Source organism: Artibeus jamaicensis, unplaced genomic scaffold, assembly GCF_021234435.1.
Source record: "Artibeus jamaicensis isolate MK-2021 breed Jamaican fruit bat unplaced genomic scaffold, CSHL_Jam_final contig_548, whole genome shotgun sequence".
Classification (NCBI taxonomy): domain Eukaryota; kingdom Metazoa; phylum Chordata; class Mammalia; order Chiroptera; family Phyllostomidae; genus Artibeus; species Artibeus jamaicensis.
In genome coordinates this window covers 12054069-13207501 of record NW_026521883.1, presented here as the reverse complement: position 1 = coordinate 13207501, position 1153433 = coordinate 12054069, and the positions used below count along the sequence as shown (strand labels likewise).

Sequence of the window (1153433 nt, the reverse complement as noted above, 5' to 3'; positions counted from 1 at the left end):
AATGGGAGCAATCCCCCCTTTTACAACATTTGTTTCCTATTATGGAGAGGTGCAGCAGTTGAGGGCAGACATGTGAAAGTGGCTGTTTGATTCTCTTTTTCATCCCCCTGACCCTGCTTTTGTCCCTCCTCACCCTGGGAATGTCACGCCTCGCTACTTCACTTTGAGATGCTCGAGAAAGTGGCTTTGTTATTCCCTTTTAGACATACACGAAATTGTTCTCATTCCCCTCGCTGTAAAAGATACTTCACATCGGGACTCGGTTCACAAGTGCAATGCAATTTGGCTTAGTCCAACCTTTGTTCTGCTTGTACAAATGAGCGAACAGTGCACACATTATACAGTTGATCTACTGCTGTCTTAACCCCAGAGTTAGGGGCTGGGAGAAAAGCAAGTTAATCCCTTCAATACCAAGGTGGCTTTAGCAATATTTCCTCCAATAATAATAATAGATTTGAATTGCTGCCTCTATTTCACACAGTGCAGAGTAAAACTTATGGAGAGGGTTTAGCAAAAACAAAATCCTTCCACCAACCTTTTGCAAATAACTTTTCAGACAAATTCATTTGTAGGTTTGCTAATGCTCAGTTTAAAGCCATGCAATTGTCTGTGCAAAGGAGGGATGGGATTTGGAAACTAAGGCTTTAAAGCCTTGAAATCTCAGAGCAAACCACAGCAAGCAAAGACCAAATGGTTATTTAGCAAAGTGATTCTAAAGAGAGGGCATCATGGTGAGCAGGGCAAGCGCTGTCTTCACAGGCACTGAAGTTGCCTGCTCACTCTGGGTGGGGGTTGGCACTTCTTGGGGATGGAGGTCTGGCGGGAACTGGCACTTAACAGTGGCTACTGTTTGTTTTGTGCTTGAGGTGGAGGGAAAACCGAGCCTTCCCTACCCTCCAAACTGCAGTGGCTGCTTAGGAAATACTTCTGAAAAGTATGAAATGTTGACCCTCCCTTTCCCACAATCCCAAGGAAAACATATTTTTTAACTTCAGGTAGCACAGTCAGAGGCCGAACCAGGCCTTACCGGGGGAACACTTACCAGGTACCTATACCCCTGCCCCCAGGACGGATGGGAATGAAGAGTGAGGAGGTAGGGAGTCTTTCCTTTCTTAGAACCCAGCAAGATGGGACAAGACCTGATTTTAGGTTATATACTCCTCATCAAATTTTTCTTTTCAACCTCCCTGTTATGAGTTAAGCCCCAGGTGACCTAGTCATCAACCAGTGCAATACATGAGTCCAAAGTTCCTCGGCAGACACTCTTCCCCACCAGTTGGGAAAACAGGTGTGCTCCTTCCGAAGTCTGGTGTGAGAGAGAGAGGGACTGGGGGGTGCTGATGAAGGGGTGGGAGGGAGGAGGGAGCAGAATCCTTTCACTGGCAGTTGGCCCATCTTACCAGAGCACAAAGTACGTCTCCTCCCCTGCCTCTCTTTCTTGGGTAGTTTGATTTCCCACCAGAGTCAGGGGAAGTGGCCAGGCAGTGTGGCCTCAAACTCCCAGGGCCAGGGGTGGGAAAACCATGGCCTGGAGGTTTTCCCTGATGCAGTGCTCAACTGGGTGCCGGTTGTGTCCGAGGCCCATCAACTGGAAAGACTGAAAGACCTTTGGGTCCTCTTGCCACCACGGAGAGAACTCACTGAGCAGGTTCCCTCTGCGCCCCGGATCCAGAACGGTAGAGCCCAGCTGTGCGGGGAGGGTGTGCTGGCGTGGAGGTGGATAGGTTCTGAGGACCAGCAGCCTCTAGAATACTCAGAATGACATTTTAAAAATTGGCCACTGTCAGGCTGAGGGAGTTCGTTTTAGTGCCGAATACCCGGAGAACAAAATCCTTTTGAAAGGAAAGCTAAGTCATTTCACACCACCCAAATGCAGGTCTGGGAAGAATGACTGATGGGACAAAGCAGCTCTAGTGCGTTAGCGCGGTTCCCAGAGACAGCGGAGAACTTGGACGAACGTGGGAGGCGGCCTGGAAAGGTGGGGCGGCCGGAGGCCCTGAAACCAGGAATCCACGCCACGCCAGCGGTCCACTCTCTCCCCCTCCACCCTCCCAGCACATTTCACAGCCCGTTCAGTAGAGCAGATGGAAGAAGTGAAGGCGGGAGGCGGGTAGTGAATGGAAGAGAAACGAGGGAGGAGGGTGCAGAAGGAAAGGGGAAAGGAAGAGGGGAGGAGGAAAGAGGGCAGAGACTCCTACTGGGGTCGGGGCTGGGGAGGGGGGAGAGATTCCAGGGGAGAGAGGGAAGGACATGAGGCAGAAAGGGGAAGGAGAAGGGGGCAAAGGAAGACTTGGCCAAAACGTTCCAGGCAGCGCAGAGTTCACTTCTCAAGAGGGGAAAGTGGGTATTGTTTTTGGCACCTAGGAAACCTTAGGAAGCTGCTGGATACTTTCCCTCCACCCCGCTTGTCGGTGTTTGGTAAATATTAACAAACCAGGGCTCGTTACTTTCTGGAGTGTGGCCGGAAAGGCCAGCGGCCAGGCTGGGATGGCTTGCCTCTCCCAGAGCCCCCGCCCCCAAACGCCAGCCCCACCGTTCTTGCACTCACACACCTGCTTGACAACAGAAGGGATCAAAATCAATATTGTATTTGTCACCTCTCTGTCTCCTTTTTACTCCCTCTGCAGCCCGGGTGCCACTGAAGCGAATTGTGGATTTATGGAGGGAAATTAGCATAAATTATTACAAAATCTGTAGCCGTGTGTGGTCCAGCTTGTGGGAAAAGAGGCTATTGCGAACTCTCCAAGCAGAAAGGTGGTCGGTGGTGGGCTCCGTGGAGGCGATGAATGGCTATTGCGGGAAAGAGATTTCCATTTGGTTTGCACATGGGTACAATTGACTTATATGTGTTTTATACAGTTTTTCCCAACAACCCCCTAAGCCTCCGGGTCGGATGTGCCCCCTCCCCAAAGCTTCTGTTTGTTTTCGGTTCTGTACAATAGACTTTGATGCACTTTTCAAGATTTCTGTAAAGTGCTCCTTCCCCTCCCTCTTCTTCATAATAGTAGTCTTAAAACGCTGTAAATACCATGCAAAACCTCCTCCCCTTCCCAGGGGCTTTGTAGATCGATCTTCAGCAGGAACCAAGACACAATGTTATGGCAAAGCACACGTTTTTAGTGTGAATCTCATAAGTCCTCACCCCACCCAAAGCAAATCTGTGCTTTTAGGTTGGACTTCCTTAGCTAACGCTGGGCAGAGACAGCGGGCTTCACCTCCCGTCCTCGCCCTAGCCAAACTTTGAAGATTCCCTCAGGCACGAATTCCTACTTGTATCTTCGCATGTCCCCAACTTGGTGGCGACAACTTTCCCGGGGAGATGGACAAAGATTTTATTACAACTTGGTTGGTTTTGTTTTGTTTTTTTCTTTTTTTACCCAACCATTTCCACTCTTAGAATTTAGTTAATCTTCTATTTACTCCAAGCAGTGATTTCAACAGCTGTACAAAGGCTCTTTTCAAGGCAACAAAATGCCAATTGTTAAAAACAAGAAAACATTTCTCTTTCCCCATCCCCTACTCTCAAAGAGAGGTGGGGGCTGGGGTGTACACACACACACACACACACACACACACCCCTGGTAGAGAAAATCTTCCCGGCTGTTACTTTTTCACTGCTACCCTTGCATATCCCAGATCCAGGTGCTCAATACCTTTTCTACATTCTATCACTACCATCTATTTGCTAAGAGGATCCTAAAATTCCTTGGCGACTTTGATACTGGCACCTCTCCCCCCAGGATCACTCCTGCCGGGCCCACAGGAGTACCTTCTGTTTTTGTGTCCCAGCCCAGCTTTCTGCCGCAGGAAGGCTGTGGACCAATGCCTTTCGCCTGGAAAACACAAGCCCTCACCACTGTTCGTCATCAGGGGTCTCTCAAGCTCCAGGGCTCCCCAATTCCTCCCATTCTAGGACCCTCAAGCCCAACCGGACAGCACCAAGCAACCGGCGAAAGCCGCACCGCCTAAGGAGCTGAAGCCTACGCAGCCTCGCGCGCGGGGGGGTAAGGCTGCCCCCCCCACCCTCCCAGCCAAAGCACCGCACAGATTCCAGGACCGCCTGGCTGGTGTGGCAGCGGAGGGTTTATCTGCCCTTCACAAGCCTTGCACCCCGAAACAGGTCAGCCCCCCTCCCCAACCCCATTGCACCCACCGCCTCCTCCTGGCTAATTTTTTTCCGAATTAAGAAGGTGACATTATTCTTTTCTTCAAGCACTTCTGTTAATATTGAAAAACGTGCGCGTGCATCTCAAGCGAGGCGGCCCAGACAGGAGAGCCATTTCAATATTAATGAAATTGTTTAATCTCCTAAATTCATCGTGTTTAAGTTACGTTTTGGTGAGTTATTGGCCAACTCTACAACCGCGGTTAATGGAGGTGGGGTGTGGGTGCGGGCGCCGGCATTGGAAGATTTTTTTAAAACGCTAACCGCAAATGGCTCCGAATGTCACTTAAAAGTATCAAAACTTCACACCGAAACTCTCCCACCACACCCACCACCACCACCACCACCACCAGCACCTCACATTCCCAGCTGAAGACGATTCAGTGTGGGCTAAACGTACTGAGTTTTCAACAACACAGTACAAGAAATGTGTCCTAAAGGTGGAAGAATGTGCAGAAGCCAGCAGGAACTCCTCGGCTCTGCTCTGAGACTGCGTGCATGCAAGGGGGGGGACTCACTATTTCATAGCAAGCTGATGATGATGACGATGACGACAACGACGACGACGATGATGATGATGACTCACTGAACCTCCTCAGACAAATCCCAACGGAAGGGAGCCTGCTGCCCCGCACCAGGCAGGGGGACCCCAGGCACATCACCACCTCTTCTCTCTCTCAGAAAAAGTTAAACTCACTGGTCTTTGCAAGTCTAGCAGGGATCCCTGTTTTAATGGGCCCAAAGGCAGCTTTTGCCGGGCTCGCTAAACGCTAAACATGTTCTCTTTATTCGAAAAGAGGGTGGGGGAAAGGGAGAAAGTTCCAGCTGTAAAATGCAAACTTCCAGGCAATGCCCAGCTACTAAAATTTCAAGCCACCTAGGGAAAGCAAGAGACCCTGCAGTTCATCTGGTGACCAAGTGTGCCAAACAAGCTGGGGCTTCCCAAGGTCTGCGCACCGTCTGACCCAACAGCCCCAGAGTCTGCGTCTTGCGTCTAAACAAATTCCTAGAGAACGTCTAACATGAAGACTTAGCCATTCCGCCCAGATACACTATTTTAATTTTTTTAAATTGGTCATTACGGTTAGGTTCAAAATGTACTCTTAAGGGGCTGCTGCACTATATTTTTGTAGGTATTAAAAAAACCCACTTAAAGCTACACACCCACTGTGCAGAGCGAAGGCAGCAGCCTAGGAAGGTCCAATCAAACTTTGACCTGCCTCTTGGAGGACTGGGGGGAAGGGTGTATTTTTATTATAATAACCCATGCAACCAGCCATGGGTAATGCCAAGAGCAGGAAAAGGGTCAGCCTCAGAGGAAAGCCGTGCCTGAAGTTAGTTAACAATACAAACCCGATACAATGCGGAGGAAACAGAATACCCCAGCCAAGCAATTTCCATGTCAAACATCATCTGCACGGCAGCTCGGTCTGTGCACGGGAGTGGTCGCCTGAATCCCAGCTCCACCGACGCAGCCTCCTCATACCTTCACAACCGCACACCCAGGCCGGTGCGTCCCGATCCCCGCCGGTGGTCGAGGCTCTTCCCCTTTGCCCAGTCTTGAGCTGGAAGTGATTCCTATTGGCCAAGGTGTCCATGTAAATAGGTGTGAAGGAAACCGGAGCTGACCAGGCTCTCCCCTCTCGCGCAGTCCCCTCCCGCCACAGCCCCCTCCCCCTCCTCTTCCTCCTCCTCCCAAGGCGATTGTCATATGATAGCTAAGAAGTGGCACATTAATGAAGCGCCGCTACAGGGGTCTTTTCTGCTCCTGTCACCGCTTAAGACTATCAGATGGTTCGAGAGAGAGGACATGGAGGCAGCCACCTAGCTCAGCGTTGCTGCGGAGCCCACAGCAGCGCCCTCCGGAGCCCCGAGGCTGCAGCCACCACCTTCGGCGCTGGGACTCCGCTGCTGAGCTTGGCCGCCTGCAGAGCGCACCGACAGAAAGCGCAGAGAGGCAGAGCTGAGCAGCTCTGAGTCTCGGAGCCCAGCAGAGGCGGGACACTGCGCAGTGGCTGTGGACTGGGAGAGACTCGGCGAGCAGCAGCGCCATCCCGGATGCGCGCGCTCAACTTGGAGCAACTTTAAGGTGAGCCGCTCTCGGTTGCATTCCACCCCGAGTCCCCGCTCCAGCCCCGGCTTATTTCCATGCTACTCTTGAGCCTCTTGCCCCTCTGGCCGAGCCCCACGCGGCACGAAAAGTTGCTGGTGCTGCAGCCCCTGCCCTACACACGCGGAGCCTGTACTCGGCTTGGCTGACCTCATGGTGTCTGTTTGTGCATCCATGCCCTCTCCCCTTATCTTTTCCCCTTCTCAGATCGGAGCAGCCGCCTGCCCGCGCGGACCCAGAGCAAGAAGGGGGCAAACAAGAAGATGCCTCGGCCGGGCCGCAACACGTACAGCGACCAGAAGCCGCCCTACTCGTACATCTCGCTGACCGCCATGGCCATCCAGAGCTCGCCCGAGAAGATGCTGCCGCTGAGCGAGATCTACAAGTTCATCATGGACCGCTTCCCTTACTACCGGGAGAACACACAACGCTGGCAGAACAGCCTGCGCCACAACCTCTCCTTCAACGACTGCTTCATCAAGATCCCGCGGCGTCCAGACCAGCCGGGCAAAGGCAGCTTCTGGGCGCTGCACCCTAGCTGCGGGGACATGTTCGAGAACGGCAGCTTCCTGAGGCGCCGCAAGCGCTTCAAGGTGCTCAAGTCGGACCACCTGGCGCCTAGCAAGCCGGCTGACGCTGCGCAGTATCTGCAGCAGCAGGCCAAGCTGCGCCTGAGCGCACTGGCCGCCTCCGGCACGCACCTGCCTCAGATGCCGGCTGCCGCCTACAACCTAGGCGGCGTGGCGCAGCCCTCGGGCTTCAAACACCCCTTCGCCATCGAGAACATCATCGCGCGCGAGTACAAGATGCCTGGGGGGCTGGCCTTCTCCGCCATGCAGCCCATGCCCGCTGCCTACCCTCTCCCCAACCAGTTGACTACCATGGGCAGCTCGCTGGGCACTGGCTGGCCACACGTGTACGGTTCCACAGGCATGATCGATTCGGCCACTCCCATCTCCATGGCCAGTGGCGATTACAGCGCCTACGGCGTGCCGTTGAAGCCGCTGTGCCACGCGGCGGGCCAGACGCTGCCCGCCATCCCGGTGCCCATCAAGCCCACGCCGGCCGCAGTGCCTGCACTGCCCGCCCTGCCTGCGCCCATCCCCACCTTGCTCTCGAACTCGCCCCCCTCGCTCAGCCCCACATCCTCGCAAACAGCCACAAGCCAAAGCAGCCCCGCCACTCCCAGCGAAACGCTCACCAGCCCGGCCTCCGCCTTGCATTCAGTGGCGGTGCACTGACCCGAAGCGGCCGGTGTCCTCTCTTGCTCCCCTCCCCGCTAGCTCACTCGCCTTCCCCGGCTCCCAGTCCTGCCCTCCTGGACCTGGGACCGCCACCCTAACGTGTTGATATCACCTTCGGCCAACCATCTCGCTCCCCATGAGAACTTTGTTTTGGACCCAGAAGACAAAACACAAACTTGTAGCTGGGTCTGGAGGCGCGCGGGAGCTGTCCTCTACCCCACTATAGGGGAAGGCAGGGCGGCACCTGAGCCAGGCCGACCGGTTCCCGGGGTCCCCGAAAACCCTCCCAATTGAGACGCAGGGGAAATCCTGCTCCGGCCTTCGAGAAGAGTAAGGCCGTCTTCCCCTTGCCCGCACTGGCGGGGCTCCGGCCTCCTCGCAGTTCCAAGACCTGAGAAACCGTCTCAGCGGTTTCCTGGAACAGATCTCCCCGGAGGGCTGCAGCATCGCAGCGGAGGGCCTGACCTCCGTTCACGTCTCGGGAATCTGCTGCGAAAAGAGACCACTCATCTTCCTACCCCGCTCGCCTCCGCCCATCCGGCAGGGGCTGGGCGGACCGCAGCTTCCCGGAGCAGCGGGCCTGCCTCCCCGGCTGCCGCAGAATTTTTTGTTTTGGGTTTTGCGTCCCGCCTGAGGCTCCAGGCGCCGGGGGTGAAGGAAGAGGCTGCCAAGCTGGGAAGGGGACGCAAGTCCTCAACACCAGCAGAACACAACTAAAAGTAACCTTGTATTGTTTACAAAGCGCCTGGTAAAATGTAAACAGTGAACTTGAATCCGTTATTGCTTGGCGGGCGAGCGGGCAAAGCCCACTTTACAAGTACCTGTTGTAATGTGAATGTTTACTCTTCATTTCTGGCCAGGTTGAGGGGAGGGAAGGGGGGATGGGGAAAGTAATTGGGATGTCAACTTTCCGGTTACTTAGAGACCTTTTTAGCTATTTATTTTATTGTTGGGAGGGGCGGGGAGAAAATAAAATAAACCCAAACTAAGAAAGCATCACGGGCAACCCTAGAATAATATAGATGAGCTGACTGGTAACTTGAAGGAAATGTCACCGGATAGGTCTCCCAGGGACAAGTCCTTCCGTTTGCCACAAGAATTTTCCCAAGAAGCTAAGGGCTGCAAAGAGGTGTAAATGCTTGTGAATAGGAATGATTATACACTGTGTAAAATGCACTTTTGTTTGCTATATTCCTTTAGAGTCTTAGGTAATTTGCTGAGAAACGAACTGTTGTTCTGGTGTGACCTGCTTACGTTTAAAAAAAAAAGTTGTAGTGTCATCAAAGCTGTAAAATTTTTACCTTTTATTTTGTTCCTTCCAGTATAGAATTAGCATGGCATTTTAAATATTGATGTTCTTGTTCCCAGCATGCCTGTTTTAAGACAAAGAATTTTAAAAAGGTGTCTACATTAAATTATGAACCTAGTCCAAATAATATTTTCTCATTAAAATATGTAAATTCCACATGTTTTGTGTGTCTTTGCAGAATTTTTGCAAACAGTCAGCTTACAAAAGACAGATACAGTGCTTCTCTGAGTGTGCTTTCCACACTGCATTGTCTGAGTAGTTTGTCTTTGTTCATATCTCATTTTTAAAACAGCCAGACCTTCTCTTGTGCTCTTACAGATTGGGAGAAAAATGATTCAGATGGACTCGTGAAGACACAGTGCATCCGAAAAGGCAACAGACTGTTCTAGCAAAGATCAGGTGCACAGGTGTAGTGCTGAGAAAAAAACTGTTCTGAAACAATAGAGTACTTCCTAAGTATTTTTGTCTGTCTTAAAATGTGCATTGTACAAAAATATATCCAGCACTTATATAAAGGTAAGGCGTGTGTAGGAATCAGGTAGAGGTGATGTGGAGATAAAAAAGGAAAAGTACACTTGCTCACACAGTGCTTATATGCTGATGCCTCTTATTTGGAGTATTCATCTCCTTGGTCATTTAAATTTTTTCAGTTGTTGAAATTTTCTTCTTCAAAAGTTAGCTAAAAGTCCACTTTGCATGTTGAAACCTGTTTACTTTGAACCAAACAGATTTCTTTTTACTCCTTCATGTGAGAAAATAATGCTTGATGCATAATTTTAAAAAGTGAATGAAGTTACTTAAAATGTTGCATTCTTTAAGTATTTGCTTTTCTTCAGATATTTGCAGAGAATTAAAATTTGCCAAGAATTTATAGCTCGAGGCCGATTGAAACTTCATTGAAGGGCTCACAATATTTCCAGAGGGCTGTATTCAACTAAGAAAGTTGCAAGACAAAGAAAAACTTAAGTGGTGATTAACACTTTGCTGTGTAAAATGATTAAACAAGAGACTCTGTGCAACACAGGGAAACCCACATAGAAATGATTACCATACACCATGAGGAGAATCCTTAGCACCTGTGACCCTCAAATATTTAGAGGGTTATCTGAAAAAAAAATTTAGGATTAATGCGAAGGATAATTAATCCTGTTGTGACCAATTTTTTAAAAGGAAGGATCCCACACACAGCCAAAAAACAAGTAGAAAATAAATGAATCATTGGACTGATTAAAATGCATGAAGCTACTAAAGCTCGTCAGACAGGGGACAACCAAACTCATTCATCAAGCCCAATTCACAATTATATCAACAAGATCTGCCAAAGAAAGCCTGTAGAACTTATCCATCCTGGGCTAGGAGATTCTTAAAACTTTGTGCTCAAGAAGAATTCATCTGCAGTTAAAAAAAATAAATACATTTTCACCATTTCCTGCAAAATAAAATGAAGGCCATCTCTGGGATATTCTAATCTCATTGATTTTACTAACAATGACTTCGAAATGCGAATGAAGAAGCCGTATAAACATGAGCCTCAAACATTGTGTAAATTATCAGTTAGATAGTCAGGTAAAATATTCTTCCTAGAATGGCCAGTAGAGCTCAGAGTTAAGGGATGTGTACATATATCCATTTAATAAATGGTAGTAAAGAAGATGCAGACCCCATTTCTGATGTTTGGCAAAGGAGTGATTTCAACTCAGTATTTGAAAATGTCCTTTTCAGCTGGTAAGTTCGTCATGGTGTATTGCAAAGAAAGAAGTAACTTGGGCATTGTGTGCCCTCCTTTCACAACTGCAGGCATCTCTTCTCAGACGAAGTTGAACGAGTAAAGTAAAAATTCCGTGATGATATTTTGACCTTGATCAGAAATCCAAAAGCAGCCCAAACAAACATGCATGCCTCCACCCCACTTTATCTCTAGCTTTGAGATTTATACCCTTGTTTCGCTGAAGTGCCCCACAAATAAGGAAGTTTATAACTATGATACCTTCAATGGCTTTCTTTGTCATGTTAAATCTTTTCACCTGGCTCAAGTCCAAAGTCAATACACACAGCTTTAAAATAAAACAAAGAGATACCACTATACAGTGAAGCGTATGCTCAGGGTCTAATTTTGAGAATCAAGTTAAGTTATACTATTCTATTTTGTACATATGGGCAGGATTTTTAAAAATTCAGGTGTTTGATTTTGGAAACTTGTCTATTCTGTTACTTTTGGTTTTTAACATGACTCTGCACTCAACTGTTTTTAAATGGCTTTCTCTGTGATTGGGGGGAAAATGCTTATTGCACAATGGACGAATTTTGTACACTCTTTCAAGAAAGAAGCTACAGGAGTTCTCATTGCTCCTATTGGATTGGGGGCTTGAAAATGCAAGACAAGCAGAAGAGGTGCCAATAAATGATCCTCAGAATGGCTGCAATATTAGAGCAGCCAGTTCAATGCCTTTAAAAGAGACAAGAACACTGGGTGTCTTGGAAGCGAAAATCTTGCCAGGTGCTCCACAGGGGTGAAGTGTGGGGGGTGGGGAGGAGGAGGAATCTAATGAAATGCTGCAAAGAGAAGGTTTTCCATTAGTTTATGCATGGTGGGGCAATGAGGAGTGGTTTTTATCCTTACGAATAGAAACTCCTTTTGCAAAAAGTATCCATTTAAGAAATGGAAAGGATCTTCTGTATCTTTTTTCAAATTCTTAATACAAATGCCAATTAATTTTTTCCCCCTAATGCCACATATGCACAGAGACACCCAAACAAAAAAAAACAAAACAAAACAAAAACAATCCAACCCACCGGCTGTGAAGCCTCAAAGGGGATGCATTTGTTTCTTTTAAACTAACAACAAATTATCTAATTAATATGTTTCAATTACAGCATGAAAGGCGCAGCCCCTGGACCGCCTGCCGTGGGGGCACAATAGCCCCACAGCCCACTCTAGGAATTTACAATAACTTCACATCTGTTTCTTTATTTCCCACTTTTCGAGTCTAAAACTCCTCTCAAGATCACTTCAAACCACGGCCTGAGTTATGAAATATGTCCCGGTGTTAAAGGGGGACGAAACTTTGCCCACAGATGCTTCATTTGCAAGCAAAAAAAGTGAAAGCCCATTGAAGAGCATTAAACAAATATATTAGAATTCTGTCACTTTATGCAATTGAGTAGATCAAATGAAGGGTCTCGGCCACTTCATTCACTCTCATTCACTCGAATAGAAAATGCAAAGAATAGCAACCCGAGACTGGGCCACCGATGTAGATTTAGCTCCTTTTTACTGGGAGACAAAAAGGCTGAATTTTCACAAACACATTGCTGACTCGGGGACTAGGAAACCGGCACTGGAACCCCTTTGGAATTTAAATTCATTTTATCTTCCTCTCCCTTTGCGGGGATCTGTTTGCACTACAGTGCAAGATGCAGCAGGCATCCTCTGGCTTCTGAAAAGTGGGGGAAGGGAAGACAGTGAGGGGGGTGGCAATGTGGGTCTCAGGATTCCCAAGGAGCTCTTGATGATGGACTAACACTCAGGCCTGAGATAATAACTCTGATTTAAACAAATCTTTGTCTACACCAATATAAACATCATGACGTCCCACACATCTCCAAGTCTCTTACCTCCTTGCTTGGCACAGATTATATACACAGCTTGTTTTCAAAGACCAGAACTACATCTGGGCCACCCGGTTTTCTTCCTGCAACTAATATCCGCTCACTGGTGTCACAACAAGCTCGGAAACTGAGCTTCCAGCGTCACCTGCTTGCCATTCTCTTTCTCTCTCTGCACATACACCACCACCACACCACCACCACCTTCTGAGCACTGTGATGGTGAACTTTTTATGCAAAAATTGGGAGAGAGGATACTTGTTGGGTAGAACTTCCAAGTCAGAATCTTCTTACATTTTCGTTTCCCATGCTCAGGGTGGGGGCGGGGTGGGGTACCAGCCACATGTGTCGGTGGCAATTGAGATAATTTGGTGATGATATTTCTGTCTCCAATGCTTGGCATTTTTGTATTGGTAAACTTTGCACACTTGTATCTGTTCACATCTCACAAACCTCACAGTAACTGTTAGAGCTGCTTCTAGAGACCGGGAAGAGAAAAATAAAACGTCAGACTCCTCAGCTTTGGGGGTGTGATTGCAGAGGGGTGAGCCGGTGTTTCTCACACGTGAAGTATGAATGAGATCTGATCGGAAGGGGAAAGCATTTGATGGGTTTTCTATTGTGTTCGACAATTTTGCCCAGTATTTTTTTCCCAGGTACATCAAAACTCGGAACACTTTTCATTTTAGTCTCAAGGTGTGTAAGTTCCTATCTGACACTATTCTTCACTTAATTCGTGGGATCAGTGTCTGGAAATGGGGGTGGGAGGTGGCTCAAACCTACAGATACGAAACAGGAATTAAAGGAAGAGTTGTTTGTTTTATGCCCATAAGCTACCAAATTCACCAGAACTAACAATGAACTCATCAGAAATGATTCATGAAAAACTGTAGTTGACTAAATGAAAACTCCCTTAGAAGATTTTCCTTCCAGAACATTTTCAAGAAAACATGAACAAAGCGTTCTTCTTCGGAGGCAGCCCCTTGGCCTATGTCTGTAAATAACCAATGCCAAATCGGTTGCAAGCTTTTGAAGGAAAAAAAACTCAGGAGTGTTCATTTGAGCAGATTAAACTCACAGATAAAAACCACTCTTTATGTATCTGTTTTTTAGAGATCTTGAGATTCTGATTTAGGTTTTGCACTCTGTATATTTTTATTTACTCAGTGAATTTCTTCCCCAGAATTTTCCCTGTTGACTGGGTTTACTAAGACATACAGCACAGAAAGAGTTGTTGGTTTGCAGAAATAATTATTTCCAAACTCTGCTTTTGCTATGGGTTTCTCTTCCCTTCTTTCCTGGTTGGATGACTGCAGTGCATAGTAGCATATAGAGAAACTGTTCAATGAAGGATCTTAATTTTGTGCCACTTATAGGAAGCTTAGTATTTATTAAGTAGTAACTAGAGTGTTTTGCATTAATTAGAGCAGCTCCTTGGAGAGACATTACAGCCATCAGTGGTTTTGCACAACAGGAAAACTCTGAGCATCTGAGCTCCCAACAAGCCCTGCTGCGGTGAAACAGCCGCAAATGCCTGGCTCACTCGGAAATAACAACACTTATTTTGTTTATTTACGTGTTTGATGGACTGAAGCTCTATTCATATCAGTAAAATGATTACTGAAAAGTTCCCCATTCCCCTGGGTGCCATGATATTTATATCTACCTAAAAAAAAAAAAAACAAAACACAAAACTGAACTAATGGTCTGTCTCAAGATTCCTGGCATGATTTTATATCAGAAAAACTGACAAATGACTAACTACCCAAGCTTTTCATGCTCAACAAATTAGTCAGCCTGAATGAAGTATTTCTGTGACTTCCTGGAGGATGCTAACAGTGTGTGTTGGTGGGTAGGAAGGAGAAGGTAAGAGAGCAGGCAAAGATGATGTTTTATGACTATCCAGTTACTGTGGATCATGCACACACAGAATGGAGGGGGTCCTGAAAACAGGCCTGTTAGTTCGGCTCAGGTAAAAATGGCATGCCTGGGTCCCGGGTGTCAGTAAATGAGGGCATTGGCTGTGGGTTTCAGTCCACTCACGTTCACACAACTAAACGTGTGAAATGCATTTAGGTTTATTGGTGGGTGCTGTTGGTTTTAAAAAGAGGAGCACCTCTCCCACAAACTAAGAAAATGTAATGACTAGCTTTGACACAGAATCATTGGCAGCAATTTGAGTAATTGTGTATTGCTAATATTCTTTGCTGTGTCACCAAACATTATCCAATTCTTAAAATGACAGATTCCAAATAAATCATATAAAATAACTACCTGAGTTTCACTGCAGTGAGATATGGTGGCGTTTATGGAGAGATTTATATTGATTTCTAAATTTAATATTGGCTTTATTTCATTTAGAAATCCAGTCTTCACTGTAAATGTACTACTATATTACAGACATTTTCTCTATTTTTATATGTATGTTTTAAAATAATCCATTTATCCTTTCGATATTTTCCACAATTATAATCAGTATACATACAGTTTTAGATCTTGCTTTTCTCCAGTATTATATAAGCAATTCTCATGTTTTCCCATGTTTTCATAACATGGCAATACATAATTTTCATTGCCATCAATTTTAACGGTGGTGCAGTATGCCACCTGAGAGAATACTGGATGCCTGGTTGGGGCATTTGAATGATTTTAGGTTTGTTTGTTTTTGCTTTTGCTAATACAAAGACGGTTGCAATGGACATCTTCTATAAGTAAATAAGCACTGTTTCCAGTGATGTAAAATATATTAGTTCTGGCATGTGAAATTCCCTAACGGCTTCCTGCAAATTCGTATAATTTAATTTAGCATTTCAGCTTTGGTCCCTACATCGCCACTGCTACCTGTCTTCTACCCAGGGTCTCAGAGGGATGCTGCCTCAGCTCAGAATTATAAAGACACCAAATGTTAGATTTGGAAAGATTCTGAAAGTCTCCGGGTAAACCAGTCCCTTTATTTTTACTCATTTGATGAATCTCACTGATATAATCTTTGTCTGAATCCAAACAATTTAACACCAAAGTCAGGTTCTGAAAGTAAAACGTAAGTTACTCCCCACCCCAAGGCCGGACAAATGCCTAATGCCACTGAAAATCAGAAATTGTCGATGGAAGGTACCGAGAGCGGCTGCAGCCGGAAGACTGAGCATCGGAACTCCCCCAGTTGTCCCAACGAAGACTTTTATCTGACCACGTAGCCTCCCCTCACTTTACACCCGTTTACACAGCATGAAAAGCTGCACCCTTTTTAAGTGGGTGTTCTGGGGAGTTAGTGTGACTACAGGGAAGGAATGGTCACTGCTGTGTTCCAGGTCTAAAGGGAAAGGCACCCACCCTCCATCTGAACCATTTCTTAAGTCCCTACCACCCTCCCTGAAACTGGAAAGTTTTCCAGACACGCCTCACGGGTTCAGGCCCACAGGAGGCACTGACTGTGTGGTTTCTTCAGCCGCCTGGCAATGGCCAGTTCTCAAGATGAGAGATAACTGGGGGGTGGAGGGATGGTGAAGAAGGGCAAAGAATCAGAGCTTCAGATTTTGTCACTTTATTGTAGCGTTTCATTTTGACCTTTCTTATGTGACACTTCCACATCTGATTTTCCCACTCTTGGATCATACTTGTCTCTAATGAAGTGGCTTGTCACTGTGTGAGGCACGACCCAGGCGCTGATTGAAGGCTCGCTGGTTGGAGAGCACCCAGGACTAAGGACAAGCAGGGAAAGTACCATCACTAGTGGCTAAGGTTGAACTCATTCTTCTGATTTGGAATGAATGCATTTTGATGGGGAAATACAAAAGGACCACAGAGCTAAAGGAATTTGCTCGCAATTACTTTTCCATAGTCCCCAAACTACCATCCCTGGAGTTGGTCACTCCTACCCTCAGCATGGCTCCTTCACAAAGTGGGGAGAGACATAAGAAGGGGGGAAAGGAAGGCTGAGAGGAAAGGAGAAACTGGACGAAGATCTGTTGCTTCTGTTAGCACAGTCCTTTAAAAGGGTCCCCCATGACATCTGAACAGATGTCCTTTTAATTTAGTGCCAGTTCAACTCAGTCTGATTCAATCCAACTCAACAAATATTACTAAGTAATGCCTGCCCAGACAAGATCTTTCAAGAAAACATTTTGGTCAGAAGACCTGATTTGAGTCCTAGTTTTATCATCTTTTACCTAAATTGTTCTGAGCAAGTGTCCTTAGCTCTCAGTTACCTGTCTCTTACAGGAGAATAAAGGTGCCCTTAAAGGCTCGTCTCAATGTTCAGTGGAGCAGAGTAGATAAAAAGTGCTTTGAAGTGTCTTGCAAACTTAAGTTACTATACTGGCTAGCACAGAGAAAAAGCAAAGTAAAAAAATACCAGTTAGAAATCATCCTGCCCCAGAAGATTTTAGTCTTAAATTCTTCAGGACAGATTGCAGACTTGAAGGAGAAAGGTCTATTTTTTATGCTGTCTATTTTTTGACCCTCAAATTGTCACTGTCTGAAAGGGGGTGCTATGGCAAGGGAACTTGTTGCCCCCTTTTTTGCATTTTCTCCCAAAGTGACCTTTTCATAGATCTTAAGGTACAGTGTCAACAAGTTGTTATTAAGATTGCTGAAGAGGAGGAATAAATGGTGATGGACGGAGCCTAGACTTGGGGTGGCGAACACACCATACAGTGTACAGCTGTTGTGTTCTAGAATCATGCACCTGAGACCTGTATAATTTCGTTAACCTATGTCACCCTAGTAAATTTATTTTTTTTCAGACTATAAGAGAAAGTTTATGTAGAAAGTTACAGAGGCCAAAGAAATCTTTGAAAGAAATGGGCTCAGGAAACATGTTAAAGAGGCAAAAGAAGGGCCCTTGGAGCCTGGGAGAGAGGAGGGTAAAGGTAATGTATGGGCATGAGGGGCAGCAGAGGGGGATGGAAAAAGCATGGGTGTGCTCCTGGAAGGGAGGGAGTCACCCCAATAAATTTAATTAAAAGGAAAAATAAATAAAAAGGAATGAACATGAAAAAAATTACTGAAAATATATGCATGCAAACAATCTAACAGCCATTCACATAGGGATGGTTAACAAAAATTGGGGCACTTGGTTTTTACTAAATTTTATTAAATTTATTGGGGTAATGTTGGTTAATAGCATTATATAGGTTTCAAGTGTACAGAATTGGGACACTTTTAGTCTTCTTTTCCCCACCAACCAATGGCACAAGCTACTTCTCTGCCACTTTTAAATATTTAACAAATAGCTACAGAGCATTTGCTGTGTGCCAGGTACTGTTCTAAGTCTTTTACAAATATTAACTCATTTACTCCTAACAACACGCTTATGAAGGGTGCTTTTGTGGCATGTTCATTTTACAGATGGGAATACTGAGACACAGGGCATTTAACTAATTTTCTCAAGGTAACTTGGCTAGTAAATGTTATCAATGCCCAATGGACTCTAATGAAAGCCAGTTTAGGTACCTTCATTACCTAAAGCAGCAGCTTTGGTTACCGAAAGCAGCAGCTCACATGATTCCCAGACTCAGGGGCTATAGCAGGCTCGTTGAGGTCTGCGGGGGAAGAGACGGGGGTTAAGCCAACATCTGCTGGTTATAAGCCAACTACCTAAGACACAAGATAATTTTATAGCTTCTGATCTAATTTTTATTATTATTTAAAAATATTTTAAAATTTATTTTTAGAGAGGGGAGGGAGGGAGAAAGAGAAGGAGAGAAACTTCAGTGTGCAGTTGCCTCTTGCATGCCTCCCACTGGGGACCTGGCCCACAACCCAGTACGTGTTCTAATGGGGATTCAAACCAGCAGCCCTTTGGTCCTCAGGCCGGCACTCAATCCACTGAATCACACCAGCCAGAGCTAATTATTATCAGTAGTAGTGGTAGTAGTAGTAGTAGTATTTACTTCTCTTACTCTTCCAAGATTTTCAGGGAATTATGATTCACTCAATTGCATTTGGTTCCCAAACTGTCTTCTGTTTAATTTATGTGGGTAGGGAGGGCAGGGAAGACCACCTTCAATACAACCCAAAATATCTCTCTGCGTCACAGCAATTTTTGATCTTATCAGATCGGACACCAAAAAGTCACAATCCAACACTACCAACCCCACCCACCATCATCAAAAGAAAAGATGGACTTCAAGGTATAGCCAACCAACCTGGATCCATTTATAATCAACTCAAATCTTTTGGGAATGAGGGCAGCTGCTGTGAAACCTAAGCAGGAATGTGTTCTTGTAGTTAGAAGAAAATGACTTTTTCTTCCCTCCCAGCCTGTCAGATCATATAATGAATGAGAGGGGGAAGCAGTACTATTGTTTGTACTTTCAATGTGATTTTAGAAAGAAGAAAAAAGAAAAGAGGGAATGGAGGAAGGAAGAAGATTGATATAACTATCTCAGTAAATAGAATTTTGTTTGTCATTGGTGGAACCAAATATTGAAGGGGTTGATATATGGCATTTTCTCTTAATGCTCAAATTTCTTTAGTGGTACTTTCTATGGGTATGCTTGTGTGCTCACACAGTGTGCATTTTAAGAAGGTCATGTGCCTTTGCATTTACTGTCCAGCTCTAGCTGCCCTTTTGACCATGGGCCTCAGTTGTGACTCTTGAGGACACAGTCCATTTGCACACTCAGGCAACAGGCTCCCAGTTTGCTGTGTGTTTGGAGTCTCAGCGTTTTCCTAACATAGCTGCGCTTGCTGTGTGTGATTCGGCTGAGAATGCTAGCGTAGCTCACCCAAGGTTCTTGATCACCTCAACCTGGTGGTACAATTTACTGTGTTTCTGGCCTCTCTGTACTGCGCATAGCCTCCCTGCAAGAGGTCCTGAGGCTGGTTCTCGAATGACCATGCTTAGCCCTTGAATCGCTACAGCCCACCTCATCTTTCAAGATGGAGCCAACAGCAAAGCTCCCGGTCCTTTTTGCATCTTCCTCCCTTACCCTGTTCTAAGTTTCAAAATGCCCATCCAGGCAGGGCTCAACTAGGAAACTGCTAGTCCCTCTGGGATTGAGGTCCTGGATGTCTATATTCCCCTGGGCTTCAGCAGATGGTACAGGTAAGGGGAGACTTGGAGGAGATTCTTTTAGATACAAATAATATGGTTAGGAGATGTTCCTGTTTTGCCTTCATTCACCAACTTTATTACAGGAAAAAAAACCTTGCTACTACTTTGGAGTAGAAGTTTTCTGTGGTGGTTTCTGTTATTTTTGTTATGCTTGTTTTTTGGAGTGATATTGAGGCACCCTTGTCCCCCCAAACTGGGTGGTAACTGGAAATTCGTATGTTGCTGGGGAGGCTGACTCACATGCCCTCTCTGAACCTTATAAAAGTACCCTGTTTTAGAACCAATAAACTTGGCAGATCAGTAAGCTTTTTTTTTTCTAGTTGTTCAAAGCAGCATGTGTAGTCCTATATGGCATATACTACATGCCATTAATTAGCATAAAATGACCAAAAGGGAAAGGAGAAGTTGACTCACATTCTCACAATTTATCAAGTTTGGGTACTATCTCCTCATGAGATAAAAATAACAGCACTATTCCTAAAGGGGTAGATTAAGATGATGGAACCAGCCACTGAAAGAAGAGGTACTGAAAAAAATTGCCAAAATGCTCTGAGCCTTACTTTCTTCCTCTAAAAAATGATAGTTGTATTAGAAACATTAAGCTGGTTATTTACCTATCCTTTCTCACCTCCACATTCAGCCCCCGATACTTTGGTCGGAAACTTTTATGTCCCAATCTCCTTTGCCAGCTGTGTTCCTGTGGGTTCCTACAAGCCGGAAGTCCTAGAGGAATGTTGGAAGGAGAGAGGAGGAGGGAGGGAACCTCCCTCCTGATTTTGCTCTTTCTGTCACCTTCCCTCCCACAGAGGCTTTGGCTCCGCACTCCACCTTCTTTCAGCACTTCCGGAGCCAGCCTCACCACGCCCCCTGCCCCCTGAGGCATGCCAGAGGAGGGCTGACTCCCTGCTCCTCAGGGTCCCTCTGTGGACCTTCAGGGCAGCAGAATTAGGTGGGCAGCACCCCCTTGTCAGGTCTGGGTCTTAGCTCTATGGGGCCCCCTTCTTTACACTCCTAGGTTCTGCTTTTCTAACCTCTCCCTTTCTGTTCTGTGGTCTCAGAAGTGGCAGCTGCTTCCTGCAGTTACTATTTTGATGTCTTCTGTCTACAGCCATACCACCCTGAACACACCCGATCTAGTCTGATCTCGGAAGCTAAGCAGGGTCGGGCCTGGTTAGTACTCAGATGGGAGACTATTTTGATGTCTTCTCAGTGTTCCTTGTGTGTGCTCTAAGACTACTAACACCCCTGTGACTGACTCTGTGTATTAAATTTACTCTATTTGAAACATCTAGAGATTTCTGTTTTCCAGATTGTATCCTGAGTTACGGTGTGTTTATGATGCTGGGCCCCTTAAATCATTAGCTCCAGAAAGTCTATATTCCTTGCTTATTGAACACTGGGCATGGGCACTCCACTGTGCTAGGGGCTGGGCTACAGGGAAATGGTTAAACATATATGCTCACCAAGCCCTGATCTCCAGGAGAAGGAGGAGAGGGCGCACATGGAAAACATACCTACATGACAGAATAGGTTCTGTAAAAAGAGAAGGAGAAGGAGAAGGAGAAGGAGAAGGAGGAGGGTCAGCAGACCTAGGGAGGATCTGGGGTTTAGGACTGGGTGATGGCAAACAGCCCAATCTCAGGTTGAGCAGCATAAAACTTCAGGTGGCATATCTGTCAGACAGTGAAGAGGTAGCTTGGCAGAAAAAGAGGCCTCATGGTGGAGACAGAAGAAGGAAGGTTTTGGGGGCCAGAGTGAAGTGTCCATGTGGCCTGTAGAGATCTTGGGAGACTTATGAGCAATGAGGCTGTACACTGGACAGGAAGTGATGAGCAAGATGGGTGGGAGGGGAGTAAGACCCATGGAAAGGAGAGCTGAATGCTCTTCAAGGATGCCAGGCAGGTCTTCTACAGTTCCTTTTGCCAGTAGGAACCCTTGTTGCTAGGGTGCTCACTGTGTATCTGTACTCTGATTTGCATATGTTATTCTCCTGTAATCCTCACATCAACCTATGAGGTAATTCTCATTATACAAGCAGAGAAAGTATTACCTAAAGGAGTTTAATTTTCTGCTAAGTGGTTGAATAAGACTCAAAGCCAGCCTCCGCCTCACTCTAAATGCAGTGTTCTTGCCAATCTATTCTCCTGCCATTGTAACATACACCTTCAAAAATATTTATTGAATAGGATATGACTGAGGCTACTGCAAGAAATAGAAGGAGGTGATAGTGAAATAATTAAGAATAGACAAAAAGGGATGGATATGAAAGACATAGCCAATAAATTAGAGGACATAGTGACAGACTATATAGGGAGAGGGAACTGCTGGGAAGGAGAGGTAAGACTCAAGAGAATTTAATGGCCATTCAATCAGTCAACATTCCTTGTGTTGCAATGAACAGAAACTCAATTCAACCTGACAGTTCCAATAAAAGTCCTAGGAAGGAGTGTGATTGTTTCTCTTTGGGTCTTCAGCCCATCTCTAAGTCAGTGGCTGTAGCTGAGGAAATATGGCCAGATCAGAGTCCTGCCCCATTCTCAGGACCCAGGAGGCAGGGCCACTACACAGGGCTCCTCAGACTACAGAATGCTCACCGTATGATGACTGAAGAATCAGTCCTGGTCAAGTAGCAATGAGGTCTCATTGATGGAAATAGTGATAGTTGAGAGCAAGTGACCTCGAGTGGAAAGAGCTGAGCTTGGGTAAGAACTCTCAGCTCGTCCCAGCTCCAATAGAGATGTAGCTTAACATGGAAGGTGTCCATTCATAACTTGAAGTCATTTCCATGTTTATTCAGAAAGCTTAAATCTTTATAACTCTAAAGTAAAAGTGTGAATTCTGGAAATTTTGGATCATTTTCTGGTAGCAAAATGTAGTAAAATGGACAAAAATAATGACTAAACTTGTAGAACCTATATGCAAAGCGTGATGACATTTTGCTGTAAGTATGCGACTTATTATTTTGGTAATGCCATTTTCATCTTCTTTCCATAAATCTCATGGTTTTGTAGCACTAAGCTAAAATGGGGGCTGGAAAATTACTATATTCCATGAGCCAGTTCTACCTCGTCACCTGTTTTTGTACAGCCCATGAGTTAAAAAATGGTTGTTGCTGGGTTTTTTTTGCCATTTTTATCATTTAAATACTTGGAAATATCAAAAGATTAATAATGTTTCATGAAACATGAAAATTATATAAAATTTCAATTTCAGTGCCCATATATATAGTTTTATTGGAATACAGTCATATTCATTCATTTATATATTATCTGTGGCTACTTTTGTGTTACTTAGCAGAGTTAAGTTGCAACAGAGGCCATATGACTCACGAGGCCTAAAATATTTATTATCTGGTCCTTTAAGAAAAAGTTTGCCAACCCCAGAGCTAAAAATTTGGATTGCCAATTGGCCTGTGAGGCTTTTACTATCAGATGTATGCTTATTGGTTGGTAATAAGACACAAATCTGGCAAAAAAGGTGAAGATGAAGTCTAGATTATCAGCAAGTAATAATACATTTGATGGTGAATTTGGAGGATATTAAATGTATTCAAAGCTAGTTGCAGAATTTAGACCAAACATTGAAAATCTGTCACAACTCTCAATACATGCTTATATTCTCCAGTTGCTCACAGATCATTATATATTTTACAAAACTATATATCATGATATATATAAAATACATAAAAATATAAATGACAAACTGTGTCAGTTATTGTATGAAGTACTACTAGGCACACCATTGATTTGCTCCAATATATGATATACTACATAGTTTATGGTAAACTACCTGGACCTCTCCTGAATATAACATTTGCTAGGGATTAGTTGATTGAAATATTTTGTGTTAAGGTGGTAAATAAATGAATACATTTAGGAACCATATTATGTGTTATGTCATGTAAACCAACATTCCAAATAGAATGGAGATTAGCTGGTGGTCTTCCCAGCACCTATTTATTCTTCCATTTCCAAAACTTCCATATTCAGTTTGGGAATGCATGAAATGATAAGAAAGCTACTATTATCAAATAACCTCTACTAAGTCAATCAGGGCATTCCCAGGCACAGTGATTAGTGGGAAATGGACATGTGACTTTAGTTGATCCAATCAGGGTGATTCTCAAAATTTTGACGGGACCGCTTCCACAAAGACAGTCACTCTTTCCTGCTGGGATTGGATGAGCAGTGGTTGGGAGTTGCTGACTGCTGTCTTGGGGACCCCAGGGAAGCCACTTTAAGATGCAGCAAGCACTGCAGAAGGAAGAGTGGAGAGAAAGAAGCAGTCCATTGGACATTTTTGAGTCACTCTATAGAGCGCTGCTTGATGCTGGTCCTGCCCCTTATGAATCAGGTTTTCATTTACCGTGATTAACATGCACTGAATAGCTAAGATTCTTTCCTTCCTCCCTTCTGTCCTTCCTTCCTTCCTAAAACATTGTGTTTTCCTAATATTAAACATTGTGTCTTTTCAAAAAAATGACCAATTCTTTCATTCTCCAATACCAAGTGGATGTCCTATACTTCAATTTGATTCTGCAACTAGCTATCCAGAGCTGGCACAAACCCCATACATAGAGGGTTCAGTCCCACCCGGCTGCCTCCACTTCACACACCAGCTGCAAAGGCACTAGTGCGCCAGGCTCCCTGCACTTCTGCTTGGCTGAATGCAAATTCAGGAGTACCCATGGCAACCCCCTTTATGTCCAACAGTTTTCTAGAGCAACCCACCAGTTCATAATTACATAAAGGATACAACTCAGGAACAGCTTGATGGAAGAGATGCGTAGTATTTGGAGGTGGGGAGTGGGGCACAGAGTTTCCATGCCGTCTCTGGGCATGCCACCTTCTTAGCACATCACTGTGTTCGCCAATCTGGAAACTCCCTGAACCCCATCATTTAGAGGTTTTAACAGAAGTCTTATTACATGGCCATGATTAATGAAGTCATTTAACATTGGTGACTGCCTTCAGTCTCCAGCCCCTCATCCATCTCTGGAGGTAGGACTGAAAGTTCTAACCCTGTAACCACTTAGTTAGTTTTCCTGGTGACTACCCCCATCCAAAGCTATCTAGGGGTTCCCCCATTAGTCATTTCATTAGCACTTAAAAGACAATAAATTCCAAGGGTTTTAGGAGCTCTGTGCCAGGAATCAGGGGCAATACCCGCATATTTATTTTTTATTATACCACAATTATATTTACTTCCTTTGGTAATATACTATGCTCAGCCTTGGAAGATAGTAATCTATGCCTTCAAGAAACTCACTGGGTGAGGAGAGGGGAGTAGGGGTGGGGAACTGGGTACAGATACAACACATGGAGCTTCTAGCAATGAGCTGTAACTAGTCTCTGTCAGAATATTGGGTATCCTAGAAATTTTTAGTCATCTTCAATGGTGACTAGACTAGGAAAAGACATTATTTCTGGTTTAGATCCCACTTTGTATCCTTTTCCTCAAATATCCTCAAAGCGTCATTAATTAATAATAAACTAATCATAGCAAATCAATCCAACAAAAGATTCTTCCCCTGATATTGCAGTGGTTTCTTTTCAATGCCAAACTCATCACACTATATAGTCTACAGCTTTTGAGACAGGAGCAAATTATATTTTCCCAGTGTACCTAGGAATTTATTTACAGGTATGTTATTATCTTTTTTTAAATGAGACAAAGTCCCAGTTTTCCCTTCACACTTCTTTTTAAAAAATTTTTTAAATATATTTTATTGATTATGCCATTACAGTTGTCCTATTTCCCCCCTTCATTCCCCTCCACCTTGCACACCCCCTCCCACCCACATTCCCCCCTTCAGTTCATGTCCATGTGTCATAAGTTCTTTAGATTCTATATTTCCCACATTATTCTTGCCCTCCCCCTGTATATTATCTACCTACTGTCTATGCTACTTATTCTCTGTACCTTCTCCCCCCTTCTCCTCCTCCCACTCCCCTGTTGCTAACCCTCCATGTGATCTCTATTTCTATGGTTCTGCTCCTGATCTAGCTGTCTTCTTAGTTTGCTTTTGTTTTAGGTGTGGTTGTTAATAACTGTGAGTTTGCTGTCCTTTCACTGTTCATATTTTTTATCTTCTTTTTCTTAGGTAAGTCCCTTTAACATTTTATATAATAAGGGCTTGGTGATGATGAACTCCTTGAATTTGACCTTATCTGAGAAGCACTTTATCTGTCCTTCCATTCTAAATGAAAGCTTCCTTTTATGAGGGTATGCAGCCTTCTGACTTTCAGGAAGTGGACAGCTCCATCATCCTAAAATGGTTCTCTAGCTTGACTTTGCCAATAGCCCCCTTGATATATGGGATTCCCAAAGATTCCCATCCCCAACTGTCAGGGCTGAGGGGACTTACATGCCAACCTAAGAAGCACTCAAATGCCAAGAAGTATGTGAGCTGGGCTACTGACCAGAAACCTAGAAGACAAAAGAAGGTAGAGTAATATAATTTAATAATGATAATGGCTCACAATGTATGGCTTAATGAAAGAGTCACTTAAGAGTCAGATGGATGCAAGTTCATCTACTGACTGTGTCAACTTGGCCCAGGTAGCAAGCATTTTGGAGCCTTAGTTTCTTTTCCTGAAAAATAAGAGTAATTATTTACTCTTTGCCAACATTACACAACAAAGGCATTACAGAAATAATGTCTGTATGGTGAATGGCCCATGGTGGGGTGCTTGATAAATGATTGCCATATTTATTTGTAATAGATACCACATTATCCTGTGTTTTGTTGTTGTTTTGAAAAATTTCAAAACATGATACATGTTTAGCAAACCTAGATGGTCTGGGTGCTAGGCCCGTGTTTGTCTGAGCACCTACTATGTGCAAAACCCTCAAGGCTCCTAAGTCATGCTAAGATGTAGCTCCTCACCTCATGGAATTTACAGGCTGGGGCACGGAAAACCTAAATCAGAAGAAAGAATGAAAATGCTAGCTTAACACAGCAATAGGAAAAGTTTTAAAATAAAATCCAAGATAAATTAACAAACATTAAACCAACTGTTACATAACTAAAAAGAAAGAGGAGTTGCAAGTCAAAATACTTCAGGCAATTTTAGTTCCCATCCCAATTTAGGACTTACAGAATTCTCCCATTTTTTAAGGTGGCAAAAGAGCTATTTGGATTTATTGACACCATGTTCCCTAATAACAGGTCTTTCAGTTTCAAAAGTTTTATCCACACTCTGAAGTTGTATCTCACAGATGAAAAATCAAGGGGAAAATGCTCCACAAAAAACAAACCTCAGATGTCCTAAAACAACCCTTCTTTTCTAAATTTGGTTCTTATTTTCAATTCCAAAAACAACACTCAAGGCCATAGAAGGTACAAACTACCTCATGTTTATGCATGTGGCCCCGAAGAAGCAGGGATTTCAGATGCCAGGGATTAGGATGTTGCTGAAGAAAATGTCCACCCAAAGTTACTGATGAACTGGTTCTCCCTGCCCCCACCTTTCCTCCAACCTGAAGAAACCTCTAACCTGCATCAATTTACAATGGAGCATTTGACACTACTTTATTGGTATATCTTTCTTATGCATTTGACCAATCAAAATGATAATTTAGACAAACTGGGGATGGCAGAGTGCATTATCCAGCAATATCTCATTATTATGCAAAAAATCAGATATTCACAGCAACTGTCTCATCTATTTATTGTTTGGTTACCCATCTGGAAATTTTAATACTTTCTTCAGGGGCAGGGACTGGCAATAAAAAATAGATCTATATATCAAACCTTTAACTTCCAGCCATCATTGTATGCCATAATACAGATGGAGTGGCTATCAGCAAGCTTTACTGTGTTGGTTTATTTCCTTCAACAGAGAATGTGGATTTAAATGGGATATAGCAACGACGTTGACTTAAGGCTGGAGGGCCCCTAGGAACCTTCCAGTTACTTTGCAAGCAGAGATTCCTGGCTGTAGGCTACCTCCCAAGGAAATGATGCCTAGAGCTGCCAATAGCTGTCTGCATGATCAGAAGAGTGGAGAAAGGAATGGAGTTGTTTACAGTGAGGGATGAGGCCACCGCATCTCAGAAAGGCTATGCTCCATTGTCCTCGGTCTGGCGGTCCTTGGTATGTAATGTGGGCTACATTCCCCTTCTCACAAAAGTAAAGCTTGTTGTATGTCAGTACTGTTCTAGTTACTTTACAGTAAATAGCTTATTTAATCTTCATCACAATCCAGTGAGGTATGCACTGGTATTACCCATATTTTATAAGTGGGGGACTGAGATACAGAGTGGTGACATAATTTTGCCAGCTAGTAAGCAGTGAAAGCAGGATTAAAATGCAGGCAGCCTGTGCCAAAATGAGGAGACAAAGAAACATGGCCCATATAAATGAGCAGAACAAAACTTCAGGAAAAGAACTAAACAAAATGGAGACAAGAAATCTACTAGATGCAGAGTTCAAAACACTAGATATAAGGATGCTCAATGAACTTAGAGCTTCAACAGCATAAAAATGGGCAAGGAATTCATAAAAAAAAGAACCAGTTGGAAATGAAGGGTACACTCATTAAAACAGAGAGCAATTTATAGGGAATCAACAGTAGAGTGGATGAAGCTGAGAATCAAATCAGTGATTTGGAATATAAGGGGTAAAAAGCAATTAATCAGAACAGCAAGAAGAAAATGGAATAAAAAAATGAGGAGAGTGCAAAGAGCCTCTGGGACAGCTTCAAGCATCCTAACATTTGCATCATGCAGTGGGTTCTGGAAGAAGAGGGAGGGCAAGAAATTGAAAACCTACTTGAAAAACTAATGACAGAAAATTTCCATATATTAGTGAAGGAAATAGATATATAAGATCAAGAAGTGCAGAGAGTCCCAAACAAAATGAACCCCAGGAGACTCACCCCAAAACACATCATAATTAAAACGCCAAAGGTTAAAGATAAAGAGAGAATCTTAAAAGCAGCAAGAGAAAGGCAGTTAGTTACCTACAAAAGAGCCCCAATCAGACTCTCAGCTGACTTCTCAAAAGAAACCTTGTGGGTTAGAAGGGATTGGCAAGAAATATTCAACATGATGGAAGACAAGGACCTACAAACAAGATTACTCTACCCAGCAAAGTTATCATTTAGAATTAAAGGACAGATAAAGTGCTTCTCAGACAAGAAAAAGCTAAAGGAGTACAGCACTACCAAACCAATATTATATGAATGTTGAAGGGTCTCCTTTAAGAAGAAGAAAAAGAAGAAGAAAAAATATGAACAATTAAGTGGCAACAAATTACCTATCTATCAACAGTTGAATCTAAACAACAAAACAAACGAGCAGAACAGAAACAGAATCACAGATTCAGAACTTTTTGATGGTTGCCAGATGGGAGGGTGGATAAGGAATGGGTGAAAGGGGTGAGGGGATTAAGAAGTATAAATTGGTATTTACAGAACAACCACAGGGATGTAAAGTACAGCATAGGGAATAGATTAGCCAAAGAACACATATACATAATCCATGGATATGGACAATGGGATGAGGATTGTCTAAGGGAATGAGGGGGTTGATGGAGGGGAGCAAAGGCGGGGGGCATCAGGACAACCATAACAACATAATCAATAAAATATAATTTAAAACTGCAGGCAGCCTGGCTCCACTATTTGCTCTCAGAACCACCATACCGCGCAAGCCAGTTGTGCAGATGTGCTGAAGCTCTCTCCTGCTGCCCTTCACAGTCTGTGCCTCAGCAGTAAACGCGGGGAAGTAACTGCAGTCTGCTTGCAAGAGAATCATCCGAACTATCTGTTTAAAGCTCAGAGCCTTAGACCCAGGCAACTGATGTAGTAGGTTGCATCATACTGCATCAAAGTCTGAGCACTATCAGAACAGACTTTCTGGATGAGGATTCAGGAAACAACCTGGATTTGGGTCCCAACTCCACAGTTTGTGAGCTTTATAACTTTGAAGAAACCACCTGAACTTTTGGGGCCTAGGTTTCCTCACCTGCAAAATGAAGCAAAACAATCTGCTCTACACACAGTTGTTTATAGGAGAGAGAGATGAGATAAGGTACGTGAAGAAAATCAGCAGCGTGAAAAGCATTTCCAGGTATGAGTGATTATTATAGGTCTTTCATTATTTCATGTGTGCAAGGCTTTTCTCCCTGCTAAAACTACAGCCTCTTTGAGAGGATAAGCACTGTATGTAACACTTCTTTTCTACCCCACACTATTGCCGTGCCAAGCCTGTTGCAGCTCCCCAATAAACACTGTCTTAGTTCAATGCATTTAAGAAACGTGTAAGCAGGTCTACAGAATCAACACTATCTCTTGTTTGCAATTCTAGTGACCAATATTTCTACAGTGTCCCCAGAGTTCTTAAACTATTGTTATGTACATTGTAACCTTTGATTCACACAAATCTTGTGGTAGAGGGTACTTTATGGTGATAGCTGCATTTTACTGGAAAAGATGAAACTCGGCTTACATGGGTTACCCAAAGTCACCCAGTTAGTAATCAAGTGACAGTGTTCACAGTTTCCTGCAACAGTGTTCAGCACTTTCAAATGAGTTGTAGTTGGATCAACTTTACCAGCAAAGACGGAAACTGCCAACTTTTAGAAAAGGAAGAATCACTATCATTGAGCAATATTATCAGGAGAACAAAAGTTAATGGTGGTGGTGAGGGGCTGTGGTTCTGTTTGAATATGGAACACCCTCATAAGACAGAGGCAGGAAACTGGGCAGGGAGATCATCCGGGAAGCTACAAAATGCTTCTTCTGCTGATTTATGAATTAAAATAGCACTTATTTTTCTGCCATTTAAAAACCAATAGAACTCTGGAAAAACCAATATTCTATAAAAATAGCAAGAGGAATCCAAACAGCCTGCTTTTATTTATTTTATTTTATTTTTTAAAAGATTTCATTTGTTTATTTTTAGAGAATGGAAGGGAGGGAGAAAGAGATGGAGAGAAACATCGACGTATGGTTGCTTCTCACATACCCCCAAAGCGGGGACCTGGCCTGCGTACAACCCAGGTAGTGCCCTGATCAGGAATCGAACCAGGACCTTTTGGTTCACAGGCCAACACTCAATCCACTGAGCCACACCAGCCAGGGCCAAACAGTCTGCTTTTAAAAATGCTGTTACTTTTGCAGTCACACAGCTGCCAGGCAGAGAAAGAGGACATGGGGCCTTATCGAGGTTCCGGCATCTTCCAATTTGGGGAGGCATTCTCTTGGGGCTCAGTTAAGCTGCCTTTGCTGTTAAGTAAGTAATTTACCAAAGGCAATCATGAAGAAATTTCATTTGTGGACCTGGTCCAAATGCTTTTAATATTCTAATACTCTTAAAATTTCTAGTGATAAAGTCTCTTTGGGTAATGTAACAGAATGAGATTTATTTGAGAATGCTCATTGATATGATAATACCTGTTATTTTTCATGTTGTCCAATGGATTGGAAATATCTTTGTAAAATGGACAGTTGATGCTGAGCAAGTCACAGCCACCAGAATGATCCTTTCAAAATGCAAGTCAGATCGTGTCACTCTTTTATTCAAAACCCTCTAAAGGGTTTTGGTCAGAATTAAAAATCTGGTTAAAAAATGTGTATGGAAATGTATATGATCTAGAGTGGACAAAACAATTTTAAAAGAGAATAACTGAGTTGGAAGACTTACACTATCTGATTTCAAGATCTACCATTAGGCAACATTAAGACTTTGTGGTATTGGCAAAAAGATAGATATAGACCAGAAACAGACCCACAAATATATATGGTCAATTGATTTTCAACACAGGTACCCAGGTAATTCAATGGATAAAGAATAGTTTTTCCATAAATTATGCTAAAACAAATGAACACTTACATATGGGGAAAAAATCTCAACCTTTACCTTACACTGTTCAGAAAATTGGGACATGACTCAAATTGGATCATAGACCTAAATGTAAAGTCTAACAGTATAAAATCTTCAGGAGAAAATCTTTGTGATGTTGGATTAGATAAGGATTTCTTAAAGGGGACATAATAGTACAAATCATAAAAGAGAAAATAATACACTGGGCTTGAAAAATGAAAAGACAAGCTACAAGACATATATTTAATAAAAGACCTATATCAAATATACATAATAAAATTTTCAATTCAATAATAAGACAAAAAAACCCAGAGATTTGAACAGACACCCACCAAATAACAGATTGGATGGAAAGTAAGCTCTTGAACGGGTATGTGCTCAAAAACATCACTCACTAGGAAAATGCAAATTAAAAACCACCTATCAGAATAATTATTCAAACCCCAACAATAGCAAGTGTTGATGAGGATGCAGGATTCCTGGAATTCTCATACACTGTTGATGGGAATACAAAATAGACATTCACCTTGGAAAACAGTTTGGTAATATTTTATAAAGTCAAACACACACTTCCCCTATGACCCAGCAACTCCACTCCTATGGTAATAAAAAGAGAAATAAAAACTCTGCATAGTCTTATACATGAGTGTTTATAGCAGCTTTATTTATAATGATCCAAAGCAGGAAACAACCCAAATATTTTCCAACTGGTAAGTGGACAAACAAATGAGTATATCAATACAGTGGAATATTCCCCAATAAGAAGAATGAACTACTGATATATGCAACAACTTGGATGAGTCTCAGAAGCATTATTCTTAAAGAAGCCACGTACAAAGGTTGCATGCTGTACAATTCCACTTACATGAATTTATGGAAAAAGCAAACATATAGGAATCGAAATGAGATCAGTGGTTGCCAAGGGCTGGCAATAGAGATGAGACTGATACATCCAAACGGGGGTGAGGGAACTTTTTTGGAGTGTTGAATCTGTCCCATATCTTGGTTATGGTTTTGTTTACTCAGCTACATACATTGTTAAAGTCATTAAAATGTATGCTTAAAATCAGTAAATTTTACTCTATGTAAATTATACGCCATTAAACTGACCAAAAAAACCCCCAACTCCAAGCCACACATAACAACTCCAGAACACATACACAAAACTGACTTTTCCAATGACTCCCATTTCTCTCACAATAAATGACTGTAAGTCCGCACACCCTCCATGATTTGACCCCAGCCCCACCCACTAAAACACATCTTCCACTCTCTCTCCTGCTGTCTCCACTGCAGCTACAACAGCCTCCTGGCTCTGAGGCCTCTGGGAACACACCAGTCGTGTGCCTTCTCTAAGGCATTGCACCAACTTCCTCTCCCTGCTATAAATCTGTGGTTAAATGTCACCATCTCAGAGAGGCTTAATCTCTCAATAACTGTTCTTTGGATGGGCCTCAGTCTCCTCGTCTGTAAATGGAGGAAGCTGAGTCAAAAGATCTTGCTGAGAGCTTCCTAGCCTAACATTCTACAGTTCTGACATTTAGCTTTTAGGATGCAAAACTCCCTGTAAATAATAACGGAGTTATATAAGAAGGCATTCTATGATAAATGGCAGGTAAGTGGAATTGAGTCCTGGAATGTTCTGAGGGGGACCCCCATTTACTTGCAGCTGTCAGAATTGAAAGAAGCTTCATAGAGGAATTGACTTCTAAAGAATGGGTAGGATCTCCTTACATGAAAACAATTAGCTAGACAATTTAAAATATTGTTCTAGTTACTTTTTAGAGTAAAATCCTGGCTTCTCCTTAGCGTGTACAGTTTAAACATATTGCCCTGCTTTGAAATCATTAGAGAAAACTTAAGGATTCAAAATCTCTCTTGCCTGTCCACGGTGCTGTGTTCTTACTCACTGTCCTGCTGAGGTTATTGGCAATTACTTGGCCAAGGTGTACATCATGTCGGCACTGTGCCAGACATCAGGAAAGCTGACAAGATGTCTTCCTTTTTGTAATTTGTTCACACATCTTTTATACTAGAGTCTTATCTTGTGGAGGGCAGGGTTCGAGGCTCCCTCAGCTTTGGATCTACGATGAAGCGGAGTAAGCTCAAAGCATGAATGTTCCTCAGAATTTTGAGCATACTGCTTGTATTAATGTGCACACCAGGGAAGAACAATTAGCAAGGTCATTAATCACGACTCTATTTAATTGTAAAAACTAATTGCCTGTTAAGATAAGGCAAGGCTTATTTCCTTAATCAGAGGGGTTACAACCTGACCATGTTGGGGAAATTTGAGATGCTGATGTGAAAGACAAAATGGATGAAGTTCAAGCACCAAGCTGAAACCCCAAGGTCTTCTCATTACTCTTGTTTACTTCTCTTTAATCAAAGTAAAACATTTTACCTAGGTAAGCTTTATAAGGGAAGTACCACCAGAATGCTAGGCTGTGGTGTGGGTCACTCTCTTTCTACAACAACAGATGCTCACTCTTGTTAAGGACTGAATGTTCGCATCCTCCCTAAATCCTTATGTGGAGGCCATAACCCCCATTGTGTCTGTTTTGGGAGATGGAGACTCTAAAGAAGTAATTAAAGTTAAATGAGGCCATTTAAGAGTGGGGACCTGAGCCCACAGAATCAGTGTCCTTACAAGAAGAGGTACCAGAGAGCTTGCTTTCGCTACACACATGCCCCAAAGAAAGGCCAGGTGAGCTCACAGCCAGAAGGTGGCTGTCTACAGGCCAGAAACAGGGGACTCACCAGAAATGGAATGGGTTGGCACCTTGATCATGGACTTCTTGTCTCCAGAACTGTGAAAAGTAAATACTGTTTAAGCCTGTGGTGTCTGCTTTAGCAGCCTGAGCAGACTAAGACAATTTTCTCAACACCTTGGTTATAAATAGGCCCAATCTTAAATTCCCTGCTGTAGTGATTCAGAATCTCCTCTGCCCCAAGATATGAACTGCCCCAGGGCTTTCCAGAAATCTCTCATTCCCAAACTGACTTTCTCTCTTTCCTAACACTTTTCCTGCCACATTTCTTTCTTTCTTCTTCTTTTTAAAAAAGATTTTATTTATTTTTAGACAGAGGGGAAGGAAGGGAGAAAGAGAGGGAGAGTAACAGCAGTGTGCAGTTGCCTCTTCCATGCCCCCTACTGGGGACCTGGCCTGTAACCCCAGCATGTGTTCTGACTGGGAATCGAACCAGCAACCCCTTGATTTGGAGGCTGGCACTCAACCACTGAGCCACACCAGCCAGGGCACCTGCTACATTTCAACTAGTGTGCAAAAATGAGATTTTTTTCTTTTTTCTCTATATTTTCTAGTTGGCAATGACTTTCATATTCTATAGCCAACCTTCGCTTAGATTTGAAGATCACATCTTCTGTAATTTTAGATGATGGAAAACTTTAGAATAATCTGAATAATCCAGCAAAGAGTGTAGGTATTACCTTCGTATATGTGTGTTTGTAAGGAGAGCTGGAACCAGCAGAGAGCATTCAAAAATCCACATTGAAAAACATTACTTATTATTTTCGATCTTTCGGGATACTTATGGGTATTTTTATAGAAGACTTTTTGGCACTATATACAATGAATCCAAATTCCTCAGTTCATTGTATCAAACACCACGTGGCCAACTCTAATCTTTGCATTCATTCAGCATCGCTAAGGACGTTTGTTTTTTTTTTTTAAGATTTTATTTATTTATCTTTAGAGGAGAAGGGGAGAAGGAGAGAGGGAGAGAAACATTAATGTATGGTTGCCTTTTGTGCTTCCCCTGCAGGGAACTGGCCTGCAACCCAGGCATGTGCCCTGACTGGGAATCGAACCGCGATCATGTGGTTTGCAGGCCCGCGCTCAATCCACTGAGCTACATCAGCCAGGTCCCTATTAAGGACGTTTCGAAGCTAACATCACCCATCCCTTCAACCCCAGAATGCCCAAAGCATTTCTGTTCTAGACGCTTGCCTCGTATCACAATGTGAGTGCCATGTGGAGCCCCAGTGCTCTGAGGAGCAGGGAATGCTCCCTCTGGTCTATTTGAAAGGCTTATTTTTCCATTACTAAAGCAATGGTTTTTTACACTATGTTCCTCTCTTACTTTGGGAGACAAGGCAATATAGTATGGTGGAAAGATATGAGTGTTGGAGTTAAATAGTTAGATCCTCAACTTTGTGGCCGACTTTTCTTTCTAGGGTCAGCTTTTTACTTCTAAAATGGAGATACTAATGCCTAGGTTTGCTGTGCAGTTAGCATTGGCTGCATTAAAACAGGTCTCTGGATATTTTGGGGTAGTGCTTAGCGAGAGTACAATCAGAAAAGCCGAACCACTGTAAGAGATATAGGATACAGCATTGATTATAGGGATTAGACTTTGTGCAAATATGGGAGCAAGTGGAGAAATCTATGCAAGACTGTGGCCTCTAGGTCTGGTGTTGGGTCTGAATTTGGCACACTCAGCTGGGTTGGCCATCGGGAGAGAAGATTTAACAATGAAGTGCAGGGGAACGAGGACAAACAGGAACCTAGGAAGATGTACTTGAACCTGCAACTGTCTCTCCAGGCCTCCATCCTCACTGAAATGGATAACTTGCAGGAAAAAACTAGTGTGGTTTGCCACAGAGCTGCACACACACCCAGTCCAAGTCGTGGAAGAGCTGAGGGAGGAAACGTGGTGGAGGCACAGGGGCTGTGGGTCCAGACACAGCCCACGCCCACCAGGTGAGCTGGCCAGTCAGGGACAGCCTATCAAGATTCTACAGTGCCTGGTACCCTAAACCGACGTTCAAATCCTAAAGCTAAAGACTGATGCAACTTTATTTCTGCCTTCCGATTCTCATGCAGATTTCTACTGTGGCTAATCCTAACCTGGAACCTTATAAGAAAAGGAATCCTGGGAAAATTAGTTTTAGTTTAGCTAAGTTTACACAGTGAAAAGTCACTAGAACAAGAATTTCCATAATATTTTAGAGAAGTAAAATGGATTTGTTAGAAGAAGCACTATGGTTGGAGCTGTGTCTTTTCGGGAGAGAGGGATGGGGCCACAAGGAACATAAACATGCTGGGCTTCACTGGTTTGTACATAGTATACAGCTTATTCTAAGCAGGCATCTTGGTCATCTTCCCAATGCCCCTGAGGTACTGATAGAAAATAAAAAACTCGAACCTGTAGGAACCAATTGATATTGTTTCTGGACAAACCAGCTGGATAAAGAAAGAATCTTACAGGAAATTTTCTGAACCAAACCTATTCCTGTCTGGACAGAACATGGATTATATCACATAAACTCAGTTTCATGCAATGAAAAGTATGAGCTATATAGCAAATTTTCAACCATGTGTTATACCTGGTCAAACAAATCTTCACTGAATCACAGGGAAACATTATTAACACATAACCATATTTAAACCCTGTATTTATTAATGAATACAACCTACATTAATTTTTTTCTTGATGGAAAAGGCTCAGTGTAAAATATGCAGCATATGAGTTATTCCATCATATGATAATCAGAATGGAAGACATTATTGGAAATCCAACGGCTTTATTCACGTGGAAAGATGTGCATAAGGAAGAGTCATAAAAACGTATTTATAAATATACTAGCATGCCATCTCCATTGGCTTGTCAATACGTTTTATAATGTCACTTTCAAAACTTTTCAACACATTTAAATTCATTTAATTTTTTGAAGGAGTCATACATTTAAATATCATGTTAAGTAAAGTATACGATAGAATTTCTTCATATGCCACCACCCCATCAGCTGAGTTCCTTTTACTGCTCCAAAATAGATAACCAGCATCTCATACACCAGATTCTCATACACCCTTCCAAACACTCTGGTGCACATACAAGCAAATACAGGCGGACCTGCCTCATCCACAACTATTTTACACAAACAGTGTAGGTCTACATACTTGTCTTCCAGGTTACTTTTTTTTTTTGCTTAATCTATCATTAAGTTCTTTCCATATCAGTACATAAAGACTAGCCCCCACCCTTTCATTTAGCTGCTTAGTATTCCATTGTATGTAACAGAATAGTAAGTTACACTTCCAAACTTTATCTTCTATTTTCAACTCTCTGGAGCTTGATTTTGGCTTCTCCCAAGATACCTTCTGAAAATACCTGCCATTCAGCAACTAGCATTTCTTCCTCCCTCAGTTTAAAGAGATGCCACACAAATGATGCCGACCCCAGGATGTGAGCAGTGCTGGTATTTTCTTCATCACATGGAGCCCACGTGGAGAGACCCGTTCTTGTCCGCAAGCTGCCTCCTTTCCCCTGAGCAAAGCTCTGGATGTTGGTGAGCATGACCCACGTGCCATACTTTGCTCACTGAGGCTGCACTTTAAGCCTGTGTGACACTGTGCCCAGCTGTAAACTGCTGAGCTGGGACCATGGACACAAATGCTCCATTTGCCCGGGAACCTCTTCCGAGGTGACGCACCCCTGGTGGTCATAACCCAGTCCTGAATCCAGAGGCTTGGTTAGTTCTTCCTAATTACCTCCTTTGATGTTGAAAGACGCTCAGACCAAGAAAAAGACTAAAGGGGCTGTGGCCCTTGTAGCTGCCAAACCGGTAGGTTTTTTGTTTTTTTTAAATCTGGGGAGACACACAAGGGCCAGAGGGTGTCACAGCATAATGTTCCCTGGAGGACAGCGGAAGACACTCTGCTTGTGGAAAGCCTGGGGCAGAAGACCACACCCAGGGAAGTCAGGAGAGACACAAAGGGATCAAAGCTGAGTCCTAAAGTTTCTCCAGGGGAGTGGGCTGCCTGAGGCCTGAGGGCACCCTCCTGGGGGCAGGGCCTTTTCCTGGGTGCTCTTGCTATTTGGGATGCACCCTCTCCTCTCCTGCACACTGGAGAGCAAGCAGGCACTCACCCTCTCTGGTGGGCATCCTCTCTGAGGACTCCAGAGGCTCGGAAAGGAGGAACACTTTCCTTTCAACTGTTGACAAAGTGGTGAAAAATTCACCCCAGGCTTTTTGAATGGGTCATTTGCAACAGTAATTTGGTTTATAAACTGAAATAAATGTGTGTGTGTGTGTGTGTGTTCTGCAGCTTCACATGCCCATGTAATTATAGTGTTATGAAACTTACATTGTAATTCTCTACTAGGTTTGCAAGAATCCCAGCTTCATTTTTTAAAAGATTTTATTTATTTATTTCTAGAGAGAGGGAAAGGGAGGGGAGAAAGAGAGGGAGAGAAACTTCAATATGTGGTTGCCTTTTGCATGCCCCTGCTGGGGACCTGGCCTGCAACCCAGGCACGTTCCCTGCCTGGGAATTGAACCGTGACCCTTTGGTTCACAGGCCAGCGCTCAATCCACTGAACCACACCAGCCAGGGCAGAATCCTAGGTTTATGTTGATAATTTCACTATAAAGCCCTCTTGCTCAGGGGTCCAAGATGCACTTACTGTACTCATACTAATTATAATACTAGCTAACACTTACTGATTACTTATGAAAGACCCACCACTTTGCTGAGTATTTTACACACACTATCTCATCTAATCACCACGAGCAACCCTGCGATGTAGTTCATATTATTACTCAAGTTTTACAGATGAGAAAGCTGAGTTAAAGAGGCTGACTTGCTCCAGGCCACACAGCATATCCCAATGGGAACTGGGTTGTCTGACTCCAGAGTCACCGATGTCATCACAAGAAATCACTCTGGACCCAAGCTTTTGTCGTGGAGTGTTTAGCAAGCTGTGGGGCTTTCCAAACTTGCTGAGCAGGTCAGGGAAGAGGAAACTCTCCCTTAGCGTTCAGCCGTCTACCGATTACAGAACTCTGCCTTTACATTATATCTCACCCATGCATTTCAGCCACCCCCTCTTTCTTTTGCTTCTTTGGTCTAAAGTGGAAACTGCAAGTGAAAAAACATGTTGGATTGCCTCCCATTTCAAAGGTATATTTGCACCACAGTTAGGCTTCTTGAGGCTCTCCACTGGAAGTCCTGGTTTTCTGCTCTGTGCTTAGCTCACCTGGCAAGAGGAACACAACCTACTGTGTATCCCAGTGGTTTGTCTGCGACTCTCTTTTTCCCGTGAGCTGTTGGAGAGCAGGAAAAGTGACATTCATCTTCGTATCCCCTGCATGTGGCACATAGCTGTGGCTCAGTAAATAATTGAAAGGTATTGACCATACCAGGTCAGGGTGGTGTTGAGACGAATCTGCTAGCCTCCTCCCCTGTCACTGCATATGCAGATGAACTCCCAAGAGACTCAGAGAACCCTGCTGAGTTCTCCCAAATGCCTTTCTAGGATTTGTTGCTCTGGCTGAGAGGTAGGATTCTTTGTGAGTCTGAGGATGGCCCAACCACACCAGGGCTCCTTAATGGGCTCAGAATAAGGGAATATGGTGCTCCAAAGGAACCCCATCAATGGTAAAATATGGAATTTGAGACCATTATGCTTTTCATTTCCCCAATCTTTCCTCTGTTGTAGCTAGAAAGTAGAGGTCAGGAAAGAGGGGGAATTTCATTTCTCAAAGTGTGATACGATATTAAGAGCTGAGCTTTGCTGATAAAAAGTACCCTATCCAGGCATGCCTCAGAGACTGTGTGAGGTGGGTTCCCGACCACCCACCACAAACACATATGTTGTCACCATTTTGCTGGGGGGGGGGTCTCACCTTCAGTTCGTGAAAAGGGCAACATCGTGAAGCACACTGTAAGAAGTGTGCCCTTTATCTTTATTGTTAAAATGAAGATCAGTGTATCCTACACGCTGGTTGCTTTTGTACACATTTCAGTCTAAATTGGAGCTTCCTGAAAAAATGTACAGGGGTGTTGGAGTAATTCTGAAGTTAGAATTTCAGGCCTATCCAATTGTTTTCCAGAGTGAGTAACTTTTCTTTGATCATTTCAGAAGTATCACTCCCAATGATGTTGTCAGAAATTACCGTGATTGACACAGTTTCCCTATGTTACTAGCAAAACCTACAAGAGCATATCTAGTAAGTGAATAATCTGAGGGTCAGTGGGAGAATCACCTTATGCTACCGCCCCCTGCCCATTACTGGAGAGCTGATGTTCAGCCTGACAAACTCTCAGACACAGGCTTCAAAGCCCAACTTAAATTGCCGCCTGTTCTGAGAAGCCTTTCCTGACTCCACAGATGGAGTTGGATGAGGCCTCCTTTGAGTTTCCAGAACAGTCTGAATGTTCACCTGCTGCAGCACTTACCACATTCATTGTGACATCCTTGTCTCTCCTGGTGGACTACAAAGTCCCTAGATATTTTTATTGGTTTTTATTTTTTGAATTAGAACATATCGCACGCTTATGATGGGAGAAGGAGGAGGAGAAGGAAGATACAGAATAATAAGAGTAATAATAGAATCCCAAATCAGATTTCTAGTATGTCCCAGAAACATACTGTTCAACAGTTTTTTGTGCATATTCCTGAATTTGCTTATATATAGCTGTAATACAAATAAATAATGCAATAATTAAGATATAATAATACGAGCATAAACTCTGTTTCTCATACTCATAACTGTAAACCTACATTAACCACACTCTGTATTTTGAAATCAGGAAGTATGATACACACACACACACACACACACAAACGTATACAAATGTCTCTTTTTCTTTAAAAAAACACACACACATACAAATAGGGCATTTTTCAATCACCATGATATTCTGGCACCAGGCACAGTGCTAGGAATACCACACATACTCAACACGCATTGACTGAATGAGGGATTATCAGGTTTCCTGGCATCTGGATAGTTCTTTGGCCTTTTGATTTTCTCCCTCCTCCTCTGGGAAGGCTCCTCCTGCCCTCGTATATTAGGGAGGTAAAACCCCAACGCTGTCCATTTCACTCCCTAAATGCAGGAGCTGAGTGAAGCCAAGGGAAGATTAATATTCATGGCTAAAACACACACGGGGTTCAATTTTCTCTATTGCTCCATCCACAAATGGTTCCAGATAATAGAGGAGTCATTGTATCTTTGAAAACTAGGCTCAGGACCTGGAGTATTGACTGTAAACTATGTAGCATAAAGATGGCCAAGTAAAGAGCTCCCCATCCTAACAGCACATGTCACTAAGAGTGTTGTGAGTGTGGTTTCTAAGGTTTGTATTTGAAGGACTGCAGTGCTGTGCTGGCTGATTCTGCCATTCCAATTTTTTGCTTTGTTTTGCCTTTTCCCCTCACCTTAGTAGCCCCAACAGAATCATAACTTTTCAGCAAGGCAACTAATTTCTTAACCTCAGTGCAGAAAAGAAACATTTTTCAAATTTTCCTATGATAGTCCAGGATGGGGGGGTGGTGGTAGTTGCTTAATGTATATACTTAGATGAATTAAACTCAGACCTTCTTCAGTGGGACATGTGAGCTGCCCAGACAAAGATGAAGGTTAACGTAATTTAAGGATGAAATATAGACCATCCTGTGCAAAACCACTGTGTTGCAGTTTAATTAAAAGAATTCATTAAAGTGGTGCCCCATCCAGGGTAATTAGTATGCGTAATTTATGTGTTGCCTAATACACAAGGGCAGTAGCCTGAATAATAAACTCAACTTAACCTTAAGTGGAAGAGATTGAATGGTCAGATGTTTATTTAGCTCAGGTTTGCTCACTAGTTAAGGTTAAAGAGGTGAAATTCAGTTAATTAATTAATTTCCCAGATTTTCTTCATGAGAACTCTGCCTACTCAATGGGGTAGAAGTTTTGGCAAAGGCAGACAGCACGGTTTTTGTTCATCAGCTCATCTTGGACGTGTCCTCTAGGAAATCAGTCACCGCTTGAAGGGCCAAATCGAAAAGAACTGCAAAGAATCAGAAAATAAGACCAAAACAAACAAACAAAAAAGTACCCCAAAATACTGTATGAGACTATTGGGGTCTGTGTCTACGGAATGAACAAAACCAGGGCCAAGTTAAAGAGTCTGGTACTTTCAAAACGTTAGACTTGACTACCATAAGGGTGTCTGGGTTTTTTTGAATAATGAGCCATGCGTTTAGGAATTCATATGTGTATTTGAGCTTTGTGAATTTTTATTGGCAGGAATGGCAAGCATCCATGCCTGGAACATACGTAACATGTCGCAAATATGAGCCAGTGGTGATACAAGTTTTGTTTATTCTTTTTGTTAGAAATACTTCATCATGACCCAATTCTGTGATATAATTTTTGCAGAATTAAACTTGAAGAGTTAAAAATTATGCAATTAATTGTATTCAGCTTCAATTATAATGATGTATTAATCAAGTCCTTTGGCAAGACACTTGACATCTCACCCAGTAGTTGTGATGGGAAGTGGCCAGGCCTGAGGAATCTACTGGTTCATGTGAGCTAGCTAATTAGGCGAATTGTTGTTGATTGATTGCTTCATTGGCAGCTGTATGTAGGTAGGGGTTCTGAGGTGTAGGAGCTGGGATAAGTCAGGAAAGATCTACATTAATTTATTTTTGGACTGGAAAAACTGTAATAAAATCAACAGAATCTATCCATCACCTGATATTTATTGAACACCAATTATGTGCAAGGAACTAAGCCAGTCTGTGGGCTTCTGTATATAATCTGAGCATAAAACAGATGTGTCCCCCCCTCACCCCCCAGGACTAATGGTTTAGTTGGATGTTACAATAGGAGCACAAGGGAATGAATACCATCAGTCACATGCAACACTTAGTTTTAGAGTTACTTGAGGACCAGGTAATAGACTTCCTAGATTTAGGAGCATCTCTCCTTTGTGAAATTGCCTGCCCTCCATTCCATACCTTACTAGTGGGTGGCCAACCACCGCTGCCTGCACAGTGGACACATGACCCAAGGCACTGTATTTTTAGGACCATAAGATGCCCCAGACCATAAGATGCACCTAGGTTTTAAAGGAGGAAAATAGAAAAACATTTTTTGAAGCAAAAAATGTGGTAAAATATTTAATAACATAAATAACATAGGCTGCCACCACCCCCCTCCACAGTGAGCCAGACAAGCTACATTCGTACTATGAGGTGCACCCCCACTGCCCCCCAAAATTTGGGGGATGCACCTTATAGTCCAAAGATATGGTAATTAATCGGATCTTCTCTTCTGTAAATTTGGATTCGAGTGGAGAGACACATGCGGAACAAGGAGAGTCGACACTGAATCATTCAATGACCGACCTCAAGGGGTTGCTGAGATCCCCGGGGCTGTCAGAATTCCTTCCCAGGAAGTGATTTTTCAGCTCTTCAATTTTGTGACCTTCACAGGGCCTCAGCGAATCCTATTTGCTTTTTGTCAGAGTTAGTTTCTGATGAAGACAGCGAATGCCCCCGCAGCTGAGAGATGGAAGAGCTGATTGTTGGGGCGGGCGTTGTTGTATGGCAGTGCAGAGAGATGGTGAGGTGCGCTGGATTCTGGTCTTGCTTGCTGAATACTTGCTACCCGTATGAAGTACTGCACATGCAAAACATGCAATCCCCATTCTACAGAGAGGGAAACTGAGGCTCGGGAAAGCTCTGTAAGTTTTCCAAGACTGCACTACAAGGAAGTGGCAAAGTGGAGACTTGAACCAAGGACTTCTTGATCCCAAAGCTTGTGTTGCTTCTTGCAGACCAAGTGGTTTTCCAGCTTGTGGCCTTGGGCAAATCACTTAGCTTCTATGCACATCGGGTTACTTTGTGGTAAAACTTGGATGATAACAGCTGCCGTGTCCCCTGCAGGGCTGTTGTGAGGATCAAAGGCGAGAATGTCCCTAAAAGTACTTTGAAGCCTGTCACACCATCCAAATACTTGAAAAGGCTTCCTATTGTTGGGTGGGACTCCAGCTAAGATGGGCCAGATATGGAGAGGTGGCGAGGAAGAGGCTGGTACAGGAGGCTCTGGGGGAGAACTGGGAAAGTCTTGGGAGACAAAGAGTCCCAGAGGAGGCTGAGGGTCCCAGCAGGTGGAAGGCAGCACAGTTTGATCCAACAACCCAGAACACTGAAGACTGGGGCCTGGGAGTTTGACATTTCAAACAGATGGTTTAAAGACCCATAAAAGGAAGTGGGACTTTGAGATATGAGTAAAGGAAAGGTCTTTATCTTTAAGAGTCTGAGGCATTTGCACACATATCATCCCATCAAACAGGGATCCTGGGAGGTGTATGTCATCCCCACTTCACTACTGAGTGAAGTTTCTGAAGCTCAGCAAACCTGACTAATGTCAGAGTAGAAAGGACAGAAGCAGGTTTTTAAACCTAGCTTTACTCGCCACACAACCTTCGGCCTCCTTGGATTCTCCCTCCCCTCTCCTTACCTACAACCTCTTATCTGGAAAGAAAATGTAATTAATTGTGCTACTTTCACTGAATGAAAATGCTGTGTGACCTTGAATTAATCACTTAATCTCTCAGAATTTTAGATTTTCTTCTTTGTACAATGGTCTGGTTGCACTCTAAAATTCTGTTATTTCCCCAGTGGCTGTGTTTAAACAAAAAATCCTTTCATTTGCATCAATTTTTACCCTTGAAAATCCAGCCCCGATGCTCCTCAACTGCATCCTAAACCACAGGTAGTGTTATAAAGCTGACTATGCCACTCAGACAAAGGAAACTGTGCTTCTTGTAGCTTTTGCAGTAGTCTGAAAATAAGCCATACTTATGATACATTTTAAGATCATGATTTTACTGACCAAATCTATACCTGAGCAGAGGGTGATTCAACTGTGCTTCCCACAAAGGAACAAAAAAGTGCTCTAATCGGTCTGATGGTCTGAGGTGATATCTCATTGTGGTTTTAATTTGCATCTCTCTGATGATTAGTTGAGCATGTCTATGGGCCATCTGTATGTTCTCTTTGAAGAAGTGTCTATTCAGGTTCTCTGTCCATTTCTATTTTATTTTTTAGGTATATTTTATTATTTATGGTATTATAGTTGTTCCAATTTTTCCTGCTTTGCCCCCCTCCACTCAGTTACTCCCTTCCCTCCAGCAATAATCCCCACCCCTCCTCAGTTTCTGCTCATGGGTTGTGCTTGTAAGTCCTTTGGCTTCTCCATTTCCTATACTATTCTTAACACCCCCCTGTCTATTCTGTACCTATGCAATTATGCTTTTTAATCCCTGTACATTTTCTCCCATTCTTCCCCTTCCCCCTCCCAGCTGATAACCGCCCACAGGCTCTCCATATCTACGATTCTATTCCTATTCTACTTGTTTGCTTAGTTTGTTTTTGTTTTTTAGATTCAGTTGTTGATAGTTGTGAGTTTATTGTCATCTTAATGGTCATAGATTTGATCTTCTTTTTCTTACATAAGTCCCTTTAATATTTCATATAATAAGGGCTTGGTGATGATGAACTTCTTTAACTTGACCTTATCTGGGAAGCACTTTATCTGCCCTTCCATTCTAAATGAAAGCTTTGCTGGATAGAGTATTCTAGGTTGTAAGTCATTGCTTTTCATCACTTTGAATACTTCTTTCCAGTCCCTTCTTGCCTGCAATGTTTCTTTTGAGAAATCAGCTGATAGCCTTATGGGAACTCCTTTGTAGGCAACTCTCTGCCCTTCTATTCCTGCTTTTAAGATCCTCTCTTTATCTTTAACCTTTGGCATTTTAATTATGATGTTTCTTGGTGTGGACCTCTTTGGATATAACTTGTTTGGGACTCTCTGTGCTTCCTGGACTTTTGTGTCTATTTCCTTTGCAAAACTGGGGAAGTTTTCTTTCATTATGTTTTTCAAATAAGTTTTCAACTTCTTGCTCTTCTCCTTCTCCTTCTGGCATTCCTATGATTTGGATGTTGGAATGTCTAAAGTTGTCTCAAAGGTTCCTATGACTCTCCTCATTTTTTTTTGAAATTTTGTTTCTTCATTTTGTTCTGGTTTAACGTTTATTTCTTCCTTATGTTCCATATCATTGATTTGAGTCCCAGCTCCCTTCCCTTCATTGTCGGTTTCCTGTGGACTTTTCTTTGTTTTCCTTAGTAGAGCCTTCATTTCTTCCTTTACAGTTTTGCCATATTCAGTGAGATCTTTGAGCATTCTGACCACCAGAGTTTTGAACTTTGTGTCCAATAGGTTGGCTATCTCTCTTGTACCACTTATTATTTTTTATCTGGGGTTCTGTTCTGTTCCTTCATTTGGGCCATTTTTCTTTGTCTCCTGATTATGGCAGCCTTCCATGTCTGTGCACTAGGTAGAGCTGTTTCTATTCCATTTTAGTGCGCCTGTTAAGTCACATACCCTGGGGCGGAGCCTTGGGTATTTAGCAGGGGTGGGGGCAGGGCGGGAGGGCAACCGTGGCTCCATGTGGCAGGAAGAGATGGAAGAGGGGGCAATACCACTGCTCCCTGACTTCTGGGGTTTTGCTTGGCCCTCGCCCCATCTCCAGTCACTTCGCCCATCTTCCCTATATGACTGGGCCCCCCTCAGCTGCTGTTTTGGTTGTGGTTCCCAGGATGGGTGAGTTTGCATGTGTACTGGCAGTTTTTTCTGCTGCCCCCAACTCCCACTGGGTTTGCAGGCAGAAGTTATGCGGCTTTAATTTTCCCCAGTGCTGAACCCCTGAGCTGCATGATCTAGCCTGGGACTTGGCTCGCTCACAAGGTGTCCCCTGATTTTTATCTACCACACGTAAATGTGGAGCTGCCCGATCCACTGGCCACCACCACCACTCCACCCCCAGCTCCCCACCACACTGCTGCCTCTCCACCCCTAGCTCACTGCCACTACACCGAGTCCTCTCCACCCAACTCCCTGTCTCCCCCTCTCCTACCAGTCTGGATAAATACAGCTTCTTTAAATCCTTGGTCGTCTGACTTTGGTATAGTTCTGGGTGATTTTCTGGAAGTTCAGCGTGTTTTTCATTTTTAAGTTGTGTAGTGCGGTGAGGCATGTTTTTCTATGCCTCCATCTTGACCAGAAGCCTCTTCACCCATTTTTAAATTGTATTGTCTTTTTGGCGTTGATTTCTTTATACATTTTGTATATTAACCCCTTATCAGATGTACCACTGACAAATATACTCTCCCATTTAGTAGGTTGCCCTTTTGTTTTGTTGATGGTTTCCTTGACTGTGCAAAATTTTTTTTGTTCGATGTAGTCCCATTTGTTTATTTTTGCTTTGTTTCCCATGCCCAAGAAGATACATCAGAAAAAACATGACTAAGAGAAATGTCAGAGATTTTACTGCCTATGTTTTCTTCTGGGAGTTTTATGGTTTCAAGTCTTTAATCCATTTTGAACATATGATTGTCTAACCATTATGCTGTATACCTGAAACCAATACAAGATAATATTGAAAGTAAACAGTAATTGGAAAAAAAAGTTTGACTCTGAGAACATTAACTCACTGAAAGTAGGTTATTTGTTGTTTTTGTTCAGTTTTCTACTCCTTTTGCATAAGATTGTAAACTCCATGAAAATGGACTAACTCTGTATTTTGTTCACTGGCTTAGTGCCTGGCCCATAAGAAACTATAAATACTGTTTTGTTTTGTGGGGGGGGGGGAAAAAAAAATTAAAATTAAAAAATTTAAAAAAAACTAATACTTCTTGAATAAGTGATTGTCCCAACTTTCACTCAGACAGAATCATTAAAACAATTAGAAGTTTGTAAACTTCAAAAGGAGGTAGGGAAATAAGGCAGAAGCATTCTGTTTTTCCTGCCCTGTGATATGTATTCCTACACGTGAGCCCTGGCTATATCATCATGGCGCACGCATGTGCGTTAGATTCAGACTAACATTTGTTCTTCCAGCTCCTTCACTGATTAACTGCCTGACTTTGGACAAGTCACTGAATCTCAACGCGCCTGTGTCCCCATGTAAAATGTAGATAACAGCTGTTTTGAGAAACAGTTGAGATCATGGCTTTGAAAGTACCTAGCACATTTGAAAATGCCCAGCACTCTAGAAGGTCCTTATTCTCTTACTGACCATGGCTGTGCTGGCCAGCAAGGCAGCCATGTGACATGTGTGGCTCCTGAGCCCCTGAAGTGTGGCGACCCTGATGGAGGAATTAAACTTCTAATTGTACTTCACTTTCATTTATTTACATTTAAATGTAAACACTGAAGTAGTGTAATGTTTTTCTGTTAAACACAACTTTTTCATGCTGGGAGGACTACATTTCATTTAACCATAAGATATCATTATGCTGTTGTAGGGCCTAAATTGGGCACCGGCATCAATTCTAGTATTGCAGATAAACACATTACTGATCCAGCCACTGGGCAAACTGATTAAGTTCAAGTGATTTTTTAAAATGCACGAATGCAATATCATAACGTATTTACTTGAACATAGAATATAAAATGCAGAAAGCTGAAGGCAGTATAGTGATTCCTATGTAAATTATAGTTCATAACCGAAATATTTATTTTAATTATAATATAATTAAATTAGTTCCTAGTGAAAAATAAACAACTTTTAAAATTTAAAAGGAAGGCATACTCTTGATGTGGAATTGAGTGAGAATGCAGAAGCTGATGCAGAGACCAGACCAAGGAATGTTCCAAATTTCAAAACATGTGGCAATTGCAATTGGCTGCTATAGAGCAAAACAAAAAGCTGTCTGTTATGTTTAAAAAATGATAAAGCGGGCAATACTAAAAGGCAGCCAAAGCAATGTACAGCAAGTTTGATAGGTTTCCTCTTAATAGCAAAAGAATTGAAAAGTTAATTAAAATCAAAATTAAATATTCAACAAAAATTTCTCAAATAACTTTGAAAAGAATCTGAACTTTAACTTTAGACAACTATAAAATGCCTTGAATTCTTTAACACACACACACACAAGTCATTTTCAGATGGAGAGGTGGTAAAAGAAACAATTTTCAGTTACAGAAATTTTGTTAGACAATTATGAGGGAAAGACTGAAAGGTATTTTACAAAAAATAAAAACTTTCAGTTAAGCTACCAGTCAAATGCCTGGGAGATCCAAAGAGCTCTGTGTGCTTTTTTATCTTGGCTGTGAGAGGTCTATCTGTCGTTACAGCCGACTGCCAACCTTGGGGACTGCTGGATGCCTCTCCAGGTTAACTCCCAGCTCTTGGCTCTTCGAGAGATTCTCTGTCTTTCTGCTCTGTCCCCAGGCATTGGCAAGTCTCCCTTAAATAGACATCTTTAGTCTCTCTGGCCCTTCCCAAGGTGGTGAGAGTTTGAAATAGTGCATAAAAAATATTTGATACATTTATCACTGTCCTGCTCACCTACCATTCCCCCAAATTTTGTTGCAATCATCTCCCTTTACAAACTTATTGCACTTGTAGTTTATTGTTAAAATATACATTTTAATATTATGTTAAAGGTGTTTTTGGAGGAAACACAAATTAAATATATGTTTTCAATACATTCTCTTTAATCCGGTGTCTTTCTATATGCTTTCTGAGTCTTCTGTTCTTATTGCTCTTGTTTAATCCTTTGCATGTTTATTTATAATTTACATTACTCAAAAGGCAGTCCAATTTTTATACTCTAATTTTTATCAATTTAATTCTACAGAAATAAACCCAGTTGCTATAATTAAAACCTTTGTAGCTATTTAAAAGGGTTTAGTCACCATGGTGCTCATCTACAACAGAACATCCTGTTGACTGGAGGGATGTGTGCCTGTATTTAAGCCATTTCCTCATGCAACAAATTAGTATTCCCCACCTTCTCTGTACCCAACTTTAAAATAAAAGTATGGAAGAACTATTTACAATTGAAAAAGAAAATGTGTGTCATCAAATGCTTTTGTAAAAATAAACGAACAACAACAACAACAAAAAAACCAACCCCAGCCTAGCTCTCTTCCTGAGCAAATGGCAAGATCTAAGAGCGTTTTGCCAGGCTCTAATGCTGGACTGACTGGCCAATTACCATGGTGGGTTAGGGGGAATGCCACCGGAAGACTTATTTTGGACTTCTCAGCCTCTATCCACAATTTTTATGGAGCTAAGATTCCCTTCTGATCGGTAATACCAAAGCAGTCAATGTTCAGGCCCCCTTCCACTTACCGTTGTCAACACATTTCTCCCCACCTCCACTGTCCCCCAAACATGGCAGCCTGTGTTTATGAATCAAGGCCCCTGTCTCACTTATACAATACAATCTGTGTGACCATCCATTTTTCCTTCCTGGGACATTCTACCCTCATCCTCCCCTACTCCAGCTCCGTATTAGCCCTGGATACCAAGGCTTCTATCCATCTCAAATCTCTGAAGCCTTAGAAGTGAGAGTAACAGACCAAGGACTCATTCGTTACCAGGGACATACTTGGTTGGCTCATTTTCCAAATGAAAGTTGGTTCCCCTTTAAAAGCCAAGGCTGTCATAACAATGCCACAGAAACTGAGAATTTAGCATATATCATAGAAACCCTCCATCAGAATTAGAATTTGGCTATGTTCAGCTTAAAAAGTAAAAGAGGCCAAGACACACCAGAAAAGTTACCCAGGATCATCTCGCCCTACAATACGTGCTTTTAACTCAGACTACATTCCACATCAGTCAAGAGGTCTGTGTTTCACTGCATGAAGTGCAGCATCTTCGGCGTGTCCTTCATCTTGGTGTCACTTCCATGGGAGTCTTCAGTTACACTGTGCACTCTCTCAGTCCAACCTCTGTGGGAAGTTTGGTTGCAAGAAACTGTACCTTTGCTTCAGTTCCCTCCAAAAGCACCTCACAAACCATGGCTCTCAGGAAACCTCCCCGGTACATTTTCTGAATCTTTTGATAAATGAGTCTACACCAATGTGGCGACAGATGCTGAAGGGCTCACTATTGCCGTATCTAGAGGATGAATACTATATCTTTTGCTGGGGCATACTAGAGAGTTGATGCCTCAAATGGGGAAGAGACCTTTATCAGGCAAGCCTTGACCCCGCACGTCTCATGGCCATTTGGTCAACCCAAACCATTCCAGCTGGTTCTTTGACTCTTCTGTTTAACAGAGAAACTTTGGTTTCTTCTTCAGAGATACTATGGTGATTTCTCAGGGGTTTTTGAAGTTCTTTGAGGGTTTCTCATGAGGTTGTAGTCGAGATGCAGTCATCTGAAGGCTTGACTGGGGCCGGAGGATCCGCTTCCAAGTTGGCTCCCTCACACCCCTGGCCTGGTGCTGGTTGTTGGCAGGAGGCCTCAGTTCTTTGATACACGGACCTCTCACAGGGCTGCTGCTCGAGTGTCTTTAATGACATCGCAATTGGCTCTCCCCAGAGAGTGTGATCCAAGAAGTGATTCAAAAGCTGAAATGCTGTGTATACTTTGACGCAGAAGTCACACTCCATCAATTCTTCACTTCCCATTGGTTACTCTGAACAACCCTATCTAATGTGGGGGAGGGGAGATTATATAAAATCCTGACTACCAGCGGATAAGGATCACTGCAGGTCACCTTAGGGATGGACGACCACAAATATATATGTACGTACACACTCACATATAAAAATTATACAATATTATGCAATTATACAATATTAACCATTTTTCATCATCATTGTTCCATATCAGTATTGCTTTACAACACTTTTAATGGTGGCACACTATTCTGCCATATGGATATACTAAAATTAATTTAATTCCATAATTTTAAGCATTTGATTATTCCTAATCTTTTGTTGATCATATAATCAGTACTGTGATGAGTATCCCCATACACTTCTTCACATACTACCTTCAAAATAAATTTCAAGCAGGTGGCAAACACAAGGCTCAGAGGCCAAATCTGGCTTCCACCCTGTTTTATCCTGCCCAGCACCTTGTTTCTACCCAGCAGCAGTGCCAACCTCTTGCTTAACTGTTAAGGAGTAGTTCCATTTACACAGGACCTAAAATTACATTTGGCCCTTTAAAGGCAACTGTGAGGCTGATGTGGTCACTGGTGAAAATGAGTTTGACACCCCTGATTTAAAGGAAGGAAACGCTGATATCCAAGAGAATTCATTCTAATTGTAAATTAGACCAAATAAAAATGATAGCATATAATTCCCAGATACTTGGCCTTTGTAATTACCGTTTCATAAGAGTTCTAAGTGGATTTAAAACACAAAAACAAAAGCATCACCTTATGTTGGAGATTTCAAATTATAACTTTGGGGTGTTAATACATGTGTAGGGAAGACTAACCTGAACATATTTTCCTAGGTTTTAGGGTGACGATTAATGGGCTACTTTTTGTTAACTATTTATTTGGAGATGCTATTATATATCATTTGAGCCTTTCATTTTTTTTATTACAAATGCACATGGAAGAGGTAGATTTTTTTCCCATGGTTTGGCTCTTTGCTGTGATGTTGTTGTTCCTTATATGCTGATTGAGAAAACTCTGATACAGCCATCAATGTTCAAAGGGGCATGCAGTAGGGATATTGTCAGCTTCCTGTTTTGCTGATCAGATGGTACAGCAGTAAGAACTTTAGACTTAGATAAATGTTGAATTTATTACAGACCCAAAGAACTTATTTTCTGTCAATTCAAAGAAAGTATACACAAGATCTGAAAACTCGAATCATTAAGTACCTTCCTAAAGAGATTTTTCTCACATGAGCTCAAAAGTGAGCTCAAACCTCTGTCACTTGGCTGCCATATTTACTCATGTATTTAACACTTGCCAAGTGGATTTGGGTCAATTTAAGAAACTGTAAATAAATATTGATACATCATAACAGGAGCTATTACTCATATTCTAAGTAAACCACTGATTCTAATTTATTCACAATTTTGCAGTGGCATCATTCCATGGAGAAAATTAGATTTTTACATATCAAAGCAAATCACAAAGCCAAAATGTCAACTTCATACATCAGGCAATTACTTGTCGTGTTTATTTGGTGGTATTGGGTGGGTGGGGCACAGATTTTCTACATATATTTACTCAGAAAGCTGCACGGGTCCTCCAAAATAAATAGGGTCTATAATTCTTGCCAAAAAATCTGCAGTTCCAGAAAGCTTTTCATCAATTTCTAGCAGCATTAATGAGGAAAGGCGCTGAGACAGTCATTCATGCTGTCTTATGATCAGAGTAACCTACAGGGCAAATCGAGATTAAAGACAAGGACAAGACAAATGGTTTGGAAGTCTCTCTCTCTGTCTCTCTTTTAAATCAATCATCTGAAATTTGCATTTATTACCCGAAGTCCCCATGGAGCACTGAAACCTTCAGGGAAGAGGGAGAATTGGTAGTGGAGATATCACTGAAATATTTTTAGGGTGAGAACGGCCTCTTTACAGGAACGGAAGGACCTTCCATTCCCACACACTGGGAGGAAGATTCCTTCTGGGCCAGACAGCTCTTTGTTGTGGGGTCCATCATGTGCATGGTAGGATGCTGAGCAGTATCCCTGCCTCTCTATTCCCAGTAGTTAACTAAAAATGTCCTCAGACATTGCTTAATCTTCCCTAGAGGGCAGAAAAATTGCCTCTATTTGACAAACTTTGCTTGATAGGACAATTTTCTGTCTTAAGGATACATTTCACTCTCAGTGTCAGGGCCACCTTCAAGTTGGAGAACATCGCACAGACCCACATGAGGCGTCTGGAACACTTCGGTGGGTTTTTCCAAGTGTGTGTGTTTCGGCGCGCTGCTACCAAATTCCACAGAGAGCGGTTGATTTTAAAGGGCCAGCTGACCCGGGGGTGGGCCTAATTATAACATTTCATAATCCACTAACTGTACATCTGACTCAGTTGAGATAAAAACTATTTTAAAAGAGGAGAGTGACCCTTTGAAAGGGCCAACTTACCTAAGCAGAAAAGACTCTGCTTAGGCAAGGTGGGTTCAGTTGGATGAGTCCCTCTTCATTAGCCACATGCTATATGACTATACACCTTTGCTAATTTTTCTTATTATCTGAGTCTTCATTTCAAAAAATATACTTCCATATGGTAAGTTAAGGAGACAAAATATGTAAAAAGAGCTTATGCCTTTCCCAGTGTGTATGAAATGGCACTTACATAGAATGTTCCAGAGTTGGGCACTGGACATGACCATTGGCAAGAAAAATTAAAAGAACGTTAGCAGGACCAATGATCAGTTTTCTTCCTAAATAAGTGAAAAGAATTGAAGGGCGACCGAAAGGCTTAGTATATGGCCATCCTTGCAATATGGATTCCTTTCTCATCTGCTCAGATTGTTCTCTCCCCTTTTTCTATTTGCAAACCCAGAAGATTTCCAACAAAACAGAAATAAAAATAAAGATAAACTGGCACTAAGTTGTTTAAATATAGCATCAAATTTTTTAGTTGCTGTTGACCCTAGTAGGTGGGCTTAATTTATAATATTTCATAATCCGCTTACTGTACATTTGACCCAGTTGAGATAAAAATTATTTTAAAAGAGGAGAGTGAATTTAACAGATTTAATTTGGAACCCTCGCATCCCCTCGCCTAATGTCATGGTTTGTTCTTGCCTCTTCTCCATTCCTGGTACCCAGGGACTCCCACTGACAGCCCGGATGCCTGAGAAGCCCGGTTTGCGCCACCGAGCAAAGTGCATGTGACACCACCTTCCCACAAACCAGATGGCAGAGAGGCCTCATCATCCCCAGTGCAGAACTTTGTACTTGCCTCCTCACTATGCAGGTTGCCTTTGGGTGGCTCACCTGCCACATCAGAGAAGGGCTGATTTCTTTCCACCCAATCTATTCTCATTCAGCCCCTAGCATCGTCACAGCTCTGCCAGACTCTCATTAGGCAAAAGAAGAAGGAAAGACTTCATCTGATCTAGCCAGATGGTGGATAAATAAATAACAGAGCAAAGAGGAAAAACATAACTTGCTTTTGCTTAATAAAATACTGATAGTCTATGCTGTTGTCACAGGAAATAATTCAAATGTCAACAGCAGACACGTATTTGTTGTGTGGTGGAAGGAAGGCCGGAGGCAGGCATTTTCACTCTGGGCCTCGGGTTTTCTTCCTTGACAGAAGACTGGAGGCAGTTCTGAGGGCTTTGAGAGCTGGGGAGAAGTCGAGGAAGCTCAAGGCATTAAACCTGGCAAAGGAGTCCCATTATCTTGGGATTGCATTAAGTTCGGTATTCTCTGGACAAGTGACTGCCTCTAAACAAAATTCAAAATGTGGCCAAGTTTTGCTTGAACGTAACGGCATCCTAACGCCTGCTAGACAGATCTTTCTCAGAGGAAACTATGAGCCGCCTGCTCAGAAAAATCCCTGCTGGAGTTTGGTGCCAGGAAAATATTTGTCTGATAATGATCTGAACGGTTTCTTAAAGAGAAAAGAAAACTGTGTGAAAGTACATGTTTCCTCTTTTGCCTGATTTGCACCAAATCAGTACCCAGTGTTTAATGTCATTTTCCCAGGTACCCTGGGTGCTTCCTTTAGATGACCTCTGTTTTGATTCTCTTCTTACTTGTAAGAACAAATAAGAAGGGTAAAAGCCTGAAACAATTTTTGGAGACTCCAGGGCTAGAAATAAGATAAAAATTATTTTATAATTTTTATCAACCCAAATAAAAGCAGGCAACTTTCTGTCCTGTCTTGGATTCCTTTGCATATAGAGGAACTCCATGATGATCACAAACTGTTTACTTTGATCCAGACAAGCCATCCGAATTCTGCTAGGCAATATTTTACTACTCTAGTTCAGGTTATTGAAAGTGTTTATGTTTTTATTCTTCTTTCTTCCTTTCCCTACTTCCTTCAATAAATACAGTGTGTGTTGTGTGACCACTAGGGATACAGGAGTGAGCAAAATGACATAGAGGCCTTGTCTAATGGAGTTTAGAGCCTAGTTGGGGGTGAGACAGTAATCAAATAATCTAATAAACCAAACAGGCAAAGTAAAATGCTGTCCTAGTCTGTAAGTAATAGCTACACCATACCACCAGTGTACATAATTGGAGATTTGTCATAGGATGGACAATCAAGGAAGGCTTCTCTGAGGAAGTGGTGACTTTCTCCCTTTTTGTGTAGGACAAAAAAAGGGAGAAGTTTGGTGATAATGAAAAAATAGGCAGCATTTATAGACCACAAAGTATTCTACATGTATTATTGTACCTAATCTTCATTCATAATTTAACACATATTTACTGAGCTTCAGTTGCACACCAGAGGAGGGGTAGCCTTTGGATCTGCCTTTGCAAGAGTGAGACTAGTCGCACTAAAGGGTAAGGTACCTGGCAGAGAATCACAGAAACAAGGAAGGACCTGAATTTTTATGTTTCTACAAATGTCTTAGTGGCATTATAATTCACACTACACATCATGCCACATAAATATGAGGAAAACAATCTTTCCAACTAACATTCATCTCTTCCTTCCATTTCCTTAGGTACCATATTTTGCCATGTATAATGTGTAACTTTTTGCCTGAACTTTTGAGGGAAAAATAAGGATGCACATTATAGATGGGTAGTACTAATTCTGTATGTATATATGTTTTTAAATGTTTTATTTGTTTGTTTGTTTTTAGAGAGTGGAGAAGGGAAAGAGAGAGGGAAACATCAATGTGTGGTTGCCTCTCACATGCCCCCTGACCAGGGACCCAGCCTGCAACTCGGGCATGTGCCCTGACTGGGAATCAAACCAGCAACTCCTTGATTCGCAGGCCAGCACTCACTCTGCTGAGACACACCAGCCACAGCTATATAAATGCTTTTAATTCTTTTATTTATGCTTATGTGTTAAAAGTATAACTCTAGAAAGCAATAATAATAATATCCATATGCAAAATAATACCCTGGAATACAATCATCAGTTTGTTTCTAAATATAAACAAATAAATAACTGAATTTAAAAATTAAATGAAAGATTTTTTTTTCCCTGAAAGTTTGGGCCAAAAATGTGAGTGCGCATTATACACTCAAACTACGGGTACTTTGGAGCGGTGTTATGTTCTCAGGACCATTGAAGATTAGTACCAGAAGACCCTTCCAACCTCTTCACCTTACACATTGGGTAACTGAATCACTGAGTTGCTTTTTAAATGTCCTAAAATTCAGACTCATCCCTAAGTCAGGCCTTTTGCCCAGTTTGTCCAAGTTTGACTTCCTGCACGTGTCTTGAATCAAAGATCACCCTCAGCAAATCTTTAGGGTAAAATTTAACAATGCAGTTGGTTTACTAGGCAAGTGCAACTTCTCTCCACCAAACCAGCCTCTTAGAGGAGCTTGGCTGTGCCATGTGGTGACTTAAGCAGAAGGCTCCGCAGCAGCGCACCTGGACCCATGGCTCCTGCCCCAATGGACAGAACCAGTGCCCCAAGGGCAGACAGAGCCAGGTTCTCCTCTAATACAACCCAAGACCCCTCTTTCAATGCAGAAATGCATGTTGGCATCAACAAAGGCAGAGACAAGGTGGATTTCTTCCGAAAGCTAACAGTGGCTTCAGTGATCACACCACCCAACAGGCTACACGTGCCAGGTCATGGCCTGTCTTGCTCTCGGCTTCTTCTGGAAAGCACCTGCCTTCCTACAGCTCATCCACCTGAGTGTGAATTTAAACCATATCTTGCCAAGGGGGCATCATTCATATTTGAGGCATACTTTTTATTTTCTTGAATTTTAAAGGTTATTTTCTTGAGACTGGGCCCCCAAAGCACTCACGTGAAAAGATAACATATAATGCACAAAATAATCTAACCATGAAAGAGTGAGATTATCAGAATTAGTCTCAGAGTCAATGCTTGGATTTTTTTTAACGTAACCATGTACGATCTAAAGTTTAAAATACAAATGGATTCAAATTCATGGCTAATGTGACAACAAAATGAACCTATAAGAGAGTCATTTAAAGAAGAAAAAATAGAATCGTCAAGGACTCAATTTCTTAACTTAAGCCCTTAAAAAACGAGAGGAAAGGAAAAGTAATTGTTGAAGTAATTACAATAATCCAATGGAATAGTTTCCATTCTCATTTGTACTTGAAGCAATTGAAGCTCAGAGAAATTAAGTAACGCAGTTCCTACTTATCTGTTTACCCCACATCTGGCCCCACCTCTCCCACCACACAGCAGTCGCTCAATAAATGTTTTATGTTGAGAAAGCAGCTTAGCAGAGCTGGAATTCAGACACGGAGACACAGATGTATCTGACTATAAATTCCAGGTGCTTGCTGGCAATTTACAGGTGCTTCTGGCCACACTACAGAAATGAAACAGTACTGTTGAAATTGAGCTAGACTACAAATTTAAAAAACTATTTTCAGATTTTCCATTTTTGTTATATAAACACTTATTGCGCATCTCTGTGCATGTAGCCATATATCATGGGAGCATGGAAAACATGAAAGGCACGGTGCTTCTGCTGGAATACCTTCTATTCCAGTTGACAGGAAAAAGCCAGATGATTCATACACACATCACGGAAGCACTTGAAGGAAATGTATAAGCACGAGTGAGGTAGCTAAACTGCATAAAGGGATGTTGGACAGAGTGCAAAGGAAGAAGAAACTTCTGTGGAGTTAGGTACGGGATAAGTGTTCAAGAAGAACTTGCAGAGGATCTGGCCAAGATGGAGGCACAGGTAGAAACCCTTGTCTTCTTCACTCAACCAAAAGGAGGATAACAACTAATCTAAAATCGATAAACAACCAGAAGTGCCAGAAAATCAAACTGCATGGAACTCCGACAACCAAGGAATTAAAGAAACAGTCAACCAGACCAGTAAGGCAGTGGATGGAGAGAACTGGCGGCGAGGCAGCGGGCCTCGCAGGCAGGGCTGACTGAATGGGAAACTGAGACTCAGAGTTGACTGTGGACTGCGGTGGTTGCTGCAGGGGGAGAAACTCTCAGTCTCACACAAGAGAGTCCATTGGAAAGTGCACTAGAGATGAGCAGTGGAGCTGCAATGTTCCCTCTCCGGCCCCTCCCCCACAGGCAGCTCTGCAGCGCAGCAAGGAGGGTTGCCCTGCCCAGGTTTAGTATCTAAGGCTCCACCCCCTTACAATTTATCAGATGCGCCAAGACAAATAGGGCCCAAATGAAAGAACAGAGAAAAACTCCAGATAGAGAACTAAGCAATGAGGAGATAGCCAATCTATCTAATGGAGAATTTAAAGCCCTGATAATCAAAATACTCACAGAACTGATTGAGCTTGGTCGAAAATGAAAGAACAAATAAAAGATACCCCAAATGAAATAAAGCAAAACATTCAGGGAACCAACAGTGACAAGAAGAAAACCAGGACTCAAATTAACGATTTGGAACAAAAGGAAGAAATAAACATCCAACCAGAACAGAATGAAGACACAAGAATTCAAAAAAGTGAAGAGAGGCTGCGGATTTTCTGGGAAAACCTGAAAAGTTCCAATATCCTAATTATAGGGGTGCCAGAAGGAGAACAACACCAGAAAGAAGTTGAAAACTTATTTGAACAAATAATGAAGGAAAACTTCCCCAGTCTGGTGAAGGAAATAGACTTCCAGGAAATCCAGGAAGCCCAGAGAGTCCCAAAGAAGTTGAACCCAAAAAGTAACACACTGAGACACATCATCATTAAGTTACCCAAGATTAAAGTCAAAGAGAAAATCCTAAAAGAAGCCAGAGGAAAGGAGAGAGTTACCTACAAAGGACTTCCCATAAGGCTATCAGCTGATTTCTCAAAACAAATCTTGCAAGCAAGAAGGGGCTGGAAAGAAGCATTTGAAGTCATGAAAGGCAAGGACCTACATCCGAGATTACTTTATCCAGCAAAGCTATCATTTAGAATGGAAGGTCAGATAAAGTGCTTCCCAGAAAGTAAAACTAAAGGAGTTCATCATCACCAAGCCATTATTATATGAAATGTTACAGGGACTTATATAAAAAAAAGGAAGATAAAAAATATGAACAGTAAAATGACAACAAACTCACAACTATCAACAAATGAACCAAAAAAAAAAGAAAAAGAAAAACTAAGCAAGCAACTAGAACAGGAACAGAATCAGAGAAATGAAGATCACATTGAGGGTTTTCAGTGGGGAGGGGAAAGGGAGGAATGGGTGAGAAAGATACAGGGAAGAAGCAGCATTAATTGTTAGGCATAAAATAGACAGGGAGAGGTCAAAATGGTGTAGGAAACAGAGAACTTGAAGAACTTATATGTACAACCCATGGACATGAATTAAGGTGGGGGGATGCTGGAGAGCTGGGGGGTACAGGACAGAGAGGGGATAAAGGGGGGGAATTGGGAAAACTATAATAGTGTAACCAATAAAATATACTTTAAAATAAAATGAAGCCAAAGTGGGGAAGGACTTAAAGTGGGAGATGGGAATAGATAGGGTGGGGGAAAGTAGTAGCAGGAAAATGAAGACAATTGTACCTGGATGACAATTAAAAAATGTTTAAAAAGAAGAAGAAGTTGGAGTTTTGAACCTGGACCTTGTGGGCAGTGTAGGGAGAAGAGAGGCACTGAGGCTGGAGGACAGTTTGAGTGATGGTGTGTGCAAGAATGAGGAGACCCTGGTCTGATGAGGTCAGGTACTTTTGTGGGGGGCCGGCAACAATTCTACACCTTCCTGCTAGAAAATACACAAAGCTTGTTGCCTTAAATCCCAGCTTGAGAGGCTTGGGTTCAACCTGATAAGCCCCTGCGCATTCTGAAAAGAGCATGCAGGCATATTTTACAAGGATGACCAGGGACCATGCCAACAGGAAATTTGGACTATAGTTTTAAATAACCGAGACAGAGGAATAAAAAGTTTGGGGTGGTGGCAAGGGGAGACTCAATCCATCAATGGCAAGTTCCTTCAAAATACTGTATTATTACCACTCACAGAGCTAATTTGGGATATTTTTTACTGAGTCACAAATGTCTTGGTTACAGGAAGGCAGTATCACAGTTTCTCATGTTGGAAACATGAGGGGAAACACTCTCCTAGCAACTCAGTCCATTTCTTCTACCTTTGGGATTTCTTGGGAGTGTTATTTTTAGCTAGTTCGCACTCCCCTGATATATGTCAGTACTGGAAGAAACCTTAGAAAGCTCGTATTTAAAAGGGGAGATGACTTTGACCCAGAAAGATTATATGTGCCTCCAGGGTCACACAGGTAATTAGTCATCATTAAGTTTTATTTCCATGGGCTAGGGTAATAATCGCTCTGTGTTGCTCTGTAAACTGAGTTCACTTTGGTAAATAACATTTGCCCTTATACAGATACATAAGCCACTACACAATCCTTCTGGTGTCATACACTTTCTTCCTCCCCTGCAGTTCGATCTCAGTTTTCCTGTTTTATTTAGGAGTTGAGGATTGCATCTCACTCCCTTCTGTGGACTCAACACTTCTCATCGTGTCTGGCACGCAGCAGGCACTCAGTAGGTTTTGTTGAGGTTGAGCTGGATTTGAATCACTGATTTTCATTCCCTTGCTCTCGGGGACGTCTGTGACATTTTTTCTAAAGGAAAGAAACATCAGATCTCTAAACTGGAAGTGACCCGACATATTAACCCTTGTTCTACAAGTGAAGACACTGACACCTAAGGAAGGTAAGTGACGGATCTCAAAGACCAGCACTGAAGCTGGATCCCAAACCTTGTCCCGATGCCATGAATTTCTCTTTGGTGAAAGTATTATTGTTTTCAAAATGTCTTCGTGGGACGGATTCCAGAGCATAAACTCTTTAAGAGCAATAAAAAGACTTCAGAGTATTTTTGTGCTTTCACACAAAACTCACATCTAGCAAGCGGGATGATAAAAATCTTTAGTGACCAAATGATTAACTGACAAGTAATTTCTAGGAAGAATTTCCCACTGATCATGCGCTTGGGCTCATTTTGGGAACATTCCATTAGTAGGAAAAGTGGACTTTGAGAAAAGCAATGAAACTGAAGTTGGAAAAGGGCAAGACAACTGGGCCACAGACTCAGATGTGGGTCCGTCCTTACACAAATCAGCTGCTCTGCTCTGTGCCTCGGCCAGCAGTGGCTGCCCCATCCCTGCCCCCTGCCCCCTGCCCCCTCCCTGCTACCTCATGACCTAGAAGAACCAAGTGTGAGCGTGGGACAGGCTTAGGCCAACCTGTCACTGTAACTGGGACACGACACTCCCCCATGTCCAGCTAAATGTGGTCGGAGCATCCTATCCCAACATGAAGGGCCGGCCACTAATCCTTCCTGAGTGGAAGGTCGAACAGAGGCTGCTCTGCGATGCTCTGCTGGTTTCCTTCAAGTCCTCGACGTCCGTAGCCCGGAAAGTCTCTTCACGTTGACAACGTCTGCTGGAGGAGCCCTGGGCTCAGGTGGCTGTAAAGGCCATCACAACAGCAGAGCACTCATAGAAGGTTTGGCCCCTCGCTGGGAAGGTGTGCTAGTTTGCTTGGGCTGCTGCAATTAAATATCACAGAGGAGGAGGCTCAAACACAGACATTTATTTTCTCACACTTCTAGAGGCTAGAAGTACAAACTCGAGGGGTTGGCAGGTTTGGTGTCTCCTTACCTGCAGATGGCTGCCTTCTTTCTGTGCCCTGCAATGGCCTTTTCTCTGTTCCTGGCATCTCTGCCTCTTCTTCTAAGGACATCAGTCCTATTGGATTAGGGCCCCACCTGTATGACCTCACTTAACCTTAACTACCCCTTAAAGATCCTATCTCCAATACAGACATACTAGGGGCTAGGGCTTCAACATATGAATCTGGGGTGCATAGTCCAGTGCATGACACAGGGGAAGCAGCATCTCTTCTTTCCAGTTGCCAGCGTGTGTCTTCCCACTGCTACTTACTCTCCTTGGTGCTTTCTCAGAGACTTGTAATTGATGTAGAAAGCAACAAGGAAAATTACCTGTTCATTGAGATCTTACAGAAAGTTCTCAAAATTGCAATTACAAGGGGAAAAATGAAAATAAAATCACCTTGCCAACAGCAGTACCAGATGTGTGATACTCTGCAAGGTGGGAAGCAACACCAAACAAACCAATACACTGAGGAGTAGGAGCCGGCTCCGAAGTTCTCTCCGAAGAAAAGGGCGGCTTCGCCGGCAGGCCGTGGAGAGTGCCCTGTCGGCCTGATTTACACAGGTACAGAAGGGTCCGGAGGCTGCGGCCGGCTCCGCCAAACGCCCGTGTGTGCATGAAATTAGAATGTCAACACTTGATTCATGCTGCCAAGCTGTGACTGTGAAACAAATTATGTCAGTGGGTGGCAACTGCAATATTAGTCTAAGCAGATAACATTTAACTCTAAAGAAGGGCCCCGTCTTCCAGCCTTCTCCCTATTATTACCTTAACGTCAACATTATTTGACTCGGACAGAATACAATTTTGAGAAAAAGGAAGATGTTTTATATGGAGGCATGGGTTCTTTAGGAAAGGCCTCATTGCCACTCTAAGTGATGCTTGCTCCAAATTTCTTCTGGAAATTCAGGAGTCAGGTCATGTAACGATCTTTACATAGCACCACCACCCACCTGACCGAGTTCAAAGTGGCTGTGCCATTGGGGGGGTCATCTTCTAAACCACACTTAAATAATCTTCCTCTTATAAAGGAAGCCTTTGATTCCTGGGCAGAAGCTAGGAACTTAAATGCATCTCAATGTAAAGGAAGTGGCAAGCACCTTGAAAGCGAATCCTTCCCCCTTATTTGCTGGGTCCCACACTAACTAATTTGGCTCCGGTGAGGTCTGTGCAGATGTTTGCATGGAAACTCGTTCCTTTCTACTCCATTGATTTAAGCTTGTGCATATTTAAAATCCATTTTAAATCAATATGGAGTTGGAAATTTGCTAAGGAGTTTCATGTAAAAGTGGGGATTTTGTTGGAGTGTATTTTTTTCTTTGAGGCAATCCTGCTAAAGCTACAGCCACCCTAAAACTTAAACTTGGCCTACAAGATAACCATTTTCCCATGCAATGAGGCGCACATCCATCTCCACTTGAGACCCACTTCTTTAACTAGCCGTCCGGCAAAACATCAATTTGAAGTTTTATTCCATTACAAACACCCATGTAGTTAAAGTTAATGCTGTGAAAAATGCAGCCTGCGGCAGTGAATGTTTATACAAGCAGTAGGCACTTAGCGGTTGGACCAGGCCAAGGTGGCCGGCTACCAAATTCACAGGCAGGGAGAACGCTGAGAGGTGTTTTGGGGAGCGGGGTGCTAGGGGGAGACGGGTATCACCTAGAAACTTGTACGTGAGTTTAAATTATTCTTTCTTGTAATAAGGAGGGCATTCATTCACACATACCCTCAGGGTTATCGGGAATACCCTTGATGGTCTCCATCTTCTCTGCTATAGTTCTCATCTCCCTATATATACACGCCTACATCCCAAAGCTAGGAATTGCATTTTCTTTTCTACCAAGGCATAGAATAAAAGCCCAGCATCTTGATCAAAGGGGAAACATTAATAAAATTTTATTCTTTTAAATAAATTTTCTAATTGATGAAGAGGGATGTGGGGAGGGGAAAAAACTTTAAAATTTACCAAAGAACCTCTTCGCACTATCATTTTATGAGGCGGCTTTCTCATACCAGGCAGAAATGCCAAAACAATATAACTGGTGGGCTGATTTTGAAATCGCTTGCCTTCTTGGCTTATTTCTCAAGACACATTGATTAACCATCATGCTCCTTGTATAGCCGAACGTAGTATGATACAAACACACAAAGAAGCAAAACAGATTTCTCAAAACTAGCAGCCGTACGGCAGGCAGCCACAACACTTCTGCTTTGATGCAGGTGACCACTGAACCCACCAGTCTGGTTCTTGCTACATGTAAAATCTCCCAGCCGACAGGCCCTCATTGTCTGAGGGGGTTGTGAACAAGCTGCCTCAGTGGAGGTCTCTGAAGCAGGTCACTGTGAAAGGGCGAGGTCCGAGGGAACTGCCTGTTTAACCCACCAGCCCAGTCCACGGCTTCGGCCACGGCCATCGATGCAGAAATGCGCGCTACCCTCGCCTCTCAAGCAAGAGTTTCTGCTTTGGAATTTCATTCATTCTGCAAACACCCCTTGGCTAGGCCATATTTCCTTTTCATTCAGATGATGTCAGAGCATCCATTTTAAAGCCTCCGCATCTTCACAGCCATATACCATATCCTGTCACTTATTTCAAAACTGTTCACAGACCAAAGGAAATATTTTCTCTTTATGGGGCAATTGCAAGCTTGTAAGTTTTCCATCTTCTGAGAACTTGAGAAGAAAGTTGGCATGACCGTCTGCAGTCAGCTGTCAAATGCAGTTAATGCTTTGTCAGGGGGACTAGAGACAGAGCCGCTACCATTACCCCATCCCAGGAAGGCAGGTTCGGACCCTCCACCATGTAGGAAATTCACTGTATTCCTTCAGCCAGACACGTAAGAAATCAAAAGAGCAGGGAATGGAATAAACAGTATTTTGATGTAAACAGATTATCAGCACGAGAGGAATGACCGTCTGGTCACCCGGGGGGTGTATTCAGTTAACACTTCCACCCCTTAAAGACAATGGTGTGCAATCAATGCATATAGGGCCTTTCAGGCCCGTTGCTAAGTGATACGCAGTGTCAACAGAAAAATGCCGGATGTACGGAGGACAGCTCCAGGCCCAGGAGAGATCAGCACCCTCTGATGATATTTTAAACTTAATTCAGTTCCCGATGAAGATTGTGACAGGTTCCGCGGCCGGAGCAGAAAAGATGTTTGCACTTCAAAATCCGACTTGGAAAAGTTACTCCACTGTGTGCAAAGAGTGTTTAATTGGGTAACAAGTGAATCATGGCCCAAACAGTAGTTGGTTCAAATCGGAAAAGGCACCCAGCAGGGGCATCCTGAATATTCATTTCCTGCAAGGCCCGGCAGTCATCTTGCGGTCTCAGTGTCAGTATCGGAGCCGATCATTTGTCTCAGATTGTCTGTGCGTTCTCTCATTTTTCCATCTCTCAAATCTATTTTAGGAACAGCCCCCAAAGCCATTCGCAACAGCTTCTTCAGAAATGCTAAAGAAAGGGAAGAAACTTGAATAGGATCACATCACCCCCATACAACCATGAAAACCTGTTTTGTGGGGCATTCTTGAAACCGGCCCAGAAGCTCTTAAGAGTTTTTGTATTTATTTACCCACTTCTTTCTCTCCCTTCTCCATCCCTCAGTGGATTTTTATATTCAAATGCAAAAGATTTTCCTGTGCACTAAAGATCCATTTATGTATTGGTTTAGAGGATCATGCCATAATGTGAAGAACTGCAACTTTTTCATAAACAGATGTTTACACATTCAGTCTTTGTACCAGGAAAAGCACCCTCACCACAAAGGGCCTATTTTCCATCATTGAAGGCAAAAACCTTTTGAAAAAATCCTCATGTCCCTTAAAGTCCAGGAACTCTTAACCTCAGCTATATTGTCCCTCGGATTTAACGAAGCTGTAAAATGTTTTTCTAACCGGACACTGGTGAGTCCTGCGTGGTCGGGGCTGCCGCGGACGACGCACACCAGTTGCACAGGCCCCGAGAGCTGCGTAGACCAGAGAGCATTCAACTCAGGATGCTCTATTCCCCCAGTCACACACAAGCTTTTTAAGAGTTCAAGTCACACAAGTTTTAGTGTTCAGGTTTGTCCTCAAGAGTCTGGTCTGTTTATGAAACTAATAAGAGCCACAGAGCATTTCATCTAGTGGGCTAAAAATCCCTACAGCGGGAGTTTCGTAACACGGATTGAGAAGAGGGTGGGGGAGGGGCTGACTTCTCGACATTTTTCTTCCTGTCTCACCCCACGAAGCTAATTTTATAGGGTTGCTCCTGTCATGTTTAAGCTACAGGTAGTAAGGGAGAGATTGAAGGCAGATAAAACCACACCATAGCATTCCCAGGCCTCGTCTCCTCGCCTCACTGAGGGTGGTGCTCCCCCACGGAGGCAGGAAAGCATGGTGAGGTGAAGAACTGGAGCGTAGAAACAAGCAAACAAGCTGCGATGAAGGCTGCATAATTGCGCCGAGACCACCCGCCACCACCTTCCTGCTACAGGTGTCTCTCACTACCGGGATTCTTCAATGAAACCCGCGCAGACTCTTCTGTTGTTATAAAAGATGGGAAGATAGGATTTCGAGCCCTGGGTTAGCCGAGTGAATTACAGATGAGCTATGCAGAAGCCACAGACATTTTCAGATTAATGATCAGGCCTGACTCCTGACTGAGGCTCTTGCTTATCCCTGGAGCAAGAACAAGTAACTGCTGAGAGCCGGGCGAAAGGAACTGCTCTCGCAACAATAGCTGTTTGTTACTGGAAGGCACAACATGTTTGGATACAGATGCATTAAAGTTAACTGAAAACTGTTACAATTTCTCTACCAAAATGAAAAGGCGTGAACGGGCCATAAGATTTTCCTATTAATATTAGTTAGAGCCTAACTCGAACTCTTTAAATTTATTCCGATAAGCACATTGCTCTTCATATCTCTCCTGAACTTAACAAACCTTCACGTAGGAATCGGTGAGCATGCGTGTGTCTAGCCCCACTGCTGAGAACTGCAGGCCATTTTGGCAGAATCTTAGAGTTTGGTAACTCTCTAACTCGGAGCATCCCAGACTTCGGAATTCCTTTGAAAATGAAAGTATTTTCTATACAGTCATTCGTGACAAAGATCCTAGTTAGTGTGGTTAGTTTGTCCTGCATAAAGACGACCTCAGAGGGAGGCTGTTCCCTGCACTTCCCCAGTAGTGGGCAAGTGTTTGTCCAGCCATTAACACTCTTTCTCCTTGTCCCTCTTGTGGCCAACAGGCTAAACTGATAAACAGGCCGTGAAGGCAAAGACATCCAGCCCACGAACTAGACCATGCCGGCAGGAGTCTAGGATTTCAAACCTTTGCAGGTGTGACCAGCAGGCGCATTTGCTCAAGTCCAGTGATTTCGGCAGGGCAAACACCAGAGCACACCATGCAACAACACAGCCTGAGAGAAAATAGCCATGAATCAACAAGGCTACGGAGGACTGCTTGATATTTTCTATGTAGATGTATAACCATGAGCATGTACTAATTTATTAAATTATGAAACCACGCCAGATTATCTATTTCCAAAATTTCCCACCAATAGCCTGATTATACATTTGCTTGTCATTGATTTGTTCTTTAGAGGAGGTCACTGTTGATCTGCGTTTCTCAGCCCTGACTGTACATTAGAATTACCTGGGGAACTTTTAAAACCCTACAGATGCCCAGGCTCCACCCCCAGAATTTCTCTTTTAATTGGTCAGGGCAGGGAGCCTGAGCAATGATGGTTGTTAACGTTCTGAGGTGAGTCCGATGGCGAACGTCCCCCCTGCTGAGCTGGGGTTGAGTGACACAGTCATAGATCATTAAGTCGAGGCAGTTGCTGATGGAATAATAAGAGTTTATGGGAGGAAAACCTAAAATTGAGGAAATAAGACCCATTAATTTTTCTTTATGAATGGAAAAACAAAGGACATTATTCATCCCCAGCAGCAGAGAGAGCATCTTTGTTCAGCTGTAGGACTGACATATTCCATGGAAACCTAGTTGACGCCCGTGAATTAAGTGATTGGAAAAGACCTGCACGAGCTGGAAGTCAGGCATGGGCCACAGTTAGGAGACGTGTGCACGACAGGTGTCAAAACATTGCGGAAATGCGGAGGACAATGACAGGAGGCGGGCCATCAGGAAAGGCTTCCCAGGAGAGGTGGTTCTTGAATGGACCTGAAGCGGAAGGATCCCTGGGGTCCGACTGTGTGTGAGGGTAGTTGGTGAGGTCCAAGCCCAGAATCCTTTCTCCAAAGTTCAAGGCCATTTTCATGAAAAGGAGAAAGACTATCTCACCTTTTTCTTTTTACCATCTTTCTTGTCTGCTTCCGGACTAGGAAAAGTTATGAAAACTAAGACTTACTATTAACTGAGTACCAGACTTTATCCCAAATGCTTCACATTCAAATCATTTGCACTATAATCCCTGGTTGAAATATCTCTATGAAGTGGGTATTGAAATTACCACCATTTTACACAGGGGGAAACAGAGGCACAGACATGTGAAAAGTCATTCAAGGTCACACAGCAACTACACGGTCATTGCCTTAGCTCTCTGCTCTTCTGCCTCTTCAGACACTGCCATCGGCTGAAGCCGCCTCTGCCACCAGCCTCCCGCAGCACTCTGGTGATGTAGAAGCTGCCCACTGGGAGCTGGCCCACGTACCATCTAAAGCCAGCAGCTCTGGAGCTGGGAGAGGGTGGTAGACCCACCCGGTCACAGTCCAGATGACCCGCTGGGAGGCCCATGGCCCATCACAGCCCCACGGGGCACGGTCGTTGCCAAGCCTGTGGCCCCAGAGAAGGAGAACGCTGACCATGTTCTCTGACCGCCCCGTCTCACCCTGAATAAGATCTTACAGGGGCCCTTCTCCCTTTTTCTTGCTATTACAGGAGTACAGATTATGCCATTTTCTTCTTGTTTGAAACACTTTCTGTAAAGCAACACATCGTTACAAGTTTTAAAAAGGGAGTGTTGCCTACAGAGCTCAGACGAGGAGTTATTTGATAAATGTTTTTAAGAAAATGGTATAGCAGAGGCCAGTGAAATCTTTTTTCTTCTCATTCAAATCAGTTAATTCAATTTAACAGATACTTATTGTGCACCGACCATACATGAGGTTTACAACTTGTTTATTGATTTTAGAGGGAGACAAAAGGAGAGCGAAAAAGAAGGGGGGGCTACAACTTGTTTTTCCACTTATCTATGAATTCACTGGTTGATTCTTGTATGTGCCCTGACCAGGGATTGAACCTGCAACCTTGCTTCAGCAGGATGATGCTCCAACCAACCGAGCCACCCAGTCAGGGCCCACGTGTGGGGTTTCTAATCTGAGTAAGGAGATAACACAGCTGTTGCAACAAAAGGCAACGTGAGAAGAATCACAAGAAAAACTTGTGGTTTTGGAGGCAGATTCGAGGGAAGTAGGGCTCCGATAGCTCTTCCTGGAGGAGGCTGTACTTAAAATGAAGCTTGACTCTGAAGGGCTTCAACAGGAGGAGGCCGTGGCAGAGGTGAAGGGCACCTCTGTTGCCTGAGTAGAGGGCCCAGGTCCACAGGCCACACGCGAGGCCCGGGAGGAACAAAGAAAGTGTTTGCTGCCAACTCCCAAAACTGCACGGGGCGGCCGAGTCCGGGGCAGGAAGCTCTAAGGTCTTTCCTACAAAGTAGCCAATTTATAGTTATGGTTACACTTGAGTCAATTAAAGTGTTTTATTAGCAAGAATTTGAATCTCTTACCTTCATTAACATTTAACAGTAAATGGGAGAAAAAAGGTAAATAAAATATTATCTGGCTTTTTAAAGGTCATTTCAGACTGAGTATTATAAAATGTGATCTGTGGGAGGGCGGGGATGGCCCTTTGTGTGGGTTTAGAGCCCAGAGCCTGCTCTAGAGAAATCTCACGGCCCTGGCAGCAGAACACCTCTTGGCAGGTGAGGTGCTTGAAGGCGCATTCATTAGAGGCAGCACATTTGGGGCAGGGGGAGGAAAGAAGGAGACCTGGGGTGTGAGAATGAATTTTTTTTTTTGCTTTAGATCTCAGAGTGTAAATCATTTGGGGTGTGCAGTACTTAGTAATTACTCCCACGATCAACACCTGCTTTTTAACAACCGTAGGCTAGTAGCCCAAATTGATTAAATGACAAACGAATTATTCCCCCAAAGGAAAGGAGGGAGCCCTGCGCCCAGGTCCCCGAGAGTGTACAGTGGGCTGGGAGAAGCCCCGGTCACTGCGGGCAGGCTGTACTCCCGCCCCAGGCGCTCGGTGGGTATCTTTACAAGGCCCGCTGTTACTGGAAAAACTGTGATAATTTGGCAAGGGCATAAATGTTCACCCTGAAAAGAACCTCCTGTTTTTAATTCTTGAAGTATAGTCAGGTCCTTGAATAACATTGCTTTGTTCAATGTCGTTTCACTAAAACATCGAGGAGAAAAACAATTCTTGGCCAGGGCTACCCTGGGTGCTTCGTTTTCCTCTCACACCCCAGGGATGTGCGCGTTAGATGGACTGGTGTGTCTACATCCTCCCGGTCCAGGCAAGTGTGGGCATGTGACTCGCCCTGAGCTGGAAGGGCATCCTGGCAGGGTGGGTCCTGTCTGGTGCCCTGAGTTACGGGGACAGGCTCTGGTCCACTCTGACCCTGAAATGGAATCAGTGGGTTAGAAAAGAGTGATCCTATTTATTTTTATTAATCTTTCTGAAGTGTATCCATAATTAACTTTTAAAATGTTTAATATTAAAAGAATTTGGGGGTTTTATTTAGAGGTTTGATGATGCTTTTGTGATCAGAAACATGCCATAGGAATTTCACCTTTGTTCATATCAACTAGCCGGTGGTAAAATTGGTTTTGTTATATGTCATTTGACTTAAAGTCACAGTTTCCAAGAATATGTTAATGGCATTAAATGATGAGAAAGCCATCCCAAAGCTGCCTAGTGGCTTTCATCCCAACATGTCACCGCTGGAGATGATAAAGACCTAACATGCTGCCAAAGCATCATTTGACCCCAAGGAAAACAGCAGAAGGTCAGGATGTCCCCACTATAGAGAAATGATCTTTCTTGTAATTCTGTAACGGCATGGGTGGCCTAGGAGAAGACCCACCCCCCGCCAAAATGGGGTTTCTGAAGACTCCCAGGCTTTCGGGATGGCTGTTCTTGTCCCAGGTGGAGAAGTGGGCAGAGAGGCCCTGACTGGTATGGTTCAGCTGGTTGGAGTGTCATCCCGCAACTGATGCATTGCAGATGTGACTCCTGGTCCAGGCACAAACCAGAAACGACCAATCGATATTTCTCTCTCACATTGATGTTTCTCTTTCTCCCTTCCTCTCTGTCTCTAGAAGCAATGAAAAAAAATCTGTCCTTGAGTGAGGATACAAAAATAAAAAGAAATGGGCAGGGAGAAAGGGAACTCTAGATGTGGGGGTACACACCCTACATAGCAAATGGGCAGCTGCCCTTTTGAGGTAATAGCAGTCGACACTGTCTTACTGAAATGAGTTTGAGAAAGGAAAAAAAAAGCCCCGACCAAGTAGCTCAGTCGGTTAGAGTCATCCTGATAGGCCACGGTTCTGGGTTCAGTTCCTGGTCAGGGAACATACAAAAATCAACCAATGAATGCATAAATAAATAGAACAACAAAGTGAGGTTTCTTCCTCTCTCTCACATACCTCCATCATTAAAAAATGAGTGTGAGCAATTGGGTAAGAGCCTCTCCCTAGGCCGTCTTCCTCGCTGGAGCCCTTGCCTACACTGCATCTGAGAATAGGAAAAAAAGGAAATGGCAGCAAAATAAATATTTCCTAATTGTAAATAAATATCGCTAATCACAGTGATAGTGTTCAGAGCACAATGCGATTACATAAACACAGAAAACAAAATTAGAAGAAAGGATATTTACGTAAGTAAATGTACATTAAAAACCTGATTTTAATGCACTAATGTCACCTGGTACAGTTTTCTAAATGTCAAAGGCTGCTACTCACTGTCCCTCCAGGACTAGCCCAGTCAGCAGCTGAGGAGACGGCCTCTGTTCATCCAAACACGAAGGTAAATATCAGGGATTTCAGCACAAAAACGATGAGGACCTTTTCCTGTTCCACTTAATAGCTTTATTTTGTATTTGATCTAGCGAAGAAATACAGAAGGGTTTCTAGGAAGTAGTAGACAGACGAAAGTTCTAAACAGTTTCTCCATGAGCAATCCCAACATTATTCCACTCCCTTTCCTGTTGCCAAGTACACACAAGCGGCTTCTCGCCCACCCTGGGAAGTCTGGGGAAACCATGGAGGCTGAAAGACTCAGTGCCAAGGTGTACAAGGTCACTGTAAAGGGCAGGGGGTGATGTACAAGGTCACCGTAAGGGGTAGGGGGTGAGACTGTGACCATTTTCTTGCTTTCTTTTTCTTTTTAAATAACTTAAAATGTTTTTTAAAAGATTTTATTTATTTACTTTTAGAGAGGAAAAGGGCAGGTGAGAAATATTAATGTGTGGTTGCCTCTCACGTGGACCCCACTGGGGACCTGGCCCACAATCCAGGCATGTGCCCTGACTGGGAATTGAAACTGCAACCAACAACAACACTCGACCAACTGAGCCACATGGCCAGGGTGAAATATATAAGTACAGATATCTTGATGTTGTTTTTGCGTTGCTGAGCACCCCACCTCTGTTAACTAGCTCTGGAAAGGCCCCTGGCTGCTCCCTGCTCCTCCTGAGGCAAATTCACAAATGCCTGCAGCAACTCACACTTGCCTTTCACTGTCCTCCCAGGTGAGGAGCTTTTCCCTAGGACCCGAATTCAGCAGGAAACTCAGATCACTCTAAAGAAAGACGCTGCGCTTCAACCAACACCTATTGCATCCCTTATATATACCAGGCACTGAGCTTGGTGCTTGTCAGTGCATTATTTCATTTAACTGCAATTCAACACTGTAACGCAGGCATTAAGCCCATTTTATAGATTAGTAAACTAAGGCTCTAAGTGTTTATATGAACTGTTCAAAGATCCATGCCCAGTGACTGACCTAGGGTCAGCCCTAGGTGTCTCTTCAGCCTCCACCAGCCTCATCTACCCTCTCTTGGTTCCCTCGGCCCCTCAGTTTCATCACCTCCTGGATGAGAGGACAGTCACAGGAAGTGCCCTTCAAAGCTTAAGATTCTATCAGGTGGGTGAGCCACAGCAGAACTTCTAAAACTCTGGCCACATTTCTAGATGAAAATGACAGATTCATGTATCTACACATGTGATTCACTTGCCACAAGACAATACCACACCCAAGGCAAGCTGACAGCTCCTGAGTTGGTGTAAAGGAAAATCAATGATGCATGCTCATGGCCAATTACAAAAACACAGTCCCCCCACACACACACACCCACGCACCCACGCACACACGCACGGTGTTAGCACATTCCTGTGAAGGCATGCAAGGGAATCTGAGTGGAATAAAGGAATAAATAAAACGAGAGATGGGATTCACTTAATGATCTACTTGTGAGGTTAAAATTTTTTTTCAAATGTTGATAGCAGTTGGAAAGTAAAGCCTATGAAAAGGATTTCCGATACAAATTATAAAATTTCCAAACCCAGTGAGATATTTCTATAGGTATGAGAACTAGCAAGGGAAAGGGAGACAAGACAAACTGTCCACTTGTTAAAAAGGGAGCCCTCCTGAGAAATTTCATAATTGTGCTCTTGCTGTTCATTAACTGCAGGGGAACCAGCCTGGCTGCAGCCCCCGAGCCTGCTGGGAGGTCACGGCGGCATCGCGGACGCACGTGAAGAATGGGCAGTGGTGGACGGCACCTGCCAGAGAGCAGGAGAGCGGGTCTGAGGCTGCGGGTCAGACAGCCGCCCTGATTCAGGCTGCACGTAATTAAAAGGTTTGAATGGAGCAGAGGTGGGCCCTGGCCACCTCGGGCACGTCAGAGGCTGCTTGTTTGCGGAAAAATCCTTAATTGTGTTACCTCTGCTCTTTTGGTTTTAAAACATTGTAAAGAAATAATGTACCTTGGCAAAATACAAAATGAATATCCTATCATTTGGCTAGTGTTTAAAAATACAAAGGTTTTCTGTGACACGGATGCACACACATGCACACTCAGAAGCAGAACAAATACTCTGATGAATAAAAATGTGAATTTGAGGGCAAATGAGGCATGAAACATATTGGCCGATAAGCAACACAAAAGAAGGTCATAGTAAATTTTTTTTTATCGAACACACTGGGAAGCATTTGAGCCAAAAATACCCACCAAGAGAAGATGTTCAAGGAAGTTGCCCTTCCTAACAAATGTGGAGGGCTGGTGTTCATTTGTTTGTTATGACTCAGACATAAAGCAGCCTAGGATTTTACTGGGCTGTGTTTTGTAAGGTGAGACTGTGGAGGGTTGCCACGTCCAAGAACACATCGGTGACCTATCAGGAGAAAATAAAGTATGCCTAAGGTAGCCCTGTAACCACAGCTCTTTTTTGAAAATGTCTTGCCCAGGAGGCCTGTGTGTGCCTGAAACACTTCTCAGTCCAGAGAACTCCTTCCAAACCATCTTGTCAAGTGGAAAGGGCAGGAATTATTGTATCAGCTCCATGTCCCAGGTGAAGAAATCAACTCAGAAAGTCTGGGTGGTTTTCTCAAACTCTGAATTGTCAACCAACACAACAAGGCTCTCTTAGCCACCCTGGGTAAGTACCCCCGACTCACTGGAAGCCAGCACTGGAAGGGGCCTCGAAGATCTGGGCCCCTGGGGGACAGAGCTCTGACATTGCGGTCAGGCCAGGGAGCAGTGCAGTCCAACTGGGACTGGCCCATCGGACTCCTACCCATCACACAGTGAAGCTGTCGGTCCTGGGGTCTCAAAGTGCCCTTGTAGCTTCTATCTTTTGAGGCAAAGCTGATTTCAGGAGGCTGCTTTGCACCCACACATCCCCTATGAACCATCCCTTCCTCAAAGGAGGCAGGGTGGTGTGGCCACTGTGTACCGGCAGTCCTGAGTGCCATTCCTGCCTGTGTGACATCAGCTGTGGGGCCTGGAGTGTGTCTAGCTTCTGTGAACCTCGGTTTGATCTTCTGTAGTATTGTAGTGACAACTCCTGTCTCTCAAAGTCCTGGTGTCATCAAGGCAGTTGCCCACAGTAGGCCTTAGCACAATTCCTCCCAGATAGAAGGACAAGGTAAAGATGGAGAAGTCTAAACTTCCAGAGTGTGATCAGAAAAGGTCGTGCACGGGACAGCCCACAGCCTCCCAGGAGAGCCCCGAGCAGAAAGACTGAGGAACTGGGGCTTTTCTGTGCATGGAGTTATCAGAACCAAAGAGCAACGAGAAGGAAGGTCTCCGAGAATCTTCCCCCCACCCCAACCCACCCCACGTACACAGAGAAGCACGGTGGGTGGAAAGAAAACGGATGCTTTCAAGATTCCCAGACCCGTCTGTGCAAAGTGAAAAGGTCTCCAGGCCCTGTTGGCTCTGAGAAATGCCTCAGCCTCCCAAGGCTGAGGTCACCCGAAGCTCCTCAGGGGGGATCTCCATCTGCACTAATTAGAGAAAGCAATACTGTTTGAAAGCGTTCCCTTCATCTGTCTTCCAACCTCGCTTTGCTCCAGGATTTGGGTGTTCGCGGGCCCAGGCCTGGTTCACCCAGCCGGCCTGCCCTTCAAAGGCGAGGAATAAACATGAGCTCACCAAACAGGTTGGGAGGAGAGACGTGCACAGACTGCATGGCCGGTCCGCTCTGCACCTTCACTTTCATTCCGTTCCTCATTTGCTGAGTGAAGGCGGGCTGGGGAGCCAGGGCTTTCACGCCTTCAAAAGGAAATATTGACTAAGCGGCGAAGCTGCTGCTCTCACGACCTCCTCTTTACCTGCGAGGTACCCACAGGATCTCACACCGTCAAAAGAGGAGTCGTCATTAGACTCTCCTCACTGACATCCAGTGGCCCAAGGGAGAGCAAGAGAGATGAAGGGCCAGTCATAGGAGGGGTAATGAGCTGCACTAAGAAACTGGAAAATTCTAAATTAACTTTCAAGGGTAAGAAGAGACAGATAGGACCAATTTGCTCAGAACATGAGAAAAATATATTCTTTGTGATGGGAGTCCAAATTCCCCAAGATTGTGGCTACTTACCCTATTGCTTAATAAGCTCACTTCTTTGGGGAGCTCAGGTCTTTTCTATATGCCCACAATACTTGTCCTAGAATGTAGAAGGACCCCTAAGTTGAGGCAGGGACACAGAGAAACTCTCAGAGAGTTGGCACAACAATGAATATGACACCAATGCAGTGACCAAAGACACACTGCACAGGAGGAGGATGCGACTCTGTCCGCCTTTGAGCTCAGCCAATGGGCTTGGTGAACTAGAAAGATAGTCCTGAGTGGAGCAGGGTGGAGGGCAGGAGGAAAGAGGCAGGCTGGGCTTGGGAAGGGAGGTGGTTTTTTTGTTTTGTAGAGGAGAGGGCTGACCAGAGATTGGAAGGTGTATGTCCCCGTGCCACAGGGAACAGAAAGTCTGCAGCCCTGCGTGTCCCTGAAGAGTGTCTACAGACTTGCTCTCGCGTTGTGAAGTGGATCACAGGCCAAAAGACTAAGACTGGAGCGGAGGTCAGGCCTCGGATCCTTGCCCATTCTTTTCCTTGGTGGTCTCCAACTCTTCCAGAAGAATACTGGAGCATTTCTCTCCCAGCCATCCCCCGAACCCCACTCATCCCATCCTCAAGTCACCTCAGCATACGCCCCTCCCTGGGGGACAGAACTCTATATCTGGTTCCAAAATGGTTTCTGTCCCCAGATGAGACACGAGTAAAGGCAGCAGAATAATAACTTCCTACAAGTGTGGAGGATATTCCAGCATAGTGATTGTTGCTGGTCAGTTGCACATAGAGTCTTTTTTTCCCCTGAATAGTGCAAGTTTCATTTACTTTTAAAGGTAAATGACCTTGATAGGTCTACTTAAATAAATTAATGTTTCTCTCTTGACAAATACATTTCCCAACAACAACATGTTCATGCAGGAATGCCAGGGCTGAGCTGCATGACCACCCCCTCTGAAAACTAGAGGGGGGTGCATGATTTTTATGTTAAAGAGCACGGAGATAGTCCTGGGATTTTCTTTGGTGGGGTGGGGGTGGAGGGAGACTCTGTAGACATCTGTTCCTCACAGACCACTCTCTGGCCTGGAGCAGGAGCACGGGAGAGCCCAGGTATGAAGGTGTAGCTTGCCTGTAGCACAGGGAAGGGCCCAGGGAAGCAGAGGTGGGGTCAGAGAGGCAGGCTGCGTGCACACCAGGAGGGCCTCGTGTGCATGCAGGAGGGCCGATGGGGATCCACTGAAGAAGATATGTAAGTGGGTGATGCATGGGACCAGTATTGAGGTTCTGGTGACAGTGTGTAAAGGTCCTGGAAAAAGGAGAAACTAGAGAGAGAAGGACGAGACAACCCTTTGCTCCTGAAACCAACACTGAGCGCCTGCTATGTGCCAGGTGCCCTGCCAGGCACTGAGGCTGTGGTGACAGAAGTCAACACTGTGACTATCCTGGAGCTTGAAGTCCAAGAGGATGTGGGGGTGGCAGCGGATGGCACAAGGCTCCCAGGCAGATTAGTGGCATGCGTGGGCAGTATTTCCAACCTGGCAAATTTGAGGTGTGTGGAACAGCCACATGGAACAGTACAAGGAGGCCTCGAGTCAACACGCATTCCCACAAGTTTAAACATGAGGAATAGGGTTTCTAGAACTCAGTTGAGCCCTGACTGGTATGGCTCAGCGGATTTGGGGTCATCCTACAAGCCGGAAGGTTGCCAGTTCAATTCCTGGTCAGGGTCAGGACATATGCTTGGGTTGCAGGCCACGTACCCAGTTTGGGGTGTGTGACAGCAAGTGATTGATGTTTCTCACCCTCTCCTTCTCCCTCTCAGGGGTTTGCAGTCTAAGCCTCGAGCCTGAATTCCTGTTCTCAGGCTCACTCACAGTAACCCTCCCCAACTCCTCTACATAGAAGTTGATTACTATTGCCCAATATTACACAAGAGTCAGGGGAGTTCTGACATCGAACTGACCTGGAATGAATCCCAACCGGGTCTCTCTGTTCCATCAAGGAAGCCTTGACCATCAAATCACCAGCCAGCTCTTCAGCATCCCTCCGAAGGCCAAAAGGCCCTCACCTACAGAAACCAGCTCCACTTCATTAACATTTCTTTCAGTAACATTTACATATTTTATACCACCTTCTGTAATTCAGCAAACTCACCCTCTCATCCCATTCCACTCTCAAAGAGTTTGCTAGTCCTTAGCAAAAATAACAGATTTATTGCTTCACTTCCCACAATGCACATGTATTTATTAAGTCCTGCCTTAAAGCAAATTCAAACATTTTCTATGATCATTTTTTTGCAAGCATCAGAATCCAACTTCAGGATGACTCTTAACATACAATCTGCCATCTGGAGCCAGCTACCCATAAGTTGTAATATGTCAGTGCCTTCCAGGTACTCTATATGACCTGCTAATTATCTGTCAAAATGTCGACATCAGACGCAAATCAAATAGGTGAAAAGAACTTGATCTAATGTCTGCTTTTCCCAGGTTCTGAGTCTCTGAATATCGCAAACATCAAGCCTATGTCTTGCTCTTGGACAGCACTTACTTTAATGCATTCCCCCAAAGCACACAGTTCTCTGCAAAAGACTGTCTCCTTTGCTGCTGAGATTAATAAGCCAATTCTCTCCCCTCACCTGCGAATGTCTGAACATTGTAGAGCTGCCCCAATTCCAACCTCTCCAGAGCACATGTGGCAGTGCTGTGATAGGAATGTCTTGTGCACTTGAAGGTCACACTTTCTGACCACAGGAGAAAACTCAGGCTCTGAGGGGACTCCTGACAAGGCCAATTCCACCCCCAACTTAGCTTTATTTTTCTTCCTGAATCCGGGAAGAGGCTTTAACTTTTGGTAAGCAAACCAACTTCAATTGTGTTTGACAAGCCAACTCACATATTGTTCATTTAACCAATATTCACTGTGCACGTACTATGTGACAAGTTCTACGCCAGATGGAATATAAGCCAATAACAGAGTATTCTATGGTAACTAACATTAATAATTCCTGAGGATTTTATATCACATCAGTGATCTTTATTTGATGGGAGTGTGCTGGATATAATCAATATCCCTAGTTTTAAAAAGGTTGAGTACCAAGTTTTTAAAAACTGTGTTGTCACACTCCCATGGAGTTCTATGAGGGCATGGATGTTCGTGCTATTCAGGCTGTATCCCTAGCATCTTGAAGAGCGTCCGACACATAGCAGGTACTCAATAAATATTTGGTGAACAAATGGATGATGCTCTTGGCCCACACAAAAAAAGGCAACTATCTTCCACATCCCTTAACCAAGTGAGTACTTAAGAAGTACTAAACTTTCTTTGAACCAACAAACTTAGGGATATGTCCACTTTGCAGTCTTTGAAAAAGATGTTGTAAATAAATTTTCAATGATCTGAGCAAATGTCTGTGATATCTAGATGCATGGAAAAGCAAGTTACAAAGCAACATGTCCAGTACAAGCCCATTTTTAAAGCCAAAATGTAAACAGTGACTCATTCTGGTGGATGGAATTTGAGGTAGTTTGTGTCTTTCTTTTATGCATCTTTTGTGTTACCTACAATGAGCGTGTGTTACTTTTCTCATCACATTTAAAAATATTATCCTAAAAGAAAGATTACAATCCAGATTGTGACCTGATTTTTCTTCTCAGTTTGCATTATGAGTCTAGTCAAGGCTCTCTGTTTGACACTGGAATAGCAAGATCACTGAAGGAGACCAGAGAAGGTGACAAGGTTTCTAACAGAGACTTATTCATACCAGGTTTGGAGGGAAGAAAGGTGGCCCCACGTATCAGATACTGGCCAATCAGGGACAGTGTCAAAGGGCTAATTCACCAGCTACAGCTCTGGGAAGGTCAGGTGGGAACAGTATGAGCACAGGAAATATGATGAACCAACAGTGAAAGGGAATCTTCTCATAATGTAGGAGAACAGTGTCACGCAAATCCATTTTATTGGTGATCACTATATTTAATTGGATTCCCCAAACAGACTTCTAAACAAGATCAGGAATGAAAAGCCAAGTTTTTAAAAACGTGCTGCCCCCTATTTTTTCTTCCTCTTTCTCAACTGTGAAAAGGTTAACCAGGATTTCAAAGCCTGGTCTAGCTGCAGCGTCTCTGGGGTTCAGAAGCTGTTGGGTTTTGGTGCGTGAGCCAGTTATTTGCTCTGCCAGTGATGTGTTAGGATAATCACCCACTGAAGGATTGCAACACATTACATTTCCCCAGAAGCCTTTGTCTAACAGGGTTATTTATGACCTGTTCAGGAATCCGGTCTTTACAAAACAATAAATTCACACTTGGGCTGGACTTCAAAGGCTCCGTAATGGGGCTGGGTAGCAGAAGGCATCCTGCGGCTCAGAGCCAGACCAACAGATAAGTGAGCTTTTAATGATCTCTTTCAGGCAGGCTGCAAAGGGGACAAGGCTGACAGCGACTGCAGTAGCATTTGGCTATTCTTGCAATAGTTGACCCTCACATTGGGTCCTCTTGACAATGTTAAAACCGTTTCACCCACTCTCTGCAGAATGTGGGATCTATGGGGTTTGTAGGGGTTGGGAAGGAACCCAGTTCTTCCAATGGGATGATCAGCTGCTCCTGCCCCTGGAAGCCTCTTACTGGAGTGCCCACAGGGGCCCAGCCTCCAGCCCTGCAGCCAGCCTAAGCCCCCGGAATCTCTCTTTGGAAAGTGGGGGATAAGCTTTTATTGTCTCCAATTATTTCAACAGGTTCTTGAAGCTAAAGGTGTCTTTCCCATGCACAAATCCTGTGTAAACGTAGGCCAGGTTTTTCAGTGTGGTCTGTTATCTGGCTTGTGGGAGAATCACCTGCGATGTTTGGTTTAAAAAAAAAAAACAAACACCAGCACCTTGTCCCCACTCTGGACCCGCTGTATCAGCTCCCAGCAGCGAGGCTGAAGAATGGGCATCCTTACCAAACAGTTCAGGTGACTCTTACACAGACCAAAGTTTGAAAAACAACAGCTCGGGTGAAAATAGAATGACCAAAGTGGGAGTTCAAGCCTGGAAGCCTTGAGAGGAGAAAGATCCAGATCAAAATCAAGGAGCCACCATTTATTAGCTGCGTGACTTGGGACACGTGTCTTAACCTCCCTGAAATTTGGTTTGCTCTCATGTGAAAAGGAAGGAATATCTCCTAATTTTACAGTGAGGAGTAATTTCTGGCTTTGCTGACGTGGCTTGCCTTCCCCTTCAAACTTCTCACAGGTGTTTTTTGTCTGGGCCTCTGCCTGTAGCCTCCCTGCTGCCCTTTGGCTGGACACAGTGAGCTGTCAGGCTGTCCATGCCAAGCAGCTCCCCCCATATTCCAGCTCCCCCCATATTCCAGCTCCCGAGAAGATAAGTGACTTCTGTGTGAGGCACAGGCTTTGTAATGCAGCTATACTGCTTCCACCTATCTTTCCATTTTTTAAAGCAGTGGAACTCATATTTCAAATGCTATCTTTCATAGACCTTTATTAATCAGGTATTTCCAAAAAGCGGTAGCTTTGTGTGATAGTTCGGAAGGCCTCAACTTTGAGTCCACCCATCCCCTCCACTTCACCTAACCCACCCCTACTCAAGGCCTCAGGTGGGAGGACTGTCTGTGTCTAGGGGTGGGAACAAGGTGGGAAATGGCATGAAGAGTCACATGGTGCCACAGTGACAGAGAAGCTGGTGGCACCAGTACCCATACTGGGTGCACAGGACGGGAAGCAAGTTTTCAGAGAGAAAGGAATGAACCCTCTTTCTGATACACTTAGTTTAAGGCACACGGCAATCAGATGAGGACAGCTGGGAATTCACACCCAGAACTACAGGCAGAGATCCAAGCACGAATAGAGATGTGTCTGCCTTCTAAGCCAGTGGTTCCCAAACATGGCTAAACTCCGGAATCATCCAGGAGCTCTAAGAAGTACTGATGGCTGGGTCTCACCTCCGGAAATTCTGATGTCATTGGCCTGGGTCTGGGCTGTACCTTGGGAAGCTTTACGATCCCCAGGTAACTCCAGTGTTCAGCCAAATTCCGGAACCACTGCCCTTTTGTAAAATAAAAGATTTGCCCCTCCTTTAGGCACAACTGTGCAGAAGGGGGAGCAGTCACATTGTTAGAATTACATAATTCTAAGACCCAAATGTTAATTACCATTTATGTTAGTTACCAGGGGCCAGGAAAACAAACTTGGTGGCTCAAGACAACAGAAATGTACTTTCCCAGTTCTAGAGGCCAGAAGTCCGAAATCAGCATAGCGGGGAGGAGATCACAGTCTCTGTGGGGCCACACCTACTCTCTCCAGAGGCTGCAGAAGGGAGTCTGTCCCGGGTCCCCTCCAGCCTCTGGTGGCAGCTGACATTTTTGGTGATCACATCCCTCCAATCTGCAGTCACCCTGTCTTTTCTTTTTCAGTGTGCAAATCTACCTTCCTCTTATAAGGATACGAGTGACTGTATTTAGGGCTCACCTGGATAGTTCAGGCTGACCTCCTGATTTCAAGAGCCTCAATTCAATCACAGCTGCAGTTTTTTGTTTGTTTGTTTTACATCACATAAGGTAACATTCAAAGGTTCTAGGGATCAGGACCTGATATTTTGGGGGAATATTATTCAATCTACTACAGTCACACCTCAGAGATTCACATTCACCCTAAATGCAAACTAAGATTCACCCCATCTTAATATCCTCTAAAGTCTCAACCCATTATAGCATCAATTATATCCAAATATCACCGCTGGGGGTGAGTTCCAGTTCTGGTATTTACTAGCTGATGAACTGGGGCATCACAGTTAGCCTGGATAAGCCTCAGTTTCCTCTTATGTAGAAAGGAGATAATGATAGCATTCATTTTATTGGGTTTTATAAACTTTAAGTAAGATAATATGTGCAAAATGTTTTTTAGAACATAGTAAGTAGGCCAAAAATATTGGCAACCGTCAGAGTCTGTTCAGGCTGCTATAAGGAAGCACCAAACACTTACAAACAGCAGAAATGTATTACTCACAGTTCTGGAGTCTGGAGGTTTAAGCCCAGGGTGCGGCATGGTTGAGTTCAGGGGAGAGCCCTATTCTGGGTTGCAGACTGCTGACTTCTCATTTGCACCATCTCATGACAGAGAGCAGAAGAGTTCTCTGGAGTTCCTTTTATAAGGTCATTAATCCCATTCATGAGGGCTCCACCCTCAGGACCTAATCATATCCCGAAGGCCCCACCTCCTGCTACCACTACAGTGGGGTGTAGGATTTCAACATACAAATTTGGGGGTGCCACAAACATTCAGCCCATTCGGCAACCATGACCAATAACAGCAAGCCTTACAAACGCACCGAGAACAGAGGCCCAGATCAGGCTATCCTTTAGGCCACCAGGTTTGTAACTAATAATACTAATGTCAACTAAGGACTATGTAGCTTTTACTTTATGCCAGGCACTATTCAAAGAGCTTCGCAGATATTGACTTGTTCGGTCTGCAAACATAACCCTCTAGAGTTCGTACTATTATCATGTTTAATTTACAGATGGAAAAACTGAGGCACAGAGAGAGACATTAAGTCCAAAGTCACAACTAAGTGGGGAGCCAAGAACTGAACCCAGGCTGACTAGTCTACCTTCCCTGCTTATAGTCATTATATCATCTCAGTTTTCACTATAAATGGGATAATTAGCAGCATAGCAATAGACCACTAATGTAACGTCTGTTATTCTGGCTAGCTGATTTCAAAAGTCCATCTCAGCTTTGGCATTCTAAATAGAAGGCATGGACAAATTTCTTTGTCCCAATTTATTGCTGGAAGGGAGACGTTCAGATTTTGGTGTTTCCAGCTGCCAATCTCCTGCAGCCTTTGGGCGACAGAACACACCGGCCAGTTCACACAGTTAACAGCACTAACCACCTGGTTGCCCGATTAGTGAGAGCTCATGAGCAGAAATCAGTAGAGTTTGGGGTTCCCGCCCAGCCCACACTTTGAACAGGCTGCAGCTGCCTTTGAGGTTGTTCTTCGGCCAGGATGCAGTTGCAAAGTTCACACTTAAAAGTCCCCTTAAGAGGATTTAAAAGGAACAACAACAGAAGCAGGTGGAGTAGAAGTGACCTAGTCACCTTTTGCCCCCAGTGTTGCTTCAACGGCTGGGAAGAGCAGGGCAAGCCAGCAATGCCAGACCATAAAGCTCTGTGACGCCCAGCTGGAAGCAGCTTTGAATGGAGTGCCTACCAGGGACTCTCTCTGGAGCAAAGTGACCCCCGGTTGGGGAGGGAATTGTGGCTGGGACTCCGAGCAAACATGAGTGGGGATGAGTGTCTTAATTTGAGGAGCTGGAATTCACCAGCAAAGGTGATGTGACTTTGTTTCCACGCTGAGGAGTTCTCTTTAGTGCTGATGCAAGCTTGTTGCTTTAGGGGTCTCGGGTTGGATGAAGTGCATGCAGCAAGTTTTGCAAAGAAATAAAGACTCTAACTGCCTGTGATGTTAGTTTTCTCATTCCATGAACAAAGCATCTCAAGAATCTTCCCATCTCAGTTGCTTTGTTAAGTCTATAACCCTGGACTACACTTCACAGGAAAATGAAATCATAAAGCAATGGGAGTGGCAAGGGAGAAAGAGGTATAGGGACAGATCATATATTGTTGCCCCTGATTCCAAATCAGGAATATTTAGGTTGGAAAAAATCTATTCATCTATGTTGATGTAAACTTCCAAATCCAAATGACAAACATACCAGTAACTCCACCTGCCCCCCAAAAACATTACATTTTATCCTATCTTCCCTTCATCACCCCCAAATTTTTTAGATAATATTCTAAATGCTTTTTAAGAGGCATTGATACTTTATAGCTAGGGTTATAAATAGGGTGGCTAATCATTTCTCTTTGCCTGGAACTGAGGGAAACTTTTAGTGCTGAAACCAGAAAGCCCCAGGCCAGCAGGCCAACCTAATTATAAAGAAAGCAAATGATAGTGATGTAAGAAGTAAGGGTTTAACATTATATATTGGCTTTTCTATTTGCTACCAAAGCTATTCACCTACTTAATATCACAAGTAAAGTCAAGTACATCAGCCATTTCTGACACGTCTTCTAGGATCACCGTCATGAAACGACCAGCTTTGGCCTGAGGGAATCTTTCAGTGGACCACGCCTGTTCTGCTATGTCAGGGTCAGGCCAGTTCATAAAATGGCAACCACGACATTAGATGACTAATGACACAAGTAATTGAGAAAAGTAGGCCTTTTCTTTTTGAACCAAGAATGTCTTCCCCTCCCCTTTTTATTGAATCTTTTGGGTTAACACTGGCTAACACAATCACACGGGTTTCAGGTGCACAGTTCCACAACACATCATCTGTACACTGTACTGTGTGTTTACCACCCAAGTCAGGTCTCCGCCCATCACCATTTACCCCCACTCTGCCTTCTTCCAGCTCTTTCCAGAGAAAATGCGGGAGTTCTCACTACCAAATATGCTTCATCTCTGTTTCTTTAAAAGTAATGGTATCATTGAACAGCATCTATTGTTTAATTTGATTTTTTAGGATAGGAATTTAAGCTTCAAGTAAAAAGTTTGTATACAAACAGCTGACCCCTTTATTATGGTGGATGAAAATGAGAACTGAGGAGTAATACATGGTTGAAAGTTCACAACTTTATAAATTAAAAGATTTGAAGTTTTTAAAAAAAGACATTTATTCTCTTCCTGCTGGAAAAGTGTGTCTTCTACAAAGTTACACACCCTTGTGATAAGGATGACGTTAGAGGTGACAGCATCAAACAGAACTGGCAGCGAAGCGTATTGGTAGAGATTGCCCTCTGAGATCAAAGGTGTGAACCGGTGGGGAGCCTGGGGCACCAGGGCCAGTGGTTTTCTTGATTAACTGAGAGTAACCGAATCACATTTTCCATTCCAGCCCTTCACACTGAATTTGAATTCTACCATGCATTTTTATGTCAGTATTCTAATTGGACCCAAATGTTAGTGAGCTGGACTTTGATTTCATCTCTTCCATTGTCTTTGGTCAACACATTTTCATAAATGATCTCAGTTGAGTAGTGTAGATGTAAGTAGAAATTTGACTAAAAGAGTGTACTGGCTGCAGGTCAGCCTGTGGGAGTTTAAGTGGTTGTTAAAAACTTTTAAAAAATATATTTGTGCTGTGATTTTGAGCTCAGAAGGAAATAAATCAACATTCAGGCTCTGTGGTCCAAGCACGCTGGTAGGTACCTAGTGCAGGATATTTATCCTTGACATCCCGAGTGATAACAGCTGCCAGTCCTGTTGTGTAGGGGAGAAGTCCGAGTCGGGATTAGACAGCCCCCTCCCTCAGCTCCGATGCCCAGGTCTACGCTCTTTCTAATATTCCCCAGGGCCAGCCTGTTTCCATGTGTTCTATTCAAAACAGGTTCCAAAAGTCTATGGTGGGGGGAATGCATGACTTCTCTAGGAAAAATCTCTTAAACAAAGAGCTTGTAGAAGCACATAATGTGGTAGGACCTATTGTAGTTTCCGCTTTAAGAACGTTTCATGTGTATTCAAAATGTAACTACCACAAAAATGTCTAAAACTTAAAGTTCACAAAACCAAATTCTGTCTTCCCCCACTAATCTACTTTTATTCTTTCGGTCAGTGCCTGGCTACATGGTGAGAGCAAGTGGCCAAACGTGCGTGCGTGTTCTCTCTGCGCGGAGCTGGCCATCACACCACCCCATGCCAAACAGTGGCTATTCAACTTTTCATTTCACAGGTGGAAAAACTAAGGCTAATATCGCCGGATGTAGCATCTTAGTTGTCTGATGCCTAAGCGCATCTTCTGATTATAAGGAATTTCCATCACTATCCTCCATACAAGCCACAAACTTGAAAGTCAACAGAGACTTTTTCTCTTTCCTTCCTTCTCACATCTTTTTGTTCATTTAATTCTATTAATTCTACCTTTCAAACATCTTGCTTAGTTCTCATGGCTACTGCCTTGGTTTAGGGCTTTATGATTCCTTACTTAGCCTTTAGTAATACTTTCCTAACTGAACTCTTGGGTGCCTGTTGCCCTGTGCCAATCCCCACCCAACACCCATACCCATACAACCCATAATAAGCTACATTAGAACCTGAATGCACGTTCTCAGCTCCGATCCGATTATATCCCTTGTTTAAAATCTTTCAATGGTTTACCATTCTCTTCTATATAAGGTCCAAACTCCTAGTAGCAAAGTAGACTCTCATTATCTTGTCTTTACAATATGTTCACTTATCTCTAGTCACTCTCTCATATAACTAAAAATAAAATGGCTCTTGAGCTCCTACTGTATGCCAGGTACTGCATTAGTCATAGGGATATAGGAATGAAAAAGAGAGAGAGTCCTTGGCCTCATGGAGCATAGAGCTGGCAACAGACCTCAGTTACTCCCACGATTACAGAACACTGAGCCCAGGAGCACAGGGCAGCAAATCAGATCAGGAAAAGTGTGATGTCTTACCTGAGACACAGAGGATGGCATGAGTTAGTCTAGCAAAGATCAGAGGGAAGCCACAAGCAGATAAGCAGTACTTCTTCCGTGCAGACATAACACCTCTGAAATATGCCCATGTAAGTTTCTATGTGGTGTTGCACTGCTTACCTCTGCCATATCACTATGCTGAGGATTTTCTGAGGGTCAGCACACTCATCACAGTTTGCAGCTGAGTCAGCTCCTATGCCTGGCACAGGGAGTGTTCAAATACCTGTTGGTGAGAATAGTGATGACACTAGTCATCTTGTATATGATGTTACAATGGCATGTTGATAAATCGCTGATAAACTCTACAACAATCCTCCAAAATATGTAATACACTTATTTTCATAGATACAGAGATGGAGGAGGGCTAGAGAAGCTAAATAAGTCTCCAAAATTAAATAACTAGCCAATGAATGGAATCAGATTCAAGCATGGGTCTATTTAATTTCACTGCCTTTCCATTCCAGAGCATATTGCAGGTAATACTTACAAGGCGCATTGTAACTATAATCAAGCTTTGCCAGATGTTAAATACAGGAAAGAGCTTCTCCTGCCATTGTGTTAATAATTGGGCCCTCCACATTACGTGGGATTTTAATGAGTGTCATCCCATTCCCAAGGATGTTCTCATCTCTGGGCACATAGAAAAAGTCCAGTTTCTGGCTTAAAATTAAGGACTAGATCACCATAAACCAAGCCTTTCCCTACGAAAACCCTTCTTTTACTGTGAACATCTCCTTCTGTCAAATTTTGCCTGGGGTTAACCACTACAGTGAAGGGTTGAGAATAGCACATATTAGGAAAAGGACATTGCGAGTCCCAGATGATCGGAAACAATGCAGTCAGGAGAGTGATGAGGGTGTGAACCTGACTTCAAGGGACAAAGGAGTGAGGTGGTGGGCAAGCTGGAGTAGCAGGTTATGTGTGACATCAGTGGGATTATTAGCAGGAGCTAACAGAGGAGAGATCTGTTACTGCCAGAGACACCTAAATATGTTTAGGCCAGAGGAAAAGAGCTAGCAGAACAGGACGAATTCAAGGTGCAATTAAGGTAAGAGAGGCTCTCGGAAGATCTAAGAGGTAGGCTCTCGGTAGAGGTGGGTGGGTATGGGCTCAAAGGTATGAGAAAGGTGTTAGTTTTGACAAGGTCAATGACACCATTCACTAATACAGAGACAAAGTAGAAGCCTGGAGCTTAGAGGGAACTAAAATCCTAAATAGAATTCCAGTTTTCCACAATTACTTTACTGAAGATTGCACGGGAAACATTAGTCACAGCAAAATTTCAAGCCCCTAAGAGTGGGTTTGGGGGAATGTTTGGGTGTCACTTTGGACAAAGAGATAAAGCAGTAAGTTCCCTGCATTATACTTCTAGCCATGGCTAGAAGGCTAGAACATACCATGTCATATGGGAAAAAAACAGAATTAAATATTCTATGGCTGGTGGACATCTGAAAGGAGAGAGGAGAAGTAAATCAGAGGGGATATAAGTAACAGTACAGTTCTCTTCTTATATTCATTAAGGCTAAGTTGTATAGAGAATATTTTCTTCCTTCAACTAGTACATTGCTATGAGAAGAAGACAATAAAAGCAGTTTGGAAACTATAAGAAACCTTGGATGATTGTTAGTAGTTGGGTGTGTAGGTGCATGGATAAAAGGATAGAGATATGAATGGAAAGAATACCTAGTTAGAGATGATATAAAGTATAGGAAGGTAGTGTATTGAAATATTTCAAACACATCTCCTGATTGGAAGACTGTGAGTGCTGCATCCTTAGGCAGATGAAGAGAAAGGAAAGTATTTTGATCTTTCTTTTGACTTTCCTGATTTGTCCAACATCAGGAGAGAGAGAGAGAGTGACAGGGAAAAGTTTTATATATATATACCATAGAGAGAGAGTTTTGACTGTATGGGTGAATCAGGTACACTTGGCCACAAGAGGCCATAGAAAGAAAAACCAGCACAACAACTGGGAGCCACACAGATGAGGATGTGAATCCTCTTCTTGAAGCAAATCCTTGTTGGTTAGAAGGAACTGATACTGAGAGAGATGAAATGAGAGTTAAAATGAGAGAGATGGCACCAAATGAGCCCAAGGGTTTAGAGTTTTAAATTCTTATTCCATATGGTATAAGCACTTTTGTAATGGCTTTGTAGATGACTAATAATTACGAGTACATATTTGTCTTGCCACGTTTTACTTTTTAAACTTATATTTGTATTTTGATGACAATTTGTATATGTATTTTAGAAAATTCACACATATATTCTTTATCCTCCCCAAAGGACCTGCCCATTGATTTTAGAGAGTGGGGAGGGAAGGAGAGAGGGAGAGAAACATTGATTTGTTGCTTCCCACACACTCCCTGACCAGGGACCAAACCTACAGTCTAGGCATGTGCCCTGGCCAGGAATCGAACCTGCAACCTTTTGGTTCATGGCACGACTTTTCAATCAACGGAGCCACACCAGCCAGGGCTGAAAATTAATATTTTAGGGTAATCATTTGAACTATTTCTTGTCTAGTAGCCATACTTGGAGAATTTAGTTCCAGAGGAACAAAGTCAATTTTGTTTGGGATAATTAGAAAAAGAAGAAAGGTGGGATTTTTGAGAAAAAATTATGATAAAGTCATTGGTGGAAAAGAAAAAGATATTTTATAATAAAGCTGTATGTGTATGCTTACAATTCCCACATTTATAGTGACGGCCTACCTTGCAGCTGTTTGGACTCATATCCAGGTACCTCGCTTTATTGCCTTACATACTTCTTTAGCATATCCAAGACTCAGTCCCTGACCTACTCTCACAAACCTACTGCTTTCACCCCCACCCCTATTGATATCAATTCTATCCTTCTGATTGTTCAAGCTAAAAGTTGTGGAGTAATCTTTGATCTCACATTTTGTTTCACATTCCTCCTCTGACCAATCAACAAATCCTGTCCTCTCTGTCTTCAGAATATCTATCTAGAATCTGACTATCCCAATAGCCTTCGCTCTGGTCTCCCTACCTCCATCCTTGACCTCTTTCCGCCTGCTCCCTCCACAACAACTACAGCCATTCTTTCAGAGCACAAGACATGCCACGTCACTGCTCTACTCATAACCTCCTATGATTCCCATTTTTCTCAGACTAAAAGCCTTACTGTGATCTATAGGGACCCATGACCTGACATTAGCCTGTGTTCCCTCTGCCTGGAATGTTCTCTGTCCCGAATCCCTGTAACTACATGCTTTTCCTTCACTCTCCTTAAGTCTTTACTTGAATGTCACCTTCCCAGGGAGGTCTTCCCTGGTTAAACCCTCCACATTGCTAACTTCCCCCAGCCAAATTTTCCAACCCCTGGCACCCGTGGCCCCTTTACCTGATTTATGTTTTTTTATAGCACTCACCACCATCTGACATTTATATTTTATTTGTTTATCTTGATACTGTCTGCCTACTCCCTCTAGATTTGTAAGCACGTAAGAACTGAAAATTTTCTCTATTGTATTCATTGTTTTATCCTCAGTCCCTTAAACAATGCTCGGACAGTAAATACTAGGCACTCAGGAAGTGTTTGTAGAAGAAAGGAAGGAGGAAGCGGAATGAAGGGCTTAGAAATGCATCCCAATACTGTCTGTGGAGTGGTAAATATAAGAACAATTGTTGGAGGTGAACTCAGTGATTTCTGAAAAATAAACTGGGCATTGGGCATTATGAGAAAAACAAGACTCAGGCAAAAAGGCTGCTCAGGATGCATACTACACACACACACACACACACACACACACACACACACACGGTGAATTTACAAGTATTCTACTCAAACTGCAAAAAAAAAAGTTTCTATAGAGCAAGAGATAGTCACTGGAAACCAATGATACAATTTCATTATTACTAGTTAAGGTATGTAAAACGTCATGGAGATTGCCTTTATTGAAGGTGTGGTCTCTGTTGTTTTAGCTTAGTAAATACATCGCTATTTAGATTTTCTTCCTCTCTTGGTTTTTTTATCATATTTTCCCCCTTAAATTCCACGCTACTCAATTTCAAATTTTCTGATAATAGCAACTATCAGGATCCCAATCCCTAAGCAGTAGAAGGACTTCTGCATTTCTTTCTAAGCCTTAAAATAAATGACATCTGAATTTATTTTCATTTATTCTTAAAATAAATGATATCTGAATGAGAATCTCCAATGGCAGAGCTTGTGATCTTGCATTTGTGCGGCTTCTAATGAGAGTTCATGCCAAGCAAGATTTCAACTCTCCCCAAAATGTAGCAGATGATATCATTTACCAAGGGAGCATTAACTTAGATAAAAAAACAAAGGTAAGAGAATGGCAAAATAAATTCAAAGAAAGCAAAAGGACAGGATTAATAAAGATGAGAGACAATTTATGAAATAGAAATATACATGAGAGAAGATCAATAAACAAGCACTGATTGTCTGAAAAGGTTAATAAAAGTGGCAAGTCACAGTTGAGAATGATCAAGGAAAATAAAAGGCACAAACTAGCCATATGAGGAATGAAGAGGGGACAGCACTAGAAACTCTTCAGATAATTAACAGAGACTGAGGATATTATGAATTACTTTCTGCCTATATATTTGATGATTTATGTTAAATGGACACATCCCCAGCTCATGTGAAACGAGTATAACTTTTATCCTGAAAATTCACAAGCACTGAGAAGAAGACAAAGGTAAGTCAGAACCCATCTCGTTTATAAACATCAATGCCAAACTTGTTATGAAATTTTTTGTAAGCCCCAATCCAACAATGTTTGAAGAGGGTAATCATGCATCATGATCACGTGAGTTTTATGCCAGTACGCAAACTCAGCATTTGATATTCAAAGTAATTCTTAGCAAACCAGAATTAGGAGGGCAATTCTTCAATCAGATAAAAGATATCTATACAAATCCTAGAGCAAACATCCTATTTCATGGTAAAATGTTTAAAAGCTTTCCCTCTGACATTGAGAAATAGGTGAGCACGCTTGCTGCGGCCACTTCCACTGTGCCTTGGCCCGGAGACCCTGGACAACACAGCTAGAAAGAGAAATTAAAGTTGTAGGGATTAGCAAGGAGGAAATAAACCTCATTATTTGTGAATAATATGTTTGTGTAGAAAAAATTAATCTATAGAAATAAATTATTCTAAAAAATTATTAGAATTAACATGAATTTGGGAAGTTTCTAGATATAAAACCAATATACAAAATTGATGGAGAGACATTAATGAAACATAAATATTTAGAGGGATATGCCATATTCTTGGGTTGGAAAAGGCAATCATGTTCTCAATTCTCCCTACATTTATTTACATATTTCATGATATGTGATTATTTTGGAACAATTCAAGATGATTGTAAAATTCATCCAAGACACTTTTGAAAAAGAGAATTCTTAGGGTGTCTTGCTATACCAGACACCAAGACATTATAAAGCTATAGTAATCAAGAACTGTGGAACTGGTGCAGGGAGAGACCATTGGAATAGATTAGAGAGCATCAAAACAAACCCTTACATGTGTAAACATTTCATATATGACAGAGGTAGCAAAGCAGAGCCGTAGAAAAAGTTGAAAATTTTTCAATTAATAATATTGGAACAATTGGGAATCCATATGGGAAAACTGAAACTGGTTTCCTATTTTATGCAGTATGCAAATAATAATTATGGATGGATCAGAAAGCTAAATGTAAAAGACAAAGTTATAAAGATTTTATAAGATAACACAGAAGAATATATTTAGAATATCAGGGAAGAGAGGGATTTCTTAACAAAGACACATAAAACATATAACCATAAAGGAAAAGTTCATAAATTCCACTATATTAAAACTACGGTGTTTGCCATAGAATGAGTGAAGATAATTGCCAACACATAAAATTAGTAGAAATCTAGTACCCAGAATATAGAAAGGAATCCTATATGTGACAAAAAAAAAGATACCTCAAGATAAATTTTAGACAGGGACCTTATAAGAAGAAATCCAAATGGCCAATACACACCTGAAAATATGAGCATTCTTGTTCATTGAGGAAATGCAGATGTTATACCACAGTGATTATATTTCCTTCTGTTAGGCGGAAGGTAACATTTCTGATCATACCAAATACTGATGAGGATGTAGAGTACAGGAATTCTGACACACTGCTGATGAGAAGGTAAACTGGGTACCATTTTGGAAGCCACTTGGTCCAATCTCACACAGGTGGAGATGGACATAGCCCCAGATCCAGCCTCTAGCCTCCCGAGCATTTACCTGGCAGAGATGCAGATGATGTACAGCAAGTTACGTGTCCAAGACTGTTCACAGCAGCATTGTTCATAATCATGAAAAATGAAAAGAACTCTGATAGTTCATGGAAGTTTGTTTCTTATTCCCACAATAGCCCAATGTGGGTGTTTCTAGTCAGGGGACTCCACTGAGCAGTTCTCCTCCTGCTTGTAATTCAGGAATCCAGCAATTCTCTACCTTGAGTCTGTCTCATCTTCCACATGTGGCTTCCCAGAGGTCATTTTCAGTCTAGATGAATAGGAAAGATGGTGGAGGATCATACACAAGGGGTTCTTACAGGCCAGGCCAAACCCATGTCCATACCTTACTGGAAGGAAGGCTGGGAACTGTAGCCCGGATGGTTCCAGAAAGAAGAGGAACCCAGAGAAAGACAGGGGAGGTGATTTGCTATTAATCTCACCCACAAGCCAAAATACCCATAAACAATGAAATAGATTGTGAGCGTGTCATACAGTGACAGAGTGTAACCTGGCAATGGAAAGGAGTGAACTGTGACCACATACAACGATGGGAAGTATCCTAACAAAAAATAATGTTGAATAAAAAACCCAGACCAAAAGATACTTAGAATGTGGTTTCATTTCTATCTGTATCTATCAAATATATGTATAGTTCAAAAATAAACAAAACTGAACTAACTAGTTTGGGGAGCATACATGGATAATAAAAGTATAAAGGAAAGCAAGAGAATTGTTCCAATAAAAGATGGGAGAATACCTCTGGGGGGAGGAGGGGTTCTGGTTGGGAAGGATAGACTGTGGGAGGTAGAGAGGTGTTTATGTACTTTTCCTCGAATGTATTACATTTTACACCCACACACCAGAGTTCAAAAGGCCAGATGTGTTTTTCCACCTTAACATAAGAGAAACACGCTGTTTGATGCAGAGAAAAGCCACTCCCCGGTCGCTGGAACGGCATTGCCCTCTAGCAAACCAAGCTTCACTGTCTTCCCTACCAGAAACTGAACACCTGCCAGCCCTAATTTTCTCTGATTTACTGTTTTGAGGGGCAAGAAAAATCTGTGCTACTATCTGATATAATTGCCAAACACCTGATTTCGTCTCTGTAGGTCACTCCTCAAATGTTATTATCTGCTGTTGTCTTCCATAATTACCACCCTTTCCTCAGGTGATGAGCAGTTTCTGCCATTGTCTCGTTTTGCACTTAACAAATGCCATTTTTCTACGAGCGTTACTACTCCTCTCACGATCTTTTTACCTTTGTTTCCTATAGTAACGTGTACATTCCAGTGACTCATATCTCTCTTGTTCCAGACACTTAACTTTCAAATCAGTATTTTCCACCCTCCAGTGCATAATTTGTTTTATTCTGTTGCACCCCCCTTTCATCATTCTTGAATTCTACAGCTGGGAAAAGTCTTCATTCCGTTACCCAGCCCTGAACACCTTTGTTTTTCCATTTCACAGACTGAGGAATCCGTTCTCAGGGAGCAACTCAAACACTCGGCTTTTGAAGGTAGATAATTTGAAGTATTCCCATGTCCCCTTTGCATAAAAGGCGTTTGTACTGGTGTCCTTCAACAGAAACTTCTCTCTGCCTCCTACTGAGATATCCAAAGGGCTGGTTGGCTTCCAGCCCTGCGTTTCCAGAGATGGTGGCAAGATTCCCACCACCTCTCGATGGTGAAATGGGTTGGGATGAAATGGTGTACATAAATGGGGCGGGGCGGGGGGGGGGCGGTGGTGGTGCAGGGGGCGGAGACGCGGGAGTCCCTTCCCCTTATCTTCCTCCCGGAAAGCCTCGGCTGTATGTCTAGCTTACCTGTCAGACTCGAAGTTCACACAATTTCTAGAAAAGAAGGAGCTGGAAGGTCTTTTCTCTCTCCCTTTCTTATTTAGAGTACGAACTGTTTTTTCTTACACTCACCCTCAGAAGGAATGTCTACTTGTGACAGGAGCCTGAGAGAGAAACATTTTGTGGGGTATTACTTTTCTTTCCTTACCCCTGGTCAAATTAAGGAGGCCTGAAAAACTGGGTTTCAGCCTGTTTAGAGTGTAACAGGCTGTGCTGGTACGATTTATAGACACACTCTAGGATTGAGTCATCTCTTCAGAGAAAAAGAGCCAGCTGTAGAACTAACCCCATCAGCCTAATGAGTAAATAAATGAACAGGCCAAAAAGTGGTGAAAACAATAGAGCAATCATCAAATCTGAAGTGATTTTCTCGTCACTTTGCAATGGTTTTTAACATATGACCTGGCTACCGTTTCCTTCAGTGGGTTTCGTCTCCAGATTCAAGTTTCCCATTTGGGCCGATGTTGTTCAGGGCACTTTGGGAGGAGAATCTTGTTGCACCTACAGGCGACTTTATACAGGGTTCCCACAGCTGCACACACCCCGGGGCCACCTCTTTTTATTGTAAATTACCCGAGACAAGCTTATGGCAGAGAACCTGCAGCTGTTTTGATTTTAAAATAAAAACGTCTCTCTCTTCTTTATTGGCTTTTACTACTTTAAAAAACAGATTGGCAAAAAAATACAATCCATCTAAAATAATTCAGTTTATCACTTGGGCACGTCAAAAAATGGTTTAACATACCAGGGGGTGTTAAACAGAAAAGGTAGAGAGTCGGAATTGTACCAACTAAAGAACAAAGCAATTGTTTTGTTGTACCTACAGATGACAAATAATTAAATAACATAATTGTAATATTCATCATGTCAGCATCCTTAGTTATGCACGGCCTAATTGGAAAAATGACATTTTTTTTAACATAGGCCTACATAATAGAAATATTTCCAAAGAAAATAATAAAAATTTTCCCACTAATAGAATGTATTGATCATATTCAAGCATTTTCATAGTGCTCTGAATCTTCAGTGATTGCTTGGAAGCAAAGTAATTATAAAAGAATTGCACGAGCAATACTTAACATGGTCATGTAGAGGGTGGGGGTATTTTTTAAGGACTTTTCCTTACAGAAACTAAGTAACTTTCTTAGAAAGTGCTTTCTTTGTAAAGGAGAGTACATAGGATCATTTAAATGATGTTTCATAAATCAACTACAGACAGGAAATGATACATTAAGGCTACTACCCACTAGACTCTCAAATTAGGCACACGCATATACACACACATTTAACTGATACGTTGGCAATTTTCACCTTAGATTGTCTAGATTTCCCTGGTTAATCTCACACATTGAATAACAATATAAAGCGCTTTGGGTTGCAATCACTTACCCTGTACTAATTGTTAGCTTCTTACACAAACCATGCTGTTTAGGAGGCCTTCATATTTAAAGAAAAAACGTCAAAGGATGGACATTCATTTTCTTCCCTATGCTGGAAATATTCTCCTCTCCTAAAAGTGTGCTTTCTGACAAAAAAAAGTAAAGATGTCCTAAAGTACATTAAATCATAAAATAAAATTTAAATATCAGCAGGATATTTGTGGGCTGGGGAAGGGAATGTGTGTGTGTGGGGGGTAGATGAAGGTGGGGGAGGGGACAGAGTTGAGCAGCTGGTCTTCCTCCAAAGAAATAAGGCAGGTTAGAGTATCTTTCATGGCTCCCCAGAGCTGCCAGCTTCGGCTCACCAGTCACCCCAGCACACACAGAGGCTCTCCTCCCACACCCCAACACTGTCCAGTGCTCTGGTCCCTCCCATCCTGCCCGTCGGTGGTGCGACCGCGACCGGCCCTGGGTTGTGCTCTAAATACTGGAAAGTCACAAATCACTGGTTCAAATGGACCCGCTGCTTCAAAGGACAGAGTGGGGAGTGGTGAGGGAAGAGGGAGGAGATTGCTTCAAGTGATTTACGACCCCCCTAGGAGAGGGGTTTTGGCACCTGGGCCATTATTCTGGGACAAGGATCAGGCCAGTAACAAGAGATATTGAAATGTACGAGGGACAGATTAGGATGGTTCAATCTTCCCTGGATTAGCCAGGCATTTGATATAAATAAGTAAACACCCAAACCACCACCACCACAGCCCCGAATGCTTCTTTCCCCTTTCACTCTCTCTCTGTTTTTTTTTTTTCAAAGAGTGAAAGGGACTAGAGATTAGAAAAAGAGGTCTTGTGTATTCAAAGTGCTAATTCAGAACTTCTTTCTCTAATGCACTCATGAAACATTTTAATTGTCTGACTTTGCATTCAAAAGCCTTGTTTGCAACTCCTAATTGCAGGCTGCTTTGAACAAATAATTGAAATGCATGACTTGTGGGGCCTGCTTAAACAATTATAATGTGCTTTGCCGCTAGGTGCTGGTCCCCCTCCTACCCCCGGTCCGTTTTTGCATAATGACAAGCAGCCAGCTTGGTATTTGCAGCCAAGTTAAAACCTTGCTAATTTGCCGCTGTGCAATCTGGAGCTGTGGCAGTGTCCGTACCTGCATTAGTGCTTGCAGCAGCAAAAAAATGGCTCTAATAGTTCAACTGAATGTTAAGAAGACCTTTTCATTTTCTGCTGAGAGAATCCCACAGGGGTTTTGTTTTCAAAATACAAATCTTTCATGTGCCTGTTAGTTTTGCATCTACACACAATTTATGGAGCTATTTCCCTGAAAATTCTCCCCAACCTGATTTTAGCACAGTCCCCAACAAATAGGTTCCTTCCTCTCAGGGGACTCAGGTTGAGTCAGAAATGAGATACCAGTGTCAGATCTCAGGAATGCCCCCGCACTGGCCGCACCAGTGGCCGGCCGAGGACCACACACAGGGATGCTGCTTCTGAAAAGGGGCTGTAGAATCTAGAACGCAGTGTGGTGGGGGGTGGGGGGGGAGGGTGCCTCCGGCCAGCCTCCTTGTCAGGGCTCAGAGGCCTAAGGAAACTAAGATTGTGCTCATTATAGTGTTTTGAACACCGTTTTTTAATTTTTTTAAATTGTGGCCAAATACATAAAATTTACTATTTGAATTAGTTTTAAGTGTTCAGTTCTGTGGCACGAAGTACATTCGCATCGTTGTGTGACCACCATCACCCACAGAATTCTGTTCGAGTGCGGAGCCCAAACTGTGCCCATTGAACAGTAACCCCCCAATCCTTTTTCTCCCAGCCCCTGGTAACAACCTTTCTGCTTCTGCCCCTATGCATTTGACTGCTCTAGACTGAGCTTTTGAAGAAAAGATCCAACCTTTTAAGATGAAGAATATAAACATGTTCCTCTTTAAGAGTAAACTATGCCTTTGATGGAATCATCTGGTTCAGTAATTAGCAATTCTTACATTAATCTTACTTATTTCAGTCCAGGGTGTTGGGTGGGGAAAACACTTAGCAGATTGAAAATACTAAGTTTTAAAAATTCACCATTTTAAGATCTCAATTTCACCTGTTAAAAAGAGCACTAAACATGACTTCCCTGTTCCCAGGTACCTCGGGTGCTCTCTTTGGCCCTGGTGGTGGTTACAGTAGGAAGAGGGACCTCTGGAGGGAGGTCCAGGCGCTATGTTTTATTTATAAATAGTTCTCAATGCTCACAAGGACCCATAAGGTAGGTATTGTCTCCCCTTTGCAGATGGGCAGATGAACCTCAGAAATGCTGGGTAGGTTGCCCAGACTCACACAGCGACTCTGTGGGGAGACTGAGAGTCAAGCTGGCTCAGTGGGACTCAAAGCTCTTTTCAAGTCACTGAGCGGCTCAGCAGGAAGGATCCATAGGAAGTGGAGCTTCAAAGACACTGGCTGTTTGGTGAGGGGAGTGGGGATTAACACCAGCCTGTCCCAGGACACAGGTGTAACGCGTGTGTGGGAATAAGGGAGGGGAATTTCTCATCCTTGTTATGAATACCCAGCATCCCATCCCACCTGAACTAGGTTGCACCCAGCAGGTGGTATTAGAACCCTCGTTCAGAATGTTTGGCCTGGTGTTTTTTGGTCTTAATGTCCACAGAGGAGCCCAAAGGTACTCTTCATAATCCACTTTTGAGCTAAGAAAGTCATTCATTCTAGTTACAATAGCTGGCCTTTATTAAGTGATTACCATGCACCAACCTTTGTGTGTGTCCTGCAAACACAGGCAGCTTTGCTCTCAAGTTCACACACCTAACACTATGCTAGACAAGTTCTCCTAATGTAAAATACAAGCAAAGCATCGGAGAGAGTCCATTTGACCCCAGACGTTCTGTGGAGAGCCTGCGCATGGAACCACTGGACTGGACTGCCCCAGTGAGATGCCCTCTGTGATGGGCAGACTGAGCTGTCTAATGGATGTATTTAGATCTTTGAATTATAGCAGAAAAAAAGGACAGAAAGCGTCAGTTTTGCTTTTCTAGGCAGGTAGTCAAGTCCCTCCAGGTACCCACTAGAGAAGGTGAATACAGAACAACCACAACAAAAAATACGTGATGGAAAAATTTGTCTTAGTGATCTTGTTGGCTGAAGCTCTGCCCCCAATGTTCTTATGCTCCTCAGAAGCCCAAATCAAAAGTTCAAATCTGTGATGTGGAAATCAAATGTTGCAGACATGTATTACAGATTTCTCCAGAAAGTATTCACTCACAGAAGAGTAGTTAAGAGCCTCAGCTTCACAGCCTGAAAACTCAGGTTCAAATCCTGTGTCAGTCACTAATTGGCTGTGATCTCAGGCAAGTTACTTAACACCTCTGTGCCTCGATTTCCTCATTTATAAAACGGGAATAACAACAGCGCATACATCAAAGAGGTAGTTGAAAGGGGTATATAAGTTAAGCATTGAGTAAATGGTACCTCCTGTTACTATTTTAAGTTGAAAGGAAATTAGGCCTCCAAACTATTCTTGTCAAAAACATTTCACCAGAAATTAAGCAAGCCTTTGCTTCTATTGCAGGCTTAGAACATACATGGGGTAGAAGAACAAGATAAAAGATGCTATGAGAGAAAAACATTAGACACTTCCAGAATTGTGATACAGTCTACAGAACTACTGGCCAGATCCTCCTATGGATTATCATTAACAAGGAGACAATTTCTGAGCCGTTCTAAATTAAATTACAGTGCAGGAAAGTTAAAAAGAGAACTGTTAGTCTGTTTAGGCTGCAGGCCAACTAACAAAGGACTGCTGCATTCCTTCTATGTCGTTGGGATTTCGGATTAATTACCACATGGCTGTTTCCACAGACTACTTTAGCCAGCACCACTGAACTGGAGGAGCCCCCACTTCTCGTTCGCACGTGGGCTTTCTGCATGCTCCCCTGAGCCAGTCCCCGGGAGCAGACATTTCCTTTCGGGAACTCTGTGCCCATCCCAGAGCTGGCCCCGCTTCACCTTCTCCCACCTCTTAAAACAAATTCGAGTTCTTTCAGACAGCTTACATCTGTCTTCTCCCTCCCCCCACTTGATGTATAAAAGTGCCTGCCAACTCCCAGACAATGGCCGTGTACCTCTCTTCCACTCAGTCATGTTGCTAGTGGTTTGGACTTCAAGACCAGTCTTCTTTTCTGGCTAGCTAAAACATTTCTTTTTCTAAAAAGAATTTATGTAATTTTATAGGGAGGGTGATGGAGAGAGAAAGAGAGGGATAAAAACATCAATGCGTGGTTGCCTCACGCTGGGGACCTGCTCACAACCCTGTGCCCTTACTGAGAATTAAACCAGCAACTCTTTGGTTCATAGGCCAGGGTTCAGTCCACCAAGCCACACCAGTCAGGGCCTAAAACACTTTTTTAAAATCAAAGTTAAAATTTTTGTCTAACCTTATTCAACAGTCATGAGTCTTCCAATTAGTCTAATACTCCCATGTCTGCTATGGGCCATCTGTCTTCACCACTAGCCTTGGCGAGACAGGGCTCCTTGCTTTGAATGGGGCACTGGAGCGGGGAAGATTGCTAGCGGCCTCCACCATCCAGTAAGTGTGTGTTGACGGAAGAGCACAGCATCATTTCCCAACACCTGTTTCTCTCAGGTCCCCCTCACCTCCGCCCCACCCCACCCCAACTACTATGCCTCAAATGCTAAGATCATTTTGATTTGGCTTTTGTTACTGCAGTTAGGAGAACAGCTGAAACAGAACAAACATAGAAAAACTGAAACCCACCTCACATCTCAGTTCTGATTTACCATTTTATAGATTTGAGTCATTGGCTACTATCTGCTGAACTAGCTACCTGACTGCATCCTCAGGGGGCCACAGCTGACTCAATTTGTCCATTTGCCTGGTTGACAGAGGGCACATTCAAAGGCAAACCTGCTCACTCCACAGTTTGCTCTTGCTTATTCACTAAGATTTTCAGGACTTATCTCTTAAGTGTTAATGTGTGAATGTGGCCTCTTTTGCCTGGCATCTAGCCCAGTATCAGACAGCCACATTCTTAGATGTGTTTTCTGCTGAAGCTATCTTTTCATCATTTTTCATCTTCAAATATCAACCCAACTGGAAGGGATACCCATAAACTTAGAACAATTTAAGTATCAAAATGAGCACTGGTAACTGTAATGGATCGAAGCACAGTGAATATCTTAAAACCCTTGCACTCATAAACCCTGGCACTCTTTTTTGAGTGCAAAAAAGAGAAAGCAAGCAAACAAATCCTGTTTGTTATCACTGCAGTTGGCCATCATACTTGGAAAATTGGTAAATAGCTTATATTTTAGGGTAGCCATTAAGCCCCACCTAATAAGATAAGGTATTCTTTAGGGATGAATACTGGTTAGTAAATGTATAAGAAATGATAAAACTGGACTATCACCACTTTGCAATCCCTAAAGAAATAACAGATTCAACCGAGGACCATTTATGAACAGTGGGGAAAATGTTGGTAGGGAATTAGATTTACCTGGTATCAGAGTCCTACCTCCCCCACCAGATGGGCAGAACACGTGGGGCATCAGGCTCTGAGGCATAAACCCAAAATCAGTCACAGCACTATACAAATAGACCGGCCAGACACTATCTACTTCTTGATGAGAGGCAATATAAAGGACACAGTACCCCCTATAAAATATTCTCATCAAACGTCCTTGAACAATAAAAAATAAAGTAAAAGAAAGTAATTCACCCAAATTTAGTCAAGACTTTAATCAAGACTACTTTCAAGTTACAGGAAATACAGGGGACAGAAAAACAAAATAAATGATAACATAAGAGGGGGGAATGCAAACAATGCAACAATCTACAGGACAACTGGTCTTGTATATCCTTAGAAAGCTAATGTCATGAAATGGAGAGGGAAGAAAGAGATGGATCCTAGCATAGCTAATTCACAAGAACTAGAATTATGAAATCTATCATTTTCTGGAAGCTGACTTGCTTTCTAGAACAGACTCTAATGCAAGAACCAGGCCACACTGAGCACTCAATAGGTACTTGTTAAATGAAATAATGAGCAGCAGTGAGTGAATGAATTCTACAGGTGAGATCAAAGAGGCTCAGCAGGTGAAGTGCTGTGCTCTATGGCAGGCAGCTGGCTGGGGGCAGAGCTGGACTGAAATTAGATCTGTCGATTCCTAGCCATGTTTGTGTATAACTTAGGTCTAGATTTAAAAAGCCTTAAGAGACATACAACCAAATGTCATGTGTGGTTCCTGGTTGGGTCCTGGTTGGAATAAACCAACTGTCAAAGACGCTTTGGGGACAACTGAGCAACTGAACAGGGACTGGCTACTAGATGACATCGAGGCATCTCCGGCCATCATGTCAGGTAAGATAATGGTATTACAGTTACACAGGAAGTGATCTGTCCTTATTTTCAAGAGGTATAAGCTAAAAAATTTAGGGGTGAAGGTCATGACATTGGTAATTTAAAGAAATACACTTTTGCAAAGAATTTGGTGGGGCATTTATGGTAACATGTTGATACATATTAAATCTAGAAAATGGGTATGTGGCTATTCATCATGCTATCATTTTTTAAAGTGTTAATATTAGATAGACAGACATACAAACAGATGAACAGACAGATAGATCGACAGATTAGACAGAAAGGCAGATAGAGACTCATCAGCAAAAGAGTAGAATTCTTTCATTTCTCGGTGTTTCTGCTGAAGTGGTCAGTTTTACCCATGATATGAATAATGTAAAAAAATTTTCTTAAACAGGCATTTTTAAGAGCTATGACATTGACTTCATTCTTAGTAGAAATAACTGCATTCTTTAATATCTTCATATGCATTTGCACAGCATGTTTTATTGAATAAATAGCTTGGAAAGCAACCATTCATGTATCCAAGAACATTTAGAATGTGTTTCTCAAACAACAAACAAAATGTTCAAGTAGTGATATTATTACTCATGATGTTCCATCAGGAAAAACCAAGGCCAGGGGATGCCAAGGACAAGTGAACTTCAGCTAACAATAAAGCTGAGTAGAAGCATGTGGCCACGGTTAAAGCATCCTACATGACATATGAATAGTAATTCTAAGAGGGCTAGCAGCTTGGCTTCTGCTTAACACTTGGCTGACCCTGAAGAATTCAGCTATTTCATGACTTGGTGAGTTGGGGGGTAGACAGGACGCTTCTTTCCTTCCTCCCTAGTCCACCCTGGACACGTCTCCGGGTTTACCTCAGCAGGAAAAGCGTCCGTCTGTGTGGCTGCAGCAGTCACACCCCACCTGTTTACTGCCAGGACAGGCTCCTAAACTGTGAGAGGAGATCATACCTTTGGGCATGAGAAAGCATCTGGGGGGCCAGTGGTTCATAAAACTGCACGAGTTTAAGGAACAAAATTGTATATGAGAGAAGTAAAACAGGTAGAAGATTGCGGAATGAGCACTATATTGGGAATTGGCAAACCTGGATTTTAGCCCCAGTTTTGCCTCTGACTAACTACCTGTCATCAACACAGGACTATCTATCCACCGATGTTATCCAGGTGTTGATCTATTTTTTTCATTTATTGTCTCATTCCATAAATGTTTCTGAGTGCCCAGTATATGCCAGGTACTACACTAGGAAGTCACATCTGCTTCCAGAAAAACAGACTTCCAAAATCTGAGTAAATTACTCATGAATGATCTTTGCCAGGCTCCACTTCCCTCCCTCCCCTCCTATGCACAACTGTAGGCACTTTGGAGAAAGCTGGATCTCAGATAAACCATGAGAAAACTTGTGGGTGAAGAGAAAGGGTCAGCACAGAAACAGCACAAGAGTCCTCCTAATATTGTAAACCAGGTGTTGCATCAACTTGTCAATTCAGGATGTGCAGCCTGCAGGATGCCAAGAGCAGACCGGCGGCCTCAGCCAGCCCCTCCCCACTGTGCTCTATGGAGCTTGCGTAGTATACACTCAGTTGTTTCTCTTATAATAGGACAATATGCGTGTCACCGTCTTTATCCAAAGTGAGAAAATCAGAGAGAGAAATAAGAGCCACTGAGGATACTTTGGACTCTGCCTTCTGTTTTGGTTTTTGGATTTGGGGATTCTTAAAACAGACACACACGCACCCTATCTGACTCTACACCTCACTCCAGACTAAAGGACAATTTCTTTGTCTCTATCCTGACCCTCCAAAGTGATGTTGTTCCCCAATATGAAGGGCTAAGGGAAGAGGGAAAAATGGAAGACAAGCTGAGGCCACCCTCTTTCCACAACTTCCCAACAGCAGCAGAGATAGACCAACTGCACACTCAGAGCTGAGACACACTACGAATTATCTGGCTCAATCCTTTCACCTAATATATAAAGAAATCAAGTCTCTGAGAATCAGGAGCTTGACTCCAGCCAGAGAGCTGAGCCAGAATGGGCTGAACGCTACTGAGTTTTTTCCCCTTTTGTTTAAGATGTCTCAACCTCAAGTGAAAGTGAAACTGCAACTTCTATTGAATTATGTTTTTATCATTTCTGAGCACCACAACTTTTTACGTGTTGTTTCCACTCCAAGTTGATTGCTAAGTGACATCTCTCATTCTGTCCTGAAATTAGGAACTCAGAAAAAATGAGCCCCCAAGAGTAGGTCCATTAGCAGCACGCTTTGCAAAACTTCTCTCATTTACTAAGAAGCACTTGAGAGCCCCAAGTTCATTTCTCTCATGTGGCAAGAGTGTGCCCACTCTTGCAGGAATGTCATAAGTGCAAAACAATGGAACTTGTGATGTGCAAGAGTTCATTGTTAAGCACATGGACTTCAAAGTCAAGCGAGATTTGGGGAAACTTTTTCTTGACTCAATTTCTTCTTCTGAAACATTGAGCATCTATTTCATACTGTCATTGGAATTAAGTGAATTAAGTGAGCTATTACATAAGATAATGCCAGACATTGTAAGTGCCAAAGAGATGTTAGTTACCATCACTATAGCTAAGCAGGCAAATATATTCTGTGCTTGGGCTGCTTTTAGTTGCTTACATTTTAGAGAAACTACAAAATCATTATTCCCTTTCAAGAGTCATTTAGAGCAGAAATTTCCAACAGAAATTTTGGATAAAGATCATAGTGAAAGCAGAAAATTTCCCAACATAATTTTAAAAAATCTTATGGAACCTCAAGCCAAGTTCAATCTTAGGCACCTTGGAGGGTTGTCATTCAGATGTCCCCCTAGTACACCATTCCAGATGTGCTTCTCAATGTTGCATTCCTTTTCCTCTTTCGTCAGCCTACAGGGGCACTGGGAGAACAAGGTAGCAATCGCCTCCTCCCCCAACAGGTAAACTGTTGCATCATTTTCATTACAAACTTAGCCTTCATCAGCATGATCCTGAATTTGCCAATAGTCCCTTCTATTGCCAGCTCTCCCCTCTGATGGGTCTCTGTGTGGCAATTTAGAACATAACGGTCCCACAATGTTGGGGAGCAGGGTACAAACTAGGGGGGATGTTGAGGAGTTTGGGAGCATCTGGTGGTGGAACAGGAAAGCACAAGGATCTGATGTGAGCACATTTCCAGCATGGCAGTGATCTGAGCCTCCTTAGGAACGTGAAACAGGAGAAACAACCCGACCGCAGCTTGGAGTTTAACACCATGTGTGAACTCTGTCATATAGTTACCATGCCACCAAGAGTCTGAATGAATCTTTATTAATCCACAAATTTCTGCAAAATAATTTTTCCTTGCAAGCCTCCAAAATACCTGGCTCCTATCAGCTGCAGCTGAAGTTACTTTTCTGCTGGAGGCTATCGCTATTTCTCTGCTTTTAGAAACTGAAGAGAAATGAAGGGGGAAAGCCTCAGCAACCCTTTCCTGTGCAAATTTGCAAAAATGCTTCCCAACCTCAGCAGTCCCCAGGCTTCCACATAGGCAGCTACTTGCAATGAAGCCTATTGTTAATCCCCAAGGTTAACAAACTCTCCTGAGAGGGATTGTGAATTGTGGATTATTAGGATGAGTAATCTTCTCAAATGATTTTCTCAGGAGACTTGGCTCCAGGGAAAGCTTAAAGTTTATACTAAAAGTTACTCCAGTTGAAAGTTAGGGGAAAAAAAAAACAATTATAAAGAATCGATAACCAACAGTGTGATACCGATATGATTTCAAGTTAATTACATATGTGGATACACCACAAAATGCTTATGGCTGTTAATACTTCCTTGGTAGTGAGATAATGGCTAATTTATATTTTTACCAATCTGTATTTGTTATTTTTGTTTATAATAAATATATATCCTTTGTTTCAAAAAAAAGAATAAAATCAACTAAAGAAAAACAAATTGGGGAGCATAAGCAGAGGGGAGGCTGAGCTATTTTAAGCAGAATAACTCCTGTTTTCATTGATGCTGACTAATGGTCCCTTCTCTTAGCTGACCTGTCAAGGAAAACCCATTAGGACCCCCCAGGAGCCTAACATGCTGGGTAGTGAGATTCTATCACTTACACCAAACATGTTATATTATAGATTTTACATTCTAACCTTCCTACATTTACAAACTCTGAATTTGTGCCTATCACATTTGTTCTTTTCTTTGGTAAAGGGAATGCCCACAAGAAATGGAAACAGTAAATTTTTAACAGTTAATTCTTCATAATTAGGAATGGAGACAGATGCTCATTAGTGCTTTGCTGGGTGAAATTCTCTCGGTACCGTGATCTTTTCTGAAGCCACACTTGAAGATTCTTTTTTTAAGCCTGGCTGGCATAGCTCAGTGGATTGAACATGGGCCTGTGAACCAAAGGATCACAGTTCGATTCCCAGTCAGGGCACATGCCTGGGTTGCAGGCCAGTTCCCAGCAGGGGACACACGAGAGGCAACCATACATTGATATTTCTCTCCCTCTCTCCTTCCCTTCCCCTCTAAAGATAAATAAATAAAATCGTTTTAAAAAAGATTCTTTTTTAAGGCAGTGGCAGCCAATGTGCTCCACCAGCTGGTGAGGGAGTGAGACGATAAACCCACCAGAAAGTCCGGCTCTCTGCGGTTGGGGAGAAGCAGAGTAAGCAGTCAGTGAGCAGTCAGGAGATGGGGGCATCTAGTCTCATAGAAATTTGGAAAGTAGGCTTCCAGTGCTCCTTTGTGTATTTGCTTAACTTCTACTGATGGGTAGGTCTTGGTGTTGGTGTCACTGTGGGAACCACACCCTCGCTGACTTCTCAGGCAGGTTGACTCCCTCCTGTGCACTACTTGTATTTTTCACTGTGGCGTCGATCACTGCGGTACTCAAATAATTGTAAGTGTGATTGCTTGTGTAGCTGTCTCTCCCACTAGACTATGTCTGTCTTTTGGCCGTAATATTCTCAGCACCTAGTTCTGGGGCAAGAATGTAGTTAAGTATTTATTGACCAACTGAATGAAGGAATAAATGAATGAGTGCACAAATAAATGAAATACTTTGCAATCCCTTTTCCCAACCTCTTTCTGCTTTTTGGCATTCGACTTCATATTAATTGCTTATTGACCTCATGATCATGTAAATTTTAAAATATTTATTTTGCATTTGCTATATAGTTATTATTGGGCATAAATGTTCTTTAACACTCTTTCAGGGCTTTTCAAACCCTGTGGTGGTGTGGTGGTTGCTTTCATACTAGATTTGAGGGATGAGAGCCTCAGCAAAGTATGTATCGAACCAAAGTCATAAAGAGCGAGAACCACACGACAGATGCTTCCCACCACACCCACTGACTCTCTGGGATGTGTGTATCACCTGTTCCCTTGACACCAGCCTTCACAAAGAAGTATTTCCTCCGTAGAACTGTGGTTTCTGGGTCCACCTTACTTTAGAGTTTCATAGCTACTGGATGTGATCAATAATGTTTTAAACTCACTCTAGATAAGATTGACATTTTAATAGAGGTTGTCCAGGTGATTTTAGGTGATGCAAGTCTTTTTACTCTAATAGTTACAAATTTACTTTAATGTAAATTAGAAAAAATTATAAATAGACACTAAATCTATAATTTCATGAATATTATTGCTTCGGATGATCCTTAGTATAAAGAAGAGTCAGTTTAAAGGAAAATGTCAAATAAATGGGAAAAAGTAGTTCATAGATCTGGCAAATATCTGGAAGGAAGTATGTAAATAGCTGAGTTTGGGGAAAATACAATTTTAACCCTAAGAACTGAAGAACAAGGAACATAGTAGGTACTCGGTAAATGTCCATTCATCCATTTATTTAGCAAAAATTTGTTGAGTTTCTACTACATGTGCTAAGTGATAGAGAAACAGTGGTGAGCAAGACAGCCAGGACCCCTACCGTCACCCAGCTATAGCCATTTGCATGAAGGAGTAGAAGGAGGGAGAGAGAGGAGGAAGTTATATTCAAATACAGGAATTTTAATGACTCTGTTAGGGCTAGGGGAGAAAGACTTTGGGCTGGGTATTTTCTAACAGGTCCTCAAATCACATTGCATGGTTATATTTCCAGTGGAGAGAAGCCTACAGATCATAAGGATTTACTTATTTCCCTTTGAAGGTTCAACAGAGATGGAATGTTCTCTATCAGCACCTGTCTTCTTCTAGCAGTATCTGGACACATTTGGTAGATATTTTGACTGCCATATCATCTGGATGTATTAACCACACAGATGCAAGTCAAAGATGCCATAAATGGCACAGATTATCGCCTAGATGCTAGGCCTGAAAAGCTTTGAGAGGTGTGGCGAGAGGGAATCCAAAGAAGTTTGGATGTTTTCCTTCACTTGAAGGGAGGAAAACCACATAAGCAAGAATATACTTTAGAAACCTTACAGAGATTTCTAACAAAGACACTTGATTGACTATTAAAAGGAAAGTAAGTGCGTATTTGAGAAGAAAGCACAACAAAGCCCCCACATCTGCTTTTGGATGACAGCTCAGGTTTCTAAGTTTGAATGTCTATCACTCCATGGAAAATCCATCCTTTCTTTGCAGCAAGCATTTCCCCCAGTTTACCATCACTTCTTGTTGAAGATGGATGGATCTGCATCTGGCATTCTAATTACAGCAAAGAATAATGACTAGGAAGATCTTGGGGAAGAGAAGATAATTTATTACTCACATTACTTCCACCCTATCTAAGGAGTGTTCAGAAGTAAACTGTCTAATTCCCTCCAGAATTCACTTATCACTGGGAAAACAAAATACAAGTTGAAGGCAGGAAGAATCTCCTGCTCTGGCCTTGTTATAGCAGAAGCCCTTAAATATTTCCAACCATTTCCATCAACTTTCCACCTAGAGAATAATGCTATCTTCAGGAAAAGAGGATGGTTGTAGTAGCTCATATATTATAAGTTGACATGTGCTAGGCATATTTAATTCTCCAAATAAGCCTTGTGAGGTAGATAAAATTATTCTTATCATATAAAAGCAGCAAATAGACTATTTAGAAAATAATTTGCCCAAAGTCACAGTTTATACATGATGGAATAAGAGTTCAAACTCAAGTCTGACTCTGAATCACATGCTCTCCGTTGCTCTGCTGCCCTCCTGAATGACCCTTCCAAATTATCTCCCGTGATACCCAGCAACTATGGCTGGGTCATCACAGTGCCCAGTAGCAGTTTACTGGAGTTCCTCGGTATACAATAACAGTGACAAGTAATAATACAACTTGCCCATTGCTTTAATTCATTTCAGAGGCAAACCTGGCACTAATGAAGAAGGGATGTGGTGCTTTAAAGGCAGAGGGGATGGGGCCCTAGCACGAGAGGTTGGTGCATCCTCCTTCGCACATGTTTGCTCATCTCCATTGAACAGGCCCTCTCGCGCCAGTCAACTGTGCTGCCCTCGGGGAGAGGCAGGTGCTTTCTGCCATTCTGAGAGTTATATCAGCCGATAGATTTGTATCCTTCCATTTCATCAACCTGTTTGCTGGTTGGTGTTTAGGGCAGAGGGAAGAGATAGCTTTGGTGGGATGGTAATTTGACAACAGTGACTGGGCCATTTCTTGGAAGGGGGTACTTTGGGCAAATCACTTAACAGCATAACCCTCCTTTTAGTTAGCTCATCTGTAAAACAGGACTGATGTGCAGTGCTATCATGGGTACAATTACATGCTGACCTTCTACACATGTGTTTGTAAAGATTCATGATGCTTTGTCTACATGGCTTTGTTTATTTCTCATAACAGTTTGTCCAGGCAGGCATTGTTACCCCCTTTTTAGATGAGGGAACAGGACACAGTGAAGTTAACTGGCCTAAGGTTCACAGCTAGTTTGTAACAGATTTAAATTTGAACTAAGGTGAGTTTGACTTATTCTCCACAGTCTTGTAACTCCTCTCAATATAAAAATGGGTGACTCTGTTTCGTAAATTAATGAGCTTTCTCTTATTGGACATAATCAAATACAGATACTGGGTGTAAAGTTGAGATCAATTAGCTAACAAGTGCCTTCTAACACTAGAATTTGTAATTCTTTAAGTCTACCTTGCATTCATGCATGGATACATGCATTCATTTATTGAGTACCTACTACGTGCCAGAACTGCTCTGGATGCCAAAGTGATAAACAAAACAGTCAATAAAAGGAAAACAAGCAAAGATCAACTCTGAAAGCAAAAGTGCCCTGCAGTCCAGTGAACAGAGTCATATGATAATGAGTTCCTGGGAGGTTGGGGATGGTCATGAGGCCAGGCTCCTTTAGATTGGAGCATAGGGCAGAGAAGGCTTTGTGTGGAATAGATACCTGAACTAAGGCCTGAAGATAGAAAAATATCAGCCATGTGGAGATAGCAGGAAAGAGCACCCAACTAGAAGGAACAATAACTGCAAAGGCATTTAGACAAGAACAAACTTGCAAGTAAGAGGAACAGTAAGGAGGTGACTAGCGTGGCCAGAGGGTGCTGAGCATGGACAGGGAAGGAAGAGAAACGCACGAGGAGCTGGGAGAGGCAGGCGGTAGCTAGGCCACTTGGGGCCCGTAGTACGTGGTCAGAAACCTGAATTTTATTCTAGCTGCCCTGGGAATCTTTCAAAGGGATCTCCACCCCAGATTAGTCATACAAACCCCCTGTATGTCAGCTTTCCATTTTTTCATAGAATTGAGGAAATGCTGCACTGTGAATTACCCAGGTCTTTGTGGATTTTGACCCTATCCCTCATAGATATATACATACATTTGCATTTGGGCAAGAATGTGACTTCTCTTTGTCAGGTACTGGCCAGCATCGCTGAGACACCACTAGGCTATAGATGAAAGGTTTCATTGTATATCACAGGCCCAGAAAGCATTGGCTTCCAAGGCCAATGATCCTGGATTGTCTCTCGCCCCCAGCAGAGGTTGGCACCCACAAACACCCAAGCCCATGATGACCCCCTGGAGAATTTTTATTTGCACACAAGCATTCTACCACCTCCTCCAAACCTTTCTCCCATCAGCAACTAGGAAGAACAAGTTTCAGAATCTCACGGTTGTGGTATAAACTGGATTTATACTCAGATATATGAATAATTTAGAATTTTATATTTAACACAAGGAGAGTTAACTTCTTTGAGCTCGATTTCCTTATCTACAAAACAGTAGCAGAAAAACAAGTCCCACAGGATTACTGTAGGAAAAAAAACCACAGTGACACATGGGGAAGCACCCTGCACAGTGCCCACCACATATCACATGCTCAAGAATGTATACTCTTAAAAACCGTAACGGCTAACTCTTGCCCCAGAAACCGAAGATCAGGTGAAAAACACTGCCTGGGAAGACCCACAGCCATTTGCATCCTGCATCTGTGCAACAAGAGAAGGGGAGGACAAGAGCAAATTCAAATTCAAAACATTACTTCAAAATACAAATATCTTCAGCATTGAAGAAAATGTAAAATTTAAATATTAGAATCAGCTAAACTTGAGAGAGAGGAAAATGAATAATAAATGCAGGTACAAATTTAGAGTTCTATTTTATGCATACAAGGGGAATAATTAACTAATCTCAAACATGTAAATGAGGGCTTAGAAGCATTTCAAAACACCACATCTGATTCCAGATACATTTGTGAAATTTGCTGCATTATAATAATTAGGGGTTTTTTTTACAAAAGATTTATTTATTTTGAATAGAAGTATTAAATATTATACTAATTACTGGTTATTTTACTTTGCACCCAGGGAAAAGAAATGAATATTCATTAGCTCCTTAAGCTACTGATCCTCCACCGACTAGACAGATTCCAACATCACTGCGAAGCCATGGGTGGGTGGAAAGTGCTCCCTGTAAGAGCAGACTTGTGCTACAAATCATAGTCCCATCTATTCTTCTAATGCGCACATCCTGGAGTCCCCTAGAGAATTCTGCTCACGCTGGACCTCCAGAGCCCCGAGCGGAATGGCCAATAAGTGAGAATAACTGTTAAGTTGATTGTAAGATAACAGTATTTTTCTTTCTACACAGTTCAGTAATCTTGAACGAGACAATTCTTAAAATATTAAGCACAGTTTCATACAATAAAACCAACCTTTCCATCTGTCCAAAACATACCTAGTTTATTCCAGGAGAATTTTCAGCATCCATAATTAGATCATCTTCCAACTTGGCTTTTGATCCTATCCCAAGGAAAATAACTCCAAAAGGACCAGGCTTGAGACTTTAATTTACAAGGCATTTTCTCCGTAGCTTGGTAGGCAAACACTGTTTTTCTCTCAGTAGTGAAAGGAAAAACTAAGTAGTCAATACCTTTCTCAAGATACCGGTCTCGTTAACTGTTAATCCTTGCTCTGTTTAGGGCACCTCTGTGTTCACATCCATGTGCTGCTTGATTTTTATTTTGTGGTTTGTTAAGTTTTGTGAACCAATTTAGTGCTTGAGCAAGTCGCTACCCCTGGGGAGGAAAGAGGCTCTGGCTCTGGGGAAACCTGGTTTGGTGTAAAGGGCCTTCAATTTCCCCCTTGGCTCTGCCTGTGATGCTCACCTTCAGCCCCAGTGGGGCATCTCTGCAGGGAAGAGACAGGTCATTATGCTAGATTGGGCTGGGAGAGGTGGCTAGACCAGGGTGTGCACAGTGATGGTGGCTGCAAGAAAAAACAGCCCGGGGTCCAGCCTCTACATGGGTAGAATTTTGGGATGGGGGTGGAAATATGCAAAACACAATAGCCTGATAGACTTAGCTTTCCAGAAAGTAAAAATTTCTCACTATCTAACACAGACACCGAAGAGGAAGCCGCTATGGGAAGTTCTAGAATTCTGGGGGTTAGGACAGAAGAGGACTCATTCAACAAATATTTATTGAGTACCAAGCATGTGCCATACACTATCCATACTTTAAGTGTGGTTCCTTGGACTGGCCACATCCTCTCACCTGGGAGCTACTTAGAAATGCAAATTCAAGTGTCTGCCCCAGACCTGAGTCTGCATCCTGACATGATTCCTACATCGAACTTTGAGAAGCACTGGAACACACTGTGTTAGGTGTTTATCATTGATCTCCATTTAATGTGTATAAAATAGAAGTCCAGGTTACACATCTGCCAAAACTTGCTTATGGCACAACTTAAGACACATCTATCCCTCATCACAAGGGACACGGCATGAATGGCTATAGCAATATGAGATAGTCGAGGACCTCTCATGAAGACCTCCTGTGCCAAGCCAGGAATTGCCTTGCTTCAAGGCAAACAAATGTGCCTCAAACTACCTGATGCAGGTAAACCAACATGGCTCCCCTACCTAAGCCCAGGTTGAAAGAGTTTCTCATATAGAAACTCTAGACACTAGAAAGACGTAACAAATAAAGGCTGGTCTCATGTGGTTTCCAGCTGACAATGAGAGAAGGCTAGAAGGAAAATTATCCAAGTCATTTAGCCAGCTAAATGTAGGTCTTTCATTAGTCCAAGGCCCGAGCATAGGAGATATCACATGAGGTAGGTAAACATCAGGGAGGGGTTGTCTCCACTGATTTCATTGGGCAGTTGTGTTACATTTTATCTCCATTTTCTGCTGTAATAGATGCTGGTAATACTTCTTGACAGATTGTGTAGAGCCACAGATTTCCAAAGCCAAATGGAAGTGACTTTAAAGATACTGTAGAAATTAATGACCCGTGAGGGTTTTCTAAGGACTTATATCTACTCTCCCAGGAGATTCTTCCATGTCAATCTCTATCAACTTGTCTATTCCCAGCATCTTATTTTTTACCTTTTAAAACACTTCATTTACAAGAGCATTATTAAATTCACAATTTAGAACTAAATTTAAACAATATGAAGACATATACAGAAAAAAGTAAAATCTCCTTTATTCCCCTAGCTAAGGGTCATCACTGTTAACATTTGGATGCATTTTTCCAGACCTATGCATTTATAGTGTATATGCATATATGCAAATGTAGTTGTTTTACATATTTAAACCATATTATATTACTTTTAATTTTTTATATATGATTTTATCTATTTATTTTTAGAGAGGGAGGAGGGAGGAAGAGATGTATCTCTCCAAGGGAGAGAAACATAAATATGCAAGAGATATAGCGATTGGTTGCTTCTGTAATGCCCCCAACCAGGGACCCTGCCTGCACCCAGGCATGTGCCCTCACCTAGAATCGAATCAGCAAACTGTTGGTTCACAAGCTGGCACTCAATCCAGTAAGCCACACCAGTCAGGGCTAAACCATACTATATTCTTCTTCTTTTTCTTTCTTTTTTTTTTGCCTACTCACTTCCTCCCCTAACTTTATCTTGGAGATCTCTCTCTTTCTTTGGCTCTCTGTCTCTCCTCACCTCAATATTTCTATCTCTGTATCCATATACATGTACTTTTTCTAAAGAGTTCTGTCATGTTCCATTAACTAGATTTACCCTAATTTAATTATTCCTCTATTGATAAAGATTTTGATGATTTCTAATTAATTTTTAAACAATTATGACATTTTTCCCAGGTAGCCAGATACAAGAGTAACATATAAACATCAAGAGCTTTTCCATACACTAATGATAACTAATAAGAAATGTACTGTTTAAAATGCCATTCACAGTAATAGAAAAGAAGAAATGTGCAAGAACAACATCGGGGGCGGAAAACCCATGTAAAATGCATTAACAGATTTGAAAGAAGACCAGAATAATGAAGACATATACCTTGCCCCTAGGTGAGAACATACAATCTTGTAAACATACCAATTATCTCAATTATCTTTATAAAAATCAATGCAATCCCAAATAGACAGCAGTGGGATAGTTTATACAACCTCGTAAACTGAGTGTAGTTATTCAGAACAGTAAGTGTGAGGAACAGCAAAACAGACTCCGGGAAGAGACAGAAGACACAGATAAGAGGCCCTCAATGTTGGTGAGTAAATTTGTTTCGTCTTTAATATCACCACGACATAGAAGCCCAAAGCCAGCAGAATCAGTATGTTTTGGACAGGAAGCCAGAGAGACAGAGAGAGATGGACAGAGACAGATAGATAATGTCATCAAAATACAATTCAAGATACATTTGCAAATCAAAATCCCATGACCCTACCACTAAAAAATAAACATCCAATAAAATCAACATGTTCTTTGGGACAATCAATTACAGTAAAAGTTTAGGAGTTATTTGGAAGGAATGGAAGTTCTGCATTTGTTGGCTAAAAAGCAGCACATATTCATACTCAAGCTTGTTAATTTCACCCAAACAAGTACACGTTTTTGGCATCTACATGACATCAATATGTCATTCTTGAGGTATGCCAGCCATTGAGTCTTTCTTCAGTTTGGGGAAATTTTATAGTATTATAGCTACCAGTAATGTCTCATTTTCTCTCTCTTTCTTCCTGTATTCATCATCTCTGTTATCATTATTATCTCTCCTCTTTTTCCTCTTCCTCCTCTCCATTCTTTCTCATGTCCTTCCTCTTCTTTTCCTCCTCCTCCTTCTCTCTCTCTTTGACAAGTTAATTTTTAACTGTTTTTAACCACACAGTTCAGCGCACTGTACTGAAACTCAACACTCATTAAACAATTCCCCATTCCCCCCTTTCTCTTGCCCCAGCGACCACCATTCTCCTTCCTGTCTCAATGATTCTGACTGCTCTAAGTACTTTATATATATAGTGCAATCATACACTATTTGTCTTTTTGTGACTAGCATATTTCACTTAGCATAATGTCCTCATGATTCGTCTATGTTGTAGCATATATCAGAATTTCCTTCTTTTTAAAGCCAAAGAATATTCCATTGTAGGTATATACCACATTTTGGTTATCCACTCATCCACTGAATGGAGACAACTGTACTTGAACAACAATTAAAAAAATAAAATTAAAAAAAGCAAGAAAGAAAATAAGCGTGGGCCAGGATGTGGAAAAATTGGAACCCTTGTGCACTGTAGGTGGGAATTTAAAATGATATAGCTGCTGCGGAAAACAGCACAAAGTTCTTTAAAAAACTAAAAATAGAAGTGCCATAAGATCCAGCAATTTCCCTTCTGGCAAATTATTTTAAAGCAAACTTCAGACATCATGTCATTTCAGTTCTACATACTAAAAAAAAAGAACATGTCTATATAAAATATGATATTCCCTTACATAACCATATTACCATTTTTATACACAGAAGTAGACATCTATTTTCTTGGTATCATCTAAAGTTTAGACATGTTAAGATTTCCCTAGGTATTTTAAATGCTTTTCCATTTGGTTTTGTGGGACCCAAAGAAGGTCCACACATTATATTTAGTTATCTAAAGTCTCTCAATCTAGAATTGTCTCTCTCCCCCCACCCTTCATTTTTTTTCCCTCAGGTAATTGACATGTGAAGAAACCAAATGTGTTGTCCTATAGAAGATCCAAAATTTAGGATTTGTCTGTTTATTTCTTTGCAGTGTCCATTGATTATTCATCATCTCTTATATCTCCTGCAAACTGAAGTGAGCTTTAAAGATTTCTTTAGAGCCCTGGCTGGTGTGGCTCAGTGGATTGAGTGCTGGCCTGTAAACCAAAAGGTAGTCAGTTTAACTTCCAGCCAGGGCACATGCCTGGGTTGCAGGCCAGGCCCCCTATAGGGGCGTGGGAGAGGCAACCAAGATCCATGATCAGTGTTACTCCAATATCAGTGTTTCTCTCCCTCTTTCTCCCTCCTTTCCTTTCTCCATAAAAATAAATAAAACCTTTACAGATAGATTCTGGTTCAGTTGTATATATCATAAACAGTATGATCTATACAACTGAAGTATGATCTTCCTAACTGGAGGCATATGCTCTCTGATGCTAAGATTAACCAATGGGTGTGAGGCAGGACAGCCTGCTTCCTCCAGTGGAAGGTTTCCAACAAAATTTCTCCCGGTGGTTTTATCCGTTGATGATTACTGCTCCAATCTAATACTGATGAGAGGTTAAAATGCCAATTTTCTATTTCTATTATTCTTTATACTTTTAATATGAGGAATTTTTCTGTAGAGAACTTAGACTCATCATCTAGGCCTATTTGATTACCCAAAGTATTGTTCATATATGAAAGACAACACAAACGCTTAATATTTCCTTATAATTGTTACCTCTTAAGGTAGTAAGTTATTATCCTAATTAATTTCTTTTTATTGATATACAGTTTACAGACAATATTACATTAGGTTCAGGTGTGCAACATAGTAATTTGACATTTAAATATCATACAAAATGATCACCACACCAAGTCTAGTAACCGTCTGTCACCACAAATAGTTATTACAATATTACTGACTATATTCCCTATGCTGTACTTTACATTTCCATGACTTACTTATTTTATAACTAGAAGTTTGTACCTCTCACTCCTTTTCATTTGCTTTGCTCACCTCTCCGATCCCGTCCCTTTGGCCACCATCAGTCTGTTTTCTGTGTCTGTGAGTCTGTTTCTGTTTCATTTGTTTTAATTTTCAGATCTTATATATAGGTGAAATTATATGGTATTTGTCTTCCTCTCTCTGATTTATTTTACTTGGCATAATACCTGAAGACAATCCATGTTGTTGTAAATGGCAAGATTTCATTCCTTTCTATGGCCGAGTAATTTTCCTGTGTGTGTGTGGACATGTACATCTTTATCCATTTGTCTATCAATGGACACGTAGATAGCTTCCATATCTTGGCTATTGCAAATAATGCTGTAATGAACACAAAGGTGCATATATGTTCTCAAATTAGTCTTTTCATTTTCTTCAGATAAATACCCAGAAGTGGGATTACTGGGTCCATATGATAGTTCTAATTTTTTTTTTAGTAATCTCTATACTGTTTTTCATAGTAGCTGAACCAATATACATTCCCATCAACAATGTACAAAGGTTCCCTTTTCTCCACATCCTTGCCAATCCTTATTATTTATTGTCTTTTCTATAACAGCCCTTCTGAGAGATGTGAAGTAATTAATGTTTGATTGTGGTTGTGATTTGCATTCCTGATGATTAGTGATGTTGAGCATCTTTTCATGTGTCTGTTGGCCATCTGTATGTCTTCTCTGAAAAAATGTCTATTCAGATCCTCTGCTCATTTTTAATTAAGTTATATTTGATATTGAATTATATGAGTTCTTTGTATTATTTTGGATATTATTCCCTTATTATGTGTATCATTTGCAAATATCTTCTCCCATTCAGTAGGTTACCTTTGTATTTTGTTGGTGGTTTCCTTTGCTGTGCAAAAGGTTTTTTCAGTTTGATGTAGTTCCTTTGTTTATTTTTGCTATTGTTGCTCTTACCTGAAGAGACAGATTTTTAAAAAGTATTGCTAGGATTGAGGTCAAAGAGTTTACTGCCTATGTTTGTTTCTTTGGGTTTTTTCCCTCCAGGAGTTTTATGGTTTTAGGTCTTATGTTTAAGCCTTTAATTCACGTTGAGTTCATTTTTGTAAATGGTGTAAGAAAGTGATCCAGTTTCATTCTTTTGCATGTGGCAGTTTATTTTTCCTGACACCATTTTTGAAGAGACTGTCTTATCTCCATTGTATATTCTTATCTTCTTTTCATATATTAATTGACTATATATGCATAGGTTTATTTCTGGGCTCTCTGTTATGTTCCATTGATATATATATATATATATATGCTAATGCCATACTGTTTTGGTTACTATAGCTTTATAATATAGCTTGAAATCAGAGAGTGTAATACCACCAGCTTTTTTCTCATTCTCAAAATTGTGTTGGCTCTTAGTAGTCTTTCATAGTTCCATACAAATTTCAGGATTATTTTTCTATAAAAAATAGCATTGGTATTTTGATAGGGATTGTTTTGAATCTGCAGATTGTTTTGGGACATATAAACATTTTAACAATATTAATTCTTTCAGTCCATGAGCACAGTAAATTTTTTTCCATTCATTTGTGTCATCTTAATTTCTTTAATCAATGTCTTATAATTGTGGGTGTACAGATCTTCTCTCTCCTTGGTTAAATTTACTCCTAGGTATTCTATTATTTTTGATGCAAAAGTAAATGAGATTGTTTTCTTAATTTCTCTTTCTGATAATTCATTGTTAATGTACAGAAATGCAATAGATTTCTGTATATTAGTATTTTATTCTGCAACTTTATTGAATTCATTCATTAGTTCTAATAGTTTTTGGTATCATGTCATCTGCACATAGTGACAGTTTTACTTCTTCTTCTCCAATTTGGATACCTTTTATTGCTTTTTCTTATCTGATTGCTGTAGCTCGGACTTCAAATACTATTTTGAATAGAAGTGTTGACAATAGGCATCCTTGAGTTGTTTCTCATCTTAGAGGAAAAAATTTTAGCTTTTTGCCATTGAGTATGATGTTAGCTATGGGTTTGTTATATATGGCTTTTATTATGTTGAGGAATGTTCCCTCTATACCTACTTTGTTGAAAGCTTTTCACATAAATGGATGTTGAATTTTATCAAATGTTTTCTGTATCTTTTGAGATGATTATGTGATTTTTATCCTTTGTTTTAGCCAATGTGGTACATCATATTGACTGATTTGCAGATACTGAACCATCCTTACATGTCAGGAATAAATTCCATGTAATTATAGTTTATAATCCTTTTAACTTATTGTTGAACTCAATTGACTAATGCTTTGATGAGGATTTTTGCACTATGTTCATCAGGGATATTGGCCTGTATTTCTTGTAGTATTTTTGTCTGGGCTTGGTATCAGGGTAATGCTGGCTTTGTAGAATAAATTTGTAAATGCTCTTTCTTCTTCAATTTTTCTTTTGGAAAAAGAAAAATTTTGGAATAGTTTGAGAAGCATAAGGATTAACTCTTCTTAAAATATTCGGTAGAATGTTTGCACATTTGTTTGTCTTTTTTGCACATTTGGGAGTCTTTTTTTATTACTCATTCAACTTCATTACTAGTAGACACTCTGTTCATATTTTCTATCTCCTCCTGATTAAGTCTTGGAAGATTGTATGTTTCTAGAAATTAATCCATTTCTTCTAGGTTGTACAATTTGTTGGTATATACTTGCTGACAATATTCTTTTAAGATACTTTTTATTTCTGTGGTGTTGGTTGTAACTTTTATTTCTGACTTTATTTACTTGAGCCATCTTTTTTTCTTGATGAGTCTGGCTAAAGATTTATTAATTTTGTTTATCTTTTCAACAAAACAGCTCTTAGTTTCACTAATGTTATCTGTTGGGGTGTTTTTTTAGTCTCTATTTCATTTATTTCCAATCTGATATTTATTATTTCCTTCATTCTACTAACTTTTTGGTTTTTCTTATTATTCTTGGTCCTTTATGTATAAGATTAGATTACTTATTTGAGATTTTTGTTTGTTTCTTAAGGTTGGCCTATATCACTATAAACTTCTCTTTTAGAACTGCATTTGCTACGTTCCATAGATTTTGAAATGCTGTGTTTCCAATTTTATTCCTCTCTATGTATTTTTAAATTTTCTCTTTGCTGTTGATTGTTTTGTAGCAGGTTGTTTGGTTTCCATATGCTTGTGGGCTTTTTTCCAGTTTTCTCCTTGGAATTGATTCCTAGTTTCGTTCTGCTATAGTTGAAAGAGATACTATTATTTCAATCTTCTTAAATTTATTGGAATTTATTTTGTGGCCTCACATATGACCTATCCTAGAGAATGTGCCATGTGCACTTACAAAGAATATGCAACAACAAAGACTGCTGTTTTGGGGTGGAATACTCTCTATATATTTATTAAGTCAATCTGCTCTGATGTATCAGTCAAGGCCAATGTTTTCTTATTGACTTTCTGTTTCAATGATCTTTCCATTGATGTAAGTAGGTTGCTAAAGCCTCCTACTATTACTGTAATACTGTCAGTTTCTCCTTTAGTGTCAGTTAATATTTGATGTATGTATTTAGGTCTGCCTATGTAGGGTAATAGATATTTACAAGTGTTACACCCTCTTGTTAGATTGCTCCCTTCCTTTATCGTTATGTAATGGCCTTCTCTGTCTCTTGTTGCAGTCTTTGTTCTGAAGTCTTTTTTATCTGGTTGACAAAAGCTACCCTAGCTTTCTTTTCATTTCTATTTGTATAAAAATATCTTTATACATTCACATTCAGTCTGAGTGTGTCTTTAGACTTGAAATGAGTCGCTTGTAGGTAGCATATATATGGGTCTTGTATTTTTATCCATTCAGCCACCCTATGCATTTCATCTATTTATATTTAAAGTAATTATTGATAAGTATGTACTTATTGCCATCTTGTTAACTGTTTTCTGGTTGTTTTTGTAGTTCTTCTCTGTTCCTTTCTTCTTTGCTCCCTTCTCTTGTGACAACTTTATTTAGTGTTATGTTTGGATTCCTTTCTCTTTATTTTTTGTGTATCTATTATAGGTTTTTTCAGATAGATAGAAAGATAGATAAATATGGCATGTGGATGCTTAAAATATTAATGACACTTTTCTACAACTACACAGTAGATGCATATGTCTGTACGCCAAGTGGATAAACATATACCTTTATATGTATGCATACCTGTATGTACGTGTGTGTATATGTAGATAGACTATTTGGTGAATACACACAATACTAAGCGCACATGTAGGCAGCTGCAAACAACTATACACCTGCAGTCCCTTATGTGTATAAGTATAGAAATTACTAGTTCATTCAAGAAACAAGTCTTGCTAATTTTTGTGAAGAAAGGCCTGATTCTGGCCTGGAAGCTTCTTCCTCTCTGGCTTCCTGAGAGCTCTGTACTCCACTTGCACCTGATTCTGGTTTTTGGCCCACCTGAGTTCTTTGATGAGGCTTTCTGGCTGCTCTTACTTGAGCAATTTGTCCTTTCCAGTCATCTTAAAAATTATAATTTAGCACCATCACTTTTGTCATCTTCACCATGTGGTTGATCTCCCTGGCACTGTCTGAGGCACCTCTGACCTTAGAAGCAAATTTGTGGTTACCAACAAGTTCACATGTAACAACCAATGTATACATCAATCTACAAGATTCAGCACAAATAACGCCTCTTTTTATTACAAAATCTTTTATTACACAATCATAAGCATATAATTCTGTGACATAATAATATCACACTCAAGCACACCATATGATATTTTAAATGAAATATTCAAATTAAAGCTATGCCCTGTCTAGTGTGGCTTAGTGGATTGAGTGCCAGACAGTGATCCAAAGGATCACCAGTTCAATTCCCAGTTGGGGCACATTGCGTGGGTTGCAGGCCAGATCACCAGTAAGCAGCACTGGAGAGGCAACCACACTGATGTTTCTTTCCCTCTCTTTCTCCCTCCCTTCCCCTCTCTAAAAATAAATAAAATCTTTAAAAAAACTACAAGTTATTATACCCGTATTATTACCCTACCAACCACACTGAAGCAGCTGTTACTTATGCTGGACCCTGTATTTTAGGCTGATGGTTACTAAGTTTGAACACATTATGTGAATACCACATTGTAACCCTCCTACCACTACTTTTTATGCTTTTGCCATCCTATTTCACAACTTTTTGTTTTTTGTATTCCTTAAGAAGTTATCATATATATAGATGATATTACTACTTATATCTTTTACCTTTATACTGCCTTTACTATGTTTGCTTTCACCAGTGAGATTTTTTTCTTTCATATATTTTCTTATTTCTAGTTATAGCCTTTTCTCTTCCACTTAAAGAAATCCCTTTAACATTTCCTGTAAGGTTAGTTGTGTGGTGATGAACTCCTTTAGCTTTTGCTTGTCTAGAAAACACTCTCTTCTTCAATTCTCAATGACAGCCTTTCTGGGAAGAGTAGTCTTGGTTGTAGGTTTTTTTTGTTACAACATATTGAAAATATTGTGCCTCTCTCTTCTGGGCTGCAAAGTTTCTTCTAAAAGTCAGCTGATAAGACAGTCTGATGGTGATTCCCTTGTATATAACTAGTTGCTTTTTTCTATTGCTTCTGTTAAGGTTCCCTCTTTAACTTTTGGCATTTTAATTATGATGTGTCTTGGTGAAAATATCTTTGGGTTCACATTGTATAGAAATTTCTCTGCTTCCTGAACCTGGATATTTGTTTCCTTCCACAGGTTAGGAAAATTTTCAGCTATTATTTCTTCAAATAAGTTCTCTATCTTTTTTCTCTCTCTCCTCTCATCTCCATGTGGGATCCCTAACTATCCTCATTTTTTTCTATTGTTCTTAAGCTTGGGTGATTTCCACTACTCTGGCTTCCAGATCACTGATCTATTCTTTTGTCTCATCTAATCTGCTGTGGATCCCCTTTAATGTAGTTCTCATTTCTATTATTATTTTATTCAGCTATGATTGGTACTTTTTAAAAATTATTGTCCAAGTACAGTCATCTCTGTTTTCCACCCACTACTCCCCCCAACCCCACCCGTCCCCACCTCCCACCCTCAATATTATCCCACTTTGGCTTCATCCATGTGTTCTTTATACACGTTCCTTGATGACCCTTCTCCCTTCTCCTCCCATTACACCCTCCCACCTCCCCTCAGGTTATTGTCAGTTGCCCTTAATTTCAACGTCTCTGGTTATATTTTTCTTGCTTGTTTTGATTAGGTTCCGCTTCTGAGATAAAATGGTATTTGTCTTTCACCACCTGCCTTATTTCACTTAGCATAATGCTTTCCACATCCATCCAAACTGTTGCAAATAGTAGGAGCTCCTTCTTTGTGTCTGTTGCATAGTATTCCATCATGTAAATTGATTGGCACTTTCTTATTGACCTATTTTCTATTTATTTTTTGAAGTTCTCACTCTGTTCATCCATTCTTTTCCCAAGTTCGGTCAACATCTTTATACCATTACTTTGATTGTTGTATAAGGTAGATTGCTTATTTCCATTTCTTTTCCAGTTCTTTTTCCAAGGTTTTGTCTTGTTCTCTTGTTTGGAACATATTATTCTGTTGCCTCATATTACCTAATCTTCTGCATTCATTTTTATGTTTTAGATCAGCTATGTCTCCTGACATTGATATAGTCTTATGCAGGAGATATACTGTAGGGCTTAGAACACAGGCCCCTCTGGCTACCAAACCCAGGTCCTTGAGGGTTGTTTCCTGTGTAGGCTGTGTGTGCCCTTCTGCTGTGGCAGGCTACCACTGCTGCAGGTGCATTGGGTGATTGGGGCTGACTTCAGTGTGGCTGGCTGACTGAGACAGAGGGGCAGGCAGGGCTTTCAGCAGGGCACACCCACTGGCATTAGCAGGACAGAGGGTCAAAATGGCACCCACCAGTGCTGGCATCACCACAGTAGACCAGATCACAAAAACAGCTGTTGCCAATGTTTTAGTTCCCAGGGAAAGTCCACTTGCCTCTTTACTGGTGTTTCCACACACTTTCTGTATTAATCAACATTACCAGTCATAACGTTTTACTACAATTGTTTGTTTATAACTCTAACACTTACAAAAAATTGTCAGTTTCTTGACAGCATGGTACAAATCTTTCTCATCTTTGTGCTTCTAGTACTGGAGTGTTTACAATACAATGAACCCAATATTTTTATATATAAGCATATGCACAAAAGAATAAATGAATAAGGTAATATGTCATTATTATGATTGGTGTGTTAATAAAGAAAGCTATATTATTTAACAACACAAAAATTTGTACAGATATTAGAACTATGATGTGCTGACTATGAAAAAAAGATAGGCTTAACTGAACACATGAATATCAATAAAATATTAAAATTCATATTTATTATTTATTTTAAAAACATTTATCAGTATTCATTTCTCTTATGGAGAAATGTCTTATAGAAACATTCACCCCTATTTGTTCAAACTTTTCTATGCTGTTTGAAAATGTTCTTTTATATTAAACGTAATGTATAACTACTCTTATCTCCTGCCTAAATTTGGGGGACCCGTTGGTTATCTTTGAGGCTAACACAGCCATTCAAGTTGGCCATTATAACCCCAAGAAAATGAGTTCAGATGCATTTAGAATGACTGCCTTTAGGAAAAAAAATCCCAGAATTTTGCTTAACTATAAGGTGGAGGAAAACTTAGCAAATCTCAAAGGGTAAAACACCAAACTCTGAGATTTTAATATTCTACTATACAAAGTATATCTCTAAGAGTCATAACACATGCCATTTTTACACTTCTCTTTGGAAATGGAATTAACATTCCTGTACTAACTGTAAATGGTAAATTCTTAAATTGTTAATAGCTTCCTCAGGCTTCTGCTCCTTTGCTATGCAATCATCTTGGCTCTGAATTATAAAAATATTGTGACGTGTACTCATCATCCTGCTATCCTAAGGCTCTTTCTACTACTGAAAACAACTTTTGGACTGGGGAATAAAGTACAGGGGTCCACTCTGGGCAGGAAGTGTTTTTACCACCAAAGTCCATTGCACATAAGTGTTTGTTTTCTTGGATATTGATACATACTGCACCTGTATTATAAAGCTATCAAATTTATTTTGCTAAACACAATGTCATGCTTAGCATATAGCAAATCCTACCAACTGTCATGGGTTCAATGCTCAAGAGAGGTGGGGTGGCAGTTAGTGCTCTTTGTAACTAGTATGTAACTGGAGGAAACATTGAATGGAAGAGGAAGAAGTGAAGCTCAAAAATATTTTTAAAGTGGATCTTGTTACAAAAATATAAATGCAACAAGTTTAAAGGAACGAATGAATGAATGTAGGCAGAGGGGAGATAACTATTCAGATGAAGTAAATAGACACAATGAAAGTGGACAAATTAGTGTTCAGCTTTCCAACCACCACTGCACAGAGGGGGACAATAGTTCTATGTTCCATGGTGTCCAAGAGAAAAATAGGCCTGAACGTAATACCCAGTACAAGTTCCTCACATCTCTTCATGGAGAGCCCACTGTTGCAAATGTGGATGCATTGCATGACACTTAGTGGGAACTTTTGAAAACCTCCCCAACAATATTACATATTGGTTATAGATATTTGTACATGCACAAACAGTGCACAGAAAGTGGACAGAAAAGATACATACAAAATCTGGGTTATTGGTTATTTCTAGAGAGCAGGGGAAGAACGGAAAGTGGGGGGAGTGTTAATATGTAATTAAAACTTTCTTTTTCAAATGAAACTGTTAGGCAAAAAGTAAAGTTTTCACGACTACTTTAGGTCTACTATTTTCTGCATGTTTGAAACATTTCACAAATATAAAGCAAAAGATTTAAAGTTTACATGAGTAATGTCATGAGCAATGAGGTAGGTCGACAGCCTGAAAGTAAACTCAGTAAGTATCAGGTCTTTCTGCCCATTGATTTCCACACTGCTTGTTGAAAGCCATTGGTAAATGGCTGAAAGAAATGAAATTGAGTGTAAGCATCTCAGTGAGATAGGGAGGTGGTCACAGTGATGCAGAATACCACGTTGTATAAGATTAATGTCCCCAGATTGCAGTGAGCAACAGACGGCCTGGGTTCAAAGTTTTATTCACTGCCAACTACTTATTTCTTCAGTTATATTCAGTGCCTAGAATACTGAGCCAAGCTGGCAAAGTACACATGTCCTCCCCAGATATTTGTGGAACTTGACAAAGACAAGTGCCTACATGTAAGTCCCCTGTAGTATGCAGTGCTGGTGGTACCTATGGGCTCAGATTGCTTGGATTCTAGGCAGGTGGGGACCAAGGCACCAGATCTCCATGCAGAGACAGATCTCTGCCATTTCAGACTTAATTTCTCTTTTGAATGAACAGTGTAATCAATTATTATACTGCTAGAGAAGTACATTTTTGTATGAAGTTCAATAAATGCATAAAATGGAGAAGTTTGGGTAACCACCTTTATTCATTTATTTATTTGTTTATTTATTTTATTTTCAGAGAGAAGCTAGGGGAGGAAGAAAGGAGGAGAGAAACACTTATCTGTGAGAGAAACATCAATTGGTTGCCTCTCTTGCATGCCCACAAGTGGGGACCTGGCCCACAACCCAGGCATGTGCCCTGACAGGGAATCAAACCAGCAACCTTTGATTTGCAGTCCAGCACTCAATCCACTAAGCCACACTAGCCAGGACTGGGTAACTACATTTAATATTAAATAGCAGAGCATAATAGCCCAAAGTGCTTATTATATTATTTATTGATGTGGTTTTTTCATTGCAACACCTCAGCTAATGAATAAACAAGTTCATTACTATCTGGATATGTCTAAGCTGTGTAACCAACCTGCCACCTTGGTCATTAAAATATTAACATTGCTAAAAATCCTAGGAAAGCAGTCATAGTTCTGCAGATCCAAATACACAAAATCCTCCTATAATTCTCATGGACCCTTGTAACGAAAGGAAAAAACCTGATGATCCTACTTCTTCCATCTGTTCTTTTCCTGTCCATTTTCAGACTTCCTTTGAAAATCACTTTAACTGCACATATATGATAATCACCAGGGGATCCATGTGATTTTCCTTGCTCCCCATCTCTACCACTATCCCTGAGAATGACCATAACTGTCCAAATTAGCCTGGCTCGGGGAGACCTTTATAAGCATTCAAACAGGAGGCTTCACCTTGGTATTTTGTGGATGCTAGTAAAGCCCTGAGGTGTGAGCCTCCTGGGAGTACCAGGTGCAGTCTTCTCTCCCAAGTCAGACGTTTACCAACACTCTTTCATAGGCCAAAGAATCTTGAGGCATACAGTGTATCTGGACCATCATAATTTTGTGTCTCTAGTCTAGACCAATGATTCTCACAGACCACCAGCATCAGAGTCACCCAGGAATATGTTAGAAATGCAAATTACAGAGCTTCACTTCAGACCCGATGAATCAGAAATTCTGGGGGTGCATACCACCAGTGTGTTTGAACAAATCCTCCCGGTGAGGCTGATGCTTGCTAAAGTTTGAGAACCACGGATTACTCTCAGTTCTGGTCCATCAGAAGCAGGAGAGAGTAGTGTAGAGTGTAGATTCCAGAGCCAGACTTTCTGACTTCAAATTCCAAGTCTCTCACTAACTACATGTTATTGTACAAACAGCCTCACTTTTCTGTGCCTGTTTTCTTATCTGTAAATGTGCTTAATAGTTGTATACCTATCCAGAGAATGGTTGTAAGGATTAAATAAATTGTTTTAAATAACTGTTAGCTACTTGATGAGGTTAAATTACTTACTGAGGCAGCTTCTTCTAAGAAAGGATGACCTGGTACATGGTCTGTCTTGGGCAAACCCCTTTACTTCCTGGAGACAATGATTTCCTCAGTAAATGAGACAATTATTTCTGAACAAGTAACATCATCAGGCTGGTGTGAAGACAAAGTGAGAAAGTGTGTAAGTTCTTCGTAAACTGAAAGAGCAATTTAAGGTAAACTATTATTTTTTTCCATCATCTGATGCAATGCAAACCCACTGAACTGTCTGTTTTTTTAAAGCAGCTGATCACTATGCACCCTTGTAGAGAGCAATCGTTTCATTCTGAAAACAGCTGCCATAGTGTACAAGCTATTTTTCTGGTGTCTAGTGCAGTACTTATTTTAGTCTTCTTTAGATACCAGACAGAGTCTCCTCTTTGGTGACATCATTCTCACTAAATAAATATTTGTTATTCCCCAAGTAGTTTCCATCTGAGTTTAAAACATGCCATAGTTAGCAGAGTGATTTAGTTGTTGAGACCCTTTCAAACTTGTAGAGAGAAAGGGTACTGAAACTGCATTATAATAATAACAATTTATTGAGTAAGCATTAGGAACAGGGTATTCCACATACACAAAGACTCTACATATCTTATTTCATTTATTTCTTAAAACGATCCCAAGTGCAAGTGCTACCATGACCCCTGTTTTACAAATGAGAAAACCACAACCAAGAGAGGTTAAATAATTTGACCAACTTTCCAGCAAAACTGATCTCTCTGATTCCAAGAGTTCTTTCAGGGGCCCACCCTGAAAAATAAAATCATGAAGTCATCTTGTCCTGAATCTCTTTGGCACACACTAAGGCAGGGGCAAAGGTGCGTGACCCAGCTCCTGTCACATGCCTCGCAATGAGAAAGCCTATGTTTGGGTTGAATTCGGGTGACTTTTCAGAAATGAATACTCAAGAAGCATTTGGTCCTTCTCCACTCACTCTTTGTCACCATGAAGATCGCAGCTGTGCTTCAGGTGGCTATCTAACTCCCCCTAAATAAAGCAAAATTAAACCACCACTTCCACCACATTATACTAATTGTTTTTTTAAACTCACCACACTGGTTTATTTGTTCCCCAACCACACCCTGAAGGCACATCATTTTTAACCAACTGAAATGACATCAGTCATCCATTCAAACACATCTTTCATTAGCTTTTACTTTTATATGCCTTTCATCACTTAAAGAGGCCAGTATTCACAGTCATTTGGAAAAGCCTAAATATCTATAAAACCTTAAAGTTTATTTAGAAATGTGAGCTACATAATAGAATTCTACTTAATCATAGCATCCTGCTAGGATTGGAGAGAAAAATGTCTGAAGATCACTAAAGGGGGGTTTATGAAAACCCTATAGCTGCAAACATTTAAATGGAACCAAGAGACCTGTTTTCTGGCCAGCCTCTTGGCCAATGCCTTCTCTGGGGGCTTTTGGGATAGTCTCACCCACCATGACGCTCAGTGTTATTTAAATGTTTTTGGCATTGTTTTGTTATATAGCCTCAAAAAACAAATCTAAGTTGTTTTCCAAGCATACAGACCTGGGAATTTCCCTCTAGAAATATTCAATAGATTAATTTGTCAACTCAAAGGCAGAGGAAGTGATATTCAGTGGATCTTTTCATCCTCAGCATGTGTTCTGTTAAGGTTCAGAGAGCCCTTGCTTCAACTTTGGAAGTAGCTTCTGTGGTGCTCCTTCACAGCTACCCATGGATAGTATGAATTTACGCAGTGCTAGTCCAGATAAAAACAGCATTATAACATAAAATGCACCATTAATACTTTTAAACCCAGTATGATTTATATTTATATAAACAACATAAAAGAAGCCAATTAAAACAAAGTCAGTGGAGTGTAAATAACATAAAAACTTATTGTTCTGTACGCTATGAAAATAAACTAATAATGAAAGTATTTATCATATGTCCAAAAACTAAGCAGGTACGAGTGGGTTAAGCAGACTGCAGAAGGAAACATTTTAATTTTCCTGACATTTTTTAATGCAGGCCCAACATTTTGGTCCAATTCAGATCCATTTAAAATATGACATTACACCTGAAAGTTGCCTTTTGTCCATTTGATTAATTAATAAATTTAAATGTAACAAGGACATCTTGATTCAAACACTTTGTAATCTGACTAGGAGGATATTTAAAATTCATTACAGTACATTAAACTTGCAGTGAACAGTTAGCTTCATTGCAAAATAAATAAATAGCCAATTTGCTTTGCTCAGCAGAAATTCTGATAAAATCAGCAAAACACCAATTAAAATGTGAAAAATGTCACCTACCATAGTTATTCTAATGGAACATAGACTTAGAGGAAGGAACTGATTCAATGTTTATTTTCATACCGGCTGTGGCTTCCAAATGTAAATCATTTCACTTTTTACTAGTGTAGCTGGCTAGCTCCTCCACAGGCTCTGGATTGAGTCTATGACTGAACAATTTGTATTACATAACAAGGCAGCTCTACTGGAGCCACAGTTGAATTCTCTTAATTTTCTGGCAAGTTATTGTTTTCTTTAGATGTGTTACCAGTCTTCTCATTTCCAGGAATCGTGTTAACTGATTGAGTCCTGTTAACTGATTGAAGACTGTGACCAAGTGATCCACAGTCCCTCCTGGCACACATGGACAAAGTCCTGTCCTGGGTCCAGGAAGCCTCTCTTGGAAGAATAATGACCCTCTGACCTTGCCTTTTGTCATGTTAGTGATTTTAGTCCATCCGCACCACACTGCTACTGACCACAGTAATTCAGACTTCTGTCACAGCATAGCAAGTTCAAGTTCAATATGGGTTTGCTCATTTATAGTACTTAACCCAGTGCCTGGTGGGTGCTCAACAAATGAGTGTGGGAGGACAGAGGAGAACCCCCTGACTTGGGTCTCTGCCAGTGAATTCTATGGCAGGTGCTTGGACCTCCAGATCCCGGATTCCAGAAATCAGTTCTCAGATCCTCAGTGCCTCTCTGATAAAGGAAACAATTATGGTGAAAAAAGGAAAAACTGCCTAACACTTTATGGCACACCCCCTTTATAAAATTTTTTTAAAAGGACAAAAAATAGAATTGCCTCAAAATGCAAGATGGGTTTTCTTCCTAATGTGCCTTTTCTCCAACATAGGCAGATTCTTCTCAACAGAAACCATGAATTCATTTTTAATAAGTAATGTGGAGTGTCTGTAAGTTCTGGCAACCTCAGAAATCAGTAATAGAAAAACAAATGTGCAAAACTGAAAACAGTTGTGCTGTGTTGTAAACACTGCTTTCTTCTTTCAATTTTTTCAAAATGTTGTTTCATCACCTTTTCAATAATTACATGCAATAGAAATTTAAGAAGAAATGTTATGATGAGACCCTCAGCATGGAACCTGTCCCATTTGCAAATGAACCTGCTCATTATCCAATTAGGAGATGGAGGCTACGTTCAAGCAAATCCACGATTCAGAAACACCAAAATTAAAATCAAACACCTCAGGGCAACCATAATGAATAGAAAATTAGATGATATAACAGCAATTTTACTGAGTTTAAACCAACTAATTGTTTGGGAGCTGCTTTCACTCATTTGAAGTTTTGTCCAATTATTTTCATTGCATTTCACACCTTGAATTTATATTTTTGCTATAGTTCGGATGTTCTTTCTCATAACAAGGAGACAAGCTACTCCGTTTGTTAATGAGTTCTGTGTGTGCACTTTAATACACACACATTGCAAAACTCAAACTTGAATTATGTCTATATGAATTGAAGACTGTCATTTGTACTTTTAAAGTTTGACACATGATGTTATCTGCAGTTGGTTCTTTGTTTTCATTTAATTAGAACATAACAGTGAGTGAAATCAGAAATGTCTTTGTACAGACCCCAAGCACCCCCCTCAACCACCACATGTTTGCCGAGATCTTAGGCGAATAACTTAACCTCTCCAAGCCTCATTTTTCTGTAAAATGGAGTAACAACATGACTAATTGACAGGATTGTTGTGAGGACTGGATGATCATAAACATCAAGCACATAGGATAATGCTCAGCACATAGAAATCACTAAATAAATTCCAGCCACTACAACTCGTCACTACCATGCCATGTGTAAGAAACACTACCAGGCAAGTTAATAAGATGCAGGGTCTTGGTCCTGAAAAGGGTTGCCTGATGTAGCAGAGAAAAATACAGGATGCAGTATTTGGAAGATGCTGATGCTAAAGAATTATTCAGTGTCTTTCCAAAACCCTGCAATTTAGTGCTTAACGTCTGACACTTGAAGATTTTACAATTTTCTATTTCCCTTTAAATAGTTGGGACTCAAGCAAAGGACAGGTTAGAAGTGAAATGTTTAGATTATTGCATAATTTTTCACTTCATTTTGGGCACAGAGACACAAAGTTTCCACTGCCACTCTAGATGTCCTTGGGTACCATGACATGCAATCAACATCACCCACATTGGCTGATAACTCAGAGATACGATGCCCTTGTTTATAGCACCTTCAATTCCACATACATTTTTACTTGACTAATTCACTGTTTCATACCAAGCAGGGGGCGGAGAGGAAATCATTCAAACTAAATGCAACTTTGAAGTTCAGTTACTTGGCTTGGAAAACAGCAGATAAATTGATCATTGCAAATGGTCTGAAATGTGAATGATTCTTTTTCCACTTCAACTAAATCTATTGAGCACACCCAAATAATTTAAAAGTGCTGAAAATAAGCAGTATTGGGGATTAATGAAAGCAATATATTCACTCTGTTGCATTTATTATTTTTAAATTATAGTACTCCCTCTTGAAGGAATGCAATGAGGTTGAAATGAAGCAATTTTGTTGTTAAATATTGTCATTTAGAATAAAATGCATGCAACCCTGGAACTGAAACAGCACAAGCTATTACTGTTTTCTATTTATCCTTATTTTTTCCAAAGTGAACCAACAAAATAAAAAATAGTAATAGTGAAGAAATTCTGTGTCTCAGTGACCCCATGGTGTGGGGGAGACAGGGCAGATCAGATTTGGCATAAAAGTTGCTCAGGACATGAGGACCAAGGAGCCAGAGATGGGTGTTCAGAACCCAGGCAGCTCCTTCCGGGGGCTGGTTGGGAATGGCTTCTCCTGCTGTGCATTGGTCCTGACCTAGTGCTTCTAAGAACAGAGTAGGGTCATGGAAAATTGAGGACACTGGGCATCCAGACAATCTTAGGGGCACAGACCCTATTCTCTTAGAACCTAGTTTCTAGTGGAGGAGACAAAAAAATGGTTTCTTTGGGTGATAAATGTTATGAAAGTGGGCTTCTTGGTTGTGTGACCTGAGGCAGATTACTCATCTTCTCTGAGCTTCATTTGCCTCATCGAAAGAATGGAAGATAGTATCTACCTGTAGGGTTCTTGTGAAGACTAAAAATGATGTATGCGAAGGGCACACAGTTCCTGGAGGACAGAAGTGGTCATTCCAATTGCTTTTACTGCTATTATTTTCTTTCTTTTTTAAAAAATATATTTTATTGATTATGCCATTACAATTGTTCCATTTCCCCCCTTCATTCCCCTACACCCGGCACACCCCTCCCCCACCATTCTCTCCCCTTTAGTTCATGAACACGTGTCTCAGGTTCTTTACATTCTATATTTCCCCTACTATTCTTGCCCTCCCCCCTATCTATTTTCTACCTACCATCTATGCTACTTATTCTCTGTACCTTCTCCTCCCTTCTCCTCCTCCCACTCCCCTGTTGCTAACCCTCCATATGATCTTCATTTCTATGGTTCCACTCCTGACCTAGCTGTCCTCTTAGTTTGCTTTTGTTTTAGGTGTGTTTCTTAATAACTGTGAGTTTGCTGTCCTTTCACTGTTCATCTTTTTTATCTTCTTTTTCTTAGATAAGTCCCTTTAACATTTCATATAATAAGGGCTTGGTGATGATGAACTCCTTGAACTTGGCCTTATCTGAGAAGCACTTTATCTGCCCTTCCATTCTAAATGAAAGCTTTGCTAGATAGAGCAATCTTGGATGTAGGTCTTTAGATTTCATGAGTTGGAATACTTCTTTCCAGCCCCTTCTTGTCTGTAAGCTCTCTTTTGAGAAATCCACTGACAGTCTGATGGGAACTCCTTTGTAGGTGATTGTCCCCTTATCTCTTGCTGCTTCTAGGATTCTCTCCTTCATTTTAATCTTGGCTAATGTAATTATGATGTGCCTTGGTGTGTTCCTTCTTGGGTCCAAGTTCTTTGGGACTCTCTAAGCTTCCTGGATTTCCTGGAAGTCTATCTCCTTTGCCAGACTGGGGAAGTTCTCCTTTATTATTTGTTGAAATAAGTTTTAAGCTTCTTGCTCTTCCTCTTCCCCTCCTGGTACCCCTATAATTTGGATGTTGGAATGTTTAAAGATGTCCTGGAGGTTCCTACATTTTTTGAATTCTTGTTTCTTCATTCTTTTCTGTTTGGTCATTTTTTCTTCCTTCTGGTCCACTCCCTTGATTTGAGTCTCAGTTTCCTTCCCATCACTATTGGTTCCCTGTGCATTTCCCTTCATTTCAATTAGTTTAGCCTTCATTTGTTCATCTAATTTGTGACTAAAATAGTTCTGTGAGCATCCTGATCACCAGTGTTTTGAACTGTGCATCTAATAGGTTGGCTGTCTCTTGGTCGCTTAGAAGTATTGGCTCTGGGGCCTTGAGCTATTCTTCTTCTTGAGCCATAATGTTTTGGTCTGTTTGCACCTGTTACGTATGAGGGGCAGAGCCTTAGGTGTTCACCAGGTTGAGGAGACACAGTGGCTGGGTTGTGACGCTGTATGTGAGGGCACCACATACAAAAGAGCGGAGTTGGTGCAGGTGGAGTCCCGAGGAGTGTCTCCTCATCTGTAAAACGGGGTGCAAAACACACTGATGCAGCTTGTGGTGCATTGTGGATGGTGGGCACTAATGTGAATGGGGGAATCTGTGTGGAGCTGGGCACAGGGAAAGTTATCACTGTTATTCCTTTGGAAAGGGAAGTTATTATTGTTATTATTCTCTCATTCACTCAACAAACATTCACTGAGTTCTTGCGATACAGCAGACCCAGTTTGAGGCACAGGGAATAATAGAGCAGTAAGCAACGCCCAGCTTGTTGGGAGGTTCTACATGGCATGGACCCTGCCCTCATAGAATTTACTTTCTAATGGAGAAGGAAAATAAATATCTTACATCTGATGACAAGTGCTAAAAAGGGGGGAAAATGGAGGGTGTGGTTAGAGAGTGGCCAGAAGTAGTTGTTCTCAACAAGTTAGCTGGGGAAGGAAGACATCACTGATGGGTGCCAATACAGCAGAGTCCTCAGTGGAGTTAGGGAGCAAGCTGGGAGGGGTGCATTCTAGGAGGAGGAACAGCCCATGAAAATACTCTAATGCACAGGTCAGAGGAAAAACTGTATTTGATGAGACTGATGGGGAAAACATATTTTGGTTTCCTCAAGCCCATTTACCTGGAAATCACATAAACCACACGTTCTCTGCCGAACTGGAGTCACTGCTTATAAAGCTCAGTTTGACAACACCTCATGTCTCTCAAGGTCTGAGAAAGTGCCGCTTTGGGAGTCTAGTCTCAAGGGGAGCAAGTGCTCTCCCAGCTGCTGCCACTGCCATTGTCTGGCCCCTTGGACACTGAAAGGTGATGCTCCTATCACCACTTTAATGTCATGCTAAGCACTGGGCCTTACAGTGGGAAGAGAGAGGTCAGCCTACCTTGTCCAATCTCATTTTTGTTTCCCATTTCAGCCATTTTTATTTTTTGACTTATAATTTCTAGCCTTTGCCATACAAAATTCTGTCCTTTCAAGTGGCTAGGACACAACCTGACCTCTGGCATTTGACCATTATCTCTATGTCTTAGACATCATGCAGTCAGTGGAAGTCAGTATAAGATAATCTTTAGGGGAAGCCTATGTTATTATTTTTCCCCTATAGCTCTTGAGTGTGCTTTCGAGAATAGAGCAGAATTATTTAAAATAATCGAATTCATTTTAATATGCAAGAACTACATTAAAGTGGTTCTTGGATTCAGTAATTGCATCTCACTTTTAAATAGTGTAAACATTTCTTGACTTTCTCCTATTTTTCTTCTACATAAAGTACAAAGTTCAACTTCAGTAAATTAACATATTAGGATCTATATATTCAATGCTCTAAAGGGCTTCTTATTTTTAAAGTTCTTTTATTTTTTTCAGTAAATATTTTATCACTGTTATTGTAGATTAGATGATACCAGGACACTTTCCCTGCTGCTGCTCCTATCAGAACTAGCCCTGATAACACCACAGTACTGGGGCATAAAGGACGCCTTCTGAGAGAGCTTCTGACAGTTCAGCAGAAGCAATTGAAGACCTGGGGAGTAACGGTTTCTTGAACTTTTTGCACAAGGACATGTTTATGCCTTTTTGACTGCTTTTATGAAGACTTGAGTAATTTCCTGGTGTTACTGATAACATAGAAACCCATTAAGGGGAAAGAATTATTCAGGCTAGAAGTTCCTGACGTTGAATCCTTTAACCTACTGAGGAGTATGTAAAGGTGAAGAGTATATTGTTAAGTTATGAGAGGGAATAAGGTCATCCTTTAGGGAGATGAAGTCTGCTCTACCTTTTGCTGGGAGCCCTCCTCCCAATGCTTACCAAGAGTTTCCATTTCTATGAGAAACGGCCACCATCTCACATTTCCTTGGATTGAGATGCTTGGTTACAGTTTCTATCTCCCTTAGATCTGGTGTAAACTCTCAAAATGGGAATCATAAAAAAAAACCAAACAAACAAATGCAGACTTTCAGCCTAATCTACCCGGGTGGCACCCAGGAGACCCCACTAACAGAAACAGTGCTGCACTGCTTGTCCACTCCGTGGAAGCACCAACTTCTCTTTGTAATTTTCCACCTTTAAAAAATTGGACCTGAAAGTGCAAGTGCTCCTGAACACTTCACTTTGTGACACTCAAGAGGAATCTCAACCACCCAGAAGTTCTTTCCATCTCACAACACAAACAGGATGCAGAGCATCAAAACAACAACAACCCCCTCCCACCCCTGAAATAGCCTGGAGAGCAAAATGGCTGCTTATTATGAACACACTGTGAAAATGTAATGTATTGATTAGTGAAGAAAAATCAAGTTTTCTCTCTCTGCTGTTCTGTTATCCTGCTCATTTCTTAATAGCCCCACATTCATAAAAGGCCAAAGGACTCTGACCTTGACAAGCTAACTGAGCAGGAAAAGGCAATCATGTGTACAAGGCTGTCACCCACCCTACAAATTATGATAAAATACACCTCAGGGTCAGAAAAAAGAGTTGCATATCTCCAGTGACATCCACGGTGGTACGTTTAAGGATTTGAATAGAACAGCAATTTATTTTGCACTAACATGTTTTATGGTTATCATCAAGCATTATGTCTTCGGAGACTGAAAGGTGATGTTTTTATGGACTCTGGCTCCTGGTTGCATTATCTTCACAGCTCGGAAATGATCTCTTGCTCCTTTTTTAATTCCCCCTTCTCACCCCATACCTTTGCCCCTCATTTAACAAAGCAGCTGGTTTTGTAAAGGAAAGGGGGAAGAAATAACATGAATCCACATTACATAAAGGGCACAAAATGAACAGATTTCCAACCCTGAATAGTTTCAAAATGAATGATTATCTGGCTAATTAGTGAAATAAATAATAATAATTGCCTGTCCCTCCTCATTAGAGCCCTTAATAGTAAATGAAACTCCAGTGCAGAGTTCCAGTGAGAGGGTTTCACAGCTCAGGACTCAGTTCTCAGTTGGAAAAAAGAGACATGACTCTGTTTTGTAGGTGCCCATGTGCCAACCCCTAAAGCCAAAAAAGCAAGAAAAATGATGGCGGCTTCAGGTTTGGGACAGGGAATATTTCCATCTTCCTTGCATGCTTGAGTATATGTCCCAGGCATCCAAGAAAGGACAGCCAAAAGCTATAAACAAAAAACACTGGGGCCAAAGCATAGAAGAAAGGATTCTTGCTCATTCAAAGGTTACCTAGCCAGCAGCATCCATGTTCTTCAAGTCTGATCTAATTTATCCACAACATTATTTACCCAGGCTTCTTGTTAAACCCATGAGTTCTGGGCTCCCTCCCAAGCCCACTGACTCTGAAGCTCTGGAATGGGCTCAGGGTCTGCAGGCTCAACAAGATGCCCAGCACTTTGCGGGCACCTGAAATTGGAACACCTCTGCACTAGACAGTGGCTGGTGAGATTGGACGGTGCTGTGAAATAAAGCATGTTTTTCCTTGTGGGGAAGATGCTACAGCAGGAAATCTCAGCAGGCAGGATCATCCTCATGTAGAGAATTTTGCTCAGAGTTCCAGCCACAACATCCCCTTGCCAAGGATCCTCTCTGCACCAGCCTTGCCACAACCTCTGAAATTAGCAGAGAACCTCATTGCTGTTCTGCTCCCAGAGTCTGTTCCGCCAAACCCATTATTCAATACTGAAAGCATTTGACTAGCTTCTAATGAGGCAGCAGATCAGCTTTTAGGAATCTGTTCTCAGTGTGATATATGAAGTGGAAGCTTGTTAATGTGAGTCAGTGGAGAGTTCCCACTGCTCTGGCAACTGTCTTATAAAGCTCTTGCTACTTGACACTCAAGTGTCATGTGTCAAGTTCATTCTGTGTTTTGAAATCCACCAGTGTTCAGGTGCTAACAAAATGGGAGTAAAATCATTGTCCTTAACCCTATTCTGTTTGGGGAATGAACCTTTCAAGGCTGCTGGGCCCCTAATCCAGCTGGTCTCTTCCTATGACACATTTTACCCAACCACATTAAGTAATTAATTGACTTAAGTATAATGCGCTTAGCACTGGGGAGACAGAAGTGTTTCTTGAGCTTGAAGACCTTATAGTCTAGCCTGGGAGACAGACTGGTAAATAGAACATTATAATACTGTGGTAACCAAAGAACAAGCTAAGAAGGAAACTTGGGTAGAGTCTTAAATGACGAAGAGGAGATGCTCAACAAGAAAAGGAATAATGATCAAGGGAAGAAGATGCTAAAAGAAGAGCTTTCCAGCAAAAGATGAAAGGGCTTACACAGGGACCAACTTAGCCAACAGGCCCCAACTTGACCGAGCTGCCCACGGAAGGCACAGTGCCCAGGGCCCAAGATACTTTTAGGGGACTGCAGAAATGTTGTAGTTCCATTTACTCTAAAATCAGAAGGAAAAAAGGAATACAATGATAAGAAATATAGAATAATGATTCCAGCTTGAGTTACATGTATCTTTATACCAACATGGTCATATAATACAATGTTTAATTTTTTTAATGGAAGAAGAGGCCCCTAAAGGTAAAAATGTCCAGTGTCCTCAAAAACCATCAAGCATTAAGTCATAAGCCCTGGCTTATGCAAAAATACAGGTGAGCAATCAGGTCTTGAAGTGCAAGTGACAATAGCTAAAACATACTGAGCCCTTACTCTATGCAAAACACTTTTCTAAGAGCCTTGAGAATATTAACATCTTTATTCCTCAAAATTCCATGAGGTAATTGTAGGTACAATGACCACCACCCTCCAAATTGAACTGTATGGAACTCTGACAACCAAGAAGTCAGAGAAATGTTTAATAAGAAACATTTATGCAGACTGCTAGGAGGGGCAGAGACAGGCAGCCAGGGCAGAAAGGATATGTGGCAAGGCTATGGGCAGGGTGGACGAGGCTGTGGCTGGTGGACTGGGTGGTCCCACATTTGCGTGCAGATACACCAGGAGGAACAACTGGTGAGCGAGACAGACCATGCAACCCAGAGTTACAGCATGGGAAACTAAAGTCTCAAAACCTTTGGCTGTAAAATACTGTGGGGGTTGCAATAACAGGAGAAACTCCAGCCTAACAGGAGAGTTCTTTAGAGAGACCCACAGGGTCCTAGAACATACACAAACCCACTCACCCAGTAATTAGCACAAGAGGGACCCAATTTGCTTGTGGGTAGCAGCAGAAGTGACTGAAAGTGGGGTGAGAGCTGAGCAAGCAATATTGTTCCCTCTCTGACCCTTCCCCCATATACAACACTGTGAGGTGCGTAGCCCTTCCCTGGTGAATACCTAAGGCTCTGCCCCTTACAACATAACAGGTGTGCTGAGACAAAGAGATACGGCCCAAATGAAAGAACAGATCAAAACTCCACAAAAAGAACTACGCAACAAGGAGATAGCCATCTTATCAGATGTAGAGTTCAAAACACTGGTAATCAGGGTGCTCACAGAAATGGTTGAGTATTACCTCAATCATTTAGAGGAAGAAGTGAAGGCTATGGAAAGTGAAATATAGGAAAATGTCAAGGGAACAAACAGTGAAGGGAAGGAAACTGGGACTGAAATCAACAATTTGAAACAGAAAGAAGAAATAAACATTCGACCAGAACAGAAAGAAGAAAGAAGAATTTTAAAAAATGAGGAGAGACTTAGAAACCTCCAGGACAACTTTAAATGTTCCAACATCCAAATCATAGTGGTGCCAGGAGAATAGGAAGAGTAAAGAATTGAAAACTTATTTGAAAAAATAATGAATGAAAACTTCCCCAATCTGGTGAGGGAAATAGACTTCTAGGAAATCCAGGAAGCTCAGAGAGTCCTAAAGAAATTGAACACAAGAAGGAACACACCAAGACACATCATCACTAAGTTAACCAAGATTAAAGATAAGGAGAGAATCTTAAAAGCAGCAAGAGAAAAAGAGACAGTTACCTACAAAGGAATTCCCATAAGACTATCAGCTAATTTCTCAAAACAAACCTTGTAGGCAAGAAGAGGCTGGAAAAAAGTATTTAAAGTCATGAAAGGCAAGGACTTCTATCTAAGTTTACTCTATCCAACAAAGCTAGCATTGAGAATGGAAGGGCAGATAAAGTGCTTCACAGCTAAGATCAAGTTAAAGGAGTTCATCATCACCAGGGCCTTATATTTTTTAAAGATTTTATTTATTTATCTTTAGAGGGGAAGAGAAGGAGAGAGGGAGAGAAATATCAATGTATAGTTGCCTCTCATGTGTCCCCTGCTGGGAACTGGCCTACAACCCAGGCATGTGCCTTGACTGGGAATCGAACTGTGGTTGTTTGGTTGGCAGGCCTGTGCTCAATCCACTGAGTTACACCAGCTAGGGCCAGGGCCTTATTATATGAAATGTTAAAAGGACTTATCTAAGAAAAAGAAGAAGATCAAAAATATGAACAGCAAAATGACAACAAACAACTATCAACAATCAAACCTAAAAAAAAACCAAAAACAAAAATGAACTAAGCAAACAACCAGAAAAGGAACAGGATCACAGAAATGGGAATTACATGGAGGGTTATCAGTGGGGAAGGAGGAAAATGGGGGAGAAGACACAGGGAATAAGAAGCATAATTGGTAGATACAAAATAGACAGGGAGAAGTTAAGAATAGTACAGGAAATGGAGAGGCCAAAGAACTTATATGTTCTTTGGACCATATGGACATGAACTAAGGGGGGACGTGGAATACTGGTGTGAGGGAAGGTGTGGGTTGGAGGGAGATAAAGGGGAGAAAAAAGTGGACAACTATAATACCATAATTAAATATACAAAGAGGGAAAGGGACACAACACAACAGTGACCAGGACAAAACAGGATGTATGGTCTACAGATTATTTTACTGATCACCTTCTCAGTCTTGAGCCGCAGACCCAAATGGGGATTACTAGGAGCCATTCATCACTCAAAATTAGTTTCCTTTGGAAGATTCCTGCTGCCCTGGCTAGGAGTAAGTACTAAAAAATCTATGATTGGGTGCCTCTCAACTCTTGCAGATATTATAAGATCTGCGGCTAAAGCAATAGTTGCCCAACAAAAATTCCTAGATTTTCTGGATGCAGTTGTTCTTGATAGTAAAATAGCCCTTGATTATCTTTCAGCTGAGCATGGATTTGTCTGTGCTGTGGCCAATGCCATTTGCTGCACTTTCTGGGGAAGCTGAGACTTAACTGATCATTGAATAAGTCAGTGACTTCTTCAACAGGGATCTTTCTATCTGCTAGACTGGATGCTGCTCCATTTGAATTAAATTTTTTCTCAAATACACTCTTACAATTTATAGTATGCTTCAGTTTATCTTTTAAACAGTAATATTCTCTTTTATCAATCCAGGCTTTCACACCAAGAATTGTACAAAATGAGACACAGCGGCATTTCTTGGCAGAGAATTATAGCAAATGTGTTAGGCCACTGACTACCTCCCACGTTAATCTCAATCAGGATGTTCTGTGGTGGGAAGAGTTCATATAGTGAAAGGAATTACCACATTTTTGGACCATAAGTCACACCTAGGTTTTAGAGGAGGAAAATAAGAAAAAATTTTGAAGAAAAAATGTGGTAAAATATTTAATAACATAAATAACATAATATTTCACCAATGTAAATATGAACACAAATTAATGGCAGCATTAACAACCATTATCCTCCCAAATTGGGGGAGAGGTGCATCTTACAGTCTGAAAAATATGGTGTATGGTTAGCTAAAAAGTCTGTTTAGTTTTTTTTTATGAAATAAAAAACACATTTTTTATTTTCACAACTTTATTGATTTGAATATTTTGAGTATGCTGGCTATTTTCCACTGTTGGCTTCTAGTGGATAGAGGCCAGGGGTGCTGCTAAATATCTTCCAATGCATAAGACAGTAAAGAATTATTTGGCTAAAATATCAATAGTACCAAGAAACTTCATAAACCTCTTTTGACTCATTCTATCAGTCACAGCAACTTCTCAATACACTGCACAAATCTTTTTTTACATTTAAGTACTCTTGAAATAATAAAGCATAATAAGCCAGAAATGGTGCATATTTTCTTCTACCTTCAATATTAAAATGGCTTCATAAAAAGTCACCAATTTTGATGTTTTTTTAAAAAATGCATGTTGGTACAAAACCTGTCACAGTACAATCTAACATAATTGTTTTGAATGAAGTTAAAGACAACCAAACACTACCAAAGCCATCATGCAGAAAAAACTAAACAAACTTTTTGGCCAACTCAATACTGCAAATGACAAAAAAAAAAAAAAAGAGAGAGAGAGAGAGAGAAAGGATTTTTGTGTGTATTCCATTCAATCTCTCATCAAAACAACCTTAGCACCTGATCTTAAGCCCACCATGTTTCCATTCACCTACTTACTTCCTTTAAATCAGCTATTTCACCCACATAGGATGGTTCCATTTGGTGATGGGGGAGGGAAAGCAAGTCTTGCTCTTTTCCCACAGAAAAAGACATGGTTGCCTGGGACTTAGGGATTTAGAATTTCTTGTTAATGGCAAAATCCAGAACATTGTTGTAACTCAGGTAGCTAGTCCCCAGTGGACACTGGCCTGGAGGAAGAACAGCCTGGGGTAGAGACACTGCTCATGAGGATCCATGCCACCTAGACCTCCACCCAGAAATGGACCCACACAACCACCTGAAAGAGGCCAGTGTGGTACTTCTGAGAGGTAGACCTACTTCTGGGAGGTGGAAAAGTAGTCCCTCCTGAGAAGTTATGAAATGATGTGTCCTCATTCCACCACCTTGGAAAGTATGGAGCTGGCCAGGAGGTGTGATGACCTGTTATGCTGAGATGATAACCTCAGAGCTTTCTTTTAAGTGCTTTACAGAAAATTACCATATTTATTTCTCATGACAACCTTGTGAAATAGGTACTGTGGATGTGCAGAGAAGGAAATGGAGGCATGGATATGGTGCATCACTTTTCCAGGGACACACAGATAGTAATTGGAGGTGCTGGGTTTTGAATCTGGCAGCACAGGTAAGTGTCTAACGTAATTTATTATATCGATTTGACCCACATTCTTCCATGTAGATGCTTTACACAGCCCACTGGAGGGCTGTATTCTTCAAGGCTATTGTCAGAACTTCAGGTACAAAAGAGAAGCAAGCTAGTATTAGCAGTACACAAACTACTAGTCGTAAAAAAAACATGTACATGGAGATGAATTTTCATTATTTTATTTAATTCTCTGAATTGCCCGAAATCAGTATTTTTTACACCCATATTACCAACAAGCACAGGATGGCTTCACTTGCCATAATCTCATTATTGATTTGGGCTTGACCAGAGATTTAAACCTGCTATTCCAGTTCTTGGCTATTTCCCAATCAGCACTCTGGAGTTTGGGAGTAAACTCTTGCTATCTGGAGACCACCGGTCTCCTCCACCCCTTCCTGAATAAATACAGTTATGTGGGGTTCTCTTTCCCCATTCATCATGTAGAGGTCATGCCAGAGGCCAAAGACTAAAAACAGTTACAGTTGAAAGCCTAGCTGCAAATTTTAGGGTTGGGAAGGATTACCCTCACCGTGCAGCCTCCTTCACTGTGAATCAGACAGTCAGAGGAGCCTCCCACCATGCAGACAATTTGTATAAGCTGAGCTGAAACCAAGCAACCAACTCCAAGCTCTAATAATTACTGAAATTTGTTGAGAGTAACAATAGCTCAGTAAAGCCCAGTGTTTCCCTAAAGGGCAAGTATAATAGGCCTATAACTTCAAACGTGTAAGAATAATTTGTTATTCATGTTAATCCCCTTGCCATTGCCAGCCACATCAATCTTTCTGAAAGGAGGACACTGGAACAAAACATTGAAGTTTAAAGGGAAAAAAAGGCATGTAAGGTGAGCAGCAGCAGATAGCAAAGCCACCCTGTGATTCGGCTCACTGCTGCCCGGGACCTGTAACATTTCACTGGAGTCACCCTTCGTGCCATGCCTGTTTGGCTCCAATTCCCTCCTAAGGCAGGCAGGTGGGCCAGAAAATAAATCCCACCATCAAGCCATTTCTGACTATTTTTATAAGAATGACATTTTTTTCAAGGATTTTTAACCATGGATGTCCAGGCATTCTCTGTCGATTCAGATTCAAGTCAGAAACAGACCCACTTTAAAAAATGTGCAGAGAGCTGCACCAGTTTTGGGACTCGGTTTTCAGTTACAGAAGCATCTCCAGCGAAAAAGGTGCTTGTACACAGGCAGCAGGCAACAACAAAGGACAACAGGGCAACGGGGATGGAAGTGACTGTGGGAGACCGAGAATTCAAATGAATTGAAGGCACAGCCTGCAGGTAAACATCTTTCCAGAAAAGAAATACGTGGTAGTTTTAAAGGCCTCCCCTCAGCCCTTTTACTTCAACCATGAATGATGACTCATGGAGGCATTTTTCACTCGGAGTCACAGATGGGCCACCACATACCTTCATTCTCTTGTTCCATGTACATGCAAGAGAAGGGAAAGTGAGGACTCTTTCCCCCACTCTGACTTGCCTTGACCTGGCCTCAGACAGCAAGAGCACGGGTGGGGTCCAGGTTTCTCAGCTCTTGGCCTTTGGAGGAAAACAAGGCTTTTTTCTAGGTGGATACTGACCAACGGTCCTAAAGCTGGGGAGACGAATTTAATGTTTGCTTTCCTAACCAGGGTATTTGATCCTCCCGTCTGCTATCAGCAGGGAGCAAGCCACACACCCTCCCAGGCTCAGAGAAGGGGAACCTCAGCCATTGGTCCCTCCTGGGGGGCTGTTGAGTGAGTGGCCTCTTCAGCCTAGAGCTAGGCTTCTTCTTTCAAACACTGCCTGGGAATAACTTGAAGAGGAGCCCTGGCTGTCAGGACTGGAGGCTGCCTGGGTCCCCACACTGTCAGGCCAGGCCCAAAAGACAATGGCACTGCCATACAGGAGTAGAGCAGGTGCCAGTGGTTGTCTAAATAAATTGGTTTGGGTTTTCCAGGCCTATACCTTAGCAGCTGAAGACTGGTTTTAGTTCTAGGGTATATTTTTCCTCTTTAATAATTTTTTAGACTTCCGCCAAGAGGGAGGTGTAGGTGGAAGCACTGTGCCTCCTCCCACAACCAAGTTTAAAAACAACAAAGTTTTAGCAACAAAAACGCAGCCAAAATCACAGAAAATTGAACTTCATGGAAGTCTGACAACAACAAACCCTTCAGCCAAACCAGGAAGAGGGGCAGAGCCAGCAACAGAGTGGAGTCAGGCAGGAAAGACCCACCAGACCTACACGGGCGTGCAACCCAGGCAGCCATAGGCAGATCCCAGGTGTGGAGAAGCAAGTGGACTCACTGAGGGCTGACCACAGTCACACATTTGTGTGCAGATAAACCGGTGAAGGAGGGAGTGGTGAGACAGACTGTGCAGGCCTCAGTGGCAGGAAGTGGCAGAGGGGACTGCCATTGTCCCTCTCTGACCCACCCCTACATACAGCCTCACAAACCAGTGACCTGGGTGGCCTCTCTCTGACCCACCTCCACCTACAGCATCACAAACCAAGCGATCTGGGCGGCCCTACCCTGATAAACAACTAAGGCTCCACTCCTCATAGCTAATAGGCATGAACAGATCAAAACATGGGTCAAGAAGAACTTAGAGCCCCAGAGCCAATAAATTTAAGCCATGAAGAAATAGCCAAACTTTCAGATGCACAGTTCAAAACACTGGTGATCAGGATGCTCACAGAACTGGTTGATTTTAGTCACAAATTAGAGGAACATATGGAAGCTAAACTAATTGAAATGAAGGGAAATGCACAGGAAACCAATAGTAATGGAAAAGAAAGTGGGACTCAAATCAAAGGAGTGGACCAGAAAGAGGAAAAAAATGACCAAACAGAAAAGAATGTAGAAATAAGAATTCAAAAAAATGAGGAGAGGGTTAAAACCTCCAGGACATCTTTAAACACTCCAACATCTGAATTATAGGGGTACCTGAAGGGGAAGAGGAACAGCCACAAGTGGAAAACTTATTTGAACAAATAATAAAGGAGAACTTCCCCAATCTGGCAAAGGAAATAGACTTCCAGGAAATCCAGGAAGCTCAGAGAGTCTCAAATAACTTAGACCCAAGAAGGAACACACCAAGACACATCATCATTATATTAGCCAAGATTAAAATGAAGGAGAGAATCCTAGAAGCAGCAAGAGATAAGGGGACAGTCATCTACAAAGGAGTTCCCATCAGACTGTCAGCAGATTTCTCAAAAGAGACCTTACAGGCAAGAAGGGGCTGGAAAGAAGTATTCCAAGTCATGAAATCCAAAGACCTACATCCAAGATTGCTTTATCCAGCAAAGCTTTCATTTAGAATGGAAGGACAGATAAAGCGCTTCTCAGATAAGATCAAATTCAAGGAGTTCATCATCACCAAGCCCTTATTATATGAAATGTTAAAGGGACTTACCTAAGAAAAAGAAGATAAAAAAGATGAACAGTGAAAGGACAGCAAACTCACAGTTAGTAACAACCACACCTAAAACAAAAGCAAACTAAGAGGACAGCTAGATCAGGAGCAGAACCATAGAAATGAAGATCTCATGGAGGGTTAGCAACAGGAAAGTGGGAGGAGAAGCGGGGAGAAGGTACAGAAAATAAGTAGCATAGATAGGAGGTAGAAAATAGATAGGGGGAGGGCAAGAATAGTAGGGGAAACATAGAATCTAAAGAACTTGAGATACGTGGTCATAAATTAAAGGGGGGAATGGTGGGAGAGGGGGTGTGCAGGGTGGAGGGGAATGAAGGGGGGAATAGAACAACTGTAATGGCATAATCAATAAAATATATTAAAAAAAGAAAAAATACAAAAAAATAATAATTTTTTAAATTTCTTAAGTTAAAAACATTGCATGCTATTTATAAGATAGTTTAGCAAAAGACATGTACAAATGAAATATAAGAATGCTTAAGTTCCCCCCACACACACCCATCCTGCTCAATATTCTTAATGTTTTGGGGCATATCTTTCCAAAAGTTTTTCTAAGCACATCTTCCAGCATGTGTTACTGTGGCTTTATGCTCCTGGCACTCTCTGCTGACTCTGCCTCTGAAAACTGTGTTGCTCTCAATCTTCTCAGTCTCCTAATGCCCTGATCTCTAATGTTGGATACATCCTCACGTTCATGTCTGCCTTGGGATCCCAGTTATGTTCTCACCCACAACAGCTTTGCCTTGACAGCCTGCCCCAGCTCTGAGTCAGTTCAGCCATCTGTTGTGTCTAAACTGTGTTTCTGGCAACTTGAGCACCTTTTATTTGTTTTTACAGAGTTGCCTGGGTTTCTTCTCATCAGCAACAGAAGATAGCTGGCCCTGGCATTTTTATAAGCCAAAATGCAAACAAGAAGTTGAGGAGAACACTTTCTACCCTAGAGGGAACAAATGATATTTTCTGGATTCTAAGAAAACGTTGCCTACAAGATTTCATAACACCTATCTTAGGAGAAAATTTAAAAAGTACTACATTAAGCATATTTATAAACTATAAAGTGATTTCATGAACTATAAAACATTGAAATGTTATTCTCAATACGCGTCTTTGAATTGAGAAAACATGGTACTTTCTCTTACTTTCGCGATGTGAACTACAGTGTCACACACCCCATCTCCTTATTTTGACCTGGTCCACCCCAACGTGTGATCTCGGATGTCTACGACCCTAAAGCATGAATAGTTTCAAACTGGATATGTAACATGAACGTGAGTTGGGATCTGAATTAATCTAAATCATCTTGACATTTTGCAAACCCATCTTTGCTACAGAAAGGCTGACTAGGATGATTTTCCCATTAGGAATCCTGTCCACAGTCCTTTAAAAATAAATCATACCTGTAGGTGATCCTTCTCTTTTCCTAGTTGTGGCAGAAAGCATGGGCCTTAGTCACAAGTCTAGAGGTTGGCTACATGGAGAGAATCTAGAAATACAAAGCTTAGGGAAGAATTTGAAACTAAGAGTAACCTCTCTTGTTTCAAGACGAGGCTCCCAAATGAGGTTATGTGATGAGGCAGTAACCGGTCACATAGCAACAGGCACCGCACACCACTTCCTAGTCTCCCCTCCCAGTGTGTAACTCTGCTCACAAAGTTTTTTAAAAATATATTTTATTAATTATGCCATTACAGTTGTTCTATTTTCCCTCTTCATTCTCCTCCATCCTGCACACCCCTCCCCCACCATTTCCCCCCTTTAGTTTATGACCACATGTTTCAGGTTCTTTAGATTCTATATTTCCCCTACTATTCTTGCCCTTCCCCTATTTTCTACCTACTGTCTATGCTACTTATTTTCTGTACCTTCTCCCCCCGTCTCCATCTCCCACTCCCCTGTTGCTAAACCTCCATGTGATCTTCATTTCTGTGGTTCTGCTCCTGATTTAGCTGTCCTCTTGATTTGCTTTTGTTTTAGGTGTGGTTCGTAATAACTGTTCATCTTTTTTGATGAACAAAAGGAATTGGCTGTCCTTTCACTGTTCATCTTTTTTATCTTCTTTTTCTTAGTTAAGTCCCTTTAACATTTCATATAATAAGGGCTTGGTGATGATGAATTCCTTGAGTTTGATCTTATCTGAGAAGCGCTTTATCTGTCCTTCCATTCTAAATGAAAGCTTTGCTAGATAGAGCAATCTTGGATGTAGGTCTTCGGATTTCATGACTTGTAATACTTTCCAGCCCCTTCTTGCCTATAAGGTCTCTTTTGAGAAATCCGCTCGCAGTCTGATGGGAACTCCTTTGTAGGTGACTGTCCTCTTATCTCTTGCTGCTTCTAGGATTCTCTCCTTCATTTTAATCTTGGCTAATGTAATGATGATGTGCCTTGGTGTGTTCCTTCTTGGGTCTAAGTTCTTTGGGACTCTCTGAGCTTCTTGGATTTTCTGGAAGTCTATTTCCTTTGCCAGATTGGGGAAATTCTTTTCTATTATTTGTTCAAGTAAGTGTTCCACTCGTGGGTATTCCTCTTCCCCTTCTGGTACCCCTATAATTCTGATGTTGGAACGTTTAAAGATGTCCTGAAGGTTCCTAAGCCTCTCCTCATTTTTTTGAATTTTTATTTCTTCATTCTTTTCTGTTTGGTCATTTTTTTTCCTCCTTCTGGTCCACTCCTTTGATTTGAGTCCCACTTTCCTTTCCATTACTATTGGTTCCCTGTGTATTTCCCTTCATTTCAATTAGTTTAGCTTCCATATGTTCCTCTAATTTGTGACTAAAATCAACCAGTTCTGTGAGCATCCTGATCACCAGTGTTTTGAACTGTGCATCTGAAAGTTTGGCTATTTCTTCATCACTTAGATTTATTGGTTCTGGGGCTCTGAGTTGTTCTTGAGCCATGTTTTTATCTGTTTGTGCCTGTTATGTATAAGGAGCGGAGCCTTACTTGTTCACAGGGCGGGGCCACCCAGGTTGCTGGTTTGTGATGCTGTATGTGGGGCAGGGTCAGAGAAGGACAATGGCGATTCTCTCTGCTGCTTTCTGCCTTTGGGGCCTGCGTGGTCTGTCTCACCACCGCTAGCTCCTTCACCAGTTCATCTGTGTGCGAATGTGTGACCACGGTCCGCCCTTAGTGGGTCCACCACCCTGCGCCCTCAGTGGGTTTGCCCACGGCTGCTGGTGCACCTGGGTCGTGCGCCCTGCAAACAGTTTTAAACACAAGTATATATGGGATTATCAAGCAGCAAGGTTGGCCCGATGAATGGGTGTGACCAGAGATGTACTAAATATCATGACCCCACCCAACCTGTTACAACTTCTAATATTCTACCCCTAGAAATTCATTTATTTGCACTACTAATGTGACCCTGAGAAGAGCCATATCTTAACTTATTGTCATTTCACTAGTTGGTGATTAGAAAGCTACTAGGGTCCGAGGGTGAGGAACAAGATATAAAGCGAACAGCTGGAAGGTGAAGATGGAGATTTTGAAGGAAGTTAAGTTGTCAAAAGCAAATAGCAGTGTCTTCTCCATCTTGCTTATGGTTTGCCCTTAAAAAAAAATTCTTCTTAGCAGAGGAAAACCCTTAGAATAAAAAATGTTTCACAATAAGGAATGTGGAAGAGGATTTATTCTAAGCACATAGATACTCATATATTTTGGAACCAAAAGAAGTGTTTATGGATTCTAGCCACCTTGAACCTCTTCTCAGTATAGCCTTGAATATCAATGACAATGTTAATACCGACAAAGAGATATGATGCCGGGGAAAAAGAGTCTGGATTGAATCCAACCAAAAGACAACTCCATTTGGTTTTAGGACCCTCCCTGCTGTGGAGCTAATTCCTAACAGAAAACAACAACACTGTAAAAAAATTAATAAAGTAACCAATTAAATATTTCAGTGAGCCTCATTAAAACATCTTACTATTTGCATTGATTATCATGTGGCTACTCATATGGATGCCCATAAATCAGACTGTAGTAGGTTCTCAGGCCTTCGTTTCAGACCGTTTCTTCTCCCAATGGGGACTTGCCCAGGAAATGAGATTTAATGAGTCACTGCCATCCTCCCTGATCATCAGAGGCGAGCCCATTAGCTTTTTGTTAGATTTGTACCTACTGTCTGCCCTCAATATTCCTACGACTTCTTGTGAGTTAAATATGATGTTATCAAAGGGGGGGGGCTCAAAAGAGCATGTCTGTGCTGAATGATGTAGACTTAAAATACTATATAAATATTTTTACAAATGTTAAAAGGTATCTGAGAGTAGAAGGGAAAAAAATAACAAAAACACAACATCCTCATTGATGGCATCACTGTTTAGGTGATACACATCATTAAAAAAAAGTTTGACATTTACACTTTTGCAAGCCTTGCCAAATCTGTTTAAATGCCTGAGATGAGTCAAATCAAGAGAGGGAGAGGGCTCAAAGGATAGAAGAAACAGTCTAACAATTCTTAGTGTTCAAAAAGTTGGGGAGACCTCTGTTATGTATCCTATGATACCTTAGTGAGCTCCCCTAATCTCCTGATCTTCAGTTTTTACTGGAAATGATGAGAAGGCTCTCATGGCATTCCAGGCAAAAGAATAAAGTCATACTGTGCTCTCAAACAAAAGCTTTAAGTGGATCTCCAGCTCTTCCAAAGACAACCTTCATAATAGTTTGATTCATCTGACACTGATATTACCGTAAAGGAAGTCATGACATTGACGACCTTCAGCAGAAACCATCTGAGTGATTTTTGGATCTCATCTGGGTCTTCCCTAGGTACAGGGTTCTCTTTTGGGTTTTCCCAAGGTACAGAGAGAGTACCTGGGTGACAGTGTTGCTCTGGAATAGCTGAATGACAGACAAGAACCAGTTCCAAGTTCCCAAAAAAGTTTACCAAGGTATCCCCGGCTGGTGTGGCTCAGTGGATTGAGTGATAGCCTACAAACCAAAGGGTTGCTGTTTCAATTACCAGTCAGGGCACATGCCTCGGTTGCAGGCCAGGTCCCTAGTGGGGGTCGCACCTGAGAGGCAACCACGCATTGATGTTTCTCTCCCTTTTTTCTCCCTCCCTTCCCCTCTCTCTAAAAATAAGTAAATAAAATGTTTTTTAAAATTTGCCAATCTAAACAAGGGCCATAAAGCCCGTGTGGAATGCATAAGAGTATTTAGCTCTAATGCCCATATAATCAAACAAAAGTAGTTCTTAAACTTTTTTAGTTGCATATTTTTTTCAGAATCTGATGGAAAATATGAACTGGTTCCCAAGAAAAACGTATGGCCCCCTTACAAATGTGTATGCACACAAGACACAATAGTGTGGGGTACAATTCCAGAGGGCTCTCAGACTCTCTGGTCTTATTTCTAGACCTGCTTGAGGCCTCCGGAACTAACACTAGGTCTTATACAGATCATGATCTCAAGGGACACAATATAAAGTAAAACTCATCCAGAGCTTCCTATATGTCAGGCACTATTACATCTCACTTAACCCCTATGGCAACAATGCTGAGGCACCAATAATTTAACCAAACAGCTAGTTAGTGGAAGAGTTAGGGCTTCGAACCCTCATGGCTCTGGATTCTGAGCAGTGCCCCACTTGATTATGCTGCCTCTCTTATATAACACACTTTGAAATTTTAAGGCATGCTCACTTCTGCTTTCTCATTTCATTTTTGCAATCCCTTCCAGAAGTTAGCTGAGGTAGATATCTCCATGTGAATGGGTGTTGAGGACCTTTCCAAAGTGGAGCAGGAGATTTGCTTTATACTTTTTTAAGACAACAAAGTCACACTGATGAAATTAAAAATTAAAAACCAAAATTCTGACTTAAGTCCCCTTCCTCCATTAACTACAGGTTGAAACACCACAGGAACATTTCCAAAACCTTTCTTTACAACTGTCCACTGCCTTGAGGATTAAGTCAGTGTGGTGAGATTTTGAAGCCACGTGGTATTCCCTGCAAAAACCTGGCTTCCTGCAGTTCACAGAGGACAGTTTTGTTTCTACAGAGGAGAAGCAAGATGGGAAGAGCAAGGTGAGGGAAGTTGTCGATCTGCAGAAAATAGCAACACTGCATGCATAAGATCTTGCTGGACAAGAGACACTCCATGCCTTCGTCCTTACATGTAGCTCTAAGTCTGATTGGCTCATAAAAGTATTTTTAAAATATTTAACACCTGTTTATCTGAAGTCTACCTAGCATTTTTCAGTGCGTGGCTGTTTCTAAACTTTGGTGAATGACTCTGTCTCTCCTTAAACCCCTATCAGTAGGTACTACTGTTCTTCACAATCATTCAGTGTCAGAAGTTGGTCCCAGCTTCATATTTCAGTGAAATGGCAGACCACACTAACATGCCCCCCATCTCCTTCTATACTGCCATGGAAATGCTGGAGGAAATGTAGCAAAAACTTTATTGAAATGGAACCAAACTTTAAAGAATGAGAAAGAGGAAGGGGAGAAGAAATTTCCATGCTCCAGGAATGCAGAGAAGCAGCCAGAGCTGCCATCTGGCCAGCTACCTGAGAGGCGATGCTCTGGCGGAGTATGGAGCTAGACACAGGGCCAAGTGGTGAGAGGCTGGGATTGACATGTTCACTTAGCAACAGGCAGGTAGAACAGGGAAGAGCCAAGGAATTTTGTCATTTACCAGCTCCAAGTGCTATAGAAAATCAATTAAGGGAAATAAAAACCCCTCTCCTGGTTGGGCATGCAGGGTGCAGGGTGAACTCATGTGATCCACCCATAAGAAATCTCAAGGAACAAACTGAAATAATAGTTGGTTGCGGACCAGTAAATCATTGAGATGCCCAACATAAAAAAATACAAAACTACTCTGTACAAACATTTTCACAATCCAAGGAGCATGGAGTCTTGCCAAGATGTGGACAACCCTATGCTGAAAGTAAGCTCAAAATTTAAAAAAATATATGGGTCACAAGAGGAAATAATCTTCCAAAATACAGAGCAAGCAAATAGAATCAACTGGAAGATTGTACTCTAAGAATTTAAGGTAATAGAATAATCTGCAACAGGCCAGAGAATAAGCATATGCAAAGACATCAAAGATCACAAGCCAGGATATAAGAAGAGGACACCATCTAATAAAAAGAAATGGATTTGGAGGACTTCCGCCAAGATGGAGGCATAGGTGGATGTGCCGTGCCTTCTCACACAACCAAGATTAGAGAAAACTAAATATTAGCAACAGAAAACACAGCCAGAACACGGAAAATTGAACTTTTTGGAAGTCCGTTAACAACAAATTCTTCAGCCTGACCAGTAAGGGGCGAAACCAGCGGCTGGTGGAGCAGGGTTGCACAGGAAAATTCGGTCAGATGGACTCAGGCGTGGAATCCAGGCACAGGGTTGGACCTAGTGAGCGACTGAGCGAGCAACCAGGCGAGCGACCGCGGGGGAGACAGCGGGGAGCAGGGCTGTGTGTTGACTGAGGTCGCGCATTTGTGCGCGGGTGGACAGGCGAGGGAGTGGGCGGTTGGACCAGGCCGGCAGGTCCCTACGGCAAGCGGCAGTGGAGGGCACCGCCATTTCCCTGCTCTGACCCCACCTCCACATACAGCGTCATAACCCAGCGACTCTGAGTGGCCCGGCCCAGGTGAACCACCTAAGGCACTGCTCCTCCGCACCCAGCTGTGAGAAACAGCAGAGGGGGCCGCCATTTCCCTGCTCTGACCACGCCCCCACATACAGCGTCACAACCCAGCGACCTGGGAATCCAAGGCACCTTTTCTCACACTTAAAGGGCCCGAACAGACCAAGAATGGCGCAGGAGGATCTCAGAGCCCCAGAGCTAATAGATCTAAGCGATGAAGAAATAGCAAAACTCACAGACGCACAGTTTAAAACATTGGTGATCAGGATCCTCACAGAACTGGTTGATTATACCGACAAATTAGACAAATATATGAAGGCGAAACTAATTGAAATGAATGGAATTGCACAGGACACCAATAGCAATGAAAAGGAAACTGGGACTCAAATCAATGGAGTGGACCAGAAGAAAGCAAATAATGGCCAAACAGAAAAGAGTCAAGAAGCAGGAATTCAAAGAAATGAGGAGAGTTTTAGGAACCTCCAGGACATCTTTAAACGCTCCAACATCCGAATTATAGGGGTACCAGAAGGGGGAAAGGCACAGCCACCAGTGGAAAACTTATTTGAACAAATAATAAAGGAGAATTTCCCCAATCTGGCAAAGGAAATAGACTTCCAGGAAATCCAGGAAGCTCAGAGAGTCTCAAAGAACTTAGACCCAAGAAGGAACACACCAAGACACATCATCATTACATTAGCCAAGATTAAAATGAAGGAGAGAATCCTAGAAGCAGCAAGAGATAAGGGGACAGTCACCTACAAAGGAGTTCCCATCAGACTGTCAGCGGATTTCTCAAAAGAGACCTTACAGGCAAGAAGGGGCTGGAAAGAGGTATTCCAAGTCATGAAATCTAAAGACCTACACCCAAGATTGCTCTATCCAGCAAAACTTTCATTTACAATGGAAGGACAGATAAAGTGCTTCTCAGATAAGATCAAATTCAAGGAGTTCATCATCACCAAGCCCTTATTATATGAAATGTTAAAGGGACTTATCTAAGAAAAAGAAGTTAAAGAAACATGAACAGTGAAAGGACAACAAACTCACAGTTATTAACAACCACACCTAAAACAAAAGCAAACTAAAAGGACAGCTAGATCAGGAGTGGAAACATAGAAATGAAGATCTCAAGGAGGGTTAGCAACAGGGGAGTGGGAGGAGGAGAAGGGGGGAGAAGGTACAGAAAATAAGTAGCATAGACAGTAGATAGAAAATAGATTGGGGGCAAGAATAGCATGGGAAATATAGAATCTAAAGGACTTGAGACACATGGTCATAAACTAAAGGGGGGGTAATGGTGGGGATGAGGGGTAGGGTGGAGGGGAATAAAGGAGGAATAGAACAACTGTAACAGCACAATCAATAAAAAAATTTAAAAAAAAGAAATAGATTTGAAAACGTCGCATTGCACTTCTGGAAATTTTCCTAAAAAACAGAATCACTGAAATTTAAAACTTAACAAAAGGCATGTCAGTTTCCTAGGACTGCTATAACGAAATAACTACAGAGTGAGTAGAACAACAGAATAACAGAAATGTACCATGTCACAGTTGTAGAGGCTACAAGTCTGAAATCAAGGTGCCAGTGGGGCATGTCACCTTTGAAACCTGTAGAGGAAGGTGATCCTTCCTTGCCTCCTCCAGTCTCTGGTGTCCCTTGGCTTGTAGCAGTGTAACTCCAGTCTTTACATGATATTGTCTTCATGTCTCCTCACACAGTCCTTCCTCTGAGCATGTCCCTGTGTTCAAATTCGATCACCATCCCCGTTTTTATGGGCACCAGTCAGGATGGATTAGAGTTCACCCTAATGATTTCATCTTAACTTGATTATTGCTATCAAGACCCTATTACCAAGTAGGGTCGTATTGTAAAGTTCTAGAGGTTAGGACCTCAATGCATCTTTTCTGGAGGACACACTTCAACCCACAACAAATAGGTTTAACATTAGATCAGATACAACAGAGAGAATCAATGAAAAAAAGATAAATTAGGAAATTGCTCAGAATGCAACATAGAAAAAATAAAATATAGAAAATATGAAAAAGAAGTTCAAAGTTATACAGGGTAAAATATGATTATACATATGGATGGTATACACACAAATACATGTACATACACACATATACATATATCTTAGAAGTTTCATAAAGATAGAATAAAAAGGATGAGGAAGAAGTAATATTCAATGAGATAATGGATGAGATTTTTAAGAATTTATGAAAAACTTATCCTTAGATTCAGGAAGCATGCCAAGAGCAAAGCGGGGCAAATAGATTTCTTCTATAGCTATGTATATATATCAATAATGAAAGCACAGGTCATTAAAATGAAATCTTAAAAGAAATGAGGGAAAAGTAACTATAAATAAAAATTAGATCAATGGTGAATTTCTCATCAGCAGAAATAGAAACAAAACTAGTCTCTGCTGGTAGAAGTCTGCAGAGTGTTGAACAGCTGGGGGTTAGTGGCTGGCAGGGCACAGCAGAGCCTTCTGGGGTGCTGTCTATGCTCTAGGGGTTTATCTGGGTCGTGGTCACGTGAGCTCATTGAGCTGCACACTCATGATATGTGTGCTTTTCTATCTGTGTATTTTAGCTCAATAAACAATTTTTAAAAAGAGAGACCAGAAGGCAAAGAAATAATATTTTCAAGTACTAAGGGAGAAAAAGTCGGCATAATGATCACACAAATAGCATGAAAAAAATAGAGACTTTTTTTAATCAAACAAAGATTGTGAGACTTCACTACTCATCGACTAGGCTGGAAAGGACATAGTAGTAGGAAGAAAATGGAACCCGTAAAGTTGCAAGGAGCAATAGTGAGGAAAGAAATTGGGAAACACGTGAGGTCAATATAAACACTTGCTGAAACACAAACAGGAAAGATGCCTAGTTTTGAACCAATGAAGAATTAATATCCTGAGAGGGAAAATATCATGGGTGATGAGAGGGATCTTTGGGCACAAAGGTTCTTGTGTCCAAAATATTTCTTCCAAAGGGAAGAAATATTAAAGTTTGGCTTCAATTTTGCATATTACATGTTGAATGATAACCACTAAAATATAAGAAATAAAATATATAAATTTCAAACCAGTAGAGAAGGGAATAGGAATAAAGAAAATTCAATCTAACCAAAGGTAGCTAGTCAAGGAGAAAAACTAAGCCAAGAGTATCAAAAAGTCAACAAATAACGAGCATTGACAGGAATGTGGAGAAAAGGGAACCCTCACGCATTGTTGGTGGGAATGTAAATTGGTGCAGCCTCTATGAAACAATAGTGTGGAGGTCCCTCAAAAAATTAAAAGTAGAACTACCATACAACCCTGCAATTACAACCCTGCAATTTCACTCTTAGGTATTTACCTGAAGAAAACAAAAACACTAATATGAAAAGATATATGCCCTTCTATATTCACTGCAGCCTTATTTGCAGTAACCAGGGTGTGAAAGCAACCTAGATGCCAACTGGTAGATGAGTGAATAAAGATGTGGCACATACACACAATGGAATGTTATACAGTGATAAAAAGAAAGTAAATCTTGCCATTGGAAACAAAATGGATGGATCTAGAGGGTATTATGCTAAGTGAAATAAGTCAGACAGAGAATGATAAATACCATGTGATTTCACTTATACTATGTGGAATATAAAAAAAAGAAATGAACAAACAAAACCAAACCAGACTCACCAAAACAGAGAAGAAGCTGATGGCTGCCAGTGGGAAGGAGTCGGGGAGATGGGGGAAAAAGTTGAAGAGAAAGAAGAGGTACAAACTTCCAGTTATAAGGTAAATAAGCCCCAGCATGAGAAATACAGTAAAAAATATTGCAATAACTTTGCATGGTGACAGATGGTTGGTTACTAGACTTAGTGTGGTGATCCCATCATAAGGTATATAAAAGACAAATCACTTTGTTGTATACCTGCAACTAATAAAATATTTTATGCCAATAACACTTTAATGAAAAATTAAATAAAATAAAGAAAAAAACTAAGCCAACAAAAGGCAGGGTATACTGAAACAACAAACAAGATTGTGAAAAACAGTCCAAATAAATTGTAATTTAAATAATAAAATTTAAATGAATTAGACCAATTAAAGAGAGATATTCTTCAATGTTTACTAATTCAGCTATGTGCTGTTTAAAAGAGACATGCATTAAATATAATGAAATAAAAGTCGAAAGGTAAGAAATGGAAAAATGATATGCTAGTAAACACTAACTGAGAGAAAGTTTAAAAATGCTAATATCAGAGAAAAATAATTTAAGGGAGGAAAATCCTTACTAGGAGTTAAGAAGGGTCATTAGTTTAAGAGAAATAAAATGTCAATTCTCCAAGAAGATATAACAGTCATGAAATTCAATGCATCAAACAACATTGCCTCAAACTATATGAAGAAAAAATTTAACCAAATTATAAGAAGAAATTGATAAATTCTGCATTGTGCTGGGAGATTTGTTAAATACTCCTGTTTCACATTTGATAAGTCTAGTTGGTGTGAATACATTTCATCTTCACGAGAAAACTGTAAGATTCTCGAGGTAAGGGTATGAGTTTCCTGCCGAATTCCCCAGCATATGAGTTGCGCCTTCCCTCTCCCAGTAGTAACTGGGCATAACCCCTTCTCATATAATGGGTGAAAGACTAAGTGCTATAAGCAAATGCATAGCACAAAAAGCAAGTAATAATAATTTATCTCTGATAGTAGACACTTATATTTCATCTATTAAATTATAAAGTAACTGTACTAACCAGAGGATCACTTATATTCATTCTAAATGGGGAAAAATACAGTTGGAAAAATTAAGAAACAGAATTTACATCTGATGGACACAAGACAATAGCAATGATGCTACCCCCTAGTGGCACAGCACAGCAACCTGAAAAATGTTGTCTTACAGGTCATTTTCCTAACAAAAATATTAAACTACAGCCGGTGGTGATAAGTGCTACATTAATGTCTGTTGTTATTGTCATCATTATCATAATTTTCATCATTCTCGGCCTATGACTAAGTGTCTTTCTGACAGGTAGCAATTTCCAGACCATCAGCTGTGTCCAGGGTGGCCAAGTCACAACAGAGGCAATTTATATTCAGGGAACAGCTTTGACCACTTTTCTCAGAAGGGGGCAGTGTAACCCTCAGACACATGGCTTCCCAGCCTTTCTAGTACAATCATGCAAAAGCAGCTCTTTGAGACTTAGTAATAGGAAGTTCTACCCTAAAGAATACTGAGGTTATTCACAATGGAGCAGAATGCCATTTTCTTTTTTGGTGGTGTTGGTTTTTTTGGTATTTTAAGGTTTTATTTTTTAATTGTATTTTTCTGTTACCATTTAGTCCCTTTTTATACCCTCCCCCCGCCCCCCACCCTACAATCACCCCCCTGTGGTCCATGTCCATGAGCCCTTTTTCCTTTTTGTTCAATCCCTCCACTTCCTAACCTTCCTCAACTTTAGCTGTCATCCTGCTCTCTATCTATGAGTCTGTATCTACTTTCCTTGTTGGTTCAGTTTGTTAATTAAATTCCACATATGAGTGAGATCATATGGTATTCGTCCTTCTCTGACTAGCTTATTTCACTTAGTGTAATGATCTCCAGCTCCATCCATACTGTTGCAAAGGGTAAAATTTTCTTCTTCTTTTTTATGTCCAAGTAGTATTCCATTGTGTAAATGTCCTATAGTTATTTTATCCACTTATCTATTGAGGGACACTTAGGCTACTTCTATATCTTCATGACTGTAAATAACACTGCAATGAACATAGAGGTGCTTACATTCTTTCAAATTAGTGTTTGGGGTTCCTTCTGATATATTATTCCCAGAAGTGGGATCACTGGGTCAAAAGACAGATCCATTTTTAATTTTTTTGAAGTATCTCCATACTGTTTTCACAGTGGCTGCACCAGTCTGCATTCCCACCAACAGTGCAAAGGGTTCCCCTTTCTCCACATCTTTACCTGCACTTGTTGTTTGTTGATTTATTGATGACAGCCATTCTGATAGATGTGAAGTGATATCTCATTGTGGTTTTAATTTCTATTTTTCCGATGATTAGTGACATTGATTATCTTTTCATATTTCTCTTGGCCATCTGTATATCCTCTTTGGAGAGGTGCCTATTCAGGTCCTTTGCCCACTTTGTAATTGTGTTTATCTTGTGGTGTTGAGTTTTATAAGTTCTTTACATATAAATTTTGGATATCAACCCCTTATCATATGTATTGGCAAATGTGTTCTCCCATTCTGTGGGTTGTCTGTTTATTTTGTTGATGTTTTCCTTTGCTGTGCAAAATATTTTGTTTGATGTATACTTCCTTACACCACACACAATAAATTCAAAATGGACTAAAAACTTAAATGTTAGACCTGAAATCATAAAAATCATAGAAGAAAATATAGGCAGCAAAATCTCGGACATTGCTTGTAGCAATATTCTATCAAATGTATTTCCCCAGGCAAGGGAAAGAAATGAAAAAAAGAAATGAATAAGAATGCCATTTTCATATGGCCCTCAATTGAAAGAAAAAAAGGAAGATAGACATTCAGTTACAACTTAGTAGGCCTATTCCATGTGTAAGTATGTCCCACATGGTTAATTGAAAGTATATAAAATCATATTTAAAAGGAGATAAAATCCCTAATTTATTTGTCAAGAGATCCTTTTACAGTAAATGCCATAACCTGTAGGTAGCAGGTAGCAATTTCTCCACATCTAGCAAGGACTGAAAATTGATTTGTTAAGAGAATGCAGCATGCGGTTTCCTTCAGGGTGTGTTTTTACCTGAACCCACCACCCAGAGTAGGCTCTGCACAGCCTGCCTCTTTAACAAGAAAGCAGTTCCATTTTCTCTGCATATCTTACCCTACACATGAAATAATACTCTTTATAACTTCAGTAATTTCACCTTGGCTTTAGGACATTTTTGTTGCATATTTTAGACTAGTCCAGTGGAATGCTTAATTAAAAATATTAGATCTTCTTCAGGATTTATAGCAAAACAGTGTGTCAGAGAGCCGGCGTTGATGACAAACATGGAAGGAATGTGAGGAAAGGCCATTCAAAGATGACCTGGCAGTCTAAAATGCAATGACCAAAATATCCTGCTTTAAACGCTTCATATGTGGACTTGACACAAAAGGGAATATGGCAAATTGTGATTCCAAGCTAAACACAAATCCAATCAGTTGCCAATCTACCTATGTAGTCATTGTTTGTCAGCTGATTTCTCAAAAGAGACCTTACAGTCAAGAAGGGGCTGGAAAGAGGTATTCCAAGTCATGAAATCCAAAGACCTACATCCAAGATTGATCTATCCAGCAAAGCTTTCATTTAGAATGGAAGGGCAGATAAAGGGCTTCTCAGATAAGACCAAATTCAAGGAGTTCATCATCACCAAGCCCTTATTATATGAAATATTAAAGGGACTTATCTAAGAAAAAGAAGATAAAAAAGAGGAACAGTGAAAGGACAGCAAACTCACAGTTATTAAGAACCACGCCTAAAACAAAAGCAAACTAAGAGAACACCTAGATCAGGAGCAGAACCACAGAAATGAAGATCACATGGAGGGTTAGCAACAGGGGAGTGGGAGAAGGAGAAGGGGGGAGAAGGTACAGAAAATAAGTAGCATAGATGGTATGTAGAAAATAGATAGGGGGAGGGCAAGAATAGTATGGGAAATATAAAATCTAAAGAACTTATGACGCATGGACATAAATTAAAGGGGGGAATGGTGGGGGAGGGGTGTGCAGGGTGGAGGGGAATGAAGCGTGGGAAATGGGACAATTGTAATGGCATAATCAATAAAATATATTAAAAAGAAAAAAAGTTTAAAAACACCCTTGATAGTGAAAACCACTGTTACCTGTCATTTCAAAGTAAAAAGAACTAACTATACAACACTAAGTGTTGGCATCTAGAACTTGGCCCACGCTGTGGGTGGGAGTGTAAAATGGAGTAAGTTGGAGAACGATTTGGGAGTTTCTTTTTTTTTTCATTGTTTTTTAGTTACAGTTGTCTGGCTTTTTCCCCATGGCCCACCCCTACCCCTTCCTTTCCCCACTCCCACGTCAATCCCTACCCTCGTCCGTGCCTATGAATCCTCAGTTCTTGTTCCTCCCGCTTGCCCAGTTTCTTATACAATAAAATTTACATCTAACCTACAACCTAGGAAACCCACTCCTAGGTACTCACTTAAAATAAATGAAAATGTAGGTCTACAAAAAGATTTGTACATTATGAGAATAAGTTTTGAATATTGACGAAGTCCTCTTTATGGGTTGTTCATATTACAGTTTATGCTTTGTTATCTTCTCTAGGAAAGTTTGGCCTATCCCTACGGTTGAGATTTTATTGATTTCCTTCTAGAAGTTTTAGAGTTTTAACTTTCATATTAGATCGTGATCCATTTTGAGTGAGCAAAAGGACTGGTACATAAATATTCACAGCTGTTTCACTCATAATAGTCCCAAACTGGGAATTACCAAGTGTCTGTCAACAAGAGAATGGATAAATACAATGTGGTACATCCACAGAGCAGCAAAAAGGAATGATCAACTGATATACACAACAAATAAGTTAATCTCAGAAACACAATGCTGAGTAAAAAGGGGCAGACACAAAAGACTATACTATATGTTTTCATTTCTACTAAGTTCAACAACAAGCAAATCTAATTCACAGGTAGAAGTCAGAACAACAGTCACCAGGGCTTACGCATGGGAGGATGCTGACCAAAACAGTGTGCGAGGGAACTATGTAGAGGGGATGGACTATTTCCATAACTTGTTTTCAGTGATACATACACAGGAATTCATTGGTCAAAACTCTTCAAGCTGTATACATTTAAGAATTATGCATTTTATTGTGTATATAATATAGCACAATAAAAAAAATTGCTGATCCCTATGCTGAAATTTGCTCTGATGAAGTTAATCCACTAGGGAACACCTTCCAAGGCACAGGCTACTTCCCTGGAAATGATGTAAAAGTATTTTCAGCCTCTGGGACCTTGTCCTTGAGCAGTGTTGTCACAGAAAAAAAAAAAAAGCTATAATGCACAAAGGTAAAACCAGAGCAGTATGGAGTTGCATTTCACTTTCCCAGTTTCTGCTGTTCAAAAATTCACTAATGATGGGATCTTAAATCTCTGCCACTTTCTTCCCTAGGAATAGCTGAGTGACAATGAATAGGATCCATTTTTTTATTAATACTAAATAATTTTATTTTCAAAACAGAAACATGCAGCAGAATCCCAGATTTTCATTTTGAATTCAGTGTTCCCATTTCATCCATTATTCATCTACACTGCACTTTCTTGGTTTATGATTTTACTAAATTTCTTCATTTGAATTATGGCCTTGTGGTCAAGAGCGGGCAATATATTATTCTTATATAATTTTTAAATACAAAGGCAAATGGCACGGAACAATTAGAATCGATGGCTTGGGAGTCTAGCTCTCAGATGTCATAGGCAAACACCGTGCTCTTGACTTTAACCTATGGGTTCCACTTCATGTAGGTTGTATTTTTCATACATCAGGGGTTTTTATAAATTTACTATTCAATCCAGCAGCCTTACTTTGTTCGCAAAATATAAGCAAAACAAATATGTCAGGGTAATGATGCCAGGACTCTCCCTTATTGAAAAAAGCAGTTTATTAATACCTTATTGCTACAAGCTAGATCTTATTATCATCTTGGGTCATTTAGAATCTTATTAGGTATTCTGCTGGTGGATGAATAATCCTGTGATAAATTCTTTGCCATGTCCTTCACAGTTGTCATAGCAGGATCATAAACAGCATTTATAACAATCTAGCCTAGAGGAAGCGGCTGACAATGGTCTGCTTAGCATGCAGGAAATATTCAGATCGGCTGTGTCTGGTTAGACACAAGCCCACAAGAGAGATCCCAAAGTTAAGTGTTGCATGGGTTTCTCTGAAGATTCCCCTTCAAAAAATGCATGAGGTCAGGGACATGGGGACCAAAAACATTTTGGAAGCCACAGACAGCTTCTTCGCATTGGATCTGCTGGGCAACAGGGGAGGACGGCCCAGGCCCAAGCCATTTTAGTCCTGACAGGCTGCTCAGGTCTTCATTTGAGAACTCCAGATCAAGGTACAAATTATTCTATACCAGCTGATTTTTGTTCTCAATTTTAAGTTCACACACAAAACTGTGATTCGCTTCTGTTAGTATTTGGAGTCTAATTAGTGCTTTTGATGAAAAGATAAGCCTGAAAGATTATGGGTGTAATTCCCAGCATAAGTCAGGTACTTTTGCTCTATGCCAAAGCTTTTGGCACTTATAAAAGCCCATGCTAAATATATGAGTGTATAAATTTTGTATGTACATAAATATATATTTTTTCCTGTTCACATAGGGAAAACTATGAGTAGACTAGTACAAATCTGCCACCACTATTCTTAGAAAAATCCCTCCAAGACACAAATGAGTGGATCCAATGTTTCTTCAGCCTCATCTCCTACTACTCCTGGCCCTCACCTCACTATTGACCCACCATTAATATTTCATTATTCTCTAAATATATCAGGCCCTTCTCAAACTCTGGGCTTTTATAAAAGCTTTTGTCTTTGTCCACAGTGCCCTTGGCTCTTACTTCTTTGCCAAATGTCCTAAGTTGGATTCTCCTAGACTCAGAACCTAAAATAGGCATTTGAGGGACAGTAATTTATTTTGGAGGTGACCCAGGAAACACAAGTGAGAGAGTAGAGACGTGAGACAGGGAAGACAGGGAATGTTAGTGTGAGTACAAATTGTGAGCAACTGATGCCCAGTCCCCTGGGAATCCCTGATCGTGTAGAATGCAACTCAAATTACCCAACCGCCCAAAGCAAGGAAGCTGGGGTGTTTATCATCTGCTCCATTAGTCACTGTGGGTTTTACCTGGTGGGTACTTAACTCCCCAGAACTTCTAGCCTGCTCCCTGCACTAGCTGAGCTTTATCTCAGACAGGTTGGAAGTAGTGGGATCTAGTAGAGTCCCAACGGTGATTGCCCAGGAGATGAGGGTAGGATGCTGACAGCATCTCCTCCCCAGGGAAAGCTTCCCTGACTCCTCCAGTCTGAGTTAGATGGTCCTTCACTTGATTCTCATAGCGTGATGCTTAATCATGGTACTTGCTAGTTCATATTATAAATGTAGCTATGTTCCCCTTTAAGTTTTAAGCTCCTTTAGGAAAGAGGTTGTGCCTCATGCTTGTATCACCATATAGTGAAACTCAATAGACCCATATGTCCCACAGATATTTATTGAGGACCTTCCTTAGGCCAGCCACTATTTTAGGACCTGGGGGAATGTAGCAATGAGCAATATTTCCTACTCTTATCATAGGGGGGTCTTCAAGTAGACAGAAGTATGGAAAATAGCCAAATGAATATATTTTAAGTATTAGCAAATGCCATAATGGGAATAAAGAGAGTAAGGGGTAGAAAATGACTAGGGTGAGGACATAGTACTATTCTGCTAGTCTGCTGAGGAAAGGCTTCTCTGAGTACATAATATATGAATAGAGATTTTAAAAATAATGAAGAGGGATTAGAAGAGAGGGAGGGATGAATAGGCAGAGCCCAAGGATTTCTAGGGCAGTGAAGCTATTCTGTATGATATCATAAAGGAGGATACAAACTACTACATATTTGTCCAAACCCATAGAATGTGCAACACCAAGAGTGAACCCTAATTTGAACCATGGACTCTGGGTTATTATGATGTCAATTGTAACAGATGCATCACTCTGGTGGGGATGTTGATAATGGGGAGGCGATATGTGTGTGGGGTGGGGGTAGGTATTTGGAAAAACCTCTGTACTTTCCACTTAGTCTTGCTGGGAACCTAAACCTGCACTAAAAAAATAAAGAGTCTCTTTAACATAAAAATAATGAGAAAGATCCAGACTTGTGAAGATACAGAAGAAAGAGTTCCAGGAAGAGAAAATTCCAAGTTGAAAGGTTTGGAGATTGGACACTTGTGCTGTACTGGAGGGCCAGAAAAGCCAGGAGGCTGCCAGTTGTGAATGAGAAAGAAAATGTCAGGAGAGCACTGAGAGGCTGGCTGGGGCCAAATCTGGTAAAGATTTTTTTAGTCTCATAAATTAAATATAACATCCCACAATCAACTAGATGGAAATTCAAGACTACATTGAAAAGTGTCTTTCTCTACTGTCTATACAGGCTAAAGTTGCCTCCTGAACTGATTTATCATGAGAGCTGCCTCAGTTTGTCAGGTGCAGCCACAGGGCTGCATGTTGATTAGAATGCTTTCTCAACCACCAATTTACTCACACATTCCAGGGAACACTAAAGCTGCATCTTTGAAATAGCCAAATATAAAGAAATAAGTAAACACATACCTTAAGGTAACTGTCTTCTTGCATTAGCTCTCTTACAATGGACCTTTAGGAGTCCTTTGCCATCATAACCTCAGTGTCCTCTTGAGCAAAGTAAAGGGGTGGGGCTAAATGACCTTTAGAGTATCTGGCAGCCTGACAAGTCTACAGAAAATTGTTCAAGGTGAGAATAGAAGTTCTACAGTGGATTTTTTATTTAAGTTTTTAATAGAGAAGATTTTAAACATTCACAGAAGTGGAGAGAATGCATGAACCTGCATGAAGCCATTATCAGTGTTCACAGTTTATGAACATTGTGACATGACTGGGTTTTTTCATGTGTGTCAGAATTTATGCAACAAATATCCACAGTCCCTTCAAGGTGGACGCCCTGAGACTCAATCCCTAATTTCAAGAGATGCAGTGATGTGCTTATTCTTAGTAGGGAGCGCTGATTTGAGGACATGGCTTAGAACAAAAGCCAGTGAATAAAGTAGATGACCATTCAGATAATAAATATTAAATAACACATACTGGGCATCCACATTGAAAACACATAATTTAAGAAAGAAAGTAGCCTCTTTTTATGACTGGGTAAAATTGGCTTTGAAAATAAATATCCATATTGAGCAGTCATTTGTCCACTGTTGAGTGTTTTCCTGTATTTACTTAGTAATTACTCAGTCACTGTGGTATATGAGGCCCAGCAGTAGACACTGTGAATGATACAAAAAAGCATGAGACAGGTTTTCCTCAAGGAACTCGCCACCCAATAGATCAGAATTTGAGGCTGTGTGGGGGCCGGCACCTAGGTTCCCACGTGCCTGCGCACACAGCAGTCTCATCATCGTGTCTGGGTGTTCCCACTTGTCTTTGCTTCCCTTTCCGAGGCAGCTTTTGTTATAGTTCACAGTCGCCTCTGTCTCCATCTTGGTGAGCAAACACATTTAATCCTAACATGTTTTCCTTCTCTAGCATGAGGGACAGGGTACTCTGCTTTCCCCTGAACTTGCACATGGAGGTTGAAAAGTATGCTGCACTTGAGCAGGTGCTCACAAACACCCGCTGCCAGGGCCTTTTGCAGCCCTCTGAATAAGCAATTTCTCCTGAAGTGTCTGGCACCAACTAAATCAATTGCTCCCATAATTCCCAGTGAGTGAATATGCAACTCTCTCACTGATTGATGGACTTAACACCAGCCAATTAGAGCTTAAACTGTCTAATTAAGCTGGAAACAGAGTCATCAACTTGCTGAAGTCTGAGGCCTGTTAACTTCACCTAAACAACAGAATGATGTCAGGTGTGTATTAGCACTGGGAATAACTAGTAAAACCAGAGTAAAGTACTTTGCAAATATAAAACACCCTGAGAATGTTAACAAGGATAAGCAAAAGATATGTCTACATTAAAAAAAAGAGCCAAAACCTATAAAAAATTTCTATACTGTAATACCCTCTTTCAACATAAATACTTCTAAATTCAGTTTTTGTCTAAATAACATAGAGTTAAATGTTCATCATTACATAGGACACTACCATAAATGGTTTCCATTTTCATTTCTATTTGTGTGTGTGTGTGTGATTATCATTGATCAGTCAGAAATTTTTACTATGCTATAGTTCTCAAGATATCTCTATTACATTACACCTGTTTGGCCACAATTCACAATTAATATGAGCTTTTCTCAACTCCTATATCAATGTCATAATTACTCCTCATTTCTCCCTCCTCTAAGAATAATAAACCTGCTCAATTCAGAGGCACAATGATTGCCATTCTCTTCAAGAGAAAGTGATAAATGTTTACTGGTTTGCTTTAAAATCAGGCCATCCATTTATGAAAAGACTTAAATAGCCCACCCAAAACATTCTTTTTTTCACTGTAAAACTAGATACTGCAACAAAAAGAAATACACGTGGGGAGCTGTTGGAACCCGACTTGTTTAGCCAAGCACAAATGCTTGATAAACACGACAGCACCCAGAGATGCCGTCCTAGTCCGTCCCCAGCACTATAGCTGTGTCGTCTCCCGAAATAATATTTAGCAGAGGCATTTTAAGAAAGTCAGCACAAGAGATAAAAAAATCTTCTCAGGTATATGTATGTTATTAATCATAATTAAGGCATATTTGACAGCTTCTTGGCAACAAAGACGATGAGTTCCTTTTTCTGACATCAAAATCCTAAAGGAATACTTGCTATTTCATTATCGACTTCACTGGTCTTTATACCTATAATACCCACTTTGAGGATATGGGGTTTCAGAGAAATCTGATGGTGACTGCCCACCCCAGACACTGTGTAAGCTATAATATCAGCAGGGGTCTCACTAAGATAAAGTACGGGAAAGCACACTGGGGTTAAAATGTGAGTTCCAGGAAAACACATGGCCTGCCCCATCATACATTTCCACTGAAGGGTCATCCAGAGCTGTTGTTTTTCATCTGTGCAGGGAGCTCTGCACTTTTCGATTTCCCATTAAATTGGAAAGGGAGCACTTGGTTCCCATCGCAATGACATCCTGTGATAAGATGGTGAGAAATGGGAAATGGATCTATTTCAAGAGAGACTCATTTTAATAAAACCAAACAAGAGACTCACTTCCATTTAATCATGCCCAATTTCATTAACGTGCTTTCTACAACGATGCTGCTTTGGAAAGGTTTTTATGGTGGCTGTTTTCCTAGAGGAAACAATCACCAGGATTTCAGGGAGGTGCCTTTGCAGGTGATTTCAAGGAATTTGTTCTGATCATCTGTTGATCACAGATTTCATCCAAGTTTCTCTCAGACCCAGCAATGGGATTTGGCCTGTCCTGTGCAAATTCCCAGCTCACTTGTTGCTGTCTTCTTTCCCAGAAAACACAGGCATAAAAACTTTTGCCTGTGCAGCATCTATCTAATAGCACTGGTTGAGATCAGGATGTTCCTCAGCATAGTATGTCTCTATTTGGACAATGATCACTGCTATTCCGCAATCTCCTGATCGTTCTCAGTCCTCAGCTCTTACTCTCTCTCTCTCACCACCTTCTCTTTACCATCTGCGTGACTCCATTTGTCCCTCTGTCCCTCCTCTGTCCCTCTCTCTCAGTCTTCTCTCACAATCTCTTTCTTCATTGGGCCAGGCTGAGAAGGGCAGGGATCAAGTGAAGGTAAATGGTTTTGTCTCCATGATGTAGGTGACTCAAGAGAAAGTAAAATGTTAAATCTTAATCACTTGGTTTTCAGTTTAAATTTTTCCATAGACATCTAGAGATAATATCGATGATGTTCTTAATTAATTGGAAGAGACCTCACCAGGAAAGAAACAAGTTAACTTTGGCGTTGCAGGACTGTGTCCCTCCCCCAAACAGTTATTCATTAATGAGTTGATTCTGCCTCTACTAATGTCATGTTGTGACTATAACGTACTTTTTAAGTACAGTCTTCAAGATATTAAAATCCCCACCTTGGCTGATTCGGGGTTTTATTGTCTATTCCTGGCTGTATTTCATCTTAGTGAGATCTCATGGGATTTAGCAATTAGCATGAATACAGCAGGTTGATAACCAGAGTGATTAATGGCATCAAAATATAATCTTGTAGGCTTCTGAGGACTTGTTACACATATTTATACCTTTCTTTTTAAATAGTACTACATTCCTGTTAGAAAACTTGACTACCACAAAATTCTATTTTGATAGAAAACTATTTGGCTTAACATAGTGACATGTTTAAAATAACATTAGGAAAGTGACTCAATATGCCAATTGTCAGTAAGTTATTAATCCACTAATAATAACTCTAGCAACAAAAGAAATAATAAAGGTGCTCTTTGCAACTATATTGTGATTCCTTTAAAAAATGTAAAATAGAGATTCTGTTAACTGTCAGATGAAATTTTTAAAAAAATTATGGTTATTGCCCTGGCTGGTGTGGCTCAGTGGATTGAGTGGAACCAAAGGGTTGCAAACCAAACCTGTCGGTTCCTGGTCAGGGCGCATCCCTAGGTTGCAGGCCGGGTCCCTGGTTGGGGGCATGTGAGAGGCAACCACACATTGATGTTTTTCTCCTTCTCTTTCTTCCTCCCTTTCTCCAAAAAAAAATAAAATAAAATCTTTAAAAAATATATATGGTTATTTTTTTTCAGAATTCTCATTTAAATATTGCTGAACAAAGGAAAAGTGGAATGAGATACTTTATTGTAAGTGTCCAATTTACTATAAAGTTTAGGGAAGGAATAAGTTTTCCTTAAACCTCTGAGGGCTCCTGACTGTGTCTGAAAATTAAACTGATAAAGACAGACTAACAGGAGAAAATCATACAAGCTTATTTAATATAAGTTTTATATGACTCTTCATTTCCCTTAATAGGGAAATGAAGACCCAAGCAAATGGTTATATCTGAGTATTTTTATGCTAGACTTGATGAAGAGTGGGCAGCCTGGTAGAAATATGATAGGTCAGAGTCTAAGGTAGTTGTAGTAACTGGGGGGAAATTTAGCGAGGGCTGTTTGCTTTAATTCTCCTCAGCACCTCTTTGTCTTCAAGGATAAGGATGCTCTTTTCCTCCAGATATAGGGAAGGAGCAGCTTGCTCACATGAGGGCTTATGACCTGTCTCAGGGGAGAAGGGTGGGGTCAATGAGAGACCTTCCTCCTTCTGCTGTTTTTGCAAACTGCTTAGTTTAAAATATCCAATATGCAAAGGTGCCATATTTGAAGTAGCATGTCCTAAATCCCAACACGAGTAAATGTGGGTTTTGGTTTAAACAGATAGATGCAGATTCTATCTGAGAACTTGGGATTCCCTTAAACAAGTCACTGCTTATTGGTGAAGTTGATCCTGTTTTCCCTTCAGTAGAGTGTGGGGGATTTGGGGGTGAAGGCTAAGAAAGGGGAATATGTGTCTAAGAGCCAAGCCTTTCCCTCCCCAAGAGAACTTTATTCTTGAGTGATTTTCATTTAAAATGTCCCCGATTTCAGACAAAGCCTGGCACACATGAATCCATATAGTTCTCCACATCTGTAACTCATTTCTACTTCTTAAAAAATTGTTGATGTTTGTTTCAATGCCCAAATCACCCTGACCACAAGGGACGTTGGCTTTAGGCAGCTTGGTATTGTTATTTATAAGGTGAACTCTTTGAGTTTTACAGTAGAACCAAAAGTAAGAGGACTGAAATGATGAGCTGCTGTAGAAGTGAGAAGCTTTCTGGAAGGTTCTGTGTTGGGCATTTCTATTTCTAGTGTCACTAATATTAAGGAAAACATCAAGTTTGGGCAACTTGGAGTAATCTCTGATGCCAGTGCTAATCTTCAAGACCAGATGGAACACATGTAAAGTGTTGTCCTATCAAGGATTTAAAATATCTTCCATATAGAATTTTTAAAATATACTCACTTGAAACAGTACTTAGTTTACTGAATTTTTTTAAATGTGTTTATTGATTTTTAGAGAGAGAGGAAGAAAGAAACATCAGTGTGAGAGAGAAGCATTGGCTGGTTTCCTCCCATATGCGTTCTGACTGGGGATTGAACCTGCAACCTAGGAATGTGCCCTGACCAGGAATCTAACCCCTAACCTTCTGATGTGTGGGAAGATGCTCCAACCAACTGAGCCATAATGAACAGGGCCAATACTTACCTTTAACTGTACTTTATTTTAATCATATTTGCAATCTGTTCTATGCTTAAGAAATAAATAAAAATAATTTCTGAAATTTAGAGCAACTAATAGAGATTAACAGTAAAAGATAAAGGGACTTGGATGCCCTTCATCCAGTCTGTGGAACTGGAAATGTGGAAGTAACTTGCTAATTTCTCATAGGCAACTAGGTAAATGTGTAACTTCTAGGTCATCTATATTACTGCCTATCAACAATAGTAGGTTATAGTTCACCCAGGTTGAAGATAACAGATGCAAGAAATAAAAACACACTCAACAATGTAATATTAAAACCAATGTTTTTAAATTGGAGGCCTTGGGTGGCATGTGCACCTCCTTTATAGCTGCGGTCATATAAAATTAACATCCCTTATTAAGTTTCCTTCTAAGAAACCTCAAAGGTTATTTTTATTATGAAATATTTAATGTAAACAAGGATAAAAAATTACCAATGTCATCACTTAACATTTTGCCACATTTGCATCAAATCTTTTTTCTTGAGGAAGTTAAATATTATAGATACACCTGAGGCCCCCTGAGTATCCCAAACTAATTCATTGCCCTCCTTCCTCAAAAAAAAAATTAAGAATTGATTCTAAGCAGGGCAGCTGTATTGCCTTATTTTCACATAGGGCCCTGAAGCTGTTCCTTGGAACATCCTAAATACAGGAATTGTTTATACCATATTTGCAAAATAGCTATTTGGTTTATGAATTTGGCCACTTTTGCTCACTAAAGTCATCTTGAACCCATGAGGTATTCTTCTGGTATCTTTAAAAGACATCCTTCTAAAATTTGAAATAAATATTTCATTGCTTATATGTCATGTAATAGTGACAATTTATTTTGTAATACTTAGTAGGAATAAACTAGAATACATATTATCAACATAAGACACTTTTTATTACTAACTTTCATCTCTCAGTGGGGGGAAAGATGCAAATGTATAATCATCTCCATTAGAGTAGAGAGATAGGAAACAACTGCATATTTAAAATTTCTAAACTCCCCCAGACTGACATTATATTCCCAACACAGAAGGTCGGTGCTTGATAAAACCAGAGTTTAGCTTTTGAAGACAGGAAGACCCTAGATAAAACTGCTCACCAAGTGATTCCTTCCTTTCCTTTTTCCCACTCCTTCCCTGGCTCTATAACATTTCATTACAATTTTTGTTTTTTAAAAGGATTTAATTTTTTAATTTGAAATATTTCCATACATACTTTCATACTTCTAACTTACATAAAATAATATTATAATTCCCCATGTACCACAATACACATTAGCAAATGCTATATTTTACTATATTTGATTTAGGTTCTTTTTTTTAAAGTAACTTTTAAAGAAATCATTACTGATTGAGCTAATAGAACTAAAGCCACTTTTTAACAGAGTGTCTGTACCCATATGCTCTGTCATTAGCCACCTGAAAGAGGACCTATTTCTCCATATTAGGATATATACTAATGGTTTGTCAACCCACCCATAACACATTTGGGGTCTTTATCATCTCAATCCAAAGCAAGTAATTTTGAGGCATCAGGATAGACGGGTTTGAAAGGTTTAGACGGGTTTGAAAGGTTAAGACGGGGGGGGGGGGCTTTTAAGTATCTCACATAGTTGTTATTTTTAAATGTCCCCATCATCTTCCCTGTCCTCCTTACCCATTCCCCATACCTCAGCCAGAATGATCTTAATTTTAAAAAGTACTTATTGATTTTAGAGATAGTAGAGGGGGGGAAAGAGAGAGAGAGAGAAACATGAATATGAGAACCATACACGCCCTCTGATGGGGGATCAAACCCACAACCTAGGCATCCACCCTGACTGAGAATTGAACTTGGGACCTATTGGTGTACGGGACAATGCTCCAACTAACTGTGCCACACTGGCAAGGGTGCCAGAGTGAACTTAAAAACCAAATTTGATCATGCTACTCCCAACTTTGAATTCTGGTGTCTTCCCTTAACGTTAAGGAGAAACCCTAAACTCTTTACCCCAAACAGCCAAAAAAGACCTCTCATCTTTCTCCATGTCCTCTGTACTAACCAAACTGAGCTTCTTTCAACTTCTTAATGGCATTATGCTCTTTGCATGTTTCTTTCACCTGAAATGCTCTTTCTTCTTTGCAGTTAGCCAGCTCTGACTCATCTTTTAGGTCTTCGCTTAAAGTTCTTTAATGGAAAAGTTTTCCCTGCCTCTTCCCACATCTAGGTCAGGACTCCTAATATAATCTTATTTCATCTGCTGCGTGTGTTAAACCATAATTTGCAAGTATATATGTATTTGTACGGGTGTTTGTTTCATGCCTATTCTTTTTTATTAGACTGCAAGTGTCAGGAACACTGGGAACTCAATCATTTTTTTCACTTCTAAATTTAATGCCCACCTCTTATATAATCAATAATTATCTACTGAACAAGCGAGTGGAGATTTCCTATTCCAGACCTCAGGATTTTAGGCAATTAAAATTGCATCTTTCTCCTAATCCTTCCCTCTTTTTCTCTATTAACTCACATGTATCTACCCTCCTCCTCCACATCTTTCCCCAACATATTTGCATCTTTTCCCCATTTAGAGAAATGAGCTAAAAGTTGGTAATAAAGCATGTCTTATATTTATTCTATATATTCTAGTCTATTTCTTTTAAGTACTACTACATACATTGTCACTACTACAGGGCATGTATACAATGCAAGATTTAGTTCAAATTTTAGAAGGATGTCTTGTAAAGATATAACAGTACCTCCATGGGCTCAAGATGACTATAATAAGCAAAAATGGTTAAACTCATAAACCAAATAGCTATTTTGCAAACATGGTATGAACCACAGATTCTAAACTCTAAGCTTGGAGACAGTAAGTCCATGAAACAACCATTAGGGAAAAAAGTAGTCTTGAACGGAATTGCAAGGATCATTAACTGCGACTGAGCAGTCCTGTTCCCATAGGCAGCTCTTACAATACTATTCACCATCTTGTCATCTAATATTCAGAGACACATTTGGAGGTTTAAAATTGGATTTTGATCCTGGATAAAAATGTTTCTCAAGTCACAGTTTAAAAGAAGAAGAAGAGGAAGAAACAAAAGGTGGAATACCACCAGATTAAAACCCCATGCTTAAAATTAAATACCTTGACAAACGTTGTTTTTTCAAAGCCTGATAAATGTTTTTAGATACATTTCCAACCTTCTTCATTCATCCTCACACAATCCCATCCAACTACTCCATGTTTCCTTTTCTTGCAAGAACCCCAGACATGCAATTTTACAGCTCATCTCTCTCTCTCTCTTAAAAATAGAAACAGTCTCAAGATTAGAATAATTGCATGAGAAAGAGACAGAGCAGAGGAAAATTGCTTTCATCACCCACCCCCCAAAAATCTACAAACAGAAAATACAGTGTGGAGTCCCAAATCCAAAACTCTAAGAAGATGTTGCTTTCTGCATTCTGGGACTTTTCTTTTGTTGTCCAGAAACCCAAAATCTTCATTCTCTTCAGAGGTGTTCCCAGCCAAGGAATGACCAGGCTCTCAATTTCCTTCTTGACCTTGCTTCCAAACTAGTAATTAAAGGTAAAGCATGAGAGTAGTGAATGAAGACCCTCCCATGAATCTTTTAAGATACTCATTAATTCATTTATTCCTTTATCAAGCAGTAACTGAGCTTCTGTTGTCATGTGCCAAAGCACTGTGGCCACAGGGATATGATGGAAAGTAAAAGATTCCTCACCTTTATGCAGCCTGTTTAGAAATAGAAGACCAACACAGATGAAACTATCACACATACAAATCTACAAACTATGGTAAGTTCTTGGAAGAAAAAATATAAGCTTCTATAGGAAATTACAAAAGGGGGAGCAGACTTTGTCTGAGCTTTTTAGCTGAATTGTAAATAAAAGAAAGATTAATGTGTGTAAAGGGATAAGGAAGGGCAAATGCAAGTGGTCTGAAACAAGAAGGCGTGTAAGGCAGCACATCTCCTGTGTCAGGGAGGGTCAAGGGGAGAGAGGTAGAAATGAATCTGAAAGGTAGGCCAGAGCCAATCACCAAGGGGCTGGAAAGCTGTTGTAAAGATTTTGGCCTTTGAAAATGAATTTAAAGCCATTTAAAAGGTGCAAATAGTGACATGCATGATCTAATTTTCAGATCACTCTGGCTACCATGTTGAAAGTTGTTAAAGAGGATCAAAGAACAGAAGTAGGAAGACCAGTGACAACATGACTTGATGTTGAATCTTTAAGATCACTGGCTACTATGCTGAGAATGAGTTGGAAGAAAGCCAGAGTGCACAGGAAGAAATCGGTTCATTGGCAGGCGCTACCCTCCCAAGTGAGAGATGCTGAGGGTCCAGGCCAGGAGGGGGACAGCATGCCTGAGGAACTGCCCTGGTGACACATGAGTTGGCTCACACCCGTTCTCCTCTTGCTGAGGCCCTGCGTGGGTCCTAATAGGGCTGCCCTTCAAAATACCTTCCTTTTAAGGAAGACTGCTATAAGACAGCAGTCTCTGGTATCAAGGCCCAAAGTCCTCTTGCTTCTTCTGAGCATTTGGCTTATTTTAGCCCTTTGTGAGACGTTCATGAAGTGCGACACTTGTCATGTTCCTGGAGGAAAAACTCAGCAGAGGCCCACTTTCACCAACAGTGCTGAAATTCCCAGTCTGCCTCGCTGTAGCGAAATCTAGTCTTTCTTCCAGCTTACTTTTCCAATTCTTATTTGATAAAAGACTTTTTATTTAGCGTATTTAGTATATATCATTTTAACACATTGTTATGTATGATTTAGCAAGATTCTATAGGAAGTTATGTTTAAACCAGTTACTTAACATTTAAAACTTATTTAAAATATAGAAAATCAAAACCTATTTCTCTACTCATAACAATCCTGACACCAAACGTGTGGCCTTTCCACACCAAGCAATTGCCCAGTTCTCTACAGATACCCCCCGGGTATTCTATGATTTAATTCAACTCTGACCCTAATTACCCAGAATTAGTGCAGCTCCCACAGGTTAAGGATGCACTCCCACAAGACTGCCCCACTTCAGACTTCAGTCACAAGTACTGGGTGCCAGGGTATCTGTACTTCTTGTCCATCTTGACTAGAAATTGGAGGTTTCTACGACCCCCTTCTCAGGTCTGGTAATTTGCTATAATGGCTCACAGAACACAGTGAAACACTTTACATACATGTATTGGTTTATTATAAAAGATATTGGAAAGGATATAAATGAACAGGCAAATGAAGAGGAACATAGGATGAGGTTGAGAAGTGTCCCCCACACAGGGGCTTTTGTCCTAGTGGAGTTTGGGTGTGCCACCCTCCTAGCACATGGATAGTTCACTATAATTTAAGGAACTTTAATGGAGGGTTCATTATGTAGGCATGATGAATTATTAACTCAATCTCCAGTTCCTCTTCCTTCCCCAGAGAATGAGGGGTGGATCTAAAAGTTCCAAGCCTGCCACCATCCTTGGTCTTTCTGGTGACGAGACCCCACCCTGACACTGTCCAGGAGTCTCCAGACATCAGTTTTCCCATTCACAAACAAAAGACACTTTTACCACTCCAGATTACAAGGGTTTTAGAAGCTCTTGTATTGGGAACCAGGAACTAAGAACAAATATTATAACCAAAGATTGCTTCTATTACCCATATCACTAAGGAGATTATAAGGGGTTTAGGAGCTTTATGCCAGGAACCAGGGATCAAGACTAAATATATATATATTTTATTATATGACAGTATCACAAAATGATACATATTCATTGCAGAAATATTGTAAAATATAGAAAAACACAACTCGAGAAAATGAAAATAATCTGTAATCCCACCATTCAGAGATAATATTAGCTAACATTTTGGAGTATAGTCTTCCAGTCTTTTATACCTATCTACGGACTTGTCATCTTTCAATCTTTTTCATAGGAAAGCGTGTGTATGAGTGAGTGTAGGGGAATACATTTGTGTGTGCATGTATTTGTATAAGTCTCTTAAGTCCATCTTGAAACAATGAGAGAAGTGTATAGAAAGGTAGAGATGGATTTATTATTAGATAGATGGATAGATAGATGATAATAGATAGATAATACATAGGCATTTTCCCTTGCATTTTCAGTTCTAGATGATTTAAATTCTCAGCTGTTTCTTTGACAATGTCAAAATTGTTTCTTTCTAACCACTCTTATCAATAAATAATACTCCTGCTTGCTCAATCAGAAGCAATTGTCAGCCAAGTGATAAATGATGACTTAGAGATTATGTGATTCTAGTCTTTCCATCTTGAGTCCTAAGAGTATTCAGGTTGATGGAAGACTGACCACAGATAAAAAGTAAACACTCCCCAAGGTCATATCACATGCTACCAGACCACAAAGCACATTATATTTTAAATTGTTTATATAACAAAACTGGATTGCCAGTGTAAATGACAAATTTCTTAGCTTACTGGTTTCTAGTAGCAATCTATGAAAAAACAGAAAATTGCTACCAAGTTATATCAAGACTAGTTTTATAATGTTTTGTTTTGCATTACAAACCAACCTGACTTCAGTTCCCAGAGAAAAGACATAATTAAAAATGACAATTGTCTGTACTAACTGCCTTAGGCAGCCTGTAGCAATAACACCTACAACAGAAACCACTTGGAACTCATGCACTAAAAACCCATAACCAAATTGCTCTTCAAAAGATACTCAACCTTGCCCAACTCTTTCTCTGATAACCAGCTGAAACTGTTGAAAAATGCAAATATCTAATAGTATATTTAGTCCACATGGTTTCATCTGAGCCACATCAATGTGGCCATTTTGTACTGAAACTCATAAAAATATGTGGCCACTATGCCATACCCCAACTCCAAACCAGGGGAATAGATTGAAGGGTTTCCAACAGGTCTGAACTATATTAAGTAGAAATGATGAAGTGCCTGCTTCCAGGGTTCCACCACCTGAATTCTCCCTCCCATCTTTCCTTCCCCTTCCTTTTTTTCTTCTCTTTATTTAAATGGTTCAATGCTTTAGGGGTTTATTGTTGAGGTGGATAGTGTTTTTCAATTAAATAATTCAGAATATTGGTTATATGGGAAAGTTTTTGTATTCCAGACTTATCAACGAGTCTTCTTCCCTATCCCTAATTAGTTCAGAAAAGGTAACTTTAATGTAATATTAATCTGGCTCATCTTGAAAACTTTTATTGAGCATCCAGCTTATTCTGACCATTCTGACCAAAACTCCAAAATAAGGAGACACAGACCATCCTCATGAATCTCCTAGTTAACTAGATACCTCATGTGGACCCTGAGAAAGAAGATACCTACTAAGAATGGCTCTTGGTGGTGGGCTGACATTAAAACGAAAGAAAACAGAGCCTTGCAGCCACTTCTATACAGGGGCCTCTCATCCAAATCACTAAACCTACACTAAGTTGCCTGCCTTCAATCTGAGCCAGCCCTTATAAAGGAGTTCCTGGAATCCTATTTCAACCAGTAGGACTGAGACTTTTCCTGTCCAATTGGAGCTGCACAGCTATAGCCCCAACAGCATCTTCACTGACCAATCAGAGTGGCATAATTTTGACTAAGGACAGTGCCTTTTGGACCAATCAAACTGTGAGGGTTTAAAGTCCTCATTTGCATGAGGGCAGACCAATCAAGGACTAGAGTGTGGATTTCTCTCTATATAAGTCAGCTGCCCTCTAACAGAGGGAGCACATTTTCCCATTCCACTGAAGACTGAAGACTGTATTTCCCCAGCTGAAACACCAAAGGTGGCTCACCTGAGCAGAGTGGAACAGATACATTCAAGAAGAGACCAGCACAGAGTGGAGAGGACTGAACTGGAGCAGGTGGAGCAGAGCAGAGCTATGTGGCTGGAGAGGGGCCTAGCTCTAGAGCTATCTCACAACAGCGCTGTGCCATAGCTGTGCTGTTTTGTAATTGAGCTGTAACATTCTTGAGCTGTTCCACAGTTGTGCTGTATCACAACTGAGCTGTTTGCCCTAAAGTTTCCTTCTTCGCTGCACCCCAAATTGGGGAATCCTGTTGGCTATTGAATTGGTGCCAACCACTGTCAGTTGACACTCATAAACCCTAGTTGAGTGGAATAGAGGAATGCCCTAATTTTTTAAAAATACGCTTTGATTATTCAAAAAAGTGAATGTTTTCTTGAATTTTAATATATAAATACAAGGCTTTTTGTTTCGATTTTGTATTCTTTCTGATTCACTGAATGCCTGTTCTCCCTGGTGATGAGTGATAAAAGTCAATTGTACCTGTGTAAATGATATTTTTAGGAGAGTCTACTTAGTGCTCACTGAGAGGGAGATGGAGACAGAGACAGAGATGGAGATTGAGACAGAGACAGAGATTGAGAACACTTTCCTAAACATAAGTGTAGAATATGGTGTAAGATAACAGGACCTCTTGTTCATTGTGAGCGGGAAAATAAATATGTACAATAACAAAGAACAATTTGGCAACATCTAATAAAGTGGAATGTGTACATATTTTACAAACCAATAACATCACTTTTTGGTAAATAAAAATAATAATACAAATCTTTATACAGGTTTTGTACCAAGCCCTATTCTAAACGTTTTATATATTATCTTGCTTAATCCTTGCAACAACCCCATGAGGGAGGTACTCCTTGCACAGAGAGATTGAGTGTCTTGTCCAAGGCCCATAACTAGTTAACAACACAGCAATCTGATGCCAGAATCTATACTCTTCACAATTATGCTATACTACCTCTCTTTTTGCAGGTGCACATAAGGGGACTAAGATATTTACTCAGTTATTATTTTTAGCATAAAGTTAAATGAACTGCTTTAACAGCAGATTAGACATATGTAGCGAAAGGGAAGAAATGGACAGTTGTTCACAAAAAATATAAAAATATGCAGACTCAAGTACAGATTAAAAATATGGATGGAAAATTTTTTTAATTACTATGTGCAAAAATTTTATAGATAAAATTTTAAACACTATTAACACACAAAAAATGTCTAGTGGTAAAAAATTAGAAACAACCTAAATGCCATTAAGAGGAAAATGAAAAGAAAATGTGATATCTTCATTAAATGGAGTATAGCTTAGAAGTTAAAATGAATAAAATAGATATATGTATAAATAAGGATAAATCTGAAAACCTTAATATTGAGTGATGAAAATTTTACTAAAAGGTAAGTATCATAACATTGATCTAGAATTTATCATTACACATAACCTATTAGGCAGAATTATTCCAATGCTAATGAGATAAGCTTCAGTGGCCGTTGCTTATCTGGGCCCCTCCCAAAGCCCTGGAAGGGGCTCCAGCAATGTGTTCACATGTGGTCACATGTTTTGTAAAATTTGCATAAGCAAAATATTTTAACCATGCTTGACTAAGACATTTGTCTCTTTCCACACCCATTCCACCATCTTTCTCCCTTCCCTGACTATCAGGGGAGGGAAGAACCTTCCCTGGAACAACCATGGGCATTTTGGGGATCTGATTTAAGAGAAGTGAAATTGTAAACACATCTAGGTTAGGTTTTGCGAGCCATGTTCATGGATTTTACTACTTGACTAGTGCAGGAATTGCTACCAGGAATGCTTTTGCTGCCCATGGGTGGACTTGCAGATGTGGCACTCAAAGGTGCTTCACCCATGGTCAGATCAGAACTAGGCACTGAAAGTATGGTGACAGTCAAAACAACAGTAAAGTTTGAAATGCATGGAAGCAGAAGCTGGTCTGTGGAAAATTCTTTCAGTCAGACATATATAAATGGGAGAGTTGTTTTTCACTGACACCTAGTCAAAACAAAGTTCTCTCTGGTCTAGTAGAGACCCATAATGCAGCATATACAATTATAAACACATCGTTTAGTTTTCTTTGGGGAGAAATCATGCAAAAGAGAATTTACCATAATTCATATGTTTTTAAGGCAAAACGCATAGGAGTAGTACAAAGAACAAGTATTTCTGTCTGCAAAGTTTCATGCTTTATGAATTTCAACTATCAAGACTAAAAAATTTTGATCAATATCACACTGAAAGAAAAAATTGTCTTTGTGCTTAGATTTTAATACAGATAATGATACTTCTCTAAAAGGTGTGGGAAAAATCTTATTTGGAAAAAGCTTATTTAAAAAACTGTAGATTTCTTTCTGGTCAAGATACAGGTATAGGTAAACATGCTTCACCTCCTCACACCACTACAACAAAAAATAACACCTAGACTACAAAGCAAATATCACCAGATTCATCTGAAAAATCAAGCTTTATGGAAGTCTGACAACCAAGGATTTAAAGAAGGCACATTCATCCTGATGGGTAGGAGTGGTAGAGATGTGGAGAGGCATGGAGAAGTATGGAGACATGACGTGGTGCAGAGAGGAGTGAAGAGATGCAGAGAGGTAGAGATGCAGAATGGGCAGTCCCACATTCACGTGTAATGGGTAAAAATTGGAAGGGATACTTTGAGAGTGGGGGTTCCCAGGCCCAGGCCAGACCACCCAGCCCAGGGTTCCAATGCCAAAAAGATAAGTCTTCATAACTTCTGGCTGTAAAAACCAGTAGGGGTAGGGGCAGTGGAAGAAACTACAGTATTTTTAAAAGACTCCTCCTAAAGGGCTTGAAATGGTCTTAGAACTTACACAAACCCACCGTCTTTGGGATTTGGCACCAGGGCAACTGCTGGAAAGGCAATAGTGGCATATGTGGAGGAATTGAAGTAACTGGCAACAGGGTGAGTGCCAGGAGACAGCTCCCTCCTGGACAAAACTCCAGAGGCCAGGCAGTAGAACTGTATCCTCTCCAAGACCTTCCTCACACAGAGTCATAGATTGGTGACATGGGTTGCCTCATCCTGATGATTACCTAAGGCTCTGCCCCATACAATTTACAGGTGCTTTTTTCTATAATAGGCCATGTTACTAAGACAGGGAGTCAAAGTAGCTGTACCTAATACACAGAAATAAACACAGGGAGGCCACCAAATTAAGGAGACAAAGATATATGGCCCAAATGAAAAAATAAATAAACCAGAACAAAACACCAGAAAAAGAACTAAGTGAAATGGAGATAAGAAGAGTTCAAAACACTGGTTATCAGGGTGCTCAAAGACTTCATTGGGTACTTCAACAGCATAAAAAAGACCCAGGCAGAAATGGAAGTTATATTAAGTGAAATAAAATCTATAAGGAACCAACAGTGGAAAGGATGAAGTCAAGAATCAAATCAATGATCTGGAACACAAGGAAGAAAAAATGATTTGATCAGAACAGCAAGAAGAAAAAATATTAAAAGACAAAACAGGATAGACTAGGGAGCCTCTGGGACACCTCCAAAAGTACCAAAAGGCAAATCATAGAGGGGGAGGAGGAGGAGGAAGAGGAGGAGGAGGAAGAAGAAGAAGAAGAAGAAGAAGAAGAAGAAGAAGAAAGAAGGAAGAAAGAAGAGGAAGAAGAAGAAGAAGAAGAAGAAGAAGAAGAAGAAGAAGAAGAAGAAGAAGAAGAAGAAGAAGAAGAAGAAGAAGAAGAAGAAGGGCAAGAAATTGAAAACTTATTTGGAAAAATAATGACAGAAAACTTTCCTAATTTCATGAAGAAAATAGACATGCAAGTCCAGGAAGCACATAGAGTCCCAAACAAGATGGAGGCAAAGAGGCCCACTCCAAGACACACCATAATTAAGATTCCATAGGTTAAAGATAATAAGAGAATCTTAAAAGTAGCAAGAGGAAAGCAGTTAGTTACCTGCATTGGATTCCCATAAGCTGATTTCTCAAAAGAAATTTTGCAGGCTAGAAGGGACTGACAAGAAGTATTCAAAGTTATGAAAAGCAGGGACCTACAACCTAGATTGCTCTATCCAGCAAAGCTATCATTTAGAATCGAAGGACAGACAAGCTGCTTCCCAGACAAGGTAAAACTAAAGGAGTTCATCATCACCAACTCATTATTATATAAAATGTTTAAGGGGATTATATAGGAAAAAGGTCAAAACTATGATCATTAAAATGGCAATAAATTCACAACTATCGAACTGAATCTAAAAAACAAACAAAGGAAATATGCAGAACAGGAACAGAATCATAGATATGGAGACCATTTGAAGGGTTTTCAGCTGGGAGGGTGAAGGTGGAGGATGAGGGAAAAGGTGTAGGGATTAAGAAGTATAAATTCATAGGTACAAAAGATACTGGGGGATGTACAGTACAGTATTAGAAATGGAGAAGCCAAAGAACTTATATGCATGACCCATACACATGAACTAAGGTGGGGGAATGCTGGAGAAAATGGGGTTACCAGGCAGAGAAGGGTAAAGGGAGAAAAATTGGGACAACTGTAATAGCATAAACGATAAAATACATTTAAAAAATAAAATAAAAACTATATAGACAATATAGTAAATAATTTTATATAAAATAAAATGTAGCCAAAAATTAGAGGAATAGTATGACACAAGTATGTCAAATACTTAAATATTACATTATTTCTCTAGATTTTTGTGATATTCATAATTTTTTAAATTTGTATGTTGTTATAATTTTTTTCTCATTATATATTTTCACTTTAAAAGGCTACCAAAAATTCATAAGTTTCTGGTGTACAAAGCAGAAATCTGCCCTGATCACTGTATATTATTTATTTATGATTTACATATAGTAAAAGCTAAAAACATGCACGGGAAAAAGATGAAGCCACTGTGGGATCTCATTTACCTTAGGAATTGGGGGCAGGGGTCTGTGTCATGAGCCTGATTGCTTCCCTGTGTTCACGGCACTTTACATGCTCAGTAAGTGGGAGCCCTGAATTCTGGTATGAGTAAGCATGAAGCTGAATCTAATACATGGTCTCATTTGTGGACTTATTTTCTAAGAAACTGGGTGGGATAATATTTGCCTCATTCTGTAGAATGGGCTATCTTACCTCTATGTTTATGAAATTAAATAAGATCATAGGCAAGGAGGGTTTGCACATTAGAAAACAGTGTTACACAGTTTGCAAAATGACAATCTATGTGCAAGTATTAATATTGAGAATGTCCATAATATCTGAGGTTTACCGAGTACTCACTATATGCAGAGATTCTTCCCTGTGTCTGATATGTATTTATCTCATTTACTAGTCCCAACAAGCCTGGAGGGAGGTACTGTGATTATTCCCATTTCATATATCAGACCAAATATGTCACTTTTGACAGTTCTATAATATGTTTACCTATATTTATGTAACACTTAAAAAATATTTAAATGAGTCTGTCTCTTTACTCATTTCAATTATAAACCATCAGCGTACGATTTTATGTGAGGATAGTGGAGACAGTGGACAAGAATGTTGCGAACAAGTATTAAATAAATCTCCTGGTTTTTAGTAGTCTATCATATGTACTCAATACATGTGACAATGAATCTGTTTGAATTTTAGGGAAAAATATGAAGTAATATATGTAGGCTTTTAGTTTCTTAGCAAAATTTTAATCTAGATTATACATTATTTCTTTTAAAATCAAAACTCAGCAAATTTGCATATTTTCTATTAAACTCAGAAGTTCCATTTTGGTATTTATCTGTGGATTCTCTTATTTACCTAAAGCTGTATTATGAAATTCCTCAACTTATGTAAGAAAATTTCAGCATTATGAAGTCCGGAGTTCCATTAAGTATCATGTGATCACCAACTACACTTGCATAAACTAGGAATTATGTGCCACACATTGGGATTCAAAGAGAAAAAAAAACTGCTGACCTCACAGCTCCCAGATCTGACCTGAACCAGCCAATAAGATAATAAGATGTAAAGAGAGACACAGAGGATCCTACAATAAGACCAGGAGGACAGATATTGCACCGGGGACCTGAGGGCACAAAAACTGGAAGGAAAAATATCACCAGAGCAGATTCTTTGCAGAACTCCATAGCGTCTCACTGCTGAAAGGACCCACAGTCCTACAGCTTCATTACCCATCGCTTGGCGGGAGCAGGAGCTTTGAAATATCACGCAATGGATCTCAAATGGAGTGGGGGTGAGAGGGATCTCCGGTGAAGCAAATGGCAAAAAAGAAAAGTTGGACAGAAAATTTCCTGCTGGAACGTGTTGGAGTGTGTGGTGTTTCAGCCACAGGCTCCTGATGATGGAACTTTAGTTGCTGAACATGAAGATAATTTCAGCACCCTACAATTATGTGCCTAATTAAAATTAAGAAATTAGAACACAGTTAAAAGGAATAATATTTTGCTCACAGCTAATTTCATTAAAGTATTAATGAACAGGACTCTTTTTATGGCCAGAGGGCAACCACTTTCTACAGAGTACTTCCATGCTAGCTAATTTATTCATGCATGAAAAACAATCCAATGAGAAATGAGAGAGCAGAGAACTGCTGGTCCTAATTAAAATATTTAAAACACCATGTCTATTTTCTTCCATCTAGCCAAATACCTAAGCTGGAGCCAGCATGGTGCCAATTAACATGGAAAAAGCAAACACAAACACCCACAGTTTCTGATTAAAGTGCACATTATTGTACGATGCAATATATTGTTCAGCACATATATGTAAATGTTTAATTAACCCGTGTCTAAATCTCGGCGACATTCAAAAATCGAAACTTTAATCCCCAAACAAGTGGCGATCTGTGTAGGGGAGGCACTTACTTATTTATCACAGTGTTTTATTCAAACCTAATTTGAAGCAGTCATGGGCTAGACACGCCGGTGTTTCTTGAGAGACAGAACGGGGAGGAGACTCTTGGCTGGGTGGCTTCTCTTCAGGTGGCAGCAGCGTCGTTAGTTGCCCAAGACTCGTGCGAGGACGTAGGTTAGCCTCAGGTGATCGGGAATCTCTCATTAATAATGCAGCGCCAAGTCTGGGCCCAAACCCATTTGTCAGCCTGGACAGCGGTGGCAGTAACAACGCATGCCCACGCGCACACACGCACAAGCCCTCTTTTCTTTGTTGACTAAAGCCCTGTGTGTGTAACACACTCAGAGACATCCCTGCCATGGTAGCATGTTGGGGAGAAATGTCTGAAACACTGAGAAGTTTACGATTTGAACCCCTTTCAAATATTAACTGAAATTTGATCGGTACATTAAAAGCCATCATAAAAGGAGAATAAATGGTTTCCTGGCTGCTATGCTCCCCGTTCTGCTCGTGCAAGGAGGGCAGAGTGTGCGAAGCCAGAGCTGAGCGCAGTTACCTAACTCGGGGCAGGCCGGAGCTGGGGCTCGAACCCATGTACTTTAGCTCCAGAATCAACACGCTAGGCACCCTGTCGATTGTAACCAGTCATTAATTTTCTGTTTATATGAGAGATGTCATCTTAATTAAGAAACCTAATTACTACTCGGTTAGCCATTAAAATCATTTTTGTAGCCCGGTCTGGTGGCTCAGTTAGTGGGAGCGCCGCCCCGCTCCCCAGCGGGGGCAGGGATGTGAGGCAACCGCCTGATGTTTCTCACCTCCATTTTTTTCTCTCTCTCAGCCTCTCTTTCTCTCTCTGTTCCTCCCTCTCTCTAAAGGCAATAAAACACATCCTTGGGTGAGGATAAAATAAGTCATTTGTACTTTGCTTTTGAGCATTTCTAGGAAAAGGTTGGAAAGAACGAGGGAATTAAACAACTTTTCCTCCTTGTGGGGTTTCTCACTGCTGTTCAACAACCAAAATCATGAATTTTTAGACTACAACCTTAAAAGGCATTCAGTTGACAGGGTTTCAAAATGGTCGTAAGCAGCAGACTCCTTTTTTTCAAACATAATCTTTCATGACACAGGTAAAAGCAGGCCTCTCTAATGGAGGGGGTGGATCTCATTACCCCAGATGGCAGCTGAGGCACCACCCAGGAGCCCACCTTCTGATCGCCACTGTGCTCATCAGAGCCTTCATTAAACAGCTGGAGGAGCTGAGGTCCAGACAGGTGAGCACACAGGTAAGTATTTATGCAACATAACAGACCTGCAAGCTGCCTACTTGCCCAGTGCTTTTTCCATAGCACCAGGCCCTAGTGGAATCAATGGAAACTATAACGCATGGAAAGTTACGGAGCCAAATAGAAGCAGGACTGTTTCTGCAAAACTGAGAGTAACAATGTAGGAACATAAGGCCATGAGGCAGGTTGGCCTGGTGCACAAAGCAAGATGTGAGTGGGAGGCAAGAGACTTAAGAGAGAGATTTGTCTCTCCCTGGTGAGTGCAGCCTCTTCATTTCAATTCCCTGGGCCCCAGAGTCCTCATCTAAAAATGGGGTTAATATCTCACAGAATTATTTTAAAAATCAAGTAAGAGTCAATGAACTTGAGATTACAAAAGCACATTATCACACTGCATTGGGATTGCTTCCTTGTCTATTTCTGCCAATACCGTCTGCACTAGTTTCAAGATAACGTGTTTGTTTTACTATCTCTTTATCCTCAGTGACTGTCTGGGAAAGGTATTCAATTAGCATTGTATGATGTTGTTGAATCCTTAATGATAGTAATAATGACTAACATTTACTAAGCATTTATTCTGTGTTAAGCATTGATGCTAAGCACTTAATGTTAATTATTTATTTAATCCTCATAACAACACAAGGAGACTAATATTATTATTACCCTCACTGCACAACTGAAAGACAGAGACATAAAAAGTGACTTGTTTGCCCAGGGTTCCAGAACTAGTAACGTTGTGGAGAAAAGGTCCACGCTGTGATGTCAAACCTCCGAGCCCAAGCTCTTACTCACTACGTTCTTCAAAAGCAGCAACATGGGGTTACAAACTGAGACTTATCAGCTAGGAAGTCTGGCAAATGTCATAGATGGAAAAGCATGTGAAACACACACGCGTGCACTGAGAAACATGAAGTGCAATTCCCAAAAGAGATTCGTTCTAACAATCAGAGGTTAGGGGTGATTTGAGAACATCTCTAATCTCTAAGGACGAAATTGTGGAGGCCATGTTACCACCATTCAACTCTCAGAAGGACCAGTGGTCTGATTCAAAATGTCTAAAAAAGAAAGACTCTTAAAAATATGCAATAGCCAAAGGGAAAGAGGAGTCAGAAGGGAACCCAAAGCCAGGATGCACAAGGCACCAGGAATCACCCCTGCGACCAACAGCCTCATTGTTTTCCTTCATAAATATCATACCCCAATCCTGTGCCAGCTGGTGAGGTGGGTGCATCTGGTCACCATGCAGGCTGATGGAAGCTGACAGAAAGGTGGCAGTGAAACACTGAATCATTGTCTTAAAATGCAGTGGAATCAGCAGGGTCTATAGAGACTTATTAGTGATATAGCCATACTTGATACAAAAAGGAAAGTTGTGCACACCTGTGGTACATCTCAGACATGTTCAGGGGCTTCTGTTTTGCATGATTCATATTATGGTCAATAACGGAATAATGGGCTCGTTGTGCCACTGGTCTAACCCTGTGTAACACAAAGGGGGATACCTTCAAAACTGAATTTATTTATAAAAAATTCTGTATTTATTTTTACATGTTTAAACTTCAGTCACCTTCAAAGGACTCTCCATTTCATTCAACATACCTATCACGATGTTATTCTCCACTGCTCAAAACAGTTTTTGAACTCATTAACTTTGATGCCTCTTTGTGCTTCTGCCATTTTTTTTTGTTCCACCTCCTCCACATCCTCAAAACGCTTCCCTTTGAGGATTTTTTCATCTGGAGAATCTGAAAAAAAGTCACTCCAGGGCAGATCAGGTGAATAGGGAGGTTGGGACTTGGGGGTTTTGCCATTTTTTTGTCAAAAACCGCTGAACACTCAGCATGGTGTGGGTAGGTGTACTCATAAATCACCCATGATGAAATAGGTAAATGCATTGAAATAGTCTTCAAAAAAATTCACTGAAGCCAAGCATAGCCTCTCATAACAACTCCAGCTGGTGCACTGATACAAATGGGTCCCTTGAACATTAACAAAGCAGGGGAGGCCTATACTACAAGGCATCCGCCTGCCAGAAGATAATTCTGGGTTTTTTTGCCCCCCCTTGCATAATGCTATGTAATGTAACCCTATGTTATATTCTTAACAACTACATTCATATATATACAAAATCTCTTTGAAGACAAGCTGGGTTGCATGTTCCTAGGTTCCTAATTTATAGCCGACATTGACTGAACCTTTCGTGATTACACTTCTCCAATTATTGAGAAGACTTCAGAGACAAGGCTGAGGCTGCGTGTTTTATCCTCTATGCTACAACTTACCTACACCCTACCAAATCTGTCAGTTGCTTAGAATCCAAATTTAATTAAAAGTATTTTCTTATAACATACTAACATGTAAGTTAGCATTTTACAACCTGCACTTCCTTCAAAATAGCCAGTGTTAGACAACTAAAATTTCAACAGCTTTTGTTGGTTTGTTTTCAATTCTCTGTCACAGGCAAGTTTGGTTTTTGAAATTTTCACTTTCAAGAAAAAGAAAGGCAACAAAGCACATCTCCAAGACGGAGGCTGCGTTTTTATGCATCTTTAGCCAGACAAACATTAGTCCTTCCCCAGAACTGGAGCAGCTATTATTCTGAAGAATGTAAACTTGCTGTTTTCTCAATATGCAGATAGGCTGTTGTCACAGATCCACACAGTAATGAACAACTTCTCAATATTTAATAAGCTTGGCGCTCCTGTCCCCAGGCAGAGAGCACAGACGGTTGGTGGCCAGCTACTAACTGACCATTAAAATACAGAATCTCTCTTTTAAATGTGCTTCACGAAGAGGTGATATCACCTGCAGTGGGCGGTGAGTGCAGTCGTCTGCCAGGAGGTGGCCAGTCCTCCCACCTGAAAGACCCGGCAGGAGCAAGCAAAGGGAGCCTGCTCAGTATTCAATCAGGAGCTACCACACAACTGTTTGAGAGGGGGGCTTTTAGGTGGGGTGGGCAAATTAACAGCTCTTCCCTTTGCAATCGTTGGCCAAGCAAGTAGAAATTAGGAAATTGGTCTTGAGGATTTTCTTTCATGTAAAAGAATGGAACTGCTCTGGAACTCTTTTTTTTTGTCCTTTTCATGCTTGCTTGTACACAGGAGTGTTTTGCACTGTCCCTGGTGTGCCATGTGGGTATAAATATATGGCCACAGTAATGCTCACTAATTGGACCGACGAGCCATTAATTCAGAACAATAATATTTGAGCATCTTAGCAGTGGCTTTTTTTTTAAATTCAAGGAGTAAAATCTAATGTTAATGTGATTATAGGAACTTCAGAAAATCATTAATACAATTAGTTCATTTTCTAAATAATGGAGAAGCTAACATAATGAGTTCTTCTTACTCTTATTGACCATTAAGAGAAGACATTTGGCTGTAACTATAATTCCAGGTTAACACAAATATCCCCACAATCATATTAAGCATAGAGAGTTTTCAAATTCTTGAGTGAGCCTATCACAACTCTTGTTACCATCGTTTTGTAAGATGTGATTGCTTCTTCTCTCTCATCAACAGCAACAGGAATTGGTATGTTTTTCAGGATGACTTTCCACAAAGCAATGAGAGCATTCTTTCCTCATCATTTCAGAAGAGCTGTGTGCATAATGATGAGGGGGGTAATGAAGATGTGGAAGTGCATATGGGTAGTTGGCTTCCTGGTGGGTGATTGGCTCTCATCACCATCCTCCAATGACCTCAATCTAGGCCCCAGGAAAACTAAAAATGGCATCTTCATCACCCTCTGGGCTTCTTTCCAGGAACATTCATTCTAAAATTGTTTCCAGTCACGTGCTGCCAAGCAGTAAAAGGGGCTAAACTTTTCTATGTTGTGTCAGGAGACAAAATTAGGACCACAGGATAGAAAATACAGTGAAGCCAATTCAGGACCTCCATGAGAGCTTCCTAGCTGTTTGCACGGTAATGGGATGAATAGGGTAACTTACAAGGTAGAGGCACTTCAACAGAGGCTGAAAGATTCATGGATGCTATTAACATGGTTTTCCCAAAAATAAAAGTTTAATGTTTTTTTCAAAATCTCATGTAAAGTAACAAATATGACGTGAAAATAACACTTCACTGGTTGAAGTAGAAGATGAAGAACCCCGAACTTTATTCTTTCACCTTGTTTTAATGCCCAATATTGTTAGCAAACTCCACAGTGCTCCAAGAAGCACTGTTTAAAAACCACTGCTACAGAAATCATTCCTAAACTATGTGGGAGATCATTCTAATTCAGTAATTTTTAAGTTTTTCTTTACTAGGAAGCACATGACAAGTGACAATTAACCTAAAACTTGAGCCCTGACTATGTGGCTCAGTGGATTGAGCGCCAGCCTGCAAACTGAAAGGTTGCCAATTCGATTCCCAGTCAGGGCACATGCCTGGGTGTGCAGACCAGGTCCCCCAGCTGGGGGCAGTTGGGGGCATGCGAGAGGCAACCGATTGATGTTTCTCTGCACATCAATGTTTCTCTTTCCCCTCCCTTCCTCTCTCTCTGAAAATAAATAAAATCCTTTTTAAAAACCCCAGAAAACTTAAACCCATTTGCATGCCCAAATTCAAATATCCCCCCAAATTCTGTGAGGAAGTCAAGCACCACAAAAATGTCCATGCAGGTGTTAAGAGTATCACAGGCCTCAGGGAGCTAACTGTAGATTGGCCCACCTCACCCACTCAAGAAACCTCCCAGAATACAAGAGAATTAAAAATATAGTGTTACTGAGGTGGCCTTGACTACTCTGATTTGTGAAAGTAATGCATTTTTTTAAATGTTCACAAGTTTGAGCACTTTATCAATAATGATCAATTATCTGGGTCATTCCTTGTAACTGACCAGGGTGTTGTAACCTTGAGCTTCAGGGCCTGGATGACTGGGTGAAGTGGCAGCCACACCCAGGCCACAGCACCAGGGCTGAGTCTCCGTGCTGGCTAACACTGAAATAAGGTAAACATGTATATCAGACTATACAACCATTTTTAAATATCCAAATGCTTATTTATGTATAAAAGCCAACAATGGTCAATTTCTCTGTTCAGCCAGAGGTTTAGGTACCGTATAAAAATTGGCCTAATGAAATTTCACTGCTCCTGCTCTTCTGAAATTCTTTGGAAGTACTCAATATCATGGACAGCACCTTTGATCTATCTATGTAGTAGAATTTAAACCAATGGTGTATCTTTTAAATGAATAGCATTTTTGAGTATTTATGATGTGCCGGGCATGGTCCTGAGTGTTTTTCATGCACTAACTCATTCAGGTCTCACAAAGACCCTGTGGTATGACTACGATTACCACTCCCTTTCGGTAGACATGGAAACTGAGGCTTAGAGGAACTAAGTAGCTTATGGATCTCTACACAATAGCTAAGTTGTGGAGCTGGGATTTGAAGCCAGGCAAATCTGACTCAAGAGTTCACAAGCTTAACCTTCATACTCTGCAAGGAGTCAGAAACATCCTACTGTCCAGGGGGAAACTGAAGGGGTAACTGGCAAAAGACCTGATTCTCAAACTGTTCTATGAGCTTCTTGTTTCTGCTCTATGTTGTCCAGGAGCAACAAAAGGAAAGAAAGAGAAATGAAGAACGGAGTCGAGGAATTGGGGTAAAGGGGACGGTTGAGCAACTCTTCCTGCAAAAGGCAAAAAATGTCAAGAATTCCAGTTAGTTCAGCCAAAGGTCAACAGAGGGCTTTTTCTTCTGAGAAAATAAAGATGAAATGTGTTGGCTGGCCCTGAGGCTAAAGGGTAATTAGAAACCCCCCTCCCCAGCGAACTGAGAAGTCCAGAGAGGCGCTGGCTCTCTGCTGACCTCAGCACAGCTGGGGAGCCACTCGGAGGGTCAGCCCTGAGCAGGACACGCAAGAGACCTGTGGCTCACCAGCAGGGACTGTTGCCGGCTTGCTAACGACATCACTGACCAAAATCTAGAAAGTTCTCCAGCCATCTAGAGTTTGACCCGCATGCCCAGCCCAGCCTGTGAAACACTGATTATGACCTGTTTCACAGATGAGGAAATTGAGATGCAGAGAAGCTAAGTGCCTTACTGGAGATTTCTTCAAGGGTTAAGGGCAGAGTTGAGACTCAGGTCTTCTGACGTCAAAGCTGCTCCTTCTTATCACGCCCCTCTGTGCAGGTGTGACTCATTCTCTAGACACTGTAGAGCCTGAGGGTAGGTGTGCAGGCTGTGACCTGGGCTTGCATCTAGGCTCCACCATTTCTGTTTGCTGTGTGACCCTTAGCAAGCTCCTAAACTCTTCAGGCCTCTGTTCTCCGAGCTGTAAGATGGGAACCATCAGAGTACATGCCTCACAGGGTTTTATGGTAGCTGACTAAAATGGAATGAGTTAATGTCTATACAAAGTAAAGCCAAGTGACTAGTAGTAGTAGGTAGTCATCAGATGTTACTCTTTACTATTAATCATTCACTCATTGAATGAACGTTGATGAGACAGTTATTCTGTAACAAATCTGTGTGCTTAGGCCTGATGATACGGGACGAATCAGTCATGACATGGGACAAACCCTGCCCTGAGATTACTCACAGTCCTTGGGAGACCAACACAAAGAGAGATTTATAAGGCAAGGGGCAAGTATAATGACACTGGCCGATTACGCTAGAGGGTATCATGGAGCACACAAAATGGCTTTTTTATCCAAAGCAGCCAAAGCAAGTTGTACGAAGACAGTTTGTAAAACAAAATCTTTTAACACTAAGAAAGATGCTGCAAATGAAAACATAGTTCCAAGTTAAATATCGGTGTCACAAGACTACATAAAAACAACAAAACCCTGAGTTGCAGAGCTGAAGACCCTTAGTTTAAATCTCCATTCCATAACCTACCAACTATGTGATTTTAAACAAATAATTTAACTTTTCTAGCCCTCCGTCTACTCATTTCTAAAACTGTGACATAATAGTAACACACCATGGGGTTGTTATGTAGGTGAAATGATGTATGTGAAAGCGCTTTGTAAATTTTAAAATGTCATTATGATTATTACCAACCTGGGGGGGGAGGGAAGAGAATAAAGCAGAGGAAGAGGAGGAGGGGAGAAGAGGGCGAAATGCTCAGGCTCCAGCCCAGATGCTCGGCCGCCTGGAGCAGCCGAAGCCCTGCCACGCCCCTGGGTTCTCAGGCACGTACAGGGACGCTGGTTTCTGCTTCAACAAGGCAGACAGGAACTTCACCCAGATTTAAGTCTGCACAAACGTTCCTCCCCGTGTGATCAGCTTCCTTCTTCTTCTCAGGTGCTGTGTACTCTCGTGAGATTTGAACACCCTTACCTGGGGAAGCCACGTGTCTGCCTGTGAGTATTTGCAACTGCCTCCTGCCTCCACCTTGGAGCCCGTTTGTCCCCCGGGGTTCGCTCCCCAGTTGCAGGGAGTGCCGCGACCTGACCTGGGTACACAGGTGGGCAACTCCTCTCAAGCCCTCTGCAGAAATGTTTCTCTTCACCACAACTCTTCCAGAGGCCCAGACAAGCGACACTGAGCTGGTCCACAAGAGGGGAGCCTGAGTTTCCCTAGTGAGCAAAGACAGTATAAAATGACATTTGCAGGGGGCACAGTCTGGGGAAAATACAGTGTCATAAAAGGGCCTGGGGATTGGTGGAGTCAACAGTATGCAAAGGACATAGAGCAGGTAGGAACGGAAGGGCCACCTGAGTCAGACAAGGGTGTTCAGACCTGACTGTGGAGAGTGTGGGAGACCCATGGGGCACAGAGCAGAGATGGAACGTGAGCTGTCCGAAGAGGTCAGTCCAGCCACAGAGTCAGAGAATAGACTAGAACCTGGGGGGACTAGTGGCAGAGAGGCCAGTCACCTAACATGCCGACAATGACATGGATCCTGCTCCAGTGTCCCTGGGAAGAAAGGGAAAGGACTCAAGAGCTATTGAAAAGGAAAATCCAACAAGATGTGAAGACTTGTTTGAATAAAGGGGAGTAAAGCCAACAGTGAAGCCAATGATGATTCTACTTTAGGTGACTGGATTAATGGACTATGGTTTTGTCAAAACAATAGTTTCAGTAAAAGTAATCTCTCTTTACATTGAACAAGAGTCATTTTTATTTATGTAAATCTCATTTGGTTCTACTGTGAGTTTGGTCTAGCTCATGGGTTAGGTAATGCTTTTTCTTTATGGATGATGGTGAGGCTCAGAGAGACAAATGTTTGCCTCAATCCACGCAGACAGCTAGAATAGAAGAGTTGGCATTAGCCCCATTAACCCAGGGTTGACAAATAGGACTCAAGTTGTCTACCAACTCTGATGAATTGGTAATGACTACTTGAAGCACTGTGTTGAGATTCCAACATTGAATCTGGCCTTGGAAAGCTACTGTGACAAACTGGTAATGTCTGCCATGAGAGCAGGAGAGGAGGGTGGCAGTGTGTCAGGTGTTTGCCCGTCCTGCACCAGATGGTGCTGATTCATGAGAAGTGAATAGAACAATACAACGGATTTGATGGGATTTGGCAAATGGCTCCCGCAAAAAAAAAAAAAAAAAGTTACTGGACAGAGATCAAACGCTACCAACTGACAAAACTGATACCAGCAAGACCGTGAGGTGACCAAAACATGCCCAGGTCCCTCCTCATTTCATCACTTCCAAATAGGAGGCTCCGTTTTCCAGGTGACAAGAGTCATGTTTCAGTCTTTCAACTACCAAAGGGTACCCTACCCCTCCCCACTGTACGTCTTCTGAATTTTCAGGCAATGCAACACTTCCTGTGCTATCAGCAAGCAGAAAGAACAACAGAAAGAACAGGCTGGAACTGAGAACCTCAGCTCTTTATCTGTAAAGAAGAGATAATACTCCAATCCCAAAGCTGTTAAAAGGATTAAATAATGTATACAGGGGCCAGCAGAAGAAACACCTGCTTGGGTGTGGTTGGTAGGGTAGTCATATGGGTGTAATAATTTATAGTTTTAATTTGAACACTTCCCCTAAAATATTCTGTGGAATGCTTGACTGTGATATTGTTATGTTACAGAATTACATGCTTATGATTTTGTAATAGAAGATTTTATAATAAACAAGGGCCTGGACCCTGTAGATGCCTGGCATGTAGTAATCATTATACAAATGCTTATTTACACAATGCAAATTCTTATTTACACTAAACTGATAAGATGAAGGCAGGCCAAATTATGGTCAGACAGGTTTTCGGCAAACTTAAAGTCCCTTCTCCACTCAGAGATAGACCTCCTGCCTCAAGTGACAAATGTTTCCACAATCTCCAAATAAGAATCTTCCAAGTAAATGTTCACACCATTTATTTCAGACAAAATCAGTCCAAGTTATTTTCCCTGGTGCTCCATGTTCAAAGTCAAGATCACAATAAATATTATTCTTAAGTTCAAGGGTCATACCCTAAGGTGAATCATCAACTGAGCTGATGAATTTCTTTTTCTCAAAGAAGCAGCAAAACAGTCTCTTGAGCAACATGTAGAAGGTAACTGAGCCTAAAAGTGTCAAGAGTGCAGGCCTTGTAACCAAACCGGCATGAATTTGAATTCCAGCTCTTTCGTTTACTTGCTGTGTGGAAAGTCACTCAATTACTCACAGTCTGAGTTTTCTCATCTATAAAATATTTTATATATATATATATATATATATATATATATATATATATATATATTTAGTGTCTTTGAGCAAACTAAAAGGAAGTAATGTATGTAAAACACTCACAAAGTAAAGCACGCAGGAAGGGCTACAAATTACAGTCACTGTCGTACAGGTGAATAAAGCAGCTCTGTGCAACGCTGGGGTTTACTAACACACTGACTAGCACCAGCTGACATGATCTTACCTCCCCAACACATGCTTTGTCTTCTCAGAATAGCAAGTATAAACTACAGACTTCTTGAGAATGAATTCCAGATTAAATATCAACCTATATATACCTGATAATGCAAGTAAAAAACATCAAAAGTGATGAGCAGAAATTCAGACTGAATTGGTGCAGACATCTAGGTATTTATCAAGAGATACTTCATAAGCACAGTCTAAATTATTTTACAGGGTCATCATTTGCTGTGTATCACAGCAAATTCAAGTTCTCATCTGACACTGAAAAACTCAGTCACAGGAGATAAGAAACTAATGAAACCACTATTTTTAAAGCCCTTAGTGCATACTTAGCATGGTTCTATGCATGACACAGAGAAACGGGGTATAAAATATGGCCCTACGTAAAATCTGTAATCTCCTTGAAGAGACGTGATTGGGCAAAGGGATTCCACTCAAAAGCCATAATCAACAGAATGTCATTAAAGGCCAGCAGCCAGAATTAACCCACAACCGGGCCATAAGAGAGCACTGAGCTAGTGTTTGGGAAAAAAAATTAATTTGCCAGTCATTACCAGAAATGCTCGGTTAGGTAAGGAATCCTTTCTACAAGAAGTCATTTTCTAACAGCCTCAGGCAGTTGCCCATAGCTGAAGACAACATTAGCAGTGCCCTCTGGGCTATTGATCTTTATTGGCACCACTTTCCAGGCTAACAACAGGAAATATATTCCCATATACAATCCCAGTATTAACGTTTTCAGAAATCCCCTCCCTGCTAATTTCACAATCACCCCTTGCCCCCCACCCACCCCACACAAAATACAGCTATGGGGTTCTCCTTAATTAATGTGATTCCTTACTGCTTGGCAATACCACGGATGGGGCTCTTGTTACAACTTGGATGAACTTTTGCTTGAGAACCTCTCGCTACATTCTGAGCAGGAAGCCTTTCCCCTGACCCCACAATCCTGTTGGCCATCAAAAAATCCATTCGACAGCCTTCTCCCTCAGAACAAAAGGGCTCCCAGATGTTTCCCAGGCTCTTCTCTGTGGGTTTGAAATTATACACAGCAGTGCCAAAGGTAAGGCATTTCTAGGGGTTTTTTTCCTCTTCCTTTTTTTTTTTTTTTTATTACAGTTCTGGGTGTTATTTTTTTTTCTCTGTGCTCTCTCCCTCTTGTGGTACATACATGTGGCCTAGAGCAATCACTTTAGACTTTTTAGACACGTCTGGATAGAGATAGATGACACAAGTGATCTACTTATCTTCCTTTCCCATCACCAATAAAAGTGGCAGCCCGCCTAATTAGGCTTAATAAAGCAGCTGCCGAGAGAGTGGCGCAGCAGCGATCTAAGGAGAGACGGCACTGACCCGGAGATCCAGGTGCTGCCTTTGGGCGTTGCTGCTATTACTTTATCTCCAACACATGACAGTGCTGCTCATGCCATATTCAAATGCAAGTAGCATGTTTTTCTCCTCAATTCTTAGATCAAGAACAAAAAAAAAAATCCCACCTAATCAAAAAAGGCACTGACAATTTTTCAGCCCCACATTAAAAGCAAAGAGTCATTCAGAACAGTGCACTCCATATTCTATTTTATAATATCACTTTAAGCTATTGCTTTGAATCTCAGACATTTCTTTGTTAAGAAGGAAAATCAAAAATTCATCAGAAGAAGTTCTTTCTCTCCCCTCCCCTCTCTTTTTTTCTTCCAGGCTAACATGGGGTTTGGAGCTGGAACCAACATTTGTAGAAGTTAGGGGTCCTTAAGCAATTATTGGCGATGAGAGTTTGACACGCTTGAGAGTTGTCAACAGCTGACTTGAAACAGAGTGGAAGGAGAGAGAAATGATTCTCAGTGAAATTAATACACAGGCCTGCAAATTAATGGTGTCGTATATTTTTTAAACAAGGGGGGAAATCTGAACTTTGCATGAAACAGCATCTTAAGTACATCTTTACAAAAATTGTCAGATTGTCAAAGGGCATCAAAGCGAATTGAATCTGCAACTATTCACAGTTTTTCCACATATACTAAATGCCAATTTATCTTACTTTATTCACCAGTTCTATGGCAATTATTTAAAGCTATTAGAAAGCAGGAAATGTCCTTGATCTGATGTGCCAGTGCTTGTTGCCTGACATTTATTATAAGAAACATACAGCCTATCTCATGAAACTCCAGTGCTGCCGGAGGCTCTTTCAGTGACTGAGTCTAACGGGCAGCCAGCCAGTAGACAGAGGCCAGCAGAGGCAGGTCTTGGGGCACCTTGGAATTTTTGCTGACCTACCCCTGGGCCTGGTGCTGGTAAAAGCCAGCCCCAATGTGCTGCCCAGTCCTTCCCACATGCACCCAGGCCCAGCAGAGGCAGCCACAAACTGTGGATGGCTTCGTAACTCCAAACAAGTGGCCCAGGGCCAGCCACAGGCAGTAACTAAATAGTGCTGGTGCACGCCAGCGTGGCTCAGTTGGTTGGGCATCGTCCCACAAACTTAAAAGTCACCAGTTTGATTCCTGGTCAGGGCACATGACTGGGTTGCAGGTTTGGTCCCTAGTTAGTGCACGTATGAAAGGCAACCAATCGATGTCTCTCTCTCACATAGATGTTTCTCTCCCTCCCTTCCCCTTGCTCTAAAAATAAGTAAAATCTTAAATTGGCCTGTACCAGAGTCCTTCTCAAGAGGCCCCAGAACCAACACACCCAGTGGCTGGCTTCATACATCATCACAGGAGGATCCAATTAGCTTCAGAAGTGACGTTATCCAAAGCGAGTCCTCAGCAGTCACCAGACCCTGCTGAGGTGAGTTTTGCTCCATGTGGTCAACACCCGCACAGCTGCTGGTTCACTGGGTGGGTTCAAGTCTCACAGCCAGCCAGCCAAAGGGTCAAACCCACACGTGAACAAGCCAGTTGCAATCAAGACCCAGTGACAAAAGGAGGGCTCGCATAATCCACACAGGGACATTCCTGGAGCACCCAGCTCAGGTGACCAAGGAGACTGTGCCACTGAGTCCCACAGGACAGCTACCATATCAGGCCACCCTATCAAGACTGGGAGTCACAGCAAATCTACCTAACACATAAAAGCAAACACAAATAAGCAGCCAAAATGGGGAGACAAGGAAACATGTCCTAAATGAATGAACAGGAGAAATCTCCAGAAAAAAAAAAAGCTAAATGAAATGGAGGCAAGCAATTTATTAGATGTAGAGTTAAAAAAATGGTAATAAGGATGCCCAAGGAACTTAGTAAGAACCATAACTGTATGAAAAAGAACCATAGAAACCTTAAAAAAGAATCCATCAAAATGAAGACCACAATATCTGTCATGAAGAATGCACCACAAGGAATGAACAGTAGGATGGATGAACCAGGAAATCGAACCAGCAATTTGAAAGGCAAAGTAGCATAAAACAACCAATTAAAGCAGGAAAAAGATAAAGGAATTTCTTAAAATGTGAATGCACAAATGAGTAATTGCTATTATTATTATTCTTATTCCTTTTTGTTATATCATGTCTTTCACGTCCTTGGAGGTACTGCTGCCAAGTGACAAAGACAGGAATGATCGGGCTTAGAATTTCAGACCTGACCTGGATTCCTGAGTTCGCACTTTATTACACTGTAACAATCACTCACCTCTCTAGCCCTCAGGCTTATCAATAATAAAATGGGTGTGACACCACCCATGGATCGTTCAGTGTTGGTGGGAGTTCTAAGTGAGGTCATATAGAGAGAGCTCCTAGGACTATATCTGACATACAAACCATCCCATTTAACCAGAGAGAGAAGGGGCTGCTGTCACATTTACTGTATGCCTGGCGCATGCTATGTGCCTGACATACATTCTCTGGTATAACCACCCCCCAAACTACCTCATGTGGTCACTCCCAGGATCTCTATATTTTAGATGGGAAAATTGAGGCTTACAGAGTTAATGTACCTTTCTCCATTTATATAGCTAGTAAGCAGCTTCTTTCTAGAATCTGAACTCTCAATCTCCTCAGATCATTGTAGTCTCCTCTTCCTCCCCCTGAGAAGATTTCATTGACAAACAGTCCCACCACACCGATACTGACCCAGAAGATGTGTGCATACCAGAAACAGTGTCCATAATAAGAGCCTCATGCCCCAGAAAATTCTTAGGTGCCTGGTCCAGAATTTCCTACAATGTACCTTGATGCAATCTCATTATTCTTTGTGAATTGGCAATGCATTTTGGTATCAAAATAATAAGAACCCCATTCCCAGACCAGTCAAGACAACCGAGTTCACAGTGAAATGGGGAAGACACAATTGCAGAGGGCTCAAGCTTCCAGCAGCTGCTGATACTGTTTTAACATGACCCAGATGTGAGCTGGGAGACTCTGGAGAAGACTGGGAGCCGAGCCTGTGTACACAGAATATCATAGCTGTGTCTGATTCAGGGTAATGATGCTGTTTCAGGCTGGTCCATTCCCAAAATATATCCCTGAGTCTCAGGTTTACAAGTTGTGTGGCCAACGCATCTCTTCTTCCGAGCAGTCAATGGAAATAGATTTCACCAAGAGATTTCAAATGTGTCTTGCTTCCCCATAAAACTTTTGATGGTCTTTCTAACATTTAATAATTAAATTAAAATGTAGCAAGTCAGGGGTCTGTTGCCCTTCCCGAGTCTGTCCCCATTAAGAACCAATGTGGATAAAAATAACTGTTGGCCAGCCCAGTGGAGGGGTCACCGCACACACTGTGCACAGGCCACACACACTGACTTCTCTTACACATGGCTGCTAGTGTCCTGCTGCCAAATGACAGAAACAGCAGGTTGTATGAGCAGAAGCAGCAAGCACTAAAGTGATAACTCTCAGCACTGAGTGAAACAGAGTCAGGGATTTCCTTTGTGGCTGTTGGAAGTCTTATATAGATGAATGCTAGGTCAGGGTCTTAGAATTAATTATTTTCCCATATTTTTTTCCACCCAGCCCATTTTAGCATCTTCTCAATACCTCAGTGACTCACAGGTCAAGTGATTCCTTCCCAGATATATTTCCAGCCTCCGCAGTAAGATTTTTTTTAGTCCTCACTCAAGAACATGATTTTATTGCTTTTAGAGAGTAGAAGAGGAAGAGGGAGAGAGAGAAAGGTGGAGGGGGGATATTGACATGAGAGAAAAACATCAACTGGTTGCCTCCCATATGTGGCCCAATTGGGGACTGAATTGGCAACTTGGCTATGTGCCCTGACTGGGAAGTGAACCTGCAACCTTTTGGTATGTGGGACAATATTCGGACAAACTGAGCCACCAGCCAGGGCCACAGCAAGATTTTTAAACTCACGTGTCACACGAGTCCAATAAATTAACTGATTTGTTTAGTCTGATGATTTTAGACAGAAGCAATTTAAGAGCTGCATTGGTATTTTGTTCATTTCAAAATGTGTGGACATGTTTTGAGTTGTAAAAATCCTTATGTAATAACACTTGGGAAGAAATACCCTGGCTGGTATGGCTCCGTGGACTGAGTCCCGGACTACAAACCAAAGGGTTGCTGGTTCAATTCCCAGTCACGGCACATGCCTGGGTGACACGAGAGACAACCACACACAGGTGTTTCTCTTCCTCTCTCCTTCCCCTCTCCTCTCTGAAAATAAATAAATAAATAAAATCTTTTAAAAAGCACTTGGGAAGACTCCTTCTGGCCACTCAGAGGCTGACTTGCAAATGAACGGGTATCCTCCCATACCCTCCGCTACCCGAGCAAGGGCCTACCCCGCAGTGAAGTTAAGTACAATCTTGTTGCAGGACTGAGAACCGTAAGTAGTACTGCCTCTCTTTTCCCCATCACTAGTTGGAATCTACTGTAGTGGAAACTGGCTTTTGCACTTCCTACCCTGGGCTTTCTGCTTTCTCTTCTGAATATACATCTTCAATTAACCAGCAAATACATGCAAAGAAATATCCTTCCTACCAAACACATGTTGTCATTGTTGGCTCAGCATTACTCTGTCAGGATCAACCAATGATAAACAGAATTAAAGCCTTTAACCCTAACTGAAATTAAAGAATGTGATGTCCTTGTAGACCCATTCTTCTCCTTCCAAGGAAGGTGCACATACCCATACACGCAGAGAACTGACATTTATCATCATCTTTTTAAGGAGAAATAAAGAAAGCTATGACAAGAAAATAGGAACAAAGCAACCTCACCTGTAAGGTGGCACAGGAACTCGGTGGTAATACTGAGCCTCCCCACTTGGAAGGCCATGTTTCCGGACATCCCAAATCCCAAAACTGATTTCGTGAGCTCCAGAGCATCATGCAAATAGGCAGTCCTGAGGTTTAATTCACTGAGCGATTTTACACTGAGAACATCTTCCATATTGCAAAGAGCAGGTTTCATCCAGCCTAGCACACCTAGCACTGACATCACTTCTTGCCAGAGGAAAAAAATTGCTTTTTAAATATTGACTTTCTCAGTCACTGCCAAGGCCAACCAGTCAGCTGTGAACCACATTTGTTGCCTCTTCCTTATACAGATCGTGAACTCTGCTGCTTGCCAAGAAGCATCTCCAGGGCAATAGCTAAGCTGCAGTATATCCCGAGCTGAGATTCTAGGCATCTGAGCCAGAAATACAGGGAATAACTGTCTTCCTCAAGTTAGGAGTCACCACTCAATTTCCTAGTGGCATGTCTCAGTGACACCTCAGATCTCTGCATTCTGAGTCCTTACCCGTCACAGAAAGGTCCCAGGCCAACCTGCGCTGTGGAACCAATCCTCCCTCCCCCATCATCATCATCAGTAGCAATTATTTAAGTTACTATGTGCCAGGCACTGTTATTAGTTATTTTACATCTATTACTATCCCTACTACAACTACTAGTAATATAGCTACTACTTACACAGCATGTCAGGCACTGTTTCAAGGATTTTGAAATGTGATTCTCATGACACCCCTAGCAGATAGGCACTATTATTATCCTTGTCTCATACGTAAGAAAACTGCAGTTAAGTAACTCACTTGAAGACACATCTGGTAAGTGGAGGAGCTGAACTTCTATGCAGGCTGCCTGGTCCTGCTGTCTACACACGCCCTGTGATCCCATGGGGAAGACAGACCTATAACAACCAGTCATAACTCCAGGTTCCTTTAGAGAGGGACACAGAAGGGGTTTCTGAGATCTGGCCCACCTTCTTGGAGAAAGAACGATTGGGATGAATACTGAAAGGCCATGAGTAAGTCAGGGAGAAAAGAAAAGGAAGCACTTTTTTGAAAGGTGGGATAGTGCACAGACCTGGTGGTGAGAGGAGAGAACAGTGTTTCAGGAGCTCCAGGCAGTTCCATAAAGTTAGAGCAAATGGTGTAGAAGAGAAGGATATAGAGAGGATGGTAAAGGGTTCTGACCCCAGTCCACAGCAGCCCTGCTGCTCATCGAAGCTTGGACCAATCCTGAGAACAACAGGGGCCTCTGGGCCAAAGGACCTCATGTCATGTCTCCCGTGGCCTTCAGAAATGTCCCTCAGTAACCCTCTGGTAATCACACTAGACAAGAAGCTAGTTAGGAAGCTATGAGCATAATCCAGCTGAGAAACGATGAGAGTCTGAAGTAATACATCAATAATGAAAAGCACAGGAGAAAATACCCAGTCTTGAGCATTTTGATATTGCTTTCATCAAACACCCCTGTCTAGACATGGGATTCCTGAAGTTCTTTTCCCTTAGAGAACTTGACTGCAGTCAACCCATTCTCCATGGATCTCATAGGTACAGTGTTTTATTTTGAAACTACACATAAATGAGCTTGCCATTTCATGTTCCATTGAACTAGCACTCAACTGCTGAGCTGTCTTCAATACAGGACAAAAGATTTAATTAGTCAAAATACTAATCACCAGTTGAACAGAATAAAAAATGTCTAATAAAAATCCTCTTTCATATGAAGCAACTTTTACTATAGGAATTTAAAAAACATGTCTATCATGTCTCACCTTGAGCCATGGTTCTTAAGATAATGTCCATAACCTATAACCTGCCAGGAAGCCACAGGCCAGTTGACCTCTTACAACACCTGTGCAAATAAATGATAGCACACCTGGCTCACACTAGATTCTCAAGGGTTTATTGAGAAAAAAATCAATCAGTGAGTGGGTGAAACCTATAATAGGACTTGGGTGTGCAAAAGTATTATTTAATATTTCACAAGCCTGCATATTATCCCATTACATTCTCACAAAGTCTTTGCCATTTTCCTTTTTTTTTAGCGAGGTCTCTTATTAGATGCCTTAACTGTAACACAGTGGTTTAGGTGATTCAGCTCATGGTGACCCACTGGCCAGAAGAGTTTGCTGCAAAGGGACTTGAGAGATTTCAAAGAAACCATTCCTCATAAGCATTATAATCACAAGTTGCTGAATTAGAGGTAATTTGAAATAGTAGGCAACTAAAACTATTCCATTGGTCACTAGGAATTTTGAGTTGGAAGAGACTCTCCCAGAAAGGTGAAAAAGATTTACCCAAGGTCACACAGCCAGCCCTCTGTTTAGAAGTCTGCTCTTAGCATTCCTGTTGAAGAGCCTGTCTCCAGCTGAACATATGACCTGGTTTTCCCTCTTTCCTCTCATAACCAGATTGCTGAGAAGAATCTACACTCACAGCCACCACATGCTCTGGGTCAGAAGTAGCCTCACAAAGTCTTAGCTGGGAGACCTGGGCAAGTCTTTTACCCTCTCCGAGCCCTAATTCCTCATGTGTAATACTACGGAGCTATTCATTGTTTTCCTCTCTGGTTTGTTAGGAGGTTTCAATGAGATAACTGTGGTAAGGCATATATATAATCATTCATTCAACAAATATTGCCTCAGTATCTGTTATGCACCAGGTGGTATTCTTAGCACTAGGGATACAGCGGTAAACCAAAATAAATGTGAGCCCTCATTTCTACCAGGCCTGCGTCTTCCACTTCCGAGAGCTTTCTGCCACCTCCTCACTGCCCTTTGGATGTGTACAATAAGGTAAGTAGAGCGTGTCTCTTTGCCTCAGAACTTGCTGGAGCTGAGCATGACAACATAGGTGAAACTACTGTTAAGAACTGTAAAAAAAAAAAAAATAAGAACCAAAAATGAAAGGGGTTTTTATTAGCACTTCTCAGGCACAAGCAAAGATTTGGCAAACCTCACTCAATATTGCCTTTCCCTCCTTGGGATGTTGCAATCCATGATGAATTAAAATCTTCCTCAGGTATCTAGGTAAGATACCAAAGTGCTACCCCAGTAAATTAGTGTACCTTCTGTTCGAGTGTCCAGGCCACAGAATTTGCAAATCTGTTTAAAGCGAAGTCTCCTTCAGTGGGGTTTTCTTAACAACCTCCAGATCTGCCTTCCCACGCTGACCTCCTCCCACTCTGATGTTTTTATGCACATTTCAGCGTTCCCACAAGGCCCTAAGCTCGTGGAGGGCAAGAGATGTGCCTGGTTCACCCTGTCATCCTCTCCCTGTTTTAAACATGTGCCTGGACACAGAGTAGGCCCACAAAAAGGTTTATTGGTGAATAGCCACAAGGATCGAGGCCCTCAAGAGGGCAGTATATTTCAGTGGCCACCCTGTCTGCCACACTCACTACATTTTTCTTTTTAAGTCCACCAGTGTGCTTTATAAGTAAATAGAAAGTGCTAACCTTAGCATATTCAAAAGAACGTTTTAGCGTGCAGCAATTAGGTTATCTCTTGGTTATTTATTTCTTCGGCTTGTTATTAGCTCTGTGCAGAATATTATTCTAATTATGTCAGCCCAATCAGCAGTATTGCATGTCCAGGCTCATTTCCATTAGTTTGAGCTTTGTCTTTCACACTGTGATACTAATTCAATGAGACATCAAACATTTAAATCGACCCGGGATGCCGAGGTCAGGCAGTTTTGCCCTTCCACTCTATTAGCACTCGGGTGTAATTGTGTTTGTCACTCCCCACATGACAGATAGTATCAGGGTGACTATTGGAGCACAAATGAGCAATGTGCTAATATATTATTTTGTTCTATAATATCAATATGTGTTTATTCAGTGCTTGTGCTAGCCAACTTGAAACGGTCACTTTAATACAACTACATAACCTGCTTCTACTCCCAATGAAGCATTTATTTGGAACATTTGCTAGAGTTTTAATAAAATCTGGCCAAAGGGGAGAAAATAAAAATGGTTGCTGGGAAAATGCACAGTGAAGATCTCAAAATTCAGAGCCTCTGGAAACACCAGTGAGAACTTGGAAAGCACAAAAACAAAATGTACAATGCAACTTCCTTACCTCCTCAGGGTACTTTGCAAAACTCTTTCATTCCATGGTAAATAGTTTAAAAATCAAGGCACAGCCATGTTTAAACTAATATGAACTTGACCTGCAGTTAGCTGGAGTTGTTGATCTGCACGACCGTTTTTGAGAGTTAGGGAAATGGAGGAAATTGGCAAGCAAAAATAAAAGTTTTCAGAAATTTGTTAAATTGATTCTGTTTTCATGACAGAGTGGTCGCTTGACCATAAATTTTATTCCTGAGACCCCAACAAGCACCAAGTCATATGGTTACTGCCATATGATTTACCCTTATCATTATGAGACTTAAAATTTGAATGTTTGTATGACATAATGTTACCTATGGTCTTTTAGATTCTTATTTCACATTTTAACATCTAAAAAATGACAAGGAAGCTGGTTCAGCAAGAGGTCTGAGTCAACATCGTGCACTGCTTGGCCAGGAGGCACTGTTGAGTCTAACAGGAACCCTCTTCCTGGGTCTCACTGCCTTTTCTTAATCACCAAATCACCACAGGGCAGACTTTGTTACTCCCATGCTATAAATGAAAAACTTATGCCTGGAGAAGTTGGCATCCAAACTCAAGATCCCACGGCTCACCAACAACAAAGCCAGAACTGAGTCTGCATGGTGATGACTTACTGCTCCAAAACCACACGGTGCCTGCCCGCAGCCCACAGTTTGGTCACTTCTGCTCTGGCCCCAGCCCTTATCCAGGATGTGCTTCAATCCCCACTCCTTGTACATTCCCTACAGCCTGTGCTTGGTGCTCTGCCCAGGGTGACTTATCTATCTTTTCCAAATCATAAACTTCTTAAACATCAGAACGACACCCAGCTTTGACACTGATATTTAAAATAACTATGATTATTGTGTTTATCTATGACAAAGATAGATGCAAAAATTCTCAACAAACTATTAGCAAACCAAACTCAACAGTGCATTAAAAGGACCATACATTATGTTCATGTGGGATTTATTCTAAGGATGCAAAGACAGTTCAACACCCACAAATCAGTGTTAGACACCACATTGATAAAATAAAGAATAAAAATCAAGTGATCATCTCAATAGATGCAGAGAAAGCATTTGACAAAATTAAACATCTCTTTATAACAAAAACTCTCAAAAAACTAGGTAGAAAGGAAACATACCTCAACATAATAAAAAACACATGTAATATTATATTCAATGGTGAAAGCCAAAAACTTTTCCTCTAAGACTAGTACCAAGACAAGAATATCTACTCTCACTTTTATTCAACATAGCATTGGGAGTCCTTGCCAGAGTAATTAGGCAAGAAAAAGAAATAAATAGCACCCAAATCAGAAAGTAAAAAATAAAACTGTTTCTATTTGCAGGTAATCTTATATAGAGAAAAACCCAAAGACATCACTAAAAAACTCTTAGAACTAATAAATGAATACAGTAAAGTTGCAGGATAAAAAAATTAATATATGAAAATTAGTTGCATTTCTATATACTAAAAGTGAACTATCAGAAAGAGTAATTAAGAAAAAAATCCCATTCTTAATTGCATCAAAAAGAACAAAATACCTAGGAATAAATTTAGAGCCAGAGAGCAGGTCAGTGGCTGCCTGAGGCTGAGAGGAGTGGGGCAGAACTGGGGACTGACTACCAAGGAGCACAGCCACTGTGCAAGCAATGGAAATACTCCAAACATGGGCTGTGGTGATGGTCACACAGCTCTTTCAGTTCTCTGCAATCATTGAATTACACACTCAGAGTAGACATTATAAATTATAGTTCGGTAAAGCTGTTAAGAAATATTTCCAGAGTTTTCTGGTAGAAAAGAGAACAATATCATTCCATACTGATCAAAAAGATTGATATTTCATAGACAGTGATTAAAGGGAATTAAAATTTAGCCAATATGAGGAAACACATACACTGATAATCAAAGTTATTTAACAGGAATAACTTCGATTCCTAAAGCAAATATGCTGGCCCCACTAGCTGGCCAACCTGATGGGCATTCCTGACACCTTCTCCTTTGTCAGTGGAACCTAGAGTTTTCAGTGTGACTAGCTGGGAGTGCTATAACTTGCAGTGAATGAATTTGAATGGATAGACTTACCTTTCAGCAGAAGTAGTCCAAAAGGGCTGAATAACTTCTTACTGAGAAAAGTATGGAATATTCCTATAGGAGAGAGAGGATAATATAATTGTTTGGTTAAAGTCAAATACCTTTTAATCATACTTTTTTGAAAAAAAAAAACACTTCCATTACACAGGTGTTCCTTGAATTATAAAAAGCAGTAATCATTGTGGAGATACACACACACACACACACACACACACACACACACACACACCCCTTTTGTTTCCTGAGAGACTACTTTTACTAGGATATACAAAGCACACAAAGGCATCAAGACTTGGCCTCTGCCCTCGAGGTGCTAGAAAGACAATCTATGTAGAGGCAGCTGAACCCACCTGAAGCAATTAGCACATATCAGACACTGCACAATTAAGCCCTAATCTGTGGAGTATGAATACAATTAAATTCTGTAAAAGCCAAACTAGAGATGCCTTTTAGGTCCACCAGGGTTAAAATATACTACCTGATGGCAAAACTGTGCAATCAACTGAACTGTTCACACCCCAAACACAGTTACTTTGAACAAGTGGTCCTCTGAAGGCTTCTGATACCAACATGCTATTAGATAATATCCATCAAGTGATTTCACAGAAACAAGAGAAATTAATGCTTTAGAAAGAAGTCATTTAAAACAGGCTCCCTGAGATCATCTGTGCAAATTCCATAGTGGATTATTTCTTGAATTTCACTCATCTCTAGTGTCTATACATGAGGTATGCAGGTGAAAGTTCTGATAGATAAATGCAATTCAAGTGCTGCTATAATGAGAGTACCACAACTGGATTTTTTCTTTACATTCTTCCATCTGTAGTCTCACCATTTATCACTCTGGGATTGCGCAGACTGGCACAGTCACAAAGGCCTGTGTTATTTTAACACTGAATGGACATTCTCCAAGATAAGCAGTTTTTAGAATTGCTGTTACCAGGATTAAAAGCCCTTTAACATATGCACAGGTTGGGTTAACAAGTGATCTGCTACAAATATTTTCTCCTTTGAAGCTGACTTTAGTAACAGTAAATGTAATCTGAGTTGCTTTTCTAGAAATTCTGAGTCACCCACTCTGTCCACTTCCCTGTACCTATGCATGAATTTGACCTCAAGGGGTTTGAAGAGGTGATAGGCATGTGGACTCCAGGAGATGATCTGTTGCCTTGCAAAGCTGATTAGCTCTTTTGGGACTGCATCCCAAAAGCTTTGCCCCTTTACCACCCTGTTCACACAACTGAGAGCAGAAAGGACCCATCATCCCAACAAGTAATAAATGAGCTGCTGAGATTTCGTCTGCTTCAGCCTTCACCAGGACAGACTTGGTGTCTAAATTTGAAGACAGCGTTTACCTGCTGATAGAGTGTTTGAGATGGTAACCCCTAGAAATGGAATGAAAACAGCTTGAGCAATAGGCTTCTCTTGATTTCTAAATAATTATCTTTATAACAACTTATTTGCCATGAAAATTTAAAAATTTCATATCAGTTTCCTTCTTTGTTCAACTTCTAATTAGCACACACTGTCTCACCTCATTATTCTCCATGCCCAAATCTCACTTTTTAGCAAACAAACCAACTTGTTTGTGCCCTTTGCAAAGGAGAACATCCCAAGTGCCTTGGGCTGCTTAAAAACTGAAGCTATTCACTGTTAATAGGGTTTTGGTTTTGTTTTTTTTTTTTAAGAAAATTTTTTTTACTTAGAGCAAATACACAGCACACATTTAAAATGATGTACTTTAAATCTGATATTTTCTCTGATTCTCTTCTAAAAGTTGTTCCATTTTCAAATTTTCTCAACTTAATTTTCAATGATGAAGTACCTCATAGAGTTCTATTTGGCCTTTACCTTATATGGTATTTATTCAAAACATATCTATCAGACTTCCGGCCAAGATGGAGGCATAGGTGGAAACACTGTACCCCATTGTACAACCAAGTTTAAAGACAACAAAGTTTTAGTAACAAAAATGCAACCAAAACACAGAAAATTGAACTATACAGAAGTCCAACAACAATGAACCATTCAGCCAGACCAGTAAGAGGGCGGAGCCAGCAGCAGAGCTGGGTGGGGCAGAAAAGATCAGCCAGAACAACCCAGGAACACAAGCAGCAGTTGGCAGATCCCAGGCGTGGGGTGGCAACGGGCAGACCCAGTGAGGGTGCAAGGCAGCTGGCTGACCACAGTCACATGTTCTGGTGCAGATAAAACAAGCGAAGGAGAGAATAGTGAGATACACTGTGCAGGCTAGGTTCCCAGTGACGGGAAATAGAGCCTGAAAGCACCAATTGGAAAGACTTTCAGAGTCAAGGTGCTGGGAGAAGCTCCCAGCTCACAGAGAGTTTGTTGGAGAGACCCACAGGGTCCTGGAGGGTGCACAAGCCCACACACCTGGGAACCAGCATCAGAAGGGCCCAATTTGCTTGTGGGAAGTGGCAAAGGGGACTGAAATCTGAGAAAGAGTGGAACAAACACCATTGCCCCTCTCTGACCCTGTCCCCACATACAGCATCACAAACCAGTGACCTATGTGGCCCCGCCCTGGTGAACACCTAAGGCTCTGCCCCTCATACATAACAGGTGCGAACAGACCAAAACATTATGGCTCAAGAAGAACAGCTCAAAGCCCCAGAGCCAATAATCCTAAGTGACCAAAAGATAGCCAAACTTTCAGATGTACAGTTCAAAACACTGGTGATCGGGATGCTCACAGAATTGGTTGATTTTAGTCACAAATTAGAGGAACATATGAAGGCTAAACTAATTGAAATGAATGGGAATGCCCAGGAGAACAATAGTGATGGAAATGAAACTGGGACTTAAATCAAGGGAGTGGACCAGAAGGAAGGAAAAAAATGACCAAACAGAAAAGAATGAAGAAACAAGAATTGAAAAAATGAGGAAACACTTAAGAACCTTCAGGACATCTTTAAATGTTCCAACATCTGAATTATAGGGGTACCAGAAGGGGAAGAGGAACAGCCATGAGTGGAAAACTTACTTGAACAAATAATAAAGGAGAACTTCCCCAATCTGGCAAAGGAAATAGACTTCCAGGAAAACCAGGAAGCTCAGAGAGTCCCAAAGAAGTTGGACCCAAGAAGGAACACACCAAGGCACATCATCATTACATTAGCCAAGATTAAAATGAAGGAGAGAATCATAGAAGCAGCAAGAGATAAGGGGACAGTCACCTACAAAGGCCTTCCCATCAGACTGTCAGCAGATTTCTCAGAAGAGACCTTACAGTCAAGAATGGGCTGGAAAGAAATATTCCAAGTCATGAAATCCAAAGACCTACATCCAGGATTGATCTATCCAGCAAAGTTTTCATTTAGAATGGAAGGGCAGATAAAGTGCTTCTCAGATAAGATCGAACTCAAGGAGCTCGTTATCACCAAACCCTTATTATATGAAATGTTAAAGGTACTTATCTAAGAAAAAGAAGATAAAAAAGAGGAACAGTGAAAGGACAGCAAACTCATAGTTATTAAGAACCACACCTAAAACAAAAGCAAACTAAGAAGACACCTAGATCAGGAGTGGAACCATAAAAATGGAGATCACATGGAAGGTTAGCAACAAGGGAATGGGAGGAGGAGAAGGGGGGAGAAGGTACAGAGAATAAGTAGCATAGATGGTAGGTAGAAAATAGACAGGGGGAGGGCAAGAATAGTAGGGGAAATATAGAATCTAAAAAAACTTGTGACACATGGACATAAGCTAAAGGGGAGGAATGGTGGGGGAGGGGTGTGCAGGGTGGAGGGGAATGGGACAACTGTAATGACATAATCAATAAAATATATTAAAAAACATATCTTTTGCCATCCTTACTTCTAAACTAGTTTTATAATCATCTCATACATTCCTTCCACAATGTATTTTCTTGCCTTCAAAATGTATCAGAATTTAAACAAACTGCACTTGAAAAATAATTAAATAAAAAAAAATTTTTAAGAATTTAAACATTGGTCACTATGGCATTTGTGGGTTTACTTGCTTCTACTACTGAAAACCAGCTCAGACAATGCTTTTAATATTTTTCTTACAGAGAAATAGCATAACAGAATTAGTGAATAGCACTAATATCCTTGGACTTAAATGATCCAAGAAATGAAAGGAGTTTATTTTTGTTGCTTTTATGGTAGAACCACTGATTTAACTTACAATGATATGGACGTGGAGAGAAAATGTAGCTTATTTCACCTATAGCTGATGTTTTCCTTCACAAGTTCCCATCCACTAGTTACTGAGGAAAAAATAGCTACATGTTTAATTGAGTTCAAAGCTAAATCCAATCTGACTGTTTATTCAGCCCTTTTAGAAAACATTCAGCTTGTCAGCTTTTCTTTCTCACTGTTTCTGTATGAGAGCACCTGGGTGTCTGGAGAGGGTGGCGTTGTACATACACACTAGTGAACTGGAGAGGGAGGGACCCCTTGCGCATGTGCTGGCTGCTACTTCTGGGTTTCCAGGACAATGTCGACCTACTGGGTGTCCTGACATCCTCCATGCTGGAATTTGCAGCTAGTGAATCAGTGGTCCATTCTCTTGGGTTGGCCAGTACTCACTCTGACGGCCCCAGCCTGGCTGTCTGCTAGCCTCAGAGACAAATGTACCTTGCCCTTCTTGGGTGAGCTTCTCAGCAAACCCCTAGACACTTCTTGTCACATTATATGCCCAAGGTTATTTGATGGGGCTGTACCCCAGGTTGGTGTGGGATGCTATCCCATGTCGTCCCAGCTCTCCGGGGGAGTTAGGTGGGACAGGGGAAGTTGGAAGACTCCCTTTGGCTTCAGTGTTGCACTCACACAGCATGGGGGGTGTAGCGAGTGCTCTGCCTCTGGGCACCTCAGCAATCACTCCTCTGGCCCCCACTTTGACTTCTATTATTTTTCATTTGATGTTCTAGACTGGTCATGGCTTGACCTTAGCACACACTCCAAGATGCACTTTGAACATCCGCCATCACCAGAAAAATGTTGGACAAGAGGACTTGGAAATACACATTAGGACAGATGGATATAAAACTGAGCCTCACTGGTTTGTAATTAGCCAGATTTTACTACAGAATATTTAAAAGGGACCTCCACTTTTATCATTTTTTGCGTAATATAAATAGTAACTAACAGAAAGCTAATTATATCATCCAATAAACCTTAGGAGACAGTATAAAAAACAGAAAAGAATTATTTATAAGTTATATATCATTCTTTTGTAAGTGAAAAGTTATGTAATGTGCTTGAAGATTTTTATATTTGTTATCAGGGAAGGAGTTTGTTCACTTCTAAAGAAACTAGACATAGACCATAACTTGTCTAGCTCTAATCATATGTCAGTAACTAAAACAAAATTAGTGACGTCCTCCACATTACAAATCAAGTGCACATTTTGTAAACTGAAGTCAAAGTGGAAATTTGTGCAATGTATTGTTTGATAAAGAATGCTGAAAATATAATGAAAGTGTCACATTTTTAAAATCACATGATTTTGTAAAACTGGAGACAAAGCTACTGATTCAGAATGCTTGGGCCAGGCTAGTAGTACTTACTCTGCCAAATTCCTGCCTAGCTTCCCAAATGTGATGTTTCTTTATCCCACAATGAAATAAGAAAAGATCCTTTGCTTAGATCACCCTCACCATAGTTCAGGTTTAACACATGCTGCTCCAATATCTCAAAGCATCTTAGAAACAGCCTAATCTAAAAAGCATCAGCCAGCAAAACCATTGCTCCCAGTGGCTTTGGGAGCTAGCTCCAATGGTGACTGAGGTCTTACCGCCCCAGAGGAAGATGAGGTCAGCCCATTTAAAGTCTGGGCTGTGATACCGGACCCACTACAGGGCAAGACCAAGGACCACATCCTTCTCAGGCAGCCAGTGTGAGAATTCTATGGAACCCTTAAAAAAAAAAAGCAAACTAAATTCGTCATAAGCAAAATATAGGAAATTTTTAATTAAACAAAGTGCTTTGGAATATGTTACCCTTAGATGTCTATGCCTACAAAATTAGTTATGTAAATTATGGTGGATCCACACAAGGCAGTACACAGGAGTCAGGAAGAACCACACTCCAGACCGTTAGCTGACCCTGGAAGCGCTGGGATGTCGGATGTTATTATTTGAAGAGCAAGTCATAAAAAAGTAGGGTCATTTTTTGTTTTTTAAAAAATACATACACAGACTAGAAAAAGATGTCAAAAGTCTAGCAAAGATTATTTTGCATGATTTTAAAAAAAGTTTTACCTTTTTATCTAAATTTTGGATAATAAAAATGACTTTGAGGTGAGATAACATAATGGCAAGAAATTGATCAATCTGCTTAATCACATTTTCTAGTTAACTAAAACCTAAACGAAGTACTTTGGCATGGTTTAAACATTTTAATCCTTATCCTGCCTACTGGTCAACACAAACCCAATGGTCTGATTATATTTGAAGAGAGCACTCAGCTAGTAAATCTAGCAAAACACCCGCACTGTTTATTTGACATATGTGATACCCAAAGCACTTAAGACTGACATTTTATTTTCATTCACTTATTACATTGCTAAGCTCATAGGGAACTTGACCCACTGGAGACAATTTAAACACAGTTACATCTATCCTTCTTTAACTGTCACTCATCACTACCACAGAATCACTAATGCTGGTGTAGGAGATTTAGCATCCACTGATTTGGGTATGTGGCTTGGAATAGTGTTTAGTGACTAAATTCCTGGTTTACATTTCTTGTTTCTATGGTATTTGCCTCAAAGATTAAATGCAACACAAATTACAAAGGGCTTAGCTCTTTGGGATTCCTGTTGCAACTCTGTTATAATATAATGACTTCTTTTTGTTGCTGTTTCAAATATACAAGTTCTATTTAAGCTCTCATACCTGCTTCTAATGTAAAAAAAAACCTATTCACTTACTGTTTTCATTAGATAATATATTCAGGTGGTTCAAATATCAAAAAGTACAAAATAGCACACTCTGAAAAACCTGCCTCCCATCTATATACCTACTACACAGTTCTTATCTTCCTCTAACAGACAATCATTATTAGTTTCTAATTTGTGCTTCCAGAGATTTTTTATTTAAATGTATAGACAAGCACAGTATATATTTGTCTACCTCTTTTTTATCCACATATTATACTGTTATTCACCTTACTCTTATTTCTAGGGACTGGTTCTTATACAACTTCCTCTATTTGAGTGATGTAGCTGTTTAGATCCATGTCTTTTGAAGTCTATCCTGATAAACTATTAACTTGAATTAAATTGAGCAAAGCAGTTTCTTATAATTATCTCTTTTTCTAATAATTCTCTTATCATTTCCAATTTGTTATATTTGTACTCTCACTTTTTTTACTGAATAAATAAGCAAATATGTTATATTTCCAAAGCTTTGGGATTTATTAGTTTTACTAAACTTATTTTTTGTTTATATTCTTTCCTTCTTTTTAAAAAATTACATTTTATTCATATGCTATTATAGTTGTCCCACTATTCCCCCTTTTACATCCTTCACACAGCACCCCAACTCCCCAAGGCAATCCCCACACCCATGTTCATGTCCATGGGTCATTTGTATGAGTTCTTTAGCTATTATTCCATTTCGTGTAGTGTACTTTACATCCCCATGGCTATTCTGTAACTACCCACTTGTCTTCTTAATCCCCTCACCTCTTGACCCATACCTCCACGCCCACTTCTAACAGACAACCATCAAAATGCTCTCCATATCCATGATTTTATCTCTGTTCTTCTTGTTTGCTTTGTTTGTTTTGTTTTTTAGATTTAATTGTGGATAAATTTGTATTTTTTATTATTTTATTTTCATAGTTTTGATCTCCTTTTTCATAAATAAATGCTGCTAACATTTCATATAATAATAGTTTGGTGATTAAGAACTCCTTTACTTTTTCTTGTCTGGGAAGCTCTTTATCTGCCCTGTAATTCTAAATTATATCTTTGCTGGGTAGAGCAGTCTTGGCTGTAGGTCCCTGATTTTTATGACTTTGAGTATTTCCTGTCAAAGTTTCTTTTGAGAAATCAGCTGACAGTCTTATGGGAATGCCCTTGTAGGTAACTAACTAACTGCTTTTCTCTTGCTGCTTTTAAGACACTCTTTTTATTTACCCTTTGGCATTTTAATTATGCTATGTCTTGCAGTGGACCTGTTTGTATCCATCTTGCTTGGGATTCTCTGTGGTTCCTGGACTTGCATATCTATTTCCTTCACAAAATTAGGAAAGTGTTCTTTCATTATTTTTTCAAACAGATTTCCAATTTCTTGGTCTGTCTCTTCTCCTTCTGGAACCCCTATGATGCAAATGTTGGAGTGCTTGAAGTTGTCCCAAAGGCTGCTTATACTACCCTCATTTCTTTTAAAATCTTCTTTCTTCTTCATGTTCTGACTGGTTGTTTTTTGCTTCCTAATTTTCCATATCACCTATTTGATTCTCAGCTTCATCCAGGCTACTGTTTGTTCCCTGTAAACTGTTCTTTATTTTAATTAGTATATCCTTAATTTCTGACTGGATCTTTTTTATGCTGCTGAGGTCCCCATTAAATTCCTTGAGCATTCTTATAACTAGTATTTTGAACTCTGTACCTGATAGAGTGCTTATCTCCATTTCGTTTGGTTCTTTTTCTGGAGTTTTGACCCATTCTTTCATTTAGACCATGCATCTTTGTCTTCTCCCTGTGTTCGTTTCTATGTATTAGGTAGAGCTTCTATGACTCCCTGTCTTGGTAGCCCAGTCTAATGTAATAGGTGTTCTGTAGGGTCCAGTGGCACAGCCTCCCCTATTACTCAAGCTGGATACTCAAGGTGTGCTTGAGTGGGTTGAGTACACCCTCCTACTGTAGGTGAGCCTTGGTTGATGTTGGCAGGCAATGGGAAGGATTTAACTGGGCCAGTCAGCTATGAGGACAAGCTAGGACCACTGACCATCAATCTCTATCCTCTGTGGAGGATCAGCTGTGCAGGGGAAGGGTGGTGGTGCTCTGACATGGTCTGTAGCTGTCCACTGGGTAAGCAGACCCTGGGTTTTTTTCCCCAGGTGGTGCAGGCCTAGGTCAGCCCCTACCTGTATTTTGCCCTGGGCCATCCTGCCTGAGCTATAAAGCAATCTGAGCTGGCTGTTACTTATGCTGGTCTTGGAGATGCCCAGGTGAAGCCAAGCTGTACATCTAGGTTGACTGCTGCTAGTGCCGGGCCTGGGGCTACTTAGCCAGAGGTATGGGGGTGGGAGCTCAATGAGGCTGGCTGTTGCTTGTTTGAAAAGATTTAGAAAGTTGTGAAGTATGAGCCAAGACCAGTCATTCAAATGCAAAAGCCACTGTTAACAGCTGTAAACTGGGTGTGAGAGAGCCTCAAGGCCTTTTCTGGGTGGGGCAGACTGTATGTATTAGCCAGGTTAATGGAGTCTCAGATACAGCATCTGTCTACTAGCTGAGTGGTTCTATGGGGAAGAGGGTTCATAAAAGGGAGAGTGGCCTCTGCCCACCTTTCTGTTTGGGAGAAAGCTGTTCCCCAGCTCCCACTTTGATGCCAGACACTTCAGTTCCTCCCTGTATATGCCACTGGTACCTTTCCAACTGCTACCCTGATGCTGGAGCTCAAAGGGAATGAGTCTGAGTAAGTCCATGTGTGGGTTCTTTAAGAGGAACTGCTTGGAACTCCAGGAGTTTCTTTCACCAACTCAATCCCTATTGGTTTTTGCAGCCAGAAGTCATGAGGACTTATCTTCCTGGCACTGGAATCTTGGGCTGTGGGTCCTGGTGTGGGGCTGGGACTCCTTGCTCCCAAGCTATCTCTCTCAAATTTTTATCCACCATATGTGGATATGGGACCTGCCCAGTCCACATCTCCATCCCTCCTACTGGTCTCGATGGATGTGGTTTCTTTAATTCTGTAGTTGTCAGACTTCCACTCACCTGGATTTCTCACAGTTCTGAGTGATGGATTTGCTATAGTTTAGTTGTAATTTTGATGTAGTTGTATGAGGAGGCAAGCCACATTTACCTATGCTGCTATCTTGACTGGTAGTCCAATTTCTTTCCATTTATTTTTTCCTTTTATTGACTTTTAAGTTGGACACTTATAACTTGTATTTCTATTTTTATTATATGTATATATACATATGTGTACATATGTATACAAAAATTTTTTTCTGAGAACTGCTTTGGTTATATCAAATAGTTTCTGATATGTAGTGTTTACATAATCATTATTTTCCAGCTATCCCAACATTTCAGTTTATACTTTCTCTTTTACTCAATTGTTGATTAATAGATACTTTATTTAATTACAAGATATATAATATTTATATATTTTCTGTTATTCTAATCCCTACACTAGTCTCAGTCTTGATTAACTGTTATATATATTCTTCCCTCCAATCCTTTTGTAACTGTCAGCCTCGTCATATCCTGGTTAGCTAAAATTTGTCTCCTAGTAGTTTCCTCCGTAAGATCTCATGACAGTGCTTTGTGCCAAGCCATACTGGGGGCTGGGGAGAAAACTCAGTAACAGTGGTCCTGTTTTTATTTAAAATTATGATATTTTATTTATCATAGACTTTCCATTAATTTTATTTGTTTTAATATTTTACTAAGTATTATTCTTGACTGCAGAGATTTTTTTGCATCCTCTTAAACTTTGGCCCAAAGCACCTTAATAGTCTTTGGACTCCTGCCTGTCTGCTTTTATATTGGAAGAACAGTGTGGCTGGCTCACTCTTTCCTCAAGGAAACTCTAAGTAGTGCTCTATAACCTACTGGTGTTGAAAGATGATTTGGAAAAGTTTGATTCCAAGCAAATTGTTTTCATCTAAGTGAAAGCTCCCCTGCCACCCTGCAACCCAGTCTTCCCAATGACTCTATCTTTAAAGTTCAGTAACTTTCCTAGGATCTCCCTGGGTGTTGATCATCTGGGTCAATTTTCATTGGCATACAGTATGACTTTTTAATGTATAGATTTAAGCATTTCTCTTTCTTGAATTACATTTTAAAATATTTGTTCTGTACCATTTTTTTAATTTGAATACTTACGTGTTTGCTGGATCCCCCTTGTATATCTTCTGTGTCTCTCATTTTCTTGTAATTAAAAAATATTATTTCTATTTCATTGTGCTTACTTTTCTTCTTTTTATCTTTTACATCCATAGCAGTATTTTCTACATTGTTTGTTACTTCTTCCAATTAGTTTTAATTTCTACATTTATTTTTTCCCTCTACTTCTTCCCTGAGTCCTACTAGTCTATATTTCTTCTCCTTCCACTGTCTCACTATCTCTTCTTTCAAATATTGCATTATTACTATTCACTACTCAAAGGCTGTCTTCTCAGCTCTTTCTAATTTTTTCAATGATTATTTATGTAGCCTCATACTCCCTCCATGCCTGACCTAAACTGGATCCCAAGGGTCTTCTCTCAATGCTCAGCTTATCCCCATCTCCACCATTGCTATACCAGGTATAGGATATAAGCTCTGAAACCTCAGGAGTATCACACCCTCAGGAATCACAGAAATTTCACAAGACTCAAGAATTGAAAGCAAACAAAGCAACAAACAACAAATGTTGGAGAGGTTGCGGGGAAAAGGGGTCCTTAGTTCACTGTTGGTGGGATTGCAGACTGGTACAACCATTATGGAAAACAGTATGGAATTTTCTCAGAAAGATAAAAATCGACCTGCCTTTTGACCCAGCAATTCCACTGCTGGGATTATATCCTAAGAATCTTAAAACATCAATATCAAAGAACCTATGCACCACAATGTTCATAGCAGCACAATTTACAATAGCCAAAAGTTGGAAGCAATCTAGGTACCCATCGGTAAATGAATGGATCAAAAAATTGTGGTACATATACACAATGGAATTCTATGCTGCAGAGAGAAAGAAGGAGCTACTACCTTTTGCAACAACATGGATGGAACTGGAAAGCATTATGCTGAGTGAAATAGGCCAGGTGCTGAAAGACAAATACCATATGATCTCACCTTTAACAGGAAGCTAAACAACAAAACAAACAAGCAAGCAGAAAAAAAAAACAAAGACACCGAAATAGAGAACAAGGGGATAGTGACCAGAGGGGAGAAGGAAGGGAAGTTAAGGGGAAAAAGGGGGAGGGATTTGGAGGAACAAATAGGAAGGACACAGGGACGAGAACTAAGGGGGGTGGAAATGGGAGGGAGGTGGGAGCAAGGGGCTGGGGAGGCTGGGATGGGAAAAATAGACAAAAAACTGTATTTGAAAAATAACTAAATAAAATTAATTACAAAAAACAAAAAAAAATATTTCGATACATCAGCAACAACTAATTAGAAAATGTAATTTTAAGCATCCTATTTTCAAGAGCAAGAAACCTTTACCTATGAAAATTTAATTAAAACATATGTACAGTTTAATGTAGAAAACCAGGTGGAGAGCCCTACATGTTTGTGGATGTTATTTCAATAAAAATCCCAACAGTTAAAAAAAAAAGAATTGAGGAGGTGAGAATAAAGAGAGAAATTAGCTATGGGATTTTTTAAAGGCAATTTAAGAAATAGTTAGGCTCTAAGATTCAGGCCATGAAACAAGACCACACCCCAATAGAGGCTATTGAAAGGTTTTTATATATAATGAAGGTAAATCAAAGGGTATTTGAACTAAAAACTACTAGGTACAGTTGCTGTTGGATGTACCATTCACAAAATATGGACAACATGTAAAACTGAGATCCACCCCCTTGCCATGTCTTGCTTAGCTTAGAGGACCCTGGTGTCAGATAGTCAGTCACCCCCCCAGGAAGAGCCTGGAAAAATCTATGTGGTCTTACCAGCTCAGGAGTAAAGACTTACACATACTGACATCACGATTCCTCACTGAAGGCTGAGTCTAATTGTCCTAAAACAAAGCTCATGTCAACCAAGTCCACTCATGTGCTCCAATATTCCAATCAGAGTTTCAGTCTCTGTCTGCGTCTACTCAGACTGCTGTAACAAAAAGCCACCGATCTGCTTAAACAACAGACATGTGTATCACTATTTTATCACACTTGTGGATGCTGAAATTCCATGGTAAAGGCACCAGAAAACTCAGTTTCTGGTAAAGGCTCCCTTGCTGGCTTTTAGACAGCCACCATGTCACTGTGTGCTGTCATTGGCCTTTTGATGCCTGAGCATGGAGAGATTGGGTGAGCTCCCTGGTGTCTCTTCGTGAGGACACAAATCCTTTTGGGTAAGGCCCCACCTGTATGACCTTGGTTAACCTTAACTACTTTCTTACAGACCCCACCTCCAAATAGAGTCATATTGGGGCTTAAGGCTTTCACATATGAATTGGCAGTAGGGAACACACTTAGTCCACGATAGTCCCCCAAACTCTATCAAACCTAACTGTATCTATGGGATTTCAGTATATGGATAGTAATTACCAACTATCAGCTCCTCCCTTATATGACTATTCCACCTTTGGGTGCACTTAGTGAGTTTCCACAGTGGGGTGTAACTAAGTGGGAAAGCACTTCCTGTTTCAGGACGCTTACATACATTGGGTAGGATCTGGTTTGCCTTCTGTAGACTCCACTGAAGCTGCTATCTGAGTTGTAAGTCTGCTGAAGTCTTTTAAAGCTGGTACCAATGGGGAACTGAGGAATGTCAATTAACTTTTTCTTTTCATTGAATATAACTATGCTCAATAATAAGGAATTGTTCAAAGGTACTGATTGATGGGTATATGGACATATGTAGCTATCTACACCCTTTGTAATAAACCATGGCTGTTTCATTGATATTCACATCCTTCACCCCCTACTGATCCTTAAGCACAGGTGGATCCCCCGTCACCAACAGAGGCTACTGATGGCTTCCTACTGGAATGGGCGAGCATTGCAAAACAAGCCAGTTGGGGACTTCACATGCCCCTCCATCAACCAAATCACCCCTTCAAAGCACCCTCACCTCTACTCATGTGGATTCTTTGCCTCCCTCCCATGTGTCTGTAGGTTCTGGAAGGAAACTCTGATCCTTCAGCAAACCCACCTCTGAACAGTGAGCTTCTGTGAGATATGTTGTCCCTTTGTTTGCTGCTGACAAGCATAAAGAACCACTTTCATTGCTCATAATAATGGTTAATTTATCACATCCAGCCGAGGCTGACCTCTGGGTGTCCCAGCCCCTCCATCACCTTCACACCTGCTCAAGCTAATTGTTAGAGCCAAGTGTAAATGAAAATCAACTGGGCTAATAATGAATGGAGCCCATTACTCGCAACAGCACATTGCTTTACAAAGGTTTATCAAGAAACATTATAACCAGTCCCCTCGTCACAGTTCCCTGTTTCAGAGATGAGAAAAAGCAAGCAAGCAAGGGGGGACGAGCACCTGAAAACAGGCACAAGTGACCAGGAACAGCTTTAGCTTCAGCTTCCAGAGCTCTGAAATAGCCATTCCTGTATTTTATCTAAATTCACTCATATGCCAAAAATAAGGGTTGGGGGTGCGATATTTCTCCCACTGTTGTTTTCCTCTGTTTATCTAAGCAAATGAGATCATTACTGGGTATGAAGGCCTTAATTAATGTGCTAATCTCATTTGTCCATCAAAACCATCCTTTAAGGCAGTCATCTCCCTGGCTCCTCCAGTCACTGCCACACGTGCTGGAGCGGCCTCGCCACTCCCATCTGGAAGCACAGACCCAGCTCCAAACACTTGAAATGAAATAACCAGAACTCCCATTAAGGGCAACTGTCAAAAGAAAATTAAGAGAGCTTTACTTGTTGTGAATATTTTACTGAGTGAGAAGCAAAACTGTTCAGAAACAGAGAGACTTCCAAACAGAAAGTGATGAAGAAGTTGTTGGCTCTTGATAATTACAGTTTAGTTTATACAACATGAAGGAGTACATTGTTTCCTATTGGGATTTGTTACTAGAAACTTACATTCCTTTTCATCGGAGAAGCTGACTTGTTTGTAGCTGATTGGCTAGGAAGCTGCAAAGTCCTGTTGACATGAAGAAAGCTTAAGCTTTGTTTAAGGTCCAAGTCAACATTTTAGGGAAATTAGGGCAGTTTTATGTTTTAGTTGCGCAACTGTGAGTGTTCAGTCTAGAAACATATTCAAAATGTGGCCCCCATTTTAATTTCTCTTTAATCCTGAATATCATCAAGAGGCAAATATTAGACTACCAGAAATTGTTGACTGAAGTTTGAAGATACAGCCCTGAGGGCATACAAAAATTCACTTCCCATGGCCAAATTGGGGGTTTAATGTATTTGGGGAATGTTTTTAAAGTTTTTTCATGTTGTAATACATTTGTTCATTTTAAATGTGCTTATTAGCAGTCGAGATCCCCACTTCAAGCCATAAATCAAAAGAATCATTCATCCCCAAGCAAATTCAGTGATGGGAGGAGCTGCCATTAAGCCCATGTGTCTGAGCACCCACTTCTCGTGGGCTTCCTCCCACCCAGTGGTCCTCTGGACTTACAAACACACCAGACCTCTGAATCACCAGCGTCCGGCCGCTGTGGACCAAATATTAAGTCATTCTGCATTAGACTTGAATTAGTCAGTCACAGGACACAAGTGAGACAGTTACAACTTGAACCAGTGGGACTGAGTCCCCATGATCTTTACTTCTTGCCCAACCTCTTAAACTTGGCTAAAGATCCAGGACTTGCAATGACAAGGCTTTTCATTACCATCTGCCTTAACCTGGGCATCTTCCTTACCCAGGTTTTGTGATGTCTCTTGGAGAGATATACTAGTCAATGATTTCTGTGGTATCTCAAGTTTTTTCTTAAGTTTTGAGCACCTTTCCAAACTTATACTGCACACTATGTGCTTCTAATATGGCAAGGCAAGCACATGCCACCCTGAATAGCAGTATCCACTGGATCCAGAGGAACACGGTATGAACTGTTGTTCAGGGGTGGGGTGAATATTCCATGGGCAAACAAGATAGAAAATATTGGGTTAGATTATATTTAGTAGGAGTCCTTTTCTTCAATGTAGAATTTCTTAGACCTAACAAACATCAGTTTTCTTTTAACCTCCATGAATATAGAATCCTTGTTTCACAGAATACCACTAAATATCTCCAATAATACTAGGATTGAACAGAACATGAGTTGGAAACACTATTCTAAAGGATCTTGTCCAAATAAAGACCAAAGAGACTGCTGCAGAAGGAAAAACACAGTTAATGAATTTATCTATTACTTATACTTCTGTAGTTTGGGATAAAAACAGTGCTAGCTTCATTTAAAATCTACTATGATTGGGTTTTCAGACTTTGTATTATTCAGCTATTGTTGCAATAAACATGTATAGAAAACAATCCCCAAATCTCAGACACTTATAAAAAGCAACATTTACTTCTCACTGAAATCTCTGGGCTGGCTGGGGCAGTTCAGCTTCAAGCAGTAGGTCAAATTCATATGTGTTTGTGGTGTTTCTCATTCAGGAATCCCAGCTGAACAACAGACTACATTGGGTGTGCTCTTCTTAAGGTGTAGGGCAGGAGCACAAAATTGCTGGCAGACATTTGCCAAACCTTTAACGCCTTGGTTCAGAATTGGTACACTGTCACTTTTACCACTTTCCAGTGGCCAAAGCAAGTTATACGGCTAAGCCCAACTTTAGTGGGGCAGGGAGATATATTCCACCCACAGAGAAACCAGGAAAGAGAAAGAAGGAGACACAATGGTGACCAAATAAATTCCAATCTGACCAAAAATTCCAATCCAAGATTTAACTGCATGTATAGGAATTCTGCAATATTTCTCTTTTCTTTAAACACAAATGTCCAGTAAATAATTCAAACATACAAATGATTTGATGATAGGAATATAGAATTCATAACCATTCTTTATTCTTTTCCTCCCTGCTTTGGGTCAGTATTCACCACTTATACAGCTTAATCCAGGAGAGTTAGCACAAATGGCATCTTCCAGTTGACTCCTGGGAGTATATCCAGAACACCAACACCACAGTCAACATTAAGAAAGGACACTGACTAGTGTGCACATTTTCTGTGTAATATGACTAATTACCACCCAAACTTAACTGCTTAAACCCGTGCACATTTACCACCTCACACTTCCTTGTGGACCAGAATTCCAGCACAGCTCAGCTGGGGCCCCTGCAATGCTATCATCAGGCCTGGTCTCACCCGGGGGGCTCAGCTGGGAAAGCATCTGACAGCCTCCCTCAGGTTGCTGGGAGAATTCCTGCACTTGCTCTTGTAGGACTCTTTGCATCTTGGCTTCTCCGAAGCCAGCAAGGAGAGGAAGACTAGAGCAACTCCACTGGCAATTCCGCTAGCAGGGCAGAGCCTTGCATGGTATGATGTCATCACAGGAGAGCTATCCCGCCACCTTAGCCACATTCTACTGCTCAGAAATGTGTCATGGATCCTGCCCACACACAAGGGGAGATTATGCAAAGGCATAAATGCCAGGAGGTAGAGATCATGGGGACCTCTTTAAAGTCCGTCCCCCCAAACTAGAAACCTAACAAAAATAGTATTGTATTTGTGTCCCGCTTTATTCCAACTTTGCCCAACTCTTATAATGGATCTTATGATGTCCATTATAAGATCCGAAGCAAAGAGTGCTCTTTGCTTTTCTCAGTGGCAAGTCGCTCTCCACCATGTTCTACCATAGCAGGCACACTTAGATCAACCCACAAGCACTGGCCGATTCTATTTTACATTATATTTCAAGACCTTTTCAAGGTAGGAACCTTCTTTGGTCAGCTGGCGAATTCTGTTCACTCATTGAGTACTCAGTGCTATTAACACCAGAAAGGCTAAGAAAGCATTCCAGCCAGAAAAGGCCCAAATACTGTCATGATTTATGTTTGTACCTGACAGGATCAACATAAGTCAACTGGTTATTCATGGGAGGGCAACCACTGATTGACAAGAACTGCAGCGTGTGACGCGTGCTATGTCTACCCTGAGCCAAAGCACTCAGTCAATTCTAAAGGCAAAAACATCAATCAAATACATGATTTGGCAGACTAAATATTTAACAACTGGATGATGACTTGGATTTTTGCTTTTCAATCAGTCATGCAGATATGGTCTCAGTAACAGAAAAACACTGAAATTTAGAGTTTTCCTTCTAAAAGTCATTCACCCCAAAACATTTTTTTGAATGCTTACTGTGCTCCAGGTACTCTGCTCACTGTTGGAAATATGAAGATGGCAGACAGTGTTGGGAAGGAAAATTGTTCTTCAAGTGCTTTCTCTTCTAGTATTATGTTACCTAGCCTGCTAAGCAATTTTCTCAGTGGTCACTGACTGTCCCCATTGCTCCTTTTCTTCTCATCAGGAAGAAAACCCAAACATTTAACCAAAATTTGCTTTGTTATGGCACAACCTCCATACATATACATCTCATGAATTTCTGAAAGTAATTGGAACAAGATTAGAAAGTAATTGGAACAAGATTTGCTTCCTACTAGATTGGTAGAAAAATCCATATGATAAAAACTTATTACTATGATGTCCATTATAAGATCTGGAGTAAAGAGTGCTCTTTGCGGCCCTGGCTGGGTGGCTCAGAGTTGGAGTGTCATCCCACACACCAGGAAGGGTGCAGGCTCGATCCCCAGTTGGGGTGCACACAGGAGGCGACCGACTGATGTTCCCCTCTGTCTCTTTCTCCCTTCCTCTCTCTAAAATCAATACACATATCCGCCAGTGAGGGTTCAAAAAATATTCTTTGTGTTCTACAAACACCTGAAAGCCAAAGATAACTTCATACAAACAAAGCAAATCTGATACAAACGCTCCAAGTTAAACGAAGAGGAAATGCCACACAGAGAAAGATAACCTCGGAGAACTTGGTCCTTTCTTTCCCTATACTCTTTCTAGATATAAACGTATACAATCCCATGGAATTTATGTTCTAAATCCGTAGACAGCAAATAGATGACTAATGTACTTCAATAATCATTTATCATACACTTGATACGGGGGGCTGGATAAACTCTTGACAAATACCAAGGACTCCTGTATCTAATGTCCCCTGTACTCTCAAGGACTTCATTCTACGCAATGGCTCCTGAAAACCTTTTCTTTTCAAGGATCCTGTTTTCAAACACAATCAATAATCTACAACCAACTCTGTAATCTCTTTGGAAGCAAGACATTTTCAGCTTTAAAGTTTTGAAGATAAAATAAATGGCTGGATTCCTACAGGGCAACAATTTTAAATGTTTGGTTTGTTGGTCTTATTAATCAGGTTATTCAAATTCTGTCTTGTGCCCTGACCAGTGTGGCTCAGTTGGTTGGTCATGGCCCCAGTCAGGGGCCATGGGCTGGGTTGTGGCCCAGTCCCCAGTTGGGCTGAATGTGAGAGGCAGCCCTTCGATGTTTCCTCCCTCTCACCTTCCATCCCTTCCCCCCTAAAAATAAATAAATGAAATATGTTTTTCAAAAACTCTTATTGCCCTGGCTGTGTGGGTCAGTGGATTGAGTACCGAACTGCAAGGCAAAGGGTTGCTGGTTTGATTCCCCATCAGGGCACACACCTGGGTTGCAGGCCACCCTGGTGTGGGTGTGTGCAGGAGGCAACCACACACCGATGTTTCTCTCCCTCTCTTTCTCCCTTCCTTCCCCTCTGCCTAAAACTAAGTAAATAAAATCTTTTTTAAAAACCTCTATCTTATGCTTGGTACATCATGGAAAGTCAATAAATGGTTTTAGAAATTATTAGTTTTAAAATTTGAAATATGTTTCAAAGCACATTTGGTCCAGCGTCCACCTGCAGTGAGAGTCTTTATCAGCAGTTGTAATGAGCGTTGTCCGGCCCGTGCCCCAGCAGCCCAGTGATGTTTCCCTCTCGCATCAACTTTTCTCCCCTCTCTACCTAAAGAGAGAGATCATTCCATCCTCTCACATCACCATCAAAATGTTTTCCTAATTCTGAGTTACCCCTTTTTGTCCTGTCACTTTAATTCATGATGCTAGTTATACCCCATAGCATCTCTTAAAATGCGTCTAACACCTTTATATGACAGCCCTCTAAATATTTGAAGTCCCCTACAATGTCCTGAACACTCTTCTCTAAAGGTGCCCAGTTCCTCAAATCATTCCTCATAAAATCAAACCATGACTTTGGGTCCATTACCACCCTGGTTTCTAATCTCTAAATTAGTGGGTTGCAACCATGATTTTGTAACACAATTGTTCTTGTGATCAATAAGAAAAGTTAATTACACACAGCATCTGCACTGAGAACTAGGGATAACTTCCTTTCTACATCACTTCGTGCTACAGCCTGGGAACAAACTAAAAACCCCCAGGAGAATACATTGCTCCTGTGAATGTGATCGCCCACATGGTCAATGTTGACGCCTGGAATCCTTGCCTTAAATATACCCCGGTTTGTCTGCATTCTTTGAAAGTGTTGCAGCCAGAACGGAATATAGAAACCAAGAGGCGGGTTAGCCAGGGCAATGCAGACTTGTTTATTAAATGAATTTTTCTCCTCTTTCTACTCCTACCTGCAATTCAGGACTCAGCTAGTCCCACCTCCTATATGAAATCCTTCAACAGGAAAGATAAATTTTGAATTCCTACAGTGCTTCCTTTGGATGTAAGCCTACACTGGGCTCCAAGGTCCCCCACTTCTGCCCTGTGTCCTCATCCAGTTCCTGACCCTTCCTCAGATCAACTTCCTAAGGTGCAAAGTGGAGGTTCTTCTATCTTGCTGGGCTTCTCAGAATTTCCAGCACAGTACTCAGCAACATGAACTCATTGCTGGTCTTTTTACTCTGTTCTAAACTGTGCTCAGAATATTGAACTGCTAAGCTTCAAAGACAAGGTACACCAGAATTATAATACCAGGAGAAAAGGTATTGCTCTAAGAAACTGAAATTAATAAAAGTAGATGTAAAGTTATGCATTGGCCATTTGTGGAAATCACGCGAGAATGTTACCCACAGTTAGAGACGACTTACGAGACGAAGTACCCCTCCCAAATGTTCTCTGCCATGCATCACTCCAAATCATAACTATTGTCAGATGGTCTACAAATGAACCACAACTCATATAGTATAAGAGAGTAGATCTTAACAGTTCCCATCACAAGACAAAAATATTTGTAATTATGTGTGGTGATGGATGTTAACTAGACTCATGTGGTAATCATGTGATAATTTATATGAATATCAAATCATTGTCATATACCTGAAACTAATATAATGTTATATGAATTTTATCTCAACAAAAAGGGATATAATAAGAAAACCTTCTAACTGTACTGTCCATGGGACGGTTGCTCTCAAGCTAATCAAACACATCCTTAGATTGGAAAGAGCAATTCATAGAGTTACTGCTCAAGAATACTCAGTTCCTCTACTTGGGACTCACCTATCAACCTTCTAACCTGCAGTGCAATTTCCTGAGTGTGCAAATGTAAAGGAGAGTGTGTCTGGTGTGGGGAGCTGATGTCAGTCAGACACTCCCACTGCCAATTAACACATCGTCACCACAGTCTGAGCACCAGTCGCCTGTGGGACTCGTGCATGTGAATTGATTTTTCAGCCTAACTCCCTCTGGGAAAATGAGTTCTGTTTTTAGAAAGCTGATCAGCACAGTCTGCACTGCGGAGACCCCCACGCTGGTGCCGACTGCAGCCTGGCCTGGATCCTCCGACGACAGCACATCCTTGTCGGTGCCCCATCAGGCCCGTGGTGGATGGGGCTCTGCGGTCCCTTTCTCCCCACAGGCCCTCCACTCCCGCCTCCAGGTCAGGACAAGTTGCAGTTCTGGTCAGACTCAGGGACATTCGTCAGGCCACTGACAGTACAGGATAGGGCAGGACCGGGCGGCTGTCCTCCATGTCCCACTTGGCATTCTCCTTACTCTCTTTTCCATTCCCTGGGTCCCAGCTATGGCCCTCTTCTCCCACCTCCTCTGAGATGGGACCATCAGTGGGACTGCAGACTCAGTCACCTTGCACGCTACTGCCACAGGCTCAACTGAACCCACGGTTTCCTTTATTTTTATTTAAAATGTTTTTTTTTCAATTACGGTTTACATTCAAAATTATACCAGTTTCAGATGTGCAGCATATTGGTTAGACATTTGTATACCTTAGTGGGGGATCCCCCGATAAGTCCATACCCTCCGGCACCATACGCAGCTATCAGAATATCACCGACTATGTTCCTCATGCTGTACTTTACATCCCCATGACCATGAACACACGGGTTCCAACATGCAATTTGGTGATAAGGGAAGTAGGGATATTGAATGGAATAGGATGTGTCATTTGTCCTCAAGTCTAAACCACATATTTTTCTTTCTAAATAGTATTCTTTCTCTCTAAAACCTCTGTTGGTAGTAAAAGGTGTCTTTCTTTCTACCCTCTCCATGCCCTTAAATAATTCAGCTCATTGCTGTTTTGTTTCCTTGTGTACTTCAGCACTGGTCACGACCGTGGGAAAGGGAGGTGTCCATGAGGCACACTTTTCAAGAAAGCATATGAACTCTTCTGGCTTTTTGCATTCAGAATGTCTAGAGCTTTCATGGACATTTAGTGATCACTGCTTCTTCCAAGGGGTTCAAAGCTGGCAGCCTTTGCCACCCACAGGACCCTGAGAGACAGGGGTCACAGGAAAGGAAGGGGTGTAGCATCTGGCCTCTCCAGGCCCCCAAACAAGGCAAGGGCTCCAACGCTGTTGTGTAGTGACAATGGGCCATTTGTGCCAGGGCAAGTTTGTCAGCAACAGGCCTAGTTCCAAGATAGAAAATTTTTCTTCATATTGTTGCCCAAGAGCCCTAAAAAAACCCTAGCCACTTAAGCCCTATGAACATGCCAAGTGGTTTTATTTGTTAGTCTCATTTTCTCAAATAAACTGTAATCTCTCTGAAAGCAGAATTTATATTCTCAATTTTTCCTATATCCTTGTTTTCTCCCATGGCACCCAGGACTATATGTTTGCTGAGTTCAGTTGCCCCTCCCTTGGTGTGGACATATTGTCTATATCTGAAGCCTCTGGTCTTTTCTCACTAGCCCAAATCAATAAGCATAGTCAGGCTCCTGGTGCCAACACAGCGATAAGTACAAGTGCAACATGGGGCCTGAAATTGGGAACAAGGACTCGTTACAAGGTGGTCATCACAGTGACCCGAAGTGTAGTTACATTAAGATTTCCTGAGGTGGGACTTTCGCCAAGATGGAGGCGTAGGTGGAAGTACTGCGCCTTCTCACACAACCAAGTTTAAAAACAACAAAGTTTTAGCAACAAAAATGCAGCCAAACCACAGAAAATTGAACTACACGGAAGTCTGACAACAACCAACCCTTCAGCCAAACGGGTAAGAGAGGCAGAGACAACAGCAGAGCGGGTCGGGCAGGAAAGAGCCACCTGACCAACCCAGGTGCACCAGAGCCATGGGTGGATCCCAGGTGTGGAGAAGCGGGTGGACCCACTGAGGGCACAAGGCATTGGACCCACTGAGGGCTGATTGCAGTTACACATTCATGCTCAGATAAACCGGTGAAGAAGCTAGTGAGACAAACCTTGCAGGCCCCAACTGCTGGAAGCGGCAGAGGCAGCTGCCATTGTCCCTCTCTGAACCTGCCCCCACATACAGCGTCACAAACCAGCGACCTGGGTGGCCCCGCCCTGGTGAACACTAAGGCTCCTCTCCTCATATGTAATAGGCACAAACAGATAAAAACATGGCTCAAGAACAACTCAAAGCCCCAGAACCAATAAATCTAAGCAACCAAGAAATAGCCAAACTCTCAGATGCACAGTTCAAAACACTGGTGATCAGGATGCTCACAGAATTGGTTGGTTTTAGTCACAAATTAGAGGAACATATGAAGGCTAAACTAATTGAAGTGAATGGAAATGCACAGGAAACCAATAGTAATGGAAAGGAAACTGGGACTTAAATCAAAGGAGTGGACCAGAAGGAGGAAAAAAATGACCAACAGAAAAGGATGAACAAACAAGAATTCAAAAAAAGGAGGAGAGGCTTAGGAACCTCCAGGACATCTTTAAACACTCCAACATCTGAATTATAGGGGTACCAGAAGGGGAAGAGGAACAGCCATGAGTGGAAAACTTATTTGAACAAATACTAAAGGAGAACTTCCCCAATCTGGCAAAGGAAATAGACTTCCAGGAAATCCAGGAAGCTCAGAGAGTCCCAAAGAAGTTGGACCCAAGAAGAAACACACCAAAGCACAGCATCATTACATTAGCCAAGATTAAAATGAAGGAGAGAATCCTAGAAGCAGCAAGAGATAAGGGGACAGTCATCTACAAAGGAGTTCCCATCAGACTGTCAGCAGATTTCTCAAAAGAGACCTTACAGGCAAGAAGGGGCTGGAAAGAAGTATTCCAACTCATGAAATCCAAAGACCTACATCCAAGATTGCTCTATCCAGCAAAGCTTTCATTTAGAATGGAAGGACAGATAAAGTGCTTCTCAGATAAGATCAAATTCAAGGAGTTCATCATCACCAAGCCCTTATTATCTGAAATGTTAAAGGGACTTACCTAAGAAAAAGAAGATAAAAAAGATGAACAGTGAAAGGACAGCAAACTCGCAGTTATTAAGAACCACACCTAAAACAAAAGGAAACTAAGAGGACAGCCAGATCAGGAGCAGAACCATAGAAATGAAGATCACATGGAGGGTTAGCAACAGGGGAGTGGGAGAAGGGGGGGGAGGTACAGAAAATAAGTAGCATAGATGGTAGGTAGAAAATAGATAGGGGGGAGGGCAAGAATAGTATGGAAATATAGAATCTAAAGAACTTGAGACACGTGGCCATAAACTAAAGGGGGGGGGAATGGTAGGGGTGGGGGTGTACAGGGTGGAGGGGAATGAAGGGTGGGAAATAATGGCATAATCAATAAAATATATTTAAAAAATAAAATAAAAAATGAAAAGCCCCCCCCAAATTTCCTGAGGCTTCCTTAAAATATAGACAAATAAAAATGTAAATTCTCATAGAAAAAAACACATATACCCTAAAATTTATTTGAAAATGCTAGTCTGACAGAGATGGACTCTTGGATGGAGAACAGACAACAGCTAGCAGTAGGGGTGGGGGTTGGGGTGGAGGGATAGAGCAAAAAGGAAAAAGGACTCATGGACACAGACAACAGTGTGGTGACTGCTGGGGGGAGGGGGCATAAAGGGACTAAATGGTAATGAAAAATATAATAAAGATTACGTATTTTAAAGAAAAGGAAATTCTACTTTGAAGAACATTGACTATCACACCAAACTCTGAGATGATGAGTACAGATAGTGGAGGAAGAGGTGTGTCCAATATTCCCACCCTCGACATACACATATTATTTGACTTTCAAGGATCGAAGTGAATCGATTTTTATAAAGTAGAAAGAAACAGCCAGCTTGGGGAGGGGTCAAACCAGGACAACAGAGAGGACTGAGTGGGACCTCTTGCCACCAGTCTCTGGAGCTCCCTGACTCTTGCCAGGGTCACTCACCTCGCCTCCTCCTCCAGGACAGCACATGGTCAGAGAGCTGGCCCTGCCCCTCCACTGCCTGGGTTCCAGTCCCAGCCTTGCACACCAGCTGTGGCCTCGGAAAACTTCCTGAACCTGCCTCTCTCACCTACAGAACTGGGATTAAAGTAATTTACTTGTGTGTGTAAATGGCACAGTACTTGACACATAGATTGCCAAAACAGATCCTCGAGTCATGATTTCTACCACCCATCCTAGTCATGAGCCGTTTTGCAATCCCCCTGTCTGCAGGGAGGAGGAAGCCCTCCACTTCTGCCCTGGACTCCACCACCCTTCCCCACCTTGGAGACGGCTCAGCAGTCGGCTCAGCTGACTGCCCCCTCCCTGTCTGCTATACACACCCAATCAGCACGCTAATGCCCTCTTCCGCCTTGACATCACTCTGAGTGCTGCATCCCTCTTCAGCCACTTGCCTACATCTCTCTTCTTCTTCACAGAAACTGATAGAAAAAAGTGGTCCCTCATTGTTCAAAGGCCAACTTTTAAAAGGCGATTTCTGACTCCTACCCCTTTGCACATTTGAGAGCCTGACCCATACCCCACAGAAACTGCTCTCAAAAAGGCAGCTAATGCTTCCCTGGTGCCAAATCCAAAGGGCCTGTGTTACCAGATAGCATATGCGTCACAGCAACACTGCACTTTTCAGCTCTCTCTTCTTGAAATGTTCCCTTGTGTTTCGTGATACCACACTCCCTTTATTTTCCTCCTCCCTTTTCAGTGAGTCCTTCCCGGTCTCCTTGGAGGGCACCTTTTTGCTTGTTCCCTAAACACTGACAGTTTTCAGGGCTCAAGCTTTGGCCTTCTCATCTGTCAGCCTGCATGCTGACTTTACTGTTTTCCTGGATGATGATGATTCCTAAATTAACATCCCAGCTCTGGTTTCTCTCTTGAGATTCAGACCACCACTCTTTAGCCAAACGTCAGTATGTCTTCACTTGAACTTGAACTTCCTACAAACATCTCAAAGTCAACACAGCTGAATATAAACTCATAAATTTTCTCTCCAAACCTGCTAATCATTCCTCTTGTCTTCCCTATGCCCACGTCTGGCAAAACAGAAATACAGTTTTGTATTTCGCAATGTAGTTTTTGAACCTGGAGCCCACCTTTGTCTACATGCACGTCAAAATCTTTGGAAGCTCACTCAAGTGTCTGGAGTGTTTCAAAAGGACCTGGAAAATGAAGGAGTCCTTTTCCCTTTTCCTCTTCTTAAAAGCAGGCTTCTGGCTCCTTTTTAATGAGATCTACCTTTTCATCTCAGGACTCATCCCCACACATCACTTCTTCCAAGGAGGCTTCCCCGAGCCCCTGAGAGCAAATTAAATGGCTCTCCCCCACGCCCCCAAAGTTCCCTTCCAACCGCTGCGTCACTGAGGATCTCAGTAACTGAATGTCACAGGCCTTTCTCTCTCACTGAGAGCTGAGCTTCTGAGAACTCTGCTTTAGTTAACTTTCTACTCCCAGTGCCCAATGCAAACAAATGCTCAATAATGTTGGCAAAATGAATGAATGGCAAACATTGCTGACAAACATAGACTAGGCAGGAGAGTAGAGGGTTTGAATTAGAGGCCCAGCATTTTATCCCTGATTCTGATCATGGCCCATCCCGTGGCCTTGCTCAAGTCCCTTCACTCCCTAAGCCTAAGTCTCTGTCTCTTTCAGGTAAATCAGACCAGCAGTACCACTTTCTTCACAGGGCTATTGGGACAACAAAATTAAGTCCATAACATTTCTCACTACATGACAGGTTTTGTAACACTCTTTGGTAAATTCATTGCAGGTAAGTAGAAGGCAATGACCCTGGAGAAGGGGGAGCCAGAGAAAACTTATAGTTTTACTCATAAACTTTAAGATCACATGTCTCCTCCATTTTGAGAATAAAAATAGTGTCGAGAGAATATGAATAATCTAAAGAATGGTTTGCCAACGATATGACCAGGGGATAGTGGGGTACAGGTGGAAGGGGGCACCTTAGGAGACATGTGGTATTTTCAGACATTTGTGGAGCCCAAGCTTTCTCAAGAGGTGGGGAAAAGGGTCCATGACCTTGAGCACAAATTTTTGTTTCCCCCCGAGAAAAGATCATGATTCTATAACTAATACAAATGGAACAAAAATAGTTACAGTCACAGAGAAGCTCAGAATTCATCAGGGATTCCGGCTAAGGCAAGGCACAGCACTAATATTAACTGTTGTTCTAGCCTTCAGAGTTAGCGAAATGAACCCAGCTTCCTGCAGACCAAACATTTATGCTAATTGAAGAGAAACTTTCTGAAAAAAAGGCAGCCAAATTGAAGAGACCTGTCAACTCCAGGGTCACTAGTGAAGTGCTAACCAGGAAAGAGCTGAAATCAAAGGCTGTCTCTGCCTCCCCCTGCACACTCTGTTCGGTGGCTGCCCATGGTGGTCACAGCTCCTTTAACAATATTTATAATGAAGGAACAACGTTGGAGATGTCAACCTTGATTATTCATAAAGCTTCCTCCTGCTCAGATCCACCCTGGGGCTAACAGTAAAAGTACCTGATTCCCAATTCTCAAACACAAAAGCATACAGAGCTTGAAAGAGGAGCTGACTAATAAAGTTTGCATATCCCTAAGAACAAGAGCATACAAGGAAGAAGAAAAGGAATGGCAAGATTAAACAAAAACAGTAAGCTTGGATGGGATATGATAAAAATTTTAAAAGGCAAGAACTTAAATCTATTTTCCTTTTTTTTCCCAACGTCCTTGTTCATTTACATTTCAGTATAAGCCATTTGGAGGAAACAGCTGTTTTATCTTCTGACTAGAATGCTGAGCTACTTTGAACATTCGCTGTGGAAACATCATGTTACTAAACTCTGTTTTGGAGAGTGGACTAGTGGCTTTAAACTGTGAGGAGAGGCAGAGGGATGCCTTCATCCCTGGTTCTATTAACAGAGGCCATCTGTGTAAGAAGAGTCCCAGACAAGCTCTGGAGTATACGCCCGGGCCCCCGGGCCCCCTAGCGCTATGATATACCATATTTTTCAAACTGTAAGATATACCTTTCCCCACCCCCTGCCAAATTTGGGAGGAATAATGGTTGTTAATGCTACTATTGAGTTCTGTTTACATTTACATTGGTGAAATATCATATTATTTATGTATTAAATCTTTTACCACATTTTTTGCTTTAATTTTTTCCCCTATTTTCCTCCTCTAAAACCTAGGTGCATCTTGTGGTCTGAAAAATACGGTAGTTATTTATTCAGGCATCTTCCTCAGTCTTCTTATTTGTAAAATGGGAATAATACTACCTTCCTCCCAGAGTCACTGAGAACATTTAATTAAATAAGGGAAATAGAGCTCAGAGCCAAGATGGCAGCAAGCACTTACTTAATGAATGTCACGTATTTGCTGTTAGTATCAATCCTGCAAATATTTATCAAGTCAGTATTAAAACTGTTAATTTTAAAGTATTTTTATTGATTACACTATTACAATTTTTCCAATTTTTTCTTTCTTTATCCCTCCTCCGTCCTGCCCCCTGAACCCTTTAGCATCCCCCCCCTTAGTTCATGTCCATGGTTGTACATATAAGTTCTTCGAGTTCTCTGTTTCCTATACCATTTTTATTCTTTCCCTATTTTATGCCTACTAATTATGCTTCTTCTTCCCTGTACCTTCCCCCCATTCCTCCCTTCTCACTCCCTGATGAAATCCCTCTATGTGATGTCCATTTCTCTCATTCTGTTCCTGTTCTAGTTGTTTGCTTAGTTTTTGTCTTCGTTGTTTTTCCTTGTTTTTAGGTTGATTTGTTGATAGTTGTGAGTTTGTTGCCATTTTACTTTTCATATTTTTTATCTTGTTTTCCTTAGATAAGTCTCTTTAATATTTCATATAATCATGACTTGGTGATGATGAACTCTTTTCACTTGACCTTACCTGGGAAGCACTTTATCTGTCCTTCCATTCTAAATGATAGCTTTGCTGGATAGAGCAATCTTGGATGTAGGTCCTTGCCTTTCATGACTTCAGATACTTCTTTCCAGCCCCTTCTTGCCTGCAAGAGAAATCAGATGATAGTCTTATGGGAACTCTTGTAGGTAACTGTCTCCTTTCTTCTGGCTTATTTTAGGATTTTCTCTTTATCTTTAATCTTGGATATATTAATGTGATGTGCCTTGGTGTGTTCCTCTTTGGGTTCAATTTCTTTGGGCCTCTCTGGGCTTTCTGGACTTCCTGGAAGTCTATTTCCTTCACCAGATTGGGGGAGTTTTCCTTCATTATTTGCTCAGATAAGTTTTCAATTGCTTGCTGTTGTTCTTCTCCTTCTGGCACCCCTATAATTCAGATATTGGAACATTTCAGGTTGTCCCAGAGGTCTGTAAGACTCTCTACACTATTTTGAATTCTTGTTTCTTCATCCTGTTCCAGTTGGATGTTCATTTTTTTTCCTTTTGTTCCAAATTGTTGCTTTGAGTCCTGGTTTCTTTCCTGTCACTGTTGGTTCCCTGAATATTTTGCTTTATTTCATTTTGGGTATCTTTCATTTGTTTTTTTTTATTTTTCAACCAAGCTCAATCAGATCTGTGAGCATTTTGATTACCAGGGCTTTAAATTCTCCATCAACTAGGTTGGCTATGACCTCATTGCTTAGTTCCCTTTCTGAGGTTTTGCTGTGTTCTTTCATTTGGGCAATATTTCTTTGTCTTATCACAGCTGATGGGTTGTAAGGAAGCGGGGCCTTAAGTATTCACCGGGGCAAGGCAACCCTCCTTGCTGCACTGCAGTACTGCCCGTGGGGGAGGGGCCAGAGAGGGGACAGTGAAACTCCCCTGCTCATCTCTAGCACACTTTCCAATGGACTCTGGGACTCTCATGTCAGACTGGGAGTTTCTTCCACTGTGGCAACTGCTCTAGTCCACAGTCAGCTCTGAGTCTCAGTTTCCCCTTAAGTCAGCCATGCCCACGCAGCCTGCTGCCTGGCCGCAGCCAGCCCTGCCTGCTTGGTCTGCTGCCTCCCCTTGGTTTTTCTGAGCCAGCCCGCATGGTGGGCAGTCTTACGTGTGGAGTTGTTCTGATTGATTTTTCTTTAATTCCCTGGTTGTCAGAGTTTCACGCAGTTTGATTTCTGGCGCTTCTGGTTGTTTATTGATTTTAGATTAGTTGTTATCCTTCTTTTGGTTATGTGAGGAAGTGAAGGGTTTCTACCTACACCTCTGTCTTGCCCAGAACCTGTTTGCTTTTAATAGTGGTTTCGACAGTGGTATGTATGGTTTGAGGTTATGGTAATGACTAATGTTGACTGCCAAATATCCTAACTCTTCTTTCCTTTTTGGAACATGCTAGACTTTCTGGCCCTTTGTGGTTGGGGGTGGGGAGTGTCATGAGACTAATTCTATCCAATAGTTGTGAGAAGAAGTGTCACGTGTCACTTTTAGGCCAGAGCACTTAGGCCAGTGCAACACTTTCCAGAACTCTCTTTCCATCACCATGATACCTGCAAATGTGCCAAATGATGACTATTCCATCAATCTTGGCTCTAGGGTTCATATACCTCTTCTGTTTTAGCCAATTTAGTATCTTTTCTCATTTTTGCAAAACCTAGGTGAGTAGTTTATCAGACATTGGTGCTGCCCCATTATCTCTCATGCATGTGACCACACAAGACAGTAACAAAGGCGTTCTCCCAACAGTTGTTCACAACGGTTATGAATTAGGAACAACCTCAAGGCTCATCACTGAAAGGATCACCAAATTGAGTTATATTCATTTATTGAAATATTACACAATAGTTAAAATATTGAAACAACCATATGTAAATTGATATAGACAAATCACAAAAACCTAATGTTGACTAGAAAAAAGCGTGTTTTTAATAAGTGTTTAAAATACAGAAAAATAAAAAACTGTACTTGAAAAATAACTAAATAAAATTTAAAAATATATATATAAAATACATTAAAATGCTACATATGTTTAGAGGCACATAAAGGTATACTTAAAAGTATACAAATATGCATGAGATTGATAAATATAAAATCAAAACAAAGGTTGTTTCTAAGAGAAAAAGAATTGGGATTGGAGATGAGAATTAAGCCTAAATATCATTCTTAAAAATGTAACATCTGCCCCAGCTGGTGTGGCTCAGTGGATTGAGTGCTGGTCTGCAAACCAAAGGGTCACTGGTTCAATTTCAGTCAGGGCACATGCCTGGGTTGTGGGCCAGGTCCCTGGTGTGGGGCACTCAAGAAGCAAACACACTTGATGTTTCTCTCCTTCTCTTTCTCCTTCCCTTCCCCTCTCTATAAAAATAAAATAAAATCTTTAAAAAAATACAGAAAAAATATAAAGCTCGTATACAAAAAGGTTATTATAATTGTGTATGTTATAAATATTTCATAACTTTTTAACAAATGTGATAAAATGATCATATAAAGGTACATGCCAAGGCATGTTTCTGCTAAATAACAAGTTCATGAACACTTTTCTGAAAAGGTATTTATTTATGTCCAATCTCCACATAAATAACCTCTCTCTAGAAATGCTTTCTCATAGTACCTGTTAAGTATATATTTTTGTAAGAACTCACCAAGACTAAACGCAGCTGGCGGACAGACTATAACCCAGTCATCCTGTCTGTGGCGGGCTGCCCATGAGTGGCGTTCACACAGAGTACCACCCTCCTCCTTCAGACTTTCACCACCACTGGAACCCATCACTTCAATGATTTTCACTGTTTGTAAGCTCCGTGGCCGACTGATTCATTACTCTACCTCCAGCACCTGCTAAGAACTGGCCCTTAGTGGGGGCAGAGTATTTATAGAAGGAGTGAAAAAAATGAATGAGAAAATAAGGCCTAGACACCCAGCAAGGAAACCTGTGTTAGTCACATAAAATAATGTCAAAGATTTTCCTTGCCCAACTATGTCATGGTGGGAAGATAAATTTTTTACCCACTTTTCCATTGTTGGTCATCATAATTGTGCATACCCATGTCGTCAGCTGCTTATATCAAATAACCTGTGTGCCTCTAGTTGCAGAAAGGGGTCACCTGGCAGAGAAAAGTAGCAAAAGGTATACAGTAGTGTCCCAATCTCTCCTATGCTGTAAACTCTCCTTATGTAAAATAGATATTCCAGGGAAGAAAGACAGTCTCTACCTGCTTTCTCCTTTTCTTACATCCATAATCATTTTTAGCTAGAAAAAAAATATATGTTAAAATTCCAAGCCAAACTTCTGAGGCATCAGACATGAATAAATCAATATTTGTTATACAAGGATTGATTTGGCAATGAACAGGAGAAAGTTGGAGAGAGAAGGGGTCGGAGGTAATTCCAAGGATGGCAATGGAGCACAGGTGAAGCTAATCACAGGGATTCTCTACGAAGCAGCTCCTGCTGGTTTCATTACAGGTTCCACAGGCAGATGGTGATTTGCCTCCGCTGTTCAACTCCACTGCAGCAATCAAATATTCTCTCCTGAACTTTCCTTAAGGATGCTGCTTCCTCTAAGTGTGGGCCATTTCATTTTCAATGTGGCCTAATTAAGGTGTTTCAGTTCGCATTTGTTCTGTAAATTGTACTACAAAAAAAGCTACCATTTAAGAATTTTGTAAGCAATCAATTCCACTTGCCCTAATAGGAGCAAAATGTCATTTAGAAATTATTGGCATGCAGGATTATTGAACAAGATGTCAGCCACCCATTGGAAAATTCATTTTGTGGAGAGCAATGGAAAGGTTTGCCCACCTAGATAGATATTGGAAAGGAGAACTTCTCCACCAATTAGCTAAATTTCTTAATTTGTTAAAGGCCAAAGTTTTAGGTATCCCCCACCTCTATTCAATAGATCAAATACACGGTTTCAGAGGATAACCAATCCCTCCCTCACTAGCAGCCACGGGCAGTGAAAGAAACTATTCTACCTCCAGGAGAAATAACTCAACACGGAGCGCCTGAAGCTTCCTGTAACATCCAAGCTCCAGTGAGTAATCCCAGCTGCTACAGACTTGGAGCATGGCAGTGGGCGGGGCTATTTTACTTTCACTGTGGAGTTGGGGGAGTATACCCTCGAAGTTTTGTTCCTTTGCACATCTGGAAGTTATGGTCGCTCTGCAACGCAGTTTTGTTTGTTTTTTTAAATTTACTTCACTTGGGTTATTTTAATTCTTAACTTGTAAAAAACCAGAATTTTCAATATAGTTGCAATAAACGATTGACTTTTTATTTCAAAAACTCTCCCTCCCCTTTTTTCTTTTAACTTCTTTGTCTAAGTAAAGAATTAAGAAAACCTTTTCTGAGGCCATCCAGTTGAAATAGTGTTCCTGAGCAGACAGGCCACAGATAACTGCTATGTGCAGGCCAGAGAACCCAGTTATCCATGGCTTCACTGCCAGGGCTGATTTGAATACCCGTAGCCCTCAAGACAGAAAAGGGATTTGGGTCTGATTGTTCTATAACAACATGTCAGGGAGTAATCCTAAATTCGCAAACTGTGCAAAGGTCCCCCTGACCCATCAAATGCAAAGCACCACTCACAACCCAGAATGGCAGACATCTTTTTCCTTAAAGAAACATAATATTATGTAAACATTTTAAATACCCAAACAAATATTCCAGGTGGGTTTGCCAGAATTTTGACCTGCTTGTTAAAATATATAAACAGTCATATTTAAGTTTTCATGCCCAGTCTTTCAAAAATGACCATTTGGAAGGCAAACTAACTGAGGAAACACTAGCCAAATTATTTGGTTGCCAGCTTTAAATATTTCCTGTTCCTTCTTGAGCAAAACATACATACATTTAGGAGACTTTCTCCACTGTCCCCACCTCTTCTCTTTCTTCAACAGCAACAACCCAGGAAGTAACATGTCTAAGGCTTCACATATTAGGGTCTTCCTAATTAATTTTCCAACCATTTGTTGATCGTACGGTGCTCATTACTACTGAAGATTTCAGACTTCATAATTATGGTTTCCAATCTGTAACTCTACCTAAATTGAAGGTAAAGTATATTGGGATTGAAGAGGAAAATAAAAACTTGGATTCCATTTTACATAGGCAATGGCCAACACCCCCAAAGGGATATCCTTTCACATTTTCAATCTCAGGTCCTAGAAGCAAAATGTGAGATGATTCATAGCAGGAAACAAAGAAAAGGAAATAAAAAGAATAATTTTATGCCACAATTATTATCATAAGCGACAAAATGGTTAGTCAGAAGGCAATCCACACTTTAACCACTTTTGGAAACAGATGGCTGTAAATGTGACTAATTTTCCTCAACATTTAACAGCAACATCAGAAATTAAACATGTTACAGAAACCATTAGGTTCGGGCCCACCCCTGTTACTATTAGTGTTGTCTATTAGGGAAATCATAACCCATTAATGTATTTACATTGAAGGAGGAAACTTGAAGGACAGAATTAGCTATCACTAAACACCCCAAAGTGAAGGCTGAGCTCTTCCTTTCTCAGTTCAAACCTCTATCTGCTTGCTGGTTACAGCAACTTCCTCCCCCCCAAGAAAGTTGGTGGATCAACTTGAGGTTTTAAAATAAATTTTCTTCATTAGAATCTTGACCCATGCCCAGAAGGTATAGTTTATTTCCACCTCAGATGAATAAAATACCTTACTTGTAACTGTGCTTTCTAGCCAATAGTAGGAAGGCTTGGAGCAGCAATCCTTAGTTCAACCCTGGTTTTGTCTGCACCTACAGCAAATAGTCAAGGAAGAATACAGATTTACACACACAAAGGACTCCTCTTGGTGGCCTACTCAGCCACAGTTCAAAGTACAATCCTAAATGAGTACTGACTGTATCAGCCTTTCTCATCTTGACAGCTTGGGTGAAAATCATTTGCCCAAAGCCCTTTGTGCTGATGTATGAGTTAGATGCCACAAGAATGTAGAAAAAAGGCTTTTTTTCTGAAAATCTTTGTTCCAAAGATGTGAGATCATTAACACCTCCTGTCCTTCCTTCTTGAAGGACACATTAAAGATGCTTTATGAATAAATAAAGATATGAATGGCATGTTTGTATCTCAAAACAAGCAGGGGGACTGTGGTGTCACCTACCGATCCCTATAAGAAGTCCTTCAAGAAAGCCAGAGAGCCAGGGAAAGTCCTAGAAGGGTGATTACACTGAGGGAGAGGAGGGGGAGCCTGCTGAGCTATAGATCTAAAGACCCTTTAGTCTGAGAAGATGGAGAATGAACGGAGAATTACCAAAAGCTTTGAAGTCGGGGAGAACAGAGGTAGCATGGATCTGAGCTTATTCACAAAATGCCACAGAAGACCTGGGGAGGGTGGGGGCATCTGAGAGGAGGGTAGTTGGGGCATTGCAAACAGATATATGTCAGATAAAATACTTCTTTCCATAGTAAATTGATTCGACTAATTAATTTCCTCAAGCTTTTCCCCTTCCTGTAAAGATTATGCAGGCTAATACCTGTAAAGCTCTAACAGACTGATCATTGTCATTAATCCCTTGAACCAAATTATAAGATCCTTGAAGACCAGGATGTATCTCACATTTAGTGCCCCCACTGTGCCCTGCACATGGGATGTGTGTAAGGTGGCAGACTTTTAACAACCAGCTCCCCAGGGGTGAGGAAAACTCTGATTTGTAGTGATGGTCAGTTTTCGTGATGTAAATATTCCCATCAGGGCAAAGGTCAAGCAGCTGGGATGACGTCACTGAAAGTGGTGTTTGGAGGAGATGCTCATAATCTGGTCTGGGGGTTGTACAAGCCACTCCAGCCCATACTAGATGCACTCAGGAAATAACTATGGGATTGAAGATGGGTCCAAATCTTAAGTAATTTATACCACAGCCAGCGAAGAACCACATGCATGCATAAGTACAAGTAGCAGCAGCCATTTGATAAAATCATCTGCAGTATTATTAAAACAATCAGGTGTTTCTCCCAAGTCACAACTTGACCCCATCATCTCTCAGATTTCACTATTACTAAGGATTTCTAAGTACAGTTTCAGCAGAAAACCTTGTTACTCACTGCAAGATACATATAGACTATATGCAGCAACAGGAGGGGGTGTGGGGGAATGAAGGAGATTAGCCAAAGAACATACATGCAGAAATGCGTAGCCTATGGACACAGACCACAATGTGGTAAAGGCCAGGGGGTTGCGGGGGTTGGTGGAAGGGGATAAAGGAAGGGAAATGGGGGACATCTGTAATAGTGTCGACCATGAAAAATTAAAGTCATGGTATTTACTGTTGTTAATGAAAGTTACACTGTGAGTTAATAAACCAGTAACATGAAGTAACCAGTAAGTAAAATAAATATGAAATCACGAATAAGAAGAGACCACAAAGCATTAGAACAACTCAAATTCTCATTTAATGGGACCAGTTATCTTGAAGAGATCTTCCTTTTACACAAGTTCATGGCCTTGTTGGCCTCAACTGGCCCAGCCTCGATTCCCTCTCAATCCTAGTCAAGTCCTGCTGTAGACCATCCCCCAAGGCAAGCTGCCTAGGCCTCTGGGGACACCCAAGGGGGCAGGTCGACCTTGGGGTTCTGACACCCTCCCTTTGTCTCATGGAGCTCTTCATATACCTTTCCAATGGCGTTCAGAGGCAGAACTACACCTCTAACTGCTTTTCAGCTTAGAAAAATTAGTCTCTAAACCAACCGAAACCTTTTTTCACTTTTCTTTCTAAATCAGCCCCAGCTTTGCTGACTTTCATCCAAGAGGAAGTGCTGTGCCCTGGTGGGAGTGTTTACATCATGGTAACTGGCAACCACTACAAATCAGTTTTCCTCACACCTCCACTCACTCAACATCTCTCAGTCTGAGTGTGAGTTTGAGTGTGAGTGTGTGTCTCCTTAATCCACATGGCTCCTTTGAATGATATTTACAATAAGAAGCATCTTTCCATTAACGCCTCATGAATGGGACTCTCCTCCCTGTCAGAAAAAGTGTAGGTACTTTGGAAACAAACAGCTGTGCTCTGCCTGCATGCCACACACTTCTCACGGCCCTGCCCATGTCCTCTGGAGACCTCTGTCTCAAGGCCTTTCCTTCTTGGGCCCAGTTAGACTAGCCAGCACCTCGTCTTCTTCAAGTAGCCATAGGCTAATTCGGGTTTACCAGACCTGTTTTCTAGGTCTAGTAAACAAACGACCAAGACTAAAAAACAAACTCACCACTTGAACAAATATGCTAAAATGTTCACATAACTAGGGTTCAGATCACAGGCATTCAAAAAGAACTATATATTTCAGTGGGTTTATTGTTCACACCAGGTGACATTCATCAGTGTATCAGTCTACAAATCATTAAATCTCAGAGGGGAGGGGGGAGTTGGATAACAGGGGAAAGAAGGGGAAGGGTCAAGTCAAGGAACTTGTATAAAGGACCCAAGGACAAAGACAACAGGGTGGAGGAGGACTGAATGTGGAAGGTGAGGGGTGGTAGGTCAAGGGAGAGTAATGGGGAGAAAATGGGGACAATTGTAATTGAACAACAATAAAAAAAAAGAAAGCTTCTATACTCTTGCTTCTTTAGGCAGAAATAAATCCATTGTTTAATGCACATGGGAGGCAAATTCTTCTCACTGTAGACAATTTCTGCCTAAGAGAGTTCTAGCCCAACATATATCACGCAGAAGCTTTAAAAACAGCATTTCTTGGTGGCAGGTTTGAACCCCAGTCAGGGTGCATACAGGTAGCAATGGATCAATGTCTGTCTGTCTCTCTCTTTGTCTTTCTCTTTCTCTCTCCACCTCTCCTTCCTCTCTCTCTAAAGTCAGTAAAAAATTGTATCCTCATATGAGAATTTTAAAAAATAGCATATTCTTTTTAGCAGTCATTAAAAGTATTTTTTAAATTGACAAATTCTAGAGTCTGAACCCAAATAAGAGGAATAATGGAACAAGCTTATGAAGAGGCTTCAACATGGGAGAATGTGGGCTCTAAGAAGTCATGCAATTTGAAAGGTCCCATTTAAGAAAACACAACAATCATAAAATATAAAACCAGGTATCTAAGAAAATATTTATTTAAAAAGGGTATGTGGAAGTGAGAACTCCTGAAATTTAAGTTTCATAAGCTTCATAGTAATATACCTCCTACCTAGAACATTTTCCTAACAGCAAGCCCCATGGGTGCTTTCTACAAGTCAAACCCATTACATAGGGGAGCCTACTTAATCATCTACTAGCCTTCTAAGGAAGGCATTATTTCCAGCTTCAGTGTATAATTGAGAAGCCCAAGGGCAATAAAGGTTAAACAACTTGCCCAAGGTCACATTGCCAAAGACAGAGCCAGGACACAACTCTAGCTCCGTATAGTTGGCCAATACTCAAGGCAGCCACCTAAGACCATAAGAATATTTATATGTCTTACTTCTAACACATTATTTTTGTTCCTGTCTAAGTTTCCTAAGAAAAACAGGCACAAAAGTGAGAATGTTTAAAATAAACACAAATTTTGACCTTGACATTGCACAGTAGATACTCCATTATTTTGTCTTAAGTTTTCATCCCAAGTAGTGCCAATTCAATTCTCCTGAACAAAATGAGCTCCTTCATCAGCCATGGCCAAATGGGTTTCAAGTGGATGAAAGTTATAGCTGCTGGTGTGGGGTTCTCTAAACCACTAAATTCAGATCATTTCTAATGTCAAACTGGCACTTAACAGGCAACAGCTGAGAATCTGACTTGATTTTATTTTGGAGTCAAATCCTTTCCAAGCTAAGGTTTTATTCTGTAATTCCTCACATTACCTAGAAGTGTCATCAATAGAAAATAAAGATATTTTTCACATCCTTAAGTAATTCAGAAACATTAGGGATGACCCTTCTCACGCAGGAGTCTCAGGAATAAAGTTGCTCACTTTCACTGGGGGTATTAACTTCCTTAGGACCCACAGGCCATTAGGTGTAGTGAAATACATACTTTAACAAATGGATCCTAAGAGGTAGGAAGAGTCAATGTACCTAACGCATTCACCACCAAATGTCACTTAAAACTGAATTTAAAGCTATAAAGTATAAACAGGTCAAGACTGGTTTGTCCATGACCTCCCTATTCTCAAAGCAACCCCCAAAAAGCTTATTTATTGAATAATTAAGATCCATTTGTTAAAAGTCAGTAATTAGAAAAAAAAACCGAGGGAGAAAAACATCATCTTCCTAAGTTCCGGCTGACACTTGCACTTATAAAAATGACCCAGGTAAACTAAGTGCCCCCTGGTCCTAGCTGTTGCTTTTCTGTAACACACTTTTCCAGCTTAGGTGTACACACATGTTTCATGGAACAGTGTGGGACACCAAAAGGAAGTTTGAAGGGACTAATGAGGAAGGAACCCAAAGTCAAGCTCATGAAAGCTTGTTTGAACTGACTAGGCCCCAAATTCAATAGAACCTGTCACATTCCTCTCCAAGGAGCCGAACTTGGTGTGGAGTGCATGCATTTTGGGCCTCATAAAAAGGGTTGGGTTTGTTGCTGTTGTTGTTTTAAGAATCCAAAAGACCTCACTGGAGGTCACTTAGAATCTCTGAACATCACTGATTTTTTTCCTCCTTCAAATATTTATTAAACATCTATCATGTGCCAGGCACTGGGGTAGGAGTTCTAAGTAGACTGTCTCTCATCTATAATACTCATGTTCATCCTTTTGATCTCAGGCCCTAATACAGTCTCTAGCACATAGTAGGTGGCTTAACAATGGAAGTTAGCACTATCATCATCATCACTCTTATTAATAGTACAGAGGTTCAGGAATGACATAGTGATCAACATTTTTCAGAGATGTGTTCCTACAAAGCACATGGAATCCATAGTCCTGCTCCTGACAGCTGTTGACCACCCAAGTGACAGGTCAGAGGGCAGTAGGACAGTGTGAATGACTTCATTAGGGCTTTCTCTCTCACAGTTCTCCACACAAGTGACAAAAAGTGTGTTACTAACTGGCTGAAATGAGTTAACCTGTTAACAGAAAAATTATTCTTGTGTTTCTCATTGTAAATCTACAGTGTGAATTTTTGAGGGAGGCCTGCATATTTCACACTAATTGCTTCTAGGTTAAATTACAAAAGGAGATATAATTAAGAACATGATGGTTTTAACCATGGCATCTCTGAATGACTGCTTGATGCCATACTTTGCTTCAGGCAAGTCATATTCATCAACTCACTTAAATTTCATCACCTCCTCTTACGGTATTATTATTCATGTCCCACGTTGCAGATGAAGAAACTAAGTTGCAGACTACCAGGAGGCCAGGGAAGAGTAGGGAGACTTCTGCCAAGCCCCACCAGAAATCCTTTGTCAAGTAAGTCAGGGAGCTGGGGAGAGTCCTGAGAGGGCCACGTGGAGTGAGGGAGGGGATGGGGCATGTGGTGGGCTTAAAGTCTCAGGGCTATTTAACCTGAGAAGATGGAGGGAAAGGGGGGAAATGATCAAAAGCTATGAAATCATGAAGAAATCCAGCACAAACCTGGGTTTGTTCACAAAATGATAGACTAGAGAAGGAAACTGTGACTAGAAGTAGAAAGACCTAATGGATTGAATGTAATCACCTAAGAGAAAAATCACAAAGGAGAAAGAGCTGAAGGTCAGAGTCAAGATTTAGAAGTATCCAGAGAGGATGCATGTCTATGAGATACGTTTTTATTGATTCCCTAACAGGTTTCTAGCTCTTTTTGCTATGATGTCATTTGATCCTAATCAAAAGCCCCTCCAAGCACTGAGTTTTTTTCATAGTTGCTCTAAATGCTCGGTGCGGAGTCAATACATTGCCCTTCATCCCCATGACTGAGGGCTAGTCAGAGGGCCCCTGGCCAGCAGGAATGTGTAGTGTTTGGGGAATGGATTGTAACTACTTCTTTACCTCCTTTTGGGAGCAGCTTCCTGTCCTGTGACTGCTTCTTGACCTTTTCCACCCCTACACACACACTGATGTAGTATAGTTCCTGGCCACAGGTAGGTTTGTGCAACCTGGCCCCATGCTGCCTTTGTCAGGGACCCTTTAAAACAAGTCCCAAACTCAGGGAGGTGCGGTGTCTCTCGCACTGACCCACTGCCTTGTAACATGAATAATAAACAGCAAGTCCCCATTGGCAAGTCCACCAGGTGGGTTTTTTCCAATGTCATGAACACTGAAGCAGTTCCCTGGTTTGGGGCTCCTGTGATACCCTTGGTCATTTTAATTCAGTGCTTGTCACTACATTCCACCAGAATAGGAGGTTATCAGTTTTTATTTATCAGTACCAAGAAATAGATGTCAATCCAACACACACACACACACAGAAGTCTTTTCTAACAATTAGAGAGTCACTCAGAGGTGAAATAGGCTGCATTGGAAGGTGTCGCGTGTCCTGACGGGATGGGACCCATTACATGCTGGAAACCCCTCAGTGGGAAGATGTGGAAAGAACAAAAGCATCAGATTGGTAGTTGAGTTAGATCCTACTTTAAGTCCCTTCTGGGACTTGCTATAATAAAAAAGGTATAAACAAAAGCTAATAGATGCTTTTATATGAATGAAACAGAGGAACATGAACCAGACTAGAAGGAGAAATCAAAACTTATTTCAAGCAAAATGAGATTGCATTAATAGAAATCTTTAATAACAGAACACATGCTCTTCTGGGGGTTGATTTCTTCAAGGTCCCTTATAACGGCCGTGGTGATAGTGCAGAAGAGCCCCCTGCGCCATGTACATTCTCCCGGTTTTGTGGGGAAGCTTCAGGTGAGGTGCTGGCTTCTCTGGACCCTTTCAAGACTTGGCAGCTCTAAGATTCTAGAATCCATTGGAAGGGAAGCTTCCAAACCTGGATGATTTCTACTCACTTCAAACTGCTACTCCTCTCCCTGCTGCAATGACTCAAACCGTATCTTGTCAAAATGGCCCCAGGTAATTTGCTAGGAGACAGCCTTGTGTACTCTGAAAGGATTTAGATGATCCCAAACCTGCCAGCAGCAAAGAAAACTTTGGGAAAGTTCTATCTCTTAAAAATAATAATGGGACATCCACCAAGATGGAGGCGTAGGTGGAAACACTTTGCTTCCTCGCACAACCAAATCTAAAAACAACAAAGTTTTAATAACAATAAATGCCATCAAACCACAGAAAATCAAACAATACAGAGTCCGAAAATAACGAACCCCTCAGCTAAACTGGTGAGAGGGGCGAAGGCAGCAGCAGAGCAGGTCAGGCAAAAATGATCCCCCCGCATCTGGGCAGCGCGCAGGCAGCCGAGGGCATGGATTCCAGGTGCGGGGTAGCTATGGGAAGGCGCAGCATGGCTGGCTGTCTGAGGTCGTGCATTTGCGTGCGAAGATAAACCAGTGAAGAGATGTGCATTGAGACAGACCGCACAGGCCCCAGTGAAGGATGGCGGGCTCGCACATTTGCACTCAGATAAGTAGGCAGGGGCAAGCAGTGAGGTGGACCAGGGAAGCAGACAGGACCACCATTGCTCCCTCTCTGACCCCTCCCCCACATACAGCGTCACAAATCAGCAGCCTGGGTAGCCCCGCCCTGGTGAACAACTAAGGCTCCACTCTTCATACATAACAGGCACAAACAGATCAAAACATGGCTCAGGAACAACTCAGAGCCCCAGAGCCAATAAATGTAAGCAACCAAGAAATAGCCAAACTCTCAGATGCACAGTTCAAAACACTGGTGATCAGGATGCTCACAGAACTGGTTGATTTTAGTCACAAATTAGAGGAACATATGAAGGCTAAACTAATTGAAATGAATGGAAATGCACAGGAAACCAATAGTGATGGAAAAGAAACTGGGACTCAAATCAAGGGAGTAGACCAGAAGGAAGAAAAAAATGACCAAACAGAAAAATATGAAGAAACAAGAATTCAAAAAAATGAGGAGAGGCTTAGGAACCTCCAGGACATCTTTAAACACTCCAACATCTGAATTATAGGGGTACCAGAAGGGGAAGAGGAACAGCCATGAGTGGAAAACTTATTTGAACAAATAATAAAAGAGAACTTCCCCATTCTTGCAAAGGAAATAGACTTCCAGGAAATCCAGGAAGCTCAGAAAGTCCCAAAAAAGTTGGACCCAAGAAGGAACACACCAAGGCACATCATCATTACATTAGCCAAGATTAAAATGAAGAAGAGAATCCTAGAAGCAGCAAGAGATAAGGGGGGGAAAAAAAAAAAGAAGAAAAAAAAAGAAAATGGACAGTCACCTACAAAGGACTTCCCATCAGACTGTCAATGGATTTCTCCAAAGAGACCTTACAGGCAAGAAGGGGCTGGAAAGAAGTATTCCAACTCATGAAAACCAAAGACCTACAACCAAGATTGCTCTATCCAGCAAAGTTTTCATTTAAAATGGAAGGACAGTTAAATTGCTTCTCAGATAAGATAAAATTCAAAGAGTTCATCATCACCAAGCCCTTATTATCTGAAATGTTAAAGGGACTTACCTAAGAAAAAGAAGATAAAAAAGATGAACAGTGAAAGGACAGCAAACTCACAGTTATTAACAACCACACCTAAAACAAAAGCAAATTAAGAGGACAGCCAGATCAGGAGTGAACCATAGAAATGAAGATCACATGGAGGCTTAGCAACAGGGGAGTGGGAGAAGGAGAAGAGGGGAGGAGGTACAGACAATAAGTAGCATAAACAGTAAGTAGAAAATAGATAGGGGGAAGGTAAGAATAGTAGGGGAAATATAGAATCTAAAGAACTTGAGACACGTGTTCATGAACTAAAGGGGGGGAATGGTGGGGGAGGGGTGTGTAGGGGGGAGGGGAATGAAGGGGGAAATAGAACAAATGTAATGGCATAATCAATAAAATAAAAAATATATTAAAAAATAATAATAGAAGTATTTTGGATATTTTGGATAAGACATAAACAGTGTTGAATTTTAGAAAATCATTTCCAGTGCCTGTCTTTGGGCTCCTTTCTACTTTTTGTGTGCTTTTTGAACTAAAGTAACAATTCTATACAAGAAATGGGGAAAGCAGCAGTATGAGAAGATAGAGTGGAAGATGAAGGGAAAGGGGGAAGGAGACGAGGAAAGATACACTCATACTCAGGTGCTAAGGGGCCGGGGTTGTCCACCCCTTAAAGATAATAAGGGGCTAATGGAATGATTATACCTAATAGTAGGAATAATGGGAATGATGACACCAGTTTCACATACATGATGAATCCTGGAACACGAGTAGAGGACACACATGTCAACAGCCACCAAGCACTGCTCGCTGACTTTGACCTCGGAAACAACAGGAGGAGGAAGAGGAGTTAATATCAGAAAGTCTCGGAGACCAAATTTTTTTCACACCCCCACTCCAGCCCATCAGCTAACTCCTCTTCCCCAGGAAATGCATTGTCCTGGCCTGTAGTTTTGTCTGAGGTGGACCAACACCCATGTACTCAAGGATGGGGTTTCTAGAAGAAACCCCTGTTCTTGAGCAGCAACGAAAGGAGTGTGGAAATGCAACCCAACCAAGAACCCTCTCAAGGCAGTTTTTCCATGTTCCCTCACATAAAGCAGGTTTTCCCCTCCACTTACACAACAACAATTTGTTTTACTTTGATAGATCCTCCTAAATAATGGTTTCGTCATTAAACATCTGGCTTCTTCCTAGCAGATTAGGCCTCCAATGAGGAAAGTGTGTTTATAATTCTAATTTGAAACACAGCACATTAATATGCTGATTCTCGTAATGTTTGCCTTAACCTGTTTGGAGAAATTATGACTACAAATATCTTGTACACAACACCTCTAACTACCAGCTTGTACAAACAACATAAGAGCCGGAGCACCTCATCCAGACGATTGGAACCACTTCAGAGGCGATCATGATTAGTGCTTTGGCTGGAAGCCACGTTTTACACATAAACTCGGCATCTGTCTCCAAGCGGCTGTCCCAGGCTAACAGACCCACCTCCACTGTTACTAATAAGCACATTCAAGGGAGCCAGATGGTCTGATGGGAAGCACTCTGCCTTTTCCTGTGCTAGGCACACTGGAAGGAGGGAGCCCTAGCAGGCTCCAAGTCATATTTCCTCGGGCTCCAGGTTCCTGCAATGCTGTGTGCAAACAGGCACCACTAAAAAAGAATGTAAATGAGGGTATTCATTATTTACAGCTGGCACCTTGCCATCACCTCCTCCTCTGGGCGATGCCTGCCTGGAGGAACAGGGAAAGCATCTGATGAGAGCAGGGCGACCCTGGAGGGGGCGAGCCATTGCAAAGCAGTCTCTTTCCTTCTGCTGTGGATCCTGCAGGCTCAGCACTTCTTGGCCCACAGAACAGCTGAGCTTTTCACTTCCTTCCTAACAAAGCACTGGAGTTCTTCCTCTGTTTATACCAAGGGTGTTTATTTACAACCTAACCGCCAAAGAGCGGACTTGCTGCTCTATTCTGAGTTGTAGCCAAGGTCCTTTGCCTCATGCCAGGTTCAAGAAAAGGGGGCGGAGAATGACCAGTTTATTAAGAGAGAGACTTACAAGCAAGTTCTAGACTACACTGGCTGGAAGTTGCATCAAGAGAATGGCTCCTTTCTTTGGGTGAGTGGGTATAGATCCTATGCTGTAATGCTGAAATATTCCATACATCTGCATGAACTTTTGCTAACCGATTTTAAGCAACAGGAGAGCATGGACCATACATTATACCTATTCTGAATTTCTCCAAATTGTCAACATAACAGTGTCCAGAAGATCATTATTAAACATTTAAATTTGTTGTTTAACTCTTTAAGTAAACCTTTTAATTTAATATAAAGTATAATTTGGCATTGGACTGAATCAACTTTATCTTAGCAGAAATAGCAAAAACTAAACATTCTTGTTGCTGGGGTTGGCACGGGGCTAATCCCTTCACCTTTTTACCCATCCCCCACCCCCACGCCCAACCCCTGATGTGTATTCTCTGTCGAAACATCAATTCCTTTTCAAACCCATCTGAGAGTCTTTTTTTGGTCAATGATACAATCCCAGTTGTTTAAAAAGAAAAAAGGTAAGCAGAGACCAATGGACATGTCTGTATGCTGTCTTTGAATCTGCAAAACTTGTTCTTGTCTAATGGTATAAAACATGCTGGCTCCTAATATTACTCTGGATCCTTTGGCTCTAAGTGAATAAACTCCAGCTCTAGATAGTTTTATCAAAAAAGGTGGGTAGGCCTGGCCAGGTAGCTCAGTTGGTTGAGCACTGTCCTACACAGAATGTTTGCAGGTTCCATTCCCGGTCAGGGCACATACCCCCATTCCAGGTTCAATCCTCAGTCAGGGTGCATGAAGGGTAGGGTGTGGGGTTCAACCGATCATTGTCTCTCCCTCGCATCAACCAATCATGCACTCTCTCTCTCTCAAATCAATGGTCATGTCCTCGAGTGAGAATTTGAAAGGTGCAGGGTAGAGATTTGTTGGCTTCTGAATTCAAACTATGCTAAGGGCAGGGAAGGAGCTAGACTCGGGGGCTCAGAGGCTTCCCTTCCCTACTCGCCGACCAACTGTCTCCCTTCTCTCTCCTCTCCCTCTTTCGCTGTTCTTTTCCACATCGGTATTTGCCTGCATGTTTGCTGCAATTTCTATGGACAACTGACCCCTCGCACTGGATATAGAGCTACGACGAGCAACCCAGGATTGCATCCCTATAGCTACATAGACAGACTTTTTAAAAAATTGCTCTTCTTCAGTTCCAGTTAGAAAAGGGAAAGATGGCGACTGGCCTAACCTGAGTCACGTTCCCATCCTGGGCCAGGTGTGAGACAGGAGAGTAAACAATGGTGGGCTCAGACTCAGTTATGTCCCCATCTCTGTGGCTCAGGAGAGAGAACCAGGAGGCACTCACCCGTAAAGACTCAAGTGAAGACAAGGCCTTTTCCCCCAAACAAGAAGTGCTGTTAACAGGAGAAGGCAGGATGAAGTCCAGGCCAAGTAAACACATATCCTCTATGTTACTTGTCAGTGGCAGGGGTGGGGGTTGTTATGCGAGACCCTATTACTTTTTATTATTTCAGACATTTGCAGTAACAAACAGGTATCCTTCTACAACCCTGGAAAAGTGAAGATAAGAATTTGACTCCTTAAAGTATTTTTCTAGTTTTTTTTTTAAATGTAATTTATTGGGATGACACTGGCTCATAAAACCATACAGGTTTCAAGTGTACAACCCAACAAACATCGTCTGCACACTGTATCATGGGCCCGTCGCCCCAAGCAAAGTCTCTTTCCAACACCATTTATCCCCCCTTCCCTTCTGGCCATCGCCACACTGTTGTGTGTCCGTGTTACAGGTGCAGCCCTCCAAACCCCGCCCCTCTAACAGCCGGTCAGTCTGTTCCATGGAGCCATGCCTCTGTTTCTATTTTGTCGGTTTATTTTATTTATTAGTATTTTAATCTTTCCCCAAAAAACTTTTTAGAAGTTAAGAATGTTTGACATTCCAGCTAATGACACCTCATTTCTAATGTGTTTTTTTTTATTGTCGTCTTTACCTTAGTTGAAGTTTTAGGTGCAAAGAGTTTTAAAAGGCAAATAGTTCTACAAGGGCCAGTTATCATAGAAAATGAGTGTTCTCCCACAAGTTCTCCTCCACTCCAGTAAAGCACATTTACTATTTCTTTTGACATTTAGCCCTATCTCTCTTATACAAAGTATAGACATTTTCCTTTTGAGGTTTTAGTCTAGGTGTTAGCTACTGATTTCCCCTATTTAAAATAGGTATTTTGCTTCCTCTCTGTCCCAACTCCCCAACACACACACATGTCCCACAAATGGGCATACCCTATACCCCTATATACTCAATCCTCTATGCCCCTAACACAGTTTTTTAAGTTAACTTTGGTTTGATCGTTATTCAATTTTATATTGCAGTGATTATGTGAATGCTATTCCATTGCTGAGCCATGAAATAGAACCACTTTTTCTTTCTTATACAATTTATTTTTCATAGCATTTAGCCTTTTTTTGTTGTTGTTTGCTTGGGTATTTTGTGAACTCTCACTGCTTTATCTTTAGACCCAGCCCCAACACTGATTAGCTAGCTTTTCTTTCAATACCTGCAAACACTACCCATTTTTATATTTTGAAATTAGCTCTTCCTTAACCTTCTAATCTGCTGGTTAGAGATCTAACCAGATCTTCTGGTTGCTCTCTTGGTCTGTTGCATGGATTCATTTGGGAATCTCCCTCCACCATCATTCTGAAACTTCTCTTCACCTCTCTCTAGTGTTAAATTCCTTCTTTCTCAGAATTTATACCTTTATCATCATTTGTTTACTTCTTTGTTTTGATAGAAACTTCTTCTTCTAGCTGCTATATTGAAAAAGCTTCACGGGAAATAAAATGTTTGAAGGCTTACATGTCTGAAAATCACATTTTCAACCTTTGTGCTTCACTGATATTTTGGCTGGATATAGAATCTAGGTTGTGGAGCATATGCAAAGTCCAAAATGATTTTGATTCTTGATTCTTTGTGTATAACCTTCCCCTGCTCTCTGAAAGCTTTTAGGCTCTTCTTTTTTATCCCCAGTACTCAGGAATTTCATCACAATGTACCTAAGGATAGATTTATTTCATCCATTTTGTTGGGCACTTGATGATTCTTTTCATTCTGAAACCTCATGTCCCTCAGGTCTAGGAAATGTTCTTGAGTTACTTATCTGATTAATTTCCTCACTTTCATTTATTCAATTCTCAATTTTAGGAATTTCTATTATCCAGATGTTAGACCTTCTGGTCTGATCTAAATTTCTTATCTCTTTTTCTTCTATTTTATATCTCCTTGCTTTCTTATTCTAGTTTCTAGAAGGTCTTCACATCCTTGTTTTCCAATTTTATATTGAGCTTGTGGTTTATGGTTTCAATTTTTTCTCCAAGAACTTTCTAGTTTTTATTCTTCTGATCATTCATTTTTTATAGTAGTCTATTCTTATTTTATAAATGAAAAATTATCTCTTTCCTGAATTTTTTCATTTTTCTTTTCCCTGAATTGTCTCTGTTTCCTCAAATTTGGTTTTTTTTTTTTTTGTTTCTCTAAGTGTCTGTCATTTTAGATGGAAGCCATCCTTAGATGTCTGGTGAGTCTTAACTGTCTGCTCATGTTTCAGGTTACAGCACTAAAAAGCTGATGGGTGGAGCTGTCTTCTCTGGGTCTTAATCTCCATGCCTTGCCTGGGCTGTTTCATTTGGGAAATTCTTAATGTTAACTGAGTTAGGTCTTTTCTCTTGGACCATGCATATTGGTCAGATACTAAACACCTAATCTCATGCCTAGAAATAGAAGCTGGCTACCAGCATTTGGGGAATCAAGTGGGAGACAAAAATCAAGTTTGCAAATTTGGGTGATCCCCTCTTTTCAGGATGGTATTCCTTCTCTTGTATGTGCAAGATGCCCCCTAGTCCACAGAATAAACCCAAAATTTTCTGTTGCACTGGGAGAGAGGCATCATCCAGCTGTCCCAGAATGGGGAAGAAACAGAATTTAACTCTGTGATGTCCAATATAGTAGCCACTAGCCACTGAAGCTTTGTACATTTTAACTAATTTAAGTAAAATTTAAAATTCAGTTCCTCAATTGCACTAGCCATATTTCAAATGAACAGTAACTACATATGGGCGAGGTAAAAGTAGGTTTACAGTTGTAAATATGTGAAACACAGTTCTTGTATATTACATATTATATTATTTTCCATACAAACAACTGTAAACCTATTTTTGCCCCACCGTGTATGACTAACGGCTAAGGTATTGGACAGCACAGACACAGAATATCTCCGTCAATGCAGAAAGTCCCATTAGACAATGCTGGGATAATTGCTTCTCAGATAAACTTTGGACCAGTCCTCATGTTTCTACCCACATCCAGCGCCACTTCCAGAGCTATCTGGCATCCCCAATTTCTGAGTTTGCTGGAGATTTTTCAGGTGCAAATCTGGTTGATTTTGTTGTTCTTTCCTGCCAGAATGGTAACTTCACCATCAAAATTAAAGACCAATGATCTTTAATTTTGTCCACAATGAATCTAAAGGACCAAGAAAAGTATCCAGCAAAGAGCTGGTACTTCATAAATGTGTGTGGAATGTTGAATAAATGTTTTCCCCACTGTTGACTTAGGATTCATAGTTCTTAGATCTAATAAGTCAATTATTTAATCTTCCTGATTCCAGTTTCAAAAATGTTATTATTAATGTCTCCATTTCTACTCTCCTATTTACTGTGTCTATGTCTACTGCCATTTCAGAGATGACTGTTTATATTCAATCACTATTTTTTTAAACCAGAAGTATATTTCTAAATAAAAAGGAACAAAAAGTAAACTTAGGATACCAAATGTATAAGGGAAAAGGTGATCTAGATTTTTTTTTGGGGGGGGGAATCTGAAATAAATATCAATCAAGACAAAAAGATATCCAGACTATATTCAAAAGAAGAAAACTGGAAAAGCAATAACAGTGATCATGTGAAGAAAGTCAACATGTAGGTTAAGAAAATAAGCTTATTTGTGCCCTGGCTATTGTGGCTCAATGGGTTGAGCATTGGCCTGCAAACCAAAGGGTCACATGTTCAATTCCCAGTTAGGACTGGGTTGCAGGCCAGGTCAGGTCCCCAGTAGGGGGTGATTGAGAGGCAACCACACACTGACGTTTCTCTCCTTCTCTTTCTCCCCCCCTTCCCCTCTGTCTAAAATAAATAAATAAATCTTTAAAAAAGAAAAGTAAAATAAGTTTGTAATAATTTTCTTATATTATTACAAAATGCATGTTTTATTATAGAGCATTTAAAGCAGTGGTTCTTTTAAAATTTTTTTGACAAACTTACTGGAGAATCAGATGATATTTACAGCTTAAGGGACTCCATCCCTGAGAACCTGTAGTGAATGTTTGTTATTCATTTTGGCAGCCAGCATCTGAACCCTCTCACTAAGCTCAGGGAAGTTCCACACCTAGTGAGTAAGACCACACTCCACCACAGAAGACATTTACTCTCCCAGCTTCCCTCTCAGTGCGGGGCAGGAATAGGTCAGACTGCTAATGAGATACTCCTGACCTAGACCTGGAATTGGAAGCTAAAGATCCACCTGGCTGGAGTATCAGCAGAACTGCATTCTCACTGATCAGTTCTACAGCCAAACTGGAAGATGTTTCTGGCTGTATACCCAGCTCCTAGCCTTTTCTCAGATCCTCTCCAACAAATATCCTCTTAATAGATTTTTTGTTTGTTTAAAAAAAGCCAAGTTAGTTTTTGTAATGAGCAAATAAAAACCCAGACTGATGAAAAATTCAGACACCCCCATCTTAGGAATGTCTGGTTTAGACACAGAATAATATAAAAATATATAACCCGACTTTTAAAATTTCACCTATTCTCTTACCGATCTTCACAGACAAGGAATCATGGACTCGGTAATCTTTTGTGTCTCGCTTCCTTCATGCATCCTAAGCCTCTGAGATACAATCACGTCATGGATTGCTCTGGATTGCTCAGTGTAATTAATATTCCATCATATGAATAAACCAAAATGTATTTATCACACAGCTTTGAATTGCTCAGTGTAATTAATATTCCATCGTATGCTAAACCAAAATGTATTTATCCATTCCCTGGCTGATGAACATTTGGATTTTTTTTCAATTTAAGTCTATTGTGAACATTCTTATAATTGTTCTCCAGTGGACATACGCTTTTAATTTTTAAATTTTTTAACTTTCCAATTATAATTTATATTTAATATGATTTTCTATTAGTTTCAGGCAAACCCAACATTTTTTTAAATAAAAGTAATTTTCTAAAATTAACAAAATGATTTTCTAGGAAACTTGGGAAAAAAATCTTAAGAGATTCTTTTAGTGGAACTTTAACTCAGCATTAAAGCTGTGACTTGGTGTAGAGTCACAAGCTAATAATATGAAGTTTCTCTTTGTGCCAGGAAACCCTCGGGAAAATTGGCATTGCATGTTGCGGATAGTTGGAAAAGCTGGCATTGCATGTTGAGGACATTCTTGGCCATCATATTCATGTGGAAAGAAATGTAGGCTTGATGAATTGTCCCCTGTCTTCCTAAGAGCTACAGGCTCTTATCTCTAATAATAACAATAATTGATACAGATTACAACAAAAGAAAAATACAGAAATATTGAATGTTTAATTCTTGCTCTCTGTCTAGAGAAATTGTGTATGCCTGCTATTTAATAATATCCCTATTAAAAATAAAGCCCAACGTTTAAAATTCCATAGTAGAAGAACAAAGTTGTGAAGGGATGTCATCATGCCAATGAAGTAAGAGAAGGAGGCGGGTGCCAGGGGCCGTCCGCAGACCTTGTTCACGGATGAGCCGTTCCCTGGCCCGTGAAACCCCAATGCTGGTTTCAGCTGCTCACCTTTTAGGCCAAGAGAAACCTCTTCAGCAGAGGTCTGAACAGTAAGTTAGTTGATTATTACTTATCAGGTAACAACTAAGAATCTTTGTTATTGAAATTTTCTTTTAATTATTTCTGTTCCTGGAGTTCTGAATGTTCCATTTTCTGCTCAAGATGAAAGATCTAGTGAGGAGAAAAGGAATGCTTGCATAGCCTCCAAGTATCTGCCAAAATATTTATTGACAACCGTCTGGTTTTAATATCTGTCCACAAATTCTGTCCAAAAAAATGGTTTTAATTCTGTCCAAAAAAATGGTAATTTTACAGGTGAGACACCTGGCAGACGCCACTCTAACCAAGTGATCAAGGCCAGCGTGGCCAGTGGTAAGTCATGAGAGCAGGGGCACCCCCACATGGTGTGATAAGCATGCTTTCACCTCTGCTATGCTTCCCCCAAACAGTCTAATCATGAGAAAACATGAGACAAGCACAAATTGAGGAACATTCTACAAAATACCTAAACAGTACTTTTCAAAAGGGCCAAGATCACGAAAAACAAGGAAAGCCTGAGAAGCTGTCACAGATTAGAAGAGATATAAAACTATATGCCTGTGGTAGCCTGGGTTGAATCCTAGAAATAAAAAGAACATTAGTTGAAAGATGGGTGACATCAGGAAAAAAGTCTATAACCCAGTCAATGGTATTACACCAATATTATTCTCTTAGTTTTGGTAAGGATGCCATGGTTATGCAAGATGCTCTCAACATGAGCAGAAACCAGTGAATGGTGTACAGAACCCCCTGAAGTATCTCTGCAACTCTTCTATCAATCTCAAATTATTTTCAAATAAAAGATTTTTTAAAAGAACCAATTTATTAAATAAGGCTTGAATAAAATAAGAGATCCCTAAAATATTGCTTTGTGGAGAGCTATTTTAAGGAACATGATTAAATTTATACTGTATCCAAATTTACAACCTGCATTTTAACAGGGCCTAGCAGCGTCTTCCCACGCAGAAAGCCCATCCACTTCCTTCTCTGGGTAGCACCATGAAGCTGCGGTCTTTCACACCCATTCCAGATAGACCTCTGTTGAAGGTCTATCTACCCCAAGCTCCAGAAGATGCACTGAAGAAAGACCTACGTTCCAAAGCATGTTGACTTCTAAGATCTAGCCCCTCAGCAATCTGTGACAAGATAATTAATTTTAAAAGTATAGTTGGCGCTCATTTTCCTCTGAAGTTACGTTAACTGGGATCCTATCTGAAGTGGTATAAGACACAAACTGGTAGTTACAAAACAGGCACAGGGAAGTAAATCAATCAATATTGTAATAAATATGTATGGAGCAGGTGGTACTAGACTTTATCAGAGGGATCGCCTCATAAGTTAATGTGTCTAACCACTATGCTTTATTCCTGAAACTAATGTAATACTGAACTATAATTGAAAAACAAAAATAATTTTAAAAAATAATTGTGGTGTAAAACATTACAATTGCATCATTTCTATCTTTATTATTAACAAAATACATCATTCTATCCTAAGCCAGCAGGCCCCCTCTGTTGACTGATTTTAGGGGTGGAAAAGATACTTGCTTTGGCTTTATTTCCAGAGTTATTCATAGACTTACCACCTACTTGATTATCCTACTTTTACTCAGTCAGTATGTATTGAGCAACTACGTTTGGCCATTCGCTGCCCTAGGCACTAGAGATAGCAAGATTAAAAAGATATAGTCCCTGATACAACTACTTTGGCAAATGTTTGGTACTGCCTGGTAAAGGTGACCTTGCGTGTATATTCCACCCAGATGCCTTGCTTCCAGCTATACCCATCCTCTGCCAGTCCTGCACATGTGCCAGAAGGCATGGGCAGGAATGTTCATAATTGCAAAACCTAGAAACAAGTCATCATCAGTAGCTTCAGTAAATAAAACATGGCGTACTCGTGAAATGAAATTTACACAGCCATGAAAAAATGAATGAACCATGACAACGCATATCAACAGAATAAACCTCATAAACCTAAGAAAGGGAGAAAGCAGCAAGTCACAAATGTACACCAAAAGAACAATTCCAATTACATGACGTTCGAAACAGACCAAATTAGACAATATATTGCCCATGGATACATACGTATTAAAAACTATAAATGAATGCAAGTTAGTAATTGACGTAGAATTCAGAATAACAGTTGCCTACAGGGGGTAGGAGAAGCGATGAAATTAGGGAGAGGCACATAGGGGTTTCTGAAGATTGGCAGATCCTATGTCTGAGACCTGGTTATAGACACACAAGTGTTTAATTTTGTTGTCACTATTCTTTAAATCGCATAGATACATTTTAAACCCTCATTTGTATGTATTCTACAGTTCATAAAAATGTTTAAAATATTCTATGAGAAAAAAATTTAAATATTATAATAATAAAGTTGTGATCAGCTCCTGATCTCCAAGGACTTGTTAAAAACTAGATGTTGTAATACAGTGCCATCAGTGCTGGGAGTTGATTCTGCCTGAGCAATCAAGGAAGACTTCAAAGAGGAAGTGACTCTTGGGCTGAGAATAGTTATTCAGAGAGAGCACAGTAGAAGCAGCATGGGTAAAGAGCTCAGGAAAAGGCCCCGAAAGTTAAAGGGACAGGCCACCTTTAGGGAAATTAAGTGCTGTGTTCCAGTTGCTTTTGACAGGCTGGCAGATGTAGCTAGAGAGGTAGGCAAGGCTAAAAGCAGGAGTTTGGAGCAGCATTGACAGTCCAGGGCAAGACTAGCAGGGAGGGCAGACAGGAGACCACAGCCACCACTTGAGAAATATAATGGCTTGAAGGAGGGCAGGGAAAGTGGGGATGGGCAAGGGAGGGAGTCTAGAGAAACTGGAGGTACAATTAATGTTTAGTGAGTCATTGGGCTTTGAGGTGAGGAGGAGGGAGTGTCCTGGATGATCCTAAAAATCTGGTTTGGATCAAGAATTGAGAAGGAAGAGACGGAATTTGGAGGGAGGAGCAGAGTTGTTGGTGCAGAGGGGGAAGGAAAAGAAGAGAGATGTGTCCAGGTGAACATCTGATGACTCAGCCTGAGGTTGCTTCCAAGCAGAGCAGCCGTCTGCTGCTCATCGGCCTAACCCGAGGTGGAGAAAAGAAAATGAAAGGAGACAGCAGCAGCTGGTTTATCTCTGCATGTATAATTAGGAAAAAGACAGAACCCCATAGCAATAAAGAAATTCCTAGATGTCTCTGGTGTCAGGGATCCACATTACCCTTGGCTCAACCAGGGTGGGACAGGAAACCCTAAAAGAGGTGGCACAAGTGCCATCGATACCGAAAGAGAAGTGGGGTTCTCACTGGCACCAACAATGTGGATCCATTAAGTTGTCACATCATGTACCAAATTTTGGTCTTGGTTTCATGTGCCTTTAATAAAAGCAAAAATCTTGAGAAGTCCCCAGGCATTACTTAGAGTGAGTGAATCCTTCCGTTAAGCATAGTCATTGCAATCTAGCTATTATCCATTCACTCAACCCCATCCTCCCAAAAAACTGCTCTGTGAAAATCAAAAGCCTCTCGTCCCTACTACAAGGACTTGAATGGCTGCCCAGGACCATGGGTGGTTTTCTGTGGGGACGATGAGCAAAGTGGAAGGAGGGCGGCTGCGCAGGTGCAGGGCAGCCAAAAGGGAGGAAGCAAGCAGGTGCTGAAAGTAAACACGGCTCAAAGGACACAGCACCTGGAATTAGACACCTCTATCTTGATGTCATTACGTGATGTTTATGTGAACATTTTAGAGGTATAAACATATTTGTAGGTATATTAAGATACTGGAAAATAAATGTTTGCATTCGTTCTAAATACTGATAGGAGAAACTGAGCATCAGAGGCTACAGGGAGCGCGCCAAAATAAAATGAGCCCCATACCACCACGGAATCAGTTCATCCAAAACGCACTGCAAAGGTGGGGTGCAGAAAGCTGGGAGACTGGGGGGAAGAGAGATTCCAATGATCATGCTCATGAGTGCCTCACACTCTTGCTCACACACATGCTCATACACACATTCATTTCCTCACGTTGTCAGAACACATGGCTACCTGCCAGGTGTAAGCTTTTTAAATGGTATTTTCCATCCCCCACCCAAAACAAAGTCGTTTTCAAAATATCTACTGCTTCTGCCACTTGTGGCAACACCATTCCTTCCATTGTTTTGGGGGTGTTTTTTTGGGGGAGAGGGTTTAAATCATGAATGTACTGTAGTGCAGATGTATCACGGTAAACGGTAATGCACCAGCAGTCCCCTCCCAGGGGGTGGGAAAGCGAGAAACGAGCATTGGAGAATAAACCAAATAAGTCTGACCCACTGCCTAGCTGTGTCTGGGGCCAGACCTCCCCACACTAATGTTATCAGCAAAGCATTCTGCCAAAATTACACCCTTAATCCATCACAGCAATTGTCTGTTACTGCTTTATTCCCACGTTACAGATCAGCAAACAAGCATCCATGCAGTTACATAAAAAATTTGGCTAAATGCCTCTAGGTATTTATCTGAAGGAAACAAAAACACTAATTCAAAAAAGGTGTATGCACCCCATGTTCGTTGCAGCGTTATTTTCAATAGCCGAGACATGGAAACTACCTGGTAGGTAGTCCATCAGTAGATGAATGGATCAAAAAAACGTGAAACACACACAAACACGTACAATGGAATATTATTCAGCCAAAAAGGAATGAAACCTTGCCACTTGTGACAACATGGATGGAACCTGAGGGCATTGTGCTCAGTGAAATAAGCCAGACAGAGAAAGACAAATACTGTGTGGTCTCACTTACAGGCTGAGCCAAAAACAATGAGATCATAGGCACAGGGACTAGATGGGTGTTGCCTGACTAGGGGTAGGGGTGTAAGATGGGTAAAGTCATGGGGGTGTAACGTACAGCATGGTGACAAGAGTGAAGACTGTTGTGTATTTAAAAGTTGGTAAGAGAGTAAATCTTAAATGTTCTCAACCCAAGAAGAAAAAGTTTTGTTAACTATGTATGGTGACTGATGTTAACCAGCCTTTTTGTGGTGATCATCTTGCTATATATGCAAACACTGAGTCATTACATTGAGCACGTAAAATGTTATACGATGTTATATGTCAATTATCCCTCAAATAAAAAAAAAACTTAGCCAAGATCACACAGCCAATAGGAGGTAGAAGCAGGACTCTATCCCAGAGAACCTGTTCATGGGCATCCGGCCATCATTGCCATGTCCACCTACCTGGCGTTACACCCTGGGAGGGGGAGCTTCGCGCCCACAGAGAACAGGGGAGAGACCATCAGGCGCACACTGATAGATCAAGAGAGCTGGGGCAGAGGAGCAGCCCTCTGCACTGGGAATCTACACACTGGGAGTTGTGGGTGAGCCCGAGGAAGTGCTCCCAGCCAGCACTGGTGGGACTGAAGGGGCCTGGGAATAGGGTGCACTCGAGGGGCCACTTGCTCTCAGAACTGAACAAACAGCACACAGGGACAGAAACAGACCAGGAGTCAACTAGATTTCTTGGATCAATTCTCAAGCTTCAGAGCTCAAAAATATTGATCAATAGAATCAATGAACTTTCCAAAACTTGCTTTCTTCAGCACTGGGTAGTTGAAAGAACTCCCAACCACCACAATTTAGAAGACTGGGTTTAAATTCCTGTTCAATGTCACTGGCTGTGTGCCTCCAAGTAAACAACTAAAACTTTCTGAGAGGCAAATGTGCTAATTAAACAAGAAAAACAGCACCAGACTTCAGGAAACTGGTCAAAACCACCGCGGCCAAATCCGAACCGAGCCTTGTGCAAACAGGGTCCTACTGCCTGCACGGAGCGGCTGCGCATGCGTGCCAGGTGCAAAGGCACCAGAGTAACTACAACGGCTGCATAAAATGATAGCTCTCATCTCCACCCAAAATAAAAAAAGGGAGTCAAACTAGGAGGTCCTTCAAAATCTTTTCTTGGTCAATTGCTTGCTTCTGCTGAGCACAGAGATATTGCAGGTTCAGTACCCAACCACCTCAATATAGCGAGTATCGCAAAAAAGTGAGTCGTCATCTTCTTGCTGGTGGAATAGGGAGGTTTGCCTTCAATTTGTAAAACACGCAACATCTGCGAAACGCAGTAAGCTAAAGGTGTGTCTGTTCCTACTAGGTGACAAGCAGGGCCACCTCCAGGGGTGTGCAGCCAGTGCAGGCACAGAGGACCCTGCACTGAGGAGGGCCCACGTTGGGATTAATGCCCTGCAAATTCTAGACTTTGGAACAAGGAGCCCAGACTTTCATTTAGCATTGAATACTGCAAATTATGTAGCAGGTCTGGTACACACCCTGTACTTAGCATCCAGGACACAGCAATAAACAGACCGGCATCCTGCTGAAGCTCCAAGTGTATTACTTTGGAAGCAAGTCCTACAAAACAAGCAGGACACTTAAGGAAAGATACTAACTGGCCTGTTTTATATCTCAGCCCAAACTTAGACTGCAAGCTCTAAAGATTCAAGCGATTATTTATCCTCAGATCCTGGCTGGCTTACATGTGAAACACACACACCCCTATAGACTCACCCAGCTGCGCGTTTCTGAGGTGAGAAGTTTTTCTGGACTCTTCTTACAGCTCCCTGAGGCACGTCGGTGCGGCCACACCTGGACAAATGAGGGCCTGAAGCAGCAGTTCTTCAAGGAGGGCCTCCAGCCCAGCAACATCAGCATCACCTGGGAGCTTGTTAAAGATGCAAATTCTCAAGCCTCACCCCAGACCTACTGAATCAGAAACTGTGGGCCTGGTGCCCAGGGATCTGGGTTTTAACAAGCCCTGCAGGGATTCTGAGGCTTGGGCTGAAGTTTGGGAACCACTGGCCTAAATAATCAAATTTCATTATTTTGAAATTTGTTTTTTTTTTTTTTTGGCTAGTGGGGGTGTGTTGGGGGAATTGGCTGGGTTGACCTACCCAGCATTCTCCCACACGCCACAGTCACTGAAGATCAGATCTTTGTGTGTTTCCTGGAAAATTCGATTTAACTCACACACGTTGTTTTTGCCTGTCCCTTTCAGACTCAGTGCGGTGCAGGAGTCCCCTGCGAACGACCACCTGTTTGCACACGTCCGGTATCCAATGAACGTAGACTCATCCCATTGCTTAATGTCTGCAACAGAAGCCTCCTGATGTTCTCGATCTGAACAGCTGAGCTGGTGCCCTTGGACAAAGGGCCTGGTGTCTGGGGGCCCCAAGGGTCTGACAGCCACGAAGAGCAGCGTGCTGAATGCACTTATAGAAAGAGAAGAGACAGAAGGCAGAGACTCTGATCTTTATGACCCTCTGATTATTCTATCAGTTAGTTAAAGCATAAATCCATCCTCCGACTTAACAAAATACTATTTTACTTCCTTTCACTCCATATTTTATCTTTTATAGCCAATAAAACATCAAAACCTTACAAAGGTTATGTTCTCATCAATTTTTTGCACTAAAGGACAATAAATTAAGTGGAGGTTACTGCAGCAGTAACACAGATGTCGGCCTGAAACTTTCTTGAAACGCAGCCTCCCCTCCAATCATCGGAGCAAGCGAACTGCCAATCAAAGACTTCTGCGTTAAAATCAAAGCCCAATTTTCATGGTATTACCATTTTACTTCTTTTAGTGAGGCAGGGTCTACCCTTTTCTCTTGTTTTTTAGAGCTCTGCTAGGGACCAACAAATAATAAAGAATGTAAAAACATGAAAACTTAAATATTTATCAGATACGAATGAGAAAAGCTATACTTTTTTGAATCACTCTAAGTCCGATATTTTCCAGTTCTTGTTGTAATAAACAGTCTCCCAAGCCTCCGCAACACGAAATAGTTACCAGATGATTTTTCATTTACATAAAAGTCAGTCAACCAGCATTTGTCCAAGTTCTATCACACGGACCAGGACGGAGCTCTCAGAACAGTGCCAGGCACATGGCACACGGCGAGGGCTCCCCCGGGGTTTGTCACTCTCTTCCGTCCCGTTGCTGCTGTTGCTGTCGCAGCTGCGTTTTGTGCCACCCTGAGCTGTTTTGTGCTCTGTACAAGCACCACGAGCAAAGCAGATGTGCCTCCCCTGCTGTCATGAAGCTCGCAGGCTAGAAGGAGATGGATATCAATCAAATCATCACACAAGTGAAGATAAGGTACAAATTCGATATAACCCATGGAGTAGGGGGACTGAGAAAGCCGAGAAGTTATTTACTACTTTATGACTTTGAAATATTGCAGGTATATAATTTGTACCAAATCATAACCCTTCCCCAGATGTTTTTCAAAATCCTTCCATATTACTATGCAAGTTCCAAATGTAAAGCAGCTGAAATGATTTATAGACAAATATTTGTATTTTATTACTGCATCACTCAAGATCAGAGACCTCTTCGCGATTTTGTAGATGAGGACTTACAATTTTTTATACTATTAACATTAACATTTCTAAATACACAAACAAGCCTATATTCAGATACATTCAATGAATCTTCCATGGATTTTCGCAGAACATTATGAATTAAAATTAATTCATAATTAAATTGTAAACCAAATTAAAGCTAGGGTTTACATATTGCTTCTCAGCCTTTTGGCTAAGATCAAGTGTAAAGCTAGGGTTTACCTTTTAAGTAAAATACACAAACCACTTTCTTAAATTTATGACTATTTCTAAATCATATGAATTACTTTATTAAAAACAGTTTTTAAGTCAGGGCAAATGCCTGGGTTGCAGGCCAGGTCCCTGGCGAGGGGCCCCGAGAGACAACCACACACTGATGTCTCCCTCTCCCTCCTTCTCCCTCCCTTCCCCTCTCTCTAAAAGTAAATAAAATCTTTAAAAAAAAAACCAGTTTTTATTCCCTTCACTTCTTTCTTTTTTTAATATACAAAATAGGTTTTCTGGTGACTTCACTTAGAACCAAAAGAAGGAAAAAAGTGACCACAGAATGTGGAGGCTCATTCTTAAGTAGAATCTGACACAATTTAACACAGAGAACCAGGAAATCAGGAAGGCCCAGAAATGTGTCTCGGGGCAGTGGCAGTGACGCGGGCTAGAGCTGGGGGCAGCCCCTCACCCGTCCCCCACTTCTTTATAGCATGGCAGGAGGGCCTGGGCTCCGGCCCCCCAAGTGAGCCCCCCAATGGATTCCAGCTCTACTTCTTTGTGCCTGAGCTTGGGGTAAGCAGCTACCCTTGTTCAGTTCTAGTTTCCTGCTGTGTGAAATGGGTGCCTGTCTCCTAGGGAAGCGGTAAGCCCTAGGTGAGGGAACGCTGGCAAATGCTTCTTACCATGATGCCGAAACAGAGTGAGCACTCGTTAGCCATAGTTCAAGCCTCTCATAACTGTCTCCTAATGGGAAAGGTCCAAGGCACAACTACAAACAAACGGGGGCCCCCAAGCCCAGTTTCCACTGCCCATGAACTTCCCCCGGGGTCCTCACCCAGGACTCCCCTGGAGAGCAGGGGCCCTGCAGGCAGACGCGGTTAGCTCCTGGGAAGCGCCTTTCCTCCCCTGTGGCCTGACTTTCCACCAGGTCCAGCCCTGGCCGCCACCTCACAGAACAGTTTGTCACCCGATTCGATATTGCAGCTAAACCAATAGGTCAGGCAGGTAGAACTTGGCCCTCCGCAGTGATCTCACCAAGCGCTGACAGAGTCAATCTCAGTGTGCTGAGAACTTTAATCCCATCGGCCGCTCATGAAAAAATAAACTAAAATTCGTGGGCGGTCATCCGGAACCCTTTCTTCATCTGTTTAACACACAGGTTAACTGCATGCTGTGCGGCGCGCCTGTGCTGGGCGCAGGAGAGAAAGACTCGCGAGACTCGGTCTTTGTCCTCAGGGTGGTCACTGTCTCGGAGGAGGAAGATATTAAAGAGGTAAGTTTAATGTAATGCAGTCAGTATAGTGAAAAAGTCACACACAAGTTATACTAAAATGCTGTCCTTTTAGGAATTTGGCCTAGGAAGTAAAATATTCAAGACTTTAAAGCAAAACAGGCTCTTCCAAAATAATAACTGTGTTACCATTTTAAGTAGGTAATTGATACACATCCCTTTTTAAAAAGAATCATAAAGTAAAGAGAAGTAAAAAGAAAAGTATAATTTTACTGTCTGAAATTACTGTTAACACTAGCTGCATGGACTTCTGGATTTTAAAATATGTTTCTACTTCTAAACAAGGTAGAAGATCATTTTAAACAGAGTATAGTAACTTAAATTTTTTACTCGTCAACAAACAGATATTAACATATTTCTAGAGTATTAAGTACTCCTCTCATTTATCATTTTAAGCGATCACATCATATCCCACTGCAGTGCAGGTGGCAAACCCAAGGCCCGCGGGCCGAGCCTGGCTCCGCCTTGTTTTATCCAGTCCAGCACCTTGTTTCTGCCCGGCGGCAGCACCAAGCTCCTTGCCCCTAGTTCAGGAGTAGTTACATCTATACAGTCCTGACATTACATTCTGCCCTTTGAAGGCAACTTCAAGGCTGATGTGGCCCCCGGTGAAGATGAGTTTGACATCCCTGCACAACAGGTTCCAGAACTTCTTCACCCTCTACTGTTGGAGCATATAAAGACTGCCTCCACCTTTTTTTGGCTATCATAAATATGATGACATTCTTATTCATGTATCTTTTCAAACTAGTTCAAGTATTTCTCGGGAATAACTTCCTAGAAAGTGGAATTATTGGATCAAGGGGTATGTACTTGTTAATATGAATGCCTATTACCAAATTGCCCCCCAAAAGGTGGTAAAGTTAAATACCACCATTTGCCCTCATCTTCACCCTCACTGTGTAGTATTACTCTTTTTACTCTTCACATCTAGTTTTTTACATTTTAATGCATGCACCTTAGCTACGAGCGTTGCCTACAAGAACTTCTTTTTCAGAATACCTGCTGAAGGCAGGCAGCTTTCAGTTGCCCATAATTCTGGCTTGGGCTTTGGACACCAGTGCTCCTCAAATCCTCTCGTTCACAGAAATCGTCTGAGAAGCTTGTCGAACTGTAGGCTCTAATCCTATAGTGGACGAGAGGCTGAGACGCTGTGTTTCTGGCCCAGCTCCCAGTGATGCCAGTGCTGCTGGTCCCACAACTGCACTTAGAGGAGCGAGGAGCACAGTTCCCTCCCAGCCCCTAAAACATGTCCCAATTCCCGGGCAGCTTCCTCCTCAAAGGTGCGCTGCAGGATGGAAACCATCCTACCACTGCGCATTGCAGTGTCTTGAACAATTCACTGAGCTCCAAGGGGCCTCGGTTTACCCATTCGGGAAATGAAAAGTTTGGCATATCTGACCTTCAAGTTCCTTCCCATCTCCAATAGCAAAGGAAGGACTTCTTGCCCAGACACAGCCAATTCTTGAACAACATGGGCTTGAACTGCATGAGCCCACTTAGCTGTGAGTTATTTTTTCAATAAATACCTGTACAGTGGACTCCACCCGGGATAGGGAGTCTGCAGATGCAGAGGGAAGACTTTCTGCATTGGTCCAAGACATTCTCTGTGGGGGACTTGAGATCCCTGGAGTTTGGTATCCACAGCAGGTTCTGAAACCAATCCCTCATGAATGCCAAGGGTCAAGTTTTGGAGCCGCCAAAAGTTATATGCAGATTCCCAACTCTGTGGGAATCGGGATTGGCTCCCCTAACCTGTCATACTGCTCAGGGGTCAACGGTACAACTAGGCACATTCTAAATTCCTTGTCAGTTTTGCATATTCTCTTCCCTTCACCCCCGGGGCCTGCGCTCAGAAGTGAGGTTCACCAAGAAGCTGACAGTCAAGCTGCGGGGGACAGCCATGTCCCCACAGAAAAGCTCCCCAAAAGGGGACACTGCTCCAACTGACATTTCACTTCCAAGCGCCCGGTCATAGCAATGCACAGCATTTTCTCTTCCCAACAGGAACAGATTTCACAAGAACTGAAGGCTAATTCACCCATTAAAGGAACAAAGAGAGGAGTGAGGGAGGAGATGGACGGAAATACGGCACCTGTGAATACCTTCCCAGGAGCCTCCACACGTCGGCTCTCAGCCCAGGGAGTCCCAGTGTCCTCCACACTGTTTCACTTGTAAAGGCTGCTCCCTTCTGTTCTGCTTTTCCCTCGTGCTCTTCTGCAACGTGGAAGGGCGGGCAGAAGCAGAACATGGTCCTCAATGCCTGCGCTGACGGAAGTGGCTGTTGGAAATGGAGTTGAACCTACGGACACATTTCTCATCAATGAGAATAACACAATGGCTCTGCAGCACCTGTTCTGAAAGAACACTACACGCATGTTTTCTGCCCCAACAGAAGACAGACTTCAATGCCCCCTTGTCCGGGCTATCTAGCAAGGTCACGATGGCTGTTTAGTGCCATCCCCTGTTTATGAAAGACTGGGCCATGTATGCTGGAGGATGAGAGTGAGATAAATTCTGTTGAATAGAGAATAAATGAATAAACTCCTCCCTAAAGCTTTAAAAAGAAAGACTGGACCAGAATGATTCGGTTTTAGTTATTGCAGTTTTCTCCCCAAACCTTTTCCTCCTCTCCTCTCCATTTACTTGCAGAGAGTGTAACTTGTTCAAAAATTCTTTTTCTTCCTCTAATTTTCTGCAGCTTTCTTTAAACAACACCAAAGTGTTTTTTTGACTCCTAAATGAACTTTTTTTAAAAAGTCCCAACTCCTTTGGTTTTCTCTTTGTCTCCCACAAAATTGGGAAACTTTAGTTACTTAAATTAGGCCTGAATTAGGTATGTCGAGCAACTCTAATCAAGGACATCAGCCAACCTGCTGAACCTAAAATACAACAAACAAGAAGAAATTGGTGCCCTGGCTGTGTAGCTCAGTTGGTTAGAACATTATCCCAACACACCAAGGTTGTGGGTTTGGTCCCTGGTCAAGGCACATACAATAAATCAATCCTTCTCTCCTCTTTCCCCACCTTCTCTCTCCAAAGTCAATGTATTAAAAACAACTTTTAAAGAAACAGCCAGCATCTTGCATATTTAACATTTTTGCTGCTGGGAGTTCCCCTGAACCCACTTCCACGCAGCCAGCCTGCAAGCCCCTGGTTTTCACTGTTTGGCATCCTTGCTCTCCCGTTTCAAGGTGGAGACCCGGCCGGGATGCATCTCTCCATAGAGCGGTTGCTCTAATTCCTCCCTATCACTTGGCAGCTTGTCAGCCCAACCCCAAGCAATAAGATCAATAAGAAAACAAATCCCACCGTATTAGGTCCTGTTTGATCTTAAACCCACACCATCCGAGATCACAGCTACATAATGCTGGCTCCGCACAAGGGAGGCAGAGTTTCCTTAGGAAAATAAATTGGACGAGCACACAGATGAAGGAGGAAATGGACGTGCAAGTGCCGAAACGTTCGGAGAGCCTTCGGTGTGGTCGGCAAGCTAAGCAAAGGGCGGTGGTTTTTCCTCTTTCTTCTTCCGTCTTATTCTCTGCTCCGCATTCACCCTGCAACAAGACAAATCTTTTTCTACCAATGAATATTTTTAAGGTATTACTTTTCAATCAGGGATAGCTTTATTTCACTGGTATGTTGGGGTTTTGTTTTCCACACAGAAATTGTAAGATGTGCTAAAGATGGCAAACGAGAGTCCTAGGAGTCGCCTGGCTACAATCCATCAGCTGTGATAATATCAAGATGAATATACATATTGTCAGACCTGTATGTAGCTCTTCATTCTTTCTACTCCCCCACTAAGAGAGGCCCCACCGGGGACTGAATGATTGTTCAGGCTTCCTGGACCCACTCCAAGTGCAGATTGCTACTACAATTCAAAGGGAAACTTACACAAGGTGATGGAATATAGACCTTCCACAGAATACTTTTTAATAAAAATTAACCTTTTCAGAGTTTAATTCCATTCTATGTACCCATAAATAGACTAGCTTTCAGAAACTAAAAACTAATCCTATAGTAATAACACAAAGCTCACTTTCTCATTCCATACGACCATTAATATTGCTTTAAAAATCACGAGAAATCTCTTCGACTTCTTAAGCTTAGTAATTCATTTCTGTACACTGATTCAAGAAACCTCATTAATTTAGGTGGCCTTTTTGCAGTACATCTGAGGCATGCAAATATTTGGAATTTTTATCTTAGGTCAGCGGTTAAGAAAAAATTAACTTCTCATTTCCAGAAAGGACTGATATGTGAAAAATGCTTTTGATGATAACATGTTTATATCATCTAAATTGCAATTAATATAGGCTAACAGAATATAAGGAATAAAAATTAAAAGGAAAGAAGAGAGGTTTGTATAAATGGTCCAGGTATTTTTTAAGGAAAAAAAAATCTTGTTACTTCCTTAACATTTTTTCCCATAACCCAGTTTCTTTCTTTTTAATTTATTTTTAGACAGAGGAGAAGGGAGGAAGAGAAAACATCAGTGTGTGGCTGCCTCTCGCACACCCCCTCTTGGGGACCTGGCCCACAGCCCAGGCATGTGCCCTGGCTGGGAGTGGAACCGGCAACCCTTTGATTCACAGGGTGGCACTCAATCCACTGAGCCACCCCAGCCAGGGCCCTATAACCCAGTTTCAATACTCCATTCAAATGTACGTGGAAGAGCTTTGATTTGGGAGAAAAATAATCCTTTGAACACTGATGGGCACGTGATTTCTGCGGTGATTTTACTGGGACTTACGCTCCCTGTGCTCTGCTCTCTCCACTGGATGGGCCGAGACGCCTTTTCCGCGGAGCTGTATTCACAATGATCCTTAAACAAGCGAAACTTCAAAGGCTGCTCCATAGGTATTTTCCCTTCTTCATTAGAACTCGTAAATGTATAACCTGCACATAAACAAGTCACTCTACCTAATTAAATGGAATCTCTTCGTCTCTATTAAAAATTTAGAAGCGCTGCCTGAGTATAAACATGTCATCTGAGGGGGGGCAGGGAGAAGCTCGTAATATCCGTGAACAACCGGCTGATCTCCTTTAAGCAAAGCCATGTTAGTATTAAGGCAGATGCACATAAATTTTTCTAATTATTTTATTATCAGTAAAGATTGTTCAAATGTTAAGGATATTCATTGTTGGCAATAATGCCCTCAAGGACTATCTGTGTATTAGGGAAATGCAGCCTGGGCGCTTTAATTTACTTCCGAGAGGATCGCACAGCCTCCCCCACCCCCACCCCACTGCTGTCTTTCTCCAGGGCCTGCCTGCCTCCCAGAACAGGCTACGGAGTATTTTCTCCGAGAGGTGTATCTGGATTGGAGAATGGGTTTGTTTCACTGTTGGTTTATCACATATCTACACTTAAACTTCTTAGAAGCATAATTCATAACAGCTCTAGTTTGGAAATGAAAACATCCTAAAAATGTTTTCATTTTGTCTTGTCTGGTCTTTTGTTAAAAAAAAAGTAAAGGTTTTTGAACACTGCTCCTTTTGGGAAGTTGATGTGGGAATTATAGACCAAGTCCAGCTAATCGAAGTAGTTTAACTTGTGCACAGGATTCACTTCGAAGGCTACCAACATTCGTTTTCTAAAATCTCATTGTTTTAATGTTTAAAACAATATTCGTGACACGGAGCTTTATGTCATAAGACCAGCCAGAAACTGGAGTGTTTGAAATGTTTGGAGGACGCAGTTTTTTGCTGTGAGGTGTTTTGTTAGAGCGCCCTCTTGTGGTCAAATGTCATCAACACAATTTCTGTTCCCCACTTTTCTAGAAGGCACATTTGAAAATCCACAACAGCACAATTTTGACAAAGATACTCTGCAATTCGTGGTTCAACTTTCTGGTACCTTTTTGGATTTTGGATCTTCTCCTCTTATCTAGGAAAACCTTTAATTGCATTCACTCAAGCAAACAGGAATGCATGAGAATTCTTAAATGTATGATAACTTAAAATCCCTACACATGACTTAAACACAAATGCAAAGTAATGTTCCTTGGTGGTTTGGGAACATAGAAAATCTCCCTCAGGAGGTATTGAGCAATAAAAAAAAAGAGAAAGAACTCATAAAGACAAAGAAAGTCTTCTTCGAGACATGACACCCATCCTCGAAGCTCCTTCAGCTGGCCTTGGAAGGAATGGTCTCCTCCAGCATCAGCACCCATGTCAGATGCTGATGCATGAGGTCGATTGGGCAGCTGCAGGCTGGGTGGATCAGGCCGCCTATCACTGCCTGCGAGGTCTTGAAACACGATACTGTTGACTGAACCCGTCTGCAAGGAAAACACGCGCATGCGTACATCCCCAATGGAACAAGGGTCCAGCTGCCTGTCTGTGAGTGGAAGTGAGCGTGTCTCTTCTCTGAGGCCCCCTCCAGTGCTGCAGGAATTCACAGTGAGGATGAACAGACTGAAGGGAGTAAGTATATAGAAGTGTTTCCATAATTTATTAACTATGTTAAATATAAACCATTTCTATGACTTCAGAATGATTTACCTAGAAGCATTACTAAAAATAAGAATCTGTCATAAATTCTGCCTTTGGCCAGAAAACCTGGGTTAAGAAGTGTTTGATGAGGCTTTCTGCTTGATCATCAAATTTCAGGTCTTAAAGGGACCCTGGAAATTATACACTTTAAACTTATCATTTTACAGATTGAAAAAAAATAACAGTGAAGTGTAGGGATTTGCAAGCCTGGGATTGGAGGGACCCTCTCAGCTGTAACTAGCCTGACCTCCACGCCCTGTCTTGTCACACTGCTTCTGGCATGCAGTCCCTGTCCTGGCCTCTAGTTTGCAGTCTGGCTACCAGAGCTTCTCTGCTATTGACGGGTCTGTCCTGGTCCTTTCCCCACGAGGATAAATAAATGACACCTATATTCTTTAAGACGAGGCTAGCAACAACTGAACAGCACAACCAATCTCAGTATAACACTGAATATAAAACATCCTCCCTGGAAATGTCTGGAATTCCCATCACATGTAACCTCAGGGACTGTAGCGCTTGTAAGCCAAAGTTTTTATATAAAATAGAATCAGAGTAGATAAATGACAACGTACCATTTTTAAAATTATAAATGCCAATATTAGTACCCCTCCATGACTGACTTTAAATGCTATTAGGAAATGCCTTTCAGTCTTTTAAAAAAATAAAAGCCCGCAGAAAAGAACTGAAGAGAGGCCAGTGATCAGTTGCCTGCAGCTGATACATACAGATGTGTGCAGAAGCAAAGGATTCTCTGGGGTGACGACTTCCACCAAGATCTGATGTGCTTGTGGCAGTAATAGAGATGCCCACAAGATGGCACCATTCTTCATTTTTAATTCATTGTATGCAAACAAAAACAGTAGAGATCTTCACACAGTCCAGAATAAATGAGGCTGTGAAAAATGTCACTAATTTAATGAACTATCATGGTTAATGTTGTGATATGCATCCCAGTTATGAGAACCTGCCCACTACTTCCCTGAGGACCAGGCATGTAACGCAGAGAGCTCCCACCTGACTCCTGCAGGACGCGGAAGAAAGGCCATGTGTGCATGTGGTGTGTAATGCATGATCCTGTGTTCTTCCTAAAAAGTGAATTCTGTCTGAAAAGTTTGCTCCTTAGATTCCCCCCCATCTTCAGTGGTTTTTATCTTCAAGGTTAAAGTAGAAGCTCTCCAACCAATGCCCCTTCCTGCACAAATACCCCTCCTGAAGGGACTGGACCATCTTTGTCTGCTGCACACACATGCACATGTGCACGCATGCATACACATGTGCAAAACATGCACACACAGCTACTGGCATGCGAACTCTTTAGCAGGCAGCCAGTAACATCTGATTGGGAAGAAAGGTGGGTGACTAAAAACAATACATGAAGGTTCTCAGACGACCTCGGAGACCCAGGGCCGGTGTGCTCCACGCTTGCTTCCAGAGCACTCTTGTTCCACAAACTGAACAGAAATATTTTGCTAATAAAAAATACATGCTGACTTTTCAACATAGGGCACTGCAGCGACTGAATGTTCACACACAAACTGATGAACTGAGACGCAGATGTTACACCTCACACCAAGGTAACTCAGTAGGAATGGCCGTCCCAAATGGAAAGTGGAAAACTGCAGAAATGTCTTGAAGAGAACAGGAAATCTCTGTGACCTTGGGTTGGTGGGCAAGTTTTAAAATACAACCCCAATAGCAGTCTGTGAAAGAAAAACCGACAAGCTGGACTTCATTGAGATGACAGCGTTTGCTCTGTGAAAGACATTGTCAAGAGAATGAAAATACAGGGCACGGACTGAAGGAAGATGCAGGGCAGGGCAAAGGAGCTGTTTGTATGGAAAGCAACACGGTAATTAACAGATGATAATACATGCACGAACTCTGTGCTTCTCACGCCCACAACCGTAAACCTGCTTTGGCCCCGCCCGGTGTTTGCAGAACACAAGTCTGACAAAGGTCTAACACGCACAGCAGGAAAGAGCCCTTCAACGGGGTGACCACTGCATAAGGCATATGAATATCTAACCGCTGTGCAGAACACCTGAAGCCAATGTAATATTTTGGCAACTGTAATAGAAAAATAAACTTATAAAAAAGAATACACACACATAAAAAGAACTCTTAAAAGTCAACAGTTAAAATAACAGAGTAAAAATAGGGCAAAAGACCTGCACAGACACCCTATCAAAGAAGATATACAGACAGCAACTGAGTATGTGAAGAAGTTCTCGCCATCATTCACCCCTAGAGAAATGCAAATGAAAACAACCATACCACACACAAACAGTGATGGGAATGACTACAACCAAAACAGTGCTGACACCACCAAATGCCTGTAGGAGGCAGAGCAAGGGGAACACTCATTCATGGCCAACAGGACGCAAAATGCTGCAACCACTTTGAAAGACAGTTTGGCAGTTTCTTACAAAACCAAACACAGGCCTACCATACGATTCAGCAATTGTATTTTGTGTATTTATCCTAATGAGCTGTAACTTATGTCATCACAAAAATCTGCAGAGATGTTTATAACACCTTTGTTCATAATTGCCAAAAATCAGACAAGCCGTGGGATGTTACCCCACAATGAAAAGAACAAGCTATCAGGCCACTAAAAGACATGGAAGAATCTTAAACGCATATCACTAAATGGAAGATGCCAGTCTGGAAAAACTACCTGCGGTGATGTTTTCAATCACACAGCTTCCAGAAAGGCAAAATGATAAAGCCGATGAACACATCAGTGATTGCCAGGAGTGTGGGGTTGAGTAGACGGAGTGCAATGGACTGTGGATCTGGTAAAAACTATTCTGTGTGATCCTGCAAATGTTCTCAAACAATTATTCAGGAGGAAAGGGGTTCCCAGAGTGGAATACACCATGTGACAAATGACCCAACTGTATTACAAATGTGTGAAAGACAGTGGGTGAACTTGGTGTTGATCTAAGCAATGTCGCACCTGAGCAGAACCTGTCGCACTGAAGGGAAGGAGCTGCACAGAGCCCTGGACTCTGGCTGATAAACTTGTTTCCCTGGGGATGTGGGTTGCCATCTGGCATCGCTGCACGTGTGCACTGGGACCGAGCAGTTAAGTCGTGGAGGGCAAGCGGCAGGAACCAGGCCTCTCACTGTTGGCATGGCAATTACAGGTGAACCAGTGAGCAGGCGGAATGGTAACATGATGGGTTAGAGTGGGAGGTGGCGGTACGAGCTCATGTTTAGCTTAATACAGATGTAGGTGGTTACATGTGGGAAATTTTATAGATATGCATGAATACACAGGTTAGTATTAAGACACACACACACATACATTTCCTTGCTCATCCAGCTGACAGGGCGCAGAAGCAGGGACATCCCAGTGGCGATGAGCACATGTAGTGCCCAGGTTTCTATTGAATGACACCATCCTCCATGGAAAGGGACCAAGGATTCTTGGGGAAGTGGCTGATTCAAAGATGGGGGCAGGAGAGATAAAAGATAAACTTGGAGTGTCTTGTAGTGACAGAAAGTAGGGGGGTGCTAAAAAAATTGACATTTGACCAGCTGAAAGAGCTCCCAGTGGCCAAAGCTGAAACAGAGTGAGCCGCAAAATAGAGCAGTGCAGGCAGACCTCTGAGACCCTGAGAGTCCAGTCCCAGACCATCACAATGAAGCAACTTGTAATCCTTCAGGTCCTGCCTTCAACTTGTAAAACAAAAACGCAACCTCTGTGATGTGCAATAAGGCAAAGTACAGTCAAATGAGGTATGTGTGCATTGGACTAAAATCCAAAGTATGCAGTGAATATCCATGAGTCCGTAGTGACAAGAGTGAATGAGTGAATGAATGAGGAAAAGAGGCAAACCCACGGTAGCACATTCCAAGTGAGCCTGCAGCTGCTCCCTCCTGCAGCAGGCGGTGCACCCTCCCTGCTCTGCAAGGTGGGCTCTGCATGGTGGACTTCCTTCCACAGAGGGCAGCGTGGGACCGGGAAGGAGCGGCTTCACGGGGGGAGAAGCCTGACAGACACGACCTCAGTGAGGCGATCGACACCATCACAACAGCGATGAGTCACGTGGATAGGACGACCCTCAAGATAAGATGATGAAAATGGCATTTTACCTCTAGTCTCCCTCTAAAAACATGTTGCCCTGGTCTAATCATGAGGAAAACATCAGACGATTTCCAATGAGGGACATTCCACGCAATATCTGCCTGGTCGTCCTCAACACCACCGAGGCCACCCGGAACGAGGACAGTCTGAGGAACCGCGGCAGCGGAGAGCCTGAGGAGGGAGACCTGGCTGCTAACGCAGGGTCAGAGCCTGGTGGGATGCGGGGCCAAAACGGGGCAGGGAGGAAAACCGCACAGTCCCTGGGGTTTCATTAATAATAATGCATTGCCGTGGGTTTACTCATTGTGACAAACACACTAATGTAAGGTGCTTAAAAAGGGACGACTGGGTGTGGGGGACACAGGTCGTCTCTGTACTGTCTTCGCAATCTTTTTTTTTTCATCTTAACCTGTCATAAAATTAAAACTTCTGTTTAAGGTATGTTGTAGCCTTTTCCCAATTCACACACATATACAGTTGATGGATAAAATTTTCTTCCACATTAATTGAAATCCTGGTGCCGAGCCAGGAGAGTGAGTCGGTTACCAACAAAGGTGTAGGAGTAAGCGATGTGGGTTCTGCCTCTCACTAGCTGCCTGACTTTGGGAAAGCTGCTTAACCTGGCTGAGCCTCAGTCCTCCCATCCATCAAATGGGCTCATGCTACCTGCTGCCTAGGCACGCTGTGGGAATTCAACATCAAAATCTGCGGCAAGTGCCGGGCGCAAAGTGAGCTCGAGGAATTATTGTTCTTGTTAGCTAGTGTGAACTGACTGACAAAATAAATGTTTTGGTAGTAAACAGATTTAAATAGAAAAACTCAGCATCTATAAAATCTCTATGTTGAGTCCTTTACTGTGGATGAGAGAATGTCTTACACTTACTTAACCCATCAAACACCAATGTCAGTTCCAGAAAAATATTGAACAGGTATTTCCTCCAGGTTCAAGTGATGTGCTGTAACTAATAAAAAGCCTTTCTAGTGGGAGATATTTGGGGGTTTCTTTTGTAATCTGCTCAACCTGACTCCTGGGCTCAGCCCATACAAATGAAGCTTCAGTCCCTGCCTCTGGGGGTACACCCGGAAAAAGATGCCCTTCCTCCCCTCTCTCCCCCAAACCCTCCATGCCTCTCCTTCATACGCACAGTGTGGGCATCCTCTGCACCATCGCTGCTCCCTGTTCAAGTCCTGAGAACAGAGGAGAAGATGGAGAAGACTAAAAGCCAACCAAACCTTAAGCCCCCCAAAGGTTAACTCCCACTAATAGGGCTAACAGGGGCGTCTTGTTGTAAAAGGCCCCTTTCTGCCTGGAATCTGCAAGGGCCGGCTTCCAGGAAAGGGGCTGAGGAGAGGCACCAGAAGGACCAGCCTGCACACGCCACTTCCCAGAAATGTTTCATGCGTACATTTTTGAGGCATGGAGGCTGGGCACATATGATTATAATATTTTCCATCAGTAAAACTGCTCCTGGTTTATATAATAAATGGCAAATGGATCTTTATTCTGAGATGTTTCCAGAAGCAACTGGCAGGGACTTGGCTGAGAAGCACTGCCCACCAGTAAGACTTGCCGTGCTGGGCGAATGTGGCCGAAAGGAATAGAAACCAGGCACCGTGGGCTTCCTGCCCCGTCTGTGTTTTCTGACCTAGTGAGACCAAAACTCTCTTGAGCCTTGGCGGCTGGACATTTCCTAAAGTTTTGCTTCCACTGTTTAATTGCCGAAATAGTCACAGCTTCAGGGAAGTGAGCCCTCAACCCCTCTTCCTAAAGTAACTGGTCTGTCAGGTCATCCGATTAAACGACTTTCAAGAACAGGAAGGAATGGCCACGCTGAATTAAAAATGTGTGCTTATTTCCTACCCATGATCAGCCTACATGTATTCCCCAACTTCAGAAAGTCCACGGTTATGGAAACTTAAACAAACAGGGAAGTCTCCTATCTCGCTGACAAGACGAATGACGTCCGCTGTAAAATAAATGCAAGGGTGCCCGCGCTAAGACCAGACTGCGTGTTTCTCTAAAGGCCCCACCGAGTAGGGTCTTGTGAGTCGTTGACAGACAGAAAGGAGGGAGGTGGGAGGCGGGTTGCTGATGAGACAGAGCCGAGAGCACCACGGAGGCCCAGTGGCCAGGTGGAAACGGGCCACAGCAGGACACGCCGCGCGGAGCCCCTGACACTGCAGACCACGACCCGCTGCAGAGGCCACGCAGCGGGAGCAGCGTCTCCAGGGCCGACTGTCCAATACCGCTGTTCGGCATTGCTTAATTACATATCACCTGTGCGAGTATACGGGACGTGTATGTATCCGATTTATTAGGTGTTCCCAATATGCTTAGGACGATGCTAGGGGCGTTACACGAATATCGCATCTGATCCTTCCAACAAGTTATAAGGCACAGACTTATTCCCAGCGGAGCGGACGTGGGGGCCCAGTGTCTGCGGAGACTCGGGGGGAAGTCGGCTGACGGGGAACACGCGAGTCCACGAAGGGGGTCGGGGGACCGGCCCGTGTCGGGGCCACCCCGCGTCCTCGCCCCCCTCGCCCTCTCCCCGGCGGCCCGATCCTGCCGGCCAAGCCCCGGGCACCCCCCATCTGCATTCCTCGTTTGAGGGAGAGGACTCACCTCTGAGCAGGACAGACCCTCCCCATTTCTGAGCCTGAACTCCATCATGAAAGACGCCAAAAGTTAGCTAATGACCCATCCGATCTGGCTCTTCCGTGTGTTGTGGATGCTCAGTTCCCGACTGCGCCGCAGGCTTCGTTAGCCCCGCACCCCCTTCACCCCCCCCCCAGCCCCGCCGCCGGGGCGCCGAGGGCGGAGGGAGAAAGGCTGCGCGGCCGCCCCACGCGGCCCGCAGCCCCCGCAGCCAGCGCGGGTCCGCGGTCTTACCCTCCCCGGGAGCGCGGTGGCGGTGGTGGCGATGCGGGGAGGCGCTGCCCGTGGCGACCGGGCTCCGCGCGGGGGTCGCAGGGCGTCGCGCTCACTTCTGGGCCCGCCTGCCCTGGATCGGCTTCCTCACACCGGGATGGGAGACCCTCTGCTCGGCATCTCCGGAGCACTGCTTGACTCCAAAACCCACTGCCCTGCAGAAAACTGGACCCAGAGAGCCCGCGTTAGCCCGGGCGGGAGACCAGGGCTCGGCACCGGCCAAGGCCGGCTTAGCGCCAGGGCGGCCCGCCATAACCCCCTTCGGGTTCTCTGTCCTGGAAGTGCCGACCTTGTAACCAGGAGCGTCCAGGTGCGTCCAGGGGCGTCCAGGCGTGAGGTCCCTGCCCACCTGCAGGGCTCGGCCCCCTGAATGCCTCCTGGCGGCCCGCGGAGGCCTGCACGGCCCAGCCGCACCAGCACGGGGCCTGTGAGCTTTCCTGATGAGCTGCCTGCCAAGGAGACAAGAGCTAATGCTCAAACAGGTCGACCTTCCAGATGTCAGCAGTGATTGGTTCCGGTCGAAGTTCCAGGTGATTCGGAATTCCTTCCTTAGAGTTTACTGTATTTTTTAACTTCCTACAATAGTTACGTATCTCTCTTGTGTGTCAGGAAAAAAAGAAAAGAAAAGAAAATCCTGCTTCAAGTGTTGCCTGTCCCAGAAACCTCTGGGACGCCTCACCCTGGGTGAGACTCAGACACGCGGGGCCCTGAGGTGCCTCACCTGTAGCCCTTATCTTTCTACATGCGCAGTTGCCCGGCTCTTCTTCAAGTCCCCAGTGCTTTGGTCAGCAACCAGCGCACAGTAGGACTGTCTAGTGAATAAATTAATAGATCAGTGAATGAGCAAGTGAAAGACTAATGTCCTACATTACCAGCTCTACTCCAGACTTTAAACATCTTCCTAGTCAAATGAGTTCATGTCTATCAGGACAAAGGTCATCCATTAAGACCAAGATGGTTCTTCAAAGCTCAAGAACGCATGGTAAAATCTGAAATCCAGCAACCTCTCTGAAATACAGAAACCTAATGCTTGTTTGAAACACTTCTCTATTCCTGATCCAAATTCCTTGTTATTCCTTGAATTAATGAGCCCTTAGAAGTGAGAGCCATGGGCTACAGGGAATTATAACTGGGAAAGTCCTAATTTGTCCTCACCTAGTTGTAAAAATAACAGCCACAGCCACAGCCACAGCCAGGTTTCATTGATACAATGTGTCTCTTCTGGTTTGTTGCTTAATAGAAAGCTGATGGGTCAACTACACAGAACAGCGAAGGGGAGGACATGGGTGGGCTGCTGATCACCCTGAAAACTTAGCTTATTGCTTTACTGTGATTTCAGGGGTCCGGGAAGGCCCTCTTGTACCCCGACGATTTTCCATGTCCTCAGTCCCAGTTTTTCCCAGAGCTCACCTAGTTTTTAGGCCAAACACAGGCTATTTAAAGTTGAAACTGCTGGGTTTGGATTTCCATAAGGCCTAAATACAGTGGCTTCTGGTTCACTCTCCCCTTACCCTGGGCTGTGGAGAACAAGACCGAGCAGCCTGATTAGGGACGCGTAGCTGGGAACAGCACAAATGCAAAAGAGGACTCGCAAAGGAGGAAAGTGTGCTTTTCTGTTTTAGGAAAGCTGCTGACTTAGGGGATGCTTCTGTTTTTCCACAGAAATGCTGCCTTCCATGGACAGAATTCAGCCACAATCAAGCTAATTGAATGCACAAATGTAATATTTTTTCCAGGGCACCTCCAATTTAATGCTTGATGAAATTGTGTCTTTCGCATATATTTACAAAGGCTTTTCTTCATCCAGAAATGTCTGTTAAAATTGCTTATAGATGCTGAGATAGCAAATCACTCTTCTAATGTAATGAGATAAGTCATCTCTATAAACTTTGCTTGCTCAAATGTACTCGCATAAAAGAAATCAGGCTACAGGCTTTTTTCAATAAATAGAACGAACAACTAGAACTTGATGGCTATAGCATGTTCTGCCTCATTGCTATGAGATGTTTAAAATTGCTCCCTCTCTCGCGTGCGGCAGAGTTTTCATTTTGGTAGTTGATGGAAAAAGGAGGTCAAATAAACTGATGTGTGTAAGAAGCCAAAGCCATTTGTCAGGACGTGGGGAGAGGCCGGGAGATTGGAGTCATTTAAAGACTAAAAATTGATTTAAAAGATTTCTGTCCTCAAATCATTTTTCTTGCTAAATGTAGCCACTTCGTGAGCCTGGTTTCCCCCGCCTTGGCGATCTTTACTGATCATTTACACCGCGGGAGCTTCACATGCCGGTTAGATTCATATGCATGGTCATTTGTGCGCGGTCCCTAAGACGGGTCCGAAGATCAAGAGTCCATGGAAAAGATGAGGTCTTATCCGTCTGTTTCCAAGCGAGATCTGTCTTCCGACTTTAATCTGGATGCCAACTCTGTGACAAAAGGTCTAACAGGCCGTCTCGCACAGGACCAGCAGAAAGGGCCGTCGTGTATGGCTGGCTGCTCTGGCTGTGCACTGCGCGGCTCCACGGCGGCAGCGCTCACAGAAACCAGTGTGGAGGGCGCCACCTGCAGGTGTGTGATGGGACAGCCCAGCCCCGCCGTGCAGGTGCGGGTGGGGGACGGTCATCTTTTTGTTCTGTCTGGGTTCAGTGAGCTTTCATGGCTATACTGCATGCGCTTGCCTACCTCCTCAAGGAATGAAATCAAAATTTCCCATGACCAGCTGACAAAGTGTTAAAGCCTGTCTGCTGTCCCGTTCCTTTTCTTTACCAAGTGCAACTGGGATCTCCAGATGGTTCTTCAAGAAAGACTTTGGACAGCTTGACTGAGGAAGACAGGCTAAAACCCAGGAGACTGAGACCGAAGTCCAAGTGCCCTCGCTCCACAGGTGGGGAGAGACGGGGGAGTGTTGGGCTGCTCCTCCAAAAGCGTTTCTTGTCCCAGCCTGCCTGTCGGGTTTTCCCTCGCGCCTGCCCAAGGGTCCCGACCAGCTAGACTGGTGGCCAGGCCGGCCCGGGCACAGCAGGAGCACAGGCCTGCCTTCTCCTCCACCATCTTCCCCTTGCCGCCAAAACACACTGCGTGATGGCCGGGAGCAAAGCCCCAGCACTCGCTGCTCTGAGACATGGCTCTTGACAGTCTCTGCCCAGCCCCATCAGCCCCAGGAGTTCAACACAATTCGGGATTGAACAGAAAGGTCCTGCCTTTTATGCAGGCCCTCGAACTCTGCCCAAAGTATATTTTGGGATTTGGGGCATCAATGCTAACATGCCTAGAAGGGTACATTGGAGAAAACGCCCTGTTTTTGCATAACCTAATTTTTAAAGACTAGCTCAGTGGCCTTAGACACCCTGTGGGGCACGAGTGACTGAAGAGCCATGCTCCATCTGACTTTCCATTGTAAGTTTGCCAAAGGATCAAAACCCCAGGTCGGTCGGCCCACAGGTGTATTGTGTTGGTCGACACAGTCTCATTGTACTTGAATTTGAATGTGCAGTGGGGCAGCCATTCTTGTTTCTCCAGACTTCCTGGTTCCGCCCAACCAGCCTATTTCAGTTATTTTCATTACCTGCCCAGTCCCTGCAGACTACAGAATTTTCCAAAGGAGTTTACCAGGACTTGCCGAAGAAGGTACAGGCAAACCACTTAGGGGTCTAAAGTCACCCAGGATGCTCACCCAGGATGGACCAGGTGTCAAGAATTAGTGGTTGACATAGTATGCTCTGAAAAGGAGGAAATGTGGTGGGGACAGTCAGCTCAACTCCCACTCCCTCCGCCCCGGCCCCTACTTTGCCCAGCCCTGCGCCCTGTGCTTCAGGAAGGACCTGTGTAAGCCAGCTGTCTGCAGTATCCTGGGCCAGCAGCCTATGAACCACTTCACACTATGAACATAAATACATAAATAACACATATATTGTGCAGTCAATCTGTGAAAGGACAGTGAACCATGTCACTCTAGGGCAGGTCCCTGGCTGGCTGGGGAGAGGGGGAGACATAATTGTCACCGTAACTTCTGTCCTCGTGTCTTCTGAAACGCAGACCAGTTGTATAAACTACCTCTTATCCACTAACAGAACCCTACGACCTTATGTGGAGAGCTTCCTCCCAGCTATAACCCTTCACCTTAGACTTTAGGGCACAGTTCAAATGTTATGCTCTCCGGAGTCATCTTTCTTAACAGTCAGAAGCAATAACTGTCTTCTCTGTGGGCTGAATTCACTTTCACTGCATGTCCCTTACAAGAACACTGCAGCCTGACTCACTGAGGGTGGTCCCTGAGGTTGGGGTAGGATGGTATTTATAAGTCCAATGGCTTCGAGGAACATTTGCAGACTCTACCGCCCCACGCCTCTTCCTAGTTTGAGGCCACCAGTGATGCTTGTCTTCAGCTTGTGTAGCTGTAGAAAGATGAGCAGATGAGGGGTAGCCCCAGGATCTTTCCCCCACAGGCAGCATCGACTCCTGGGTATGCAGAGCCGCCCAGAGAACTTCCTGTTAGAACAGAGATGTTCGTGCTCCACCTACGCTGTCCAGCATGTTAGCTGCTTACCACATGCGGGTACTGAGCGTTTGAAATGTGGATGGTATGAGGACATGAAATCTTTATTTCATTTAAATGTAAATGGTCACATCCGGGTAGGGGCCGCCCTATGGAACAGCTCAGTTCTAGAGTGTTCTTCCTCTAGGGACAGGGCCTTACCCTCTGAGTCATACAGCCCTCAGGTGTGCTTGATGTTTAAACAACTAAATTTAAAGTGAGGTCAACAAAGTCATTGGTTCTAAAGTAAAAATTCAGTTTATTCATCTGTTTACGACACAGTACACAAGAGGCAAAGTGTTTCACATCATAGATTTAACTTCCAACTCCTGGGAATGTTCATTTCTTTGGCTAAAAGGAGAGACTAGCTGGGAAAGCCAGGCAATGCTTGGGCAACTGAAATAAGGTGGGGCAGGAGCAATGCCAACATCACCCTCATGGGGACGAGCACGGGGGCTATTAGTCGCAAGCAGATTCTCTAGAGTCGTTAGCTGGAAGCACAGGAGCACCACTCCTGGACACTCGAGCTGCCTCGGGCCTCAGTCGTCCCCGCCACACAGGTATAGCAGTGCTTTCTGGTAGTCACCCTTGGTGTCTTGCTATAAAGGGCCAGAGAGGAAAAGGAAATGTCATGGCAAGAAAAAGATCCAAACTTCGCAATAACACCCAGGCAGAGAGAGCCAGTGCACACAGAGCCTCTCCCGTATTAACAGAGAAGACTCTGCAGGACCTGCCCTGGCAGAGGCCTGGAAGGCCACAACCCAACCGCCGCCACCACCACCATCATTGTCATCACTGCCACCAGAGGGCTCTCAGGGAGTGTGGGGGGGGGGGGGACTTTCAAATCAGGTCGTTATTACAAGGGTGGAGCAAATGCGAGGTGCTGGGGATTCGCCTGGTAAGCGACTTGCTCTGACTACTGTGACTTCCCTCACACACCACCCCTTTCGCTCTGCTCCTCCCCATTTCAGAGCAGAGGGGGACTTTCCTGTCTCACTGTGCTGTTTCCTGGATTCTTGAGGTCACACGGAAATAAACTGGTGAAGTGAAGACGCAAAAGACACAATGACTGAGAGTCTAAACGGGAGCTAAACTTTAAACCTAGGCCCAATGAACCCGGGCATAGCTAACCCGGTCAAATTCACCCTGGGTAACCAGGAGCCTGCCTTTGGAAATACCAGGATCTTTAGAAGGGGGGTTGCAAAGCCTGCCTGAACCACACACAGCGGGCCCACAGTGAGTGCAGTCCCTCCCCCCACGGGGATGCTCCGTCCCTGCAACGCAGAGACGGTGTTGTCGGGAGAGACCGGCGTTCTGAGTCAGAGCGGCCAGGCCTATCACAGGCTTTTCAAGGAAGGGAAATATAATGAAATGTAAGATTTAATTGATCTAAGTCTCTTGAGCTTGTCAGCAGCTCTTACAGGATCATCCTCAGAACACCAATTGTCATCGTAGAGTAACAGATGTGGGAAATAGGAAAACATGTGCCTGATTCCACAGGATTCCAGGCAAATCATAAATGGCACTTATGATATGCGATCGCATATCCCTGATATGCGATGACCAGCCCCTCTTCCCCAGAAAACACGACCCCTCCCCTGGGGCACTGGGGGGCCACCGCAGGGGGCTCACCTGGATGAAATAGTACAGGGACTTGCCGTACTTCTTCTTAAATTCAGACCTGATTTTCAACATGTCCACCTCGCTGCGAGAGATCATGATTCTCATCAGGACCTTGTCGCGTGTCCCCTTGCCCTGAAAGTCAAGTCGATGTCCCAGGTTACAACCCACCGACAACATTCATCGACGTTCAGTGTTAACTAAAACCGATGCAGTAAGTTTCCTGGCACACGGAACTGATCGGGGTTCTCGATGCGGCCCACTGAGAGATCACCAACGGAGCCGTGAAACCACTCCCTGAAGAGCAATGAGCAGGAAACACACCAGGATGACATCAGCCCACGTGCGCATTCAGTGAACGTGTGCTGAGCACTGAGCACAGCAAGGCTTGGTTTAACAGGTGTGCCGGGCTCCACAGGTAGCAAACGGTTCCCGGCTCTCAGGGGCCTGGAGAGGCCATGCCATCGTACCAGGTATGAGCACTAGGGGCCACTGAGTCTCCTTGCAGAGCCTCAGACCAGCCGCGGCCAGGAGGGGGTCACCGTTACTCAGAACCTGAGGAGAGAAGGGGAGAGGCAGTGTGGGCAAGGGGCTGACCCGGGGGCCACGGAAGGGCCCGGAAGCCGGAGAGCACACTTGAGACACAGAGCATGGGGTGGGACTGTGGGAAGTGATGTTTCATTCAGGTGAAAGTGGCTGGGCTGGTTTTAGGAGTCAACAGACCCAAGTTCAAGTCTGGTATGTAACCTCAAGGAAGCTGAAGCTTTCTGGGCTCCAGTCTCCTCACCTATAAACACAATAGCAACAAAATAATAAGCCCCAGGTTCTTTGGTAATTATTTAAGGTAAATAAAGTAATTTGCATAATGTCTATTATGTCATGGTTGCTTAGGAATCTCCCTTCCTCGCTTTTCTTCCTTGAGGCGAAAGGAGGGAGTCCCTGAGGAGTCCAAGCCCGGGCTGGCGTGTCCTCCCCTCACACTCCGTTTTCCACCTGTGCACAACACACGTTCAAGTAGCTGGGAGAGGGGATGCACTGTGCTCTTCTCACCTGTCAAAGGCAACCACAGCTGACTGGTGCACTCTGCACCTGGACTGTGGGGCTCTCTCCTCCATCCGCTAGGCAAGGAGACTCAGTTTGGCACAGAAAAGAAGAAAGGACTCGTGCGGAAACATGGACCTCACAGCCGGCTGCCCTTACCTTCATGGAGTCGTAGAGTCGGTCAGCAAAATACAGGGGCTTGTTCTGGATGCACTGGACTGTGGGGAGAAGAAAAGAGGCCAGTCACCCCTCTGTCCACCAGTGGAGATGAGGCCCTGCTCTAGGCACAAACCAGATGACCCGATGCAACAGGAATGGGCTGCAGAATGGAAGAGTCTAGGGAGAACCAGGGATCTTCTGAAACACTCAGCTCCACCCTGGCTGCAGCCCAGGGAACCCTGGGGGCTGCAGAACCCCAGGGGGCGGGGAGGGTTCTCTTCTCTCACTCTTCCTCAGCAAACCTCCGTCCACCAACTTAAACCCTTCCTACGTTTATACGGGGAAGGTTATAAAGCCACCCAAATCATGTGAAGAAGCCACACCTCCCCACACACTTGAATTAACAAAAGGGTCATTTGTTTCTTCTACTTCAGCACAGAAAGCTGATGTCCGCCAGGGACGGGGACCTCGCTCACGTACCCAGGTTCAGGAAAGCATTTTCCAGGTCTCCCTTCACTTCCTTCTTGATGCTCTCCAACATGTCGTAAGGGCTGTAGCTCTTGTACCTTTCAAATACTGAGGAAAAGCAAAGAGTAATTACTGTAACAGAGCTGCTAGTCAAAGATGGCAATGATCGCTCACACGGTTATATAACATGATTTTTAAAAAAAATAAAAAAGGACAATCACAGCATCCTAGGGGCTCAGGGGTTGCCATGGTAAACCAGAGCTGACACTACACCAGTTGTTCTAAATGCCACTGCCCGGGCCATGTTTGAACAGCTCCCTCTCCCGAGCACACACATCATACCCAGCAAAGTCTATCACTTCAACAAATAGAGCAAAATAAAATGGTCCTCAGACAGAAAGGGGCACCAAGCTAAAGCACCACACCACGGGAACTAGTCAGGGGAAAGAAGGCTCCAAACTGGGGGAGAGAGGCAACAGGGGTGCAACGTGGAGCGTGAACTTCGTTCTGGCGGACCTGGGACCGCAGGGCACCCACCTTTCTGGAGGTGGCACACGCTCCGCTCAGTCATGATGCTGATCCACTTGGGCACGTCAGTGCCTTTCCTCTTCACTCCAGCGTCATAGAGGTCCTACGAGCACAGCCCACCAGGAAAGGTCACACAGCAAAGTCACAAAAAACATCATGGAAAAAAACGTACAACCCACACATTCAAAATGCCAAGTGAGAAAGGAAGACTGCACTGCCGTCGTGAGCAAAAATGTACTACTTAGGTCTCAGGTCTTCATCAAGAGCAGTCCTACTTAGACTCGGACCGAGTGGCACGAGACTGGATTGTTTGTGAGGTCGGTGCTGCACAAATCTCCTTCTTCAAACACCCGAGAAAGGACCGACAGCTTCCGTTCCCATAAGGAAGGACAGGCAGACATTCATGTGCATATCCAGCCCTCCTTCCTTGTTGGCACTTCAATAGCTAGTAGGCTGGTGGTCATCTACCAAAGGCAGCTGTAGGACGGGTACCCACACCTGAGCTTCCCAGAGACTCGGGAAAAATGGTGGAGTGGAAAAGGAGCCAGTCCAACCTCACTTTCAGTTTCAAGGAAATCTAAAGGCTGTAAGTACCGCTAACAATGGTGGGGAGGGGATGGGAGAGGCCAGTGCAAGGGAGGGCACTCTACCCGTGATCATCTACAATCTGGGAGCTGCGAAACCCCACTTCTTTACTTTATCTAAAAGCCTTTACTACCTGCTAATGGTGCTGCGTGAAATAGAGTGAAATTTAAAATGAAAATGAATTTAAATAAATTTTGTTCTGCAGCTCTTATGACACTTCGTGAGGCAGCTGCTGACCCTCTGGGAAAAGGTATGGAGTTCACAGTGGTGTGAGTCAGCTTAACAAACAGTTCTCGGGGATTATGGGACTAGGACCAGCGAGAGGCGGAAAGAAGGCAGGGCCTCTGCCGCCCTGCCTCTCCCACTCCCGGTCCCTGCTGTGCCCTCACCATCTTCTTCCGCCTTCTCGTATTGTTTCCTCTGCTGGCGTTCCCTTGTACCAAATGCACACAGTGAGCACAGCGGTATCACACCCTGCAGAAACTGCTGCTTCCACACCCTCAAAGCCTCAAAGAGCCTATGTAAGTCAGACAGTGGATCCTGCCACCGACAGCAGCAGTGCAGGGGAACGCCTGCTAACGGCCAGGGCTCCCAGAAGGCGGACACGAAGCCCACAAGCTCTCTGACACTCCTCCCCTCCAAATGCGGTGGCTACTCCCCCTGCCACAGACAGTGGGCTGGACACAGTGACTCACTTTTAGTGAAGAGAGTAGGACGCAGTGACAGTGTGACTACTGAGATCAAGTCACAAAGCACTTGGCTTCCTCCTGGCTTTCTCCCAGGGATCACTCACTGGGGGAAAGCCAGCTGCCACGTTGTGAGACACTCTGGCAGGCCCATGGGGGCCCGTGTGGAGACACACCAAGGCCTTCTGCCCACAGTCATGCGGGTGGGCCGTCCTGACCCTGCCAGCCCCTCGGGAGGCCACACGCCTGCTCAGCATTTTGTCTGTCTGAGCCACAACCAACCAACTAAGCCACTCCCCGAATTCTGACCCACAGAAACTGAGTGATGGTAAAAGTTCATCTCTGGAGGTGATTTGTCACACAGGACAGACAGTTACTATACGAACTATCCAGAGACTTATCACAAAACAGAAACTCGCACCAAAAAGCCTTGGTACTTACCCGGGCATCCTGGTCAATCAGCTCGTAGTCAATGACAGAGCCGTCCTCTGCTCTTCTACCCTACAGAAGGAAAATAAAAAGAACATCAAATATACTCCTTTGCACATTTTCAATGTTATTTTTCTCTCCAATTCTTATAAACCATCACTTAGTTTGTTGAACAAACACCCACTTAACATTGTTTCTTCATGTTGAAGTCTAGCCAAGGCTGAGGAGGGAGAACCTGAGGCAGTGAAGGGGCGGCTGCGCCTCACGTCCTCCCCGCTCCACGTCCTCCCCGCTCCACGGTGCCCAGCCCTGGGCCAAGCCCCTTGGAGTCAGCATCGTCCGAGGACGGGAGGTCAGCTGAGCACCGGGAAGGGCAAGTCAGGTGGGGCTGGTGCCAGGCGGGGGGAGAGAGCCTCGCAGCAGAAGCAGCCCAGGGGAGGCTGAGCACCTGCCAGCCCGGGTGAGTGAGGTGTGCCCAGCTGGAGCAGGTGGCGAGGGAACCCTGGGAAGATCGGGTTAGGGAGAACCAGGGGACAGAGGACTTCCTAAGAGAGCAGAAAGTTTGGATTTGATGTAGCAGAAATGGGTTTTGATTGGGGACTAAAATGGTGAAAATGGACTGCAAAATGATAGGTGGGTGGCGGTGCACAGGGCAGGCAGAAGAGGAGAGCAGGGCAGCGGCCCGGAGCTGCTCCGGTGACAGAGGTGTGACGGGGGCAGGACGCAGCGTGCCAAGCAATCACCTGTTACCAGGGTTCCTGGAGAAAATAACTCCCTCCTCTGACACGTGGGCGTTAAACTGTGCCCTGGTCAGAACTCGGATTCAGAAGAGAAATGCCTGTCCTTCCCATTAATGTGCTCACATTGGCAAACAAAGCCCTCCCCAGCCCCTCTCCGGGCCAAAGACTGCACAGGCAAATCTCCTAAGAAGTGAAAACGAAAGAAAGAAACAAGGGAGTCACTTCCCACTGGGTCCCCAGTGACCACTGTGACCCAGTGACCTGGGTCCCCAGGCCAGTGACAGAGGCAAAGTGACCTTCCCAAAGTCCCATGAGAAGGGCTGGCACGTAAACCCAGGCCAGGACCAGAGAGCCACCTGTCACTCCTCCAGTCCCCAGAGTCCACTGGCCTGCACAGTTCTGCTGGATAAGAAATCCTATTACACAAAGATGACAACCATCCGCAGTGACAGTGCAGACCCACTGTCGAAAATGCAGCTGCCATTTCCGACGCAGGCACAGAGGACTGAGTGAATTCGCTTCCAAGTATAAAATGAGGGATGTGACTTGCCTTGGGAAGAAGCAAGGACAAAGAAATAAACTGGAAACCAACCTTGGCGAGAGCAACCATCAGCTTGCGGAAGTCACCAGATGTGTCGGAAATAATGTCCTTCTCCAGGTCAGTCTTGTACACTTGGAAAACAAAACGTAGGGGTCAGCTTCTTGCCTGTGCAGCCAGCCACCCACACACTGCCACCACCCCCTGTCCACGAAGCCTCTGAAAAGCAGAAATGGCCGTGGCAGCATGGATGTACCTGCCCAAATGCCAGTGGATTTCCTAGAACAAACTGTACCTTCATTAACTCAGAGCCCAGGTTATCATCAGTAACAAGGGACAGACAGAGCTGGATCTGATTAGGGGTACTCAAGCTCACCTATAATCAGTGATCTCCTCCGTGGCTAAAATATTGGTTCCCAACCTCCTGGAATATGAATACTCATTCTGAACCTCAAAACATCTGAAAGGCTACACACACACACACACACACACACACACACACACACACACACACATAGACACAGGTGTGCTTTATTATCCAGTGACTGAGAAAATGCACAATGGCAAAAACTAATAAGAATTAAGTAGTGCTTGTGAATGAATTTCCATTGTATTATTCAAAATAGCATCTGTACTGAAACACAGTAACACACACACACTTATGCTGCATCATTTATTCTACCTACAGCCTCCTATACTGCTTGGTGCACATAGGTTGCTATAATCATCCAGTCCAGAATCGGGAACTTTTTGAGCAGAGACCGGATGGCACCCAATAAATGAAATCCATGTATACTTTCTACGTTTCCCATCAGATCTTTTAAATGTATTTTGATTTCTCTCCTGTCTTTCCTTTTGTAGACATTCTACCGGAATATAATAATCAAAACCTGGGCCATCAGGAGGTGAAGGAGAGGTACCCGGACCATGGCAAACCCTTGGACAGAGGGCAGGCATTTCTGCCTATGTAATCAGGCCTCCTATCCCAGTAGCTAGGAAGGGGGCCAGAGATACTGGACAGAGAGAATGCATCACAGAACTAGAATTACTCACTTTCCTTGTAGACTCTGTTAATTTCCTGCAGCTCCTGGTTGGTCCTTGAGCAGATAATCTCAATGAGAGAGTCCTCATCAGTCCCCAGCCCCTGTGAACCAGGCATCAGAAACGTCAGCAGGGAAGTCCTCCTTGCCGTTTCCCTACTTCTCTCTCTGGTCTCAGTCCGGTAAATGGCCAACACGGACTGTGTCTGTCAGCACGCTCCCTTCCAGGTTCCTGCTGAGGGATCTGCACTGCATTCCTCAGCACAAGCTAATGTTATTTTTTATTCCTTTAAAAAACGTTTTACCAGAATATCAAGTGGTATAAGTGACATGTTTGAGCTCAAATATTTGTGTGCGTGTGTATGTGTGTGTGTGTGTGTGTGGGTGTATGTGTGGGTGGGTGTGGAGAGATGCCGAAATATTAAGTGTTTGCCTTTTAGTGATGGGCTTATAAAATGAGTAACTTCTTATTCCCATTTTTCGTTATATTTCAATTTCTACAATCACCCACCATTTTAACAGGTGGGAAAAAAACTTTAAAAAAGATTTTATTTATTTATTTCTAGAGAGACGGGAAGGGAGGGAGAAAGAGAGGAAGAGAAACATCAATGTGGGGTTGCCTCTCACACGCCCCCTCCTGGAGATCCAGTCTACAACCCAGGCACGTGCCCTGACTGGGAATCAAACTGGTGACCCTTTGGTTCACAGGCTGGCACTCAATCTACTGAGTCACACCAGCCAGGGTGGAAGTAACTCTTTTTATTAAACAATTCTGTTCAGTAATTCAAAATAAAGGAATAGCCATGGCTGGGTAGCTCAGGTGGTTGGAGTGCCAGCCCGATATGCCAAGGCTGTGGTTTCAGTCCCCAGTCAGAGCTCATGAAAGAATCAACCAGTGAGTACATAAGTAAGTGAAACAACAGACTGATGTCTGTCTGTCTGTCTCTCTCCCTCCTTCCTGTCTCTCTAAAATCAATTAATAAAAATTAAAAAACACAAACTAATAAAGGAATATAGAGATTTTATTTTGCCGTTTGCAGCTAACATCATTATAGTTTTCTTTTTTTTAAGCCAAGGATAGGTATAGATAAGATGATATTTTTAGCTTTAGCTCTTTGAAATGTAAAATTGGGTTAATGTTAAAAATTTTATTCTTGTATTTCCATTTTTGCTTGATTACTATGCACTCTCCAGGCGTTTTAGGGAAGCAAAGGGAAATAATGAAGTGCCAAATAAACCGAGACACCAACACTTTATTAAGGAGTAAGAATTTGATGGGTGATGTATTCAAATTTAATACACACACTTTTGAGCGTGCCGGATAGCTTGAAAGGACTCCCTGAAACATGTATTTCAAAGCTGACTTCATGATCAAAGTCGGGATTTAATAATGAGGACTCTCTAATACTTGTCTTTCCGAATATGGAAATATTCACTTTGAACTAAGTAGAATTACAACTGTTTAAAATGTACATCAATTATAAGGTGTTAATACAATAAGAAACTTACTGATACACATGAAAAGTATGTCAGCTATTAATTAAACTTATTAGAGTTTATATCCTCCTGAAAGGGGTTTGTGTAATATAAACTAAGCCTCAGGTTAATGGTTAATTTTGAATTTTATTCTTAATATAATCTATGAGCCAATGCTCTTCTCACAGAGCTTTTAATCATAGAGGTTCTGGCAAAGCCAAAATTACTTTTCTTAGCAAAAGGTGTACAAAGCATTCAATACAAATGTTATAGAATGATTACCAACCATCTTTAAATATTTTAGAAGGCACCTTTTCACCTAAAAATAACATGCATTGAGAGAAATGCTATACCATGACATCATAGAAATGTAAAGCAGGTAGACAATGTAAGGTCTAGTTTCTTCCATCACTGATACACCAGTGTCAGTATCTGAAAATTCTCATAGTCCTTTTTTATCTCTGTATTCAAAGGTGACCTTGGCAATGGCGATTTCTACCACTTGGCCCAAGTTCTCCACAGATTATCCACAATTCCTATCACAAGGACGACTTCTACCGTACATGTGGTACTTCTGCCACTGGTATTGCCAGAAGTCAAAACAAACAAAAAAAGAGTTTTTAAAGCATAGCTCAGTTAATGCCACTTCCAGCTTTACAGGTTTCGGAAGGGTACTCGGCTGTGACAGCTAATGGAAGCGCTGGCGCAAGGTCAAAGGTTTAGAAGTCAAAGCACCTTTCATCGGACCCACTCATAGATTACAGCGGTGACTGACGTCTCACACAAGTCCGTTTCAAGTCACCCATCCTGGTAATAGATATTAGCAAAACTGCATGAACCACAAGTAAATGAACACTTGATGAAAATAAGATAAACTGATCCAAAGTGATGATGGTCAGGAGAAACCTGGGAGAGGCCAGCTCATCTGTGGCTCCAAAGGCCCCAGGACTCGGTTCTCAGGAGTGTTCTTGTCATCAAGCAGGTCATGAAGGGCTGCTGACATTTTATCACTCTTAATAATGCCTTCCCTGCAATGCTATCGCCCACTTAGGAAACTCAGAGCAAGTCTGCTCAAATAACCCAGAGAAGTGAAGGGAGAAAGAGTTCACGACAAATCTTTCCGCAGCCTCGAGCGATCTATCAAGGTCCGGGCCCTAGAAGTGCCTCACTCTCGGGGGGCTCTCTGGGGAAGGGGATGACAACTGAACCGTGACATTCGCTCCGAGGACAGGCTCGGTCTCTTCATAATTCAGGAACAGTGGCATCCCAGAAAACGCCTCTCGGACTTGGCATAAAAAATTAGCACTGTAGCTCTCTCCCTGAGGCGGAGGCTTTCCCCCGGTCCATCGGCAGAGGGCAGTGTCCGATCACTCAGTGCCGTGGTCACACACTGCGAAGGGTCTAGTGATGCTTGGCTGCAACACGCACTTACGTTTGTGCATCTGTTACAATTACATAATACGTGACGCTGTAGGTGCCCGCAACATTCAGAGGGTTTCCAAACAGGAATTTTGACAAATTTAAACTAAAACTGCAGGTTCAAAATAACTTTGAAGAGAAAAACAAAAGATAGCGTGCTACCATACTGTAAACAAAACACAGATACCATTCACAATCTGAAATCACTCTTTATGGGCACTGTGCCGTTCTGACTTGCCCAAATTTGAATCAAACAGTGGAACTGACTAGGAGGTCAGAACAAGAAACACCCAGGAGCATGGGCAGAATTTGCTAGCCTCCCTTAACAAAACCTCTGAGTTTTACTTTTGCCTTAATATCAAAACAAATCTTTTTCAAGGAGGAAGTGTAATCAAGGAAGTAGTTTCTCCAAATGGTGTTTCAATTGCCCAGGTGCCAAGCAGTAGCAGCTGGTAACTGACTTCTCAGCATCATGAAATTTCTTTGCAGTTTAAAAAAAAAAAAGTAATTGAAATATTTTTGGTACAAATCCTGAGACTTTTAGCTGCAGTTCATTCGAAATAAGATGGTTCCAAATGAGAATTCAACAAAACCGAAAATCACCTAATTACACTCAAAACGCTGCAATTCACAAATATTAACGGCAGATTTGTCAGACTTGACGCGTGTACCTTCATGGAGGCCTTCAGCTCGGAAGCGTCATACTGAGCAGGTGTTTTCAATAGGCCCAGAATCACCGTCTCCAGGTGGCCAGACAAGGCTGACTTCAGCGCTGACGGAAGTTCCTTCAGAAAAAAACAGCAAAAACACGGAAAACTTGTGGTCACCAATACATTCACTTTAAAACTGGTGAGTAAAATGAAAGGAAAAGTGACGTGTTTGTGAAGCAGACTGTGATTCTGTGACTATCCAGGGGTCTTGGATCAAACTGCCCCTCCCCTGCAGGCCCTGCCACAGACACAGGTGGTGGAAACCGAAAGGTCGGAATTGGCTCTGACAAAAAACCCTTCCGATCCAAGCTGATGTTGCCCTCTCCCCCCGAGTCATTAAAGAGAAATCAGAGCGGTGTGCAATTTCTCAGAAAGCAATGAGTGTGAGGGCGTTTTCCAATATGCTTGCATGTGGCAAGAGCCAGTGGAAGATGGGGCACTTTCTGGGGTCATCAAGGCCCCCACTAAGAGGGAGCCAGTTTGGGAGGGGCGGTGCTCCAGGGAACAGAGGTCTTGTTACCTGCTGATACCCTCCTGTAGAAGGTGTGTGTCCAGCTGTGCCAAGGGTGGCTCCCAGAAAAGTCTCCCAAAGGGCCCAGAGGCCCCAGTGTGCCTGGAAGTGGCTCATGAAGCTTCCCCACACAAAACACTTCATCCAGGACCGAGAAAATATCTACTTGTCGGTAGCAAATTGGGACGGGGTGACGTTGACGGTGACGATGGTGGGGCTAAAGCACCCCAATTACCCCGTCAACTTCTCCGTGGTATGTTATTTCTTAAGGGTTCCACTGTCACATTAACACAGATTTTCCATCAGGAGAGGTCTGAGCTGGCACCTCTGGCGGTAAACAGACACCCCCAAATTCAATGCAGCTTCCTTGGGGATCACACGGCCTACAAATAACGGAGGGGGGTTGACGCCGGCATCCTGCTGCGGGAATTATTCTGTTCTCTTTTCACTTTTCCCGTTCTCTTCTCTCCCTCCTATCTTTCTCTCCTGCTCTCCAGCAGCCCCACAGCAGCTGTTGACACAATGTTCAGCCCCTACAGGTACTTGCAGGAGCTGAGAGGTGATGTGCAACCTACTTCAGAGAGAATCTTCTCAAATCATTCGCAGAGGCTGAGAGCTTAGAGGGATCTTAGGACTCATTGGCCCATCCCTTTTACCACCGACTTTCTCCTGCTTCTCACTGGCCCAGTTACACGTAGCTCGTAGGAGGGGACTTTAAAAGCAACACCTTCCAAATTTAGTACCAATTTTCCCATTTGGAACTTTGAGGTTAGGTAATTCCAAACTCCGCCTACCCTCAACACTCCCCTTTACCCAGGCTCTGTTCAACCCTCAAATAGCATCTGTGTACCTACGGACTTCTTCCACTTCTATTATAAATACCTTATGGGCGTTCAACTTCCTGCTTCTCACAATGCCTGCCACGAGGCTTCGCACTTAACAGAAACTCCAGAAATGTTTGATAAATAAAAGTCTCTCCTTAGATGGAGAGACATCTGGCATCTGCTTGAACATGAAAGCAATATAAGATCAACCTCTCCCCCAGCTCCTATCCACTTCTCCTAGCTCTGCCCGAGCTGTTCAAGTTTATCACCTAGGCAGCCTTGGGCCGTCTCCCTAAAGTGATCTGACTAGGGGCTTTCCCTTTCTTATGCAAACAACTCATTCAAAACAATAAGGTCTGTGTCCAGGATTTCCTCCCGAAATTATCTCAAGGAATTTATGTATCTTTCTGTAAAAGATGACGATTTTCCTTAGCCCAAGGATGAGAGATGAATCAGGACAACTCACAGCACAGACTTGTGAGTTGTCCCCAGCACAGAGCAAAGCCTGTGAGGTCACTGAACCCCATTATGATTCTGGCAATATCTTCCCTCCAACAGGGTACATGACAGCTTTGACCTCCATCCAACTTGAAATCAAGATCCAGGCTTCTATATTCCCTTGTATACTTCCGTGTACGTACCCAAGTGCGTTCCCAGACCCCACCCTGTGAGTGACAGCTGAGGAGCAATTTCAGGCACACTGTGCAAAGAGGCGGGCCTTCTGTGCCAACCGAAACGCACTTCTACCAGTGCACAGATTCCACTGGGTAAGTGGAGAAATAATACACTCCCTTTTGTGCCTCACTACAGATTACTATAAGTCTAATAGGAGGAAACATTTTAATGCACATGGCATGAAAGAAGCCAGATGCCTTCCTATTTCTGTCCTCTCCAACAGTTTTAGGAGGTAAGGGAGGGAGCCGCAACAGGGCCTGGCCTGCAACTCCCAGAACCCTGGTGGTCATGTCCACCCCAAGAGCAGGAATGTTCTCCAGAACACTTCCAGCTCACCTCCACGGGCGCTACCAGTGAAAGCCGTGAGTCAAACGGCCTGCAGGAAGCCACGCTTACTGCAGCATCCACGAATAAATCTAAAGCTTTTAATAGCAAGAAGTTAAAAATAAAGCAGCCCGTTCTTAAAAATAAAATGTCCTAACACTGCAACAAAATAAAGGATGAATAAGCCCGGGGTTGTCCTTTAACCGCTAGTGGACAAGCACACAAAGACCCTTTATTAGGGTGGGAACATGGCATGTCGAAGATAGCCTGGTAGACCAAACAAACTATTAAGCCCGTTCATTGCAAAGCTCTTAGAATTCAAGTGTTGCTGTCTTTTTTTTTTAAGAATGAGAGAGCATGTCAGGATCAATATTGGCTGGAGCCAAGGGCCCTAAGATTAAATTAGAAACATCTTATCAAGAGCCAGCAGAAGTCATAAAGATGAAATGAGCTGCTGCTACATGCAAACAAACTACATGCCTGGCATAAAGTAAGCCTTCAATAAATGGTACCTGTTGAGGTTAAAACCTCTGGCTTTCTGACTCTACTCCCAGAACTGCTCCTGCACACACTGGGGGCTGGAGGAGCGCATGGTGTTTGTGGAAGGGCTCCATGCACTCCAGGGGCCACGTGTGTGGGAGCTGTGGCTCTCAATGGTTGTAAGAGGAAACCTTGGACCCCAAGGGTTCCAGAAGGCTCTTGCTGGTACAACCCAGAAGACATAAAATGAAAAAGCAATGGCTGAAGAAATGAAGGTCCCCAAGGAGTGCCCTCTGTCCCCCAGACAGCCTGTACCTTTTTGGTCCTTCTCTGGTAGGCAAAGGCAATATCTTGTCTCTGCTCATTGCTGCGGTTGGTCAGAATGTTGACGATGGTGACCTCATCCACACCTATGGGAATACAAGTCGCAAAGAGTTAGCCGTATGCTTGGGTCCTTCGGGCTTATACAGAAGGCTTGAAACAGTTTTACAAATAAAAATGTATATACTGTTTTCCAAATAAAAATGCCAGGACATCAAACTTTGGCCTCTCTCTGTCAGCACCCTCCACCCCAATGTGCCGGCCTGCCTGCCTTTGTTTCCTGACCACTTCACACCTCCAACCTAACTGGGTCTTTTTAATATTTGTATTTTTAAAAAACTACTTTATTCATAAATAGGTTTCTGGAATCAACAGTAGGCGGTGCATTTGTGGGGCTCCAGCAGTCAGATGGAACAACAAAGATTTAGAAGGATTTTAAATGAAAGTCTTCAAATTGCTATTTAACTGGGGATTTAATAGCACAGTAACTGTGGACTGAATTAATAGAGATGATTATTTATATTTATCACAGGAGTATGACTATATAAGTAGCTAGGTATAATTTCTATAATTATAGAAGTTGTCATGACAAATGAGTCATATTTAATATGGCACTTGTATTTTAATAGCATAATTGATTAATACAATCATACTTATTGAAGACCAAATTGTTTTGTAAGGAAAATAAACGTTCCACTGCTTTTAATCTTCAATAGGCAATTTTAATCATCAATTTTATAACTTTATTAAAAAGAGTAAGTGTTTTAATCTAAATTAAATCTAAATTGGGAGTTTTGAAGTGCCACCAAAATATTTTAGTACCTATTTTAATTGGAACATGTGCATGGACAAAGATAAGCAATGCCTTCTGGGACCTGAAAGTTCCCAATTTTATGTCACAAATGCTCCTAACATGCCATTTACCTTAAGAAAGCAGGTTTTAGGGATTCAGAAGGCAAAGCATCTCTCTCAACTGAGTATAAATTTTGTTTAATAAGGAATCTTTTCGACAAGTGGGCAGTGAGCCTTGGGCGAGGGAGCAGAGTGACCAGGCCCATGAGGTGACGCACGCACTGTGGACAGCCTGGTCCAGGGGCAGCCAGGCGTCCCAGAGTGACAGAAAGGCCAGACCTATGACACTCCGGAGCAGAGGCAATGAGCGGGCAGAGGGAGAAGGGGACCTCAGCTCTCAAGCATGTTAGAAAGATCAAAAAGCTGAAAGTTAGAATTTCTGGGTATAAAAATAAAAGTGAGTTCATGCCAGTATGTGGGTCAGTTATGTTAACTGCAGCGTCTATTACATTAGCTCTGACTTTCAGAGTAGCCAGTGTCAACATAGAAGTCCAGCTGCTGTATAAGGGATGCGTAGTTCAGCATTTTGTAGAATATCAAAAATAATGGGAAGAAAAAGCCTATGTCCATTAAGAGACTGATTAAATAAATGTTCTTGTTTATGTAATGGGATATTACAGTCAACTAAAATGGTGGAACAAAGTATTAATTGACGTGGAAAAATGTTCTCACAATATACTGTTAAGTAAAAAAAAACAACATTGTTAAATTAAAAAAATACAGGTTGCAAAGCAGTATACCAAGCATAACACAATTTTATGAAATACATATGGCATGTATAAGAAAATACCTAAAAGCCTTTACACCAAAATTTTAATAACGATCATCTGAGTGATGGAATTATGGGTAATTTCAGGGTTTTTTTTCTTTTGATTATATGCTTTTGAAGTTTCATAATGAGCATAAAAGGTTTTTTTAAATGCATTGTGAGTGACATGTAATCAATGATCTCGAATCAACTAGTGACTTCCCCTCAACAAATTCTCAGCGTAGTTCTAAATACTTTAGTTAATAAAACACAATATGCATAATAATTAGGAGTCAGAACTATATAATTCTCTTTGGTTTCCAAAATATCCTAACAACTATATCATTTAATCACCCCGTGGAGATAGTTATTTCTCTTCCCAGTGTATAGATGAAGACACTGAACTCAGAGGCTGAGGCCCTGCCTTGCAGACATCACAGATATAAGCATCTCCTTCCTTGGGTCTCAGCTTCCTCATCTCCAGAAGGGGCTTGAGCCACAATCTTCAGTTAGCTTCCACAAAACACTGACAGAATCGAGCTTTAATGTATTTGGTTTCAATTAGGTATGGGCAGGATAGATTTATGCAAAGATTCATGAAAGTCAGAGGCTACCTGAGCGGACAGGTGTCTGGGCACCTGCACGCACACCTACCCCACACAGGTGTGCTCCCCGGCATGTGCGCTCTCCCTGGCTCTAATTTATGGCTCTAACTTTATACTAGGAAAACCACTGGGGCCCTGGACGGGTAGCTCAGTTGGTTAGAGCATGGTGCTGATACGCCAAGATTGAGGGTTCAGTCTCCAATCAGGGCACATACAAGAATCAACCAATGAATGCATAAATGCATAAATAAGTAGGACAACAAATCAGTAGTTAAAAAAACACAGGGAAAAAAATCCCACTTGTTTATAGACGTGTTTTTCGCCTTATACTTAACTTTCTTACCCAGGTTTGAAAACGCTAGAGAACAACAAAATACAATTCTATCATCACTTCAACCCTAGTATTTCCTGAAATTAATTTTTGGGGCTGCTGACCTGAAAGCACACCAAGAACACTGAACCATGAAAAAACTATTCTCCCTTGGGGACAAATGCAAAGTTATATTTGTGTCAGATGTGGTTCTGGGCCCGTCTGAATTAGAGCCACATGAAGTACTTACTAAAAAACACAGTCCCCTGGGTCCCACCTGAGGTCTATTGATTAAAGGCCTCTAGGACTTTGGACCCAGGAAGCAGCATTTCAGCCACCTCCCTGGTGATTATTTAGGAGCCACCAAGGGTCACCAGCAGAGATGGCTAAGCACAGGTGAGGAATGGAAAGCTGTTTGAAATCTCCCCACGTACAAGACTTTCAAGTACACTTCTACCAACTGCATCTGTCAGGTGCAGGGTCATCTACAATTTCAGGGAGAGAAATGCTGACCTTTGTCCCAAAAACCCAGGCAGGAAATAACACCAAGCAAGAGCTCACTGCACAAACTGCAGTGCAGTCCTGCTCTTGGTGAAACTGCCGTCTGCTTCTCTGTTCCTAGCGCCTAAGCGTCCAGCCCACTGGGTCAGAATTCAATCCAATTATTGGAAATCCTCATAAAGAGCCTGGGTAGTTAACCTGAATCTCACCTAGGAGGCAGTAACTGCTCTAGCTGGAAGGAATCTAAATGTGTTTTACCTGAATTATTTACCAACCGAGCAGCCTGCTGAGATGCTGCCTCCAACATGCTGGGATATCTTAGGAGTGAACAATCTGATGCTTCACAAAAATGCTAATACTAGCAACTACAAAGAAATTAAAAGGGAGTTATTTCTTCAAGTGGAAGCCCGCTCTGCCTTCTGAGAACCTCACCTACACCAGCTGTTTCTCCCACATCACTGTCTGCAGGCTTTGAATTGAACTGAAAAGATGAAAAAATCATGGAGCCCAGGATCAACTGCCTCGTCAAAGCCACTCAGGACACCTCCTATGTCAAAACGCCAGAATGCACTCTCAGCCTGTGGGATTTGACCCCCTTCAATTCAGAGCACTGCTGCTTCCTCTTGACCTGCTACCATAATTGGCGAGATGGCTTATTCCTGCGGAAAACCGTCCAGCACAGGTGGAGCTGCTAGGGTCATCGGTGACTCATCATTCCTGCCCAGAATGTAGCTGAAGAGTGAAGCCTGAACAACTCGGCTCCCTGTGTCAGCACAGCCGGCGTCAACAGCGGACAGTGAGTGCGGACCACGAGGAACACTCTAACGGACTAACACAGCCGCAGACGCTCAGGAGATGAGGCTCTGCCCTCGGCATCTGTACTGTCTGACGGCTCACGTTGTTCCCATGTAATAGGGAAGTGTTTGCTGAGCCGAAGGACTCAGGGTCTAAATGAAACTGTGTGGCTGGGGCTAAAGAATAAGAGAAAAACAGCAAACCTGAGTGTTGCTTTTCCGTCCACTGCACTTGTGTTTGATGAGGAAGGTCAAGGTAACCCCAGAAAAGGCTCACACTGGGAAGCAGTGATGCGGGTGGGGGGGATCCTATAGAATGTGGGTGAGTTCACAGAAATTCCGTGGTCCACGCAGATTTATTTATTTTTATTTTAAAAAGTTTATTTTTGTCCTGGCTAGGTGCTTAGTTGGTCAGAGTGTTGTCCCAACATGCCAAGGTTCTGGGTTTGAGCCCCCATCAGGGCACATACAAGCAACCAGTGAATCCACAAATAAGTGGAACAATAAATCTTCCTCTCTCAAAAACAATACATTTTTTCAAAAATTATTTTCAAACAGAGGTTAAGATTTTCAAGACTGGTGAGGATCTAGGACACATTTATTTGGCTCCTGATGGGAAAGAGTGCCATAATGTCTGGACGTTTTTTCTCCTTAAATGAAACTGGTCGGCTGACTCGGTTCCCACACAGAGCTGGGACACCTGAAAGGTCAGGCGCCGGCGTAAAGGGCAGGGAACCCGCAGGAACGGTTCTGCCCAGGGACGCCACAGGGAGGCGCTGCTGACGGCAGGGCTCCAGCACCGGGGTCTGGGGTCGTGGGTTCCTTAAACCGCCGGCTGTATTTTTAAAACCTAAAGAACACTTGCAGTCTAAAATAATGGTTGGATCCCAAACCACGAAATCGGCCTCCTGGAGTTTCCTGCTCCTCCTCTCTGTGGGTGGAAACCCCAAGTCAGCTCCGCATCTGGCACTCCATGGAAAATGTCTTTATTGTCCACGGGCAAGGAACCAGCAGGCCATTCGGAACAGGATGCTGACTCACATCTGCCAAGACGCACTGGCTGCCCACAGAAAATGGATCACATTTTGTGTGGTGAAGGACACAGAGGCTGTCGGGCGGAGCTGACTGATTAGAAACTACCAACTGCCCAGATCTTCTCCTTATCTCGATTCTGGGGAAAAAAACTATGATTTGGCTTAGATTCCCAGGCATATCAGTACCAGACCTCAGGAGAAATCATCTTTACAGCGAGGTCCAAGGCAGGCCACTGAGAGGCAAGGGCCGTATTTGCAGAGGTGTGGACCTATTTTATTTACTATAATACCAAGGCAGCCAGTCACTAAGTACCTACTAGGTGCCAGGCATTTTGCCAGGTGCTTTACACCATTCTATCATGTCATTCTACCACATCCAGGCCAGGTGGATGGAACGTCACCCGCTTCACCGAGGAAAGCGATGCTCACAGAGAGAAGGGACTTGCGGCCCTGGCCACGCAGCTCCATTGGTTAGAGCACCATCAGACACGCCAAGGTTGCCGGTTCCATTTCTGGTCAGGGCTCAGGGCCCATACAAGAATCAACCAATGAACCCCTAAATAAGTAGAACAACAAATGGATCTCTCTCTCTCCACAATCAGTAAATAAAAACAAATAAAGCCCTGGCTGGTGTGGCTCAGTGGGTTGGGTGCTGGCCTGTGAACCGAAAGGGTACCTGTTTGATTCCCAGTCGGGGCACATGCCTGGGTTACCGGGTCCCCAGTTGGAGGCCTGTGAGGGGCAACCGATAGGTGATTCTCTTCCTCTCTATCTCCCTTTCTTCTCCTTTAAAAAATCATTAAAACTATATAAATAAACAAAAATTGTTTGTAAAAAACACAGGGAGTCTCCTAAGCAGAGCTGGCATTCAAACAAGGATTAAAGGACCAGGCTCACTGAATTGGGCTATCCTGCCTCCTGCTACAGGAAATTATCCAAAACTTGAAAATAAAGCAAGAGAAAGGCTGCGTGCCCTCCCAGGGCGCCTCGGAGGCCCGTCCAAGACGGTCTGTGCAGGTGTGTGCTCCCGCTCCACTCGCTGCTACATCCTGCTGACCAGGGTGGAGGCAGCATGTTGACTTGGAGGTTCAGGTCCACTGGCAAGGAGAGCTCCAAGGGCTGTGGCCTCAGTGCCCTGCAGGAAATTAACGGTCTTGTGTCCAGCCCAGTAAGCTCATTCCAACATTCTTTATTCAACACCTATAAATACGCAGTCTCTCACTCACCCTTTGAACCAGTCTTATTTAAGCGAATTAAATGTGTTGATCCTATATTTATAAGTCATGTTTGTACCTTTTACAAATTATACTTTTTCATACCACACCCCTCCCACAACCAGTTCCTAAAAGAGATTTGGGACAGTAATGTGTTTATATGTTTATAGAATGGAACTTCCTTAGTACATACCAATGAACACATTTAATAATCAATAGATAATCAAGTAGATGTTACTGGATCTGCCCCTCAAGTAACAATGCGTGGCCAGTGAAGAGACCACCTATCTGGTGTTTTTTCAACAGAAAGGGCTAAAAGACTCTTCCGGAGACAGTCACTAAGAAGTCGGTGGGAAAGAGGCAGTCCCTGCCAACAAGTCATCTGTCTACTGGGAGTGATTTTAAGGACACACACACACATACAGACACTGAGGTCCAAAAGTCTCCTTGCCACCATCGGCCTTGGTACCACTGCCCGGCCAGAACTCCTGCTCCCAAAGTCGCCTCTCTGGACCACTCAGCAGAAGTGAGTTCTGTCTCCAGAGTCTCCCCAGGAGCCAGACGTCCAGGTGGCCAACAGATGTCAAAGGGAGGCATCTGGCTACATGGCACCAATAGACATAGTGCTCTGGCAGTGACGTGGTACAACAACTTACGATCTGGGGCATGTTGGTTATCCCCCTGTGCCTCAGTTTCCCATCCTGTAACACAGACCATGAAACCACAATTTACAGGGATGCAGAAAGGACTGGCTGGTTAGTGGCTGGGAATGCATCTACTACCTTCTCCACTCGGCTTCTCTGTCACAGGCCTGGCTCCTGATTGCATTCAGTTTCTGCTCTATGAAACTCTAGGGCATAGAGAACATGGGGCTGCCAGCGCGCATTAGATTTGAGTCCCGTTTCATGATAAACTCTGGCAGCTGCCTGAGAGATGGGACAGAAAACAAGCACTGCACAGGGTGGGGGGAGACTGGGAAGCTGGTTGCTCTCTCAAGTCTGGCACAGCTGGGGAACATGGTCCCCACTCAGGGAGAGTGTCATTTTAGCTAAGTACCTAAGGAGAAGGCTTGGCCCAGAAATCAAATTTCTGCCCCCATTCCATTCTGGTCTCTCTTCAGCTGAGACACTTAGAAAGGATTTAAGTAAGTGCCACCTATTTGGTAACCCCACTGGGTACTCTCGTAATCCAGACCCCTGTCCGTTCTCCATGCAAAATTACATTTCTGAAATACTCCACAGGACCAGCAGAAAAACGCAACGCAGGCCACCACTCAAGAGTCAAATCAAATCAAATCGCAAACGAAGGACTATGCATACGACGCAAGCACGTTTCGTGTGCTGCTACTCTATCAGCCTCTTGAAACTGAAAATTAAAAATCTGGACCGAGGCAAGAGGGCCTAACATACCTGCACTGAACTCACTGGCGGCAAGTGTATTATTTATTGACTTAGCATTGACACCAGGGAGGAATCTGGATCCTTCCATTGTCCCTGGGTGGCACTGATACTTGGATTTCCACGGGGAAAAAAAGAGGACAGTTTTTACAAAAAAAGGAAGAGCCGAGAGGTGGGCAACAGAAGTTGAGGCCTGCAGTGTAGAACGGGAGCAAATCCTTCACCCATGTTTTACAGGGTTGGGCATCTACACCCCACCCCCACGGGGTAGACAAAAGTCGTTTTGAAGGAAATCAGAAAATCTGTGCCCTGAGCAAAGGTGGCTGTGATTCAGCACTGGTCCCTCTTTGTCCCCAACAGTGGTGTAAGATGAGAACTCCCCCAAAAGTAAGTCTGCACAGGGGAGGGGCCTCAGCAACAGGACCCTCCCTCCCGCTCCTTTGCTCTTTTCCAGCAGGGTGAGAAACACCAGGCCACAGCAGTCCCCATAGCCTACTGCACAAGCACTCGCTCACTCAGACTTAGGGCTTCTTGCTGCTTTGGGCCCTCACCTCCCACCCCCTCTAGTAGGAGAGAAGCTGCTTTTCAGAGCCAATCTGCCTCCTGGCATCATCTAAACCACATATTCCTAATCGCTTTCTCAACTGAATGCATATACTTCCAGGGGTGCAGGTGTGACCAAAAACACAGGTCCTGGCTTGCTCACCATTGTCCGAGGGATGTTAGACTTTTGGCCAAGCCAGAGATAAATCCTAAGTGGTTCCATTTTAAAAGCGTAAGAAAAAAGTAAGTGCAGAAACTTGCTGCAGTGATGCTTCTATACTTATGCTTATGAGAAGGGGGAAAAACATTACCCGCTTTTGCATCCCTTCCGGAGAACACAAATACTGCTAAAATCAAAACTGGCAATAATAATAGGGCAACTCATTACCCTCCCCTTCCAGAGCGCGAGAGAGACCCAAGCTGTACCAGTTTATTGGCACTTACACTAACTCCGGGGTTGTGCTGCCTCTAATTACAATCTATTTTATGTCGTCTAGATTCATCCTTTTCTAATTTAGCTGACTTTCCTTTCTAGTTATTTGGACCCATATGGTAAACCATTCACAGCTGTGTTGTACACTCCATAGTATATATTTAACCCAAGGCCAATCTAGACCAAGAGACTCCTACAGATTTAAGTCTCCAAAACCTCTTGTTAATTAAGCAATATTACTACTTTTGCATAGCTTTCTCCAGCTTCTAACTAGACATAAATTAAGGTAAGTAATTGCGCAGAGCATAGCACGTAACAATCATGCACTGGGTTTAGGTAACATACTCAAGAAATACTGAATCCCTCAAACTAGAAGCTAAGCAGGCTCAGGAGAATGAGCTAAATTCACTTTGTAAAAACAGATCAAAGCTCACCAAGGGGCTGTTACCCTTTCCGGACACTGCCCTGATTTAGGAACTGCCCTTTGCCACCTCGTCTGCCAGCCACGGGGGTCCCCAGTTCCTGCACGCGCCGTGTGCTCTGGTGTCTGAGAACACTGGACTATTTAGGATAAGTGTTTACGTTCTCGTGCAGTCCCAAGGGCTGTGTGAACAAGATTAAATCCGATTAATGAAATAAAGTCCTTGCCCTTGAGAAGCTGACATTCTGGTGGGAGAGAAATCCAGACCCAAGGGTGACAAGAGCTATATATAATGAGACACGGACCAAGAAATAGTGGATTCTGTCTCCTCAGAGAAAACATGGAGAAGAGGCTGTGAATCAGCTTGGGCTGAAAGATGTGGGGGGACTGCCCGGATGTTAGAAACAGGCTAATGGTCCCCGTGGAAGGTGGCCGCCCTCTCCTGCCAGAGCAAGGCTCTGTCCGGGGCACCGAATAGCCTGGAGAAGACAGAAACAGACCTGCAATGGACGAGGCGAGGAGGCCCATTAAAAGGACACAGGCCTGGCCAAGTAGCTCCGTTGACTGGAGCATCATCTTGATACACCAAGGGTGCGGGTTTGATCAGGGCACATACAAGGATCAACCGATGGATGTATCACTGAGTGGAACAAGAAATCACTGTTTTTTCTCTCTCTCTCCATTGCCCTCTCTCTCTAAAATCAATAAATTTTTAAAAAATTGTTAAAGGACAGATGTCAGGCCAGGTGAGATGGGGAAGGGGAAGGGATGGAGAAGAGCGCTTTGGGACCTTCCCACCAGTCTAGGCCTCGCCAGCCTATAGACGTTGCCCAGGTCTACTCCTCCTGTTAATCCTCCCCACTCCAGGTCTGCTCCTCCACCACAGGTCACGTGCTCCCAGCTCTCCTACTGAGCGTACTTACTCCAACACTGAGGAAGTAGATCTCCCATCATGTGCGCAAGCACTACCCAGCATGCTCTGCACTTGGCACCCCCCCCCCCACAGGTCTGTGCACTTGTCCTTAGGTTACGCTTTCTCAGAGAGAAGACTTAGAGTCATCTTTACTTTTCATGGTCTTCTGGCTTTTGTTTGTATCAGCATTTAAGGTTTACTTCCTTTCATGTCTAGGAAGCACCAATTACTTAGCACTGCGTTCTCCCCAGGAAGCCTGGGAGGCGGGAGTGGGGTGTGGCGGAGCTCCTTAATTACTCTGCAGGTAGAAGGCATTCTAAAAGGGAGGGCTAAGATCTTAATTAGCTCATTTTAAAGTGGTGTTATTTATCTAAAAATGTCAAGGGGAAGGATAAAGGAACAAAAGGAATTTTACCCTCCCAACAAATGGCTTCATTTTTGTTTGTAACTAACTTTACTGCCCTTCATTGTGAAGTTAATATGTGTCATCATAATGGAAAACTTAGAGAACATATTGAAAGCAAAAGAAAGGAAAAGAATCAATTACCCATAATTCTATAGATCAGTTAACATCCTTTTTCCTTTTTGACATAAAAAATTGTGGTATAATCATACTGTATATACTCTTTTTATGTCCACATCTTGATGTAAATGTCACAGTGAGGGGAGAGGTGGAAACACATTTCTGGACTTGTGGTGATGGTTGCACAACTTGGCGAACACCCTAAAAAACAATGAATACTATGTCTTCTATAGTGAATTATATGGTATGTGAATGATAATATCAAATAAAAAAGTTAAAAAGCGTTCAGACACTTTATTTTCACATCTCTGTGACAGCCTACAGACACTCCATGTGACACAGTGAGCTATCACCCTTTCCCAAGTCACTCCCCAACTAGAAGGCATCTGACATTAACATGCCTGGTACACTGAGCTCTGTACGGATATCATCTTCTTTGTTCTCAACAGTTTCCTAGGAGAAGTTAAGGCTTTAAACATACTGACAACCTAGAAATTATTTTAAAGGGCCAGGAGACAACGCAAGAAAATGTAATTACTCTCTAAAATCATTAGGCACCAAAAAAAACCTAAATAAAAATAGGTTCTTAAGTGGAACTCATTGAACACTAAGTCGTAAAAAGAAGACAGACCCCTAAAGCGGGACCACAGATATGTGTCTGATAACAATAGAATCTCGTTTTTCATGTTCGATACTCACTTAGCAAAGAGAAAAAGTGTGATCCCGAAGGTTGGCATCAAGATATTGGGGTGCTTAAGCCTACAGCCTGGGGTTGGACAGAACCAGTTGAAACCCCAGTCTGAAACAAGACCAAGAGACCTACAGCACAGTGACCCTCAACTGTGTCACCCAGAAACTGGCCTCCTGCGCCACAGGCTGAGGTAAAGTTCCCCTACGATGAATGTTCCGGAAGGGCTTGGTCGCGATGCCTGCCCAAAATGAGCACTCGATAAATGCAGTAAGTAGCTGTGGCTGGGATCACGGGGGTGTCAGCTGCTTTGGACCAAACTGGAAAGGAAAGCAGGAATCCAAGTCCCAGCAGTGCAGACATTTCTGCTTAGAAACTACAGTGTTTTCCTGCTAACTTAGAAATCGCCTGAAGGTATTTTTATTGCCCTGGGAGTTTCAGCTGTTCCCGGAGTTCCTTTGCACAATCTTTACATTCCAGTGTGCTAAAAGCTTCCTCATGCAGAGATAAAAGCAGTCTTTGTTTCAAGCTGGGGAAAGACACCATCTTTGTCAGAGTTAACTGTTTAAAGACTTTGAGTACTTCTCCTGGCACGGCGGGAAGCCCCAGGAATGCGGACACACCCAGAAAATGAGACTGGGTGAGTTTCAGCAAAGTGGATTATGTGTGTGTGTTTTCAGGTAAACTATTTCAGGCAATGTCAAAATGCCAGGCTCTATGCTTAAGTGTTAAGAGTTACTCTACAATAGCCCTGTGACGTGGGAACTTTGATGGGTCCTACTTACTAGTAAAAAACCCGAGGCTTAAGGAAGTTAAGTATGTTTCCAGTCAGATAGCTAGTAAATTAGTGGAAGAGCCAAGATTTACAACAATGATCACACATGTTCTTGTCTACTGCGCTTCGTTGAGTAGAACTGACAGTAATGAGATAAGCCTTACAGACTTTAGTTTTACGTTCTGATTAGTGATTTCCTGACTTCCCAACTTGATCTTTGACAAGCATGGTTAAAGGCACCAAGGAAGAAGACTTTTTAAAGGTCAATTTGGGCACTTCATTATTCTCCCTTCAGCTGTCCCGGCAGCCGTTCCGGAAAGTACCCACGGTGTCCCCTTGGAATTTAAGGCTGCTCAGAGACAGCCGATGCAAACCCCGATGTCCTGGTAGAACCACAGGACGTAAAGGATCTTTCTCCTTCTCTTTCCTTCTTTTTTTTAAAAGATCTTCTTTATTTATTTTTAGAGGGGATGGGAGAGAGAAAGAGAGGGAGAGAAACATCAATCTGTGGTTGCCTCTTACACACCCCCTCCTGGGGACCTGGCCTGCAACCCAGGCATGTGCCCTGATTGGGAATCGAACCAGCGACCCCTTGCTTCACAGGCTAGTGCTCAATCCACTCAGCCACTCCAGCTAGGGCATCTTTCTCCTTTTCTTCACACCTCTGGAAAAAAGTCACCAGTTTCACCAGTCAAAGTTTTTAGGAAAGGCGACCATGTAATTTATTCTGCAAAATAAAACAATTTTGACAGTGAAAAGGGGCACAATCAGTAAGTGTGCAGGCATAGCCCAGGACATATGGTCATGTTCCATAGTTCCCAGGTCATCCTGGTTGAGGTTCCCCGTCTGCAGTGACCTGGGTACGAGTGTGTCAATAAGCTCACTCTGTTAGAAGAGAAAAACGTCTCCTAGCCCTTCAGCAAGGGTAGGATCCAGCAGCTCTGGCCGCCGGGGCTTGTCTGCATCTCCACCCAACCTCGCGGCGGAGAGGAAGTCCGGAAGGGAGAGCAAGTGTGGCGGAGTCACAGCATCCCAATAACTGCCTGTTTCCAGGGACTCGGGGGTGGGGCAACCCCGAAGACACATCCTTCGTTAACACCTAAGCCCAGAAAGTCAGAACGTTTACTTCTGTAGACCCGGAAAACGGTGTGACGACTTGAACAAGCTCTTGCTCAACTCCACGCAATTAAATGCTTTATCTGCTGGATTTAGAGAGGGAGGCTCTGTGCCTGCCTGGTCCTGTCTTACTCATCCTAGAACTCGAGGAAACATACTCATTCCAACAGCTCTTTTATGTCCAGGCCTTAGGGGTGGGGTTAACTAGTAGGGTAAAAAAAGAGTCTGAATTTTTCTCTCATTAGATCAACCTAAAGAGCAAAGGCATAAAATTTCCCCAGCATTTTCCCAACAAAAGTAATGAAATTCAAGGGGAATCGGGACCAAAAAAAATGTCCTTAGAGGTCCCCATGACCAGCTTCTTCCTTTACAGAAGAGGCCCCGAGGCCTCAGAGGGCGGAGCTGGGCCTGGAGCGTGCACCCAAGGGACCTGGCCTCCTGGCTCTCGGCTGAGGCCTATTTCCATACTGTGCTATTTGGTTAAAAAACTATCTCGTGTTTTACATCTTCTTCTCTCCAAAGAGAGGAGGGAGGAAGGGGGAGAAGAAGGGAGGAAGGAAAGTAAGCAGGTATGGGGGGGCAAGGTGGGGTTGAATCCATTCCATTAAAGCTCTTCTCCCTTAAAACAGTTTCAGACAACCAAAGTACGGAGATTCGAGGGACAAGTGCAAATACCGGAGTCAGAGCCCGACGAGAGGACAAATGTATCCCCTACCTTTGGTCTTGATGGCCGTTTCAATGTTCAGAGCATCCCGGTCAGCATCAAAGTTGGTGTAGGCTTTGACCGACCCGTAGGCGTTTGCAGGTGTGGAGTGCTGAGGTGGGAAAAGAAGCACACCCGGATCATACACAAGAAGTCCCTCTGGTTGAAGTACCGATTTCTAAAATAGATTTTTTTCCCTATTGTTTCCTTTAACAATTCAACCATTCTTAGCCTCAGTAACTATAAGGAGCTTGATACTTTCTAAGGAGAATTCTTTCTTCTAAGGCCCGGAGAGTGAGTTTACAATATGCTGTCTCGATTTCCACTTACCGTAAAAGTGCAAGCTCAAAAGCAAACAACACAAAGCTGAGCACTTGAGAGCACCTGTTTATTTGGGAAGGTTTGGAAGAGCATTAAAACTGGGCTGGCAACAGTTCAAAACAAACTGAAAATGTGGGGATGCCTGAATAACAAGTGTGTTCAGCCAAGCTGTTACAACAGGCACACAAATTTTCCTCTTGGGCCTGTTGGCTGAGCTCACCATTCTTCCCCCCCCCCAAAGATTTTATTTATTTATCTTTAGAGGGGAAAGGAAGGAGAGAGGGAGAGAAATATCAATGTATGGTTGCCTCTCTTTTGTCCCCCTGCTGGGAACTGGCCTGCAACCCAGTCATGTGCCCTGACTGGGAATTGAACCTAGATCTTTCAGTTCACAGGCCTGCACTCAATCCACTGAGCTACGCCAGCCAGGGCTGAGCTCACCATTTTTTAGAAGTGAATGTGAAATGCCCGCCTGCTTGTCTCTGTCAGGTAAGCAAGGAAGCCCCTCCGCTGTGGCCACTGCCATGGCACCCAGGTGGTCAAGCACATGGCCCACATCCTCTTTCACGCCAACCAAGTTCCTCCTGCTCTTCTCTCACCTCTCTGTCCCCTCCCCTCTGCTGCCTAACGCTACCGCCTCTGCCCACCTCTCTTCCTAGGGTTTTCTTACTGCCTTGTAAACCATGCCCTCCTCCTTCCCAATGATTTACATTCCCCTTCCTGGTCAGAAGGGCCCACCCTCACCCACCCCCCAGACCGAGGTGAGGGCAGTAGCCTGCTTCTACAACAGTTGTCTCTTCCAAAGTGTCAGCTAGCCTGCTTCCTGGAAGTGCTCTTGCAGCTGTCCCCTGCCACCTAGCCCCAAAGCGAGGGACAGACAAAAGGGGATGGACAATGTGGTCCTGGTTAGCTGACGGCTGGGGTGCCACCTACCACCACCCCACCCGCAGTGCCAGTGCCCCCATCTTGAAACCCTCCACCGCCTCCCTCAGTACATAACACCCGTCATAATGTGACGAGTGTCACTGGCTCGGTTTCTGGAAAGGGTCAGAGGCTAAGGTGCCCTGACCCATCTCCACCCACAGGCATCACCTTACGGGCCCCCACCTCCCACACCAGTTGCTGTTACTCGCATGGAGGTTGTACAGATAAGCCACTGAGAGGCCGTCCTCTGAAACGTCCCAGGGGACAAGCCAGAAATCTAAGTTCAGAACGGGACAAAACATCTCAAAATGTACTCGGGACCATCTTGACCAAGCAGTAGATCCAGTTCCTATTTATAATTCTGAAACGCAATAAAATATCAAGGTGTTTGGCACCTAACTTCACTTCTGAAACTCTCCAGCAAGATGAACTGAATGGAAATGGAGGACACGTTCAGGAAAAGGGAAGAACACCGAGCTATTCTGAAATGCTGTCTGCTACGGCAGCTACAGACCGTGGGTGGAAATCTAAGGGAAAACACCCTCCTATTTATTAACATGCCATCAGTTACTTACAAAGGCAGACAGTCTGGTCATTGAGCCATACCACATATGGCTTCATTCACCAGGTGCTATGCCATCTTATTCCAAAACAGTGAGTAGGGGCATGCTTTGCATAATTTTTTAGTATCTATGGAAACAAAATGAAATGGATAACTGAACCTATTATCTGTAAAATCTACTCATCCAAAAATCAAATTATTGAGGCAAAAGTGATCTTTCAAAATACTGGGGGGAACACGCCATTTTCTACCACAGGCGCATCCCACTGGACAGAGAAATGCGTCCCACAGGAGGACAGCAGCTTCGGAGGCTGCACGAACAGCCCTCTCAGGAAACCTGATACTAAAACCATCTAATGGTGAGATCCACTAAAGAAAGAAAACACTCAGCTCCTGGACATGTCTGGACCTCAACGGCAGCTTGCACTGTTGCCAAGAACCTGGTGCACAAGTTCCAAAAGGAAAGATCAGGGACATACACGGGCTTTATGCACCACAAACTGCGCTCACGTGGACGCCATCCTCCTGAACATTTGGAGGTGAGCACCCTGGACCACAGAGGGTTCCATGTGCACACGGTCCAAGCTGCCGTCAGCCCACTTTGAGTTTCTTTGTATTTTAACTTAATTGAGAGAATATTTTGAAACATCTCCAAGATCTGCCTACAAACCAGTACTGAGATTTTGTAAAAGCCATTTCCCCAAGATGACCTAAAAAATGCATGTGATTAGATATTGTTACATATTCATAATTTATTTTCTACTTGATTCTCAAAGCATTTGCAATGACATAATCCCATACATAGTATAAATTTTTAAGCTAAAAATTTATAACTTAAATTTTTAAACTATAAGACAAAGAAGCAAATGCATCAGAATTCCCATGTCACATATTTCCACAATTAATAATTCCGAGCTCCCTGACAGCCAAAGCAAAAAGGGAAACATAATGAATTACAGTAGTTCCATTATTTAAAAAAGAACAATAAACAACCCAACTCTTTGGGAGAGAAGCTTTCCCAGGTGCCAAATTAAAAAAAAAAAAAAAAGCGTAAGTTCTTGTCTGGAATAATTTCTGGGACACTAAGAAGTCCCAAACACTCAGGATCATTTTTGAGATGCCCAGCCACTAATAAAATCCCAGGACATGACTTGAAAAGTCATACATCATCCTAACAGTTACTACCACTGACAATTACCTGTCACTGACATGCTAAATATATAGCAGAACAAACTTCTAACCACCTCAGTGTTACTAGTGTCTGTCCTATTTTAATGTGATGCCAAAAAAGGCTAAAGTGATGGGAAGAAAGAAGGACCAAAAGGGGAATGACCGTCTGAATTTTGTCCCATTTTCTTAGATGTCCAAGGAAAGGGAGAGCAGTAGTACCATCCAGAGAGGTCCGATTTGCAAAAACGACACAAAGTGAAAATGATATACTTACATCACCCTCCAAGCTGAGCTTGCTCAGAATTTCGTGAACAGTAGACATTTTGAAAGCAGCTGGAAAAAAATAAAGTGAAACGTTTTTAGAAAGAGGCTTTCCTTTCCCCGGAAGCACAGTGATTCATTACACTAATTTCTACTTCTTGGACCATTTCATCTGAAGATATTAAAGTAATTTTTACAAATATATGCAATTTCCATCTCATGATTGGGAAAATTAAAGTTTGGTGATAGTTTGCCTCGGGTTTGGGATGGGCGACTGAACGAGCCAGTCTTTCTCCTGCTCTGTTTGAACAGAAGCTGAGCTGGGAAGGCTGATTTGTGAATACAAAACCAAAATGCTCTTCAAGACGAAAGCCACTTGTTGTTCCAACAGGACAGAACTGAGCCTTCCCCTTCCAGTACAAAGTGGTAAGTTTGCCAAATGTGTCACAACTTCTGTTACTTCTCACCGGTAATCTGACATATTGAAGCCTGACATATTAATTACAAAATCAATGTGGTTCTCATACTGGCCCATTCCTAAATGGAACCCTTAATTACCACCCGTAATTATTTTCTTAGCTCCCAGGTGCTTAGAAGACATTAAACTGTTAATGAGAAAGAGAGGGGATCGATTTTCTGACATGAACGCACTCCATAAAAGACTGATCCTTGCACTTAAGATTCAAAATGGCTGCAATGAAGTCATCTTCCCGTCACTACACCTCCTCGGGCAGTGGCACTGCCGCCTGACCGACTGGCTATCGGGCTTTGCCATCACACAATTCTCGGAATCGATACCCCAGCCCCTGCCGGTGAAGAGTGCTCAACGGGCACTAGGTTCGTCCCAGCTGAGCCAAGGCAGGTCGTTCAGCAGCAGCATCTCCCAAACAAAGGACACAGCAGAGCTGCCTCCCGAACTGTGGGAATAACACCTGACTGCAGCATCTCCTGCTTCCATCGTTTTGTGATTAAGGAAACTGCATCCGTGCAAATTCTGCTTCCTGTTCTCTTCCAACAATTTGCTTAGTCTAAATATTTCCATAGAGCTGGCCTGGAGGGCGAATTGACACAGACACTTTCTGTTACCAGAAGGCTATAAACTAACTCGTGTGAGAGTCCAGGCTCAGTGTGGGGTGGAAGCAGGGGGTCTAAGAGAAGAGGATTCACCTTTGTTTGGGTTATCGATATATTTCTGCAAGATTTTCAGCCCCATCTCTCTCCAGACCCCTCCTCTGTATTCTGAATGCTCACAGATGCTTTTCAAGCACGGCAAAAAGAAAATCACAGCTATTCTAACTCCCCCAACTCTCACAACTCTCAGACCCAAATACCCTAGTGCTGGCATATAATCCTCATTTGCAAAGTCTTCCTCTATAAACAAACTGTGGTACATCCAGACAATGCAGTGATATTCAGGGCTAAAAAATGAAGGAAACTATCAAGCTATGAACAGGCATGAAGGAACTTAAATGTACATCACTAAGCAAAAGAAGCCAATCTGAAAAGGCTACATACTGTATGATCCCAACTATACAACATTCTGAAAAAGGCCACACTAAGGAGACAGCAAAGGGATCATCGGTTGTCAGGGATTAGAGGGGGAGGATGGAGGGATAAACAGGTGGAGCAAAGAGGATTTTTAGCGCCATAAAACTGTTGTGTATGATACTCTAATAGTGGATACACATCCTTGTACATACCTCTGTCAAGACCCACGGAATGTGTAGCACCAAGAACAAACCCTAATACCAACTATGGACTTTGACTGATAGTGATGGGTCAATGTAGGTCATCAGTTGTGACAAAGGTGCCACTCAGGTGGGGCTGCTGTGAAATGTGTGGGACTGGGAATACACGGGAACTTGGACTTTCCACTCAGCTTTTCTGGGAACCTGACGCTGCCCTAACAAAGAGTCTATTTTTCTCTCTCTCACAGCCTTGCTCTGGAGGTGGGCTCTCCAACAGAGTAGCCGCCAGCCACACGTGGCCTATCAAGTATCTGAAAAGTGTCCAGTCCAAACGGAGACGTGCCTTACGTGTAAGTACACACTAGATTTGGAAGACTTCGTATGAGAAAAAAAAGTAAAAATCTCTCAGTAATTTCTATATTGATTATATATTATTTACGATGTGTTGGGTATAATAAGTTAAATAAAAAAACTATTTAAATTTAATTTTACCTATTTCTTTTAGTTTGAAATAATTTTTAAATCTTCGCCCAAGGATATGCTCATTGCTTTTAGAGAGAGAAGAGAAAGACAAAGAGGGAAACAGGACTGGCTGCCTCCTGTAGGTGCCCCCAGCAAGGATCACACCTGCACCTGGCCATGTGCCCTGACCGAGAATCAAACCCTCAGCCGTTCGGTGTATGGGACGACCAGCTGAACCATGGGGCCAGGGCTTCTTTCTTTTTTAATGTGACTACTAGAAAATTTACAATTGCACATGCAGCTCATATTCTGTTTCTACTAGACCGCACAGGTCTCGAAGTCCAATCCTGGTTCCTAGCCTCTGAAGTGGCCGAGTCAGTTAAAGACTGAGTTTGAGACTCTGTAAGAGAAACAACTTGGAGTCTGCTCAAGAAATCTTCAGTTTCGCCTTGGGCCAACACACATCGCCAAGGGTCTCATCAGTACCCTTTGCCTAAGAATCACCAAAGCAGAACCACTCAAGGCCGGGCCTTGACTATTGCCCCTGGGGCTGGGTGAAAAGTGGACTGACAAGGTGTGCACTGAAGGGTAAACTGCTGTCACCTGCCTAGCAGAATTCTAGTCCCCGCAGTGTACCCCTAAGAAATAAAAATGCCGAAACACATACAGAGTTGTTTCTGCTCAAGGAAGTGTGGATTAAATTCGATTTATTTATTAAATCAAGGACCTCACGTTGGTTCTGATGTCTAAGAAATCTCAGACACAGAGGCACAGTATGTTCTCACTGTGTAGTTCTCTCAAGCTGCCTTTCCAGCTCTGAGCACTGGCTTTGCAGACAGCTGCCCAGCATAACCGTGTCTCACATGCCACCACCCTCAGTAGGTGGAGATCAAAGACAGCCTGATACACACTCTCCATTCATAGTCATTCTTCTCCCATAGCCACAACATACTGAGGACAGAAAATAGGGGTGCTTAAAAATCCCACAACGCTTCCTTTCCATTTTATTGTCCACAAGTTGTGCCCGTCTTTCATCAAAGCGGTCCCATGTGTCACCATCAGTTAAATTCCTCTAGTTGATCTTGTTCAACGTCCATTCTTGGAAGGCAGCTGTGCACACCACTGTACCACCAACGCCAATCAATGTCCATCCTTCACTGGTGGTCTCAGACTCTAACTCAGTCCCACTCTCCAGGAGTGGCCTGTGAACCCAGCCTCGGCACCCTCTATCCACTCCCCAGCAAAAGTGGACTTCGGCCAAATTGTTACTCGCTTCTCACCAAACACACCTTACTCCCTTAATCCACGCAGCCCTGATCAGTCCTTCCTCCCCCATCTCTTTACCCTACATTGTTCTTCTCCTTATAGACCCTGCCCACCCCTCAAGTCACCACCACTGTGGAGGCTGCGCTAATGGAGGCTACACCCCGATTCCACAGAGCTCTCTCCCTCCTTTAAATGTCAGAGCACTTACTGATGCTGCTAGATTCATCCACTGAGTTCCTGCCACGTACCAAGTATTCAGACAACAAATGCTTCTTAAGCTCAACTCAATGCAGCAGGCAGGCAGTATGTCTTACCTCATCTCCCTGAGTTTCAGTTTACCCACAGATTTAAGAGTGTCTTTGCACATTCTAGACACTAAATGAATGCTTAGAAACAATGAGCTGCTATTTTACATAGTTAACAGTTTACACATGTTTTATCTATATGTCCTGCTGGAAAAGCAAAAATACCAGTAACTACAAAGTAATATCCATGAAACTTGCTATGATTCCATGCATGTCTTTTGAATCCATATAAATATTTCCTATTCCATGCAAGCTTAATGGCAAACTTAATTTCACCTTAAAAATAAACCACGGCCCCCATTTCTTTACTGAATCTAATCCCCCTGACAAAGCAAAGTCCTTATGTGAATGACTGATGAGTCCCTAGAAGAAGTAGTTGGCTTTCCCACTCCTGTTTGTTAAAACATTAGCTTAATGTAGTATATTTGATTAATGAGACTGTGTCAGTGTGCTGCTACCCTTGAAAGTGGAAAAAAGAGTCTTGGCAGAGCTACCGTTGGTTACATGCCCTGGTAACATTCAAGTAATCTATCACCCTCCCCACCCCCACCCGCACAAGCACGCACTGGCCTGCACCACATTAACTGCAGCGAGAGACGCACACAGCTGTGAAATGCAGGCCCCACCCTGCAAGACCTCCAGCTCTCTCCCCTCCCCACCCCAGTGAGACACCTGAGCGACTGGCCCAGGGCACCCAGCCAGTGGGCAGGGAGAGAGGGCCAGAATCGGGGCCCTCCCACTCTGGGGTCTTTGCCCCTTCCCCCTCGCCGCGGAAAGGGTGAGGTACTGCCTAACTTGAGAAGGGCAATGACCCTGGAAGATTCCAGCCAGAGAAACTTGGAGAAAGCCTGGGGAGGTGGGTTGGAGACTGTCCCTCGGTGTCAGGAGAACCAGAGAACGGGCTTAAAACGAGCCTTGTCGGGGGCCTAAAATGAAAACTTCCGAATGGTGCAAGTTTAAGGTTGAAAATACTGGAGGGCCAGAATGCTAAGGTGATTTGTTCCCAATACTCATAGTACCTGTTCACCACGTTTGCTCTGGAGGCTGGATTTTCTTCCTGAAAATAATAGCTCCGCCTTAATGGGCCTATTCGAATCGTAAAATTCCTAAGGGCATTTAAAGCAGGACAAGCACCCTCTCTGGCCAGCTGCTCCAAAAAGAACATGGGCCTGACAGCCTGCATCACTCCTGCTGACACGTCAGCCTCACCCAGATCTCCAACTGGTTTCGACATGCAACAAAAAAATCAGCAAATTCTATCTGTTGACGAGTACCTCTACATACCAGTACCTTCCATTCCCAGAGAAGGGCTGGGTTCCTAGACGAGATCCTTAAAACGGTCCCTCATCAGGGAAAGTTTTTCCTTTAAGGAAATAGAGAGACTTACTGAAACACCCACACCCACTTCAAACTGGTTTGAAAAAATTCACCACTGGGGTGAGAAGAGGCTCACTCAGCTCCACCCTACCAAGGAAACAGAAGTTTCCTCTGGCCTTTGAAGTATATTCATCAATGAGACTGTTAATTGTCTGACTGAAAAAGCTCTTCACTTGAGCAAAAAGCTAGACATTGTTGAAAAACAAGTAATTTACAGTTCACATCAGGACTAGGTTAAAGATAACTTAAGGGTTTGTCCTTTTTTAAAAAGCGCTATAGATTGGTTTATGTGTTGCTGTTTCACTTCAAATACACAGAACAAAAACAGTACAAGTGAAACAGCTTTAACTTCTCCCCACAAAAGTAAAACAAAGTTTGCAAATAGGCTGAAACAAACAAACAAAAAAGTAAGCCTAAAAGTCAACACTTGACATAGTAAAAATAAGCTCTAGCGAAACGAATTAAGAACCAGCTCCAGGAAGACCACATATTAATTCAATTCGCAGGAACAAAAGCGTGTTGCAACAGGGCTGGCTGGTCTGCAGAGCAGAATCTGATTCCAACCCAACAGTTTCGCTGACACGCCCACCTTATAGTTTCATTGTAGTGTTGACACAAAACACAGCCCTAGCAACCATGCTGAATCAATCAGGGGTTTGATGATACAAAAGAGGATTTTTAAAACCAATAAAAGGAATGGGGGTGGAGGGAGGTGGAGGGCTGGGCTTCCCCACCAAAAACCTTACTGGCAAAATGTTGGGTCTAAGGGACCAGGCAACAATTTTAAACCAAAAGGGGAGAAAAAGAAATGCATGAGTCGGGGTGGGCAGGAAATTCCCCCTGTACTCCACTCTCCAACCCCCCAAAGCATTTTTATTTAATAGAACCTTCCTGAAAGCACATACTTTCTCCTTGGTTTTATGGTCTTAATTAATGCCTGAGTCACAGGGCCAAGTCATCTCCAGAAATCCTGGAATTCTGCCCAGCGGCCGTGATCATACCAAGCAGGACAGACACACAGCGCTTGCTCTGGCTTGTCCCTTGTGTTGCCTGATCTGAATCCATTTTTGTTTGCTACCTACAGACAGGTTGCAGCCTTCCGCTCTCAGAGCCTCTCCATACACGTTCTCCTGAGCTGGGGATGAAGTGGGCGGAAGGAGACCAGCGGGAAGAATGACCTCAGTTGGCAGGAAGCACTTTCAGAGTTGAGAAATCAAGGCCTTCATATCTACAACTCAATTTCAGCGTTTTATGGCCTGCAAATTGTGTTTCCAACGGGGGCTCTGCTACCAACAGAAAAAAGGTCTAAACTCACACTCTGGCCTTTACCTACTGATTCATAAATCTCTCTTACACACGCACAAGCACACCAGCCCCGAAATCATACTGTACTTGCAATTATTCTCCAAACCCTCAGCACCGTCCTGCTGCCTCCAGGTCCTGCTGCCTCCAGGTCGGGGCTTCTCAGAGTTCCCTCCACTGGGAGCTCTCAACCACGACCAGCTAACATCCCCATGAGGCCTCTGGACACAAACGGCACTGATACCTTTTCCAGTACTCCGTGCCCCTGTGGCTGTTGTGTGTCTGACATTTCAGAGCTGAGTGTATCTAGGCGGTCTTTCCATTCCACCTGCCCATGGGGTTTCCATGTTACTCACTCCAGTGTCCTGATGGGTCTGACTGAGTGCAATGCTCAGCACACACTAGGCGTCCAGGCAAACGTTGGGAGGGTTTACACACACCAGGTCTTTGCATATTGTCTTTTTTTCCTATGCACTCCCCTTCCTCAATTTCCTTTCTCTCCCTCCGACTAAGCATTTCCAGTGAATTCCAGGGCCACACATTCAGAGCTGGGGACTTCAATTCCCAGCTTCTGCATAAACCTTTGCGAAGCATGACCAGCCCCCTGGAGGGCACGTTCTCTTTCTTCATGATATGCAGCCCATTCCCATCCGGCTCGGCACCCCACCTCCGTCCTGTCAAGGCCCTTGGGTCCTAGCTCTGTCCAATGGGCAAGGTTGAAATGTAACCTACATCTCCTGTGGAAGGAGGTGGAAAGGAGGAAGGTCTGAAGAGTGGCTTTGGGACTCTGACTTCCTGTGAGCTGTGTGCAGCCGGCTGGGAGTGGCAGGGGGACAAAGGGCACGGATCCCAGTCACAGCCACTCCTGTCGATCGGAATTTCCCACGCCAAGCCCAGGATTAGACTACCTGGGTGCTAAGGACTTCTCTCTGACAAGACTGAGCTCAGACAGCTTAAAAACTTCCAGGCGTACCCTGAAAAGGTGATTTGGAGGTCATCTCCAGAGAACCACCCAGAGCAAGCCTGGGTCTCCCTGACCCCTCCTGCTGACTTGCCCCCCAACAAAGTAGATGGGGACTGCCTCTGCCCATAGGAGAAGGAAAAGTACAGCAGACTGTGAAAGGGTGGAAGAACTTTTTTTTAACGGCTGGAATTTCCTCTGAGTTAGCCTAAAACTAGAATAGGGTGTGGTACCAGGGAAAATGAGGAGGGTGGATTCTCATGTAAAAAAAAGAAAAAAAGAAAAAAAAAAGGAGCATTCCTTTTCTATTGAATTCTCACAGTCAAATCCAGAACACTGGCTAAGTCACATTAAGTAGCAGTTTCTCTAAGGTTAAATCTGTTCTGGGGGGGACAGCTGGGTTAAAGGGACAGGGAGCCCCAGCCAAGCTGGGGAACTACGGTAGATTTGGGGAAGTGTAACGTTCAAAATCCAGTTACTGCCCACACAATTCACTTGCTTTGTCTACATTTTGTCCCTTCGGTTCACTGCAGTATCCCCAGTGCCTATAACTGTGAGTAGAACATAACAGGTGCTTAAGAGATACTGTGGAATGAATGCACATTTAAAGCAGCCCAGCAGGGCCTAGGATTCCTTTGTGACACACCCACCCTCCATGAACCAAATAAGGCCAGAGCCTCTGCACAAGCAGAATGAGAACAAAGGCTCATGGCGGCATGTTGTGTTGGTGACAACAGTCTAGGCCCAGTGGTGCAGGAAGCGCCCACAGACCTCAAAATCAATAGCAATTACAGAAGAATATCTACCTTGCCAAAAAACCTACTTCAATCAGACATTAACCAGGAAACTAATGGCCAGGACTGCTGGCCTAATGTCTAGCCTAACGTCAATCAATACAGCACTTTAATAGCTCAAGTGCAGAATGGTAAGTACTGAGACGCCAATCCAAGAACAAGCTTCCGAGCAAAGTCAGTGAGTCAGCAACATTCTGTGGGCATTCAACCCAAGCAGGTCATTCGGCACTGCAGAAAATTACAAAATCCGGGGCGTCTCCAAATCATAAACCCCCAACTAAAAAAAATGCACCTTGATGGGCATACTCTTCTACTGCAGATGTGAGGGGCAATTTTGGAGGAACTCTTGAAGCTTTTAGAGCATAGACAGGATTAGGAGAAGGGAGGGAAGTGCTTAACGGGAATATCTTAACACCACTGGCCTCTCTGAACTTGGCTTCATCTAAAATCTTCCTTCGAGTTGCCTGAATATTACATTATGTGTCTCCTTGGTTCCAAAGTCTCTAACTCTATAAATTACAGATCTGTGTAGCTAACAAGTTTTTCTTGTTTTTTTAAAAACTCCTCTGGATTGCTGAAGATTTTAGGACCACCAACCATTCCCAATATTGAATATTAGTGCACACAAATGAATACATTTAATTTGCTAATCTCTAGCTGGGTGTTAAAGACACTGAAGTAGGAAGGTGGAGGGAATGCAGAAGTGGCTTTTGTAAGTTGTCAAGACAGAAGGTCTCTAAGGAGGCAAGAGAAAGGCAGAGAAAAGCAGAGGGGGGACAAAGACGTAATTTTCCAATTAAAGTAATTTAATCTGGGTCAACTTTAATAAAAGTTCCAAAAAATATATTTCGGTGGTTTATTCTTCCTTCCCACACACCCTCCCTTACCCTTCCACCTTCCCTCCCCCCATCACCCCACCACCCAAATTAGTCTTCAGAAACCAGTGTGTGCTCAGTAGGTTTTCAGGGCTAGCCAGGAACCGAAGCGCCTCCTGTAACACTGTTTCGGTGGGAAAGTGCATTGTTTTTCAAACCACCAAGTTCCCGAGGGGCACCCACTTTTGAACAGAAGCTGTCTGAACTCAGGGGCCCAGGTTCCTGGACTCCAGAACTTACAATTCTGGGAAAAGACCCAACCTGCACCCATAAGGCCACTGCCCTTTTACCCACAAATTCAGAAGACCCATAGTTTTAAAACGGCAAATCTTTACATATAAATGACACTCTACAATTGCCTGGCACCATGTTTTCAGTATGCTTTACTTCTGAGTGAACATGTTTTTTGAAATTTTCGATAATATCCTTATGGGAATGGAGGTTAAAAAAAAATGGGCATCCTTAAATCACTTTCCTAGGTAAGGAGGTTCACATTCACCTCCGTCGTCGTCGTGAACAGTCGATGGAATCCAGCCCTCCCACAGCAGGCGCTGGGGCCCACTCCGCAGAACTGCAGGAGAGGCCAGGGCCACACCCTTCTCTGCACCCTCAGTCCCTGACTCACTGTGGCATCACCGAGACAACCCTCCCCACGGAACGCCGGGGGGCACTTCCTTCCTGATTCAAAAGGGGTCACCCAAGTGGGAAACTCTCCAAATCCGAGGAAATCAGAAGTTGCTCTCTCGCAAGATAACGTAGACAAAGGAGAAGGAGCTGAAGTTGTTGTTTTTTTTCATTTCGCTTCGGACCAGGGTTGCTACTAAAAATTCCCGCCCCACCTCCTCCGCCCCCCCCCACCCGCCCCGGCCCCGCCGCTTCTCTCCAGCTGGTCAAGTTCCACAAACACGCATTTGTTTCAAGTAAAGTAACTTGTAAAAGATGGGGATTACTTTCTAAACGGCCGTAAAGCTTTTGTTAAACGTGGAGGCCAATGCCCGGCGTTACTGCTCCGCTTGGGACCCGCGGCTCCCAGAGCGGCCACGCCCTGCTCCCCCCCAACCCTGCCCGCGCCTAGTGCGTCTGGAATGCGGGGCTACCCTTTGCACCCCTCCCTTGTGCCACCTCTCCGGGCTTCCTGGGAGCACTTCGGGGGGCTGCACGACCCTGTCTCTCTACCCTGAACCCCAACGCAGGGCGGAACTGGCCACTCTCACTCCAGCGGGACCACCTTGCCACTGCGCCCCCTTTCCGCAGAACCCTGTGCCGACCGCCCCCCCAGCCCCTCCGTCCCATGGCCCACAGAGTCCCTGTGCCCGAGCCTCTCTTTGCAAGGCCGTCTCCTTCCCGGCCTCTCCGCGCCCCGCTAGCCCAGCGGCCCCCGGGCCATAGCGGGAGGGAAGGGCGCGCCCCGCTTACCTGGGCCAAGCGCGGAGAGCCGTGAGTGTCCCTAGAAGCAGAGCTCAGGCGGCAGGCCTGGGTGGGGCTTTTATAGCAGCGACGTCCTCCTGGTGCTGCCGAGGCCCGCCCCGCCCGCCCCGCCTCCTGGTTCCCCGTCCGCGCCCACCGGAGTCACGGTGACTCACCCTCCCCGACCGGTCTGCCCCGAGGGCCCGCCCCGCCCTGGAACGTTCCCGGGGCCTCGTGGTGCCCGAGCGGCCCCTGCGCCCGCGGCCCTGGTCTCCGAGAAGGCGCCCCCGAGGCTTTCTCGAGGGCCGTCGGCCTGGTTTCTTCCTCCTTTCCTCATTTTACTTCTTGAACGCCACGTGGCGTGCTCAGCTCCGGCGTAGATTAATAAATTAACAAGACTTTAGTAGGCTCTGAGCTTCATTAAATCACTTTTTTTTTTTTTTTTTTTTGGCGTCTATGCTATGGAAGAAAAAACTGGTCCGAAAAACACGAGTCGTGATTCCCCTGAGCTGCGGCCATTGGCATCCAGCTCCCCATTACCCTCCGCAAACTTGTGAGCTTCATCTCAGGCCAGCAGTTCCCAGGAGGAGTGCGGCGAGGGCGACCCTTCGGCTCTTGCCCCGCAAGACTCTGAGCCTGCAGGGAGGCCGGAGCTTGGGGAGCCGGAGCAGAAGCCAGGAGCCAGACCCCAGCCCCTCCCTGCGCCGGGCGGCGCCCTTTCCCTGGGAGAGCCCTGCCGCGCTTCTCTCCGAGCCTCCGGGCCGGGACTCGGCGCCCGGCGCTGGGCAGCTCTGCATCCCCGTGGCAGGCCTTCCCGGGCTGGGTGGGGCGGGTGGCTTTCAACCTCCAGTTCCAACAAAGAAGTTTCCTGTCTTCTTTCACAACGGTCGTTTTTTCGTAGCTGCTTAGCCAGTTCCCTCGCTTGGTTTTGCTCAGTTTCTCACTTCTCTTCCCTGCTTTGCTTCCACAGGAGCAACGTGTAAGCAAACATGTTTTTATGTGTGACTGCGCAAGTACTGGACTCAAACCTCGAACAGGAATGTTTTGCTAAGAGTCCCAAAGACCTCTCAATGCAGCGCCGTTGCATTCCTCCCTTTGACACTCTCTTCGTGCAGCTCTTTCTCCTAGTCTTAATGCTTCCATATTTAAATCTCCTATCTAGCTTAACGTTCATTTGTACTTGCCAGTTGAGCATCATACACTCCCGGGAATCACAAAACGATAGTGAGGCCAACAGACCTCCGTTGGCATGCCGTGCCCGTTGGTTGCGAAGTCCAGGCTGCAAACGGGGTCTCAGGACACTCAGCCCAGAGCTCACTGTGACCCTGTCCCTCCGCTTGGAATGATACATGATAGGGCCTCTCGGAGGAACAAACAGAAAATGAAGCAATTGTTTTGATACAGTTTCTGATTTACATTGATAGCTCTTCAATTTAGGCCAAAAGCCTAAACCTTGCTTATCTGCCTACTACCCTGAACATTTTGGGACAGACAGTACTGGTCGGACAGGATTCTGCCATCTTTTTCTACTCCTGTAGAAAGATCTACTCTTGCAGATTCCACAGCCTCTTCCTCCTAATGGTGCTGTGATAGGCCTCCACAGAAGACTGAAATCAAATCATGTGGAATACATGAAAGCCGCCAAGTACACACACAAAAGTTTTTGCTTATCTTTGGCATCCAGCAGATCCAAACAAACGGATCTATGCACTAGCCAGACTTTGCTTCATGCTACAGAACTTTCCACTGATGTTATTATAAAGATGAAGTAATTAGAAGTCATGGTTTACAAATATCTGAGGAATGTGGGGCCGATAAGTACGAAAGAACTTACAAATCTCTCAGTGCCAAGATGCACGTTTTTCCTTTTCTTCTCTCCCTGTGGCTGAGGAGAATGTTCCCACTACAACAGAGCTCAGATTACGTCTGCTGTTGGGCCTGCACCCTGTCCTCTCAGGCCTCCGACTTGCTTTGTTCACGCTTTACCGTACCTCCACGCCTAACAGTGCCTAGCCAGAAATGATAGGCACTCACTAAAAAGTAAAGAATGATAGCATTATTCACCCAGTAATAGAATGTCAGAGCAGAAAGAGGCCTTAAGAAAGTCATTTGCCCAATTCCAGATTTTGACTTATGAAAGAAGAAACCAGAGCACAAACCGAGTCTCCTGCCCAGTCCAGAGACAATGTATCACACCTGAGTTACATGTGGCAAGTGTAACAAATGCCGCCCAAAACTCAGTGGTTAAAACGTAAGCATTTATTTGCTCTTCATTTTACAATTTGAATGGGAATCAGTGGGGATAGCTTGGCTCTGTTCCCTATGATTATGGGTGGGGCGGTAGAGTGAGAAATAAATTTCTGTTCTTAATAAGCCGTGCCATCTATGGTAGTTTAATGTAGTTGTCCAAACGGACTAAGACACCATGTAAGATTATAGTCTCCGAAGATGACCACAATAATATTTCCAACCCCATACGTTCTTCTAGAACTTCATCACTTCCCCATCAAAAGGAGGAGTGTATGCCCACGTCCCTTGAACTTCATGACCCATTCTGAGTTATTTGATCAACAGAGTATAGCCGGAGTGATACTGTGACTTCAGGGGCTAGACCATGAATGCATTTCTCTCCTGTGTACTTGGGACACGTGCTTGGGAATGTAGCCACCATGCCACGAGGAAGCCCAAGGAGCCTACGAAAGGAACCAGAGTCCTCAGCTGACAGCCAGGACAACTGGTTCAGGACTACGTGAGCCACCTTGAAAGTGGACCATCCAACTGCTGTTGAGCCACCTCAGGTGAAGCTGCATACAGCAAAGACCTCCCCACTGAGCTTTGTCCGAACTGCACACTAGTGGACAAAACAAATTCTTACTGTTGCTGCAAGAAACTAAATTTTGAGGTGGTTAGTTATGCAGCAATGTAAAACTGAAACAGTTATCATGAGAGGGAAATACAAACAGTACATTTAGAGGCTCAGGTTGTGTTTCTACAATCATAATTCTGCAAACAATGTGTATATGTATGTAAAGAGTAAAAGACTTATTTTTCGTAAAAAACTTATTTTTTGTAATAGACAATGGGTACTATTTAAAACTGAAAAATTAGAACATACTGACATGCTACTTAGAAATACAGGGTCTGGCAGAAGTAATACGTGCTTGACTGTGGTTGGTAGGGTAATAATATGGGTGTAATAATGTATACTTTTAATTTGAACATTTCACCTAAAAGGTCATATGGTGTGCCTGAGTGTGATACTGTTATGTTACAGAACTACAAGCTTATGATTTTGTAATAAAAAGGGGGCGTTATTTGCCAGGTCCTGTATATAGGTGAATCACCATAAGAATGAGCCACCAGTGTTGAAAGTGTTTGGCTCTGCAGAGCAGAGATGTAGGTATCGTGGATCAAGGTAAGTAACTGCTGCCTGGGTGTGTGCCTGTGTGTTGTGTGTGGATGTGTTTGGAAGCTATGATAGGAAGTACACATTGCCCACTCAGTATATATTCTGCTTTTGTTCTTAGCAACAAAGCCAGTCTGTTTGTTTTTTTTTTTAAGTGGACAGCAATGGACTCAGCTAAAAGATTATAGTTTTCAGCTTCTTTTGGAATTAGATGTGTTCATTTAACTAAATTCTGGGCAAGAGAGGAAGCCAATGAAAGTTATGAGCTAGAGTTTCAATAAAACCACTTTAATCAAAAACAGTTGACATGGTTTTTCCCTCCCTGAGTCCCCCCTTTTTTCTACTTTGTTTGCCTATTACTTGATATGATGGCTGGAGCTCTTTCAGTTCCCGTGGACCTGCAGGAAAACTGGAAGATGGAAACTAGGCACAAAGGATGGAAAACAAAAACTTGAGGATGAAAACAAAAACACTGAAAAAAAAAAAAGTTAGGAGGAAAACCATTGCCTGTTTCCCTGATGACTGGGAAACCAATTCAATCCTGGACTGCTTTCTTTTAGATTTCCTTTATATGAAAGAAAAATACATTTCTACCTGCCCAGGTTGGGTCGTCCAGTCGTTCAGAGCGTCGTCCCCATGTGCCAAGGTTGTGGGTTCCATCCCTGGTCAGGGGATCAACCAAAGAATTGCATGAATAAGTGAAACAATAAAATCAATGCTGTTTTTTTCCTCTCTCTCTCCCTTCCCCTCTCTCTAAAATCAGTTTAAAAAATACATCTCTACCTTATTTAAGTCACTTATTTCCAGGCTCTGTTACTAACAAACTTAACCCTAACTAATTGTATATACAGTTCTATGGCGTTCTCATGTAAATATGTGGCTTTTAAAACTATTCATTCGTATAACTTGGCTAAAGATGACAATGAAGAAAGGAAGGAAAGAAAGAAGAAAGGAGGGAGGGAGGGGAGGGAGGGGGAGGGGGGGGAGAATCAGAGATGCTGAGTGAGTGGGCACACGTGGGGCTTTGGACTGAGCCAGTCCGGGCTTCTCATTCTGTTTCTGCTTCTTCCTGGGCAGGTGAAACTTCCAAAACCTCAATTTTCTCATCTGTGGTATTGCAGGCCCATTGTAAAGAGCAGACAATGCATAAAAGGTGCCCAGTTGGTGTTGAAGCAACAGTGGTTATTTTATTGGCTCGTTGGGTCTTTTCCGCATCTAGCCTGCTGAACTTGGTGTAAGATTTAAATCAACTTGTTGAATTAAGGTATCATGACACTAATCACACAGAGTACTCTTGGTGTGGACAAACCCCAACTTCTATTTTCAGGGAAAAAAATGCAGTAACTCCAACCTCCCTTTCCCAGCTCAAACAGGTACTTTTGGTCTCAATACATACTCTACAAGGCATCCAGAATTATCTTTCTAAGAAATAGGTCTGATTGTATGACCCATCCCTGGAACTCTCTCTGTGGGATCTGACCAACCTGACAACCCTGTTTCCCACATATGGCCCCGTCCCACCTGCCACGCACCACGGCCAAGCACACTCATGCTCAGTGCCTTTGTCCACACTGTTTACTGGCCTCAGGTGCCTTTCCCGTTTTCCCGAAATGGTGAACTTTGCGTCATGCCTCAAGCCTTAGAGCGAATGTTGACATTATTTTTCTCATGAAGAAAGCCTTTGCCAAGTCCTTCAGGCAGATTTGGCTCTAATCTGTTTCTCTTTGCATTTTTTACATGCCTCCCCTCTTCCAGTGGTCACCTTGCATTTTTATACAGGGTCCGGCAGAAGTAACGCCTGCTCGAGTGTGGCTGGTGGGGTAATACTATGGGTGCAACACTTTATAGTTTTAATTTGACACACCAAAATGTCCTATGGCGTGCTTGAGTGGGATATTTTTACAGAATTACGTGCTTATGGTTTTGTAATGAGAGATTTTGGAATAAAAAGGGGGCGTTATCTGTGCCAGACCCTGTCTTTTATTTATTGGTCTCTGCCGCTGGACATTTCCTTGCTTCCTATTGTGCTGACAGTGACATAACCAGTACCTGTCAATGTCGGGCTTCTCTCCATAAATGCGTTATGTTGCCTCATTCCTGCTTACACCCACCCGACAGAAAGGAGAAGGCTGGTGATACCCGGTGCAGTGGGACCTGGGTGAGTGGGTGGGAAGGCAGTGCAGCAGGGTCTACCAGTGCTCAAAACCGTGACTCCGCGAGTTTGCTTGTGCAGAGCTGTCCTGAAAAGAGTGCCACCCGTGATCACCACAGGAAGGCTTCAGCAGCGAGGCTCAGTTAAAATTAACTCTGGGAAAGTCTATACGACAGACTGAGGCTGTGAGAAGAATGGAATAGAGCAACATGTTCCAACACGGACGGATTTCAAAACCGCCGTGTTGAAGGCATGAACGAGCAGCAGGTGAGCTCAGCTGTGCCTGGTGGGCACAGCCAATGCCGACATAACAAAAGATCATGGAAGTGAATTTGGCTAAAAATGCCCGTCCATCATGATCATTCCTATATCCGCTGGCCGGGATATTGGGACGCTTTCTGCACTATCAGCATCTTAGTTCTTATTAAGATGATTAGTAAGACTCCCGCCCGTTTGACTGCATTTTTAGTTTGTCAAGTCAGAAGATGAACATTTCCATCTCTCCCAGCCTTCGTTGTGTCTTTAAGCAATACTTCCCACAGAATGTTGCACAAAAATACATGAATGACTGATTAGGTGCTCAATGTCCGCTACCAGTGGGAAAATCCCAGTTCTGTAATAACACATCCATCACTTAGTTATAAGCATTTGCTCAAAAGAGGACAGTATTTTACACAGAACGTGTCATGGGTATGAACACGCCCACACAAAAGTAGGTACACTTCAAATGTTCTCACCATTATTCAATGTCCACTAGATGCATTCGGGAGTTTTGAATATTTTAAAAGTTGGAACACCTTATGTGGGCTGAGTAAAAAAACAAAACAATTAGGCTAGTATGACTAATTTGACTCTATTTACACTAATGGTTATATACACTTACACATATATTGGTGTGTACACGTATACATACATATATGCAAATATATGGCAGGACATACATCAAGCTGATATTAATTACTTCGGTGAAAGAAGAAAATTGGTATATTTATGGAGAATGTTTACTTTTTATTACATATACTTTTTTATATTATTTGAGTTTTGTTCGTAATGAGTATGTATATTACATCTATAATTGCAAATAGATGAAAAAGATATGTAGCTAATGTAAAGAAGGCTTCCTTCTCACAAGTTAAGATGATGACAGCCCATGCCAGGCCGTGGGGAAAACTTTTTTAATGGTATTTTTCATATATATTCATAATACACAACGAAAAAACTATAGAGGGGCCCTTGTGAGATGGCTCAGTTGGCTGGACTGTCATCCATACACAGTGGAGTTGTGGGTTTGATCCCTGGTCAGGGCACACACCTGGGTTGCAGGTTCAATCCCCAGTCAAGGTGCATGGTGGGGGAGCAGGGGTGACTAATCAACATTTCTCTTTCACATCAGTGTTTCTGTCTCCTCCCCCCACTTCTTTCTCACTCTCTAGAATCAGTGAACATATCCTTGGGTAAGTATTAAAACCAAAACAAACCAATGAAAACTATAGAGGAAAAGTTGTATATCATAGCACCCTCTCCCAAACAAGCACTTAGGTTTCATTTGGTTTTGATTCCTCTGATAATAAATACTCTATGACAATGCAAATTAGGTGCAGGTTCATTTGCTGTCTGAAAGAAAAGGTTTGATAAGCAAATTAATGTCATAAGTAAGACAACTTCTTTCATGAGGTTTACGGGAAGGGTCATAACCTGAGAGGCTGGAGTCGGTGCAGAGATGCTATGTGAGGACATCTGAGCTGGGGTAGAGCTAAGCTAAGTACCAAGGAAGAAGCCAAGGACACTATAATTTTAAAGAATTCCAAAGAACAAGAGCAGAGTTTGAACAGGAGATGAAGCCAAGTTCTGTAGCTGGAGCAACACAGAAGCAAGTAGGAGGGAAGCGAGGAAAATGGAAGTGAGGCTGCAGGTGGGGCTGAAGTGCCCTTGTCACTGTGGCTGAAGGACAAGTGACACCCGAGGGTCAAGTCTGGTTGACATGAAGTGAACATGGATGCTGACTCTTCTTTGCCATTTCTTCAAAGAACAATGCGATAGAGAGGAACGTGAAGGAGGAGGAGAAGACAATAGGGGAGGGGTGCTGTGTTACTGTGACAGAGAGAAATGGACCAGCAGGCACTCCTGCCCTAGGCACCCCCACGGCCTCTTCGCGGCTCCACCCTAGTTTCTGCATGTGGGCACTGGGCAGTTTAGCCCAGACCACCTGTGAGGTGCTTGCTAGCTCTTGAACTTGTAAGGCCTTCCTTCCTAAAAACAGTCTCAGATTCTTTAAGACTCAGCTATGGCGACCATTGAAAGATTCATGATCCAACTTCATTACTCAGGCAGAAGCATTTGAGTTCCACTCCTTCAACACTTTGGTATCTGGTTTTCCTGGGGCCCTTGGTAAGGGTTCCTCATTACTTTCAGTAGGGTGGGTCTCAAGGTCATGCTAGAAGCAAGAGGCAGAAAGATGGTGAGCTGATCCAATAGGCTCTGGTTGCAGTCTGTTTTTTTTTTTCTTTTCAAATGAGAGGTTAGTCTTCCTCAAATCCCAATGACCCAGCCACTCCCTAATTTGGAGACAAACCAGATGATTTCACTGGTCTTTCCCATCTCTGGTTTCTATGATTCATCAGCTATAGCAACTAGGGCAGGGAAAACACAAACATATCTCTAGTACGCAGGTTACGTTGGAGCTCAGAGGAAGAAATCTAAGAAAAACTGCTAAGATTGTTTTTAAAAAAGAAAGGACAAAATATAGCTTATAATACTCCCAACTCGGACATATTTTCTAAAAGGTCTCCCTGTTTTCAGTGCCTCCTCTCTTTCCTCTTCAATTATTAATTACACGAACTTTTCCATTTCGTGAGTGTTTTACACCTATTTTTCTATGACATGGGTAAAATTCTTAGTCTAATACAGATGGAAGCCTAGTTGGTTTTGGTCACCCGTATCCCTGAAGAAGCCGCCAGTATCTGACTAGAAAATTCAAGGAACTCTCAAGACCAATTCATTCAATTCAGTGAACACCGAGCACCCACTTTAGGTTAGCCCCTAGGGCAGGACTGTCCAGCAGACGCATACTAGAAAAAAAAAGCCCATGGTAACTCAACCTTAAGGCCTAGTGGAAGTAAGTAAGTCATTATAATTTGACCAATGCATCAGAAATCAAACCCCAGGGCTGGTGGAACCCAGTAAGAGAATGACACAGCTGTCAGGAGAGGTTAACCAGGATACTCCATTCTGGCCAGTGCAGTCACCGTTACTCACGGCCCCATGAAGTCATTGTGTAACCACTAAAGAGGAAATGTAACGTCAACCAACCTGTCGTTATCCAGAGGGAATGTCATTTAGAGAGGTGTGGCTGTTAATTTTTAAACGGACCGTCCTAGTATAAAACACAGGCAAAGAGGATTAGCCACTAGGGAAGATACATATTTCTTTAATGCCGCCTTTCTGAAAATTGTGAAAATATTTTTGGAACTCCTGTACTTAAGTATTGTCCTAAGAGCCTAAGGCAAGTCCTGGTCACTTGAGAGGAGTTTTTTTTTTTTTTTTTTGAGGAACATTTAAAGGTCACTCTGAGTGAAGGCTCATAATTAAGAGGCCAAAGGATAGAAGGAGGAAAGCGCGTCGTTAACTGGGGTTAGGAATCCATGAAGTCACGTCCGGGCCCTCATTTGACTACAGCGTTCGGTGGACTCAGGAAATCCGGTCATTCTGATATGAGGTCTGAAGTGGATAGCTATCAGTCCAATAAAACTCTCAGTGTTCCCGGGATACTAAATATTCAAAATCCTGTAGTGCTAGTTAAACGTAATTCTTTGTTTTGGTGAGAATATCCACAAACAGAGTGGACTGAAATGGAATCTTCAGTAATAACCTACCTATGGTTGAGGCACATACACACCAAAATGGGTCTCAAAAACCGATACTGCCCAGACCAAGTGGTTTGAGGTTTCCAGTTAATGACACCAGCCTCCTGTAGGTCACCATCAAAACGGATCCAGTCAACACCGCCAGCCTCTTTCCTTTTCCAGAGCCAGTGGCATTCTAGAGAGTGGGAGCAATGGGAGGAGGCGCAGAGTTGGTGGGTGCGGCCTCGGCCCAGGGACCTCTCCCCGCCAGTGCTCACAGAGGCGGCCACTTCCCGGCACCTACAGTGTTGCTCTTCCTTCGAAAACTGACATTGTCCTCCAAACTGTGAACATTGCTTGTTTGTCTTTTCACAAATCAGTCTGTTAATACAGTATGCACATAATAAAGTTATCTGCCTTGGAGTGCTAAAAAAAATACGTGAAGCGCTCATCTCAATGATCTCAAGCTGAAAAGGAACGGCTGAGACCCACATGGGCCCACAAGGGCTGGCAGCACTGGTCTCCATGCTACCACTGTGTTTTCACTGGTTAAGCCACATTTTCTCTTTCGAGGTTGTAGTGTGGGAGCGACTTCTTCCAGAGTCCCCCCGGTGCCATGGACAGGAGTGAATGAGTAAATATGGCCAAGACATGCTAAATCTGCTTGGGGGAGGAGGAGTGGGCTGTGGCCAGTTTCTCAGGGGAGACAAAGGCCAGCAGCGGCCAGTTCCTCTGAGGAGAAAAAGGCCCCGAGCGCCCTCTTCCATAGCCTTTTATTGTGTTGTAATACACGGGAATACAGGGCAACAAAGATCAAACAGTAGATAACATTTCAAAGAGATCTGAGTCAGCGTCTGTCAGGAAGAGAGTTGCAGAAACTTTGGGAGACATACTCATTTCCTCTCGGACCCTTATATGAATGAAAGCACTCTTAACAGAGCAGGTTTCACAGGTTTATCAGCAAGTCTTTGTGGTGCCAGATTTTTCCCCAGGACATGCTCTAGCAAGGCAAGGGGCTGCACCCCTCCCCATCAGGTATTCAGGCTTAAAGGGATTAGAGCCAGGAAGCGCTTCTCCCAGAGAACATGGGGACTCGGGTTATGTCAAAGCCTGGCGTGGGGGGTGGGGGGCAGCAAGAGTCCATTGCTTTTTGTTGCAGCCCCCCCCCCCCCAGTCCTTCCATGAAGGCCTCCCAAGTGATCGAGTCTGGCTTAGGTTGCCCCCCGCTGTGGGGGGTCTTACCCATCATTGACTTCTGACCTAGCTTTGGGGGCAGGGAGAGGAACTGAGGCAGCGTTTGCTACCAGAGACAGGCTTTGTCTCCTGCGGCCGGCACTTCAGAGGTTGTCTCTCGCCCTTAGCCACAAGGGGTAGAGATACAATTCCTAAAACTAGGCATAGCAGTCTACAACAGTTCTAGTATGCATTTTAAACATCTGAATGTTAACATAATATCACACAAACATTAAAACATTTTTGGGAGGAGCTCATGGCATGACTTACTTTGACCCTTAAGCTGCTCAATGGAGGGCACCTTGGGTTTCCGGTTGGGCCTCGGAGCTCAGGGCTCCGCTCACTTCCTTTTTCTTTCCTATACTCCCGAGTCCTCCTTTTTAAAGGTTAGGAGAGAGACCAAGTAGGTCAAAACAGCATTTAGAGTTAACCATCTTTTCTAAGTGGCTTTCTTGGGAGGATATCAACGTTTTCCCCCATGGAATCAGGGTCCACTTCCAAATCATGCAATTGGAGTTCAATTCCCCAAAGAGTAATGTTTGCAAAGATACCTTTTCTCCATGTAGCTCTGGGCTGTGGAGGAAGGAGCGGCATCTGCCCCAGCTGCGTGAGGCCTGCAGCACTTAGCACCCTAGTAAGTGCAGCGCCGGGAGATTAAGTACAACGACTTAAGATCTCCTTGTCTTGGCCACACTCGCCCCAGCGTGGCAGGTGTATTTGATAACACAGAAACAAAGAGGACAGATTGTCAAGTAAAACTGATCACTAAGGCTTTTTGTTTAGGTTGAAAAATAGCCTCCACTGATCTCCCTGCCTTTGGACTTCCCTAGTTTGCATGCCACCCCAAAATCCATCCTACGTATTATAGCCACGCTTTCCATTATAGAATTTTAACCGCGCTGCCCGCCTCCATTGACACCCCCATGAAAACACTTTTGATTACTCGCTGGCTCAAGACAACACCCCCAGTCTCTAATCAGGCACCCAGGACATTTTTTTTAGTTCTCTCCAGCACACTTTGTTTGGTCCTTTTGGGTCCCTTCCGCACAGGCCCCCTGGCCAGCTCTCAGCCGCCCTGGATGACCTGCTATTCCAACACGCTGCGTGTGCCTGCATCTCGGCAACGCTGAAATGTTCCTTCCAGTCTGGCAAACTCCTTTCAAGTTTTAGCTCAAATGACATCTCTCACTGATTTAACGTGACAACACTTCACACAGTGAGTTGCAGTTTAAAAAGAACTTTGATATCCATTATTTATTGGAAGGCCACTAGAGCCTGGAGAATATGCTGGGAAGGCATAAATATCTGAATTGTACAGATGAAAAGACCTCGGCTCAAAGAGGGGAAAGGTAAGGCCTTAGCAAATGATGTTCAGACTCCTACACGGAGCTTGCTCCCAACCCCCTCACCTCCAATGCCTCTTCCAACAAGTTCCAGCTGTGGGCTGGCTCCCCATAAGACCCAACCTCTCATACTTCTCCTCAAGTTGCAGCTGACAGTCCTAACATTCTGAAGACATCCCCAGCTGCTGGATATGAATTAACTTGAGCATGGGCTCCAGGGAGGCAGAAGGCTTGGCTGACAGCAACCTCAGCACTCCCCGGTATGCAAAATGACATTTTGGCCTTAGGCACTTACTAAGTTACACAGTCCTTGCTCCTTAAAGAGCAAAAGTTTTCGGGCACTAAGAGTGTAGCATTAAAAAAAGCCAGACTGAATTAGGGACTGACCTACCACTTTATTAGCTTCCCAACGTGTGCACGCAGGCAGAGATTTCACAGTTTTCTTCACCCTCTTCCTGAGCTCAGAACTCATTGCGCAATTCCATGAGACAGCGTGTTGGAATTGGACAGAAACTACTTCCAGCTGCCTGCTGTGGCACTTGGGAAACTAAAGTGTGTAGCACTCTCAGCGGGGCAGAGGGCAGACACTGTACTTGCAAAATGTATCCCATTATTTATTTTGTACATTAGTAAAACTGCTCTTTGCATGTTGTTGGGACCCGTAATGAACTAGTTAAAAATAAAACACAAACTCTGTATAATACATTCCATTTCTTAGTTGTGCGGAAATGTGAACTTTCTCGTTCAGTTTAAGAGATTATAATTACTTGATTTTTTTCCCCCAGCATTTATTTCTCATTTTCAGTTGAAAACGTTCGGAGCAAATTTAAATGTCTCAGGGAGGATTAGTCAGTAAGACTGTTCCTGGACACAATGTCCTCCTCATTTATTTGGAGTCTCATCTAAGAGGCTAGGGCAAAAAAACCTTACAGTTAGCTCAGGGGCCCAGGTTGGGTAGAGGTTTGTTGAAAGCCCAGCTCGCTAAACTGTGGTAGCCTGGGTCTCCCCGACTTTGGAAGGCACCCCCTGCAGAGCTGTGTAACACGGGCTTCTTTCCAGAACACTGGCCAGTGGGCGTGGGGTTCCCTTTGGTCGGGAGCTTTTGTTGTTGTTCGTTTTGTTTCTGGTCCAGGAAGACTCGCAGACTTGTTCAGACAAAGTTTTGGCTTCCAGGTGGAATGTTTTTAAGAGATTTTGAAAGATGCTATCTTCCGAATTGTTAAACCTAAATTTGTATTTTTTGTTATTCTTAGTGAGCATAACATTAAATGAGTTAGTGTTGTAAAATGTATCGAAAATATAGAGCTTATCTTTTTTTTGTGAGGTGACTGGTGTTGCCTTTAATAAACATTACATTTTAAAAATTCACTTTCTTGTGCAGGGCTCCCAGCTGCCCACAGACCTGCCCTTGTGAGCAGTGAGGCCTCAGATTGAGGAGGAGACGCCCCAGCCACATGCTGGTGTATGGTGGGCTCTGGGGAATCAGCACAATTTAATACGTGTTGATGGAGCATCTGGAGGCTGCCTTGTCCTGGAATTGGATTTGGGTTATATACACCAAATGGTTGTATACAGACACAACCATCGCCCTTGAGAAGTGTACGATCTGTTTAGGGATATACACTCAATCCTCAAAGGAGAATAAGGCAGGATAACATTTGAGATTCAGAATTTCTGCCATTATAGTAAGTATTGCAGGAATTCAAAGGACAAAAGGCTTTTAGAGGTTTTGAGTCGTGAGAAAACTTTTATGGCCTGGACAGACCCTAAAAACAGAAATCTCTGATTTCCTCATTTCATTCCAAAGCTTCTGTCTTTATGTCCGACTTTTGAATCCAAGTCTTTTTCTACCCAGCCTTCGTCCTCCGTAACTCCCCTGTTAGTATCTGACACTGTGAATTATACCCCTCCTACAGGGTGTTTATTCTGAGATCATCTCAAATTTATATGAAAGTTACAGAAATAGTACACACAGCTCCCATGTCATCCTTTCAAGACTTCCTGTTAACATTTCGCCGCCTAAGGCCCCCAATTTCAGAGTAGCTTGCAGACACAATGCCCCATTATTAATGTAGACCTCAGTGTTTATTTCCTAAGCACAGGGCAGTTCTGACACGAGCACATCAAATCAGGAAGTTAATATCCATAGCTCACTGTCATATAACCCACAGGCTCCATTCCAGTTTGACCCATTGTCCTGAGAGTGCCCTTCAGTGGACCGGGATCCAGACCGGGAGCCCGGGTCAGAGCCGGTTAGTCTTTAAGTGAAACATTCCTGCTGGGTTTCTGTCTTTCGTAACCCTGACATTTTGAAGATTGCTAACCGATGACTTCAGAGACCAAGTCCTTGGTTTGATTTCTCTGGTATTTCCTCATGGTAGGAATGCATCACAAAAGTCATGTTGTGCTCTTCCCGGTGAGCACCAAGAAACACATTGTTGATTTGTCTCCTTCCTGGTAATACTAACTTTAGTCACTTGGTTAAGGTAGTTTCTGCTAGGGTTCTTCAGCGTTAAGTGAACTTATGTTATACTTAATACATTAGCAACTATCTTGTAGAGAGATTCTTTAAGACTGCATAAATGTTCCTATTTGCCATCAAATTTTCACCCACTCCATTTAGAATCTTTGATGATTCTTAGCTAAATAGTTAACTTATAATGGCTACAAATTGGTGATTTTTCTTTCCTTCATTCCCTCTCGACTTACAGGTTGGAATTTTACTGTAGGATAGAATGTTTTCTTCATTCTTTATTTATTCACTGGTACCAAGGTGGACTTGTGGATGACTATTTTGCTCAAAGGATTCCAATCTACCACTATCATTATTTGATGCTCAAATTTTCATTTAAGCTAGCTCCTGTACCCTTTTGACATTCACCCACCATTATTCGAGTACTTTGTTATTTTGTTACAAGATGACGTAATTTCCCTGCCCCCATCTTAGAATTAGTCATTTCTCCAAGGAGCCCTTACTTCTTTTAGTGGAGAACGGGATTTAGGAGCCAAGCTCTGGGTGCCAGGTGAGCTATTGCTACTAGAACATCATTGTTCTAGATCCGATCAGCAGAATTAGAAAATACGTGTGCATGTGTACACACATAGAACTATGTTTCTCACTCTTTCTCTGTGTATATAGTTCATGAGAAAGAGTTCACTTGAGTTCATTCTGATACTCCCAATTCCAAACGAACATCACAGGGTTTATTCTTGCCTTCCCCTTTCCCATTATTTTCAATATATTTATTTGCTCAATTAAACAGGTAACCAAACTCCCAGCCCCTCCCAAACAGAGGGGGAGAGGAAGAACAGGAAAAAAAAACCCAAAAGGCCAGCTTGGTCCCAAACATGTTAGCCCCAATTATCTGGTGAATGGGCTCCCAACCTATCAATTTTTCTCCACTAAGTCCCAGACCCCGTTTTCAGTCTATAGGTTACATAGGACATCGCCTTAACCGTACTGCTGACCTTTGGCTGGGAGCACTGCCGGCTGTCTTTTCACCCCATCCACATTCTTCCTCTGAAATTTCCATTCGCCAGCGGCAGCACTCAGCCTAAAGCTGTCTTTGAAACCTCTCAGTTCCTAATTCCACATACACGTTGTTTCATGTGCCACACCTTCAATGCATTCCCAACACCTACTGTCTGTTACCTAGTTGAGACTCGATGTTACATGTGGCAGATACTCATTTTGGGGGCAGAGTTAACTCTGATAGCTGCTAACTTTTAAATGACTTTCCAATTTACATCTTTACCATCTGCCTGCTATTTGTATAGTTAATATCTCCTTATTATGACTTTCTCCTTTCTAAATAATCCTTTAATATTGTAAATTTCCTAAAATTGATGCCATCTTGTTTAAAAGCCTTGCATGTGCCCTGTTTTCAAAATGAAATCAAACAACCTGGGAGTAACAGTTAATACCTTCCACTCTCAAGCTCTAAACTCTTCCCCTCCTGTTTGTTGTCCTTTGCTCCCACACTGATTACATGAGTACATTTGCTATTTCCTAAAATCAGCACTTTTCATACAATTTCCCCTTATGCTCTCATGTTGATCCCTTTTTGTCTGTAAATATTTTGCTTGTTTTTCAAACACAGCTTAGAGTTATTTCTATGAGTTCTTTTTATGCAAGCATCCCTTTTTCCTACTCTCGTGCACTACCATGCCATTTCCATATTCTGCCCTGTATTATAGCTGATTGTGTACATGTATCTCCCCAACTAGATGAGGAAATCCTTATGAGGCAGAAACCAATCATATTTATCTTGAAATCCCAAGAGATTGGTATAATGTATTACACCCTACAGATGCTCAAAAATGCATTATTAGTTCCACAGAGGACAAGCAAAGTTTTGACAGGTGAAAACAAATCCAACCAGATGTAGCTCTATGTGCAAAAGTGTGCATGCAGCGGCAAGAATGGCTAATTCACGTGATGCCAAAGTCTGGCTGAAGCAGATGCTGCATTAATGCAATGCTCGGAAGAGACCTGAAAGCTTCAGCAGCATGGCATTGCCTCACTGCAGTGCAACTCCTGGGATTAACATGCACATACCCTCCTGTGCTGTTTTTTTTTTGGGGGGGGGTGGGAGGTAAGGAAAACCCAGGATAGGAAGTATAGGAAGTATTTCCTTTTTCCCTCTAAGAAATGCTTACTCTCAAGAAAAGGGAAGGAGAAATTCAACTTACTAACCACAGAATTTTTGTTTCCTGACTTTCAAATTGGCATTTAATTTACACCTACTCCCCACCCCATTATCTCAGAGAATTCATCAGGCTGTACCGCACATATTCAGCAATTAAAAATAAAAACAAAACCCTTTTGTAGCTCCTTGCTTGATTACTAACAGTAGCTCATATACTGAAAGCAAACACATATGCCAAGGCAAACCCTTGGCAGAATCTTTCTTTTTGATGAGGCAATCTAGAGGCCCACCCTAGACACATTCACCTCGATGCTCAGCTCTTTCCAGAAGCTTTGCTCAGACCAGACCCAAACCCTGGGTCGATGCCTGTGTACCTGCCCTTACATACATTCATAAGGAGTCTGGACATTATGACTCCTTTGGCAAGACTGGAAGTCACAATTAAATGCATCCCTTTTATTTCAACATCTCAATGAGAAACTCAACAAATCTTGATATCAAATGTTCTAATGTGATTTAAAAAATACCATGTGTCTATAGCCCACAAGCAGCTTAATATCTTTATCTGTATGTCCATCAATAATTTCAGATTTACTATGTTGATAATAAAATATTAGAAAAGTGTTCTCTCCCCTCTCTACCCTACACTCACACCTCCTTTTATCTCTAAAAAGTCTGCAGTGTCCAAACCCAGAATCCAAGTACAAATGGAAATGAACAAATAGGTCAGTTCCCTTTGTGATTGCAAAAGATCCAAATAGTGAAATTATTTCCAAGTTTTGCTGGTCAATTGGCAATGAAGAATTGCATTCTTTCCACCTCTCGCTTTGCACTTATTTCCTAAGTTTTCTAAATCTGACTCCCATACTGGCCACTTGAATGAAAAGTCTCCTTTTACTGAGGTTGTAATTTTCCCTAGGGCTCCATTCATGGCCTTTTTGTCATTCCACTCATTTCTGCTACACGTCGTTCTTCTTCTGATTTCAAATATCAAAGACACACCAATTCCCAAATCTGTATGGATGCAATCAGTCTTCTCTTGAAGATTAGGGTGTAAGATACTGTGGCTTTCTCCTTGCTCACTCTGGGGCAAGCCAGCTGTATGTCCAGCTGCTCCAGCAGAACTGTGGAGAGGCACAGGCAGTGAGGACGCAGCTTCCTGTCACTAACCAGGGAGATGCTGACACCTCCCACCACCACCAAGAGTGAGCCATCAAGAGTGAGCCTTCCTGGAAGCAGATGCTCCTGCCCCAGTCAACCCTTCAAATGACTGCAGTGTCAGCCAATGGCTTGACTGCGATCTTATCACCCACCTAAGCTGCAACTGGACTCCTGATACACACAAACTCAGAAATAATAGGTTGTTTTAACTAGCTGAGTTCTGGGGTAATTTAATAGGCAGCTATACATAACAGAGTATTTGAACCCCAAATTCAAGGGATAGAAGTTGTGAAAGGAAATGGACATTTTAATTGAATTTCTTCCCATTCTACATCCCTTCTCTTACCTTCTCAGTGTTTAAAACCATCATTTACCCAGCGCTGCAAATGAGAACCATGAGGCCGTGCTTGGCTCTCCCTACCCACTGTCTCACTGACCTGTCCTTTTTTCCCTACGGTTACAGCATCCATTCGGGGCTGTCACCGTGTTTTCAGTTACTACCACAAAGCCTTCCAACTCTTCTCCTTCCCTGCAGTCCTTCCCAGTTCCAGATCACTCCTTGGACTAATGGCAGCAAGAGCTTTTTCAAACACGTATCTCATCATGTTATTTACTTTTTTAAAAAAGATTTTATTTATTTATCTTTAGAGGGGAAGGGAACGAGAGAAGGAGAGAAATATCAATGTATGGTTGCCTCTCGTGAGTCCCCTGCTGGGAACTGGCCTGCAACCTAGGCATGTGCCCTGGCTGGGAATCGAACCGCAATCGTGTGGTTTGCAGGCCCGTGGTCAATCCACTGAGCTACACCAGCCAGGGCATGTTATTTACTTTTATTAAAATTCACTACCTGTTCTCACCTTGCACAGGACAAATTTGTCACAGGATGGCATGTCTGTCCCCGTCCTGTGTTTTTCTCTCATCTCCCATGTCCATAGCCTACAACCTGGCCACCTTTAACCTTTGTATATGCTGCCTTCTTTTTGTGTGGAAGATCTTTTATTCTTCCCTTCTAACTCCCCATTTTTAAAAGGCTCAGCTCAACCTTCATATTAGAAAAACCTGCCTTAATTTTCTAGTAAGAAAGGTTCAACAGTTTTCTTATTACTTTACCAGAGCATTTACTTACACAGATCAGTACTGTGTCCTTCACTAGAATTCGAGCTTCCGGGAAAAAAAGAATCTATCCTTGCATCTACTTGTTCATTTGTTCATACATCCAACTTATACCTACTAAATAACTATGTGACAGACACTTGTGCTAGGTGTGTGTTCCATGATGGTGAACCAAACAAATATGCCCCTGACCTTTTAGAGTATGTAGTCTATTCAAGAAGACAGACAGTCAGTCAAACAAATAGGTGCTGTGATATACAGTAAAATAAAATGTTATGAGTGGGGACCTGCTTTAGATTATGTGAGACACAGATATACCCAAACTTTCCTGAATTAACCATTCTCCAGGAGGTATGTGTAAATTACATCCTCACCCTAGAGGTCTAAGAGGGCCGGGTCCATCATATCCTTGCTAACACTAACACCCAGTCTGTCTTATTCTTTTTCTAAAAGAAAAAAATGCTCATATTGTCAATGTCGCTTTTTTACTTACACATACTCAAAACTAAAAATCAAGAAGAAGAACACAAGACATGATCAAATATATGTTTTATGAAAGGCTTAATTAAACACAAGTGGAAAACTAAGACTAGCTTTATATATTGTTCATTACTCAAATGTATGGCTAAAATAATTTCAAAATAATCACTTGTAAGATCACGTACTTTACTAAGTAAAAAATAGTATTAAAAAAGCAAAAGCCAAGACTTCCTGGTATTTAGAAGTCTGAAGAAATCATTATCTAGGTTTTTAAAAAGAGCAAATTCCAAGGGAATCCCTGACTCTCCCTAGGTTCACTGCCAAATGACTCACAAGGGAAGGATTTCTGAGATACGGGAGTACGGGACAAAGCCAACAGAAGCAGTCCATTAAAGCAGGCTCAGTGTTTAAAAAAGGAGATGGGAATGTGAGGAAATTATATATTAAAATGCATAAAACAACTTTACTAATAGTTATTTATTAAGTGTGTTTTATAAATGACTAAGAAGAAATCTAAACTAAACAAAAGTTGGTAGTTTAAGAAAAATGCCCATCTATCACCTTTAACAGTTGGAGATTTCTAGAACTCTAGAAAATTCTGGATTTCTTACATTAATGTAAATTTCTTATATTAATATAAAACACATAACAATTGCAAAAACAAAGCTAATATTGTCATGGATTTACAAATGAACCCACATATTTCCAATAACTTTAGTAGACATTAAACAACATGAACACAGAAAATTAAATAAGTACATTCCTTCCTTAAGTCCAAGTTAGCTACATTAACATCAGCTGATCATGACTTTTCCCAAATTCATCGATGTGGTCCTAAAAAATTTAAATTCATCAGTATAGATGAGGAAAAAATAGCTTATGTTTTACCACACATTAGCCTTATCAATTGAAATAAGAAGAGTGTTTTGGAAAACATGATCATCTCTTTGCTTTCAGGAGTATATTTCAGTAGTCAAGTGGAATCTGTGCCAAAAGACAGAGGCACTCGTCACCAACTCTGGAACACATAAAAGTTGTTTTAACAGATGATTGCCCAACAAAAACACTGTTAACCTGGCCCTGGCTGGTGTGGCTCAGTGGACCGAGTGCCAGCCTGTGAACCCAAGGGTTGCTGGTTTTACTCCCAATCAGGGCACATGCCTGGGTTGTTGGCCAGGTCCCCAGTTGGGGGTGTGTGAGGGGCAACCAATTCATTGATGTTTCTCTCGCACATTGATGTTTCTCTTTCTTCTTTCTCCCTCCCTTCCCCTCTCTCTAAAAATAAAAAATAAGATCTTTAAAAAATTGGTAGCTTGTTAACTTTTCAGAGGCAGGAAGCTTTTTATTTTAAATTTTAGTTTCTGCAGGGGAATATCACCAAGTTTTTAAAGGTATTAACTTTACTAACCTGCAACAATCACAACCAGGGAAAACTGGGACAACTGTAATAGAGCAGTAACAACCAAAACTGTCAGCTCTGGACAGGCGGCTCGCTTGGCTGGAGCATCACGTTGTGCCCCAAAAGGCTGGGGTTCACTCCCTGGCTGGGACTGTACAGGACGCAACGGATTGATGCTTCCCATCCATGTTTCTCTCTATCCCTGCCTCTCTCTCTCAAATCCGTAACGTACCCTCAGGTGAGGATTAAAAACAAAAAATAAACAAAAAGCCCCAAGGACAACAAAACCCTGTCACAACGAATCAGAAACAAGGTGTACATGTTGCTCAAAGTGATCTTCGACAGTGGCCAGATTTAGTGTTTTGAACCATTCCCAACAGATTGGTAATATAACTCAAGTTATTAATATAACACACAACAATAAATATTGCTCTTGGAAAAAAGCAAATTATTTTCCTATTTACAATTTTTGGAAATGTTCTACTATAAAAATAATTTTATTTTCTGCATATTTCCCTGCCATGATCATGTTAAAACATACCTAGATTTTCCTCGAACATCAGAAGTTAAGAGTACGGTTAATATCCCATTTTAGCTGAAACGTTCCTTCACACAGACAATACTTTTTTTCAAGGCACTCTAAGAACTCTCAAGGACACTAAAAAAATTTCATCCTGTTTACTGATCTTTTAGGCATATTTCCCCCCAAACTTTTCCAAACTGAACATTGTTATAACCGTCTCTCCCTCACTTCCCAGGGCAGAGTCCTTCAGTTATTTTCCTTTTATTTGGAGCCACTCCTTCATTTTCAACTTGCTGAGCAGGCAGGCTTTGGGTTTCCATGGAAACTGGATTCCTGCGGCTGTGTGTAGGCATTCTTGTTGCACTAATCTAAGAGATGAAGCAAAGAAGAGAAAATAGTTTAACATGTTTACAACATATTTATATACAGTCAACTCTGTATTATTACCACATGCATTACTTCCTTTGTAAATGGTCCTTTATATATTTTTAATCCCTAGCCACCTGGCTGCTTCTACATAAGCTTTAATTTGACACAGTTTTAAAGTACCAAATTTTCAAGTAACAATCAGGAAAGGGGACAGATGAAAGTAAGTGAAGAGAAACTAAGGCGAAACCGCTCTGTTAAATTTGGAAGAGGTTGAAATGTTAAATTAGAAAATGAGGGAATCATAGGCCTTTTTAGCAAAGTGTCTGCAGTAACAAAGCTGAAGGGCAGGAGAGAGGAAGAAATGAAAACTATGACAGGAGGGAAAGGAATTTCACGAAGGTCAGAGCTGGTAAAGAGGAGGGAGAAATTACAAAGTGGAGAAAGAGCAAGATAAACAGAAGAGTATAGAGAGAAGGAGGAGAAAAAGAACAAATGTGGAAGAAATGGAAAAGAGCCCAAGTAAGGAGGGAAAAACTAAAGAGCTGAGAGAGAAGATAAAGAGAGAGATAGGGGGTGGGAGGGGGAGGGGGAGGGAGGGAAGGAGAAAAGAAAAGAAAAAAGAAGTAGGAAGGAGACTACGGAGGATGAGAAAGAGGAAGAAGGGAATCGGGGGAAGAAACTTGGCAGGGTGCTGGTTCTACCTTAATGTTTAGTCATCCTCACTTTCCAGCTTACACTGCCTAGGGAAGAGAGGTACATTCTTAAGATACAACCCCTTGCTGATTAGAGCCACGCCGAAGATGAGATCTGGAAATGCGTCATTACCTTGGCCATTGAGAGAGCATAAAGTTTAAAAATGGGTAAACGGAGAAAGCTGGGCCCCACAGAGAAGGACCACAACTTTGCAGCCTGATACCACTTGCCCGGAAGCTGTCCGTATCTGCCTCTACTTTTCCTAGGCCCCCCGTACCCACCACATCTTGTCCAGTGAACTCTAGACCTTGGACTGATGGGTGTTGCTGCGCCTCCAAGCACTCTCTCTCCTATTCCTAATACAACGAATTACTAGCACTGCTCTAAAGGAATACTGGCTTACTGAGAATGAATCAGACCCCAGCTGCTCTCACTTAACGTCTTGTCCCTTTAGGGGCATTTTTTGGGTTTACCATTAGGTGACTAGAAAGGACACACTTGAGTTGGGATTTGAGTCTGACTGTCTGAATGCGATCACTTTTGTAACATACTGGTTAGAAAAGTGCTGTGGTTTTTAGATGACCTGGGCCACTCCCCACGCAGCTGGCATTCACTATAAAAGTACACCGACCACACTAACTGTATCTACTGTATCACTGAGCAAAGTGAGCATTCCCAAATGTCCACCATAAGACTGTGTGTGTAATGAATGTTTACCACAGAAATGTTGAAGGAGAAAAGGGATGGGCACAGAGCCACTGCAGGACTGGAAACTGAAGCGGGGATAAGCACAGAAAGCAAACGGGATCCCGCTCCTAAGCTTCGTTCTACGAAGGCGGCAGAGGCAGCCGGTACTGGGGCACTCTCAGGTGCCGGTGCCCAAGGCACTACACGAAGGTAAGATGCCAATTCAAGTGGACTAGAGACTAAAGGATCACATGAGAGGCAGATACATTGGTGCCATGAGTTTTTATAGCATGAAATATGTAGATGATTTCTGTTGCACATAGTGCTTTACTTTCCCAAGCTTCCTGAAGCTTTGGTCTTCTCCTATAGCTGCTCAGGCTAGAATCCCTATCTCTGCTTATCTTGGTTGGACTAAAAAGTCCCATTCCTATGGCCTAACTAGGAGGAAATAGGGAGGAAGGTGGAGTAATTCCCACCAAATGTAGGGCAAGATTGTAGGGCAGTATGTCAGAGACCACCAACAACTTTCCATGGGGTTGGAGAAAATATCAAACCAAGGATTAGTTATCTAATTTCTACTGTACTTAATGCTAGGCTGTATGACAACTAGGTCCTGAACAATCTAAGTATTGGTCCCTGAGTGCATGAAGCATCTTAAAAAACACAAATGAGTGAAGTGCTCAGTAGAATATATATCACTGAATTGTTTAACTTTGTACTGACATGGCCAAATCCTACATATACGGAATTGTGTCAAGGTATTAAACTGCTGACTCTCACTAAAGAGTAAGCCACTCCATAGAGAATTATGTTCTAGGTGAGAAACCATAGTCAGAGTTTCTAAATTAAAAGGAATTCATTATTCTAGAATGAACATAAATACTTAAAAAAGAGTCTTCAATTATTATTTTTAGATTAGTTAAGAAAACTGTGCCTTAGGAGGTTATAAAAATCAAAACTTATATTAAATGTAAACTGGAAATAGGCAACCAAAACATTAGATAAAATGGTTTAAAATGCTAAGAACTTTCTCCATTCTTTCATTCATAGCAACTAGTTAATAACATTTACATATTTTCTTACACAAAGTCAACTAAGAATGTGCGAGGAGTTCTCATTTCTAACAGGATCCTCCCAAAGAGTAATGTTAAAAAACTGAAAAACATATTTTAAAAAACCCATTCACTAAACTACTTAAAAAACTTCTGCATCTGCACTCCAGCTGTTTCTCCCAGGACTGGAGTTACATTTGCTCAGGATGAAAGAAAAAAAGGGCGGAGAAACAGCCACACAGGCCACCGTGACACATGTTCTGGATGCACATGGAACTTAGACAGTGATTCTGACTTGAAGATTTTTGGCAGCAGGGAAGGAAAATACATTGTTTTCTTGTTTCCTGAACACTCAGATTCCGATTTGTAGGGAACACAACTTTTACTACAGCTGAACTCAATTTGGAATTTCTCTCATGATATAAAGGAAGAGTGTCATGATGAAGGGTGTTTCTTAGTCACGGCCTTACAGGAAGTTTCAGACAGGAAAAACGTCCAGCCAGTATTGCTGGGAAGGGTTCTATAAAGAGACTAACATTTATTATAACTGAATAAACACTGAGTTACATAATACTTAGCAAAACGCAATATAGTCTTTAACATTTTATTGTACTTTTAATAAGCACTGCATTCCCTAATCACTAACTCTAGTTTTTATATTTTCCTATATCCTACTTATCAATTTTTAATTGTATCATAATTTTATTGTATGTATTCTACTGTAAATTGCCTCAAATATTTAATGAAATAGAGCATTATCATAAAAAATTACCATAAACATAACTTTGCTTTTCATAGGAACAGAGGACTTAACCATATGGATGCTTCACCCATGCCCCTCCTGGACAAACTAGAAGAACTTTCTTCAGTTGACTTAAAAAGCTTACAAAAAACAGAAAGTTTTACTGACATAGCAACTAAACTCAGGCGAGCATACAACTTTACCTATCCTTTCCATGGATATAGCTTTTACAAAGATGTTATGATTGATACGGCAAATGGGGACCTCAAGTTGAAATAGTATATAGCCAGTGAAATAGATTAATAATAAAGAACCCAATGGAACACTTCATTTTAAAAAAAGGTCTTACCTTCTGTTGTGCTGCGGGACCCAGGGACTTAGGTGGGAAAGTACAAGGTATCCTTCCGTGATGGATGTGGTATGGTAACAACAGACTGGGGTCTAACGGAACCCAGGGCACTGAGAGACTGGAAGGGACACCAGGGAGGCTGCAATGCGTTTTATGTAAATTGTATGTTGTCCTCGTGACTTTTCCATCCGAGGTCTTGTAGATCAGGAGTGAAGAGTCTTCTGCTGCATGAGACAACAAGTAGGAACCCTCCTGCAAGCTAAATCCACACAAAGAAACTCAACTCAATGTGTCAATTTTAACAGCATTTTCTTAATCATGGACTATAAGTAAAATCAAAGACAGTATGGGAATAGGATACCGCCTCTAAAAATAATTTATACCAAATTAGATTCAAGAAGTCTTTTAAACTGTTTTCACGTCTTTTAGGCAACTAATTTTAATTCTTATTCAAAGTTCAGGATATATGATTATTTTATTTTTACTGTCATATCAGCAAATTTGTAAGTTTTTAATTATTTAATGGGAAACAAATGGTCTACCTAATTGTCTAATCATAGATGACATACACTTATACTGAAAAGCATTTCATGACTGTACATTCATGTCATTCTTATACAGAACATTTGAATCCATTCAACAAACACTGCATCTACTTTGTATCTAGTAGTAGGTAAAGAGACATAAAACAGTGCATGTGACACATTCACTACACTGAGTACTTTGAAAGTAGCAGAAACAGTCAATGGATCACAATATAATGCGATACCAGTTGACAGATATTGAATGTTCATTGTGAGTAAACTACTGTACTGCTTATACCTATTTTATTATTAAATCTCCACAACAAACCTTTGGCGCATAATATTAATTATTAAGCCCATATTAGAGGTAAACAGAAGTTAGAGATGATAAGCAATATGACCAAAGACCTGAGTGCAAGGCTTACATATAAAATTAGATGAACTCCATAGGCCATACCCTTAATCATGATCCTCTCTGTCACAATAATCAGTTCTGTCAAATATCAAATATACATTTTCCTTAGAAAACTTTTAAGGAATTAAGTGTATCAACATAAAGAGCTAAAAGAATATGGTTAATATACTGTATTTTCTTAAGATTTTATACTCCAAACTTCTGGCCAAGATGGAGGCATAGGTAGATGCACTGTGCCTCCTCACACAACCAAAATAAGAACTACAAAAATTTAGAAACAAAATAACAACCAGAAATGACAGAAAATAGAACTGTATGGAAGTTGGACAGCCAAGGAGCTGAAATAGACACATGCTGATCCAGCCCAGCAGAGAGGGGTCACAGCACAGGAAGTGGTAACACCAGGCGCACAAGGCACCCTGGGTGTGCAGGTGGTGGCTGGCAGACCCTGGGCATGGGGTGGCAATGGGTAGACCCAGCGAGGCGGCAATTGTGAAGCAGGGTACCACATGCACGGCGTCTGGCTGACTAGCGGCGATTCCACCTTCATGCACAGATAACTGGGGAGCGAGACAGACCATGCAACCCAGGGTCCCAGCGCTAGGAAATAAAGCCTCAAAATACTGATTGAAAACACCTGTGGGGAATGAGGCACCGGGAGAGACTCCCAGCCTCATAGGAGAGTTCGTTGGAAAGACCCACAAGGTCCTAGAATGCACACAAGCCCACCAACCCAGGAACCAGCACCAGAAAGGCCCAGTTTGCCTGGGGGAAGTGGTGGAAGGGACTGAGGTCCAACAGAGAGCGGAGCAAGCACCACTGTACCCTCTCAAACCCCACCCCCACGTACAGGGTCACAACCCAGCAACATGGGTTACCCTGCTCTGGTGAACACCTAAGGCTCTGCCCCTTACTAAGTAACAGGTGTGACAAGACAAAAAAAAAAAATGGCCAAAACAAAAGAATAGAGCAAAGCTCCAGAAATAATACAATTAAGGGACAAAGAGATAGTCAACCTATCAGATGCACAGTTCAAAGCACTGGTGATCAGGATGCTCACAGAACTGGTTGATTTTGGTCACAAATTAGATGAACAAATGAAAGCTACACTAAGTGAAATGAAGGCAAATGCACAAGGAACCAATAGTGATGGGAAGAAAACTGGGACTCAAATCAATGGAGTAGACCTGAAGGAAGAAAGAAACAACCAAACAGAAAAGAATGAAGAAACAAGAACTCAAAAAAATGAGGAGAGCCTTAGGAACCTTCAGGACATCTTTAAACGTCCCAACATCTGAATTATAGGGGTACCAGAAGGGGAAGAGGAACAGTCACGAGTGGAAACCTTATTTGAACAAATAATAAAGGAGAACTTCCCCAATCTTGCAAAGGCAATAGACTTCTAGGAAATCCAGGAAGCTCAGAGAGTCCCAAAGAAGTTGGATCCAAGGAGGAACATAACAAGGCACATCATAATTACATTAGCCAAGATTAAAATGAATGAGATAATCCTAGAAGCAGCAAGAGATAAGGGGACAGTCACCTACAAAGGAGTGCCCATCAGACTGTCAGCTGATTTCTCAAAAGAGACCTTGCAGGAAAGAAGGGGCTGGAAAGAAGTATTCCAGGTCATGAAAGACAAGGACCTACATCCAAGATTGCTTTATCCAGCAAAGCTTTCATTTAGAATGGAAGGACAGATAAAGTGCTTCCCAGATAAGGTCAAGTTAAAGGAGTTCATCATCACCAAGCCCTTACCATATGAAATGTTAAAGGGACTTATCTAAGAAAAAGATAAAAAAACATGTATAGTAAAATGTATAGTAAAGTAAATGTATAGTAAATGTAAAGTAAATGTATAGTAAATGTAAAGTAAATGTATAGTAAATGTAAAGTAAATGTATAGTATAGTAAAATGACAGCAAACTCACAATTATTAACAACCACACCTAAAAAAAAACAAACTAAGGAAACTACTAGAACAGGAACAGAACCACAGAAATGGAGATCACATGGAGGGTTAGCAACTGGGGAGTGGGAGGAGGAGAAGGGGGGGAAGGTACAGAGAATAAGTAGCATAGGTGGTAGGTAGAAAATAGACAAGGGGAGGGCAAGAATAGTAGGGGAAATATAGAATCTAAAGAACTTGTGACACATGGACATAAGCTAAAAGGGGGGAATGGTGGTGGAGGGGGTGTGCAGGGTGGAGGGGAATAAAGAAGGGGAAATGGGACAACTATAATAGCATAATAAAATACATTAAAAATTTTTTTTAAAGATTTTATACTCCTAGCTCAAAGGTGCTAAGGAGAGCATCAGTTCTTTCCCATGACATATCTTTAAAAATAGGAATTAATCATGCTTTAGTTATAGGGATCTGTCTACAAATCTGCCTACATACACTTTCATTATTTTTTTTTCAAACACATTTTTTCATTGCTTTTTAGAGAGGGAGGAAGGGACAGAAACATCAATGAGAGACAGAAGCACCAACTGGCTGCCTCCTGGGCACACCCAGACCAGAAATCGAACATGCCAAGATGAGGGATCATATGAGCCCTGGTGGGGGATCAAACTCGCAACAGGTATGTGCCCTGACTGAGAACTGAACCCACAACCTTTTGGTTATGACACAACACTCCAACCAACTGAACCACACTGGCCTGGGCTTTCTCATTAATTTCTTTTAAGTAGAAAAGTAATAGGTGTGGACAAAGGAGGTACAGAAAATTATTCTTACTCTCTGGAGAATTTCTTTTCCAAACAATCACGTTCATATTTTCATATAAGGAAATGCACAGTGGATTTGGTAGTAGGAATAAATAACATTTTAAAAATTGATCTTTCGTCAACAAAAATCATATAGCTTAACTAACTTTCCCCAAAATAAAGATGGCTTCGGTCAGCAGAGAGAATTCAGAAAGAACAAGATAGACGCCCTGAAAAATATCTTAAAAGTGCCACAAAGTGCAATGTACATGGTGAATAAATGGCCTCACTAAAGCACCGATGTCCTAAACCCTGGAATCTGTGGATGTTACATTATGGAATTAAAATGGAATTCGGGTTCCTAACCACCTGGTTTTAAAACAGTAAGATTTTCCTGGATTATCTCAGTGGGCTCACTGTAATCATAAGAGTCCTTACATGTACAAAAGGGAGGCAGGGGAGACTCAGAGATGTAACTGTGGAAAAGGTCAAAAATGATGTGATAGGAGGACTCCACTTGCCTTTGAAACTGTTCAAAACAAATTTAAAAAATTTTAATCCTCACCTGAGGATACGTTTACTGATTTTAGAGAGCTAGCAAGGAGGTGGGAGGAGAGAGACAGAGAAAGAGAAAACACCTGTCAGTTGCTCCCTGTATGTGCCCTGACCGAGTATTAAACCCCAACTTAGGTTATCTGTCCTGACCGTGACTGGAACCTGCAAGCTTTTGATGTACAGGATGACAATCCAGCCAAATGGCCCACCTGGCCAGGACAAGCCTTCGAAACTTTGAAGACCGAGGAAGAGAGGCATGAGCCAAAGAATGTACATGGCCTCTAAAATATACAAAAGTCAAGGAAATGGACCATAGTCAGAGCCTTAAAGAAAAGAAGGCTGCCCTGGACCTTGATTTTAGTCCAGGGAGACTTGTTAGACTTCTGACTTACAGAACTGCAAGGTAATACATTTTTGTTTTTCTACAACACTAATTTTGTGGTAATTTGTTACAGCTGCAGTAGAAAAGTAATACACAAACTAAGATAGTGATAATAAAATTTCAAAAAGCATTTGGAAAATTTCATGTATGAGCATGGTGTTTTACATGAGGAACAGAATATAGAAAATAAAAATCCTACCACAGAATCACAGAATCTCAGACCGGAAAGGTACCTAGGAAATTACTGAATTCAACACCATCATTTTATAAATACAAAAACTTATATACAGTTGCATAAAAAATAGAATTAAAATTTTGTGATTTTTTGACCAGACTTTTGAATTGTTTTTTAGTTTGTTTCGGTAAAGGCGCAACAGAAGAAACATTAAAGTTCATATAAGAAGTTCACATATTGGTTTGATAAATGATCGGGTGGAGAATCCATATCTAAGATTTGCTGTGGACCTAATGGTTTTTGATCATTAGTTCCATGACGCTTCCTTACTCTGAAAATGTGAACAATATAGCTATGGTGGGCGGTAACGGTCACCCAGGATGTCCCCATCTGAATTGCCAGGACTGTTAATGTTACTTTTCATGGCTTTGCAAGTGTGTATGGACGCAACGCTACACAGAAGCAGGAATCTGAGTGGTGCACTTTCAAGACAGAAGAAGGAGACACGAGTCAAGGGAGCCACTAGACACTGAAAATGAAGGCGGGGAGATGACTGACAGCTCAGAGGCTCCAGAGGGAGCCCTGCGGACGTGATTTTAGTCCAGTGAAAACTCGTTTCAGATTTCTGACTGCGGAACTGTAAGAGAATACATCTGTGTTGTTTTCCACTAAGTCTGTGGTGATCTGTTACAGTGGCAACAGGAAACCATGACAATTCGCCTCATAGAAAAGTGTGTAAATAATATTATTTTTTTAGTTTATTTTCATAATTTCAACTCTGACAAAGGAAAATACATCTTACATTTCTAGGTAATATTCTATCTATTCCTAACAGCATATATTCAAAGTTTCTACGAATTTCATCAAAGAAAATAAAAAATATCAATGAAACTATCAAAAAATACTTACCTACTTAATTTCTTTAGAATGTGTTGGAGGATATTAAATAAACTTGAAATCCTATAAAACAGAAGACATTTATGTAAAATTAAACAAAAGACCCCTTCCTTTACGGTTACCGTTCTACAGGAAGAGAAGTGCCCTCCGCAACCACAACCACAACAGGTGAGACAGTCTAAAACGCAGAACACCAAAATGTATCCCTAATCTGATAAAATTATAATATTCATTTAATTTTTGCCATTTCCTGAGCTTCCTTCAAAATCATCAAGTACTGGCTTGTATGACAGCAGAAAATAAACCTTCTTACTTGAGTGCCGAAACTTTTTCTTTTAATTCTTCTGAGGTAATTTCTTCTAGCAGGAAAAGCTTTGAAGTAAATGCATCAATATGACCTAAAGTAAAATATCAAACTTGAAAACAGCTGCAGGAATTAAAAAACAAAACAAAGCCAAAAACCAAGTTATCTAGTCTCTAAAGATGTTTTTATAAAACTATAACTATAAATGAACTTTACATCCCAAAAGAGGAGTTTTAAGTTTATTAAGTAAAACTGTTTTTAAAATGACATAAAAAGTCAGATTACAAAAGATGTATTAATTCTAAAAAATGTGCTGAGTGTAGAAAAGGTTACACATCTACACACCCCTAGGAACACAAGTTAAGAAAAGCAACTAAAAATGCTGGTGTTTCTAGTTGCTATGAAAGTTGAAATTTTATGTAGATTAAATTTTTAGAGAAATATATACCTTATTATCAAACAGATAAAGTCAAATTTCATTTGGGCATGCTCTGTACATCTCTAAGATATACTTGGTTAAGATAAAAATCAGATTACAAAAGCCAGCTTATTCACAATAGCCAATATATGAAAACAACCTAAGTGTCCCTCAACACATGAATGGATAAAGATGTGGTATGTATATACAATGGAATATTCTTCAGCCACGACAAAGAAGGAAATTCTTTTATTTATGACCAAAGAGCTAGACCCTGAGGACATTATGCTGAGTGAAAGGAGTCAGACTGGGGTGAATATTGCATGGTATCACTTATACAGGATGTCTAAATTAAAAAAATCATCTCATAGAAACAGAGTAGAAAACAGATTCTCAGGGATAGGAATGAGAAAAATAGTTACACTTTGGTAAAACGGTACAATTTTCACCTATAAAGAAAATAAGGTCTGAGGATCTAATGTATAGATGGTAATTATAGTTGATAACTCGGTATTATATAATTTAAAATTTGGCAGAGCAGAACCTAAATGTTTCATCAAAAAATATATATATAAATATGTGAGGTGATATGTCAATTAACTATACATGGGAGAAATCACCTCACAATGTATACATACATGAATTTACCACAAAGTATAGTTTAAATATCTTACTACTTTACTTGTCAATTATAACTCAGAAAGCTGAAAATATCTGACTTATTTTTAATTAAGGGAGACCATGAGGTTTCTTGTGGTTAAAAATAAAGTCAAAATAGTCTGCTTGAAGTTCTACTTTCTTACAAACGTGACATAATTGTGGAATCCCAAAAACCAAAATGAAAAATTCTCAAGATGATGCTTCTCCTTTAAAAAGTAATGTGTAGGTTCCACGACAAAACAGGCTGAGACACAACACCGAGCCCCGCAAATGTTCCAAGGAAGAGTGATATAAAAGCCCTGAGTTAAACGTTAGATCAGTTCAAAACCATGTTACGATACATGGTTAAAAACATCAATTTGCTTTTCATAAGTGTAATTCTCAGGAATGCTGAAAATAATACCGTTTTTGTTTTTACTTTTCTAACTTTCAATATTTAGTTATCAAAACACATTACTTGAAAAGCCAATGCCAATCATTAGGACAACAAAAAATGCGTATAACTTGGTATCTCATTTTCATACCTAGCCCTCTTTCATTTCATTTGCTTCATGCTCATAAAAAGAAGCAGAAACATTTTTACCAGATACTTCTTGAAAGACAACAAATCTATTTTTCCCATACTACTGGTTATTTTCTATGCTGAGTTTTAATTTCACCTCTGCATTTCTAACACTCATGGTAGAATGACAGTTCCAATAACAAAGGTATTTTAATGGTTTAATAACTGTAGAAAGGGAACACTAAATATAATAAAATCTTTTTAGACACTAAATTTGACTTGTGAAGAGACTAACAGTTCTTACCTTTTTAAGAAATCTTAATTCAAAGTATGTATTAAAGTGTACATCAAATATGGTTAATCAAAAATAACTACAGAGAGAATTCCATACTAAGTGTTATGAGGGCCTACCTTGACTCCTACACTACCTCCCTGTTGCAACATTTTTCTTAAATTAAAAGAGTAATATAACAACATTGAAAAAAACTTAAAACCCACAGATGCTTTAAAAATAGCATTTCAGCCCTGGCTGGTGTGGCTCAGTGGTTTGAGTGCTGGCCTGCAAACTGAAAGGTTGCCAGTTGGATTCCCAGTCAGGGCATAGGCCTGGGTTGCAGGCCAGGTCCCCAGCTGGGAGCATGTGAGAGGTATCTGATCAATGTATCTCTCATACACTAATGATTCTCTCCCTCTCTTTCTCCCTCCCTTCCCCTCTCTCTAAAAATGAATAAATAAAATCTTTTTAAAAATAACATTTAAAAAATATATTTTATTGATTATGTCATTACAGTTCTAGTCCCCCCTTCATTTCCCTCCACCCTGCACCCCCCTCCCCCACCATTCCCCCCCTTTAGTTTATGACCACGTGTCTCAAGTTCTTTAGATTCTATATTTCCCCTACTATTCTTGCCCTCCCCCTATTTTCTACTTACCATCTATGCTACTTATTTTCTGTACCTTCTCCCCCCTCTCCTCCTCCCACTCCCCTGTTGCTAACCCTCCATGTGATCTTCATTTCTATGGTTCTGCTCCTGATCTGGCTGTCCTCTTACTTTGCTTTTGTTTTAGGTGTGGTTCTTAGTAACTGTGAGTTTGCTGTCCTTTCACTGTTCATCTTTTTTATCTTCTTTTTGTTAGGTAAGTCCCTTTAACATTTCATATAATAAGGGCTTGGTGATGATGAACTCCTTGAATTTGATCTTATTTGAGAAGCACTTTATCTGCCCTTCCATTCTAAATGAAAGCTTTGCTGGATAGAGTAATCTTGGATGTAGGTCTTTAGATTTCATGACTTGGAATACCTCTCTCCAGCCCCTTCTTGCCTGTAAGGTCTCTTTTGAGAAATCAGCTGACAGTCTGATGGGAACTCCTTTGTAGGTGAGTGTCCCCTTATCTCTTGCTGCTTCTAGAATTCTCTCTTTCATTTTAATCTTGGCTAATGTAATGATGATGTGCCTTGGTGTGTTCCTTCTTGGGTCCAACTTCTTTGGGACTCTCTGAGCTTCCTGGATTTCCTGGAAGTCTATTGCCTTTGCCAGATTGGGGAAATTCTCCTTTATTATTTGTTCAAATAAGTTTTCTACTCGTGGGTGTTCCTCTTCCCCTTCTGGTACCCCTATAATTTGGATGTTGGAACATTTAAAGATGTCCTGGAGGTTCCTAAGCCTCTACTCCTTTTTTTGAATTCTTGTCTCTTCATCCTTTTCTGTTTGGTCATTTTTTTTCCTCTTTCTGGTCCACTCCTTTGATTTGAGTCCCAGTTTCCTTTCCATTACTATTGGTTTCCTGTGCATTTCCCTTCATTTCAATTAGTTTAGCCTTCATAAGTTCCTCTAATTTGTGACTAAAATCAACCAGTTCTGTGAGCATCCTGATCACCAGTGTTTTGAACTGTGCATCCGAAAGTTTGGCTATTTCTTGGTTGCTTAGATTTATTGGTTCTGGGGCTCTGAGTTGTTCTTGAGCCATGTTTTGATCTGTTCGTGCCTGTTATGTACGAGGAGGTGTTCACAAGGCCAGGGCCACCCAGGTTGCTGGTTTGTGATGCTGTATGTGGGGGCAGGGTCAGAGAGGGACAATGGTGGTCCCCTCTGCCACTTTCTGCCACTGGGGCCTGCATGGTTGGTCTGTCTCACTGCTTCACTCCTTCACCAGTTTATCTATGCTCAACTGTGTGACTTTGGTCAGCCCTCAGTGAGTCCACCGCCTTTTGCCCTCAGTGGGTCCGCCTGTTTCTCCACACCTGGGATCTGCCTACAGCTGCCAGCATGCCTGGGTTGTGCGCCCCAGTAGGTCTGGTGGATCTTTCCTGCCCAACCCCACTCTGCTGCTGGCTCTGCCCCTCTTACCAGTTTGGCTGAAGGGTTCGTTGTTGTCAGACTTCCGTGTAGTTCAATTTTCTGGCTGCGTTTTTGTTGCTAAAACTTTGTTGTTTTTAAACTTGGTTGTGTGAGAAGGCGCAGTGCTTCCACCTACGCCTCCATCTTGGTGGAAGTCCCAAAAAATAGCATTTCAAAACATATTTACTCACACACAAAACCTCCAGAGAAAACAGAACCACACATCCATACAATGTAAGTTTCTCACCAAACAGTTGTCAAAGAAACCAAACACACCATCCTATTGGAGTAAAATGAGTGGCTTTAAGTGGGTAAGATTGTTGAGGATAACAGCACACAGGACGATGATTACTTAGAACTTTTAAGAATACTTTAGATGAAGTAAGCCATATAGATAATGGCAGTTTTGTATGTTACACTATACATTAAAAAGAAAACCCTTTAAACTTCATTATTTGCAGATGACATGATACTATATACAGAGGAGAACCCTAACAATTTCACTAAAAGACTACTAGAAGTGATAAATGAAGTCAGTAAAGTAGGATATAAAATTATTATTCAGAAATTGATTGCATTTTTATATACTAATGATGAACTATCAGAAAGAGAAATAAGAAACAATCTCATTTATAGTTGCAATAACAAAAGAAAGATACCTAGGAATAAATTTAACCAAGGAGGTAAAAGACCAGTGGAAAATTTTAAGATACTTAAGAAACTGAAGAAGATACAAATAAGTGGAAGCATATATCATGTTTATGAATAAAAAGAATTAACATCATTAAACTGTATCTGCTACCCAAAGCAATCTACAGATTTAGTGCAATCCCTAATAAAATACCAAATGCATTTTTCACAGAACTATTGCTGAACAAATCATTTTAAAATTTATGTGGAATCACAAAAGACCCCAGATAGCTTCAGCAATCTTGAGAAAGAAGAACAATGTTGGATGTATTACGCAACTGATATCAAACTATGCTACAGTGCCACAGTAATCAAAACAGCACAGTACTGGCATAAAAACATACATATAGATCAGTGAAACCAAATAGAGAGCCCAGAAATATACCCACACCTGCATGGTCAATTAATATTTGACAAAGGAGGCAACAATATGTAGTGGGATAAAGACTGCTGAATAAATGGGTGTTGGGAAAATTGGATTCATTAAAAAAAATAGACTACCTTCCTATACCATATACAAAAATAAACTCAAAATGGATCAAAGACTTCATTGTAAGACTAGAAACCATAACATTCCTAAAAAACACAGGCAGTAAAATCCCCCATATTTCTTGTGGCGACATTTTTTCTGGTATTTCTCCATGGGCAAGGAAAATGGAAGAAAAATTAACAACTGGTATTACATCAAACTGAAAAAAGTTTTGCCCAGCAAAGGAAACCATCCACAAAACCAAAAGACAACTGAATGGGAGAACATATATTTGCAAATGATACATCTGACAAAAGGTTAATATACAAAATTTAAAAGAACTCAGACAATTTAATTCCAGAAAAACAAACAACCTATTTAAAAAGTGACAGAAGACCTGAATAAACACTTCTCCAAGGAAGACATACAGATGGGCAATAGACATATGAGAGGAGGCTCAAATGTCATTAATTGTCAGAGAAATGCAAATCAAAACCACAATGAGACACCACCCCACATCTACCAGAATGGCTCTCACCAATAAACTAACAAACAACAAGTGCTGGTGAGGTTGTGGAGAAAAGGAACCCTGGTGTACTGTTCGGGGGAACACAGACTGTGCAGCCACTGTGGAAAACAGAATGAAGGTTCCTCTAAAAATTATAAATGAAACTGCTTTATGACTCAGATTCCACTTCTGGAAATATACCTGAAGAAACCTGAAACAATAATTTGAAAGAATATAGGCACTCCTATGTTCACTGAGGCATTATTTATAATAGCCAAGATATGGGTGCAACCCAAGTGCCCATCAATAGATGAGTGATTATACACACACACACACACACACACACACACACACACACACAATTGAATATTATTACTAAGCCATTAAAAAGAATGAAATGTTACCTTTGTGATAGCACAAATGAACTTAGAGGGTATTTTATGCTAAGTGAAATAAGTCAGACAGAGAAAGACAATAACATGATTTTACTTATATGTAGAATCTAATGAATAAAATACACAAAGTAGAAACAGACTCACAGACACAGAGAACAGACTGACAGTTGTCAGAAGGCAGGGGGTCTGGGGGCTGGGTGAAAACGGTGAAGGCACAGAACAGCGTGCATTGGCCATTACAGAACCGTCACAGAGATGCATCCTACGGCACAGGGAATGCAGTCAATGGTACTGTGATAACTGTGCATGGGTCAGGTGGGCACCTGAAGCAGCAGCGGTACTACTCTGTAAAGTACATGATTTTCTAGTCACTCTGCTGTACACTAAAACTAATACAGAGTAATACTGAATGTCAACTGCCATTGAAAAATAAAAAGTTAAATTAAATAAAAATTATTGCACTTCCCAATTTACAGATGAGGCGGTTCCAGATAATGTACTAGAAAGGACAGGGTCCTCCTGACACTATGGTGACACATAAAGCTGAATTCCTTTGAGCAAACTGTTTATGCCATCACTTTACAACTGGCACACTGTTTAAAAAAAACCGTAAATGTTTCAGTCGTGAATGTCTATTCTGTGAGTACTTTAAACAGGATTTCAGTGACAAGTTTTCCTTTGGTCCTTTCCTAAAGTGGATGTGGATGGCAACTACTTGTATGTGGGTGGACTGTTGGTATGTTTCATGGCTAGAGACCTTCTGGAAAACACTGAAGCTGTGGTCACTGGTCAAGAACTGCTACAATGCACTTCTGCCACTGATGTGAAGCGGGGCTAGAGTATCACCAAGCAGTGCATCTACCACTTCACTTCCTTTTGGGGCTAAGCAGAGAGGATGAATCAATTATCTCATTAATACTTTCATAGAACATGAAGACAAAATGTTGGCTAACTGAAATATGGAAAAAATTTTCCTGTATGTAAACTTTTTTGATTAAGCAAGAAAAACACTCATAACATTGATTATATACCAGGAATTATGTTAAGCACTATGAGAATATTAAGTTTCATTAGACTCTTAAACTGCTTACAGAAAAGGTATAAAATATAACAATAAAGTAGAAAGCAACAAGTCATAAGAGCTGTGAAAAAAAGACAGGGCATTGAGAGATCAGAGGGCGAAAATGGCTTAATGGAGGAGCAACTTGAGATGGCTGGGATTGACTCCAGATCTGTGGCATTAGGCATATTCCACTGGGAGGGAACAATATCAATAATGATTAGTTATTCTCTGTGTGAAGTCTGTTAACAGTACATGAACCCAGCTAACACAAATTAAATCCCCTGCCTAACTATGTACCCCCAAAGACAACAAAGCAAAAACAAAGGAAAAAAATGTCATCAATATTTGAGATTTTGAAAATGTCATTATAATTTTAAAAACATTTCAAAATACATGCGTAGAGCCAATAAAAAGTTTTTTTAAAGATGTTCATTAGAAAACATCTATATTTCTAGTTAATTATACTGTTAAAGAATATATTTGAAACATAAAATGATATTGTTGACATTCATATACAACTAAATAGATAGGATATAAGAGGTAAATCAAAGCATTTGATATCACTAGTCCCACACTACCATTTACCTCTGGAGTAGGAATGGTGTTTTACTAGAAAGCAGTGTTAACACAATCACAAAACTGAAAACAAATAGTATAGGGTAGACATTTCTAATTGAATTAAGAAGCATGTGTTGACTTCCAGACAAGATGGAGGCACAGGTAAACACGGCTAGCCTCCTCACATGACCACATCAAAATTACGACTAAATTATAGAACAGTCATCACTCAGAACTGTCAGAAACCGAGTTGAATGGAAGTCTGACAACCATGAAGAAGGATTAAGAAGTACAAATAGGTAGTTACAGAAGTTACAGAATAACCACAGGGGTCTAAAGTACAGCATAGGAAATGGAGTAGCCAAAGAACATACGTGACCCATGTACATGAACAACGGTGTGGAGACCGCCTGAGGGAGTGGGGGGGTGCTGGTTGGAGGGGTGCAAAGGGGGAGAAATTGGGACAAACTGTAACAGCATCATCAAAAAATAAATATTAAAAAAGTACTATATTTTGCTGTGCATAATGTGCACTATTTTTGCCAAATTTTTGAGGGAAAAATAAGAATGCACATTATACATGGGTAGTACGACCTCCATTATCTCTATAAATGTTTTTAATTCTTTTATTTATGCTTATGCATTAAAAGTATAACTCTAGAAAACAATAATGATACCTGTATGCAAAATAATACCCTGGAATATGATGATCAGTTTTGTCTCTAAATGCAAATAAATAAAAAACTGAATTAAAATATTTAAAACTAAAGATTTTTTTCCTGAAAGTCTGGGCCAAAAACATGCATGCACATTATACACAGCAAAATACAGGACGCAGTTACAAGAGAATGAAAACGGAGAACAAAGCCTCTGATACGACTTACCAACGTAAAACGCGCAGTTGGAATGCAGTAAGCTTTCAGTCCACAAGCGACAGATTTCGCCTTCAGTCAGAGCTTCGGCTCCATAGCAAGCTTGATACTCCACTTTTGGTAGAACATAAACTGGAAATTGCTGCAATGCAAGGTTATACTTCTTCAAACTTCCATTAATTTACTACTAACAGCACATATATCTGCCTATATAGTTTTCCACTTTCAAGTAATTTTATTTGATCCTTTCAAATACAGTAGGATTCAGACAGAAAGACAGAGGGAATCTTGGTAGATGGGGGCAAGATGTGGCTGGATAAGAGATCCTGAACGGCCCCGCCCAAGCCCATCCCAATCAACACGCCCCCACCCCACATGCACAAACTTGACTTTTGTCAGGGAATCTGACTGACAGCAGAAACCTTGGAACAGAGCCTACCATACATAATGGCCTGAAGGTTAAAAACAAGATTCTGGGAAGGAATGACTGTGAAATATACTAATTCTCAAGAGGATAAAAACTGATTTGGTTTTTGCCCCTTTAAAGCATTAGTCGAATTCACATTATCAAGGCTCGAATACTCTGAGCAGCTTGTTTTCATTCTATGAATGCACGAGCATTAATACCTACATTAACATCTGTGAATGCCATTAGCTTTATTAACATGAAAGCTTTATTGTAGACACCCAGTACCCAGCAAATTATCCATTTAGAGTGTACTGCTCAGGACACTAAATAGGTTAAGTAAAACCACTGTACCCATTACTGGTCTGAAGGAGGGTATGTAAGGAAACAAATGCCCGTGAAATAACATAACGTTGGTCATGTCGCCTCGTTTCTGCCAGAGACAATTCTTCTCTTAACAGCAGTGTCTCTAGTCGCAGCTACAGAAGGAGAAACACATGATTCATGGAACTTAGAGTGATGTGGCTACTTAGTACAATATTTTTGAACTTGCACTAAGCTGTCGTTAATTATATACTTGAAAGTATTTCATAAATGTTTCAGAACTCCTAATTTTCACAAAGTGGCAAATAAGGGCTTGGCACAATGGTGGTGGTAAGAACAATTCAACTGTAGTACAACTTCTGCTAACAGAAGGTTTGGTTCGCATGATTACTTTTGAGTGTTTTAAAACTCTAAAGTAGTGTTTCTTAAATTCCTATGTGCATAGGAATGTGATCAAGCTAAAATATGGAGTCTGAGGTGAAGACCAAGGTTTTGCATTTTTTAACAAGTTGTTCCAGAGGCCAAACTTTCAGTACTAAGACCCCTTGATTAAAAAAAAGAAAGAAAAAATATATTTTACATTAAAAAAAAATATATATATAATGATTAGGATTTTATTGCTAAAGCATTTTATTGTATAATAATTCTTCAGCAACTGGCAATCTGCATTTAAAGTTACTTATAATTGAAAATAGTAGCTAGAGATAAAGAAATGAGAGCTCAGAGGGTTAAGAAATTTTCTCAAGGACACATAGCCCGTTTACAGCAGGGTTGGGAAAGGAACAATTGATGGAGAAGATTCCCCCTTTTGAATCAGAAATAGATAACAGAGTTAAGAATTTTTTTAAAATAAAAGATATTACTGTACTATTTCTCAAAAAAAAATACTTTGGAGAACTTTTTTGATAATACTGCCATATTTGTAAAACTAACTCCTGAATCTGGTTTTAATTTCTGTATGTATTCTACTGCCATCTCCAGGAAGCCTAGGGAAAGAAGGTCTGAATATTTTACCTCAGTGTTCCAAAATTAAAGTGAGAGTTTAAATGCAATAACAACTTTCTAACTATAAAAATTAAACCCAGTATTTCCTTTTTCCCTTGATAGGTATTCCTATTCTTTCTAAGTGAAAACTTTTCTTCTTTTTTGGTTCTGTCTTTCAATTTTTCACACAAACCTTGTAAACTTTTACATACATTCCTAAATAGGTATTTCATAGCTATTTTCTGGCATTGATCCCATTGGGTAAATTCTATTCTTTCCTAATATTCAAGCACCTTCATTATCCTTTTTCTCACCCTGGAATACCAATATAATATAATTACAAAATAATTGGCTCCATGATATATTATAGAAGTGTATACCTGAAACCTATAAAATTTTATTTATTAATGTCACCCCAATAAATTCTATAAAAAATAAAATTTAGAATCATTTTATAATACATTTCTTAGGAGATCTGGTTAACCGAGATGTATAATAACACATAATATCAAATCATTCCAAGTTACTTGGTGTGCATTTCATAACTATGTGTTGCCTTCACTAAGTTTTAGCTTCACCCTGGTCCAAATTAGCTCTCTTTATTTCACTCCATCATTTGAGACTGGCTGCTGTTACAAGTTCTCTGATGTGTAGCTCTTATTAAGCAGCAATTTGATGAAGACAGATAAATTATATTGGAAACTAAAATTTCAACCATGATAACAGAAAATTGAAGACCTGAAAAAGACAAGGTTTTTGTACATCAGAGGTTGGAGAGACTTTTAAACGTATTTTAAACCTTTCTCTGAACAAGTTGATTTTTAAGCAGGAAATATTGATGAGGATGGATTCTAACCTAATTACAGTTTAAATATAAATAGTACCACTTTAAAATTTCTCAAACTAGTGCCTCAATTTCCCTAAGTTCCCTTCTCTAAGAGCACCCTCCTTCCTCACCCCTCAATTTTTTTCATTTATTCAAGATCTATTTATTGAGTTTCTATGGTATAAAACATTTGGGAGAAACAGAGATAAACAGGATATGATTCCAAAGGAAACACATTATACTAAGGAATTTAAACCATGTGTACTAAAGTTGGTAAAAACTAAACCTTATTACATATAATGATAGGTACAATATAATAACTATTCACTGAAAAATTTTAAATTTTATTCTGGGTTTGACGCAATCAGAAATATAAGGCTATTCAGATATTCTTTGGGGCTGGACTGTTTGAGTATATTTTGATGTAGAGTGAATTTTCTCCAATAAGGTTCTGTTCTGACATTTGCAAATGTCACTTCAGTCAAGTGAATAACAGTGTCTTTAATAGGAATTCAGGAATTAAGTAAGTAGTCAAAACATCCCTAGGCAATTCTTACTTAAGCGACCCTGGCCGTCAATAATTTCTGAGTGCTATAAGCTGGCAGATCAATGCAAAGTGGTATGGGTTCACACAGTAGTGAAAGAAATAAGGTTATTCCCCAAATAAATCAGATAGTAAGTAAGAATTAAAGACATAAAACTGTGAGCCCTGGCCTGGTGGCTCAGCTGGTTGGAGCATCGCCCCATACACCAAAAAGGCTGCAGGTTCGATCTCTGCTCAGGGCACAAACCTAGGTTGCAAGTCCGATCCCGGGAAGGGATATGTATGGGAGGCAACCAATCCACGTTTCTATCTCACATTAATGTTTCTCTTTCTCTCTCTCAAATCACTAAATACATCCTCAGGTGAGGACTTAAAAAATAACTAACTAAATAAAAATAACACCTTGAAAAGATAATCCATAGCACTGATACTCTATGTATTTGAGATGTTTATGCTATGGCCATTAAATTGATCAGAGTTAAAATAGATGAAACAGGAAAAATTAAGAAATAAAGTAAAATCATTTAATACAGAGAATATTGGTATTTATCTAGGCAGATGTAATGGGGGTGCAGCCAGGGCCCTCTCCAAAGAGGGGTTTTCAATGGGGTCCAGTACTCAGGGTGCCCAGAAAATATAAAAATATGGGATATCCTCACCCCACAAGTCTGCACTAGGGGATGGGACACATGGAGCAGGGCCACTGAGAGTAATTTTGCATAGCAACAGTTGATCAGCTTCATTGCTGACATGCAAAAATGGTTCTTTTACATATCTATAACAGCTGTGTAGCTTCACAGATATGTTAAGTAGCTGTGGACATGCTTTGAACCAGGGAGATGGGAGTGACTTTAACCCCAGCTGTAACTGGGAGGCAGCTCCCCTCCCAGTGTTTGTGTGAGAGCTTGGACATGCTTGGCTCGATGCCACAGGCTCATGCCTGCCTGGACTACCTATGGCAGCCAAGAAAGGCTGGAAAAACACGGGAATGCTGGCAGGTGTAGCCAATTGTGGGAGGACTCAGAAATCCGGTTACAGAGGAAGATTCATGCTGGGATTTAAACTTAGGTGCAGCAGCCATACATGGGTCTAAGCATGTGGTTTTGGGGCTCCCTTTACCACGTGACTTAGGAAGCAGGAAAGTAAGGTGTAGCAGCCATGTTGAGCTCTCTTAGCAGTTTGAAAGAATGCAAGAGAGACACTGCAGGAAGGAAAGGAGTGGAAGGACTCCTGCTGGATTCTTGCTGAGAAGGTACCACAGGGGTTTAGATTAAGATCTTGAGATAAGTGGCAACACAGCTGATTGGTGCTGCGAACAGAGGGAGGCCTGCTAGCAAGCAGATTACTGTGAAGAACCATGGACAGTATCCCTGACTGGGCAATGGGGGGAAGGAAGAACTGTGTGTGTTTGTGGGTGTTTTAAGGGACTTTGAGTGTTTAACGGTGACATTCTGCTGTTACTCTAAACCTGTATAACTTCTGAATAAATAGTTCTTTGCTTTTCACCAAACTCTGGCATTGAGAGCCACAATTCCAATTTCCTGGAGGCAGGCAGGGAACCACAGTGACACAGGGACCATGGGACCATGAAACCCCGGGTCTATTCTGTAACAAGGAGACTGATATCAAATGGACAGTTTTCGTCACTTCACTTTCTCTTAAAACCAAAACCAAAAACCAAAAAACACTTCCCCGTACATTTAATTTAATACTACTGGGTCTCTAAAATTTCAAGCCTGAAGTAGTGATGGAAATCAAATGATAAGTTAGGAATTTTATAAAGTGGTGACTGAGGATCCTTACTGGGTGGCAGGTTAGACATTAATACTTCAAAAATATATACTATGACAGATGTACAGAAAAGAAAAAATCCTCAAGAAAAATTAGAGACTTCATAATTTCTTACATAATCAATTATAATATAGAAGCTACTCCTTATTCATCAGAATTCAGTGGTCACCCCCCCCACCACACACACAAATCAAACTAATCTGGAAGATAATTTCAAATAGCAAATGCATAAAACTGCTGAAAGAGCCAATTAATGCAAACTGTGGCAAAAACTCTTTTAACTAAGGGAAATATTGACAACAAACCCCGAAGAAACAAAAGAGAAAAAAGAAAGAATGACATTGGTCTCCTAACAATTCTGGGAAGACTTTTCAAATGTGTGTGAAAGTCTACTTTTCACAATTAAAATTTCTAAAATGACTCAAGAAGGTCCCCGAAGTAAGAGAGAAAGGGGTTAGTATGACACCATGGGACCCAAATTCAAAGAGAAAGCAGGAACATATGTGCCAGTCTAGGTGAAATCTATCATGTTGTCATTTCCCACAAAGTTTATGTTATTTCATGCAAGAACATTATCAGCATTCATGACTACTATATTTAACTGAGCACTTTTCCCCATTAAGAATGTTTTCAGTATTTTACTAAAATTTCAACCTGGAAACACTACTAGAAGAACGATCAACAACTTAAATCAGGTTTCGTAGCAAAGCCATGTTGAATGTTGCTGATTACCGACTTATGCTAGTACACCTTACCTCCCCAAGAAACAACTTACTCTTCTGATTTTCTTCCGTTTTTTAGAACGTGGTCTGGTCTCTATCCTCTGGACGCTGCATCGTACAAGCAGCAGGAGGTCTTGCAGGCTAAATAATTTGTAAACCAAATTTCCTTCCTGAGGAGCTACATATTCTGATGTATCTTCAACATAGTCCTGAAGTTCATATGGCAATCCTTTAAAAAGAATTATATTTCTCATTTTTATTTTAAAATACATTAGTTGTTTATCTAGCATAATCCAAGATAAAACAATTCAATAAACCACTTTTAAATTTCTATCAACTCTAACTTTCATCATCTCATTTGACCACCATACTATTACCACTTGGTTACTTTTACTGGAACTGGAGCAAGAACTGAAATTGAAGCTTTAAGGTTCTTTCTTTTAACATCTTAACTAACCCTAGACAAAAAATAGTGAGACAATGTATGAAGTGAGAAGAAAAAGAGTTTTAAAAAATGTTATTACTAACCTAGGCAGAGCTGAAGTGCTGCTTTGTATCTATTTTACAAAATGAAAAAGTACAAAACACCAAGAATAAATACATTTTGGAGTAATAAATATTTATGATTATTTTTGATGCACTTCCCTTTCATCCGTCTGACGAACGACATCACCTATAGCTTAGCAGTCACTGTACATGTTGGATAAACACAGGTTGCAAGATCCATACAACTATGGGTATATATTTAGAGAGGCAGATTTAAAAAATGATTAATCAATGACTACGTAAAGATTATAAAACAAGTTGTAACAAAGAGAAAGTGAGGGAATGAGGGGAAAAAACCCGAAGGACAAGGAATAGGCAAAACAGTTAATATGAACTTTTAAAATAAATATTTACTTACGTCCTTTTGGCTTCTGAAATGCAGAAGGCCACACAGTTTTTGGCCAACTAGAGGTATCTGAAGGAGCAGATGGTTGTTCGGAAACAGGAGGTTGTTTAGAATTTTCTGTATTCATTAAGGGCAATTCAGGTATTTTTCTGGCAATTGGCTTTAAGAGTTCATCCTGCATTTTTAAAATCTCCCCAACTGGATCAAATTTTTTGTATACTCGTTTGATAGGTTTTTTTAGAACACAGGACTCTTCAGAACTGCAGGTAGCATTAGTCTGGTTTCCTGAGGAAGAATTTGGGCTGGCCGGCTTAGAACTTAAATTAGAACCCACTTTACCTGCTTTTCCATTACTACTCTTTTGACACTCTGTATCAATGATTAAACAGTCTTCATCTGTATCACTACTGCAAAGCTCTGCATCTTCAATTTCTGTTGCTTCTGATGTAACAGTTTTTTCCTTTGAATTGTCTGTGTTCTCTAGTCTTTCACCAGCATACATAGTATCAGTAGCCATGCTATTTTTATCAGAGGTTTCATTTTCTGCAGAGCTTCCTAACTGTACGGCGTCAGATGTTTTCGAGTCACCATCTTGCATCAGAGGTTTGTCAGAATTTCCTGATGCCTTCTCACCACATGGTACAAATCCTCGATCATCTTTATTTTTACACTCTTCAGGGCCACCGTCCACACCAGTCACCAGCTGTTTCTCCTTTTGCAACTGTTCCATTAGAATCTGAGATAAACTTCTAGAGTGAGCAGAAATGTCTGCTGGTGCAGCTGGTGCAGCTGGTGCAGCTGGTGCCACGGGAGCAGCCGCTGCACTGGGGGCTGTAGTAGCATTTTTCGTGTTGGGTACCGTGGAAGTGCTTGCTGGACTTGGTGACTTTGATGGTTTGGTGGTGGTTACTCCAAAAGTTTCAAGTTCTGTGACGTCATCATCAAAATCCAGATCCAAATTTTCAAGGCTCTCAATTTTTCGGCACTCATTAACTTCATTAGACATCTTAAAAAAGTAATTGGTAAACTATTAGCAAAAATTCCAGGCCACACTTCATCGATCTCTTAACGCCCCTGCTCCTCACATACACAGTTCATGCTCTTTAAAAGCAGAAGTCTAATGGCTCTGAAAGGTTCTTGCTTAAGATGGCAATAAACTACTAGCAACTAACTTATTTAACCTTACATTCCCGCTGTAACGTTGATGAAACACAAATTTGCCAAGCTGTAATAACACAGGAAATGGGAATACTTGTGAACTATCACAGCCCATGAGGAATTTCCACTAATCAAAAAATAGGACCACAAAGAAAAGAGGAAGGAAGCAGATTTTCATTCACACCCATTGCACACACTTTTGCAGAGACACCTGGCCTTAGCTGACAAAAGAAAAGCCTCTTTGCCACTGTGAAGTGTCACCAGCCTCTGCGTCTGTTGCACTAATCAGTGACTTTCTACATCTACTCAGGGAAAACAAATCTCAGTAAAAGGAGGAGAAATGGACGGGAAGTGATTTTATTGTATCCTAGGACACAAAGCCATTGAAGCAGTTTTCCATGCACTATTATGATAATGGAAGAGCTTTAATTTATTCAGGAATAAACTGTCCTCTCACCCGAGCTGCAGCAGATCTCTCCCCAGTCTGGCATAGCACTTTAAACACATACCATGGAAATCTGGTTTGGTGTACTTCGCTATGTACACCAAAGCTTCGAAGCTTAGGATTTGAGAAAGAAATCGCCTGGCAGCAATTAAGTAGTGTGTAAGATCAACCTGTGTTAAGTTTATTAACCTCTCTGAACCTTAACTTATTCAGCACTAAAATAGTGATAATAGGGTCATCTTCTTGGATTTGCTCTGAGGATTAAGTGAGAACAGTATATAGAAAGTTGCTTGATAAAGTCTCTGGCATGTAGTAGCTTCTCAGTAAATGGCACCTTTTACTAAAGTGAAAAGATGACTGGTTTGGTAAAACAAAATTAAGCTCTATGCTATTTTACATAAGACATTCTTTCACAAAGATATTAAAAAACAAAACCACAAGGCATAATATCAAGAAATTGAGACAGAATGGCAACATTAAGTGTTAGACAAAGCAGAATTAGGTGCAAAATGAATTAGACAGGGAAAGGAGTCCTATGTTGAAAAAAGAAGGCCATGATGAATGGATACGGTTTGGTCATGAATTGAGACATGCCAAAAACGTCAAAATAGGTAGTCAAAACTTAAAAATAAGAGGAAAATTTGAAAGAACAACTATTGTACTTGGTCAACGATACACTGTCTTGAACATGTAAAATAGAAACAAAAAGTAGGAATGAGATTAAGTGGTTGAAATATATATAAATGATTGAAAACATACATACAGACTACAAAGATATACCTTTTCCCTCCCAAGAATCCAAGGGGCATTTCCAAAGATGGACTATAAATTAATATAAAAAAAACATCAATACAGCACAAAACACAATTTGCTGAGATCTTACTCTCTGTTTAAAAGTAAGTAAAATTAGGCATCATTAAGAAAAATGTAAACAAACAAAATATCCAAGCCCTCGGAAATAAAAAATGCTCCAATTACTAAATGGATTAAAATGATAGTAACAAACATGATATTTAAAAGCAAAAATTAGAATAGTAGACATTAAAAATCAAAAGTATTATTCATAGCATTTGCAAGAAGAAAATAACATAATCATACTAAAATAAAGAAATTTCATAAATATAAAACCAAAATTTAATGAACTGAGAAACCATTCTCACAATGGAATTTAAATTAAAAATTTCATTTATCTGTAAACAGTATGTATCCACAAATAATGTGTAGCTATAAAAGGATTCTTCTACAAAATATATCATTAATTATATCAGAAAAAGTTAATAATTCCCTAATGTTATAAAATAACAGATCAAGTGTTAAAATTTCCCAGTGTGATGTATTTTCACAATTGTTTATTGCAACAGTATCCAACTGGTTGATACATCTCTCAATTCTCTTTAATTTGTCAAATGACTTTCCTCATACTCAGCCAACACCTCACCGGCCAGATATTTGTAGAAGAAACCAGATTAGTTATCCTGTAAAAATTTCTGCATTTTGGATTTTAACTTGTGCATCCCTGTAATGTCATTTAACACAGTCTTATATCCTTGGAATTTCCTGTTAAATGATCTAGTAACTTGATCAGGTTCAGGTACCATTTTTCTCAACCTGAATCCATTATGTGTGGCACTTTGTGCTCCCACTTCTATCAGGAGGCTAATGATGTCTGGTTTTCTCTCTTCTTGTGATGTTACAATTGATTTGTTGGTTCATCAGGTTTCATCAACTTAATCTATCCATTATAAAATTCCTCATTGATCTCCTAATGGTTTTAGCAGCTATTGATGAGGATCATTGCCGAGATTCACTATTTCATTAGAAGCTACAAAATGATGACAGTCATATTCTCTCATTACCCTGAAATATAGTTTGTACTGGAAAGGGAAGACAAGATACTTGATTTTTTTAAAATTAGTTGTCAGAATAATGACTTCTCGTACAAGCATTCTCTGACGGTGACTAGCACTTTTATGTAAAATATCATTATAAATTCATGGATTTTAACATATTCCATACATTTCAATCCATTGCAGTCATCCTTTGTCACTGTCAAACTGACACCTCTCTGGCCAATGGGAGAGGTGGCTCTGATGTCTTTTGATATGATTCCAGTATTATTATAGGGTATTTACTTAACTTCTTTGATTGGCATTTTTATCTCTTACGTTGAAATTCTTAGTGCTTAATATAAATTTATTTGCTTTATCATACTAATGTATTAAAAACAAAAATAGCAAAATGCAGTTTAAGATTTTTTAGCAGTTCTTTCTGAACTTAGGATATAACTCTCTAGGGGTGTACGGTCAAATTACCAAGTTTCTAATCACTTAAAATAATTCTTCTCTGGTTAAACTACTAACTTGGTATACAGTGGATTCATTTGTTTCACTTCAGCTTTGATTGTTTTTTTTAATATTTTAAAGTTTATTTTATAGTCATGTAAAATATTTATATGGCTTAAAGTTAAAACTATAAAACAAAAGATATTCAGAAAAATCCAGTTGATAATCCTGCCTCCTCTACTTTGTTCCATCCCCCCACAATTAACCATTTCATTAGTTTTAAATTTATTCTTCATTGTATGAATTTTCTTTTAAAATATATGCAAATATGTGTGTGTGTATACAGGGTGGGACAAAAGGTTTACAGTTGTTCATATGGAAAATAACACAATAAGTAGTAATACAAGAATAAAGTGTTTCACATACTCACAGCTGTAAACCTACTTTTGCTCCATCCTATTTCTTCCTTGAATAAAAAGTAGCCTATTACATGAAATGTTCTCTTCCTTGCCTTTTTCACTTAACAATATATCTTGGAGATCACTGTATAGCTGCACATCTAGAGTTTCCTCGTTCTTTTTAACGGGTGCTTATTATGCTACTGAGAATGTACACTTTATTTAATAAATACCCCATTAAGGGACATGGGAATTGTTTACAATCTTTTACTACTGCAAATAGTACTGCAATAACTTGTGCATACATTTTGTTCTTTTCCTGGTGTACTTCTGAGCTACATTTCTAGAACTGAGATTTCTAGAATGAGCAGTTTTCACATTTTGTGGGTACATCTTGATTATAGAAATGTTACAGCAATGGCTTCTTTTTCCTCTAATATCGTTGTAAAAACTTCCATCAACAATCCTCTCGTGTTCTTCATGTCTCAATGAGACAGGCTTTCCTGCTCCTATGGAGAACCACTGTGTGGGGGGATGTGGCAGGACAGCTTTCTCAGCTTCACGGCTCCACGCTCATGCTTCGCTGTTACCGCAAAGTATGCATGCATGTAGGTTCGTGTGTGCGTGTGTGAATCTTGAGTATATTCTCACATCTGGCTCCTCTATTCCTCTCTCCTATAGTTATCTGAAAACTTCTTTTCTTTACCTTTAATGTCCTTGTTCTGGTCAATGTGGACTCTACTACCACTAATTTTTCCTGAGTGAAGGCTTCTGTCTTGGACAGGACTTTGGCTGGTTAGTTTCTGGAGTTCTTAGTGTCCAGCTGACTTTAGAAATCCCGTAACTTCTTGAGTGCCCCTGCAATCACTTAAAACTAGAGCCTATACACATTATTTTCACTTTTGTTTTTCTTCATTCCTCCTTCCATCTGGGATTATTTTCCTTGCACCTCAAAAATATCCATTAGAGGGGGGTCTACTGGTACTAAACTCAATTTTTAATGAAAAAGATCTTGTTTAATACGATCAGAAGATTTTAGTAAATAGATTTTCTTCTTAGCACAATATATCATTCCAATGTCTTCTGGCTTCTGTGGTTGTTGAGAAGTTATTTGCCTGTCTCATTCTCAGCCCTTTTATTTCTCTGATGGCTTTTAAGACTTTTCCCTCTGTCTCCAACTACTGACGTGGTCCCTGTCAATGTCTCTCTCACATCACCTTTCTGGTGCAGCTACACACGGTGGCCATTTTCACCTCTTCGTTGCCTGTGTCACATTGTAGACAGTCTTTTCAGACACATCTTCCAGTTTACAGCTTCTCTTTTCAGCATTATCTAAAGTGCTTTAAGGACCCATTTACAGAATTTTTATTTTTTTATTGTTGTTCAAGTACAGTTATCTCCATTTTCCCCCTTAATTGTACTTATTATATTTCCAGTTTTAAAATTTCTACTTAGGTCTTTTTCAAATGTGATTGGCTTTTAAGTTTCTGGTTCCTCACTGAAATGTTCAGCATTAATATCCTTGAGTACTGTACAACTCAACAGAGTTGGCTAACAGCTTTTGATGGATAATTCTAAGAGCCATTCAGGTGAGCTTGTTTCTTTGGTCATTGTTCCTGATGGCTCTGGCTCATAGTAACTGCATGGTCTCCTCCTCCTATTTCTAGTTATCTAGAAATATCTTTTGTTCTTGTATTTTAAGAACTTATTTTAAAATATGCTATATTTTAGCCCTGGCTGGGTGGCTCGGTTGGTTGGAGCATCATCCCTTACATCAAAAGTTTGAGGGTTCGATGCCTGATTAGGGCACATGCCTGGGTTGCAGGTTCAATCCCTGGGTGGGGCATGTACAGGAGGCAACTGAATGATGTTTTCTCTTTTTCCCTATCTTTTCTCTCTCAAGTCAATAAAAAATGTCCTCAGGTGAGGATTAAAAAGAGAGTTAAGAAATTATCCTGTATTTTAAAAAGTAATTTGCAGAAACAATTTGAGGCTCAGAATGATGTGATGTTCCTCTTGGAATTATTTTCATTTGCTTTTGCTACATGTCTAGAGACACTAGTAATCTAAAGGCATCTGAATCCAAGTTCAAGGCTTGAAAATTCAAGCTACAACCTCTGAGAAAGCTGACTTGCTTCTGGTTCACCCCTACTTTTGGGGTGTTGCCCTGCAGGGTCCAAGCTTTTAATGAAAAACTGAACTGTGATTTTTGCCTCCCTTGTCTTGTCATGCTGTCAAAACCACAGTCCATCTTCTGTGGCCTCTTCAGAACTGACCAATACCATCCAGGGCAAAAATAAAACATTAAAATAAGAAAAACCCCACTAAGTGACAGCATTACCTCCCTGGGTTCTGGTCTTCTCTGATATCTCCGCCCTGTAATTCCTCACTACCTTCTTAGCTCTTTGATGACTTCAAGAAAGAATTTTTAAATTTTGTTCAGCTTTAGTTATTGGCAGTAATGAAAAGATCCAAATAATGTGGTCTGTCATTAATGAAAGGAGATACTCTATCAGTTTTCATCCTTGTTAACCTACTTCATGTTTCTTTACAATACTTGTTACTTCCTGACATTTACCTCGCACTAATGTAAGTTTTAGGTAGATTTCAAAATGCGAAACAAAAAAATGTAAGAAAAGTTGGAAGTGTTCTATGAACACATACGTTATAAAAATGTTTCCTGTCCTCGGAAAAGCCTTCTCGACCTTGACTCTCTACAAATATTCCCACTTCTAACTCCGTTCCTCAACCTGCTCTATTTTTCTGCATAGCATTCATTACCATCTGCTTTTTTCTACTATTTTGTTAATTATCTGTGCCCTCCACCACCGATGAAAGCTCCATAAGAAAGGAGACTATTTTTATTCACTGCTGTATCCTCATTGCAGTATAGAACAGTATTGTCAATAAACAGTTGTACAACAAATGGAAGAATGTTTGGTATAAACAAAATGTCTGAGTTTAATAATCATGAAAAAAGATTAAAAAATATACAAAATAATAAAAGCTACTATTTATGGACTGCCACACATTGTTCTAAATGCTCTACATGTATCAACTCATCTAATTCCAAATATTCCCATGAGTTAAATAATATCATGATACCCATTTTACAGATCAGCATAGTAGGCACAGAGGTTATGTAGGTGGCTTAGGGTCACACAGCTACCAAGTATACTGAAAACATTAACGACGTGGCCAACAATCTGGCCAAATACTTTCTGTACCAATCAAATTCATCTGTTCCTTTTCATACTTAAAAAAAAACAACCCTGAAATGTAAATAAGAATAATTAAATACAACTTTACCACAATTACCACTGTTATTGACTGAGTTTTTAGTACATGTATACTAAAGACTGTGCTCAGCATTTTAATTGTAATGTTAAACTTAATGCTTACAACAATCTTGTGAAGTAGGTGAAACAATCACCTTTTTCTTAAAAAAAAAAAAGGAAAAAAAACAGGCTGAGGGAAGTTAAGTTACTTGCCAAAAGACTAGCTTGACCTGGGGTTCAGTTTTCAGTTTCAAATTTTTAGCTACAGATTTAGAGACCTATAATAAAACTTTAGGCTTCAACAGAATAAATAAATACATTCCCTTAAGAAATAAAAACTATTACATACATCCATTTCAGGTAGATAGTCTTCTGGTTTGTCCATAAATACTGCGGAGACTGGAACAGATGTATTTTTGGACATCATGAATTTTAATGGAACTTCATGGAAGATTTGATTTCTCTCTCTCATTGTCAGTTTCTTTTGGGGAAGTGGTGAATTAATATAAATTACTTTAACTGGTTTTGAACCTTAAAACAGAAACAGAAGAGGGTGGTCAGTTTCTAGTAGTTAATTTAAGGAAAAAACCAGGATGTATGACAGAAGGATCACTAAACAAAGAGACGCAGGATAGGAAAGTGTGAGCACAAGTCCCATATATTTGCCAACCTTGAACTAGAAAATCTCTCAAGTCCCTTACAGATCTGAGGACCAGAGAATAAAACTGGCAAGAAAAATGTTTTCTAACAACTTAAAAAAATGATTTCTGCTTTTATTGTTATACTTTCACCATCATTAATACTCAGTTCTTATAGGGTTATGCTTTCAAAAGGTGATAAAATTTTCACTACAGAGAATACATTATATTTAATTCTAATTTGTAGTTTTGTTTCATTAGACACAGTCCTCATTTATTAGAATTATGTTGTTACATATAATAATAATAGTACTTCTGGAAGAAAAAATTATTAAATATGAACCAAAACAGAAGGGAATAATCTTTTTTTAAGGTTTTATTTATTTATTTTTAGAAAGAGGGGAAGGGAGGGAGAAAGGGAAGGCGAAAGAGAGGGAGAGAAACATCAGTGTGTGGTTGCCTCTCATGTGGCCCCCATGGGGGGCCTGGCCCACAACCCAGGCACGTGCCCTGACTGGGAATCGAAACAGTGACCCTTTGGTTCACAACCCGCACTCAATCTACTGAGCTACACCAGCCAGGGAGGAATAATCTTTTGTACAGAGGAATTTACATGCAAATATAATTTTACTTTCAATAGACTGACTAACTTATGCTCATAAGTATAGACCTATTTTAATTCTGAATTCCAAGAACAGACAAGTAAGTAAGTCCTGGAAACTCACTGATTTGAGGCTGCCTAATAAAGTATTGTATTCTTTTAATTTCATTGAAAGATAAAGAACCTGATCATATCATGTATTTTTGGTCACACTAAACCCTAATTATTTCTCTAATACCTCTTAGTCCTAACACAAATACAGGTTCTGTAGATTTAATAACTCATTTATCTCTGAGTGTCAATTCTATGGTAGCACTATCTATTTAAAAAGTTCTATTGAATGTAAATGTCAAACTTACATCCTACTTAAATCAAAACTTGTATTTTTGTATTTGATAACAGACTATAATTAGACTGCTGAAATAGAACCATCACAACTCCTCTACTAAGAGCATTACCTGACATAGCAAATCACAAACCTGCAACAGGTATTACTTGAACAGTCACTGGAATTTCCCACTGTTCCTTGTAGTCTGGTCCATGATTATTTAATAAGGCAAATAATGATTGACTAGTTAGAGCTATCTGAGGGTGATATCTGGAAACAAGCTTCTCTGCATTTGGATCTTTACTAATATCCTGGAAAACAACATAAGACTTGTTACTTCATTATGCTTATTGGAAATTTTTTAAAATTAACTTTTTATTGTATTTTTTCCATTACCATTTAGTCCACTTACCCCCTCCCACCCCCAACCCTTTGGAAATTTCTTTAATGAAGTAATAAAAAGAACTGAAGAAATTTAGGAAGAGAACTTCAGAATAATCAGATTCTATGTACTTTATTAGGTACAGAAGGTTACTTAAAGATCCCAAACCACCTTCGAACTTACATAATGCATAGCTGCAGCTGTTTGTTCTGGTGTCTCAATGGCAGATGTGTTATCTTTTGAGAGCTGTAACTTTGCAGGCATTGACGGAAATACTGTTTTCACATATTTCACGCTACCCTAAATTAAAAACCAAGTATTTATTGCAAAAATCTTGGTGCATTTTTTCTAAGTATCCTTTCATTGTAAGAGACTTTGAAGTTAAAATTCTTCATTCTAGTAAATGAAAATGTCAAATTTAGAGTCTTCTTAAGTCAAGATTTTCATGTTTTTGCTTGACAACCACTATATATATATATATATATATATATATATATATATATATAAAGCACCAAAGACAAGAGTGCCATAGAATTTTTCCTGCTGCTTTAAACTTTTACCTCATATTGTGAAGTACAATTGATCATAGGAACTCTAAACTATCCTCTTCACCACACTTCCATGATTGTGCATAAAATCCCTTAAAAAAATGACTTCTTGCTTATATTCAGTAACATTAAGATGGGCACTAAGAAAATCAAGAAATAAAGTGCGTAGTGACATTTTTAAAAACAGCAAGTACTGGAATCCATTTAAAAACGGACACATTTATGCTGTATATTTTAAAAGTGGTAGTATCTCATTATTGTACAAATGTTATCTACATGAAATAGAGATGATGTTTCAAACAGAAATAAGTATACACGTTTATACGGTAAACCTTACCAATGCGAGAAGAGTTTTTTCTAGTTTTAATCCCATCTCTATTCTGAATGGGAAGAATCCCATTAAGCTGGTGACTTCATGGAGAGTATAGAATTCTGGATACTTTTTTACTTGGTCAATGCAAGCTCTTAAACTTTGCTAGAAAAGAAAAACCAAGAGAAGTTCATTTGCACTGTACTTCTTTCTTTAATAATCTAACAAAAATAATTTAGTTACATGTGGCTGTATAATTATGCATTTCAAATACAGCTTCATTTCATTAATAAAACTTTTAACAATCCAGGTATATAGTATATTCTTCACTTGATGTAATCTCTTATTTTTCATAATAATTCTTTTATGCCTAACTTCTGAAAACACTAATATTTAATAATACTAAAATTAGCAATTGTATTAAAATTCAAAATTAAATAGAAGACATATCTCGTATGCTATTTAAGAAACTGTCAAGGAAATAAAGCCACACGAAAATTTCAAAACACTTTACTGCCATAAAAGCAGTTATATGAATAATTAAGAATAAGTAAGTTTAATATCCTAAAAAGACTGCTAAGCACAAAGAATTAACATAGTTATCTTACATGTCATTCTAATCTACAACCCCCCCCACCCAAAAGAGAAATGTTGCAACTAATTCAAACATGGAGCATTTTTCTTCTCTCCAAACCCTTTTCAAAATATTAATAACTTACCAGGAAATGTAATCAGGAAGGAAATAAAACTCACAGCTTTACCCAATACCTCCCTCTGATAACATGTAGATAACTCAAAGGAACATAGCAGTTTGGGGTGGGGGTTGGGTTTACAATTTTTAAACTGCAGAGGCATTATCTTCTAAGGTAATTTGTATCTTCTAAGGTAAGTTGACAGGAATTTGTTCCTGTCCATGAACCCAATCTGATCCTTGTAGAATATATTTTATATCACAAAAGCCCTTCGTAATAAGCATATCTTACGTGTATCTCCCTTCCCTTCAGACATTAATAAAATCTGTTATTACGAATCAATAACTTTGCTACAGTGTATCTGTTCATTGATAGTTTCGTATCCCCATCTTCCCCTCTAAATCCTCACTCCCAGCTCTTCGACATTTTCCCCTTCCTTCCATGCTTTTCAATAGTGCCCTTAGTATTTAATTTAGAGTATTACTTGCAACTAAGGCAGATGCAGGCTGACATGGGAAAGCTGTTTTTTTAAAAAACTTTAGTCCACTGCAAACTCAGATCAGTATACTTTTGTTCTTCACTGATGACATCAGTTAACTTTCACCCCTAACATTCCTGTCCTATGGCAGTCATTGTGAGAATCTGAACATGCAAAGTTACAGAAGAACTATGTGACATGAAGACCATTCTGGTTAGAGATTTTTTTAAAAATAATTTTATTTAGTTATTTTTCAAGTACAGTTTTTTCTGTTTCTCCCTTCCCAGCCACCACCCCCACCCCATGCTCCCCACCTGCCTCCCATTCCCACCCCCCTTAGTTCTCGTCCCTGTGTCCTTCATATTTGTTCCTCAAAATCCCTCCCCCTTTTCCCCCTTAAATTCCCTTCCCTCTCCCCTCTGGTCACTGTCCCCTTGTTCTCTATTTCAGTGTCTTTGTTTTATTCTGTTTGCTTGTTTGTTTTGTTGTTTAGCTTCCTGTTAAAGGTGAGATCATATGGTATTTGTCTTTCAACACCTGGCCTATTTCACTCAGCATAATGCTTTCCAGTTCCATCCATGTTGTTGCAAATGGTAGTAGCTCCTTCTTTCTCTCTGCTGCATAGAATTCCATTGTGTATATGTACCACAATTTTTTGATCCATTCATTTACTGACAGGCACGTAGGTTGCTTCCAACTCTTGGCTATTGTAAATTGTGCTGCTATGAACATTGTGGTGCATAGGTTCTTTGAAATTGATGTTTTAGGATTCTTAGGATATAATTGGTTAGAGATTTATTGGCACATATTTCTTGGTAAAAGTGCTGGATGTCACAGTGCTTTTATTTGAGTTTTCCTTAATTCAGTAACTTTGGCAAGAGAAAGAATCAGAGGAAAAATCCAGGACAATTTTACACCTATACTCAATAGATTATATATTATTAAAGGTATGTTACAACTGGTAGATATTGAGCAACTAAAGGAACATTATTCTTGATATACTTAATTTAAAAGGTTTTTAACTAATAATTTTTAACAGCTAAGAGTGAACAAGGAGGGTTAAGAGATTCAGGCTGTTCCCCATCATTCACCCCCTGAATATTACTTAACACTCAAAATAACTTGAAAGTTAAATACACCAAAACCACATGCATGCACACAACACAGATCTATCACTACACAGAAAGGCGATAATGATGATCTCCCTAAATTTTATTTTTGGGCCATAAAAATGGTATCATATATTTTTTAATGAAAACTTATATGGGGTGACATTGGTTAATAACATTCTGTTGGTTTCAGGTGTATAATTTTGTAATACAACATCTGTATATTGCATTGTGTGCTCACCACCCAGAATCTAGTCTATTTCTGTCACAATATATTTGAACCCCTGTATCCTCTTCTTCTCTCTCCCACCTCATTCCTCTCTGGTAACCTCCATAATGTTGTTACCTATGAGTTTGATTGTTGCTTTCTGTTTTATATCCCACATGTGAATAAAACCATGTAATTCTTGTCTTTTTCCATCCAGCTTATTTCACTTAGCTTGATACTCTCTCAAGATCCATTCATGTTGTCCCAAAGAGCAATATTTCATCACTTTTTATGACTATATAGTATTCCATTGTATGTAGATATCATATATGTTTCAAAGTTTAATAGGCACTTCTGGAAGTACTGTTGAATAGGTATCTTGAAGAGCACTCCTATCCAAGTAACACTAGATCCTAGATAAGTGACAACTAACAATTTTTATAGCACTGCTGGGCTCTGTAGAACAGGAGAATCTCCAAGGACCATAAATAATTAAAATCGAACCACCTAGAGTGAGGAGGAGCAGTGATCAGTAAGAAAACCCACAAAAGGTGAGGTAGCTTGAAGGCAAATGCCTCAACCAGTTCTAAGGTCAAGCTGAGAACTGAACATGAGCCTAGCATTCTTAACCCTTGGGAAACAAAGATCTGAACAGATATCTGTACATCCACGTTCACAGCAGCATTATTCCCAACAGCCAGGAGGTAGAAACCACTGAAGTGGTCAACAACAGATGAATAAACAAAATGTTTATACACATACAATGGAATACTTGTTCAACCTTTAAAATGAAGGACAGACACATGCACAGCACAGATGATTCTTAAAGATACTATGCAAAATAAAACAAGCCAGTCACAAAAAGGCAAATACTGTAAGATTCCATTCATGACAGCACCTAGACAAATCCAGAAAGTATTGTAGAGTGGTGGTTGCCATGAGCTAAGAGAGGGGGGGGCGAATTAGGAGTTATTGTTGAATGGGTGATACAATAAGAAATACACATTTGGGCCCTGGCTGGCTGGCTCAGTGGTTGGAGCGATGTCCCACACACCAAAAGGTTGTGGGTTCAATTTCAGTTAGGGCACATACCTAACTGTGCCCTAAACTGTGCTGCAGTTTTGATACCCAGTTTCTCTCACATCAATGTTTTTCTCTTTCTCCCTTCCTCTCTAAAAAATCAATAAATATATCCTCAGGTGAGGATAAAAAAGGAGGAAAGATAGATACATCTGGTCTTTGCTCCTGGTTTCTGACACATGGCTCCTAAATTCTGTACAATCCCCGAGTGCTAAGAATGTCCTTTTTATGCCAATGAGATTACTGGTGGCCGCTGGGTAGCGACGGGAGGGCTGCCAGAAAGACCAAGGCATGATCAGAGGGCTGGAACTTTGAGTCCCACTCCTGACCTCCAAGTAGGGAAGTTGGTCACTAATAGCCAATGATAACCAATCATTCCAACAAAGTGAAACATCAACACCAAACCCTAGACTATGAGGTTCAGAGAGCTTCCAGGTGGACATGTGGAGGTGCGGGAAGGGTGGTGTGCGCAGAGAGGGCATGAAAGCTCTGTGCCCCCTGCCTCATACCTCGCCCTGTGCATCTCTCTTCCATTTGGCTGTTTCTGAGATGTATCCTTTATAAAAAGTGAAAGAGCAAGTCCCTTCCTGACTTCACTACACCATTCCAGCAAAACTACTGAATCGGAGGTGGGGTTCGTAGGAGCCCTAGGCTAACTTATTATCTGGGAAGTTGGAGAATCAGTTGGTGTGGGGAAATCTCATCCCCACCCCTCAACAAATTTGGTGTCACAGTGTTGAGTAGAAACAGCTCAGAATTGGGTATAAAGTCTCAGTTTTATAAGATAAAGAGTTCTGGAGATTGGCTACACAAGAACATGAATGTATTTAATACTTCTGCACTTGACACTTAAAATGGTTAAGATGGCAAATTTTATATTAGGAGTCTTAAAAAATTTTTTAAAGGAAGGAAATTCTGACACTGTATGATTGAATCTCAGTGACATTATGCTAAGTGAAAGAGGCCAATCACAAAAGGACAAATACTGTATATGAGGTACTTAGAGAAATCAAATTCTTACAGATATAAAGAATAATGGTTGCCAGGAGTTGGGGGAAGGGAAAATAATGACATACTTAATGAGTAGAGTTTTGGTTTGGGAAGATAAAAAAGTTCTGGAGATGGACTGTAGAAATATGCTCAAAACAGTGTGAATATATTTAATGCCATTTAATTGTCCTAAAAATGGCCAAAGTGGTAAATTTTATAGTTTGTTTGCTTATTTCTTTCTTGAGAGAGGAAAAGGGAGGAAGAAAGGGAGAGAAACATCTATGTGAGAGAGAAATATCAATCAGTTGCCTCTCATTCATGCCCCGACATGGAAGTAACCCACAGCTGAGGCATGTGTCCTACCTGGAATAGAACCAGTGACCTTTGGCTCTGCAGGACAATGCCTAACCCACTGAGCCACACTACTCAGGGCTGTTATGTATATTTTACCAAAAAGAAAAAAGAGAGAAAGAGAACCTGAAGAAAAACTGAGGTCTAAACTCAGTATTTGGGTATCCCAGAACAACAGAGTTGAGAAAATGAAGGAAAAGCAATCATTTAAAATGGCTGGGAATTTTCTAGAACTGAAGGATATGAATTCACAATAATGCAAATATTAATAATAAAGGCACCAACTAATAACACTCATGGAGTTTTTATCACATTCTAGATCCTATGTTTATGCTTTACATGACATATCTCATTAAATCTTCAGGATAACTAATGAGGTGGGCAGCACTGTTTTAGTAAAGAAATTTAATATGTTCCTAAAAAAATGAAAGAAAGACGAAATGAACCAAACAGGAATAAAAAAAATCACATTGTAACAAGATTGTAAAACACCAAAAATAAAGAAAGGTTAGAGAGAAAAGACAGATTCCCTAAAAGAAATGACTTTAAACAGATAACACTTTTTAATAGCAATAACATGAGCCAGAAAAAGTACAATTTTATTTTCAAATCTTAAGAAATACAGCAAACTGTCAACTTACAAATACTTTTAGAAAAAAACACAATCTTACTAGAATGAAAGCAAAATAAATATATTTCCAGATTAAAAAAAAGAACTGTTTCCAGATTAAAAAAAAATTGTTTATCACTAAGAGCACTTCATTGAAGGAACATGTAGAACACACAGCATTTCAAGAATAATGAGGAGGATTTCAGATTGTAGATTTGAAAAGAAAAATGAAAAGACAAAAAAATTAGATAAATTAAACATTGTATAAAATAGTAATATTAAGTGCGTCTTAAACAGAGACAACATTAAAACAATACTATCAACCAGGAGGACGTGATGAAAGTCAAAACACTCTGTGGTCTTTGGAGCTGTAGCTTAATAGAACAACACAGAGTTGTGGAAATGACCCACATATCAAAGGTAACAAGGTTATTCAGTGAGGGGGAACATCCAATTTAAAAATTCAAGAGTAATCCCTAAGAGAAAAAAGAAACAGAACGAAACAATGTGTAAATACCAAATCAAGAGAGAGGAGAAAAGGAAGGGGCAGGGAGCGTCAACTCCTTTAAAAGTAGTAAAAGAAGTTGTTTAGAAAAAGTAAGACATGTAGAAATAACAAGCAAGTCCATATACACCAATTATTATAATAAATGTAAATGAATCAGCTTTCTAATTAAAAGATAAGTGATGATCAGATTTTATTTTAAAAAGGATAAAAGACAATCTAAACACTATTTTGAGATATTTGTAAAATACAAGTTCTATAGATTCAAAGTAATCCCAGTGAAAATCCTACCTACCATTTTGGTAGAAATTGACAAGCTAATACCAAAATTTACATGGAAATGCAAAGGACTGATAAGAGCCAAAACAATTAGATTAAAAGAACAAAGTTACAGAACTTCCACCACATGGTTTCAAAACTTACTACAAGATCAGGAGGTATTGGCATAAAGTCACATATATAGATTGATGGAATAGAACAGAATCAGAAAACTAACCCACATTTCTATGATAACAAGGCAATTCAACAAAGACAAAAACAGCTTTTTCAACCAATAATTTTAGATAAAATTTCTCAACATTGCCACTACTGACATTTTGGACCAGATAATTCTTTATGGCTGTCCTGTACGTTGTAGTATACTGAGCAACATCCTTGGCTCTACCCACTAGATGCCAGAAGTACTCCTTTCTCACTTGGGATGACCAAAAATGTCTCCAGATGTCTGCTGGGAGGCAAAAAGCACTCTTTAGTTGAAAATCACTACTCTAGAACTAGATATCCATATAACAGAAAAATGAACTTTGATCCAAACCTCACATCTTACACAAAAAATAACTTGAACAGACATTCAAATAAAATTTAAAACCATAAAACCTCAAGATCAGGTTTTCTCAACATAACCACTATCAATATTTTGGGCTGGGCAATTCTTTTGTTGTGGGGATGTCATGAGTATTGTAGAATTTTTAGCAGCATCCCTGGCCTCTGGTCAGTAGATACCAGTATCAGTCTTCAAGTGTGACAACCAATTATGTCTCCAGACATTGATAAAGTCCCTGGGGGTGGGGGGAGAAGGAGGATGTGGGACAAAGTAACAGTAAAAGTGACCCAAGAAGAGAACCACCTGGGGTTAGCAAATATTTCCATGCAAGAACATGTAAAAGCAATAATCATAAACACTTTGAAAAATTAAACTTCATTAAAATTAAAATTGCTTTTTTGAGAAATTCTGGTAAAAAAATTAAAAGGTATGTCACAAACTGGGAGGAAACTGTATACAATGGACTTGTATTCAGAATATACAAAGAACTTTCAAGACTCCAAAGTAAAAATGAATAAAATCAGCAAAAAATTTTAAGGCATTTTCACAAAATATATACAAAGCCAATAAGCACTTAAAATGTTCAAACACTGCTGCTTATCAGAGAAACACAAATTAACACCATAATGAGACGCTACTACACACCAATTAGGTTGGCTAAAATAGAGAGATGAACAATACTAAGCGTTGGGAAAAGTGTAGAATTGGAGTTCATATGTTGCTGGTAAGAGGGTTACATCTACTATGGTTCCCAGGCCGGTGTTCAGTCCACTGAACCACACCAGCCAGGGATGGTTACCTCTATTATGAAGAACAGTTTGGCAGATTCTGATAAAATGTAACCACATTTGCCCTGACTGGTGTGGCTCAGTGGGTTGAGCACTGTTGCGCAAACCAAAGGGTTACTGGTTTGATTCCTGGTCAGAGCACGTGCCTGGTTTGTGGGCTGGTTCCCTGGTTAGAGACACGGGGAAGGCAACCAATCGGCGTTTCTCTCTCACATCAATGTTTCTCCCCCAACTCTCTCCCTTCTGCTTTCTAAAAATAAATATTTTAAAAATATTCAATAAAATGAAATTTAACATTTGTCATATGACTTAGAAATTCCACCCCTAGTTATTTACCCAAGAAGAATGAAAACACATGTCCCCCAAACACCTTGTACAAGAATGTGTATAGTAGCTTCATCCATTAATTGTTTCAAAATGGAAATAACACAAATGTCCATCAACAGTTGAACTGATAAACCACTTTTTGTATAAAAAATATAAAACAAAAAGGAACAAATTATGGATACTTGTATCAATGTGAATGAACATCCAAAAAATGCTGAGTGACCAAGAAGCCAGACACAAAAGGGTAGACATTGAGTGTGACTCAATTTTCATGAATCTCTAGAAAAGGCAAATCTAATCCATGGTGACAGAAAGCACATTGGTGGCTTCCTGAGGCCACGGATGGGAGAGGCACAGAGATCTTTTTCGGTGTTGGAAATACGTCATATCATGATTATGGTTAGGGCTACATGAGTGCATACATCTGTTAAAACTCACGGACATGCACTTAAAATGAATACTTACATGGAAATTATACTGCAATAAAGTTGATTTAAAAAGTTGGGTGTGAATTCAAATGCAAACATTTACTATGTAATGATATAAATGCAAACAATACAAATGTAGTACAAACAACACAAATGTAGTATGAACTTTTTAAAAAAGTAGAGGAGTAGGGAGAACACAAAATTTTTTTCAAACTGTTTTTAGTAATCCTGTATTAGTATTGTTATTTTTCCTTTCCATATGTATCTCCTAGCTCCACAAACCCAGGAACAATGAGCATCCCTAGTGCCCGGACTGCAGTTTTGAAATACCATTCCCCACTTAAAACCACAACAAAACAAACAAACAACAGTGACAAGGGCTCTGGAAAATGGCTGAGTCTAGAGCTGGAGAGATGACGTTCCAACTGAGCCACAAAGGAGACAAGAGTGACTCACAAGGGCTCAAAGGTCAGCAGGCAGAGCCTGTCAGCTGACCAAAGTTGCTATTATTTGAGCTTCAAAAAGGATACCTGCAGTGGACTAAAACCCACTAAATTGGTTTAATTCCAACATTTAATAATATTTAAAAAATAAAACACTGATCACCACTGGAGAATAAGAAGGAACCTATTAATTTTTCCAAAACTGGTATATAAGGGGAAATAATCTATCTTTTTTCCCCCTGCTATAGGAAGTAGAAAACCAAAAAGCAGATGAGGGAAAACATGTCTTAATAAAATTGTTCTAATAAATAAAAATAAAGCAATCAGAATCTACAATTTTGTAAACCCAAGTAAATGAATGGATCTAGGCACAGAGCATCACACAAAAATGTGTGTGTGATACATTTTTGTGTCACCTAATTAAAGATACAATGTGTCACCTAATTAAAGAACACACCGCGAACTGTGTTCAACCCCTTTGGCGAGACGAATTCTAATCAATCCTCTGGATCCCAGTGACAATTTGTGAGAGATACAGAAAAGAAGAGACGTGTTGAGCATCATCAAGAATATGCAATCACAGTCTGCACTGGGGGAAACTCCACGGGTCAAATGACCCGGGTTCCTGAAAACATAAGGTTTCAGAGAAAGGGATGGAGAGAGAACTTGTAGATTAAAAGAAACTTTTATCGAAAGAAAAAAAACTTCCAGCATAGCATATAACCCATAAAATTTTTTATTTAAATATACAAAGGACTCCCACATATAAAAAAAAGATAAGAAATCCAGAATAAAGTGCAAAACTGGAACAGTCGATTCACAATAAATCAGCACTATGCATGAGAAAAGATGAACAATTTTATTAAATATATACTACCATTGCCTCTATATTGGCTAAAACTAAAATGATTTTAACTGTCAAATATTGAAGAGATGGAGCAACAAAATTCTCATACACTGATAGACGGAATGTAAAGTGGTGAAGTTACCTTAGGAGAAGTTTGACATTACGTATATACTAAAATTGAAGATAATGCATTTTCTATAACCCAACAATTCCATTCATAATTTTATGCCCAGTAGAAATGTGTGCACATGTGTACCAAGAGAAAAGTATAAGAATTTGCATAGGAGCATTGCTTAGAATAGCTCCAAAATGGAAACAACCCAAATTCTGATCAACAGAATAAACTGTACTTTATTCATAAAATAATATATGACCATGAATGAACTATAACTACACACATATGTATGAATCTCATAATCATAATAGTGAAACAAGAAACAATTCTGTTCACGTGAAAGAGTAAAATAATTCTGTTCATGTAAAATTAAAAAACAGCCAAGAGAGATTAAAGAACTACCAGGAAAAAAAAAGGCATGGAAAATTATCAGAACTACACTTGGGATAGTGATAATCTCTTCAGTGAAGGAGAATGGGATTATCTAGGAAAGATACACAGGGGACTTCTGGGTTGCTGGTGATGTTGTAGTTCTTGACTTGGAAAAGAATTACACAGAAATGTAGTTATATTACATATAAGTGTTCACTATATAATTCTTTGTTAAGCTGTATATATTTGTTCTATATGTTTTCCATAGGTACATTACATTTCATAATATAAAATTAAAAATTTAAAATATTAAGTAAATGTTAAAAATATCAGTGAATTTTTGGGGTGGAGATGTAAAACATAAATTTTGAGATGAAATGTTTTGACAAGTCAATCTGGCTAAAAAAACAAGACATATACAAAACAGAGGAATAAGTGAAGGCTATGCAAAGAGAAATAAAGGAAAATGAACAGGGAACCAACAGTGATGGGAAGGAAACCGGGACTCAAATTAACGCTTCAGACCAGAAGGAAGATATAAAAATTCAACCAGAACAGAACAAAGAAATAAGAAATCAGAAAAAGGGAGGAGATGCTTAGGAATCTCCAGGACAACTTTAAACATTCCAACATCTGAATCAGGGGTGCCAGAGGAGAAGAGGAAGAGCAATAAATCGAAAACTTATTTAAAAAAATAATGAAGGAGAAATCCCCCAATCTGGCAAAGGAAATAGACTTCTAGGAAGTCCAGGAAGCTCACAGAGTCCCAAAGAAGTTGGATCCAAGGAAGCTCGCACAAAGGCACATCATAATTACATTACTCAAGATGAAAGATAAGGAGAGGATCCTAAAAGTAGCAAGAGAAAAAGAGACAGTTACCTACAAAGGTGTTGGGAACTGCTCTGCCTGGTTTCAGGAGTTGTAACTGGCCCCCCATGGCTAAGGCTGAGTAAGCGACCTCTGGACTGTGAGCCACTAAGGAGACAAAGCTTGTCTCTGGCAGCAGTGCTGCTTCTGCTTCATCCCCCTGCCCCCAACACTTGGTCGGTTAGTCAGAGATGGGTAAGACCCCTCAGAAGGGGGGCAACCTAAGCCAGACACGATCACTTGGGAGGCCATCAAGGAAGGACTCCGGGAGCTGCAACAAAGAGGGAGTGATGGACCCTTGCCCCCACCCCCACTGCTATTCTGACATAGCCCAAGTCCCCATTTCCGTCTGGGAGAAGCGCTTCCTGGCTCTAATCCACTTAAGCCTGAAAACCTATGATGGGAAAGGCGGTGCAGTCCTTTACCGGCTAGAGTGGGATCCGGGGAGATCGGGCATAAGAAAGAATTCCTAAAGTCCTGTGAAGCCTGCTTTGCTAAGAGTGCTTTCATTCATATGATAAGGGTCCAAGCAGGAAATGAGTGTGTCTGCCAAAGTTTTTGCAACCCCCTTCCCGACAGACTCTGACTCAGACTAAGCTCTCAGATTTCTTTGAAATGTTATCTACTGTTTGATCCTTGCTGCCTGTATTCCTGTGTATTACAACCCAATAAAAGCCATTGAGAAAGAGGCCCTTGGTCTTTCTCCTCTGAGAGAATGACCACTTCTCCTCCCCAAGCAGATCATGTCTTGGTAGTTTCACTTTCATCCATGGCAGACGGGGGGACTTGCGAGCAAAGTTGCCCCCACACAGAGGGGTTCCCATAAGGTATCAGGTGATTTCTCAAAAGAAACCTTGCAGGCAAGGAGGGGCTGGAAAGAAGTATGTACTCAAAGTCATAAAAGGCAAGGACCTACATCCAAGATTACTTTATCCAGCAAAGCTTTCATTTAGAATGGAAGGGCAGCAAAGCTTTCATTTAGAATGGAAGGGCAGATAATTTTTATTTCCCAGATAAGAATAAGTAAAAGGAGTTCATCATCATCCAGCCCTTATTATATGAAATGTTAAAGGGACTTATCTAAGAAAAAGAAGATGATCAAAACTATGAACAGTAAAATGACAACAAACACAACTATCAACAATCGAACCTAACAAAAAACAAAAACAAACTAAGCAAACAAGTAGAACAGGAACAGAATCACAGAAATGGAGATCATATGCAAGGTTATCGGAGGGGAGGGGAGGGGATGGAGGGGAATGGGGGAAAAGGTATAGGGAATAAGTAGCATAAATGGTAGGTACACAATAGACAGGAAAGGTTAAGAATACTACAGGAAATGGAGAAGCCAAAGAACTTATATGTACGACCCATACACATGAACTATAAGGGTGGGGGGAATGATGGGAAGTGGGGTGCAGGGTAGAGGGGAATAAAGCGGGGGAAATGGGACAACTGTAATAGCATAATCAATAAAATATATTTTTAAAAATTAAAAAAACAAGACATAATGCTGATTGTTAGCTACCAAACAAGGTACTCTGTTAATAAACATTTTTATATTCACTTAAATAATTAGAACACCTGAGCACTCATTAGATGTCAGGCATTATTCCAGTCATTGGGAAGACAGCAGTGCACAAGAGTACTTCCTTATAGGCACTGTGAAGAAGGATAATAAACAAAAATAAAACACCGTAAAGAAAACACTAAGGGTGATGTTATTTTTTAGAGGATAATTAGGAACATCCTTTATTGATAGTTGGCACCTGAACAGAGAGAGACCTGAAGGAATCAAGATACTAATCCGTGCAGGTATCTGGGGAACAGCTTGTCAGAAAGTTGGAAACAGACAAAGGTCCTTCGGAGTATTCAAGAAACAAAGAGGCCAGAGGCTGACCTGGGACAACCTGGAGTAAGGCGGGTAGAAGACAAGCAGGCTGGGGGTGGGGGGGCTGATCTCTGCAGACTGTCTCTTCCTGATGAGATAAGAAGACATTTTAAACCAGTGAAATGAGGAGATATAATTTATATGCTAAAGCTATCACTCTGATCATTTCAAAAGCATTATTAAAATAGTAATAGCTATAGCTCCTCTTCCACATGGAAAAAACATGAGACTGTTCGAGTACATCACATTTAGGTTCACAGAAAATAAAAGTGGAATTCTTTTTTATTTAGCAGAATCATTCTTCTGGTTCATATTAACAACAAAATTTCATCTTAAAAAGTGTTTTTAAAAATCCAGTGAAGTAATTTTTAAAAAATATTAATAAGCCCTGGCTGGTGTGGCTCAGAGGATTGGGTATTGGCCTGTGAACCAAAGGGTCACCCATTCAGCTCCCAGTCAGGGCACATGCCTGGGTTGTGGGCTAGGTCCCCATTTGGGGGGCATGCAAGAGGCAACCAAATGTTGATATTTCTCTCCCTCTCTCTCTAAAATAAATAAATAAAAACCTAAAAAAATTATAATAAAATATACATAAACCTTAACATCTTAACCATTTTAAGGTATTTTTATTGGTTATGCTATTATAGTTTTCCCAATTTCCTCCTTTATCCCCCCTCTAACCAACACCTCCAACCCTCCAGCATCACTCCCCCTTAGTTTCTGTCCATGGGTTGTACATGTAAGTTCTTTGAGTCCTGTTTCCTATACCATTTTTATCTCTCCCGGTCTATTTTATGCCTACTAATTATGCTTCTTATTCCCTGTACCTTTCCCCCCTATTCCTCCCTTCCCCCTCCCCAGTGAACTCCATGTGATATCCATTTCTCTGATTCTGTTCCTGTTTTGGCTGTTTGCTTAGTTTTGGTTTTTGTTGTTTTTCTTTTAGGTTCATTTGTTGATAGTTGATTTTTTTTGTCATTTTTATTGTTCATATTTTTTATCTTCTTTTTCTTAGATAAGTCCCTTTAACATTTCATATAGTAAGGGCTTGGTGATGATGAACTCCTTGAAATTGACCTTATCTACGAAGCACTTTATCTGCCCTTCCATTCTAAATGATAGCTTTGCTGGATAGTGTAATCTCCCCTTTTATGACTTCATGTAGATCCTTGCTTTTCATGACTTCAAATACTTCTTTCCAGCCCTTTCTTGCCTGCAAGGTTTCTTTTGAGAAATCAGCTGATAGCCTTATGGAAACTCCTTTGTAGGTAACTGTCTCCTTTACTCTTGCTGCTTTTAGGATCTTCTGTTTGTCTTTAATCTTGGGTAACTTAATGATGATGTGCCTTGATGTGTTCCTCTTTGGATCCAACTTCTTTGGGGCTCTCTGGGCTTCCTGGACTTCCTGGAAGTCTATTTCCTTTGCCAGATTGGGGAAATTTTCCTTCATTATTTGTTCAAATTAAGTCTTCAATTTCTTGCTGTTATTTTGCTCCTTCTGGCACCCCTACAACTCAGATATTGAAATGTTTCAGGTTGTCCCAGAGAATCCTCAGTCTCTCTTCACTTTTTCAGATTCTTGTTTCTTATTCTGATCAGGTTGGATGTTTATTTCTTCCTTTTGTTCCAAATCTTTCCTTTGAATCCTGATTTCCCTCTTTTCACTGTTGGTTCCCTGAATATTTTATTTTATATCATTTTGGGTATCTTTCATTTTTCAACCAAGCTCCATCAGTTCTGTGAGCATTTTAATTACCAGGGCTTTAAATTCTCCATCAGATAGGCTAGCAATCTCATTGCTTTGTTCTGAGGTTTTGCTGTGTTCTTTCGTTTGAGCCATATTTCTTTGTCTTGGTGCACCTGATAGGTTGTAAGGGGGTGGGGCCTTAGTTATTCACCAGGGCAGGGCGACCCTCTTTGCTGCACTTCAGGGCTGCCGGTCTGGTTGTCCTGGCTGACTTTTTTGTTTTAATTCCTTGGTCATTAGAGTTCCATGCAGTTTGATTTTCTGGCGTTTTTTCTTGTTTATTGATTTTAGATTGGTTGTTATCCTCCTTTTGGTTGTGCGAAGAACAAAGGGTTTCTACCTATGCCTCCATCTTGGCTGCAACTCATCCTAACCATTTTTAAGTGTAGAGCACAACAGTGTTAGGTGTATCACACTGTTGTGTACAGTGACCAGTTTTAAAGGCCTAAAGGAAAAATCCAGACTGGTGTTGGTGTGTGTAGATGAACTCTACATATAATATAGTGGACCCTTGAACAACATGGATTTGAACTGCGCTGATCTACTTATATGCGAATTTTTCTCAATAAATTCTGTAAATATATTTTCTTTTCCGTATGAATTTCTTAATAACATTTTCTTTTCTCTAGGTTACTTTATTACAAGAATACAGTTTATGATACATGTAACATACAAAATGTATAATCAACTATTTATGTTATTAGTAAGGCTACTGGGTCAACAGTAGGCTATTAATAGTTAAGTTTCTGGAGAGTTAAAAGTTACAGACAAATTTTTGACTGTGTTTTTGCAACCCTGGGAGGAGGGTAGGTTGCAAAAGCTAACCTTTGTGCTGTGTTAAAGGTCAACTGCATATATTAATAGTAATTACTTAAGTAGGTTACTCTAAATTTCTCCCAGGCCCACTGAATGATAGTATGGTACAAGGCAGAGTGACTTAACATGCTTTGCCAATAAGTTTGCATGTATTATTTATATAAAAAATGCATTCACAGTTGAAAATTATCACTTGGTAGTTGGTTACCATAAAATAATAAATAAAAATTCGTGTGATTAAGTTTTAAAGGACCATTTAAGATTTTTAATGACTAAGTTAACTCCTTAAATACCCATTATCTCCTAAGGGAAATCATTGCCTCAGATCAAAGCATCCATGTGAGTAAAAGACTAACTCTCAAATATAGTAGATGGATCAGTAAAAGGAAAAAGAATATATTATAGTACATGATTTTGACAATTAGCACAGTATTTCTATTATTCATATACATCATAAAAAACTATTTATTTGGTCTCTAAATTGGTAATACTGACACTTCCATATGCATTTGACAGGATCATCACATACTTTAAAATTCTGCTATTGCCTATTACTCAGAAAAGTTTAAGTAAATATTAGTTTGTTTTTTTTTACCTCTGTGAAGAGACGTGCATCATCAGAAAGCATATTATAATCCTGTGCACATTTCTTTGCAGAATTCTGTAAAAACTTTAAGAATTCAGTGACTTCTTCATTCACGTGTTTTTTCATATCCTAATTTTTAAAAAAAGTATACATGTAGAATAAGCAGCTTGGTTAAAAACAATCACCTCAATCACTGCTGTAATAATCTGGAATTATACAATAATTAAAAGTATCACATCCAAAACAAAAATCACAAAGAAAAGGCTAATTAAAATGATAAAATAATGATATACTTGTTACTAAAAACTCCTCAAAAAAAGAAAAGAAAATGACTAACACTATAATATACACTTTGGGATTAGTAAGCTTATTTTATAAAATGTTCTTAATTAATAACAATAAAAAGCACCCCCAAATGGAAAAATAAGCAAACAAAATGAATGGGTTAATTACAAAAGAAACAGAAATGGCTTATAAACACACGAGAAATACTTATTTTATTAGCAATCACTGTAAATAATGTAAAACAAGGGATCACCTTTTCACCCTATTGAATTAAGAGGAAAACAAAGGTAACGTCCAGTATTAGTGAAGATTATTAAAAATCAAACCAAAACAACAAAAAAAAACCCCTTTCATACAATAGTGATAAAAAGAAATTGGTTTAAACTTTTTGTAGAGCAATTTACTCATGGGTAAATGCATATCAAAGCCTTAAAGACATGTGTAGCTCTTTATGTGGCAGGTTTATTTAAAAAATTTTATCTTAAGGAAACAATCATTGATATAAGCAGAGTTTACAACGATGATGTCAGTACAGCATCATTTACATAGTTGAAAATTTGGAAACTACTTAATTAAAACCATAAACAAAAATTCTGACTTGGTTCATGGACCCATGCAAAGCTCTACTACTAGTACTTAAGATGAACTGGAGAGAACTATGCTCAGAACAAGAGCAACAGGCCTGAAATGTCCCAGAACCAATAAGAGACTTAAAGCACCATTTTGTCCATCAATTAATCTCCTTACATTTTCCATTTTTGTTTAGTTTTAAATTTTCTATTGTTGTTCAAGTACAGTTGTCTCCATTTCCCCTCCACCACTCTCCTCCGCTCCACTCACCCCTTTGTAAAACTCAGAAGCAAATTTAAAGTGTTTCCTAACTTTTAAGTATGTTTTTTAGTGAAGCTGAAGAATGGAATACATACCAAATACTGCAGGTAGTCATTTTTATTTATTCCAACAGCTTTGGAATTAGCAGGAATTTTTGAGTATTTAACCAAGAGGTCCACATAAGTCCTCTGCTCTCTCTGTGAGAAACGAGAGAAACGAGGATAAGGAACTCTTGGTTTGGGAAGAAGAACCATTCCAACTGCGGTTTTAACTTTTTCCTTTGCTTGAGTTGCTGCACTAACTGCTGGCTCATTTTCTACAGAACTTGCTGATGCATTCAAATTTTCTCCCATACGCCTGGAAAAAAAATACAATTTACAAATATGTGCTTTTCACATGAAGATTACTATCATGGAACTTTCTGATTCTTAATCACCAGGGAGAATATAGCATGATTAACATGGTAAATTCTGAATTATTATCTAACTTTGCCACCTGCATTCTGATGTCTAACTGTTTTGTGTAAATTAAGTATTCTGCAGGATAGGATTGCGTTACAAGCTCACCTTCAATTATCTGATGGAAAGGAAGAGGCATACTCCTTAGACAAGTCATTCAATTTGGGAGTTTTTTCCTCCATTGAAGAGAAGTAAATCACTCTTGCCAATTATATATGCAGGTATTTATTTCATCTTTACATTTTAGTTGCTTTACAATGCTTATTAAACTTTTCAATAAAATATATCACTTACTATGATGAACAAAAGCCAGAGAGCAGGTTATGATATGGTCACATACTTGAAGTTAACCAGTTCACTGATTCTAACTCTCTGGTTTCCTCTGCTTCAATTATCTCAAGAATTAAAGAGAAAATCCCATCTGTGTGTCATATTTTATAAAAAATATAAAGTTGTATAATCCTCTAGCACTTGTGTACAAGGCTAAATACACGGAAATGTCTTTATACTTTGTATGGATGCAAAAGAGAACCTTGGCATATCTACAATGAAATGCACTGGAGTGAGTAGCTATGGAACCTGTTACCATATCTGTTTACAAAATGCTATCCCCAATTTTGGAAAAATCACCCTACCACTCCAATTAAAGTATATGAATACAAATTTATTATCTTTTTCACACTGTCTTTATTCCTGATATTCAGCTGTTGTAATCTACACTTTAATTGTTTTAAAGTACACATGTAATGGGGTGCAGAGCAGGGGTCCCCTGATATACTGCCCACAAACCTTGGTTGGGGGAGGTAGACAATACAGATATGGTGTTTAAGATACTTTGCATAACTGTTGCAAGTTGACAGCTGTGCTACTGCCCTAAGCAAAAGGTGTAAGTGGCTTTCAGAGAGTCAAGTGACTTATGACATTCCCAGTTGTGGTGGATGCCCACCCTGGATGCCCATGTCATGGGGAACTCTTGCCCTGACTAAAGATGGCAGCTGAAAGAAGGTAAAAAATACAGGGAAATTGGCAAAAGTAGCACATCATAAAAGGGACTGGAGGTGAGATCGCTTAGGAAGTTCTGGGCTGAGCATTTAAAATAAGGGCAGTCTGAAAGAGAAGGGGATTCTGCCATGTAGCCTGAGGTAGGAAGGAGGAATTCCACCATGAGGTCTGAAAAAGAGGAGGAAGAAGCCACACAAGAAGAAATGGTGTAAGGAGAGAGCTGAACTGAACTGCGACCAGGAATGCTGAAGCTGCAGACTCCAGCTTCCCTGAAGGGTGTACAGAGAAGTCACTCTCTTGGGACATGTGCCTTCCTGGACTCCACCACAATCCAGTGTGACATGGCACATGTTCCCCCGAACCTTACGTGGAGGCTGAGGACAATGTAGCCCAGATCCTGAAGAAGAGAGCTGCTGCAAAAAGACAGAAACTCTGAAACCCACAAGAGAACCTTCCAGAGGGGATAGAGACCTGTTTGCACAACCAGCTTAAGAACAGATATGGGGAGCTTCTGGGCATGGCCTTATAGCCTTTTGGAAGCAAGGGAAATGCTGGGTCGTGGGACAGCAGGCTCTGAGCAGGAGTGCTCTCAGTCCCCCCGAGGTTGGAATCCTGTAAATAAAAATCTGTTTCCACCAACACTAATTGTTGGGTCATGCATCAAGGCACCACATCGACAAGCCCTGGTTTGCTTGGTTATACACACACACTGCATTTTCTTAGCCTCAACAACTCTAATTTCTATGGCAGCAATTATTCCCTATATTTGGTTCCAAATTTAACAACAATGATAACCCAAGAGAAAGGAAAAGTAATGAGAAAGAGGAATGTCTGTTGATTCATTCTTTATTCCTCCATTAACTAATATTTATTGACTACCATGTGCCAGACCTATTATTGGGTACTAGAGATACAACCAACATTGAGCATGATACAATTTCTGCTTCCTAGGACCTTATAATCAAGCAGATAAAATAAATGGAGAAGAAAGAAAATAAAATATGTACATCAATACAACGTGACTACGGAGCTCTCAGGTTAGCAAACTGAACACACTGAATAGGTGACTGAGCAGTATCCTAAGGACGTCAAGATTAGGAATTCAGAGGGAGAGGGGGAGGGGGAGAGGCAGGAAATACCCAGAGCAGTGGTTCTCAGTTATAAGAGTACTGATTCCCTGAGGACATTTTGGAAACCTGTGGATGTATTTGGGTTGTCAAAAAAGAGGAAAAGAATTGAAAGAATTTAAAGGTGGGGAATACTTCCTGCCTGTAATGTATGATGGTGTTCTGCACAACTTCTAAAGGTCTCTTCAGGCTTCCTCTTACCATATACAAGTCAGTCTGGTCTGTTATCTTTTTTCTTTTATTTACTGACTTTAGAGAGAGAAAGAGAGGGAGGAAGGAAGGAAGGAAGGGAGGAAAGAAGAGAGGGAGGGAGAGATGGTGGAGAGAGAAGGAAAAAGAAGGGAAGAAACATTAATTTGCTGTTCCCCTTAATTTATGCATTCATTGATGGAATCTTATATGTGCCCTGACCAGAGATCAAACCTGCAACCTTGGTGTATCAGGATGACACTCTAACCAACTGAACTACCCAGCCAGAGCTTGTTGTTACTTATCTTAATACATTTTATTCCCTTTGGTTTTCTTATGATTCTTTTATGGCAGTCATTTTCAACCTTTTGCATCTCACGCCACCCATAAACTAATTACTAAAATTCTGCAGCACACCAAAAAAATATATATTTTTTGCTGATCTGACAAAAATAGGTGTAATTTTGATTCACTCACATTGGATGGCTATTATTTTGTTGGCTGCTGGCATTTTTTTATTTGACAATCTAAGGGGAAAGAGGTCAGAGCCCCTGACAAAATAGTCAGGTACTTCATGTTTTAAAAATCCTGAGGCACACCGGTTGAAAAATCACTGCTTTATAGTATAGTTTAAATTACATTTCGTAAATCCAGCCTTATTCATTTTAGCTGGTGCATTTCACTACTTCATTATATCTTCTACTGCAATATTTTAGGAATCTACATATTAAAACATATATTAGAATATAAATTGTTTTTCTTTTATTCACATTTATATATCTTGGATATTATTTCTAAATATTATTATATCTGTGGGTATTATTTCAATTCAGGCTAGTAAAGGAGGTATCTTATTTCTTATAAGTATTTACAAAAAATGGGAGGATTTTGGCTTGATAAGGTTGAGAATTACCAATCTAGATCTGAACCTGGACAAAGGGTGAGTTAAGCTCCATCCAAAACTAACAATGACTTGTTTTAAATGAACTTTACGATATTAGAATAAATACAGTAAAAATTCCAAAATTTTTAGAAGATTTAAAGACCCAAAGAAGAAATATTCAAGACCACTTTTTTAGACCTAAACTTATGGATGGAAAATTAGTCAAGAGAGGTGGCTAGTAAATGGAAAAGAATTATGCAAATTAAGAATACTTAGATTGGCTCTGAAAATAATATAGGTGAAAGAAGACATACTTAGTGACTGAAGTTTTTCCCATAACTGTATAAAAATAAGCATATTTTAGGTTAACAAAATGAATATTAACTGCTGATCTTGGGAGAACTATATCACAGCAAATTGATTTCTCACTAGAAAATGTCTTGAGAGCTATTCAAACCTTACAGCATTGTGTCCACAACTCTTAACAATACTGCTTCACAGTTGTCTCTCTGAATATGAGAACATGTCTGTCCTTGTGGCACAAACTGGCAAATTTAATTAAGGTGCTGCAGCAACAAGATGCTGACTCAGATACGCCAGAGTAGGAATGTCAAGAATTTCTAGCAGTTTAAATTGGCTACATTCAGCAAAGAATGAAATGGCAGCACATCAAGATCATTTCCGTGTGCAGTGCTGTCAAAATCTTCATCAGGGTGCAAGCCAAAAGCATGTGACAGGTTTTCTCTATCCACATTTACAGCATTATATTTTATTTCAGTTGAAGGTTTGAAGTCTTCCCCCTTCATTTTGTCTACTACTCATTCTCCTTTTTTACTTAAAGTTTCTATGAAAAAAAAGGGCAGAATTCAAAAGTTCAAGTTTCCTAATTTTTAAGTCTACTGGTTTGGGCAGCTTCTCTAAGGAGTGTTTGGAAATGGAGCTTGCTTCTCGTCTTCATGTGAAGTCTCCTTCTACCTCCCAAATTTGATTTACTTTTCTATATTAAACACGTTAAATTTTAACAGGTAATTTTCTATTTACAGCTACTTACCCCCTTGTTCGCAACTCAGGTATAAATGTCTACAACCAGACACTTTAAATTTGAAAAAAAGGCAAATGTTTACCTTTCAATGAAGGGTTGCATAAAAACTTCACACTGTTTGAAAGTCGTGTAATTAGAGTTTTTAACATCTTCCCAAATGTTAGAGAATAAAATTACAAAATTAAGGCTAACAAAAATTTTATATTCTTCTCAGTTTTCAATCAAGGAATCAGTTACAAATTAATATAGTCTGAAAATCCATTCCTTACTGTAAAACTTAGTAAAACTCAAGGTTAGCAAAAAAAAAGAGTAGAAATATATAAAATCAATGCTTTTGTCTTTATTTTTCTATATAATAGGTAAATTATAATAATAAATTATTTTATGCTATATGGAAATCTACAGAAAAACAATCATATTCTAAGGGAAACAATTTAGGAGTTAGGCGAACCCTAAAGCAGGTAAGAGGTCCTCTCCCTCACATAATCCAGACTATAATCCACACCTGGAATATGCTGAATGGTGGTGGACTTGTAAACAGCTATTAAAATAATTAAGAAGCACTGGCAGGATAAAAAAGATTAATATTAGAAATTTTTAGTTTGATGCAAAAAAGATGACTGAGATAAAAGTTCTTGAAATTGTAGAATTTTTTTTAAGGCAAAGCTCTATGTTCACCAAATACCAGGATACTAGAATTGGTAGGCATTCTATTATTCAAATAAACAAAGGTAATTCTTTATTTAATTAATAAGTTTGAAAGAAATTATTTATCCCTAAGACACAGTACAAGTTGAATGACAGAAATAACCACAGATGTACATTTATAAGGAATCTAATGTCTATAGCTGACATTAGTCAAGACATAATTATGCAGTTTGGGAAGAAGAATATTGCTTCTAAAATTGCCTGTTTTAAAATATTTTTGAAATTGTCTCTTTAATACAACTTTTGCTTGTTTTTATATCAACCTATGTGTTAATTTGATGAAATCAATAAAAGTGCTTGTTTTGTTAATGTTTTTAATGGCAATCTGGCAATATCTGTCAAAATAAATAACACATACAAACCCACCTCTAATAGAAATTTATCCTAGTTCTTATACCAGCACATGTATAAAAAGGATGCTGTTTATAGTAGTAAAGGAACAGAGATGACCTAAATGAATATCAATAGGGTTAATTAATTGATTCCACAGACACATACTCAAAGGTTCAAATTCCAAAGGTTGGGTTGAGCCCTGGCTGGTGTGGCTCAGTGGACTGAGCGCTGGCCTATGAGCCAGAGGGTCATGGGTTCGATTCCCAGTCAGGGCTCATGCCTGGGTTATGGGCCAGGCCCTCAGTAGAGGGCGCATGAGAGGCAGCCACACATTGATGTCTCTCTCCTTCTCTTTCTCCCTCCCTTCCCCTCTCTCTAAAAATAAACAAAATCTTAAAAAAAAAAAAGGTTGGGTTGAGAGTACAAAATCAGTATTTTTTTAAAAAGATCCAGAGTCTGATAAGGCAGCATGGTAAACCTAACAATGAAGATGGCAAACAAGATTGAGAAACACCAGTCACTGGACGAGGAGGAAAACTAGGAGAGTAAGATGTCTCCATAGTCAATAGTTTATTGATTTTGAGAGGAGCAGTCTTAGACTATAACGGGTAGAAGCCAGATTACAGTGGGAGGTTCTATGAAAGCAAGTCCTCTGAGCTATATACAATGAAGGGAACTTTTTTAAAATCCATTCTCCCGATTTGTCTTTTGATTGGAGAGTTCAGTGCATTTAAAGTAATTGTTGGTAAGGATAACAACAACAATTTAAAGTAATTGTTGTTGTTAATTGATAAAGTAATTGTTGATGTTGATAAGGATAAGGAAAATTGTTACTGCCATTTTACTGTTTCAGCACGTTATAGTACCCTTGTCCCTCGTGTCCTCCCAGCATGCATACACAAATCTTTAAAGGGGTCTAAGCACAAATGGACAAAGAGGTAAGAGAGTACCTAGGAGGGAATCTGGCGACCAGGGATTAAAGACAGGAAAAACATGAACACTTTTAAATGTAGGCATACCTCCAAGATTATCGTGGGTTTGGTTCCACACTGCCGCAATAAAGCAAATTTCACAATAAAACGAATGATAATCCTTTGTAGATAGTGGTCTTGCCTTCGATTTGTAAAAACATAATACTCATGAAGCCCAATTAAATGAGGCATGGCTGTACCGATCCAGAGAGAACAAAGATACAGGACTAACAGGGGATGTTAACTGACAGAAAGGGTACTGAGAAGGCAGGAAAAGATGGGGTCCCATTTGATAAAGAGGCTAAAAATTCACTTCTACAGCAAAACGAGGGAACAACAGATGAAAATAAATGTTGAGCTCCCCAGAAGCTACCTAATTCCCCATTTACCCATTCCTAGTAAACCTGATTACTTGGTTTCAAGATTCATCCACAATACTGTAGAAAAAACCAATCACAAGGGAAAGAAGAGCTGTTAGAAGTCAAGCAAGCAGTGAGAAGGGAAAATGATCAATTAATGGGTATTTTCATTCTGGCGTGGGGTGGTAACTGGCAGTTCAGTAGTATCTATTAAAACATTATATGCCATCTAACCATTTATATGAATTTATCTCAGAAATGACTACAAAAAGTTCATAGATGAAAGTTTATAATTTCAAAAAAGGAACACAAGCACTTTATAATATATAAGACTAACTAAATAAATTAAAAAGTACATTTATGTAATAAAGCAATATGCAATTATTAAGAAGATTGAGCAATAGGCAGAGATATAGAAAGATACAAGACATATTATTTTAAATGAAAAAACTATAAAAGTTTTATAGTATTTATAGTATTATATAGCATTTATAGTGTCATATAGCATAGAAAAAGTTTGTTTAATTTTTTTCTGTACAATAGCTCTAGTAGTGCTTAGCTGTCTTTAACTTCATTGACAACAATTTTGTTAGACTGTATTGTGACGGCTGTCATATCAACATGCATTTAAAAAAACTTATCAAAAAAGGTGTTTTTGTGCAGCTATTTTAATATTGAAGGTGGAAGAAAATATGCAACATTTTTAGTGTACTATGCTTTATTATTTCAAGAAAGGCAAAAAATGCCAACTGAAACAGAAAAAAAGATTTGTGTAATATATGGAGAAGGTGCTGTGACTGCTTGAACGTGTCAAAAGTGGTTTGCAAGTTTCTTGGTACTACTGACATTTTGGCCAAATAACTCTTTGCCGTGGGGCTGTCTTATGCATTTAGCAGCACCCTGGTCTCTACCCACTATAAGCCAATAGCAGGGGATAGTCAACATACTCCAAATATCCAAACCAAGAAAGTTATTGGTGAAAATGAAAAATGTGTTTTTATTTTACGGTAAAAACTAAATGGATTTTTTGGCTGAACCAATATAATAGGAACCTATTTTTGTTTTAATATCTATTATCTGTTAATGTGTGGAGAATGGCCAGAAAAGATATATACCGAAGAGAGGTTATCTTTGGGTACTGAGTTCTTCTGTTTTCTAATTTTTATATTTCTATAATTTGAATGTTTAATAGTAGTTGTAGATATAAAACTTCAACTATCAAAAAAAAATAACAACCAAATATGGAACTAGTTAACCAAATAAATAAACATATTACCTGCTGGATAAAATGCACAGTTCTTTTAAACTTGGAGCCATGGAATGATCTTTATAATTTTCTCGAGAGAAAAATGTCTTAAGACCATTTTTTGAGGAGATATCCCTGTAAAGCAAAGTAATTTACTTGCATTTGGCAATTCAAAATCTCCTGCTAGAGTAAGCAGCATGATGGTATACAATCGTAATTTATAATGACATGCCCTCTGCAGCCCCTTTCCTAGACAATCACCTCTTAATAATTTTAATTTCACGTATCAGATGTATGAGTTTAGATGTTTTCCTTCTTAAATAGCTTTTAGCACAGGGCCATTCTGAAATTTCACAATTCCAACAACCAGCTCTGCTTTGCCTTTAGTAACCCATTAAATAAACGTCAGAGATACTAAAGTGTGAAAGATAGGACAGATTAAAGTACAATATAAGGTCTGCCGGGGGCAGGGTTCACCTCTGGCTCTGGGTATAACACTATGTCTGGTTACTGACAGAAAATGCTTCTCATTTATTTTTGTTCATGTTCTACAAAGACTGTTTATTTCCTATTTTCATTATCGTGGCAAATGTGATATATGGTGTGTGTCTACTAAAACTACTTCTAGGGTCATATATGATTTTCCATAACATAAATAATTTAGAGACTAATACAGTCAGTGTTCACCATTAGTAAACATCCCATAAATGCTAGTTGAATGAAGGAATTAAAAAACTAAAAACACTGAGAACCATTAACCTGGGAAGACAAAGATTAGTAGAATTCTGTGCAAGAGGAGAGTTCGAGGGCTACAATGCTTTGCAAAAGCTCTAAACCACACTTGGTTTCACAATGACAATGGTGTATAAGAACACTACTGTGCTGCATCTGAAACACACTTTATGGCAGAGGATTATTCTATATACCTTCAATTAAATGGCAACTTCTGGCTGGCCCATTCCCCAAATGGAAAATTCTAGCATGTTTGCTCCATACTCATTTCTTACTGTTTTTAAAGGCATTTATCCCCCTGCCCCCCAAAAGATTAAAGTATAAATGGTAAAATTAGAATGTCTTACTTGCTATTCACCAGTGCAGTTCTTACTACTATTATGGTACTGTATCTGTGCCATCTCATTACATTTTAAGGTTTTGCATATTATACAAAAACAAAGCCATAGGCCTCAGGAATTGTGAGCTCCTTGGGGGAAGGGAGCATTGCTTGCAATAAGCAAATACTTATTGAGCACATACTGATTGCATCTTCTTTGAGTCAGGTTCTATTTTAATTATTTCTATAATCTCTTCTAACTTTTGTACTTTCCTTGGCTAGCAAATTGCAGATGCTCGGTAAATGTGTGTTAAATTAATTTAAAGCAGCGTATATATTGGTTAGATCTCTACAAAGCCACTTATGCTACTTAACTGAGTCCTCTATTTGCGAAGTTCTCATACACTTCTAAAATAGCCTTCTAAAATGCATTTATATGATCACTTGATAGAGTCCAACATAATAAAAAGAAGCTTGTCTATTTTTAAAGGTGGAGTCTTTTTATTACTTGTACAAAAGTGGGTAAGGTTCTTGGGCACAAGAAGATTGCAGCATCTCTCCTTCACTGAGATACAATAAATATGCCTTGGCTGCTGTGGCTCAGAGGACAGAGTTCAGGCCTGGGAACTGAAGGGTTCCCAGTTTGATTCCCAGTTAGGGGACATGCCTGGGCTGCCAGCCAGGTCCCTAGTATGGGGCGTTTGAGATGCAACCACACATTGATATTTCTCTCCCTCTCTCTCCCCCCCCAAAAGTAAACAATACAATGTTTAAAAAAAATAAAAGACACAATAAATACATGATGGAATCATACCTAGTAGCAATCTCAGTGCTGACCTGCCACTTTAGAAGATGAAGTGCAGTTAGCTATAATTCAAAAGTGTTCAGTATGTGAAGGTAAGAATGGGGTAAATTCTGAGCCACTGAATTTATATTTTCACTGTTCCCTCCACATCGCTCCAGTTCAAGAAGCCTCCTTTCCTAAACCAGCACAGTCCCACTTTAGTTCTCTGAAGGCGATTGCAAACAGATGTAGCTCACCAGTTCAGCCTTGGTTCACTCATGGCCATAACGGAGCTCATATTCTTTAGACTTCTCCTTCACTCTAGCTCACAATTCTGCTGCCTGGTAATTCGGGCTACAGCAGAGGCAGGAATTCTCCAGAATCAACACTCACCTGAAGAAAAATACAAGGTCAACATTAAAAGCAGGTGATTGTTTGAGTGGTGTTAAACCAGGGGCTGTTAACTCACATCAGTAAGGATCTGGTCCTAACCCCTACCCTAAAACTGACAGGACACCTAAAACAGCAGACAGATGAACATTGCCGAGGTTCTTTGTAGAACAGCAATGATGATGTAGGATACGTTCTCCTCCATTTAATTTACTCCAGGAATGTCACTCTCAGAATATTCACTGTGAAAATAAGAGCAGGAACAGAATGTTCTCATTGCTTCCACACTGCATCACATTACGGCGTGGAGCAGTACGTCTTAACTTAGCTCTCCCCCAGCTCCAATTGCCAATATAAATCTTGCTTTGGGTTTCCCAATCACCCTGGTATGGGGCATATTCGGGAAGCAATGCAGGCCAAAAGCTTTCTGGACATCAACAATCGTTCAAAGAGCACCACACTTTGGAGAATGCGGTCCAGGCAACAAGTGACATTTCACAGGGTCACTTAGAGGAATCACCCGTACTACAAAATCAGGCTTGACCACTCCATGTTAGGGGCTTCTCCTGTCACCCACAACGCACTGATAAGGTAAGTGAGAAACTTACAAATTTAGGAGTTGGTCTCTGGGCAGTGGGCAGGCCTGACCAGCTCCCACATAACCCACATGTTACACTTCGACCCCGAGTGGAGTATGGGGGGGTGCAGTGGGGGCAAAAAGAATGGCCGAGGGGACGGGGACTAAAAGAGAAGAGAAACGAGGTTCCAGGGAAGCAGGTAAGGGCGACAGCTACGCCGGAGGCCGGGGCCGCGCCAGAGCCAGGAGCCGTGTGCAGTCCCAGCCGATGGTGCCGCCATGTTCCGACCTCCCGCCCCTAAAAATGCGCCCGCCTGCAAGGTAGCAGCCTCCCTTCCGCGTCCCCACTGCAAAGCAGCCTTTCTTCCCACCTCGCGGGCCCCAGTGCCGCGGGCCTGGGCTGCGTCCCCACTCCACGCACTGTCGCGAGCGCCTCGGGCAGCCCTCTTTTAAACAACGTGCGGGCGCCGCGTCGGCACGGCGTGATGACGTCACCCGGGGCGCAGCGGGCGGGGCCCGTGGGTCTCGTGCGGCCGGCCGCACTCCGACCAGCACGCTGGGGTAGTTCAGCGTGGAAACAGTCGTATTGGGCTGCCTTGGGCTTGCCGGTGGGGCAGGCGGAGGGGGGATGCCTGTCCAAAAACGTCGTCCACCTCAGTGATAAATTGGGAAGAGGGCCGGTGATAAGTGTAGTACTGGAAAGACCCCAACAGACGAATTTTTCTACCTTAGCCTACAGTTTTAACTTCCCTAACCTTGACATCTCTTCAGTAAAATTAAGAGACATACTCAGTAGGGTTTTTTTAAAGGATTCAATAGAACAAATGATGAATTGTGCTCAGCACACTACCTGACACATAGTAGGTCTCCATTCTCTCCCTATTCCGGTTTAGATGTCAGTTTCCACCAGCGGCTTGACTGGCTCTCACACCAGTCTTTTATTTTTTTTTCTCCCTTTCCTCCCCTCTTCCATTACGGAAAGAATCATTGAGCATTTGTAATGTGTGCTTAGTGCTGGGTACACCTAGGACTAAGGGCAAACAGTGGGTTTTCCAAGAGCTTTCGATTGTTGAGCATCTAAGACATTCACATTAAATGATTATAACACAAAATGGGAAGTGTTAAGCTATGTAAGAGGGGTATATAGAAAAGATTGAGTGAGTACAGAGAGGGAGAGAAGGCAGCTTTGAATAGCTAAAGACATGTATTGAGTACTTATATGTCCATTACCACATTGGCCACTTAACACGTCAGCTCCTTTGAAGAATTTGAAGTATGAGGATGATGGGAAAGGACATTCTAAACAGAAACCAGCGCAAGGAGTTACATAAACGTACTGTATGAACAAAATCCAGTTCGTGTGCTATCAGGAAAGTTTCTTCTAAATTTTAGGATGATTCATGGTGTTTAAAATAAGGTAAAAACTATGCTTATGTTAAAAACCTATTTTGAATACAAGGACCTTAGGTAGTTTATTTTGCCTGGAATGCAAGGTTTATGAAGAGTAGTAGAAAAGAGTTTGGAGAAACAGGTTGGAACTAGACCACAGAAAATTTGATAAGTTAGACTATGGATTTTGACTTTATCGTATAAGAAATAGAATGCTGGCAAGAGGGGGGGCTTATAAGGAGAGGAATGACACCATCGTATATGTTTCAGGAAAGTTTATCTGGCAAGGTAGTGAATGAGTTGTACAGTAGAGGCTGGTTAGGAGACAGTGTTTGTGAATCCTTGCAGATCAGCCTGTGCAATGCCTGGCACTATGCCGGTAGCTTTCTTATTAGGTGAGTGGTATTGATGTGCTAGGATGGACATGGAGATAAGGCAATGTAACAGTTAATGAACTGTTTCATAAAGCATTCAGTCACAATCAGAGAGAGTTGGGTGTCCTGTCCCAGTCTTCAACAACTGCTCAAGGACCACTCCAGAACCGTTTAAGCATTCATGCAGCTGGGATCCACCAGCCCACAGTTGTGTGCTATCGTGACATCACCAGATATGGCCTGTGTTGAGATTCTAGATTAGCATGGAGCAGTCTGCTCTGGTTTGGTGTATCTTGAGTTCCGGTGGTTGCGAGATAGCACATGGAATCAGAGTTTTTACAGCCAGAAGGAACTTTGGAGATTATCTAGTCCAGCCCTTTCGTTTTCCTGATAAGGAAACTGAGGCCCAGATTGTCAAGTGACTTTTCCAACATTACATGATTAGTGTGATAAAGCTGATTCTAAAAATCAGGTCATGGTCAATGGTGTGAGAATCAACTGTGGGAGCAGGGGGTGGGCTGGGCAGAGGAGGGCAAAGGGGGAAAAATTGGGACAACTTTAATAGAGTAACAATGAAAATTAAAAAAATAAAGCTTAAAAATAAAAATCAGGTCTCATAATTTCACCATTACAATGTATTAAATATATGCATCTTTTTTCCCATATATGCTCTGCTTTGTAAACCAGAAGCAACTTAGTGAAAAGAACATGGATTTTGGGAGTCCAGCATATATGGGTTTGATCTCAGTTTTCTGCTTATAGGCAGTGGGATTCTAGAACATGTGTTTACTCTTTGAGCCCAAGTAGAGGAGACAGTAACAGCTCACCTACAGGATCATAGTGAAGATTTCAAGTAATATGTAAATGTAAAGAGGCAAAAAAAAGTAATATGCAAAGATTAATGTTCAACAAATAGTAGCTATTAGTATATACTTATTCTGCTCCCTCCAAACCCACAACACAGTGGACATGGCATTGAAAACAAGTGATTATAATAAAAATAAGAAACAATATCCACACATATTATAGAAGATTTCATGGGAACACAATGAGGAAGGAATTCGTTTTGATGACTGAGACACTTTAGAGACTTTCAGAGAAGCCTGATTTACATTGGGTCTTGAAGGATGAGTAGGAGTTTGCTGAGCAGAAAACAGACTGTGCATTTTCAGGTGTGAAAAATCACAGAAGTGTGAAACAGCATGTTATGGGGAAGGGGAGAAGTTATTGCCTTACTGTGTATGTGTGGAGCAGAGGGAATGAAGCTCGTTGTAGGAGAGGGGCTAGAGGGGGTCTTCATGCCATGCTAGAGAATTCGAGCTTTTGGGCTTTGTTCTTGGTGATGAGAAAACCTCTGTGTGTGTGTGTGTGTGTGTGTGTGTGTGTGAGAGTGTGAGAGAGAGAGAGAGAGAGCACACAAGCTTTGTTGAGGTGTGTAGGTAGGTTTACTATCTACCACAAACTTCACCCATTTTAGATATGCTATTCGGTGATTTTTTAGTAAGTGTGGGGAGTTTGGGAGTTTTGCAATTATTAACATTACCAAATTTAGAACATTTTTATTACCCTGGAAAATCATTTGTGTCCATTTTCAGTCAATCCTTGTCACCCTCAACCCCAGGAAAACACTAATCTGATTTCCATCTCTGTAGATTTGCCTTTTCTGAACATTTCATATAAATCAAATTATGTAATATGTAGTCTTTTGCATCTGGATTGTTTTTCTTAGCAGGATATTTTTTGAGGATCATCCATATTGTAGCAGGTATTGAGTTTTGTAGCTGAGTGGTAAGTAGCTCATTTATGGAAATGCCTCATTTTGTTTATCCATTGGACAGTTGAAGAACCATAAGGTAGTTTCCACTTTTGGGCTTATTATGAGCAATGTTGCTGTGAGCATTTGTGTACAAGTCTTTGTGAGCTTTGTGTTTTCATTTCTCTTGGGTAGATACCCAGAAGTGCAATTGTTGGGTTGTATGATAAATTTTTGTTTAATTCTTCAAGATGCTGCCAAACTATTTTCCAAAGTGATTGTACTGTTTTATTCTTTGGAATTTTAAGTAGAAAAAAAGATTTGTTCTCCCATTTCTGCTAAACTGAGAAACAAGCAAACCCAGAAGTTGAAAGAGAAGCCAATTTCAGTTTGAAAGAATTTATAACAGTAGGTACTTATTTTGAGCATGTAAAATGTTTCATCAGACCAAAATTTCAAAAAGAACGCTTTAAACTACAAGCACCTTGGTAAGTGAAGTTATCAAAATTGTTACTAGGTTTGTATTTCTTCTTGTGAACCAAACCAAGATGGAGAAATGTGCAAGATCATCTGCATCTCAGCACATCAGCCAGTAGCCTCCCCAGCACATGAGCCTGGGCTGCTCTTTTGAGACCTGGCATGGGAAGCAGGCCTACTTTGCACCAGTCTGTTTGATCCAAACACACATTAGAATAAGAAGTCTAGTTTTGAGGGGCTAGATTGATCTTGACCCATGAAATAAAGCTTAGTAGTAACAGCAGCAACTAAGACATGTGGTCAGGTCTTACTGACTAGCCTATGATTATTTCTTCGGCTTTGTCTCCAAGAGATTTATAATAACTTGACACTTGTTTTCTCTAATTATCCCATGAGATCATTATAGACAGAACTTTAAGATGTTCCTTTCATACACCGGTTTAAGTGCCCTTCTTGAAGTGCAGCAAACTAATCCATGAAGGAGAGCTGAGTGTAAACCACTGCTTGTATCAGAAGGAGCTCAGGCATGAGCTTGGCCAAAGGCCCAGAGGAAACTGATTTTATATTTTGATCTCCAATAGTTCCATTAACTCTCAATTTCTCGAGATACTGGAAGGTGGTGAATATTCATACTTATATGAAATTTGACAGTCCACATGTATTTCACATGCATGTCATTCTTCCTCTTCTGTGGGGTAGCTGGAAATAAAAGCAGGATTAGGGACTGTCTGGTACATGGGACAATTTGGGGGATCAATTCAAACATTTCTTTTACTGAGTGCAAGAGACACTTAGGTATTGTAGTATGTGTATGTGTGTGTAGGAAAAGGCAGGCCTTTATTCCGACTTCAGAATATTTTATTTGAATGTCCTTGACATTACTTTAAAAATAATTTGTGGTGAGGTTTTTGCATTGTTATAAGAGTGTGCTACTTAGCTGATGTTACATTTATTGGTTGCACCTATCTAATGTACTCAAGAGGAGGGGTGGGGCTGGAGGTGGGCAATGCTGGCCCAGGGAAAGTCAGATTTTTAGTCTCTCGAATCCTTAAAGCCCTCGCCAGCATTTATGATGTTACATTTTAATGATTTCTAAAGCAGAGATGACCATGCATTGTGTGCATTCAGGACTTCTCCCCTCCCACACTCAGGGAAGGCATCGCTAATCAGTCCTGGCATCCTTCTCCGTTGAGACAGAAAGTAGCCTCAGAAGCCTCTATGGATCAATAGATGTTAGCTCACAAGTTAAAACTTCTTTCTTTGCCTTCTCTGATCAAAAGGGTCATTTTATCCTTGCACGTATTTTTCCCTCTGCAAAATGAAAATAATGTTTTTTAAAGTACAATAGACCAGTGCTCTCAAACTTTAGTAAGCAAACCAATCACCTAGGGATCTTGTAAAAATGCAGATTCTGTTTTAGTAGTTCTGGGTGGTACTTTTGATTCTGCATCTCTAATAAGGTCAAGGTGACAGGTGATGCCACTGCTACTGGTCTGCAGACCACACTTCGAGTAGCAAGGTTCTACTAGACTGTTCTCTCGAGACAAGATGGAAGCTAGAAAATCATGTAAAATTGAAAAACAAGGAAGACAAAAACAAGGCAAGTGTTCCATTAGAAGCTGAAGTTTTATTATAGGATAACAGTACATAAAGCACATCTAAAATTGATGTGTTCAATGCACTTTTAATAAAGGTAATGTAATATTAAAGGTACAGTTTCTAAGTACAATATAACAACATTCATATTAGAATGAAAATCGGAGTATTTAAAAGACAACATTAAATCTCTCTTTTTTTACAGCTTGTATTTACAAAATGAATCAAAATATTTTTTTTAAATTCAGGACACAATAAAATAACAAACAGCTGGAAATAAGCAGACTACTGTAAGAGTGAATTGAAAAGAAAACCCAATGATGTGAAAAGTTGGATGATCCTCCAATAAAGATCATTAGCAAAGTTTTAGTACAATACTATTTTTAGGATACCCATAAATGGCTTGCATTTTTAGTGTGGCAGAAAAGGAGTTTTTACATACTGTACACAGAACAGACAGATATATTTATAGGTACAGTATTACTGTTTCCAAACTCGCATGTATATTTACAGAAGGCTGAGTTTGTTACTCACAGAGTTTTGTGACATTTGTGTGCTTAATCCTCAAGACCTACACACAATTAGAATCAGCATTTCACGTGGTCTTTTTAAATGTGTATTTTAGTACTTGGTTGTAGAAGACAGTGTGAACCATAAGGCTTGACATACTTTATAAATTTACCGTAACAACCCAGAAAAAGAGTTTGAATTTGGGGCACATGTTGTCCTTTAACAATTATCAAATGCTGATGTGCTGGCCACTGTACAGACACAAAGAAATACAATCTCTATCTTCAGGAAGCTTAGGATACTGAATGGTGCTTAAAAAAAAGTTTCCCCTCTCTTTCTAAGCAAAGCAATAAGGAATGACATGATTTGTGTTAAAAGAGATTTCCCCCTAAACTGTAGCCAATTCACTTTAAAAGGTTAACTATTAGCATTAGCTTTCATTAACCACATGATTACATTTATAATTAAGGTAATAGCAACTCTTCCATAAAAATGGAAAATGTCTAAATTGTGGGTAAATACGCAGTGCACGGAAGCCAATAACCCTGGCTTGAGAATTTATCACCTTCAATTACAAAAAGTGCAGTAAACAGAAACATTTGCTCTATATTTATAAATTGCTCAAAAATCTTTGCTAAAGATCTTACAAATTCAGTAATATTACAGAACAATTCTAATCAATATTTAATAAGGTTAACTACATCCTTAGTTAGATATTTGATATACTTGGATTTTTAACAGTGCCAATAGGTCTTGGGAGAATAGGTGAAGGAGTTTAACTAAGCTCATTATAAATGACTTTTAAAATGAAGGTCCTTCACGTGCAGTTCATGGAACTGGTTGAGGTCATACTAGCGCAGAACATCCCTCGTCAAATCTGCTTTATGGCCCATGTTCTGCCACGACAGTGGATGTCTTCAGACTTCCCACGGCTCAGGTAGGAGGGAAAAGGTGGCCATCAAGCCACCAAAGATATTTTATATAAATTCCTATTATCTACAATAGGAGCTAAGTACACAACCCTGTCAGATGTCAATAATATAATTCCTTAGTAAGAAAAAAGAAGTATTACTCCATTAAACTAGAGTATTTCTTTAGGATCTTGAAGGCCTGGCAAATTATTTTTCAGCTCAGGAGATATGGTATAAAGCCAAGTAGCAAACATAAAATAATTGCTAATAAGTTTTCATATATCCATATTTATAAACAAATTCACCCTATAGATGTCAAATATCCATACTAAGGAAGTAATTTTATCCTAATTAAATACACTCTAGAATAATTTATATAATGATATTATGTATTTAAAGAGAAAAGCATGTCCCAAATCCAGCACTCTGATACAGCTGCCAGTTGGGCACAGGTAGAGATATATATATATGTATATATATACAAATATATAGTTATACTCAGTGAAATTAACAAGACCCAAGGTGGTATTGTCTAGGAATAAAAGGGTTTTTTCTTTTTGTTCACAAAAGTAACTTATCTAGCACCACACATCAGAAAAACACAAAAATAGCACACTCTAGTTCTAAACAGCTATGTCTAAAATAGATTATATAGTAAAACCAGTATTATACAGCATATTGTGGATTTGATAAACAGATAAATATTTGCACTGAGTAGGCTGTTTATAATATAACATCTTCTTATCTATACAGAATGAGAGCCAAAAAGTTAACTGTATAGAGATGTGCAGAACAACATTAAATATTATGACTCAAAAGCAGGGATGAAGGTAAATTTGAAAGAAGAGTAAGAGAGAAAATGTTTACAGGCCATTACAAGTTCTTAAGTTAATAGTAAATAAGGAATCAATTGCTCAAGTTGAAGAAAGCAGTAAACAAGAGATTGCATTTACATGCAGATGTCTAAAATTTGTATTTTTTTAAGTCTATACACAAAAGTCATTTGTTTTATTGCTTGACATTCAGTTATGGCTAGATATTTAACCTATTTTTTTTTGTACTTTGGAAACAAGAATATTGTTAAAGGTGCCATAAAAATGGACAACATTGAAAACGGTTTGCAAATAAACCACCTAACACTGCAGTTCTTTATACATATTAAAAGCCTTGTCTGGGGTTTGTCATATGTTAAATATATTTAAACTGGGAAAATATGTTGTAGCTTGAAGCCTCCCATTGGCCCAAACATCCAATACAAAAACACATCTCCACAAAAGGAGCAGGCAGACAATACAGGTACATTTAAAGAAGCAGCCAGCTAATGTCCTAATGTTTAAAATTTACCACTGTTTTACGTGAGATTTTAAACCATTGTGGTAAGAAGAGAATTTTGGATTCAGAAAGGTGTGTACAGTACATACAGATTTTTTTTGTGTGTGTGAAATTATATTCACTATATGCTCAAGAATTATCTGCATTTATATATACAATTTGTTCAGTGATGACCGTTTCAACAAATAGTATTCCTCCACGTTGAAGTAATAATGAATGAGAAAGGAATCACACAGGAACACTGGGATTTGGTTGCTCTTAGAGAACAGCATAATTGCATGTGCAGCATGTCTAAGCTGAGGCCAAGCTATCTTTCATTAGTTCTTAGAAGAAAAATAGAAGGAGTATGATACTGCTAACATGGTAAACATACTAAATGTAAACAGCAAACACGGATTCTCTAGACATCCATTTAAAATATTCATATTTACTCTCTTAACACAAGACTCCATTTCATGTTTCACTGCTGAAAAAAATGTTCCTATTTGGATTGACTATTCTGTCATTCATTTATAAAAAGAAAGAAAGAATGAGTGAATGAATGAATGTGGTTATTGCTCTAAGTTCTGAGGGTCTGTTTAAACACGAAGATCTCCTTCTCCTCCCCCATCTACAATGTCTCCTTGGTATGAAACCGGGCTCTGGGATTATTTTAAAAATTTTCTGAGTGTCTTACAAAACTGATCTCACCTACACTAACAAACAAGCAAACAAACCCAGAAGAAAAACCAATTGTTTGGTAAAGCCATTGCTTGTTAGTCTTGCCTCTTAAGAACAGACAATCATAGGAAGGTCTCTTTAATGAAATCTGGTGGAACCTCTTTATACTAGTGGTTAGGGACAGAACGAAGACTTGTGTTATAGACTATTAGCAATAGATCAAGACTGACTGTTGCAATTGCCTTTCTGGGCACATGATCTGATGTAGAGTAGAAAGCTGTTTTTATGGGGTTCTGCTGTGTCATCCTTTTATAAATAAGAAGTGGCAATCAAATGTTATATAATACATAAAACTGTCAGTAATGTGTATTTGTATATGGATATGTGTATATGTATATGTAGACATGTATGAGAGAGATTTCTGCCTATTTCCATAGTCTTTATTATTAAAAGCAGCAAGGTAAAGGCTTCTTTTTCATCTAAAAGACATGAAAAGTTTTCCCAGATTATGCTCTGGTGTGGTCCTAAGAAAGTATAAGAAGCTTTCTCTGAATGTGTATTCCAAGTGTGAAATGGAAGAATCAAAGCCAACAATTACACTGAGGTTAACTGATTTTATGAAAAGCAATATATTGGAATATGGTTAACAAATCCATATTTCAAAAATGGAAAACATGACCAAAAAAGTTGGCTCATGTTGTTGTTACCAGGTAGGTAACAGATTAAAAACTACAAACATGGAAATAGGAGAATTGTGTTACATAAAGGAATTTTTTTGGCTTGCTTCCCGAGGAGAATACAGTAAAATCAATAGTTGTTTGCTGCCATCAAAAAATACAATGTTGTAGGCTCTGTCTGATGTGGCTCAGTGGGTTGAGCATGAGCTGCAAACCAAAGGGTTGCCAGTTCGATTCCCAGTCAGGGCACATGTCTGGGTTGTGGGCCAGGTCCCCAGTAGGGGGTGCAGAGAGACAACCACACACTGATATTTCTCTCCCTCTCTTTCTCCTTCTTTCCCTTCTCTTTAAAAATGAATAAATAAAATCTTTAAAAAAATACACGTATCTTTTACCTGTCTCACTCCATCAACAGCCAGGTCCCCTCATCTCCTTTGGTTTAATTTTTTTTGTCCATATTATGTAGAGTTGGAAGTAGTTTTTAATATATAATGCTATAAATATATAATGATATTTTAATTATTTGAGAAATGATGAATGGTATCTGCAGGGCTGTACTTTGAACGATGCTCTCTGTTGGTACATGACCTATTCATTTATCTTTTGAACATACTGGCATAACTTTCTACTGGCATAGCTCCGGAAGTCACTGGATATTTTTAAGCACACAAAAAACTGAAGAACACCTAAGTTCCAAACTCAACAAAATGAGATGATAGTGAAGTTTATACACACATGCAGTTAGTTCTATACAGTTCACTTGTGCCTTGGAGGGATAGTATTATCATCATGATTAATAATAAAAAACACAATTTGTCCCAGTAGTACTGGCCACCCTGTTTGAAGAGTTTTAGGAGATCCCTGAGCACATTGTTTCTGACTCTTAACCCCAACTCCGAAATGATAGGGCTTCTATCGCTGATACCAAGATGGATTGTCATTCACAGTAAGTCAATCATAAGGTGCTTAGTTACCCTTTTTTTTTTCACCAATCAGCACAAAGAACTGTCAGAAAATAACTTTTTATTATTAGTATCTTGAAAATAATAGCACTGGAAGGACACATGATTTAAACAATCAATGTTTGAAACAGTGGCTTTAGGATGATTATCTGGCTGCCCCTCAACGATAACAAGTGATTCAGTCGACATTCCTTAGCCAAAAACAAAAGGAAAAAACAACATCAACAACAACTGTACAAATATGTATTTTTCCCTGAGGGATCCAGGTACACCCGCGAGTGCTCTGTGTACATATTGCACTAGAGAGGAATGAAGAACATGTGCAAAAAAGCAACGATGAGAGAAGCTTACGTCCTACTTAAACCCTTTCGTTAAAGATGCTACTAGGTTGTTTTGCATTCTGGAATGTCGGAACACAAACAGCTATTCCTTAGTCTAAAACTAAAAACACATATTTCTACTATGGCACATTCAATGAAATAAAAAGTTTCCCAAAGACAGATAGACAAATTCCATCAAGAAAATAATACAAAGTTTGTTTGTTTGTATTTTTTTTTTAGAAAATTACATTACTTTCTTTCTTTGTTTCACATTACAAAATCTTTTTTTTTCTTTACACAAATCACATGTTATTGCAGGAATATTTCAAGTGCCATCAAATATTTATAGAAGGGTTAAAAAAATAGAAGTCTCTCTAAAGTGGTCCAGACAAGGCTTTGTATAGAATAAATCTTTTTTTCCCCATCTTCTAGTTTTGATTTAAGTATTTTGAATACATTTTCTTTTACATTGACACTTAGTAGCCTAGAAGCAGTCCAACACACGCACATCATACACAAAAATCACACACACACATACATTCCCTCCTCACTTGACCCTCAGCCCACCCCTATACGCTCACAGACATCTGGGTATCCACACTATAAAGAACAACCAAACTTAGAAGCAGTGTCTTAAGTCATGTTTTCTTTAAGTTAGGAAGGGTGAATTAGGATGCTGAAGACTTTCAAAAAAATCCATGGCTTTAACGTAAACTAGGATGCCGAATGCTTAAAAAAAATCCACGGCTTTAACACAATTTTCAAATTGTCCAAAAAAGCACTTTCACCTGCACTTTTGATTGCACTGTGACCAAGGCCAGTTTCTTCACGACACACTACAACCATTTGGACACCACTAGAATCGAAGTTCAGGCTTTGTGCAAAAGCCTCGTTTCCTTGCCGTCAACCATTGTGCATATGAGGCCTTACGTTGGCCAGGATGACAGTGCAGTTCCAGCATTTAAAAGACTATTGGGCATTCAAATTCAGGAAACTTTATAAGAACTATTCAAAATAATTGTTCTGTATCATCAAATATTTTGTACCATCCCACAGATGTTTCTATAACAAGGAAGAAAAAAATGCAGTTTTTCATACCATTTTCTACACCTCATTTTTTTCAGCTGAATTTACTGTTTAACTTCATATCCCAACTTTGCTCCAAATAACAGTAGTTGTTCTCTCATCTCACGGAGCATGCCTCCACTACTCTGTCCCTACCCTGTCCAGGGGCTTTGCTCTTGAAGTCCCCACGCTGCTTTTCGTTCAGGAAGACCTTGTAGCAGCAGCATGCTGATGTGTCCCGGTGTGCTCGGAAAGAAGTGTCACCATGGAGTAGCTAGTACTGTGATTATGTCACTTTTTTTTTTTTTTTTTTTATTAGGTACATGCAAAATCCTTTCTGGGAAAGGGAATTTCTTTTAAGTTCAACATTAAGTGCTCTCTCACCCTTAGAGAAATTCAATGAACTTGTATCATTTCATAAATGGACACTGGAATTAGGTTTAGTTGCTCTTTAACGCACTAGCACCTGAGGCTGGTCATATTCAGAAAGCTTTGGTTAAAAAGAAGTTAATACACTTTATTAAAATTTAGTGAATCAGAACGATAAAAAACAGAAAACAAAACCAAACCAAAGTAAAAATACACCATTCCCCCCAAAGGAGAAACAATAGGAAAAACATGGACAAATAAATAATTACACTTGATACTTTTTTCAGAGTATAAATACTATTGATTTTTAAAGGAACTATGCTTATTTAAATTAAAAATTTGATTTAACCCTTCCTGCCCAAATATAAATACTATATGCTTATAGTTAACCTCTCTATATAAACACTTATAAAGTTTTATATGCTTGTAAGAAATTTAAGTAAATAATACTCTTGTCTTCTATTTATGGTTAAACCCTTAATATATTTTTGAAAAAATGCTTAGATGTTATTTAGGCTTCATACACACTTCTGTGTGAATGACTGCTTCTTCCTTTCCAAGTCAGTGGAGTTTAAAACAGAGTGAAGGCTTCTGGGAAGCCTGTGCTGTGACTCCGCACATCAGGAGCCGCAGTCCCCACAGAAGACTCAGGAGGGCCCTGGTGGTAAAGGAGACACTGTCTCCACTGTGAAGGGCTGCCTGGACACGCCCACCTTTTTGCTGTGGGAGGGTGTTCCCTTTCCTGAACAAGCGAGGCTGTTGACGTCAGACAGGAAGTTTGACTCCTGCCCCGAGGGGGACTGAAATCATCCTCTAAATGCCTACATTCCCAAAGGTCACTTATTTTTAAGATATGCACGCTTGTACATCAGACAGCTCTTTCTTCCTTCCCCCATTGGGAATTATGTTTAAAAACCCACAAAATAAAAAAAAAAAAACAAACGCCCTCACTATTTCTCACCTGAACACCAAAGCCAAATAATCTTCTAAATATTTAATAAAATAAATTACAGTCCACAGTCTTCTAGTGACAATAAATACAAAAGTAAATGTTTGCAGCAAGCACTGACTAATCACTTAAAAGGCTTAAAATACTTAATATTTAAATAACAGAAACTGGTTCAACATTGTGTTCCTCCTCCACCCTCCCATTCATTGTCTATGAAATATAGAGAGCAACAATCTAGAATGATAGCATCTAGAAGCAGCTAATCTAGAAATAGTTCACTCTGAGATAAACTCTTCGGGTTCCTAGATTATACCAAGAACATAAACATTCACAACGTGAATGCCCCATGTCCTCACACGGGGAGTATACATTTGCTCCACCTAGAATCTTTGGATCCTTCTTATTATAAAAGCTAGATTCCAATACAATAGTCTGCTTTCTGATTTGTTCTCAAAGCCTGTGAATTCCAACGTGGGACTGAGTTTAGATAACTACCGAATTGCACAAACGAGCCTCCCCTCTCCTGCCTCCTTGAGGTGGCATTGCCAAAAGCTTTTAAAAACTAATGTGCATGACAGTCTAAGTCCACAGCACCGATCTGTCATTCAACTTTGTATGAAGCATAAACACATCTGTTCTTAAACTTACCCAAATGCAAAGTGTAATTTAGGGAGAGTTTCATTTCTAATTCCAAATTCACATGGAAAAAAAAAGAATCCAACATTGTGATTTCTAGATATGACCAGCCAGTCTTTTAAAAGTAATTTTGTAAACAGCAGCATAAATACCTCCCGACGTACCTTCCAAGCCTTTTCAGTTAAACTTGTGTTTCTGGTGCACATGCGACACGACAGTGAACACGCTAGCATTTAATTTAAAGAAAAAGGTGCAAAATGAAAGTGCCTTATCAATTCAACAGGAAAAGCTACACCAGTAACTACATTTTATATTAATTAAAACAATATATAAACAATATCTCTTTTAGCTATATATAGTCTTCATGCCCATTTACCCTGTAATATATTATAATGCTATTGTAGCTAGTGCTATGGACCCTTTTCGTGCCGTCCTGCTGACTGGCAATAATCGGTGAAAAAAATAAAAACTTCCTTCATGAAACAAAGAGCAAAGTTGTGCAAAGTAATGCTGCAACCTCCGCTATGCACACCAGTCACCGATTATTGCTGGACTCTCTTAGTACTAACAGGTTGGTGACTCTGTAGAAAGTCTGTGGACAGTGAGCTACAAGAAAAGGAAACCCTCCAACTTTAGTGCCCTCCTTCTGTTGTAAACAGAGGTCAACGATCAAGAAGTCGAGACAGAAAAGGGTCCATGTCTGTAGGCAGAATGGAAATCATATGCATGAGAAAAACAAGTTCAACTTTTATTTGTTTTCATTGTTTCCCCTCCTTTGCCTGACCCCGATCACCAGAAGGTGTGCAGTGTGTTGGCGCTCCAGGTCTGTGCAGGGCCATAGAAAGTGTCTTGGTTAATATTTTTTGTTTGCTTTTCAGGTTTGTACTTCAGACATTCTAGAAGTGCTTAGGTGATACGTTTACCCATCAATTTGCATTGCTGGCTCAAATTCCGAAGTGAACAACTCCTTGTATAGTGGAGGAAAATGAAGTCGCACAATGTCTGGGTATATTGCTTTAAATGCCATTAGCTTTTCTGTATGTCGTCCGCATAAGGCTCTTAATGTAGACACCTTGCATATTAACTGTGAGTGGAAGAAAGGACATGTTGTTAGGAGAGAACAGACATGAGAACCAAAATTCAGGGATCTGGCTGCTCTTTACAACATGGTTTATGATGGTGAAACACACTTAAAGCAACTTAAATGTCTAGCAAGAGAGGACTGGTGAAAATAAATGGTGATATACCACAGAATGTCAGATACACATTCAACCCTACTGATGAGTTTCTTCTTGGGAAAGACTGTACCTAAAACAAAGCAATTCTGGGTCTAGGTCCCTGAGTGCAAATATGAAAGTCAGAAGGCCTGGATGGAAGTCCCAGTGTTGGCCGTTCAGTGGCTGAAAATACTACTATGATTTCCAAAAATGCTTTTTCAGCTCTAAAGCACTATGCAAGTACACAATAATTAGTATTTCAACCCAGAAAAATTTCTAAGAAATGTTTTAATCAGATCATAGATCATATGTTAGGTACAGTTTATAATCAAAGAACCTAATGGTACCCAAGTCTTATGGTGAGAAGGCAGAGAAAAGAGGGGAAGCTCCTGAGATCTCCTCTTCCTTCTAGCACCCATTCCTTCCCCAATCTTTCATTCAACATGTGCAAAATCATAAACAAAGCAACAACTAAACCCCAACTTCCCCTTCCTGACCCACCCTAGTTATCAGCAGTAAATACGAGAAAATAAACAATGAAAAAAAGACCCAGCCCAAAAAACCTTCAAATCACCCCCTTGAACAATAGAATACAACGAATAATCTAAGAAAGGGCTGCTTTTTCTAGGGCCAAATACATAGTCCTGGCTGTAGCACTGAAGAACATTAGCATGTTTTAAATTGACATCCTAATCATGCTTTTTATTGCAAAAGATAGTAATTAGCAAAAATGAAAGCTTATGCTTTGAATACAGGGGAGTAATAGGAAATTGATGAAGAAAATACAAAAGTCATTTACTGTTGATGACTGATGAATTTAATGGAAATAGAAGTAATATTAGAATATATGGTTATCTTGGTTAATTGGTTTAGTACTTCATAACTTTCTGTTTCAAAATTCAAAGACTGTTTAATTTCTATCAATGAAGACCATTAGCTCTGCTTTGTGTTCAACTTTGATGGAATAGAAAAAGGATTTCCAGGATGTGTTAATGCTTTAAAAAATTCTACTATTTCCCTGTTGTAGGGCACTTTATAACCAATAACAATAAATAGAATTTAACCTGAATTTTGGCCCCACTGAACTTTTGAAACAGACCTGTTTCTTTCCTTTCAGCAGCCTGTTGCTTACTGATACCACTGCAGGCTGCTCAGACACGTACTAGGGCACTGGCAGCGTGGTGTGTGGCAAGGGGCGATTCAGGCCACTGCCAGCTGGAAACCCTTAGCTCTCACCTTTGTTAGTATTCCATCTTCTCGGTGATTCTTCTGTAGGACGTGTTGAAGAGCTAGCTGAATCTTCTGTTGCAGCTTTTCAATTTTTACCTTTTCCTGCAGCCATGAGCGATCTGCACATGGAAGGTGACATTCCTTAATGTTCCTCCGACGGGTGTTAGAAACCCCAACTCCTCCCGACCTTAGACCCAGAGTTACTAAAGCACCAGGCAGAGTTAGAAACTAACAGGCCAGTTCCACTCTTCTTTCAACATTTGCTCCTAAAGGAGGAGAACACCGATCTAAACAGTTATAAAGGGTAGTAAACCTTTCGATTTTTACTGATACTTAAAGGAAGGGAGGGTCTGCTCCTTCCGGAAGGATAGCCATTTAAATCTAAGGCCATAGATGCACAAGTGCAATGAAATCACTGTGGCCTCTTAAAAGGCCTTTCTAAGAATAACATTTCTGAATGAAATATTTATATCAATCCTGCTAGTCTTTCGGGAAAATTTGAAAATAACCTTTTAATCCAAGGCAACTAAAACTGTCAATTGAATTCCACGTGACTTAAAAGTTCGTAATTTAGGGTAAAGTCTTTATGTGTAAGAATTTCAAGCAGGTCCTGGCTGGGTAGCTCAGTTGGTTAGAGTGTTGCTCCCATACACCAAAGTTGTGGGTTTGATCCCTGGTCAGGGCACATAGAAGAAGCAACCAATGAGTGCATAAATAAGGGGAACAACAAAGTGATGTTTCTCTCTCTCTGTCTAAAAATCAATAAATAAAAAATTAAAAAAAAGAAAATAATTCTGAGTAGAAGATTGTAAATTAGCAAAACTGATGATCTCCAAGAGGCAGGACTGGTTGAAAACATGGATTAAATTGAGAGAAACTTGTGGATGATATCCAAGGAGATTTCAGGGAAAAGTTGGATCTCTTAAAAACCACGTTATCCTGGAGACTGGTATTAAGAAGGGAAACCTGACTCTACTGTAGCATTTCTCTTGGTATCTGGAGGTGACTTAAGGACAGGATTTTACTTAATTCTCATTTCTTAAGATTTTAGCAGAACAGCATGAGGTCTTTTAAAAAGGGCATTTTCGTGTGTGAGGGGGGAGGTTATTATTTGAAGAAATTAAAAATAGATTGAATAAGTGGGACAGCCTGTCTTGGTAGCCTCCGAATATTCTAAAAGTTATGGACCTGGTAAAAATTCTTTACCTGGACAATCTTTAAACCACTTTATTTTCATTTAGTTAGCTTACCTGCTGACATCAGTACAAATGCAGAAAATAATGCAATTTCATCTTCAGTCAGGTGCATAGAACATAAACTCTTTCCAAATTCAAATACAAAGCTAATAAAGTCTTCACAACCTGCCAAAATTAAAATGAATATTGTTTAGGATTTTGGCTATTATCCTAGGAAAAAATATGGAAGAAAGTGGAGAGAGATCCAGTCACAGAAGATGAGAGAGGATCCTGATAACATTTCTACAGTTTAATTGTCTGAAATCTTCAAAGGAAAATCTGTTTAGCCAAGTTCACCATCCTTGCCCTTCCCACCCCTGTCATTGCATCATCATCAGTGAAAATCATGACAGTGAGCTTTTGCTGAGTAGTCAGTATGTTAGGAACTGATCCAGGAGATTTCTTTGGGTTCCCTACACTTCACAGCAGCCCTGTGAAGGAGGCATTTGTAATAGCCCCGCTTTAAAGGTGAAGAGCAAACTTGGAGAAAAAGGCCATGCACCTAGGGTCACATAAGTAGGAAGCAACGTCCTGGGTGTCAGAGTCAGGCTGCCCAACTTGGGGCTCACGCTCTTCTTCACCAGCAGAGTTTAGTGGCACAATCTAAGTGAAATGTTAAACTCACTCATTCTGGGGTATGGCTCTATGTCATCTAAAACAGCCTTAAGAAATACTAACCAATGACATTTTATAGTGGTGCAAAATCACTGTAACTATCACAGAACTGAACACCCAGAATATGAAAGTCCTATAAAATAATAATCCATCCTCAAAGACTGGTTAGGTTTGGTGTCTACTTTTTCAGATTTGTATATTATTTATATACAGGATGGGGCAAAAGTAGTTTTACAGTTTGTATGGAACATAATACAATAATTAATAAATAATAATACAAGAATAAACTCTGTGTTTCATAAATCTGTTTTTGCCCCACCTGGTAATTTAAATGGAAATGAGCTATACTATACTTAAGTATACATACCTTGCCATGTTACTATTTTAAAAGTCACATAACATATATTAGATACAGTCCAATTGTTCTTATTGACTATACTCCACTTTATTTACACTATAGAAATCCATATAATTTATAGAGTATATGTCAGTTTCACTTGTAAGGTAGCAATGCTTTCTGATACCCACATTTAATTCTCATTAATGCTTGTTCTCTGAGGAGTTAGAAAGGGCAGACCTTTGGCTCTTCGCTTGAGTTTATGTATCAGATGGAATCCTCTAGTTTATCTGAGTAACATATTCCCTACCCACCTGGTTCTTAAAATCTGGAAGGATATATAATATGAATTTCTTCGATTACCAACTACATAAAATGAAACTTTAGACCTTTACATGTAATATAATGTAATTGTGTAACAATACATGTAATGTCTATTACATGTAATATAGACAAAAGGCATCTGAGGTATATAACTTTTCTGTAGTATCTAGTTATAAAGCAAAAAATAGGTATAATATTCTTGAATTGTTTCCAGACACCCAGTTTCCATTTTGTTCAGTAAAAGCTTTCGCCCAGCTCCCAACTGTTCATGTCATTGTGATTTAAAGCCGAAACACCCAGAGATTTCCTTACCTAGGGATTTGAAGACATCGGGGCTAGCGTATTTCCCATCAAAGTACACGGTGTTATTCTGAGAGTCAAAGGCACGGCACATCCTGATAAACACCACCTCTAGAGAACCTGAGTGAAGGCAGAATGGTGTGGATTATTCCATCATGGTGAGTTTATTTCAAAGGCACTAACATAGAAACCCACTTCTGAGTCCCTGCGCTGGGTGCTGTTTAGCTAGTGGGCTCTCAGTCCCCTTTACTCTCTATCTAAAAGGGCAAAGTTCACTGGTGCAACTCCACACCTGTGCTGAAGCTAAGGCCTGCTTCACTGAAGGAAGGATTGATTTACACATGACTTCTCTGTCACTCTCCTGTCTTACAGTACAGAGTCTCTGAGTTGCTAGTCAAATATTTATTCCTATACATTAAAACAAACAAAAAAAGCCAGGGCTGTCTCTCTGAGGTTCCACGTTTTCTTCCTAACAGCTTATTGGAAACTCCTGAGGACCCGGAGGGTGGCAACGAAACACAGGTGATGGTAAAATCAGGGAATGCACGTGTCTTTCAAATTAATCTTTTCACGGAGGGGAGAAGCAAAATGGAGGGAGTGTCTCCTGCAAAAGCTCGAATGCCTTTAGAAAGAACTCGGTCTCTGCTAAGAGAAACCTGGGCGATTGTCGTCGGAGAAAAACTGCTCCCGACACCTTCCTGACTAAGCATTTCTTTAATAGGTGAGTGAGAGCAGGTTGGGAAGAGATCTCGACATTCACTCGCAAAGCACATACCTGCTTTGAGAAGCACAATTTGATCGTTTTGACACAGTTCCATAAATCCATCAATGCGTTTGGCGAACTCCACCACATACTGTATAGCTTCCGTGATTTTGATGGCGCACAACTGCCACATCACCTCCCGCTGCTGTGAAAGAGGGAGACACATTAACATGCACCGCTACCCAATTCTGGGCTCAGTGGGTTTAACTGTGCCTCTTTTGTAAAATCCTTCCTTGGAGATGGACTGAAGAGAAAGCTAGAGGATCCCAAAATAAACAGTCGGCCGGTTATTTGGGATATAATTAATGACTGCTTCTAAGTCCTTTCTCATGTCCTCCAATTTCTCCCTGACCTCTCTGGAGGCGGAGGGTCAGGGGGAGCATGCAGCAGAACAAATCGCATGCCACGGCTTTAACCCTGGGCCACAGAGAACAGAAAGCAGGATCTTCTTTTTAGCAATTACAATATTTTTTGCCTTGAGGAATTTAACACCATTTTACTGGGGGAAGGGGAAAGAAGGGGAATTTGTTACATTTATTGTGTATCTGCTATGAGCTAGGTACTTTATGACATCCTTGTCTTGTTTCATTTTCACGAGAACATTTTCCCATTTTCCACAAATGGACATGAATGGACATGAATGCTCACAGAGGTTTCGCAGAGAACAGGCACCAGAGCTGGGACTCAAACCCTAGCATCTCTGACTCTGAACCCCGGTCCCACACACTTTGCTGCAGCTCTCTGAATTGCCGGCTGCTGGCACATCTCGGAGGCAAACAAAGCGTGTGTTGCTATTCCCCACCCTGTTTAAATTCTTTTTATACACCCACTCTCCAACTCAGTGACAGGGTGACCTGGATCTGTGGTGCTGCTCACCTGTTCCCCCAATGTCTGGGGATGAACCATTATTAACCTAGACAGGTGTGGGGAACAAGGGATGCAGCCTCTTCTTGGCATTTTTATAAAGACACACCTGCCGCATACACTGACCTGGAAAGAATTCCTCTTGAAACAATAGTCTTGAAAATTTTTAAATTACTCTTAAAAAATGAAGACTGTTGCCACCAATATGATACGGTGGAAGAAACACTGAATTAGGGGCAAGAGTCACGGTCTAGTGCTGATGTCTGCACTCCCAGCCACATGCCCACGTGGCTTCCTCCTATGTGAAGTGAACTAGATAAACCCCATGGTCCTTCCTGAGCCTGAATTTCTCCAATTATCACGCGGGAACAACAGCATTTTCTTTACCCAAAGGGAGAGTGGATAATTACAAGTTTCCCTTTTCCAGCCCCACCCTCCCATTTTGGTGGCTTGTTGATCAGAGTTCTACAGAAAAGAGTCAAGTAGCAACACCTGTCAGCCTCACATGGCTTGTTGATCAGAGTTCTACAGAAAAGAGTCAAGTAGCAACACCTGTCAGCCTCACACTGCTCGGTGCAGACTTGAGTTACAACAATAGATTCCAAACCTTTCTGTACACACTCCCTAAACTCCTTTTTCTAAACCTCTAGAAACACGAGGCTAAGATTACTATTTTACACGAACTTCCTGACCTTTAAATCTGCCATTATGATATTGGGACAAATCCCAACTAATTGAGGCTTATGGAAACTGCTTCGTTTAGCACCCTATTGACAGATGATAGGAGATGTGTGTATAGTTACAGGCACAGCAGCATTTGTTGGCTATTGCTGAAATTTCACACACTGGCATCTCTGTACGACAATGTCTCAAGTACTTGGTGAGTTCTGGAAGGAAGAATTTTAAACAGAAACTTGATGGCCGATGAAAGGCATTCGTTCTTTGGTCTCTTGGTAGTCTCGATCAAATCACCTGCATGAACACCCTTCCCACTGTCCCCTCCACCCTTGATAAAATTCTTCAGAGTATACCTTGTTCTGATAGTTCTCAATCTCCTCCTGCAGAAAAGTCTGCCACGTTATCTGTTGGAGCTCTTCTCTCAAGTACTGGCAAGTTTCCAGGTGTGATTTAGAAATATTCTGTGCGAGGTGTTCTAAGGAGAAAACAGGAGATTGCAACATGAAAAGTCAAGTTCTTCTTCAGGCAATCAGTGTTTTCTCCTACATAATATTTGCTGTAAAGAAGTAACAAATAAAGAGCATCACGCTGGTCCAATTTTAATTATCTTTATACATTTAAATAAGCGATTTGAAACTATTCTGTATTTTGGAACACGGGGATGAAGGACAGGCAAAGCCAAGACTTAAAATAAGTCTTGGAGACTTCAAAGAACTCCTGACCTTCTTTTATGACTTTCCACCAATGTCTGGGAATAAAAAAATATTGACCTAGATAGGTGTAGGAGATGATGGGCAGAACCTTTTCTTGGCAATTTTATAAAGATGCATCTGCCGTATCCATTCACCTGCAAAGGATTATTCTGAAAAATTAGAAAGTGACCACAGGAATGTATTTCTTTAGTGTTTCCTGCAAATGGCAGAACAAGCATTTTTGAGTGCCTGCTATGTCACTATACATGGTATAGTGGTTAAGAAAGACTCTGGAGTCAGAATGCCTGAGTTTGAGCCTCAGCTTTGCTACTTACTAGCTGTGTGATCTTGAGTAAGTTACTTAGCCTCTCCGTGCTTGGGTTTCCTCATTTGTAGAATGAAGGAGATAGGATCTATTTCATAGAGCTTCTGTGAGAATTAAATGAGTTGAGAACTTAAGGAGGGTTACAAAGTGTGTGCCACCTAACATTAGTTCTTATTATATGGTATAGGGAGTTTGATTATAAGAAATAGATGCCAAAAAATTTCTATAGGTATTTATAATCTGGCGAGCTTTTATGGACATGCTGAAAGAACAATTCAAAGCATTAGACAATAAAGTATAATGTTGAATTATATTAGAAGAGAAAGGAAAACTGATTAATAGGTGCTGTCAGGGAAGGGGGGAGATCAATGTTAGCTTGGGGAAGTTAGTGGGTACTTCTTGGCAGAAGAGGGACATTTGAGTTGGCCCCTGAGGACGGGTAGGATTTGGTAGGTGGAGGCCAGGGGTGTAAGGGGTAGGCCTGTTCCACATTCAGGGGATGGCAGATGACGGAACCAACATAGCATTTATAGGAGACAGGCAGATGTGATAAAGTGATAGAGTCAAAATAGAAATATGAGTAGGTAAGAGTCCAAATCTTGAAGGATCTTGAATATTAGGATTGAGAGTTTGGAGCTGATGAAACACAAGGAGTCAACAAGATTCTCAAGGAGGAGCCGAGGTACTGAACATTGTATCTGGGGAAACAGAACAGGCAGTTTTGTGATTGGATGGTTGGAGGACAAGGGCTGGGGGTCAGAGGACCCATAGGAAGTCTGCTGGAGCTAGAGGGGAGGGACTGAGAGCTGGAAGCTGGCCAGTAATCACCATCATGGGAGGGAAGGTTAATGGAAAGTTTTAAAAGAAAAAAATGATAAGATTTTGTGAATATAAAACCACAGCAAACAGGAATCCCCATCTTGGGGTCTTGAATGTTTAGCAAGAAAGCCATTTAAAGCTTGGTGCTAAATGCAAACTTGGCAGCAGTAGCAAGACTGTTTGTTTGGGAATTTGTTGCTGCTTCCGTCCAACAGAACCAGACTCGTTCGTGTGGGAACAGAGTAGGTTCACCTAAAGGAAGCTTGAAACTAGGATCTCTTTAGAGACACTAAAACAATAAATCTTAATGGCCCTGTTCACAACACACAGATACAAAACAATGTATGTCAATACATAAAAATGAAACAAGAACAAAAGAAAAGATTTAACAGAAAGAAACAGAGAGGCTGAGAGAAAGAGGGAGAAGCCAGTAAATTGTGTCTCAGAATAAATGGAACTTGTGAAGAGGAGAATCAAGCCAAAAACAATGGGAAGCCAGAAACAAAAAATAAGTGTGTAAGTGTGTAAATAAATTAGTGAACTATCTTCTGCAGGAAGAGGTCTCTCTACAGAAGACAGATTCTAGAATGTAAACCAAGTTTTGCAGACATGAAAAAAACGACAAAGTGTTCACAGAGAAACAGGGGGATCCTATGGGGTGAGGGAGGGAAGAGGATGGAGCATTCTCTGCCAGATTGTGCTTCTTTTCCGGTTAATATGGTCCACATATCATCATTTCACTTCATCCTAAAAATTGTTCGCATTCACCCCTCCCTCCCTGTTTGCATCCAGCTTTTAGAAGTGGCAATGAACGACACAATGTACATGACTAACCAGTAGAGGGCAGTGGCTGCATTCTTGCCAACTACTCAACTGCCTTTGACTCCCAATTCACAGGTTGATTTGGCAAGTGTAAGACCTTAGACACTTGGCTGTTTTTAAATCTCCATTTCAGCAAAGAAGAATATGGCCAGACTGAGTAAAAGTGAAGAAGTTAGCGTGGTCTCTCAGAGAAGCAGCCTGGAATAGTGAAATACCTCGGAACCAGGCGTTAGGAGACCTGGTTTCCGGTCAGAGTTCAGTGGATAGATGACCCTTCGGGACGGGCAAATCAGTTCACTTCTCACCCACCACTGCTTCATCAATTTTCACAATAGGAAGGAACTTTAGACGTCGTCTGGTCCAAACTCTCTTCAGTTTATAGTTAATAACAACATTAATAGTGATGATAGTAGTTAACATTTAATAGCACTTACTGTGTGCCAGATTCATATAATATATATCCAGAATATATATATATATATATTTTTCTTTTCTTACTTAACCTTTGTAACAACCCTTGGAGGAAGGTATTATACTATCTCCTTTTTACAGTGGTTAAGTGACTTTTCCAAGGTGTCACAGCTGGCAAGTGGCCAATTATTTAAATATACACTATTTGGCTCCAGAGTCTGTGCTCCTAATCTTTATACTCAGTAGGTAGGGAAACTGTAGCTTGCAGAGGTTACATGACTTATACTGGGTTGTATCACCTATAGCGAAGCCAGGACCACAACCCGTGGCAGTTGACTTTTTGTCTCATGCTTTGCCCATTATGTCATTGTCTCTCTGCACAGAATTGAATTACTGATTACATAACAGGTGCAGTTAGTTTTTCTTAAATGAACCCAGATGGCTTATCTGGAATGTACAATTCAGGTGTTAATTGTACATCAAGGACCACATTTCCCAGACACGAATGCAGACGGTCCTACTAAAAGTGATGAACTGTGGGTACTATTCTTGAATGATAGAAGTGGGCTTCTGATGTGTTAATCTGCAATTTATTTTTCCATTGAATAGCTGTTTTCATTTGTTTAAGATCTAATGACAAAATTTAGCCTAAAATAAAGTCAAGAGCCTTAAAGAGGTAGCAGACTTAAGCCCCAAATGACACACAGCTTTGGGGAAGAAACAGTAAAGTCTTTGGTCACCTTTAGGCTACTCTTCACTCTTCAAACTATTTTGCCAATGTAAATATGACAGAAAATTAAAGCCCAGTTACATCCTTTTCAAATAAATTCCTGTTTAAGTTTTGGGTTTGGGACTAATTCTACTGTCAAGTTAATTTTAACCATCCTGGAAAATGCTAGAACACGTGTGAAAACTCCCTAGTTTAGGAGACCATGGAGAAAGCAGGGAGGCACAGGGCTCCTAGACCGCACTCGCAGGCGACCAGCGCGGAGAGGAAACTGACCGGTGGGGAAGAGGCAGCTGGGGGAGTCAGCGTGGCCACTTCTGGCCCCACTCAGGTGTCGCTACACAAGTATTTGACCTGCCACATTCAAGGGTGACACTTTGGCTAAGCCTTGTGGATTTATTTCAGGGTTGGACATCTGACAAGCAAACAGAATAGATTCACTGGTATTTAGGTGGAAGCAGACCTAAGGCAAAGAGAACCTGGTCTTTTTTCATGATATCGTGTCAACTTTCAATCAAGTCCTTATTCATTTCTGAAAATTTTACTTTCATTATAGTTCTGCTTAAGGCTCAGCCAACCAAGATTCCATGACAAAAATGGAAGGTTTTTGTTCTAGTTCAAGAAAAATAAAATCAAACCTACCTCTGCTCAGCTTGGCGTCTAGTTCAGAGGTTTTTCTGTTAATCAAAAGAGCTGTGATACACCTTTAATGCTGTTCAGTGGTTAAAGTCCAGGCTTAAAATGTCCCTGCTCTTGAGGATTTAAATTTAGACACCATAAAGAGGTGCTTGTGTAAAAACCGTAAAGAACATTCAATTTGTTCTATTTGGAGAAAGATTTTACTGGAAATATAAATTTCACTTAAAAATGTTTTATGGGGTACAGAGGTGGAGAAACCATCTAAAGAACACAACCATTTTTTTTTTCCTGTGAACTGAGGATTTCTGTGCTCAAGTCAAAACCTGCTGGTTCTTTTCCATCTGAAGTCTTCATTCTCTCCCCAAATTAACTTAGTTATCTCCACAGCAACTAATTGAAATATCCCAGAGTATTATAACCTTGTGCAAGGGGTCATAGGGAGGAACAGATCAAATTCTGAAACTGCAAAGGTTATTATCAAAGTTTCTCTAACAATAGTGCTGCACTTAAAAATCAATTAAATGTAACAGAGGATGTTAACGCAACTTCCTTGAAGTGGGGAGTTTTTCATTGTCTGTGTTATCAACATTTCTAGGTCACATCCCTGAAGAAGCAAAAATGATGTCACAGGAATAAGAAAATGACAAGGTTTTGTTTTTTTCAGTTTTTTTTGATATGGTAAGTCTTCTATGAAATATATCAGTTTTGTTACCAATATCCATCACCAAAACATTCTGGCAAATAAAGACGCCAGTTTCCCTTCCATACTTATAGGACACATCAGGCTTGCGAAACTTACATGCCTGCAGGGGCTGGGCAGTCACACACATGGGGACAGTTCGGGAGGGGGCGTGCTCCAAAGTCTGAGGTGTTAGCACCTAACTGGGGCCAGCTGGTTCCTGCTGGTCCCCTACATCTAGATCATTTTCTCCCTCCCACAAGAAGCTGACAACTTGACTTTTTTGGTGTGAGATTGCCCAGGTTTTAAGTTTTGGCAACATATTCAAAATTTTAAAACTCAGCACTGGTCAAAAAGCAATACCTGGAATATAAGTAAGTGAACAACTAATCTAGTTGTTCTGAGCATGACAGTTGTCTGAGCATAACAGTTTTCTGTGGAGTTTTAAGACTGCTTTAATTCATGTTGACCCATCTCGGATGGCGACATGGCAGTGTTTTCCCTGCATGTCCACTGGAAACAGTGGACAGCCAAAAGCAAGGCGGCAGGGAGGGTGGTACTCCAAAGTGGTCCAAATGGCAAAGGTGAGTTTCCCTTCTAGCTGCATCATTTTAACAATATAAGTCATTAGAGGAAAGTCAAACACATCCCATTTACTTCAAAGTGCATAAGCAGCACATCCCCATAGAACCCTGGAAGCCATTACCTAGTTCTGCCATGGACACAGTTGGGGACGTCTCTCCATTGGTGAAAGAACAGTAGGGAAAGAAGCCCGATGCTGGTGTGTAGTCACATATTGGTTCTGGTTTGATTCCATTGATATCGAGACCTGACTGGTCCGGGGAAGGCTGTATGTCCAGGTAGAAGCTGCTGACGGCAGAGTCTGCCTTGCTCCCCTCGGGGGTGTGCCCGTCGATGTAGTTGCTGAGGTCATCGTGCAGTTCCGTCAGCCCGTTGGCCGAGATGTTGTAGGTTGGAGTCAGCGGCTCAGCCTCTCCAGGCTGCTGCTGGTGGTCTCGCTGCTGCTGCTGCATCCGGTGTTTCTGCACTTCCGCGTACAAGCTGTCTCTCTGCTTTTTCGACATTCGGCCAAATTTTACAGCTGGAAGAAAAACACCAAACCACACCATATATAATATGCTTTTCTTCATTATCCTCTCTGGCATGCTTTCGGGGTTCCTTTGAAGTCTCAGACAATCTCGTCCAAAAACCACATCACCACAAAAGAAGGATATGATCCAGGGGCGAACGCAGTTCCACCCCAGGCCCACAACAGCAAAGACACATCCCAGAGGAACTGAGCATGGGCAGAGGAGACCCGGGGAATCGGCCACCTGTGGTTTCCTGCTGTGACCCCTTGCTCAGTGGGGGCCACTGGAATGTGACTGGATGAGGGTGTTCACTGTCCACCCATGCGACCCGGCTGGACCCTCTCTTTCCCTTCCCAGTACACAGACTCACAGAGATACATCCAAGGGCCAGGAGTCAAACCTCAATTTTCATCCCTTCCTCTATCCCGTACGCTCAAATGAGTTTCTTCCCAAACAGTGGAAGCTGGGGCTTCGTTGAGAGACCTAAACAGACTGGATGAGGCCTTTGCAGTTCCCTGAATTACATCTCTGAGTCTACCCGAGAAGCCCCCTCCCCTATGCTGGGTCATGGTGGCCCCTGTAAAGTGCTTAGGCCCATCTTTAAGTGACATTTTCTACTCTTCTTTGTTTGCCTCAAGTAACAAGAGTGTCAGAATCCTGGAAAGGGTGAACACTGTCTAAGATCCCTCTCTATTGGATGATTTTGTGTTTGCAACATTTCTCCTGGCAATATCTGGTATTAAAAGTGGAACAATGGCTGTGGTAACTTCCCAGTTCATTAAGAATCCCATATGATTTCTGCTGAAACACCCATATACTCGAGGAAAAAAAAAACTCTTATGATTTCCTGGTCTGAACTCTCCCATGAACCCATTTATTTTTCAGCCTGACCCTGTCTACGCAGATGAAGCCTCTGCTGGAGGGACTAAGATGCTTTGGTTGATTGTGGTCAACTTAATACCTGATGGGGAGGATGAATTCACCCCTCTGACCATCATCATAACTTTGTGATGATGGAAGGAGGCAGCATAGATGGGCATGACTTCGGGAACCCAGGCTACCAGCTGGTGGATGCTTTTTCTGACAAGGAGGACCTACTGTCCTTTGGCAGAGAGGAAACAAGTGAGCTTGAGATTGGCAGTTTTCAGGTTCCAGGAAGGAAGGAACACACTTGGGTGGGGCTAGTTAGACGGCATTTAGGCTGACATGGCTCTGAATTTCAGGCCATGTTTTTATAAGCCCCCAAATTCACTCTGAGCCCTCAACAATGTGTGCTGTCATTTCTCTGCAAAACCTTCAGGAGACATACAAAAGCGCTTTATTTTTTAGTGACAGAGTCTATGTTCTAGAACAGTCAAGGGGATTAATATTCAGAGGTGAAACCTGTTCTGCTGTGACTCTGAACTGCCTTGAACGTTTGCATGAACATTAACAAGAGTAATCACACCATCCTGTAAGGGAAATGAAAAGATCAGCTACTGGGAAAATGCAGACATGACTTGTGATTTTAACTTTTCAGTTTGTAAGAGATGAACCCATCTTGGTGGGTGCAGTGCCCCTGGCAGGTGGAGTCTGTGGAGCTGCACATCACGGAGATTTCTGAGAATATGGTGTGAGTTCTGTGACTTGCATGTGTCAATGGCAAAAACTTCACTTTTGTTTCTACATGTTCTACAAGAGGCCACCCTGTGCCCCACTAGTGAAGGTCACTGCAACTTATGTCTGGGCAAGTCCCCAGGCCCCAAGAACAACATCTGGCCTTGAGAATTGCCAGCCCAGCATCCTCAAGTATTTTTCCACAGGCTGAAACTCTACAGGAAGAGATGTTTCCTTGAAAGGGATCTCTTAAGAGAGCCAGCTCTCTTAAGTATATTTGGAAAAGTCTTTAAAATGTACCCGCTGTACTTTCTATACAGTTTCCTTATGTAAGAAGAACTGTCTTGAAATCTGGTGTTGATTGTTCAGTGTACTTCGGCTGGTTTTCCAGGAAGATCTGGAAATGTCCTGCACTTGAATGGTAGATAGTCTTTATTTCTTAAAACAGCTTCTTTTAACAAAAAGAACATTTGCCATAGAGCCACATTTTGCACTATTTTCATATATTCTTGGTATACAAATATTTGACTTTGGCATCATGATTCAAAATATCCATTTAGCATAAAAGCTAATTGAACCTAATTGCCACTAAGCTCACTAGTGTAAAGTATGTAACAATTAGCTCTCGCTTGTGTTTCCTTCTGGGGAAAATGCCCATAGGAGGTACATTTATTAAGGCCCTCAGAGGACACTAACCTCCACTTAACTGATCCACCCGTAATGTGGTAAACATCAAAAATCTGAAGGTGTTCTGACCACACAGATACTTCTCTTCCACGCGCCCCTCACCAGCCAGGCAGCTGACTCCCACGGAGAGTGGAAGGGGAAGCAACTGCTCCAAAACCCCCGAAGCCGGCAGGGGAGGGAGGACCTATTTTGGCAGCTGTGGGTCCAGGTTTCAGGAAGCTTTGATAACCCCCTGCACCGTACAGCTCCAGCTGTGAGTGCTCACCGTCTCGAGACATCCCCACAGCGAGGCATTTCTGTAATCGACAGTGTTGGCAGCGATTTCTACTGGTTCGATCAATCAAACAGTTCTTCTGACGAGGACAGGAGTAGGTGGCATTGCTTTGCTGACTTCTCCTGAAAAAGCCCTGCGATTCAGTGATAAGACATAAAACAGGTTAGTGTCAGTTTGAATTGTATGATGCTGAAGACAGCATACTAAGAACTGAGTGGCATTAATGTTTAATGAGGATTAAACTTGTAGTAGAATCATCAAGGAGACCATTAATGAAATTAAAGGCACTTCTTCTTCCTGAGTACAACTGATCCCCAGAGCCCAGTCCTCTGTCCTGTACACATGCAGAACTTGAACTGCAACACACGGTGGCCTATGGAAAAGGCACAGGGTCAGGCCCTGTTCTGGGCTTCTGATGATCAAAAGCAATGTGTCGATGGAAGAGTGCAAAGGCACATATATTTAACCTTTATTTCCAAAATATTTTTAGTAGAATAAATACAACCCATTTCTCTGAGTGTCCGGAGATGAGGAAATTCCTCCTCACCATGCCCCAGAGAGGTGGCGATCCTTGTACACTGTGGTCATCGCTGCTGACCCACTAAGTGCATCATCCTTTCAGCGTCTTGCCTTCCCCACGTCAGAATCTGCTGCCCCCAAAAGTTAAATGACACTTGGGCAGATTGCTTTGGCAGACCAATCAAATTGGGAATATTCAACCCTAACAACTTGAAAATACCATGTGTTTAGTGTCATGACCTTTACAATTTCTTTTTTAAAGGTTGTATTTAGAGAGGGGAAGGAAAGGAAAAGGAGAGGGAGAGAAACATCGATGTGAGAGAGAAACATCGATCGCCTTCCTCTTGTACATGCCTGACCAGAGACTGAACTGGCCACTGAGGCACATGGTCTGACTGGGAATCGAACTGGTGACCTTTCACTTTGGAGGACGAGGCACTACCAACTGAGCCACACCGGTCAGGGCCTGACCCTCATGACTTAACAAATCCAATTTGATCTTCATCAAGTTACACTTATCTGTTAAGCACTGTTTTGGAGATGAGAGGGTGTACAAAGATGCATAGGTAATAAATATACATATATGTGTATATCTATACCAAAGAGGCAAAGGGAACTGTTGACTGCAAGGATTTCATTCTTCATTCATTCATTTTTGTGAACTTCTTGAGTTGGATCCTTACTAGCTCATTAATTTTCAGCATTTATTATTTCTTCCTTTAAAAAATTAAAAAAATTCTTACCAGAGGACTTGTTTTATTTTTATTTTTATTGCCTTTAGAGAAAGAGGGAGAGAAAGAAAGAGAGAGAGAGAGAGAAACATCAATGTGAGAGAGAAACACTGACTGGTTGCCTTCTTGTACGTGTTCCACTGGGGATTGAACCTGCAACCTGGGTATGTGCCCTGACCAGGAACTGAACCTGTGCCATTTGGTTTACAGGACGATGCTCCAATCAACTAAGCCACACCATCCAGGGCTTCAGTGTTTATTCTTAAAGCTGCAAGTTTTCCTTTTAGTTATGCTTTAGTAGCAACCCACAAATTTTGCTATGTAGTACTTTCATTATCATTCAACTGAAAACATGCTCCAATTTTCAATAGAGTTCTTCTTTAACTCATATGTTAGTTAGAAACACATTTCTTAGTATCCAAACATATGGACCGTTTTTTTGTTATCTTTTTATTGATGAGTTATCACTCAGTGGTTCTGCAGTACTTTGAAGAGAGCAAAGGTAACCAGAGTTATTTCTATGAAGCATTGCCACAAAGTGTACAAAAGAGTGTTATTATCTTTCAGTCTTTAAAGATTAAGACAGATGACAGCAACCAATGGCACACCAGTGGAGAGGGGGTACCTAAAATCCTGAGGAGCTGGCAGAGTGGTGGGCAAATTGATAAGGGTATACTTGCTCACCTAAAGATTTTTCTGGGGGCCAACTTGGCAGTTGTATCAAAATCCTTAAAAACTACCTATCCTTTGAACCAGAAATTACTCTTTTAGGCAATGTATTTTAAAGGAATATTAAGAATGATACAAAGATTTACCTACAAGGATCTGTTATATAAAACAATTTAGAAAGAAGCTAAATATCCAACATCTGTGAGTTGGGAGAATCATATTGGATATCCACATATTCGGCAACCATTAAAAATGGAATTTCAGAAGTACAATTGACATAGAAAGGTAACAAAAATATATTGCTGAATTAAAAAAATTAAGAACTAAACAGAATATAATCCAATTTTTGAAAAAAATCCATATATTTAACATAGAAGAAACTGGAAATTTATGCCCGCAGATAAAAATTGTTGGCACTAGTTGGGCGGGTCATGGGTGACTCTAATTTTCTTTCTGTTTCTCTGGGCTTTCTGATTTTTCCCATTGTACAATACGCAGGTGGGAAGGCACGTGAAACATTGGGAAAGAGAGTCTAGTACATCTGCTTTCTTTTGTGACAGCTGAGGGACGCTGTGATTTAGTCGACGGATATGATGATGTGACCTCAGTTCCCAGTTCCTCCCTTTTGGAAGCCAACCTGGGAGAGAGCAGGGTACAGACACCTCACCCCCCACCCCCAACTCTCTGCCACACTGCTCACTAACCTCAACAATGTGGGCAAGGCTTGGTGCCCAAGGTCTCAGACAGTCTTTCTATTGTACTTTCAATCTCCCTTATATCAAGTCTGGCTTCTTCTGTGAAGCAATTTCTCTTTTCTCAAAATATCTAAACTGTGGGGTTATTTTTTTTCTTCTGTGAAGAGGAAGTGAGAAGAAGGAAGGCTTTCTTTGAGGCTTGATGGTGAGAATTCAAGAAAATATAAATGGTTACAGAGGCAGATAATCCTTAGAAAGAGGCACCAAGAGGCCAGCTGTCTGAACAGTCAGTTAAGTCTGAGACACACGATCTTGGTCTAAGCTAAAAGGGATTCCATTTTTTCCTGGGATCGTACTGCCATTCAGCCCCTTGGTGTCTGACTCTATCACTGCAAACATCTAGGGTCTGGAATGATTTGCTTTTCCTTTCAGTTGAGGCTGAATTTTACTCACTACACAATGAGTGCGTTTCATTTGGTTTTATGATCATCGAATATAGAGAGTTCTGAGTGATTTCTTTTTTCCCTTTAAACGGAAACTGTCATGGGTGGCGGCTGCCAGGCTAGCAAAGCAGCGTTTAGTCTGTACGACCCAGGCAGAGCCTCTGCCACCTTTCTTTCCAGGTTCTTTCCCACTGTTAGTGCTTCTCCTCAGGGTCACCTCCAGTTTCTCCACATCCTTCACGTATCTGAAATCTAGACCTAGATCAGCTCTTGAATACTGATGGAGTTGTTAGCAAAAAGGATGCTACTTTTTAGTTCCCACATATTAAACTCAAGTTAATATAGACCACCGCTAATAACTTTATTATTACAGAATGTTAGCAGAGAAGCCATATATAATCACCAGTTTGCTTTGCTATAATGGAACTCTAAGGGGGCCGGATGATAATGATAATGATGATGATGACGATGAAAGGTTTGGGAGCAGCAAGCGAGCAAATAGACACCTTGCTCCCCACAGCACCATTTATTCTTCACTGAGTCAGCTGAGCTAGGGCCTGGAATAGCAGAGCTAAAGACCAGAGAAGAGGTCTTTTCTTTCGGACTAAGTCAACAGTCATGGTCACAAGGAGAGCTATCAAATACTAGACAGATGGGGTCAAGTGGGGTTTTAAAGTGAGAGCCCTGAAGGGAGAGAGAGCGTTAACCCCTGTGACACAGACAACTACTGAACTTTGCTCATCAGACAGCATGAGGGCTTGGTCTCCCTCTCCACCTCCTCAACTCTCCTTTTCAGCATGCTTTGGGGTTTCTCAGAGGTTTAAGGATTCAGGAAGTTAAACTAATAAAATATTTAAAGCGAATGAACACAGAAGAGGCAGAAAGATCAGAAGAGTGAGAAGGAAGAGGAAGAAGAGTAGAAAGTATGGTAGGTAGCTTCCTACCTAAATGCAGTTGTATGCTCGTAAAAACAGAAGCAGGACCTTGCCTGACTGGGGAGCAGTCCTGGGCAGGGTTTCACTGAGAAAGGAGTGAGCTCAGACCTCAGGGCTAGAGGTCGAGAGTCTGAGGCCAGTGCATGGAGTTTGGGATAGAACTGGTGGGCTATGTAGAAAGGACAGAGAAAGAGCTGATGTTGTGAGTTAGTTTGGAAGGATATTAAGCATATTAATTTTGGAGTTTTATATTTCTAAAAGACCTTTCTTAAAAGTTCACTTTTTACAGATGCCAAAATAGATGGAAATGTGCCATTATAAACAGGTTGGGCTTGAGCAGAGAGCCACCATGATGAATTTCAAGGTAGTTTATCCTTGGTGTGACTGTGGCACATTACCCCCACCTAGCGGCAGTTAGTGTGAACAGTAAATTAGAAAACAAACAGGACTTTAGAGGAAGGGAGGTGAGAGATGAACAGGATTGGCAATTCTCAGATAGATGCAGAATCTCCCATGGAGCTTCTAAAAAAGTATGCTGTAGGTGTGTTGAACCAAAACCTTGGGGGATGTAGTCCAGACACACATGTTACTTAAAACAGTATTAAATGGTCATTTTTGTAGGTCAAAAGAACAGAAATGTCAATTTAAAATTTTTATTGAATTTATTGGGGTGACAATGGTTAATAAAATTATATAGGTTTCAGGTGTACAACTCTAGAATACATCGCCTATATATTGTATTGTGTGTTCACCACCCCAAGTCGAGTCTTCTATCACCATTTATCCCCCCCTTCTACTTCCCCTCCCCCCTTCCCTCTGGTAATCACCATACTGTGGTCTGTCTGTGAGGGCTTTTCTCCCCTTAATCCCTTCACTTTTTTCACAAAGCCTCCTTCCCCCTCCCCTCTGACAGCTGTCAGTCTGTTCTCTGTATCTATGAGTCTGTTTCTGTTTTGTTAGTTAATTTTGTTCATTAGATTCTACACATAAGTAAAATCATATGAAAAAATTAATGAATGGCCCAGCCAGGTAGCTCATTTGGTTACAGCATTATTCCTAAATGCTAAGGTTGTGGGTTCAATCCCCTGGTCAGGGCATACCAGTGAATCAACCCATGAATGAATAAATAAGTTGAAAAACAAATCGATGTTTCTCTCCCTTTCTCTCTCAAATCATAAATTAAGACATTAAAAAATAAACAAATGGGACTACATCAAACTAAAAAGATTTTGCACAGCAAAGGAAACTATCAACAAAATGAAAAGACAACCCACTGAACGGGAGAACACATTTGTCCGATGGGAGAACAACAGTCCTGAAGAGGGCATGGAGAAAAGAGAACCCCCTGCACGGTTGGTGGGGATGCAGACGGGTGCAGCCACTGCGGAGAGGAACATGGAGTCGCCTCAAAAAATTCAAAGTGGAACTGCTTCAAAAGTCAATTTTGAATGGTAAATATTTTAACAAAGCATCTTGAAGACTCTGATGCCTTCCTCTCCCAGGAAGAGAGGTCTACTCCAGTTTTCTGACTTTATAGACAACAAGAATGAAGCTCAGAACTTTAGGGTTGTCCCACGACCGTGAGAGTCACTGCTGGGGTTCCAACTCCAGTGTCCTGAATTGGAGTGCAGCGCCCTCTCACTTCAGCATCTTTCCGAAAGCGTTGGGCTGCTAAAACTGGTGGACTGCTCAAACAATCTCAACTAGCTCACTTGGAGCCTCCCTGCACATCAACACTCTGTCTCCGTTCCCACTGTGTCAAGAACTCTCCAGTGCTTCTTCCTTTATTCCACCGAGACTTTCAAAGTGCCTGTCATTGAGTTTCATTTCTGACTTTGTCTGTCAGAAATCACCTATTTTTCATTCTCTATCACCTATTTTTTAAAAGCAATATGGCTGTATAGTGATTGATCAAATCGTTCATCAATCCCACTAGGTTGGATGGAGCGCCCCAGGACTGGGAGAGATGCAAGGGTGCGTGTGAAAAGGCTCATACCAGGTGGCAGGAGCAGAATGTTCAAATTCCACGAGCCAGTTATAATTACTATTGAACATCAATGTATTCTTCCATTATTTTTCTATTCTCCACGTTCTGGAGGTTATATACATCAGTTCTGTCTGGATGGTGGGTGCACGACCTGATGGCCAGTTACTGTGCATATCTTCCCCACTCTGTATTCAGTGAGACGGCACGTTGGGAGGCTTGAACCAGCCGCGTGGTGGTAGTATTTATGCTACAGAAATTGGCAAATGCTGCAAATCAGGGCTTGATTTATTGTTCCACTTACTGTCTAGTTTTAAAAAGTGATGAAGAAAATGATAACAATGTGGTTTAAATGCCAAAGTGTGTCATGTCTATAGCCATCCCATTGTAATTAGCACATAAAAATCAAGGAAACATTCTCCCAGTACTTAAAAACTATTATCTGATTCAGTGAAGAAGTTGCTCACATCATCATGGACGCACGAGTGCAGCTCTAAAATGTCTTCCTTGCTTCACTTGCCTCTTATTCGTTAACATAAGTGACAATACCAACCACCATTCATGTTGGCACTGTAGTCCTTTGCCAACTGCAACTCCTGGTACGGGTGTAAGAGTTCAGCAGAAATCAGCGAGACCATTCAGTGAGAAACATTTGTACGAAGTTCATAAGTAAAGAGCATTATAGATTTTATTCTTTGTAAACTGTGTGAAATTATATCAGTAAAATACACATGAAGTTATGTACAGACATATAGACACTGTCTGTCTTCCAGGGAGCTGGCTGCTAAGAACTGATGGGCACGAGGCTGGACGGAGCCCAGCCGGTGCTGGACCCCCCCACCTTCCCACCGGGCTGTCTGAATGAAGCCTCCTCACTTCCGGTAGGAATTTACCCCTAGTTGTGGGTGGGTTTTGCACAGCTGCATCTGCCTCCCCCACCACCCACACACTCTCCAGAAACTTCAAGTGAATATTTTAACTTCATTCCAGGACAGAATATATCCCGACCTCCTCCTTCTTTCCCAGCCTTGTCTCCTCCAGAGTTTCCCTGCTCGCCTGGTGAAGGGCACCACCTTCACCCCACCCACTCAAGACAGAAAGACGGACTTCGTTTCATCCCTGCCTCCTCCACACTCATACCCACGCAAGCACCAGATTAGGCTCTTTCTAGCCGCAATATTTTTCAAATTTATCTACTTCTCTCTTATCGTTACTGCAATTTTCTCAAGTTTCCTTATCTCTTTCCCCCTCAATTGGTTATTATACAGCCTCCCAAATGGTCTTTCTCCTTCTATTCTTATTCCTTCCAACTCATTTTCATACAGTCACTTAAGATCTCGTTCTAAAATACGTAAACCTGATCAAGTCACTCCCCTGCTTATTAGCCCTCAATGGCTCCCTACTGTTGACCAGGCTATGACCACCTGTCCAGGCAACTCTCTCCTACATCAGTCCTCTTCTCAAAGTCACACTCTGGCCGAGCCTGAACTACTGTGCTCGCAGTTCCTCTAAGGCCACCTCGACCCAACTCCAACACACACACACACACACACGCACGCACGCACGCACACACGCACACACACAATCTCTCTCTCTTCTGGAAAGCTCTCTTCTTCTCTTCAGGATTCACTTTCTCCAGGAGCTATCTCTGACCCTGCCCCTCCCAGGGCTGTTTCAGGAACTCCACCCGTGTGTATCCTTAGAGACCTCTCCGTGTGCCCCTAAGTGCCTTAACTTGCTGTATTACTAATCTGCCACCCCCACCGACTGCCTTGTTTTACTGTTTCCAACAGCTAGCCAAGGACTTAGAGAAGCCAACAGACTCTTGCTGAATATACGCCCAAAGGAGAAAAACAGGATGGCAGTGATGAAAACAGTGCTGACATTCTGACACTGAGCTCCTATTTTATATATACCAGGAACCGTGCAGGGTGTTTGCAAACATTGTTTGTTTGCAATTCACAACAACTCTGCAAAGTAAGTATTTTTATATCTGCTTTACAAATGAGAAAATTAAAATGCAGAGAGGCTAAGCCACGTGTCCAAAATTACATAGCAGGTAAGGGGAGGAACCAGGATTTGAATTCCCGAAACCTTGGTGCATCTTATTCCAAAGGCCATATACTTCTTAATGTAGCACACACACACAAAAAATCCCTGAGACAAACATGTAGGGCAGATCCAACAAAAACAGACAAACAACAAAACAAAACTAATAACCGCCCCCCCCATTTTCAGTTCTGTAGGCAGTTTCATATAATGATTCAGACCCAAGGTGAGGGAGATGGGGTTTCAGAGGTTATTGAATACATACATATTAATACAGAGCTAGTTAAAGCACTTTTATTTGTGAGATCTACGTAATAACAAGCTTTGATATAAACATGGCATTTTCTATTGCGGTGATTAATAGTTTCATGCCACAGTGTGAGTTGGCTGGACACAGAATTGAGGGTGTGTCTGGGAAGGTGCTCCGGGGTCTTGGCCCAAAGGGCTCCCCTCCTGCCTGGGGCTCCTCCTTGGGGAGGCACCGGCTGAAATGCTGATCTGATGTTTGGTCTTTTGACAATTTTCACTTAATGAATTGATTCCTACAGTTCATTAGCATACCCACTTCCACTTCTGTATACACATATGTCTTAATTAGCTGCTCATTGGCTGTTTAATTACAAGAAAACAGCTGACAGCTGCCTTGCTGAATTCTAATGGCAGACGCTTTGGAACGGCTACACATTTGCTTTTGACAACCAAGATTTATTCATAACTCCATGATTTATTGTGAATGCTTGCATGCCTGCCCAAATTATTGTATTTTCCAATACAAGTAAAAACTTGGAATTTGGGAGACTGTTGAAGTGGGCATATGTGTTCCTTTCATGGGACTTCTGAGGCTGCGGAGGACTGAGGATCCTACATGTAAAAGCATGAACTATGTTAAGATTTTATTTGTCTTGGCAACTTTCTGTTCAGAAGTATGAGGGGTGAGGAAGAAGACGTATCTTTGTAATAAACATGGCCAGAAAGCTGACTTTTTGGATAAAGGAAAAAGGAATATAATTGTCAACTTAATTTTATTGAGGGGTAAAAAAAGGACATGGATAGATTAAAGTTAGGGAAAGAAACAGGCTGAAGAAATGATAAAATTAAAATGGGGAGGGAGCAGAAATAACAGTCTTAAGGAAGCAAATGAAGAAGGAAATTTATTTTTCTTAAAAGGACAGGCAGCCTCAGTCACAAAACACTTCTATTGTGGTCATTTCCTCCAATTACAGAGCAGGGTCAAGGAGGGAGTGGTCATTTCCTCCAATCACAGGGCAGGGACAGGGAGGGCATGGTCATTTCCTCCAATCAGTATGAGCCCTACACTCATAAATCACAGAAACGCAGATCTCTTAAATTACTTTCTTATTCAATAATGACTGGCCTCCCTGTAGAATTTTATGTGCAAATGATCTCTGATTAAAGCCAACCTCATGTGTCATCTTTGGTAAGTGTAGACGGCTGCTTTGCTGTCGTGTGATTTGCTACAGTCAGATCCAATCCAAGTGATCACATTCAGCCACAGTGATTCCCACGCAGGCGTGAGGGCCCCACCCTGAGCCAGACACCATGTAACAGCCCTGCTACGAGCCCACAGCCCAGTGTTTCAGTAAGTTGAGGAAAGGCTGCAGTTATTGATATATAACTCAGACATAAACAAACAAACAAAAATCGGAATCGTCTTGATGTAAATTGGGGTTCTGATACATTCTACCAGTTGTGCATTTAATCTTAGGACTAGAAGATTTAGCCAAACAAAATATTTTTCTTATAATCTGTATGTAGCAGAACTGAAACTCTGACGTCACAGGATGCAGTAAGGGCCAAATCCAGTTTTCATTTCCAATGGCTCTAAAACTGTGGCCAGCTATTACAAACCGTTAACATAAAAATGTTGAACATGAATGCATCGTGCTGGAAAGTGGACAAAATGGGTATAAGACTAGTGACATTTCAAAAATGAAATAAAAAATATTAGAATTCTATGAAAAACAATTGGGGGCTAACAGGGAAATTTAGGGACATTGGTTTTTAACCTAATCCATAAAAAGCTCCAGAAATTGCTTTAGCGCTTTCAGAAATAAAAAAAGTCATAAGTATACACCCTAGATATCATTGAAAAGGCTTTCTATTATTAATTTCAGGTAATATATATGTCAATGAAAATAAACTATTCCCAGTTCTCCCTTTTCTGGGTGAAGGAGGAAGCTTAGCATGAGGCGTCATAAATGTGTTATAATGAGTAAACTTTGATAAACAAATGCTACTCTAAGACCTATCAATAACAAAGGGTCTTAAATGTAATCAGAAACCAATTTACTAATTTCAATGGTCAATTGTACATTATCACTGAAAAAGTTACAGTTTGAAATTGTAGAGCCAAAAAGCCTACAGGTGTATATACACATAAAAACAAAGTGTGTTTTTATTATCTTGAGACAAATTTTTCACCATTATCTGAGCAGCTACTGTCTCTAATGATGAAGCTAGGAACTGGAGTTTAATGATAAATAGGACCATTTTTCAAATGAAAACCTCAACTAATATTAGGTCATTTTTCTACAAACACTTCAGCATTCCGGATATGAGCAGGGCTAGTATGCCATTAGCTCATGATTTCAAAAGAAGAAGTGAAATATTTCAAAAATAAAAACCCTAGCCTAATAGAGCCCTTAAAATTTTGGAAATGGTGTGCCTGTCTATCCTTACCGTCCACTGTCCACAGAAAGTGACCCTGCTCCAGTCGCACTGGGCTATATATTGTCCCTCAAATACAGCCAGGATGTCCGCATCTGTGGACTCTTGCTGCCTAGTGGCTGTGTGCCCTTGTGTCATGTTATAGACTGTGATCTCACTCTAGTATTTCCTTCCTGCATTGCTATTTAGCTTTTCCTGCGCTGGCCTCATCTCTGCAACTAGACCGTAAACTGCTTGACAGAAGGATTAGGCCTTGTGTATCTTTGGAACCCTTACAATGCTTCTAAAGTGTCCGGTCCCAAGTCGGCTGCTCATATTTTTGCTGTTTTAATTGGTAGAGTCTATATAACAAATCACAAATGGTCACAAAAATCAGGACTGGACCCATAGATAACCCAAAATAGTATCCGACTACCCAGAACAGCATAACTCAGGCACCAGGAATTTGGCCGCGGATGGCAGCACCGACAGCCAATACTTACTGAGTGCTCGCTCCTTCGGCGCCCGGCGCTTTTTTAAGAGCTTCACGGAAATGCACGTGAGCCCCTTAGGAAGCTAACTATGATCACTATCCTCATTTTACAGGCGGGGAAACAGAGGCACAGAGAGGCTGGGTGGTCGCTCACGCTGGTAGGTAGCGGAGCTGGGGGAGCAAACTCGGGCAGTGTGGGTCCAGGGTCAGAGCACAGCATGACCTGATACTGCTTCCCTGCAAAGAGGCTCGGGGGTCAGGGGCAGTGAGCAGGTAACACAGGCAGCAGAGAAGGAGCTACTATTACGCGCTCTACCCTTTGCGCTATTCATGGGCAATGTTTGCCCGAGCCAGTATGTGATAACAATCATTTCAGCAATTAACTAGGTTCTCTAGTTTCTGGTGGTTTCAGGTTGTCAATTTTAAATGCAATTTAAAATACATTCACAAAATGATTAGCATAGAAAATGACTGAGTTACTTTCTTTCCTCTCATTAGATATCTATTTATGTATCTATAAATTTTCCTTATGTCTAATGATACTAACATCAAAATAAATTATTTACAGTTTGTCATAACATAACCCCTTTCTCCTGGTTAGAACATGATGCTCCATTAACAGCAACTGCAAAATCAGAAGGCTCTTGACTTCCCCACAACTAGAAATAAAAATGTTAGTTATAGCAGACAGAAACTATTACGCAGCATAAATACTACGTACATCAAATATAAACACATACCATTGTATAGGTCCCAGGCTGGGCATAGGCCCAATCTGTTAATAAATTAAGTATTAATTGTTTGTTTCTGTGACTTTGAATAGAGGAACACAGTAACCAAAAACCACTTTGGCACTGAGTCAGTACATGGGCAGGATCTGAAAGGGAATCCAGAAAAGTGACAACTGTGAAATAATAGCTGCCATGTGTTATTTTCTTTCTGTCATAAGCATCGGGGGCAAGGAGAAAACACACACTGTCCAGGCCTGTGTGAGCACTGGCGCTCAGAACGTCAATTCGGTTCTCACTGAACAGCATGTTGGAGAACTGATCTTCTGAGTTGTTGGGGCGAGTCATGGGAAGTAGCCCCTGCTCCCAGACCCAGTCCTAGACACTCTCTTTGGTTTGCCACATAACACCACATGTGGCATTCCTGAGGACGCGGAGGGAGTGGGCAGGTGTCTGGGCAGAAGGAGGGTACGCAGAGCAGTTGATGCCCAGGGCTCTGTCCCCTTAAGAAAACACCTGGGTGGTAGGCAGGGCACAGACATCGCCACTGCTTGGAACTTCTGGTGGGGGAGGACTGCTGTCTACATGCCCTCATCCAGAAAGGCCACGTCACTTTTCCCAGGGATGCAGCTTTGCGAAGGTGTGAACGCGGAATGGATGAGGGAGAAGTGTCATACCTGCACAGCCACGTCAGCCAAATTAACTGTGAACGGCACCCGGGTGGCCACTGTCACAGGCAGATCCCTCTCTGAGGTGGCATAGGCCAGGCAGCTGATTTCATTTTGTTTTATTTTAATTAACTGATTAATTTTGAGGGAGGGCAGGTTGAGGAAGTAAAAGGGCATAACTGGTTTTTTCCCCCTTGGTAATCTAGATAGAATGCTGAGGCACTGAGGGTTACCACAGAGATCATTCCCAGTCCCTTTTAAGTAGCAAGCCCCCATTCCTAAAAGGCTGGTGATAAAATAAAAAGAAGAAGAAGAAGAAGAAGTGTGTTTGGTGGTGTGCAGAAATCTCAAGCTTCACCACGATGGGCTCAATATGAAGCATTTGCCACGTACAAAGTGCCAAATGTTATAAGGATTAACAGTACAACAAAGACCTAAGGAAATCACGTGCCAAATTTCCCCGCAGTCTCTCGGTAGTTATTCGTGTCTGGACGTGATTTTTGTATTTTATGACACTGTATTTTCTACTTTCACTAAAGGAGAGCTACCCAAATTTGTGGATTTTATTTTTTTGCCTCATCTTCAAAATGCCTTAGGGCTCATTCCGACTTGGTTCAGTGGCAACCCACGGTCTCAGGGGCCTTCAGCATGTTTACATAGCTGCTCTTCTGTTTATTTTGCATTGTTTTATCCTGTACGCTGTCTCAAGGCCCTTCCAACACAAGCAGGAGAATTAAAATCCCAATAAATTGAAATTTGAAGAACAGAGGCAATCTGGGTTTGGGGGCCTTGGATGATCAGGATAAACATCTGTTTCCCATTGCTCTGTGGCGCTTGTGGGGCATGCGCTGCCCCCAGACTAGTCGTCAGTCAGAATCAACACATTCACAACAGCAACACAAAGGATAATGTTTACATTTAAACTGCACTTCCAGTTTATGAGGACTTCTACTTAGTTTTTCATTCCCTTCTTAGAGTATTTCTAAAAGAGACGGAGAACAGGTGTTGTCCCTGCTTTACGGATGAAGAAACTGAGTCACACAAGTATGGAGATGCCCCAAACAGTATGGACAAGTGGTGGCACCAGCACCAGAGCTCAGCCCTCTCCACGGCGCTGCCACCGTCTGGCCAGCTGTGTCAACATCTGTGTGCCAGCAATAAGACTTTCCATCATATTCCAATTAAACTTCCTGCCAAAGGCCTTCTTACAAAGCTTGTGACAGGGACGTTACAGGAGTCTAGAGTTAGATCTTTCTTGAAAAGACAGCCACCGAGATGGTTCATCAGATCGATCAATTCTGGGATTGGAAGTGGCAAACAAGCAATGCTCCAACACTTTCCTCACGCCTCCTGTTAATTTGATGGGAGGAATTAAGAAACACGTAACTTCCTTACTTGTAACGTAACCCCCAAGTATTCCGTCCCATCATTTCTCATCACTCCAAATTCCCAGGAGCTGCAGCTTTAAGAGAAGTAAAAACCAAGCCTCCCAAAGATACATTCTCACACTGACAGAAACAACAACAGCAATTAAAAAGGCTTACCTTGCAGCCTTCACATGTAATGACACCATAATGGATTCCTGATGATTTGTCTCCACAGATCTTGCATGGAATAATTTCAATTTGAGCTGCAACAGAAGCACGTAACCAGTTAATTACATTTTCTTTTAAACACCTTATAAAAGCGTTCCCCGATCAGCATTTGTATAGTGAAAACTAATAACCTGCTAAACATTATACCGCATTAACTATTCATTGCTGAACTGTACGGGTCCCCTAGAGCCCTGGACTAAATTATGGCTGCTCGTTATATAATAGCTTTCGGGTTATTAAAATGGGTCATTTGAGAAGGTGTTTAAGGACCCACAAGAAGGCTGGAATCAGCATTTCAAAGCCTTCAAGAACTGGAGACTTCGCAGTTTCGGCCTCAGAGCAAAGTAGACAGGAAAATGTTTCCTCCGATCTTATTTTCCATCATTATTTTTAAAAGGTCATAAATCTGTCTTGGCTGAGCACTGTAGCTTGACTGATAGAGAAAAATATACTCCAAAAGGTTAAGAATACTTAGGAAAATGATTCAATCCAAAACATTAATGTTACGTATGATGGTAAGTTAAGAATTTTTACTTATCTTTTCTAATTAACATAGTTACCGTGTATTTAAAAAAACAAGTCCATTTGTGTACCATCAAAATCTTTCAACCATAAACTTAATATTCTATCTGATTTTAATAATGATGAATCCTGACAAATAGAATAAGTAGCTTCTAAGTTCTTTACATTGGAAATTGATTTCCTGGTACAGTGTGCTCATGTTTCTATCCAACTGATTACTTACAGATGCCCCATGCTGTAAAACCAACCAAGTAAATACAGAAATATATGAGCATAGCACACCAATGTTCTTAAATATGACAGCACACTTCGAAGCATACACATCATATCTTGAGCAGAGTTGGAAATAGCATAATTAAGGACTTAAAAATAATCTAAGATAATTATGCACAACAAAGTACTTGGGTCAACTATGAAATATGATTTATATATGAAAAAATTATCAACACTGAGGAGTATACACAGGACCGCAATGCCCACCAGTTAACCTAGTATGTTCCATTATGCTAAATTCAGTTTCCATGTTTTCACCACTGGATGTCATATCAGATTATCTACCAAATCACACACATGAACACAAGTACAAGAGCCCACGTGGGTTTCATTTTTGTATAGAGTTCCTTCCCAGCCCTGTGCCTCACACAAAGCAATGATTTGTCTAAGGATGTAAGTTACATGATATAAGTAACGCACAGATATATACAGCCCACTCTCCCCTCACTATAATCCTATACCCTGGGGTCATTTCCACAACACGTACTTTGCATTTGATGTGATGCTGAAAGTCTTGGGTTTAATCTCATTATAAAGCACATTTGCCTGCTAACTCTCTTTTGAGGGGAAAGGTACAAGTGCTGATCAGGGGGTGCAAGCTGTTCTAGAGAGCTCTTTTCCTATCCATCACTCTTGTGTTGGCACGCTGAGTTTTAGTGCCCAGAGTTAGAGATGGTTCAAAATAATCACATCCAATATATTTTCCATAATCCTGAAGCTTTTTAATACTCCAATCATGGAGTCTTTGTACGCTGTCGAATATGCCTGTTTCTGAGTTCTGCAACTTATTAATATGTTATAGGGTCACATTTAACAAAAAATGATCACCTCCGAGTCCTCCTCCTTGTCCTTAGTGCCTAGGTTGATTCTTCAAGGAAAATTCTCTATGGAATCTGAAATCTAATAATGTCTCACACCTATGGTCCCCTCCAATATTCTTAATATAGCCAAGGCAAAGTTTTGTGCTACAGACCATCTGCAACTCGAGAGAGAAAGAGAGAGAGAGAGAGAGAGAAAGAGAGAGAGAGAGTGAGTTCATGCTCAACATTTTTCAGGGGCCCACAAAAGCCAAGTGGTAGCTGCAGGGTGTTATCAGTGGGCAGTTATCAGCCTGGGTTCTCCCATATGAATTAACCAGTCTATAATGAGAACCTGCCTCCCCCACCCCAACCCCTAAGGAATAGAATAGTTAGACAAAACAAAGCTCTTGGACCATTTATTAAACAAAATTTATAGTGGAATAAAGAAGACAGACACCGAGCTGTTTCTGCACACATCTCATCTCAATCTGTAATCACAGAAATTAGACGTGGACAAACCTAGTGCGGCCCTGTAGTTTAAGTCGGCATCAAAACTATCTGAGGCAGTTAAAGCAACAGTACTGCTAAACTCGGGCCTTGCAAGGGTTACCTTCATTCCACCTTCACAATGGGGAGACCAAGCACATCTGTTTAGTCCTTAGTAAGCTAGGAAGGCCCTGAGCAAGCCATACCGGGAGTGCTGAGTAAAACTGTATCTGGATCAAATGGAAAATGATGTATCGCTGTTCAGCTGGCTTGAGCTCAGTGGATTACCCATAAGAAACGAAATGATGGCACTTAAGCCAGTGACCAGAATGCCTGCTAGTGGCTGCTGTCATCCCGCAAGTGATATGGAGGTCTAACTTGGAGGGGTCTGCTCATGATAGAGGTGGTCCGGGGGAAGGGTCCTTGTGGCACAAACACAGAGTTTGGTGCCACTACCGACTGGTGGCCTGAGTTAGGCTCCCAAGCTCTTGGTCTTCAGCCTTGTTTTGGCTCCCAGGGTCTTTCAAATTTATAAGACACTCAAACTAAGATAAATTTCACAAGATGTATGGAGGACAGTGAGTCATCTATACTCACTGTAGATGACTTGCATTTTAAAGCAGGAGGCCATCTGTCACCCACTGTGTTTGTGCTGAGTTCCAGTGGGCAATGGTGGCCAGAAGGCCAGGATTAGTCAAAACAAACTCCACCAGGGAGCTCGTGGTAGTTATGGCAATGGAAGTGTTGTCCAAAGCAAGGTTCAGGCATTCTGACTGGTCAGATCGAACTATCCTGCCAGCCTGCCTCCCGGGCCGGGGGCTGAGGACAACCTTATCTCCGAAAACGATCTCAGTTACCAGAGCTTTTTAAGAAATGACTAAAATCCACCTGCTCCAAAAAGCAAACTCTGAATGTGACCTGATCACACAGGTTGATACTTCCAGAAAGCAAACATTTGCGGATTGGAGCAGGGCACTTAGCCTTCTGTGTAATCCGACGATGCCCCAAAGCCCCTCCAACTTTTAGTCAATTTACAGAATTCACCTGTAACAGTGAGAATAAAAAATGTAGTCACTGGCTTGCACATTTTTTCAAAAGGAAAGCAGTTTAGTTCCATACATTTGAGTTTTCAGTCCAAGTAAGAGTGAAAAGAAAAAAACTCGCCTTGCCCTCTGCTTTCCATCCCTCAGGCTTTTCCCTTTTCCAACAGGCAGTGTGTGTCTTTTCAAAATAACCTTTTAACACAAATTACGAGTTTTGGCCCATAGATATACTGCACACATTAGCTCCGCCAGTATTTCAAAGGATGAGTCCTGTCAGACAACACGCTGCCACAAGTGTATTGATTAAATTAGCCCACATACATATTCATCGCAGCAAAGAGGCTTATTGTGTAGGGGAATATCTGAAGCAAGACGCACACTGATAATCATGAATTGGCTTAACAATGAACAATCTTGCTATGAAAAATTCTAATTTGCCCACGTTTTCAGCTCTATTGCCTAAATAATTTGCTCTCTCATGAGCCCTAAGTAATTGAAGCAGGCGCCCCACACCTGCAGAGGCAGATTCCTGCCGTTTCCAGGAGTTGACAAGTGGCAGTGGGGCGTCTGGAGACCCTGCCCTGCAAGTGCGCTCATTCGCAGAGGGGGCCGTGGGCTGGGCTGTCACTGCGTGTCACGTGTACTTCCACACAAGGTCCGCTCTCCACTTTTAGTTACGAACGGAACAAGAACGTGGCTTCTTAACACCTCCATTTATTTCTCAGGACTTACAGGGTCTGGCGCAAATAATGCCTCTGTTTATCACAAACTCTTTTATTTACAAAATCCTAAGCATGTAATTCTGTGACATAACAATATCACACTCAAGAACACCCTATAACATTTTAGATGAAATGTTCAAATAAAAAGTCTAAATTATTACACCCATATTACTACCCTACCAGCTACACTCAAGCAGGTGTTACTTCTGCCAGATCCTGGATTTTGGGAGAGATCATGGTCATGAGAAAGAAGTCCATTCTCCCAAAGAATTAAAAAAAATACAATAGTATGAGTACCCCTCATTTCACTTTCAGTGACTAGTGAACTCTTGAAAATCATTTAACAGATTATAACAATCAATTATATCTAACAGGTATTTGTGTTTATAATGTAAGGTATTATTACATTTACTTCAACAACCCCATGAGGTAGGTGGTATCATTATCATCATCATCATCATCGTCACCTGCATTTTTTAGGTGAGAAAACAAATTCAGAGAGGCTAAATAACTTGCCCAAAGTCGAAGAGCTAGGAAGCGGTACGACTGAAATTTGGACACACTTTGTCTTTCCATCTGACAGAAAATTTAGGGTTCCCTCCCTCCCCTGCCCACTTCTCAACACTGCACTGCCGGCATCCGATCCCTGCGGTAACCAACACCAGGTGGTTGCTGCTCTTGGCGTGTAACCATTAACAGGTCCAAAGACATAAGTTCTTTGGTTAAGCTTGCGTACTACTCAGAACTGCTATCAAGGCGTCATTCTGGGAGTTACCTGACTGCTTTAAAACTGGCAGTAATCATCAACCTTCTAGGCCATTCTTCTAGTTTTTGACCTTCAAGGTGACCAATGCCAAAGCTGCACAATTTTTAAGGCTGGGAAAGTTACTTCTCTGGACCTCAGTTTCATAAGTGAAGATTCAATGATATGCTATATAAATGACACAGCACATACATGATTATTTTATATATACTCTCTCTCTGTATATATGCACATCACACAGTTCTTAGAAGTAGCTGGCGCTCAGCAAATAGTTGTTATTATTATTGTTATTGTTGATAAGAAATCCTGCCTTATAGCGAAATGAAATTCTTCTCTGCAGTCTGTAAGCTCTCTCCAAAGTGGGGATAGAGAAAAGCTGCTTATCCTCCAAATACCATGACAGGCAGCTCCCGCCAGCCACCCCAGCAATCCTTCACAGCCTCGGCGCTTAACCCTTTGCTGCCCTCAGTGCTCCGCTGCCATCCGCTGTGGATGTGTTGCCTGGAGCCTGTTCTTCACAACAGTGGAAAAATTAAAATTGTACGGGTCCACCTAAAAAATAAACTAATAGGCCCCAAGGTCACCCCGATAGTGTCTTTCATCAAGGTCACTTGCACGTATTTGCCTGAATTAGACTGAGCAGGTTAGGGCTCCTGAGGGCTTGCTAGGTGATGGCTAAACCCTGGATATTATCTGAGAGTGTCACTCATAGGAATGCCAAGTAATTTTGCGTGTCTTGCAAAAATGGTCAAGAACTACCGCTTTAAAAAATATCTTTTGCATCAATTTGTTGACAGTGTTTTATTTTTTTTCCTGGAAGGCTGAAAATATAGAGGACTTTTCACTTGCTAAGTTACATTTTTTCTAACGTTTGAATTTTTTACAACCATCATGCATTACTTCTGTAAGCAGAAAAACCAATAAAGATTAAAAAGAAAAACCCTAAGGCATTTGATTTTATTTTCAGTAAAATGGCCTGAGTCCTTTATGGATTAGTCACTTCATTTTATCCCCAGTTTAAAACTGCTGGGGTATTAAAGGCTTCTGCAGCTGCCTGCGTGGCAGCCTGGTATGCCTGTCCAGGCTGGATGCTGGAGAGTGGCGGAGTCCTCACCTGGTTCCTTGGAGGGACTTGGGGAGCACCTGGTATCTAGAATTTTGTGGCTTCTCTGGGTCTAGCCACCTCCTAGTTCCAAGGACATTGCGCTCTGCCCAATGGAGCCCAGATGAGGGGGCAAAGGCAGGGGCTGAAATTCATCTGGCTGTGAGTCCTGTGGCTAACAGCCTGGATTTAGGGAGACTTTTCCTACTTTGCCCTGACAACAGCCCTTTTTCTAACCATCTTTCCAGAGGTGATGCCTTCCCTGCAGGGTGCAAAGATGCTGTGTGTGCTAGCCCGCTAGCTGTGGGCACTCCTGCTGCTGCTGCCACTGGAAAGGGGCACAGACTGTGGCTTCCAATGCTGTGGCACATTCTGTCATCCCGGACCCTTGGCTTGGAGCACAGCATGAATATGTTCCACAGCCCAGGCATGGTCCTCCAGGGCTGTGTTCCAACAGCATACGACACAAACTAATAATCAACTTGTTTTGCCATTTTGTCTACTAAATATATACTAAATATAATATTTGTATGTCTCCTTCCTTAGTCGAGTCTTTTCTTATACCGATTTTGGATTCTTTCATGACAGTACTTGAGCTTCACTGGACATCACCAAAGCAATTAGCCCCACTTAGAAAAGCCCTACCCTTTTGGTAAAGTAATCTGGTGGTCACTTCTGGAAGCAATCATAATGCCTGATATTTGCAGAGTTCGCTAAGTTTTTTTCCTTGTTAGCTTGTTTTGATTTTGGTGCTCACAACAATGCTGAAGTAGGCCAATGGGCATCGTCATGCCCATTCTGCAGCTGTGGAAAGTGAGCTTCGGGAGGATTAAATGGCTGATGTCGATTTCCCAGGATGTAATTGTGAAGGCAGCCAGCCACATAGCAGAAAGACTTGGTGGTTCTCTCCTCCTAAAGATTATTGGCTGCCTTTAGATTTATGTTATCATCTCTCTGGGAATCTCAAAAGGCAATGACAGGAGAGAAAGAGCTGGAGCAAAGATGTGGAATGTGCAATCCTTTCAAGGCCACGGCTGACCCTCGACTCCCTGGGTGGCCTCAAGCAAGTCACCCCTCTACTTCTTCCAGCTATAAAATGGGAATAACTCTTACCTCCCAGGCAGGTGGTGGTAAATGAATGCTCACAAAGCTCTTTGAAGATGAAAAGACCTATATAAATGGGAAGCTTTAGGAAGCTTGGCATATCATTCTTGGCAAGGACCAGGACGCTGTGTCCTTACTACCCACAACAGGCTCTGCCACAAAAAGAATAAAGAAAAATATACAGAACTGTAATTTCCATCTGCTAGCTAGACTGACTTAAAATTAAAAAAATGGCTGACTCCCAGAATGCCTTCCTGAGAGACGGACGCACCCTGATGTTACTAGCTTAGTCTCTGCTTGAGAGAAAAAGAACACAAAGATGGAGAAGTCGCCTCTCAGTAACAGCTGTCACAAGCCAAATCCCTGGACTTTACTTTCACCAGGGCCGTACGATCTTGTGGGGGCGTCAGGGAAATGGCACGATTCCCTCTTATAAACACAATAAACATATGTGTCATCCTCTGACATCCTGAGCCTTGGTGGTGAGTTGGTATCTAACTCAAAGGACCCTGTCAAACGGCAGCCATTGAAGAATTGAAGAATGCAGTCCGGTGCCTGACTTTGCCCCCCCCAAGTCCTACGCCTTACCCACTACTGAAAGCCACCTCTAAGAGGCTTTAACTTGATTGTGGTTTCTGATTTTAAAAAGTTAAAAGCTTTTAAAATAAATTTTAAATAAAACATGTTGCATATACCTGCCAAATACAGACAGGTAGGTGCACCTCAAATAACCAAGAAGTCAAGCTTTTGCAAACTAAATCTAAAATAAGACAAAATTGGAGTTCTGGAACTCCATGTCCTTCAGGGTTTACACAAGGTAAGATTTAGGTGCATAAGAGTTAAAACACTGGGCCAGACTGGCCCACATAAATTCAGAGAAAGTGGAGCTGTGCACGCAGGAAACCTCTGAAGAACGAGGACGGCAGGCGCATCTTCTCATGTGGCTTTCGGTGAATATGCAGGTGGTTCTGACAATGGGAACTGAATATTAATCCTTTGTAATATGTTTCTATCCCTACTAGATTAAGCTTTCCAGAGAAACTGACTCACATTCCCTGATGCATATGTATCTTTGCTAAAAGCTAAATCCAAATAAGCACTTTTGTCCCTGGACAGGAGAATTCTGTCAAATCAAGGAGAAAACATTTTCATATAGAGGAGCAGTGGATAGCTTTGGTTTTTAGAGCCAGTGTTCTCTAGAATTTTCCCACTTTGCAATCATGCACAAAATACCTACATTGAGGGCAATGAACTATTTACCATTTTTGGTAACTACCTAGTAACCAACTAAACCTTGAACACATTAATTGAATAGCAAGAGAAGCAGTTCCCAACACTCCACTTTACTCATCCAGTACGTTAGAAACGGAATGAATTCTCATCTGATAGAAGATGATGCCATTAAGGTCAGCAACACAAAGAGTTTCATCTTTTTTGTTTTTACTAATTGAATCTCTCTATTGTCTTTGTAAATAATGGAACATATTTGTTGTTGAGAATTTGAGGGTTATGTGAAATCAGGGACCGAGACAAATGTAACTGGTCATTTGGCCAATGATTCCCAGTTGGAATAAGATTCCTCTAAGATTCTAAAATTAACTGCATTTTTAAATTATATAATTCTTGAGGATCTTCTAGGACTTTGAGATGGGAAACATCTAATACAAATCCTCTCGAACCTCTCAGTGTGGGTTAACTGTCATTTCACATCAGCAGGAAAAAGAATTCGCTTTATTTTACTAAGTGCTTTGACTATGCTCAAGGGAAACTTCTAATAACAACTTCAACAACAGGTGCGTGTCCCCCAACATGATTCTGGATAATACTAGACAGAAAAATGTCATCTGACTCACAGAACTGCATCTAATCTTTTCTAGCCATCAGCCTTACTCTAGATACCAATTCCTTTTTTCCCCTTAACAAGAACAATTTTGCCACATTTAGGTTAAGTCTTCCTTTGCTCATGGTTGAGAACAATGGGGTCAGCTCTTTGCTTTCATCATTCAAAGTGTGTTTTTCACAACAACAGAAAAGAACATCTTTAAAACCAAACCAAATCTGGAGATCTTATCTAGTTTCTGTTTAGCCAAAACATCAGAATTTTACTGCATTTTTTGAAATAACCTTATTTTACACAAATCTCCCCCCCGCCAATTTTCACATCTAAGCCCAAGGGATAACCACTCCATTTTATAGTTCTCTTATCTTCCCACTTGCCTATGTATACCTGAAGCTATACCCATATGATCTTGATACTTCAATTTAGAAGCTTTTGCTTTTTTCAATGGATACATATGATGTTATAAAAAAAAAAAACCTAGTGATTTAATTATAAGTCCAGAAACAGGAAAATCTATTGACAAAGAAATGGGTCTTAAAACAAACAGGGTATTTATTTAAATCTATCAGTTCTATGCCTTCATATGAGTTTGGTTCATTGTATGCTTAGCACACAGCATCACAGTTCACTGAATAAATCAATCACAGCATTCTGTTTGACTCAGAATACTCCTTAAAGGGACAAAGTCTCCTGCCTCAAAATTCAGCCACTGCTTGTTAATTCCCATCGTACAATTTCTTTGACTCCTTACAGTGCTAAGTGCAAATATACAGAAGTCAGTCAAAATAACAAGAATCCAGGTTAAATCGTCAAAGCTTACCAGGCAAAGGAACCCATTTCTCCTCTCTATTACCTTGGATTCTTTTTTTAAGATCAGCCACTGTTCATTGCATAGTAGATCAGAAAAATATTCCCTAACCAAAGAAATGTTCTCAAACCAAAGTTTGAATTCATGGCAAAAGACTGGAAATACCTTGTAACCTTAAACCTTCAAAATATAACTTCTAGTCAAGATGGAGGCATAGGTAAACACGCTTCACCTCTTCACACAACCACAGAAAGAATTACAACTGGAACTCAAAATAACCACCAGAACCAACAGAAAATCAGGCTGTGTGGAAATCTGACAGCCACATTCACCCAGATGGGTAGGAGGGGTAGAGATAGGTGGGGAGGTGGTGGCGGCTTAATGGGTGGTCCTGGATAAAAATCAGGAGGGGTACATTGGGAGCGAGTGATCCCAGTCCCCAGCCAGATTGCAGAGCCCATGGTTCCAGTGCCGGGAAGACAAATCCCCATAACTTCTGGCTATAGAAACCAGTGGGGGTTGCGGTGGCAGAAGAAACTGCCAGATTTTCAGGACACTTTGCTTAAAAGGTCTGCATGGACTTAAAACATAACAAAGCCCACCCCTTCTGGGATTCGGCTTCAGGGCAACAGCTAGAAGGGTGCCAGTCACACGGGGCAAGTACTGAGCAAACCTCCAGAAGTCGGGCAGCAGCAATGTCCCCTCTTTGAGCCCTCTCTCGACACGGAGCCACAAAATGGGTTGGCCTGCTGTGGTGATTACTGAAGGCTCTGTCCCACACAATTTACAGGTGCCTTTTCTATAATAGGCCACACTACTAAGACAGGGAGTCAAAGTAGCTCTACCTAATACACCGAAACAAACACAGGGAGTCCACTAAATTGATGAGACAAAGAAATATGGCCCAAATGAAAGAGCAGAACAAAACCCTAGAAGAAGAACTAAATGAAACAGAGATAACCACCCATCAGATGCAGAGTTCAAAACACTGGTGATAAGGATGCTCAAAGGACTCATGGGGTATGGCAACAGTGTAAAAATGGCCCTGGAAGAAATGAAGGTTACGCTAAGTGAAATAGAGAAAAATATACAGGGAACCAACAGTGGAGGGGATAAAGCCAGAATTTAAAGAAAAGATTTGGAACATAAGGAAGAAATAAACATTCAACCAGAAATGCAAGAAGAAAAAAAGAATAAAAAAAAATAAGACTAGTATAAGGTGCTTCTGGGACATCTCCAAATGTATCAATATCCAAATCATAGGAATGCCAGAAGGAAAAGAGTAAGAGCAAGAAATTAAAAACTTGTTTGAAAAATGATGAAAGAAAACTTCTCTAATTTGTTGAAGGGAATAGACATACAAGTCCAGAGAGTCCCAAGCACAGAGAGTCCCAAAAATGTTGGACCCAGAGAGGACCACACCAAGACACATCATAATTAATATGCCAAAGGATAAAGAGAGAATCTTAAAATCAGTGAGAGAAAAGCAGTTACCTACAAAGGAGTTGCTATAAAACTATCAGCTGATTTCTCAAAAGAAATTTTTCAGACAAGAAGAAATTGGCAAGAAGTATTCAAAGTGATAAAAGGCAAAGTCCTACATCCAAGATTACTCTATCCAGCAAAGCTATCATTCAGAATGGAAGGGCAGATAAAGTGCTTCCCAGACAAGGTCAAACTAAAAGAGTTCATCATTACCATGCCATTTTTATGTGAAATGTTTAAGGGACTTACCTAACAAAAGGAAGATCAAAACTATGAACATTAAAATGACAACAAATTCACAATTATTGGCAACTGAATCTAAAAATACAAACTACACAAACAAGCAAAATAGGAACAGAATCATAGATATGAAGATCATTTGGAGGGTTATCAGCTTGGAGGGGGAAAGGGGAGAATGTGGGGAAGAGGTACAGGGATTAAGAAGCATAATTGGTAGGTACAAAATAGACAGGGGGGATGTTAAGAACAGTATAGGAAATGGAGAAGCCAAAGAATTTATTTGCATGACCATGGACAAGAATTATAGGGGATGATTGCTGGAGGGAATGGGGGTACTGGGTGGAGGGGGGCAAAAGAGGAAAATTGGGACAACTGTATAACATAATAAAATATATTTTAAACCCCCTTAAAAATACATTCACACCCTCTGTATTAAGACGTAGAGGACTAAAATGACAACATACCCGTAGCCATAGCAACAAAGACTGTGAAACCGAAACCTTCTTGGTCTACAGATCATTTTAGTGGGTGAGGATGGTTAAGAAAATTATTCCCACAGCCCAGATCCCTATTCAATCTCTGTGCTAGTTCTCACTTCACAAAGTCTCCCAGAAGTAATAGGGTGAATGGAGTTCTGAGCAAGTGACCGTGGAAGGGTCTGGTCTTTATTAAAAATCACAAGCAAATTATTTAGACTTGTCAGAAGCAGAAGTACAGATGTTGTCATAGTAATCACTTTAAGATCTCAAAGGAGTAGGTGACCAACTCCTCATAGAAGAAAAATTCTACTAGGTTCTCCACACACAATTTCCAGGACACAGCCAATGTCATAAACACAAGAGATATGGCAAGTTCTAAGCTTTCAAATAAATACATCATAGATGAGCCCTGGCTGGTGTAGCTCAGTGGATTGAGCATGGGCCTGTGAAGCAAAGAGTCACCAGTTTGATTCCCAGTTAGGGCACATGCCTGGGTTGCAGGCAAGGTCCCCAGTAGGGGACACATGAGAGGCAACCACACATTGATGTTTCTCTTCCACTCTTTCTCCTTCCCTCCTCCTCTCTGTAAAAATAAATATACAAAATATTTTAAAAATACATCATAGATGGATTTGAGAACTGCAGTTCAGTGTTTTGTTGTTTTTTTTAAATCATCTCTTATGATGCTTTTCTGAGCCAATCAGTGTAGTCAGGCAGAGGAATGACCAGACAAAAGACTCAAGCAGTTTTTTCTGACACCCTCTCTAAACAGGTGCTCTTTACACTTGCTTATGAAAGAAACATTCCATTCTTAACCATAATATAGAAGATCAACCAGCAAATGCACAGCGATATTTGCTGAAATTCAATGCACGGTTGTTTCTATGGTCTGTGCCAAAGGGGAGAAAGCAGGAGCTGGTAGCTGGAAAGAAAAAGATAGAAAAAGGCAGCCGAGCCTTGGGGATATTAAACAGTTGGGAGTTGTGAGGAGAAGGAATGCTCTGGACCAAGCTAAGAGATTGACAGATTTATTTTAAGAAGGTCTGACATCTAAGCATCAATTCAGAGAGGGTAACACCTGAGAAATGTCATTTCTTCCTCAACAAAAGGAGAGGTACATCTTGGGTGTTTATCTTGAAACTACCTATTTTCCTGTAAGTCGTGCACTAGAGGTGAGGTAAGAACACCACAGCCACATAAAGATATCAAAATAAGGTTAGCAACACCATCCAATTTCCAGTTTCTACTCCTGCAGTCCAAGGAGCTTTTATACTAAAAAAAAAAGATTTTATTTACTTATTTTTAGAGAGAGGGGAAGAGAGGGAGAAGGAGAGGCAGAGAAACATCAATATGTGGTTGCCTCTTGTGCACCCCCTATTGGGGACCCGGCCCACAACCCAGGCACGTGCCCTGACTGGGAATCGAACTGGCAACTCGTTGGTTCCCTGGCTGGCACTCAATCCACTGAGCCAAACCACACAGGGCTAAGAAGCTTCTTTTTCCTGCACACAAACACGTCACACGATATTCTATGATTGTACTGCACATACTGCTCTCAGCTATCCAGCACTCAGCAATGTGTGTCTTCACCACTTAACACAGCTAGAGTGAGTGAGTGTAACTTTATCATTGGAATAAGCGAATCTTTCTAATTTGCAGTAAAAGTGTACCATTCACACACTGTGGTATTTCGGTACAGCAAGGTTTTTAATTCTGTTTCACAAGTGATAGCAGCACATTTCACATCAGATAGAAACACACTCTGATTGCTAACAGCTGCTATGGGCACATCTTACTGTCGGGGCAGGAGCTCAGAATAGCAGGTCCTTTTCAATGCCAATGGCTGCTACCATCTTAAATCATCACATACACACATACACACATCACACATTCCACATGCTCACACCTACCACACACTCCACATGCTCATACCCAGCTCCATCCAGCTGCCAGTCCTGCCACCACTTGCTGAGAACCTGCACAGTTAAGCATCAAGGATGTGAAGACATTACACAGAGCTCATTAGAACCCTTCATCATGTTGCATTAGCTTTGCTGTATATGAATTAAGAATGAAGGTGAAGATTTTTTCAAAAGGAGTGGAGTACAATCTTGAAGGTAAAGTGCCAAGGTTCAATTTTTAAGTCTAGAGCCTGTGGTTGAATCCTCGCCTCTAAGATGCCTACCTCATTATTATATGGTGCCCAAATCCAGTGCCATTGAATCCGAGCCTACACATAGTAAATGCTCAATAATGTTAGCTGTCACCATTGTCATCACCATCTTTTAAGGATGGTGGTATTTGGCAAGGGTTGTGACTGGAGTTGAGGGAACTATTACAAGAATGAAGGGGGACATGTCACTCTGTTTCTTTTAGATAAAGACATGGAGTTCTGCGGCTTTATTTCTGATGCAGAGGCCTAATACGAGAAGTAACGCCAAGCAGGTACAAAGCAAGCCCGAAAGGAACCAGTGAATATTATGTCAACTGTCCACTTTGCAGGAAAGCCTACAGCCAGCCTGGCATCTTGGGGAGGTGGAGGAAGAGAGAGAGACCCCTGGATGAGCTGTGTGGTGAAGCTGGGAAACACCCGTGTAATGAGCAACGTTTACAAAAAACCTGTGAGACCATGTGCCCATCTCTCTCCAGGGCTCATCTTCCCTCACCTGCTCTTAGGTATAGTGCTGTGCTAGGTAATCTTCCAGATCGGGTCCTGCTGTATCGCGCTGTGATTTAATGCTAAGAGTGAGTTGATCTGTAACCTCCCCAATTTTTTATGGCAAAATCTGTCAGGTGTCACCTAGTTGGGGAAAAGTGGTGACAGAAAGTGAAAGAGAAGCTCACGTGGCAACCAATCTGTCTATTTTCATTGCATTTTGGTTGAGAAAGGGAAACACACTGAAATGTTCTTGTCAAAGTCCATGGTCAAAGTTCAGCTGAGCACCCAGTGGAGCTAGAACACTCTGTTTCAATACACTGGCCTCCTCTTTTTTGTCTTATTTTTTTTAAAAAAATGCTTACCACTATCAATCACAGAACATTCCGTTCAATACCACACCCTGCCATTATAGAAGAGATGCAACATGATGTTAATATGGTACTGATGGAAAATAAAGTACTTTTCCCTTTAAACTAAACAATTTCTATCGAATATGCTATGACAGTTTGGTTCTCTCTCTCTCTCTGAAGGTCACTAATTATGTATCATGGCAGGTTGCATCAGTAATCCAAAATTATTTCCCATTATTTTTTATTTCTCAAAAGAAAGCATTCTCCATCAGCAAAGTATCTTAGAACCTCAAGCAAGCTACATGGATCCCAGCTACAACTGTCTAAGGCATTATATGTCAAGGACCAAGTCCAAGGCCATGTCAGTGAGCCTTAGGGGACAGAGAAGTAACTCCTGAGGCAGGGTAGGGTGGTACCACAAAAGCAAACCAAGCAGACAAGCACCACCCCTGTGAGATGTTGGGGAGCCAAGGTCCAGAGGGGAGGCTGGAGTCAGGCCACACTGCTCCAGGAGAATCAACGCAACTACTCACTATGACCTGCCCTTATTTGGCCTTCACTGTTATTCAAAGGAACCCAAAGCAGCCACTGAAAGCACTCCAAGAAATGGAGTTAAAAAAATAAAAATAAAAAAAGAAGAGCTAAAGCTTAGAAAAAAATCATTTGAATAAGTATGCAGACTTCCACACTGAAATTCTGAATGGGACAAGATTTTTTGCGGGGGTGCATAACCTCAGGATGTTTGTTGAAAAAATTCAGTCACACCTCAAACACACCCATCAATAATCAAAGGGATAGCTAACACCTGTGTGGAATTATTATTCATTAAAATATCTTTAGAATATGTCACAAGAATAAGCTTGACTGGTCCTCACCCATCTCCACCCTCTAAAATAAACAAATAGTCTTTCTATTGAAGCCGAGTTCCTGTTTTTGGAATTAGCTTTCTGAGTTTGTCAATTAGACAAAATGAACTGATTCCCTTACCATAAAATTTACCATTGTCAGTAGCAAATCAGGTAAGTCTCACCAGAGGAATATCAGTCCATTTCAAAACGATTCTTGACAGTGAATTCCTCCACCTGTGACAGAGCGATCCTTTCTCCTCTTCTGCTCCATTGAGGTGACCGGCACTCAAGAGGTTCATTTCATTTGCCAATTACATACCACAGTCCATTTTACAGTGAATCTATGACTTTCCTTTCTTTTCTCATTTCCTTTCTTTTTCAACTTCTGAGCATTACTAATTAATTTCAAAGTATGCTTTCTTTGGGCATACTTTTACAAATATACTTTGAGAACCTATAGCAAAGTTCAAGGTGCTTTGCCAAAACAATTTCATCAATAAGGCAGGGTGATCTCAGGAATAGTGACATAATTAATAATGACATTAAAAGGTCCGTGTGATTTTTACATCATGTCATGCTGGGGACTTTCCTTAAAGGGGCTCTAAGGAAGAGATTAAAATGGGGAAAAGCAAGCTTTGATGGGGAAGGGGGTCAGGCTGCCTTCCGTCTCAACTATGTCAGGGAATCACAGGGCTGAGGAGACCTCAGTCCTAACAGAGAACACAGGTTTTCCCTCCTCTCCGAACCCAACAGAGGGTGCTGTGGCATTTCATCCCTGCTGACTTCGCCAGAACCCCCATTTTATTCAACTACAACCAAAAAAAATAGAGAGAAAATTGAGAACCCGAGGGCTAACGAACAAATGATGCATTTTACTCTTGTAGGAACTTAAACTGGAATTGTTATTTGGATTACTGTTTGGCCTGTCTGTTGACAGAATCACGCTAGACTCGGGGAACTGAGTTACAAAGACTTCAGCGATGGGTACCGATGGCCAGTGGGCCAAGGGGTTGGTGATCATGGGCAGCAGCAGCTCTAAGATCTAGGTGGTTTCTCCAGGAAGATCGCCCTCACTTCCGTCCAGGGTGTTACTTTTCCTTCTCTGCAGCAAGCCCAAACAAACCCTGGCAGAATGGCATAGGGACAAGAAAATACATAGCAGTTCCTTATATTCTCTAGTGACATCAAAACCTTCAAAAAAATCAAACTTTAAGAAAGCCCATTTTTTATATCTCCAAACACACCGCACTGTGAAATGGGGTGAAATATTGATAGTTCCACATGACTTCTCCTGGGGAAAGCTGCAGTGTCACAAGTAACATTTCCATCCAATTCCCCCGAGTAGCCTTATCTGAACCCCCGGGTGGCTAGATGAGGGCTGCCCAGGCCAGAAACAGGGCAGTCAGTGCTGAATGCAGTAAAAGCACCGACTGCCCCACAGCCAAACTCTGCTGCCTCTTAGTGATTTCTGAACCAGTGGCTGAAGTCAGCATCCTCCTGTGATTACCATCAGATTATGACAACGGACATCACCATTCCGTGGTCCTCTTGGGTAAGAGTTTCCCTCTGGTTCTCCCTCCAGGCAGCTTCCCACACTCACTGCCTGCTGCACAATTTTGTTAGTCAGGGCAGGAGTCATTCTGACCCAACCGGAAACATGTTATGATCAGGAGTGGGGTGACCTGGACACTGGACGCCTACTGTGTGGGAGGGGTGCTCAAGTGTTGCAGCACTGAATGGCCTTTGAATGTCCTTTGTTTATGTTGTTGCTGTCATCTACCATATTAATTTTCTGGAAGAAGAACATTAGGGGCCAATATTTTCTTCCAATAAAATCACTGGCACCAGTCTTTACACCAAAATGATGCTTGACCTTCAAAGTGGTGATGTTGTCATTGCCACAAACTACTTTGAACCACTTCTCTGGCAACCGCTCTCAGTGTCAATGAGATGAGAAGACAACACTGTCACTTATAGTCTCTCTCTCTCTCTTTTTTTTAAAAAGGAAAATGGCCTGGCCTGATTTCTTCTCTTACCATTAACTATTGGCTGTTTTCAAAAATCAAATTCGCTTTTCCAGAACAATGGCCGCTACAGAGAATATTAAAACATTGCTGAAGGAGTTGAAAGCAGTTGCAGAAGAGGAATTGCATATTAGGTCTTGGCAGTGACAGTGAGTGTTTTTGGCACAAATGTCCACTAGCCTCCCCAGCTGACTGCCTTGAAGGGGCAATGTTCCTGTGGAAGCATACTTCCCAGTACATTTGTTAAAATAAAATCAGCCTCATTACCTAATAATGTAAATGACTTTGGGAGGAAACTCGGAGACTCGTATTTTATTTCTCCTTACAATGCTTTTCAATTAGAGTGGACTTGGTGGAAATTCTGATTTCATTGCCATCCCTGCTGCATTCAAGTATACTTTCTGATGTCATGTTCTGAAATAAACTAAGTTGTTTGCTACAACTACCTACACACAAATTAGAAAATTATATGACAAGGAGTTTAATACAGCCTGCAGCTGGGACACAGGTTATTACTGAAAGTAGTTGTCGGCATGGTTTCTGGTTTTGCAGTAAAAGAAGATGACTTGAAAGGACTCAGTGGTTTTGATGCTCTCCTGGAATGAAAACATTCAGTGAGTGCACAGCATCGGGCTGTCATTAACGTCAGCCATGCGAAAACACTGTCTCCATGAACACTACCGTCACTTCCCCGGCGAGACCATGACTTTCCACTCTCTGGCATTTCGGGCACAGTGCTGGTACTTTTCCCAAAGAGAATCTTTGGGCGATCCATTCTAGGTCCTCCAACACACACAATACTTTTCAGTTAATGGGTGGTCTGAACTTGCCAAAGTCATTCAATAACCTCTATGGGAAAATGTGTTCCTTTCTGCAAGTTAATGATGAAATCCTCAAACTTTGGAAGGCAAGAGGTATCAATACTACATTTAAAGGTAATAATGTGGTGGATTAAAGTACAGACATATCAGAGTGGCTTTTTATTGTTTCCCTGGAATTTTTGATATGTACAGTTTAATGTGGTATTACTGATAAAGCGGAAAAATGTCGGGTATTATCAATATGTCTGATGATACGTAGAACATTTTATGTACTACGTCTGTGGCCTGTGTTGTCGACAAGCAACGAAACACCACACTTCACCCCAAAGCGAGGAGGACTGTGCAGTGAAGCATGCTGTGTGAGGTGGACTGAATGGCACACCATTAAACACAGAGGTGTCCTCTACTTTCTTGCTCTACAGTCAAGAGAAGAAAATAAAGCTATTTTCTTATCTAGGGAATAAGCATCAGGAAGTGGTATTCGCTATCCTATCACCAGGGTATTTTGTTGTTCTTGTTATTTTCCTCCCCCCACCACTCACAGCCCATGAATTAATTTAAGAAACAAACAAAGCATCTGGGAATAGGCTAAGTATAAAACAGTATTTGCTGCACTCTTTGGTTTGAAACACTCAAAAGGCAAGATAACAAATTTTAGATGATAAAATGTTTTGCAATTTCCCAAGATATTACATATTTGTCACACTCGTTACAGTGACAGTATGCCATTTTTAATATCCCGTTTTTATTGCAATGATTTTCAAATGTCCATGCTGAAGTCGCACAAAGAGACTGAGTGTTGGGGATGGTGGGACATCTGCTTATACTCTTATGTAATCTTTTTATTTCACTCATTTTCTATCTTTAAAATTATAAGTTCAAACTGCAATGTCATTTTTCATCCTCGTCTATCTCATTTTTAATCTAAAAAACCAAAAAATAAAATTATATATCATTATTTATATTGTGAAATACCCACTAATAGGACTCCAGGGGTACACACGTGTCGCTTTATAGTGTCTGATTATTTCCCAGCCATCAATCAAATCACAAGGACAACGTAGCTCATTTTATAAAACAAAATATAAGTGATTTTTTAAAACAAAATGGCCAAAGTACAGATTGTTTATAATTGAGCTGCTTTTGACCTAGTAAAAAATATGGGAGAAGAACACCTACGACTGGAACTCTGGATGGGAATTTTAATGTTTTAAGTTGTTCGTTCTTAACCCCCAAACACATTCATCTCAGAAAATAATGTTTAAAGCCATAAAATTTATGCTCTAGGTATCAATAATTTCCCCCTTTAGTGTTCATCAATAATATTTTTTTAAGTCTTTTCTATAAAATCCTATCTGGAAAATAGCAATAGAAATGTTATCAATGATCAGTCTTTCTCCTTTGGGCATTAAAGGGGTTAAAGCTAGTATCAGTATACAATAAGCTCTCTCTGGAAAAAAATTAACCTTTCTTAATGTTTTTTTTCCTCAAGGGAAGTCAGAAAACAAGTGGAAATAGATATCTACATCTGTGTCTATCTACAGTGACTCACGAAGGAGACAAAGGGGTAATTATGCTACCTTAATTTTGAAAGAAAAGTTCAAGCAATGCATGGCTGAATTCACACCTCAAACTACACCAAATATAGGTTTACAAAAATAAGTTTTCATTTATGTAAAATCATCACCACAATTACAGAAAACAAAAGGAGCTCTTTGCAGAACCATTGCTAGTTTGCGGCTCTCTCTGCTAATTTAGATTGTGCAGGAGATTCATTGTGTGGACCACTTGTTCTTCATCACACCAAGGCAACACCTTTAGAAGCAGACAAGACAGCTATGCATAAGCAGTCTCTTCTCATAGTTTAGATTTCTGCAAGGAGTTTCACAGGATTCCATAAGTGAAGTCAATTAAGTACTAACTATAGCTCTGCTGGGAATACAACACACATTAATATACTCATATAGAGGAGATCCATACATATTTCTTTTCAGCGTTTGGAAATGACTGGTGAGTGATTCAGTGCCCTTGCCTGTTGTCTTGATAATCTCACGCCTTTTAAGCAAACGGAAATGTAAAGTGCATAATGGCTTTACCACCCTGACCTCAATATGGAGTAAAATGACAGATAACAAGGAAGTAGAAGGTGGTCACTTACACAAGAAAATGATTTTGATGCTTTGGCTTATTCTGGTCTCTTAGTTACCACATCCTTGTCAGCAGATGTGGCTGTCAGTTAAAACCTGCTATGTCTAAGGTTTAAGATATTAAACATAATTTGGGTGTATAAAGAGTCATCTTTTCATTTCATAAATAATCTCAGTAAGGGTCCATTGCCCACACTAATTCTCCCCAGGAAGGGAAATTGAAAGATCTCGAATAATTTCTCCTACTGCCTTGTAAGGATGCCTTATTGGTCTCCTTGCTCGCCAGAAACTCCTTCTCTGGGTTAGACAATCATAGTTTTTGTCTTTTTAGCATGCTCTGAAGAGCTAAATGGAACCTTTCAAGTACAGAATTTCAGACCTGTAAGACCTCTGGGATGACCCAGTCAAGGGCCCTTACTTTTTAGCCAAGGCAACTGAGGTTTTGAGAGGTAAAATGACTGTCCTGAGACTACCCAGTTGGGGTGAAATCCAGAGTGGCCACCACCACACCTGCTCACTCTCCTGCCATCTTTCCAACCAGGTTTATACTAACTCTCCCATTTCACAGATGCCAAAACAGAACCAGCGTCAACAGGACAGAAATCTCTCACTTGGGAGGAGTAGGCAGTTTATCAGGGTGGCTACCTGAGGCCTTGGCAGCTGCAGGGGGGTGGGTGGGCTGACCTTGGGGACAGGAAATGGGATAGTGCACTGGTCACGGTGGTCGTGGTACGAGGCAGTAAGCTGTGGCACCTCAGACATATCTAGAGATACAGAAGCTTTACTTGCTTCTTAAAGTCTCCCTTATTATTTATCTTAGGGTCCACAGGAAATCAAAAACCAGAGACATTCTTAGTCCTCTCTTCCCAAGTTGTCTGCTATTTTAACACCTGGATTCATTTCTCCTTCCCTGGAATGCTATGTAACTATTAGCTGTTTCCACATGTTTAAAACGGAAAGTGTATAAAGCAGGGGCCTGTTTTTCCTTCTCATTCCATATTCTCAGACCCTAACTCAGTACCTGACATACAGCATGTACTCCAAAGGAATGCATAAATTAGGGAATCCTATCACCTGCTTCTAGCATATCCTAATCCCTATACCTCTAGAGGGAGTGAAAGGTTGTTAAAGCTATCCTAGATACCACGAAGCATTTCTTTTTCTTCTAGCATGGAAACTCTATGGCAAGAACCAAAATAACATAAAGGATTCCCAATTTATCATAAAATGGAACCAATAAGAAAAGTCAATGGGGGCAATCATTCTTTTCTGAACTATATTTATTAGAATCTGCAACCCAAAGATATCAATGAAATCCACAAGGTTGGGGGCAATAAAAGGTCATGGGAGCTGGAATTGGGGAAAGGGGACTTCCACAGAAAGAAAGGTGGAAACTACTCTTCTGATGTCAAGGGCTGATCCATAAGTGGTCCGCACATGGACGCCCCACGTGCACTGTTAGATGTCGAGGGGTAGCTTTAGAGATAGACAGATGGGAGCTTCAAAGCTAAGCTGGCCACTCAGAGATCATGGGCAAGTTATTTAACCTCTCCAGTCCGCTATTTTCTGATCTGTACCACGGAGACAAGAGCAATCATTTCACGGGGGCTCAAATGCAAGAACACATCTAAGCAAGTAATCAGTGCTTGGCACACAACGGTAGCCACTATTACTATTATTATATGGGCTGTTGGCATTTTTATTTGATCTCAGATAATACTCAATAATCAAAGTTAATCTCCATCTGCTTTTCTGAACCAGGAATTACTGCTTTATCTTGGGATTATTATAAGATCAAGGTAGCAAGTGGGTTTCAACTCATTTTCCAAGTCAGATGGGTTTCCAGTGGATGCTCAGGATGCTGGTTGAGACGCACTGTCCTGTAACTGATTGAGACGTTTGCCAAGGGTGTGGGGCCAGCTCCCTGGTTCTGATATTAGCATCGGTAAACCTCTTCTAGGGTCACAGAGACTAACAGCTACGTTAACATTATATAACAAAACATAGAGAAATGGAAAGAATGGGCTAAGAGTTAAGTGGTTTGGGTTCTAATTCTAGCTCTGGAGCTAACTGGCTAAATTATTTGATTCAGTCACTTGTCCATAAAGTTACTTCCTATTCAAAGCCTGTGATTTGCCAATATTGATTTTGAAAATGTCATATATATATATATATATATATATATATATGGCAGAGTCTGGCCTACAGGAAGTCCTTGATGGTTATTTAAGATCACTTGAAAGGAAAGTAAAATTCCAAGACTATCATACAGAAGTGTAACGGTTAAATATTTCCTGTCCTCATTCAAAAGTTTGACTCTTCCTACCAATGAAGAATAGTTTTGAAAGAAGAAAAAAAAGATTACAATATTTTTGGCACTAAAAAATAATCAGCTAATGCTGAGTGATGCTCCAAGAAAGACAAGGCTGTTGAGAATATGGCAGCCCTTTAATAACCAAGGCACCATTTAAAAATAGCTGGAATTAATTACAGAGCTAATGACCCATTGAAAGGCTTATTTAAATACCAAAGCCAGCACTGAACAATCATGGAAAATATGGCTTAAAAGGGTTTTAGAGAGCAGAAACCAGGAACAGCAGCTGAAACAAAAACCACATTATCCTAGAACACTAGCGACTTTGGTGAGGAACACTCAGGATGTGAGAATCTCAGGGGAGTTCTCATACTGGGTAAGAGAAGCCACCAGGATCAACAAAAAGACAAGAAGATGACACACGCGGTCACAGTCACCTGCCTGGAAAAGAAGGGCCTCTATTCAGCATTCACTCCACAGGAGAGTCCTTCACAAACAGCTCCCCCCACCGCCCAGGTTTCCTCCTCCCCGCCACCCTGTTTTTCCGCCACACCTACCCATTTCTAATGTGCCATAGGCTAAAATGAGAATTTCCACAGAGAGGAAAATATGTGTTTTAATAAGTCTCTGTGGCTATTTTCGAGCAGCATTATCTCCATGAGCTTCCTGTGTCTCGGTCCTCTGTGCCTCGCAGCCACACCATCACATCATAAGCCAAAGAGGAGGTGATAACCTGCTTTGGAGTGTCCTACTTGCCAGGCAAAAGTGATACCACTGCAGTTCTTAGCATCTCTCTGTACCAAAATGGCCTTTCTGTACATCAGTATCCTGGGAGTACACGGGGTGGCCGGAGTGGGAACCGTTTCATTACTTCATTCATGCCCATTTATTAAATGCATTACTCTCACCCTTATCTGCTCTGCAGCCCAGACGGGCCTTGTAGTTGCTTTGCTAAGTTAAAAATGTAATGGAATCAAAAGGTTCCAAAGCCTTTGAGCTCTCAACGTGGGGGTGTGGGGGTGGGAGCGAGGCACTCTTGACGTATATTGGTTTCAAGGAGCAAATATAAATTTGAGTATAAATTGCTGCTCACAATAATGCGTTTAAACCAGCAATTATTTATACTGTACTACTCGAGAAACCCTATAATTATTCTGAAAGCGCTTGCCAATGTCTACCCTGTTTCATAATTGCCAACACAGCCTTGTTCAAAAGAATTAGTGGCTATGTTAAAATTCTGTTTGGTGTTACGTTACTGTTTGAAATGAGAAATGATTGCACCATGTTGTGATAGTCAAGCCGAATGAGGCCAATAAAGGGGAAAAAAAAACACATTGTCCTGTATTCACAGGTGGGAAGGAATGGGAGGTGGTGGCTGAGAGGACACTCAAACTGCTTCAGCTTTTTTCTATTTCTTTTCTAAGAAATACTGTCATCTTAGGAGCACAATGACTTTCAGGAAACTTTGAACAAATGTTTCAAGTGGTAGTTATTTGAAAGAAGATAACCCACTTCTGCCTCTTCCCCACTCCCACCTGCCCAGAAGATAGCTTTCCCTTCCGGCCTTGACTCCTGCTATTCGTACGTGAGTCTGTGATTGTGGAGCCACAGCTTACGCATCTCGAAACATCCATCTGCGGAGGTCACTTGGTTTTGTTGACCTATTTTATTTTTTTTGCCATGTCTTCCTGTTACCCAAATCCCCCCCTCTTGAAACTGTGGTCCTTCTACTTTCTAATGAAGAATGAACAGCAGAGGGAGTTCGAGTTATGTGTGATGAAAGCTTTCAAAGTCTCCGGCACTCACTTCAAGTTCATGGTTAGGAAAAACTGGGATGCATCCTGGTGTCTGTCTCTCATCTTGATTGCAAGCCCTGTTTCCTCATTGACCGGCTCGGTTGTGGATGAGGGGCTCTGCGTCCCCCAGCCATTCCCAGAGGAGAGCTACTCTCAACACTGAAGGTGCTGCAGATAGTTTCATAAATAGAAACAGGGGGAGGGAAATCTGGCCTAAGCAACAATGTCTGAATTTAAATCATACATGGCCGCCCATGCCCCCTCTCTTTTATGAATACATCATGAAAAAGTAGAGAAGTAAGACAGCTGTCTGCAAATAAGCTTTGTATTACTTATCTAAATATTTTAGGGAGATCTTTTTCCTACTCTGAGTGTCCAGGCTACTTCCCAGTTCTGTTTGCTCGCCAGGGGAAGATCTCGCCACTGACCGACCGCTCCCCACACTTCTCAGGTGTGGTGGGCGAATGTGCCCGAGGGTCATAAGCCAAAGTGAGGATCCCATGAATTCGCTGGCCACAAACGAGGTCTTCTAAGCCTGGAAATTCATAACTTCCCCCTTTCTTCATGATTTTAGGGCCTACTAGAGACCTCAGCTTTGAGTCAAACATCACTTCCTCCTCAAAGTCTTCTAAAGTGAAGAAACCTTGCAAATTACAATAGATGTTTCCCTTCACCATTCATGTATCCAGTTTGAACTTTATCTTACTTTTGTGAATGTGTTGCTTGCCCCTTTTCCCCTCCAGGAACACTTGTGTGTCCACCCCAATTCAGTGATACATGACAAGGAACATATTTATTGAAGCATACATTTCTGCATCTCCCCCAAGTGCCTGAACATCCCCAAATGCTTGAACAGCAATACGTACCCAATAAATACCCTTTAAATAGCTGACACTTGTTCCCTGATTTAATCCCACTGTCACTGGATATGTGTTAGTCTCCTTTTGTTCTACAGAAATTTATCCTCCTCCTATTTGCTGGCAGAAAGAATTTTCTGCTACCTGTATTCCCCCCGCACCCTGCTTAGTACTCTGATTCTGTGAAGGTTGAACTTGAAGTTGCCATAGAAGAATCTGCATTATCCCTCTACAGCCATACCTAAAAGGAACCTATTTTCTTCAGTAAGATAAAAAACTGTGTAGTTACCCGGGAACTAGCAAGTGGGAGCTTTTTGGCCCTAGAAGAGGACGGGTGAGATGACAACATGGTTTGGCCTTCATTTGGAAGGAGCAAAAATCACAGAGCTCGTGGTTACATGACAGGAAGGGCCAGGGGAGTGAACACGGTGTTATGGCTAAGTTACCTCGTACTCTTATGTAATGAGATACAAGCTCAGCCTTGCTGGAGTTTCAAGAGTCACCAGAGTCATCTGTTACAGACTCTGGGGTGGGAGGATGAACACCGGAAATTCTGTCCTCCCCCTCAAGTATGTGAAGCCCATGGTTCATCAGAAGCACATTCCCTTTGGCTACACAAGAAACATCTTGTAAATTGGAAACAGATAGAAGTTATTTTCTAGATAGTTCTCTCAAAGAATTTGACGAGGTAAATTCTCCTAACTTCAGAATCCTCTGTGAACATTATCTGTTAGAACATCACCAGAGCAAAGAACAGGAATCTCGGCTGAGCAGAGCCCTAGTAAGTAATTTGGGATAGCCACATTTTCAAATAGCTGGTGTTATCCAAGCAAGCACACTGAAGCAAAGGAAGTAGTTATCGTAAATATTTTTTATGGAATATTTCTAAAATCATGACATTTATTTTTCCTCCAAGAGCATAATTTACTCTTTCCTGATAATGCAGTCTTATTATTATAAAATAGTTTAAAACATATCAGAAACTTACCCCCAAAACTACATAATTATTATTTTTGCTGCAATGCTCTGAAGGCCTATTAAGATTTATATGACATTTTGCCTCCAAACTAAATGCCCCAGTATGTTGATTTTTTGAGTTTTTTTCCCCTCCATTATTAGTTCCATCTGGAGTCACATACTCGATCTAATGAGGCCATCCTACTTACAACTAATATCTCATTTTAGGATTAGCCATGTGCTTGGAACTTGACCAGATAACCAAACTTGTCACAGGACCTGTGCAAAACCATTATAAATAGGATACATTGGGTCTACAGGGATTTCCTCTGAGTCAAGGACATGAGCTGGAGAGTTTGAACTTTGGGACTCTGTTTTGGCAGCCCAAAGAACTATCTGCTTACTTCCTATGTTCTCAGATGGTTCCTGATAGAAGAGGTTGCAAAAGGACAAGTTCGTCACAGGTAAAGTATTGCTGGATTAGAAAGGCAAAAATGGTATCTGAAAGACCATGTTCTCCAAGTTACCCAGAGAAAGTGTGGTGCAGAGAGCAGGCCATTATTTGCATTACAGTCTTTGGTAATTATTAAAAGCTCATTTGCTTTGAGAAAGTTTCCCAATCTATTCTTAATATTGTCATATACAAATGTTTTAAAGAATGGCAAATTGATTTAATATGACTTAATACAAATTTTATGTACCCCCTCCAAAAAAATGTTCCAAACCAAATATGTATACACTATAAATTCTGGCTATTGTTTTTTCTTTATTACAGGTAATCAAAAATTACTATAGTTGCTTTTTCTTAAAGAAGCAACTTGAGTTATAACAAGCAGTCTATGAATAATTTGAATTTGAGGTTTTAGTTTATTTTTACACCATGTCAATCAATAATATGTAGTCCATATTTTTGTAAAACAAAAATTTATCAGAGCAAGTCTTTATTCTGTTCCCTATGAGGCTATGTTCAATTTCAATCTCTCCAGAGAATTTGACTGACCTCTTAAGGCGATTTAAGTTGATTATACAGTCACAGATTGCAGTCTGGCTGTATGTTGAAATGCATGTCACTTAAAAAAAAACACCAAAGACATCAAAATCATAACTAGACTACAGAACAACCACCATTTAGAAGCACCTGAAATCTAGCTGAATGGAAGCCCTACAACTAAGAATATAAAAAAGAAGCCACATCGAGAGTGGTAGGAGGGGTGGAGATGTGGAAGAGGATGTTCCTGCACCCATATGTGGTGGACACAAATCAGGAGGGTTACCTAGGCTGCAGAGGTCCCCACTGAGGAACCTAGTTACATGCCAGGCCCTCCAGCCCAGGGTTCCAGTGCCAGGAAGAGGAGTCTCCATAACCTCTGGCTGTAAAAACCAACAGGAATTGTGGCCGAGTGAGGAGAGCTACTGGAGTCCCAGGCAATTCCTCCTACAGGGCCCACCCATGAACTTACTCAGACTCGCTCCCTCTGAGCTCCAGTGGTGGGGCAGCAGCTCAAAAGGGACATACGAGGAAGAGCTGAATTGTCTGGCATCTGGGCGAGAGCTAGAGGGGCAGCTTCCTCCCAGAAAGAAGTGCTGACAGAGGCCCTTGGTCCTTTTCCTGAGCCCTCTCCCTAAAGGACCATCAGGTGCCACATCTGAGTCTCCATCACCTGAGTAAGTCTGTGAGCCTGCCCTGGCCGTTCCCTGAGACTCTGTTTCACCCAACTTGTGGGCCCACCCAAGCTATCTTGGCTCATGCTTCAGACTTTTCTAATATCTCTCAAACAAGGAGCACCTGGCCTTGGTGTGCCTATACCTCTTGCTAAGTGCCCCCAGGCTGGGCTCTAGCAGCATCTGGACTTGGTTTGCAGCTTGGCTTCTTCTGGGCACTTCTGAGCCCAGCACAAATAGCAGCCATCTGCAGACCACTTTGTAGCTCATGCTGAGAGGCCCAGGGCACAACACAGGGGCAGATGACCTTGGACTGAACCTTTCAGGAGGCCCCAGACCCAGTGCACCCAGTGAATAGCTTCAGACCACATAGCACCACCACACAACCATCTCCACAAGAGACATACTCAAGGGGTGAACTAGCAGGAATGAGAGGTCCTCTGAAGTAAGTCCTGCTCCATGGGGTGGGATCCTGCACAGTTGATCCTCCATGGTGATCCCAGCCAGTCCTTGAAACCAATCAGCCTGGGGGCAAGTCCCTTCCATTAACTGTGCCCAATAGCAATCAAGGCTCAACTATAACTAGAGAGTGTACACAGCCCACAATGGGTGTGTGCGCCTGAGTCCCTAGCTTGGTGAATGGGGAGACTGTGCTACAGGTCCTATAGGGTATCAACTGCACCGGGCCACTTCACCAAACCTGGGAAACAGCAGCTCTACTTAATATATAGAAACAAACACAGGGAAGCAGCCAAAATGAGGAGACAGAAATAGGTTCAAAGTGAAAAAACAAGAAAAAGAACTAGATGAAATGGAAGCAAGCAAATAACAGATACAGAGGTCAAGACAGTGATTATAAGGATGCTCAAGGAACTTAGTGAGAACTTCAACAGCAGAAAAAGGAACCAGTCAGAAATGAAGGATGCACTAATTGAAATGAATAATTTACAGGAAATCAATAGTAGGGGAGATGAAGTGGAGAACCAAATCAGCGATTTATAATATGAGGAAGCAAAAAATACCCAATCATAACAGCAAAAAGAGAAAAAGAATTAAAAAAAATAAGGATAATGTAAGGAGCCTCTGAAACAACTTCAAGTGTACCAACATTTATATCACGGGGGAACTGGTAGGAGAAGAGAACAAGAAACTGAAAACCTATTCGAAAAAAGCAACAACACAAGACTTCCCTAACCTGGTAAAGGATGTAGCCATACACATCCAGGAAGTGCAGAGTCCCAGACAAGATGACCCCAAAGAGGGCCAAACCGAGACACATTGTAATTAAAATGCAAAAGGTTAAAGACAAAGAGAATTTTAAAAGTGGAAAGGAAAAAGCAGTTAGTCACCTACAAAGGAGCTCTTATAAAACTATCAGCTTATTTCTCAACAGAAACTTTGTAGGACAGAAAGGACCGGCAAAAAAAATATTCAAAGTAATGGAAAGCAAGGGCCTACAACCAAGATTACTCTGCTCAGCAAAGACACTGGGAATCATTTAGAATCAAAGGACATGAAAAAGCTATAGGAGTTCATCACCACCAAACTAGCATTACATGAAATATTAAATGATCTTCTTTGAAAAAATATTTATTGCCACTTTATTGTTCATATTTTTTACTGTTCAAAAAATATGAACAGTAAAGTGGCAATAAATACATACATACCTATCAACAATTGACTAAAAAGCAAAATAAACAAAAAAGCAGAACAGAAACAGACTCGTAGGCACAGAAACTATTTTGATGGTTGCCAAATGGCAAGGGCGTTGGGTGACAAAGGTGAAGGGATTAAGAAGTATGAATCGGTAGTAGCAGAATAGTTATGGGGATGTAAAGTACAGCACAAGGAACACAATCAATAATACTCTAATAACTACATATGGTGGCAGATGGGTACGAGATTTATGGGGATAATCACTTAGTAAGTTATACAATGTCTAATCACCAGGGTATACACCTGAAACTGATATAATATTGTATGTCACCTGTGACTGAAAAATAGCAAAATGATTAAAAAAAGACACTGAGGTTGTCGACAAGGGTGCTTTCCTAACATTTTTTTCTTTTATTTACTTTTTCTTTTCAAGAGTGCTTCCTGAAGCAGTCAAACTCACGGGACATAACTGGGGTCAGCTTGCCCCCGCCACGCCGTTGATATCCGACTAACACAGGAACTGAGCTTCCCTTCCATCTTCCCGACGTTTATGCTTAATGACCACATTCGAGCGGTTATCCGTCCTCTCCCGCGGCTGCTTAGGCAACTCTGTTAGTCTGCTCTTCGCAGCAGCTGCTAATATTTAGCTGTAATTTGAGGCTGAAAATTGTTTCCTTTTTAAAAGTTACACAGGCTTACTGAACAAAATTCAGAAAATACAGAAAAGTATAAAGGAAAAAAATGTATTCATAGTTTCTACTCCAAGAGATAATCAATGAAGGCGTTAATAGTGTGCATGACCGTATACACACATCTTCACACATACACACGTGTTGGCGATGACGCTTTAAACTGTCTCTGTACATGGGGAGTTTTACTTTGTATTTTTTTAAATATTGGAAAATGCAAGAAAATTCTAAATAATTGAGACATGATTGTAATTGCTACAAGAAAATGTTCAACTCTGAACTTTGCAATGAATGTAAGAATTTCACCCCATGTGACAGATCTGGGAAAACTGGAGGAAGATGCTTTAACCATAGATGGCTCCCAAGGGTTTGGGCCCCTTTCCATAATGTAATAGATTCCAAATTGTAAAATACCAATTTATTTTTTTCCAATTCATTTTTAAAAGGGTCAGACAAAGCATAAGGAAAGCACATGTCAACCCAAACTATATCAGTAGGAGCTAAAATTCTCCCAGAGCGAGCAGTCAGCCCACCACAGCAGAGCCACAATGAGGCGAATACTGAGGTATTCAGACAAAAATCCCTGTTACTGAAACAAACCACAAGTATTTGCTTAGCACCTACTATGTCCAAGATTCTGACTATGCAAATACGAGGAGTGCCAGACAACCACCCGGCTTTTTATGCTTCTTTGTCTAACAAGGTACACCTGAGGTTTTCCCCATGGGATCTCACTTTTTGTATTTTGGCTGAAGTATACATTCATACTGATGGATAGAGGATATTAAACAGGCTTTTCAACAAACAGTATCTCACTTCACTTCAAAATGAAGTCTACCTTCTGAGTTTGATTAGGGAAACTTCAGGAGATTTTAGCTCTTACATACATAATTTCAAGTACTGCAGTGGTCAAAAACACTTCGGATTTCTGCCTGCCACTTGTATGCATCTTAGAAAATTTTTCTTGAACCTCAGTTTCTTCATGTGTAGCATGGAGATCTTACACCTCACCCCACCCCACCTCACCTCACCTCACCCCACCTCACCCCACCTCACAGTGTTCTAAAAACTAAATGAGATTGTGCAGTACTTGGGGAATTGGGCACTCTCAGTAAATGGCATCTCTTATTGTACACCCCAAAGAGTCTACTAGGAAATGGACTCCCCAGAGGTTCACCAGGGCTCTTCCTGTGTGGTTACACAACAGACCTTGTTTATCAGAGGACACAGACCCCAGTTCACTGCGGTTCATTCTTAGTGGTCACTGGAATATTCGTTCCCATACAAGTACACGTACAGGTGACAGTGGCCTACATATGAACAGAATAGCAAACATGGCACTCAGTACTGGATGAAACGTTCTCAGAGTGCGCCTTGGGCCTGGGTCCAGCTTTCACTCTGTCCTCTCAGGTGTGGGCCTCCTAACGTGAGCATGCTCGTCACCACACACTTTCCTTTAGCCTGTGAATTAATGTCCAAACAATGAACCCAACCTCTGAGAAATGTACAGGCTTGCAATCAGTATATGGCGCAGCTGTGGAGACACGGCTGAGAGGCTGTGGGCTTAGACACCTAAATTCAAATCTCAGTTCCCACTGCTCTGTGATCTCCAAGTCAGTTTAACCTCTCTGATGCTCAGCTTCCCTCACCTGTAAAAAGGAGGTAACTCCGACAGAGTTGCTGAAAGGTAAATGTGACCAGGCATGTCGACTGCTTAGCCCAGCGCCTGGCATATAAAAAAGATTCAACCTTCATCAGCTTGTGCTGGTATTGTTGCTGACTTCACCCTAACAGGGTGCTCTTCACATTTGTTCATGAAATCAGGTCTTGTTTTGGAGCTAAAAGATGTTGTTGCTTGCAGTCATGACAACTTAGAGAGAACTGTGCACACTTTCTCATCTGGTTACTTCTACCTGCCCTTGTGAGAAAGCTGACTGGGGTTAGGGGCACAATTGAGGGCTGCAAGGTACTGTTTTCCTGGATTCAACACCTCCCGAGTCCTAATAAACCTCATCTTTTGGTCTCATTAGGACAATCATCTAACCAAGAAAGATGGACCCACAAGAGCCAGTCATCTTTGACTTGTTGAACTTTCAATGAGTTTATTTTTCAAATACATTTCAAGGATGAAGAATCAGAGAGAACCCTAAATTTAAAACTATTTTCCCCATGTAAAATTATAATTATTCTAAGAAAATTACGTGAGAGCATAAAAGTATTGATAGTTAAATAACTCAATACCTGATGACGTCTGAGTTAAAATTCTGTAAACAGTGCAATAAGAACATTGTTGCACACTTTTGCTTCACTCTCTGGGGCTTTCACTTCAATGACATAACCACCTGCTTACAAACTGCTAGGGGTGAGCAGTGGCCACGCTGTGAGCTCACTGAGTGTTATCTACTGTGTTCTACCGACATCTCAGCGAAAAGACAGGGTGTTCCTGAAACCTCAGTCTCTGCGTCGTCCATTGGTGCTTTCAAGAAGAACATTGTCTTCTTTTGATGTGGGCTGATTTAAGGGACAATGGAGGTTTAACAGAAAACAAAATTGTGTTTAGATAAAATTGGTATATTCCCAAGAATTCCTCCACAGATAAAACACTGACTTCTCTGCATTCTAAATGTAATTTAATATATATATATATTTTTTGTTTTAAAAAAGCTGTTTTTTTGTAACCAGAAGCTCAAGTACTGTTGCCGTTCAAACGGGATTAGTTTTGGCCAGTGGGAAAGGTGGGAAAATCATTCTGCAACTGTGATTCGCAGTGTGTACATTATACGTGATCTATATGTATGGATTCGTGAGCTGAGGCATTTGGAATACATGGCTGCTTAAATAATGAGATAAACTGCATTTGTCCAATATCTTCCCATTTATATCCCATAAACTTGTGTTACTCAACAACCAGTTCTGTCATTCACAATGGGCTTTTTCCAAATTGATCTGTTTCATGTTAAAATGAGTGATAAAGGCAGTTTTTTGGAAATCAACTATAGTCCTCCACTCTACCACCTGAGCTATCAGCCTAAGGGACCAGAGGCAGTTTTTTAATGGGCTAGGCAGCAGGCAACGACAACTTCTGAGAGCATAACCTAATAGAGATAACTTAATTATTAGCCATATCATCTACATAGAACCAGGATCATAAGAAACTCAGTCTGGTTCAAAGACATAGTTCCATTACTCCTTAAAAATTTCTTAGCTAAGTATGATGTGACCTGAGTTGAGAAAGTCAACACATCCCCTTGAACAACCACTCACACACCTGAAGAAATGGAATTGTCCTTGGACTCAGGCCAGGTATTTGAAAGGTTTATAAACATCACTCATCTCCTGGCTTGAAAACAGAAGTTAATTCTAATACAAGTATCTTGCCCACCTACCCCCTTGATGCTGGTAAGTTGTTCAGTGGGCATTTGGGTAACATGATGCAGAATTAAGACCAGAGTTCTATAATTAACATACACTCATATGGACACTCTAAAAATAGGTTAGCAAGGAAAGTATTCTTATTAGGCAATGTCATCAAGAATTAATTGGTTAATGTCTACATAGCCCAACTATATATAAATAATGTATGATTATTATAATTATGGAGAGCAGTTCAAATTCCATTTCTAGTTCCAAGAGTAGTAATTTATACATCTAAGTATAGATGCAAATATTTAACTGTGTAAAAATACTTATTTTAATGCTATTTCAAAAGTTTAATAAGTATTACTCATCTCCCAAGTTTTACCTTTTCTCTTAATAAAAGGCCTTAAATGATGCAAAAATCAAAATTCCATTGCTTTAACATTATTATTTTTTTTTTGGAAAATGTGGTTATTACATGCAAAACCTGCCACATTAACCAGAGCACGTACTGGTGGGTGGTTAAGGAGCAGGTACGTTAAATTTGCTGAAAGTTAAGTTTGCGTGGAGGAGAGAACAATAAATAAGGTTGGGTCCCTTGCCTCCCGGTCACGTATATCACTTGAGGTAAAAGAGATGGATGACTGAATGAGTACATGGTAAGTTGTAAAGATCATAGCAACATAACGTAACAATCTGGGTTTTTTGAGAGATGATTCAGGAAGATCATTTGTCATTTGATTGGGCCCTGGAGAATAAATATCACAGTTCAATAGAAAGTGGAAGCTGAAATGGGAGGCAAGTGAGGCAGACATTCTCGTATGAGCACGCACAGTGCGTTAAAAGAGAGGCTTTGCTGGAAGATAACCTCTGGGTAGGAGGGTGGTGCTCTGCTGGAAAATGCACAGGAAGATGCCTCATACCTTCCACTGTTACTTCTGCCTGGAGCACCTTTCTGCTGTGCCAGAGGCAAAGGCTGCCCCAACCATGGGGAGGTGGAACCACCAGGCAGCTTCTGTGTGATGCCAAAATAGGCCCCAAAGGCCTCTCCTGCCTGTGAGAACCTTCAAACACCTCCACGGATGGTACAGGAGTGGAGGCTCCTCTTCCGCACTCTCTATTACTGATGTAATCGGGGGAAAGAGGGCATGAACTTGCATGATCTACTCTCAAGACCCAAACCTCCCCATTCCCATACCCTGGCCAATTGTGCTGTCAGGATGCCTCCGAGGAAAGAAGAAGCCACTTTTTTACAGCAAGGCAGGGGAGAGGTCCAGACTAGGTGTCATGGGGAAAGCAGGGTTTGCTCTCCCCAACACCTGGGAGGTTGGAAGCAGGCCAACCAAGATTTCAGAATACGTCTTACCACCTTCCAGTGCCTCCCTGTTCTCCAACTCGAAGGCCTCTGACGTCTAAGTTTACTCATCGGAGAGCTTTTCTCATGTCTCCTCTAATACAAGTTTACCTGGAATCTAAGCATGGTTATTCTATTGGCAACCAATCAGTATGAGATTCTGCATGTCTTCCTGGTATAAGTAAAAGTGACGAGTTTCTTTTTGTGGGGGAGGAGGGAGCAGTTGTTGAATGACAAAGCCAAGAAGTAGGTAAAAGTTGACTGAAGAGTTTTGATATTTTTTTTCAAATGGATTTTGAGTTGGATTGGTTTTGAGCTAAGAAAAAACTATCAAGATTATGGCATTTCCTGGAGTGTAACATAGATAGGCTGATAATATGACTGACAAAATCACATTTTTGTGGTTAGTGTCTTTTCACACTTTTTCCTTCTAGCATATAGAATCTAATCAACTCTCTGTGGCTGAATTAAATTAATCAACGAAAGTGGCTTTCTTGCGCCCCTTCTCAAGAGGAAACAAAGGCTCCATTTAAAACAAAACCCCAAATCTAAGTCTTCTGAATGATGCTTGGCAAATACATAATAGATGCTCAATATGATTTAGCTAATAACAACAGAAATTCTAGTCCTCATGATACTTTGGGAGATGGTTAAAAGTGAAAACAGGACACCATCAACGAGACATGACAATTGGTCTCCTCATTCGCTAAATAATGAGTGAACGAAATGGCAGTCACCCACCAAAACAGAGATCCTGTTCACAGTAGGGACAGCTCAAAAGGATGCTTCGGCTGGAACAGGGGGAGGGTGAACAATGCCGGGGTAAAAGAGGGACAAGGATAAGGAGGGTTCTGAGTAAGTAAAACCTACTGGTGACAAAGAACGACAGAGAGCAGGGCTGGGCAGCTGAAGCATCCTTTTATTCGCCAGTCAATGGGAGCCATTCAGGCCGATATGGTTTGATTTAGCAGATATTAACTGCAGCTAAAGCGATGCAAATACGTCAGCGAAAGGAGAGGAAGATAAACAGGAGAAACCCATACTGGCTAACAAAACAGAGAAGAGAACAGAGACTGACATTTAAAGACCAGATTAAAAGGATAGGAAAGACTAGAGGAAAGTAAGACGATGTGAGCATGACATCCTCAGACAGAAGGGAGGTGAAAGGGACAGACCCAATGATCCTGCTTATGAGACTCAGAGGAGAGAGAGGATAACTGGTCATGGATCACAGGTCTCGCAAATGCAGCACAGGTACTTAGCATATATTTGTTGAAATAACTAAATATACATAAACAGTTCCTTTCTGGATATGAGGATATAACTTAAGATTTTTTTTATGATATCCTATTAACAAGTTTTCCACCCTTTTGAGATGCTAAAAGACACCAACAGCTGTAATGATGATGTTTCAACAACTGTTTAGAGAAACTCCTGTGAGCCTCATCCTGTACCCCTGATGCTGGTCCTGTCTGCAATTCAGTTGGGGGCTCAGTAGCTGGAGCACTACACTGACAGTCCAGAGACCAGGGTCCCAAAACCGGCTTTGTGGTGAAGTGTGAGACACAGGGCCAGCCACTTAACCTTTCTGAGTTTCCCTTTCCTCTGGAGTAACAGCAGTGGCCTGGACTAGATAACTCTCCAGGCCCTCTAACGACCCTCTGCACACAATGAAGTGCATTACCACACTAATCCGTGTTTCTCTCTCGCTCTGTCTCCATCCTACCTAGTGTGCCCAGAGTGGAACGGTAGACAGGAGTTCCCCCACCCTCCTCACTTTGCCCGATAGTGCCTTGTCAACAGTTCTTTATACAATCAATTCTGGAAGTGTTTACCCATCTGTATTGTCTCGGGGTTGTTATTTACTGTTTCTGCAATTTTTTTCTTAAGGAGGGAGGGGAGAAGACTGAGAGGAATTTCCCTGTGCATCTCTCGGGGAGACCACAGCAAACAACAGGAACAGATTTTCACAATACTCAGCAGGAAGGGACCCTGTTCTGTTGGCTTCTCGGTCAAAGTCTGAACTGAATTCATTGCGATGGCATATTTGAAGGCGTTTCCTGTGTCTTCCTGGGCTTTTAAAGACTTAATTAAAGCTTCGGTGCATATGGTCTTTGTGCTGCTACTCTTAGGTGGAATTTTTTTCCTTTTCTAAATACAAATACAAATACAAATAATTATGCAATTGGATATCTGATAAATATGTCTGGCCTAATTACTAAAGAGTAAAGCAGGCTTAACACATTGCTGACAGTACTTTTTAATCTGATAATATTACATGGAAACTCTTCGCCACACTCAGATAAAGCATGAGTAGAGAAAAAAAAAAAAAACGTGGCAGGGGAGCAGAGAGGCTGATTCTAGTCCTTAACCAGCCATGAGTTAACCCAGCCCTGGGATTTAATCTCCCAACTACCAGATTTGTGAAGTAAACAGGTTGGACTCAATGACTTCTCAGGCTGCGCACAGGCCTAATATTCTATAAGCCACCTGACTAGCTAAGGGACTGCTGTTTTTAGCTACATCACCTTCTGTGATCAAAATTTTGCTCCCAACTGGGGAGCTATCCAAACTGACATAAATTGACCTCACTGCTTTTCTGTTATCTTGTTAAAAAGTAATAATCAGATAAAAAATGTTTGGTGTGAGGGTAACTGATATCAAAAGAACACTGTTCCAACTTAAACATATCAGAGCGTTCTTAAGAGGCTGGAAGCCCTAGGACTCTGAGATGGGAAGAGGGAGGTCTGACCTCTAAGTGCCATCCACGAGCTCCCACAGGTCTGCAAAAAAGGTACCAGGTATATCCCCCCTGGTCCTCAATACCCATGATTTGAATTTCAGGACCCGAAGGTTAAAGCAGCAAAGTGGAGTAGCCTCAAATGTAGAAAGAAGCTCAGCTAATAGATAGAAAGTGGATTCATGTGCTGGACAGATGCTGTCCTGCTTCTCACATGGCCAGTACAAGGCGCGGAGGGGAAAATGACTTAGACATTTCTACATCAGGGGGAAGGAAGAATCCCATAAGAAACCAATCACAAAATGAGAGTAATATCTCATATTTAAATGATCTTTCCCCCAAACTTGAATAATTTGGGCATATTCAATAACAAGATATTCAGGAAGTATAACCCTAAAGGTTGAATAAGCTCAAAGCTATTACAGATAGTTGAATTGTCCTGTCTTTATCATCAGTATCCAGACAAAAAGAGTGGCATTTAAGTCATCCTTTCCACCATTTAAAAAATATCTGGAAATAGCAATAATCAACCTACATTATGAAGCACTTACTGATGGGCCAGACACCTTAAATCTATTATCTCATTGACCTCAGAACAATCCACTGAGTAAAGTGGCAGAAAGAGACTTGACTTTGGGTGGTGGGAGCATGATTCAGTGTGTAGATGATGAGTTATAGTAGTGATTTTTAACCAATGTGCTGTAAGAATTTTTAAAACATGCTGATACTTGATTATTTAGGCAGGGGCACTGACCTCTTTTCCTTCAGATTGTCAATAAAAAATGACAACACCCAACACAACAATAGCCATCTGGCGTGAATGCCCAGTCTTGAATCATAAACATATAGGTGATACAATCAAGTTGCATCTTATTGGTCACATTGCATAATGTGGTTGCATCTGATTGGTTAATTCTTGGTACAAGAAGCAAGTATAGACATCTGATTTTTTCCATTCCCAGGCAGGGCACATGCCTGGGTTGCAGGCCAGGTCTCCAACTAGGGGCATGTGAGAGGCAACCAGTCGGTGTCTCTCTCACACGCAGGTGTTTCCCTCCCTCTTTCCCTCTCTCTCTAAAAGTAAATAAATAAAATCTTTTACAAAATATTACAAATGCTTTTTTAAAAAAAGTCACTTTGGAGCAAAAAGGGTAGGTAATTACTTTTTTGTAAATTAATAAAAAATTATACCTATTTTTTGTTGGATTGGAAAAATGCGTATTTTTTGGTGTGCTGCAGAATTTTAATAATTAGCTTATGTGTGCCATGAGATGAAAAAGGTTGAAAATTGCTGTTTTAGAGTTCTATACTTGAAACCTGTATGGTTTTATTAACCAACGTCACCTCATAAATTCAATTAAAAAAACCAACCAAACAACCCACCAAGGGCGCTGCCTTGGTTATCCTCATTAGCAGAGGAGAGCCCGGTGAGTCAAGCAACTGGTCTTTTGGTGAGGAAGGCAAATCACCTCTATTCTGGATAAATCTGCCCGGTGACAAGCGTCTGTCGTGAATACATGAAGACTGAACAACCTCAGAGGCAGCTGGCAGTGATACCTACTCCTTCACGGTTTGGGCATGAGTCCTGACTAACGTATATTAAATTACCAAGCATATCTTTAAATAAATGTGTGCTACAGCAACTCCAATTCCAACAATCATCGTCGATGTGATAATTACACCGGCTGTGACAGGAGCTTAGCCGAGAGTGTATTTTTATTTTAACAAGCTTGAGTAAGTGCACGAGTGTGGGCTGAGCTTTTTGCTCGATAGTCAATACTTGAAAGCTGGTTCCAACCTTTAATTTAAGCATTGGCTTGTAGCACCAACAGGGCTACAAGGTGTCTAGTATCAAAGACACACTCCTCTGTCCTTTCATGGCCTCCCTTCTGGAAGCAGCGTGACTGAACTGCGGCACCACAGACACTTGTTTTCCCTCCTCCTGGCAGCACAAGCCACAACACTCCTGCCCCCTTCATCTTTGCCACACCATAATGAAGTCCCTGAATCAAGTTTATAACAAGCAAAGTACAAAAATCCATTGAAGGAGTTTCGTGGCAGATGCCTTTCATACCTGACTCCACAGCAAATGAATGGCAAAGTGTCTGCACAGAAATCCAAATGATACCATAGGAGGGTCTTTTGCTACATCCCAAAAGTTTTTTTTTCCCCTGGAAATAATTAAGGGAAAGGAAGATATGGAGAACGTCTGATTGCTCCTAATGATTCTGCATGTCTCAAACATGTTTGGCAACAACTGTCAGGGGCTTCCAAATAAAGGACAGCCCCCTTAAAATGACAGCAGGCCCTTTCATGGCCTAAATGCCCCCTGGCCCATTTCCTAGTCTCTACAGGCCACACTGAGCTGCCTGTCACTCCCAAAGTCCCCTCACTTGCCGTCTAGCCTTTGAGAATCGTCATAAGCTCTACCCTGTGCTGGGAACTGCTAACTTTGCTTCAGAGCTCAACTAGGCCTTTGCCTCCCCTTAGGAAGCAGTTCCTAACACTTCGGTCTGATCAGGGTCCCCTCTGCGTGCCCCCCTAGAACCCCCTGTTACTCTCTCCGGCACTTACACTGTGTCATGACTTCATTCCCACCTAGGGTCCTTCCTCACTGGCCTATGAGCTCCCGGAAGGTAAGGGCTATGTCTCTTTCCCTCTCTCGTTCTAGCACTTCATACAGTGCCTGACACACAGTAGATGCTTAATAAATATCTGTTTGTATTTGCCTGGCTCCACTCCACCAAAGTGTTCTAAAAAAGCCCCCGAGCCCAATCTGCACGATGACCCAATCTCAGAGTCCAGAACTCTGCGTTTTTGTGAGACTCCCACGATGCTGGGCAGTTAGCTCAGGACGCAAGGAGGTTAAAAACACAGCCTCAGGAATCAGACAGGCTTGGCCTGCAATGATGGCTACCTGCTAGCTCTGAGATCCTGGACAGGTTGTTCTGCCTCTGTGAGTCTCAGCTTCCTCCTCTGTAAAAAGGGGGATGAAAGGCTCACATGAGCATTAATGTGGTAATCCATTTCACAGTGCTTGGCACAGAGGAAGTGCTTTAGAAATGACAGGCTTAGGACATGTATCACTGCTTACAGTGGCAGGGCTGGGATAATGCAGAATTAGGAGCCTCTGAGGTCACGTGATGAGCAATGCCATCAAAGTGCCCCTTCCAGCAGCCTCCATCTGACCTGATCACGTAAGTCATGTCTCTGGGCACTGGCAAAACCCCCTGTAAAAATGTCAAAGTGCTCAGGCTAACATTAGATGAATTCATTACCCTGAACATGATGTGTATCGCTCCCCATGGGGACATGATGATGACAATATTAATCACACTTACTCAGTGTCTGCTATGTGCTAAGTACCTGTTACAGGTGAGATATTGTAGGAAGCACCTCCTATGTGTTACTTCCTACTTTCCAAAACCCTAGTAAGGTCAACATTATTATTCCTTTTATTTTATAGTTGGTAAAACTAAGGTTGAGAGTGGTTACAAGACTTGCCCAAGATCCTTCAGCTAGAGCGTAGCCTTTCAGGGATTTAAACCTTCCAGTTGGAAAAGTTTCCAAATCCATATGTGCTCTTATACTTACGTCAGATTTCTCAGACTCCTTCCTATTCACTTCTCCTATGTTACCTGGAAGAGCCAGGAGAAATGGGACACAAGAGTGATACCCCGAGTCAGGGAAGGGGAAGAGGAGGCAGTCTGGAGAGAGATACCGCTCCATCTCTGTGTGCTCAGGGGGCAGCTCTGCCCTCAGCTGCTAAGCCTGAGACCTCTGAGGACACTGAGAAAGGGGATGACAGATTCTGAAAACACAGCCACTTTGCCGGAGGCCATCCACACGCAGGGCCAGAAACTTTAGTAAAGAGCTAGAAAGTACCCACAGAGTATTAAGTCTTAGAAGAACTTCTTACTCCTATTATAATACCATCATATCTTCTGATTCATTTTCTCTTCCTACCTTCTTCATGGGTCATTGCAAAGCCAGTGTTAAAAAAAAAGGAAAAGGGAAACATAAAGGCTGTTATCAGGCCTTTGTGATACAGAGTTACAGCTTTGTACACACACTTGAAGTACATAAATGCTTTTAGTTTCCTTCTGCAAGGTCACAGATTTGATTTTATGTTTGTGAAGTGGTGGTACAAAGGAACTGAGCATAAACAACATGTGTGTTAAATGACAGTGAAAAATTCCAAAGCTATGAGTCTAGAGAATATTTTCAGTACTGGGAGCATATTATTCACCAAAAAAAAAAAGGTAGAATGTCTCCACCTTCGAGTAAGCTTTTTACTGAAGTGCAACATACACTCAGAAACGAGCCCAAGTCACAAATGTTAGCTTGATGAATTTTCACAGAGCCAACAACCTCAGATTGAGAAAAAAATGCCCTTTTGGTTTCTTAACATTTTTCTACACCTGGGTCAGACCCCTGAATCATGCAAAACTTAATGCATAAAATTGATTATTTTAAGTTAAATTAGCAGAGACATGAAATTTAATAAAACACAATGCCAAAAAAGAGCCATTTTACTTTAAGGAGGATCATTATCTTGGAAATTTGAAAGAAGTATTGTTTTGTTTTTAACCATGAATAGGCACAGAGTCATGGCTCTAACCCTTTCCACAAAAGTTAGCACTTCACCTTCCTACAGCCCTTCTGAAGACAGAGGATGCTACTGACCTTTGCTTCCTTCCTCTCCACTCCCATCCTTCCCCACCCACGCTGTCATCACGAGTTGTTCGGCAACCAGGCCCTCTCATTCCCCTTAGCTCTCCTGATTTGGGGCAGATTCGAGAAGAAATGAGGTGCTTTTTCTCCTGGCCAGGCTAGCTGTGGGCCACTGTGCAATCTCAGTTTAACAGAGTGAGTGTGTCTCAGCCTATACCTTTAATTGGCTAATAAAGCCATGCTGGGGGGAGCTGTTGCAATGCTCTGGCACTGATCTGGCTGGCTGTAGGGGCACCAACTACTCTTCTAGTCATGAGTCAGGAGCAAGACCTTGGAAATGCAGAAAGTGCCAAAACACATTCGATCCCACTCAACTGACAGCCTACTGATGGGAAACCAAATGAGACCAAGACTTGCGTGCCCCAGGTTTGTAGCTGATGGCCCAGCTACAAAGGGCAATGTCAATGTCTGTATGTTAGAGGCCAACAGAGTGATTATAAAATTAAGAGCAAGGATTTGAGCAGTATTTTCTGACTGTACATTATCTTTCATAAGGCATTTCAGGGAAGGTTGGACTTTCATACATTTAATTAGTATAATGGAACTGATTCTGCCAAGGGCATCTGAAGTTCTTGGAAGGCTCAGCCTTTCTGACATGCTCTCGGTGCAGATGGATATCTGGGCAGAACTCTTCCCTCTTGGAGAAGATCTCAGAGGTGTGAGTGACGGGCCCCAGGTGAAGGTCCCCTCACTTGTGTGGTGGCAGGACCTGGAGGGCTTTCTGTCACTACACACAGTAAGAAAATTCCCCAAAGTGCCCACACTAGTGGCAGATACCTCACATCTACCAGGAGTTAGGTCAGCTCTGGAAGTTGTACTAACTGTACAAAATCTTTTTTTGTCCAAGTAATTTTGTCCAATGTACAAGTCCAAACTGAAAAGATAAACAGCAATAATTTAAACTATTTTTGCACGTGTAGGTTTCAGATGATTAAAGATAAATCATAAAGTCCCTGTAAACCACAATTTTATGGCAAATCTCTGGGTGTTGAAAAGCAAACAAAAACAACTATGAACATATAACATTAGCAGTGATTCTGGTTCTCCAGGGCCATTAAAGATAAAAACATTATAAAGAAAATGGGGATTAGAAAATTTGTTCTTGAATTCATATTTGAAAGTGACTTGTTTAATATATAATGCATGGCTTATTTGACAAATTGGTGTAAATTTAAAGTCCCTTCTGTTGCTGGCTGTGCTTTGTCGCCAAGCCTTCTGTGTCCCCCAGAGTAAATTGTAGAGCAACGGCTCTCAGACTTTCTGGTGTCTGGATTCTTTCATGCTCTTAAAAGCCACAAGGAGCTTTTATTTATGTGGGTTTCTATGCCAGTAATTACTGTGTAATAAACTAAAACGGAGAATATTCAAAAATCAATATCGATTAAAAATAATTGTAATAACTCATCAAATAGTAACATAAGTTACTTTCAACATAAAAAGTAAAGTTACTTTTTAACATAAAAAGTAAAAAAAATGCCATTATTTCATTATTTTACATTTTTACAAATCTCTTTGAATAGGCAGGTGGATTCTTACATCTGCTCTGGCATTCAATCTGTTGTGCTTTTTTGGCTGAAGTATATGAAGAAAACTCGGCCTCACACAGAGATGTAGCTGGAAAGGGAGGGCCATTTCAATGGCCTTTTCAGATAGTTTTGGATATTCTTTTTGATATATACCAAAACTCAACAAGTTGCAGAGATTCTTAAAGGTTAGCTGGACTATAAAACCTGAAACAGCACCCATAATTTTTGTACTCTGTGACATCCAAGGACATTTGTGTATTCTATACCTGGAATGAATCTTTTACCCATGCATGTTTTTATAATAGCATGCATTGGTCACTTGGAAACTATTAATTAGTTCACTGAGTCACGTAGCTCTTCCAGATGGTCATGTATGTTGTTAGCAAATGTGATTATATCAAGTAATCACATTTATTAATATCACCACAGACATCCTGAGAAACGTCTTTAAATCGTAGGAAGCTGTCAAGTTCAAGGAGTTCAATACAGGTACTCCAAAAATTCTAATATTTGCCTGCAAGCTGGAATTTAATGGGAATAAATACTGCCAACTCTTTTTCTTGAAATGACGGTCTGGCTTGGTTCATTTTTGAGAAAATGTGTGACATATACCTAAGTAGGAACAACCGCAGTCAGCTGTTCTAGTAAGTAAATGGCATTCCACTCAAAAGCAGCTAGTTCAGCTCTTAACTCCAACCACGGAACAAGTGCCGTTCCCTGGAGACCAACATCCTGCCCTGGTATGAAGCAGAAGTGCTTCATGTGCTTTGTGCGCCTTTCCCATTTTGTCATACAGAATATTAGTAAGGACCGGTACTCGAGGGTCAAAATTTAATCAACTTAATAATTTTTACTGCTTCACGAAGGACATTCTCAAATGAGCCTGGCGATGTTTCGTTAAGAGCAAGTAACAGAGAATGCAGTGACTACCAGCACAACTGGGTGTCACGGCCTCGTTTCCTGCAAAGGGGTCAGGCATTTCACCCACCAACACTTGGACTCTATTCATGCGAGTGGTCAGTACCGTCAAGAAGGCAAATAACATCTTAGTGTTGTTATGCAAATAGTTTTTATGTCTTGGAACTCCAGAAGGGGTCTCGGGGAAGCCCCAGGGTGCCTGGATGGAACGAAAGTGAGGGATACTGCAGCAGAGGACAGGGACAACATAAATCCACTCTCTAATCTGCTCCGTGCTGCTGTCCTTGTGAGTTCACGTAAAGAAGATTTAAAAGGTTTATTTCTGTCTCCACCCTCCTGCCCTCCCTGCTTAAAAAGAAATTCCATTGTGGCAATTCAAAATAAACTATGTGTATAGAACAAAGAAATTGCAGTACTTTTGACTTCATCAGCATTTTTTCTCCGTAACAACGTAACAAAGAAAGCTACTCTAACACGCTACTGGGAAAACTATTATGAGTTATAGGAAATATGACATGCTTAGTGCCCCCTCTACCCCATGGAACTTCCAACCCTTCCCAAACCTTTCATTTCGGGGGGGGGGGGGTATGCCAGATGAGTTCTTAGTAGTGTCCTCAGAAATAATTGGGTGTCCTAATTCAGCCACATGCAAATGAATGCTCCCCTAAAGAGGCCCTATTATAATTTCCATTCCTTGATGTCTACATAATCCCCTATAGTTCTTTAACTTCTTGCTTTCTAGCTTCTGTTTACCGATGCACTACTTTTGTCAGCTCAGTAGAGCATCAATTAGTAACACAGTTGCGTGTATTAGGTCTCCCTAGAGCCTTAGAAAGCTGCTTTGTATTTATTAATGACTACACAGAGCACTACTATTTTTCAATAGCATTTAAACTAAGTAAATTACTGAAGATGAACTATAAAAGAACTTCAAATTTCAAAGGCAAGCAAAAAAACCCCACATTACTTCACGCTACCCATAGTACTTGCATAGTTAATTTTATTTTCTACTGAATATTGAGGTTGGGGGCGGAGGCAGTCAATTCCAGACTCTTCTTCCTGTTCTACTTTTGGCATTTGGAAGCACAGGCCATTTGGTTTAGAGAACTGAGGCACAGATCTGGTGATTAATTAAGAACCGGTTTAACAGGTCTAAATTTCATTATCACACACCTGTTAAGTAATGCACACCTGAATCAGCAAAAACCCACCCACAAAGTTAATTTTAAAACATTGAAAAAAAACAAGCAAGCATGAGAGAGAGAGAGAGAGAGAGAGAGACAGATATGTATAAGGCCACAAACGTAGGTCCAGTATTATGTTCTCAAGCATAATTCAATGCAATCAACTTGAACTTGCAATGTACCCAAGATGTACTCTCTTACTTTGTGAATAATCCCCTGAACTATAGTAGGTGAAGTGAGAACTGCCCACACTGGTACAGAACTCACTACTTAAGAAAAACCAGACAGACCCATTTGTCCTGCGATGACTCTTCCCTACCCAAACTTAAAGCGAGGGGAACAATTACAGCAGCACTCGTTTGCCCTTCTTTTGTATTCGTGGTCATTTATGAAATGAAGACACTGATCTGCAAAAATCACTTTGCATTCATGAAAGGAGCTCTGGGAGCTCCCCCTGAGCATCTGGCAACGAACGAGGCAGAAATATACCTCAGTACACTTCCTTTGTCTTGCGCTCCCTCTTTGATGTGCAAGTCACTGGTGGAGTAAGCTGTGATCGCTTTGATGTTGAACTTCTAGATTTTATTGTTACTAGCATGCCTACAAGGAGAGCTGTCAGTCATTTCTCACATCTGAACAACCATGTTTCTTTACGGCACCTCTTTTACAAGCATCAATCCTTAAATACATGTTTTCACATTCCTGCTGATTACCACACTATCTTTGCTGGGAGAGGGCTGTGCTCAAACACAACTACAGCACCCACATTTTCTGTAAACACCCTGAGGTGTCATCAGATGGCTGGTAACCAACCTTCTTCGACAAGAGAAGCCTGAGTGCAAAACATATTTCTAGCAAATGAAAACATTCTAAAAATGCCTAAGCCATCCTAACAGTAAAAATGAATGGTTTAGTCAATATTTCCCCTAAGCAGCCATTCAAATCACATAGAAACTTTCAAGCCACATTAAAAGGGATTCTAAATGTAACAGCAGCAGGAGGCTTAGAAAGCCTGCCAAAACTCCGAGACATCTTAACTCATCTTCAACAACTTTGTTTCTCTGCAATGGTGGAAACAGAACACTTCTGTTCTACCCGGTTTTGCTTGTGATAAAAAACTTGGCTTTTGAAATAGATTTCTGCGAAACGGATTATTTTGTTGAACAGTATCATTTTCAGAAGGTGTTTGCTATTATGGATGCAACTTGAGTTAGAGGAAGGCGGTTTTTCATGATTTTACGTCTAAGGTAAGCATCCTGGAGGCACACGCAACGTATGTGCAATTTCTTAAGTATATCCATGCAAACTGGGCAATATGCTCGTGTTTAAAAACCTCTGTTGAAAAAGTCAAGGCTCTAATTTCTTCCACCAGCTCCCATCAGATTTACTTTTCAAACTACTTTATCGCTTCTGGAACTGCTGAATATTATCAACCCCCTCTGGGAGATTCCACACAAAGAGGAAATAAAGTTAAGGTGCTTACATCACACCATGCTGGTTTATAATGAACTGTTATCTTTCTAAGTCAATGTTTCAATGAAACTCAAGTTCTTAAGAGATACAGGTCTCAACTGAGGAAGTGCAGTGATATTTTTCGTGATAGGGCTGAGTTTTGTTATTTTCTCTTTGTAAGATGGCAACACAGGAGACACACTGTTGCTGCTTGCTAATACATTCCAAACAATATTAGGAAAGAGTCACATTCTCTGGGTTTCTGGCCTGGAATACTTGGTGAGGAATACAATTACTGTGGTGTACAACTGTTAAGGCTATTCAGGTTTTCTTTGTTTAAACAACCTCTCTACCCCCAGCTGCCTGGGTTTTAACTCAACCATCAAAAATGGAAAGAAGGCTTTGGGCTAGAAGTTGATAAATAAGGTATGACTGTCATTTATAAGAGCCAAGTCTAGGCAATACTTATTATTATTCATGAAAGCTTGTTTGTTCTTTAATTTCTTTAAATGCTTGGCAAAAGGTAATCATTTCTTTTTACCTTACATTTTTACCTCCAAAAGGAGCTGATGAGCGGACTGAAGCACCTATAGCAATTAGGGGTGATCCAGGGCGTAAGGAAACTAGAGGCCTTCCTTTGCTTCTTCCAAGTCTTGAACAAGAGACCAGGCCATCTTCCTGTTCTAACAGAAACATTTTCATAGAAGGAGGGAGCTGGGAAAGATCTCAGTGGCTATCTGTCCAACCCTCTACTTTGACAAATGGGGAAACTGAACAATGGCGATAACCTGACGATGACAGGGTTGCAGACGTAAGGGGGTTTCTGCCATCCAAGCCTGTTTCTCTGTGATGGGGACCGTGACTCATGTGTAAAAGTAAGGGTGCTGGACTCCAGGGGTTTTCAGCCAGAATTGTCGGAGTAGCTTAAAAAAATTACCAATACTTGAGCCCTACCTCAGACCACTAATCAGAGCCTCTAGGAAGACAGCCCGGCCTTGCAGATTTTTAAGCAGCTCTCCAGACATCTAACGTACAGACAAGGTTGAGAACAAAGAGAGCAGATGACCTCTAAGTCCCCTCCTGGGACTTCTGCCTAAGGTTCACCATTGGCTGGGAAAAAATTCTTGGGTTCCATTCCCCCGTGTCCATCCAGGAGGCCATCAGCCTTTCTAAGCCATTATGCTGTTTTTATATGTTGGCCTATATAATTTGGATTCATTCACACTGGACAGCTATTGTCACTTTTGGCATTTATCTGGTTCAGTAATTTTCAACCAGGGTGCTGCAAGAATTTTTAAAACATGCAATACCTGACTGTTTAGTCAGGGACACTGACCTTTCTTCCCTTAGAGTGTCAAATAAAAAACGAACAAGACCCAACACAACAATAGCTGTCCAGTGTGAATGAATCAAAATTATACCTATTTTTTGTCAGATCAGCAAAAATATATTTCTTGGTGTGCGGCAGAATTTTCCCCATCAGTTTAGGCATGCCATGAGATGAAAAAGGTTGAAAATCGCCGCTCTAGTTCATTTACGTGTTTACTTAGGCGTGGTCTCCCTCCGCCCACCAGAACGCACACTCACGCACAAAGACCAGACACTAAGTCTGCCACTGCGTTCTGCCGCCCTGGTCCTGCAGCGTCACCTCTGCCACAGCAACGGGACATCGCACAACCATTTTCCAAAGACAGAGCGGGGTGGAGTTGCCCTCCACCGTGTAAACCAGAGCTGTCCCACTTTTCCTCCTTTCCCAGACTAGCATCTAAGCTGCAGGAAGGCTGTGTTGGGCCTGCCTCGTTCAGATTTGCCACCTTCAGTGCCTGGACATCGGCAGATACACGCCATGTGCTCAGGGCCTGAGAAATGCCATCTCGTGAAGTAGCGAGCCTGCAGGGCACCGAAACCTTTACTTTGTTGCTGAAAAAGCAACACAAAAAAGATATCACTGTTTCCACTGGAGTTGGCCTTGATGCCTGTGGCATAATCTCCAGGCTGACCCCCCACTTAGTGGTCGCAGTGGTGGCAAAGCCCAGCTCGAGCTTGCTGAGGGCTGGAAGGCCAGAGCTCCCTGGAAGGATTTATGCAGAGAAGGAATACAGTAATTGGAAAGTGCCGCAGGCACCCCCCATTTCAAAGCATCCTCTCCTGTTTGGACCATTTGGGTAACAGATTTTAAGTCTGTCCACTTCCTTCTATTCACTGGTTGACAGTGAGGCTGAAACAGCCAGGAGAATATCTATCTCAAGTGTGATAGTAACATGCAAGCAATGGCACCTCTAACCTCTGAAAGAGATTTAAGTGGACTAAAAGGAAGCTTATGCTGGCCCTAATGTTATTCACCTTTCTGAATTTCAGCCTCCCCACTCATAAAAGGAGAGGGTTAGACCAGGCGGGTTCCCAAACCCGTCTGGTCTTCAGTTAGCAGAGGAGCGTCTACAAATCCAAATTCCCTGGCCTTACCCCAGACCCTCGCAAGCAGGGTCCATGCAGGTGATGGAAAAACAGGCATTTATCTTTAAAATCTTCCCGGTTGCCCGTGAAGATCAACAATATTTGGACACTGCCAGGGGGCTGTAGGACGCCAGTGCCCATCTAGCTCTGACTAGACAAAGGTTTCACTAGGGAGTGCTGAAGAACACCCAAATTGGAAATACCGGAGACGCTTTTCAAATTCCCGGCTTCCTGGGTCAGGAAGACCAGATGTCTCCTGGGTTAGGAGACGGAAAAATCAGGCTCTCTCCGGGTGGGAATCGGGAACCTGCCCTTGGAACTCTCTGGGTTCTGGGGAATGCTGCACACTTTCAGAACCACTGCTTTTGGCAGGATTTTAGAGCCTACCTATGGCTTATTTGGAAGGAAATCAAATCATGTTCACACGTTACTATAAGAACTGGCTTTATCCAATCACGTTAACGTTTCATTGGGTGTCACAAGCTCTCCTTTGTTTCAAATGGCATGTGGCTCATAGAAACTACAAACCTAAACCTGTAAGCCCAATGGTCTTAAAGCAGCCTTCTCTGGTTAAGCATGGCTGCCAATTTCTCCGTGCATTTTTTAAATGCTGACTCATGGTTTATAAGACATGATTAGAAGGAAGTTGTCTCAACTATTATAAAAGCACACAAGTGGCACTTGAGTAACCTAGCACACAGTAGGCGCTTACCAGCTATCTGCTCAAACAAATTTACTTAATTATTTATACCCAGTGTGCTACAGAAGATTTGACATGAGAAGAAACAAATAGAAGAAGAAGAAGAAAAAAAACCCCTCCAACTGAAAAATGAAAATAGCATTCTGCGAAGAGGAGAATATTTCTCATGCAGTGAAAGAATCACACGTCGGGGGGGGGTCACGGTTTGAAAAACAGTTTGCTTCAAGAACTGACCTGAAACTTAACCACAAGTCTTCACTTCTGAACCACTACCTTATTTCTATGATGGAAAGCTTTAAACAGCAGGTTTTCCTTGTTTCCCCCCAACCCTCACTTGTTTTTCACATAAAGAAGTACTTTCATCTTTTCAGTAGGAACGAGAAATCGCGGTCAGCCATTAAGATCTTGGTGATCGTGGTCATTACTGTTAGCCCTGGTTACTCTCACTCAACTCAGAAGCCTTGACTTCTTGGACAATGTAAAATTCATGCAAACTCTCGATCTCACTCTTCTGTGTAGCATCAGGACAAGGGATATTTAAGGAAATGGGAAGAATCAACACTTATCTCTTTGATTCCAACATAGCAATCAGATTGTTTCATGACTGTTTCACACCATCAAAATGTCAACCCACAATCCACTTGTATTATCTACCAATCCTAAAAAATGACATGGATGAATGCTTATCAGTATGCTGTGCAGTGTTTTAAAGCATAAACTGTGCAACATTCTACAAGCTTACGTAACATGCATCACTTTAGCAAACTGTACAGACTTAAATGAACCAAATGATCTAATGGTAAGTTTTCAGAAACCAAGGGGTTAATAGTTTTGCATCTATGTTTAAAATTGTTTTATTGCCAAAAACAGCTACAATAGTTCACTTCTTTCTAAATGTTTATCTTTTTTGAAGAAAAATGCTTTAGATTTAAAAAGGGAAAATGCTGTATTTCTCTGATCAAAGTGACTGACAGTCCCTTTTCAAAACATATTCGAGGGTAGTGGAATTGCATGGAAGTTGAAACTCTAAAAAACCAAAAAGGATTACCATAAAGGTCAAAATAATTGTTTACTTACAAACCAAATCTTACTGAAATTTTTATATTGAATATGGAGCCAAGTTTTATAAATCAGCTTTAATCTACTGTAAGACTTAAAAAAATTCCCTTCCTTCCAAGAAAACTTTTAAAATTCATGATCTCCCCCAGTTCCATTTCTAATAACCACGTAAAACACAAACACTTTGCAATCCGATGTAGAATTCCCCAGAGCAACTGAGAAAATAATTTCAACCTTTGACCTCTCCAGCAGCCTGATGGGAAATTCACTGGCACCATTACCACTGCGTCCAGCTTTCCTTGCAGAAGCAACCACTAGAGGGCAGACTCATCTCAGATCTGACACTGCTTTGGAGAAAAACATCTCATAAATGCTCCTAATGTTCCTTTAATTATTTTTGCAATATTTTTATTTCCCTAAATATTTGGCAATCAACTTCAGTTTATCTAACAGTATTCCTAAATCGGCCCAAGGTTCACTCTCAGAAATTACAATATCACAAAGGCTGAGATGGTCTACAGATACAGCCGAGCTTCTGTATCTTAAAATTTTTAAACAAAGTTTTAAAAACTCTGCTCTTTACTCCATGGCAGGTTGAGGGCCGAGTCAATCATGCCACAGCTAGTTCTTGGGTTCCATTTTTGGCACGAAAACACTGAGAGGTTCTAGACAAACTGAGGTGCGTTTGAGGAAGTAACTGACCGAGATTGTGGGAAGGCTGGCCGTGAGAACGGGGGCGCGCAGGGGGGCGGCACAGACTGAGGGTCAGAGGGGCTTGTGTGTCCTGTTTCATCCGTAGTCTTTAAATGACAGACAAGTCTTTCATCGAGTGGTGGACTCACTGTATTCTACACGGCCCAAAAGAAAAGATCAGAATTAAGAGATTAAAAGTACGAAAGACCCCTGGCCGGGTGGCAAAATTGGTTGAAGTGTTGTACCAATGTCCCAGGCTTGCGGGTTCCATTCCTGGTCAGAGCACATACAAGAGTCAGCCGATGAACGCATTGGTAGGTGGAACAAAGAGTCGACTTCCCTCTCTCTCTCTCTCCCCCTTCCTCTCTGTCTGTCTCTCTCTGAAATCAGTAAATTTTAAAAATAAATTAAAAGTACAGAGTAGAGATTTGTAGTTGATATAAATTTTTTCTAATTCAAGATGGAATGAGCTACTTCTAACAATAGTGAGCTTCCATCATAGGAGGTGTTCTGTCCAGCACGACCAGACAATCAGTTGGCAGAAATCCTGTGGAGAGAAACCAAATGCCAATAGCACATGTATCTGAATGACTTTTAAGGTTCCTTCTCTTCCCCTAGACTCTATGAAATGATGCTTATTTGCTTTCAGACAAACACACCTCAAACCAGTTGCCAGAGAGGTAAACACCCATCATGTGAGAAATGAGCTTTTGCAGATTTACTTGGAAACTTTGACTCCTCGTGTGATTTTCAAAAAGACAACAGATTTCTCCAGAGTATGCCCACAGCTCTGCCCCTTAGCTGTGTCATGGAAAGAACCAGGACAGTACTCTCAAGCCCAAGGACACTAGAGCGTTCTGCTACAGAAAGGCATATTCACATTAGAAGATGCATTTGCAAATGCTCCTGTGCCTGAACATACAGATGAATCTCCAGCTCAGTTCCGTCACAGTGATGATAGGTTACACGAGTTAGTTGCACTTCTCGGTATTGTCTTATTTAGCAAAGTACAGAAATGCTTACATTTTACCCAGACCCTCTCATAAACAAGCGGACTTAATGAAAATCATGGATGAAGGGAGTTAATGATAAGCAAATAAGAATAACTCCATTTATACCAAATTGATTTTATTAAATAGTAATTTAAGGATATTAGGCTCAGCAAAGCATTACATAATTGAATCTATTTTTTCCCTTATAAATGGCAGAGTTATAATTTCCACTAACTAGAGACAAAGTTATATCCAGGACATTTTCACAGCTTCCTCCAGGGGAGGCAGCATGAAGATGGTAGAAATTAGGGCTCTGAGTCCTCCCTTCCCCATGTGATGAGTGAGCCAGCCCATGACCTCTGTGAGACTCAGTTTCTTCAGCTAAAAAGCCCGACCTTCCAAGGAGCAGTAAAAAGGATAAGAATGTTGGTAAACTGTAAAGTGCAAGACAAATATAGATTAACATCACCTCTCTATTTATTCATGAACTGCCTGGTCAATTTCAGAGACAATGAAATGTAAAGCAAAAATATAAAATTGCTGGCAAGCCTAGGGAATGGGTTTGACATTTCTTTCTATACAGGAGCAAAGATTTATCATATAACTTCCTTGTAGTGTGATGAGGCTAACAAAGGTCAAAGCCGGAAATAAAAGATTTCCGTTGTTTTCTTGCATTTTGCCCTTTGGCTAGTCTACACTGTTATCTGTCTATGTAGACCTCTGTGTCTGCACGTAGAACACTCTGATAATGTACAGAAAACCATGTTCCATCTTGCACACACAACACGGACAGATACCCAAAGTTCTGACTTCGAGTCTCTGCGTCCGAGACTCAGAGGCTGCTATGGAAGGGAGGTGTTCTCTGTGGAGGAGCCGAGGGTGGAGCGGGGAGAGAACTTGTGAATCATTCCTGAAAAAGTCTTTGAAATTGTATCAAATGTCTGTTCCCACCTGTGTTGTCACCAGTGGGTATCTCCTGATTGTTATTATATTTTTAAGCAGAGAAACATAAACACGGTGTAGCCACTCACTCTGAGCATCTAATTGCGATTTTTAAAATCAGTAAATGTGAAATAGATAGGTTACGGCAGCCTGATTTCTTATTAGTAAAAACTGTGAATATTTAGAATGCGTGTGAAAAACATTTCTATGACAAAGTATTCTTAGAAGATTCATTCCATACGATGGCTTTTACTGATCACTAAAGTAATATGGGAGGATTTTAAGAAAACTGAACCCCAACTCCACCTCTGCAGATCTGTCTGTCTACCCACCCGCCTACCTATCCATCTGTCCAGCCAACCATTTTTTCTCCCACTAAATGGTCATTTTGCAAATATTGTTTTCTTAGGTGGCCCAGAGCTGATTACAAAGTGGCTGGGTGCTACTGCAGGTGCTTTGCAATTGTCTGCTTGCTGATCACATCTGTTTTATTGTGGTTCACTTGGTGGGGAGGGACATGTGGGAGAGAGAGGAGCCTAGTGAGAACTATCGATGTATTTACTAACATGATCTACTAGGCTTTGAAAAGCCCTAAAATGTATATCACACAAATACGTCTGTATCGAAAAGGTGATTTCTGTTTAGACATTGTATTATTTTATAATTGGGCAGCACTGAAGAAGTCACATGGTTTTCAAATCAAATACAACTCCAAGTGGTTTACTTGCATATATGATGTTGCTTTGCATTTCAAGTAATGTGACTGAACTATATAAAATCAAGAGGCTGCTCATGAAAATGGTGCTTTTAAAATATCCTCTACTTCACAGGGAATCCAAGCTCCCTTCTCTCCCCGTGGAAAAATGGATTCAGAGATCCTCTTTGTCTTTAGAAGAACTGACCTCTCTTTGCAGGATAAGCGCTCTGCTCACTGGAGCAGCCATTTGGGTTTCCTCTTTTCAAGATGATCCGGCCATCACCTTCCTTCTCCCAATCTTACCCATCAAAGGTCACAAAAAACGGGACAAAAAATCCTGGTGGTGGGCTATCACTGACATGGTGCTTAAAGGAAAATCAGGGATAAAATCCAAACCTCATTTGGCACAAAGAAAAGCCAACTGAGTCAAAACTATACAATCAAGTTACTGGAGTTGGAGGCATTGCTAATCACCAACGTCCACAGTGTTTTCAAAGTAGTAAGGTGCCTTACATTTGCACATGAATTGTGTTGGAGAGGAACCTTTGAAGGGACAGAAATTTCCTTTAAGCCTCCCCTTCACTCTGAAACCTCCATTTGCATGAACGTAGGCTGAGGACTCAGAGGCAGCAAAGGGACGCACAATCTGCTGAAACCCACGAGGCGCTGGCTGCCACCTCGCACGGCTGGTGCAGGGTGGTGCAGGGTGGTGAAGGGCGGAGCAAGCGCTGCCCTGACCGTCGGTGCTGGCTCGCCCCAGCTGCCCAGGACGCGGTCCCCACGGCACTGGGACTTTGTTAGTAATTACACAAACACAGAACTGAAGGAGAAGACTAGAGTTGCTCGAATGAAGATTTATTACTTCTAAGCATGAAACCACGTTAAGCCTAAACTTACTTGACAACTAGTGCAGAGGAAGTATTTTCTTCTTTGGTGAGTTCAAAAGGCCTGATTTAATGATGTTTAAAAAACAACAGTAAATCAGCCAACAAAGAGAACATTTCTCTTTTATGGTTGCTTGTTCTCAACTCCCCCGTCCCCTGGCAGACACATACCCAAAGCTATATTGTAAAGAGAGTTTCTGTTTTGCATGAAAAATCGAATTATACAAACTCTCTTACATATGGAACTGATTTAACTATTAATACTGAGAGGCAGTAGGGAAGTATTTAATATGATTCTGGGCCAGGTCACCCCCTTCAATCTGATATGGAAACACTTACTGCATTCCCCATGTTCCCACAAATTATTTCTCTTTAGTTTAAATTTGCACCCAAGCAAGAGAATCCCATTAAAACACAGGATGTTGTGATATTGGGAATAAAGTATCCTAATTATTAAGATGCACTGTAATTCTCTCTCTCTCTCTCTCTCTCTCTGGTGTATTGAAACTGCCTTGCCAGTACTTCTGAACTACTTTTCTCCAAGCACAATACTACGAATCCATTATCTTATGGCAGCCAGAGGTCACTCCAAGACAAATGTGTGGGCTAGAGCTTTGGGGGGATGAGGGTGATGGTATAATTCTCATGATATTGTTAGTGAAGGATAGTATGGAAGTTCACTTTGTGCTAGAAGTACAAAAGCAAAAAACCCCTACATACTTGGAAACATCAAAATTAAAATATTAAGGCATACTTTATTGTCTGGTTACTGTTCATTAGGGGAACCAGTCTTAGCTTCTCACCCTCGTCCCAATCAACACAAATTGTACTAAATGAAATGAACAAGGACTGGCTTGGGCACCTCCCAACTAGCAAAATGTATTTTATAACTTAAACGGAAAAAATGAAAAAAAAAAGTCTGAATTACGAAGGATATGAGTCATTTTATTCTTACCAGATTAATGAAACATAAAAAAATAGAATAAAAAAAACTGGGAGGGGGAGGGAAGGAGCATAGATTTCTTTCTTTAAATAAAAGTCGGTAGAAAATCTTCACATTTTTCCCCCAAATGATTTTAAATGTTTAAGAACGCGAATCACAGGGAGTTTTCCTCTATTTTACTTCATCAGTTGCATATTCTAAAAATGATTATGTCCCATTTCCCACAAGCCACAGGGAAAAAAAAGGCAAAATTTGCTGTGGGCACGTTGTAGAGAGAATTTCATCTCAAGCAGCTCATCGCAGCGTCCAGTACGTTGCGTCCTGTTAATAATTAATAAAAGAAATGCCACCCAATCTCTAGTGAGAAAGGCGAAGCTCGATGATCCGAGAGCAAACCCAGCGCGGATATCGAACCAGTGCCCTTCCTCCTCGATTGCAACAAAACCTCAATCTAGCAAACGTTTAACGAGCGGCACCCGCACACGAATGGCAGAACCGGCAGCGCAGTTTGGATCTGCAAAAATGCAGCGCATTGGGGGAGTTCTGTCCGCGGCAAGCGGATGGGACTCTCAATCCCCATTCCCAGCTGCCGGGTCTGGGAAGCCGCTCCGGCAGATTATCGGACCCAGGACCCGGCGGCGGGGGAGCGCGCGGCGAGTGTGGCGAGCGTGCGGAGCGGACTGTCTTCGGGGCTGTTTTTTCGGCCGCACGGCGACTTCCTGCACACCTCCAAACTTTGGTTTCCCATTAGAAACTTCCTTGACTTGCCACGGTTTCTTTCCCCCTCACCTGGGAGGACCTCGAGATAGTCCTGTCCTCAACCAATGCCCCCTGCCATCCTGTCACTACTCTGAACACGGAACCCTGATCAGGGCGAAGGCCGGGTGGACAGGCTTGGCCGCGACTCACCCGCGCGCGTCGGCCCTCACTGCCCTCTAACCTGCACCACTGCCCGCAAATCACACAACCCAAAGTATCAAGTCGGGGGTGCGCTGCGGCCGTGGGCTGCAGCCGAGGGAGTCTTAACACGCTCTACAAGCCCGTCTCACTCGGGTCCGGGCACTTTCAGAAGTGGCCGCTGCAGAACGCAGCGCGGACTTGCTGCACTTCCCCGGCCCGCGGCCGCTCCGGCCGGCCGGACGGCCTGGCCGCCAAGGCAGGGGAGGGGGGGCGGTGCGCAAGGCCTGGGGCGCTGACCAGTCCCCAGGGACTACATCGCGTCCAGGAGCGCGCACGGCCCGGCCTGGCCGCAGAGCCTTCCTTCACCACGTAGGCCGGAGATGTCTGGGGTGCGGGCCTCGGGGACCGGCTGCAGGAGCCCCCAGCTTCCTCCGGGCTCCCCAGGCCCCCCCTCCCTTCCAGAAGCGCAGCGGCTGCCGGCAAAGTTTCTTCCGGGAGCCCGGCCAGGTGCCCGGCGGACCCGAGCAACTGACAGGAGCGGGACGGGGCGGAAGAGGGGGGTCCAGCCCCTGCGCCCTCGCCCCCAACAGGAGGCAGGCAGAGCCCACCGAAAGACTCAGGTGGCGCGGCTGCGCGGGCCCTGAAGGCCCTGACTGGGCTCCGGCGGCTGCCCCGGGCAGTACGTGCGCTCCTGCAGGCGCGCCCACCCCTCCCCCTGCGCGCCCGCCTCCCCGCCTCAGGGAACGGAGAGCCCACCCGGCCCCCGCGGGGCGCCCGGGCTCACCTTTCATCGCTGCGATCACAAAATACATCATTTAAGCCGCGGTGCGGAGAGCGCAGGGAGAGCGGATGGTCCGATCCCGGAGCCCCCTCTGCCGCCGCCGCGCCGCCGCCGCCCGAGCCACAGCAGCAGCTGCCGCAGCTGCCCGCCCGCCGAGAGCCATCCCGAGCCATAAGAGGCTCCATGTGACCGGCTGACATCACGGCCGCCGCTCTGTTTACACCGCGCCCCTCCGCTTCCTCCCCGGGCGGGAGGAGGGAGGCGGGAGGCGGGCGCACCCCGCGCCGCGCCCGCCCCGCCCCCGCGGGCAGGTGATCCGAGGCTGTTGGGCCAGTGCCGCCCGGCCCCACGCTGCCCTCCTGTGCCCCCGGCCCGAGCCCGGGACCCCGGCCTTCTCCTCGCCTTGACGGGGATCTGCGGCCGCCCGGGAGCTTTCTGTTGGCGGCGCTCGGCGGAACTTGCACCCGACCACTTTCTCCCCTTAGCCCAAGGAGCAAGAGGCACGCAACGCAGTGCCACTTTCCCGCTCCCCTCTCGGAGTCCCCAGAGGTGTTCAATAATCCGGCTAGTTGGCATAAAAGAGGGATTGGGTCTCGGGAGTGGGGTGGGCTTAGCCAGACTCATTACGCATTTTCCAGAACGCCCCAACCCTACTCGGAAGGTAGAGCCCCTCCAGATCAGCGGAGAACGAAACCCTCCGAACCACCTGGAGCAGTGAGCTAAGCGCCTCCTGAAGTCTTTCCTGTGAGCAACAGGCCGGGCAGGGGGAACGCACGTTGGTAACTCACGCCACACCAACAACCAAGGTCCTGGTTTACAAATGCTTCTCTTCCTACCTACCCTCTCCCCTTTCTCCCCCTCCCCCCACCATCCAAGTACTGACACCTGGAGGAGGAGCCCCCTGGTTCGGGCCACTACATTTCCAGGCTCTGTCAAATAAATCTTAGGTTCCATCTCAGAGAACCCATTCGCAAGTGGAAAAGGCTGTAGGAGAGGGGTGAAAAAGACTTCTAAAGGTCGGCGTTGTGCATTTTAACTTGTAACCAATTCCCGCCAAACTTTGAAGCTTAAACCTTTTTTACTGGCTTTATGGAAACTTAAATCTTGACACTATTATCAGATGAATCTCTGTACCATGAATTTCAGGTGTTAGTTATCCAGAGTCTGCATTATTTAAAATTGCATCAGGCGTATCCGTAGTATTGAGCATAACAGCAAAGAAATGATCAAAAGCCAAGTTTGCATACCAACTATTGTTCCTTCCATTCTACTTTATTTTTCTGATGGTCTGTTTCCATTTACAACTTAAAATATTAGACGGCTATTCGCCGTTGCACTTACAGTGATTAAAGAAGCAGAGTCCTAGAATTTTTTCCATATAACTACCTGAGTTGTCCTTGTCCCGGCAGCTGGGCCGTACTTTAAAACACACGTACACAATCAGCACTGTAGGAAGCTAGAATCATACACCACCCACCCGGCTCCCCTTCAAGGCAAAATATACACAAGCTTCTGATTTAGAAGGTCAAAAAAATTTCATTGTACTTTAAATCAAGCCATAGCTTTATAAAAGTTTGCTTTCAGCTAAAGTCAACCCAATGCAGTTTTTTTCTTTAGGTTTTTTTTCCAAATAAAACCACAAAAATAAGAAAAGAAATCATAAAAGTATGAAGCTGAGACCTACCCATGTTAACTCAGCTGTCCAGCCATAGCAAAGTGGGCTAGAGTTTCAAATGAATTAACCATACCCTCTGTGATGTTTACACTTATGAAATTAAATCACACCACGTTCCCATGATGCAACTGCATCTCTCCATTAGGCAACACCCCTCAGTTACTGTGACACCATCATTCACTTTTGGTTCTCCATTTCTTTTGTCCTAAGGACTCGGACAAGGAAGGCTAATGCCAAGCTATCCTGTGAGCAGATTCTGGGCACCATTTTTCTTTCCTTTATACAGTTAAAGGACAGGAAACCATCAGGGACTGCACATTCATAAGCATGTTCTTCCAGAACATGAGTCTGGATCTACAACCCTGAAAATTCATGTTACTTTCAAACAGTATCCTGCTTTAGAAAATAATGCTTTGAAAACGACCGAATCCATTAGCTCTAGCCTTCCTGTCAGACATAGGACTCCAAGGCAAATAGTCTGACATTACTGGTAATTGGCATTTATTTCCAGACCATTTCAAATGGAATCGGGAATCAGGAATGACACGCAACATGTCACGTGCCCTGCCGTTCCACGTGGCAGAGTCATGTGTCCTATAGGTGTGCTCCCCATAAAAGTAGAATCTCATGATACTTATTTGAAATATTTACACATTTAGTCAACAAAGACGTTTTCAGAATAATGTAATACCAACCTTGCCCTTTAGAAATGTATTTCATGATCATTCTACAACTAATGAGCACCAGAACTGCAGATATTAAATCTTAATCTTCCTGTGTGGCGAGATGCTACTTGTAAACGTGGCTCTATGAGATGCCTCCAGCCTTTAACCCAGGCTATGTTATAGTTCTGATATTAACACAGAGCTCTTATGAAACTTTGAAAGTTTAAAAAATGCTTAAAATACAAATTTTCTGTGGAAGTGTAAGTCCTCAACCAAACAAATCAGTCAGGAATGAAAAGATCCATATCTTCCTTTAATACTACCAACTTAAAGCCATAAATGTTGCACGTTTCAGTGGAGACTTTTACCAACTACATATTAAAATGTGTCACTAATTACTTGGATTATATTAAACAAATACTTATTGAATACCTACCATGGGGGAAACATAATTAAGCAATATAGCCTTTCCATTAAAAATTATTTTACTGAGTGTTCTAAAAACATAGACTATTGCTTTCAAGACGATAATTAGATAGGATGGGAATTCTTTGCCATGGATGGGATTATGTTGTACATTAATTCTCAACTCAAATGTTTCTGTTGGTTAATCTCAGAAAAAGAAGGCACACGTGTTATTTATTCATCTCAGTCCTGGAGAGACAGCGACAGCCCCCCATGGTGTCCCCATGTACCAGGTTTCACATCAGATCTGTCACTAAGCAGGGAAGTGCAGAGACACTTCTGACGCCAGGCTGTTTCCAAATGCCTATGAGAAAAACTCGCTGTATTTCTGCAGGATTCCAAACTTGAGTATAATCGGTAAATTGGTGCCAATCTTTGCACTTCCAGAGGTTAAATAAAGAAATGATCCTTGATTTTTATGAGAGTATATTTGTTTTTCTTACAAAGGGAGTCTGATCTCATGATATGCCACCTTGAATCACAAACACAGTGCTACTGGGAGAATGGCAAACCAATGGGTTGACACATTTATCACAAGTCAGCAAGTAGCTTCTGATACAAAGATGATTTCAAAGTTTACTGATGCACATGAGAGGGAGCGTTTTGGCTCTGTGGTTCTGTCTCACCCAGGCCCTGACTCTCTCCCCAGTGTGTGGCAACTTGCTAATTCAATTAATTTCTTTCTAGCTGAACAAGAAAGAGATCAGTGAAAGGTTAATGTGGTCCTAGGCAGTCTGATGCAGCTGCATCCGGAGCCACCACTGCGCTGTGATCAGTAGGAGCTGGGCTGTTCTGGCCAACACGGAGCCAGGGGACCAGGTCTTCTATGGACCAAACAGGGTCAGATCCAGGGAGTTCCAAGCAGGGTCTCTTGAGAAACTTCAGAGAATGCACAAACCTATAACAGATCACAGCCCTGCTTAATTTTTAGTCTGGAAGGAGCCAGTGTCTCATAAAGGATTATTTATAAATGGAATAGTGCTGGTGAGTCCCAGACACTAACAGTGATAGAAGGGCCCCCATATTTATGAATGTGAAGGGGAATGGGATGAACCGCCTAACATAGCTTATCTGTCTTATTCGAGCTTTTAAACCAAAATAGTTGTCGATTTAAATGCACATTCAGGTATGCATGTAAATGCATAGTCAATGGAATACAGTGAAATAAACTGTATTTGGGTGGTGAGAGACATCGTTAGTTTTGCGCGCGCACACACACACACACACATCAACAGTACCAGCCACATTCACGGAATTCCTATTATGTGCCTGGCAGTGTACTGGAGAATCAAACAAGGACAAGACGATAGCCCTGATCTTAAGAAGCTTGCAAATCAGCTGACCTTGGCTCTGGAAACCCCATAGAAAAGTCAGTTCCCTGAGTCAGTCGGAACATTCCTAAGGAAGGCAGTGCCTGGTTGCCCATTGAAAAAGACATTTGCACAGCACTTTGTCCCTCACAGTTGATACATGGCTGCAAATCTTCAGTGTGGCTTTTAGTGTAATGGAATGTTAAAGGTGAAAGATTTGGCTGAAGTGAGAGAATGGTGAAGGGATTCTGAGATTTCCAGAATCACATGTTTCATGCATCTATTAGGAAATTCCAGAACCTGCAGATGTTTTGTAACCATCACAGTGAGGGACAGGGTAAAGTTCAGAGGCATACAGACCTGAGCAACCTCCACAGAATAGGTGGGTAGCAGGTGCCTCACTGCACACACACCTGCCCAGGCAGCAAGGAAGGAAATACACATCAGAGGCCCTAGGGATGTCCAGCCCTTGTGTTCCTATGGGGTGTTCTCCCCTCACCCCTACCTGTGGCTGTGCAGCAGGCCGTTTAGGAAATTATGATGTTTTAGTTCAAGGATTTTGAGAAAAAGAAGTGAACTTACAACCTGGAGATCTAGATTCAAGTTTTACACTTGCCACTAGCTTTCTATATCACCTTGGACAAGTCATGGCACCTCTCAGGATATCAGGCCCCTTTCCTGCGAATGATGGAATGGGAAGAGGCCTGGAAGGTCTCCTGCAACTCAAACATCCCATAACTATTTTGTGGATCATGTCTCATCCACTTCTCAGGAACATCGACATCCCTTTCGCTCTGCTGTTCTATGTTCACTTCTCCAACCAGCCTCCTTTCTTTCACTGAGCTCCATAGTATAGTAGGATTATCTCTGGCATTAGACAAAGCTGGGCTAAAAACCAACCTTCATCCCACTCACTAGCTGGGCGATCCTGAGCAAACCTTTGTTTTCTCATATGTGCAATAAGGACATTAGAGCCTGGAAGGGCCACTGGGAGGGATAAATTAAACAATTTAAAAATGGGACAGAGGAACTCTCTCTTAGTAGGGCTTACAGGTGGGAATACCATCACCACCCTTACCAGCAGCCCCTACATTGTTGCACATACAGACAATAGTTTGTGCCTGGTATAAATTATTAACCTTAATAAAGATGTGTTGAAATGACTATTAGCATGCACTTTTGCTAAGCTTGCTGCAATTTTGAAATGTGTGTGTATAAAACAAGCATTTATTAAGTACCTGCTAAGTATTGGGAGTACAAAGAGAATAAAAATTAAATCACCCCATAGCCTAAGGGTACTCATGATCTCACTTTTTTATGTCAAATTTCTTATAAGAGTCAGAGTACAAGGTTTTTTTTATATCTCACTTCCTGAAAGAGTGCAAGCTCCCATCCAATAAACATTGATAAACACCTTCTGTGCATTACGCTGTGCTAAAGCATGCAAAGGGAAGGAGGGAAGAGAGGGGGGAGGCAGACCTACCCTCAAGGAGTTTGGTATCTAGCAGGAAAACGAATGCAATGTTTATAATGTGAGGCAGAGTGTGTGACACCTACTCTACACGTTCCAGAAATACGGTTCTATGTAAGCCAGAAGTAAAGAGGTTACTCGGTGCAAGGTTCATCTTAAACTTTGTGAGAGGAAAAACTTCATGGAGGAGGTAGCCCTTGATGAAGACCTTGAAGGACACATCAGATCTTCGTGGATAGAACAAGGAGTAACAGGCATCTTAGGAAAAGGGCAGAAAGCAGGTGAAAATACAGAGACGGAACACATTTCTTATTTAAGGAAGAACTAGTAGTGAAGGCTTACAATAACAGAAACATAACCTACAGACATGGAGGAGAGAAAGCGCCTAGTGTAAGTTGGAGCTATTTCTTCTGTGTTCTCTCAAAGTGCCTAGTGCAGAGCTTTGAAAACTATACACATTTAGAAAATGAGTTTTGAAAAATAACTCAGAGCAGGAGAAGAGACTTGTGCTTTAGAAAATAAATCTCTCTCTGGCTTGCCTATTTTATTGCTTTATTGTAAGGATTAATAGTTGGTCTCATAGTCATAAAGGTAAAGTACACTTAATAAAACATGTAGAACAAGCGAGTTCCACATCACGGCATGTTGAGGAAGAATAAAACTGGAAACGGGTGTCACTTCCTCAGAGCAAAAAACTAAGCAGCGCATTTTAGGATGAGCAAGATAAATTGAATGTTATTTGATTTTGCATCTCAGCCATTTCAATTCTGAAAATTATCTGAGACAGTTCCATTAATATAGATGCTTTGTATATAGGCCGTATCTTATTTTAAAAACAACAATCTTAAAAATATATTTTCAAATAATGGAGAAAAGATAAGCAGTTACAGATGGTTTTCCCCTTTTTGTCATGCATGATTAAGGACTGCAGAGCAGTGTGGGCTTCGCCGAGAAAGCGGGGTCTCGCGGCCGGGAACGGGGGCTGGCACCGATTTGCTTTCTCAGAGAAAATATGTTTCTGTTCAGTCAAGCAAAGTAATCAATCATTCTGCATTATGAAATACTCATTTTATAACTATTGACATTTCAGACAGTTGTGCCCCATGTCAATAGTGGTTTCGATGCTCACATCTAAGCCCCGGCTGATAAAATGGCATTCGCTGGGCTGAGGGCACCTGACCAGCAGTCCATTCTCAGTTCTCAGAGCACACGCATCACTTTGGTCCAGGCCTGCACCGGGGAAATGAATACACTGCGCATACTGAAACAAGGATGGACTTGGGTATTTTTTTTTCTGTTTTAATAAAAATGTTTAAATTCTTCTAAATAGGTTAGACTCACATTTTTCAAAACAGAATCAATACCTTTCTCCTGAATTAAAAACAACTCCTACCTTTTGTAAGATGAAAGTAGATTAAATGAGGCATTCCACTCAGAGATGCCAAAATTCACATTAGATTTTTGAGTACCCATTAAAGATAATTTTCCAAAATCAAAATGATATCTCAGTAATTACACGTCACCACTGCTGTGGCTGGTTTTAACCTCTCCTATTGTTGAACAATTACTTGGGTTGGGGTGGCAGGCACTTCTTTTATGGTCTTTGTAACATTTAATTCACCTCAAACTCTCTGTTTTCCAGAGAGAAACTAAGGCACAGAGATAGTAACCGCCTTGCCCAAGAACACAAGGCTAGTAAGTGGGGAAACTGTAACCACAGCTTATGTCACCTGATTCCAGGCTGTGCACCCTTAGCCATGAGGCTGCCATTGTCAAAATGTTCCTAGGTTTTCCTTACACTGAGCACTACTCAATAGTTTGAAAATGACGAAGCTGACTTCTTCAGGAATCAAAAATTACTCCTCTAGTCAATTTTAGGCATGTGTGCAAGAAATTCTTTTATCATTTGCTCCTGTAATTGAGCAGGGTTAGCATGTGTTATTATGAATTATTGCACAATTTAGTAAATTATTTAATTACTTACTAATGAAGAAACATACTGTACACAGTTGTAATTATCCTTTTTGAAAACAAGGTTGCCACTTGTACACTTAAGAAACACTTGCTACACATTCAATTAACCCTTGAGGGGAATTATTTACTATTTTGGAATTAATTGAACAATGCTAAATATTGGTAATGGAATGTTAGAGAGGACTGAAAGGAAACTAAGTACTATACAAGCCAATGCTGCATTTCTAAAAGCTCCAAGCAAAATGACGCATCTGTTAAAAACATGCAAAAAATAATAATGCCACAGTCCATGCTCTTATTCTATAAAGAATAGAGTAAACAGAGCTATTTACTGCTCTCACTTTTAAACATTGTATACCTGATGTTTTGGTAGAGTTTTTGCAACATTTCATGTAATAGTATCTCCTTCATCTATTTTAATCATCCAACAAATGGCTTTGATAGTATAATAATCTTAAGCACAGCTACTTAATTTTCAATGCACTTAAAAAAATAGTTATCTAGAGTTACTGACTATAGTCAAGCATGGGCTTGTCACTTATATAAAGCCGTAGTATGTATACAGCCTTGAAATGTTTTGACAACACATCTTTTTTTTTTTTTAAGATTTTATTTATTTATTTTTAGAGAGAGGGGAAGGGAAGGAGAAAGAGAGGGAGAGAAGCATCAGTGTGTGGTGGCCTCTCATGAGCACCCTGCTGGGACCCTGGCCCGCAACACAGGCACGTGCCCTGGCTGGGAACTGAACATGCATCCTTTTGGTTGGCAGGCCCGTGCTCAACCCACTGAGCTACACCAGCCAGGGCTGACAATACATATTAAGTAAAAATATACATAAGGTAACTTTAAAAATATTATAATACAAGTGACAATGACTTATTTATTTAAGTGTAGGTATTATTGAGAAACTCTTGATATTCATTATTGAATTTGTTATAAAGTCTTAAGTACGATAAGAGTCTCAGATAATTCAACTTGCTTATTGTTTCTAGTAGGTACTTATTGTACAGTGTAGCTGATTTTGAGAAACTAGAATGTAATGGTGATTTGATTTACCATAAGGATATGTAACAGAGGTAATGTGGCAAAGACATTATAAATAAGCAAGAATTAAAAAGGGAAATATCAGAACCCTTACATACTAAGCAAAGACATGTGGTAGGTCTTCCTGCCTAAAAAGACTTCAGTGGATAAACTGACCATATCTGACAGCTGCCTATCATTAAATAATTGTATATAAGTAAGATAAGTAATAGTGTCTTATTTTTATTTTGTTTTTTCTCATCCCAAGGTCAAAATGCCATTTAACTGGGTAATTTAAATCAAAGTTTTGTCCTCTTATGAATAATGCATGTATTGGCATTAAGGTATAGTTCGCAGATTTCACCACTTGTCAAAAACAGTACGAAACCATTTCCTGGAAACCAGTAAGAACCATGTTACATTTAAGCATTAAAAAACAAGAGAAAAGAAAACATGCTTTGTATGCTCCTACTGTCCACTGTCCTTGGTTGCAGTATACATTACTACATAGTGTTTATCAACTCCAACTAGAATAAAACACAGGAAGGACTCTCTGTTTTAACGGTATTTACCGATGTGACTGTGGCAAACTGGAACCTTTTCTGTATTTTGATTTGTTCTTCAGCTCTGTCACCTGCTATTAAAATATAATTTACATAAAACTCACTCTTCTTATGTACAGTTCTTCAAGTTTTGACAAAGGTGTTTAATTGCATAACCAGCAGCACAATCAAGATGCGGAACAGTCCCATCTCCCTGTCCTCCCAGGTTCCTCTGCAGCCAACTTGTTCCCCTTTCCCAAACCCTGGCAACCACAGATCTTTGTTCTATCCCTGTAGTTTGCCTTTAAAAACATCATTTTTAAAGGCTGTGTTACGTAGCCTTTGGCTCTGATTTCTTTCACTTAGCAAATGCATTTCAGATACATTCCATATTGTTGAGCATATCAACAATTTGTTACTTTCTATTGTTAAGTAATAGTCCATTCCACAATTTGTTCATTCCTTAGTTAAAGGACATTTAGGTCATTTCCATTTTTTTTCACAAGTCACAATAAAGCTGCTGTGAAAATTCATGTATTGCTTGTGATATGAATGTAAGTTTTTACTTTACTTGGATAAATATCTATGAATGGGATATCCAGATGATATGGGATACAGATGTTTAATTATAAGAAATGTCAAATGGTTTTCCAGGGTGGCTGTGACATTTTACCTTCCTATTAGCAATACAGATGAGTCTAGTCACTATATATCCTCACCAGCAATTGGTGTTGTCCGATATCTATCTATTGTCAATTCTGTTAGTCAAGGTAGATGTGTTCTATAAAGTCACTGGGATCTCTGAATTAGTGAACACTGTACCAGGGCTCCTCGTGTAGGCACTAAGACTGCTAGGCTCACAATATTTTTGTGAGCCAATCAATACACAGCCTTATTTTTTGTGTGTATGGTGTTAAGTACTCAGGAAAGCCAAACAGTTAAGAGAATTTTTTACTTTAGAAGTGGATGTTTTATTGCTCTGTCCTTTGAGCCATACTCTTTAGAACCAAAGGTTATATACACTACATACTACAAATATGTCTTCACGAGAAAGGATGACTTATCTACTTTAATTCAAAATGTTTTCTGAATATTTTTAAGTGATTCTTCAATAACATAATTAGAGTTTATACTCTCTTCAAACAAGATTTTTTTCAAACACTCCAGAAAAAACAAAAAAAACCACATTTAATTAATAGGCATATTATGATTTTGTATGTTTTCTTACAAAGATCTATTATGTTCCTGAAGATCCGAAGGCAATAAAAATCAACAATGTCTATAAAATTATCCTGATCCTGTGCGTGACTACGGCCAGCAAGGTCATCTGAAAGCTAAAATATGGGGGGAAAGGAGCTCTATAAATAAAAGAAGTTACAATAAACCCATAATAGTTTCATTACATAAAATTTATACATATGATGGCCTCAAAAAATGATGATGATCAGATAGGATTAAGTGACACTTTAAGATGATTGGTCTTTATAAATGCAAAACGTGGTGATTCCCTGACAGAGCAAGATCAGGGCAGGGAGGGAGCGACGCTCACTGTGCGTGTTTGATTACAACGCAGAACAGACACGTAAACCTTGGAATCAATAGTGATGGTTTTATATGAAACTTCCATAGTTTCCTAACTTACACTTACATGAACTATTCTGGAAATGCCATTTTTAAACACATAAATGCTTATGCGGATCCAACAACAGTAAACCTGGGGTTTACTCGTTTGCGCAGAGGTGCCCTCCACACATTTCCCCCAGGGGCACCTCACTTCCGCTGGTTTCCAGGCAGTTTTCAATGATCTTGGACAGGGCCACGGAATGACTCGTCAGGGGACAGGAAAGCGTCATGACACTGCTTCTCCGGATTTCTTCCCAGAACGTGAACTATGTGGGGTCGTTCTAAGTGAAGCAAGGTTAGTGCCTTCTTAAGTTTTAAGAACAACTTAAACTTCAAGTAGAAGCTTTCAGTTTTAACTCGGGGAATGCTTCGAACATATGGCAGCTGGGCTGTGACTCACAGCAACCTCGAAATTCTGGCCAAAAGGTCTGTTTCCTGAGATTGTGTCTGATAAGCCTGTGCCTCCCTGGTGGGGCCCTGCGGGCGTTCAATAAATGCTATTGTTGGGGTGAATGAATGAATCAAAAGGCTTCTAATTATGAGCTACAAATTCCTCCACCAACAAAATAATCCCATAAGAAAGCTACAATGTACTCAGACTTCATATCTATGAGTTCTATTTCCAGCTACTTTACACATATTTAAAATCATTTATGTTTAACTTGGTCTTTCTTAATTTCTTTAAAACCAAGGTGTGAAAAGCACAGAAGAATTTTGGAGAACATGGAAGACAAGTATAGTTCTTAGAAACTTCCATTTGTATGTAGCTTGTACATGATAATTTTTTTAAATCTTTTTTTTTAATCCTCAGCTAAGGACATTTTTCCTCCATTGCTTCTAGAGAGAAAGGAAGGGAGAGAAGAAGAGAGAAGTATTGATTGATTGGTTGACTCCTGTAGGTGCCTGGACTGGGGGATGGACCCAGTCACCCAGGTATGTGCCCTGAGCAGAAATTGAACCCACAACCTTTCAGTTACAGGATGATGCCCCAACCAACTGAGCCACTCCAGACAGGGTCATAAGTATTTTTAAATCTCTATTAATCGTCAGATATTTTCTGAGAACAGACTGTGGGTGAGGCACTGTATGAGATACTTGAAAAAGGAACTGTAAAAAGTCCTGCCTCTGCTTACGTAGCCAAAATTGTCATTAAGACTTAGTAGAAGGTGGGTGGGTTCCAGCATATTCACTAGGTGAGGCAATGGTTAATTAAATAACACTAAATTATAACTGCTATCAAAGAAGTATAAGTAATTGCTACAAAACTTTTCATAATTATAGATCTCTCACTTAAAAGCTTGATGAAATGGAACATGGAAAAAAACAGAAAGAAAGAAAGGAAGGAGGGAAGAATGAAAGAAAGGAAAACAGAAGTAGGAAAAGATCCACAAAGACACGACTAAGATTCTAAGAACCAAAGTTCACATCTGTACTTTAAAAAAAAAATCCCTCTAGCATTCACTCGGTAACTATTTACTCTTATGTAAGACACAATTTTGACAACCTTGAGATCTGATTTTCCAGTATACAGAGTATATAAAAAACACAGCAGAAAGGAGTAGACAGTTCTGCTCATAGGAGCAGGGAAAAACAATAAATATTGAAGGAAAAGATAAAACATTTTAAAAAGTTAGACAGGAGAGCTCAAGAAGTGTGGCGGCAGGGAGCTGTTGAGCGTAGGGGCAAACAGCCAGCCACACCTGCAGGGATGCCGAGGGCGACCTGTGTGGCGGCATACTGCATACACCACAGTAATTAACGTTCGTAATGACTTTGAAACACTGGGGATGGATTAACCCATGAACTCTAAGAAGAAAGGGACTTACATAATATACTTGGAAAGCCTCCCTCTCCCCCTTATACAGAGAAGTGTTTAGGCACTCAGAGAGGTACACTCCAGAAAACTGACTTACATAGGATATCTCATTTTCCTCATAGTATCTGTGAATGGGTATATAGATCAGGACACAGGCATCTGAAGTAATAACCCTCACTAATGAAGACCTTACGATGAGGGTCTTAGTCCAGTTTCAGTGACCAGTGCTCTGAAGCCTGTAGACAATTAAGGAGCGTTCCACAACTGGAGTACCTGCTTTATACACTGGTATTTCAGTCCCAATATTAACCAAATAGCCATAAAATAAAAACTTTTCAAACACACCTCTCTCTTGTTGAGAGAGCTACTACTAAAGCTACTGCTTTAATGACGAGTGTTCAGGGCTGAAGTTTAAACACAAAGTATTATATTAAGACACTTGCTATTTATACAACAAAAATTGCTATTTGTATAATAATGCTTAACCTGCTGCAATTCTGGAGAAGAACAGATTAGCAATGAAAGTAAGCTTAATAAGAAAAAAGGAAAGAAGAACATAGGTACATCTTGGCTCTGTTCTCACTGAGTGCAGGTGAAGTGATTGGTTATTGAGAGTATGCTTTATACATGCACATACATGATACCGACACCTTCTTCATGGCTGCAACAATTATTTTCAGAACTGCTAACCTGTTTCCAGGGCAGCTGCAAAACATCCGTGAACACTAGTTAATTCATCGGAGTCATGGAAACTGCTGCCTCCACGCCTGCCAGGCTTGATCCACATTGTGCAGATGCGGCCTCGCGGGAGCCTGATTCTCTCTGCTCCAGGCTAGACGGAGGCAGGGGTGGGGGGCAGCAGTGGCTGTCCATGTCCTGGGCCACACTCTCAGATTTCTCTTGCTTTCACTCCACATATTGTTTGGGCTCCAGAATAGTGTGGGGTTTTTTTGTATTAAAATCACCATGGTCACCTCTAAATTGCTATTAAATTTATCATTATCCTCTTCATTACTATTATATTGTTGTTGTTATTGCTAAGGCGGGTGCTGTTTGAGGGCTACAAATCAGCACAACAGGCAGGCAGGGATCCGTACCGCCACTCAGAGATGGGGCAAAGGAAGCTCAGAGAGGTTTGCCAGCTCAGCCTGCATCACACAGCTAATGGCAGAGTTGCACCGTCAGCCGGGCTTCTGACTCTCAGGCTAGTGCTGGAAAAATGTTGCCATGTGCTAGATATTAACAACTGATTTCCCGTTCTTTAAGAATTTATATGGGCAAGTATAAAGAACGTTTTCCATAGGATGGTTTTTGAACATTAAACATGAGGCTGTCTGACAACTTCTTTAGAAGGTTTTGGTCACTAAGTATGTCTTCCTTTCAGTTCATACATGTTTAGGTTATCTCTTTGTTCCTGCCAAAACTGATCATTTACAGGGTTCTTCAAAAATATGCCACCAACAAATTGCCAATTAATTGTTCATTAATTGGATCTCATAATAAACTACACAAAACTAGCACATATGATGCAAAGCAAAAACCAAGCCTGGTCATCTGAGAGTGGTTTCAGTGTCCAGTCTCTTTGGCGTGACGAGATACGTGGTGTTTTTAAGGGCCTGGTTCCCATTGTGATATATTTGGAAGTGAGGTCTCTTCTTTTTTATGGCTTGCTTTTTCATAAACTTATTTTGAAAATAAATTTTAATATTTTATCCCTTTAGATGGGGGCAGTCCAGGCAGGCTATAATTGCGTGTTTTCTAATAGCATAAGGGAGTGGTCCCTATGATTAATTCCAAAACCAACCTCCTTCCACATGTAAGGGATCTTCATTTGGCGTCTCTGTCCCTCAGAGCTTTGCTGTTACCACCCTTTGCTTGGTATAAAATACTGAATTAGTTTAGAAAAAGAACCATTAATAGGTTGAATTATCTTTAAAAACTTATGGTATTTGGTACTAGGGCCTTTGGAATAAAACACAACATATTTATTTGGGCCAAGTAGCATGCAATAATTATGGAGAGGATTTTATAGGGCACAAAAATGTGGTCGCCTTAGGGAGTACATGACATATCAAGTCTCCGGTGGAGATTCTGACAGACCCAGGAACACAGCCGCCAAGGTCTCCTTCCTATTCAGTGTTCTGACCGCTTGGTCACGCTGTAGGAAGAGACAATAAATATGTATCTGTGGACGGTCTGTCAGATGGAAATGAGGTAGCCTACCTTTCTTTATCGGCAATGCTCAGAGACGAAGCCATCTATAAAAACACCTGCCATGGCAGAAACCGCTGCATCGCAACTGGAAATGCGAACCCACAGGAGGGGTTGATACAAATGAAATCACGATACACCAATCCTATCCCATCACCAAAGTGGTTGCCCAAAGAGGGGCCGCCACAGTTGTGTGATGAAAGGCACAAATCACGGACTACCCGCTGGGGCAGCCGGGCCAGAGAAGTGAGGGAATGGCCCTTTCTTCGTGGGCTGAATGGCCGGACTCTCTCGAATGAATAGATAACGCCATCGCAGAACAGACGGTGGACATGAAAGTGGAAGCCCACGAAAACAGAAGAACGGAGGAAAACCATCAAAGGGGTGGGAAATAACAAAAGTCCAGGGGCCGATGTGATCAGCACCCAAATACTAAAACTGCAGGGCGAGAGAGCTGTTTGAAGCTGCTAAAGGGTTTCATATCATCTGGAATGAACAGCATCTGCCATCAAATAGAACAGAGGGCCACTAAGAGACCTTAAGGAAGAACAACCTAATGGAATGTGAGCCCCACAAAGAGCTCACCTGGCAAGGTCCCTTTGATGATCTCAATCATTCTACAGCGCTGCTTAACACACACACGCACACACATGCACGTGCGTGAGCGTGCACACACACACGATCCAGAATCAGTAGGAAATTTTGATGGGAGCTGCTCATGAAAACTCTTAAATAATGCAAGGCAATAAAAAGCCATCCGCTCTTCCACTCTGAGGACCAGGAGCAAAGAACAGACACAGGCTTTATCAAAGCTGCCTCTAATCTTTCTAGCACATCTGCAATGTCCATCTCACCAGGGGCGACCTTCTGAGTGAACTTTGGGAGAGATGTGCTCTTTGGTTTTGTCTGGGCTGCAGTTTAATTCAGCAGGAACCAGGCCGTGGCTGGAAACCACAGCACAAAGAAAATCACGGTAAGGAGGTGAAAAATGTGGGGCTGGTCGACAATAAGTGAGATGAAATAACTGTCTGGTAGTTTTTTTTTATGAGACCAGAATAAAAAAAATATGATGGGTTATCACTTTGAAGGCTCATTTCTCATTGCTACAACTAAGTAGGCAATGACAGGAGCCGCACTACTGAGCAGTCGTGCCCAGGTCAGAGAGAAAGAGACAATTAAGAGATTGGAGAGGTCCTTCAAGACTGTGTCCAATCCAGGGCAATAACCCGAAAAAGGCTTCTCAATTTCACTCAAGTACAATGAGAATAAATAGCATTAGGAAGATAAAATATATAGACTTTTAAAAATTATTCTGTTTTCATGCAGATAATTGTCCATAATACCTTCTGTTTGAGAGTGTTTTGGTTCATGTAAGGCATAAGAATCATCAAATGATCAAAAATAATGTATGTATTTGTAGCAAGGTTAAAAAGTCATGTCATCTAAAGGTTATGGGCCAGTGGTCTTTCTCCTGTTAATCTTTAAAATAATTTTGGACAAAAGGGAGGGAGGCGGTATTTCTTGGTAGGGGTAAGTCCAAGGGAATTTGCATACAGAGGGAAAGAAAATTTCTCTTCCTAGTTGACTACCTTCACCCTGCTGGACTGGGTATTATTACACGGGCAGTGAGGAATGGAAAACTCTGTAGTCTTGAATAGGTTCAGTCTCTTAGACTCAAAAGATCTCCAAGAGAGGTTTCCTGAGAGGAGTGGCTGAATCCTTGTTCTGATTTTTCTGGTCTCCCATTTTGGGTGTTCATTCCATCCCCCCCGCTCCCAACCTCCCCACAGGTGACCAGCACTGCATCAGCATGAGAACAGGGCACACGTGGAAGGAGGAAAGGGTTCGGTTCACCACAGTGTTAGCCCTCCCTCCTCAGAACCTTCCGTGTTTGCCTGCTCCTGGATGCCTATCCACATGAAAATATGGATCTATTTTTCATGATCCCATCCCACACGTTACTCTCCTTGTCCTGGTGGAAAACAAAATCACCCTTGGGTTCCAACGCAAACAATCTGAAGTTTGGCAAAAATAAGGAAGGATGGAGTCTTCTTTGCATGAAGAGTCTATCATCATCTGAGCACCTAGTAGGTGCTCAAGAAATACCAGCCAGTCGGTAGGGCTGGCTTCTCCTGCCAGCTGGCCGGAGACACAAACTGCTCTTGGGAACCTGACGAAGAGACCCGCCTTCCTGGCAGAGCCATCCTCACTCTTTCATCACTGTACTCAAAGATATTACTGATGTTGGTCCTCTGGTTTTGCTGCTTTTTTCCTCTGACTGGACTAACTGAGTCTACTCTGCTCACTAGCTGCCACTTCAGAATCCTGTCACGCAGCGGAAGGCCAAAGGACATTTTCCCCTAAGTCCTTTTAACTTCCTGGCATTCCGTTTTTCAACCCCACATTAAAGGTGCTGATGTTTCATCCTAGTCTACCAGCCAATGGGCGGCCTCAAGTTAGACTAGGCAGGACTTCTATCAGCTCTCTCCCTGTTGGGCACAGGGAGAAGGAACCCAGAAAAATGTTTCCTCCAGCTCAAGCTCATTTTGTAATTTTCCTTTGGATGCTATCGCTGAAGTTCTGAGATCGTTTATTCACGAACAGGCATATTTGAAACTAACATACAACAGATGTCTAGTGAGGGCCACAGTTGGCCAGCGAGATCTTTTTCTTGCAAGTTCTCAAAAATATTTTTTTCCTTTTTTCTTGCCTTTTTCCCCCCTCTGCGCTCACCCAATGCCCAATCATTGTATAATCCATTAAAGCTGGTATACTAATTCTGTTTCTTTTTCAAGACAAGCTGTGCCAAGTTGAAAAACAAAAATGAACCTCCCCTAATGTTGGCGTGTCCCTCCAAGCCTCAACTAACCCCAGGCAGAAACTGGTGGATGTGTGCCCAGTGGAAGCCTGAGGTTTGAGCTATGATTTTTTTTACCTGCTTTAGTGAACAATCTCTTGGTATGTTCTTGAATTCTCACCCTCGGCCTATTGCTGGCCCAGGCACGGGCGTACCCAGTAGGCAGGCACTCTCTGCCGGTCCACCGAGCAGGCCATGCGTCCCGAGAAGCAGAGATTTGAGACGCTTCTGCTCCCAGAAGAATCTCTCTCTGCCTCTCTGATTTACCCTGTTCCCGGTGGTAAAGTTTTTTCTGCAAATATGAAATTGGTTTATATTTTAAGAGTTTTGGAATGACTAATTTTGACTAAGTTAAACAGGGCAGAGTAGTGACTCCCAGGCGACTCGATCTGTGATTCTTGGGAAGAGTTTAATGGACATATTTTATTTTTGTTCAGGGTGACCTCACCGATCATTGTGCAAAATGCCCTCTCTTTATTTTTTTTTAACTAAAGTAATCACAATTTTCTAGTCATTTCCTAGGGAAGAAAATGCTTAATTGTGTTGTACTTATCTGTAAGGCCACTGTTCAGGAATTATTATTTTTTTAAAATCTATTTAAAATGAAAAGTGTAGGTGAAGGTGATTATATCTTTCCAAAGTCAGTAAAACAAATGTGTTGCATAAGTCATTTCAATTCAATTAAGGGAAACAGGTCAGATGCTAAAATATTAGTGAAATCAATTATGCGTAATAGGTCTCCTGTTAACATGTATAACTACAACCACCTCTCGTAATTCTTGAATAAATTTACATTTGTTTCATATTCTCCATGTGTCTGTAATATACGCGAGTGTCACCGGCTGTAAAAGCTTCTCCCTTTTCTTTTCCGTGTTATATTTGCCCTGGTGTGCTTTGGAAATCACACGGACGAACTCTTACCCAGTGGACTGTTTCCTTAGGTGAGAGAGAGACAGGTGGCAAGTTGAAAAGAGCTTGGCAGGCAGGTGGACTTAACTTTAAAAACTTGCCCATCACGCGTCAGCTGGGCAGGGAGCGCCACGGTTGAGCCTTGGTTCCCTCATCTGTAAATGACGGTCACAGTATCTTCCCCACGGGGTTGTTGTGTGACTGAAATATAGCGACTTACTACGGCAAGCCCACCAGGGGGCCCAGTGCAAGGTGTGCAAAGAGTGTTTCCTTCTGCTCTCCTTTGAAAATCCTAAAAATCATTCATGTGCAGGAGAGGATAATAGTTGTGACCTTTCAAACTTGATGCCTGGTTTCTGTGTCAGGATTAGGGTCACTGAAGTCACCTGAAAAGGGGTGTCAAAGAGGAAGACTTTATCTTTACTGTTTAGGAAAGGGGCACTCTCAAATTCTCCTGTAGGTGACTCCAGTGAAGACGGCCTGGTGGGAAGATACATCTGCTGCCTCAGTCAGCTTTTCCTCAGACAATAGGTGATGTCTGATACGGGGAAATTTTGTGGGAAAAAACACAGCATTGAATCTATAGTTATAAAAAATAAAAGTGACATAGACACATGATAAAAGATGAAAAAGGACAATTGGAAATATTTTTGCTAAGATTAGTGAGAAAATGGGTATATTTTTTCCTCTATAGTACCCTTTATCATTCTTATGATGAGGCTGGACGTTTAGGTAGAAGACAGGGAATGATATGATTGGTGATTCATCCTTTCAGGGTGATAGGCTACCTCATCATAAGGTAACTAGCTCAGGAATGGAATTTAAGTCTAATTGGGCTTAACGGAATACTTTCCCCCTAACAGCACAGAGAGAATGCAAGTGTTGGCTGAGGTGAGGAAGAGGAAGAAAGGAAGGCCAGCTCTGAAGGATGGCCACCAGCTGAGGGGAGCAGACTTGGAGAATGTGGGCTCTATACAGGGGCTCGAGGGGCTGCAGCTTGGGGGGAATAAATGAAAATGAGCATGAGTGAAATAAGCCAGGTGGTGAAAGACAAATACCATATGATCTCACCTTTAACAGGAAGCTAAACAACAAAACAAACAAGCAAGCAAAATATAACCAAAGACACTGAAATAGAGAACTGGCTGACAGGGACCAGAGGGGAGAGGGGAGGGAATTTCAGGGGAAAGGGGGAAGGATTCACAGAAACAAGTATAAAAGACACATGGACAAAAAGTAAGGGGGGTGGAAATGAGAGGGAGGTGGGGAGCACTGGGGGGGGGCTGGGATGGGAGTAAAAGACAGAAAACTGTACTTGAACAATTATTAAATGAATTTAAAAAAAGAAATGAGGCAAGGCAAGTAATGTAGGGGAGGGCATTTAGGGGTTGATTCTTCTAGGGTATGTGTGTTTATTTTGGAAGAAAAGGGGCATCCATAAGGTGCACCAATAAGCCCTATATCTCTTGAGAAGGCTCCAAGAAAAGTGTTCAAGAGTTCAGAACACAGCTCACTGATACTCTGGCTTCTGAAGACATCCCTTCTGCCTTCGGTTCTATGAACCTGTGGGGAGGTGGGTAACATGGCTCATTAGGAAGGATAGAGACTCAGGGCTTGGCAGGTTCAAACTCACCTCTGCCACTAGCTATGTGAGTTGGGCAAGTTGCTTAACATCTGAAACTCAGTTTCCTCTGTTAATATTCATAGTTATACTTATTAGTCATAGTTATCATGAGATTTAAATGAGATTATACACACACTTACATATACAGAAAATGCCTGGAACATAGGAAGCTCTCAAATAATGTATTTTTGCTATAGGGAGCAGGAAAGATAAGTCCCACCCTAAGATAATAAGAAAATTAGTAAAGTTAAGGTTGCAGCTGCATCCAGGTTTATGTGCACAAGTGAGGACCAGAACAGCCTTCTCAGAAAGTCAGGAGATTAGCAGCTGTCAGTGGAAATAGGCAGCACTAGACCACCCCCCCCCCACCCCGCCCTGCTTCCCAGAACGTGGTGGTGGATTGGCTGCCATTATCCACAGACCCAAGACCTAATGCTCTCTCTCGTTTCTTCACCCACAGCTAGAGCACTTGGCTGAGCTGATTGCTCTGATTCCTGTGTTTTGAAGCCTGCAATACTCCATGCTTGGGGTCAGGGGTTAGAGATAAAGAGGAAGAGGGTGGCTTCTATTCTCCATGGAGCAGCTGGTAAGAAAAAAGAATAACACCCCAGCCAATATCTCTCACCTACACCTTGCAACATGTGTAAAATGAGAAAGGGAGGGAAGATTCTCCCCAATGAGGGCCGTGGGAACTTACTGGGAGCAGGCAGGTAACTCCGTACCTGGAGCTCCCTCAGGGCCAGGAGGAGAAGGCTAATAATGGGATTTGAGTTTACCCAGGAAAACCCACAACAGAAGCAGTGGGTTCTGTCACAAAGAATGTGAATGCAAGATAGCCGGGGTCTGGGGAAGCTGCTCCCTCCCAAACCAGCTCATAAGGAAACTGTTTATGTTTTCTATTTGCCAAAAAAGTCTTCGTGCATTGCTGAAACCTGTTTGTCCTGAACTCCTAACAATAAACACATGGCAACCAGTTCTCCAGGTGACAAGTCCTTTTGTTAATGATCAAGGAGTGACTGATGAGGCCCAGTGCTCTGAATACCCTTGGATGCCTAGAGTCTTGTGGACGCCTCTGAGAAGGCCCTTGGGGAAGAAGTCTGTTTCTCACGATTCTGCTCCTTCACACATGGACAACCCAGAGCACTATTACGTTATGGTCACGTCACATTGGAATGGGCTGCATTTATGCCAGGCCCAAAGTGCCAGGTGCTCCAGGGGAAGCCAATGCACCTCCATACCAACTCAAAAAACTCATAAGAAGCATTAAAAAAGAAAATGCTGTAAATATATAGACATGCATAAAACACTTCATGTCATTTTTAATGTGCGCACACATGCATACACACACATGTATTTGTGGTTTGGTTGTCCACGAGAGTCAGGTAAATTTGAGAGCATGTAGATTGATAGTGTTAAACAATTAAGTTGTTGATCAAATTCCAGAAGGGTGTGTGTTTCTCCAGGGTGGTGCTATGACGTGTTGTTGGCGTGTACGAGGCCAAAGCCAGCACATGCACCCGTTTTCTCCTCTCGCTCACCTTGCTGTCTATTCAAATCTGTCTCCCACACTTGTCAGGCACCCTCCCAGCTGCATGAAGACCGTCGCTGGTTGGCAAGGGTTGAGAAATTCCGACTTCTGTTTGTTGTTTTATTGGAATCTGTTGTTAACTAAACATTAGAAAATCACCCTTGTAGTCCTTAGAAAGGTTCAGAAAGAAATCAAAAGTCTGGAAGAGTACCAAAGGCGTGTTTGCGGGAAGTCTCAAGGAATTCTAGTGGCCACAAGGTCTAGAGATTCTGATCTTGGAACCAAAACAGACCCCAAATATGTCAGAACAACGTTCCAGGAAAAGAGCGGGGAAAAGGAAGCTTGTCAGGTAAAAATAAACTGATTTTCCCTGAATAATCTTGCACTTTGCACTAACAGGGATGACCACACCTCCATTCTACATCTGGGGCACAGCCAGGTCCAGCCCAACTAGCTCAAAGGTTTGCTGAGTCAGTGGCAAGGCTGCAGGAAAGCCCCTCGTTCTCAGCCTGGTGTCACCGGGCCTCTGGGGCAGAACTGTGAGAACGTAACTGAGTGAATTTGATGAACATGCTTCCACTGCAGCAGACAAGCTTCACAGAAAAAGAGCACGCATTTTGGGAAAGACTTCCATGTGACAGAATTGCTTCCAAATTGAAACAAAACAAAACGAAGAGCAGCCCCATACTTTTTCCTTTTATTCCTACCTTAACTTATCAAAATTATATGTATTCTTTTCTGTAGAGACCATCAGGACAGGGGTGCCTGTCTGGCTCAGAGTTATAACCTCAGAGTCCAAGTCCACCACAGTCCTCGGAACACAATAGGTGCCATTTTGTTCCTCAGATTTGGGAAATCAATCAATAATCAATCATGCAGACTGGGGAACCCAGTGGGCACTCAGTTGAAACAAATATATATCTAGTGACAATGCAATCAGGGGCCTCTCTTTTGAGTCTTCAAGGGCAGCGAGGTCTGAGTTAGCAGCTTAGCAAGAGGCAGAATCATGACGGTGAAAGGCCTCAGAGAACACCCCGTCCATAGACTCCCTCAGGGGGGACTGTTGGTGGTGGGGCCAACTTCAATGCATGATGAGCCATATTAACCAGGAAGGAAAAAAGAATAAAGCAAACAATATCTACACACTCACACAGGAAACCCTGGAAGTGTGAGCTTCTTCACAGCCCAGTCTTCATGAAGTCTTCAGATCTGTGATGGGCAGATTTTCCCATGGAGGGCAGAAAGCCTGGCTTCCTCTGGACCCTGGCAACAGTTGCTAAGCTCAAACTGGGGCAGGGCTGTTTCCGAGGCAGGGCCTGGCTGTATTAGGGACCAGGCTGACGCTGTGCATGCGGGGGAAACACAGGGAGGCTGCTGGGGACGAGAGGTGCTTGAAAGGGTCTTGTTTTGTTGAGAGTGATAATGGTAGGTCCAACTTTGGTTCTTAAAACCATTAAGTCACGGGAAAGTGATGGGATTTGTACCCGAGGGCAATTTTTAATGATCAGATAGGAACAGGCCTATTAGAGGCCACGGACAAGCTGTTAAACAGTCTCCTATTACCACATATTTTTCTTTTCTTGGTCATTAACACTTAGCTTGGCTGATTTCCTGTTCCTGGAGGTGAGGCAGAGATGTAAGTAGTTCCTCTAAGAATCTGATGGTAAAGCCATTCTGAGAGACAACAATGGAACTGTGCTTGGGTGTGAGGACCCAAGCCTCTCAAAACTCTAACCAAGGCCAAGAGGTGACCTCTGCCGTAGTCCGTCCCTCAGGGACCCCTCTGACCCACACAGCCCCCGTGGAGAGTACACACTGACACACAGCACCGACACACACATACACACATGTATCTTGAAGCCTGCCTTGTGTGCGCTCCAGGCACCTGGCACACAGCAGTGCCCAGTGTATACGTTAAATATTGAATGACTGGATTGGAACATCAGGAAACAGGTACCTACTGCATCCTGTATTTGTCTCTACAAAGCTTCAACTCACTATAAACTTCTGTGGACACAGCTTTTCCCCATGCGTTTATTCTGCATCAAGGAGCTTTATAAGAGTCAGGATATGTATGTAATATTTTTTTGTACGTTGGTAATAAAAATGAAAATAATTAACTTTCTCATTTTAAGGTAGCAGAAGGCCATCTTTCCTGTGGGTTTTACCTTTTAAAGCAATCCCTGTCTCCCCCACCTCCCCCATCCGTCATGACTCTCCAAGTCTCACTTCCTAACAGTTACCCTACGGAACGACAACTTCTTTGGAATTTTCCCTGTGTTGCTATTTTCCAAAATCTTGCCAATTTTCTGGGTTGGAAGCTCGTGCAACTTTTTTTTTTTAATCTGTCCCAACACCTCCTGCCGACACATGCCCGAAGGTGCGCAGCTTAGAAAGGGAGTGGTCTTTGACAACACAAACTAGGTGTTCCCTGTCCAGATGGACGCCTGGCAGGTTTTCTCCCAGGGAACACTGGGACCTTCCTTTCGGCCGCTGTCCAGAGGGGAGAACGTGCTCCTGGCAAACGAGTCCACACTGAGGCATCCTGCGTGGATCGCCCCTTCTCGTGGTTCTGATGGCGGTTATGTTGGGCAGAAGCTGCTCACCATGGTATTTCATAATGAAAAGTGCACTCTTTAGAATTCAATACCCAGGCATGGCTGCTTTGATTTAAAGGATTATTATGGTAATGAAACCACTCCCAAAATGGACATTTCTTCGGCAGATCGTCTTTATTTGGAGACAAAGGCAGGTTCTGATTCCTGTGATGACTGAAGATGAAATTTAGCTTTACGCACTGCCTGCAGCCATTTCGGCTTCATTTGATTAACTTTGGTGTAAAATACCTTGGGGCTACGAGTATGGCCCACCACAGTCACAGATGACGTATCATGGTGATTCCTCTCGGGGGTACTCATAATCAGCGGGGTTGAGGGATTTTTGTTTGTGCTCTGCTAAAAACATAAATTTTAATGAAAAAGATGAATAAGCAAAACAGAAGCAAACTCATAGATACAAAGAACAAGTTGATGGCTGCCTGATGGGTTGGGTGGGAGGCTGGGTCAAAAAGGTGAAAGGCATTAGGAAGTACAAATCGCCAGTTGTAAAAGTAGTCACAGAGCTGTAAAGTACAGCATAGGAAATATAGTCAATGATATTGTAGTAACTATGTGTGGTGTCAGATGGCTACTAGACTTATTGGGGTGATCACTTTGTAAGGGATGCAAATGTCTGATCACTCTGTTGTATCCCTGAAACATAATATAGTATGTCAACTGTAACTGAAATACTAACTAAAAAACTTTAAAAGGAAAACAGCAACGATTGTATCATAACATAGAAGGAAACTAAGAAACTCACTTATAATCCTGAAAACTTAACCACACTGAGCTGCTTCCCTTAGTCCTCAGTCTCCTAGCCTCGTCATCTGCATGCAGGTTGGAGTTCTGCTTGTCCCCACGCTTCTCTGGGTCCTACTTCCTTGTAATGAATCACGATTGCTGACAGCCCCAGGATCTGCACTCTGACCACCTCACGGTGACTCAGGAGGAGCAACCACACTACCCAGGATCTGAGGACTCTGTGATTTTTAAGGTATAGAACCCAGGCATTGCTCAGGTACTTTTCTGTAGCTGTTACACAGCACCTTTGCTGTGTTTTCAGACCTCAAGGCACAGGAAGCCATTGTCCACACAAGGGCGAACCTCTCAGTTTTGTTCATTCAAAGCTGAACAGGGTTTCAGAGTTCCAGCCTCCTTCTCTGAGGCCTTCCCCAACCCATCCTGCCCATAAGGCTCCGCCCTTCCTTTCACCTCCTGAAGCTCCTGTGGCCGACTTCTCCCACTGTCTCCCACCATCTCCCATTTGCTAGAGGGCAGATGTTTCACTCCCTAATCAAACTCCACTGTTTTTAAAGTGAGGATCTTCTTAGACTTCTGACTCCCCAGGATATCTAGTGCATAGAGAGTACTAATCCAAATAACACTGTTGATACAATAATTGTCCAGTGGGAAAGCAAGTAAGTAAAAACAATGTAGAACACGTGAAAGAGCAAAAGACATCATGGTATTAGTTCACGCAAGGGCAGAAACTCAGTCTTCGCCCTCTTATCGTCTCTTTATGTTGGTTCCAAAAAAAAAAAAAAACCCAGAAAAAAATAATAGTGCTTACTTCATAGGCTGTCATGAGGATTAAGTAAGTTCATATTTGTAAAGTGCTTAGAACAGTGCCAGGCATGTAGCAAATGCCACATAGGCATTTGTTAAATGAAAATAAAAATTAAATACCACGCCATGCCCAAATCTACCATAGTGCCTGCCACGGGGAAGCTGCTCTATAAAGATGGAACTCAACTACCTTCTTTGTTTTCTGACATTGGAACCAGCAGGTGCCCGGGATGGAGCCGCTCTCAGGACCCACGGGCTGGCTGGTGACCTTGCCTTGCAGAAGCAGAAAATCTCCGGAGCGCAGCATTCTCCGTGCTCCATCCAGTTCAAGGGTCCTGGAAGTCACCAGGTTCTGCCACAAACTCAGCTCCGCGGGAGCGCTCCCGGAGTTGGGGCGTGCGGCTTTTGGAGGAGCAGTTAGTTGCTGGGCACCCTGGCGCCCCCGCCGGTGGCAGCTACTGCTGCTGCGGTGAGGGGGACGGACCGGAGCTCCGCCCCGCGGCCTCCCCACCGGGAGCCTGCGCGGAAAGTTACTGCGTGCAAACGTGGCAGGACCGATGGAAAGCGCGGGGCTGCCAAGTGCTGAAATCCTGGGCTGTGTTTCTTACGCTCACAGGCACGGCTCTTTCGAGAGTCTAGTCTGTACTTGTCCCCTGCACATAACTGTATTCTTTCAGCAGTTTCTGTATTCCGGGGCAGAGGGAGGAGAAAAAGTTTGAGGGAGTGGCAGTAAAGGCATGGGCCAAGATCCCATGCATGCCCGGCAATGTCCCTAAGGTGAATACGTCATTTTACCCAGTGTACCGTGTACGGTTGAACTTTCATCTAATAGATTTAAAAACACAACCTAGCTCTTCATAAAGTTCAACTCACTGGAGGCTTCCTTCCATGCGTCTAGTTGCCCATTCATTTTTTAACAAACATATCCCAGGCGCCAGTTTATCTGTCAGTTACCCAAGCGGGCCCTGGGAACACGGATGAGTTCAGGTCCAGTGTGGAGACAGACAGGAAGCTGTTGCTAAAGGAAGTGAGAGCTGTCTGAGGGCCCCCACGCAGGGCTCCCTGAACAGAAAGGATTCCTGCCAGGTGGGAGAGTGGCCTGCCCAGGCCTGCGGGGGAATCTTGTTAGAGCTTCACTCTGAAGAATGACTCCGGTGAGAAGGTCGTCAGGTGAGTAAGTGGCCTAATTAGGCTGTGATGTACATTTATTATCTTTGTCTCACACCTCCTTGTTCAAGTGAGGCTTTGAACATACAAAAACACTGTGGGTTGGAGAGCTGTACTATAGGAACACTGCATTCCCTGATTATGATCATTGAACCGTGGCCGTGGAGGAGAGAGACTATCTTCCCAGGAACTCTACTCTGAGAAAGAGTAAGGAGGACTGTCCTATATCTCTCTCTCTCACACACACACACACACACACACACACGCATGTATATGTCTGTGTATATACAGAAACATGCAGATATAAGGAGAGAGAACAAGAACGAGAAAGCAAATAGGACAAAATGTTAACAACCGGAGAATCTGGATAAATGGCATCGGCGGCATTTTTGCAACTTCATATAAATTTGAAATTCACCAACACAAAGGACAATGCCTTTTATTACCATTGTTCTGAAAAATGCCAGCAATAACCAGAACACAACTGGGTCAGATGGATGCCGCTACTACCACAGGTGACTGGGACCTTTGAGGAGTAGTGTCTTCCATGGTTCCGTTTTACCTCCCCATCCTGTTCTTTTTTTCCCTGAAAGCTTGAGATTTGTAGAGTGAGAGGGTCAGGAGGGCAGTGATGCCCATACCAGGCGTGGTCTGCGAAGGCCCTGAAAGGGGAGGGGCCAGAGGACACTGCCTGTTCCCCTGCAGTAGAAGGATACGCCTCTCTGGGAACCTGCAGGGACTATGCCACAGGAGTGGGCAGGCAGCTTAGAGAGAATTTGGGATCAGACAATTCTGTTGTACTTGCTTATGATACATTTTCAAAAGCACAGAGCAAAACTTAGTAGCAGCAGCAGCTAACATTTACCAGGTGCACATCATATTCTAGGTACTTTGCTAGCTACTTCACATGGATGCCTCATCATTGCCCATTATAGATCCATGGGGTGGGTCCTACTAATATTCTCACTGTACAGATGGAGGAACTAACACTAGGCTAGTCCATGGTGGAATGAGATATAAGTACATGTAGCCTGGCTCTAGTGCCTGGGCTCTCGCCTACAATGTTATATTCTCTAGGTTCTGGCTACAGTTTATGTGCATGTGAACTCAGACTTTCAATGGACATGATGAGGCAGGATGAAAGCAGAATCATCAATTGGCATGGTGGGATTGCAGTGATGTTTATTTTAATTTGAATGTTCAGTATTATTTGTGCAATAAATATTAAAAAAAACCCAGTCCCATAGATTGACAATTCCTGACTCAATAGATCCAGTTTGGGATATGTGTACCTAACATAGGCTCTTGTCACTAAGTAAATTATAGCTTCTCCTTGCCTTGCTTTCTATATCTGAAATATGAGCTAATATTTGCTAACATTTCCCTCTGAAATATTTGCTCTATGGTTGATATTTTGTGTGTGGTGTGTATAGGCACAGAGCATGGGGAGCCTAGGGGGTGAGAAAGGGCAGGGAGAAGGGTGGGGTGAAGACAAAAAAACTCTGTAAAAGAGCAATTACTCACTGGTGGAATCAAAATGATGCATGAGGATGGTCTAGGCTTTGTACTGGTAAGGTCTCGTCCAATCCGGGCCAAAGCATCAGATCTGAATCAGGTTCCCTTCCCCCTTGCCTGCCTTCTTTGTTTTTTAGCGCTCTCCTCCCTTCCTGCCTCCCTGCCTCCCTGCCTCCCTGCCTCCCTGCCTCCCTTCTCTCTCTCTTTCTCTGGGTCGGTGGAAGTGGTGTGTTTCGTCATATTTACATGTTTTCTCAGATAGAAAAGAGTCACAGAGACTCACCAGAGAGAATGTGAGTAGCTTGAAAGCATCCAGGGACTCAACCTTGTGATAGTATTTAACCCCTTTACCGCCTACATGGAAGAGAGACTTTTCTATTTGCTGTTCATACACAGACACGTCACTGGAAATGCATCCACAAAAGGGAAAAATTTGATGTAACCAGAAGACAGGCTACTATGGCTGGAAATGAGGCTGGTTAGCATGTACTCTCTTCCCGGTCACCTTTCAGACCATCTGGGGAGAAAGCAGTGTTTTCGTTTCCGAACATCATCCACGGAGGTTCAACGATGCCTTTGAGAAAGCCAAGGGAATGAAGCTTTAATGCTGCCAAGTGCTTTGAGATCTCAGACAAAGAGGCTCTGTAAATACTGAGAATTACTGGGCATTATCAGCCCCAGTATTGGTCCCCTCAGTATTATAAGGGTTTTGAAAAAAGTAATGAAGAACGAGGTCCTGGCACGCGGGCAGCAGCAATCACTTCTGGAAAGGTTAGGAGACCTGCTGCACTTGGGAATGTAGGAGTCAGTGAAAACACTTGCTCAAGAATTACTTTTCTTTCTTTTTTTTTTTTTTTTGCCAATGAACACCACCAAGATAAAAAGATAAAAACCCACTGCAATATGAAAATGAAAGAATGAAAGCTTTTAAAATCAGACTCTGCCGGGGGGGAGGGCAAGGCACTGTGTGTGTGCACACACCGGCCCAGGAAGCGAGAAGAGAGACAGACATTCAGACAAACAGACTGGGTTTCAGAAGAAAGCGATGCAATAGGCTTTTGCCCAGATGCTCATATTTGCTACAAAATGACATCCTTAAAGAAATAAATGCGTTCCGGTGGGTGACAGTGTAGAACAACAGTCACTCAGACATGTTACTGGTGGGCACGCAGACTGCACACACCCCTCTGGAGGCCCACTGTGCGCGTCCACTGACATTACTTCAAATGTGCTTCCCCTCCATCCTGACAATTTCACGTCTAGGACTTTGTACTGTATGTATACAAGATGGTATGTGGTCGGGGATATCCATTACAGCACAGTTTGTATTCGTAAAGTTTGTAAATCACTCAAAAGTTGATTGGTGGAGGATTAAGCAACTGCTGGTGTGTCTATAAAATGGAATACTGCACCGTTGTTAAAAAGAATGAGGCGGCTTTATATGCACTGCTGTGGAGTTAGCTCTAAAGATGGCGTGTTAACTGAGAGAAACGATGTGCGTAACAGTGTGTGTGTATGTATATGTGTGTATATTTACATTGAATGTGTAGGCTTGTATTCATCATGCTCCTGTATTCACGGAGTGCATGACTTCTGGGAGGCTGCCTAAGGAGCTGGTAACGGCTAAAGGATAGGACTTACCTCTCACTTTATATTCTTTGGAATATTGTGTCATGTTCCCATGTGACCCATTCAAAAGTTTAAGCAATGCTGATGTGAATGAAACCACTGATTAACCAACGAAATTAAAAGATGCACTTTGTACCACTTTCTGGGGGTGGGGCTGGAGGAGTGTGTCTTCAGCCCCCCCCCCCCCCCCCCCGTTCCCATGTTCCCCTGGACACCAGGCTTCCCAGCCTCTGCCTTCCCGAGCTGCCCACAGCTCAGTGAGGGGGTGGGGGGTAGGTATTGTTTGAGCTGCCTTCCCCCAAACCAGGAAATCCCTGATCTGCACCAGATCTATGGGATTAGACCTTAGTATTCAGGGACCTTCCCTATAGGACTGACAAGGATAAGGATCGCTAACGATTTGGGCCCCCACTGGACTATATCAAACATATTTACTGCAACTCTGACCAGAGATAATTTTGGACATGGGCTGTTTCTGGTTTTTTGGTCGCAAACAACAAAGACTCGCCAAGCTAGGGGATGCTTATTGCAAAGATACATATGGCGTAATAAGAATAACACAGTTCTCTGGGAATCCAGTAAGGGTAATGAAACAATATCCTCAAAAAGAACAGTTCTGGAGCACTCGGGTGGCCGGCATTGTACTAAGGGCTTTGGGTGGATACTGTTGCCTCTGCAGCACCACAAACCCAGGAGGCCATTGCTGTTCTTACCTCCATTCAAAAGGGCATTTACCTTGAAAAGGTGACTGGTGCCACAGAGGGACTTTGGAAATGGGATCTGGACAGTCTGTCCCTCTCTGTTCTCACTCTCCTGGGCAGTATGGCATCCCTCCCTCAGGGCTGCTGCTTCTGTCTGTACATCTGCTTCTCCCTCTGTTCTAACATGGCTTGGTTTACTCCTCCTTGCTGGGCCCGCTCATAGAGTTTGGTCCCTTACAACACCAGCTTGCACAAGGTCCTTCAAGACCCTTCTCCACCTCGAGGTCTCTCCTGGGCTTCAGCTGCCTCCTAACTGCCTCCTCTTTAGTCCTGTTCAAATCCCCACAAGAGAGAACTTGAGAGGTCATCCTTCCTTTGCAGGCCAGCTACTTCCCTGCCTGGAGCTGGCCATCCCTGGAAGGTCCCCGTTTTGTTTCATTTATCTGTACCTGAGGGCTACCAGGCCTCTTGAAATTAGACTTTTCCTTCACTTAACAAATGTTGTTTGGAGAACTGACCATAAGCCAGGCAACGGGACACTGGCGATACAGCAGCAACAGAGCAACGCCCTTGCTCCAGTAGGCTTCTTCTACCTCCTTCACCTGCAGTTAGGAGGTGGCACATATTCTGGCCTCTCCAGTTCACAGGCAGTGATCCCTGATTGACCACTGAACTCTGGCCTCAGTCCCTAAGTCACCGCCCCTAAGGTTCCTTTCTTCTACACTTCTTCCTGGTTACTCATCCACCTCCAGAAATTGGAACTGTGTCTTGCCCCAGTATACTCTGGAGTCCTGGGTGACCAGATGGGGGGACACGGTGGGAGCAAATCCTGGTGGACATTGCTCAGAGGCCCTGCGGGCCAGCTGCCATAGGCAGGCAAGTCCCAGACACAAATAATGAAGTTATTAGCTGTTCTTCCATAATTGGTCAGCAAATACCCAAGTTGTGCTCCTCTCTTTCCTCCTCTCAGTCAAAGCTAAACTGCTTGAAGGAATTCCATGTCTTGTCAAGTGGTGTTTCCTAGAACTGAGTTAATTTTTTCCAGGCTTGTCTTCCACATTCTTCAAACTCCTAGTAATCTTCTAAAAGTGAGCTCCAGGCCTTTCTCTCCTCAGTGAGTCTTTGCTAAATTCTGAGAGGCAAGCATGCCCTCCTTTGGGTGACTTTTGTACTTGCTATTCAATTTAATTGCTGCCTTTATCATGCTGTATTGCAAATATTTATTCAGATAGTGTTTCCTTTACTGGAGCATAAACTTGTAGAGGGGTGAGAACATGTTGTGACAGTTTATTTACTTATTTTAATTTAAATAAACTATTTCAGAATAGATTTAGATTTACAGAAAAATGCAAAAAGTACAGAGTTCACAGACACCCCTTGCCCATTTTCCCCTATTGCTAACATCTTGCTTAACTGTGGTACATTTTTTCCAGCTAAGGCATCAACATTGGTATATTACTGTTAACTACATTTCACAGTTGACTCAGATTTCACTGGTTTTTCCTTAATGCCCTTTTACTATTCCAGGATGCCATCCAGGTAGCACATTATATTTAGTAGTCATGTCTCATTAGCTTCCTCTGGGCTATGACAGTTTCTTGAACTTCCCTGGTTTTTGATGACCTTGACAGTTTGGAGGCATACTGGTCAGGTATGCTGTAAAGTGTCTCTCCAGTTGGGTTTGTCTGATGTTTTTCTCATGGTTATATTTGATTTATTTTTAAATGCCAGTACTGAGCTAAATGCCTACCATGTACCAGCTCGCAAACACCAGGCATTTGATTAATGGTTATTGAACCGAACAGAATTCCAGGGTTTCTTTTGCACCTCCTATGTAAATAGAACCCTGACTGATACTCTTGGAGAGATTTAAGCATAGAGCTCAGGCCCTGTAAAGAACTACCACACAGCTGAATAATAAAAGACAGTTTGCGACCAAGTGTCAAGTAAGGGAACTGAGAGGATGACCTATGGCAGCTCAGGAGATGGGCTCATCAGTATGAGTGGGTGAGGCCAGCAACATCTCCATGGAAGAAGGGACTGGAAAAGTGGGGGCGATTCAGAGAGGCCTTTCTCCTTTCTCAAACACACCAAGCTCTTTCCTGCATTTGCAGCCCGGACTCTTCTCTCTTTAGGTCTAAGCCTAAATGTGACCTCTGCAGACCATGTTATCTAAAATAGACTCCACCTGCCACTCCCTCTCAGAAGCCTTGTTTGTTTCCTTCTTTCCTTTGCCAATGTGTATGGTGATCTACTGTTTATTTTGTTATTGTCTGTCTCCTTCACTAGACTCTAAGCTCCTTGAGGACAAGCATTGTATTTTCAGTTCACGTTGGCTGAGCCCATTACCTGGCACATAGTGGTACTCAAGTTATCTCGGGGAAGGAATAAAAGGGTTCATGTTGGATAAGCCTGACAAGATGTGAGATGATGATGAGAAGATAATAAGCCACTGCTGCAAGAGGCGCTGGAATGGGGCAATAGTGCACTGGGTAGGCAGATGGGATGCTGCCAGGTCATGAGATGAATCACATGATACCAGGTGATCCCAAATGGGGTGGCATAATTTGGGCAAAGGCCAATAATGTACGAGGTGTGGGCCACACAGAGGCAGAGGCCATCTAGTAATTTTCCATCTTGGGAAGGCCAACAAGGGTTTATAGGACTAACAAAAGGGGATAAAGAAGAACTGGGGCCAGGGAAGGTACAGGGGCCTTAGGAATGTTTGTGTAAACTGAGAACATATCCCAGGAACAAGAATGACAGAAAAGCTCCTGGAAGGCAAATGGGGCGGGGTACCCAGTGTAATGTCTCTTGTGTTGGCAGAAACCCAAGAAGAAAAAGGGCATGCTAGTCAACACTATTGAATAAGAAAGGTAATGTAGAAGGTGAAGACTCATGGTTTTGCTCTGGGATTTAATTCGGGGAAAGGGCAGCCATCTTTGCAAACATGAGGAAACCTAGAGCTTAATGAGCTCTAGGACTCACAGTGGAAAGAAGCACAAGGAAATCTATGATCTTTTCCACCATGTCTTCTACACAGTTACAAGGGACAGAAGCAGAGTGCATACATACTGACTACCTTGAAAACTATCTATTTCCCCATCTGATTCAATTTCAAAAGGCTGACCCAAGAGGCAGTGTTTCATACAGATTCGGACTGGAATGAATCCAGAGAGAAAAGGCCTGGGAAGCACATGGCAAAGAAACTCGGGGAGTCCAGAATTCAGAAACAAATTCAGAGACAAAAAAAGAAGTGCCATCCTTGTATACCCATGTAAATAATGATAGTGGGTGAACTCTGCTTATTTTTCATCTGATCTAAGTAATAGCTTTGAAGAAGAAAGATAACAGTGACCTGTGCAGATGAGATTCCAAAGGAACTGTGGGTGACAGAGCTTGGGATTCCTGGAAAAACAAAGCAAAGGTCCAACCAGTCTTCCTCTGACAAGTTAGGGTGAGCAAGGAAGGCATGCAAACTGGCAGCACATCTGCATGTGAGGGTCAGAACACGAGACACAGAGTGCGTCTTTGTTATTTTAAACCTACAGCCCTTGAACCCTCAGAAGGTAAGTGGGTGAATCCTGATTTGTAACTCGGAAATTCCTTCTCTCCTCTGTACCTCCTTAGATCAAGGCTAAAGGGAGAAGAGGCATTAGCTTGTGCAACCTCTTCATTTGAAAAAGGAGGAGTCTGATGTTCAGAGAAGAGTGCAACTAGCCCAGAGTTCGCCTGATTGATGGTGTTAGAGCCAGGGTGAGACCCTCTTAACCTAGTTCTCCTTCCACAATCCAAGGCAGCCCACCTGGGGTCTGAGCACAGAGTTGGCTCCGGTTTTACATTTTGATTTTCACTCTCTTTTCTTTGACTATATGAGCACTACTCACCATGTTTGTTTCCCCCTCACGTTACTTTTGCAACAAGCTTGAGGTGGCCAGAGGAAAAGTAAAACAAAACACCACCCAAACTCACACTCACTTTAATGAAATGCACACTGGGTACCTGACCCCCCACTCCTACTTTCCTGCCAATCTCTAGCTCCCATTAATTCACATCCCTCACAGAAAGCACATGGCAACCTAACAGAGGGAAATTAATTTCCTTGCAAATATCACCAGAGAGGTTACTAGAATGACTTGACAGTTTTATTACTACTTTTGTTTCAAGCTCAGGTGGGGAACTCTACATTTGCCAGGGAGTATGGTGAAAACGATGCGGAGTTTTTAACTTAGCGTTCATTTTAATGTCAGATGGATAAATGAGAAACAAAGTACGAGTGTGCCCACTGCATGCTGAGTAAATCGAAGGGCTCCTCCATGGATCCTGGCCTTCCTCCTCGCTTCCCACCCACAAGCTTTCAGACCTGACTACGTCAGTGTGGGTGGAAGGGAATCACTCTGTGGCACCTGAGCGGCCAGCTCAGAGGTGGGCAGCTGAGGTGACTTGGCAGAACCTGATCGTAAACACGGGTTATCAGCTCGTTTACAAGGTAAGCCAAGTGGGGCAAGTTCACTGGTTCTACTCTTCTCTGGATTTCACTGAGAGTTATTATCCTTTTATAAGAACTCAATCATCCCAAGTAGTTCGTATTTAGATGAGAAAATTAGACAGCATAAAGAAACCAAAAAGTATTTCATTAATAGGCATTTATGTATTTCATATTAATGAAGTCATTAATATTTATGCATAAGGGGCTACTTGAATTCATGTTTTACTCCCTGTGTATTTTCTAAAGGGTCAGATACTCTTGCATGTGGAGTTGCCCGATAAAATGCATAGTATCCAGTTAAATTTGAATAAAAAATAAACAATGAATAAGTTTTAGTGTAAGTACAGTCCAAATATTGTTTTGGCCCTATTTTATTCATTGTTAATGAACACTGAGTCCATTAACTAGCCAGCTTATTTATTATCCGGATTATTTTTTTCCTGCTTCCTTCTTTTTTTTTTCATTGGCTTAATTTTAGGAACCCTGTTAGAGGGTGGAGAGAGAAACATAGTTCCAGCACATTGGTGTCCTACTTACCATGAGCCGAGGCACACGTTTTGGTAGGGGAGGAATTTGATATTCTGGGTTAAAAATGGTGATTATCCACATGCTCCCTATTACTGTATAGACAGAATTAGCCATACGCTGATGATTTTCTCAGAGTTTTGATTTTGTAGACCAGTAAAATGTAAAAGGAAAAGGAAATTGTAGGAAGATCAATATTGTGTTGCCAAGTCTAAATTTGATCCAATAAGGATGTTAAAAAAAATACAACTACCATCTTCAATTGCCATTCATTCCAAAAGAAAGTAGGTGACATTTTAATACCCCTAAAGTAGAAGAACACATTCTTGGAGTAAAGAGTCATACTTCTTAAAGCTGGCAGCCTCACAACGTGTTGCCCTCAGTTTCATGAGCACGTCTTCACAATGTGATGTTGGCCCCGGGATTTGAGGACTCGCAGACAAGGTTGTCCCTCAGTAGCACCCGTAAAACATCAGTCGCTATACAGCACATCACACAGGTTTGTGCTGGTAGGAGACAATCACCTTTCGGTGAGGCAAGAGGAGGTAAACACAGCCAGTTTAAAATGTGATGACCTTAAATGAATATGTAACTTAAATATTTTCTTTCTGAGAAGCATATTATTTGTGCGGAAGTATGCTGTGACTTTTCTCAAACCACAAAGCATTTCCTCAACCTATATAGTGTATAGAAAACCTGTCTCTGAGCTTCCTTTGGAGCATAGCCCAATCTCTGTATTCTTCCTCTCTATCTCTGTAAAATGAATGCTTCAGGAACTGGATAATGTGACAATGAACTTAGCCCCCTTCCTAAGAGAGTTCAGAGATCTTTGAAACTACAGGTAATTAAGCCTCCTGGCTCCTGTGAGCTGGTGGAATGTGTGGCCCCGGCTGAGCAGAGTTGGGTATTGGCCAAAGACAGGTGTTGCTGGCAACAGTGCTTGCCTGGGTTCAGCTTTTCTATCACTCTTCCCATTTTACATAGGGGAAAACTGTGGTGTGAAAGTGGATAATTGCCTGAAATTGCTGAGTAATTAATAGAAACCACGATTAAAATCAATTGCCCAACCCAAGTTTTGTATGCAGTTTCTTTTCCTTCTCTTACCCGAGAAACACATATAAAGAATTTTTTTTAAAGCAGGGGAACTTTTTCAGATAGGACTGAAAATTAAGTTCATATGCTTCAGAGAGATTCAAAGCATAATTTACCAATAATCTCCAAATATTCTTTCCTTCTCCCCATAGGCATAAAGTTGGAAATTGAGTATCCTTTTCCGGGGCTCTTCAAAGCAAAGCAGTCATTAAACACACACATTAGTATATGCTTAAAAATATGAGGAATACCATCAATTTTAAAAATATTTGGACACATTTTATTTCAGTCTTTTTCTAATCATAGGGTTATTTGCTATCTCTTGATTCTGTCATGCATTATATGTTGAATTACTTTTAAGCTTAGTATTTTTATATAAATATTTATTGGGTCATGATAACTATCTATAACTTTATTTTAAAAGATATATAATACAAATCATATAAAAATATTTTTACTTCCAACTTGTTATGTGATACTCTCTGCCTTAGGGGAATGGGTAGGGGACCTTTTTTTTTTTAAAGAAATTGATTTTCTGTAGTGATGGTGTTTTTTAATTATTGTAATTGTCTATTACTTTTATAATAAGTAAAAAGCAAGATACAAGACACAAACACTCCATTAAAAATCACTTCAACCTGAAATTTTAGGAGGCCATTTAACATCACCTCCTAATCCTGCCCTCCCTTAGTCCCATTCCTGACCCGAGGAGAGATCCGGGACCCGGGAGGTATTCCAAAGTTTGACTTTCTGAGAGAAGCAACACAACACTTTTTTCTAACCTCTCAAAAGCCTAGCTCTTCTGTAGTTACGGAAGCTGAGGACTCTCCACCACACCCCCCGCCCTAATTAATATCAGCTTGTTTTCATTCCTCTCTGGTTTTTGCCTTACTAATTCTGACACAACTGGTTTTCTCTTCTCTTTTTTTTCCTTCAGGCTCATCTGAATAGAAGAGAGAGATTTTGGCTTTGATTCCAGAATGATGTTTCGCAGAAAGTCAACTCTTGTTCCAGGTACTTGATAATCATCTCACTAATTTCTTACTGTTTCTAAGCCATTAACATTTTGGTTAGCGAGCCCAGAGCCCTTCAGACACGGTTTGCCTCCTACACAACAAGTAAGTGAATGAACCCATGGAACGCAGCTTCCCCTCGATTCTCTTTAATGGTGTCTGTCCCCTGGGCCGCTGCCACCACAGTGACTCTGCACACTGGGGCGCTTCCTTCGGGGCAAGTGGGGGAGCGCAGATGGCTGTGGCCCTCACGTTGTAATTTAGAGATAGCTACTTGCTTATACCTTCCTGCTTCCAGCGTATTTCTCTTCCTAACCACCACGTTTGAGGATAATGTACTATTTTTACTTATTTTCAGTGTAAAGAACATTGAACCTTAGGCTGATGGTGGCATATTGCTGAATTATGTGTTTTAGTCTGAGGAGAATCAATTAGATTTTTTTCTGGGAGAGAGGAGAGAAAAGAAAGCCTTGAACCCATAGAAAGTCGGATGGAAAAGCTCAATTTCCCTAGTTTCTGGGTTCTAGGTAGAGAGAAAAAATAGCCACAATTACTAATATAATAATTAATTACTTGGCAAGAAGTTGTAATTGTTCACAAGGTGTGTCTTTCCAGACATTCAAAATCTGTGTACTCTTAACTTTAATGACATTTCTCTCTATTGAGTTAAAATATGCTGCCTGCGATCAGAATGCAATGACAAGATTTAAAGGGGAAAGAACACATTTAAAAGGCTTTCTAAAAGCATTCCAGCCTTCCTGGACAGAGACCCTTTCATTCAGGGACGCCATGTGGTACCATGGAAATGGTCAAAGACTGGGCCTCCACTTCCTTAGGAACAGAAACACACTTAAATTGTTACAGCAAATGAGTGGGACACAGTACATGCTACATTTTGCTTTAAATTTTAACTAGAAACAACACAGAAAAAAGTCCTTCACTTTGAACTTGGCTGAAGAAATATCCTGAGCCTGTTCATCTTCCATCCCTTGTCCAGGTCAAGTTTGGGTATGATTGAACTTTCAGTTCCTTTATTTTCAGATCTGGCCCCCTTGGTGGTTGTGGTGGTGGTGGTAGGGGAGTGGTGGTGGAGTCTGTCCTTCCAAGAGTTACCATTTGAAACATCCAACTCTTTTTTCTAGGCAGGCATTCCCTCTGTCTGGTTCTCAAATGAACTTATTGAGGGAGTATGCCCTGTGCCTCTCCAGAGCGGTCTACGAGAATGAGGGTTGGAGGAGTGTGCCTGGGTCCTTACACAGACCCTTCCTCCTCACCCTACAGGAAATCTGTGTTCTCCTTTTCAGGTTTGTCTTCTCCGGCTTGGAAGCACAGATGAAAATAATCCTATCTCACCACTCTTGGGAAGGGGAAGGGATGTGGTCCTTATGCTCTCTGGCTTTTACTTGAATCAAGTGGGGAGAAAGGAAGGAAGAGAAGGGGAAACTAAACCTTGAGGAAGATGAAGAGAAGGGAAAGTAGCTACTCCTCCCTGGCCTGCCCCTGCCCCCCCCCACAGCCTCACACCCCCCCTACCCAACCCCCCCCCTCAAAAATCACCTAGCACTCTGCACTTTTGATTAAACCAATTCACAGTTGTTAGTGGTACCTCTATGGGCTTGGAAGTATCCCATTATCCCTACCATTAAGTAAGTAGCGTGCAATCTAAGATTGCTGAAGGAAAAAAATGCCCTCCATTGTTTCTTTATTATTGTGGTCATTTGTAGGAGAGGAAAATTTTTTTCCTCTACCCATTTTAGGTTCATTCATTGCTGGGATCCTGCAAATTAGATTGACAAAAGACAGATTAACAACAACAACAACAACAAACAAGTTTCTTAACTCAGTGATGAGTAGTAACTCAGGAATAATCAGAACTTGGGTGGGCTTCTATAGTGTCTTAGCAAAGAGCAATCAATTTGTTGAGAAGTGACTTGTTTTAAGGTTTTAGGCTTCCAAGGGCAGCCCACTATGAGAAGGTAAATGCATGGGGAAACTAAGGGAAGATAAGGATTGTTTTAGCAAGATACGTTGCATAGATTTCTCTGGCTCAGATTCTGGGCCAGTAAGAGTCCGGAGTTGACTCTGGTGGTAGAACCTTTCTGCCCTTCCTGGTGGAGAGGGAGGCCCAGAGCGTGGGTCCTGTGTCTGCTTTATCCTGCTGCCTTCAATTCAAAATAAGCCTTTTGCCAGAGTGATATATTTGTGGGTGGCATACTCTGAACCATTTCAATTTCAATTTCAATTTTTCTTTCTTTTTAAGAAGTGCTAAAAATAATACATGAGTATACATGGTAGAAAATTGGGAATTTAGAAAGAAGTTAAAAGTACACAAAACATTACCAAATCTTATTATCTTACTAGTCAAAAGCAACCAGCATTAACATCTATAAACAGTTTTGTATGCTTTTTAAAAATCTCCACATAACTGAGATCATTCTGTACACAGAATTTCACAAACTATGTTTTTTTTCAATCAGTCAAAAATATTTTCTTATGGGATTATCCATTCTTTAAATATTGTTTAAATAGCAGTATAATTTTCTATTATATGACTATACTATAATTTATTAATTTTTCTATTACTGGACATTTAGGGAGTACTTAAATAAACATTTCTTATGTGTGTTCATAAATCTTAGCATTTCAAATTACTTGCTTAGGATAATCTCCTGAAAGAATGACCAGATCAAAGAGCATCATCATTTTTCAGGACTTTAATGCATATTACCAGGAAGGGTGTACCAATTTACATTAACACAGAGTGTGAGTGTCTGCTCGAAGCTCTGGTTGCACTGATTAATGTCACTTAAGCATCTTTGCTGTTTTGTTAGGTTCCTGTTATATAACTTTGTATTCACTGGTGAGGCCGAAAATTGTTTACTGTATAATTAGCTATTTTTATTTTCTCTTCTATAAATTGTCAGTTCATAACTTTTATCTATTTTCTCATTGATTTATAGTAACACTTTATAAATTAGAGTTATTAACTACTTGTGTCTCAGTTTTTGAAAAAATGTATCTTCTTACCAGTTTGCTTTTTGTCCTCTGATTTTGTTTGATTATTTCTGACATATAGAATGCTTATATTTCTGTCTTTCAATTTACTGATCTTTTACTACAATTTCTCTCATTGCTTTAAAATATAGTCCTTTAGTTATTTAGTTTTTTAAAAAACCCTGCTTCCTTGATCTATCTAGTACTTCGCTTGTTGTATGGTATAAGAACAAATGTATTTTTCCTTAATAAGCTAATAATGATCACAGCCCAACCAGTTGACTGCTTTTACCAAGATGGGTTTTCTTGCTGTTTCATGATCTCTGCCTATTCTTTTACCAGTAGTTTTTTCAGCCGTAATCCATCCCCCCCTTTTTTTATAAGTTCTTTGAGCACTTATACTGATTCTTTCAACTTAATAGGTGGCCAAGATGGCATACAAAGAAGGCTGTCTCAAATCACTGGAGAAAGAGAATCTCCACCTTTCGAGTGTTAGGCCTTAGGCGCCAACAGTGCGGTGTTAGCTTTTCTCGTGTCTGTGAAGGGTGGGGTTTAGGCCAGGACACAGAAAACCAGAGAGGCCTCTGGGCGTCTTGACAGTGGTAGGAATAGTAATACACAGAAGAGTTAGGTGTCTTTTTGTTCATCTCAAGAAAAGAAAATTTCCAGTGAGAATGTTCAGACATTTATATTGAAAAGATCATCTCTGCTTGGGCTTCTAGGGTGTCTGTACGGGTACCAACCTGTGTATCTGTAGAAAACCGCCGGAAACTGTCACAAAATAAAAAATGAGAGAAAGCCTGAATTAAAATGATCCTGTTGGAGTGATACAAGGTATGTGCTGAAAAATTTTGTTTGCTTTTAAGGCTTGTTCACAGTGAATATCTTATTTTAGGATGATGGGACTATCGCTGACTTTTAAAAAATTTAATTGTATTTTCATTTTTTGCCCCAAATTGTATAAAAGCTTTTTTCTCCCTTCATGATCTTTTGATTAAGTTTTGGAATACAGTATTGGACGCTTTAGTCCCAAGAAGTGCAACGGTACAAAAAGTAGATTTTCTGTTTCTGCATTTCTTTTTCTTAATAGACACAGCACCACAAAACCTCATCTCATTAGGAGAGATTTTGTGAAAATGAGACAGGCCACTTCCAAACCAAGTGCTTTTTCCTCTGAATAAGATTTAACCCAAGATGAGGTTGGGAAGTGGAAGAAGGTATAAAAAACCTACCTTTTAAAATTGCTGTTTCTAAAGCAAATAGGAATTGTTTTTCCAATACCTTTTTTTTCCTTGATGACCAAGGATTGATACATCTTGCATGTTAAACAGTAGAGAACTATAAGGTAAGTACTCACAGGCTGTAATCCTCCCCCCACCCCTGTAAATTCCCTCTTTTGTGATACAATTGACATTGTTTTACTCTTAAAGATTCCCATTTTTCTTTAATGGTATTTGCTTTCCTGTTTTCTGAGCTCCTCCTAATTGTTCTGCTTTTCATTAGTAGGTAATTCTCTCTGGCTGACCAGTGGTGAGGAGGGTCAGAGTCATGGACAATATACCATATCTAGTTTGGTCTGGCTCAAGAAAAGCTAAACTGTGCCTCAGCCTCGAATTAGTCACTTCTGTACAAAGGATAGTCAGCCTCCGTGGCAATGATTTTGTCGTAGTAAGCACTTGAAAATACCTGCTACAGCTCTTCCCCCCCGCCCACAAAGCAAGTTTATCTTTGTTCTTAAACCATAAGCAGCACTTTGTATTTCTTTTCCATGCCACATTGAAAAGATATAAAAACCAAGTGCCGTACATATCACTTCAATGCATAAACAATTGGGTAATAGTCCATTTCCCTCTTAAACCTTTCATGCTTGTTTTCTTGTCTTAGAATAACACTTAAAAGCCATCAAAGTGTCCACAGTACCAGCAGCTCTCATGTTGGGGGTGGGGAGTGTGGAGCATGCAAAGCCTTTGCTGTGCAATGAATGCAATGCGTGTCCTCCGAATTTCTTGGGAAGAAGGCTTCCAATGAGTAGGTAACCCTGTGAGAGGGAGGGAGCCTCCTTCCGCTCGGACACTGTCAGGGCCCATGTACCTTTCAGGAGGCTGTGAGATTCCGAACACCGAAACCGTAAAACAAAAAATTGAGTTGGATAGATCCTTGCCACCACTTTTTCCGCTAAATATAGCTAAGTTGTCATCGGGTTGCACAGCAATTTCTAGCTACAGCTCCTCAGGAGGGGAGGTGGGCTCAGGGCTCTGCTAGTTAAACTGCCTGGAAAGAAACTGGCCTTAACTCCGCCGCTGAGAGGAGTAAGGCTAGGGGGCGGAATGGACCTGGGATGGGGGAGTTGTCTTAGTCTAGATTAAATATATTGACATGCTGCGGGGACCTGTAGCAAATAATGGTATTGCAATAACTCGGCAGAACAGATCCACAGAAGAAGTCCAATGGCAGGAATCCTCACTCAGGGTTCTTCTCCACCACACTTTGGAAAACCATGTGGTGTAGTGGGCAAGACTATGAGATATGGTGTCAAATCGTTCTGAGTTTGAATCCCAGCTTAACCTGACCCAGTGGGTTTTTTACTTTAATTTTTATCTTTTAAAAATCTTCTCCTAAGGATATGTTTATTGAGTTTTGAGGAGGGGGTGAGGGAGAAGAGACAGAGAGAGAGAGAGAAAGAGAGAGACATTGATGTGAGAAAAACATCCATCGCCTCCTGTATGTGCCCTGATTGGGATCAAACCCACAACCTAGGTATGTGGGCTGACCGGGTATCCAGCAGCAACCCCGTGGTGTATAGGATGGTGCTCCAACCAACTGAGCCACTTGGCCAGGGCTGACTGTATGTTTTCTTGGAATAAATTACTCAGCTTCTCTGAGCCCTTTTCCCCCTTAAAAATGTCTTTAATTTTAGGAAATGAATTCCGGGGAGGTTAAAAAGCAATGCCAGAGGATATAGGTGCATAACTAGCCGTAGTCCGTCATTCAAAGCATTCAATTAAGAATATGGCAATATAAACATCTGAAAAGCATCTCTTAGGTGTTCAAAATAAAATGTGTGTGTCAGGGTCCTTATGTATGAAATCTTGGTAAAATAATATCCCCCTCACAGTGTTATTAGGATTAATATTAGGATTAAAGACACAGCACTACTAAGTGCCCAACTTCCGTTGGTCTCCTTCTTCCCTTTTAGGCAAGTCCTTCAAGTTTCCTTGGACTCCAGTTGCTTCTCTCCTAGCAAATCTTAGCGGTTCTACCTTCAAAGTACATTCAGAATTTTTGCAACTTCTCTATATTTCCATTGCTACCATGCCAGTTTGGGTCACTGTCATCTCTTGCCTAGTCTATTACAACAACTTCCTAACTCCTTCCTTTCCTTCTGTTTTTAAACTCTGTACAAACCATGTCTGCATACAAGCAGAGAGGACATTTTAAAATGTACATGAAATCATGCCACTCCCCTACCCCCCCCCCAGTAGCTTCTCACTGAATTTAGAAAAAATCCAAACCCCTCATCACAGCCTGTGAGGCCCTATGCCATCCCTCCCCTGCCCACCTCTTTCCTCTGTGACTTCATCTGCTAACACTTTCTTCTTCTATTAATATTTTCCAGCTGTACTGGCCTAATTTTACTTCCCAGAACACACCGCGTTTATTTCTACCTCGGGGCCTTTGCATTTGCTGATTCCATGGCTTGGAACAAGTTTCTTCCATAGTCTGCTTGTGATTGAAACCTTGTTAACAGTCAGATCAAATGTCCCTCCTAAAATTCATTTTTCCTGACACAGCCTCTATCTCGGGTTTGCTTTATTTTCTCTGTAGCACGTATCAGTACATGAAGTCATTTCACCTTTTGCTGTTTGCCCCACAGGAATCCTGCCTCCTTGAAAGCAGTGGACGATGTCTGTCACCCTTGAATAAGCCTGGAACAATACAGAGCAGGTGCTCAGAAAACATTCAGTGAATGAATTCTGAGTGAACATTAAAACGGGGTAACGATATCTTCCTGGAAGTCTGTGACTGGATTTGAAAATCTTCCTCTGTCCTTTCCATTTCTAAATATTCTCCGGTTCCTTGCACAGAAAGTCTGACTCCCACAACAATGTTACAGAAACTCGGCTAGAAAATGCTCAGATAGTCAGTACGGAATAATTCGTCCTCGTTTGTCAAGTGAAGGCACTCTGGCTATGTGTTTTAATGAAGAGAATAATGCCTTACTATTTGCATGTCCAATATTTAGAGGGATCATTTAAATACTACTTGTAAATACTGTATGTAAAGGGATCATTTTACACTATTTAAAAAATTACGTTCCTTGAAGTAGCATTTAGATGCTCGGAGGGATCCGACTGACAGTTGGCTTAGCACATCCTTTGTTCACAGGTCTTGGAAGGAATGGGATACTGTGGCACAGCACATGTGCCAAGGGAAGCGGCCGGGTAAGCACAGGCTGTGTGAATGGCCTGTTCTTTACTCCACTACTGTGTTCTGTGTCGGTCAGGCCACTTCCAGGCTGCGCTGTGAGAGGAACATACTGTAAACTGGATTACATCCTAGGGAAGGAACCGGAAACCATGTTAGCAGAAGAAAATGGGAAGCCTAACTAAGAGGGGAGGAGACAGTGCAGACTCAGAGTTGTCAAATATTTGAAAGTTTCTCATAAAAAGACAGATTCTCTGCTGCATGGGCCATGAGACCAGTCTAGAACCGATGAGTAGAAGCTGCAGGGGAGCAGAATGTGACTCAGCCCACAGAAGGAATCTCCAAGAGTCTGGCCTCCTAAGCAGAGGCCTGATTGGAAATGTAGGGAGCGGGCGCCATCACTGACTTTCGGGCCAGCCAACCTGGAGTCAGCGGTGTCCTACACGGCTTCCTCCTGTGGCAGGTGGACAGCCCGCACGCTTCTGGCCAGCTCTCATGGAAATCTGTCCAGCATTCTAGACGGGCTACAATTACACAGTGTTCTTTTCTAACACCCAAGGTAAAGTATTGTAAGTCTGCTGTAGCTAATGACTTAAGTTCGGAAAACTGTGAATTTCAAAAGTTAACCTAGAATCTCACAGACCTATGATTTTATTTTATATTCTGACCCGGAAGCAAGATTTTGCATCGTGACCTTGCTGCTTCCTACCCAGGAGATTTCTTATCTGGGAGGCTGAAACAAGCGGCTCGCTGATCTTGGGGACCTCGGTTTGTGTTCCGGGAATCACCCTGGGCGTAGGGATGGAAGATAAGCTGGGGAGTTGAAGGGTCAGCTCAGATCACCTTTTAATTTGTTATCTGAGAACTGCGTGGTTTTTTTTTTTAAGCTTTTCCTTCTAGCAGGGGTGGCTGGTAACTTTCCGCAGAAGCTGACCCTCCTCAGCAACAGCCCCCAGCCCGACCCCTCTTTTCTCCTTTTTTCCTTCCCTTGCTTTTCATTAGAATCCCTACGAGCCTTTACATGCTTAGCATGAAAATGAGCCCATTTTATTTTTGGAACCCACAGAGGCAGCCCTGAGGGGAGTTATTGTGTTGCTTTTAGCAGCTAAACAAAAAGGTGTGAAATCATTTGCTGGCTGTTCTAGAATGGGAGAAAATAAATAAATAAACAGAGAAGGGAGGTTCAGAACGGTGGGTGGCAACTTGGACAGAACCTCATGCCTGGGCTTCTCAGAGACTTATTAGTAACCACAAGGGCTGTGGGGATGTCTGTGTATCTCTCTCACCTTCCCAGGAAGTTACTAGAACAGCACTGGAAGCCACTGGGATTTTTTTTTTAATTTATTCATTTTGAAATACTATTTCCATGTTGCTTTGAAAGGACTTGGGGATGGGACTAGTTTGAGAGAATTCTTTACAGCCGTTTATAACATTCCCTGTACAGGGAGGTGAGGGAGAGACCACTTCAGCAAGATTTTTAAAAAATTGGAGATACCCAGGGAGTAGTACTTTATCATGAGGCTTTTAATAACAATTTAATAACATAACAGTGGTAAGAGACAAAGGCCTGATGCAACACAGATTTCTCGTGAAGCTGGAGGCTTTTGCCTCTTTCCCAAGAGCCAAACCCTGTTCTGCAGCAGGTCTGTGTCCTTCCACCCTTGGCCTTCATGCAGGCCTGACTAGTTAGCTTAACAAATGCCTTTGGAGTTGATCTCCCAGCTGCCTGGCTTCAGTGACTGGTGTGTATCACCATGCAGTGGGCAGCCGCTGGACCCCTCTGATTGAGATGTCTTATGAGCCTCATTTTCTTTAGCATTCAGGGCAGAATTCTAGGAAAGTCAAACACCAGGATAGATGAACCCTTTAAAAGTACAATGTAATTGATTAATTAATTCACAGAACAGATAATATTGATTGCTCACTTGTTGCCAGGGACTATCTGTGTGCAGAAATATGGCGAGTCACAGACAGGCAAACGGAAACTGAAACCATTGTAATACCCAAATTTTCTCTTTGGAAAGGAACTGTCCTGGCTTAGGAACATTTCAAGATAAGCTGTTGACCTTGAAGATAGGGGTGATAAAGACCAGGAGACAATTAACTGAGCTGAGCCAGATTGCGGGAGAAGAAGAGGGGGAGGAGAGAGCTACCGAGGAACCTCAGGGTGCGGGGGAGAGAGAAGAGGGTGGGAGTGGGAAAAAACACAGAGAGGAAGACACAAGGACATTTTGCAAAACAGCCGAGATGAGCGTGAGCTGTGGTGGTTCTGCTGCCGAAGGGTCGGCCCCCAGGTTGCTCAGGCCCACCTGCAGCTGTCTGTCTCCAGTGGGGGGGGGGGGTCCCTGAGTGCTGTTCACCCTCTCCCCCCACCCCAGTGAAGTCCTCAGGGAGACAGAGTTTTCTAAAAAACCAAGTAAGGGGTGGATATCATACACAGGTATATTTATGTATTTATGTAAATACATACAACATACACATGTCACATGTATATGTGTTTCACATACACTTATGTGTGTACATATACATGCATATACATGTTGTCAATATAAATATATGAATATGAATATACTGGGTTGGCCAAAAAGTCCATTATATTTTTTCTGTGTGATGGCTGTAGTAGGGCTTAGTTGTCTTTCGCTTCATTTGAAACAATTCTGTTAGATTGTATTGTGACAGTTGTCATATCAGCATGCATTAGAAAAAGAACTTATCAAAATTGGTGAATTTTTGTGCAGCCAGTTTACTATTGAAGATGGAAGAAAATACGCAACATTTTCAGCATAATATGCTTTATTATTTTGAGAAAGGTAAAAATATATCTGAAATGCAAAAAAAAGATTTGTACAGTTTATGGAAATGTGACTGAACGTGTCAAAAGTGGTTTGTGAAGTTTCTTAGTACTATTAACGTTTTGGCCAAATAATTCTTTGCCACGGGGCTGTCTTATGCACTGGAAGATGTTTAGCAGCACCCCTGACCTCTACCCACTAGAAGCTACTAATAGCAGGACATGGCCAACATACTCCAAATATCCAAATCAATATAGTTATTGGTAGAAATGAAAAATGTGTCTTTTTTGTACAGAAAAAACCCCAATACATACACACACACTCACACACATACATACACATAATGGACATGTAACTACTATATAAAGGACATCAAACTGAGATGAATCAGTAAAAAGCAGAAATCAGCACCAGGAGTGATGGAAAACACAGCTTCCAATGCCTCCCTCTTGTGCTCTCAAACCCTGGAACTCTCAGAAGTCCTGCCCAAGGCATTGGCTTTCTGTACGGTATGGAAGAAGTTCTTTGAGAGACATCTCGAAGAGCAGAGAGAGATCATTTGACCTTGGGGTTGAAAGCTGAACTTACTGTTTCAGTTATCCCTTTGGTTACAGGGAACACAATTTGAATATGGGGGTGGATTCCGAAATCACAATTGATCAAACCTCTGCCTGTAGTTTTGCCCAAATGCTCTTTTCCCTCATTTCCAACCAGCAAACACCTACTCATCATGTTTGATTCTCTATTTAAATGTCACTTTATCTGTGGAGCCTTCCCTGACTCCTAGGCAGGGCAGATTTCCTCTTTTCAACTTCCATCTCTCTCTCTCTCTCTCTCTCTCTATATATATATATATACACACACACACACACACAAATACACATATTACAGCACATATTATATGGTATTACATGGTATTAACTCTGAATACAACAATGTAGACCTCATGGTACCACTTCTGACTCCCCACTGCCCAACAAGACATATGACACATCTGCTGAATAATACCTGGGTATGTGAGTAGTGAAAAGAAACTTACAAGTGGATACACAGCTTTGGAAAGGGCAGAACTCCAAGGCCCTGAATGGTGGCACCACTGTCCTCTGACAGTTTTGCTGTTAGATGCTATTTGTCTTGCCCCTTGTTCCTATTTTGAATAAGAACCCATTGCTCCCCAGAAATAAAAGCAATGCAATCATCATTTGTTTATTTGTTCTCTGCGCCAAGACGCAGGGTGACAAGGCAGGATTGCACATGGGGCGTGGGCATCAGAAACTGGGAAGTCTCACCTTGCCCAGCCTGTCTGGCTTGTATGCTTGGGCAAGTCACATATTCCTGTGGGACTCGGTTTCCTCACACAGTGGTAATGACCGGCTTCACAGGGTGGCTGCAGGGCTTAATTAATGATTGAGAAGCAGGCAGAAAATATAAAGTGCTTCATACACGCAAAGGATTTTTCTCCCCATATTTATTTTTGGGCTCAGTCACCCATAGTAGGAAGTGTTTATGACCCGGAAGATGAGTCTAGCAAAAATATGTATGTATATATCACTTCTATTTTCATCCTAAAATGGCTCATTTGGTATTGATTGGCAAGCGGACCACCTACTTACTTCTTCTCTTCCAGCACAGTCTGTAGCCCTTGCTGCTAACTTGGTGCACAGCTTGCAACCTCTAGGCCTCCGTTTCCTGGACTACGAGGACTTTCTCTATGATTCCTTTCTGCTCAGATGTGTTGTGAGGCCTTAAACTTTCATCTTGGTGCCTGCATTCTGAAACCACTCTCAGAAGAAACAAGGTTCACGAACGGCACAAAAAGCCTGTGGGCAAACCCGTAGGGGTTGGTTCCCCAAACCAGAAGACGCAGGGGCTTGTGAAGCCTTGCACAAATGACGCCGCAGCTTGGTCTGGCCGTGCCCTCCTTTCTTGTAAACAGCCAGCGCCCTCGGGGAGCCAGCGTTTCCCTCGCTGCCAGAGCCTGAAGTTGCATTGCGGTTGCAAACGGACAACAGATCCTGAGGTAAGAGTTGACTTACTGCCTTGAGAAAGCCTTATTATTACTCTTCCCTGTTTTTCCTTTAAATCACAGAGGCTGCCCCTGTGCTAGGGATAGTCAAAGACCAGAACTGTTCAGAGTGAAAAGAGTCCAATGACTTCCACCCCAGACCAACACTCTGTGCCATGTTCATGGCTGAGAGAGGAACACAGGCCAGAAAATGCCCTTTGTTGACATAGAGCCTCCTCTACGCTCCTCCTGCCGCAGCTGTCTGCAGAGTCCCTGGCATCACATCCCAGAGGCAGATGGGTCAGCCCCAGGAATCAGGTGAGGAGGAGGAAGTGTCAGACATCTATTGCATGTTGCCCGTCCAGGTGTGGCAGTGGCTGTGGAAAGATGTGGGGCCATCGAGGCTTATATAAAGAGGAGGAAGAACACAGGCCAAAGGGGAAGATGTAATGTTGACTTTGATTGGCTAACTTAACATGAGGCCAACTGAGGGAGGAGGGGGAGAGAGGGAGAGAAGACACTTTTGAAAGCATGACAATATCTCATTTGTATGTGAATGAGACCCAGCCTTCCAAATGCTACAGTCCTGAAGAAGGTGGTGATAAGTAGGAACTGTGATATGCAGTAAAACCAAATGCTACTTTAAATACATACAAATGTATCAAAGAAGGTTGGTAATACTGGAATATAAAGTATATCCTCATTATATCAATACTGGAGACATTCTTAATACTATTTCTCAATTTCATTTGAAATGCACTTGAAGGAAATGCAAAAATAATTTTTGGAACTTTAACCTTGGGTACCCCATAGATCATTTTCTTTGGAAACGTGGCTATTGGGAATGTTGAATAGTTTTTTTTTTTCAAACCAGACCATTATAACTGGTCTCTTACATGCTCCAAGCAAAATTTTCTATAGAAACACTAGTATAGAAAAATGCCACATGCCACAGATTAAATGCAGAAGCCAGCTAATCACAACACATGAAAGCAAATGCAGCCTGTTCTGAGAAGTACAAATACGTTGAAACATGACTATCATGAAATATGGTCTTAATAACCCTCTGAAAAATAGCCCTTTTGCAAAGAGAACTTATTATTATACCTCATGGAGGGTTCTCAGTTTCAAACGTAGTTAATTTTATACACTTTGATGATGGAAACTAAAGACACTATGGAAACATCCTTTTAATTCTAAGCACCCGGTCTCTTTCTGTGGGGAGGGAAGCCTTTAGTGATTCCATATGGACCCTTTATTCAATATGTGGAGGGCGGCAAGCAGTGCCAGGTAATTCTGACATTGAAACTGCCACCAAACTGCCAGCTGTTAGAGTTCAAATGAATCGTTAGCTATAAAAGAGAGGTTTCTCAATCTATACCCCACTCCAAGGTCAACTCTTGTCACAGGTGCACTTGGCTGTGAGGCACTTGTAATCTCAGAAGCAGATATGGTTGCCAAGTTCAAGTTGCCATGACTCTGAACATAGTATATAACATTCCATTCCAAGCCAGAGCCCATAACCCCTGCGGCTGTTCCAATGAGGGCCCTTCTTGGTACCACTCTGGCTCTTGCCCACTGGCTACAGTAACGCAGCAGGTGAAGGACTTAAGTGTCACTCGGTTGGTTTCCAGTTGCTTCCAGGAAAAAAAGAAATCCATGGCATATACGATTATTGCATCTGACGCATGGCAAATGTGTGTTCACAGGCCGCAGAGAGGAGGCCTGACCATTGCTGTCATAACCGCAAGTGCTGTCTCCCACACTGCGAGGGGCCCTGGGACACCCAGAGCCTGGGAAGGTTAGCGTTTGGGAGACAAGGTATAGAAAAACACTCTCCATGTATCGGAAGACTCTGCCAAGCACCTCAGCCCTGACATGCCACTTCTTGGCTCTTCCAACTTCAGAACATTCTGTCTTAGGAGTTGTCAGTTAGCTTAATCTCACATGCTGGTTCGATGTTGATACTCATCTCCCAGAAAGGAAGAGCTCACCTCTTCTGCAAACAACCTCCTCCTTGGCTCCTGGGCGTGTTCTCCATGTATTGTACTTGGTCTGTCCATCTATTTTGGACTGGGCATCAGTGGAACTGGAGTTCCCCAAATAGTAAAAGGATAAACATAGTGCTAATTGCCAGTAGGCTCCTCAAAAAAAACAATGGAATAGCAAAGTCACCTTAACATGGCCTTTGTTTCTTTGGCAATTGAAAGGTCAAAATGCTATTTAATCATATTTGCATAGTCATTTCTGTTGACATTTTCCCCTTGTGGGATCAGATCTTCAATGTGAAAATAAATCTAGAAACTTTCTGTTCACACCCTTTTCAGTATATGTACCAAATGACTCGGGGAGGTGGTAGCTGGCCACATCCTTTATCTGCTGAGTCCTAAGAGTTAGCAGAACTTTATCTTTATGGCCTTTAGAAGTGGGTATTGCCGAGTTCACAACAGAGCATCATTACTGAGAAAAGCACTTTCCTTTTAAACTGAGAAACCAACAGTCATGCACTACAAGGCCTGAAAAAAAAATTGAGCTACCACAAAACAAACAAATATTCAGCTCAGTTTCAGGAAGTTTAGAAAGGATCAAACAAGCCTTTCTCTATTGAAGTTGTTCGAGAACATTTATGCTTACTTCAGCCTTAGCTCCTATTTATGCTGCTGGCTTTTATACATCAACCTCAGGAGGGCATTCCAACTTCAGGTTCCACACTGAGAAATCTTCTGAAAAGGAGGCCTGCACACCCCATCCCCAGCTTGGGGGAGGGGAAGCACTCACGTTTGAATTTGTTTCCAAACCACTGCTCTGTCCTTGAGGGGAGGATAGCTCAAAAAGTGGAGACAGAAATTCCACAGAGAGAGGGTGAGAAAGCTTTCTCATGGTGTGAACACGCCTGTGAGGAGAAGGCTTTTTCTGGGAGGAAGAAATCCAGAGATGAGAGACACTGTTTGTGGAGCCCCAGCGAAGGTTTCCACCCGGAGGGAGCTCGCAATTTGCTGCAGGTCCCTTAGGAGGAGGTTTTGGTACACAGTTGGATTTTCAAGCAAATTATCTTCCAGAGTAAAGGAGGAACTATGCCAACTCTTTGCAAATAATATTCTTATTTTATTGTACAAACCCATTACTTTTCTTTCTTAAAAAAATTTTTATCAATTTTTTTTGAGGCGGGGGAGAGAGAGAGAGAGAGAAAAACATCTCTTTGTTGTTCCATTGATTTTTGCACTCATTAGTTGATTCTTGTATGTGCCCTGAACTGGAAATCAACTCGCAACATTGGTATATTGGGAAGATGCTCCAACCAGCTGAGCTTCCTGGCCAAGGCCAATTCCATTCTTAGTGTCATTCATGCTCTCAACAATGCTTTGATTGGTGTTTTTGTCCCTAGTTGATGTATTAGAAAACTGAGGCTTAGAGGTGACGTATCCAACAAATCCAAATATCTTAGATGCAAACCTGGGTCTCTCTGCCTCTAACACCAGAGCTCTTTCCCACATGTCATGTCTGCTCCTAGCTATGCCATTCCCAACAACCAGAATGGTAGGACTGGTGGGAAGGGAGGGAAACTTCTGGAGAAGAATACTAAAGAGCTTTGATCAGGGAGTGGGCACAAGGCAGGAAATGTTATACCACTTTGGTCGTCATTACTATGTCCCCACTTTTTTTCATGGAAATATACAGCAGTTTCCTTTTAAAATATGCATATTGGAACTTGCTGGGAAAGTTTAAGCCACATCTTGCATATGGTCCAAGTTCTCAGTGGAGAGGCAAGAGATGAGGAAGCTGCCATCTCCTGATGTGTCCCGTCTGAGGGATGCACATACCTGACCTCTCGAAAGCGCCACATGGTGCCAGCCTCTGGCGGTGTCAGTAAGGTTCATCCATGCTTCTGCAGGCACAGGTCTTCCACAAGCCCCGTGGTCCTGTTTAGCTATCTCCCACTACATATATGCCTAGCAAATAAATATCTACTTGGCTTACTCTAGAGCTTAGAAAGCATCCTACCTATGCTGAATAACTATCATTTGTTCTTTATGATATAATAGATTTTGGTGACACAAAATAGGCATCTTTCCTATGGTACAAAATCGACATGTGCCTCCTCCCTTTTCTCCCTTGTCCCACAATGCTGATACATGCAAATATACGGGAAGCTTTCCACTGGAGGAGGCTTCTGGAAGTAGCAGCTCTCTGCACCCTCTTCCCAGGCTAATCTTTTATAAAGTTGGTACAATGTGTCCATAAAGTCAACTATCCCTCCCAGAGTTTTGAACAGCCATTTTAGTCACCTAGATCTGACAGAGATAAAGTTGTAATCCACTTTAGGTTTATATGGGGAGCCATAAATATCAGGCTTGAGTCCTGAGGGCTAGAATTTCATGGGTCATTATTAAGCAAGTCACCAGGTGGAAAGCTGTGTGTGGTGGGATCTGAGCTACATGAAAGTAACCACACAGACACAGCCTGGGCTGAGAAAGTATAGCCCTGATAGAAGAGGGTGTCCTTTTGCCCAGCTCTGTCACTGCGTGCACCAATTCATCTGTCTCTCCTCTGAGCTCAGAGCTTGCTCGGTCTTTATGACTTGTTCCCTGTACGAGATTGTAGGCTGCCTTTCTCTTACCTAGAATGAAGGACTGGGCGACATATGGAGAGAACAGGAGATGTGCAGTGAGGCAGACCTGGATTTCAGTCCTTGTTCTGCCATTTGTAACTATAAAATAATGCACAAGTTGCTTAGCCCACCTTAGCGCCACTCTTTCTGATGATAAAATTAGTAAAGAGAAGTGATAGTACATGAAAGGTAGGCTAGGATCACTAGGCAGAGGCTGGGCAGATAGATTTCCAGCTTAGTGGACAGAAGAACTTTCTAAAAACCAGATAGTCTCAGAAATAGAATGGGCTGCTTTGGAAAGAAATGAAGAAGTGAATACCTTCTACCTATTCAAGCTGGGTGCTGGTGGAGGATCCTGGAACTGATGGGAGTTCGGACCGGCTACTGCAAGGTTCCCTGCTAATCTGGAAACTCGATGATTCTGTGGTTTGTACACGTGTCCTTCCAAAATGCCAAGATACAGCCTCTTGATATCTCTAGTGAAGACGTCAAGTAAAATGACATTATTTTTTCTCATTTTTTTCCTTCTAAAAAACTGATCTCTCAGTTTTTTCCCCTTCCACTCGACTGGTTGGTAGAGAATACCATTTCTGCTGAGGGCACAGAACACATGTAACCATTTTGAAACACTTAACAGTGAACACAAACCGCATGACTATAAGTTTAATTACTTCCCACTACACAAATAATTCTATTTTCAGACAAATCTAAATTCCCTGTGCTGCCTTTCGCTTTCTTCCTCTATCATCTTTGTGTTTCACCAGCTCGGCAGTACTGTCCCACCCTGCCCTCCTGCTGACTGAGCCATGACAACTGCCAATGAAAGTGATGGCAGACTGGGATACGCACACAGGTTTCCAACAACAGCGTCCACTTCATAGTCACCGAGGTCAGCCAGTGAGCATGATCTGAGCGACACCGGATGTCTTCCCCGAGATGTTACTCGGAGTACTTTAATTTCTATAGTTTACAAACTACTTGGAAAGTGAATTTTTTTTAGCTCTCTCAGAGAAATGGCCTGTGAGCCTGCAGACAAATCCCAAACCCTTGTTAAAATGCTTGAGTTTGCTTGGAAAATTCGCTGCCATGTATGAATCATAGATACAGGGTCATCCTCCAGGAGAGTGTGTGCTTGTGCACTTGAACGTGCTCAGGACATGAGGCACATTGTGTATACCTTACAAAACAGAATCTTCAGTTTGGCCAATGTGACTATCAACAGCAGCTAAATGGAAGGAGGGTTACCAACCTCACCCTCGTCACGGAATGACTGTCATTACTGACCACACATGGGCCTGCTGGGCACTGAGATAACAGCCGCCCGGACCCACACGATCCGATATATTCGGCTACGTAAAACAGTCTCCTTATCCGTGGGGCATCTGTTCCAAGATGGCCAGTGGACACCTGGAACTCTGGATACTACCAAATCATAGCTTCTGTGCTTTATCCGGTGCATACCTACCTTTTCACTTACAGGTAGCACGTTGTGGCTTCTCTCGGGCATATCTGAATGGTCAGCACCACTAACTCTCACACTGTGCGGCCATTAGTAAGTAAAATAAAGGTGAGCTGAACACAGGCACTGTGGGTACTGCGACAGCTGATCTGATAACCGAGAGGGCTACCGGTGACTAAGGGGCAGGGAGTGTCTCCAGGGCAGATATGCAGACAAAGGGATGATTCACAGCCCAGAACAGAGCTGGACGGCCAAAAACTCCTGGAGCTGCTGGTACTTAGAACGGCACGTTGTTTGTTTCTCGGACTGTGTTTTCATTTAATATTTTTGGACTGTCCTTGACCTCAGGTAACTGAAACCACGGAGAACGAAACTGTGGCTTGTCGTGGGGCGGGGGAACTGCTGGACTATTATTCCCATTTTACAGAGGAAACTCAGAAAGACTAAGTAGCCTGCCCACAACCACATTATGTCTAGGTTGGTGGCACAGGCATAAGTCACCCCATGATAATGACTCTGAGGCCTCTGAATCTTTCATGAGATTCTTTTTTGGTGACTTTCGGTGAAGACTAACTGTTTTTGCCCCTGAGGCCCTGTTTTAGTCACATTGTCTCTCTCTCACTCTCTTTTTTTGCCTCTGATACTTTATTTCTTACTGTTTGTGCCAGATTCCTCCCTCTCTAAATTGGTTCTCTTGTTTGCCTAATGTTATAATTCATGTTTCAGATATCCTGGGGCATCATTTTTCATGTTTGAACTTTTAAAACTACAAAAAACTTTAGGGATAGTTCGAATCTCATCAAGAGCATGGATTCTACCAGGAGACCCCCCAGTCTTTGTAGCCAAGTTGCTGCTCTTCCTCTCCCATGAACACCGTCTCCTTGGATAGTTGGGATTTAGAATGTCTATCATTTTAATCAAAGAAGCTGCTGAATAAAGATGTATTGACTGAAGTTTCTCACAGGCAAAGGACAGAGGGAGCTTAGTTTTTTTCCTTTGCAAATAAAAATTCCAACCTTCTCATACTGAAATATGGATAATGCCACAGTGTAGAGAGATACCCTGAAAATAGTTGACGTTTTGTTTTCAAGGGAGAGTTTAAGAAGGGGAAGATTTATTTTTCCATTTTAACACAATTTGAATTGAACAGGATTTTCCCCCATATTATATTTTAGAAATTTATTTCCACCAAAACTATATAGCTGAAAGAAATAAAGCATGAGAAACAAACAAGAAGGCAAACAAGCAAACAAGCAAAAACACCTACTCCATTTGTTCCTTGCTAGGCAACGGGAAGCTAAGCATCCTGAGATTAGAATGTTGTGTACTTTGTTGCACTGGGCTGAAAATGGTCTCTTCTAACCCCAAGGTGTCCACTAACTTCTGGAACCTGCGGCTACGTTATTTTAGATGGCAAAAGGGACTTTGCAGATGTGATTGCGTAAAGGATTCTGAGATGGGGAGATTACTCTGGATTATCCTGGTGGCCTCCTGTAATCACAAGGGTCCTTATAAGAGGGAGGCAAGGGGAGCAAAGACACGGAAGGTGCCATGACTGTGAAAGCAGCGAGACAGAGAAAGAGAGTAGAAGGTGCTACGTTGCTGGCTTTGAAGAGGGAGGAGAGGGCCGCGAGGCAAGGAATACGGGTGGCTCGGGAGCTGGAAAAATCAGGAAGCAGACGTCCCCCTGGAGTCTCTGCAAAGAACGAGCCCTGCTGACACCCTGATTAGCTCAGTGACACTGATTTAGAACTTTTGACCTCTGGAACTTTAAGAGAGTAAATCTGTGTTGTTTTACATCCCAAATCTGTAGTAATGTGTTACAGAAGCAATGTAAAACTAATAAGCTTGTTTAGCATTTATTGCACCTCTTATGTTTAGCCTAGTGCTTAACATAGAAGATGGACTCACAAATTCATATTTACTGAAAGAACTGAAAATGTAAAGGAAGGAAATTATCAGAATAAAATGTACACCTTCCATGGCAACATTTGCTTTAAAAAAATTCCCCATTTCTTTTGTTGTTCTGTTCACGCTCAGACCAGGGATCATAGGCCCAGACTGGACCTGCAGCCCAAACAGTGCGCCCCAACTGGAAATCGAATCCACAGCCCTTTGGCTACAGGATGATGCTCCAACCACTGGGGCCATACTGGCCAGGGCAAAAAATGCCCTTTCTGAGGATGAAAGGAATATGGGAGGGAAACCCATAAAAACCTGAAATTCTCTTCTGGAGGGCCAGGCTCTTGGTAGTGCAGGCTTCCCTGGAGTGTTCTGGGAACCCATCTGGATCAGTGCACCAGCTGGCGTTGTTGTGAGAGGCTGTGATTGGCTTCAGTGAATTGTTTTTGAAGACTCTTTCAATGCATTTGCCCACTGCACGATGGGTGATTAACAAGTGCACCTGCTCAGACCACACTCAGTGCTCCACTGTTTTTGACCCAAAGCAGTACGACCCCCATCCAGCACCCTCCCTATTCACCCAATTTCACCCTGAGCGACTTTTGTTTCCCCAGTTGAAAAAGGCCCTCAAAGAGAAACATTTTGCCAATGTGGAAGAGGTGAAAAAAAAAAACCCAGCAAAAGCACTAAAAAGCATAAAAATCAATGTATTTAAAAACTGTTTTGAGCAGTGGAAAAATGTGTCTACGAGTGAATTGCATCCAATGGAGAGTACTTGGAAGGGGACTGAAGTTTAAACATGTAACAACAAATGCACACTTTTTTAATAAACAAAGTCCAGTTTTCCTGAGTCCCTCCTCGTATCTCTTTAAAGCTCAGCCGGGTGTAGGACTACACAGCTTTGTATTAGCTCTTAAGGGCTCGTAGGCTCTTTCCTGGAAACAGCTAGGAGAGGCCACAGGCATGAAAACAGCATTTAGAGGCCAACTGCTTTAAGAACACCTGTTTGGTGCTTCTTAGGATTCCAACACCAGGGAGATGGGGAAGAAGAAGCACCCCTACTGTATAATATAACTAACTAATAATACCACCTTGATGAATGTCTGGTACATAGTAAGCACTCAACAAGGAAGTAGGAGAATGAAGAACATTCAGAGCCAGTGTGTACATGTGACCCGCTCACCTCCTTCCCAAATCCTTCTACAGCAGAAATCAATCTTCCAGTATCTCTGCCTTTTCTGGCTCCCTGGACACTAATTTCAATAAGATCTTACTCACAGGCACTAAAGAAGAACATGGAAGGGCACCCCCAGCCTCCCACAGACACACGCACCTATCAACACGCCGCCCACGTCTGGGCACCGGAACTGCAGGCCACAGCGATACAGCTGCTCTTTTCCAGGGCCCTCTCCCTGGTTTAATTTGTGCCAGTCTTTTAATTTAAAGGAAAATAAATTAAGCCATTCTGGTTGATTGAAGAATAGCTCCCCTGAGGAACTTAACATGTAATGGTTATATTAGTGATTTACAGTAACTTCTCATTCAGGATTCTTTTAGATTTATCACAGAGGTAAAATCAATACCCACTACCAACATGGAGCAGTTTAAGTGATTTGTTTTTGAGATGGAGGAACAGAAAAAACATTAATGATAAAGACTGAAAATAACTTGTTCTTCCAACTCAAGCTCTGGTTGGCTCTTAGAATCGTAATTTAAGAAGGGGGAGACCTTGGGGATCATCTAGTCCTGCTTCCTCACTTTGCAGGTGAGGAAAGCTGAGGCCTAGAAGGGGCTGCCCAGATTGCGTGGCCTGGGAAACGGCAGGCTCAGGCCGAGGGCCCAGGCCTCCCGAGTGCCAGTCTAATGTGCATCCCCATCCGCCTGCTTTCATTCGATGATGCTACGAGAAGTAAACAGACGCCAATCTTGCTTTCCAGGTGTTCACTACACCCTAGCCGTGGAGATAACACATGTGCATAGAAAATCATGACACGGAGTTAGCAGACACACTCCATAAAAGAGATAGGGATTTAAAGAAACTTTAAATCGCTGATCCCTGACATTTTCTCACTTTTTACAATAATCATCAAACTTGTGAAATAGTGAATTTCTTCCTATTTTCAAGAATCCTTTACACCAAGCTCTTGGACCATAACTTTGTTAACGATTTCACCACACATGCTATTTGAGTATCTGATCTGAAAAGTAAACAACTAAGCCAGACCACACAATGCATGCTGGATGAGACCTTCTGGGCAGGTAGCTCTGTCTGCCCAGGCAAGCCAAACCAAAAGAGGCACTGGGTCAAAAAGGAAGACGAGTAAAGGATAAGTCCACTGACTGCCACCCCAGGGGGCCAGGAGGCTGTCTCCTCTCTGTCAGTCATGGCTCGCTCTAAAGTAACAATGACACACTCAAGCTGTGATAGAGGAAGCTCTTGGTTTGGAACCCAACTACAAAGTATTCGCAAACAGAGATTATGACCCACCAGAGACTCTTATTTCAGCATAATTAGAAGAATAGAAAGACCATTGAATAGTGGGATTAGTGAGAATTAGGGGGTCATATGTCAGCAGCCCTAGTTGCTTGCAGGATTGGCTCTGTGGGTTGGCACATAGCACCGTGAATATTAGAAACCACAAATCTCTATAGTTTCCTGAATGAAGTAAAAGGCTTTTACTGACTGCCAGGTTGGAGGTTGGCTCATGAAGGAAGCCCCTGGGTGACCTCCAGAGCCACCTGTGCCTTTCACACGGTTTCTCTTCCTCTTCCTCCTGTTCCTGCTCCTGCCTGCCTTCCCTCCTTCTCTTCTCATTTCTTTGTGGTGTCTCAGTGGGCCTCCCTGTAACTTATCTACAATGCTTCTGCCAAGCCCCAGGGGAAATAGGCTCTCTGCATGACAACTACCAACCAGAAATCTGCAAACAGCTTTGGACAGTGGGACAGACCATATTTCCATGGACAAAATCAAGGCAAACTGAGTCCTTGGGCCCCTGAAGGACTAGATGAGTTACTAACTCCTCCCCCATATCAAGGTCAGATCCTTTGAAGGCTGCTACATTTGAAGGCCCAGAGATGAAACAAAACTCCCTGTACTAACAACAAAGCCAATTCCTGAGAAGCTGAGTGAGAGTGTAAGGCCCTTTAAGAACTTCTCCTTGGGAGCCCGCAATGGAAACAAAGTGTTTCCCTGTTTTCATCTGTCTAATCATAGCCTCCTCTACAGGATTCTTATCTTGGATTCTGAGTTAAGTAGATGTTTCTTAGAAGGTATGTTGGAGAAAAAAAGGGGAAGATGAAATGAGTTCTTCTAATCTCCAGGATTAGGTTTACCTTGGACACAGATAAATTAGCTATCTTTTCATACCGTAGTTTTGTTTCTCTCTGGCCTGGCCTGTACTTTCGGCTCTTCCTTCATGCTCCGGTACACTACTTAGCCAGATCTTCATCCAAGGTGATTTCCAGGTGCACCCAGTGGGAGGCTGGCCCTATGTCTGTCACCTCTTCCCTTCCCACTTGTATCCAAAGCACTTCGATGAGGCATTCGGGTGGGTACTTTTCTGTCTCTGTACTTCTGCCTCCTCCATAAGAAAGGGGGTGGCGATGGTGATAGATTCGATATTTTCCCTCTCTACACCCCCCATACCTTCCACATATTAAGAGGTCAGTAAAATCAGGAGAATTCCTAAATGAATACATGAATACATTTCTTGGGCACCTGATGGACAAAACAGTGCAGAATCCTGAGCAATGGACAGAGAAGGAGAGGAGGAGCAAAGCCAGTAAATTCAGTCCCCACTGAGCACACCAACAGGGCGAAGTGCTCTGCCTGTGTTTCTATTTTTCATCCATTTGTACAACAATGTTTTTAGGACCCAGAGGCATGCCCTTTGGAAAGCTCTTGAAAAGACTGGGTAAAAATGATCTCATAAATGCCAATCTGGGCCTCTCTCTCAATGAGCTGCTACTAAGTACAGTGTAACAAGGAGAAAATTCAGCAGGGATGTTTGTGCTCAAAAGATTTGGGCCACAAATGCTAAACAGGATCCATTGTTTCCATTTGAAGAAAAAACATACCATTTTCAATTGTGATGTTTGGAATTTCAGCTTACTTTACAAGAGGCCTTGGGAAAGGCATTGGAGGAGGCTGACGGTCCTTGCAGAATCCCTTAGCGGAGTGAGTCCTGCCGTCAGCCCAGCCTGTCACTTGAGTGTATTGACCTGTCCCTGACAGAAAGTCTATGGAAGGCAGAGGAGGAAGAACATGCAGCAAACCTGCTGCAGAGCATTAACAAGAACAGAATTAAAAACGATCACTTCTGGGACTTCTCACACAACTTGGAAATAGTGTTCAATAAAAGAAAAGATAATTTGGGGCCACACTACTTGGAATGAACATCTGACACGCAGTCACCGGTCTGGATTTAGAAAACTGCTTTGATCCCCAGGGAGGAGATTGTTAATGAGTATTTTAAAGGACGAGACTGAGGTAGCATGGCAGAGGCGAAAAGGGTACCGGTTTCGAAGGGTTCCAGTCTTGCTTCCACTTCTGTAGAAGCAAGTGGAACTTGGAATAAGATACTTTATACCTCCCTGAGACATGTCTTCATCCTACTATGGCCTTTATGCCCATGATAATGAAAGACTGCAAAACCAGAACAACTAATGTTCCCACCTTTTTCCCTAGCTGAAATGAAGGTGCAGGAACCTTATTACAAAAAGGTCTTCTTACATGTATGCTAACAATTAATCAGAATCTTGAGAGCAATGTACAGATTTCACATAGTTTAAGGGATCACCGTCAACTTCCTGAAGCTGACACACTCATTGGTATCATGTGTTTCTCACTGAACACTAATTATCCAAGTGGTCAAACCTCCAATGGAAAAATAATCATTTAAAAAGTCATAGACAACAAGATGGTAAAGAAAAGTTAATCCATCAAAAATATCAACCTTATACAAAAAGTGAGCAGTATAATACATTTCACATACAGCGGCCTCCCCCCCCCCCGCCCCCGCCCCGGATAAAACAATGCTTCACAACATTCTGGCTTCACCTCTTCCCAGTCCCACTCAATATACTTATTTTATGGAACATTTTAATGTAAATCTCACACATCTTGTCATTTTACCCACAACTCCTTCAGTATTCATCTCTAACTTATAAAGTTTTTTTTAAAACAACTACCATGCCATTATTATACCTGACAATATTTTAAAAATAATTTCTTAACATCATCTAAAACACCAGTCCATCAGTCATCTACTTTTCTTTGAAGTCTTTGGCTTGAATCAACATCTAAACAAATACAGATGTGAAACTGATTTCACCCTATACACAATCCTTTGTCTTTTAAATATTTCTTTTAGATGCTAACATTACTTACACACAATGTATCTGGAACAAAAAAATGTGAAGGCCAATTTCATTGCTACTAAAGATTTCATTATTTAAAAGTTTTGAGTCTGTGAATCAGATACAAATACAGTTTAAGTCTCAGAACTGGAAAAATAGCAAGTAATTCTCAAATGCAGAAATAATTTAGGCAACTTTAACTGTACGCTTTTGAGATAGTTTGTGAAACTTTTTAACATTCCCAGGAAAAAAAAAAAAACATCTGACACACCCTAGCAGCTGAATTTCCTAGACTGTACAATAGCTGAGTGGCAAACGGACCACTTTCAGTTGGAGCTTCCTCTGCACTTCAAAAAAGAGGCATCTGGCTGAACAAGGCAACAAATGGTCAGCTTTGTAAATCGGACTAAGAGCCCTGAACTGTCACAGACTCAGACTTTCGGGAAGGGGGAAGGTGAACAGTTTCTCCATTCAGCTTCCATGAGGCCTCCCTGCTAACACACAGGCACTGCTGTGACTCATAACGAGAAACACTGTTTTATAACACCAGCCCGTGTTTTGTAACACATACTGAAACACAAAAACTAAGATGGTTCAGAAACCCAGACCAAGCCCCGTGTCTAGGCACGGGATCAAGAGCTCAAGATGTTGGGGTGGCTATTTAATCCAGATAAAGTAGGTAAGGCCTCATCCCTTTCCTTGGCAAGAAAGCAGAGGCTTCCTGCCTGCTGCACATGCCCACAGGAGGAGCAACCATGAATGCAGTTGTCTTAAAACAGAAGCATTTTCAGACTTGTGTTTTCCTGGATAGCTGCCTGGTGGCTGTAATACATAATAAGGGTGTGTAATTGACAGTACTGTGAATCACTCACTGAAATTCTGGCAAAAAAAAAAAAGAAAGAAGAAAAGAAGAAGAAAAAAATAGATCTTTTTTCAGGAAAAAATTAAGAAGTAAATTCATTCTGTCCATTGAAAATAGCAATTACTTTACATGTCAGCTCATTAGCTACCTTTAGATTTCAAAAACCACTCTAATTTGCACTATCTATCAGCGCATGTAAAGAAGAGTGGTTGCACAATGCCTGCAACTGGATGGGTTGGGTCAGACATATTCTGTGAAATGGCAAATTTAGATGGGTTACTTGATACAGCATACATGGAATTCTTCTCCCAAGTGTGAGTTACAGGAGTTACTGTCCTACCAAAGATTTTGCCACTTGAAAAGCTGCTGTCAGGACCTTGTAATTATTATGGTAATAACCAGGGCAGACTGATCAAGATATTGGTGGCAATGGGCAGCTTCAGAATTCCTTTCACTAGGGCTCAGACACAGGGATCTCCAAAATAATGGCTGGGGATTTTCCCAGGTAGGAGCTGTTGGAACCATGGAAGCTTTTAGGCTGGGTAAAGGGTTTTTCTACTCTATTAATTCTCTTTGAATAAGGGAAAGAACAATCTGAATTAACTTCACTATCAACCTGAAAGGGGCCCCTCTTTTTCCAAGGCAGAGGCACAGAAACTAGACCCTGGAAAGCCATGAAGATTGAATTCCATTCAGATAAACCCCGACTCTATCTGAGCTGTACAGGTTCAGATATTTGGCTGAACCTTCAGCATCTGTGAAACTGGTAAGTCCGTGTTCAGCGCTGCCAGGTGCCTGGAGCTGCTGGTTCTGGAGGGAAGAGGGGAGTACTAACCTGTGAAAATCTCAGAAACACATGAAGAGAAACTTGGGGCTTCAGAATGTTGGGGAGATACACTTTCTTGACTCAAGAAAGAAAGAGTCAAAACACTTAGTTTTTTTCTCTCCTTTTAATAAATACTTCGTGAAGACACTTTGGATGGATTTTCTCATTCTTAGGAGTAAAATTGAAGTCAAATTTCACCAAATCACAGGTGACGTCAAGACTTTGAGAAATAAAACTAAAAACTAAAATTTGTTCTGTACATTATCACTAATTACTACTGAGAAGCTTTTTTTTTATATGACAGTCACTGAGGGAAGGGATTATTGGCTCGGGATGGCTCTCATCTTGGACAGGCCCCAGTAATCTCCAGCTTAATTCCCAGTTCATTTGCAAGTAATTGCTAATAGGCAAAATAAGGATGGAGTCCCATAAACCACTAAAAAGGGAGACATTATGTACATACATAAGCCCTGAAAAGTATTTCAGAAATTGTATCTCAATTATAAGACAGTAGCAGGCTGTCAAAATCTGAGAAGTAATGTGTACTGTGTTCCTCTTGCAAGCATTCTCTTTGATTCTATATGAATACATGTGACATGAGCTCAAAGACAAGGAAATAGTAATTTTTTTGTAATTGAGAAAAATGTGTAAACTCCCTGGAATGTCCATATGTGGAAAAATAAAACATTGCATGGAACTGCACACACATATGATTTATAATGCATGTATCCAGGGCCAGAAATTCTAACGAAGAAACTTATTCAACAGAAAAAATTGTTTTTTTCAGCATTTGCAATTCTGGTCTACCACAATGCTGAGGCCAAGCATATATCTTATTAGTTTAAATCCTACCTAAGCAATAAAATGTGTGTCGTTTCAAATAAAGAAACCATGTTTTTCACGACAGTTAAATTTAATGTCCACTGTGGCCCCTGCAGCGATGCTGTGGTGTGCTGCCCAGAGCCCTCCCTTCAGGACCCAGGCCCGTGTTCCCCCCTGGGACCTGGAGTGTTGACCACCAATGGCTCACCCCTGAGATTTGCCTTGAGCTAAAAGGAGCTGCACAGTCTGAGATTATGCTCCTCCCTTGAGGCAGCTGGTATCCAGTGCCTAGTTGACACAGGGCAAAACTTTCAGCCCCCTTGCCTTGATTTGGGACTTCTCTCCAGAAACACCCCTGCTTCTGATCTCTCTGTGGCATCTGCTGAACTCGGGCTGCAACGGATGACCTGTTTCCCCTTCTGCCCAGTCCAGCTTCCTTTACCCCTCGTAGGTGTGGTTCCTAAGAGCACTCCCCAGTCAGCTTTCTGCGTCCAAATCCCGGCGTCTCAGAGCCTCCTCTCTGGGGACCTGATCTAAGATGGCCATTTATTTATAGATACTTTAGTGGAGTGGCAAATTAGGAATAATGATGAATTTTTAGAGGAGAGTATGGTAGAATTTTGCTTTATTTAGTGTGAGGTAGACCCAGCCTAGCCTTTATGCACACAGGGGTGTTTCCAGAAGTTTTCTAGGTCTAGAATGGCACGGTGAGCTCACTTAATGGTGATCATATAACTTTAGGATGAAGTTTTACTATTGCCTTCATGTAGAAGAATCTTGGACCGTACGGAGACGCTTTGGCCATTTGCAGAATGCTGGAAGTTGGCTCTTCTGTGTTTCAGGGGCTTATTAGCTCAACCCTCTAGGACTCTTCCTCGTAAGGGACACTCTGGGATGGAATGAATAAGAACTCACTGGCCATTAAAAGGTAGCTTAAGCACTAGGAGAGCCTGTGAGAATGGGACCCATATTGGTCATATTGTTCATTAGAAATCTAACTTAAGAGAAACACATCAATGGAATCTCAGGTAAAACAATTTAGGGCAATAAAAACATATTCTTCTAAATGATACTGTCTCCCAGTGGCTCCCATAATGAAATTGAGAACATTTTCCTGTCTCTCAAATGACCTCAGTTCTACGCAGGATTTGGTAACTTCCCCCAATCAGGCCATGGAAAGTTCTCTGATTTAGAACTATTAGTCGGAACTCTCTTTATGGGGTGGGGGGAGCAGTAGGGAGATGGTGGTGTGTAGGTGTGTGTGATGGTGTAACAGTTTTTCCTTTTTCAACCTGAAAACCATAGTTGGAGCTGCCTTCTGGGATGGTTTGTGCTTCGATGGCACCTGCCCATGTGAAATGGCTGCACAAAATGAAGACAGCGCCCCTCACTGCATTACTAAAGACTCTGCCAGAGAAAGGAAAGGGATGAGAGAGGCTACGAGAGATGACGTTTCCATCAAACACCAACCCCAGAGTCCCAGAAGGTCTTCTTACTTCATCCTGTTCTCATTCAGTTTGCTAATAAATACCTAATGGGAGAAGAACTATTGTGAAGCCGAGAAACCTAGGATTTAAATTTCATGTGAAGAGACAGACTTGCACTATAAGCAAAGGGCATTTATTCTCCTATTATAATAATTCCAAAGTGCTTTTTGACCTTGAAAATTAAAAAAAAGCAGTGTGAAGATAGAATTGGTTAGGTCATCGCCTAAGGAGGCATAAAAGGCCACCAGGAAATAAATTAAAATTAAAATAAAAATAGATTCTTTTATTGGGTCACATCTCATCCTCTCATTTATAAGCATGGTTTCCACTCAAGGAATTGATACTACAGGGGATAATTTTGTTCCTCTTGTTTTGACTCCAGCAAAAGTTACAAACAAAAGTAGGGAGGAAGCTGCACATGAGGCTGCAAAGACAGAAGATTCCTTGGAAAAGCAGAAGAAACCATGGTTCCGAGCAGCTGCTTCTGAAGTGGATAGTAGCTTTGAAATCACTGATCCCTGCTAAGTCGAGGGGACACACCTACATTCCAGACTAGACAGACATGGCGATGTCATGTGTGCTTACTTGGAACAAATCAATGCCGAACCTCGCCAGATTTCCCCTTAGAATTCAGTAAGGACACCACGGCTATCAGAACAGCTACTTCCCAAATCCTTTAACACATGAGGATCCTATTTCCTCTGCAGATTGGACAAATGCAGACTATCTCCCTTGATAGAAAGTGTCCTCCATTCTTGGGAAGATCAGCCAATTCTTTTCCCTAGTAGGTAGTTTTCTCTTGTACATGTAAATAGATACCAATGGTAACTGAAAATGTCTCTATTTTACTATATAAATTTGAGTATCTGGTTCATAAAATCTTGTACTAATAATACAAACACATGGTATTAAAGAAGTCACTCAGAAAAATAATGCATTCTTCATCTTTAGAATGATAAACAAGTATTTTTAAATCTTTTGGATGAGATGCTAACTTATATCTTACAAACTGCTAAAGGAAACTTTAAAGAGATCCATTCTAAACCTAAGGCTCAACATACATGTGGTAAATAAATAGCCAGACATCCAGAAGCCCTTTGAGATGCCATATTGGCTTCCAAGCTAATATAGCACAAGTCTCACAATATAGTTTCAAATAATAAATCTGTTCTTCCTTAAAGCTGTTAACAATGGAAAAATTATTATTTTTTCCCAGACTCAATTGTGTAAGAAAACTGGTCATAGAATTGTGTATGTACACAGGTAACACATATACTTATTTAAAACCTATACATATTAAATGAGCACACAGTAGATACCAATCACTGCACTAAGTCCAAGGGCTTCAAAGATGATTAAGGCATACCCAGTGGGATAAAGTTGCACAAACAATCACTATTCCACAATACATGTTCTGTACTGTCCTCTTAACGATGTGGATGCAGGACCTGCAGCAATTGACAAGATGGGGTTGGAGGAGGCTTTGCATGATGGGTGCATGCAACCCACTTTGCATGGTCTGTGTCAGCCCTTGGGAGAGCAGTAAGACATTCCAAGACAAACAAGATGCAGGAGAAGCAAAGGCACTGGGGCTTGCCCATGCATGGAATCTTCTAGGAACTGGTCACTGAGATGGGAAAAACTGCTAGCACAGTGAAAGTCAAGGAAAGAACAGTGGAAAGATAAAGAACAGATTGTGAAGGGCCTTGAATACTAAGAAGTTTCGACTCCTCAGGCACTGGAAGACTCTAGAAGGCTATTAAGGAAGTAGAACAAGACGATCCTGTGGACAGTGGAATTCTAGAGCAGTCTATAGTTTTTCTTTCTTCTTTTTCTTTTGAGGGAGGGAAGAGCAGGAAATGCTGAATAAAGGTAGTCTTTTCTAATATGCCCGGTCTCGGAGATCAGAATTTAGCCCCGGTATGTGCTTAGCAAACGATAATTCTTCATACCACTAGAAAAGATTCTGATCTCTCCACTAAAATGTTCCCAACGGTCCCTCCTCCCACTGGTGTTGTGCTGTAGTCACACAGCAAAGCCAGAGGAGTGCCAAGCTGCATCTTGAGAACTCTGCTCTGCAGATTTACTGCCTGATAAGCCTTAAGTTAAAAAAGTATTTCAAGCTCAATCTGTCACTAACAACTTTACGTGGTTTGTTGTTTCCTGAGTAGCCTGGCCGCTGGGTGAGCGAGTCTGAGGCAGATGTGTCCAATGGTGAGTCTCACCCACAATGGCTCTGTTGTCTTCTAACACACCAGCACACTGAAACTCTTTCCATGCTCCAAAGCCAAGCTGATGATCAACAACAAAAAACTGACTTTTTCCCCTCTTACTTGACTACCTTTATTAGAAATCTTTGAATTTATACAGTGCATGGATAGCAAACATAATACTCATTTTTTTTATTATTTGATGCCTCTTTATGACAGTCCCTTATAGCAGAAAAGTAGTTAGTTTGCAGGCAGGATAAATCTAGGACCAAAGATACAAGGTAATTGGAAACCACTGTTTTGATGCAGTTGGGGGCAGAGTTAGCTGCAGGCTTCCTTGGCAGCCGCTTTCCCAGGGCAGCCTGAGAGCCTTGTTCCCATCGCAGACTTAAATGTCCTCAATCCATGTAGATCAGTTCGGATTCCTGAGCCCAAATGACAAGCTAAACTACCAGTAATGCCTTGCACAGGGTTTTAAGTGACATAATCAACTGGAGTGGGACTTGTGTCATTTAGACTTTGTCTCCTTAAAAATCAAGAGTAATAGTGGTAAGAGAGAAGTTTTTAACAAGGAGGAAAACCCTAGACAGTTGTCTGTAAGATTCTTCACCACAGCTTCAAGGACAACCAGGAAAAGAGCTGCTATTTGAGGCAACTTCATTATAAAATCATTTTTAATAAGCAATCTTAACAAAGAGAGGGAATACTCTTGTGGAGAAACCCTCCAGGGACCCAGAGGCTGCCCAGTTAAGTTATTAGGAAGTTTCACACAAGGGACCAAACAGCTATTTCATTGGCCTCGGGGGACAGAGTTTAGTTTTCACCTGTTCTCTAGAGGCACTGGTGTTACCCTGTCTACTAACAGCCCAGACTGGTAACAATCAATTATCCTGATGCTCCAACCGGGTGAGGGAAAGTGAATTTTCAGTTTTGTCGACACAAAAAGACATGGTGTAGCAGAGACAGATAAATTAACGTGATACGGTTCACTATACACTGAAGACTTTTATGAACATGCAGCCAACGTAAATGCCTCCAACAGACCTTCGTGTTCTTTAAGGGAAGCAACAGAAAAATCAGTCCTGGAAAATGAACACAAACAGAGAGAAAAGGAAGCATAATTATCCTCTAACTATTATGGTTCACTTCTGTGACAGACATAATTCTTTGATGAAAAAATAATAATCACTGCAGTTTAATCTGCCTACCTAAGGTGTGAACAAGGTTGGAGCTTGGGTTTCATGTTTTAGAAAGTGGTGTGTGGCTGAGTTTAAAAGGGTTGGAAAGACACAGACCCCTAATGTGTTACAGGAGCCTCCAGCCAATGAGTGGTATGAATAAAAGAAAACAAAGGGAACCATTAGCCACACAATTCAAAGTGCACTTATATTTTTTGAGCTTCACTGCTCATTTCATCCATCTGAGTCTAATGAAATGGGAAAAACTGGTCTTACAAGTAGACCTTAAAACTGGGCACAGAGGGAAAGATTAAAATACTCTTTCTCTTTTTTCTTTAATCCTCACCTGAAGATATATTTATTGATTTTAGAGAGAAAGGAAGGGGGGAGAGAGAGAGAAGAAAGGAGAGAGAAGGGGAAGAGAGAGGGGGGCAGGAGGTGAGAGAGACAGACAGACATCAGTGAGGGACAGAAACAGTGATGTGAGAAACATTGATAGGTTGCTTCCTTCACACACCCCAACAGTATGTGTCCTGACCGGGAATCCAGCCCACAACTTTTTGGTGTATGGAATGATGCTCCAACCAACTGGACCTCCTGGCCAGGATGATACTCTTTTTCTTTAATAATCAAAACAGCCTTCCCTTTTTGGACTAGATCTTCCCCTCTCAATAAGCACTTTTTCTACACAGCTGATCAGAGGAAAGGCCAGAGAAGGATTTCTGTCTAAAGAGAAACGTTTTGTCTGAGTTCAGAGAAGGGACTGAAGTATAGAACATTTTGTTCATATACCTAAATAATGGTGGGAATAAAATGTTATTTACAGGTCACTGTATTTTTCACACACGTTCTGTGGCTTCTCATTGGTTGTTATGAGATAAAGCCAAAACCTTATCTCTGTTCTTCATGTCCTCTCTTTTCCTTGTAAATATCTGCCTCTGGTCAGACAGATCTATACCGCCATCCTCCAAGCCCCCCTCCTGAGTCACCTACCACGTAACACCTAATACTTGCTAAGCTTCCGGACCAAGCTCAGCTCGGCACTAGTTTTCCCAGCTCACACAGACAAAACGACTCGGGTCACAGCCCTGCGTGCCCCTGCAATTCATTCATTACTGACAGTTTGTCAACTGGCTCTGTCCTTTCTCCTCCTCTGACACAGACTAAACCACTGAAGAGGGAGGAGTATCAGTTAAACTTTTTATACAACTCGGTGCCCAACACAGGGCTAGGCACCGAGGAGGCAGTGGAAAATGCTAAGCTGATAAAATCTTTCTGACTCCCAGCCCTATCCTTTCTCTACAGGGACTGGCTGGGGTCTCCTTCCCCAGACCCCTGTACTACAGGTATCTGGAGTATTACCATATCCTCTCCTCCAAAACCAAAATTTTAAATAATGGATTTATGGATTGAGTCCCTTTCACTGAATCCAAACCTTGATCTTGCACAGGTTAGCATTTTCTGTGCTTTAATATACCTTCTAATTATTATGCATGGCTGTTAATTATTCAGGACATTAGGAGCTGGGGTCAGTGGCTGGGAGACCAACAAAGTTAAACAGGGGAAGAGCTATGACTCCTATCTAGGCAAAATGTTTTCCCGGAGGCCAAGTGCAGAATGTTCCACTGTAAGGAATCTTGGGCAGCCAAAGGAAAAATGGGTAATTGAATAGCCTGGAAATGAACACCTTAGTCACTACAGTGTACAGATATGGATATCAGTTATATCGAAAAGTCCAGGTGACTACAAATATATTAAGTTCCTGGCAGTACACTTGATAAAGCTAGTGTCAAAAATTGCCTGTAATTTATAGAGAAAGTGAACAGAGACCAACAACTTTCTTCGTATTTCAAATACGTTGGCACATATTTGAAATATGCTTCTCCTAAGCTTTTATTCCTTTGGCTGCAAAGAGAGGAGCTGATACAACTGTAAATCCAGCCCTAACTTCAGGTATGCTAAAGCATACTTAAAACCTCGCTATTTAATTCTCTTATGTGTCCTTTTGATATGTGTTTCAGTTCCCTGGGCATTCTTTTAGCTTTGATGGTTTTATTTGTTTTTGGTTAGGTTTCAGGGAAACCACAGTACCCTGAATCATACTCCCTCTTTGTGGCAATGAATTATCAAGTTGGTCTGACGGAAGAATAATAAAGAAATTTATTACACATCTCATTAACATCCATTAAAGGCTTTGTCGTCCTGGTGAACAGGTTCATGCTGTAAGAAATGCACATCACTGCTGGTGTGGGAAACATGACCATCTCAGAGGCAAAAGTGACCACTTTGAACTATTCTTTTATTATGAAATCAGCTGAGTTGTATGAACAGTGACATTAAGTGGATGCCAGTTCTTTCATGAATTAGGTTAGGGTGTTAAAAAGATAAGTAATGATCATTTTTCAAGTAAGACGACCACGCAGTTTCTAGTACCTTGTTTAAATAAATGTTTTCATGCAGTGGGAATAACTCCCCCACTTTCTTAAAATCAGTTGGTTCACCAAGCTTAGAAGCCTGTACAGTTAAAAATAATTGTGTGGTCAAATAAAACCTGAGTCAGTTGTAAGAATGGCTGTATCACGCTGGCCTTTCTTCCTATGTCTAAGAATGGGAGGACCACTCTAAGGAGTGAAGTTCTTCAGTAAAGTGTTTAGGCTCCGTGGATCGGCCCAAATCCTGGCTCCATACTAGCTAGTTGTAGGACTCTGGGTCTCAGTTTTCATCCATGGAGTGGGGATAGTAGCAATTACCTACCACACAAGATTGTGGTAAAGATTAAATAAATTAACACTTATAAAGTGCTTAGAAAAGCATCTAGCACTTAGTAAATGCTCCAACACTATTACTTAACGTTGATATCGGAGATAATGGCGTGGCACCCATGAGCACGCACGGAGTCAATGCACTCTATTTTGAGCCCTGGCTCTGCCCAATACCGGCTGGATGAGTCTGTAAATTTTTTCACTTCTCTAAGTAACTGATCTCTCAGATAAATTTTCTCATCTAAAATGGGGGTGCAAGCAGTACAAAGCTCACGGAGCTGATGGAAAGATTGAAGGAGGCAAAGCACACAAAGTACTAAACAGAATGTCAGACATCCAGCTCTTCTTTAAAGACCAAACCAATCACGTCTAAGAGTTTTATTAAATATGTAATAAATCTATCAAGTATATACCAGTACGTGGTAGGCTAGGCCCTTCTGTTTTCTTCCTAGTAGTGAGCATGGATTTTCAAGAGCCATTCACCATCCCAGGGCACCCTTCTGAACCTTGTTATGAAATAGAACACAAATACTTTTTGTCCAAGTTTAATTCATGAATCTGAGGTCTTCTAACAGCAAATTGGAACCAACTGGATGCTCTGATGGAAACACTTAGCTAAATATTCTGGGTTGGTTTTTTTTTTTAATGGAATTCACAGATCCTCACCATAAACTGTGGGTTTTAATACCATGTGAATCTTCTACCTTGGAAGAACTGACCAGCAGGGCCAAGTGCAGTCCATTTATATCCTAATATGATGAAACAGAAATCCTGTTAAGCTCAGGAAGGCTTGGCTCTAGCCTCACAGACTGAGTCTAAACAAGGTGAAAGGTTTCTAGACAGTAGGGAGGATTTTTACTTCCTTGAAGTAGCTGCCTTTGAAGGGACTAAAGAGGTTTCCTACAGGCGACAGTGGGAGATGAGCAGGAGGGATCATTTCTTAGCATCCAGGGCCAAACCTCCCCCTTTCCTCTCATTGCTGTTGTTTGCTTGGACCACAGTATCAGAACCCTGGATGGCCTCTCTAACGTGTTTCTCCTCTCCTACACTTCCAGCTCAGTTTCTGTACAGCTGTGACGTGAATTTTCTGGAAATGGTACCCTCAGTATTTGTGTTTCAGATTGTTTTCTGCGACTATGTCTCTCCACTACCCACCCCTGCCCCCAGTTACCACATTCAACCTAGTGTGTAGATTTCATGAGGGCAAAAATCTGTCAGCACACACTAGTCTCTCAATAAATGGTTGTCCGTTGGTTAGCCTCCTGAGTGGCCAGCAAGCCTCTCTTCATGCAAGCTTACTGTCTGGGATGGCCAGTGGCCTTAGCAAGCTCAGAAATGAATCCTCTGGCTACTTGGTGAGCACTAGGCTATCTTTCTTCCTGACTGTTTGTCAATGGGTAGAGGGATCTAGATGGAAGCCTACTTAAGGAACTTCAGTGTGGCTCCTTCTCAGGTCTGTCTTAACAAAACACCCAGCCAGCAACTGAAATTATAATTGCTGTGAGTCATGCCATGAGTCACATGGGTTGTCACAGCAACCTACTAACTATATAACCAAAGCCCCTTCCATTAGCTTTGCCAAGAAAGGTTCTTGAGTTTTCCTGGACTGTGAAAATAACATGGGTGAGCCCCAAGTCTGGGGTTGCTAAGAGTCTACAGTCAAAAAGAATGGCCTCAAGGAAGGAAAAGAACACGAGAAAATAAAGTTATTCTAGTTCTTGGACCTCCTGAGTAAATGACAGCAGTCATGACAAATTGTTGGGTTGGTTTTGTGATATCAACAAATGCCTAAGGAGAAGAGGGTGAGGCCTCAAAACTAATTTTATCTAAGTCAAATTCAAAGCCAAGTCTCTAGGGTAAAGTGAATATGTTAACCTACTCCACTTTAAATGATTGCAATAAATACTTTTTCTTTTTACAGATACAAAGGATTATTTCTCAAAGAACTATCCTGATTTGTTCTAAAATATTTTTACTATTGAGGACTAAGTCTCTACAGGGTTTTAATTTTATAATTTAGGTATTAGCCTGCTACAGCCAAACATAATATACAAAATTACCCTTTAATGCAATTTCTGTTAAAATTAAAATATTTTGGAGGGTTCAAAAGCATATTTTGTTATTTTGGGGGGAAGAGTGACATTAAGTTGTATAAACTCACACATTTTCCTGATGGCTTACTGAGTAACCTGCAGTTTTTGCATGTTTGTAAGTGCCTGTTTCTGAGTGCGGAGGAGAGCAAGCCGAACAGACTGAAACAGGAAGAATAAGGAATATAAACAAGGATGAGATCAGAAGGAAGTAGCAATGGTCTGTTGCCTCTGGAAGCAATCCAGAAGCCTACCAGTTATCTCTTTGGTCTCTGACGTGGCGGCTGGCTGACATTAGCCCAAAGGTTATGACACCCCGATGCTAAACTTCCCGGTAGCTGGCAGTAGCTAAGATGATCTGTTGCATTTCCCCCTTTTTTACCTCCATATTTGTCGTATTCTAACATTTTAGTGAATGAAGACTCATCCAAGGAGAATTAGATTAAGTAAGAGGCCAGGAGCAAATGACCAATTGTCCTTGGCAACTAAGAAAGAGCAAGATAGCAGCTGATTCCAAGAAAAAGATCCTTATCCACACAGTACTATTTCAGCAGGAAAGAGAGCAGAACAAACTTGTGAAACACCAAAGTGAAAGCACTCTTGGAAGTGTCCAGCCAAATACAGGTGCTATGTAATCACCGCAAAAATTATACTGAAATTCTGTACCACAGTGTAAAATTTCTCCAGCATGGCTCTCTCCCACAAGTAATAACTCCCTTTTATATTCCCACATCAAACAAAACAGCAACATTTCCTAACAATGGAAGAACATCAAAAATGTGAGAATTCCTTGACCAATTTGGTCACAATGACTTTGTACTAGAAACCCGAAAACTCAGTCCTCCCCCATGGGCCAAGTAAAGTTAATGACAAACATGAAAAGTGTTTATTTTCTTCTCAGAAACTCAGGAGAATGCCTTCTCAAAGACCATACTTATGGATTCCTGTGAAGTTAACAATAAGATTTCCTTTCCTGGGAATTTCTGGCTCAACTCACCCCAAAACATTTTTTTAAAAGTAATACCTGTGCTTTCCAGGTAATGAGGTGGCCTAAAATATTATCAGGTGTCACAACCATTCAGGTTCATTTTGTAGCTCCTGCACCTCTGACTACTGTACCTGCGAGCTGACACTCTGGTCTGATAATGTATTCTACAACTGTCCATGTTAATTTGTAAGTCGAACAATCTCTCTGTGAGGGCCGTTAGGAAAACCAGAGTGAAAGTGCTAATAGGGGGTGACTTCAGCTGTCGATGGCGATGTAGGCAAGCCAGGACCAAGGTTTCCAAAGCCCTGGCTAAAAATGGCCGCCATGAGACAGTCCAAAAATGAATTAATATGCTTCACTGATAGTGAAACTTTCTGAAGAACAGATGTCAAGATGATTTAAGAGGAGTTGGAATGTAACATCATAAGAAAACTTATAGGCAAGTTAGGACATTTCCATTTTCAAAAAAAATCTGACAGATGCTAAAGAAGTCATTTGAGTGACTGTTATCAGAGAAAGAACTGGTTGATTTTCTTCTTCCTCACAACTTGTGGGCCCTGTGGAGATGCTAAGATCAGAAATATGATGGGCTCTCTGCTCAGCTTGATGACAAAAACAGTCTCCACATATAAGTGGCATAAGACTTTGACTAACACTCAACTTGGACAATTCAATTTCTTCTTGGCACATGTGAAGTTCGGTGCCAACTATCTGCTCAGGTGCTATTGATCCCTACTTGACTGGCCATTTTATTTTGGGTCTCCTTCCCCAAATCATGAAAGTAAACATCAACCAAAAAACAAGGATGATTTCTGATCTAAATCTTTCTGTCCATTTAATATTTGCCTTACATAAAGGGAGCTTTATTTTAGGTTTTTCTACATTTATTTTATGCTTAATGTGTAAGAATTTCCCTGCTCATTTTCTTAGTTAGAAAGGCAATCCAAATCCGCCTACTCTGGCTGTGTCTTGATTTTGTTTTAAAGCAGGCATATAGCTGATGGAGTGAGTTAAACCTCCGATGCAAGGCCAACCTGCTTATATTGCCTCTTACTGGAAATTCCGTTTTCCTCACTAGCTACCACTCTCATGCTGTCATCTAAATCCTTCCATGAATTAAAATCTAACCACAGGTCATTATTTATGCAATAGACCAGTGAAATCACTCTCAGGGATGACAATTCCTTGAAGATCCATATGGATGGACAGTCTATATATTAACGAAAATCTATGGTCTCTGTCTCATTAGTTGAGGAGGACTCTTGGTAGCCAATGAAATTGAACTAGTGCTTCTGTCCATTTATCCAAGAGCCAAGTCGTAATGCAAATAGTCAGTGGCTTTCTGTATATTGCCAGGTGGCCAGGAGTCCATACCCCAAACCACCACGAACAGCAGGCACAATCATCCGCCCCTGTTTCGGAGAGGCCCAGGACTGAGCTAGCAGAAAGACTGAATTACTTACCACCTCTAGAGTGGGTCCCTCCAGGCCAGGGACGAGCTCATGGGCAAGGCTGTGCAAGGAAGCGTTCTGTACCATGCCTGCCCTGCGGATATACAGAGGACTTCAGTCTCCTGTACTGTCAATCTCTCAGTCATCATGAGCTCAATTATGCACCGACAACAGCAAGAACAACAACGACGACGACAACAAAACAATCCCCAAAAAGCTAAGGGCCACAGACTACCCTGATGGAGGGACAGCCAACTGAAGCTGTGCGTTGACAGATGGAGGTGCTGTCCTAATCGTGTGTCCATTACAGGCCTGACCTTTTCATCTTTCCTCAAATATTCCATTGAAGTCCATGGGGGACCCACATAGAGAGACTGTAGGGCTGGGCCATAAAAGTCAGGCAGCTATGAGATTTGGTGGGATTTTTTTTTTGCTTTTTTATTTGCTATAAATACAGATAAACAGACAGACAAACCCAAGAGTAGGTTTCAAGAATCAACTCAGGCACAAGATAAACTACTTTGATGTTACACAGATTTTTCCCCCAAATATTTCACATGAAATAAAAACATTTTTAAAGTATAAGTAGGAAAAATTTGGGGACATGTCTTTGTCAGCCCTAAATGGTGCCATAAATATCTCCACTGCTTGCCTTAGAAGGATGCCAAACACATCTCATAGGTAGCACATATCTGTGATCTAAAATAGTCATCAAATTCTCATGACATGATTAATTCAAAGTCTAAATATGCTGGTCCAGTCCAGTGAGAGTTGACTGCCTGCATCAATGACGTATTAGTTTCATCCTGAGGTTCAAAGCACAGTCAAACATCATTGATCAGATTGCAAATCACAACACTTTACATTGACATGAGTTTGTAAACTTGTAGTACAATTTGAATGAAGGCAATTGGTGAAAGCAGTTGAACCTGAGAAGTGTGAGTGAGTACAAAGTATAAATCCAGCGCACATTTCCACATCAAACTACCGATGCCATTAACCGGGGCCCTGAGAGGCCACACTCATGGTCAAACAACAGCACCTACATTCCCAGTCAGCATCTCTGCTCCACAGACACAAGTACAAGACGGCCTAAATCGGGAACTAGTGGTGAGGAAAAGGAGACCAAAGTGTAAAAGAAATCAAAGTGACATTTCCTAGAAACATGACTCTTCTAAGCAGGATCCAGAGTAAGGATGATCAGTAAGTAATTAATTGATCCTCCCAGCTAGATTTTATGTTTTTCTTCTACAGCTTAATGGCTTAAGTAACTAGAATTCCTCAGAATATGTCTAGACTTTCTTTAACACACACTCAGTACACACAGGTGGAAATGTACCACTTCCGACCACTACAGGTAGAAAAGTATGACCTCTGCTGACCATGGATCACAGCTGAAACATTAGTTTATACTTGAAGGGTCACAGCAGCCAGACATATGCGAATTCCAACTCTTCAGAAAACGTGGGACAAGAAAAAAAATGCATTACTTACATGTATGTGTCTTCTTCGTTACTGAGATACCTGGAAGAGAAGAAATAATGACAAAGGTAAGAAAGCATCCTGTGTGGGCTTCTCAGCACGTACATTGTCTGCAGAGTACTCAGGGACACAGGTCGTTCAGATGGCAATGGAGAGACAGGATTAGACTTCATCTTTCATGGTGGCATCACTGGATGGACCCCAGAGTAATGCCACCATGAACGATGAGGACAGTGAGCACTGCCTACTGAGTTAAGAGGTTCTGTAGTAAAAAAAGAAGTAGCACAGATAGTAATTAAACAGGGTGAGAGAAGACTCTTATTTTTTATTTTAAATAGGGGAGATGATCATCTTTATAGGCAGAGCAGGGAAGATTTAAGTCTCAAGAGAATGATGCCAACCTACTCAGACAACAGAATGATGAATTTGCTGTGGCCATTGACTCTATGTTTACTTTTTAATGAAAATGACTCTTCCCACTTGCCTGAAGCACAACTTTTAATGGTGAGGGAAAATACACCCACAAAATGTACCTATCTGTCCATACACATTAGGGTCAGAGGGGGAATGACTTGTAAACAACGCAAAATTAACACACACACACAGAGTATGAAAACATGGATTCATGACTCAGCACCCTTGACATTTCCAAGATTACTGACAGAGAGCAGGTGACGAATAGAACCAAGCAAGATCAGGCACGTAAGTCTACCCAACGACAGCATGAACGCATGCTCAGTGCGGACAGCACGATCTGCGTCAGAAGTCCTGCTGCCTTTCGAATGCTTCCTGCTTCATTCTGCTTGGGGGTTATTCTTGAGACTACATAGGCTCGAAGTCAAAAAACTCTTGAAAACTTTTCGCCTGCGACTAAGAACTGTGGTAAACCTTGAAAAATTTTTTCTTTCAAGTTATTAAGAGAGCTATTATAACCCTCCTCTGGAAAGTTAAAGTTGTTTAAAAATGGGGCACCCACATCAGACTTATTACTTAGCTGTGTGACATATGGTACAGGGAAGAAATCCATGGTAGGCATTTTTTTCTGCAGTTAGTTTGAAAGTTGTACGACAAGTCCAAAATCGCACACTTGTCCCCCCCACAACTTTCCAAAGGACTTATTTAGGGAAGCTGAAATTACATAGCCCAACGCAAATTCTTTTTACCCCTTTTTATTGAGGGAAACTAAGCTATTGTTTTTCACCATGTTTGAGTTGGCTTCCCAAAGTGAAGTTAGAACTTTATGCAAAAAGCCTCGAAGGCTCTCTCACATGGGAACTGAAAAAGAGCTGCAGGACTTTTTGAAATCAGCTCGATCATGGGAAGGGCACTTGGCCCCGCAGCAGGGGTGAGCAGAGTTTAAAATCTGAATACAGTTTGCAGCTCCAGCTCGTGACTCCAGCACCAATAAGTGGATACATTAGTGCTCTTTCAGCATTGTGGGAGCTATATGTGTACCTTCCTTAGGAAATAATGCTTTCTGTAAAATCACTTTGAGGAGAAAGTGCTTATGCTGTCACTCCTGATTATTCAGAACCTCCACACAATCGGATTTAACACAGCCCCAAACAGACCCATCTATATTCGCTGAGTGTGGAACTATTTTCTCCTGACACCCAAAGGCCTGATGAAAATACCACCGCTTTGACTTTTCTACTTAAATTTATTATACACTGTGATGCAGTGTTCTCGTCAAATATTTTCATGATGATTACACTGATAATAGATTTCGAAAATCCTTCCAGGAAAGCTGCCTGAGCTTCGAGACCATGGCTGCACGGGGCTCAAACGTCTCATAACTGTGCCTGGGAGAAAGCATGACATTAGCGACGGCACACACTTGGTCCCTCACTTCTGATTAACCGCCAATTAATAATCAATAGAAATAATTGGGGGGCACACCTTTAGTAGAGCTGCCAGATTTGGCAGATAAACAACAGGATACCCAGTTAAGTTTGAATTTCAGAGACCAGTTTATCTGAAGTTCAACTTTAACTGGGCAACCATAATCTATACAAATATAAGGTTAATTTTATCTGTTATATACAATGAAGAATATGCTAGTCAATTAATAAACACATTTTTATGGGAAAGGATTAAAAAACACACTTCTATGAAAGCAGTATTTTTAAAAAATGCATCACAACTTCTCAGTATGGAGATAGGACTGTGCATATTTATGTTTTTTTTTTTTTACTTGATATTCATTATGGAAACAAAATTCTATTTTCCTAGAAAAAGCAAACAAAGAAAACTATGAACACAAAAAAGACAAATTTAATGGAACACTCAGAAAATGCACTGGAATTCCTTTCCTCCACCTCCTCTCCTGAAAAATAGCAACAGTGCTCACACTGAGGGGTCGGACTTGTGTCCCTCCTCTCTCTGTTCACGATTTAGCGCTTCCTAGTAACTGACTCCACAGAAGTGGGAAGAAGCCAAACTGTCCCTCTCATTTCACAGATGGATCTCCTGAGGTCCAGGGAAGTTCTTCATTAGCATAGTAAAAAACTTGCTGTGGGAAGTTATTATCAGACTGGAAGTGTGTCCACAGCACACATTTTAAAACCCTGCTACAGAGGGTGCCTCTCAAAAGAGTTAATATTCAAAGAGAAGATTTATTCCCTGGAGCGTAACTCTCAGCAGTCAGCGCTGCCGATAATTCCCTGTCCCCCAGCCTGTCTAAACCTACAAGCCCCACCAGGGCTCAAGACCAGAGGGGCCTGTGTCCCCAGGTTTGTGACGAGCAGCCATTTCTTCTCCGTTCAGTGGGGTGGGGTGTGTCTTCCTTTTTCTCTTTCTTCTCATCTCCCCAGAGGTTGCAAGATTCCTGTCTTTCTCATCATAGAACTCATCCTCAATGGGACTGCAGCGGTCACGTATGGCCCGGGTCCTCAAGTGGAAGAGGAAAGGCTTAATCTAAACCTAATGCTACTAGTAACAGCAGCATGTCTGAATCGAAAACTTTTGGGGAACTGGGTTTTCTGAAGACAAGTTTTGATGAGTGTTTAGAAAGCAAATAGCTTTAATTCTGCTCAGGACTATACAAGAATAAACTTTTTAGAGACGGCTCTTGCTTTGGAGTCAAGCTGGCTGGAGCTTGCAGGCTTAGCCCATCCACTCTGCTGTCTCTCAGCCAGGAGGCTTTAGGCAGGTCACTTAACCTTTCTGGGCCTGTGTCTCTTAGCCTTTACAATTGTAAAAGATTACATTACAGGTATTATAATCATGGTAATACTCAAAGGCTGTTGTGAGAATTAAAATGAAATAAGGATGCGTAAAGAGTTTTACAAACTAGGGAAGGTGATATACAGGTTAATGGTTTACTGTGACGAGGGGTGGGGGCAATCCACACAGTCTTATTTTAACAAAGTTGAATTAGAATGTACTACTGAAAGATAAGCCACAGCTACTCGTGATGTTCCTGGGTTTCTCACTGACTCGAGGCCTAGGATTCTGGTTTTGATATCTATGCTCCTGACTTCAAAATTCATATTTGATGGAGCACAGCATGAGACACAGGACCAACTTCCTAAAAGTAAGTGGACTCTATTCTCCACCCTGAACTCCACTGGACTCTTTCCTCTCTGAAATCAAGGGAAGATACTTGCTCCCTGGCAAGGGAGTGAAGTGGGCTGCTGACCAACCAGCACAGGCAAAGCACTTAGCCTACCACCACCAAAGGGTGTCGAACCAAGCCCAGATGTTGTGAAGGTTTTGATTCACTTCCCAATGACTGGGAAAGACACCAAGATTCTTTCCCTGAGATTTTCACACAGGCCATTGAGCAGATTAATGTTTACTATGGACAGTGGGACTTCCTGGAGTTGTAGGAAGGGTGATGGGGCAGAACCAACTTCTAAATGCAAAGCACTCACATACCCTGAGCCAAGAGCGAACTCGCTGGATGATTTAGGCAAGTCACTTAACTTCTCTGGGTCGTTGTTTTCTCATCTGTTCAATGAGGTAGTTGAACTGCATGATCCTTAATTTCCCTTCTAGTTCCCTGATCAGTGGCTCCTTGCCCTGCTTTCTAGCTGTCAAACCAAACCTCCTCTTTCTAAGCAACAGGCTGCCAGATCTATTTCTTGCTGTACAAAATCTACTGTAGCTCACAATCAAAGGTAACCACCTGAAACTTTTTCCTTTTTGCCTTTAAATCCAAAGAAGAAAGAAGGCAGTGCCCACAAAAGGTTATATAAGTAAAAGATACACTTCTTTTGGGTGATATTTTAAAATTATCTGGGCTAGAGAAAAATGGTACCTTTTGAAAAGTTGCAAGACTCCTTATATTATATTTCACCCAGATCACACACACGTACAGATTTATTTCCAGGTAATGCTTTAATTTTTCACTTAGCAATATTACAGCAGTTTTATATTGCCAATTAATACTCTTAAAACCAAGAGGAAAAATCTCCACAAATATCCTACCCCAAGTAGGGTTTCTAATATAGCAAGACTGCCTGACTCTATTTAGCCAACCATGTTTCAAAGTAAAGAAAAGGAAATGTAATGAAAATACCACAAATTTATCACTGTCACGGCTATCAGTAGCTTCAAAGTTATAGTCACCACAGAGCAGAGCACTTCAGGAATGTAATCTGATATTTTCAATCAGTGCCAAATCTTGGACCAATTAAACTTCCTTGATGGACTTCTTATTATTGTCTCTTGGCTTCTAGGCAACTGTCTGGATTCCAAGTTTATTTTAACTTTTTTGGGGGAGGGTAAGAAATGACATCTTTCTTCTTCCCTAGACATGCCAATTGATAATCCAGCATTTCCAGAGGCCCTGCCTTCTGGACAAGTCCCTAGCTACAGAGGTGCCCTCTGCCACTTTGCCAGCATTCTGCCTGGGAGTCTTCTCTTGTCCTCTTTAAAAGTAAAATAATTGCTGGGAAAGACATACTTTCAACATGAAAAATTTCTGTGTGAGAATAAAAAACAAAAAGAAAACAAATACAACATAGAATACCTAAAATAAAATGCAGCAAATTCTTTCTTTCCTTCTTTTTTGTTTTAAAATATGCCATTATTTCCACATGTCAAGTGAGTTTGTATGGCAGGGGTGGGGAGATGTATCCAGTGATGATTGGCCAAATCTTTAATTGGCTAACTAGCCCTGAGCCTATACTAGCCCCACACATTGACTTAGTTTAATTCCTAGAACAGGAGGGCTCCCACTCTGAAGGCCTTCATAACAAGACTTATTCTTGCCCCTCACAAGATGCCTGAGTTTAATAAGATGCTCACTGGTCGAGCTGTGAGGTCCCAGGCAAATGGCCTAACCTCTCTGAGCCTTTATTTTCTTCTCTATAAAATGGAGATAGAATTCTGTGTGCTAAGTTTATAGTAAGATTTCATTGTGAGAATTCACACGAACACCCAGCACAATGTCTCTGTAGACACTTAGCTTCTCTCCATGAAAGCTGTTCCTAATGGCAGGCACTTTGCATCAGATAAACAGAGAGAGATCCTGTGGGCGGAGACAAGCATACCCATCAGGGCAATGCTGTTAAACAGGTGGATAACCTGGTGAATGAATGTGTCAAAGCTCAGACAGAACTTTCCAAATAAAATCTGGAACACGTGACTTCCTTCTGCCATATTCTCAACAGGCATCCTTCAAAGAACGATGCTTTCTCCTGGGTCCACGTGATGCTACCTGTCCTTGCTTTTGACTTCCTCAATGGTAAGGAACTAGTAGTTAAAACAGCGCTTTAAATGCACTGCATGAACACTAGCTAAGAAACAAGGCCCAACATTTAGGTTCTCCTTTTTTTAATGATTAACAGTTGTTTCAAAAAGAAAATATATCGCTTTGTGCTGGCCCTGTGTCTCCCCTGCCCCCAGTCCTGAGTTGCCCTCTGAACTGGCTCCACCCCTCACATGGTCAAGGAGAGAGTCTGTGCAGGAGGTGGATCAGGACCACAGCTGAGAAGGGCTTCACCAAACAAAATGATGTTACAAAACAATGTCCTTGTCTAGGACAAAAGAGCTATTAATGATAATCAGTACATATTACTGAAAGTGCTCCAACTAATCTCTGGACTTTGTTTCAAAAATTCTTAATGGACACTAATGCTTAGAGTTCACTCAAAAGAGAAGTAAATTATGTGCCAGGGCTGCAGGGACCAAGGACAACACACAGAAGGCATCACAGCATTAGCAGTGTTACGACAATCAAACATTTTGTAATTGCATAAAAAGCCTTTAGAAATCATTTAGAAATACTAATTATGAAGATAAATAATAATTTCATGTGAGCTTTCTTTTACATGTGAGTCTAGGTTGAGCTGTTTTAGTAACAGTATTCTGGCTCTTATACCAATCAAGGTGCTTTTTACAACATAAAAAATTCCATTTTGATTTGAAAAATGGTCATAGGTATTGATAAGAGGAATTTTTTTCTCTTTGAATTAGCATTTTTTTGTGTGTTGTGATTGTCCTCCATGCCTAGGTCACATGCCCTGACATTGGTGCCCAGAAATATCTTTTAATTTTGGACAGGCCAGCCAGAGCTTTATCCTTTTTCAAGCCCTGCCTTTACCTGTGATGGACTAGTTTCAATGGTACAACATATTCCTGGTCCCCCAGCAAAGTCAACATGAAGAGCCATCAGTTTAGCCTAGAAAGAAATTTTGAGACTCAATTTATTTGGGAAACATCTATCTTCTCTCTTAGAGCTTACTATTCAATGCATTATACACAGTCCAGACCTAAGAAGGGCAATTTCTCCTCTAAGGCTCGCGGGTGCCAAATACTTGATTAGCACTAATGGACAGTAAGAACAATATGAATCCTTCTTTCAAATTGATTCACTTTTTCAAGTCTCTATATTGAAAATGGAGCTTACCCATTAGCTATGACTTGGGTGACTTAAATGTGGTCTTGCAGCTCTGAGCAGGGATGTGAGAAATGACAATTAGCAACAACACTTCCAGGTTAGTCTTTTAGCATTGAGGAGTTTTATAAGTAAATAGTACAACTCAGGTAAAAATTAGCAGCTCTTACCACACTTTTCCAGGAAATGCTTTACTTTATGTACCTCTGGAATCTGTTGAAATTGTTTATCTTTGCCATGAACAGGGGCAGGTAACGACTTGAACTGTCTGTAGCTGCCTTGCCTGGATGTTGTCAAACACAGGGCTGCAGCTGCGATCTGCAAATGCAGAGCTACCAGAACTGGTTGGGTGAGGGTGACCCGAAGATAATAGAGTTGCGGCCCCAAGGCAAGTCAGACACAATGGACATTTTTCACATATTATGCCCTTGCGTAGACAACCTAAATCATACCTCATGGAGCATGGGTCCTGGTCAGCATACCAGGTCAAGGCAAGTAATCATTAAAGCAATTTCACCTGGTCTGCAGCCATCCCCAGACCAAAGGCTGCTACTGATAGGAGAAGCATGGATGTTCCAGGGAGACAGAGGTAATGGCAAAGGAGAAAGCAGTCCAGGCATTCGCTCACATCCTGAATTGCCTAGCAAGGAGAAGGAACCTGCTAAAGTGGAAATGATTGTAATTTGGTTCTAAATTTGGAGAAACTGAGTTCCACCGTCAGAACCAGGACAAACGCTCAAAGCCCCAGGATCCAGTAGTATAGCAAATACATATGTGGAAGGGGAGAGGTGGCTTTCATTATTCTTTAACATATAGGACACCACAAGTCTTTAAAGGATTTCTAAAAATTGTTATCAACTCAGAGAAGAAAGATGAAATCTTCAATTAAGTATATATTTGTGGCCTCTTTACTATCCCCCGAGGGCAGAATTATAGCAGTTTGTCTGGACTGGGCCCTCCTGGGTGGCAATTTGAGAACAGAAAGTAGCCACCAAGCTCTTCCCTTTGCATTTACAGAATTTCCTGAGTATGACAATTATTACATTACATAACTATTTTCCATATGAGATTTAGAGTCAGAAAACCTGGAATCTAGTTTGAGTTCTGTCACTTGCCAGATGTATGAGTTTGGCCAAGATAATCTCTCTGAGCCTCAGTTTCCTCATCTCCAAAGACGAGAAAATATTTTCTTGTTCAATTTGACCAATAGAAACATAGTCTTTAGAAAATCATTATAGGTGTACTCAGAAAGGTTCTCTTCATAGCATTGCTTCTATCAGCAAAACACCAGGGAGGAATGACCAGATGTCAACAGTACAGAGTTAAATAAACCGTGGTATGTCTACAGAATGGAATACTCCACTACCATTAAACTAATGAAAACTTAATTGCACAGAAAGATGTTCTAGCTGTCCTAAGGAAAAAAAAAAACATCCAAAACATATACACCAATATTCTGTTCAGATTTCTGCTTGAAGGTCACCCCCTCCCAGGATGCTCCTAGGTCAGCTCATCTAGAATTGTGCCCTCAACCCTGTTCTCCACTTTGTTTTACTTTCCACACTTTCCTGTGCTCTCCCTGTGACATTCTATTAAATAGTTGTATGTCTTTCCAACGATGTTATCTTACAGTTGGGCACTTCATGTTTCTGGATGATGCACTATATTTTCAGTGCTTAGAACAGTACCTGGCACCTAGTAGGAGCTCAAGAAAAATTGTCAAATAAGTGAATGAATGGCCCCCCAAAGCCATGCAGCTAGTCTACCGATGGTGACCCCACAGCCCAGTCCTCTAGAAGTGTACAGAGAACACCAGGGGAATATAGATGGTGAGGCCAGTGCTTGATGGGTTGGTGTGGGGCGGAGAAGGTAAGGTTTGCACAGGTGAAGAGAAACATAGAAAAGGAAGGCTACAGATAAAAGTGAGAGGGGAGAGAACACACCCCCGCCCCAGGACCCTGAGGTCGGGCAAGCAATAGAAAAGTTAAAATGACACTTTTAAACACTTCTGATAAAATCAATCTGGTCATTACCAGAGCTGAACACAGGGCACATAGGCCTCATCTGTTAGAAAGAGCTTTATGATCTTGTTACCGGATCCCCGACACAGAAGCTGCGGAGGTTATAACCCAACTTGTAAAGCTAATCTCACATTGGCTCTGGCATAATAAAGAACCTACAGAAAAATTCCCTATTAGCCATATGCTCTAGCAAGAAGAAGACCTTGTGTGACTTCTCATACGTGGCAATTTAGAGCAGTTTAACCCTCCCATTTCTGAGACTGAGAAAGCGGCTCTGAAAACAGTGACTGTGGCACTCAGGGTTCTTAGCTGTAACAGCTTAGAGGCTGACTTGTGTTTAGCCAGCCCCTTCTCTTCAGAGTGATTAAAAAATAAAAATCAGGATGTCATTGCCACTGAATTATGCTGGGACCAAAAGCCGAACTTAGTTTATTTTGATTCTTTAAAGATAGCTCTGTTTTCTATTTGTACAGCCCAGATTTTAAATCCTTGGAAGAGGAGGAGGATTATGACTGTTTGATTTGTGAGTTTAGGGTCATTCTTCTTAACTAGAATATGTAGCATCATTTCTTGATTCACATTCTTCTGGACCACACGGTCCAAGTCATGTCTGTGAGAGCAGAACAGAAAGGGAAGATGAGTTTATACCACATGGCAGGTCCAGGAAATGAAACAAAATAACAATGACAACCCCCCTGAGTGACCTTGAAAAGAAAACGGGGGAGAACATGAGTGTAGCAGGCACTGAACTGCGTGCTGAAATGTGAAATACGCACGGATGACAGGATACGATGTGTGAGAGTTGCCTCAGAATGCTTTGCAAAGGAAAAAAAAAAGATAGATGAAGCAAGAGGGCAAAACCATGAAAAGTCTTCAATCTGGGTGTTGGGTGTATGGGAATTCACTGCATTGCTGCCTCTCTTTGTGTGTATGTTGGAAATTTTCATAATAAAAAGTCCTTACTGCATGGAAAGGCTTTTAAAAAGAGGCTCAGTCCCCCTCACATGCAGTGTGTGGGTGATTCTGACCATGCCTGTGACACAGCATTGGTATTTCCTACTGAAGAAAGTGTTTCTCACCAGAGTAGGTCTGAATACTTTGGGGAGCAGATACCTTCAGAATATATGTATTTGGCCACTCATCTTCTTTTATTTATGAAAATAAATATTAAATACCCTTTATTCCTCCTACTTAGCACTGTAAATCTTTCCCATCGTGATTTTGTCAGCTATGATACATTTTAGGAACATAACCTCATTGGTTTGTGAGGAAGTACCTGAATTTGCTATGGCCATGTGAAAGAAGCATGCTGTAGAAAGTAACTCAGACATGACTTTGAACCCCACCTTCCCCTCCCCTGGCCCTCTGCCACCTTTTTACTATAGTTTTAATGGGTCTGCCCTCTTGGATAATCTTTTGCTCGGTTCTCTTTGTTCTCAGCAGCCCATGTTTTGTTGACTGGATGAAAGTCCCATCAGTGATATATAATAGCAGCCACTCTTGAAAGCAGGCCACCTCTGCTATATAGAAACCTAACGGAATCAGACGTCCCTTGGTTAATGACCCCAAACAAAAACTGGAGACATCCTAGCTATCCTCTTAAGTGGTTATTTTAAGGCAGAGGGTTACTTTTAACTTGCAGTTCAGCCCCTTTGCAGGTAATTTCAATTCATCCTTCAGAATAGCAATCCGATCCTCATTCAAACAAGATGCAGCATTTCCCTATCAGTTTTTTTTTGTGTGTGTGTCCTACATTTTTAATCACTAGAAGATTATTCAAGGACAATTTGCTGTTAACCGTTGCAATGACGTATTCATCGGTGCACAGTTGACAGCATAGTTTCAACCTAACTTCTGATTTCCTCGTCTCCCTCTGTGAAATGAGCAGTGAAGATATTAAGCTATTTTTCAATGAGGAAACTGAGTGTCAGAAAGATGCAGGGGCATGTTCAAGGTCAACTGGCCCCCATGTGGCAGTGCTGGAACCAGGGTTCAGTCAGTGACATTCTCTGTGGTTGCAGTTATTTCCTCTTCTGGCTGAATCCTTTAAGTGCTCCTTCCCAAGCTCACACCAAAAGCCGAAGGCATCCAGCAAAAATGATCAGAGATGAACATCTATATCCCGGCTCAAAGACCCTGCGGTGTCCCCTCGCTTCCCCCAGCGTCAATTCTTCGACTAATAGGCTCTCCTAGCTTTACCGCCTGGCTGTCCTTTCTCATTTTGTGCAGTTTAGATGGTGTGCTGCTGCTGTACAAGTAAGTGCCTCTCTGTTCTACCCCCCTTGTATTTATAAGCAAGACACTGGAGGGGACTGGTCCAAGCCTTGAGGACATTCCTAGCTGTCAAGTCAAGAGACTGGATTCCCGTGGCATTATCCAAGCACAGTGGATCCACTCTGCCACATAGAAGGTCAGAGCTACACTCTCTGACCTTCTACCTGTGCAACATAAAAACAGCACTCTCGATGCCTTTATGAATTTGCAAATCAACCCCTATCCAGTGAAGTAGCTTTACTTACCTCTAACATCAGAGCTGTCACTAATTTGATCCCAGAGCCAAAGGAAAGCTGGAAACTATTCAAACATCTTATTAATGAACAAGTATAAACAATCTGACCTCTCAGCTCAAAGTGGAATTTGTTAAGTATAAAAAAAGCTTAAGTATAAAAGTTCAGACTTGTATATATGCTGCCTCTCATCGACTGGATGGTGGTTTGTTCTCTCCCTGCGCCATATTGTCAGGCACTATGTTAGATGGTGGGAATATAACAGCCGATAAGGTAGCCATAGCCCCCGTTCTCATGCTGCTGAGGGAGAAAAGCCCACAGTATGAGTATCAGCCAAAGCCTCAACTACTGACCCAAATTCTATTCTCCCCATCCACTTTGCACCAGCCCCAGTCACGGTCTTAGAAGTCATCTCTACTCCCTAGTGAAGCCCAAATATTCCTCTTGATATCCCTGAGCTTCAAGAGCAAAAGGTGTTTGAGGGGCAGTGAAAAAATGCAGCTCCGTTAAGCCCATCCCTGAGCACACTCCTTTGCATCCCTGGCCAATGGAGGCTCTGAGGATTTTTTTTTCAGATGCCCATGTTCATTAAGAAATATACAGGACAGAGATCTCTTCCTGCTTATATATTTCCCCCTACAAACATCTTAATTTTTTATTTGCATTTTAAAAGATCCTTGTACATAATTGAAATATTCCAAATAATTCTTACAACTGCTATATGATGATGATCTGATTCTTTTAAGTCCTTATTTGCACAGATGAAACCTGTGCCTCATTTCCAAGGTAACAGCACAAATAAAATAAGCCATCCCCCTGATGCCAATACGGTAGAGGTTGGATGGCTTTGAACTCAGACATGACGAAGCTTTCAGCCAACTCAGCATCCACCTGGTTGTTAATGTTTTCCCCCCATAGTCATACTCAGTGTCACTTATTGAAGTGTGCTTTTCAAATGGCTATAAGAGGTACACAGATGAAGCAAGGAGACTTTCGGGATTTTAGTTCCTGCAAATGAAGGCAGAAGTGACTAATCAGAATGAACTTGACTGGGTCAGGAGCATCAATGTCAGGGTGAATCAGCCTTCGACAGCATGTGTCCCGTGAAGTACTGCTCCTGTGGCCGCTGTACCTCCGATGAGCCGCCATGCTGCGGAGGAGCCCCACGCCATTTCGAAGCTGACAGACGTCTTATTATTGTTATATAGTATGCTGCAACTCTGAGCCTTACGGTAAGTCATCATTTTATACAGTTTTAACAGTGACTATAAAATACTGCCACGAGTGGCACCGTCAACTTTTCTGTGAGAGCTACCTTTTCCTCATGGTGACATTCAAAGTACAGAGTCTCCTTCATCTAAAGGAGTTGCCCTATCAACTTGCTAATGGGAACAATTCATTTAACCTGCACGGGAAGTGCAGCCGAGGAGCGGAGTAATTCGTACAGGATCCAGGGGGACTCAGGCCTCCCACCGGGCCCCTCCGGACATTTGATTCATTGAGGAGAATTCCACTTTCTTTCCACTTAGGTTGACTTACAGAGAGAGGAAAAAAAGGACTTTCCAGAAAAATTAAGTTAACTCAATCCCCTCAAGCTGCTACTGTGGATTATATAACAACTCCCTGATTCCAGAAGGTAATGTACGGGAGGCCTGAATTTCTCTGATTTCCTATCTTTCTAATGTTCCTTCCGGTCCCCTGTCCCCTTTTCCCAGTCTACTGCCTGGCCGCATATGTCTCTGACAGCCCATGTGCTGTGTATTCCTCACCTTCTCAATTATGTGGGGTGCTTCTTCTTATACTGCCATCTCCCCCTTCATAAAATCCTTGCTTTGCATGACCCTCACTTGCCACCTTTGACCCACTCACCATATAACATTTGCAGAGCTGAAATTCCAGGAAAATCACCTGCAATCATTAATGTATTAGACGGTTGTTCCAAAATGACTAAATGTGTGATTTCTGCTGCAGAAGAAAATGCGGAGGTGAATCGAGAGCAAAGGTAAAGACCTGGTTTTGCTAAAATGGATACGGTGTCGGAGGCACCTAGACTCTCGAAGGACACAGTCGTGATCCTTCTGATCATTTTCCAGATCAACTCAGTGAGTGGGAGATGGTCCTCTCATTAAATTTATGGAACAGATTAAACAGTATTTGCACATGGGGCGGGCAGCTGAAGCAAAAGCATTCTTTCCTAGGATTCCCAAGGGGTTATAACAGGGAAAACTTGAGAGCCTGCTTTCCCCAGGGGGTTTTATGTCCTGCCCACACTCTTGACCGGCTGGCATAATAAATAGGGGCAGAGATATCTCAACTCTGATGAACTTGTCACAGTTCCAATTGGTATGAATTGCTTTTTTGTACGATTTTGAGTAACTACCATATGACAAATTTTACCTCTACTTAGGACTTCCTTGAAAGATGACTAAATACCAAATGAGTTGGAACAATAAACATCTAAAGAGCTACATCATCCCCAACATATTGTTTTTTTCAAAAACCACAAGCTTAAACTAGATGCTATACATCCCACATAGCTACTACCCAGATGAAGCCTTCCCCGACCCCAGCCTTCTGGTGCAGCCAAAAATCCAAATAGGACCTTTCTAAGGATCTTTTACAAAATGGATGTGAAATGCAAACAAAGCATCGTCTAACCAGCTGTTCTAACTGCCTCACACTACAGAGTTGTCCACATTTGCTATTTCCTTCCGGAAAAGTTGCTTGACTTCTGTCTACTTTCTGCTCACAAACACTAGGAGTTTCAGATCCACTTGCACCAGTATTTCTGCCTGTTCTGAGTAAAATAAGGCCTGCTTTTGTGTTAATGAAATCAGGCCTCTTACTCAGTAGGACCTGTAGTCTAGGGTGACCCTGGAGAGACATACATTTCTCATTTTTACACTTACCTCAAATTTCACAAGTTATTTTGTTATCGCAAAACCCAGTGCTTTATAATAAATTTATAGGGTGCCTGGGGGCTAGCCATTCATATCGTATGGCATCTCATCCATGGTTCCTTCGGGAGAGCTCTGCCTCTCAGCCAGCCAACCACGCTCAGTGTGAAGTCCCTGCGTGCGAGGGCGGATGAGGCTCCTGTGGGATTCCACACGCACACAGAGTAGAACAGCCGACAAAGTGGAAACAATGCCACTCCACTCCGAAGCAGGATCACCGAGGTAAGCTGGAAGAATGCTGCAATGTTTGTACTCCCGACGCGATTATGCCTTGCATTGCAGAAACTGGCATCAAGTACTGGTTTCGAGTGATTTTTTTTTTTACATACTCGGTGCTGAGACAGAGGTGTGACCCCTTCTTTCTTTCCCGAAGCATCAGCAGCCACCGTAGCACATCAGGGAGGGGAGAGCGCTGTGGGGGCAGTTGCTCAGCGCACAGTGATTTAAATAACTTAAATGATGATCATGTAAAAACAGCAAAAATCCTGGCTAAAAGCTGATTGGGTTTTGACTGTTACCGTGGACTGTCCGTTGTAAGCAATGCCAGCGATAAAATATTCCTCTCCACATAGGCCAGACACTCCTGCTGTCTGCAAACTGTTTTACCTGCCACTGTGAAAGCATTCCAATATCTTTTATTTAAGATACACTAACCACTTTTAAAAATGAAAATAATACGCAGTTACTGCAGAACATCTATACAAAATTTTAAAATTAGAGAATTTAAAAAGCCTATTCATTCCATCAATTATTGATAATCATAGCCTTTTATATAATTTCCATTTTTTGGTTATTAAAAATAATTCTACCATAAATATCCTTATTACCTATATCTTTGTTGGCATTCACAATTTAACAAAATATTATATTTTGAGAGAATAGCTTTTAAAAGAATTGAAAAGTGTCCTGTATAAAATATTTGTCACTTTGTAATTCCTGGAGTAATGTGTACCCTCACCAACACTAACATCATGAAACACAAGTCCAGAAACTGAAGTCACTAAAAAGGTATCTTCTTTTAATACATACTTATTTGTTTACTTATGAGATTGCTGTAACTTTGCTGTCTTTTGTATTTCCTCTTTGGTTAATTGCCTATCTCTGCTCATTTTTATATTATATTATTAGTCTTACACTTGCCAATTTATAATAATTCTGTAAAATTAATCATATGTTGCTTTTTTCTTCTAAATTTTGTTTGAATTTTTTTTTCCACATACACAAATTAAAAAATTGTCTTACTTCAGGGGATAGGACCAAATCAAATCTAGTTAGTCTTTTACTTATGACTTCTGCCTTACCTAAAGACAGGACCAAAACCAAATTCACCTACATTTTTAAATACTTTTTGTAATTTTATTCTTCATAAGTAGCTTAAAAATTGCAATGCAATTTATCTCTTTTTCTTGAGCTTTGCTTGTAGAAAAATTGTTCCACCCCACTCCTTAATATTAGAGTCCAAACAATACAACTGTTTTAAGTCTTCTTTTGTTTTTCTCCCGAATGAGGTTTGTCACCATGTCTGTCATGTCAGAAAATAATCAAGAATATCATAAGGCTTGTAGCCAAACTCTAGCCCAAAAACTTCACGTGTCGAATTTGAGTCAACACATTCCTTAAGAAAATGAGGCCAACATTAGGATTTGAAGCATCCATTTCTTTGTGTGTGTGTTTTTTTTTTAAAGATTTCATTTATTTATTTTTAGAGAGAAGGGGAAGGAGAGAGGGAGAGAAACATCACTGCATGGTTGCTTCTCTTGTGCCTCCCACTGGGGGCCTGGCCTGTAACCCAGGCATGTGCCCTGACTGGGAATCAAACCTGCAACCCTTCAGTTTGCAGGCTGGCACTCAATCCACTGAGCCACACCAGCCAGGACTGGAGCATCTATTTCTTAAATTTGTTTTCACTGAGCAAACCTGGGCATGTTTCCTGATTTCTTTGCAAAATGGGAATTGTAACAAGAGAAGCATAGAACCACAGCACTGATATTTAGTGCTCTGTGATACAGATCACTGGCATAAGGAAGTTTCATTTCTATCCTTAGTACATTTAGTATTTGCCTGCAATAAAAACTACTGGCGATATTTTAATACTTACCAATAGTTTTTCAATTTGAGTCGATTCTATAAAAAAGGCCCCATGTGCTGTTTACCCAAGTTTGTTTAATTAGAATTATATTCCAGAAGCTAAGAGGGCTCCATTCACTGATTTCACACATAGTACATGCATAGAACATGATGTGCACTCCAGAGGCTATTCCACGAGAAGGAAAGCCAGGGAGGTCACAGAGACAGGAAGGAGTTTGCAGCTTGGGCTGCCCTGCCCAGATATGGGAACTGTGCTCATTAGGAAAAATGGGAAGAGCAGGATAAGGAGGCAGGGGCTGGGGAAGCACACATTTTATGAAAAAAAGCAGCACATGGGAAGAACCATGTGCACAGTGGCCATCAAATGGTATTCGAATGAGCAATTTCCCACTCTATTCAAAGTGTGTAAAGTATAAAAACCCCTCCTTCTTAGCCCCCTTTACCGGGACAATTGCCAGCAAGGAGGTGTCGCAGAACACGATTTTAGGTAGGAATGTATTACTTAAGAGAAGATAAAGTCTACTGTAAGAAGAGGGGAGCAGAATGTTTGACCTTGATCCTATTTGACCTTAGCCCCAATCCCTAGGGTCTTTAGCTTTGCAGAAGCTGGAGGAAGCAGAATTCATGTGCTGACTGATGCGAAGGGAAATCTTGCATCCCACTCATAGAGAACAGGCAAACTTTCATCTCCTTCCTTAAGGATGTGGGAAATGAGGATACTGTAGAGTCATTCTCTACTTTGTGAGGAGAAAAGAACAACAGCCCGGGAGACAAAACAAGAAAAAAAGTCGGGAATCTTTTCACTGATGTATTTAACCAGTGATAAACATTTTCTTCATAGGATGCTGAAGAAAGGCAACTGGTTTCCTAGCCTGTACAGCTTCCCCAAGTGTTCCTGTTCTTAAAGAGCTCTGAGCTTTTTGGTCTTCTGTTCCCTCAGCCAGGAATGCTCTTCATTTTCTCCTCCCTTCCCTCACTTATCCTTCAAGATTCAGTGTAGGCTTTCATTGGTCATCACACCCAGGCTGTGTTGGCTAGCTCTCCCATCTGCACCCTTAACCTGGCCTGCTGTGGTCTGTTGTGAGTATGGTCACAGATCAAGGGCACTGGGGGAGGGATGGGAAGAGATATATGAGGTCTGTCCAGAAGGAATCTAGCTCTGTAATATTAAAAATAGAGGCATTTATTGAAGAAGATACAAGACACATTGTACATAGGACAGTTATACCTCAGTCCCCTTCAAAGTAGGCATCTTGGGACCTCACACAGTTCTCCCAATTGCCATCAGCTGCCCTATTTTCCCGAATCTCATCAATGATCTGAAATCTCTTCCCAAAGGTGATTTCAGTTTTGGGAAAAGCCAGAAATCGCAGGGTGTGAAATCTGGGCTGTAGTGGGGCTGAGTCACCTGGTTGACTTGACGTTTCACCAAAAAACTCTGCAGGAGACACAATACATGAATGGACACATCGTTGTTATGAAGCTGCCAATCACTAGTTGCCCATAGTTGTGGCTTCTGAATCATCCAAATAGATTCCATGGAGGAATGTTCAAGCTTAATACAAAATTTGATGCAGATTCATTGCTCTACTCACTCAGTTATTTTCAATGTGACGGCCACACAGTACACAAGCTCGCTTAATGGTGTCTACCACCCCTTCACTAGTACAGTGAAGTCATCATTGTTCACATGTGCACATTCCAGTCCACTCTCCTTGGCTGCCAGGTTACACTGATGTTGTGCAAACTATTCTTGTTTTATTAACAATGGCTGGACTTTTTCCTGATAGACCTCGTATTTCATTCACAAGCCCAGGTAAAGGTCTACATCCACCCTAGAAAGGAGCACCTCTGCTAAATTTCCCCGAAGGTTGCCTTTTTCACGCTTACCATTCTTACAGCTATCACGCTGCGTTATTTTTATTTATCTGTCTGTGCACAGCCCCCATGCATACTCTCTCCCACAACATCCTCCCATGCACGGATATAAAACATCACTCCTCCCAATGAAGTACAGGGACAATATCTCTTTTTCTGGATCCGGAACCAGTGCCATGGTGCCTGGGACCCAAGAGCTCGTTAGGAAATCTTCCCTGCATATTTGCTGAATGAATAAAAAAATGAATGCCTTCAAGAAACAGGTGGCTCTAAGCAAGCACCTTATCTTGCTGTAAGTACCATGACACAAAATATAACGTCTCCTATGGGAAGTTTCTGAAGAGAGGCTTAGACAAGAAGCACCAAAGATGAGAAGGGACTGGAAGAGCCAGGATAAGTTTCACAGAGGATGTGAGCTGGCTGGTATCACTGACTCACAGGGTCTGACCGAGTACTTCTAAATGGAGGTTCAGTTTTCTCACTTAGGGCAAAGCGGGTCCTCTAATTGGTTAGCTCCTTCAGATGACTGGAATGAGGTTTTTCTGTGGTGCTGTGTTTAACCTTCCTAGCTCACTTCGTTTGGGAGGAGGCCCTCACCTTCTGCAGCCACCTCATTCGGAAAGGGGCCTTTTCTTTCTTGCCACTTTCATTCAAGATATCTGTGGCAGTGCTGCGGAATATTCCAATACGTCCTCTTGACCTCTATCCATAAACAGCCTTTCTCACAATGAGATGTTCTGAGTTTAGGAGCCTTGCTATTTTCAACAAAGAATTAATTGCAAAGTAATTAAGTTTAGAGCAGGGGAATAGATGAACCCTGTCTATCATAAAGGAGCAGTGCGGATGGTGACATAATGAAGCAAGGAGACGATACTTTAGATTAACACACACACGTGTGTGTGCACACACACAATCTCTTTTCTAAAGCACACAAAAACCTCCCATCACTTACACTGACAAGATAAATCTAAGCTGCTTAAAGGAGCACTTATTTTTTTTTTCTCATTAAGTCTCAGGGTTAAGGGCTTTTACCCTCCATGTCCATGGAAGCAACATTAGGTTTTCACCTTGGAAAGTTCTCCGAGGCCTTAAATCCATTGATAAATACAGCACTAAGATGTGTTTTAGGGACACGCATCTGAAAGCCAGTTGCATTGCTGGCCACGTTCCCATCGGGCTCCACTTCAGTCAACACACAGACAGCACAGGGAACACTGGAGTCACACAAGTGCTCACCCCTCTGTTGTGGAGCAAGCAAATCTGCAATTAATCAACGATGGACTGGGTGGGGGGCAGGTGGGGACAGCCACCAGCTGCCTAGCAGGTTTTACCACTAGAAGTAGGAGGCTTAATCTGCTTAAGGGCAATTAGGTGGATGCTTGCCGCCACCCTAACATTTTTCCAATTGCTTCAGGGACTGAGAAGATGCCAGCTCACATCACACATCCCTCCTGGCCAGTGTGATGGAGAAGGTGCTGGAGAAATGCGATGGGATAATTTAAGGGGCGGGCGTCCTCATACACCCCTGTATTTTGATTAAAGTGGCACATCTCCAAATACCACATATTTAAGACTGAAAAAAAATAGTACCTGGGATTTAAGAAACACTGGAGCACTTGAAAGAAAGGGGTACAAAGAAAAAAGGAAAGGAGGAAGGAAAAGGATGGAGAAGGAAGGAAGAGGGTCTGGAAGGAAATGCATCAACATTTAACTGGGATAGTGTCTCATATTTCTCCTTCTTTATGCTTTCATATCTTTCCCAATTTTGTATGAGTATTATTTTACTTTAATACTGGGGACATTGTCGTGAACTTGATTTAGATAATTTAATAAAAGCTCTTTTAAATGCATCAATTCTAATGAATCTGCTTTAAAAGACTTCCCTACCCTCAAGGAATTTTACCTCTAACTTTAGGCAATATGGCTGTGACAAGGTTGGGTGACTCCAAACTCGAATGAACAAAATACAAAATTTAGGGTTTTTTTTCTCCTCCAACAGTGTTTACATTTCGGCTCCTTTCTGGTGCTTTTCATGGTTTCAGGTTGGAGGTAAGTTGTGGGAGGGGCTGTATTAGTGCCTGGTTCTGAGGAAAACAGCATCAATCACACCCATCCTGAGAGCAGGCACAACCCACAAACTCTATTGTGTGCTGCCTCCGAGGCTCCTGCAGTTGCTGCAGGCACACTCTTAGAGGGTGGGGCCGAGGACGTGGAGATGCAAAAAATAAAAACCACCACCAGGGAGGGCTCCCTGGAGCAGAGTTATCTGTCATCTCCTTTCTCCCTGCCTCAACAATCCACTGGTTTTAACTTAAATCCCTCCAAGAATCATTAACCGTGTTCATGAAAAAGACAGAAGCTCGAACAAGATGGCCAAGGATGCAATGGAAAGAACGAGGAGACAAAAATGAAGTTGCAGTTCAAATGCCTAATCTAGGTCGGATGGGTGCTAATTCGCAGAATGCTCTATTAGAGACACTGACATCAGGCCTCGCTGGCTACCGATTCGGTTCATTCCGTGGCTGCATGTGGGCATCACACAACATTGGCTTCAAGTCTTCCACACTGAGCACCCTGACTCATCGCTCTGGATGGTGAATGAGCTTGCACACGACACCACCGTGCTCTCCACGCTGACCTACATTAGTACATTTGCCTGTGAATGAGTTTAATGGATTAAGATGTGATTCTCGTGAGCTTCCGCGTTTGATGGCTGGGGGCTGGCAATGCTCTCTGAGCGCAGGCAGAGGCACCACAGGCATCATTAGCATGGGGTTCCTTCTCTAAACTGCAGGCAGCAAGTCCCTTTAAGGTCTCCAGAGTGCTGTTTTCACGTTGTGCTTTGTTTTGCTCCCCCACCCTGCCCCGGCCAGCAACATTTCCCTTCTCATCATGGTACTTTTGTGCCGGAAAAAGGAAGCAGTTCCCTACTTACACAGTGAAGAAACCCAGGCAGTTTGCACCTCACTGTAGAAAGTTACCCGAAACACAGGTCGTGTGCAACCGGGTTTATCTGAGGGCTGGGCTCATATTAAATAAGGAATTTTGACACAATCTGGAAAATGAAGTGAATGTAAAATGAATACTGGTTTGAGTTTTCCCTGAAATTTCTGTGGGCTGGAGTTTGGATGTAAAATTTTCCACTCATAACTTACATTATCAGCTTGTCAAATACCACCACAAATACATGTGTGAGGGTGGCCCTACGGTTTCTCTGCAACTACTTAACTACAATGTGATGCAATCAAAGGTTTCAACAACGGTAGGATCGAAAGGCCACAGAGCGATCCAACTCGGAGACGCGGAGCCATCTTTACCATGGAATCATTACGAGGAAGACAGTGGATTTCAGAAACTCAGAGGGAAGGAACAGTAGAGCCTATTTTTTGTGGGGGGTGAGTAAGTCCATAAAACAAGGATCTGTTGTCAGGATTCAAAACCCACCCCATTCTTGTTCACCAACCAACCTGCCCACCCCCCTTTTTAAGAATGCATGTTTTGTTCTATAGATTGTAAGAATTAGAAAACTGGGAGATAATTTCTCAAAAGGGAAGCATAATCTATTTGCTTAATGATCCTACAAAGAGCTAATAACTATCCCTCTTAGAAATAATAATACTTTGCTTTTATGTGGAATCTTTCTCCAGGGAGCACAAAGTATATTATGGATAATATCTAATTAATCCTCCTAGGGTCCCAGGTGGAAGGGAAGTGGCAAGTATTACGAAGGTTCATCAGGCACCATCAACATGTCTCAGGTGAGGAAATGGAGCTATATAAAGAGTGGTAGAAAAAGTACATGCCCAGTAATTTAGGCTAAGTCTGCATGACCTCAAAGCACCTAATCAACTCAGTGAAAAGAAGAATCAGTCACGTTCGATACTGGTTGTTAAGTGAACAACAGGACAAGACTGTCTGACTTCACGCTTTGCCCTTCCCCGAGCTGTGGTCATGTGGCAGAAACTTTAATGGGGGTACCATTGATAGAACCCACATCTCCTACCCTTTAGTCTGGGGGGGGTCTCTTCAGAAGAACTTGAATATTTGTTGCTCGACAGACACAGTGCCCTCAAAGAGCACATCAGCCACGTGGCTATGGTTTCATGTCTCATTGTCCTTACAAGTTTGGTTAACTGAGCTCCTGTCTGTTGTACTCTGTAATGTGGGCTTGTGCATGGTATCTGGGGGGTTGGTGGGATGGTGAGAAGGGGTCAGGGGCATGAATGACCAGTTTGGGAGTCCCTATCTGTTAACTCAATAGAAGGCAGGCCAGCGGTCTACATCTCTTGCATCAGGAGAGGTGTGAAGCTGGGAGCCCCGAGAGAAGTGTCGGCCTCTGCCGCAAGTACTGTTCCTTTTCAATTTTAAACATTCTGGGCCAGGATTTGGCTTTTCATTACTGCACACCCTCTGCAGAAACAGGGGCCTATACCAGTGTCTTGATCAATAACTGATGAACTAAAGAGGGTGCTTTCGCAAAGAGTGAGCAAGTCTGAAGAGGACAGCTGGAGTGGCACTTCCTCACCTTCAAACTCTTTTTAGTGCCAAGCTCTCTGGGGAGTTAGGGCTCAGTTACAATCACTTCCCAAAAAGGATCCCGCTCCAAGAGGAAATTCAGTCAAATTAATAAACTAGTCGCCTCTGATGTGAACTACATTTTTTGACACATTGCGACAATAAATAGTTTCTGAATCTTACTTACCTAGCTAGCTCAGGAGATAACTGTTACTTGTCTTTCAAAAAAAAAAAGACACAAGTAACATGATTTGTTTAGCAAATGAAGGTACATATATGGTGTATTCTGAGAGAAGATACCCCTTTGCTGAAACTTGGAATTTAATGGGTCGATCAGATGGCCCTCAGTTGGTCACTGAAATCTGTGGGTCTTGGTTTTACTCCCAGAAAGGTGGACATTTACTGAAGCACCTCATAGGGGCAGAATAGTTTACTGCTGGCTACCACAAAGGGCAGTCATCTCACCCAATCCCCTGAGTTAAACTCTGACTCTGGCTTGCCCCCCATACAAACAAAAAAATTTCCTTTAAGCATCCATAGTCCTCTATTTCTTGAAGTTGCTCAAGTGGTCCCTAAGTCCACCTCCTTTTCTCACTCCCACATAAATCCTCTTTTAATATCCTCCTTGGATCCTTCCCCTCCCACAGCTCTTCTCTGCCTGGTGTCCAGTTCTTAGCTTGTACACTGGCCACTGCCCAGCCTGGACCATCACTCCATCTGTCCTAGTTTATCCCTTCCCCTTTTTGACACTGGGAGCTCACTCTGATTTCCCCCAGATATGTTCCTCACCCTGATCATCTCCGTAGCCCCATAAAATTTACATAAAACTACTTGGGTACATATTTGATTTCATGTTTATCATCCATTTGCATACATTCTTTTTTGGTGTTTGCTCAAGCTGGTCCTTCCAAACAAACTCTCTACTTCTTGGCCTAAGGCTTAAAGTTTAGGCTTCTTAAAAGTAAAGGGACTATCTGCTAGGTCCTTTGAATTTCCCCACAGCACTCTGGCCCCATAGGGTCCTTCTGTATTATTTGTGTTCAATGCCTGACTGGGCCTTTCCTAGCCACCTATGTTCTTTTAAAAAACAAAATGCCACCAACTTCTCATCCAAATGGCATTCGGCTGGGGCATAGCATTAGAACTTGAGCTTCTTTGTCATTTTATGCCCGTGTGTGTCCCAAGGTAGGTGGGAGACACACTTAGAAATAGCTCCTATTATATAAAGGGCCATTGGGGAATTTTCCATACTATGTACACAAAAATTCTTTCACTTAAAGCCCCAGACTTGCCATAGACATTCTGACATCTTCCCCACCCTCCGAGGACTTTTTAATTCCCTCCACTCTCACCCTTCCTGTTCCCAGGGTACAGCAGGAATACTGCAGCTAAGTCTGTTTGGTATTAGAGTTAGAGTTATTTGTATCTGAGAGCTCAGGCTTGTTTATGTGGTAGAATTCTAAGAAGGAGCTGAATCAGAAGATCTCTACCCTCGCAGGGCATCCAGGGGTCAGGCCAAAAAAAAGCACCGACGAGAAGGTAAAATCCGGTGCTGTATGGTAGGCTGACTTGACCACGGACCTCAGCGAGCACAGGCCGTGCAGGGAAAGGCCTGGATGCAGTGACAGTGCAACCCACAAAGGGTCTGTGAACAGGTAGATGTGACTGTCTCGGGGCAGTTCTTGAAAGGCTGTGGGGATGTGAACAATCACAGAGGCCCTGAAGGACCCACTGAGCCCCAGCCCCTTGCTCCAGGCCTACCCAGCCCTGAACTTACTTCTGAGAGATCAGCAGGGAGATCCTACCAGCTAGTACACTCTAACATTTCCTCTCTTTCTCTGCCGAACCTTCTCTTTGTACTAACTACAATTTAAATTTTTTAACAGCAGTAGTTAACAGCTACCACCATTCAATGAGTTTCTACTACACACCAGATATTTTACATACAGATTTAATTTAATTTTACAACACCACCGAGAAATCATTGTTATTATTCTCATTTTACTGATTGAGAAACTCAGAGAGGCAGAGTAACCTCCTAAAATTTCATAGCTTTTAAGTAACAGACTAGGGGATTCAGACTTTTCTCTAGACCACCCTGCCTCAGTGTCCTGCTAATGAGGCAGTGGCCTCATCGAGGGGGGAGAGTCCAAGGATTTTGGTGCGGAGGAATGAAGTAACTGAAATATCAATAGTTGGGACAATCAAAGTGTTTACCTTGATTTTACTGTCCCAAGAACACTCGGGGCTGGAGGCTTAATAGGATGGACACTGGATTTTAACCCAGGCTCTGCCATTTTGGACAAAACCCTATCTTGTGTTGCACTTGTACTTGGGGAGAGAGATTCTCCTTTATTTTAGGCGTTATCCATGTCAAAAAAATAGAACAGATAACCCTGCCACTGAAAATGTTCAAGCAGATCATGGATCACTCTCTGTGTAGGATGCGGTGTAGGAGATGTTTCGGTCTTTGCCAAGGCAAGAACCGTGAGATGAGGGGTTGGCAGTTCATGGCTAGGTGGCCTTCACTGAGCATGCATTCTCATCATTGAAGCCCTATTTCCCCTGAGCAGTGGGAAGACCACAGTGGGCCTCTGGATGGCTCCTGTGTTGCATCCAGAGGGCAGGGCTCTCCTCACTGTACTGGGCCCAGGCCAGAGAAGAGGGAGGGCAGCCCTACATGAGGAATCCCAGCAAACCTTGTACCCCCTGTGCTCCAAGGAACGCATACAGTCAGCACCTGAAGGCCTTTCCGGGATGATCCCTCCATTTCCACCACTAAGAGGGAGAACCGGAACAATGCAAGAGGAAGCTCCCTGCTTAACTGGTCACATGTCTAGGGGGTGGTGAGACCAGAATTCCGAGGCTCCTTTTTGTCACGCATTGCCAGAGTTTCTTCAGCCTTACTCTTCCCCTGCATCCTGAGTTAGGCCAATGTATTCCAGAGGAGGTTTTGACTCTGTAAGTCTTCCTAAAGGCGGGTCACTCCTGCTCTTCCACGGTGCAGCCCGCAGCACAGCCTCCATGCCCTCAAGGCCTTGTGCGTCTCTATTTTACTTGGAATTAGTTACTAATATACATTTCTCACTTCCACTTCTAAATGCGGACCGGGGACTATATATATTTCTCTCTTTGCTGCCAACTTCTTTCTGCCCAAGTAGCTGCCAGCACAGAGCAGGTAATCAATACATATTTATTAAATAAATGAATGTATAATGAATAAATGTCAAAAAGCTGCCTACAGTACTCAAGAAGAAGGACAGCTTGAGGGAGCAGTTAGTTAGAAGCCAGCTGCAATCAGGGGTGATATTAGGCGACTCTTCTTCTCTGGTATTGTTTGTGCCCTGACTTCTATGACCACACATACCATGGACTACAAGGCTTTACTTTTAGGGTGCTGTTCCTCAGTCGAAGAAGAAGGGGGACTGAGGACCGCCTGTCGTGTCGGAGCACCCCTCATGGTGGATTATCATTCTGTTCCCATTCACCTCCTGTTCTTTCCCAGAGTTTCTTGCCCCGCTGCCTCCTCTGGTCCTGACGCCCTCTAGTCCAAAGGCTATGGGGGATGGTGCTTCCCTTGGGGCCTCCGTTTTAACCTCGGATTGGTCCTCCAGGTGTTTCAAAAACTTCCAGCAACACACCTTAGTACCCCTGACCTGTTAGAAAAACTCCGAGTTTAAAAGACGCTTACTGAAAACAAAACGCCGAATTCCTTAGCCTCTCCACGCTCACTCAGAAGATGCTGTATTACAACAGCTGTGGTTCCCATTCTCTTTTTTTGCAAGAGTACAATAAAACTATTTTGCGATATGTAATCTAATAATAATTGACTCTTTTTAGAAATGAAATCTGAAACGTCAATGACAGCACTTTTTTCCTATGGCTATGAGAAGTGATGTTTGTTATCTTAGAAAGCATGGCTGATATTTTCAAACAAAACACACACCCGAGACAGGACATGCTGAAAATATCATTGTATTGATTTAGGGGGGAGACTCATTCCAGAGGTGACATACTAGTGGTTTCTGACACGTTCTGTTTGGATTACTACTGGCTGCCTCACACTTTCTAAAAATCAAACTATACAGGGTATTCCCAGATTTAAACATGCAGACATTTCCTTTGATGTATATATATATATATACACATACACACATACAGGGTGGAGCAAAAATATGCTTACAGTTGTGAGTATGAGAAAGAGAGTGTATTATTTATTAGTAATTGCATTATTTTCCATACAAACAACTATAAACGTACTTTTGCCCCATCATAGATATATATACACACACACACATAAATAAATGAATGTGCACGTACATATACATACACAAACATATACATGAATATATGTTTATATCTTGGATATAGGAAATGAAGCCACACAAAGCCTACGCTCCTGAATTACACAATTACACTTGATCTAAGCGAGTGGCTGCTGTCTTTGGCACAAGTTCCCACGTTGACACAATCTACCCTACTCCCCACTGCTAGTGGAACTGAGGTCACATGGGAACATGAGGTTTGCACCATGGTTTAAGTTCCCATTGGTTTGTCTTTTTAATATGCACCCAGCTGGCTTAGTCACCTGCATCTAGGACCCAGGATATTGCAAAGCATTATATTATGTGATGGACAGGGCCCAATTTAAGCTCTGGCGATTCTCCTGAGGGCTAGGAGGCCAGCCTTCTTTCCACCCTGTACAAAGTCTGCCTCAATTCCTGCTGTTTCCAGGATGCCTTTTCCTTCCCTGACTCGGGATGTCCTACAACTAGAGTTAACGACACATCGTCCAGGGTTAGAATTCACATTGTCCTCCAGTTGCTTCCCGGAGGGCAGACTGCTCTCCTCAGACAGAGAAAAATCTTGAAGTTGGAAATCCTATCTCAGGCTACAAAGCCCCAAATTTCTCCACTCATGGATGTTGGACTTGTACCCTATTCAACAATAAGGGTGGATACTTTGAACTGGAGTTAAGCTGGAGAAAAAAAACCCCAATAGCTTAGATTACATTCATCAGCAAGGCAAACAGATTTTTCATTTCTTTTACTTTTTCTTTCATACTGTGGCCAGGGTTTCAGTGGCAATAAAAAAGATTACAGTAAATTGTTCTAAATTATGTAGGAAGATTACAGACCCTAATACCATCATCTTCCATAAGAAAACGCATGTGCTAGAGCCAGCACTCCATGCCAGGGCAGCCTAGGAATTTCACCTCTTAATAGGGTGCCTGCCACTCAGGAGCATATAAGCTGTTCCTCGGGCCACAGAAAGGCTGAGGGGTCATCTGGTTCAAGGGAAATGGCTTTTTGCCTCCTCCTACTACTCGTTACCCACTAAGAAAACCAATGGCGCCTTTTATCATTTTGGCAAAAAGACAAAAGGAATGTTTAATTCTGTACTTAACATTCCTGGTTCCTCCTGTCAGTGTTGCCAGTTCTCAGAGAGCACTGAATGGATCTTTGAAGAGCTCTTGTGAAACTGAGACTGAACAGCAGCAACAAGGAGGAAAAGATCCAAAATGAAAAGGTTTTAAAATACACTCCCCCATAGAGTTTGTTCCCCTTGCTTTTCTCTTCTCTCCAAGCAAGCCATATTCAGCCCATAGGAATAGTTCCATGGGAGCGAGGTGATATAATGTCCCCACATTGTCTTTGTTCAAATAGCAATGACCCTAACTAGCTGTGTGGACCTAGGTAAGGAACCATTTTCATGTTACATTTGCCACATCAGTAAAGTGAGGTTAATATTAGTCCCTAGTTCTGGCACCTGTCATGCAGAAAGGGCTCAATATACATGAGCTATGGTTATCATTTAAATTTTCTAAGGGAAGCAACTGATTTCTAAGATATTTCCCATAACACAGGATTTACTATGCAGAGTAGTAGCTGCCAGATGTCAAACCATTCACCCTGAGCCTCTCAAGCTAAGATTTCATAAAGTGATGAAGTCAAGTCCTGCAACCTTCTCAGATGAGTGAGTTACTCTCACAAGGCAAAACTGGGCTCTACAGAAACCCAAGAGCAATTGAAATAGCACTGCTGTAGTTCATATTCTTGTATAAAGAAAGATTCATCTTCCCACATAGAAAATGTGTATGTAGGGGAATCTTAGGATGTCAGAATGAGCTTCTGCCTTCCCCGTCTGATAATATATTGATGTGGCCTCTGACCAATTAGAAAAAAAGAATGTTGAATGAGCCCAATGCTATATTCGATGTGGTCTCCTTATTTGAGAGACTGAATCATGGAATCCTTAAATTCAAAGGCCATCCTTTTGCCAAAGCGCCATCCAAACCTTGAAAGTTGAAGGGATATGCCAAAATCTCTTAACTAGTTAGGGGAAGTGGTGGGACTAGAATACAAGTGTTTTGACTTCTTGTCAAAAGATCTTTTCATTTCACCAAACTACTTCTGGTAGCTGTGTTGACTGATGATGCTGTTGGAAAGTGTTAGACTTTGCAAGACTCTCTGATTCTAGTTCTTTCTCGTGAGGGAGGATCAGCTTTGACAACTGCACAGGACATCCCACTCCTTCTCCAGCAGACTCGGTGATGCAGGGTCTGGGTCATGTCTCCCAGTGTATAATCAGTTCTACAGGGAGGCCTACAAGGGACAGCAATCCCACGTACAAGAACACAGTGAGCAGGAAAGGCATATGTAAGAGGAAAAAAGGACCTCAGTTGTGGTAAAAGTTTGAAAACACTGATTACTGACAGCCTCCTGTCAACTGTGTGATGAGGCACAGTCGCTTGTGAGGCACTATCCTCCTTTGCAAACTTTCATACCATTGCTGGCAACAGGTGGGCGGTAAACTCTCACATTGTTTTTCCAAAGCCCTTCACATGGTGTCTCATCGCCTACTGAAAAGAGCTTCATTGAAGATTGTCTAAGGAAAGTGGTAGACTGGGTGAACAAGACTCTGAAAAACCACAACTTGATTCATTCCTTAAGGTTTGCATTCGCGGAAATTGTGCGATTTGTTCTGCATGTTGAAAAACAACAAAAGCAAAGCCATATATTTAGAAAGGAAATATAATGGAAATGCAATTGAGTTTCCATTAACCTTCAAACCATCCCCAACAAAAGTTTCTAATAAATTCACAGACTAGCTTTTTTTTTTTTTCTAATTGGGTGCACATGTGCACAAACACACTCCCAGGTCAGTCGTCAAACAGCAATCTAAAATGTTAGAAGAGGGGAAGATGAATTTCCTAGTTCAAGCCACCAATCTTGAGATTCCCAGTTGGAACCAATCTATTATACTTTTTTATAAAATAAAAAAATTATGATTCTTCCTCTCAGTCTAATGCAGAACTGCCTTTGACCAGAAATGATCTTACGTTACACTAGAACTACTCAGTCAGCATCTTTAATCATCATTTCCCACAAGCCTCTAGACCAGTGCTTCTCAAAGTTTAATGTGCCTACGAATTGCCTGAAGATCTTGTTAAAAATGCTGATTCTGATTCAGCAGGTCTGGAGGTGGCTCTGAGAGTCTACACTTCTTATAAGTTCCCAGGTGGTGCTAAAACTTCCAATCCGTGGGCTAACTGCACAATTTTTGACAAGCCTACTTAACATTGTTCTCTCTAGGCAAGAAATGGGCCAGAGACAATTATGCTTGGGATAACAGGCTACCATTTTCCCTGTACATCTTTCCTCATTCACATAACCTCCCTCAGTACCATCTTCTTCCCTTTCTTTTGAATGCACTTGCAGTTACTAACCTAAAGGAAGCATTCTATTGCACTGGCACAGGGAGAAGACCATGCAAACTGGTGTCTACTTTCGAGTATAAAAATTTCAGCAACACCACCTAGTAGCCAGGCAGTTCTCATCTCTGAGCCACATCTGTAAAAGTGGGGCTCAGATTCCTACCCGTGCACTTGTCACTGTGGCTAAATGAGGGAATTTACAGTACCCGGCAGAGAGCTTTGAACTCTGTAGGAGTTCAGCAAACATCAGGTCCTTTTCCTTTGAAGTGCCATGCCCAGAATCAGCGCTCCATGCATGGCTTGGTCAGCACAGACAGGAAGAATGGAGTTCGTGATACCTAATGCAGTCAGTAAAGTCTGCCATGATGCTGGAAGTTGGAAGGCAAGGTGGTGGAAGTACAGGTACAATCTTCCTCTGTTGGCAGTGAGTTATAAAACCCTTGTCTTGCTCTCCTGTCTTCTGTCATCATACCTCCTTTCACAGCTCCTGTCCTTATCAATTAATTTACTATTTTTATTAAGCTCAAAATGTCCAGGTGAAATCTTCAAGAGTAACAAGCTTCCAGTTTCATTGGGATTTATATACAAAAACAGGATAATGGATACAAAATGTTGCATTTTCATTTTAAGAGTTGATATCCTATTGGTGGGACCTTCCTATCACTGAAGTTCTGGCAACGTAACAGGGTTGGCATAATGAGACTTCTTTCGACACAGAGGCAGAAATAAACTGTGGTCTGGACATTGCTAGGCAGAGGTTTATCCTTCTGCTCATCCATCAGCCACCAGTGGAAGAGTCTTTCGGGAATGCTCCCGTTTCTCACCTCATCCCTGATGATGCAGCTATTGGACCTGCCAGCTTCTCAAGGGATGTTCTCTTGCTATGGAATTGAAGGTGAAGGTGGCCCCAGAGAAGTAAAGACATTCTCCTAGGAAAGGTAATTCCCACTTTTAAAAACTAGTCCAGTGGATACAAAAAAGTTAGATTTACACATTGTATATGAAAAACCATTTTGGTTAGATAGAAACAAAAGTCTTTGGATTTCTACCATTTGAATGAGTAATGGTCATTTACTAAGTTGACTTTCCTGTTAAATTGTCATCATGCTGCGAGTAGACTTGACAGAGATAACTCGAGCCAGAGTGGACTAGTGAGAACTTAATATACAAAGCTGGGGTAGCAGGAAATTCATCTAAACATCCACGTCCTGACCTCCTTCTAACCCAAGTACAAAACTTGGCAGAGAGCAGATGAGGAAGTCATTAATGTGTGGAAAAGGGATCTCTCAAAGGCACACCAAGACCATGTGCCTTTCTCTGACGAAAGTCAAAAGGAATTGTACAAATATTTACCACCAGAAAATAGTAAGTTCCTTCACAAAGCTGAGGAATTTCCACAATAGACACAGGGCGCCACATGGTCACCATGGCAAAGCTTCTCTTTAGGACAGGCTCCAGACCCATTCTCAAAGTGAGGGGTGAAGGTCACGGCTCAAGGACTGACCTTTCTAGATCATTAACATAATAAAATAAAAAGATCAACAACATGTGTTAGTGTGTGTGTGTCACTTCTGAGTGATGGTTGGCTACACAGTTAAAAGGCCTCATACAACCTGTTCAGTGGATTCAGTACTTTTCTTCCTTCCTTGTTTGGATCTTCAATTGATCCAATCAACTGCAGATTTAAAAATGGACTCAGGATCATATAATTTCAAGGAATTATTAATTTTCTTTCATTTTTATAATAGCATATGGTGATACAAAAAATTTTTTTAAAGTTGTACGTGGATGTGTTTACCGGCAAAACGACAAGATGTATGGCATTTCCATTTAAATACTCCAGCAAATGAAAAAGTGGGTTTTGAGGAGGGGCTGGGGTGGGGCTGGATAAAACAACGCAACATTCTGATGGCTGTGAAAGCGAAATGATGGGCCCATTGGAAGACTGAGTTTTCTTTCAACTTCCGAGTGTTTGGAAATTTTTACAACAAAAGTTAAAAAGAAATCCAACTGCAAATAAAGGGTTTACACAACAATACCGACTTTTGCGGTGAAAGGCAGGGAGTAGGTGCGAAAACCCAAGAGCAATAATTAATGGCCAAGCCCACGTGCACTCCATTAAGCACAAGCAACTGTCACAAACATCTTAATTTAAAGAGCTGGGGTTTGGGGAATCGTAGCGCTGCAAACGCTACATCCTGCTGCTGCTCTGACGAGCTGGTACATACCAGACCCTTGAATTTTTAAACACAGCTTTCATGTTTTTGAGAGCTGAGAAACCTTTGAAAAGTCGGCTTGTTAGAAAATTCACCTTGCAGACTCTGGCTTCAAGGATTGGTTGAGGTGCTGGGGTGGAAGTGGGCGTTCACAGGTAAATGGAGAGTGTTGTGTGTTTAAGAGGGAGCAGGGAGAGGCAGCTCTGAATGTATGGGTCACAGCTGCATTACCACTGTACCTTTCAGTAATACAAAACATACCACCCCGCCAGACAGGCATTTAGAGCCTAAGAAGTGTCGTCTCTACTTCTGTTTTTCCTCTCCCAGTCCCTGTCCAAGACAATGGAGAAAGGCAGCATTTTGGAGAGAAGTCGGTGCCTAGAATTTATTCTCTCTATTGGTAAGTGCTACTGTAAGCTTTAGGCAATGACCTGACCTTAGGGGCCTCCTCAGGGACCTGAGAGCCACATCTGACACCCAGGTGGGTCTCCTGCATCAATCCTGGCCCTCAGACACCTGAGTGCCCATGCCGTGATTTATATGAGAGCTAGACTGATGTGCCCACCCTCTACCACCTATTTCCCCTGCCCCAGAGTTAGATGGCACCCAAGTGTCCCATTAGGGCTGCAAAGTTCAATGTGAACAGAACAGGGCAGAAGATTACTAACCACACAGTCTAAGCCAATAATTTAAAAGTCCAGCCTCCCCAGTCAAAAATACCTGAGTGGACCCAATCACTTTTTATCAATAGGAAATTTAACAATAACCCAGCAGCCACCTCCATTTGTGGTATATTTACTCCTTTTCCTCGTCCCTCAAAAACCCCCCATTCCTGCCTAAATAAGTGGGTCTGGGGATTCTACACACTGGTGGTTCCCCAGGAACTTAGGAACACCTGTGTGCAGGTTGAACTTGACAAGAACCGAAGCTTGCTGGCAGCACAGAGCAAGGACTCCTATTAATTTCTTGAGTCGATCCCGGCAATATTATTATCAGGCCCAGGAAAGAACAGCTCTTTACTCATAGCATCAGGTCTGAATTTTTTTAAACACTCTCTATTGCCCGTAAGAATGACTAATAACCGTCAGCTGTAATTTCCCAGAGTTAGTGGGCAGGACTTCTATAGTGTTCCTTGCGTTCGAATTTGCCATACTTTGTCTGGGGGCTTTGCGAGGGCTTTCAAACACAATTTAACCAAAACCCCCAGCCGGCTCTCGGTTCAGCCGAGAGATCTTTGTGGTACTCTTGAACTTACTACCTCCACCCCCACACCTGAGAGTCTCCCTGAACACTGCTTTCCCTGCCTCACACATCATCAATCAAACAACCCGAGAAACGCAGAAACCTCAGTTCTCAACTGCAATCAATACAACCACCTTTCCTGGGGTAGCGCTGCCTTAGTTTTGAAGGTCACGGAATGAGTCAGGGGCAGAGGAGAGAAAAAGAGGCCATGGGTTCTCTGACTCCGTGTCTCAGAGAGACCAGACTCTACAGAAAAATCACCTCATTGAGGTGGCCTGATCGCTGGGGAGAGGACAGACCCAATTCACAGAAATTCTGAATGATCAAAATGCTGTTTTGTTATTTTATAGATGGTCTCAAGAGCTGGGGAAATAAATTTGCCTTGTATAAGTTCTAGTTCACAAACAGATAAGAGGAAATTGAAACCACAAGAGCCAAGCACCTTTCTCTCTGAGGAGAGTGAGGCTCTGCTTCCACTGTAATCACACTCTTATTTATGTGTTCTTGGTGCATTATTTAAGTATGAATTTATTACTCATTACAAACCAGGTGTGTTGGGAGCTACTGTGGGCAATTCACAATACGAAGTGCCATGGGGCAGGCAGACACGGGTGCCCTCGGAGAACTTCGTAAATAGGTATTTTTTAAGTGCTATTTAAACAAATTGCTCTTCTGGTAGGAAAAATAAAATTGCTGGAAATCTTATTTACACTCTCCGATATACAAGGCTATTTAAACAAACCAGGCATATGAAACAATTCTAAAACAGATAGATCAGGAGCTGGTCTTCTTTATTAAAACAAAAGATAAAACCCTTTGCAGTTTGAGCAAAGATTATTTCTGCAAAAGGACACCCCTGATAGACGTGCCTGACCCCTAAACAGAACCTCATTCTGGGGGCCATTTCTTACAGGCTGGTGATTTATTTTACTGAAGGATTCACCACAGAACGTGTACAACCAGCTCTTCAGAAAGACATCGCTTGTTGAACAAACTATACCTATATTCATTTGCTTAACAAATCATCTCATTGTGGATTTAGCCCAGCCACTATCTATGTTATCACACCTGGTAACATTACACCACCACCCTTTCTACTGAAAACCTCTCAAAGATTGCTTCCAACTCTTGGCTATTGTAAATTGTGCTGCTATGAACATTGTGGTGCATAGGTTCTTTGAAATTGATGTTTTAGGATTCTTGGGGTATAATCCTAGCAGTGGAATTGCTGGGTCAAAAGGCAGGTCAATTTTTATTTTTCTGAGAAAACTCCATACTGTTTTCCATAATGGTTGTACCAGTCTGCAATCCCAACAACAGTGAACTAAGGACCCCTTTTCCCCACACCCTCTCCAACATTTGTTGTTTGTTGCGTTGTCTATTATAGCCATCCTGACTGGTATAAAGTGGTATCTCATTGTGGTTTTAATTTGCATCTCTCTGATGGCTAATGATATTGAGCATCTCTTCATGTGTCTCTGGATATTCTGTATGTCCTCTTTAGAGAAGTATCTGTTCAAGTCCTTTTCCCATTTTTTAATTGGGTTCGATGTCTTCCTAGAGTGGAGTCGTGTAAGTTCTTTGTATATTTGGGAGATTAAACCTTTGTCTGAGGTATCATTGGCAAATATGTTTTCCCATACAGTTGGTTGTCTTTTTAATTTAATACTGTTTTCTTTAGCCATGCAGAAGCTTTTTATTTTGATGAGATCCCATTTGTTTATTCTTTCCTTTATATTCCTTGCTCTAGGGGACATATCCGTAAAAAGGTTTCTGCGTGGAATATCTGATATTTTCTTGCCAATGTTCTCCTCTAGGACTTTAATGGTGTCATGGCTTATATTTAAGTCTTTTATCCACCTTGAATTTATTTTGGTGTATGGTGTAAGTTGGTGCTCAAGTTTCATTTTTTTGCACGTAGCTGTCCAGTTCTCCCAACACCATTTGCTGAAGAGGCTATCTTTACTCCATTTTATGTTACTGCCCCCTTTGTCGAATATTAATTGACTGTAGAGGTTTGGGTTGATTTCTGGGCTCTCTGTTCTGTTCCATTGGTCTATGTGCCTGTTTTTATGCCAGTACCAGGCTGTTTTGATTATAGTGGCTTTGTAATACAGTTTGATATCAGGTATTGTGATCCCTCCTACTTTGTTCTTCTTTCTCAAAAGAGCAGCTGCTATTCGGGCTCGTTTATGATTCCATATAAATTTTTGAAGTGTTTGTTCTATGTCTGTGAAATACGCCATTGGTACTTTAATAGGTATTGCATTGAATCTGTATATTGCTTTGGGTAGTATGGACATTTTGATGATGTTAATTCTTCCAATCCATGAACACGGGCAGCACAATTTACAATAGCCAAGAGTTGGAAGCAACCTAGGTGCTCATCAGTAAACGAATGGATCAAAAAATTGTGGTACATATACACAATGGAATTCTATGCAGCAGAGAGAAAGAAGGAGCTACTACCTTTTGCAACAACATGGATGGAACTCGAAAACATTATGCTGAGTGAAATAGGCCAGGCATTGAAGGACAAATACCATATGATCTCACCTTTGACAGGAAGCTAAAGAATAAAACAAACAAGCAAACAGAATAAAAACAAAGACACAAGTGGGCAGCGACCAGAGGGGAGAGGGAAGGGAACTTAAGGTGAAAAAGGGGGAGGGATTTTGAGGAACAAGTATGAAAGACACAGAGATGAGGACTGGGGGGGGGGGGAATGGGAGAGAGGGGGGAGACTGGGCGGGGGGGGGGTGGGATGGGAGAAATAGATTAAAAAAATGTACTTGAAAAGTAACTAAATAAAATTTAATATTAAAAAAAAAGAAAACCTCTCAAAGAAACAATGACTCACAGTTGCCACTGTTTATTCTTACCCTTGTTCCTCTTGACTCTGTTCTTCCCTTTCAAGCTTGTCAAATACTATTTTCTTAAGTTTCAAATTCCTAGAAAACTTCTCTGTTATCAACATAATGCACATCATTAATACAAATGCATGAAATTATCTGCATATCATTAAAGAACAAAGCTTGTGCTGCAGTTAGCAGACCAAAGAGGCAAAAAAAAAAATCACAAAGATAACCTAGGAAACCTAGCCTGCTCATATCACCCACTACACTGTTTCTTAGAACTTTTATCTTTGTGTGGGTAAACACAGTGTTTGCACAGGGTAATGTCTCTGTCCTGCCTTAGTCCTGTAGAGGACTTAGCTGCAGCTCTCTGAACTTCTGAAGGATCAGAGTTCTTGCCTCACTCTTGCTACTCTTGACACCTGTCTGACCTCCTGGACTGTCAGCTCTGCCCAGGTACGGCATCACCGCCACTTGCTCCTCCTCTGTCCAGCTGACTTCCTGGTTGGCCCGAACCTGTGCTATAGGCCAGATGCCTCGAGCAAGGTTGGACTCTGGTCATTTCCAGGCAGCCTTGTCCTTTAGTCATCCAAGAAGAATGCAGGAAAGGAGAACCACACCCTCAGCTGATACGGACCTTGTTCTGCTGAACATTTCCAACATCAGACATGAGGGGTCTCCTTCCCATTCCTCAGCCTTCCCTCTCCAGGTCTCACAGATTAGAACATTTCCCAGAGGAGTCCAGGGTGTAGCAAGACAGGGAGCCAAAGGAATTCTGCGTCTGAATGTTATCATGAAACATTGAATTTAATGTCTCACCAGATATTTACAAAGATGGAACAAGATTAGTTTGCAAGAAATCCTGGCTTCCCTGCATTAAATGTCCTCGGGCTGCTAAGAATTTTAAAGATGTATAGACAATGGAGCCTCTCTTTTTTCAATAATCTTATTAAAATTAAACATAGAAGTTTTTCCAGGATGTAGAACTTATTACCCAAGAAAGAAAGCCAAGGAAGATAATGCCAAGACTAGATTTTATAAAAAGCCTAACAGTTATACATAGATAAATGGGTTAATACATAAAGTTTTACTTCAGCATAGCAGTTACCCTTGGTTTACATGAGCATAGAAGTCGAAAGGCTTGCTGGAAAGAGAGAAAAATAAAGACCATCCATTACCTCAAAACTGGCTGAGATTGACAGACGAGACCCTTTCAAACCGTGTGTGCACGTGCACCCCAACCTCCCCAGTGCACACACACAAATGGCCATTTTTTGGAAACGTTTTGGAAAGACACCCCAGGTTAGGAGGAGGAAAAGACAAAGGAAAAGAAGGGAAGTTGGACTGGTGGAGCACTTTCTCAGTGAAATGACTTGAAAAATGGAATTCCCCTGAGTAAAATACATGATAGATTCTAAGCAAATAATTCTTCCTGGATGGTTTCACACCAAAACAAATTAACATAAACTCCTGAGAGGTCATTAGGGTCAGACTTATGACTCTAGATACAACTGTATCTAACTTCACTCAGCCTGCCATCCAGGCATCAATGCATTCATCCACCCACCCAAATAACAAATCTAGAAGTACTGATTGAACATTTACTACGCACAAAATCCTGTTCTTGCGGGCTGGAGCTATGAGAAGGACCAAGACAGGCTCTCAGTCCTCTGGGCGGGTGACAGGAAGGCAACAATGTGAAGTATATTCATGTGTGTAGGGCTCGTTTCAACCACACTAGAGACCAGAGCTAGTTCTAGCTGTGCAGCACGATTAACTCGGGAGTGCTTGACTTTGCCTTAGATGATGTATTGTACTCAGGGAAGGGTGTTAATTCTCTAAGGCTTACCAAATGTATTGAAGCACCCAATTTGTATACTTATTTTACATCTGGCTTCATTTTATTATTCCTACCTGGGTTTTCTTTCTGCCCTGATTTATTCACTAAATTTTTATCTTGTGTATTGTATGCATTATTATAAGCTACCTCAAAACATCTTGGCAAATAAAGAGGTGTACATTCTTAAAAAATAAATACAATTACCTTACAAGATCACAAAATAATAATAACATAGTAATTTTGTTATTACTGGCAACTTTCATTGTGGACTCACATATATCATGCACCATTCTAAGCACTTTGCAAGTGTTTTCTCATTTATTCTTCATCACAATCTTTTGAGACTGTTATAATTCTTATTCCTATCTCACAGATGAGGAGAACAAAGCACAGGGAGCAATTGATATCACATACAAGTAAGTAGTGGGGCTAGGACTTGAACCCACAGAGTTTGCTTGAGGAACCGTTCCTTGCGGTTTGTTTATCCAGGGGTCAAACTCTCCGGGTCTCCTGACAGGGCAGAAGCCCTTTGTTTACTGGTCTGACCTATCAGGCTACCTTTATTGTTTGACTGTAAGACCCTTACATTGTATCCTACCTAGTCTTGGAGGCCTCCTTGAATACTGGCTTGATTTTCTCTGTGATTCCATCCTGACCCTGTGGCTGGGTTAGTAGGAGCTCCCACATCTGAGCACCTGTATCTCTGGAGGGTGAGCTCCTTAATGATAGGAGCTGTGTTCCCCTCACTTTCAAGTTGTAAGGTGGCATATATGAGCCTAGTAGACGTTTAAAAAGGCCAATGTGAATTGACTGAATGGATGAGGGGCCTGTTACTTTCCCCGTGAACACTGTGCAACCTTCCCAGACAGGCATGCCCATGTCCTGGCTCCTTCCTCCCTGTGCTGGTCCCTTCATGATGGCTCTGCAGCTTCACCTGGTTGTTTGTGGCTAGTTCCACCTGTCCAGGTGATGCCTGTAAAATTAAACCACTATTGATGTGTGAGTTGTAAAGCATATATACCCAATTTTATCAAAAAGGGAGAAGCACATTTTGCAGGGAAGAAAGGTCTTGATTGGTGATTATAAAATTGACTTGACCTCAGTCTAACTTAGTGTATTCATGGGCACTCTTAATTATATTCAGGTACTTCAACGACTTCTTTTCCCCCAGATCCGCCTCACAGCGATGCAGCCAGCACCAACGCCTCTCCTGCTCTGATGCCATCTTCCTCATCCTGCATCTTCTGTGCTCTTATTACATAGGCTATTTACTTGACAACTCATCATATTTTACTTTGAGGTACATATTATTGTGTCCAATTGCTATTTAACTCTTGCATTGTTAATTCATGGTCCCCGTGTCTTGACTTGTCTCCAGGGGAAATTTCTTGACAAGAGACCACTGTGACTTGTGCCTCTTGCAATCCTTCCGAGTCTATCCATGCAAGTGTGGGTTCCAGGATGGTTTGGGATAGGCCGTGGAACGTCACAAAAGATTAAGTCCCTCAAATAAACTGAATGTAAATATCCTCCACTGCTGGGTCATTCATAAGTGAAGTTGAGTGAGGTTCTACAGAGCATTCTTTAAGTAGAACTGTAGAAGTTTTGGTCAAGCGTGAGTGGCAAGAGAGGTAGGGATGAGCATGACGGGGGGGGGAGGGCTGACAGGTGGTGATGGTGTGCACGGCATTTCTGGAATGACCATATATATTTGGCATTGGGCTACACATTTTATGCACTTGATTTTCTTTAGCCATCATAACATCCTCAGATGTTGACATAATTTCCCTCTCCTTCTATCAGTGATTAAAATGAAGTTCAGAGAATTTAACTTAGAAAAGGCCACACAGCTAAGTAGGTGGTGGGATTGGGGTACGACTCCAGGCTTACCTGACTCCAAAATTATACTTCTTCCTCCTTATTGCTGCCCAGAGTCACCTTCACTTTGAAATGCATGCACCTGCTGGGAGCCCCCTTTAGGCTCAGAACAAAGGAAATAAAGGTTAATAAGAGGCCTAGCTGGCAAGTCTAATAAATGAATGGGCTCAAGACCAATAGGGAAGGGAGGTTAAAATGTCTCAGTATCTGGTTGTGTTAGAATTGCAAAAAAAAAAAAAAAGAAGGTAAATGACTTTAACTTGGAAATTAATGGTCAGCTTTGAGCACCTACTGTGTGCAAGGCAATTTGCTGAGGCATGGAGTGGGAACAGAATTGGGAGAAGGTCATATTACCCAGCAGCCAACCTATACTAAAGCTGGCTGAGCCAGGAAAGCTCTTTTTGACTTGCATTCCTGCTTGAAAATCATCTAACAATCATCCTTTTAAAGACCAATCAGTGGAAGGTAGTTCCCAGCCTTGCTCAAATGGGCGGCCAGATATGCATCTGTTCACGCCTCCCGAGGGGCTGCAGCTGCACCTGGGTGTCTGGGGGTGGTGGGTGTGCGGTGAGACTGAACCAGACTGCAGGCAAGCAGGGGGTTAATAGCTCATAAAATAAAACCCTCTAACACAAAAATGTTATTTTAATTGTATTACATTGAGGAGCCCTGAGGGTCGTGGGGTAGATAATCAAAAAGGACAAGGAGGAAATTAAAAAAGGGAAGAAGGCAATCAAAAAGGCCATTTAGGAGAGCCCCTTAATCCTCCATAGAAAGAACACTAATTATACTCCAGAATCTCCTTATAATTAACCCTGATATAAAGTGTTTTTTGAGCAGTAATAACTTTCACATTCACAATCAGTTTGGATCGCAAACTCTGGTGAACGCCTTATAAACAGCAGCCCTCACAGGTTGGCGGAGTTTTGGGTTTTCTTCCCCAGCAAGCCGCACGATTACAAGGCCATCCGCAACCCGAAAGACAAATATTTCTGCCCTCAACTAACTCCACCGCTCCGCCGAACTCAGCCCATTGCTTTCTTTTTTTCTTTTTTGGCAGGAATAGCCCGAAACACAACCATACTTGTGCCTCCTTCCCATCCTCTGTAACTGCTTCCATCGGCTCTTTTTTAGCCTTTAATATGACTTGGACTCTGGGATGGCTGCAAACCCAGTGAATTCCCAGCATACCTTCCTTAGCTAAAAGACCTCAGCTTAGATTTACCTACACTACCAGGCCGCTGGGCACGCATTGCTGGGAGTTGTTCTGAACATTTCCAGACAAAAGCAAAGATTCAGACAGGCTCTGCCCAAATCCCATTCAAACTAAGAGCTTCACATTCCTTGCCCTGACAGCTGACCATTTATGAACCAAAGCTCCAAACTGTCAACTAGAATAGTTTGGGAGCAAAACAGAGCAGAGAAAGAATGGAGACAGTTCTAGCTTCAGGTGTCTGAGGCATCTTTAGGAAGAAAGAGGCAAAGGAAAGGCACCTGGGACCAGGCTGTGAAGGGAGAAGGGCCTGGAATACAGGGTTTGGGACTTTTTGTTTTTAATGGCACGAAAATGAAAAGAATCTGTCTGTGTCCTCACATGAACCAGCTACTGCTCTTATCCCACCCGGTAAGAGAAGGAGCAGGATCTCAGATCCCATGAGATCCCAGAGCAGATAGTTTCAATGGGGTGCCTACCTGCCAAGTGAAACCCTAGGAGAGGTTCACAGGCCTTCTGATATTCACAGCACTCAGAAGGTATTCGTCCCTGCACCTCCTCCCTGCAAATACGCAGCAGAGGCATTTGAAAGGTCTGCCTGTTCATGACGGGCGGCGGCATCTACACTTTAACCAGAGATCCGGAAGCCAAGGTCTGTGGAACACCGGGCCCAGTGTTTTTCCTCTGTATCAGGAGAATGCGTGCTTCAGCAAATTTCCCATTTTATCTTGTATGCTATCGGAACTAAAATATTACTTTTACTTTCTGTATGGGTGCTTATTCTTTATGTAGAATTTAACAAGATAAGAAAATGCTTTCTTCTTTTAAAAACCAGAACCCATAACTGAGAGACAAATGTTCTTTTATCACCCAGTAGTATTGATTAAAGCTCTTCCATATGCCCAATGCCCTCAGACCTACACAATACGGGATAGGGATTATATTGTCCCTGCTTGTGTAGGACCTCGGCTCCTCCTAGTCAATTATGTATTTGGTTGAACAGTAAGTTGTAGTTTATCAACACAGACAAACATAGGATCTTAGTTCATTTGTACTTTAAAATATCACAACTAAATTAATTATCATTTTCTTATCCAAAACACCTGTAAAGACACACAATTCACTTATGAAGTTGAAGAAGCAGATGAAAAATGAGGAACAGACTATGAACCTCCTATTTTTTCAATTTTCACAGGTACAATGCACTTACAAGTATAAATCATCAAAGAGGATGTAAAGATCCGTGTTAACATCCCTGATTCATTCATAAATGCAACAAGTCCATCCTGAAGTGCCATTTATTTCTCAGTGCTTAAAGACGAGGCAGGCACACTAAGCTCAGAAAGTGGTAGGGAGGTAACTCACATTTATATATAATTAAATTGCAAGTCAGAGTGTAAAAAAGTACCCTAAGTAAGGTGAAGGTTTTAACAAATGATAAAATGATAAAGTTGTTAGATAAATGTAAGATATTACTCATCTCATTAGGCAGGAGTCTCCCCCTGAGTTAACCTATTTGAAGAGAAAGTGACACTTCAGTATCTGCATAGATGCAGTACTTAAAACTTCCTTTGGTGGTGTATTTATTCTAGGTTTAATTAATACTAGCAGGACAAGAGCTGGAAGCCAGTAGGAAGAGGTACAGCTGATGATGGCCTTTACCTCCTATCTTTCTTTGGTGTCTCTTGCTTGGGGATGCGAGTTCCCACACTGAGCTCCCTCCCAAGTACCCTCAACCTCACCTGTTTACTCTGGCTGCCCCCCACCCCTGTTCTGCTTCATTAAAACTTCAGTGCTAAAGAGCCCCATGAATGCCACTAAGAAAGACAACACATGAGCTAGGAATCATCAATCTCTTGGCCACTTCCCTTAGTCCAACTCCAATAGTACACTGTATTTGAACAAACTCGTCGAAGGATGAGCCCTAAACCAAAAGAAACTCCACATTGGAAGAGTTGGAGAGAACGGATTCTGGAGCCTCGAGTTCCAGTCTTAGATTAGTCACTTCCTGTAGCAACCCTGGAAAAACCCAGTTACTTCTCTGAGCCTCTATTTTCTTCATTGTTAAAATTCAGCAATAACAAACTTCCAATGTTGTATATAACATGTGAGATATACAAATACATACAGTTTAATACAATCATGGGCAGGAATTTAGTTTAGTGAAGGGAGCCTGTGTATAGTGCCTTGAGTAGGGTTGTCTCGCTATCCCGGCCAATGGCATTGCATCCCTCCCAACTGGATTGTAAAAATTCAGTGCAGTCCCTCATTCACTCATTCCTCCAACCGTGCTTTACACCTCAGTGTAAAGTCTGCATATTCTACACTTTATATGGTGAAGGGCAGGGTGACTATAGTGTCTTCCAGCTAACACCGCACCTCTCTGCTGACCGTGGATTTAGCTCCAACATGAAAAAACAATCGCTTGATTCTCTCTTTTCTGATTCCATCTCTGTAAGGAGCAATGCAGCCCTGAATCAAAGCGGCCCTTGTTGTGGGACCTGTCACTTTTCACATTTATCTCTTGTCAAACTAAAATCAAGAAAACCACAAATGAGAGTAAACATTTAGTGTTTGGGAAGCAGTTTTTAAAAAGTAGATCTTGGTACAGTTTCTAAATAGTCAGCAGTTCCATATGAGGCTTCCGGCATCTTATCTTCCTTCCACTGACCACAGGAGAGGGCCTAACGTAGACTGTGCTGGAAGGCCTTCCTCACCCTGAAGGAAGACCGCTCTCCTCCACATTTCATGTGCATGTGTGTGAGTGTGTGTGAGTGTAGGACCCTTGGGGCTGTCACGAGCAGCTGGAAGTTTGGGTGTTATCAAGGGTAATAGGAAATGCCATTCTTCTCATTCTGAGTAACTGCATTTGATCCGCTGGCCTTAACCTTTTACAGACTGATTTCTTTTGTTGCCTTACAGTTCATTTAAATCATTCTTTCTTTAAATTATAGAAGTAATACATGTTGGTTATAAAAAGCTAAAAAAATATATAGTTAGATGTAAAATAAAAATCAAAAGACCCCATTCACTCCCTTCCCTCATTCCTAACCTCTCCCCTCTCTTCTGAGGTAAAACTTTTTAATATAAGTTGCTCTAGGCTTCATTATGTATTTTCTAGGCTTTAAATACAGCTTTATTATGTATATATTTTATATATATGTGTGTTCACTTACATTTTTCTTTGTACACTGTTCTGTGATTATTCATTTTACTTAATAATACATCATGGATTCATTTCCAAGTTAATATATCTATATTTGCATTATTCCTTCTAACTGCTATATAGAACTACACAGAATACATGGAAGGGTATATCACAGTCTGAATTTTATGTCTCAACAGTTACCTATGTTTGTGTAAGAAAGGAATGATTCTTTTGATAGGAAGAACAAAGAATGAATAGTATTCACAGTGCTCATGAGAATAATCTGATACATATTGAGGCTAAACAGTAGAAAACAGTAAAATAAGTAGTGAAATAATATTTTTTAACTTCAAGAGACTTGAAAACTCTAATGGGCCATATGGAGTAAAGAATATCAGTGAAAGCAATTATGGTCATTTGAACCATGTCCACAAAAGAGTCCTGCTGCAAACCTTCAAGTACTACACCTATATTTCACCAATAGAAAGTCATTCCTTTGGCTGGGAGATATGGTCAACTCTAGGCATTCTCCCAGAACATGTGTATGCTTTAGGAATGAACAATCACTTAGTTTGTTGGATGCTTTCCTTTTCAGAAAGCTTGATTTAGTATGATGATGTTGAGTGTTTCTGGTGGGAGAAGACTCTGCAACAGGGGAGGGGGAGATATAAGATAGAGGGAATATGATCAAAGAAGAAAACAGAAATAAGTAAAAACAGTACAAGTTCCAATTTAATTGAAATATCAGCCACTTATCTAGAGGCAAAAGTGAATTTCATCAAGCAAATAAAAACAGACTTTTATAGAGGTGGTGGTAGCTTTCTTCTGTTAACTAGGACAGAAGAGACAAAGCACTGCTGGCATGCGGCACCCTATTCCTGTCTATGGCAGACATCGCTGATCTATCACGGCATCTTTTCCCCCTGAACCAGGACTCAGCCTCGGGTTTGCCCTGTACCCAGCACTCCAGGCAGCTGCTTCCAGTTGACTGTAGTTGTTGCCCCGAATGAAATCCAGTTTTTCATTCAGTCACGTGAAGGAGTCATCATCTCCATTATTACCAACCATGAGTTTGAATTTCACAAACAGAGATGAATTGCATAAGCTTAAAGTGCCTGTCAGGATTCTTTTTCAGCCAACTATCTGCAGGAGGACACATCCCAGGGAAAACCGGTCTCTCTTAGCTAATAAATTAGGATTCCTTCACACCAGACTAGAAACTCCGTGTGGGTAAAAGCTTTGTTCCCCTTGAGCCCAAGAGAAGATCCAGCTTACAGCAGGTGTTGAGTTGAATGATCACCTAAATCAACTCTACAATGGAATGGAATACAGCCCTAGCAGATGTTCGGTGTGCAGAGTCCCCAAGAATTAAAAAAGAAAAGTTTGCCTTGAAATGTCATATCTGAATAGGGAAGTGTCTTCCTAGACACCTCCCAAATTATATATCTTTAAGAGAACCTATTATAAAAAAATACAATGTCATGTTTTAAAATACAGTTATCATCAAGGAAAGTGGAAAAGGAATCTAACAGGAAGAGGAAGTGAGTGTCAGATGGATGGGTTGCAGAAGATGGAAAGGTAGGTGAGGGTGAGCCATCACCTTCCAGATTCCTGGGAGGCAGCAGAGTCTGGCTGCCGGGAGCACGTCAGGCCCAAGCTCGGCTGCCTGCAGTGAGTCTGCAGCCAGCTGCTGACTTCCTGTACCGGGCACACTGAGATGTCTACCGCCACATTTCAGGAAGCATCCCTAGAGCTTCAGCGTAGAAGACTGTCCAATTAGAAAAAAAGTAAGCAAGTAAAATAAGCCTTTACCTGATTTAGCCAGCTTTGTTTTGTGGCACCAGAGGGAGGTGAGAGTAAGCCCGTCCGGCCTGTCTGAAATGGGATGATCATTTTCGTTCTCTCTCTCTCTCTCACTTACTCATACCCGTACCCACCCACGTACACTCACACACACAAGAAAACATACACGCGTTGGCACATGAAGACTTACACATATATTCACACACATACTCATACACCTATAGACACTCACACCCATATACCCTCACATGCCTACTCATGCATACTGTCCTATTGGCCCCAGAGAAGCAGACTCAGATATTGGCCTCTCCCCCATCATATTATTTTTCTTATAAACAAAAATTACTCTCTTTTGATAGAAATCTCCTTCTAACAGACACTCCCCTAAACACCAAGCCTGGGGGACCACGTGGAAAATAGGCACAAACCTGCTCTGCCATCGGCCCCTTTGTTGCCGAGAGGGTATTAGCCTGCTCCTTGGGGGGAATTCTGGCTCAGAACTTTTATAAGTAGGAGACTCAATTATGCTTTTTATGAGTTCCCTAAATTTGGAAATGGAGCTAAATAAGGAAATGCATTAGTCAATGTCCTCAACCTCCTCCCCTGCTCATTTATTTCTTAATCTTTTTTTCTTGTTTCTTGGGGTGATTTCTTTGAATTAGTAAAGCTACCAACTGCAGCAGCCATAAACAGGGTGTCATAATGAGACGGGAAAAAGGACAAGTGAGGAAACAAATGCCAGGCTTAGATACTGAGTGTGATCAGTATGTGGTTAAGGACCATGGGCAAGTAGGGTCCTTGCATGGGCCAAGCCAATTCACTCTAATACTGAATTCTATTGAAGAGTGAGCAGTATTATTTTGAGATTCCAAAGAAAGAACACACTTCAGTATAGGAGGTCTTTATAGTTTAACTCAAGTGCAAATATTAATGTTGTCAATATTTGGTGATTACAGAGGGTATCCCCCAAGAATGAGTACTTGGGAAGAAAAAAAGACCATGGCATGCAAGTTAAGCTATATGATCCCCCTATAAAGGATCATGGCAGAAATATGCAGTTACCTTATGGAGCTTTCTGGAAGAAAAAAATTTGAAACCTGGTTGAATTTATAATTTATTAAAGGAAGGTATGATGATCAAGTCTGGCCAGGGAAGCAGAGAGAAAGGAGGGTCTTGGAAACACGCACAGGCAATGCCCTGGGGATTTTTCAGGCCAAAGAACCCAATGGATTGTTCCCAGTGGCAGGAAAGTTGAGTCACCTAATTTGTGTGTATCCAACTATCTGCACACAAATGAGGCACAGAATGGAGAGGAGGGGAGACAGAGAGAGGGACAGATGAAGAGAGGGAGGGCAAGAGAGAGAGAAATGAAGGAGAATGAATGAGAGGAAAGAGAAAAGCAGGGAGGGGGGGACAGAGAAAGGGAGAGCAAGGTAGATGTAAGAGATGCAACTCTGTTGATCCTTCAGTCAGCCCTGGTTTTTGAGTCTGTGAGCATCTTTCTGCTTTTGGTATGATTTTCAGGGTTTAGTAATTATAGTGTTCATTCGACATGACCCCTAACCAGTGTTCTCCACGTGTGGTCCTTGGACCAGCAGTATCACCTGGGAATTTGTTAGAAATGCAAACTCAGGTCCCACCCAGGTCCCTACTATATCAGAGACTCTGTGGGTGAGGCCCAGCAATTTGTGTTTTAACAAGCTCTCTGAGTGATTCTGATGCACAATACATCAGAGAACTCCTGCCTTAAACACTAGCTAACTAGTGCATCTGAAGCTCCATAGAAGAAACAGCTGGGAAAATCTCTCATTTAAGTAAGCACATAACATTCTGGTTTAACACATCACTTTTGGGAATTTGTAGGATTTGAATCCATTCTCACATCTCTGAACATTGCAAAGGCAAGTCTTTGAGCTTGTGGTACTGAAAGCTCTTCTCTTTCCCTCTGCTGAAGGGAAAGAATCACCAAGAAATGGCTACTGTCAGGCTTCTTGGGACACCTGGCCTGTCCATGTGCTGGGTGGGTCCTCCCCCTTCATCAATCATTTCAGAAAAGTAGGCTTCCACTATTTCAGAGAGACCCACACCTTGGTACCATGCTTCAGAAACATCTAGTACACTCTTCAAAAAGGCCATTCAGCTGTGTATCATGGTAATCACATAGCCACTTTGAGGTGACAAATGGGGCTAGAAATTTCTGCAATACTTTTGGTAATGGCTAACTAAATTGCTTTCCTCTAATCCAATACATCAATCTGATGTTTGTTTCTATACTGCTTTTATTATTTCACTCACTCTGCTATGTGCACTGGGACTTGACTTGTAGACAATTGTGGGCAGCACAGTTGGGTATAAAAGAGTCATTTAATGGTGTTATTTAAGGTGTGCCCTTTAACCATGCAGTTTACAGAAGCAAATCCCTGTGAGGTATAAAGCATCAGAGAGCAAAACAACAGTCACTGACATCACTTTAGAGGAGAGAGAGAAGCTGAGTCAACGAGCCTGCAATTCAAGGGAAGGCAAATATAACACAGAACAAAGAATAAACCTTCACCCTGGGTCATAGGACATCTGCTTCAGAGACATTCACCAGCACAGAAAATTTTTTTGCTTATGATAAAAGACATCTGTGATAAGACATACTGAACAAAGCATTGTCTGACCCCTAACTAAACATAGCTTGCTTTATAACGGGTTGCTTTTTTATATGATATTGCCAAACACTTTCTGTAGGTCTTTTAAGAAGACAGAGACCAATCAGTGTTATTGAATCTGTGGCAGACATCATTCTCATTGGTGTCTAGGAAAGCACATGACACCTACATCCTTCCTGTCTAACTTGCTACCTAGAGATGGAAACTAGTGCAAATTAAAACAAACAAACATTGCATTACTGAGGGCCTACCACCTTTAAAATTGTGCTAAGCACCCTGAGGAAAAAACAGGTACCACTTTGGCCTCCAGAAAAAACAAGGCACATAGAAGTTCAGTAGAGAAATATTTGTGTTTAGGAAAGTCCACATGGCAGGAGAAGGCTTTGTGGAAGGCATGAGCTTTGCTCACTGGGTAACATTTCACAAGGAAGTTTGGCAGAAAACACAGGCAAACCAAAACAAGAGGAGTCAGGGCCCCATGCTTTTAAAGATAAAATTCAATACCTTACTTTCACTTGAAATGAAATACTGGGAAATAGCAGTCACCAATAGGAAGGTTGATTCACCACCAGAGAAAGACGTATTGACCATCCACACCCAACTTAATCTTCCATTCCCTTCTAAATACAGAGTAGATTAGATGTGCCCAGGTTCTTCACCAGAGAGTATTATCTATCACATTTCAGCTGCCTCCTCTCCTAATTATCTTGCTCACCTGTCACCTCTAAGACGTCATCTAGGGATCAAGCAGATGCTATCAGAGGCAGGGAGTTGGTCTGGGGGAGGAGATGTGCAGATCATGGGGTTAGGAGACTGTGAATAGGGATGCCAGCTCATTACTAGTTGAGTGTAGGGCCCAGTTCAATCTTTTGCCTTCTTCCCCGGTCCCCAAGTATCCAGGAATAGTACTTTCTGATTGGACTACGTGCTTTCACATCGGCGATCTCAGCTGGTACAGGGGTCTGAGGCCGATGACAGAAGTGCTAGCCGTATGACAGGGGGCTAGTTGTTAAGGAAAATGTCTCAGAGCACAACCCCTCCTGTCTCTCTCTTCCAGAGGGCCCTGGTAAGAGAGGCCCTTTGGCACTTGCTAATATTGGAAAAAGGACTTTCACACCTAAAGGAAGCCCTTTCTTTGCATAGGCCAGCTTTCAGTTTAAGACTTTGGCTTAGGTTTCTCAGTTCATGTGATTGAATATTCTCTGATTTGAACAAACTCTAATCTGAAACTCTGTGTTTTTTTCCCTCCTGAAACTATTACATGTGAGGTATGATGACTTCCAGAGCACCTTTGAGGAACTGGGAGTCTGCTCTCGTAGCACCTACCGCCTGCCATGTATTATGATGATCTGTGGGCCTGCCTCACTCTCCTGCACTAGAACATCAGCTCCTGTGGATGAATCACCTTGGCAGTCTTCACCTTGCCCTAACAGAACTTGCACAATGTAAGTGTTCAATAAATATGCTTTGGCTGATGGAATACAGTAGAGAGAATTCAGGTTCTTCCCACCTCTCCACTGATCAGAAGACTAAGCTCTTGCTAAATCTTCATTAGTATTTTTCCCCTCCCTCTACACCCTTTCTCGGACCCCCACTGTCCAGCTGTTCTCAAGTGTCCAGCCTCCAGGTGCACTGCTTTCACACCTGAACCCCTGCAGTGCCTTCACCATGGACCATCCTGTTATAACCCTTTGAGATCTATCTACCCATCCCTAGAGGGGATGCCAGTGGGCTAACTAGGGAGGGTAGCCATGCTCATGGAGGGCAGGCATGGTGTAATCATGCTGATCATATTGTCATTCCCACTTCATGGACTTATAGCTAAACTGCTTAAAACCCTTTTGGAAAAGTGGTGGTCTCCTTCAACTCAAATCCAGGGAAGGTTCTGGAACTTCAGGCAGTCATTTCCTATGTTAAACACTCACTGTGGCCCCTAGTAACTGCAGGGTGGTGTTCTCTGCCACCTGTCAGTGATAAAGACCAGTTGAAGCCTAATGTCTAGACCAGTGGTTCTCAAAGTTGTAGCCCCTGGACCCGCAGCAGCAGCCTCGCCTGTGAATGAGGGAGAAATGCAATTCCTTGGGCTCCATCTCAGACTTACAGAGTCAGAAACTGTGGGGGTGGGCTCAGCAATTTGTGATTTTAACAAGCCCTACAGGGGATTCTGCTGTTCACTGCAATTTGAGACCCACTGGTGTAAGGACTGGGGGTTACGAAGGTCATGGGTACATATTATTTGTCAATTTAGAATCACCTGTTTGTTTGATCCAAGTATCCTGTGTTTATAGCTGCTTGTCAGTAAGAGATGTTCACTTTAATTCCGTAGTTTGTGTGACCTTTCAAATGCAGAGGACAGGATCCAGTCTTCACAGGCCCCTGGGCCCCTGGAAGCTCGGGCTGCTGCATACTAGATCCTAATTAATGAATTTGTCAAGAGCTGCTCCTCTTTGTCAGGAGTCTAGCAAAGTCGATGGTGACAGCTATCCACTCCTATGGCTTTTAACTGAGTAATTAATAGCATAACAGTTGCAAGTGCAAGTTAAGTGCATATTATTTCAACTGGATTGGGTCATAAATAAGTAATATGGCTTTTTAAAGTGAATAGGAAGAGAGGGTTGAAAAGAAAGACCTATTGGGAGCTGAATGAAGGAGGCCAGACTTAATTTGAAGCTCTACCTTCTCATTGCGGCGAAGCGAGCAGAACCACAAGGGACAGGCTGAGACCGTGGCACGTTCGGCTTCACTTTGTGTTCCCGCTGCATCAGATCATAGACAATGTAACAAATGGAGGTATTCGTGAGACCCTCCTCCTCCCGCAGAAATCAAACATGAAAACGGCCCAGTATGCTGAAGCTAGAAGGAGGGAGGATCAGCAAAGCTTGAGGAATACTTTGCAACACAGTTACACAAACAACCAGATATTTTATCTTTTGGGGGAAGGCGGGGGGCGCCTGAGCTGACTCCTGTTCCAACCACAAATTCCAGGGCTTCTCTGGCAATCCAGCCTCTCACCTCTTCTGAAACCACTCCAGGCTTCACGGGTGCATCACATTGTATTTTTAGATCCTCCCCTGGGGATATAGTTACTGACTTTAGAGAGAGAGGAAGGGAAAGAGAGAAACATCGATGGGACAGAGAAACATCCATCGGTGGCCTCCCTCCTGTACGTGCCCTGACTAGGGATCAAACCTGCAACCTTTTGGTGTGCAGGATGGTGCTCCCAACAGTTGAGCTCCAAACAGATCCAGCCAGGACTGCATCACAGCTTCTCGGAGCCCTGTGCACTTTTGTCTTCATAAGCCCCTTCCTCCGTAAAAAAATAAAAATGACATTTCACGACTGCATAGGTATAAAGACAAATATAATCTTTGCTGAGTTTCATTAATATATATTCATTATTATTATACTCACTTTTCCTTCTGATTTAAAAAAAATAAATCGAAATCATTTTGTGGGACCCTAAAGTATTGTGGGCCTGTAGCAATTTCCTAGGGCTGCTGTAACAAAGTACCGTAAAATAGGTAGCTTAAACAATAGCAATGTATTGTCTCACACGTATGGAGGCTAGAAGTCCAAGATCAAACTGCTGGCAGGGCCGTGTGCTCCCTGAAGGTCCTAGGGAAGGATCTGCTCCAGGTCTCTCTCCTAGCTCCTGGCAGTGTCTTGGTTTGTGGCAGCAAACCTTGAGTCTTCACCTGGTGTTCGTCCTCCTTGTGTGCTTGCCCAACTCCCAGCTTCCCCCTTTTGTAAGGACACCAGGCATGTCGGATTAGGGGCCCACCCTGCTGCAGTGTGATCTCACCTTAACTAATTCCTCTGAATGGCCATACTGAGCACTAGGCAGTTAGGATGTCAGTGTATGACTTTTCAGGGGACATGATTCAACCCAGAAACAGGGGCCTAGCCCCTGTGTCTCTCAGATACTCCATTGCTGCAAAGCGTTCTCTGGGATTCTGATGGTAAGAGGCAAGTTGGGGGTCTCCAGAGCGTCAGAAATGAGATAAATGTCCAGGATGGGAAAGAGGAAACCATGATAGGTTTTTTTAATCTTGTTTTTAAAGGAAATACTTCAGGATTCAAAAGTACTTCAAAGATCTGTGGATCAGCTCAACGTGGAGGAAGTTAACTTCTCTCAGCACCTCATTTCCAACAGGTCCAGGGTGGGCTTTAACCTGCCTGGGCTCAGAAGCAACCAGGCTCTACCCTCCCGGAGGAGAACAGCTTCCCCCACCCCCTCTGTGAATCAGCTTGGCCTTCTCCACCTTGCCCTGCACAGGAACACGCACAGGGAAAGTGTTCAGTAAACACACCCTGGCTGAGAGTGGAACACAGAGAGAGTTCAGGTTCCCCTCCCTTCCCACTGCTCAGGAGACTGAGGAGCAAACCTTCTCCCACCCTGAGGTTCCTGTTTCTGCATGCTCGCTGCTCTTTTTTCAGAGCTGAGCCTTCCTAGGAACCGAGGAAGAATATTATTTCTTCTTTTTTTTAATCTGATTTCATTAAGGCCATGCACTGCTTATGCTCCCCCGTCCCCAGGTTAACCTTTTCCCTTCTTGCTCAACTTGCCCCAAGGTCTAGACTTTGAGGGTGATGATCCAAAACAGGGGGAAGGGAGGGCAGGCTCCTTCTGAAGAGAGAGACTTGCCCATCTTCCCCGGACACCAACCTCTTTTCTCTTCCCTTCTATTGGAAAAGAGAGAGAAAGAGTGAGAAAGGCTGGAAAGGATACCTGAGATTATCACCCCCCCCTTTTTTTTTTGCTTCAATTTTTAAGTTACTATCAGTGCATTGCAACAAAAGCCTCTGAATTCTTTCTCAGTCCACGGCTCAATGGTTTAATTCCCAAAGGATTCTTTAAACCCAGACAAAGTGCAACCTACCCTCTCGGACACCCCCGCCCCAAACACAAACATTCAGAAGAAAAATCCCCTCACACAAAAACAGCCAAATAAAGCAGCGCAGCCCAAGGGGGCCCATAAAGGGAGAACTGAAACAGTACGTGAACTTGGCTGGTCCATTTCAATGGCAAAGGCTCCAGTTCATTTGCAGGCACACAATTGGGTCTGGCAATACCATTCACAACCCTGGATGTGAACTGGAGTCTAAGACATGGTTAAAGGCACCGGTGACAATGCCAGCTAGGCTGCATCGAAAGCCGAACCATCCCTGTGAAATGGTTCTCTTTTAGAGTGGGCTGAGGTAAAAAGAAAGACAGTGATGGCTTTGAGGGTGGGCACACCAAAATGGGAGAGCGGCATGTGTGCATGGGTGAGCAGTTGAAACTCAAAAGGCCTCAGGAAGGCTTTTTCTCCCTGCACAAACTGTCAAAGAATAATGGTAGTGGTTACTCTGAGCCAAAAGCTCCTTAGGTTGCTGTGAACTTAAAAAAAAAAAAAAAGTGATGATGCAATGTACATATATGAGATCAAATGCCTTGTGGAAGAAGCTGGCAGAACCCTTCTTCCTCCTCAGAAAAGATGCTCATGTTGGTTTACCTCCCAGACTCAGCCCAGAGGTTGAGCAATCCCCAGGTGAGAGAGAAGCTGTGGTACTTTTCCAGGCTGTACACTCAGCTCACCTATATTTCCTGTACAACGTTCAGCAGCTACCACATATATGCCATAAGCATTTGGCTTGCACAGGGAAAATAGTGTGGTTTAGAATGAATGGAGGTTCTGTGTTCCAGGTCACTATGTGACAGACTGCTGAAGGTATCTCAAAGTCCTCTCCAAATGCCTTGCTGACTAATCAGATACCGCAGTGACCATTAGCGAATCACGTGGGTCAGGAAGAGACGGTTCAGTGAACAAACGACTTAAATTCAATTCCCAGCCGGAAATTTCATGTGGCACAGTAGGAGTTTCAGAGGCAGTGACTTCTGCTTAATGTGACCTTGAGGCTTGCAGGGGCTGCATGCACACCCAGTCTTCTCCCTCCCCAGAAGAAAGAAGATTGGTTACTTCATCCACACAATCTCTGATAATACAGCTTTCAACAGCCTCTGGGCTTCTGGGAGCTCTAATAACCAGCCTCAGGGGAAAGTGAGATGGGAAAATGCTTCCTTGGAGTGAGAGCTCCCAGATATTGGAATAGGGCAGAGGGTAGGGGCAGACTGACTGTGAACATTTTCATCAAACTGCTCAGAGAGCAGTGTTCCAGGACAGAGATTGCAACTGGTTCCTTCCTATCTGGCCCTGAAAATATGGAGGTTTATTTTTGGAGCAAATGCCCCATAACTTACTACAGTAGCTGCTGGTACCACAGCTCAGTACAGAGACCTGGACCTGAACGCCACAGCCTCACTGGCCTAATGGACTCCAAGGACTTAGCCCTCTCCCTGGAATCTTTAGAGCCCCAGGGCCCTTCTCACTCTGTGCCTCTTCCTTATTCACGGGGAGGCCTCAGCAACCTGACTTCCCTTGTCTTCTTTCCCCACTTCCTGCATGGCCACAGCTGACACTCCCCCTCCCCACCCCCAACATCCTCAGACCAACTGCACAAATCTCCTTGGAAACCAACATGCCACTCCTTGCCAAGCTTACTCAGAATGTTGCCTTCCAGTTCCTTTCCTCCCAGCTGAACAAAAGTTTCTCTCACATCATTTATGTAACCTCCGAAATCCAACCTCCTCCAGGAAGCCATTCTAGATTGATTAGAAATGCAAATGATTCCATGGCCTCAAGAGCATGCACACACACACACACGCACACACACACACGTAATTCTAGGAGTAACTGTTTCCATCAACTGCCAACTTGCCTGGTGCATCCTTCTCTGCCACCCACAGTGAATGCTGTTACACTTTTAAAAAGTGAAAGTAACTTTAATGCTTTACCCATTATAAAAATGCCAAATGCTCACACAAAACAGTTGGATTTGTAGATGTGGAACTCTCTCCAGAAGGATCTGTAAATCACACTCCATGTAAATGCATTTAATCTCAACTAAAGTTGCTTCTGTGACATGGGCAGACATTAAACAGTGGATAATTTACATAGTAAAGAGTAAGTCCTGGAGCTACTTACTAATCGGTCCTGTTTATATACCTAACACAAAAGGGCCATTTTTATGCTGAAGCAGAAAACTTCAGCTTGACTAAGACGATCATAAGATAACGGAACAGATGCTAGATATCTATTGTGACGTGGATGATAAGTCAAGTTCAATCCTATTATCACTGTGCTATAGACTCTGATGAGTCTAAGGAAAGTAGGAAACGTTAGTTTGGGTAAAAGAGCGATTGAGGTTGACCAAAAAAGTATAAGCAAGGCATGGGGAGCACACCTGCCAATCTTTCTGATCCTGAGCCCAAATTTAGTGTGAGGCCCATCCCCGCACGTCTTATGCATTGCCTGCATTGGATTGAAGGATTGAGGAGAATAAAACATTCACAGCTTCTCCTTTCTTCCTGCACTCCAGGGAGAAGTTGGCCTCAGTCCAGTCTGATCCCCGGCCTCAAAGTTCCCATCGGGGTAATGGACAGGTGATGGAGGAGAAGGATGAAAGAAGCCAAGGCTGTCTTAATAGTTCACAATGGAGAAACCAGACTTATGAAGGAGGTAGGTAGAGAAAAAGATAAGAATCAGAAAGCACTAGTTTGAGATGTTTAAAGGAACTTTTCTTTTTCTTGAGGAGGTGGAGTGATTCAGGCAGTTATCATATTGTGACAGGTGAGCTGAGGAGATAGATGAATAAAGAGATTTTTTTGCTAGAAAAATCTCTTGTAGACTATAGATGGAACCCTTCCTTTAGAATTTTTGGAGAGACTGTAATAAAGATATAAGTGGTTTTTAAATTCTTTCTGAAGTCAATGTGCACTTCTTTGGGGAGGGTGCACTTCAACGTGCACCCGCAGTTTCCAGAGGTCAGGGCCCACGTTTGTGTAGCCAGTTCTGCTATATCCAGAGAGGCGTCTTGTCATATACACAGCAGCTCTGAAGGAGGGATCCGAAGGCCTGAATTTGAGTCTCGGTTCTCCTTCTTACTAACTGTGTGGCCCAGGGCACGTCCCTTAACCTTCCTGAGTTCAGTGTCCTCACGAGTACACTGCGGGCAATGGAGGTGACATCTGCCTACACCTTGGGCCTCCTGGAGAGCAAATGAGATAAGAGTATGAGAGCATGCTTTGAAACCCAAAGAGCTTCCCAGATCGTCACTAGGTATGACCTCAGTACAGCAAGATACTCAGCAACTTGCTATAACTGCTGCTAACAATGGCGGCTTGCATGGCTCCAGAACGGCTTCTGCCCAGGGCTATCCGCAAGTCTTCTCTGCTCCTTCCTGGTGTCACCTCTGAGTTGGGAGACAGCAAGGAATAAACTCAGGCCCAGGAAGCCTGTTGGGAAGGACACAACTTCCCTACCTCATTTCACCCGCAGCCTCCAACACTGATTAAATGGAAATGCTGGAGGGAGTGAAGGGCCCTGGCCAGGATTCTGTTGAATCCAGTGAGGCCTGGCCATCGCGCCCTGTGCTGACAGTGACTTCACCTGCTGGCTCCCATCTCAATGGAAGGCTCTGAAAGGCCATTTTGTGACTTGTCCTGGGAGTGTTTCATTCACGCTGGCTGAAGTTCTTTCCCTTTTTGCTCAAAATTAACCCTATTCGGCCCCAAGCAGCCAAGAAGAATCTGAATGAGATAGTGGCCAGTGAAGACCTCACACACTCCAAGCTGGTTTCCAGGGGAGCTTTCCTCTACTTTCCAGGATTCAAACGGAATCCCATCCAACCACAGAAGCAACAGCTTCACTGCAGCCCAGAGCCCGCCTTCAGTGCAGGGCTCTCCCTACGCTCCTGCCCCTCCTAGGATCGGCCCCTCCCAATGGAAAGGAAGCCAAGCACATGTACCTGCTGCCTCAAAATCACATCCTGTCATTTGTTTTTAGTAGCTGAGACCAAAAGGCTGGCCTATTCCACCTTTGGATTGAGGCAGATGTCTTTGCAACTGGTTTTCCTGAGAGGCAGCCCAGAGGCTGGGGCAACAAGGAGCTGGCCTGCTTTCTTTGGCCTCCATGGGGCCAGTCCTGCTCTTGCCCTGAGCCAGGCCAGTAGAAATCAGGGCCCAAAGTAGCACCAAGTCCTTGAATTAAGACACAGGCAACTCATTCCACTTTCCTGGCCGCCTCAACACATCTGTCTTGCCGGCCTGTGTCTCAACCTCTTGAGCGATTCCAGCTGCTGAGCCAGGCCTGCAGACATAGTGACATTTGGTTTCTGTTAGAACACAACAAATCAGTGTGTTCACCTGCTTCATTTTTTCCCTCCTGCACCAGGAGGGGACAAAGGCAGCCAAAACCTGACGCTGCTGATCTGGAGAGTTCCCACTTTGTTTCAGTGACTTCATGCCTTGGCCTGGCCCCCGCTGGATCTTCCAAAAACCACTTTATTTCCTGTGTATTTCCAGCGCTTGGCCAAAAAGAATGTACAGTATGAAAGAAATGTCTGCTCCCCTCAATTGCAGAGACCCTCTGGAAAAAAAATATCTGGAGGGCTTTTAAATAAAAGAAATAATTAGAACCTGCTGAGTGCCTTACAGAATCTATGAAACTCGACCTTTTCCAAAATATCATAGTGTTTCCTGTGGCTTCTGTAGGCTAGGCCTTCATGGATTTATAAGTATGTGTCCCACATCGTCTCTGGGCCTCATTTTTTTTAATCCAAAAGTCAGATTTGAAAAGCACAACATACCCTTTTGGAAGACAACATCCCATGAGGTGTTAAGCTGAAACCTAGCTGGAACAACGGAGGCTGCCAGCCATCAGGGGTGGCGGGCCCTGTCCATTTGTTTCATTTTATTTATTTATTTGTAATGAATGGAGGTTTGCTGCCTGCCCAGTGGCAGCTTTTCAGCATGTGAGGAACATGCCAGGTCTGCCTTGCAGATGTGCACAGTCGCGGCTTACAACTGCACGGTGGGGGGGAGAGTGGTTTATGAGCCTCGAGAGTCATAAATTCTAGTCTTTAGGACTCTCTATAAACATGTTTAAAGATTGGAAAGGGAGAGAGAGAGAGAGAGAGAGAGAGAGAGAGAGAGAAAGCATTCTGACCTTAAACTACCTGTGATCAATGATCCAGGCTCCTGCTAGCTTTTCCCAAGAGAAAACTGAAACCTTTTGAGAGAGAAACTGCAGGAAAAAGAAGCTTCTACTGACTTTCCGGAAGAGGTAGCGATTCCAGACTGGTTCACCCTGTGCGACTATTTCTTGCTAAGTCGATGTGTGGACAGACCAGACTGGAACAGAAGGCGGTACACCTAACAGGACACTTGAAGTGCACAGGCCATCTCTAATATGTGGTCATAAAAATACCTTTCCCATAGTGACTGTGAAAAGCTAATTCAGATTATTATCTTAACTTCATGTTGCAGGCTGCCCATTGTAGCTAAACCTGCAGAATTAGGACTTCATTTCCAGTGAGGAAGAGTCAAATTCTATATCAAGTTACTTGGAACAAAATAGTAAGGACGAACTCATGGACCGAATGCAGTTACTGTCGGCCTCCGGCTGAGTTGTGAACTCGTGGATCATTTGTTTTCACAGCCCACAGCCCTCTCCTCTTGTTCCGTCTAGTCCCCAGTGATAGGGGCCCTTCGTTAAAGGCTGGCAAACCCGGCAGCATCCCAGGTTGGAGACAGCCTCTTCTTCTCTAAGAAACCAACTCATTTTTAAGCTGAGAATAGCTGAATATGTGTCCTACCTCCCCCGTAACTCCCCCCAAGGGAGAGTCCAGGAAGAGTGAGACTCCTTGGAACCAAAGGGAACTGGCGACAAAATATTTTTAATTGGAAAGTGGGCATGTTCAACCCTTCTCACCCACCAGCTTCGAGGGACTAGCAGAACACTGCGTGAGACAAAAACGTAAGGATGAACTTTCTCTACTCTGTGGTGTCCGCTTAGAGTGGCTGAAAGTAGAGCAAACATTAAAAAAAAGCTCTGAAATAATTGATATTTCATTACTTAATCTTGGCCTAGTAGTAGAGAAATATACACAACTATTTTGTACAGAGAGAAAAATGCTAACATGCCCCTGTCACCTTCCAGAGACACTTTTATAAACCCCCTACAGTTTGGGCTTGCCTCTACTCGCTCAGGATTTTGGAACAAGCCAGGCTTCACCAGAGGGACCACAAGGAGAAGGGCTACCAGACACAGAGTGCGTGATAGCTGCAGGACACAAGCGGCGCACAGAGCAGAGTCGGTAAGCAGACCACAGGCAGCTCTGGATGAGTGGTCTGGGCTCCCAGGTAAGTCACGATCAAGTGCTGGTAAGTAGGTAGAACCTTTCTTGTTTCTACGCCTTTCCTTTAGGGATCTAATTCTTAGTAAAGCAACTCAAGAAGAAAAAAACTAATGCTTCTTTGTTTCTAGGACTTGGCCCTTTGTTTTATAATTAATACAGATTCCCACCCAATGCATAAATGTTTAAAGCATCATTTATATTGCATTGCCCACTTGTTAAAGTTTAAACTGTTGCAAATAGCCAAGAGTCTGTGCTTTCATTACAAGCAAACTTGCTCACCCCATAGTCTTTATCTCTGGCAAACACTGGCATAAAATTGACCTCTAGGTCAATTTGCTGCACATTCTTTGCCTTTCTAAAATGAGATGTGAAAATCTGGTTTGGACTCAAAGCCTCGCTTAAAATAGTTTATGTGCCTATGCATGCTGGTCTGAAATATGTGTGTGGATGCACATGTGTCCCTCTATGTGATATATTGTTTACAGACGTGAGTGGGGGAACATGGTCCTAACCCAGTATTGGTACATTAGTGAATAAAGATCTGAAGAGATATAAGCCAGCACCTTCAGACACAGGAATTATTTTACTAACAAGGGAATGGGTACACATAATGACCGAGCCATCTGCTTTCAAAAACTCACATACAAATACAGTAAAAAGATTCCTCCTTATGTTGTTCTTAGATGCATTCAAGTTTCACATCACTTTGCGTCGTATGTTAACACAAGGGTAGATCGTACAAGCTGTCCCGAGCATCATTCCAATAACTGGGCTCCTGGCCTGTCTTCTCCAGGTTCAGTGATGGAGGCCCTGGCATGTTCTTGCCTGGGTACCAGGAAACCAGGGAACCAGCCTGCTTTCTTTCATCTCCTCATCACCTCAAATCCTGACCTTACCATTTTAAGCCATAAGGTTTTCTGACTGTTGGAGGGTTCTAATGCAGGAAGCTTGGCACAGATCAACTCATAGTTCAGTGAGTTTAAGTTCTGCTTGGAAGGTAAGTTCTGAGTTTAAGTAAAAGAGAAAAGAGGCCCCTGTGTTCCTACTACACAGAAGAGCCCTAAGAAGATTTCCTGGGTCCCTTCAATCAAAGTACACATGATTTTCCAACATTCTGTTTAAAAGCCGTTCTTAAATTTTAGTAAACCTACTGAATTAGCCAGTGAGTTTGTTAAAATGCACATTCCTAGGTTCTACCCCTAGAAATCCTGGAATTCAGAAATTTGAGGGTATAGTACAGGAATCTTGGACTTTTATCCACACAATTCTCTCTCTTGGGTGGAATTCTGACAATTTTTCTCTATGTATTCATTGAATAACACTCATGGCAAATTAAGTTTTATTTTCATATAGACCATTATGGTTGAGAAAAATAGTTGTCTTTAAATAGTTTAGTATATTCCCTACAATATCATTTGAACCGTTAATTCTTCCAGGAAATTATTTCTGTGAAACATAGATGTATAACTTAATGTAGCCTGATCCAGGCTAAATTACTGAAAACTTCTATGAGAATGGATGAGATGCAAATTAATCAGATTTCTGTGAATGCTTGTTTTTTTCCCTAACATTCTATGGAAGTGAGTTATGATATACAGTCAACTATTGAACTGTTTCAGCTATTTTAGAAGATTAACTTAGAGGCTATTTTTACACTAGTTAAGAGAGGAAGAACAGAGTTGATGGTCATCTCAGTAACCCTTGCCTCGACAGGCCACGTTTTGCAATACAGAGTCAACATGAATTAGAACTGCCAGGATAAACACTTCAGGGTATCTGTTAGCACATTTAGAGAGCACCTCCTTCACCAGGAAGATGACAGAGAGAAAATCTGCTTGCTGATTCTAGGCACTGACGATCTAAATTTAAACAACAATAACCATAACAGCTAATATCAGTCAAGCCCTTTCTGTGTGCCAAGTTCTTCATATTCATTATTTCATATTGCCTTCATGACAGCCTTACAGACGGATCTAAAGCCACACACCTAAGAAGTGGCACCGCTAGAGTCTGATGCTGAAGTCTGACGCTAAAGTCCCGGAGACCCCGGTGGGGTCTGCACCCGAGGAGGGAAGGGCCTCGCTCTCCAGGGCCACTGGCCGCCTCGGCCAGCGCTTCCTCTGTCTGAGGCCCACCCGGCCAGCTCGCACGTGCATCGTGCAGAAAGAGGGGACACGGAAAAGAACTGTCCGGATCATTTTCCGTAGTGAAAAGGGGAAAACAAAATCCCTTTTAAATTTTATTTTCAATATATTTTTGTAGACACATTTGGCCTGGTTGCCATAGAACACAGCCCTGTCTGGACCTGTGGCCGAACCTCAGCATTCTTTCCTGGTGCAGCAGCTGCTCTGGGCAGCTGGAGCATTAGACTCTCGGGGACGAAATCTTCCCCGGGATCTCAAACTGAGGTTAGATTTGAGGAAAAAAGAGGAAAAGATGGCTGGGGATAATCATCTGTTCCCTTTTGTGATCCGCATGTAAAGAATAATTTTAGAAATGGAATTTTTTAACTTAAAAAGTATCTGTAGCACAGAGAAGGAAAAGCAGCATCCACTGTCCCAGCAGTTGCTCCAGATGTCCCCACTGGCCGGCACTGCGGTTTCATGGGCTATGCCCCTGATGTCCCTGTTCGCAGAGACGGCTGCCGGGGCCCATAGACAAAGCCACCCAAGAGGTGAAAGGTGGGGAAGAAAGCAAGCCTCCTGATCGCCAGGTGTGTGTGTCCCTCCCATTACCCATGATAAGGGGATTACTTCATTCTGGTAGGACTTGTGGGTGGAAGCCATTTCAAAGCAGGCGGTGATCAGAGCGGAGCAGAAAGGCATGAGGGGACTGAACACAGAATAAGGGACGGCAGCGCTCGGGAGGGTGGGGAAAGGCCGCAGTCGGGGCTCCAAGGAGGAGGTCTGCTAAGATCCTTTAGCTGACTGTCTTTTCCCTCCCCAGGGCGCGCCCTCCCTCCCCACAACCTGTCCGTGTTTTAAACTGTTCTGTCTCTTTGTACCGTCTTGTCAGGTGTTGATTACTTATGGGAAATAACATCTGGAGCAATCGTCAGTTGTGCAGAGATAAGCAGTGGGAATAAGAAGTGGGGATGGTAGGAAGCGGATCATCCTTGTGATTATTGTTTTAACTAGGTTTTGCTATTAGAATGATAAAAATATTGAGAGTGATAATAACACTGAGAAGCTAACATTTAGTAAGTCAGGCACTGCGCTGAGCATTTAGAATGTGTGATCTTATTTGACCCTCTGCTGTTCTGACCAGTATCATCACTACCTACTTCACAGATGAAAACACTGTGGCACGAATCGGCCAGCTGCTGGGACCAACAGAGCAGGACTCAGACCCCGAAGTCTGGTTGCAGATTCTGACTTCAGAGCCCGAATTCTTGACCACCATAAGCTGGGCTATATCATAGGTGTTACCTTTGTGAATCCTCACAGAAACAAGCTGAGCCAGGCGTTGCTACCTCCTTTTATGGACGAGGAAACTGAGGCTCAGAGATGATCACCTGCCCAGGGAGAGGGGAAGAGCTGACGTTCCAAAACAAGATTGTAAGCCATTCTCTACTGTTCCACAGCCCACTCTGGAACCCACCCTGGGATGAGAATGTCACGCTGGTTCTCGTGTCTAGGACTCTGTCCAGGCAGGAGCCGGACTGAGGCTTGGGAAGAGGAAAGAACTGACAGAGTGTGTTAGAAGACAGAGAAGCTGTAAACATTTAGCATCTCTCTTGTGACCTGTCAAGGGAGCGAGGGGACATAAAGAAGGAGTTGGATGGGGGTCATCTGAGTCAGGATGAGGTTTCTTCGACTTGCTTAAAAAACTGGGGAGAGAGAAGGCAATGGGACAGGCTGGGGGAGAACAATGAAGAGAGGGAAGCAGACATAAAGAGAGAACAGCAAGAGAAATGAGAGAAACCTCTTGGAATGGCATAAACACAACCCAAAACTCAGGCATCAACAAAACCCCCCTGATGGCCAAATACCTCTGGGGTCCCTCTTTGCCTTCCCCAGTGGGGCAACTGGCAGCTCTGATTTCCTGTCTCCTTTTACTTCTGGATGATGCACGCTGACAAATACAGTATGTAAAATGCAGGGATGTGTGAAAGGAAAGTGTGGCTGGGGTTGTTTTCCATCTCCCAATAATAGCGTTTCAATTTGGTACCTAAATAAACAATCTATTTTAGTGGCTCCCCTTTGATACCTCGAATGTTCCCTTCTGTTATTTCTGGCAGTTCCCAATCCTGTGATGTGATTAGAGAGGATGATTACACTTACATAACAGCATCAAATTAATTTGCCGACGAGAACAACAGCAGCAGGAAATCATTGGAGTTCTCATCTCGCTCCCCCCACCCCCACCCGCCTTGAGTTTATTTAAGTGACATCAAGGGATTAGAGCGAAGTCGGTCAGTAGAGCACTGCTGGGAAAACAACCAAAACATCGACTCTGACCTTGTAAACGAAAGAGGAACAGAGCAAATAATGGAAAGTGCTGGTCCCAGGCCTGGTGCAAGGGCCATCGATGAATCAGCCTCCCAAACACACATTTCCGTCTGTGGGAGAAAGAAACAAACTGTACCTTTCAGGGAAGATTATTTTCTCAGGCTATGTTCCACCAACCAAGGACTGTCAAAACCAGAGACATTTGCGATTTTGCTTTTTTTTTAAATCCTGTTCTTTTCCTGTTGGCCCCTTTTCAAAAAAAAAATAATAATAAGTCACTTGAATTCTTTTTTAACTCTGATTTTAAAAAAAAAAGAAAATGCAGAGGCCAATAATATTGCTTCCACCTTTCTAAAAGATAAGATACTAATGACCCAGAAAACTTTGGCCCCATCTTGCCAAAGGCCAGAGGTTTACCACAGTGAGCGGCATGTGGCAGCTTGGAAAAGGTGCTCAAGACCAAAGTTCCTGCTTGCAGTTTTCAGTTCTGACACAAACTGGACAGTCATTAAACTCTCTGAGCCTTGGCTCGCTAACTCATGAAAGCAGATATTACCTTCTTTCCTCTCTATTACAGAGTTGTGTTCACCCACACATTCATTCTGCTCATCCACCCATTCACCAAATACTTATTGAACACCAATTGCACTGCAGGAGCTGCGATGGCCCCTGGGAATGCCTACTGACATGGTCTCAGACCTGGGAGGTCACAGACTCGTGGAGTGTGACAATAGGGACAGCCACCGGGCACTGCGAGCAGTGTGGGCAGGTGCTGACCTTGGCCCCCTTCATCCATCCCTGTGTCTAAATCTCACAGTGCCCTCTCTGCCAGGGTAGGTATCACACTCCCTGTTTTACAAGTGAGGAGATGGAGTCTAGGCACTTTTAAAAACTCCATGCCAAATTACTAGCAAGCATCAAAATTGGAATTCAGATCCAAGTTTTCTGAATTCAAAACTGTACTAGGTCCCTTTATATTTTTTGGAACCCGATAAACTCTAAAGTCTTCTGCAAATACAAAGAATTAGTTTAAGTAGTTTTTGCACAAGATGTTCTGCTACTAGACAGACATGACAACTGTACAGTTTTTTGGTTGCCTCATTCCAGCAATTATAGCACTTGCTTCTTTTGAAAACAAACTCACTCCCATGATCTCATTCCATCCCTGCAACAGTGCCGTGGTTCACACAGAGCAGGGGTTATTAGTCCCACCACATACACGGGGAGACCAAGGTTAAGCATTTTGCCAGAACTGGACCTAGAACTGGCCTAGAACTGGAACACAGGCCAATGACTATTCATTTGTTCCTCTTCCCCCCAGCTTTGTCTCAATGGGCTGATAAGTGTAGTGTTCACTTTTGGCTGTAGTAGATTCCTGGATGCTGCCTATACGTGTCCATCTTTGGGTCTCCACATCATACCTTGTTTAGGTAGAAGTCCACATCTGAAATACGGCATGGGCCATGTTTATGCTTGTGCACCTTCACAATTATTTGCTGCTTTTCCACCTTATAAGAATTTGTAGACTTTTGCTATCATGTTTTATTAACATTGTCATCATTTGCTAAGGTGGAGATTTCACTGTATATTCTTAGCTCTTACATCAATAGGGTTCCCAAGTGGGTGCTACTCCAATTTGGTCATTTAAACCTTTTGTTTCTTTTATATAAGCAATAAAAGACGACAATGAAGAGACTCATGCTAACTCCAACTTTCACAGGGCATCCATGATGAAACTTGATCCTGCTTGTTCCTCCCTCTCTCTTCTCTTAACTAATTCATACAATGGCTATCAGAAAATTCTTTCTGCAACTTTTGCCTCTTGACTTACTTAGTCCTCGTGCCTGAAACACTTGGCCCTAACGTCTACAACCATCTCCCATTCTTCAAGGACAACTCAACATCCACATCTTTGAGGATGCATTATCACAGTACCTCTACCAGCACTGACATCCCCCTACCTCCAAATTCCCAAAGCCCGTAGATCGTTAGAGGTTTGCTCAGCAGGTTCCTTAGAGGAGACCCAGTCCTCATCCCTTCTTCTGTAGATGAGAAGAACAGCATCCAGAGAGGTCAAATGACTTTCTGGTCGATGCTAAAGCTGGAGCGAGTACACCGCTCTCCTGATTCTTGAGTCTGGCATTACTTCTGCTAGCCCCCCACCACCCCTGCCCAGTGTCCGTGGCACTGTATAGCTGCATGCTGTGTGCGGGATGTGCAATGGGTCTTTGTCTCATTACCTCCATATACTCGGTGAGCCTTTGAAGGCAAGGGCTGAATCTCTTTCATCTCTGAGCCCTACAGCATCTTTCTCAAGTCCAAACTGACAGCAGTTGTTCAAGAAATACTTTGGGGATAAATGATTGTCCTTTATGGATACTGTCTGCCTTTTCATCTCTGAAGCTCTTTGCTAACCCATCCCTGTAGGTTCCCTTTCTTGTTCTTCCCTTCTCCTTAGTACCTCCTCCACTCCATTCCACATCTCCCCACAGGACTTACCTTTCTAATTCATCACTCATCCACTCATCCACTCATTCACCTAGTTGGCAAATGTCTGTGAAGTGCCTACTGTGTGTGTCAGGTGCTGTCCTAGGTGTTGGAGATGCAGCAATGAACACAATCAATCTCCGCCCTCATGGAGCTTATTGATCAGCGGCTCCGCCTTTTCCTCCTGCATAACAGCTCCCAACTTGAGGGAAACCCAGAGTTTCACAAAAAAAGTCCCAAGACTGTTCACTTCATGACAGAAAATAATGGCATACATTTCAGTTTCTACTTCAGGAACTGACTATAATGATTTCTTAAATGTGTTTTCCATTTGAAAGAGAAGAGTGTGAGATCAGGTCCCTGGGCTCACGACTAGGTCTCCCTCCATGACTGGGGGGGGGGGGTGAGCTGAAGGTCACCAGCCATGGTGGCAATTTGATCGTCATGCAACTTAAAATGTTTATTTTTTGGTACTTGTGAACTTACGTTGTCTAACTTTTACCCCAAACGGGCCTTTGGATAAAGGCAAATAGCAGAAGAATTCTGAAGTAAAAATTTGGAAAGTTTATGAAAAGTATACATCTGAGAGTAATTCTGCAGATGTACTTTGACGTCTTCTTCACGGGTTTTCAGAGTTACGCTTAATTGATCGACCTCTCAAATAACCCATAGACACCTCTTCCTTATTTTGAAAAGTACTGTTAATAATGGAAAAATTTAGTGTTGCTTATATTTACTTCAGCTTTTAAGTATTTGGATAGCAGTGTTTATCAGTAGTAGCCAGAAATCTTTATTTCACTATTTAGAAATAAAAGAAAAAAGAATAAAAACAAACCAGAAGATTCTTTTTGACTCAAAATGCAAAGTTTTATAACATTATTTATGAGAGCAGATTTTATACTTTTGTCTATGTTTGATGCTATGATACATGGTTAAATTTCAAGTCACCACTTAATATTTATCTGGTTTCCCAGCTAAGCACACTCTTATATGTTATTTTAATGTGTGTTTTATATATTGTCATCTCTTACATAATTCAAGTAAATGAAATCATGTGCATTACTTGTTAGATGGTGCTCATTCAGAATTTATTCTAATTCGTGAATATTAGTAAATATTGCATTCAATTAATTTTATAATAAAATCTGTAATATATGCTGATCTAAAATGACACATATATTTTAAAGCATTAAATCACCTTATTTTGCATTGCATATAAAAATCATCAGATGATTAAAATTTTTCCCAATAATATATGATACTAAGAAATGAGTTCACAAGTTTAAAAATAGTTGGGGTGTGCTGCTCCAAGTTCTCTACCTGTCTCTGCTCTGACCAACCCTTCTCCTTCCCCAAGATGAATGTCCTCAGCACTGCCTATCATACCTCCTATCTCCTGCGGAGCCGATCCTTTTCCCTTTTCACCTTCTCCTCTTCCTCAATCATCAAGTTTCTTTATTCTAAACAGCCAGCCAGTCAACTGTAAGCAGCATCAGGAAACTTCCCCTTCAGCCCTGCGTTTCTCTCAAGCTGCTGCCTTACACAGGCAGGCTTCAGGCAGGAGTATTTTCGGCCATCTCCTGTGCCTCAGGGCCTTTGCACTAGCTGTTTCTTCTGCTTGGAATGCTCTTCACCTAGTTTTCTGCATGGCTGGCTGAGTCCTGTCATTCAGGTGTCCGCTGTTCCAAGAGCTGACCAGTTTTGCTTAAGTGCCCATCTAATCTCTCTCCACCACATCAGCTTCTTCTGATTCTGAGGGTTTATTACTACCTGCCATTATTCTTGTTTGTTTTGGAACAGGTCCAAAAGAGAGAGCATTCTCTATTCCCTGCATATGACTTCAGCACTTAAAATAGTGCCTGGCACAGAGAAATTGCTTGATATTTATTCACTGAGTAAATGAACAAATGAATAAATTATGATCTGCTTCAGCTTCTTTTGCTGTTTTTTTTTCCTTTATTCCTTAAATGCTTGCTTTGTGTAGGAGTCTGCCTTCCAACCTTTTCCCTTCTCCTTTTCCCCCCTCTTCCTCGGGGTTATCACAGCCACCCTCAGAATTTGAACACCTACCTACATAGACAGGGATGACAAATTCAGAGCCTGGTACTGCCCTGGGAAGATATTACCTGTGGACTTCAGCTCTCTTTTCCAAACAGTCTAGTCCCAGTGTGCACTGTGCTCTAAGCAGGCTCTGCCCACTGATAAAGTTAGCACTCCAGACGAAAGCTGTTTCTCCGACCTATATGCTGATGACTCCCTCAATTCATATTTGCAGCACCAAAGTGTTCAGGCCCCCTTTTCAAATTGTGTTCTAGACACTTCCATCCGTTCACTCTATCTTCTAGTACGGTGCCCGCAGCACAGGGAGTGCTCAGTACAGGCTTCGTGCAACGGTAAGCACATATTCAGTGACACTACCCATGCAGATGGGCTCCACCAGCCTGCCAGGTATGAAAGTGAGACTCCCTATTTGTCGTTCTCTTCTTTCAGAGTTGCCGTGGCAACTTGCCAGCCCCACAGCACAGTACCCATTTGTAACAAGTTACACATTTTGGCCAACAGTTCCACAATTTCACCCTTGAGTTCCTTCAAAACTGTTGGGTGGATGCCATCAGTCCCAGTGATTTATTTACACCTAGAGTGCCATTCCAGGACATCCTGGCCATTCACCACAGCTCTTGGCTTTTCTGTTTTCAAATACAATTGGGGAGTGGGGATTTTCCTGCTAGTTCTTTAGTGACAACTAATGCAGAGAATTTGCCATGACTCTCTCCATCATTTTTTTGCCCCTCTTTAGAGGAGTGATGAGTCTGTGGGGCCAGCTGATCCAGGTGCCTCCCTTGTTTTCTTACTGCCATTGATGCCTAAGGAAAGAATATTTTCTGACTGCAAAGCCACCCTCAAATTATCTCCTGTAGCAGCACTATCGCCAACTAACTACACAATTCAGGCTGATAACTCAAATGGATTAAAGAGCTTTCACATCCCCCACCCATTTCATCTTCACACAAACCCTGAAAGGTTGACAAGAGAGGCTAGACAGATGATCATTTTACAGACTGAGAAACAGGCTCAGAGAGGTCAAGAGGTTTGAATGTCACACAGCAAGTTGGTAGCTGCGCTGAGGCTAGAACCATTATTTAGTGCTTTTTTCCCTCTCTCCTGCACTTGGATTCAGTTGAATTGCATCAGCCTACCCTAATCCAATCAAAGGCTCAATGAACAGTCATTAGGGCAACTGGAAAGAACTAACTGACGTCAAAAATGCTTGATTCAGTGGCCACATGTAGCTATGCCCTCATGTAACAAAAATGTGCTCTGCTAGGAAGTATTCCCCACGGGAGGCAGCGGGGGTGGGGGCGGTGGGAGAACACACTTAGAGTCCTGATCCACCGAGGCCATTGCGTCACACATGAACACACACACAGTGTTGTGCATAAAAGTTCTCACCGCTGGCTTTTATCTTGAGACTAATTGAATTCTCATTACAGGGCCTTCTGCTAGAGTCCAGGCTGAGGTGAGTGAGCGTTGAGGCCACCGCTGGCAATTAACGCATCCCCAAAGAGAGGGGCAGGGGGAGAGCTTTGAGTGTGTAGCAACCACAATTCCCACAAGGGAATAATGAGGAAGCTCAGTCACTGGAAGGATTAAATCCTGGTATTTCATTTTTAGGATCACATTTTGCGTGCAACCGCAGCTCTAGACCTGAGAGACTGGCCGGCTCAGATTTACCCATAAACATAGAGAAATCTGCCTCTAGTGTAACCTGACATCGTCCCCACTCTCTGATTAACCACTTCTGGGCAGGCCTCAAAGCAAGGCATGCCAAATGGTGCCCTGTGGACCCCAGCGGCTGCCAGTCTCACTCTTCCTTCTCCTCAGTCTTCCCAAATATTATCTTGCCAGCGAAGCCAGTCTGGCTGAACAGAAAAGACTGTTTGATCATCTCTGATACAAAGATACGGGGTAACATGACCATTTGATATCTTACTTTCCCCCATCCAGATACCAAATAATTTGTTATTTTCACTTTAATTTCTTTGGTACAAAGATCAGTCTGATAGTAGTTTGGACTTGCTAAATCAGTCAATAACTCAGTCTTAAAAATGTTTTAAAGTAGAACCTTGGGCTGTTTTTTAAATAGTTTTAAAGTTGAAGCCCTGAAACAAAGTTTGTGTGTGTGTTTTTTTAATTGTTTCGATTTGTTTCATTACAAGTTCTCTCTGATCTCTAAATTTTTTTTTCTAATGTTCTGAGCCTTCCACTGCTAATAAATGCCAACTGAACTTGGGTGCTGAAATAAAATTCAAAACCTGTCGGGGTGGGGGAGCCGTGGAGGGGCTGACTGTGGGCAGAACATTCTCTGGGAATCCAGCTGATCTGTCTCCTACCTTAAGAGTATTCGCTAATGAAGGGAGCATTGGTATGAGACTGAAGGAGGATTCCCTGGGCCTGTTAATTTACTTGTAATAATTCATTAGCTGACACTTTGAGCTGTGAATTTAGCTGATAAATCCCAGGTCACCCCCACAGTATGTATAAAGAGGGCAGTGCTGTATTTGGGCGAGACCTTCAGAAGGGTGGATTAAAGCCCTCTCTCCCACAGTTACCCTTACTTGAGGGAGCTTGTTAATAAAAAGATCTTGGGAGCCTCTCCTTTGTACAGGCACTGTATGAATATTTATAGAATATTCCATCTGTAAACAGCATTAAAATATAAACAGAGCATACCGAGAAATAGGAAGGCCATTTCCCCCTAATACCTAGCTGTGCTGTGACATGCTGGGGCTCATCTCCTGGAACAGCTAAAACAGCACAGAAAGAAAAATCATTTGCTTAACAAACCAGGGGGCAGCAGATCGTGTGGTCTGGTGGAGCTTCGGTGTCCTTTGTTAACTGAGTGAGTGAATATATATGCCTATCTACACACACACACACACACACGCACACGAGCACGCAGGCACCCGATATTTATAATTATTGAAATTGGTCACATGAAGTTGCTGCTTTTGAAGATAGAAGGTGATCAAATATCAGAATTTTCATAGGGTTCAATCTGACTATGGTTCAATTGAATATGGTTCAATCTGACTATGCTGCCCGAAGTTTCCGGCCCTTCTTTAGGCACAGCGGGGGGTGGGAATATGGAATTCTGTTTATGTGTGGGCTCCAGCTTGCCAGCTGAGCAAGAAAGGTGGGAGGGGGAGGAGTTGAATGGAAACCTTTGCAGAGAGCAATTTCTGCAGATTCCCACGGCAGCATGGTCTTTTCCGAGGCAGGGGGATGTAGACTGAGGGGGTGGCAATCAGCCTGTACACCAAAGGCACTTCCCACTCGCCAGTTGTGGCTGCTGCGTGCTCCTGATTGCAAACCTCTGGTAATTGTCATAGGTGTGTTACCAATTTTCAAAGGGATTAGTATACAATAAAATACACTCAACAAGAAAACCACCCAGAACGCAATGAATCATTCTTTGATGATTCAAAGGGCATTTTGGGATCCCGTAGTGCCTTAGGGTCAACATTACAAACATCAATTATTTTATGGTGAATGTGTAGAAGAGCCAGTTTATGCAAAGTACTGGTTAAGAAAGTCCTGGGCGGCCCTCTCTTACAATATTGTAAAAAGATAATGCTCTATCTCAGGTCTTCTCTGCTTTCCTGCTTTTTCCCAGCCTCCATTCTCTGAAAAAAAAAAAAAAAGGCTCATTAATCAGCATGGTGAAGTACCTGCTTTCAGTAGGCTGGAGTATGGAAAACCCAAATTCTCTCATTTTCCTACCAGCCATTTTGGGGGAAGATTTTTATTCTTCTCTCTTGACCACTTACATAGGCCTCTCCTTGAATTCAAATCATTATATAAGAAGTTTGATCTGACAAAGTTGACAAAATTATTTTTTTTAAAAAGTCAGGGTTTTTTCTGTTTAAAAACAGAGCCCTTGTGTTCTGCTTCCTTTCAAAATCTCCTAAAAACCAGGAGGAAGTGACTCTGCTGCACTGAGGCCAATCACAGGCTGAGTTTCTCCCTCCTAGCAAATTACAGTCATTGGTAACGAAGAAAAAACATCTAGTCCTTGGAAGTCAAGTTCTTGGGCACTTTTGAAAACAACTTAATCCAAAACATCTGCAAGAATGTTATCTTTAAAAACGCAGGTGTCTAAAACCTAAGGGGAAAAAAACATGCAAAGAAGTTTTGCCGACTAAGATTTTGAAAAACAGGATTCTAGCAAAAACAAAACGTCAAAAATGAAACACAATTGGCTTTAGGAATCTTTATTTTCCACGGTGATTCCTCCTTTTGGCCTTCTACATAGAAGGGAGTTCTGGGATGTCCTGTCAGACTTTCCGAAGAGCTAAACTAAACAAGGGGATCCCAGGCACACAGAAGTGTCCTAGGGCGCTCTGGGCTGCACTTAGTCAACAATTCCAGATCTTCCTGAATGTTAATGGGGGTAAATCCAAAGCAGTCAGACATGGAGGTCATGGTATCAGGCTGGAAAACTCCACAGATGTGTGGCCTTTCTGTCAAATGACAAGCTCAGATGTTACGCAATCTGTGAGAAAGGTCACCGAGAATTCAGAGAGGAGAGCAGGTTACTGCACTTGGGCTGACTGTGTCTTATAGGAAATGCATCTCACACACACACACACACACACACACACACACACACACACACACACACGAGTGTCTCCAGGTTGCTGGCACACGTATTTACTCCCATTTCTATAAACAGGTGAGCCTACGCATGATCTGAACAAACATCATTTTGTTTGAAGTGACTGTGGCTTTGTAGCTACACAGGGTGGGGTAAAAGAAGGTTTACAGTTGTGAGTAGGTGACACAGAGTTTATGCTTGTGTTATTATTTATTAATTATTGTATTATTTTCCATACAAACACAAACTGCTACTGCTTCTCCTCCTTCTCTGTTAGACATGGTCTAATGGTCTAGAAAGTGATGTTCAAGAAGCGGCTCTGCCAATGAGAACCTCTGCTACCTGAGTCTTGAAGGACATAAGCTTAATTGTGTGCGCACACACTTTATTAAGTTGTTTTGCGTGCTGAACGTCTCTTAACCTTCATATAGACTCATAGTCATAAAAAAATGCATGTTTTAGTAAAAAAAAAAAAGATGAGAGGGGAAAAAACAGGCATTTAACTCCAAATAGAAGTTCTGTTTATTTCCAAGAAACACAAAATTTAACCAACCTACCAAAGCAAAGGCAGGCTGCAGATGTTGAAAACTGAGTTAGGAAATTACACAGATATTTTTCCAAAACTTTCTGCGCAGTGTAGTAAAAGCTGTTCTGGGCAACTGAGGGGGAAAGACAGCATTGTGCTGCCAGGGGAAGGATTTGCTCTCAAACCATTTCTGATAGTGAAAGCCGAGCACACATGATCGGTGATTTTCAACCCATATGCCATGGCACACCGGTGTGTGTCAAGATTTTTTAAGGCGTGCAATACCGGACTATTTATTAGTCGGGGGGCACTGACCTCTTTTCCCTTCGACTGTCAAATTAAAAAATGACAACAACCAACACAACAATAGCTGTCTGGTGTGAATGAATCAAAATTATACCTATTTCTTTTTTGTCAGATGGGCCAAAAATATATAACATATTTTTGGTATACCATAGAATTTTAATAATTAGTTTATTAGTGCCAATAGATTAAAAAAAAAGGTTGAACATCACTGACTTAGATGTTTCCTCTGCCCTGAGTTAACTGGCTCTTTGGCAAATGTAAGTAAGACCAGGGTCTCCTACCAGGGACATTACTTCGTGCAAGGACGAGATGTCCTCAGCATCAAATTCCTTTTCTTTTGGAAAGTTTCCTTCTCCAAATTTAGGAGGTTACAGAGCATGCTAAACTCTTAACAAGTCCTAAGACAGAGAGACAAGCTATGATGCTTGCACCTCTCCAAGAGAGCCCCGATGTTAACTGACCCCACTCTCACCAATCACAGGGGTCCCCATGGGGACACACTCAGTGCGATCACAACCTTGCCTCAGGAAGCCTGTGTGGGAAAATGTGCCAGACGGTTGCTCCCCAATTCTCCTGCTCGGTTTCAGAGATGTTTCTTATAAACTCCACTGACTGGCCCATTCAGGAGCCCTGCAAGCTCCCGCCGGACCTGCCCCTCCAATTGTAGACCATCCACGTGCGTTTCCCACCTCCGGAGGCTTTTCTGCTTTTTACCTCCTCGCTGGTGCCAGTCACTGCTCTCCCCCTGGTACCCCCTCCCCAAAGGCTCTGCCAGGCTGCTCCCTGCGTGATTGGCGTCTCATTAATGAAGAAGGGCCATGTCTCTCTCATTACAGTTACAGTGAGCCAGAGTACCTCAGAACTAATTTATTCACTCTCACTAGGGAAGGCATGTTCCTCCATCAAGAAGTTCACTTTTCTGCTGCCTGTGGCAATAAAAGAACCCGTTTTGTTTTAACATTAATAAGGTGAGAGAATAGAGAATTTCCAAAAGAAATTAAGAAAGGCAAGAGGGTAGGTGTTGGCCCGTGGAAGTTTCCCTGAAGCAGGCCCACTGCTGGGGTTCAGCGAGGGACCTTTGATTCAGCAACATATGGGCAACTCCAAAAGGCCTGGCAGGCAAACGAGAAACCAGGCACAGGGGGAGTCCGGAGGGTGAGGCCGGAAGCGTGAGTTCTAGTTCCAGATCTTACAGGCCTGAGTGACCTTGGGCCAGTCTTTCATTTTTTTTCCTGGGTCCTCAGTTTTAGTATCGGTAAAAGAAAGGAATTAAATAAAATGGTCTCTAAGGGTTCTCCCAGCTCTGTAAATCTTAATATTCTATAAATGGGACTCTGGACTATTTAAAACTTTTTTTTTCTGTTTGGAGTGAGTTTTTATCTCTGGCAACAACTTAGAAATTCCTTCAGAATTAAAGAGCATGGAATGGAAATCATTTGGCTTCTCCAGATGAAAAGGTCAACTAGATTCAGAAACGTACTCCAAGCCCCCACCACCCGGGTGGAAACCTAATTAGAGATCATACTTCATTGGCGAAAAGGGATCAAACTTATCCAAGCTTTCATCTGGATATGTATTTTTTAAAAAATTACTCTGAGTTACTAATTCATTTATCTTCCTACTTACAGGAAAGTCCCCTCATTGATAAAGCTCTGCCTTGCACTGCTGCTCACGCGAAATACCCTCCTTTCCAGCCACTCGGCTTTCTGATCGTGACCCTGTATCATGCTGTGGCTAAAATACCCGTCATTTAAGAAACTGTAAAGAGGACATCTTAAAAAACGTGTCCATCCCGGGGCTGGGGACAGCTGCTGTGCCTGGCACCCGAAGCACACTCTCTAAGTGGCTTGCCTCAGTGACAGAAAGCCAGTCTAGAGAGTGTTACGGAAAAAGCACCTTGTGTCACCTCGATTCCATTTGATTGGGAATGTTGTCGCCAAATTTTAATATGGGTGACAAAGCAGGGGGACTCCCAAATGCCTGCCTTAGACAGAGGGGTGACTTTTTATTGGGAGCACCATAGAATCCACAGCAAACTACTAATTCCTCTCTCGGCCTGTGAGACAGGAGAACTTGGGCACAAGTCCACAGTCTGGTTTTTTACCTTGTACATCTGCAGGCTGACCTAGTACTCCCCGCACCAAACCAAATGAAAATAAGTTCCATGTGTGTCCCCTGAGTGAGGCCTGGGAGGACATGAGATCAGAATCATGATCTTGCTGTCATTCTCAAACCGACCATACCTACTTCTGCCTGTTCCTAAGTATCGCCTTAGGGTACTGACAGCCTTTCCTCCTACTTAGAGTTTTTGAACGAAATTTAAACTAATCCTCTCTGGCTTGGTTAGGTCTTGTGTAACTTTCCCACACTGCACCATCAAGGCCTTGCAAAGTGGTGTCAGGAGAGATGGCCAAGCTGCCCCACCTCCGTCATGATGCCGACGAGAGTGATATTTTCTGCCTTCTACGTGGCAGCTTTGAAAACCTGAGTCACAGGTTCTCCCTTATGCCAATCCCTCCCTTGCCCTTCTCATAGCCAGGACACTGGCAACTCCTTTTTAAAATGAACAAGACATTTGTGCGCCTCAGGAGAAAATTGAAGCTCTTCAGATGTTCCCCACAACTTCACCAAGCCAGTGTGGCCCAGCTTTGTTTTCACCTGAACCACGGTGGCAGAAAGCCTCTCCTACTGGTATTTCGCTCTCTTAGCTAGTGAAAAAAAAAAAATAAGAAAAAAAGAGAATCAAAAAGAAGAAGAGAAGAGACAGCGGACAAATTTTCAGGTCATCATCCTTTTCTTCTTAAAAGAAGGAATTTGCCTGCAGTGCCTGTAATTTAGAAGGTTTTAATGAATAGCTTCTAAATTATTTATTACTCATAGAAAGCTATAAACATCCCTTTCTACGCCATTATGAAATTATCTGGGCAGAAGTCAAACAGTTCAAACATTTGGCACTTTTTACTGAACTCTTGTTGAAAATAGTTCTGATCTGAGAATCACGCTTTCGTTCCTCATTACCACGGGGTTGCACGGGAGTCTCTGTATTGCTTATTGACTTGAGATGGTCAAAAGGCATCTTGGCTTTGTAATTTGCTCTTTTGCAGACTTCTGACTTCATAAGCGATTCCAAAATTAGTAAAAATAAAATGAAGATTTTAAAAAAGGCATCAGCAGAATATACAAACTGGATATTCAACAAGCAGAAGTGTTTGAAATGCCTCAACCTCCTTTCAAAGCACTCCCTGCTGTCAGGCCCAAACACCCAGACAGGTAGACTGCTGTGAGATATGTAGGCGATGCCTGCTGCCTGATTTTCAGATGGCGAGCAGGCATTTGAAAGCATCAAAGTTCCCTGTATAGATGTGTGTACATTAATCCCAGCCTCTGTGATCTCCGCACTCGCCTATTGTAACTTGCTGTTTAATAGATTGCCAAACTTTGCCCTTCACAAGCTGCACATTTCCCCCCAAGGATCCGTTTCTCTCCCAGGAGCTTCTTGCTGGGGCCGAGTTTTCAAAGTTTTCATTCCTGGGCTTGAGCGATGGTGCTGGGTCAGTCTTTGAATTCTGCGTTTTTGAACACCTCACCTGTTGGCTGACTTGTCCTCACCTCTGGTGCCAACGTCTGTATGTGACTAAAGTCAGAGCCCTCCAACTACGAACTACGAAGCCCCCCCATCAGCCAGCCCTGCCATGTGTGCACCACGGGCCCACCAGAGCCCTGGCCCCGTGAGAGCCTGAACTGGGGGTGGGGGGCGGAGAGGGGAGATGGAGATCTGTGGCCGTGAACTGGCAGCCCACGGGTCATGGAGGCACTGTTTTGTCTGCACTGTTTTATTTTAAAAATTTTGTAAAATTTATCTTTATTAAAAATGTTATTGTTTAATTATAGTTCTCCCCATTTCCCCCCACTACTCTCCCCTGCCCTACCCACCCCCCACCTTCCATATTCAATGTTTTAAATTCAGACTAGTAGTCAACGCAGAAGAGTTGAGAAATTCTACTTAGAAATTCGTACTTCCAGCTTTTCCTGGAAAATTGGAAGATGAGATTGCGCAGGGCTTCCTTCCTGCTGGGGTTCCTGTTTTAGGTGGGGCACATATTCTTTCTCAACTCAAGTGAGTGACAGAAGCTATTCCACTCTCGATGTCTTTATGGTACCTGCTGGGCTGCTGGCCACCTGAGTTTGTGGTGCACAGTAAGAACATACACAAAGGCAAGTAATGATTACGAGCATATTTGAGGGCCACCAGCAGGTACTTTAGATACATCATCTCACTTGATCATCCCAATGCATCTGCAAGTCTGGGATTCTAAAACCCACTTAACACATGAAAATATTGAGGCTCTCTACTTAAGGATCTTGTGCTATTCCACACAGTTGATGAATGGAAAACTTGGGTGTTGGAACTAGAGCTACTGGCTTTGAAGCCTCTGTCTTTCCAATTAGCAATGCAAGGCAGTCTCCGGGAAGGGGGCACTGAGTGCTGCTGGTCCCCACACTCTGCACCTCCACTCTCATTCAGCTCTCTCTAGTCTAGACACATGAACTGCTCAGTGGACCCCAGATAGTCTCAGGGGTGTCCAACCCGAGGCCTGTGGGCTGCATACAGCTGAGGATGGCTATGAATGTGGCCCAACAAAATCATAAATTTACTTAAAATATGTATATATATTTTTGCTCATCAGTTTTCATTAGGGTTTGTGTATTTAATGTGGGGCCCAAGATAACTCTTCTTCTTCCAGTTGGGCCCAGAGATGCCAAAAGGTCCAACCATTTCATCACTTCTTGCCTTTGCATATTCTGTCCCCTCTGCCTTGAATGTTCTTTCCTCAACTTACTTCTGTACCTGCAAATGCCTCTGCAAAACCCAGCTGGACTGTCAGCTCCTTTGGAACCCCTGAGTCAATTATTCTGACTTTGGAGCTCCTGTAGCCTCCATTCTTACTCAAGTGCTTGTTGGTAGAAAGTTTACATACATGTCTCCTGTCGTCCAACTGTCAGTTCTTTAAGGGCGAGACTGTGTCTCATTCATCACTGTATCCCCCACGCCTGGAACAGGTGTCTGACATGCAGTAAGTACTCAACACAGGGTGCTCTGTGGGGTGAGGGATCTGAACCATGTACTTTCCAAGGTCTCCCTGGTGAAGAAAAATTAAATTGGAAGGGTCAACAGTAAACTCTACCCACATTTTGTTTTCTCGTGCCCCATCACTGCCCACACCTATCCTCCACACTCCTTAACGAGACTTTGCCACTCAGCCCACTGGTGCCAGATGGTTGAACGCACTCACTACTAGGTCCATCAAGTGGCTGCAAATGTGAGACATATCATGGGCACTGTATGGATGATGAGGAACTGGCATATGTGCACTGCAGGGTCATGACACGGCTGTAAGGTCAATCAGGAAGTGACCAATTCCACCCAGAGCCTGTGAAAATACCCGAAAATACCTGGGCAGGCTTGCCCAGATGAGCTGGGTGCAGGCTGGCCATCTTTCCCACTCGGAGGAGGAACTCTACCCTACACGTACCCTGCTTTCTCTCCGAACCACTGGCTGGGCCTCGACTAAACTTCCTGTTCTTATTTTCTATCTCCATATCGCTTTTGAAAGTGTGAAATAATTGCCTCTACAACTAACCACTAAAGGGTTCATTTAAAAAAAATAATAATATGGACTAGCATATGTGTGGAATAATCCAAACCAGAGGCCCAGATTCAAACTCCATCCCACGCCATCTCACACCCGAATCCTACGTGAGTGGCAAAATTAAGAGCAGGTGCACTGACGGACAGACAACAGTGGGAAGCTGGTCCGATAAAATGGATTTTGATTCTTTCTAATGAACTTGTCACATGCAGACACTGGGAAAAGACTGACCAGATGGGCGGGAAGGGGTTGACTTTGGCAATGAATTATTAAAGGTGAGAAATGTGTCCTCTCACAGAATGATTATTTCGAGAGAAGACACAGAGAAGAAGAGGTTGTAGTGCATTTAGGGGAGTTCTGGCCAGTGAACGTGGCCAGTGAAACTTCGGTTATCATCATACTCAGATTCTTCACTGTTAGTACCAGGAGGTAAAGTACAAAGAGAAATTAACTTCTATGATCAGTATTTGTTAAGAAAATACTCTTTAATTGAGTTAGAATGAAAGTAAATGTGCAAACTGCTATTTAAGATAACTGTTTGATAAGCCTCTTGCAAGTACAATACAAAGCAGAAAACTTGTTAACTATTTTTGTCTCTTCTTTATTCACCAGGGTCAGGTGCTCCGACAGGGTACGGCTGGGTGGCGGAGGGTGGGAGGTGGGGAGGAGGTGGGGATCTGGAGTAGTAATATCTTGATGAAGTTGCAAAAAGAAATGGAAAAAATCCATTCAGTTACACATTATGCATTGACATCTGACTCTGTGAATGAAGAAACTTAGAGTGGCTGTACAAATTTGGCTAAGTTTCAGGGGAGAATCTTGAGACTCATAAAAGTAAGCAGCCCTTGTCCGTTCTAGTTACCAGGTAAGCAAAGTGGACTCCTTCTTTCTGGTCTTCCTGGGAGTCAGGTATTGATGTCACAAACCTTAATGCGATGGGCTCACCTCTCTGAAGTCCAAGGTCCAGTTAGAATCACTTTGAAAATGCAACGTGGGCAGTTTATATAAAACTCAACCAACGTGGCCTCTGTGCTCCTGGCCCTTCTCTGACCAGGCTGGGCATTTCTTCTCCCCTAATAATTAGCCACCCAGCATCTTCCTCCAATTTCCTCCAACCCTGTTTCCTAGCCCGTGCATTTTTCTTGCTTCTTTCATTTTTCCTGTGTATGCTGACTCCCCTGTTCCCCCACTACTAAATTATGCTCTATTATTTCCACAGTCTGAAGAACTCACAGCTGAAGCATTATTTCTAACCTTATTTTGTATTCCTAGCATGTGCTATAACCTGTTTTGAGTTTTATTTGCAGCCAAGATGCTGACACAGCTCCAATTTTGTTTTCCTATTTTGATTGGGTGGGAGTGTTCATTACTGTGAATATCAGGGTAGGGAAGGAAAGTCATTTTAAAAGGCACAATTTACACCTTCGTTAAAGGGCTTTTTGTTTTGGAAGGCTGCCCATTTAAATTCTAAAAACTACAAATGTTAAAAAAAATACCTTACTTATTTTCTTGGAGAAAAAAGATTTTAATGACAATTGTAGTGGCCCAGCATTATTTCCCTATTATGCTTTTTATGCCATGCCTATTATGACCGATCTCCCTTTGTGTTTCTCAACTGTCCGGCACACACAGGCGGGGTAAGAAAGCCTGGGAGTCAGGGATTTGTGCGAAATATTTTCAAAGCCCAGTCCAGCTCTACTCTAATCAGCCTTCCTAGGGACAACAACTGCTTCACAGGCGACATTGTGAAATTCAGAGTTTGTGTTCAGCTCATGTCTGACAACCATGTTATTTGTACATTTCAGGTACAGGGAACCCCTTAGATGGGGCGTGAGGGCTCCACTGAGCTTTCCCATAAAGAAAAGCTTAGGATGAGTGAGGTTTCGCTATTTAATTCGCAGACTTCTTTTCGGAAGAGACTTATTTTCATGGAATTCTTCTGCTTCCAAAGCTTCGGGAGTTCACAGTTAGGGTCCCCAGATAAAAGACGGGCCACCTAGTTACATCTGAATTTCAGATAAACAATGAATATTGTATAATGTGTCCCATGCGACATTTGGGAGATACTTATATCAAAAATCATTTTGTACCTGAAAATCAAGTCTAACTAGGCATCCTGCTTTTCTTCTCCTTCTTTTTCTAAGTCTGGCAACACCACCCGCAGTGTAAAAGGCAGCCTTTGTGGGACTTCCGTACACGGACTCCGATCTTTTTCTTTCTGCCTTCTTTTCTGCCATATCTGACCTCTTTGCCCCCTCCAGTCCCACGTGCCATTAAGCCTCTAAATTTGGGTTATTTTCCCATCTTGAATGCCTCCTTTCCTTCTCTCTCCCTGGATTACTCAAACATGCCTCCTCCAGGAAGCCTTCCCAGAACACCCAGCCAAAAGTAATCTCTTGCTCCATTTAGATCAGAGAGCTCTTTCTGTCTGGGCTTTACATTGGTGCCTGTCATCCCACCAAGGAGCTCTGGTTATTGTTTCACCAGTACATTGTGTTCCTTTCCAGAAAGCACATGTCCTTCCAGGAAGTGGCCATCTCTCCTACCTCTGTGTGTGTGTGTCAGAGTCTGGCACCAGACCTCTCACATAGTTGCTGCTCATGAGGTACCTGCTGATTTAAAAACTGCTGGTCGGCACTGAGCTGTCCTCTTGCGCAGCTTCAACTTCTTACGTGTTTTCTCTCATTGAGGGAAGGCTCACTGCCTGCTCCATAAAATGAACTAGTGGGCACCTGGGGAAGCCTCCATGCATGCTCTCGGGCACATTTCAGGGCTCGTGCCAGCATCGAATCTTCAAGTCGTGGTTGGTGAAGTGGGACTGTAAAATGACACAACTGGAGGCCAAACCAGCTGGAGAGCAGGTGGCAGGATTCTCTGGCTAAGTTAGGGGACTCAGTCATGGTTGCTGGGAATTTACCCATACGAACTCCATCACATGATCGTCTGAATTTAGGAATACACAGAAAAGGAAATTCTAGGAAGAAAACAACACAGCAATGATATCAGCTTTGAATTTCTTTGGAAACTGTTTGCATTATTTTATTTTATTTTATTTTTATATTTTGCTTTTCCTTATGCTCCCATTGGTCCCCACACTTTGTGTGAGCCGTCAATCATGTTATAAACCTGAGACCTCAGATCGACCTGTGAGGCCGGAAGTGTCCTGCACACCGTACTGGGAGCTTGCTTTCCTTTTTGCTCTTGTTGCATTGCATTGAAGACAGCAGGGCTTTCATTGACCAGGCAGCCATAACAGCAGGGCAAGCCATACAGTGTTTGTGCCAGCCAGGATGGCCCAGCTCTCTTGCAAAGCCTCATTTTGCTGCTGGTTGTGCGGGTATCTGTGCACTGTGGATCCTTCTCCTCACACGCACATCTGGGCTCGATTAGTGCAAGCCAGTCTTATATCCACACCACAGCAGCACATTAAAATGTCTCCGATTAAACCCTGGATTAGCATGTGCCCTGACTTTATCTTAATTGCCGATTAAGATGAATCCCTCTGGGGAGTTTCCCAGGGCTGCTTCATTACCGTGGGGTGAATCATTACATTTTTTCGGGGTTGCAAGTTCCATTCAGCTTTCTTTGACTAAAATGGGAGACCGGACCCTCCTGGCCTTTGAAGAAGAGGCTCTTTTTCGCTTTCTGAAAACCTCCCTTGACAACTCATTCACATCTAAAGGTTGGGAGTGGGGCACTGAAGCCTCGATCCCTCTCGACAAGCCTGTGAAGGCGAGAGTACGGGGCGGGGGGGGGCACAGGCTTGTGGGTGGGCTCCTGGTGTGAGACAGCTAGAATAAACTTCGACCTGAAGAACGATATTCTTCATACACTCCATGTTGGCTTTCTTACTCATAATCATTTACTTTCAACAATTTTTTTCTTTCTCCTCCTTTCTCTTTTTCTGCGTGGACATACATAATTTGTTTTCTGAACAGTTTGAGGATGAGGAGTATACAACAGGAGCCTTTCATCCTAAACACTTCATTAAGGTGTTTTCTAAGAATAGGGATACTCTCTTACATAACCACAGATGAGTTCTTCATAAATTTACATTGCTGGGATAATTGCACCTGCTCTACCAATACTGACTTACTTTGAAATGTACTCCACTAGACGTTATTCCGGGTAACTTTTACGGTCTGGTTCCAAAATTGGGGCAGGAATCAAGAGGATGGAGTAATCTTTTCAAGAAAGAGTAAGACAACTGTCCACTGGGGAGAGAGAGAAGCCAGGCCCAGGAAGATGAAATGCCCTGGGGCCGGTTACACAGGGGCAGCAGGGCAGGACAAACTTGGGGACTCAGGTAGTCAGCTTCTCCGTCCTGCTGCAGGAGCTCAAACAGCTCTGCAGAGCCCAGGGTCATGGAGGGAGAAGAGTGGCTGCAGTTTCCTCCCACCCACTGCCTCTGTGTGTTGAAGGAAAAGAAATGCCACGGCTAACAAACGTTTCAAAACTGGCCATGAAGGAGCAAATGCAGCTAAATGAAAGGCCAGCAAGGCCAACCTCTGGTCACTGAGTGGATAAGCATGTAAAACCCCAGAGAAGGCCAGGTCAGACCCAATTCTGGGAACATGGCGAGCACCCCAGACTTGACACCAGCCTCCCTCCAATGGAGGCTTTCCCAGGGCAGACGCCAGAAGCTCTTTTTTGAGGCATGTGCTCAGCTTTTGTGTGCTGTGTAATAAAGACTTGATGATTGCCTTACCTACTTCATTAAAATACACCTTTTCTCCCAGGTTTAAGATTCTGATTGCTTAAGAAATACTGTGTGCCAGTCTGGGGAGGTGTAATTCAGAAGTCCTGAGCAGCAATGTGAAGCCCACCGAGGTGGAACACAGCTGAGGACCCTTTGATGACAGCATCTGCCTTTGGCCTGATGTGGATTCGAGGGTCTGGCTGACCCACAGCAGTGGCTTCTGGGGATTCCTGATAGGACAGTTCCCAGCTGCACAAGTCAGGCAACCTAATCCTGTTACTGCTCTGGATGGATTAGCTTTTATCAGAGTATGTGGGCTAGGCGAGTCTGTGGAGTGCACTTATCAATGTCAAGGTCAGTCGTAATAGTCACCTCTAAATGTGCTGCCCCATTTCTTGGTGTCTTCACATGAGAATCTGTCCTGTGCAGGAACCATCACCAGAAATTTACATCCTGAGAGGCCTCAGAAGGATCATGGGGGCCCAATCTCCTCTACCAGACGTATCTTTCTTTTTAAAAAGAATTTATTTATTTATTTTTAGAGAGGGTAAGGGAGGGAAAAAGAGAGAAACATTAGTGTGGGGTTGCCTCTTGCATGCCCTCTACTGGGGACCTGGCCTGCAACCCAGGCCTGTGCCCTGACTGGGGACGGAAAGGGCGACTCTTTGGTTCACAGGCCGGCACTCAGTCCACTGAGCCTCACCAGCCAGGGCGACCTTTCTAAAGACTCCTTCTCAGAGGGCTGTTGGTTTTTCTATCAGTAGAGTTTACTCCTTGAAAACAGAAAGCCCCACTGTCACTTCCCTACCCTGCTTACTGCCTCGAGTAGCCACCGGTCTTAGCATTTCAGGGTTTCAACGGATATGCTCATATCTAGGTCACTCAGTTGTGTCTCATGGTCTTCGGCTCACTTTACACCGAAGCCCTGATATACACCACATCTGTCACCAGCATTTCAAATGGACAGAGTCATTTACGGTCTCCTTCTAAATGTTCTAGTCTGCCCCTCCCACGGCAGTCTTATTTTCATCCTGAAACAGAGCACAAGAATTGAGGACAAAAGCTTTCTCTTTGTTAAACCCACATTATAAGCATGTTCCTTAGGTTCTATTACAAAACAACCATTGGCTTTAACTGGAAACTAGAAAATTTAGGGTAATTGTAGTATCAATTCATGATTACTCAACACATTTCCTCAACCTCCTTTGTGACTGACATTTTGAGTATATTACCGTAACATCTCCTGAATAAAGTGTGTTGTCCTGAAACAAGTTATTAGTGGGGTCTAGGCCTCCCCGATGCTCAGGCTTCTCGTGTATGAACCACGTGGCTGCCAGATCACCTTCACCCTCTTCCCCAACCCTCCTTCCGGAAGCCCTGACATGTGGGTGAGGTTTCCTGGATCTGGCTTCAGCATTACTAGTAACGTGAATCAAAACGAATGGGATTTCCACATGATTCTGGTCCGCGCTGCAAATCATTAGATTTCCCACTAAGCCCCGATGGCAGTATTACGAGGCTTTAACTTGATGGGGCTGACTTCGTTAATAGAATTCCCTCTTCAGTTGTTTGACTATGTTAATGTTGCTAGAAGGAAAAATCTGATTTTCCTGTATGCAAGCTCTTTTCAGATTTGCGGCGGGCAGGGGGGGGTGGGAGGGTGGTTCTCCTGAACGGATCTGCCCTTTTCTTTCTAGGGAGACACTACAATTACATATTCATTTTCCTCCATCTAAAACCAACATCTTGCTAGGCACTCGGCCAGGAGTACTTAGACTTCGTTCTGATAAGAAGTCTGGTTGGGTATTTCTGGTCGAAGCTCTAAGACCTCTTCTCCTGCCTTCCCTCTTTGCTCTCAGCCCCTCCTTCACCATCCCTACTCAAGGCACACATGTGCGCACACACTTCATTTATGCCCAACTTGGAACAGATCTGAGCCAACATATTCCCTGGGGGGAAACAATGGTCTCTTTTCCTATTAATGAACAGTATGTTGTTGCAGATTCATGGAGGGCTTAATTTAATAAACATGGAAAGATGAATATGCTTATGGGACATCAAACCTCTTTAGGTTTAAAATTACTGACATAGAAGAATTATCTTCTGTAGCACCCCTCCCCCATCCTCTCACCGCTGAGTCATTAAGGAATACATCGTGGCAGGGGGAAAAGTCCCCGACCCTTCTACCCTTTGACTCCATCTCCTCCATCCCTAGGTGCCGGGAAAGGCGGCAGATCTGCAGATGTCAGCAATGCCTGTGTGTGAACTAGTTCAACCTAAAATTCTGTGGCTTAGTCCTTATCAGTAATTCGGTGGGAACCTGAAACTTTGTTGAAGGGGAAGGTATTTTGCTGGCTCAGTTAGAACTGAGTTTAGACAGCACCCAGGATATTGTGATGAGCAACTGGCTTGAGGTGAAGGCCCCCTTGACCAGCGTGCAGGAGTGCGCCTCTCCCCTGCGGCTGCCCCCGCCCCCTTCCCTGGCTCTGCAGGCCGCATTCTCTGTATACCCAGCCTCACACTTTCCACTCTTGTGGGAAAAAAGAACTCGACCACAAAACGAGAATAAGAATCAGATTCAGCTGGTAAAACAGGGAGTTGACTTACCAGTATGATTTAATAGGGACCAGCCCCTAAACAGCTTCCTCTCAGGTCATGCCCTAGGCCTGAAGCTCCACTTCTCTGTGGAGCTAAGTCACCCTCAGCACTGACATCATCACATCATAAATTCCCTCACCCGGGACCCACAGCAGACACTGCGAATCAATCACAGAATTCTTCCCCATTCATACCAAACACGGCCCCAGGTCTTTCCCACTAGGATAGTTCAAGCGGCCATGGCCACGGCCAGTCACCTGGAGTTGACCAGGGAGCTGGATCCTATTTACATTCCTGGGTGAAGGCATTGAATAAGCCCAGACCCCAGCAGTCTGAATGCCAACTCTACCACTTAAAAGCAGTGTGAGTTTGGGCAAATTACCCTGTGCCTCGGTTTCATTAACTGTAAAATGAGGATAATTAGTCTCCTCCTCATATGGTTGTTGTCAATATTAAGTGGTGAGTTCTATAAAGTGCTGAGAACAGTACCTGGCCCACATCAAAAGGGATGTATATGTTTGCCATTGTTACTATCGTTCATGTGCAAATGTCACCCAGGAGGGATGGTACAGGGTATTCTTCTCCCTTTTCATCTTGGACTAATCTGCCAGGTGGCTAGGCAATCTCCTAGCAAGGTCTTCAGGAGGTAAATAAAACCTGGGGAGTAGGTCCAGGCCTTCAGAGATGCCTGAGGCTGCCTGGTGAGGAGTGAAGGGCTGGGAAACTGAGAGCACAACTGAGAGCTGAGTGCTGGGCTAGGAGGGAAGGAGGGAACGTCAAAGACTTCACATTAGGGCTTTATTGAAACACATGTGCTTTTTTCTGCTCCTTTTAAATTAAGCAAACCAATCTGCTATAGCAGAACATAGATCTCTAGGCTAAAGTGTTTCAATTGGGCCACAGATAAAAAAGGTGTGAGGTCCCCAGAGTTTGGGGTTCTATTGTGGTTGGGGGAGTGGAGTTACTGTACAGTCTTTGACTCTCGATCTGCACCAACAACCACCGCCTTGATGCTGCATCAATAAAGTGTAATTACTGTCTCCGGATTTATGCAGTCCAACCTGGCCATCCTATTTAATTCTGCAACCTGCCTCCCCTTATTTGTTCTACTGTTTCCTCTTTCCCTCAGCTCTCACCACTTTCTAACACAGGACACTGTACAGCTGGCTGCGGGTTTCCATATCCCCCAATTCAACCAACTGCAGAAGGAAAGCAGTATTTTCAATTCATCGTTGGGAATCCACGGGTACAGAGGACCAACTTTACGCATTGTTTTATGCCATTTGGTGGGAGGGAGGTGAGCAACCATGCATCCATGGGTGGTCCAGGAACCGGTCCCCCGCAGATACCAGGGAAGACTGTAATTTACTATTTCTTATATTTATTGCTAATTGTCTGTCTTTTCCCCGCAGGACTATAAGCAACTCAAAGGGATGGATATTTGTTTATGCTTGCTGATATATCCAGCTACTGTAATATGAAAAATACAGACATTTACTAAAGAAGATGGAAAATACAAGAAACATTGTACATAGGACAATGACACCTCAGTCCTTTTCAAAGTAGGCACCTTGGGACCTCATACGTTTTCCTAATCACCATCAGCTGCCTCGTCCTATTTTCCTTAATCTCATCAATGATCTTAAATCTCTTCCCTTTCAAAGGTGATTTTAGTTTTGGGAAAAGCCAGAAGTCACAGGGTCCCAAATCTGGGCTGTAGCGGGGCTAAGTCACCTGGGTGATTTAATGTTTCACCAAAAAACTCTGCATGAGATGCGATGCATGAGTGGGTACCTTGTTGTGATGAAGCTGCCAAGCACCAGTTGCCCATAGCTGTGGCAGCTTCAACCAATGAAGAACATCAAGGTAACACTCCTTATTAATTGTTTGGCCTAGAGGGGTGTACTTGTGACAGACAAAACCTATTCAATCCAAGAACACAGTTGACATGGTCTTGATCTTGCTGTGACTCTGCCACACCTTTTTCAGGCATGGAGAACTAGGCAACTTCCATTGGGACGACTGGGCTTTTGTTTCCAGCTCACAGCCGTAGACCCACAATTCATCTCTGGTTATGACCTTCCTGAGGAAGCCTCGTTTATTGGCAGCAGTTTGAATCAAGTCATTAGCAACTGCAGCACAATGCTCCTTCTGCTCTGGTAGTAGAAGCTGTGGAATGAATTTTGCCATGACACATTCCATGCCGTGATTCTGTATCAAAATCTTGACACAGTAGTTTTGGAATCCCCAGAAAATCTAGTTCTTACACTGTTGGTCACTGATCCTTGTTGATTGCAGCCCCTACATGCTAAATTCTCAGGTGCTTTGCTTGTTGCCGGCCTTCCAAAACATGGATCACTTTCAACAGGTTCTCAACCATCTTGGAAGCATTCGTGCCACACTTGTATTTGTGCTGCACTCGTTGTATCATCCCTGAAAGCCATTTGAATCATCTGAATAGTTCTAATGGAGGAATGTTCAAGCTTAACACAAAATTTGATGGAGATTCATTGCTCTGCTCAGTCATTTTGATTGTGATGGCCAACACAGTACACATGCTCACTCGGTGGTGTCTACCACCTCCACTGATGACTACAGTGAAGTCATCATTGTTCACACCTGTGCATTCCAGTCCATTCTCTTTGGCTGCCAGGTCTCATCGCTGTTGCACAAACTGTTATTATTATATTAACAATGGCTGGACTTCTTCTGGACAGACCTCGTTGTATTCCTAGTACCTTGAATTGTGCTTGGTTACTAGTAGCTGCTGAATAAATATTTACTAAATAAATGAATGAATGTTATTTGTTCTTAAATGCAGTTCTCATACTCTAAAAACACTGGGGACCCTTTAAGGCAGTAATGAGAACAGGATAACACAAAAACAAAGAATAAACATTCACACAGTTTAGTGCTCTCTAATAAAAAGTGTTCTCCTATTCACTAGGTGAAAAGCTGTGAAAAGCAAACAAATCCAGCACATTAGCTCAGGAGGAAACAGACGTGTGTGTGTGTGTGTGTGTGTGTGTGTGTGTGTGTGTGTGTTTCCTCCTGAGTGAATAAACACAGCTATATCTCCTTCTTCATAAGGAGAAGCTTTATGATATCATGGAAACTTCACTGGCCTACATACATATAAGCAAACCTGGTTGAAGACCCAGTTTGGCACACACTAGCTGTGTGACTGTGGGCAAATCACCTTCCTCTCTGGCCTCAGTTCTCCATCCAAGTGAAGCTTAACTGAGTTCAAATATTTAATGAACTTCATCACTTCTGGCCCTAAGAAGGCATTACCCTACCTAGTCTCAATATTAAGGTGCTAAAATAGCCTACTGCCTAAATTTGATCAGTCATGGGAGAGAAACTAAAGCTGCATCCCCTTCCCTCACAAGAGTGAGTGGCAGCCCCCAGGGGGATTACACCTTCATTTAGACACCCTTACTCAGCAGAGTGGGCATTTACTCTGAGAGGTGAGCTTTCTGAGAGCCCCTGGTCCAGCAGAGTCCAACTGCTCACCTTCGGTAGCCACTTTGGAGGACCAGAATCCAGCAGCAATCTTGCCAGCACTGGGAATGTGTAAAACGCCAATAGCCAAGGTGCCTACTGAACCACTGAGCAAGGGGTGTGCGAATGTTCTTTCAAATGGCTGAAAAAGCATCGCAACAATGTGAGTGGGTTACCAACACCACACAAAAACACATTTGGAGGATCTCTTTGCTCTTGTGCATCCTTGAATATTAAACCTAGAAAAATAAATTGATTTGCTGTTTAATCCAATAGTCAATGGGAGCTTCTGTTATATAGATTCAATTGACTTAAAACTCAAGCCATAGCCTCTGGCAAGAAACATCTAATGCTACCTTGTGGGCCTGGTATTGATACATACCATTGGCAGTTGTTTCTTCGTAACAAACAATTATCCCAAACTACCTTTGGTGGGAATGGTCAGCCCTCAAGGATCAATGTTGCTAATAATTTTTGATCTGGCTGTGCCCAAGAGCTGGGCACAGGCTGGCTAGCTTTACGGTTCACAAGGTTCTCTAGAGGGATTAGGTTATCATGATTTTCCCCCCACTGCACAGGGACCTTTCTCTCCCCATTCAAACATGAAGACCCACTACCCATTACCATGCTCTCTGCCACATGTCACTTTGGTATCTAACCTCACCCTATCTCACAGTCTGATTACTTGCTTTCTGGCAAGTGTCTGTAGTTTGCTGCTGAGTGGTAACAGGATAAATGAGGAGAGCTAGAAATTAAATTACACTGAGTATGCGTTAATGCCTTCCACGCAAACCACACAATCTGACTTTCTGGGGGACTCAATGAAAGCAGAGGGTCAGAAACTAAAATTCTGAGAACTGACGTCTCCCTGTACCTGACGACAAAACCTGCCCCCTCCCCCTTGCCCCTTCTCAGTTAGAAGAACAGCTCCCTGCTCCTTTGCATGGAGACGGCCACTCTTCTTTTCCTTTTGCTCAGGATCCCCTATGGCCGTATGAAAACCACACTGTCCACTGGTTAAAAGGTAGCCATTTCCCTGGAATTTGCATTAATCTTATCACATTATTTTCTCCCCTCTAAATGTGCGACAAACTGAAGCTTCCCTTGAGTTTCAGTTTTAGACACACCCAAGAACTCAAAGTAAAAATGATATAAGCTTAATAACAACGTCTAGGGAATCCTTTTCAAGTTCAAAGCAGATTGTAAACATTAATTAATCAGTTCCCCCTCCCAACACTGTGTGAGGTATGAACTGGCCCCATTTTATAGATGAGAACATTTAGGTCGGGAGCATGAATGACTTGTTCCAAGCTCCAACTGACTTTAGTCAGTGAAGGGATGAGCCATTTTGATTCCCGTGCACAGCAAGGGCTCATGTGACTTTTCTCACACACACAAATCAGTGCGAACCCTGCCCCAGGGTCAGGGATCTGAGCCTAACTTAGCTGCCTCTCTGCAGTGGTCAGAGCGTGCCTCTCAGCCCAGCATGGCTGCCACATGTTTCTGTCTTCAGTTTTCTGGGCAGAGGGAGTGCCTTCCTCCAACAAAACTGAAAGGAGCTCAGCTCAAAGGCTCACCTCTGGGTCATTCGAATGCCCAAGTCTGTCTGACATCTCTCGCTAATCAGACTCCGTGAGCCACTGGCTTGAGTTTTACTAGCCTGTGAAAGTCATCTGCAATCCATACTGCTCACTGCACCCTGGATCTGCAGCCATGGGAGACATAAGCCCAGCAGGACTGTACAGGGGAGTGCTGTTTGGCACAATTAGGTCGGAAGGCAGATGGATAGGTAGGTATATAGGTAGGTAGGTAGATAGAGAGAGAGACAGGCCAATCCATTTTGTAACCTTTTACTATATAAGCCTGTTGGCTAATCTTTGTAATCCACATGTCTTTTATAAACACCAAGTTGTTGGTCACTTTGTAGAGAACTGGGCAAGGTTTCTCTCAAGACAGTCTTAGCAATCGAGCTGCTGACAACCTTGATGTTCTACATTGTCCGCATGAATTGCCTTAAGCTGGTGAACACTGATATTCTTTCTATTGGCTAAAACATTGTGGAATGGTCCAATGAGACCCCGGAGGAACTGTCTTTGGGGTTCCAATGCACCAAGGAGATTTGCCTCAGTTCAGAGGACAGTGGCACTCAGATTTCAGCTCTCCCTCAGCAAAAACATGTGAATACGTGTTTTCCAAAGCACCTGGCGGTTTTCAGCAAATGTTTATACATCTCACGAAAGGAACTTTGGAGGCAACAATGGCTACACTTTACAGAACGCCCAGGAAGTGTGTCTGCTGAGTGGGGAGAAGGTAGGCGGAGTTGTAGCTGAGCCCTAATGAATACAGGAATTTAAAGAGAAATGGGGGTGGGTGAGAGAAATGTCTGTCTTTACCACCATGCTGGGATGGGAAAGTTTAGCCAAGTGGATCTCAACCCTGGCTGCTTATCAGAACCATCTGGAGAACTTTGGGAAATTCTTATGTCGATTGCAGTCCTATTGGACTTGATTCTCCAGGAGGAGGGCTAGGCAGGGTATTAAAACAGAGCAGCTTTAGTGATGCTGTTGTGCAGACAGGGTCTGGAAGCACTGGGCTGTGAACACAGGTGAGTTACACTACCTGTCAGGGAGCTTGCAAGCGTGATGTTCCTTAAACAAGAACTGGGCATGGCCTCCTCCGGTAATTGCTTCTAACCAGCATCACTGTTCCATTAGTAACTTAGTTTTACAGTATCTTTCATGTGAGAAACCATCTTAAAACAAGGAATCCTTCATTCTTATTTAAATGAACTCAAAAGAAACAGTCTGCTTGAGAGATGAGCAGAGTTAGGGCTTAGATTACTGACCCCAAAGTAACTTAAAATGAAAAAAGTATGTAAAACCAAACCAAACCAAACCAAACCAAACCAAACCGATGCTGCTACACCACGGTCCCCGAGGCCAGGTTTCCTCCGAGCCTGCCATGGGCACACCAGACGTCCTGAGGGCCCACTGAGTGTCGGGAACTGTGTTTGGTCCTAGCAGTAAGGAGGTGAAGCAGATACAGTTCCTACATGCTAGGGTCATCAGTCTAGCAAGGGACGGGGGAAGAGGAAAAAAGGAAACGTGCTATAACAAAAGCTGATTTTTATTTGCCTCTTTCTATGGGTCATGTAACCTTTCAAGTGCTTTCTGTTCCATTTCGAATTTCCTCCTCATAACCAACTTATTTGATGGGTTCTATCATTATATCCATTTTACAGATGGGGAAACTGAGACTTAGAGGGCTTAAGGAACTTCTTGAAGGTCACAAAACCTGTAAGAAGCAGAATTAGGTCTTTCTGACTCAGCAGGACAGGTTTACATCCCTACCTTATTCTGCTTCTTAAGTGCATAGAAGGCATGTCAGGGTTCAGGCGTGTGGGGTGTCCAGGTTGGCTGGCTGTGTTGGGATGGGGTGGGTTGCTGAGCACATTATTTTCTCTTGTTAGGTCATTGCTGCTCCAAGTAAGAGTGGACTTGGCATGTTGGGTGTCCGCAGCTTTAAAGAGTAGTGTTAAGAAACACCCTCTCTTCCTCTTGAACTTGCACTCCCCAGCAGCCTGGGCATCTTTATGGTCAGTAGTGCCTTCGAGGCTGGCCTCTTAAGGGGAAACACACACACACAGACACACACAAAGAAAACATACCCTGAACTCCTCATGATGGGGCTTAATTTTGTACCTAGGAGCCATTTATTTCGGTTCCTGGCACAGGAAACTGCTTGGCCTGCTTACTGACGTTTGGGCTGCACAGAGCAGCCAGGCCTCAGACTTAGGGGCAGCTGATCGTAACTCGGAGTCATCTGTTTATCCGCTAACTGTACTCCTCCCTGGCAACTGCCTCTCCACAGTTCAGTGAACCGAGCTCCCGAGCTCCAGTACCTTGGCTGCAATGGCAAGTCACAGTTATGTAACCACTGGGCTGAGTGCCTCCCTGGAGGGGAAGCAGGGGCGGGGGAGGGGCCCTGAGCAGGAAAGGCATTATTAGCGTAATGTTAAGAAAACAGACTTTGAAATCTTCCAGAGACTTGAGGGCTTGGAACTGCTTGCTTCCCATATAGTAGTTTGTTTCCCATTCACTTCTCTAGTCTTCCAACCCTGTGCATTTGGGTCTGGTCAGCTGTGGGTTGGGAGGCTAGCAAAGCGAACAGGGGAGTGAGTTTACTTAGCCATAAAATATGCCCTGTTGTACAACTGTTCTCAGTAGAGCGAAGCTGATGAGGAAGAGCATGCGGACATTAGTGCATAGCTACAGCTAAAGAAGTGTTCTAAGGTTTGCAACAATTCTTATGCTTCTGAAGTCTTAATGTGCATGGCTGGCAAGATGGCAAGTCCTGAAGATTGCTGGCCTCCCGGATGCTCCCTGAGTGAAACCTTCTGATAAGGACGGCAGGGTAAACAAATGAGTGCCCGTTCTGGCCATTTACTTTGCAGGGTCTGTTTCCTTTGCTCACAAGAGTTACAACTATCTGTTGTTTTAAGTTGGAAAGGTAGTCATATCATGTGCAGCCACTTCATATCACAGAAATCAATTAAAGTTTTATTCATATAGACTCATCCACAGCTGTCATGGGCCCTCCAGCTATGAGAAGTGAAGTTTCCCATCCACACTGTCCCCTCCCCATGTGGCCCTAAAACCTTTTTAATGACTAGTACCAGATAAGTGAACTCGTGGGGAAACATTCAGTCCTGCTAGTAATAAAAAATGCAAATTAAAGCAACTCTGAAAAGGTTGCATTTTAGCTTTACCAAATAATGCCCTAATGATGGTCAGGCCGATGTGAAACTGATAGACTAAAATGTTATAACCCTGGAGTTAAATCAGCATAATTCTTCTTGAGAGAAATAAGGCAATGTGCAATAAGAATCATAAAGATGTGCTTGCTCTGACCCAATAATCCTTCTCCTGGGAATTTGTACTAAAGAAATAATACGGCAGAAGCAAAATGCTACACAAACTGTGGTACCGTCTCTAATAATCAAATCTAATCCCACACATATACACACAAAACTCCAGAAAAGCCCAATATTCAGTAATTAGGGATGGCTTAATAAAATACAGTATATTGACAATGGGATAGTAGGCCACTATGAAACTCCAAAAGACAATGATGAGAAGATTTAATACATAATATCACAAGAATGATAAAATTTACTTGAACCCTTTTCTTTACTTTTTAATATATAAAAATGTGTATTATAAAGAATGTATTATAGAGAAGGTATCAAACAATTATATTCCTGTTCAGATCATCTGTACAAAGGGGTGCTTATTAAGAATTTCCCAAAGGAAAATAATGACGTATAGAGGGTTACCCAGACCATGCTGCATCCCGGAGGAGGCTCAACACCTCGTAGCCTTGACTGGAGTCTAAGTTAGGTCTTGGCCTTTGAGTCCCACATTTGCAGACAACCTCGACAAAAATCGAACAAAAATTTCAAGAAAAATTGAACATTTTCCCAAAAGGGGAGACTTTGAAAGGTGCTAAAATGGGATTCCTCTCTCCTCACACCAGCCATATCGGTGCACCTCCCCAGGGGCCCTGGGGACACGCCCGGCCAGGGTTTCAGACCCCTACAGCTTGACAATCTGTCTGTTACCCATCCCAAAATTAAGGAAACTCAGGTCCAAGTAACTGATCACCCTGGTACCACTAGCAAAGAAGTGAATCTCTATAGATGATGATCATCCAGTCCCATCGTTGGCTGAACTCAATGATTTCTGGCCCAACCAAGTGCAGCTGTCCTTTCGCTCTGCATCAGCAGCTTCCCCTTGTCCATCAGAAAACTGTGGGCAGGTCCGTGCTGTGGTTTTCACGGGTTTGTGTCCAATGGGGAAAATAAGGATAATATAATGACTTTTTATGAAGCTAAATAGATTCAAAGTAAAAAAAATATTTCTTACTCTAAGATAATGTCCTTTTTAGCTTTTGGTATTAAAACTCCATTCTTTTGGGAAAAGATGATGAAAATATCTTCATCATCTGGAAGTTATTTTTTTCTTTCTGTTATTCCCTTGCAATAAAATAAAGGGACCTTGTAGTGTCCCCCCTGCATGCTGGTGAAATCGGACCACTTCATTAAACAGGTTGGCTTTGGGTCCTCGTCAGGAGGGAGACAGAGATGCTGGACATTCTAATGAGGCCCCACTGAAGGGTGTGGCAAACAGTTCTGGTCCTGGTGACTCCTCAGAACATGCTGTGCAAGTATCACAGAGCTCCGCATCCACAGCTGGATTCGCCTGCCTGACCTTCCGGGCTGGGAGCATCTTTGTCCAGTAACTGGGCCCTATTCATCCTTGTGTTTTTGGTGACTAACACAGCACTGAGTAAACTGTAGTTGGACTATTCTGTGGTTGGATAAAGCGAGTTAAATCTTAAGAACATCTATGGAATCGAGGGGAAAACTTTGAAAGTGGCTTCTGAAAACGCAGTCAGAAGCCCGGGTCAGCCACATTCAGTTGCAGGACTTGAGCAGCTGCTTGCCCTCTCCAGTTCTAATAGTGCAGAAGTACTTCCTACATCTCCGCCCTCCACCAGCATCCAGGCCGAGTCACTGCGTGTGGGTCCCATGAAAGTGCCTACGTGTGTTTCTTTCATTGCGTTCTCTCCATCTCATTCCCTGACTAGATGCTTTTTAAATTTACAGGTCATCCCCCTGCTCAAGTCCTGGCCAGAAGGGACAGAGAAGCAAAACTCCAGGTCTCCCCACTCAGGGCGGTGGAGGGCCAGAGGCAGCCTTCGCTGTGCTTCAGCGAGAGACAAAGTCAAACACAAGCAGCATCCGTTGGCATTTACTCATGATTATTGCATTTGACAAGATAACCTGTACCCGCTTGTACATTCATTACAGGGCTTCTGAAATGATTTCCCTTTGTCTGCTTGAACACAGGAATTTTTAATGAACAGTTTCAATGTCTGGTTTCATGCACTTGAAACATAAACATCAGTAAGCCTCTTTCTAACAGGCTTGATCCACAGACTCTGTAGACTCCCTGCTGGAGACTAGAGACTCCAGCAGGGGGGATCTGTGCGGGTCTGCGATTCATGTGCTTTCTTCCAGAGGTCAGCGATGCAGATGAAGAAGGGGAACGAACTCCCAGTCTCCCTTTTCCAGTGCTAAATATTTTAAATTAATAAAGAGGTAAATGGAGAAGAGATTTGAATTTTAAGTGGTAGTAAGTGAGGCATGAAGGTGCAAAGAGCTGTAAGTGCCAGGGCAATCCTTCGAACAAATTCATTTGCAAATCATGTCGCATGTGATGCAAAGGAACATCAGATGTTCCGCCTGTTGTGGTGTAAGGAGCTTAAGGGAGACCACTCCTCGACCTTCCCAGCTGCATCTCGCACCGTGCTTTCCTGCGTTCTAGGCTCCAGCCTTGGTGGCTTTCGCCCAGTCCCTCAAACACAGATTCTTCTTCTCCCCACAGGGTCTTTGCACACAGCATTCCCTTTGCCGGGTTCAGTCCTATTTCTGTTTCTGACCATCAGGAAGCATTCCTTCCTTTCATGATGAGACAAGTCTCCTGGTACGTATTCTCAGCATTTGTATCCTTCAGTGCTCTTGTTGCTGCTGTTACTTTGCATTTATCTGGTGGCAGTGATGGACTCTGTCTCCATGAGGCTGATAGCTCTGCAGTGCAGGAACTGTGCCTGCATTTGCTCCCTGTCTTGTCCCCTGGACCTCGCATGGCAGGTGCTTAGTAAATGTTTAAGTACTAACAAATGGAGTGAATGGATCTCTGACAGTTAACCTCAGAAAACCTTTTTTAATTTTTAAAATTAATTTATTTAATTGCTGTTCAAGTACAGTTTTCTGTCTTTTATTCCCATCCCAGCCCACCCCCCCAGTGCCCCCCACCTCCCTCCCATTTCCACCCCCCTTAGTTGTTGTCCATGTGTCCTTTATCCTAGTTCCAAAATCTTTTTTTAATCACCTGCCTTTGCAAGGCACCCTGTAGAACAAATTAAAAGTCACTGTTCCAGGATTCTGGGGTTTTTGTCAGCTCAGAGATCATTTCGCACATAAACCATGTTACTGAGGTTGAGAGCTAGGCTGTACATGGCAGCAGAGAATCCAGGTGTGTTCTGGAGGGCACATGCCACCTCTGACAAACCACTAAACCTTCTGTCTCTCCATTTCCCCATCTGTCAAATGGCGGTAATATCAGTGTGTGCTTTGCTGAATGGTCAGAAGATAATATCAGGTAGCAGAAATAAAAATACCGTGAAAAGGGAAATACTGATAGTAATTTTCACTTACAAGTAGCCGCCTCCTTGGTTGCCTCTATAAAGAGTCTTGGGCCTCACTAGAAAACACGATAGGTGCAACCCTTTTGGTTGAGATGTAGCTTGGGCAGCAGGAGAGGGTTGGGCCAAGCTGGGGCACAGTCTGGCAGCAAGAGGACAAACGAGAGGGGTCTCTGCTAGGGAGCTGGGGAAGACCATCCTCCTTTGACCAGAGCCTCGCACTGAGGATTGCCATGTTGAAACAGGGACACTGAACAGCTCCGTGATAGCAGAGGACCGGGGCAAGGGAGCAAAGGAGATGATTCTTCTGTAAAGCAAACCATCCCCCCTGAATTCTGTATCTGAGCCGTGTCTCACCTGGGTTGGGCAAACAAGCAGGAAGGCCCCTTGCTACCTGACTGGACCCAGCTCTCACTCAGGAGCTGCTCCCTCTTGGAATCTCAGCATGTGGAAACAGTTCAGCAGCCTTATGAGCAGAGATGCAGACGGTCCTGCACAACCACAGTGAGACCACGGCCTTTCTCAGGATCAGGAGACTCGGGAACCACTGGGTTGGGGGTTGAGTGGAACCTCATCAATGTTTTCTGAAAAACCCAAGCCTTCCCATTTATAGTTCTCCAAATGCAATGTCATCCCATTTTGCAAGTGAAAAACAGAGAGGTTAATAATAAGCAAGTGTACAGAATGTCATCTAATGCTGCAAAGGTAGGTGTAGGGTCATCAAATCAGACCTAACAGAATAACAGGGGAGAAGCGCTGGGTAACCACTCAGGACTATCAGCACAGAAGGGCCTGCTACTACTTAAGTAGCTGTTGCAAAGTTTGGGAGCTCAGGCACCCTGGCCTAGCTGAGTGACAGATGTGGCAGTCACTGAATGAAATACTGCACAAGCCCCTTTCTTATTTGTCTGGGAAGGTCACAGTGTCATCAGATGGTGACAGGAATCATGGAGCCACTAAATATGGCAGTTCCTCACAACTTTCCCTTCCAACTGTGGCCAGTGCTGAGGAGAAATGGCCACAGCCAATGGTCTTTTCTTCATTAGGTGTGTAGGGGGCAGTGGAGCTGACGTTAGTGCAGGGGTGTCAAACTCATTTTCACAGGGGCCACATCAGCCTCGCAGCTGCCTTCAAAGGCCTGAAATAATTTTAGGACTGTATACATGTAACTACTCCGTAAATGTTAAGGAGTTGAAATTACATTCAGCCCTTTGAAGGCAACTGCGAGGCTGATGTGGCCCCTGGTGAAAATGAATTTGACACCCCTGCATTAGTGGCTAAGAATTTGTTCATTTACCGGAGATACTGCTTAACTAACCCAGGGGCATCCAACGTTGTTTTCACTAATTCTGCAGCCTGGTATTGACCACATTCAAAGACCAGGCCCCTGTGCTGAGCACAGAACACAAAACTGATTAAGACACCACCACAATTGCTTTCCTAATTGGTTAGAAGGCCAGAGAGACCAAAATTACAGCTGTCCTTTGGGAAGCCTAGCACTGCGATATACAAGGTGTAACGGGAACTCAGGAGAAGGAAAATCTCTGCCCGGAGATCCTAGGAAACCTTCCTGAAACAGAGTATTGATAAAGACTAGGAATTCATCAGGCATCAGAAAGACTATTCGTTTATTCATTTGTTTAACATTCAACTGTGCTGGGCACCTTACCAGGTGCTGGGGATACAGTGGTGAGTGAACAGCCCAGCTCCTACCCTGTAGAGCTCGCTGTCTAGTGAGGGTGGTAGGCTCATGAAGAGTTAACCGTAAATTTGGAAAGTGCTATCAGGGGAAGTTCAAGGTATCTCAAGAGAGTATATCTGGGGAGCCGATTCTGTCTGGAGGCAGGAGGACCTCTGACCAGGATGTGCCATTTGAGCTGAGACGGGAAGGATGCTCAGCAGTGTATGAGGCCAAGGGGCTGGAAGTGCGGGCAGGAAGAGACTTGGAGCAGAGGAGGCAGCATGTGCATTCATTCATTCTACTGACATTTCTACAGTACCCATGTGTTCAGCACTGTGGTCACCATGATGATCAAATCACCTCTGACCTCAAGGACCATGCGGTCTAGTGGAGGAGGCAGATGATTACAGCAGAATCTGCCACCTTCGTGACTGGGTGGGGGGAACGCTTCCCCACCAGAGGGAACGGCGTGTGTGAAGTCCAGGAAACAGAGCTCAAGATGTCTTGGTCAGGGTTGGAGGTTTCTAGCTCTCTGGGTTGACTGCTGCATGGGGTCACGCTTGGCCCATCATCTTGCTCTTCCTCACTTAAGAATGAAACTTCTTTCTCTACCAATGGCAGTGATGCCGCCCAGAGAAGAAGCCGCCCAGAGAAGAAGCCGCTGCCGCAGCAGATGCTGACATGTGCATTTTGTAGTGTGCTGGAATTGGCTGGCCTGGCTTGGCCTGTGCCTCCCTCCCTTCCTCCCCAGGCAGAATCCACACAATCACCAGCACCATGAACCTGATTGCTTAAACAGGGCAGCCTCCCTGCCCCCTCGCTCCCAGCCACCTCAGTCCAGGCTCCCTGGCCACACCCACAGCCCATCCAGGCCTGCTGTCTGAGGGTTGGGGCCCCTTCCAGGAGAAAGGCCCCATCCTGTTTAATAACATTTTCCCTCTGCCTGTCTAATTAACTCTGTCACTGTATCTGCAGTCAGATAAAATGCTCATTTCACACCACATTAATTTTTATCAGCTGAACATTAAGCAACACAAAGCTATCTATGCTTGGTTTAATTTACATACTGACAAACCTACAAAGCATTACCCACAGTGGCTGCGAAGCAAATAAGCAGAACTGGCATCAAACAAGGCTTTTCAAAATGAAATATTGATTTGCAAGGTTGATAATAAAGAAGGGTTGAAGGGAGATGGGAGAAGAAGTGAGGAGTAAAAGGGTTTTTTTTCCCCTAAAGAACAATTATTGACATAGTCAACTAATTGGAAAGGTCAAGTAGAGTGGCCCGCTGGGCTTCAGGATCCTCAGCATCAGGCGTGGTCTGGGCACCATCCTGCCAATGGCGGTTCCCCCAACCTAAATGGCATGCTCTCAGATAGCAGAAGGCTCTCTCCCTCCCACACCTTCCCTATGTCACACAGATGCACATACCCTGTGACCTATCTCACCTCTATGATTCTGCTCAAGTTATTTCTTTAGAAGACTCTTCCTTCGCCTACTTCATGGTCAAGATCAGGCATCACCTCCTCTAAAAAGTCTTCCTGGATAACCTTCCTTCCTTACAAGTATGCTCCCAGAACACCCAGAAGATGGTCCACATTGCACCTGATTGTATTTGAATAATGCATGTGTATGTCTCTTTCTCCCACTAGTTATAAGCGCTTCATAGGGGCAGATATAGGTTTAGGATGTGGCTGAAGCTTAGGTAAGTTGGGGGACTTCTTTAAGAAGGAAAGACTTTTAAACTATCTGACTTCTACAAATAATAGAGAAAAGTAAAACCATGAAAACATACTATGAGAATCCCTCCCAGGGCCTTGGAAGAAACCTGTGCAAATAAGGGATTCTGAAGTTTGAGCTTCATCACCTTTGGGGTGAGTCTACTTCTGGCCTCTTGCTCATAACAAGCATTCAACCATGTAGGCAGCATGGCCTGAATGACTGTAGGAAAAGGAACTACTTTTGAGTACTTTGTCCATGACAGGCTCAGCCAAGAACTCTGGCAAGGGTAGCCTCTCACATCACAGTAGCTCAGATGATACAGCTGATATGAATTGATTTCCAAGAATCAGGTCTTTCCATGTGAGAACATATAACTGAAAAAAAAAAAAGCACAGATGCCCCCAAGTGAAAAGACATGTGATTCAAACAGGTCTGTCTTTAGACTTTGAATCACCCTTAGCATTCCTCGTTTCACCCAGAACATTGGTTCTCCCACTTTTGTGAGCACCAACACCACCTAGGTCCCTTGGTATACAGCAGAGTCCCTGGCCCAAACTTCAGAGATTCTTATTACTATTAACTGGAGTGGGGCCTGTGAACCTGCATTTTAAATGCTTGTGCCCACTCATGATCTTCCCCTCCAGAGATACTGAACTGTGCCTGGCATACAGCCTTGTGAACCTTGTAGGTGTGCAATGTGACGACTGGATACAAATTGTATGATGATATATATTGTCAAATGTTTTACCACAATAAGGGTAGTTAACACACCCTTCACCTCACATAACTACCATTTTGTTGTTATTGTTAAGGTGAGAACATTAAAGGTCTGTTCTCACTGCAGCTTTCAAGTCTATGGCACAGCATTATTGTTTATAGCCACCACGTTTCACAGCAGATCCCCAGAACCACCCATGATCTTGCAGCAGGTTTTCTAAGACCACATTTTGAGAAACCTTAACTAAACACAAATGTTAATGTTGAAAGAGAGTATAGGCTGGGAGAACTGGCTGGGAGCTGGTTGTGGGGGGGCTAGTGGAGAACAGTATTTCCTTTAAGAAGCTGGAATATGACTTAAAACACTGTATGGTATCATGGCCTGAGGAAGATCCAGGACTGGCAGAGGGTGGGAAACATATACTTGGAACCTGGAGAGTAGAGGAGGCTTTAGATGTTCTCCGAACTAGCTGTGCAAAACTCAGTTTCAGAACAGCTCTTGTGTTCCTGTAAATTTCAACCTGCAGATACTTTGTACTGAGTCCCTATGAAGGAGAAGAGCAAGAACACCTTCTCCGGTGACAGGGGCCAAGGGAGGTTGAGTGTTCAGCTCTGCTATACCAAGTTGCAGTAGGGAGCCCTGGATAGGTAATATACAATAGTGCTGTTGTGGTTGTAAATGGTTCACCCCAAAAGAAACTTCCTGGCTGGCTTCTGTTTCACAATCATGCATGCTTGGGGTGGAAGGGATCAGTTGATTCTAGAATCATCGCAAGTATTTTGCATTTAACACCAGCATGGAAGAGTCTCTCTTCTCAGAGACATCTGCAACCCATGGTCCCAGATCGTTCCTTTGGACCAAAAAGCTTCAAAAAGGCAGAGTTCTCTATTGAATAGACAATTTGTTGGTCTATTCAACAGTGTTTAGTGGGCAGATGATGCAATAGGACCTTTGGCACGAAAAAGTCTGGCTCACTTAGAATCAAATGTACATAACACTAACTGTGCGTCTGACTCTAGGCCTAGGTCATGGGCTCTGGGTTCCAGTCCTGGCCCAACTGCTATGAAGCTGTGGGAGTGTGGACACACCACTTATCCTTCCTGAGTCTGTTTCCTCATCTGTAACATGAATTTAATAATATTAGTTGTATCTCGCAGAACTGTGACATGGAGCCAATGTGTTTTGAAAAATCTAAATGTATATATAAGAAGTATTGGCTTCTGGTAAATGTCTACTAGTCCTACTGTGGAAAACAATTAAAATACCTGCACAAAATAATTTAAAAAATTATTTGAAGACAATGGAGTGCAACTAAAAGCAAACAGAAGTCTATAAGACTAGAGAGTCTTTACCCTGAAAGACAGGGCCTCCATTTGGTGAAATTAGTGTGGAATTTTGCTTCAGACCACTTTCTAGTCCGTTTTTGGCTCAGGATAACTTGAGCCATCTGAGTATGAATCCAGGGCTGGGAGAGGCACATGGAAGTTAGGGGAGAAATTCTGGGAGGGTGAGAATGGCAGAGGGGGAGGGTCACAACACCTGTGTATAAAATCTGCCCAAGTTCTCGGGCAACTGCTAACATAATAATATACATGCATAAAAAAGATTACAGAGGGTCCAACACAAAAGCAGCAGCTGGAAGATGAAGGGGTAGAAAAGACTTTAGTTGCTACTGAGCACAGAGAAGGCAGAGCTGGAGTTTTAGTTCAGCCAAGTTAAGTGGCTGCTAAAAAAAGTTCTCTTCAGAATCTAGGGTCTCCGCAACAATCATTTGTATTACCTATTACCCAATCAAAAGTCACTAGACATGCAAAGAAAGTAAAATTTAACTCATATTCAGGAAAAGAAAAGCAATCAAAAGAAAACCCTCAAAATACTCAGATGATGCATTTAGCAGATAAGGACTCTAAAGAAGACACTATAAATATGTTTAAGGAGTTGAAATAGATACATAGAGAATGAACAGATATGGAACCTGTGTGAGACACAAGCTATAAAAATTAACCAGACTGAAATTTCACTATTGAAAAGAAAAATGACAATGAAAAAAATTACTGCATGAGCTTAAAGGGCGATTGGAGATGGCAGAAGAATGTCAGTGCACTTGAACATGGACCAGTAGGAAGTACCGATCTAAAAAACAGAGAGTGAAAAATTGAAGAAAAGTAAACAGAGTCTTGGAGATCTGAGCATCACAGTCCATCAAAGTCTGTAATATACATGAAATTAAAGTCTCAGAAGGACAAGAGAGAGAGGATGGACAGAAACCATGTTTGAACGAATGGCTGAAAACTTCCCAAATGTGTTGAAAGGTATTAACTTAGAAATCTAAGAACTTCAAAAAGCCCAAGCTGGATAAGTGCAAAGAAAACTGTATCATGGCACAGCAGAGTCAGTTTTCTGAAATCCATAAATAAAGAGGAAAGCTTGAAAGCAGCCAGAGAAAGACATCTATGACATATGAAGAAACGACAGTATGAGTGACGGCTGACTTCTCTCCAAAAACAACGAAGGCCAGAAGATGATAGAATTATATGTTTAAGGTACAGAAAGAAAAAAATAGTAAAATAAGAATCCTATATTCAGTATTAAAGGCAAAACAGAGTTATTTTTAGATAAATTAAAACTGAGATTCATTAGCAGGTGACTTACACTAAAAGAAATGCTAAAGGAAGTTCCTCAGTTTGAAGGAAAATAACACCAAATGGTAATTTGGATCTGCAGGAAGAAGTGAGAATCACTAAAAAAATTTTTTTAATGGAAGCATTTATTAATTTTTCTAGTGGATAGCAAATTTATCCACATAATTGTACTTTACCCTAGATTAAATGACACATGATCTCTAAAGTCATTAAATCCTATAAATTCTAGTCTTTTCAGCTTCTTTAGTATACACTCCCCACCCCCCCAAAAAAGAAAAAAGAAAACTTGGCTTTATTAATTAGCTGTGTGATCTTAGGCAAAAAAATTGATTTATATGTGCATTGTTTTTTAATGTATAAATGCAAAGATGGACTAAATCTAAGTATCTGTTGGCCTGAACATACTGTGATTCTATGACTAAACTGAAACAGTATGTTAGTAATAGTGTCCATTTAATTCTTTACTAATATTTATATTTCCATCACTATAGTTAAGGTATGTGAATTTTATTCTTAATGACCAGACAAACTCATTAGATTCACCCAAGAACTAATGAGCCTCAGAAGCTTCTTAGACACACTAAAACCTTTCGTGCCTTATGACTGAAAAATAACTAAAAACACACTCCCATTGCTAAAGGAGTCAAATTTGTAGTTATCTTGAACACTGAGGAGCCACACAAAGCCACATCAAAATGTGCTTAGCTGTTCATGGAAGTTCACTGTGTAAGTCTTGCCTCGTGTGAAGCAGAGAAGAGGGAAGCAATGGGATTCTAAGGACTAGGGGCAGTTCATTAAAAGTCAGTGTGTCCATGTTCCACAAGTGGGGGAGAATCTGCAGAAACTTCAAGAGCCCTCTGGTGATTTGGCACAGATGCGTGAAAGCCAGGCTAGACTCCAAGGGTAGGCCACCGCGCTCTGTGAAGCTGGCCCTGGGGTGGCCTTCCTCAGTTACGATGCTCTGTGACATTGGAACTGGGTAGCCTTTCCCTGCTGCCTCAGTGCCTCTGATACTCTGTTGGATTAAGCAAGCCCTTGGAGGTTCTCCACTGATTTGGTAGACTCTAGAACTGGCTCTTTGATGACCTTGGTCCTAGCTGCCTTTCCCGAGTCGCGGGAGAAGGCAGAATAATTTGGTCCCTTTACTGGAAGTACAATAGCTTTATGATTCTGCTGAGTGCAGTGTGTCCAGTTGTTTCTTTTCTCCTCAGAAAACATTCACTGTGAATAAATAACATGTTGTTTGAAAACAGGTCTACTTAAAATGCCATATTAATATAATTATTTATAAATACTGGCATAAATGAAATAAAGGTCTGACTAAAACAGAAAACTTCAAAGCCTAACACCGTTGCTTTAATGAACAGAGCAGAGAAATGCTGAATAATTTTCTGCTTATTTCATGACATTCTTGATAAGCCTTTCTTCCCTCCTACACACACATTCCAGGTTAAATTTTCCTTTTTTAATTTGCTCCAACTTCCCAATTTGTAGCAAGTAATGTGGTATACACATCATTTGCGTTTTTGAATGGCTCTTAGACAGATTTGAACTTGTCACCTCAAGACATTACAACTGCTTTTAAGCTATCCTTTGGGGGAAAAACAAACAACAACAAAACCCTACGGGAAAATTCTAGGTACACAGTCAGTGAGCCAAAGCCTGCTTTCCAATTTCCAGCTCTCCAATGATGGCGGAGGCAACTGAGTCACGGATGTTCCTGTGAGCTGCCTGAGGGTTTCTGACAGCAAAATCCAATGTATTTTCAGAATGACAACCAGAACCATCTAGGTTACTGGTTGTCAGACAACAGTACTTATATGCTGCTATTTAATTAAAGAAGAGTGAAAGCACCTGGCTTCCTTCCCTGCTTTCTGTTAAGATGGGTTCTTTGGCCCATCTGCCCATGTCCCTGAGTTCACTGCAAAAAAAGCTGCTTAGACCTGCCTTTGTACTTCGAGTGCTTCAATGAAGCAAATGTGGGAAATGCAAGGTGGTGAGAGTGCTCTCAGGGGGGGTTGTCCAAAACCAAATCCTGGACCTTAGTTTCAAAAGTGTGACACCCCCTCTACTGCTTGGCAACCATGTAAAGAGCCTCAAAGAAACACTGCCATTAGCATCGGAATTTATAATCTATTACCATTTTGGCATGCATATCCTGGGGTGATAGCAGCGATCCAAAATCCCCACCTGCTCAAGTCTTCCAGCTCAGGGATCAGAGCAAAGAATACTTACCTCTAAAGAGCCAACCTGGATTTTGTGGCTGGTAATGGGGACAGGTATGAAGAGAATTCAAAATGGCACCCCCAAGTCAATGCTCACCAGGGACAGTTCAGGGTCTGCAGGCTGGCAGCACCTAGCCTGTTACTCCTGCATTCGCTACAAACAGCAGCAGCAGCGGTGACAAAACCTCATCCCCAGATGATTTGTTTGACATACACACTTCGCTTCTACACTCTTCTTATGCCCTGTCTCAGAAAGGTGGCCAAATCCTAAGAGTGTTTTTTTTTTTTTTAGCTAAAACTTGAAACCTGTTTAGACTGGAGGCTCCCTGAGGGATGGCTCAATCCTTTGACCTTTTTCTCCAAGGTACATGGTATTTTCCTCTAGGGTTTTGTTGTTTTTTCCCAAAGGATAGCATAATGTCCTTTGGTGTCTTATCTGTTGGCACAATAATAAAGTAGGATCTGGAGCAGCCCCTGAAGCAGCCACTGAATGCTTAAGACTGAAACTTCAGAGAGCTTACTTCCTCCCCTCCTTCCACAGTGAGCCAGCCAGAAACAACTGTTTTTTTTTTTTAATCCTCAATCTATCAGAGGAGATCTTCTTAATAATCACTCCCCATGTATATCAATTTCCCTCACTGGACCCCCCATCCTTCCCTCTCCTCCAGCCCTACTTATGTGAAGGTGCCCTGTAGACTGTAAGCTACTGTACCATAAATGGAACACTATTTAGGGCAATATATTATAGTGGAAATAGCTCTGGGCAATTACCTAAATGGTCCGGTGCCTTGGTTTCTTCAGCTTTAAAATGGGGATAGTAATCCCTGACGTCTGGCCTACATCAGAGGCTTATTGTGAGTACCAAATGTTTAAAGCCTATGGAAATATCATCATCATCACCACAGTATTTTTCTAACCTCTGCATCCTCAAAGCAGGAAGTGTGAAATGAACCTGTGGTTTGTGACGGAGTGGAAAGAAGCCTTGGGAATAGGAGTGAGCCTGGGTCTGGCTGTGGTTCTGCCCCCTCTCATCCTGTGTGCTGGATCGAGGCTCCTCTGGCTCTCTGCCTCTCTGCATCATGGAGAGTGGTGGTCTAGCTCCGGTGGGACACAGACTATAAGGCCTGTCTGAAAAAAGTCCAGCCACTGTTGACATAATGACGACAGTTTTCATGACATTGATGCAACCTTGCAGCTGAGGAGAGTGGGCTGGAATGCACATGCCTGAACAATGATGAATTCACTGTACTGGTCAGTGGGGGCAGTAGACGTCAGTGGAGTGAGTGTGTGTACTGTGTGGCTGTTCCATTCAAAATGACTGAGCGAGTAGAACAACGCATCTGCACCAGATTTTAGGTTAAGCTTGAACATTCCTTCATGGAAACTAAGCAGATGATTCAGAAGGCCGCAGCTATGGGCAAGTGGTGATTGACAGCTTCATCATGACAATGAGCCCGCTCATGCATCATGTCTCATGCAGAGTTTTTTGGTGAAACACCAAATCACCCAGGTGACTCGGCCCCCCTATAGCCCAGATTTGGTGCCCTGAGACTTTTGGGTTTTCCCCAAAATAAAAATCACCTTTGAAAGGGAAGAGATTTCAGACCATTGATGAGCTTCTGGAAAATATGATGGGACAGCCAATGGCGATTAGAACTGTGTGAGGTCCCAAGATACCTACTTTGAAGAAGACTGAGGTGTCATTGTCCTATGTACAGTGTTCTTTGTAGCTTGTATCTTCTTCAGCAAATATCTCTGTTTTTCATATTATCCAGTACATGGCTGGATACCTTCTGAACAAACCTTGTATTTAAACTGGATGGGACTCCACAAGCTCACGAACTAAGTGAGCTCCCGATATTCTGATGCACACTGCAACCCTGGAGGTAACCCTTTCAACTTCCTAAAATGCAGGAGCCCAATTCTCAACTTCAGAGACACAGTGAGGACTCAGTGAGAAAGGCTGAGCTGGGCTACAGCCAGTGGTTGGGCCTGTGCAAGCTTCCCACTGGGCAAATATTTAAACTGTTTTGAGAAACAAATCCCTCCCATAGAAAGCCAGACAGAGACCATTTCATGTCCACCAGAATGAAAATTAAATACAACAAAGGAAAATAAGTGTTGGCAAAGAAGTGGAGAAATTGGAGCCTTCCTACATTGACGGTGGGAATGTAAAATGGTGCAGCCACTTTGGAAGAGAGTTGGGTGGTTCCTCAGTAAATTAAAATAGAATTATTACCCTATAACCCAGAAGTTCTACTCCTGGGTGTATATCCCTCAAAACTGAAAGCAGTTGTTCAGACAAAAACTTGTATATAAATTTCACAGCAGCCCTATTCACAAGCAGCAAAAGGGGAAACAACATTTGTCTATCACTAATGAATGAATGAACACAATCTGGAAAATCCATATAATAGAATATTATTCAGACACACACACACACACACACACACACACACACAAGGAATGAAGGACTGACACATGCTACAACATGGAGGGACCTTGAGAACATTATGCTAAGTGAAAGGAACTAGACACAAAACAACACATCATGGATGATGCCATTTACATGAATACCCCGAATAGGTAGATGTATGAACACAGAAAGCAGACTAGTGGTCGTCAGGGGCTGGAAATGGCGATTGACCATTCACTGAGAAGGAGACTCCTGGGGAGATGAAAACGTTCTGGAACTAGAGAGCGGTGATGGCTGCGCAACTCTGCGAATGTGCTAAACGCCACTGAATTGTACAGTTTAAAATGGCTATGATGGCAAATGTTATGTGTATCAAGCCACAATAAAAAAAAAAAGAAAGCCGGACAATGAGGTGGAGCTTCCAGAACCTTCCAAAACCATCTCTGCTGCACTGTGCCTGCCTTTCCAAGGGCCAGGCTTGTCGGCTTAATTGAGAAATTATTCCTAATAAGTCCCAAGGAGCCACAGGTCTCTTCCTTACAAACGGGAAACAATCGTATCTCATGGCAGCTCATTACACATTCTTTTGATACCATGAGTTGTTTTAAAGCCGTGAAATTAGTTCTGGCAGAGTTTACAGAAAAACACCCATGAGATGAGACTGAATGAGTTATGTAAGACTCCTCACACTCCGTGCACGAGATGTTAACTCCTTACTGGCATAGCCAAGGACACCGGTGTCATGTATAAAGGAATGGCACTCTGGTTTCCACCGAGATCAGCACGTGGTCGACAGGAAGGAGCAGTCATCTGGATGTGGGTTTGGATGGGCCTATCAAGCCATTGCCAGGTCCTCCCTTTCCACTTGAGGCTGTGGAGGCTCCAGAAGGGTGAAGGGACTTGTCTACACAGACTGGTTTTACTAAAAGATCCAGCCCTTCCCCCGGGGGCTAGGCTGACACTTCGCTGTGGTGTGCTGGAGGCTCAGAACTCACTGAGCATCTAAAAGCTCCATGCTCCGTGGCTGGGCCATAGGACCGGCCCCAGCCCAACCAAGAGAAAACCTACTTGGATCCATTGAGCTTGAACTCTGGCATTGTGTCACAGTTACAAAAGTCTTCACTTGACAATAGTCACTAAGTCAACAATTATATCTGAAAAAAAAACCTTATTTAATGCATGAGCCCCAAACCAGTTGCTAAGCTAATGTGCTCTCTTGCTCTTCCTCCTCTCCTTACACATACACCACCCCCCAACACACACTTCACCTTGAGTGTACCTACAAAAATAAATCTAAATATATATGGAATATTTCACAAACAAAATGAAATACCTCATTATTTCATTTATTCAGAGAATAGCAAAAAAATTAGAAGACAAGTTAAAAAAAACCTGCTCCAGGTATGTCTCATAGATTAGGTACCTAAACCCTTAGGACTGTATTCAGAGTCCATGAACTCTTATTTTATGAAAAGAAACCACATGCTTAATTATCTGTTTCTTAAATCCCAAACACGGGCTCCTTAGAAGGACAGGGAGGGACTCCTGAAGGTTGCTGCACCCTGACTACCGCAACATGTGATCGCTGACCACCAAGGCAGGAAAATCCAAAAGGGCTAAAAGCAAGCAGAAGGAATCAAAAATCCAATAGCCTGGAGCCACGGGAAGTTCCAGCACAGCGTGCCCACCCTGACAGGCTAGCACAACAGCTTGCAGGGGACACAGGCGGAAGAGGCAGCCTGACTCACGTTTGAAGGCCAGACTTGGCCACTTATTGCTGTGCCATCTTGGGTATATTTCTTCCCCTCTCTTACCCCTGGTTTCTTCCTAGAAAGGAATAACACATCCCCACTTGAGAGTGGGAAGAGGCATATCAACCTTACAGGGTTATGTGAAAATGAGATGATTTATGTAATGAGTTAACAAAGGCATCTAGTTATTGCCCAATAAAGGACTTTTTTTAAGACCGAAGGACATTGGGGTATCGTGGCGTGGTCTGGTTTTTCACGTTCTCCAGGAGAACTCTTGAGTCAGTCACATGGAGAGCGTTAACGTGCACTCTGTGTGTTCTCAGGCAGAAAAAAGGCAGGGACCTTCCCTCCAACAAAATGCTTCTTCCCTCCCCCACACCCCCAGGACCCTGGAACCTCAGGCCTCCATCACTTTATGCTCATCTCTGCTCAGACTCTCTCCCTTGCTCTTCAAAACATACTTTTCAGTAACTATTCTTCTGTAAATTATCCAATAAACTAATTTATTCTAAAGTATCAGTGTTTGGTAATAGCAAAGCAGAATTCTTGTGGGTATCAGTTAGCGAGGGACACTGCCCACAGCCAAAGGACTAAATCTCTAATAGTGACATTTCAGCAAAAGTGCATCCTCTCAATCACACCTTGTAAGTGGTGTCTTACCACACGCATCTGGGATGCTAAGAGGACCCACGCACTTGCTGTGGAAGATGATCTGGTGCTCCCAGTCAGAGTCAGAGGGTGACAGGTGGCCATTCAAAACATAGCACTCCTTCCGACTGATTCATAGTCATTTATTTATATTCTGTATCGGTCCAAAAATATTGGGGAGGGGCTGCTGAGTTACTAAACGTAACAAGTTCTTATGTCAATAAGATCCCACTACCAACGTATTATATACTAAGTTTGTCATTATGCTTTCATGCTAACATGCTCTCTCTAACAAGTAGCACTCACTTCTTTTCCTTTTCTCACTTTCCTCTGCATTCTGATGTTCTTTGAAATGCCCATGTGCTGGAGGATGCAACAGCACAGAGGTAGGTAAGGGAGGAGTGGCACAGGAGGAGTCAAATGGCTGAGGCTTTTTAGAATTTATCAAGATATGTATATTGGACATCTCTGCCTTCTTGTCTCTCTCTAGCTCTCTGTCTCTTGGCACCTCTCTCTGTGTCTCTCTATTTAAAACAATAACAGAAATATTACTAGGATCAAATGGAAAATATTAATTATTTCTCAACTCCCCAGTGATGGGGCCTCTGATTTTTTAAGGAGGACAGGAGTCGCGCCTGTTTTGTTCACTAGTCTAATTCCAACACAAGCCCATCCCCTGCACCAATTCTGCGAATCTCCTCTCAACCCTGCACTCAGAGGCATTTTTACTGGTTGCCTGAAATTGACTGTAATGGGCAAGTTTGTGCCAAAGAAGTTAGCAAACACTATAAATCAGGGCCGTTTTCCTCCTAGACATTTATCAGCTCACCACTGATAATAAGTATTCCACAAATATGTGTTAAATAAACAAAGGAAGAATGATGAGCCGTTCCTTTTCTTTGGCCAATTCCAACATCCCTCTGACTTTACTCAGCAAACACTCGGTAGGTTCTTCTTGACAACATGCTGACAAGCCTTAGGATTTAGTTATGAAGCAGAAAAAGAAATGCCAGGAAGACAAATTTAAAACAAAGTTTTTCTTTGGTAAGAGAGCCTCTGACTCAGCTCTAGTGGAAAGTATCAACCTTATAAACCCACAAGGTAGGGGTGAAGATTTCACATCATTTCTCATTTCTTTTGATGTTAAAAAGAGAACTATATTAAATGCTGGGACAGGGGTGTGAGAAGAAGTGTGTTGGGCTCAGAGTGAACAGTCAGTACAGCAACCTCCTCTCTGTGACCTCGGGGAGCCAGGGACTTTTTCCGAGCATAGGTTTCCTTGGTATTGAGTAGTAAATGACACCTCTGCCGAGTCTACAGGATAGCCCTCTCCCCTCCACCATGAGCTCATATTCATCCTCCCAAACCCAGTTCTCATGTCCCTCTGCTGCTCTGACAAAGCCAGTTTACCTCCTTTAGGAGAAGAGGGCTCGCTCCTTGCCATGCAGGTCTCTCGGCTCATCATTCCTGCCTTGATACCAGCATTTATTATGCTTGATTCCAGCATTCATGATACATTATATCTGATAGCTGTTTATAGATTGCTCCCCGCTCCAGCCTCTGTCACTGCGTGACCTACTCAAGAGCAAAGGCCACACGGAGGCTGCATTCCCAATACTTTTCAAGGTGCTTAGCACATAGTAGTTGACCACTGTCTGTTTCTGGAAGTGAACCACTGAAAAGTAGAAGTGGAAGGGCTGTTAAACTGCTAACATAATACGTAAAATGTAAAGGGTTATTATCAAGGGAAGACCACCGAAAGGGTGGCACACTGCTGCCAAGCCCTAGGAACAGCCTTTGCCCGTGCAGACCCTATTACAGCATTTAATCACCGAGCTGTTAGAGTACATCTGTGCACACCTGGAGGACGTGTGTGGAAAGGATCAATTAGGAACTGCAGAAAGCATTCTTCCAAATAGTGGCCTCCTCCTTCTCCTCCCAGCGTGTTCCAATAGCTTTATTCCAGGATTCTGAACCCTCCCTGCCCACAGGGCTCAGAGGTAAGAACATTACATAAGGAATGAATACTGCCTTCATTTGTTTTAATAAAAGAAACAGCCCATTTAAAGGAACACAGACTTCAGTGGCTCAGATATTTCAGAATGCGAATATGACCCAGAGGCTTGGGCATACAGAACAGCTGTCTTGAGAATGACCGTTTTTTCCTATTTAAAACATTCTGGAAAATTGCTCTGCATCCTCGTGCCAAAAGGAAAAAATGAAAAACATAAGGGCTATTTGGAATGTCTCTTCATCTTACAAATGACTTTAATGCATAACGTTATAAAGACATGAAACTCTCTGGCCTCAAATGCCCCTGATACAGTCGTCCAAAAGCCCAGGAGAGGCAGCTTGCCACAGTGTGGAATTTGTGACCCTTGCAAAGAAAACTCACCATTTCAGATGAGTTTCAGAGTTGTTCGTGGCTTTCTTAGTTTTCAGGCATTTCCTAATAAGACATAAGCATGCTGGTTGGGGTAGCATCATAACTGTCTTATAGTATAAAACGATAAAGATGATGGTGGAGGTGGTGGAGGTGCATCTCAGTGTAAACTGGTTTTATTGGATGCAGTAACCATATTAGCTAAATAGGCAGTGAACTGCTGATGTTACAAATGTGGAGATGAAGGCTGAGAGGTGCCGTGGCTGGCTCCAGGTCTGAGTGCTGGACAGTGGGTGACCTTGCGGCAGAACCCAGAGCTCTTGCAGGATGGCTGGTAGGAGTGGGTTGGGGTGGGGAGTCTAATAAGGAGGAACAGCACTGTAAGTGGACAGGATTTGGAAGAGCACAAGTGTTGGAATCAGACCTGATTCTGTATCTGGGCCCTCCCAAGGGTAGGTTTTGTGATCATGAGCCAACTAAGTTCCTTCTGGCCACAGTTTCTTCATCTGAAAATTCGAATAATGACTCAAAAACTGTTGTGCCCTGGCCAGGTAGCTCAGTTGGTTGGAATGTCATCCTAATATGCCAAGGCTGCAGGTTTGATCCTCCACCAGGACACACACAAGGATCAGCCAATGAACGCATAAATGAGTCCAACAGCAAATGGGTGTTTCCCTCTCTCTCTCAAATCCATAAATAAAACATTTAAAAAATTGTTGTGAGGATCAAGTGGGGATGGGGCAGATAAAGTATATGGTAGAGATCCAAAAAAATGGTAGTCATTGCTTTTTCTCATTATTTATAGCTTTATTGAGGGCTCTTGGCCCTATAAAGGGGTTAATTTCATCTATTCTTTGGGACTCTACCTGTATGGGAATTCCTCTAAAAATTTCATGAGGACCTTCTCCCTTTTTCTCCTTTAGGGGCTGAGCAAATGACAAACGCCCAAGTTCTGATCTGGTTTCCCATGTTCAGCAGGAACAATCATGCCTATCAAAGCACTCTGTGTGTGCGTGTGCGTGTGCGTGTGCGTGTGTGTGTGTCAAGCCTAGTTGCCTATTCTCCCACTCTCCTTTACTTTTGAAATGACATTCACCTGTTATTGACAAACCATCTTTGTCTTTTTCACATACTTCTTTGTGGGCAGACAGAGAAGAAAATCTTTGCCCAGATTCGATAAGGCAGGAAATCAATTAAGGTGTTCATTTTCTGCCTAGCTTCAAAAGACAAAATGATGAGAAACAGCCTAAGTAAAGGAAATGTACACAGATTCCTGGAGGTTTCATTCTGGGTTCTATGTTTTCGAAAAAAGGAAATAAGAACAAAAAGCCTTACATGTTCTATTTAAAACATAAATGCTATTTTTTTAATTTACAAATCCTCTTCACTCTATTTTGATTAATATAGACAACTCTGACAGAGGAGAGATACCTCAATTTTAAAAAGACAGCCCTAAACCTAACAGCTTGGTTTTAAATGGCTACATTTAAATATTTCTTTCCCTGTTCATTTCTAAACCTGAGCCATAAATCACCCTTATGAACACAATGGCCTGTGCCTATGGCCATTTATCATTTGGATAATGTCACCTGTTCAGGTGTGCATTAATTTCTGCCTCAAATTAGAACTCCAGTTGGCTGAAATCTTCCCTCTCATCTGTATATCCCGAGCAGGAGCCCCGTAGGGCCGACGGTGCACAGCCCAGAGCAGGGAAGAGCCTATGCAGTTCTCCCTCTCGGGAGGAGGGCGGAACCAGTGGAAATACAGCTGGGCCCCAACAGTCCTGTCTAGTTCACTGCTCAGCTTTTTCATGTTCATTGTCCAAGGAAGCAACCTATTATGAAATGTTTAACAATTTCAGCCCAAAGGGGAGGGACATGTATGTAGCTGTGAGAAAAAATGAGGTTTTAAAAAGGAATGAGATGGAGGCATATGGAGCCCATAAGACAGCATCTCAGAGTGGAAGGAGTGCCAGAGTGGCTGTCGGGAACTGGGAGTCCCTGTTTTGCTGCTAAGTGTGGGTCACCTTGGTCAGGTCATATCTTTCTGGGCCTCAGTTTCCTCAGCAGTAAAACAAAAGATCTCCAAGATCTTTCTTCTCTGACATTTCATGACTCGAATTCAAGAGGAAGTAGTCCATTATTTCTTACTATTTAACCCCCATGAAGCAGTTGTTTTCTCCAAAGTAGATAGGGTACAGACAACTGCAAGTTTCTGATCCATGATATGGAGAGTTGGTTTTTATACAGCTGAGTGGGGAAACCTGTAGTTGTTTGGTCTTCTTTCCTATCTCCACACTCTCCTTCTCTTTTTTCCCTCTCTGTGCTTCACTATCTCTCTTTTCTACATACCTCAGCAACAGAGAATACACTATCTGGAACTAGAGTTAGTATTAATGAACACTGAAGATGGGTTTGCTCTGTTGTCGGTATTATGTCCTAAACTTTAATAAAACTATCTCATTTAATGCTCCATAAACCCAGGTTGCCCCAGGGAGGCCCACATTAACCTTCTCCACTTGACAGATGAGGAAACTGCGGCACAGAGAGGTAACTTGCCCAAGATCTCACAGGGAACAGCAGAATACAAGTCTGAAGCCAGGGTCACCTGACCTTCAAATAAGTGCTATGTCTATAATGCTGATGTGAGCAAGTTCATGAATCAGGAGCCTTTAAAATGTTGTTGGGTAAGTTTCATTGCTTAACCTCCACCGTAGCCAAAGGGGATTACCAATATTTTTTTAATTTCCACAAAAGAGAGAGGTGTGACTATAAAATTACATATGCATGAGATTAAACAACTGATTTCAAGAGACACATACACACAAAAACCAATCTTCTTGAATTTTGGCCAGGGTTTATAAATTTGAATTGTAAATTCAGAGATCCTGGCTCAGTTTATTTCTCTTCATAAGCCTGTGATCACAGTCCTTAAATTAAAATAGTCTCTCCTTTTCAACTGAAGAAACCTAAAATCCAAATTTGTTCATTGTTCTTTTTTAATGACCTCTTTATATATGTAGTTTTGAAAATTATTTCCTCATCATCCAAGTAAAGGAAGAGAAAATGTCTTCCCAGCCACAGTTTTTTAAGTGCGCCAGTTTTGTTGAGGGCGTGAAAATTGTGGCAATCCCATGGATGGAGTCCTGAGCACACAGGCTGGTGAATCACTGCCTCCACCAGTCACTCCCCCAATTTGCAGCCCAAGATGTCCCAAGCTCCTCTCTGCTCCCTCCTCCCCCCACATGCAGCGTGCCCTCTCACCATGACGCCACTCTCCCCTGACAGGCAAGGGAACACCTGCCAGAAGGTGACTTCACCCTACCAATCACTCTGACAACAGCCCAAATAAAATCATGTCATTTAAACCACAAACAACAATCCAACAGGACTTGGAAACTCAGAGTGATAGAAAAGGAGAGAGAGAGAGAATACACACAAGCTGTGAAAACACAATCAGCCATGCATGGACTTGGGAAGTGTAGAGAAACAGAGAGAGACAGCATGGCTAGAGGGAGGGGTAAGGAGTCAGAAAGAACTGGGTTTGAGTTCCGCATTTCTGCTAATGGAGGATGCCACCTTGGGAAAGTTCCTTACTCTCTCTCATCCTGTTTTCTTATTTGTAGGATGGAATTAACAAGAGGATCCCACTCACAGGGTTGTGAGATTCTGAGAAGTTATGTAAAATACATAGCACTCAATTCATGTTCGCTGATTCATACTGCATTATTACCATAGGATTGGATGGTAAGTTGCTTTCCTTGCACATTAGAGGCCATTGTGCCCTTCTCATTTAGCAAACTGCTCCCTACACCATTAGCAAGGATGTGAAAGAGGCCTGGATTCCAGTCCTAGTTTTGCCTTTGACCAGATGAGGGACTCAGGGAAATCACATTCCTTGATGTCAGTTTCCAATTCTGTCAAATGAGTGTGATTGTCTCCAATATGGTATTCTTACCTATACCCGTTGTTCAATACCGAACTGTCAACACAGATGACAAAGGTTTACAAGTTAGGTGTCCAGGAACCCCTCCTTTGGAGCACGAGGACCTGTCCAGGCCTGCCCCTCCTCCAGGAATGCCGAGGGCAGGCTGGGCAGGACCGGTGCCTGGGAATTCTGTGTAAAGCCTTTCCTGGAGTGTTCCAGCCAATTCCACAGCATCACTAATAAGCATTTTAGGCAGTGACGTGCTGCTTTGAAATTTTTCCTTTTAGTAGGAAAGTCAGAACTGTCAGAAGGAGTCTAACTCTTCTGCTTTTGATGTCTTGGTAAAAACCCAAGAGGGAAAAAAATGCAAGGGATTTAAAAAACAAAAACAAAAACTCCAGGGACAGAGCAAAATCCTTGTTCTAGTGGATGGCTGGCCCACTTGCCTCACCAAAAAGCACCCAGCACAATGCACACTCCATCAGCTTAACCCTGTGTGAAGGTGTCTATATATCCACCCGAGAGAGAGCGGCCCCAGACCAACTCTGGGCCAGACCAGAAGAGACTAGTTCAAACATCTCTTGCCACGCTTTCTGGAATGCTATTCTTTTAATTCTACACAAGATCTCTCATCGCTATTGCTGGCGGGGACTTTTAGATTGCCTTTACAGCACCTTCTCCCAGGGAGTTGCCCTGGTAATGAGAACACTAGCACCTCCTGGTATCTTAAAGGCTTTACAGTTCCACAAAGTGCTCCTTTCTCCACACTGCTTCGATCCCACAGCAATGTCACCACAGGCAAAGCTGCAGTATTATCCCCATTTCACAGATGAAAAAACAACCAATGTATTTAGTGAGATCAAGGACCAGCAGGTCAGGGCTGATGCCCTCCACTGCAGGGGGTGTACATGCACATGCAAAAATGGAGCAAAGTGGATCTTGAGGGTGTCACAAAAAAGTACCTTGGGCTAAGTGTGAGGGGTCTGGCTTCAGTTTTGATTCTGCTCCGAGCCAGGGGAACGTGGGCAAGTTCTTGCCTTCTTTGTAGGGAGGTTCTGGTCTATTAAACGATGCCCTTCAACTCTAAATTCTATAACAAATTTCATGCCTCCTTGGAATGACCAAACTGACATCAGGTTTGGATTGGTAAATTGTACAGTAATAGCAGCCTGAACTACAGCCATCAGTGGAAGTGTGCTCAATTCGTTCCGATTCTGTCTTTAATAAAAAAATTCATGTTTAAAAGTTATATCTGCATATTATTTAAGGAGACAAATAACTCTAGAAAGCTTTGTAGAGAAACCAAGAGTCCCCTCACTCCATTTCTCATGCCCCAAGGGCAACCACTTTTAACTCTTTTAGCTGATTCTTTTGATATTTACTTCCATATCTTTAAATAACATGTTTATGTGACTACTTGACTTCTCAGTTTTAGGCTTTATCTATTGACCTTCCAGGATGGAAGATGAGGTTTTTGCTTTCTTTCAAGAGCCTCCGCCACACAAGCATGTTTCCTGTCTCCCACCCTGCCAGGGTAGTTCTAGCACAATTTGGTTGGATCAATAGTTTATGCTTTTGGCTTAATCACAACAAAAAATGGTATTCACTGCTAGGTCATGTTGTATCCCACGGGTAATCTTCCTTTTCTGTAGAATATTGTGTCTCTCCTGGAGTTAATGACGGACTGCTTGGCTTCCTTAATTTGCTATGTACTGATCACTTAAGCCCAAACTCTCCTTTAGTGTCATCAGTTTCAACACATAAATATTCTGCCAATTTCACCTTCTCAAAGCAATTTCCCCAGGAGTCTCTGACCAGCTGCAGCCTGGACCGGTTTTCCTCTGGGCTGCTGTTCGGCTCTTGTCCTCTGATTTCTCTCTCTCATCATCCTCAGAACTCTCTTCACTCTCAATTGTGTTGGCTTCCTAGTCTCGAAGCCTAAGTCTTTCTTGGTTTATGTCCTCATTTTGCTGGAGTCTCCTGGGAAAGGGGGTGTGTGAGGTAAAATTTTGGAGACCTCACATATTTGAAGATGCTTTTCAGTCTAACCTCATACATAATTGATAGTTTGGTTAGATATAGAATTCTGCACTGGAAATCATTTTTCCCTTGGTATTTTGAAGACCTCGTTCCTTCATCTTCTAGTTTCCAATGCTGCTGTTCAGAAATATAATTAGTCTAATTCTTGATCCTTTATATGAAACCTGTTGCTTTTCTTTGGAAACCAAAGGTCTTCTTTTTGTTTTTGGTGTTCTGAATTTCAAAATGACCCCAACTTAGTAAAGAGCTAATTTCATCCATTTATAGTAGGCATTCTAATAGATTTAACAGTAACCTCATGTCTTTCGCTTCCACATTTTCCTGAATCATCTCTTGAATTAGTTTATCTTTCCCATTCTCTCTATTCCCCTTCTTCATTTTTCTTTTAAAGATTTTATTTATTTATTTTTAGAGAGGGGGGAAGGGAAAGAGAGAGGGAGAGAAACATCAGTGTGTGGTATCCTCTTGTGCACCTCTTACTGGGGACCTGGCTCACAACACAGGCATGTGTCCTGACTGGGAATCGAACCAGCAACCCTTTGGTTCCTAGGCCCTCATTCAAGCCACTGAATTACATCAGCCAGGGCTCCCCTTCTTTATTTTTCATTTCTACTCTTAGACTTTAAATTTGTTATAGCCCAATCTTGTTTTTGAGTGTTCTTTTTTTTAGAGAGATAATATTCTATTCTTTTTTCATGGATGTCATTATCTTCATTATCTTTCTGTGTTTGTTAAAAACAGGAGTATTTCCATCTCCCTTAGTTTTCTTCTCCCTCCATATTTTGTTTCCTCTAATTTTCTACTTAAAAAATCTCTATCTTTCATATTAGATGCCTTTCTCAAATGCCTGGTAATTCTTGGTTATTTGCCCATATTTACAAGTGGGACATTAAAATGCTGAGTATGATTTTTTTTGTGCATGAGACAGGTTCATTCACTGTTGGGTTAACTGATTGGACTATTTCCTTGGGGAAGTCCAGCTGCAGAATTTTTAGTGTTTTATTCCTCGTGGTCTGATCAGATACCACAGTGGAGACTCTAGCTCCTGCTAAGAGGTTTATATCTGACTGCCACTATATGTGAGTCAAGGCAGTGGGAGAAAGCAGGGAGTCTCCAATTAGTTCTATTAATGTACTCTTAACCCAACTGTTTGTATATGATGTTTCAAGTCAAGGGAGTATCCATTCACAGTATACAAAAATTAGTTCTGCCCAGAGAAGGGGTGCGACAGTTTCCCATTGGGAATCTATTACTTAAACAGACTTTGAATCAATGCTCTGTTGCTAGTCCATCTTCTACCACACTTTCAGAGGTAGCTGGTGTCATCAATTTTCACACCTTTGGGGCACAGGGTTCTGTGATATTCTAGGTTTTCCCCATTATGGGCTTGGGATTCAGCTTTGTGATCTACTAAATCAGTCATCATTGGCTTTCAAAATACTGTGACTGATGTATTATCATACGTGGCCTTATAGATTATCCTTTAGAAAGACTCTTTCGAAATCATTTTAGTGGATTTTGAAGACAGAATAAAATTAAATGTGTGCATTTAATCTCTATCTCTAACTATTTTATTTAAGTTCCTTCATTCTGTCTTTAACATAGTAAGAGAGTCAAATATACTTTAGACCAATGATATAGAAACATTGCCTGAAAAAAATCTTAATCCACTGGAAAACCGACAGTTTCTTTATGTCATTTATTATTGTTGAAATCTCAATTCTCATTTCTGCCAAGTACATGTCTGTGGGCCTGTCCTGCCCACTGGATTTGTAATCTGAGCCTTTTAAATATTTGTTTGACTATTAATCTGCCGTGAGCAATGTATAACGCAAGCCAACGACCAAACTATGTTGATTTCATTTACTGTCTCTTGGGCAGCTAACAATTTTCCATCTCAAGTTATTTATGAAAGTTGATTCACTTGTATGTTCATTATTTTAGTACTGGAGTGGTTATTCCCTACCTATTTGAAAGCTCCTAATTCCCCAAAGTTGAATCAAGTGATAGCATTCTTTAACTGTGAAGAATTGTGCATATTATAGAAAAGCATTTGTGCTTATAAGCATGGCCTCTGGCATTACACTGTCTGCATTTGAATCTCTACTTGCCTCTGTTGGACCTTGGGAGAACTGATGAACCCCTCTGTGCCTTGGTTTCCCAATATGTAAAAGAGAAGCAACAATAGTGTCTGCACTCTAAGTTTATCATGAAAATTAAATTAAGTGAACTATGGATAAAGCACTTTTCCCTGTGCCTGACCTGTAGAAGAGCTCAGTAGATGTTATCTCCTGCTACCCATTATTGTCCCATATATTTAAGGACTCAGGAATAAAGTTAATAAATATGCATTTGCCGTAAGTGTGGTTTGACAATGAGACACTCCCTAACCCCTCAGTTATGTAAGAGAAATAATACTGTGATGTGACAGTTAAACTGTCAATTCAGCACCTAGTGAGTTCTAGTAAAAATATACAAAGTTGGGAGGAAGCGGGTCTCAGGTCAGAGAGCCCTAGCATGATATGATTGATGGAATATGCACATTAGGTGGATGAACATCATTTGGGGGCATGTTCTGCTACTGCATTAAAAAAGGATACTGCCAGAGTCTGGATTATAATGAAAATAAATATCATGGCAATTCTATTGTATTGACCAGAAAAGGCTGGGCTCTGTGATAACCAAGAAATCCCTACATCTTAGTAGCTTAAGAGGAAAAGCTGTCCCCCTTAACTCCAGGAAGCCTGATGTGGATCAATGGTTCTCCATCTTGTTTCTCTGCCATCTGGAGCACATGATCTCCAAAGTTCCCCAGGGGAGGGAAAGAGAGAGAGAAAAGGCACTAGAACTACCATATCCACTACCGTTCAATTTGCCAGAAGTCAACCTCATGGCCCCAACCTGAGGAGACTAGGAGATGTCACATTCTGTGAGCCCAGGAAGAACAGACAGGGTGGTGAGCCCTCATGAGGGCTGCCCACTTTGTGGAAGGCTGGCCACTTTTTGGAGGGCTAAGTGAACAGCCAGCTGCGTTCTCTGAGAAATGATTTTCTGTCTCTTCACTGCACACCCTGGACTGTATGTGGTGGCCTTCCAGTCTCTCTTTGCTCAAGTCCCAGGGAACCCACGGGTGGCCAGGACGGAAACTTGTGTGCTTAGCCCTGCCAGTCTTCAAGGCTGGGAGAATCTAGGCTGTCAGAGTAGCTCCTACTACATTGTAGTCCCTCCATCCCTAGTGGTGAGTGGGGTCTGGGATCTGTTGCCTGAAACCTGATCTTTAAAATTGAGCTCTGCACAGTGGTATCCTTTGCCCACCTTCCGATCAGTTCTACCTTGTTGCTGAACTTAGAGATTCTAACCGGCGACAGCTAAGGGAATAAAAACAAAAGAAGTTGCTCTAGAATATTACATATTTATTATAATTATTTATTAGGTCATACCTAACAACAATATTTTGTACAATATAAATCACAAAGCAGTTTTATCATTGGTGCCTTAATCATGGACATACTCTGGGAATAAGCAGCAGAAGTATCACAATTTTATCTTTGAAACAATCAAAGCTCAGAGAATAGAAGCCTCACATTCAGACCAGTCAGTGTGCTGGAGCTGGAAGTGGCCCTTGTGCCTGGGTCTTCTGACTTGCCTGTAACTTTGACTTTTCCTTTGTGTGTCTGGTGGGTTACTTAGTGCTGTTGAGTTCTGTGTTATGGAAGAAAACAAGGTGTTCAAACTTAAGTACTTTATAATGTATCTGGATAAAGAGGCCTACCCCATTTCATCAAATGATCTATGAAAATTAGGAGAGAATATGTAGTTAGAGAGTAATTTAGCTCTTCCTGTTTAGAGGGATAGTTTTGCACCACAAAGGTGAAAGTTTTTAAATGGCCCCAGACCTAGTACAGCATCGTGTTTCAGTGCCCTTGTCCAGGCTGCTGCTTTTGCACAGAGAACATTCTCTTAGTTCTCAGCCCAATAATCTCATCTTTTTAATGCTGGCTCATAGGCTACTCTCTCCCCCAGAGTTTCCTCTAAACTCCCCAGCTGGTCAGTCTGCTTTCTCCAGGGAGCTCTGGAGCACAGGTCATATCTGTGTTTAGGTTGTTGATTATTGGTAGAGATGGGCATGGTGAAGGGCTGTCTGGGATCCTTTTTTTCCTTCAAGTAAATCCTGGATTTCCTGAGGGTATGAACCAAGCCTGTTTCTGCTCTGTATTTTCATGATCCAGTGTGTTTCCTGACTTGAGTTCAAGGTTCATGGAATCACAAAGGAAATGACCTGAGAAAGAGAACACATCTGCATGAGATGTCCATTATAGTACCACGGGTGCCATTTCCAAGGTCGAGTACTGGAATTTTGGAGGCAAGAGACCAGAGCTGAAGGAAATGGGTGGGGGAAAAGAAAGGGGCTACGCTGGCACATGCTTAAGGATATCTGGGGTTCGTGGTCCTGCCACCAGAACACAAAGCCACAGACAACAGTGATCTCTCTGTTCTCCTGTCCCTCTCCCCATGCTATTTGGCTTTGTTTGCCATTTCCAAAAGGGCTGTGATTCTTTTGCAAAGGGCTGCCCTTGGTATGGTGAGGAATCAGACTCTGTATGCACAAAGGCAATGCAATGGGGAGGAGTAAGGGGCACAGTTATTGGGTTGGTTCTGGGTGCTTTCCCTCCTCTCCTTGAAGCTCTCTCCCAAGACTTTAGGTGTATCCTTTGCTTCGGCACTGGGAAAAATCTGGACCTATGCTCATAAGTGAGGTGCATGAAGCAAAAGGGATTGATAAAATATTAAACCCTCAGTTTCTCTTCCCACGGTTTGACCTTAAGGAAGTCAACTAACCCAACGGCGTTTCAGTTTACTCCTCTATAAACGAGTCTAATGATACTTTGCCTAACTCATGGAGGAGTGACGAGGTTTAATTAACCAGTGCTCATTTCTCTCAGCACTTTGGATGCCCTCCATGGGCACAAAATTATGTTATTACTTGAAATAATAATAATAGTTTCCCCTAATAATTCTGTGTTATTATTGCATTTAGGAAACTGTATTAGAGGCCTTCTGGATCTAGTTTAATACCTATAAATGTCTCTCCCTGGCAAAACAAGGGAGCATTGCCCAGTGATTATGGTTTGTCTTACGTTTCAAAACTAGTCGGTGTAAACCCTCAGTGGAGGCCTTAAAACAGTGCCTGGCCATGGGGGACCTCTTTTGATCTCAATTTGCTGGACCACTGAAAGCACTTAACTTTCGCAAGGCAGCTTGTTTTCAAAGCTGAAGTCTTGGCAACTCTAAGGGCCCAACCTAGGACTGTGAAAAGATAGGCACAGAGCCAAGATAAGCAGGCCCAGCTTCCCACCCTGCAGCGGAGGAGCAAGGCGCCATATCACAAATCTGATCACTGTTGCCCCCTCTTCATTTCCACCAGCTTCCTCTGGTTCTTAGAGTCAAGTCTGTACTCCTCCCCAAGTGCAAAGCCCTCGAGTTGCACCCTTGACTGCCCCTCCACCTCATCTGTAGACACTCTCCCTCGGGCACTGTTCCTCCGCCCTGATCTTTTATGTCTTCAAACACAACGGGTCCTCTCTCTCCTCTGGGCTTTATACATGCTGTTCCACAGCCTCTGCAGGTGCTTTCTCTCTTGTTTTTACCTTCAGCCCTTCTAGGTGCCACACTACATACTTTGTATCCTGAGCCAAGCATGTGGCAGAGAAAATTGAACTTGTGTGTTGACTTCCAGGTCTGCCCATGAAATTCTGTGGGAGCAGGAAGTATGCTAATCCTGAGTCTGCACAGAGTAGGTGCCTAATCAATATTTGCTGAATGCCTGAAAAAATACTTTCTCTCTTTTTCTTCTTATATTCCATTCTCTTATATTCTATGCCTGACCCCAAACCTAACATTTTCCTACCCCTTTCTTATACCAACCAAGGGCAAGTAAAACGGATAAGGAAAAAAAGAAAACTATGGATTCCTAAAAGGAGGAAGATACTACAGGTAAAAGGGATTAGGAACAAGGCAAAGTGAAAAAGGAAGAGGAACATTTAGGAGGGGAGGATAAATGAAAGAGAACAGGTACAAGGATTGTAATATGCTAAGATTAGATTAACCATCCTTGCGTTGTAATTCTTTCTCAGGAGTTTTCCATATGAGAAGTGAGGAGGGCAGGAGAAACTGTGAGGAATCTTTGTTATCTCCTTTATTGTTCACACTCACTGTCAGGTAGTCTTTGGGGTCCCATTTAGCAGAGGAAGGCAGGGAAGCTCAGAGAGGTGGGCTACCTGGCTCAAGGTCACACAGCTAATAGATAGCACAGCCTAACAGGGAACCTGAATGTGTCTGAATCTCACCTTGCCCACTTAGAAGAATAAGATATCCACTCCACTGATGGAGCATCCTTCCTTTTGGGCTCTGGGGTCCTCATATGTCCCTTCTCTTTGGGATGAAGAAGATAGAGTGGGTAACTAATCACTAAGAAAAAAAGGAATTTAGCACCCAGTTAGGTATTAAATGCTGTACTTTAAAGAGTGGTTTCCTACTGTGCAAAAAAAGAAAAAAGAAAAAAAGAAAAAAAGAAAAATTCCCATTTTCTTTCATCAGAAGGAAAATGAATTGATTTTCTTTGGCTCTTGGTTTGCCTTTCCTATTATTAGGTCCATGTCTCATAGTCCTGTGTACATAGGCCCAGCAAGCACTAGTTGTTAATTCCTCATCACAGCAATATTTTCCGCCAGTTTGGGCCTGGCACCCAGCACTGTGCTCGTGGACTTTTGCAAAACCAGCACAACACAGCCTAGCAGACATCAGAATGAACTCCCCACCACTGTGTGCCTTTCTCAAAGGCTCTGTGACACCAGCTAATAGACTCCAGCAGTCCAGACGCTCAATGACATCTACATAACTTGGTCTCACTCTCTGGTTCTCTGCATCAAAATTTCCTCTCCCTTTGGGGAATGAGATTCAAAACAAGAGTCCTGCACAGAGCAAGCAACTGTCTTGTCTTTGATTTATACTCTTACTGCAACTGTGGGCCTGGAGAGAAATTCCATCAGTACCATCATGAGGATGAAGATTCAGTTAACTAATAAACCCTTCAGGAGTATGCTCTGATACTGTTGAGCTTTTCATTAAACAACAATGTACAAGGGAAGAAAGATTTTTAAATCACTCAAGACAAGACAGATACACACCCACTATGGAATTAGTCAAAGCCTAGAAATATCATGTGTTAAGAGAACCAAGTTTATTTATAATCAATAATAACATGTATCTCCTGAAAATATTAAGGTACTTAGCCTTTATTCATTCCTGGGCCTGTCTTTGTAAAGGGAAGGGAGAGAACCAAAACCTATCTATGATTCAATCAGAAAATGCAAATGAGGTCAAGTTTCTTACAGGCTTGTGAGATTTCCCTAGAGAAATTTCCACAGCGACTCAGCAGCTGCTGGCGCCCTTCAGAGGCTGGGGCTCGTCTGTGGCGTGAAAGGAGCTTGGTGCTGGCTTCTTCCTCCTTCTCTTGGACTCTGGCTGGCTGGTCACTTGAAATTCCAGTAAGGGGCTTCCTAGAGCTTTGGGACTATCATCTCAGGATTGAGGCCAAACATACACACACGCGTGCACGCACACACACACAAAAGCCGCCCTCCTCCTGGGAACAGCCCATGGCCTTTCTCTCTGCCTCATCCCAGAGTGAGGGCCTGCTGCCCAAATGAGGCTGCAGGTAGGCTCCTTAGGCAAAGCCTCACAGAGAGAAGGATCCTGGAGGTATCCTGCCAGCTTCTGGGACCAGCGGCTCCACCCCATGAGGGCCTCAGGGTAACCTGGAAGGAAATCTCTCTCACCAACTGCTCCCCTCCCTGACAACCTAAACTAAAAGCATGCACGTGTATGCATTTCGCAGAGCCGGGCCCTCCCCTGGGCCACGGAGCTCTGAGGCCATCCTGCTATCTTGCAATTGAGAAACCAGTCATTTGGGACAAGCTGACAAGTGATGCTGCAAGTCAAGGCGCTCCCCTCTGCCTCCCAGCAACCAGAGGGTGGTTCGGGGAATTTTTAGGGTTTCTCTGTGCTCAGCACAGGTTCTAGCATGTGTTTTCAATATAGCCTTTTGTTTTCTTCCCAGAGAGAGGTAAACATCACTGATCAAAGCTATAAGCCAGTTCCCTGAGGTCTTAAAAGACTAGACAAGGAGCTGAGAGCAGGAGGGAAGGGACAGAGCCCCGCAGCCCTCAGCGTGCCAGAGGCCTCACGGAAAGGGAATCCTGCACTCGGCATGTCACACGCGGGGCAGAGCTGGCGAGAAAGAACCCTGCATTACACAAAAGGGGTTTATCATTAGAGGTTTAAAAAAAAGTTCCATTCTCTTTCCTGTAAATTTTTTTAAAATTATTTTTAAGCTAAATGTTACCCTTTGGGCCTGTAGCTTTCATATTGAGGATGTGCACAGAGGTGGGGTGGAGAGGCAGGTTTATGGGTCTTACAGGAAACTTTGAGGAAAACAACCCCGATTTCCCCGAAGCTGCGAAAGCGGAGGTCCCAACTGCTGTATGTTGGCCTAGTCTCAGTTTGTCAGTACCGACCTTCCCACCACCATGTGTCACTCAGAGTGCCATCACAGACTGAAGGCATGAGAACTGCCAGGGATACTTGTTAAAATGCAGATTTCTAGGAGTTGTCCTGAAGGATGCTGGGTGTGTCCGGGGACCTGTAAAGGAGATGGCTGATGTCTAATTTCTACATCTACCTGGCCTGCCCCATCTCTGCCACTCTACCAGTCCAGGCTCCTGGGATAGGAGCTCTGCCAGGAACTCCAGCTACCCCACAGCCACAGGACGCCTCACCCTGCCAGGTGTCACCAATTATCTAGTCCCACTGGCAGGGCTCAGGGACTTGGCCAGGATTGGCTCTTAAGAAAGAGACCAGAAGTGGGTCAGTCGGCTATGTAAGGGACCTACCCTCCACTAAAGAGGACTTCAATGGCCCCAGCCTCTCTGACCACTGGCAGTGTGTGCTCCATTTCCAGACGACTCCCTGCTGCATCACTTCTTGCTGGCTCCCTGCTCCATGCTGCATGCCCACCCCCTTCAGGCTGACTCCTGCCTTGCTCCTCTGGTCAGCGTCAGACTCTGTGTCTCCCTGAATTTTTGGATGAGGGATCCCTAGACTTCATGCTCCTAGACACTGGGTCTGCTGCATATCTTGCTCATGTCCTAGTGCTGGTGGTCCCCAAAGCCTTCAGCCCTCCAGAAGGTGTGGCTCATGTTAAAATGGTAGTGTCTATTCTTCATCTCACTACCCAAGTGGCCCGAAGCTTCGATATGACTGGTAACTCACCACATTAGCCCCCTGCCCCTGAAATGATCAGTCCCATCTATACACATTTCCTGTGGTTTCACAATGTATTCAAATTGAGTGTATCTGTACCTCCCCTCTGCCTTGTGAGCTCTGTAATGCAAGGACTGTGTCTTACTCATCTTTGCGTCCCTGGAAACTAGTGTGGGGCCTTGTGGTACTAATACAAACACACACTGAGTGCTTACTATTTGGCAGGCATTGTGCTAGGTTCTTTCAGGCCATGTGTCACTTCATCCTTGCAACAGCCCTGCATGAGGGACACTTGTATTAATCCCATTTGGATGAGTGAGACCAGGGAAACCAAAGAGATTAGGTAACTTGACCAAAGTCATACAGCAAGTAAGTGGTGTGTTTAGGGTTGGAATCTGAGTTTCTGACTCCTATGTCCCATACTAAGAGCTCATTTGAAGGTTGCTGAGTAGACCAAGGGAATATGAACTAATGAATGAATGGAAGTGTCTATAGAGGCATTGCATTTTGGACACCATTTCATTAAACCCTGACTTTATTGCTGAAGAAGGTCAGAGTAGTGAAAGGAAGAGTCTGAGTGAAAGCCATTGGGTGAGATGGCCTGGGTCAGAGTACAGCCCTGTCGTCTGCTATCTGTGGGAGCTAGGCAGGTTCTATAGGATCTTTGTTCCTCAGTTTCTTCATCTATAGAATGGGGCTGATAATCCAAGAATTTATCTCATTGTTGTATTGTGAGTAAATTTCTTAGAACACTGCCTGGTATATACAAATGCTCTTTAAAAGTTAACTGTTGTCATTGCTGGTAGAATCACAGCACTTGGGGCTGAGAGCAGTCTTAGAAGTCATGAGTTCAAGTCTTATTTATGAAGGAGAAAACTGGGGTTTGGTTTCATCATTACTTCCACAACTAGAATTGATAGAATTAGATCATTAAGAAGAAGCATGGTGAACTCCTACTGCAATGCCCTTGTTTTCCAAATGAAGACACTGTACCCCAGAGTCAGATGAACTGCCTAAGTCTCTACCTCACCCGAGCAGAGCTGGCACCGAACTCATGTCTCCTGATTCTAGCTGCACTACCACCAACCCCCTCGTCAGCCCATTCCCCACCACCCTCTTAACCCAGGCCTCTCCGCTCAGGAACAGAAAGTCCAACTCAAAATTATTAGACACACTCCATACTGGAGCTCAAATTCATGGCAAGCAAGTCCATCAAGATCCAGTTCTTTCATATGACAGGTGGGTAGAATTACAGAATCACAGTGCAACCGGAGATTTGTGAGATCCACAGTGGAAAAGGCAGAACTCCCCACCACTAAGCCGACTGGTGAGTGAATGAGTCAGCATTTGTGTGGCAAACCACCCAAGGACACATACACGAGCCAGCACTTGGCAATTAGCATCCACTCTCCCTGGTGCCATCCAGCATCAGTGGTTCTTTATCCTCATGCACATTAGGTGGCTTTGAAAACATGGATGCCCAGGCCCCAGCCCAGAACAACGATAACAGAATCTCCAGGGATGGGGGCAGGCATCAATATTTTTTAAAAAGCCTCCAGATAATTCCAATGTGCACTGAGCCAATCATAAGCCAAGAGAAATTTCCTCCACCCATAATATCCTAGAGCAGTGGTTCTCAGAGTGTGGTCCCCAAACCAGGGAACTTGATACAACTCCAACTTCTCATTAGGTGCCCTCTGTCGTTTTCTCTCCTTGCCCTCCATTGTTAGTTTTCATAGCACTCAATAAGATGTGAAATTATACATTTATTAATTTCATGTCCTTTGCCTGCACCCCTCCACTCCAGATGGCAGGCTTCATGGTTGGAGGTTCTGACCATGTCTGTTTGTGTAACTCAGAGCACCTGGCACACTGGAGAGAGTCGACCAATATAGATTTGGTGAGTGAGTGAATGAATAAGTGTTAGGTATGTATAGGCAAGACATATATATTATTGAATTTTTCACTTTTCAGAATTCATTGCTGTGGTCTTTTCAAGACACAGGGTCTGGCAGAAATAAGGCTTATTTGAGTGTGATTGGTGGAGTACAAGAATCTCTTACACAAGATGAACAGCAATTTGAACATTTCACCTAACTTGTCATATGGTGTGCTTGAGTGTGACATTACCATGTTATGGAATTACATGCTTATAATTTTGTAATAAAATATTTTGTAATAAAAAGGGGGCATTATTTGTACCAGACCCTGTAGAACATAAACATATGTAATACACGTTCATCTCCCCCAGAAAAAAAGAAAAAGCAAGATTATCTCAATGTGGCAGCTAACTGGGAAATTTTAAACAACTACTAGAAAAAGGAAAGACAGAAAAATAAAAATAAATTAAAAATAGATACCACCACCAATGACAGCAAAATCAATGTAATAATTTTGGCCCAAAGAGTGGTTTTGCCTAGAACAGTACTGTTTTTTTTAAAGTCATATCTCTAAATATTTATTGAAGGTAGCTTAGGGGTGGCCAGCATATTAATAAGCCCTTTGGGAGAAATAAGAAAGTTTAAGACATGGTTCAGGGCCTTTGAGGTTGTTGGGAAACCAGAGCTTGTTGGTGTGGAATTATAAGAAGGAAAATATAAGTTAGTAGGTAGTAAGGGTTATTTCCAGTATGCAGGTCTGTTGAATGCTTATGTCTCTGTGTTCAGTTGGATGAGCTGTCCTGACTTAGGTTAGGGCAGTTGGAAGGAAGACACCCCCAAAGGGAGAGCACGTGATTGTTGGCACAGTCAGGAGGACCTTTGTGGAGGAAGGAGAGGGCTGGGACCTAGAGACATTTTTGACTCAGCGAGGCTTTTGGAAGTTAACATACTCAACATTTCTCTCTAGCTTTGTGTGGAGAACAGGCCTAATCTATGAAGTCAAACTTTGTTCTTGGATATGATTTGGGGGGTTCAAATGAGGAGAATCATGTCTCCAATGAGCTTCAAATACTGTTTTGCAGACAGAGGCCAACTGGCTGTTTGAATAGACATCTCCCCTTGTAAAAGGAATCCTCCAGTGCCAGCAACTCGGGTGTTACATTCAATAATAACATCCACATTTCAAGACACAGTGTGCTAGCAGCCGTGTGCTACAGTGATTAAAGCAGACTGGCTGGAGTCAAGTCTCAGCTCTGCCATTTCATAGCCGTGGGATCTTGGACAATCTACGCAAGTTTCCTTTGCCTCAGTTTCATCACCTGTAAAATGGGGCTAATGATAATACCTCACTGGTATCATTGTTGCTGTGGAGATAAAATGAGGCAATTTATGTGAAGTTTCAGAACAGTGCCTGACACATAAGAAATGCTAGAAGACAAACTCAATTGCAAACCCATGCAATCTGTTGTTAAGAGCTATTTACTTATCCAAAAGATACCCCAAATGAACTGTAATTCTGCTAAGGGCCAGTATAGCAGCAGGCCAGGGACAAAATAATCAGATACTTATGGAATAGTTACAGAGGTGGCTTCAGTGGTGGAGTACAAAATATCATAAATACAGAGGGTCTGAATAGGTTAATGTAGGACTGTGTAGCCAGGAACTTCTGGAGTTGTCTAGTGCTGATACCTTAGGATTAGCTCAGGTGACTAGAGCATCACTGTGAGGAACAAAGGGTTACAGAGCTACTCCTCACTGGAATGAGTCAACTCCCCTCCTGTGCCATGGTAACAGGGATCTTGGGCAGCCTTCTAAATTGCTGTGCCACTGTTACCAGGTAGAACTGGAAGAGAGTAGTGGAGATGGTTTGCGGCAACCCCTCACCGCATCTAGTACATGTGTAGATACTTCTATATCTGCACCACATTTACACACAGAAGGCATTGATGCAATTATTGCATAGGAAAGTCCAGTTTGATAGAGTGGTAAAAATGATGTCGCTATTCTCTGTAAGTCACGGTGACATTAATAACTATGCCCACTGTTCATGAGAGACCAGAATCTGAACTATGGCAAAGCTGTCTGAGAGTGTCATTCAGGAAGTTTGTGTGAATCACTGAAGTTCCATAGGGGGTTTGAATCAAGGTGGCCTCATTTATAAGTCCCAAGGCCAAGAACTGGAGGCAGTATAGTGAAATCCTAGCATAATCCGTAGTCAGCTCCGAGTAGGCCTACCTCCCTATCTTACATCTGCATCCTCAAAGTAGGATGCTGCCACTCCACCCCAGCATAAAGCAGGGCAAGGGAGACCGACGGGACAGCAGAGTGCATGCCAGGGGCCTGACTCTTCCAGAACTTCCTCACCTGTAAAAATACAAAAATTAGAGTAGCTAATTTCTAAGACCTTCCACCTCTAAACTTTAAATGTGAGATGATCTTCAATATGCATAATCTAGACATAACCCACTTGATTCTTGGACAGAACAAACAGCTGTCACACAAGATAACATGCAGAGTCTCCCTACTGAAAAATATCTCCCCCTCTCCCTATCCCCATTCCCGACATTTACCATTATAAATATATTCCTTTGGACCTTAGAGGATTTTAAATTCTTAAGAGTCTTCTGTTAAAAGGCAGGTAACTGAAAACAAAGGAAGCTTCCTCTAGTTCTTACTTTATAGTCAGGGCCAATGGGTCAGCTTGCTTTTCAAACATGACCGAGAACATGGGATGGGACACTGACTGGGCTGGGTGGACCCCATTCTACCTGAGAGTGGGCAGCATGTCTCACCCGTAGGCCCGAGTCCTGTTTGCATACAGGTATTGGCCCATCCTTGGTACTTTTAAATGTTTTTGGATTTTGTTTTTTTAGAAGGAAGGAAAGGAGGAAAAGAGGGTTAATGAGTGTCCAAATAAGAAAGCACTCTTGAGAGTACCTGCCTTATCTGACCTGGTCAGTGGGTATACAAGGGAAGCTTTTCAACTTGGGTCCGAGGTGCTAAGAACAGCCCCACTCTCGAAGGGCCGTTTCCCGCCTCACCACTGACTTCCCTTAGCTCTGAGAGGGCACTTGGGCTGTCACAGATGACTATTCAGGGACTCAGGCAGACCAGCTGCTGCTAGGCTGAGCCCTGCACCAGTTCTAGGCGCTACACTTTTTTTAAGCACTTGATTTAAATGAAGAAAGAAATTGGCTTATATTTTTAGCAGCTCCTGCTACTAAAACTCATTTGACAAAAGTGCCAAAGGGACAGTTAAGTCTGAGTATGATTTTTTTTTCCCATGGAGGAGGAGGAAGGTATAATTTATCTGAAAATGACTGGTACTTTCCTGGCCTGGGGACATTATTCTACCTGCTCTCTCTTTCTCCTTTTAAAGACATACTCTTTTTTTCTTCCCCTCAAATTTCAAACTTAAGATATTTATTGTCTTAAGCTTTAGTTCCCAACCCCCAACACAACCACAGCGGGGGAAAAAGGCATACCACCTCAGTTAAGAAAAATCCACAACCTTCAATTACATTTCAGAATTAGAGGCATCTAACTGGGTAGACCAACACCTTTTCTCTCCCCAGCCTGTGATACAGAGACAATGTCAAGTATCTGGTACAAGTATAACATTAAGCCTAACTAGAAAACAATATTAATGTGGTGTTTACATATACTAGGTACCACTCTAAGTATATGATTTCAGAGTGTCCCATGTCCCTCTTCCTAAATGTTTCTATTACTGACCTGACTTACTATCTATCTGAGATCTCCTCCATTATAGTTGTAGAGAGAGTTACCAGAGTTACCAGAATGAAGAGGCCTTTTCTTCTTCTTCTTTTTTTAGGAATTAGTCAATCAGAAGCCTCTGCTGAAATGCATATTACTTATAAAAGTAGCATATTAACCCAGTAATGCACTGACATGAATGATTTTAAAAGACGAGTTAACTGGTAGAAATGGAACCTTGACAGGCTGGAAGTTGTAAAGGGTTTAGGGCAGGTAAGAAAATAGCTGGTGTACATAAAATTCAAAACGAACTCATTTATTCATTTGTGATTTAGGAGATTTTCCCCAGAAATGTAAAATTGTGAAGGCTGTTTATGTTCCTAGAGGACAGTCTCAAAAAAGTATGTTCTAACCATAATGCACCTGAAGTACAATCTGAAAGGTAGCCCCAAACCACCCTTGAAGGCAAGGCTTCAGCAGGGAAGTGCGTTCAGGAACCAGTTTGGGAGCCAATACTCCGTCTTCCTGCTGCAGTGATGTCCGGATGTAGCCCACCACCTGGGAGAGATTGGTGGTCTTCAAAGGAAAGCAGGCATGGGAAGGAGCTACTTATGTTTATCCCTGAGAACAGGGGATGTCTGCCTCACATGACCCCAGGGACCATTAATGTTGCCTCCCCTTAGAACTGATGAAGACTCCTTCACAGTGGCCAGTGCCATGGTAGTGGGTAGGAAACAGCACTGCTGCTAGTGCTTTATAAACAGCAAATACTACCTCTCATTCACACTTGTAAACCCTGAAGCAGTGGGTGACAGGTAGTGGGCGCTCAGTGAAAACTAGGTGAGGCGAGAAAGACTCGTGTGCATTTTAGACAAACTTGTACTGACGAAGTGGGGCATTTCATTGTAGAGGCTCGCTGGGGATGAAGAATAGGCAGTGCCAGGAGCACCGAAGAAAGGGCACAGGGTAGAGGCTTCCTGAAGAAGGAGATGGGAAGGGAGCTGAGAATACACAGCCAGCCATAAAGCAGTGATGGTCATTGTGAGGAGTGGGAAGAGCTGTTGATTAAGATTCACTTTCCCTTCTCTCCCTCTCAGCCCTGACTTTGAACCTCAGCCTGGAACAGGAGGAAGGTCGTCCTGCCACTCTAGTGATCAGTTCCAGGTAAAGGAAGGCTTAAGCTGGGGCTCAGAGGATATCAAGAAACTCCCAGAAGGGAAGAGAGTCTAAGAGAAGGACAACAAGAGGGAGGCAGAAACACTCTTCAGTGACTATCAGATCTGGACTCAGCCACATTGGGGTGGTCTATGTATGCACTTCTGGCACTGCCAAGCGGCTAATGATTGAGGTGCACTGAATGGGGAGTGGGCTACACTGTCTGCATGTCCTTCTGGTCAAATGGATGTACTGCCTATCCCCACTCAGACCCTTAGGGGATATGGAACCCTGGAAAACTCTCAGGAGGCACTGTGCAGAAGCCATCCAGGATATTTTTTATAACTGTGTGAAGAAAACACTAAAAGCCAAGTCTTGGTTAAAAGCTTCTCCAAAGTCTAGCAATTTGCATTTCCCTTCCCTGATTTTGATTCTCTTTCATGTTCAGATGTGTGGCCACCAGGAGGTCCTCTACTCTCTCTCAAACCTGGGGAAAGGTACAGAAGTCATCTGTATTCATTTGGTCTCAGGGCAACTCATTTACTTTCATCTTGCAATATGCAGAGTTACTCATTTACTTGGATCACTTAAAGATTTCCAGGAGTCCTACAAAGGAGACATGAGGAGTCCATCTGCGCAGAAATACTTCTAACTGTGCTGGGGGAGGTGGTGGGTCAGAGTGTGAGAGAGACAGTGACACAGCAGTAAGGAAGAATCTACCAACAGTGCACAAGCAATTCCCTTTCTCCGTATCCTCACCAGAACTTGTTGCTTGTTGATTTACTGATGACAGCCATTTTGACAGGTAGGAGGTGATATCTCATTGTGGTTATAATTTGCATTTCTCTGAAAAATTAGTGAGGTTGAGCATCTTTTCATGTCTATTCACCATCTGTATGTCCTCTTTGGAGAGTGTCTATCAGGTCCCTTGCCCACTTTTTAATTGGATTGCTTGATTTTTGGTGTTGAGTTTTGTAAGTTCTTTATAAACTTTGGATATTAATCCCTTATCAGATGTATTGGTGAATATGTTCTCCCATTCTGTGGGTTGTCTTTTTATTTTGTTGATGGTTTCCTTTGCTGTGCGCAAAATCTTTTTAGTTTGAGATAGTCCCATTTGTTTACTCTTTTTCTTTTGTTTTCCTTGTCTGGGAAGATATATTAGATAAAATGTTGCTATGCGCAATGTTCAAGATTATACTGCCTATGTTTTCTTCTAGGATTTTTATGGTTTAACATTTAAGGTCTAACATTTAAGTCTTTAATCCATTTTGAATTTATTCTTGTGTGTGGTGTAAGAAGGTGGTCTAGTGTCATTTTTCTGCATGCATCTGCCCAATTTTCCCAACACCATTTATTGAATAAACTATTTTTAGCCCATTGTATGTGCTTGCTCCCTCTGTGAAATAAAAATGAACCTGTCTTTTGACCCAGTGATCCCACTTCTGGGAATATATCTGAAGAAACCCAAAACACTAATTTGAAAGAACATATGAGATCCAAAACACTAATTCAAAAGCACATAAGCACCCCTATGTTGGTTGCAGCATTATTCAAGGCATGGAAGCAGCCCAAGAGTCCACTGATAGATGAGTGAATAAAACAACTATGGGATATTTACACAATAGAATACTACTCTGCTGTAAAAAAAAAAAAAGGAAAATATTTTACCCTTTGGAACAGCATGGATGGGCCCAGAGAGCATTATGCTAAGGGAAATAAGCCAGTCAGTAAAAGACAAATACCATATGATTTCACTCATGTGGGGAATCTAGTGAACAAATTGAGCTAACAACCAAAATAGAGACAAACTCATAGAGAGCAGGATGACAGCTATGGGGAGGAGAGGTTAGTGGGTGGAGGGATCAAGCAAAAAAGAAAAATGACTCATGGATATGGACAACAGCATGGTGATTTTGGAGGTAGGGCAGGGGTAAAAGGGTTAAAGGGTAATGAAAAAAATACAATTAAAAAATAAAAAACGAATCTACCAGGGAGGAGTTGTCTTTCCTCTGGCCCAAGTTGGTTCAGCCTCATCTTTGCTTACCTGGAGTTTTGCCAGTCTGGAGGCAGGACATGCCCCAGGGAGCTTCACAGTGGGAAGTGTTAGTTTTCCTTGGCATTTATTGGTACCTTAGGGCAAATGGAATTCAGTGAGTTGCTATTGCTCCCTGGGGCACTGACCTGTCAAACTGTATTATTCTCTGGAATGGAAGATGCTGTCCCCAGCTATTGCATTGATGATCATGGAACAGTGGGGGTGACAGAGGGTCTTTTCAGGACCTTTGAGATCACACCACAGAGATACTTACGCTTCTGTCTCCTAGTGTGCCTAATGCTGCCCCAAATAGTGATCTGTTCATGACTCTGGTTTGAGTTCTAGTCCCATAGAAACCCTGCATTAGCCAAGGAGAAACATTGTATGGCTGGAGTTCTCCAGCTCGAACACCTTTCAGAGTCATCCATTTCTGAATCAGGACCAGCACAATGGGACAGCACGTGGAAGGAGCCTGTCAGTTCTTTCACGAGCCTTTGTCATTGTTTGAAGCAATGGAACGAAAGGGTTGGGCCTAGACACTTGAGAGTTCTACAAGGAAATGGGAGAAATCTCATAGAACATCAGAAAACTCCTGAAGGAAAGGTCAGTACTGGTGACAAATGCTTGTTTCTGTTTATTCATTAATCCATCCATCCATTAAGTAAACATCTATTTCATTCACAACATTATAAGGCCATGAACATGTTGCCTGATTAGCACTTAACACCTCCCTCTGCATTTCAGGTTTCTCAACAGTGGGGCCTTACTCACTACAGCACAGTGCCTGGCATATAGTGGGAGAACAACACATAGTTTATGGATGAACAAATAAATGAATGAACAATAAACAAATTTAAAGATATCCCACCGAGCACATGACTGTACATTAGAACTCATTCAAAGGGGGGAAGTCACAACATTTGTCTTGGACTTTTGCAGAAAATTAGATTTCATTGATATCATTCCATATTCCTCAAATGGCATTTTTGTCTTTATTCTGTAATTTTCTGTCATTAAAAATGTAGTATGTATTTGTACTAAAATAGAAGGAATAGTGTTTAGAAAGTGTGGGAAGCATAGATTGTCTTAAGGACAGAACTAGTTGTCCATCATCTCACCAACACTGTTGGCAGTGAGGAGAATTTCCTTCTAGTCTTTTTTCTAAATATGTTGGCATCACGCTGTATTTACAGTTTTAGATCTTGATTTTTCTAGTTACATAATATCACAAGCATTTTACCACATTATTAAATATGCTTTGAAAATGTTACTTAACGGCTGAATAATATCACATTATAGCTCTTCAATTCTTAACTAACGCAGATTTATAGTCCTTAATAACTCTCTGAGTCACGGCACTATCAAGATTGTTCCCAGGCTTCTGTAGCCATTGTAGTGGCCGATGCTGACTAAAAACCTTTACAAAATTACAAATAAATTCTTCTAGGCAAGTGGAGCTGTCACATGTATGACAGGGGTGTAATCTTCAGCTTTTCCCTCCTCAAAGTTACTAATTCATACAAGCATGCTAATGTCTTTGGAATGTTGGTTCTCCTCAAGTTGGAAGCTCCAGGGTACACAAGGAGACAGGCACGGAGCATGATGAGACACACATGGCAAGGGGCTAGTGGATCCACCAAACACTTCAGATTTACTTGGGCATGAGGGACTGTGCCTCGGTTCAGGAACAGAAATATTTTATTTTTCTATAGCAAAGTGATTTTGCTGAAAATATCTTCAACCATCAAGAAGAGAAACAATAGTGCAAAGTACACACCCAGTCACACGCTTGTATCACTGAAAACTGAGACTCCCCACGAGGCTACCCTCACAGAGGAGGTGATGAAGGGTCTTTATCAGACTGGGCACCATTAAGTAAGTTGTGTTGTAGGCTCTCTCATATCGAATGACTGATTTCCAAATGTTGCCATATTGTCTTTCACTCCTTGGGCCCCCCCATCCCACCCCAATCCAGTCTTCTGTGTCTTGAAGCCAGAGCACTGGACAGAGTGAATTTAAAACTTGACTTGGGAAGGTTTTGTGTGGGAAACTCGCTCCAGCACAAGTCTGGATGGCATAAGTGGCAGGACAAAACTGAGTGTCCTCAGCACTCGGTGGCCACACCTGGGAACCTAGGTTCCCTACCCACAACATGTGAACTTGAAGGTTTATACCACCTTCTAACAGTGCAGATCATGGGCTGACCTTTCTCTCACAGCTGGACTAGGTGCCAGCTAACTAGTTAAATGGACACTCTTCCCGAAAGGGCAGGATTGAGGAAGTCCTCAATTTCCTACAGCTGAGTCTCCTCGAAGCCAACAGTCGCTGGTAATATTTAAATGCAAAACTCCAGATTCATACATTTGCCCTACCTCATTTAGGTATTTGGGGATAAAGTTGAGGGACATCCCTCCAGATGAATCTTTCTCAAGTACTTTTTCATCACTGTCACTTCATGACCCCTAAACTCAAAACCATTCTGACAAGGTACTAAAATGCATCTGAGTTTCCATACCCGGCCACACTGGTATGTTGCAATCGATTGTGAGGATGACATAAGAACCATGTGTGAATGATTAATACTTTTTTATAAGCTAGTAGAGTCCAAGGTTATTCTTATAAAACATTACTCTCAGATATGCCTCCCGGGCTGGGAAAAGGATGAAGTTGGAGCTAATATGGTAGGATGTTCACAAAACCCACACAGTCTGACTGTCTGGGATGATATCTGCAGAGATATCATTACTGATACAGCAGCAGTAGTCACACAAATGCTTGCAAAGTTTTGTGAACATTAGTTTCTTCTACCAATAAAAATATTTGTGTTAGGGCAAGTGGCCCAATATCCATTACCCTAAAAGACCTGAGCTGGGCTCATGGCCGCCCAGAATAAAGATGATATTTCCCATCCTCCCTTGCAGCTAGGTGTGACCATTTGACCAAGTTCTGGCAAGTGGAATATAAGCACAACTGAAGCATGAACCTTGCAGGTGGGGCCCTAGAACTAGTATGACAACCCCCTTGTTCACCAGGGACTTTCCTGGTTTTAGCACTGAAAGTTTCATGCCTTAGAAAATCCCCTAGTTCTGGGCAAAAATGGAATGTTTGGTGACTGTCTCTCCACTACCCCTTTTTCAGCCTATTTCCTGGAATGTGGACATAGCAGTGAGCCATCTTGGACCTGCAGATAAAGGGAAACCCCAGAAATGGCAGAAGGATCCTGGGCTCATGCCAACTTCATGTAGCACAGAAACCACGCCAGCTTAGACTTTCATGTGAAAGATAAATCAGCTTCTATAAGTCTCTTCTACTTTCTCTCCAGCTAACCTAACTCACCAAACTCCATCTGCTGTATCATTTTTGCATACCATGATTTTGTCCTTTCCTGGAACCTGGCAATACCTATCTTGGTCATGCATTTGATATTTAATTACGGATTTCTTTGTACAGTCATTTATCTTATTGCATGTTTAAGTTTTGTCTCCTGAGAGGAGTCAGTGTGGTAGAGAGAACATGGCTTAGGTTTAAAAGATCTAGGTTCAAGTCTTGAGTTCTATCACTTGCTGCTTGTGTGACTGTCAATCACGAGTGACAATTTCCTCATTTGCAAGGTGCTGGTGATTATAATCCTTCCTCTGCCTATTCCACCGAATTGTGGTGAAACTGGATACCATGAGAATACTTCAGCAACCATCAAGTACCATAATCATGTTAATTGTTCTTGAAAACTGGTCCTCTCTCTAATATTGGCCAGATGTGCCTAGCAGACTCACTATAGTGCCAGGGATGGACTGAGTAACAGATCCACAAATCCTTGTAAAATGAGTAAAGAAGGGGTAAAAAGGGTAAAAACAACAGTTCCTTAAATATCATGAAATTGCCAAGCGTAAGGCTCTGCCTGGACATCTATCTACTCCTTCAAATGCAAAGAAGGCACAAAATAACTGGGCATATATCAAATAGAGGACCGTGACTCAAGTTTTCATTCATAAGTGGTTTCCGAGGGCCACATTGCTCACTAATTCACGGCAATAAAGTCTAAGCCAACAATATTAGAGATGCAGAATTAGTTTCTGTGAACAGGGGCACCACTCTTCTCAGCCTCAACTCTGTGTGTTCCTTATCTCAACATGAACATGAGGAAAAAAATCACAAAGTTTCCAGATATACTTTATGTCAGGAAAGAAATGGCTTCTACTCAGCAAGTTGCGGAGAGTTGCTATTTTCAGGTCCTCTATAGTTTAGCGGATTACCAAGGTGATGACGTTAAATTTAAGACTACCTATTAATGGAAAAATAAGTGTGAGTAATTCAGGGAGGCCACTTAAGCAAACACCAGTAGAAGGAGAAAAACCACTGTGAGACCCCTGGGGAAAGAGAGGTGCAGCTTTTTCCAATGGCTCAGAGGATGGGCCCCACCCCCTCACTGAGGCAGAGCTCCTACTCATTGGTTGAGACAGAGTCAGTCTGTTCACACCAAAGGGTGGCCGAGCTCCCCAGTCCCAGCGCCAGCTCCAGCTCACCAAGGCTAGGAGCTAACTCAATGCTTCAAGTCCCCTTCTCGTTCCCCCTTTGCTCTTATAACTTATCATGGTACATTCTCCCTAAGGACCCTTATTCTTGCATGATTTTTCCCCTAAAAGAGTTATCTTTGTACTCAGGAGTCAGCAAACTCAGCATCAATGAGATAGAGATGATAGAGAGTTATTTTTCCTAGAAAAATATTAGAAATATTTAGAATTTCAAACAGACTGGAGGTCTTAAACTCAGGGAGTACACTTGTCCTTATGGAGCTCAAGTGTGCCTACGTGGCCACGGTAGGGGTGGTGTAAGAGAAGGTGGTGTGGGAGGGAGAGAGGACCTTAGCACCTTCAGAATAACATGATTTGGCCGCTGTCTTCGCTGCCTTTCCACAAAGTGGGACCTGAACAAGGCACGCAAATTGCTCTGATCAAATCTAAGGCCTCTAAAGGAGATCAGGCTTGGCTTAAAAGCTCTTGGGCTATGAGTTAATAAGAATTTTAATAAAAATGGAAAGTATAGCCCTGGGCCATGGTACAATATCTCTCTGGGTTGCTGGCATTCTATCAGTCAATCATATAATCTTTCTGATGTTCGTAAAGTGGAGAAAGTAAGCAAAAATTGTGTGGGCCAGAGGTTTCAGAAATAGAACCTGCAGATATACCATCAGCTCTCTGGTTGGCCTTCCCGGGGTCTGAGACGTACCTGAAAGTGAAGTATTTCCCACAAGATACCAATAAAAACAACCTGTGGCCAACACATCACACATAACAAATCCATTTCCATACACATCTAATTGTCAGGAAAACTTGTGGTTCCAATTTATTATCACCCTATTTTACATATGAGAAAGCTAAGGGCTGGAAAGGTGGTGGTGGGGGAAACTTGATCCCAGGGCTTCTGATTCCAACTTCCTTTTACAAATTCATCTGCGGCTTATGTATATTTTAAATTTGAACTGTTTCATCACTGTGATGCTCCAGTTTAATTTAGCTAGACTCAAGCCAGAGAGTGGCTGGCCTGTGTCATTCGATTCACTTCCAAAGGTAGGAAAATTGGTTAATCCTTTTTTTTTACTTCCAAAAATTAGCACTGAGGTGAAAACTTATTGCCAATTTAAATGCAAATAGCCTTCCTGCCATTTATCTGTTTTTGTCTAAAGGGCTGTCTAGTTCTGTGATATTTAAGGTCTGTTCAATACCAAGGGTGTTGCCCAATCACTTATTTATGCCATTATACTGACCTCTGTTAATTATGGCCATCAATGGGTATATTTCTGATGGTTAAACTTTGATCAGAACAACTGACAAAGTTGGTTTTAAAAGTGTTTTTTTAAAAAATAAATGGCACTCAGCTGAAAATAGAGTTGATATGTTGTGATGCTTGCTTAGCCAGAACATGCTCATAGAAGTGCCAGCCGCACTTCTATGTGAAAGGCGCATTCCAATACACAACTACCATGTGGATTGAAACACCGGTTAAATATCTGTGCCGGTCCACTTTGCTTTAAGTGTCGACTGAGAGAGAAGCAAAACAAAGAAACTTCACTTTTGCTCTTGATTTTTCTCACATGCATGATGATAGAACGAGAAGAGGCTTGAAAGGTTATACTAGTTGTCCCTGGACCCCTATGAACCAGGGGACTGATGAAGGATTTTCCTGGAAAATCTAGGAAAGCTGGAAATCTTTCCACACTCCACCCTCTTCATTGTAGTTCATGTTCACCAGTCACTAAGTCCTCAAGGGTTTATGTGCTAAAGATTCCCCCAATCAGTCCCCTCCTCTGCCCTCCCAACCCACTGTCCTAGGTCAGGTCCCCCAAGTCCCCTACCTAGTCCACGACCCAATCCTCTGAGTACACTATAGTCAATGGGGCATTGAAAAGGCAAATATGACTAGGACATTCCCGACTGAAAAATCCTTCAGAGACTTCATATGCCAGTATAAATTCTTGCCTGGATTTCTAAGGCCCTCTATAACCTTGTCTTTTGCCTTTTCTGCAGCCTGCCTGAATGAAGACCAGGGCAATCAAGAGACATGGCAGGTTAGAGGCAGATCCCGCAAACTTAGCTTCCTGCTTTGAATTTTTTGGGAAAAAACCCTACATTTCTTTCTTGTTCTTTTTCTATCCTATCTTTTCTATATTCTGATCAATGCATTGTTATTGGGAAATTAAGTGATTAGGAGAGAAAAAAGAAAGCCTTTTTGGTTGAGGTGATTCCAGATATGAGATGAAGCTTGGCTAACACAAGCTCATTCACAGGTGGGGCTCTAATAATTATGCAGCAACGAGGATGCCCATATATCAGTCAATGGGCACAGCATGATGCCAACCACACCCCTCCCTACACACGTCAACACAGGCTTGGTAGCAGGTACTACGAGTTTAACATGTAAAAAACAAAAAGCAAGAAAATAGCTACCTCCTTCTCTGCCTTCCACAGAGAGTCTGTCTAGGGTGTAGAGATGCACTCACTCTAAATCATGCCTCATGCTGGCCTATACCTTGCCCTTGGTTTCCATGTTGACAACAAAGTTAGAGATAGTACACCATTCACTCTTCTAAAAAGCGAACTTGGGGCACAGTCTTCATTGTCTTCACTTGCTTGGAAAACACTAAGGGCCTCAGCAAATAAGTTAGCATCTGATGGTTTCTGCTCCTGATGGCCAAAACCTGGATACATGGAAACCTCCAGAAGCAACTGGCTGTTTACTTTGCATGCAAGCATTTGGCATTGTGAAGGTCCATGCTTAAAATAAGAACAGAAGTTGTCCCCCTCATCTTTCTGTCCTTGTTCCCTAGCACAGGGGTTGGCAAAGTAAATGCCTACAAATGCTTGAGAAGGGGTCTTATAACCCAGGCCATGCACTGTGAGGTGGAGCACAACTCTCCCTCTACATCTTTCAGGGGTTTGGCTGCCCATCTTTTTTGAATGGAGATTCTGTTCTCACTGTTTCTGTTGATCTTTGAGAGCTGATCAGGTATTCATACATAGGCTTCGGGATAATCCGGGTCCCCAGCCCTGCTCTGTCTGCTGATCTGCTGTCTCACAAGCGTACTGCTTCTCAGGAACCACACCCCACAGTCTGCTTAATCCACCAACAACCACAGAAAACACATGCAATCTTCATCCCCACCTGCTCAGGCCTGATCCCAACCTGCCGATTTCAGCCTGACCTGGCCTGCAGAGTTCTGGATGTGCAACCTGCTTTTATCACTGAACGCAAGTGGAACGCAACAAGACCTGCCTGTAGGATTTTACCCAGGCCATGGCTGTGACTGCACAGCACCAAGCATCTGGAACATAATGCAAAAGAAAAACGCTATGTGCCTGTTTCTAAACATCTGGATGCCTAGCATGGAGAAGGGGTAACATCCTGGCAGCTGCCCCATTGACCAGCACGTGCTACCCAAGCAGAAAGGTGGTAGGGCCTGAGACCAGCTGGTACCTCGTGCTGGCCGTGAAGTCAGAGTGCTGTGTCCAGGGCGGCCACCTTGTCTCTGTGCAGAATGAACTCTGACCTAAAGACTACAGACCTAAAGCCTCTCCTTCTGGAAGTTTCCTCAAGAAAAGGAGCATGGAGGTCAAGGAAAGAAGTCTTTCAGCACTGACCCCAGTCATACTGGGTACATGGCCTCATACTTGTAGGTGTCTAAGTGTGTCCAGGTCAAGACCTCCCTCTCTGCTTTCAGTTCCCAGGGAACACAGTTTAACCAAAACCACGTTGGAAAACTTGGTGTCTTCTGGTTCTAACTCAGTTTCCCCAGAAATGCTTCTTCATTTTCTTGCAAGAGACCATTTGGGTTGCCACCTGATCATCCCTGAAACACTTCCTTTGACACATATTTATTAAGTGCTTACATGTTGGGCACTGTCAGCATAGCACATCCTGCCAGTAATGAGCATAATGACAATAAGACTAAACAATAATTTCATTAATCATGATAAGAATAATTGCTAATATAAACCCTTTATGTGCCTCACTGAAAAATCTCTTTATTTGTATTTTTCATTTACTTTATCAAACCACCATAAAAATAAACTATCTCCTTGGAAGCTCAGAGAGATTAAGTAATTTGCCCAAAGCCACACAGCTTATAGATACTGGAGCCCAAATTTGAATCTGGATCAGTCTGAATTTGGAGACCATACAGTAACCACTGTATTTATCATCACACACCTATAAGACACATGTGGCAGGCAGGACCCCAGGCCTGTACAGGGACTTCACATCTCTGGGGAGCAGCATTCATGGGATTTCATTAGACTGACACTGACAAGAGCACAGCTCTATAAGATACAAGGTCAATGACCCCCCCTCTTCACCTGCTGGGAGCTGCTAGACAAAAAAGCCCTGTCCGTAGAGGCACTAGAAGTATAGGAGGGAAAAGAAAATCCTGTGTAGGGATGGACTATTTTGTCTTTGTATCACCAGTGGTGTCTAATATGGAGGCAGGAGGCTGATGATCCTATATTTCTTCTGCTTGCCTAATTACATATTTACACTTTAAAAGGTAAATGGAGAAGGAGGACACCCAGCCTGGAAGAAGATGAACTAACAGTCGGGTTCTGTTGGGGTGAACAGGCTGAGGGAGGGTTGGACAGGAGAGTCCTTCCCATGGGGAGATCATCCAAGGGATGTGAGCTATGACCATGGGAAAGGGGCTCAGTGTATAGAACTGGCCTTGACCTTGAGATGGCTCCCAGTGGGAAGAGGGGGGGCCTGTGTCTGCAGCACCTATTGGAACCATTTCCAGGGTGACCGGTGTTGGCAACTGCTGCCTAAGACAGGACCTTGGCTTTCTTTTGCAGTGCTATGCTGGGACAGTCCATTCCAGTATAGGAGAACCTGCTTATAGTGGGAAAGAGGGGTGATTGTTTCCGTGACTCAGTGGATCCAAATGTGTTGTCCTCCCACCCAAATGTTCTTGGCAGCTCTCCAGGAGGGCTCTGAAGCATCTCTATGTGGAGTGGGTGGATGGGTGGGTGCGGGGATTGTGTGGCTCAGCATGAGCTGGGTGAAGACAAAATCTCCCTGGTCATTAGGCTAGATTTGGTCCAGGGCATGCTATCCAAGGAGAAAGGCAGAAGGGCCTGGACCTGGCTGACTGATGCCTCATGCTGGCCAAGTTCTTCGCACTTAACCTAGAAGTCTCTGAACACTGGATTCAGAGCCCCGCAACCTTGAATCTTCTTCCAGCTCTTCTTCCAGCAGTGGCTCCACCTTGGAAGTTAGATCAATACTATGAGCCTCAGGGTCCCCATTGGGAAGAAAGTCACAGAGCTAGATGTTTGCCAGCTGCCTGTCCTCTCCAGAAAGGGCCCCTGCATCGGTCCAACCATTACCAGACCACAAAGGAAAGAAGAAAAGCTACTCAGAGTTGACCAGAACAACTTCTCACTCACTACCCCCTCCACCTGCATCCCAGTAATTGGGTGGGCCTACATTCTGGTGGGAATGCTCTCAGTATCTCCCAGAGCCTGCATCTGTGGCCCACAGCCTGCCTGACAAAGCAACCTCCCTGCTAGCATTGTGGTAACTGTCCTTGAGGCTGACCGGCTGGGGCCTGTGGATGGGTTTTTGAAAGCAGTTACCCGAAAAAAGCAACTCTGAGATGGGTGTAGTGATCACTATCTCTGCACTGTCACACCACAGGGGAGGGAGGGGGGTGATAATAGCACCTTTTTTCCTCAACAATAATACCTTACGGAAGCCAGAGAAATTTAGGCATTGAAAGTAAAAATGTCCACTGCACTTACCAAATGTTGCGTGCCTCCCTGTGAGCATTTTCAGCAGAGACCTGCAGGAAACAGCTTTTTCTTGTCCTCTCCCCGTGCCACCCAGCAGCTGACCCTGCCTGCAAAAAGAACACTTGCCCAGAGAGACTCCATACATGCGGTGTTGGTGCTGGACACTCTCTCGGGCCTCAGGCATTGTCAGGTGCCCTCACACCCCTCTTGGGTTCTGAAACCCTGAGGAATCTAGGGCTGAGTGATTCTGTGCTACTACAGAGAAAGAAAGAGGAAGAAAAGCCACAAGCTGGATGGCTCTGTGGCAGCCGCCGCCACAGCCATCCAACCAGCGGGGTTACCTGGCAGTGCTGACTGGCCATGGGGGTTTCTGTCTCCCTCCCTTTCTGTTGCTCTTTTTTGCTTGCTCTCTCCCTTCCTTCTCACCCTTTCCTGGGAGTTGTACTCATTCGGGAGAGGAAAGTACCTGCCTTTGCTTCTTCCATTACAAAGAAAAGGAAGATTAAAAATACCATTGAGAAACACCCCACTGTTATTCTGGAAGTTAGAAAAGAGGTCAAAGAAGCTGGTTTTTCTGTCCCTTTGGGAGGGATTCTTCCCTCTGAAGGGGCTTGGGTTAGGAATGATAGGATCTTAATTAAGGCCAAGAGTGGATATTTTGGGACTAAACAAACCCTGTTTTTCAGTCATTTTATACCTCACTTCTGACCTCCCATCCTTATTACTGTATTTTTTAGCTATTGTTTGGTTATTACTGTTTCAGTTCATTTTTATTTATGAGGAAAGTGTAAACCACATACTCTGTCAGATATGAAACACTTGGACAAAGCATGACAAGAACATACAAACCAATCAACGTGCCAAATACCACCCTTTGGATTTCAGGGCCTGGGTGAAGTGACCTAGGACAGTAGGCCTCCCTCGGCCCCCAGGACAGAGAGTGGCACTGCCCTTCCTCTCCTCACACGTCCGTTTGGGTTGACGCCATCACTGGTACAGCTGAAAAGAGATCTGTGATTCCGCCTTCATTCTCCTGTACTGTCCCCAAGCTGAGGGCCCATCCTTCCTCCTCAGCCATCTTCCTTTTTAAAGTTCTTGCATCTGTCTTTTCCATTCCATTCCCTCTACCACCTCACTGGGCCCTCACATGCTTTGCTTCAACAGAGACAGAGCCTCCTCATCAATATTCCTTCTTTCTTCCGATTTGTCCCAAACTGATGACCAGGGGAGGTCTCCGCAAACACCAGTTTGTTCAGTGCCATTCCCTGTGGGAGGACCTTCACTGGCTGCCTGCGGGCTGCAGGAGAAAGTCCAAGTTCCTTCTTGGCAGAGAGAAGCCTCTATATTCTGGCTCTAACTTACTTTTCTACACATGAATAATAATAGATTTTTTAAAGCTACCATGTATGGGACACTAACCACATGTTGGGCACAGTGTTAAGCACTTTGCCTGAGTTGTCCTCATAAGAGTCCTACAAAGTCCCCTTACTTGCACTTCACATTTGAGCAAACAGGACCCAGAGACAAGTAACTAGAAGGCTGTACAGCAAGTCAGAGGTAGGCCCAGCATTTGAACCTGGGTCTTATGATATCAAACCCAGTGCTCATGACCAGCTCTCTCCACTGCCCTGTCTGCCTGAACGGGTGCCCCATGCCACAGCCAACACCCTTCTGGCCCCTGTCCTCAGTACAAGTCTTGGATTCCTACATATAGGTCTAGAGATCACCCCTCTGAAACTCAGTCTGGGACCTGGTGCAGAAAAGTCCTAAGGCATATTTGTTAAATATTCTCAGCCTTTAGAGGAGAAAGTAGGGTGAAAGAGACGTGCTGCCCAGGGAGGCTTTGAGTGGACAGGCAGTGGGAGCAGGCCTACTGCCGCTCTGCGGGAGAGTGGCGGTGGAGAGCTCTGAGCTGGCTGTTGTCCTCTGAGTTGTGGGTTGTAAACTGCACCCTGCATCTGCCTCCTTCTCTCTTATGCTGCCTGCTTCCCTCATGAGGCTCCATCCCTGGTGTAGTCTCCAAACATCCAAATCCAAGGACTGCACAGGAAGGAAATTGGGTTCTGAGGCCCCCAACCCCTGTTGGCTTGCTGCAGGGGAATGGAGGAAGAGGCATCCTCACCAGCTTTTTTTTCTTTGTCCAAACACACGCAAAGAAACCCCCAGAGCCCTCATGAAGATGAATTACTTCTTGGTCAGACTCTTCCATCACAGACCACACTGACTTCCTCAAAATTAAAGAGGCAAAGCAGACTCAGACAAGGCAGGAGAAAGCCCCTTAAAAGCCATAGACTCCAGTGTCTCATTTCACATGTGAAATCATTGAAGCCTAGGAAGAAATTACTTGTCCATGGTCATTCAGCATGAACATGGCAGAGCCCAGACAAAACGAGGAGTTGAAAGTCTCCCAGGCCTACAGCACTTGCCTTGGCTCAGCAAATTGCAGCTGTGACCACACAAACCAAAACTGTCCCTTTGATGAGATGACAGTTAGGTATCCACTGGCTTTCCAAGGGCCAAGTAAGACATAAAAGCAGTTAGTCCCATGTGTCTTTTAAGTCATCTGTAAGAGTCAAGGACACTTTGAAGATTCATACCCTGATCACGGCAAGCCAGGTACTAGGGCGTGAAGTCACTTGTGAAAGGAAATTCACTGGCTGAGTCAGAACCAGCGACTGACTTGCAAGCATAGCCCTGTCTGGCTAGAGAAGGTGAACTTCTTCAATTTGAGTCCTGAAGAACTCCTCTGGACCTTCTGGGGGTCTCTGGTGCACTCAGAAGTCTAAATCTTAAAGCATAAACTCAGTGGTAAGCATCCTGGGACAATGCACCAAGTCTTCCCTGGCTGGGCCAGCTCATCTTTCCACAGCCTCTCCTTACATGCCTTCTCTGCTCAAACCACACAAAACAGCCCGCAGCTCACACAGTCATGATTTTTTTGCTATTCCCTTTGCCAAGGATATTTTTTTCCTAACTGATGAACTTGCACTTGACTTTGAGTTGGGAGCTTAAATGTCTGCTTTTGATAGCCTCCCCTGGCCCTTCCCTCCTAGTGCCTGCTCCTCATCTGTCTTCCCTCAGAACTCCATTGATAGCCCCTCCTTGGCCCTTTCTGGATTGAATGCTAGCTATTTGTTAACACGTTTCCCTCTACAGCTATACTGAGAATCTCTCAAGGACAGTAGCTCAGTCATATTCATCTTTGTATCCTGAGTAGCTAGGTCAGTTTCTGGTACATGGAGGGAACAACAGAATGACCAGCTTAAATTAAGTAGAAATGTGTCGGCTTAAGGAAAACTTTGCTCTAAATTCCCAAGTGGTAAAGCCAGTGAAGGCTTTTTTTCCCTTAAGAATATAGCAAAGGCCTAATTATATGTAAATTAGGGAAAGTATCATTTTATAAGCCATGGGCCAACCTCCATGTGTGCCTGAATGCACACACACAGAAGCCTGAAGGAGCTGAGTGCTCTATGGCGAGTGCAGCACAGAAGATAAAATCACTATGCTGCAACAGAGGTAAGCCAAGTGATGATGTGGGTAACCCCAGGCATAAATGATACCCTCAGCAAGGCCCAGCTTACATCTAACCACATCATCTTTCCATGAAACAGACATGAAAAAGCACGACTAAGACAATTACAAAGACAGTGGTTTAATGCCTTCTTGCCTCGATGGTATCAAAGCTCTAGACTCAGGGGCTACACTTCGGGAAACAATTCTCTGAGATAAGAAGATGAGCTATCTGCTCAAGAGAATGTGCAGGAAGCCAAGGTAACTGGGCAACACATAACGAAACGGTTTGTGGCCAACAAGCCATCTAAACCAAAGTGTCCCCCGGCTGTACCAGTTGTGTGAGCAAAGGAAACCAAACCCATCCTCATCTCAAAGTGAAGACTTTGTGGGTGCCGATCTCTGTGTGTGTATGTGCATCCTCACTAAACATATGGCTAAGTGAAATTCACAGCTCCCCCACCTGTGGCTGAGACTGGTGTGAAACAAGAAGGTTGAAAAGGTGAGACTTGTTGTCATGCAGCTGCCTGAAATGCTTCTCCAGGGACTCCGCCTGCCTGCTGGGTGACTCACTTGCTGAATGACCAGCGTGCTACATTATCGCAAATTGGGATCCCAGTGTTGCATGACCCGTACACCCCAGGAGGAGACCCTGAGTTCCAATGTCAGGCTGCTCTGATACATTTAGGTCTGAATTCTCTGAGCCACACATGAGCGTGTTTCTCCTTTCTGAGGCTCTGCTCATGCCTGGCCCAAGTTTTACTGCAACATGGTTTGCTCCATCACTCATCCCCTTTTCAGTCCCCCAAGCAATCTTCCCATGATCCTTTAAGGTCCCCAGAACTGTAGGAGGTGACGACTGGGATGGGCTGTAGGGCATTAAGATCCCAAGCTTCATAGGCTCAAAAATTTGTGATTGAGTCTCAGTTCTGCATTAGTCAATGCTCTTAGATTTTGGGGTAAGTTTCCTAACCTAAATATCAGCTTTATCGTGTATAAACTGGGACTGACAGAACCCATCTCCTAGTTAAGTTTGCTTAGAAATCTGAGTTAATTCATATGAAGGACATAGCACAATTGTCAGCATAAAGTTAGACCTTACTATATGGAGTGATTATTATTATCACCACTATCACACTCCATTTAAAACCTCTCAATTTCTAGAAGAGGATCCTACGGTTAAGAGAGGAAAGGTGACTTGTCCCAAGGAAATGAGTCCTGGGTGCTCCAGAAGTTCTTGCTGCAGATAGACAACGACTAGACTGAAGGCAGCAGCACTTGTAAGTGGCTGAGTTAGCGGCAGAACTCAGATCTGTGGATTCCCAGGCCAGACCTGGTGTACCACAATGACACTATGTACTATTATTTTGTAGTGCATAAGCAGGGGTGTCAAACTCATTTTCACCAGGGGCCACATCGGTCTCGAGGTTGCCTTTCAAAGAGCCGAATATAATTCTAGGACTGTATGAATGTAACTAGTCCTTAACTAGGGGCAAGGAGCTTGGTGCTGCTGCCAGGTAGAAACAAGGTGCCAGGCCAGATAAAGCAAGGTGGAGGGCCGGATTCGGCCCACAAGCCTTGTGTTTGCCACCTGCGGCATACTTATTTTTTCCCAACTAGGTCTTAAGTCTCTGGAAAGTAGGGTTCCATAATTCTTGAGTCTCCCCAAAGTGTAGCACTTCACAGGACCTGGATAAATATTAGCTTATTAGGGGATTGAAAAGGTAGCTGCTGATTTTCAAGGCAATGGGTTTCTATGCCATAGCTTCTTCTACTCCACACTATCATGTCCTTACGATTTTGGAAAACTCACCCTAGAAAGACTTGTGCTAATGTGTTACAAAGAAAAACAAGCTACCACTTTTTGGAATACAGACAGAGATGGCTCCAGGTTGCAGGCACACTAATTAGAGCTACGGGTAATCTGACTGATGATCTAAAGCTCCAGTGCACTCACTAAACACTCTTTTGTCCTTGCACGTTATAGTTTTTATCACTACATGTCAAAATGACCAAGTTGCCTATTGATAGGACTGCTGGTGCCCACAGCCCAGATGTCAGGGTCGAGATGTCAGCCCACTGAAACATCATCAGAGGGGAACTTGGCACCAACCCTTCTCCTGAAAGCTGGGTATGCTATAGAGATTGCTGGCCCTAAATAGGATATTCTGATGAATTTTGCTATTATTTTTATTGTCTTGTGCAGTATTAAATATGCTTCTCATAAGCTGGCCTTTCTGCAAATCACTATGACCTACATGTTTAATTCAGATCTTTATTTTCTGTTTCATAAACCCTTTTAATTTAACATCATTATAAAAAATAATCCAAATGGATGTATGTGATATTCTATTGGTCCTAAGCTTTTTGGGCTAGACTTTTGTGATTAACACTGGGGTCACTACAAGAGCACAGAAGAGCATAGGAATAGCTTGGAAATGCCTGGGGTATAGTTCTTTCCCTGACTACTGATAGCCTCTCATTGCTTCATTGAATTTTTCCTGTTCTTGACCTCTGCCCTTGTTTTCAGTAAGATTGGTATAATGAGTTGAATAAATGGCCCTGTCTATAAAGAAATGAGAAAAGTCTACCTTCAGCTTAAACTTTCTCTGGGGATTAAAGTTGTGAGGGCTGCACACAGAGGTGAACTTAAAGAGCAATCAAATGGATAGAGATGGGTGTTCCTTAGAGGCTCCAGCCAGAATCTACTCCGGGTCTAGGGCCCCCACTAGCCCTACCAAGCAGCACATTTTTTCTTTATTTTTAATTTTTCTTTATTTTTTATTTTTAAAAATGTTCTAGCACATTCTTTTCTGAATATGCTATTCCTTCTTTTGCTTCCTGTGGCCTACTCAGTGCCTCTGAAGTTGGGGATAGCCAGTGGGAGTGACATGTGCCACGCATTCTCTGAGACGTCCCACTGTTCACTGCTTTTCAAAAATAGCATGAGTAGATATTGCCTAGGACTCTGAAGACAGTGTCTGGACAAGCACTGCCCAAAATGGTCATCACTGGTGGTGACTGAGCATTGGAAATATGGCTCATCCCAACTGAGATGCACTTTAAGCATAAAACATACAGCAGATGTTGAAGATGTAGTAACGCATAAAGAAATGTTGTAAAATGTGGCATTAGACTTCTAGTCAAAATGGTGGTACAGGCAGACACAACTCATATCTTTGCACAACCACGTCAAAATTACAACCGAAATATAGAGCTGTCATTCAGAATCATCAGAAGTCGAGTTGAATGAAAGTCTGACAACAATGGAATTAAAGAAACCACATCCATCCAAAGTGGTAGGAGGGGCACAGACAGGAAATGGGCTGGTCCTTCACCCACATCTGGTGGATAAAAATTCAGGAGGGATATCGCAGGAGTGAGGAGTGCCAGCTCCACACTATGCCCACCAGCCGAGGGGTCCAATGCCAGGAAGATAAAACCACATAACTTCTCGCTATAAAAATTGTCAGGGATTGAGTTGGTGGAAGAAAATCCTGGAGCCCTAAGCAGTTCCTCTTAAAGAAAACCCACACAGACTCACCAATTCACATTCACTCCCTCTGAGCTCCAACACCAGTGTAGCAGCTGGAAAGGTACCAGTGGTATACTGGGAGAAACTGAAGTACCTGGCATCAAGGTGAGCAGAGGCCATTGTCGCTTTTCTCAGCCCTTTCCCGACAGAGCCAGCAAACTGGTGCCATATCTGACACTCCATCAACTGGCTAACACTATTTGACCCACCTTGGAGATCCCCAGAAACTCTGCCCCACCCAACTTATAGGCCCACCCAAGCTGCTTTTCCATGTGAATGGCTGGTCCTGGTTTATGCTGCACAACTTTCTAAATCCTCTCAAACAAGCAACAGCCAGTCTCAGTGAGCCCCAGGCCCAGCCCTAGAACCATTTAGCCTAAATTCACAGCTTGGCTTTGCCTGGGAATCTCCAAGGCCAGCACAAGTAGCAGCCATCACAGATTGCTTTACAACTCAGGCAGGGTGGCCCTGGGCAGAACACAGGTAGGGGCTGACCTTGGTCTGGACCACCTGGGAAATCCCAGGGCCTGCACACCCAGTGGGCAGCTACAGACAACTTCATAGCATCACCACCCTGCCCTGGCACAGCTGATATGTCACGGAGAGCAGAAGTTGGTGGTAAGTAGTCACAGCCAATTTTTGCAGATGATTAGCCTGGACAAATCCCTCTCATTGATCTGCCAACAGCAACCAAGACTCAACTAAGAAGAGGGTGTGTGCAGCCCACACATATGGCACACCTTGAATACCCAGCATGGGTGTAAGGGGAGGTTGTGCTGCTGGACCCTCTAAGATACCTACTACATTGGGCCACACTACCAAGACATGGAGTTAAAGCAGCTGTACCTAATACATGCAAACAAACACAGGGAGGCTTTGCAAATGAGGAGAGAAAGAAACATGGCCCAAATGAAAGAACAGATCAAAACTCCTGAAAAAGAACTAAATAAAATGGAGATAAACAATCTCTTAGGTGCAGAGTTCAAAACACTGGTTATAAGGATGTTCAAGGAACTTAGTGAGGACCTCAGCAGCATAATGAAAGATCTAGTCTGAAACAAAGGATACACTAATGGAAATAAAGAATAATTTACAGAGAAACAATAGTAGAGTGGATGAAGCTGAGAACCAAATCAATAATTTGTAACATAAGGAAGCAAAAAACAACCAATCGTAACAAGAAGAAAAAAAAAGAATCCAAAAATATGAGGTTAGTATAAGCAGCCTCTAGGACAACTTCAAGAGGTGCAACATTAGCATTATAGGGGTGCCAGAAGAAGAGAAAGAGGAGAAAATGAGAAATCTATTTGAAAAAATAATGAAAGAAAACTCCCTAATTTGGTGAAGGAAATAGATATACAAGTCCAGGAAGCACAGAGTCCCCCAAAAAATGGATGCAAAGAGTCCCACTCCAAGAGACATCATAATTAAAATGCCAAAGATTAAAGATAAAGAGAGAATCTGAAAGCAGCAAGAGAACTTAGTTATCTACAGGGAAGTTCCCATAAAGCTGTCAGCTGATTTTTCAAAAGAAACTTTGCAGGCTAGAAGGATTGGCAAGAAATGTTCAAAGTCATGAAAAGCAAAGGCCTATAGCCAAGATTGCTCTACCCAGCAAAACTATTATTTAGAATCAAAAGGAAGATAAAAACTTGCCAGACAAGAAAAAAACTAAAGGAGTTCATCATCACCAAACCACTATTATATGAAATGTTAAAGGGACTTGTTTAAGAAAAAGATCAAAACTATAAACAATAAAATGGCAAAAATACATTATCTGTCAACAGTTGAATCTAAAAAATAAACTAAGCAAACAAGAAGGACAGAGATAGGATCATGGACACAGAGAATGTTTTGATGGATGCCAGATGGGAGGGTGGTGTGAGGGAATGTGTGAGGAGGTGAGGGGATTGAGAAGTACAATAGATAGTTACAGAATAGCCATGGAGATGTAAAATACAGTCTAGAAAATGGAGTAGCCAAAGAACTCATACCCATGACCCATGGACATGAACAATGGCGGGGTATTGCCTGAGAGAGTGGGGGTGGTAGGTGGAGCAGTGCAAAGGGGGAAAAATCAGGACAATTATAATAGCATAATCAATAAGATATAATTTAAAAAAACCCAAAAATATTGCATTAATATGTTTTTATGTTATCAGCTAAAATGATATTACTTGGGGTGTACTGGTATGGTTAAATCTTTTATTAAGATTAACTTGCTCCATTTCTATTCACTTTTTTAAAATATGGCCCTGAGAACATTTAAAATTAGAAATGCGGCCCACATTATATTTCTACTGGACTTTACTGCTTTAGATGATTACCAGAGATAGTCATTTCCATTAAAGTACAGATCATCCCAGATGCAAACACAACTCTCAAGCCCTCTGCGAGCTCCCACTGCACTCACAATGGTCCATGCTCCCACCCTGGCCCCATGATGCAGCAGTGCTTGGTCCTTGCCCACTCCTGAGCCTTCCTCTGCTGCTGACCTCCGTCAGGTGGTCATCTTCTCCAGAAACTCTGGGCTTACCCCAGGCTCAGGGGCTTTGCAGGCTGGTGGTTCTATCTGGACTCCTTTTTCCTCAGGTGTTTTTATCATTGGGGTCTTATCCCCAATGTTTCCTCCTCTTTCCCACCTTCCTGTGAGAGACACGATAATAGTTCCCCAAAGATGTCCACATCCTAATGCCAGGAACCTGTCATTATGCTAACTTACAGGGCAAAAGGGACTTTCCAGATATAATTACACAGAGGATTTTAAATGAGGAGATTATCGATTATCTGGGCAGGCCAAATATCATCACAGGGGTCCATACAAGGAAAAAGAAGAAGTGAAGAGAATCAGAGTTGCAGAAGGAGATGTGAGGACACAAGTGGAGGTCGCAGAGATGCAGGGACAAATGCCAAGGAATGCAGGCAATCTGCAGAAGCTTGAAAAGGCAATTCTTCCCAAGAACTCCAGGAAGAACACAAATCTGCCAACCCACTTTAGACTTATGACCCCCAAACCTGTATTATTTTAAGCCCAAAACACCGTGGTAATTTGTTATAGCAACAAAAGGAAACTGATACACCTCTCTATCTGAGACTCAGTAATACCCAACCCTTAGTTCTTCTATTCCATCCTTCTAGGTTATTCTTTTCATATTATCTACTGCTATCAGACACAATTTTCTTTATTTGTTAGTTTATTTATTTATTTACTATATCTTCTTACTAGAATGTGGGCTCCCCGTGGGCAGAGACCTCATTTGATGTGTTTGTCATGAGGTACTCTGCCTTTTGAACTAATGTCCCACAAACTAGTAAATGTTCCTGGGTATGAATAAATGGTTAATGAACAAATGCACACACAAATGAATGACAGTTGGCTATTGGCAAGAGTTACTTTCAACCAACTGGATGTCATCTAAAAACTTTTACATAAGAAGTAAAAGTAGGTGAAATGAACAACATTGACACATGTTAGTGCTTACTATTCACAAGGTACCATGGTGGTGATGCACAGATACAAAAAATTCAATGATCCTACCCCTTCTACAGTTTCTGTAGAGGGCACATGACAAAAAAAAAAAAAACAGACAGTGAAGGTGTTAAATAGTTAAGGCACATGAGTAATGGGGCATTAGGTATAAGCAATGGTGTACTGGTAAACCAGCTCCCAAGACCACAACAACAATGACAACCACCACCACAACCTGATTTGTACTGTTTGCCAATTTCTGTGGTGTAAATATTCCTACAATGACTGATTCCAAGCTACCATTGTAATGTCTCTGCACATAACATTTGGAAGAGTTAACCACAAGGTCTTGTTGAGAAGGTGCATATCAACCAAACCTAGAAGAGTTGGTGAGATGAGAATGGCCTGGGGAGAGGGCAGGAGGCACAGTGCACACTAAGGCAAAAATCTCTCTGGGGCTTGTGACATAATGTCTCAACAGCCCTTGAGGCTCCACTGGGTTTCTTGTCATTGAGACAAACAGAGATAAGCAACTAACAGATGTAACCATGAAGTGGGGCTAGCTGTAGAGAGGCAGGTGCACAGAATTTTATTGCCAGGAGGACCTTGATGATTTTCCAGCCCAGCGCTGGTTTTAACAAGCATATGGTAGGGCTAAGAGCTTAGGCAACTGATGTCCTGGGAGGAGTAGTGAATAATCCATGTTCACTGAGCTGGTTACAGGCCCCAGACCTGAACCCAGCCCAGTGCCCTCATTCATTCTACTCCTCACAATTTTGACTGATTGATTAACTGATGCAGCTCTCTGCGGCCCTAGAATAAAGATGAGCTGTCAAGTAAACTTGGAACAATCCCTTAAGGTACCCAAACTAACCCTTCTTAAAATTCCCACCCTCATCCAAGAGTTGCCTTGTCGAAATTGGAAGCCTAGGAAATTGGATTCTGAGGACCTTAGGGTGTATATAAGAAGTTAGTATATGGAGTCAGATGGGGGCTGAATCCAAATTCTAATTCCACCATTGCCCAGATGAGAGACACTGGGGAGGTGACTTGATATGAGGACTATCATATCTAAAATGAGGGTAATAATAATATATCCCGCACAGGGTTTTGTGAAGATTACATGATGCATAAAAGTCCCCCAGCACCATGCCTAGAGCATAGTCAGTGCCTGATCAATGTGTACAAGGCTGGTGATGAAAGTGAAAATTATGTTTTTCCCTTTGTCAAGGTCTTGCGGACAGAACCTAATTTCCTAACAAGCTCCTTCCCACCATTCAGAATCACCTGTCCATTGCCTCTGCTCTGAGCAGGAAGCACACCCTGTAAACCCCGGGGTGCAACAGCCCCCTCAGGCGCCTGCCTAGCTGGTTGATCACCTTAAGAACACACATTTGTGTCTGTGCAGGGTGAGACGTTTTCCTTGCTTTGGGCATGTTTCAGTGAAGGACAAAAGTAAGGCCATTATGTGAACACAGGGACAACAATGAAAACAAGACTACTTTCTGAAAAGCACTAAGAAGCTTTATTTGGCCTGAATGGCCATTATTTTCATTCTTTTTCCTGACACAAATCACTAGAGCGCATTTCATTCAGCCTGTTGCTGAGTGAGTGGGTGTGAAGATGTGGTACAGACAAAAGAGGTAACATATTACTGTTGTAGGGTCTCTTGTTAAGGGCTCTGCAAGATGGTCCAAGCTTCCCACTAGCCCCGCTGCTTGAATCATCAGAACAACAATGCACATGTATATATAAATAAAAAAACCCCACATCATCCTCCATGTGGTTACATGATGACTGGCGAGCTGCAGTCGGCAGAACATAAAAGCACTGTGTTCTTCTGAGACATTGGCACCTTGACACCCCCTTGGACAATTTCAGATGTCAATCCTGGTGCCTTGAAAACCCTGTTCCTTCTCTCCCCTGGAAGAAGGCAACGACTGCTCTACTCCTGACCCACGGGCTCCCTGGGCCTGTGTGTGAAAGGCCTGGCTGGTGTGGGCTGGGAGGCGTGGCAAGCCTGTGCCAGGAGAGTGGGGGAGTTTGCGGTACCAGAGGAATGGGTTGTTCTAGGTTCCAGGCTGTCCAAACCTCACGATCCAAGTTAGAGAACATCATTGTATCCTACTCTGAGTTTTCTGGAAATAAGAACCAATTTCACACAGGAAAAGGAAGTAAATCTTGGCATTCTGTAAGTTTTCCTTCATTAAGGACAATTCAGTTGTGTGGTTTATGGCAGTGTGTGTATGTATGTGTCTCTGTGTGTGACATTTTCCCCCACAAGTTTTCCTCCCTCCATCTTTTGTCAAAGAGGTCACCGTGCCAACCAGATAGACGTTCTGAGAACCTTTTTTTCTGGATCACTGGATGGTTCTGAAGAAGGAGGAAATGTTTCTTGATAGTGTCTCAGCTCTCTGAGGGCCAGGACTCTGACACATTTCCCATGCGGTCTCCCCAGGACCCCGATGAGCCCACACTGAGTCTCCCTGCCCCAGTGACACACCAGTGCTTGAACCTCCGCCCGAGAAGGGTGGGGAGAGCTGACCCTATGCAAAGAGTGCCACCTTTAAGAACACCATCGTGGGTGGTCTTATTGAATACCAACTGTGCACCCAGCACTGTGGAGTGTGATGGTACCAGGATGACTAGCCTGTGTTCAGGTGCCTGCAGAAGCCTATCATCAAACATGCTCTGAGCTTCCTCCACTCACCCCCAGTAGGCATCCAGTGGACGGCACCCTGCCCTGGCACATGGAACTGCACAGCAGAGGGGGCCCCCTGCGTCTAAGCACTGTGTGGCCCTCGGTAAGTTTATAATATGCACAGTGTGTGTAAGTTCCAGTCTCTCATTTATAAAATGGGGGTGGCAACTCCCAACTCCACAGTGTGCTGTGAGCATTAAATGAAGCTATGTCTGAAGTGCCTGACCCAGGACCTGGCACATAGTAGGTGCTCAGGAAACTTGAGTGGCCCAGCTATTCTTTGATAAGTTGTAAAAAAAGTCAATCTGAGGGAACAACATGAATATGTAGAAAATAATTAAGGAAACTGATAGAATTAGCAAATAATAAAGAACTAAATGGAACAAATCACAAGATCTTTGGTATGGGCTTGAGCTGTCTGCAGGCCATAAAGGGGATGGAGGGGGCTGGACAAGTCTGCAGCAAATGGTTTCATGCAGCAAACAAAGATAGTTCTATTTCTTCCATGAGACGGAACTGGAAGAAATGGCTTAAGTGGCCACGGTTCCCCTTGAATAATGAGCATTCTGGTGCAATAAAACACCCTGTTTGAAAAAAATCCAAGTGCCAGATTCATCTCATGGGATCATGGGGGTAAAATGAACACGAGAAAGAAGCATGGGCTGGGCCTGTTCTGCTAACAGCATCTCCCCAAAAGGTTACTCGTAATATCCTTTGTGTCTAGAACTGTGGCAATTAGTAGTGACCCCCAGCTTAGTGCTAAGAGCATTCCTTTATGACAAAAGCCAGGCAGACACAATCTTTCTACTCAGAGTTCAGGGTGTGTGGGGGGGATCAAGCAGGTCTGCACTGTACATGCTTCCAATTAAAAATACAGACAGAGAAAAACGCCAAATGAATGTCACAGGAAAGAAAGTGCTGCCACCCACTCTTGGCCTAAAGATCACTGTGCCTCAGCCTTTGCCATTATCTCCAGTTGCAAAGGTCAGGGGATTTGTCTGCATTTCTGGGGAGTATGTAGGCTTTCCCGAGACTTCAAGATGACTATTGCTTTGACACCAAAATCAGTGATAAGCTCTCAGTAGTAGACGATAATAGAGAAACAGAGTGACTGTAACCTTTTCCGCCATCTCTCTTGTTGGCTCCATGAAGCAGAGTCACAAGGCATAAAACGAGAAGTTTGCACATTCTACAAAAGACTACAAGACTGCTGACTTAATTGGGGGAGTAACAAATGGCTATACTGTTGCCAACAAGAAGACATCAAAGAAGAAGGAGAGAGTAGTGATTAGACCACCCCATGACATCGCCATGGAGTGGAAATGGGCTCACTATCTATCTGGACAGGTCCTGATGCAATAGCATAGGGCATTAGCCATGTGAATCCATGAATAGTCCAATCACTGTGGCCAAGCACAAGCAATAATGCCACGATATAATTTGCAGAACTTTAGACATTTAAACATAGAATGAACTGGACTTGGAGTCAGACAGACCTGCATTCAAATCTCAATTACTGTCCTTATCTGATGGGCAATTGATATCATCTTTTCTCATTTCTGTACTGTGATTCCACAGTTTTGGCATCTGGAAAGTCCGAATGATTTCAATATCTATAGCTTAAGCTCCTCGCAAAGATTAAATGTGAAGAAAGGTGGAAAAGCCCTTTATAAATGACCAGGTACAGTACAAATACAAACAGTAATAGTTATTATTATTATTAGCTAATAATAACAGCCACTCTGAGTTGATCCCAATCCCTATACACTGTGACATGATGCTGCTTTTCTGCCTTAGACCTTGGGAGAGAAGAATTCCAGCTGTTGATGATTAAATGGAACCTGAGAAATGCTAGCCACAGAACTACTTAGGTGGGATGATACATAAAACACAAGAAGAGAAATAAACCAAGGGACAGAGCACAGGTATGAACATGGGCTCAGTGTGGCCTTGGGTGGGTGGGTATCAGAAACAAAATAACTTGCAGCATTTCATGTAAGCTTCCTAGCAACGAAAATACATACACCATAACATTAGGTTGTGAGATTGGTCCCTCCAAGTGTGCTCTAGCTAAAGGCATTTGTCATTTGTCAATTCATGCAGGTAATGGATAATCTGATGTTCATATCTGCCAAGCATAGAGGATAAAAGCAGAAATGATAGTTTAGTAGTTCAAAATATTTTCCCCTTCCTTATCAAGAAGACATCAATTATAGTATCAGCAATACTCCAAAACATAGAGAATCATCCAACACAGCAATAAGGTTTTCTCTCTAAAGGTGTGTACCCAACCCTGGTGAACAGGTCTGGGAAAAATGCCTGTAGTTGTTTTGAGTGTAGCACGGTAATCCAAAGTGGCTGCCTTGGGCTCAGGGGCTGGGGCAGAGCTTAAGATCACGTTGGTCTATGTGTCTGACCACGCTGATGCTGCTCCTGCAACTGTCTGCTTTATTGGCCTCCATACAACTCATCGGTAGGCACAAGCTCTTTGTTAAGATGTAGGAGAAATGTGTTTTCTAAAGTTTCTTGGAGCACTGGTTATCCAAGAAATGGGATGCCTCCTGACATTTCATGTTGTAAACGAGAGAGACAGAGAGAAAGAAAGAGAGAACATTAGCCGGGAAGTTAAACTTAGGACAAATTTTATGGAAATATGAACTGCATAACTGCTGAGTCATTCCCCTGGTGCTTCTGCTGTCTGGAGCTACAAGGAGCCATCTTGAGGAATTGAGCAATTCTCGTCATGAGCAAGATTTTTCAAGAGGCATGTATGGATTCCCAAATCTCTCCACTCCCCTCACCAAAGGAATCCATACATGGGCTTAGGATCTTTGTGGTTTCATCAGATGTTCAGGGGTCTTTGCCATTCTTCCCCAGCCTCCCCCCAAAAGTTTAGAACCAGTTTAGAATAGAATTTCACCTGGTAGAATTGGTCATATTTAGTGACATAATTATGAAGGTGGACAAGAGCAGAAATTGAAGCACAGTTATGTCTGAGTTGGCTTTGCCATGTTCTCCCACTTTGCAGGGAGAATATGACTCTGGTCTTGGAAGGCAAATGAGTGGTGTCTTACATTTTATTGTTTACTCTTTTGTCATGTCTCCTTATTTTTTTAAGAAAACTTTGTTCCTCTATTAAATTTGAACCAAAGATAAGTAAAATGCAGATTTATGAGCTTGCCCCATATATATATTATATTGGGAATCCTGAGGAAGGTCCTGGGAATCTAAACTCTTAGCCAGTTTCAGTGATCCTTAAACCTACTGAAGTTTAAAATGGCTGTGCTGATCCCTCCTCAGCAGCCACAGTCCTGAATGGGTCTGAAGGTCATCATTACCAATGTGAGAAACCAGTCAAGTGGAGAAGGAAACAATGGGAGACAATGAGAACAGCTCAAACCTTTCTGGCACATTTCAGGCCATTATTAAGGGGGTATGATAAGTTTTGTCTCTCAAGGAGGAAGCCATTCAAGTGCCTCCCAACATTCCATATTTTATTTTCCTTCCAACTCTCTTCCTAGCAATAATACCCAATGGCGTTCACCTCGGTCAGGTCTCCCTCTGACCAACCAACCAGTCACCTATTCAGATGATGTAAGGGCTGGTGGCAGGCCACTTGAATGGAACCCCTTGGGGTGAGATCCATCCTTTATTTATAGAATCATTGACTTTTTAGTCAATGATTTAAACCATAAGGGCCCTTAGGATAAAAATATTATCTAGACAAGCCAGAGTTTAGAAAAGTTATCAGTGAGAATGAATTGATAACTTCATAGCTTAAAAATATAAAATTTTATTTATATTGTGTATGGGTCAAGGAAACAAAAGAGCATTCTGTAGCATGTAAAGACAGACTAGTCCTGGAAACTTCATGTTTACTTCAACTGGGGCACCACAGACAGTGTGGCCTGTTTTCTGGCCAAAGAACAAACACTTGGAAAATGAATACAGTTTTGGTTATCATGTCAGAGTTGGAGGACAGAGAACCCAGCCCACCAGAGGAGAGTCCAGGGTAAGGAAAGAGAGAGAGACGGAATGCTGTTCTGGATATAGAAGGCTTGGAAGAGAAGAGGCGGGAGAGGGTGGTTGGATAAACTTAGAGGAAATTGGTCAAAAGAGGAAGGAGGAGGAATAATGGGAACATCAGAAATACAAAGGAAAATCGAATTCCTGATCTGTATGTGGAACACTGGAAGGGTGATCACAGAGAAAGCCGTTGTAGATTTATTCATTCATCTACTTTTCATTCAATGAATATTTAGTGGAAGAGCACCCAGGAATGAATGACATATGGCTGGTCTCTCAGCCAGAGAAATAATGAGAGACGTTTTCATTATGGAGGGGCAAGGGTTGTGATGGATGGTAGTTCAGGCACACAGGTGAAGCATAAGCATAGACGGAACAGGTAAGGGAAAGCTTTCTAGATAATGTGGCACCTTCCGAGGCTTGAAAGGAAACAGTGAGCGGAGATTTCAACCACAGGGAGAGCCACCCAGGTGGTGAAGTTATCATGGAGAAAAGCAAGACTGAGATTATCTTTGCTCATATACCCGCCATGGAAGAAAATGTATCATATTTGAGCCTTTGCTCTCCTCACCTTGAATATCGCTGTAACATAGCATGCCAGCCTCTGAAACACAACCAGCAGTTTCCATTCAGCCAAAGGTTATTGATGTTGCTTTCTGGGTATCTGTAGCTAAAGGGTTACCTATTTCTTTTCAGGATAAACTGAGGCACTAAGCTGGCATCAAAGGGGAACATGGTAATATGCTGCCAAGTAGAAGGCTCTCCTGGCTGCTGAATGCACACTGCAAAATGGCACACAGGTGCTAGTCACCCAGCTCTCAACTTCGGTGGCATAACAAATCGACATGTGTTGACAGCTGCAGTGAAACACTCAGAGTTAAACATAATTAGGCAAAATGATTAGCATTGACTAGAAGCTGGCATTGAAGAATGGTGGTTTCTGAGACAAAATTATAGGATCACAGCCTGTGACAGTTGGGAAGGCGCCCCACAGGTAACAGACAGTGCCTCCATTTCTCAGATGAGAAAACAGGACCCTGGGAGATGCACTGAAGCAGAACACACCCTGCACTGATCTCAGAAGCTCTATGGCAACAGGGTAAGAGTAAGGGCTCCAATATCAGACGATATGGGGTTTGCATCCCAAGTTTGAAAGCCACTGACTGCAGGCAAGTTCCTTTGCCTCTCTAAACCTCAGTTTCCTCTTTGAAATCTGGGTTGATGTGAGGATTGATTAAGATAAATTGCAGGTCATGCTCATGATAAGTACATAATGGATTCCTACTCTTGGTCTACCATTATGAGAAGTGGCTCCTAGAGCCTCAATTTTTCCACCTTGTATATAGTGATAAGAACGCTAGTACCTGCCCTAATTACTTGAAAATGAGAGCTGTATAAATTTCTAACCAAGTTTTTACCATTATGGCAAGACACGTTCTGAGGTGCCTTAACCATCAGTGGTGGAGCCAAGGCTGGACCTAAGCAGTGAGAGAGAAAAACCAGGTGAGGTTTTTTTTTTTTTTTCCCCCTGGACAACAGTTGAAATGCTTGGACTCTTCCAGTTGGAATCAGAAAGTCTGATGAGCCAATGTGGAGCTCAAGTGTGAGAAGAGAGCTGCAGTACATGCAATGCAAAAGGGAGGGATTCCAAGGGATGACTGGGAAGGAGAGGGAGGTGCAGGCAGCAGGAAGGAGAGGAAGAACCTGGGGAAAGCGAGCAATCTGCCTGAGTCTCACTCCGACTTTTCAGATTCATTAAAAAGAAGGAAAGACAATACCCCCTTCCCCCTCAAAAAAGGCCCAAAGCAAAACCCCAGTTAGGTCAATCTACAAGACATAAAGTCAAGGCTGCAAATAGTGCTGAGAACAGGAAAGCTGGACTTTTTCATAGCTGCAGCGGGCTTGCAACCCCTTCAGCTCAGTGTTTCTCCCAATCCAAGTCTCGACATTCTGATTTTGGGGTTGGCCATGATGTGCATTTAGTTTTTGTTTGTTCATTTGTGTGTTTGTATAATGGCTCCAGTAGTGCTTTGCTGTCTTTAACTTCCTTCCAAATGATTCCATTAGATTGTATTGTGACAGCTGTCATATCAGTGTACATTTAAAAAAAACTTATCAAAATTGGTGAATTTTTGTGCAGCCATTTTAATATTGAGGGTGGAACACACATTTTTAACATATTATGCTTTATTATTTCAAGAAAGGTAAAAATTGAAACACAGAAAAAGGATTTGTGCAGTGCATGGGGAAGGTGCAGTGACTGATTGAACATGTCAAAAGTGGCTTGTGAAGTTTCTTGTTATTATTGACATTCTGGCCAACTGCTTCTTTTCTGCAAAGCTGTCTTATACATTGGAAGATGTTTAGCAGCACCCCTGGCCTCTACCCACTAGAAGCTAATAGCAGGAGATAGCTGACTTACTCAAAATATCCAAATCAATAAAGTTAATGGTGAAAATGAAAAAGGCATCTTCTACTTTATGGAAAAAACTCTAAATGGACTTTTGGGCCAACCCGATATATTGTGCAGCAGAAAGCAGGCCTGGTGCCCTTGGATGTGAGTGACTGCTGACTTGCCTCTGGAATGCTCTGTATTTTCATAGCTTGGGACTTGGGAATGAACTGGGCAAATATTTAGGCATCTGCTCTTCAGAAAGATGATGAGTTTGTATTGGTTTCTCTTCTTACCCAAGCTCTAGCTTCAGCCTAAAATACTCCTTTCTGGCTTCCCTGCCAGCTCCCCTCCTCCTCCCCTTGAAGACCCAGTTCAGGCCTCCTACTCCCCTCCATCTCTGCCCTTATCACTTGCAGAATGATGACTGTTTACCCACTGGTCTTCCCACCGCATGGCGATTCCCTCAGGTAATGGCCTTGTCTTCCTCCTCTGTTCACCGCTATGTTCCCCACACTTGGCACAGTGCTCACTCTCAAGATGTTTATGGTTTCTGGACCAGCAGCATCAGAGACTGGAGCTTGTGAGAAGTGCAGAGACTCAAGCTCCACCCAGACCTACAGACTCTCAATTGTCAATTTAATAAAATCCCTAGGTAATCTGAAACCACATTCAAGTTAAAGATACTGGATGAAATGGAGAGAGAAACATGTAATCAGTATTTGTGGAATCTACCTGAAGAAGCCAGCTGTTTCCACTGAAGTTCTCTCTCCTCCAGGGGGACAGAACAAACAGTTAAGGGAATACAAACCCTTTACCCTCAGTCCTCAACCCTACAGTGGATTCCTAAGATGAACTCTGCAGAGCTCAGTGGCCTCCTTCCATGCACCTACCACCTACACTTACTCTCTTCAAAGAAACCACAACCTGACCTGGAATAGAACCAAAAGTACCAAAGAGTCTGAGGATATTTTGTTGAAGTGTGGCTGGCCTGATGGGAAGCTGGCATGACCAGAGATGTCAAGAGTCTTCATTCTTGAGGTTTCTAGCCTCGTATTGCAAATTCAACGGTCTGAATTGAGATCTGATGAGTCAAGTTCAGATAACCATTCAAACCTTTAGATGGGGACTGAAACCAAATCTGGGTGCTCAAGCCATTCCAAATGTGTTGATCACCAGTTTTAGTTGGCCATCCAACCCAATCCAAGAGAAGACAGTCATTTCTCTAAAAGCAGATGCATAATTTGCTCATCAATGGAAAATTGAAGCATAGCACCAAAGGTCAAAAGTTGCAAGAAACTTGACACCTTCAAGAGGGTGCCAAACCATCAGCTTCCAATAATAAAGGCTTTCAGTCAAAGCTTCTGAGGAAAATACAGCCCATCCAACCCAATGTCCAGCATAAACGGGCATGTACTGCTCTGTCCCTTAAAAGTGGCTGAACCCTTTGCTAGAGTGTTAACAAAAACAACAACATAGGCAGCACCTTCTGCCCCCAAAGACTACAGCCCAATGACGGTTGATATAACAGCAGCCTGCAGCCATTGCTCAATAAGATATGGAGACACTGTTGAAATCCAAGGAAGTGAAACCAAAGTCTTCAGCTTGACTTCTTAAATGCTACAAATTGTGACATGATCAACAAGTATCAGTTACTATTTAAGTACAAAATTCTAAAATTTCAGGCTAGATTCAGAACAGATAGTTATAGACATTGAAGTTATTAATCTAATGAACATTTACAGGCACTTGCCATGTGTTAGGGGAACTGTTAAGTATTCAGGATTCAATGTGGACCTCCCCTCTTTCTCCCCCTTCACTGACCTCCTCTTTTCAAATATTTAGTGACCATCTACTGGGTCCCCAAAACTAAGCTTGGCCTGGAACAGGAGATTTTCTGTCCTTCAGCCCCTTGCGTCCCAGCTGAGACTGACAGATGCATCAACCAATAATGTGGTGGGAAAAATCTTTTGATAATGATGTGCACATAGTCCTTAGAGAATCTTTAAAAATTATGATCCAGCTTGACCTCTTGGAAAACTTTGTGGCTGTCCCTGAGGATGTCAACAATAAAAGTAGATCCTAAAGGCTCCATTCATGATGCTATATTGCTTTTGGAACTAAAAACAGCATGAGGGAAGCACACTCATATCACAGTTGTTAATGAGGTCAATTATCCAGAGCAAGGGTGGCTTAATGTCAATCATGCATCTCATAAAAATGCGCTTGCCTCTTAATTTTTGTAAATCAATCCCCACTAGAGAAGTTAGACATGTTTGTAGGCTCAACCACTTACATTGGTAAGCCACCTTTCTGTTTAAAAGCACTTTCACTAACTTGCTCAGTGGGCTGTCCAAGTCACCCTGGGGTAGCTGGTGGTTTGTCACACTATGACATGGCTAATACGGGCAGCAATGAGGTGAGGACCCTCTTACACTCTGCTCTCGGTTAAGCAAAAGGCAGCTGTTTCTCACCTCAAAAGTATGACAAGTACTTTTTTGAAATTCCGAGGAATAAAGCATCTCTCTACACTGCCTTCTTCCTCATGTAACTTGACATGGGGTATCCTGGTGTGTTACACTCTCCTCCATTAAACTGGCTCTGCAAAAGTCCTCACCACTCAGATTTAAGGAGACAGAAGGAGGTAAAGTAATTCTAGGTCACTTGGCTCTACTCAACAGACATACTAAGCTGTCCTCAAAATAGGTCCTTAGCTTTAAGAGAGAAGGAAATTACTGTATTTTTCAGACCATAAGACATGCCCAGGTTTTAGAGGAGAAAAATAGAAAAAAATTTTTGAAGCAAAAAAATGGTAAAGTATTTAATAACATAAATAACATAATAATATTTCACCAATGTAAATGTAAACAGGACTCAACAGCAGCATTAAGAACCATTATTCCTCCCAAATTTGGGGGAGGGGTGCGTCTTATAGTCTGAAAAATATGGTAATTCATGAAGGTGATCAGAGTTTTAAAAAAAACTCATTCATTGACATGTTCATTATTATTATTATTTTTTTTAGACAGAGGGGAAAGGGAGAGAGAGAAACATTGATGGTTGCCTCCCATATGCGCCCAGACAAGGAATCAAACACACAACGTAGGTATGTGCCCTGACCTGGAATAGAATGACCTTTTGCTGTATAGGACAGGATAATGCTCCAACCAACTGAGCCAGTAGCCAGGGGGTAAAGGTGGTCAACTTTAAGTTCAAGTTATTTTCATTCTACTTTTTATCTTGGCTCCAGCTCCCATTAAAATGGAAAGTGATTAGCTCAGAGTGGCAGAAGAATGGGCACTTTATGAATATCTTCTATGCATAGTAAAGTCTCACTTAACATGATCCATAATTTCTTAAGAACTGCAACTTTCAGAGAAACCGGGTATTATAAAACCAATTTTACTATGGACTAATTGATATAAACAAGAGTGAAGTTCCTGAAGCATATTTCTGGTCATGAGAACATCACTACACTTTTATAAAGATCAAAAACACTTTTGATATTACACATTGAAATAAATGGGAGCTATGCATACAATTAGGAAAAAGTAATAAAGAAGGGAAGATAAGTACTTTCAAACTTGCTTGTTCCAGTTCAGGGCTGTGTGTGGCTGGAGCCCATCCTGCCAGCTCAGGGCACAAGATGGCACCCACCCTGGACAGGACACCATTCCATCACAGGGCGCACTCACATAAACCCGCACTCCCTCAGATGTGGAAGACATGACGATTCACTCTTGGGCACATCTCTGGGGTGTGGGTGCAAACCAGAGCACCTGGAGAAACCCACGCAGACATGGAGAGAATGTGCAAACTTCACAGACAGTGGCCCCAGCCAGGAAGTGATTTTTTTTTTATTGTTTTTTCTTATCAACATGATAAGGAAAGGACGTTGAACAAAGTGGGGTTATTTGATGACCTGCTGTTATTGATCTTTAACTTCTAGAATTTTTAGAAGCCTATGGATTGTTCATTATTCAAAAGCATCCCTTGATTTTTACTCCTCCTCCCTAGGTGGCCCCCTCTGGGCTCTGGCATCCCTCTGTCCTGCAGAGGTTGGACAAGAGGGAAGAGGGAATCGTACAGGGAAACTCAAATCTGTTCATCTGTTACAACTCTTAGATGGGGTGCATACAAGAGAAAGTCAAACATACATGGCAAGGAAGCCGATTGTCCAGCAGAGAAAGAGCCTTGCTTGAGAGAGCCAGGCAAGACTCTCAGCCACAGCCTGTGGGTGCAGGCACTGGGGGAAGGCACTGCAGAAAAACGTGGACAGTGATATGGCAGACACCACTGGGACGGCAACACTGCATTCTCTCCTGCCGAAGGGACACACCCCCAGGAGTGAAAGATGTGGTGAGTGGGAGGTGTGCTGTGGGAAAGAAAGAAAAAGAGGCACTTGTATGAGTTTTCATATTATTTCAGTGAAGTCATAATAGGACAGTTTCTCTTCCCAAAGCTTGCCCAGATCAGCTATTTAAAGTGGGGGCAGGGGGCAGGAAGTGTACAAGCTTTTACTAGATTCTGAGGTCGAAGCCTTAATTAGAGTCACAATTGTATTGTACGTCTATTTGTGTAACGAGTGTAATTGTTGGGACAGAGATCTTAATGAGCTTTTAGCGTCGAGATGCTTCAAGGCTGCCTTTTTTTTTTCGGTTATTGTTATTAAGCTTTCATACTGGCTTTTTCCTCTCTGCATCCAATTATACAGTTCTCCCTTCAGACAGTTTGAAATTCAAAGCTGAGTCCTTGTATGTTGGACACTGTGCAGCAAAGATGGGCTGTTGTTCTGTCAACTTCATGATTAGTGTGTAAATTATTGCTTGGACTTACCCTGTGGTCAATATAACCCTGGGAATGGTGGAATCACAGGGTCAATCTTTTACAACTGAGAAAAGAAAGATGAAGTGATCTACCTGCTATGGCGCACAGAGCAAGTGACAGAGCCAGCGGGCATCCACATCCTGGCTCTCCGGGGCAAAATAATCAAAACACTTGGACATGTCACTGCAATGTCACCCTAACACTGCATCATATACAGCAACCTAATCAGGTAATTTATTTAAAAAAGAATTCCTTCCCTAAAACATTATTTTGTTGGTCTTAGTAGGAACTTGACTTAATTTTTTTTTTGCCATTTCTCATTTAGACTTGGGTACAGTGAAAGATGCATTTTTCTGTTATACAAAAGAAATACTATTCAAACATCCTGATTTAAGTGAACCTGGCCTGTAAAACCTATATCTATGAAACCTCATCAGTGTGGATGGTGGTATTTTGTTTGGTTTTTGCTTTAGGAAAAGATTCTCCACCTCCTCAGTTTCCTCATATGCAAAATTGGCATAATAATGGCACCTCCCTTACAGGACTGTTGGGAAGACTGAATGAAAGAACACAGTTAAACTGTTTCGCATACTATTTGGCACCCAGGTAATCTCAATCAGTGCTGGCTGCTTTTGTTCTTATTCTTTTCATGATCACAAATAGATGGCCAGAGATTCTGTACGTCGTCAGAACCACTTTTATATTTGTAGGAGGAGGTGAGAGGATTGGGTGGCATGCTGGGGTAGTTAGTATTTGCCAATATTTTGAGATGAGTCAAAAGAAAGAGAAAATTAATGCCAGAGCTTATGAAAGTGAATGCTGAACAATATTCTATTATAAATTAATAATGCAATTCATTTATGATATGTTATTGAGTGCTTGAAGAATGAATTGCCCTCAAATATTCTCTTCAAAATCCATTTATTGCCCAAGATAAATTTAAGGGTAGTGTTGCATTTTGAAAAATGTTACTTTATTCACCATAATTTTTCATGGGTCCAATGGGGACCTGGTGACAGCCCAACACAGCAAATGTCCTTCATGTCACCATCCTTTCTTTTCTTTAAAGCTGAATTGTCCTGGGACCACTCAAAATGTGATTTATTTGTCCCTGGGCCAGTGGAAGGTTCCATGTAGGTGAAAATGGATGTTTGGTTAGTTGAAGAGAAATGGAAATGAGACCCACAGGCTGACTTATTCAAGGAAAAGAAGTAAGTAACCTAGGAAAATTAGATCACTCTACATTCTGATTACATGGAGTTCTGGGTGATTCATGTCCCTTAGTCCACACATGGACTTCCATGTGATCTGTCAGGAAGGAAAGAGGCAGGAGTGCAATAAAGAGCATATTTTTAAGCATCTCAGTGCTAGGCCTCGTGCTATGTGCTTTGTGTATATGTATACTGTACATAATATAGTATATGTACAGTATACATATACACAAAGTAAACACATGGTACAGTACACATATTCACATAGTAACCACAACAGTCCAGTGAAGCTTATGTTCAGTGAGAACAGAAAGTGTGTTCAAAGTCATGGAGCACAAAGTACTACCAACACTGGGTTTATCTCAAGTTTGGGTTGGTTCAAAAGGATCACAGTGTCGCCAGCAATGAAGAGACATTTTGCTTTATCTCATCTCTTTCTTGGGGGAAGGGTATTAGGTATCTATGTTGACAATGAAGTTGATGTGGGAAGGTGGTAAGAGGCTAGAGAAATGCAAACATAAAAAATGAAGATATCTTTAAGTGATCGTTCTCCCATTGCCTGATCCAGTGCCCCCAGCTGTTAAGGATACAGTAGGAAGATATCAGACACATTGGATGGACCACCATGGATGGGCAGGGCTGGCTGTCAGAGAAACTGGGTTCCAGCCCAGTCTGTAAATCTGACTACCTGCAACCTGGCCCTTTATGTGCCCCTGCACCTCTGTTTCCTCATCTATCAAATGAGGAGGTTGAACTAGATGACTTCCAAGGTCTATTTCAGCTTGAACATTCCGTTATTCTATTATCTCTGTGCTCTTATAAGTAGAAGCATGTAGCCCTGGGCTTATTAATGTTAACTGGGGCAAACAAGTGAAATTACTTTGTGAAAATAGAGCTGTGGTTGCTGCTTGGAGCCAAATCTGCCTGATGAGACTTACTCGAAGCACTGGTGATGGGACTGCTCATGGCTTCATGGCCAGAGCCCAAAACCCCCCAGAAGTTGCACTTTCTAATTGGTGCCAAGAGTGTCTTCCACAGACACATGAAACTGAGGTGCAGCACATTGAAGTGAAAGGAATAAGTAAAATCAGTCACGTTCGGCCCGACTCATCTTTCTTCCATCTCCTTTCTATTGCTGGCTCAGTCCAGTTCAGTCCAAAGGCCAACTCTTCATAGAAATAGCCCCAATAAGCCTCAGCTCGCAACAATGGATTATTCCTCTGAACCTCAGAAGGGTTCCTGTTCTCTATACTCTTCTTATCTGTAGTCTGGGACTCAAGCATGCCTGTATGTTTCCACATCTGGGAGGTGTAATGAAGACCCTTTGTGGCAGGGGCAATGTTTTATGCTTTGGGGGTATAGATGGAAGGCCATGGGGTACACATGTGGCCTACATTGCCCTGTTTGCCAAGTTTATTTAAATGTTCTGCTCTTGAGTTCTAACACAAGATGCTGCAAAAATAAGTACATTAAGTATATTTAATGTGTATTCTATACAGGGGTGTCAAACTCATTTTCACCAGAGGCCACATCAGCCTCATGGTTGCCTTCAAAGGGCTGAATGTAATTTTGGGACTGCATAAATGTAACTACTCCTTAATTAGGGGCAAGGGGCTCCATGCTGCTGCCAGGTAGAAACAAGGTGCTGGGCCGAATAAAACAAGGTAGAAGGCCGGATTCAGCCCATGGACCTTGTGTTTGCCACCTGTACTACGAGGATTTTACCGAGACTACAGCTAAGTCGGTCTCTCCATGTTCCCTGTAAAAAGTCCTATGAGAGACATTTCTTCCACATTTAATTTCAGAAATATAGCTATCCCATTTTGACGATCATTTTGTTAATAAGAATTGTGAATTAACAGTGTCTGATCTCTCACTTTGGCTGCCAGGAAGCCCAGGTCAAATATAAAATGAATTGATATAATTTTTCTTGTTTCAAAGGATTTGTACACTTTTAATTTGTTCATATCAGTTTTCAATTTTATTATGCTTTCTTGGATATTTATATTTTGCCATTTTTGAATATCAGGTGTGTCCTTTTCAGTTATCCCAAGTATTTCTTAAAATGAGATAAAGTATAAATAAATACATAAATAAAACACATTATATCCTTGAATCTGAAGTGCCTGGCATCATGCCTGAAATGCACCAGGTGTCCAATAAGTACCTACTGCTTGACTCATATGAAGGCACATTTCACCTTATACAGAAGCACTTTCTGTGTAAGAGTCCGAGCTGCTTCATGAACAGCTGCTGTCCCTGTCTCTGGGGGTATCTGTGAATGTACTGAATGAGCACTTTGGCCAACTTAGCCTCAGTTTCTTTAAGTATATAATGGGAGTGAAAACATCTCCCTTTTGGTTGTTGTGAACAGTATATGAGTTGGTGCAGGACAAACGCTTAAGCTCTTTGCCCACTGCCTCGTGCACACAATAAGCATTTGTAAAAAGTAGCCATCATCAGTAAAGGGGCCTCATGCATTGAAAGCTGTGCTATTAGCTTAATATGCATCCATACCTGACTGTTGGGTCACCAGCTCTCAATCATCAGAATAATCAAAGACTTGGAGTCATGGACCAAACCTGCTGGTGTGGCTACTGTGAGGGGCATTTCAAGGGTAGATGAGGGCTTGGATGAGGGAACGATTAGGCTTTCTCTCAAACCCAAAGTTCAGGATACTCAGGTTTCAGATCCATTTCACCAGAGGTAGCATAAAGATATTGGGGGGAAAAATTAAAGGATTCTAGTGTCATTTTCTTAGGAGTTCTCTCTTTCATGTGTCCATTTCATTCGGGACCTTATCAATTAAACAATAAAATACTTTCCAGGGAAAAAAGGCCCAGGAAGAGGAGAGTAGAGGAAATGTCGGGCAGCGCTTCATGCCTTGCTATCAATCTGTAAGCTCAGAGCTGCTCTCTCCATGGCTCGCTGCACACAGGGTGGCAACCCGATCACCTCCACTGAGGCGCAGACAGCACACTTCGGAAGGCGAGGCTGTCCAGAACGCGTGCCGAACGCGCGCCGAATGCGACGGGCACTCATTTCATTCCTGTCATCCTCACACCAAATTGCTCTGCTATGCACCCCCATTACTTCCTCTTAGTTTGATGGTGGTGCCCTTCAGAAAATATGCCACATCTAATAAAAGAACCCACCGGCTCTCTACACTTCATCTAGAGTGACCAGAGAACTGCAAGCCACCCTGCCACCATGCTAACTTTCCACTGACCTTTGTCTAAGGAGTTGTTAGGCACCTGAATGGGGCAGAATTCACAGGTGGGAAATTCTCCATAGATACAGAGGCCATAAACTGATTTCATGATTTTAAAGATGGCTTTTTTATCCCCATGAAAATTCCCAAAGGAGCATTTGTTATAGAGGTTGAGACTACAGGTGGCACCCCAGGTAGTCCACAACGTAGATGGTCCAGGTGCACCTGTGTCTAGGTGGAGAAGAAATGGCAGTCTCAGAAATGAAGGACAGGTTTCAACTTAACACTTCCAGATCAGTGACCATTCTGGTTGGAAACAGGACTGACAATTTCTTGTTGGTAGAGCCTCTTGAAATGTGAGTGGGCAGGTGGCAGGTCTGGTGGCAAGCAGTGTCCAGCATGTGGCTGGTCACATAATGGTTGCTATAAATATTTGTTAGAAGTTTCAACTTGCCTCCCTTGTCCCCAGGTTAGGGCCCTCACAAAGCTCTTACACAGGAGTCTCTCCAGCCTTGGATCACGGTGCAGGGGTTGGGGGAAACATTAAAGAGCAGGCAGGCAATTATAGCTTTGTCTCTCCTTGGAAAACTGTTAAACAGATGAGAAATGGTAGAAGCTGCTGGTCCAAGCAGAAAACTGGTCCTGATACCATGTCATCCTCCTCTGGTCCCTCTGGTTTCTTAGTGTGTCACCTTTCCTCCTCCCTCCATGCTCTCTATCCTACACCCCAGAGAGAGCAGGCAACTCAGCTAGGATCCAGTGTTCAACTCAATTCATAGCAATGTCAAGAAAAAGCATCTTTGGGGTTCTCTTGAGTCATTGGATTCATGCTTGTCTTTTCTCACTCACTGCTGAAAGCTCATCATGATTGATTAGACCAAAAAAAAAGATCTTTTGCAACAATGGCATAAGAATTCAGTCAGTCATCTGTCCAAGACCACTTCTTATTCATGATTTCACTTGGAAGGTGGTAAACAAGGCCAGGGGTACTGTGTCATCAGCTGCGTAATTGACTACACAAACCAGGTGTGTTTTATTGAGATATTTATTGAACTGTTGCTAAGTTCCTCATGCTAAGTACAGCATGCTAAGCACTGTGGGGACACACAAAGGTGAAGTGAACATAAATCCTGTGCTAAAATTAATTGTACAAGATGAGGAGGCATTAGACACCTACTTGTATAACTAGTGAGTGGGAAGTGAATTTAAGAGCCACAGGTAGAGATTAAGGGCATTTGAGCAGGAAGAAATATCTTCTTCCTCCAGTCTTGCATGAAAGAGACAACTCATATGCTGGGCTGCACAAAAAGAACCTAAGGGGATGGTTGGCAGTGGCAGTGGCTGACAGCAATGATAGAGCCTCAGTGTCCTTAGCAGCAAATGTCTGTGTCCTAAAGGCTAAGAAGACACTCTACTGAAGGCACAAGGCAGTCCATTTATGACTGTGTCTGATGATGCTGAAATACTTTGCATAGAAACCTGCTTGTTATCACAAAAGCACGCAGCCTAGACAATGGCCTGAGTTCTCCACCTCCTCTCCCAGCACTCCAGTTTTCAGTGGTGAGTGTGCACATATGCCAGCCAGCTCAATCTTCGCCCTCACCAGTCACAGATGGGACACTCAGAGAGGTGATTCACTGTCCTTGTGTGAAATTAGAACATGCCTCCTTCTGGCCCTACTGAGAGACAAGTCGTAATCATATTGTTCTTTTCCAAGACAATGAATGCGATCTTTTGCCAAAAAGTATTTTTAAAGTAAGTTCTTAGCTCTTTCAGTTAAACCACTAGTCCTATTATGAAGGCACACCATGGACGTCTGGTTTGCCAGAAAATTCAAGCTGGAGAGGTTCTGCTACTCTGTAAAAACACAGCCAGATCTTCTTTTATCCAAAGTGGAAACTTTTGGAAACGGTACATCAGAACAAGCACAGGAAGTGGTCATTTGAATGGACTTTAGTGCACAATAGCTCAGGTCCAGGAGAGATTCAGGCAACAGAAGTCTTGTACACTTTCCCAAATGGCATTCCTTCTTCAGATCAAAGTTTCCCCCCGCCCTCCAAACCACACCAAAGAACACATTTGGAAGTTAAACTCTTCAAGGCATGTAAGAAGTGTTTGGTAACTTTCCTGTTAAACTTGGAATTTGCAATACAAGCCCAAGGTGTATGAAATAATGGCCTTCATTGCACCCCTGCCCCAGCAAAGAAAGCACTGCTCACGAAACCAGGAAACTATCGAACACATCAACGTGAGGTTTGCATTGTTTTATGAGCACCATGTTTCAAGAGGTTGTGGCCAGCCAGCATTCTCATAATTCCACTCATCAAATAAATATTGCCAAGTCAGATTTTGACTCATGCAATTCTTTTCTACCTTGTTAAAACCATTTCGCCTAAGAGAATTGATGGGGGGAATGTTGCACCTATGTTCCAAAGGCTGGCTGGCTTTTTCACTTAAAAAGGAAAACCTTTCTCTTTTACAGAAATGTCTCTCTCCTTTCCAGTCTCACCAGGTTCAAAGCCTTTTATGCAGAGCAGTCAGTTTCTGTATAGTACAGTCATGCATAATTAAAAGTTTTAAGGATGCAATGCAGTAAATAAATACAAAAATGCAATGTGAACAGAAAGGGGGCATCAATGTAAAAACTTATGAAATCTAAATCAAGTCTGGACTTTAGTTAATAGTGATGTGCCAATATTAATTTCTGAATATTGACAAATGAATCATAGTTATGTAAGACATTAACACTAGGGAAGATTGGTTGAAAGGTATACAGGAACTCTCTGCATTATCTTTGCAATTTTCTAAGGAACTAAAATTATTCCAAAATAAAGAGTTTATTGAAAAAAGGTATAGACAAACTTAAGCATTAGAGGCCAACTCACTAGCACTGCTCTAAGGAAACATCTGTATCAAAAAGCAAGTCAAGCATAGCAGAGAGAGCACTAGTCTAGGAGGTAGGAGCCAAGGTCTGCATGCAATTAAAGCCATGGCCTTGGATCCATCACTTAACATCCTGTAGAATGGACATCTATCTGCAAGGGGCTCTGCATCTCTCACAGGGGCATTATAGGACCACATACAAAGACGCCTCAGAGAATTCACTGAAAACCTAAAAGCACAAAACACTTGAAAGGAGGCCTAAACAAGCCACTGAGTATTTTGATAACATACAGAGACTTGATCTAAGGACAAATACACAGCATGTACAGTTTGGTCTCAATGCCGGAAGCTGGTAGCAAGGAAAATTTTTCAAATGCTGCCTGAGAAAAGACACCAGAACAACTTCAAGGTCCACAGTGGGGATTCAGTGACCAAGTGCAAAACAGGGTAGTGACAGTAGCAAAGCTTTTCCTAAGCATTTCCTGCAAGTTCTGGGACTCCAGAGTGCAATCACCTCAATTTCTAGTGATTGAGGAGGGGGTTCATTCATAGGCAGAGTTCATTCATCATACTTGTTGAACTGTCATTCTGTTTAGTTCTCTTATCACAGAACGTCTGCTCATTCTTTCATGGTGCTCCAGCACCTAGACGATCAAATTAAGTGCTTAGCACGGCATGCAGAGCCTTCACCTCGGCTCATCTCTTGTACTCTCCTCCTCACACTCGGTCATTCTCACCCACTTGCTGCTTCTCATGTGCGCATAGTGTTCAATGCTACATGCCCTTGACCTGCTCTTCCTAGTCCCTAGAATGCCCTTTCATATCTTTCTCACCAGATAATCCCTTCTCATCTTTTCTTTCCTAACCCTTTATTTATGGCCTCTCACCCTTCCCCATTTTCCTTTTTCCTGGTTTTCAGGTTTTGTGTCAAGTCTTCCAAGTTTCTTCTCTGATCTCTCCCCTCTCTCAACCTCAGCTGGTACTTCCCACTAATTCATAATCAGATGGCTCACCCAACATTCTGTCTGTCTGACTCCCTATCACCCTCCACACCGGATTGTGGTCTTTTATGGGTAAAAGTTCTGTGTGTATGTGTGTGGGCAGGTGTGCTTCTAGCATTCTAATCATTTAGCCAAGTATTCAGCACAAACAAGGTCGTGGGAATAAATGAATCAATGAATAAAATGGTCACGCCACTGAGATCTATTCCAGGAGCATGCATGTGCTTCTAAGGTCAGGAGTACACATGGCATTAAACACTGAGTGTTATTTCCATCAGACTAATTTTCAAATATGACCCTCACGAGCAGCAGTGAGCTCACACTCCCCGGCAGTCCTAACAGTGCACACAGAGCGTTTTGCAGAATGACATAATGAGAATGACACCATTTTATGACTAAGTACCAGATAATGAAAGAAAATTAATTAATTCACTACTAAGATAAATGACTGTAAGAACTTAGGGGAAAAACTGCCATAGTTATTATGCTTCTAAGTTTATTCTGGAATATAAAGTACCTTCACTGAATAACTCCCACCTCCAATTAGCTGCATTAGCTATAATAAATTAGGATACAACTAGAGATACCCAGCTGCTGTTTTAAACCTCCCCAAATAATACATTCTGGAGAAAAAAAAAAAAAAAGCAAATTTTGTAGGTAACTGACAGGTGTACAGTACCAGGGAATTTATCTTTTGCATGTTAATTCAACAGAGAAGGGCAAACGCAGAATGCAAAACAGTCCGTCTATCCTTCTGGGCATATTTTCCAATTAGCTTTATAGAGACACCACCTTAAACAAATATACTAGTTTTCAATGTCAATATTAATTTTAGCAAGTCAAGGCATCAGGTTCTGAAGCGGGTGGGGAGGAAAACCTAAACCAACTGTTTATTTTACATTTAGAATCCCTCCCCACAGCCTGTGGTAAATGCTCAGGAAAATTGATAAAAGTCTCATTTTATGAGTTCACTGCTCATAAAATTTATATATGTGAACATTAAATTTTATAGGTTTTGGGGAGATAGTTTATACTAAAATTCTGCTTATTTGCAGACTGAAATTATATCTCTGATGGCATAGTTGAAGAAGTTACAAACAAAAAATTTTACCTCATTAATTTTTTCCAAAACTATGTATCAAATGTCTATTGTGTAGCAAGCATTGTTATAGGGATGGGAATATAGCAGTAAACAGGATAAAGATTCCAGCATTATAGCCCTACATCCTGGCTTAAGGGTCAGCAAATTTCTTCTGTAAAGCATCTGGCTTTGCACCTAGACTGTCTTTTGCAATTCTCAACCTTGCCACTGTAATACAAAATCAGCCACAGACAACATGTAAAGGAAAGAATGTGGCTGTGTTCCAATAAAACTTTATCAATATAAACAGGCAGGGGCCCTGATTTGGCTTGCAGGGCGTAGTTGTCATCTTGCCTTAGAATTTATAAAATTTCTTATAGAGCACTGAAACTAAGTAGTAGTGTTACAGAATTAATGGAATGAGTTACAGAATTCCAGAAATTTATATCTGAAAAGGGACATTCACATATTTTAACCATACTTCCCCCTCATGTGGTAGCATCATGGTTAACAACGTGGCCTTTTGGGTAAGCCTGCCAGTGTTCAAATCTTGCCTTTTCTGCTTACCATAGATGATTTGGGGCAAGTTATTTAGTCTCACTAGGCCTTATGTTGCTCACTAATAAAAGGAAGAGAATAATACTACCTGTATCTCAGGAGGCTCTTGAGATAATTCGGGTAAACATCAGGGCACATGAACCACAGAAAACTCAAAACAAATGCTAGCTATTCTTCAGAACAACAACAACAATAATGCTAACAACAAAAACAGTGAGGCTCAGAGAGGTGACATGACTTGCAGAGGGTCCCGTAGCTACTGTGTCTCCCAAGTCAAGGTCCTATGAAACCACATGATCTGTGAGTAACAAATGTTAGACATGTCTACAGATGGTAGAAGGACTCACTCAGTTTAAGTCTCCAGGGAACCTTAGGTCTACCCCGTGGATGGATGGAGAGGACCTAGAGAACATAGGCCTACCCCAAACCTCTGCTAGAAATGTGTGTGTTGTTCCATCAATATGCTCAGTAACGAGGCTACCAATGGAAATTACCTGGGAGCAGAATAGAGTCATTCAGGGAATAACTTCTGCAGTAGAGGCCTAAGTTGGATACAAGAGTTCAATGCCTCCATGCACGAATAAAGCCAGGCCTTCCGTAGAATCACTGTGAACCAGAACGCCCGCATGAGGTTAAACATTTTGGCTTCTTCCACCTGGTGGCATGCTCCAGGAGACCACCCAATGAGCCCATCAAAATATTATTTTTCATGGTAATTATTTTCAACATTTTGCTTGTTTCACTTAAGGATCAGGTTCTCCAAAAACTCCTTTGAAGACCAGAGTGGTTCGGTGTATTTGGTGTAAGCTATCCTCAGGGAAAGAGAAAAACCAGAGCTGTGAGAGCCAAGGGCTTCGTACCACCACACCCTCCTGAAGGCCCATATATTTCTACTGTTTCAAGCCAATCAAGCTACAACAGCATGAATGTTCTCTCAAGGATCTTTAAGCTAATTAATTGTGAATGTGACAGCTAGAGTGCAGAGAATTAACTTCCTGAGGTTGGTCCGAAAAAAAGTGTTTTTTTGAGGTCGGTGCTTTCTGGGCTCTATCATTTGTGGGTTCTGACAGGAAGTAGGAGGACTAGAAGACCACCACACTGTTCCAGTTGGTAGAATTATTCTTTTGACAAATGGTTTTGCTGACTGGAGACATCTGGGTCATATTGGGCTTGAATTCAATGCTGAGGTCTTTTTTCCCAAGCCAAAGACAATGTTCTCCTTGGAAGTCCTGTACCTCACAGCACTGGTGCCCATACACACCATTCCCTCACCCATTTCTAAAACCTTTGTTAACAGCACCAGGTGAGTGAGGGCCACGTAACTTCAGTCCACTTATAACACAATGTGTTGAACTTGTTGAGATCTTTGTTATTTTCTGAAACCACTTAGAAGATTTGCACATTACCCCTCTAGGAAGTTTCCAAAGTGCGACTTCCTATTCATTTGTTCAATATATCTGAATGGGACATCTTCTATGCCTGAGAATTTAAGTCATATGATGTCACAAATGCACAGTTCTTTCCTCAAAGATCAGTGGGACTAACAGGCACCTTGTTACCATTCAACATACCAAGTGCTATTATAGAGGCATTTATAACTCTGGGGACATTGGTGAAGGCCTTTTAGAAGAAATGACTTCTGAATCCAAGGGTGAAAAATAGTTCACCAAGGCAAGGAAATGGGCAGATGCACACAAGCTCAGCATGTATCAGTGCAAATACAGAGAGATTTGAAAACATCTTGGACCTGGTGTGATCTCATTAAAACTGAAAGCTTGTGTTTCCTTCACGATCTTCAGGGTGGTATGCCCTTATCCTTCTCTTGTATCCCTGTCTTTTCAGGGCCTAACATACCGACTAACATTTTGTAAGAATACAATAGTGATGTTGAATGAATGAATAGGTGTTCTTATGCCTTTTCTTTTGGTAAGCATTTCTCCCAATGTGATAGCAAGTTCTCTGGAGCTACGAAGTGGGACTCTCTGATATGATGCCAAGTTATCTAGTTGATTTAATTAGTGAGAAACAACAACAAGAAGCATTAGACAAAGATTCCAAGCCAATTCAATGAAAAAAGAATAGTCTTTTCAACAAATGATTTTGAGACAACTGAGTATTTATGTGCAAAAAAATTAAATTAGGCCCTTACCTCATGCTGTATGCAAAAATTACCTTGAAATGAATCACAGACCTAAATGTAAAAGTGAGGTTTTCTTAGTAGAAAACCTAGGAACAATTCTTTGAGACTTTGGATTTGGTAATGCTTTCTTAGATTTGACACCAAAAGCACAAATGGCAAAGAAAAAAATAGATAAACTGAACTTTGTCAAAATTTAAAATGTGCTTCAAGTGATATAATAAAGAAAGTAAAAGCAACTTACAGAATGAAAGAAAAGTTTGGCAAGTCATTTATCAGGTAAAGGGTTTGTGTCTAGAATATATAAAGAACACTCACAAGTGTACAATAACAAGTGAGAACAAACCAATTAAATACGGGCAAAGGTCCTGTAGAGACAGTTCTACAAAAAAGATAAGCCGAAGGTCAATAAACACATGAAAGGTACTGGACATCATTAGTAATTATGCAAATCAAAACTATAGGCAGATACTACTTCAAATAGGCTAGGACTGACTATAATAAAAATGGTAGACAAGAACAAGTCTCAGAGAAGATTTGTAGAAATTGGAACCCTCACAGGTTGCTGGCAATACTGTAAAATGGTGTGGCCACTTTGGAAAACAGTCTGGCAGATAGATCTTCAAAATGTTAACTGTAGAGTTACCATAGGACCCAGCAATTCTGCTGATATGTGTAAACCCAAGAGAACTGAAAACACATGTCCATACAAACATCAGTACCTGGATATTCATAGAAACATTATTCGTAGGAGTCAAAAATGGACATAACCCGAAAGTCCACCAGCTGATGAATGGGGAAACAAATGTGGCCTATCTGGATAATGGAGTGTCATTAGGCGATAAAAAGAAGTGAAGTATTGACACATAACAACACTGATGAACCTCAGAAAGAGGCCAAGTGAAAGAACTCAGTCACAAAAGGCCACGTGTTATATGATTCCACTTACATGAAATGTCTAGAATAGGCTCATCCACAGAGACAGGAAACAGACCAGTGGTTCACTAAGACCTAAAGGGAAGGGAGTGTGGGTAGTGACTGCTAGCAGAGAAGGCGTTGCTTTTTGGTGTAATAGAAATACTCTGAAATTAGATGGTGGTGAAGCACCCTCTGTGAATACACACTGAGCTGTAAACTTTTAAATGGTGAATTTTATGGCATGTGAATTATATCTCAATAGAGTGTTATTAAAAAAAATCATGGTAGATATCATCATGCTCATTGTTATCATCACTGTTACCAACATGGTACTGAATGTCGCTGAGCAGTTACTTGTTGCCAGCTGAAGACTTCACAAAATAATTGATGACTGGATTTCTCTTTTGCAACTTTAGCCCCTGGGGACTTTGTTTCAGAGCAGCATCTGCCTTCTCTCCCTGGGATCTTTCCATGGTACCTTGACCGGGTCTTTGCCCAGAGTAAAATTCAGTAAATATTTTTCACTCTTATCAAAAAGCTACTGTCTTTTCTCAGGTCAAGAAGTAACCAAACACATTAAATGAAAACACCTAAGTTCACCCTATAAAATGTTAAAACATTCCAAGGTCTAAAAATTCATTAACAGTTTGAGCTCCTACTCTCTGCTTTCTGATGCTTACTGCTTCAGAAGTGCAGGGAAAATATATAAATAAAATCTAGCAGTCAGAGCAATAAAAGGGAGATTTCACTTTTATGCTATGGAATTACATCTGAATGTACCCATGATTTCTTCTTTTTGTAGATAATAGTAAAATTTCCTAAATCACACACCAGCAGTGCTCTAATGAGACCTGATTTGGATTCATTTCTATTCAAGGCAAACTAAACATGTAAAATGCCCTACTTCTCATGGCTCACCGTGGTACACAAACTTTAAAAACGGATTCCATGAAAGTGAGTTTGGGCTGGTGAAGACTCAAGTGTGGAGCCTAAATTAAGCTGATACAATTTTCCAGTGTTAAGGTGCACAGTGTTGCTTTCTCCTCACTAGCACTCACCCCCTTGGAACGCAGTGAGAGCGGGGGTTTGGGCGCCTCCCTGCTGGTGCCCGGGTGACTCAGAAGAAAGGAAAACAAGCACAGAAACTGAAGATGTGGTGATGCAGCCTTGTTTCTTTGTGTGTCTGCCTGCTTGTCCTATGTCAGCCAAGTCCTGGAGACTTTCGAAGGCCAGTCCTGGTCCCTGCAAGCTCTTGTTTAGAAGAAAGCTCTGTTCCTTTATGAGGACTCTGTCTAGCTTTCCGGCTAAATCTGTTGAGCTTCATGGCTAATTCATGACTTCCATCATTGTTCAGACCTGTGTCTGAAAACCTGGCCCCACGGAAGCAGTTACAAGAAACAACATCACTCTAGTGACGGACTGTCCTTATTTTTTCAGATAAGCAGCTTGTACCCAGAGGTCCTTATCTCTTCCCCAAGTTAGTGCAGTGGTTGGTTAGAGGGCATTCCCATTACACAGCCCTCCCTCTGGGTATCCAGAACTGGTGCCTTGTCCTGCAGTCTTTGTCTGTGTTTTCTTTTTCTTTATTTTTATTGTTGACACTGTTTCAGATGTCCCCATCTCCCCCTTCCCTTTGTCCACCTCTGCCCAGTCCCTGCCTGCCTTCCCTCTGGCCATCACCACACTGCTGTCTATGCCTCTGAGTTATGCGTAAATGTTTCTTTTTTTGAGCTCCTTGGATTCCAGACCTCCAGACTTCCACTACATGGCTTTCTGCCCCTCGGTCCCCAACTGAGCCACCTGTCAGCTGGAGCAGGTTTCAGGAGAAGACCCTTTGAGTTCTTGGAGTCATACGTTTTGAGACCCAGATGACCTTGACCCTGTTGGCTCCCCAGTCCCTCTACTATGCAAGTTCATTCCTGTGTGATAAGGTCAAGCTGTTTCCACGTGTTAGAAGCACATGCTTAACTTCCATGGAGCAGCAGCAAAGAACAAGCATCTGTGCCTTGGAATGCACCAGGATGGGGAGCAAGGGTTGTGGGGCCCGCAGTGCTGGGTCTCAATCCTGGCCTTGCTAGTTGTGAGCCAGGTGGCCTTGGAGAAGTTTTAGCTATTTGTTTTTGTTTTTCACCTTTCTGAGCCTCTGTGTGTTTATCAGTACCATGGGACTAATCGTGGTACTACTGGGCCGAGCAGGTGAGATGATGCGTCATGTAGCTTCCCTAGAACAGCTTGACGCACTAAAACTGTTCAGAAATATTAGCTGTGTTATTTAGAGAAGGAAAATCAAGTAACTGTCAAAAGTCAATGGAAAAAACATAACCAAACATCTGCTTAGATGCAACCTTATCATTATATAAATGCACTGTTTATATTATCTGAAGTATTTTCCCCAAAAGGAACTTTTTGGGTCCATGGTCAATTATGTAGATTACACAAATGTGTCACAAGGACTCACTTTAAAACAAGCTATAGTGACATTGCTGGACACCAGATATAAGAGGACATGGAAAAAATCTACCTCTAACACATGAACATAATTGGGGTTTAGGTGCAGGATTCTGGAAATTCCTCATATACTAAAAGTAAATGCTCTTACATGTTATATAGCAGAAAAAATTCCTTTTCTACCACTTGTAAAATAAGACAAAACATAAACCCTCCACCTATATGTGCTACATTAGAACCCTACTTCCTTCGAAAAACAAATGCAAGCCATGATCGTGAAGGTGGTATTGCCATCCGGGTCGTTAGAAGAAAAAGATGGATGAAATCTGTGACAGTATTTCCTGTTGGCATGCTTTGAAGAAATAAGCTACTCTATTGGCCATGGGCCCACTAAGAGGGTTGCACCCAAATTTCTTTTAGATAAAAGTGTACAATGTAGACTGGCCTCCCTCAGAGACTGAAGTACTTCCATCTGATCCACTGCATCTCATTTTACACCCGGGTTACATGTAAGGCTCAGTTACCAGCAACCCCGCAGGCCCCTCGGCCTGTGTAGCCCTGTTCTCCCACCCGCCCTTGCCCTGGCATTGGTGTGGCATCCTTCTCTTCACTCTAACTTTGCCCTGCCTTCGTCTCTAAACAAGAATTTCTATTATGTTAAATCAATCGCCACTTTTGTAGGTCAAAACTCATTGAATTTCAATAATTTCATTTGATTCCATGCATGTTTACCATTTTAGTCTATAGATATGTTGTAGGTCAGCTCAAAGCCTCTGTAAATAGATATAAAGTATAAATAAAATAAAATAAAATAATGGTCTGATTATTTACAGACAATAAAGTTATGAAACAAAAAGATTAATTTTAATGTATGTCTGCTTTGAGACAATCAGAAATATAAAAACCTGCCAATGGTTTAACCTTTTTTTCTCAATTAGAGAAGTCGTTTCTTTAAATGAACGTTGAGGCAGGGAGTGATACTGCGGTCCCATGCCCACGCGAGCCCTCGGCTGCCATTATCTGCCACCCACCCTTGCTGTAACCTCGTGTCCTCTTCTGTGGACCCCTAAGGACTCCTCAAAGCACCATTTGAAATACACTGATCTAAACAAACAGCATTCATCACCAGAGAGTTGGGAGCAATTCCCTGCTCTCTGCCTTCCCACAGTGAGCCTTACTGACTTAATTTCATCACGAACTTCAGACCCTTCCATACATCTTCATTACCGTCGAGCTTGCCTCGGCTATTTAGCTGCACTTGCCTTTTTTCTGCCTGAGACCCCGAACTCCCATGACCTCCTGCGCTGCACCCCTTCTGGGCACACTGGTATCTGCTGGACAGAGGTCCCTCATCAGGCCAGGGGCCAGGATGGACACATGCCAGGCAGCCCCACAGAGGCTTGCTGGCCACCATTGCTCAGTAAGGGAGTTCTTAGCATGTTCCACTCCCCTGAAGCTCCTGTCCCACCCATTGAGTAAAAGGCCATTTCAACACTCAGTAAAGCTCAACAGCATTACTGGGACTATCAGGGTACCACTTAAACTACGAGGGCAGCCATTACAGCTAAGGCTCAAAGCACATTTCAAAGCATCGAACGGCCACTCTGCTAATGCCCTCCCATTTTTAAATAAACCCTTCATCTTTCTTTTAGCACCAAAATAAAAAAGTGAGCGAGTGAAAGAGAAAGTGTTAGAAAACAGGGTGACTCTTTTTCCAAACAATAGCGGCATTAAAAGGTGTCCTTGAGGCAGACAAACCACTCAAGAAGGAAATAACACTTCAAACCAGGGGGCCATTTACCAAAGAGAGGTAACATTTGAAGCTCTTTGCAAAACGTTTCCCTGTTTCTGCCTTCCCTTGTTCACCACAGGACTGATGAAAAAGAAAGATGATAAATATGTTTATAGAAAAAGAACCCATTCAATAATTCATCACCTTGTTGGCGTACAATATATCTATGCCAAAAGAAATTTGTTTTCCTACTCACTGACCATGAATGGGCACCTGAGACTTAAATAAGGCTCAGAGCATTGTCCTCCTGTGTATGTTCCGGAACTGTCCCCAGCAGGCTGTCCCAGCCAGGACCCAGGTGGCCCTTTCTCCTCCTTACCCCTGCTGTTCCCGTATCTACAAACTCTTCCATCTCCCAATACAAAGCATGCTGGCTAGCACCCAAAGCTTTTTGTGGAAACCATTACAATTCACTAGGCATGGAATTATGGTATTTTTCAGCCTAAAATGGTACTTCTCATTCTGGGGGTAGGGGGTTGTCTGTGTCCTGCAACTGCATCATACTCAATATGTCTTGAGACATATTTTTGATTGATATGACTGGGGGTGGGAGTGGTCACTCACATCTAGTGGGTAAAGGCCAGGGATATTACCAAACCTCCTACAGGGCACAAGACAGCCCCCCACAATGAAGAATCATCCTACCCAATGTCAACAGGGCTGAAGTTGAGAACCCATGGTCTAAATGAAACACAGTACTAAAAATCTGTTTGGCCAACCTCTCACCTAACAGATGAAGAAAGAGAAGCTCAGGGAAGGAGCGATGCTGGGACCTGCCCAGAAGTTAGCCAGCTTGCAGTGAGGATAAGCTCAGCCCGGCTTAGCTGGTTCTGTGTGTTTTCCCTACAGCATGCTTACTCGAAAAGAAATTACTTTCAAAATGGTGTTAAACCTCATAAAAAAGCAAGCCTAGAAGAGTATACACCTAAGTGTAGTCTGTGATTATTTCTGAATAGTAGGAATGCACCAATTTTTCTTCTTTGTTCTGATATGTCTGGCTTGGATTCATTTGGTTTGTTATTTTTGTACTGCTTTTATAAGCAGAAAAAAAAACCTGTTTTCCTTTTGAACAACTATATGAAATGTGGTAAAGTTTAACCTGACTAATACATATTTTTTGTGGCAATAGTATGGCAAGACCAGTATTACAAGAGGGTAGGGTGGGATAGGCAAGTGTATAAATGGAGACTCTTCTAGAAAACAAGTTGATCACATATACTGAGTCATTAAAAGTGTTCGTTCTTTGACCTAGTAATCTTCCTTTAAGAAATTTTCTCCAGGAAAACAAATGGGCTCCAAATATTTATACACAGAATGTGAAGTGAAAACAATTTATAATAAGAAGACACTGGAAATCATCTAAATATCTAATAATCTGTGATTAGTGTACTAAAATCTAGTTAGGCTCAATAAAATCTATAAATTATACAAGAAGACAGAGTCAATCTAAGCCCAAATATATGCAAATGACGAAATGTTATACAGCTTCTAAAAACCACATTTTTTATTATTTCAGTGCTGCTCTCCCCACTGAGCTGAAGTCCACAAGGCCAGGGATCTTGCCTTTTTTGATTCGCTCTGCTCTCCTAGACTCGACAGCAGTTCACACAGTCGGTATGTAAGAATTACCATGGAATGAGTGAAATGAATCAATGAATATGGTCACCAACCAGTGACAGTATTAGGGATAACAGAACCTTTTTATTTTCCTTTGCTTTTCAAAGATTCTCCAATAAACATGTGTTACTGTTATAAACAGAACAAAAAAGATACAGATTGTTTTCGTTGTTGTAAAAAGTAAAAGAACATAGTAGAACTTAAGTAAGAAAGCAAAAAAAGAACACAGTAAGAAAGGGTGCATGCAAGGCCCTTCGGTGCTAGGGAAGCCCATCCTGTGATGTAACCAAGGGCAACAGTGCCCCAGCTACCATGGGCTCAACACATGGGATTATACACAAGCCACTGGGCAGCAGCCCTTTGCCGTGACTGGTTTACTCTTTCAGCATTGTTGCCTCATTTGAGCCCTTCTCCCACTGGTAGCACCAAGAGCTAAAACAACAGAGAAGCCACAAATCAACAGACTCGTGTGGTCAGGGGCCCCAGTGGCCACAAGATCAGAGGCATTGTGGCAGTGGAGGCTGGGGGTGCTTTTCAACTGGATGTGCGTCTGCGGCTGACAGATGGAATAAAAGAGCAGTGCTGTGGTGCTCAAAATAGAACAGAAAAAAGTATCCCAAAGAGAGAGAGAGAAGAAGAAGAAAATGACACAGACATGAGAGGCGAGCTTCTGGAACAGCCTAAAAAGACCGTTAACCCAGACCCATGAATATAATTCTCACATCCTTTGTAGAACTCCACCCCCCCACCCTTTTTACAAATGTCTCATTGGGACTGCAGCCCTGAAAAATGTCATCTGCCCTTTTCCTGGAATTGTTGGATCCTTAGGTCACCTAGGTAGAAAAAAGCATGGGGATTTTATATATTGGATTCCTTGTGGTCGTCTTGGTGGGGTGACTGAAGAAAATAAACAAACCTAAAAATACAAATCCACATGTTTGTATGGAGAGAGAATAAATGAGTCAGAGTGAAGAGGAGAAGAGAGGAAAAGAGAGAGAGAGAGAGAAAAAGAAGCATGTGGAAAGCCCACGGACCTGAGGGCGCCCAGCACTCACTGTCTTCGGGCAGCGCCTGGAACAGTCTGCAGTTGGTCAGCTCTGTCGGGGCCTCTGTCCAAACCCATTCTCTTTTGCCTCATCTGTGGCTCCAAAACAGTGCATTTCTTTGACAAATTCTTTCATTCTCCAAGTAAGGTACAGTTCAAGATGAGAATGGCCCACAGGGTCATGTGAGTCACACGTGTCTCAGCTTTCATCGGCACAGGTTTCAGGGACATGGGGAATGGTGGGGGGAAGGTGGGAATCAGACACTGGGCCACAGAAACCAACGCTATTTTCTTCATAGTTTGGCCCACCATAGCCCTGTGGTAAAAAGCAGACTTTTCCCTTGATTCCGTGGAGAGAACATCTGTGAGGGTGGTAGATTAAAGACAGCTGCACATTCTCCGGCTCTCCCTTTAGCGAGAAGTGGGGTTGGTTTTTCTTTCTCTCTGGGTCTAGGCTGGCATGAAATGCTTTCAGCAGCAATACAGCACAGTGCAAGTGCTGTGTTTTACTGCTATACCTGTCTGAGGCTCAGCCTTTAAGAGAACTGGTAGCTTCTACCATGTTCTCTTGTGCCCTGAGCTGCCACACAAGAAGTCTGCATACTTTATGGTAGAACCCCATGGAAATGACCCCAGAATATGTGAAGGGGGGCAGCTGAGCTCCAGACTTCCAGCTGTCCCTGCCAAGCTGCTGAACACACAAGTACAGCCCCCTTGGACCTTTCAGACTAGCCTGCGTGCAGCTGAAAACCGGCAAGTGAATCCAGTTGATATCATGTGGAACAGGGAGAAACTGTCTAGCCCAGCCCAGCCCTGCCTGACTGCTCAACCAATCCAAAAAAACTGTGAGATAGAATAAAATGGTTGTGCTGATAAGCTCCAAAGTTTTGGGGTAGGGTGTCTGTCTATGTTACACAGTGAGCAACAGATAGTCTGGTCTAGGCAAGAGGGTGATAATGTGACAGTGTCAATTTTTAGTATTAGCTTTGACTCAGAAGCCTATCTACATATCCATTCATGTCTATCTATCTATCCATCCGAATAGGAGAAAAATATAGTCTGTGTTCTTTATGGAATGCAATACAAACTGTCTAGCTTAGCTCAAACCTCAGCATTGCCACTAGCCTGGTAGAATGATTCAGGTAAACTGCTAACCTCTTGAAGCCTCAACCTCTTCATCTGTAAAATGGGGCTGACAGCACCTTCTGGATGGGGTTGTTGTGACTGTCACAGGAGAAGCAGACACAGAGCTTGGAGCTTGGAGCACAGCACAAGGCTCCCAGCAGGAGGCTTCCCTAGTTCTTGAGCACCACCCTGCCTTGCCCACTGAGCCTTTGGTCTCCAAACCCCAGCAAGCTTCCCTGCCAGCCCACTGCCTGGACACGCCGACTTATCCCTGTTTGTCTTGTCTATATCTCAACCTGATTCTCTGTGAGAACTTCAGCAAATAGAAGCATCTTTAAAAGAACCCCATCTGGCATGCAGAAGGTCCTTAAATCAGTGAGAGACAAGACTCTGTTATATGTGGAATCACATTTTCCCAACAGAATCAGACAACATGATATGACAGAAGGCAGACCATCGAAACATCCATAATGTAAACATAAAAAAAGAAATACGTAGGCCCTGAGAAGTGGAATAAGAAGAAAAAGAAGATGGCAACATGGTATTAGTTCAGTGATAAGACAAAGATGAGCAAGGTCGAGGCCCCCCTGTGCCTGTTGGTCCTTCTCTCACAGCTCGCAAGGGGTAAGACGTACTGTGGTCTGAGAGGCTTGAACTGCAACATCCTCTGCCTACAAACAGGAACAGAAATCCCCCACTTGGAAAGCCCAGCTTCCATGCCTAGGTGGTTCCTGCAGAACCTTTCCTTACACTTGCTCATGTTAAACTCTGTATGGAGTTGGTCTGCCCAGGGCCATCCGGTTTCAACCATGGAGTTGAACAACTGCAGAATATTTCAACCCATTAGCTTAGTCAATAATACAGACAGCTTTGATCTCCATCTTGAGTGGGTCTACAGTAATGAAAAAGCAACTTCTCTTGCATAAGCAATTATAAGGATGATGAAAGGGTTAAAATTCTTAAAGAACACCTTAAGAAATTACTAAAATTACCACATCCTCATCCAGGTTTTGTAATAAATATGGTTTACAGCTACAACTTCTTCGTAGTCAAGGGGGTCTCCTCCTGAGATGGTTTGGTACAGAACAAACACTGAGCAGGTATGCCACACCATTGCAGGAATAACAAACAACTTTAAAAATCTTACAATTTGCAAAGACCAGACGAGACGCACGGTCACCCCACCAAAACCTAACAGCCCTTGTCTGTGGCTCTCTCTCTTTTGCTCCTGGACTACAAAATCACCCCCCTTGATGGTTTTTATTGCTTCTGGAAGCAATCTGCTCTCCATCAGCTTTTTGCAAATGAAAGCCAGACAGGTCAAAAGAAAGCTGGCTTCTTTATCAGCAAGATACTTTCTTTTGCTAGAGCTAAGTGAGAGAGAAGGTGAGAAAGCTAGAATTAGGGAAAAAAAGTTTCGAGGGCCTCTTCGACACCTCTGATCTTTTAACTGAGATGTAGAGCAGATCTGATCTGCAACCCTTCGTGGCCTGAAGGGATCTAGTTATTTGGTCAGTTGTGATGACAATCTCTTGTTCCTGCTCTGTCATGCTGTCACTAGGTGCATGCCTGGTTCATGATAAAAGGGGCCACACTGGCTTTTTACAGGAATTGCAGAAGTCTCAGCATGACTGAAGTCCCTTACCAGGATTCAATCCAAGTTCAGCAATCCAGTGTTTTACATATTAAGACAAGAGCAGAGGAGGAGGAAGCAAAAGAACAAGAAGCAGGAGTAAAAAGTGGTTAGAAAAATGTCTCTTTTCATGCACATCGATGTAATGGGGAGGACAGCTATTTTTTTCTTTGTGGTTCTATGCTTGTGGTTACTTGGCATTTGGGCAGAGGGTAGGAAAGGGGTTTTTAAAAATAGCTCACTCTCTTCAGCACAAGACAGTGCTAGCATGAAAGGCCGATCGTTGCAAACCACTCATACCAGCTGTGGGACTGTCCTCTCCCAAGGACCACGCCATGGCCTTGGCTGCTGCTCCTGGCTGCGGGATGAGCAGGAGGTGACATCAGGGTTCCAGCAATGCTATTTGCTTCACCTGAGAACCACTACGTTCATTCACCTAGTCTGACACGTCATGTAGCCTACTGTGGGCACCTAAAAACAAGAAGGCTAGTGAAAACTCAAAACAAAGAAACACTAAAACTTTGCCCGCTGCAGCCAACCACAGGGATTCACAGACAACTAGCCCTGCTCATGGGATGAAGTGCGGGATTGTCTCTCTATATCTGTGCCCTGTTCCCCGGCCCCCACCTTACAACCAGGCTCTGGGCCTCTAGCTTCTCTGTCTCCTGGCCTCAGACACCCCCAGCCACACGCCTACTCCACCTGCCTGATTCACAGCACTTCATCTGAGTGAATGGTTTCTGCTGATGTTGTTGTTTTACCTGCCTCTTGTTCCATCAACTCTAGGTGAGAAGTTCTGGCCTCAGCTGGGTGGAGGCTGACATCTTGGCAGGTATTCCCCTCTAGGGCCACTGGACTGACCAGGCAGAATGCAGCAGGGCACAGGCTATGGTCCTGAGTGTCGCCAATCTCTGGGGTAGGTTTTCTACCATTTCTTTCAGCCTGTGTGAGGGTCATGGAAAAGCTACATGGGGTGGGGGTGAGAAGAGGAAGGGAGAGGAAGGCCCCTTGTGCAGAGGGCACAGGTGTGTGTGTGCACACACACACAAATGATCTTTCCTCTTAAGCAGCTCACGGACCATTTTTCTTAACAAAATGAAACCAAAGCCAAGCTCCAGGTAACCCCAGCTCTCTGCCCAGCCTGAACACGGTATTTCTGGGCACAAGTATGGCTGATGATGTCTTTTACCCCAGGGCTCCTTTCAGCCTTGCTGTTGCTCATTCTCCCCCGAGATTGTCTTTCCCACTAAGATTTCAGGCGGGTGCTTGTCAACGAGAGTGAGCAGGGAGAGAGAAGCTGCTGTGCCCTCTATGACGTGAACCTGCCACCTTGCAAATATTTCCTGAGGGGGCAGCAGGCCCCCTGCCCTGAAGGGACAAGGCAGATAGATCAGACCAAACCCTCATATTCTTTCTGCTCAGAGCGGGAGGAGGGTGGGAACAGAGGATGGGGCATCACCCCAGAAAGAAAGATAATGTCTTCCATGGACAGACAGCTGCTGGAACCTAGAAGATGCTCACACTATAGGAGATGCTAAGATTAAGATTAAGAGGGCCACCTCAGAGGTACCTTTCCTGACACTTCCCTGCCCTGTACTGGGGGTTTGATTTGCCTTCTGTGGTCCCACAAGCATTCTCTGTTTACCTGCCATCACCCGGGTCAGCAGCTGGCCACCTCCCATGAGTCTAAGTACTCCCTTCTGGCAGGAACTGTGCTTCCATCACCCTGCACAGTTCTCGGAAGAGAGACACTCACTAAATGTTTGTTGAATGATGGACTGATCCATTATTCAGCCTCCTTTTGCAGAGAAGGAAATTGGTGCTTAGAGAGAAAGAAGAGGAGAGAGCGAGGACGGGGTTGGGGGGCGGGGATCAAGCTTTCTGGACTACCCACAAGCCAGGAAGCATCTCAGGCATTTGACATTCATTAGTTCATTTCCTCCCAAGAACCCTAGGGAGTTAGGTTCCACTGCCCCACAGACTTGCCAGTGAGTGCCAGACACATAATTATTTGGGAGAGAACAAAATGCAAGGTTGTATGAAGTCAAAGGCTGAACAGCTGAGGGGAGTGACCATGGGAGGCAGCGTCAGGGCCTCGCTGGGTGTCCAGAGCAGGGCCGGGTGGGGGGGATTGGGAGAAGCACCAGGTCCTGCTAGAGTCTAGCTTTGGCCTGTTTGGGAGGCAAAGACACAGACAACTCGAAGTTAAAACACTGAAGGGCAACAGACCAAACCAGGGAAATACACGGTTCCTACCCACCTCCTTCACCTTTGGCCACTGGCAGAGTTAAACTTATACCTGGCGGAGCTCATACATAGAAAACGGTACACACTGCTCCTGGAAACCTAAACTGTAACAATCCTTTTGGGTGATAATGACCATACAAATACCTTAAAATATAAGGAGATTACTTCTGAAGACTAGGATGACTTATGATGAGTAAGAGATTATAAAACAGCATCAAGTAATTTCCCAACTTTGAGCATAGAGGAGAATGTGTTACACACACACACATACACCCCGGAAGGTCTGCCACTCATGGAAGGCCCTGCGAGGGCTCTCGGGGAAGCTCAGAGTGCGCTCTGTTACTCTCCAATTGTCTGTGTTCTACATGGAAGCGTCCCTATGTCATGTCAGTACTTGTTTAAAGGCATCTGATGTTTGAGCTGAAGGCATTTTCATGACCATTCACTCTAGTCCCCCTTACTTTACACTTGGGAAAATTGGGGGCTCAGAGAGTTTTCTCAAAGTTAAGAGTGGAGCTGGGCCTAGAACCCTGGGCCTAGTTGCTTCTGAAATGTCTCGCTTAATCCTGCTCTTTAGCTATGGACCATCCCGACTCCTCTCAGAAGACTGCAGGGTATGAATTTGAAATATGAAAGAACAGGCTTGCCATGAAGAGGTGCACCACTTATCCACATCACACAGCCTCTCTCGCCCTAGAGGCCCCTGGAGCAGCAGCATTGTGACCACGTGAGCCACGGAGGGCGGTGCCCGGCAGAGCGTGTGTTCCCGTGGTCAGGGCATCAGCGTCTCTCTCGTGCTCCACGGCCCCTTCACGGGGACTGCAGAGAGCAGCAGTGATGAGGTGTGGCCGAGGGCTGTTCTGCTTGTGCCATTTTAGCAGAGCTGGGATGTTATGCAAGGAAATCTTTGGTATTGCAATAATCCTGGATTATAAATAATTTAGCATATTTCTTTGTAAACTGCAGGCCAAAATCCTTGCAAATAAGAAAAGGATTAACTTTTTTAGAAGTACTTGCTCTTGAGACTTTAAGTTCAAGGCAGAACATTGCTTGCCGTGGTAATTCCATCTATTTTAAGATCACAAAACCATACCCAGTTGAAACCAGAGCAGAAGATATTAATGCAGTGCTCCCTCTGAAGTGCCCAATAGTGGGACGAGAAAGCTTTCAAAGGGAATTAAGTAGACAGAGAAAGCTCCCTGTTCATGTCCAAATCACAAGGAGGCGGCTGAATAGGATTCACAGTTCTCCATGGGAAGGACCCACACCACAGCTAATGTTCAAAACAGGGGGGAGATGTCTTGGGAAGATCAAGGACCCAGAATTCTGCTGTCAGAATCAGCTGCCTTCCCATTAGAGCCTCAAAGACCCTCTTCCATGTGCACGCTGATATCCTGCAAATGAGCCCATTTTTCTTTTTCTAACCGCCCTGAACTCTATCTGAAGGACGCTGTCATTATGTAATATTTCCCAAGCACCCTTGATGTAAGCTTCAGATCTTGTGAGCATGTACGTGTGCGTGTGTGTGTGCACAGGGGGAGAAAGAGAGTGGGCAGCAAAGAATAAGATGTACATACAAAATAGAGAAAGTGGATGGGGGGCTGCTCAGAGTGTGAAAAGATGGTCAAGCATCGAGGGTGACCCTCAGGTCAAAGGGTCAGCACCTGGTTGGGTCACAGAGACAGAGGTGATGAGGGGAACAACATTAGCCACAGAGAGAGAGAGGCAGAGCCAGGTCAAGTTGGGAAAGAGAGACAAAACAGAGGAGTACAGTCTCTGAAGCTATCAGCCAGCAGGTAGGGGCATACAGGACTAGAGAGACATGTCTGTCAATGAAACCACACCTCCAAGACCCTCCATGATCTGGTCCCTGCCTGTCTTTCCAGCCTCGTCACCTGCTGCCATTAATTGAAAATTGCATCAAATGTGCCATCAGATGAAAGACACAGCATGCTCTGTGTTGTTCTTCATTTTTGCCTTTGTTCTCTCTGTTCCTGTACTGAGACAATTCTTTCTCCCTTTCCCTCATAATGTCTCTCATCTTCCAAGATATGGCTTTAGAGCTGCTTCCTCCTGGAAGCCCTCTTTGCTCCCCAAATCTTTAGGTTGGGTTAAGTACCATGCTTATATGCTCTGATCACTTCATGCCAATTTCCAAGCTTCTGCCTAAGGGAGATGGCAAAGAGGTTTCATGGGAAGGGTCAGCTCTGAACTCTAATAAAAGAGCCATGGCTGCCTGGGGCACTGTGTTGAGAAGGATTCTGAGGCCTCACCTGGAATCGTTTGGAAAGAATGCTACAGTCAGTTAAAGATACCTGCCACTCCAGGGCATGGACCATGTTTTGCTGTTCCTGCTGCAGACTAACATCTTCAGTAGCCAGATGAGAAGCCCGAGCCTGAAAGATGGGAAATACCTGCCTAGTGTTGCAAGGCTGGTGAACAGCAGAATCAGGATGGGAATTCTAGGTCTTTTGAATCCTCACCAATTTCTCCTTTGAAATGTTAAGATTCCCAAAGATTCTAATTTGGACTATTGAGACCTTAGCAGATTCTTGGCTGTTTTCAGAGATGGAGGGAAATTACACAGTGATGGAACCAGTGAAGGGAAACAGACTGTTAGTTCTCTGGTTTGCATGTTCCCAATGCCAGTGCCTGTTCCCCAAGTTCAAACGAAGATACCTGAGCTGACTCTCCCAATATCACAGATACGCACTCACAAGGAAGCACACTTCTCCGTGCCCGGGGATAAAAGGTAGAGGAAGTGAAGTCACCTTTCCCAACTTCACCTTTCACTCCTCAGCCTGGAATCGGAAACTTTGCTGAGACAGAAATATACTTGGAGTGGTTTCATTAGATAAAGTCTTTCCCTGTCTTAGCGACGGGAATTTTCCAGTCGGTTCCAGTGTCAGGAGGTTAGGAGGTATGAGAGAAGGAAAGCTAGCGTGCTCTCAGTCTGACCAAGAAGTTGTCATGTTACCACTATACTTAAATTTAGCTGGAACATCTTATAAAATTCTATTATGCACTTACCTGAGACATTACATGGTGAGAAACACAAAACACTTGCCTGTCTGCCCCCTCTCCCACCACCCGTGCTTATGTGGGAGCGTGGGATTTGAGATGAATCCTCCCAGAATGGCTTGAGTTTACAAAGGGTCATCTAACCTTTCAACTTCAATTCAACAAACGGGGCTGAAAAGAATCACCAGGATGTCCCCTGTTAGGTGCTTCAACAATACATGACCTGCTTAGCCAGGTTACCCAAGGACACGGCTCTCACTGAAGACAGGCGAATTCCCAGGACTGGAAGCAAATTTGAGATGCTGATAGGACTTTCCCTAAACCCCCTATCCCAGGATGCTCCACGGCAATTAGCAGCCATGTCCTTTGTCTCACCTCCACTGTGTTTTTAGCAGCTCGGTTTCTTCAGAGGACAGGGCAAGAGGGAATGGGATTAGGCCGAGAGCCCTGATTTTCTGAGAGAAGAGGGCATTACACGTTTTCATCTCTGGAGGGTTTCTCAGTAACCGACCCCCTACCCTGACCCAAACTCCATCATCTCTGGGTGCCCACCCAACCGTCCATAAGAAATCAAAGCACCAATTTGCAGTTGAATTTCCAAGGAGCCGAAAAGAGAATATTTCACTGTATCTGTTTGCCTTTTTTTCCCCCAAGCCCTGCAAGAAAGACACTTTTAAGGAAAGAGGCAGCATGGAAGAAGAAATGGGTGACAGGGACTTTGAGGGATCAATAAACTCTACTGCTCCCGTGCACAAGGGGAGGAACGGAGCAGGGATGCAGCCGGAAGAAGCAATCCCAGAGTCATAAATTTTAAGGCTGAAAAGACCCTTGAAGGTCACCTGGTAGAACCTCCTTTGCTTTATAAATGAAGAAACTAAAGTCAGAAATGCCGACAGACCTGCCCAAGGCCACACAGCATATGAAGGGAGAACCAGGACCGCAACCCAGCTCTCCCGGGCTCCCAATCCGGTGCCTTCGCCGCAGTCCCCTGCAGCGGCAGCCCCGCCGAGCAGCCATGTGAACACCCAAGTGCCACCACGATGACCTCGTCTACCCGCCAGAGGCTTCCCCAAATGCTCCTCTCCTCAAACACAGTGTCACGGCTGCCGACATCCTCAGCGAACTATCCCCCTCCGTCACTGGGCGCAGAGATGGTTTCTCCCGGGAGGATCTCTCGGGGCTGACTTTTTCTGTGAAGCTGGCAAAAGCCGGCCGCTTCGGCGATCATTTTTTTTTTTTTTTAACTCGGCAGCTCCCTGACAGGAGGATTAAAGAAGGCAGCTTTCAAAAAAAAGTCTCAAGAATAATTTAGAACGCAATATGTTAATGCTTGTCTAGAGTTTTGTACACTTTTGTGAAAACCCATAAATCTCTTCTGCTCCACCCTAACAGCCATCCCATCACTAGCATGGTTTACTGAAATTAAAAAAAAAAAGACCATGATGAACCCAGTTGTAAATTAGGACCAGAAACCTAACTGCATGCACAGAGGAGGCTTTCGAAGGCACAAACCCAAACTGAGCGTGGAATCACAAATCTGGGGATCTTCCAGGGAGTGGGTGGTCGTTCTTTTTGCAGTCCCTCCTGCCAATGAGATGGGCAAGGGACTAGAAAATGCTTCTGAGACGTTCGCTTGCCTCAGAATCAACAGGAGAGCTGGTTAAAACCCAGACTGCTGAGCCCCACTTCCTGAGTTTCTGATTCCTATGTCAGGGGTGGGGCCTGAGCATCCACATTTCTAAGGAGTTCCCAGGCGGTGCTGATGCTGCTGGGCTGGGGACCCCACTCTGAGAACCTGTGGGCACCCCACTGCCCTGCCTCTGCTGGAGTGGGACTTAATTAGAATGCGGAAGACGGAATTTGAGGTGGAATTTAAAAATCCTTCACAGACACAGCAGCCGGGGGAGGGGGGGGAGATAAAAGTGCATGAACTGTGGGCTGTCACAGCCTCAGCACCCACGGTCCCTTTACCAGGGAGCGTGCCCTGTGCTCAGGCTCCTTTAGCCCCCTCTACGAAGATAATGCCTACCTGAGCAAAAGCAAACTCTGGGAGGCTGACACCTGGGGCCCCCATGCGCATTCCTCAAACAGGGGAGAAACGTCTTTATGTAGAGAAAGTGCAGCGTAAATAGAAACGAGGGTTCAGTTTCCACAAGCTCCAGTCAAAGAATCTGCTGAGGAGGCCGCGTGACACAAGGAATGAAATCCAAGTCCTGGATGCCCAGAGGCGACAAGGAGAACGGGAGATTCGGGAACATCCGAATGCTCCTCCGTTCCTACAGTCCACAGTTCGGGTCGCAGTCTCTCTCTGTTTTTGGAACATACATGAAGTTCATTAACTGCCATACATTAAAGAGGAAACAATAAAAAAAAAAGAAGGTGCTGGAGGACAAATCAGTAATTGCTCCTTTAGAGCAAACCAAAGTTGCTGAGAAAAATCTCCTATAAAGGCCCTGTCAAAACAAGTCACTGAAGGATTAGGGAGAGCTAAATCCTCCGTCAGAGAGATTTTTCTCAACTCTCGTAAATGGGTTTTAGTATCGGAAAATCTTAGAAAATTTACTTCCCTGCCCCCACCCTCTTCTCAGAACAGCTCTTTTAAGAGCTTGGCGTTTTGTGCAAGCATGGTGCTTCCTCAGGCTGGGGCTGCTTCTTCTAAAAACAATAAAGTAGAATAAACTCCAGCATTCACAGCAAAGTCAGTGGCTGGAAATAAACGGTTACAGGCACCTACCTAGTTGTATGTTTCAGAGGCTTGCCTATACGACACTCATGGTCAAGTGCAGTCCCTTCCCCTCTCAGCAATTTCCCTCACGATAATTCATATATGGCTGTTACAAGCTCCACCTTTAGCTTTTTACCTTTTTCCACTTTTGTCTCTTTCCTTACGGTTGAAATGTTCAATTTGTTCATTCGGTGAGGGCAAGAGCTTACACTTCATCCTTAAACAAGTGTAGAGAATGACTTTTTATAAAAGTCAGACAAAGGCGAACACTGATAATACCCGACTTTTCCGCTGGCAGCTTTCTAATCATGTCCAGGCAGGGCCCCATATTCCCTCCCTGAAAACCGTCATGGGCACTGGTGCCGTGTGTCAGAGCAGCCTCTGCCGTGCCCGTCTCTGGACTGTGGGGCTCTGCGGCTGCAGCCGGAGGGCCAGAAACACTTGCTCCCGCTGTGAGCACTTAGAGACACTCCGGCGCTTATCCCCATGAGAGGGTAGCCTGGCAGGGCCACTTCATATCCGCCTCCCAGGTGGCTCTACTCTCTTTTTTCTACCCAAATCTTTGTTCTCATATCGGCTCTCCAAGCCAGCACATCCTAGACAACATTGGTGTCAATCAATGGGAAGCTAACAAACTTGCAAAACCCTTCCCATGTGAAAAAGGACTGATTTTACCCCCTTGGTTGTTTCTAAATTTTCCATTTTTGTCATTAGACCCATCAAAAAAAACGTCCTTTTGACAGATAAAACATATTTCTACTGATACCCATATAGCAAGTCTTAGTTACAGACCTGCTTTGAGGCATTAGTATTCTAGGTTATTCTTTAGCATGATGTGAAATGAGGGAGTGACCCAAAATGCCAGCCCCCACAGACCTCCCTTCCCAGTCTACCTCACGACTAAAATGTCACCACTGAAAAGACATTTTAAAGTCCAGGAATACCTTTTACATATTCAATTATCCTGAGAGGCAACCCATTACACCTATTTAATCAGTAAGACCCTAGAGGATTTCACCAGTCTTTTATTTTGGTCACAGAGCCAAGAGATTTTAGCCTTGGGGCGCCACACAGGCCGGAACTGGATTCCAAGAGCCATTTTTCCTAGCACTGTGAACTTGGGCAAGTCACTTGCCTCTGAGAACCTCAGCTTTTTCATTTACAAAAAGGGAATGATAAAGACATGAGGAGTAAGTTAAGAAGCAGGAAGTAGGAGTAAAGAAAGAAATTGAAAGTGAAGAGTAAATAAAGAAACAGGAAGAACACACTGGGTGGGATCTGCCATGTGAACTGTGCTCCACAGTGGCTGGTCAGGGAGACAGGGTTCAGGACAGATGTTCCTCCTAAGACTGAGAAGAGATTTAAAACAAACAAACAAACAAACAAACAAACAATACCAAAAAACAACAGGGCACATCCTGGGAAGGCAGCTCCACAGAGTGGGTCATGGGTTGGGGGGGCGGGTGTGTGTGTGTTTTGTTTAATGATCAGCAGTGGAAATAAGAAGAATCATGGTCACTTGGGAGAAATGACTGCAGCAGAGTTGGAAAAACAACCATAAAAAGGAGTGAGGACTGGAGGAGGTTGGCAAGGACAGCCTTCTGCCTGCTCCACTCCTCTGCTGATCGCCAGCTCTACTCAGAGTTTTACACGTTTCACAGCAGTTCTGCCCTAACTTGATTACATATCAGGGCCTTGTAGTCATTATCTCAAAAATGATATCTGAAGATCTTTGCCTGTGGGATCAATGAGTAATCAGGATGAACACATAAATCTCTACTTCGCTGAAGATCAAGTTGAACAGTTGCCTCAAATCTTTTTCTTGTAGCGGAAGGGGTCTGAATGTCAGATGAGTATGTAAAGGAAAGCATGAAGCTGTTATCTTGGTGATTCGTCTGGACACCATGACTGTCTATTTTGGGGGGGTGAGGACAAAAGTCTCCATCAGCTTCATTTACCATTGCTCAGGGGAGAATCTATGCATTTGTCTCCCAGTGCCCCTGGTAGATCTGCTGTGGCTAAAGACCTATTTTTGAGCCCCAAATTGAGGTACTTATTTTCTAATGATTTTTGAGTTGTACTTATGTAGACATTCTCATGAAATTGTACTTTTATTGAAAAAATGAAGCTTAGGTGAAAAAGATGAACCTGGAAATTTTACAATGTCTGTCCACAGACCATGCTTACACAGGTAACGCTTAGTGAGCCCCATAACATGTAACAGCTGTTAGCCCCGCATCTTAATTCACTTGCTTCATTCTTTTCAAAATTCCTTTTAAGCACAAAGCCATGCAAAGGGGAAAGCAAAACTGTGCCCGTGATAAAGAGAGGAGACTCTGAAAAGGCCAGATAGGGCCCATGCTGAGTGAGACACGGGTCTTGATGTTTCCCTCTGCATGTAACTCTATCCTTATCTTGGATGAATGGATGTTGAGGACAGATCTTAAACAGTAGTCAAGAAACTGTAAGATTATGAAAGGAAGCTATAATTCTTGAGCATCTACTCTGTGCTAGGCATTTTATGGGCACCAGCTCATCTAAGCTACAATGTAAGAGCACAATGCAATAGAATTCTTTACAGGCCAAAGAAGCAGAGGCTCAGCTTGGTCAAGGTGCACATTAGTAAGTGACAGAAAGGTTATTCAAACTGAGTTCTGGTGGCTCCAAAGAAGGTGAGGGGTGGCATCGGGATGTTCTCAAGCTTCGGAGGTCTTCTGTCTACTGGAGGCATGGACTTAGTTCTAGGCTCAAGGAACAGAAGGAAGGAGAAGTGGGAGATCTCTGTATATCGTAGGTCCTCTAGGGGAAACAGAGGCAGCAGGGCAGGCAGGGCAGAAGTCCTCAGAAAATGAGGCAATATATTTCTGAGAAATATTACATGGGGTTGGATGGTGACGTACCCTAAGAACAACTATTCAAAATTACTATAAAGAAGTTTTATCTAGTATACAGTTTTCAAGGAAATGGGAGGAGAGGCATGCCTGGATGTCAGGGTTATTGGTATATGAGACCAAGACAAATATTTCTTGGAGTTTCTGAAAAACATCTAGGAAGGAGTTCCATGGGCAGTAACTGACCTTCATGCCATTGTACATAAGCACTGGGGTCAGGGGTGGTCCACATCCTACTCAGAAAAACAAGGGGCAGCATTTTCTTTTCAGGCCACCAGGGGTTATCTACAGTACAATGCAAATGATGCCTTAGCACTGACAGGACAGCTAAAATGCAAATGTGTTTGATACATGCCATTTTCCAACCTTAGCTTCTTCTACTTTGCTTTAGGATATCCTAGGTAAGATTTCAGACAGATAAGCACAAATACATCATTTTCAAAAGTCCTTAACATGGGAAGCACAGACCTGTGAATTCAGCCACCCAGAAAGGTTGAAAGCAGATTACCATGCAACAGCCAAAAAATATGTCCCCATATAAACATGGTACCCCCATAGCTCGTATCTGACTGAAGTGCACTAATGTGGATTGGAAATGACACAATTACTAATTTTCTGAGGGGAAAAAGGGGAAATCCAGTATAGTGACTGGGTAAAAAGTTAGTAATATAAGGTAAGTGACCCAGACAGGGAGTTTCCTGAGCAAGCACAACCCGGCAGTTTTTAGCCACGTTTCTTTCATGGTGTTGTCTTAGTCAGGTTGATAGACATCTGACCCAGTGCTGGACCACCTACCGAAACCACCTCTTGTCATTACACCAGGTAGGGACGTCAGCAAGAAGCCTTTCCAGCTCAAGCAGCAACTCACTTTCCAAAACAACTCTCCACACTTCAAACTAAACACATGACTAAATAAACCTTGATATAATATAGCTTAATTAGGAGGGAGTTAGAGTAATCTACGAATCAACAAAATCTGGGGAATGTGTGTACAGAATATCCATTACACAAATGTCAGACCACAAAGTCAAACTCTTTTCTGAGATGCTGCTAAGGACTTTTTATCCAGCCAATATAGGAGAGGAAGTGAAACCCAGCATTGGGCTAGCTTCCACCCTACAGCCTGCTTTTCCTAATGCAAAGATGAAGAAAGCAAATTTTAGGCAGAATTAGTTTAGTTGTTTCCCGGAAAGGGCAAGATAGTCTGTTCCTATTAGTTTGAATGGAAAGCTCCTTCTCAGATCGGCTTTAACTGCCGTGGGTGGAGCTGGAGCACCACACAGCTCACAATGACAGTACAACTGGCATCGCTGGGTGGTTTTAACTTTGCCAGGTACAAGCGACAAAGCCCAAGATTAAAAGGGTCATTTGTTGCCTGCCAAATGGAATGTTTCAAAGTGAAATGGTTCAGTCACATAATTCAGGGAAAAGGAAAGAATTAAAATGTACACTCACATGCAGAATTAAGTATGCTCCCAAAGTGATCAGTGCAGGAAAATATAGACAACAATAGCCCAAGAGCACACAGTTATTCGGATTGTCACGGAGGACCTAAAACCGAAAACGGCATTTCCTTGATCTATGTTGACAGCTACTTCAATACTGCTGTCATCCTCGTGCAGGACACTGGGAACACCAGTCTGAATGTGCTTGGGGACCAAAGACAGTGAAGTCAGATGCAACCCTGCCAATGTGAGATGTGGGCAAGTGTCTCATTTCCAAAACTGGCCTGTAATCTATAACATAAGGACATACAACCGACCATTCCCATGGGTTTCTACCCAAATGTAACAAAATTATATGTAAAAATCTGGCCCTGGTTCTTCCCCTCCCTTCCTCCTTCCACTTTTGGGCAGAGAGATCTTGTGTGTATGTGTTTAGTTTTGAAATTATGCTTATATGTAACAGGCAAAAATATGTACTGCTTGCCATTTATTCAATAGCAAACATTGATTATTTACCTTTTTGTACTGTCTAACCTGGATTTCCTAAGCATTCTTGTTTCATTATTAGTCTATCAGTAGTTTTTAACAGCACTCCTATAAAAGAAATACCTGACCCTTCTGTTTATTAATAAGACCCACATGATTTAATAAGTATTTATGTCCTAACATTTTAGTAGATTTTGAAAAAACACAACACACATAAATAAAAAACAGTATCTTATTCTGAGAGGATCACAAGTGCTTACTGCTGAGATGCGAGTGCCCACTGGACCTTCACAACTCCTCAAAGCCTGGCGCTGGATTGGAAACCCCCACCCTTGTTTCCTACTCCACGCTGCACCACAAGGTACTGCTTTATATGTTATGGCAACTGAAAGACACCGAGCTTCACAAAGGTATGACATCACTAAAGAGAATGTCATGCGTTCCAATACTGAAACTGAACTACCTCGAGCTCGCGGTTCACACGGTGTCTGGCAGATGTCAAGAAGTGATGTATTTTCCTCAACTACTTCAACATATTTCCTGGCACTCTTTTGAATTTGCTGCAATGTCCACGGCATCGTGGCTCACTGTCTGGGAACCAAAAGGCTAATCAACCGCTTCAAACCAGGTTCTTTTTCTGTGCTACTATATCACAGAACTATGAAGTGGATGTTATTGATAAACCTGAATAGTTGCAGAATTGCTATAATGGAGTTTTAATTATATTTCTCTTTGAATTCTTAGTCTTTAACATTTCACCCACTAAAATCTGTCCTAGTGATGTCGTATGGTCACCAGATGAATTCTACAATGAAGGTTCTGAGGACTCAGATAAATACCTACCAATCTCAATTTCAAGTGTTGTTTCCCTCAAAGATCCACAGAGTAACATGAAGTTTACCCAGTGATCCTTCTCACTGATAGGAATGTGTGAGCTGTGGATCAGCCTCCTTTAAGCTCATTCAACATGAAAAAAGGGATTCCCCTTTTACACGTGAGTCTAGCTCATCACTTAAGAACTCTGCTTGCATGCTCGTTGTTTGGCATCTAGAACCCAGGCCTAGGGAAGCAGCATGTCTCTCCCCTGCTTCCATTCAGACTCTATTCCATGTTGCTTTTATAGGCATGTCTCCAGAGCTGAAAGATGGTTTAAACCTTGTTTGGGAAGAGAGTGGTAAGAGAGGCACAGTGGGGCAGACAATAGATGCTATGCATGGGTAACAATGGCTCTATGAAAGAAAAACATCCTACTGTGTGTCATAGGCTGAATTCTACATCACAACCCACTCCCACCACAAATGAGTAAGGTCGCTGCACGCAGCACTGGGAAAAGAAGCACTGCATCAGCTCTGGAGAGGAAGCTCCAGCCCACCATTGGGCACAGGGGTCTTCTTTTCTACAGCAGCCTGAAGTTGCTCTAGCTTGAGAGACATGCTCTTTGCTGAAAGGAAGATATGCAAATGTTTGGGTTATTAGCTCCTAATTGGGGGTTTCTCCCAGACACAATAAGTAAAGTTAAAAAAAAAAGAGAGATCTTTGGAGGGAAAGTAGGCTAATCTGGAGCATTTTATGCAGGGCTTGAATTCTGATCTTCCCCTCAGAATGCATGCAGAAACCATCCTGACCTTGCTGGCTGAGCCTTCCCGCCCAGGGAAATCAAGTCAGCAGGAATTCATCAGGCACCAACCAGAGGCCCAATATCTCATTAGTAGTGTTGGAGGGTCCCAAGGGACACTGTCGTCTCTGTCCTGAGGAGCGGATGATGTCACTGGACATAGGAGGCTTAGAGCACACGAAGCAAGCCCAGCCTAGCTGCAGACTCTTCTCGTTGCAACTTTAGAGTAAACCAAGCAGCACTCTCTATCTTCCTGGGGGCACTGTTGGCAGAGACCCACAGGACCCACTGTTTCCACTGCTAGACACATTTATGGGCCCCCAGTGGCCTATTTGGCAAGAAGCTTTGTACATAATATCTTCTAGCCTCGCGCTGCCCAGTGTGAGTTCATAGCCTCAGAGTCCCAGCTCTGTCTACTTTGCATCATGCTCCTCAATTTCTCCAGGCACATGATCTGGTACTGATTTTTTATATTCTGCTTTATTTTGAAATTCAACTGACAAAGTTATTATATTCCACCAACTCTCTCCCCAAATGCTTTGCAGATCAAGGTGGCAAATCTGGAGATCAGCCATTCAGAATGCACCACGATATCCCCAGATAAGTTCACAGGTGAGTGAGTGCGCACAGAAACAAACAGAAACACAACAGCTCTAACAGGAGTGATTGCCACCCCAGGGATGCTGCATTTAGAATTATGCAAAATAGAACAGGGCCAGTCTAAAAGTTCACATAACAGTGCTTTAAGTGAGGTAGCAATGAGTATATCTCTAACATGTTAAGCTTGCCATGGCAAACCTGTGTTATAAAATGCTTTGCTGTTCCATGGATTTGATAAGCCTGAGGGCTTATATAGTGACATATAAAGTCATTCATATATAGTGACATATAAAGTATCTTGTTTGCTTTGAAAAATAAAAGGTCAGTAATAACAATCCTTGGGTTACTATGATTTCCCCATATTTATATTGAGTGCCTTCTAATTCTGGAATTTCAGCTCCATGCTGGGAAAGCATTTGTTTAGCCCTTGAGGAGTTTTCAGACTAGTTACTAGGCATCGATGTCCTCTGGACCTTTTCAGATACTGTATAACTGCAGCAATATATGTGAAACAAGTCAATTATTATACCATTTTTACCCCAAGACTTATCCTGGGTTTTACTACAGACCTCCTCTCTCACAAGGTTTATCTTTATGATCTGAAGGTCTTTGTTGGGACAAAGTAGAAATTCAGATACATAGTGTATGGAGTAGGATGACTCTTTTTCCTAAATATTGATTTGCACGGGGGTTAAGGAGCTTCCTTGTTGGAGAGTTAGACTCAAACTCTGGCAACACTGGAGATTCAGACAATATGATGGTTTGAAGAGGAATGCTGAGTTGAGGAATGAAAAAGGAATGTGGGAGAATCTGGAGGGGCCAATTAGCCTCAGCCACAGCCTGAGAGCCCCATGGGATGATGTTCAGATGGGCTGGATGTTCTTTGTTATGGCGGCTGGTATGTGGACTCATCCAGCCCTACCTTCCAGGGGCTGTTTATACCTTGGGGAGGAAAGGGCTTAGGTATACACTGAAAAAAACTCTCACTAAATTCTAGAATATTTGGGAGCTCAAACTACTCTACTAAGGTAATATGCTCTTAAATGAGCCCAGAGATGAACATTTTTTTCTCACTTCATTGCAGGCTGCTATTTATTCTGTTGTGGTAATAAATGATTTGGGATGGCCAGTGGCTAGGGCCAGCAATCAACCGTGAGAAGGCAATGTCTATGAGTAGCAGTCAAGAACAATAAGGGTGGTGCGATTTGGGGTGGGCAAGGCCAATGTTATGGCACCAGTGGGACCCTAAGTAGCAAGCAAGGTTCAGTGGTGAGTGGAAGCCCAGATTAATTCCTAAAGACACACAAAATGCCGCTTTGGGAATGCAAAGGGATGTTGAAGTTGGGATAAGCTTTGTAAGGGACTGTATTACCTGCACTAGCAGGTGCGGGCTTGAGGCTGTAGTGTCAGTGTCAATGAGACTCCTCCGCACCTGGGGCTAGAAACCTTGGAAACATTTTGGTTACATAAGTTTACATCAGCCCTTCCTCTCCTTTTACCTGACATGCATGCAGTCTTAGCCTGGTTATCAGCTCTGATCTTGGACCATTCCCTTAGTCACTGTGCAACCAAGCTCTCTTTCTGAAAGGCAGGCAGTAAATTTACTGTTTTCCTCCAGAGCAACCTGAGATTCCCTAATTTGCATTGCTATGTGAGTGCAAAGCATGATGATAAAAACATAATTCTTATGACACATCAAAGACAGCTCATTAGATCAACTTTTTTTCCCTGTGTATGTGTTTCTTTTTTTTTTTAAACATGGACCACTGTGCTTTCTTTCAAGTGACAGGAGGTGTGACAGCTGCTCTACGAGGTATTCAATGGTTAATTAAGACACCAGTGTCATCGCTGAGCTCTTTGTGCTTCATAGAAAGCAGTCGCTAAACAGATGAAAGTGGGTCTGAGGCAAGGGATAGCGTAACTATTATTTCATTAATAAATAGCTCCAAAAGTGAGAGAAGGGATAAAGGCCTTGAGAGCGTCTGTATCTGCCCCGGTTCTGTCAGGAAAATTAAACAGAGCACTTGTGATTGCCATTGCTTCTGTTTAAGAGATCCAAGCAAGTTGGGTCACCTGTGCTGAGCAGGTGAGAGTTTGTCTGGTTCTTGGGGCACCCCCTAGTGACACATTCCTGTACGCTGGCCCCTGTGCTTCACTGCTACCAAAGGGATTGTGGCGAATTCACTACTTTGTCCTCCACCCGCATCCTCTCCTCCATTGCCCCCCCCACCTTCCACCAAAGAAGCCCTAAAATGCATTTTCAGACAAATATCAGGGAAGCATTTATAAATATTTCAGAGGCGTTTCATAAATAAGTAAGCAAATCTACAAAAAGACTTCCCTCTTTTAATGAGAGCTTGCCTGTGGTGTATGCCTTTTATTGGCGCATCATTAAAAAACCAATTGGGAAGATTTTTACACTGGACTCTCTTTTGGGGGGTTTCATAATATATGAAAAAAGCCTGCTATGCATCTCTGAAACATGTAGCCTGGTCCCTGACAGATTAGGCAGTTCTGGCATGAGGGAATAGCTTTTACTCTTTTTAAAGTAAATACTAATCAATAGCAACTGTACCGACAAAACCTTCTTGCTGCCTAATTGCACCACAGTTACTCATAGACCCCAACAGAATTTTCCCCTGGATGTAGCAAAATTAACTACCAGGGGCTGAGCTGGTGAGTTATTGCCATCTCTCTATTCAAATGTAATTAACACAAACCCCTAACTGCCTCACATGCCATTAAAGTAGCATTTGTTTGTGTGATTTCCAAACAGGGTCTGAAGGTCGTGCTCACATCAATCTTTTTAACACATTCATCTGTACAAGGAATCAAACTGGCAGGGAGGTGGTCCTAACTGTTATAGGAAATCTCTCCCTCTGAAATCTTGTTTGTAGTTGCTCTTCTGCAGCTTAATGCCCTCTGTGGTCTCTTTGGCCACGTCAGAAATAACCAGACTGTATCAGAGGCAAACAAGTAATTGAAACTGTCTCTGAAAGCTAACCTGGTACCCAGCTCTGGGCTGATCCAGCTGCGAGATATGTAGGATTCTTACCAATAGCTTGGGATGGATACACTGACTACTTTGGTAATAAACTACTTTTTATCACACATTAAGATTTGTCAAGGGCTTTTACTGACATTTTTCTAATTCATTATTATGGTTGGCAATTATTGTAATAGCGGTGGCCATTTTGAGAGCACTTGAGCTAAGAGCTTTATGTATATATTTTCTCACTTAATACTCACAAAAACTTTATGAGTTAGGAATCATTACCCCTATTTTAAGATCAAGAAAATGGAGGTTCGCAGAGTGACTCCAAGTGCTCCAAGCAATCAGAATGATGGGTCACCAGGATGTGAACTCAATTTTCTAACTTTAAAGCTCATGCTGGACCACTTACCCATTTTGGGAGAAAGGTACCATCATCATCACCACTGGCAGCATCAGTATCATCTGCGTTTTACACACATAGTAGATGAAGCACAGAGAGGTCAAGAAAGTTGCTCAGGGCCACCCAGCATGGAAGTGTAGGGAAGAAGGGGAAAGAGGCAGCCACGGGGCCTTAGTGGAATCTGATCCTCTGAATGCACATCGAGTCACAGTGGCCATTCTCTCAGCCTTTATCCAGGGTCAGTGAAAAGAGCAGAAGAAGAGCCCAGAGGCATGATGCATCCCCCTGCACAAGACACCTGCTGGGGGACTTTCAGCCAGTGACATCCCCTCTCTAGGCTCAGGGACCTCAACTATTATACACAACAGTGAATTAGATAAAAGATCCTTTAAGTCCCTTGCAGATTTAACATTTTGGCTAATTGTGGATTCTTTGAGGTAGAAGAGGCCATACATGGAAATCTAACACAGCATTATTTTCTCAAGACTCAACCTAGTCGTGTCCCTGTTGGAACTGAGAGCCACGTTGTCACAAAGCAATCACTTTTATGAAAGGAGGATGAGTGGGTTGAGGATGCCCACATTTAGCTTTCAGGAATAATCAGCCATGCTGGGTGCCAACAGGTAAAGAGAGCGAATGCTGCCCTCCGTGCAGCTCCCGCGTGTAGCGTGGCACAGCCGTGCTGCTTGTGAAGAGGTCTGTAACTCGGGTCAGGACTCACGTGGGGCACCACTATCCACCCGGCACCAAGGGGACACTCATGCCTGAGTAGGCCTTGTTGGGTCTGTGTATCAGGGCTGGGGGAGAGCCTTTGGTGTCCAGAGATCCTTGACACCAATTTATTTCCATTTAAATATGTTTTCCCTCGATTCAGAATGAACCAGGAGAAGCAAAACTACTAATCAAAACGGGATGCAAATATCCAAGGCTCTCTTCTCTCAGAAATGCCCTATTTCTCCCCCTCCGTGGTACTAATGTTTTAGAAATAGAAGGCCCCTCTGGAGAGACAGGATAATACCAAATTTTTAAATCTGTAGAAAATGAGTACAGGGGTAGGCGGCACTATTAGTGCTACTAAAAATAAGCTTTGGGAAGCTGCAATAAATGGAAAAACCAGAAGAGTCGTTCCTTTTTTAAACTGTATTGAAAAGCGTACATGTTCGGGAGCCATTTTCTCCAGAGATCCCGACAATAATACTTTGGATTCAATAATCGTTTGTATAGCGCTCTCTCTTCCCTCTTCTTCCCCTCCCAGCCCTCCCCTCTCCTCCCTCCTTACCCCGTAATGCAGGCTAAATATTGAACATATTACCCATTCAAGACAGAGCAGTCCTGCCAGCTGAGTATTGTGCCAGGTGCCAAGGCACTGGGGCAATTATGCCCTGCTTGCTGCTTGGTGTACTGAACATGGGAATCATTTTCCATCATTTTTATTTTATTTTTTACAGAGAGTTCTAAGGTTAATATAGACAAATACCTCAGTTCTGGAAAGAAAGGATGTCCCCTTGGATTTGAGTATTCTTTAATCTATGTAGCCCCGTGTACTGCCCACTGTGTTTTGCCCTCAGGGGGTAAACTTCCGGTTACCTCGGGGAGGGGGAAGGAAAGGGTCTGCTCCCATCACTGACCTCAGGGCAGGTGGAAGCCTGTCCTCGGAAGCCATGTTCACCATCCACAGCTCTGCTGGACTAGAAAAGTGACTGCAAATATTCAGACACAAAGACACCAGCACCCACTATTCCACCTGCTTTGGGTTCTATTTCGGATGCCAGACTAGACACATCTGCCAGCCTCAGCCACAAAGTGCCAGCTGAGCTGTTCAAGGTGTCCGGAAATCTCTGGCATTTAACAGTGCAACAAGAGTAGCTCGCCAAGCCCTGAGGCCCAGGTGTCCATGCTTAGGAGGCTTAGCACTCAGGTGGGCAAGCAGGCCAAGTCAAAACTAGCAGTAAACCCAGGACCAAAGTTTCTTCTGCCTTCCCATCTTTCCTCAAACTTAGCCTTTCTTGCGATATTTAATCCTCACATGCATAAAGAAACAGAGAAAGATGGACTCTAAAAATCTATAGAAAAGAGAGTCACAGAGTATCCAAAGGGGCATTTGCGAAGGAGCCAGTCCACCTTCTTCACTTCATAGACGAAGAACTGAGGCACAGAGGCTGAAGGCTGGAAACAGAGCCCCCCTTGGCATGTGTCAGACAGAGCTGGGGACAGAGCCCCGAAGCCCTGCCTGGGGCTTCTGGCTCCTGATTCAGAGCACCAGGGCTCTTGTTGTTGCTGGTTTGATTCAGGACTCTCTAGAAAGGGAGTGACCTCAGGTGGAACAGGAGTGAAAAGCCAAGCTTCAGAATGCTTCCCCTCTTTTACAAGGCGATCTGGAATGCGTTATTATTTTTCCCTTCTTTGTTTCAGTCTGGCCATTTCTACCTCTTAAAAGCAGCTAAGCCTGCACCATGGAGGGGATGCAGAAATCTACCAATAAAGGAAGCCTGAGAGCCCTTTGCTTCCTGCAGAAAAAAATCTATATGTGCCCTTCAGCCTTATAATTGAGTTGCAAAGGGGAAAAATAAAATTGTTTCCTAGCTGTGTGGAGCCATTCCACCCAACATGCCAATAAAAAGCAAGTGGTGTTTTTGTCCATGGGATGTCCAGGTTCAGAGTCAGATCTATGAAGCTAAACAAGGGCTGGGTTATTACCAACAAACGATTACACTCTGGGTTGTATTGAATAGAGGGCTATTTGAACTCTTGAGACTAATTGGAAGGGTTCTGAAATGTCAATGCCGATGTTCCCTGTCCAGATCCCCTGAACCACAGAGGAAATTGACTACCCTTGAACCTTAAAAATTCTGCCTTCAAGTAAGTCCTGTGTTTCTCTCAGGAAATGTGAATGTGAATCCTGGGCAGTCACGTTACTTAGCGACTGGTGCCCTTCTCTGCCGTCAAGTAGATACCTAATAACCACCTACATCAATTTTTTTCCTGAAATGTATTTGGAAGATCAGGTAAATAATACTTTCTGTTTGTAAAAATACCTCTGGTATTCAATATCAACTACTCCCTGCAATATCTGTAAACAGGTGAACATCACCTACCTTTAAAAGAACCTTGTGTAGCTATGGTAACAGTGCCATTTTAGAGATGAGCAGACTGAGGCTCAGAGGGACTGTGTGGCTCATCCAAGTCCACGCAGCTAGAGAACAACAGAGAAGGGCCAAACCTAGGTGGGCTAGCTCCACACCCAGTTCTCCCTCCCCGGTACTGCATGGCCTCTATTGTGGTATACGCAAACTGCTTTTGAAGGTTAAAAAAAGTGACACTGAGATAACTAATTAAATTCATCCCCATCCTGCCAGTCATGTCAATATTTAGGAGTCTCTGCTCCTCTCTACGGACATAAATCATCTTTATAAGTCTCTGGATGTCTTTATGACTACAGCCAGCGCCGGAAGCGCCTGGCGGTGGCTGATTCACTGAAGGATAAGATGAAACGGCTAGACCAGTCTTGCAGCATACCCTCTGCTCCCAAGGCCATGTACAGAGCCGGGTCTAAGAACATCGGACCAACCCAGACTTTCATCATATTCGCTCAGTTGATTTTATTTGTAGACAAAATAGATAGTTGCTTTCCTATTGTAACTTCCAGGTTCCTAGAGGAAAGCCCCTCTTCTTCAATTCCCTTCTATCTCTGCCCTTGAGGTTTGAAATCCCTTGACTGGGGATTGAAAAAACAACCATTCTGCAGTTAAAGACAGGTTTAAAGTGCAAATATACTAGAGGATCAATTCAGGACAACAGATTCATTCACTAATGAATAAGTAAAATAGTACTCAGTTCTCTTCCCACCTAGCATACTAGGAGCCCTGACTGCATTATCTTGCTTAAGGCAAGGCCTATGAAACAGTTTCTGGGTTCTAGTGAAATAGCTTGAGGATCTGGTAATAGGTCTGATTAATTTTTTTAAAGCAGCCTTATTGAGATACAATTTACACTTTAGAATCCACATATTCTTAGTGTTCAACTTACTGATTTTAGTAAATTTATAGCAGCATAACCATCACAATAATCTATTTTTTTAAATATTTTATTTATTTATCTTTAGAGGGGAAAGGAAGGAGAGAGGGAGAGAAATATCAATGTATGGTTGCCTCTCATGCATCCCCAGCTGGGAACTGGCCTGCAACCCAGGCATGTGCCCTGACTGGGAATCAAACCGCGATCATGTGGTTCTCAGGCGCATGCTCAATCCACTGAGCCTCGCCAGCCAGGGCCACAACAATCTATTTTTAGAAACAAGTTCAATGTGAAGAAAGAATACTTTGAAAAGGTAATTCTGCTTCTCTATCACAACATTTTATCAATATGTCCCTCGATTAGGCCTCACTACCTGAGGGCATCCATGCTTTGAAAGGTCAGCCTTCTTTTCCTGACTTCTGAGTGATTGCACACTGAGATTTGGGGGTGAGCTTAGAGCCCGGCCTCCCAGTATTCAGGCTCAAGGAGGCGCCCCAGGTATTGACAGGAAGGTCCACCGTCACTTCCACAGCCTCCACACCCACTACTTGGAAAGTTACAGAGAGCTCTTGGTCACACCTCTAGTTTCCAGAACCAGAATAACAAACATGCGACCAGCCCCTCCACCTCAGCTTCCTACACCCACCTATCCTCGAAAAGCCTGAAGAAAATTGGCCAACATCTTGGCATTCCACTCTGGGTGCCAAGTCTTCTTATTGTTTTTGTACTTCTTGGAGACTGTCAGTACAACCCCGCCCCCCTGACAACCATGTGACAGGCTACACTGCCCTTTATCTCAGGGCACCAAATGACTGCCTCATTTCAGGTCTTTCTGTTTCATTGGGGGTCAAATGAGAGATGGACAGGAAGCCCTTTTAAGGCAAACAGTAGAACAAAGATACTGCTTTGCTTTGCTGGCTTTTGTTAGTAGCAGACATGGGTAAGTAATGGGTATGAGCGGATATTTGGTTGAGTACAGAACCTGCTTGCATTACACACCATAGATCTACTGTTTAGGGTCAAAGTAACAGTTGTCTACTAAAGTTAGTCTACTAAAGAGAACCAGAACCAAAGACATGTATGCCTTTACCTATGTTTGCCTCTTTTGAGAATCCTCTTTCCTCCTCTTATCTGTCCTTCTATCTCATAGTTCTCTAAACCCAAACAATTGATGACTCCTTTTTTGCACATCATTCCTTCCCAGGGACTTAGGCTGGTGGATCAGGTGTTCTGTCTCCCCTTCTCACTGCAAGTCTTGTGGGCAGGGGACCATGTCTTATGCATCCTTGTAACCCTGGAATCCTACACCATATCTGGCACAAAAGGATGCTCAAGCGATGACCCCCACTCTGTTGACTAGGAAAGGACCCTGAAAATAAAGAGGCATTCACATTCAGAGCAAATTTTCTGTTGTGCTAACTTACCAACCTTTACACAGCCAAGGAACAATTTGTGATAATGTGCTGCAATAAGAGATTGCTCTAAGTTCAGAAACAGCAAATGTAAACTGCAATGTTGGATTGCAAGAGAAAGGGCTGGAGGCTTTGGGGAAGGGGCTTTCCCAAAGCACTTGTCCACTGAGAAGGTGAGGGGAATGCAGACTCCCAGTGAAAGAGAACAACACTGTAACTCCATTGCTGGGCTTTGTGGGGATAAGGCAACTGCTTCTCCTCACAAACATCCACAGTCAGAGCTATATCCACAGCAAGAAACACAAAGGTGTGACTTCAATTTGTGGTTTAAATAGCCTTCCCGATTTTGATTTTGTCTATCATGCCCATGGTTATATCCCAATGCCTAGCATAGTATCCAGAACACAGAAAGCACTTAGGAAATACTTGGGATGTGAATGTTTATGTCAAAGTCTGACTGGCTTTGTACCCCATAAAATGTGCATTTTTTTCCTGTGCATTAAAAACACAAATGTCCTGGGATGAATTTTCCATTGGAACATCTCACTTGTCTAGAAAGCAATTCATGAGCATGATTAACGAATGGGAAATACATAAAATAAATCCACAGGAACCGAGACCTGGAGTTCCACCACACAGAAAATAAATGCAGTGAAGACTCAAAATCTCAGACATACTCCAGTGATTACTCACCTTCTGAGTGACCCCCAAAATGTCAGAGGATGCTGGGGCTTATGCGTCACCCAGGAGGATGCAGACATGAAGAGGAGGGAAGCGAACTAATATTTCTTTGGCACCTACTCTGAGCCAGGTATTGGTCAAGTACTCCTGTCTCTCATTTCAGTTCTGACAATGAAATCTACCAGATGGTGATGGTGGTCCTGAGGAGGGGGGTAAGAGATACTTGTCACTCCCAAGGCTGCCCAGTGAAAAGGTGGCCATGCCATAACTTTAATGCAGGTCTATGTATCTATAAAATGAAGCTCTCTCCAGCCACCATGTATCTGGCCCCTAGTGTTCCGGCTTTTGAGTCCTGCAGAGCAGAGACAAGTCTTATGCATCTCTGTAGCCTGCTCTCCTCAGCGTATGCCAGAGGAAACACAGATACACATCTCCTGAGCTGCATTCCAGGTTGCCAGCTGAACAAAAGTACTCTGACTACAGCCCCACAACCACTTGAGGGAGGGCACAGAGCCACAAAGCACTGGCACTGGAGGAAGTGCTCACGCAGCACCGATTTTACCAGTGGAGCACAGTCGTCTCCATAGAGATACTTGCTATCACACAGACCCTTGTGATTCAACCTTAGCAGCAATGATCCTGGGGCTTGAGGAAGGCCTTCTGGAGCTTAGAAAGGCAGCATTCAAAGTGTCCTGTCTATAGCAACCCCTGCCGCTCTATACAGATAATGCAGAGCCTCCCAGCTTGGCATCAATCTTCCTTTATTCAAAGTTGGAGAATGGTTTTGAGTGGCAGGTACAGTCTAATGGAGCAAGCAGCAGGGCAAGGAAAGGCTGGTGCTTAGGCAAATAACTCTCCCTCCTTGGCCCTTAGTTTCTCATCTGTAAATTGAAAAGGTCTGACAGATTATTTATAAGCATTGTAGAACTTGGTACAATGATGCAAATACTCTATTTTCTGCACTGCCTAAATACATTAATCACTAGATGTATGCCTACTACATGCTGGAAATGTGGTTAGTGTGATTAAGGAACTGAATTTTAAATTTTATATACTTTTAATTAACCTGTATTTGAATTTGTTTTTAAGCACATTTTATTGATTATGCTATTATAGTTGTTTCAATTTTTCCCCCTTTGACCTCCTCTGCCTGGTAACCCCTTCCCTCCAGCAATCTCCCCCTTAGTTCATGTCCATGGGTTGTACATATAAGTTCTTTGGCTTCTCCATTTCCTATACTATTCTTAACCTCCCCCTGTCTATTCTGCACCTAACAATTATGCTTCTTAATCCCTGTACCTTTTCCCCCATACACTCCTTTCCCCTTCCCTGCTGATAACCCTCCAAATGATCTCCATATCTATGATTCTGCTCCTGTTCTAGTTGTTTGCTTAGTTTTTGTTTTTTAGATTTAATTGTTGGTAGTTGCAAATTTGTTGTCATTTTAATGTTCATAGTTTTGATATTCTTTTTCTTAAATAAGTCCCTTTAACACTTCATATAATAAGTGCTTGGTGATGATGAACTCCTTTAACTTGACCTTATATGGGAAGCACTTTATCTGCCCTTCCATTCTAAAGGACAGCTTTGCTGGATAGAGTAATCTAGGTTGTAGGGTCCTTGCTTTTCATGACTTTGAATATTCCTTGCCTACAAAGTTTCTTTTGAAAGATCAGCTATTATTATGGGAACTCCTTTGCAGGTAACTCTCTGCTTTTCTCTTGCTGCTTTTCAGATTCTTTCTTTATCTTCAACTTTTGGCATTTTAATTATAATGTATCTTGGTGTGGGTCTAACTTGTTGGGACTCTCTGTGCTTTCTGGACTTGTATGTCTATTTCCTTTGCCATGTTAAGAAATTTTTTTTCATTATTTTTTCAAGTATGTTCTCTTTCTCTTCTCACTCTGATACCCCTATGGTTCAGATACTGCCATGTTTGGAGATGTCCCAGAGGTTCCTCAGCCTCTCCTTGTTTTTTTTTTGTTTGTTTGTTTGTTTGTTTGTTTGGTTGGTTGGGTTTTTTTTGAATTCTTGTATTGTCTTTCTGTTCTGGTCGAATGTTTCTTTCTTCCTTATATTTCAAATCATTGATTTGAACCCAAGCTTCCTTTCCTTCACTGTTGGTTCCTTGTGGATTTTTCTTTATTTTACTTATTGTAGCCTTCGTTTTTTTCCCTTATGCTTTTGCTGTACTCAGTGAGTTCTTTGAGCATCCTTATCACCAGTATTTTGAACTGTACATGTGAACTCAGCATGTGATAGTTTGGCTATCTCCACTTTGCTTAGTTCTTTTTCTGGGGTTTTGTTCTGTTCTTTCATTTGGGCCATATTTCTGTGTCTCCTCAATTTGGCATCCTCGCTTTGTTTGTTTCTGTGTATTAGGTAGAGCTGCTTTGATTCCTTGTCTTAGCAAAGCTATTAAGTTTTATGGGGTGGAGCCTGAGGTATTCGCCAGTGCAGGGCCACCCATTTCACAGCTTTGTGGCTCTGAATATGGGAAAGAGGTTGGAGAAGGGAATTGCTGCTGCCTGGTTGCTGGAGGCTTGCTTGGCACTCTCTCCACTTCTAGACACTTCCCCTACTTCCCATATACAACTGGTACCCCTCTAGCTGTTGTCCTGGTATTGGTTCCTGAACTGGGTGGGTTTGCAAATGGTCAAGGACCATGTCGGCTCTTTAAACGGACTCTCCTGAGAGACTGGCAGTTTCTTCTGCTGCTTCAACCCCCACTGGTTTTTACAGCCAGAAGTTATGAGGTTTTATTTTTCTGGCACTAGAACCCTGGCCTATATGGTCTGTACTAGGGCCAGGATCGCTTGCTCCCCAGGTATCCTTTCTGATTTTTATCCACCACATGTGAATATGGGGCCACCCATTCCACCAGCCACTGCCACCTCCTTGCTGCCAGCATACTGCACCCTCTCTGCCCTGGCGCCCCATCTCCACCCTATCTACCTGTCTCGATGAACATGCTTTCTTTAAATCCTTGGTTGTTGGACTTCCATACAGTTCAATTTTATGGAAGTTTGGTTTGTTTTTTGTTTTGAGGTTAGTTGTGATCCTTTTTACGGTGGTACAAGGAAATGTCTACCTATGCCTCTATCTTGACTGGAAGTCTGTATTTAAATAAACGCATGAGTCTAGTGGCTCCCAAATTGAACAGAGAAGTGAGGAACCTTAAGCTCTAAAAAAGCAGAGAAGAAGCAGCCTAAGGTAGGAATAAGAGTTCCCACTTACACAAGTGTGGGTTCAAATCTCATTCTGCCACTTATTAGCTATAGTTGAGCACAAGGCATTTAATGTCTTCATACTGGGGTTTCTTCTACCATAAAATGGAGATAATAATGGATTCCACACTAATGTGTTGTGAAAATTAAGATAAAAAGCTCTGTCCTGGCCAGGTGGCTCAGTTAATTGGAGCTTCGTCTCACAACCAAAAGGTTGCGGTTCGATTTCCAGTCTGGGCACATAGCTAGGTTGTGCATTTGATCCCTGGCCTAGGCATATATGGGAGGCAACCCACCGATGCTTCTCTCTTGCACTATTTCTCTCTCTCCCTTTCCTCCCCCTTCCTCTCTCTTTAAACACAATGAAAAAAGATGTCCTTCAGTGAGAGGGGGGAAGAAAGCTCTTACTATGAGGGCTCTATATATTAAGGGGTAAGCGAAGTATTTTTCTCTGATTAATCCATCATCTCGTTCACAAACAGATCACATCTAAAATTGAGTGGAAGGAAAGACAAGATTAAAATCCACTAGGTGGGGCTCTGGGGGGGGTGAGTGGGAGGGGAGGGAGGTGGGAGGAAGGGAGGGAAGGAAAGGCAGTTTTGCCTACTTCGCACGTTTCCCAGGGCTGTCCCTGTGTATATCTTTGATTGGGTCAAATTACACAAGATCTAGTCAGATATTCAGATTCTCTCAGATGTGTCTGTGTTGTGTAATCCTCCCAGCCTTGTAAAGAAACACATCTGACCAGCCGGGCATTTTATAGGAGGCACCGTCTCTGAGATTTACAGTTCACAAGAAACAAGGGAAGGCTCCTTGGAATTCTATGACAAATGCAAAGACATTCTGAGACCTCAGGGATGACACTTTCTGTGCTGCTTAGATGGAATCTTCCAGCAAGAATGAAATGGATTCACCCATTAAAGAGAAAGCAGTTGATAAGACAGTCCCCAATTCCTTCTGCCCTCGAAGATGCTAACACTGAATACTTCACATCTGCCCATTTAAATAAATAGCTCCCTATATGTTCAGTCCTTGCCAACATCATTTGAATCACCTGGAGGGAATTTTAAACCCTGGTGCCCAGGCAATACCACATACAACTAAATCAGAACTGGTGAGAGGTGGACCCAGGCATCAGCAGTTTTTAAAGTCTCCTGGATGCTTCCCATGTGAACATTTGGGGACCAAGTGTTCACAGGAAATGATCTGGGTAGGAATTCAGGAGTTAACTGCACCAGGAACCCTGATCTATAATCATAGACTCAAGGCCTAATCAGATCATGCTGATGTTTCGTTTAACACACATTGCTTATTGCATCTAGAATATTTCTCAACCAACATCCTCTTTAATAAAGACCAATTTGGGCCATTTCCACATTGTTAGTGTCGACTGGGAAATTCCCTAATGAATTGGTGATTGGAGGGGGTGGTGCTTTAGTATCAAGCCTTGAAGAATTATTAAGCTGGTTTCCAGAGCCCCAAAACCATTAACGAAAGAGCAGCTTCAACAACTTCTGCATACTGCCACCTGGTGGGACCCAGTCCCAACTTTATCCCTGCTCCTCAGCTTTGGGCTACAGCCCCTCCTCCACACAGATGTAATTTAGGAAAATGTCATGCATTTTCAATCCAATTTACTGGTGCCTTCCACATTGATCAGACTTCTTTCTCCTTTTTCCTCCCATTGGGTTAATATAATTATTGCTTTCACATGGTGAAGCCATTTTATGTAATAGCTTTGTTTGTTACTATGGTTACAAGTTTAGCCGCACTTTGGAATATAAATCTATCATCCCAGAAAGCAGCTTTCTATTTGTCAAGGTGCAGCCCTTACACACATCCAAAAGCAAGCTGAGTAGTGGCTTCAGTTTTATGTCTTCAGGGAAGTGGCCTCTCTTGGTCTAATTGTATTTGAAAGTCCTCTGCTTGTAGACACTCCTTGGAAATCTGTGGATGCTGTCCCACTGCCTCCCCCACTGGGATTTTCCAGCCTGTGTGAGGTACCCATAAGGCTCATCAGAAGAGCTATCGGGGACTAAGTCAGAAAAGTTGGCTGTGGGGCAGCTCTGGTTGCCAGGCCAGGGCCCTCCTGTTGCAAAACTGGAGTTGTTATGTGTCTGTTTAGTCTTGGCTGATTTATTTTCCAGCTAAAGGCAAGGGCAGAGAACATAATCTCTCAGGAGTTAAATTTCTTTGCATATAATCCCTTCCACTCATGTATCTGAAGCATCGCCCCTTATTTCCTGATGGGACTGGAATTATAATTCCCCTTTAGAAAATGACAAAAGTTCAGAGCTGGGTTCAATCTGCTGTCCTCGAGAGATGAAGCGTGAGTGTCTCTGCTCTTACAATGCTTCACACCCAACTGAATCAGACCTAGCCCTTGGAGAACAGAAGTTCTGTGGCTTTTGAAGTTGGCCTTTCCTCTCGTGCCCAGTCAAGGGTAACAGCTGACCCAGGAAAGGGGTGAGTGTGTACCTCACCTTCCATGTACCTAATCCCAGCCAATCATCATGACAACCAGGAGGTGTGCATCACCGTCATCTGGTGTCACTCTCATTTTGCAGAGGAGGAAATGGACACTTAGAGGATAAGCGCTGTCCCAAAGTTACACTACCAGTCCATCTTTAGACTCATCATCTTTGGTTTCCAAGTTCTGCTTTCATTCTAGGCATCCTTACTGGAAACTCAACAGAAGCTCACTCCAGATTCAACAGGAGAAAGAACAGGCACTATCAATGTCTTCATTGAGGCCTCAATGAAACCAAACTGAACAAACTGCAGCCATGTCTTCTCTCTTTAGGAGAAAGTCATGGGTCTGGTAGCCCTTTGGTGAATTTCCAATGGCTACTAATTAACTAGCCATGTCATTTAAGCTCATTATCACAGAGCAGGACATACTTATTTATACCACTCACATGGCCGGGTAATTTGCAGTTATATAATTTCATGATAATTACAGTGGAATTGCCAAGTAGATACTAGGCACTTTGGAGGTACATGTTCATCAACAACTGGCTACCTTGAAATTACTCATTTATGATGTGATTAGTTGTGGCCTTGTAATAAAGGTTGTTATGTAAGGAACTTTATCTTCTCACCTCCAATTGACAGAAAAAGCAAGAACCTCAGAGATACCAGGAATATTTTTTAAATGGTTTTTTTTTTCCTGACAGGACAGGATGCAGTTGTGCAGGTTTGTTTTGTTTCTGGGCATGTCTGGATGAGCTTTATTTATTTATTTAGCAAAGGGTGCAAGCGCTAAGCTGTGTCAGGCTAGTTTCCAAAACTGGGGAGCTGGGACGCCAGTGCAAACTACCAACTTGAGAAGAGATTGAGGGAGCTCAGAGAAACTACACTTGGACTAAAGGGCATAGGGGCTGAATGATTTCCTGCTTGCCTGCTGTGTGGGGACCAGGAAAATATATGTTGTAGTAAGGAGGCCAGAAAAAGAGAAGATGGTAGATTCTGTTTACTAGGGGTACTATGAAAAAGCATGTAGGTCATATAACTTATACTGGGCGTGCACCACCCGGGGAAGACAATGCTGGTCCCAAGGCTGGTTCTCTTGGCAGAAGTGTTTTCTTTGTCCCTTCTTCAACCCCTCCAGCTATACTCTGAGGTTGTTCTTGCTGTTTATTTCCACTGGCTATCAGCAGCACGGGGAGGAGAAACCCACACAATGTGATGGGTTCTCACCCTCCAGGAGCTCAGCACTTGGCACACATAGAATCAGAGAAGCATTGGCTCTTTGAGCTGCAAGGGGCCCTTCATTTAACAGAGGAAACACCCAGGCCCCAGTACAGGTGAACATGTGGTCCACAGTTACACAGCAGAACACGGCAGAGCCGGGTCTGGAACGCCCATCCATCATCTGCAAGTGGTTTTCCACACTGCAACTCCTTCAGAGGGAGGAGTTGTTGATGCTTCAAACTGAGACTAGACAAATTTAAATAATGGCCTTATGGGCAGTGCCTCTGCATCCATCAGAAAAGCTACTCTGGGAGAATTTTTATCTTTGCCTTTTTAAATAACCTTATACAAATGCCTTTAAGTGGTCAAGAGCAGGCAGCCATCCGTTCCTCCTGGCCCGAAATGCCTCCTGTATGAGACAATGAGAACTCCGCAGTCTGCAATGACTCCCCTTTCCCTCCTGGGCTGCCGGGAGACTGAGAGCTACATTTAGTGCTTATTTGCTCAAATTTTCCCCAGGCAGAACTTTTCATTATAATTTTTTTTCCCACTCATTCACTTGATACCTGCTTTTGCGTTAGGTAAATTGTATGAATCTTTTTTGTGGCTGCATTTTTATTATAAAATTTCTGGATGGAGGTGGGGTTATCAACAATCAGTAAGTAACAATAAATAAACAATAATCTCATATGTAGGGGTTCAACCGTGTAGAAAATAAAATCCGACAGAATTGACAGAGCAGGTGGGAAGGAGCCCACACCCTCCTATACCACCTACAAAGTGCCAAGGTGGGGAAGGCTCCATTTTAGCAAGAAGTAATAGTAGGCAAAAGAGGCCAATTCCTTTATCAGCCCCACACCAGCTGCAGAAGCACCACCTCACTCCACTAACCATGATATCCAGAAGAGTCAGAGAAATAATCAAAGACTTCTGGAGACCTTGGAGTTGTGTGAAATTGGTGAGAGAACTATCATAACCTGGAACACATTTGATAAATAGCCAAGGAAAGCAACTGACATTTCCCGATAACGGCAATGTGCCTGGTGCTGTGCGTGATGCCTGTCTGTCTGTCTCTGCCTGTCTCTGTCTCTGTCTCTCTCTATATAGAGATAGATAGATAGATAGATAGATATAATAGATATAACCTTTTGAGTTAACTTTTTCTAATTTTCTCTAAGACTGATTTTGTCATCTTTATTCTCACAGATAGAAAGCAGAAGTTTGGAATTAAGTAATATTTTTCAAGGTCAGATAATAAGAAGGCATGGGATTTAAATCCGTTCTCATTTGTATCTAAAGCCCACATTTTTTCCTTCCATATCATCCATGCCCTCAGACCGTCACTGTCACCTGACCATCTCTTTTAGGTCTCCCTTAGGCCTAAGGTTACCAAGCTTCATCAGCACCCCAACTGAACTCCTGGGAAGCACAGGTTGGGGGGTACAGGTCTGAAGGATGAGGATGACCCACCTAACCAGCTGCAGAAGATAATTTCCTGGGGTTCATAGTTAATCACAAGCTATTACGATAGCTACTTTTCATCCTTCGAAATGAAATTGTAATGATACCATTGTTATAATATTGACAAATCTTCAAGTGCACTAAATTTCATGATGGGTTTTATTAAATTTTTGTTTTATGAATTTTCTTTGTTGATGGATTACATGACAGCACTCATATTTCTCTGTTACATGATTGTTGGTGTCCTGGAGTGACATGCCGTTACATTAAATCACAGGTGCGGGACACTTCAGAGTGCTTTTCCTGCACTAAACTTATGTCAAGGAACATTCATGACACACTGAGGTTTGGACTGGGATGTGGGGTTCATCAGTGTTGGACAGGAACATTCCAGGCTCAGATTCCAGTGTTGGTTCTTCCCTGAGCTCTCTGGGACCCTATGTTATTCACCAGTCTTACAGAGCTAATCCCACAAAGCAGTGTTTTTCTAGTCCATTTCAAAAGAAATGGGTGCTAGAAGAAGGAAAACTGGAAATCCTGACTTACATACACCCTACGTCCTTGTCATTTCCTCCATAAGAATATGTCCAACAGGCACCCATGCTTAGGTCCATTCAAAGATGTGTATCAGAATGTTCACAGACCCACTACTCATAATAACATGGACACACTCCCAATCCCATTGGTAACAGAATGGACAAACTATGGCATATTTTCACCATGGAATATATAGTAGTGAAGAGGAAAGACCTGTCAGATGCATCAACATGGATGAATTTCACACACATAATGTTAGGGGGGAAAAGCCATCTATAAAAGAGTGAGTCTGTTTACATGAAGTTCAAAATATATGCAAATCTTACCTAGAGTACTAGAAGTCAAGATCGGGGTTACCTCTGAGGAGGGATTGTGACTGGCAAGGTCATGAGGTGGCTTTCAGGATGTTAGTACTATTCCATTTTTTGATGTGGGTCTAGGTTATTTGATGCGGTCACATAAAAATTCATTGTGTTGTACAAATATGATTTGTGCACATTTCTGTACATGTGTTATACTTCAATCAAAAGTTAAAGGAAAAGATCAGGGTTCAATTCCCAGCTCTGCCACTCACTGTATGACTTTTGGGATTCACTTTGTACTATAGCTTCTTCACCTAATAAATCAGCATCATGCAAACCCATTTATAGGGATCTTGTAAGAATATAATAGGAGCCTGCATGTAAACAGCCAGCCCTGAACTTGACACATAGTAGCTACTCAATATATAGTCATTCATTATTTCAATGCTTTAAATATGGAAATTGTTGAATACACACAGAATGAAAGAGAAGAGCATAACCAACCCCCACACCCCCAGCAATCAGCTTCAATAATTGTCAACTAACCTATGGCCAGTCTTGTTAGATCTAAATCTGTCTCCTCAACCACTAAAAAAGGGTACATTTTAAAGGTACATATTTTTATCTATCTATTGGCTTGCATCTCTAAGAAATGACTCTTTTTAAATACATAATCATAATTTCATTATCATTAAATACTGCTACTACTACCTATCAAGTTTCCCAATCACCTTTAAAATGCCTTTCTGTAAGTGGTTCACTCAGATCAAGATCCAAACAAGGTATACCTCTGTGTATTATTTCATTCTTAATTCACTTAGTCTCCCAACAGATGACAAGGGCAATGGGCAGAGGCTGTCTATGACCCCTACCCACCCATGACAGAGTCCTCTGTGCAGAAGGAAGGAGAAGACTGTCGTGAGACCTCCTGGTGACACCCAGAGTTTCTGTCTACAGCACTCTTCTGAATTCTTTAGAACCATGGATGGCTTCTGTCACTGTCTAAGTGACACAATAGTGACACTAAGTGACATAGCTAGATCTAACACAATAAAGGACAGACCCTTTATCACAAGACTATACAAATGGGAGAGTGGCTACTGTGGTCACATAATATACAGAAGAAATCCCATACAGAGTGTTTCCTGGAAGCCTGGCAAGGTATTGTCAACTGGTCCCAACTGTTCAGATGCAAAAGTGTTTCGAGCTCCTCACATGAACACACTGCCCAAATTAAGGTGAAAGTTGTACTTTGCATCTTTTCCCTCTGCTCTTTGGTTTTGCTCCTAGTATTATCTTGCATCCTGGCCAATTTCTGAGCCTGAGTAAAGGCAGGATCATGAGCCCAAGCAGTGTCTGACCCTCTGCTGATTCCTTAAAAAGCATATTGTCTCCTGGACTGTGGAGGCATCTCACTGCAAGTTATCAAATCACTAGGTAATGTTTCTGTCTCCTCCAACTAGATATGAATGCCAAGGGTCAGGGCCCTCACTTTATTCACCTGTGGCTTCCCCATCCCAACACTGAACCTGGCACACAGTAGGCCCTGAAACAAATGCATGTGGGATGAGTTAGTGAATGACTGAGCAGAGCCTGTGGGAAAAGCAGTGGACTGGGGGTTGGAGATTTTCAGCCTGGCCTCTGATGACTGGGGTGACCTGGGACAAGCCACTAACTTCTATGGGGTTCCAGTGATTTCTAGGGTCTTTTCCAACTCTTAGGAAAGAGTCTCCAATTCTACAATGCACTTACTTACTTTACTTACTTCTGTTCTGTGTTGATCCACCTAGAAATTTACATCTAGCCAAAGTTCTGACTGAGGCCTCTCAGAACACTTCATGGAAATGCACCTTTGTCTGCAGGTTGCCCCATACCTCCTACACCTCTTGTGTCCCCACCACGAACCCCAACAATCTCACACAGAATGGCCAGAAGGAACCTTCCCATCTAACTCACCCAATGGTATGCTGCATGCTAGACATGGGTCAGCTAAGTCACCCTGGAAGCTGCAGGGAGAAGGCACCAAGGAGGCCTCTCTTTCCCCTTAGCCCCTGTCTGATGCTTCCATGAACAGAGCTGGATGCCTGAGCATTGTTAGGTTTGGGAAAGGGCCACTGTGTTTCGGCAGGTACACATAGGGTCAGCTCACTAAAAACTTACCAAGTGGTGAAATTCACCTTGGTACTTGCTCTTATCTTCCCTGCCATCCTGTTCATACTCCCTGTGTACTATCCCACTCCAGAAAAGAGGTCTGGCTCTTAGCTTGTTGACAGCTCATCTTCTGAAGGTGTTGGCTCATGAGTTCTCTGAGGCTTAAGTTATAACCCATGCAGGCACTGAGAGAATGGAAGGAAGGTGTAAGATATGGTTATTCCATCCTTTCTTACTCATTGAAATTAAGGAAGCAACTGGAATAGTTGCCTAATTTTCTAAAATTTATCTTATTGCATACCACTTCCACTAGTATATGCTCATAGTACAAAAATATAAACATACAGATTGTAATAAAGAGAAAACTAAAGTTACCACACTTTATATGGCTTTTAAATGATAGAGACCAGATTTTTCATATATGTAGAGTGAGTATATCATGTGTCCATTATCATACTTCTACTCATGTTTTATCAATTCTATTTTAGTAGAATACACATTTCCTCTCCCTTCCCCTTTCTTCCCTCCTCTCCCCTTTCCAATCTAACTCCAATGAAATAGAATGCATGAGGTTTTTTAATATGGTTGCATTTTTAAAAATCCTTACAGAGGGATATGTGTATTGATTTTAGAGAGAGAGAGGAAGGGGAGAAGGGGGAGAGAGAGAAAAAATATCAATATGTTGCCTCCTGAACACACACCAACCGGGGGATGGAACCTAGGTATATGCCCTGACTGGGAATTGAACCCACAACCTTTTTCTATACAGTACAATGCTCCAACCAACTGAGACACCAGGCTGAGGTGATATATGGTTGCATTTTTAACTTACTGAAGTGGGGAGATGTATTTTGAGAGAGAATTTTTAATAATAGAAGCTTCGAAGATACAAAGGAATGAATGTTTTGTGGTAAGAACAAATGGTTAAGGGAAAGAGTCTCTCCTAACCTGCCTTCAAATCTCCAGACATAGAGTCCTCTTTCCCTGCTGGCCCTCTCGGGGGGCCATCCACGTGACTGGTCAGTGTGCAAACGCAGGGGCTGACAAAGGCAGATCTGGGAAAAGACCAGAACTTGAAGTCAGAAAAATGGTTTCAAATTCCAACTCTGTCTCTTGCTAACTCTTGGGCAAGTCACTTAACCTTTCCATTTTCAGATTTCTCATTAATTAGCAAAGCACAAATACACAGTAAAATTAATTAATAAGACAGTACTACATAGGGTGGGACAGGGAAGGAACTAGCTGATGTGGTAAAAATATTTTGTAAGGATTCAAAAGTAATCTCACAAGTCAGAAAGCTTCTCCACGCCACACCTTGGCAGGTGGATTCTAGCTGCAGCCATATTCTAGAATGCTCTCTCAATAGCATATTTTGAAAGTTGTCAGTTTCTCAGTGTTGGAACATCTCCCAGCCCAGAGTTTGTCATGTTCAGACCATCAATCCTCTCTAAATAGCATCAACCTCCAAAGGAGCATTTAAAATGCTCCTACACTCACACCCAAGGGAGATGGCAAGACCAGCAAAGCGAACCCGGAGATGCAGAGTTACTCACATTTGTGAGGGTCAACCCCCAAGATCCCACAGTATTAACAACACAGTGTCTGTCTGTGTGGCCCAGTCAAAGACTCTGGCCCTGCAGAACGGCTGTCCTCAGAGGGGAGTCAAGGCCATCCCCAGAGAGGCCCACATAGAGCTTGGGCCCCACTGCTCCACAACTCAGAAAAGTACTCCACCCAGGACTGGGGCAGTGATCAGCAGACTGGCCATCAGAGGTGGAGCACAATGCTTCTCTGGGTCCCCGTTTCCTCAATAGGAACAATGGGGGTTGGTATGGATCACATAGGGATTCCTTCTTGCTCCAAATGCATGAACCTGTAAGTTCTTATTCATTTATAGGCGTCTGCTCAGTGCCCAGCACAGTGTCTGCAATAACATACATTCTCAGTAATATTTCTGAATGGAAAAACATGGAATAAATGTGCTTGCCATGAATAGAAATACAGGTTGGGGAATTCCACTCTAACTCATCACATGGTGTCAAAACTACTGGAACCCTACCTGGCCTGCATGGTCTGTTATGGATGGAGCCATCCCTGAAGACAACCAGATGAAGAATATTGGACTATAACTGTCCTTGAATGTCTAGGACCAAAGGCTGCCATATTGGGGACCAGAAACCATTGCATTGGGGCCCGAAGAAGGTAGTATTTCAGACAGGCAGGCAGCTATGCTTTCGGCATCTTTCCACATCTGCATTTCTTGTACTTCTCATACTTAGTGACATACCACTATCCAAAAGCCTTATGTCCCAAGATCCAGGGTTAGTCATCCAGAGAAGAACCTGGAAGGTACCCTATCTGATCTGGCCTAGGGACTCTACACTACAGCTTCCCTGGGCCCTTGGCAAAGCCTCACACCCCCATGGGGCCTCTGAACTCAGCAGTGCTCGGAGAGTGTGGGGTGGCTGGGCAGACCAGAGGCTTCTTCCTATCTCCATCCTGCCCCATCTCCAACCCTTGGAACACTGGTTTTCCAGTAAAATAAAACATTAAATCACATTTTAAAATATGTTGGTAAATATTTCCAGAGAGCATGTTTGGCAATATGTAACAAAACTTCAAAACTTGCAGACACTGTGCTCTTGTATTAGGGGATAATTTGACAAATGCATAAATGCTTATGTACATCGAAGTTTCTTAGTCCTGTTTATAAAAGAAAAATTAGAAATAAACTCAATGTTGTTTAATAATGATATACCAGTTGAATACATTATGATTTAACGATGAATGAAGTACTAGGCGTCATGAAAATGATAATGTACAAGTGATGTTCAGAAGACATTATCAATGGAATAAAACAGTTTGTACAATATTGCCTATACGTGTAAATATACCCAGATTACTATACATAGAGAGGCATGGAGGATCCTCACAGAGACGTTAACTTATACCCACAGTTTGAGATCTGAGGCAAATTCTTCTCTTCTTTTCTCTTTTCTTTCTTTCCAGTTTGACCCCTTCACAATGAACATGTTCATTTTTGGTATCAGGAAAAAATTATTTTCATTTTGAAATAAAAAATAATTTCACTGGTAACCTTAGAAGTTAAAAGAGTGGAGATCTCTCCAAATAGTTGAAATCCGTTTGTAAGAGTTTAGCACTAGTCATGCTCAACCTTCTCATACAACCAAGTATATACAAAGTACTTAGCATACGGACCAGTTCCCCCCAGAGCTCCCCCTCCTGGCTGCCAGGTAGTCAAGGCCTGAAGCAGAATAGGAGTTCTACAAACCCCTATTTTTGTATGAGTCCTAAGGAAGCCCAATCTGTGTGACTGGAAATGAAGGCAAAGAACTTGACCTAGTATCAGCTATAAAGTTCACCTACTGAGGCCCATGTATATCCTCAGTTGGATGTAGTTGATGAACATTCCACCATTATTATTAAATAATACTTCTCTCAACCATTTTCTTTTTTTTAATTCCTCACCCAAGGACATCCTTATTGATTTTAGAGAGAGAGAGGAAGGGAGGAAGAAAGAGAGGGAGAGAAACACTGATGTGAGAGAGAAACATTGATTGGTTGCCTCTCGACACCCTTCAGTTTATGGGATGACATTCCACCAAACTGAGTCACACTGGCTAGGGCACTTCTCTCAGTTTTTTAAAAATATTTTTTTACTGATTTCTTTTTAGAGAGAGAGGAAGGGAGGGAGAAAGAGAGGGAGAGAAACATCAATGTGTGGTTGCCTCTTGAGTACCCCCTACTGGGAACCTTGGCCTGCAACCCAGGCATGGGCCCTGACTGGAAATAGAACCAGCGACCCTTTGATTTGCAGGCTGGCACTTAATCCACTGAGCCACACCAGTCACAACACTTCTCTCAGTTTTTAATACAGATCTGCATCTTCCTCCTTCTTCCCCCTTTTCACTATAGGAGAACATTAAGAAATGCAATCCTTACAGAATGTCAGAGTCATATTTAGGGACCGCCCAGTCCAATGTCTCATTTAATGCAGTGGAGTGCACATTGTAGGGAAAATAACGAGTTGGATAGTGACAGAGACTACATACTGACAGGATTAGAAGAACCAAGGTATCTTCTAATCCTGTGCTCTCTTCACCTTCCTCACAAGCCATGTCTTTGCCTAGGATTCATATTTCTCTTGTTTGGCTGATTGTAATAGTCATCCAACAGGTTTTTCCTCCCCTAGTCTCCTCCATGCTAAAACTCACTCCACCCTGGCACCAGAGGATCTCCTTAAACACTGATCTGACCATGTCCTTCCTCTGAATAAACCTCCAAATGTTCCTCATTGCCTCCAGGACAAAGAGCAGGCTACTTTGCATTTCACATGGGCCTCTTCCAGATCTGGCCTGTTGTAGCTTCACCCTCCACACTTTGCCTCCCAGCTTCTAGGTCCAACCAGACTGAACTATATGCAACTACTCAGTCAACTGATGTGCATACTTGGGCTTTTACATATATTCTTTGCCTTCTGTAGTAATCTACAAAACTTCAAGCCTTCCTTCAAAACCCAATCTAGGTATCCTAGAGGCCGTCCCTAAGCCGCCCAGCATAGTTCTGCCCCCTCCCACGTGGGCGATGAGAGGGAACAGCCCTACAACAGCATTCAGTGATCACGGAGAGCATCTAACTCTTCACCGGAATGTGCTTTCCTTACATTATTCCTTAAATTATTAGTTTCTTCGCATTCATCTTGTGAACACAGATTCTAACCCAAAGACGAGGGTAGACACTCTATAAGATTTTGGGAAATAAAACAATGGATAAATGGATGACTAGATGAATGAATGAAACTACACTACTCCCATTCCTCCTACTCAGAACTTCTTTCCACAGGATGGAACCTTCTGGAAGGCAAGAGCAACAGGGAGGACACTCACAACTTTAAAAGAGAGACTTTTACAACTTACAGACCATAGCAGCACCCTGGAGAAACAATCTTATACACACAACAGCTAGAAATGCTTCATGTTCCTTACTGTCATGTACAGGAGAGTTTATTACGAGGGAATCTCCTAGAAGTACTTGACTTAAGGTGTAGATGAATCCTTAAGTACTTTCCTAACCAGCTCTTGAAAACACAAACAGAATTCTAGACTGAAAACTAGTGGAAATCAATAACAAAACCATACCCACCCAGTATGCCTGCATTCTATTTGGAACCTAGTACATAGCAGGGCCTCAGAAAATATTATCTACCAAATGGATATACTAATTAATACCAGCAATGAAGGTGTTAAACCAATACAATGGGCAGTGAAGAGGAAACTGCTGTTTTTCTTAGACCCTTTAGAACTGAAAAAGACTCTTGAGATCATCCAGTCTGATAATCTCACTTCACGAGGGGGGGATCTGAAGCTCGGAGAGATCACTGGCTACCCCAAAGTCACACAGCAAGTGCATGAACAAGCTAGGACTGTGTTGGGGTCCCCTGATGGTCTCCACTGTGCTGTGCTAACTTTCCAGGCAAGCCCGAAACAAACGTGGCAATCCTGCCCAGAGCTTCAGATGCAGCCTTTGCTGAAAGATGCCAGGCGGCAGCACAGGCTGCAAGTAGGGTACACAGCTAATCATCCCTAGAGAGGTTCACCTGAGCTGCCAAAGAGTTTTTTTTTTTCAACAAATCTTGAATTCTTTGGTGAAGACTGTCTCAAGCCAAGGAACAGGCACACTAGTGTGCTCCCTCCCCCATCCTCTTCTTTGTTCTTCTCTTTGAGCTGGGTCCACTGGAGGAGCTTTGTAAGGTGCCCCTGCTGGGTCTACAAGGACCCTTTTTGGTTCAATTAATGAGCCATAAATAACCCAATGAAGGTGTCAACAATGGGGGTAATTTATCACACCTTGTCAGGACAGCCAGCCTTGTGAGGCAAACGCTCATTCACCGTCTGGTGCAACATGTTAAGATTTATTCCTGGCCAGGTCCCTCCTCCTCCAGGCCCCCTCCCCCAAACCAAAATTTATCTTCCACAGGAATCCTCACAGGTGTGCTACTTTGACAAATAAGCTATGAAGTCTGGTATTCATCACTGGCTGGTCTTTGTTGGGATGAAGGGAACGGGAAATACATTTATTTCAGAGGGAAGGTACTTGTGATTCAAACATGCTCAAGGGGAACAGTGAGTTTATTTCCATCTTCCTGGTTCTACAAGATGAAAGGGGGCAGATAATGCCAGGACAGCCTCTTTCTTCATTATTTACTACTTGGTGGAAGAACAGCCAGTACTTTACTGAGATGACACCCTTAGCTGACAGTCTGGAAGCTCCCATCACAACTCTCGGACATGTTGGTCTAGGAAACCTTACACTGGAGTGGCAAGTGCTATAAAGCATCTCAGATGCTCAGAATTGCTGTACCAGGAGGTTTTCCAGCTTTGCTATTCAACTTCTGGCATCCCTTGGAGTGCTGATGCTGAAATGTGACAGCCACCTGGGGGTGCTTGTTAAAATACAGATTTCCAGCTTTTTCCACCCCCTAGAGATTTGGATTCAGGCGAGGGGAACCAGGAATTCCTATTTTGACAAGCTCTCCTTTCTCCTTGCCTTCAAATAATTCGGATGCATATGACTTATGGCACACAGTTTGGATCAAGAAAAGCCACTTGGTGGGCCTGGCCGAGTAGCTCAGTTGGTTAGAATGCTATCCTCACATGCCAAGGCTGCAGATGCGATCTCCAGTTAGGGCACATACACAAATCGACCAATGAATGCATAAATAAGTGAAACAACAAGTAAATGTCTCTGTCTCTTTCTTTCCCCCCACCTTCCTTTCTCTCTCTAAAAAAAATCAGTGGAAAAAAATGCCACTTGGTGTCTCCAGTGCCATTTATTTGAACGTTCTGTGACAATGGACATATTCTGTATCAGTGCTTACACTGTAGCCGACAGTCATTCCTGGCTATCGAAATGTGGCTAGTGTGAGACAGGAGCTGAATTTCTTCATTTTATTTAACTTTATTTCTTTGAAGTTTAAATCATCATACGTGGCCAGTGGCTACCATGTTAGACAGCAAAGCTCTAAGCTATCACTCTGCTTTTTTGAATGCTGGAGAGCATGTACAAACGGAAGACTCCCTATGTACCAGAGACCTGATCTACCAGTCTCCTCTCACTCCCCTTTATTTTGCCAGCTAATAAGTACTGTAAACCCCTGGGGTGTGTGCCCTGTTTAGTCACTTGTGGGCAGGAAGCAGGAAAATATGCATATCCTCCTGCCTCCATTCCTAAGGTCTATGCACGTGAGGAGACGGAGAGAGGCAGCTTCATAAGTACCTTCTCTGGGGCTATGAGGGATTAGTTTGGGAGTGAGATATGGTCCTGGCCCTGAGGGCTAGGTCCCTTTCTTCCCCATACTGGGAGAGAAGATAAATACACAAGTAACCCAGTGCCAGATGGCACAGCATCATAAATACTCTAAGAGAACCCTGGAACGTACCAGTAAACACCTACAGAAGGGAGAGGCCAGCAGTCTAGGCTCCCCTAGGTAATGCTGTGAGCACTTCTAGACATAAGACATTTCTTCCCCACTTTGAGATTCATGAGACAGCCTAATGGTTAATTGTGCCCAACTCACAGAGAACTGAGACTTCTAAGTCCCTTCCTTGAAGTGTCCAAGGCAGATTCCCCACTTCTCTGTCGTGATGTGATGGGACCCACCTCCATGGTCACATGCACATGTGTGACTGTCAGCATCTGCTCCTGGCTAGCCTGTAGAGACTGAAATCCATGAGCAGCCATGAGGGCCCATTCACCTGGAAGTCCTAGGACCTAGTCCAGTGCCTGACCCTGACAGGGCACAACCAGTCTGGACTAAAATGAGACGGCCTCACGTTTGCCCAGGTGAGGCCCTGATGTCTTGCTTATGGCTGAGACTCAGATAAGCAAGTGGCCCTGAAAAGCAGAAGTGGTCTATTCTCTAATCTAAAGGATAGGAATGTTTCCCTTTTATAGTTTTATAACAGGGACTCACTGCATGCATATATATTTTAAAGAGTAGGGGGAAAGCCATATGGAAGTGTGATTGGTCAAGGACTGGAGAGGGAAACTCCCCTTCTGTGAAAAAAATCCTCCCGGGAAAGGGAAGGGTGTGTCTGACTATGGCTGCAATAAGGTTCCAGGCCTACACATGGGGCCAGATAGCCTGCAGGAGGTCTGAGGTCTTGGGAGGTGGGCTGCTCCTGACCAGAGGCTTGGAGCCCCCATTCCAGAAGGGAAGGGCACAAGCTGACTGGACCCCTTGCCACCACTGGACATGCCTCCCCGTCCAAGCGCTTTTCTAACTCACTCCCCTGGCTCCCAGGGAAGCAGGACCCAGCTCATGGGGGAAGCTGCAGGGGAAGAAGAGGAGAAGCCTGGCTCCAGCTTCCAGAGGTCTTGCTCTGCCCGTTTCCCAGGTTCCTGGGGTCTTTCAAGTCCCAACATTCAATTATCCTTTCTTTTCATCAGGGGGCCTTATTTTGCCTCTAGAAAACAAGCACTGGTATCAAAAGGAGTGTGTTTGATGCCCGGACTTAATGCTCCCAAGCATCTTGTAGGGGGCCAAAAGTGCCTCTCCCTGCACAGGGAGATAGTACTACAGGAGAAGCCCTTACAGTTTATAGGGCCACTGTGAGTTCCTCCTAAATGAACAGAAGGGAGGGAGAAGAAGGGATTTGAAATAGCAAAAGTCTCAGCCTTCTCCTTAAGCTATTTTGCCTTATGATAGTAACAGCTGAGATCCAAATGAGTTGGCAGAGTTATCCAGCTATACATTCATTAGATCAACATTAGTTCAATGTTTGGGAGCCATGTTAAGTTACTGCATTAGCTTGGCACTCAGCTTAATATCAACTAAATGCTGGAAATCAGGGTCTGGAATTTACCAATGAAACCTCTTCTAATTCTAAATTTTAAAAGCAACCTCTAGAAAAATATTGAATTAAGAGACATTTCAAAAAATTCAATAGAGGAGAATAGAGAGGCAACTTGTATTTGGAATAACACAGCAGCACAAATTTTTTTTAATTCACCCTGAAAAGCAAACTACAGTATCTCTCTGAGTGGAAAGATTTCATGGTGTTTAAAATTTCAAAGATTACTATGAGAAAATCTCAGAGACCTAAGAAGGCAAAGTTGCTTGAAAGGCAGCAGATAAAGATATAATAAATGGAAATACCATGAACAGACTTGGTTTAATTCTATTCCCACCAGGATCCTGCGGCAAGTGTTTGCAGGGGAAGGCAGGTCCTTGTAAACTCTGGGACATTCCCAAAGGAATCATCAATTCATTCAGTCACAATTGTTCACTAATAGTTGTGGAAACTGAGGCCTCCTCAAGATCAAACAACTAGCAGGTAAGTAAAAAAGTTTCATCTGTTTATCTGTTAGTGCCAAGTGCCAAGTTTCTCTGTGCAGAGCAGGAAATGATTTCCATGCAACAGCTCGAGATGTGCAATGGTGCATGTGCCTGAAGCCATGGCACGGTGAGTGTGAGATTTCCCTCAGATCTTGCATACTACCAACCATCCACAGGGTGGGGAACTGGTTGGGAAGCCTCCCAGGAAACCACAGCTCCTACAAATGATTCAGTAGGTGGTTCCAACTCCTCTGAGTCAGAACCAAACCCAAGGCCCAGCCTGTGCCAACACTCTGGCACTGATAAGATGCTCTGGGCTTGGCTGGCCTGGGATACTGAGGACCTCTGGTGTTCATCTTTAAGGAAGAAATGCTCTTTCTGACAGACTAAGGAGTATGGGCCAGAAAAGCAGCTGACATCACTTAGTGGCTTGCGCTCTCTCTCGCCTCTCAGACCCTGGAGAGTTTTCATGGCTTTATGCATCAGGTGACCTTAAATTTAAAAGCTCACTCCTTCTTCTCACCAGGAGTTTCTGAGTTGCCTCCCACAGTGGTGAAGTTGTGGACACAGAACAAGCTTTAGCTTTGATTCTGCTGCTTCCTAGGGCTAGGGCCCCGAGCCAGTCTTTATCAGAAGCCTCGAGTCCTCCCCACTCCAATTCTATTTTTAGCCCTTTCATCCTCCAGCGCCATGATCATCATACCACTCTCCCACCCTAGATTCTCCACAGGCTTCCCTGCCTATGGCCTCACATCCAAACTCCTTAGCCTGGTATTCGAATCCCATTCTATCTGTCAGGACTCATCTATCTCTATGACTCTACTTGTATGTTCTGGGCAGGCTTACCCTCTCACTCTTACCTAGAATATGTGCACTTCCCACTTTCCAGGCTTTTCCAGGTCCCTTTGCTTGAGATGCCTTCTCTCTTCCTCCTGAAATTATGCCTACCCTTAAGGGCGCAGATCAAATGCTACCACCTCCTCCGCCCAGCTTCCCCAGATCATCTCTTAGGAAGTTCCTTTGGTCTCTCACACTACACTTTGCTGGTACCTATCCATTGACATACAGCACCCTGTTCTGAATTGCCAGCATTTGTGTGAATGACTTACGTGTCCTTAAGGATGGCCACGTTAACGAACAGTGGGAGGTAAGGGGAATGTCTTATTCTTGCTTTATTTCCCATTGTATCAGTTTATACAAGTTTGTACTAATGAAATAAATGAATGAATTCCAAAAATCTAATGGGTATTCTAAAATTATCTATGGCTGTGGAATTTCATTCCAGAGGTGGCTACACATCAGTAATAAAAACCAGCCTGGCCACAAGCTTTTCATATGGGAAAGGAGAGAAGCATTGATACAATCCATTCTGTTGGCCACGCAATATCTTTGGGTATGTGCACAGACTCCTACGAACCAGATGCAGCATCTGCTGTAAAAGGGACCAGAGCGCCTGGCCTCCCTCATTTCTCAATGTGATGAGAGGCGCACCGGAGTCTTATAGCCAGCAGTCTTTCTGGTAAAGAAACACCCACTTAGCATAGCACCACTTCAACTTACACCATATGCATCAGCAGAGGTGGGCCACAGTGCCCTCTTGGCAGCAAGCCAGGAGGAGACTTGAGGTTTGGTGCCCTCCTTCCCTGTGCCTCCCCCTTGCCACCCACTGTGCTCAACAGGTGGCCTTGATCTGAGTTCATGAGGATTCTCCTTCTGTGAGACCAGCTAACCAAGAAGATTGCCCCCTGGCTTGCCTCATGTGTGAAGAACCTCCCTAAAGCTGTGTACCTGCCCCATGCTGGCCCAGTGGCATCCAAGGGGTAAGGAGGGAGAGTATCTAAAGCTCTCCTTCCCAATTCTCACTTTTCCTCAAGAGACTAGACCAGCAAGCATCAAGAGTCACCTGGAGGGTTTGTTAAAACCCAGACTTCTGGGCTCCATATTCAGCCTCTGATTCAGTAGCTCTGGGACAGGACCCAAGAATGTACATTTCTAACAAGCTCCTAGGTGGCACTGATAGTATGGTCTGGGAACCCCACTCTGAAAACCACTGCTCTAGGCTACCCCGAGAAAGGCAAATGACAGCCATCAGAGGTTGGACTGGAGATATGTGGCCATGTGGCTATCTCCCTGCCTCTGGGCTCTGCCCTGTTAAGATCTTTTCCTTCCTCTGCCAGAGAAATCACCTTTCAGAAGCACCCATCTGCCTGGGCCATTGGCTCCACTGCCTTCTCCTTGCCTAGAAAGTAAAACTTGAGCTCGGTAGCCAAGTTCAAATGGACTAAGCCCTAACTGTGTGCCAGGTACTGCTCTAAACCTTTTACACATATTAACTCATTTAATCTACATAATTCTCTGCAGGAGGTGTTATTATTATCCCCACTTTGGAAATAACGATTCCCAGAGTGAGCCCTCAGGAAATACATTCTGAATGAATGGAATAAAGGACCTTATAAGCATTTACACCATGCACTACAGAAGCCCATTTTCATGCCAGGGGAAGCCATCAAAAAGTGAAGAATTGGCTTGTCCACCAGTTATTTGTTCCTGCACTGCACCAAATAACCCGTTTGCCTGCAATTGGCTGGATATTCTGGCTCTGTGTAGACATCTCCTCGCTGGGAGGAAAGCCAGAGTTAATCCCTCACAAAGGGTTGTTTAATAATAACCAGAAACTGGAGAAGAGCAGAAAGGAACACAGTGATCCCATACGCTCCGAGGGAAATGGACTGTTGGGCTCATGGTATTCACACCGCCAGCAAGAGCCCCTGGTGTGGCCTGAGGTTCCTTAATTTTTATTATAAAAATAGAACATGAATATGTCTCTCCTGATTATCACCACCAAATGCACCGGCAAAACACCTACGGATGCATATTACTCTAATGCAGCTCTAATGCTCACACTGGAGCAGAAAACCAGGTCATCTTTGAAAGTCTGGAAATGGACAGCCCTCTCTATTACTTATTTATGTTTCCCGCCTTTTGCTTAACCAGCCTTGAGGCCCAAACAGAGAAAACACACCACACATAAAGCTACCAGTACAAATAAATAAAACATCAGACTCAAACTGGTAGCTTCAGCTTTCATTGCTTTGGGGTGGGGAGTGGACTTCACCAAGAGCTGCACAAATGATCAGCAAAATGTGGCCCTTTGAGACAGAGGCAGGCAGGTCATTCCTAAGATTCGTGCTCTTCTTAGAAGATACTTAGCTTTTCCCTGTCTAGAGAATGTCTTTGTTGTGGATGGAAGACACTGACTGCAGAGTGAGTTTGAACTCAAATCTCTCTCAGTTGGGTAAACTGAAACTGATGTTGAATCCATCACCAGCTGAAGTTTCTGGGTCACCTTCAAGGGGTTCCCCACATGGCCTGACCTGCAATTAACCACCCCCAGGGCTCGCCATGGTAATAACAGCAATGGGGAAATCCTTGAATGGGGAAAGTCCTCAGAGTCACCATGCAGAGTTCCAGCAGAAAGACGACCATGCCAGAATCAAGCTTTATTGATGTCCCTGTGGAATCTACAACCCATGGGGGAGCCACTGTGGGTACAGAGAAGACGCATCTCTGGGAGCAATGTCACTTGCCTCACCCCCTACAGTTTTCTTTCTAGCTGATCGTAACAGGCCTCTCTTGGCTGGAACAATCCAGGTTAATCTCACCCAGTTCTCAGCTTAGCCTGGTGCTTGGCAACCCGTGGAGTGGCTCGGCTGGAGAGATCTAGTGTAATTAGCAGCACACAAACAGCCTGAATGGAAAAGCAAAGTTGTCCTTACACACCTGTCAGGCCCTCACACTCTGCAGCTACAGAAGGAAGAACACCTGCCTCACCATCCTCTTGTCACCATTGCTACCATCTAGTATGTCAGACGCGTATCACACATGCTCTGTTCATCCCCAAGAGCAGAGTGGAGTAATCAATACAGACCACTGTGCCTTAGCAACAGGCACTGCCCTTGACCATGCAGGAACAATGGTCAAGAAACAAACCCTTGTCCTTTATGCATCCTCTTTCTCTTGTGCAGAAAATTAAACGTCTCCTAGTTGGTTATAAAAATGACAGTTTATACCAATGAAATGTGTAAGACAGGCATTTTGATGGGGCAAAGGAAGATGGTAGAAATCTCCAGATGCCAAGAACTCTGTTTCTGAATGCACTCGAGTAAAACCACTTAAACAGATATAAAGCTCTGTGTTGAATACTAGATTACTAGATAGGAGTAGTATTAGAGCTTATACTTTATGAAGGGAGGGATGTATGTCTTATATTTTTATCTAATGATAATTGCAAACATTTACTTAGGTGCTGCATGTAGTGCTTTCAGGTGAATTAGAGAATAACAACAATAACAACAACAACAACAACAACAACAATAGAAGAACACAGCTGGCAAGTGACAAAGCCGGGATTAGATCCCAGGAAGTCAGGCCAGAACTCAGACTGGACCCCTCCGACACACAGCCTGTCTCAGAAGAATGCTAGGCCCAGCATGAGCCCTCTATAAATGCTTTTACATAGTCAATGCTGAGCTTGAACATGGTAGTTGCTCAAAAAAATTTTCCTTCTGAGTGGTTATTATTGTTTGCTCCATAAGATTTTCATCTTGGTGGGAACAGACTTACCCTCATCCAGCTGGAAAGCCAAGTTCTTCCAAACTTGAGGAAATTGTGCCTCATTAAACCCAAAAGATACCAAGCAGCATGGGAAAAGCTTATCATGAATTTCCAGAAACTGGGTGTGACCATTTGGTTGAAAAACCTTAGTAATTCTTTTTTCTGCACATTAGGGCAGAAAATGCATCACTGGTCCTTAAAGTCCAGTCTCGTTGGTGATTCCTCCAACTCCTTGAACTCCACAACTGGGGTCTTCACTACACAAGACAGCCTGGTGCCACCACATGCAGAAAGGCGCACCCAAGAGACTTCTCAACCAAAGCGTTTTGAACCATATCTGGGCTTAAGTCTCAGCTCCACCCTGTTTGCACAGCCCTGAGCAAACTGCCAAACCACTCTGACCGTCAGTAAAGTGGAGATGACATCTGTAATAATGCGATATAAACCCACATATGTCTGAGGTTTACAATTAGGATCAATGAAAATGCCACATGGGAAAACATCTAGGAATATAAACAACAGAGGCAGCGATGGTAAATAACATTTCTGGGTTGCTCATGTGCCAGAAATCCCATTAAGCAGATGCTAATATCCTCACTGCTGGTGAGGAAAAGAAAGGGGAGGCTCAGAGGAGAGAACTGACAGAAGCAGGCTTTGAACCAAGGTTTTCCTAGCATGTGCGTTACCTGACATCAGCCCTAAGAAGGTGAAAGAAAATTGGTTCTTGGGGGCAAACATTTCTTTAGAGCACTACTCTTTTTGTATATAAATCACAGTTAGACATACAGCACATGAAACACAATAGTGTATTTGTAGTACTAAAATTTCACAGGGAGGGTAATTAGGAAAAAACAGTACCTAAAAAAGCTCCTAAGAAGGCAATAATGAAAAATTGGTGAGTTACTGGTCAACCTTCACATATCATCCCATTCCCCATGGTCAATAAAGATTATTACTGCCCTGTCAGGAGGCTCCTACAGTGGATGGCCATGTGCCGTGCTCAAACACAGAGAAGTAGTGGCCACGTCAGTTACTGTATGAATGTTCTAGCTCAGAGGTCATGGGCAAAGAATTGAAATACCTTGACATTTAAATTCCAAAGAGTAGAACTTCTGCCAGTCAAAATAGAAAGCTAAGGCATCACTAATGCTATCCATTATGATACATATTGAGATCAAATTATACTAACTAGAAGAGGAAAAACTCATTCTGACATTTTTAATAAAATATTGGTCGAAGTGAAAATGATGATTGAGTGTATTTAGAGCATTATTGCGGCTCTGACTAGATTTGCAATGGGGACACAAGTTGCTCCTTTTTCCTTGGTTATTATAAAAACTAAAGATTTATGTGTAAATGCCAAGCAATGTACACAGATTAAAAGAAAATGAATTGTCCCAGCATCTGCTTCTAAAACGAACCAAGCTTATTCATGCAGCGTGTTTCCAGAAACATGTACAAGTCCAGCGGCCAGCAGTGGCTCGATCAAGTTGACCCACTTTAACTTGAAATAGTGAGCTTCCCTCTCCTTGCTCTCCAGGACTTCCTGCCTAGGCATTCTAGCGCCCAGTACCCCCCTCAGCCACCCACCCTCCCTTCCACTTTGCTCTGAGCACTCTCTCCTTGACCTCTTGGCATTCTACTCATGGTTTCATTCATTTCATTGTATTCAACAAATAGTTGTCCTGCTCTCACAATGAACCAGGCCCTGCCTTTTAACAGGGTGGCCCTGTGTCATCGCTGGTCTGAGAGGCCCAGACGTCTGGGCTAGCCTTGCCGAAAGAGTCCACTGGAGGTGCGGGGCAGGAGAGGAGGGACCGGCAGTCATCAGAGATTTCAGTTTGTACAAATTGCCTTTGAGGCGTGCTTCTGACTGAAGCACGGCAGGGACGCACGTGCTCACTTGTAACACTGGGCCAGGCTGGTCCTGAGGTAGCTGCGATAATCAATCCAGTTGCCATAGCGGCCGTAAGTGTTCATTTACCACTATGTGACCTGGAGCAATAATATATTATGCCTTTCGCCAGTGGGAGCTGCGCCAGCTGCAGCACGGGGCGGCCGTGTCGGCCATCAGTCACCACTCTCCTTCACAACCTTTTGTTCCCCGCTCATTACAGTGAATTATAACAGGGGGACAGCACATTTTTCAGGAGAGTCTCTCCTGTTATGTCTAAGTGCTAACTCATCCCAGGTTGTTCAAAATTGGCTGCACTAGCATGGGATAGTATCACCCACCAGCTTCCCTCTTCTCCCTCCCTGAGCACTTAGAATGAGTGGAAAAAAAAGCAAAGTGTGTGCACTTTTCTACAACGCAAGATAAAAAACCACTCAACTTGGTTTGCTGTAAATACTGGATACTGCATTTTGCTGCACTCTGTCACGCCCCTGAAGGTTTATCCGAATGGTAAGTGACATTATAGCACACTATATAGGCCATCACGTTGGCTTTGGGTCTTGACATTGCTACTCGAGATGAGCAGAAGATCACTTCCAAAGTCACAGATGGAAAGATCAGGGGCCAACATCTCCACTCCATCAGCATTTTTTGAAAGTGTTTTACTGTAATAGTGATGACAGACAACCCAAGATCATAAAAGTTAGAGCCTGGGCCAAGATATTAGGTGACTAAACAAAATCAAGGATAAAACTGTTAGCTAAGATGATTCCAGATAGCCCCAAATTGAAGCAACCCAAATGGCCATCAACTGGGGAATGGATAAACAAATTTTATTTCCTGTATCCTGTATACAATGTGCTATTCTGGCAATTAAATGAAATGAAGTATCAATACATGCAACAACATGGATGAATCTAAAAATAGTATGCAAGAGAAAGAAGTTGAACATAAAAAACTATGTACTGGATTATCTCATTCATATAAAATTCTAGGAAAAAACAAAAGTACAGTGACAGAAAGCAGGTATGTGGTTGCCAGAAGCCAGAGGTGGGGAGACAGAATTGAGAGCAAATGAGCCTAAGGGAGGTTTTTAAGAAGAGGAGACTGTTCTATATATTTCTGTGGTGGTTATGTGACCATACCCAATTATCAAAGTTTATCAACTTGTACACTTAAAGTTGTTGGTAAAACCTTAATAAATGGAATCACAGCAAAAAATAAAAAATAAAAGAACAGAAAGCAAAAGTTGTTGACTAAAGGAAATCACCACCATCTTCCTTCTATGGGACAGAAGCCCCTCTCACAAGGCAGGAGTGGTACTGTACAGGAAGTTGTTTACACTCACTAAGTAAAAGTGAACGAGCCAACCCTATGAGCCCGAACTTACAGAGGCCAAGCACTTCACACTCCCTGTGGTGTGGTGCTAAGCTCCACATACCACCACGGGGATGGAAAAGTACTGTCGGTCCCAGTTCACCTTCTAAACAACTGAAGCTGGGTCTACAAGACACTGAAGTGATAGAGTGAATAATTCACCAGCAGTACAATCTCAAGTGAGTGGTTTCACCACCCTGGACCTCAGTGTTTTGTCTATGACAGTGAAGAAGTTGGATGTGATAGCTGTTGGAGCTCTTCAATGGTACAACTGTGCCATTCTTTGCTCTCTCTTGCCCTTCGATGATTTGACATCTTATGATTCCATTTAGCTCTTGGGCTTCCTTTTAACTCCACCCCAGCTAAGTATGGCTGGTCTCAGTGTCAGTGTTTTAGACAATGGGATAAAGGACCCTAAGACACCTGGAGGGAAGACTACCAGTGCCATCGGCAACAGTGGACCTAACAATGAGACCCCCCCATGGCTCACTTTCCTACCCTGACACAGTAGCCAGTTTCTATTATGTTCTCACCCAGAGGTGGTCTTGGAAGATCTCCAGGGACCTACCTGCTTTATTTTAACTTCCTTGGTGAGTCCTTACTTTGTAGCCCAAGAAAACTTAGATCTCAAGACAAAGAATTGTTAAAATCTCACTTTTGTACACAGTAGTGAGTCCTTTAGTCATCATATCAGCATCTGTAACCCAAGATGCCCTGCTCGTCACTTATCTTTTTCATCTCATCAAAGACTGTGGAGGTAAGGAAGGGCTTTAAATGCTTCCTCTTGAAAAGAAAAGACACAAGAACCTGGTTCTTGAGTGGTGATCAGCACTGCAGTTACTATCAAGAAAATGGTTTTCAAAAGCAGAGCTTTTGTCAAGTTAACTGTTGATCTTTGCATCATCTACCAGTCCAGTGAGAAGGCAAATCTATGCAAACACCTGTGAAGTCTTCAAGCAAATCCTAAAAGAATGAATGAAAACTTAATCCATAATATCTTGGAAAGATCCCTGTTAATTTTCTGGAAGTAGTTTTTTTCCACTTCATGGATTTGGCTAAAAACTAAAGTATCAGCAAAAGCCACAGCTAATCATAAAATAACTATTTATAAAGCCCTTAATAATGATTAGGTGCTCTGTACATGATAGGTCTTTTGAACCTCACAACTGAATGTGGAAATGAGTCATTGTAAGTTCATGTTGCAAGTCCAAGGCCATCCAACTTGTAAGCAGCAGAGCTGGGACATACATCCACGTCCAACCAAATCCATAAACCAATGTTCTCTTCTCTACGGCTTATTTTCCAATTCAAGGACCAGGCTTCTGTTTATATTTTCATTCACAGGGCTCATTGTGTGTGTTAAGCAAGATGTTCTGCAATTATTTGTCCATGGATGAAAAGGTATGTGTTTAGGTTTCTCATGTCTTGCCTTTTACTTCACATTAGCAGTATATCCTCAGGCACATATTCATTGTGAGCAGTGACCTGTAATCAGTTCGTAAGATTAGTGCTTAAAAGAATGTTACTATTACTGATGATGTTAGAAAACTGGCTGAATGCATATTACCTGCATATACATAACAAGCACATTAGTTTTCTCTTTAACCCAGCTCTCCCTACCCTTCTTCAAAAACACTCGCTGTCTTTCACAGTTAGGTTTATGTGCAAAAGTGGTAATAGAGACATACACTGGGATGAGGGTGGGAAGGTCATAGGCAATTCAGCATAACCAGAGAGAAAAAGGGCACAGACTCACAATTCCAAGACTGGCCCTTGCTGCCCTTATACATAATGGAACAAACAATGTTAATAATATTGTCAAGCCCACAAAGCCCTGTTAGAGTTGAGAGAGCAGCTCACTGAAGGTCAAGTTTATTAGATTCTCTTTTCTACCTTTGTAGAATGGTTGAATAACAACTTCCTACTGTTAGCATGCACACTCTTTTGTAATTGCTTCACCCAAATCAAGAAAACTGGAGGAAGGGTACCTGTACCCATATTCACTGTCCTCATTGTCTAATCCAAACCCAAGGAGCTATGCAAAGCAGATTCTTATTTTGAGACTGGCCCATTCAACTAGAGGTTTACAAAGAGAGGTGACTTTGCTATGATGTGGTAGGGAAACCCAGACTGCCAAGTTCTATAGGACATTTTAAGAGTGGACTGCCAGGTTTACAGTTTAATTTTTCACATTTTGAATTGGCTGAAGAATGTCATTTCTGACTCTATTCCATCTTGTTCTGGCTCTCATAGTCACTCTTCTGAGGTGACCTTGTTCTTTGTTGTAATTAAGGTCATATTTAAAATAAAATGTTATTCCTTGATCAGGGTTCTGAGTTGTGAGTGTGAGGGTTCAGCCACTATTTCAGAGGACTGGATGAATAAGGGTAACTCTGAGGGTCTCAGCCCAGCAAGAGGCTGCCTCAGTCCCACTCTCTAAGTATAATGTCTTTAACTGTGGCTGATGCTCTCGGAGACTGGGCAAGAGGGACAGTAACGTGAAGATAAGCACATCACTCCTCCTCACTAAACACACCATAAAACAGGTCATTGCCACAGTCAGTTGGCTGACCCTCACCGTGAAGGGAAAACCACACATACACACATATACACTCACTCACACAAGGTCATCCAGCTGTCAGAGAAACCCTACAAAGTGAAGAATTACAACATGGGTGAAACATGAGAAGTGGCAGGGGAGCTTTAAAAATTCCTGAGTCCCAGCCTGCCCCACTCCCATTCCCCATTTCCCAGGAACACTGATTAGTATTATTTAAAAGCCCCCAGATGATTCTCATGTACAATGGGGGATACAGGCCCCTGCCCCGGACCCAGCCAGCCTCAGCGGGGGCAACCCTAGGGACTAGGCACAAACCTCTTTAATGGACACAGTTGCAGGTAGAAAACCCCAGATCTATACGTGGCCCAGAATTCCTGCATGCTACCTCCTGTATTCTCATAGGGCAGTAAACCACTTCCAATGATTGTCTCTGAAGAAGGCTAGGAATAGGTCAGCAACAAGAGTAACACTTAAAACTGCACACCAGACCCCACAGCCAAGGATGCCGCATGCCCAGCATGGTCTGAACTCCCACCAACAGTGACCTGGGCTTAAAAACAGGCGGAGTACACAGACATGTCAGAGTTTCCACAGGGTCCACAGCTTGGAGGTATACCAAATGCTCAAGATGAGCAAAATGAAAAAAAAGAGAGAGAGAAAACAGCTCACTTGTTTTTAGAATGGAAAAGCCAGGACCTGGTTGACTTAAGAGCAGAGGGGAGGAAGGTCACAGCTGAACATGCCCAGAAAGTCTAGTAAGGTGGGGCTGCAGTAGAGAGACAACCTATAAAATATCCTTTTTCTCCCAACACTCTCTCTGAAATCCAAACTCGCGATCATATAAACCACATATGTCATGGGGAGGGGGAAACAGAGACTCCCAACACTCTTTTTTAAGGGCACTACAGGGGTGGAGCAAAAGTAGGTTTGCCATTGTGACTACGCAAACGCAGTTTATTCTTGCATCTTTATTTATTAATTATTGTTTTATTTATTATTATTATTAACCTATGTTTGCCCACCCCTGTACATATACCAAGGTTCCCATTGGAAGAAGCAAGGCACTGCAGGGCTGACGTCTCTGGGGACTGAGAGGAGCACAGGCCTCTTGCCCGTAGGTGGGTGGTGCCAACTGGCCGGCATGTGGGGCTGGCTCCCACCCAGGAGACGGTGCCTTGTCGGCGCTCCGGTCAGGGGAAATGTTGTTATATCGTGGCGCTGCAGATGAGAAGGTGAGGGAAAGGATGAGACTTCAGGCTACAGCTGCCAGGAACAGGAACAGAGCTCGTTAGAAGAAAGGTTTTTCACTGTTTGTGGAGAAAAACACTTTCTCCAAATTCCTTCCATTGAATCCGCCCACCTCACCCCCCACAACACCCAGAAAAAGATGTTCCACCAAGAAGTGTTATTAGGTATAAATGAGTGCGGTCGATACTAAATTTAGGAAAAGGGAAAATAATTGGTTCAGGCACGGGGCATGTATTTGGCAAATGAAGGTAACTCTCCTAATGTATGTACTTGTCTATTACAGTGCATGTGGCAAGACCTGAGCTCATGAGGTCACCTCTTTTTGTGGGGAAGCCAGGTATCTAAAATCACCCAATCATCCCAAAGATCCAGAGGCAAACCAGGCTATCAACTCTATATTCAACCCATGAGAAAAATGGGTCTGCTTCCTGCCCTTTTACCCAGGACTTGGCGGTCACAAGTTCTCCCAGCAGCTGGACTCTCTGAGGAGTCAGGAGTGTAGCAGGATCCACACCTTGAGTGCGAGCTGGGCTCACCCTAGGATTCAGGTGGGTCTGAAGGAGAGGCGACATGCAGGGTAGCTTATAGGCAGGTAGGATCAAGGAACCTCTGGGAAGATGATGATTTCCAACGGGAGATGCACATTCAAAGTGCGACTTTTGGAATCAAAGAGAATGAGCCAGGACTGGAGGGAGGGTGACTCTGAGCGGAACGCAGTGTTCCTCACCCCAACTGTCCTGTGCCTCGTGAGAGAACAGCTGCAATTGCATGGGTGAGTCTAAACAAAATGAAACAAAAAGGAGCAATTTCCCCTACAACATGGGTTGCACCTTGTGAGCACAAGGGCATCTTGGCTGCTTTGTCTCCTGCAGCCTCCGTGGTGGGAGGTGGTAGCTAAGCAAGGGCAGTGGTGGGAGCTGCAGCGGTGATGGCACCTTGACCGGGCAGGGCATGGGGTCTCAGTGCTTCAGAGTGGCTATCTGTGGACCTGAGAAGTGCATCACTGCTCTCAATAATCAGCAGTCCCACCATCCCAGGGCCACCCATGGGAGTCTCTGCCGGTGACAGTTTCCTTGGATGTCATGTCCAAGCTGCTGTTTTCAGCAGCAGCAGCTTCAGAACATGTCACCACTGAGAGCCACAGGGAGTCTGAAGGCAGCCAAGACAACCGAACCACCTGAGATATACCCCGAGGCTCCCAGATCACATAAAAGATATTTGGGAAGGGAAGGGGAGGGGTTACAATTTTTTCAGTGTGAATGGTAACAAAACTATTTGGAGACCCTGTTTTTTTATTCCAGGCATATATGACTCAAGAAACACAAGTCACAGGTGTTAAAGAAGAAAAATAAAACCGAAGGGGAAAATTTTTCTGCTTTTTCCTGCAATGCAAATGCACACCACCATCCATTTCAAAGAAACAGAATCCATTTTTTCTTTCCACTCCAAAATGCCAACATTTACAAATGAGTTATAGAAGTCACTTCTGGAAGGCAAAATACTCTCCATGGTTCATTTCCTCAGTCACTCAACAAATAGTTGCTAAAAATAGATGAAGTTCCCAGCTAGTGCTCACCTCTATTGGTGGTAAATACAACAACAGCCACCAAACAATATTTAGTTTATGCCAGTCATTTAACGTCAGCAAATTCCTTTAATCCTCATGACTGCACTATGACAAGCACTGTTTGTTCCGACCTCAAAGATGGAAAAATTGAGGCTTAGAAAAGTTAAGTGGCGTGACCACAGTCATACACATATTAAGGGACAGAAGCAGGTCGCACACTTGAATTTTCCAGTTCTAGCTCCAGAGTCTTTTCATTGCCCACACTTTTCCCTCACCTGGAGTACTAACAGTGGGTCCGACTCCCTGCTTGCAAGGACGCATGAGCCCCAAACCCAGTGAACGATCTGAAATAAGCACTAGCTGATGTGTGGGCCTGGTTCCAAAGGATGGATGCCAATGGAACACGTAATTCAGGTGGGAAGAAACCAGGGAAGGTGGGGGGTGTCAGAGCTTTTATAGAGAAGGAGGGTTTAAACAGGTGAATCGAAATCGGGGTGAGCAGAAGTATCCCTGAGGAGTGAACAAGGGGAAGAAACCAGAACTGCCTTTCTAAGTGGAACCAGAGGGGCGAAATGCAGCATGATGGTGGTGCCCGAGCTTCCCTTCTCTCACAAACATCCCTGAAGCACCAGGAGATAGGGTAACCCCAGGGGTACCCATATCCCTAAACAGGGTGCCTCCCTCAAGAAGCTCATGGACTGATGTGGTGACAGTGCTGGACCCTACATGATTCCCAGACAATTGTCACCTACCACCCACAATGACAACACTGCAAGTTGCTAGTCCAACCTTTGCTTGGCTCTTCAAGTTAGGCTGTTTATCACCATTGCCTCACAGACATAAAACCTCTCAATATAGAACTAAACGGGGAAAAGCCCAGCATGTAAATAGCCCAAATTGTGGTGCTCAGCATTACTACACCCAGGAGAATGTCGCACAGCCCTGAATTCATCGCTGGAGCAGCAGTGATGCCCCAAGGAGGCAACAGGGAGACCTCACCCCCTCTGCTCTAAGGCTCGTGGCCTCCTCTGTACTGTGGGACTGGGGGCCCCATGGCAGGATGCCAGGAATGGACTGTGGAGATGCTTCCTAACTTTCTTCTTGTCACCTGGTGTCATGTTCTCGTGACCACAGATGTCGCAGTGGGGTGACACCCTCCTACAAATCTTTAGCAGTGCATTTTTTTCACTCAGCAACTCCTTTCATCTTTATCTGCACTGGGTTTATAAGTGACATCCACTGATAAAGCTTCCATCTCATACCATCTGTTACATATCACAAAGTGGTTTTGCAAAAGGGGTGAGAGGGATCCTCTAAAACAATGGAAACTTTCAGAATGGTTTCAAGCTCTGTGAGCTAGGAGCTAAACCTCAGCTTAGCATCTGGATGCACTTAGAGGAGAACAGTCCATACCTGTAAGGGTGGGACTCCAGTCCTCCTAATACATGGAAAAGCTTTGGTTCTGTGGAGGTACCTTGGGAAGGGGAGTCCTGAACTGCTCCCCAGTGGAGCTGGTATTCACCACCTATGGACCTATATGGAGCTTCCAGTGGATTTAACAAACATGAAAGCAGCCCGCTGCCAAAAGCTTCAACGGGGAAACCCTGTTCCATCTGTCCTTGAACTCCATCTGTGAGTCCCTAGACAGAACTATTTCCCCTGAACACCTCAGACACTTCATGGGTGATTATCAGCTCTCATGCATTCTGAGCTACATGGTGAGCTAGCTCCTTGAGGGCAGAGACTTGTTTCATTTCTCTTTGCAGCCATTTAGTAACTGGCAGGTTTTAATCCAATTGGTAACTACTGAGCAAAATAGGGCATTTTTCTCCAGTTACCTCTTGCATTGACTTCTATTTATGTGGGTTATATATCTTTTTAAAGGTGATCTTAATTTAGATGTATTATTTCACATAGCTAAAATTTCCGATCAAGACCTATGAACATTATTAAATGATACATGTAACATTCAGCACATGTCAGTTATATTATAGGTGCTCAATACCTGTTAGCAGCTGTTCTGTTATTACAAATAAGTTTAACTTAAGACATTAACTGTGTGCCTTTAAAATTCCTGGAACTAACTGTCATCCAATATTTTTAAAAAAGATGCTCAATATTCTTGGAAATTTAACATAAAACAAGAACTCCCATTGATACTGTGTGAAAAATTTTACTTTTTCTAAATAGTTTTGACTGCTGCATTTCACTCCTGAAGAAATAGATGCTCAGCCAGCCTACCTGTCTCACCGAAGGCCACAGCTGGAAAGGAGCTGAAGGAGGAGTCAGCCCCATCCAAAAATCCTGACTGCCTGTCCTGACAGCCCCACTGCCTCGCTGGTCCTTCCTGCAGCATTCCAACATGTCTTTAGTTTATCTGTTTTGTTTATTCCACTGAGTAAAGGACAGTTTACATATGCGTGCTCTTTAAAGGGGCCAGATGACGTCTGAGATTGCAATAATGAATAGTAGGCTAAGCTTTTAAGCAGGACAGCGTTCTACTGAAAACAGAATATCATGAACAACGTCGTAATCACTGGCGCAATTTTAAACAAGATTGCTTTACCTGGTTTTGTTTACTTTCTTGTTAGATAATTTCCCCGGCAAGTCTGTAACAAAAACAAGCAGGGAAAGTAGATTCTCTTGCTGGAAATTTAATAGCATTATGTTCAGTGATGAATAGAAAGAAGCATTTCCCTTATTTTGATCATGCCTTGCCCACAGTATGAACTCGGTAAACGCACGTCCAATCAGATTATTATTACAATAGCTTGTTGCTTTTTTCCACTGAGCAATAATAACTTTCACTTGTATAATGTGTTACAGCTTACCAAGCACATTCTTCATGTATTACCCTTTTATTCTCACAGCAATTGCAAAAGGCAGATACTAATTTCTTTATTTTACAAATCAGGAAGCAACAGCCCAGGTAAGTTAGATAATACGCTCAAGGTCAAAATTGCTCACCAGGCATTAGCCTGTTCAGAAACAATGACAATTTAGGAGAAAACTGTTTTTTCAGGGAAGGAAGTATGACAGAATGGTTGAAAGTAGGAGCTTTGAACTCAAACTGCCTAGGTTCAAATGCTGCCTCTGCTCTGAACTAGCTCTGTGACCAAGCACAAGGTACATACGTTCTGTGCCCCCTTTTCCTCCTGTGTGAGATGGGAGGAACCGTAGGAGCTACCTTGGAGTACATTAGTTTGTTAGGGAGACTTGCGAAAAGTGCTTGGTATTTACTGAGCGCCCATCTAAAGGACTCAGTAAGTAGCAACAGCTGTGGTTATTATGACTCCTCCTTTCCCTGAAAAGTACCTTGTCAGGTCCCATTATGGCTTCAATTATCAAATACTATAAATATAGAAAAAGCTGTGAGTGATGGGCATAAGTCCTTGGCTCAAACACCCGAAGTCTGGGCCTGAGTCCTGGCTTTGCCTTTTATCAGTTACGAGATCATGAGAAAATTCTCCAATCTTTCTGACAGCCAATTTCTGTGTCTATAAAGTGGGATGATAATTCTAGTCCTATCAGCCTCGCAGTGTTGCTGTTTGGATTAAATCAAGTGAGATCCGAAGGGAAAGTACAATATAGTCTATAAGGTGTAATGCAAATTCATTCATTTATTTATCATCCATTCATCAACCGTTGGCAGCTTGCCTGCCAAGTGCCAGGCACTGTACTAAATAGTGGCAATTCAAACATGAGTCAGAATAGTGGGGGACAAAGACATATAAAATGATAAATGACTATATTATGATATGAATTCAAGTAAGGTATTATCGCAATGTGCTTATTACCAAAATAAGTGCGCAAGAGCACTTTAAAAATGTGAATGCACTTTACAATCCTGTTGGAGAGAAAAGACTAACATCCTCTTAATGCACACCTTTAGGAACTTTGCCAGGAAAGGCAGGTGAGGACTCCATCATACCTGTTATCTTTCTTCAGCGTGGAAGAACTAGCAAATGCAAGAGGTCTTGTAGCTACAGTTCCATCAGTTCCGTGAAGTGGGGGCACCGGGTGTCCTGGGGTTTGCTGTAGTTCCTTTAAGTAGGCACTTACTGAAGACCCGCTGTCTGCCAGTCATTGCGCATGACAAACAAGATGGGAAGGATACTTCAGTCAGGTCCTGAGGGGGCCACAGCTCTGTGGGGCCCATAGACTCATAAGCTAATTATTCCAGAATAGGGCACTCATGGTTGAGATTTGGGCTCAGGTTTGGGTTAAGTGAAGGGCTCAAGATTAAAATGGAGAAAGGCCCCTCAGCCTACCTGGAGAGCAGAGGAGGCTTCCAGGAGGAGGTGACACTTGATCTTAGTCTCTAAGGGTAAGAGGTAATTAGTTATATGGGGGAAAAAAGAGGGTACTATCACAGAAAAGGAAAACATACAAATAAAAGGTAGAAACTATTCTGAAAGAGCTAACCACTTATCCTAGTAAACTGCTACATTTTCCTCTCAAATGTAAATACTTGGTCTCAAAACATAATCACACTATGTCAACTACTTTTCATGTTTTTTTAAATATGGAGCTCTGTAAGCATAGCTAATATTCACAATTATCTGTGAAGTATGTTTGATTTCAGAGCTGCCTTTTATTTTCCTGAACCAGAATACCTCAAGAAGGGAATAATTAGTGATCTGCTTTGATTCAATGTCTCCTTTGAAATAGTTCATCTACTTTATTTCTCCAATTAGATAAATAAATTATTCAGAAACCTGATGATAGGATCACGCAAATCTAAACTCAGCCAGAATGTTGGTGGTCAAGGTTCATAGCTCATTATAGAAGATGTTTGATGTAAATATTTATTTCCCTAAAGTGGTGATGGCAGAGATTTCAAACAAGGGATGTTTGTACTGTATTAAACATCAGGCTCAAGTCACCTGAGCCCTCGTGTGTTTGGAGAATCAAATTCCATTTCAGGGCTGCTGCCCTGAAGAGCCATTCTGGATTTAGCAGGCTAATGCGGCCCATTGCCTCTTTATCGAAACATAAGCTTTCTGAAACGTTACTGTGCTTTAATCACCTTCGATAGAGGTGGGGAAAGAGGAAAGTGAGAATTTATAATAATATCCTGCACACTATAAATTCTGACCTAATAAATGGCTGCTTATTAATTGCCTAGTATATGCCAGCGGTGAGACAGATGCCCATTCAATCATACCTCATCATATTCAATCTTCCCAACTGCACCTGAGGAAACTGAAGCACAGAGGGACCAGAAGTCTTATTCCAGGGCAGGTAATTAGAACTTAGTAACGGTTGCTGTGAGAAGTAAATGGGACCAAACATACGTTAAATGCCTGGTATGGTAACTAATAGCTAAACAGGAATGGCAGCCATAGTCGTCATTAAGAAAATCAAACTCATTGAATGTCTACAAAATGCATGATGTGGAAAACGTGCTACATGAGGAAAAGGTTTCTGGTTGTTGGTCAGGACGGGATGGGAGCCCAGATATCTGCTCTGCTGGTTTGCACAGCAACCTGGCTCAAGCACCTTCTTAGGCAGCCAGTGAGAACTGAGAGGGTCAAGGTTCCTTACCCTTCTGGGACAACAAACTAGAGTATCAAAACACTTCAGATGCTGCCATAGTCTGCAAATTGGCACCCCCGTTGAGTTGTACCTGTTAATAGATCCTTGAGGATACATTCCAAGGCTAATTACAGGCAAGATTTTGGAAATTCAAATACCAGGATTACCAGCCTGCGAAAAACAGCCATCCCAACCAAGCACTTTAATGCAGAAGGAATAGAAATTCAGTGTTCCTTTTCCTTCCCTTTATGACTTTTGGACAGAGGTTGGACATTCTGTGGCTTGCTGTTTGTGTGACAGACAGGTAGCAAACAGAAACATGGACCCAGAGAGATCAAGGAAAATATTTTTTAAGACATTGTTTCCCTGAAACATTCAGACAGTTGCAGGTAAAGTGTGCAGTTTAGTCTGTGTAATGTGAATTCTGGAACTTGGAAGGAGATCCTCAGGAGATCTGGGCTTGAGTCCTAGTTCAAGCCAAACTTGACAATGCCTTTGTTCCAATTTCCTTCTCTATAAATGAAGGCATTGGACAAATGCTGGGACATATTACCAGAAGCCTTAACATGAAAGGATTCTTTACAAAAATTAAAAAAACATGAATGGGGCTCATGCTTATATCTGCTTCTTGGAAAGTTACAATGCTAATAGTGCCATATTAAAGATTCTGAAATTCCTGATGCAAACAAACCTATAAGCCAGGGGTGTCAAACTAATTTTCACCAGGGGCCACATCAGCCTCACAGTTGCCTTCAAGGGATCAAATGTCACTTTAGGACTGTATAAATGTAACTACTTTAAGAGTTAAGCGAGAACTCGGCACTGCCACCAGGTAAAAACAAGGTGCCAGGCTGGATAAAACAGGGTGGAGGGCCAGATGCAGCCTGCAGGCCTTGTGTTTGCCACCTGTGCTGTAAGCCATCATTCCCAAATTTAAGGCACCGCAGTGTCAAATACCTTTAAACATCTTGGGAAACTGGTAGAACACACCTTTGGAAATACTGAATGAAATGTTCCTGAAGGTCCCTTCTGCTGCTGGGTCCCATGTCCCTCCAGAGAAGGGTTTCATTTTGCCATATGGATTTTTGGCAGAGACACATCTGTGAGCCTCTCTCTCCACCCCTCTCCCACCCAACACCTAAGATATCATCAATTCTCATTGCTGGAATCCAAAGTGGGGAGTGGTGGGTGTCACCATAGCATAGGCTGTCCTCTCTACTTTCTTGCAGCCAACAGGGGTTGTAATAGTTTTCTCAGCAGCCCCCAAAGTCAATGAAAACAGGATTTGTGAAAATAGCCTGGAGTTTCCTCAAACAATTAAACATGGAATTAACTGCCTTTTGACCCAATGATCTCACCGATAGATCCTTTGGATATATTTCTGGGAATATATCCAAAGAAACCTAAAACACTAATTCAAAAGAATATAAGCACCTCTGTGTTCATTGCAGTGTTATTTACAATAGCAAAGATCTGGAAACAGCCCAAGGGCCATCAGGAGACAAGTAGATAAAAATAGCTGTGGTATAGCTACACAAATACTTCTTGGATGTTAAAAAAAAAAAAGGAAAATCTTACCTTCTGCAACAGAATGAGTGGATGAAAATTATGGTGCTAAGCCAGTCAGAGAAAGGCAAATGCTATATGATACCACTTATACGTGAAATCCAATAAACAAAATAAACTGATGAATAAAATAGAAACAGAGGCATGGATATGTGGAGCAGACTGACAGCTGTCAGAGGGGAGGGTGGTTGGAAAGCTGGTTAAAAAAAGGTGAAGGAATAAAGCAACCCCCCCCCACACAGACAACAGTGGGGTGATAGCAGAGGGAAAGTGGGGTAGGTGCAGATGGGTATTTGCTGTGGGTGATGGACTTACGATGCAGCGTGCAGATGATATTCTGTTGAATTGTACACTTGAAACCTGTATGGTTCTGTAAACCAATGCCATCCCAATAAATTCAAACAAAATATTTGTTAGAAGCAGACATTTCCTGAAACTAGGATCTGAGTTTCTGGACACTTCTTCTCAGTTTCTGGAGCCACCTGGCTTTATAGTCTTCTCACTGCTGCAAAGACTAGATTATTTCTGAATCTCTTTCCCACTCCAAAATGACATGACTCCATAGAGACAAGGAAAGAAAATTTTTTTACTCTATTACAAAATCATCGGCTTATGGCTGTTGCATGTAACAAGCCCTGTTTTCATAAAATCCCTGTGGCTGGGACGGCTGCCAGGAGCAAATACGCCCTGTCCTTCTCCCTGTCCTCCTTGAGCCAGCCTCAACATTGGGTGACCCTCTTAGGAAACACGTGCTGGCATTGCCACGGCACTGGAGGCACTGGGTAGGTCACACATTTGTCCCTCTGATTAGGAATGAAATACATACTCATGAAACAGTCTGGTTGATGCTTTGGCTCATTGGGATGGCTGATTGAGGGTCTGTCCAGATGATCTAATGAGTGGGGCAGGGCTGAACATTCAAACAATCAGGAAAGATGAAATGCTGAAAAGCTAGTTTTCTCTTAAAATCCACTTTTACCCTGTTACACCCTGGTGTGTGTACGAGCACACACATGCACTCTAAACACAGTTCCTTCTTCTAACTGCACAAGGTCCAAGCTCTTTTGAAGGGCTCCTAGGGCCCTCTCAAGGCTGGCTTCACTTGAGTCCTTCTGGTTTGCAACATGTTCCCCGTTTTACTATTTGCTCTGAGAGCTTTGTGCCACCACCATCATCGGTGCACTTTAGCCATGTGCTTTTCAGTTATTATTTCAGCAGCCTTCAAAGCGACCCTATGAGATATTCTTACCATCCTTCCACAGTTGGGGAAATGGAAGAATGAAGAAGTTAAGGAACGTGCCCCAAGCCACACAGCTAGAGAGAAATTCAGCTGAGATTTAAGCCCTGGACCTCTGTCTCCCTCTAGTCTTTACTTTTTGTTGCCAGTTCTTAGAGGCTTTAGTAATCTGGTCACCTCCAAATCTGACTGATTCCATCAAGGTCAAGCTCAAACCTGCCTCCTTCTGGAAGCACTTCCTGAGAGCTCTTGGTTCCCCTGTCCCCTTGCCCCTGATTTGTGGCACTCTCTCACTCAGGCTTCCTATGAGCGTGTCACGCTGGTTTGTGGTAGTGGTGGTGGTGGTGGGGCTTCAGGAGGTCGGGGGCCTCCTGAAGTCAGGAGTCAGACACATTATTACTTCTCTATCTGCTACAACACCTTGCACAGTATTAGGTCCATGGTACATCATGCTCCACAGAAACGTGCTCACAGGTAAGTTCTCTGATAGCTTAATAAAGGCATCAGACCACTCTTATTCTCAGTCTTCCCATAACTAAGACAGACATACACAGTCCCGGAAGCCAGAACCTCAAGAAAAGAAATATAAGTGAACAAGAAGAAAATGTGTATCACCCAGTGACATGCAGGACAGAGACTTAAAAGTTAAGCACCAATTGTGTGAAACAACCATGTCTGTGTTGTCATGAAGTCCCCCGAGCTGCTGCTTTCAATCTGGCCTCGGGTATGAATGGGCAGGGGCCTCATACCTTGGAGAGATGTCTCTGCTGTGAATGGGCCAAAGGAAAGGAGGGGGGAGGAGGGGCAGAAGCCGTTATGGCTTTAATGGTTCAATCTGCAGATATATGTTCTCAGCCTGGCCCGTCTCCAGGAGCACTGGGAACCGCCAGCTCCAGCCAACACAAGCACGCGCTACGTTAATGGGCAGCAGAACAAGACGCAGATTGTGTAACCGATGGTGTGCGCAGAGCCCTCATCGGGTTTACGCTCCCTGGGGTACTGGCCTGAAAGCAGTAACTGATACAAGCACCACACAAACAGGTTTATACACACAAACATGGAAGGTCCGTATAAATGTGTGGAAAGGGGCTGAGGTCTGAATTTTGTTTGGCACAGGGCACCAGCTGCAGATGGGAGGATTCCTTCGGGACGTGGAAAGGGGCCCCCATCTCGACCAAGTGCAGCCGTTTTCTCACTGTGGCCATGAGACTGGAGGCAGCAGGCGGCTGCTTTGACTCCTGAGTGCCTTTGCTGTCTTGGAAGTTTTTCAGTTGGGCTTTCTTCTTTAAGGCCTTCCATTACCAAAGTTCAAATGATCATACTCCCAGCACCTCCGCCCCATATCCGCAGAAGTCTGGCATTTCCGGTACCAACTGGAAAATGACCTGGCAGGGGACGGAGCAGAAGCCTGGCTCTTCAGCATGTTTTCTGATGCAGCCTTTAATCTATCCTGTCCTCCCCTTTCTAACTGCTAGGGAAATAAGAGATCAGTGCAGATGGATGGAAATATCTTTTTTTCACTTCAGCATTTGCTGTCAGAACCTAATACATCTGAGGTGGTGTCTCAGCAGCATGGCAATTCCCAAACCCATCTTCACCTATAATCACCTGGTCCCAATAGGCTCCCACGGATCAGAGAAGCTGGCCCTTTCCGGAGCAGCCCCTTGGCATGGCCCTTGCAGTTCTCTCTGAGGCTACACGTTTCCTCCCTCCTGCACTTTACCTCAGTGGTTTCTGAGTTGTCCTCCACACAGATGTACACTGGGTGTCCATCATGAAATGGACACTGGGCAGCTTCACACTTCCACCTGCCCAAACATGGATATTGATACTCACTGATGATCTCAGCTCCCATGAGCCTGTACTGTAACACTCACTAGATGGGTCGTTTTGGTGGTGTGGTCCTGTCTGAACAAACTTACAGTCAAACTGGTACAATATGAGACTTGTTCAGAAGCATCAGTAGCGAGAGATAAAAGCCTCCCACAAAAAATGGTAGAAAGTAGGTGCAACACGAGTTCAAAGGAAATTTAATGGTTACAGGAGATGGTGAAGAGAACATGGAGGTGATGCTGTTTGTGGTCATTAAAAGTGGATTTGGTTTTAAAGGTGGGGAGCAGGTTTTCCTGGTGTGGGTGAAGCACCATGCTGCGCTCCACCGTGACACCGAGAAGTAGTGATGATACAAGATGTCAGGCGCTAAGATGCTGTGCATGCACCATCTCATTTAATTCTCACACTTGTGAAGCAGATTTGACTATCTTTACACACAGTCAGAAGAAATTGAAGGTTTCAGAGGGTAAACAACTTGCCTCTAAATTGAACAGCCAATACAGGAGGTCAGCTCTGATCCTAAAGTCTGTACTTTTAATACTCTAAGAGCGGGACATTAGAAGCTAGAATATGCTTGTCTTGCATGGGTGGTAGTGGTGCAGAAGAGCTCGTTTCCGAGCATGGGCAAGGGGCTGTGCCCTGAGGACTGGCCATGTGCAGGAATTGCAATGATAAGGAATGGTAGAGGTGCGCAGTGGAAGCAGATGATTGAAACAGCCAACTTTGGAAGAAACCTACAGAGATTTAATTAAATTCTCTTAGACACAGAGCAATGAACCATTTCTGGGTGGTGCGAGAAAGGATGCTGGCATACTCTGGATTTTGACCCCTGGCTTCCTGGCAAAGAGGTTTTTCTTATTTGTGAGGTTTCCTTCCTGTTCCTTTTGCTCCATGCTCAGCTTGCTCTGCTGCTGGTACCCCCCTCAGCTTCATCCGAAGCCCTCTCTGAGCATCTTAATGAAAGAGTTCCATGCAATGCTATAGAACTCAGCAGGAATGGCCCAGTTCCAGAAGGGTCTGGTGGGCAGGTGTGAATTTCAGTCCTTGTTAGCATGAAGGGACTCAGGTACTTACATGTCCCATTACGGGAACAGGGATCCCTTGGTGGGGCTCTCCTGCTAGGATATTCAAGGGAAGGTTCAGCAGCGAGTAGTTTAAAGTCAAAGCTTTCTATCAAGTTCTTCCTCACTCCTAACTTAAGAGAATGTGAAGACAAGAAAGGCAAGGTGAATTTAGTGCCCATTACTTGTCAGTAACACCCTACCCTCATTTCATATTTCCACTCACAGGAGGCACCTGAGATAGAAACTATCCTATTTAACAGACTTGAAAACCACAGCCCAGAATTGCTCACTTGTCCTGGTGGCAGACCTCACAGGTGGTACAGTCTGGTTTCAAAGAGAAGTCCATCTGACTCCCACCCCAGCATGGCTCTCCTACTCTACTGAAGCTTTTCTGCAGCTTATATAGATTGTTTTCAGCAACCAGGGCTTTAATATCCTACTTGGATAAGATGAGGTATGGCCTCTTAGCTGAGGAAGATGAGTCTACTTCTTTATGAAGCAAGGATCCCAGCTTAAGTCTAACTGGTTTTCATCCTATAGGTAGGACTCAGGTTAGGCTGGTGGAAGGTGGGGTGGGGAGGGTGTCTGATTGCAGAGATCTTCTTGGGAGAGCCCTCAACCTAAGGGAATGAGCCTTGAGAGCCACTGTACTAGGACCAGGGTCAGGGCCAGACAGGAGAGAGTCTTTCTGAGCTTTCACTGAGTCCCATCTCCTGTGGCCTCATATCTGGGCCCTGAGTCCTGGAACTAGAATAAAAGAACTAGTAAAACTCCTGTGGCCTGGGGAGTGTGAGGCAGGCAGTGCTGCCTGGTGGCCAACAGAGGTAAGTACAGTCAGCAGGAGTTGGGGCACAGGCCTGAGCCGCATAGCATCTTGAGCAGTTTGCCAGGCAAGCTTCCAGGCAGGAGAAATGAGGGGAGAACTGGTCTCTGTGTCCAGGCACTGCAGCCCTAGCAGCAAAGGGCATCTCAGAGGCTGGTGTGGGAGAACAGGGAGGACTGGCTTTAAGCACACCTGCATCATCCTTCTGGGGGAAACATTACAAGGGGTGGTGGGTAGGGAGAGGTGACCCATAAGTTACACTGCATTATGGCACATTAATTATGCCACTAGGAGTATACTCAGATGAAAAAGAAAGCTTCTCTCCCCCCTTCTCTCCCTATAACAAACATTTACTGAGTGTCAGCTAGGAAGCAGGCACAGACTAGTTTCTAGGGATACTAAAAGGACTATAGGAGGATCCCTGTCGGTGAGTCTGTTCCATGGGTGGGGTGGGGAGTGGTAAACAGAGAACTAATGAGCAATTGCAACACAGAAGAGTACATGGTGATGGGGGCCCTTCATCATCTTAGTGTCCACTCCTCTCAAAGTTGAAGGCACTCCTCTCACCTTTGGGCAAGTCTTTTTAGTGACCGGTGGGAAGGAGGTTCAAGACATGGAGGAATAGGAGCTGCGGTATTACACGGAGAGGGGCAATGGACTTCTCAACTGATGCAACTGGCAACCAGGCCCTTTCACTAGCATGTTACTGAGCCATTCATGGAGACAGCTGTCTTGGCCAGTGGGACTGATGTAGGGCCCTCCTGTGCTGCAGCCTTTTTCATGCCTCTGGAGCACCAGTGAAGAGCCATTTCACACCAGGTACCTGCAGTGTTTGACCTCACATCTTTTGGTTTCTGCCCCACCTTTCCTTCCCAGTTTAGTTTATCAACACCCTGCCACAGACCATCCTAGTAACACAGCAGTAATGGCAAACAACCATGCTCTTCTCAGTACCTTGCCTCTCTCACCACCTAGTGCGTACCTTGAGAGCCATCTGTGGTCAGGGCACAGAACCAAATGCAGAGTTAGTGATGACGTCTGCCCACTGGGCTTACACTCTGCATCCTAGCACTAGGGAAATGCCTGCAAGCATAATTAATTACAAGGGGCAAAGAGTCTTACAGTGGATAAACTTAATACAGCGGAGCAAAAGAAGGAACTAACCCTACATAAAATCATTTTTGTTTCCTTGTAAAACAAGACAATTCAATAAACCTGACATCACAGGGAATGTGCCCTCCAGAGAGGGCAGAAGTCGCTTTCCCATTGATGGAGCTATTGGCATGCAGAGCTGTGTCTTGATTTCTTTATTTGCAAGCACTGTTTGCAAGCATTGATTTGTTTCCCCCACCGAAACGCTAATTTTGCCACCCTCCATTCCTCCTCAAAACCTCACCAGTAGTCCACCCTATCTCACACCCTGTCCCTCTCCAAATAGGAGAGGCGTCCATTCTCTGCCTGCATTTTTGCACTCACTATACTTGTCTTAGTTTGGGGGGCTGCTCTGATAACACACCACAGACTGGGTGACTTAAACAGCAGAAATTTACTGTGTCACAGTTCTGGAGGCTAGAAGTCTGATATCTGGGTGTCACAGGGTTGTTTCCTTTGGAAGGCTGTGAAGTAAGGATCTGCTACAGGCCTCTATCCTTGGGCTATAGAAAGCCACCTTCCCCTGTGTTTTCATATTGTCTTCCTTCTATGTTGTCTGTGTCCAAATCTCTTCTTTTAAGGGTACCAGGCATGTTGGGTTAGAGGCCACACTGGTTACCTCTTTAAAGACCCCACAATAAGTTCTCATTTTGAGGCACTGTTAACATTTCAACATATGGACTTTGGGGGGTACACAATTCACCCCACAGCAGTATTCTGTAGAGATAGCTTTCTAATCGGTTTCTAGAAGATGAGTCTTATATCCGCAGATATTTTGCAAATTCCACCAATGTCAGCCATTTTTATGCTCACAAAGCTTAATCGTTAGTTAACATTTAAAAATTGTAAGCTCCATGAAAGAAGGGGTTGTGCCTGTCTTACCACTGTTTCCTCCTAGAACAATATCTGTCACGTGGTAGGAATGTATTAAATACTAGATATGTGCATACATGATAAAGATAGTTCCACATTGGGATTACCTCCCTCTGACCTTCCAGAGACCTACTTTGTCTTGAGAGAACAATCTGATCTTGGCCTTCACTGAGGGAGAGGACACTTCTGTATTTTCCATAAACCTAATGTGTTCTAAATATGTTGCATTAGCCACAGACCTAAACACATGGTAGCAACCCATCAGAAAGTCAAAAACACTCTTTGAGTGTGATTGACTAGAATTCTGATGTTGGGTTTCAGCCAAGGAAGTCAGTCAGTCCAGCTCAGCACCAGTTTTCAGTAGGTCAAAGCCAATCTGAACACTTGGGACTGAGGTTTGTGCTCTAAACTGCCATGGTTTCTTCAAGGCCATTCATGCCATATCATATACCTTGAGAACCTTCGACTGGCTCTTCTGTCACCTCAGCAGAGTTATCTCGGAAACATCCTAAACCAATGCATTACCCAAAATGATTCTCCATGGGTTCAGTCTGGGCCAGCTACATATCTTCTACAGATAAGGATATGGATTCTAATCAGCAGCAGGACCTGAAGTTAGGAATCTCTCAAGACCCATTATTACTTAAGGTCCTTGCCACTTGAGTAACTATATCTTGAGTAGACTTTTAAACAGTGTGACATATAATTATTGGTATATATGCATGCATATGCACTTATGCATGGACAGATGTAGCTGTGTTTCTGTGCATGTTTGCAAACATATATTTTAATGTATTCACGTTGAGTATGAACTTTGTCACCCTACCCCCGAATAGCACAGGTACACTGGGATCAGCACCAGTGAAATGTGACACCATCGAGTGGGGCCAGGAGAGGCAGACAGTTGCTGCAGGAAGTGCCTGCACTCTGGTTATGTCGATCAGTCAGACATGCTCCTCTCTCCCTCCAAAATGACTGATGGGCCTGTAATTTGTTGTCGCGGCTGTTTTGGCACACATTTGCAGAAACAAACTCGTTCACGGTTCCCCTGCTGATAGCCCAACCATCCGAGTGCCATAGGAAACAGACTTTGGCATTTTAGCTGCTCACAGACTAGGTCATCCATAAACGTTTAATTTTCTAAAAATATTCAGCAAGGTGCTTTTCCTGAATGAGATGGTTTCTGGCTCATCAGCGTATTTATGTGAGTAAATAGAAGTAGGATCGGTAAGTCAGGAATCTAATCAGCTATCATCCAGTCCATCTGGTTTAATTAGAGAGCCCAGCAGCTCGCAGGCACCTTTTAGTAAAAGGCTTGAGAACATGCTCCTTTAAAGGCGGGGGTGCTTACGAATGTGGTTTCAGATGCTTGTCGTGTTCCCTGCCTCCACACAGTCCCTTATCAAATTCCCATCACGGAACAACTTGAGACACATCAATGCATGCCTCTAAAGGGCATGCAAATGGAAACAAATGTGGCGTAGGGGAACACTGCTGAACATCACACCCAGTCCTTCAATTAATTTGATAAGCGTCAATTAAATAAGTGTGCATTGGTGCCTACTCCATGCCAGGGACTTTGTGAATGAGACTTGGATCAGCTGTGGTCTGTGAACAGATCATTTCTAAAGCCTGAGGTGTGCAATAACATTGTGAGGTAACCTCAGGGATGGGACCTGGAGAAGGTCTGTTTGGACTGGAATAATTGGGAGCAGGTATGGACAGAAGAAGAAAGGTTCTAGACCGATGGTTCTTAAACTTACGCATGAACCAAAACCAGCTGGAGGACATGTTCAAATACAGATCGCTGGGCCCTACCTTCAGATTTTCTGATTCACGAGGTCTGGGGTGGGGCCTGAGAATCTGAATTTCCAACAAGTTTCCCACTGGTTCTAATTCTACTGGTTCTAATTCTGCTGGTCCAGGGATAATATTTGGAGAATAGGCCAGGAGTTCTCAGCAAAGGCTCACACTGGAATCACCTGGGAATTTCAACAGCTACTAAAAACCCTGGATCTTCTCCCTAGAGATTCTGTTTTAATAGGTTTGGTGTGTGAACTGGACATCAGGAATTTTATGTTTGTATTTTAAGGATTTCAAAGTGGCAGAAAAGTTGCAATTACAGTATAAATAACGTGTGTGTGATTTTGCTTTTTTTTAAAAAACTGAACCATTACTCTGTAGTGTGCATTTTGTTCCAAACAAGAACATTCCCCTACATAACTATAATGCAACCGTCGAAATCAGGAAATCCACACTGATGCGGTACACATTCACACATTCAAGTTTTGCCAAATGTTCGATGTTTTTTATGGCAAAAGGATCTGGGTCAGAACTTCCAGTCACCTTTAGTGGTTGTGTCTCTGTAGTCATCTTTATTCTGGAACCACTTCTTCAGTCTTCTTGTAACGTTCATGACGTTGACATTGTCGAAGGTTACAAGCCAGTTATTTTGTAGAAATGTTGCTGTATTGGTTTGTCTTATGTCTCTTCAAGATGAGATTCAGGCTCTGTATCTTTGACAGGCTATCACTGAGGTGCCTTTTTTTTGCTTCTACTTGTCCCATTACTGATAATGTTCACTTTGGTCACTCGATTAAGGTGGCGACTGTTTCACATCAAACTTTCAACTTATCCATTAGGTAGTTTTGTTTTTCTTTTGTTCAGAAGGTCACAATCTGTAACTATCATTACTTGTTTGAGGCCAGTGGGAGCTGTTCAATCTGGCTCGGCCTCCTGGTTTTCCTAAAGCGTCTAATGAGCAACCCAGGTGAAAAACTACTTCTGTAGGTAGAGTAAGGCACCATATGTGGAGGATTGGACTCAATGAGCAGAAGCCTCAGGGAACTGCAAGGTTTTCAGTAGGGCTAGTGGGCAGGATGAGGGTGGGAAGAGATTCAGTCTGCAGGGCTCACGGGAGCGCACATGACCTCATCATTGTTATCTCCAACAGTGGGGTCATAGCCCTCCATATATACACTAGACCATGACCCCACCTACCAAGGAAGTGCTGTCTTATAGCTAAGATCATGAACTTTACAACAAGCAGGTTTGAGTTCCTGCTCTGACACTTCCTGGCTATGCAACTTATTATGGACTGAGTGTGTTACTTGTTATGGACTGAATGTTTGCATCCACCCAAAATTCCTCCGTTGAAGCTCTACCCCCAAGTATAGCTATAGTTAGACATGAGGTCTCTAAGGAAGTAAAGTCAAATGTGATTCTAAGGGTGGCACCTGTGTCTAGAGCATAGTGCTCTTATGGGAAGAGATACCCGAGCTTTGCACTCCCCAATTTGCATGTACTAAGAAGAGGTCACCGTGGGCACACAGCAGCATGCCTGACCTCTACAAGAGAACATAGGAGTCCTCTGATTGAAACCTACTCATCTGGCACCTCAAACTTGGACTTTCCGGCCTCCAGAACTGTGAAAAAATAAATTCTGTAGTTTAAGTTACATAGTCTATGGTATTTTGCTATGGCAGCTCTAGCAAACTAAGATGTTGCTTATATGATCTAAACCTGTTTTCTATCTGTAGAATGGATATTCTTAGTCCTACTTTAGGGAGGTCTAGTGAGGTCTGAGAAGAAAACGTGAAGTACTTACCATGATAGTAGCCCTTAGTAAATGCTTAATGAGTTTCAGCTATTTCTATCACTTGTCCTCACACACACCCTGTATATTCCCACTTTTCTTCTTTTACTCATAATCACTTCAGTCCCACAAACACTATTTGAGCAAGTCCCTACTATGTGCCAGGCACTGCCTGGGCCCTGGAGATACAGAGCTCAACAAGGTGTTGCTCCGAGTCCAAAGCTAATACTGCCCACTGCTGGCCAACTTTAGAAGTTATTTCAAATCCCATTTGTAGTACAGGGACTGATTAACAAGAGGAAACAAACATGGTTTGGAATCTGTTTCGCAGCATTGGGCTGCTGAGAAAATGAATAAAACACAGGATTAGATCCAACAATCCTCCATACTCCCCCTTGGTCTTATTACATTCATATGGCAACAAAGTCTTCTCCCAGATTACTAGTAACTGGCTAAGGTCCTCCAAACTATCAGAGGTTTTTTTTTCTTTGTCTTAATTTCAAAAAGGTATTTTTCCCATCCCGTGGTTTGAGGTACTAGATGAACCCACGTGAAGTGAAGGCAACTTCACAGCAATCAAGCAAAAATGGAAGGGCCTTGCCACGCACCACCGACATTCGGGTGGGAGGCCCAAACAATTCCTGAGCCCCACGCAATTGGGATGAAGCAAGGGTCCAACTGACTCATGTTGGAAAAAACGTGGCTGTAACTTTAACCTCCTTTGGGGGTATAAACAGAGGAACAACTTCTTTTTATGAGGAGAATGAAATTAGGATGAGGGAGTCAAAATAAGTCTGATAAGGTAAAATTGGAAGAGTTGAAATATCCCCAACATTCTTTTGAAGCATGAAAGAAACATCACCCATTGCAGGAACTAGCTTTTGGCTTGGATATTTTCACAGGCAGCCCCTCCTCTGGTCCTTCCCTAACATTCCATTTGTGTCTTCCCTCCTGTTTTCCTGATTTCCTTTTGGATTTCATTTTTGAGGATGTCCCCTACTAGACAGTGAGTTCCCCAGGTCTAGTGGGCAGCAGGCATACCCTCACCCCTCCCATTTTGATGTGCCCCTAACTGTGATGACTGGCTGGACTCACAGAGGACATAGCAGATGTCCAACTTTCAGCCTGGATTCGGACACACTGTGCCTTTCACTTTCTGCTGGAAACACCCACTCTGTATGCTTGTCCTCATACCTTTGTGATTCTTTTCCTCATTGCACTGCAATCCTTACATTTTTTCTCTTCCTTTTATCATGTTTGACCTTAGAACTAGCCTTTCTATTTATAGCTACTGAGCTCCCTCTTCTTTCTTAAAGCATTTCCGCAAACCTCTTAAAGCCCTTCCACAAATATGAATGGTAGATTAAAAACCTTGAGGAGGCCTTCACCATGGAGTCACATTCTCCTTCCTTGTGGCCAGTAAGAATTTAAAAGGAGACAGCATGTTTCTTCAGTTCTGATACAGGACTAGCTCGCACTGGGCCAGCAAGACTACATGGAGCTTGTGACACTGCCCTCCCACCACGAGACAGCTTGGGCTGTCGTTTTCAAACTGGGTCCCCTGGAATTTGAAGCTTCCTGAGTGGTATCCTCTAGACCAGAGGTGTCAAACTCTTTTTCACCAGGGGCCCCATCAGCCTCGAGGTTGCCTTCAAAGGGCCAAATGTAATTTTAACTCCATAACAGTTAAGGAGTAGTTACACTTATGCATTAATTTGTCAAATTATTTTGGTCCTTTGAAGGCAACCCTGGGGAACATGAGTTTGACACCACTGCCCTAGGCCAGCCAAAGAAGAGAACGAAAAGGGCAGGAGAGAAGAGTAGACAAGGGCCATGCCCCCATTCATGCTTCAGACACAGAAGCTCTGCTTTTAGCTGCCTTACAAAGCTGATTTCTCTAAAAGACCCCAGGAGAAATAGAAATGGTTCCACCACTAAAATACTGTGTGAGCCACTGGACTAGTGGGAAAACATGTTGCCAGTCAGACTGGCGGCAAATTCTCCCTTTCAGGGTAGATCGGATGTACAAGTTGGAAAGAGCCAAAGACCATGTGGAGCCAAGACTGGTGAAAAGATATGTGAGCACAGGGAATAATGCCACTGAAGGTAAAACAAGAACAGGATAAGAAGCTGACTGTGGTGGTGACTGAAAAATACCGTGCACGTGTGCAGCTCATGAAGTATTCCCAGGAGAAACTGGGAACCCCCACCAAGCATTCGTGACGATGTTGGAATAGGGGCACAAACTGGCCTTATAAGGTGCTGGCGTTGAAGCCTGGAACTCATTCGTATGTATAAATTCTCCCGTTGGTTCTGAGTAACGCTGTGTGGGTGTGATCAGTCTCACTGCTTTAAAAGCAAAGTCTAGAATTTCTCTAGTTAGCCTTGAGCACAAAAAGCCTCACAGTGTTTAGTCTGGATTCAAATGTTCCTCCAATACTTACTGATTCTGTGGCTCCAGAAAAACCATTTAACCTCTCTAAATTCAGTTTCCTCATCTGTAAATATGGGAATAACGTTGCTTAACTTGTAAGGTTTAAATATGGTAATGTATGTTCACCATTCAGCATAGAGCCTGGCACAGAGTATGTTCTCTTTATATATACACATATGTACACACATACACATGTGTGTGCACACATATGCACATATATGTATATATGCATACATATACAGGTATGTGTGTATACATAAAAATTATCCTCTGACCTGAGGATTATCCAACATACCTGACTAGCATTCACTCAAGAATCCCATCTCTCTTCAGATAATAAATGAAGTGTTGCTTTAATTGATTAAGAAGCATCAAAAACAGAGAGGCAGCTTTGCCAAATCGTCCATGACTCACGGGAAATCTGGGATTAGCATGAAAAGTGGAGGCAGTTGGGCAGCTGGGCAATGAGAGGATACAAATTAAGCCCTGTGTGTCCCAGTGGGTAGAGACATAAAAAAAAAAAAGTCGGGGCAGTCCTGGAAAGGAATGTGGTAGATGCCTAAACATGAAAGAATCCTGGAATCACAGGTTCACTGAATGTCAGAGCAAGACCCAGGAGGTCTCCTTGCTTCCAGCACATACACAGTGGGACCCAAAATTGTCAGTTACTTGCCTGGGTGCACACAGCTTGTTGGTGGAGGAGCAGGAGTAGCATGTCCACCTCCAGTTTCGGGGGCTGCTGACTTTTCCCTGCTACCTGCCGAATTTTCCTTGAAGCTGTCTCCATCTGGCTTACAGGGCCTGGGAGGGACAGGGACAGGCAGGGTGGCTGGGCAGCCTTAGCCCTGTGCTCTGAAAACTCTCTGATTTTTCAAGTCCGCAGCCTCAAAGCGTACCCTGCGGTCCTCCTGTCTCCCCTACTAAAAATGTTCACTCTGAAACTTGTCACAGCAGTGACCTCTGACAGACTGGCACATCCCAGCTGTTAACATTATTCTGCTTACAACAGAAGTTGCCCTCAAGACCCTTGCAGCCAGGCCTGGGGAGGAGGTGACACTGTCAGGGCTGGGTGTCACAAACAAAAAGAACAGTGGCCTTGGCTCTGAGGGCCTGAGAACTGCCAGCAGCTCACTCCAGCTTCCTGCAATCGCCCCCTTCTGCCACTGTGGGCTGGAGACTTGAGTTGCTGCCTCTGCAGTGGCTGGTGGTGACACTCCTCTGCACGGGATCTCTACCAGCAATTGGCTAATAGAGGGTCATTTTACATGGGGACTTATTTTTAGAAATCCACCCCTGAGTTGCAGGATATTACATTTCAAACTTTGTTCAATCAATTTCACTCAGCTAACATGCTGCTCCTTGAGTCCTGGGGTAAGTTGCCCAGATGTGGACCCCTTTGGAGAAAGTCTGTGGATGACTTGGGAGGACGTCCGGCCCAGCCTCCATCCCAGCTCCAACCCCAGCCCCATGGCCACTGCCCAGCTACGGGGAGATCGATTCCCCATTCGTCACCCTGACTTTTCTAATGAGCTTGGGTTATTTCATGTCCTTCCAGGCTATTAAGGGATGCGTGGTAGAAGTACGGAGACTTCACTAGCACCTTCGCCAGCACATTTTAATCAAGTTGTTTCATCTCTGGCTCCTTGTTTATAAATTGGGGTAAGTCTCTGCCTCAGTCACCTCTCCCCTGTACTGTCTCCAGGTGGCTGTGGCAAAGAGCACTGCGCCCTGCTAAGGAACATGTCACCCTCTTGGGTAGCATGCAAGTTATTAACTCTGTGCTGTATTTCTGTGGCTCCTGAGTTATCAGACCCCTTAAGAGGCAAGACTTGGGAGAAGCATTTTCTGGGACTTCAGCCCCTCAAAGACCTCATTCATGCCACATGCACTGGGCCTCTTCTCTGCCCCAGGCTCTGTGCAAGGGAATGAGTAGTGAGAGATCCAAACAAGGCCCCCGAGACTAGTGGCAGCATTGTGTGGCTTACACACCAGGGTGTGCTTTCAGCAAAGGACAGTCTCCACTCCCAGCCTAGGGGAGAAGGGGCCAGGGCATTGGACACATTTTCCTGAGGGACTCCCCTCCGGTTAGTGTGAGATTTTCCAGGATTCAGCCAGTGGAGAAATGGGAGGCAGCTGTCCTAAGCATTGGGAAGAGAATGAGGAAAGGCTGGCAGGTCCAGGGAAAGAAAAGCAGTTTTGTCTGGCTGCGCTTTGTGAACAAGTATAGGAGAATGCAACCAGAAGGGTGGGTCTCAGCCAGCTGCAGATAACCTGGAATCCATGGGGGAATGAGGGGAGGTGGGGGTACCACACCCAGATACTGGGATGTCAACAAGGGCAAACACATGATGACATCACTGTGGGGAGAGTGGAGGGAGGAGGGGCACAGGGCAGGATGAGTGCACATGTCCTGTCGATGCCTCTTGGAGGCTGCTGCAGTGGTCTGGGCAGGGAGCAGTGAGGCCTAAACAATCCCAATCTCTCACGGCACAGAGTGCGAAGACAGGCAGATGCTTAAAGTGAGGTCTGAAAAGACACTCACTTTAAGCAAATCAAGTGCTGGATTCCTGTTGCTAAGTTGCCCAGGCCTGCCAAGTTGCTTCCCAGGCTCTCTAAGTCCTGCCACCTTCACAACATTTTCCTGGATTTGTCAAGTGGGTTTTTACAGACAGACCTCCCAGAAGGAGCCCATTTTTCTAGTTTGCCAAACCCAGAAGACATTAAGAAAAGCAGATCCCAGAACTCATTACGAAAAGCATGGAGATAAACACGGGGGATCATATTCTGGACATGTTCACAGTCAGTGTGTGGAATCTGGGCCACTTTTAATGAAACCACCTTTCTATGTAGGCTAAGCTGGTCACTCTCAATACTCATTTCCAAAGTTGGGGTGATGATGTACATGACTAAGGACTCAGAATTGAAAGTGTTAAATAACTGATGTAGTGCCAGGTAGAGCACAAAAAATGTGACACCTCTAACACAGTTCTCTAATTCTCATGTGTCTGTCATGTGGCCCTTCCTTACTTGCTGCGGCCTCTGAGAAACACACACACCCGTTCCTTTAAACATTCAGTTAAGGGTTAGGATCTGCTATCTGTCAGGCTTTCTGGGATGGAGGGCCCTTTCTGAAAGTCTCAAATCCCACAACACCCACCCACCTCTTCTCCCCACCCATTAGCAGGAGCTGGCACAGACATGAGATGAGCCTTCAGCAATTAATCCACAACCTACCCTGGGGATACAGATAGGGGATTGGCATTTCACCAATGAACCTGCTAAGCAGCAGCTTTAGCACATGCTGGGCCAGGTGAGGAATCGATGGTGACAGGAAGGACATTAGAACCTCAGCTACCTGAGCCCATGGCACAGCACACACCTCTCTGCAAGACTCAATACCTGGGACCCTCGGGGTTACCTTCCCAATGCTTTGGCAAATTTCTTTCCTTTTAAGAGTTCCCCCTCCAACACTCTGAATAAAACAGAAGCTGAATAGATGGGGAACAATTTCTTCTCCAGAAGAGGGTTGTTAAATGGAAAAACCTTGACCATTTCTGAGCCTCAGTTTCCTCATTGATAAAATGAAGGAGTCAGTTTAAATCACTTCAGTGTCTTCAGGCAAATGCAGATCAGCATAGAGGGCACTGGTGATTGATTACTTTGACACCCACTCATTCTGTTGGTATCTGAACTGTCCAGGCATCACCTATACTTGCCAATGTTCACCAAATTGACCTGATTCCATGGATGCAGTAGCTGATAATGGGGAGACAAGCATTAGCAAAGCAGCCCAGGCCAATCCCAACACCCTGACTTAGACACAGAACAGGAAAGGCAGTGAGCATCTCAGAAGGGGACCCTTGTAGGGCACACTGAAATCATTAGAGGACCCCCACCCTTCCGGCCTCCACTGAAATCCTGGCCTCAGTGAGCTGGGATTACAGGGGCCTCCTCCCACCACTACCTGCAGCAGCAGCTCAGCTGTTACCTTTGAAGCAGACCTCCCTCCCTTCCACAGTATTTTTTAAGTACCCAGCCATGAGTCTAGGACTGGATGTATGTGTCACCTTTGCTTAGGTGGCCAGATGTCCTGGGTTGCCCAGGACAACCTGATTTATGCTTGTTGTGCCAGCATCTCACATGGTTAGTGCCCACTTTCACACTCAAAAATGTCCCAGTTGGACAATAAATAATGTGGTTACCTAGGCTCTACCAAGTTGTTTTCAAAACTGGTTAGAGGGGAGAAGAAAACCTATAGAGCTAAGAATGATTAAATTGTAAGATTACTGTTCCAAGATCACAAAGACTAGTTTTGCCCACAGAAGTTATTTGGTTTGAGGTATAGGTGGGGAGGAGATAGTAAATGAAATTTACTATGTGTTTGTGATTATATAAGAAAGAATGGTATTTTGTAGCTTTAAAAAAAAACACAGATGTTAGTTGTCAGCTTAACAAAGAACCCCACACTTAACAATAAAATACTGTGTTAAAACCAAGTAAGTTATGTTTATTCATACTTACTTTTAAATATTTTTATAAAAATAAAGGGTTTTTTTGAGATAACATTCACATAACATAAAATTCACTATTTTAACCACTTTAAAGTGTATATAATTCTGTAGTTTTCAGTATTTCAGGGCTTTTTTTTATCCTCACCTGAGGATATATTTATTTGACTTGAGAAACAGAGGAAGGGAGAGAGAGAGAAACATCGATGTGAGAGAAAAACATCTACCCGCTACCTCCCTTATGCACCCCAACCAGGGATCAAGCCTGTAACCTAGGTGTGTGCCCTGACCAGGATGGAAACTGCAACCTTTTGGTGTGTGAGATGATGCTCCAACCAGCTGAGCTGCCCAGCCAGGACAAAACCAGTGGTAATGGGGATTACACCAACTCTGTGGATCAATTCAGGAAATATTGCTATCTTAATATTAAGTCTTCTCATTAATGAAAACAGGGTGTCTTTAGTTTATTTCAAAACTCTTGTAGTTCTTAATATATGAAACTTTCACTTCCTTGGTTAAATTTATTTCTCGATATTTATTTTTGATGCTATTTTAAGTAAACTTTTTTCCTACATTTAATGTTTGGATTGCTCACTGCAAATGAAGAGTGAAGTCCTCACTTAACGTCATCGACAGGTTCTGTGACTTTAAGTGCAACAACATATAAGGAAACCAATTTTATAATAGGCTAATTGATATAAACAAGACATAGACCAATGGAAAATAATACAATCCAGAAATAAATTCACATCTTTATGGTCAATTAACATTTGACAAAGGAAGCAAGAACATACAAGGGGGTAAAGATCATATATTCAATAAATGGTGTTGGAAAGTTAAACAGATATTTGCCAAAAAATAAAATTAGACCACCTTCTTACACCATACACAATAATAAACTCAAAAAGACTTACATGTTAGACCCAAAATCATAAAAATCCTAGAAGAAAACACAGGCAGTAAAATCTCAGACATCTCTCTCATAGCAATATTTTTTCTGATATGTCTCCTTGGGCAAAGGAAACAAAAGAAAAAACAAACAAATGGGACTACATGAAACTAAAAAGTGTTTGCATAGCAAAGGAAAACATCAACAAAATTAAAAGACAACTCACTGAATGGGAGAACATATTTGCCAATGATACATCTGATAAGGGTATATATTCAAAATTTATGAAGAACTAATATAACTCAACACCAAAAAAAACAAACAATACAATTTAAAAATGGGCAAAGGACCTGAACAGAAACTTCTCCAAAGAGGACATACACATGGGCAACAGACATATGAAAAGATTCTCAGCATCACTATAAACAGAGAAACACAAATTAAAACCCCAATGAGATCACCTCACACCTGTCAGAATGGCTATCATCAATAAATCAACAAACAACAAATTTTGGGGAGGATGTGGAGAAAAGGGAACCCTTATGAGCCGTTTGTGGGAATGTAGACTGGGAATGGGAAGCCACTGTGGAAAGCAGTATAGAATTTCCTCAAAAAAATAAAAATAGAACTATCTTATGACACAGCAATTCCATTTCTGGCAATACATCCAAAGAAACCTGAAACACTGATTTGAAAAAATATATGTACCCCCATGTTCATTACAGTGTTATCTACAATAGTCCAGATTCGGAAGCTGCTTAAGTGCCTATCAGTCGATGAGTGGACAAAAATGCTGTGGTACATTTACACAATGAAATACTGCTTAGCTGTAAAAAGGAAGGAGATTTTACCTTTTGTGACAGTATGGATATACATGGAGAACATTATGCTAAATGAAGTAAGCTAGTCAGAGAAAGACAAACACCACATGACTTCACTTATATATGGAATATAATGGATGAAGTAAACAAACAAAATAGAAAAAGACTAATAGGTATTAAAAACAGACAACTGTTAGAGGAGAGGGGGCCTGGGGGGCTGGGTGAAAAGGTAAAGGGATTAAGGAAAAACAACCTCATAGACACAAACAGTATGGTGATTATCAGAGGGAAAGGAGGGTGTGAGGAGGGTAAATGGGGATCAATGCTGATGAATGGATATTTGACTTTGTGTGGTAAATATACAACATACAGAATATGTATTACAGGATTGTGCACCTGAAACCTATATAATTTTGTTAACCAATGTTGTCACCCCAGTAAATTCAATACAAATTAAAAAAAATACATTTCCATGGCATCTCATCAACATTATAATGAAATGACATGGAATTAAATGAGGTTGTTCAAGGACCTGCTGTGGGGAAATATACCTCATGTTTTGTATATTCATTTAGTATCATACAACTTTGCTGAACTCATTTATTAGCTTTAATTGTGTATGTTCATTCTTTAAGGCTTCATACATATATGATTATGTCATCTTCTAATTTAGTGGCTTTTTATTTTTTATTTTTGTTTTTGCCTATTTCTCCTGGCTACATGTCCAGTATGCTGTTGCCTAGGAGTGATGAGAGCAGATATCCATTTCTTGTTTGTGATCTTACAGGGGAAGTGTGATGTTTCAGTCGGTATAATGCTAGCTGTGGATTTAGCGTAGATGCCCTTTATTGGGTTGAGAAAGCTCTCTTCTATTTCTAGTTTGTTGAATATTTTTATCATGAAAGAATGTTAGATGTAGTAAAAATAAAAATACTTTTTCTGCCTCTACTGAGATGATCATGTGAGTTCTTTTCCTTTATTCTATTAATATTCTGCATTACATTACACTTTGGTCAATATGCATATTCAACCAACCTTGCATTCTTGGGATAAACTAGATTAAGTCATGGTGTTCAACTTGTCTAATGTGCTGCAGTATTCAGTTTGCTGGTATTTTGTTGAGATTTTTTGCATACATATTCATAAAGAATATTGATGTATAGACTTCTTTTCTTGTGATGTGTTTGTTTAGCTTTGGTATCAGGGTAATACTGGCCTCACAGAATGAGTCCAATTGTGCTCCCTGTTCTTTAATGTTTCAAAAACTTTTGAGGAGGATTGATGTTAATTATCCTTTAAATTATGTTTAGTAGAATTAATCAGTGAAATCATCTGGTCCTGAGTTTTCTTTGTTGAAAGATTTTTTATTTCTAATTCAGTTTATTTTTTATAAGTCTACTTGTATTTTCTATTTCTTCTTCAGTCAGTTCTGGTAGTTTGTGTGTTTCTAAGAACTTGCTGATTTCATCACCAATTTGTTGGTATATCACTCATTATATGGTCTTATAATTATTTTTAATTCTATAAAATTAGTAGTAATGTCTATTCTTTCATCCCTAACTTTACTCATCTTTTTCCTTGATTAGTCTTTGTTAAAGTTTGTCAATTTTGTTGATCTTTTCAAAGAACTAACTTTTGTTTCTGATTTTTTTCCTATTGTTTTCTAGTTTCTATTTCATTTGTCTTCACTTCAGTCTTTGTTTTTGCTTCCTTCTGCTTGCTTCAGAATTAGTATTCTCCTTTTTAAAAAAATAGTTAAGGTGAAGCTGAGGTTATTAATTTGAGATTTCTTTTTAATGTAGCTCAGGTGTTCTAGTGATAAACTGTCTGATTTTAACTGGAACTACCTTAATTTCTCCTTTTGAAGGCTAGTTTTGTCAGATATGAAATTCTTGGTTGGATGTATTTTTCTGTCAGTCCTTCGAATGCCATCCCTGCCTTTGGCCTCCATGGTTTGTGATGAAAAAATATCAGCTGTTAATCTTATTGAGAATCCATTATATAGGACAAGTTACTTGTCTCTAGCTGCCTTCAAGATTCTCTATTGTCTTTGGTTTACAACAGTTTGATTATGATGTATCTCAGTGTGGACCTCTGAGTTTATCTCACTTAACATTTGTTTAGCTTCTTGTATGTGTAGGTTGATGTTTTTTCATCAAATTGAGGAGGTTTCAACATTATTTCTTTAAAAAATCCTTTTTTCTTTCCTTCTGGTATGCTTAATGACCTCTGGTCTCCTAGGCTCTGTTAATTTTCTTTCCTTTTTAAAAAAAATTATTGATTTGAGATGGAGAGAGAGAAAAAGAGTGAGGGGGGAAGAGAGAGAGAATCATTGTTCCACCTTCTTATGATTTATCGGTCACTTCTTGCACATGCCCTGATTGGAGTTCAAACCTGCAACCTTGGCATATCCGAATGACACTTTAACCAACAGAACTACTAAGCCCAGGACCTCTGTTCATTTTTCTTCATTCTTTTTTTTTTCTTGTTTCTCTCACTGAAAAATTGCAGTTAATGTATTTCAAGTTTGCTAATTCTTTCTTGGATCTGCTCAAATCCATTGTTGAGCCCTTCTAATCAATTTTTTCAATTACTATATTTTTCAACACCTGAATTTCTATTTTGTTGCTTCTATATGTTTTAGACCATGGCTCGGCATTAAACAAGAGGGAAAAAACGTTCCTTTTGAGTAAGCCTTCCAGAGAGCCGCCAGATGGACCAAATAAGAATTCTTTGTTAATGATATTTATGACACCTGCACTAAGAACATGGGCCACTATTTTCAAAGCTGCTGCTGAGTTGGGAAGCAGGAGATAGGAGTAAAGTAAGTTAAGAGATAAGTAAGTCTGCTCTTCTTCTTAATAATAATTTTTTTCAAAAAAGAATAAATGCTCCCCAGATTACTGTAGTCCTTTGGTTAAATTCCAGATTTTTGAGAATTTGATCTGGATAGTTTTTGCCAGATTTTTTCTTGCTTTTCTGGAGAGTTTGATGTTAGAATTCCTAACTTCACTGTTTTCTCTAATGTCATCTGTTGTCTTGCTTTCTCCACTGTTATTTATGGAAGAGCACCTCCTACTTCTGGGTCTCACATAAAGCCAGCTACCCCTGTAGTCCTTGGAGAAGAAGGAAGAGTTAGGAGTGGGGTTTGGGGGTTTCTGGGAAACCAGTAGTATTTTTGGGGGGGCGGAGTTGTACATTACATAGCAAAATTGAAACTGCTGTATTTTTCTTCCTAAGCACTCCTGGCTCCTGACAACACTGAAGATAATACTAAAACCTTTTTGAGCATATTTTAATTTAGCAGGACAAGAACCAAAATGTGGAGAACATGCTCAAGTATGGAGTTCCTCATATGTAGTTCTTTTCTGATCCACTGTATAAGAAGATACAACACCCTGGTTGAGTAATAATAATTCTAAAGATGTTCTTTTTTTTAGATTTTAAAAAAATTACACTTTCCCTAAAAAATTAGGTTTAAACAACTGTGTATTTTGAATATGATGTAAGAGGTTGAAGAATAAGTTCCTGATATATTTTTTTAAAAATAACTAATAATAATTCATAAATATTACCAATAATGTTAATTATTTTTAAAAATTAGAATAATTATTATCATTATTGTAATTACTGCCAATATTTATCTACTTGTGCATCTTACAAGAGAGAGTGGGAGGAATGTGGATATAGAAATATGCACCTATGTAATTTCTGTCCACACATAATTTACACAATACAGAAGGCAACACACACAAAAATAGCAAGGCACAGCACATAATGAGCAGCGCTACTCCAAGTACAGCCTGGGAAACAGAGATGATCTACAAGCCTGTTGTTACTGGTTTGAGACTAAGTACAGAAATTGGAGAGCAGTATTTACAAAGTCAAAGCACTTTGAGAATAGGGCACATCTTCCCCAAAATAAAAAATTTTGTCTGTGGAATTTAATAATAATAGAACTGCTTTTGTATTTTGTCTTTTTTTTCTCTTATTTTATTTTTCAGGTATTTTATTTTTAACAGTGTTGTTAGTCTGCAATAAATTACAGTGTGTGGGGCAGGAGGAGCAGAAAACAATCCTTCATTAAGACAGTTTGAGAAATGTTAGTTTAGACAATTTATGCTACTTAGTTTGAGAAGTATGTTTAGTTGATATTTACTGTTTGGATTTAAAGGAAAAGAGATATCGCTATGGATTAGAGGTTTGAACAGCACTTATGGAACAAGTAGGACTTTACGTTGTTATGAATTAGGGGTGAAGAATGGAGGAAAATTCTATGATCAAGTTTCCTAAACTCTAGAAAGGCATGGCATGCAAATTCTCCTAAGGTTTTGCATCTCTCTTGTCTGAGTAGAGGCATCCCTTCCCATTATGATGGGTAAGATCAGGAAATAAATTAAAATATTTTAATTTCCTCTTTGGCTTTGAAGTTACTTAAAGAAGGGATTTAGAATTTAAATAGCGTGATTGGTACAATTTTGAAGCAAAGGAGAAAAGGTAAATTAAGTGTCTTCTCATTTTCAGAATTAGATAGAAGAGCTTGAGCCTGCCTAAGAGAAAGAACTAAATTAAAATGTTTGGCACTGAAAGTAATCAGAATATTTTATCAAATTGAGAAAAACTAAATCCTTCTTAAACTTTAGTACCTGTATTTTTAAAATCCCTCATCCTATCTGGATATGGATGAAAACAATGTTTTCCTCATGTATGAAAAATTAATCTTATGCTGAGGCTAGAAAAGAAGCTCACCCTGACACGCATTACTTAAATCAAGTTCTTCAAAAGCAGCAGTTTACATTAAGCCTTTTATTATTTTTAACATTTAAATTACATTTATTGGGGTGACATTGGTTAATAAAATTACATAGGTCTCAACAGTATGATGGTTACCAGAGGGAAAGGGAAGTGGAGGGAACATAGTAAACATTTACATACATTAAGATTTGAATTAAAATTTCAACAGTATTTGAAGCCTGTGCAAACTGGCAACATGTCTAATCCAAATATAGCCCTTTAAACTTAGACTTGAAGAGTCCTAGGTAATGATAAGCTAAGACTTGAAATCCAAGACACAGGTAGATAATGCTAGGACACGGGACTCTGGATTGGGAGTAAGGCAATGAGGTCACCTGATTTCTAATCTAGAGCACACTTACTTTTGTGGTTTTCCATGACTAGAATTAGACATTGCATACAATCAGTTTTCAGGAAGTTTTCTTTCTTTTTTAAAAGATTTTATTTATTTGTATTTAGAGGGAGGGGAAGGAAAAGAGAAAGAGAGGGAGAGAAACATCAATATGTGGTTGCTAACTGTGTGCCACCTACTGGAGACCCGGCCCACAACCCAGGCACGTGCAACCCAGGAAATTGATCTGGCGACCTGTTGGTTCACAGGCCTGCACCCGATCCACTGAGGCACACCAGCCAGGGCAGCTTTTAGAAGCTTTTCGTGTTTCTGAACAGCTTAGGCCACTTCTTCAAGCCACCCCCCCAAAAAAATTGGGGTGATCAAAGCAAGTCAGGGCATCGAAAAAAGCTGGCTGGGCAAGAAGCTGGTGACTGTCAGTGGCCATTGGAGCTTCAGACCTGGACTCATTGTGTAGCTATTAGGGGCAGGGCGAAGGCTCCAGTCAAGCTTAATTTGCCCCATGACACACAAACCCTGAGTCTCTAGCTGTGAAACTGCTTAGATCACAAAGCACGTCACAGGCTGTGGTTGTTATTGACGTGTATCTGTCTCTATCTGCAGGACAGCTTTCTCCAAGCCAGTCATGTGGGGTCTGGTTAAGTCACAGGCATTGCATATACACATAGACTGTTTTCCAGTTTTCCTGGGGTTATTGCTCTGTTTCAATTTAGGGGGACACATAAGTACCTCAAATCATTGAGACTTTCATGTAGCACACTCCTTCAACTGGGTGATTAAAGCACTCTGTTTTCCCCTACTTCTGATGTTCAGAAATATCAAATGTTCCCTCACTGGAGGCTAAGCTAGCCCTGCTGAAGTGGACTGTAAACACAGAGAAAGGGACAGAATGATGCTGGCAACATGCTGTGGTCAGTTGGGGATACTGATGCTCAGAACAGATTTTAAGGCTGAAGACTTGGGGTTGTGACATCTTGTTCATCCCTCCCACTCAATGTTGATTGTGTCTCCTAATTGTTGGGAAAGGCATTCTCCTCTCCATGCTTTTGTCCCCCCACTGTTCCTCCTGACCTGGAGGACAGTCTCTCCAGTCACAATTATCCAAGACAGACTCATGGTCTCTCCACACCTGCTCTTTCTTTAAGGTCCAACTCAAATTCTATCCCTTCCCTCCCAAAGAGTTAGTATTGGGTGGTCAGAAAACCATGGGCACTGAGTTGGCCAGACCTGAGATGGGCAAGTTTCTTAATCTCGCACAGATTCTTTACTATAAAATGCTGGGTCATTGTGAGGATCAGAGGTACAAAAATATAAATGGGGTATTATAGCTTTTATTATTATTCCAACCACCATTCTCTCATGAATACCCTCAAAACACAAGAATCAGAACACCTTTCGGCATTTGTATGATTGGCGAATAATTCAAGAGTTCTGGCCTTTTCTCCCTAAGAACCCCTGAAGGCAGTGAGGACAGCCCACATCTTTGAAGCAGAGATTCAATTACAGTGAGTGTCACTTACAGAACACCTGCTTTGTGCTAGTTACTGGCTGCTTTCATTTAATTTTTAAAATGGCCCTGAGAAGGGATTTTTACCTTCTGTTTACAGAATAGAGAACTGAGGCTGAGTATTCTAGCATGGCTGGCCTTGAACCCTAGTTCTTTCTTCATCACAGCAAGCGCTCTCCGAATAGTAGGTGCAGTAGGTGCTGGAGGGCAATACTGACTGACTGGTTAGTTCACTGGACTGAACTCATAGCTGAGTCAGATCGCATCCTTGTCTTCACAGCATCTTTACCTGCCATCCTCTTGCTTTTGAGAGATGCTCTTCTGCTCTGGCTCTGTTTTCCCTCTGCCATCACATTGAGCATCAGCACAATGCCATCAAAGTCTAAGGACCCAGGGAGTCAGCAAACCATATTTCAGAGGCCGCTAAGTGGTAAGAGTGAAATCAAGGTGGCAGGCAAAACCCCCAAGCATGTCTGGCAGAGCTGAAGTTGGGCATGGGACAGAGGATCCCAGGAGCAAGTGATACATTACTTATTTCTAGAATCAGGTAGAAATAGTAATCCCTCCCTGCCGGTAGAAAATCAGGGGTAAACATAACCTGCCATCAGTCATAGCATGTTAACAGGAGGGGAGTCACATTTCAGGCCTCTGGAAATGGACCAATAACCTCATAGGTCAGATGGCAATTGCCTTCATTCAGCTGAAGAAATGCCTATTTTTCAACCAGTGAGTGCACTGTTTGGGATTTTTGTTGTTTTGTTGTTCTGACTCTGTTGGAAAGAATATATAAAAGTCATAGCCAAAGGCAGAACACTTGCTTTGCTGACAAATGGCCTATCGACTATGGCAAATCATCTGTTGCTAAACTATTAGAATTACGACTCGCTGCTTCCTTGGCAAATGCCTGCCCTAGATGAAGTGCTCTGGACTCCGCAGCTGTCTCTATACTTTCCCACCCCTTATGATGTTTAAAGGCCACCTGAAACACTTTAAACAAGGTACACCGTGTGGTTTAGTAGACACTAACATCTTAAAGGGCTGACCTAGATTTATCTATTCCAGGTGCACAGAACTGGTATTTGCACCCTCCCCCATCGAGTCCACTCACTTTCAGTTGAAATGCTAATATTATCTCATTCTTTTCTTTTACACAAGAGAAGGAATCATCCTGAAAAGGGGGTGGCAGGGGTGGGTGGTGATAAAGATAGAATAAAAAAGAAGGTATCTTTTGAGTGTCTACTGTACGTACATCACTCTAATCCTAACAAACTTCAGGGTAAGGTATTCTTATTGCATTATTATTATTTTTTGAGGTGCGATCCATATAACATACACATAAGCATTTTAAAGTGTAGAATGCAATGACATTTAGTGTATTCAAATACTGGGCAAACCACCCTCTCTTTCTAGTTTCAAAACACTTTCATCACCCCAGAAAAATACTTCATGCCTATTAAGTAATCACTTCACATTTTCATTGGTAACCACTAATCTGCATTCTGTCTCTATGGACTGGCTTATTCTGGATATAACATATCAAAGAAATCATATAATTTATTAACTTTTAAGTATGGCTGCTGCTCCTTTCATTTAGCATAATGTTTTTGAGGTTCATCCAACTTGTAACATGCATGAGTACTTTGTTCTTTTATGGCTGAATAATATGCTGTTGTATAATATGTACATGCTACAATTTGTTTATCCCTTCATCAGTTGATGGGTGGACATTTGAATTGTTTCTTCTTTTTGGCCATTATGACTGATGCTGCTATAAACATTCATGCATGTGTGTGTGTTTTTGTTTCTCGTGGGAATACACATAGGAGTGGAATTGCTGCTTTCAGCCCATTTTAAGATGGGGAGACTATGGCTGAGAGAGGGTAGGTACCCTGTCTTGTCAGAGATGGAGCTAAAATTAGGACCCAAGTCTACCTGGTTCCTAACTCCATATATAGTCCATTCACTAAATCTAAAACTTCTTGTGCTAAAAAAAAAGCCCACTGACTATTTTGTAGAATAATTCTAACTTTTAGCTCCAACTCAAACACCATGAGGTCATATGATTAATATCACTAATTTGAACTCATAGAACATAGTTTCATTTGGCTCATGCTGAGATCTGAGCTTTTTGTTTCCTGGAAAAATCGACAGCAACAGACTTTATCTTCTTAGATCAACCATAACTTTTATTTTAAAAAGCTCCAATTATGCTCTAATGCAGAGTTTATACACTGAGAGGACTTAATAAAAGAATATATGAAATTTTGATTTAATAATTAATGGTATAAAAGTGTTGGGATATTTTGGAATTAGGAAGGCTTGTGTGTGATTTTCCTTTTTCTATTAGCCATGTTAAACAAGATAAAATTATACTTGTTTCATGTAATGATTGGGCAGAAACTTAGTCATTAAAAAATAGAAAATGACTACATTTCTACTCCTGTGCTTTTTTTCAGTGAATTGTGAAAACAAAATAAAAAGTGAAATATAATGGGGAGTCCTATACACTATTAAGAAATGGTGACATTCCTTCAAAGCCAATTATTCCTGGATAAAAAATGAATGGTCAAACAGCCAAATACATTTATTCTGAACATTCCTTAGGATTATAAACTGGTAAGACAGTGATTTCTGGGAGAATTTGTGTTGTCTGAATGAGACAACAGCCCACTGAAAATGTGTATAAACTAAATGTATACTACCAAGTTACTGCCTCACAAACCTTTCCACAAACACTTACCCACCTGCAGCTAAATGCACTGACACCATGAGCAAGTCTCCCAGGCTCGCAACAAAACAAAAATACTCAGACCATTATCTACTTTAATAGGCACTCACTCAATACTTGAGGCTACCAAGCACTAGATGTTATAAAGAAGTTAAAAATAAATGGAATCTCAAAATAGAATGCAGGCAGAAATCAAATGATAAACCTGAGATCTACTTAGTTAAAGTGAGTTATACCCACAACTAAATAAAATTATTATCTATGTCATCAAATCCTAGATAATCCTCATCTATGTTATTTTTATTAAAACAGAAGACAGCCGTTTTGCAAATTACAAAGAACTAAATCTTACTCATTTTCATTTATTCAATTCTGTTGGGTGTTCACTATGATTAAATAAAAGAAATGCCTAGACCCAGTTGACAAGATATCAATTACGTCCAGGAGATAACCACCTCATGCTTCCCACAAGCAAATGGGAAGACAGCAGAACTTTTTGTAGTATGTTTACTTCTAGCCAAAGAACAAAACTAGTAATACCAATATAGCAAGTAGAACTGTATGTTGAATGAATGAATGAAAGAGAGATCCTAGACAAGATCAAGAAGTAGGTAGAATTTATTTGGAAACTGCAGACTGAATGAGGGAAGCTTTAATGCTAATTCCTTTAATTAAGGATGTGATAAGCATGAATTAGAGGGGATGACAGAGTATGTTTCTGGTCATTTTAGACATGCCAAAATTAAATTGACAGACAATACGTGTCCAAAGTCCTCAAAGTTGTAAGAGTTTTTGTGTCCCAGTAATACATACCTAAGAATTGTTCCTAATAAACATGACTCAAAGGATGAAACTAAGTTAAAAGTAATAATTTAAAAACATAAATTTTGTTGTTTTTTTTAAATGGCAAAAATTTAGAAACAACTAACAGTAAGAAATGATTATTGAAATAAATCATTAATAAATATCAATAACTTTTCATGTTAATAAATCACTGATAGAAATCAGAAGAAAATTGTGGTAAGTGAAATAAATAAAATCACATCTTTTGACCCAAGGAGAAGTCAATACGAAATAATGTTAAGATCAGTATAAAAACATCTATAATTACTAGCAAATATGCTTTTAAAGATTATTCTATTAAGAAGCACAAGAGTTTCAAACAAGGAAGACTAGATTCCAGCTGGAGGAAATGGCACCAAGAAGGCCCGTGGTTTGGAATGATGGGGAGGAAAGGAAAAATGAACAGACTTGACTGAAACAGAGAGTTCCAACATAGTGAGGGATGAAGTTAACCTGAGCCTCCACAGAGATGCTAATTGCAATCCTTAGGTCTTTTGTTGTGGGGATGGCTCTCAGCATCTCAGCCCCTAGGAAGAAGACCTTACACAGTCCCTATGTTTGGGGACTTATAATTTAATACACATCCACAAGCAAGGAAATACAGGAACTGCTGAATGGAATTGGGGATAGGATGGAGAATAAAGTGAAATCACTGTCTGCTCCTAAATGCTCTCAAGTAGAGGTGCTACCAGAAGAGTTTTTATCTGAAACACTAACTCCAGGACACACTGGTCCACCATCCACGAACTAGAGCTGTAGAAAAATCTTTCTGGTAGAAGAGCTACTATCAATCCCCCAGCTAATGGGCTCAGGGAGACCAAACTCTGCAGATCAAACTATAAAGTAGGGGAATACAACAGAATCTTCCTGCAGCAACCAAGCCACTCTGATTACCATCCTTCTGCAACCTGCTTTCATACAGCCACCCTGCTGCTGGCCTCTCCTCCTTCCCAACAGGCCACCTCAATCAGCTCGGTGGTGGATACGCCATAGTAGTAAATATGGGTCCCATGAATGTCCAGACAAAACACATTATGTGCTCATGGAAAAGACTACATTTGTCCATGGCAGCTTTAAAACCACTGCAACATGTTTGGCCCCCATAATGTTAGAAGAATTGTGTTCTGTGTGCACATAATTCATCTAAATATTCTCACACAGTCCAGCATTCAAGCGATATAGTCCTTTGTTTCCATAAGAAATCAGAGGAAGGTGGTACTCACAAAACTGCTGAAGGATACCCAATCCAATTAAAATTTAAAAAAAACCTTTTCATTCTGAAATAATTTTAGAACTACACAAGAATTGCAAAGACAGTACATAGTTCCCATATACTCTTTATCCATCTGGCCCTAATATTAACATCACATATAACCACAGTGCAGGTATTAAAAACTAATAAATTAATAAGAACACATTACTTTTAACTAAGCTTTGGACTTTTTTCAAAAATTTTCCAATTTTTCCACTAATGTCTTTTTTTTTCTTTCCAGGATCCCATCTAGAGCCCCATACTGCCTTTAGTCATTCATTTCTCCTATTTTTTTTCCATCAGCGGTGATTTCTCAGTGTTTCCTTGTTCTCAACACTTTGAAACAGTTTCTCAATTTGGATTTGTCTGATGTTTCCTCACGACTAGACTGAGGTTATGATTTTCAAGACAAATACTTCAGAGGCGAAGTGCCAGTCTCTTCACATTTTATGAGGGGGCACTTAATGGTTAGCATGATTTGTCACTGATGAAGTTGACCCTGATCTCTTGTTGAAGGTGGCATCTGCCAAATTTCTGCACAACCTACATTTACTTTCAGAGTTGCCAGATTGAGCAAATAAAAACACAGGACATCAAATGGGACATACTTAGCCTAAAAAATATTTTAAATCTAAAATTCAAACGTAGCTAGGCATGTTATATTTTATCTGGCAGCCCTACTTTCAGAAGTAAATTCCCAACAAAAACCAGAAATGCTCACTGAGCCCCTCCTGTCCAGAACTCATCTCACCCCACTTTCATAGGCAACCCTTGCCTCACAGACTGCAGTGCAGACAAGAATTCTATTCAGCACTTAAACCAGTAATCCTCAAACTCTAGGATCCACTAGAATGCCTTGGAGACCTGCGTCTGATTACAGTTTCTGGTTTAGGAGGTCTGGGGTGGAACTCTAAAATTTGCATTTCCAACAAGTTCCCAGGAGATGTTGATGCTGAGTGTGTAGGGGCCTCATACAAAGAAGCCCTTTCAATCATGAAGGGGAATTTGGGTATTTGTACTTCTTACACATGTCATAAGACAAAAGATCTATACAACCTATGCATTACAAATCTGCCATTACAACTCTTGTAGGGTAGGTCCTAACTGATACAACATACTTTCAACTTATGAATGATTCATGTATAAGAATGGAAGTGAAGAACAGTCCAGACTAGATCCTCCTAACCCTGCAGGTGGGAATCATTTCTCTCCCCTCTCAGAGTTGAGAATTAGCCTAGATCAGATGGAGAGTCACAGTGGGATGGCTTCACCACCACCCTCAGCTATTGAGAGGACACAGGTTTATCTCCATGAGCATCTACCTATCTGTTGTCATCCTTTGTCTGCAACCATGGAACTTGTCAGGGAGCATTTACACAGGATGTGGTGGCACTGGGGAATGATGTGTCTGGAAATCATTACTACAGATACTAAGCAAAAGTCAACCTGTTTTTTGTTTATTCGTTCGTTTCAAAAGCCCACTATGGGGTGGTTTGGGTACTTGATACTTAAAACATTGCCCCTCTGTCCTTAGAGGAAAAGTCTTTCTTGGAACCAAACAAAAAAACTTTTGAGTGCTATAGCTCAAAGCAATTGATCCATAAATTGGAGATGTTCTAGTCACTTATCCCCTTCCCTTTAATTGATGGACTATTTTGAAAAGGAGAGAATGAGATTTCTGGTCAGATTCTTCTGAAACACTTATCAATTCTTTGCACTGGCTACCTAACAGCCTAGGTAGCAGTTGGTTACCTACAACATCCTCACTACATTAAGCTCAGCTCCTACTTGGATACTGGTAACCTTTCTAAGTTGAAAAGCACTTTGAAAGGCAAAGGTCTTTGGGGAAAATGGCTGATGTGTTCATTCTTTTAGCATATAACAAATGCCAAGGATCCTATCAGGTAATTCATAAACAAGATTTCATTAATCTTCACTGGGTCATGGTGAGGAAGGTATAAATAACCCCCTTTTACAGATTGGCTAGGTTACTTATAAAGCACATTACAAATCTGGGATCTGGCTTCAAAGTTAACTAAGTCAACATGACTTTACAATCAATACCTCATTTAATTCTCATTCAACCCAGTCAACACTTACCAAGATATCTAACTTCAATCTTTTAAACCATCAGGAAGATCATTTGGTATTCTTAACTAGGAACCTACAAATAGTGCTACTAGTAGGTTGGTTATAAAGACAATTTAAGGGGAAATCTCTGTGTGAGGTTTGTTTGGAAAAAGTCCAGCCATTGTTAATATAACGAGAACAGTTTGCCTGACATTGATGTAACTTGGCAGCCAAAGAGAGTGGACTGGAATGTGCATGCATGCGCAGTGACAACTTCCCAGTACTTGTCAGTGGCGGTGGTAGCTGCTAATAAGTGAGCATGTGTACTGTGTGGCCACTGCATTCAAAATGACTGAGTGAGTGGAACAATGGATGTGCATCGAATTTTGTATTATCCTTGACAATTCCACCGAAACTATTTGCATGATTCAGAAAGTCACAGCTATGGGCAACTGGTGATTGGTAGATTCAACACAATGTGTCTGCTCAGGCATCATGTCTCCTGCAGAGTTTTTTGGTGAAACATCAAATCACCCAGGTGACTCAGCCCCCATTGAGCCAAGATTTGGTGCCCTGTGACTTCTGATTGTTTCCCCAAACTGAAATCACCTTTGAAAGAGGAGAGATTTCAGACCATTGATGAGATTCAGTAAATTACGACTGGCAGCTGATGGCAATTGGAGAACTGTGTGAGGTCCCAAGGTGCCCACTCTGAAGGGGACTGAGGCATCATTGTCCTGTGTACAATTCCTCTATTTTTCACATTACATTGATAGATACCTTCTGGAGAGACCCCATACAAAAGAAAAGGTTACAATTATTTTTATCTTTAATGTTCCCCCAACATAATTTTCAAAAAGAAATATAATATCTATCAAAAAATCCTAAAACTTATAAAAGGGGAGAAAATATCTTGGTTTTACTCTCATGTGATCTAAGACCACTACAGCCATTTGGTACAACTTTGGGTTAATGAGAAAGGTGATCTGAGGGCAAATAAAAACCTAGTATTTTGCCTAAGTTTGAACTAGACTAACAGGTTTATTTTTTAAAGTCACCTCAGAGAACAAGAGGTCACTAAGAGTGGTTATCTAGACTGTTTGGCATTTATTTACTGCTGAATCTCAGATTTCGACACAAAGGAAACAGAATGGCACATCACCAATCCTGACAGGACTGAGAGACCTAAAATCTCTCACAATTTCTTCTGAATTTTCTGAAGACTCCAGTGACTGCAAGACTCCCAGGCTTTCACATGAGTCCCCTCAAATGTGGTGGCTATTACCACAAATGTGGTGGTGTAGGTATCCTGATATATACTGTCTTTAAAAGAACTGAATGGAATGCAACCAAGTATATCTGCAAATAACCAGATCTATATCTCTTTTCTGGAGCCTAATCGAAGGTTCCAGACCACTGACCACCATTTCACGGGTCCCCAGAGAACTGGGTCTTAGCTGCATTTGTCTGTACTGTGCCTGTCTTGCTTCCATCTCTGGCTCTCCTTACCTCTTTAGGATTTAGCTCTTTTTTGACTTTTCAGGAGTATCTGAAAACCAAAATTCCCATCCTCCTACCCAGAAACCAATAAGATCATAGCCCAGGAATGGTGGAATGCAGAGACTGTGATCCAGAAATGAAGTGGCCCAAGCATAGGGACTAAAAGGCTGGGGAGAGCTCTGTAGGTGAGGTTGCGACCACAATGAAGACATCTCAACCCATGTCTTATTTTGGGTCCTTCCATGCCCTGGCCCATTGTAACGACAGGCCTGAATGAACTCACAGTCCTCCTTGAGTAAGCCAACTTCATCACCCTTTTGAAGACCCTTTGTTTTAACAAGGGTGGTTATTCCACTGGGGCATTGCGGTGTCAAGGGCCAGAAGCTTTAAAAGGGAAAGAGAGAGAAGAAAATCAGGAAATGGTGTAACAAAGGCCTAATTATAAGGGAGGAGTATCTCTCTACAGACAGGTCACTGGAAGGATGCCAAGGGCTCTAGGCACATAAAGGAAAAGATTGTTATAAAAAGACTTTTAAAAAAAGAAGAAGAAAGAGGCATGGCAGTGGAGACTGCGAGGGGTGGGGCAGAGAATAGGGAAATGAATAAGAATAATGACTTAAAAGCTTTTTTTTTCCTTCTGGTTCTCTGCTTCCCTTTCTGCAGATGCTCAGCTGAGCCAGTGCAGCTGGCTCCCTGACAAATGTGGAAAAATCAGCCAATTTGAGCTGGTTGTTAGCAGTCCTGGCACAGAGGCTCAGAGAGATGAGAGGCTGCCTCAGGTGTGGCAGCAGGTCTTCTGGAGCCATTGCTGAGAGAGTTGGGCCAGCACATGTCCTCCTGGCCTTCATGACCTTACCAGTGTCCCCTTCTACCTTGGGGTTGGATAAAAGTGACCTTGGAAAAGGAATGTTCCTCTACTGGCTCCTTTTCCCCTCCTCAACACCCTTCTAACTGACAAGTTCTCGCCTCCCTTGAAACTGGTGGGACTTCGTCCTGCTCACTCAGGGTTGCAAAAGGACTCTTGTCCCCAAGTGTCTGAGAGCACATCTGATGGCCCACCTCAAGGCCCCTAGAGAACACCTGATGCCTATTCCTTTCACATCACTGTACTGAATCAGAGTCTGGACATTCTGCAAGAACACCCTGGCATTTCCCTACAAGCTGGTTAAGGCATCTTGGTAAGTGTTCACTAACACCAAACAGTATGCCATATACATTTATTTACACATTATTATGTCCACACACAGAGTATGAATGTGACAAAAGGAGGGCACATCTGGCCATTCAGGTCAAGCAAAACAATTAATACTGTGAATTGAGTTCAAGGTAATGTAGTGGCTCAAGTTCCTTACCTATAAAATTGTCCACTTTTTCTATGATTTTTATTTATGGATTATAATTACATAAAAAGCACAAAATGAAGAACTAAGATAAGTAAGTCCTCACTTAACATCATTGATAGGATCTTCAACTAAGCCAAAAGATATATAAGGAAACCAATTTTGCCATAGGGTAATTGATAGAAACAAGAGTTAAGTTCCCAGAGCATCTTATCACCATTATAATGAAACAACATTGAATAAATGATCCCATTCAAGGACCTGCTGTACTCAAACAAGTGCTTACACAAAGGAAGTTTCAAAAAGGATAAAAATGTTCTACATCTTGTTTTAAGTGGTGGTACACCAATCTATACAATTGCCAAAACTCACTGAACTGAACACTTAAGATTCTGGGCATTTTATTGTATGCTAATTATATCTAAATAAATATAAGCACTTATGTTCTGGTAACACTCACTGTGCCTACAAAATGCATCTATACCAGCATACGGAAGCGCTCTCTACTATATAAATGCACAAGAAAAATATCCATGGTGTCACTCCACCAGTTATCCTTCACATAATGGACTTTTTTCAAAAGAACTGAAAATAATTCCTATACTATCCTTAAATACACTTTAGGAGCTTGTAATAATCCAGAGTGGTCAGAAGATAACTTTTTGGAAGGAGAGCTGATACTGTTTTATGTTACATGCAAGTTGACTAGTTACCATTATTCTTATACTCTGAAAATAAAGTATGTCAGGTGCTTGACTTAGTTGGTCTCAAAAGCCTTACTGTGGGGAATGCTGGCGGGGAGTTTAGAGGGGACGCGACACTAGAACTGGTTTGCTTGAACTATACTGATTTGCAGATGACATGAGAACATTTGTTCAATTCAGGAAGAGAAAGACAGAACAGAGGTGCAAAAGTATTGAGTTATATGGTCTCTCCAACTCATTAAATCGATATAAAAGTTGAGGCTCAGGAAGGAGAGCAATGTGCCCAAGAAGACACAGGCATGGGTCTGGCTCTCAAGTCTATTTCTCCTTCCAGTTTTGTGGTCCTTGTGTTTTAAATGACATCCTCTACTAAAATTTTAAAGCAAATATGATATTTATGTCTATCATCAACTTTCTACAAAGTAATATTTTTACTAAGTAATATTTTAACATCTTGAGGATAAAAATTTTCCCCTGAAAATGGTTGCTCAAATAAAGTGTTTCGAAAATTAAGATAATCTAGCATTATAGTCAATGACTCATATTTATCATCTTAGAAAGTACTCATGTATATCTTCTCTTTAATAGTTACGGCTGTTAAAAACTCCAATGCATGTTTGCTGATATCCATGCCTAGAACATAACATTTCCAAATGCATTTTTTTCACCCACATTTTCTCCCATCTGGTCCTCAATGCTTCCTTTAACTTTGCTTCAGTGACTAGGCAAGTTATCCTTCTCTTTGAAGCTTTCAGAATTGCTAGTGATAGCCATTGCTAGTAAAAGCCATAATCCCATGGAAAGAAATTATTATGTTTAATTTTAAAAAAAGCAAACCAATACTCTTGTTTATGTCTTCAACACACTGCTCATGTAGAGAATGAGCCACAATGTAAAGATATTAATAGGATGTTCGCATTCCTGCCAACCACACCGAAGACCTGGGGCTTACTGACCACAAGCAGAAATGAGAACACTGAAGAGTCGGTGGTGGTTTTGCAGATCCAGACCTGATGACCAATCACCATGGATTCCACTAAAATGACAACACCCCAGAGCTAGAAGGGAGTTGAAAAATCATCAAGTGTGGTAGGAAACACAGAGTTTCTTTTGAAATTAAATCTTTTACAGACTTGGTCTTATTGAGGATTTCTGTACATGTGTATGCTGGGGACTCAGCCTTCAGAAGAACCCATGGCACCTTTGGCCATGCATGTGGAAGAGAAGGGAAGGAAGAAATTTTGCTCTGAGTTCTTGTTTTTTTTTCCCCCTGCTATGTTCAAAGCAGATTCAGCCCTTTTTGAATAGGGTTGAGTCATGAAAACTTTATGGCCATTTAGAAATGCATCATATTCTGGGCACAGATTCTAAACAGACTTTCTATGTTAAAACAAATGAAAACAGCTAAATTACAGGCAAATTAATCTGCTCCTCATCCCCCCTCAGAAGGAACTACTTCAAGGGTACAAGGAAGACTGGCTACACAGTAATGCTCAGTGTTTGGAGCTGATCAACAGCTGGAAAGGCAAACTGGTTTTTAGTGTGAACATTTCAGAGTTCAAATCACTTAACAGATGTAAAATTATAGGATATACTTAGCATTTAGATTTTGTATTATTAGCTAAAGAAGATCTTTTTGGAAAATACATTTGATGTTTAGTACTTCTTGATGATGATGGCAAGAATTCTTAAAATGTTCATTATACTAAATAAAAATGTTCATTACATTAAATCATACTTTAATCAGCTTAACATGAGGCTTATACAGGTTTTCCTAAGATTAACTAGACATTTTACAACACTAAATATACAAACTTAAAGTTGGGGAACAGATTGTCATACTGATCAACTAGCTAATATAAAAGATTGAAAGGCATCGAAGCTAGAAATGCAAAGTGAACAATCCACAATTGAAATTAATTGATAATTGATCATGCTGGTGAGAGAACTTTGCAGTCCAAAGAGGCCCAGGATCTCAGGCTCAGAGGCAAAGAGGACCTTGCCCAGGGTGAGTGCTTGGGACAGAGTGAGAGGCCATGCCAGTCACTTCCCTCCCAGTAGGAGCAAAGCAAATAGAGAGGATCTACTCAATGGAACCTGGGCTGATCGCTAGACAGCAAGCAGATCTGGGGAGGAAAGATTAGTGCAGTTAGGGTAGTTTCAACTTCAGGAGAAAAGAAAAAAAGCAACTTGATTACTCTTACCAAGTTTATGACTGATCTTTATAAGAGGCTTCAGAAAAATTAAGTGAAAGTAAGACAAATTCAGGTGGGTAACTGGGGAGGAATGTCAGGCAAGAGGGCAGTGATTAGCCAGGGAATCAGGAGACCCACTTGGGACCCACTTGTTCCTAACAAATGAGGAGATGGACCTTGGGTGAGCATCTTAACCTCTATAGGCCTCAGTTTCCTCATCTGTCAGGTACGAAGGTTGCAACAAATTACTTCTAACATTCTTGTTCAAGGGAATCTCTTAACTAAAAATAAACTAAAAAAAAACTTTTCTCAAATGAGAAGGTTAAAAATCTTTACCTGAGAAGTATCAGGTAAAGTTGGACACTCCATTTTTAATTTCCTTAATAAAAGACAAAAGTTTGACCCAGTGGTTTCTTGAGTGTCCCACCCAACATTCTGGTTCTGCACTGATTTTTTTTCAGTGTGTGGTTGCCTCTCATGCATCCCCTACTGGGGATTTGGCCTACAACCCAGGCATGTGTCATGACTGGGAATTGAACTAGTGACCTTTTGGTTTTGCAGGCCAGTACTCAGTCCACTGAGCCACACCAGCCAGGGCCTGCACTGATTTTTCACCAAACTGCTGGGATAAAGATGATGTTAACCAATGCATGGTCTATTGTGGGAAATAATGCTTTTAAGAAATGAATTACAAACCCTTGTGGGAGGGGAAGAGTGGACTATAGAAAAGTCATTAAAACTTCACTTAGAGCTCAGCTTTTCATTGGGAATATCAACCATGTAACAGTGTTCTTGCTGGCTGAGTAAGGCACAGGCTCCAAGAGGCAGAGGAAGCATTCAAAGCTGACACTTTAGAGCCCGAAGGAGGACACTAGCAGATGTCAGTCATTGTTCTGGGCTAGTTTGCTGGTAGTGGATTTTAGTCTTACCATGCCATGGGGAGGGGAGCATTTATTATCTCCTCATTAGAAGTGAGGATCTAAGTTCAGGGAGGTAAGGAGGCCTGCTCCGGGTCACATGGGCAGACTGAGGAGGCCCCTTTCATCAAACAGCTACAAAGTGCTCACTCTGTTCTAGACATTGTGGGACACGGTGGGAGAAGCCTGCATGGCACCCACCTTCACAAAGTTTGCCTTCTAGTGGAGGAAGGGATGAGCAGCTGTAAACATACGAAAATACTGGACAGTATAAAATATGGCAAAAACACCTGTATTTTGCCATGTATAATGCACACCCATGTTTTGGTGTGCATTATACATGAGATTATTATATCCATGGTGTGTAATCATTATACCCAAGTATAATGCACATCCTTATTTTCCCCAGAAAAAATTGAGCAAAAAAAATGTGCATCATACATAGCAAAAATGCAGTAAAATGAGGGACTATGACAGAGAGTGACTGAGGGGCTACTTCTACGTGGCAAAGGGAAAAAGAGCTCTCTGAAGAGGTGACTTTTAAACCAAGAACAAAATGACAAAAGGACCCAGCCATATGAAGATCCGGGCAAGAGTCAGATCAAGTGAGCAAGAGGAAAGGGCACTGCTTGTGCAGTGGAGACAGCAAACATCAAACAAAATGTAGCCGAGGAGGCAACTGATGGACAAGAGGGGCAGCTGGGAAGCTGACTGCTGCCTAATAAGCTACTCTCCCTGCCAGGCTGTGGCAGTGGGTTGGCTGGCTGGTTTCATCCTTGTCTTTTAATAGAAACACTGTGAAGGAAGCAGAAGCCATGTCTACGTAACACTGGCACCTGCACCTACAAAGAAGGAATTCCTCATAGGCAGCCTGGGCACCACATCTGACCACCCCGAAAGTTCCAAGGTTCCTTTCTGCTTTATGTGCCAACCTTAGCTCTCGGCTTTCATCTCCCAGAGACAGTGCTGTCGGTGTGCTGGAGGTGCAGCAGCTGGGTCAGGAAGCCACCTCTAGGCAACGGGGAAGCAAGGCAGGAAGGGAAAAATAACATCCTACTGCGATCTCTGCCGTATTTCTTTCACATGGCAAGTTTCATTTTGTTTAATTTAACAATAAACTCATTATATTAACTCAATTCAATAGAAGCAGCAGGGGGAGTTCTCCTAATTTAATCTTGGGCTTTGAGGAGCCTTGCTCAATGCTAAAACAATGCCATGCAGAGAGATTAAAGGGCTTTATCATATTGAAAAAATACCTTAGAGTTTCTGAATGCAGTCTACCTGTAATTTAGGAACTAGACAGCCCACTTCTTACTTTATCCAAAGCATCATCTAGTCAGAGCTAATCTCTGCAAGCAGATCATTCTTATGAATGATGCCGCTTTAGGGTTTAAACTCTGAGAAGTGATCCTTTCATCCTTGGAGCTGATGCTCCAATTTGAAAAAGAGTTATTGGATGCACCCAGCCAGGGAATATAAATATCTTGAGCTTACCGATGTCATAAAACTGGTTTTCTGTAAGTCACTTGAAAATACAAGGATATAACTATCTAACATCTATTACTCAACGCATCCATTAAGCTATATATCATGCAGCCCCCCTCCCAAAGATTGATTCTGATTATTAACCATCATAAAAAAGAATGTCAACTCTTTTAAAAAATCTTAAGGGACAGAAAAGACGATATTATCTGCTGATCTTGTGATTTGAAATCTGGAGATTGCAAATTCACACACACATACATACACACACACACAATGGCTAGAGACCAAACAATGGTTTTTGTCCCCAGCTGGCAAAGAAGAATTAACACACTCATTAATTAGGATCCCGTTTATGCTGGTATTGAATATATATGAATGCAGGCGCACTTGAGGAGTCCAGCTGGGAGATGCCAACTTTGGAAATTCAAAGACAAACTAGATTTATCTTTGGTGTCTACATATGCCTACTGTGGTCATACTGGCCATGCGGGCTTGTGTGTAGCTGTGCATATTTATTTAATCTATTTAATCAAGCAAGTTCTAAAGTTTATTTCATGTTCTTTTAACTACAAAATGCAAAACAAGGTCAGGTATAGGAGGTCAGGGAGAACAGAGCCAGCTTTTAGGAAGAAATTATCTTTATCCCAAATGGCTTTTAGAAGAAGAAATGCTGAAATGTGAGAAAAGGTACAGATAATAGTTCCAGTTCACTCCAGCAGTGGCTAACAAGGCCAGGCCTCTCTCCCTGGTGGGAAGCAAATGAACAGGAAATGGTGGGAGAAAGGCACAGGCCTGGCCCTGGCTGCTATGTCCCCATCTCTCTCTGTCTCTCTCACACAGTCTCTTTCTCAGTCTCTTTCAATCTCTCTCTTTCAATGAGAAATCTTTTGTCAAGGCCAGAAAAGAATTTTTTTAGGGTAATAAACCAAAATCCCAGTGTGGAAGGACTGAAGCAGCAGGGAGCTCTGTCGTAGGTTCCACATCTCTGAGTGGAGAAAACTCAGACAAGATGAAGTTCCCATTCTTTGCAAAGTGAGAAAATTCCTTCTCACCCTGTCAGTTTGCAAACAAGAAGATTTTTCCAGGTTTAGGACATTTTCTTCTATTATTTAAATTTCTTGTTGAGTATTTGCTTTCTTTATGGACAGCACTTCCTGTGATGGAAAAGTGTAATTTGCCAGAAAGAGAGGCAGGGTGGAGATGGAGCAAGTCAGAGACACACAGAGAGCAACTGATATCAGAAGACAAATAACGCAGCAAGAGGATATACCCTATGTTAGGGTTCTTTCTGTTTAAAACAGAATTTCATTTTCCCAAACTAAAAATAAGCCTGTGACTTTTCATATTCTCCAGACCATATGGATTTCTGCACCGTCCAGAGTCCCAAGGCACATCGGGCAGAGTGAGAGCTAAGGGCTGTCTGGTCCAGGTCCCCGGAGCTAAGAAGTACACCTGTCAGAGAAGCAGCAGCCAGATTCAAAGATAAAGAATCCACAGAGCCCTGGGAGGGCACTCCGAGCCCCCACTTCCTCTGTCAGTTATTGATTAAACCTCTTATGCATACACATCCGCTCCAGGAAAGTTTTACTTTAATTTTATGCCTCCTACAGAAAAGAGATGAATACAGACTGCAAGTAAATAACACTAAGCACCATAAGAACAAATACCTGCATGCATTTTCATTGTTAGATTGTTGTAAGGCTAAAGAAATACAAAAGAATGTCAAACCGCACTTATAATCAAAGCAATGCAAACTAAAATGTGTTACACTTTTAAAATCTTATCTAATTAGCAAAGATGAAAAAGAAAGATAATACCACCATCGGTGAGGGTTAATGCAAACAGGCACTCTCATGTCTATTTAGAGTTGGAATATAAATGAGTAGAGCTTATATTTCTGGAGTTAAATTGAGCAACATGTTGGAAATGCCTTTTACCAGTTTATTTTATCAGTCACCTTCAGTTCATCACGGCATTGTTTAAGAAAGCAAATTGTTGGAAACAAAATGTTCATTGGGACAATTGGCTAAGTCACACAATGGATATGATTAAAAGTCAGGTTTACAGCAATACAATAAGAAATGAAACGGATAAATCTTCAGAAAATGCTGCTAACCAAAAGAAGTCTAAAGCAAGCTGCCTATCTATCTATCTACCTACCTACCTACCTAACTACCTACATACCTCATGTAACACTCACAACAACCCCATGAAGTGTATGCTATTATCACCTTTGACAGATAAAGACACTGTAAAGTACAGGTGTAGGAGTTTAAACCCAGGTGGGTGTTGGTCTAAACCACACACACTCATTCTCTCTGTTGTGAGACCTGTGTCCTTCCTCATGAATATATACATTCTGAAATATCTATAATCATACCTGAGCTGTAGGGTCAGAGGTAACTTTTGTTTACTGCTTAGTCTTTTGTTTTTTTGTTAATGATTGCTACAATGAACATGTGTTTCTTTTACAACTAAGAAAAAAATAAAATGAGCTCTTCTTTAGCGATGATATTCTGACTAATATCACCTGACTCCTTGGGACTCAGGAGGATTGAAGGAGAGACCTTTCTTTTATCCCTGGATGAATTCTGGAGCCAGGTACAACCACTCACCGACTCTGGGCTGAGGGACGGGTCATATTGCCTCTGTCATTTAAAGTGAGAAATAAATGTGCTAAGGCATGTGAAACCACCCCAACAGAGTACCTGTTCAATAAACGCTATTGCCCCTTCTCTTGACTATCTTCTGGAGCACACCAATTCCAGGAGGGGTTCTTGGGACTCTAATACACAGTGTTCATTGTCTTAGGGAGGACTATTGACCCAAAATCAAAGGGAAATAGATTCTGCCTGAAGGATGCTTTACCAGTGTCTGTTAGATGCAGCCGGGCTCCCCACCCCTCCCAAGTTCTAGAATTCTTTAAATTATAGTACTTGGTTTTGTAAAGTTAGCTCTTTCTCTATTACTGTGGTATTCAAAACTAGGGAATGTACATACACACCTGAAGTGTCACAAAAATCCTTACAAGAAGTACATGGGCACCGATAGTGTTGAGGGAATTAACTTCCAGAATTTTTATTCCCCTAAGATTCTTCCCTAAATTTGTCTGAGAATGCATCTGTGTTCAAGCTCCATTCCAGTACCCTCACCTGCCCTCTTACAATAATCCCTCTCCTACTAGCAGGAGACACACATGACTCTCACCATCGCAAATCTACTACACCACATGGTTGGGAGCTCTGAACAGCACTGGAGTGGCCCAGGAAAGCCTGATCTGATACGCAGGTTAAAAGTGACCCACCTGTGATCAAAGTGGGTGATAAACTCCAGGGTGTGAGGGCTTTTGTAAAGAGTTAAAAATAGTATGTTTTGACCTGTTTGGGGAATTCTGATAGGTGGAGTGGGGTGGTAAGAATGATGATAATTATGTTTTCACAATCTCTTCTATCCCTCAACTATTCCTAGAGACCCCACTGGAATGAAGAGTCAGTGAGCACTACTGGGCAGCCTCACCACATCCAGGCCACGTGTCCCTGGTTCCAAAGCTTCATTCCTCAGTCAGCACCTTTCCACCCTTCTCTCTCTTTCTCATTGTATATATATGAGTATATACATATACATATATGTATATACATATACAGGGTTTATATACTAACATATATAAACCCTGTCCTCATAGAGTTATACCTTAATCAAATTCTATATTAAAATTTGAATTAAAAAGTGACCTGGTTGTCAGGGGGATGCATATTAAATATGTTCATTGAAAAATGAAGTGAGACTTTTTCTGACACAAAATAAATCTGATTTAGCTGGTTGAATGAATGACAAGGACAATTAGGGTATGTTACCTATGCACTGAATGAACTGAATTTCAGATCCAAAGATTGATGAGTATGGTACTTAAAGAATGTGATCAAAGCATTTCTGCCATAATTATGTTAAAAATATTGTTTGGGCCCTGGCTAGAGCATGTCCTTACACCAAAAGGTCGCAGGATGGATTCCTGATCAGGACACCCACCTAGGTTGTGGGTTTGGTCTCCAGTTGGAGTGTGTAAGGGAGGCAATGGATGGATGTTTCTCTATCTCTCTTTCTCCCCCCACACTAAAATCAATAAATGCATTCTTGAGTGAGGATTTAAAAAATATTGTTTGGCAGGTGAAAATGTATTGAAATCACCAATATTTCTGAATTGCTAACACTTTCTAAGTCGATCAAGTTAAGCAGTATATCACTAAGTTAAAAAAGTACATAATTTTCAGTCATTTACTACCTTGTTAAAGCTTTGTGATACATTTTTGGTACAGATCAAGATAGCAGATAAGTTTAATGAATGGATAACAAATGCTTTTTAAAGCCAGGTGATGACCAATTCTTTACTTTTCACAAACTCAATGGAAGACCTAAGAAACTTACTAACTGAGATCAATAAATGTGGCTACTGGTGGTGGTTTGGTTTTGGCTTATTATTCAGAAGTTCAAAGACAGAAATAGTATGATCTAACAGATCTCCATCTGTCCCATCACATGCTATGTAGACACTGTTTCTTACCATTTACACCATAAAAACTAAAGCTGGGAATGGAACTGGCCTTGAACCCTTAACAATAAAAAATATTCATCTATGGGTTGAAGTAATTGAAAATAAAGCCTATTCATCTCATTAACAAATAAGTTTTCAATAAATTTGAACTTTTTAAAAAAGATTTTTATTTATTTTTAGACAGAGGAAAAGGGCAGGACAAAGAGAGGGAAAGAAACATCAATGTGTGGTTGCCTCTCTCGAGTTCTCAGCTGGGTACCTGGCTCACAACCTAGGCATGTGCCCTGACCAAGAATCGAAATGGCAACCCTTTGGTTTCACAGCCCGCACTCAATCCACTAAGCTACACCCACCAGGGCATATTTTTTTTTAATTCTCGCATTTAATAATTACTTATTGAAATGTTTAATACATTTATTTTTTTATCAACTTTGTACCGGAATCATTGTAAATCAATTTAGAAGACTTTATTACTTAGAGTTTTATGATCATAGAACTTTTAAAATAAAAATTTATTTTATACTTATTTTTATTGCAAAGGATTATAATAGCACTATCAATAAAAGGCCTTTAAGCACAAGAATATATAACATGAGGATAAAATTCCACAGAAAAATATCATAGAAATACAAGTTCAAAGGGAAAAATAATGTAAAATTTTGAGTGTTAAAGAACACAGAGTGTTCACGTATTTAAAAATGAATGAAGGATGGCGAGCATTCACTCAAAATAGTACTTAGATTTCACTGGGTACATTTCCAGAAGTGATCAGTTTTACTTTAAAATGTAAACATTTATAATTTTCTAGGAGTTATATCCCTTGCAACTATTTAAACTTATGATTAAAAAATTGTAAAGTCAAAATTTAGATAACCATGTGCAAGGGGGTACAAAGAACTTCCGGATTTTGAGGGGTAGGGGTTAAGTGACAACAAAATTGGAATTCACTTTCTACTGCATTTTATGGCTACCCTTTTTCCTTTACAAGACCCAAGAAAATGATATTTATTCTACTGAGTTTAATGGGGCTACAGAAAATACTTGATTTAGTCCCTTCGAGACATCTGGCCACACTGCTGCAGCCACAGACCAGGTGTTGGCTGCATCTGCCATGGAGCAGGGGCTTAAAGCACCTGAACAGGAATGGGCACAGGGCAGCTCGGGAACAAGGGTGATGTCGGCCTTGGGGTCTTTCCCTGCAGGGTGGAAGAGATCTGACTCACAAAACAAAGGAAAACTATACTTCCCGCCTCTGTGACTTGAAGCTGTTGTCTAGTAAGTTATATGTACCATTTACAAGTATGAAAGAAGTCCTATGGAAAACAAAGGAGAAATCCTCTTTTGGCCATCCCTTATTATTTATCACCTTTTAAAGCTTTATCTTTGATTTCATCAGACAAAAACCCCACAACTGAGTACATTATGTTACTTAGAAAGTTGCTTGCAGTTACAGACACCCAAACAATGGAAAAGACTTGAAAATAAATGACACAGAAGAATTACAGGGACACATATACCGCCTTTCCTCCTCTTGGCCAACTCCAACCAGGAGCAACTTCAGGAGCAGGAATTCAGTGCGATTAGAAAGACAAACAGTGTACAAAGTACCAGGTCCCATCACTTGCCATCTTGAATGCTCCTTAGCCTCTCAGAGCCTTGGTCTCCTATCTAAAATGGAATTCAAAACAGGCACCTTGCTTTCTACTTCCCAAGACTGCTGCAAGGAGCGAATGAGCATTGAATCCAAAAGAACATTATACATCATTATTAATTCATCACTTTGAGTCTTACTTAAAAGCTGTTCTGTGCCAATACCTTTTCTGAGAAGAACCTTAACTCTGGTGTCCTCCATTCCACTCTCTGTCTTCATGCTGCCTCTCTCTCCTTATAAGGCAGCCCGTTTGGGTAGAAGGATGAATATAGATAGAGTTGCCACTGATGTCATACACATAAGGCCAAAATTTACTGTAGGGAGAATTCACATCACAATGAAGTTAGGCTTGCCGCCCTGGCTTCACTACAATGAAACAAAGAGCCAGGACTCAGGGCACAGTCCTGTTCTTCAAACAAGTACGGTTTGGTGCAGACAGCTACTCCAGAGTGAAAGAGGTCTCTACTTTGATTCATCCTTGTGACACAGGAAAGAGAAATTGGCGAGTGAATTTTCACCTGTAAGGTCAAGACAAATCACTGATTTTAAGTCAGGTGGGCTGTCCTAAAGCTGTAAATGACAATGAGAAACAGAGCTATCTAATTTGTCCCACGTTTAAAACTCACAAATCTTGAAATTCAGAGAGCCAAGATCACTTAACACTTCTTAAATTGATTTCTATATGTAATGCCAAAGCTCTCTCTTGAGGTAATACATTATAGGCCCTGACATCATTAACCTGGACAATGGACATGAAAAAGGATCCTAATTCATTTACTTCATAATTGATGTTCATTGCTTTGGACATGGACTTCAGCACTGTCAAGCTAGTGTTTATCTGTAGGAAATAAAGACCAAAATAGAGTAAGTAGCTGTGCAGATCTGGCCGAGGCTTGGGGAAAAAAAAATCTGGGTTTTAAAATTCTCTGAACATGAAAATGAAAAACAGAGCTAATAAACAGTTGTGTCGCCTTTTAGTCTTTGCCCCCAACTGTACTGCTTCATTTTTAACATATGTTTAACTGCTATTTTTTATTAAACTCGTATTTAGGCAGAGAGGAACAAGCTTACCACATATGCTTTAGGTTATACACTAACTATTCCCTGTCAGATGGTGAGTTAAAAAGAAAAGACACTGGAAGAGAAGAATTAAATTTAAATCTTGCTTATGAAAATCCCTAGCTTTGGGGAAAAAGCCTATGTTTGATAGAGTTGGGGGTACTTTTCTATACAGAATCTTTAAGGCACGCTAAAAACGCAGTCTAATACTATCACAGTCAAGTTGAGTCACCTTGAGCCCCATCTAAAAGGTCCTCATATTACTAAAATTACCCCTTTAAATGTCCATGGATAAGATGGTACACAACCCAGACCCAAATGCTGGCTTGTAAAGTTCTGGTGAAAACTGGCGACCTGGTAGAACAGTAGGACTTACATGTAAGGGAATGCTGTGTAAGGCACAGTAAACAGTAAGAAGGGTCCATGCATTTTCAGAGCTTGGAGATGAGCACTCTTGCTAAGAACACCCAAATGAATTTATTCCTTGAGGTGCTTCCTTCCCATCTGCTTACATCTTGATCCTGGTCCCTTGGTTCTATCTTGCTGTTATTCAAAGACATTGACTTAGATGCCACAAATCTTTCTAGATGAAGCCAAATGCCTTGACCCACATCATATCACTTAAACACTCTTTAAAGCTTGTTAGAAATTATTCTCATTTGATAGAAAAGCAATAGGATGAAGGTCAAGTGATGAGTCAAAGGTCGAGCAGGCCAAAGGGCAGAGCTGGGAACTGAACCCGGGACCTTCTGATTCCGTATTCAGCATTCCTTCCTCCTCATTCCACAGCACACACAACTAGCTTCCTGCCCTTCCTACCCTAGTGATCTCCATTTTGTCTTTCTTTTTCTTTCTTTCTTTCTTTCTTTCTTTCTTTCTTTCTTTCTTTCTTTCTTTCTTTCTTTCTTTCTTTCTTTCTTTCTTTCTTTCTTTCTCTTTCTCTCTCTCTCTCTCTCTCTTTCTTTCTTTCTTTCTTTTCCTTCCTTCCTTCCTTCCTTCCTCCCTCCCTCCCTTCCTTCCTTCCTTTCCTACTATCTATATCTTTTATATTCTCTTTACCTCTTCCTTTATAAGCATGCATTATTTTATTACTCGATCTATTTCTCACTATACAGATATTAAAGTTCCTAAATCCTAAGGAAAGTATGGAAATTTGGGAAGAAACTAATAATAACAATACCCTAAAACTAATGATATCAAGACTAATAAAATGATAAAAGATTTTACATTTGTTGTTTATTTTAAAATGTAGAAATCTTGGCTATTTTATGTGAGAACAGTGATTTGAAATAAAAACTGTAATCTTGAAGTGGCAGAAGTGGCATTCCCCTTTATTTTCTCACGGGAGATAATGAGAAAAGACTCTTATTGAAAGTATGTTTGCAAAAGCTTCCCCACATATGCGCAGGCGCACACACACAAAAGCATTAGCTCCGTGACACGTATGAAATATATTGAATTACTCCAGACATTGCTTGGTATCTGGCATTTATTAGGGTCACTTGAGCTGTTCTGCTTTAGGAAGGTTTAACCCCAAGCAGGGTATGTTTCACCAAGCTTGCTACAAGTGCCTACTTAAGAATTCTTTCAGCAAACAAGAGGAAACATTCTTCAGCTAGAGTTGGTACCAGGGAGCCTCAAGAGGCATAATGCATTAACTTCCAGAGAATGTGCCCAGTTCTCTTGAGAGTTTGCCTCAATTTACATTTCTGTTAAAAAACATAAGGAGCTGGAAGACTACCTGGTCCAGCCACTTGCACAGAAAGTGAGGGTCTGCAGCCCAAGCTCCCCAGTGGTGCCAGGCTTCCCTTCCCCAGAGCTGCCCAGGATTTTGATGTGACCTTCGTGCCTGCCTCAGTTTTCCTACCTCTAAAATGGAAACAATAGCAGTACCTGTCTCACAGAATTGTTTGGGGGATTCAATGAATTCATTCAAGCACAGATCTCAGAACATGTGCTAGAAGATGGTATTAAGTATCCAATAAATTTAGCAGATAAAATTAATGATTTCCTCAGTTATTCATATCAGGACACCCACACTAGTACAGTAATCTTTGCTGACAACATTTTGCCCCACCCCAAATGCTAACCTCTACACTGCCTTATTCCCTCTCAATTCTCCCCTTTATTAATATAACTAGGCAAATGAATTTGTAAGTCACTTGATGTATTTTTCTCCCATGTACAGGAAGTGCTGTAATTCAAATAGAATTCATGTCTCAAGAAGATTGTTAAGTAATTGATTTAATAATGGAAATTTCAGGCAAGCTGGGAAATGTTTTTTTTTTGACCTGATATCCCTTCTCAAATGCTTGGCAAATACTATTTCACTACACTAGGTAGTCACCTAACTTCCAGATTAGTCTGCTCCAAACTTTAATCACCATCACAGACACCTCCTTGAAATCTTTCTGGGGACACATCTTCCATTCAGCGCACTGATCATCAAACCACAAGCTGGGGAAACAAATTCTAGTTCCACAGTCTTCATGTATTCACTGAGTTGTGTCTGACAAGCCACTTTATTTTAGCGAGGCTCAATTTCCTCACCTGTATGAGGGGAGCACTAACATGTCTTCACATTACTAGAGCCCCAGAGCCAGCTCCAGCCCACCAGCTCTTTTGGTAAATAAAGTTTTACTGGTTCACAGTCACTTGCATCTGTCTAGGAACTGTCCAGGGCTGCTTTCGGATGTTATGACAGCAGAGCTGAGTAGCTGTGACAGATCACATGGTCCTCAAAGCCAAACATATTAAACCATCTGACCCCTCATAGAAAAAGCTGGCCAACTCCTGCTCTGGAAGACTGTTGTGAGAAACCAATGAAACCAGTGATCTGGAAGTGCTTTGTAAACTGCAGTATTTATATGAAATGTAAATTTTTATTATTGCATTTTCGATGTTTATAGACAATTCATGTGCTATTGACCCCATAGCTGCATTCCTCCCACCTAGATAATCCTAAACGCCTTGCGCCTTTTCTTATTAGCTCAGTTTCCATTTTCTTCCACTGCCTTTGTCACTGGGTCGGGTATCTCTGGGCTTGCTCCAGTTCCTGCTGTTCATTTTTCTTTTAAATTTAAATTAAAGTATAATATACTGGGAAGGTTATTATCTTGTTCTCAAGTGAAATCCAAATTAATACAGCCAAGAACTGAGTTGGCTTTTGAAAGAACAGCTCTGTAATGACATGCTCCTGGTCAAGTCGAAAGAGCACAGGCCAAAACCAGCTTCATCATTTACTAACTGTGAACACTTGAGCAAATTATTCAACCTCTCTCAACCGCCACGTCCACATCTGTAAAATAAGAGAAAAGACTACACAGAGCTTATAGAGTTATTGTAGCAATAACTACAATATGCTTGTAAATAAGGACTTAGGTAGAATGCCCTGCACACAGTAGGTCCTACGGCAAGGCCACGGATGTCTTTCTTGTATCATTGATCAAGACACTCTCTACCACTACGGTGCCCAGATAACATTACATTTGTGAGAGTCCATTTATTGGAGATAAGTATCCTGCCTCACATTTGTCCCCATTGAACTTCAAGTTGCTTTTGATTTATTGAGGTCACTTTGACTTCTATTCCTGTCTTCTGAGGAGTTAGAATCTCTGCCTTTCTGAATTTGTGTTCTGTGGACCTCATTTCTAAAGGATGAAAGAACAGGAGAAAACACAGGTTAACTAGGGTTACAAGGCTAGCTGTCTAAGGCGAAATTAAGTGTAGATTTGGACCAATTATTCAAAACCTGATATGACAGAATGTTTTGGCTTCTAACTAGCTAAGCCTTAGGAAGTGAAATGTTTTCCGCTTAACTTTTCACCTCACCCTGCTAACCAACACAGACCAGACCAAGGGGTGGAAAGACAAATGGGTAGGCAAAATTAACAGCATAGCTGAAGGGAAAGGAATGAGAAATGTGACTTTTCTCCCCAGAAAGCTGTTAGATCTTTAAACCTTGCTGCCTTACCAAGGTTTGCTTTCAGATTGTTTTAATTGGAGTTATTTTATCTACTAAAACTTTAATCTCTCTACTCCATTCTGCACATTTTCCTCTAGCATCTTTGATTCTAGCACATACAATAAGCACGGGATCTCCCTGCTAGCTTGAAGCTCATTGAACTACTGCCAAAGAAGTTATAAGCACCTTATTAATGACCATCATCAAGGGAATTAGTGTGTATGTCGATAAATATTAAAGTTGCAAATTCTTTCTCTAAAGAATGCGCTTGCCGTGCACAGGTAGGGGAGGTCTCTCCCAGAGACAGATCTCAATCACAGAAGACAGGGAAAGCCCTGGCGGCAGATTCTTTCTATTTTAATCCAAAGATTTAGGGAGGGGACTTGCCTGCCAACTAAGGATTAGTTTCTTCCCTTAGAGTCTTGCGACTTTAAAAACCAGCTAAATACGCATATCAAAATGTAAACTGCCTAAATCAGCAGTGTGGGAATCATTTCAACTGCACCGACAAAACCACTCTTATAACTTGAGATATAAATTCAAAATTTTTAAGTAAAGAAAAATTAATTACATTGAACTGCACGAAAAAGTTTGGAAAATAGGCTTTTTGCTCAATAGAAATTTCCAATGTTTTCATAACAACAATAATTATACCAGTTAACATTTACTGAAGAGTTATGATGTACAAGCAATTATACTGATAATGGCACATGTGCACCTGCTGCCCCCACAACTCTGGGAGGTTTGTGCTATTATTACTCACCAGAACTGAGGCTTAAAGAGGTTGGAAATTTGCTATAGATCACAAATCTCAGTTTTTAAAAATGAGCTGCATACATGGGAAAAGAAGACTGAGCAACTCAGAGAATATGCTCCAAATGATACAGGATAATTATGTACTTGTGAAAGAGTCACTGCAATTTTACAATGCATTAATGCAAGTAGAGGGTCCAGGGCAAGGGAGGCGATGGCTTTGTCCCACTCCTTGGACCTCAACTTCCACCTGGGGGACCATGTTCATTAAAACAAATCAGACATGGACAAACCAGGGGGAAGGTGTCTGTGGGGGGTGAAGGGACTTGAGTCATGACACCTGAGAAATGACTGAAGGAGATGCATTGGTAGCCTGGAAACAGAAGAGTGCCAGGCTTAGTGAGAAACCACAAACAATGCAATAGTAAATAAGAGCATCAACCTGATTTCAAGTCTCACCTTTTTCTCTTCTTTGCGGCAACATGTGGGGCAAGCTATTTAACATCTCTAGGTCTTAATGTTATCAGCTCTAAAATGACACAGATATGACCCTTTAACCTCCAGGATTAGTTACAGTTATGTAAGTAAAGCATCTCATACCTGGCACTCAGGAAGCTCTTAGCAAATTCTAGCCACTATTATTATTGTTACTCTTGTGCTTTTTGCTGTTCTTGAGGTTTTTCACTTAGAACAGGGATTTCCAAAATCACTGCAGAAAATCGGTCTTGTGGGGTAAACAGGTGGCTAATAAAGGTGTCTATGGTCCCAAAGGTTTGAGAAATAGCAACTTACAGAAAATTAGGTGAGATTTTTATTCTAAGCATTGTGCCTTTCCAAGAAGAAGTAAAATTATATAACAATTCAAAGGTGTGTTTGGTTAGAACCATTTCTAAAGAACATTCCCTGGAAAGAGTACGTTCCACAAAACAAGCTTTGGGCGCACTGACCACATACAGAAGGGCCTGCGCATCGTGAGCAGCCGCCGCCATGCCTGATGTCCATAAACTGCACTCTGGAGTCTGTCTGCGGGTTTCGGGACCTGTAAGGGGGTACGAACTTGGGAGGTGGGTCACTGGGCAGGCTGAAACATAAGAAGTGTGCCTGATGCATGCAAGACCTAAGACGCAAAAAGCAGCTCATTCTGAGGAAACTGTGGCGCAGTCCCCTGGTAAAAGCTGACTTTTAAAGTCAAATGGCCCAGATAAACCTGAGATTCATTAAGTGAGACCTGGAAATAAGGCTGCCCCATATAGATTCATCCAGAGACATATGAATGAAGAAAGAAATGAATGAATACTTTTATTTCAAGGTTATGCCGTTTTAAAACGCATCATAAAAATCACGCCATTATTACTACCACTGATTATCATTATTGATGAAATTATAAACAGCATCCACATGAGTATCAACTGAGCCTTTCTTTCTCCAGTGGAGTGTATGGTATGCATCAGACCCTCTTGATTGCTATGTCCTCAGTTGTTGGCTTCACCTCAAGGGCTCTGTCAGAATGTGCTTCACATAAGCAAGTTCCAAATGAGAGAGATGCAACAGAATCCAGGACAGGCTTTGTGTAGACATGGATTTTCACATGCTCATTCAAAATATTTGCTGTCAGTGGTACTTGGTTGAAGTGATTGTTACATATAGCATGGCTAACTTTTTATGTAAATGAAATGCAAATGTATGCAATGTTATCTTTAATGCAGATGTAGCAGAAAGTATTAAGATATGCTGAGAGCCTAATTAGGTCCTACATCAAAAACTATATATAAACTTGACTCCCATGTCTCAAGAACACAAATTAAGTTGAGAAATCCCAATTTGCCAGCTTAAAAAAATGTACATATATATTTTAAATCACAGTTCTTTTTCTTCTCCCTTCTCTAAGACTGAGCACTTAAAAGGATGACCGTGGACAGAAACTTCAACTTGGGAGAGGGGGTGTGAAGTGGGTGGGAAATGAACAAGTTTCTTTCTAGCAAAAGCCAGGAAGCAAGAAAAGAAAATCAACCACAACCCTGAAAAAAGGCAAAACAAAGCTGTCTTGAGCTTTCCGTTTTTGTATTAAAAATGATGACTTGCCAGAAAAGCATATTTTTGCATTTATTTCCATTTCTAACTGTCCCAGAGACAAACACATGTGCATTCCTTCCTAATTGCTGGGACAGATAAAACTTACATAAATTTCCGTTCCCTGAATTCCCTGTGTTGATAATCCCGAGAGGGGTGGGGTCACATTTTGCTGTTATCTAAGAGGTGAAAGGTTGGCAAAGCAAATAAATATCAGAGTGAGTACTAAAGCAATGCACACTCAACACTCAGCCTGCATGATGGAGTGGGCCTGTCTCAAGCATTTAGAAGCACCGTTCATATAGAATATTGGTAAAACTGTTCAATTGCCTTTCTATTTATTACAGTGGGTCCTCAAAAGAGCTTATGGAATACTTTGTTAGGATTCACTATATTTCAATACTCATAGTAGAAAAGTCTTCATAAATATAAGCCAGGCTTTTCACTAACTTAGAAGAGCCTCGCCTCCTGATTACTCAGCAAAGTGTAGTGGGCTCAAAGTAACAAGTGCCTGAGGCCTCTGCCTGTCTCTAGCTGTCACTTGCTCCAGGCCCCCAGGCAGCTCAGAGACCAAGAGCTTCAGTGGACTTATTGCCTCTTTGATTTAAGGGGCTTCCTCCCTGCTTCCCCCCGTAATATTCCAAGACTGCTTTAGGAATCAAAAGAGGGAGAAAAGGATGCAAAAAGCAATCTGAAAAAGTATCTAAAATACTTCATAAATATAAGGTGCCCTGAGTCCCCAAATTGTAAGGGGATGTATGTGTAAGGTAGAGCACACATATTTTGCATCACTTGTATATGCATATCTGTATTTAAACTCATGAATATTCATGTGTGTAAATATATCCACATACATTTGTATACTGAACTCATGTGTATAGGTACTCATACAAAAGTAGATGTATATATGCATATAGTAACCTCAACCATATAAGCATGTATAATACATATATGATATGTACTCATATATGTCCTCATTATACATATATGCTGATACATATGTGCTCACATGCATATATGTATCTCTATGTACCAATACATTAAATGTGTGTGTATCTGAGCCAGTTAACCTGTGCCCTTTGCAATAGAGAGAGTACCTGAAATGGCCCAAGACTACATCTAGACCTGTGCCTAGGCTAAAGGGCTTAAAGCAAGTAGAGCTTATCTATCTCTACTCTCCTCTGAGTTTTCTTCCATCTTGTTTACTACAGCCTCTGAAAGGAAAGATCTTTCTTAGTTCTGCTAAGTCCCCAAATGCTCTTAACATCTCAAAAGCCCTCTGATTCAAAAGGACCCTGTTGCTGCAAGGCACAGAATTGCGCTGGCTTCCCGGCTCCACAGAACATGCCCAGCAGAATACATCACACACCCTATAGCACAGTGCTTCGGAATGTGATATTGCCAACCGCCACTCGCCCCGTATTTCCCACATCAGCATGATGACCCCATTTGTTCTCTGGCTGTGCTTTCCACATTTTAAAGTAATATTTTCCCCACGTCTGTCCTTCTTCATGCCCTTTCTTTAAAGAGGAAAAATGTCCCCTGCCCTGGGTTCCTCCACCGTTTTCTGAGGTAATTCCTGGGGTGGTTTGTCAAGTATATAGTAAACACCACTATCCACTAATGACAATCTGTGAGATTGTTAAGAAGCAAGATTGGCACCCAAACAATTAGAGGCCGATGGAAGATTTAGTCTTAGGGCTAATACAACAGCTTGGTTCAGATGATGCTGTCAGGCTCAGGATGCTCCTGAATGTTCCAATCATTCCCTCAGCATAGCACCACACCCTGGGACAAAATTAACTTCTCCTCAGACTTCTCAATTCATAAAACACATTTCTGTCCACATGTCAAACTGGGTGTCGCAGAGCCCTGTGAAAATGTCTCTCCTGAGAGACCTTCCAGCTCCCAGAGAGCCACTCATCCCCTGGAAGGGCTGCTGGCCAAATTCCCAGGACCCTACTGTCCTTCAGTGACTTGACTCAGGAACACATCCTCTGTGCCAGCAGGATGAACCCGGTTTCTTTCTGAGAGCTGTGATCCCGGAGTCAGACCCTTAGACTCTCCCCGTCTACTAGAGATGAAAATGCAGCTCTGACTGTCTCTGGAACCAAGGACCGGAGACAACAGACAGGAGACCACAGGACCCCCTGGAGCTAGTGGGTGAAAGGCACACATTTATAAAAGGTCCCTGGGCTGAACATTTTAATTCAAAAGAGACTCAGAGATGGTCCTGAATTTAATAGTAGAGAAATCTGGTTCCATGTAAAAGAAGCTTATTAAAATAAAGAATTAGCGCAGAAATATGAAATGGGTAGATGAAAAAATTGGGGAATAAAATTCTCCTTGCCACCTTTCACTAAATGAGTATCCGTGATCCAGGAGGTTGCCTTTTACCAAATGAGCATCGGCAACACAGGTCGGGCTTGCCTCTGTGCACGTAATTGGCCATGCCTACATTCTTTTAGGCCCCGCAGTAATGTTCCTAGCCGTGTATTTGAATTAACCAGACCCAGAGGATAAAACTTTCAAATTAAACACATTCCTAAAGGATTTCAGGCTCATTGTGTATGCACCAAGGAAACATAACATCCTAAAAATAATACATACACAGGGAGAAGCACATTTTCCACGAACATTAAAGTGGAATATGAATTATGACCCAGCTCATGGGAATAGACATCTGATTACATGCAAAATGGAGCTTTTGTAAATAACATCAGTCTTTGTGAACTACCACAATTATTATCAACCATTTAATTTTACTCCCTAGCAATTCATCCATCATTGTTAAAACTGTCCACTTTCGGTTTTTTCTCTTCTGATTCATGAGGCTCTCAATTTTATAAAGTTCACCATTAAAGCTATATAGATTACCAGCCCAGCACTGAAGGAGTTCACAAGATTATTAGATTTACCAAAGCATACACTGCTTTGTACACATGCTATTTCTGGATGTACTCTGCTGGCGAATTACCAGAAGCAGCAGAATTACAATGGTAGCCATTCCATTCACTTTTTACACAAAGGAGTCATAAAAATGTGTTCAAACTTTTAGTATACATGTATTTAAGAGCAAAGTGACTCCGAAGAAAATCAGGAATACTTCACCTCCTTGTCTTCCTAACCCCCTACATTTGACACTGTTTCATAAAATACCATCTATAATTCCGGCTGGTCTATGTCACATTTAATATGCTTGCCTTGTAAATAGTAAAATAAGCCATTTGGTGGCCTCACAATTTCTACTTCACAACAAAGAAACTAGAGTCACAACAATGAGAAGGGTTTATTAATAGAATTTGACTTTTCCAGTTGGACTCTAAATTTGTCTTTAGTCTATTCCTGCTTTATAATCTTAAAAACTAGACATAAGAAGTACCTATGGCTGATGACCTTCTGTTCCATGGGAGTGCTAGGTAGGGAATCTGAACAACGCCTTTGAGTTTAACTGCATCAGAAGTGAGCTTAGAAAGCCTTTGGCCTGCAGAAATGTTGTCAAGTTTCCCCTTGCAGCTTCAACAGCATTTGTCATAGTAAGGGAGCAGTACAGTATTTGGTCAAATTAAAAAGCTTGTTTGTTTGTGTGTCTTCTATTGGAATATGAGTCCAGTGGGCCAAGGACTATTATTATTATCCTCATTTCTGTGCTTGAATAGTATTAGTCGAACTCATATTCACTGAAATTAAGAGAATATTTAAGATAGAAATGCAAGTTTCTATTTCTAAAAAGACATTTTAAATGTCTAGTACCTAATTTCTTTCTAGCCTTGGCCTGAAAAGGCACTACAGAAATGCTAGACAAAACTTGATACTGATGCCATTTGTTCACACATTCATACAGAAGTAGAGGGGAGGTGGCATTTTTTTCAGCACCTACTTTGCATCAGGCATTTGCTTGGAGTTTTATTTCATTCAGTCCCTAACTATGCCACTGAGATTGGTAGAGCTATTCCTACTTTTAACATTGGAAATTAGGGTTCAGGAGAAGTAAGGAACATTCTTAACTAAGAAGTGGTAGAGGCTGGAATCCAAACCAGACCCATCTAGCTTCACAGCCTAAGCCATTTCAACTGTTCTGTTACAATGAAGATTATTTTATACAGGCATGATCATTAATTGCTTTTAATTTGCTACTTTAATTCTCTACTTTGAACCTTCTAGTTACAAGGAGACCCCAGAGATCTGGCCAAATGGAGAGGTAGTACCTAAAGTTGTTCTAGTTAACAGAGATTTGGATCTAGAAAAACTATGGGATAAAGGCCAAGTCACTTTCCCTCTCAAAGCTCAGTTTACTCATCTTACAAGGGTAACAGTAACACCAGGAGAATTAAATAAACTTTCACACCCAAAGCCCACAGTACAGTGTGCAGCTCACAGTAGGCAATCCAGGCAGGGTGGCTACTGTCATTCAAGCTAACCACTTGTCGAAGCAAAAATGTTAACCATAAACTATTTCTCACATTTTAATGACAAAGAAGAAGCACACTAGAAAAAATTCCCCCCAGAGACGTGCAGAAGCTTGCCCCAGGAATCCCATCTCTCTTCAAATCTGATGGCAACCCAGACCTTTCCAGCTCTGCAATAGGCTGACAATGCATTAATTTCAGCAGGCCCCTCTGCTTTTGCCTCTCATAGTCACATCCATATTTTTGCAACTTAATTCAAATAAATATATACAATAAATGTGGAATTCCATTAAGAAATACAATTGAGTAAAGGCATGCTGGAGGCAAGAGGAAGAGCTGAATGGTTTATGGAGGGCCCTTCTAATCTAAAGCACAAGACAGGCCATGCCTAGGAAATTCATACAAATGGTTCAAATATCTAGACTGCCAAAAGCAATCTGGTTTTAATGAATGGAATTCGGACTCATTCATTTAACAAATATCTAGTAATGTGCTCCTACTGTGGCATGACCCTGTGTTAGGTGATGGGATACCATGGAGAGACAAAAAAGAGATGGTCCTTTCCTTGTCTAGTTTACTCATGGTGGAAAAGATCAGCTTTCAATTAGATGAAGAATCATGCAACCAAAAATAAAATTGCAGATAGGAGAAATAGTACCAAGGAGAGAGAGATAGTGCAATGAAATCCCATCTAGTAGGATCTGGTCTAGCGAGGCGGGCCAAGGAAGTTCTCTGAGGAAGGAATGCTTGATTGCAGACTCGAAGGCTGGCTCAAGCATCCATTGACCAAGGAGTGGGGAAATAAAGTGTGTTATGTCCACACAGTAGAATATTATTTGGCCATAGGAAAGAATGAAGTTCTGATCTATGCTATAACATGGATGAACTTTCAAGACATTATGCTAAATAAAAGAAGCCAGCCATAAAACACCACATGTTGTATGATTTTATTTCTATAAAATGTCCAGAACAGGTAAATATGTAGAGAGAGAAAGATTAGTGGTTGCCTTGGGTTAAACAGGTGAGGGTGGGTGGGGTGAAGAGTGTGAATGGGAATAAATGAGGAATGACTGCTAATAAATATAAACTTCTTTGGGGGGTGATGAAAATACTCTAAAATTAGGTATACTTATTTTATATTATATACTAAGAAACATGGAATTTCATACCTTAAGTGAGTGAATTGTATGGTATGTGAATTATATCTCAATAAAGTTATTTAAAGGTAGTGGAAGGCTGGGGGTATGATGAGCTAAGGAGCAAGGGAGTTAAAACCAAAGCAGCATGGTTAGCACAAGTGCAAAGGCAAGAAGAAGGCTGATGTGGCAGCACAGGGAGGGGCAGGCATGAGATCAGGCGGAGGAAGGCAGGGGTCAGTCTGCACAGGGCCCCACGGGCCATGCTCAGGTTCATGTCCAAAGTACACAGGGATACCACAGCAAGGTTTTAAGCAGGCAAGGTGAATGAAACAATCCAATTTTCATTTATAAAGATCTTTCTGGCTGAAGGAGAATAGACCAGAGAGCATACATATAAACCGTGTATGAGGCTATGAGAGTCCAGTGCAAGGGCAGAGCTGGCACTGATGGACAGATTAGAGAGAGGTGTAAGATGCTCAATCAGCAGGACAAGGTGTTAGGCTGGTACTTAGTATCTCAAGTGCAGAAACTAGGAGGCACAGACAATTGGTTCTATAATTCCAGAGCTCTCTGGAGAGGCCTGAGCTTGACATATGAATTTGTGACTCACCAAAATAGAAGTGGAGCCATGGGTGTGCATCAGCTTGGCTCAGTGGGACGACGAGGAGGCCTGGAACTGTGCTTTGAGGGATTCCAACACTTAATAGCCTGATACCACACAACTAAAATCTGTGCATAAGACAATCCCAGACTGAGGGCCACTCTATGAAATAATTAGCCTATACTCTTCAACTATGTCAAGGTTCTGAAAGTCAAGAAAAGACTGAGAAACCACTCCACATGAAAGGAAACCAAAGGCATGTGACAATGAAATGAAACACATGATTCTGAACTGGAAGCTTTTGCTATAAAGGGACAATATATGTACTATATGTCTTTTGAAAGTTGTATCAGAGCTAATTTCTTGATTTGATGGTTAATATCATGGATATGGATATACAGGGATTATATACCCAAGTATTCCGGGGTGATAGGGCAAGAGGTTGGCCACTTATTCTCAAATGATTCAGAGAAAAATGAAGATTTCTGGATTAGTCTTGCTACTTTTCATAAGCCAGTGGGCACCTCCTAAGAAGGAGCAGATTGTAGAAGATAACGGATAATCCATGGTGCACAGGTCCTGAGAAGACAGTTTCAGAAGAGACTTGAAATAGTCGTTATGTTGTGTGGGAGGATGAGTGCACGAGAGAAGCAGAAGAAGATGGCCAGGCAGGCTTGGGGCTCTTATGGAGATGGCGATCGCAGAGAAAACAACGATGTGCCTTTGCCATATTTCAGGACTTAAAAATGTCACATTTTAAACTGATTCTTTATGTGATATATACACAGATACACTGTGTTTTAAGTTATATCTTTCTCAGGTTTATTTGAGAAAAATTCAAATTACCAACTGTGAAAGATATTTAAAATATATAGATGGTGTAAAACTCACAAAACAGTTCAATAGGTGTGTATTGTGTGTGTATGACACATGTGCACACACACAACACATACATATTTCACTTTAATAAAACAATACCTCAGGCTGCTTTAAAATTATCATCAAAACACTTTGAGACCAATGTGCTTTGTTTAGTAACTGTTCAATACATAGTTTCTGAATTAAATCAAATTTCTTAAAAAATTATTAGCCTCTTGACAACATTTTGGCAATGAAAAAGAAAGGGTGGGAGAAACAACTGCACAAAAATATTAAATCCAAAGTTGTTTTTGGCCAACTGATACTCAATTATGATATAAAGAAAAAAAGTCTTTCTGGCTATCAAACTCAATGAAAAGAGATCCTTACAGAACTCTAATTTATATTCAGTCTTTTCCAGATCCCACTAGTCTCCAGGTGAAGGGTAACTTTATTTGAGATCTCTTCACCTAGGATCTTATTATAATGCTCATAAGACATCACACCTCCAGTATCATGACACCAAATGGAAATACTCTTTTGATTTGGTTTTAGTTCCAATGCATTTTTGAACTGACACATGACTTGGCTTAGCAAACAGCCCGCTTCCTGGACTATTGTCAATAAAATCTGGAATAGAACCTGGTCATGTATGCACATTAAATCTGCATGTGTGAGGCAGTTAAAGATCTTCTTAGCAAATCAGGTAACAAAGGATAGGGTTAGGACTATACCTACTGAGTTTTAGGGGTATATATGATGCACTATAAAGTGCATTGGATGTCAAAAAAATGACAATATGTGTAGTGTCATTCTACTTCCATACCAAACCCCCAGAGAGACCCCCTGCAAGCATGTGTCCATGCACATGCACATCTCTATTAGCAACACAAAACATGAAAAAGAACAGCAGTCTGTCCTTCTTGTTCCCTCATGACGTGGGGGGCGAGGCACAAGGGCAGAAACACAGAAATGGCTAAAAAAATTCTTATGTAAAACATTATCCACAGATATTTCTAAGTAAGAATTGAGGATGTTCATCATTTTGTTCTCTAAATCACTGACTCTTCTTCTGAGGAGTTGGAGGATATTTGCCCCTCCTACTTCCCTGCCAAGGATGGTCTTTATATCACTGATTACCTAAACAGGTTTGTCTTTAAAACAGTGTCCTTTTATGTCACAAGAAAAGTATGCTGTGAAAGGGCTATGTTTTATGTAAGCTGTGTATGTCAAATTCAGCATGTGCTCTATCTGTGAAGAACATTTGAGTTAATAGACTGGTTAGCAAAATTACATGCAGAGTACTATAAAGAAAGCCCTTCCAAGTGGCTCACATCACATTTAGCCAATTATAGTTACCACTGTCATGGATCATAAAATAAGCTATAAAATGTGGGCCAAACATAATCTAAAGCAGAGAGTTGCAAATAGAATAACAAAGACCCTCTTTCTCCCCATCCCCCAAATGAAATAGAAGCCTGCAAGTACTGCCTTTCTGGCCATGAAATTGAATCATTGTGAGATCTTGCTAAACTTGCAATCCTGAAAGTTAGAGAAAGAAATAATAAAAGTTGGTTTCCAAGAAAACCACAGGCTCCTAAAAAGAAAACACAAAAATTGTGTCTGTGTTTGGTGAACAGAGCAGACCAAAGCATGAGCGTTCCCCACCTCTTCAGAAGACAACCGTGGAGAGAGGAAGCACACAGTAACTTGCCCAGGATGGACCAAGTGTGGGTGTTAGAAACATTTACATTCATTGTGCATCAGTCTGAAAAAATGAAAAGAGGCAGGAGGAGCTTTGTTTGACAAACACTGAGGAGTTTCCTAACACAATGTAGACCTCTAATGATTCCCACCCTAGCTTCATAAAAAAATTATCATATGAAACATGGGCCATAGAGCAATACAAGGGATCTATCAGTGTAGGGCCATGGCAGCAGATTGGGATAATCATTAAATATGGCATCAGTATCTATGTCTATGTAAATATTGCATGTTTATATAATATTTATGTTATGATGATAGCTATCATTCATTGACTGTCTACTGTGTGTCGGCACTCTGCCAATTGCTTCATACACTTGATGGTATTTATTGCTCAAAGAACTCTGCAAGGTAAGCATTAGTGTTCCTATTTTACAGAGTTGGAAACAGATTCAGATGGCAATTTGCTTCAAGTCACCCGGTCACCCGGCTGTTTAGACTGAAGGCTATCAGATTCTAAAAGTCCATGGTCTCTTGGATATAACTCAAAAAGTCTCTACAGATTTATCACTAAGCCTAGAATGGGTCTAGGCTCTATCCTATGAGTACAATACAGACAGAAGAGGCAACATAAGTTTTTGATGCAGCAGGAGCTGCCTCAGGCAAGCAGGAAGGAGGAGTGCTGAGCTTTCTTTTAATCCAAATGTTCCTTCTGTTTTGAGACTGTTCAGAGAGAACTAATTCTTCCCATCATCCTGCTAGTTGAGTTTTCCCTTGCTTATAGCAAGAATGTGAGGCCCTAAATGGAGCATTCTCATGCACGTACAACTTAAAGTCCCATTTGTAGCTTTATGTTCAAAAAAGAAGGCATGCTATCAGAGGGACTATTCAAATTTGTAAGACCTCCTGACATTCCTCCCTCCAAACTCATCACCAACCAAGTGAAGAAATAGGGGGTGATTCCTCCTTTATCTGCAAACTGACCTAGGTAAGTATCTTCATATAAACAACATAAACAAAACACCCAAGCCTCCAGATTTTGTTATTTAACACGGGGTCCTCTCTGAGTGTTATTTAATAGTTCTGCTGTCCAGTTTCGTCGCCACCAACCTGTGTGGCTCTTGAACACATGAAATATAGCTAATCCCAACTGAGATGTGCTGCAAGTGTGAAATACATGCCAGGTTTTAAAGACTTATGAGGAAAATGTAAAATATCTCATTAACAATTATATTATACTGGTTATAGGGAGAAATTAAAGTATTTTGGATACATGAGGTTAAATAAAATATATATCATCAAAATTAATTTCATCAGTTTCTTTTCACTTTTTTTAAAACACAGCTACTAGGAACTATAAGAACACACAGGCCTCTGGCATTCCAGTTCTCTTGGATAGAGCTGGACTGGAGGGAAGGCTTGTCAGCGCTGTCCACAGTGAGATAGCTGAAGATCTGCATCACATACAAGTTCTTTTTGCTTTAGTTCAATTCTAGAAGAAAGAACTATATTAAAACTGCAGCTATATTAAATCCTGAGTGAACAGGAAAAAAAGAGAAAGTAGGTGGTTTTGAAAGAAGGAATGAAAGAATGGGAAGGAAGTCAAAAGGAGTATCAAGCATTTTCTATTAAAAATGTGACTGTTGATCTGTTTAGTGGCATAAAGTGATTTTCAAAAGAACATCAACAGCGAGTTAGAATTCAGTTTCTTCCTGATCCACAAGGTTGAGTCAAGTACAGTATCTACAGAGGCTATTCCTGGACCCTCGTTGAAAGCTATTGCCTTCCCAATTGTTTAGCTGATCACTTCTGGACGATAATTATAGCTCATTGTTGTTCTCCGTTACAAACCATTGACATCCATCCAAAAAATCAGAGCTTACATTTCAGGGAATATTTATGTGATATTTATAGCCTATGAAGAAAACTCTGGGGAATTGCCAGTAGGAAGGATTATTTATCAGTTTTTCATTCTTCAGTCTAAATTTTCTTGAGATTCATTTCCAAAGGACATTTTATAATCCTATGTAATGCTAGCATGAAATATGCTAGCATGTGAATATAATTTGGTATATTGGTCAACTCAAAACCTAATTGATCCACTGAAAACATAGCAGACAAAAAAAATTCAAGGAAGTAGTACTACATACTTAAAGAATTTTTTTGAAGTTAGCCAAGAAAAATAAAGTCAAGGAGGAAAAGCCAGGGTTTCAATTTTATACTTCCTGGTGATATAAAAACAAAAGTTAAATTCAGAGAGATTCAACTCTGAAGTTAGCATTGCATAAAAAACAATAGGAAATATTCAACTATGTGCACATGTTTGTACACAAACAGAAATAGATATAAACAGACCTTAATTAGTGTTGTAGACTTTAATTATCTTTGTACAGTAATTGGGAATGGTTTTGTTCTGATTTATTCCATAACGCTTACTGTGTTCTGTTAACAAGTAATTTTTTCCCCTTACAGCCCGTAATAGAAGGCTCTAACTGCACACTTTGTCGCATCTGCTTCTCATTTAATGACCATTGTTCTGGTCTATCAGAGAAAACAGCTATACAACTTCCCAAATCTGCAAGATTAAGCAAATATTTTGACAATGCCTAGATTCTTTTCTTTTTTTTTCTAAACAGAACAAATAAGAATAAAAAAAAATTTTAACGTACCCACAGTGTTAGGAGAGTTTTTAATTGAAAGGATATAAAGAACAGGCAGCAGTTAAATATACTTCAGGTAGGAAAATACATCAAGCAATTTTCTGTCTCATTTCATTTAAGAGTCCTAAGAATCCTGTCTGAACCACATAGCTGGGGTCACCAAGCATTTCTGGACGGCAGGGAAGTCGTAGCAACCCCCCTGGAGCAAACCACCTGGAGGCTTTTCAATTGTGACCAGCCTCCAGAACAAAACAGGGGTCCTCCAGCTCACCTCAGATGGCCACAGCAGGAAAGCTGAATGACAGGTATCTGAATCACTAGGATTTAAAAAAAATGTTTGTGCTACACACACAACTGCACATTGATGGCACTAGGACCAGGACTATGACTCTTTTAGACGGTGGCTATACCTACAAGAATGGAAGCCTTTCTAACATTAGAGAGAGAGAGAGAGAGAGAGAAAGTTGGGGGCAGGGGATGTGGAGAAAATCCATTAATCCACAAGCATTCATTTGTTCTACAAACTTCCTAGTGGTGGAAGGCAGAAAATAAATAAAATAATAAAAACATAAAATAGAAATAAATATTATAATTATGTGAGGTGATCAATATTAACTACACTTATCATGATCATTCTGCAATATATACAGCTGTCAAGTCATTCTGCTGTACACCTTAAACTTACACAATGTTATATGTCAAGTAGGTATATCTCAATAAAACCAAGGGAAAAAGAAATAAATGCTAAGAGGTTCCATTGGCCCTGGTACATGGAGATGCTATGGTTGTCACTGAAATGAAGGAAATGGGTAAGAAAAAGAGCTTAAAGAGTCTGCCCTTAGAGGCATAGGTAGGCACTGTGGGTTGCTCCACCTTGGCAAATACCTAGGGCTCCACCCCTTACTATGTAACAGATCTACCAACACACACACACAAAGTCCCAAATGAAAGAACTGATCAAAGCTCCAGAAAAAATGCAACTAAGTGATGAAAAGATGGCCAACCCATCAAATGCAGAGTTCAAAACACTGGTAGTCAAGATGCTCACAGAATTGGTTGAGTATGGTAGAAAATTAAGGAAGGCAATACAAAGTGAAATAAAGGAAAATATACATGGAACCAACAGTGACAGGAAGGAAACTGGAACTGAAATCAAAGGTTTAGAGCAGAAGGAAGAAGAAAACATTCAAACAGAACAGAATGAAGAAACAAGAATTTTAAAAAATGAGGGGAGGCTTAAGAACCTCTGGGAAAACTTTAAACAGTCCAGCATCCAACTCATAGGGTGACAGAAAGAGAAGGAAAGAGCAAGAAACTGAAGACTTATTTGAAAAAAATAATGAAGGACAACTTCCCCAATCTGGTAAGGAAATAGACTTTCAGGATGTCCAGGAAGCTCAGAGAGTCCCAAACAAGTTGGATCTGAAGAAGCACACACCAAGGTACATCATAATTACATTATTCAAGATTAAAGATAAGGAGAGAATCTTAAAAGCAGCAGGAGAAAAGGAGACAGTTATCTACAAAGGAGTTTCCATAAGACTATCAGCTGATTTCTCAAAAGAAACCTTGCAGGCAAGAAGGAGCTGGAAAGAAGTATTCAAAATCATGAAAGGCAAGGACCTACATCCAAGATTGCTCTATCCAGCAAAGCTATCCTTTAGAATGGAAGGGCAGATACAGTGCTTCCCAGATAAGGTCAAGTTAAAGGAGTTCATCAGTACCAAGCTCTTATTATATGAAATATTAAAGGGACTTATCTAAGAAAAAGATGATGGTCAAAACTAAGAATAGTGAAATGACAATAATCTTACAACTATCAACTAAAGCTAAAATAACAATAATAACAATAACAACAAAAAACAAAGCAAACAACTAGAACAGGAACAGAATCACAGAAATGGAGATCACTTGGAGGGTTATCACTAGGGAGGGGGGAGGAGGAGCATGGAGGAAAAAATACAGGGAATAAGAAGTATAAACGGCAAGTATAAAATAGACAGGGGAGATTAAGAACAGTATAGGAAAGAAGCCAAAGAACTTATATGTACAACCCATGAACATGAACTAAGGAGGGCAGGGGGATGCTGGTGGGAGGTGTGGTGCAGGGCAGAGGGGAATAAAGGGTGAAAAATGGGACAACTGTAATAGCATAGTCAACAAAATACATTAAATAAAACACAAACCTTGACTTTAATTTAGAAGCCTCAAGGGGTACCTGCCATAGAGTGAAGATTTATAAGGTTGTCCCTCCCACTCACAGAACAAGAAAACAAACCACTATCAAGGCTTCTGAAGTACAGCCCAGAATGCAGCATCTTGGTGCAGACTCACTGGCCTCAGCCAAGAGTCTGAATCAGCAGGTCTAGGGGCATTTGCACTTTCAACAAACATTCTTAGGTGATTTTGATGCTGGTGGTTCAGGAACTAAACTTTGAAATGCTTCCACCAAAATGAAATGTGGTAAATGGCTTAAGTGTGGGGTTTGCTGCCAGACTATACAGATTCCAGTCCCAGCTCTACTGCCTCCTAGCTGTGTAACCTTAGGGAAATTACTTAACCATTCTGTGCTTCAGCTCCCTTATCTTCCAAATGGAACAATGATAGCAATATGAAAGAACTGAAGAATATATGAAGTAATTTGATTTACACCAGGCACAGCAAATGATAAGTGCTCAAAAAATGTGAGCTGCTATTAATAGAGGATTCACCCAAAAGTGTTCTCAACTAATGAACCAAGTCTTTGGGGAGAGGATAAGCTGAAGCAGAACCCAAATGGACCAATGAATGAATGCTGCTAAGTAAGCAAAAAAACCTGAATCCTTATTAGATATTGTCCCACCACCATTATTGCAGTGCAGCTCTAGAAGCTGTGCAGACTTCCTATACGGTGTGAACCTACGGTAGCACAATATTCCCAAACAGCCCTCTCGGGCAAACACAGCACAGGGCAGAAGACAATTCAACTGAACCACCAAGCACACCTTCCACTGCCTCTCTCCGTGGGAATCCCATTAAGCACCAGTCTGGAAAGAGATGACCTCGCAATGCAGACCCAGTTAATTCAATTCAACAAACATTTATTGAACCCCTGTGATGTATTAGGAACTCTACTAGACGCTGTGGATGATATGAAGAGATTGAAAAAAAAAAGAAAATGATCCTGTCCTCAAGGAGGTCATAATCTAGAGGGCAAAAGAGAGGCAAGTAACATGAGGGTGAGGTCTCCTGAGATGAATGCTGTAATGCAGGGTGGGAGAACGCCATGTGAGCCCACAGGAAGTCGTAATTAGCTCTGATGGGGGCAGTTCAGAAAGGCTTCCCTGAAGAGCAACAGAGCATGCCATTATAAGAGATCAATCAGGCAAGTCTATGAAATTGTTTAACGACTTTTTCATTTGTGGAAACAACTCAGAAAAATCCTGAGGGACCACCCCTCTCTCTGTACTAACATGTGTGTGCTTAAGATGTGATGAGAAGTTTGTTACTGTAATATATTACATTTTTAAAAACACGAACATTTATCTACTGCTCTGATCTTCTTCAAAGACAAAAAAATCCAAGAACACTTTACTTTTTCAAGAGCAAGCCCTCCAAGTTAATGACAAAGAATGGCAAATGACTCAATGTTTCCCGGACTCATCCAGTCAGCCCAAGGTCTGAGCAGTCCCACACTGGCTTTATGTAGCAGTAAGACAGAATGCAAGTCTTTGTCTGTATCTGTGGCTGCCTCTTTTGACTACAATCACTAATAATTTCTTCAGACTAGCACAGGAAACAGGTATTGATCACAATAAACCCCAACACCTGCTACAGCAGGTTATGGTCTCCATGGAAACCCTCCAATAGAACCAATCTCAATACAGTTCCAGAAGTAATGAGAGCAGATAATTTTACACTCAATCAATCACTGTCAGCCACCAGTATCAGCCAATCAGTCATTATGTCAGTCTGTAACACTTTCGACAAACTTCTTCCGTGGCTGGTCAGATGACAATGTTTTGACATCCAGGAGCAACACAATCAAATTGGCTCGTCTTTCCTGGCAAGAAGCCAAAGACACCGCACTGCCCTATGTTTGCAGAAGCAATAAAGAGAGAAGCCAACCCAAATACACTGTGGTTGTGGAAGACGCTAGGCAGCAATTTCAGTAATTGTATGACACTTAAGACAGAGCAGTACTTTAGACCCAAAGGTCATATAATTTAATCCTTTCATTTAAACATGAGGGAAGAGAGCCAGAGAGGTTAAAGTGCCTGCCCAAGGCTACACAGATAACTGATGATCACCCAAGACTAAAACATGAGTTTTCCCACAGCCCAGTGCTGGTCCAGAAGCCATGCTGCTGTTATTAAATGTCTTCTTCTCTTTTTGGTAGCAATAGGGTAGGGCTAGTTGAAGGTTAGTTTCCAATTCTAAGCAGAGAGCCCAGAACCTGTGGGAGACGCACAGGATGCTTGCGGTCCTTGTGTTGTGGAGTCATCTCAAACCCCTTTCTGTGTGGGGTTCGTCTGTCCTCAGGCAAACCAACTTCCTGTTTCTAAGGGAAAACAAAAGGATTTTGAAACACTACAGGGCTCACAAACCATTGTTACTAAAAGGACATTTTGATGAATTTAGTGTAGGTTTGTCAAGAATGCTTGGGTTCAATTTCTCTAGAAATGCATGGCAGTGGGAGGGGAAATTGGAGGGGAAAAATCTGCTTCTGGCAAATATATTTGGGCTCTTATGAACCTCACACATTAAAAAAGTCATTTTGGACTTGTGAAAGGCGTTTGGTTCAACAATCCTACGTAAATACAGGTGTAGTCCTGGAAATCCCAAATATTCCCAAGATTCCTCTGCATTTTCTCCCAGAATTGCTTTATTAGTCCCCCCCCCTTTTTTACTGCATTATTGCTCTGCTTATTTTTCAGCAACAGTTTTCTAAGGTTGACAGTCACATTCTCTCTGGTGAAATGGATCAACTTGAGGATTCTGAAACTTCAATGTGCAAGAGACCAACGCTGCTTGAAATGCAGATCCTTGAACTCCTTCTCCCAAAATCCCTCCTTAATAGGTGGGGTGGGGCGCAGAACCTGCCTTTTTAGCAAGAGGCCCAGTTCATTCTCATGCACTTTCTCTGCCAACTGCCTTGAAAAATATTGGTAATGATAGTTAGTAAAGGATTTGGGTCCTTTTTTCATGGTGGTTTTCCAATCACATTTCCTCCTAGCCACTTTCAACTTCGTTAATTGTGTATATCATCAGTATCACAAGAACACCATTTTCAAGGGTAGGGTCACAAGGTTTCATACACAGACAACCATCTTCTATTAGAAATGCATCTTCTATTAGGGGTAAGTAGGCTTCACCTTAAATAGGTAGGTGGTGTGTGGAACACTCATTCATCCCATCAAAATTTGTCTAAGGCCAATGACGTAGAAAAGCAGCCGAGCAGATACAGCTTCAGGCTTGAGATGAGACCAGAAGCTGCAGCGAGAGTGGTCAGAAGCTTGAACACAATAAGGTTGTTTCATTTCTCTACTCTTGTCTGTCTGCATGACCTCAGCTTGAGCTACGTATTTTATCTTCTTGCAAAACACTGATACAGGCTTTTTGTTTGTTCATTTCTAGATCATTAATACTGAGTTTTCCCCTGCATTTCCTTCTCAGCTTAAATTTTGTCTTTTACTTATGTGTTTCAGGACATTTAAGAGGTGTTGGAGTGTGTTCAAATGACACACACAGTGTCTATATACTAGTAGACAGTCCACTCTGTAAGGACAGTTTTTTTCATCATTGTATCCCCTGAACATGGCACACTGCCTACCATACAGTAAGCGCTCAGCAAATATTTGTTGAATAAGTAAATAAGTAAAAGGATGGATGGATGATTGACAACAAGTAAAAACTCACCTGTCTGGATACTGTCTGAATGAATAAAGCTAGTTTAAGACATCCATAGTTTACAGTGTTAACCAGTGACTACTCATTTTTTTCAAAGGTTGTCCTTATTGATTAAAACAAAAGCTTTTGGTTAGGCATTACTTTCCCCATAGAACCAAAAGCAAATACAGTATTTTAAGCATGTCTTCCTTTGTAATACCAGCTAGCACATACATTTTTCTTTGCAGTCTTCAGCTCATTTCATTTTTGTTATGACTTAAGCAGAGATGTTAGTGGAAGACAAAATAACTTGTGGACATTGGGGGAATGAAGGGGTTGGGGGACTGAGAAGAGGGGTGGGAAGATTAATAAAAAAACCTGGCCAAGGTATAGCAATAGGCACTTTAGAACCCTGTAAAAGTTCAGATGTCTTTAAAAACTCACTTCGCTTCATCACTCCAGCCATCCCAGGCTCCGAACCTCCACGCCTCATTCAGATGAGAGGCAACCAACCCCTGGGAAGTTTACTTCTCACACTGATGGGCCTCACAGCCTCAGACCCACAAAACTTTGAATTCTCTCGAAGCAGGCTAACTAGATGAGAGACAAGCTCCATGAGCTATCAGAAAAAGGAGGAGGGATGAGAAATTGACCTTTGTTGAGAGTCCATGGACAAACCGGTGCTGTACTGTACTCTTCACACACAGGCCCCCACTGGACACTGATTGCTCCCCAGGAAGCAGATAGGAGTATGTTCATTTTCCAGGATTCAGGGCTCAGAGCCCTCCATCCCCATTGCCAAAGAGCTGAAGAACAGTAAAGCTAGGACTAAAGCAACAGCAAGTATTTATTGAGCCATCAATCAGTGTCAGTCATGGTTTCATGCATCTAATCCACGTTTCAACTTTACAAGGTGGGTACCTCTAATGCCCTTTTTACAGGCCACAGAACAAACCACAGAGAGGTTAAGTAACTTGCCCAGGGAGTCACAGTTGGTAAGTGGCAGGGTTGGGGTTAGAACCCAGCCTATCAACTTTGGACCCTGGTCCCAACCATGCTCTAGAATAGGGTGTAGGTTGGCCTTTTCTGAAAGGCCAGCTTCCTTCCAGAATATCACTTTGATTTATATTTCTGGACTTTAAGAAAAGCCATATCTTAACAACAGCCTAGAAGACTCTGCCAGCACTATAAATCATGTTTTTTATTATATATATGGGCATGCTAGTGTTTATATTATTAAGATGACCATATAACTTATTGCCCAAACCAAGACTCAGCTGAGAGGGAAAGGAGCACTATTAATAATTACCCCATGACTACAGCTGTCACATGAAGTGTCCCAGCTGAAAAAAGGCACCTGGTTACCCAGGAATGAATATGTGTCCATACACACATGATTAGACATAGTCACTTTCAGGTACAGTCCAATAAGATCAGTTGCACTATAGATGTGAAATTAAATGCCTTTTGACATTATGCAAGCCCATCCCCCCCATACACATACAAGCTGCTAGTCCTTTCTTTACCTAATGCATTTCTTTCAATTTGTTTTCTCACAAAGGACTGTGTGTAATTGGTCAGCCACGAGAGATTAATTTGTACTTAGCTGGCTGAGCAGAACTCAATGGTGGATGGCGCCTGTGCGCGGCCCAGCAGCTTCTCTTGCATAAGCCTTCCTTCCTACACTCAACACTGTCCCTCCCAGGCCTGCTGCTTTGGGAATTGCCACCCAAGCCCCAATGTACTTCATTTTTTGCCTGCCTGAGGAATTCTAACTTGTAGCTTTTCATTTCCTCATGGGTCCTTTTTCTTTTGGAAATGGAAATACTAGCAAAGGCCCCAGACTCCCCTTCTAAAACAATGCAGGAAAGAATCAGGGCATTGGATGGCATGACAGGTGGGGAAACACAGGACCAAGCCAGAGCAAGGTTGTCTAGGTCCTTCGCCTCCTTCACACTGATCACAACTATAGTCAGACTCGAGGGAGACAGGCTGAGGGCAACAGAGATGTTGATGATGACTGAAATGCTCCAAGAAGTTATAATGTGCTTTACATAGATTATCTCATTAAATGCTCTCTCAATTCTAGGTGACAGGTACGATTACCATTCCTTTCTTAGAGATGGAGAAACTGAGACTGAGAGCAGAAATCCTGTCCCAAGTCTGATGCCGGCATTCTCACCCACCGGGCCTTGGCATTCAAATGCACCAACTCTGCACATCACAACAAAGCCGGAGACGCAGGGGACTAGAGAGATCCGTGCCTCAGCCTCATCTCACAGCGGAGGACCCCAGCTCAGTCTCTCCTCCTCCTCCGGAAAACACACACCCAGAACTTTGTAAAAATACAATAAAGAGAGGGTCAAAAAGCTACATAAAGTAAGAAGCGCTATATAAATGTCAACTGTTATCACTACACAAACCTTTAAACCCTATTCGAGAATTTGCTCTAATAAAGCCATTTAACTTGGACATCAGGCATGGGGCCTGGGCAAATGCAACCTGCCCTGAAAATGTGTCTTGTCCTAGGTTTATGCCTGCCACACAGTTATCTCCCAGGGCGGCCACGTCCCAGTGTACTGTCAACAAGGATAAAATGCCTTCAAAACACTGTAAAAGCACAGAACACAGGGGATGCAGAGGACAGTAGAGGGCAAAGTCAAGGAAGCAAAAGGATTTTATTTTTCAAATGTTCCCCAGTCCTCAAGCGCTGTGCAACTGGCTCTGTTTCACTGAGCAGGTTACAGTGTCTGGAGAATTTGCCTCCCAGAGGAAAGGTATGTGCTCAAAGGGTTTGATGTCGGAAACAAACCTGGAAAGATCACAAGAATGGACCACAGTCTCCTCCCCCATCTCAACTCAGTAGTGCAGTTTAAGGAGACCACACTTTAATGAAGCAGGATGGGCACAGTGTTTTAGACTTAAAGAAAATCTGACCCACCCCAAAGCGCTTACTTTTCTCTGGAAGGAAGGTTACTTCTCTCTTGATTTCTTGACATTTCTGTTTCTCACAGGGGTGGGAAGTGACCCGGGGCAAGATTCATGTCATGAGGCTGCTCCTCACTCAAGACCACGTGGCTCTGCAACTGGAGCCCCAGGCCCAGTGGTGGCACCTTCTGCTCTTTCCTGGGTCACTTTGCCGAGCTGCCCAGTGAGGAGGGCAGCATACGCACTAGTATGGTAGCCACGCATGGCTGTGCTTGTCCATGGCTTGTCCATGGCTTGTCCGTGGCTGTGCTTGAAATGTGCTGTGAGTGCAAAAGCCACACCTGATTTTGAAGACTTCATGTGACTATCTCAATAATGTTTATATTGATTGCCTGCTGAGATGGTAATATTTTGGACATATTGGGTTAAAACCCACATTTTTTCAAAATTCATTTCACTTGTTTTTTTTTCTTTTTTTTAAATGCAGCTATGAAGAGATTAAAAAGCAGCTATCATTTGTGGATCGTGCCCCATTTCCACTGGACAGCGCTGGTCTAGAGTCTTGGCAAGTGTGATGTGCTCCCTCCATCAGCAGCACTGGCTCAACTGGGAGCCTGTTGGAAGGCAGGCTCGCAGGCCCCACCCAGACCCACTGTATCAGACTCTGCATTTTAACAAGATCCCAAGGCAACCCGCGTGCTTGTGAAAGTTTGAGAAGCAGTGTCTCGCCCTCTACGGGCACTTGAGAAATACTTGTTGAATGGACAAATGAGTTATCTCTAGGAAGGTGCTGTACTCCAAAGACTCAGGAGAAGGTTAAGTCCCTTACTTCTCTGGCTCTCTCTTTACCTCATTAATACTGATGTACTCATCACAGTAGTCACCTTGCATTTTAACAGACCCACGGAATGAAGCCTTGAAAAATTGTAGTCCTTGAAAAAATGTGGTCCACAGATTCCAGGATCTGGTTGAAATTTAGAATCCCGATCCCTCCTCAGACCTACTAATTTAGAATCTGGATTACAAATAGGTCCCCAGGTGAATTGTAAGCATGTTAATAGGTTAAAATGGGGATGTAAAGGACAGGGTACTGCAGTCACTCCATGGAAGCAAGAAGGCTGAGACACGTGCGTGTGTGTGTGTGTGTGTGTGTGTGTGTGAGAGAGAGAGAGAGAGAGAGATGAGGGGTGGGGGCACTGTGAGGAGCCCAAGCTGGGCAGAACTGCTTCTGCTGGGATCACGAGGTACAGAGCATCCTGCGCCAGGCCCTGGGGAGGAGCAGGCTTGGTCAAGCAGATGGAACAGAAGGGGCCCCACAGCACACCACAGCGTCCTGCAAATCAAAGATCTGGCAAAGGACTGCGCTGTATCCCGACTTCCCATTTCATTCTTTCTAGACCTAGAATCCTCGACACAAATGGACTGTCCGGTCATGTTAGCTATAAAGATACATACTCATCAAGTTGGTTTTCTAAATCAGTAGCAAATGCTCAGGGATGTTATGGCACACAGAGAGCAGCAGTCACAACCATTGTCTGTGTCCTGGCCCCCTCTCCCAGACACCCTCAACCCAGCACCCAGTCGGCTTCAGGACAGAGAAGCAGAGGGTGACAGCACTGGTTGGGATGTGGCTGGCGGGTAGAGAGAAAACACAGCACAGACTCAGCAACTGGGGAACAAGGAAAGGGGATGAGAAAAAGGGGAGGAATGGAGAGAAAGGAGTCAGGATGTAAAAATTCCATCAGAAGCTATGTGCCTAGGGATGAGGAGTAGGAAGAAGAAGAGAGAGACAGACAGAGGGAGAGAGAGAGGGAGAGAGGGAAAGGGAGGAAGCTGGAGGGAAAAATATGAAGGTATGTCTTCAAATCTTAAATACATTCCCCTTTTAATCAGCATGAGGAAAAGGAGGAGTCTATGTATGACTAGATCATATTGTAGAACAGGAATGGTCCTTAAGCAAGTTCAATGTCCCAACACCCCATTCTTATAAAACATTATCAGCTGTTTCTTAGCTCTGGCAATTGTCCTAGGGGGCAGGCAAGGAGAAGTGGAATACAGTCAGCAGGTTCCTGTTAGTGATAAGCCCCTGTGAAGGAGAAGGTGGACTTGGGCACACAGAACATATGTTACAGCCTTCCTGCCTGCTGACACCTGGAGCAGCCTGGAGTTCCACCTGAGCAAGCCAGAGATCACCACAAAGGTCTTCACGCAGAGTGAACGGAGGGTGCTCCCCAGGCCCCCGTGCCATGCAGCAAGGCCCCATTGCCAGTTGTCGTTCAATGCTTTTCTTTCTATTTTTTAAAGAAAACCAACAAACTGCAGCCAGACTGGATGGGGTAGCATGCAGCAGGACCCAGTGCTGAACTGGAAAAAAGGAGCCAGAGTCACTCCCAGCATGGGCTCCAAGGCCTTCAGCACACATGGAAGGACAGCTTTACCTGCGTGAACTCTTCCAGGTTCCTCTGCCCCCAGAGCTGCTCTGATAAAACACAAGAGCCCTCAGAGGTATCCAGAGCCAGCCTCCAGCCAGACAGCATACCTTGTCAAAATGGAGTTCAGACGGTCAAGCTCAAGGCCCTTCTCTGAGAGTGCCTTTGCTTAAAATGGTTGTCTTGGTTTGAGTGAGACTCTGGGGCAGCCAGAGGTGCTAGGCATCTCCACTCAGAACACATACTTGATTACCTTTGATGGGGCCACCAGCCACACTGTAGCCACCCATACAGTGTGCAGCTGTGAGGATTGTCTCCATTCATCCTTGAAGGGGTCCGGGTCTGCAGCCTACTGAGAACTGATACCACATGGCCTCATCCAGGCAGCACAGAGGGTCTTCACTGATGCTCTGAACAAATGGGTTATCTGTCCCAGGATGTGGACCACCTCTTTTCCCACCAGTGGACACATGGACTGGGTCCCTCTACAGAATCCTTCTCTGCACAGGACTAGGAAATAAAATCAGTTTAGCAGGGCACTGATCTGTGTCCCCTGGCTTTTGAAAGATTCAAAAGGATGAGCACTTTTCTCATTCGACACCCACATGGTTCCTGAAGAGGAAAATAACAGGGCTGGGATTTTGCAAGTAGAAGGAAAACAAATGCTTTAAGATCATAGAAGCACCTGTGGAGGGGCTGGCAAGAACAGCCTCCAGTGAATTCTCCACCTTCTTGAAAGGGCAATTGGAACTTCTCCTTTGAGTGTCCCTGTCTTGTTCTCTAGAAACAAATTAAAATGAGGGTGGTAAAAGTGGTCCAGAAAAGCTTCAGTAAAAAAATCTAAGGCACCTCTGTCTTCTTGCTGCATGGTTTCATGCAAAATGTGAGTTTCATTTTTTTTGTACATCTGACAGTACAAAACATCCTACTCCTCTGTTGCATCATAATTGTTCATATCCTGAACAGACTCACAAAAAAAGCAGAGGAAGCATGGTCCTCTGGTCACAACTTTTTCCTTGGTTTCCCCAGCCACAAAAAGAGGACACAGTCATTTATTCAGCAAGCATTTCTTGCAAACCCATTTTCCAGGAGAGACCATCCTAACAAAGATACTTGTTCCCATGGCGACAAAGTGAATAACTTTAAAACTCCCTAGGAGGCAGAAGGGACTCATGTGTTTACATAACCATGGATTTACACATGGCTTTGGAACAGAGAACAACATGTGCCTGAAGAGGGGCTCCCAGCATTTTAGTGAGGTGCGTGACCCCCACGTTCATCACTCCGCTGAGTTCCTTTTGACACCTGGTCATTTTAACTCACATCTTTCACGGCTTCTTCCCTTCATCTTAAAAACTAAACGTCGACAACATGCTGGTATCACTGGTTAAATTATATGCAGGTCAACTTTTCAGGTTCTCATCCATAAGCCTTTGAGAGCGTGTTCCTGAAGTTATCCAGCTTCATTTACCCAAGTACCCACTTTACCCCCAGGAAACAGGAGATAACACGGCATCCTCTTTCCTCTTTCTCATCAGCCAGGCTTCTCGGGAGGTCAGCAACTCGGCAAGACCAGGGCAGGGAGGAAGGCACAGACGTCCCTGATGCAGGGTCTCTGCCCTCTATGAAAAGGCACACGGATGGGAGGATGAGACCCCTTTCCCTGCGAGAACCGTACCCCAAATCTCCTCAAGGTGGCCCTCCCCCTGGAAGCCCAGAGAGCATCGTGGCCGAGCAGCCCACCTGCTTCTCATTATTCTGCTCGACAGAGGCAATCTGCTGGCATGTGCAGTTTTTGAAATTTCCTAAGCTCAGGACACAAGGAGACTTTGACGTCAATTCCAGCAGGACCCACAGTCCCCTCGAACAAGTTTGTCTGTGTGGGAAGCCTAAGGGGAGGTTTTAAATAGGGGCTGGGCTTCCTCCTGACAGTCTCTTCTACTTAGGACTTGGCTCTTCAAGCGCATGCCATAGCCTGGAGCTTAGTGGGAATCGAGACCCACTTCTGGTCTCAGATACAGCCAGGGTCAGCCTGCTGTGCACACACCTTGTAACCTTTTCCTGGACACCCCCTTCCACTTCAGTTTTCCATCACGCCTTCCTGTTGTGGACGGAGCTCTGTCCACGAGTCCTTACTTTAAAGAAAAGTGCCCACCGAGGTAGCCACTCCGAGGCATCCTCCCTTGCACACCCTTTGGGTCTGAACACCCTCCTGTCCCGACAACGCATACGCTGAAGTTGACTGGACTTGAAATGCTAGCGGCTCAGTGTTTTCGGAAACTGTGGAGAGTTCTCTCACCACAATTCTCTTGTTGTCGTCAAAAGCAATTACATGTTTCAGATGATGAAAAGCACTGTCATGAAAAGCTGGCACAGCAGCCAAGGAGACAGATGTATTAAACCACACGGCTTCTAAGAACTCCCACTTATGTTGGAGCTCAATGCAGAGGCGAGACTGCGATGTGCTGTCCTGCTCCAGCACCCCCGCCACGCAGGTTAGTGCATAGGCTCATTTCTAATGAGGTGCTACCTTCCATGGACAAACACAAACCTGCAGAGAATGGATATCGCAAAGTCCACGTCCTCCAATGAAAGTCGCAATTTCATAAATGCAAATCTCCTACTAGTAAAAATATAGTAGGTGTCACTGGAGTGATTCGTAAAGAAACCCAGCACTTCTAACTACTGATGTGAGGACTAGCTGGTCTGGGAGATGTTGTCAACATGCTGTAAGAAACATACTCCATGCTCACAGATACAGGGGAGCTGTAGGTTAAACCAAGAGGGTGTTTTCACTGCTGGACTTTTTAAAACTTTCAATATGGTTATATATTCTGTGAAGTTAAAAGATTCATATGAAATATATATACATACACACACGTACGTATGGATGTATATTTTCCCCAAATTTTTCTGATTCCTGCAAAGTTGAAGGTGTGGCACCATCACCTCTACCCACCCTAAAAGCCTCATACCCCACTCCCTTCTCTCATCCTGTGACGCCCAGCACAGAGGCGACCTTCTGTGAAACCAGGCAGCCCAGAGTAACCTTCCTACCACCCCAGATGCTGTAGTGCTCACTGCGAGGTTGCTCGGTCAGTGAATATGAGCTGCATGTCAGAGGTTCCAGAACATTCCATTCTGCACAATGTCTGTGACCAGGGGATGCTGTGACATCCCACCATCTCTGGGGAAATGCAGAGATCAAGTGCTATCCTCAAAAGGAGCCACTATAACATGGTGGTCACCTGTCACACATTCCTGGTTTAGCCCTTGTCCACCACTTCCTAGTATGTGCTTTGTTTTGCTAAGTGAACCTAAGGCTTGGTTTCCTCACCAATGAACTGGAATAATAATAGGACCCACTTCACTGAGATGAGAATTTAAAAAAACTTCATATAAAGCAATTGGATGGCATCAGGTACATGGTAAATGTTCAGTAAGAAGTAGGTTTTACTTTTATCACAGGAGAACATGTTATAGCCGAGACTAAGCCCCAACTGTTTTGGCTCGAGATCCCACGTCTGTTTCACTGTTCCACGCTCCTGGCTCCTCCCCCCCACCACCACCGCACTGCCTCCCCTTTCTTGACAGCACCTGTTGGCACCACTCACGTGTGCTCTGTGTTAACTTTTTCACAAAATGCCTTCCAAGCTAGTCTGTGAGCTCCCTGAAGATGAAGACCATACTTATCTCATGGCACGGTGCCTTCCTGTGTTATTACCAAAATGCTTGACTAGCCAACAAGAAAGTGATTTACTGTAGTTATTAAACACATTCTACTAATCATGGAAAGTGCCTCGTGAATGTTGACTTAAGAAATCTCTTAGAAATATCGACACCAGGAATGAAGTAGGTTTCCCAAACTGTTTTCTGGAGGACAGGAGCTGGCCGCTTTTTTTCTATAAAGGGCCAAAGAAGTATTTTAGGCTTTATGAGCCATGGAGTGTGTGCCTTACTACTCTGCCCTGCTGTTGCGCGAAAGCAGCCACGGACGACGGATGAATGACGGATGAGGTTGGCTGTGTTCCAGGGAACTTCCCAGACGGTGGCCACCTCTGCCCCATGGGTGGTGGTTTTCTGGCCCCAGCCTCAGGGGTCAGATGAAAGTGTGGTGGAGCAACATTGGTTTGTGGCCAAATCAAAAGGGCTTGCTGTAACCTGATTTGAGTCTCTCAGCTTCAAGCACTCATTACCATAAACTCAAAAGCCTGCGCTCCACTCAGCAGCCCCGGCTCACAGCAGCCTGAGTGGGAAACACTGTGGTGTGCAGGCGATGCAGTGACAGACCTAACACACGGCTTCTCTTTCTCCCTGAGTCAGGAGACCCAGTGCTAGTGGAATCTTCAACCTGCCTGGAACGGCTTGTGCTGGTGCCTCTGGATAGGCACTCTATTGGGTGTCTCATGAAAGCATCCCACAGCAGTCACAAGCTGGGCTCCGTGAGGACAATACACCAAGGCAGCTGTGCCACCTAGTGATGCTTGCATGTACTGTTCCCGTCCTGAAGTAAGCAGGAGAGGCTTTGGGGAGGCCTGGTATTTGCTATTTCTGGCCAACACTTCCACATGCAAAAAAAAAAAGTCTGAATTCTCTGCTTCACTTCAAAACATTCCTTATGGCTGCATTAACCATTCCTCATGAGGCTCATAGGCTATGAGTGACTTTGTGCTAAGAAGGAGCAGCCCAACTCTGTACCTCTAATTACCAAAGAATATATATCAGACACAGACACACACACACACACTTCAGGTCTACTGAACAGCTAGAATTCTAGAAGTCTGCATGGCAAAGCCTCATGCATAATGCTTTTCACCCTCCCAATTGCAGCTAACTGCAGCAGTACCACTCACAGTGCTTTCAAATAGTGGTTCTAGTATTAAACGATGCTGTTTTACTAAACCATGACTGCATGTTTCCCGTAAGGAAGGAAAGCATCAATCCAGGAGACAAATGGAGGGTGTGAAAAGCATTTATCAGACTATAGTTTCCAAAACTGGATTTGCTTCACTAGCTCAAAGACAGCCCATTTCTACAAATCATCACTAATTCAGTGTATGTTTTCAGACTGGATAGTCGATTCCCTCACTGACTATTTCTACTCTAGGTCATAGGTACTTCCATGCACTCTTGATTGTCTTTATACAGTTAATCAATAAGAGAAAAGCACAGAATGTGCACAAAAAGCCAGACAAGGAGAGAGAGAGGCTAAGATGGAGACCTCAGGAAATAAGCTACACGGTGGTTAGTTGCACAGAAGTGTTCAGCCTGTATCCTACTTAACTGTGTGCCTGGTACAGTGTTGCAGAAGGGACACCTTTTTCCAATCCACTGAAAGTGCCTTTTGGGAAGAAATGAGAGTATAATAAAAAGTAACCTAAAGAAAAATAAACTCATATTCATGCCCATTTGTTCACTTTATGTGACTAAAGATGTAACCAGGTCCATCACTCCTACTTCCCTGGAACAACCAATGCCTGTGTGGTCGGGAAGATGAAGACTGACTGGAACTACTCACTCACTTGGTTTTCACCCAAAGCCAATAATCTCAGCTCCCCATATTTTAAAATGCTCCTCACGATGTGCTGTTACTGTTTGCATACATCTGTCAGCTGTGAAAACTTTCTTTTTTTGGACACAAAAATCTGGCTTTTGCCCCTCTTCCCCTGCGACTCGATGGTGGCCTACTGACTCATGCTGACAAAAAGGACAAAGGTTCCCTTTGCTCCCTCCCTGTCCAGACGTAATTAGGCCTTGCACAGGTGACCCTCAGCAGCAGAGAGAGCTCAGTGAGAGGGTTTGCCATGGCGAACACAGCTTCACGACAGCCACCATGCGGGCGCTGAGTGGACAGTTACAAACGGGTGGATGCTGGATGCCCCTTGTGATTACCATCACTGGCGGCTCTGAAGCTGCTGTCCAGAGCAGAGCTGAGCCCAGGAGAGAGAGGCCGAGCCCCGGCCACAAAGCCAGGTATGCGAAGTCTCTGAGAATGACTCTCAAATCCTTGCTTCTCTCTTTGTGAGGGGCTACAGGGAGGCAGTACAGCCGATGGTTTTTTGCAGCCAGAAAACAAGGAAGAGCTGGGCATGTATATGTTCAGAGAAAAGCGCTCCATGAAAATGCTCCTCAGAATCTACACAGCAGTGAAGCCCACTCAGACTTCATTTGTCCCTTTAACACTCCTCGAGCTTGACATACCTATTGCATTCTTGAGGGACGGTCTCCTGCAAAAATGTAATACTTAAGGAAAAGTGGGAACGGGGGACAGCTTACTTTTGCTATTTCCTTTGTTCCCTGCAAAGCTATTTCTTTAAAAGGAATCTTTTCCAAGTAAAATAGACTACATTATATTTTTACCCCAAAGCTGCTGGGTGGTAGGTGTGACTTGCAAACCTCCAGTTTGCTCCAAGCAAACCCACTTGGGTTGCACATGACCAGGGAAAAATGTGGAAGGAATGGTGATGAACAAATGGACTTATAATAAACTTAAAATAAGTGTTAAGGATGAACTTAGTCAGCACTTTCGTGCTTCTCCATGTACGTAACGTCTCCTGAAGACAAGACGACACATCCGTCCTCTGAGAGGAACAAAGAATAAGGCTGGAAATGAAACTCACCATCGCTGAGTTGTCTCCCTGCAGCCCCCAAAAACATTTGCAAAAAACTTTTATTTTCTAGACAAACTGTCTCCCATAGATGCAAAAGAGTTCAGCTTCATTTCTTGCCACAGCTATGCCCCATTTCTAACCTTCAGGGGTGTCTGGCGTGTTCCCGTGGAGATGGACATCGAGGGTGATGGCGGCAAGGAGGCCGGTGCGTGGCACCAGAGCCGGCACCACCGCCTTTGTGCTTCTCACTCCCTGGAGGCATAAGAAGCACCCAGTTTCCCAACTGAGACTCCCATCAATACTCAGTGTCCCAATGAAGTTTTTTCAATGAGTATTTTTATATTTCCTCTCATTAACCATATTGTTTTAAATATTCCATTTTTGCACAGCTTGAGGCATATGAACAGTGGGTAAAGGGCATCATGAAACAAGGCACTATTATGAAAAGGCCATATTCTCTGAGCTGTACTGATGGAGTGATGGTGGATTCGCCCCTTAACTTTCTACGTGTAAAATGCAGTTTTGCGTTTGCCTGAGCGCTCCCACAGGCTGGCTGAGGACAGCCACCTGGACTGCTCTGAGCCACCTCCTCTCTTTCTCAGTTCATTCCCTCTCTTCTCTTTTTGATCTGACATGTGAATCCACTCTTTCTGCAGAGAAGTTCAGTGTCGTGGATTTCAATGTCGTGTTTTATGAATTGGTTTTTATTGAGATTTCTCCTCACTCTTCAGCTCAGCACTTTATGGAGAAAGCATGGCTGCTCCGAGTCCCTGGCCAGTGCGGGAACTAATATTTATTTTGTGGCTAATGTTTACAGAGTGCTTTAAGCTGTTCAGTGGAAACTCACTTCACTTCCCAAAGAAAACACAGTTGCCTGCTTACTTCTCACACTGCCTCCCTGGCAAAGACTGTGCAGGTGTTTCTGCTTCTGACAGTGTTTCTGATGCCCGGGGCCACTGGTGGGCCCGCCATACATGGCGGTTTGAAAAACAAAGAGACTGCTTCAAAGATCCAGCTGGTTTTTGAGAGCAATGTTTAGAGAACGTACACAGGCAGCAAAGTTTCATCATCCTGAACCTTTATCACACAACACAACTTCCTGGCTGTGTTTGTAGAACCGGCTCCGTGGAAGTGTAGACTGGCATGGCCAGTGTCTACAGGCAACAAACAGAGTCATCAGCTTTTGAGAAATGGTTTCAGAAAAAGTGGCTTTAAATAATTCACATCACGCCACTCTTCCCTCCTCCTTCATTCAGGAGAGTAAATGTTTCTTGGCAGGTAATGTCCCCTATGTGAGGCTGTAACTCCAGACTGCTCAACGTAACTGTACTGTTATTGAAAAGCACACTTCAACTAAATACAAAGTCTTTGAATACCATACAACTATTAAACATTCAATTAATCAGTTATCAAATGAGTAAAAGATCCATATACTACTTATATTTTTTTAAAAAGCAGAAGAAGAGAAAAGCATTAGGAATAAATGCATGTAAAACATAAATGAGCTACTCAATAAAAGAAAAAACGATCATACCAATAGTGAAGACCAGTTTTGAACTGCGCGCTATCAACTTGCTAGTTCCTGATTAGATACTCGAATATGTGTTTTCTGATTCAGCTTAAATCCTGTGCTAGGTATTAACATCCTTAGATCACATAAAGAAACCGAGGTTCAGAGAGGTCATCCTGCCCAAGGGCAAAAGCTCTAAAATGGAAAAACCAGAGCTGCCATCTGGGTCTCTCTCAGTCCCATAGTCCTTCCCCTCTTACCATGACTCTCAACGTGAGAAAGGAGAAGGGGGAGAGACACTGAAGCCTGACCCAGCTAAAAAGACACAATCCAGGATTATTCTGAGACATCGAATTAACCATATTTTGAGTAAATATGTGTTTTCCAGCCATTGGATCAACGATGATGTGCTTCAAACTGGCTCTTATGAAAGCCAAAGATACCAGATGGATAGTCTTTCAAGCTGGTGTTTTTGTCATCTAAACACGGTCCTAGAAATCAAAACAAATAGAAACATAAAAACCATTTTTCAAAAAAATATGGGCAATTTCTACCCTAGAATAAAGGCAAAGAAGGAAAAATAGCTACCCAACCCAGTCCTGGAGTAGAGCACACCTATTTCACCGTCAGGAAAAGCGGACACCCATCCTGTTTCCTTCTGCAAACAGTCCCCAATCACCACCTTCTGCTGAGTGGAGGTAAACACGCCCTCAGGTGGTTGTCCAAACAGCTCCTGACACTACCCGGCCAGATCCACCCTTGTACCTGCCTTCCCTCTCCCCACTGACAGTTTTTAGGTGCGCCATGGAAAGGTGAGGCCTTCAGTGATCTACCCTGGACAAGACTTGAAATTAACCTTTTAGGGAATCTTTCACATTCAATGTGAATCAACAGCCCTAGTGGGGATGTGACATTTTTGGCAGGTGAGCACATCAAAGGCGCCTGTCTCTGCCGATCTCCCTGAACACCCAAGGGTGTCTCAGGCTGCCAGGTCTCCTACGACTAGGCGGGTAGAGGAAGTCAGAGGAGGCCGCAAGAGCAGGCTCACTGGATGCTCTACATAAAATGAAGGTATTTCAACCCACTTCTAATTCAATTTTATGCACTTCATTACATCTGGCTGTTTAATATTCAAGTATGAAAGAGAAAAGTAGGATAAAAGACAAAGAATATCACTTCTGACTGCCGAGCCCCCAAATGCAGAAATACACGAACATGTGACTTCTGGCCGCCACACACTCCACCTTGATCTTTCTGCCAGCATTTGTGGGCAGGATGTGTTTAGTGTTTTCTGTTGGGAAGGCAAGTGTCTTCAGCACTTCTTTAGATGTCATGCAGCATTTTAAAACGGAAAGCACATGAATTTGGTGTCAGCACACGACACTGACACATGACAATGAAAGTGACAGTGAAATACTTTTGCCCATCTCCCCGGCACCAGCCTTCTTTCTGGTCCCTGAACTTGGGGCCCCATGGCACCTTGGAGGCATACATATCTGTAGAAATCTCTGGATGCTTCACCTCTTCCACTTCCCGTAAAACAAGAGACTCAGGAGAGGAGAAACCACACAAAAAATATCTGTCTTTGTACAAGGCCACTTTCAGGACCCACAGCTTACACTTGAGAGGCTCACCCAGATTTGGTAAAGAGTAGATGACCCAGGACTCTGGGGTTCCCAAAATTTCTTCATTCAGGAATCCATCCTTCAGGGAAAAAACACTTGTTAAAATAGACCACTGTGGCTACAGAAGATTAAAGGATAAGTATTTAATTCTGAATCAAGTTTAAGAGAAGAGATCTGGTAAAAGATTCAGGGGTACTAGGGGTGCACCACTGCTGACTGAATAGGGTATTTTCCATCATTCAGGTCTGTCCCCTTATGGCCAGTAGCCAGGGAAGCCTCATGGAAAAGAAAGGACTTCAGTTGGACCAGGGTGGGGCCTTGGGATACCCCCATAGAGAGCAGAAAAGAGCAAAGAAAGAAATAAGATAATACGAGGCTCGACGTGAGACTGTGAGGAAGCAGCGTTGGATGGAAGGTCATGTTTAGAGAGGAGAGGGGTAAATGCATCCTGCCCGGAAAGGCAGGGTGCAGCCCGACCAGACAGGGTCAGGCTAAGGTCTGGAGTTGCTCCCCAAGGCCATGGTGGTTTTTAGAGACACGAACCATGTCTCAACCACTTGCTGAATGAGTGAACGTGCAGGAGCTGAATGCTCAGGAGGAAAGAACTGTTTTAAAGAACTCTAATGTTGCCGTAGGGTCTGATTTAGGTTTGAAGAAAGTCAGTTTAGGGTCAAAGAAATCAGTTCAGGAAGCAAGGACACACCATACAGGTAGGAGACAGATGGGACCTAGGTCCAGGCAGTGGCAGAAGAAAGCAAGGGTGATAATTTGTGATCATCTGAGGAATGTCAGGGAGGCTCCAGACTAACTGAATACCAGAGGGTAAGCCGGGAAGAGAGGACCAGAGCACTGATAGCCAGTTTTTGGTGTTGAGGTGATCAGGAAAACGATGGCAGCATTAGCAGAGGCAGGGAATTCAGGGGCACTTTATCCCAACTTCCAGGGCCTATCATTTGGTATTTCAACCAGATACAACACATTGTGTTACCATTATTCGGTGTTGCCTGAATAATGCTAGGCAAGGACAAAGCCTGTATCTCGTTTTCCTTTATATGGTCCAAGCTCCTGAAGCAAAGCCCCTAACACAAAGGAGGTGTTTGAGAAGTAGCCATTGTACAGGGTGGGGGCTCCATTTGGGGGGAAGGGGGAGTGGTCCACTTGGAAAATTGGGTGAATTCATAGTGATTAAAGCATTTCCTTATGTAACCAGTGTTGAAATTGAGGAGAGGTCCTCTTTGACTTCTTCCTTAAGTAACCCCTCAATGATACACAGAAACTGCTGCATCTTCCTTCCTAATGTCTACTGGTCATATCCTTTCCTTTCCAAAGGGCAGATACATGTTACGACAATGAGGATGACTCAGTCCCCCAGAGAGAGAGCAGAGGGAAGACAAGAAATCCAGAAACTGAACCTCGGGGATGGCTTCATCTTGGCAGCAGGAGGAGAAAGAGAAACATAATTTCCAGTTGTTTTAAGAGTCAGGACATCCACAGCCCATGGCTACTGAAGGAACACGAAGATGCAGGCCATCGGAGCCAAGGACAGACAATCTCAGAAAATGGTCACTGCGTTCCTGGGAGTGATGTTTACTCAACTGTAAATAATGACACTTAATTGTCACTCTGAAGGATAGCTCACTTTATTTTCTCTGCTTACAGACAGTTATTCAAATGTACCTATTTATTATAAAACCATTGTATAAGCAATTACACATGTTTCTAGAGTAACAGAGGTTTTATAGAAATCTTCCTTCGTTCAAAATCTGCTTTGAGATACACTATTGTGACCGGTATCAACAGACCCTCTCCTCTCATGGGGAAATTAGAGCCCAGGATTTCCTGCTGTTTATGGGCTACAATAAAAGATTCTTCTTCTCAGTTTCCCTTACCTTTTCTGTCTCTAAATGGGGATCAGTCTAAAAGCAGGGACAAACACAGATGGTATCGAGGAGAAAAATAAGCAGATTCAGAGCTCCAGTTCTGGCAGCCAAAAGCTCTGATCAAGAAAACAGGATCTGGTTACTTGCAACAAAATAATCCATAAAATGTATAAGGTAGATCAAAACACAGTTCCACGCTTGAAAAAAAAACAATACCTTTCTGGTAAATGCCACCCAACCATTAGTTCCATGGAGGCAGAGGGGTGTCCGTATTATCTGACCGACTCGTCCCCTCGTGCGGGGTGTGGCTCCAGAGAGGGACTCAGTCAATATTTGGTGAGTAGACTGTCAACTCGCTTCCCACAGGGAGAGACGGATTCCACATTTCCCAGGCTCCTCCTCCACACTGGGCATCACCATGTGTAAAATTAAGCACCTGATAATCATGTCCCCTGTTCCTGTGGCATCCAGACTCCTGTTTCAAATGTCCATCTGGGCTTACCTCTTCCTCCCCATTCTGCTCCAGTTAAGTCAGTGCGTTACAGGAGCTGGCTTCTCCCTGGCCTGGTCCCAGGTGGTTGCCATGACAACACACCCTAATAGCAGGAACCTGACAAGGGCCTTCCCCTGCACTTCAGGGCAGGAGGGAGTAAGGGAGACCAAGGTCCACGGCAGAGGATGGCATGAGGCGATCCCAGCCACAGTTGAGAACATCTCTCTTGGCCACACACCACCATCAGCTGCTCAGTGCAACGAGGGACCCTGCCCCTGAAGATTCTGCTTTCCCACCCAAAGAACACAATGGGAACAACAGCTTGGGATGTGTCAGTGGTCACGCATAACCTCATTCTTTTTATTAAAACAAGTGAAATAAATAGAATATGGCATGAAAAACAATTTAAAATATCCAGTTTGAATCTAAAAGCAGGTATCCCCAACATCCTTACAAGGAGGAAGCTGCTTTCTTCTCCCCCAGAATTGGGAACTCAAGGGCATGGCAGGAAGTGCTGCTATCCAGGTGACACTGGGTCTGGTGGCTGGCATACCTGCTGTGTGCTCATTCGAGGCATGGGCGGTGTTAGTGAGTGTTGACGAGCTTCTGGGCCTATCCCTCATTCTAAAGTATAATCCCCAGACTTTACATTTTCTCATGCACCAGCCTTAAAACCTTCTATGATTTATTTATCCCTAGGTATATTGAAAATTATTCAGATATACATAGCTTTTTTGTAATTGCAAGAGTTTAAAAAATATTACTACTTTCATTGCTGGGCAGAAGGAGCCTGCAGAGTAGGGTTTTATACATCTTTGCATCAGCATCTTGCATACAGTAAGCTTTCAAGAAACGTTAATGAATTGAATAGAAAGACAAGAGGTGATGCCCACACTGGCACCCCAAAGAGTGCTGTCACCTCTTCGCTAGGTCCTCTCAGCTCCTAATGCCCGAAGGTGCACAGGGTGATACCACGTCTTTGAAGGACAAAAGCTCAAGCCCACCCACAGGGCTTTTGCCCAGAAGTACAGAACTGAGGAAATGGCCTTGGGCCACACTTCCCACTTCTTGTCTCCTTTTTAGCCCTTCCTTCAAGATCAAGCTCAAACCCTTCTCCTCAAGCCTTCCTATTCTTAGCTACCTTCCCCTTCTCTGCAGCATTGCACTGTTGATTCTGCATTTCATTTGGAGCTTGCTAAGTAGCCCCTTTTATATTCTGAGAGTATTCCCTCTCTTCCCACATCGGTGATAAGCTTTAGAAGGAGCCCATGCAGTGGCTCCTGGGCCAGTAATGATGATGGTCCCAGTCCCCAAACACGGAGCACGTGGCCCAGATGCTAATGAAAGGAAGAAGAGTATTCATTCTTCTCCCTTGGCCAGAAAGGAGCATTTCTCTGGACTGGTATTTCCCTGGAGAGGCCTCTGGGAACCCTGAAAACCAGGTCTAGCCAACAGATAAAAAATTATAACGAAGCACAGTGTAGAAGCTAACTAAGGTCAGCAGAGAGCAGGAAGTAGAGAGAGGGGCCCTCCTGGCCTGGATGGAGTCAGGGAAGAGGTCTCAGAGGAGGGAAACTTGAGCCAAGCACTGAAAACCAAGAGGAGTCAGCCCAGCAGAGAAGATCAGGGAGCGTGTTTCAGGCAGAGGGAACAGCCTAGAAAAAGGCTGTTTGCCTCTCAGAGGAGCAAACTCAAGGAGTCCCTGGGCACTACTTGCATAAACATAAGTATACATTTATATATATTAATTTATACACTCAGTCTCCACAGGGCATTTATATTTGGCAGACAGAAGATGGTTACTACCCAGAGAGAACATGCTAGAGTGTTTATATTCTACCAGTGTAACTTGATAAAGCTACAGTTTTGTCATCTAGAACCTGGTGTAGAGTAAATGTGGAATACACTCCATCTTTTATTATCTAAATGTAAAAGCAATTCAGAGAAGGTTACTTGACTTTGTATCTATACAAAAGGAGGTTTTGCTTATCAACATGATCAACTAAAAGTCTAATGAATATAAAATAATATCCTAGAATCAGACTGGCCTGGCTAAAATCTTTGGTCTCCTATTTAGTAGTTACATCTTCTGGGAAAAGTTCTTAAAAGTTTCTAAAGCCTCACCTTCCCCATCTTTAAAATGGGGTACTTATCTCATAGGTCTGCTGAAAGGACTAGATATGGTTATTGCACATTCAGTGATTAGCACACTTCCTGGCATATGGTATGTGATCAATAAATTCAAACTTTTTTTATTACAAAAGAGTAAAACACATAATGACAGCTTTTCAACTTCAAAACCCCAAGCTGTTCTAATCAGCTTTCCTGAGAGAAATGAGCCAGTATTGCAGAAGGACAGTAAGAGTGTGTTTGGCCTCCCTGTTGACCATGGAAAACACGAGGAAGGCGAACTTCTGGTCCTGTCCTGAACTACCTCTCTGTGAAATCTTGGGCACATCATCTCACCTTGCTAGCTAGCCTCCCACTCACTTCAGAATAAGGCTTTGGCAGAGTTAGTGCTGGGTAAAGCCGCAAGTCCTGTCCAGCCGTAACATTCTGGAGTCCACCTCTAAGGCAGCTGTGATGGCAAGGGTCAACACAGTGCGTTTTACAAGCCATAATTAGAGGACAGAGTGATAGGGCCTATTGGACACATTATGTAATTAGCCCTCTGCCTCGAGGGCGGGCTGTGCCTGTGCACAATGACGCAATCCCACTCAGAAGGGAAGGTGCCAACTCACGTCAAATCACTCAGAACAGCAATGATGGGCCTCAGCTTCCACTTAAGAAGGTTGTCCAGGTAATTTAGTCTGCACCTTCTCAGCACCAAATATTTGAAGAATTTTCTCTTTTTGCAATACCTTGGATTACAAAGGGTGTATCTACGTGGCCCATCCCCACTGGGTTTCTGTTAGACTGGTGAACTCCATCCAATTGCACCTGGCCTGTAACCCAGCACCCACAGAGCCTAAAACCCTAGTGGGGCCTTTAGAGCACCTGAGAGTCACCTGGGGACAGCAGGTCTGTGGCAGAGCCCAGGGAAGTGCCCATTTAATGAGCCTCTCCAAATTCCTCTGATGTTAGTGGCCCGAGCTGTGAAAATCACTCTCAGACTTCTCTTTGTGGGTCGTTTTTGGGGAGACTGCCTGGGTGACTACCATTTCCCAAGCTCAGGCTTCTCCGCTTTCACTGTCGCCAGGCAGCAAGAAAAGCTAGAGCCCAATGTGCCCACCCCTTTCCTGGCACAGAAGTGGAATTCCAGAATTTCTAAGATGCAAGCCCACTTGGGAATAATAAGCACCCCCCCAAGTTTCCCACCTTGTGCCGAACACCTAAGGCCACCTCACTGTTTGCCCTGAGCTGGTTACTCACACCTCCCAGTCTCCCCCTGCAGAGACTGAAAAGGGGTTAACTCAGTGTTCCCACTACAGCAAGCATGGAGAGCGAGTCCAAAAAGCAATAGAGAAAATGATGTCTTTGAGGCATCAGGATGTTTCACAAATTAACAGCGGTGCTATTGTTCAGGTGCAATGGCTGTGGTCGGAGAGATAAATGGTGGGACAAGGCTTGGAAGGCCAGGGCTCTCACTCAGCATACCTCGGGGCTCACTCAGCGCACACACGGCGGCTGTGGAGCCTGTCGAGGTCCATGCTCTCCTACCCTCTGTGATCTTGCAGCTCTGCACCCCACCCGTCCTCAGCTTTCTAAATAAGGGGCTCTGGGCATATGTGTTTGCCCTCATGCAGAGTATCTCCAATCCCTTAGCTGCTGTACCCATCTTGGGACTTTCCTTGGTTGTGTCGGGTTGTTCTGAAGGTGTATTGGTTCAACTGTGAATTCTAAATGGCCAGAGACATAATTTTAATTTGGATTCTGGCACTGTCCATGATTCCATCCAGCTTGGGTCTCCCTTTATGAATATGACTGCAGTTCGGTCAGTCTCCAGAGAACCGCCTGCAAGGATCCGTCAACCCCGTGCACTGTGTCATCTCTGACCCACTGTTCTGGCTGCTCGTCTCCAAGGCAATTGCAGTTATTTTGTCTACATGCTTTGTTCATGCAGATGCTCCTCTGCCTCTTTTTAGCACACTTGCCCATGATGGCGTAGTGTTTCACTGTTAGAAATATCTAGAAGTTCTACTGCACATACAAGTACATAAAAGTGTTGAACTGGATCGCCCTAACCAACACCTCGGGGCCTGTGCTACTTATAGTCCTCCATTCAGAGAAATGACATTGTATATCTACCCACCATGTCCTGTTTCTAAGAAAGCCTCCACCCCCCAAGGCTGTTTCCTCTGATATCATGCTCATTAGTAATTATAGTGGGAGGAAATATCTGGAAAAATTCACTATGCCAATTATATTCATTTGTTAAATTCTCATCGTGATCGTTCGATTATTCCATGTTCTCTGACATCCTAGACTTGACTTTGACTTCAGAATATTTCATTGTGTTGGGCATGCAAGTCTACACAAGCAAGGGAGGGTAGGTGCCTGGCTGCACAACTGTCCTATGAATCTGGGCCATCATTTGGTAACTGTGGACCATCCTGGGAAGAATGAGATTACTTTTCCCACATCAACAGACTCAGTTCTTTTTCTTCAGAATAACCACAGTAACGCATCTATGGAGTCCTATTCTTTGGTTTTGCTCATTTAGCTCTAATTCTGCAGCCTATCACCCAATAAAATAGCAAAATAAAATAGTAAATTTCATTGGGCACACAAGCAGTTAAAAACTTTCCTCCATTGGATAACATGCAGAAGCAAGTATTCTTGAAAATACAAAAAGAAATTAGTCTGATAATGAAAAACCACGGAAAGCAATTTATAAACCATTCCCCTGACAGTATATAAACTTTTATATACTGTACATAATTCAGAGTTGGTCTTTTTTTGATTTCTCCTTTCTAATCATACATCTTCCTAGCAGCAATAGTGACACCTGAATTTCTTTTTCTCACTGTTTCAGAAGAATATACAGTAGCAAACAGCTATGCATTGCATGAAGCTAAGAGCTTGTATTGTTTATTCAATAGAATGCCTGCGGTAATTTTAAAAAATGTTAATCAAGCAGTTGAGAAACCAAATATTCACAGGATCCAAGCACTTGTGCAAAGCCCAAATTTCTTGCTGTGTGCCCTTAAATAAACAAACTACGCGACTGCCACAAATAAAAGGGAACTTAAACGGTACAGTTATTATTTCCTTAAAACTATGTAAGCCAAGAAAAAAGTTTTGCAAAATAAACTTGGGTGGAGGCTATCAAATGGGGACCTATGGCATCCCAAAGGAGAGAAAAGCAAAAAGAAATTTCAGAAAGGATAATAAATTAGTTTAGCAAAGTCACAATGAGAGAGGGCAGGCGAAAATAAAGGCAAAGGATGCAGCGTCCAAGGAAAGAGGAAGGGGCGAGTGGAAACAGCTGGAATTGTTCAGCTGTGTCAACATTCGGCTGTTTCACAGATTGACTAGCAAAGTGTCATCTGAAACCAATTACATTCCCAAAACCCCACGGACCCAGTTCATAACATTGATTAATCCACAATGTGAAAAAGTCCCCAAGCAAAACTAGAACAGCTGTCAGCCCTTGGAGCTCAAAAAACAGCAATTGCTTAAGAAAAAAAAAAAAGAAGAAAAGCTCCTCTTCAAATTTTAGGGATTTTTCAGAAGGTACGCCTACTGAAAGAAAAGATAGATTTAAAACTGCTCCTACCCGTGTCTCTTTGAGAACTGACTATAATTAGAAGACTAGGGGTCATGTTGAAAAAGAAAAAACCCACAGTCCATTCCCCGAACCAGAGCACAAACGCCTCAAAATCCGAAATGCCTTGTATCATTTTGCTCCCTGCTGGGAGTAACGCTAGGCATTTCATTTTTTAAAAGTATGTTTATTTTTTTCCTTCTCATTATTTTAAATGCTTTGACCTATCTCCTTTGGGCCAATTACAATGTAGCTATATTTAACATACTTTCTAATAAAAACCTTTCTCTATACCTTTGTTCCATTTCACAGAGTACCCACACACAGTCCTGTATGTGCAAACATCTAACTCGTACATGAGTCAAACACACACACACAGCCGCCACAGTCTGAACAGGAGCCTGGAAAGGCACTCGCAACGCTGTGGCTTGTCTCTGAAGCTATTGCAGCAAGACATCCAGCCACCAGGTCCTTCAGAGGAGACTGCAAAGCCATGTAAATGGCCACGAAGGCACCTTAAGAAGTCTGGATTTCTGTAGACACTAGTCTGAAATCTCCAAAGATTGCAGAGGTTGTAGGGGTCCCTCATCCTTTGGGTGAATTCTTTCCACAGCAATAAAACATGTGCTTATGCATTTGTTCATCCAGCAAAGTCTGCACCAAATGCTGGGTTTCCACATGTGAATTTTGTATGCGACTAAACCAAAGTTTAGAAAGGTGTAGTGCCCGGCCCAGAGCCATGCGACCAGTAAGTGCTGGAGTCGAGACTCAAACCCAGGAGTATCGAGCACCTAATTCTGGCCTCTCCCCAAAAACCATTCTACTACATTATGCTTGACATAGATTTTCATAAACTAGCTTGGGAGATCAAAAGCATACAAAATACAGTCCTACAGGGAAATACATTGCAAATTACAAAAGCTGAGTATAAATTGGACTCTAAGAAGGTAAGCTGTTTATATATTCAGCTTCTACTGTGCTTTGCTCATTCTGTAAATACCCCATTAGTCATCTAATGGTGTCCTCTGTTCAAATGATAATCTGTAACTACAAGTTTTACTCAACTGAAGTATGTCTTTGATACACTGAGGCTTTCCACCCAGATACTTCTGCTAGTGTCTCATGGCACTAACCAGTGTGGCCAGGGTCAGATTTTTTCCAATTCAAACCGTTCTGAGATCTACAAACCTTGACTCCACCGGAACATCCTTGGATTTGACAAAAAGAATAGAAAAGAAAAAAAAAGAAAAAAATCACCACCCACAACTCATTGCATAGGACAAAGGAATCCAGGCTTACTCATTTTCAGATCTTAGAATTCGAAGATCATTGTTAGCCGTGGCAACAAATTATTTCAGATGGAAAGAAACAGCCTTACTAAATACCGTTCTCCACACAGTAACAATGTCTTCGGAGCTTTGCAAAAGGGGAATCTGTACTGAGTTTTGAAGGATGGGAATGGGAGTGGGGGGCAGTACACGCAGAGACAGAGCAATACAACACACCCTCCAGACAGTTCCTAATTCTTTCTACTGTTTTTTCCCTACAGAATATTTTTATTTTTTAATGCTCATGATGTCACAGATAAAGAACACCAATTGCTCCCAACAGAACTCTAACTACAGTACATGTTTATAAGAGCAAATTACTGTTTACACATGTAGAGGGTTGTAAATGAGGGGAAGAACATTGCAAATTATATGTTACTCAATGACAGCCCAAACATTTCCATTTCTTTCCTCTTTATGAAAAAGTATTATTACCTGCATCGTGCCCCCTTCTCTCAGGCCCCTCAGTGGACACTGGCACTGATAAGCCTACAAGAAATACAACAGTAAGTTTACATTTTTATGTCATCATTTTAGAACATGGGCTAACATCCAAAGTGATGGGTGCAAAATCACTCATGTTTTCATATTTCGAGCTACTCTAAAAATCATTAGAGCAGACTGATTGTAACTTAAGTGCTGAATGGAGATATTGTCTGTCCCAAGGATTACTCACGTCTATGACCTCCAAATAAACTGATGCTAAAAGTTATACCATTCGACAACAACATAGTTGAACCTTTAAAGAACCAGATGAAGTTTTGTGTAAGGTCTTTCCTTTGTGCATTTGATTAACAAAAATGTTACCATATGCTGCCTTGTTTTTATTTTCTTATAAATCATTCTTGTTTTATAAAGCCTAGCCCTATTCCCACAAACTGGTGTGGAGGGTCAAGATTATAGATACAGATATCAGGCTACCACAGGGCCCTAAGGAGGACTGAAAGATCACAGTAACAGTATCTTTCTTACGGATTTTACTATTGTTTTGAGAATTAAATGCAAAGATGCACTTAGATGCATCTTAGATGCATCTAAGTGCATTTAGATGCACTGAGTCAGTGCATCTAAAGCACAGAACATGGTGTGGACCACAGTAAAAGTGTTGGAATAACGTTAAGTGGTCAAAGTCGGTGTTTCCAGTTCCTTGGAGTTCCAGGGAAAGTGGAACTTTAAGTATGGGCAGTTTCAAGGTGGTTTTATAGCAAATGATGACTTTTATAAAGGTGTGGCTTCCCATCCGCTTCCCACCATTATCAAATGCAGTTTTTTCTTAGCTTCCTGCAGGAAAGAAGTTGAGCAAGGCAGGCAGGGCACGTCTGTTCCAAACAGCAGCTGGAATGACGACTGGCAAAGGCCTAGAAATGGTCTCTTTCCCTTTGTGTCCATGCTGTAAATGGCTCCTCTGAGCAATTTGTTGCGAGTCGTACATTAAAGAGCTTTTGTTTGATTGGGAGGTAAGGCGGAGGGTATCAAGCAGGTGTGCTATTTGCTTCCTTACTGCTCCTGTTTTATTTCAAACCAAGACACCCAGAAAGCCTGTGGGATTGTTAACAACAGTGCACATCGCAGCCACATGGACTCTCTGGGGGTGGAGATGGGTAGCAGAGGTAGTTTAGGCCCAGCCCCTCACAGCACTATCAGTCACTGCTCAGTGGTCCAAACTTCTCACAGTCAGGAACCACCTAGCCAAAGTGCCACTGCTTATATTGCTGGGCTTCACTTGCCTCAACCCCCAGGTGTTCAATGGTATTGGCCCAGTGGGTAAAAGGCAATGGACTTGTGGAGAGAGTCAAGAAACCCCCAGGACTGAAACTGCCATCTCAATGTGTCAGGTACCTGACTTAAATAAGGTAAATATTACATAGGACATGAGTTTGTTGCCTTCACAAGCCACTCCCTTTGTGAATATGATTATGCTTTACCTATCATCACGTTGGGGCAGGCAATCCATGGTAGAGATACTTTCAGAGAAAAACCATTTGGGTATTCTGGAGTTACTAAATTCTTTCCCATCACAAATGCCAACAATCACCAAATTCATTGCAAAATTTCAAAAGGCATTCCCTGGTATCAAAACCATCATCTTTCAGAATATCACGCAGCTGGTTTCAATGAACATAAGATGCTGTTTCTTACTTTCTTACCCTCAAAACTTTGTCTTACCAATCACAGCTGAGCTGAATCATAACACGTGGATGGTAGGGAGATTCCAATGGCTTCCTGTTTGGAAACAATGACACCTACAGACTGGAGCCTAGGTACAAATCTGCATGGGTGTGCTTGCTATTGTTGTGAGGGGCAAAGGATCCCAGGACCCCCCACTTTGATCCCACTTCTCCTTGGGAACTCTTGTAAGGGTATGCCTAAGCCTTAGCTGCACTGCTGAATGTCCCTATGCTATTCTTTGCCCACAAACCTAAAAGAAGCAAGACTAAAGAATGACAGCAGTGATGTACCGTAGGGAAGCCACTTTAGAAATTAAAACTATCTACTAATAGGTAGAAGATCTGAAGAGACATTTTTCTCAAGAAGACACACAGGTGGCAAAAGGTACATGAAAAGATGCTTAACATCACCAATCATGAGGAAAATGCAAATCAAAACCATAATAAGATACCACTTCCCATCTGTTAGAATGGCTGTCATCAAAAAGGTGAGAGATAGCACGTGTTGGTGAGGATGTGGCAAAAAGGGAACCCTTGTGCACTGCCGATGAGAATATAAATTGGGATTGCTACTGTGGAAAACAGCATGGAATTTGCTCCAAACTACCATATGATCCAGCAATTCCACTTCTGGATATTTATCTGAAGAACACAAAAACACAACTCAAAGAGAAATGTGTACCTTCATGTTCATTGTAGCATCACTTATGATAACCAAGATACGGAAACAACCTAAGTATTCATTGATGGGTAAATGGATAAAGAAAATGTCATTCAGGGGAATATTACTCAGCCATAAAAAAGAAGGAAAACTTGACCTTTACTGCAACACAGATGGACTCTGAGGATTTACACTAAGTGAAATAAGTCAGAGAAAGGCAAATGCTAGATGAGCTCACTTATATGTAGAATCTAAAATAAACAGAAAGAAATCCAAGGTCACAGACATAGAGAACAGACCACAGGTGGAAAACACAAGGCCTGTGGGCCAAATCCTGCTCTCCATCTTGTTTTATCTGGCCCGGCCCCTTGTTTCTACCTGGCGGCAGTGCTGAGCTCCTTGCCCCTAGATAAGTAGTTCCATTTATACAGTCCTAAAATCACATTCGGCCCTTTGAAGGCAACCGTGAGGCAGATGTGGCCCTTGGTGAAAATGACTGTGATGTCCCTGGAATAGACTGATGGTTGCCAGAGGCAGCAGGTGGGGACATAGAAAGCAGGATGGAGTGGCATGAGGGGTGGGTGAAATGGGTAAAAGGAGTTTAAGGTACAAACTTCCAGTTATAAAATAAGTAAGTCCCGGGGATGTACTGTAACGCCATGTTGACAATAATTAATACTATAATGAATATTTGAAAGTTGCTAAGAGTGTACACCTTAAAAGTTCTCATCACAAGAAAAAAATTAACTATGCATGGTGATGGATGTTAACTAAAGTGTTCTGATCATCTTGTGATATACACAAACATTGAATCATTATGTCGTATACATGAAACTAATATATATTAGATATCAATAATACTCAATTTAAAAAATTACAGCATGGAAATAGTGAACCAATTTAAGCCATTACGTGTGTCAGGGTGACTTCATAAATTAAAGTCTTTGTGATGGCTGTTTGGGTGAGCTTCTAAAAATACCCCATTCACAAGCCATCCATAAAGAAGTTACATAATTTGAAAAAACAGCTACACTGAGCCACTGAGCACCTGCTGTCTAAAGAACCCTGCCCTGAAGCAGCCCAAGGGCCACTGATGGATTCAGACATGGAGAGAGGCCTGCTATACCATCAAACATTCTGTTCCTCCAGAAAGAAACCACTGTTCCAAAACCAAACCCTGGGCAGCAATAGGCCCAACGAGATTCTTGGCCAGAAGCTCTGTCCTTTGGCCTGAAATTAATACTGATGTTGAAATGACTGTAAGGGAAAAAAACATATCTACCAATTTCTTATAATTTATGAAAATCACCTTCCTTCCCAAAGAAGTGGGTAAAAATTCTTATTATCATACTGTACTGGCCCAGGGGAACATTGTATACAACAGGCAGGTGGCAGCCGCCCAGAGGTGTTTCTCTGGGTTTAAGCTCCATCTCCTTGGCTTCGGGTGAGGGTCCAGCCTTGGGCTGCAACAAACGCACAGCAAAGCTGCGGGATATTTGAAAACTTCCAGGGTAACAGCTGAATGTCAGACAACAGAAACTACAACAACAACTACTACTACTACTACTTAGCATTAAGTTCTTTGAAACTAACTATTAACAAATGGCACTGCTGGGTATTTCTCTTGGTCTAGGGAGGCACAAAGTTACTGAGACACAAAGGCACTGTGAGCTGAGACTGTTTGGTAGCCTTGGGAACATGGGAGGCGGAAGCTCTCTCCGTCAGACCTCAATGTCCTTGGCAATGGAAACTGGGTGTCTCTACCTTCCACCCTTGAAGGGAGCGGCTATGGGAGACTTGACAGTTTTGTCACATGTGACATGCCACTGCGGGTTTAGGAAGGAGAGATGGACCTGCTGAATCACAGAGAGAGAAAGCTTTGTGATGCCTCTCAACCATGTATTATGTGCCTAGCCTGTAACAGGTGCTCAATAAATGTGAGCAGCAGCAGTGAGTGGGAGGGTGCTGGTTGTGATTATTATCTTTAGCCAAACTTGGTTGACTTAAAAAATTGCAATCTCTCTGAATCTATTCTTTTGTCCTTTTTTACCCCAAGAGAAAATCTGTATAAGGAGCCATGCAGCTTAACAAGTTGAGTTGGTCAGTCTGAGTTACAATAGGTACACAAAGAAGTATGACAATCTCAGGTCTTGTCCGTGTACTCGGGGACTCCATACCCGACTACCATGCAGAAGGCACTATCTCAAGTTGTCCTGTACAATCTTATGCAGCCATCCTGCTTGGTATGCTAAAGTCCCATCTGACAGGTATAAAATAGGGATGAGTGTCCCAAGCCAACAGCCATGTTCATTGTTGGCTGAATGTTCACACAGCACCTCCAGACAAGTAGAAATGGGAACTCAGGCAGCAACGAATAAGGCCCGAGGTGGGACACCAGCAGGAAGAGCTCCCAGGTTCCCACTCAAGTACCCTGGGGTGGAGGACCATCTCCACCAGGCAGGTGGCAGAGCATCCCAGTTTAAGCAGTAGAGTAGTTGTGGGGACCAGGCACACAGGCAGAGTCTCAGGCAGCTGGGGGTGGGAGGGGCAGCACTGAGACACACTTCGGGTACCACTTAGTAGTGGGACTAGGGTTTTTGGTGTGTTACTAGGTTATGCCAAAACAAGTTACATCCCTAGAATTTTGGACCTAGCAAATCTACCCATTCAACAGGCCCAGATGGCTGGTAAAAGTAAGTAACAAACACCAGCCATCGTTGGAGGCATTCATCCATAAGCCCCCTCCTACCTTGTTTCTGTGTGTGCTTTTTCCTATTTGATGACTCTCCTCCAGATTTCCTCTTGACCCCCACCTTCCCATAATGTCTTCTGCTCTCCCCATTTCCCTGGAATTGCCTCATCTAGCAAGCTGGCTACCTTGCTGCCCACCCTGCCGTGGAGGCCCATTCCTGCCTGGTAGGCAGGGAAGAGCCAATCCTGCCATTGAGGGTTTTCAGAGCTTGCTGCTAGTCAAGGAACTCAGGACTGAAGAAAGGAAATACAAAAGCAATACAAAATCCCACACCTCTACATTGTTAGCACTTTCAGAGTGATTGCTTGGCTAATGAGGAAGGAGGAAACTTCTCCCATCCTCTCCCAGGGTTAGTACAACAGGGAAGGAGGATTTCTGCCTGACAGAGTAGAGAGTTTGAGCACATTTCCATTTGAGAGGAGTCTTGCAAGCATTGCTTCAGACCTGCACATCTACCCTCTGTTCCTTGCTAGTTCTCTCATGGGAGGGGCTGCCCATGCGCTGGGTTAGAGCCTGGCCCTCATAAGGGGCAGTGTTGTGGTCCTCTCATGCAGCCTTCTCAGCTCGCCTCCTCTCTTATTCCAGCATCTGTACTGGGCAGGACCAACTCGGCTTCCTGCCTGTGCGTGGTTATCCCACTATGACTTTGGTCATGCTTAGGGTTCCCACTACTTGTGCCAGGGCTGGTTGGGCAACTGGACATAAAGTCTGGCCACAAGGTGGCTATGGGAGGCTTCGTTTAGGTTGCTGTGACTCAGCCCTGTGTTCTACCACCCCTTACCAAGGAAACCCTACAGTGTGTGTGTGGTATGTAAATTATGTATGTAATTAACAAAGCACTTTGTCCCACTTGAGTGGCGGTTCTTGCTGGTAGGGCACCTTCATCCAGGAACAAATTTTGGAAATATCCCTTCCCTGTCCCTACCTCAGTGGAGCAGAACGTCCAGTGTCCCTGCTAGGGCACATATAATTAGCTCCGGTTTCAAGATGGAGAAACTCAGGTCCATCTGAGCTTATTGAGGTTAATGGATTTTCCCAGGGTCCCAAAGCTAAGCATAGCTGTGCCTTGACCCGAGTCTTCCACATGTAAAGCTCTTCTCGCCACACCACAACTGCTTTGATCTTAAGCAAGAATCAGTGCTCTTCTCTGCCTCCCCAGGCACACTCGGTGGAGAAGCAAGCAGACATCTCTTCATGGCAAGCACGGTTCAACATCACAACCATGCAGCCTTGTGGAATTACTCGACAACTTGAGCTGCCAGTGAACCCCAAAAACTTCCAGAGGAGGTATGGGGGAGGCTATGACAAAGATTGTCCTCAACCCAAGGAAGCTCAGTTCCCAGCTCTCTAGTCTCACTCAGACCTGAAGTCTCCTGTTCACAGCAGAAAGTCTGTGGAGGCATTAGAGGGCCAGGAGGAGTGTGGTCCAGTGTTTCTCAAACACGAGCACGTGTCAGAGTCCCGTGGAAAGCTTGTTGAAGCGCTGACTGCTGGGTCTCACCCCCAGGATGTCTGAGGGTGGGGCCAAAGATGCACATTTCTAACCATTCCCAGGAGGCTCTGATGCTGCTGGTGCAGGGGCCACACTTTGGGAACCATCTACATACAGTGACTTGTCTCTTCCCAGGCCCTGGCTGACTGCCCCCCACACATGCGGCAGGTGCTCATTGAGGAATGTCAAGAAGAGTGAAGCAGCCTCTGTCTCAAGCTCTGTTTTAGACCCAGTGTGGTTTAAGTTAGAAAAATAAGTCTGCCCTCTAAAGACCGACACAATTCATGTACATGTGCTTAGAAAGATGAGACGACCATATTCCAATGATAATAAATGCACCTGGAATAAAACAAAGGGCTGCCCATGGGCACTGCAGGCTTCCTTGGGAAGTCTCAGGAGTTTGTACTTTCTGATTTTCAGTGCCATCGTCATTGTGCCATGCACAGCTGTGCAGCTGTTTCAACTGTATTTAATCTCAATCCTACAGTCAGATTGTGCTGCTCCAACCTAATGCCATGGGTGTCCTTGACCACCACCAGGTCACTCTGACAAACAGGCATGGCTGCAGAAGGCAGTAACAGCGATGGGTTTAAGCGTGCAGGACTTACAGCATCAAAGATCTGTGAGCTGTTCAGCTACACAGAGGAATCATTAGAATAATGATCATTTTTCACTCTCCCCCCTCCCTTGCTTGTTCAAAGAAAGAGCCCTTAATTGCTTCTTGAACTGCACACAAGTGGGCCGTTGACTGTGACTGTAATTCAGCACAGAGAAGCAAGGGAAACTGAAACAGATTTTGTTGAGGCAACGTCTTAAACGGAGAAAACATGACAGCGGGATCAGCAGGCACTGGGCACTGCTAAGTGGAATGGAATCGTCTTAAAGAACAGCTTGGGATACCCAGCAGTTGAAGTGATCTTAAAGTTGTAGATGGCCCTAGGTGTGATCAGGGAGCTACGTGTTTAAAGTGGGTAGGGCGTGGGAGGGAGAAAGAGAGGGAGAGCAAATGAACAGAAATCTTTTTAGAAGGATGTCACATTACTGGTGACCTAGCAGATGCAGATTGAGGTTCCTAATGAAGACGACAGTGTTTAAAGAAACCAAAGAACTCTGCATTCAGTCGTTTGCTATTTATCATCTTTCTACATCCATGTCTCAGGTATAACATTACATCTTGCAAAGTCTGAGTCATTTCCTTCAGTCTGAACCGCACGTACCTAGAAAAAGTGTGATGAACCTGGTGAGGCAGAAGCGGGTTACCCCACTGCCCAGTTCACAAGCCATCCCAGCAAAGCCATGGCCACCACTGCATATGCAGCATTCACTGCACGGACTAGAAAACAGGTGCCTACAGCTGAGAGTCAACTGCCAACTACATGTCTTCTGTAAATATTTCTCTCTGTGTTTATCTAAGGATGCAGACCTTCCAAGGAAATCACCTTTTCAAAAATGTGCCTTCTTCCTTCTCTCTGCTGTTAGGTCCCTGAAATGAAAATTGATGCCTGACACGTCTCTGAAGCCCCCCATCCCACTCCACACAGAGGAGTCTCTTCTTGAGTGCTGTTTGAACTACCCTGCTCGGTAGATCTTCCATGACTATTGCCCGTGCAGATAGGCTCACTCACCTCACTGTCCCACATCCCCTGTGCCAGGAAGTGAGGGCCTCCACTTCTGTGCTCCACGTAGCAGCTATGTCACATTCTCAGAGACACTGAGCCGCAACCTTGTTTGCAAAGCAAGCCTCAGTGAAGAGAGCAAGGCATCTCATATTGGGAAGAGCCTGCTACCCACTTCCCCGTAAAGCAACCACTGGATAACAAGAGTAGCTGATAATAATGAGCATCTATTGAGTACTTACTCTGTGCCAATTTATATACTAAGAGCTTTAAACAGCTTCTCTCCCTCAGCCCCCACCATAACCCTACTAGATAGATACTATAATAACTCCCATTTTGTAGAGAAGAAAACCAATAAACAGAGAAAATACATAAATTGCAGAAGTCATACCAACAACAGTAAACTTGTGATTTGGATCCACATCTATCTGAGTTCAATGTCCAAGCTCTTCCATGAATTCAAGACCAGAAACCATGCCACATTCAGGGCATATCCCATACAAGGACAATTTGAAGAAGGGCATGGGTGTTCATCCATCTCACAGAATCAATGTCTACATGCTGGGCAATGAGTCATTCTTCATATGCTATTTCTAAACTTCACAACAACCCTAAAAGATGAGCTGTTTTAGCCTCACTTAAGAAAACCCTGAGTCCATGTGACTGAATAACACGCCTACACTTCCACAGGTGGTACGTACAAGCTTGTCAATTAGAAAGCCCACATGCTTCCCACTCTGCTTTCTCGGCTCTACTCATCCAAGATCGCCTTATTAGCCAATTACCAATTTATTATCCTGTTCCCCCTAACTAGTAAAAGAAAACACTAACTCAAATCCAGGACTATGCTAAGACCATACCCATGAAGATATTACATACTCTGAGCATCAAAAATGGTGCCGCCAATTCATTTAGATGTTGCCTTCAAATTCTCTAATAAAATGGATTCACCTTAAAAAACTGGTAAAATTAAAAATTATGAATATATCAATTAAAGAGATGTACTTTTTTTCATTACCAGATCTTAGATGCAGTTCTACATCATTCCTCTAGTTTGTACAACTTTTTCAATGACATAGCCTGACTTTATTTCCCCGGTGGCAGGCTATGCTCTCTCCTCTCTAATAATCATCATCCCACTTGCATAAATAAGAAGCATATGAGGCTTTCAAGTATTTCTTAAGAGTAGCTAAACTTCTCATAAATCAACTAGTTCATCTTTTACTCAGTCATCTACCCAGTTTCAGAAGTACTATTAAAAAATGCCTGAGTCCAATTGTCATTGCTGAGTTCCTTCCAAACCATTACAAGAAGGATAGAAAGGGGACAAGAGGTAGAGTTGCACTTCTGTTAGCAAATGTTTATCGAGAAGGTATAATGTGCCTGCTCTGTCATAGGCACGGCAGGACTGCTGAAGGTACCCCAACCCTCATCCTCAAAGAGCTTGCAGGGACTTAAGAAAGGAAGATGCTCGGATGAGACAAACTAATGAATGTGCTCCATGAGTTTCACTCTGCCCTGGGCACCTGTGAATGGTGATTCTGAGAAGCTCACGCTCATTTGAAACCTGGCTCTGTTGTTTTCTTTACTGTGCAACTAAGAGCATGCTATTTAACCTCTGGAGGACTCAGTTTCCATAATTGTAAATGGAGACAGGAGTATTCATAACAGAGTACTGTTATGAATAAATAAATCTTTTAATTTTTATTTATTGACTTTTAGAGAAAGAGGAGAAGCAAGAGAGAAACATTGACTTATTGTTCTACTTATTTATGCATTCACTGGTTGATTCTTATATGTACCCTGACCGGGGAGGTGAAACTCACAAGCTTGATGTATCTAGATGATGCTCTAACCAAGTGAGCCACCTGGCCAGGGTCATAAGCAAATCTTATATATAAGGAAGCCAGCCTGAGGCCAGCATATAGCAAGGATTATGAAAGTCAAGATGGGAGAAATAGACAAAAAACTGTACTTGAAAAATAATTTAAAAAAAAAAGAATAGCACACAGCTGAGGAGATGAAAGTGGATATACCCCCCACATGGCAGGCAGCTCAGAAAGCCACTGGTTATTCAGAACTTCCCTGTCTTACTTCTCCAGGACTTTGCACCACTTCATTTGGTTGCAACTTCCACTTCCCTAGCTTGAACACCATGCACATTTTACTTGGTTAACCTCTATTCATCCTTCAGCCTAACCTAAACCCCCATTCCCATTTCTTCCAGAAACTCCCATTCCATCACAAGAGTGATGACTCATCCCATATGCTCTTAAAGCACCTAACTTACCCCTACCTCAGAACATGTCACTCGCTTCTGGGAGTTCTGTTTTCTTGCCTACAGTGTCTACCAGAGTGTAAGAGACTGGAAGGCAGGACCATGTGCCAGGGCTCTCTCCCAAGCTCCTCGTACAATAATGGATGGTAGCAGGTGGTCAGGAACCATTTGTTTAGAAGATGAATGAACGAACACAAATAGACACCATGTCCAAACCTGTACACGTCTGCCCTAATAAAAGTACATGGCTCAAATGTGGCATCAAATTCTGCTGTCCCATCTTGTGCCTGGTGGCATTAAATCTCTGGACAAGAAAAAGAGGTGGTTGTGGTGTCACTTGGAGGCCATCCAGGACATCCGCTGTTTATCCTGCACACGGTAGATATAGAGTCGTTATGAGGCTTGGCTGCCTGACTCTTAAGAAGTTCACCATTGCTAGGTATAGGTGTGAATGTAGATGTGATGCAGACGTTTATTCCAACGTCTGGCAGACATAAGTGTGGGAAGAATTCGAGTTGGTCAACCATTAGCAACAATATCTTCCTGCTCCCCGGGGAGCTGTTTTGGATTTTGGCTCCATCCTGGCCCTACATAAAGAGACCGGGATGGGGCTGCAGCTTCTAGAATTACAACCATTTTGTCAACTTGTCATTTGACTCACTGTCTGGCTGGTGCCTCTCCCTCTGGGTCTGGAGACATTTTGCACAGGAAGAAAGCAATAAAGTGAACAGTCACAGGGCCGATGAATTCTCCAGTCTTCAAAGTACCTTGTTCTGTCCCACAGTACATACATATTTCTGGTAAGCACCATGGAGAGCCTCACATCTGTTCCCTCTTGCACTGCTGGGAATCAAAGCATTTATCCCCACGAGATGTTTTCTGAAGGCCCAAGGGCACTGAGCCATCTTATCCTCACTCCCTTGGCAAGCTTCCCTGCCTACATGAAAATACCTGAAAAGGCTAACTTTGTCTGTTTCTTATTGCCTTAAAAAATAACAGTACTCTTAACCTTTAGGGATTTATATTTGGAAAAGGGAAACGAACTAGATACAGCTTATAAAAAGGCTGGAGGGTGAGTCATTTTTAAACTTATTTATAAATTTGGGACTATATATATGTGTGTGTGTGTGTGTATATATATATATATATATATATATATATATATATTGCAGACACTAAATATGAACTGATCTCATTAATCACTTCTCAGTGTACATACTTTTTTCCTTGGTTCTGTTTTATTTTTCAAATATAACAGCGGAGTCTGTAGAAGGTGCTAAAATCCTACCTAATCAACAGAGTAACCAGGATTTACAATCAGTAATTAGTTCGAATTAGCCCTGAGAATAATGACCAGAATTCTGTGAAATTGGGAGACAAAAGACCCATATTTAGATCTCAGCTGTATCACTCCTTCATCGTTCCCCTGTCTGGAGCTAACATGCAGTCGCCTTGCAGGCTGGCTGTGGTGATCACAGGCAGCACAATCTCATCAAGGGCTGGACTCCACAGGAGCTGAGATCTTCCCAGTTCCTCATCAGGCTTGAAGGGAAACTGCCGATGGGGTTGCCCTTCCAGGGAAAAAGTTACTCCAGAATATTTTTTGAATGTTACATCATACTTATAAATAAATCTCCACCCATTCTTTCTTTAGCTTTCTTGAGGATCCTAAGAAAAGAGGTAGAATATGAATAACTGACTTGGTCAGTTTACTATTGAGTCAAAGAATCAGAAAGTGTTGTTGTTAGAAGAAACTTAGAAAGCATCTAATTCTTTTCTATTGAATTTATTGGGGTGGCACTGGTTAATAAAATTATGTAGGTTTCAGGTGTACAATTCTATAACACATCATCTATATACTGTATTGTGTGTTCACCACCCAAGTCAAGTCTCCTTCAGTCACCATTTATTCACCACTTTGCCCTCTTCTACCACCCCCTACCCCTCTTTTCCTCTGCTGTCTGTATCTAGGAGTTTGGGGGTTTATTTTTAGAAAGCATCTTATTCAAATCCAACTGAGGCATTTGACCAATGAGGAAAGGGAGCTGGAGGGGAGCTGAATGGAATCTCCCCAGATGACAGAGAATCACCAAACCAGTCTAGACCGAAGGGCTTCTGACTCCTTAGGTGCCACATGGCAAGTTTCAGAAATCTTTAGTATTCCATGCTAAACAAAAGGTCCCCCCCCCGCCAGCTTTTCACATGAAGCCAGTGTCTGAGGCCACAGAAGCATCCATCTCAAAAAGGTGCGGAATTGCTGTGAAAGCTGTTTCTGGTGGCTGAGGGCGGTGCCTGACTGGTCACCACAGGATCGTGGCTCTAGTTCCCATAGGTATCAGAGAAGAGACTTGTTCTTTTAGCTTATTTGGACTTGAAGAGGTAGTTTCCCCAATACAAAGCCATGCAAGCCCATGGACCTTCTAGGACAGGGAAATTAATTTCTCAGCCTCTCCAAATCTGAGGCTGGAAATCTCTCCATGACCAAAACCCAACATATTTTAAAAAATCCTTTGGTGCAATAAAAGCCCAATTTAAATAGACCCAAATAACCCCAGAATATGCTGTTGTCGACACAGCTGTTGCAGTGTCTGTTCATCTGGAAAAGGATGCTGTAGTGCTTGCTCTAGGCTAACAGGAAAACTCAGCATAGGAAAAGGAGCCCTCAGCCCCCACCCCCGGCCACCTCTCCCAAGTCCCTTCTCCCCTCTGGGGATCGTTCCTCTCCAGGAACTAAAATAGAGTCAGCCTCATTGTGCTGGACAAACAGAACACCGGGGTACACAGACCGGGGTACACCCACAGACCGGGGTATTATCAGGCCCTCAAAGGCAAGAAGAAGAATGGAGAAGAAACACACACACATACAAGAATCATTTCTGTTTGGCTCAAAGTGATATTAAGAGCACATGCAAATGCCCCGAGCCACTCCCGAATAGGTGGCCTGGGGCTATTTCTACCCCTTCCTGGTATCGTCAATGTTTAAAGCCCAGGACTTGGCTGGGTGGGAGTGGGGAAGCAGCTCTTCAGCTTGGAGATGAGTCCCTGCCACCAGCCTGAAGGGAGAGACACGTGAGGGTTGAAGGGGCTCTCTCACCTTAGACTGACCCCGTGAGAACTGCCTAGGCCACTCCACTCACTTGAATTTTCTGCCAAGCCTCTCAGTGAAGGCAGACAAATTATTTCCTCTATTTCAGAGTGCTCTGGCCTATTAAGCTCTTTCAGGGTTCATTGAAAAAGCACAAGGTTCTTCCAGACTCCATTAACCATGCTTGTGAGAAGCCCGTTGGGCTGGACACTCACCCCACATGGCAAGAAAAAGCCTTCTAGGTACTGACCATAGGGACCCAATGTCAAAAAGTAGAAGCAAGGTCCACAACCTCTCTGGGAAAAGCAAAACACAAACTTGCTCAGGTCTCTTGTCAAGCCCAAGGATAATCACAAGAAACAGATAATGTATTTGACCTTTTGAAGAGGTGCCTAGATATTGGGAAATATCTGACACTTTCCTCGGGACTTGCTATATATTTTTAAAAGCGTGTACGTGTGTGTGTCTCATTTTCTAAATTTCAAGTTTTCTATTGCCAGTTTGAGTTCTCTTGGCAGAACCTTCAAGTGTTCTCAGTAACAGATGCCTGGAGGAGAAGGATGCTAGGAGTTCTGAAACAGAGCAATGCACAGAGTTGGGGAAGCAGCTGCTCTGCTCTAGTCACTGTGTATACAACTTCACCCAAAGTGTTTAGGAAACAGATCATTCTGGAGCCTATACCACCTATTCAAAATGCAGGCCCTTTCAGTTCCACTCATCCTTTTTTTCCAATGCTGTTTGTTTTTTGCCATGAGTTTTAGCAATCTGTTTACGTTGTGTGTGTACACACATGTGTGAATGTGTGTGCATGTGTGTGTTTCCCTCTGCAGCCTAGCTGAATTATCCCCAAGTGACTCTTAATCCTCAACAGTAAATCCCAGTGATTGCACTGACATGATGATAACAGGGAGCCCATTCTCCTCCCGCCCCTCCTTGCTAAGCTCAGCCAAGGATGCTCCGGGGAGCTGTTTATTTAAAAGAGGAAGTTCAGCAGCAGGGTCACCAGGCTTTTACACAGAGAGAGGCTGCCCAGGGTAGGAGGGGAGCTTGCAGTCTCAAGCCTTTCCCTTCTTCCTTGGGCCCCAGCATCTCTCCACCATGGCAGAAATGCTGGTGGGCAGACATTGGTCCCACGTCATCACTCTTTCCAAAGCCTTTGGCCTCCCTGCAATCCACCTGGACTGACGCTGTCACTGGACGGAGATCTAGACCAGCTGCATGGTGGGCAGACTACCTGCCCTCAATTTCCACAACCATGAAAATGGATGAGACAGATCTGACGGGATGGTGACTCCAATAGTTCTCGTCAAACCTTCACTATGAGTAACAATCATCTGGAGGCCTCATTACAGTTTTGCAAAAAGACCTTGTTAACAGATTCCTGGGCCTACCTGCAAAGATTCTAATTTATTAGGCTGACCACAGGGCCTGAGAATTCGCATTTCTAACTTACTTCCTGGTGATGTTGATGCTGCAAGTCCGAGTGAGGAATGTACTTTGGAAATCACAGGCCCACAGTATCTTCCACTCCAAATTTTCCACTGCTCTGTCCTTGTGCTCAGTGGTGTAAGAGAAAGCAGAACTATTTGTCCTTGGTCTTATGAAGAATTCCACAAAGGGCTACCAAGGTCACAGGCCTCTCCCTCACTTCCACTGTCTTTCTCTTGTCCCCGGCTCCTGCGCAGTCATTTGCAAAGACAAGCAGCAAAGGCAGGGGTCAGGAGTGCTACTGGCGTAGCTTTAAGCTGTCAGCAGTTGCTACACCCGTGAAGGCATCTTGGAAACCATTTGAAATTACAAGATGGAAATAACTCAAAATAGCAAAACAGGAATAAGAATAAATTATACAGGCTCCACTTGCCTAGGTTGTTATCCTGGGTCAAACTGCTTAAGTCACCTGGAACAGTGCAATGCAAATTTGGTCGTCTCACGTACTGTTTGGAGAGGCATAAAAAATGACTCCAAAGCAATAGAAAAAGAAGTATTATAGGCATACTCTTAGATATTTACCTTGCTCATAGCTCTGTAATCCTTTTCAAACTGCAAAACCATAGACCTTTCTGCTGTTCAGCAATCTGACCTTCACTTGGAGGTGTCTGCAAATTCCTGCACGTGTCCATCCTCACAGAGCAGAGGAGTCCCATGTGAGATGGAGGAAACCCTGGGCTGGTGATGCTGGGATTACATCTAAGAAAAAAATTCTGGTTCTAACCTCCTGCGTTTTAGATGCTTAAATGTGTGTGCCCATCTGAAAGTCTACTTATTCAAATGCAGTAGGGCTTGTGCTAAGGCAGAATTTTAAGAGATACTTTAGAGAAAATTATTCAGAGTAATGTCACCAGACCAGTGTGTTTCATAGATCCTCTCCTTTTTGGAAATTTGTGCCATAGTAGGCCAGTTACTAGGAATGTACGATATGCATTAGATTAACTAAAGTCACATAAATGTTAAGAATCTTCACACAAGGATAAAGAATACTTTTTATCTAAACTCTTATACTTAAAATTTGATCTGGCCACTTTGGAAATCATCTAATGGAATAGGAGCCAGATAAGAGGTCCATTCCCAACAGGCCTAAAAAATTTTTTTTCATGAATTTCCCAATAGCTATTCAAAAACTCTGTATTTGTTTGAAGCAAAAGTTATCCTACCATCTACCTTTGTAAACCAAGTTTCACTGGAACACAGCCACCCCCGGGTTAACGAACCATCCCCTGTCACTTTACTATAATGGTGGAGTTGAATAGTTACTACAGAGAACATATGACCCACAGGGCTTAAAATATTTACTATCTAGCCCTTTATGGAAAAAAAGTCTATAAACCCTAGTTTAAATAACAGAAAGGAAACAATGGAAACATTTAAACCTTAAGATGTGATACATAACATGTATACTCCAAACAATTAATTACCTTGTAAATTAATTACCAACCTGCTGGATCGAAAGCCCTGTCTACCAGTATCAGAATCGGCCCCTTCTTCCTGGCTCTCAGTAATGTTTCCAAATGGAAAGTAATAATGTGTTGAAATTGACTCAGCTGTTCAACAAACTTTTGAAAGCCTATTCTAGCCAGAGCACTAAAATCAATCTAAGTACGGAAAATTTATACATACCCCATTATCCACCGAAAAAAATAAAAGCAGAGCCACACTAATTACAAATATCTGCACGTGATTTGAGTCATATAAAAACAACATATGAGGAAGGGAGCAAATGGGTTTTTAGAAGCCATAAGTCTGTAGTTGGCAGATAAAATGCCATCTCAGATAATCACATTTGATTGTCACTAATGTTAATATACATCAATAACAGTCTAGCTCCGCACACCAGAGGTTAGCTTTACTGCTCATATGCAGATGTTTGCAATGCTGAATCTCTGCCATAACCCTGTGGGAATGGCATTTTTTATGCATTCTGCAGTGGATTTATGGCTGGCGAGCCATAAATGTTATAGTTCTTAAAACCTTTTGCTTGTGGAGATTGTCACAGTGCTAGGAAACTAGAAAGGCACAGATGTCTTCCCTTAGCAAGGCCATTTCCAGACTTGCTCAAGGAATCAGCCTATGCTACCTCCTGAAGTGTAGGTAACCTATATTACCAATGCCGTCTGGGTTTGAAATCTCCCACTATTGATTTGGTTCAGATCTGCAGAAAGCTCATACAGCCTCTATGTTCCAGGTGCTGGGCTAGGAAGGCCCTGAGACAAAGCCCTTGACTTTCAGGCACTCCCATGGTGGTCCAGGTGACCGACCAGACACATAATACCATGTGGAAAGTGCTATAACAGAACCACACAGAGGGCCAAAGGAGCTCTGCCCAGACAAGAGCAGGGGCACAGACAAGAGCTCATAGAAGATTGCTTTGAACCAAGGATCGAAAGATTGACATGAGGAACGGAAGCAAAAAAAGCTCTGTGTGCATGTGTGTGTGTTGCTCATACAAGAAACAAAACACGAACAAAGCCATAGCTACCGGAAACTGAATGATTTCTCTCAGAATGTCCACAAAGTTTATCAATGGTATGGCACCAAGTGGTGGGGGCTCAGGGGACACGACCATGAAAAGAGTATGGGCTTGAGTGAGCTGTATCTTGGTTCAAGTTCTAACTTCATCACCTATTAGCAGTGTGACCTTGAGGACCATCCAGAATTTCCATAACCCTGAAAGCGCTCATTGGTAACAGGCACCTCGGAGGGTTGGCACGAGGATCAAGGAGATGATGGTTGAGTTCTGAGAGCAAAAACATCTGTGAACTGTAACCTCCCAACAAAGTCACATGGAAGAAACACACTCTTTCGATACTGCAAGAAAGGGCCTTTTTAAAAGAGAATTTGAGAACGTTTAAGAAGTCTATGGACAGCCTCTTCCATCAGCTCTGAAAAATGATGGAAGGAGTCATTTAAGAGAGAAACTCAAAGGCAGAGCAACGCTGCTTGAATCGCCCATGTTCCTGGGTCATCACCACAAAGTAGAAGACACGCTGTCAAGAAGATAATGAGTCACAAATACAATTTTCACTGTTCAAACCGGCAGCCCCATGAGCACCTTCCCCGAAGTCTAAACCCAACATGAGCTTCGTGAGCGCCACACGTCCCCAGTACCACAGGGTGCGAAACAGACTTCCCCTTGAAGTAACACAAAGCCTGCTTCTGACGCACCAGGAGCCACATGACAGACGCAAAGGTTCTTTCCAGAGAAATGAATCAGCACCTCAAGCATAACAAAAAGAATTAATTTAAAAGTTTCTGTTAACATGAGCTGTGCCAGTTTCTCTTAGGGAGGACAAAAAGCCCCTACTGATGATGAGTGTATGTCTGTGCTCTGGGAAAAAGTCAGAGATTAATGGTTACTGTTCACCAAGGCTGTCCTTGATTCTGTGTGAGAGGGAACTCCGTAGGAGGATATGGATGTTGCTAACTTGGGAAATCATCCTGTTTTGTGCAAGTAGGGCTTTGTTCATGCTCTTTCTTGCATGAACAACACATGCATGCGTGCACACACACACACACAGAAAAGGGAATCATCATGTCTGTGGGGTTGAGACCCAGAGCTTTTGTAAACACAGTACAAAGTAGAAAGGATGCCTTTCACATGTCCCAATACCCAGGCCACACTCAGAGGCTTCTCAACAGTCCCTGGGAAAAAACCCCTGGGGCCCAGGAAGAGAGTCTTAGTGTAGCCAAAAATGGGGAAAATTCCTCCTAATCAGGACATTCTCCTTCAAAGGTTTCAGAGCCACAAATTTTATTTGTTTGGTGTTTGGTTTTTTTTTTTTTTTCCCTGCAGGGCAGGGACAGGCAGACCCATTCAGCTGCGGCAAACACCACCGGGGCAGGCGCTGGGTCCCTGGGATCAGGGCCGGCTGCTGGGTGCCTCTGCAGCCCACCAGTCAGAGTAACAACAAGCAGGGGGCTCCCAGTGTGCCGCTGGGGAACCATGACTCGTCACACTGTTGGTAAACATGGCTTTCCAAAGACGAATGGTTAAAAAAATTTCAATTACCATGTTTATGATCATTCTGAGGGTGGATCTAAATAAACAAATGAGCCATGCAAGGACAACCTCCAACTACATAGCCTGGGGGCTGGAATTCTCTTTCACTCTAGACCCTACTTCTAATTTTCAAAACACCAAATGGAAGAAGGCCAGAATCTTCTCCCAAGAGACTGTTTCTGCTGGAGGAAACTCTCCATTCTTGACCTCCAGAGGGCTAGAGAAGGAAGAAGGAGTTTTCCCTGCAATGGGGCAAAGTAGGTGGAACTCCAAGGCATGAGCTGGGTTCTGCAGACTAGACCAATAATTCTAGATAAATCACTTTCAGGACTTTAGGGTTTTTTGGTTCTTATTTTTTGTTTTTGCTTTTGGGTGTGTTCACTGAGGTGTCTGGACCAACTAAATGATCCTAAAGATTCCTTCCAGCTCTAAGCTTATTCCATGACACTAAGTGAAAATAAGCCAAATCAAGTTGTCCCCATGTAGATATGAATGAGGCAGTTGCCTACACAATGTATTTGAAGGCTCTGAAAAAACATACAAGCCTCCACTGGAGATCCCTAAAAATCTTGCCACCTTGTGAGTCTTGGATGAAAGACTGAAAGCTGCTAAAACGTACTCACTGCGTCATCCTGGAACGGATGACCATTAACTCATTGTCAGCCATGTGGTCATCGACAGGAAGTAAGCTATCCAATTAGTCAGCCAAAGGTTAAGTAACTTTCGTTGGGGCAGAAAAGGTCTTAAATCTCCAGCACAGGATGATGACAACAGCCACAATCCATATACACTGAAATGACTAAGAAGCATTAGACAAAACAGGGCAAGAGACAAGCAAATACCATATGATCTCACCTTTAACAGGAAGCTAAACAACAAAACAAACAAGTAAGCAGAAAAAAAAAACCCCAAAAAACAAAGACACTGAAATAGAGAACAAGGGGATAGTGACCAGAGGGGAGAAGGAAGGGAAGTTAAGGGGAAAAAGGGGGAGGGATTTGGAGGAACAAATAGGAAGGACACAGGGACGAGAACTAAGGGGGGGGGGGAGGAAATGGGAGGGAGGTGGGGAGCAAGGGGCAGGGGAGGCTGGGATGGGAAAAATAGACAAAAAACTGTACTTGAAAAATAACTAAATAAAATTTAAAAAAAAAAAAAAAAAAAGAACCCAGAAGGGTTCTGTTAAAACACTGCATTTGATACTGTCATGGTTCTGAGCCCTGACTGGTCCTTGGAATGACCTGTAGAGCATATAAACATAAAGATGCCTGTTTGGGGCCATAACAAATGTAAAAAAAAAAAAAAAAAAAAAAGAGACAAGCCATTTAGTTAATGAGAAGCCCAAATCTCTCCTGTGCAAGGGGAATGCACGGTCTACAGCTCTGTGTGATCCGACACTGTGATGTGCTTCTGTATGATACCTTCTGTCACCCCCCAAACACCCTCTAAAATGCATGGCCTCGACACACAGTTCACTTGAGAGTTTCAAAGCAGCGAAAAACAGTGTCAGAAAACCTTGCTGTATCTCTCTGCCCCTCCTATTACCTAAAACAGCCCTCTGTTCCGTTTGCATAGGCTTTTCTTCAGCAGATTTACAAGGTAACATCTGCTTCAGAAACAGATGTTTATGCCAGAATTCTCTTCTGCTCATTAATGCTTTTCCGGTTAACATCTAACTATCTCACTCATTAGTTCTTAATAATACTTTTTGTATCCGAGCCATGCCAAGTACGCGCTCTGTAGAGCTCTGTATTATTGTTGCTTCTGTCGCTGTTGAATTACGCTGCTGAATAAAGGAAAAGTAAAAATAAGCCCCTCTAAGAAGGCTGCTATGTGTCAGAGCTCTATCTTTGTGAACTGAACAAGCTGAAATCAATTAAAAGTGTGTGTTTAGAGAATGCATCTCAGCTGTCTAATTGCACCACCTCTGCTTTAGGGCCAAAGTTTGACTCCCTGCCAAATTGCCATCAAAATGGGCACCATTAGCGCTGCTACAACTGCTACTGCCTGAGTGTGATTCAAGGGCTTGTTTAATGAAGGAAGCCCAGCAAACTCTGGGGCTGGGCGCACACAGACTCCCATCTCCCAATCCCACCAGGCTCCCCTGCTCAAAGGATACTGCAAAGCCCTCTGGGAGCAGGGTCCTGGGGCTGAGTAAGTTACTGTGCCCTGCCCCCAGCTTCCTCAGTCTGACAGTCTTAGAGTAAGGGCAGGAAGTAGTCATATGATGTTCTCTACTGACCCGCAAGCAGATATATGTGAAGAGAACTCCTTCAGTCAAAGCAGAGTCAACACACCTTTGCTGAACAGTGCCCCAGATCGCTAAGTCAGAAAATGTTAAAAAAAATACTCCTGTGGAGGGAGGGGGGAGACCGGGCGGGGGGGTACGGTGGGATAGGAGAAATAGATGAAAAAAAATGTACTTGAAAAGTAACTAAATAAAATAATATTTAAAAAAAATACTCCTGTGGACCTGTATCCAACTGGAGAAAAAGAATCAAGTAAGCTTCAGTGTTTCCTGATTTGTAATACAACAGCGTATATTTAAATTTTCTTTGAAATACTTTGAAAAAACATTTTAAACACTTGACGGTGGTCCCAAGACTGGCTTTTATAGTTCAAGAAGCCAACACCATTGTCAAACACCTGAACCAGCCAAGATAGAAATAAGCTGACATTGGTCTGTGTGATAAGGGAAAAGCTCACCCTCCAGGGAACATGGGCCAACACAATGTATTGTTTGGGGTCAGGAGAAAGAATGCTTAATAAATCATCAACAACACTGTCCATGGTTACAATAAATGCAGAGTCACCTATATCGTTTACATTGGTGTGACCAGTCCTACAGGGAGAAAAAAAAATCAAGGACCTTGTTGATTAGCAAATATGAAACTCATTTAATTTAAAGGAAGGCTGGCAGACAGAGAGACAGAGAGAGAGAGAGGGATGGAGGAAGGAAGGAAGGAAGAAAGGAAGGAAGGAAGGAAGGAAGGAAGGAAGGAAGGAAGGAAGGAAGGAAGGAAGGAAGGAAAGAAGGAATGGAAGGAGGGAGGGGAGGAAAGAAAAGAAAAGAAGGGAGGGGAGGAAAGAAGAGAATAAAATAGAAATTTAAGCTGAATCAAAGTAACTTAGTCTCCAGAAGTCATGGTGGCCAAAGTCTCCTGGCCCCAGGGAACTCCACTGGAGCTACATAACATGCTCTGCTCTTTCACAGTAGGCTCTTCTTTTTCTGCCTAAGCAGCTGCTTTTCAACAAAATTACTCAGCAAACACTGTTTTATCAAGTATGAATCAGATATGCTACTCTGGAATCTAAACCCACAAAGACTATTCCCCATAACACTACATAATAATGAAAAATAGAAGTATTGCATTATTGCTGCCAAAAGAAATGGAAAAATATGAATGAAAATGATCGCTGGGTGTGTCTTCCATTAGATTCCACATAACAGTCTCCATTTGCTTAAATCGCTATAATCTCATGAACTTACATGTTGCAAAATGATATAAAAGCACATTTTAGGAGGAAATTAAAATGTTATGAACTGCCCTGGGTGGTGCTGGCATTGTGCAAGGAATGGTGAGTACTAACCACCGTCAAAACTTCAACAGATACCAGCTGAGGTTTTGAAGCAATTGCTTAACGGAATTCAAACTGGAGCTATGGGGGCTTCTCCACAGCTCCTTTCACTGGGTAAATCCTAGAGAAAGCTGGAAAACCATTGTAGCTATAGGATGAGGTAGGTGCTGACCTACTCTGATGTTTTACCTATATAGCCCTTTTGCCATTTAAACACTCCCCATCTCTAGATCCACCTCCTGTACTTGCTGTGATGACTGCTACTCAGTTCTCCTGGACTTCTCTTCTGAAGTGCATACTATCCATTGCTTTCTCAGACTCTCTGGTTAGACTGATGGCTGATATCTCGCTCAAGTGAGTCAGGTAACAATATTTACTCAGTTATCCCAGGAAGAGACAAGTGAACAAAATAGGGCAATATTCTTTCACCTGTAATAGTTTTCTGAAGCCCCAACTAGAGAGAAAAGTTTTCCTTTCTATGACCAGGCTCCTTTCAATATAAATGCATTTGCTGCTATTAGAGAACATCCTGAACTCAGAACTTCTCTAAGACTCAGCTCAAGGTCTTGTACTAGGTAGCTGTCAGGTATGGCGTCTGCCAAGGGCACCAGAGAAACAAATGATGCAGACACACAGCCACTTGGTAAAGTATCTGAGCACTATTCCTTACCCATGGAGACCTCAGCCAACAATGCAATCCTCTCTCTGCTGATGGCTAACATGTTGAATATTTCCATCCTTACACTCAGAGTTTACACTGGCCGTGGGGAGATGCAGGAAACCATTTGGGAGAGGGACACACACAGGATAAATTCCACAACATGGTGGTGACTACAGGTGAGTCGACAGTGAGCAAGAGTGCTCATCTGGACTATAGGGTTGTGGGTCCTCCTTGATGAAAGCCCATTTCACACCAATCCCTGGGAAGTGGGGAGCAAAGCTGGTCTCCTCGTGATCAATCACTTCCCAGCCATCTCTGAAGCTAACAAACTGGAAAGGTGAGGAAGGAGCAAAGCATAATCTTTCTCTTGCTCCATGAGGTCTGTGTGCTGTCACCCTGCATGCAGAGTTGACAGAGGTCCAGCATCCCATGAAGTAAGGTTTGAGCAGGGAAACACTGACTGAAAATGAAACAGCATCTGGTGGGTGGTCCACGCTGGTGGGCCACAGAGGACAGAGGTGACTTCAGGGGGAGAACTGCAAACATCCCTGCTTCTACTGCCAACTCCCATGAGGTACAAGATGGCCTGAGACCTTTACCAAGGTTCAACAGAGCCCAGGGCTGTGCCTCACAGTAGGACTTGGACACAGGACAGAGCCTCATGCTGATGAATGTGGCAGGTCAAGGTGTGATACTCATTGCTAAGACCCAGCTTTTTCTCCTAAGGATAGAGGATCAAGAAACATCCATTCCTGGGGCAAACATTCCTTTAGGTGAATGCACAGAAACACTGAGACTTCCCTAGGTTCTACAGAAATCTCAGAGTACTGAGAGTTTCTGTCTACGGAAGGACATATACATTTAGATGGCTGAGATTCACCCCCTACTTACAGGAAGCAACATCTAGGCCATTAAATTGGCCTCAAAGCAGTATTTTCCTCTTACACAATCTAATTAATCAAATATGACTACAAGGGAATAACAAACAGAACCCATGTAGCAGATATTTCAGCAGTTGCTGTCTGATGCCAGTGCACAGACAAGCTTCTTCTCTGCCCCACCCCCAGGTGACATCCAATCCACTGGCTAGAGGGCAAACCGGGAATGCCACTCCCATTCTCCGAAAAGGAGCCTCCTCAAAATGACACCAGCTCTCAAACAAGATAAGGTCCCCTCACCAATGCACCAAGCACATCTTGTGCTCCAGGCTCTATGGGGAAGACAAAGATGGATTAGACAGAGAATAGCCCTCAGGGAGCTTAGATTTCAGTAAGAACAATAGAACAACTAGATAAATAACTATTTTAAAAGTGGAAAGAGATAAATGTCATAAAAGAGGAGGAATAAGTTATTCCCAGGCCAGACAGGAAAAGGGAAATCTCCTCTGAACAACTAGTAGGTATCTGGGGCTGGGTGAGTTGCTGGGGCCACAGTGACAACCGTGACCCAGTCGCTGGCCTTTGGGCATAGTTCTACAGACAACTAACTAACCCTACAGTAGGAGAAGGAAAATAGGTATATGTTTCAATGCCTCAGGAACAAGGGAGGCACTCCTTTGCCTACTCGAAGAAGAATGCACAACAGGTGCTATTTGAGCTGCTTACTGAATGATGGGCCCACATCTTGCCAGGCAGAAAGAAGAAGAGGATTCCAGGGGAAAAGCACTGCATCTCCTTGAGGGTTCCTACTTTCTCCCACATCAACCTTGATTCTTCAGTGCTCAGCACAATGCCCGAAACACTTGTGCACTCAGTGAAGGTTACTGAGTGAGTCAGAGAATTCGGGACATGGACAGACAGACCATGGTGGCCTTTAGGTGCAAAGGCATCATCAGGGCAGTCCCTGGTCAGATCCTCATTTCTGAAAGATTTTTCCAGTGGCTGGAGAGTGGGAGTGAGCTGGCTTATCCGGGATGAGCGAGAGTGCTGGGAGAGAGCGCTGCAAGCGGTCTGATGGGCAGGGAAGACTGGGACGGACATGCAGACATTCTCACAAGAGGCTGTGGCCGAAAGGATTTCAGACACCTATAACAAAAATCTGTTTACCGAAGACATACTTTAAAAAAAGTTATGAAAAGAAAAAAGGCAACACTGTTTAAAAGGCTTATTTTCTGAAAAGAAAGCACAGTGAATAACATGTATTAATGATTTTAAAGGAAGTCATACACAAAACCACTAATAAAAAGACTTTGACACAACTAAGCAAGGTCAGTGGCTACCCATCTGAGGAATCCTGGCAACTGCGTAAATATCAACTCAGGCTGAGGGCTGGGCCCGGGTGACAAATGCATTTTCCAATTTCATGGAGAATGAGATAAGACTGCGCCAAGGTTGTGCAAGGATACAAAATCACAGAGTGCATAAACCAGAGGTTTTTAACACTTTTTTTAAAGCAGCAGAACCCCTTCCTGAAATCCTCATGCAAAAGCAAGTAAGGATGCTTGTTTGAGATGGAGCTATAGGAGCTTGGAGACCCCAAGGTCCACTGTTTTCTGTCCCTTTCTTGCATCTGGCAGCAGCCCATGGAGGCCCCACACAAACACCAGGAGTCCCCTGGGTCTCAAAGCACTCTCCAAAAGTCCGGGAAACTTCCACATTGGCCCATCTTTCACTGCAAGGACCCACCTCTCCAAATAACAAGATGTGCTCCCAAGGCATCTGACAGTTATTTCCGGCTGCTTATTGTATAATCACCAGAAGCTGGAATTTATAAATCACACACCAGGGGCCACAAAGAAAAACTCCAAGAATTCATCCCCAAGTGAGAGGCATGAGAGTAACAAAGGACCGGCTCCTTGTGATGAGTCCCAGAGCTGGGAATCCTGCAGATGATACATTGAGGGCCCAGGGGGTAGCACCTCGCCCAGGCCTGCACCCACATGGAAGTGGGGGACTCTGTGGCAGAGCCAGGTCCGAGGCTCCAACACTCCTCCGTGGCACTGGAGAGTGGCTGTGTGCACCAGCGTCCCTTACAGAGCTGCAGCCTTCTCGGGAAACATCCGAATTGGGCACAGTCCGTATCTAGCACTCCAGTATAAGGACACAAAGCAATGCAGTGTGGGGTAAATCCAAGGACATTTTGTTCTTTAGCAGAGACTGACAAGCTCATTTAGTAGCAACAATTCACTGTCCACAAAAAAGTGCTGAATCTCACTTACAGACATAGTGAAATTCAGGCAAAGACAGCCAAATAGCACTGGAAGCTATTTTAGACATGCATATTTTAATACCATAAATCTTTATTTTCTTAACAAAACAGTCCTGCATGAAATGATCTGTTACCACCAAGGCCCCAGGAGAGGGGCTGCAATCCCCATTTTAGAGATGGAGAAACTGACAGGTGCAGGCTCCCAGAGAGGCAGCGAGCGCAGAATCCTCCTTACGCACACACAGCCACCCGCGGAGCTCACACAAAGAGCTTCCACTGTCAGCAAAATGCAGCCTCTGAGGACCCAGGGAAGGCAGTTCGGAGTCATTAAAAATTGGTCCTGTCCCATCCCAAAAGGACATCTGGATAAATATGCACTGGGGAGACATGACTAGCAGGCTTACCTGAGGAATTTAATCCCAGGTTGCTTTAAATTCACAGTACTTATGCCCTGGTCTGTGGTTTCCTTGCTGATGCAGTAGCAATTGTATAAGCGCTTCACAGGAGAATTTACCTTACATGTCTTTCTCTCAAACCCCTTCCAGGAAATAAAAATTAAAGCCACTAACTGTATAAGCCACCCCATCTAAACAGTCTTTCCCCATTCTTTCTGATTTTCTTTGCCTGATCCCCTTTTAAATGGATTTCACACTCTAAAGGTTGCCAGGCTGACATCCTTGGGGACCAGTCCGATCCATTTGGATGCAGGATCCGCAAAAGATGCTTGGCCCTTCTGCACACAGACTCCACGCAGAGCCAGAAGAGGGTGAGAGTGAGGAGACAGCAAGAAATACTTTAGCCCAGGTGCAGACCTACAGGAGCCAGGGGCAGTCCTGCTGAAATGCACCCTACAGTATAACAGGACCTCCGTTCTCAAACCAGCTTATTAGCTTGGTTTCTTTGAAAAAAGCAGGGCATTATTTTCTAAACGACATGAATTTGAATATGAAGCAACCTCTTGCATGATTGCATTAAATGCACTAGGGTGAGCACAACGCTCATGAAAACCTGCAAACCCTTTCTTACACATAAAGGCCTCTGCCATTGATGAACATACTCTTTCAATTCCACCCCCTTCTCCTTTTCCCTTCCCCAACATCCTACATCCCAGCTCCACCATTCCTGGTGCTTTTCTTTGTCCCAAAATGCCCTTCTCCAGACCACCCTCCTGATTAAAAGCCCATCCCCTATTGTGCTTCTCCCATGACACCCACCAGCAGATCTGACTGTTTTCCTTCTAGGTCACCTTGACTCCTTGCATTCTCCTCTATGCTCATTTCAAACACTGTGAAAAATTACTGAGGTAGAGCCAGGTCCCACCAGCAGACCATGAGCTCCTTGACAGCATAGGCAAGATCTAATTTATTCTTGAGTGGTCTAGAATTTGGAAGCAAAGTGCCAGACACATAGTAAGTAGGTAATAGGAAATGCAGGTTTAAAAAATGGAGAATGTACTCACATGTTGCCTCAACAAAATACACCATTTGAGAGGTACAGTGGCTTGAGCAAAAAGTTCACTATAATAGAGGCCAACCTAAATACCTCTCAATAGGGGAAAGTCTAAATAATATGCCCACTTTAGGGAAGACTAAGTGACATTCACAGAATGAACCAGGTCTGTACGTACTGACATGGACAAAGAGAATTGAAATATCAGGTGAAAAATTCTGGAAAAATAAACAAGAAATTCTTAATTCCTTAATAATTACCTCTGAATAGGGGGTGATACTGGGGTTATGAGAGGTTGATTTCAATTTTTTTATGTATTTTTCTAAATGTTTGAATTTTTAAGTATATATTGTGTTCAGAATCTTAAAAAATGGATAAAAATGCTCTCCCTTGAAGTGGAATTTAATTCTAAAAGTTTCCAGGTTAACAATCCTCTCAATTACATCAAGCAAATGAAACAATCTATAATGCACTATAATACATTTGAGTCTATAATATCCTTGAAAAGTAAAGACTAATAAAACAATGAAACCCTTCCGTGGGCACTCATGATACCTTTCCCATTGTGTTCTAGGATCAGCTTCTCCCTGGTGCAATGCTTTAGAAAACTATTCCCTGCTAGCCTGATATTTGGATTCGAGTTATCTCCACTTGATAAATATTTACTGGGCATTGCCTATGCAGAAACCACAAGTGCAGAGCACGGATGCAGAAGAAAGAGGGAGTAACGTAAGGCCCCAGCATCCCATGGCTCTCCCTCCACCAGAGGAGACCAGCACCAAGAATTAAAGCAAGGCGGAATGGGAGAAGTGCTATAAACAGGAAGAAGCAAACAGGAGGGGAATGATTCTGACTGGGAAGACTGGGAAGGTCTTGTGGGAAATGAAATTGCAGCAGGGTCCAGAAAGACAGGCAAGACTAACAGGAGACAGGACTGAATGAGAGGTGCCTGCCTTGTCCTGTAGGCTGTTCTGGCAAATCCAATGTGTGTCCAAATATCCAAACTTTAAAGATCTTTCTGCATGCCAAGTAAATAAAATGAATTAACTGCCACATACCTGGAGTAAAATCCAAACTCTTTTCCCCAAATTACAAGCCCGTGTGCCCCCACCTTACTTCTCTCCAACCTTGGGTCCTCCTCTTCCCTCCCCTCCAGCAGCCACCCTGCTCTTCAGACTCTTCCAGCTTGCAGGACTTTCCCCTCTGCCTGCAGAATAAAGACCATGGAAGCAGGGCCTTTGTCTCATTTACAATTTTATCCTCAGTGCCCAGCACACAGTAGGAGTTCCTCAATCGATATCTTTAGAGCAAATAAATGAATAAAACGAAGCTTTAAACTAGAGTGTAAATGAGTTAGCAAATGTGAAGCTGTCCTTGGACAACTCACCTGGATATATATTTTTTAATTTTAAATAACTCTGCCTGGGCTATAATCACTTCACTGGCCCCAAACCACAAGGACTATAATGAGGATTAAGCCTGATAACTATGGCCTTTCATTCCCCATGGGGACCTGCTGCAGCTCTCACGTACAGGGTCATCTCAGCCCACACAAAAAGACTGGACATTTTAATTCTTACTTCACAGTTGAGAAAACTGATGCTCAAGCCAAAAAACCTTTTGGACAGTCACAAGTCAATAACTATAGGAACTAAGACATGACCCCAAGCCCTCTGCTTGGTCTAAATCCTATTGGCTTCTGCTAAACCCAGCTGATCTGCTGGGCTTGGAAGAGAATTGCTACTCCTATCCTTCACAGGAAGCCGTAAAGGGCTTCCAGTCCCCAATTATCTAGAAAGACTATCAGTGAAATGTATCAACAAGAGACTGGGGTGTGATTTCAGGAAAATCTTCCCTTACAAACAGGAAGCACTAAGCAAGTTTTGACAATTATTCCTATAACTCCTCTTGATTGCTGTTATTGAAATGTCTAAATTTTTGAAAATAATAAGTGCCACCCAGGAGCGATTGTTATTTTAACTGTGAATTAAGATCATAAGTCTTTTGTGTAAAAGGCAATCGTATGTTCAACCAAACACTTCCAAAGGTGCAGGGCTGTAATTCCCTTGCAGGCAACGGATGCTTCAGTGAAAATTTTCATCTGCAAATTAGGTTAGTTTATGGCAGAAAATGAAAAGTCATCATCAGACAGACCAAGAAATGGGGCCATTCTTTACCTAGAAGGAGCAATTAGCTGGAACATCTGTGGGGAAAATTTCTCTGTCAAATACTGTCGACTTTAAAAACGAATGAAAGAATCATTCTAAAATTTTAAGAACACACCTAATTATGGTTTACCCCAGTGACCATTTTATCTCTGTTTACTCAAATTGAAGTGGGAGTTGTAGGTACACCTGGAATGAGACCACACCCTACCAGGAGCCAATTCCACCAAGGGGTTTCCAGTTCACAACTTACCCAAGTACCACTGGGGAAAATTCATTTACACAAGCCTTTCTATGCATAGGCAGACACCCCTGTAAATGTGGGTTACAATTACCTCCAAAAAGACACCTATCTTGTTCTCTGCTAAACCCCCTACAGGGGAGGGGATTGCTTTCTTGGAACATTACCTCACTTGTTTAATTTTCTAGATAAATTAGGAAGGATGCTAGGAGAATGGGAGGGTAGGCTCCACACTTCACAAGCATTCTTTATTATTATTGACTGATGAGGGAGAGAGAGAGAGAGATCCGTTGTTCCACTTATTTGTGCACTTGTTGGCTGATTCCTGCATGTTCCCTAACTGGGATCAAACTTCCACGATTGGTGTGTTGGAATGACGTTCTAACGGACTAAATGACCCAGCCAGGGCCTTCGCAGGCATTCTTAATAGTTACAGGACATTAGGCAACTAATCAGATACAGGTTGGTTTTTTTTTTTTTTATAAATGTTACTTATTACTTTAAAACTAAAACACACTCCCCCACAAGAAAACCAAAACACTACTTTCAACAAGATTTTGTATCAGGTTCAGCTCTGACCATTTTTATTTTCAACATGCTGGATTTGTTCAATTTTTTTAGCAGCAACTCCTTTAGGAAACACTTTTAAAACCTACGTTTTGAGAAGTGAAGTTAATGGGCCAGAACTGGTTTATCATGAAATACTCATCAAGTCAGGAAATAAAGTTCACACCCTTCTACCCTCAGGTAAAGGGAGCCAGTCCATGGGACACTCTCAGAGTAACTACCTAGAGGTCATTTTTCTAGAGTTAGTGAAGAGAGTTCTAGAAGTAGTAAGCTTGGATACAGCATTATCATCTCTTATCATAGATAACTTTAAAAAGGAGGACACATTTAATTTACTAAGTTCAATAAAGTGCTCAATCATGTTAAATTACAAGCAGAATCCAAAAGAGCCAGAAATTACCTCCCTACTCATCCCTACCATATCTAATAATGAGTGCTCAATCTTTAAATGCTCTCCTAATTTGTAACAGCATTTTGAAAAGCTGCAAGGACTGGGTTTCTACATGAAAGATGCAGAACTGTTTGCCTTTCTCCATCCCGGGGCTATGTGTACCCAGAGGGGGACCAGTCGTTCCTGCAGAATTCGAGCCCTCGCTCCCCTGGAGGAAGAGGGCCATGACACAAACCTGCTCTCCTAGACACTGCTTTTCAATATTCCTTATCAGACACTGCATTACCCATCAGTAACACATGCCCTTGTGTTATAATGAACTAGATCACGGTTTATCTGCTACTCCTTACAGTTTGGGTTAATGTCTTTCTGATGAGATTTGGGAATGGTTAATCACTTCCCTGGCACATTGATTCACACCAGCTTTAATTTCAGAAAATGACATTTAATAACCTACCTGGAACACTTACCTGGCCACCTTGTCTACAACTGCATTAGAACATTTCTACTGTGTGGAAAATTAGCTGATTCTAAGACTGTCTCATCCAACAGATCCCCTTAAAGACAGAAAATATGCCTTATTCTTGCCTTGCTCACACTTACTGCTCATTACATGTTTTCAAAATGAACAAATTAATGAATACATGCTTAAATTCTTCTACACAGAAGCACAAAGAAGAACATAGTGACCTGCTGTGGTGCATTCAATTTGATCATTGATTCCATCAATATTTAAAGTGCACTGGAGACATGGAGGGGAATACGGCAAGTATGGCACTGGCTCTTAGGATGTTTATGGTTAATGGAGAAGACAGACATCGCCCAAGTAATCACACAAATAAATACATACAATTGCAAACTGTGGCAAAGGGAAAGAAGAAAAGTAAGGGTTATAAGAGACCATGAGACACTGAGGAAGGCATTCCATTTTTTCTGAGACTGGAAGAATGAGTCAGAATTAGCCAGGGGGAGAGATGAGAAGACAGAGTTTTCTAGGTATTTCAACATGTACATGGGCCTGAGGTGGGGAAGAGCTTGACACAGCAAGAAATGGATAGATCAGTGCGATTGGAATTTAGCAACAAGAAGGTGAAGCAGGAGTAATGTGGAAATCAAATTTCTCCTTTTCCTAAGTTTCCAGAAAATATTCTACCTTGAAAATAACAAAATAAAATCAAGCAAAGCTTTGTAAACCTGCTGAAGGTTTTTTTTTAAATTATTATTTATTTATTTATTTATTTATTTATTTATTTATTTCTAGAGAGAGAAGATTGGGAGAGAAACATCAATGTGAGAGAGAAATATCGATCATCTGCTTCTCATAGGCACCCTTACCGGGAACCGAATCCACAGCCCAGCCCTGTGCCTTGACCAGGGATGGGACCTTCCACTTTATGAGACAACACCCAACCCACTGAGCCACACCAGTCAGAGCAGTGCTGAAGGATTTTTAATTCTGCTCTCAGGGTAACAGAAAGCCTCCAGTCAGGATAGTGACAGAATCAGACTCGCATTTCAAACAGGACATTCCTCCTGCTACTATAGCTTGGTGGAGGACAAGGCAGGGAGTAAGAGCAAAAGTGAGAGGTTGACCAGAAGGCTGATGGAAGTCAGCAGGCCAGGAACCTGGAGCAAAGCAGATGAAATTGGGTGAGGGATGGGTTTGGAATGAATGCTGGAAGTAACTCTCAAGGTCTTGGGTCATGGATTGAACATGTGGCTGGGGCCAATATTTATCTTTGGTTTGTGCAATCTGAAGGTAACCTAGACCACCAGAGATGGGCCCATTTCCCAGACTACCTCCTAGGCACACACCTGGGACAGGACAATAATCTGAGAATTAACTAGCTCCAGGCTGTCCCTTTGTTCTAGTTCTGGCACAACGTGTACATACATTTTTCCAATCCTCATCACAAGGTTCTACCCTGGTCCAGGTCCTGGCCCCACTGAAGAAAGCAGATGATGCTTGAGTGAACCATGCACTCATTCTTGTCAACAGCTGTCATGCAGGGTACCGACCTCTACTCTTCAGGTTTCCATATAAGCCCCCTTAACCCTACCAACTTGACAAGCTCAGTTTTGCCAATGGCAGACTCTAAAATGTCACATAGACAGTACAGTCTAATGTCTCCTCTTCCCTGCATGGCCCATAAACATCCTTCCTTTAAAACAACCCAGTAAAAGCTCTGCTTCCCACTGTGAGTTCTGGCCTTGGCTGCCCCAGCTGTCAGGGCCACAGCTAAGGACCTCTGGACTCCCAAGCTTTTTGCTTCTGCTCTGCTATCCCCTCTGCTCCATTCTCCTGACATCCACAGCTCTTCCTCAAACATCCTTTGATATCTCGTTTCCCTTTTAAATGGCCCCTACTGTCAAAAGTACGGTTTTGTTTTCTTGCTGGAGCACTGATCTAAATTTTTCTGCTGTGCACCCCCACCTCCTGGTTTTGTTCCTGCAACCCCAGCACTTAACCCTCACAACACCCCCTACCCCGGCCAGTCTGCCCTCTCCAGCACTACTCCCACTCCCACTCTGAATGGTGCCCCTGCTTTTACTTCTGTTAATATAAAACAGTCCTCTCAACCTTTTCTTGCTTGACCACTTCCTCCCTTCCACAACTGTGTTTTACAAAATCAGATTCTTCCACTTAATGGACTGGGTACTTTCCTAAGAAGGACTACCAGAGGCCTTTCAAAGCCCCAGTGAGAGACCCCAACCCTCCATTTCTGAATTAGTCTGTACTCTGAATCTAAATGTCTCTTCATTTTGAATGTTTTGTGAGGTTACAGCTGCACAAAAATTGAGTTTACAGAGAGCTATCTGCATAATAAATGTCTCTGTTCAGATACCCTCACATCTCCCTTGCTCTTAAGTCTTTCCACTGATTTTAGGTGGGTAACTACAGACAGTGTGCTCCGGAGAAGGAGTATGGGAAGGGGTAAGCATTGTCCTGGCTAACCATGAGAAGGCACAGTGAGACGTGGGTTGCCCTCCCCTTGGGGGTGGGGCTGAGTGGCAGCAGAGGACTGGCACTGAGCTGAGTGTCAAGGGGTAGTGGGGGTGAGGCAGACATCGTCATAACTGTAGCCCACTGATAACTGAGAGTTAACTGGATGCAAACTTGGGATTATCCAGAACCTCTTCCATTACCCCCTTCCCTCCATCTTAGTAAACTGAGTGCTGAGAGTGTAATGACTTCCACCTGCAAGATGTAAAACATGGGCTGAGGGCCTTCTCCAGGCCCTCAAAGAGGGGGTAGTGCACCTGGAAGCAGAGCCCTCCCCCATGGAGGTGCATTTGAAACATAACCACCATCACCGTCACAGACAGCAGCACAGCAAGAAGGACCACCAGGTCCAGCACCCATGCCTTCCTCAGTGTCTGGCCCTGACCATACTGGGGGGACTCTGCCTGTTGCTGTGGGGAAACCTCAAAGACCTAAAGGCAGTGGGTGCAGAAAGCTCAGAGATCCATTGTAATTCTCATGGCATTCACACTGTCCTGGCAACTCACCCCCAGAATGGATCCAGATACAGAAGCCAGCAAAGACCTCGACAAAGGCAACACCAAGATCATTTGCATGCAGAAAAGTAGCCATCCCCCATCCTGTCCATTTACACAGGCGAGATGTGTCCCAAGACTTGGACCTAAAAAGCCCTCAGCAAGCACCAGAAGTTTTATGGAACCAAAGAGGAATGACAACAAACTCAATAAATCAGAGGAAAGAAGAGGAGTCTGTTCCCTTCCTCTGATGCTCACACTATGCCAGTTACAAAATACTTCACCAATTTGTGCAATTTCCCTGGAACTCTGAACACCCTGAGTTCATAAAACTTAATTCTGCACTAGAGGAAAGATGAGTCTTAGATAAACAAGGTTGCACTTGGGAAGGTGGGAAAATCCACACCTGTTCTACTCCCCACCTTCCACACACTCACCTGTCATCTTCCTGTGCCTCTTCATCGCAAAACCAGCATCCCTCTCACGGTTGGCTATGCACAAAATATCCTTCTGTTCTCTTAGTCACATCAAAGCACCTTCACGCTATGCAGACAGGTCACCGAGGGAATGGAGAAAATTAACAAACCCACCTAGGTTATTTCTATTAAAATTAGCCCCTCAGCCTGTAGGCTCTGTCAGTTTCCATAGAACACAACTCTGACAAGTCTGTTGAAACCTCTTCACCTTTCCAGGTTGTGGCAACAGCTTGCAAACACAACAGGAGGATGGTCCCCTGAGTTCTGCCTCTTCTTTTGAAATAGAAGAGGCAACAGGGTTTAGTCATGAGCAACTTTCACATTTATCCCATGTTGCTCCTACACACCCACCGCCTAAGGAACATACAACCACCTTACTTGGTAAAGACTGACATCTTTCAATCATCTGTAAGGTCCTGTTAAGATTTACTTCTTGTTTGCTACTCCATTCATACCTTACCCCCATCCTCTCTTCATTCTACTCAGTCCCACCAAAGGTTACTGCCTCAGTTTTCCAAACAGGTTAAATTTCCATCTGCTGCAGGGCCTTTGCATACACTATTACTCTGTATGGCATCCTCTTCTCATCAAGGTCTTTCTCATCCCTTTGGGTTTTAATTCAAGAGACACTTCCTCAGAATAGGAAAGAACCCACATTTACTCTCTCATACTTTCACACATTTATTTTGAAACACATTACACAATTGGTAATTAAATACAGTATTTATGACATGTAACTAATTAAATACAGTATTTATGATAAGTAAGCTCTATCTTCCCCATGCAGTTTCATGAGAGCTAAAACAATGTACACTTTGCTGCAACACAGAACTTGGCACATAATTGTATGCTTCAGGTGTCTGTAGTTAAACAAATTAACTAATAATTTGATGTCATTCCTCTAGTTACAAATTTTCCAGTGTCTCCCATGACATTTTATAAAGTCTGAGATTTTTCAAACCCTTCATAATCCCACCAAATCATAGGAGAATTCAAGACTTCCTATCAGTCCCCCCAAAGGTACTTCCCTCTTCTGCCAAGGTCATTGCCTTGATAATGGCTTCTCATCTGAAATGACCTCTTTGCTCCCATCTGCCTAGTTGCCCATGGAGGTTGCATAACACACTCATAGGAGTGCAGCTCTAGATCAGAGCCCTAGATGCAAATTCATCTTTCACTACTCACTGTTTGTGCAACCATGGCCAAGCTATTTCAATGCTCTGAGCTTCTGTCTTACAAAATAGAAAAAGCAATATCTACAAAGCTATTGTGAGAATTAACTAAAAGAACATTTTCCAAGTTCTGAACACACTTCCTGGCATATACTACATACCAGGTAACTATTAGCTCTCATCAGACAATATGAAGAAAACAATTCCATTCTTCAAGTTAGGCCATCATAAACTAAAGTCTACATGCCTAAAAGCTGACATACTGTAAGAGCAGCATGGGCCAAGTTCATGTACAAAATTAGTTGCCAGGAAAATTAGCTGGCACATAGAACCTCATAAAACGTACATGGGCTCATCCCCACTAGCAGTGTCGAGCAGAGGTGGGTCTGCTCTTTGTGCCCACAAAGCAACTTACGCTACAAAAATTTCTTTCTCAAGGAGCCTAACAAAACATTAGTTTCAATCAAAGCTTAGCATTCTGTGATTTTAGCCATTTTGTTCAATAACGCAGAGTGTTTAGGCAGCATCTGCTCCATGCTCAACATTCCAGTTAGTACTGTAGAAGATGCAAAAGTATTAAACAGTGGTCTTTTCCACAAGGCACTACGAACAGTAGCGCCAGAAAGAGAAGAAATGCCTTGATAATGCGAGATGGTACAGGATTCAGTTCTAAACTGGAGGCTAAGTTCAAAGCAGAAAAAGAATCAGAAGAATCAGTCATTCACTTAATAAGCATCTGTTAAGTGGCTACCAAACAATAAGCAACAATTAAAAAAAAGACACCACATGCCTACTCCTCAGGCACTCATAACACCGACCAACTGTAATCCCATCCTCCCCTCCATCCAAATCCTGTTCACCCACCATGGCCATGGTCAGGTCACATCTCCCCCACGGAGCCTTCCTTCACCATCCTGGCCAGTTCTACTTTTCCCCTTCCCCACCTTTTAAAAATTTTATGTTGTGCATACTGACTTTATTATTCATCCAGTACTGCTTGGCCTGTGCTGTTAAACACAGTCATCTTTTATTGCAAAGCTCTCATTTCTCTTTTTCTCGGTGTATATTTTCTCCATCTTGTTAAGAACTCCAGGAGGCCATGGGCCCTTGAACCTTCTGCAGATTTAAAACGAATATATTTTCGTTTGAATCAAAGTAAGTCTTCCTAAGAGCAACTGATAGCTGAAAGAGGGGGTTAGAATGGCAAATAAGCCTTTCCTCAGGCCCACTTAAGTCCTAATAATCCTAGAAGAAGGTAACTGAGTCCTCTTGGAACCTTTTCTCCCTTCCTACACACGTCTTCCTGAACACGATCACTGAACAGCCAGCATCTGCCCACTCCGACCCTGGCTACATTCATTTCCCAAGTGGGCGTAAAGTAATTACTTGCTGCATCCAATGGGCTGGAATCACCTCTGCTCTGCTTGCTCTTAATACACCCATCAACCCCATCTAAATACACAGGAGACCACAGAGAGAGAAGAACACGAGCTATTTTTGCATGACTGACTATTTGAACAAATTCGCAAAGGCCTCCAAATGCAAGTAAGACCATCTAACAATGAAGAAGCTTAAAAATGATTAGTGGCAGTTTTGCCAATATGTACAAAAACTATAGTACTTTTCCTTTTCTTTAAATTTTATTTTTAAAAGAAGTCCACTAGCTCCATTTCCCAAAAAACTCTTTGTTCTTTTTCTCTAAATTATTCCTCACCTTGGGCAAGTGGTAGGAACGTGAGAAAATTACATTAAATCAGACATCCTTGAGATCAAAATAGATGGGAACAGCGTTTCTATTTCTTTAAAATGGTTCTTCAAAGAGAAAGCAAAGGAGCTTAAGGGAAAAAAAAAAGTTGTCAAACACCCTCAAGCATTTTGGAAACACCTAAGATCTACAAACTATTGATATGTTAATTAAATTTACTTTTATCTACAATAGGTGTTTGCTGGTCATGGTCCCATTACCCTGTGGCACTTTTGGCTTCTTGAATAAAGTTTCATTTCTTGAAAGACATTAGAAAATGCTTCCTTTTTTAAAATTTCAGATTGGCTTCCTCTCCCTTCAGTTTAGTGAGACTTCATTCTAGTTCGCTAGTATTACAAAGCTGATCACCAAGTCCCAGAGAGAACATACAACCCATTCAGTTCATCTACCATCAGCCTTCTGGCTGGATCAGAAACTAACCACCTCAGAAATGACAACGTGAAAGTCAGATTTTTTAATGGTCCGTGATTAATAATTGTGTGTTGACTAGCAACCCCAGTGGTGCCTATCTATAGAATTTAAAGCATTTAGAGAAGGAAAATACTTTCCAGCAGTAACCCTCCTCAGTAATGTTTCGATAATGCAAGGCCCTCACTGCTGAACATTCCTCCTTCTACTGAACATAAATCCCATGGGACAGTTTAACTCAGATTCTATTCCAGGAAAGATGCCCTTTCTGGGTTCTTGAAACTTCTTCTTTGTACTGGTCTCTGATCAGGAAAGAAGGTCAAGCAAAACAGGAAACTAAAACTATCGAGAGTCAATTCCAGACTTGAAACTGTCTACAGAGGATACATCAAGTTTGAAGGGAGTCAATGTGATGTTTTGTTCACGTTTTCTTTTCCCTTCTCAGGCAGATGCTATGTATGATGTTATTGCTAATGGGATTTTTATTTTCTTCTGGAACAGAGGGTGGCAAACTAGGGCCTGTGAGCTAAAGGCCTGCTTTTATCAGTAAAGCTGTAATGGAACACAGCTATGCCCATTCATTGTCATACTGTCTGTGGCTGCTTTCTAGCTATAGGGGAAGGCAGAGTTGTTATCATTAATCCTGTTTACTATTCGGCCATTTACAGAAAAAGTGTGTAGATCCTTGTTATTGCGAATATGTTAGCACTGAAGTGCACACTATCAAAAATACTCCCAAAGAGAACCCTCTGGATATCTTAAAAAACTGAGGCCAGCCGATATATGATAAATTCCACAGGAGTCATCATGAAGGCCTCCAAGTAGCCACAAAACCACCTTTTATTACCTAATTCACCATCAGCATCTACAAACCCTGTTTTGCCATCTCATTTGACACGCCTCACGGAAAAATTAGGAATGTGCCAATACTCCCTACAAAAAGCAGTAAAAAAGCAGTAAACAGAGCACCATATCAGAAAATCAACAGATAATCAGAGGCACTGTGCTAGCCATGTAATGCGTATTTTTAAGTAACTAGCATGGAAGCTCTACTAGGGCAGGGTGTCCGCTTGGGTCACTGCTGAGTCCTCAGTGCTCAGAACAGTAGGTAGTACATTGTCACTACCCAAAAGATATTTGAAGAATGAATAGAGGTGAGTTCTCACAACAATGCCAAGCAGTTTATCCTGTATTAGGCAAAGTGACCGAATGGAGATTTAAAACCTGGTGTTTTCATTTTCTTAAAATTTACTTCACTGCCTCTGTTAATACATGGTTTAGTCAGCAAGTCTCCTCCAGCCCATCTTGTTTTCAATTAAATAAAGACCCTTCGGCAATGGGATAACTAAATCTAACCTGATTAAATGGCTAATAATTTTATTGGTGCTGATTTGCTTAGCACTGTGTTAGAAACAACAACAAAAAAAAAGCCTAAAAAAAGAGGATGTTGTTTGCCTCCAGCACACAGGAAACAGCACAGTGGTTAAAAGCATGAGCTCAATGATCACACCTGCTTCTCCAGCAGTCACTTGCAATGTGACCCTGGGCAAGCTACTGAACCTCCTACTGCCTCACTTTCTCCGTCTGTAAATGGGGACAGTGATAATATCCAACTAAGAGGGCTACTGCACAGTGACAGTGCTCGTCACATAATAAGTACTAATATATACTCGTAAGTGACTTTTATTGTATTTCCTTAACTCTGAGTGGGAAAGTAAGAAACTGGTACCTGAGGCAATTAGTAAGATAGAATAATCTGTGAGTCCATTTGTTGGTAGAGGTGATGATTAGAGAAAACAATGATCTAGAAATCCTGAAACATGCCCCTCCCCCATGCCATACTTCCTTTGGTTAATTTCTACCCATCCTTCATGTCTGCTTCTCTGGAGCAATCTCCCCTGACCAACCCACCCTCTGAGTGGGTCAGTGTCCGCCCTACAGTTCCCATACTCCTTGCACTCTGCATTTCCTTTCCATAGATGCACCACTCTTGGAATTACTTCTGCCATAGACTATCAACCACGTGTGTGTGGCTATTTGCCTCTGTGTCTTGCTGACTCCAGCTTCACACACAGGAGACCTCCATGATTGTTTGGGGACTGAAGGACTGGGCAGTGTGGACTCCGGAGGCAGGAGAGATTACTGTGCATTTGAAGAGCCCGTGGGGAGGTGAGACAGTAAAATGAAGAAAGCTGAACTGTCTGCAGGTCTTGATAGGTCCTTTTTTTTTTTTTTTTTTGTAAGGTAAGAAACAATAGTAACATGTTTGTAGAAAAGAATGTATAGAGCTTACCCTCAAATCTGAAAGCCTCCTTTACTCCTTTACGTGATTATAGAGAATGTCTCGTTGGGTTTCTTTTTTGTTGAGATGGAAGCAGAGATTATTGGCAAGTATCCCTGCTACCTGGGGAACTGGTCCCTTTCCACATCTTTGGCAATAACCAAAGTACATTCCTTGGGGAGAAGAGAACCTTGGGAGGCAGCTTTTCTTTTTATCTAACATTGAATCAGTGATTGAAGGCGATACAAAATAAAACTGTACCTCTCTTAATTCAAGCATGGTTTTTGATTTGTGACTTTTCTAATCGACATTATATACATATGAGTAATCTCTTCCTCATGTTCTCTAAATAGCAATTATAAACTTCAGAAATTCTGAATCTCACCAAAGCACAAGGTATGTGTCCACTTAAGATTCTCATCTGTGCCTTGGTGCTGAGGATATTATCAAGTATGCTCATATTCTGGTGAAAGCATAAACCTTATCTCCATTTATCTATCAGAGATAGAAAATTCCAACAACCAAGGAAAAAGAATGAGTCTTAATATGCAATGCAAATGAGTGAATTTTATAAAAGGAAAAAAAATGATAATCCCTTTGGCATGCCATTCATTAAGAAAATTCTTCCTGAGGATTATGAGTTTTAAATATGCTCTGCACATTCATTTATTCATTCATTCAATTCAACTAATATTTGTGGTGCATTCATTTATTCCCCCATTCAGTTCAACTAATTTATCAAGCGCCCTCTATGTGTAAGGCTCCTACCAGGTGTGGGAGTTTGAGGGCACTGGATTCAACATGTACCTCAATAACTGTGCCAGGAAAGACAGTGATGATGTAACCTGCACTATTCAGAGTGTGCCTCGTGGACAGAGCTGGTCCTCAACCTGGTCATTACCAGTCTGGGACAAGAGAAGGACAGAAACTGAGAGCCTTAAAAACCTTTCACATAAATTTCAGTGTAGCTTTATATCTGGTAACTCATAATAAAAAAACTGGGGCTTGTATTTTTAATTGTTTTTTTCTTTTTAGTTGTTTCTTCTGAAAGTATTGATCCATGATGCACTGAAGGTGGAAGAGAAGTCGAAGGAGCCTTGCTGGCGCAAAGGGAAGTAGCACAGTGCCCAGGAGGGGAGAGCAAGCAAGCAAGTGAGCCACCCTCTGTCCCAGGAGGGGAACAGGGGAGGGAGTGGCACATGAGCACAGCAGATGGAACTGGAGGAATCTGGAGACAAAGACAGGAGAAAGGCCTTTTGGGGCAAGGTGAAAGGTTGAGGCCAGGAAATGAAAGGTTTATATAGTGTATGGCATGTATTTAAGTCTCTGTAAAGCAAAGGGCAGGCGAATAATAATGATAATAAGGGCTAACATTTATAGGCTACTTACTGTGAGCTGGGTTCTATGCTGAGAATGAGGTGGAAATTATCTCATTTGTTCCTTCCAACTACCTGCAGGGACAGTGATTTGTGAGAATGGTTTCCAGACACATGAAGGCTATTAAATCAGAGGTGAGGGTGCACCTTGAAGAGGTGGGAGACAGGCACCATTCAGAGACAGAAGGGCACCAACTCCATGGTCTCCGGCTGGAAGAGGGCATGGGACTGAGCCGGATATGTAAATATTCTCTTTAAGCAGAGGGACATAAAATTTTCTTGCGGGTTCTTTTGCAATGGTGATGTGAGCCCAAAGATGAATGGGCAGGAGAGCAAGAAGCATGGGCTTCCCAGATCCAGCAAGACCCCTGTTGCTGCAGACCCTTCTTAGTGACCTGGGCAGAGCTCCACTGAGCTGGGCTGCATCTGTCCCCTACTATGAGCAGCCACCTCACATCACATGGACAAGAATTGGTACCTCTGGCTAGTTAACTACAGAGCTAAATCTAACCTTACGAGATGTGTGTTTTGCCCCTAACAGTTAACTAGTATAGCAACGCTGCACTTGCTTTTAAGTAAGTGTGACATAAACTGTATCGATGACTCAAACACAGGCCTGGCTGCCTCCAGAGAGGCAGGAAGGGAGACCAGCTCAGTATGTTGGGGCCAGGAGATAGACAGGCTCTGCGAGTGGACTTGGAGCTGAAGACAGGAAGGCACTAATACAGATGGATGGAGCGTAAAATTCCAATGGGAGGCTCCTTACCTCCACAAAGAACATTCTTGGGCTCAGCAGGACAGTACTGTGGAAAATGACAAAGTTACTTATGTGGCCCTAGGTCACAGTTCTCTTGAGAAATTAAAAAAAAATGAGCTGATATAACAGTCAGTGCTTCCTCAGAGAGGTACCTACGATGGCTGTTGTCATGCCCAAGTTTACAGTCTGCAGACAGGGCCTTACAATGTCTTGCTAGGGAGTTCCTAAATCTACTTTAAAACAATTTTTATTGTTTGTTAAAATAGTAAATAACACAATACTAAATATGATGTATAAATGTAATTTATAATAATACAAATATACATATACACACCCACATATAACTCCTCCCCACCTTTCCTTGAAATACTGGAAGGCACATTTGCTCTGGACACCAGCTGGTGAAGCACCTCAGCAAATTTAAGATGTCAGCGCCATAAAAATCAAAGTCCCTGTTATTGCAGTGCATTGGCTGTCATTGCCAAAGCAAAACCAGAGACAGAGTTAACTGTGGCAGCCACGAAGAGCTGATCTTGGAAGGCCAAAATCATGATTTTCAATAGTTTTCCATCTGAAATAGGGGAATATTACTCACTAGAGCCTGAAACTGTTTTTTGCTCCATGAAGCTAAATTCCTACACCAGCAACACGGTCCCCACAGAAGACCTTAAACAGAAATGTCACTCCGCAAATCTCCCATTTCAGCCAACAGGGCTTTAGGTTTACGCTTAACTGGGAGACTGAAAATGTGGCTCACCGCAGAGGCGACTGGGAGGCCTTTCTCTTTAAATGCCTGGAGACTGATGTCACCATTCTGTCTACCCAATGTCACCACGTCCCTCTCCCCAAAACCCAAGTGAACTCTGGAGAAAGCAACAAAGGGTTGAAATTTCAGCTTTATCCCACAGCTGGCACACACTTCCAAACTCATTTAGTGCTCAGGTAAGTTTCAGCTTTAAAAATTTTTGTAAGGAAAGAGACCAAGTAATTTACTCCATGAGTATCTGTTCTGTGAAGGGGAAAAAAAAGCCCAATTATATTAATATGATCTTTAGCAGAAAAATACACTGCTGTTAGGCCTGGTTCTCAACTTTCTTCATTGTATCCATGTTTACTAAAATGTTGCTGTGATAGAATGAAATTGGGCATTAACATTTACCTCTGTTTCCTGGAAGAATTTTCCAGGCAAAATCCTGTAGATGAATGCTATACCTACAAAATGGTTTAACAAGATGCTGGTCTGTAAGACCCCTCAGATACAGTTGGATTTATAATTGGCTTATCAGGGAGGACAGTTCTCCCTATGCCTTGCTCTTGTCGTGGCAATGGACCCAAGTGGGTGTACAAATCTATTTGAGTTGGAGTCCTGGCCAATGTTTGTCCACATAGACATGACCATGGACCCCCAGGGTCTCTGTCCATTGGCTGTTTGCCCAGGGAGAAAGTGTGAGAAGACTTTTACGACATCAAAATTTTATGTGACTCCCACATCTTTCAAGTTACAATTTCAGCCTATTAAAACTCTCACAAATTATTTGCCAGTGCTTTAAAAATAAATATGTGCTTACAGATCCCAAGGCACCTGTATTTATTTGCAAGAGTAGAAGAGACAATGTTCTGTGTGCTGTGGGTAAGCACTGTTGGGTGGTGGGAGGTATATGGGCTCCCATCCCTGGTGAAGACTCAGAGGTCTCCGGGCTCGGCACCCATACGTTTGAAATCTTGGGACTGGCCCAATGAAGACACCGTCCTGTTTTGTGTCTCCAGAGTGCATGAAGGAGCTGGCTTTCAAGTTTTTTAATTTTGCCCCTTTTACTGGGAGGTTCCCTACTACGAAGGCTTTGTAATGGATATTGGAGTGAAATGTGAATGCTAGCCACACTGAAGGGCACCATTTAAATGAAAACCACACAAGATCTCAGCAAACCACTGGCCTTAGAGGGAGCCCGGCTGACTTGAAAGACAGGACACTTGATCCGGAACATGCCGCACCACAGGCCTCCTGCCACAGCCCTGCTGGTTGCGACCATGGAATTTCCAAAACAGACTCCATCCAACAAAGCCCAAAGCACATTTCTGTGGCTCCACAGTGAAGAAGGTTTTATTATTATCATTATTATTATTAGAGAGAGATCGCATTGCTAAATGGCCACCTTCCCCTAGTATGGTAGCAGTCTCAGAAAATTGGCCTCCGCAAAGAAGTGCCCCTGTTAAGGTGCCATGTGGCTTGGGGGACTCGGGCAGGCACCAAGGAGCCTTGGGAGGGAAGAAAGAATTGTAGCACCTCAACTTTTCTGAGTTAAGAGGACATCAACAATGTGGACACCAGAACTGAACGATCCAGTACTTATTCCACATGCAACACCCAAAGCCAAGGCCAAAAGCAAAGAAGCTGTCAAAGAGGGGGCTTCCTTGATGGAGTAGTCATGAACTCGTTCTGTATCAGCAGAAAGGCTACCTGGGTAGGGGGGGAAGAGAGTGGGCCATACTTAGGGGACACAGTGTGAATTGGTTGGGTGGTTCATTGCCGAAGGAAGTGTTCACCACCACCAAAACAGCCGCTGCAGGCCAGGCAATGCAGCAGCAGTAATCTGTAGCAACCCACTACTTGAACGCTTCCTCAAGAAACTGTCTTGATGAAGGATGAAACATCTTAACAATGATGGGCAAGATGGATGGGGAACACAAGAAGACTAGTTATAAGTCTGTAGTCATCATTCAGGTGTGATGTAGACAGCGTTAGAATGAAGACGGTGGATATGAAAATGTGAATTAACAGGCACAGCTGAGAGATGACCTCCTCCTGAGCAATAGGTCTGCTGACCCACTGCCCAACAGTGGGTCCAGTTTTAGGCTTTTAGGTACACATAAAACAGGATAGGGGCTGCTCATGTCTATCACTGACCTTAAGCAGGACCTATTGTTGCCCTAGAATAACAGGAGAGCAGCAGTTGAAAGACACCCCTGCCCATTTCCCTTATCCTAACATGTCATGGTACAATCACCTACCCTGGACACTCCATTTCTGCACATCCCATACCGAGCCACCATCCCTACGAGGCAAACAGATAAGACAAGGTAGTACAATGCAGAAATCACCTATATGATTACAAATACCATTAAACATGAGATTTTTAAAGTAAAGCTCAAACGTGCTCATTTTATAAGGGAGGTGGCAGCGGCTGAGCAGGCAGCTGCCCTTTCCCTAGGCTCCGAGGGCCCAACGCTGTGGTGCCGGGTGAGTTCTGCTCCTGCCCCCACCACTGACACACTGGATAAAGCTTGGAGGATTATTCTTTCTTCCTGAACCTCAGATTTTGCATTTGTAAATAAAAAAGATATAACCAAATGGCTCCTGGGTCCCTGCTAGCACTAACTTCTTATGTGATCAATGCTTCTAAAATTGTGATGTGTCCAGGTGGGGAAGTTCATTTACCCCCTATCTGGTTTATGCTCACTTAAGGGAGTGATTTCTTTCCTCTGAGGCTCTCATCTCACCCATTATTCAGAGCGAGCTGCCTCCTGGTGTGCTGTCAAAATACATCAGCTTCAAAGACAAACACACACCTTTCAATCCCAGGCCAAGAGAGTTTACTGTATAATTTATGATAATGTTAAGTCTGTTTCTCATAAATGTTAATGGTGCCACTTTTTTTCATAGATGGGTAATTCTCAGAAAAGCAGCTGGATGTTAAAAGTTACATTTTTTTAAACGACATAACTGCCTCAGCCAACAAAATCGGATTAAAACAAAATAAAACTTCACTGGATTGCAGGCACAAGGCTTCTGTTAGTGGTGGTAAGTAAATCTAAAATAAAACCTTTCAAAGATTTTGTTCTCATGACTGTTTATCTACCATGATTTGGTTAACTTCATACTCACAGCCTTTTCTCCACTTTAATGTGTAGATATGAATAGAAAAAAAGAGTCCTTTACCTTAATTCAAGCTCTTCCAATGCCTATAAATTGCTGAATTTGTTGTTCAATAGTACTGGTATAATATTGGGTTGGCCAAAAAATTCACTTTGCTTCTTCCATAAAATAAAAGACAGATTTTTCATTTTCAACAATAATTTTATTGACTTGGATATTTTGAGTATGTCGACTATCTCCCTTGTGGTACAACCTTGACTATTCTCAGTTAATGTCTGGATCTGATCTCTAGCAACTTCAGCTGGTCCACCTGACTGTGGAGCATCATCTAGTGAGAAATCTCCAGCATGGAACTTCACAAACCACTTTCAATATGTTTGATCAGTCACAGCACCTTCTCCACACACTACTCTGTTTTTTGTTTGTTTGTTTTTTGTATTTCAGCTGTATTTTTACCTTTCTTGAGACAGTAAAGCAGAGTAAGAGGTCTGTCCAGAAAGTATCCAGCCACGTAATATGAAAAGCAGAAACATTTATTGAAGAGGATAACAGACACAAGAAACATTGTACATAGGACAATGAATGACACCTCAGTCCTTTTCCAAGTAGGCACCATGGGACCTCACACAGTTCTCCCAATCACCAGCAGCTGCCCTGTCATATTTTCCTGAATCGTAGGAAAGGTGACTTTAGCTTCGGGAAAAGCCAGAAGTCACAGGGCACCAAATCTGGACTACAGCGAGGCTGAGTTACTTGGGCGACTTGATGTTTCACCAAAAAACCCTGCATGAGACATGAATCATGAGAGGGCGTGTTGTTGTGATGAAGCTGCCAGTCACCAGCTGCCCATAGCTGCAGCCTTCTCAATCACCCAAATAGGTTCTGCGGAGGAATCTTCAAGCTTCATGCAAAATCTGATGCAGATTAGTTGCTCTACTCGCTCAGTCATTTTGAATATCATGGCCACACAGTACACATGCCCATTCAATGGCATCTACTGCCCCCACTGACTAGCACAGTGAAGTCATTGTTCATGCATGTGCATTCCAGGCCACACTCCATGGCTGCCAGGTTACATCGATGTTGGGCAAACTGTTTTTACAGTTGGGCAAACTGTATTAACAATGGCTGGACTTTTTTCAGACAGACCTCATATACCGAAAATGTTGCTTATTTTCTTCCATGTTCAATATTAAAATAGCTATACAAAAATTCACCGATTTGGTAAGTTTTTTTTTAAGTGCATGCTGATATGACAGCTGTCATAATACCATCCAACACAATGGTTTCCAATGCAATTAAAAACAGTTAACTGCTACTAGAGCCATCTTACAGAAAAACACAGATGACTTTTTGGCCAACCCAAAAGAATATGCTGACGTATCTCCCAAAGTAAATTTTTTCCTGCTGAAAATATTTTGCCATTAAATAGTCACCTTTTTCTCATTTACAGAATTAGCAAAGTTTAATTTGAAATAGAAATGCTTTCTTTTAGACCATATAACATTGTTTTGACTAAACATCTTTGAGAAATTTTCTCTCAGACACTGGAAAGCTGGATTTTGAGATCACTTGAACCTTTCCAAGTCATTCCCTGACAAAAGAAAATGAGTCAATAATTTCAGTTTAGCTCCTGTACTGGGGTTTCTGAAATTGTGAATTTTCTATTTTGAAGCATCATACAATCCATCAAAATAAAAATGAAAGTATTCTTCATTATTACTGCTATAAAATACAATAGTAATAAATAAATTGTAACATCAAATGACTTCAAATCCACAATAAGACAGCCAGAAAATCATATAAAAGAATTAGGTTAAATGTCCTTATAAGTTCAGGATACCAGAGTTCTCCTCCTCCACTTGATAACTCTGCAACTTGTTCATTTTTTTTCTTTCATTCATTCTTTCCATTCAATAAAGACATATTAAACATGATAGCATGGTGCCATGCTGGGCACTGGTTAGAGAGAAATGATGGAAGACCGTCTCTTCTTTCGAAGAGCCCTCAGCCTAAGGGGGAGAAAGACATACAAACAGGTAATCCTACATGTGGCGGCCGCATTGATAAATCTACACAAGACCTGCCTGTCTTGGCTTCACAGGCCGGTGGTGATGTTCCTGTGAGATTACAGCTGGGAAAGGGCCTTGTGAACCAAAGCACAGACAGGCCGGATTGGGATTATTTCCCACGGTGAGACACGGAAGGCTGTAGAATGATGAATGAGTGCTTTTGCGTCTCTAGCTATTAAGGAAAACATCCAAACATGATTTGGACAAGGGTTTTTTAAATCCAGTTTCAGCAATTTTCTCATCTTATTTGTATTTGTAGAGAAGCTAAAATGAAAGGACTACGTATCTCCATTTCACAGATGAGAAAATTTAGGCACAGAGCCCAGAGAGTGAGGGAAGATTCTGCTAAGGAAAGAAAAGGAAAAGGCTCAGCGCGAGGTGGGAGAGGAGCGGGGCCTGGGCGGTGATGCAGCGGGAGGTGGTGCTTTCCTTCCATTACCCTCCCCTCAAGGGTGACAGTTCTCCTGCCCAAAATGGAAAGAGTGACCTTCTCTACTTTTTTCCCTTCATAAAAGCAAGTCAGAGAGGAAACAAAATCCACACTTAAAATTCCCCAAATATTTCTGAAACAGTTTATTTCTCCATTTCCCTCTGAGCCAGACAGAGGAGGTATTAAGGCTCAGTTGATCTCTCATGTTAGGCTTGGCCCAGACCAGCCTGTCATGAGCGACCACGATACAGACTTCAAGTGTGGGAGGAAATAAAAGAAAAATAAAAATGGAATCTGTAAGGGATGGGGTCCTTGGAATACAGTATAAAACAGGACATCGTCTCAAGCTGGTGTTGAAGTCTGGGAGGATTCAGTGAACAGAGTAGGAGGGGCGGCCACTGTGGAAAGATCACTAGGAGGTGCAGGGACAAGCATTGGGCTTAACTAGAGGAAGGGCATTTCCCAGAGATGTCCTTAGAGGTAATGTGCAATTATAGCTTGCTCCATGGATGCTCCTCACAAGGGCCATGGTCAAAAATTAGACTGAACTACACTCAATCCCTCCCATCACAGTTAATTCTTACAGGTGAGCAGACAAAAGTAGGGTACAGCAGAGTTGACTCATTTATTCCACGCAGGCTCAGTGGGCTCACCCTGCAGACATGAAGAACCAGGAACACCCAGTGTTTGTATCTCCAGTCTTTGTAGGAGCTGAGAAGTTCCTAGCTCTGTGGAGGAGACACATACATACCCACTCACTCTGTGGTGCAAAGAGCCAAGGTCAACTAAAGAAGAGTGCCCAGATGCTGGGGCACACCGGTGGGCAAGGACAAGAGCTCTGTGAAGCAGAGATAATGGTGGGGGAAAGCATGGACACAGGGCTGTGAAAACACACAGGACATTTTGGGGAGGGAGAAAAAGCCATCGTCACATCCTGAGTGGATGGCCGCCTGCTCAGGATATGGTTCTCAGCCCCAGCTGCCCACTAGAGTCATCTGGACAAAAAGCACAGATGCCAAAGGTCCTGTATATTGATGGGGGGGATGGTTACATGGATGCATTCCTTTGTAAAAATGCATCCAGTCATACACTTAAAATTGGTGTACTTTCCTGTCTTAAACCACATACCTCAAAAATAAATAAATAAAATACTGATGCCCAGTCTGCATTCTGGAGCAATTAAGCCAGGATCTGATATGTAGGCAGGGATAAAGACAATTGTCCCAGGTAGAAAATGTTTTTTAAAAATCCCATCATTTTAGGGCACCATTTTTTAACAGGAATCAAAGCATTATATTCCTGTATCTACTAGATAGAAATTAGTAAAAATTTATGGAGGGTTCTGTTAGTGCTTAAAAAAGGGCAAACAACAACATAACAAGCATCCTCTCCGATACTTTAATATCATCTTGTAAAATAAACTAGGTTATAAGATACCCATTTTAAAGATGAGGAAGCTGAGGCTCAGAGAGGCTACTCCTTGCCCAAGGGCACACAGTTAGTTAAAAGCAAAACTTGGGGTGGGGGCTGTGCCTTTCTCCTAAGGGATCCACGCATTCATTCATTCTGAAGGAAATTTCTAAATACCATCCAACGACTTTGGGAGCCCACCACCCTCTCTGACTCAAGTTCTAATAACTTCTCAAAGTGGGAGCTTTTTGCTGCTACAGGAACAATTTCTGCAAACCAGTAAGCCTGAAGTCAGCAATGACTAAATTGCCCCTTGAAGCCCTTAGCCACTAGCATGTCTCTTTGTCTTTGGGGTCTCATCTCGGCAATTCATTTCAGCTTCAGTCTGCACCAGAATCTCAAATCTGTCATGCCAAGGGCAAGAAGAAATGCCCTCCTAACAAGACTCTGGGCATCGCTAGCACTACCTGAAATCCATACTTCCAAAGAGTCATATTCTTCATGAGCAGGTAACGAAGCTCATAGGAACAGGAGAAACTGCACAAAAGCAGAAAATGACAATTCAGAACACACACCCATTGAGTGACGGCATTAAGGAAACCCTCAAAGCCCTTAGCAATGTAGCTGTCAAGAGAAAAAAAAATGACTTCTTATAAAAAAAGGACCCAAGTAGAAGTTATTATAAGGATCCACATACATACTGCAGGTTATGAAAATTACTGCAGCATTAGAAGTGATAATAGCATAATGTCATCTAGTGTGTATGAAACCCCGGACAATATAAGATGGGTTGCTTAAGCATAAAGGCTAATACTGCCTAGTAACACCAGGGAAATAAGGCCTGCATGTAAGAGGGAAGATATTCACTTGGTATTTCGGGATCACCTTTCACGGTGCTTGCAAGAGAGTAAACGGCATTTCCGGATGGAGTCTCAGCAGCTCTTTGTACGCACAGAGCTTCTTTCAGAAGCCAGGCTCTGCTGTTTGAGCTGAAAAGTTCTTGAGGGTGTTATCCCCCAGCCTCCCACCTTGCCATTTTATTTCTAAGATCTCACAATGGACGGTGGAAAGGGGAGGAGAGGGACTGGGAACTAAGGAAGTACTTGAAAAAGGGCAGTTTGGGAAAACTGCATGCTTATGCTCTTTTCTTAGACTCTAGATGCAAGAACTACAGAGCTACAATGCATTTAAATGTGTTCCCTCTAAACTCCTGATTTTTAAATGAGGAAACCAGGCTCAGGGCATTTGCCTGAGCTTATAAAGCTGGCCTCCTGGATGAACTGGGTCTAATAAAGTCCTAACTTACATTTTACACAGGGCTCTATAATGCTTAAAGCTCTTTCCCAGATATGATCTCATAAATACCCCATTGAGGATATATCCCTTTTCTTCAGATAAAAAAAAAAACAAGGCTAAGAGAATCTGATTCCACTTCCCCAGGGCCACCCAAGCTTACATAGCTAGTAAGGGGCTGTCCTTGTAGCCAGGTATCTGGACTCTTTCTCTGGTATCCAGAAATCCGCCTGTTGTTCGGTGTGTGGCTCACAGGCAAACATACCTATACCAGGTTTCTTTAGTCTTGATTCGCCCCATGTGGAGCTAAGCCATTTCTCCCTGCCCACACCCCAGTTAAGGGAAACTGCGTTACAAAGTAAAATATATTCGGGCAGCTTCAGGCATATGCTGTACTGAGAAAATTGAGACAAAAGGCTAAGGATGTTTGGGCACAGGCAAGAAGCTGTATTACAAAGGTATACCACTTTCATATTCATTTGCACAATTTTCCTCAGAAGAAAATTAGGCTTTAATGTAACCTCAATTTCAACCTTGTTGCTTGATCGCCTAAAGCCCATTAGAGAGCGATTTCCCAGGGCCAGGTACTTATGATTGGAGGTCAGGAGGCTGGGGTTTTAATCGACTCCTGATGAGACTTCTTTCCTGGGGCTCCAATCCTCTGTCTCGGCTCTGCCCTGTTCTCAGGGGAATGGTGCACCCTGTATGGGTAGTGAGGATTTTTCTTCATACTCTAAAGGCTGAGTTAACTGCCAGCCAGCGTGGTGTGTGTGTCTGTGTGTGTGTGTTGGTGGGGAGGACTCCGAGTTCTCACTGACTCACAGATCAATGCCTGTCAAAACAGAGCAGCGAACACCTGCGAAGGCATCACCCCATATGACAAAAGGGCAGGTGGCACCTTTTCTGTCTCCTCTTCCTCCTCTTCCTTCCTCCAGGCTAAACCAGGTGTCTAATCCACTCTAGGGTGCAGGTAAAGAGTCCCTAAAACATTCCTGAGGCCCAAACAACCCTTCCCCCCAAGTTCCTTAGAAAACACTATCCGTAGATCAGGAACATTCTAGCCCTGTGGTTCTTAAACTTAGATTCAAATCGAAAGCGCCTACACAGTCTTTAAAAAAGCTGATACTTGGGTTCCCCCCACCCACCCCATGCCTCCAGATTCTGATGTAGTTGGTCTAGGGTAGAGTGTAGTGTAGGAAAAGGGGTTTTTAACAGTCCCCTACCCTGTTCCTAACCCTGTTCCCAACCCCATCCCCCTCTCCCACCCTCCCCAAGTGATTCTAATATTCAGGCAAGTTTGAGAAGCAAACTTCTAGCCTAGATCTAAGTGAGATTATTACCCTGCATGCCTCTGACCTAGAACGTCTTCCCACCCTCCTCATCCACCCCTACCGAGAAACAGGGATGGCTGCAGTCACACTGTCCACTCCCTCCATCTCAGGGCCAACCTTTCCAGGCACTACACACCTCCAGATAGGACGCTGGTAGAAGGGAGGCACAATTCACTTCCGACTGCTTCAAAGTCTTCTAAGTCTCAGCTTAATCTACTAAATTAAATGCTTATCAGCCTCAGCCTTCCACAAGTATAGGCAAACAGCCTTTGCAGGCTGTGCGTGCGAGGTTCCTTACCCCCCAGGCACCCAGCACCATGCTGGCTCTGCTGATTCCCTTCAAAGCACAGCTCCCTTGCAGTTTCCCAAGGCCAAGCTCCCTTCTCTTGGACCATTATGCAGCCTGGCACCCCCTACCATTAAGGTATCAGCTCCTTTTACTTTAAGCAATTCCCTTATCAGGACTCAGAGAAAATGTGAACACTAGGAAAATACTATTTTTATATTCTAGTGGGTGCTTATAATAACTCCCGCTGTAGGTTTTGTTTCCCGTACACTGGGATCCTGACTGCAGTCTACCTCCGGGCGGGAACAAAATGGATGCAGTTGGAAGCATCGGAGGAGGCTCCCGCCTCGTGTGCCGACTCAGCACCCTCTCTGGCTGCCTGAGAGCAGAGTGTGGAGTCCGCCTCCCAGCCCTGGCTTCTTAAACAGAAGCTCGGAAAGACCAACAGCAGAAGAGGGCTGAACTTAAACATGGCTTTCTAGCCAGAGAATCTCAAAAGAAGAATAACCCCATAGTTTCTGTCACAGGTAACTTTAAAAGCAATGGCTGGCTTATGTTATTCAACCACTTTTTAACCTTTCTTTTGTTTTTTCTCAGAATCATTTTTCCCTAACTCCTTTAATTTTAAATTCCTACCTGGGAGAAATAAAACTTCATCCCTAAACCTGGCAGGTGCTACTGCTAATGAGCCTTACAACACCCACTAACACCAAATGCCTCTCTGGGCCTCAGTTTCCCCCTCTGATAAGGAGATCATGCTTGACTAGATGACTGCTTATCTTCCATTCTGAACTCACATGACTCACAGTAAATCCTTTTTATCCCATTATAATCTCAGGTATTAATATAGCATCTAACCCATAGTGGACATTAATATTGTTATCTTCCCTTAAACAACCCATCCCTGTCTACCTACCTCTGACACCCCCCAAAATAAGTGTGTATTTCAAGTTGAGAATCAAAAGAATTTAAATTTTTTCCTATTATTGCAGCATTGGTGGTATAAAAATAACTTGGCTATAAAACAGAACTGCCTCTCCCCCCACCCCCAGTAAATGTCATATTTTACATACGTTAATTTAGTATTCATATCAAAAGCCAATTATCATATTATTGCAAAAAATGCATTTTTTAAGGGCAAAAGGGATGAGGGAACTACAAAATGTGACATTAAATACCGTATGTGTATTTATGTAAACTGATGGAGTTTGGGCAATATTCTTGGTACTGCAGACAGAGAGGTGTTATAAAATCACACCATAGGGGGCTGTTGCCAAGGGTTTCATGCAGAGCAGTCGGTTTCCTGATTAGTACTATTAGGTTACCGAACACATGTACTGCACTATTCTGAATGGTGTTCAAACAAGGGGCAGAGGAGGTTTACTAATTTTGTTTGAATTCATGCTTATTTCAGTTATAGTACACCAAATCATTTTGTTTGTTAGATTACAATGAATGTGCTATATTATTTGATCCTGAATATTCCCATTTGTAAAAATAGATTAGAATGTGGTAACTTTATTATACTATTTTAATAATTTTTCTATGAATGGATTTTAAAAACTGACTATGCTTGCAATACCTTTATTTAGCAAATACTGGTATAATTTTTCTGCTTTTTCTGTATGTCCCCATTTCTCTTCCCCGGAGAATCAGAACTACCAACAAGGATGAACCTAAAATTTCTATTTTGCATCAAAGCCCTGCTATCAAATGCTTTTGATTGGAATATAATCAGTCCCATTAGCACATTTAAGAAATCAATTAGCTAAAAGTAGTGGAAAACTGTCACGCTTACTGTGCGCAATATTGTAGGAGCAGAGGGACGGCGGCACAGGATCCCGAGAAGCCCAACTTCATGTTGGGAAGCTGCACTCTAATACCAACCGACACATGCATTAATATTGTGCTCTGTTTGAAGTCTCACGTTACATTAAATTATAGTTCTGCAGCTGGGTAATGAAAGCTGGGATGATTTCTGGTTACTTTTCTTCAGAAAGGCCTTCTTCTGAGGCTACAAGGCATGAACCTTCACTATCATTTAGCCACTCCTCCAATCAACAACCAGACCTTGATTTTTCCACGTCCTCAAATCAACAAAGGTGCTCAAATATTTTTTTATGATTAATATATGGAGACAGTGGAGGATACTAAGTGAGAAATTTACCATTATCAAAGGAGTCGTAATTAACAAGTTATCTCCTATTCCAGATGCCAGATACTCTTCCTGCCTCATCCTATTCAATGGTCACTACACACTCCCAGCCCACACGTACACTTGATAAAGACCGCTACTTCGTTTACCGAGGAGAAAAATGGAACTTAGAGAGGGTGAGTAATTTGCCCAGGGACTCCAGGCTAGGGAGGGGCAGACTGACTACGCAATTCCATTGCCTGCGACCCCACCCATGCCCTGCCCATGCTCTCCCCACCAGGATACACTGCTGGGCGCACCACAGAGAAGGTAAAACACCCAAGAACAGAGTGACTTGGGTTGTTAAGTCAATACACTAAGGCAAATAACACTGCCGATGCATTTTATCCTCCCAATATACTTTTGGCGGAGAACAACTGTCCCAGGAGAGATATTGTACAATTTCATTTGGAGCATTGTCCTTCTGTAGCGGCAAACTGGAACATACACACACTAAAATCAGATTGCAATTAAAATCCAATTATAAATATATTACGATATTAGACACCTACCCAGGAAAGATCCAGCAGGGGACCATCTTGAAAGGCAGTGTGTCACCGTCTTCAAATTGCTTCCCTGTGCATGGCTGACTGTGCCCTCTGACCTTGAGGGTGTGTTAAACAATGGCTGGCAGCCTTTCTCGGCGTGGAAAAGGGCTCGGTTTGTTTCTCACGATGGAGGAACTTTAATAACACCATCACCCGTTGACTTTGGAGGATGATGTGAGGAACACTGAGTCTTCCTCATGCAGATTATTAAACAAATTAAACACAACATTTAAACTGGTGGGACTCCAGAGATGGGACTCTGTGTGATGTCAGAAAACACGGGGTCACAAAAAAGGTCTCTGTGGGGCCTGTCACGTTTTAGGCTCTTTATTAACCTTGTTACTTCACTGAATTGAAGTGTTTAGCAAATACTTATCAAAACAAACAGGCAGTCACTTCCCCACTACCCATTATTTTTTTTTCTTACGTGATTTTAGAAACCAAATTAATGGCAATATCAAATAGGCAGCATATCTGACTATTCAGGAATTTACTTTCAGTTGCCTACTACAATATGTACATTCGTGACAACTCAGTTGATTTTCTTTAATTTGACAGGGCATTTCCATGGCATAGCTCAGGCTTCCAACATTTTTCTACAGCCGCTTTTAAGTTCATTTGTCATCATTAACATGGGCCATGCGGACAGATCGCCCCACACAACTACACTTGTCCGCCCAGCTCTCCGGCAAGAGCACGGCGCTGTGGCTGCCTCTCACTCAACATTTTCAATTTATGAAAATGCCAAAGGGCCAGGCGTTGAACCCGCAGTTTCTTTGTAAGTGGTCTGGCGGAGACTACAAGTCCACCCTGGGTGCACAAACCTCTAACGACTATAGGACAGGTGCTAATTAATCCACCTAATTATGCAGTGAGTGCAAGAGCCTTACCCGTAGGACTCTAAATCTGGAGGAAAAAATGAGAAGGGAAAAGGGAGGCAAAACACTTTTGGTTTCACACTGAAACATAATTTCAGGAGTCAGCTCACTTGTCATTTCTACTTAAGTTGGATTGATTCCTGTATTTCCCCTCTATCACAATTGCTGTGCGTGTGTGTTTTTTTCCTCCAGGGGTACACAGAAAGCACTAAGAAGAAATGATAAACTGGCCTGAGAATGATTGGCTTACCTTTATTTTTTTAAACTGCAAATAACAAGAAAAAAGAATCCAAGCAGTATATAAATTTAAGATCAGTCCCATGAAATGTGCGAGACCCCAAGTGATGCTGTCGTTCCAGCAAGCTCCTGTTCACAGGGAACCACTCACACGCCTGGTCACGGGAATTCCCTGGATGCCCATAAAAATAAATAAAATTACAGATACCATGAGCACAGACCTAGGAGGCTGTTGATGAGGTTCAGGAACTCAGGGATACGGGGAGAGAGACATCCTGGGGTGGGCCATCGATCTCGTCACACACAGTCCCTCGGCCTTCCCAGCTTTGCAGGAGGATTGCAGTGTCCTTCCTCTGGTTCTCAACCGCCAGCGACACACCAGAGTTGTGACATCTGGCCGGGAAGGGGAGAGGAGGATTACTGAATGTCCTCCAGGGGAGTCAAAGCAGATCACAAGGGATCAATGTACTCTCCCAGGAACAATCCAACGTTGGCAACACAGCCTGAGAGGAAGGAAGTCAGGCAGTAGGTGAAGTCCATGGGCATGGGCAGGCAGTGGCCCAGGGAAGGAGAACCGCCATGTAGTCCTACACACAGAGCAACACCTGGGTCTGCCTGTGACCCATTCCCTTCTGCAAATGCCCCCGACCCTTCAGAAGATAATTTAGTATCATGCATTAAAATAGCTGAAAATAATTTTTAAAAAAATGAATAATTTAAGAATTCACATGTCTCGTTAACACTAAATGACTTTCCAGCTGGGCAGAAAATCAAAATCTGCATTTGGCAGTTTTACAAGTCATTATGGAAATATGTCTCCTCTTTCTGTGATCTCCTATTTCTAGATATCGTCTTCACTTCTAGATAGTTTCCTTCTCTGTACATTACAGAAGGCATTTGAAGAGGCTAAAAATTCAGGTACCATTTGTGACCTGAAGGCAAAAGTATGTCTATAACAAAACACCTGCTGATTTAAAATGCCAATGTTTTCTTAAAAACACAGTAAGTGGAAGAAGCCAGACACAAAAGGCCACGTATTGTATGATTCCATTTATATAAAATGTCCAGAATAAGCAAATAGAGACAAAGTAGACTAGTCGCCGTGGGGACCTGGGGGAGAGGTGTGGACAGTGACTGCTCACTGGGTGCAGGGTTTCTGTCCGAGTGGGTGAAAAAGTTGTGGAACTAGAGACCGGTGATGGCGCACCACACTGTGAATGTACTTAATACCAATGAAATGTATATTTTTTAATGATTAAAACAGTAAATTTTATGGTATGTGTATTTTACCACAGTTTCTAAAAAGTGGCAGTGCTTTAGATGGTGGAATTACAAGTTTGCATAGTGATGAATGGCAGATGAATCAATGGATGACAGAGTCTGTTCACTCTGTTTCATGAAGAGGTAGAGGAAAGAAGGAGCCGTTTCCATCCACCTGGTTTCCTGCTTTCACCTCCAGTCCTGAGATCTTTCTGCAGCAGAAAGAGATGCGAGACTGAGAAGACAGGAACGAGAACACAGACCACCACCTTTCCCTCCTTTCTTGGCCAAAAAGTCCTAAGAGTTCAAAGGAGCGGGTGACCAACCCATAGTCAGTCAACAAAGTTTCAGATAGATTCAATCTCTTAAGAGCATCTGTGCAGATTGACAGTGGCCAGAAGGGAGGAGGGGGAGGATAATGGAGGAAAGAAGGAGAAGGGGATAGTGAAAGAACATGTGGGAATGAATGACCGATGGACTTGGGCAACACCCTGGGAGCTGACTGCATGGAGGAGGGCAAACAGGAAAAAACTGGGACAAGTGTAATAGAATAACAATAAAAACATAAAAGAAAAAATATATTTTCATAGTTAAATAAAGTCCAAAGATCATTCACAACCTAAAAAAAAAGGCCATCTGCAAATAACAGAAAATTGAAGATGGCTGCTTATGAACTCCAAAATGCTCTGGATGTTTACCTCCTGATAATGTCTCCCTTTCTTGCCAATAAGGAAGGAGAAAAACGGGGAGGAAAAGCAGCAGAAGGAGGATAGAGAGGAGGGGAGATGACAGTATCTGGAGAAAGCTTTTCTTGAACCTTGAGTGCTTGATTAATTACTTTCAGAAGATAGTGCTCCGCTCTGAAGAGGAGGCATAATATTGATTATAAAAAATATTGGCATAATAATTTACTGGCTTCTTCAACCATAAAATGAAGATGACTCAGATTTGTGTTGGAAAGGAGGTCACACGTACACATTTGTTTACAGGTAACAGTAGAGCTGATTCTACATGACCTTAGGACTGGAGGAGGCTCAGAAGATTCTACGGCTTTCTCAGCTTTCAGGGGGAAAAGAGAGGCCCGGGGAGTTAAAGTAAGGCACCTGAAGATTTGAAAAGACAATATTTTGTGGGGGGGCTTTGAATGGTTTGATGCTTTGAAGATTGTGATTCTATGCAAATGGAAGAATCAAATGAAGGCTTTGTCATTAGCAGCACAAGAAGTTTTGGAAGTAAGGTGGGGATTAGACATGAAGAATTTAGAGTTAACACATTGGTTCAGATATTGTTTTGCCACTTGATAGCTAAAAGTACTCCAAGTAATTTCATTTCTTTGGACCTTGATTTCCTCATCTATAAAATGGGGAGAAGTAAGTCTGTCTCTGCGAGGATGATACGTGGAAAATGCAGGGAAGGGTTTAACACATCAGCACTCAATACACGACCGTTGTTGGCCCGTGGCTGCTGGAATCCATCGTAGGATGGGTTTTCCCTATGCATTTCTTCCCACTGTTATGTGTTTCAACATGTTTATAATAAAGTTATGAAATTCATAAAAAATTATGTAGGGCTTCAAGAAGAAGCAAAGAGAAGGCTGGCATCTATCTCCACAATGTAGTTATGGTATCACCAAGCCCCAGGCTCATCAGCCCTGGCCGGTTGGCTCAGTTGGTAGGAGCATGATACCATATACCAAAAAGGTTGTGGGTTGGATCCCCAGTCAGGGCACAAACCTAGGCTATGGGTTTGGTGCCTGCCGGGCATGTACAGGAGGCAACCAGTGGATCTTTCTCAAACCGATGCTGCTCTCTCTGTATCCCTTCTTTTTCTCTCTCTCTCTCCCCGCCCTCCCTCCCTCAAATCAATAAATGTATCCTCATATGAGAATTAAACTAGCACTCATCAGTGGTAGCTGAAACCCAGGTCTCCTGACTCCAGATATAAAAGTTTCCCCACTCCCCTACACGTATGAATAACCTTAGCACACACAGTAGGTTTTAGTTCCTAGGGTGCTACTCAAACCCTCTGTTTCCAGTGAGGCAAAATACAATTCACCTAAGAGGAAGACACTAGCGTGTTCTGTGGGAAGACTTACCTATTTCTGAACACTGGGTGTGAACACGGTAGTCACTAGCATCCCTGCCCTTGCTGTTACAGGGCCTATTTCCATAACTTGCCAGATGACCTGATTCTGCCCAGGTCTCAACGAAGTGTTTCCAGTATGTGCGTATTCACCCATTAAAAGTAAATAGACGAGCTGTCTTGAAACTGTTTGATTCATTTGTGGAAAGCTGAATCTAGACTCTGTCAAACAGCATCTCCTCACAGATTTAAGTGGCGCTCGCTGGGCAGGGTGGCTCCAGCCCCCCTGTAGGAAATGCAGCGGTGGTCCCTTGGGAGGCATACTGGGCTCGGTGGGGACCGAGGGCTTGCTGAGCAAGGACTGAGGGAGGACACGGGGTGCTTTGACCATTTATTGGAAAGCTCAAGAAACTAGGAGCAAATTAGTTATTCTATGAAAGCAGTGTTACTGATAGCAAACATGCTCTACTGTCTGTTACCTGTTAGACAATATCCTAAGCACTTTTCATCTATTAACTCGCTAAATACAAAATAAAAGTCGATGTTCCAAAATCCAAGCCCTGCTTTGGTACAGCGGGGGAAATGCGCTGAGCCAAAGCTCTGATGCTTATGGGGAGTCAAAGAGAAGGGGCGCAGGGCTGGGCAAAAGGAAACCCGACTCCTCACTTCTGGCACTCAGTGGTTCTAGGGCCAGTCACTTCCCCTTCATGAAATTTCACATGGAAAATGAGGGCATTTCCATTTGGAAAAACTGCAGTGAACTGGAACTGGGGCCGGATGGCGGGAGGATCTGGAACGTACTGTGGAGGCTTCACATCCCTCTGGGCATTCCCCATCCACTCCCTTTCTTTATCCTGCCTGCTCTCCCTCTCTCTTTTTAAAAGAAATCAGATATGCATGCACGTCTTTAAAAGAATAAAAAAGGGGGGATTCACTCACTAATCTGTCTATTCTCTGGATAAAATGAAAGTAGAAGCTCATTGAAATACATAATTCAGAGTGGTTTATAGAAACCATGCCATTCCGGAAAAATAAATCCAATTCATCTTAATTTCCCCAATGAATAGCCACTTAAATGCTAGTATAAATACGTGTCAACAGGAAAATTATTCATTTTTTATATCTTAACAGATATCTAAATGATCAATAAACCGCAACCTCCATCATGACAAAACAAAGACAGTACAGCCAAGTGTCTCAAATTGTTATCCCTGCTGTGATATCTTTTCCATAATAAAATATAATCCTCCTTGTTCCTGTTTTGTAGACATCAAATAGCCCAGTTTAGACTTTTTTCCTTGTTTCCAATATTATCTTTAATAATCTCATGATACTGCAATAAATAATGTCAAAGATGAATAATGAAAATGTAAATTTCAATGTGCTATAATTACAATTCTAAAACACTGAAGTGCAATCATTAAGGGCTTGTTCTTTGGCGATTAGAAACATAAATAGAATTTCCTTCGGCTTCGGGTGCATGCTGTTGTAACAGTGCTGCTGTCAGAGAGGTAACAGCTGAAGAACAAACACAGAGTTTACCTGCCGTTGCATAAATAAGGTCAAACAGCACTGCCGGCGGGAAACAGGGCCCTGAAGTTTGGTACCGACATTTGCTCGGTACATTTCTATGACCGACCTGTATAAATGTGTGCTGTTTTTACTGTTGACACTTTTATAAATATAAAGAACTCGCTGAATAAATCTGGCTATAGATCTCGGTATCAAAATGGAACAGCTCCACTGTTGTGAAATCTGGCAGTTAATAAAAATAGCCTGTTTTTTATTAGATTCTTCCAACTATGGGAACACAATAGTTTAATAGTAACTAAGCATGCTTCAGATGGTAAACTTATGTAAATACTAGAAAATGTATAAAAGAAACCATAGCTTTGTTCCTTATTCCCAAACAAAAATTGCCTTGCTTTTGTAAGCGCTACTGCCAAATGAGTAACGTATATGTAAAATAATGCCGGTCAGTTAATATGGTTCTGCACAGTAACCACTAAAGCCCTCTGGGATGCAAAGGGAAGGCGGTCCTGAGCACCTGCACACCTGCCTGCATCTTTTAACAACGGGACAGCTACAAATTTAAATTACAGTACGCTCACAAGACATAAGGTAGTCATTGTCACACAATGAAATAAGTTAAATCTGTCCTTTCGGCAGGTTTACATAACCATCTTCTTGTGAAAACAAAACACACTAAAACAAAAATGACCCAAAGCAAGAGGAATCTGGAGAAGCATATATCAGGATTAAGAAACCTGGAAAATGGAAGGCTGCTGATTGATCAGAGAGGGAGGAGGTGGTCAGCAGATGCTGTAATGCTCTGCAAGCCAGGGGACAGGCTGAGTCAGAAGTTAGAGTGGCCAGGGAGAGTCCAGACAGACAAAAGGCCCATTGGCTCCACTGGAGGTACTTTCAGGCCATGCCTACATCTACGTCAACTTATCTTCTCTGCTTTCCTCCAACCTGAAATAAACCAGCCGTTTGTTGAAGCTGACTCGTTGCTCTGGCTTCATATACAGGTTCCCCTTTAGTTCCAGGAATCTGGGAATATTTGTCTTGATGCCTCCTGCCCTTTTCTAAAACTTACCCTTCTCCCTACTGCATCATTAGGTTCAATAAAAACAATCTCTAACGGCAGCAAAACACAATGAAATTCCCCAAAATGCCCCACAGGAAGGCATCTTACCTAAGCGCAACTGAAGTGGAAGCCAGGTGGGTTTGCTGAAACCACTCTCTGGTTTCTTTTAGGATATGCCTGATTTCTGTGAGGCTCAGGCCGGTAGGCCACAGATTTCTGGAACCACAGAGCACCCCCAGGCTTCTTTCTTTCTGCATCAGACAGACCTCTTATTTGGTACCCATACTCAGCACCCTGATTTAGCCTTTTACAGCTCGTTGAAACTTTATCTCTCTCCCTCAGAAACCTCCCAAAGGCTGAGAATTGGCTTGGCCAGCCCAGTCTGAAAGGACAGGACAGTCTGTTGGATTTGGAGGGCATACTGATGATGAGTAGTTTTAGAACATGCTGTAAAGTTTCTTGATCAGTTCGCGTTGAAAAAGAGTCCATTTCCCACATAGGGACATGCAGCCTAGAGTTAGCAAGGGACATGGACTCTGCAGCCTATCACTGGGGTTTATGACCAGCTCCTGTTCACCTGCAGTGCCTCAGTTCCCCCAATTCACAAGGCCAGAGGATGGTAAGAGTGCCTCGCAAACCCTGTAAGGCAAGATCCAAAGAATACATGTAAAGCACTTAGAAGAGTGCCGGGGACAGAGCAGGCACTCAACAAACATTAGTCTTTATAATTAACCCATAAGGAACAGAGCAAAAGTCCTTACGTTCAGCTCTGTGGGTAGGAATGCAAAAATTATGCAAAGGTCCAAGTTTAATTTGTAAAAAACATAAGTGTGCATTTTACTTTAGATTATTAAATGCACGTCATACTGTGCAAATGTGATTCAGGCCTTTTCTAGGTGTCTTTGGCCCAAGAAACATAATGTAAGCAAGTGTCTGACAGGTGTGGTCACACCTTGAGACTTTTCAGAGTTTTACAGGCATCTTCCTTATCAGTACGTCACCACCTCCATCCTTTACTGATTGTTACCTCAAGAAATGTGGCATCTGCCCACAAACCACTGTCCTGACAGATTTCAGGAGCATACACCATGTAAGGTTATTTTTCCCTAGGGTGACAAAGTTGAAAATGTCAACAGTTCTATTAGGAAAAACACATTAAAAGAATTCTTCTTTTGGTCTTACCTACCCGCTTAATCAAGAGGAACATGTTTTTTATTCTTAGGTATCTATATAATTTCTCAGTTCTCTCTTTGGTTTTGTAGGTCTCACACGAAAGTCCATATTGTTGGTCAATAATTAGTTTCCTTTTAAAGATGAAAACCCTTCATTGGGACAAAAATCAAAGGATACCAGAACTAGAACTGAGACCAGAAATTGAAAATTGATGAGGAGATACATAGTTTATTTGCATTAATTTTCAAATATAGGTGGAATAAATGGATCTATTTGTGAAATAAGCCAAAGTCTTTGCTGAAACTTGATGGCCATCCATGTAAAACGTAATTTAAACATTAGTACCTTGGCCTGGCTGGGCAGCTCAGTGGGTTGGAGCATCACCCCACACACTCGGAGGCTGCAGGTCTCCTGTCCAGTCAGGACATGCATGGGAGGCGACCAACAGATCACTGTCTCTCCGACTCTCTCTTTGTGTCCCCCCCTTCCTCTCTCTAAATCCATAACATAACTTCCTCAGGTGAGGATTTAAAAAAATAGTATCTTCATTCCTTTTTTATCTGGAATGACTAGATCCAGAGCCTTAATCAAAGGCATCAGTTCCTTACCAGTTACAATTTATTTGTGATACGGGCTTCATTGCTTCCGTGGAAGAACCCAATTTGGCTGTTCATTTCTTGAGGGAAAGGCCATTCTTACAGTCAAAACCAAAAACCCTTAGAACTCACAAAAGTACCCTCCCCCTTTTTTCTAACAGCAATGAGTTCACGTTCTTTATATTGCTTTGTTTCTGGCAGATGCACCAGTTAAATGCGTGCTTGAACAAAACTTTTGTGCTGTCTGTTTATATCATAACTTTGGAGGAATAATATGACATATTCCACTTACAGCAAGTGCAGACACAACCTACCAATAAAGTCTATTTTGTTCCCCAAAGTGTGAGAATAATATTTAAGTGTGAGAGCTTTTCTCACACTTTGATGTTATTCTCACATTTTTAACGTCAGAGGCCTGTATTTCCACATTTCAAAATCTTAAATAAAACCTACCACCAAGCCCTGAAATCATGTAGCTACAAATGCCAGTACATCTCCCTGCCCAAGCGCTTCGCCTGGCACCGGAACGAGGAAAGCAGGACTGAGGAAGCATGGGTGATGCACGCAGAGAGACGGCTGAAAGCAATAAGCTGGCCCATCAGAAAAATCTAATAGATACCAAGCAATATTAGGAGCCAGACCCAACACATCATTTCAAATTAAACACAGACAACCAACAGGCACCACTATGATCTTTACCCAACTGGCCATCTATCTGCCTGTTCTGAAACACCAGAAAAACTGACACCCCATCGTGGGATGAAGAAGTGAAAGCTTTGTGGGGGAGGGGAAAATAACTTCCAAATCCTCAAAAGTTCAAACAAAAAGGCTACCAAAATGTCCAAGTAGAATTTGATTTGAACATCCTTATGTATCACCTGTTTTCCTTTTTAGGGATGGACTCTGATTTCATGTGCCACTTCCGGAACTTATTCTCCACTATTCTTGAAAGGGTGTGGAGTATTTCCTAGCTCAGAATCTGTGGTTGTCACTGTCATCCCTACACCAAGACTCTTACTGCCCCCACAATGATCTGTCCACAAAACCATCTGGAGAATTCACACTTCCCCTACTTATTTTCCTCCCACATACAATTTCCCCCCATTTTCTTTCTTGAATGGTTATGTGATGCCAATGGGCATTATTAACCAACTGGAACACTTGACCCTAGAGATGGTTCCATTTTAGTGGTGAAGTTCACAGTTGAGTGAATTTGTAACTCGTACCTAATGTTTGAGATTTAATCTGCAGTCATTGACAATCCAAGCAAAATCATTTAAGTAGGTTGTTTCTTAATTAAAGAAAAAGTAAAGAATAGACTATAATGAGGTAAAACAGAATGGGCACCTTGTTACCACAAGACAACGTTGTGAAAAAAAGAGAGATTATTTATTATAAACAAACAATAAATGAACACATAGCAAAAGAAAAAAAAGGGCAGTTCTCCTAACAATGATTATCTGGAGAAAAAGAAAACATTCCTATTTAAAATAGCATCGAAAACAATAAAATACTTAGGAATATAATTAACCAAGGTGGCGAAAGATCTCTACACTGAAAACTCTAGCACATACATGAAAGAAAGCAAAGCAAACACAAATAAATGAAAAGGAATCTTGTGTTTATGATTTGAAAGAATTAATATTGTTAAAATGGCCCTACTATCCAAAGCCATGTACAGAGTCAATGTAATCTCTACCAAGATTCCAATGGCATTTTTCACAAAAGTAAAAAGAAAACAACCCCTAATATTTACATGGAACCACAAAAGACATAAAACAGCCAGAGTAACCTTGGGAAAGAACAACAAAGTGGGAGGCATCACACTTCCTGATCTCAGGCTCTATTATAAAGCTCTAGCAACAAAAATCATATGGTTCTGAAATGGAAACAAACACATTGATCACTGGAACAGAATTAAGAGACCAGAAATAAATCCATGCATATATGTTCAACTAATATTTGATGAGAAAGTCAAGAATCCTCAATGGAAAAGTAAAAAGTCTTTTCAATAAACGTTGCTAGGAAAATTGGATGTTCACATGTAAAATAATGAGCTCCCTATCTCACACCACTCACAAATTAATTTAAGATGTATTAAATACTTAAATGTAAGACCTGAAACCATGAAACTCCTAGATATAGGGAAACAGCTCCTTGACATGGGTCTTAGCAATGATTTGCTTAGATATTAACACCTAAAGCACAAGCAATAGATGAAAAATAAAGAAGTGGGACTACACCAAACTAAAATGCTTCTGCATGGCAAAGGAAACAACCACAAAATGAAAAAGAAAACTTATAGCCCTGACTGATGTGGCTCAGTGGATTGAGCACCAGCCTGCGAATCAAAGGGTCGCTGGTTTGATTCCCAGTCAGGGCACGTGCCTGGGTTGCCAGCCAGGTTCCTGGTAGGGGGCACATGAAAGGCAACCACACACTGATATTTCTCTCCTTCCCTTTCTCTCTCCCTTCCTCTCCCTCTAGAAATAAATGAAATCTTTATTTTTAAAAAACTTATGGAATGGAAAAATATTTGCAAGCCACATATGTGAAAAGGGGTTAATATCCAAAATATATATTTAAAAACTCATATAATTCAATAGCAAAAAAATATTAAAACACACATATATAAAATAAAGTTTTTTCAGCCATAAAAAAGAAAACCCTGCCATTTTCTACAACAAAGTTTGTATTATGCTGAGTGAAATAAGTCAGACAGAAAAAGACAAATACCATATGATCTCACTTATATGTGGAATCTAATCACAAACAAAAACTCATAAGAAAAGATCAGATTTGTGGTTAGCAGAAGTGGAACACGGGGGCAGGAGGAGGGATTGAATAAAGGTGGTCAAGTGGTACAAAATTCCACTTATAAGATAAATAAGTACTGGGGATGTAATGTACAACCATGACTATAATTAATATTGCTACATAATATATCTGAAGGTTGAAAGAGTAGGTCCTAAAACTTCTCATCACAAGAAAAACACTTTTTCTTTTTCTTTTGTATGTATATGAGATGATGGATGTTAACTGTGACAATCATTTCACAATACTGTAGGTCAAGTCATTATACTGTACCCTTTAGACTCACATAGTAATGTATATGAATTATAGCTCAAACATGGAAAAATAAATAAGATGACTCATATGAACAGGAAAAAGGGCAGTTCTTCAGGCTAAAGTACTTCAATTAATATGTAATTCAGAGACACCAGGGCTGAGGAACCAGCCCAAGACTGGCCCAGGGGATGGTGATCATAGTAAAGATGGCAATTGTAACACAATGCCATTGCAAAGTACCCAAAACTTGGATCACAGTGCTTCATGGTCAGGATTTTATGTCTTCCTAAAGTTCACACCGTTAAAAATAAGGCTCATAAATATGACATGTATTTTAAGTCCAATGTTAAGAATGCTTTGCATATGATATTGCCTGGGATTTCCATGTTGTCGTCCACCAATTCCTAGAAGACATGGTCCATCACCTAGTGGCTGGAGACCCAAGCTAACAACAGTCAAAAGGGAAGGAGCACTGATCTCTCCAGACCCAAATAAATATGGCCAATGTGTTCCAATATAAATAAAAATGTTCCAAAGAAATCTTTATATACTGATTCTAAAGCTGCCTCTTTTCAATTTAATTTTATTTTATTAAAAAAAAATGTTAAGCCTCAACCAAGGACATCTTTTCATTGCTTTTAGAGAGTGAGGAAGGGAGAGAGAGAAAATTACTGCAAGAGAGAATCATCAATCGGTTGCCTCCTGTACATGCCCAGATTAGGGATTGCATGAAACTGGACTGATGATTGAACCCACAACCCAGATATAGGTCCTGACCCGGAATCTAATATTCACCCTTTCTGTTATGGGATGACACTCCAACCAACTGAGCCACACCAGCCAGGCTAAAGCCGCCTTCTGAATACCACAAAATCTGGCATGTTTTATTTCTCTCCGGGCTCTCCATCATTCCTATTATCTGCAGCATATACAATATCAGCCACAACAGTTACTGGTATAACTTTCAAAAATGTTCTCTCAAGAGAAAAAGACAGCCCAAACTTGAAGACCGAGGTTCACCTGTCTCCTACGTTTCTGAATATCAACCTTCTTAAAGAAACAGACCTTAAGCTCTTTCCTGCAAAATTAATATATCACACATACGTGTTCCCTTGGTAAAATGCCCCCATTCCTGGCAGTGTATACTTGTAGTAGAAGAGGCATCAGCCCGCAGCAGTGAGTTACTGAGCCTGCTCAGTGTGCTGGGCCCTTCCAACTGCAAACATTCTCCTGAGCTGCAACCCACTCCTCCTCCCGGTGCTCAGAACAGAGCCAAACTACAGTTAGCATTTTTTAATTTAAAACATGTGCTTAGACGAGTGCCACTCTTGCTGAACAATCAATTTGCATTACGTTAAATTAACACAGTAATGAACAGCTATAAAATTACAGTCTTCATACGTTAAATTTAATGATGAAATAATAGGTAATAGCAGGTTCCAATTCTGACAAATATGATACAATCAGTAAATCCACTCAACAGTAATGAATAACTTTAAACATCCCATTTCCTGGGCAACAGTCTTGAAAGAGGAGCCTACAAATTGGAAAGTTACTGTCCATCAGGACAACATAATTAGCCTGGAAAGAGAAATACAAGAGGCTGTGAACCTGAAGCATACGATTATAGTAAACGTTTCCATTTTGTATTTATACTGACTCATTTGGAAGAACTTAATACAGTATCACCTCTATTTTGACATGCTGTTTTCATGTTATTCATTTTTATGCTAAAAAATGCTAACTCGCATGCTTGGAATAAGACCAGAACAAAGGTGGTAATTATTGGTAATCCAAGAAAGTGAGAAACATATGTATTTGATTCTTAAGACTCATTTGGGTTTTTTAATTAAACAACAAGATTTATTTTTATTCGTTTTTTTCTAATTATCTATGTGCATAAGACACTTTTTTAAAAAAGCAGTACTTAAAAAAAGTGACTCACAGACGTGGGATGGAGCTAGATGGTTCGTGTGTGCTGAACGACGCATGAATAAAAATGTTCAGAGAGCAGACTTTACACGGTATGAAAACTTACAGCTTCAGGTTGGCTGTCATTACTCCCCTGGGGCAAAGAAGACCACTCTAAAAATGCTCAAATCGCAAAAGGGCCTGTTTTAAGCGCAGATCCTTGGAATTCCTTTGCAAAATGTGCAGGCTTTCACAGTAAAAGAAATCCAAGTCCCTTCATGCCTCAAAATCAAACCAGTGCCACCAGCAAGAAAGTTTGTGAAGTACAGAGAAGCTCCTATGAGGTGTGGGGAGGGCCTTTCTCTGCACAGTCCAGGCTAAACAACGTTTAAGAATGTTTAAATTGCAAACTTCTCAGTCTTTAATATACTAATGAGCACTGGGAAGCAACAAAGGAGAGACACAGCAGGTAAGGTTTTCCCAAACTAAATTGACCAGGAAAATACTCTCCACGGAATACCACCACCACCCTCACCAACCACCAGTATTCCATGAAATTGTTTGGGGAACATTTTGCCTGAAAAGACCCAAAGTATTTTTTTTTTTTTTGCTTTCCTAGAAAACAAAAACAAACATACCAACAAAGAAAAATATTTTAAACAATTTAATTCAAGACATCAAACTAGGACAAAAGAAAGGAGAGGATCTTAACATGTCGACATGTGGATAAGTTCATAGAAAGCTTTTTGATTTGCAGGTGAGAAGATGTGACCAGGACCCACCTAGACTAGTAGCACAACAGTGACCCTCAGGCTTTAAGGGCCTGCATCTTGCTGGGGGAGGCAGAGCGCTTTGGAAGAGTCCATGAGTTTGCTTCTTCAGGACAGCCTCTCACTCACCAATCTATTGAAGAAATCCAGCAAGTCCACTACAGGACAACACACACCTGCAGCCCTGCCTTGGTGGCTGCCACCAGGGTCAGGTGGGACACAGGAACCCTAGTATCTGATGCGAGAAAATGAACCTAAAAAAAAATCACAGTAAAAAAATGAAAACATGGCCCCCTCAAGGCTTTATGTTTTGTTTTCCCAAAATTCTAGCCTCTTTTTGCAGGTTTTCTTTCAAAACAGAGTTAAATAAATTGGGCCGAAAGGAGTTGCTACCTGATTGAAAGTTTCTCTCACACCAGAAAAGTTCTGCTAGCTGCTGGAGGACACCATTTGGCACTCCCCGGGCTTCATTTGCACATTCTCAGTTGCACTGCTATAAATGTAACCACCGGTATGCATATACATTCACAGCACACTGAATGTACAATGTCGGACTTATTTTTCGGGAGAGAAAATGTCTCCTCAACATGTCAATTGTCTCATTTTACCAGTGTCTGCTCATTGCCAAAAATACAAAGACAGAAGAAGAAAACTCGGTTCTGACTTCACTCACTTTCTGTTCAGGCAGAAGGCCAAGCACAGTGCCTAAAATGTTCCGCCTCGAGCCCTCTGGGGACAGGGGCTCTGCAAGGAAGTGAGGAACGCCATTGCACGGGAAGGTGTGCCTGACTGATAACCCCCTGTCAAAATTCTACTCGTCTTAAAGATCCATTTTAAATGTCACCTTATTCAAGAAATATTCTATGGTGTTTCTACCCAGATGTGAGCTCTCTCTCACTCTTTAATGGTTCTCTCCTAGAACTCCAGAAAATGTCTTGAGAGTGTTAAATTAGTTCAACAAGGAACCCATTAGACTGAAGTGACTCTAATGCCCTGGTGGCCTATGAAAGCAAACAAAAATCTAAGCCTGTAAATGCCTCAAGGTTATGAAATCAAACCGCTAAGGACAATCAATCACAAACAGCCAATAGGCTTTAAACTATAGCCAGTCAGGTAATTCCTTTCTTTGCTTCCACACTTTCTCTATGTAAGTCTTGTCCCTGAGCTGCTGCTGGCGGAGTGCTCCTAGTCACTGCTAGATTCAAGTAGATTTTTGCTCAAATAAACTCTTAAAATTTTGAATATGCCTCAGTTTACCTTTTAACAATGGAAAGCACTGGAGCCAGGAAATATAAGTTCCAATCCTGCACAGAAGAGTTGAAGAACGGTGCATGTAAACCCACACACATACGAGCAACTGATTTTCAACAAAGAAGTCAAAACCAGAGAAGAAAGCAAGCCTCTTTGATAAACAGTGTTGGAAACACTGGAAAGCCACGTGCAAAGGAAGGAAACTACGTTGCTATCTGACACCATACACAAAAATTAACTGGAAACAGATTATAGACTTGACTACAAGACCTAAAACAGTTAAATACATGGAAGAAAACACAGGCATTAAACTTATGGACCTTGGTCTCAGAGAGGTCTTGTGAACTTGACCCCCAAAGCAAGAAAAGTAAAAGCAAAATAAATAAATGGGACTATATCAAACTAAAAGGCTTCTGAGCAGCAAAAGAAACCATCCACAAAACAAAAAGGTGACCCACCTGAATGGGAGGAGGTATTGGCAAACGATACCTCCCGTAAGGGGCTAATACCCAAAATACATAAAGAATTCAAATAACTCAACAACAACAACAAAAAAACCCCCAAACAATCTGATTAAAAATTTTCCAAGGAAGACATATAAAATAGAAAGTTTTCCAAGGAAGACATATAGATGGCCAAGAGATATATGAGAAGATGCTCAACATCACCAGGTATTAGGGAAATTCAAATCAAAACCACAATGAGATACTCCCTCATACCTGTTTAAAGGGTTATTATCAAAAAAGTAAGAAGTAACAAGTGTTGCAGAGGATGTGGAGAAATGTTAACCTTTGTGCACTGTTGGTGGGAATGTGAATTGGTGCAGACACTATAGAAAAAAGTATGGGGGTTCCTCAAAACCTTAAGAACAGGGTTACCATATGACTCAAAAATCCAAAATCATCACAGAAGGTACCAAAGGGTATTTTCCCCCAGAATTTGAAAACATTTATTCATAAAAATATATGGACTCCTATGTTCACTGCAGCATTAGTCACAATATCCAAGACATGGAAATGACCTAAGTGACCTTCAACAAATAATTAAATAAAGAAGCTGTGATACACACAGATGATGGAATACTATTTATCCATTAAAAATGATGAAATATTGCATTTTGCAACAACATGGATGGATATCGAGGGTACTATGATAACTCAGATGAAAAACAAGAGCTACAAAATTTTGCTTATACGTGGGATATAACACAAAGAGCAACATAAAAAACACATGAAAGAAAAGGATGACAGACACAGACAACAGAATGGTGGCTACCAGAGGGGAAGGGGGCTGGGGGAGGATGCAGAGAGGAACAGGGTCAAATACAAGTTGACAAAAAAAGGCTAAACTGTGGGTATGAGCACAGAGTATGGAGCTGTATAAAAATGCACACCGAGATTTATATAATGTTATCATCAACTGGCATCACCCCAATAAATTTAATTTAAAACAGGATGGTCCAAATCACGGATGAGGAGCTGGTGAGCTAGGGAATGCCAAGGAGAACCGAGAGATTAGTCAGGAGCAGCCCGTGTGGCCCGGGGCTGGGGGTGCAGGAAACCAAGAGCAGAGGCACAGGGGCTGGGCTCAGGCAGGTTTGCCAGGGTCAGCCCTTTGTCTGGGTTTTAACTCTGGTCCTCTAGGGCAGAAAAGGAAGAAGAACCTACTGAATATTCATACTGGGGAATATTTTTAGTCTTCTGTTATTGACGGTGAGCGGCAAGCACAAAACACACCAAACAACTTGCAAACTCCCTCAAACCAAATAAATAAATGAAAAGAGAGGCTGATGAAAACCTTGACAAGCAGCTTGTCAAAGAAAAGGCTGTTTTTCACACAAGAAACCTCCTTTCAGAACCCTAAATCCTACCAACTTCCATTCCTATTTGCAGTCTCCTTATCTGTTAATATCACAACGAGAAAGTGTAAATTGGACCCCCCCCAAAAAAATCCTTTTTATTTTTAAAGCCAAAAACTGCTCAAGGAGTCACAGCCTTTCAAAAGGCTGTGTTTAGAAAGGGGTGCGTATTGACTTCTGGGGCTGAAGCAACATTCACAGGCTTGTCTCATGAACAGTGTTCTTCAATATATGTTCTTAAGGAATACATCTTTATGATGAGTGAAGTTTGGAACTGATGCAGAATTTGGAATAAACAGCAGAGCAGTTTGTGGCTGAAGCAGTTTTAAGCTAATGCACATGTTTATGTCATAGTCCTATGCCCTATTATAAAATCTAACACAATTGCTCAGAACTAGCAGCAAGACAACAAGAGAGAAAAAACAAATTAAAATGAATTAAAAAAATAAAAAGCAAAATGATCCAATTTAATCCCACTGTCTAGCATGAGAAAGAAGAAAAAAGAAACCTAGGGAAAGGGCCTTTTTTTCTTTAAATTTTAGCAATTAGAGGATTAACCTCAAGAGGGCTTTACAAAGAAATCAGCACCTTCAAAGATGCAACAACTGCTGGGACCCAATGAGATGGGTTTGATTTCACAAGCGTAAAGTCGACCCCACCCATCACAGCCTGAGTGAGAACGGGAGCGAGGCTCCACCAGACCCACAGAAAGGCGCTGAAAGCCTGCCTGTTAGGTCACCACCTGCTCCCTGCTTTAGGTATTGTCAAGCCGCCCTGAAAAATACAAAGAGGTCATCTTTGGAAGACACAGAAAGAAACCACTATCACCAATTTGCACTTGAGCTTGGACTGGCCAAACGGTTCATTAACAAAGGTACACTTTGGGGGGAAGGAGAGTGACAGGGTCCTGGTGTCTCTCCAGTGACTGCCACCAGGTGGAACCTGAGCTAAGTACAGAAGAGGCAGGAGGCTGAGGTATGGGGAGGGTCTCCAAAGGAATTACAAACTGGGGGGAACCATGACATTTACCCTTCTTCCATTTTGCCACAGGATAACAGTGTGAATACATAAAGATCCCTAATTTCAGAATGCACACAATATAGACCAATGTATACAGGCTTTCTTGTTATCCTAAACATCTCCAGGGTTTCTCCACGGCTTCCCAGGGTGTTCCAGGTGAGGATCACAGCTCCCCACCTTCCCACCGCACAGGCAAACTGCTCAGCACCTGTGGCGTTTCTTCGTGCCTCAGGAATACAGGCACATCTCACTGTATTGTGCTCCGCTTTACTGCACTTCACAGATGTTGCCTTTTTTCTTTATTTTTATTTATTTATTTAAAGTTCTCTAATTTTATTTTAATTTTTTTTAGACAAGGAAAGGGGGGGAGAGTTAGAGAGCCATCAGTGTGTGGTTGCCTCCTACATGGCCCCCACTGGGAACCTGGCCTGCAACCCAGGCATGTGCCCTCACTGGGTATCGAACTAGCGACCCTTTGGTTCATGGCCCGTGCTCAATCCACTGAGCTACACCAGCCAGGGGGCCTTTTTTCTTTAAATTCATCGAAGCCAAGACTCTCCACCAGCAAGAAGACTATGACTTTGCTGTGATACGCGCTCTGTCGTGGTCGTCTGGAAAGGACCTGCAGTGTCTCTGAGGAGTCTGTCTGTGAGGCTCTCCACCCCCCTTTTCAGCTTGAACAGAACAGGTCCGGCCTAGTCAATTAATAATATAACTTGTCAAATATTCTCCTCTAAAAACATTTTTAGGGAATCACTGAAAAAAACCCACTATTAATAAGCTGTTTCATGCTGATTCACATTAAAATACTTAAATATGTATTCAGGAAAAAAAACTTCCAAGTTATTTTTTCAAAACGGCTTTAACACTCATTCCAAACCTGACAAAAATAACTCAAGAAAATTCAGACCAATCCAACTTATAAATAACGATGTAAAAATATTAACTCAAACATTAGCAAACAAAAATCCAACAACACATAAAAGAATAACATATCATGACCAAACAGGGCTACCAGCATCATTCAAAAACAGAACTTGTACCTCTATGATTTATAATATTAATACATTAATGGATGGAGACCAGATGATAATTTCCATAAATGCTAAAAAAGCATTTAATAAAATAAAAATCCATATGATTTAATGTACTAATAAAACAGGAATCTATGAATACTTTATATGAAAAAGAAACATATAAATGTACCTTGCCCTGACTGGTGTGGCTTGGTGGGTTAGGTGTCCTCCCCCAGATCAGTCACTGGTTCAATTCCTGGCCAGGGCATATGCCAAGGTTGCAGGCCAGGTCCCCCCTCAGTTGGGGTCATGTAAGAAACAACCAATCAATCCTTTCTCTCTCATGTAGATGTTTCTCTCCCTCTCTTTCTTCCTCCCTTCTCCTCTAAAAATAAATAAAATCTTTAAATATATATATAAATAAATAAATCTTAACTAAAAAGCCAGAATCAGGCTTAATGGTGACACACAAGCAGCATCCTCATTAAGACAAAAATGGCCACAAACAGAAATACCCTATAATTTTACATTCTCCAATGCAATTAGGAGAAAATCATTGTTATGGACAGGATGTTGGTGTGCTCAACCTCCAAATTCACGTGTTCAAGCCCTAAACCCCAGCGTAGCTTTATTGGAGTAAGGAAGTCAAGTTGAGCAAGGTCATAAGGGCAGGCTCTGATCCCACAGGACTGGTCTTCACAAGACACGATACCAGAGAGCTCAGGCTTCAGCCCCTCCCCACACCCCTCACCTTGGGCTTCAGCCTCCAGAACTGTGGGAAATAAATTTCTATTGCTTAAGCCCCCAGCCCAGGTAAAGTATTTTGTTATGGTGGCCCAAGCAGAGTCATATAGTCGTGAATAATAAAACTTATAAAGGAAGAAACAATGATTATTTTTGCAGATGATACATATAGGAACCTGGAAAATCAAAGAGAATCAACTGAAAATGAATAAAAACATTAAGAGAGAATTAAGGCAGATGAATTACAAAACTAGCATACACTAATTAATAGCTTTTATTATACAAACAAAAGCTAACCAAAGATACAGAAGAAAGCTAGTATGTACAAGAGCAAAAAGCATACTTTTTCAAGAAATAAATTTGAAAGTACATAGAATTCAGTAGAAAAACTTTAAAATCCTACAGTGAGATAGAAAAAAATGACAAATTAATGGAAACATGTACTTTGCTCATGGGTGGAAAATACATTGTAAAGATTTATTTTCCCCAAATCACTTTATAAATTTAATGTGATCCTAATAAAAATGCCACTAAGAGTATTTTTGAAACTTGGAAAGTTAATTTTAAAATGCACATAAAATACTGACCTGTGAGAATTGTCAGGATTTATAGGGTTATTAACCCAACTGGATATTCAAACATACTATGAAGCTAAGGTAATTAAAACAGTTTGTTACTAACACAAGGAACAGTCAGAAAAATAGGACAAAAGTAGATCAGGAACAGATATAATATGTATAGAAATTTATTTTATAATAAAGTTGGCAATTGAGATGTGGAAGAATGATGGATTAACCAATAAATATGTTGGTATGACTGGCCAGTTACTAGGCAGAAAAATATGCAGGTTCTATTCTCATGTCTTACATTGAAATACATCCCAGATGGCTCAAAAATGTAAATGTGAAAAATAAAGTTGTTAGAACAAAAAATGAGAACATTAAAAAAAAGTCTTAACATAAGGAAGGCCCTACTAGGCTAAGGACAAAAAACCAAATGCCATAAATCAAAAAAGAAAAATAAAGAAAAACTGATAAATTTGCATCAGCATTTGAAACATTTGAAAGGCAAACAGTACCAACAACAATGTGGGGAAAAAAACGACAAAGAGGCAAAAAGTCTGGCAACTTAGAGAAACAGCTAATGTGTCCTAAGCAGAGCACCTTTAAACCACTTCCAAAGGGATGGAGAACTCAGCTTTAAAATGGGTATGGTTAGGGTGTATGCTGGGCTCTCTGGGAATCAGACTGAGGAACGGAGAAGAGAGTGCAGGAGGCTCACTGGGGAGTGTTCCCAGGACCAACCCCGTATGGAGAAGCGAAGGAACCAGGACTGCACTGGTGAAGCTGGGCAGTGCTGAAACCATAACCAAGACCTCTGCCAGTGACTGATCATTGGACATGGGTATTTCCAGGAAGGGAGGAAGAACTTAGGCTGGTGGTCTCTCTTCACCTGGAGCAACCCCCAAAGTGGAGCTGACAGTTTAGTTCCTTCCTCTACAGCCCTCGCAGCAGCTGAGGGAAGGGGGCTTCCTCCAGAACAGCCCTCTGGGTAGCTGAGCATAGCAGGGTCTGCTTTAGTGAGTGCCATTCACAGAAAAAGAAAGGCAAATGCCTAATCCACATAAAAAAGATACTTAACTTCATTCTTAAGAACAAAATGCAAATTAAAAAAACAATGTGTGCCATTTGTCCTACTAGAGAAACAAAGATAAAATGGTTGCCAAGGCAGAGGTGTTAATTCTGATACTCTCACACACTGTTGAGAGGAATGATTCCCTACCAACCTTCATGGAGGACAATTTGGCCTGTCTTTCTAAATCAAAAGTGCACTCACCCTCGGATCCAGCTTCTCCACTTCTAGGAACTGTTCCTACAGATCGATTCGCATGTGTACCCAAAATACATGCAAAGCCTGTTAACACTGGTTACTTCTGGGGACTGGGTCCAGAAGGAAGGGATGGGAGCTGTGTTTCATTGTCTATGCTTCCATATTATACTGGTATTCTTTACTCTGTGTATTTATTACTTTAAAGTTCTAATGGTCAAAAGAAAATCTGAACATGTAATTGAAATTTCTACGTATAAAGATATCTTTATGGCCTGAGCCTTAAGATTTTTCTATACCTAACAGAACCCTCTTCTTGTTTCCATACTCCTGTAGCTGGAATATCTCCTGATTCTTTTACAATCAATATCAGAAGCTTACTCTATGCAACAATCTGTAAAAAGTCTCCAAATGTATTTATCTTCGGCATAGGAAACTATGCCAATTTAACTCAAATCCTAGTAGTTCTTAACACTTCTGGAGAGGAAACTGAGTTGTTGAAATACTATGTGCCAGTTATGCTAATTGGCATTCTAATATATATTCCGATTTAATCCTAAAAAGCCTATGAGTATGTCTTATTGTTCCCAACTTACTTATAGGAAAACAGAGCGTACAATGGTTAAATGACCAGTTCTATGTAGTCTGATTAAAGTACCCAAGTCCAGCCCCGATCCAGATGCTTACCTACCTCTTTCCAGCACATCCTTCTGTCTGCTGTTTTGGGGGGAGGTGAGGGGCTTCTAAAATATTTTGTAAGCAGACATTGGGAACCTACATTAAATATAAGTGGTATGAGTTCCACTTTAAAGATTTCCATGTACTAAGAAACAGTAACAGGCAAATGTCTCCTTCCAGCTCAGAAAACTAAAATTTCGCATATTAGAATGCCAGTCTTCACCCTCCCTACTATCTGCTCTTGAGTGCACTTGAATCTGCTCGTAAACCTCTCACTAAAAAAGAATTCAAAGTAGGTGGGATCTCTGCCCCGTCTTCCTTGTTGGGTTGCCATGAGAAGAAGGATTAGAGGAAATACCTTGAGCCAAGAGAAGGGGAAGGAGTCCAGCCAACAATTGTTTTCCTTTTAGTCATTAAACTCAAGGCCAAGTAATGGAAATCTATGTTTGGGTGAACTATTTGAATCTGTGGGGAGAAAGGGGACCCACAAAGTTCTGAGACAAACAAACAAAGACAAACAAAAGACAAAACAAAGACAAACAAAGTCAAACAAACAATAGGGGCATGAAGTGAAGGATACTTTTCTTAAATGTTGAAGTAATTTAATCAGTTAGGGGATGGTGGCTACATGGAGTGAGCTCCTATGTACAAGAGGCAACCACTTCCCAAATGAAAACAGCCAATGTTACCAAAAACTAGGCTTGAGCAAGAACAGAAGAAATCTTTTTCAGAAGATTTTAATTGTAGGTGATCAGAGTAAATAATGGGTTAATTTAAAAAATATACAGCATTGGCAATTTTGAACCTAGATAGCATCACTGTTATCCAGAGGTAGGACAGACTCGCCTCTGCTCCGCTGACACTGTTCATCCTCTCCCCTGGACCCTTCCGTAGATATTGCTCTGTGTCACCACCGACCATCTGCTGTCACCTACACGAAGGATCGACGTTAAGTCCCTACCAGTTGCTTACCTCAGAAATGCGCCCTCCCAAAGAGACCCATAAATTGTGGCCACTTTAAAACTCTGAGAAAGGGGGATGACTCTAAATACACCCCCAACGCCCTCGCAGGCGCACAGAGCAACTTTCATCTATAATTTAGAAAATGGATGCGGCTCAGCAACAGTTAAAGGCTAATTTCTTATGCTTTTTGTGCATTTACATAATTGATTTGCTAGATAATGCACTCTGCTTCCTTATTTAATAAACATGTTAATGATTTCAGACAATTACTCAAAACTGCCTACAAGTGTCTGCCTAAGAAAAGCAACAAAAAATAATTAAAATGAAAATACACACCAAAAGGCACATCTTTCATATCGCATTACACAAGATATTAAGTCAATATGTCACCCTGTCACCAGTCAGTTGCTACCTGCTGTTACACATTTATTCAAATTCTAATGTATTAGCTGAGGCTGGGAGGCTGGTTAGACTCCCAAGCGGGTGAACACGCGGAGGGAGAGAATAAACCTGGTGCTTTGTCAGGGTAGAGGCGGCAAAGCAGCGGCAGCCGAGGAGGGGGAGGCAATACAACAAGGGCTAGAAGCAGAAGGTCGAAGCAGACGTTTTCCCAAGAAAACCCTCTCCAGCAGATTCGTGGTGGGGGGCAGTCAGGGGGGAACTAAATGGATTCCATTCCCTCTGCCGCCCCTGAGCGCTTGGAGAGCACCAGGCAGGCCAAACACCACACTCGGTTGATTCTGGCAGATGCCGTGTGCGTTCTAGCCGTTCTCAGGCCACCTTATTTCATTCCCTGGAACTTTCACATGAGGCAACCATAGAGCCACGGCCTCAACTGCAGACACTGTCACCACCTGTGACCAGGGAATCTTTGAAATAAAACACTTAAACCTCCAGTCCCACTCCACCTGAGGGCACTGTGAGGACGGGGAGGGGCCCTGAAGATGTTCACATGCTGAGCAGCGGTGACTTGGGCCTTCTGTGGGGCTTGGCTGTCCACTTGAGCTTGGTTGGCTCTTTCTGCTCCTGCTGGAAGCCAAGTTGCTTGGGCACAGCAGGTCCCAGCCACCTTTCCGACCCTTCAGGAAAAGAGAGGAGGGTCACCTGACAGGTGCAAGAGGACACTGCAAAAGGAGTGTGGAAGTTTCCAACCCTTGCTAGAAGCTAGCTGACTCTGGTTGAGGAAATCCTGACTCCAGCCCTCCTGGAAGACAGATAGGTTACAGGCAAAAAATAAAGGAATAAAATCGAGGAGAAATGGGCCTTCCATCAGTAACTTCTGATTCTGGTAGAAAGGACGGCAGGAAGAATGAGTAAGCAGGGAGGCTGTCTTAAGCAGTGACACTCATTTCACGTTTCTAAGCCCAAGTGACCTGGATGGAGACAGTCGCAGTCACGGCTCTAAAACAGGAGTCACTGGTCAGCAGGCAAATGGATGTGGGTGATTTTGTGTGTGGGTGAGTGTGTGTGTTCATTCTTTAGGTGTCTGACCTGCCTGCTTCACTGTGTAAGCTCAACCTGCTTACACCCTGGGTAGCATGCAGAGGAAAGGGTGAGAAACAGGGCAGGCCAGAACAAGGCCAGGCCATTCGGCCTCGCCCTAAGAAATATGCACTTTATCAGGAAGAGGACAGCGAGACACCTGTGAATCTGAGTCAGAGTGACAGAGTCTGTTTGCTCCTGGAGTGATCAGTCTGGCAACAAGGTAAAAAAATGCTGTGACAGGGACCAAGAGACCAGTGAGGAGGCTGTTACATCAATCCTGGAGAGAAGAGGACCACAGGTGTGGACCGAGGGTATGCAGTGGGGGCTGAGTGAAGCGGGCAGCAATGTGGGCAAAGAGAAGGGCATGGGCATTCTGAAGTCAGGCCAGTCAGTGAGGAGGAAGGTGATGCTGGTCTCTAGGGGTCAGAGGGGAACAGGAAGGAGCACAAGGTTTGGGGAGGATGGAGGAGGGCGTCAAGCTCTGCTTCACACACTTTGGGTGGCAGGTGCCTGAGGTCCATTCAAAGGGAGGTGTTCAGAAGCTACTGCTAGACTTCTGGCTTGTTAGCTCCACCTTCCCAGATATTACACAGTCTGCTAGACTACAGTGATGTGCCACCTGGGTCACCACAGCACCTTGCTCACTATTGGAAAGTTCTCCCTAGTCTCCAGAAATGGCCAAAGCATGAAAGAGAATGGATTTACTCCTATTAAGTATTATTAAAAGACCTAATAAATTAATTCATTCAAACCACCTCTCCCGCTCCCAAAAAGAAAGGAGAACAACGGAGAGAGGGTGGGAGGAACCGCCTGCTGATGCTTATAGCATTCATGCAATGTCATGGCCAATTTGTTCAGGTCAGAAAGTGGAACAGATAACACCCTGACCAAATGTTCAATATTATTAAGAGGCCCTTATAAATCTACTCAGCAGTTATATAAAATCAGATTATAATGGGATCATGTGGTCTGACTAGTGCACAAGGGAAGGAGGCCCGGATGAGCTTTTGTATGGCCCAACGTCTACCCAGGTGACCCGTTTCAAAGGCCGATTAAACAGAGGGAGCTCACACACCCTGTACACAGTGCACCTGATGCAGAGAGAGGAGGGCAGCTACATCTGTGGATGCATCTGTTTCAGCTTCCTCTCCACGTGCTTGTTCGATGGGCCCTCTGGCCAGCTCTGCTGGGGCTTCACATCAGGCAGTTTGCTCTGTTCCCCTTGATGATGCTTCAGCAAATGGACAGAAACTACATCTGGCAATTCCAAATGCTGAGGTGTGGTTTATGGAAGCAGGTGTAACTCAGGACTTAGGACTATATCTGGTCAGCTGTCTGTCCCTGTGCTGTCACCTACACAAAAGACAGCCCTGTCACCAGCTTCCATGAGAAACTCTTGGCGTACTGTGATCATTCCTGTTATTGAAGATCTGTGGGACCACAGGGAGGGGTCCCCATTAGACACTCTCCTCCCTCCTCTCTCTGTGCTCACCCCCCATCTGTGGGCCTTCCTGTCCCTCTTCATCTACAGAGAAACCTTAACTTTGGTTTGAAATGTGGGTACCCTAAAGCCTTCCTTCTCTCCTACAGAGAGGCCATCAGACAATGAAAAGAACCCTACTACCACTACTAGAAAAAACATTACTTTAGCTGCTATGAAGATACCATTCTCCCTCAATCATTCCTTTTTTTATTTATTCATTTCCTCTTCTACTTCCCTCTGGAGAGAATCTGAAGGTGGTTATAGCAGATATGCCATAAAGAAAATCAGAAAGCCATGTACCAACCCCATAATGATCAATGTAGCTGTTGAGATTCAACTTGAACATCAGCCAGGAATCACAGGTAGCCACAAGAAAAGGTAAATTACTTAGGGAAAGCTACCTGTTGTTTAGGATCTGAAATGATGAAACATACCAACATCTCATTGAGTTCAGAGAAGCTTTCAAAGCATTGACTTGGGAAAACCAAATCATTGGATAAGAACTCCCATTTCTCCTCTATAATGCTTACATGACTTCATCCTGTTTTATACGGTATGTATTTGATGATTACTTGAGCAAAGAACAAATACTGGACTAGGTGTCAAGAGTTCCTCATGCCCTGACCAGTGTGGCTCAGTTGGTTGGGCATCGTTCCACAAAGCAAAAGGCTGCCAGTTTGATTTCTGGTCAGGGCACATGCCTGGGCTGCAGGTTCGGGGCATGTGCAAGAAGCAATAAATTGATATTTCTCTTTCACGTGGATGTTTCTCTTCTTCCCTTTCTCCCCCCCCTTCCCCTATCTCTAAAAGTATATAAATAAACTCTTTTAAAAAATGATTTCCTCACAGAATGCCAATTCTGCCATAATGAGCAAAAGTCTTAGGAAATATCTTCATCTTTCGGATAAAATAAGAGGAAAGAACCAAAGAGCCTTTCCTATCCAATGTTACAGGATTTTTAATGTATCACTCATTTTTAAAAACGTAGAAATATCCCACCTGGTCAAACTCCTCTGTATGTGTACAAACAGGACTAAATCCTCCTTCTAGAATAAATTAATTCTTAAGCTTTTATGTTTTTGGAGGTATCATATGACTCAACACTTTATGACTTTCTTTGACAATAAGCCACATATGACAAGGGGCATTCTATCATATTTCTTAGAAATATACTATTGGAAAATCAGTTGCGAAATGCTTACTGTCCTTATCTGGTTGATCCTTTCTGGACTTCTAAAGCTCTACATCAATTGCCCAATTCATTAAAATGGGGTGTACAATTTTAAAATAATTATTTTAGAGCCATAATTTGCACAGAAACGAACGTACACAGATAATGCATGCAAAGAAACAGAATTGTGGCCCACATTTAGCAACCTTCTTTGTTCCTCCCTGCACCGACACTTATGTATAACAATCTTAATTTAAACCCACAGTCAAAAGAAAACATCCTAATGAAACAAAATTTCAAACTGGAGTTAAATCTGTCTCCTAGACCAAAATATACAAAAAAGTCTCTTGCTTATATTTTTAAACTTCATGTGACTTATTTTAAAATTCAAGGTTTTCACTGAAATGAGGCATAGATGACTAACCTTTCATTTAGGCTAAATGGTAACTCAGGAAGAATTCTACTGGTGCATTTGGATTTGTTTAAAAAGTCTTCATGGGTGTAGATGGACACTAGACTGACCAGGGGAAGCCATCCTTTTTCTTCGGTTTTGTTTAAGACCAATGGCATGAAAAAGAAATTGTGCTTGTAAGAACACTGACTTTTTTTTTAATGTATAAGCAGGGATTTATCACCATTACACTGCCTCAGTTGCCCTTAGGTGCTTTCATCTTTAAATTGCACAGAACCATGAATATATGCAGCAGTTTTAAGTAGAAGGCAAAGACTCAACCTTATGGAACAACAGTACATAGGCATTGTAAGTGCACAGATTATCTGGCCCAAGACAGAAACTGAGTTGCACACACGCTGTGACTCCCTGCCCCTGTCCATGGCAGACATCACCAGCCAATCAAGAATAGCATCTCTTTACTCTATGCCCAAATGTGGCCTCTGATTTCTTCTCAACATAGCAGAACAGGCAGTTAATACCAACTGACAGCACATGAGGTGGAAGCTTTTGCATTTGGTTACATCATTCAAGTTCAATATTGAGAAGAAAACACCAAACTCCAAGGTGGTTAAGGTGCACAGTCATTAAGCAATTGAGTCAGGACGATACCCCTCAACTACACAGCCCCTTTCCAGAGCTCTCCCACTGGATACCAAGTGCTGTGTTGTAACACTTAAACAATCACCACATGGGATGAGTGAATAAACAGACACTTCCCCTGTGTTCTTCAGTGCCTTCCCCTTTTCCTGTGGGGAGATGTGAATGGAACGATGCTCCTAATTACTATCAAGTCATAATATTTGGGTACCAAATGAAGCTTAGGAGGCGAATGGAAAAGACTGCAACTCACTCCTGGATTCAAAAATACTGGAGCAACCATTACCATCCATTTCCTAATTACCAATCCAAATACCTCACAAGTTAAATCCCACAGAATAAGTACTGCACGCTGTTCCTGACTTCACTATTTTAGACCTGTGACACTTTGTACTGAATATTCTCTTCTCTGGGCACCATCGTTTTCATGTTTAAATGGAAAGTTTCAAATATCTGGCTTCTAACACTTCTACTACTTTTTTTAATGATGAAACTCAAACAACATTAACTTCACACGCGGTGTCTGTTTACTAATAGCCCACTGTAAGCAGAGTGCTTCAATAGGTGCAGGGCAAAGTCGACAAACAGAATATGTAGACTGCTCTCCAGTTCCCATGTCCCCTATTAGCACATGGCTTGTCTTCCATCTGCCATACTCACGTTGTAAGAAGGCCCAGTTTGCTTTAGAGTTGGTGAAAATAGCTGCTCATCTTTCCCCATCAAGCTGCCAGTCAGAGTCGCTTGGCAAAAATTCCAGTGCTATTTCAAATGTTCTCTGCAACTCAATAGCTTCTCTCCTCGATATGCAAACGAAAGCAAACAACCGCACCTCCCGCCTCCTCCCCCATGTCTCCTGGTAGAGAATGATAAACTAGGAAAGGCAGTGGTAGAAAAGTAAGTGTTATAAACACATTTTAAATGCACATTTTTCTGAAGTGAACACATGCTCACATTCCCTTAAAGATTCCCCAATTCCTAAGTTGGAGAAACAGCTGAGCTACTGCCCAACTGTCAATAAAAAGCTACAAGAAGGACGTGCCAACATGCAGTCCTGAGGAAAGGAACATCTCTGCCAATCCTGTGAGGAAAAGAGTCATTACAGGTCTAGGAGGGACTTTCCTTTAAATCCATAAAATATGTGAGCAAAAGTTTAGTATATTAATTAATTAAAACCTTAAAAAAATTATTCTAGCCCTGACTGGTATGGCTCAGTTGGTTGGGAGTCATCCCACAAACTGAAAGGCTGTGGGTTCAATTCCTGGTCAGAGCACTTGCCTGGGTTGTGGGTTTGGTGCCCAGTCAGGGTGTGTGCAAGAGGCAACCGACTGACGTTTCTCTCCCACATCGCTATTCCTTTCTCTCTCTTTCTCCCTCCCTTCCCCTCTCTCTAAAGTCAGTAAAAGAAAAAAGTATTTTTAATTATTTCATTGTGCTTCCTTCATTCAATCAACAAACATTTATTGAAACCATTACATGCTCAGTACTAATCTAGGTGCTGGGGCTTTCAGCTCTGAACAGATGGACATGTATGGACTTATAGAGTTTACATTTATACAAAAAATAAAACCAGGAAAACAGCTTTTGGGGACATCTGTCTGTGCATCTGTCCACCCATATATTCAGAAGTATTGGCTAGGTGACTGTTTCATGCCAGGCTCTACGTTAAGTTGGGGAAAAACAAGACCATCACTTCCAAGCACTTACAGATAAGTAAGAAACACACAAGAATAACAGACTGCTTTAACAGAAGGGTGGACAAAGTGCTATGGACAGAGAAGTGGTCAGTGGTCCTTACACATTTAGGGGAGGAGACGACTTACAGTCGAACTGGCCTTTGAAGGGCGAACAGGCGTGCATGTAAATAAGTAGACTGTGGCAGAAAAGCATCCTGAAAGAGGATCACATCAGAGAGAGACTTATGGGAGTGCAGAGAGGGCTGGGACATCCACCACAAGCCCTGGGACCTGGAGCACAGGAGGAGGTTAGGAGGAGAGGGTCGTAGAAAGGCAGGCGGGAGCCGCAAGGAGTTCAGTGCCTGCCCAGGAGTTTGCCCTTTAACCTGGAATAATGGCATGATGAACCAATTTTTGCTTAATATTCTATTCAAATAGGCTTATACTATATACTCCTTAGCTGGATAGGATGGTTTGTCCCTCAATATTTTGATCCCTGTCCAATCCACAGGCAAATGAGGAAAATTTTGCTAATTATTACCAGGAAAGGAAATGCGAGTGTGACCGGCCCAGGCTGGATGGGGCCCAACATACCCGGAGAGATGGCATTTTCTTGCTTTCAACCACTTCATCCAGTGAGCAGCTGCTAACCCACTGGCTGTGCCAGAGAGACTCCACGGGTCTGACGGCTGCTAATGGGCTTTATTACCTTGTTGAGCACCTCAAACTCCAGTTACTAATTACAGGGCATCAATGTGAATGTTTGGCTATATAATTTTTGTTAATTGATTTGCATGAGGGGATTCGGGCATGACACGCTCTGAATTTTCTTCTGGCTCTAAAGCTCCATGACTCTTCTCTATAGCTACATGCCTCAGTAATGACCTTGTGCATTCTGGACTGTGGGTTTCATGCATGGGTTCCCTCCTCAATTGCTCAGAACCCTCAGGAGCAAAATGTTCTGCAAGGACTCACAATGACGCGCAGTCCCAGGCTGCAGTGGGACTCGACCATTACCACTCATGCCAACGAGCATTTATTGGCCCCTCGCAGTGAGCAGATTCTGTAGGGCCAAGCCACTTCTGGCCCCATGGACATCTAGCCTGCAGTGGGTTCACACAGCTTATCGAAACAAAGCAGGTGGCTCTGCTTGATCGGTGGGGCAGATGCTTATATCCCACAAGTCCTAACCAAATTCTTTCTCCATCTGTCCTTCATGTCTTAATACTAAGGCTTTTACGTACCCCTTTCTCATGCCCACTTCAATGGTTCACCTCCCCACAGCCCACAGCTCATTTTGAAGATACTGTTCCCCACTAACAAAACTGCTTCACTCTTTGAATGACGTTCTTAGCATACCCTGTTATGAGATAGGAAGAGATACAAAAGGGAAGGGCAACATAGGAAGGACCCACAGATAAGCTGATTCAAAACGTATGAACCAGACTTCCCTGGGGCCACCTGTCAACTGTTAATATGCCAAGCAGGTCACCCTGACTCTCAGCCCCATAAACTTCCTCATGCCCTTGTTTTCAAGGTGGGAAACACAACTGCTAAGAAGCTGTGAGCCACAGCACTCCACTTCTGATCAAACTTCTGGGCAAGCGGTCCACAGAAAAATCTGGCCTGGAAAGAGGTGGTTCTCGGTGACTCTAGATGACCTGCCATTCCAGATGTGTCATGAGCCATTTGTGGCTAAGAACAGTACAGATTCTAGTCTCTAAGTAATTACTCTCCTATATAAAGTGGAGGGACGGAAGGTTATCACATAATAAAGCCCCTCTCACAGCCCCCCATTCAGCATGTTTCCTCGAACAGGAAAAAAATGGAGGTGTCAGAGCCAGGACACCCATTACACCTATGCCTCCATGTGGGCACGTGTCCTCCGTGGAAATGTCATTGGTTATGTCTGCCATGTATGATGTCAGAAAATACATATTGAGACCTTCGGCTGACTCGAGAGTGGAGCGTGGGCTAAGAAATGGAAGAACGACGATGGTCTTGCCTCTCGCATTATGACAAGGGCGTCACCTGAGCAAGGCGATCTGTGGGCACAGCAATGATGAGGACACCATCGCTTCCCCGGATTAAAACATTAGAAGGAATATTTCTTCAGGCATGGGAACCTGAAACACTGCCAAATCCAAATCAAGAAGGCACCAAAAGTGTTTCCAAATTATGAAGGAAAAAGAGAGAATGAGAAAGAAAAGTTAAAACGTAAAGCTAGAAGATGCTGGGTGTTTTGGGGAGCTGGGGCCTCAGGCACGGAAAGATCTTTGGAGGAGTTCTTGGGCTCTATTAGGCAACGAGATCATTCAAATGGGAAAGATTAAGCAAAGTACACTTGTGTGTGATGCCTGAGAAATTCTGTCTCATCTTCAGCTGTGAGAGGAAAAAATTCGCCGTGTCCTCCAATAACATTAATTATCCAACCACAGCAGAAACTTGACAAAGTTGATGATGTGTTTAGATGCAGAGAATGTGGTGAATCACCGGGCGTGGGGCCCAGGATCCAGGCACCTCACAATGGCGGCTCTTTCTGCTCCCCACACTCAAGGTGAAGGGAGACCCCGGCATTGTCCTGGAGCCAAGGCAGGAGTGCCTTTTGGGATCTGCAATCCCGCAGGATGGGATTATACAGAGAAAGATGCCATTGATGCTTTAGAACCCAACAGGCAATGTTAATCCAGCTGCAAACATTTACCCTCCTCACCCAAGTCTTTTCTGGACGGAATTCCCTGAAACTTCTGAAGCGAAATCTCATGAGCTGCTGCAAAGCCAAAGAGATGTTCCTATTCTTTACTGGGTGAAAAGCCAGCTGCCTGTCACTTTTTTTATTTGTTTATTTTAGGAAAATAAAGCAAAGGAAAAGAGGGTAAAACAAGGTGGGAAATAGTCAGAAGAGATGAATTAAGATATTTAAAAATCTGTTCCTGTTACCCTTTTTAGGATTCTAGAATTTGCTTTGTAATTTTTGCAAACACCCTGTGTGGAAAAGGCAACTGCCGGAAATAGTAGGATCCTTGAGTTGTTCCTTCTAAGTGGAAAGGAAGAAACAAAGGGAAGTTTCCCTTCTCCCCACACCCCCCACAGGCCAGCACCCCCTACAGTACATGAGTCATAAAACAGCTCATGGAAGAGGCAGCTCCATGCAGTCTTCTCAGCTCGTCTCTATTATCTTCCCCAGAGACAGGGAGAGATGGCGCCAGAGAACAGCCCAGCAGGAATCTGTGGGAGTGAAAAGCAAACAGGAAGCCCGAGACCCTAGGAGGTCGAGGCTGTTTGGGAAGGAGGACAGTTTTGGTAACTATGGCACTCCAAGAGCAGTCACTTAGGTTAGGGCCCTGCAGCACAGCCAGTGCTTGGCACTGCACAGAAAGACCCTGAGGAAGTGACTGGGTCTCTGGACCCCTCTCTTTCACAGACGACGTTAAAGCCAAGTTGACAAGAGGTTGATAAACTTGCTCAGGACTACACTTCTAGGACTTAGCCCTGGCCCATATTAAGACTTTGCTTTTTAAAAGAATTTTCCAGAATGTAAAGCACAACCAGGGCAGATTCAGCTCAACACCATCTATCTCTTGTAATAAACAGTGAGAGACACTTGTGTTGAAGAACCTGGGGCTGTCGGAGCACCAGTCCTTCCAAACGACCCAGGGATGCATTTTCAAGGGAGAACATAACTGGTCCTTTTCCAAGCTTCAGGAAAACAAACAAACAAACCCCAGATGTCACATGTAGTAAGTCATAAACAGAACATTTTAGTTAGTGCCTGGCACACTGTAGGTACACAGCATAGGTTTGCTGGATAAATAAATGACAAAAAAAAAAAAACAAGCACTTTGGCAAAATGAGAGTATATTGCATCATCTGGAGCACTGGGTTTTAGCACCTGGGAGTGGGGGGACAAGCCCCTGTGGCCTGGTGTAAGCAGAGCCATGAACGTGAAAAGGAACTTCAACTTGGAGGCAGTTCTGTGATGGGCTTGGTAACCAAAGAGCTGTGTGGTGCTGGGGAGTTGCGTTGGCTCCTCTGTATTTAATCCATCAAGAAAAGAAGAAAAACAGATTTTCATTTTTAAAAGTTATTTGCAAAAACAAAGTGATTGAGTGAATATAAAACCAAACTGTAAAGTTAAAAACACTGGACAAAGCTAGGTATTTGTGCTACACAAATGCCATATATTCGGTTCCTACAGCACTTTGTATCTTGCTTTATTGTAACATTTATCCCATTGTTCTCAGACAGCCAGAATGTAAGAGACACCTCCCAAGTGCTAGGCACTGTGAAAGGAACTAGATATAGCCAAATGAAATAAAGAAAAAAATCTTGTCATTAACTTTTATGTATATCTGTCCTACTAGCACATTTAGGGATAGACACACAGCAGGCCACTACCCATTACTGGGTGACCATCAAATAAATGGATGGGAAAATGCAGGCACAGAAGAATGACTGGGTGGAAATGAAAGCAGCACTGAGGCACATCTGCCTGTGCCTCAGACCCGTATCAGTAAAATTCCACAATCCGTGAAGCTGCAGAGAGCAACAAGGCTGGGCCTCGGAGGCCTGCGTGTGCTCCCTGGCTGCAGCCAAATCCCAGCCCCTGGAGAGCATGAGGGCCACAGTCCAATGCACGGGAGGACATGCCAAAGCCCAACCCCAGCTGCACACTGACTCGTAGGAAAACTCACCAAATTCCCTTCCAATAGAGTTCGCCGTGGCCACTGCCCCAAACGAGCATGGATCACATGTCGGGCTCCGAGGCCAAGCCCTTGTCCACAGACTGTGGGATGAACGATTCCATTCTGACAGATGTGATCTCCAGAGTGCCTGAAGTGACAGCATGGAGTTTTCCACTGCTCCAGGCCGTGGGGAGATACGTGCTGCTCTGACTTGGCTTAAAGGGGGCGTCTGACATTCTCCTTGACAGAAAGGTCATCTCTACTGGACATCAGCCAGGATGCTCTTTGCAAGTTCTGGATTCTCAACTTTCTACAACTGGTGGGAGATGGGCCTATGGGCCTATGTCTAAATGGCTAGGCAGCCATTACTTCTTTGAGAGCAGTTGATCTTTGCCTTTATTGAATGAACACTTTTTGAGCCTTGCTGTATAATGGTCACTTTTCTAGTGCTTTAAAAACATATACTTATTTACTCCTCACCCAGTCCTTTCAGGCAGGTACCGTTATTGCCCCCAGTGTACAAATGGGGTGATATGGGCCCAGGGAAGCTAAGAAACAGCTCTCAGTCTTGGACGACTGCAGGAGCTGTTACGTTGGCTGAAACGATATCTGATGAAAGACTCGAGAATTAGAAAAGCTCCATTCCTTTTTAGGGTGAGTCATTCCGAAGCATAGTCTATGGCCTTTAAAGGACAGAGGCAGAGGTGGGGAGCAGGGAGGGTCACAAGATAAAAGGACATTGTTCATACTGCATTCACATTTGTATCAGCATCTTAAGCCAAGGACAGAGGACAGGAAGGGAAAGGCATGACCCAAATGTAGGGTCTTTTCTCAACGTCAGCCTCAGTCATTTAAGATTAGACCTCAGTAAACTGCAAGCATGGAGGATTTGATATATAGAGATAGGCAGGGACATACACAAATAGGTGGAAATAAATCAGGGCTTCTAAGTAAATATATTAAGAACCACCCTCTACCCTTTGTTAATAATCGGAAAATAACCAGCTCTTGCCAGTTCTCCTACACAGAATGCAAGGGGTAACAGCCCACATTGAGAGTTCCAGTTATTAGCCTTTCTGAAGGGAAAGTCACACCGTTTGAGACCCTTCTCATAAAGTGACTCTGCTTTTCCTATTTATCCATCTGCTCTTGCTGAACATCATTAAGACATTAAGCCCTCATCTCACCCAGGTGATAAAATTTAACCATGAAAATCGACTTCCTTTTTTTCTTATCACTTTATCAGCTACAGCCATCCCTTTCTTCCATCAGAAGCCCTTGTCAAAAGCTGATGGTTATCGCATGCAAATTTCAACACAAACACCTGATCTGAATTCTAAGTAATTAGCAAATCGGGTAACCTGCGAGATGCTGATCTTTTTTTATAACCACAAAAAAGCTTTTCACGGAGGATATTTTAGTTCAAGAACATTTCCAATCAGGAAACGTAACATCATGTTCCAAAATACCACATTGTTATTGCCTTTATACGTTTAGGCGGCATATTGACTGAGGGTACTAATGTGCCTTCACGCCAATGACACTGCACTGGGAATGTGCAGCGGCAGCGAAGTGTACCTTGTGCATGCTTTCCCAGTTTGGGCAGCTGTCCCAAGAGAGAGACCGAATTCATTTTGTGAGGTTCAGTTTTCTACTGTGAATGAAAAGCATTTGTTTGTTCAAGTAGGAATATGCATGTTTACTGAAAAAGTTTCATTTTGTGAGGATCTGAGGACAGGTACACCAAATGATCCACATGATTCTAAAAAATAAAACTGTCATGCAATAGACTCTGAGATAGAAAATGATTCCTTCCAGTCCCTTCTCTGCAATCAGCAGCTGCATGACGTCAGTTTCCTCATCTACAGAATGGGCACACTAGTGCATACTTACATCACAAGGTTGCTGGGAAGAATTTTAAAAAGACGGTAAAGTGCTGTACGAACTTAAAGCAACATACTGCACAAGCTCTCATGTCACTGACAGGGATCGGTCACCCGAGAACTAACAAGACCTAGTTAAAAACAAACAGAAAATAGTAGCAAAGTAACAAGAACCTGCCTCTAGTCACCAATGCTGGTAAAAGCTGTTCCACACTTACAGACATTAGCTTGTGAGATCTTCAGCCTAAGGTACCATATGTAAAGTAACTGAGGTGAGAAAGACAACTTTTTTTTATAATTTACAAGTTCATGCTACATTTCATATTTTTTCACAGCATTGTTTTAATGTTGAACCACATTTCACACTGAGTATGTTATTATTGAGCTTTAATATTCAGTATATAAGTTAATTCATATTATTACTTCAAATGAACGTGAAACTCCCTTGCAAAATAGCATTCGACCAATGCCGAGAAGGGACATGGGTGAGGATGCAATGTGGCCTCGTGCCTGGTCTGTAGCTGGTGCTCGGAAGCTGCTTGAGATGGGAGCTCGGAAGCTGGAAGATGAATGAGTGGGTGAGTGCACAGGCCACAGAGGTGATAAGAAACATGGTGACAAGTGGAGAATTTCCGGGCTGCACGCTGCTTCAGAACTATCATAATAGATCACAGAAAAGAATTTTCTGAGTGGGAATTCTGGGGGTTATGAAGAGAACTGTCTTCATCAATGAAAACATGAGAGTCGCAATGCAGAGTCGGGTACAAAGATAATTATTTTTTTCACTGAGGCCCAAACAACACAATAATTGTCCAAGAAGTGACTATTTCCATTGGAAATATTAGGAGGACACTTAGGGGCCTGTACCAATGTCACAAGCCCACTGTGCCCTGGGTGAGCACAGGTCTGCTTTGAGCTGACTTCCTGTGAAAAGCCACTTGCATCAAGTGGCTTCCTGTGAAAGACCAGGGCGTGAATTCTGCTGTGTTGTGGGAGGGGGCGGCGCTGCCAAAGTGGGGGCAACTTCTTACTCAGAAGTCTCATCTGTGAAACTGGGAAGAGCTGGGTGCTCTGAAGCAGCAGGGAAGAAGTACATGGCGGGCTGAGGGACCATGGATGCCATAAGAACCCCACTATCCCAGGTCCCCACAAATGGTTCCAAGGAACAGGAAATGCCAAGGAACAGGGGTTTTCTTCCTGAATTTTTCCTGCAGATTTAGAGTAAGTAGGGGAGGGAAACAGGATGCAATGACCTTGAGCCAGAGTTGAATTATACTTGGGCAGCCTGGTATGATCCAGATGGAAGTTATGTTTTGGATTTGGCACAACTAGGTTCAAATGCTGGCTCTGCCCTTTTCCAGCCGCAGAAACCTGGGCAAGTGCAAACCCTCTCTGAGCTCAGTTTTATCTTCTGTGAAATAAGGATAAGTGACATTTATTTCACCGACTGGCAGCGCGACCTTAACAAGGTGATGTACGTGCATCCACACAGCCTGGGTTCCAGAACTGTCAGTTTGCATCCCTTCCCATCTCTTCTTAATGCTGTATTGTTTTCACTGTTTTTATCTCTATTACTGGGTTTGGGCACACAGAAGGACAAAAATAGAATCTCCAAAAGAAGTCCTTATGTATTATTTGCATCTTTAAATATTAAGCATCTTAGATTGTGGCTATAATGGAAAATTAAAATATGCTAATTGCATGCAATTTCTTCTCACAGTGAATATGAACTTCAAATGTGTTACATATTTGTCTTTCCACCTACAAAGGCCACTTAACAAACAACAGCAACAAAAAAACAACTCGTGAGGTCTAAACAAAAGTACAGTGGTACGCCGTGGCAATAGCTCAATTGTGCCAGGACCACTGTGGATTTTCTATGTAACCATTGGAAATCATGTTTTTGAACCATTTTTAATCATAAGAGAAATGCATTGGCTGTCATGTTTGATGCAAAAGCTGGAATGTAAATAGATAAAAATGTATTTATGTGTATGCATAAATATATAAAATTGGTCACATCTAGGATATTTTATTGTTGCTTTCTCCTCCAAAATGAGCATATACTCAGTCTGTAGTCAGAAAGAAATTAAAGATGGCTTTAAAAACACTTCACAGTACAGTAATGCTAAGCTTCTGTGGCCCTCTGTTAATTTGCTCTGAAAGGTAACGTGTTCCCTTCCCCTGCTGTACGGGCCCACCATGTACAGGTGCCATGGGTCCTCAGCTGTGTTTCAAGACCACATGGTCCAGTCTTCAGTTCTAGGTCGTTACACTGGTAAAGGCTTCTAACAGCTAATTTTGCTCTTCCTATACACTAACTGAAAACTTGTAAAAAGCAAAAGAAGAAACACCTTGGTTAAATGTGCATTTTTGTAGAAACCAGTCTTGGCAAAAGCCTGTCAGATGACACAGGAGACCAGCCACAGGGCTAGACGGTTCACAAAGGAGATGCTGCCACTTGGAGCTAACGGTCCAGAAGTTTCCACACTAGGCTCAGCTGGAGCCATCTCGGTGAAGAAATCCACTCTGTGTAACAGAGGTAAGGCAGAAGCAAGCCATGACTCTCTTTCAGCCCTGACATTTCAAAATCATTTCTGCAAATTAATAGAACTCAAGAGCGGGCTCACCTAGACCAGCTGCTTCTTTTTATAGCTAGAAAACCCAAGGTCCAAGATGAAGATTACGTGTCTTATCTATGGTCCCACACTTAGTGAAAGAGCTGAGGCCATTAACAGGGTCTGCAGACACACGGTCTGGTCCTCCAGTGAGCTGTATACAAGCTACTTCAGCTAGTTCATAGCTGGGCTTTCTGTTACCAGTTTCCAGGTACTAAAGTCCATGCTGCAATTCTTCAACACAGCACCAGACAGAGGCCCACTATTACTGAGGAATGTGGTAGAATACAGAATGGCCTTATGCTCCATTTAATAGGAACAGAATGGGTTTTCCAATCTATGTGTCACTCACTGTACCCAGAAGAATAGCTCATAAGATATACAGACCCAATATAGGGTGGATGTAAGTCAATGGATGACTAAGTCAGTGCCTACAGGTGCAAGTAGCCAAAGCAACACATTTAATGTAATTATATACTACGACTTCCCTCCATTGATTTCAGTAGGGTTTTAGAAAAAAATCTACTGTCTGTTTTCAGTTATCTATTTCTCCATTTACGTGTGTGTGTGTGTGTGTGTGTGTGCAGTTGGTCAGGACTAGTCAAAGTCTGGACACCAGTGTCATGATGTGACAGGAAACCCAAGAACATCTGTGCAGAAGCAAGTCAGCACTGAGCTCCCTCCCAAAAAGAGTCTGTTCCCCCTCCCCCCATGGATCACATGGAGAAACTGAGTCTTCCAGGAGATGCAATGACTTGCCCAAGGTAACATCAACAAACTTGGTCCAAATCAGCAGGAGTAGAAGCTGGGCTCAATAAACTGCTAGATCATTTAAATACATATGTACCACAAATAATTTTTTAAAAAAGAAAGAAAGAGGACAAGCTCTGGCCATTGGAGATTTCATTGCTCTAGGGAGAAGAGGTTCCCGTATCACTGGAACAGCCAATATGGAGCCAGATGGCTCAGTGACCTGCCTCAGATCAACAACATGTAGAGAGCTCATTCTTAATTGTGTACTAACATGTGCTTTTTCTGACTTTGAATATAAGGTTTCATCAGCACTTTAAAGCTGTTTTCCACATGTTGCCTCTCTGCAGCGTCAGACCCCAGCACGGCCGGCATTTGCTGGCGAGGCGAGGCGTCCAGCCCCTTTCCTTCAGACCAGTCAGAGGAAAAGGGGGTGGAGGATCAGCAGAATAAATGACAAAAAGTCTGCTTATTCCTAAACAATCAGGTGTTGTTCTTTTATCAAGAGGGGTACTGCAGACCTACATAACACAACCTGGCCCTGCAGAGGTCCTGCTTTAATGAAAAGGCAAAAAGGATTTGTAATTACAACATCCTTTTGCATGCTCTTCAGTACTCCTTGGTCCCTTGAACTGGCTCTGGAGAGCCCTTTTCTCCTGAGCAGAGCTATTGATACTTATGCTCTCTACCTCTGACACTATTATCACAAATTCTGCATCGGTAAGGTCTAAATTAACACCCTTCTCTGTACCAGGTCTGCAGAGTCTATGGAGGGTTCCTACTAAGAGCCCAGGAGATCCAGAAGCTGAAAGACCAATTTTTGAAAAATTGAGAGGTACAGAGGTATAACAGAAAAAAGAAGGCTGTTGAAGGTAATTACAGAGTATTTTCCAAAGCCAACACCACAAAATTCTGAGTGTCCCTCCATACTAAGGAATATTGTGCCATTTGTTTTACAGCAGAGACTCTTTGCAAAGACAGAGTTGGAGCCCTGCCCTAAGCCACGCTGCACTCCAGACCCACTCTGGCAGCTCCTCACATGCCCCGCCCAGCACCTGCTGACAGGCAGGCTCCTGTGTCTCTCACCAGGCCCTCCGCACAAACCCCACGGAAGAAACGGCTACAAGAGTGAACACGGTTTCCTTCTTCCCAGCTTCCTGCCAATTCTGCCTGGGGAGCAGCACCCCTGCCTCAACACCGCGTCAAGCACCCAGTGACGGAAGTCAGTTTTCCACAAGCTTCTGGTTAGGAAACCATCATCAGTCAAAAAAATTGATTGTCGATGCAACTCTGTCATCCTTTAGGGTTATTTCTTGCTGAAATTATAGACCCATCTTTTCACCAGTTCACAAGTGGCTGTGTGCATCTCAATCTGCTCTTTACTCCCAGAGCATTTTACGCGTCACCAGAGTCTAGTCTTGCACCTAATTCTTTCTTTTGACTCAGTGTCTTTGTCCTACACCAAGGCCAATGGTTGGTATTTTCAAACTCTCTCTTTTTTGCTCAGGAGACTTTACCCAGAGTAAATCCCATTCTAAACTCCAGTGTGTGAAAAAGAATGAAAGCCAGCTGCCTGACAAGAGCAGAGGTGGGGGCTGGGGTCCCACCGCCTCCCAGCCTGGAGAACCCTAGGTCCTGTGGATCACTGGGCCAGGCGGTGCTGATCCCTGAAAGCAGAGAAAAGTAAAGAAAACTTGGAGCAACAGAGGATTCATGAAAACGAAAGGAAGGAAAGCTACGTCCCCTCCTGAACATGAAAGCTGAGAATGTCAGCCTGTTCGTAATTGTTCAGGGCAGAGAGAAATGTTAAACTCATAGGCCTGCTTTACAAAAATTCAAAATATCTGCACCTTAACACAGGCACTTATAGATACCTCAATCACCACAGCTACTCTCTGTATAGTTTATAGATTTTCAATTTACAGATAAAAAAAAATATGAAGACCAGAAAGGTTAAGTAACTTACCCAAGGTCACAGAGACCCAAGAGGCAGAACCTTGACTGAGCCCAAGGTTGGACTCAGAGACAACACATGAGTGAGACACAGCCTGGAATTCCAGAATACTTCCCCTCCCCCTGCCCTTCGAATCTCCTAGAGGAGAGGGCCAGGGCCGGACCTCAGAACAGGAACACAGAGAACGGGCACAGGGACAGGAGGAGGGACAGAAGGAGGGACAGGAGGGGGAGGGAAGGGGGGCCTGAGGGAGAGTGAGAAGTGAGACTCACACAGCACTTGGACCCTTCAAAGAAACTGCACGTCCACTGGTAACTGGCATACCTCGCACCCACCATAGCCACCCGGTGCTGTCCGACAGAGCACCACTGCGGTACAGGAAAGGCATGTATAAGAACCAAGCTTTACAGCTAACGGACATGCGGCCTCAGAGAGGTCATCTTACCCAAAGACACAGAGATAATGGCAGTGTGTGTGTGGGGGGGGGGTGCACGCCAGACCTCAGGACTCCTAGCACAGCGCCTGTCCCACCACAGAGAGGACAGCTCCTCGGATGTGTTTTTCCACAGCTACTTCGCCTGCCAAAAGCTAACGTGGTAAAAGATTCTTTCCCTCGCTGTCCCCATGATTAGATTTACCCGTCCCATCCTCACCCCCCTCAATCCCCTTACCAATAACAATGATCTGAGCCCAGCTACTCTCACTTAAGCCCAGGCCTCCCCACAATTACAACACAGAATGAGAAAGTCAAGTTGCCAGAAGATGTCTCAAATTGGCTGCAGTGACACAAAAATCACAGAATCTGCTACATCCCCAGCTCTTCTTCTGTCCAAAATCCGGGCCTTGTAATGACATCTAATCAGGCAGTAGAATCAGCTGAAATGAGGACTTCTGTAAAAATCACCACTCGTCTAGTACTCAGCAGTTAAAGCTCTTAAATGCCAACCTGGTAGGAAGTAAGAAAGTTTTTTCCCCTTCATTACAGGTCTCAAAGCTACTGAGTGCTCTCAGCTTCCAACTGAACCCAGATAGTTGTGTATATTCGGAGAATATAAATGTTCTTTCTCTCTCTGCTGGGTTTGAATAATTTTGAGTTACTCAAAGAAACAATGTCCACATCATTAAAGATGCACAAGTTAACAATGAAATAGGTGACTCTTTATCCAGATATTTATAAAGGGTTAGACATTTTTGGAGATATAGGTGACGTGACTAGGAGTTTTGGCTTTGGTGGAAGTCTCTACAACCAGGGCTCCATGCCCACTAGCCCTACAATTTGTCAGTATGACCACTAGATGGTGATAGTGTGTCACAACCCAGAAGGGGGAGGGAATCTGTTGACTCCCCAACACTTCCCAAATCAAAGAGCAACCTCTTTAGCATAGACCTCAGTTAATTCTCGACCACACATTTAAAGTGTTACTTTAGCAAAGCATTTCAACCACTACATTAGGTCTTTCATAATCTGCAGAACTCGGCACCCAATCTTAAACTTGGTATTCAGGGCGCTGCAAAGTAACCACCCCAGGACCCACACTTGCCCCCACTAATATCGTACACAGTCCTCATGTTACAGCCACATTGAATCTGTATTTCCTACACATGCACACAGATATAAAAATAGTCCTAACAGTCCCCGCTTCTATACATTTGCTCTTGCTCTTCTGTTATGTTTGGGAACCCCCTGATGGCCCACCCATCCTTTGGATACCTCTAAAATACTTGAAAATCTTTGTTCAGGAAAAACCTCTCCAGAAGGGTTTATAAGCCCAAAGTTCTATTAGTATTTATGAATATATTAAAAATTGTTTCTTGTAGAAACTTTGTAAACTGTAGATTAGCCAAAAGAATGTTAACATAATGGCCCAAATTTCAACACTCAGAGGTGGCCACTTGATGTATTACATATTAACCTTGATATTTTTAGGATAAATGGGCGTTACTAAGAGCCGGATCACATAACCTGCGTTAGCCACTTAGCTATACCCCTTGAACATTTTTCCGCATCCTTAAATAACACACGAAGTTTTCTGTGGCCCTCCACCCCACCTACCGGAGGAGCTGGTGCAGTGTGACGGAAAGTACACCCAAGCTTCAAGCCCCCACACCCAGTTTCAGGCCTCCTTCTGATGAGTACTTACTATGGTTGGGCAGATTACTGAGCTTCTCTGAGCTTCAATCTAGGAAGCTATGTAACATTTGCCTTGGTGTCTCTGACTGGAAATGAGAGAATTTACGTGAATATGTCTAGCATGGAGCCTGCCTCACAGCAACCCTCCATCCTTACTCATTTCTTTCCTTCCCTTGTTAGTGTGATTTCTTTTCCTTCCAACCCCCCTGCTCTCTGTGCCTCCCTGAGGTCCTATCCTGCTGGCTCTACCTTGGAGGAATCTGTGAAAATGCTGTATTCCCCACAAGGGCAGATGCAGACCTTTGAAGGTGGGGCTGGCCTGCCTCCTCCACCTGGCCCCAGGAGCCACCAGCACAGGGCTGGCTCTGCGAGTGGTCCCTGTATGGGGGATCTCCTTTTGCCTTAACTATCATCACCCTCGATTCTGGACCTTTCCCTTTTGCATCCCTGTAGACAACTTCAGAGAAAGCCTAGGACTCTTTCAGGCCCTGGATTGACTTTGAGGCTAAAAAACACTCAGTTCAGAGCTTGGCTCTTCAGGGTCCTGACAACGCCTCTGTGCTTGGCATCCTCCCCGCTGTAGCTTCTCTCTTGGCAGCCAATTCTGCAGCCTCTTCTCCAGCCTCCTGTCTCTCTGATCCCGGAGTATAAACCACCTATGTGAGCAGAAGAGCAGTGCCCTCCCAACCCTCTTCCTCACCTCCACATAGCAACTTAACCTGCTTCAGCTTGGGAAACAGACCACTCTGAGGCTCTCTCAGCCTCGCTGTTACCTAGTTGTTGGGTTTTATTTTTTCCATTTTCATGAAAAAGCACCTTTGGCTCCTGTTCAAGCAGCTGATGAGCCATACTGAAGCTAAAGCCCCTCCCTGTTTTCCCTCAATACCACCCCCAGAAACTGCCCTCCTTCCAGACTGCCTTAGAAAAGAGAACAGCGTTAACAGTACAGATCACTCTGGAGGAAAACCTCATCTGATTTCATCACGATGTTGAGTCTCCCATGAACCTTTTTTGCCAACTCTACTAGGCAAGTAAAATCAAAGAAAAGGTACAGAAAGAAGGCAGCCCTACTATGCCAGGCAGCTGCTCCTGGAAACGATGTGTGTGCCGTGACAGCTCAAGCACCGGCTGTGGCTCCAGAGGGGGCAGGACCCCCCCACCCCCGTTGTGCCACTTCCTAGCTGTGTGGCCCAGGCGGAGGGGCTTGGTCTTTCTCATGCCCAGTTCTCTGTGTCACGTGTCAGCTTCCCTGTATTACTGCACTTTGCCATGGCTGTTGAAAGAAATTACTACGGCTTAGATCGACACACACATATTAACAGTACTTACGGTTCTGGAGGGCAGAAGTCTTCCAGTCTAGGTGCTGGCAAGATGTGTTTCTTCTGGGGGCTGTGGGGAGAATGCATTTTCTCCCCTTTCCCAGCTTCTCTAGTCCACCTGCGGTCTGTGGCTCGAGGCCCCTTCTCCACCTTTAGACTCCCGTCATTCTCTCCTCTGCTTCCAACATCACATCTCCTCCTTTAGCTCAGACCCTCCCATCTGCCTCTTTGAAGGGCGTTGTTACGCTGGGCCCACCCAGATCATCTGGACTAATCTCCCATTTCATGGCCCTTAACTTATCACATCTGTGGAGTAACCTGTTCACAGGTGCCAGGAGTTAGTTAGAAGATGGACATTGTTAGCGGCTCACTAACTTGCCCACCACCTTTCTCTCATAGGATCGTTCTGCAAATACAGAAAGAGAACACATACACGGTCCTCAGGACCCTGCCTGGCTCCTGAAAGTTCTCTGGAGATGACAGCCACAGTTCTAGCAATGTATCCATCCATGCCAGCATTAGCAGGTGGGGGAAGTGGTTGTTAATGCTTACTTAGACCGTGTGCTTCTAAGTTTCATGGGAGCTAAGGGAAGTATTATCCAGGCTGGGTAGTGCCAGGTGCATCCCTTTAGAGTTTCATATCTGCATCCTCTATTTTTGAAAACCATGGTTTTTTGGGTGCCCACTAGGTAGCACCACTTTTCATTCCTCACAATAAGACTCAGGCTGCACCGTTTGCTCAGGTCAGCCAACTAGTGACTAGCAAAGGCAGGACTGAACCTCTTTTGTCTGACACAGGAGCCTGCCTGTCCTCTTTCCAGGCACCAGGACTTGGCCACCTACTGGCTCCCACGTCCCCTGGCCATCAGCAGTGTATCGGGCTGCCCCACCCACTCTTTCTGGTCAGAAAATGGGTTTGTACTTCTCTTGTGTTCGGCACAGCCCTCATCATTTTGCGAGGGTTAGGAGAGCCCAACCAGAAGGGGATGGGATGTGCCTCTGAACCCAGAGCACGATCAGAATCACCTGGAGCCACACTCCCAGACCAGGGAAAGCCTTCATTTGCATTTCAAATACCCACCCCCACCCCTGGGGACACTGGGAGCCAGGCCCACTTTGAGAACCACTGTTCTGGAGTCATCCTGAGGTAAATTCTTCGGAGGAGGAGACATTGCACGGGAGGGATCCACCCTCACCGGTCACCACACACTCTTCCCACTTGTTGATTTCCTCAGAGCTGTGAGGGCCACTGGACAGAAACTGCTCAGGGAGGGATGGCAGTGATCCCCTCTTGCCCCCCACTCCCCCTCCCTGCTCCCCCAACTTACACCAGCTCCTTCACTTCCCCTGCAGTTCCCCCAGGGGGCCCTGGCCAGCAGCTTTGGCTTTATCTCATCTTCAGAAGAAAGGCCCTGGTCACCTGTCCTCCCAGTCTGCAACTGCACAAATAATGAAATATGAAATGCAACAGAAGACACCCAACACTGCCCTAGGAAATGAGGCAGCAGAGGACAGGAGCGACTATTTAAAAAGGGCAAAATGTTCTTCGGGCCACCACTTCTCAACACGTAACCCACAGCTCAAAGTCATGAGCTTTCGGGACTTCAAGGAATCGGGGAGCCAAGGCCTCCAGGGTGCTAGTGGCGTTACTGAGCTGCGACCCTACAGACTGGGGGGCATGCTCACGAACATATTTGGGAACAGCTGTTGGTAAAAGATTTTCAGTTTTGCTCAGGGGACCAGTTGCAATGAGGAGCATTTTATAAGAACAATACAGAGTATAGACATCTGAATATATTTCCATGAAAAAATAAGGATGAAGGAAACAAAAAGATGGTATAGTGTTCTTACACAGCTGATGAATATTTAATACGCTAGGGCTTATCTTTAAGGGGGAAAAATACCCTTTGCAATTTTACACACTTTCTACAATAGCAATCCATAGACAAAATGACAAACACTACAGCCACCCGCATAAACACCATGTATTTCATTCTTCCCTTACTACAGTGGCACAGGGACCAGCTGCTACATGCAGTATCATGAAAACATAAATTACTGGTTATAAATAGCGTCTTTAAAACATGAGGCCATCCAAAGCTGGTTGGTTTAACACAGGCTGCCTAGAACAAGTCTGAGGAATTGATAGGACAGGCAGGGAAAGGAGGCAGAGGATTCAGATCACAGGACAGCAGCCAACAGAAGCTACGAGAAAGGCTCTCGACAGAGTGAAAGGGGACAAAGTGGCCTGCTCAGGAGCCCAGAGGTACCATCCTGCTTTCAGTTGACCCCTGCCACCCCAAGGGGGACCGATTCACAGACTGCTTATCACTACTATTTTTAACTTCTTGGCAGGCTAACCCAGTGCAATGGGAAAAGCGCCCAAAGTAAATATACACTCATTTGATTCTTCCCCTGGCAAGTAATTTTCTATTATTTTCTGTTATAACCATTTCCAGGATAAATCGCCCTTCAGAGGCAGAGCTTAAGTGTGAGGGTCCTCTGAGGAGCCTCTGCCCTAGACCGCGGGAGGGAAGGAAAGGCGTGCACCTGCTCCCCGCTCTGGATGCTGTGTCCAAACAAGCCCTTCAAGAAGCTCTCCACACTTTTCACCTGCGCGAACCCTTTGCCATTATTATTATTTCCCCTGAGTTTTGCTACCAAACAAAATTACACAGTCACTTATAATTATTTTTCCGTGAGACAGCTTAATAGGAATAACATTTTCTGAACACCTTCTCTCTGTCAGGCACAGTGCACACATCCTCTCACGGAATGGTCACCCCAGTTTTATGCGCCGGGCACTGCTGCTATCCCTACTCGACATGGGAAACAGCAGCACACAGGTGAATGACCTTGCTGGAGATCTTGGCGCTGGCAGGCAGTGGGATAAGTCTAAATCTCAGACCTGTCTCCAGAGTCCATGCTTGTAACCGCTGCCCTGTCTGACCCATGTTAGTCCATGTTAAGAGAAACCAAGGAAAGGACCAGCCAAACTAGTGACAAACTTCTAAAGGATAATGCATAACTTGCTTTAGACTGTTCAAAACACCCAAAATAGCCTGAAGGGCCCCATCAAAGTGTCCAGGGATCCCTATCTACTCCACACCTCACCCTAGGAACCACTGGCCTAGGACCACCTGAATATCATTCGTGGTGTGATTCTTCTAGCACCAAACAAAAATAGCTAGTTAAAAAATATTGCCCTGGGATATAAAGTCAAATAAACTCAAAACTCGGAATGAAATTCAAAGCTCTTCTTGAACTGGCCCTCACTATCTTTCCAAATCCATCTTCCGGAACTGTGTTAAGCACAGAGTCTGAATCAATAGGTGAGAGGCCTGAGAAACTCTACTTGTTGCAAGCTCCCAAGAATATGTTGATTGGCAGGTTAGATTGATAAATGTTTCCATGTGATTGTGACCATCCACGGGCGTAACTCTAATCTCCTGAGCAACACGCCCTTGACAGGCACACTCCCAACTCTCCCAGCTTGGTGCTCTGCCCACCACCTTTCCCCAGCCTGAAATGCATGTCTCACGCTTTCCTCCCAGCCCCAGCTCAGAGGCCTCCTCTGGGAAGCCTTGCTTGCTGCCTCCTGGTCGAATCTGTCCTGTCCCACCTGCCCCCGAGGCACCCTGCTCACACGCCACCCTTCCTCTGGGAGAGCTGTTCCCTGGTCTGACCCAGCGGGCTGTCGCTCTGTAAGAACAGGACTGGTTCTCACTAACCTTCCCTGCTCCCCCGGCTCTTCTCACTGGACTTGGAAGGTTCTAAATAAGGATTAGCAGGTCTAATTTGTCACTGGAGGCCAGGAGTAGCCCCTGTGCTAGAAACAGACTCTCTCCCTGACCAACAGATGGGGAAAGGCAGGGGGAGGGAGAGAGGCTTCTACAGGAATTAAACAAAGAGAAAAAAAGCGATGGTTCATTTTTTTCCATAATGTGATCCAGGATTACTAATGGACAACTGCTCCTCAGGAACTAGTATTACCGTGATCAAAACTTTCTGTAATAAACTCTGACACAGAGGTTTAATATTTGCATTTGTCATCACGATCACCCACCTCAGTCACACCCGAAATGAAGCCCGTGCCTCCTGAGCCCTATCACGCCTCCCAGACTCCAGTCAGCCTCAGCCATCCAGGTCCACACTTTCAATTTGCATGTGTTCCCTAGGGGACAGATTTTACTGATTACCAACTAATGTTTATTGAGCACTTACTGTGTCCCAGAAACTGCAGCCTCAATTTATATGCATAATATTTAATCTTTACAATAGCTCTCTAAGGTGTTGTTATCACCACTTTCAAAATGAAAAAAAAAAAAAAACTGAGCTCAGAGAAGTTAAATAACTTGCCCACAGTTGCACAGTTAGCAATGCTGGAATTTGAACCTAAACATGTCTGACTAGAAAGCCTAGGTTCTTAATTAACTACTCTGCTAATTTTTCCACAAGAAGATCTGTATGACTTTACAGAGGATAAGCAATGACATCAAAATACTAGTGGAAGAGGGAAAGACTCTGGGTCTACGCTCTGGATGCTGGAAAACACTTACAGACAGCGCTTCATCCTGAGAGCTCACCCTGACAAGAGCCCTGAGTCATCAGGCACCAGGTAGAGCCTGCCTGGGACTCTTTCAACTAAAGACCCTACAGAGGCCCTGTCCTCAGTCCTCAGAGCCCTGGGTTCAACCTGGCCATGAGCACAGATGCCCAGCTGCCTTGCCAGCACAGCTTTTCACCAGGTTCCCAAAATCAGAAGAGCCAAAGAGATCTTCAATATCCTAGGTTCCATTCTCTCCTTTGAAGATGGGGAAACTGAGGCCCACAGTAGGTAGGTGTCGGCCCAGGTCACGTGGCTAATGAGCCACTAAGCTGAGGCTCAAATCTATGCTTCCTGCTGTGAGTCAGGCTTGATTTCTTTCTTTTTAAGGAATTACACACACACACACAAAATAGGATCACCATAGCAGAAAAACAGTAAGCTTACGTAAAGAAAACAAGCATCTCCTGTTCCACCCTTACCCGAGGCTCCTGTCTTCTAGAAAGGTTGGTATGTACAAGTCCACAGCGGGGTGTGTACAAGTCAGACTTCATCACACTAGTTCCTAAACTCACACACATCAACAGAAACACACACACCCAGTCCTTAACAAGATGAGCACATACATCTATCCATTTCTGAAACTTTTATCACTCAGCATATGTTGAGTATCTCCCTGGGTCCACTAGCTATGGTTCCTTCCCATTTGGTGATGCACAGCACTCCACAGTCGGGCAGCTGCACGATGTGTCCAAACTTCCTCTCACTGGCGGGCAATCTGATTGCTGGGTGTACCTTCCACAAACCGCCCTACTGCCATGTAAGCAATGAGTTCAGGCTGGGGGATCCTCTAACTCATTTGGTTTTATGTGGATCAAAATGAAAACGGATCGCCTAAATGCAGTGACTAGCGGAACACTGTTTTCTGAGAGTGGGTTCCGTTTTCTGGTATACCAGATGGCCAGCTCTTTAAGTAAACCAGTCTATGAAAATGAAATGTTTTTACTGATTGCTTAAAAACCTGCACACTAAGCAGCATGAACTTGGGCAGGCCAATGTTTCCTCACCTGTAAAATGGGCAAAGAATCATACTTACCTTATAGCATAGTAAAACTCATAATTAAATGAGATAACACCTGTCAAGTGCGTCACATGATGCCTGGTACACAGTAGCACTTAATAAAAGGGCCACTAGTGCCCTGGCTGGTGTAGCTCAGTGGATTGAGCGTGGGCCTGCGAACCAGACAATCGTGGTTCGTTTCCCAGTCAGGGCACATACTCGGGTTGCAGGCAGGTTCCCTGCAGGCCAATTCCCAGCAGGGGACGCATGAAAGGCAACCATACATTGATGTTTCTCTCCCTCTCTCCTTCCTTTCTCCTCTAAAGATAAATAAATAAAATCTTAAAAGGGCCACTAGTACTGTTGTTATTGAAAACAGGCTGGTGCTCATACAACAGTAAAAGAGGCACAAAGGTTTGGATAGGAATGTTCATGCTTTACATGACGTGACCTTTCACTAGCATGGTACCAGCCTCTGGAATGTTTCTTACCCCACATATGTGAAACACCCATTCCCACAGGTATTGGGGGCCAGGGGTTGGTGAAGAAGGGAACAAGGTTACTTAAACTTACATGGATGTTGGCGGTTGAAGATTTAAAACACGCTAAAGAGATAATCCCCACACGGAACATTCAGTGTTTATAACAGGCCTTCTGTGAAGTGACAGAAGGAGCTCTGACGTTCAAGTCTAGAACATTTCAGCACCCACAATTAATGCTATTCCCAGCAAAGGGGGAGGATTTGCGTCTCCGAGTTAAGGTTAGAAAATCCAAGCGAGCAGGAGGTGGTTCAAGGAAAATGCAATTAGTAAAGCAGGTAAGTGGAGGCTTGTGTTTCCAGAAATCTGTCTTCAGAAATATTAACAGGCTTGGCTTTTTCACCCTACATCTCTAAATATGTTTGTAATTTGTGTGGTCTGCATACTCCAGATTTTGTTTTGCAAGGGAACTTTATAAATCACTGTATTATTGCTACAAACAATTGAGCCGAAGACTAATTTGTGGCCGCACACATGTTCACCAGCATGTGAAAAAGGCTGCTGTCAGCTCTGGGGCCTGGTCCCCTTCATGTCACTGTTTTTACATTTTAATGTGCATCTGAATGTTGCCAATCTGGGAAGGGGAAGTATAAAGAATAAAAAATCTATAAGGAAGAATGGAGAAAGTGAGGAAAAGAAAGAAGAAGGGGAGGGCCAAAAACCAAGGGAGAAAAAAACCATCCTTCCATTTTCTTAGCTTTCAGAAAGATTTCCAACAGTTTCACTGGGCAGTGTATTTAGAATAGTCTCATTCTCTGTTAATGGTATTCAAAAAAATAGAAATGGACCTAATGTGTGCTTTTCAAAATCCTTTGATTCTAAATCCATTCAACTATAAATCTGGGTTCTTAGCTGAAAAGCTAGATACATCCTGACTTCCCTAAAGTGACGTGAAATATTCAATCCTGGGCCAAGAAAAATCCCAAACCAACCAACAGAAGTCAAGGAAAATTGAATACAGACGCTTTCGACTTGAATTATTCAGGTCCAAAGAAATTAAGTCTTTCATCTTTTCTCCCTAGTTAACGTTAAGAACATTTTTAATACTTTCCTGTAAATGTTTCAAAATATAATTCAAAAGTGATCAAATTCCATTTTATGGGCTGAGGAGTACAGATAAATATATCAGTTTTATCTAGAATATCCATACCCATTTCTTTCACGAATACTGAAAAATATTGATAGAGTACTGTGTCTATTACTGTGCTTCCAAAAAATCATTGGAAACGCTTTCTGATATTTTGACTAATTTAACTCTGAAATAAACAATTATTCTGAAATGCTTCTTAAAGTTACTCTTTCTATGAAGAAACTACAAATGACAACACCACTTTACAAATACACAGGAAAGTGGACAAGGAAAACCAGTTTTCCAATTAGTTAAAATAGAAAACAAACATAGAAATGAAGATCTCAAGGACAGTTAGCAACAGGGGAGTGGGAGGAAGAGAAGGGGGGAGAACGTACAGAGAATAAGTAGCATAGACCGTAGATAGAAAATAGATGGGGGGGGGCAAGAATAGTATGGGAAATACAGAATCTAAAGAACTTGAGATACATGGTCATAAACTAAAGGGGGGTAATGGTGGGGATGGGGGATAGGGTGGAGGGGAATGAAGGGGGGAATAGAACAATTGTAATGGCATAATCAATAAAAATAAATAAATAATTAAAATAAATAAATCACTCACAGGGTCAAAAAAAAAAAAGAAAACAAGCGTACATACAACTGAACAACAAAAAGAAACCTACCAAGAGACATCTGATAAACAGAAACATCAAATCAATGACACAGTTTTTGAACAGCTCACTATGTAGAACATACACAACTTCTGAAACGTCTTTGGATGGAACGAAAACATTTTGGTATACCTAACACATTATTGAATGTTTTCCCATGATCCTCCCTCGCCTACGTATTTTTTTCTCTTTGGCACCAAGGAAACCTAAACACATGCAGTCTGTTACATAGATACAAATGTACAGAAACACAGTCACATGCAATACCCACAGAGTAATTTTTTATTTTATTATTGATTGATGTGAGAGAGAGAAAGAGAAGAGAGAGAGGTGGGAAGAGGAGGGAAAGAGAGAGAGCAACACTGATTTGTCATTCTCCTTATCTATGTATTTATTGGTTGCATCTTGCGCATGCCTGGGCAGGTCAAACCTGCAACCTGAGCATATGGGGACGAGGCTCCAGCCAACTGACTAATCTTACACTGTAGTATGGACTGGAGGTGCTCAGATTGCAGTTCTGCCTCCTCAGGGTCCTCTCGAGCCATTTCCAGTGTTTCAGCCTCTCCATTCTCGAGAGTAAGAGCATCATTTAGCACAGCAGTTACCACAGGTACAGTCCATGGACTCTGGGGGTCCCCAAGACTCTTTCAAGGAAACCCATGAGGTCAAACCATTTTCGTGACAATACTCATCACAAGACGTAGACTTTTCTAGAAGCTATGTGACGGTGATGTGTCAACAGACTGAATGCAGAAGCAGAGTCCAGAATCCAGCTGTCTTCTATTATGCCAGGCATAAAAGAGATTATTTATAAATTTTAAAAAAAAGAATGCCACTCTTCTGTTTTGTTTTGGAAAATAGTTTGGGTTTTTTTTTTTTTTTCATTTCCATGTTACTTATGTTAGGATGCCATGGGTTTATTATTTTAAAAATAAATATATTTTAAAATATTTCTCCATGTTCAGTTCTAATATGGCAAATATCAACATTTATAATTCCCACAAACAAAAGCTCTTGAAAGCCCTCCATATCTTTTAAGACTGTTAAGGAGTCCTGAGAGCAAGGAGTCTGACAGCCAGTGACTGAGCACACGGCCTGACATACAGTAAGTGCTCCGTGGGGGCGCGGCAACCTGACCGACTGAAGTGCTTTCGTTATGGTTTTTAAATGTACGAAACACTCCACTGATGGATATGGTCAGTAAAGACCCTTGGAAGACCATCTTCAGGTCCCCTGCACCTGCTTACCAATTAAAAAAAAAAGATGGTACAAACACAAAGGTAGGAAAAATAATGATTGCCTTAAAGAGAATGCAGTGTTTGTTATACACTACTGCATTGGATCTTTTACACCCATACCTGGATGGATGGCTTACAGACATGCAGGTAATATGGCATAAGGACATGGAAAGGCAAGGAAAACAAAGGCAGGTCAGTGCAAAGAGGTCCTAATTGTAAGTGGACCTTCTTTATCTATCCTATGCCCACTTATTTCCCATTTTGGAGAGACAATACTTGCTATTAATTCAGACAGCATGGTCTTCTAAAGCAGTTTATGAGGATTTCATGCACAGGCTAATTAAACTGTGCAATATCCTGCACAGTTCAAGTGCTTAGAGCCCTACCATGTCCTGGGGTCATCTGTGAGGACCAATTAGATAACTTGGTTGGGTTCCACAGCCATGGTGTTCATGTGCTTCTCCCAGCTTTCCTCCTGGTTATGTCTTACTTATCTTAGGAAATCAACCCACTTTGGACACTGTGTACTTCAAAAAGCTTTCCTTGAATTCTTTCCCAGAGAAGATTAAAAATTCCTTCATCTGCCTTATCTCTGTACACATGTCTGTGGCAGCATATAGTATATGCTATCGAAATTCTCTTTTTTAAGATTTTATTTATTAATTTTTAGAGAGGGGAAGGGAGGGAGAACAAAAGAAAGAGAAATGTCAGTGTGGTTGCCTCTTGTGCACCCCCTACTGGGGACCTGGCCCATAACCCAGGCATGTGTTCTACACTGGGAATTGAACCAGTGACCCTTTGGTTTGCAGGCTGGCACTCAATCCACTGAGCCACACCAGCCAGGGCTGCAATTCTTTATTTTCACTGTCTCCCTCAGTAGACTGTGGGCCCTCTGAAAGCAGGGCGCAAGTGTTGACCTGTGTCTTCTAGTATCTATCACAGTGCCAAAACATGGTAGCCACTTTACAAACCCGCACAAACTAGTCAATCATTTTAGAGGGCAACTAGCAGAATTAAGTTAAATGCAAAAGAATAATAAGGAAGTAGTGAAATCCCTTGTTTTTCAGCCCAGTTGGAAATCCAGCATATGTGTCTCAATGATGGTGAGTTAGTCTTGCCACGTTTGAGAATGAAGAGCAGTCCACATAGAGAGCTTACCGTAAAAACATATCTCCTGGAAGAACATCTAGCTCTATTGTCCTTCTGAAAGGATACAAACTGCAAATGGTACAGGCAAGTATTCCAAATGATACGTTAAACGAAGGTAAGACCTCACAAGGCAAACAGTACTAAAGTGAAAAACAGTCAATTAGCAGGAACGGACTGGAGAAGGGGGGAATCTAACAAGCTGGAATGCTTATGTGATATCAGAAAGGTTGGAAAGTCATGCTTTAATTTGAATCAGGCTTTGTTGCCACCTTTTAAGTGACATGCCCATCAGAAAAGAACATATATTTTCATTGGCAGAGCAAAGGAAGGATTTGTTTGCCTAGGGTTAGCTTTGGCAAAGAAATGGGTAACGTAGGTTGTTTCCTGTTTCCATGTTTAGCTTTAAGAATATTAGCCATGTGGTAGGAATTACGACGCTGCCCAGAATCTAACATGGAAGAGATGGTTGCATACTTCCAAACGCAGAGGCCAATACTGGAGGGAAAGTCCAGACTAGGTAACTACTGGCAATCTAATCTTCCAAAATCTACAGACAATAAAACTCTCTTGAAGCACAAAGAGCTTGTCCATCCTTACAACCATCAGTATAATTAGATGTGTATCCTTTTGTTAGACTTTGAAAATAGTAATTTGTTTCTCATTTATTAGTCTGATTTCATACCACCCTTATTGGTTGTCTCAATTATCAGAGACTCTAAATTCATAAAACACCCAGACATTCTCTCTATCTGCTTCTTTACCCCTTTATAATTAAATTTTCCTCATTAAAGTTAGAGTCTTAGCCCAGGGGAAATCCCACCATGCTAGAGCTGAAAGTCACCCCAGTAAAGGACTAATCCAACCCCATTCACTTTAGGAAAATTTCAGCCCAGAAGACTCAAGTTCCTTGCCTGGGGTCACACAGCCAAGGACCGTCAGAAATAGACAGTGCCTCAGGTCTCCCTTCCTCTAGCCCAGTGCTGCTTCCATAGTATCAAAGCAAAAAGTGTAGATGCTCATTTGGAAATGTGCACTTGGACAAGCTGCCAGCCCCGAGCACCATTTCCTCCCTAAATAAATAAAAGCAACGCTTTCCACCTGCCGCCTCCATCCGGGGACATCCGTGGCAGGTGTGCTCAGTGCCTCACGCCCACCGTGGGAAGATGGATGACAGCACCACCGGAAGCAGCAGTGCTGAGTCTAGATGGAGGCCGTTCCCGTGGGCCAGGGCCCAGGCCTGGCAGTGGCCCGTGCAGAGGTCTGGGAGAAAAAGGATCCTTGCCTCACCTCAGAGTGTCTCTCCAGAGGATCTGTTAATTAGGAAAGGAAAGATAAGCCTCGTAGACACCACTTTAACTAAGGGATAAGGGTTTATATCCCCCCAAATGGGATAAACTAATGTCCTGTTCCCTTGACATGACGTAGTGGGAAGGGCACTTCACCTCTGCGGTATTCCCCCAAATCCTGGCCTCCACTTCACCGTGAGATGACCCAGGCTTGGGGGCACTCTATCATCTACCTGACTAGTGCTATTCCCAAAGTCGAGATCATGAAAAACAAGGAAAAACCAAGGATATGACTGTCATGGGTTAGAGGACACAAGCAAACTAAATGCAATGTAGGATCCTGGACTGGATTCCAAAACAAAGGAAAAATACCAGTGGAAATACAGGTGAAATCCGAATCCGGTGCACAGTGTAGGTGGCAGCATTGTGCCAGTGCTAACTTCTCAGTTTTGGTGACTGCACCATGGGGACATTGTGGGAGATGCTCCCTTCGGGTGAGCTGGTTGCGGAGTGGGCAGGAGCGACATACTATCTCTGCGACAGTTCTGCAAGTCTAAAATTATTTCAAAGTTTAAAAAATGTTTTTAGTGTCTCATGGATGGGCAGGAGACAGAACTGAAGACTTTCCAGTCCCTCTTCTCAACCCCTTTAAAATCTATTACTTTTTCCTTTGTCTTTCAAAAGCCCTTTCCACAAGCTCTTTTTTCTCGTTTATTCTGCTAATTGGTATACCTGTCTTTAAAGTGGTAATGTTTTAAGGGCAGAAACCAGGAAGAATCTTCATCACTGCTAAGAGCAGTGATGTATGTTTTCCTCTCTGTTTTTCACAAACTGCTCAATTAAAACGTTGGCTACACCGATATATAAACAACATGCGTATCCACCGATGACAGAATGAATAAAGAAGTTGAAGGTCAAGTACAATGGAATATTCTGCCATAAACAAGAGGAAAATTCTGCCATTTCTGACAACATGGATGGCATCATGTCAAGTGAGATAAGACTTAGAATGACAAATATTGTGTGATCTCATTTATATGTGGAATCTAAAAACAAACTCATAGAAAAAGTGATCAGATTAGTGGTTACCAGAAGCAAGAGAAGGGGACGTAGGTGAACTGGATGGTGATCAAAAGGTACAAACTTCCTGGTATAAGAAAAGATAAGTAAGTACGAGGGATGCAATGTACAACATGATGACCAAAGTTAACACTGCTATATGGTATATTTAAAAGTTGAAGAGAATTTTCATTTCAAAGAAAAAACTTTTTTATATCTATGTGAGATGATGGATATTAACTACACTTATAGTGGTAATCACTTCACAGTCTATGGAAGTCAAACCACGATGCTGTGCACCTTAAACTTGTTCAGTGCTCTGTGTCAATTGCAACTCAAGAAAATGGGGGAAAGTGTCAGCGATGTGAGTAAGTTACACTCGGGAGCCCCTTGCTGTCTTTTTCATACCTCTCCTCTTTGCATTCATGTCAGACATACATACCTTGGCTAAACCTGTCCATCCTTGGAATTCAGAGAGAAGGGGAGGGTCCCCCAGTGCTCCCTTGGCCCCGACACAATGAGCCTTCTCATCTGGGGCTGCACTGACAGAGCCCTCTCCTACTGAAGCCCCACCCCCACATGCACAGAACTCACCAACCCATCTCTGAACAGCTGATGTTAGATGCACCTGCTTCCCATGGAGGAGTTATATGCATTCGGCTGCATTGCATCATTTTGCCCCCAACTCCTCCTTCCATAAGTTAAACATATTGTGCAAATGTGTTTGCAACCTTATTTCTGTCTCTTCACAGCATGCGATGTAGCACACTGCCTTCACCCACTGAACATCTCAGAAGCAAATGCTGTTGAAAATTCCCATGCTCTTTGTCTGGACTGCCCTCCACCTCCTTCTCAGTCTGAAGAAGTGTCCATCCAGACATCCTCCCAAACCTTTGCCTCCCCTCCTCCCGGATGCTTCGCATGGACACCCTTCATCCTCCTCAGAATTAATCACTTCCTGCTCTGTAATACCTCTGTATTACAGATTGTACCTAATTCTGCTTAGTTCTTATAACACTCATTTTAATTACCTCTTTACACACCCGCCTCCCTGACTATAACAAGAGCTTCTTGAGAGCAGTAACTTTGATTTATTTACTGTGTACCCCTAGGACAGTACTTGGCATGTAGTCAGTGATACAAGAAATGTTTGCTGCATCAGAATGACTGCTATTCCCATCCTCTGCCTCCTGGCACCCAGGAACTGTCTGGGGTAGCAGACACTTGGGACATGCAGGCATTACCTGCAACAAATGAACACAGGCTGCAAAGACACTCCACAGGTCCATCGCTGCTGCAGCCAGCTTGCAGGTGTGAAGCCCCAGCACGCTGATGAAATGTGAGTGATTATCTGCTGACACTCCGACTTCCTGAGTCTCTGCAGCAACTGAAATAATATTTAACCCCCAGACTTGTTGATCCCATCTTTTTTATTTCCCTGTGAGCATAAATTCTCATGAAGAATGTAGAGAATGAGTTTAGGTAACTGGACCAGAAGGATCTGTAGTGACACCAGGGTTATTCTAGTACAAAGAAGTGACATCCGCCCAGAACGTTCCATCCCAGCCAGGCCAGTGCTCCCAGTGGTTTCCCTCTATTTCTCCTGTGCTGATGGCTCCTATACTTTGGCCTGGCTGCACTGTCATCTCTCTGGGTCCCCAAACTAGAAAACAAACTTGTCATTACTTCTCTCTCTCAGCCACACAACTGACAACTGAAATAACCCAAACTAACAACACTCCTTTCCAGTCTGTGACAGAAACCATATCTTGGAATGCCGTACTCGCTGTTTCTACCTGACAAACTCCTAAACATCCTTCAACACCCAGCTTTAAGGGCACTGGTTGCCCTTCACCCCAGGAAAAACACAAACGCACTGCATTGCTTAGTACTCCACACCGATGTTCTCTCTGTGGCCCCCACCAGAATGTGCACAACTGCCAGTCCACCAATTGTCTGCAGAGCACAATTTGTCTGTTGAATGCTATTATGTAACTCTTATCCTTTAAGCTTTCGTGTGCACATGCATCTTGCCTTTGACTGGATTGTGAGCCCCTCCCTCCCTCCCAGCTCCCAGCGCAGCACCCTGAAAACGTGGCTCATTTATAAAGATGTGTTACTGCTCGACGAAGAATAAACGCCGACCCGCACCAGGAAGTGACGGCATCAGGATCACACCTGTGCTTCAGCTGCTGGTGCACTTCAGAAGCAGCTGGGAAGCTTGTTAAAAATGCAGATGCCATAGCACTGCCCCTGCTGATTCTGACTCAGAGGACCGCAGAAAGTTCTAGAAATCTGTATTTTCCACCAGGTCCCCTACTCCCGCCTGTTCACTCTGCTGCTCCCCAAACAGGAGAACCACTCCCTCCCATGGCCTCTCTGACAAGTCCCAGAAGTCCCCTGTTTGCCCTTCAAGCTTCCTCCCTCTGGGGTCAAAGCTTAGAGGTATAAAGTCAGACAAAGTTTGGGGCCCTGTGAGCCGGCCTCTCTCAGGAGCTGGCTCCCCACCTCAGAGGCAGCAGAGAGGTGATTGTATCTAGAGAGCACACAAACTACTTATCTGCTCTCTGCGAAATGCCAGCGAGTTTGAAAGGCACTTTGTCCAATTAGAAGTGTGGAGAAATATTCATCCTGTCCGTGGCAGAGATGAAGTGCTTCTTTCAAAGGCAGCGGTGGCAGCCGGCCAGGTTTCAGAAGTCCGACTATTCCACACCGAGCCAGCAGTTATTAATTAGTTTTATTAATGGCAGGTCTTTAATGCGAAATGACAGAAGGAGAGAGTGAATATCCCCATCACTACTAAAATACAAATTGTCCGGATTTAGGTTGTGTTGTTCTGCAGCATGTACAGGCGGCCCGCCAGGCCCAAGTGGGGAACGGAGAAGGCGGCCAAATGCCTTTCCGCAGAGTTCCGGACTATTAATGGCATGACAAAGAGACTGGGATGCTTACCTCAGGTAGCTCTCTGGGGGAAAATCCACCAACTTTAATTATCAAGGAGAGGAGCCTCTGAGGGGTGGAGGGGGAGGTCTGAGGGGAAAACCCAAGGGGATGTGGTGGGGTCAGGGAGGGGGCCTGCATCCCCACACTGGTCACAGGCCTCTGCAAGACACCAGCGCTCCCAGAGAAGAGCATGGGGCCGCTTTGCTGAGAATTAGTCTTATACTGTCAACCTGTTTTTTATGACCATTAATCACATTTGTATTTATAAGCACTAAGACAGGATAATCAAATCTCATGCTTCAAAGCATATGTTTATCACCACAGGCATAAAAAGGAAGGAGGAAAAGTTTACAAGCCAGCACCATCAGGGAGAGCTGCTGTTTATCTGGTCCCCTCCCCAGCAGCACCCTGGGGGCTCTAGAAAACATTTTGTGAGGGAGACAGAACTGCCTGACACCTCTGTGCTTGCTGGTCCTAAGGCAGGAATTTTAAAGGATGTCCCCCAACATCCTCCACCTCAGTGCTCACCCAACAGCCCTGAATCCCTGCCTCGAGGCCTGCCCCTCCTTTGGCCCACATGGGGGAGGCTCCAAATAGGCCCTGGGCCAGACAATGCCTTTCTCCCTCACGCCTTGTCTTTTAGCAGTGTGTACATTCCTGTGGTCCCCCAGCTACCCCCAGCTGCCTATGCTTTAAGGAGGTTTCACACCCCACCCTCCTTATTAGACTTCTTCTAGACCAGACCAGAGATGGGCAACTTCTTCTGTCAAGGGCCAGGTAGTAACTTTGCAGGCTTTTCAGTCTCTGTGGCAACCACTCAAATCTGCCCTTGTGATTTGACACAGCCCTGGACAACATGGAAAAATGGGTGTGCTGTTCTCCCATAAAATGTTCTTTCCCCGAAAGAGACATAGGGGGGTAGGTGTGACCCATGAGATGTAGTTTGCCGACTCTCACTCTGAAGCAGCAGGGCCCGATGCAGGCCACGGGTTACCGAGGAGTTCTGCAAAACTGGATGAAAGATCTTGAAAATTCTGACAGCGGAGATACATTTGCTTCCTCCACGGTAACACAGGCTAACCCAAATCTCCTGACTGGAATCATAACAGCCACTTGCTTTGATAACTACTTTGCACTCGGAACACAAATTGAAAAAGGATCATTAATAAATAAGGCAGATGATCATAATCTTTCAAAACTCGAGGTCTATAATGGAGAGAGGGCAAGTAACAAAAGTGACCCCACCATTTAGAAGCAAATACAGCATCTCAAAAGCATCTCATGCCACATGTTTCTCTACAAGATTCCCTCGAGTGGCTCAGAACACTTGTGACGAAGCAGGACATTGTCTCCTAACACAGGAGTAACACTAGTTGGTGAGGGGAGGCCTGACCGCCATCATCAATATTAAGAGCTGATATTTGGAGTCCTCCCTGAAAAAGGAAATTTGACAAGCCCATCAGAACCAACGGCACTACCAACCCAGGTCCGTATTTTCTGGAACGAGATGAAAATACACACGGCATTAGGGAAAGGCAAGAGTGAGACAAAAACGAGAATGAGGAGACCCCAGTTCTCCTGATGATTTGCTGGGTAACAAGCAATGCACAGAGTCAAAATACCACATCTTCATGCGTGACTCTCCAGTGTCCAGTGTTTCTTGAATGAATGAACTCCACATCCACGCTCAATGTTATGAAAGATTCAGAAATGAATGTGAGACGATGTTTGCCTTACTAGGGGTTAACGGTGTGCCAGTGGGGCACATGAAAGGATGAGACAGACAACACACAGCATCCAGATGCAGGCACTGTGTGGGCAGGTTCCCACTGGCACCCATGGACTCCGCCTACGGAGCATCTTCTCCGGCCTGCTCACCTGGCTCCCCGGCTCCCAGCAGATCTGCAGTAGACGATTTGAGGGCTGGTGGAGGACGGCACCCTGTGAGGCTGGCACCATGACAGTGTGCCCGCAGGAAGGAGAGCCATTGCCTAAAAGGGTCTCAGACACTAAAGGTAGAATTAATATCTCTAATTATCCCAGCGTTGCTTATCATGAAAAAAGAACTACAAAGCACACATTCATCAGCAGGGAAGACTAAATGAATCTACGTCTCTACTATGTGAAATTCTATGATTCTTAAGAAAAAAATTAGATTTATCTCTATTGACTTCAAATGAAGTCCATGATCATCCCCAAAGCCTGCTGAGGCAAATTTTCATGTATGTGAATAAAAATGATTTTGTCCATCAATTAGCACTTGGTCCAAATAACAAAATCATTGTGTCCTGCCCTAAGAACGTCAGAAAGAACACTAGTGTGCTCAGAGTGAGACCAGGAGGCACACACAAGAGCACCTGGGACTTCTAACTTTGCAGAGTTTTCCTGTCCACAAGGGGATGCCAATAGATTCCCTGAAACTGAATGTTTTACTGGGTTTGAGGAAAGCACGTCTGGTGGAAACCAAACTAACATGAACTTGACAGAAGCATCGCCTGCATAAGGTGAGGCCCACTATTAAGTATCAGAAGACGCTTCTACTAAAAAAGAAAGCCATGTCCCTGCCTGGTGTAGCTCAGTGGACTGAGTGCAGGCTGCAAACCTGAACTCAAAAGGGTGCAGGTTCCATTCCTGGTCAGGGCACAGGCCTGGGTTGTGGGCCAGGTTCCAGTATGGGGAGTACCAGCAGCAACCACACATTGATGTTTCTCTCCTCTTTCTCCTTCTCTTCCCCTCTCACTAAAAATAATAAATAAAATATGTAAAAGTATAAAGAAAGGCTTTAAAAAAAGCCATGAAAGATAGGTTACATAAGAAAGTCAAGGAAGAACCTGTATATCATCCGTTGGTGTACTACAGAATGCTTGCACATACGCAAGGGCGTGTGTATGTGTCAGTACAGTTTTATATAAAATTTATATAAAGTATAAATACTTTTGTTTGTATATATGAATCCTATTTTCCCACTGGCTTCCTTAGAAAAAAACAAATACCTGACTGATCTTCAATAGCTCATAACAAACAGCACAGTTTTGAGATTCTTAGTCTTTCAGCTGAGAAATTAATGGTCTGTACACAAAGACTAAATGCATCAGGGAGGTACTTTGTGTATTTCGGTTTTCATTGGAAAAGCAGTGTCGTGTAGCAGAAAGAACCTGATCTTTAAAGTCGCAGGGACCTTTGTTGAAACGCTGGCTCCACCAGCGCAGCTTTGGGCAAAGCTCTGAACCTCCGTTTCCTCGTCTAAAAATAGCCAGAGCAGGCGCACTTCCCCGCCCCGTCCCTGTCCTGGTCCTGGTCCCGGTCCTGTCCCTGTCCTGGTCCCGGTCCCGCGCAGGATGGAAACACTGCCCGCTCACGCGGACTCCGGTAGGACTCTCAGCACCAGAGCACAGGCTCCACAACTGTCACCTGCATTACTGTTTCGCAGGTTGGCGTTTCTTAAGGCAAGCACATCTACACTGCCAACTCTCTCATCATAGCAAAAAAGGAAAAGAAAAAAAGACATCGGTTCCGATCCAAGGAACACCTAATCCGGTAATTGTTAGTGAAAAGTGGAATGGGCCCTGGCTGAGTGGCTCAGTTACTTGGAGCGTTGTCCTGTACTCCAAAAGGTTGCGGGTTCGATTCCCAGTCATGGCACATTCCAAGAGGTTGCGAGTGCCATCTCTGGCAGGGCCGCATATGGTAGGCAACCAATCTCTCTCTTGCTCTCTCTTCCCACCTCTCTAAAATCAGTAAGTATATCCTCAGGTGAGGATTAATAAAAAAGAAAGTGGGGTGGGAAGATGGCAGTGCCCTGCAGCCCCCTTCTCACTAATTCAGACGCGTCCCAGGACACCAATAGGCTGGCCACTGTATTTCTTAGGTTGTGTCCAAACCATTTTAGACGAAACCAGTGCTTTGCAGATGAAAACGCTGTTGGCCTTTAAAACAGTCATCTGCCCCCCATATCCTTCCTTCAGTGGAACTGAGCGAGTGACTGTTTGTCTAGTCTCTCACCAAACAGGAACAGCAGTTCAGCGGCCCCGAGGCAGGCATCACACAAGTGCTAACCCGAGGACACAGCCTGGTAACCCTGCGTGCAGCTCTGTTCGTCAAGGCAGCTCAGCAGGACCCAGGGGGCCGATGGGCTTGCCCATGAATTCTGCTTCCCCCCATCCTGTAGTCTTGCATCTGTCCTGAAAACCTGGTGGCAACAGAAACATTTAAAACTCAGGTCTGCCGAGTGCTATGAGGTCTGAATGCCAAATACTGCTTCCATTCAAGCTTCGCTTCTCTCAGAACGGGCTGCCCAGAATGAAGATTACACCTGCAGTCCAGGCTTGAGCTAAACCTTGTTTAATGGTGCACTCAATACTTAGGTTGATAGCCAAGAAATATGTGAGGCTTTTGGGGGGTAACTCTGCACAGAGCATGTTGTGTGCAAACAGAGGTCATGTCAGCACGTGTCAGCCTTGACCAGCACACTGCTATTTAAGTAAGTGCTAACCTGCAGCTTCAGCAATTGTGATTTATTGAGGAGGGTGGTGTGAATAATGCAGAAGACTTGACCACTGGCCTTTAATTCCTCTCATTTAGACAGGCTGCTCTTCACCATGAAACAGTCATTCTGTAAATTAATGTGTTTTATTTTTAAAGTGACATGTTATACTGGCTTCTGCTTAGTGCAAATTACTCTGGGTTGCCGGTTTCTCAACTAGGCTACAAGGGATCCAGCCCACTGTGCCCAGAGTAGAAGAGAGAATTTAAAGGGGCTGCAAAAGAAGACAAAATCTGCCATCCCTACCTGAGGCCCACAGGTACCCCATTCATCACCAAAAGGCACACCTGCTACAAACTAGAGGGAAACTTGCTCAGTAAATTCGGCCTTGTCTGCAGCTCAGCACGGGACCCAGCCTCATGTACCTGGAAGCACCCCAAATACAGGTGCCTGCCATGACCCAACGTGGCTCTTTACTTTTCTGAGACCCCAGCCAGTGCAGTTAGTCTATTGCTTCTCCTCGGTTAGCCCTCCACGTGACTTAGGGAAGGAATGAATGATTGCTGCACGTGGTTCCCAGTTCACATCCCAACCCACCCTGCTCCCCACACAGAGCACATGTGTTTGGGTGAGCGCGGAGACTCATCTGCCTCCCAGCTCTGTGACTCAGGCTATTGGAAAACTCTAGCAAGCCCCTTCAAATCTCAGGGTTCATATTTTCTGATCTGTAAAAGAGTGCTAACACCTGCCTCACAGGGCTGCTGTGAGGTCGAACAGAAAAGGTATCCATGCCAGTGACTGGCCAATGGAACAGTGTTTGTAAATCAGTTGTTGCTATTATTCTCATCTTATAAGTCCTTGTCACTGAAACCTTCAATGACTCTATTATCAGGAGAACCACCAGACCGGAGCCCAGACATCAGGACCCACCTGCCCCTGTTCCCGCTCCCAGCTTATATCTTCTTCTCCCAGTTTGAACCATCTATTGCAACCACCCACCCTTCACTGATCCCTGAACATATTACACCAACTCCCACCCCTTACACTTTTGTTCATATCACCCTAAAATATTCCTGTCTTCATCTCAGCTCAGCCTATATAAACTCTATCCATTCATAAACCAATAATATATTTTTAGAATCCACCATGTGCTCCACAGTGTAGACAGAAGACCCAGCATGGCCACTGAGTATAATGCATACACCCCCTCCTAGGCACAGTTAACGATACTGGGTGGGGTCACATGACCCAGTCTGAGCCCATGGGTATGTTCTTAAGGATGCATATAGGTCCAGGGAGAGGAAACTGTATCTTTTCCCTTGACTCTGTTGCTGGAGAGGAACTGCCTGGAAATAGAGAAATGCCAACTCAGAAACTCTTTGACTCCCTTGATCTCCCCCTTAAACTTGTTAGTTATATAAGCCCAGTAATTCCCCTTTTTTGGCCAGTTTGAGTTTGGTTTGTCTCATGTAACTCCAAAGAATTGTGACCCTTGCCAATATTCATAGCAGTTCCATTTCAGTGTGACGAAACACTATGTTAATTGCTTCGCAGATACGTATTTTTAATTTCCACCTTTACAGCTGTTGACCTGTTGAGACCCAGAGTGGTTCAATAATTTCCCCCAAGGTCACATCACACAAGTGGTAACACTGCCAAATGTCAAGACTCCTAGCTTAACACTCCATCTCTGCCACATCCCACCTGCAGACGCAAACCTCAGCGGTCAGCTCTGGGGGCACAGAGGAAGGGTCGCTGGTCTTACCGTGGGCCCCATTTGCAAGAACTGCATTAGAAGGGGTGCCACAGCAATTCACTGCCACCCCAAGGAGCGCGCTTCCACAAACCACAACTCCTGCTGCCCTTTATCACCTGTGCAGCTGGGCCAAGACTCATAATGTATGGCCAGTGCACTAATGAAATTGCTTCAAGTTCTAGAGCAGAAGGTTAACTGAATGCCTTTCAGAGGTGTGTGACTGTGTGCCCTTCCAAGATTCCAAAGAAGAAAAACTACACACAGGTCGGGAGGAGGGGGACTGGGAGCAAACCAGCAAGTGTTTCTCGTGCTGACTTTAAATGTGTCAGTTTCTTAGTTAGACCACATTGTTGGAGAAGGCAATATTCCATGCAAGTGACTTCACAGATAATAAAAACTGTCTGTCTTTTCACCACATTTTCAAATTAAACATTGGACACTTCAATGTTGTTGAAAGGGTTTTCAGAACATTATTTCATCATGACCTAAGGTGTGAAGGTTATCAGGGACTACAGAGCATCCGTTAAAAGCACAGGTAAGGCCGTGCTGCTGGAGTTTGTATCCCACTTATAAAAGTTTCCAACCGGTATGACCTTGGGCAAGTTAACAGACCTCTCCAAGCTACATTTTCTACATCTGTAACACAGGGATAATGACAGGACCATCCTCGGTGAAGTGCTGTGAAAATTAAACAAGATAATACAAGTAAAATGCTTAGCACTGTGCTGGTCAAAAAATGTTAGCCTTTTCGTTGTTAAAAGTAATAATGTCATTAATGTTATTTTCATGTCATCCATTTTTTTTTGGTAAAACAGTGATTCCTTTGGGATCTATGTATGTAAGTGGGTTTACACCATCTCTAAGAGGCCCCAGGCTGTTTAATGATTTTTTCTGCTCTCTGTAGTTCTTTTGACTCTAAGATTTCAGGCTGTGAGCCATTACAGCTGTCAGCCTGCACACTGTGTATTTACTTTCTGCCTCCAATTTACAATAGAGTCAAGCTTAAACACACACTAAACAAGATTCATTACTATTAAGCTTTGCAGTAACTCTCTCAGCCACTAGAGGTCTGCCTTTCATTCATGGGTTCACCGCCCTATTGAGTTCCCCAGAGGTCTGCTGGTCTACCCAGAGCTCCATGTTTTAAATAACCAAACCACATTAATACAGCTATCTCCTTAATTTGGTATTCGGAGATCTGCACAGTGGGGTTCATACCTACATCATACCTACATTTCTACCCTCATATCTGCTCTTAACCATATATAAACTATCACTCCCAAACAAATGCATATTTTCATTGTTTCCCAAATGGCCCTTGGGCCTCTTCATCTCTGTTCCTTTACACACACTATTTGCCCTCAGTAATAAGCAACACATACACGCGCACATTTCCCCATGGTCTTTCCATCTATCTAAATTCTTTTCATCCTCCAAAGACTGGCCCAGGGTCTACCTCTTCATGAAGCATTTTCCACATTTCAAATTACTAGTGATATAGCCCCTCCTCTGAACTCACTGAACATCAGGTCTATGCCAATCACTAGCGAATGAGCCCCAGACTATTTGTGACACATATCGCATTATTACTTTGTGCCTCTGTTTAACCGAGCACACACTGAGAGCACACACTGATGCTTTGCCTCTCCAAATAGACTGTAATCTCCTGAAGTGACGTTTGTCTTTCTATCCCACATGAGGGTCCAAAAACAAAGAAAGGAAGGCATGCTGTTTATTAAGTACCCGATATGTGCCAAGCCTGTTGCTGGTCACTCCATAATCTCGATCAATAAGCCTATTAGGGTGGATATTTCCATTACCTTCATAGAAATTGAGTGTTAAGGATGTAAAATTACCTGGCCAAGGCTTCACTGCAGGTAAACCAAAAGCCAGAATGCAAAACAAGATCTGCCCCTGAAGACTGTGTAATTTTGCTCGTTAAAACCCTACATATTTAACATTGCATCCTCCTAAATATTTATGGGTTGCTTACATAGATAAGAAGCGGTTTGTGCTGAATGTCTGCAATATTAGATTAGCAGCCAACCAGTAGCACGTGTGCCCAGTCCTCAGACCCCTGAGTCGCTGTGCGGCAGCCCAGCAGTCCACCCAACAAGCCCAGGGGCCCTCAGAGATGGAAAACCTCCTTCCCCAGCCGCCGCCACAGCTCTGAGGCCAAGCTCATCACAGGTTGTAAGGATCTAATGGTCTTCTCAGATGAGAACTGGGGAGGTGAGAGTCACAGAGCAGCTACACGAGCAGCACACAAGGCCATTATCAAAGAGTACATGAGGCTCACACGCACATTTTCCCTGCTAGTGCTTTGCCACTCTGATAGCACTGTGATTCAGTTAGCCAAAATATTATGAAATACATTGCAAACAACTGGATTTCCTTTCAAACAGCATAAATTAACAAATTGCACATGTGCACAGAGCATCTGCTAACCTAATAATTAAGATATTTAAAAAGTCACCTAATGGCACCAAAGTCAGGATGATGAGATAATTGTCACAGTATTTAAAAAAAAAATGTAAAAGACACACAATCCAGTCACCCATGCCGCGCACCCTGTGGAAGGGTGCTTTTTCATGGTCTTGGTGAGCACCGTGTTCGGATTAGCGTGCTGTGAAAAGCAGCAACTGCTGTTATGTAACTAAACCCTGCATATACAGTTGTCAGTCTGGGTAAATTTAACTCTGCAGGTTTAAGGCAGAGCTTGCTTGCCAGAGCAGAACTTAGGAAACAACAACAATTTAAAGACACATTGCCCCGTGGACCACAGGGGAAAGCTGGTTAGGGAGCTGTCCAGGCTGCACGGTGGAAAAGGCCCGCGCAGTTTGCCTGAGCCACAGGCGGGCGGTAGCCCCCCCTAATCGCTGGTTTGAAAACAATGAGTACTGACAAGAGCATGGTTGTTCAATTACAAAGCTGTCTGCATTCTCCCTCTCCCTCCATGGCAATAAAGGCACTTAGGGGGCCTAATGTAGCTCGGAAGGAAAGGCACTGAAGCCTAGAATCAGGGGGAGGCTTTAATAACAGGTTGCTTTACAGTGAGAACAAAGTGGGCCCCCATCCCCCGGTGAGGGCTGCCCCATTCCCGTGGTTTGGCAAGGCCTGCCGAGAGCGGGACTATGTGGCCCGGCTCCAGGGCCGCCCTTGGGCTGCCGGCCCTGTGGCTCGGGAGGAGCCCCATCACCTCTCTGCGCTTCACTCAGATTTGCCAACTGCAAAATAGGGGGAAGCGGTGAACGGTCCAGGAGGCCTTGCAATTCTCTGGTTCCTTCCTCTGGTTTCATCAGTAGATCTTTATTCATTGTGGACAAGGGCTAACTCTGCAGGGAACCTCTCATTCTAAACTGGGCTGTGTCAGGTGAGACTAAGAGAAGGACATTCACTGGGAACTGTCAAGATGTCAAAACATATAAATCCACCAGACCGTGTTTCCAGGCCTCTTCACTCCTCAGCAGAACTCATTATGAAGCGGGTTTGTCCTGGACCACATCCAAAAAGCCTTGGTGAAGTCAGTCTTGACAAGGAGGTTCTCCCCATGCCCATCTCAAAACCTCGTGGTGAGGGGCACGTCCAGAGAAACGCCCATCGCCACTTCTTTTTTTTTTAATGGTCTTTGCTTTTTTTAATTTTTTTAAAAATTTTTTTTTATTGATTACGCCCATTGCCACTTCTGAAGACAAGACACCCCAGCGAGTTCAAAAAAGGCTTCGACCTGCGTTGATTTGCTTACTGTTTGTTCTGTGCAGTGTGAGGGACATATTTTACGAGGACAGAACAGATTGGAGGAGATGCTGAAAAGCCTCACAGCACTGAGAACAAAGTGGGTCTCCACCTCAGGCAACCCCTCTGTCAATGCACCCTCCACAGGGCGCTCACCTCAGGCCAGAACAAGCGCCCTGTGGAGGGTGCATTGACAGAGGAGGCCAGAACGTCGAGGGAGCCGAACAACTGGGGGACCAAGATAAGTGATACTTTAATATGATACTTTACAAGTTAATGTCGATGCAAAAAAAAAATCATGATGAGCACAATACCAAACGTTAAAAAGAGCAGCAGTCTAGTAATGACCAGACAGCCAGATTCTTTTAAAAGCGTAAGTCTGACTTGTGTGAAATAAGCCACTGTAATAACACCTTTAGATCCCACTTTAAATTTAGAGCTAGGTAAATAACCAGGGGAAATTACTGCTGATGACTTGTTACATCCTCATCCCTGCCACAGCCACATCTCCGTTTGCTAAGCACTCCAGTCATGGATATGTGAGAATGAGCACAGAGTCGTGGCATCACGCTGACGGGATACGCCAGCGACGGGGTACTGGCCTCCGTCTGCTAAGACCAGAAATGTTCAAGGGTGACTCCAGCACAGTCTGCGTCTTAGAAGGAAATATTATCCCCCCAATTTTTTGGAATGATAATTCTTTAAAATAATGACTAATCAAGTAGGGACAAAGCATTAGCCTGTATTATATCTTCCTCTAAAAAAAGACGACTGACCACACATGCTACTGTAGTGTTTGCTTTTTGGCAGCACAGGTCTGATGATGCCACCCCTCGTTCAGAAACCTCACGCAGCTCCTGAAGCCCTGCAGACTCCTGTTCCAACTCCAAAACACAGAAATCAAGAGCTTTACTCTCTACACTGACGCTTCTGCTTCTGTTTGACTTCCTTTGCCCAACCCTGGCTTCCCAGACTTCCTGCCTCTGCCCCACAGGAACAGAAACAGCCTTCTCTCTCCCGCCCAACCTGTCTCCCCTCATCTAAATCTTTTATTCATTCTTCCGATCTCCATTCTGCAACTGCCTTCTCCATGAAGCCTTAGAGCTCTGCTGGGTGCTAAATTATGGGACACGTTAATGTTAGTAAGAAATAGCTCCAAATAGCTTCTGTATTTCAGTTTAACCCCAAATTAACCAAATGTTTCATTTACCCAAAACACTCTCTGTCAAAGCATACTGATCCCCCCTTCTCTACCCTTAGCATCAGCACCTTTGGTGGGAAAATAGAAAAGGAAAAAAAAAAAAAGTAAAGCGCCTTTTCTTCACTGACCCCTCGTGAAACAAAGTAGGAATTCAAGAAAAAAATAAATGGGTACATCCAACTTCTAGCAGAGATGAAGTATGGAAAAGAGGTTCATGAATGGCCCCTGATACAGACACAAAATGAATATTCTTTGGATCTTGAAGAATGCAGATGCCGAATCACAGGCCGCTCTTGGCCTGAGTGGGGCAGGGCAGAAAAATTCCACCTGGACTCCCGGCCTGTAACTGGAGTCCCTGCTCTCCCTGGCCTGCACCGCCTGCCCAGTGCGATTTGTTTCCACAGCTACGGGCCTGGTACTCAAGGCCTGATTTCCCTGAGCAGAGCAATTCAAAACCATCTTAGTCACACAGGTAGAAGGTGAAAGTATATTTCAGGCAAACCACTGGACTGAGGTTGAGTTTATCAAACCAATTACACTGAGATGTTCTGGGAAGGGGGGAAAGGCAATCACATATGAAAGGGATTATCAAAACTGCTTACGCAGTAAATCAGGAAACTGATAACAGGCTGACCGTAGCATCTACCTGAGTGAGGAATTTCAGGCTCAGGTTCCCTGGCTTGTAAAACAGAAATAACAACATGGAACAAGATGTGCAGCACCTGGGCGCCTGGAGGGGGAAGAGTGGAGGCTGCAGACCCAGGGCGAGGGGGGAGCCAAGGGGCCCCTCTGAGAGGCCCACCTCCAAGACTTGTTGTGAAGAAGGCCATTTCTCCTTACACTGTTCAAAAACATCTTAATGGGGTCTGACCTTGGACACCACAGAAGTACAGCACTAAGTCCAAGGAATCTTCAGGGAGCAGAAAGAGGCAGACGAAAGTCAAAGTGGTACATTGTGGTGAGGATCCGAGACCCGGCAGAAGCCAGGGAGTGGAGTCACGGCAGTGTCTGGGGGAAGCTGCCTTCCTGAGGATGGCCTAGAAAGGTCTGCAGAGCTTCTCGAAGTCCCCAAGTGCCTCACACACTGCGAAGGCCTCTCTTCTTTTTGGACCCTGCCTCTCAGTTGCTTAGGGGGCCGCGCAGGGCGGGCAAGGCATGCAGAGTGAGGTCATTCGGGATCCCACAGAAAATAGTAGTAAGTGAACTTTGGGGAGCACAGAGTCACCACAGGATCTGTGGGGCCCAGAGCAAAAGCAAACTGCAGGCGATAGCTAATGAATCACTGACAGGCAGGACACCAAAATAGAGGCCCTAAATAAAGCAGCTGACCTGGAAAAGGAAATAAATACCTTATTTCAAAGGAGGGGCCTGCCAGTCCTCCCTTGCATCACTGGGTTTTGTTTTCTGTTCACAGTGTGGTGCCTTGAAACACCCTAACAAGTTTGGTTGACTCAGGGCACAGGCTTAAACTTTATCAACGCCTGCGACAGTAGCAATTTGCATCAAGTTCAATGCTGTCCTTTTGGCAGTTGTTGCACTTAATTGAGTGAAAAAAGCTGTCAGTCTAAAGCCCCAGTCCCAAGGTAAATTCACTCTGAACTAACCATCTGCCAGGGCTTCTCCCAGGGTAGTCAACACTTACCATCCAGAGGACTGGATCCACTTCCTCATAATTAGATCATCCCTGAATTAAATTGACGGTCCCAGGAACAAAAAAAAATGCAAAGTGTGTTTTGAGACCAGAAAGCAGAAGCTGACTTGTTTTAACAAATGCAAGAGACTACATGTTTTTTTTTTTTCACAGCCACTGAGCAGCAGCAATAAATGATTTTTCTAAATTAGGCAATTATTATCTTCCGTGCCACCCTCATAATTTACATTCAGGGGGTTTTGTTTGGAAAGTCGAGGCATTTCTTGGAGGCACTGCACACAAAGCCAAAAGATAGACAGCTAATTGTTTCCAGACCCAGGTGCCCAAGCAAGGTCAGACCAGGTTGACCAATCTTATTCAGTGCTGTGAGTGTCAAAATCTCCGTGAATTTGTCGGCACATCCACAGACCTGCTGCTGATTCAAAATAAAGGGGAAGAGTTACAGGCAGTGTCTTGTATCCCTCCTAAACCACAGTGCTTGGAAAGGCTGGGAGCAGTGGAGGCAGTAGAGCAATCCACTAAGAAATAAGCCTGAACCAGGCCCCCAAAGCAAGGCCACCCTGCTGCCAGCAAAAAGAAGGGAAGAAATGGAACAGGGGCAAGTGGGATTTGGGAGGTTTCTCTGCAAACAGGATTTCATTCCCGACAAGTAATTGGGTGATTTGCCTCCAGTCAGATTCAGTCCCGTGGGGATCTAACTGCACAAGGTTTTCTCAAACACTGCACATTAACTCGAATGTTTCCAGGAAATATTTCTGAATTAACTAAAGTGTTTAGTGACTCTTTCTCTTGGTCTTCAGAAGTTGACACGCCACTTGGTTACCACTACATTTCTGATGAGTCAGGCAGACAGAAAGCAGTGAACCACTGTCTCACGGCCTCCTCCAGCCCTGGGCCAGGAAAGCATAATAAAAACTCAAAATAGAAGGAAACCCACTCATTTTTGCCCAAGCATGCAGACGAGACATTCCAATGCCCACTTTTGTAGAGGGGTAAGGGGAGAGGTGAGAGAAAGGAAGATGGGTGGAAATAGAAAAAGCAGCATTAGGTCCTCGTAACCTCCCAGACTAAATAGGACCTAAGAGGTTACTGCATGTAATGTTTCTCAAACTTGCCCGATTTTAATAGCTACGTGGGGCAATTCATAAAAACATAGGGTTTTTAGGTCCTTCTCCTAGAGATTTAAATTTAGTAGGTCTGGGGTAGGCCTCACTAATCTATTATTTTACACAAATTTACCAGAAGCCCAAACTTAGGCTAAAACACAGAAGCCAGAAGCAAAGCAAACATGTTAGAGGCAGAAAAATAAATTTAAAAACAATAACAAAAAAGTTAGAGTCAGAAAAGTAATGATTTTATGATGCAACGATGGCTTGGGGGGTGGGAGGAGAACACATCCCTAAATATAATACCCTGGGGAGGGGACCCGGGAGTTGGCACACTAACACCCACACAGAGATGGGAGAAAGGACCTGCATCCTTGAAAGGCCAGAAGCTAGAACTGAGATTCCTATTCAAACAGAGCTCCCTAAAGAACCCTCCCCTTCGTGAAAGGAACACTAGAGGAACAAACGCTCCAGGACCAGAAAAAGCAACTTACCATCTACCTAGAATTCCAGCTAGAGAAAAAAGAAGTCTCCTGTAAAAAGTTGAAATCCCAAACCTATGCAAACGAATGCAGATTCTGAACGTCTATTCCTCTTGTGCTGAAGGGCAGGGGCACTTCTACAACTCGAGATCCACAGAACCCCCTGGGTGGAGAATCCCTGATGAAGATGAATTCGCAATCAGTAGTTACAGTCACATAACCCAAAACTAATATAATATTGAATGCCAACTGCGAATGAAAGAAACATTACAGTTATATATGGAAAAGACCCACTGTGCATAAGATACAAATAACAAGGATGAGCACCATTAGAACATAACATAATAAAATATTACAAAAGGGTCTATAAGATAAGAAACCCCCAAATTATTAAAGTGGTTAGAAAACATAAGGTAAATAATGCAGTTACAGAACACAATGGCAATAAGTACAAACAAAGTGCAAAAATATCTACAAAGAACAGATATTAATCATTTCATGTTAAAAACTCAAAGGATGTGAGACAAAGGATGTATTTGGTAAGTTTCCATTCAGTTGAAATTCAGTAAGAGGCCAATCTACTCTATGACTATGAAGTCAGAAAAGCATTTAGCTTCAGAAAGAAGGGGCTATGCAGAGCAGCCAGCGATGCTGCCCATCTTGACCTGGGAGATGGTGACAGGAGTGTATTCACATGGAAAGTCATCCTTACTTCATTGCATATATGTTAGACCACCATTTGAAAAGTTCAGTGGGCAACTTAACCAGTAAATTAAAGAAGATTAGTGAACTCAAAGGAAGAACCAAGACAACTGCCCAGAGTATTGACCAGAGAGAAACAGATGAAAAGATCTGAAAGATAAGAGAAATGAGAACATCTCTCACATATCCAAAAGGAGGCCCAGGAAGACAGATAGAGAAGAAAAACACAGTGTTTGAGAATCATCCAGAATGAAAGAAACCATGAGCTATCAGAGTGAACAAGCACACCAAATCCTAAGCAGTATGAATACAGAGCTCTATGTCTAAACACATCATAGAGGCCACGCTGAACACCAGAGAAAGGGGAAATCTGAAAAGCAACCAGGAAGACAATTACCTATTAAGAAACAGCAAATTAGCTGACAGCAAACTTACCACTGCACGTTCTGTGCCTCTGTTTGGTCAAAGGCCACCCCAAGCTGTGGAAAATTACTTTTGTTGGAAATGACTGCAGAGAGAAGTTTTTTTTTTTTTTTTTTTTCAGGAAAGTCTTCCATGTTAAATGCATCCTTCATTCATTCCTTCAGCAGGTTTTTAATTGATAACCTACTATGTGCCAGCCTGGTCAAGGAACTTCCCTGCTCTCAAAAAGCTCAAAACTCTGGATTCAAATGTGTTTAAGTGCTGTGATGGCTGAAACACTGACACCCTAGAAAACAAAATAAAAGATGCCTAACCCAGGGAAAGCTTCCAGGAAGAGGCAAATCCAAGTGGACATCTGTCAGATGAACGGGATTAGCAAATGAGGACTGGAAACTCCGTGCGAGCTGGGCTTGTCTGTCTGTGCACTGTAGTATCCTTAGGATTCAGAGCAGTGCCTGGCTCTCAGGAGGTGTTCTATAAATGCTGAATGAATGAACAAGTGAATGAAAGAATGAATGAACCAAAGGAGTGGCTAGAACACAGGGGTAAGGGAAAGCACCTGGAGGGGAGGAGGCACAGCATGTTTGAGCACCGAATCTCAGTATGGCTGGAAAAGAGAGCACGTTCGGAGGAAAGGTGAACCAGGAGGTGGGAAACCCAAACAAATGCTGAGCTAGGCTTGGTTAAAGGGTTTGCATTTTATTCTAAGAGCAACAGAAATTCTATGAAGGGTTTAGATTCATTAGATTTACATTTACAAAAATTGCCTGGGTCCCAGTGTCAATGCCAGAGAAGTTGGCACTGTTCTCTGAGGTGGAAGAATTCTTCCTCACCAGTAATGTGATGAGCAGCTTTCAGATTTCCACCCAAAGAGCTTGAGACAGAGAGAAGGAGGGAAGGTGGGAGGGTACAAGGGAGAAGGGGGAATAGGGAGAGACGGGGGGACAGAGACTATGTGTGAGCACATCTAAGAAATGAACATAAAATCCTGGGCCTCCAAATCCTGCAGTGGGCATGTTTTCCAAACAGCCCTGAGGCTTGTGGCAATGGTAAAATAGGAAAGGACTATGTCCCCAGCTCCAGCTGAACATTCTGTTCTGGCTTTTCAGTCTAAAAACTTCAATGTGCTCATTGGCACCGTTGCTGTTCTCATGTTATCTGCCCTACACTGGTCCAAACCATCCCTGAAATATCAATGTGTCCAAGCAAAGGTTAATATAACTTCGTGAAGTTGAGTTTTCCCCTTCTTGCAAAAAGCAGTAAAGCAGAGAAGGGTCTGTGATAATAATTATGACTTTCCTGGTGCAAATGGCTTCTAGAAAGGGACAACAAGCCCTGAGAGCCAGGCTTAATAAAACCACTCCCCAGCCAATGTCAAATTCAGCACGTCTCTGTTGGCGCCTCTTGTTAGGGCTGCAAAGCACTGGAGGAGCCAGGGAGGTTCTGACGATGGGTCATCTTTGCATGGGTGGACCCTGCCATGTGGCAAACTCCGCATCTTAACTTTCATAGTCCACAGCACACACATCTGCCTCCTGTAATCGCAGGTCGCTCTCAACAATCTGTTCAAGTTCCTTGTCAGAACTGTACGCAGGACTTCCTCTGGCAAGATCCGAGTTTCACTTTGTCTCAGCAGCCGGAAGTCTGCCAAGACAGTGAGGGAGAGAGTTCAGTCTCAAGGAGTTCTCTGGCAGGACCATCTCGGGCCTAGGAAGGGCAACAGGACGTCTAAGGAATGAAAGGAAAACCTGCGACCGGAAGGATGAAGATGCTGCCACAGGAACAGTCAGAGGGCAAGAGAAAGTAAAGAAAAAATAAAAGTCTTCAAGGACGGCTGTGGTCAGGTGACTTGGCTGACCACTATGCAACTCCAAAGTGCTCCCTCCACTCCCCGAGACTGAGCTCTGACAGATGGAGATGAGCATAAGCAGAGATGGAAAGGGGCCCCAGGGGAACTGGACTGTTATCGAGACACCTGTGTCACACTAGGGGAAGGGGCGGGGAGCTGTGGTAGTGGGTCTGCCACAATGTTCTAAGCTCTGACAAACCAACCCTCCCAGGCCTCAGTCTTCTCACCTGCAACATGGGGATCACAATTTTAAGGACTGAATTCAGTGTGGCCAGTGCCTGGAGCACCGGAGGAGCACATAACTATTATGAATTCTGATCAAATCAAATATGAAATTCCAGGAAACTGTTCTTGCAAACTCATTGAAGATACAGATAATATTTTATTTCATCCTTGTAACCTCAGCCCCTAAGAACAGTGCCTGGCAAGTGTAAGAACTGGATTTGTGTTTGCAGAAATAAGGAGGTGGGGAGGGGACGAGGGAGAGAGGGAGTGAAAGAGCCAGGTATTCTGTCTTTTATTTCTCTATCTTTGGCTCCTGACAATAATATGAGGCACTACTGTGAATACTTACACATTCACAAATATCGCTTGTTGTATAGAAAGCATTTATTCATCAACCACGTACTCCCAAAACAAAGTTGCCTGCCTGTTGTACACAAAGCACTGTGCTGGAGTCACTGGGAAACATAATGGTCCCTCCCTGCATCTCTGTCCTCAAGGACTCACACCTTAGAGACTCACATGTTAATCATCCCAGCCGTGATCAACTGTGGTAATGCTGCAACACAGGTCTGAGTGAGGAGGGCCACTGGCCTTCCCCCCACCACCCACCACCCAACAAAGAGGACACTTTGTTCCTAAGGGGTTCCTTCCTGACTGAGAGAAGGAAAGTCTCCCTCTTTAAAGTTGGGGCAAAGAAAGGTGTGCAGCTTGTTCATAGTTCAGAAGGCCTGGGAGCACACAGCCCTGGGCAGTCTTCTCTGCCCAGAGCTACCATACCTCAGGCTCAGCACGATAGAGGGGCTGAGATTTACTAAAGAACGGTCTGGCTTATCTTTCTCTGCAACATCCTACTATATGAATTCCACCAAGAAAGTTTTCCCAGGACCCAAGAGGCAGAGTGTGATATTCTAAACATCACTTCCACCACTGGGAATAGTAAAAACAGTCCAATGTCTAAATTCCAAAAGATACTACTGATGTCGTTTATAATTAGCATGCTAAATTAAATGGAGTTAAGCTGCTGGCTTTCATAGACCTCACCCCATTATGCATTTAGAAAAATATGGATGTGTGTGTTAGTATATATGTGGGCACATATACACATTCATATACATATGTGCACGCACACACACACACACACACTATGTGTGGGTCCAATCATTCTGAAATTTAAAACAGAATGTGGCTACAAAACATACCTACCATATGGAGGTAAGAAAGGCAACTGGAATAGCCCTTTTTCTTCATCCTACATGACACACTAGCCAAGGATGGATTCCAGGAAATTGAATTGACCTGGGGGCAACTAAAGATGGAAACACACTGCAGATTAACCACAGTTCCAGAGCTGAACCTAACTGGAAGATCATTTGAGGAGCATGGAGACTACTGAATTGCTACCCTCCACTAGCTTGAGACTACCACATGGAAATGCACAACCCATCTCTACTCCCAGCACAAAAAGAGCACCAAGTATCAAAGTCACTAACAGTTGTCTAGCCTATGGCATCCCTTTCAAAAAATCAATAGCTTGAACACTTAACTCAGTCCTCTTCTCAATCTATTTACCTTTTCTTTACGATTGTATTTAGTGGTCTTTGTGATTCACAGCTGAAAAGCAAAGCATGAATTTCTCTGCAAGTATTTCTCTCTGGATTTGTTGTTGTGTCCTTCCAGAGGAAAATGCTGAAAGGGACATTACTAAGTCAGAATAATGGCCAGTGTCCTTAACCCTTGCTCCCAAGTATTTCATCACCCAAGGTGTGAAATAAACGTAAAACAAACAGGCTGCCACTGGGAAAGCTTTCGAGTCAAGTTCCCTAGCAGGAAACCTCACATTTATATTAATTATATATCACAGAGAAGGATCTACAGTGAGTGCTTTCACACTTACTGATAGTGTTTAATCATATTTTCAATGATCCGGCCAGCTCAGTCCAATGACTGGGAATGTTATAAGTGGCTTAAACTCAAAACTCTAGCCTCTGATACAACAGAAGGCCTGAAAAAAAACACGTTGCATTTCTCTGAGAGAGACCTTATGGAGTAGGCTAGAGTGGACATAAGTACACCACAGAACAGAAAAGGAAAAGGAGCCCACCAATTGATGAAGGGATAACCAAGATGTGATATATCCATACAATGGAATATTATTCAGCAATAAAAAGGCCAAGGCACTAATACTTGCTGCAACATAGATGAACCCCCCCCAAATTATGTTATGTAAAAAAAGCCAAACACCGAGGACCACATATTGTATGATTCTATTTAAATGAAAGGTCCAGAAAAGGCAAACCCATGGAGATAGAAAGATTAATAGCTTTCTTAGACTAAGAGTAGGAAGCTGTAGTAATAGCAAATGGAAATGAGGGACCTTTCTTGGGTGACAGAAATGTTCTACAACTAAATTATACAACTCTATAAATTTACTAAAAATCATTGAATTATTCATTTAAAAAGGGGTAATTTTATGATATTTAAATTAAGCCTCAATTTTTAAGAAGGTAGAGAGAATAAGGATGGTGTATTCTTTGCTAGATCTCTAAAAAATTTGGGCCTTAGTCATGAAGTCACAGAATGTCAGGCTGGGAAGAAACCTGTAGCTCAGTGCATCCCTGAATTGCACCTGGAGTTCACCTGGAGACAGTGAGGCCCGTCTTGGGAGGGAGATGGAGGAAAGTCATTTGCTCAAAGCCACTTATATAATTAAAGAACCCAGGCCTCTTGCTGACTTGTCCAGTGCACTCTTCGGTTTATCTTCATTATTTTGTTTCACACAAACTCCTATGGCATTAACTATCAAGATAACAAAGTATGTTCACAATCGGATGTGCCTGACTCACAGATCAATATGTGTTTGGAAAATATACCCTATTGGATAACCCATGATTCAGTTATTCTCTGCTCATATTATTGCTTGTATATTTCACAAGCATGTCTCTTATCTTCTCACCATTTGTTCTGCATGAGATGCATGGCTGTATATAACCTGTACACCGAAGATATACTTTCCACACCCTAAAGATTCACAGATGAGTCTTTAAGAAGCTGAATCAGCTCTAAAAGGTTTGCTGCTTCAGTACAACCAACACAAACATCCTAATTCAGACCTAGCCACAGGGGCTTATCTTCCTAATAGAAATGTAAAATAGATTTTTATTTGCTACAAAATTAAAATGTGATCCAATTATGCAGAATATGAAGGAACTTGTTGAATTACAAAAAAAAAGTCACAGGCACTAATTTAAAACAATGATACCACAGCCTTAATTACCATCAGCTTTACTACTGTAGCTTTCAGACGGTGCTGGGATAGCGTGAGACACAGCCATGCCCATGATAAAACATGCAGAGAAAAACAGGACCCCGTTTAATCAAACAAACGAGAAAGTTAAGATTTTTAACCAACTTTTTAGAGAAAAAATGACCACCCTTATTAGTAATAAGCTTACTTATTAGTAAGCTTTAAGCATTGACCAACTTCAGGGACTTAATGTGGCTCCCTAAAATTCACATGTTGAAGCCCTGATCCCCTACAGCAATGATATTAGGAAGTGAGGTCTTTGGGAGGTAATTCAGTTTAGATGAGGTCATGAGGGTGGGGTTCCCATCATAGGATCAGTGCTCTTATAAGAACAAGAAACACCAGAATGCCCTCTCTCCAACACATGAGGATGCAGGGGAGACAGCTGTCCGCAAGCCAGGAAGAGGGCCCTCACCAAGAGCAAACCTGCCATCACCTGGGTCTGAACTTCTTAGCCTCCAGAACTAATCTTGGTGTTTTATTATTGCAGCCCAAGCTAAGACAACCAAATATTTACTTTCTAGTTATGTGGACCTCTGTACAGTGCATTGCTGTGATCAAGGTTAAGTGGTTATACAATATCCCTTTCTCGGGAACTCGATCAGGGGTTAGTTATTCATGGGCATTAAAATATGTGAGAAAATATTTAGCCTTCCTAAATCTGCATTTTGCAAGGGGCTATTCTTGCAGTGACTTACTTACACATTTATAGCCTATCTCCCAATGCTTTTGCCTTGGCATAAAATGAAAATTAAAATAGAACTGCATATTTAGCTCAACTTCCCTGTCATAGAACCCGTCCTTAACTTGCTATAAAATGTATGACTTTAGCCTCAAAATGATGCCTGTCTCCAAACTGCCTCATTTTGCAGTCGTCTGTACACACAGGGGCCAGTTGAACAGATGCTCCCAGGATGCTGAAGGTTCCCCAGGAGGTAGTTGTCTCCTCCCCAGAACACAGGGGGAAAGAGGCAGTTAATGAGGAAGAGCAGAGCTTCGCTGACCAGAAAGTGTGGAAGCTCAGAATTTAAATATACCGATGACCTCACACTCCCCTGAAGGCTGTGGACTGCCCCTAGGGATCAAACTCATCTAGCCAGTCTTTCTTTCTCTAACAACAAAGCCCAACACTCTTCCCCTGAATGACCTAGGTGATACCTCAAGTAGGAAGAAAAGTTCCCAAACTGAAGTCAGTTGTTTTGCAGGGAGGCCTGTCCGAATCCTAAACCAGAAGATCTTTGGGTAAGAAACAAATATTCTATTTCAAATGACAGAGGTTAACCTCATATCCATTATAACAAAAGAAAATAAAATAACCTCAAACTGCATGACCTCTAAATTATCAAATCCCAGACATATACCCTGCTTTTTTGAATGACTCGATTTACCTAATTTGTAAACAAAGCAGAAGCGGGAAGTATGTCAGGGAGGGCTAAAGCTACGAATCCCTTTTCCTTAAAAAAATTGAAATATATAAATTGAATAAAATGAACCCACTGAAAGCTTGATCGATAAAGAAAAACTGCACCACCCTAAGACAACTAGGTTTTTGGACATAAATATCATCTGTGACCCATTTCCATTCAGGATCCTTATACATCCATCAAGTTTTGCAGGCTGACATAGGGCCCTTTAAAATCTAACCAAATCCATGCTACTTCACCAAGAGTCGTAACCCTCTTCCTGCTTCTCTGCACAGAGAGGCCGTGACCCTCAGCTTTCTGGCTCTTGGGATGGTGGCCAGTGAGAGAGAAGTCAAGTTGGAGAACTCCCCACGGTGGTTCTCAGGTAACCAGCTGGTTAGATTTCATCTTGTGTGGGGTTAGCTTTGCCTGGCCAGGCAAAGGAGGCACTTGGCCTGGGTTTAGAATGATTTCTGTTTTGGTTCTCCAGGGCTCAATTCTAAACAGCCCAAATAAAGGCTCTGCTGTCCTGAAGGGCACCTTTCACGAGAAACAAAAATAGGACGCTCGCTTAACAAAAGGGGACTGTTCGGCCACCGACGTCCGAATGGGGTCTGACCTTAGAACTGGAAGGGCTTTCTACAAAGCTAAAAAGACAGAGAGGAAAACAGCAGCTAGAAAAGAATCGTTAGAGAATCACCCACTTCAAACCTTCCTTCCCTCTCAGAAGTGCCAAGGGATAAAACATAAACCTCTCTGAAGAAAACTCCAGCCGGAGCTCGGCATGCAGGTTTTAGAAGGCGCTGGCCTCCCCAGGCCTCCCCGCCTCGGATCAAACGCACACAAACAGTTGCTTGATATCTGCTTGGCTTCCCCCACACCATAAAAAACAGGCTTTCATTTTAATCGACTTACCACGCTGTGGGTGCAGGTCTCTAATTTCACAGCACAGAGATAACACACATAATTCATGTGACATACAGTGGAAGATGTACAGGGAAAGTACTTAGAGCCCATTGAAAACAATAAGGAGCTTGGCTTTGGCCTCAGAAGGCAAAGGTGTGGCCCTTCCCCCAGGCAGAGACCTCTCCTGCTGATAAAGAAAAGGGCAGCCTACCTGTATGCGAGTTGTTTTAAGTGAACGAGTCTCCCTAATAATTACACAACCCTTCTCTGCTCCCTCCGTGAGCTGCAACCTCATCGGCCTCTTTCCAGGACCTCCACAGGCTATGGCACAGCTGAAAGCCCTTTGAAACAGGAACACAACGGGCAATCCCACTCTAACCAGAATCAACACCGTCATCCACCTGCCAGTAAATACTTGTGCATTTTTTTCTTTCTTCCTGGTCAACTAAAAAAAAAAAATCTTTCATTTAGTTTCCCATGGCTAGACCATCCTTTGAAGATCTGACACCCTTTCTCCAGACCCTCTTTCAACTTTCCCTCCCTGGAAGCTTTTCCCTTGGGGCAAGGTGGAGACCTCTCCGCAGTGACTATTCATCCCATTGCTCTCAGCCTTGAGGTTCTGCCAATTGTGAGGCACTTTCCCTTTAGAGACAGGATAAATCAATGCCTGGCTGTGTACAACGTTTAAAAAAAAAAAAAAAAGGCAGCCACTCTTCAATCATAAATTGGACAAGTCAAGAAAGACACCACCATCAACGCAGACACAACTACAATGCAACCGGAAGTCGCAGTGTGTGTTAGAACCTCACTCTGAACTTAAAGACATACTTGCTTTCCTAGGCCATTCGTGTATGTAGTAAGTCCAGGGCTAAAGCCAGTTTTGTGAGATCCTTTTCTCTGTCACTACAGCAATCCATCCTCTTTACTTTCTCCACCACACTCACTTGGACCCTAGGCTTATTTTTCCTGATATCACTTCAAAACCCATGAACATGACCTGATATAAAAATTTCACCTTCCAGTTCCCTGTCAAAAGTGCTGCTCCATGCAGACTCCAGGCCAGCTGTCCCTCCTGACCTCCAGGCTCTTGTCAAAACACATCTCCCTCCTGATCCCCCCGGAAACCTACTAACATGCTCCCTGCCAGACCCATATCTCCAACAGCCCCTCAGACCCTTCCCTGGCACCTCCAACTTCCCTCCCCAAATGGAACCCATGCCTTCTGCCCTCTTCTCATTCCGCACTAAGAGGTTCCAGCCAGCATTGCTCCTATCACACACCCCCCAGTCCACCTTCTGGGAAATCCTACCCAACTCCACTTCCCTACCCGTTTAAGGCCCAGCCTGCGGTGTGTCTCTCCAGAATTATCACAAGGATCTCCTAACTTGGCTCCTTATCTACACTGTCAATTCTCTATCCCAACTGCAACATACCTCTACTTAAATATCTTAACAACAACAAAAAAATCAGGTATCTTTCACTCGCTCAAAAATGTGCCATAGGAAAAAATCCAAAATGCTTAGCCTAACCTCTGCCTATTTTCTCCTACCTTGATTCCGAACCCACACCAACATACTGCACACGTAGGCTCAGCTGCATACCTCGTTTACACGACCTGAATGTACCACAAACTTCCACCTCATGTCACTCGGCCCGGAATATCTTCTCACTTTTTGCCTTCCTAGAAAATCACTCCCCATTTTTCCAAAAACTAAGCAAAGGCATCCACTTCAGTGAATGCTCCCCGACTCCTCATGAAGTGTTCTCTCTCTTCTGTGTGCTTTGCATTTTGTAAGTATCTTTATTACAGCACTCCTCACATATTTAGAAATTATACGTCGATTTGTCTTTCCTATCAATTCCCATAATCCAGCTTTGTACCTGCACGGAAAAACATGGGACCTGGCACACAGGAAGTACTCAGTAATTACTTGATGGGTCAATGAAAGGAGGCGATATATAGCCTCACCTTTTAACACATGAAACTTTCAATGAGTATTAGATTTTCTTACCCCATCTCATTTTACCCTCAGCTGGCTGGTCTTTCATATATTGATTGTAAACTACCCTCACTGAATGCTTGAGTAAGAGACAGAGATATGGGACAGAAGACTCATGACAATCTACAAACACTGCCCTTGAAGGAGCTGAGACCAATGAGAAGACAAACACAGCTGAAGCGGCAAAATGTGAATTCAATACGGGCTGTAAGCACTGAGCGATAAAACCGGAGTGCGTGTGCTGCTAAGAAAATACTAATGGAAAAGACCAATTAATAAGGGGATGTTGTCAATCACCATGGTAATTTTCATGACAACATTCTATTAGACACAATACGATATTGATACTTTTCACTGAGGTTTGCAATAAAATTTCTCCACTAAATAGATTCTTAATCCTGATGCCAGGCACTGATCAAGGCTGCGTACTCTCCCCTCACGTGTTCACGGAGCTTCAGATCAACATTGTTGATCTGAGATAAAGGGAGTGCAGAGTTGTTTATGAAGCAAATTTATTTTCACTATTTTGGTCATTAGAGCAAGCATTGCATATGTGAAAGTTAAATATGTTCTAAGGTACACAAAGTCTCCACTCTTTGGACAAGGTCTTTCTGAGCTTCTGGCTTACCAAGTAGTGGTGTGGCTGAAGCAAAATCCTGGGATGAGAGCAAGTAAGAGGGAGAGGCTCCCAGGAAAACCCATCCTGGAGGGCGCTGCAGGGAACGGAGGGAGTCCTGAAGGCAGCAATCCAGGCTGGAGATGAACCAGGTAAGTCGCCAGCATCTCCCTGGACGTGCCCTCCAAAGGGTTGGCAACTCATGGGCAATTACTGCCAAGTGACCCCCTGATGCCAGTCCCCCCGGGGGTTGAAGGGATAAAGTCACTGGAACCAACTCAAAGTGTAATACATTCTGGGACTTTTTAATTTATAAGTCCCACTGGGGGAGCAGCACCACCTGATGCTGCTTTCTTAGATCCTGTTCTGCTTATGGGTTAGTTTATGACCTAAAGCATAAAAATACGCCTCTATATTTCCATTGTGAAAGAAGTTGTATGGCCAATGTCCTTCCTTAGGAGACAAATGACAAAATAAAATGACTATAGTTCCTTGGCCCTTAATGCTTCTTCCCACACTTACAAAATAACCATTACTAGAAGTTCTCAAACATGGTAATGAGGATGAAGAGGTTGAACCAAATACACAAAGCCTTGTTTTTAAACCCTTGTTTTGACGCTATTATTGCCTTGGCCTGCCAGAGCTGATGCATGTCCCCACATAGACTAGCCAGCTTGTTAAAAGGCAACACAAGGTGAGCGTTTTTATGACAGTTAAATATCTTCTTCTTGGTCTGCCTGACTGGCGCAATATGTCCGTGTCCCTATGTGTGTATGTATATCTACATGTATGTGTGTATGTGTGTGCATACATATATACACAACTATATTTAAACATATACAAAGTCTCTCTTTCACAGAACAAGGGCTTGTTCATTTATTGACTGTTATATTGAACATAGGATTGGGGTTTCTCAGTTGAGTCGGTTTCTTAAAGACCAGCCACTCTAAGTCTGTATGTGTGTGTATCACCCATACTATCTCGATACAAATTGGGCAAAATAGATGCTTAATGGTATAATTCACTTTACAATGGCACTACTATTACAGCATTACTCTATTCTCACTATTAGTGCACATTAGAATCAGCTTCCAGCATGTTTGAGCGAAGAAATGAGACAACCTGATCGCGGTGCTAATTAATTCTGTAACGGTCATGTGGCACATCGAAACTGGACCATTTTCACATCATCCCACAAAGACAGGACTTGACTTTGGTGCACTTCGACCAGCCTGCGAAGCTTCTACCCCTACTATAGGCTAATTACAAGCTGAAATCAACGTAAAAAACCTTTAGCAAGTTCTCTAAGAAAAGATATTATAATCCATCAGCACGCCCTTACCTTATGCTAATGTTATTTTCCTGGGTTTACCCAATACCATTGTGTACCAATAACCACTCTTTCTCATGCTGCTCTCTCATCAGCTCACATACTGTAACAGCAGAGCAATTTTAAGCAGGTTGTAAGACTCTGAGAGTATTACTTGCAAAGTGCATGTAAATTATTAGATTACATTACAAGTGAAAGACTCAGCAGTGGGTCACCATAGTGGAGCATTAATGCAGAACAAGTTGAATGGAACCCTTACAGACAAGCTTCTCCAACGTGATTTTTTGGCAGTAAGGAGAAAGTAAGTAAAAAGGTAGGGAGGCCAAAGAACGATGGGCTGCTGTGAAATGGGGCACAGGAGAACTCGGAAGCACAGTGCGAAGGAGGGAGCTCCCCTAGCCTCAGTGGCTAGAGTCAGCCAGCAGGCACCACAGGACTAGTGGGGGCAGGATGGAAGGGGGCAGCCAGACAGCCCCTCCTCAGGCTCAGCTCAAGGCGTGGGGTGTACGTAACCTCAGGGAAGGCAACAAGTGCTTGAGCAGGTGGAATTTCTATGATCCATCCTCACTTGGCAGGATGCATCCCATGGCAGTCGGGCCGAGACTGGGGCACGACACAGTTCAGGAAGGGAAACTGGCGGTAAGGTCTTCAGGACTCTGATGCCCTGGAACTCCTGCTTACTTCACAGAGCAACGATCAGAACCAAGGAACAATGCTCCAAGCAAAGGGAGCTGAAGACTTGATGAGGACACAGAGGGAAGTGGCTGGAGGGACCTACTGCTCCGATATGTGCGCCACCATCATTACCAAGTGCTCCAGCATCACAACCAGGTTCTCCACCATCACTACCATGTGCTCCAGCATCACCACCCTGTGCTCCACCAACACCACTGTTACTGAAGCCACACTTGATGTGTACCAGGCATCCTGCCAAGTGCTGCAATATGCAGAACACAGCAAGCCCCGCGTTCACCTTGGGAAGTCAGCACTATTATCATCCCCAGTTTCCAGGTGATTAAAGAAACAGATTGAGTGGTTAATGAACTTACCTAAGGTCACACAGCTCATACACAGCACACCTAGGACTCTGGCCTAGGTCTGTCCCACTCACCGCAGGCTTGTGAGAACCACGTATGCTGTCTCCCAACGCGTCCAGCCTTGGTCTGAATTGATCAAGATTAGAGCAAAGCCTGAACCTGCCACTGAGAGGAGGCTCCGTGGATCCAAGAGAAACAGCAGTGGGACAAATGAGGGCAGCTGGACCCAAACCTAAGGCCCAGTTGGAAAAATAAGCAAGTAGAAGCTGTGCTTGCAGATTGGGGAAGTGTAGAGCTGAATCCACTGAGGAAGCAAACAGCTCTGCAGGGCAATGCAGGAGAGATTATCATCACAGTGTTAGTGAGCACCTACTTTCTGTAAGGCACTGTGCACGAATAAAAGAATAATCCCTGGTGCCGGGTTCCCAGAGGTGACTACACTCCTACCCAGAAAATAAAACGACAAGAGAGTATAGAGGAACTCGGCAAAGGAAGAGGTTACATGTTGACTGAATGAGTGACTGCTGTAAAAGACGGGATCATGGTAACTGCAGGAGGGAGAGGGTTCATCCCACCTGGAGCTAAAATGATTGTAGGGTTTGAACAGGCAAAGAGAGACTGGAACATAATAAGGGAGGCTGGGTGGGAGAGAAGAGGAAGGAAGGGTAATGTCACACAGAAGGAAGAGGGGTGAAACTGGCCGAGTGCAAGGCATACTTAGAGGATATTCATCAGAAGTGTCTGGCCAAAGGGGACCCAGAGAGTAGGGCACATGGAGAAATGCCACCATTTGAATGTAAAATCTGGGAAGGCAGGGTTCTGGCCTTTCCTATTTGCTGCTTTATCCCCAGAGCCCATACAAGGTGCTCAGCAAATATTTGTTGAATAAAAAAAACTCCCTCCTTTTGCTTTTACACAGTGACATCAGCTCCAAGCAAAGGGGATCCCAGAATTTACGTTCTAAGCCAGTCTATGCAGAAGCACGCCTGTATGCGATAGGGTATTAATGGGCATGTGGTAAAAGTGGCACAGAGATACCGTGTGGTTACAAATACCACTTACATTATATTCCCTCTCCCACCTCCTCCCCAAAACCAGAATGAGAACACCTGGGGTGCAACGTGAGTTTCCGTGGAAACCCTCCCTCCCCTCCTCCTCCACCACCAGGTCATGGCCCACGGACAGGCCACCTCCACCTCCTGCCCAGGAGAGGGGTTTTCAGGCTGCAGGGACAGCCAGTTCGGTGGCTCATGACTTGTATTCTGTCTTTAAATGACAGAGGAAAAATAACAGTGTATTACAAGTAAAGCTTATTACTTGACGTGAAAAATTTATTTCAATTGTGTGAGTGTGTGCTGGCTCACGGTGTGGTGTGTTTCCTTCCTGCAGGTTACAGTGTAAACACTGGAAAGACACCAGCTGCCCCAGAGGGGCCAGAAACTCCAATATTCAGACACTCGTTTTCATACCCAGGTTGGATGGCCCCTGCCCTCCTGGTTGAATGGGACTATCCAAAGTACTGTTCCTTCTTTAGGCCAGTCAACTTGGCCCATCCTGAAACATCCAAAATTCTGCAGAACATGCTAAGTTTAGAATCTGTTCCTTCAAGGTATCCCTGGTTTCAAACACACAACCAATGTTTTTTGAAAAATAATTGTATTTTTCTAGTTACAAAAGTAATACATGTATACTGCAAGAAACTTTGAAATACAGAAGATCATAAAGAAAAGGACACTCATAGATAATCTCGCCATCTAGAGAGGACCACTTTATAACTTCATCATGTAGGCATATGTGGGTCCATTCTAATATGTATATGTATAGATACATATTGTGTATCTATGTATATATATATATATACATGTATACACACACACACCATAGTTTTTATAAAGAGTATATCACTCTGTGTACAACGCTATGGAAGCTGTGACTTCTCACTAAGCAACAGATCATAAATATTTTCCCGTTAAATATTTTTCTAGTACAAGATCATTTTTTCTGGCTATGTAGTATTCCACTTGCAGATGTGCTCTTGAGCATCTCTAAAAGGCACAACCTTAAACCATAGGCCTCGAGAAAACAGGGCTACTGCTGAGAGACACCCTTCCCTGCTGCGCCCCTGGCTGGATCTGGCTCCAGCGACCAAAACCACTGGGCAAGCAGTGAGAACAGACACTCAACTCCATGTCCAGTGCTTTACTTTCCACTAAGCCAGACCATGATATGCAGGCACTATTTTTGCTATGCTTTAGAATGGCTTTACTGACTTAGCCACAAGCTCACTGGCTAATTTTAATTAATAATAAAAATGACCAGTGGGATTTCAAAAAATAACAATTACTGACAATGCTTCGCTATTGATGAATAGCCAAAAAAAAAAAAACTTGGCACTTACTTTCATACATACCCACTACCTAATGCTAGATTAACCTGTGTCTGTCGGAATATCCTCAGGGGGGTTTCCTGGGAGGCAGGAACTTGATTTTGCACCTTGCTGGAACTTCTGAGCACCCTGGCAAAGCACACAAGTGGAAGGAACGATTTGAGGAAGGAAAGTAGAAGACTAGCGCTCCAGTCACGGCCTGGCTACATACCAGGAATGGGCCCTCACACACATTACTAAGATCTCTGAGAGTCAGTTTAAATGTGAGGCTTGGCCAAATGCTTCACCGGCCTCTTCTGGCTCTACCAGGCGTTATTCTAACGAAGCCTGGCAGCATCCATATCTATTTCTACCTACATCTACTATCTATGTATCACACACAGAGAGTACGTGCCCCACACGTGACATAAGCACCCCAAGCTCGAGATCAGAATGCGAGCTTTAGAGATTTCCAGAGCCCTTTCACAGAAGCATCAGTCCTCTTATGGATTCTCTGCGGGGCCCTGGGAAACTGTAGCACCTCACTCATCTCCAACCTTCATCCTCCACACTGAAATTTTATAACTTCTGGGTTGACAGCCCAGTCTGGAGAAACTGTCCACTTTCTGCACAAACGTGTTCATCAGCCGTGGTTCACGAGTGCCAGAAAGGGTAAAACACACTGCTGGCAATTTCACACTTGTCATCATCAGTCAACTAGCATGATCACTGAAAGGAGAATCAGTTTTGATTATCAAAGTATTTCATCTGCCTCTGCATCCCCAATGCTTCATTACCTGGACAATTGAGAGTAATGGACAGTTAACCGTCCCAGCTGCCCTGTCCTTTCAGACAGAATATCCCCATCACACAAATGCCCCTCCGAGTATATGCTATGTTGTTACTGCAACCTTCTTAACCACCCCCCAGTTTTATAACTGTACAGTGAAAACGAAAAGCAATGCAGTTTATTGAAGAGTTTTTAGACTTGCTAAATATATCCTTGTTTCTTCTGTGATGTGTATGTTGAAAATCCATTAACTTCTATAGAGTGACTCCTCCCCGTGACTGGCGTTGCTGGTGTGCGGTGACAGAAGCCTCTTGGCTTCTGGAAGGGCAGAATCACGTCTGGTAGTCTTTTCTCCGTCTGTGTCCATTGCTTCAGGTTTCTTTAAAAACTAAGTGGAATAGTCAATAAACATGCCCGCTGATTTCCTTAACACACCAGGAAGCAGATCACCGTACCCTTCAGACCTGTCCTGGTTCTGTTTTTCCAAGTACTCCCTTACCTGCCTTTGTCAACTGGCATTCTTGACAAGTTCACCATAACTTCTCAAAGTGTCAACTTTTCCAATTTTCCTTGCCCTTGTTAAAGATAATTTAAAATTAGAAAGGCACGTTCCCAGCCATTTCAGACTCAATGCTCATTTCATTTTCTCTGGCAGAGAAGTCTCTTGTCCCCTCTACACAGTCCCTTCCTCCATTCACAGCCCCCACTCCCCGGCCCCAATAACCTCCGTACGCTCTGCTCCATCCCCCTACGTCACCATTCTTATCTTTTCCCGCAAATACTTCACCCAGCGAAACACACTTTAGCTTGTGGTTCTCCTTCCTTCACTCCACTTCTGAGAGAAATGTCTGTGTCTGGAGATTGTAAAGTCACCTTCAGGAGAGAGGCATACAGTGGCTGTCAATTAATCAGGATAAGACAGAAAAAATTACACTGTGTGCAGCTTTGCTTCTCAGTACATGCATTTATACTTTGGGGATCAAGAGGATTTTCCCCAATACAACCTAAAATTCACATTTATGCCTTTTGTTTGGCTATAGCTAATTCTCTACCCAGTTAACATTCTAGATTATGTAAAACAGTGATGAGCATACCTTCATTATGAATTTGAGTGTCCGTCCGTCCTCGGTCCCCCATGCTGCTTCACCTCTATTCTTTGCAACCCGCCTGTTTACCCTTGGTGGCATTCTTTGCTTATAAAATAAGTCAAATGATTTCATATTCTGTAATTTTTATTTCCACATCTAGCTTGACATGTAGATTTTAAGCCAGTATACTTTCCCCCCATTAAGCACAGACCCGAATGCCACCATTCTTGTCACGTACACAGTTCCATCAAGTTTCGGAGTGTCATTTATACACAATTTTATTTCTTCTTACTTCTTTCACATACGCCTACCACTTACGTACAGCAACTTCACTACATTCATATTTCATAAACTTCATCAGTATTCAGCCAAGTCCTCCCCCGAAGTAAGCTAGGTATTTTTAACAGTGCGCTGCCTCTTACAGGCTTGAGCATCCCAGACTAGGCAGCACCCCTCCTTCTACCCCAAAGAGTGTCATCTACTATGGTCTCTTCATGGATCTGGGAGCTTTCTCATAATTTCAAAAAACATTCGGATAGTTCATTATCAAAACTCAAATGCCCAATCACACCGCTAGAGGAGATCTGGGGCTGGGAGACGATAAATCCTCTGCACAATCATTGTTCCTACTCATTTCCAGCCTCTGCCTGGGCTTCAGGGAAAGCGGCGTTGGGATACCGATGACCTGGGACAGCCTGCCGGCCTTCAGCCCTTTTCAAGGACGTGGGACGCCTCTAGTCTCAGTCCTGAGGGGACACTGCAAAGGGCTCTCCAGCTGGCCACCAGGGTCTCAGCTCTGAGGACAAGATAATCACCAGGAAACCACAGCACCTCGCTTTGTCGGTGTGCCACAGCATGTAATGTGATAAGACAGTGCGCAATAATGACATGTCAGTTAAGGCCATAAACATCTGTGAGGGGGAAAAAAATACTGTTCTTCCATCAGCACAAGGGAATTGTTACCTGTAATCCCTTTTACCATTCTCATGGAAAAACCAGAGCAAACAGTAAGCCAGCCTGAACCGTGATCTCCGGCACATGCATTCCTCATCACGCCTCATTCCCTTCTTCTAAGGCTCTCTTTAGACAATCTCATTGATCTTTTTACTACAAAAGCAAAAAAAATAAATAAATAATCGGGATGTCGCAAAAGAACACCAAGACTCCCAAGCTGAATTCCCAACACTACAACATCAAAGATATCAAAAGATAACCACGGACTGCCATCAAGTTGAGTGGGATGACGAGGCTGGGAAAGTCGGGCAGCCTCTGTGGTGCGGGCCCTGCGATGCTCTCCTCTCCTACTGGTCCAGGGAACCTAGGCCTAGGCTTGGGAAAAGGGCTTTTTGGGTGTGGAGGCAGCAGGAGCAGATCTGGGTGTTCTTCACTGATATTCTGGAAAGTTTTCCTTCTAACCCTGGAGTTTCCTAACCTTCCAGACTAAGAGCCCTTTACCAAAGAGACCCCTTGAACATACCCAAGCAAAAGGCAGAACTAGCTGGCACTTCTATCCACCATCACACAGCGGAGCAGTTACAAACCGCTGTAATACGACAGGATGTAACTTACTCGTGAGTACAACAGCCTGCCTGAACATTTGCGAGTGCTTTTATATCCTTTACAATTCTCGAGAAAGAATTAATGGCTCTAGACTTGGGCTGAAATTTTCTCATACAGTGAAAACCTCAATTAACCGGAAGCACATAACTGAAGTGACTTTCTACTTTGGTGCTTGCAACTAAGAGAACAAAGGAGGCAAATAACAAAACATACTGCTGTGAAAGGTTAAAAATTTTTTCCAAGATGAGATCAGGACAGATCTAGTCCAACTCCTGACACCATCTCCACTTACAGTGCCACAGAATGTACAATCAGAACTCACCCTCAGAACAGTGACCCGGGGCACCACAGATCCCTGGCCACAAAGAGCCAGTCACATCCTCAACTTTCTTTTAGGGTAGAAAAAAGGATCAGCACATTTTAAAAATATAGTAATAAGCAAAAGATTTTTAAAAATTCATGTTAATCTGCTTGCCAAAGAGAAAAAGATCATCAGTAACACGTTCGTACTCTTATAGAAAAATCATGGTTTAGTGCATATTAATCAACACTTGAGCACTGATTATGTAAAGAGATTTTTTTGAAACATTAATTCAAAATTATTCAATTTTATTTTCCTTAACATACAGCTTAATAAGATGGGTGAAAAATTTAACAGCTCATTTTCAAACTAACACTTCCCATCATGTATGAGATTTAAAAAAATATATACATAAAACAAAACTTAAAAAAAATGATAGACAAAAGAGATAGCCTGTTCCTAAATTCTCAGCAGGGAAGACAGTCTTCATATTCAGAAAGGCATTCCACCTTCTAGGCGAGTGGCCTAGAATCTGCAGGTCTTTCAGAGCAGGCTCTTCTTGCTCTGGAAGAATTTAGTGCTAATCTGGCATGAACGGGTCAGAAATCTCCTGGAGGCGGTGGTTGATGTCCACCTCACACTGACTCATGGGGGACAAACAGGGTGAGTTGCAGGAAATATCAGATAAGAAGAGCTGCATTTTCTATACAATTTTTTTGGCATGTGGGCCAGTCACATTATGACTCTTTCCCTAGACACCTGAAATGTAGTGATGCATTTTGCTTCTGCAGATGCTGAACTACACACTGAAGCTAAGAGGTACAATTCATCAGGCAGACTCGGAAGAGGGAGGAAAAGGACGAGAATACTCCGGAAGAGCAGCATGTACTGTAGAGAACACGGCACTCACACAGAATTTGCAGTGACATCCAGCTCAGTCTGTCCCTCCAACCTTACTCCATCACTTCCTCAAGGCAAAAATGGGAGAATTATCTCCCCAGAATGGGAGGAAAATGTGCCTTTTAACTTAGAAGTGAGAGAGTGTGGCTCAAGAAGAACCCTTGGGCTTGGAGAACGCATTCGAAAGGTCAGCTCTGGTGGACAGACATCAATTTGCTTCCCAAAGTGATTCATTCTATCGTCACCAAAAAATCCTCAGAACGTTTCCATCTGGAGGCAAAACTATTGCAACGAAACTCCCTGCATCCCACTTAGGAGTCTAGTGTGGAACCAGCACCTCTGCTGCCTGGAAAACACAAGCTGAAGGGTCCCCTGGTTAGAGGGCTTCCACACAGGCTGTGTTTCAGCAACAGAAACGGAGACTTTTTCTTCTAAAGCCAAGGGCTCCTTATAAAGCCAGCAGGCTTTGGGAAATTCCGACAGGTGACTAACATGAAGAGATTCTGCTATAAATGATTTTAGCCACTGAGGATGTGACTTCTGGATTAATAATTCAATTCTTTTTAAGAAATAAAGAGGGGAGCAACAGAAAAGGTTATCATAAATATCATCAAATGCATTTTTCTAAAATTATTCTATTACATTTTCAGAGGGTATAATTATGAATGTTTTTATGAGCAATTTACCGGAAAATTAAAGTCCCTTAGTTTAAAAAATAATTATTCCATCCCTCTGGCAAAGGATTTTATCCCAGCCAGCATCTCTTTTAAGCTATGGGGCATCATTTGTTCACTGCGGAGAGCTGTGCCCACGTAAGAAAAGCTGATCTGAGAATCAGTCTCTAGAAAGGGTACTAAATTGCCACAAAGTGAATCAGGTAAGACTGAAGCCAGGAGTGGAGACAAAACACTTTGAAAGTCAAAGACCTGTGTGGTTCTAGAATTCCGCAGGGCAACGAATAAACTACAGGCCTTGTTAACTGATTTTAAATCAATTTAAACTGAGCTTCCAGGGGGTTCGATCTCAACGCATCTGAGCTTTTCAGTGTTAATCCCACCCTTTGGTTTTGATTTTCCCCCTAGGTTGGCCTGCCCTAAAAGCGTTCAACCTTCAGCACTGGTGTTCCACACCAACTGCGTGGCACACAGCCCTGTGAGGATAACTTCAGTGAAGCAAAATATGTAAGCTTCTGGCATGCATATAATAAGGAGATTCTGGAAAAGGGTTCTTAACAACAGTTATGTCACAATGTTCATGGCTCCCCGAAGTCCCTGAAAGCCCTGTTAAATTAAAGATTCGCCGTGGTGTTTTTCCACTTCATTCTTACTTCCCATGTTGCCTCTTGCCTTTTTTCCCCACTTTCATTGTGTTGTAAAGATGGGACTGAATGACACCATTAATACACCTAGAAAATGGAATGGTTTTTGTTAAAACTGCTATCATTTCCTGTCCACTTTTAGGAGCGACAGGGGCCACGTTTCAGATTACGGAGTCACACGTCAGATTTCGGAAGCTCGGGCACAAACCATACACAGCCTGAGGAGTTTGAAATCTAGCAACAGCTTTAAGTCTACCTAGATGTCTCATGAGGTCACCTCAATGTCATGAGAATCCAGACCACAATCTCTGTGCCTTTAAAACACTGGCTGGCTGGATGCTAATCCTGCAACCTCTCCGGAAAACACCTCCCAAGTCAGAAAGCTTCCTGATGCACCCAATGCCAAGAACTCCACTCAACCTTCCTTGAGGTTGAAAATGCTAATTATAAGGTGATGATGTTTGCTTTTCCTTTGAGTTGTATGCCTTTATGTTTAAGTATTAAAAAGGTGTAATCACCTAGTGTGTAGGTTAATTTCTCTCAGATATTGTAATTTATGCAACATTAATACAGGATGCCAGCTCCAATTTTCTTGCTGCTTACACTCTGGGAGCCGACTTGCATATTCTGCCAACTCCATTACATCATCTGAAAACCCAAACATTTCCCATTTTCAAATCATGCTCATCTACCAGGCATACTTACACATTCTCTCTTTTTCTCCCTAGTTCACACACAAAGATTGGTGCCCATGAGGACCAGATGCTACATCTGAGGTTAAAGCTTGCAAATGCACATAATTTCTGGAAGCTGTTACTACTGCTGTGTTAGCTAAAGGATGCCTCCATCTCTGACCTTCCTTTTTCCATTCAGACTGTTATATAACCAAGTGCCTGCGTGCAGGATGTGAGTTGAGTGCTGGGGCCTTACCTCTTCACCCTCTCCTCATGAAATCCCCTGAGGGATAGACAAGGGGTTGGTTCAAAGAAGAGGTGGGGGTGACCCTCTGGGGCAAGGGGATATGGGTCAGCAGGTCAGCTATTCGACATGCACGCCCGCTCATACTGTCCCTCTCCCCTTTTTACTGAGCCTAGGGGGCTGGTGGTACTGAATACCTGTTATATAATTTGCAAGAACAGCAAGTTACCGATTTGCTTGTCGGTTCTGCAGCTTGCCACCCTGATCTCTCCTGCAGGAACACCTTCTGGCAAGAATGACACCTGAAGATGCTAATAAACTGGGGGGGGAGGGGGCAGGTTAAGACAGGGGAGTGGCAGCTCAAACCAGAAATTATTGTGGCTTCCTAAATAATATATCCCCCTCTCCAAAAAAAAAGGAAAAGAAAAAGAAAAAGCAAGCCTCAGAAACACATGAAGGGGATTTTCTCCAGTGTTTCTGATTAACCCTGTTACATAACCCGCTCGCATTCCAAATCCACCGTCTCAGGGTCTAAATATACTCTTTGCAGCCAAGAGCTCTCCACACACAAACTCACTGCGCTAGTGACAGGTCCAGGCCCCCAGGTCCCCAACCCTCATCCCTCTACCTTCACTCCTAGCCCTCGCTGCCCCGACCCCTCCCGCTCATGCCGCGGTTCGGTACATTCACTCTTACGAAATGGCCTTTAATTAAATGTTTTTCGCGTGTGTCATCCTGATGGCTTTTAACTGTACTCAAATTCCGTGAATGGGAAAGCGCCGGGACAGGGGGTGTGGCTAAGGGGGGGGGGGAGAATACTGTAAAACAGCCAGCACATGATCAGCCATATTCCTGCCTCCAACTATAACACCGAGAGGAAGGGAGCGGCTCCCGGGGTCCCCACTCGCCTCTCCCCAGCCCTCCCCAATCGCCGCCAGAAGCTGAGGGGCGAGAGGAGGGGGTGCGCTGGACCCGTCCTCAGGCCAGGACTGTAGATCCTCTCTGTCCCCAGCCCTGGGCTGCTCGCGGGAGCCCGCTTCCTCCAGAGTGACAGGCGTGATTTATACATTATTTACAACAGTAATTAAAGCAATAGCTTCCTCCCGTTCTTTGCAAACTCCAGGCGCATTCAAATAAATAATTATCCCAACCCCAAGAAAAAGCCCTCATCATGTTCCGACACCTTTAAGAAAGAGGGAGTGAGTGAGCTTTCCCGAACACTACTTTAACTAGGAAAAGGCACGGAAGGGACAATGGTGTCCCCCCACACCCACAGACTCCAAACGAAGTGTAAAAATCGCCCGGGGCGGTGGGGAACATCGCTGGCACTATCCAACCAGCATTCAACTTGCACTGACCATTCTCAGGTTCTTGCCGAAACGCTTGGAACCTCACGGACGGAAGGATTCCCAGAGCAGAAATAAGTTTTGGTGCCTTTCGAGCTTTCTTTTAGTGCTTGTTTGCTTTTGCAGACGCTCACTCCGAATGCGCCCGGAGCGCCCCACAGGACCGCCGCCCCCCGCGCGCCGGCGCGCACACGCCTCCCCGCCAGCCCCGGCGCGGGGCTTCGAACCTCCAGTCTGCAAACTTGCGCATCTCCCCACGCCGCGCCCGCCAGACAACTTAGCGAGCACCTCGTGCGCCCGCAGCCCACTCCCCCCAGCCCTTCTTCCAAATCCCAAAGCCCACCGTGGTGCTCCTGAGAAGGGGCTCACGTCGCCCCCACATCAGGGGCGCCCCTTCTCCACCCCCGGGGTTTCACTCCTCCCGCCCCACTTAGCTCTCTGGGGGATCGAAAACAGCCCGTCTCCGGCCGCCGGGGCCCAAACTGTCAAGAGGAGAAAAGGTAAAAGGGGAGGAAGGTGGCCATAAACAATTTTTTTTTTCCTTCTTAAAAGGACACTGCCGCTTTAAAAGTTTCTTTCCCGGGCCCCCACTCTCCGGTTCTCCGTATTTTGGGGGAGCGTATTTAATTTCGGCAACGCGGCTTTCCTCCTCTGTTTGCAGAAAAATCAAAGCCAGGGGAGCCAGGGGGTGAGCCCGCCGGCTGTCAAGCCTCCTGCCGCCTCCCCCGCCCCCCTCTCCTCCCGCAAACCGAGAACGTGCTGCAAAAGTTTGCAACATTTCTGGGGGGCCGTGGGGGGAGGGGGGAGGGGTGCTCCGGGCTCCGGGTGCCGCTGCAGGCTCGCCGCGGTCCGGGACCCCGCGCCCCGGGCGACAGCTCCGGGCCGCCCCCCGCTCCGCACCCCGGCTCCCGCCGCCCCCTCCTCAGCCCCTCTCGCAGCTCCTACCTCTGCTGGTGCTGGAATAGCTCTGTCTGCGCACCGGGGCGGGCGGCTCGCTCTTGCGGGCGGATTCCTGGTTCAGCGGGGTCTCCCTGGAGCCGGCTGCCGCGTCCGCGCCGCTGCTGCCCGGCTCGCTGGCGGCGGGGTCGGGGGCTGCTGGAGCTGACTCCATGTTTTTTCCCAATGTAGAGATCGCTGGAGATGGCGAGCTCCGAGACTCCCTCTATCTTCTGTTTTCAGAGCAACTCTATGGTACCAAAAAAAAAAAAAAAAAAAAGGGCGAAGGAGACCGTGGAGAACAGGAGGGAGAGAGCAGGCGGCGGCGGGCGGACAAGGAGAGCGCGAGGGAGCGCGCGGAGAGTGTCTGGGTGGACGTGTGTGTGCGCCCGAGAGGGGATGGGAGGCGGGTCTGGCCACAGGCAGCGCTAGCGAGAGCTTCTCCAGCCGGCCCCCACACCCACATTCCCCACCCTCCAGACCCCAGACCGAGAGCCACGGACTGGCTGCCAATTTTGGGAGGTGGGGAAAAGAGGGGAGGCGGGGGGAGAACCTCTCCTACCCCAATCTTCCCCTCTCCCCTGTCCAGGGAAAGAAATTAGGATCGGGGAGATGATTCTGTGCCTACTTCTGAGACTCTCTCGGGAACAGAGCTTGTCCGCATCCGCAGGAGCCTGGGAACAGACAGTGCGGTTATCCACGTTGGGGAACCGAGGGCAGTTTCCTGTAGCCCGGTCCAACCCAGTCCAGGACTGAGAAGAAACTTAAAAGGAATTAGACCTGGACTTGACGCCCAATGGAATACAAAGAATGGGAGGACGGGGCACTTCTGATTTTGGGATGCGACGTCCAATGGGTTTCCAGTGTTGGTCTGATACATCTGTGTCTAAAACAAATTTTGTGAGTTTAGAATCTCCGTGGACGGCTAACTTCGGCTGTGATTGTAAGAGGTCGCTTTCTATTTGCTCCGCGAAGCATCCAGAAACACTTGGCAGGGCAATTTCTACTGAAGAAAACTTTGGCCTGTTTGGTTGAGGACCATCTAAGTCAAGTAGGATGCATCTTGTTCATGTGTGGCTGCTAATTGTCAATTTCCACTGTAACTTGCTGTTAAGTATACAGCGTCGTCAATAAAAAATATACCGGAGAAGCATTAATAAATCTAGATAATAAAATTCAGATAATTAACACCGCCTAATAAGTTGCATCCTTATAGGCATCATTCTACGCCCCTCCCCCTTTTCGTTGATACAAAGAAGGTGCTTACTGAAACCCAAGGAAACTGGAGAATTGCATTAGTGTTACCTTGACCCCCAACCCCTCTCCCCTTTGTATTGTGAAGGAACAATACAAAGTGGATCCGTGTAAGACATTCAGGTGGCAGTAACCTCATTTCTCTGCATCAGTACTAAATCCACCATTTCCTTTTGCCTGAGGAGACACAGTTAACATCAGTACATTTTTAACACATACTCCCCACCTTTTCAGAAGGCTCACTGGCAGGTTCTATTATTTTATACCAAATTTTATTATTATATACCAAAGGTGACATAAATATGTGTATTTACAAGGGTAGGTTGGGGGGCAATTGGGGAACATTCTGCTTTTGCTAACTTCCCAGTTTGGGGGGAACATGCTTTTTAAAAATAAGAGTGGATGCCTAGTGAGATAATAGCTTAAGAGAAATCTCTGCATGCCAGACTTCACACATGGTTTGTGTTACTGTTACCCATCTTGGTCTGATTTCAAATACACAGTGCTATTTGCCATGGTCTGTGTGTGAATCACCAAAACCTGTGGTCCACTCTTGAGAGTAATATAAATGAGATGTGAACAGCTCTGATGCCTTAATCCAGTCTCTGCAAGGATCCCTGGTTTTATTCTACCTGTCAGCACCTACGAATAATGCGGTCATTGTCTCCTCCATCCCAGATAAGATGTGTGTTTCCCCATACAGCAGAGCACAGATATCCAGAGCAGCCTTCACACCATTCACAACTGATTCCTCTGGTAATGAGTGCTCTTGATATAGTTGACCTAGCTCATCACACTTGACTTTTCTAAGTAAACACATATTATTAAAGTGTGCAGTTTAATAGACAAGTTCCTGTGGGACAGTGTCTCAAAATACATCCACTGACCCATATTTATTTTAGAATATTTAAAAAATACTTTCCATATTAAATTTCACCAATAATTATATTGGGGATACCAGTGCCTTAAAAATATCCCTGACTCCTTTGTAGGTACCAGTAGCAACTTGTTATCATTTCTTTGGTTAAGTCTGTTCACTTGGGCCTGCAATTGGTTCCTGAACTGGTATTTGTTCACTGTGGAAAGACCTTCCTGAAAATGGCCTTAGTGACCTTAGTCAATTAAAATAGAATCCATATATCCTTTCCCCGGTAAATTTCAGCTCCAAAAAGCCACATTTCTCCTAAGTCTCTCAATTACTGCTTCTGCAATTTAAAACAATTGGGAACTCAAGTGCTTTCCCCAAGGGAAAAATAAAAGTGAGTTAGATACATTCCTTGACTGTCAATCACTGTTACTAAAGTGTAAATTACCTGGATTGGGGAAGTATTTGAAACCTGAAAAACACAGTGATTAGGTTTATATTTCTTTCCTTCCCTCATGCCCTTACCCTGAGCACTAATTAAGGTTTTCAAAAATTCCAAATATTTGGAAAGCTGGGAGCCTTCTTTAAATTCTGCTCATTGACAAGGACCAAATAGTGTTTGCCTAAAAATGGTTATTTCACTTTGTACTTCTGAGTTCTCTGACAGATGATGGCTTTTAAAAAAATACTATGCTTTGTAGAACAAATAAGCCTAAATCCGTTTTTTATTTTTTTGCAACTCCTCTCTCCCTCCCCAAATTCACCAGGGCTCTCTCTGCCTCCTAACAGATCCCAGGCTTCTCTCTTAATGGTAAAAGTAGCTTCCCACTACTGTTCTCTTACAACAAAGTAACTACTAGTTTTAACTCCTCTCTTTGGCCCCTGCCCCTACCCTACCTAGTTTTCTGCAACCTGGCATATCTGTCAGGTGCTTTACATTCTCTCTCTGTAACATCTGCCTTGCTTCTCTGCCACCACCATGCCAGTTCCAGATATTACTGCTTGCCTAAACCATGACAGTAACCTTCCAGATAACTGGTCTTCAGTCTTATAACCTTGCTAATCCATCCCAGATAGCACCATCAAGTTAATTACCCTGAACTGGAGCAGTCATTTCCCACCATGTCACTCCCCTCCTCACGAGACTTTAATGGCTCCCCGCTGCCTATCCAATTAACTAACTAGTCAATGTGGTATTCAAGGCTCTACCTTACTTTTTGCTGCACTCCTGCACCAGGATGACAAATCAACCTCATCCCATGAAGGAACTCCTGAGGTTGGTTGGAAAGGCACGGGCTGTGATTGATTCATGCTGTCTCCCAGGTGGAGGATTGGGAGTATGACCTTCATGCCAGGAGCTTGCCAACTACCTTCCATTCTTACATGACCCCTGCAATCCATCTGTAACCCTCAAACTACGCCACTTGATAAATCCTGCTTCCCCTCCTCCTTGTAGTCCAGAGTGTAGGAGACAGGTGTCCATGCCTCTTCCCCTGAAATTCCCTTCCTGTCTTCTCTGCTTATCAAAACCCTACTTTTCTTTCAAGCTCCATTCTAGAAGGCAACTTCTCTGTGGGACCTTCCCCAAATATTTGAACTGTCTTAGTACTTCGCATGCCTCTGAAGGTGCTTGGTATACTCTACCTTGTGCTATGCTTGGTTTAATATCTGCCTTACCCTCCCTGGTGGAAGATGCATTCTTTGAAAACGGGGTTCTGGCCTTGCACACAGTGGACACTTGGTAGAGTTAGTGGGTTTGGGGAATGAAACTGATGAACTAATCATAAGGTAGCATGTCTACACAGTGATTCCATTACACAGCAAGAACGAAAACTTAAGCATTTCAGCTTTCAATCACTTGAAATAAACCTTTCCTTTCTGAATGAAAGATTAGTTGACATGTATGGGCTGTTAAAATTTATATATGCAAAAAAGTTGACAGTTATTTTCTTTGCATTTCTTGGAGAGGAAGAGAAGGAAAATTATGGAAATACATAGAATTTCCTTGGGAGAAGGGAGCTTTCTACAACAGGCCTGAGAACAAAGAAGACAGAAAAGTAAAAGCTAGTATCCAGTCAAGAAGTTTCCTTTCTTTCAAAAATGCATCAAGAAGCTGAAGCTGGACCACAGGCTGAAAATATGAAAAACTCAGATGAAAATGCAGCACCACTCTTGGACCTGGGAGGGGCTCCATCCTGATGCACTGCGTATTGTTGGGGTGGCTCCACTGAGGAGAGTCCAGGCTAGGAGAGCCCTCCATTCCAATCAGAGAAGAAATGGCGGGAACCTGAGGTCTCCACGGGAGGGAACTGGAAAGCCAAGATTGCCAGACACCAAAGCGTGGAGCACCCACCCTGGATGACCCACTCCACCCCTCTTCCCATTTTGTGGATGAGGAAACTAAAATGCAGAGAAGTGACTTGCTCAAGACCACTCAATTAATCTGTGGCACTATGTGGTAGCTTCAAATTACCTGAAATCAAGACCCAGGTTGGCCACAAACGAGCAGCGTGGTGGAGAGCAAGTCACTAACCACTTCTGGGTTTATATTTCCTCATCTATGGATGAGGGTTGTTCAAGGTTAGATGAGATGATCCTTCTAAAATGCTTGCCACTCAAAATATTGCTATTATTGTTATGCATCTTACAGGAGTTAATAAAATACTGTATGAAAGTGCACTGTCCAATATATTAGCCACTATACATGTGCCTATTGAGTACTTAAAATATGCCTTAAATCCACATTCATTTTCAAAGACAGTACAAAAAATGTAGAGTCTCATTAATAATTTTATGATGATTGCATATTGAAAGGACAATAGTTTGGATATATTGGGTTAAGTAAAATATGTGATTAAAATTAATTTCATCTCTTAACTTTTTAAAATCTGACTACTAGATAATATAATCTTACTATTTGCTTTACATTATGCATCGTATATATTATACAGTGCTGGAGTGGAACATGTATGGCACATAGTAGGTGTTATGATGGTTTAATTAGAATAACTGCTAGCATTCAGTTGGAGGCACCACTGGGTCAAAAGTGAACATCTGTCTTGTCATTTTGCAAAATCTTCATGCTATTTGCAGGACATTAAGCTGAGTGCTAAGAAAAATATAGACAATACTATTGTGTGTGATAGAGAAAGTAAGATAGGCACACCCAAACTAAGCATGGCATTTGGTCGAAAGAAGCTTAAGCTGCCCTAAATAGCCACATGTGGCTGGTGGTCATTGTATTGGACTTCAAGCTTTTCATTTTAAGTTTTAATCTTTTGAACTTCTGAGCTACCCTCACATGGCTATTCATTCATAAATTTTAGATCCTATAAATATTTGTTCTGTACCTGATATGGAAGGATGCTGTCAGGGATTATAAAGTGAATTGGGTAGAGCTCTGTGAGGAGCTGAGACAAGTCAATCGGCACCTATACTTGAAGAGATGAAGGGCTGAATGCCACAGGGCAGGTTCAGACAAAGTACTAGACTCCAGAAGGAGCCAGTGCTCCCTGGTGGGGAAATCGAGAAAGCTTTCCTAGAAGAGGAGGCAGCTTATGAGCTGCTTCTCCGTTGCTTCTCCGAGAGTCGGGACTACAGGTATGTACTCATTTGGTAAGTGGTTATGGATATAATGGGTGTGGTTAAACTTTTTACAGAGAGCTGAGATCACCAACTCCATTCATATTCTCCAGGTGGACCTATTCTCAGTGTTACACGCATTGACCCATCAAGGAAAGTCATCAGAATCTCCTCTGTGCCAAGCAGTGTCCCAGATAGAACACATCTCATACATCTATGTTTTCACCCTGGATCTGTGGTTCTCAAAGTGTGGTCCCTAAAACAACAGCATTTGCATTACCTGAGAACTTGTTAGAAATACAAATTCATGTGAATAACTATGAATCCTAAAAGAGGACTCATCTCATGAGCGATGAGAGCCGTGTCTCCATGTGACTCCAGCACAACCTCAGATTTCCCAACACAAGTAAGCAACCATAACTGTGTCTATGCCTATCTCATTATTTTGGTGGTAATGACACTGAGAAGAACTTTTTTCTGTTCTTCCGCACAAATTTGGATAGAGCTTAAAGTTAAAAATGAAAAGAAAAAGTAAAAGAATAAAAACTGTCAAACTAGCCTCAGGCACTGATGATTCAGAATGCCAGTTCTGCCCTGGCGAAGATAGATATTTAGATGGAGGGCCTGTGTGAAACTGAGTAAGAAATCAGCAGGAAATATTTTCTGCTTAACAGATCAGAAGGGTGACAAAGACAGTAGCATTATTCAAAAAAGCTACATCATACTAGATATTATGGGTCAAACTTTCCTTTAGAAATAGTCTCAGTTGTCCCTCTCTCTCATGCTAGAAGAAAAATAATTGGCCCCAAATGGTGGCTCGGCATCTCACTAAATGATTTTTTCCACTTTAGGTATGTCAGTTACCTATTATACAACCATACTGAGTAACAAACCAATCCCAAAACTCAGCAACAAGCATTTCCTTCTCATTTCTTGTCTGTGGGAAGGCTAGGGTTCAGCTGGGCTTGTCTCCAGGTGGCTGATGGAACTTAAGTCTGCTCTACGCATCTTCCACTCTTCTTGGGACAGTGGTTGACTGGGGCCTGCTGGGCTCATAGCAAAGGCAGGTGCATAAGAGAGAGCTCACCAACCAAGCACAGCTAAGCCTTTGCTAACATTCCATTGGCCAAAGCAAGTCACATGGCAAAATCCAAAGTCAAAGGGTGGGAAGCACCCTTTGTCCACCAAGATACAGGGCAAGGCTGTGAATGTATAGAATGACTACAAGAGAGGGAAGAATTGGGGCCAATAATTCACTGATCAGAGATGGCTTATCTGTTGATCAAAGGTTCTCAAGCTGGGCTGTACACTGCAATCCACTGGGGAATTTTAAAAAGCACTAATGCTTCCGTCCCACCCCCAGAGATTTGGATTTAATTGGTTTGGGGTACAGCCCAGGCTGGGAGTGGTAATAGCTCCCCAGGTGATGCTAATGAGCAGCCACATCTGAGAACCACTGGTGTTAAACCAAATGCTATTGATTAAACAAATGAACAATTTTGACCACTGCTTGGGGGAGGTTCCTTTCCTATTCATTTGGGGAACGCCCTATCATTAAAGACCTGTTACAGTTACAGCATTACTGTGGCAGCGGCAATTTCAGTTCACCCAGTGAGCAGCCTCAGGTCAGAGTCATAAAAAGGTATCATCAGAGATTTTCTTAGCATCGAATCCTAATGCATTGTTAGTGATTCTGTTGGTTACTTATCTATGTTAAAGTGAAAACACTGGTGTGGGTGCTAACTGCTAAATGTCTGCAACTCTGGAGAACGAGTCCAGAGGGGCATGGAGTCCTGCTGTGCTGTCATTAGAAGTTAGGCTCTGCCATCTCAAGACATGGAACCCTCGCACAGATGATGAACACACGTATTTTGCTATTCATTTACTTGCATATGTTCTATATGTATGTGCATGGAGAATGGCCTTCCACCACCACCACTGCTGCCTTCGGGTGTGCCTTCTGGCACTCAAAATTCTGTAAATAAATATTGAGTTGGTCAAAAGGTCCATTTAGTTTTTTCCATAAAATAAAAGACATATTTTTCATTTTCACCAATAACTTTATTGATTTGGATTTTCGAGTAAGTCAGCCATCTCCTGCTATTGGCTTCTAGTGAGTAGAGGCCAGAGGTGCTGCTAAACATCTTCCAGTGCATAAGACATCCCCACAGCAAAGAATTATTTGGCCCAAATGTCAATACTACCAAGAAACTTCACAAACCACTTTTGACATGTTCAATCAGTCACAGCACCTTCTCTATACACTGCACGAATCTTTTTATTTTTTGCTTTACAGTTGCATTCTTATTTTTCTTGAAATAATAAAGCATAATACACTAAACATGTTGCTTATTTTCTTCCATCTTCAATATTAAAATGGATACACAAAAATTCACCAATTTTGATAAGCTTTTTAAAATGCATGCTGATATGACAGCTGTCACAATACAATCTAACAAATTGCTACCAATGAAGCAAAAAACAACTAAGCCCTACTAGAGCCATTGTACAGAAAAAACCTAAAGGAACTTTCTGGCTAATCCAGTAGAAGTCATAGGACTTTACAGCTGTTCTTGCAAAGATCTGTTCTAAGAGGGTTGTTTTCTGCCACACAGGTTCGAGAAAGGGATACCCAGGGCTAGTTACAATCAGCAGCCTCTGTCCTCTTTAAACCATACTTCTTCCCAGAAGAGTTTTTGCCACTTAAGTGTCTCTGATTTTTTTTTTTAGTCTTAGAACTCTCATGTCATTTATTCCATCACTAATTTATTTCAGTTTACAGTTTAGGATCTTCCCAAACCTCTTTATGGCACTGTGAAAACAAACATATTACAGCACATGCCCCTTTCTTATTTTCTTTGTGTGTGCATGTGAGAGAGAGAGAGAGACTGTATTTCAAACACTGACCTATGTTTTAGAAAATCCTTCATACTTTTCAGGGACCTTCTAGATATAGTGATCAAGCAAAACATAATTTCTCAATATGTTGTTTGGCTCATAGGTGAGCTAATTTGTTGGAAAAAGAAGATAAATCATCAGTTTACATTTTAGTTCCTCCTTCAATTGATTGTTGACTGTCAGGATGCTTGAGATTTTGAATAATCAATCTAATTATTAATTTGGGATGAAATTCCATAATGCTATAGCTAATTATCAATTCGGGGCAGGAGCACTGTGTAGAGCAACAAAAAAATGTCAGTGTGAAAGAAGAAAAAAAAGACATCCGCCCTACAAATGAGTCACTGGGAACATATTGGATACATTTATCAGAGTAGGAAGCACTATGGAGTCAATAAGATTTCAATTTGACACTTACTTCACATCCAAAAGTTGGATCCACAAATATTTTCTTCCCAGGGACATGTTGTCATAATAAAGAAAATAAAGGCTTCAGTCTACACAGCTGTTACCCTTTGCATTTATTCCAGGATGACGTGACCAGGATGCATCATCACACACAACCACCGTTTCACTGCAGAAGGCTGGAGGCAGGAGTCCTGGAAGTGCTGCCAAAAAGCTATGTGACTTCAGAAAAGTTGCTCAATATCTCTGGGCTTCAATTTTCTGATCTGAGGAACGAGGTGACTTCCAAGGCCCCTGTGTAATTCCATTTAACTGCCTAATGAATACTTGGTGCTGCAAATGACAATGTTGGAGGGAACTGTACGACAAGAGATGGATAAAAGCAGATAGATGTTCAGTATGGAAGATGCTATGGGTGGAATGCTCTGATGCCGAGGAAGCTCATTAAACAGAGAAATAACAGTTTTCCTGGACACTCAGGAAACTAGAAAGGCTGGGGGAAACTTGAACAAAGACACAGAGTCGGTGGCCAAGTGAAGGAAGGACCCGAGACACCCAACTCCCCATTTAGGAGCCTTCCTTCTGCCCCAAGCTGCTTCATGGACCAAATTTAGGCAGCATCAAACTTGACAGGCAGCTCTCCTCATCTGGCTGAGAGAAAGGTCACTTTAAAGCACCGTTTTTTTGTGTGTGTGTGGGGGGGGGATATAGGATCTCTGAGGTCAGGGATGGCCTATGAAATGGGGACAGCATGATCCCAGTGAATGTGGCCCCAAAGGTAGTCAACATTTCACTTTCATTGTCAGCCACCCCTTCACCACATGATTCTAGAAGGTCAGCAGTCAGCCTCAGCCTTCACCAAATGATCAGAATAGATTCGAATTAATTTGGAGTTGGCCCGAAGTGAATTTGGCAAACAGTATCACTACTCAGTCTTGGGGGTACAGTTAGAACCTGGAACCCTTGCCTGGATACTTACTGGTCTGTGGCCTCAGGGAAAAACCAACACATCCTGAACCATACTAGGAGTGTTGTTTATGTTATGACAGTGCTAGGAACTGGGTGATGGAGCCCTTGCATTACAAAGAAGCTTAGCCTAGATTATGACAGGGTTTGACCAAGGCTCCACGTTTGACACTCAGTGAACACAAGCTCTCAGCCTAGGTCTGTCTAATTCCAGTGTCCATGTTCTTTCTATGACATATTTTCTAATGCCAACATTAATAAGATAAAAACAAAAATGGAGCTTAACTCTCAGGCTAGAGGAAACAAAAAAGGCAACGGAAAAAAAAAAAAACCAGATGAGTTACTGGAAATAAACAAGAATGCTGCTGAAACCTGGGTCCAAATTCCAGGTCTTTCTTCTTAATCATCATCCCACCCTCCTTATTGGCACATATTAGATATTGTTATGCAACTAACAGCCACCGAAGCACTCACTGTCCAAGCGCATTTAACGTATTTCCCACCCAACAATGCAACAAGGCAGCTACTGTGATGGTTTCCACGTTACAGTTGAGGAACCTGAAGCCCACAGAGAAGGTAAGTAACATGACCAAGATGATCCAACTCATGGGGGCAGAGTTGCATCATGATACCCCATTACACCTTCCCAATTTGGGACCCGCTCTGAACCTGCCCTGCACCTCCCAGGGCACCTGCTAGAGCTGTTCAGGGTTCGTAACAAATCACTTTCCCTCCCTGGACATCAGCTTTCTCATCAAACAAGGAAGCTATTTTAAATTAGTTTTAGGATCCTTTCCAAATCTGACATTTGCTGATTCTATGTAAGAAGGGAAACTAATAAAAACAGAAGATCAGAAACAAACTAGAGTAAGAGGTAAAGGAGAAGAAGGAGGGGAGGGGAGGCTGGGGGAGTGGTGCCAGCCCTCTCTCCCAAACCTCCCAACATGCTGCTGCCTCCAGCTCTCAGTGACTGTCTTGTACCCACCAACGTAAAGAAGCACGTGTTTCTCCATTTTGCTTTCTATCCGATCCTAGAGACTCCCCCACTTTGCTTTCTCCCGCCCCTTAATTTACCACCAATGGATTTCACATACCTTCCTTACATTCTCTCCTTTTATCCTAAATGCATAAGAGGAACCACAAAACTGCCATTCTCTGGAATATTTGAGATCTTGCTCCCCAGTATATATTGTCAGTTTGGCTCAGGAAAAAAATTCGTAAAACCTTGCAAAAAATTAAAAAGTAAAATGGTGGGCTCAGTAACCACAAAGTCCCCTTCTGCTCTTACAGGCAGCAATTCCATGGAAAGCATAAGCCTCTTTCCTCTCCAGTGCACTCCCCACTGAACTCAGACACTTTTCTAGTGAGGGCTTGTCTGGATTAAGGCATAGAAAACTACCATTAAACTGACTTTAATAAAGCTGAAGCAGTACTATATATACATGGCATGAATAAATGAATGACTATTGATGTCACTTATTCATTATTCATGTGATTACATGGTCATTTCCTCCATTAGACAAACACTTTTAAGGCATTATAAAAGTAAAAGTAATATTAGTTACCATTTATCGTGTGCCAGGCATTTTGCCGGGTACTGGGGATGAAGATGTGGCAACCTAGAGTCGCAGTTCAAGAAGACAGGGTTGGCGGTGGGAGTGGTGTGGGATGCAGCGTGAGGGACACAGATGAATCGCTGCATCAGTTGGCCCCATCCATCAGAACCACCATCCATCAGAATCCAGCCACCATCCAGTTATATTGTAGAAAGTGCAGAGGTTCAAAACCTCAGAACATGAGTTCAGATTGCTACCGCTGCTCCCCTGGGCCAGGCTTCTTCCACTTGGGACTTTATCAGGTTGTATCTCATCTCCAAGGAACAGAAAACCTAACTCCAAGTGGCTTTAATAGGAAGAGAAATCTGTCATAATACCAGAGGTCCTGTGATAGGACGGGCCTGGGGCCGGCTGGTTCAGCCCCTCGCTGTTATTGACAAGGGCCTTTCCTCTCCCCAGTCTGCACTCTCTGAATGGCAGCTGGAGTGTCACCCCCCTCGTGGTAACAGATGGCTGCTGCTGGAGGAATTGTGTCTAGCAGAAGAGGACCATCTTGTCCTTTTGCTCTTTTTTTTTAAAGAGAGAAAACCATTCCCAGAAATTCCTCAGCAGATTTCCATTCAAGCCTGTTGACCAGACTGAGTCACAATCCCAATCCTAACCCAACCATTAAAAGGACTGCGAGTACCAGAATTGGTTAAGGCTAACTAGTCAGGATTTATTCTAAATGGTTGGAGGTCACCTTCCCTGAGGGATGAAGAGCCAAACACAAGTGCAGTCCTGTTAGTGAACCAGCCATTTCTACTACAGAAACTGCCATTCCTCTGTTGAAAATGGGGAAAGAATCCTCCTCTTTTGCCTGCCTGTTGTATTGAAAGCATGTAGCGACGTTTTCATACTCTTAAAGCACTCTGCAGGTATCAGGGTACTAGTATTCCTCTAACATAAAGCAGAGGTTCTCAAACCAGGTGAGGGTCAGAGTGCCCTGGAGGGCTTGTTGAAACAGATTGCTGGGCCCCCGTGTTTCTGATCCACTAAGTCTGGGTGGGGTCTGAGAATTTGTCTGTCTAACAAGTTCCCCAGTGATGCTGCTGATGGTGGTCTGGGACACCACTTTGTGAATCACTGCTCTAGACTGTGCATGTCTTGAGTGTCAGAACGAGGTCTTATTTATATTTATATCTCTAGCACTCCAGCGCCTGGTACATGCAGCCAACGGTAAGTAAGAATAATATCTAATATTTACTCTGTGCTTAGCACTTTATTAAACCTGTTATGTACATTGTTTCACTCTATCCTTACTATAACAACATGAGAGAAGTACTCTTCTTTACCTCTATTTTATAGATGGGAAAACGTGAGACATAGAGGCAGGCAGTCAGTGATGAAGCAAAAATTTAAACTCAGATGCATCTAAACCAAGAACATGTGTGTCTAACTAACACTTTATCCTGAATATAATACGTGGTTGCTAATTGTTTGTTGAATAAATAAATAAATGAATCAATTTGCTATCCTAAAAGAAAGAAAAATAATACAGTTATGTGTTGATGAAGTGAGAGAGAAAAGACAGGACAAAAGCATGGGCTATCTCCCTGGAAATGTGGTCCAGAAAAAGCCCTTGACATTTGAAATTCTGGGCAACACCACCCGCCCCTTGAGAGAGAAGATCCCAAGGGAGGTAGCTCTAACTGAGCAGAAACGGCACGTGCTCAGGAGCTAAGTTCCCCACTTCACTTGTGTCAGTGGCTTATCTTCCACTGACACAGCAGCCCAGCCTGAGAGTGTGATGGGAACAGAAGGGCAATAGGGGGCCTTACTCCCCCATTTTCCACCCTCGGCTGTCCATGCATTACAGGGAGAATTCTGACAGTGCATCCCTGGATGTGAAGGAAGCCCTTTTACAGATGCACACTCACTCCCTAAGTCACCAGGGTACCATTGGGTAAATTGCTGCTGCAAAGCAGTGAATGGTACCCTGGTGGCCTCACAGACTGATTGTATCCCTAAAAGTGTTTAATTTACCTCTGGGGGGGAATTTACACCCTGGGAAAATCTGGTTAAATGTACAAATGAATCTTCTAACCAGCCAAGATTGAAGATATAAAATCATAAAGCCAGAAGGCACGCCTTGAAAGCAACAGGTCCCCCCAGCCCCCACAATGCTCCAGTATACTCTCACTACACAGTCTCCGGCAAGGTAGCCATCTTTGCTGATTTCAGAAGGGCATCAGGAAGGAGGTTCTGGGATGTCTCTCCACCCTCTGACCTTCAAACATTTTTGCTCACCTAACTGAAATCTCTTCTGCAGCAGCTTGGGCTCATCTCACCTTCGCTGCCGCCAGTGGAGATGGAGGACCAGTTGGTGACCAGCAGCACCCTCCGAAGCAGAACTTTCTTAAGCTCAATGAGAGTCGTGAAGCTTCTCGTGAGTCTAAAGCTCTGGGGGTTAGGCCTCAGCTTCATGATTCTCCTCCTCACTCCTCAATGTAAAATAAAAATGCCAAGAATCACTTCCTTGGAGACTTTGAGGGGTGTCTCTGTCAGGATAGACCATTACACTGTGGTAGCAATCAACCACCCAGACTTAATAGCTTATAACAACCAGGGTTTGTGATTTGATCACACTAATTACAATAAATTTGCACGTCAGAGTGAGGAGGTCTGCTTTCCATAGTCGTATTTCAAACAATGCTGGTCACTAGAGCGGTGGGAAGTCATGAGTGGACTCTCAAAGCCACCAGTTCCACATCTGTTGCTCTATCCACACTGCATGGGCCAAAGAAAGCCACATGGGTTTCCCCTAACTCAAGGCGGCAGGCGAGGAAAACCCTAACGTGTTCCCTGGGAAACGCCTGGTAAAATCACAGCAGTGACACAGCAGTGACAACCAGCCCACAGGGAAGATTCCTGGGCAGGACTTCTTTGAAAGCTACTATTCATCACACACCTGAAGTGCCTGAGAGAAGTTTATAAGGAAAATGAATCTACCGTTCTTTCTCTCTGAGGGGATGTGCACTCGTTTTAAAACTAGGCCCATCCCCAAAAGTTAGTATTCCCACCTCATGTAGTATTGGCACATTCACGGGCTGACAGAGGGGGAGGGAAATTTAAATCAGATTGGCTAGTGCTTGTTATGAGTCAGATTCTGTACCACCAGATCAGAGCACAAAATGAGTAAGAAACTGTTTCTGATCTTAACTCAGTTCATGAGAGAGACAATCAAATGAATAAACGAATTCATTGTAATGGGTCACTGTAATGGTTAAGTGCTTCTGAATCAAAAAGACCTGAATTTGTACTCCTAGAGCTTTGTTACTCAAGTTTCCTCCTCCTAGATTGTCCATGATCACAGTAGCCTCCTTGACAAGGCTTTTGAGAATTACAGTAGGTTATCCATGTAAGATATTTACAGCACACAGTGAATGAAATGCTTAAAATAAATGCTTTATTGGAATAAAAATTCAGGTTGCTGCAGGAGCACCAGGAGGGCCTCAGTCCCTGGCAGCATGAGTCGCTTCCTGTAAAGCAGCAACTGTAACACGTCGTGAATGGTGGATAGGAGTTCAATAAGGAAAAAAGAAGGTCAAAGACCCTCTTAGCAGTAGTAACAGTAATAGGTCCCTGGTCTGGGGTCCAAATCAACACCAGGGCAGATCTGTGAAAACCTCTCTTTGCCACTTATTAGCTGTGTGGCTGTGGGTGAGTCCAAGCCCCAGTTTCCTGACTTTTCCTCAAGATGGGTTCTTATGGGTATTACATCCCAAGCTAATACTTGATAAACTGTAGCTGAAATAAAGGAAGTCTTGAACATGTTCAGGGAATGGAGGTCTGAGAGGCTGGTGTTTTTGTCTACACTCCATTTTTACCCATGCCTCAGTTTTTACAATAGAAAGCACAAGATGCTTGCCCTCATTATTCCATGAACAGCAGGTGACAGAAAAAAGCAGTTCCACTGGCAGGGTTTGGGACAAGGGCAAGAATAAAGCTATGTGTTTGTTTTTAGTTATAAGTGGTAGGCTCTTTGATAGCAAAGGAAGGTAATTGACTTTTAGTTCCCACTAATCTTAAGAGGCTTTAGTTTGTGCCAGATGAAAATTAAATAATTAGCAAGGAATGTTCAATTCCAACATCCTCAGCCAACTGCCTATTTCTCCATAAAGATGGGCCCTCGGGGAATGGAGATGGATGTAACTGCAATTAAATAGGTGCATAAACCTCGCAGAGACGTTACCACCGTGTCAGACCTTGGCTGGGATCTCTTCTAGAGCACTCACCATTCCTTGTTCATGGTGTGCTCCAATGGGAAATGAACCAAAATGATGCTGAATGCTCCAGATTTGTCTGTTCTTAGAAAGTAAAAGTCAATAAAAGAGGTGCTTCTAAAGAGTTGTTTGTGAACAATGATTGTTATACAACCCACAGCTGAGAAGATGATGTTTTCTTTAAGGTCTCAAAGTCCAAATTATGAAAGATGAGATAAGTGTATGTACTGTACCAACTTATCTGAAATTCTCAGAATCACTACTATCTTGCCTACTAATGGAAATTTATGCCTCCTTCAAACATTTATTGAGCATTTACTATGTTCTAGGTCCAGTGTTAAGCCCTGTGAATATAATGATGAATAAAATATAACTCCTCCCTGTGTTTATGTATCATTCAGGAATAAGTTCAGCTACATATAACAAAAATCCAATAAAAAACAATGTCTTGTACTAGCTAAAAGTTCATTTGGGGCGGGGGGGGGTGTTGGGGTAACAGAAGAAGTGAAACAGGCAATCCAGGACTGAAATGTCAGCTCCACAAAGTCAGGGACCCAGGCTACTTCCATCTCATTGCTCTGGCCATTTTAACATGAGGCTACATAGCCCAATGTGGCTGCTATAGCTCCGATCATCAGGTCCTCCTCCTCACCAGCAACAAGGAATTAGGGACAAGAAAGGTTATACTTCCTACCTTTACAGACATTTCTCTCTCTCTCTCTCTCTCTCTCTCTCTCTCTCTCACACACACACACACACACACACACACACACACACAATTATTTCCTAGCTTCAAGGAAGCTAGTAATTATGTAGTCTTTATTCTGGTTCATCATGTACCCAGCTAAGAATTGGGATGTCTGTTACTAAGGAGGAAGGCAAGAACTAATATTGAGGGATAATTAACAGCTTCTTTTTCTTTTCTCCATTGTCGTACTTATAACTAAATAATTGAAGTAGCACCATTCTCTTCCAAGAGGAAGGAAAACCCCTGGGCATGAATGTGTTAAAGCAAAAATTTGTGTATAGAAAACACTTGATTTTTTCCTGGTCTTTCAGATTACTAACAGCTGAAAGCCTTGTAGGGAAAATAGAACAAGAAGATACAAAAATGACAGGGAATTTTTAAGGATTTTCCTGCAGGAGATGATTTTTATAAGCTCTTGAGGAAAAATAAACTTGGATGCTTATCTCATGCCGTAAAGAAAAAGGGGTTCCATTAAGATTAAAAATTGAAATATAAAAGAAAATAAAATTATTCTGGAAATTAAATTTAGAATGTCACATTCTTAATCTAATGGTGGAGAGGGCTGCAAACAGAATGCACACACATACACACATACAAACACACACAGAGCATACCAGGCACAGAGATGGCACTGTAGAAAACAAATTAAAAGTATATATGCATTAAAATGGTAGTCATACCCTTAATATACGAAGAAGGCAAAAACTCCAAATTTTAAACCACAAACACAGTTAACAAAAAATCGTATTTCATGTAAGTGAATTAAAACATAATGCAGTCAAAAACAAATGATCAAACATAAAGGGAGAGAAAAAATCACAATGAAACACTTGGCGTTATTTGGTTTGCCATTCCATTCAATGAGCCTGAACTCTAAGACTGTACTTAATACAAGAAATGTGGACTTATTTCCTGTCTACTCCACGGGCAATGTTAGAGTCATTTGGACCGCATCTGATTAAGGGCTGTTTCTAAAATCTAAACAGCATACAAAATGCACAAGTTGCATTTTTTTATACCCAGAGTTGGTGAAGTTGGGGAGACAGACTTTCTCACTCATAGCCATTGGAAAATAGAAATTGACAGGAGCTTTCCTGATGGTAATTTGGCACGGCGTGAGCTCCAGGACCCGGGAGGTGTCTGAGAACTGTAGATTGTTCAGCAAGCAAGGGGACAGACCATTGGCTAAGTTGGAAGAAAATTAATGAAGCATTTCAAGAAGATAGGCTTGCTAAGTGGGGGATATTTAAACATTTTGGTTATGTGTCTCAGTAGGGAGGTAAGACTATAAAATAGTGTTTCTCAAGGGGCCTTGCGCATCTTGGTGGTCCCTGGTAGTTTATCAGAGGTTCTCCAGGTCTTTTCATGGTTTCAGAGAAAAAGGCTCAAAATAATTCTCTTTGAATATGCTTGAAATGTGAGATTAATTATGATTTTCTAAAATTTGAGTTATAATGAGTGGTGATAAAATAAAACAATTCAAAATAATGTCCAGAACATGAATAGTGAGCAGCTCGGTGCTAACAGAAAATGTGAATCTGTATGTGTTGGGACGCGCATAGTTCCAAGTGTGATGATTTTTTCAAACGTAATCTAAAAAGGAAAAATGTAATGGAAAGAATTATGATGAATCTGAAAATTAGATTTTATTGAGCCAGCCAGCTGTTCACTCTCAATTCTAAGTATTTTGTCTCATGTGAAACTGTCAAATAGTGGTATAAAATCACCACATTAAAAAAAGTCTAAAACACAGTGACTTCTCTAGTAAATAAAATTAGATTTTCCATAATAAGCACAAAAAAATTGTTTTTCAGCACAAAACTGATGCACATTGTTGCTAAAAGCAAAGAAATCAAAGTATGGAAGCATCCTTCAAAGTCATATTTCTTACAGCATAAAAAGCAACAAGTATCATTTCATCGCTCCTGAGAAGCTTATAAAATGATTCCCAATGTAACAAATATTTTGCTTGGAGAGCCAGAAGAACAAGCTATTGCTGAAATTTCTTGGTCAAATGATACAGATGGACACAGCACAACCACAGCGGCACACAGTATGAAAAAGCAATTACTCTCTCATATGCAGGTTCCCAACTGGAAAAAAACAGGGTTGTGTAGTACACAAATCAGGTCCCAAAAAATCATTGTCTACGTAAGAGAAAGAAGGGTGTGAGACTTTGTTCATCACTGAAAAATCCAAGTGTAGGAATTTAGGTAATGGTATTTTGTGAACGAAGATAAAACTGGAAAAGTTATATTGTGATAAATACTGATCGAGCATCATCAGACATGTACACAACAAGGAAAGGTATTATAATCACACAAAGATACTTTATCTTAACACCAATCTGCAGACTGATTTATTGCAAAAAGGCAATTGTGAGTGAACAATGTTCCTTCTGATCTTGATTAAATACTAAAGGAAATATTGACTTCTGTGAATAATGAGCAAATTATACCTACCAAGTATACACTCTTCTATATGCTATGCTAAGGAATGGGAAGGAGATTTGACTTTGGGCAGTAAACACACAGTGCAATATACAGATTATGTATTATAGGTTTGCACCCTTGAAACCTATATGATTTTATTAACTAATATCACTCCAAAAATTTAGTAAAATATATAAAAAAAGAAATGGACAGCAGTCACAAGAATGCTCTTCTATGCTGGTATGTGCTTACTGTGAAAGGAAAAGATACATAACAAAGTTTTTAAAAGTAAAGGGCATCACTTAAACTATCCAAAGCAATCTTGAAAAGAAGTCTTACTCTATCTGACTTCAAAACTCACAATAAAGCTACAATGGTCAAGACAATATGATGTAAAAAGACCAGTGGGACAGACTCAAAAGCCCGGAAATAGACCAGCATTTATAACATCAATCGATTTTTAAAAATCACTTTTGTATTGAGATGAAATTCACATAACATAAAATTCATCACTTTAAAGTATACAGTTTGAAGTGTACTTTTAGTACATTGACAGCGCTGTGAAACTACCACCATTACCAAATTCCAGAACCCTTTCATGATTCCCAAACCAAACCTGTACCTGCTAGCCCTCACTACCTGTTCCACACCCCCTGGAAATCACTAACCTAGTTTCTGTCTCCAGGGATTTGTCCATTCTACATATTTCATATAAATGGAATGATACAATCTGTGGACTTTAGTCTCTGGTTCCTGTCAATTAGTGTAATATCCTTCTAGTTCATCCATACTGTAGCATGTATTAGTACTTCTTCATTCTCTTTTTATGGCTGCTAATACTCTACTCTGCAGCTATATCACGTTTTGTTACTTTATTTGTCTGGTGATGGATGTTTGGGTTGTTTCTACTGTTTGGGTATGATGAATAATGGTGCTATGTTTTTATATGAAGATATATTTTCAATGCTATGGCTACTAAGACGAGAAATTCTTGGGTCATACGGGAACTCTAAGCTTAACATTTGGAGGAACTGCCCAACTTCTTCCACAGTGGCTGTACCAATCTGCATTTCAAGTAGCCATACGTGAGGTTCTAATTTCTCCAGATCCTTACTGAGACTTCTTATTTCCCATTAAAAAGTATTATAATTATAGCTATCCTAGTGGACATGAAGTGGTATTTCATTATAGCTTTGACATGCATTTCCCTAACGACTAATGATATTAAGGATATTTTCATGTGTCTAGAGGCCATTTGTATATCTCCTTTGGAGAAATGTGTACTCAAATATTTTGACCAATTTTTAATTGGGTTCATTGTGTTTTCATTGTTGAGTTGTAAAGTTCTTTATATATTTTGGATATTAAACTCATCAGATTTTCTCCTGCATGATTTTCTTTTTCATTTTCTTGATAGTGTCCTTTGATGCACAACAGTTTTGAATAATGAAGTCCAACTTACTTTTTTTTTTCTTTTCTTTGGTTGTTTGTGTTACTAGTATCATACCTAAGAAACCATTGCCTAATTCAAGGGCATAAAGAGTTACATCTATGTTTCCCTGTAAGACTTTTATAGTTTCACCTTTTAGGTCTGATTTTTTTAAATAACTTTGGTGTTTTCTGTGAGTTTTGGGACCCAAACTTTACACACGGATATTCCAGTTGTTTGAACACCATTGTTAAAAAGACTATGTTTTTTTTTTTCTCTCATTGCATTATCTTGACACTCATATCAAAAATCAGTTGGCCATAGCTCTTTGGGCTTGTTTTGGGATTCTCACTTCTATTCCATTGATTTTTATATCTAACCTTCTGCCAATGCTTCACTGTCTTGATTGCTGTAGCTTTATAACAAATTTTGAAATCAGAAAGTGTGAATTCTGCAATGAGATCTTCCATGTTTATTTTTCAAGATTATTTTGGCTACTTGTGGTTCTTTTTCCACATGAATTTTAAAATCAGCCTGTCCATTTGTGCAAAAAATGCAGTTGAAATTTTGATGGGGGCTGCATTGAATTTACAGGTAAATTTAGGGAATAGTGCTGTTTTACAAATATTAAGTATTCCAATTCATGAATACAGGATATCATTCCATATATTTAGGTCTTCATTAACTTCTTTCATCAACATTCTGTAGCTTTCAGTGTATAAGTGCTCACTGGTTAAACTTATTCCTAAGTATTATTTTTAGTACATTTTATGTATTTATTTTAGAGAGAAAGGAAGGAGAGAGAGAGAGAAACATTGATTTATTGTTCTACTTATTTATGCATTCATTGGTTGATTTTTGCATGTCCCCTGACCAGGGACTGAACTGACAACCTTGGCGAATTGAGATGACATTCTAAACAACTGAGCTACCCAGCCAGAACCTAAGTATTTTACTCTTGATGGCTCTGTAAGGAGAATTTTCTTGACTTAATTTTTTATTGTTTACTGCAAGTACATAGAAATTCAACTGATATTTCATATGGCTCTTGTATCCTGCAACTTTGCTGAACTTTTATATGTTAATATATGTTTTATTAACATATATGTTAATATATGTTCAGTTAATATATGTTTTCTAGATTCGTGGGGTTTTCCTATATGTAAGATCATGTGTAAATACATGGTTGTTTTACTTTTTCCTTTCCAGTGTATATGCCTTTTATTTCTTTTTCTTGCCTAATTGTCTTGCCTAGAACTTCCAGAATAATTTTGGGTAGAAGTATCAGGAGCTGACATCCTTTGTCTTGTTTACAATATTAGGGGAAAAGCTTTAACTTTTTCACCAAATATGATGTTAACTGTGGGTTTTCATAGAAACCCTTTGTCAAGTTGAGGAAGTTCCCTTCTATTTCAAGTTCGTTTAGTTTGTTACAGTGAATGTGTGTTAGATTTTGTCATGTGCTTTTTCTGCATCTATTGAGATGATCACTGATTCATTTTGGAATTCCTGGGATAAATCCAACATGATCATGTTGTATAATCCTTTTAATGTGCTGCTGAATTCAGCTTGCTAGCTTTTTGTTCAGGATTTTTCCTTCTATATTCACAAGCAGTAATGATCCTTAGTTTTCTTTTTATATGATGTGTTTGTTTAACTTTGGTAGCACTAGCCTCACAGAATGAGTTATAAAGTATTCTCTTTCATTTTTTTAGAAGATTTTGAGAAGGATTGGTATTAGTTCTATTTCAAATATTTGGTTCAGTTCACCTGTGAAATCATCTGGTCATTGGCTTTTTTTGTTGGAAATATTTTTTATTATTAAGTCAATCTCTTTACTTATTATTAGTCCATTTAGGGTTTTTATTTCTTTTGGGTCTGTTTTTGTAGTTTGTATGTTTCTAGTAATTAGCCTATTTTATCTAGGTTATCTAATTCATTGACGTACAGTTGCAGTAATTTCTTGAAATATTTTTTAATTCTATGCACTCAATAGTTAAGATCTTCTCTTTAATTCTTTATTGTAGTAATTTCTTTCCTTTTTGTTCAATCGAGCTCTAGGTTTGTCAATTTGTTGATCTTTTCAAAGTACCAACATTTGACTTTGTTGATTTTCTGTAATGTTTTTCTCTTCTCTATTTTGTTTTTCTCCACTCTAATCTTTATTATTACATTCATTTTTCTTGCTTTGGTTTTTGTTTGTTCTTTCTTTTTCTGGTTCATTGAGATAGAAAGTTGAATTACTGATTGAGATATTTCTTATTTTAATGAAGGCGCTCGCAGCTGTAAATGTGTAGCTGAGCACTGGTTCTCATACCTGTTGGTACACTGTGCTTTTGTTTTCATTTATCGCAAAGTATTTTTCATTTGACTATAGTCTTTTCCCTAACTCATTGGTTATACAGAACTGTGTTTTTTTAATTTCCACATATTTGGAAACTCTTCCGATTTCATTTTAAACTTGATTTATAATTCCATTCCATTGTGTTTGGAGAGCATGCTTTGTATAATTTCAACATTTTAAAATTTACTGAGACTAGTTTTATGGCCTAACATATGGAAAATGTTCTATGTGCACAAGAAAAAAATATGTATTTTGCTGCTGTTAGGTGGAGTATTCTACAGAGAAGTTCAACTGATTTTCTACAAAGGTACCAAGTTAATACAATAGAGAAAAAAAGCTTTTTCACAAATGGTGATAATATCTATATAGAAAAAAATAAATACTCCTCCCTTTCATAATATCCAAAAATTAATTCCAGGTAGATAATAAACTCTATATAAAAGCTAAAACCTTAAAACTTATAGTAGAAAATATAAAATAATATTTTTGTGACTTGAGTTAGGTAAAATTTTCCTTGGTAATAGAACACAATAACCATAAAAAGAAAAAAATGATATATTAGACTTCATTACAATAAAAAACTTCTGTTAATCAACAGACACGTTTAAGAAAATAAATAGACAAGACATAGACTAGGATAAAATATTTATAAATATAAATTCGACGGAAAATTGGTATCTGGGACATATAAAGAACTCCTACAACCTACTAATGGAAAGGACAATTCACTCAATATGAAATGAGTAAAATAATTTGAACAAATATTCTACAGAGGAAGATACACAAATGGCTAATGAGCACATGAAAATGTGCTCAATATCATTAGGAAAATGCAAATTAAGGCCATGATGAGATACCACTACAGAGCCACTAACATGACTAAACTTAACGAAGACTGACAATATCAAATGTTGGCAAGGCTGTGAAGCAATGAAAATGCTCATAGGGGAAAGGGAAGGGAATTTAAGGAGAGAAATGGGGACGGATTTTGAGGAACAAGTATGAAAGACACAGGGATGAGGACTGGGGGTGGGGAATGGGAGGGAGGGGGGAGACGGGGCAGGGGGGGTGGGATGGGAGAAATAGATAAAAAAATGTACTTGAAAAATAACTAAATAAAATTTATTTTTAAAAAAAGTTGTTGCAGAATCTCAAATTGTAGTTTGTGTCTATCACTGCTTCAGAACTGTGATATATCATATTATATACTATATATACTATATAGATCATATTATATACTATATTAATAGTATATAATATTAGATCATATTATATACTATATTAATAGTATATAATATTAGATCATATTATATACTATATTAATAAAGAAGTGAATATGTTGCTTTATCACAAAATGTAAAAAATTTTGATAACTGTATTTAAATATAATGGTTTCCTTGGGAAAAAAAAGAAAATGCTCATATATCATGGATGTCCTATGCAATATTTCAATTATTTTGAGAAAATAGTCTGGTAGTTTCACTCCTAGAAATTTCACTCCTAGGTTTTTCTGCCCAAGAGAAATAAAACATATATCTACAAAAAAAATAATAGAAGACTGATCATAGTCTTATTCATAATAGCCAAAATTGAAAATCATTCAGGTGTTCATCAGTAGAATGGCTGACTAAACTGTGGTATATTTGTACAATGTTATAAAGCACAGCAATATAAAAGAATGTCCTACTTCTCTACCCAGTGGCTTCTATGAATCTTTAAAACATTACCCTGAGTGAAAAAAGTTCTTACATGAAATAGTACATAGTGAATACTCTACCATTCCACTTATTGAAACTCTAGGACAGGCAAAATTAATCTACCATTAAAAAATCAGAGTAGGATTGTCCCTGGAAGATTAGGGGTGGGAACTGTCACATGAGGAAGCTTCCTAGAGGTTATGGTACATTTCTATACAATAGTAGGGCTTTAGAGAACATAGGTGTTTAGATTTGTCCTTATCTTTCATCTAAAATAGTATACTTAATATTTATGCATTCATTATATGTGAATTTAATTTTTATAAGAAACTATAATAATTTTAAACTATAGTTAACAATATGCATGGTACAATTCACTTTGATATATATCTAAAATGAGATGAATGGATAAATGAATAAAAGTGTGGATGGATAGAAAAAAGTATGATAAAGAAAATACAGTAAAATAGTAATTGTGGAATCTAAGTAACACAAAAGTATTTTTAAATATATTTTATTGATTATGCTATTACAGTTGTCCCATTTTTCCCTCCCCTTTATACCCCTTTAACATTTCATATAATGAGGGCTTGGTGATGATGAACTCCTTGAACCTGACCTTATCTGGGAAGCACTTTATCTGCCCTTCCATTCTAAATAATAGCTTTGATGGATAGAGTAATCTTGGTTGTAGGTCCTTGACTTTCACAACTTTGAATACTTCTTTCCAGCCCCTTCTTGTCTGCAAGGTTTCTTTTCAGAAATCACAGTCTTATAAGAACTCCTTTGTAGATAACTCTCTCCTTTTCTATTGCTGCTTTTAAGATTTTCTCCTTATCTTTAATCTTGGGTAATTTATAAAGAGACTTATCTAAGAAAAAGAAGACAAAAAATATGAACAGTAAAATGACAATAACCTCACAACTATCAACAACGGAACAAACCTAAAACAACAAAAGTGATCTAAACAGACAACTACAACAGGAACAGATTCACAGAAATGCAGATCACATGGAGGGTTATTGACAGGGAGGCAGAGGGAGAGAATGAGGGAAAAGGTACAGGGAATAAGCAGTGTAAATGGTAGGCACAAAATAGATGGGAGAGGTTAAGAATAGTATGGGAAATGTAAAAACAAAATAAATTATATGTATGACCCATGGATATGAACTAAGGGGATGGGGAATGTTGATGGGTGGATGGTACAGAGCAATGGGGAATAAAGGGGATAAAAAATGGGACAACTGTAATAGCATAACCAATCAAATATATTTAATTTTTTTAAAAATCTTGGGTAATTTAACTATGATATGTCTTGGTGTGTTCCTCCTTGGATCCAACTTGTTTGGGACTCTCTGAGCTTTCTGGATTTGCATGTGTATTTCCTTCACCAGATTGGGAAAGTTTTCCTTCATTATTTGTTCAAATAAGTTTTTGATTTCTTGGTCTCCCTCTTCTCCCTCTGGCACTCCTATAATTCTGATGTTGGAATATTTAAAGTTGTCCCAGAGATTCCTAAGCCTGCTTCTCCTCCTTTTTTTTTTTTTAATTCTTGTTTCTTCATTCTGTTCTGGTTAAATGTTTATTACTTTCTTCTGTTCCAAATCATTGATTTGAGTCCAAGTTTCCTTCCCTTCACTGTTGGTTCCTTGTATATTTTTCTTTATTTCACTTTGCATAGCCTTCACTGTTCCCTCTATTTTGTAACCATACTCAATAATTTCTGTGAGTATCCTGATTACCAGTGTTTTGAACTCTGTATCTGATAAGTTGTCTATCTCCTCATACCTTAGTTCTCTTTCTGGAGTTTTGATCTGTTCTTTCATTTCAGACATATTTGTTTGTCTCAGTACACCTGTTACATTGTGAGGGATAGAGCCTTAGGTATTCGCCAGGGCGGGGCAACCCACTACACTTTGTTGTGGTGCTGTGTGTAGGGAAGAAGTCAGAGAGGGCACAATGCCACTTGCTTGGCTCTCACCCTGATTTCAGTTACTTCCCCCTTGCCCACAAGCAAATTGGGCCTTTCTGGGGCTAATTCCTGGGTGGGTGGATTTGTATACATTCTAGGACCCCATAGGCCCCTCCAGTGGACTTTTCTGTGAGACTGAAATTTCTCCCACCACTGCAACCCCCACTGGTTTTTACAGCCAAGGTTTTGAGGCTTTATTTCTCCATGCTGGAGCCCTGGGTTCCCTCACTTCCCAGTTGTTCCTCCAAGTTTATCTGCACACAAATGTGGTAGTTGCCTGGTCTCCACCCCTCCTACCTGTATGGATGAATGTTCCTTCTTTAATTTCTTGGTTGTTGGACTTCCATACAGTTCAATTTTCTGGAACTTTTGGTGTTTTTTTTGTTTTAAAATTGGTTATTATTCTTTTTTTGTTTGTGAGGGGAAGTGAAGCATACCTACCTATGCCTCCATCTTAGCCAGAAGCCAATATTGAATCTAGGTAATACAAAAGTATTCACAGCACAATTCTTTCATCTTTTCTGAATACTGGAAAATTTTCATAATGTAGTGTCAAAGTTTGTCTAAGAAAATAAATAAAATTATCGGTCTCAGAAATCTTGTAAAGATCATTCCTATGATATTAGCTATTTAATTATGTTTATTTCTTAGCAATAATTTAAGTCTTTTGAATAAGATAAACCTATTAAAGGGTTTTTAATGCTTCTTAATGTCAAGGATAAAGACCAGAGTATGATACAATTAACAGTCACTGAGAATTTGAGGTTGTTTACCATTGATCTTCTACACTTACAGAGAATGAGAACCATAAGAACATGCAGAAATACTTTCCAAAATCAAATGCAATAAGTGTAAAATTGGGAATCCATTTGCTACCATCTCTCAAGTTGAAATATTCAACTTCTGGCTTTTGAATGTGATATGCTCGTTGATTTAGTATCTGACTGAATGATGAAAGTAGTCTTCAGTGGGAAATCTATTCATAATTTCTATGTCTATATCCAATCCAGAGCCATTTGTCAGAGCCACCAAAAACTTGCTGCCATTCCTGGCAACCTGTGACTGTAATTTAGATGTTTAAATATAGTGAATACAAAGAAGAGAAAGAAATTGTCTGAATACAGAACACAGCCTATGGCCCAGCTTATGTGTAGGATAGTGTTAACCCAGGTCTGCTAAAAGAGTCTAAATCAAAAGATTTTTTGCTAACACTTTGTTGAGAAGTGAAATTCCAGGAAATTAAGAGTGAGGGAAAGTGGGAATTAATTCAGGGAAGGAGAGAGATCAAATACAAGGGAGGGCATTACTGACATGGCTAAATTCCATAACAAATACAGCTCAGTTGGTCATTCCAAGAGATGTATCGTCCCTGAGGCCACGTGAAACTTTTGTGCTTCAGAACAATCCTGAGCAGGGAAAGACAGAGAGGGATGAATTAGGAGAAAGGTTGGCAAATTTATTTTCTGATTCCCATTGCCTCTCATTTTCCAGTGTTAGAAGTCCACTCAAAAGGTGGCACTCTCCTTCATCCAAAGTCTCCATAGCTCTATTCCACCCAGAGGAGTCTTTTTAGTCAGTAGACATCATAGATGGGGGCTCCTCAGTGGTGGCAGAAGACTGGCTTTAGAGCCTTGGGAATGAAGGGAGCTGCGGCTAGAGCAGCTTTGGCTGGTACGTAAGGCAAGTGACCACTAGAAGTATCATTAATGTTCTAGTTAAAAATGCTAACATTTTATTACAATATTTATTTTTTAATATTTAAAATATTAACCTAAAATTGGTTGTCTCTATGTAGGAAGACTATTCTTTAAGTAGTCTTGGTGGCTAAAAACTGAAGAAATTGAGCTATACAAGGTCTGTCCAGAAAAAGTCCAGCTGTTATTAATATAATGAGAATGGTTTGCATGCCATCAATGTAAACTGGCAGCCAAGGAGAGTGAACAGGAATGCACATACATGATGACTTCACTGTACTAGTCAGTGGGGGGCAGTAGATGCTGTTGAGTAAGCATGTGTACTGTGTCGCCATCCCATTTAAAATGAGTGAGTAGAACAATGAATCTGCATCAAAATTTGTCTTAAGCTTTAATATTCCTCCAAGGAAACCATCTGGATGATTGATTCAGAAGGCCACAGGTATGAAAAACTGGTGATTGGCAGCTTCATCACTACAAAAGCCCACTCAGGCATCCTGTCTCTTGCAGTTTATTGGCAAAACATCAAATCACCAGGTGACTCAGCGCCCCCTACAGCCCAGGTTAAGTGCCCTGCAACTTCTGGCTTTTCCCAAAACTAAATTCACCTTTGAAAGGGAAGAGATTTCAGACCATCAGTGAGATTCAGGAAAATATGACAGGGCAGTTGATGGTGATTGGGAGAATTGTGTGAGGTACCAAGGTGCCTACTTTCAAGAGGACAGAGGTGTCATTGTCCTATGTACAGTGTTTCTTGTATCGTGTATCTTCTTCAATAAATGCCTCTATTTTTCATATTACATGGTTGGATACTTTCTGGCAGACCTTGTATAACAAAGTCCTTGCAACTTCATGTGGAAGAACTCATGTGATGTACTTCATTGTATTGTATCACAAGAGTCTTTTCCCCATTATTTACTCATGTATACTTAATAATTATTTCAAAAGGAACAAAGCTAATAATAATAACCAATGTATTAAAATAATGCAGGTGACCTTGTAAATACTCCATAACAGAAAACATGGGGTTCATCAGTTTGTCATGTATCCATCCTATTTTTATTTTTCCTGAGTGTGTTACAATTCACTTTATATATCTGATCATTGAAGTCTTTTTTTAATTTTGCAAAATCTCAATTAACATATCTTCAACATTGCCTTTCTATGAGTCCATTCTTTATTTCTTGAACTTCTAATATATATTATAGCATCTCCTTTTATCTGTGATTCTTAAGTTCTCTTTCATATATTTCATTTTTTTCCCATTTTTCAATCTGAATGAATTCCTTAGTATTATCCTTCTTGTCATCAATAATTCTCTTTTCAACTGTGTCATCAGTGTGGTGCCTATTCTGCCTGCAAGGCCTTCCTTTTCATAGCCACATTTTTTTCAGGATTTCTAGTTGGTTTCTTTAATAATCTTTTGTTGCTTCTTTAATCTCATTAAATATTTTACATATATTTATTTTGAAGTCACTTTAAGAATCTCATATTATATCCATATCCTCAAAGTGGAATTTTTTTGGTTGATGAGGTATCTTATACATTAATTTTCTGCATTAGCTTTGAAATTTTACATGCAAGTTCATTTTGTACTGAAGGTTTTTTGGGAGGGGATTTTATTTATAGAATTTTATTCTTTTTTTAATAATTATATATTTTTAATTTTTTCACATTTGTATGTCAATGCATGAATTAAAAAGCTATGGTACATTTACATGATGGAATACTACACAGCAGCAAGAAGGAGCTCCTACCCTTTGCGACAGGATAGATGGATCTGGAGAGCATTATGCTAAGTGAAATAAGTCAGGTGGTGAAAGACAAAAACTATATGATCTCACCTATAAGTGGAACCTAATCAATAAAACAAACAAGCAAGCAAAATATAACCAGAGACATTGAAATTAAGAACAAACTGACAGTAACCAGAGGAGAGATGGGAGGCGATAAGGAGCATAAAGGGGGAAGGGTTTTTAGGAACATGTATGAAGGACACATGGACAAAACCAAAGCGGGGAGGATCAAGGGTGGGCAGTGGGGATGTATTGAAGTTTTGTTACATTTTTCTCTCTGTATTCAATCTTCTCAACTGGATGTGTTTTGGTTGCTACATCAGGCTCCCCCAAGCACAGTCCCTTGTCCAGCAACAGGTCTCATATTTAGAGCCCCTTAGATCTTGACCCCTGGGATTATATCTTTAATTACCTTGCCATTCAGCAGACCCAGGTAGCAGTTTAGACATTTGTCAGCCTTACTTCACTGGGAGAACCCGACTCCAGACCTTTTCGCAAAGTGAGTCTAAACATGATTGTCACTATGAATAGGTGTGTTTGATCACTTTCTCTTGGAAGAAACCCTGGCTTGCCTTTGTCTGCTTCTGTTCTGGAAGTCCAGCAAGACCAAGGTTTCTGCTCCCATTTGCTGTTGACTGTTTCCAATCTACAGAAATGGTTTTCTTAGTTTTCACTGATAGGTCCTCGAAAATTCTTTCAATAAAAATATATTATTAGCCACTGTTATACACTGGAGTATGAATGTGCAAGTATGTATAGAGTGCTGTGATCACACACTGCAGTATATTGAATGACATTTGAAACTTTGACATAAAGTGGTCTTATTCTAATCTGGAACATGCTAGATTACTAAAGATAAGATTTAATTATAAGTATGAAATAATTAAAGATGCAATACTTTTAAAATAAGAAGTAACCCTTGAGAATTAAATCCAGAAGAGGTAATTAGCCGTGAGCAGAAATATTGCCCTCTATGATATTCATTACAGCATTACTTACAAACAAAAAATAAAAAAAAAAACAACCTGAATGATCAAAATAGAGGAATAAAACATGCACATGAGGAATTTTCACATAGCTACTGAAAGAGTTTTCAAACAATTCATTTGGTATGATCCTGTGTATGTATTTGTATATTTACTGAAGGGGGATGTAGCAAAATATTGACAGTACTAACTACAAGATGGTGGAAATAAATTTAAATTAATTTTTCTATTCTTTAGCTTCCTTGTGAGCTATTTGTTTTTTTAAACTAATTCTAAAATTTCTCAAATTTGACATTTTATTATCTGAGTTTACATTTTATTTATAAGATGAGAACAATCACAATAAATGCCTTAGAATATCATTATAATAATTAAATGACATAATATATACCCACCAATATGAATTCCTTTTGTATCTTAGAAAAGTGACTTAGCTTCTTTAAAGTTCTGTTTCCTTATATGTAAAGTTGAAATAATGATACTAACTACCTCAAAGGATTATCAAGAGGATGGAATCCTGTAAATAGATCAGTACAGTGCCTGGGCTTAGAAAAGTTGGTGCTCACTGCATATTAGCCAATAAGATTGCTGTTGCTGCTATTAATAATATTTCTGTCATATTGCTGCTGTTTTTAGCTCCTTCAACACCTTACTTTTAACAGTATAGCCTTACTGATCCCGAGTCTCATTTTCTCAGGGCTTTACTTGTGCATTGAACTATTAATTGATGATAATAATGTGCCTCTTCTGGTAATACATTTATAGTATAACAGGAATGTTTAATATCACTAATATGAAAAATGAAGAACATTAACCATTAATACCAACCATTAATACCATTAGTTCCTGGTGAAGCATAGGGAGAGAGGAATTTGGAGCCTGTGAGCCTTGAGGCAACCCCATCAGATTATTTGATCTGCCTCTGGATTTCTGTGCTAA

At 42.4% G+C, this 1153433-nt stretch overlaps 4 protein-coding genes and 1 long non-coding RNA gene across 13 annotated transcripts; 2 read left to right on the top strand and 3 right to left on the bottom strand.

The window, feature by feature from the left end:
- The first annotated feature begins 6538 nt into the window (after positions 1–6538).
- FOXB1 (forkhead box B1) lies at positions 6539–7516 on the top strand. Its single transcript, XM_037151000.2, has one exon. It carries the CDS (start codon positions 6539–6541, stop codon positions 7514–7516), a length of 978 nt encoding a protein of 325 aa, XP_037006895.1.
- A 286693-nt stretch (positions 7517–294209) lies between these two features.
- ANXA2 (annexin A2) lies at positions 294210–335905 on the bottom strand. The gene is made up of 13 exons (XM_037151039.2): positions 335803–335905; positions 325370–325428; positions 322131–322230; positions 308543–308637; positions 305375–305488; positions 301822–301912; positions 300823–300902; positions 299503–299562; positions 297800–297893; positions 297275–297370; positions 296795–296853; positions 295607–295729; positions 294210–294573 (listed from the first exon to the last, which is right to left on the bottom strand). The coding sequence occupies exons 2-13, from the start codon at positions 325415–325417 to the stop codon at positions 294514–294516; spliced, it is 1020 nt and encodes a 339-aa protein (XP_037006934.1). The 5' UTR covers positions 325418–325428; positions 335803–335905; the 3' UTR covers positions 294210–294513.
- A 19339-nt stretch (positions 335906–355244) lies between these two features.
- On the bottom strand, positions 355245–421056 carry ICE2 (interactor of little elongation complex ELL subunit 2). 6 transcript variants are annotated; one of them, XM_037151057.2, is made up of 17 exons: positions 420959–421056; positions 420119–420252; positions 419878–420013; positions 417816–417920; positions 409563–409824; positions 408361–408480; positions 392306–392443; positions 391604–391720; positions 391190–391349; positions 389821–390002; positions 381923–382916; positions 381072–381247; positions 375434–375563; positions 366957–367041; positions 366656–366706; positions 360987–361245; positions 355245–357462 (listed from the first exon to the last, which is right to left on the bottom strand). In XM_037151057.2, exons 3-17 carry the CDS (start codon positions 419916–419918, stop codon positions 357319–357321), a joined length of 2964 nt encoding a protein of 987 aa, XP_037006952.2. In that variant the 5' UTR covers positions 419919–420013; positions 420119–420252; positions 420959–421056; the 3' UTR covers positions 355245–357318. The 6 variants fall into 6 exon arrangements, with proteins under 6 accessions (XP_037006952.2, XP_037006956.2, XP_037006957.2 ...); XM_037151061.2 differs by lacking the exon at positions 417816–417920; XM_037151062.2 differs by lacking the exon at positions 417816–417920 and having other exon boundaries at positions 409563–409664.
- Positions 421057–426187: 5131 nt separating this feature from the next.
- On the bottom strand, positions 426188–1121805 carry RORA (RAR related orphan receptor A). 3 transcript variants are annotated; one of them, XM_037151064.2, is made up of 11 exons: positions 1121615–1121805; positions 603530–603559; positions 465018–465103; positions 450884–451025; positions 447951–448346; positions 442484–442605; positions 440601–440733; positions 439838–439945; positions 438265–438375; positions 437021–437133; positions 426188–435651 (listed from the first exon to the last, which is right to left on the bottom strand). In XM_037151064.2, exons 1-11 carry the CDS (start codon positions 1121778–1121780, stop codon positions 435487–435489), a joined length of 1572 nt encoding a protein of 523 aa, XP_037006959.2. In that variant the 5' UTR covers positions 1121781–1121805; the 3' UTR covers positions 426188–435486. The 3 variants fall into 3 exon arrangements, with proteins under 3 accessions (XP_037006959.2, XP_037006961.2, XP_037006962.1); XM_037151066.2 differs by having other exon boundaries at positions 440601–440730; XM_037151067.2 differs by lacking the exons at positions 603530–603559; positions 1121615–1121805 and adding an exon at positions 523829–523980.
- Positions 550569–574624, top strand: LOC119053475 (uncharacterized). Of its 2 annotated transcripts, XR_008392467.1 has the most exons (5): positions 550569–550854; positions 561740–561816; positions 565532–565643; positions 568684–568804; positions 573654–574624. It is a non-coding gene; the product is annotated as an uncharacterized LOC119053475 (long non-coding RNA). The 2 variants fall into 2 exon arrangements; XR_005083303.2 differs by lacking the exon at positions 573654–574624 and having other exon boundaries at positions 568684–571670.
- Positions 1121806–1153433: the final 31628 nt, after the last annotated feature.

Coding starts and splice junctions, on each gene's coding strand:
- ANXA2 (XM_037151039.2), bottom strand. CDS start 325,417: ATGTCTACTGTTCACGAAATTCTGAGCAAGCTCAGCTTGGAGGGTGAT. Junction 295,730..296,794: donor GACTCTACGACTCCATGAAG/GTAAGGGCAGCC, acceptor CTTGACTTTCAG/GGCAAGGGGACACGCGACAA. Junction 294,574..295,606: donor CCCTGTACTATTTCATCCAG/GTGAGCCCCCTG, acceptor GGCCCTTTATAG/CAAGACACCAAGGGTGACTA.
- ICE2 (XM_037151057.2), bottom strand. CDS start 419,918: ATGAGCTCCGTTATGGCCATGAGTGAACCAAGGCTGAACTG. Junction 417,921..419,877: donor AGTGAACCAAGGCTGAACTG/GTGAGCTACATC, acceptor TTTGCTTTACAG/GGATATCTCCTCAAAAAATG. Junction 357,463..360,986: donor GTCCCGCAGCACAACAGAAG/GTAAGACCTTTT, acceptor TTCATCTCTTAG/ATTAGTGCAACAAGAATGCC.
- FOXB1 (XM_037151000.2), top strand. CDS start 6,539: ATGCCTCGGCCGGGCCGCAACACGTACAGCGACCAGAAGCCGCCCTAC.
- RORA (XM_037151064.2), bottom strand. CDS start 1,121,780: ATGGAGTCAGCTCCAGCAGCCCCCGACCCCGCCGCCAGCGAGCCGGGC. Junction 437,134..438,264: donor ATTTGTACTGATGTCAGCAG/GTAAGCTAACTA, acceptor TTCCATGTGCAG/ATCGCTCATGGCTGCAGGAA. Junction 435,652..437,020: donor AAGATGGAATACTAACAAAG/GTGAGAGCTAAG, acceptor TTCCACTCACAG/TTAATATGCAAGGTGTCTAC.